Source organism: Triturus cristatus, chromosome 5_2 (assembly GCF_964204655.1).
Source record: "Triturus cristatus chromosome 5_2, aTriCri1.1, whole genome shotgun sequence".
NCBI lineage: Eukaryota > Metazoa > Chordata > Amphibia > Caudata > Salamandridae > Triturus > Triturus cristatus.
Window position 1 is genome coordinate 70,514,532 of NC_140588.1, and position 1,109,581 is coordinate 71,624,112.

General features: G+C 44.1%; 1 protein-coding gene across 1 annotated transcript; it reads right to left on the reverse strand.

The window, feature by feature from the left end:
- Positions 1 to 22,961: 22,961 nt before the first annotated feature.
- LOC146822677 (uncharacterized) lies at positions 22,962 to 938,039 on the reverse strand. The gene is made up of 5 exons (XM_085606263.1): positions 938,035 to 938,039; positions 937,070 to 937,274; positions 711,002 to 711,059; positions 167,453 to 167,512; positions 22,962 to 23,025 (listed from the first exon to the last, which is right to left on the reverse strand). The coding sequence occupies exons 1-5, from the start codon at positions 938,037 to 938,039 to the stop codon at positions 22,988 to 22,990; spliced, it is 366 nt and encodes a 121-aa protein (XP_085462389.1). The 3' UTR covers positions 22,962 to 22,987.
- Positions 938,040 to 1,109,581: the final 171,542 nt, after the last annotated feature.

A 1,109,581-nucleotide genomic window follows, 5' to 3' on the forward strand; every position in this document is an offset into this window, starting at 1 on the left:
TTGAAACAATCTTCTCTGTACATAAAGCACTGCAAAATGCTGCTCCTTTCTACAGCTTTACACCCTCAGAATACATGCTATGTCAGAAAGGCTCTTCCCACTGTAGTCCCAAAAACCTGCATGAAAACTTGACCTTGATTTACAACTCTTGATCCTTCTCCCTTCTTTCCTCAGAATTATCCTCTCATGCCTTCCATCCTCTGCTTGCCTCCTCTTCCCTAATATAGCCTTTTGTCAGTCAAAGGCCTGTCTGCCTTTATAGGTCACAACCTATCTTTCAATAAAACCCTCTCACTGCATCCCAACGTTTGCCAGCCTATGGATTCATCTCACTAACTATTTGCATGCACCCACATAGCCCCACTAAGGATCACAGCAAATGCCTATTAATTTAATTTATCACAAAGAAACTGGAGTAAATGTATAGAATATTTTTTTCTTGAGTAAACATGACTAATCCCAATAAACAACAATAGCCACTGAACTAACAACTAACCTTGGTTTCAGGCGTACCATGCTACTCTCTGCAAAGCACTTCAACACCTCGCCAAGGGTAGTAGGCGCTGTATAAATTAAATTAAAATACAATGCAATATTCACAAAACTTTGTTATGCACATCCCGCAATTATGCACACTTTTAGACTTATAATCCTCTGCACAAACTGGAACGTGCATCATATTCAAGAGGAATGTGCATCAAGGAAAAATATTTCATTGAAAATAATTTGTTAGGAGGAAAGAAGGATATAAAAAGACAGTTTGGGAATGTAATTATTTTTCCCTAAAACTAAGCAGGTGGAAACTACTCTATACAATAACTCTACTCCCATAGGTTCAGGCAAAACAGGCTCATGACAGCAATTTTACCTGTAGAATTTACATGGCATTTTGAGTTATGTTTCTACGAGAAATGCCAGACATTACGCCATGTCACACTGTCGCTGAAGTGAGCTTCCATTTGGGTAAAATCCCTATAGTGGGAACACGGGAGCAACACAAATGAAATGGATACATGTGGTTGATCATTCATGTCAAGTGCAATTATCTGCTATTTTATTAGCACAATATGTATCCTCAAATTAAAAAAATCAACGCGAGAACACATTTTGCTCTAAAATAAAGCACAAAATGCTGGATTGGCATTTTTCGGGAATTTCACATCATTTCTGTAAAGGAAATTATGCAAATTTCACATAGGCCTAATAAATCATGATGGAGGCCATACATCATTGACAAGCACCTCTTAGGAGATGTTAGGTGTGCTGATTCCAACCTGGAACCTACAGAGAAGCCCAGGGCACTGTATGTGATCTTCCCAGGACCAAGTGAAAGACCTAGTATTTCAAATTGGATTTGACTTTAACTGAAACCTGATACAGCCCTTCTGCTTAATGTCCTAAATCAAACGAAACCTGCTTTGTACATAACTGATCTAAAATAAAGTGAAAAATGTTCTAGCTGCAAATGCTCTTTCCGTAAAGCACCCTGACACCCAACCAGGGTTGAATTAGGAACAAAATTAGGCCCGGGCACCAGCAGAGAAAGTGGCCTACATCTGTGGATAATTACCTTTCATGAAATGTTGCCTAATATCAAGAGTAATTTTTGAGAAATCTCTGCTAAAGTAAGCTTTCTAAACCTGTGGGCCAGTAGCATTGACCAAGACTAGTCGCACCACTAGACAGCATTATTCCACTCCAACTCACCCGCAGGTCTCCTCACCTGATCTTCAGGCCTATACATTTCTCTACTTTGGATGTCTGAATGTGGTAGGCACCTATTGGTCCCTTTGTCTGTGCTCCCCCCAACGATCCCTGAATATTATGTATTATATCAGTCCATGAGTCAGACAACCATGCACATCCTTTGTGTCTAGTGGCTTCTGTTATTTTTTAATCTTATAAGGCGCACAGCTACCCAAGGGTTTCCCGGCGCCGCCTGATAGGAACAAAAGGAAAAAGAAAGTGCTCTACATATTGAACAACCAGGTTTTGAAACACTTACGAAAATTATCGTAAATAGTTTCAGTCCGAAGTGACGTAGGGAGGGAGTTCCATAAAGAGGGACCTAGACAAGAAAAGGACCGGCCGCCCATTTGCAACAATCTGGTCCTAGGCACTGTAAATTTTGCCTGAGTGGCGGAACGTAAGAGACGTGGTGGGAGGTAAGGATGAACTAAAGCATTTAAGTATTGGGGTGCCTTACCAACTTTGATTTTGAACATATAGCTCAGGGCTTTGAATTTATTACGATTCTCAACCCTGAGCCAATGTAGATCCCTAAGAGAACCTGAGATGGAAACTGTTTTAGGAACCTTACAAAGTAGCCTAGCCGCCGCATTCTGCACCATCTGCAGTTTACATAACACATCCTTGTTAGCTCCTAGATACAGAATGTTTCTATAGTCCAGTATAGAGAGAAAAGAGCCTGAACCACGGTACGTTGCGTAGACAAAGGCTGCATCCAAAGGATTTTCCTGAGCCATTTAATGATAGTGAAGCAGATTGAAGACACTGTCACTGCTTGTTGCTTCATTGATAACTGGTCATCGATTATAACATCTAAATTCCGGACCTGATGATTAGGCTGAGGCAGAGCACCCATTTCAGGCGGCCAGTGTTGAGGTCCCCATAGGTCTTTGTTCTTACCCAAAATCAGCACCTCCATCTTTTCACCAGTGAGTTTGAGCAGGTTGGCTTTCACCCATCCGTCTGTTCACCCTCAAGGAACCAGGGGTCTTCCTCTTTTGGTTGTCACTCAGGAACCTCTCCGTAAGTGATGTCTTTGGGGATTGCATTCAATTTAGTATTTTATATATTTTGTCTTGTGGGTAGAGAATTGATTTTATTCTGGAAAAGGCGCAGGAATTCACTCCAAAGTACCTTCATTCTCTCTGGCTCTATACTCCTTTCTTACTTGCTGTGTGCACCTCTCTCATTCTCCCTATCACTTTTTGCCCCTCTCCTAGTACTTCTTTTTTCTCTCATTCTCTACTTCTTTTCCTCTTCTTGGTCTCTCTCATTCTATCTCAGTCTCTCACATTTCCCCTCTCTCTTTTCCTATATTTCTCTCTGTCTAAAAATCCCCTCTTTCTCCCACTCCTTTCCCCCTGTCGGCTTTTCCTTCAATTATTTGTATATCACTCATGCCCTTATTCCCCTGTATTTTGTATCTCTCCTTGAAGTTTTATTTAATTTCTCTGTATTTCAAACCTTCCCTTTTTGACCTGTCTCGCTCTCTCCTGTCAGTCTCTTTCACGTCCCTCTGCCCCTTGAATTTCTGTGTACTTCACCTAATGTTATATTCTTATGTGTCCCCTTTATTGCCTTGCCGCAGACAGTAACGGAAAGTCCTCCTGTCCGAGAGGCAGTGTTTAAACCAAAGGAGAATCCACAGGTGGAATTTCCTTTACCATTCCAGCCCTCTGATAAAGGATATTACATTGGTGGATTGTAATCTACATTTAGCACTACCTCCTGGAATGCCAACAACCTCTAAACTAAGCCCAAGACTAAGGGAGAGAAATAGGATATTGCATGTGACTTAGAAACCATTCTTCCTTTTTTTTCATAAACCAGGAAATGTTTGACAACCTCTTCTGCCTTCCTTTCCATCATTTCCTTCATCAATTACTTTTTTTTGTAGTTGTATATAGCGCAGACTCTACCCAATGGTATCGGAGCACTTTACATAGACACATTATTTTTTTCTTAGGCATGCGGAGATTAGGTAATTTGCCTAGAATCACAGGATGTTGAATTAACGCTGAGACTTAAATCTGGTTCCCAATTTGGCACCTCTGGCCATTATTCCACATCCTCTACCAATTCCCTGTCTCCCTCTTCTCCTCTTTCGCTTTTCAGATGTCACCCTATCTTTAACAATTTCTGTCCTTTTCTCCAGTGTCTTCCATCATTTCTTCTCCCTATTCTCTTCCCCCCTAATTTCCTTCATCTGTCTGCATCTCTGGCACTCTTATGCTCTCTCCTCTACCTTTACTTTGTTCCTCACTTGATTTCCTTTTCGACTTACTAAATGTTTGTCATTCTTCTCCACTCTCCACTCTGCCGTCTCATTTCTCCTTTCTACATTGTTTCACTCAATCCATTTTGTTACTGTGCTGCCATGCTGATTTTCCCTTTCCTTTGTCATTTTGGCCATGAATTAATATTTTTCAGAGTAAAGTTAAAAAACTAAAAGTGTTTTGTGTAGTCAAAACATTTTTTTGTGTGTTCATTTTTCTTTTTTGCATTGCTTTTTATTTTCGTTCAGTGGTGAAAAGAAGTCCCCTCAAAGTTTTAAAGATGACATGGTGGGAGCGGGCATTTGGGGCTCATCTGTCTGATCTAAAGACAAAAGTAGAACCTCTTTGATGGCCACCACAAGTAATCTGCCTCCCTGCACAGCCCTTTCACTCCACCCCCAGATAACATTACTACTAGCTGTGATGCACATCCACTCCCAGTGGCCTCACTGCCACGTTGAGAGACTCAGGACGGGAGAGGACCCACCACATGCTGTGCCTGCTCAGTTTGGCTCATTGTCTAACTGCAAAAGACAATAAGTCAGGCATTGTCTGTACTTAGTTATAATGGGCTCAGATCTTCCCCCTAAGGCTGTAGCAGCCTTTAGGGTCAAGAGCCAGCGGCCAAGCCAGCCCAGGCAAATATGATTTTATCTACATCTGAAAGAAATGGCCCACCATCTGGCCTTGGCCTCAGGCCCATCGAGCAATAGCCCATTGCGTGCCCTGCTAATCCGTCTTTGCACCCAACTGGCTCTGGATAGCGCTGTATAAAAATACAAACTAAAAAAAAAGTAATGTAGTATAGAAGTCCACGCAGGCAAGATGTAGATTAAGATGATTTATTGAAGTAAGTTACATGTAAAAGAGTTCTAGTGTAGCAGCCCCACTAGAAATATCCCGCCTGCTGCTCAGTGCATTCTCCAACTGTCACACTCAACATTCTAATACGCATCATCACTCCAACATTCCATGCAGCACACAGCACATTCACACTGGCTGAGCAGGAGGAGAGATAATGGCAGGACATTCACACGAACAGGATACTACATATCCCCCTTTCTTTTCTAACAGAAGTATACAAGTGGTTACCAGGAAGAAGGTAGAACAATGTGAACCAAGAAAAGGAATAAAAGAGAGGAACACAAATGCAGCTGATAAGATGCAACAAAGTGAACAAAGAGGAGAGAGCAGAAAGATAGGTGGGAGTAAGTGAAGAGAAAGCAAAAGGTAATTATACACAGATACTACACAGTAACTCCCCATAATTTGAGTGGGAGATGTGGTTCTTCGCTTTCTTTAAATAAACATGTTGCCTCCACTGCATGCACGTGTTTGTTTTGGTTACACGGTTTAAAAAAAAAAAAAACTTCTGTATTAGTGAAATATATTCTTTAAACACTGGGTTAATGCCACTTGTATTATTGCTGTTGCTTCCAGTTCCTCTTTTATTCTACAGCCAGATTTATGTTTTGTTCTCAAACATTTTGGGTATGTAACACCTTATTTCTGTCATGTTCACTAGCAGCATTGTGATTGGCACTAAGACGGGAAATGGGAGGCTGGGCATGTTCCACACCAGGCTGTGTAATTCATTCACAGTATTAGGAGATCAACCTAAATTCCTTGTTCACATTCAACTTTCCAATTCGAATTGCATGTATCTGTAATCACTCTTGTTTTCAATAACTTTCCATATTTTGTTTTTCAATTAATTTCCTAACAATGGTGTGTTTTTTCCATAAAGTTCTTTTTATTAAGTATTCAATTCCATCACACTTAAAACAGACCCAGCCACCACGTGTTAACCCTTATAGAGACTTCATCACAGAAATTTGATTTATCCTCCTTCTCAAAATTCTTCTTTTCCATTCATTCCCTGTTTAAATGTCTGGGCTCCTTTCCAGCAGCCTTTAGACGTGTGTCTCCTAGTCATGTCTGATCGATCGGGATATTTGATCGGTGCTGTCCAGAAACACTACTGCTGGCTGTCTTTTGGAAAACGGCTGTTTAACACAGCCTGGTGGGGAACATGAAAAGTGTGCATGACTGTTTGGCCGGCCGGAGAGTAAACAACTAAACAATCCAAAGCTTTTGTTATGGTACCAAATCAAAGGCCGATTTAAAATCAACAAAGGCCACATAGAGGTGGCCCCTGTTGATTGAAAACTATTTTCCAGTACATAAGAGGGCACCAAAAGACCTATTCTTTGTGCTAGTGTTTTTTATGAGGCCAGCCTGTAGGGGGGTAAGAATGTTTTTTTCCTCCATCCAATCCTGGATTTTGGACAGGATCACCTGGCAGAATACTTTTGAACAGAGCCAATAAGGCTAATAGGTCTGCAGTTGGTGGGTACATTTTGGTCACTCTTCTAATGGATGTGGACCACCTCAGCTCCTTTCCAGCTTCAAGGAATGAGGGTCCCCTTGCTATATTTGGTCCATCTTTCTTTTTCATGGATAAATATATCCCCTGGAAAGCTGTCTGGGCCTGGGGCTTTAGCACAGACTATGACATCCAGGAATGTGGAAAAAGTACAAAAGTAACAGATTGCATGAAGTTAACTACAGAAACACAAGATCCTAGAAAACAAAATAAACAGAGAGAATTCAAGAGTGAACGAAATCTGAAAAAAGAACAACAATGCGGTGGCTGTTCCAAGGCTGGAAGGCCAATGTCCTTTTTTCATTATTGACTGCAGCTGGTAGTGAGGCAGGGGATGCAATTACTGGCATTGCTCCACAAGGACGACCCCTCCCCAGGATGACACCACTACTGTTAATACTCTGCAAAGGCCCAAACTGATGAATTAAGTCACCTTCATTATTATCAGCAATCCTTTTTTATTAGCAGTGTCAAACTGGGACAGAAAATAGACCAGGCACCAAAATAAAAATGGCCCACATTTGTGATTTACAGAGGAAAAAGAAATGGGCCATGTTTGCAGATTCTGAGCCAAAGCTGCACTTACAATGAAGAAACACTTTAACATCATATACAAATAAACCATTACTTATTTGCAATGATAGAGGAGTAATGTTCACCTATAACACACATGCAGTTACAGGTGAGCCAGTCTTCACCTGTAAACTATCATGCAGAAACAAGAAGGATGCTGCCATCCCATGAACAGAGACAGGGATGCTGATTTTACTTCATAAAAAGAGATGTGCAGTGACATGGGGGGCTTGAGGGACAGGGTCAAACTGGGACACAAAATACGCCCGGTACCAAAATAAAGGTGACCCCTCCACTAAATTAAAAAAATAAAAACGTGGCCCATATCAGCATATTGAACATGGATTTGAGCTTGCTGAGTGCAATGTTACTTTTAATATCAAGGAAATCAACAGTAAAACCTAGACCAGCAGACCGTAAAGCAAGCCCACAAACAGTCAAAAACAGTCCACTCACTGACCTGAAAAGCCACCTGCAGGCAGATTTTATAGCGTTACAACAAACAAATGATGGACGGAATGCTGACAATGCAGACATTCTCCCCCAGTCAAGAGATCTGGGTTAAATCCATCGTTCTTTTGCCCACTACACCACCCCAGTTTAGACATGGCCATATGCAAATCAGTCTTGACCCTGTGCCTCATGGGAACAGTCCAGCCCGAACTGCCAAGCCATGTCTTCCCTGGACCTGAATCAAGCATCCTAGGACCGGTTTCTGTCTATCAGCCGTCATCAGCCAGGATAGCTTGACTCCAGTGGCGTATTGAGCACGGGTCCCACGTCTGGGAATACCCATCCCACTTAGGGCGAAAAGCGTTACAACAAACAAATGATGGACGGAATGCTGACAATGCAGACATTCTCCCCCAGTCAAGAGATCTGGGTTAAATCCATCGTTCTTTTGCCCACTACACCACCCCAGTTTAGACATGGCCATATGCAAATCAGTCTTGACCCTGTGCCTCATGGGAACAGTCCAGCCCGAACTGCCAAGCCATGTCTTCCCTGGACCGGAATCAAGCATCCTAGGACCGGTTTCTGGCTATCAGCCGTCATCAGCCAGGATAGCTTGACTCCAGTGGCGTAGTGAGCACGGGTCCCACGTCTGGGAATACCCATCCCACTTAGGGCGAAAAGCGTTACAACAAACAAATGATGGACGGAATGCTGACAATGCAGACATTCTCCCCCAGTCAAGAGATCTGGGTTAAATCCATCGTTCTTTTGCCCACTACACCACCCCAGTTTAGACATGGCCATATGCAAATCAGTCTTGACCCTGTGCCTCATGGGAACAGTCCAGCCCGAACTGCCAAGCCATGTCTTCCCTGGACCTGAATCAAGCATCCTAGGACCGGTTTCTGTCTATCAGCCGTCATCAGCCAGGATAGCTTGACTCCAGTGGCGTATTGAGCACGGGTCCCACGTCTGGGAATACCCATCCCACTTAGGGCGAAAAGCGTTACAACAAACAAATGATGGACGGAATGCTGACAATGCAGACATTCTCCCCCAGTCAAGAGATCTGGGTTAAATCCATCGTTCTTTTGCCCACTACACCACCCCAGTTTAGACATGGCCATATGCAAATCAGTCTTGACCCTGTGCCTCATGGGAACAGTCCAGCCCGAACTGCCAAGCCATATCTTCCATGGACCGGAATCAAGCATCCTAGGACCGGTTTCTGGCTATCAGCCGTCATCAGCCAGGATAGCTTGACTCCAGTGGCGTAGTGAGCACAGGTCCCACGTCTGGGAATACCCATCCCACTTAGGGCGAAAAGCGTTACAACAAACAAATGATGGACGGAATGCTGACAATGCAGACATTCTTCCCCAGTCAAGAGATCTGGGTTAAATCCATCGTTCTTTTTCCCACCACACCACCCCAGTTTAGACATGGCCATATGCAAATCAGTCTTGACCCTGTGCCTCATGGGAACAGTCCAGCCCGAACTGCCAAGCCATGTCTTCTCTGGACCGGAATCAAGCATCCTAGGACCGGTTTCTGGCTATCAGCCGTCATCAGCCAGGATAGCTTGACTCCAGTGGCGTAGTGAGCACGGGTCCCACGTCTGGGAATACCCATCCCACTTAGGGCGAAAAGCGTTACAACAAACAAATGATGGACGGAATGCTGACAATGCAGACATTCTCCCCCAGTCAAGAGATCTGGGTTAAATCCATCGTTCTTTTGCCCACTACACCACCCCAGTTTAGACATGGCCATATGCAAATCAGTCTTGACCCTGTGCCTCATGGGAACAGTCCAGCCCGAACTGCCAAGCCATGTCTTCCCTGGACCGGAATCAAGCATCCTAGGACCGGTTTCTGGCTATCAGCCGTCATCAGCCAGGATAGCTTGACTCCAGTGGCGTAGTGAGCACGGGTCCCACGTCTGGGAATACCCATCCCACTTAGGGCGAAAAGCGTTACAACAAACTACGCCACTGGAGTCAAGCTATCCTGGCTGATGACGGCTGATAGCCAGAAACCGGTCCTAGGATGCTTGATTTCGGTCCAGGGAAGACATGGCTTGGCAGTTCGGGCTGGACTGTTCCCATGAGGCACAGGGTCAAGACTGATTTGCATATGGCCATGTCTAAACTGGGGTGGCGTAGTGGGCAAAAGAACGATGGATTTAACCCAGATCTCTTGACTGGGGGAGAATGTCTGCATTGTCAGCATTCCGTCCATCATTTGTTTGTTGTAACGCTTTTCGCCCTAAGTGGGATGGGTATTCCCAGATGTGGGCCCCGTGCTCACTACGCCACTGGAGTCAAGCTATCCTGGCTGATGACGGCTGATAGCCAGAAACCGGTCCTAGGATGCTTGATTTCGGTCCAGGGAAGACATGGCTTGGCAGTTCGGGCTGGACTGTTCCATGAGGCAACGGGTCAAGACTGATTTGCATATGGCCATGTCTAAACTGGGGTGGCGTAGTGGGCAAAAGAACGATGGATTTAACCCAGATCTCTTGACTGGGGGAGAATGTCTGCATTGTCAGCATTCCGTCCATCATTTGTTTGTTGTAACGCTTTTCGCCCTAAGTGGGATGGGTATTCCCAGACATGGGACCCGTGCTCACTACGCCACTGGAGTCAAGCTATCCTGGCTGATGACGGCTGATAGCCAGAAACCGGTCCTAGGATGCTTGATTCCGGTCCAGGGAAGACATGGCTTGGCAGTTCGGGCTGGACTGTTCCCATGAGGCAAAGGGTCAAGACTGATTTGCATATGGCCATGTCTAAACTGGGGTGGCGTAGTGGGCAAAAGAATGATGGATTTAACCCAGATCTCTTGACTGGGGGAGAATGTCTGCATTGTCAGCATTCCGTCCATCATTTGTTTGTTGTAACGCTTTTCGCCCTAAGTGGGATGGGTATTCCCAGACGTGGGACCCGTGCTCACTACGCCAATGGAGTCAAGCTATCCTGGCTGATGACGGCTGATGGCCAGAAACCGGTCCTAGGATGCTTGATTTCGGTCCAGGGAAGACATGGCTTGGCAGTTCGGGCTGGACTGTTCCCATGAGGCACAGGGTCAAGACTGATTTGCATATGGCCATGTCTAAACTGGGGTGACGTAGTGGGCAAAAGAACGATGGATTTAACCCAGATCTCTTGACTGGGGGAGAATGTCTGCATTGTCAGCATTCCGTCCATCATTTGTTTGTTGTAACGCTTTTCGCCCTAAGTGGGATGGGTATTCCCAGACGTGGGACCCGTGCTCACTACGCCACTGGAGTCAAGCTATCCTGGCTGATGACGGCTGATAGCCAGAAACCGGTCCTAGGATGCTTGATTTCGGTCCAGGGAAGACATGGCTTGGCAGTTCGGGCTGGACTGTTCCCATGAGGCACAGGGTCAAGACTGATTTGCATATGGCCATGTCGAAACTGGGGTGGCGTAGTGGGCAAAAGAACGATGGATTTAACCCAGATCTCTTGACTGGGGGAGAATGTCTGCATTGTCAGCATTCCGTCCATCATTTGTTTGTTGTAACGGCAGATTTTATAGGGCAGGGAGGCTTCCAGATTAGAAGGGCAGACTGACTGGTGACAACCAGGCTGGCAAAGAAGTGAAACAAGCTGGTCAGCGAGGGAGGAGCAGGCTGGCCTGATTCATGGGAGGCCTCTAGGTGCATGTTCAGTCTTTTTGGCAGGTGGAAAGAAGTTTTGGAGAGAGCAGGCTGCGGCCAATGTGGATAATGCTGGCTGCAAGCAGCATGGACAGAACAGGCTGTGGACAGTGACGTGCTCGGCAAAGGTAGCAGGAAGCTTGTTAAAAGGCTTCTTAAAAGTCAGCTGTGAATGTGTAACAGTAAAGGTATGCGTGTTAAAGGCTTTTCGTTGTAACCACGCATGCGTTGTAATGCATGCGTGATTATGGTTATGCGTGGAAACGGCCGCGTTGTAGTGGCCGTTTCCCCGCATGCTCAAGTTGTAAAGCTTTTGTGTTTACTGAAAGCCTCGGGGGAGCACACTATGGAGCAACTGTGCTGGGCTTGCCCAAGCAAGAACGGGGCCATGAAAAATGTCAGCGGGCCACTAAGCAAAGTCTGCCTGTCAGCTGGCGGTCCACGGCCTTACCCAGAGTACCATGTATCTAGAACTTCGTACAGGAAATTGCCGTTGAGTGTGGTTTGGTGTTAATCCGTTCAGTAGTTTTCAGGAAGTTAGCTTTAAAGTATGTGTTGGTGGACTTGAAAGGGTTCAAAATTAGAGTTATCTGGACCATTAGTTTGTGGACAGTCCTCTGACCCTAGTTTGCAGACTGTCTGTGGACTTAGATTTCAGAATATAAGCCCTGGATTGGACAAGGGGGCTCCTCTTGTCCAGTTTGAGTCCGTGGTACCAAAGGTTGGTCCATGAACTCCTTAGAACTTGGCCCATAAATACATTAAAAATGTGTATTGTTACAGGCCAGGCCCCACGGCCAACTTTGCTATGCATTTTTTAAGCTTACGCACAGCGGGGTTAGCAGTCTGCAGCTGGTTAGAAAATTATTAGCAAATGAGCACTTTTTATGCTACACAGAACAGTGCCCTGTTGACAGATTTACATGAAACTCCTATATACTATGAATACCAAGGGTATGCTAAAATGGTTATGGTCTGCCAGATTTCCTGCTAGTATATAATACGACACCAATAATATCAGTAAATAAAATTTATTTGAGTCTTTTTAACTTTAAATGCTTTGTCCGGTCGGCCTAAAACCTTAAATTCCTGCATTGACCTTAACTTGTTAACAGCCTGTCAGCTGTTGTGCCGATTCTTTAACCAACGCCAAAGCTATTAACAAATGACCACATTTTAGACCCACCCTACTTAAGTCTGCCTTCATTGATGGATTTTCCTGAAACTCAATAGATCAACAATAAACTAAGAATGAAAAGGGTCTGCCAAATTGCCTGGAGTTTTATAAGAGATCAAAGTCCTGAGCATATCCACGATTTATTGACCCCCGCCCTTTTGATTTGCGCCTGGCTTGATCTGCATAAAACTTGACATACCAACTGAAAACTGAATATGCTAAAAGTTTGCCATATTTCATGCTGATTCATGAAACGGTATCACAGTAATTAGTAAATGACCCCTCCTTGCAAATTTGCCTCCCCGATGAATCAGCACAAATTCAAAACACTAAGAGTGAGCTGAACATGCTGAAAATCTGCAAACTTCCATTCAGTTTTGTTCAAATGGTAGTAAAGTTATAAACAAATCAATATACATACATGTATTGCACCGCCAGTGGTAACGCCTACCTCGTATACCTAGACTGATTTAAGTTTTAAAAGAATACTGAAGACCTTCCATATTCTGAATTATGTGTGATATATCAGTTCTTTGCCTGTTTTGCAGGTAGTAATTAACACCTTTTTATATAGCAGTGGATAGATAATTTAGCTATATTCTTGAAAAGAAGATGCACAACATTGGGGCATACCCCTCTATGGTCTTGTACAGGACATAAATATTCTTTATGAGATAAAAAAAAGTTCTGGGAGAACAACTTAAAAGACTGCTGCCCTACTTTAGAGAGGATGCACAGTATTGTCGGGAAGCCCCTCTATGGCGTGGGGACAATAACATTCTTTCAAATGGTCACCATTTCCAAATGATTCAACATTTTCCAAAACACCTCCTTCAGGATTCAAAAGAATTATTTTGATAAGACAGACAAGAGGTTGCACTCATTGTTATGAGATCGGACCTGACATTCTCCCTTTGGTAGCACTCAGAAGGTGTATGGGAGGTGGAAGGGCTCTGCCACAGAGAAGAAAATGCAACTGGGCATAACAGTTAATGATGGTATACGAATTGGGATTTATTTCGTTAGACAAACCTTCCCTGAAATTAGACAGGCCGATAAAGGGGCACACAACGTACTGTACGGCTGGAAGGTTTGTGCCTTTGGAAGAAACTGAGGAAGTTGGCTTCACCTGGAATGGGTCATAAGTGGAAGGCTGGAAGGAAAGATTAATTGTACATCCCTCATCCCTGAGGATGGAGGAGAAACTGCAAGACCTCGAGAAGCTCAAAACATTCTCGCTGTCCGATTTGATGGGAATGTCCTATTTGGTGATGGAATTGGGTTGGAGAGGTTGAAATATTACAATTGCAGGAGTGGTACAAACTTCCGGCTGAATTCTTTAAACATTGATTTCTCTGCCATGCTCTACAGCAATATTTTGACATGGGGAGTTCTTGGATAACTTGAAGAACATTGTAATTTCAACGATATATGAGACCCTGAGAAATAATACTCAGAGATGCCCTGGGGTGGTTAGGTTGATTTAAACTTAAATGGGAGGAAGCTGTGGGAGAGATGGATAATCCTGATGGAAAGGAGGCCCTACTGTACCTAAAAGTAGTTGCCACCGAGACTAGTTTCAAGTTAATTCTACTATAGGTATATGCTATTTCCATAGCACAAACCTAGTCAAAAGGCAGTGGTGTGCTGTACATGGTGTACTACAACCGAGAGAGGCTACGGCCGGGCAGTGGGTCTTGCGCCAAGTGTTGAATGCTTGAGAGGCTGGTGTTTAAGATGGAGCCCTAATACAAACCATATGAAAAACTTGGGAAATTCAAGCTTTTTGAAAAAAGGTCAAGGACAGGCTTTGAAAACTGCGCTAGGGACACAATTTGATCTTACTGGCAAGCAAGCAGTTATGGGAACTTGGAGGAGGCAAGATCTTGCCACCCTGCATTCAGCAGTTAAATGAAATGATAAAGCAAATACTGGGTGAGTCCTAGAGTGCCTAACATTGAGTCTTAGGGATATATATTACTATAGCCTTATAGCCCGCCGTAGCGGGCTATACCGGCTATTAAAGGCCCGCTGCAGCGTTCGGCGAGGGCCTTTAACTAAAGCAGCGGGACTTTAATAGCGGTATAGCCCTGCTACGAAGGGCTATAAGGCTATTAGAACATTCTGCCACTAGAGGGCAGAATGTTCTAACAAATTAAACAAAGGCTTCTTGAAGCTTGAGGAGATTTAAAATCCCCTCGAGCTTCGAGAGGCTTTTGTAAAACATTGGAATGTTGCTCTGCGGGCCTTTACAGGCCCGTAGAAGCATGGAGCACTCCATTGTCTACAATGGAGTGCTCCACATTCCAATGTTCTAATAAAAATTTGTTCCATATTTGTATCACAAAAGTGATGCAAAATCTTTTTTTCCCAATTTACTTCCCAGCACAAAACTTGCTTTGCGCTGGAAATTCACTTGAACATAGCCCAAAGCAGCGCAGAGCCCTGCTTTGCTTTATGGAGCATGAAGGGAGCCTTTATTGGGTGGTGCTTGGGCATTCCCATGCAATCACGCATGGTTTTTGACACAAAACCCTATCTACTGAAAAATGAGACAGGTTTTGAGTAAAATAAAATGTGTCCATTTCAAATAGGTATTATTAAGGAGAAATGCCTTTATTTTCCTTTCTTTTTTCTACTTTGCATGCGTGCTGCACTGTACAGCAAACACACAAGGTGGAAAAAGTTTTTAAGTTAGTCTAAGTCTAGTATTTTGTATCCTTCCAGTTCAAAAATTATGCTAGCCACATGCAGACACCCGTGAACTATGGCGCAAATGTTTGTGCGAGGCCGGCAACACATTTCTGTGCCGAAGCTAGGAAAAGGGGAGGAGAGAGCCATATCCCTTTAAATATGGCGCTCTCCTGCTCTCTGCTTCTCATGCAATGCAAATCATCATTTTTGGCTGCTGAGCTGTGTTGTGTGAGAATTTAGTACATCTGGGCCTTCGTTTTCTGGAACTGATTGGTATATTTACTTTGCACTATTTTTACTTCACCTTCCTTTCAGTAACATTGAAATAACCTTTACTTTGTCAAACCTTCACTTCCACCAGCCTGACACTTTATCATGAAGTTAAGCATTTTCTTAATTCCAATTCAAATGTAATTCTGCAAACTAGCATTAATATTAATAATAACCATTAAAATACACCAACATTGAATTAAACTGTTAAGACAGGTCAGTTCCTTTATTCTACCTTTAATTCTTACTCACTGTGAAATTATTTTTTCATTTTTTAAAGCAAATTAATAAAAACAAATTGTTCCCTAATCCTATTTTCCATCTATTGAGATCAAAAAGAAATATAAAGTATTACATTTATCCTGTATTAAATTATACTGAAAAGCAAAGGGCTGAACAATTAGAAGGTCCATTAAGCTTTGCTTCTGATTGCCGAAGGCGCGCCAAAGCCAAGCCCGTCTGCGCCCGTCCGCGCCAGACTGCTGCCAGCCACCTGGACTCCTGTATGTTTTCCTCCTGACTGTGACCAGGGTAAGGGGAGGTAATGGAATCATTAGTCAAAAAACAACTCACAACATATCTAGAAAGTAGACAACTGTTCGACCCCTCCCAAACCAGTTTTCAGGCACGACACACTCGTAGAAGTAGTAGACAACATAAGGCTTTCTATAGATGAGAGACATGCATCAATGCTGGTCTTATTAGATCTATCGGCTGCCCTCAACACCATCTCTCACACAATCCTAACACAAATGTTAGAGGAGATTGGTATCGGAGGGAAAGCCCTCAACTGGTTGATGAACTTTCTGAATGGGGGACAATCGCAGTACAACTAGAATCCTATGTATCTCACAGCATAGGAGTTGACAAGGGGTCAGCACTCAGCCCCATGTTAGTCAACATTTAATTGACAACAAACTGTCTATGAAGGACCAGGTAAACCACACTCTGGGTACCTGCTACAGCATCATACGAACCTTAAGAACAATCTTCAAATTGGTTCCATTGGGACCTCGGAAATCCCTAGTGCAGGGGTTGGTAATCAGTTACCTGGACTGTGGAAACGCCTTTAGGGGCGTTCATGAATGAGGAATTATATACCAGGCTTCAAGTGGAACAAAACACTGCAGCATGATTGTATTACACCTTCCACCTCGTTCTCCATCTGCCCCATCTTAAAAACCCTACACTGGTTATCAACAAGAAATCAAACAGGTTTCAAGCTCATCTGCCTTACACACAAAACTCTACATGGAAACGGGCCACATGACTTACTAAGAATACTTAATTGGTATGCGCCAATAAGGAAACTTCGGTCAGGAGGAAAACATCACCTGCTCCCCCATAGGGCCCTGACTGTTATAAATGATGGGAGATCATTTTCCCACTTAGCACCTCAATTGTGAAACCAGTCCCCTATACACCTTCAGGCCATTACAGACCATAGGTTATTAAAAAAAGGGCTAAAAACCTGAATGTTCTAATTATTCCTAACTCCGTTGTAAATATCTGCCGGAGCTCTCGCATCAGCGCTATGAGACCATAACAGGGTGATATGGCTGCACTTAATAAGAGCTATTATTAATAATAATAATAATAAGAAGAAGAAGAATTGCTCGAGGAAAGGATGACTCCTGCCAGTAGCCACGTTGCCTAACTGCACAGAAGTGTTCATGTGAAAGGTGTTGCATGGGTCCTTTATAAATATAGGATCACAATTAGGAAAATTTTGGAAAATCATATAGTTCTTGATAGTTCTTGATAGTGAATTTAGAATAATGCAGAAGCAATTAGCTAGGCACCAATCCCTCACAGGTATTAGGGATAAAGGAAAGAGGAAAGAGACCAAAGACAACCAACAGAAGATCTAAAGGAAGATTCGAACTGAAGGGAGCAAAATCAGGGACAAAACAGAAGCAAGAGTGGAATGATGGTGTGGAATAATAATGGAACACAATGAGTTATGATGCATCTCTTACTGGTACAGGCCTCCTTATGAATGATTCAACAGGAGCTGACATCACAGAAAAAGACTACACTTCATTTTTAGAAGAAAACTCTTTTTGGAAATGGCAATTCCTAAGTCTTGTTCATATACCCTTCCTATAATGTATGGTGTTGGCCTAATGGACAAAGAAGAGTTTCAGCTTTCACATCTTTTGCACAGCACAGAACTCCACAGTCCCATCACTGCCCTTCCTATTGGAACACCCTCTGAATGACCACAACTACTAAAATTCCTGTGCTATATAGCCTGCGTGGATGCTGAGCCTCGTACTATGTGCATGTTTCCGACTATCCTCTTGATACCCACAATTTCTGGTATAAAATATTCATAACTTTAAGGAAAGGAAACAATGAATGTAAAATAAGGAAACACTAGCACCACTTGAAGAACTAACAAACAAATACAAAAACTAACAAACACTATCATGTTCATCATCAAGAAAATAATGGATACACTGATGAAAGTGAGAGGATCCAGAATGAGTGGAAGAGGCCTTTCTGAACAGATCACATTGTATTAAGAGAAGCAGAGGTGTACTTTCTTTTTTTATGAAGAAACAAACAAAGGGTGTGTGTGTTTATTTTACTAGTTAGGTTATATTTAGAAAGAGTGTTAATTTCTATGCTAATAACTTTGGTGCAGTTTGACAAATCCTCATGAAAGTTTCTAAAAAAAATAAAAGTGTATTTACCTCATTTCCTGAATGGAAAGTTTCAGGGTGATTTGTTAATCGAGAGCCAAGAAAAAAAAGGGGCCAAAAATTAATTCGCCCATGCAATTTCTATGGGGGTTTATGAACAGCGTTAGAGAGAAAACGGCTGAACAAAATAACACCAAATTTTCTGAAAGCTGAATCTTTATTCAGAAAGTTTGCTTTTTGTGATTTGGTATAAATCTGTCCATGAGTTTTGAGAAATTAGTGTTAAAAAAATTGAGATATACTGACATTTGGTCCAGCGGGACTCCTGAAGGAGTCCCATGCTTAATGATGACCTAAGACGGTCTTACGGATGTAGTTATCTGATTGGTTGGCCACAACATGAACAGAAATGTTTCAGCTGGCACTAAAGGACACAGGGACTTGGTTTCTCTGTCTTGAAAATTAAAGAATTGAGATAGATGAGGGCACGGTAGGGGTCACCATGGTCCTAAAGGACTCCCAAAGGACTCCTGTGGGAACCAGCGTGTCTCCCCAACGTGGTCCCAAGGGATCAGGAAAATATTTCAACCCACCCACAGGTCTGATCCTGTGACCAGCCCAGCGCTGGGCATGTCTGAAGATTCTGTGCAGCAGGGGGTTGGCTGCCTTTAGGGTATTTGGCTGTGTCCCTTTGGCCAACCTCATGCCACATTTGGATGAAGCTCATACACAGCAGGGGTTGGCTGCCTGTGGAGGGTTGGCCGCAAGGTGTGGCTGCAGACCAGGCCCTGTGGCAAACCCCACGTGGGCAGCGGGGTTGGCCACTCACCACTGGTTAGGTGCAGAGTCTGGTCAAAGGCCAGGCCTTGAGGCCAACTCCATGCTGTAAGTTGGGTGGATGACTTTACTTTACTTTATGTTAAAAAACCCTAGCTACTCCATGAAAAAACAAGGGTTAAAGTGACGTTATATTTAGGATAGGTAATAATAGCTTACATTTCATTAAAAATACTCAGAAATTCATTACACAAATAAGGGTTAAAGTGATGTTATAGTTAGGTCTTTTAATAAAACTTTGGGGTCCATTAGGATGTAGCGCGCATCGCCACCGCCTGCATGGTGGTGGCGATCTGCCCTACATCCTTCCCTGCCCGCCACCCATTTCCCCCTCCATATTAGCATGGCGGGGGGGTACCACGGCGGACGGGAAGACCGTCCGCTGCTTTTCTGCCCGGTCGACAAGTTGACCGGGCAGAAAAGGGTTTAATATGGTGGCGGTGTCTGCTAGACACCGCCATCCATATGCAGGCAGGAGGCAACCTTAACGCCGCCACGGAAAGGCATGCGGACTTTCAAGTTGGGGGCCCGTTGCGGGCCCCCAGGGTTTTGGGGGGTGGGGGGCATTTATGTGCAGAACATGCATTTTTGGCATTGCGGCGGGTGATGCTAAAAGCACCGCCCGCCGCAATGTTAAAAATGCAGGATGCGCCATCCAGTGTGGTGGGCGCATCCTAATCACCCCAATGGGATCGCCGCACTTATGGCGGGCGGTCCCTTTTTACGTCAGGATGGCGGGTAGACAAAGTCTGCCCGCCATCCTAATGATGCCCTTTATGTTAAAAAAACTCCGAAATTCACTGAAAAAACAGAGGTTGACATTATGGTTAAGTAAGGTACTAACATTTTATCTTACATTAAAAATTCCCAGAAATTCACTGATAAAAATGAAGGTTGGAGTGACGTTTTAGTTAGACCTTGTAATAATATAAAAGCTACTGTAATAAAATAACATAATCACCGAAATTCAACAGTTGTAGTTTATTGAGCAACCTATAACTCGCTTCCCCAGGTGCTATGACTTCACATACTACATCACTCATGAGATGTTCAATGACATTACTGATGACATCCTAAACAACATCATTGATGACAACACTATTGACATCAGCAATGATTTAATCCAGATTACTGCTGTTCATATTATTCTATAAACCGGTACTTCAGATATGAAAGTAAGTACTAAATGGTGCAGAATCATGTAAAGCATAAACTACTCTTCAGACACACAAGCCCTCTTAGGGGCTGTTTTGCACACCCTTCACTATATCTTGAACACTTTTGGGATAGCTCATGTTATATGACCAACCAACCAGACTTGGATGGGCCTCATTGTCTTCGCCCTGTGCACCACTCTTAACGGAGAACTTACTCCTTCCAAAAACCCTAACCCCAGTAGTAGCCAAGCATCTAATACACACAGCCTTTGCCCTGCACAAAAACCATCGCGTAGGACAACCTGTCATAGGCAATGAGTAGAAAAGTAACTACTGCAAACAGTCTTTAACCTGTGGAGAACCCCCTCGGGGGAGAGCCCACTACCTCTAGACAACCAAGGCCTAGTAGCTGGAGAAGCCCCTACTATGAAGGGCATTTATCCTGTACCAAACTCTTTCCAGGTAGGCAACCTCTTGTGGCCAATTGGCCACAAGAGGTTGCCAATTGGCCACTTGGTACTTGGTGTGCACAGGCTTCACTCCTATGCACAATTTCTCATGAAGTGTCCACTCCATCTAGACACTCTAGTCCCCGTAGGGGAGTAAGCAACCACGTACAATGTTCCCTGTAGCAAAGCTTCTACCCTACCCCCTACACATTATTTTTCATTTTACATTTTCATGACACAGGGACTGAGTCCACATGTCCTATAATGGCGGCACAGCATCTCTCTTCATATTGCAGCAGTCAATCAAATCAGTTGTTCCAGGTTAACTGTTCCGAGCCCACGGAATTTAGATGGCCAATAGAAAAATACCACTCTTAGCTAATCAGATCACTCTTTTTTATGTGTGGCACTGTGGGTCAAACTGTTAATATATCACTATCTTTCGAACCTCAATTTCTCAAAACCCCCTGAACGGATTACACAAATATCGATGTAAAAAATATCGTTCTTAAAAATATCATTTTTTTGAATGTTTAAAAAATAATTTAAAATAAAGTAAATAATACATATAAATAAAAGAAACATAGTTACAATTATTTTCAAATGTTTACAGTTGTAACTAATACATATAATGTAAAAATAAATTAAACATATATATGTATAAAATATATATATATATACTCACTTAATATTTATAAATAATTATTCTAATAACTTATACATTGTTAAAAACATTTTCTAAATTATAAATTTATATATACACATACACCAATAATATAAATAATAAAACATATATATATATATATATATATATATATATATATAACAAATAAAAAAATTACAATATTTTGTATCTTTTTTAAATAAATTATACACTACATTAACTAAAACAGTAGAAAAACTATTGGATAGCAGAGGGGATACAATTACTATTCCTACTCCAGAGAGCGTAACAGTAGGGAAAGTGATGGATAGCGTAGGGGTGAAAATTACTATTCCCACTCCAATGAGTGCAACAGTAGGGAAAGTGTTGGATAGCGTAGGGGTAAAAATTACTATTCCCACTCCACAGAGTGCAACAGTAGGGAAAGTGTTGGATAACGTAGGAGTAACAATTACTATCCCAATTCCAGAGAGTGCAACAGTAGGTAAAATTTTGGATAGCGTATGGGTAAAAATTACTATTCCCACTCCAGAGAGTGCAACAGTAGGGAAAGTGTTGGATAACGTAGGGGTAACAATTACTATTCCCACTACAATAAGTACAACAGTAAGGAAAGTTTTGGATAGTGTAGGGGTAAAAATTACTATTCCCACTCCAGAGAGTGCAACAGTAGGGAAAGTGTTGGATAGCGTAGGGGTAAGAATTACTATTCCCACTCCAGAGAGTGCAACAGTAGAGAAAGTGTTGGATAGCGTAGGGGTAAAAATTACTATTCCCACTCCGGAGAGTGCAACAGTAGGGAAAGTGTTGGATAGCGTAGCGGTTCAAATTACTATTCCCACTCCAATAAGTGCAACAGTAGGGAAAGTGTTGGATAGCGTAGGGGTAAAAAATACTATTCCCACTCCAGAGAGTGCAACAGTAGGGAAAGTGTTGGATAGTGAAGGGGTTACAATTACGATTACCACTCCAGAGAGTGCAACAGTAGGGAAAGTGTTGGATAGCGTAGGGGTAAAAATTACTATTCCTACTCCAGAGAGTGCAACAGAAGGGAAAGTGTTGGATAGCGAAGGGGTTAAAATTACTATTCCCCCTCCAGAGAGTGCAACAGTAGGAAAAGTGTTGGATAGTATAGGGGTAAAAATTACTATTCCAACTCCAGAGAGTGCAACAGTAGGGAAAGTGTTGGATAGTGTAGGGGTAAAAATTACTATTCCCACTCCAGAAAGTGTAACTGTAGGGAAGTGTTAGATAGCAGAGGGTTAAAATGAACATGCTTATCAAGAATTCTTTTTTAAAAATTAAATAACCAATTATTAATTAATTAACACTAAATTAATTATGAATATCAATAAATTAAAATTAATAATTACTTTACTAAAATTACATTACTTCCCACGCTATTCCCCTATAAACCCACAACCCGCTCCAAAAACAAATTAACACAATATAATTATCAATTAATCAATTAATAAAAATGAATTACCAATTAATAATTAATTAACAATAAATTATCAATACCAATAACTAAAAATTGTTATTTACTTTATTATAATTAAATTATTTCCCACCCTATTCCCCTATAAACCCACAATACGCTACGGAACTAAAATGCCAAATTTAATTAAAAATATTTAATAATTTCTAAAAATAATTATTTAATTTACTATAATTAAATTACTTCCAACCCTATTTCCCTATAAACCCACAACCCGCTACTGTACTAAAACGCAAAATTTACTTTAAAAAGAATTACTAACTTCTAATCATTTAATACATATATTTAATAAAAATAATAATACTTAGCAAAAAATATAGAACACATACTTATAAAATACATACTAAAATACATAACACTAATATAAACATCGATATTATTAACAACAATATTTTTGCAAACGATATTACTGACTTCGATATTAACAAAAATGATATTTCTTACCTTCAGGTCGCCGATATTCTTGATGTCTATATTATCTCCCTTCGATATTTGCAACTCGATATTTCTGTAGGTCGAAATAAAAAACTCGATATTATGTCTGTGCACCACAGCCACAGCCATTGTCACCCTTTTCCAGCTTGGAGCAGTATTAAATCCTGCCATTCACAGGGATATTTGTATTTTACATTTAGACGGTGAGAAACAAATGCAAAATGTTTATGTATGTCTACAAGTCTAAATGTCGGTGAGTGTTAACTGCATTTTCCTTGTCTCCTCTTAGCTTTCTTTCCGGTCTTGAAACACAATACTATAGATGAAGAAAATCTACCATAAAGGCAAATGCTCCATCAGTGTAAATGTAATTTATAATCTTAAAATTCCATTAATTAAATTAATTAAATCAGATTTCGGAATTTACAATCTTAATTGGATTTTATGCAAACCTCAGTAAGGAAAGAAATGTGGTGACTGGGCCATTGGGCTTGCGCAGTAAAGAAATGGGGAATAAGCCCCCATAAGAACATTAATCCACTGTATGATATATTTCTGTCCAGGCAGTCATTACCAGCCTAAAAGGCTAATGACAAATGAAATTCTGTCCTTATTATGGGTGTATAAAATACCATAATTTACTTTAGCATAGTTAGGTAAAATTCCGCAAATGTACATGAAATGCAAGAAAAAAGGGCATCTAGCACTATATGTTAGTTCAAAATGCACCCTTGTATCAATTTTGGACATGAGTTCAAGTAATACCATGTTGAGTAATGACGGAATTTTGAGATTTTTGCGTAAGAAGACATACACAACATTCCTGAAATTACACTAGTTTGCCCTGGCGGGGTGGAAATTTCACTGGGGCTTAGTCGTTCTGCAATTCTATTACATCAGCGACATAGCGAAATCCAATCAAAAAGTGTTTTAATAGCTAAACTGACTTCTATGCATGGAAGGGAAGGGTTGAGCACTTTCAGTAATATACAAGGAGGAGAGACTATTTTATTCCAAAAGCATAAAGCACAGGAAAAGAAAAGTGATTCATGTATTTTAGGTCAATTTTTTGCTTTTAAAATGGTGGAGAAATCTTAAAATGTCTTATCAAGTTTCTCATTGTGTTCACATTCAATTCAAGGCCTCTATTATGCCTTGTTGAACATCTTTCCCTCAATCCTATTGAATTGTCTATTTCACAAAATAGAAAGACACATCTTGTGAAAAGTCACAAAAATCAATTCAGACACAAATAACCCATGCAAAATACTCTACATGAAATGAATAAATACTGCCTGGATGCTATTATTCGAGAACAAAATATTCATTGTTTTGGTTTGTTAAACTACAGAGGTATTCATTTGCCAACCCAATGAAAGGTGACATCAGGTTTAAGAATCAACCGTGTATTCAATTGGAATAGAATATGCTCAATTTGTATGCAAACATAATCTTCGCTTAATTAGCTATCCAGAAACATAAAACGTCAAGTTATTTGTCATGTATAGTTAAGCGCCAATTAAACAAAACCAGAGTAATAATGCTGTTAAATCAATCCCTGATTAAACAGTAATGAGATAAATCATGATGTTTTTCATACAATAGGCAGGGACCAGCTTTGCAGCAGATGATAAATACAATTCCGCTCTGTACAGATTTGTTCAAAAAGCCAAAGCTTAAAGTGATGTTATAGTTGCGTATGGTAATAAGATCCTACTTTATGTTTAAGAAACCTCATAAATTCACTGCAAAGTTACCTTATAGTTTAGTAAGGTAAGAAGATTTTAGCTTATGTTTGAAAAGCCCTAGAAATTAAGTGAAAAGAACAATGGTTAAGTGACATTATAAAATGAGGGGAAGGAGCGAGTTAGTCACTCCAGTCCGGTGCACAGCCTGCTTCACCATTTTACTGTCACTTGACTGAAAATCCAATTTTGAAGAAAAAGCTCCAAAATACTTCAAATGAATTTCATGTGTATATTTTATTCTCCATGTTTAATCACACGTAAGATGCAGTAATATTTAAACAGCTTCTCATGCTTCAGATATGCCTATCCGGGCCTTTTTCTGAGCACGCGGAAAATGTGACGTACATCCCAACCTCAAAGCTTCTATTACCCAATGCATTTCGGGCCATAATATGCCCTTCCACAGGGGTTAACTGCGAGTGAAAGAACATAAGTATTAAAATCGTGATTATTTTATGAATACTATTTTACACTGTTTGCACATATAGAGTGTGATCTTAAGTATAAACCCAATGCAGCATTTTCCCTCTAACATAATTACATTCCAACTGTAAAATTGCCTGACCCAGCCTCTCTCTGCACTACTTCCCTACCCAACAACTTACAGGTAACCACCCAGATGTAAAAACCCTCGTATTTCCATTGACATCTCCCTCTTGAAACACAATATGAGCGTGAAACAACCTTGTTCTCCCACATACCTGAATGGCTTGTTAGGTTAACTTATAAGGTCCATGAATGCTGTTGGACTTGGCCTTTTTTTGCAGGGTTATCCCCAAACGTTTTGCTTCTTCCTCCTATTTTTTCCTGATCTGTTGTTGGTTTTAGGACTCTGGGCACTTTTCCAATGCTGATCAGTGCTAAAGTGCATATGCTCTCTGTGTAAATTGGTATTATGATTGGTTCTCCCTGATTGGCATATTTGATTTACTGGTCAGTCCCTAGTAAAGTGCACTGAGTGTGCCGGGGCTGGTAAATCAAATGCTACTAATGGGCCTGCAGCACTGATTGTGCTACTCACATGGGTAGCTCTGAAAAGGTAACTTAGATCTGCCACTGCAGTGTCTGTGCGCAGATGTTAACTGCCATGTCGACTCAGGAAGTGCACCTACTTGCCAGGCCCTAACCTTTCATTTTCTTACATGTCAGTCAACGCTAAGGTAGGCCCAAGGTACCCCTGTGGGCAGGGTGAAGTGTATGTGAATGGTAGGATATGCCCTGGTGTGTGTGGCATGTCCTTATAGTGAAATACTGCCAGTTTCGTTTTTCACTATATCAAGGCTATCTGTTCCCATAGGACAGAATGGGGAGTTTGTTTATAACATCTTATAAACATAAATTCCCCTGGGAACAAGGTAGGGAAATCAAGTTTAGTATGCCTGAACTCAGAATGTTAAAATGCATCTTTTAGTGAGGGTGATTTTTATATTCTGTGTTTGAAAATACCACTTTTAGAAAGTAGGTATTTTCTTGTTTAGCCATCCAGTGTGCCTCTGCTAGGATGTGGATTGACTGTCTGGGTGTGGAGTGTCAGGAGCTGGGGAGGAGCTGTGGCTCCGGAGAGCCTAATGAGTCAGGGCTGGGCTGAATAGACCTGGGTTGCATTTAGAGTATGGAGAGGAGATGTCCTTTCACCTGAATGGGCCTGGTCTGCTTTCCACAATGCTGTCTCCACCACCTGCCAGGAAGCTGCACCAGAGAGGACATAACTGGTTTTGACTGAACACAGGCCTTCTCTGCACAAAGAGATCAAAGACATTTTGGGGTATACCTATTAGACATGAAACCTCTGAACTTTAGACTACTTCTGGAATCAAGAGGAACCTTTGCTGAGGAGAAGAGCTGGAGAAACTGAGGAGAAGTACTTCCCTTGCTGTGTGTCTGGGGTTGGCCTGCAGTTGCTGTTTCTGCCAAGGAAAGGGGAAGGACTTAGCTGTGTGCTGTGTCCCCTGCTTCAGGAAAGTCTTCAAAGGCCTGAGTAGACCTTGCCTCCTGTTTTGAAGTCTCAGGAACACAAATAAATCACCCCCAGCTCTCCTGAACTTCCTTGCTGGGAGTTCTGACAGCCAGGAGTGTCTGTGGCTGTGTGGGGCCCCTGGAGGTTGTTTCTGCTACTGGGAGCTAGAAACCAATGCAACAACAACAAGAACATTGATGCATTGATCTTCTTTTGACAGTTTTTCTGATGCAACGCCGTGATGAGAGAAGAATCTCCCCACACTGCTGCGACGCTGCTGAAACCAATGCAGCGCCGGTTGCCACTGCAAGAAATGACGCATCGAGGGATCGCAGCTGAAGAAATCAACACAGCGCCGCTCGACACCACCACATCGTTCATCGACGCATCCCAGATATCCGCGCATCGTCCCTGTGCGGCAAGTTTTCCTCGACGCATCACTTGCGGATCCGAGTCATCTCAGAATCGATGCATTGCTTCCCCCTACAGACGGGACCCGATGCACCGCTTCCCTGTGTCCAGCGGAACTGTCGCATCGCATCCACAAAGGCCTCAGGAATTGACGCATCTCCTTGTTTTTCGACACGTCCCATCACTGCAGCTTTTTGGCATGGTGAATTTTGTCGCAACAACAGGTACTTTGCAAGAAATCCTGCATCCATAGTTTTCTATGGGCTCAGTTGCTAAACACTTTTGAAAGTCATTTTTCTTAATACTTGTAGGTTGGATGTTTGTCGTTTTGGTCTTGTTAAGTTTAGATAAAGATACTTTTTGTTTCTAAACCGGTGTGGTGTCCATTTGTGATGTTATGACTGTGTTACTGTGAGTGTTGGTATAAATACTTTACACATTGCCTTTGGGATAAGCCTGTCTACTCGTGCCAAGCTACCAAGGGGTAGAGCAGGGGTTACCTAGAGTGTGTATTCCCCTTACCCTGACTAGAAGCAAGGGTCCCTATTTGGGCAAAGGTACCCCTCTCTGCCAACAAGAGACCCCCATTTCTAACAAATGCTAACTGTAGGGGGGTCCATTTTGTAAATGTATACTTGGTCACTGGGAGATGTAAGTTTAAGCACTGTTCAGCAGTGTCCAGGGCTTCCGTGAAGTCATATTGAGCTGGTAAAAGGATAGGCAGTCTAATATCTCTCTCCCCGCTATTTTGGTAACAGAGTCAAGGAGCGAAATTGGCCGATAATTCTTAGGTCATGGGCATTCCCCTTTTTGAAGACTGGCACAACTATGAACTTACAACAGGATGGCGGGACCCCAGCCTTGCATTCAGAGTAAATGACATTAGAAATCACGGGGGACCAAAATCCTGGGTTTTCCATAAGAAGGTCCTAGAGGATCCCAGTGACTTTCTTTGAGGGGCTGTTATGGATGGCTTCAGAGACCTCCTCAACTGAAAAGCCTGAATTCAAAGGTAGAGAGTGACCTTGCAATGTTCCTATTGAAATAGAGGTACTAGATTGGTATATTCCTCTAAAGTGATCTGTCCTGCTATCAAGACTGATATGAGGGCTTACTTTGTCATGGGAAGCCCCAGTGGCATGGCCAGCACATACAGCCTTCCAGAGCCCATTGGATGTTTGACTTGACAGGCAGTTACAAAGGCTTTCCACTTCTTTTCTTTGTTCTCCTCCTTTTTTTCTTTAAATACTGGGGATAGGCTTTCCTGTGTGTACTAATTAAAGCCTCATCCCTAGGATTCTTTTTAATGCCGTGTAAATTATCATTGGCTACCTAAAAGCTCTGTCGAACTATGAATTTCTCTTAGCTAATCAAAGGCTGGCGGACTTGGTCATCATATACATAATGCAGCAAGTTATTTCAGAGAAGCTACTTAGCACAACGTTTGATTCAGAAGTCTTTAAGGAACAGCTAAACAAAGCCATGCACCCAGTGGTAACTTGCCCCATTACAAGCTTCATATCCGCAGAGTACCAAATTAGCCTGCACCCATCATCTTTAGTTGTTAAAACCTGCCGACATCCCTTCACAGGCCATTGGCCTTAAACAGGTAGTTTAATAGTAAGGGCTAATGGGTTGTGGTCAACGTTCACGTGCAAACCCCTTGATAAATACCATTGTGTACAATGTATACCTAGGGGAATTAGAATTCCTTTGACATCATCTCTATGTAAAAACAACTCTAATTCATAGACAAATGGTATGAAATCTTAAATAAATGTTCATTGAATGTAATCCTTTTGATAGTTGAGGAACTTTCTAAGTTGCTAGAGGAACTTACCTGTGAAAGAAACCAACTCAAGAGTAAACTTTCATCTAAAATGAATACTAAGGACTGGTCTAAAATTCTAGCAGACATTAACAGCCAATTGGCCCAACACACTCATGTAATCAATGAACGGAAACTTAGAAAGTTTAAACGCGAAAAAATCGACTATAAAGTAGGGAAAGTGTACAATTAGGCAGAAATTTATGCGAAATGGCGGCAGAACAAACCAACGAACAGAACTTCGGTAACTGAAACTTCATCAGCTGACAGCAACTCTAGTTTATACAACAGAAGGATACAACCATGTGAACAGTGAACCGACAGGTAACACAGGAAATGTAGTCAACATCTGGGGCTTCTTTTTTAGAGGTAGGCCCGCCCACAATCAAGATGGTGACCAGGAGTCACAAATCATGAATGTTGAAAAAATGTAGTCATCCTTTTACCCACTGAGTCAAATTGAAATTACTACACTTCAAAAAAGCACATCTTTTGTCTCCATGTACCATTCTAACACTTTGGAACTTGAGGTTAGTTTTTTCAAATTGATGCAGACTCTTCGTTAAAGACACTTTTTTGAGAATATGGTTGACGATCAACCACCGAGAGAAGAAGGCACAATAAAAGGCTTAAAATCGAAAAGCTCATCCACAAATTCTGTACTTAATCTGTACATTCTAAAAACCCAATAACAGAATATGTATAATTGCTTGGTTATGAAAAATAAAAAGATTTGTGAGAAATAATAAATCATAAGCTCATACATAGTTTCAGTTAGCCATAAAATATTGGATTCCTTTGAAACCATTGTCAAAAAAGACATACAAAGCCTATTCTAGTCCAAAATAAAACACCACACCAATTTGACAAACAAGGAGAAGGCAATCATTCAACAATTAGCCGTGAATTCTGACTTATTGTTTTGAAAAGCGGACAAAGGCAGAGTTTTTCTAGTAACGAACTATGCTTACTACAACCAAAAGGTCAGAGAACATGTATTTAATGCATCTACCTATTTAAATATTAATCACAGTCCCACCGGAATATTCATGAAAGTATTAAAAGACATTGTGGATTCTGCAGTAATCAAGAGAACCATCATGGAAGGGGATAAACAATACTTGCTTCAAGAACTCCCCAGAAGTCCCAATATTTATTTGTTACCCGAAATCCACAAAGACTTGATTACACCACCTTTTAGACCGATTGTGTCTACTCTGGATTGTGTCCATGAACCTGTAGGATAATATCTGGACCCGCACCTACAACCCCTGGTGAAAACTATGATTACTTACATCAGAGATACCACAGATTCCTTGTTGAAAATTCAAGCATTGGAAATTGATCCAAACCAGGATATTCTCATGTGTACGATCGATGTCAAATAGCTATATTATTCACTCTCCCATGACTTGGGCATTGAATCAGTGAAACACTTTCTTATCAATACCAGCAAAGATGAGGGCCTTAAGGTGTTCTTATTGGAAGTTTTGCACTTCATCCTTTATCACAGTTACGTTTATTGGAATCAAGAATTTTTCTTACAAAGAACCGGAACTTCTATGGGCAACTGCGCAGCTCCTTGCTACGCGAACCTTTTCATGCACAAATTTGAGAATGATCACATTTTGTCCAATGATCTTTGAAAAAGCAGGCTTACTACTTTTTTTGATACATCAATGCCATTTTTCTTTTGTGTAGATGTACAAAAAAAGAATACATTTTGCCACAGAAGCATTGAACAACGTTAATGACTGCATTGACTTCAACTATGACATCAGCAATGTCAGTGATGTGAGGGTCTATAAAAGAACCGTTACTTGCTTGAAGTGCAATAATTCCTACAACATCATAAAAGGAAACTGCATCAATCATCCATTTAAAGGTATCAAAATAAGATATACACCACAGCCAGTTCTGACAAGAACAACGTGGTATACTTGTTGAAATTCCCATGTGGCTTGGCTTACATTGGCAAAACGGAGCACAAAATCAAAGTTTTATTGAATGAACACAAAAGTAACATCACAACACATAATGCCAAACCCATCATTGATACTTGTTAGACCTGGCACCATTGGCGTGGGTCTCCCCTGCATTTTTAGCCTTTGCCTCCCGTGTTTTTGCTGTGTGTTGGACTCTGTTTTGCTGGTATAGATGCTTTGGGCACTTTGCCACTGCTGTTCAGTACCAAAGTGCAAGAGCTACCCTTGTAAATTATTGTGATGGATTGGTGTTTCCATGATTGGCTATTTGATTTACTAGTCAGACCCTATTACAGTGCACCGTGTGTGCCCAGGGCCTGTAAATCAAATGCTGCTGGTGGGCTTGCAGCACTGATTGTGCCACCCACATAAGCTGCTTGTAAATGTAACTCTGGCCTGCCATTGCAGAGCCTGTGTGCAGTCTAGTACTGCCATGTCAACTTGGCAAGGGCCCACACTTGCCAGGCCCTAACATTCTCTTTTCTTACATGTTAGTCACCCCTAAGGTAGGCCCAAGGTATCCCTGTGGGAAGGGTGCAGTGTATGTGAGAGGTAGGACATGACCTGATGTGTGTGGCATGTCCTGATAGTGAAATACTGCCAATTTCGGTCTTCACTATAGCAAGGCTACCTGGTCCCATAGAACAGAATGGGGAGTTTGCTTATAACATCCTATAAGCATAACTACCCCTGGGGAACAAGGTGGGAAAATCAAGTTTAGTATGCCTGAACTCAGAATGTTAAAATGCATCTTTTAGTGAGGGTGGATTTTGCATTCTCTGTTTGAAAATACCACTTTTAGAAAGTAGGTATTTTCCTGCTTAGCCATCCAGTGTGCCTCTGCTAGGTTTGTGTATTGCATGTCTTGTTTTTGGATGACAGGGGCTGGGTAGGAGCAGTGGCTCCAGAGAACCTGATGAGTCAGGGCTGGGCTGAATAGACCTGGGTTGCATTTAGAGTTGGGGGAGGAGATTTCCTTTCACCCGAATGGGCCTGGTCTGCTTTCCACAATGCCATCTCCACCTCCTACCAGGAAGCTGCACCAGAGAGGACAGAACCAGTTTTGACTGAGCACAGGAACAAAGGATTTTGTGATATAAATATTGGAGCCCAGACCCCATAACTTTAGATCATTTCTGGGAATCAAGAGGAACCTTTGCCAAGGAGAAGAGCCAGAGAAGCCGAGGAGGAATACTGCCCCTATGCTGTTTGCTGTCTGGGTTTGGCGTGCAGTGGCTACTTGCTACCAAGTAAAGGAGAAAAGGACTTTGCTGTTTGCTGTGTCTCCCTGCTTGAAAGAAGATCTCCAAGGGCTTGAAATTGAGCTTGCCTCCTATTCTGAAGTCTCAGGGACCCAAAGACTTCACCACCAGCTCCCCTCAACTTCCTTGCTGGGAGTTCTGACCTGCAAAGAGGTGCCTGCTGTTGTTTGGACCTCTAGAGACTGTTTTCCGCTGGGAGCTTGAAAAGTAACGCAACTTTGAGAAGCGAGAGGCATCCGCACCTGTTTCTGATGCATCGCCGAAGAAATCCTTGCAGCGCCTGCTGCGGCTCAAGAAATCGCCACACACCGCATCGAGTGCACTGATCTCCAAAGTCCGAGATCACCACACCAATTTCAACACAAGGCCTGCTGTGCGGCTGCAAGAGTTTATGCATCAATTCTGGATCGTTGCATCGCAGCACCAAGTTTGTTGCACCGTTGGGGGATGTAGTAATATACCAACGAACCTCCCCACGCAGTAAGAAACCGACGCATCACCTCCTCTTCGGTAAGGAACCGTCGCATTACCTCTCCCGTGCAGCAGTAAGGAACCAACGCATCTCCTCCCCTGGAGCAAGGAACAGATGCATCACCTTCGCTGAGTGTAAGGAACCAACACATCACCTTCCCCACGGTCCATTTTGTTTGTTTGCGTGACGCATCCCAGGTACTTTGTGAGAAAAGTGTTGCATCTGCAATTTGCTTTGAACCCAACTATTTCTACCATCTGAAAGTAATATTTTTAGTACTGTATTGTGGATTTTTGTCGTTTGGTCTTGTTTTGGTTTAGATAAAGATTACTTAATTTTGTAAACTGGTGTGGTGTCCATTTGTAGTGTTTTCATTGTATTACTGTATGTGTTCAAAAATGCTTTACACGCCGCCTCTGAGTTAAGCCTGTCTGCTTGTGCCAAGCTACCAAGGGTTATTTTAGAAGTGTATCCCCCTTACCCTGACTAGAAGCAAGTGTCCCTATTTGGACAAAGGTACCTACCTCTGCTAACTAGAGATCCCCATTTCTAACACTACTCATTTTGAGTTGTTCAATCACAATGTTTGTCAATTGTAACTACATTAAATGATTCTTGAAACAGTTGACTTCAAAGATGGGAGAGACAATCACGAGTACCTTTTGCAGCGGGAATTTGTTGGTTTCAAATATTGACTCATTGATGCCACATGGATTAAATGTTTGCATTGAATACAGTTGCTTTTTTTAATTGTATATTGCTTGCACTTTGATTTTAGTCAACATTGAACCCTCTGTTTTAATTGTTCTTTAATTCTTCTTCCTTTTCATCATTCTTTCATAGGTGTATTATTCATTGACATTTTTCTATTCACCTATTTCCCCTTTATTCTGTTTTTCTTTCCTTTTCCTTTTCACTTGATTTGTTTATCGATATTCATCACTATTGCTCGCTTCAATATGGCGGTTCTTCTTTTTAAAGTTGAAGAATGTGTCCGTTTTCAATGTTTACGCAAGTTCTTCCCTTTCTAGTTACTTTTGAATAGGGCTGTTCCTCTTTTTAACATTAAAGAATGTGTCCGTCTTCAATGTTCCAGCACACCTTTTTTACTTCCTGTCTGCAACCAGCCTTGTTTATTAGAGACCGTGCAGGACGCGAATGTAGAACATACGTCTTCGGGTAAGTCGTGAGTAATTTTAGCATTTTTCATCATGGTCATGAGCTGGCATGCATTCTCCGTGCAACTCTTTTGAAGCATGTTTAATATTTTGCTTACCAGAACTGTCACAAGTAAACATTTATTTGCTTCATTGGAATGCGTTACTGTAGGAATTGACAGCATGTTTAATTGGCGCCATTTTTTGTTTGGATTTGGGACTTAACGACATTAATGTTTGTTTTTTGTTTTTCGGGTAACAGCATGATCTTATTTCTGATTCGCTCCACATTTTTTACCACAAGCTGCTTTTCACGTGTTTTCACAAGGGCCGTCAATTTTCCTGAAATGACTCTCTGTCGACTTTGTGAATCTGCATGTAACACCATTATGACTTGTTAACAAGCACCTTCTAGCACCAAGATCTTGGTGATAGAGATATGTTACCATTTCAGCCATTTCCTTAATTTACTTTATCTTTTACTCTAGTTTCTTATCCCCTGATGAAGGGTAACATCAGCTCGAAATGCATTGGGATGATATAAAATGTGAGGTACTTCATCATCGCTAGTGTCAATATGCCATCTACATGAGACAAAAGGTTTTTTCTTGAATGACAAGATTATTCAATAAACTAAATTTCTGAAAATAAATGATTTGTTCAATGAAGTTCATGTACAAGTTGTCATCATGAAATGGAATAAACTGATAAATGCTGATATTCGTCATCCAGTTGTGCATTTAAGGGACACTACCCCCTGGGGATGCACTTTTTTCTTGTGGTCACTATAGATCATGGGCATGACTGTTCCCCCTGGATAAGGGGGAGCATTCCCGGCAGACAAACACATAGTCGATTACCGAACCATAGTCCCTCCCTGTATAAGTCAGAGTGAGGGAGCTAATCAAAGATTGGACAGCACTTTCAAGATTGTGAGTTGGAAGAAGGTGTACAATAAACGCCCTCTATGATCCATGTCCCCTCTAGTATGTCTTCATCTAGGGATGGTGCAAAGGTAGTAGCGAAGAGGGAGGGAATAATCCCCACTTTGGCGTTAAAATCGCCAGTAAGAATTAAATTAAAGTTACCCTTAAATATGCTCTCTTATAGGTTAGTCTTTCAATATGGGTAAGCTGCTCTTGCAGAGTTTAGTTATCTCTGTTGGAAAACTCACTATAGAAATTAACCATAGTAATCTCAAAATTAGTTCCCCAGCTCGAATCGAAGGCCTGCATGCTATCTATTTCCTTTGGGAGTGGAACAATTTTACACCCAATACCTATTTTGAACCCAGCGGACAGACCCCCTTGGCACGGCCAGAGGGAGAGGCAGTTGCAGGAAGGCTATCTAAGTAAATCCATGGTTACATATATAATCATGTATAAACAGTGTCAAATATGTTAACTAAGGTACACCAGTCCTCGACAAGTAGCTTGGAGGCCAAGCCTGTAGTGTTACAGTTTAAGAAATGCAAATTAGTGTCACCATTACAGGAAGGGAAAAGAGCCAAACCATCTAATTGTCAGCTAAAATAGTTTTGGGTGCTATCGGTGGCTTGGGTGACCACAAATATTGGACCTTGAGAGGAGGGACTTTAGGAAGACCTGTAGGAAGGGAGTAAAAGCCTTTTGTGTTTGACTAGGGTCCCTGACTTGTTCAAGGGGAGGAGGGTGATCGTGTAGCTTCAGGGTGTTAAATTCATGCGTGTGAGCTACCCGCCTGCATCTGCTGCTGTACCATTACCCCCCCTTTTACCCAGTCAGTCATTGTCTTCCATTCCGGCAAGTGCCATGAGATCTGTTCTCATTCAGGGGCTGAAACACACCTTGTGGAAGAAAAGAAAGTTGGGGAAGGAATGTTTTTCAAGCCGGCGTCCCAAACGTTAGTTTCCCCAAAACATTTTGAACTTTGGTGTGGTCTTATCCTTTATTTTAATATGTTCACAGAGTGCTTATCAATCAGAACACAAAGTTCATTGTCTGCCACCCCAGACGTGCACTTATCCAGACCAATATCACTTGTGATAGATTCAAGATTACCTTGGATTAACCTTGAAGTCCTCCTGCACCTATTCTACTTCACCCGGTCCTCAGAGTGAGGTGTGTTTGATTTGGGGCTGCGAGTGCTTCCACCGGCGCAAGGCCAGCAACCTCAACTACTATCGATTTAAAGGGGATGAGGCTAATCCAACTAGTGAGGCCATCTTTGAATGGAGATCATGACAAATAGACCCATTCACCTAAGTACATTCTAAATACAAAATACATTGAATACAGCATATCAGGGGTACATCATAGTATTGACACATTATTAAAGCACATTTTGCCTTTCAACCCAAGATATATTCACCTATTTAATGTTGATATTTCAGTAATGACCATGTTTTATTGATTTCATTTAATCCATTTCTACCAGTCTCGATAAGTTAATCTTCTTTCTCAAGTATAACACTGCTCATATTTACTGCATGTGTATCAGTATGCTTTAAAACAATTAAATTGACTCCGTATATATCATTCTCAGTTGATTTGTCTCAATATAATGAGCTACTAAGGGTGCCCTTGCTCTTTTACACTTGACTCTAGATCTATGCTGTAAGATCCTGAGCTTTACTGGTTGACTGGTCTGGCCAATGTAGGTCTTTTTACATGGACACATGATACAGTACATAAAGTTGGGTGTATTGCAACTAGAAAATCTTTTTTGTGTCCATGTCAAACCATTAATCATGCATTATTTTGAGTTTTTGTTAAATTACAGGCCGCACATTTGGAGCATTTATAATTCCCTACTATAGGGGGTAATCCTAAACCGCACACAATCTTTTCAGTCCTAGAATGTGTTTCACAGGAAACTCTTACAAGATGCTATTTAAAATTTCACCCTTTCTTAAATGAGAATAGGGATTTCTGAAGATCAAAGCGTGCCAGCTTGTTCCAATCTTTTTTTATTATCTTTTTAGCCTTATTGGCTTTGGGATCATAAGTCAGCACACACATCAGGTGTATCTCAATGCTTTTGGTTTTGGGTTCTAGGAGACATTCAAGTGGAGTGAACCATGAACTTTTGGCTTAATTTTTAAAGAAATTCCTAGGATAACCATGGTCAATTAGTTTGGCACTAAGGATATCAGCATTTTCTAAGTTGTCATTGTGATTAGAGCAATACCTCTGGATCCTCAGACATTGACCAAAGAGGAGGTTCTCCTTCAGACTTCTAGGGTGACCACTTGAAAAATGTAACAAAGTTTTCTGTCAGTGCTCTTGGTGTATAGAGTTATTTCAATGTTTCCAGTTGAGCCCTTAATCCAGTGATCAAGAATATTTATTTTTTCACTACTAGATGCCTCTGTAGTTCCTGTCCATACCATTATTATGTCATCTATAAAGTGGTACCTAATTCTTCTATGATTTTTAAAGGGGTTCCCATCACTATATAACCATTGTTCTTCGATGCAGGACATGTACAGATGAGCAATCGTTGGAGCAAATCTGCAGCCCATGGCTAGTCCTTTAATCTGGACATAAATCTTTTCACTAAACTTTAAGTAGTTATTTTTTAAGCATACCATACTAGCTGCTCTAGGAATTTAATGGGCACAGATGCTATGTCTTTCATTGTATGTTTCCCCAGAGGTTTTTCTATACCAGCTATAGCCACATCCTGAGGTATATTCGTATACAACGACTCAACATCAAATGTTACCAATAATTAATTCTCAGGGTTGAACTGTGCACCTTTCAATTTGATAATAACAGCCACAGTGTCTCTAATGTAGGCACAAGTTTCTTTCACAAAAGGTTTTATGAAGCGATAAACGTATTGGGCTAAAGGTTCCAAAAGTGAACCACATGCTGCCATTATCTGTGTGCTTGGGGGTTCACAAAAGATTTGTGAATCTTGGATAGGACATATATCAGAGGGATTTTAGGGTACATTTTATTTAAAAATTCCTTTTCTTTGGGACATCTCCACCCAATTTTTTATCTTCTGTGGTTATTTCTTAGATTTTTTTTGTCCTAGTGTAGGGTCTGTGTCGAGGTTTCTGCAATGCTCAATTTATTCATGTTGTCTAAGTATCTCCATATTGTACCATTCAGTGTCCATCACAACAATTCCTCCCCCCTTACCTGCCATTTTAATCACAATATTTATCCTCCTGAACCCCTTCCATGAGGGCCTCTATTTGGTTGCCCTATAGTTACAGCTTTTGGTGTGTGTACTGTGGAAAACGTAGCACCCCTTGTTTCTTTACTAACATACTGGCCAGAAGTGTCAATAGGACCATTTCCCTCACCCAGATCTCTCCTGCCTTCGAAGTCTTTTACTAAATTTAAAAGAAGTGTAACCAAATCCTTAAGACCCCCACCTCCGCTCAAAGTGATTTAACCTGCTGTATAATATTACCTAAATCAGACAGATGGCTAACTTCATTCAGCGTTGTGGGGTTGTGATCTTTGTTTTACGGGGGACTGGATCTGCCTGTGCCTACATGGAGGGAGACTCAAATTGATTACTGCACTGGATGGGAACAAGAGGGTTTAGAGAATCATGTGTCTCTATTCACGCAAACATGTGTAAAATAGTTTTATCTTTCCAAAACACAGCTAATAGGATGCTTTACTTTGATTTCATCATAATACCCTAATGTATGCTTAAAATCTCTGACAGTCACCTAAAAGTACAGTTAAAATGGAGTGAAGATTATAAAATAAAACCAAAGACCACTGAATCTATCCAATTGTGGTTAGCTCTGTAAACCATAGCTGACACAACTTTCATTAAAAACATAGCTCACAGCCCAAATGCAATGCTTATGACTTCATGTTATTTATGACTATAAATAAGAGAACTTCACACCACATCATGAAATTTCAATGCAAAGATAGAAATTATTTTGGATTTTCACCACAGCGGTATAATCTTGCCATTAATAATGTTAATGGTAAGGTTATATGCCATGTACTTAGTAACCTCATTTATGTAATTTGTGAACTTATCTATTTGATCAAAAGTGAGGTCATTAGTCGTTTATTTAGTGTGTGAGACAAGCCCTTTTAACAAGAGTTAGAAATAACCATGGGTACCACCCTACCAAAAATGGCATGAAGCCATACAAAGGTGATTGCAGAACTAAGAGGGACATAATTCTATGAAAACCGGCAGACAAGGTGAATCAAAGATCTATTCCTAAGGAAGGCCTAATATACTAGTCCCTCATAGTGTGGTTAAAATGCACCACATTGACGAGTGATGGTAGAGAAATGCACAGAGTGCTTGGTGGTTTGCCACAATAAACAAGTCAAGGCATTAAGTCCACTGGTCTTTCTCTTTGCAGCAGTGTTTCTTTGGTCCTATAATCTCAGGGGGAATAATTCACTTAATGCATGCCAGCAATATGAAAGAAATAAGGGTTTCATTTTCTATCATTTTGGTTATTTCATTATTTATAGAAATAAAAAGGCACTTGGGCTATTCTCAGTTGTTTTTGAAAACTCGCCCTTTTAATATCATCAGTGGTGATGGTGTTTTCATGATGCAAATAAGCAGTTTGTGAATAGATGTTAGGACGTGATTTATATTCCAGCGGATGGATTACTCCATCACAACTGTGACGTATATCCCGTCTGCTGAAATATGAATCCCATAGGATTTTATGGGATTTATATTTCAGCAGACAGGACATCCATTAACATTGTGGCAGAGTAACCTGTCCGCCAAGATCTAAATCAGGCCTCAAATTAATGTGATTCAATAAATGTTATGTTTGTCAAGGGGATTCATTTCAACACTGATGATGTCAAATATGGTAAAGAAATGACCTTTGGCACTAAAATTAATTCCATATGCCATCAATAATTAATGAAGTAACATCTAGATTTATGGCTGTTTGCATTTTTACTACAAAATTCAGAGGTCTACATGGAAAATCTTATCACACACTGAGAAGTAAGGACATATAGATCTCTTCTTTTATGAGAAATTTAAGTGAAAAGGGTAGAAAAGTCCAATGTTTTGAAAAAACTGCCCACATCCACAAAAGTTTGTGGCATGCTTCATCATAAGGCTGCTGCGAACACCTCTGCACATACCAACACAAGAGGTGGAGCAATAGGGTGGGGAAGACAATACAAACACAAAGAAAAGGAAAGGATCTAAAGAAAGATAAAGGCAGATAATCAGTTTAAAACTAACTAAGGGATATCACCAAAACAATTTTATTCCTGGATTCCCCTGTTAGGGCTAAAAGGTATCTCCCTACCAAAGAATGGTGGTGAAGAAAGTGATTTAAGCACCATTCACCCCTCCGTTCGGCAAAGAAGTCGACATGTTTCTGCCGGATATCGTGTCTCTCCCGGCTTTCCTCAGGACTGTTAGATCCCTAGTCTTACTACCTTTCTAGTATACGTCTGTCTGTATATCTGATTACTACACCTGTTACTTGTAAATATAAGACGGTCCTGTAATCACACTCCAAATTGGATCGAGTTTCACGTAGGATACTGCTAGAATTGGCATGGTAGGTATCTACACGGCACGGGGAGGGACATTTCACTAGAGACGCACCACCCTTGATGAATGTATGACTACAGGGGGTCACCCTCATTCCCCATGCCAATTCTAGCAGTATCCTAAGTGAAACTCGATCAGATATGGAGTATGATTACAGAACTGTCCTATAATTACAAGTAACAGGTGTAGTAATCAGATATATAGACTGAAGTATACTAGAAAGTGAGTAAGACTAGGGATCTAACAGACGCCGGAAGAGACACGATATCGAGCATAAACATGTCGCCTTCTGTGCAGAACGGAGGGGTGAATGGTGCTTAAATCACATTCTTCATCATCATCCTTTGGTAGGGAGATACCTTTTAGCCCTAACAGGGGAAACCAGGAATAAAATAGTTATTGGGATATCCCTTAGTTAGTTTTAAACTGATTATCAGCTCTTATTTTTCTTTAGATCCTTTCCTTTTCTTTGTGATTGTATTGTCTTCCCCACCCTAATGCTCCACCTCTAGCGTTGGTCTGCGCAAAGGTGTTTGCAGCAGCCCTATGTTGAAGCATGCTACAAATTTTGTGGGTGAAGGCAGTTTTTTCAAAACATTGGACTTTGCTACCCTCTTCACTTAAATTTCTCATAAAAGAAGCAATCTATATGTCCTTACTTCTCAGTGTGTGATAAGGTTTATCTTGAGGAGGGTGAAGTAAGGTCATTTTCTCCTCCCCCTTTGCTTGTGTGAAGATACATGGAGAATACCAACTGCAAATTGTATGATATGTTTTAATGTTACCATTTAGTTATAGTGACATTATAAACCACAAGGCCGAAAGCACAGTGTTTTGTGGATGTCATCAGAACCCAGAGGTGGCAATATAGGAATATATTAGACTTTACCCATTATGAAGTTTAAGATTACTGTTTATTTTGGATGATTTATCTTGAAAAAGGTTTTATTCAAAGTGCAGTAACAATGGGCACTCATTGGATTTGGCTTATTTATGTTTTGTTTACCTTTCATGAAGAAATTGTTGATACAACAATGGATCACATAATGACCAGTAGATATATACAATTCTACAGATTTAAATCATTTGCCACATCATTTTCCAAATAATATACATAATTTGCAAATTTTACAAAAAATGTGTTTCTAGCCCATATCAAATATTACTGTCAGAGAATTTTCTGCATAATTTAATGTTTTGCCCTTTAATTTACCATCATTTGTTCCACCATGCCACATAATTATAGTAAAAGACCGGAAACAAGCATCCTGGGACCGGTTTCAGGCTATCACCCTTCATCAGCCAGGCTAGCTTGAATCCAGGTGGTGTAGTGAGCACGGGACCCACGTCTGGGCATACCCTTCCCACTTAGGGCGACATATGCAAAAGAAACAATTGATGGACGGAATGCTGAACAATGCAAACATTCACCCCCAGTCACAAGGATCTGGGTGTAATACATCATTCTTTTGGAGGAACTGGCCTGGCAGTTCGGGCTGGACTGTTCCCATTAGGCGCAAGGTCAAGACTGATTTGCATATGGCTGGGTCCAAACTGGAATGGCATGGTGAGCAAAGATATGATGGATTTAGGCCCAGATCTCTGTACTGGGGTGAATGAATGACATTGTTCTTCATTCTGTCCATCAATTGTTCTTTTTACATAATTATATTAACCCTGACAATAGTAAAGCTCTACAGATTTATATTGGTGCTTTCAGTATGAAAATTAAATACTTATTTTACAGGGAACGGTCTATTTTTCATGGTTTGCACGAAATATTGGTTTCAATACCACTGCATTTTGTGCAATGATAGCACCCAAACACGTAACATAAAGATATATTTCACCATGGCTTATTTTCCTCATATCATGGAAACAATATCATGATGACAGTTTGTGAAGGGGATTCTCCATTTCACACTGTTTAATTAATGACCTCTTCATGAAAGCTACAGTAGAACAAGAATATTCAAATCACAACAGGCCCCATTGTTATTTGAACATTGTAGGAGAGGCTTCCAACATGGTTGCAACATGTAAACATCTCCGAGCCTGCACATTGCTCGCTGTTTAATTATCAGTCATGTGAAAGTCATGCAAACAAACATTCTAGATGCACTAGTGGCCCACTGTTAGGTGTGCTTTCTTGCAGAACCTTCAACAATTACTAAACATAAGCACTACCTAATGCTTAGTCAATGGTCCTTTAAAGGCACCTGAATAGTTTGATTGCAAACAGGACCTTTTGTTTGCAATGTCTGATTTCTACTGCTAGAAAGTGTTCCTGGGAAAGGAAATCCAATCATGTTTTATTTGAAACCCGGTGTTATTAGCTACATAATTAACTTTCTCTTCCTTTGTTACAGACAATGAGAAAAAGTAAATCTCTTAATGTTCTCAATAAGCTTTTGCCTGTTGTAAGAAAACTTTGTTTTAATACAAAGTGCACAAAGATACACATGTAATTCTATAAAAATACATAATGCCTAACTTGTGTAATATTCGCGTACATTTCGATCACTAGGTTCTGGTGACATTTGATAATGGTTTCATTCTTTTCCGAATCGCCTCCTTTATCACTCCGAATGAATGAGTTTTATTGTGCTATAATAATGAGACGCTACTGATACATTTGTGAAATTAAGATATACGTTGAATAATCTTCAATTCTTCCTAAATTATGATTTTTCCATTTGCAAGAGTACAAATCCAGGGTTCAGTGGAAAACAACAGTCCACCCATTTGTATATCCCTTCTTGCCCCTCTGTACAAAAAGAGTTGCCACACATGAACACAACATGATTTATTTATAATCCACAAACTCTAAGAGAGTCACAGTTCACTGCGGATGACTAACTAACATACCTCAATGGTGGTATTACTAGTCTTTGCAAAGTGTTCTCATCTGTTGTATTTGACCTGCACATCAGGGGTGTTAGAAATGGGGGTCTCTAGTTGGCAGAGGTAGGTACTTTTGTCCAAATAGGGACCCTTGCTTCTAGTGAGGGTAACGGGGATACACTTCTAAAATAACCCCTGCTCACCCCCTTGGTAGCTTGGCACAAGCAGACAGGCTTATCTCAGAGGCAGGGTGTTAAGCATTTGTGAACACATACAGTAATACAGTGAAAACACTACAAATGGACACCACATCAGTTTATAACAATAAGTAATCTTTATCTAAACCAAAACAAGACAAAACAACAAAAATCCATACTACAGTAATAAAAATATGACTTTTAGATGAATGAATGAATGAATATTGATTTTGTAAAGCGCAAACTTAGCCCAAGGGCATCAAGGCGCTGACTGCAGAGCATCAGGATGCAGTGAAAGAGGAAACATGCTCAAACTGACGTATCTGGTAAAAGCCAGGTCTTTAAGGCTTTACGAAAACACGGAAGGGACACCTGACTAGAGACTTCTTCTGGGAGGGAATTCCACAATTTGGGCGCAGCCGTAGAGAAGGCTCTGCCACCCCATTTAGCCTTCTTAGACCTAGGAACTGTCAGTAAGTTTTTTTCCGAGGACCGGAGCGGCCTGCTAGGAACATAGTGATGGACCATCGACTTGATGCCCTCTGAGCCAGAGCCATAATAGGCTTCATGAGTCAGGCATAGGATCTTAAAAAGAATCCTACGGTCCATCGGCAGCCAGTGCAGTAGCTTAATCGAGGCCGTGACTGAAAGATGTCTAGGAAGGTTCCGTACCAGCCTGGCCGCAGCATTCTGCACCAACTGCAGGCGACGAACAAGGCCTTTGTTAATGCCCAGATAAAGGGCATTACAATAGTCCAATCTGGACGTTACTAAGGCAATGACGGCCTGCTTGCGTGCTTCAAAGGAGAGGTAGTGAGAGATTTTTCTGAGGATCCTAATGATCCCAAAGCAGGTGGAGACAATCCTATTGACCTGAAGGTCAAGAGAGAGAGAGTTGTCCACAATCACCCCTAAGTTCTCCCCATGAGATACTGGGCAGGGACAGACACCAAGTGTGTCCGGCCACCAGTCACTGGACCACATATCCTGTTTATTCCCAAAAATCAGGACCTCAGTCTTCTCTCCATTCAGTTAAAAATAAATCTCCACCATCCAAGCGGAGACTGCCTCCATACAGCTCCTAAAATTGAGGGCAGAGTCCTTTACACTGTGTGATGTAGGAACCATTATTTGGGTGTCGTCTGCATAGGACAACACCTCAAGCCCAAAAGATCTCACTACTTTTGCAAGCGGAGCCACGTAGATATTAAAAAGTGTTGGGCTCAAGGAGGAGCTCTGAGGAACACCGCACAGCAAAGGTTTGGGGCTGAATAGAACTGGTCCAACTTCACCATCTGCGCCCGCTCACCAAGAAAGGAGGCAAGGAGCCCCAGAGCATTGCCCCCAACACCTATCTCTCTAAGGCGAGCCACCAGCCTGTGAGGAGATAGAGTATCAAAGGCTGCAGTGAGGTCCAATAGCACAAGAAGAGTAGTATGGCCTACATCCACCTGAGTCCGGATGTTGTTAAAGACAGTCGTCAAGGCTGTCTCTGTACTGTGGTGTCTCCTAAAACCATGTTGGGAGCCATCAAGAAGGTGGTGGCCTTTTAGGTGTGTGCTAAGATGAAATTATAGATAAGCCTCCAAAATCTTGGCAGGGACGGGAAGCAAGGAGTTCGGACGGTAATTTTTCAATTCCCCAGGATCCAAGGAGGGTTTCTTCAAAAGAGGCTTCACTACTGCCGTCTTCCATAACGAGGGATACAATGCCTCAGAGATGGCGGCATTCATGACTTCAGTGAGGAGGGGAATAATGATCTCCCGGCAGGTTTTTAACACCTTAAGGGCACAAGGATTTAAAGGGGAGCCCGAATTGACACAATCCAGGAGCCTATCCGTCACCTCCAAGGACATAAGGGGGAAGGTAAGGAGCCTGGGAGTCTCCCCCATGAGCAGAGTCTCACTAGGGGAAGTAGAAGTTTGCATACCTGACCTAATACTGGCGTTAGCTGTTTCCAACAGGGCATAGATATATGAGATTTTGGCTTGGAATAAGTCCGATATTTTGTCACAGAGTTCCTGCGAAACATCAGAGGGGGTCGGTGACATGTGGGGAGATAAGAGAATTGATGACCTTAAAGAGATCCCTTGAAGATTTCATAGATGCAGTAACCCTGGAAAAGTATAATCTCTTTTCCTCCATAATGGCCAATTTATACTCTTTCAGACATTGTTTCTGCCGTTCCCTGCTGAGAGGTTCTAAGTGAGCACGCCACAGCCTCTCCTGTTTGCGGCAACCCTGTCTAAGCTTTCTGAGTCGTTCTGTAAACCAGGGAGCCGAAGGCCTTATTCTTGTAGTGCTTCTTAAACAGAGCAAGGGAGTCCATTGCTGCTGCTAGAAGTTGAAATAGCTCCGCGGCAGCAGAGTTGGCATCAAGATGCTTAGTGGGCTCCAGATTGTTAACCCCTTGTATGCCCATACACACAGTCGCGCTGTGCCCATGACGAGTCCAGCTCGTCATGAGGCATACCCTAGGGAATCCCTCTGGTGCGGGCACCAGAGGGATTCCCTTTCTGCAAAAATAGCCTCGGGAGCTGGGGAAGAGCTTCCCCAGCACCCGAGGCCCCCCCCCCTTTCACTTTAATGACGATCAGCGCGCACGTCGCGCCGTCGTCATTACAGTGAAAGTGAAACTGAAATGAGCCAAGAGGCTCATTTCAGGTTTCACTTTGTACGTGCTCAGGGGGCTACCTCAGCCCCCCGAGCACGTAGAAAGACGGGAGAGGTATCGTTGGAAAGGGGAGAATCTCCCCTTTCCAATGGTACCCCTCCCCAGTGGATCCCTGCTTGGGGATCGCCACAGGAGGGCGATCCCCAAGCAGGGATCCACCCACTAGACACCAGGGAGGGGGGAGCGGCCCCTTGGGCAAGGGCCTTTGCTCCCCCCTGTGTATTTTTGGCAATTTTAGTCTTTTTGCCACCCCTGGGGGGCAGATGGGGGCATTAGCCCCCAATCTGCCCCCCCGGGGGGGGGTAAAAAGCCCACTAGACACCAGGAAAGTTTTGTGAAAAATAAAATAGGGGTGGGGCTGTCCAAAACGGGCAGGCCCATGCCCCCCCCCCATTACTACAGTCTTTCTGCCCTAATCTGCCCCTCCGGGGGGGGGGCAGAAAGCCCCCTAAACACCAGGGATTAGTTTCTAGTTTTATTTTTAGGGTGGGGGCTGCCCGCAACGGGCACACCAATTCCCCCACCCACCACCATTACAGCCTTTCTGCCCCCCTGGGGGGCAGATGGGGCATCGGCCCCCAATCTGCCCCCCCGGGGGGGGCAAAAAGCCCACTAGACACCAGGGAATTGTAAAAAAAAAAAAACTAGGGGTGGGGGCTGCCCAAAACGGGCAGGCCCATGCCCCCACCCCCACCCAATTACTACAGTCTTTCTGCCCCCCCGGGGGGCAGATGGGGCATTGGCCCCCAATCTGCCCCCCCCCGGGGGGGGCAAAAAGACCACTAGACACCAGGGAATTGTTAAAAAAAAAAATATAGGGGTGGGGGCTGCCCAAAACTGACAGGCCCTAACCCCCACCCCACCCCACCCCCCAATTGTTACAGTCTTTCTGCCCCCCCACACGAGTGAGGCACCGTTTTTATCTGGAGACCCGGGGGAACGCTGGCTGGTAGGAAATTTGTGTCAGCCCGGTGATGCCTTAACTTTCCTACACAAAAATGTGTGAAAAGGGTGATGTTTTCAGCTAAATTTGAGGTTTACAGGGCATTCTGGGTAAGGAAATGTTGGGGGATCCACGCAAGCCATACCTCCCTGGAATCCCCTGGGTGTCTAGTTTTCAGAAATGTGTGGGTTTGGTAGGTTCCCCTAGGTGGCCGCTGAGCACCGGGCCAAAAATCCAGGTGACCCCCCTTGCAAAACCAGGTCGTTTTGAGGTAGGCAATTTTCATGTCGCCTCAATACGTTTTGGGCCCTTGCCTGTCGCGGGTACTTGGGCCTCCGACACGAGTGAGGCACCGTTTTTATCGGGAGACCCGAGGGAACGCTGGGTGGTAGGAAATTTGTGTCAGCCCGGTGATGCCTCAACTTTCACACACAAAAATGTGTGAAAAAGGTGATGTTTTCAGCTAAATTTGAGGTTTGCAGGGCATTCTGTGTAAGGAAACGTTGGGGGATCCACGCAAGCCATACCTCCCTGGAATCCCCTGGGTGTCTAGTTTTCAGAAATGTGTGGGTTTGGTAGGTTCCCCTAGCTGGCCGCTGAGCACCGGGCCAAAAACCCAGGTGACCCCCCTTGCAAAACCAGGTCATTTTGAGGTAGGCAATTTTCATGTCGCCTCAATACGTTTTGGGGCCTTGCCTGTCGCGGGTACTTGGGCCTCCCACACGAGTGAGGCACTGTTTTTATCGGGAGACCCAGGGGAATTCTGGGTGGTAGGAAATTTGTGTCAGCCCGGTGATGCCTCAACTTTCCCACACAAAAATGTGTGAAAAAGGTGATGTTTTCAGCTAAATTTGAGGTTTGCAGGGCATTCTGGGTAAGGAAACGTTAGGGGATCCACGCAAGCCATACCTCCCTGGAATCCCCCGGGTGTCTAGTTTTCAGAAATGTGTGGGTTTGGTAGGTTCCCCTAGGTGGCCGCTGAGCACCGGGCCAAAAACCCAGGTGACCCCCCTTGCAAAACCAGGTCGTTTTGAGGTAGGCAATTTTCATGTCGCCTCAATACGTTTTGGGGCCTTGTCTGTCGCGGGTACTTGGGCCTCCCACACGAGTGAGGCACGGTTTTTATCGGGAGACCCGGGGGAAGGCTGGCTGGTAGGAAATTTGTGTCAGCCCGGTGATGCCTCAACTTTCCCACACAAAAATGTGTGAAAAAGGTGATGTTTTCAGCTAAATTTGAGGTTTGCAGGGCATTCTGGGTAAGGAAATGTTGGGGGATCCACGCAAGCCGTACCTCCCTGGAATCCCCCGGGTGTCTAGTTTTCAGAAATGTGTGGGTTTGGTAGGTTCCCCTAGGTGGCCGCTGAGCACCGGGCCAAAAACCCAGGTGACCCCCCTTGCAAAACCAGGTTGTTTTGAGGTAGGCAATTTTCATGTCGCCTCAATACGTTTTGGGCCCTTGCCTGTCGCGGGTACTTGGGCCTCCCACACGAGTGAGGCACCATTTGTAGCGGGAGACCCGGGGGAACGCTGGGTGGTAGGAAATTTGTGTCAGCCCGGTGATGCCTCAACTTTCCCACACAGAAATGTGTGAAAAAGGCGATTTTTTCAGCTAAATTTGAGGTTTGCAGGGCATTCTGGGTAAGGAAACGTTGGGGGCTCCACGCAACCCATACCTCCCTGGAATCCCGCGGGTGTCTAGTTTTCAGAAATGTGTGGGTTTGGTAGGTTCCCTTAGGTGCCCGCTGAGCACCGGGCCAAAAACCCAGGTGACCCCCCTTGCAAAACCAGGTCATTTTGAGGTAGGCAATTTTCATGTCGCCTCAATACGTTTTGGGGCCTTGCCTGTCGCGGGTACTTGGGCCTCCCACACGAGTGAGGCACCGTTTTTATCGGGAGACCCAGGGGAATGCTGGGTGGTAGGAAATTTGTGTCAGCCCGGTGATGCCTCAACTTTCCCACACAAAAATGTGTGAAAAAGGTGATGTTTTCAGCTAAATTTGAGGTTTGCAGGGCATTCTGGGTAAGGAAACGTTGGGGGATCCACGCAAGCCATACCTCCCTGGAATCCCCCGGGTGTCTAGTTTTCAGAAATGTGTGGGTTTGTTAGGTTCCCCTACGTGGCCGCTGAGCACCGGGCCAAAAACCCAGGTGACCCCCCTTGCAAAACCAGGTCATTTTGAGGTAGGCAATTTTCATGTCGCCTCAATACGTTTTGAGCCCTTGCCTGTCGCGGGTACTTGGGCCTCCCACACGAGTGAGGCACCGTTTTTATCGGGAGATGCGGGGGAATGCTGGGTGGTAGGAAATTTGTGCCAGCCCGGTGATGCCTCAACTTTCCCACACAAAAATGTGTGAAAAATGTGATGTTTTCAGCTAAATTTGAGGTTTGCAGGGCATTCTGGGTAAGGAAACGTTGGAGGATCCACGCAAGCCATACCTCCCTGGAATCCCCTGGGTGTCTAGTTTTCAGAAATGTGTGGGTTTGGTAGGTTCCCCTAGGTGGCCGCTGAGCACCGGGCCAAAAACCCAGGTGACCCCCCTTGCAAAACCAGGTCATTTTGAGGTAGGCAATTTTCATGTCGCCTCAATACGTTTTGGGCCCTTGCCTGTCGCGGGTACTTGGGCCTCCCACACGAGTGAGGCACCATTTTTATTGGGAGATGCGGGGGAATGCTGGGTGGTAGGAAATTTGTGCCAGCCCGGTGATGCCTCAACATTACCACACAAAAATGTGTGAAAAAGGTGATGTTTTCAGCTAAATTTGAGGTTTGCAGGGCATTCTGGGTAAGGAAACGTTGGAGGATCCACGCAAGCCATACCTCCCTGGAATCCCCTGGGTGTCTAGTTTTCAGAAATGTGTGGGTTTGGTAGGTTCCCCTAGGTGGCCGCTGAGCACCGGGCCAAAAACCCAGGTGACCCCCCTTGCAAAACCAGGTCATTTTGAGGTAGGCAATTTTCATGTCGCCTCAATACGTTTTGGGCCCTTGCCTGTCGCGGGTACTTGGGCCTCCCACACGAGTGAGGCACCGTTTTTATCGGGAGATGCGGGGGAATGCTGGGTGGTAGGAAATTTGTGCCAGCCCGGTGATGCCTCAACTTTCCCACACAAAAATGTGTGAAAAAGGTGATGTTTTCAGCTAAATTTGAGGTTTGCAGGGCATTCTTGGTAAGGAAACGTTGGAGGATCCACGCAAGCCATACCTCCCTGGAATCCCCTGGGTGTCTAGTTTTCAGAAATGTGTGGGTTTGGTAGGTTCCCCTAAGAGGCCGCTGAGCACCGGGCCAAAAACCCAGGTGACCCCCCTTGCAAAACCAGGTCGTTTTGAGGTAGGCAATTTTCATGTCGCCTCAATACGTTTTGGGGCCTTGCCTGTCGCGGGTACTTGGGCCTTCCACACGAGTGAGGCACCGTTTTTATCGGGAGACCCGGGGGAACGCTGGGTGGTAGGAAATTTGTGTCAGCCCGGTGATGCCTCAACTTTCCCACACAAAAATGTGTGAAAAATGTGATTTGTTTAGCTAAAATTGAGGTTTGCAGGGGATTCTGGGTAAGGAAACGTTGGGGGATCCACGCAAGCCATGCCTCCCTGGAAGCACACGGGTGTCTAGTTTTCAGAAATGTATAGGTTTGCTAGGTTTCCCAAGGTGCCCGCAGAGCTAGGGTTCAAAAACTACAGCTAGACATTTTGCCAAAAAAGGGTCATTTTTCACTGCGAAATTGAGGTGTGACCACGTTGCGTTTCCTGTCGCGGGCACTAGGCCGACCCACACAAGTGAGGTACCGTTTTTCTCGTAAGACTTTCAGGAACGCGGGGTGGGTGGAAATTTGTGGATCCACGCAGATTCCGGAACTTTCCACCACAGAAATGTGGGGAAAATGTGTTTTTTTTGTCAATTTTTTAGGTTTGCAAGGGATTCTGGGTAACAGACCCTGGTGGGAGGCAGTCAAGTCACCCCATCCTGAATTTCCCTGGGTATCTTGTTTTAAAAAATGTATAGGTTTGCTAGGTTTCCCAAGGTGCCCGCAGAGCTAGGGTTCAAAAACTACAGCTAGACATTTTGCCAAAAAAGGGTCATTTTTCACTCCGAAATTGAGGTGTGACCACGTTGCGTTTTGTGCCGTTTCCTGTCGCAGGCACTAGGCGGACCCACACAAGTGAGGTACCGTTTTTCTCGTAAGACTTTGGGGAACGCGGGGTGGGTGGAAATTTGTGGATCCACGCAGATTCCGGAACTTTCCACCACAGAAATGTGGGGAAAATGTGTTTTTTTGGTCAATTTTTTAGGTTTGCAAGGGATTCTGGGTAACAGACCCTGGTGGAAGGCAGTCAAGTCACCCCATCCTGGATTCCCCTGGGTGTCTAGTTTTCAAAAATGTATAGGTTTGCTAGGTTTCCCAAGGTGCCCGCAGAGCTAGGGTTCAAAAACTACAGCTAGACATTTTGCCAAAAAAGGGTCATTTTTCACTGCGAAATTGAGGTGTGACCACGTTGTGTTTTGCGCCGTTTCCTGTCGCGGGCACTAGGCCGACCCACACAAGTGAGGTACCGTTTTTCTCGTAAGACTTTGGGGAACGCGGGGTGGGTGGAAATTTGTGGATCCACGCAGATTCCGGAACTTTCCACCACAGAAATGTGGGGAAAATGTGTTTTTTTTGTCAATTTTTTAGGTTTGCAAGGGATTCTGGGTAACAGACCCTGGTGGGAGGCAGTCAAGTCACCCCATCCTGGATTCCCCTGGGTCTCTAGTTTCCAAAAAAGTATAGGTTTGCTAGGTTTCCCAAGGTGCCCGCAGAGCTAGGGTTCAAAAACTTCAGCTCGACATTTTGCCAAAAAAGGGTCATTTTTCCCTGCGAAATTGAGGTGTGGTCACGTTGCGTTTTGCGCCGTTTCCTGTCGCGGGCACTAGGCCGACCCACACAAGTGAGGTACCGTTTTTCTCGTAAGACTTTGGGGAACGAGGGGTGGGTGGAAATTTGTGGATCCACGCAGATTCCGGAACTTTCCACCACAGAAATGTGGGGAAAATGTGTTTTTTTTCACAATTTTTTAGGTTTGCAAGGGATTCTGGGTAACAGACCCTGGTGGGAGGCAGTCAAGTCACCCCATCCTGGATTCCCCTGGGTGTCTAGTTTTCAAAAATTTATAGGTTTGCTAGGTTTCCCAAGGTGCCCGTAGAGCTAGGGTTCAAAAACTAGAGCTAGGCACTTTGCCAAAAAAGGGTAAATTTTCACTGCGATATTGAGTTGTGACCACGTTGCGTTTTGCACCGTTTCCTGTCGCGGGCACTAGGCCGACCCACACAAGTGAGGTACTGTTTTTCTCGTAAGACTTTGGGGAACGCAAGGTGGGTGGAAATTTGTGGATCCACACAGATTCCGGAACTTTCCACCACAGAAATGTGGGAAAAATGTGTTTTGCAGGGAAAAACCCAGATGCTTTCATTTGCAGCCCGTTTTTGCAATTTTTCCGAAAAACCCCAAAATATTGCTGTATTTCGGCTCATTTCTGTGACCCCTCTAGGGGAATCCACAAACCCTGAGTACCTTAAGAATCCCCATGATGTTGGAAGAAAAGGACTCAAATTTGGCGTGGATACCTTATGTGGTCAAAAAGTTACAGGGGCCTCAGCGCGCACTACCCCAAATAGCCAAAAAAGGGCGTGGCACAGGAGGGGAAAAGGCCTGGCAGCGAAGGGGTTAAGGAAGTTAGAAAGCGCCTACTTATTTATAAGGCTATAGTTCCTTCTTTCCTCCAAATTCCTGTCGCTAGAAGCAGACGACACTGATGCCTGGAAGTGTAAATCAAACGGGACGGCGAAATGGTCGGACCAGCCAAGGGGGATAGGTTGCCCCACCCTTATCCTGGGATCATTAGAGAATACACCGTCAAGGGTATGCCTCGCTATGTGAGTGGAGCTTCTAACCAGCTGTGAGAGTCCACAGCAACTCAAAGTTTCCAGGAGGCCTTGAGTGTCCCTACATGAGGGATTTTCTAGATGAAAATGAAAATCCCCCAAGAGAGTTATGTTAGATCTCTCAAGATACGGTTCTGCCTGTCTGCTAAGGTCCTGACTGAAAGATTCCCTAGGACCCGATTGCCTATAGCCTAAAATGCCAGAGAAACGTTCCGTGAGATGAAGGTTGATGGAAAAATAGTAGCGCTGATAGGGATCCGAGGGAGTCGTCAAAGCCTGTGTCTGGCAAATCAGGGAGTCTCTGTAAAGAATTCCAAACCCACATCCCCGTCGTCATACTCTATCCAGTCTAGCAAGGGTATACCCAGAGGGGATATCGTCTACCAGATCAGGGCCTGAAGCGTCCGTAGCCCAGGTTTCGGTAACAAAGACCCATGTAGGCTTTCTAGCTGAGACAAAATCTCTGAAAGCAATCTTATTTTTAATCAAAGATCTTGCATTTATAAGGAAGCTCTGCGCGGCCGTCTCTTTAGGGGAGGGACATAGTGGCCCTAGTATTTGACAGGCTCTTGCTATCCTGCTTCCAATAAGTGTTACAGCCTGTACATACTAGGTACGACTTCCTGGATAGAAGCTCAGGGTCCCATGTGTGGTGGCAGGGAACCCTTTCCGGTCAGAGATCTAACAAAACCTCACTAGTATAGCAGGTTCTACCCTGTTGATTCGAAGTGAAACGGGCAGCATCCCTGGCACGGTCGTTGCGTGGACGGGCGCAGACAGGCTTGCCTTAGGCACGCCAGCGGCGCGCCAGCGGCGCGCCTGCTGTACTCAGCTGCTGCGCGACGAGCCGTCCAAGCTGTTTAAATAGGGAAAAGCTAGAGCGCTGATTGATCCCCTGGCTCCGCCCCCTAGAGAACGGAAAGGAGCCAGAGGTATACGCCGGCGCCCTCCACAACAATCGGGAGAACCCGCGGTGGAACGGGGCGCTGGTGAAGCAGAAAAGAACACAGAAAGGTGAAAAAAGTCTTCCTAACACAATAGCACAATCACACAATGTTTAAAAAACAATTAAAAACAGCGTAAGTATTAGCATGTGTAGGTATTGTCAACACGCATCCGCTCGCGACGAGCCGGCCATGCTGTTTAAATAGGGAAAAGCTAGCGCGCTGAACAACCCCCTGGCTCCGCCCCCTAGAGACCGGAAAGGAGCCTGAGGTCAATGCCGGCACCCTCCACAACAATCGGGAGAACCCGCGGTGGAACAGGGCGCTGGCGAAGCAGAAAAGAACACAGAAAGGTATTCCTAACACAATAGATGGTAGAAATAGTTCAGTTCAAAGTAAATTGCAGATGCGATTACTTTTCTCACAAAGTACCTTGGATGCATCACGCAAACAAACAAAACGGGCTGCAGGGAAGATGATGCGTTGGTTCCTTACACTCAGGGAAGGTTATGCATCGGTTCCTTGCTCCAGGGGAGGTGATTCGTCAGTTCCTTACTGCAGCGCAGGGGAGGTGATGTGTCAGTTCCTTAATGGAGAGGAGGTGATGCGTCGGTTTCTTACTGCGTGGGGAAGTGATGTGTCGGTTTCTTACTGCGTCCCCCAACGATGTGACAAACTTGGCACCTTGATGCGATGATCAGGAATGATGTCTGAATTCTTGTAGCCCCACAGCAGGCCTTGCGTCGAAATCGGCACAGTGATCTCGGACTTCGAAGATCAGTGCACTCGATGCGGCTCGCGGCGATTGATCAAGCCACGGGCAGGCGTTGCGATGATTTCTTCGGTGATGCATCGAAACCAGGTGCGGATGCATCTCAAAGTTGCGTTACTTTTCTCAGCTCTCAGCAGAAAACAGCCTCCAGAGGTCCAAAACAACAGCAGGCACCTCTGAGCAGGTCAGAACTCCCAGCAAGGAAGTTCAGGGGAGCTGGTAGTGAAGACTTTGTGTACCTGAGACTTCAGAGTAGGAGGTAAGCTCAGTTTCAAGCCCTTGGAGATCTTCTTCAAGCAGGAGACACAGCAAAATCCTTTTCTCCTTTTCTTGGCAGCAAGTATGTCACTATCATAGCCGGAGTGAGGGGTAGAAACAGGCACATACTTCTCTCCTCAGGTTATTGTGGAATGACTGGGAAATGCATGGGTCACGAACTACATTACCCAGCATCCTTTGGGGTAAGCTCAGGAAATGGCAGCTGATGTGAGGCGGCAGTACATAGCCGGTCCGCACCGCTGCTCCATGCTTGTCCTTCCAGTTCCTGGATATTCAGACCTGACATCCTGTTTTGGACTTTGCTGTTTCCACCCGGATTACGGAATTCGTCGTAGTCGCTTCCTGCTCACACGCTGACTCAAAGCGTCTTTCCTCGCTGCGGCTCCAGCCTTCCGCGGAGTCATTTCTTTCTCCCTGGATTTGCTGTTGTGGTTTCCCTTCTGCACACGCGGCTTCACGGTTGAAGTCGGTGTTGTCTTTCCTGCTTTGGGACTGTGCGGGAACTGGATGATGTCATCAGTGATGTCATCAGTGATGTCGCTGACCATGTCATGAGTGATGTAATATGTGACGTCATCAGCAGTGCATTGCGGGGGCGCGAGTTATAGTTAGCTGAACTAACTATAACAGGGCAATTTCTAGGGTTTTGTACGAGGGAAATGTCCAGCTAACTATAACGCCCCTGAAACCTATGGTTTTTTCAGTGAATTTCTAAGGTTTTTTAAATGCCAATTCCTAACTATAACACCCCTGAAACCTTTGGTTTTTTCAGTGAATTTCAAAGGTTTTTTAAATGCCAATTCCTAACTATAACGTGCATGAAACCTATGGTTTTTTTCAGTGAATTTCAAAGGTTTTTAAAATACTAATTCCTATCTATAACTTATCTCTGAAGATATCATGAAAAGCATTCTATTTTAAAAGTAGGGTGCACATTAGTTTTGTGGAAAAGCATCTTTGTGATTGGTTAAGAAAAAGCAGTTTCAATGTGGAGTACATATCATAGGATAAACTTTGCTCAGCTCAACCACACCTGCTACTTGCATTTGGAAGGCACTGTTCGAACCTAAAACAATCGTCAAATTTTAAACTGCACGTGTCATTAAATGTTCAAGAAATTGTTACAAAAAAATATCGTAAAGTTTTTAAAAATTGATGAACTTTTAACCTGCATGTGTTGTAGAATATTCTAGAAAGTGTGTTGATAGAATACGGTGCACTTCTGACTTCTATGTGTTGTTGAATAATAAAAAAAACGGTTGATATGAAAAATTAAAAAGAAACCAATAGAGAAGTTTTGAAACCAAAAAGAATCAAGGAACTATTCTAATTTATTCTTTACATGTATTTATGTGTGCAGCAACAAAATTATAGACACAACAGCACCAGGAAGAGGAAGAAGCAGGGAGTGGGGGGAGGGGGGGAGATGGGCAGAATGGCACACATGCACAATTAAGTACAGCACAAGTATGGACAAACAATGGCCAAAATGAAACCAACAAGGAGCACAAGTCACACAACCCGCCAACATCACACCACTGAACGAGCATAGAAGTGAAAACCACGCTGCATTCATACAGGATGTGTACAAAGGCCAGTCTTTGGTATTGTGGGATGTCTGTGACCGTGGTCATCATAGATGAGATGCCCAGAATGTGGCACATGGTCGAGTTCACTGTGTGTTATGTTGCCAAACGGCTGCTCCTCCCTCCCACGAGCCCCCACACTTTTGTACGGTGTGCTGTTGTATCTCGTGCACTCGTACGGCACGCCATTGTAATGCCTATTTGCGCATGTCCTGCTACATTACAACAACAACATCACAGTGCCGTTTGGAGGTGGTACATGCCACTTTACAACATCGACTGCTGTGGCTCTTGTAACAGGCCACACTAGAACACAGAGACACACTTACCGCACTTCCTGTACACGGACATGTCCGTGACACCCCGTTCCCCTTGCCGGACAGGCACACCCCTCCACTGACCTGTGAACCCCAGACCAGCACACGCCAGTTGTGCATGCAGGAGGATGCGTACGTAGCTACACATCCAGGCTCACTGCCAACGCTGAGGTGACAGCACACTGTGATGTTGCAGGGCTCGTGCCTATCATGCTAAGACAATGACCACAGGGACACACTTACTAAGATATGGGTTTGGGGGGCATTGGCGGTCCTGGAGTTGTTGAGATGAGTCTTCTGGCCCTCATGGGTATCCCTGTATCATGCTCATTGACTTTATGGCACCTGTGGGTGTTCTGGTGTGGCTCTTGGCTGTGTTCCCTTTCATGGTACAGGTAGTTGTCCCGCTTAACACCAGCAGAAAGCAGGTGTAAAATCCCTGGTGCTAACGTGTCTTATCGCCGGAATTTGTTTCGCATTGCAATTAGTGTGAAAGTTGTGATGTGAATTTTTTCGTATGCAGAACAATATACGATCCAGCACCTGACGCACTATTCCCAATCAATATAAATACAATGAGATTTCTTAATAGATTTTGTGTGTACACTGTAAGTGCAGCCAATACCTCAGTGCAATACAATACAGGATTAGTATTTAGAATAAATCGCAAAGGTGCACCTCATGTCTTTTTGCACGGGAACAGCTACTCTCCATTTCATTATCAGCACTTTAACGGAAGTAAAGTTGAGATAAATCTAACACACTATTCAGAAGTTGGTGCAAACTAAAGATATCACTAGTATTCCAGCGATAAGTGCCCCAAAATTTAACACCATGGTGGACTCCATCAAATAACAGTAATAAGAACAAGAAAGAGTCACACAGCAGTAAAGACAACAAACAAAAACATTATTAATTTTTTTTTCAAACTTTCTTTTTTATAATAATAAATATATAAACGATAAACTATTTTCAAACTTTATATTTTTATTAACATAAATATAAACAATAAACTAATAAACAAAATGTAACAACAATAATACAAAACAACAAAGCAGAACACTCCTGTGGGAACCACGGATGTCGACGACAGACCTGGAAAATCAAAAAGATTGTTAAAAAAACAACAACATGGTATTCTTAACAAAATACCACAAGAAACAAATCACAGATATATAAAATGTATACAGCTAACAACATTTTATAAGTTTAACTTACAAAAACTGTAAATGTTGCCACTTTAAAATATTTTCCGAATCTGAGGAATTTTTTTTGCAGAAGGCACCACGCCCACAACGTTTTTTAGCAGTGGTGAAGAAATTTTTAATTTTTTTCAAGGGGCAAACAAAGGCCAATGCGACCTTCTTCATTCGCAAGATTTGCCAAAGAGTTCTGTTACGAGGGGATCCTGACTAAAAATACTCGTGCGGCACAGCAAGTATGATAAAACACCTAAGGACCCTTCATCCAAACAATCTTGCACGAGAAGAGTGCAAACAGATGAGAAACACTCCTGTTCTGTATCTGTAAAAAAGAATCACAAATAAATGTATATTAATAACTTTCAAATTTATACTATTCCATTACTGTACAAACACATTTTATAAGAAACTATAGCCCTGAACCACAAGTGTGACGATCGTTAAAACACTACATGCATAGTGCATACTACTTTGAAGCAGTTCATGCCCTAAAGCCTACCTCACTAAAAGACTACATGCTAACTGACTAAATGATTACAGTACTATACGGAGACACACTGGGTGAGTGACAGGGTGTTTGCTAGAAGAGTATGAATACTAACTAGAGAATTGAAGGTGTGAAAGACAACTGCACACAATCTACATATTTCACAACTGCAATTTACTGTCAATGCCTGACTCATATAATGAAAGCATAAGCCATAACTGTCTTCTAATGCTACTAAAACTTGACAACCTGACTGGTTTTAAAACAGTTATCTAATACACGATGTTACCAAATGCTTCTCTCACAGTGGTTCCCAAATGCACACAGACTCACTGTGTGATTCTGGACAAACAACACTATCCCTTGCACTATATCAAAACACATTTCTTCATCTAGAAGTAGTACTACATTTTAGTATAGAAACATAACATAACTCATTTCACAAATTCATAAACAATGACTGGTTTCTAATTCTACCAAAATATAAAAACTGCACAGTTATCTGTCTACAAACACATGAAAAACACAAATGCCTATCACAGAATGGTTTCTACATGCACCCACATTGTAGAGAAAAAAAGTACTCCCTACACTTTAGCAAGAAAAATACATTAGTCTGATTAAAATCAAAATAGTCTACATACATCCCGTCACAATTAAATAACTCATCTTTCAAGTTCTTTTGTAGATTAAGGAGTATATCAATCACTCACCATATTTTCTTTTACAGAATCTCTGCACTGTGCACCTCTCAGCAAAAGCAAAGAATGAAAAAGTTTCCCTTTCATTTTCCTCACATATACATGTAAACATCAAATCACAATCCTTCGCACATAAACTCAAAAGCAAACACACATTTCTATTGGTTAAACATTTCAACCCTTTCCAACTGAAATACATTTCAACCCTTCCCCCAATCTGCCTTCTGCCTGTTACCATAGAAACAGCTCATGGAACACTGCACTGAGCTCACAGGTCACAAGTTCAGCACACAATGTTCCTACACAAGGCAGGAAGTGTGCTTGACTTTTCAACATATCAGCTTATAATATATAATGTTCCTTACAATCTGTTTTTGTTAACCAATAACAATCATACCTTTAAAAAACAAAAATATACACCATACCTTTCAGTGTAGAAAGTTGTTATACAACCAATGATTTCTTGTAGTTTTTCAAAAAACGTTGCTGTGGATCCGCGCACCCACCGCGAGAGAATCCGTGCATCCAACGCGATAGGATGTGCGCACCGTGCGTGCATTTCGCCGCTTTTTTTTTTTTAAAAAGGGGGGCCACAGGGAGTCCTTCTGGGACCGCCTAAGCAGATCTAGAGGGTCAGAGTATTTCCACTCTGCCCCCTTTATATCTTTTACACACTTATTCCCCTTCCATCTTCAGCCTCGCTTCTACCGAGGCAGAAAATGGCCGCCAACAGTTCCTGGTTTCGAATGTAGAGAGACGCTCGACAGCCAATTAGCATTCAGCGCGTGATCGGGAAGGTGCGTGCTCGGTTCGGGGAGGGTGCTCTTACGGTGCGGGTACGGTCCGCGGATCCTCAGAGGCCATAGATATCACTAACTTTTTTACCCTCATTTTCTCAGGAACTACTGAACAGATTCACACCAAATATGCAAAAGGCACAAGTCCGAACTGAGGACTACCTCTTTGCCAAATTTGGTGTCATTCCGTTCAGTGGTTCGGGCTGTAGCTGCGACAACAGATCCTATGGGAAATTGCATGGGGAAAACACGTTTTGGGACCCCCTTTTTTCTCGCCCCTCGCTTCACGGATCACCGCAAAACTTTCAGGGTAGGAGCGGAGCGGAGCTTGCCAAAAGTATGGAGAATTTCGCGAAGATTCGTCAATCGGCGCCAAAGATATTCCCAATAGAATGTTGCGGATTTCCTATGGATAATAGGTCCTAACTATAACTATCTACTGGCGACCGCCAGTAGATAATATATATATATATATATATTTTTGTAACAATGGGGTTTAGTGCCGGATCGCACAGCAGCGGGTGCGAGCGTGGGGCCAAACCCAGGCCAAGTTCAATTTTATGACAAGAGACGCCGCACTCTGGAACCAGTTATTTTTAAAGCTTTATTTGTGCAAAGCCCAGTCTGTCGTACCGACGAGTTTCGGCCATGACGGCCTTTCTCACGGTAGGTGATATTACTATCAGCTGACCTTATATGTCATTTCCTGTTGAAGAATCACTCCCATTGAATTCTGGGAGTTGAAGTTCAAAAATTACAACAATCACCTTTAGACAAAACTGAAAGAAATTTATTGTTTGTTAAAGCAATTTGCAGATATACCAGTACAACCATGATTATTATGTTATTGCTAAAAATTGGTTATATGCAAAGAGAGCAAAGCACCACAACACCGCTATGAAAGGTAATGATTTCCATTGTATAGTACTGCGTTATGGAAAACGGATGTAATGAATACCTATTGGGTTAGTTGGCTATGTTATCGTATAGTACATGTATATCTTAACTGAATGAGATAATGCCACAGTGGCTGAGTATTGTTGTGCATGTATAGCTCAATTCCTATATATCATATGTTGACACGGAAGATCTAGTAGGTCTAGTACCATTGAAAGGAAATGGATGCATATAACTGTAAAACCTTGTGGTTCAAATCTATAAATGTACATAATATTCCTCATCCAACTTCATCCCTTTGGGATTCTTGGTACGTAGCCTAATGATGTACTTGGATTCAAGCTGGCGGAGCGTCTTCTTGCGGGCGCCCAAGCGTTCATTTTCTTCAACTGCATCTATGGCAAAAAAGTTCATATTTTGCCACTCTCCGTTCTGACATGTGAGAAGATGTTTAGCGGTTGCGTACGTTGAGTCTCGATTTTTTACAGCTCTTATATGTTCGAGAATTCTCTTTTTCAACGTGCAAACCGTGCTGCCAATATATCTCATTCCGCAATTGCATTCAATGCAATACACTACAGATTTGGTAGTACAGGTAATCCTCTTAGTGATATAGATCTTTCTACCATGTGGGTCTCTGATGTCTTTCTTGTTGGTTCCAATTTTGCATGCTTTACAGTTATTGCATTTCCTGAATCCGATTTGTTGTTGAGTGAGCCAATTGGTGGTAGTGGTTTTTGTTTGGAAATGACTCCGGACTATTGTGTCCTTAATTGACGGTGCTTTGCGGAAGGTGATAAGAGGTGTGGGTCCAATGATTTGGGCCAAATCTCGATCTTGTTGGAGTAGTGGCCAGTATTTTTGAACGCTTTGTCTAATTTTGTGTGCTTCCCTGCTGTAGGTCAAAATTAGTCGCGGACTAGATTGTGTCTCCTTAGTTGTGTCTTGCGATTTATTGATCAAGATTTGAGTACGTGATATTTTGTTGATCTTGTCTTTGCTTTTATTTAGATCTCGTTCTTTATATCCTTTCTTGCTGAGTCTATGTGCACATTTCTCGATTTCATTGGATGCATCCTCATCTTTTGAGCAGTTTCTCTTCATTCTTACAAACTCCCCATAAGGGATGCTTCTTATGAGTGCTTTTGGATGGAAACTGTCAGCATGGAGAATGCTGTTGGTTGCTGTCTTCTTTCTATATAGAGTGGTTTGCAATCGACCTTCATCTATATAGACTGTAATGTCCAAAAAATCGATTGTGTGTCGGTTGCTGTTACAAGTAAAGGATAAACCAATGTCATTGTTGTTCAAAGTTCTAAAGTATTCCATAAATTCCTCTTTGGTTCCATTCCATATTAGAAAAAGATCATCAATATATCGTGACCACAGGATGATTTTTTCCAAAGCATGTTGATTATGAGGACCCCAAGCTATCTCTTTCTCCCACCACCCTATAGTGAGGTTGGCGTAGTTGGGTGAAAAAGAGATGCCCATGGCACAGCCGCAAAGTTGATGATATATTTGGTGGTTGAAGAGAAAGATGTTATTGTTACGACACATCTGTATCATGATAAGTAACATTTCAGAATGTTCAAGTTCACTTATGTTTCTTTGTTTGAGAAAATATGAGCATGCGTTCAGTCCCACTGGATGTTGGATAGAGGTGTACAGGGAGACAACGTCAATTGTGACCATGAGGTATGCTGGGTCCCAGGTGGTATTGGATAGAATGCGCAGAAAATCTCCTCTATCTTGAATATAGGAGTTAAGATCGCGGACCATAGGGGCCAAATAGTGATCCACATATGTTGAAATGTTCTCGTACAAGGAATTGCAAGAAGAAACGATGGGTCTCCCCGGAGGATTTATGAGAGTTTTATGGATCTTCGGTAGGAAGTAAATCGTAGGAATCGTAGGGTTCTCCACAAGAAGGAATCTTCGTTCGTCTGTATTGATCAGGCCTTGTGAGTGCCATGTGTCTAGATTTTTGCGGACTTCTTCGATCATTTTATGAATTGGATTGGATTGAAGTTGGATGTATTTATCCGGGTCTTGTCTGTATGCCTCATCCATATAGTCACATGTATTCTGAATCACTATATTACCGCCTTTATCTGCGGGCTTGATGATAATATTGGCATTATTTGCAAGCGATTTAATTGCTAAGTTTTCGGATTGCGATGTATTTTCCCTTCCTCTGATGTTTCTTAATTTGTCCATGGTGTCTATTTCGTGCATTACAGCCTCTGAGAAGGAGTCAATTTTGTTGCCCGGATATAGTTGTGGGCAGAACTTGGATTTATTCTTGAGACCACTAGTGGTATGTTGTTTAGTATTTATGTCCAGTTGGTGTAGTATTTCCAATTCAGTATGTTCATGGCTATCCTCAGTGTGAGCTAGGTCAAACAAGGTTTTGAGGTTGGGTATTTCCTCAATTGTTAGGGAAGGTTGCTGACCCACCCAACTACGCCAACCTCACTATGGGGTGGTGGGAGAAAGAGATAGCTTGGGGTCCTCATAATCAACATGCTTTGGAAAAAATCATCCTGTGGTCACGATATATTGATGATCTTTTTCTAATATGGAATGGAACCAAAGAGGAATTTATGGAATACTTTAGAACTTTGAACAACAATGACATTGGTTTATCCTTTACTTGTAACAGCAACCGACACACAATCGATTTTTTGGACATTACAGTCTATATAGATGAAGGCCAATTGCAAACCACTCTATATAGAAAGAAGACAGCAACCAACAGCATTCTCCATGCTGACAGTTTCCATCCAAAGCACTCATAAGAAGCATCCCTTATGGGGAGTTTGTAAGAATGAAGAGAAACTGCTCAAAAGATGAGGATGCGTCCAATGAAATCGAGAAATGTGCACATAGACTCAGCAAGAGAGGATATAAAGAACGAGATCTAAATAAAAGCAAAGACAAGATCAACAAACTATCACGTACTCAAATCTTGATCAATAAATCGCAAGACACAACTAAGGAGACACAATCTAGTCCGCGACTAATTTTGACCTACAGCAGGGAAGCACACAAAATTAGACAAAGCGTTCAAAAATACTGGCCACTACTCCAACAAGATCGAGATTTGGCCCAAATCATTGGACCCACACCTCTTATCACCTTCCGCAAAGCACCGTCAATTAAGGACACAATAGTCCGGAGTCATTTCCAAACAAAAACCACTACCACCAATTGGCTCACTCAACAACAAATCGGATTCAGGAAATGCAATAACTGTAAAGCATGCAAAATTGGAACCAACAAGAAAGACATCAGAGACCCACATGGTAGAAAGATCGATATCACTAAGAGGATTACCTGTACTACCAAATTTGTAGTGTATTGCATTGAATGCAATTGCGGAATGAGATATATTGGCAGCACGGTTTGCATGTTGAAAGAGAGAATTCTCGAACATATAAGAGCTGTAAAAAATCGAGACTCAACGTACGCAACCGCTAAACATCTTCTCACATGTCAGAACGGAGAGTGGCAAAATATGAACTTTTTTGCCATAGATGCAGTCGAAGAAAATGAACGCTTGGGCGACCGCAAGAAGACGCTCCGCCAGCTTGAATCCAAGTACATCATTAGGCTACGTACCAAGAATCCCAAAGGGATGAAATTGGATAAGGAATATTATGTACATTTATAGATTTGAACCACAAGGTTTGACTGTTATATGCATCCATTTCCTTTCAATGGTACTAGACCTACTAGATCTTCCGTGTCAACATATGATATATAGGAATTGAGCTATACATGCACAACAATACTCAGCCACTGTGGCATTATCTCATTCAGTTAAGATATACATGTACTATACGATAACATAGCCAACTAACCCAATAGGTATTCATTACATCCGTTTTCCATAACGCAGTACTATACAATGGAAATCATTACCTTTCATAGCGGTGTTGTGGTGCTTTGCTCTCTTTGCATATAACCAATTTTTAGCAATAACATAATAATCATGGTTGTACTGGTATATCTGCAAATTGCTTTAACAAACAACAAATTTCTTTCAGTTTTTTCTGTCTAAAGGTGATTGTTGTAATTTTTGAACTTCAACTCCCAGAATTCAATGGGAGTTATTCTTCAACAGGAAATTACATATAAGGTCAGCTGATAGTAATGTCACCTACCGTGAGAAAGGCCGTCATGGCTGAAATGCGTCGGTACGACAGACTGGGCTTTGCACAAATAAAGCTTTAAAAATAACTGGTTCCAGAGTGCGGCGTCTCTTGTCATAAAAAAAAAAATATATATATATATATATATATATATATATATATATATATATATTACCTACTGGCGGTCGCCAGTAGGTAGTTATAGTTAGGACCACGTTTCCATAGGAAAACCTCAACATTCTATTTTGAATAACTTTGGCGCCGGTCGACGAATCCTCGCGAATTTCTCAAAATAGGTGGGGCGCTACGCTCCGCTCCTACCCTGAAAGTCTCGGGGGGATTCGTCAAGCGGGGGCTGAGATAAAAGGGGGGTCCCAAAACGCGTTTTTCCCATGCATTTTTCCATAGGACCTTTAGAACGAGCTACAGCCCGAACGGCTGAACAGAATTACTAGAAATTTGGCAGAGAGGTAGTCCCTAGGTCAAGGAAGTGCCTTTTGTAGGTTTGGTGTAAATCTGTTCAGTAGATTCTGAGAAAATAGCCTTTAAATCAATATATATATCTGAGCCCGCTTACGGTACGCTTACCGTACGCTTACGGTAAGCGTACGGTGGCGTGCGCGAGCGCGATTCTGATTGGCTCTTAGATCTTAGTAAACATTCGAATCGGCAGAAACCAGGAAGCGGCGTCCGCCATTTTGTCTACCGCACTGAGTGTTATGTATCAAACATGATGGCCAAAAACATGTTACGGGGATGTTTTGACAACTCCCTCTCACATAGTCATGTTGAGGGAGTCCCCAAACATCCCCCAAGAGCAAAAACGGCATTATTTTTTTTTCGGCAATTTCGCGGGGTACGCTTACCGTACGCTTACCGTAAGCGTACGGTAAAAAAATAAAAATAAAAAAAACACTATCCACACTTTCTCCACCCCTTGTGCAAATGGTGGCCGAAGGCCACCATTTTTGCATGGCTTATCAGAGCACAGAAATTTCCCAAAAAATTTCAACAGATTACCTATCACAAGGAAGCGCATAATATGTCCTCCATGTGCGCACGGTGCGCGAAGCGCATCGTGCGTACATGGCCCATCTAGCGTAACGTGGGCACGGCACTAACTGCGTAAAGTGGGTGCGCGGTGCGCGAAGCGCACCGCGTGCTCACTGTGCACGGAACGAACTGCGTTAAGTGGGCGCGCACGCCACGAATGGCGTAAAGTCACTTAGCATTTAAAAAACCGTACAAATTCACTGAAAAAACCATAGGTTTCACACACGTTATAGTTAGGAATTAGCATTTAAAAAACCTTGCAAATTCACTGAAAAAACCATAGGTTTCACACATGTTATAGTTAGCGGAAATTTTACTGATAAAAAACCAATGAAATTGCCCCGTTATAGTTAGTGCTGGCAACTATAACTCACGCGACCGCAATCTTCTGCTGATGACATATGTGTCTTTATGAAAAAAAAATATTTGTAATATATGTATAGCTAAAAATGTATGGAAGAAGACATGGGCAAATAAGTGTCTAAATACAGTATTAGCATCAGCAGAGGATTGCGGTCGCGTGAGTTATAGTTGCCAGCACTAACTATAACGGGGCAATTTCATTGGTTTTTTTATCAGTAAAATTTCCGCTAACTATAACATGTGTGAAACCTATGGTTTTTTCAGTGAATATATATATATATATATCCAATCGAAAACGCTCAGAGCTTGAAGACCCCACACACGACGTGTAAGTAAATCGGATGTATGTCGTTACAATGCACACTTTTACAACGCATGCACTTACAACGCATTTTTTACAACGCACAATCCATTACAACGCATGACATTACAACGCATGACACTACAACGCATTTTTAAAAACTACCTTTACAACGCATTCCATTACAACGCATACTACCATTACAACGCATACCATTACAACGCATAATATTAAATTGCATTTAAGGTAAGTATTAGATAGTATAGGGGTTAAAATTACTTTTCTAACTCCAGGGGGTGCAACAGTAGGGTAAGTGTTGGATAGCATAGGGGTAAAAATTACTATTCTAACTCCAGGGGGTGCAAAGGTAGGGAAAGTGTTGGATAGTATAGGGGTTAAAATTACTATTCTAACTCCAGGGGGTGCAACAGTAGGGTAAGTGTTGGATAGTATAGGGGTTAAAATTACTATTCTAACTCCAGGGGGTGCAACAGTAGGGTAAGTGTTGGATAGTATAGGGGTAAAAATTACTATTCTAACTCCAGGGGGTGCAACAGTAGGGAAAGTGTTGGATAGTATAGGGGTTAAAATTACTATTCTAACTCCAGGGGGTGCAACAGTAGGGTAAGTGTTGGATAGTATAGGGGTTAAAATTACTATTCTAACTCCAGGGGGTGCAACAGTAGGGTAAGTGTTGGATAGTATAGGGGTAAAAATTACTATTCTAACTCCAGGGGGTGCAACAGTAGGGTAAGTGTTGGATAGTATAGGGGTAAAAATTACTATTCTAACTCCAGGGGGTGCAACAGTAGGGTAAGTGTTGGATAGTATAGGGGTAAAAATTACTATTCTAACTCCAGGGGGTGCAACAGTAGGATAAGTGTTGGATAGTATAGGGGTAAAAATTACTATTCTAACTCTAGGGGGTGCAACAGTAGGGTAAGTGTTGGATAGTATAGGGGTAAAAATTACTATTCTAACTCCAGGGGGTGCAACAGTAGGGTAAGTGTTGGATAGTATAGGGGTAAAAATTACTATTCTAACTCCAGGGGGTGCAACAGTAGGGTAAGTGTTGGATAGTGTAGTGTAATATTATGCGTTGTAATGGTATGCGTTGTAATGGTAGTATGCGTTGTAATGGAATGCGTTGTAAAGGTAGTTTTTAAAAATGCGTTGTAGTGTCATGCGTTGTAATGTCATGCGTTGTAATGGATTGTGCGTTGTAAAAAATGCGTTGTAAGTGTAGTGCGTTGTAAAAGTTGCGTTGTAAAGGTTGTTCCCCAAGTAAATCACTTTATTCTTTGGCAGGCAGCAGCTAAATCCCAAATGTCATCGCAGCGCATTCTTTGCCGTTTAACGCCATACGCGTTTCAGGAGTCATTCCCTTTTTCACTGGCTTCGGCAATGGTGGAGAACAGCCTTTCACGTTGTGCACTCGCGGTTTTATTGACATAGTCCCGCCCCCCTGGGCGTGTGCCTTGGTGCATTGTGGTCATGGTAGATTGGTTCAGTGAAATCCATAGTGGAAAAAGGCTCTACTTCTCCCTCCAGTAGTAACAATCCATCGGGTCGCCTTTACAGGCAAAAGCGATCCACTGCTTCACTTGCGCCTGACAAAGGGGTAACGTCGTTCTTGTTGTGCACCTGACAGTGTGAGTGCACAGACCTGCATCAGTCTGCAGTGGGGAGCCTTCGTGGCCAGAGCAGGCCACTATATATCCAATCGAAAACGCTCAGAGCTTGAAGACCCCACACACGACGTGTAAGTAAACCACTTTATTCTTTGGCAGGCAGCAGCTAAATCCCAAATGTCATCGCAGCGCATTCTTTGCCGTTTAAGGCCATACACGTTTCAGGAGTCATTCCCTTTTTCACTGGCTTCGGCAATGGTGGAGAACAGCCTTTCACGTTGTGCACTCGCGGTTTTATTGACATAGTCCCGCCCCCCTGGGCGTGTGCCTTGGTGCATTCTAGTCATGGTAGTTTGGCTCAGTGAAATCCGTAGTGGAAAAAGGCTCTACTTCTCCCTCCAGTAGTAACAATCTATCGGGTCGCTGTTACAGGCAAAAGCGATCCGCTGCTTCACTTGCGCCTGACAAAGGGGTAACGTCGTTCTTGTTGTGCACCCGACAGTGTGAGTGCACAGACCTGCATCAGTCTGCAGTGGGGAGTCTTCGTGGCCAGAGCAGGCCACTATATATCCAATCGAAAACGCTCAGAGCTTGAAGACCCCACACACGACGTGTAAGTAAACCACTTTATTCTTTGGCAGGCAGCAGCTAAATCCCAAATGTCATCGCAGCGCATTCTTTGCCGTTTAACGCCATACGCGTTTCAGGAGTCATTCCCTTTTTCACTGGCTTCGGCAATGGTGGAGAACAGCCTTTCACGTTGTGCACTTGTGGTTTTATTGACATAGTCCCACCCCCCTGGGCGTGTGCCTTGGTGCATTCTGGTCATATATATATATATATTCACTGAAAAAACCATAGGTTTCACACATGTTATAGTTAGCTGGACATTTTACTGATAAAAAACCAATGAAATTCCCCCGTTATAGTTACTGTAGGCAACTATAACTCACGCGACCGTAATCCTCTGCTGATGCTAATACTGTATTTAGACACTTATTTGCCCATATCTTCTTCCATTAAATTTTAGCTATACATATATTACAAATATTTTTTTTTCATAAAGACACATATGTCATCAGCAGAGGATTACGGTCGCGTGAGTTATAGTTGCCTACAGTAACTATAACGGGGGAATTTCATTGGTTTTTTATCAGTAAAATGTCCAGCTAACTATAACATGTGTGAAACCTATGGTTTTTTCAGTGAATTTGCAAGGTTTTTTAAATGCTAATTCCTAACTATAACGTGTGTGAAACCTATGGTTTTTTCAGTGAATTTGTACGGTTTTTTAAATGCTAAGTTACTTTACGCCATTTGTGGCGTGCGCGCCCAGTTAACGCAGTTCGTTCCATGCGCGCACGGTGCGCTTCGCGCACCGTGCGCGCACAGTGAGCACGCGGTGCGCTTTGCACACCGCGTGCCCACGTTACGCTAGATGGGCCATGAACGCACAATGCGCTTCGTGCACTGTGCGCACATGGAGGACATATGATGAGCATCGTTGTGACAGGTAAAATATATGTTTTGTTTAGCTATAATAAGCCATGCACAAAAGGTGCCCTTCGGGCACCTTTAGCACACGGGGTGGGGAGAATGTGGATATTTTTTATTTTTTTTTATTGTTTCTTACCGTACGCGTACGGTAAGCGTAATCGGCGAAATTTTCGAAAAAATTAAAATTGCCTTTTTTCACTTGGGGGATCGTTGGGGACTCCCTCGACATGGCTAGGTGCTTGGAAGCTGTGTAAACAGCCCCTTTACATGTTTTTGCACTTGGTTTTTCAACCCCCTGTCAGAGTGCGAGAGAGAAAATGTCGGCCGCCGCTTCCTGGTTTCGACCGATTCGAATGTTTACTAAGATCTAAGGGCCAATCAGAATCGCGCTCGCACACGCCACCGTACGCGTACGGTAAGCGCACCGTAAGCGCACCGTAAGCTGGCTCAGATATATATATTGATTTAAAGGCTATTTTCTCAGAATCTACTGAACAGATTTACACCAAACCTACAAAAGGCACTTCCTTGACCTGAGGACTACCTCTCTGCCAAATTTCAAGTAATTCTGTTCAGCCGTTCGGGCTGTAGCTGTGTCTAAAGGTCCTATGGAAAAATGCATGGGAAAAACGCATTTTGGGACCCCCCTTTTATCTCAGCCCCCGCTTGACGAATCCCCCCGAGACTTTCAGGGTAGGAGCGGAGCGTAGCGCCCCACCTATTTTGAAAAATTCGCGAGGATTCGTCAACCGGCGCCAAAGTTATTCAAAATAGAATGTTGCGGATTTCCTATGGAAACGTGGTCCTAACTATAACTACCTACTGGCGACCGCCAGTAGGTAATATACACTACTCAGTGGTGTAACACAGGCCACTGTTGCCCACGTGGTGTGGAGGGCACCCCAAGCTCCAGGGGGCCCCCTTCAGCACAGTACCCTGGTCACAGAGCTCCTTTGTCCAAAGGGGGGCCTCTCCATGCAGTTTGCAGGGGGGCCCCCTCAAGTCTTGTTAAGCTAGTGATACTACTACATGTATAGCACACTACATCATACATAGAGTTTGGAAGGAAGGTTGTTGGCATGTAGTGTGACCTATGTGGGAATCATTTTGTGGTCATTGATGATGGCTAAAGCAGTATCAAAGCAGCTGTCATCTGTTGCTACACTTCAGCTTGTTTCGAAGTGTAAAGGAGTGAGGGATGGAACACAGTATGACAAGCGTTTTGGTATCCTGTTTGATGAGTAGATGATTTGTGCTCTTGATTCACTACAATTGGTTAGCTGTGATTATCCCTAGAGTAGACTGATAGGTGTGAATTTGATCATATTTGCAACTAGAGCTGCTGACTTTGGAACAGGGGAACCAGGTGGGAATCCCAGCCTTGTCTCAACATCCTATGATTCTGGGCAAATCACTTACTTTCCCCATGCCTAAAAATACATGAATATTCTGGTGCTCATGTCAAGTGGTCTAATGTCCTCGTGCCAGGTTTCTGCTCTAGAAAAGGGCCAAATAGAAAAATAAGAAAATGCTTGTGAGGGATGGGATTTGGATTCTTGGGTTTGTACAGCCTTAGGCACCTAATGTCCATTCACTAAGTACTTGTATAGAAACGTATGACATCATTTTGTGGCTGCTGAAATCAATGTGAACCTTGCCCCATACCTATGTTCTCCCATTTAACTGCACTGAAAATAAATAATTATGGATTTTGCTAGAGCTAAAATGCAATGGCTAGCCCAATATTTAATTCTCACAACAAGAGAGCGAGAGATGACATATAACCCTGGGCATAGGGCTACGCTACGCTTGTGTAGTTTGCGTAGTTTGCGCAACTACGGGCTACGCGCATTGCACGTAGCACAGTGCAAAAACGCGTAGCGTAGCAGGCATTTTTTGCTTGCTCGCGGTCCTCAACGTCAAGTTGGAGACCGCGAGCGAGCAAAATGACATCCCGACGAGACTTTTTCCTCGTTTGCGATCAGCAACATCAAGTTGCCGATCACGAGCGTGGAAAATAAACCTTCCGGAGAGATTCTCAACGTGGGGAGGTCAGATTTCTCATTCTGCGAGTGGTCGCTTATGATCGCGACCGCTCGCGATGAGAAACTACCAGTCCACGTTGGGAAAAGTGCCGCTCGAGTACAAATCTACTCGAGCGGCAGAAAACAACTGCTTGCACTGTACAAGATGCCATTTGAAATGATTGCACAGTGCGGACAAGCATCCGGCACTGTGCAATCAGTGCGAACAGCATTTTCCCTACCGCACTACGCAGCTCACGTAGCCTGCGTAGTGTGAAGTGCACTTAGCGTAGCGTAGCTACGCAAACTACGCCCAGTGTTAATGACATACCTAGTTGCATTCTCCCAAATAATCCCTTTGTCACAAATGGGTAACTGGGCAAAAGGAAAGCGGAAGGGTTTTGTCCAATAGGGCAATACTTTGCCGTTCTACTGAAGTATCCAAAAATATTGGATTAGATGCCTCAATCACTGAATCGTGACATGCTTCAACATCCGCATGTATTGACACCCATATGTTTTGCTGCCATTTGACGTATGCTGCAGCAACACATAGATGCACCGCCAGTGCCAATATCTTGACGAAAATCTGACTATAGGATGGCACCGGGAGCAAGACATGCATGACACTTCTGCAACCCAAATACAGGGTATCCTCTACTGATGGAGCACTGACTCCGGTGAAAGAGCATTAGGCCTCATGCATGTGCATTGAATGCATACGTAGTTAAGCAGGGATACACGCACAGTCCTGACTAAGGCCCCAGACACAGTTGGGCTCTTAGTGTGGACCAAAACATGTTGGTGTTGAAAAATCAGGGTCAATTGAGTAATTAAAGCTCAATCTAAACACTGTAACTTATTTTATTCATACCCCCAGTACCCTACATTTAAAGAATCCTTTTGGGTATACTGTGAGGTATTTTTAACCTTTCCCCTTTTATCTGGATCCCTGAAATATCTAGTAAGATATTATCTAAGAACTCCCATCTTTTGTTTGAGTCCGCCCTGGTAGTACATCATACGAGGGTGTGGATAGGCGCCGATGATGAAGCATGTCACAATTAGGTGAGTGAGGCATCTATTGCAATATCTTTGGATACCTCATTAGGGCAGCGAAGCAGTGTCTCCTTACTTTCGCACAATGTTCCGGTTGTGACAAAGTGTCCCTATATTTTCTCATGATAGCCTTTTCTGTGCTCTCATGGATTGTTAAAGAAATACCACATCCTTTACAGAAGCCATGCCTTACTGACCATTAACAAACAAATAGGAAGAAATTATTTATGACTGTGATGTGATGATCATCAGAATTTAAGATCAGGTTTTACTAAATTAAAGATGGAAGAGATAGGGCTTTTCCAACCATGCATACATTATGCTGCAGATTGCAGGTGTTGGGCATATTCACACATTTATTTGTGTGACAAGAACTTATATTTCATTGTCAGACATTGACGAAGAGAAAGAGTGAGAGAGTGCAAAAATGGAAAAAGTAGAAGGAAGAGAAAAATAGGAAAATATTGACAAAGGGAGAAAGCAATGATGAAAATGTGTTTTAAAGACAGAGCAAGTGTAGAATGGTCGATATAGAAGTCAACCAGTGCTTTATTTGTAAAAGAATAAGTGCTGGGGTCCAAAGTCTTGCTCAGAGGCCTGTGGCCATTGCTATTAACTGTTGGGGTGCCGAAGTTGATTCCACTTCATGCCTCTTTAATCCACCACCAGACACACCCTGCCCCTTCATCTCACTCTTGTTTTTCCTTCCTGCTTTTTAGGTCTCGGCTAGCGGTGGCTGCGCTTGCGCAGTCTCGCTCGCGAGAGATAATGACTTGGGAGAAGAGGGGCTTGAACCCGCCCCTCTTCTACCCTGTTCTCCATTGGCAGGCCTAGTAAATGCTGGCCAGCCATTGGAGAAGAGGTGCCGTCACTCCAATCATGCCCCGTCCTTTTCGGATCGGGGGGCGTGTTTTTTGCGAAAAGTCTCAGGGAGGAGACAACAGCAAAACACGCCCCCGAATCCGAAAAGGACGCTCCCTTCCTCCGAGGCATTTCTGCTGTGCCTCGGAGAAAGGCGGTGGTGTCTTTCGGTGCCCTCCATTAAATTCGATCATTTATGTAGCAAAGAAAATAAAAGTAATTGTCGCTTTCAGATTTTAACTCTCAATGTCTTCAGTCTCTCACATCAACATTTGTGCACGCTCTCTCGGCTCGCGGGTCATCGTTACACAATTCAAGCTGTTTTACCGAGCGCCAGGCACGTTTTACGAAAACCACCCCCTCCCTCACGAACATTTATTTTATAGAACTCTGGTTTCTCTGCCACAATGAACCGTGCTTGGACTATGGTCTCCGCTCTGGCAAACAGTACTTCGACCTCCTTAACTTCCTTTTATGTTGTGGTGCTACAACTTGGCGTCTTGCCTCATTTCCGGTTCTAGTTTTGCGTCGAAATGAATTTTGATGGCAAAATGTGGCATGGAACATTCACCACTCCAACTCGACAGATTAAGAAATATATCCCAAATTATATATAACAGTCGGTAGATGCATGCCTCTACAGTGTTCTCTTATATTTTGAAACCAGAATTGGTCAAGTTCGTATCCTTTCAAAGTTCCCTTTTCAAACAATCATTATCAACGCCAAGTCTGGCCCTGGCACGGTAGTGCGATTTTTGTTTAGTATTAATAAAATTTGACACTTCAGACAGCAGTTTCAGCAGAGAGGACAAAGATGGAATGGGCATGGAATCCAAATAGTAATCATGCATATTAGTCTGGGCCACTGGCATTTTGCGATGCTGCGGTGGTGTCTTCCGGTGCCCTGGGCTTGTTTTACACTATCCCGCTTTGTGCTCCTGCGGAGATCCCACATAGGCAAATAACCAAAGATTACGGCCGTGTCAAGCCGTCCTATGTCGACAATCACAGCCATGGCTCGTCTGCCATTTTGCGACGAACCGCGTACTTCCACCACAGCCTCTGAGTGCAATGGCCAATCCGTCCGGGTTATTACATGACTCGGGACCAGCACGTCCCCGCACTGTCCCCTAGTGCACTTCAGTGCGGATCCGACAAGCTCCGCAGTCCGGGTCCGGAATCGGCAGGCCCAGCCGATAGCTTTACATTCGGCCGTTCGAGGCTGTAGAGTCAGCGTTGAATGCCTGAACCTCGAGGTGACTCGGGTAATTTGCTCTCCAGGTCCCGCAGCAACTTCGGTCCTCTGGGGTTGCTGCTGGTACTTCGCTTGTTGTTTCAGGCCGCAAGCACTCGCAAGTTCGTATCCTTTCAAAGTTCCCTTTTCAAACAATCATTATCAACGCCAAGTCGGGCCCTGGCACGGTAGTGCGATTTTTGTTTAGTATTAATAAAATGTGACACTTCAGACAGCAGTTTCAGCAGAGAGGACAAAGAAGGAATGGACATGGAATCCAAATACAGAAACTGAAACTTCTCTATCAAGGGGAAACATCACTGCCAAAGTTCAGAGCTTGTGAAAAAGCGACCAGCGAAATCACTTGCTAGTTAATGTTTGGGGGGGGGGGGCTAAGCGAAAATTTCGGGGGGGCGCTGAATCTTTAAACAGTAGGCAGAGTGGCGCTGATTTCGGGGGTGGGGGGGCTGAATCTAGGCAGAGTGGAGCTGCGGGGGTTCTTAGAAGGGGTGAAGCAACAGCGAGGCCTCATTAACATGCAAATGGTCTTTTTAAAGACCTGTGAAGTGCTCGGCGCGGCTTTGTGTCTGCCCGGGAAGCGGTCTCATCCCAGGCTGCCACACACGACGGGGGGGGGGGGGTGGTGGGGCTGAAGCCCTTTGAGTTCAATGGGTGTTGCGCGCCTGATCACAGGTAAATGCGAGAGAGAACGGGGTTGTTGAGCAGGGCCGGCCTGGCTTGCCCGGGCATCGGGCGTTTCCTGTAGCAAAAGTGCTTCACAGTTAACCTCCCCCATGACCCTCCAGCTGGTCCGACATAATTGCCAGGCCTACTTTGGGGTTCCAGTTCGGCCCTGTTGTTGAGTATCCTACCCAGGGCTTTAAGTGGGATACAAACAAATGGGTGGGGGTGGGGGGGCGGTGTTGCGCGAGGTCTATACGACTTGTATTTTGCTGTCTCTTTTGTCATTGCATCCAGGCATAATGATACAACAAGTAACATGATACCTACAACAAGTTAGGACTATTGGCTTTGTCAATCGTTGTTAGTTGCATAAGATAAATTAGCAGTAACTGTGGCTTGTATATAATATTGAAAAAGAATCCACTTGAAGCCCTAGTGACACCACGACAATGTTACTGCTCATGAGTTTCAAAAAGAGACAACAATATAATCATGCAGTGGCTGAACTCGACAGATTAAGAAATATATCCCAAATTATATATAACAGTCGGTAGACGCATGCCTCTACAGTGTTCTCTTATATTTTGAAACCAGAATTGGTCAAGTTCGTATCCTTTCAAAGTTCCCTTTTCAAACAATCATTATCAACGCCAAGTCTGGCCCTGGCACGGTAGTGCGATTTTTGTTTAGTATTAATAAAATTTGACACTTCAGACAGAGATTTCAGCAGAGAGGACAAAGATGGAATGGGCATGGAATCCACATACTAATCATGCATATTAGTCTGGGCCACTGGCATTTTGCGATGCTGCAGCGTTTTCCTCATAATTATGGATTTGCCAAACTTCCCAAATAATGCTCGCATAATAAATCTCGCTTTTGAGAGTGATTAAGCTATTGACATTGTAAATAACAATGCCGTTTCTTTAAATGTTTTAAAAACAAACAAAAATAATGTCACGAGCAATGCCAATAGCTCTAACTTTAACAATGCCGAGACCGTTTCATTGTAAATGCTTGTTCCCTTTGCAAATGTGTGTCTGTCTTTCTCTTCCTCTTTCTTCCCCACTTCTGTATTTTTCAATCTCCTACTCTTGATCAAAGTCCATTGAGGAAAAATAAGTGCCGGTCCCCAAACATCAATGCCAGTGAACCCCACCTGCAAAGCTGCGCAAATCAAGCACTGGCCGAGCTATGGGATGGAATCAAAACTGGACAGCATCGGTATGTGGTAACCCTGGAATTTGGCAGCACCGGCGGTCGGTTCCAATGAAAAACGTCTGGGTCCTGCACACTGCTTTCCAAGTGAGAAACCTCATACCCAAAATGTCTGATTGTTGCTTGATTCGTGTTTTGGAATCCGCCCAAAAAGGGACAGGAGCGTAATTTATCTTATTAAAAACTTCAATTTCGTGTCCATGATTAATCCGGAATTAAACTGCTCCTAACACGTTTACAAGATGGCAGCTTCAGGGGCCACGGGCTGTTATATGACCACGATGCACACAATGTACCAGGAGCAATGAACACAAAAAGTGATTTTAAGCATTATTATTTGGTGATCCTGTGATGAAGGTTTGTTTCTGAAAGTTATCCCAAACACAAAACCCCTATATGCAGCACTAAACTGTTTGTGTTGGTATAGGATTAATGTAAATAAAGTTTTTTTATGAATTAAGTGATCCGATCCTATTTAAATTTCAAGCTGCACTTATGCTCACACGAGTGCTTTCTGACCTGGAGGAGATAAATAATCCTGTTGCTGATTAAAGAAAACATTGTTATGAAAGGGAGTGAAGTGGGACCAACTGCTAAATCATAGGTTGTGTTGGCAGGTACAGAAAGTACAGAAAATGCGAAAGATCTTTTATTAGAAATACATGTATTTTATGTATCTTAAAGGTCTCATCCCAGATGGCCAGGAAACACACTCTCAAAAAAGCATCTGAGACAGGAATTTATCTCGTGAACAAAGCGACATCTGCAATGTCAGGCAGTGTTATTATATATTGAAAGCTCCCCTGTCAAAACCCACATTTTGCTGAAGAGCCACTTTACTTAACTCAGTAAAAGAGCTTTTTGATTCTTTTCTGATAAGCATGGTTTTGACGATCAGGGCGAATAAAACTCTGCCTTCGATTGCAGTTTAAAGTCTGAAAAATAATTTTGTAAATAATATTTTGAGAGACATTTTGAAGGAGCTTCTTGCAGTGTTGTGACAACAACCATGCAAATTGTAGAGCGCACTGAAGTCACCTTGAATTCAGAAAACCAAAGTGGGTATAGCTGTTCCTTAAAGTTTGACTTCAAATACAAAGCATTTTTGAGGTGCAAATCAATCAATCATCACATTTGTAGAGCGCGCTACTCACCCGTAAGGGTCTCAAGGCGCTGGGGGGAGGGGCAGCCGCTACTGCTCGAACAGCCAGGTCTTGAGTTGTTTCCTGAAGGAGAGATGGTCCTGGGTCAGCCGTAGGTGGGTGGGGAGGGAGTTCCATGTCTTGGCCGCCAGGTAGGAGAAGGATCTTCCTCCGGCGGTGGCTCTGTGGATACGTGGGACGGTGGCCAGGGCGAGATTGGCCGATCGGAGCTGGCGGGTCGGTGTGTAGAATGTGAGGCGGCTGTTGAGGTATTTTGGGCCCTGGTCGTGGAGAGCCTTGTGTGCGAGGGTGAGGAGTCTGAACGTGATCCTCTTGCTGACGGGTAGCCAGTGCAGGTCTCTCAGGTGGGCAGAGATGTGGCTGTAACGCGGGATGTCTAGGATGAGTCGTGCAGAGGCGTTCTGTATGCGCTGGAGTCTTTTCAGGAGTCTGGCTGTGGTTCCAGCGTAAAGGGTGTTCCCATAGTCCAGTCGGCTGGTGACGAGGGCTTGGGTGACCGTCTTCCTGGTTTCGGTGGGGATCCACCTGAAGATCTTACGGAGCATGCGTAGGGTGTTGAAGCAGGATGACGAGACGGCGTTGACTTGCTTGGTCATCGTGAGGGAGGAGTCCAGGAAGAAGCCCAGGTTGCGTGCATGGTCAGTAGGCTTGGGGGCGGTGCCCAGTGCAGGGGGCCACCAGGAGTCGTCCCAGGCGGAGGGGGATGATCCTAGGATGAGGACTTCCGTCTTGTCTGAGTTCAGTTTCAGACGGCTGAGCTTCATCCATTCCGCGACGTCTTTCATTCCTTCCTGGAGGCTGGCTCTGGCGGTGGCGGGGTCGTTGGTGAGGGAGAGGATAAGCTTAGTGTCGTCTGCGTAGGAGATGATGTTGAGGTTGTGTTGGCGTGCGATGGCTGCGAGGGGGCTCATGTAGACATTGAAGAGGGTGAGGCTGAGCGAGGATCCTTGAGGAACGCGGCAGATGACTTCGATGGCCGAGGATCGGAAGGGGGGGAGGCGGACTCTCTGGGTTCTTCCGGCGAGGAACGAGATGATCCAGTCCAGGGCCTTCCCTTGGACTCCGGTGTTGCTGAGGCGCTGTGTCAGTGTGCGGTGGCATACGGTGTCGAAGGCTGCAGAGAGGTCCGGGAGGATGAGGGCAGCTGTTTCCCCGTTGTCGAGCAGGGACCTGATGTCGTCAGTGGCTGCGATGAGGGCGGTCTCGGTACTGTGGTTTGCTCGGAAACCGGATTGCGAGGGGTTGAGGGAGCCGTTCGTCTCAAGGAAGGCGGTGAGTTGTTTGTTGACGGTCTTCTCGATGACTTTGGCAGGAAAAGGGAGGAGCGAGATGGGGCGGAAGTTCTTGAGGTCCGTGGGGTCCGCAGTGGGCTTCTTAAGGAGGGCACTGAGCTCGGCATGTTTCCAGCTCTCCGGGAAGGTGGCGGATGCGAAGGAGCTGTTAATGATGTCCCGGAGTTGGGGTGCGATGATGGAGTCGGCTTTGTTGAAGATGTGGTGTGGACATGGGTCGGTTGGGGATCCGGAGTGGATGGTGTTCATCACGCGGGTGGTGTCTTCGGTGCTGACTGAGGTCCAGGTGCAGAGGGTGGTGGTGGGGGGCGCTGGTTCGGTGGTTGGGTGCGTGGTCTGTGCGCCGAAGCTGTTGTGTGTGTCGGCAATCTTGCGGTGGAAGAACGAGGCGAGTGAGTCGCAGAGGTCTTGCGAGGGTGTGATGTCGTTGTTGCAGGCGCTGGGATTGGAGAGCTCTTTGACAATGCTGAAGAGTTCCTTGCTGTTGTGGGCGTTGTTGTCTAGTCGTCCTCTGAATGCTGTCATTTTGGTGGCTCGGATCAGGCGGTGGTGTTCGCGGACGGTGTTCTTGAGGGCTGTCATGTTTTCGGTTGATTGGTCGTGGCGCCAGGTTTTGGGTTGTCGTTTTCCTGAAGCTGAAGTGGATGCAGCTGTGGTCTGTCCAGTGTAGTCCGGTGGAGTGGCTGAAGGAGACGTGCTTGCTGGAGGAGAAGACGGGGTCGAGTGTGTGGCCGGCATAGTGGGTGGGGGTGTTCACCAGTTGTTTGAGTCCGAGGTTGGCGAGGTTGTCCAGCAGGGTGGTGGTGTTGTTGTCATTGTTGTTCTCCAGGTGGAAGTTGAGGTTCCCAAGGAGGATGTAGTCTGAGGAGGTGAGGGCGTGCGGGCTGACGAAGTCTGCGATGGCTTCGCTGGATTGTGTGCGTGGTCCCGGGGGTCTGTAGATAAGGGTGCCTCTGAGGGTGGTCTTGGGGTCAGTGTGTATCTGGAAGTGGAGGTGCTCGGCGGAGATGAGGGTGTCCTCGGAGTTGGTTGTGATGCGGATGGTGTTTCTGTGGACGATGGCGATGCCTCCTCCGGTTTGGTTGATGCGGTCCCTCCGGGCAATCTTGTAGCCCTCCGGGATGGCTATGGCGATGTCGGGGGCTGAGGATGCATTCATCCAGGTTTCCGTGAGGAAGGCGACGTCCGGCGATGTTGTGTCGAGGAGGTTCCAGAGTTCGACGGCGTGTCTGTGGACGGAGCGGGTGTTGAGCAGGATGCACTTGAGATGATTGTTGCCGGTGCCTGGCCTGGCGGGTGCGGTGCTGGTCCGGAGCCAGGTGAATTTGCAGGCTCGGCAGGTGAAGGGTCCGTGGGTGCGTTTCGGGCTGGCTCGGTGGCAGGTGGGGTTCCAGCCGGTGTTGAGTGCGTGAAGGGTGGTGGTGTCGTAGACCAGGCGGGTGGTCTGGTGTCGCAGGGGGCCAGGGGTCCTGGCGTTGGGCGCAGTCCAAGCGCAGACGGGCGCAGACGGGCTTACCTTTGGCATGCCATAGGCGCGCCAGCGGCGCAGCCGCGCTGCGGCCGCCATATGAGGGCAGGAGGGCAGGAGGGGCAGCAGGGAGGCGGGAGGTGAGGGCAGCCAATGGGATCCGGGGGCGGGGCCGCACAGGAGGCAGCGTCGGAGCGACGAGCCCGGAGAGCTCGCAAAAGTGTAAAATGAAATAAAACAATCAGCAGGCACAGGGGGAACAGAAAATAAGGGGGAGAGGGCAGGCATACGGGGGTACAGAAGGCAAGAGGCACAGGCAGTCAAGGGGGCTAGGCGGTGAGACCGAGGAGAATCTGCGCCGATCAGATGAAGGAGGCAGGAGCAGTCAGGGCAGGCGGAGCAGCAGCGGTGGGGGAGCGACCCGATTCACAGAATTGGCCAGTTTGCGACCTCAAAAAAGCTTTTAAGTAAGTACAAACACCAGTAAGTTTCGGTTTGCAGCTTCTATTTGGAAGGGAAGTGTTTAGGTCATCCATTCCGAATACTGATTCACAATAGTATGCATTAATGTTTTGTTCCAATTTACGGTAGCAAAACATACATTTTTTACCTATTATTAAAAGGTAGTGGTACCAATTCGCAAATGGGAAGAGGTGCCCGCGGGACCCCTTCCTCTTTGAAAATACTAAAAAATATCTGCCTATTCTTGAAAAAGGAAACTGAAATATGTAATTTTTTTCTATTGAAATGCATTCCATTTTCCTTTAAGGAAAGCGGGATGAGTTTCTAAGAAAAAAAAGATTCCTTTATTTAACAGCAATCACAGACATGGTGGTCTGCTGACCCAGCAGGATACCCTCCCTGTGATGGCTATCATTTCTAATGGCTTGAAGACAGTGACATTAATATTCATGTGGATGGTCGATTTGCAACCACTAGGAATCGCTATGTTAAAAATGTAATGTTTCGTATATTAAAGATAGCGGTTACCAAATAGCAATTTGTGAACATTGCTTTTTGGTACTCACTATTATTAATATTTGTTCATTTGACACAAGAGGCCAATATATGCAATTTGCAATCCTCTCAACCCCTTTTGCTCCTCACCTCATACAGTAATGCACTTCTATATGCATGTGCCAACATGACAGGAGCGGACCTCCAAACCTCAAACACAACAACAAAGCATACCTCACATGGGTCAGATATCAACCAACACTCTGCTAAGCATGCATAACAGAGAAGTTACGTACTTGACCACCCAAAAATCGAGTCTGGTCTCACGTGCAATAGGAAAGCGCGATTGCCACTACAATGCCAGAAAGTACAATACATCTTACATTTAAGGCTTGTTTAAGAGTTTGCCCAAAGGAAATTAGTGCTACTGGTTCTCAACTCTTTGTGTTTAGACATTAATGCAACTGTGTTATAACAGCAGAAAATGTGCTATGACATTGGTGCCACTGAAGCCACATCCATGGGTGGAATTTACAACAATCTAAAATAATACCGGAAAAATCCACTTATGAACAAGTACACTGCTTTCACTTATATTCTATAACCCCTATAATCTATGCCTTCGATCTGGGTAAATCACCTGTTACCTTGCCCCACCTTGTCTTATCTCCCAATGCTGATGGAGGTTTTGATAATTACTGCTATTGATGTTGTTTCCCACACAAGCATTGGCACTTGGCTGCCACATTATGTGGTTCTAATAACATTTCTCCCTCTGCCATAAAAGGAAAATTTGTGGACTATCAAAAATGCCAAAAATTCTTCTCACCTGACCTCCCCATCCTGCTTGGTAATTTGGCATAATGCAGACAAGAAACACCATGGGGGCAATGCCGTCCATCATTACAAATGTTATATTAGAACTGCTCTTCAAGTAATGGTATGATACCTCTTTGTGCTGCTATATAATGTATTGCGCTGGAGTGCTTTTATTACTGTAGGGTTTTTTTTACTGTAGTAAATTTAAAGTACAGTTTGTGAATGGCAATAGGCTTGCTAGACCTATTAGCCTTAGGGTGGTATTAGCCCAAACTGTTTGCCTTCACTCCTATTTCTGCTCATCTAGGTTTTGCTAGCCTTAGACACTGCACACCAGTTCTAAAGTGCAATTGCTCACTACTTACATTGTGGTACCATTGGGTTATCTCTAATTGGAATATTTAATTTACTTGTAAGCCCCTAGTGAAGTGGTACTACATTTGCCCAGGGCCAAATGCTACTAGTGGGCCTGCAGCACTGATTGTGCCACCCAGTTAAGTAGCAATTTTAAACATGTCTCAGGCCTGCCATTGCAGCCTGTATGTGCAGTTTTAAACCACTATTTTGATCTGGCAAAACAAACCTTTTGCCAGCCCCAATTCTGACTTTAGAATACATATAAGTCACCCCGGGTAGGCCTTGGACAGCCCAGAGGGCAAGGTGCAGTATATTTAAAAAATAGGACATGTACTTTTAAGTTTTGTATTTCCTGGTAGTGAAAAACTCTTACATCCGTTTTTTACTCATGCAAGGCCAGCCTCTCCCATAGGATAAAATTGGAATTACCATATTACATTTAATAAACTGTAACTTCAAAATGGGAACAGGTAACCAGTTCATGTTTAGTGTCTTTGAAATTGTGATAATAAAATCTCGCTTGTAGTAAACTTGGATTGAAAATTCCACTTTTAGAAAGTTGGCATATTCCTGAATTAGCCATTTAGTGCCTGCAGTCTGTCTCTGGGTCACATGACTGGGTGTAGCTGACAGTTGGGCTTTGTGTATTCCTCCTAGACAGCAACACCCAATATAAAGCTTAGGTGTGCCTGGATGGGCCATCACTAGCAAGATGGGAGGGTGAAGCCGGGCACAGCCCTACTTACTCTTGAATAGGCTGTGTCCTCCCTCATCATAAAGGGCTGCATGTCCCCTGTAATTAATCTGGGGCCAGGGAAGACATGAAGCCTGTGGACTTCAAAGGGTACACTCTAGAATCATCGCCCACTTATAAGAAAGGCCCAGGTGTAGTATAAATATTGGACCTCAGACACCAACTCTTAAGTGCAATTCTGTACCTGTGGATACTCTGTCAGGATAAAGGACTGCTGCACAGCTGAAAGGACTGCCACTCTGCTGGACTGCTTCTCTGAAGGACTGCTGCCCTGCTATTCTACCTGATGTCTTCTGCCTTCTTGCTTAGGTGAGGATGACTGGACCTGCATCTGTTGAACCCAGGACTCAGAGTGACCCAAGAGATAGTTGGCTGGCCTCCTTACTTGATCCTCAGGGACATAAGGCCTCAACATTCTTGAAACCAGCACCTGGACTCTGCCATGTGGGACTCCTACCCTGGGAAGAGGTGCCACTCCAGTCCTGGACCCTTGAAAGTGGTCCTGAAGGTGCTCTGCCAGCCTATCTGTGGAACCAGCAAAACCAACTCATCTTCTCTGCAGCACGGTGCAATCTGGAGCAGAACCAATGCATGGCTTCAGCTGCAAAGGTCCTCTCAGCGAAAGGACTCCGCATCAACCTCTCAGCCCGCATCGGAATTACCACCAGTGCGAAGCTTTCCAATGCAGGCCCTTGTATCGCAAATCTCTGTATACAGCATCCTCAACAACGACACAGTTTCCCACATCACAGTCCCACAGCTCCTCAGAGCTGACACATCGCCTTGAGTGCACGACACATCCTCGATGCAGCTTTTCTGTGCCTCTGTACCGATGCATCACCTCGGCTGAGCAATGCATCGTTGGCATGGGACCTCGCAATGCTCCTCAATCAGGATTTAAGGTACTCTGGGTAGCCGGCCTAACTGGGTAGCTACCCGCACTCTATCCTGAACTTGTGACTTTGTCCTGGTCCTGCACAACCAGATATCCACAGTTGGTGCTTTGTGCTTTTGCCGCTATTTCACTGAAATCTTTTAAATAGCATACATCTAGCTCTATGATTGGATTGTTGTGTTTTGGTCTTGTTTTATTTATTAAGGATTAGTAAATTTTTCTAGATCTGGTGTGGGATCCTTTTGTGGTGTTTTTTCACCTAGATACTATTGACGTGTTGCACAAATACTTACTCATTTATCTCTAAGTGAAGCCTAACTGCTCTGTGCCAAGCTACCAGGGGTTTGAGCACAGGTTAATTTGGGGTTTCCTTGTGATCTTACCCTGAGAAGGATTGTGGTTCCTGGTTGAGTAGGGTTTCACACCCCTCAAACATTAACCCTAGTTCTTACAGGGCTCTTTTGTGGATGGGTGCCCTCCACCCCTAAAGCCTTTTTTAGCCCTCCCTCAACCCCTCACATTTGGTATTAAGTATTACCCATTTTCCTGCCACTTCTCCTGCTCCCTTCCACATTTACTGCAAATTAGTACAAAGTAGTAGGATTACTTGTTTGGGAATCGCCCCATTGCAAAGATAGGAGAGGTGGAGGAGGACATTTCTACTCATAGGTTTGTGACTTGTATTTTGTAGTAAGTAAATACTGCTACTTTTAGTGCTATAAAATGTAGTTTGTGCATTGGACCCTATGTTATCATTTCTACCTTCTTGATTTACTAATGGGTATGATGGCAATGTATGTATGTATGTATGTATGTTTTGGTATTTGAAGAGCGTAAATCTAGCTTGAGAGCAGTAGAGATCAGAACAAGAGGCATGGCCTCACTCAGGGGACATACAATTATTTGGGAAGTTCAACATTGTACTGTCGGGCCAGTGTCAGTGCTCCTTGTAGAGGTAGATATTTTTCATGGAACTTGAATACATACAAAATAAAGCAATTCCTCTGCCCTCCAATTTCCAACAGCTGGTGCTATTCCACATTGAGAAAGTTGACAACTGCTGATATGTTAGCATTACTTTCACAGGGACCCTACCCAAAACATACTTTGTCTGCCAAATTAAATCTATTGTCAGCCAAATTAAAAACTCTAGAAAGCAACCGTATCACCCTTTCAACAGATGTGCTTCATTGTCTCCCGCTATCAGACAGATACCTCTTCGACATTGATTACATCGCCTATAAGAATGCCATGAACAGCAAAATTACTATTCTGCTCAGAAAGTAGCAGTTTCTGGATGGTCTCTTCTCATCGAAACTCACAAGGTGGGAAACCAAATAATGCTTCATGGTAAACACCCTTCTCTGTTTACACAGCACAGTAAGAGTTTGGAACAATTTCCTCCCACATCAGACTAACTCAAACTCTTCTATGGTGCATAAAGTAAGTGAAGATGCACTTTGTACCTCTTCTTCTTGCCATTTGGTTGCTCGCAGTCTCCAAGCTATTGCTCCCCTAACTAGCTGCAAACTTTGGAACCGTGATGTTTGGCCATCTGGCTGCATGAAACTCTCTGTTCCTGGCCCAACCCCTTAATCTGTGACTCTAGCAAACTAATATTAAAGATGCTTCATCACTGCCTGCTCTCTCCCTCTGCATGTTAAGGACATTTGCTTCACCCACCGTGAATTGATATTGTATTCCTTACGTATTTGCTGGAGTGGGGTTTTCTTTAAAAAGTGTATACCCTCTCCATTTTTGTATGTTTACATTAATAAGAATAATTAATTAATAGTAATTGTACTAATTGTTTGCTGTGTGAATTGACCAACATTACTAATATAAGAAATACACGTGGGAATTGCATTTGCATGGCCTAATTAATACGTGAACTAATTTCGTATGCATATTAATAATAGACAATTAGAAATTGCATGATTATATGTTGCTTTCGTGATTTATTTGTGATTTGTGCATTATTAATGTGAATATAACCTGCATTAAGTGTTGCTTCTGCTAGGTAAATACACACACATATGGGTATTAGTAAGGGGATAACATTTTATTAGTCATTTCCATGTATTAATTACATTTTTGTGTTTCTTTGCTTAAGTTGACCATTTGGTGGCCACAAAATGGCCGACATCCCTATTTGACGAACACAACTCCATTATGAAGGTTTCTGGGTGAAGTGCGCATGCATCACCATCAGCTGCAGTGGCCTTTGAACGACCCTAACTCAACTGTGCCACCCAAGGACACACCGGGCTACCAGCCAGCTGCTCTGAAAGAAACAATGAAAAGATACTATTCCGAGGAGAGAATAAGAACTATATCTAAAGACACATTATCCGTATGGGAAAGATGTTAAACAATTTTAAACGGACCAATTAGAATCGTTCAAAATATCATTTGTTACTCTTTGGAATGTAATTTTACTATAAAAAAATGGTAAAATAGAGAGGTTGAAAAGCGAGACCCTTCAGAAGATTTTCGATTTCCTGTCGTTATGCTGACGTAGAGGACGGTGACACTGCAGGACAGCTGTTTCCTTAGACTCTGATAGTATGAACCGATGACCAAGATTTTGACTTAGAGGGCGACTTTTAGCCAGAATAGGTAACTATGATGACCTATTGCTTGATTAAACCAGAGACTCGAATTTCAATTATTTAGATACAATTTAAGATTCATTACAAGAACTGTGTTGGGTCGTTATTATGAGAAAATGTATTTATGTAAATAATGTTATAGATTTTGTTATCACTGCAACCTGCAGCTAGCTGATCCATGGCCTATTCATGGGAGGAGTACTAAAGGTGAAGTTTAGGTCTGAACTAATAGGGATATATGAGTACTTCTTCCATTACAGCGAGTGGAACAATCGCCTCCTTGGAAACAGGTTATTAGAAGGATGAATGTTGCTGTTATGGGCCCCACCAGCGAATGTAGTGATTGTGTGTGATCTATGATCTGTGACGAAGGGAGGGATTTTGCATTCCGCGCTGCATCAGTTTTCTTGGTAGCAGAGATATGGTTAGCTACTGTTTTGGTTTAGTGATCATTGCTTGTAAATAGCTTATTGATTATTGATTGGTATTGATTTATGTACTAACACTATATGTTGAGTTGCGTTGAGTTATATGTTGTTAGCACGGCTTCTGGGATGTAAGAAGTCGGAAGTTTGTAACAGTTCCATAGCAGAGCAGAGGTAAGCGCTGCTCTCGGGAAAGACGGAATTGTTATTGCCCTGTAGGTACACAGGGGAAACGTGTGACAAGTGAAGTTGCACAGCGCATTGTCTGGGTTCGATTCGGCAGCATCGTCGTGTGTTGCCATTAGAAATATTCTCTGTGTGAGAGAAGTGTGTATGATAGCGAAGGTTACCTGTGAAATTTTGGTCTTTAAGTACCAGGAAACCAATTGGCATACCGATAACGCTTATCACTGTTCTCGGGAAGACAGGATTCTGTGTGTATGTACTACATTTTCTTGTGTGAACGAGTGTGAATGTAAAGGCATTCGGGTTGATTGCGAAACTCTAGGTTTATTTCTTAAATGCTAGGGAAACAATTAGCTAATGCTTGTAAGAAGGGTAAAGTAGAGGGATGTGGTACTTTATCAACGGAAGTAACGATTCCGTAGTAGGGCAGAGGTAAGCGCTGCTCTCGAGAAAGACGGAATTCTCGTGAGAAAGGTCTATTGCTATTCATTGGTTAGCGAAGCGGACAATGGAGATGTTTTAGTTTTGTTACTAATAGAATTGTAAAAGTTGCAACAAGAAGTTCATGGAGCGGACTTGTAAAGGAGGGGTAGACAGGAGCAGAGCTGCCGCAGCGGCTGCTGGCGTCAGAACGACCGTGCTGGGATTGGACAGTGGGTCAGAAGTGTAAAACGCGCCGGATTGGTGTGTTAGTGTAAAGCCGAGCTAGGATTGGAGAAGTACAGGGTGACGTAAACGCTCTTGATTGGTGAGTTAGTGTAAGTCGCGCTGGGATTAGAGGACTGTAACAGTGACATAGACGCTCTTGATTGGTGCGTTAGCGTAAAGTCGTGCTGTGAGTGGACAGAATAGCGATACCATTGTAAGAGACTAGCAATATACAGAAACCAAGAAAATGTATTACCAGCCACTAGATAGGGAAAAGAAATCCTGGTTTGGTAAAGTCAAAAAGTGGTTCAAGAAAGATAAACAGGTCAAAACTAGGGAAGGGCAGTTAATTCCTCCACCAAAAACCCCCCAGCTTTAATGATTGCGAAATATGGATATCATACTTGTATTTGGTTGGATAATTGGGTAAAATATACCAAGGACGATGGAGTCCTGGCATTTCCAGAACATGGTTCCTTTAAGTTGGCTGTTTTAAGGAATTTGCGCCAAAAGATGATGTACTTAGAACCAAGACCTAGACCGACGCAGTTTTGACAGAGTGGGAAGACGAAGTGCATGAGCGAGAAAAGCAAAGAAATGGTAGAAGTTACAGATATCTGTTTGGTAGGTCATATGGACATGAAACGCATGATGATCGAATGAAAAGAGGGCGGTATGCGAGTATGACTGAGGGTATGTTTCCTGTAAGAGCGGTAGGAGAGAATGAAGGAAGAAAATGTGTGGAAAAAAGGAATAATGTGGAATCAAGAGGTTACGGAGCAAATCAATCAGATGATGATGTGTTGGATGATGTGTTTTATAAAAATCCACCACCGTACCGACCAGAACCAGAAATGTTGACACCAAATGCCCCAATGAGAGAAACATTATGAATTATCAAGACTGAGACTATGTCACCAGATTTAGAAAAGAGAACCTCCATGAGAGAGGTAGAAAAGAAATCGGAGAATAGAATAGATAGCGAAAATTCAGCGGAATTGGCCAAAACAACTCTAGAATTAACAGAGAAAATAAGAGAATTAACTAAGAATCTAGAAGCTGTAACAGTTCCAGTGACTATAGGTCCAGTGATGCCCATTTTTGAGAAGCAAAAGGATAGCGAACATTGCTTAACGGTACCATACCGGAACAATAATGTGGTTGATAGTCCAGAACGGAGTCAAATTGAAAATCCATGGGGACCGACAATAAATATGTTTGAACCAAATGTTTCAAATAATCCCTTTATAAATCAGAATTATGCTGAAAGGAATAGAACGACAGTAGAAACATTGTTGGAACCCCAGAGAAATCCAGAGCAGAGTAGCGTAGAAAACCTGGTAGGACCGTCTGTGGAAGAACTGAGTGAATGGTTAAGAGGGTTACAGAGACAAAATAAAGAATCCCAGTCAATAGATGTAGCTAAATTACGGATGGTATTGGAAGAATTAATTGTAGGGACTATTCCTGTAGAAAAATTAAAAATTTATCAGGATGAGGAGCTGTTATTTCTATGCAAAAGTGTGACATGGAGAGCGAAGAATCTGCATGAAAGACTAGAAGTTGCGAATGAAATGGGAATAGATATTGATAAGGTAAAAGCCTTGCAGAAACCCTATCGAGTTGATTTTACTGAAAAAGACATTGAAAATCTGAACACCACAGGACAGATAGGACAGATTAAGGACATAATCATTGTATTAAGAAAATGGGGAGATGTGGATAAATGGAGAAATAAATGGAGAAATAAATGGTGTAGAAAACGTAATGATGCCTCAGACAGGACAGTTTCAGCATTCCCTGTTAGAGAGAAAGAAAAGGTAGTGACTGAATACCCCATGAGGGAGATCCCAGGAGGAGGATATGTACGCGTCCCATGGACAAGACAGGATATATTGTCATTTACGAATGAATTCCCTCGACTACGCGAAAAGCCCGTTGAGTGGTACCGGCAGGTAGACAGATTTGTAAAATTGTCAAAAGTACTGTGGATAGATTTGAATAGTCTGTTCGATATAATAGTACCGGCAGATTTGTGGACAGAGTGCAAGCTGATGATCAATTGGCCGACTCAGGAGTACCCTAGGGATCCTAAGACAGGAGCTCCGGTCCCTGAGGTAATGAAGAAGTACGAACAGGTTATGGTATTTTTGAAAAACAAAGTGCCCTCTAAACAGACAGATTGGGTAAAAATTGATTGAAAACATCAGGAAGGAAGAGAATCAGTACATGCATACTATGAGAGACTAATACAAGCCTTTAAGCAGTTCAGTGGAGATGAGAACCTGAGTGATAAGGATTTGAGTCATTTCGTATACAGATTTGTATTTGGTTTACGCCCAGAAATTGGTGACATGATAAAACAGCATACAGTTGATTGGCAGAATAAGAAAATAGATGAAGTATTGAGACATGCTAAATATTTCAGTGACGAAATTGAGGCTAAACAGCGAAAATTAAAAGAAAAGGCAATGTGGGCACAAGTAAAGGTAGCCGAAAGGCAGGAAGGTCAATTGGTCGAACAAGCAAATAACCCAGGAACTAAACCGAGATTTGGCCCAGGGAAAGGGAAAGGTAATATAGAAGAAGCTAAAAAGAAGTTCCCATGCCATAATTGCGGTAGGTTAAGGCATTGGAAATCCGAGTGTAAATACCCTCCAAGTACTAATAATGAAAATGCATCATTGAATCCGCAGGTGCAGAATGAGGTGAGTGGTCAACTGCAGCAACAGCAGCAGGTGGTTACCTCACAGAATCAGGTGCCAAAACCACCTTTCCCGCAGAGCAGAAACACACAGAAGTATAGTAATGAATCGGGATTCTACAATGAAGAATAGGTAAATAAACCACCACGCGCTCGCGCTGTTTCACAGTATTGGCTGCAACGCGATGAGAGTGACTCAGAGGAAAGCTATTGACGGTGCCGAAAGGAGGAAGAAGAGTGCGTACTTGGCGCAACTCTAGAAGTAGACCAGACAGGACCATTTGTAGATGGGAAGGTTAATGATGAAAATATTACTTTCCTAGTGGACACTGGAGCTACTCGATCAACTGTTAGATCAGCTGATGTTAAGAATCTTCCTCTTTCGGATGAAACAATCCAAGTGGTTGGTGTGTACAACAGACAGATAAAAACGTTTTTGACAGAACCAGTGAAAGTTAGTATAGGGAAACTTACAGAGATGCACCGCTTTGTTGTGTGTGACACCAGTCCAGTGAATTTATTAGGTAGGGACCTGTTGTGCAAGATGAATTGCACTATATTCTGTACTCCAGATGGAATAGCATTTGAAACACCAGATGAGGATGTGCTGTATAAAATGACTATAGCTAACAGAGAAAATGAGGTAACTGAGACTTATGCAATATTCAACCCTGATGAATTACCTAAAGAACTAAAACAGTCAGTGAAGGCAGAAGTGTGGGATTTTACTGGAGAAGATGTAGGGTTAATGAGAAACGTAGATCCAGTCAAAATAGCTGTGAAGGAAGGAATAAGCTATCCAAATGTCCCTCAGTACAGATTGACACCGGAGATAATTGAAGGGGTTACTCCAATAATTGAGAAAATCATAAAGCAAGGAATTTTAAGAGAAATTATGAGTAGTCCATGTAATTCACCGATAATGGGACTGAAAAAGCCTAATGGGAAATTCAGGATAGTGCAAGATTTGAGAAAGGTAAATAAAATTGTGGTATCATGCTGTCCTATTGTGCCAAACCCATCAGTAATTCTGTACCAGATTCCCCATGATGCGGAATGGTATACAGTAATTGATCTATGTCATGCTTTCTTTTCTATCCCATTGCACCATGACAGTCAGCCAATTTTTGTATTTCGTTTTGGAGAGCGGATTTTGGCATGGTGCCGAATCCCACAGGGTATACAGAGAGCCCCTCAATATTCAATCAATTGTTGAAGAAATCTTTGGAAAGTCTGCAAATGCCTGAAAGTTCAGTACTAGTGCAAGATATCGATGACCTGTTGGTGGTGTCGAAAACACGTGAAGCTTGCGAGGTAGACACAATAGCACTACTGAATCATTTGGCAGATGGAGGATTGAAAGTGTCACCAGCAAAATTACAGTATTGTAAGAAAGAAGAACAGTATTTGGGACATAAAATCGAGAAAGGACTGAGGAAAATAACAATAGACACAATCAGAATTATAAAAGGAATGAGAGCCCCCATGACCCAAAGAGAGGTGAGAATGTTTCTGGGAATGGTGGGGTACTGCCGTCAGTGGATTAGCAATTTTTCTCTGATTGCAAAACCCTTGGTACGACTAACAAGGAGTGATGTAAAAGATCCCCTTGAATTGAACAAGGAAGAATTGGCAACATTCAAACGATTGAAAGAGGGTTTGTGTGAAGCACCAGCACTGGGCATGCCTGACTATGAGAAAGAGTTTGAGTTATATTGCAGTGAGAGAAATGGATGTGCACTCTCTGTGTTGATCCAGAAGCATGGAAGGTTGAGGAGACCAATTGCATATTTTTCCTCAATGCTTGACCCAGTGGCTGCAGCTTTACCTGGGTGTCTGAAAGCAGTGGCTGCAACATGTCGAAGTTTGGAGCAGAGCGAAGGTATTGTGATGGGATATCCGTTGAAAGTGTTTGTACCTCATGATGTGGCGATTCTTTTGACAAGGAGTCGTACTCAGTATATGACACATAGTCAGCTGACTAAGTATGAGAAGGTCATATTAGGTGCAACAAATGTGAACCTTGCGAGATGTGTGAATGTGAATCCTGCAACTTTGTTACCTGATGCTGAGAATTTGGAAGTGAGAGATGAAGTAGATCATGATTGTTTGGACGTGCTTGAGTACTGCACAAATCCACAACCAGATATAAAAGATGTACCTTTGCCGGAAAGTGATTTTGTGTTGTTCGTTGATGGGTCATGTTTGAGAACAGATGAAGGAGTGCTAAGCGCAGCATATGCAGTATGCTCGGTTGCAGCAGTGATGGAAGCATCTTATTTGAAAGGAGTGAGGTCAGCCCAAGTAGCTGAACTTGTTGCTTTGACCAAAGCATGTAAAATTGGGAAAAGTGTGAGAGTGACTGTGATAACTGACAGCCAGTATGGCTTCGGGGTTGTCCATGATTTCGGCCAGCTTTGGCTACAAAGAGGATTCCTGACCTCAAGTGGAACCCCTATAAAGAATGCTGAAGTGGTTGGAAAGTTGATTGAGGCGATACAGCTGCCTAAACAATTGGCTGTGGTAAAATGTGCTGCCCATAGTTAAGGTAGTGATTACATCACTACTGAAAACAGGTATGCGAATGATATGGCACAGTATTGTGCACGGAACCAGAATTCGGTCACTCGGGCCAAGGAGAGAGAAATGTCTTCTTGCTCAGTAATGTTTACTAACACTGTGGGAACTTGGGAAGAAGTGAGACAATTGCAGGAAGAGTCAGGAGATGAGGAAATGAAACAGTGGATAAAATCAGGGTGTGCACCAAGAGAAAAGGACCGTGTGTGGGTCTATCGAGATGGAAGACCAGTGATGCCTGATAGCATGATGTCTACCATTGCACGGATGTATCATGGCCAGGGACACATAGGGAGAGACGCCATGATAAGGTCTTTTAAGCAGACCTGGTACAATCCGAAATTCAGACTTGTAGCAGAAAGCCTATGTCAGAGATGCCTAATATGTCAGCAATACAATCCTGGAAGGAAGACAGTGGTGAGTCTAGGAACCACAGGCCGAGAGGGTGGGCCGTTTACCAGAATGCAGGTTGACTTCATTGAAATGCCTCTATGTAACAGACTGAGGTATATTCTGGTTGTAGTTTGCCTATTCTCCAGGTGGGTGGAAGCATTCCCAACAAGAAGAAATGATGGGATGACAGTGGCAAAACTACTTTTGAGAGAATTCATCCCCAGGTTTGGGTTCCCAGTGACTCTTGAATCAGACAGAGGAGGACATTTTCATAACAAGGTTGTAATATTGATTTGTGAAGCATTGAATGTACAAAAGAAACTACATTGTGCCTAACGACCAGAGGCTTCTGGTGTGGTTGAACAGATGAATGGTACAATCAAAAACAGAATTGGGAAAATGTGTTTAGCCACTGGTATGAAATGGCCTGATGTCTTGCCTCTTGTTTTAATGACAATTAGAGCAACACCAGACAGAACCACAGGGTTAAGTCCTCATGAAATAGTTATGGGACGAGCGATGAGGCATGTGTACATTCCAGTCAACAAGCTGATGACAATAACTGATGACATGGTGTTGGAATACTGTAAAGGCCTGGCTGACACAGTTCATTCTGTGTTTCATCAAGTTGGAGCGGATGCCACCACCCTTGAAAGGAAGCCAGCCCATGATCTGAGCCCAGGAGACTGGGTAAGAATAAAAGTCCACAGAAGAAGAAATTGTTTGGTTCCAAGGTGGGGAAAACCAAGACAAGTCATTCTGACCACAACAGCAGCTGTGAAGTGTGCTGGAGTGAAAAACTGGATCCATGTCAGCCATACTTTGAGGATACCAAATCCAGTTGACAGCAAAGGAAAAGAGTACTATGACGAATCAGAGTCAAGTACTGAATCAGATAACGAAGAGCCAAAGACACAAGAAAATCCTGAAAGGGGGGGAAAAAGAATCTGATCAAATATTAGTCCCCAGAAGTATCTCTCTGAGAAGACGATTGCAGATTTCTGATATCAGTTCAGATTCTGAAGACGAACAAGGGAGACAAGGTCCCAGAAAAGAACACAGAAAGAAAAAAGGAAAAGACAATGAAGCAACAGTGAAAGAAATCCGAGAGAAAGAAGTTTTGGATGAAAGACCAAGAGAAATTCCACCTGAGACAATAGATCAAAGTGAAAAAGGGACAGGTACAGAGAGAGAGGGACAGATTGCGGAAGACCCCCGAGGAGGTGTAGGGAACTGCAACATCCAGCTAGGTGAAGGGACAAGTAGCCAGCAGGAAGATTGCCTGCCGGAGACCCGAGGAGGGACAGAAGTAGGGAAAACAGTGGTGGAAAAAGAAGTTGTTGAAAAGAAAAAGCAAGTTGAAACAGAATCTGAAGAGAGTGAAAATGAGATACCAGAAGGTCGAGTTCTAAGAAAAAGGGCTTGGAGAGAAGAAAAGAATAATAAAGAAAGTAAACAGAAAAGAGTCAAAAAGGACGAATTGTGGCCAAACAAAATAAAGAGATTGAGATATCGGCTGACACGAGTGAAATCACCAAGAGCAGATCAGGTGAATGCAGTAACAAGTCAAGAAAAATCAAAAGAAGAAGAAACTACTCAAGACAAGGAAGAAGGAAAAAGAACAAGGAAACCTAACCATAAGTATAAGTCACCGGAATGGACGTACGTGGCACTGCCTGAAACGGAAGAAAAGGCAGATAGTCAAGGAAATCCAGAGGAGGCTGTACTGAAAGTGGTTGAAGAAGAGGAAGAAGCAGGAATCCTGACAGTTATCTTATCTGACATCGGAGAAGAAGAAATGGAAGATCAGGAAATTCTGTATTTGGATGAACAGAAAGAAGTGAAAAACGATGAAATGCCAAACTGAGAAAATATAGAAAACTACTGATGAAGAAATAACAATTGAATCAAATGATAGATATTGGTAGAACTAAGTAGGGCCTTAGAGGCCTAAGATTAGAAAACTAGTTGCAAAATAAAGAGGATAAGTCAAAAGACACAGTCCAAATTAACAAAGATGGCTAACATAGATAATAGCAAAAGTAGATGTACATTCATGAAGAGATGGTGTAAAATGTGTTGTTGTTGTACAGGATTATTAATGCTTCTATGGAGCATACTTGCTCTGTTGATTTCTTTTAAGGTCACTATAGATACACTAGAAGGACACACTGAAAACATTACTAACATAAAGAAGGTTCCAAAAGTAGTTCCGACTAGAATAGATAATAATTATTTACATAAAGATAGGTCTATTAATGATTTTTCAAATAATGTGTTCTCAAAGTTATTGTATGAATATGTAAAGACCATGGACGTAAGGGACTGCTACGTATGCATGCAGTTACCTGCATCTGTGTCAGAGGGAGTGACTTATCATCACCTTCCAGCAACGTATGGAATAGCATGTAGTGTGATAGCAAGCTTATTTTATGATACAGGTAAATTAGAATATTATTTTTCAGATGTAGATAACATTTTTGCGCAAGTACCTGCTAATAACAAACTAAACAAAGTAAGACCTGCTAAGGTATTAGGCAAATTTTTCTTAGTAACTAAGGAGCTAACATTAGAGTATATATTTAAAAATAATTTGACATGCAGTTTGAAGAATGAAGAAAGGACATTCCTAGACATGGTCGAGGAAAGGAGATTGAAAATGCGAAGAAAGGCATCTGAAGGAAAAGGGGAGAGAACAGTCTGGGATGTAGAAATGGAAAAACATATGAAGGGAGAGTCTAATCCAACTTTGGCTCTAGATTGGCCTCAGAAAGGGAAACTGTGTATAAGAAGAAATCAAACGGCGTACGATAATCATTTTGTAGGGAATAGTGAGTGCCATGATACATACCGAATCATAGGTGGATGGGGATTTAAAGGTGGAAGAGATCCAGTTTTCCCTGGACTTTATTTTATCTGTGGGAACAGGGCATATTATCGTTTGCCAGACCATTGGTATGGCACATGTTACGTAGGCTTGGTTTTTCCCAAAATCTTTCACATGGATAGAGGTAAAGATGGTGTACATAGGTTAGGTAATCAATTAACACGTAGTAAAAGAGAATCTTGGGCGGAAATTGTAGGTGACATTTTTGGAGCATTGGTACCAGCAGTGGGAATATCTCTGAATGCGAACAATATTAGAAAATTATCAACAGTAGTGGATCGCTTGTCAACAAGCACCGCTGGAGGATTCTTATTGGTTAATACTGAAATGGTTGCCATGCGTGCTATGGTAATGCAAAATTGACTTGCCCTTGATATCTTATTGGCAATAGAGGGTGGAGTCTGTGGAATGCTGAAAGTTCAACATTGTTGCACTTACATTCCAGATGAAAGCAAAGATCTGAAAGTTTACATTAAAAATATTACTGAATTGCATGACGAAATTGTACCACTGGAGGTTGAAGGTGTTTGGGAAAAGATTGGGAAGAAAATTGCTGCTATTAAAAATTTCTTAGTGAAAATTGGTAGTACATTCATAGGTAAAATATTATTCCCATTAACTTGTGTGATTTTTGTGTTATTAATATTAAGATTAGGATGTATGTGTTGTAAAAACAAGAAAACAAAGAATAAAATAAAAAGAGAAAAACTAAAAAGGAAAAAGGATCCAGATAGTGATTTAACAGAGATGACTTTAGAAGAGTGGAAAGAAAGTTTGTATAAAAAGGCAAAAAGAGATGAAGAAGAAACTGAATTATAATTAAGAGCAAGAATACATTTCAATTTTCCGTAAAAGGGTGAATAAATTTAGTGTTGTGGTGGTGATAAAATCACCAAAGGGAGGATTGCTGGAGTGGGGTTTTCTTTAAAAATTGTATACCCTTTCCATTTTTGTATGTTTACATTAATAAGAATAATTAATTAATAGTAATTGTACTAATTGTTTGCTGTGTGAATTGACCAACATTACTAATATAAGAAATACACGTGGGAATTGCATTTGCATGGCCTAATTAATACGTGAACTAATTTTCGTATGCATATTAATAATAGACAATTAGAAATTGCATGACTATATGTTGCTTTTGTGATGTATTTGTGATTTGTGCAATATTAATGTGAATATAACCTGCATTAAGTGTTGCTTCTGCTAGATAAATACACACACATATGGGTATTAGTAAGGGGATAACATTTTATTAGTCATTTCCATGTATTAATTACATTTTTGTGTTTCTTTGCTTAAGTTGACCATTTGGTGGCCACAAAATGGCCGACGGTGACACTGCAGGACAGCTGTTTCCTAAGACTCTGACAGTATGAGCCGATGACCAAGATTTTGACTTAGAGAGCGACTTTTAGCCAGAATAGGTAACTATGATGATCTATTGCTTGATTAAACCAGAGACTCGATTTCAATTATTTAGATAAAATTTAAGATTCATTACAAGAACTGTGTTGGGTCGTTATTATGAGAAAATGTATTTATGTAAATAATGTTATAGATTTTGTTATCACTCCAACCTGCAGCTAGCTGATCCATGGCCTATTCATGGGAGGAGTACTAACGGTGAAGTTTAGGTCTGAATAAATAGGGATTTATGAGTACTTCTTCCATTACAGCGAGTGGAACAATCGCCTCCTTGGAAACAGGTTATTAGAAGGATGAATGTTGGTGTTATGGGCCCCACCAGCGAATGTAGTGATTGTGTGTGATCTATGATCTGTGACGAAAGGAGGGATTTTGCATTCCGCGCTGCATCACATTCATACATCAATTTTACTCAGGTATTTTGAAATATGCTACTCTGAAAGCAATCTGTCACTTTTTTGTGACTGATACAGCATTTTCTTACCATTGGTCCTCCAATGGACCTTTTTTCCCCTGACTGAGAGGTGATGAGAGTTAGCATTCATATTCAATCAAAATTCAATTAACAGTGCAACCCATTTGACTACACAATTTAGGCCAGGAATCGATGTCCAAGTTCAACCAAGTTTTATCACAAATTAATAATCAAGTTCAAATACACTACTTTTAACCCTTTCGCTGCCAGGCCTTTTCCCCCTCCTGTGCCAAGCCTTTTTTTGGCTATTTGGGGTAATGCACGCTTAGGCCCCTGTAACTTTTTGACCACATTAGGTATCCATGCCAAATTTGCGTCCTTTTCTTCCAACATCATGGGGATTCTAAAGGTACTCAGGGTTTGTGGATTCTCCTAGAGGGGTCACAGAAATGAGCCAAAATACAGCAAATTTTTTTTTTTTTCGTAGAAATGGGAAAAACAGGCTGCAAATGAAAGCATCTGGGATTTTCCATGCAAATGTTATCAAAAAAGAGTTTGTGGGGTTGAAATCACCATTTTCCCAGCTTTTTGGGGATACCAGACTTTTGTCAGAAACCCAAAATTTTTTACACAGTTTTGGCATTTTTCTGGGACATAGCCTATTTTTGCTATTTTTTGTGCTTTTGACCTCCTTCCAGTTAATGGCAGAAATGGGTACAAAAACAATAATGGATCTTGGAAAGCTATACATTTGCAAAAAGAAGACAAAATTCTGAATTCAGCAAGGGGTCATTTGTGTAGATCCATCAAGGTTTTCTTATAGAAACTAACAGTTAAATATATGATAAATTGAAAATTAGTTGAAAAAAACAGCATTTTGTGTCAACGTTTTCACCTGTAACTTCGTCTAATTATGACAGCTCTTTTTTTTTTTTTTTTTTTTTTTTTTCGAAACCGTTTATTACAGTTTAAAAAAAAATTACAAGTATGGGCCTACAACCATCCGGCCGGCCGCTAGAGTGGCAGAAGCATATGACATACCTACAGTAAGAGACTCTTGGCGGTGCAGATTGGTAAATCGGGAGATATCAATAGCGCAGGCCACATAACTCTAAGCCCACAATACGGTTTCCTTTTTTCAAAACAGAACAACACAAAAAACCACACCCGCAAGGCAACCCACCATCCAAAGTGACAACACGTGCTTCTTAAGTGGGGGATCCCAACCAGCAGCCAAACTCTGAAGAGGGGAATGGGAATAGATCAGGGACTGGGGAACCACATGCCCACGGCTGAGGGAGGGGGTCGGCTAGGGGGACGGAGCTGGTGAGGCAGCCGGTAGCAGTGGCGGCTCACAAATACCCCCGCGATAGGCGTTCCAGGGGCCCCAGATTTTCACCCACGCCCCAGGCTTACCCCTCGCCACATACACTACCTTTTCACGAAACATACACCAATCCATATGTTCTTTCCAGGCTAACACCGCCGGGGGCCTCTGGGATCCCCACAATTGAGCAATGTCGCGCTTAGCTATCATGTATCCCAGAGTCACCCACCGCGTCTGCGGGACCGAATAGTCATTTGGTTCCCACACATTCAGCAAGCATCTCCTCGCTTCAGGCAGCAGCGCGACACGCGTCACCACACGCAGGACCTCATGCACACCACGCCAGAATCGCTCCACCTTTGGGCACTCCCACAGAATATGCATGAAAGTTGCCAAGGCACCACAGCCACGCTTACACAATCCGTCACCAGCAAAGCCCATACGTAGAAGCCTTGGCCCCGTCACGTAAACCCGGTGGAGGATCTTAAGCTGGATGAAGCGAAGGCGAGCCGGGATGGCCACCTCCTTCGGAGAGGCCACCGCGGAAATCCAGTCCTCGTCGTCCAGTTCCAGCCCGTCGGCAACCCAGGCCTCGCGGAGACTAGTCAGCAGGCACGATCTGTCGTTGATCAGTTTTTTATATATAAGGGAGATCGTGCTGTCTGGGACATGGCCATCCAGCACTCTGTCCTCCAGGGGGGAAGACTCCGGAATGGACGCGACATCCGGGAAGACGGAGCCCAGCGCGTGGCGGACTTGTAAGTACCGAAAGTACTCACCGCCTTGCAGCTGAAACTCCGTCTGCAGCGTCTCAAAAGTTTTGAATCCCCCCCTCGTCCAGAGATCTCCCACTGTGCTGATTCCGATCGTGTCCCACTTCTCGAAGCCCTTCGATGTCCACAGGGAGCCCAACCTCTCAGAGGCATATAGCGGTGTCGCCCGGGTCAAACGGTCCTTCCACCCCATAGCTGCATTAGCCGCGTGCCAAACACGCACCATGACACGCGTCGGTCCCGTCAGACGGGAGTCGGGCGCGCCAGAGTAGAGCGCTCGATTGTAATCGCCACCGGGCAGGAGCATCTTGTCCATTTCAAATGCCGGGTTCAAGGCGGGCCCGTAAAGGCCATGATTGATTGCAGCTAGCTGGGAGGCCCAGTAATACCGTTTAATGTCCGGGAGGGCAACCCCCCCATCGTACCACGGAAGCGTCAATTTAGCCAGAGCAATACGCGGCCTCCCGTCCCAGAACAGGCGCCGCTGCAGGCTCTCCACCTCACGGAAGTAGCGCGCCGGAACCAAGTCCATAGTATTCTGGAGCGCGTACAGAAAGCGCGGCAAGGACATCATCTTAAACAAGGCCGCTCGACCAAGCGGCGAAAGCGGAAGACGCCGCCAACGCGCAACGTCCTCCTTCAAGCGCTGGAGGGGGGGTAGCAAGTTCCGCTCGTAGCGGGCCTCCGGGTCTAGAGTAATATATATACCCAGGTACCGGAACCCCTGGGAGGCAATCTGGATCGGGCAGTCCCGTGGTAGGGCCGGAGCCTCCCCGGTAAGCACATATACGCAGGATTTCGCCCAGTTGATGACAAGGCCTGAGTTACGACCGAAGGAGCGCAAAACATCAACCAGGACAATCAGCGAGTTACGCGGGGAGGCGAGATACAATAGGATATCATCGGCGTAGAGGGACACGCGGTCCTCATGCTCGGGGGTCCAGCGGAGACCACGGATAGAGGGGTGCCACCGCAGCCACTCCGCCAAGGGCTCCAAGGCCAGTGCAAACAGGAGAGGCGACAAGGGGCAACCCTGACGCGTGCCCCGCCCCAGCGCGAATGGGGCCGAGACCCGCCCATTCACCACCACCTGCGCCAGTGGGCCCGAATACAACAATTTGACCCAGCTAATGAATCCCGGTCCAAATCCAAATTTCGCCAGCATCGCCCAGATGTATGGCCATTCAAGCGTATCAAACGCCATGGTGGCGTCTAAGGACGCCAAGATGGCCGGCTCCCGCACAAACGGGACACGCACGAGCACCCCGTGCAAGCGTCGCAGATTAAGAGCCGTGTTGCGATGGGGTATAAAGCCAGATTGGTCCTGGTGGACCAAATCGCCCACCACGCCGACCAGCCGGTTGGCCAGCACCTTGGCGAGGATTTTGGGCTCCGCGTTCAAGAGCGAGATAGGCCTATAGGATGTAACCCGCTCACGGGGTCTCCCCTCCTTGTGGATCACCACGATTGTGGCCAAACGCTGGTCCGGCGGGAGGGAACCCTGCGAGTGGGCCGCCAGGAACATCGCACGCAGGTGGGGCGCCAGTACATCCGGTCGCAGCTTGTAGAGCTCGATGGGGATACCATTGGGGCCCATGGCCTTGCCGGATGCGACCGAGCGAATAGCCAGGGCAATTTCGTCCGAGGTGGGAGGAGCGTCCAGAGAATCCCTGTCCTCCACCGTAAGGGAGGGCAGCGCGATGTCCCGAAGCAGGGCATGGGAATCTTCCTCCGAGCAGGGAGAAACCGGGGAGTACACCTCGCGGAAGTAATCCGCGAAGCAGGAGACAATGGCTTCCGGCTCGGTGACACGCACACCATCCATCCCCTCAATCATAGGAACCACACGACTCGCTCTCTCCCTCTTGTCCAACCACGCGATCAATTTACCAGCCTTATCACCCACATCATACAATCGCCCCTGTTGCTCTCTACTGAGGCCCCTGGCCGCCTCCGTGACGAGGGCCCTATAGGCCGCCTGCTTGAGGTGCAGAACATGCAACTTGGCATCCGTTACCCCGCTCCCCAGGTCACCCTCTAGTTCCGCAATTTCGGCCTCCACCCGGGTTACTTCCTCCCGCTCGCGCCTCCGGGCATGGGAGATAAAGGAGAGGGCCTCCCCTCTGAGAACTACCTTAAAAGCCTCCCACAGGGAGATGGCCGAAGGGACAGACCCCACATTCTCATCAAAATATCGCTGTAAGGATTTGATCAAGTCAGCACGAATAGTGGGGTCGCGCAAGTACCAAGCATTGATTGGAGCCACCCTGCCCTCCCCCCTCGGGAAGACATCGAAATGTAACAGTAATGGGGAGTGATCTGAAATACCCCGCGCCAGATGGCACACCTCTCCCACCCTCCCAGCATAGGCCGCCGGGACAAGGATATAATCAAGCCGCGAGAGGCTACCATGGGCACCCGAGTGGAAGGTGTATTGCCGCTGTGCGGGATGCTTTAGTCGCCAGCAATGCACCAGGCCCAATGTATCTAAAAGGCCGGACAGCCACGCCTGTGCCCGGGGGAGGTCCCTAGGGGGATGACGATCCATAGACCCAGAGGCTACCGCATTGAAGTCCCCCCCAACCACCAGCAGGCCACTCGGAAGGTCTAGGAGGAGGCGCCCCAGGTCCGCAAATGTAGTAGATTGTAACCCAGGCGGGACGTACACTGATATAAAAACAAACACTCTACCCTCCATTCTACCCACCAGGACAGTGTAGCGTCCCCTCTCATCATGGCGCACCTCATCAATCTCCAACGGGAGCGAGTTCTTGATCATGATACCTACCCCCCGCGAGCCCGAGGTGAAGCCCGAGTGGGCCACCAAACGATAGCCCCGCCGATTCATGGCATGAAAGGAGTTACCTATAAGGTGTGTCTCCTGCAGGAAGATAACATCTGGTGAAATACGTTTCAGGTACTGCAGGACCACACCACGCTTAATCCTGTCCCCCAGGCCGTTAACATTCCATGACAACACAGTCAAATCCCTACCCCCCATCATACGTAGAAGCAATCAGTCGACCCCCACAGAGCATCTCGAGAGCAACAATACGGTAAAGGGCTTGCCTTGCGGTGCAAACAAACAACACACCCCCCCCACCCCCCCAACCCAACAGAACTCCCCCCTCCCTGCACCCCTGCATGAGCCCAGACAGCCCCCCCAAAGTGCAGTGTGCCTGTCGCCCCATAGATGAAAAACTAACTAGTCCCCCAGGGGAGGAGGGAAGCCCCCAACAGACCCCGTACGACCTCCATAGGAGGGGAACATACACGATCAGTAAATGGTAAAGGAATGTTGTCCAGAGCAAGGCCTATTATTCACCCCTCAGTTCTGATCCGGCGGGCCCTCCCCGCCAACCGCACCCCCCTCACCCCCTCGGTCCCGATCTCCAGGCAGAGTGTCCAACCAGTCCCCAGCCGCCTCGGGTCGGTCAAAAAAGTGCGTGCGACCATCCACCTCCACCCTTAGCTTAGCTGGAAAAAGCATTGAGTACTTAAGGTTCAGGTCCCGTAGGCGACGTTTAACTCCGAGAAAACTCAGTCTCTGCTTTTGGACCGCCGGAGTAAAGTCTGGGTAGAAATGCACATTCATGTTATCAAGCTTGACCAGTCCCTGTTGCCTGGAGGTCTGCAGGATAGCGTCTCTGTCCCAAAAGTTAAAAATCCGGGCAATGAGAGGCCGCGGCGGGGCACCGGCCTTAGGTCTGCCCCCAGGGACCCGGTGAGCACGTTCCACCGCAAAAAGCTTACTCAGCCCCCGGGGCTGGAGATGGGTAAGGATCAATTCTTCCACAAAAAGATCTGCCGCCTCCGCCTCTCGCCCCTCCGGCACCCCCACAATGCGAACGTTATTCCTCCGGGCCCGACCCTCGGAATCCTCCAGTCGCCGGTCCATCAGGGCACTCGCCTGGCCAAGCCGGCGCACCTCCTTTTGGAGGGCGACCACGTCCGTCGTGAGGCTCGTTGTAGTGTGGGCCAAGGAATCGACCCGGTCGTTGGTTTTGGACAAGTCAGCCCTCACAAGGCTCACATCCACAAGGACCGAGTCTATCTTTTGCGCTAGGGTGTCGAAGCGCTGGTCCACCGAGGCCTTCATCTCTGCGATGGCGCCCATGACGTCCCGGAGGGTCAAATCCACCGGCTGAGCAGACGCCTCCGTCGGGCCCGCCGGGGATGTGCGCGATGTCTCCGGAGATCCCTTCTGGAGAGTGTAGCGGTCCATACTGTTGGATTGATGCGCCGGGCCACGGCGGGTCGTCTTCACCTTCGCCCGGTCGCCATCTTGTTTGGTGGACATGCCTGCTCTCCCACCGTCGTGCCAATCTCCTCAAAAGGGCCGATAAACCAGTTCACGGGTTCCGGGGGGGGAGGGCGACCACTGGACCGCAGGACGACTCACAGCCGGCGGGTCAGCCGGGCACCTGGACAAGGCCACACCACCGCACCCCGCTCCGCGACCCTACCTCGCTTGAGGGCAAGGAGGGCGCAAAAGCGAAAGTGAAAGCGCGGGGTACGCGAGTCGCCCAGCCCTGCCCGCCGCTGTTGTTCGCTTTGTCCCCGGATCGCCCCACTACTCCAATCCGGGGGGCCGGCGCGGAGAAGGCCGCAACCTTTGATCGGTGCTCCCACCGGTGTCCGGGGTCCAATTCGAAAACGAAAAACGGGTGGCGCCTCAGCTCGGGTTCACCGACACAGTCCCCTCAACAAGGACAGGATATAGCCAGGATTAATTCAGGAGGTCGCGGAGGTCCTCGGGAGCCTCGCACCTACGCGGCCATCTTGGTTGCGCGCTAGGCTCCTCGCCTATGACAGCTCTTTGAAAGCAATATACCATTACATCCGCTGGACATTACTGGTTGTGGGGATATATAGGACTTGTAGGTTCACCAAGAACCCGACGAACCCAGAGCCAAAAACTGAGCAGCAACTTGCAATGGTTTTTTATTATGTACCGGATATATAGTAATTATTCTGTAAAAATGTGTACATGGAAAAATCGGCATGAAAGACACCTATGTATTTCTGAAATGGGAACAAAATATAGAGTTTAGAAACAATAGATATTTGCACATTTCTGAAATTGGGAATACTCATACTAGCATGAGAATTATCAGTCATTTTTTAGAATGACTTCTTTTTAACACAATATCTTTCATTTGGAAGGCAGAAATGCATCGAAAGTCAATAGATAATAACAGTTCCTTTACAAATCTGAATTACCCTAAGTCTCCTGATAAAAATGGTACCTCACTTGTGTGGGTAGGCATAGTGCCCGCGACAGGAAACGGCGCAAAACGCAACGTGGTCACAACTCAATATCGCAGTGAAAATTTACCCTTTTTTGGCAAAGTGCCTAGCTCTAGTTTTTGAACCCTAGCTCTGCGGGCACCTTGGGAAACCTAGCAAACCTATACATTTTTGAAAACTAGACACCCAGGGGAATCCAGGATGGGGTGACTTGACTGCCTCCCACCAGGGTCTGTTACCCAAAATCCCTTGCAAACCTAAAAAATTGTCAAAAAAAACACATTTTCCCCACATTTCTGTGGTGGAAAGTTCCGGAATCTGCGTGGATCCACAAATTTCCACCCACCCCGCGTTCCCCAAAGTCTTACGAGAAAAGCGGTACCTCACTTGTGTGGGTCGGCCTAGTGCCCGCGACAGGAAACGGCGCAAAACGCAACGTGGTCACACCTCAATTTCGCAGTGAAAAATGACCCTTTTTTGGCAAAATGTCTAGCTGTAGTTTTTGAACCCTAGCTCTGCGGGCACCTTGGGAAACCTAGCAAACCTATACATTTTTGAAAACTAGACACCCAGGGGAATCCAGGATGGGGTGACTTGACTGCCTCCCACCAGGGTCTGTTACCCAGAATCCCTTGCAAACCTAAAAAATTGTGAAAAAAAACACATTTTCCCCACATTTCTGTGGTGGAAAGTTCCGGAATCTGCATGGATCCACAAATTTCCACCCACCCCTCGTTCCCCAAAGTCTTACGAGAAAAACGGTACCTCACTTGTGTGGGTCGGCCTAGTGCCCGAGACAGGAAACGGCGCAAAACGCAACGTGGTCACACCTCAATTTCGCAGGGAAAAATGACCCTTTTTTGGCAAAATGTCGAGCTGAAGTTTTTGAACCCTAGCTCTGCGGGCACCTTGGGAAACCTAGCAAACCTATACTTTTTTGGAAACTAGAGACCCAGGGGAATCCAGGATGGGGTGACTTGACTGCCTCCCACCAGGGTCTGTTACCCAGAATCCATTGCAAACCTAAAAAATTGTCAAAAAAAACACAATTTCCCCACATTTCTGTGGTGGAAAGTTCCGGAATCTGCGTGGATCCACAAATTTCCACCCACCCCACGTTCCCCAAAGTCTTACGAGAAAAACGGTACCTCACATGTGTGGGTCGGCCTAGTGCCCGCGACAGGAAATGGCGCAAAACGCAACGTGGTCACACCTCAATTTCGCAGTGAAAAATAACCCTTTTTTGGCAAAATTTCTAGCTGTAGTTTTTGAACCCTAGCTCTGCGGGCACCTTGGGAAACCTAGCAAACATATATATTTTTAAAAACTAGACACCCAGGGGAATCCAGGATGGGGTGACTTGACTGCCTCCCACCAGGGTCTGTTACCCAGAATCCCTTGCAAACCTAAAAAATTGTCAAAAAAACCACATTTTCCCCACATTTCTGTGGTGGAAAGTTCCGGAATCTGCGTGGATCCACAAATTTCCACCCACCCCTCGTTCCCCAAAGTCTTACGAGACAAACGGTACCTCACTTGTGTGGGTCGGCCTAGTGCCCGCGACAGGAAACGGCACAAAACGCAACGTGGTCACACCTCAATTTCGCAGGGTAAAATGACCCTTTTTTGGCAAAATGTCTAGCTGTAGTTTTTGAACCCTAGCTCTGCAGGCACCTTGGGAAACCTAGCAAACCTATACGTTTTTGAAAACTAGAGACCCAGGGGAATCCAGGATGGGGTGACTTGACTGCCTCCCACCAGGGTCTGTTACCCAGAATCCCTTGCAAACCTAGTAAATTGTCAAAAAAAACACATTTTCCCCACATTTCTGTGGTGGAAAGTTCCGGAATCTGCGTGGATCCACAAATTTCCACCCACCCCGCGTTCCCCAAAGTCTTACGAGAAAAACGGTACCTCACATGTGTGGGTCGGCCTAGTGCCCGTGACAGGAAATGGCGCAAAACGCAACGTGGTCATACCTCAATTTCTCAGTGAAAAATAACCCTTTTTTGGCAAAATTTCTAGCTGTAGTTTTTGAACCCTAGCTAAGCGGGCACCTTCGGAAACCTAGCAAACCTATACATTTTTGAAAACTATACACCCAGGGGAATCCAGGATGGGGTGACTTGACTGCCTCCCACCAGGGTCTGTTACCCAGAATCCCTTGCAAACTTAAAAAATTGTCAAAAAAACACATTTTCCCCACATTTCTGTGGTTGAAAGTTCCGGAATCTGCGTGGATCCACACATTTCCACCCACCCCGCGTTCCCCAAAGTCTTACGAGAAAAATGGTACCTCACTTGCGTGGGTAGGCCTAGTGTCCGCGTCAGGCAAGGGCCCAAAACCAATTGAGGAGACATCAAAATTACCTATCACAAAACAACCTGGTTTTGCAAAGGGGGTCCCATGAGTTTTTGGCCCCGGGCTTGGCGGCTATCTAGGGAAACCTACCAAACCCACACCGGGTCTCCCGATAAAAACGGTGCCTCACTCGTGTGGGAGTCCCAAGTACCCGCGACAGGCAAGAGCCCAAAACGTAGTGAGGCGACATGAAAATTGCCTATCTCCAAACGACCTGGTTTTGCAAGGGGGGGTCACTTGGGTTCTTGGCCCGGTGCTCGGCGGCCACCTAGGGAAACCTACCAAACCCACACATTTCTGAAAACTAGACACCCGGGGGATTCCAGGGAGGTATGGCTTGCGTTGATCCCCTAACGTTTCCTTACCCAGAATGCCCTGCAAACGTCAAATTTAGCTGAAAAAATCACCTTTTTCACACATTTTTGTGTGGGAAAGTTGTGGCATCACCGGGCTGACACAAATTTCCTACCACCCAGCGTTCCCCCGGGTCTCCCGATAAAAACGGTGCCTCACTCGTGTGGGAGGCCCAAGTACTCGCGACGGGCACGGGCCCAAAACGTAGTGAGGCGACATGAAAATTGCCTATCTCCAAACGACCTGGTTTTGCAAGGGGGGGTCACTTGGGTTTTTGGCCCGGTGCTCGGCGGCCACCTAAGGAAACCTACCAAACCCACACATTTCTGAAAACTAGACACCCGGGTGATTCCAGGGAGGTATGGCTTGCATGGATCCCCCAACGTTTCCTTACCCAGAATGCCCTGCAAACCTCAAATTTAGCTGAAAAAATCACCTTTTTCACACATTTTTGTGTGGGAAAGTTGTGGCATCACCGGGCTCACTCAAATTTCCCACCTCCCAGCGTTCCCCTGGGTCTCCCGGTAAAAATGGTGCCTCACTTGTGTGGGAGGCCCAAGTACCCGCGACAGGCAAGGACCCAAAACGTAGTGAGGCGACATGAAAATTGCCTATCTCCAAACGATCTGGTTTTGCAAGGGGGTCACTTGGGTTTTTGGCCCGGTGCTCGGCGGCCACCTAGGGAAACCTACCAAACCCACACATTTCTGAAAACTAGACACCCGGGAGATTCCAGGGAGGTATGGCTTGCGTGGATCCCCCAACGTTTCCTTACCCAGAATGCCCTGCAAACCTCAAATTTAGCTGAAAAAATCACCTTTTTCCCATATTTTTGTGAGGGAAAGTTGTGGCATCACCGGGCTGTCACAAATTTCCTACCACCCAGCGTTCCCCCGGGTCTCCCGGTAAAAATGGTGCCTCACTTGTGTGGGAGGCCCAAGTACCCGCGACAGGCAAGGACCCAAAACGTAGTGAGGCGACATGAAAATTGCCTATCTCAAAACGACCTGGTTTTGCAAGGGGGGTCACTTGGGTTTTTGGCCCGGTGCTCGGCGGCCACCTAGGGAAACCTACCAAACCCACACATTTCTGAAAACTAGACACCCGGGGGATTCCAGGGAGGTATGGGTTGCGTGGATCCCCCAATGTTTCCTTACCCAGAATGCCCTGCAAACCTCAAATTTAACTGAAAAAATCACCTTTTTCACACGTTTTTGTGTGGGAAAGTTGTGGCATCACCGGTAGGTTTCCCTAGATGGCCGCCGAGCACCGGGCCAAAAACCCAGGGGACCCCCCTTGCAAAACCAGGTGGTTTTGTGATAGGCAATTTTGATGTCACCTCACTAAGTTTTGGATCCTTGCCTGTCGCGGGTACTTGGGCCTCCCACACAAGTGAGGCACCATTTTTACCGGGAGACCTAGGGGAACGCTGGGAGGTGCGAAATTTGAGGGAGCCCAGTGATGCCACAACTTTCCCACACAAAAATGTGTGAAAAAAGTGATTTTTTCACCTAAAATTGAGGTTTGCAGGGGATTCTGGGTAAGGAAACGTTGGGGGATCCACGCAAGTCATACCTCCCTGGAAGCCCCCGGGTGTCTAGTTTTCAGAAATATATGGGTTTGGTAGGTTTCCCTAGATGGCCGCCGAGCACGGGCCAAAAACCCAGGTGACCCCCCTTGCAAAACCAGGTGGTTTTGAGATAGGCAATTTTGATGTCACCTCACTACGTTTTGGGCCCTTGTCTGTCGCGGGTACTTGGGCCTCCCACAAAAGTGAGGCACCATTTTTACCGGGAGACCCAGGGGAACGCTGGGAGGTGGGAAATTTGAGATGGACTTCAGTATGGATTGTGGTGGACAGGCCTTCAAGGTTAACCCACAATTGACACCACTAGGGTACACCTGCTTGTGCTAAGACATCAAGCCTTCTAAGGTCTAGTGGGGCCTTCTACGGTCTAGCATGGGAATGTGCTCCCTCAGTACAGTGGTGTGGTGGACTGGTCATGAATGCGGAACCCGGTTCCCCAGTTCCAAATTCCACAGCTCTGGCCATAGTGCCACATCCCCACTGAACACCATACTTGCCCACTGAAACTCGCACTGCCTTCAGCTGTAACCTAATTGTGCCCGCTCCACTTGGATGTGGCTCAATTCAAATTATGCACTTGATAAGAGTAATATGCTGCCTAAAAAAAAAAAAAAAGCAACCACTCATAGGGAATGTAAAGCATGTGAAATGTAAGCAGAAACAACATGGTTACCTAAACGATCTCTCACTAACTATTTAGAAATCAGCGAGTGGTTTCACCTGAAAAGTTATGGACATGACTAGAGTACAGATGAACCTGAAAAAAGCACATATAGTTCTGGGCAATCAGAAAATGAACTAGTAGCAAATTTAAAAATTGAGATCACTGAATTAGAAGACAAAATTCGTAAAAACAATGCTCTTGAAGAGGCTAAAAAGAAATTAGAAGATACAGAAAAAGAATTAGCACCGTTTCAAGAGTATTTGTTCAAACGGAAAAATGACAAACTACAGAAAGATATCAGATACCATACACCAGAAAAGACATATCCTTATCTTTCCGAGAATTTTTATAAACACAATCACTACACCAATGAGAATAATGCCAGTAATCGCCGTATCCAAACTTTTTCGGATACTTCCGACTCTGATGAAGGTCATTCTACGTATAATTACGATCAATCTGGAGAATATAGTAACTTTACTATGAACCCCAACGCCCCCCAACCTTTTTAGGACAACGGGGAGGCAGGAGAGCCCGACGAAGAGTTCGCTTTCAGACTCAAACGAGGAGAAATTATCAGAACCCTCAATATCAACAAACCAATCAACATATGCTAGAAACACGCAACGCCCAATACTGGAGAAAAGGCCCTTAACGATAGATAAGATGTCAGCATCACAGAAAGATACTATACCTATCTTTAACCTTTCCTCATCTACTCTTGATAATGCCAGTATTACATTATTATCAAAAGGGCTTTCTTTTGTACCCCATACTAAGACCAACATATTTGAACTACATCAAGACATCATCACTTTCTTTAGGAAAATCAGACTAAAAAAGTTCTTTGCTGACAAAGAACCATTATCTGATGAGATTGACATGACACCTATAGTATCCAATCACTCTACTTTTACTCCTACGTTAGAACAACTTGGCCCTGAAGTAGCTGTGTTTGAACATACTGTGCTAAATAAATTTAAAAAAGCCACCCAATTTGTACCTAAACCCACATACAATTTAGATAAAGCTGAACATGATTCCCTCCACAAATTAGCTAATGAAAAATCTCTTACAATCAAAAGCTGCGACAAAGGAGGAGGTATAGTATTACTAGATACCATTCAGTATGAGTCTAAAATGAAAAATTTACTCAGTGACTGCAATTCCTATGTTAAAGCACAGCAAAATCCTACCTCTAAAGTCATGTCACAAATTCAACATCTAACCAGACGCGCCCTGAATAACGGCCTCATTTGCCCTAAAGAATATGACTATCTAAATCGAGGGGAACCTAAAATGCCTTGTATTTATGGCGTCCCCAAAATACATAAAGATACTTTGGATCCCCCATTTAGACCAATAGTCTCTACCATAGGTTCCATTACTGAACCCCTTTCTAAATATTGTGACAACATCTTGAGACCACACATGATTAATATTCCATCTTATATCATGGATAGTAGAGCTATGATTAATCAAGTTGAAAATCTTCCTTTTAATCAAGCCAGACATACTATGGTTACTCTTGACATCGAATCCTTATACAGTAACATACCTCAACGTGAAGCCCTAGATGCTGTCTCTTGGTTTATTGACACATATAACATTAGATGTCCCAAAACATTTGTACTACAATGCTTACACATTGCACTCTCAGAAAACAATTTTGAGTTTGGTAACACCTTATAAAAACAGATCAAAGGTGTAAGTATGGGGGCTTCGGTAGCTCCATCAGTGGCCAATATATAATGGCCAATATATATATATGGCCTACTTTGAAATGAAATACATACACAATGACCTTGCGCCCTTCTCTGGGTCTGTCACTCGATGGTCCCGGTACATTGACGACATATTCTTCATATGGATTGACTGTGATGAAAATCTATCCGAATTCCTTCTCTGGCTCAATTTATGTGACACTAACCTTCGGTTCACATCACATATTAGTAAAACCCATGTAGAATTCCTCGATATCATCATTAGGAATAATACCAACATACTTGAGGTCGATTTATTTGTAAAACCTACAGCACGTAACACACTACTACACTTCGATAGCTATCACCCTCGAGTCCAACGACAAAGCATCCCTTTCGGACAGTGTCTACGTTTACGACGAAACTGCACTAATATTCGAGACTTTGATACACAAGCCTCTAACTTGAAAGAAAAGTTTCTTGCGTAGGGGATACCCTCACGGACTGATTCGCGAATCTTACAAACGCGCACGATTCAATGATCGGGATTGCCTCTTGAAAGAGAAAACACCCTCAACCAAAAATCCTTTTGTATGCATAATCAAACACTCCACCCTGAACAACAAAGTTAGACAAATTGTTAATGGTAGCTGGCATATCCTAAATAGTGATCCTGAAACCAAAGAGAAAATCCCTAAACCTCTCTTCGCACATCGCAGAAACAAAAACCTGAAAGACCTTATGACACGCTCTAGGTTTATTGAAACTACACTGTTCATTCAGAAAACCATCGATGGTTCAGCACCCATTAAAGGCACATACAGATGTTCCAACTGTAAAGCCTGCGACACCGCAATTGTTGGTGCCACTTACAAATACCATGGCTATCTTATCACTCCGCACAATTTCTCTAACTGCAAAAGTAAGAACGTCATCTACCTAATGATTTGCCCATGTCATTTGGGCTGTGTAGGGGAGACAGCCCGAGCTTTCAATATTCACTATACTGAACACCGTTCAGCTATACACACATCCAAAACAAATGCCCCTCTAGTTAAACATTGTATCGAATACAAACATACATCTAACGACTTCAAGTGGTTTATTATTGGAAAAATAGACAGTACTGACAAGTCCAGATCAGAAGAAATACGCAAAAAACGGGAGGAGTATTGGATTTTTACCCTTGATACATTTAAAAACGGATTAAATAGCGAAATCCCATGGGAGAAAGCCATCCGTTATAACTATCATTAAATTCCTTGATTTTCTATTCTGTTTCCATTAAAGCCGCTTCAGATACGTAGAATACTTCCTAAGATTCACAATCATATTTGTGTTTTTATTTTTATTTACACATTCCTCTATTTTTGTTCACCACTTATACATGCCACTGCATACCCTCTTTCTCACCAAGTCGTGTCTGTATAGTGGCCATCGTTATTTCCTTTTATTTACTTTCATACATACTCCCATATTGCGCTAAACATACATGCTCCTCTGCTCGTTGCAATCAGTGCAAGGTAGTGCCTCTGCCCCTATTTTACTTTTTCTTTTTCGGTCATCCGGTTATAAGTTCTTTTTTTCTAGCTTTTGGATCGTAATCTACACTTACTAGGTTAGCGTTCTAGTTTCCCTAGCATCTATTGTGATATGTAGACTTGGTTGGGTACTTCCTGTATACGCTGAGTGCGTCCCACGTAATGACCACGTGAGCTGTACACAGTCACGTAATTGGCTGCCTCCTCCTTCATAAACATCCTGTCCCTATCCGTCATTTCCGTGTCGGGTTGGATCACAGAGAGGCTGACATTCACACGTATCGAAGTAAGTACCATTCTGCATTGTAGCGTCCATGTTGGGTTAGCACATTTTTGACCCTCTCTTTAATACTTTGATCCTTATCTTGGAATTTTAAATTTTGACTTATCCATGTATGGTAACTGATGGGTCCTCTTCTTATCCATGGCCATTACCCTTTGTATCTCTTGACATGTTCTATAATTGAATCTATTTTATATCTCGTTACAGTTATATTTTTTACAAGTACTCAATAGGACAGCGACGATTTCATCCTCCTATCCCTTGTATCTCTACATAAAGACTCCCGTTGCTATCCATACAGGTAATACCCAGAGCTTGTCCTCTAGTCAATCTGCTGTAGTTATACACTCCATGATTTTAAGTTTACTCGCTGCTTTTCTAACCTAGTCTCTCTAACATGTACACGCTGTTCCTCAGCAAGTTCCGTTTTACTAGTCTTATTCTGGTGATCTTCCTGACATTCTTTAATTGCTTTCCTCTAGCCTCCATCAGTAAATTACTACCCAGGCCACTTTATGTAATCTGTGGTAACCCTGGCGACTAAGGACTTAGCGCCATCCATGGTTGATTGAATCTCTTCCATAGTTTACCTAGGTAAATACTCCTTTTCATCTTTTTAGATATTCAACTAAATATTGGAGCAGTGCCTTATGATTTTCAATTCATTCTTTACAGAATTCCCTAGTCTGCTCGCTCTAGACTATACATAGATCCAACATTAGGACCTCTCGGTCGCGGGTTTCTCCGTGAATCTCAAGATCCTGGATATTCGGCATCCTTTTACGATATTTGCATCATGTCAATGGTATCCTGAGAAATTTCTGTCTCTGCATGTCCATCAGGGACATAGTAGGTAATAGATACTTATATTTGATCATGTCTTATTTTTTATTGGTGATTGGTTTCTATTGGACTCTCATTAAGTAGCACGTACACTGTTTTTGTTTTATCTCTTTCACGCTTTAGCACGGAGGTGTCTTATTCGGAGACAGTCTTTTGTCTCTTCACTATATCATTATACCTTTAATTTCTTTTCTGATGCATTATATCAGTAACTCTTTCCCAATACTGGGTTTTATTTTCCCCTTTCTTTCGTGTGTGCCAACCTCATTCTTGTGAACATTTTCTATATGGATACAGTGTACTCCACTATGTCATATATATGCACCTATAGATGACCTAATATACTCTGTACATAAGTCTCTAAACATCTTTTTAAGAAACAAAGCTCTTATTGATTGCTGAAAATATATGTATGTCCATGTGTTTATAAATTGTGTATACAAACCCATTTTTGTCTTTTTATTTAGGAATTGTTTTGGCTTTTTCCTGAAGAAGGCATCTTAATGCCGAAACGCGCGTAGGAAATTACAGCTCTCTACTGAAATTACCACCTTCCCTTTTTTTCCTTCATAAGCCAGTATATGTATCACTTTTTTCCTGTCATTATTTATTTTGTTGGAAACACTGTTTTGTGCCAGTAATGTCTATTTTATGTGGTTGCTATCCTTGTTGCTTCTTTGTACATATTTTCTGATGTTTTATGCAATATAAATAAAATGATTTAAAATTATTTTGACTGTAGTGAGAGTACACTGTCTCAATTAATTAGAATTTTGATATTGCTACACAACCTTATAATCTATGTTTACTGCCTAGATATGTTATTTGGTTCTTGAACTATTTCCCCGTTCTAGGAGTACCTATTATTTACGGAGGGGCCTTATTTATACTTTAAGTGCATGTTCATGTCATGTATCTGTTAACATTTAAGTCGTATTTTGCGACTTGTAAAGAGAGTGCAACTTTGAGCTGCACCATAACTATAGAATTATTTTTGTTTTTAAATAAAAAAATGTATAGCTTATTGCTTGCACTTTTAATAACTTAAATGCTCTCATATGGAGATTGTTGCATAATCTTCATTACTGAAACAATTTTGTAATTGCACTACTTCAGACAGCAATCTTGAGATTCCTGAACATTTAGCATTATATAGGTACTAACGTATGGGAATAGTTGTTTTAGTTTTTTTTGCAATTAAAAGTGAGCAGTTGGCACCAGATTTTAGTCAAATTTTGATAAAGTATTACCATGTACATCTAAATACTAAAATCAAGATTAATGCTTACTCCATACTTAACATGATTTTTTACACTACCTGCTCTTCTATTAATAAGGGCCACAGTAGAAGGTGGACATTGATTCTATGAACATGTTGACTTCCATCTTCTCACATACGTTGATATCTCTCATCGATCAGGATTTGGTTTCATGTGAGAGATGAAGGTCTTAAGGAGTTCCCACTTGACTGGTCAATGATTCTGGGTATCAATATGCAAATGATCTGGGTGAGTAGGATTTTCAAAATGTTAGAAGTGCCAACAGAAATGCAAGGGATACCGTACAAATCCAACTAGATATCGTTAGCCATTGTTTCAATTCTCTAAACACCAAAAGCACTGGTTCAAGAAAATGCCAGTTAAGCAGAGGTGAAACCAACCACTCTTTGACCCTGAATTCAATGCCAGGGTTAATTCCTTTTTGACCCTTTGCCTTAGCCGAAGCTTCTCAACATACTCATATTTCGTCCTTAGGGCATCGAATAGAGAATGGAGTGGGAAGTCCAGAAAATGTAAAGAGAATTTATAGCTTTATTTACTTTTTTTGCAAGCTGCTTTCTTCGCGACCGTTGGTACCACCGTCAGCAGGAGCAGTGCAGGGGTACCAGAAGGCAGTGAAAAGGGTAGCAGGTGACAACCATGCTCCCCACTGCAACCCGGATTGGCTGGTTGGAGCACGGAGTGCCTCTAGTTACCTCTAGTCATGCCAGCCAATGACAACGGAGTTACTTTGCTAACGATATTTTCACATGTATGGGCCCTCATAGCAAGTGTGCGCCTATCTCTTTAATAGAATTTACACTGATTATGGGCTGAACATGCAGGCAAATACTATCTGGAACTAGCCCTCCTTCTGATCACTCAACATGAGCATTGACAGACCCATTATACATTAGCTATAACTATTGGTATGGATCGATCGACATTCACCTACAAACACCAAACTCAGCTGTAGTGAATGCTTGACAGGAGAGTCCTGATGTGCAATGCTTGCATCCTCCTGTAATCGAAAAACCGCATACCAATTATGCACTTGCATTCTTGATCTGTTAAAGCAGTTGCATTCGTATGCAAATGAAAAAGTTAATCACCTCTTAAGTTACCTCGAACACATGAATTACAGCATTGTTGGGCTTCCAGCATTCTTTCTTGACATGTAATTAAATGCTAATAATGCTAAATAAAGAACCAACCAGAGCTCCTCTGGGCAGTGGACTTTTAAGCAGAGATATCATGCCAGATATGATGGACTGACTTGCTCATGAATAATTCATGAACTTCATTTGTATTGTTGAAGTCCCACGATTCTGTGGAGAATAACAATTTAACAGAGACCCAGAGGGCCAAAAGCCCTGCTCATCGGTATAAAGAATACAAATGTCAAGTCAATCTACGTTGGTTTACCACGCATCCCTTAATACTTAAACCGTGAAATATACTGAAGACCAAAATATGCAAAACATTACAAATAAGTCAGACCATTCAAAAACTTTATTTTTGTGCATAATATATACAAAATGTAGCATTCTTCACTTAACGAATTAGAGCATGATCAACACTTATGATACTTGATTATATTTACCAATAATGTCAAATTATGGGTAAGATGGTGCTGGGAGAGTGGTGGGCCGGTGTTAGTGGAATTATTGGAGCCTAAATCACGGATTCTGGACAGTAATCCTTTCAATGCACCACAGTTCAAAGTTCATGGGCTGCAACGGCTGCTACCATGAAAATGGCAGAATTACTGAATATTACAACGCGGTAGTTTACAATGCGGTCGTTACAAAGACCGCGTTGTTACCACGCGTGCCATTACATCGCAAGTCGAATCAACGACTTTCTGTTGGGGTGCGCTGGACTTAGGAATTGTATTAATTACTATTCCAACTCCAGTTTTTGCAACAGCAGGGAAGGTGTTGGATTGGAAATCCAACACATTCCCTGGTGTTGCATGACCCCTACAACAAGTCGTTGTTACGACTTGCGATGTAATGGCACGAGTGGTAACAACGCCGGTCGTTGTACCGACCATGTTGTTCACTACCCCATTGTGTTTACAGCGTTGTAAACGCTGTTTCAGGAACCACTGGTCCTTTATTGCATGTGCAGGGCCTGTACGGCACTGGATTCCATCCTGTGTTGGACAGGACAAATTCTTGTGAAAAATTAAGGAATAGACACCAGGTCTGGATCCACACCTGTGGTATTTATAATCAGATCGGGAGTATTTCTCTGGGGATACCACTTTGCTCAACTTGGAATCTGCACCTAACTATTTAAGCCCAACATATAGTAGAAGTTACTTTCCGGCAACCACAACATATATGACCCTAAAATCAAGCTGTGTAAATATTTACACCAAAAATAGAAATGAATACTTATGCATTTAAACATATATAAAAATGGTCTAAAAACATTTAAACCAAAAGCGAAATAAAAAACTTTAAAATAAGCATATAAAGTGCCAGCGCCTCAGTTCATAAACTAAGACATACTCAACAGGCTCAATCTTTTACAATAAAATGCCACATTTAAATATATACAGGTGTTAGCATATGTAGCGAAATCAGTGGGGGTCCCTCTATTCCTTAAATAGCTTTTTCCTGTGCCTGAGGGCTCCTGACAGGAAACTTGCGATCCCCAAGCAGATAGTGGGTGAAGATAACATTAGTAAAAACATCAATGTGGGCCTTACTTGTGGAAATTGGTTGTTTTTTACCAGCAGGATAATACATTTATGCCTCAGGGTACAATAAAAATCACAGAAAAATATAAAATGCAAAATGTGCTGCTCCAAAAAGTTGTCACAGGAGTAGGGTTTTAAATATCGTGGCTTTGAAAATCCCTTGGGAACATCTAAAAACCAGTGTATGAAATTAAATCTAAATGTAGGCAATAAAACGCTATGATGGGTTTTGTTAATAAACGACAGGTAGGGTTCCCCACATAAACTTGTTTTCAACAGTGAATGCTGTCACACTGTGGGTTTTGCGAGTTCCCTATCTTCCCTTTTTCCCTAGTTCGCCTGACCAAATACATGTTTTTAATGACTTGCAAGTCACTGGGGCGTAGTGGTCTTGGATTAGTAAACAGATCAAAACAGCCTAGAATCATCAACTTCTTAACATTTCCTATCCACGGGATACTCAGAGCTGCATCTAGAGCACTGTTATCCTTTACTAAATGTTGATTCAAGGTAGGATCAGGACTTGACCAAATTCTCAGCCAGCACCTATGGATGCCACAGCAATGTGGTCAGGTATATACACAACTCAAAGCTCTTTACGAATCATAAAAGAGGCGGTACTAGTCGGACCAGCCAGTAGTCTGCATAGAAATTTGTTCTCAACCACCTGCAAGGCTCTGACATATTTTTACCCCTACACATCACACCCAAAGCTTGCTATTGGAATACATTTTTCTTTGAAAACATTAAGAAGGGGGGCACAGGTTTAGCTCCTAATCTCTTGGCGAAATCCATAGTAGCACCAACGGATCTCGCCAATATTTTCTTTTTAAAGGCTCTTCGAGCAACCCATGATAGTCTTTTGTCAAACAATACCCCCAAATAGGGGAAGGTCAAGACTTTGGTAAGTTCTGCCAACCAACAGAAAAACTAGTGCCCCGCGGCCTTCCATCTGCCAATAGTCATAGTATGAGATTTGGTGAAGTTAGTGGATAGATCTAAAGAATCCATAAAATTAATAAAAGCGTTTAAAAGATTTTGGAGACCCACAGCAGTCCGTGCAAGCAAAACTACATCATCAGCATATAACAATACGGGTATTCATTTGGTGCCCACCCTGGGGACCTCTATACAGGCTGCTGTCAGTCCGTCCCCTAATGTTATGTTATGTTATGTTAATTATAGCGCACGGCTACTCCCAGGAGTGTCCCGGCGCTAGGGAAAAACGCGTAGACCACATAACATCAAACAATGCACAGCCGCGACTCAACACTTCACTGCTGGAAGAGCCACGTTTTCAGACTTTTTCTGAAAATGAGAAGGTCAGGGCTCTGTCTGATAGCAAAAAGTAGGCTATTCCACAACCTAGAGGCCACAACATGAAAAGATCTACCCCCTAGCCAGGAGAATTGAACCTTAGGGACGGTAATCAGCAGTTGAGAAGATCTGAGAGTGCGTTGGGGAAGATAAGGGTGAAATCTGTCCCCCAGGTAAGGTGCTCCAAACTTGTGGAAAGCTTTAAAAACCAGGACCAGGGCCTTGAAGTGTATTCTTTTTCGCACCGGAAGCCAGTGCAGTGAGGACAAAAGCTGAGAGGTATGGGTTCTGGGTCCAATCAAGAAAATGGCCCTTGCAGCTGCGTTCTGAATTAACGTATTAATATATAGGGTAAACAGCAGGGGAGCAAAAATACACCCCTACCTTACCCCTCTCCTAACCCCCCAGGAAGCAGACAGACTACCATTCACATTGTACAGAGCAGATGCTGTGAGATTAAAGTGGGAGATATGAAGTCTCCATTCATACCCAGCTGCTAGAGGATTGGCCAGAGCTTCGATCTATTGACACGACTGAATGCTGAGGTTAAGTCCCTAAAGGCCATATGTAGGCAACCCCTCTTGACTATGGTATATTTTCGTACAATCAAAAATACATTAACACACTGATCCACTGTCCCTCTTCCCTGCCTAAAACCATACTGAAGGCAATGCCCTATGTGTCTTGCTTTTATCTCACAGTACCTAGAACAGGTTTACAGAGTTCCACATCTGAATTAAAGAATAAACCACAATTCGATGCTAATATTAAAACATGTCACGTTCCATATGAAAATAAACTACACTGGAAATGGTTTTATTTGTGACAGTCTTAAAAATACTCTGCCTTCTCCACATACTAAAAATCCCTCGGCTCAGAGCTGTGAGTTTTATCTCACCTTCATCATTGTTTGCTGCACCACAAAACCCTTTCAATGCATCATCAAACCAGTTCTGTATCATGCCTCATTATTGCTAAATTGACACTGAGGAGACATATGTAAGAATTGGTTGACCATGGTGCAGTAACTTAAGCATCCACAGATGGAATTGGCAAGAGAGTAACCCAACAGTAGTAATATGCTGTTAAAAGATGCCAGTGTTGAATGCTGCACAGCCACTGTGCATATCATTATTCAGAACCACAGGGCATTGTAAGAACTCGCTAAAAATTGATGCAGACACTGGCGGTAGTAAGGTGCTGTGGTGTCACATTAAAGGCATTGTCTCTTTCTTCTTCATTTATCTTTCAGCACCCTACTCCTTTTTAAAATAAAGTAGTTCCAATAAGATAACAGCCCCATTGTGAAACAAGGCAAAAGGTTTGTCCTTGGCATGCGGGTGCAATGGTAAATCTTTCTCCCTTTTCTCATTGAGAGTATATGCCATAAAAAGAAAAGAAAAATCAGGCTGCCATCTAAAGGTGGCCAAACCTGCTCACTTGCTTTTTGCCTTTTCTCTCGCTCTTTGTGTCTTTTCTCTTACTTTTTTCTGTGACTTTATGAGATCTCTCTCACTCTTTGTCATTTCTCTGGCTCCTTTTGCCTCTCTCTTCTTCTTTCTCATTTTGTTTGGAAACTCCCTCTTTATATCTCCTTTGTCTGTCTTTGTGTGCCTCCTTCTCGCCCTCTCTGCGCTCCACTCCTTACCTGTTGCTCGCACTCTCCTGCCAACCAGGCTCCACCTCAGCCCTGCCCCTCACCACTTGTGCTCCTCCCCCCCTCCCAGGGCCTACATAATCCGGGCTGCAGCAGGCATGCACAGAATGCGTTCTGAAGCCAAGCCTGTCTGTCTGTCCCCATCTGAGCCTGGATCACACCCAGAGCTAGAAAACCTGGTCCTCTTCTGACCCAACACTAGCTCTCCACTCTCCTTCCCACACTGAGCCTCGGACATCACACCCCCCCTCTGCTGGCGGAAAACAATACAGACCATGGAGTGGTCTTTTCCCTGCTCCCTCTGTTACTTTACATGCACTACTGCTCCCACAATTCCCACATCTTCCAAGAACATACCCCGGGCACCCAATCCCACTCACACTCAAAAACCGACTAACCAACAAACACATTTGCACCCCTCGCACACCTATCTTGTGCATTCTTCTTTCCACATGCTTGCCCAGCAACCATGTAGTGGAGATGTGGGATTTGCTGGATAACAATACCCCAGACTTCTTCTTCCTCACGGAAACATGGCTGACCACAGATTTAACACCAGACCTCTATTCTGGCCACAAGATCACAATGCAAGATCGCCTAAACAGTTCTGGAACAGGGAACTCTATTGTTTACAAGGACACCTTCAAATGCCCCACCTCCACAGAAGCCAGAATGAACTACATGGAACACCTAAATTTTAAAATACAAATCTTTGCTTACTTTACCCTTGTTGGAACCCTAATCTACTAACCCCCAGAAGGCAGCTTTTCTAGCAACATCACAGACTACGTTGCCTCAACTTCAGCACATTCATCCTCCTACGAGACCTCAACTTCCATCTAGGAAACCAGACCGACCCACAATTCAGCCGCCCTTCTTAACAGCTTTGGAAACCTTGGACTCACCCAATGCGCCACAGAGCCCACCCAAGCTGCTGAACACATCCTAGATCCAGTCTTCACATCCTTCAAAAACATCACAAGTAACACATTCAAACCCATCACCTGGTCTGACCACGCCATTGTTCGTTTCACAATCAACATCCATCAATGCAGAGGAACCCTCATGGTGGGCCCAGCATGCTGGCACTGAAACAACTTTGCAGAAGCAGATTGGACATCAGCTTTCCACAAAAACAAACTGGAACACACAAGCCTCCACACCTTCATTAGCACAATACATTTCCAGATTCATGAAAACATGCATCTCTCAATGCCCTACTAAAGAAACCTACGACTGACCTTACCAAACTCGCCCCTGCACAGGTACTACCACCAACAGCCAACAAGGATGAAATTCACCTAACAAAACACACAAAAACAGTACTAACATCAAAAGCACAGGAAACAACCTACATCCCTACCAGCGGAATAGCCCAACCCAAGACGGATTTAGATGTCAAAGACCCTAAAGACATAGGATATAGACATTTGATCAGGCAAAACCCTGTGTCACTGTTGGCAAAAAAAATTAAATAAATAACAAAATAAAACTTACCTTGCAGCCGCCGCTGCCGGGTCCCGCGTCTTCTCTCCTGCTCACCTGTGTCCGACTCCAGGTCGGAACAGGAAGGCGGCAGCCAGCCTCCCACCCCTAAGCCAATCGCACACTCCAATGAATCAGTCTGAGCACCGTGACACTGCGCTCAGCCAGGGGCTGGAGGGATGGGCATGTTCTCCATGCAGGCTGTAATGCAGCCTGCATGGAGAACAGGGGAGCGCGCATAACTGTTTTGGTCGGCTCGAGAGGGACGCCCAAACAGTCATTGTGCACAAGAGTGTTCTACCACTACTCCACTGCAGCTCTGCCCCTGAGCTGGAGGAAAAATAAAATGCTAATAACATTCCGTTAATATCATTTTATTTTTTCCTTTCTTTGCTGCTCCTGCCAGTGGGGCGGCGCTCCTCCGCCTTAGCAGAGGAGCGGTCACTGCAGTTAATGTGTGTTCAGGAGAAAGTGCATCAAATAAACACCAAGGGGCTGGTGAACATGCTGCTCTGTAACTCTTTGTATGTGACTTCCCTGAAGCTTGAGGTGAAACAAAAAAAGGTAACACAAAGTCGGAAATAGTCTCACAATGAGCGCTTTTTCCTTGGATTAGCCTATTCTTAGCTCAAAGGCCGGGTGCAGGGTGGGCATCCTCACGTGCTGTTAGCGCAAGGGCAGCAGATCTGACACAGTACATCAATGTGGGATGCCAAACTCGCTGTAGAAGGTAACCAAAGCCTACCACGAGGGGGTGGCACTTTCCATGACAGATACCTCATTAGTAGGAGTAGAGGATCCCTCAAATCCTTCATACTTCCTCTCAAAGGCCCCCAGTGAGGTGCTGAATTTCTGGCATCAGGCTTCTGAATAAAAATCAAGGCATATTCCAAGGCCTCTATGTGGATATGCTTGTTTCTGTAGTGGAAGCATGCACAGGTAAAAGTAAGAATGCCCACTTATGAATGTGCCACTGCTCCCAGAGCCTCTTTAGAAGTTCAGACCCTCCTCCCTCATGAGAGGTGCTGACAGTGGCTGCACTTCTCAAAGTGGACCTGAAATGTCACAGGGACCCTGCATGGCACATTCCAAAATCTTCAATGCCAAGAGCATAAAATGTATACAAGAAACACATTGTCACTTCTGTGTTTTTTTTATCTGTGGCACTGACCTTCCAGCTGCAGCAGCTGATGCAAATCGAACCACCAGGCCCTACCTCTCTTTCTACTCTTAGATAAACTCCTCATACCTTCATCTCCACCAGGCCTGGTTTACTAACTGCTGTTAGTGTATACGAGTGACATCCTGCAAAGCTGAAGCAGTGTAGTGAGTTAGTCAGGTTGAAATTCAATAACCAAATGGGGTAAATGCAGTATTGCTCTTTTTCCCATACTGTGAGAGAGCTTCGCTGTTTGCTGGTCCAGAAAAAAAATTACTTTGCAACTCTCATCATGACACAAGTGCAATATGTCTTGTGGGAGGGGGGTGCGGGGGTGTATAATGACACACATTGTTTGCTTGCAGTTCTCATCTAATGCTGCACAGGGCTCATTTGTTCTTAGTAGCACTCGGTATTTCACCAATACGGGCACCGACGAGTCCTGCTTCGAGTGCGTGGTGGATCTTTTTCAGTAATCGACAGCACTCAGTTCAATAGCCGAGAAAATTCACAAAGGATTTTAGTGTAACTTTGGCGACACTTATTTTCTATGATCCTGTTTCTTTTCTCCTGACTCATTTGCCTACTTTTCGAAAGTAGCACGCAGAGTGTCTGCAAAAAAAACCGTGGAGGCCCCAAAAAGAATGGTGGTGTGAGGGAACAGAATTATGGAATGCAAAAAACACAATAAAAGGTCTTGGAGTTGTGGCGATATTGAAACTGACTCAAGTTTTAGTTTCAACCGTAATCTACATCCTCCAATTAGTAAATTTCACAAAACAGGTGCCAGGTAGTGTAGTGAATAGAATATAAATAAAACTGTAATACCGAAATTCCTTTTCCAGGTGTAATCCAGATCAGTAGCTGACATTCATCTCAAGCAGTAAAAAGAGACATCTTAGATCGAATATGCCACGTTATTTCGCATGCCTTTAGTTCGCATGCCGTTACAACGTGGTGGTTACAACGACCGCGTTGTTATTTCGCATACCGTTACAACGCAAGTCGGAACAACGACTTGAGTTGTAAGGGGCGCTGGATGTTGAAGTGGTATAATTTACTATTCCATCTCCAGTCTGTGCGGACACTAGGGAAGGTGTTGGATTTGAAATCCAACACCTTCCGCCCCCTAACGCAAGTCGTTGTTTCGACTCGCATTGTAACGGTACGCAAAATAACAACGCGGTTGTTATGGCATGCGAACTAAACGATGCGTACTAAACGCTGTTTACCCTTAGATCACAAGCTGATTTGGGATGTAAGGGAAGTCGTTTTTACGTGATCCACTGACATTAAGCTTCCCTTGGCTCATGGTTAGGTTGTGACTTGATAGTACTGCAATATGGACTCAAGTGACTCTTTTAGCTGGTAAAGGACCTTATAAGCATTCAAGATTGTATAGGTGACTAAAAAACGATGGACGGGAGTGCCCGCAGAGCAAATACCATTATGTCAGATTAGTTTGAATATTGCCATTCACTACTTTATGTTGTCTAATTGAGGCACACTAAGGGGCAGATTTACAAATATTTCACGCAATGCAGCTAGGCAATTAACTGCGGTGCATTGCATGAAGGAAACAGAAATGCACCTTATCTACTAAATTATGGCATGCTTCTGCTCTCGCCAGGTGCTGGTGCACTGTGTGCTGCCTTGTGCCAATGCAGGCACCCTTACACCATGAGCAAGAATGCATGTGTTACAGGCAGGATTGTTTTGTGCAGGAAGGGTGGCCTTCCTGCACAAAGACAGTCCTAAGATGTTAGTTTCTCTTTCCATGTGTTCTGCAAAATACAGCACATTTGGAAAGAGGAGGTAGCAAGGAAAACAAGCATTGGTAATGCCTTGGTTTTGCCTCCGTAATTAATAAAGAGCTGTGATGTCATCAATCATCGTCCGGGAAAAGTAAGGAGCTCCCTGACAGATATCACAGGAGTGGAGAGGATGTGGTGCAGCAGCCAGAGCTTCTTACTCGGGAGCTGATGATCCCGGTTCGAGTCTTGGTGGCGCCATGCAACATCCTGTGATTCTATGCAAGTCACTTAACCTCTCCAGGTGAAAACTGGTTATATAAATATGCTGCGATAGTAAAAGTCAAAACTTTATGAAAATATAGTTCCAACAAAGCGGATGTTAACAGTATTTCGGCTGCAGCTAACTGGTAAGAGAAGCAGGCGAGGAACAAGAATTGGTAAATGCAGGAAAATATGCTACAGCCAATAGAAATTGAGAAACTGTAAGTGCCACGCACAGGAAACAATGAGAAGCCAAGAAAGAGGGTGGAGGCGGGATGTAAGTTCCTTTTAAGTTTATATTATTAAGAATTGGTTTCTCAAGCACCACATCAGTGCTGTGCAGGCAAAACCTAAGAAAGATATTTCTCATTGTTACTGCAATGTCAGGTAGGCACTCCATTTTGGCCGAAACTCAGGTTTACAAGTCTTTGTAAATCTGGATTTGTGTCAAAATACATGGCTGGATGCACAGGAATGCCCATGTTCCACCCATGTAATACCTACCCTACTCAAAGTAATGTAAGGCAGCAGTACACAATGTTTTGAATTACTTTGTATTTACTAAACCATTCAAAGCAAAGGAAATCAACTTTGAGAGGCTTAGTATATGACAACATTTGATTTTGATACGTATTTGAATGACGATGACTATAGCGTCGAGCAGGGAATAAAAAGCACGTAAATAAAGTCAATCAAGCCATATTGTCTGACTTTTTTTAAAGGGATTTTACTATATATTGCTTACAATTTAGTCCACCAACCTGTTGTGTTATGCTCTGCACTGTTAGAGAGCATGCCAGCATCTGTAAAAGACTGTAAGGCGAAGGGTACTTGGATGATATAGTAGTTATAATAGGAGGATCAGCATCAGGGATTATAGCAATCAGTAGCACAACAGGTGGAATGGAACCAGGGCCCATGAGTGGTAGGTGGCCACTGCTTCACAATTATAGCTGCCTTTAATAGCCAGTCACGGTGTATGGGCCCATTTTACTGGATTACATTAGGGTACTTGGCAGCCTCCCTGAAAGTAAAAAGAATAAAGGTAGAGATCTAACGTTTAGTAGTAAAAGACCAGGTAGAGAATACCCTAGATTTAAACTGAGCCACTGGTACTTGTAGGATGCTCTTGATGAACTCTGAAGGATTTAATCAAATATTTGACAAGCTAATTTTTCTTAAATGATTTAGTTCAGCCCCTAAGAAGTTCCATATGTGGGATGAAATGCGTTGGCTGATTTGTATAATGAGAAGTTCAATGTGACTGCATTCTCAAGAATAGGAGTGGACATAATAAAACTTGGTATTAAAAAAAGCAGTTTTTACTTAATATTCTGAAGTCAAACATCACCTCATATTTTGTGTTCAACATCACCTATTGCTAGAAATGGGATTCCTGGTTGGCTGAGGTATGGATCCCGGACAGGCAGGAACCGCCGCTCTAGTCACGATAAGATAGATACAAACTAAAATACAGAGCAGTCAGACTTAGCTAGAGAGGCAATGTGTATAGGATTTTTGCAACACACACACACTAACACAATGAATACACCACAAAAAGACTTCACACAGGGTTAAAAAAATAGAGAATATTTAGCTGAGTAAAACAAGACCAAAACGACAAACATGCAATCAGTAGAAGTTGAGATATGAATTTTTGAAGACTAAATACAAAAATAGTGCTTAGAAGTCACTAGCGGTCAAAAGGTTACTTTCCAAAGTTGCGGTCGACCGTAATGGAAGGCAGTTTGGTTATAGGACCCATGCAGGCTCTGCTGAGAAAGTAGCTTGAATGGAGCAAAACCTTGACACTGAGGGCATGATGCATTGATTTTTTCCACGCAGTCGGGTCAGTGAGTCATCGTCGAGCTTCATTGATGTGAAGGCAATGCATCATCATCGAGCCATGCAGAGCGTAGCTGTCGGGCCACAAATGGTGTAGAATGACTGTCGTCAAACAGCCTCTGTGTTGACATCGAAGGGCAATGCATCGGTTTCGATCAGCGCAAAGGTGACAATGCATCGTGATTGTAGAACAACTGCTGCAGAGCCTACATCTGAGGCCCAAAACTTGAAGGGGGCACCCCAGGCAACGGTAGGACTCACAATAGGCAGAGTCCAGCAGCACCAGTAGAATTGCTGGAAGTCTTTTGTGTTCCTGAGACTTCAGAAAACAGGAGGTATGCCAGCAAGCACTTGGAGATCACTTGAAGGGAAGGTAGAGTCCAGCTCTCCTTCATCAGAGTCAAGGAGCAGCAGGGTAACAAGCAGAAAAGCAGTCCACTTGAGTCATTTAAGCAGCACAGCAGTCATTTTGACAGAGGTTCAGATAAAGATCCAGAAGTGTCTGATTTTGTTGGGTCAGAGACCCAGTACTTATACCCAAAAGTCCTTTGACATAGTGGGTTACTTCAAGGCAGCTCTCTGAAGTGCACAAGGATCCCTTTCAACCCAGTCCTGTCTGCCCGGCTATCTGGGGGGGGGGGGGGGTAGTTATCAGTGCTTTGTGTGTGGACAGGACACTACCTACTGAAGTGTAAGTGTCAGCCCCTTCCATTCTTCCCTGCCCATGACAACCCATCAGAATGCAGATGAGTGCTCAGAAGGTAGATGAGCCTTACCTTCCTACCTTCCTGTGTTTTTGGCTATCTAGAGGGAATGCACAACGTCTAGCTGTCACCCACAACAAACATGTATTGGAGACAGGCTGTCAGGTACATAGAGAAGTAAGTGCAGAGAAAAGTCCACTTTCTAAATCCAACTTCACAAGTAAGGAGGAATTATCATTACCATTCCAAAGATATGAAACATGAAAAGCTCCTCCTCTCTGCTCAGGAATTGCAGCTTGAAAGTGTATTAAGGAATTCCCAATGCTGGCCTATGAGAGGGGTAGGCATCACAGGAGTGAAAAACTAAATAGGCTTTTTCTCACTACCAGACATGCAAAACATAAAAGTACATGTCCTACCTATTACTTACATAGCACCCTACCCCTAGGGTTACTTAGGGCCTACCTTAGAGTAGACTTAAGTGTAATAAAAGGGGAGTTTAAGGCTTGGCAAGTAGTTTTAAATGTGAATCCAAAGAGTATGCAGTTCTTATCAGAAGAGGTGTAGCAGGAAGGAGGTTGGAAATCAACTGAGGATCCAGATCGCTGGATATGATCGCTCAGGAGCTTTGGACCTCCTCCCTGCTACATCTTTTCCAATAGGAACTGCATACTCTTTGGATTCACATAGACTGGTTGGGAGCATGTACGCTGGACCTTAATGTGTTCTTAGTCCCTCCTCTTATATATTTAAGTGGTTTTAAATGCCAAGCCGAAGTGCCAGCAAACTGTACACACAGGCGTTGTAATGGCAGGCCTGAGACATGCTTGAACGCCTACTTATGTGGGTGGCACAATCTGTGCTGCAGGCCCATTAGTAGCTTTTGACTGACAGGCCCTGGGTATTTGTTATACCACTTTACAAGGGACTTACTAGTAAATTAAATGTGACAATCGGGTACACACCAATGTCACCATGCTTAGGAGAGAAGCACATGCACTTTAGCACTGTTTAGGAGTGGCAAAGTGCTCAAAGTCCTAAGTTCAACAAAAATAATCAGCAAACCGTGGAGGAAAAAGGAAAAAAGTCGAGGGGAAGACCACTCTGAGGATGCCAGGTCTAACAACTATGGTATATACAAGATAGAGTGCATCCCAATCTTAAATCAAAATACTCTCAACACTAGGTCATGCTGAAAGCAGGCTAGCATAACATTACCCTTAAAACCTGATAAGGACCTGTGTGTGAGAATTATGACTCATACTATTTTCTAGCATGTTTGTTAATAGACAATCCAATTATTTACCCACTCATTGATAAATATAAGCAAGGTTTTATCCTAACAAGGCATCATAAAAAGTCAACACATGCTCTTATTGGCTCAATAAAGTTTACAACTACCTCTCCCTTACCATTGGTGGATTACATGCTTGAAATAACTGAAGTGTTCAGTAATTGAAACTGGGCAAATCTTTGGCACATGTTTGACTACACTGGGCGTGGAAATAGATTTATTTCAATAATTGAAAATATATATATATTTATTTGAACATTTAATACTTACCTGCAAAATACTTATATTTGTTTGTCAAACCTGTACATGCATATGCCTTTACCTACCATTCATGCTTTTACAACGAAATTCGTTATAAAGGCATGCTTGGAAAACGCATAATCATTATAAAAACCTGTGTGGTAATGGTGATGTGTGGTAAAAGCATTCGCGTTGTAACGGTCGCATTGCAATGCGAGGTTCCGACATGCATCCGTTTTAGACATTTTAGGGCTGGAACAATGGTGAAAACTAAATTGAATTTTAATGTCATTTTACAAGGGAAGTTCTGAAGGTCCCACAACGAATTTCACTAAAAGGTTGTGACAAAAGATAGACAGTTCAATTATACTTGATCAAAAGCACTGGTCAAAACTGCATTGACTTGTAGCAGTCTCTGACACTGGCCTACACCCCTCATAGTTACAGGCAGGTTGTGCGAAAGGTGTTGTACAAAAGGAGACCTTTTACATTTTACAGTTTATAGTCTTATATTTATAAATTCATATTTTTTACCACACATATTCCTATATTATCAAGTCATGCAGACTGAAAATAATTATGTGCAATATAGAACACGATATTTTCCTAACTCATGATCACCAGCCATTCCTAGACATCATACATTTCTGTACAGCTTACCAGCAGCGGTTTCTTTATGAGGGACGCGGTACTTCGCCAACCCACCCTCTGCAAGCCGCACTAAATCAATGTGAACAATAAAATGGTAATGAAATTATTTTATTGCCATTTTATTTCTCACAAGGCGCACCACAGCCATCAGCCTGCCCCAGAGTCAGGAGAAATGAGGGGTGGGCCCTTTGCTGCATGGAGGACTAGAGCAGTAGCTAGCCAGACACTGCAATGTGTGCAAGTCAGTTTGGCTAGCTGTCTTGCACCGGCCAAACTGACATGCACACTTTTTTTTTTTTTATTGAAGTTTTTGCATTAGCATACAGGATATACTAAGAAGACAATGTAGTGATAATCTTCAATACAATAAAACAACACAAACGAGAAATAAAAATAACAATAGGTACATTCCAGTGATCACATGATGTCACATATGCATATGGATTACCCTGCATTTGGTACAAAGTTGAACAGTTTGGGTATTGCGGTATCTTGTTAAGTGCAGTTCGCAGTTAGACTCACTCAGAGTCAGCAACAGACTGAGTCAACAGATGTTCTCTCAAAGGAGTCCAGATATCCGTGGGTCTAGATGTTGTCGGGAATTCCTCAGCATAACGGTCTAGCTGTTCACCACAGAATACCATATCCTTAACCCAGTCATCAGCTTTTGGAGCGAGTTTACTCTCCCAGGTAAATAAAACACGCCTCTTTGCAAGTAAGAGGCCACCCTCACAAACCTTTCCATAGTGGCCTTTATATGGAGGACATATCCGAGCAGGCAATCCAGGGGCGTGCATCGCAACACCTGTCCTGTCATAGTGTGTATACGGGCTATGATCGTTTCCCAGTATGTGAACACAGGGTTACACTGCCATGCAAGATGGACGAAGTCAGCACTGCTCTGGCCACACCGCCTGCAGGTGTCCTATTCCCTAAGACCCATTCTATGTAATTTAACAGGAGTATAGTACACTTGATGTAAGAATTTGAAATGAATAATTCGCAAATTGCCGTTCGAGGTCAGGCAGCCAGTCAGTGCGCAAATGTGTTCCCATTCCTTCTGCGTGATCGGGGGAGTCATCACATCGTTCCAACGTTCCCGGCTTCTATCTGGTCTATGGATTGTTTCCTCCTGCCCCACCTTATATAATTTGGTGATCAACTTCTTCTTAGTTGGGGCTACTAGCACTAACTGTAGTGACTTGAGTGTTTCCAGTTCATCAGGAAAACCAGTATAATGTTTTTTTACGGCACGCCGCAACCGATAATATGTGTACTGAAAGAGCGGGGTGGGGTTCTGAATATAATTTAGATCGTCGCCTGTAATATATTGTCCCCCCGGGTAAAGATCGCTCATGTGTGTGATTCCAGCCTCTTTTAAAGCGGTTATGGGTCCACTTTCCTGTGTGACAGATGATGCTGCTTGTCCAGCAAGGGGTAGTGCAGGAGCATATAAAGGAAGCTTGTGTGCGCATCTACCAATCACCTGCCAGGCCGCGACAGTGGTGTCAATTGTGTTGATCTCTGTCCTGGACGTCTGCCTACGAGTATATGTGATGACACTTTTCAGAGACACAGGGTGGGCATTCCCGTCTTCCACAGCTATGTGCGGAATAAAATCATGGGATCTGAACCAATAATAAGCATATTGGGCCTGCGCGCAAAGATAGTAAACTTAAAAGTCAGGAGCAGTGAACCCACCCTTTTCATAGGCCAGCGTTAATGTGAGCCAGCTAATTCTAGGTTGTTTATTCCCCCAGATTAATCTCAGCAACTGGGTTTGCACCGTTTTAAAAATTTGTTTTGTCAATTGGATTGGTATATTACAAAAAAGATACAAAATCCTAGGAAGTATGACCATTTTGATTACTGCGATACGGTCCGCCAGGGACAATGACAGGCGGGACCACTTATCTACTTGCTGTACTAAGGTGTTATATGGCTGGCCATAATTCTCTTTGATCACAACATCAGGATCTCGGTGCACCCATACCCCTAAGTATTTGACCGGGTCCTCAGACCAAACCAGTGGGTATTCTACCTGGGGTGGGGTCGTGGCCAGCGTCAGAGGAATAATTACAGACTTTTCCCAATTTATTTGGAGCCCTGAAAATAGGCCAAATTTAATATATTCCCGGATAATCTGGGATAAATGGAGTTGGGGATCGCGGATAAAGAGGACCATATCGTCCGCGTACATAGAGATCCCAACCGGCCGGTGATTAAAATTAAGGGCGGCAGCCCTATGACATTGCTCGATCTTACACGCCAGAGGTTCCAAAACAAGGGCGAAAAGAAGGGGGGACAAAGGACAGCCCTGTCTGGTACCACGTTCGATATTAAAAGGTTCTGACGTGAGCCCACCCGTACTCTCGCTGAGCCGTCAGTATTGAGGGCCTGTATCCAGTGTGTCAAAATAGGGGGAAATCCCATTCTGTGTAATATGTGCATCATATACCTCCACTTTATGGAAACGAATGCTATTGCAGCATCCAACATGACCCCAGCGGCAGATATGTCAGGGTTAAGGACATGGAACATGACGAATATAGTGTGCAGATTATGTGAGGTTGAATGTTCTGGAATGAACCCAGCTTGGTCCGGGAGCACTAGTAGTGGCATTAGAGGTTGTATCTTCGTGGCCAAAATCTTCGCTAACATTTTTGCATCCAAATTTATCAATGAAAGTGGGCGATAAGAGTCACAGCGTGTGGGCGATTTATCTTTTTTAAGCAGGGTGATGATTAAGGCCTGACGCAAGGAAGGAGGAAGAGTCCCTGTCTCATGGGCCTCTGCATACATCTCCAGTAAGTGTCGTATGAGGAGATCCGCGTAAGCCTTGTAAAACTTCGCCGTCAGGCCATCAGGCCCAAGGGCCTTATTTTTAGGGAGAGATAAAATAGCCTCTCTAACATCTTTCTTATCTATGGGCTGACTCAAATATTCTCTGTGAGCGTCCAAGAGCCATGAACAGGCCATGTCTGCTATGTATTCATCCATTGCTGCCTCATCCATCCCGCCGCGTGTCGTATATACCGATGATTAAAATTGCTGTAATTGACCCATTATAGCGTGTGGAGTGTAGTGTGCAGACCCATGAGTTTCAATGATGTGGTCAATATGGGGATTGTCAGTCCTGGAGCGCAATTTTTCAGCTAAGTTTCTTCCCGGCCACCCCCTCTCCATAGGCCCGGGCTACATGCCGTCTAGACATATATCTCGCCTCTGTGTCAGGGTGGTATATTTCCCGAGCAGCTCATGAATCCGTGCCAGTGTATCTGTGGCCGAAGATTGCAAATATTGTTTCTCGAGCGTCTCCAGATCTCGCTCTGTTTTGAACAGTTGGCCTCTGATGTCTTTTAGGATCCCCGCTGAGGTACCTATGCACACCCCCTGTATTGTCACCTTAAACGCTTCCCATAAGATAGCCTGACTATCCACTGAGCCCACATTTAATTCAAAATATTGTATAATAGCTGTTCTAAGAGTCTCATTGTATATTGGATCCAGCAGCGCTTCTGCCCTAAATCTCCACGTGAAGGGACGGCAAGGATTAGTGGGGATGCAGATGTCAAGGACAACGGGGTTGTGATCAGATAATGTGCGTGGGAGCGTGTGAACTTTTTCTACCCACCCATTAGCTTCATCATTCAGCAGCCAGTAGTCCAGGCGAGACCAACTGTTAAATGCAGGAGTGATGTGTGTGCCCTCAAGTACCCCCTCATTGCGCAATTGCCACACGTCCAGCAACCCCATTTCTGACATGGCATCCCTGATACACTGAGCAACTTTAAGCGTGCGTGCACCTGATGGGTTAGATTTATCCACTTGCAGATTAAGAAGGGTATTCAGGTCCCCTCCCCATAGGACCGCAGATTCAGGCCATGCGCGTAACATATTAAACATTTGTAGAAAAGGCGTTGGGTCGTCCACTACAGGACCATACATATTTACCACAGTTACCAGTGCCATCCCCAGCTTGCCCTGCACCATGGCCCAGCAGCCCTCAGTGTCTGTACAGGTATGTACAGGCTGAAATGGTACCCCCTTTTTAATGAGGATAAGAACGCCCCTTGAGTAAGTAAAGTATGATGAGGCCAAATGAAACGCTGCCCATCGGCGTGCCACACTGACCTCCGCTTGTTTGCTCAAGTGGGTCTCCTGCAAGAGAGCGATCTTCACAGCATGTCTATCCAACTGCTCTAACACTTGTCGTAACTTTTTGGGTGTGTTCAGACCACGGATGTTCCAAGTTATGCATTTATACATTTCACCCATTATTTATACAGGGAAGCAGACTGCCGTATATAGCATTGCATTGTATATAACGCGCACCTGTAGCGATACATATCAAAGTTACAATTGTAAATCCGATCACAGTACCTCCAACATAATAGAAGAAAAAACCCTCGCCCTCCCCCACCCACTTTAGCAACCCCAATTTGCCAAAGACAGAGCCCTCCAGTAGAAACCATCCCAACAAAAACAAAACGATGTGATGTGTCAAGTAGGGAATACCCATTGGGAGACATAGGGGCGAGATCCACTCCCAGATCTAGTAGGGAGGGGGCCGCCAATGAACCATTATGAACCACAACCCGTGGCCAACTTATCGGTCCTGTGTCGAGGGGCATGGTGCGGAATACTGGACTCAAGGACTCACTTCTACAACAATATACACATGATACATACCTCTATATAACAGGGAGCGTTCCGGACTCAAGAGTGTCAGAGCCGATAACACCCAGCCAACCAACAATGATATATGAACAATCATGACTTCAGCAAGAACAATAACCCTGGGGGGTTCACCCCCCCCGAACAAGCAGTACAAAATCTACGAGATTTCACTGCGCCACTTCTAGTGTGCAAATGCGTCAATTTCTTGCGCCTGCCTCACAGCAGGCGCAAGACTGACGCAGGCCCTTTCGCATGGGGCTTACCCCATGTGAAAGGATACATTGCTGGAGTTGCGTCACTTTTGTGACACACTCCAGCGATGCATCACTTTTGCACCTACAGATACGTCAGAAATGCTGACGTATCTGTGACTCCTTGCGACATGATGCGTCATACTGTAAATATGACGCATCACTGGAGTCGCAGGGAGGGCGCAGTGAAAAGTGGCGCATCACTGTTTTCACGCAGTGATGCGTCACTTTTCATAAATGAGGCCCTAAGTTTTGTATGATTTTCATCAGATGCAGAGAGCCAGGGAAAGATCAAATGGATATGTAATGTAATGTATTCATCACAAAAGCAGCCGTAGCAGTTTGATAGGTAATGCTGTACAGAGCAAATACGATTTGAGGAACACAGCTCAAGCGCAGGGTATGTCGATTGCATAGCAATGCACTGGCAAACCTACAGGGGTGTCTTTTTATTTTTCATAAATGCTTTATAATAGTTTGGCATCTTTGTGTGTTGACCCAGCTGTTCTAGAAAGAACATCGCATAAGCAACTCCACTGTCTACAACGTTGTAGAAGAGAGTGGGAGTACATTTCTATACAGACTACATTAGCAGGGTTAAAAACAGTACCCTCAAACAAGTATGTTATTAAAAGGAGTGGGACGTTGGAAGTGCAAGAGGTGAACTAAAAATGCATCACATTAAAATATTGCATAATAGTTACTTTTGATTAAGGGGCAGCAATTTCACGAAAGATTATACATGTGTACGTTTTGAATTACATTTTTTATAAAAATAAGATCAACATGTATTCTTGGCATTAAAGTACAACAAATGAAAGCACAAGGGCGAAAAGTGGGTAGTTCTGTACCTTAATGACAAGCTAAATCAACCTAAGGGCATAAGGTTACTATAAAAAGCACAAACCAGCAATTAAAATAATGCTGTGTCACCAATGTAATTGCATCAAGAACAAACATTGGATCACAAACTACATGTCTCATCTGCTGTTTAATAAAAGGACAACTCGATGTCCCAACCCAAACCTAAATGAGCACAAATGAGATACGGTAACCATCGGCAAATAACCTGGGCCTGATTACGATGATGGTGCGACCACCACCAACAGCCCATCAATGGCGGTCCCACCGCCATCATGATACTGATTACCGCTTGCCACATTAGGATGGCGGGCGGATCTTTGGCGGTCGGAGAGACCGACTGCTACCGATCTGATGGGCTCAAGGAGCCAGTTGGTCCATCTGGGAGACTTGTATCCCTACAACAGTGGTGATGCCTGCCAGGCACTGCCATAGGAATTACAATGTCCCTTGCCGCCGGCCGTTTCATGGCGGTTTACACGCCATGAAAAGGCTGGTGGAAAGGGACATTGGGGCCTCGTAGCGGCCCCCTTCCTCCTTGGCCCTCCGACATGACCCCTTACATATCCCTGCCCAAGTGGCAGGAACCACATGGTGCCTGTCACATAGTGCATAGATATGCATGGGGTGCAGATTTTGTACTGCGGTGTGTGCTGCAACTGGCAGCACCCTCCATAATACAAATATACACTTTGCGACCACCTTGAAAGCAGTTGCTACGTGATTCAGGGTGCGGGATCACCGACAGCTTGTCGGGCGGTCCAGTTTCCCACCAGGATGGTGGTTGGATGTTAGTCCAACCGCCGTCCTAATCAGGCACAGAGTCTTGATGGACAGCCTTCTCCAGCAATGACAAACAACGAAATACACATAAAAAATAGTGATAGAAGGAGGCTGGCCCAAAGGCCATGAGGTCTCCAAACTGTTAATGCTGCAAAGTACATACATTTATCTGATATGTTCACTACCTGCTCAGAACTCAATAATTATGGTTGTTTACATTTTAATGTTCAATCATGAATACTGAAGCTAGATTAGGCACTTGATTACAAATTATTATCTTAAGCTCCAGCTGCATACATTCATAAACTATTGTCTTTTTAATATTGAGCATTCCCAAAACAGTTTTTGCCCTTGACTGGTGTCACTCTGAACCCTACCCTTCTGACACTAAATGATGGGTGGAATGAAACACTACAATAACACATCCCTCAATCAGACTAATCTTGCCAGGTTTAAAAGCACAAACTGAAGGAATAATGGGAGATGAGAACTCGTTAATACGTCATTTCTTAACTGAAATACCACCCAAAAGGAATAGTGAGACGAAAGTACCAGAATTTCAAGATAGATGGGGTGTGTGTTAGAATCGCTTTGAAAGGCTGTGTAGCCAGCATGCACCAGTTAAATAGATCACCTCATATGCAAGGGGAGGGGCCGAACACAATATAGGGAATCTCCCCTCATTTAAAGCCCTGGGGTGTCCTCTGTCAGCACATTTGCAAGAGATTAGATAGACTCCACATTCTACACAATCCATGGTGGATTTCTGAACGAAATAGACACCATTTCAGCAAATGGCAGTGCTCCCACAGCAGGACCCCTGGATAAGCCCCCCTGCACCCCTAATCCTAACCGGAGCAAGGGAGGCAGAAATGGCCCTTAACATTCAGCTCCCTTCAAGTCATAAGTGTCTTTCCGACTTGTGAAAGGGGTTTTGGTACTCATTACAAATCGCAAATAGAAAGGATTTTGAAATGGGCATGCCATCCTATTTGGGGGGTGGAATGGAATGTATCTATGCTTTGCCATCACAACTGCAGTGGCCAACTTGATACCAACTCCTTAAAGTGGATGGTTTCTGATTTGCAAAGTGGAAGCTGCCCTATTGGGTGTTGTGTTGTTCACCCTCAGGGCAGCAGACTGTAGTCCAGGTAATCATTACCAGGTCCCCCAGAAACCTTTTGTTTTAAAGCAGCACTTTTCCCTCTAATGGAAGCAGGATGTTTTTAAAAAGACGTTTTCAATTGGTGAAAGCAAATGCAAAGATGGTGGTTTGCTGTTCCTTGCATGTCTCCTTCTCTGTAATTGCAGCCAATCACAGAGGTTGCAAAATGCAACTTGTATTATATAGCTAGGTCACCTTGTGAGTGGCTCCAAATGTACAACTTGCAATGTGACCCATTGTGTCATGTCGCAAATTTCAGACCCATTTTCAAACCAATCAGTATGCAAATTACACATCTGATTTTTAGTTGGGTCTTTGTACCTCGGGCCATACATGACCAGCACCTCCCACCTACAGTTGCATCATTTTTTTTTAAAACAATTTTTATTAGTTTTTCCCCAACTATAGCATCCTGAAATCCACGTTACATACAATAATCTTGTGTAGGAGAACCAGGTAAGTGATGACAGTACAAAAGAGAGCAGTTTCGCAACAGTGCCATTCCTAACCCCCCACCCCGCTCCCTCTCTACCTCCACCCCCCCCGCCAGTGTGCCCACCTCGGTCTCCCCCCCTCGGTGAGGCTTAAAGTGCCCCATGCAGCCAGGGAGCCAAACTCGGAATCATGGGACGAACCCCATCAATGTTCTCAAAAGTACCAAAGGCTGTGCTCTACCACTCATATGCATACCACCCCGAAGCTCGACCTCCATACACATCGTAAGAAGTTTGCACAAATAGCGACAACTCTCGGGGAATATTCAAGTGGTCTCCTCCTGAGTAGTCTCCCCGGCAGTCCCAGCAGGTCCCTCCACACTCCTCCTAGGCTGGGCCGCGCACGCCTGAGCCTCACCCTCCTCTTCCTGTTCCCCCAAGCGGTGAAGCTCTTCCACCAGAACCCCCCACGCCCTGGCAGCATCTTGCGCCTTGTCATTGGAAGCACACCTGGCCAACTGTAGGCGAAGCGTCCCTTCAGTCCCCGCCCAAGCCAGGAAGCTCGCCCTCCACCTCCGAACACTCGGCCCCGTTCTTGCCTTCCAGTGCATGGTAAGCTCCCTCTTTGCCATTATCAGCCCCAGATCGATAAATTTGCTCGTGATTTTTGTACGGGGAGTATGCGGGAACCAAAGCAGAAGGCAAGCTCCCATGTCCACTGTCAGCACGCGTTCAGTCACTCGATTCAGGCACGCCACCACATCCGTCCAGTAAGAGCCCAACCCCGGACAGGACCAGAAAATATGGCCAAAATCATCCCCCTCCGTATGGCACCTAGGGCAGCCCGACGAGGAGCCTGCAAAATATTGCAGGAGCTTTGCCGGGGTTAAGTAGGCCCTGTCGAGAGTATAGAATTGGACCAGCTGAAATCTAGCGTTGCGCGTGCCCTTCCAGGGTCGTCGCAGCAGCTGCGACCATGTCGCCTCCGGGATAGGCCTGTCAAGATCCCCCTCCCACTTCTCCCGCAAGGTCGCCAGGGGCGCGAGCCCCTCCGTGGACAGCCGCCCATAGAGGCAAGTGATGGCCTTCACGGTGCCCGCCGCCATAACAACGTACTGACATCCCAAGGATGTTGTGGGTTCCGACAGCCCCATCCTCCAGTGCTTTCGAATCCCAGCCACCAGGGCAGAATGAAGGAGATAATCCCCCCTCGGCAAATCAAAATCCCTCTGCAGCTCGTGGAACGGCAACAAAACCCCGTCTCGATAGAGATCCCCAAGCATGTGAGCCCCACGGTCCTCCCAGCCCGCCAACACCGACCAGTCTCCGCCATGGGGGAGAGCCGTGCACATGCCCAATGGAATTTCCGGGGCATACGGGGCCACGAAACCCGCTCGTTTCTGACTACGGAGCCAGCAGAGCCGAAGCGTGCGCTCCTCGAGCGTGAGCTGGTCCAACCGGAGCCTTTGCCGCAATATAATGAATGACAACACATGCCGAGGGATAATCCTACCCTGCGGTCCCTCCGGGCCTCTGAACTCGCGCGCCACGGCCTGTGTGAGACACTGCAACTGCGCCGCCAGATAATACCATTCGAAGTCCGGAACTGCCAGCCCCCCCTCCACACTCGGTCTCATCAGAGTGGTCAACGCCACCCGACATCTGCCCGCGCCCCAAAGAAATCCTGTCATCAGCGCCCGAAGCGTCTTAAAAAAGGAGGCCGGAATCCAGATCGGCAAGGTGCGGAAGAAATAAAGCAATTGCGGTAGCGCTACCATTTTCAGCAGCGCTATTCGACCGGCCACCGACAGCGGGAGGGTGCGCCAAAACGCCATACTCCCCTTGAGCCCCCTTAGCGCTCCGCCCACATTGCCCTCGAAGAGATCGACAGGAGCGTGAAATATGCGGACGCCCAGGTAAGGCAGGCAAGCAGGTTCCCAGCGAAGGTCGTCAAGCGCCGCAGGACCCCGGGTCCCCGGAGACATAGTAAACAGGCAAGTCTTGGCCCAGTTACCGTGCAACCCCAAAAAGGAGCCGAACTCCCGGAGCAGGAGTCTAGCGCCCCGCAGAGAGTCCCCCGCATCCGCCAGATACAGCAAGAGGTCATCCGCGTATAGGGAGATGTAGTGTGGCTCTCTACGCAGCCGAACCCCCTCGTAAGACCGTCCCTGACGGGCATGCGCTGCCAAGGGCTCGATCGCCAGGGCAAACAAAAGAGGGGATAACGAGCAAACCTGTCGAGTGCCTCTCTCTACCCGACAAGCAGCCGAGATAGTATAGTTGCATCATAAAGCTTGTGCACAGGCAGGGAGAGGAGCAGTGTGCCTGTTATATTAAGATCACGCTGACTTGTGTTCACACGTTATGTTATGAACATTACCAGTTAAGACCTAATTTGAGTCCGATGTTAAACTTGATTAGGCGGATAACCTGAGTTTCCAGCCACATCATATCACAAAATATGTATTAATTCCACGAATAAGAGATGTTTCACATGGACACTTGGTCTGCCAAAATCAGCTGAAATGCTTGGAGAACTCCATGGTGGTACTGGAAGCAGAATTGATGACTCACTTGGTTACTGCTCGTTTCTTAGGGTGCTCAACATGCACACCTCATACGCAACCCTTATTACTCAACAGAATTACTGAGAACACTGGTACCAGTAACTCTGATCAAACTCTGGATCACTCATATTGAATCCATAATTATATATGCCACAGAGAGCACAACTTGGAAGTACAGAGACAGGGTTGCCACTGCGAGTTTCCAAACTCTGATTTCCGCAAGTCGTGCACTAAGTTGAGAAATAACTGTTATATACTTTGTTCCTTATTTTCCCCTCCTTATATTTCTTGTTGCCATCTCAAAGTATAGATTACCCTTATGTTTTATAGATTTTCCCTCCCCCTTCCTTCCACTGCTATTGGTACCTCCCCACAGTTTGCCTGGAGAGCACCTTAGAATGTTAGAACCTTGGAATGTGAAAAGGAGCCTGCAGTAGAACGCTGAGGCAGGCTGTGTGAAGGTAGGAGTGGAGATTGAAGAGTGGACAGAGGAGATCTAATAAATACTGGAACTCACCTGCTTGGAGTTTCTTTTTTGCAACAATAACTTACCTAGTGCATGCTTGTGGTGCACTGCCCACAGCAATATTTTGTAAAGTCATACTCACATATCAGTCATCTGCAGCTTTCTACAGTGCTCCTGATTCGGCCCTCGAGCTATACCATAAAAACTGTGCACCTTTGCAAATATTTCAATTGATCACTGCTGTTTACACAGCTGCAGCCACATCTATGAGATTTATACATCTAATTATTAATGTGCACACATACTTTCAGATATAATTAATGCAGAAGCGCACATTACATTTTTCATCAGTTAGTACACATTTTATGAACTTGCTCCTGAATATTGCAAGAAAACTCTGTGATATTTCTTCCACAATTTCACTGGATCCAAATGGAAGCCATTCTGTATTTAAAATAGCACACAGACCTCTAGATGAAAAAGACTTACTACTGCTAATTAGATGTTATCTTTGGGAGAATGGCAAGGAGGCTCAGCTAATTAGGTACCCTCTGCTGACATTTGTGTATATCTTCTACCTATAATGTATCAATTTCGAATCCTGGCAAGGCCAACTTAGCCTTTTATCCTTCTGACAAGTGCAGAATAGTAGCCCCTTTTAATTACAGCAGTTGGAAATGGCTGAAACCGTGACATAAAGAGCTGTGTAAAAAACTAATTATTATTAACTTGTGGATTGGGCCGGAATATGTTTTTTTTTGCTGTTCTATGCACAATTCTGATGCTCCCTTTGATGCCAAATCTTTCAAAGTTGTGACTTGTAAAGGGCACATGGTGACTGCTCACGGTCCTGGAAAGTCCATTACACGAGATTCTTTGCACTTCAGACATCTGTCTCATCATTCGCCAGTACCTGATATCAGAGATGAGACTGGTTTGACTGATACTGGAGAAAGCCCTTTGACGGTGTCTTTCCCTACATCACCAGTGATGGATATTTCTCTTCTCTTGCCCAGCCTCAGATAACACGATCTGGGCATTTGCTGAAAGCTCCATGACGACTTATCGAGGAGCGGTAATGTATATATATATATATATATATATATATATATATATATATATATATATATATATATATATATATATATATATATATATATATATATATATATATATATATATATATGTCTGTAAAAATGTTCTTTGTTATTTCACAAGGGAGAAGATGTAGCGTCTATTGAGGTAGCAATGACGAGACCCTTTTGGCTCCTGATGGACTCTGTAGAACTATGACATAAGTGTTCTGGTATGGTGAATTAATTTCATGTTTAGAATGTCGAGATTGTGGTTACACGCACAAGAATAAAGACATGTAATACTAAGGACTGTGTGTTTGACCTGGTCATCTACGAGTACCTAGGCTGGTGACAACGCTACAGTCCTTCACCCTGAAACCAGCTCTACTTGGAAACCTCCTTACTGCATGTCAAACTGGATGCTCGTTTGATGGAGTTATAGACACATGGGTAGTATTTTCAGAATAGGTACGGCATAGTGTTTTTAGAATAGGGACAAGCTACACATCATCCTGATCTGCATGTCTTTATGTCAAGGCAATGTTGAATAGAAAGGGGGTCTATAGGCTTTATTAAAAAAATTCAGGAAAATGTCTAAAATCAATGCAGCGTAAACATCCCTCTATGACTTTGCGTAGACTTCTGATTTTTAAGAGATTCTTAATAATCCCACAGAGTACACAGTAGAATCTATGCAATTGCAGCTTTGATTTGGTAGTTCTCCATATATTTATCCCTGCAAGTTCTGTGCAGAGGTAAGATCTGACAATCTGTGGTCTACACCTACCAGTAGCCGCCTGGCTGGTTGTCAGGACAATACTCCAAACTGGCAGGCCCTGCAATTAAAGGAAGGATGGGCTGGAGAGGTGCATTCAGAGTGCAAGTGCTGGATGGAGAGCGTCTTCAGATCTCTCAAAGTGTTTGCAAATTGTGCCAACCAGCTTGAAGTTATTGAGTATATGTTCCTCCTGGCCCACAGCAACCTTTCATCCTTTCTAGGTAATCAAGATACTTTGTTGTTGCAGCCAGGACGGCGTGATCAGAATTTATGGAATTTCTTGGAGATTTCTTCTTTTAGAAAGTCAAGCTCAACAGAAAAGTATTTGTAGGAATTCAATTGAATAGTTGAAACATCCTCCAATAGTTTAACTCCTGTTTCAGAGTCAAACATTTAGGATTATAAACTCATATTTACTTTTCGCAAAACAGGTGGAATCCTCGTCTTTTTAAAGACTTGATTCTGTTCATGACATACATATTGTATTAAGGTAGGGATATGGGACTGGGAAGCAATTTATCATGCATCATTATGAACTATATATATATATAATTTAGATTCATGTTTGCTACATTGCTGTTTAACAAGACAACCTTGAATAAATATTTAAACAAGAGCGAGGTACTCACAAGTAGGCCTGGACCAAAATTCCGTTCCGTTCGCGGAAATTGTGATAATTTGGCATTTTCACGTTCCGCGGAAAGCGCGAAAATGTAAAAATTTCCGCATTCTGCAGCTTAGCGATAATTTGTTTCTTGCTCGCGCTGTAAAATAATACATTCTCGCGTGCGCGCGATCGCCTTACCTGATTCCCCGCGTTCGCCGACAAGTTTTACCGATCCGGTCGCGTTCTCCACGAGATGTTGGATTGTTGGTAGCCATTTGCGCTGTCTCGCAACAGTTCGCGTCCGCAGTAATGTCATGCGTCGCGCGATCACGTCTTTCTTCTCGCGATCATGCACCGCGAGACAAGTGAAAACAAGTTGGCCACGCCCGCGAGCAACCGCATGGGTAGGCATGGGTAAATTGGTGAGCCGCGACCACGCAGAAAATACCGCGAACGAGCGGGGAAAAATCTTCCTCATTTTTAACATTTTCGCGATAATTTGCGAAAGTGAATTTCGCATATTCCGCCCACCCCTACTCACAAGGCAGAAGGTAGTGAGATATGCTTAATTAACCCTTGTAATCTTGATTATATAGCTGTATACATATTATTTAAGGTCCACTTCCTGAAATGTCAGACTTTCACTGGAATGCAGAGTCTTAGACATGGCGATTACTCTGAAGGCATATCATTTGTTACAGAACGTTTCTGATGCTGCAGGTGACTGAAGATATGTATCTCGTCTTTAGTTAAGCATTAAGGCCCAATGTATGTAATTTCCTGCAAAGTGACAAATCAGAGTGATAATACACAGTGTCTCTGTTTTCTCTCTAATCCTATGCCTTTGCTTACTGAAACAAATATGTAGGAGTGCATCTGTCTTTTTTTCATCCAAGGAAATATTTTTATAAGTGATAAAAACCCTTACTCCACACACACAGAAATTATGGGTCACCCCATTAGTAACTTCCCCACACCTTTATTTGGAGTAAAGTTATGCATGCTAATAGGATACAAATAATTGGGAATAGTTGTGAATACAAAGTTACAGTTGCCATCTCATCTGCCTCCAACTTGCCTTTCCATTGGGAACCATCCATCTTCCCATTCTTACACCTACACTTACAACTGTGGAAAATCAGGTGGGGGGTCCATGGGACCCTCTTTTCTCCTTTAGGGGAGAGCTGTCCTCATTGGCTCACAAACTGTGAGTCACCTTTTTATATATGCTCAGCCAGTGCGCCTATTGACAGCCTCTTTGCCTCTTCAGTGAGTTCATAGTATAGTGAGGACGCAGAGGCAAAGTGTTTACATCACATACAAATGATGAAATGGTCTCTTAGGACAGCACCAGTGGTGTATATGTGCTGGTGTTATATATTTTAGAGAAATGTCCGCAAAGGTCCCACGGCCAATTTTGTACAGTGCCAGAGCGTGCAAAAAACAGATACACACACTATATGTAACTATATATGATATGCTCTGAGGTATACTAACCACACTTTATGCCCTCACAATAAAACAAGCAATAATTAACAGAGAAATCAATAGCATTTTGTTAAAAAATATTCATGCTGCTGATGTGCAGAATATCTTAAATTCTACTTGTGCAAACTGTTGATTGCCCCTTATCCATAATTGTATCCCTATGCCTGTATAAGATAAATCATGGTGCACTGCTCGACTTGTTTAAGTACTTAAGATTTTATAAATTCTCCAGGGGGGTCTAAATAGTGGACACATTTTCCCTTGTTCTTTCTTCTGCTCAAACCCAGTCAGCTCGCCCCTTAATTTCTCCAAGTCTCATCCAATTTAGAGCTGTCTCCAGAGAAGAGGATAATTTATCTTGTGCTGTCATTGATGTACAAAAATCTAAGTAATGATCCTCTGCACCACTCAGGTTCTCTGCAGCCCCTTATCCAGAGCCCTGATTCCATAATTAAAGCACAAGCAAGAAGCTGCTGGCAGGCAAATTCTCAAGAAACAACCACTTTATAAGAAGTTATTTCAAAGCAGATTTTTCAAAGACCTTCATGTCCTTTGAAAGCGAACTCACTGATCACCAGCCTTTCATACACATACAACCCTCAGAAAGTATATTTTATGTGTTAGCAGATGTTTCTGTCCCACATAATCTCAGGAAACCCACAGTCCCTCAGCATCCCAAGAAGAATTCAGAACTAAAGCTGGGAGGGTCATACAGGAAATCGAGAACGCACGTGGTACACGGGGTGGTGTGTGCCACATTTTTCAAAATCTTACTGAGCGTTCAGTTTCAGGGCCTCTGATTATGAAAAAGAACCCACACTCAGTCCTCTGCAAGTATACTGCATATTCTTGGATTCAATTGTATAACAAATTTTCCCTGTTGTTTCTATGGATGTTTTATGTGTTTGAAGATAGCAGGTTAAACTATCTGCCACTTGCCCTAACACTATCGTTAACTGTGTTTCACAGTTTATGACCAGTTATTATGTAATTTTATGATGGTCTGTAATGGGGCACAATGGTAGAATTCCCATATTTTTTTTTTAGTTATTATTTTTAAATTTATTTTCTTCATTTTTTAACAGAAAAAGAAAACAAAAGAAACAGATCACATTATCGCACATAGCACAGTTATAAGTTAACATGAGTCATCAGGCAATTGGTCAAAATTGAATTCCCCATTATGGTCCCTCTTTTTGGGTGACTGATAATACTGATGGGGCGTAATGTTTCTTTTCAACTTTAAGATGTTGCTATCTTTTAAGTAAATCAAGAGAGGTTCCTATGAGTTTAAAATATCTTACCTCCAAGTTACACTACATTGTTTAACAATCTTAATTTCATGGTGTTAGACCTGGCACCACTGGTGTGGGTCTCCCTTCCATTTTTCGCTGTTTTCTCCTCTGTTTTTGCTTCTAATAGATGCTCTGGGCGCTGTGCCACTGCCATTCAGTGCCATAGTGCGAATGCTCCCTGTGTAAATATGACATGTGAATTGGTATATCCATGATTGGCTTATTTGGTTTGCCTGTTAGTCCCTAGTAGCGTGGCCTGTGTGTGCCCAGGGCTGGTAAACCAAATGCTGCTGGTGGGCCTGCAGCGCTGGTTAGCACCACCCACAGAAGCAGCTTGTAAAGTGTGTCTCAGACCTGCCACTGCAGTGTCTGTGTGCAGTCTAGAACTACCATCTTGGCCGTGAAGTGCACCCACTTCCCAGCCCCTGAACCTCCCCTTGGCATCATGTAAGCCACCCCTATAGTAGGGTGCCTTGTATGTGTAAGGTAGGACATGCTCTGGTGTGTGTAGCATGTCCTGGTAGTGAATTACACCCAATTTCGTTTTTCACTTCTGTAAGGCTACCTGTTCTCCATAGGCCAGAATAGGAGGTTTGGCTATTACATTCTATAGTCCTAACTGACCCACAGAACATGGTAGAAAAACGAATTTAGTATGCCTGGACTCAGAATATTAAAATACATGTTTTAGTGAAGTTTATTTTTAGATTCTGTGTTTGAAAATACCACTTTTAGAAAGTAGGTAATTTCTAGCCTAAGCCTTCCAGTGTACTCTGCTGTTATGTGTATTGGCTGTCTGGTTTTGAGGGACAGGGCAGGATGAGTCAGACCTGGGTTGAATAGAGAGATCTGCATTGGAGTATGGGGAGGGGTAGCTCCTTGACCTGAATAGGGCTGTGCCTGGCAAGGTGAATGCTGGCTCCACCTCCCACTATGCGTCTGATGGCAGACCCCCTCTTTCTGAAAGAAGGAAGAAGCCTAGTAAACAAAGTGCTCCAGGGCTGGGTAGAACTGGTTCAGGCTGGGTTCAGTGACTTGTGACTCTTTAGAACAAAGACTTTTGGGGTATAAATATCTGTGCTGAAACCCCTACAATTTGTATTGCCCCTGGACAACAAGAAGAACCTCTGTACGTGTAACTGAAGGAATCTGCCGGAGAGGACTGTCCTTGTGCTTGTGTGCTGTTTCTTGGACCGGCCTGCAGTGGTTACTACTGGACTTGGAAGAAGAGGAAAAAGGACTTTGAAGGAACTTTTATTTTATCTTGCTACTACAACTAACACAAGGGCTAGAAGAGAGCTAGCCTCCTGCAGGAGTCTCAGGCACATCAGACTTCACCACCAGCCTCCTGTTTCCTCCCAGCGGGGATTTCTATCTGCAGGTGAGGCTCCTGTGAGTTCCAGGGCCTCTAGTTCTACTGTGGAGAAGAGAGTGCTGAAAATCGTCGCTAACGCCCGTTAGCGAGCCGCCGCAGCTGAAGAGCATAAGGAAAATCATCGCGCTGCAACGCTCGCTACTGGAGATCATCGCATCACACGTTTGCGGGCTGCCAAATGTTCGCTAACCCGAAGATTATCGCGTCGCATGTTTGCGGGCCTCCCAGTGCTCGCTAACCAAAGATCATCGCATCGAGTTCATCGCTTCACGACACCGCAGCGCAGACGCTGAGCGTTTGCCATTTTCAGCGCATTTCATCAGGATCGTCGCTCCCTCACGGGGCACCATTTCTTTTAATCGCAACAAGATCGCACACGCAACAGCCTCGGCGCATCATCCTTCCTTCACGGCAAGGATTTCATCGCATCGCCGGCTTAGCGTCTAGAAGTTTGTCGCTTTGTCCTGCACACAGATCAGCGCATCATCCTCCATTGCGGCAAGGATTCAACGCATCGCTGGTCACACGTGAGGAAAATCATCGCTACAACTCCTTAGCAACATTTTGGTTGCTTTGCTACAGAATCCAGGTAGTTTGTGAGTAAAAGGGTCGCAGAGACCACTGCCTTGAACTGAACTCCTCTTTGCACACTTTGAACTATTCTTGCAGTATTTTAAGAGTAACCCTATTTTCTAGTACTGTGGATTTTTACTGCTATTGGTCTTGTGTTAAGTCTATATATAAAGATACTTATTTTTTATAACTACTTGTGTGGTGTCCCTTTGTAGTGTTCCTCACTGTGTTACTGTGTATGGTCATAAATGCTTCACACACTGCCTCTGAGATAAGCCTAACTGTTCGTGCTACGTTACCACAGAGTTGAGCAGGAGTTATCAAAGGGTCCCTACTTGGACAGTGGCCAGCCATTGCCAACTAGAGACCCCCATTTCTAACATTGGTGATCAGTGCTGAGGATCTGGACTTGCATTTATGATTGTATACAGCAATTATAGTGTACACTACTAGTCAGTGCAGACCATAACATAACCACGTAAGTTTTTGAGATTTTTGTTCTATTTTTGATTGATATTGCCAGTCATTGCTACAATGGGCAAGCCCAAATCCAATGCCTCTGAGGATCTCTCCTGGAAAGAAGAGAAATTAGAAACCTACAATGCCAAGCAGCTCAAATATTTTTGCAAACGCTTCACAGTCCCTATCACAGGTCTCACTAGAAGGGTAGAGTATTACAAGGCGCTGAAGGCCTGGTTAGAATCCAGGGATGCCCCTAGGAATATGGAAGAGCCTGTGGAGGGGGGAGAGAATGAAGAAGAGCAACAGGATGAAGTGGTAGATTTGGTAGGAGATAAAGCAGTTTCCAGCCGGGGCACTAGTGTGTCCTCAAGGGGTCTGACTCCAGAAGAGATGGAGGACAGGGAGAGAGATATGCGGCATAATATGGAGATGGCTAAGCTTAAAATGGATGATCAGAGGGACGTAGAGAATAAGAAGTTAGAATTTGAAATGATGAAATTGAAACTTGAGCATGAGAGAATATTGAGGGAGTTGGAAATTAAAGCAAAGAGTATAGAGATCTCCCCCTCTGGTGGCAGCATACCAGTAGTGCATACTGAGAGTAGAGTGTATATACCTAAGGAGGTTATTAAGGATTTCCATAAAAGTGAAGATATTGGGCAATGGTTTGCCGCTTATGAATTAGCTATGGTGTCCCACCGGGTCCCTGAGAAGGATTGGGGAGCGGGATTGTGGGGATGCTGTGTAAGTGAGGGGAGGGATATCTTGTTGGACCTGACCCCAGAAAGTAGGATGGTTTATGCCCACATGAAAGAAGCTTTGATTACCCGCTATGGTTTGACCCCTGAGATGTATAGACAGAGATTTAGACCCTGCAAGAAGCTAGAGGGTACCACATGGGTTGAATATGTGTCTTGTTTTTGCAGAGCAATGGAGCACTGGGTAAAAGGTAGCAAAGTAGACACTTTTGAGCAACTTTATGATCTGATTGCATGGGAGCATTTATCTAGTAATTGTTTTCCTGAGCTACGCCAGCACCTGATTGATTGCAAGCTAACTAACCCTAGGAAGCTTGCTGAGGAGGCGGACCGCTGGGTGAGCACCCGGGTTCACAAGGGTCCAGTGGGAGACTTCGCCAAAGGTGGGCAAGGTCCCCAGCAGAGAGGTGGGGGGACAGGGGTAAACCAAGGGAGATCCACAGAGGGCCCCAAAGTAATTCCCAAGGGAACCAAGCAGTGGTGTCCCAGCCTCCCCAAGATAAGAAGCCAGTGCCCCCAACAGGTAGGCCTGTTCAGAGGGGGACCCTTACTTGTTTTAAGTGTGGTCAAGTCGGCCACAGATACTGTGATCCCCAGTGTCCCCAAAGGGATGCTCCTGCACCATCCCGTGCACCACCCCGCCAGCTTACTAGTATAGCCCTGGGAGGGGAGGAGACGGGTGCCCAAGGTGGGTGGGATCCCGTAGAATTGACCCTTGTCTCACTAGGAGACTTTGAGATGGTCCCTAAGCCTGCACTGCCTGATAACACTAAAAAGTACAGGCATCAATGGCCATAGAGTGGAGGCTCTAAGGGACACAGGAGCCAGTGTAACTGCTGTCAGCTCCCGGTTGGTGTCCAAAGAGCAGGTTGTTCCCCATGCATTCTACCCAGTAGTGTCCGCAGACAACTCAGAGAGCCAATGTGAGGTGGCTCAGGTTCCCTTTGAGTGGGGGGGTCTCAGGAACTCTTCAGGTGGCTGTGAAGCCCGCCATGCCTGTAGACTGTCTGTTGGGCAATGATTTAGAGAACTCCCCCTGGGCTACGGTGGAGAGGAAATCTCACTTGGAAATCTTGGGTCTGCATGAGTGGGCGTGTGCTACCACTCGGTCCATGGCAGCCAAAGAGGGTGTTGAGAAAGACCTGGAGCCTGAGAGTATGGGCCATGTCCCTGCCTTAGAGAGAAGGGGCAGGTGGTGCAGGAAGCCGTCCCCCTTGGTTCCCATGGCCCAGGAGGGAACAGACCCTGAGGGGGATGCCCTGGAGCCTACCGGGGAGCAGAGTGCCAACCTGGGGGACCTGCCTGAACTGACCCATTGGCAGCAGGAAGGAGGGCCCACCAGGGAGGAGTTTTGTGAGCAGCAAAGAGTTTGCCCTTCTCTTGAGGGTATGCGGCGACAGGCTGCAGCCCAGGCAGCAGGTGACATGTCTGGTTCACATCTGATTTATTGGGAGAACAGTCTCCTGTATAGCGAGCCTAAGGCTGCTGAGCCGGAGTCATCCTGTGTGCTGGTGGTACCCGAGTGCTTCAGAGCCTTCCTACTGGGGTTGGCTCATGACATTCCATTGGCAGGACATCTGGGGCAGACCAAGACCTTTGAGAGGCTGGCAACCCACTTTTATTGGCCCCAGATGCGCAAGAGCTCAGATACTCATTGCAGAACCTGTGAGACTTGCCAGGCAAGTGGTAAGAGTGGGGGGAAGATCAAGGCCCCACTCCAGCCCTTTCCAGTTGTTAGTACCCCATTTGAGGGAGTGGGCATTGACATTGTGGGGCCTCTGGACCCCAAGACAGCCACGGGCAACAGGTACATCCTGGTCTTGGTGGACCATGCCACCCGGTACCCTGAAGCCATCCCGCTCAGGACAGTGACGGCCCCGGTGGTGGGACGTGCACTGATGGTGATCTTCTCCCATGTGGGGTTCCCAAGAGAGGTGGTGTCTGACAGGGGAACCAACTTCATCTCCCAGTATATGAAGTCTCTGTGGAAGGAGTGTGGGGTAACTTATAAGTTCACCACTGCTTACCACCCCCAAGGTAATGGTCTGGTTGAAAGGTTCAACCGGACTTTGAAGGGCATGATCATGGGCCTAGAAGAGCCCCTGAGGCGTAAGTGGGACGTCCTCTTGCCATGCCTGTTGTTTGCATACCGTGAGGTGCCACAGAAGTCCTTAGGGTTCAGTCCCTTTGAACTGCTCTATGGCCATCCGGTAAGAGGGCCTCTGAGTCTGGTCAAGGAAGGCTGGGAGCAATCTCCCAGGAAACCTCCCCAAGATGTATTTAGCTACATGTTGGCCTTCAGGAACCAGACTCGGCGTTTCAGAAAAACTGCTGAGGAAAATCTGGAAGCCAGCCAGGAGGAGATGAAACATTGGCATGACCAGAATGCCACTCTGGTCGAGTTTCAACGTGGTCAGAAGGTTTGGGTACTGGCCCCAGTGGAGCCTTGTGCACTCCAAGATAAGAGGACCGGTCCATTTGAGGTGGTGGAGTGCAAAAGTCCAGTTATCTACTTGGTGGACTTTAAGTCTCCCAGGAACCCCCTGCGGGTCCTGCATGTGAACCGCCTAAAGCCCCACTTTGAGAGGTCTGAAGTGGGCATGCTTCTTGCCACAGATGCAGGGATGTAGGAGGAGAGTGAGCCTCTTCCTGACCTCCTGTGTGCAGGAGAGAAGGATGGGTCAGTGGAGGGTGTGGTCCTCTCCACCACACTGACCCCTGAGCAACAGACGGATTGTCACCAGCTGTTGGGGCAATTTCCTGATTTGTTTTTCCTGGTGCCTGGTGTCACTGAGTGGTGCGTCCATGAAGTTGACACCGGGGACAGTCCTCCTGTCAAGCACAAGGCTTACAGAGTGACTGACAGGGTCAAGGCCTACATTAAGGAGGAGGTATCCAAAATGTTTGCCCTAGGGGTGATTAAGTCCTCTAGCAGCCCCTGGTTCAGCCCCGTGGTCTTGGTACCAAAAGCTGCAGCGCCTGGTGACACTCCTGAATTTAGGTTCTGTGTGGACTACGGAGGTCTCAATTCAGTCACGAAGAACGACGTGCACCCCATCCCCAGTGCTGATGAGCTCATAGATCGGTTAGGGGCTGCCCGGTACCTCAGCACGTTTGATCTAACATCTGGGTACTGGCAGATCGCCTTAACTGATGGGGCAAAGGAGAGGTCAGCATTCTCCACACCAGATGGGCACTACCAGTTCCGTGTGATGCCCTTTGGGATAAAGAATGCCCCTACCACCTTTCAGAGGTTGGTCAACCAGATGTTGGCTGGGCTGGAGGATTTCAGTGCCACCTACCTGGATGACTTTGCAGTGTTAAGTTCCTCCTGGGAGGACCACTTGCACCACCTCTGGGAAGTGTTGATGGCGCTGCGCAGAGCAGGCCTCACAATCAAGGCCAGTAAGTGCCAGATTGGGCAGGGTTCTGTGGTGTACTTGGGACACCAGGTGGGGAGTGGCCAGGTGGCACCCCTGCAGCCCAAGATTGAAACCATCCTGGCTTAGGAGCCCCCAAGGACCCAGACCCAGGTGAGGGCCTTCTTTGGACTCACGGGTTACTACAGGAGGTTTGTCAAGGGGTATGGCAACATTGTTGCACCCATGACTGAGCTGACTTCCAAGAAGCGGCCAAAGATTGTGAACTGGACTGACACCTGTCAGAAAGCTTTTGATGCCCTCGAGACTGCCATGTGTACAGCACCCATACTCCGGGCGCCCAATTTTGCTAAGGAATTTATTGTCCTGACAGACGCTTCAGAGCATGGGGTGGGTGCTGTTCTGTCACAGATGAATGAGGAGGGACTAGACCAACCTGTAGCCTTCATCAGTAGGAGACTACTTCCACGGGAACAGAGGTGGAGTGCAATTGAGCGTGAGGCATTTGCTGTGGTCTGGGCACTGAAGAAGCTGAGACCATACCTGGTTGGGACTCACTTCCGGGTTCAGACAGACCACAGGCCCCTCAGATGGTTGATGGAGATGAGGGGTGAGAATCCCAAGTTGTTGAGGTGGTCCATTTCTCTACAGGGTATGAACTTCACGGTGGAACATCGCCCTGGTACAGAACACGCCAATGCTGATGGTCTGTCCAGATTTTTCTGCATTAGTGATGAGAACTTCCAAGGGGATGGGTAGTTCTCCCCACATTTCAGCTGGAGGGGACGCGTGTTAGACCTGGCACCATTGGCGTGGGTCTCCCTTCCATTTTCGCTGTTCATCCTCCTCTGCTTTTGCTGGTAATAGATGCTCTGGGCGCTGTGCCACTGCCATTCAGTGCCACAGCGCGAATGCTCCCTGTGTAAATATGACATGTGAATTGGTATATCCATGATTGGCTTATTTGGTTTGCCTGTTTGTCCCTAGTAGCGTGGCCTGTGTGTGCCCAGGGCTGGTAAACCAAATAGTGCTGGTGGGCCTGCAGCGCTGGTTTGCGCCACCCACAGAAGCAGCTTGTAAAGTGTGTCCCAGATCTGCCACTGCAGTGTCTGTGTGCAGTCTAGAACTGCCATCTTGGCTGTGAAGTGCACCCACTTCCCAGCCCCTGAACCTTCCCTTGGCATCATGTAAGCCACCCCTATGGTAGGGTGCATTGTATGTGTAAGGTAGGACATGCTCTGATGTGTGTAGCATGTCCTGGTAGTGAATTACACCCAATTTCGTTTTTCACTACTGTAAGGCTACCTGTTCTCCATAGGCCAGAATGGGAGGTTTGGCTATTACATTCTATAGTCCTAACTGACCCACAGAACATGGTAGAAGAACGAATTTAGTATGCCTGGACTCAGAATATTAAAATACATATTTTAGTGAAGTTTATTTTTATATTCTGTGTTTGAAGATACCACTTTTAGAAAGTAGGTATTTTCTTGCCTAAGCCTTCCAATGTGCTCCGCTGTTATGTGTATTGGCTGTCTGGTTTTGGAGGGAAAAGGTAGGCTGAGTCAGACCTGGGTTGAATAGAGAGATCTGCATTGGAGTATGGGGAGGGGTAGCTCCTTGACCTGAATAGGGCTGTCCCTGGCAAGGTGAAGGCTGGCTCCACCTCCCACTGTGCTTCTGATGGCAGACCCCCTCTTTCTGAAAGGAAGGATGCAGCCTGGTAAACAAAGTGCTCGAGGGCTGTGCAGAACTGGTTCTGGCTGGGTTCAGTGACTTGTGACTCTTTAGAACAAAGACTTTTGGGGTATAAATAACTGTGCTGAAACCCCTACAATTTGTATTGCTCCTGGACAACAAGAAGAACCCCTGTCCGTGTAACTGAAGGAATCTGCAGGAGAGGACTGTCCTTGTGCTTGTGTGCTGTTTCTTGGACTGGCCTGCAGTGGTTACTACTGGACTTGGAAGAAGAGGAAAAAGGACTTTGAAGGAACTTTTATTTTATCTTGCTACAGCAATCACCCAAGGGCTAGAAGAGAGCTAGCCACCTGCAGGAGTCTCGGGCACATGAGACTCCACCACCAGCCTCCTGTTTCCTCCCAGCGGGGATTTCTATCTGCAGGTGAGGCTCCTGTGAGTTCCAGGGCCTCTAGTTCTACTGTGGAGAAGAGAGTGCTGAAAATCGTCGCTAACGCCCGTTAGCGAGCCGCAGCAGCTGAAGAGCGTAAGGGATAATCATCTCTCTGTTGCCGCTGAGTGCTCGCTACTGGAGATCATCGCATCACACGTTTGCGGGCTGCCAAATGCTCGCTAACCCACAGATTATCGCATTGCATGTTTGCGGGCCTCCCAGTGCTCGCTAACCAAAGATCATCGCATCGAGTTCATCGCTTCACGACATCGCAGCGCGGGTGCCGAGCGTTTGCCATTTTCATCGCATCACATTAGGATAGTCGCTCCCTCGCGGAGCACCATTTCTTTTCATCGCAACAAGATCGCACATGCAACAGGCTTGGCGCATCATCCTCCCTTTGCGGCAAGGATTTCACCGCATCGCCGGCTTAGCGTGTAGAAGTTTGTCGCTTTGTCCTGCACACAGATCAGCGCATCATCCTCCCTTGCGACAAGGATTCAACGCATCGCTGGTCACACATGAGGAAAATCATCGCTACAACTCCTTAGCAACATTTTGGTTGCTTTGCTACAGAATCCAGGTAGTTTGTGAGTAAAAGGGTCGCAGAGACCACTGCCTTGAACTGAACTCCTCTTTGCACACTTTGAACTATTTTTGCAGCATTTTAAGAGTAACCCTATTTTCTAGTACTGTGGATTATTACTGTTATTGGTCTTGTGTTAAGTCTATATATAAAGATACTTATTTTTTTTAACTACTTGTGTGGTGTTCCATTGTAGTGTTCCTCACTGTGTTACTGCTTATGGTCAGAAATGCTTCACACACTGCCTCTGAGATAAGCCTAACTGCTCGTGCTACGTTACCACAGAGTTGAGCAGGGGTTATCAAAGGGTGTAGCCCGCTTACTCTGACTTAGGAAGAAGGGTCCCTACTTGGACAGTGGCCAGCCATTGCCAACTAGAGACACCCATTTCTAACACATGGGCTATATAAATGCCTACTTCTTTGACACAGATGCTTGCTTATTTTCACTCCGGCAAGAAAGACACTTAAACCTACATTTTGTAACATTTTTACCAAACAGCGGTACTTTCAAGTTGAGAAGTTATTAATAATTTGTAATCAAACTCTACAAGCTTCGGAATGACTTTTGAAGGTTGTAAATAATTGCAATTGTGTTTACAGAGCCTTAAATAATTTATATGACATTTTCATACAGATGCACACTTTTCTTGAAGAATATAATCAACTGTTGTACATTTTAACAAGCAAGGTATCTGTTTTGAAACTACTAAACTTGTTTTAGAGCATTTAAATGAATACATTTAGCTTTCTGACCAATTATACAGATTAATTAGAAGTAACTTGACTATGGTTTTGTTTTACAATCTTAATCCTGCACCACATGTTGATGACAATGATTTGGGCTTCTTTAATCATTTTTGACACATGATGCTGAGAACTGCAATGTTCAAGGAACCTGTTTCTACAGTTCTCTTGGTTCCATTTGCTTCTAGGGATAAGGCACTGTAGGACATTCGAGAGCTAGTCGGAAACAAGTAATCCATCCATGATAGTTGTTGCACTGACACATGCACACTTTTAATGTTGTGTATAAACATTAGGTCAAGCAAGTGGCCAACTATTTGCTTTTGGTCTCTCGCTGTCTGGTTGATGCTCAGGGCCTTCATATTGCTGTCAGGACTGTTGAGCCAAGCTGAAGCCTCGTATGACCAACATTTCCAAAGCTAATTTTAGTAAATGGAGGGTGAGTGTGAGATATTCATTTTAGAGTATTGTGTTCAATCCAGGTTCTGGTTAATCTTTCTACTAACATTGAGCTCCTGGGGGTGACTATGGAGTGGGAAACAATGACTTTGAACGAGAAGTGTAGTGTGCTGTATAATATCTGTGGGTCAGCAGCTTAGAGTGAATACGGCATATCCTGCATTCTCTTAAGCCCTTTCTGTGTATGAAGAATAGTTCATGTCACTCAGGTATGAAGTTCTCAAAGATGGTGATAGTGATCTACAGACAAGGTCTCTGTTTTGCTGAAAGCGTGGCAGATGCTTTCACAGAGTTCTCAGATGCCCAGGAAGTGATGCTGGGCTGATGGGTGTTGATGAGACCCAATTGTAGGTGAGAGCTGGATGTGGTTGGATGGTTGGAATGCGGTACTTAAACTGGAGGTGTCAAGGGGATACACACCACTTTGTAAGGTCTTGTGTGGTAGATCTAATGACGAGAGAAAACCATTGAAGACATCAGGCTTCACTTGGGGGTGGGGGTGACCAATTGAAAACATAATCGGCGGTAGAAAAGCCAGCGCATAATAAAAGCCAAACTAATGATATTAACTATTCACAAACACAGAAACTGTCACCAACAACAATGAAGATAATATTGCGGCAAGGCCATATAGAATGTCAGAATAATTACAAATGCTGTGCTTGGGAATCCTTCAGGTCCTGAGATAAAAGTGTTCCATGCTGCTAATCAGGAAGTGTCTGCAAGCTGAACTGTGCTAAGAAGACTTTGACACAAACATATGCCAGCACCTTCACACTCACTAACAGGAATTGGCCATTATTAAAATTTTAAAAATCAGCCCTTCAGAATGTTGCCACAGGAGCCTTGTCAAATAAATTGGCTGTCAAAGTAATAGTAAATTCGAGGTAATTCGACCTTTGCCATCACAAAACATTCAGCACAGCATTTCCTTCTTCAGTTTCCAAAATACTACAGCATATAAAGAAACTGTTTAAATCCAATGCTTGGAAGAAAGAGTGGTGAAAAGAGTGCAGTATAATGAGACTATTGATCAGCAGCAGAGTTACAGCTTGTTCTGATATTTCTTGCATCCTGAGAAAAGCGTGGCAGGACAGCACATCAACATAAATTGCAATGTTGCTACACGAACATATATGTACTTCAGCTACAGGAGTAAGAATAAAATAAGATAATGTTTAGATATGAAACAGAAATAACTAGTGCAAATTGCAAGACACCCTTCTTTTCAGTTTTAATTGTGCATGTTTTAAATTATGTTGGGAATTGAAACTATTCTTTTTGAGGTCTGCTTCACATCTGGGAAATGCACTCCCTGGGTATGTCAGGGTCAAAGAACATAGTGTCACTTTGAGCATATGAAGCACAGTGTTCGACCACATACTCTCCCAGGGAATTGTTGCCAATTTAAAACCTCCACAAGGTGACTTTTTCTTTACACAGACAGTTAAGGTAAATACAGCAGAGGGCTCAATAATTCTTCCAACATAAAACGTTTTCATAGATTACTGTAAAAGGAGCCCTGAACATTGGTCATTATGCAAATGATGTCTTTAACAAGCATTGCTTGTAATATAGTGAAGCAGACAGATGTTAATTGGCAGTTATATTATTTCTCACAAATTGTATTATGGCTGTTGCAGGCAGGGTTTACAGGAACAGTCCCCCTTTTTTTTTTAACTTTAATTCAGTTAATGTATTTTACTCTTTCAGTGCATAAACATCAGAAAAAATATGTTTACACATTCCCTAAGAACTTGTAGCTGATGCTTGTATTTTTTGTTTCGTACATTTGGAGAAGATTAACTCTGATAATCCTAGATTCATTCCTAGTCTTCCAGGATTATTGGTGCACCTATGCTATATGGAAATTAGACCCTGGAGATTAAGGTATGGGAATATATAGATTATATTAATCTCCTTTTCATAAAAAGTAAAATGATTTTCTAATCCTTCAAACAAGGAACAAAAAAAACAAGATCCTTTAGGGTCAGCAGTTTCATGTGTTTGATTTGGGCATGAATTAGTTTGATGATGAATTACTTTCTACCCTTCCAGTTATTCTGATTGGACAATTTAAGGTAGAGGGTGGTTAGTGGAACATGTATAAACATTAAACGCCTTAATAATTGAATGAGTTTTGAATTATAAATCCACCAATCTTGGTTCCTGATATTGAAATTTCCTCTTGCTCACCCTATCCGTATAAAATATATTACTAGAGCCACAGAGTGAACCAATTCTGGTGCTCTTTCCGATGTGCACAATGAATAGATCTAGACTTTTCAAGCATTACGTTATACTTTCAAACAGTCATATAAATGACTTCATTAATATTTATATTTATTTGAACCAATTCCTCAATTTTACTGATGCATAAACCTTGCCAGTATAGGTATGTAAAACATGAATCTTTCATCGTCATTAGATTTAGTAACTTCTACCAATTTGTTAATAATAAAAAGAACTGGGCACATGTGTATGCCTTCCCAGAACTTCTAACAAGAACCTACTCTCCCCATTTCATTAAGATTATAATGCAGGGCATAATTCAAGAAGATGCATATCATAAAAGCTTTAAATAAAAACATTGTGTCCTTAATAAGCTTTAAATATACGTTACGGAGAATCATGTAGTAAACAATTATTAAACAAATATTACTTTTTCTACATTAAAAAATACAAAAATTACAAACATTGGGAACTGTATTGCACAGCTAAGAAATGTACATAAAGATTGATGCAGTATGTTAATGTTTGAATATTTTTTCTTTATATTTTGAAAATGCAAATTATGATACCTTTACTATGCTTGGAAATTGGTAAAATGGCCACTCATGGGAATATAATAATCTCCATGAAAAGCAATTAGGATTCTGAGGAGTTTCTATATGAATCTAAATTGTTTGGCAGGATTGCAAAGATCGAGGTCTTATTCCAAAATGTGTTCTCATAAAACACATAGACAGGTAAATCAGCTGGAGATACATGCACATATTTGTCAAATACCAAATTCTGGCCGAGGGATAAACCTGTCTCTAAACTTTACTGTATACAAATAAAAAGAAAATTCAAATATCTGAAATGAAGGTCAGAGATTACTGGAAAGCAAATGCAAGCCCACTAAGAAGATTCACTTTAGTTCTTCAAGATTTCTTTATAAAATAACGCATAAAGTTATCTAGTACAAACATAACATCTTACTTATCAAAGGAATCGTTAATCCACAGTTTATATATACTTCATAATTCAAAGAATCATGCTAATGACTGCACTCTACTTACAGATGAACCACAAATGAACCACATTTCTATTGGCAACATGAGAGTGAAGCCCAACCATTCCTGAAGAGTTCCTTTCGCCCTTCTGTCCTTCCTTTCATCCATTCTTTTGTTTTCCTATCTACCCTTCCACCCTTTCATCCTTCCTCCTTGGTGCCCATCCTTCCACCAGTCCTTCCTTTCATCTTGTCTTTGACCATTAGTCCTTCCTTCCTTCAAAACGTTGCTCTTTCTTTTTTACTCTCCCCTCCTTAACTTTTTCTTTCTTACCTTTCTCTCTTCCTCCCACTCTATTTACCTATGTTTCTAACCTTTGTTTCCTCCCTTTGCATCATATTTCTATATCTTTTTCTTTTATTGTATTTTTCAGCCCTTGCCCCATTACTGTCAGCTCTGCCAGGATATTCCCTTGCAGTGTTATGTGTGAGATTTCATTAGCAGACCTGCAGACAAAAGATGCAAATTCAGCATTTAAGTGTGACCCAGCTCAGCAGCCCATTTGGCCCATAGACAACCATCAATTTAAGCTACTAGAGACAGAATAGATTTGCGTGCACTTTACCCTATTCAAGCTATTTATTTCGACTATATAATCAAGTGTGATTATAAAATCACCAATCTTTCAGCCCCTCATAGCCATGGTCTCCTGTGGTGTCGTATGACACCCTAAGTGCGCTTACCGTGCGGTGACCGTGGAGGCCGCTGGGCTGGCAAATGAAGAGGCGGGGACCGTGGTTGGGATTTGTATAGTCCGCCGCCGCAGCCTTACTGGCGTACGTGCGTGCGCAACTTACTATTTATTATCCTTTACCACGTGACCTGACGCGCACGCCCTGGGCGTATCGCGTCATGGTCATGACATCACAGTCTCCTAATGTAATTAGCAGTGTAACCGTGAATATTTACATCTTGCAAATCCTTCCACAGGATTAAACCTCGAGCACATGCCGATCTATTTGATTTAACTTATTCAGACTTCAGTTTAAACAAATAGATACCTAAGCAATAGATGATTCTCAGTGTTTTTGTTATCACTATTATACCAAGAAGAGTAGGCAGAAATCCATTTTGAATAGTATTTATTTAGATGGGGTATCCATTAAATCTGGTAGATATGTGTAGAGGGGTGCCTTTTTAGATTTCTTTTCTGTATCCATTAAATCTAACATAGCGCATAATGAGCACAATTATGTCTTTTTAGATCAATCAAGAAGCGTTTCTCTGCCAACAAAAGATTTGTATTTCCAATTACTTCGTTTTGGGGTGGTTCATCAAATGGGGGCTAAAAAAAAGAGGGGTCCAAAAACACGTTTCCCAATTACATTTCCCATAGGAATTTTGAACAGCGCTCCAGCTAAAACAGTTAAACAGAATAACAGGAAACTTGGCAGAAAGCTAGATCCAGAAAGCGTGTTTTTGTGTTTTGGTGTAAATCTGATTAGTATTGTTTGAGAAATTAAGGTTCAAAATTCATAGCTATTCAGGCTGCAAAACCTTCATATTAGTACCGCAAATTACCACAGTACAAATGATCTGATTGGCTTGCTTCAACATGGAGAGAACATTGTGGCTACCATTTTATGATGCAGAGACTCAGTTCCTGTATTGTAGGAAATGGAGCTAAAAAAGGGATAAGGTGGTATAAGGTGGTAGAGTAGGGTATAGCAACACAGACTGCCTGACAGGTGGGTCTGGACAGTTCCCATGGGGAGCACGGTCAAGACTGATTTGCATATGTCTGGGTCCAAATTGGGGTGGCGTGGTGAGCAAAAAACACAATGGATTTAACCCAGATCTGTGACTGGGGGTGAATGTTTGACAATGCTTATCATTCCGTCATTCGTTTTTTTGTGTTGCTATTGTAGCCCTAAGTGGGAAGGGTATGCCCAGACATGGGTCTCTTGCTCACTATGCCACTGGATTGCTAGCATGGCTGATGAAAGGTGATACCCAGAAACCTGTCCCAGGAAGATTGTTTCCGGTCCAGGGAGGATCTGGCCTGGAAACCAGTCCGAGGATGATTGTTTCCGGTCCAGGGAGGATCTGGCCTGATAGTTTAGGCTGGACTGTCCCCTTGGGGAGCAGGGTCAAAACTGATTTGCATATTGCTAGGTCCAAACTGGGCTGGCATGTGAGCAAACAAATGATGGATTTAACACAGGTCTGTGACTGGGGGTAAATGTTTGACAATGTTTACATACCCGTCCATCATCTTATTGTGTTGCTCTATTAGCCCTGAGTGGAACAGGTATGCCAAGACATGGGTCCAGTGCTCACTATGCCACTGGATTCAAGCTAGCCTGGCCGATGAAAGGTGATATCCAGAAACTGGTCCAAGAATGCTTGTTTTCTGGTCCAGGGAAGATGTGGCCTGGCAGTTTGGGCTAGACTTTTCCCATTGGGAGCATGGTAAAGACTGATTTGCATATTGCTGGGTCTAACTGGGTGGCATGGTGAGCAAAATAAGATTAATTTAACCCAGATCTGTGACTGGGGGTGAATGTCTGACAATTTTCAGCATTCCGTTCATCATCTTTTTGTGTTGCGGTAGGGTACCCTAACCTGGCCTTCATTGTAGGGGGTTCCATAAGGACACATATGATCAAATTAAAAATATATATTTTTCTGTGGCACTGCAGTACCACGGTACTTCCCAGAGGCTCAGCCCAGACCCCATTTGATTCCACAGAAGTAACACTGTTCTGTGGTGCTACAAAGGGGGCAAAGAAAGTGGGCATGGGCCTTTGCAAGACCATGGGGTTTTGCCATACATGGGATGCTGGCTGGAAATTGGGTGAATGACCTGGCCACATGCCAGGGCCTGTGACCAACGGTGCATCTAGTGTGGCCAAAGGCTGCAGCAGGGTTGTGGCCGGACCCAGTGACCAACCACACATGAGAGGTGTGCCACTGCAGGTCAATTCCACACCCTACATGGCCTAAGGCTTTGTGTGGCATGGAATTAGTCTAGTTAGGCATACTAAAAAAACTGAAAACTCACTGTAAAACCGAGAGTTAAAGAAACATTACAGTTAGGTGAATATATTAGTTGGAGTGCGATATATTAAACAAAAAAACACTGAAATTCAACAGTTATATTTAACAGAAGCAACTCTAATGCATGCATTCGCCATGCACTGTTTAAGACCACACATATTACATCACTCTTGACATATCATATTCTTTGACATAATTTATAACATCAATATGACATTTGAAATGACATTATTGATGATAACATCAGCCACTCCATAATATGTCTGTTTTTCTAAGAGAGTTTATATGCAGAGGACTAGCATAGTGCCATCCACACCAACCTAGAAAAGTGGCATACATCTTTTGCCATTTATACAGCAAAGCCTTTAAGCATAGACTTATCAAATGCCATACACTAAAGCCTGTTACCACTCCTGGCACAGTAGTACAGCTTTGATTTAGTAAAATACCATCCAAGCCAACGTGGAATGTATACCATCTCATGGAGTGCTGGTGTAATTTTGATCTATACCATTGCACTATTTCATCTGTACATAATTAAATTATGATGAAAAACAATCTGTGCTGTAGATGATGTTATTTATATCAAGTATCAAAATTGTACCAAGCAATGGAAACATAGTCTTGCAAACTTTGCTAATTAAATTCAGCTGTATATCCAACACACAGAGGTTCAATAATTCATTAAGAGTGCTGATGGCACGGTAAAACATGAAAAAAGTGCTACAGAAGGGGATAGCAAGAAAAAAATACGATCAAGAAACAAATACGATCATTTAAAACTAGGCTTGTCGTCTCAGCAGGTTGTATCAAAATAATCAATTCCTGCTGTTGACTGGCGATGTTTTGATCCTAATTGGCAAAACATGTCGGTTTTTTTCACAAGCCCCTTGCTCCACTGGTACATCACATTTTATGAAGCTCTGGCAGCGCGGAGTGCAGATCCATATCTACAAGGCCACGCAAAGCCACTCTGCATGGCTTTTCATGGCTTTGTGGATATGGTTTAAAGCACGCAGCGCAAATCACTTTGTTGCCTTATACTGCATCAGGGAGACACTCCATGGGCATTGCAGTGGATATTCCAATGCAACAGCCACAGGTATTGATGTATTCCCAGATTTACAAGCATGTGTAAACCTGGCAGTGCGTCAAAACTGTACACCTTCCCAGGGCAAGCGTAACAAGGAGAAATATGTTTATTTCTCTTTATCTTTTCCTCTTTCTATGTGTGCAGCACACATAGAAAGAGAAAAATGCATCCATGGATTGTATACTGTACTTTGTAAATATGGTGCATTCCTGCTCTTTCAATTCAGCGTAGGGCAGTACAGCATAAACACTTGCGGGGCTGCCCTATGCCAAATCATTGTAAATGAGACCCTTTATATATAAAGGTCTGAGTCTAGTGCAGCTAGAGCCAAAAGTGAGTCAAAACATTTTTGGGAGGAAACTTACAGGTCTGGTCTGTAAATCAGATCTAGAAGGTTATGTGGGGAAATTATTCCTTTTCACCCATTTTCCTTATTGCTTTTGAAGTACATATAGACTGGTTTAGAGAGATGTAACTACAGTAGATCAATTCACAATTACATTTAGGATACTGAATGACAAGTTACACAACAGTCAGCACACCTCCTTGAACACCAGTAGTGATAAGGCAGAGTGGAGAGTCCTGTGTCTCCTTCTCTTTTACCTCATTCCCCCTTTCCACGTTTCTACCAATGGTTTGCATTGCCTTGTGTATGCGGTCATTGGTGGGGCAGCGAAAGAATGAACAGAGCATCACACAGTTTGGGCCGTGGGAACAATGTTACTGCAACCTGACAGATTGCCAAGCCCACATTATCATCCAGCCCAACCAGTGGATTCAGGAAAATACACCACTTGGTCCCATCTTTTTAAAAATATATATGTTTTTGGGGAAGAGTGAGTTCTCCCCCACCTCCAAGCCTTTCTGAAGTCAGATTTACTTGCTTTGCTCCCTTGTTTCCCGCTGTTGGAAGTAGGAGTTCAACCATCAATACTTTCCAATAATTAAAAAAGTTCATCAGCTTCATAAAGTACCTCAGGTTGTAGGATAACTTCTAGGACATCAGTATGTGGAATCAAAAGCCCTCTGATAAAGTGGTGCAGAAAACTACGGTTTAGCAAAGGATGAGTACGGAGGTTCTGCTAAAGATAAAAGGATTAAAGTACAGTGGTGTGTTTATATCTTGCAAAGGGCACACACGTATTATTTTCCTATTGACGTATGCAGGCATTCCTTTACAGTACAAAAGAAAATGGCTACCATGCAGTATATTATAATATGTCAACTCACTCCAACTGCAGTCGAGAAGGAACATCAGCAGATAGAACCCAAAGCGGTAAGTGCTGTCACCTAGAAAACATAGAACCGAATATGACTTGATGCATACTTGGGCACTGGAAAACAATCATGAATAAGAAACTATATACAAATGAGACCAGTTACACCACCTTTAGAAAGTAATTCAGAAGTTATAGTTTCAGATTCTTTTATGAAGCCACATATCTACACTTCCCAACCATTAAGTTATTTGAGGAGATTTTGTTTTTCTGAAGGATAATACACAACATTCAATTCATTAATTCAACCATTCATACAAATTCTACGTATTATTAAATCATTTGCTATTTCCAACATTTTGCCATTTTTATACTGTTTGTCGGAGGTAATATTTATATTTAAGAAAGTCCAGAAGGCTTGTGAAAGCAGTTTTAGTTCAAAATATGATATAAAGTCAAACAAATCTGCCTTATTCAATTTAATTTAAAATCATAAAACCAAAATACAGTACAACATGAAAATATATTAAGGCATAGTGCAAAATTATAATTTTTTATAACTAGCTAGAAAGCATCATAACAGTTCATTAAATACATTATAGAAGAATGGAAACCTAACTCTCATAAATAAATAGTTTAAAAGCATGCAAATAAATGGCATACATTGCAGATATTTAGAACTTCTTTCGTGCAATAATCACCGCCCACAGAAAGCTTGCCATACAACAACACATGTCTAGAATAGATAAGGTTTGCAAGAATAAATATGCAGGGTAGCATTGTGTAAAGTTTTTTAACATAGGGATAATATAGTTTCTCCGCTGTTCTATATACATTTTACAAAAGACTACCACATGCAAACTGCTCTGTTTTGACACTTGGTCACAGGGGCAATTATCTAGTGATTGGGACTGGTCATTCATTTCAGAAAAGCTGGCAAAGCGATGAAAGATATCCATTCTAAAGCGTGTAAGCACAAACCAGTGCCTAGGGTTCAGTATATACTTAAGGTAGGGTTGTATGTCATATGTAGTCAACATAGATTGATTCTTTAACCCTCGGGATTTAACAATTCTGTAGACACCCTAAGTTCCTCAAAGTCTCCTAGGCACTCAGTTTCCAGATCTTTCCTGCTTATATCTACCATGATTTCAGGCTGCTCAAAAAATAGTTGGTGTCCCACATCACAGAATAGTTGTTTAATATAAGATGACCATGGAAAACACAACATAGAATTAAAATTGAGCTAATCCCTAATGATGGCTCGGTTTAAGCCAGTAAAGTCCGATGTCCACATTTTATGCCATAACAATATAGGCTATACCTTCATTATGCCAACAACAAATGGTACTCACAATTCGTCATGGCAGACAAAGGATGATAAACTATTTGGTACAGCAAGAAGGTACCTCAAAAACTAGTTTTCCGCCATTTGCCGCACCTTACAATTAGCATGCCTTGTAGATCTTAAGCATTTCATTAGGTGTATTCATACCTAGCTTCTTTGACAGGGTCATGACTGATTATCCACACAAAAGGTTCCTGGCTTTAATAGATTATGTCCATGTACCTTCCTTGTCAGAAAGCATACCCAGATAAGAAAAAGTCACTGTCGTACTAATCTTTACATCTGATATTTTAATGTCACGACACTTTGCTGTTTTTCTTCCATATTTCATAATGAATGTTTTTCTTTGATTAAGTAAAAGACCCAGGCCCTGTATATAGATGACAAAATTAGAGAGCAGGCTTTAGAGTCCCAGAGGATTTCGGGCCTTGAGTGCAGCGTTGTCCGCATAAAGAAGGGCCGGGATGGGACGATGAGCGATTTGTGGGAGATCCTGATATTTGCTGGGTAGCTCGCTCCCAAATCCATTTATATATAAAGATAATAAAAAAGGACCAAGCACAAAGCCCTGCCACACCCCTCGCTCTATGCAGAAGGGATAGATACACTCTACTCTAATACCATAGTGAACTCTAGCCTTACTTCCTAAATATAATTCCCTAATGGAACTGTATGATAGAGGTCTCCACCCCTAGGTCTGCTAGGATGTTCCACAATTTACTGTGACTAACACAGTCTAAAGCAGACAAGAGGTCCACAAAAGCTAGATAGATATTCTCCTTTTTTAATCCTAATATATTTCCCAATTAGGAAACTTAATTTCAATCCCTGCTCAATAGTCCTTATTGCAGGGCAGAAACAAACTGCAAATCCAAAAGGATTTCATTTGATTCCGCCCAATCACGAAGTCTGTTCAAGATAATAAGGCTGACTATCTTCACTAAGGAATCAAGTAAAGAGATCGGCCGATAGCATGCCGGATTGTTACGGTCACCTTTTTTATATTTGGGGACTATGATTGACTCTGCCCAAGTTGGTAAGAAACCTGTACTACAGCAATCACTTAATATCAAAGCTAATAAGGGTCCCCATAATGAGATATTATCTTTGAACAAATTCACATGGGTGCCGTCGGGACCTGGAGCATTACCTCCTTTACTGGCATTTATTGCCCTAATTTCTTCAAGACAAAAGGAGAGAATAATATTGGTGTAGTGTGCGTGATCAAGTACAGTATTCATAGTATTATGGCCCGTCGTTTTTCCAGCTCACTACGTGGTATTGAATAAATGCAACGAACAGTTCAATCCATTCATTTTCTCAGATTAAAATCTCTAGCCTTGGACAACCTTCCTCCATTAATGACGAAGAATTACCACATGCTAGAATGCAGTATTGTCAGTGTTTAGGCTAGCTTCATACAGAGATTCCCAGGCTTTGTCCCTCAGGGCTATTTTCCTTTGTTTCACAGCCCTCTTATAGTTAGCCCTGCAAATTTGTACATGAGATTTGTGGCTTGGGGATTTATGTGGTGCCTCCTTTAATCTTTTGTGGGCATTGGAGTACTCAAAATCAAACCAACCTTTTCCCAATTGTGTCGGACAACCTCTCAAAACAGAAAGGCCCTGCTTAATCCCCCTCGTAACCTCCAGAAAAGCCTGAATTTGGGCACGAGGGTCCACTGTCTAGTCTAAACATATCTCAAAGGCTTCGCTAAGTGTTCATATTAATTGCTTTAAAAAACCTTCTGGCTCAACCTGGGACCAGAACAAAGTGTAACCATTCCCGGAGGCCAACTCAATGTTGCGGCCGTACACAAAGTTTAACTAGGGAGTTGGTCACAGGGTGTCTTGAAAATAAGTTGGATACTCTGGGGAAAATGATCGCTTACAGGAATATACCATGAGGAACAAATTTATACGTGCTAGCTGAAAAAACTACTAGAAAATAACACAAAATCAATAAAACTGTGCTCACCTCTGCCATTAAAAGTGGGTTTAAATGGGACGAAAGGAGAGAAGCTCATTAAAAAATGCCACATCATATTTATAAAGTAAATCATTCAGCTTCTCCCCATAGCAGTTATGTAAAAAATATGATTGTGCAGAATTCTCTGAGTTTTCCCAGACACCCTTTATGAAGGCAGTTCACATAAGTATATATTAAAATCACAGCCCCACAAAATAATTAGGTCATTTTGGTTCATTCTCTTTATGCAACAACTCCAGGTCCATATCTGCTTGTCGAAGGACAATAGTTACATGTGACAGCTTCACAACCAGGTCTCCTGAAGACATAAAATGTGGAACCCAGCAATGAAATCTAGCCATTCTGCATTATTAATTTTGCTATGTAACCCTGTCATATTCCAAAATACAAAAACCATCAGATTGCGGGAGGGTCTATCAATCAAATTATGACAGGATTCGGCTAAAACAGAATTCAATCCTAAAGGGACTATATGTGTGTAGGGAGATGGTTCTAACTTAACATCAGTCTGTAAGTCGATGCTCATGTCAGACTCCTCTTTAGTGAGAAGCCCGTTACCCTCATCCTTTGAGTACTCATATAATTCCTTATTAAGTCAGTCCAAACCATCCAGAAATGATAAGTTATCATAGCGGTTATACGTTGGCATAGAATATTGGAAATCAATCAGCGGCCTGGGATTAAAATGTATCAAAGATCTAAATACTCTGGGTTTACGTGCCAGTTGATAAAAATATCTTACCGGGAGAGCAGCAATATTGTGGGGTAAGACGCAGGCCTAGTTCTATGCAATATAGTTTCCACTAAACGTGGCGTTTTAAAGGATAGTATCACACAATCGCCTGGGAGATATTTTTGACCACTTCCTACCCATTTTACTCTTCTGACCATTTTTATATCATTAAAAGCAGCCCCTGTTAGATCAGTTCTAGTACCACCGAATTTAGGGCCTTATTCCTAAGTGAAACCCAAGTTTCAATCTCTTGTGGTGATAAAGTGGGTGCATTGGCCAATATCATTACCTATGGGGTTGCAGCAAGGGGAGGTCCAAATATTTGCTTGTCTTAATAAGTGTACCTGTAGATGGATCTCTATGGGCAGAGGTAACAATAGCTGGGCAGGAAGCACTCTCACTGTTAAGTGTGTCTACCCTTGTTGATGGTCTGTGTATCTGCACAGGTACATGTGTCATTAGAAGTTATTTTGACAAGGGGTTCATGAACAGAAGGAGCACTAACAGGATAGCGTCCTCCATTACTGAATTCCGGAGATGCCCGAGGAGGGTGCAAGCTTAAGTCGCAACGGGGTGCTAGAGTGGGCTCACCAGCTTTGATCTTTTAACAAATTCAAACAAGAAGTAGTGAGACTTCCTACTTGCTGTAACTTACTAACCAAACATTCTAGTGAGGATCTAACAAATAATTCTAGAAATGGGACTGAATCACATAACATTTTAAAGTTATCACTTACGACTTTGAAGGCAGTCACTTTAGTAGCAAGTCTAGCAGTAGCTTTGTGGGTGAGTGTGTCAGTCATAGCCTGAGCTTTCTCTATATTTAAAGCAGCATGTACAAAACAATATCTAGGCTTTCTAGAACATTTGGGTGGTGAGTGAGAATCAGCGTCGCATAAGGGAATGGAGTCTGACACAATTTGTACGTACCCATTACTCCCTTTGTCAGCTGGAATAAGTTCATCGCTGTTGGATACAGTGGCTGGGGCTGTGTAATCAGGTTGAGACTGTGATTGAATTTCCAAAGCCATTTACCCCTTACCACAACTTTCTTCCACGCTTGTTATTTGTTTGTCAATTGATCCGGTAAGATATTTCAATAGAGATGTATGCGCACTATTCAAAATCCCAGTTCTATTTCTCTTTCCAATCTTCAATTTCTATACAGTTATGGACAATTGTGTAGTAAATTGCTTGATAACAGTCTCAGTCCTTGTTAAAAAACGTCCTTGATGATCAAGCATGTGAATGTAAAGGGAAAAACCCAGCGTTAAGTTTTCTTACTGTGAGAAGTCCACTCCTAAACTGGGTGAAGATTTGCAGAACCAAGGGGGGGTGGCCCTGCCCTGGCTCTTCCTGGCTCTGATGGGCTCCAGACGGGCCTGTTCTTGGCCTGGGATGTGCCGGGGCGCGGCCTGCAGCATGGTTCATATAGCGCTAATAGGGCACTGGTGGTATCCGAAGGGGATTCTGGGATCTGAAGTCCCCAGCGGCGGCGCAGTGGCTGTGGCTCTCCCCCTTGTTGCATCCAATTCTTGTAGGGTGTTTTGGATGAGACCCCAGTAATGGCAAATGACAATATCACCAGGAAAACACTTGCACATTGGTGAAACACAGGCCCCCTGTTGTTGAACATTGTAGACTATTTGTACAATTATATCTAGATTTTACTAAAAATACTAAAGTGTGCCATTTGGCACACGTGCCTTTTGTAGATGAAGAGGTCGTATAAGAACAGCTATAAATATATCAGGAGCAGGTATTAACTATCCGAGTGCCTATAGTAGATCTGCATAGGGATAGTGTAGTATAGATTGTTCTTGTCACACTAATGAGAGTGTCTACCGCTCTTGTTCATAGGGGTGAGGGTTATTGCATAAAGCTCCTTTGCAGAGGAAGGTGGGTTTTGTTTATGGAGCTCAGGTGCTCATGTTCACATGATTGATGGAGTCTAGAGTGGCAAGCTTCTGTCTGCAGGTTGAGGAAACCTTTTAATAAAAGGAGATCCTGGCCCAAAGAAAGAGTCTAAAGCACACTGGCTTGTCTAGAAGACAGAGCATCTGTCTGTACGGTCGGGCATTTAACGACAAAGAGCTCCTGTCTATCTATGTGATTCCAGTTCAGAAATTTCATCCAAAATTCTCCAAAAATCATGGAACTCAGTCCAGCAGTCTAAAATGCTGCGCTGTGTTGCGTGACAGGAAGGTAGCAGGAAAACTCCACATCTACAGAGATATGGCTCTCTCCTCCCCTCTCCCTAGTTCCAGCGGTGATTTTAGCTGCAGTGTGCCAGACACACATCTTGGCGCCATAGTGCTAGGGTGTGTGACTGAGTCTACCCGAGCTTTTGTACTGGAAGGGTAAACTTCCAGTACAAAATACAATGCTTAGACACACTTTCAAACTTTTCCAACTTTGTATGTGTGCTGCACAGTGCAGCACACGTGCAAAGTCCAAAAAGAATGGAGAAATAAAAACATTTCTCTTTTAAATGCCTCCTTTCAAATGGCATTAATGTTTGGAGCTCCACCCTGTCTACTATTGTTTGTTGATAGGCATAGGAGGTTGCATCGGAAAGCCCATGTACAACCCATGTAACTCTCCCTTGACTCCAAGTAATACAAAGCAGTGCTTCATGCTGCTTTGCGTTACTCACAGGCCCAGATTATCAAAAGAATCACGGAATGCAGCAGAGCTACCAAAAATGCTGCACTGCATTGCATGACAGGGAGGCAGTAGGAGAGCACCATATCGACAGAGATATGGTTCACTCCTCCCGCTGATTTCAGCTGCCTTATGCCAGGCGCACAACTTAGCTCCATTGTGCTAGAGTGTGTGCCTAAGTCAACCTTAGTTGTTGTACAGGAAAGGTTCCCTTCCTGTACAAAATACTCTGGCTAGACAAGTTTTTCACCTTTTCCTACTTTGTATGTGTGCTGTACAGTGCAGCACACATACAAAGTCAGAAAAGCAAGGAGGAATGAAAACAATTCTCCTTTTAACGCCTGATTTCCAGCTGCAGTAATTGTTGGTGCTAAACCCTGTCTACTAATATTAGTAGATAGGGTTTAGCATGAAAAAGCATGGGTAGTTGCCTGGGAACGCCAATGTAGCACTCATGCAACGCCCTTTTGACGCAAAGTAATGCAAACCAAAGCAAATACCAATTTGCGTTTATTTGCTAATCCCCAAAAACTTTTAGCATCTGTTTAGCATTTAAAAAGTGACACTAACCCAAAACTAAACCATTGTGAATCTTGGCCCCGGGTACTTTTTAGCTCAAAACATGTTTTGCACTAAAAGATGAATTAGGAAAAAAACATTTTGTGCTGGTGGCGTGAACTCAGTAGAAAATGTTTGAGAATCTACTCCTTCCTGTTTTAGATTGAAAGTCCCTTGATGCAGGTTTCGACAAAAGCTAATAGCCCCTCGTTGCACATTCTTAAACAGACTTTATAGAATCCAAGCCTCAGCCACCAAATTGCCATTAAACAGACCTCAAAGATTTACCGCATCCAACGCGATGAAGGAACTTTATTGGCTTTCGCTGAAACTGAGGATTGCCTTCAAATCTATGTGTAGTGTCTTCAAGGCCCTCCAGGGCATGGGCCCTGTGCCCCTGTAATGGAATGCTAGAGATATACCCCTGGGAGATGTCTCCATTCAGCATCAGCGAATATCCTCTGTGTAACCAGATTCCGTAAGACTAGACAAGGCAGGCAAGCCTTTACAGTCAAGGCAGCCCAGCCATGGAACAAGTTGCCAGTCACTCTTAGATCACAGTGGTGGCTCGCCGAGGGAGTGCTGCGGGGCGGGGAAAGGGCAGGGTGGGGGGTAGGGGAGTCCGACATACGACGGACAGGGGTAAGGTAAGTAATTAAATTAATAAAACTATTTACCTTGCGCTCGCAGCATCACCAACTTTGGCTATGCAGGCCGCACAAGGTAAATTGTTTTATTAATTTAATTACTTACTTTACTCCTGTCTGTCGTATGTTGGACTCCACTACCCCCCCCCCATCCTGTCCCTCCCTCGCCCCGCCTCACCGCCGGCAGCACTCTCTCGGCGAGCCGCCACTGTTAGATCATCAACTGAACTGTTGCTCTTCAGAAAAGCCTTGAAAACCTGGCTCTTCCCTATGCGGCCGTGTGGTCTCCATGTGCTTATACTAGCAGTGGCACTATTCAGATGGAAGTTCTTAGCTCCAGGATACCTGTATGGTGACTGATGCGCTTTATAAATGCTATACATAAATAAATAAATAAATAAATAAATAACGATATAGGTAATGATGCAGCTCTGAGCAAGTGCGTTGATCACTGAACACAAATGCTAAGCTAGAATGAGCTGACCATACATATGTGATCAGATTTTATGAAATTTCATGCATAATTGCAGCAGGTGCAAGTCGGGTTTGTATAGCCCTAGGGCAGTATTTTGCTCCTCTACCAAAGATTACTGACTAAATATTCCATACAGTGGTTAGGAGAAAAGGCATGTTTCTGACTATGATCTTACTGATTTCATGTGGATATCCTAGCTGCAGTTGAGTATCAACAGGGGGCAAGTCATTTCCTATCCCTGAAATAAATGTTGTTTGGAGGTGGCAAAAGGTTTCCATCTTTTCTATCTCTCACGAAGAAATCAGACTAAATATTTACTGATAATTTTGTGTCATATGTTATCACACAATTATTCAAGGTTTATTATCAGTTTTCTTTTCAATATTCACATATGAATTCTGGTTTTGTTTGGCCTATATTTAATACAACCCCGCGGCCCAATTTAAGCCCTCATTCTAAGTTTCGTTGTAATTCCAATTTTGTGTTCAAACCAGAGTTTTCTTCTAAAGAAGTCCCCAGCGGCGGCGCAGTGGCTGTGGCTCTCCCCCTTGTTGCATCCAATTCCTTTAGGGTGTTTTGGATGAGACCCCAGTAATGCTAAATGACAATATCACCAGGAAAACACTTGCACATTGGTGAAACACAGGCCCCCTGTTGTTGAACATTGTAGACTATTTGTACAATTATATCTAGATTTTACTAAAATTACTCAATTGTGCCATTTGGCACACGTGCCTTTTGTAGATGAAGAGGTCGCATAGGAACAGCTATAAATATATCAGGAGCAGGTATTAACTAGCCGAGTGCCTATAGTAGATCTGCATAGGGATAGTGTAGTATAGATTGTTCTTGTCACACTAATGAGGGTGTCTACTGCTCTTGTTCATGGGGGTGAGGGTTATTGAATAAAGCTCCTTTGCAGAGGAAGGTGGGTTTTGTTTATGGAGCTCAGGTGCTCATGTTCACATGATTGATGGAGTCTAGAGTGGCAAGCTTCTGTCTGCAGGTTGAGGAAAACTTTTAATAAAAGGAGATCCTGGCCCAAAGAAAGAGTCTAAAGCACACCGGCTTGTCTAGAAGACAGAGCATCTGTCTGTACGGTCGGGCATTTAACGACAAAGAGCTCCTGTCTATCTATGTGATTCCAGTTCAGAAATTTCATCCAAAATTCTCCAAAAATCATGGAACTCAGTCCAGCAGTCTAAAATGCTGCGCTGTGTTGCGTGACAGGAAGGTAGCAGGAAAACTCCACATCTACAGAGATATGGCTCTCTCCTCCCCTCTCCCTAGTTCCAGCGGTGATTTTAGCTGCAGTGTGCCAGACACACATCTTGGCGCCATAGTGCTAGGGTGTGTGACTGAGTCTACCCGAGATTTTGTACTGGAAGGGTAAACTTCCAGAACAAAATACAATGCTAGACACACTTTCAAACTTTTCCAACTTTGTATGTGTGCTGCACAGTGCAGCACACGTGCAAAGTCCAAAAAGAATGGAGAAATAAAAACATTTCTCTTTTGAATGCCTCCTTTCAAATGGCATTAACGTTTGGAGCTCCACCCTGTCTACTATTGTTTGTTGATAGGCATAGGAGGTTGCATGGGAATGCCCATGTACAACCCATGTAACTCCCCCTTGACTCCAAGTAATGCAAAGCAGTGCTTCATGTTTCTTTGCGTTACTCACAGGCCCAGATTATCAAAAGAATCACGGAATGCAGCACAGCTGCCAAAAATGCTGCACTGCATTGCATGACAGGGAGGTAGCAGGAGAGCACCATATCTACAGAGATATGGTTCTCTCCTACCGTTGATTTCAGCTGCCTTATGCCAGGCACACAACTTAGCTCCATTGTGCTAGAGTGTGTGCCTGAGTCAACCTTAGTTGTTGTACAGGAAATGTTCCCTTCCTGTACAAAATACTTTGGCTAGACAAGTTTTTAACCTTTTCCTACTCTGTATGTGTGCTGTACAGTGCAGCACACATATAAAGTCAGAAAAGCAAGGAGAAATGAAAACATTTCTCCTTTTAACGCCTGCTTTCCAGCTGCAATCATTGTTGGCGCCTAACCCTGCCTACTCATATTAGTAGATAAGGTTTAGCATCAAAAAGCATGGGTAGTTGCCTGGGAACGCCAATGTAGCACTCATGCAACGCCCTCTTGACGCAAAGTAATGCAAACCAACACAAATACTAATTTGCGTTTATTTGCTAATCCCCAAAAACGTTTAGCATCTGTTTAGCATTTAAAAAGTGACACTAACCCAAAACGAAACCTTTGTGAATCTTGGCCCCGGGTACTTTTTAGCTCAAAACATGTTTTGCACTAAAAAATGAATTAGGAAAAGAACATTTTGTGCTGGTGGCGTGAACTCAGTAGAAAATGTTTGAGAATCTACTCCTTCCTGTTTTAGATCGAAAGTCCCTTGATGCAGGTTTCGACAAAAGCTAATAGCCCCTCGTTGCACATTCTTAAACAGACTTTATAGAATCCAAGCCTCAGCCACCAAATTGCCATTAAACAGACCTCAAAGATTCACCGCATCCAACGCGATGAAGGAACTTTATTGGCTTTCGCTGAAACTGAGGATTGCCTTCAAATCTATGTGTAGTGTCTTCAAGGCCCTCCAGGGCATGGGCCCTGTGCCCCTGTAATGGAATGCTAGAGATATACCCCTGGGAGATGTCTCCATTCAGCATCAGCGAATATCCTCTGTGTAACCAGATTCCTTAAGACTAGACAAGGCAGGCAAGCCTTTACAGTCAAGGCAGCCCAGCCATGGAAAGAGTTGCCAGTCACTCTTAGATCACAGTGGTGGCTCGCCGAGGGAGTGCTGCGGGGCACAGGGTCAGACTGATTTGCATATGGTCATGTCTGAACTGGGGTGGCAGAGTGGGCTAAAGAACGGTGATGGATTAAACCCAGATCAGTTGACTGGGGGTGAGTGCTTGCAATGTTCAACACTCCGTCCATCATTTCCTTTGGTTTTTGCGGGGTGGGGGAGAGGCAGGATGGGGGGTAGTGTAGTCTGACATACGACGGACAGGGGTAAGGCAAGTAATTAAATTAATTAAACTATTTACCTTGCGCTCGCAGCATCACCAACTTGGCTATGCAGGCCGCACAAGGTAAATTGTTTTATTAATTCAATTACTTACTTTACTCCTGTCTGTCGTATGTTGGACTCCACTACCCCCCCATCCTGCCCCACCCTCGCCCCGCCTCACCGCCGGCAGCACTCTCTCGGCGAGCCGCCACTGTTAGATCATCAACTGAACTGTTGCTCTTCAGAAAAGCCTTGAAAACCTGGCTCTTCCCTATGCGGCCGTGTGGTCTCCGTGTGCTTATACTAGCAGCGGCACTGTTCAGATGGAAGTTCTTAGCTCTAGGATACCTGTATGGTGACTGATGCGCTTTATAAATGCTATACATAAATAAATAAATAAATAAATAAATAAATAAATAAATAAATAACGATATAGATAATGATGCAGCTCTGAGCAAGTGCGTTGATAACTGAACACAAATGCTAAGCTAGAATGAGCTGACCATACATATGTGATCAGATTTTATGAAATTTCACGCACAATTGCAGCAGATGCAAGTCGGGTTTGTATAGCCCTAGGGCAGTATTTTGCTCCTCTACCAAAGATTACTGACTAAATATTTCAGACAGTGGTTGGGAGAAAAGGCATGTTTCTGACTATGATCTTACTGATTTCATGTGGATATCTTAGCTGCAGTTGAGTATCAACAGGAGGCAAGTCATTTCCTATCCCTGAAATAAATGTTGGTTGGAGGTGGCAAAAGGTTTCCATCTTTTCTATCTCTCACGAAGAAATCAGACTAAATATTTACTGATAATTTTGTGTCATGTGTTATCACACAATTATTCAAGGTTTATTATCAGTTTTCTTTTCAATATTCACATATGAATTCTGGTGTTTTTTTGGATTATATTTAATACAACCCCGTGGCCCAATTTAAGCCCTCATTCTAAGTTTCGTTGTAATTCCAATTTTGTGTTCAAACCAGAATTTTCTTCTAAAGTGGTATTACAAGAAATGAGGTAACACTTTACTGAACCCTGTTTTATGAAGACATGTTTCACCATGTGATATCTGCCTCAATTTGTCAATGTAATACAGCCCATAAACGAACAATTACCTGTGGAAATCAGGTTGGTACCACCTATTTCCCAAGTTATATCCTATTTCATAGCGAAAACGTGGTAACATCACAGTAATGTTGTTCCCTAGAACTGCCAATCCAAAAGAACTGGAACCTGCCAGTAACCAGTTATTGCATCTGATTTTCCACCCAACTTAAAACAAGGGCCACAGACTTAGGTGGTGATGGAAAAGTTTGCAATTTCTGGAGGAGCTGTTAAGGTACTTTTGTTAGTGGATTTTCGTCTGATTTAGCACTTTCTGCAGGCATCACCTGAGTCTCCACTGTCTTCATAAGTAGAAGAGACCTAACTGACTAATCCGAGCTGCACAACTATAATCATGGCTGGTTAGAGGATGAAATAGGAATTCCTGCTAGGAATGATCCTTCTGCCCAGTGCTACATACTAAACAGAACAAGGCGAATCCTGCAGCAAACTCCACTTGTTTTATTACAGAAGAATGTCTCATATTACAAATGGTTGTGGATTAGACTCTTTCCATATATTCTTCCTCTACATCAGATGTCAATACCCCTTTGGACTGTTGTAAATTAGCTGCAGTATTGATATTTGCTACTGCCATGAAAAGGTCAATCGGCTAATTAGCCAGAAGGAAGCCCCTGTCGGCTGTGAATGTCCAGAATAATTGATATAATCCACAACCATTGGAGCATTAGAAGCAGTTCAACAATACAATAACCGGAACTTGCTACTGGACTCCTCTATTCATAGTGATTCCCCATTAGCATCCATCTCCTAATTAGTAACATTAATTATTCTTAAAAATCCTTCACACACGTTTCCTTGGTAAGAAACTAATTATATATAAAATAAAAACAAATCACGTTTGAAGTGGGTAATTTTTATTATGCCCTTTTTATGTGCACAATGCTCATGAAATATGTCGCATCGGATACCAGAAACGTTTCTACTCAAAATATTTTAGAAGAAGACCGTTTATCTAGCAGTATATCTGTTGTGGAATGTTCCCTGCGTGTGTCTGGCGGATACAACCTGGTGTTGTTGGTAATGTATTTATCACTTGTGGGGGATGGGAGAACACTGCCTCACCTCCCAGCACAGTTCGCCCCTTAGCATTGTGGTAAATGCAGTTCACAGTGATTTCTTACTTGAATTTTAGCTGTTGTGGTTCACCAAAGTTGGTGCAGGTTAGTGCTGTGAATCTCTAGGTGAGGCAGTGTACTCCCATCCCCCATTTGTTTGAAAAGGCTCCCTTGAGCCACTGAGCTGACGAGCTCTTGGCGATGCACCTGTGCGCCAGAGAGAGGTACTTAGAGATTCACAGCACTAACTTGCACCAACTTTGGTGAACCACTACAGCTAAAATTCAAGTAAGAAATCACTGTGAACTGCATTTACCACAATGCTAAGGGGCGAACTGTGCTGGGAGGTGAGGCAGTGTGCTCCCATCCCCCATTTATTTATCACTTGTATTAATGACATTGTTAGTGATGCTATCAGTAAACGCAAGCTTTACACAATGGAGGAGCCAGTGTGTCATGGGCATTGCTGCAAGGAACAAATGGACCCCCTGGGCGCTGTTTGAACCTAGAAACACACCAATAATCAGGGTTCAGTGGTCTCCGGTGCCACAGGATCTGCTGCACCAATGGAAGCTGTGCCAGTAGCTTTATATTAACATTCTTATTTGACAAAATAGCTTTTGACAATAATGCCAATAGTCAATAAAATGTATGTGAAGTGTGAGAAATTGATACTCGTGCCCTAAACTAACAAACGTAATGATGAAGGCATCACTATATTTTTCCTAATATTCTTCATAAATAAAAATAGAAATGACATGTCATACTCCAAAAAAAGAACTTGCAAAATGTGCACTAACAACATGTCTTCATGTAACTAACTGGCCCCTTTACTAACCACTACACCCACTTGAACTCCTCCTATATTATCGGCTCCACTCCCCCATCATCCAACCTTCACGTGCCCCCTCTGACCCTTTTTCCATCAAATCTTCCACACCTTCTTCTTCACCTTGCCATCTAGCTCATTTTTCAAACAGACTCTTTCTCTCTGGCATTCTCTTTTCCTGTTTCAAAATCACTGTTACCCTGCCTCTCACATGAAGAAACGATTTTGGCCCTTCCATCACATCGTATGTCCAATTGACAATCCACCTTCATCCTCCCTTACGCTCTTACACCACAGCAACAGTTTGTCTAAACTCAACAAAGTGACTACCTCACGCAATACAGGGACCAATGTAGGTGGCTAAATACCAGTCGGGAACGGAGAAATTCGGTAAATTTCACCATTACCGACCGGTATATAGCCTATTGCAATTTACGTAATACCGAATGGATTCAGTAATAAGGAATCGGTAAAATAGGGAACACCAGTTACCGATTCCTTATTACCGATGGAGATATCGAAAACCCCAAATACCGATTCGATAAATAAGAATCGGTAAAAGAGATGTACCAAAAATCGGTAATACCGAATTTCATGAAATTCGGTAATTACCACTGACTCAAAGCAAGTGGTAATCATGTGCACAGCATTTAAACAGCCCCAAAATGCAACAGTCTCAACACAATGGTGGCCCTCTACTTTATTGCAAGGCGGCTACGAATACAGGCAGCAGGAATGAGGATCTGGAGAAGGGAGGAGCGCATATACAGACAGCGCATCACACTATTTTAACTCACTGAGGCAGAAATTCATGAAAGGTACAGGCTACACCCCCAAACTATCCTGGACCTGATACGGGACCTGCACCCACTCCTGAAGCATCCTACACCAAGGGCGCACGCTATCCCACCACATGTCTAGGTGCTCTGTAACCTCCACCTATTAGCATCGGGAAGTTACCAGGGGTGATAGCTGCGGCAGGTGGCGTGTCGCAGAGCTGCCTGTCTCGGTTCCTTAACAATTTCCTGGATGCCATGATGCAAAGATTGCATCACTACATACGCTTCCCCAACAAACAGGCCGAACTGCGGAAAACAAAAACAGACTTCTACCAAAAGGCACAGTTCCCGCATTTTATAGGGTGCATTGATGGGACACATATACATATCTGCCCACCTGCAGCCAACGAGTACATCTACCGTAACAGAAAATCCACCCACTCCATCAACGTGCAGGTCATCTGCAAAGCGGCCAACATCATCACCGACATTGTGGCAAACTTTCCTGGGAGCACCCATGACTCCTACATATTCCGCAACAGTGGGATATACACAAGTCTGGCTGGGGGAGAATTTGGAGAAGGATACCTGCTAGGTAAATCACTGTGACACACCCTGATGTATACTGCTGATGAATGTGTTTGTGTTTGTTATTAATGGCACTTTCTTTCTCACCTAGGTGATAGCGCATAAGCCGTGCGGGCATTCATCCTCACTCCTCACCTGAACCCATCAACCCCAAGTGAGAGACGATATAATGCTGCCCAGAAATCAACACGCAACGTGGTGGAGCGGACGTTTGGACTGTTGAAGAGCAGGTTCCGCTGCCTCCACAAAAGCGGAGGCGTCCGTCAGACCGACCCATCTTCTGCTGCAAGATCATCGCTACATGTGCTATGCTGCATAACCTGGCAACTAAGAAAGGGACAGCAGTCGATTTGACCGACTCTGAGGACGATGACGATGACTGTCCACAGCCAGAGCCCAGCACAGCAGGAGTGGCACCAGCACCAGATGGGAGACAAAGATGGGCTGAGATTACATGGAACTATTTCTAGGTAAGTAAGGAGACACAGCCAGTAATTGTGTGTGAGTGACGTAGTTTAATAGCATGTCACTACGCCACATCATGAAGGGCTTAACATGGCAGTCCCAATTCCGAACAGCCTACAAAGCCGTCATGGGTAAATTCACCCATGTATCAAAAACAAGTGTGCCTGGCATTACCTCCTGCATCTACACACAACATTGCTGCTTCCTCTGTGTACACTGTCCTCACTGGCAATCTGTCCTGTGCCACCACTTCGCAGTCCGCTGCGCCTCCTGGACTCTGTAACAGGGGGCGTTTCACTACTGCGGCTATTTGTCTCCTCACTGTCCACCACATCACCTGCACCAGTATTGGCAGTCAGATTATTTTGGATCACTTCAAGTGCAGTGGTCACTGTCACCAGCCCCCTTGCCACATCCCGGCTGCAGTGTGCCATCTCCCCCTGCATGGCCACCGAGCACCTGCATAGCAGAGAAGTGGCAGTGGAGAGGCGGTTCACCGCCTTGGTGTAGTTCTCCATTTTCTGCCTCTCCCTGTGCCTTGCCATTCTGTCATCGTCCATCTTGCTGCACAGCAGCCTCACTGAGTCGGACATGTCCCTCATGCCCTCAGCCATGTCCCTCATTCCCTCAGCCAGTGTTGCGTTCATTTGCAGATGCCCTTCTCTATGCACTGCAAGTGTGCTGTCATGTGCCCCATCCGCCGCTGAACTGATCTGATCGCCTTTCCTTGCAGGCACTGCACCTTCAACATGCTCACCTCCAGACCTGCATAGACACTCTGGTCCTCGCCCTGCGAAGCTGGACTGTGTGCCCTAGCCCTGCGGCGTCTGGCACCTGTGTGTGGTCGCTCTGTGGGGGACTGTGTACCGGCATTATTGCCATCGTCTGGCACCGTTGGCTGTTCTTCCCCCTTGCAGTCCTCGTCGGACGACTCCATCTGTTGGAGGCTGGCAACTGCATGCCTCCTGGGTCTTGTAGATGATGGTGTTCGTGACTCTGCTGGTGATGCCGGTGTTGATGCCGGTGGTGGTGGTGGTGTTGATGGTGGTGGTGTTGACGGTGGTGGTGTTGTGGTGTGGCCCGCAGGCAGAATGACATCCTCCTCCTCCACTCTATCTCTCCGGGGTGCCTTTCCTGCCTTGCCTGGCGCAGCCCTGCGCGATGTCTCGCCTGTGGAGACAGATTGTATGTTAGTTTACTTGTCTGACAGCAATTGCATTCAAATAAATTTCATGTCTGCAAATGAATCTGACTGTCCTCTGCTTGCTTATCGCTGATGTGCGTCACATGCCTTTGGGTTCAGTGGGCTGACTGTTATGATAGGTGTGACGCTGACTACATCTCCCATAATGCATTGCTGGTGTTTAGTAAAACCTGTACTGGAGTGGGATTCACACTGCCTCATTGGGGAATAGGGTTAGGGAGTGGGGGGTGCAGCTTGGTGTGCATGCATCTTACCTTGTTTGGTTGCAGCTCTGGCTGAGCTGTCTGCATCCCCGATGCCGCTGACGCTCTCAGGCTCAATGGTGGACTCCACAAGCAGTTCCAGGGCAGTCGGTGCAGGTGCTCTATTTTTTCCTCCACCTGTCAGGTTTGCTTGCTTTTTCCTTGCAGCCATCCTCTTCTTCGCCATACTCCTGAGGTCATACCACCTCTTTTTTAGGTCGTCCACGTCACGGTGCGTCACACCTATGGAATTGATGAGGTCCTGGATTCCAATCCATATTTTTCTTTTTTGTGACTCAGGCACTTGTAGTGATTGTTTACCAAATAGCTTGGTGTGTTCCTTTGCAACCTCCTCAATTAAGATCTCCAGCTCCCTCTCACTAAATTTCATTTTTCTTTTCCTTTCTGCACCATCAGTTTCCCTGTCCTGGCTGTCCATTCTGGTGTTTGATGTCACGTAGTAAAGTTGATCCTGTTTATCTTTCTCTGCTGCCTGCCTCTCCAACAGCTTCTGGTTCAGTGCAGCTGCTTGGGTATGGCCACTTCCTTGTTGGGAGTAAATAGGATGCACAGGATTGGCTGATTCCTCAATTGCAGGAATTTTGAATTACCGATTCGGTATTTACCGATTCGGTAATTATGAATCGGTAATACCGATCGGTGTTAAGGATTCGGTATTTACTTTCCGAATTTTACCGATTCGGTAAAAATTACCGAATTTCTACCTACATCGGAAATACCGATTTCTTAATACCGAATCGGTAAAATTCAATATTAAGAAATCGGTATTTCACATTTACCTACATCTGGCCCCAAATCTCCTGCAACTGGATTCCATCTAATAGGTTCCACTGACCCACATCTCTGGGCAGGCACCCTTTCCATAACACAACCATCTGTTCACCATTCTTTTTTATCTATATGTTGGCATTGATAAAGCTGATCTTGACATGCTCCTGACAGGTATGTCATACGTGGGCATCATCTCTCCCTGCCTTATCCCAAGGAGTTGACCAATCATATTGTGCACCTGGTGCTCCTCGAGCCTTGCTCTGACGTGAATACCAGTGGCAGTACCAATGTCTCTCTTCTTTTACCCTTGCCATCTCCCTCTAAACAGCGTTCCCTGAAGGCAGCATGCAGTTGATTGAATTTTCAACTACCTTTTTAGTGATTACAGCACAACAGTCTTCTCTGTTCTCCCCCATGCAATGAAATCCATGCTCATTTCACTGAAGGTCTCTCTTTGCCATCAGGCAAGGGATGGGCATGACACTAATTACTGTCCAAGTCTTTTCACTTTACATGTAAGGGAATTTAACGATGGGATAATAGCTGATCTTCTCTTTATGGTTTAAAGAAACCTGCTTCATTAAAGAGGTCAAGGGTGGCAAAAGAGTGTTTAAGTGCAGTAAATACAACTGACCCTGTTGAAGAGAGGCATTATTAAAATGCTGCATAGAAAGTGCCAAACCTCTTTAATACTAAGCAATCACTAGCAGAGGCCAAGGTTCCCCACACTTGCTGGTTGGTTTAATTTGCTTGACCTCAGTGAAATTAAACATACCTGTCACTTCCTTTATTTGCTCCTAACTAACAGTCTTTATTGCATAATCCTCACTAGTTACACCTGTTTCCGTACCCTCTGCCGGGACCAATGAATCTGCAGTGCTAGGTTTACTTTGATCTATTTTGTTCGTTTAAGCCAGTGGCAAAGCAGTAAAGAGCTCCACAGTATATGTGTGTAATGCCCTGTTACTTACTGGTAATTTGTCTTACTCCTGGTCCTGTTGTTCTCGTCCCATTCAAAACAAAGTGAGATAACCCTATCTCACAGACAGAAAAAAGAACAAAGAAATAATGGAACCGTACCCCACCCTCTCCCACAGGAAGTACAAAGATGTACTTACCCAGCATCCCCTCTGAACTACCAAGCCCCAATGAAGGTCAGCCGTATTGGAGGGAAGGAAGTAATGAATGGGCGAGGACAACTGGACCAGGAGTAATGAAGATTACCGGTAATTACCCCCAGGTTCCCCCAGACCTCGTCCCATTCATAACAAAGTGAGAATACCGAAGCACAAACCGGCACTCATTGGCAACAAACCACCAGGGAACAAGGAATACAGCAGCACCCAACTGAAGAACATTACACCAGCACTGGAAATTCCTCCAATGCCTCCCATAGCACTTGAGGGTAGAAGGCCTATGAGACTGCTGAATGGACAAAGCTAAATGCTTGGGGAGCCCCTTGCGCCCCCATCACCGCCTCTCAACCTCCATACCGGCAGTCACTGGAGAGGCAAAATCGGAGCAGACCGCAGGGGAGAGGGGAAGCAGGGTACCACCCATGGACCCTGAACTGCCAACAGCCTAAGAGTGGGGAACCAAGACCTCTGGGGCCAAAAGGGCACCACAACCACCTCCCGGGCCTCCTGCACCAGGCAAGTCAGAAATCAGGGGATCAGAGCAATAGGCGGGAATGCATACAGCAGGTAGGATGGTCAAGGAATGGTTAAGGCATGCGCCCCTCAAGCCCCCACCTGTCGAGCGTGGGAACAAAACAGAGGCAGCTGAGCATTGTGCCAGGAAGCATACATGTCGAGGAAAAGAACTCCAAACCTCCTGCACACCTGTCGAAAAACCTCCCACGTGAGAGACAACTCCTGGGAGGGAGGAAAGAAGTGACTGAGAGCATTGGCCACCCCATTGTCAAGCCCCCGGATGAAAGTAGATGCCACTCCACCCAGCAAAACATAGGAACAACCACCGCATTCAGAGACCGGGACCAAACCCACACTGATGATTCAGATAATCCACTGTCACCATGTCGTCAGACCTGACCACCACATTTTGTCCCACCAACTAAAGACAGAAACCCATGACTGCCCTGCAGACAGCAGTCAGCTCCTTTCAATTGGAAGAACACCTCCCCTACTGCAGAGACCAGTGACTCTGCAGGTTGTGGCTCCCCAATGTGGCCCCCCACTCAAAAGCACTGGCATCCATAGTAAGGACCAGAGGAGGAGGAGTGGGCTGCAGCATCATACCCCTGGAAAGATTGTCTACCACTGTCCACCAGTGCAAAACAGGAAGGAGGTTTGGAGACACCAGAACCCCTGGTGGAGGTCCGGAGACAAGGGAGTCCAACAAGCCAACAGATGGATCCACAAAGGTCAGAGATAAAAACGCAGCCAGGGTACCATGAACACTGCTGCTGCCATGAGACCCAGAAGCCACAACCATAGCCAAACCCGCCAAGCCAGGGACCTTAATGCCAGAGCCGAGGGGTCTGGCAAGAACCCCTGTTCGGGTTGGAGCAAAATCTGGCCCCTATAAACGTTAGATCCCTGGAAGGCACCAGCTGACACTTTGAATGGTTCAGCAGGAACCCATCATGCTGCAAGGCAGAACACACGAGCTGTAGATCGACTAGCAGCCGGTCCTGAGAGGGAGCATGAACCAGCCAATTGTAGAGATATGGGTATAGGAGTATACCATGAAGATGCAAGTAATCCACCAACAGAGCCACAACTTTTGTGAAAACCCTCCGGGCAGATAGAAGGCCAAAGTGCAGGACACGATACTGAAAGTGACTTCCTTGTATGCAGCATCTCAGTAACCTACGACAGTGGGGATGGATCTGAACATGATAGTAAGCGTCCTGCAGATCCAGTCTGCACATGAAATGATCCCTGAGAACCAATGGGATCACCCTCTGCAGAGTCTCCATCTGGAAGGGCAGACAGACATCAAACTTGTGCACTTCAGAGCCTTCAAGTCCAACACCAGACGGAACCCCCCCTGTCACCTTGGCCACCAGGAAAAGAATGGAGTAAAAGCCCAGCCCTCTCTCCAGAGGAGGAACCCCTGAATCGCCCCCTGCCACAGAAGCAATCCAATTCACAGAGACAATTCGGTCCTCTTCATCTGACTGGACGACAATGGAGTTAGTTGAACTCCGTAATCGGGAGGAGGAACATTGAACCCGATGTGGTACCCCTGGTGCACAATGTCCAGCACCCACGCATCTGAAGAAGATCTTTCCCAGGCCAGAAAAAAGTGTTGAATCAGTCCTCCGACCAACAATCCAGGCATGTACATCATATAGTCAGGAGCGAGGTTTGGGCTTGAGTGATTTTGCTTTTCTGTCCCGCCCTCGGCCTGAATAAAACCTTCCCTGCCCTCTAGAAAACTGCCTCTGAGATGGCCGACGAACAAGGGATTTAGGCTTCGGAGCCCATTTATCAGTGGAGGACAAATTCAAGTTTGTGCAACTTGCCCTCCAATTCGTCACCAAACATCATTTTCCCCTGGAAAGGCAGATGCAGGGCAGAAAGCTTCTGGGCGGAATCAGTTTTCCAATCTTTCAATTTCAATTTCAATAATACTTTATTTCGACCTGTTTCGGCCATAAAAGCAGCATTTAAAACACAGTACATTAAAATACACAATAAAAACTTCATCAGTTAAAAAGAAATTTTTTTTACAGCTAGCACCCCAAGTTAGTCTAGGCACTGTTTCGAATTAAAAAACTCCTTTTTATCCAGAATGCATAGAGATACTTAGAAAGTGCAAACACAATGTAAGCTACTGTGTTAGATTTAAAAACTCTAAGTGCATCTGCATATTTGCGGAAGCCCAGGTTCCTACATACAGGTATAATCCAGTGCTTCCGGGCTCTGCTGTACATGGGGCAAAAGAAAAGGATGTGACATTCATTCTCTAAATCCGTGCCGCAGCCTGGGCATTTGGAAACCCCGGAGCTAGACCACTTGTTTGTGAAGCATGCAAGGGGGAGGCAGCCAAACCTCCATTGGATGTATAACTTTCTGGCCAGTACAGGATAAATTACATTTAAATAATCCTCAAAGGAGTATACAGATTTAAACTCTAGAAATGAATTTACCATAGGACCAATGCGTGAGTTATGCAACCATGCACTAGTGCATCTAGCTCTATGTGACTGGGTGAGCTGTTTCCCTGAGATCTCACTGCAGGCAATCGCTGGCTGATGCCACATATCCACAAGACCCATTAACGTTAATTCCTGTTTGACATAGGAGAGCCAGGGGATGTGCACAGCTTGGCTCAAATTTAATACTTCCTGCAGTTCAGTTCTATATTGTGTGAGTTCGGGGGTTAACCATAATCTCCTCCAGAATCTAAGGGGTTTTATAGACAGTTCCTCCTGGATTGGGAGTAAGCCCAGATCAAGCCGAAGAGGAATAAGGGGGGTACTTTGTGGAAGCATTAGCAGCTGCCTCAAGAATCTATTCTCCGCTTTGGTTAATTCGGGACTCACAACGTACCCCCATAGTTCCCCCCCATACAGGGCCGCTGATCTTGCCCTGGATTTATAGATTTCTAAACCTGGGCTTATGGGCCTGTATGATGAGGCATTGTTCATTTTCAATATTCCACCCGCTGTTTGAGTCAATTTAAGCTGGGATTTTAGGAGATGAGGCACCCAGGAAAGGTTTTCGCTCAGCGTGACACCTAGGTATTGAAAGGTCTGCACTCTCTCAAGCGAAACTGTATCCAATATAGGAGGGGGTCTGGTGCGTCGTGGGGGATTAAAAATCATGAATTTGGTTTTGTCTACGTTGATTTGTAGACCATGATCAATACAAAATTCATGAAACCCAACCAATGTGCGCTGTATCTCCATGGGTGACTTAGCTAATAAAAGAGTATCGTCGGCAAACATTATTGCCGCGATTTTCTTACCTGCCAGCCTGGGTGCATCGTTGTTTGGTACTGCATCCAGGCGAGAAATCAACCCATTCACGTATAGGCAAAACAAGGTGGGGGCGAGGACACACCCTTGCCTAACTCCCTTGTCTACCGGGAACCTTGCGGACAAGACTCCTCCCCTCGCACACCTGACCTGTGCAAAACTTTGTGTATGCAATCTCACTAATATGTTCAACAGAGCATTAGGTATTCCCAGGTCCCGAAGAACAGCCCACAATTTCCCCCTAGGCACGGTGTCAAATGCTGAACGGAGATCAACGAACACCATATAGAGGCTGCCACCCTCTATAGTGACGGTCTTCCAGTATAGCATTGCTAGACGGAATAGCTGATCCGTGGTGGATGTTTTACTCCTAAAGCCAGCCTGATAGGGTGACAAAATATCATTCTCATTGATCCACTCTTGCAGACGATCTAAAATAAGTCGCGCAAATATTTTTTGGGGGACATCAATGAGACTGATAGGTCTGTAATTTGCTGGGAGCAGAGGTGATCCCTTTTTGTAGATAGGTATAATCTCTGCTCCCAGCCACGACCCAGGAACTTCTGCGCCTCGCAGGATATTATTGAATAGAGCGCACAGATACGGTGCCCAAATCAGGGGCTGGTCCTTAAACATGTCACCTGGAAGTTTATCTAAACCTGGGGCTTTGCCCCACATCAGTTTTCCCAGGGCAAGGGTAATATCATCGTGGGTGAAGGCCAGAGTCTCAACCTCATCATCTCCAGGTATAAGGGGATGAAAATGCAGAACATCTAAGTCGGAGGATCCTGCATAGAGAGACTTAAAATGGGATTCCCAAACCCCTGGGTCTAGGTTTACTTCTATTGCATTGCGGGGTTCAGCAGTCCCATTATTTACGATTGCCCAGAATCTCCGCGATTCCTTACTAGTAAGTGCAGAGGCAAGATCGTGCCAGCGCTCCCAGTCCCAGGCAATTTTTGCCTGTTCCATTACTTCCTTGTAGGAGCGTCTGAGGGCCCGAATAGTTAAACTATCCGTACCATCCTTAATTGCATTTACCAGATTGGTTTTTGACTTCCTGCACTCAGCATTATACCAGGAGGAAGGGCGGGGCACCATAGGTTTATTGGAAGTTACAGCTGGATTAAAAATATCGGCTAACGTGTCCACCAGGTCCTGATGGAGAGTAAGCAAGTTCACAGAGGGAACAGAATGCTCTTCCGCGATCAGGATGTCCCTTGCCATGGTGAGGAAGGGGAGAATAGTTAAATATAATCTAGGGAGGGCATCCCTCTTATCTTGCAGTTTCGCCCATTTGACACGCCGCCTGTTATTTGATAAAACAAGGCCAGGGTCAGTTGGCAGTTCGGGTTGTCGCTTTGAAACAAGAGGAGATATCATCTTTAGCACCAGAGCGTTATGATCGCTATCAGTCCTGGACAGTACCTCCAGATCCACGATCTTAGGCCAAAGCCTGGTCTCGACCATGACATAGTCTAGATGAGATTCGTGATCTTTTTTATTGTACGTACATCTAGACGGAGTGTCCGAGGGTTTCCTGCCGTTGACCGCCCTAACTGAATTGTGAAGGGTAAGAGACATAATCTGTGTAGCTAATGGGGACCACGCCTTAGCAGGAGCAGAGTTGCAGGGAGGAATTCCCCAGAACTCATCCTCTTCCAACAGGGCTCCCTCATACAACCCTGGAAGGGGCTCATAATGGCAGTTGAAATCACCTGCAATTATAAACTGGATTTCCCGATTTAAAGAGTCGAGAAAAGCTGAAAGTTCTCTGATGGTGTGAGATTCCCTAGCCAGTGCTATGGGGCGGGAGTAAACATTGATTAGGGCTAGTTTAAAAGAGGATTGCCATGTCAGTAAGACACATAGAATGTCAGCTGAATTGGTCTCAATTAATTCTGCTTTGCAACCCAGATGGATACCAACCCACGTAGACAGGCCGCCAGACGGCCTCCCAATGCCTCCCCAACGTGCCATGGTATTAAAGGCCACAAACCCCAGTCTGTGGGCTCCCTCCCTAGCCCAAGTCTCTTGAAATAGAATCACATCGTAGGTGTCTACAAAGGAGCCCCATTCAGGGCACTTGAGTTTGGTGCTTATTCCCGCCACGTTCCAGGATGTTATGGTCATGTGCTGGACGTGGCTATTGGGTAGAGATAGAAAGACAGTCGAATGGGGTAAACTCTCCGATGGATTGGATTCAATGGGGTCCTCAGGAGCAATGGTGTCATTGGCTAAATTTTCTGTAGGGTGTTGCTCACTGAGACTGCAACCAATACTCTCTAGGGAGTGACCAGAGCTGATCCCTCCAGGGGGAGAAGGTGCCTCCCTACTACAGGGAAGCATATTGCCTTCATAAATTGACTCAATCTGGTGGGGAGCCTGAGTCCCGTCTAACGACCTAATCAGTCAGTCCACCTGATCTAACTGGCTATACCTGTTGTAAAGGGGGATAAAAGTGCGGGACAAGGTATGAGCTTCTCGCCTTGGTTGCCCGACACGCCCCCTTCGGGAATGGGGTACAAGGGACCATTCGGTTTCTTGGCTTATCGCAGATTGGCTAGGATAGAAGGAAGAAAGTGGGCATGTTGCGATTTTAGTTTCAAGGTGGGAGAATCCCCCCCTGTAAATGTACTCCACTGTTTTGGGGTCCCTAAAATTGACTAAGACACAGTCACCTTGTATAGTTTTGGGGGTATGCCCTATCCAGCCCACCCTTCTGACCATAATAATCTCACTGTTGACATGGGGGGGCAAAGGCCTGTGAGTACACAGCCATTGCATCGTCTTATTCTTTAGGGAGATGTAGTCTTCTGTGGTAGCTTCATTTATTTCTGGGACACCTGTGAGAACGACCACAAGGGGGCAAGATTCGGGAGGTAAATCAATTGACAGTATAGGCCCAGGTACCTCTCCCAGATCTCCCCTTCTTGACGAACTTCCACTGACACTACCTTTTGCCACCAGAGCAGATGCTGGAATAATAGGAGCAGGTAGTTGGGTGTTAATGGCCCTGTCTTCAGTTTGGAGGGGTGCTGGGTTAACAATATGGGCAGAAGCTGCCTGATCTGTTGTAGGGTGGTTAGACAGTTGCTGAGTGTTTGGATTATTTAAGGGTGCAGCTGGGGTTATCCCATCCGGCCTGTTGTTGTGGTTGCATTTGCAGGAGCATTGCAATTGTGTGTTATTATGGACGTTTCCTTGTGCTCCATTGATAAGAATCTCAAGCTGTGCCAGGTGAGTTGTTATCCTATCTAACCTGATAAGAATGGGATCGAGTAGGGTGTGCAACAATGAGTTAAGTTGCAGAAGTGTTACAACCCCTTCAGTTTGTAGCGGGATGTTGGATGGAGCGCTTGCATCGACCATAGCAGTGGGGGCAACTAGGTGCGGGGTGCATGACTCAGGATCTTCACTTAACCTGATAGAAACTTCAGTGGTTAGATTATCCCGGCGCTTTGAGGTTTTCTTACCCCCGGGATGAGTTCTCTTCCCACTAAGAGCTTTAGATTTATTCTTCGAGGGCACTATCAGAGTTTTATCCTTCTTGTTGCGCAGGATAGGGCCTGAGCACGGCGGTGGAGGGGATCTAGTTTTCGGTGATGTTATTAGTTCATCGCAACTCATGGTGTCACTTTGTGGAGTGTCATCTATAAATTGGGTCAGTGGGAGTGCAGATGATTTGGCGCCTGTACAGTTAGGAGTACCCTCAATGGCTCGGGGAGTACAAACAGAGGCTAAAGGACCCAGAGAAGAGCGTCTGGCCTGAGCAAGTTCTTGCGAAACCCTACGTTCCATAAGAACTATGCCCTGGTCTATCACTGAGTTAGCTCTGATGATGAAATTATCTAAGGTGCCCGTGAGGTTATCATTGCGAGCAGGAATCCTGCCCGTTTTGGAGGCCATTGCGCTAAGCTCAGAATATGGGGGAAACAATTGCGTTGGAACGTTAGAGCACCCGCAACTATGTCAAGCAATGCCTAACACCCACTGTGCCCGCTGAACTCTATCAACCCACAAGCGATGCAACAGTATGAATGTAAAGCCCAGTTCAAACCTGCACCCAAGTCCGTGGATGAAAGGGACGTGGCCCGGTCCGGACTCTTGCGGGCTCGAACGGGCTACAACGGGCCCGCCCTTGGCCCGGGCTTCGCCCGCGCTGCGATCCGCGCTGCGGAAGGACTAAGCCGGGAATAAATAATGATGAGGGGGGCGGGGCTATAGGAAGAGGAGCAGGTGAGCCGAGTTAGCGGAGCGCAATGCTCCAAGGTCCTCGCAGTCCCGTCTTCTAGGCAATCCAAGGCCCCCACAAGCAGCGTAGCGTCCTGGGCACAGGGAGCGTGAAAGAAACCCAACCTGCAACACACCAGCCAAGGTTTTAAATGTTGATGAGGAGGCCTGCGAGCGGCCCCGGCGCAGCGGGGGCCGCGAGGCGTGGCGTGGGTGGAGAGGCCAGCGGGAAGAGGAGCAGGTGAGCCGAGTTAGCGGAGCGCAATGCTCCAAGGTCCTCGCAGTCCCGTCTTCTAGGCAATCCAAGGCCCCCACAAGCAGCGTAGCGTCCTGGGCATAGGGAGCGTGAAAGAAACCCAACCTGCAACACACCAGCCAAGGTTTTAAATGTTGATGAGGAGGCCTGCGTGCGGCACACGTGCAGCGGGGGCCGCGAGGCGTGGCGTGGGTGGAGAGGCCAGCGGGAAGAGGAGCAGGTGAGCCGAGTTAGCGGAGCACAATGCTCCAAGGTCCTCGCAGTCCCGTCTTCTAGGCAATCCAAGGCCCCCACAAGCAGCGTAGCGTCCTGGGCACAGGGAGCGTGAACATGAGCTGCCACACAAGTGCCACCAGACAGAGCCGAGGACCGCACCACATCAAAAGATACATCGGAAAGAAACTAAACCTGACGCTCAATGTGTGAACAATCAGATGTATAATCCAGAGACCAATACAGAGTCTTGACATCAGAAATCAGGGACTGGATAACACATGTCTCATAAATGCCAGCTTGCAGGGCCTGATGGGACCCGAGTATACTTTACTGAGGGAGGCATCAACCTTCTTATTGACCGAATCCTTACTAACAGCCTCCTTGGTCAATGATGTCCTTCCCACTAAACTATGGACATATCCTGAAGAGGGTACAGCTTGGCCATGAATCGGGGAAGCATGATCCGATCCGGGTCCTTCCACTCTCTTTTCAATACCTCGTGGATATAAGGATGAACACGGGCATCCAAAGTGGCCGTACTCTGGAACTGGTGAAGCAGAAAACCCCCAGAAGTGCTCAGAACTTCCTCATCAGGAACTCCCAAACTGGATTTAACATGCGTCAACAGGTCAGGCAACATTTCCTTGTCCATATATTTCCCTTTGTGCTTCTCTGCCCCAGACAGACTCTCCTCATCCAAACTTGAGGAATATGAGGGCTGAACCGGCATAGTGTCTTTGAGCCTGACCCACTACCCATCTCCTGCAAAGTCTCCCGGATCAGGTGGCGAAGTCTGGTATCCTCACCCTCCCTGTGGTGTTATGGGAGAGGCAGGGAAGGAGAAAAAGATGAGGTGGAGGAGGAAGAGGCCTCAACATTTCAATTTCCTACCATGCTTCACCATTGTAGCAGCAGCACTGAAATCAATCCAGGAAGCTCCTTGAAGAGATGCTATTCTAGATTCAACCAGGGCAGTCCTCCACAGGCAAGGCACAACCCACTGAGTAGCACTTGTTCACCACAACCCAAAGGTAAGAACTACAACAGCAAAAAAAGGTAGGAACACCAACAACTGCTATGTGGTACTTACCACTGGACCGGCTTAATGTAGGCGACTGGTGCATCCAGCCGAATGTGACATGCCTGACTCCCTTCATTTGGTCGCACCACCTGTCACACTGAAGGACCAGCAACTATGCCCCAGAAGTGCCCTGCACTAGCCCGAGTCAATCAGGAAGTCGAAGATGCACCTTCCTTCACACCCAAACCTTCAGTGAGGCGCATAGCCAGCAACAGAAACAGCAAGTCATCCAGGCAGAATGGAAAAATACAACGCAAGTCCCTCTCCAAGCCCGACAGAGAGGGAGACCTGACCACCATCCATGTCACCGCTGCCTAGCTGCAGAGAGGTCCTCACCACACCAGGGACCCCAGCCATGCCAGAGCCTCCTGATTTGTCTAATTCTGTCAGCAGACAGAAAAAAGAACAGAGGGAATGCTGGGTAAGTACACCTATGGACTCCCAGTAGGAACGGGTGGGGTAGGTTTCCAGGATTCCTTCGTTCTTTTTTCTGTCGGTGAGATACGGTAATCTCACTTTGTTATGAATAGGATGAGGACTGGAGGGACCTGGTGGTAATTGGTGGTAATTGTGAGTGCACCACGATATGCTGCCACAAAATTCTTTGATATTGTAAAAAATGTATTGGGCTTTCTAAGAATACACATGATTTATCTACAACGAAAAGCTTGTTTTGCTCCAAAAAATAGCTCACTAGTACCAATTTTCAGGGTGTAAAAATATTAATAATAGCCCTTTTTTCACTATCGCTAGATGTGTGACTGTTGCAAAAAAAACCCAAGCTAACTAGCAAATCCAAGTCACTGAGGTCCTATTCAGGAACAGAGTCCAAGGCCCAGAGAAAATATATTTGTAGTCTAATAAAGCAAATATGGGGCCACTTGTATCAAATGGCTGTTGCAAAAAGTGTTTTTTGCGACCTACTTTTTTTTAAAACTCTTACAATTTTATGTCAATGTTATATAAAGATACGTATTTACAAAAATAAATCCATACTCAAATATCGCACACTATTAGGGTTAACTCGATTGCGTGTAATCAATTGGTTGGAATAATTGAAATATGCTTCTAATTGATCGATATAAGTATGCCATGTTATGATTTCCACCATATTGCAAAAATGTAATTTATTTGTGTGGTGGTAAATTTTCACAGTGGTTGCTGTGGTCAAAAGGTCTTTAGTCCAGTTTTCTACATATCATTTAATATCTGATTTTCAATTTTCGCGTTGCACACATGCGTAATGCAAGAACATAACGCAGGGTACTGCATAGTGCAGCTCCTCCAGTGCAGGGAGTCCCACTGTCCCGTGGTCACTCCTTTCAGCCACAGGCATATGTATATCTGTAATACAGTGGCCTCTCACCACTTTCTGCAAGGGGCATTATTAATTAGTGTTACACCTGTGAAGTGATAGATATTGTTGACTGCAAAACGTGTACATTGCTGAAGCTTTACAAAAAAAGAATGCTGTGCTATACTGTTATGTGCGGACCTGCCTTTAAATATGCTTCTTACATTTTGTGCTACGAATTATTCTGCAATATGTCCACAACAACTGTTTTATATTCATTGCTTCTTTGGCTTCAAGTATTCTCTCAAAGTTAACTTCAAGAGTTGAAAAGCCTCGGTGTTCCCTGCATTGCTCAAAGCCACTGTCTGCCACTACTGTTAGTTAACTAATATTTCTAAATCATTTCCCCAGTCTCCTTTTCGATTACCAGCTCCTTATCATTTGTATTTTTGTATTTTTTTAGAAAGGTGTTCAGCATGCAAGTCCTATAATTTGCATTTTCTGTTTCAAATGAGCAGGGCATTGGGAATAAATCTGCATTCGAAAGTTCCGAGTGCAGTGTAATGTATTCCAGCAATTTCCCAGCTCACAGAGGCACCTTACTTGAACATTATTACAAATATATAAATATATATATAAATATAAATATATACATGTATTTATTTATTTAAAGTTAACTATCACTTTCACCCCCCCAATGCATTGCTAATGACCTCACATATTACATCACTCACGAGATGGGCATCCCCGGGGTCTAAATCAGCCCAGGGGAGGGGACCATACATGCCCCCTCCCTCTATTTAAAGGTGTGGCCCTGGGGGATAGGGTTCCCAGGGACTAGCAAGGCTTTGGGGAAGAGAGCCACGTGCCCCCCTTGTCCTCTTAAAAAAAGGCCCTTAGGAATAGGGTCCCCAGGGCAAGGCCCTGTGGCCCGCCCCCTGATGCACACGGCCAAAGGCTGTGTGCAGTATGAGGTTAGCTGCCTTTGGTGGGGTTGGCCACAAGGCCTGGCCACAGGCCAGGGCTTGCGGCCGATCCCCCACTGCACATGGCTGAAGACCCTGCACAGCGTGGGGTTGGCTGCATGCAGGTGATTGACGGTAGGGCCAGGCCACAGCCAACTACTGCCATGCATGGCCAAAGGCTGTGGGTGGTGGGTTATGATTTACATATCATAATTAAATATTACTTTACATAAAAAAAAACTAGAAATTCACTGAAAAAACCTAAGGTTAAAGTAATGTTATAGTTAGGTGTGATAAAAAGATCTATTTTTGTTTTTTTAAAACCTTCGAAATTCACTACAAAAATGAAAGGTTAAAGTAACGCTAAAGATAGAGGAATTTGTCAGTGAAAACATTAACATTTTGAGCTAAAAACACAGAAATTCGCCAGTTATAGTTAGCAAAGCTAACTATAACTTCCACCTGCAATGCATTGGTTATGACCTAACACATGACAAATATAACTGTTGAAGTTCTTTGTTTTTTTAGTTCAAAATGTTAATGTTGCCACTGACAAATTCACCTAACTGTAATGTTACCTTAACCTTTGTTTTTTTCAGTGACTTTCTAAGGTTTTTTTTTCTAATCAGATCTTTTTAATCACACCTGACTATAACATTACTTTAACCATAGTTTTTTTCTGTGAATTTCTCTCTCTCTCTCTTACTCTCTCTCTCTCTTTCTATCTCTCTCTCTATATATATATAAACACATCTAGTTATATATAGTAATATATATATATATATATAGTTGTATATATTTAGATATAAATGTAGCTATAGATATGTATGCAAATATATATATATATATATATATATATATATATATATATATATATATATATTACCTACTGGCGGTCGCCAGTAGGTAGTTATAGTTAGGACCGTGTTTCCATAGGAAATCCGCAACATTCTATTTGGAATAACTTTGGCGCCGATTGACGGATCCTCGGGATTTTTTCAAAATAGGTGGGGCGCTCCGCTCCTACCCTGAAAGTCTCGGGGGGATTCGTCAAGCGGGGGCTGAGAAAAAGGGGGGGTCCCAAAACACGTTTTCCACATGCATTTTTCCATAGGACCTTTAGTCCAAGCTACAGCCCGAACGGCTGAACAGAATTACTTGAAATTTGGCAAAGAGGTAGTCCTCAGGTCAGGGATGTGCCTTTTGTAGGTCTGGTGTAAATGTGTTCAGTTTTTGCTGAAAAAAAAGCATTTAAATCAATATATATATCTATGGGCACGCTCCGAGCGCTTACGGTAAGCTTACCGTACGCGCACGCTGCCATGCGCGAGCTCAATTCTGATTGGTGGTTACATGACTGTAAACATTCGAATCGGTCGAAATCAGGAAGTGTCGGCCTCCGTTTTGTGTGCCTCACACTGATAAAAAAAAGGAGGAGAATGTGGAAAGGGGGAAACGAAGAGAGTTGCAGACCCCCTAGCGTTTGTCAGGGGGTCCAAGAAGGCCATAAAAGAATGAAAAATACATTTTTTTTTTTTTTAAATCGCGGGGTGCGCGTACGGTAAGCTTACCGTACGCGTATGGTAGAAAATAAAAAAAAAGAAGAAAAAAACAAATTTAAGTGTTAAGATATTAGGGGGCTCTAAAAAGAGCCGTTGTGTTCAATGAGTGTTTTTTGGTACCTACAAGTAAGTACCGATGCAGAGTCTAAAGTTTAAGAGGAAGACTCTGTTCCCTTCATCATTGAAATGTACACCGTCTCCTCTATAAATGTCTTGCATGTTGTAACGCAAGTTGTTGTGGTATATAGAACCCATACCATAGTCTCTGAGGAAAGCAGAAACAGATTTGTTGACGTGCTTTCTTGCTTTGTCAATCTGCGGACAAAATTGGTTGGACTAGTTCCACTTTTGCCTTTGGCATATGTTAGAATATACAAAGGCAGAATGAGGAAAAAGCGACATCAATTGCACAAAGGTGTCCTTAATAAGCATTTCCAGACCTACACCAGTTAAAGTGCCTAGGTTATTTCCACCACAGTGCACAATAATAAGGTTAGGCTGTGGGAGATGTATAAAGGTTTTCACCAAAGGCATTAATTGGTGCCACTTTAACCCTCTCTGACCAATCCATTTAATGTCTACATTTGGCAAAGCAAGTTCTCTCACCATACCTCTTTTTTCTGCAATTTTTTCACTCCAGAAGACATAGCTGTGACCTACAATCCACACTGTGAACATCTTTCAAGGAGATCTGGATGCACTCTGAAGGTGTCTTTCAGTAGAATGGCAAAATGAAATGAAAGACAGTTTGAAAATGGAGGCATACATATTTTTTAAAATAAAAAGAACTAATTGGCTGTTTCACGCCATTCTACACTAAAAACTAGGTTGTATGTGTACATTTTTAGAAGCATGTTTTGTATTGGTTCAGAAAATTGTGTTCCCACAGAAGAATAGTTTGGATTTGCTGTTAGGTTGGACAGGTGAAGCACTCTTGGTCTTTCGATTTGAAACATTGTGTGGTGAACTTCTGACCTCTCTCCTCACAGCAGTGTTCCATGAGCTGTTGCTATGGTAGCAGGCAGAAGTCAAGTTGGGGGAAGGGAACATTTGGAAAAGGGTTGAAGTTTTCAACCAATAGAAATGTATGATCTCATTTGAAAAAAGTGGGAAGCACTGAGATTTGTAATTAACATGTATATGTGTGAAAAAAGAGAGGGAAACATTGCCATTAATTGGTTCTGCTCAGAGGAGAGAGGTGTACAGCTCTGATATTCTGACTCTGATAGTCTGCTGTTTGAGTGCCACATTTCTTTCTCAACTAACTAATTTTAAAGGTGAGTTATGAGTTTGAGAGGGGATGTATGTGGTGATTTTTGCATGAGTCTGTGAGCACAGAGGAATTGCTGTCAGAGATGTATTTTGTGTCTCTCTGGTTCTTTTGGGAAGTATCCATGCATATGTCTCTTGCAACTGAAAATACACAGTCTGCATAAGCAGACTGTTAGCACACACCCAGCAGTTTATCCTGTAGAATCATGCTTAGTATTCACAAGTGAGTGGTGTTTCAGGTAGCAGTGAGTAACGCTAATACATTCAACATCACTAAGGCTGATTTGTTTTGCTGGGGTGTTGTCAGTCACCAAGGTCACACATGTTCATGGTCTCAAAAAGCTGTTTGCACATGTGCTGTTTTCTGTATCTGAAAACTGTAATGAAAATGTATGCGAATGTTAGAGTAATTAACGCTTGCAGGAAAAAACAGTAGTAAGGGTGCTTAGAAATTGGCAAGCAAATTTCATTTTCTGCATAAAATCACAGCATGAGTTCGTGAGCACAGAGGAATTGCTGTCAGAGATGTATTTCGTGTCTCCGTGGTTCTTTTAGGAAGTAACCATGCATATGTCTCTTGCAACTGAAAATACACAGTCTGCATAAGCAGACTGTTAGCACACACCCAGCAGTTTATCCTGTAGAATCATGCTTAGTATTCACAAGTGAGTGGTGTTTCAGGTAGCAGTGAGTAACGCTAATACATTCAACATCACTAAGGCTGATTTGTTTTGCTGGGGTGTAGTCAGTCACCAAGGTCACACATGTTCATGGTCTCAAAAAGCTGTTTGCACATGTGCTGTTTTCTGTATCTGAAAACTGTAATGAAAATGTATGCGAATGTTAGAGTAATTAATGCTTGCAGGAAAAAACAGTAGTAAGTGTGCTTAGAAATTGGCAAGCAAATTTCATTTTCTGCGTAAAATCACAGCATGAGTCTGTGAGCACAGAGGAATTGCTGTCAGAGATGTATTTCGTGTCTCTCTGGTTCTTTTGGGAAGTAACCATGCATATGTCTCTTGCAACTGAAAATACACAGTCTGCATAAGCAGACTGTTAGCACACACCCAGCAGTTCATCCTGTAGAATCATGCTGAGTATTCACAAGTGACTGGTGTTTCAGGTAGCAGTGAGTAACGCTAATACATTCAATATCACTAAGGCTGATTTCTTTTGCTGGAGTGTAGTCAGTCACCAAGGTCACACATGTTCATGGTCTGAAAAAGCTGTTTGCACATGTGCTGTTTTCTGTGTCTGAAAACTGTAATGAAAATGTATGCGACTGTTAGAGTAATTAACGCTTGCAGGAAAAAACAGTAGTAAGTGTGCTTAGAAATTGGCAAGCAAATTTCATTTTCTGCCTAAAAACACAGAAAACAGTAGTAAGTGTGCTTTGAAATTGGCAAGCAAATTTCATTTTCTGCGTAACATCACAGCATGAGTCTTTTATGGCCTTCTTGGACCCCCTGACAAACGCTAATGCATTCAACATCACCAAGGATCAGTATCTTTGCAGGAGTGCAGTCAGTCAGCCAGGTTACACATGTACATGCTCTAAAAAAGCAAATTGCACATGTGCTCTTTTCTGCCTCTGTAAACTATAAAGAAAATGTGTCAGACTGTTAGAGTAATTAACAATTGCAACAAAAAAAAAATAAGTGTGCTTTTGAATTGCAAATGAAATATCGTGATTTGCCTAGAATTACACCAAGAGTCTGTGTGCACACAGGAATTGATCTTAAAGATTAAATTTGTGTTGGTTTTCTTGTGTTTTTCACTTGTAGGAAATGGGTAGATAGTGTAATAAGAAAAGAAAAGATCATAACAAATATAGTAATATATTTAAATTACAAAAAGGTATTTTTTTTTAGTTTCTTTCATTTCATTTTCTGCGTAAAATCACAGCATGAGTCTGTGAGCACAGAGGAATTGCTGTCAGAGATGTATTTCGTGTCTCTCTGGTTCTTTTGGGAAGTAAACATGCATATGTCTCTTGCAACTGAAAATACACAGACTGCATAAGCAGACTGTTAGCACACACCCAGCAGTTTATCCTGTAGAATCATGCTGAGTATTCACAAGTGACTGGTGTTTCAGGTAGCAGTGAGTAACGCTAATACATTCAACATCACTAGGGCTGATTTCTTTTGCTGGAGTGTAGTCAGTCACCAAGGTCACACATGTTCATGGTCTGAAAAAGCTGTTTGCACATGTGCTGTTTTCTGTTTCTGAAAACTGCAATGAAAATGTATGCGACTGTTAGAGTACTTAACACTTGGAGGAAAAAACAGTAGTAAGTGTGCTTTGAAATTGGCAAGCAAATTTCATTTTCTGCCTAAAATCACAGAAAACAGCAGTAAGTGTGGTTTGAAATTGGCAAGCAAATTTCATTTTCTGCGTAACATCACAGCATGAGTCTGTGAGCACAGAGGAATTGCTGTCAGAGATGTATTTCGTGTCTCTCTGGTTCTTTTTTTTGGAAGTAACTATGCATATGTCTCTTGCAACTGAAAATACACAGTCTGCATAAGCAGACTGTTAGCACACACCCAGCAGTTTATCCTGTAGAATCATGCTGAGTATTCAAAAGTGAGTGGTGTTTCAGGTAGCAGTGAGTAACGCTAATACATTCAACATCACTAAGGCTGATTTCTTTTGCTGGAGCGTAGTCAGTCACCAAGGTCACACATGTTCATGGTCTCAAAAAGCTGTTTGCACATGTGCTGTTTTCTGTGTCTGAAAACTGTAATGAAAATTTTTGCGACTGTTAGAGTACTTAACACTTGGAGGAAAAAACAGTAGTAAGTGTGCTTTGAAATTGGCAAGCAAATTTAATTTTCTGCCTAAAATCACAGAAAACAGTAGTAAGTGTGCTTTGAAATTGGCAAGCAAATTTCATTTTCTGCGTAAAATCACAGCATGAGTCTGTGAGCACAGAGGAATTGCTGTCAGAGATGTATTTCGTATCTCTCTGGTTCTTTTTGGAAGTATCCATGCATATGTCTCTTGCAACTGAAACTACACAGTCTGCATAAGCAGACTGTTAGCACACACCCAGCAGTTTATCCTGTAGAATCATGCTGAGTATTCACAAGTGACTGGTGTTTCAGGTAGCAGTGAGTAACGCTAATACATTCAACATCACTAAGGCTGATTTCTTTTGCTGGAGCGTAGTCAGTCACCAAGGTCACACATGTTCATGGTCTGAAAAAGCTGTTTGCACATGTGCTGTTTTCTGTGTCTGAAAACTGTAATGAAAATGTATGCGACTGTTAGAGAAATTAACGCTTGCAGGAAAAAACAGTAGTAAGTGTGCTTAGAAATTGGCAAGCAAATTTCATTTTCTGCATAAAATCACAGAAAACAGTAGTAAGTGTGCTTTGAAATTGGCAAGCAAATTTCATTTTCTGCGTAAAATCACAGCATGAGTCTGTGAGCACAGAGGAATTGCTGTCAGAGATGTTTTTCGTGTCTCTCTGGTTCTTTTGGTAAGTAACCATGCATATGTCTCTTGCAACTGAAAATACACAGTCTGCATAAGCAGACTGTTAGCACACACCCAGCAGTTTATCCTGTAGAATCATGCTGAGTATTCACAAGTGACTGGTGTTTCAGTTAGCAGTGAGTAACGCTAATACATTCAATATCACTAAGGCTGATTTCTTTTGCTGGAGTGTAGTCAGTCACCAAGGTCACACATGTTCATGGTCTGAAAAAGCTGTTTGCACATGTGCTGTTTTCTGTGTCTGAAAACTGTAATGAAAATGTATGCGACTGTTAGAGTAATTAACGCTTGCAGGAAAAAACAGTAGTAAGTGTGCTTAGAAATTGGCAAGCAAATTTCATTTTCTGCCTAAAAACACAGAAAACAGTAGTAAGTGTGCTTTGAAATTGGCAAGCAAATTTCATTTTCTGCGTAACATCACAGCATGAGTCTTTTATGGCCTTCTTGGACCCCCTGACAAACGCTAATGCATTCAACATCACCAAGGATCATTATCTTTGCAGGAGTGCAGTCAGTCAGCCAGGTTACACATGTACATGCTCTAAAAAAGCAGATTGCACATGTGCTCTTTTCTGCCTCTGTAAACTATAAAGAAAATGTGTCAGACTGTTAGAGTAATTAACAATTGCAAAAAAAAAAAAATAAGTGTGCTTTTGAATTGCAAATGAAATATCGTGATCTGCCTAGAATTACACCAAGAGTCTGTGTGCACACAGGAATTGATCTTAAAGATTAAATTCGTGTTGGTTTTCTTGTGTTTTTCACTTGTAGGAAATGGGTAGATAGTGTAATAAGAAAAGAAAAGATCATAACAAATATAGTAATATATTTAAATTACAAAAAGGTATTTTTTTTTAGTTTCTTTCAGGTATTGCTCCAGAGCAGTGAAGGAAATATAAGATGCCTATAAAATCAAGACAGAGAAAACAACAGAAAAAAATTGTTTATTTGAAGACAACTGGAGGACCCAAGTTAGTTGAAGATGCTCATGTTGGGAAAAAGAAAAAGTCTTCTGGTAAGCGGACAAAGGAATTCTTTAAAAAAATATTCAAAAAAAGGAAAAATTTTCAAAATGCCCCCATTGGAAAAACTGTTTCAAGTAGAAAACAACAGGAGAATAGTGAGAATTTACTAAATGCTAATGTACAAGCAGAAGCTATAAAAATTAACTTGAAAAGAAAATCAGCATTTAAAGAGATCCGTAGGAAAATGTTCCAGAGAAGAGTGATGTCCAATTTGCTAAAGGATGTGAAAAAATATAAGAAAAGAGCTAAATTTTTAAAGAGAAAAAAAGATATAGAAGCCGTTGTAGCTAAGGCTTTAGATTTAAAAAGAAAACTATTCATTTTAATTTTGAACAGGATGCGTACATTAGAAAAAATAGTAATGTAATGAAGTCACAAAGCAAAAAGAAAAGAGTAGTAAAAAGAAATAACTTTTGTAAAGTGTTTTTAGGAGAATGGATGCATAGTTCAAGTACTGAACCATTTTTTAATGAAGAGAGTTATCTTCAAAGTAATAGTTTGCTGCATGCAGTTGACACCAGTGGTCGAGCATATGAAGTTAAGGATGGTTGTGTAATGGAAAAGGAGAAAATGGTTCCAGGAAATGAGGAAGAAGTGATTGCAGATGAGGTTATGGGGAGACGTCCTAAAGCCCCAGTGTATACTTGGAATTGTAGTAGTATTTGTACTTTGCGACAGGAATCTATTGATAAATTACGTGAGTTTTTAAGAGAATATAGTAAAAAGAGTGTTAAACAGAAGATTAAGGTGCTTCAAGGACTAGATCCATGCAGAGTGAGAGAGAATACTGGTTTGCAAGGACACTCTCTGGCTTGTTTATCTAGGAAAGTTTGTCAAAGTGTTTTTCACCATTTTAGGATGCTGGCAGTTCATCATACTGAAATTAGGAAATTTGTGAGAAGATTGTATTTTGCTAAAAGTCCAGCACTAAAGTTAAAGGAGTTGAATAAGGCTCTGTTTCATGGATCTGTATCAGATGTTGAGAAGGTTACTGATGAGATTCAGTTTTGTTACTTTGGTCCAGAACAAGAAAGTGCAGGGAATGACACAGTTATTGAGGAAAATGTGGAAGAGAATGTAGAACCCTCCGTAAATAAGAAATTTGAAGATCAAATTACAAAATTTGCTATCATCTCTAATGAAAGACCAAATATTACTTTTATTTGTTGCCTCAGAAGCCATTACAAAATCCAAACAAGGAATGTTGATCTCTACAAAAAAAGTGAAGAAGAAGATATATATTTCTTGAAAATTGTTTTGATTTGGGTGAAGATCATCGTATTTGTAAATACTGTTACAACAAGTTGGAAGAAAATAAAATGCCAGCTAGAGCTGTACATAATAATTTAGAATTGGTTGAAGTTCCTGCAGAACTTTCTGATTTAAATACGTATGAGTCTATACTCATTCAATGTGTCCATCCGTTCCAGACCATAGTACGTATGGAGCCAAAAACAGGCAAATTACCTCCTTCAGATTTACAGAGAGGTTTAAAAGGAAGAGTTGTCTATTTGCCGTTGGATTTGAAAAAAAATATTGAAACTATTGATACAGATACTTTGGAAACTGAACCATTAGTTATTCTGGTTAATGGTGTACCTACAAAGAATAAGAAAATTTGGCAGGAGCTGGTAGATGTACGGAAAGTACAAAGAGCAAATTTATATTTGAAAAGGAATAATAAATGGTATGAATCAATTTATATAGATGAAGATGAAGAAGATTTAGTAGGAGACACAGACACACCAACTGGGCAAATTGAAAAAGTAGACAAGTCAAAAGAAGAAGAAATTTATGAACATTTCAGCATACATCCTCTTCATTCAAAAGAAGTAATGGCAAACACCATTGATCTGTTTCAAATGAAAAAAGCACAAGGAACTCCCGTGAGTGTATGGGAGGAGAGTTTGGAAGCTCGTTGTTTTCCCCAGCTGTTTCCTACAGGAGAAGATGGACGATATAATGAACGTCCAGTCCAGATTCCTGCTTCGGAGTATCGGACTACAAGATTATATGCAGAAGATCCCAGATTTCGTCAAAGTATTCCTTATTTGTTCCATCTGTTATTTGAAAGTGACTTGTCTGCACTATCTTATGCAGTAAACCACATTTTAAAAAGTGGAACACATCTACACAATGTGTCTGCTAAGGATTTTATGAACAAAGTGCAGCAGCGAGATGATCATTTGGAATCACAATTGATCAATCTGATGGCTTGTCAGCGTGGGACGAATGAATATTGGTACCGACGCCATGAGAATTGAAATGTATGTTACGGAATTTAGGAACTCCAACATGGTTCCTTACCCTAAGCTGTGCAGAGTACGCTTGGGATGATTTACTGGATTTTCTACGAGAGGCAAATTCAAACATTAAAAACATCGAATACAAGACAGCAGGAGAATTGTGCTCATTGGATCCAGTTAATGTTTGCAGATATTTCAATCATAGATTTGAGGCTATGATGTCCTTTATCTGCAATAAAAAAAATCCACCACTTGGAGAAGTTGTGGATTTCTTTTGGAGAAAAGAGTACCAAGCAAGAGGTGCTCCTCACATTCATATGCTGTTGTGGATCAAGGATGCTCCAAAATTTGGAACAGATGCTGATGAAGCAGTGTTATCTTTCATTGAAGAATATGCAACATGTGCTATACCTAAAAGCACAGAAGAGAAAAAGTTAAAAGAGCAAGTTTTACGTTTCCAAAGTCATCGGTGTGGAAAATACTGTCGACGGAAGTACAAGACCAAAGATAAATTCTACACAAAATGTCGATTTGGATTTCCACGACCTGTTCTTTCAAAAGGAAGAGTCAACAGTTTGAGGTCAGCTGTGCGACATAATATTACAAGAAAATCTCCCAAAAATACGTACAACCTAAGTAGAAAAGAAGAGTCAAAATATATAAATGACTACAAACCAGTCATTTTATCCATGTGGAATGCTAACATGGATATTCAGTATGTGGCAGACAATTCTATTGCTATTGCTCGGTATGTCACATCTTACATTACTAAATCTGAGAAAACGGAATTGAAGGAAATGTGGGAAGAGATTTCTCACGAGAAGACTGTCAGTAAGAAGCTGTACAGTTTCAGTTTAAAGATGTTATCGCATCGAGAAATTGGATCCTACGAATGTTCAGATATGTTATCATCTGCAAGTCTATACTCGAAATCAAGAAGAATAATTTGGGTCAGTTTAGGCCTTGCAGGAATGCGAAATCGGGTACTGAAATCTGTTGGAGAAATTGAATATTTGTCCGAGAACGACCCAGAAAGTACAGATATTTTGAAAACAAACATGTTGGACACACATTACCCAAAAAGAAGTCATCATCTTGAGAACATGTGTCTCTATGAAGTGCTGCAGAACTACATATTTTCACGGAAAGCCACAGAAGACATCAACAATGGAAAATATAAAGTCATTGGTGAGGAAGGATGTTTAGTGAAGCAAACAAAAGGAAGTTTGATTAATCACAGGAAGCTGAGTTGTGACACTACTGACAAAAAGGAATTTTACTACTTGGCACTTTTACAGTTGTTTAAACCATGGCGTTCAGAGGACGAACTACTTGGAAAATTTCAAAGCTATGAGGATTCATTTAATGCATGTAAAGATACCATTGAATGCAGTATTTTCAGGAATTATGTCCAAATGTTAAACGGAGAAATTGAACAGGAAGCTACAATTGCAGCTGAAGTAGCTAGAGACAGTTCTCAAGACAGCCAAAGTTCTGGAACGCTCAGTCAAGATCCACTAGGACAGCCAATCTTAGAAAATGAAGCTGCAATAACCATGACTGAAGTGGAAACGGCTATGAATCAAGCTCAGGAAGATTTAATAGACTTACCAGATTTGGAACAACAACTGAATGAAGAACAACGACAAATTTATGAAGAAGTCAGAAAAAAAATTGATCACGGATTACTACATGAAAATAAAGAGTGCACATGCACATAATTTGAACCAATTAGGTTGTATGTGAGTGGACAAGCTGGAACTGGGAAAAGTTTCTTAATTAAAGTCATAAGAAGCTACCTACAGCAAAAAACTGATTCAACTTTATCTTGTGTTGTTACTGCTCCAACTGGATTAGCAGCATATAATGTAAAAGGAATTACTCTCCATCGCTTGCTAATGTTACCAGTGGAGCATGAGAACAAAATAGAATATCACAAGCTAACTGGCGAAGCATGTTTCGAAGTTTCAAGAGTGTTGAAGAAGATGCAAGTTCTCATTATTGATGAGGTAAGCATGGTATCAAACTTAATGCTTGCCTTTGTGCATTTAAGAATGCAGCAAATTCTAAAAAGAGACTATGACGTGCTATTTGGTGGAAAACATGTTATAGTTTTTGGGGATCTACTGCAGCTCACTCCAGTTAAAGGACAACCAGTGTTTAATACTGTGACACATGAGGACACGAAGAAGTCATTAGGAAGCATTGGTAATGCGAATATTTGGTCATTCTTTGAGTACAAAGAACTCACTACCAATATGAGGCAAGCAAATGATGAAGAATACGGAAGTATTCTGAAAGATATCAGAATTGGACTACTCACAGAAGTAGGCAGAAAAGCATTACAGAGTCGGTTGCTACATAATTTATTTCCAAGTGAAGAAATAGTTGCAGAGAAAATATACAAGAACATTGCAGAAACAAATACTGTAATCTGCTTAATGCCAACACTACGTGAATGCTCGATATTCAATGAGGAACTTTTGAAATTGGAAAAGGAAGAGATTAAGAAAATGGAAACAGTGGACAAAATCCAACATGAAAGAATTACTATTACATTAACAGGTGAACTGAAAAATAAATTGGATTCTCTAGAGAAGAACATTTCGAAAACAGCTGGATTAGAAAAAAATCTATATTTTTGCATGAACTGTCGAGTATTTCTAAGGAGAAATTTGGATGTTGAAAAAGGTTTAGTGAATGGAGCTATGGGTAAAGTTGTGGGTTTTGTTAACTACCAGAAAAATGAAGGAATTGAGTTTTTAAAAATAAAATTTGATCAGATTGAAGAGGTAAAAGACATTAGTCGTTGTTCAGTCCGTTTTTTGCTTGTGAAAGACTTATATGTGCGTAGGAAGCAGTTTCCATTTTCTCTAGCATATGCTGTAACTATTCACAAGTGTCAAGGATTAACTGTTGATAGTGCATTTGTAAACATTGGATCTACTGTGTTCAAAGAAGGTATGGCATATGTTGCTTTGTCACGAGTGAAAACATTATCTGGTTTATTCATGATAGACTTTGATGACTCAAAAGTTAGTGCTGATGCAAATTGTGTTAAGGAGTATAATAGATTAAGAAGAACCTATGCTCCTCATTTAGGTCAGTATCCTGTGTTGGAGAAACGTGTTGTTTGTCGGAAAAGGAGAATTGAGAATATCTGTAATGAGGATGTACAGAAGAGAAAACAAAAAGAGAGTCATGTGATTGCAAGCAAAAAGAAAAAGGACAATGTGGAAGAGGTTGTTGGTTGCCATTTTGAAAATAGCTCTGGTGTCAACTGCTACGCAAATGTAGTGCTGAATGTTGTATTTTATCTTGAAAGTTTGCAAGAGCAGATAATAGAAAATCATGAAAAAAGATTCTGTTCTGTGCTAAGTCTTCTTTATGAGAAACTGAGTGTTGATAAAGCTAAAATAGAAAGTACGAATGAAATTAGAAATCTATTAGATGTTTGTTCAGGACGAACACAGTTTTCTCAAAATGTCCAGCAAGCTGCACAGGAATTCTTGATGTACATTTTTTTGGTACTTGAAGATGAAGGGGTAGAAATAGAAAATATGTTTGGTCTCTCTTATAAATGGGAACATAGTTGTGAAAACTGTTTCTACACATGCAGCTCTAATGTTGATTCTGAAAGGTTTATCTATTTAACATTGCCAGAGAGTAAAACAGTGACTTTTAGTAAATTAGTTAAAGATGCCAATCACAACATGGAATGTTCTAAATGTAAATCAGACACGTTTTCAATGTTATTTTTAAAGAAATATGGACAGTATGTAATTTTAATGATGCAACGTTGTAGAGCTGATGGAACAAAATTGGACAATTTAATAAAGAAATTTACAGGACAGCAATTATCAATTTCTGGCAAAACTTTTGTAACAGTTGCAATAATTTTCCATGATGGGCCTTTTGTAACTTCTGGTCATTACACAGTTTTTCTTAAATGTGAAAAAGGCTGGACACTGTGTAATGATTCTGAATTGGTTTTCAAGCAACGTTTGCCTTTTGATTTAGCAAATTCCTATTTAATTTTTCTGAAACCAAAATTTTAGAAAGAAATTGCAACATCTGTAGAAAACATTATTACAATTAAATTGGATTACCATCGAAAATGTCATCAAAATTATTATAAAAATTACCATTTGGCCTTACGGAAAGGTAATAATTTGCATTGTGGACTTCTTTGACACAAATTATTTTGGTGATTATGCTTATGCAACAGAATTTTCAGACGATATTTACTGAAATTAGTTATTGTTCTTACGTGAGATTTATATTGCAAATGTTTCATTTCTATTACGGTGTGTTTTAGTGAGAAGAGATTCTGGGCTTTTTTTAAACAATCTTTCTGATTGGTTTTTTTTTTGCCCGCTGTTAAGTGATGAATGCAATTGCTTTTACGATTTACAGTAAAATGCAATATATTCTGAAAACAGCAAAAAAAGGGCAAAAATATGTTTGTTGAAATATGAAAATATGTGCACTGTATTCTAAAAAGTATTGTTAAATATTAATACCTTTTTCTTTTTTTACAGATTGAGAAAGGAAAAATATAAAAATAAACTTCTTTATAGAAAGTAAAATAAATCACTTATTTTTCTTTAAGTTATTTTCATTGTCAGGTAAGTGTGAAATTTCTGGAATTATCACACATTTACTTTAATGCTCACTTTTTTCACTACTCTTCTCTATGCTTCTCTCATTTCCGTAGTAGTCCCTCATGGACCTTGTAGGTTGATTAAATTTTTTTTTTTTTTTTTTAACCCACCCACGCGCACGGTAAAAAAATAAAAATAAATAAGTCATTTAAGAAATTTAAAAAAAAGTTAAGAGGTAAGGTTGGCTCTTAAAAGAACCGTTGTGTTCATAAAGGGAAAGAGGAAAGAAAGAATGGGAATACTAACAAGGACCACAGATGTGCTGGTCTATCCTATTGTTTATGAGGGAAACACTGGTCTCCGCATGAACAATAAGGCCATGACATCTTGTGCACCTCATTGTAACCCTCCCAAAACGAGGGTTTATATCCAGAGGACCAGAAAAGGGTGATGCTCCCACCGCAGAGGAAGGGCTCAGCTGAGCTGCCGAAGATGTACTCGGCTGAGCTTCTGCAGGTGTGCTTGGGTGACTTACTGGAGAAGTTTCTCCAGTATGTTTAGCATAAGTCCTGGGATGTTTATCGTTAATGTGTCTAACCATAGAGTGATTTCCAAAGGAATACTTCTTCCTAGGATTCCCTCTAGATAAGACACGCTCACAAAGTGAGCAGGTGACTAAAGGAGCATTTACCTTTTTCTGCCCCTCTGGATAGGTGAAATATTCCCATACAAAAGAAGTATTTTGTTTCCTCCTTCTCTCTCTGATGATGCTGCTACCTGGCTCACTCTCAGAAGAGGACTGCTGTTCTGCCATCGTATCACAAAGACAACTCAGCTCCTTCTCCTAAGGGATCACAAGCAGAAATGAGGGGAATGCGTGTGGTGTAGGAGAGTTCTCGAACTGAAAGTAGTTTAAACCAATCAAAAGTGTTGTTTCTTGATCACATGACCCACCGTGCGCGTACGTTACGCTTACGGAGCGCTTACGGAGCGCTTACGGTAAAAGTACGCATGCGCGTATAAAAGACACGCGCATGCGCGCATGCGCATAACAGGCACGCTCCAACACTTCCGCGTAACGTGCGCGTGTAACGTATGCGCTTACGCGCCACGTACGTAGTACGGACGTCTACGTAAATTGCGTAACCATACGCAAACAGAGTAGAAATATTACGTACAAAAAGCAAAACGTGCGCTTACGGTAAGCTTACCGTACGCGCACGTGAAAAAAAAAAAAAAAATTGGAAAAAAAGATTCACTATGTTATACTACTATATCTTACCTGTTTGGTTAAAAAAAAAAGGTGAAAAATTATATATTGCAGAATTTTTTTAATTTTACCACAGCGTTTAAAGAGAATATAAAGTAAAAAAAAAAGAGATGTAAAAAACCTTGCAAAAAAAACTAAAAAAAAAAATTCACACACGTTAAATATAAGAATTAGCATTTAAAAAACCATACAAATTCACTGAAAAAACCATGGGTTTCACACACGTTATAGTTAGGAATTAGCATTTAAAAAACCTTGCAAATTCAGTGAAAAAACCATAGGTTTCACAGACGTTATTGTTAGCTGGACATTTCACTCGTAAAAAACCAATGAAATTCCCCCGTTATAGTTAGTTAAGCTAACTATAACTCGCGCACCCGCAATCCACTGCTGATGACGTCACATATAACATCACTCATGACATGGTCACTGACATCACTCATGACATCACTGATGACATCTCAAATGACATCACTGATGACATCACTGATGACATCATCCGTGTGATAGAGTGGCAGACCTCTCACCCTAATATAACCTTTGATACACACATTCAAAAATAGAGACTAAAAAATAAAAAAATATTGGAAATTCCAATACCAGTTTCAACAATCTCTTCTGTAATTCTAAGATCCACATACACATCTACTCATTCACCAACAGTCCTATACAGTCACTCATACATGTACTCACTCACATGTACTCATACACCTGTACATCCTGTTACACAATGCCACTCATCCATAGAGTTACTCACACACATAGTCACTCATGCTAATAAAGAATCAAACATCCATTTACCTTCATATACAGTTATACACACACCACCACACTTACTTCTACGGAAACTTACACATACTTAGTCTTTTAAACAATCCCTCATAGAAACACATACTTATTGATACAGGAACTCTTCCAATCTCTCACTATCACATATACTCACTTATATACACCAATAGTCACATATACTAGTTTAAAACATAAGTAGTTACTCATGGAGACACTATTGAGACAGTCATTCACTCACTAACACACCCATACACACACTCATCCACCCATACAGTCCTGCACACATGCTGTCTTCAACACATACAGTGAGTCAAACATTCATGCACCTATGCACTACGTAATACCCCCCACCAAACCATGCAAACACTCAGACTGATACTCAAAAAAACAACTAATAACCTAAATAGACACCCATGTAGCTACTCACCAACCCATGCAGCCACTTATACACAAAGTGAGAGACTGATACAGATATTTACGTATTAAAACATTACTCACTAAGCCATGTATTCACTTTGATACACTTTATCAGTCAGTTACAAAATATATTTTTTAAAAAAAATCATCCATTTAGACACTTATATACCCATTTATTCTTCCATCCACCTTGAGATATACATATATAAAACCTATTTATTTTCAGAAAAACACACATTCACTGGATGATGTCATCAGTGATGTCATCAGTGATGTCATTTGAGATGTCATCAGTGATGTCATGAGTGATGGCAGTGACCATGTCATGAGTGATGTAATATGTGACGTCATCAGCAGTGGATTGCGGGTGCGCGAGTTATAGTTAGCTTAACTAACTATAACGGGGGAATTTCATTGGTTTTTTACGAGTTATTTGTCCAGCTAACTATAACGTCTGTGAAACCTATGGTTTTTTCACTGAATTTGCAAGGTTTTTTAAATGCTAATTCCTAACTATAACGTGTGTGAAACCCATGGTTTTTTCAGTGAATATATATATATATATATATATATATTCACTGAAAAAACCATAGGTTTCACACACGTTATAGTTAGGAATTAGCATTTAAAAAACCTTGCAAATTCACTGAAAAAACCATAGGTTTCACACATGTTATAGTTAGCGGAAATGTTACTGATAAAAAACCAATGAAATTCCCCCGTTATAGTTAGTGCAGGCAACTATAACTCACGCGACCGCAAACCTCTGCTGATGCTAATACTGTATTTAGACACTTATTTGCCCATGTCTTCTTCCATACATTTTAGCTATACATATATTACAAATATTTTTTTTTCATAAAGACACATATGTCATCAGCAGAAGATTGCGGTCGCGTGAGTTATAGTTGCCTGCACTAACTATAACGGGGGAATTTCATTGGTTTTTTATCAGTAAAATTTCCGCTAACTATAACATGTGTGAAACCTATGGTTTTTTCAGTGAATTTGCAAGGTTTTTTAAATGCTAATTCCTAACTATAACGTGTGTGAAACCTATGGTTTTTTCAGTGAATTTGTACGTTTTTTTAAATGCTAAGTTACTTTACGGCATTCGTGGCGTGCGCGCCCACTTAACGCAGTTCGTTCCATGCGCGCACGGTGCGCTTCGCGCACCGCGCGCCCACTTTACGCAGTTAGTGCCGCTACATGGGCTAGATGGGCCATGTACGCACGATGCGCTTCGCGCACCGTGCGCACATGGAGGACATATGATGCACTTCGTTTTGAAAGGTAATATTTTACTTTTTCGTATATTTTATAAGCAATGCACAAATGGTGCCCTTCGGGCACCATTCGCACACGGGGTGGAGAGAGTGTGGATAATTTTTTTTTTTATTATTTTTTTTTTAAATATTTTAGTTTATCTCATCGATAATAAGCCATGCACAATTTGTGCCCTGCGGGCACCAATTGCACACGGGGTGGAGAGAGTGTGGATAATTGTTTTTTTTTTTGTAATTTTGTACCGTACGCCTACGGTAAGCGTAATCGGCGAAATTACCGAAAAAATAAAAATTCCGTTTTTGGCCTTGGGGGATCTTTGGGGACTCCCTCAACATGGCTATGTGTGTGGGAGCTGTCTAAACAGCCCCTTTACATGTTTTTGGGCTTTATATTTTAGAAATCACTCTCAGTGCGAGAGAGAAAATGGCGGCCGCCGCTTCCTGGTTTCGGCCGATTCGAATGTTTACTAAGATCTAAGAGCCAATCAGAATCGCGCTTGCGCACGCCACCGTACGCGTACGGTAAGCGTACCGTAAGCGCACCGTAAGCTGGCTCAGATATATATATTGATTTAAAGGCTATTTTCTCAGAATCTACTGAACAGATTTACACCAAACCTACAAAAGGCACTTCCTTGACTTGAGGACTACCTCTCTGCCAAATTTCTAGTAATTCTGTTCAGCCGTTCGGGCTGTAGCCCTGTCTAAAGGTCCTATGGAAAAATGCATGGGAAAAACGCGTTTTGGGACCCCCCTTTTATCTCAGCCCCCGCTTGACGAATCCCCCCGAGAATTTCAGGGTAGGAGCGGAGCGTAGCGCCCCACCTATTTTGAAGAATTCGCGAGGATTCGTCGACCGGCGCCAAAGTTATTCAAAATAGAATGTTGCGGATTTCCTATGGAAACGTGGTCCTAACTATAACTACCTACTGGTGACCGCCAGTAGGTAATATATATATATATATATATATATATATATATATATATATATATATATATATATATATATATATATATATATTCACTGAAAAAACCATAGGTTTCAGGGGTGTTATAGTTAGCTGGACTTTTCACTTGTACAAAACCATTGAAATTCCCCCGTTATAGTTAGTTCAGCTAACTATAACTCGCGCGCCCGCAATGCACTGCTGATGACGTCACATATTACATCACTCATGACATGGTCAGTGACATCACTCATGACATCACTGATGACATCTCAAATGACATCACTGATGACATCACTGATGACATCATCCAGTGAATGTGTGTTATTCTGAAAATTAAATATGTTTTATATATGTATATCTCAAGGTCGATGGAAGAATAAATGGGTATATAAGTGTCTAAATGGATGATTTGTTTTTGAAAAATTGATTGTGTAACTGACTGATTAAGTGTATCATAGTGAATACATGGCTTAGTGAGTAATGTTTAAATATGTAAATATCTGTATCAGTCTCTCACTTTGTGTATAAGTGGCTGCATGGGTTGGTGAGTAGCTACATGGGTGTCTATATAGGTTATTAGTTGGTTTTTTGAGTATCAGTCTGAGTGTCTGCATGGTTCGGTGGGGGTATTACGTAGTGCATAGGTGCATGAATGAGTGACTCACTGTTTGTATGTGTTGAACACAGTATGTGTGCAGGACTGTATGGGTGGATGAGTGTGTGTATGGGTGTGTTAGTGAGTGAATGACTGTCTCAATAGTGTCTTTATGAGTAACTACATATGTTTTAAACTAGTATATGTGACTATTGGTGTATATATGTGAGTATATGTGAGAGTGAGAGATTGAAAGAGTTCCTGTATGAATAATTATGTGTTTCTATAAGTGATTGTTTAAAAGACTAAGTATGTGTAAGTTTCCGTAGAAGTAAGTGTGGTGGTGTGTGTATAACTGTATATGCAAGTAAATGTATGTTTGATTCTTTATTAGCATGAGTGACTATGTGTGTGAGTAACTATGGATGAGTGGCATTGTGTAACAGGATGTATAGGTGTATGAGTACATATGATGAGTGAGTACATGTATGAGTGACTGTATTGGACTGTTGGTGAATGAGTGGATGTGTATGTGGATCTTAGAATTACTGAAGAGGTTGTTGTAACTGGTATTGGTATGTCCATTGTTTTGAAAATTTTAGTCTCTATTTTTGAATGTGTGTATCAAAGGTTATATTAGGGTGAGAGGAGGTCTGCCACTCTATCACAAGGATGATGTCATCAGTGATGTCATCAGTGATGTCATTTGAGATGTCATCAGTGATGTCATGAGTGATGTCACTGACCATGTCATGAGTGATGTAATATGTGACGTCATCAGCAGTGCATTGCGGGCGCGCGAGTTATAGTTAGCTGAACTAACTATAACGGGGGAATTTCAATGGTTTTGTACAAGTGAAAAGTCCAGCTAACTATAACACCCCTGAAACCTATGGTTTTTTCAGTGAATTTCTGAGGTTTTTTAAATGCTAATTCCTAACTATAACGTGCCTGAAACCTATGTTTTTTTCTGTTAATTTCAAAGGTTTTTTAAATGCTAATTTCTAACTATGCCTACAGAGATAGGACATGTGAAGAAAGAAGAAAAATGCACAGAAAGAAACAAAAGAAGTGCAGAAAGAAGCAACAGAAGTCTTCAAATACGAAGATAAGTGCAGGAAGAAGGATAACGTGCAGAAAGAACAAAAAGAAGAGCAGAAAGAAGCCTTGTTGCAAAATCATCCTGTACCCTCAACTTTTTCAGACGGATACTGGTGGTAACTGAGTCTGACTAACCAGTCCTAGAGCCAGTGCTATGTTAAAAGACACTTAGAATACAGTGAAAACACCTACATACACTAGGGAACATTATGCGTTGGGGTCCCCCTGTGATTAGCCTTACCTCCTCTATAAGCCCCTAGTATATAATAGGGCATGGGGATTAAAACTACCTCTTAAAACAGGCCACAGGGCGTTTTTGCACACGTTAACTCAGGCCCCGTCCCCTCCTTTCACCATTGTGTAAACACGCCCTGTGTCCGTTTTTAGTTGGGAGATTAAGTTCATTTGAGTCCTGAGGGTCCCTAGGGTCCAACTAGCCCACTAGGTACCTCCAGTAAGTGCCACAGAGCTGCGTTGCAGAGAGGTGTAAAAAGTGGCACGGCCTGGACCACCTCTCTGCAATGCAGCTCAGTGGCGCTTACTGGAAGCACTTGGTGGGCTAGTTAGCCCCCAGGGGCCCTCAGTATTGAAGGGAAATTATATCCCCAATTTAAAACGTGCCATGGTGCGTGTTTGCACACGTCACCTCAGGCCCCGTCCCCTCCCTTCACCACTGTGTAAACGCGCCCTGTGGCTGTTCTAAGTTGAGAGATTAAGTCCCCTTGAATCCTAAGGGTCCCTAGGGTCACACTAGACCACTAGGTACCTCCAGTAAGCGCCACAGAGCTGCGTTGCAGAGAGGTGTAAAAAGGGGCTTGGCCTCAGAACACCTGTCTGCAGCGCAGCTCCCTGGCGCATACTGGAAATGCCTGTTGGGGGCGCGTTTGCAGAGTGCTGCATGGAGGGGGCATGGCCTCCGGCACGATGCCAGTCTTTTATTTATTTTATTTTTTTAAGAAGGGGGGCTGTGTGGTTCCCCTTCTTATTCTAATTTATTGGCCCTGATGACCCCATCCCCCAGGGCCTGTCTCCTAATTATATTTTTTTGACCCCAATCCCCAGGGCCGGCCACTGTTTTTTATTATTTTTAAAAAATATATATTTATAGACACACCTAGGACATGCTGGACAAACCGTACGTACCTATCACCATGACGATTTGCGTGATATTCATTAAAAGGCGACTATGCATGCAATTAATCCACGTGGAATGTATTTACACCACTAGTGAAGCTCTGACATGTCTGATGCTCTACCGTGCCTAATCCCGGTAGACACCCTTGTCGTTTATTTATACAAACATGGGTAGCTATTGACGGGCACATTTAATACACATGCACACCAAGCCATTCAAAGGGGATTCGACAAAAATTCGACCAAAACTATGCAAGAAACCCCCCTCACAGTTAATAAAACACACATCCACTGCCGGATGTGTAATACTTTTTATTTTACTCTCTGGAAAGGGGACGAACATCACTTGCGAGTCACAGCGCGCTCCTGACAGAGCCCAATGCTGTGTTACACCCACCATTGCCTGCCGAGTGCCACACACCTCTGTATTGTATTCCACTAGCTAGTGCATATGCTATGACACTCTCTAGCCCATGTGCACTGTAACACCACCCCGTGAAAATGTCATGCCACACTTGTCTTCGCACGGGTTATATTGCCCCATCTAACGTGCCTTCCTCGATGCCTATGTTATAACGCACAGTGCTATGCCATACATATTACAATTTGGGATCCATATCTTTGTCACAGTGCATATGCAACGTTACACTCCCCAGCACATATTTTATATTACAACTTTAGAGACTAGTTAGGTTACACAACACTGCCCTGTGCATATTACACTCCAAGGCGCATATCGCATAGCACACGCTAGTGCCTGTGCTATCTCGCGCTCTCCAATGAATCTGTCATTGCGCACAATGTATTGCATATTATATTTCACGCCTGGTTCATCTTATATCACACTTTTTGGTGCATAGTTTATACCATACACTATATCTAGTTTTCATTTTCAATCGTGCTCTCAGGACTATGTTCTATATAACACTGTGTTCACCTACCCTTTTCACGGGCATTACATTTTGCGATAGGGGGTGGAGGGTCAGGGGGTGTTTTTGCCAAGTGAGCCCGGAGTCACAGTCACTAACGTCTTCTTCTTCCTGAATAAAAGTGAGATTATGCTGCATACTTGTTCATATTTTAAGTAGTTTGCACAGACAAAATGTTTTTAAAACAATAAAGTTTCTAATACCCGCCTTCTCTGAACAGTTAGCTTGCTGCCCCATCCCCCTCCTCCCTATCCTCTGTTGTGTGAATCCATGGACTAGCCTCCTCCCTCCTGCCATGCATGGTCTGATGTGCTGCCACTGCCCTCAATTTAGTATGATGTACCAGTCCACTCCTCCTGCCCTCCATTGCCCAATTCTATGCCCCATCATTGACCTCCTGCTTAAACTCTGTGCTTAGCTTGCTGCCCCTATTCTCCTTCCCCCTGCCCTCCGATGTCTTTGTGCATGCCCCTGCTCCATCCTTTTTGCCCACCATGTCCCATGGACCTGCCACTCCTATCTACTCTGAGTGTTCTGTTGAGCTGCCACTCCCCTCCCACCTGCCTAGCATTGTCAGATGACTGTAACCTGTCCCTGCCACCTCCACCCTGCCTGTCCACATGCCATGCCTCTATCCTCTTCCTCCTGTCCTACATGGTCCATTGTACTGCCACACCCTTCTGCCCTCCCTGGTCTGTTGTGCTGCAACTGCTCCTCCTGCCTGCCCCGTGTGGTCTGTTGTGAGGCCCCTTCCCCTGAACTTTCTTGTCTGTGCACAGGTCCTGACCCTCCCTTCTATCCTCCATCGTCCTTTGTGCATGCCCCTGCACCCTCCTTCTTGCCCATCATAGCCATTGTGCTGCCACTAACCCTCCCACTTGCCATGCATGGTCTTCTGTGCTGCCATGGCCCCTCCCACCTTCCCTGTGTGGTCAGTTAGCTGCCCCTGACCCCCTCCCACCTTCCCTCCATGGTCTGTGTGTATGCCATCACAGTCTCACTGTTGCTCTTCATGTTGTGTCTTGCTTCTAGTGCCCATCCTGCCTGACCTCCATGGCCATCTTGCTGCTCCTGCCCTGCCCCCTTGCCCCCAGCCCTCTGTTTACATGTGCAGACCCCTACTCCCTCCCTCCTGGCTTGTCTGTTCCATTGTAATGCCCCTGATCCGTCCCTCCTGCCCTTTATGGTCTGTTATGCTGCAGCCTTCTCTCCTGTCTGTCCATTATGGTCAGCTAGCTACCATTGCCTCTTGCCCCTCTGTTCTCTGTTGTCCATGTGCATGGTCCTGTCCCCTCCCTCTTGCTTTCTATGGATTGTTGTGCTGCACTCCCGTCCTGCATGCCCTGTGTGGTGTATTGTGCTGCTGCAAACCCTGATGCCTGCCCTGCAGGGTCAGTTTGGTGCACCTCTCCATGTCTCTCCTGTCCTCTGTTATCCAAGTCCATGTCCCTATCCCATTTCCTTCCATGATCCAATGTACCATACTTGCGAGCATTTTGAACTTGGTAAGAGGGAGATTTTGAAAACAAACTGGGGTATTGATTTTCCCCTTTGAGTTACATTGAAAAAGAGGATATTGTAGACAGGAGACAGATCAAATAAAGCCCATTTGAGCTTAAAAACATTGGACGTTTCCTGGCTGAATCGGGTCTGTTGGCATGTATGGTTGTACTACCATTGCCTCTTCCTTCTGCCCACAATGGTCTATTACATTGCCACAGCCTTGAAGGAGGGTAGATTTTGTATCACAGGGGGCCCCTGGCCCGTTCTGTCCACACCTGAAGTATGAGACCCTTGTCCTTGCCCTGCCAGCCGCATTTGTAGGCCGTATTAAATTGACCAGCGGGTCCTGTGTTGCTATATAATTATCCTGAGACATCCTTACCACTCAGCCAGCATAAAACCCCTGTGTAGGCCCTTCTGTTCAATATGTAGGCCTCTTTGTTAAATTGACCATAGCTCTGCAATTTTAGTGTATAGCAGTCTGAAGGCAGGTCTGCGAGGCCTTCTGCTCCAAACTAGTAGCCCCCACCCTACCCGAGTGCTCCGTGCTCGGTATCAAAGTTCAACATCCCCCTGAAGCTGTCGACATACAGTAGGCTGCATCCTGGACTGGTACTTGCTTCCTGGGCAGGTTTCCCGCTTTTAAGGAAGTGGCAACCGCAGAGCGTCAAGTTAGGAGAACTGAGGAGATTTTATACATGAATATATTGAATTCCTGTACAATACCCATTATTTTCTGCTTGCTCTATGGAACTTACGATAAGCGATTGGCCTGAGAGACTGACCTTTTCACCCAGTCCATTGTCAGCATTAAGTGGGTAAATGACGAAATGTCTGGTAAAATCTGCAGACGAAGCTTTTGGGTAGCATATGTAGGTAGATGTAGCGTGCAAAGGAGCCCACAAAATGATATAAAAAGGGAGCACCCACAGATAACGACGGACAACCTCGCCGTCTGTATGTAGGTTAACAGGCTGTGCAGGTTTTCCCCAAGAACTGGGAGCTCTTGTCTTCCTTTGCTTAAAATGTCTTGCTCGGCTTTGCTTGAAGTATCTTATTCTATTTTACCTATATGAAATGTCATGTTATGTTTAACCATTGTTCTCTTTACTTTTGCATTTAAAAGATGTTGTATTGTAATTGCAGGAATGCTTGCTCTAAGAGTAAATGTGAGTGTCCCTAGGTAACATTTTCCTTGGTGTAACTTGTTTCTCATGATGCATTTATAGATGTGTTTTCTCTCTCTCTCTGTCAGTCCATTAATTGAGATACAGAGAATATCATGACAGCTGTATGATTATCTGGATTCTGTATTTTGTACTTTAGGTCTCTATTCTGCGGTTTCTTTGAAGTTGCATCTTCTCATTAAACTGCCATTGTATTCTGCCTCCAATTCCATGTCTCATATGTCTGTTTTCTTCATTTTTGGAGCAAGCGTTCCTAGGCACCCCGGCTCAAATTAAGGTGCCCCTTTTGTCCCTGACTCACTCTCCTGCTCAGTTCTGTGGTGGCTCCCGGGGCTCTGGGGACCGCCCCTAGCTTCCTTGACCCGTAATAGATCTTCCCTCCAACAGCCTCTCTTGCAAGTCCTGTATTGTTGGTTTGTTGCCCCTGCCCCCCTTTCCACTGCCCTCCATAGTCTGTTGTGCTTCCACGGCCCTTCCTGCCTGCTCAGTGTGGTTAAATTGTTGCCTTTGCACCCTCCTACCTGCCTTCAATTTTCAGAGTCCGTGCCCCTGGCCTCTGCCTCTCAACAGTATCCTAATGAACAACTAGATTGCTAACATTCTATATTTATTACAAAAGTGTGGAGCGCCTGACATCATCTTGATGTAATCAAAACTGTAATACCTAGAGCATTCCTTTAGAAATTACATATATGAGAGGGTCTTATTGGCATCAAAATTATGGTTAGTGCTCTAAAAGACTAAAATAAGGACATATTTTCTGAGTTTTCAAATAGCGACAAAGCACTTTTAAATTATTTGTTATCTTTATGTTTTTTTATCTAGTTGACAACTTGATTAAATGTTGCACTTAGGGGAGAGGATGTGGTGTTACTTCCAGAACTGCAGACTTTGCAACTGGGGAACCAGGTTGAAGTTTCTGCTTCAGCTCGACATTCTGTGATTCTGGTCAAATCACTTAGTCTCCCCATGTCTACAACCAAAATGAATTTGTTCTTGTGTGATGTAACCAATGCTCATGTAAAGCACTCCAATACCTGACAAGTCTGCACTATATAACACTGCAAAAACACAAAATAATAAGTGTTTTGCACACTTCTGTCATTGTGCTATATTTGGGCTATATCTGGGTGATTTTGGGCTACATTTGGGCTCTTTTGTCTCCGGTGGCCATCTTGGGAGATTTATTTGTTATGAAGTTTCCTAATTTCCTCATGTACTGCAGTCTCCTCAGTCGGAAATGCTTTCAGTTTTTTACTTTGATTCCATCATGAAGGTATTCAGATATGTCACACATTTGCCATGAATTCTGAATGTTAGCACTCTAGTTGCTCATTAGATCACTGTAGTAAAACTACTGCTCACCATGGAAGTCTGCTCCTGGTATTAAAAGTGCATGTTTCAGTCTGCATGTCAGAATTTTTTAATGAAATAGAAGAGGATTTGAGAAGTCACTCAAAATGTGCCCTCATTTTCTTTCTTCAGCATTAATCATAATTTCTATGGCAAAATGAACCCCCTCATTGTGTTCCTTTTTAAATTAAATGTTTTAAGTGTTACCAGTTTATTCCAATCAAGATGGCTTCAGGTGTGCCATACTTTTGTCATAATGAAGACAGTAAGTGCTCTAGTTGTTTTTAAGAACATTCTTGGACATTCTGTCATTGGGCTATACTTGGGCTACATCTGGGTGATATTTGGGCTACATTTGGGCTCTTTTGTCTCTGGTGGCCATCTTGGGAGACTTATTTGTTATGAAGTTTCCTAATTTCCTCATTTACTGCAGTCTCCTCAGTAGGAAATACTTTCAGTTTTTTACTTTGATTCCATCAAGAAGGCATTCAAATGTGTCACACATTTGCCATAAAATCAGAATGTTAGCACTCTTTTTGCTCATTAGATCACTGTAGTAAAGCTACTGCTCACCAGGGAAAACTGCTGCTGGTATTGAAAGTGCATGTTTCAGTCTGCATGCCAGGATTTGAGAAGTCACTCAAAATGTGCCCTAATTTTTCTTTATGCAGCACTAATCATACTTTTTATGGAAAAATGAACCACCTCATTTTGTTCCTTTTTAAATTAAATGTTTTAAGAGTTACCACTTTAATCCAAGCAAGATGGCTTCAGGTGTGCCATACATTTATCATAAGTAGGACGGTTAGCGCTCTAGTAGTTCTTTGGAACACTCTGGAAAGCTGCAGTAGAACACAAAGGAATCAACTGACAGTCTCTGCCCTTGTTGGATGTACATGTTTTACTGAGAATGTCAGACTTCATTCTCACATGACTGAGAAAGATAATGTGAATTTACAGAAAATAAGCTCTCAGTTTAGCTTATAGATCACCTTCCAAACCTCTGTGGTAAAAGCATGAGAAAATATTTTTCTCTCAATCATGATATCCCAGCAGAAGGCTTTTTCACATGGTGAAATCACCTTAGAACATACCACAATTCCTAAAATGAGTATGGTACCATCAACAAATGATTTATAATGTAACTAAAGTCTTAAAATCTTCTATTAACTGCAATGCTTTTTAATGAGGTGCTATCATGTATATTGGTCCCAAGATGGCTGCCAACACTTCTTGGATGAAGTACTGACAGCCAATCAGATCTCAGGATGAGATGTGTGGTTAGGCTCCGCCCACATATATATATTGATTTAAATGCTATTTTCTCAGGAACTACTGAACAGATTTACACCAGACCTACAAAAGGCACTTCCTTGACCTGAGGACTACCTCTCTGCCAAATTTCAAGTAACTCTGTTCAGCCGTTCGGGCTGTAGCTGTGTCTAAAGGTCCTATGGAAAAATGCATGGGAAAAACGCGTTTTGGGACCCCCCTTTTTTCTCAGCCCCCGCTTGACGAATCCCCCCGAGACTTTCAGGGTAGGAGCGGAGCGTAGCGCCCCACCTATTTTGAAAATTTCGTGAGGATTCATCGACCGGCGCCAAAGTTATTCCAAATAGAATGTTGCGGATTTCCTATGGAAACAGGGTCCTAACTATAACTATCTACTGGCGACCGCCAGTAGATAATATATATATATATATATATATATATATTCACTGAAAAAACCATGGGTTTCACACACGTTATAGTTAGGAATTAGCATTTAAAAAACCTTAGAAATTCAGTGAAAAAACCATAGGTTTCACACATGTTATAGTTAGCTGGACATTTTACTCGTAAAAAACCAATGAAATTGCCCCGTTATAGTTAGTTCAGCTAACTATAACTCGCGCGCCCGCAATGCACTGCTGATGACGTCACATATTACATCACTCATGACATGGTCAGTGACATCACTCATGACATCACTGATGACATCTCAAATGACATCACTGATGACCTCACTGATGACATCATCCAGTGAATGTGTGTTTTTCTGAAAATTAAATATGTTTTATATATGTATATCTCAAGGTCAATGGAAGAATAAATGGGTATATAAGTGTCTAAATGGATGCTTTGTTTTTGAAAAATTTATTGTGTAACTGACTGATTAAGTGTATCATAGTGAATACATGGCTTACTGTGTAATGTTTAAATATGAAAATATCTGTATCAGTCTCTCACTTTGTGTATAAGTGGTTGCATGGGTTGGTGAGTAGCTACATGGGTGTCTATATAGGTTATTAGTTGTTTTTTGAGTATCAGTCTGAGTGTCTGTATGGTTCGGTGGGGGGTATTATGTAGTGCATAGGTGCATGAATGAATGATTCACTCTTTGTGTGTGTTGAACACAGCATGTGTGCAGGACTGTATGGGTGGATGAGTGTGTGTATGGGTGTGTTAGTGAGTGAATGACTGTCTCAATAGTGTCTTTATGAGTAACTACATATGTTTAAAACTAGTATATGTGACTATTGGTGTATATATGTGAGTATATGTGAGAGATTGAAAGAGTTCCTGTATGAATAAGTATGTGTTTCTATAAGTGATTGTTTAAAAGACTAAGTATGTGTAAGTTTCTGTAGAAGTAAGTGTGGTGGTGTGTGTATAACTGTATATGCTAGTAAATGTATGTTTGATTCTTTATTAGCATGAGTGACTATGTGTGTGAGTAACTCTGTGGATGAGTGGCATTGTGTAACAGGATGTATAGGTGTATGAGTACATGTGTTGAGTGAGTACATGTATGAGTGACTGTATTGGACTGTTGGTGAATGAGTGGATGTTTATGTGGATCTTAGAATTACTGAATAGGTTGTTGTAACTGGTATTGGTATGTCCATTGTTTTGAAAATTTTAGTCTCTATTTTTGAATGTGTGTATCAAAGGTTATATTAGGGTGAGAGGAGGTCTGCCACTCTATCACAAGGATGATGTCATCAGTGAGGTCATCAGTGATGTCATTTGAGATGTCATCAGTGATGTCATGAGTGATGTCACTGACCATGTCATGAGTGATGTAATATGTGACGTCATCAGCAGTGCATTGTGGGCGCGCGAGTTATAGTTAGCTGAACTAACTATAACGGGGCAATTTCATTGGTTTTTTACGAGTAAAATGTCCAGCTAACTATAACATGTGTGAAACCTATGGTTTTTTCACTGAATTTCTAAGGTTTTTTAAATGCTAATTCCTAACTATAACGTGTGTGAAACCCATGGTTTTTTCAGTGAATTTGTACGGTTTTTTAAATGCTAATTCCTAACTATAACGTGTTTGAAACCCATGGTTTTTTCAGTGAATTTGCAAGGTTTTTGCTATTTTTTTTTTTATTCTTCAATTTTTTCTAACATATTTTTAATTTAATTTTCTTACCTTTTATAAAGACTATGCTTAAATTTTTAAAATTCTTTAATATGTTTTTTTTATATATTTTTTAAAATAAACATGTAAAATTTATTTCCAGTTTTTTTTTTTTTTTTTTAATTTTTTTTAGTACGCGTACCGTAAGCTCACGGTAAGCGTACGGTTTACGCAACGTCCGTAATCTTTCTACGCTGCTTGCGTATAGTTACGCACTTTGCGTAGCCGCGCGTACTGCGCGTGGGACGCGTGCGCGCTTACGCCACGCGCGCACGTTACGCGGAAGTGTCGGGGAGCGACTGTTATGCGCATGCGCGCAAGCGCGTGTCTTTTTTACGCGCATGCGCACTTTTGCCGTAAGCGTACCGTAAGCGTACGGTTGGTCATGTGATCATGAAACACAACTTTTGATTGGTTGAAACTACTTTCAGTTCTAGAACTCTCCTACACCACACCCATTCCCCTCATTTCTGCTTGTGATCCCTTAGGAGAAGGAGCTGGTTTGTCTTTGGGATACGATGGCAGAACAGCAGAGCCCTTCTGAGAGTGAGGCTAGCACCAGCAGCACTGTCTTGAGGCAGAGAGCGAGGAAACAAAAGCCTTCTTATGTTTGGGATTATTTTACTTTTCCTGAAGGCCAGCAAAAGGTGAATGCACCCTTAGTTACTTGCAGGCTGTGTCAGCGTGTACTTTCTAGAGGTAATCCTGACAGGAAGTATTCCTTTGGGAATCACACCATGAAGAGACACCTCCAGGATGTACACAGAAGGACACATGGTCATCTTTTTGGAGGTAACTCTTCAGAAAGACGAGCCAGTACATCCACAGCAGCTCAGCCTGGACCATCATCTGCAGGGCTGACTCCTTCTTCTGCAGGTCAGGTGAGCCCTTCATCTGTGGGGGGAGAATCTCCTTTTGCTGGCCCTCTGGAAATTAACCCTCGGTTTGCGAGGGTTGAAGTACGGTGCGCCACTTGTCACGATCTAATTACTTATAGGGAGACCAGTGTTTCCCTGGTGAACAGTAAAATAGATCAGCACACTTGTCGTACCGTCTAATATTCCCAATCTTTCTTTCCTCTGTCCCTGCATGAACACAACGGTTCTTTTAAGAGCCAACCTTATCTTTCATCTTTTTTTTACATATGTTTTTAAAAAAAAAATTTAATTTTTTTTTACCGTACGCGTACGGTGCGCGTACTTTTTTTTTTTTTTTTTTAAAAACACTAAAAATCATTTATGACATTACATTGACCTTGAGAGACTACAATTATTATTATTGACTTACCATACTCACTGAAAAAATATTTATTCATTTCTTTTTTTTAAAAATAGTTTTAAAAATGTTTGTAGTTTTCGTAAATTTTCTATATCTATCTGGAAAAAAAGTAAAAAGTATTAATATTTTTAAAACTTTTTATAATACAGTACACATATTTACATTTTTTCCCAAAAAATATTTTTGCCTTATTTTTGCTGTTTTCAGAATATATTGCATTTCACTATAAATTGTGAAAGCAATTGCATTCATCATTTTACAGCGGGCAAAAAAAAATACCAATCACAAAGATTGTATTAAAAAAGCCCTGATTCTTTTTTTACTTAAACTTAACATTATAGAAATGCATAATATTGTAAAAAAATATCATCTAATACCAATACTTATTCCTTTAAAATACCGTCTGATATGTTTGTTTCAGAAGTATAATCACAATATTATATCTCAAATAACTCCAAAAAACATCTGATTTCATTTCCTTTAGGCCAAATAGTAATTTTAAATTTTTGTTTGGATTAAATTACCAACGGTAATCCAATAAAATTCTAAAGTTTAATTTGTCCAGATCTCACAGATTCTCTGTAACATTTTGGTTCACGAAAATTTTTTGATTAATTTATTTAGTCCACAATAGAATTGGTTACTTTTCCACATGGCCAAATAGTAATTTTTTAAATCATTTTTGAAAAAATTTCCAATGGCAGTCAAATAACATTCCAAAATATAAAATGTGCAGAAGTTACCGATAATCTCAAAATTATTGGTTTTTCAAAATTTCATTAAAAATTAAAAAAGTCCACATTACAATTGGTTATCTTTCCATTAGGCCAAATGATAATTTTAAAAAAAAATTTTTTACAAAATTGCAATGGTAATCCAGTAAAATGGTAAAATTGTTTTGTCCAGATCTTGCCAAGTCTCTCTAAAATTTAGGTTTCAGGAAGATTAGATATGAATTTGCTAAATCAAAAGGCAAACGTTGTTTGAAAATCAATTGAGAATCATTACACAGTGTCCAGCCTTTTTCACATTTAAGATAAACTGTGTAATGTCCAGAAGTAACAGTAGGTCCATCATGGAAAATTATTGCAACAGTTACAAAAGTTTTTCCTGAAATTGATAATTGCTGTCCTGTAAACTTCTTTATTAAAGTATCCAATTTTGAACCATCAGCTCTACATCGTTGCATCATTAAAATTACATACTGTCCGTATTCCTTTAAAATTAATGTTGAAAACATGTCAGAATTACACTCACCACATTTCATGCTATGATTAGCATCTTTAACTAATTTTGCAAAAGTGACTGTTTTACTCTCTGGCAATGTCAAATAAATAAACCTTTCATTATCAACAATAGAGCCACTTATATTATAACAATTATCACAACTATGTTCCCATTTATAAGAGAGACCAAAAAAAATGTCAATGGGAACTCCTTCTTCTTCCACTACCTGAAGAAAATACATCAAAAATTCATGTGCATCTTGCTGTTCATTTTGAGAAAACTGTGTTCGTCCTGAACATACATCTAAAAGTTTTCTAATGTCAGTAGCACTTTCTATTTGAGTTTTATCTTTACTCAGCTTTTGAAAAAGGAGACTCAGCTCTGAACAGAATCTTTTTCCCTGATTTACTATTATCTGCTCTTGCAAACTTTCCAGATAAAATGCAACATTCAGCACTACATTTGCGTAGCAGTTGACACCAGAGCTATTTTCAAAATGACATCCTACAACCTGTTCTTCATTTTCCTTTTTCTTTTTGCTTGCAATTACATCACTCCTCTTTTTTTTCCTCTTCTCTACATCTTCACTACAGATATTCTCATTTTTCCTTTTACGAGAAACTACACGTTTCTCCAACACAGGATACTGACCTAAATGAGGAGCATAGCTTCTTCTTAATCTATTATACTCCTTTACACAATTTGTATCAGCACTAACTTTTGATTCTTCAAAGTCTATCATGAATAAACCTGATAATGTTTTGACTCGTGACAAAGCAACATATGCCATACCTTCTTTGAACACAGTTGAACCAATGTTCACAAATGCACAATCTACAGTCAATCCTTGAGACTTGTGAATAGTTACAGCATATGCTAGAGAAAACGGAAACTGCTTCCTACGTACATATAAGTCTTTCACAAGCATAAAACGAACTGTACAACGACAAATATCTTTAACTTCATCTATCTGATCAAATTTTATTTTTAAACATTCAATTCCTTCTTTTTTCTGATAATTAATAAAACCCACAACTCTTCCCATCGCTCCATTAACTAAACCTTTCTCAACATCCAAATTTCTCCTTAAAAACACTCTACAGTTCATGCAAACATATAGATTTTTTTCTAATCCAGCTGTTTTGGAGATGTTCTTCTCTAGTGAGTCCAATTTATTTTTCAGTTTGCCTGTTACTGTGACAGTAATTCTTCCATCCTCAATTTTGTCCACTGCTTCCAATTTCCTGATCTCTTCCTTTTCCAATTTCAAAAGCTCCTCATTGAATATTGAGCATTCACGTAGAGTTGGCATTAAGCAGATGACACTTTTGTTTTCTGCAATATTCTTGTATATTTTCTCTGCAACTATTTCTTCCTTTGGAAATAAATTATGTAGCAGCCGACTCTGTAATGCTTTTTTGCCAACTTCTGTGAGTAGTCTAATTCTGATATCTTTCAGAATACTTCCATATTCTTCATCGTTTGCTTGCCTCATATTAGTTGTAAGTTCCTTGTACTCAAAGAAGGACCAAATATTTGTATTTCCGATGCTTCCCAATGACTTCTTCGTGTCTTCATGTGTCACAGTATTAAACACTGGTTGTCCTTTAACTGGAGTAAGTTGCAAAAGATCTCCAAAAACTATGACGTGTTTTCCACCAAATAACACGTCATAGTCTGTCTTCAAAATTTGCTGCATTCTTAAATGCACAAAGGCAAGCATTAAGTTTGATACCATGCTCACCTCATCAATAATGAGAACTTGCATCTTCTTCAATACTCGTGAAACTTCGAAGGATGCTTCTCCAGTTAGCTTGTTGAATTGTATTTTGTTCTCATGCTCCACTGGTAACATTAGCAAACGATGTAAGGTGATTCCTTTTATGTTATATGCTGCTAACCCAGTTGGAGCAGTAACCACACAAGACAAAGTAGAATCCGTTTTTTGCTTTAGGTAGCTTCTGATGACTTTAATTAGGAAACTTTTTCCAGTGCCAGCTTGTCCGCTTACATACATCCTGATTGGATGAAATGATGTGCATGAGCACTCTTTTTTTACATGTAGAAATCCGTGATCAATTTTGTTTTTGATCTCTTCATAAATTTGTTGCTGCTCTTGATTCAGTTGTCTTTCCAAATTTTCTAAGTCTATAAATTCTTCTTGAGCTTGATTCATAGCCGTTTCCACTTCATTCATGGCTATTGATGCTTCATTTTCAACGATTGGTTGTCCTAGGGGATCTTGACTGTGTGTTCCTGAACTTTGGCTGTCCTGAGAACTGTCTCTAGCTATTTCTGCTGCAATTGTAGTTTCCTGTTCAATTTCTTCATTTAACATTTGCAGATAAGTTGTGAATGTATTGCATTGTATGCTGTCTTTGCAAGCATTAAATGAATCCTCATAGCTTTGAAATTCTCCCAGTAGTTCATCCTCTGTACGCCATGGTTTAAACAACTGTAAAAGAGCCAAGTAGTAAAATTCTTTCTTGTCGGTAGTGTCGCAACTCAGCTTCCGGTGATTTATCAAACTTCCTTTGGTTTGCTTCACCAAACATCCTTCTTCACCAACAACTTTATATTTTCCATTATTAATGTCTTCTGCAGCTTTCCGTGAATAAATGTAGTTCTGCAACACTTCATAGAGACACATGTTCTCCAGATGATGACTTCTCTTGGGATAATATGTGTCCAACATGTTTGTTTTCAATATATCTGTACTTTCTGGGTCATTCTCGGCCAAATATTCAATTTCTCCAACAGATTTCAGTACCCGATTTCTCATTGCTGCAAGGCCTAAACTTGCCCAAATTATTCTTCTTGACTTCGAGTAGAGACTTGCAGAAGATAACCTATCTGAACATTCGTAGGATCCAATTTCTCGATGCGATAACATCTTCAAACTGAAACTGTACAGCTTCTTACTGACAGTCTTCTCGTGAGAAATCTCTTCCCACATTTCCTTCAATTCTGTTTTTTCTGATTTCGTAATGTAAGACGTTACATATCGTGCAACAGCAATGGAATTGTCAGCTACATACTGTATATCCATGTTAGCGTTCCACATGGATAAAATGACTGGGTTGTAGTCATTTATATTTTTTGATTCTTCTTTTCTTTTAAGGTTGTAGGTATTCTTAGGTGATTTTCTTGTGATAGTATGTCTCACAGCTGACATAAAACTGTTTACTCTTCCATTTGAAAGAACAGGTCTAGGAAATCCAAATCGACATTTAGTGTAGTATTTTTCTTTGCTCTTGTATTTCCGTCGACAGTATTTTCCACACCGATGACTTTGGAAACGTAAAACTTGCTCCTTTAACTTGTTCTCTTTTGTGCTTTTTGGTATACCACATGTTGCATATTCTTCAATGTAAGATAACACTGCTTCATCAGTATCTGTTCCAAACTTTGGGGCATCCTTGATCCACAACAGCATATGAATATGAGGAGCACCTCTTGCCTGGTACTCTTTTCTCCAAAAGAAATCCACTACTTCTCCAAGGGGTGGATTTTTTTTATTGCAGATGAAGGACATCATAGCCTCAAATCTATGATTGAAATATCTGCAAACATTAACCGGATCCAATGAGCACAGTTCTCCTGCTGTCTTGTATTCGATGTTTTTAATGTTTGAATTGGCCTCTCGTAGAAAATCCAGTAAATCATCCCAAGCGTACTCGGCACAGCTTAGGGTAAGGAACCATGTTGGTGTTCCTAAATTGCGTAACATGCATTTTAGTTCACCATGGCGTCGGTACCAATATTCATTTGTCCCACGCTGACAAGCCATCAGATTGATCAGTTGTGTTTCCAAATGATCATCTCGGTGCTGCACTTTCTCCATAAAATCCTTAGCAGACACATTTTGTAAATGTACTCCACTTTTTAAAATGTGATTTACTGCATAAGACAGTGCAGACAAGTCGCTTTCAAATAAAAGATGGAACAAATAAGGAATACTTTGTCGAAATCTGGGATCTTCAGCATATAGTCTTGTAGTCCGATACTCTGAAGCTGGAATCTGTTCTGGACGTTCATCGTATCGTCCTCCTTTTCCCGTAGGAAACAGCTGGGGAAAACATCGAGCTTCCAAGCTCTCCTCCCATACACTCACGGGAGTTCCTTTTGCTTTCTTCATCTGAAAGAGATCAATATTGTCTTCCATAACTTCTTTCGAATGAAGAGGATGTATGCTAAAATGTTCATAAATTTCTTCTTCCTTTGTCTTGTCCACTTTTTCAATTTGTCCAGTTGGTGTTTCTGTGTCTTCTTGAAAATCTTCGTCTTCTTCTTCTTCTTCTATATAAATTGATTCATACCATTTGTTATTTTTTTTCAAATACAAATTTGCTCTTTGTACTTTCCGCACATCTACCAGCTCCTTCCAAATCTTCTTATTCTTTGTAGGTACACCATTAACCAGAATAATTAATGGTTCAGTTTCCAAAGTATCCGCATCAATAGTTTCCATATTTTTTTTAAAATCCAAGGGCAAATACACCACTCTACCTTTTAAACCTCTCAGTAAATCTGAAGGAGGTAATTTACCAGTTTTGGGCTCCATACGTACTATGGTCTGGAACGGATGAACACATTGAATGAGTATAGACTCATATGTATTTAATTCAGAAAGTTCAGCAGGAATAGCATCCAATTCTAAATTATTATGTACAGCTCTGGTCGGCATTCTATTTTCCTCTAACTTGTTGTAACAGTATTTACAAATACGCTGATCTTCACCCAATTCAAAACAATTTTCAAGAAATATATATGTGGCAAAATCCTTCCACTTATAATTATCTTCATTTTCACTCTTTCTGTAGAGATCAACATTCCTAGTTTGTTTTCTATAATGAGTTCTGCGGCAACAAATACAAGTAACATTTGGTCTTTCATTAGAGACTATTGCAAATTTTGTTATGTGATCATTAAATGTCTTACTTACAGAAGGTTCTACATTCTCTTCCACTTCTTCCTCATTTACTGTGTCCTTCTCTGCACTGTTTTGTTCAGGACCAAAGTAACAAAACTGAATTTCATCAACAACCTTCTCTACATCTGATACCGTTCCTCGGAACAGAGCCCTATTCAATTCATTTAACTTTATTGCTGGACTTTTGGCAAAATACAACCGTCTCACAAACTTTCTCATTTCAGTATGATGAACAGCCAGCATCCTAAAATGATGGAAAACACTATTGCACACTTTTCTAGATAGACAAGCCAGAGAATGACCCTGCAAACCAGTATTCTCTCTCACTCTGCATGGATCCAGACTTTGAAGCACCTTAATCTTCTGTTTTACACTTTTTTTACTATATTCTCTTAGAAACTCTCGAAATCTGTCAATAGATTCCTGACGCACAGTGCAAATACTACTACAATTCCAAGTGTACACTGGGGCTTTAGGACGTCTCCCCATTGCCTCATCTGCCATCACTTGTACCTCATCTCTTGGAACCATTATCTCCTTCTCCATTATGCAACCATTTTTTACTTCGTATGAACGACCTCTGGTGTCAACTGCATGCAGCAAACTATTACTTTGAAAATAGCTCTCTTCATTAAAAAAAGGTTCACTACTTGAACTATGCATCCACTTTCCTAAAAACACTTTACAAAAGTTTGTTCTGTTCACTACTCTTTTGCTTTTGCTTTGTGATTTCAGTACATTAACCATTTTATCTAATGTACGCATCCTATTCAAAATTAATATGAATAGTTTCCTTTTTAATTCTAATGCTTTTGCTGCAATGGCTTCAATTTCTTTTTTTCTCTTGTAATATTTTGCCTTTTGCTTATATTTCTTCACATCCTTTATCAAATTGGACATAACTCTTCTCTGAAACATTTTTCTACGTATCTCTTTAAACGCTGTTTTTCTGTTTATGTAAAACTTTTCAGTTGCAGAAGGTATATTTGCATTAACTAAATTCTCAATTTTTTGCTGTTCTCTTCGTTTTGTTACATTCTTTCCAGGACAGACATTTTGTACATTTTTCTTTGTTTTGAATATTTTTTTAAGAAATTGTTTTTTCTGCTTACCAGAAGATTTTTTCTTTTTCCCAACATGAGCATCTTCTACTAACTTTGGTCCTCCAGTTGTCTTCAAATATAGTTTTTTTTTTAGCGTTTTTTGAACTCTAGATTTTGTAGGCATCTTAAATTTTGTTCACTGTTCTTCAGCAATACCTGAAAAAAACTAAAAAAAAATCCTTTATTGTATTTAAATATATTACTACATTTCTTTTCACAATAGTCACAAAACGAAATTTCTTTGCCAATTTGAATGCACACAAACTGCTCTTTTTTTTGGGCAAGTGAAAATCACTTTTACAAACTGTCACATTATGAAACCACTTTTCAGATTTTTTAAAAAGCCCATGTCCAGAGTGCTACACTCCAGCAAGGGCAACCAGCCTTAGTGAAGCTGAATGTATTTGCATTACAGACTGAAACCTGAAAACCCCACTCGCTTGTAAATACTGTGCATGACTATACATGGCAAGCACATGGGTGTGTGCTAAGACTCTGCTTCTTCCCCCAAAAATTCGCTCCCCCTTTCCATCTAATGCAACTGTGAAATCACCAGAGCAAGACGCAATAAATCTCTGCCTATAATTCCTCTATGCACACAGAGTCATGTTTTCACATTAGTCCCAAAACGAAATTTCTTTGCCAATTTGAAAGCACACTTACTGCTCTTTTTTTTTTCGGCGCAAGTGAAAATCACTTTTTACAATTGGAAATCACTTTTACAGACTGACACATTATGAAACCACTTTTTTTGATTTATTTAAATGCACATGTCCAAGCTGTTTTTTCAGACCACCACCATGTGTATTCTCGGTGACTGCCTACACTCCAGCAAGGGCAACCAGCCTTAGTGATGCTGAATGTATTTGCATTACAGCCTGAAACCTGAAAACCCCACTCGCTTGTAAATACTGTGCATGACTATACATGGCAAGCACATGGGTGTGTGCTAAGACTCTGCTTCTTCCCCCAAAAATTCGCTCCCCCTTTCCATCTAATGCAACTGTGAAATCACCAGAGCAAGACGCAATAAATCTCTGCCTATAATTCCTCTATGCACACAGAGTCATGTTTTCACATTAGTCACAAAACGAAATTTCTTTGCCAATTTGAAAGCACACTTACTGCTCTTTTTTTTTCGGGGCAAGTGAAAATCACTTTTTACAATTGGAAATCACTTTTACAGACTGACACATTATGAAACCTTTTTTTTTTATTTATTTCAATGCACATGTCCAAGCTGTTTTTTCAGACCACCACCATGTGTATTCTCGGTGACTGCCTACACTCCAGCAAGGGCAACCAGCCTTAGTGATGCTGAATGTATTTGCATTACAGACTGAAACCTGAAAACCCCACTCGCTTGTAAATACTGTGCATGACTATACATGGCAAGCACATGGGTGTGTGCTAAGACTCTGCTTCTTCCCCCAAAAATTCGCTCCCCCTTTCCATCTAATGCAACTGTGAAATCACCAGAGCAAGACGCAATAAATCTCTGCCTATAATTCCTCTATGCACACAGAGTCATGTTTTCACATTAGTCCCAAAACGAAATTTCTTTGCCAATTTGAAAGCACACTTACTGCTCTTTTTTTTTTCGGGGCAAGTGTAAATCACTTTTACAGACTGACACATTATGAAACCACCATGTGTAACTACAACAAAAACAATTCCCATTTCTATTATTCATTTCTTAAGTTACCACATACATCCCCTCTCAAACTGTAAACTCACCTTTAAAATTAGTTAGTTGTGAAAGAAATGTGACACTCAAACAGCAGATTATCAGAGCCAGGATCTCTGTTGTGTTCACCTCTCTCCTCTCAGCAGAACCAGATAATGGCAAACTTTCCCTCTTTTTTTCCACACATATACTTGTAAGTTTCAAATCTCAGTGCTTCCCCCTTTTTTTCAAATGTAATCACACATTTCTATTGGTTGAAAACCAACCCTTTTCCAAAAGTACCCTTCCCCCAACTTGACTTCTGCCTAGTACCCTTCCCCCAACTTGACTTCTGCCTGCTACCATAGCAACAGCTCATGAAACACTGCTGTGTGGAGTTAGGTCAGAAGTTCGCCACACAATGTTTCAATTCCACAGAGCAAGAGTGCTTGACTTTTCAAACCTTACAGCAAATCCATAGTACTGTTCTTTGGTTACACATTTTTTTGTACCAATACAAAACATGCTTCTATTAATTTACACATACAGCCTAGTTTTTTTTCTAGAATGGTATGAAACAGCCAATCAGTTCTTTTTGTTTTGTTAAAAATATGTATGCCTCCATTTCCAAACTGTCTTTCTTTTCATATTGCCATTCTACTGAAAGACACCTCCTGAGTGCATCCAGTTCTCCTTTGAAGATGTTCACAGTGTGGATTGTAGGGCACAGCTATGTCTTCTGGAGTGAAAAGTTTGCAGAGAAAACAGGTATGGTGAGAGACCTTGCTTTGCCAAATGTAGACATTAAATGGATTGGTCAGAGAGGGTTAAAGTGGCACCAATTGATGCCATTGGTGAAATCCTTCATTCAAATCCAACACCCTGACCTCATAATAGTGCACTGTGGTGGCAATGACCTAGGCACTTTGACTGGGGTAGGTCTGGAAATGCTTATGAAGGACACCTTTGCACAACTGTTTACACTTTTCCCTAAAACTGCCTTTGTGTTTTCCAACATATGCCAAAGGCAAAAATGGAACTGGTCCAATCATTTCTGTCCGCAGATTGACAAAGCAAGAAAGCACGTCAACAAATCTGTTTCTGCTTTCCTCCGTGACTATGGTATGGGTGCCATTTACCATAACAACTTGCGTTATGACATGCAAGACATTTATAGAGGAGATGGTGTGCACTTCAATGATGAAGGGAACAGAGTCTTCCTCTTGAACCTTAGACTCTGCATCGGTACTTACTTGTAGGTACCACTAAAAAAATGACTTCATAAACACAACAGCTCTTTTTAGAGCTCCCTAATTTCTAAACTCTTAATTCGTCATTTCATTTATTCATTTTTATTTTTTTTAACCGTACGCTTACCGTAAGCTTACCGTACGCGTACCCCGTGATTTTAAAAAAAATCAATAAATGTTTTTTTTGTACTTTTCTGTCCTTCTTTGACCCCCTTACAAATGTTAGGGGGTCTGTAACTCTCCTCCTTGCCCCCTTTTCTTGTTTTCACTCTTTTTTTTTCAGAGTGAAACACAGAAAATGGCGGCCGCCGCTTCCTGGTTTCGGCCGATTCGAATGTTTACTAAGATCTAAGAGCCAATCAGAATCGCGCTCGCGCACGCCACCGTACGCTTACGGTAAGCGTACGGTAAGCGTACCGTAAGCGGGCTCAGATATATATATTGATTTAAAGGCTATTTTCTCAGAATCTACTGAACAGATTTACACCAAACCTACAAAAGGCACTTCCTTGACCTAGGGACTACCTCTCTGCCAAATTTTGAGTAATTCTGTTCAGCCGTTCGGGCTGTAGCTCGTTCTAAAGGTCCTATGGAAAAATGCATGGGAAAAACGCGTTTTGGGACCCCCCTTTTATCTCAGCCCCCGCTTGACGGATCCCCCCGAGACTTTCAGGGTAGGAGCGGAGCGTAGCGCCCCACCTATTTTGAGAAATTCGCGAGGATTCGTCGACCGGCGCCAAAGTTATTCAAAATAGAATGTTGAGGTTTTCCTATGGAAACGTGGTCCTAACTATAACTACCTACTGGCGACCGCCAGTAGGTAATATAGATATATATATATATATGTGTATATGGATATAGATATAGACATATACATAAATTAACTTAGAAAACAAAGTTCAAATTGTTATAATTATGAATTAAATCAAAAACACACTGATATTCACAATTTATGCCTAACTCCACATTCCATATTTCATACGAACACCATACAAACCATAACTTGCACATCAAATGCAATGCACATGACCTCAACCTTAATGTGACACAGTCATTTAAAATGTTGCAAATAATTGTACAGGTGAGAGTACATATCACATTTCCATTAACGCTATGGAAAGATGTGACATTACGATCACAACTGGTGACTTCAGAATTGGGAAACCAGATTTAAGTCTCTTCATCGGCTGAACATCCTGTGATTCTGGGCAAATCACTTAGGGCCTGATTTGGATGTTGGCAACTTCTAAATCAGGCCATTAGTCTCTCGTGCCTAAAAAATGAACGCGACCTTGTGTAATGTAACTGGTACTCATGGAAAGCGCATCAATACCTTCGGGTCCAGTTTGCTCTATAAAAAAAGAGACAACTATGCATGTGGTATTATTTAGGGGTATGTGTTGTCGTTTAATTACATTGGTCTTGTAGGCATTGTTTCTTATGGGTATGGATGTTGTCATGTCATAATCATTGCATTTATTGTGTGAGTTGTGATTTCCATGGTTGTTTTGTGACTTATTGATGTTGAGCTAAATATAATATTTTATAATTATTTTTCATTAAAACAAGTGAAGATGTTTAAACAAAGTTAAGCATGACTTCACTTTAACCTTCGCTTTCAATTGATTTCGGTTTCTTTTGATCACATCCAATAATTGGGCACAAGGTCTGACACCCAGCTCCCCTGTAGTCAGCAAAACCCCATTCAGCCGTGTGCAATGGGGGTGTTCTACAAGAATGGCCTGCAGCCAGTTCCTCCACCGGTAGGTGGTCTACCCGACTTTCATCTGTGTGCTGCGGTGTTTGGCTTCAGAACTTGGCAATTGGCCAAGTATTTGATGCAGTATGCTGCTGGCAGCAACCACTGCTGTGCATGGCCAAAGAATGTGTTCAATGGGGGTTTGCTCTGGGGCTTCCAGATGCCATGTGAACCAATACCTGCTAGGGAAGGCCTTCGGCCACGCACGTACAAGTTGGTACAAGGCCAGGCCTGAGGCCAGTCCCTTCACCAAAAGCATCATTGGCCGACCAACCTGCACCCAGCTGCTGTGAATGGTGACTACAGCAGCAGCACATGGCCTATAGAACAACAGATTAGGAAACATATTTTCTGCATAAAAGTACCTAGATAGCACTTGGGGGCATATTTACAAGCCCCTAATGCCACCAGAGCATCACTTTTTCCGATGCTCCAGTGGCGTTGTGCCATTTCACATATTTGCAAGATTGCACTAAGTCACTTAACGTGGCTTAACGCCACCTGGTAAACATGCCCCTTGCCACCGCAGTTTGCTGCTGCAAAGGTGCGGGCAGTGTGTGTTGCTGTGGGCATTCCACTGCAACACCCATTGCTTTTTGACGCTGCCCCAGTTTTATAAGGCTGGGGCAGTGCCAAAAGCTAAGGCCAGGGAATACCTGGTTTTAGGATGGCGATCCGAGGAAAAATTATTCATTTCTTCTCGGATTTTGCTCTTTCTATGTGTGCTGCATTCTGCTGCACACATAGAAAGAGCAAATCACCATTATTGATTGTTTATGTGCTGGAAGAGGTCCCTTCTGCACACAAACAATCACCTCTGCAGCGCAGGCACCCGAGCAAACTTGGCACAAGGGTGTCTGCACTGGCGCTAGTCAGCTTTTTTTAGCACCAGCGCTAGGGGAAAGACAGGAGCACACTGAATGTTTGTAAATACGGCGCATCCCAGCGCTTAAAAAATGTCAGAGCGCAGCATTGCCAAACTGAGGTATTTACCACGGTCCAGCATTTTTTTGTAAATATGCCCCTAAGATTGCAGTTTCTTTATAATAGGCACACATATATTTTCTTAATTATCCATCCACATATTTTAGGCATGAACATTCAATCAGAAACAAGTAAGTCAGTAAATGCCCCATATCTGGCTATTTCTTCATTTAATTACCTACACTTTGTTGTTGTGTTTTTAGTTGTACTGACCCTCAGAGCAAGCCAATTTAATATCTGCTCAGAACTATGTATCATCCACACTAGAAAAGGGAGGAAAAACCTACCAGCTGGCAGAGACTGGTGGAGCAGCTCTCTGGGGATTCATGGTTTTCTGGCACGACTAGCTGTTTGTTGCAAAGTAGAGAAGTATCTTCTATCAAAGAGTCAGTCATTCTGTGTCCAATTCCATTCATTTCCCGTCCTCCTTTCGAGTGCAGGTGAAGGAAGTGTTCTTTCTCTCTGCCATATGGAAAGCTGATGCGGCCTATATGAGGTCATTGAAAAGTATATCAAACTGGTCTCCCAGTTTAAGTTGGCTGGCCTGTTACCAGTTCCAGCTAGATCTCGTCTGTACAAGGCCTCCATGAAAACCCTGGCTGGCTCCCCCATTAAATCCTCAGAATGCCCTTAAAGTTCAGGCACAACATTCAAAGTACAACTGAGACCATTTTATTGTGACTGGTGGAAACCTGCCCTTACACTGAGGGTTCGTTTTTAGTACCCACATTTGTGAAACCAGTTACTCCTTGCTGCCAGTACTTAGTGTACTGTTGACATGCACATGTGTCTCTCTATTTTCCTCCCACTAAGCATGTGGGAGTCACTTCAGAGGAAAGAAACTCAGTTTTGGGGGCGCATCGTTTTAAATTATGTTTTTAACATTTATAAAGTGAAGCAATGCAAATTGTGATGCCCATCAATGTGCATAATTAAAGCAACACAAAGCGGCTCACTATCATGCTGATTGAAAAGCTTTATTTCGATCTCTAGGATCATAGAAGCACTCTCAAACATATAAAACTCCAGATGCAGAGAAAACACAGCATTCTAAATCAAAAAATGACGTAGCCATACCAGAAGAAATATGTGGCTGAAAAGAGACAAGGATCTATAACATGCCTGAAAGCAAGACTTCATCAAGTTTTTGGAATGAGGAATGCAGGGATATTGTGAAGTTCTTTAGGTAAAGAGTTTCACAACTTAACTCTGCCAACTTTGAGAGATATTCCATCCGATGTTTTGAGTTTGTGTCTTATCAGCATCTGCATCAGGCTGCTGCTGCACCAAAGGCACCTCTAATGAATCTGAAGGGTGACTAGGTCTGCCAGATATTAAGGTGCATATCTCTTAACAAACTTGCTCATCAGTCAGAGGCTCTAAAGTTGATCTGATCAGGAACTGTAAATCAGTCCAATTGAAGAGGCCTTTCTCTAAGATAATCACATTCTTTTTAAGACAGAAAATATCTCGATTGCTCCTTTTTAGGTCTCGGCCGCGAAGGCTGCGCTTGCGCAGTCTCGCTCCGAGATTTAATGTTTTTCAGAAGAGGGGCTTGAACCCGCCCCTCTTCTCCCCTCTTCTCCATTGGCTGGCCTCTTAAATGCTGGTCAGCCATTGGAGAAGAGCTTTGTCTCTCCAAAGAAGCCCCGTCTTTTTCAGATTCGGGGGAGTGTTTTTTACTTTCTTTCTCTTCTCTGGAATGTAAACATTCCAGCCAATGGGAAGAGGAGAGAAAGAAAAACAAGCCCCCCAATCCGAAAATGCCACTGCGTTTCTCCGAGGCATTTCTGCTTGACCTCGGAGAAAGGCGGTGGTGTTCATGGCGTCATCCCCGTTGCTCCTCGGTCTAAACACGGTCCCTCCAGGGGCCCTTCAGATGTCCTTGTTAGCATGCTTCTGTTACCTCTGACGTGGCTGGTATCACACTCCTCCTTCTGCCCTCTTTTACAGCACCGTCCGTGCCTACCCACCAGCACCGCAACACAAACCTCGCACACACCATCCCTCCCACACAACAGATGTGCCGGAAGACCACTTTATTTAATTTTTGTATGGCGTTTGCAGGGTTATTTCGTCCTCCATGCCGAATAATTCTACGAGCACAGGTAACGGAAAACCACTGTAAAGTGGTTTGAGGCGTGTCATTATGACGTCGAAAGACGTATTTTACAGTGAACAGCGAAATATTCCCATGGTTCACGGTTCGCTGTGCAATACAGGGTTTCATACCACTGCATTTTTCAAATGTAACATGCACTGTATTATAATTTGTATGTGGGGTGCAGGGAGCATTATTTTAATATGTTAGATGGCTGGCCTCACACACACTGCTGAGAAATGTCCGGCAGCATTCCTACTCATTCTGTTTAGGGTGCATACATTTCTGTGTTTTAGCTTCGGTTTCAGGGCACTATAGGTTAATTCCGTGTCACAAAGCCTCGGCTGCTCCGGTTCCTGACTTTCCTTTTACAACTCATTGCATGCACGTGTGATGGTCGAATGGCTTTGAATAAACTACAAGTCCCAGAATGCATCGATGTGGCAAATAAAAGTAGGTCAGAAAACAAAGGATTTTCCGCATGGAACCACAAAGTATTCCTGATTATTGCAAATCTATGCCGAGGTTTCTTGACCGCCCTCTCCATTTCTGCCAGGTTCCTATGCCTCCTCGGCGCCCCCACCCAGGTGTTCTTTCTTCCAGGCGCCCCCATGCCGAGACTGACTCCTGATAAGAGGCAGAGTCCTTTCCACTCAGAGAAGGTCGTGCTAATGCCATCACAACTCTGAGTTTTGTAATGTCCACGTAACGCTCTTTAAAATCCTTTGTGCACGCTGCTTTTTTCATTTTTTGTGAAAAGCTTAGCAGTAATCAGCTCAGTACTAATGAGACTCCGCCCCCAGCCTCCATTATGAAGGGAGACATTATTGCAGACTTCGAATTGTATTCAACTAGAATGTAACCCGCTACCTGCTGGAGCGGATGAGTGCACAGCATAACAAGCATTACGGACGCCATCTTAACTGGGCGAGAGCTAATTCGGGTGTTCTTGGCCGACCAGTGTGTTTTTAAACTTGTCGCGGGGAACAGTGTCTTTTCTTAGTCAAGAGTTCAAATGACAAACAGATATCTCAGAGTGGAAAAATGGGTACGAGCATTAAGCAGCCCTTGAGTTCTAGGCTACAATGTTGCATATAAGCCCAGACTTAGCAATATTCCGTGACAAACCAGGTTGTGCTTACCAGTCCTTTCAGCAGTTCGTTCAGGACAGGATTTGACCAATGCCTCATATTTTCCAGACCTCAAATTCCTGTTCTTTGGATTTCCAATTTCAAAGGCTCAAGTCCTATCCACTCTGTGTAATGTTAGGCTGAATCATACATCCATTGAGTGACAGCTTCATGCCACATCGTCCACACATGCAAGGAATAACAGGCATTGTCAAATACAACAGGTCTATCTTTTACAAGCTGGTGCAATGGATATTTTTTGTAATACTAGTATATGCCACAAACATTAAAAATGCAATAGGTCTCGCCTTTTATTAAGTTAAAGCCATTTGCTTTGCGATACAATACCATTAGCAAAGCAAATGGCTTTAACTTAATCAATGCTTGAACCCGCCCCTCTGGCTTTGTGTGTGGCTCTGTGTGTGGGTGCAAGTGCAATAGGTCTCGCATTTGAGAGAGATTAAGCTATTGACATTGTAAATAACAATGCCGTTTCTTTAAATGTTTTAAAAACAAAAACATAAACAAAAATAATGTCATGAGCAATGCCAATAGCTCTAACTTTAACAATGCCGAGACCATTGCATTGTAAATGCTTGTTGTACTGCTTGTTTACCAGAAATATTTAACTAGACCGTCATGCAGCTCTTCAACCGTGAAATGACAATAGCTTGAACCAAATATTCATTTCTTCAAGTGTCAGCAATCAATAGACTCTGGAGATGGAATAAAGATGGAGATGAACCTGCTTTGCTACTGCCTTGATCTGTGGCTCAAATGAGAGGTCGGTATAAGAGATCGCCCAAGTTTCCTAACCAAACTCAGTGAGAGAGGAGCAGGATACTGACGCTTAGGAAAACCAAAATGCAGTACTGCGAAGTCTGCACAGCCAAGATGCAGACGTTCAGGCTTATTACTGTTCAGACAAATCCAGTTGTCAAGCATCTAGCTTTGGAGCAGTTTTAAATAGAATCTAACCAATCTGAGTCCTGAGAGCTCATGTTTTTGGCAATGAAGGCCAAAGCCAAAGTTATTGGTCTACAATTTGGGGTATTCAATGAATCCACTGTGCCTTTTTTAATAAAGACATTGAAAGAAGTTAATGAGCAAACAACCGTCTAAACAGAGGAATTGACGAACAGGCACAGGTCTTTTGCAAGGTCTCCAGTATTATCCTTAAATTATCCTGCAGTCATAGGGTCTAAACAGGAGCTAGTACACACATACGTCTACACACATGCACACACACACACATGTTCCTATGCAAGTAATCTCAATATAACACACTATAGACTATTTCCAGTATTTGTTTGGATAAATCCTAACACTATGTTTGATCCTTTTTTTAATGGCTTTAATTGTGGTCAAATATATCCTTGATTTTTATACTCTTATACTATTATATACTCATAAGTTTTTTACCTTTTTAAAGCCCTGTGTTGTTACATCCACCAACTCGCACAGCTATGATTTCTGCCCCTAGAATTGTACCAATACCCGGTCAGGCACTACACAGCAGACTGTTAAATGACTGCTCTTTTGCCTTTGGGTTTATCTTATTTTTGTGATTGACAAGGTACCTCCATGTCTTTTGTCACACATCCCTATTGGCCTCATGCTCAATATGTTAGGAATGTATATATGATATCTTTTGTCGTATTAAATGGCACCTAGACTTGCATATGTAAGGGTATCTGCTAGGCCTTATCTTAACGTGCAAAAGAGTAATCTTTGTGTGTGTCTCAAAAAGATTATTTCAACCCCTTATATGGCACCTGCTTGCATGATTTTGGATGTCTTTCTATCCTGTCAGTGTCTGTCATATAGCAGACCCTGGAGTCCAACATTGTTGACATCTAGACACATCCTTGCATCCTTGCTGCAGCATTAAGGGCCTCTACCATCCATCAGTCAGGTAAGTCTGGGAAACTATATCCTTGTTATCTCATCATTAATCCTATCAATAAGTCACTTTGCTCTCTTTTGAAAGTATATCAAAAGTTAAAAGTCTGCTGATTTGTATTGTTTGTTTTCCTTTCTTGTATGTATCTCCAATTTGTCAGCATTTCTGCTCCTGGTTCATTTTACAGAGGGATAATATTCATTGTACATTTTGTATATCTTTCTAGTTGCTGGATCTGGAGATGCCTTTGAAACACCAATTACAAAGACACAGTGTCAGCAGTTGATCTCACAGGGGATCTCCAAAACTCAAAGATCTGTGGCTGGTACTGGTGAGTTCACAATGTTGAGATATAATAATCTATCCCTGGATCAAATCTTAATTTTACACTTTTTACTCACATGGCAATAACCTCATTTTTATTTGGAGTGCTTATGAAAGTACTGTGTTGAAATGAAAACACAACTGGATTCGATGTACTGTTGAAATCTTCTCCTTCCATGTACTGGGCCATTGCATCCGATGATGATGAAGAACCATCAATAAGTGCAAGACAGCGGGCAATTCAAGGAGATAATCCAATCCTCCTTTTAGCATAAATATCAGTAACCAGCACGCATCAACACGAAAAGCAGAGGGAGGAGGAGTAGGAGTTGGTGGAGGGGAAGTAGGACCTGGGTTAAGAGGAGGACATTATTGCCCCCACACAGAATATCGTCAAGAAGACCACTACAAGGCTGGACAGCAGCGTTCCTCCTAAATCACTTCTGACGACTGCCAGCCCCCATCAGTTAGACCCGACCCCCTCGGTGTGGTATTCCCACAAACCTTTTCCCTTCACTCCCTTTCTTTGCTGAGCTTGTTTTTGTTGTCATGAGGGCTCTGGGCACTTTACCCCTGCTAAACAGTGCTAAAGTGCTTGTCGCCTTTTCTTACAACATCGCAAAAGTGGACTACATCAAACTGACACATTTACTTGTAAGTCCCTAGTAAATGGTACTACATGTACCCAGGGCCTGTTATTTCGATGCTTCCAGGTGCAGCACTCGTGTCTCAGGCCTGCCACTGTAGCCTGTAATATCCCTTTAAACACTGCCTGGCAAAATATACCTCTTGCCAGGCCTAACCTTACCTTTTATTACTTATACGTCACCTCTGATGTAGGCCCAAATGGCTCATAGGGAAGGATGCATGGCATTTAAAAAGTAGGACATGTGTGTTTAAGTTGAACATATCCTGACAGTGAAAATCTCCTAAAGTAATTTTTCCCTGTTGTAAGTCCTATTGCTCCCATACAATAACACTGTTTGACCTTCTTACATTTAATAAGTCCTAACATCAGATTGAGAGCAGTTACAGAAATGATGTTTATACTCAAATGAATTGTAAATTAAACTGCTCTTTAGGCGTGTGGTGAGATATTTAGTGCCCGATTACTATGGCGGTGAGACTGCCACCAACAGCCCGTTGGTAGTGGTCCAACCGCCATCGGTGACTGAATCCCCACCCGCCACATTACGATGGTGGGTGGTGTGTTGGCGGTCTGAAGGACCGACCTCCACGTATCCAACGGGCTCCTTGAGCCTTCCGGTGCGGTGGAGGGGATCATAGTCCCTCCCCGACGCGGCAGGGTCGTGGACCAGGGCCAGCAGACTCGATAATTCTTGCTTCGGTGCCTACTCTAAACAGGGATCACACTCGGCGACTCTGGGCATTAGCTTGCCTCATCTCCACAACGGCCCCCCACATTCGCCGGGGATGCCTGGTTTCACCTTGGAGATACCCTGGAGGGACCATCTCACAGGGATAGCCAGGACGGGTTCCCCAGCGGTCTACAGCGCCAGGACGCCTCAGGGCAGCAGTGCGCTTTACAAGACACATACACACACACACACAATGGTGGCGGTGCGTACCAGGCACCGCCATAGGGATTACGATGTCCCTTTCTGCCAACCTGTTCATGGCAGTTAACCTGCCATGAACAGGCAGGCATAAATCAACTTTGGGGGCCTGTAGCGCACCCTCCTTCCCCCTGGCCTTAAGCTGTGGGCACTGGGGCACCTATGGTGCCCCCATTCATATCCCTGCACCATGTCGCCATGCAGCGCAGGGTTATGCAAAGTGTCCCATTTTTGCATTGCGGCGGGTGCTGCAGCCAGCAGCACACAATGCAATGCAAAAAATAGGCATTGCGACTGTAGGGCGGTCCCGTCTAAGATAGGGTCCCGCCATTCTTATCAAGCCCTAAGTTGCTATTCTAAAAATGCCACTTATAGAAAGTTTGCATTTTCTGCCCAAACCAACCGTGCCTTGCTGCCACTGTCCTTGGTCACCTGACTATGAATGACTCTGCTGTTGTGGGACATGTATTGCTTCCAAATTCTGAAACAAAGAAAGCCTAGGTATGAAGGGAGAGGATCTCCTTGATAGGATGAACTGAGGAGGAGCTGTACCCTGCCCTGATTACATTTCAAAGGTCCCTGCCAGCAACACACACAAAGGAACCTGACAGCAGGCCTGAGCTTGCCCTTTTCATCCTAGACAGTTTGGAGCTAAAACTAGGGGAAGTGGAAGAACAGACCTGAGCCAGTTATGGGTGTAAGTCAGAGAATTCCCCCACACAAAGGCTGATACCAGGTATAAAAATGGGACTGTCAGAGCCTACCATCAGAACACTTCTGGACTAGTGGAAGATTTAGAAGGATCGCCCTGCTGTCAGAGGACTGCCTTACTGCCTGAAGAAGGAAGATTGCCTCGACCCCAGGCTACCCAGCGTGACTCTAAAGGTCAGTTGGCTCACCTCCCATGTGAGCAACACAGACTCAACAAGCTTTCAGAGGCTTCCCTGCAACTGCCTAGCTGACCAGCACCAACTGGACCCACCAGAACCTGCCTGACCCCTGTTCTTGGCTCTGCTGGAGTGAGTTCTGATCCCCAAAAGATGACCTCTAGGTCCTGGACTATTGACCGGCATCAATGTGAAATACTCCCCAAGAAAAGCTGAAAGTCCTGAAGTTTGGGATTCTTGCGCCTGTGAAATGACTTATTTACACTGAGAATTGACTGCCCGAGACACTGCTAATGTGAAGCTCCAGTGGGACTTGCTCTTAATGTCTACAGCAGCCATCCAAGACTACCAGCAGGTAAGACGCAGTTCTTGTTTTTTTCTTATTTTATACTTTTTTTTAACTCTTTTTATTGCATTTCAAAAAAAGAAATAGGCAACATTGCTACCATGCAAGATAGCTACAATACAAAACCAAATAGAAAAAAATGTGTGATTGAGCAACACAGGTGGGTATACACCTTACATATCAAATCAATGACCCCAGTGTATGACTTGAGTGAAAAATTAAACGCTTTCATATAGTGCAGTAATCAGCTCCAGATGGAGAACTAGCCATGACTTGTTGCTGAAGGAACTGTCTTAGAGACTCCCAAATGCCTTTGGGCTTAGATGATGTCGGAAGTTCCTCCGCGTATAACTCCAGATTTTCTTTGCAGTATACCAGGTCTTTAAGCCAGTGTTCAACTTTCGGCGCCTGCTTGCGTTCCCAGGTTATAGCAACTCGACGTTTGGTCATTAACAAGGCAATGTGTCCCTTTCACATGCGAAACATAACTTAAAAGACATACCAGCGGTGTACATTGCAGTTCTGACCCAGACATTTCCTGTATGTTTTGCACCACCTGCCTCCAAAAGTGCACCACCCTCCCGCAATCCCAAGCAAGGTGCAAAAAATCAGCTCCCAATTGGCCACATCATTTACATCTGCTAGAATCCTGCAAGCCGAAGGGGCGTATGATATGTCTGATGTAGATATTTAAAATGTATGATTCGGAGATTTCCATTAGTTGTAAGCTTGCTTGTGAGATTGCAGACATGTTCCCATTCCGCAAGTGGCATGGGGGGGTCAGCTTGTTGTTCCACTGAGCAAGGCTCCTATCTGGCCCATTGGTTTTCTCAGCTCTTATTGCCCTGTACAGTTTAGTGATTAACTTTTTTCGCATAGGAGTAGTTAATAGCAACTGTAGGGATTGGAGAACTGGAAGCTCGGCCAGATATGTATCATAATGGGATTTTAAAAGCTTGTCTCAGTCTAAGGACTGTGAACTGGAAGAGTAGCGTGGAGTTAGTAATATACTTGAGATCCTCTGAGGTAAGGAAAGTGCCACCCGGATAAATGTCCTGCATGGTACTCATGCCTGCCTCCCTGAGTAACCGCATTGGGCCAGCCTCCTGCGATACCGATAACGCAGCATGATGTGCCAGGGGCATCACTGAGGCATATATAGGTAATTTATTGGCAAGCTGCTCTATGGATTGCCACGCTGCAATTGTCATATCTAATGTGTTTGTTTCAGTTTTTGGGGTACTTCGTCGTGTGTGAGTAATGAGACTATATAATGGGGGTCGGATAGGCATCGCCATCTTTAACTGCCACATGAGGGGTGTAGGCATGTGGATTAAACCAGAAGAATGTATATTGTGCTTGGGCACTTAAGTAATAGATATATGGGTCAGGTGTGCTAAACCCCCCTCCAGCATAGTCCAGATTAAGGGTAGTCCATCCCACATGTGCCTGTTTGCCTCCCCAAATTAACCTGAACAGGGATGTTTGCAAAGCGTTGAAAATAACTTGTGTCAGTTTTATTGGGGTATTGGAAAATAAATATAGAAAACGCGGCAATACTACCATTTTTATAATGGCTACGCGGTCCGCTAAGGACAACGGCAATGCTATCCATTTGTCAATTTGCTGGTCCAATGTGACACATGCTCGCCCATGGTTCTCCCTTATAACGACGTCAGGGTCACGATGAATCCAGACCCCCAAGTATTTGACCGGATCTGTGGTCCAAACTATCGGATAGTCTATAGTTGGTGGAGGAGTGGCTGCCATCAAAGGAATGATAATTGATTTATCCCAGTTAATATTAAGGCCAGAAATCAGTCCAAATCTGATGTATTCTCTTAGCACCTACGCCAAATAGCTATAAGGTTCTCTAATAAAGAGCACCATGTCATCGGCAAACAGGGATATACTGACCGGTCGATGGTTAAAGTTTAGTGCCGTTTCTCAGTGTCTTTGACATTTCACACACGCTAGGGGCTCAATTGCGATAGCAAACAATAACGGTGATAGGGGACAACCTTGACGGGTGCCGCGCATGATAGAGAATGGTTCGGATGTCAAACCTCCCACCCGGACCCTCGCCGACGGATCAGCATACAGTATTCTCAACCAACCAAGGAAAATTGGTGGAAACCCCATGCGCTGTAGAATGCAAAACGGATCACTGACATAATATCGACTACAAAAATATAGACTTACAAAAATATCGATGCCAAAATATAGAATACCAAAATATCGACTCCCTATCTCCAAACAGGAAAGTACAAAAATATAGAATCCAAAATATCGTTGTAAATAATATAGTTAGTCAAAATATCGAATTTTTTAAATGTTTTAAAAGTAATGTAAAATTAATGAAATAATACATATAATTAACTGACACATACTTAAAAATACTTAAATAACATTAAAATTAATAAATAATTAATGTAAGTAAAAAAAAAAATTAGTACATATATTAACGTAATATTTATTAAAAATATTCCATATTTTCTGCGTATGATAGCGGGCGGGTAAAATTTACTGTTACCACTCCAGTAAGTGCAATAGTAGGGAAAGCGTTGGATAGCGGGAGGGTAAAAATTACTATTCCCACTCCAAAGAGTGCAACAGTAGGGAAAGCGTTGGATAGCGTAGAGGTAAAAATTACTATTCCCACTCCAGAGAGTGCAACAGTAGGGAAAGCATTGGATAGCGGGAGGATAAAATGTACTATTCCCACTCCAGTGAGTGCAACAGTAGGGAAAGCGTTGGATAGCGTAGGGGTAAAAATTACTATTCCCACTCCAGTGAGTGCAACAGTAGGGAAAGCATTGGATAGCGTAGGGATACAAATTATTATTCCCACTCCAGAGAGTGCAACAGTAGGGAAAGCATTGCAAAGCGGTAGGGTAAAAATAACTATTCCCACTCAAGTAAGTGCAAAAGTAGGGAAAATAATAAATTAATATTTTGTTAACAATTAATTAATTATTAATACCAAAACAAGTATTACAATTAATTACCAATAACACAAGATTTAATAATTGATTATTTATAAATACCAATATATTTTTATTTAATTAATTACCTATTAATAATTAATTAACAACCAATTGTTTTTCAATAACAAACATTAATACATGCTAATAATACCAATTAATCATTAATTAATAATATATTGATTAACGATATACACAAATTATTTAAATAATTAATTTTTTACAATTATATTACTTCCCACCATATTCCCCTATAAACACACTACCGCTACAAATATTAATTGAATACAATTAACATAATTATCAATTAAACAATTAATATAAATGAATTACCAATTAATACAAATTATTTACCAATTCATAATTAATCAACAACCAATTAATTTTCAATACCAATTAATAATTAACTAATAACAATTAAATTACTTCCCACCCTATTCCCCTATAAACCCACAACCCGCTACAGAAGTAAAACGCTAAATTAAATTAAAGATATATTAATTAACAATATACACACATCAATTAAATAATTAATTATTTACTATTATATTACTTCCCACCATATTCCCCTATAAACACACTACCCACTACAAATATTAAATAAATACAATTAACATAATCATCAATTAAACAATTAATGCAAATTAATTACCAATTAATACTAATTATTTACCAATTAATAATTAATCAACAACCAATTAATTTTCAATACCAATTAATAATTAACTAATAACAATTAAATTACTTCCCACCCTATTCCCCTATAAACCCACAACCCGCTACAGAAGTAAAACGCAAAATTAAATTAAAAATTATTAATAATTCCAATAAATTATTATTTAATGTACTATAATTAAATTACTTCCCACCCTACTCCCCTATAAACCCACAACCCGCTACGGAATTAAATTACACAAAAATAAAATAACATAAAATTCATTACTTTAAAAATATTCTAACATACATTACAATATTAATACATACTTTTAACACATATACTAACACTTAAAACACTATAAAAAATTCGATATTTTTAACAACTATATTATGACTGTCGATATTACTTACTTCTATATTATTGCAATCGATATTTCTTACCTGTTTTTCGTTATTCTTCACCACTATATTTTGGCAATTCGATATTCTGTCCATTCTATATTTAAAACTCGATATTCTGTCCACTCGATATTTTTTTTTCGATATTATGTCTATTTACCATGCAAAACATGTAGTTCCACTCTATGGAATCGAACGCTTTAGCCACATCCAACATTACGGCCGCATCGTGTAAATTTGGGTCGAGGACATGCATCATTGCGAAAATGGTCCTTAAATTGTGTGATGTGGATCGCTCAGGGATAAAGCCAGATTGGTCCGGTAGGACCAGACCAGGCATCAATGGCTGGAGTTTAGTGGCTAAGATTTTTGCAAGTATTTTAGCGTCAATGTTGATCAAAGATAAGGGCCGATACGAGTCCCATGCATCAGAGGGTTTATCCTTTTTAGAACGGTAATAATTAGAGCCTGATGGAGGGATGGTGGCAGAACACCGACCTCATGTGCCTCAGCGTAAACTTCTAATAGGTAGGGCTTGAGGAGATCTGTGTATTCTTTATAAAATCCTATGGTAAGACCATCAGGTCCTTGTGCTTTAGCATTCGGTAGGGCACAGATTGCAGCTTTTATGTCCGCCTCATCTATAGGTTGATTCAAATAATCCCGATGACCGTGTGCCAGCCATTCACAGGCAATGTCATCCAAATACTCTTCCACAACAGAGTCCGGCCCTGTCCCCTGTGAAGCATACATTTTAGCGTAGTGGCCTCTGAACTGTTCCACTATTTCCAAAGGATTGTAGTATTCCACTCCCTGAGAGTTGGTTATTTTATCTATGTGATGATGTTCCGCATGTGTTTTGATTTTCTCTGCTAAATTAGGGCCTGGTCTACCTCCCTCTCCATATTTCCTGGTGACATGTCGGTGTGAGATATAACGATTTTCCGATTCTGCTACCGTATCATATTCCAGAACTAGCTCATGAATTTATGAGAGCGTGTCGGGAGATGGGTTAACAGTGTAGTCACTTTCCAGAGTCTTCAGGTTAGTCTCTATCTTGGTGAGTTGGGCTCTAAGATATTTTAGGAAACCGGCTGTGGTGCTAATGCAGACTCCCCGGATCGTCACCTTAAATGCCTCCCATTGGTATCGCTTTGTTCGCCATAAGTTGGCAGGGTATGCCCTGACGTGGGTCCCTTGCTCACTTTGCCACTGGATTAAAGATAGCCTGGCTGATGAGGGTTATGAACCCGAAACCGGTCCCAGGATGCTTGTTTCCGGTCCAGGGAAGACATGGCTTGGCAGTTCGGGCTGGACTGTTCCCATGAGGCACAAGGTCAGACTGATTTTCATATGGCGATGTCTGAACTGGGGTGGTGGAGTGAGCTAAAGAATGATGATGGATTAAACCCAGATCAGTTGACTGGGGGTGAGTGTTTGATTTGCTCAAACGCTCCGTCCATCATCCCCTTTGGTATCGCTTTGTTTGCCATAAAGTTGCAGCACTGTCAACCGTACCTCTATTAACCTCAAAGTATTATTCTATTACTTTGCGAATGGTGTCATTATAAATGGGTTCCAATCAAGCCTTCAATCGAAAACGCCATGTGAATGGACGGCGAATTATGGTGGGAATATTAATAACCAGTTGCACTGGGTTGTAATCGGAAACAGTGTGCAGAAGAACAGTGATGCCAGTGACCCATTCAGTTACACCCTCACTCAGGAGCCAATAATCTAACCTAGACCAGCTATTATGCGCTGGCGTGGCATGCGTTCCTTCCCTCGCTGCGCCATTACGAAGCCTTCAAACATCTATCACCAAAATTCCAACATAGCATTATTAACACTGTGGGCCACTTTAGGGGTGTTAATGCCTTGCTGGTTTGATTTGTCTAGATTGGGGTCCAAATAGGTATTAAGATCCCCTCCACACACAACAGCGGTCTCTGGCCAGTTTTTCAGTACGCCATACATTTGCTGTAACACTTCGGGTTCATCTGCTGTAGGACTGTACATATTTATGAGAGTGATCAATGAATTCCCAAGTTTACCCTGAACCATAGCGCAGCGTCCCCCATCATCTATGTGAGTTTTGAGTGGTGTAAATGGGATGCCCTTCTTAATCAAAATGAGAACCCCGCTAGCATAAGAAGAGTATGATGAAGCTAGTTTGAACCCAGCCCATTTGAGTGCAATTCTCGCTTCCGTTATCTTAGTCAGGTGTGTTTCTTGTTAAAAGGCAATCTGGGTGCCATGTCGGTTCAGATATGCAAAGACTTGGCAGATTTTTTTCAGGGAGTTCAGCCCTCTAATGTTCTATGTTATGTATCTGTAGCCATCACCCATTGGCACCTGTATTGTTTTTTTATCACAGATGTATCAATCAACTGGTAGTCATAGTACAATACTCTGAAAATTCATTCCCCATTCCTAGTGTCAATACAATCAAAATAAATAAATCCCTTAAGTACAACATCTAAACAGTAGCTGTCTTCAGATGCGTCAAGCATTTTTACTTACCGCCCTCCCACTACAACCTCCCAGTTAGGTCGAGAATACAATCCTCCCACCCACCCTAGACTTACCCCAAACCCAATTTCAAAATTCAAACAAATAGGGGATCTCCCTCTGGGGGGAAGGAACGACGGCGAACACCTACCAAACGGTAGGGTGGCCAGGTTTTTATAACATTAACCCCAACCCAGCTCTTCAAAAGTTAAAGAGTAAGTCTACTAAAAGCTTGACTTCGGCATAGATATAGTATACTAACAGTATAGTCCTGATATTACACCTGTGAGGCAAGGCTGCGGCCTCACATTTAATAATGCAAACTATTTTGACATTGTAGGCAGTTGATGTGGCTAAGCGATAGCAGAGCACATCAAGACAAATAACCATTAGTCATTATCACTTAGATTTTGGCATTAGCGTAGAACTTTTTGAAGCGACCTGAGGAGTTTTGCGATGACAAATGTGATTCGTGAATGTCAGAGCCAACTTGGAATATTGAAAGAATGAGATATCAATCATTGTCACTGACGTTCGTTGACAGGGCAGAGTTCTTTGAAGGGTCCTGCGGAGATTTACGTGGACAGATATGTTTTGTGAATTTTAAGACCGACTTCGCGTCCTCGTGAGTGATTTTCAATTTTGCTGGGTATAACATGGCATACGGTACTGAGGAGGACTGCAGAAGTCATTTCAGCGGCATAAACTCCCTGCGCGTAGCTTGCATGGCCGGAGTGTAGTCAGGGAAGAAGGACAGAGTGTTACCTTTTTTTATTTTTTTTATTGGCATTTTCAAATACTTACATAACAACATAACCAACAAAACAAGCCAGTTAGTGTTACATCTAATTAATAGTTGTGGTACTTTAGATGTCATGTGTTCACCTACACAGTTAACAGTGGGACATGTTGGCTCTACCATGAAATATACACACATTTAAACATCCTTTTGGGTTCGGGGACACCTTGACTACCATACCTGCACATTTATATGCTAAAACATAAAAATTACATTTAGTTGCTACAGAAAACTGCGATACCAAACGTGCCCATATATGACCCCTTTTCCCGCTTCAGGAGTCTGCAATAATATCCTACCTCCCAGTTCACTGCCATACACCTCCCGCCGTGCCTGAGCTCACTGCACAAATGGTTCCCAAATGTCCTGAGGACGGGAGGTCGGTGGCATCAATCCCCAAAACGTGGTCAGCTGTGAGTGCCCATAAGCTACATCCGCCAACCATCCCTTTACCAAAGGCACCCGGCTTCTGCCCCAATATATCGCCACCTGCCTTTTAGTGAAAAGGAAAAGTAGAGCATGCAATTTGCGCAATTTAGGTGGGGTGTCCTTAACGTATCCCAGTATGCCCAACTCATGGGATGGGGCATTGGACCGCCCAACAATCTGATTAACCAACATAAAAATCCGAGACCAAAAGCCTTCGAGTCTCGGGCAGGACCATGCGATATGTAAAAAAGAGGCGGGTGAGCACCTGCATCTCCAACAACCATCTTCATCTCTGAGCCCCATCCTATGTAGACTAATCGGCGTCCTATAAAGTCTGTGCAGGTATTTAAAATGTATTAGCCGTAGTCTATAGTTTGGAGAGAGCTCCGCTAGTTGCCCACAACAAAAGTTCCACTGTTCTTCTGTCAGCGACGGGTGGAGTTCCTCATTCCAGTGTTGGAGGGATTGAGGTCGAACCACTGGCGCCGTGTTCTGCATCTGTCTGTATAGTCTAGTAACTAACCTTCGTGGAGACGGGGAGCCCACCAGGCTCTCTAACGCCGGGAGGGCTGGGGGAGCCAACGGAAAATTCTCGCTTAGCGCGCGGCTAATTCGGAGAAGGATACCGTCTGGACAGAGTGTTACCTTGATGGAAGATGAGGCTTCTGGCCCTTGCCTCATGTAGTATAGAGTCTCTGTCTGCATAGTTCAGAAGGCGCGCTATTATCGGGCGTGGCTGCGCACCCGGCACCGGTCTGGGGCCAAGCGAGCGGTGAGCCCGCTCGAAAATTATGACTGGGGAGAGCACCGACCCAAACAGTTCCTGCAGTAGGTTAGCAATATAGGGTTCCATTTTAGCGATGGCTGTTGATTCCAGAAGGCCTAAAATTCTGATGTTGTTCCGTCAGGAACGCTCCTCCAAATCTTCATACTTAGCCCGTATTACCTCAAGTACCTTCTCCATGTTCAGGATCTGTGTTCTAGAGTCAGATTGTGCATCTTGGGTGTCCGATAATCTATTTTCGAGGGTGTCAAAGTGGGTTCATGAACTTCCACCTTCTTCTTGACGGCATCGAGGCTAGAGGTTAGGGCATCGCTTTTACTATCGATAGTTTTGAGGCTAGAGCGCACAGGTGGATAGCTAATTCAGTAACGACCAGAACAGAGATTGTCTAGACTTGAGTCTCTCCTGATGGACTGGCAACACAGCCTCCAGCTTGATATGGCAGTCAGTACCTCCAATGTTATTGTAATCAGTATTGAGGAAATCATCCAAAAAGGGACATGGAGGCTTAGGATTCGCCATCAGGGAGTCGTGCCAGTGTGCGACTACAACCCAAGGACGACTGAACATGCGATCGTCATTGGCACCCTGAAGGACAAGGCGCTGTAGGCAAGATGGTGGCCACCAGCTGAGGAATAAAGTCAGCACGCTCAATCAGCAGTTAGGGGCGGATGGCAGATAGCAATTGACAGAGCGTACTTCTAAACTGATGTTTTGCGGAGGCCCAGTAGGTGGTGAGGGTCAGCCACTCATTCCCAAGCATAGGGGCAGGGTACCCTACTGGATCCACGGAGCAGGGGAAGGAGAGCCCGGCTAGCCAGCGCAGCATCAAGCAGCCCCCAGGCGTGATAGCGAGGGGGGAGCCAGGCACTGCACGCAATGCGCCGCAGCCCACCCTGACCCGTGCCGCCCGCCCTAGTCAAGGGTGCCCCAGGTGGAGGGAGTAGCTAAGAGTCAAGGCCCCAGACATGGACCCGCCAGCCCGCGCCACCACACCCAAGCCCCGCAAGGCAGAGGATGCCCGCCGGCGTCTAGGCCCAACAGCGCAAGCCAGCACAGCCACGGGCCGAAAGACCGGCTCCGCCACACTAACCTCACTTTCCCACAGCCTCTCGCAGGTGGCACCGATGAACGCCATCCCTCTGAAAGTCCGGTCGCACAGCAACTTGCCTCCGGTTGCAGCACAGGAGTCCCTCATGGACACCTAGGGACGATTGCCAAGTGCCGTCTTTCTCCTCCGGACAGGTAGTTTTCAGCGTGCACCCAGGTCAGCAGCCGGCCTCATCGCAGCACACTACACGTCACCTCAGCTCTGTACTCACACTTGGAAGTACTTCCCGTCACTAGCAGCAGTAGCGGCACACGGCCCTAGGCACATCAGGCCTGGATTACGCTGCAATCGTACCCGGCATGACGGCCATTTTCCATCACGATTGCAGTCTCGTCACCTCAACATCAATTATGGCGGGTTCCCGCTGTCCAATCAGAATAAAATCGCAGCCCCGTAATCTTTAGGGGATCAGCCTACATCACCGGAGTTTCCAGCCATCTGGAGTCAGTTTAGACGATGGTATTTGCATGATGGTCAAGCCTGGCCTGCAGAGCCCCTTCAACAGGTGGCCATCCTGCAGCGCATCTTAGCCATGCCCCCCTTCATATTTTATACTTGTAAGGTTAGTCTAGATAAGAGAGACCCTGTATTGATTAGGAGTATTTGTACAAGGATTGTACATTTAGGTTGATTACTCTCTGCCCTCAGACAATTGTGGCTAAAGCGACTAGTAATTCAAATTTTATATAAAGTTTTAACCATGCAGCCATGTATAATTTTAAGTATAACTATTTATTGTTGTTTTGTTATGTATTGTATGTTGCTTTTAAGATCCTAGAGATCAAATAAAGCTTACTCACTCAAAAAAATTAATCAATGCAGAGCTCCAGCAATTACCTGCTCTTCATGCTACAGCAAAGAATGTCCGCGAGACTCGATCTGCACCACATGCTGACGCGTTGCGGCCAATGCCAGTGCGAATATAAGGAACACTTTGTACAGGACTTGAGTAGGTAACTCTTCAGCTGGACTAATCTGGTCCTGTATCTGACCCGTGCTCCATCATGGTTAGCCTGAACTTGGAATTTTCCTCAGCTCTAGCGCCACCAGATAACAAAGAGTGGAGCTTTGTTCTTCTAGGTGCCATTGTCACCTAAAACTTGTACAATTAATATCTCTGGTCATGCTAATAGGAATTTGTGTGTATTGGTGTCAATTAATTTATTAAAATGTACACTATTTTTCTAAATTGGTTTGGATTTTCCTTTTGTTGTGTTTTACATTTATTACTTTTAAGTGCTGCATAACCACTTTATACATTGCCCTTAAGTTAAGCCATGATTGCTTTTGTACATAGCAACCAGAGAGTTAATCACAGGTTAATTTAGTCCCTTTAGTGGTACACTCTGACAAGGACTGTGGTTGTTGCTAGAGTGGGGTTTAAAACCCTCCCAACCAATAAACCAATGTATTACACCAGCCTAAGTTAAGCAGCCACGGATGCTTCTTCTGTCTATGCAACAAAAACCTCCGCACAGCCCTCAACTAACAGGTAGCTCTGTACAATTTCCTACACATTCTTACCATGAAGGCGAGTTTCCGGTCTTCTCTCAGTCATATGAAGGTCGAAAAATTCTTGGTGAGGAGCAAATATTCTCTATTCATCATTCTCCCTGACAACTACCCAGATGGTAGATGTGCTGGACAACCTGCTGGCCATGCTAGAAGTCTACCGATGTGAGGGGGGGGTTAGCATGGGCTAATACTGCTGTCTGGGAGGATCCGTTTCTCCATCAACAAATGTGTGAGAGGATATTCAAGCAATGGGGGCTACTCTCTCTATGTACAAGGAACACATACGTGGTGCTCGTTTTGGATTATGTGAGCGTGTGTGTAAATTGTATTCTGTTTTGGGAAAGCATGGGCCTTTATCATCCCGCAAAGACCGGAGACGTTTGTCTGTTGGTTATTTCGAGGCCGGTTATGAGCCTGTGCTTATATCAATAGTGATAATGTTTTGTCTGATTTAACGTTATGGTAGTTTGTTTACAATGTATAGCGGATGTCTAGATAAAACATACACACAAGGAATGTACTGTGTGACACAGGCAGTTTGCAGTACATGACTTGTATGACATAAGCCACGAGTTAAATATGAGCGGTGTTACGCCATGTGGGTACTGTGTGATACTAACGGTTTTCAGTACATAACTTACTCGACACAAACCACGAGTCAAATATGAGCGGTGTTGGCCCGTTTCAGATGTTGAATAATGGGTTTGTCATATGTTACAATACATTGGCGAACGTATATAGTAGGCCTAGTGATGTTTTTTCTCCTTATTTTCCCCCGATCGTGTTTATATTTATTCATTATAACATTTTACAATTTTTGATATTTTATATCTTTTACAGTTATAGCAGTGTCACCTATCACAGTGACCATTCTATCGCTTTTTTGAATCTGACGATCAGGAAATGAATTTGATTTTACAATCTGGAAATTAACATCATCAATTTGTAATGATAAGTACTGCCATTCCCTGCCCCTTTCACGCTGAAATGCGTGCTAAAAAAACATTTGATCGCTATGCCTTTTAATGGAGTTGGGCCATATCATTGATATTGGGTGTGTTCTTTTATAGTTATCACGGACTTCTCAACAATCTGGGTACATTCCAGAGTACATTCCAGAGCGCAGTACAGTTTATTATTGGTGAGGAGTAATTCGAGTTGTGGTTTTGACTTAATTGCGGACACTTGTGGGTGTGTATAATACACAAGTGTGTGCGTTTGATGATTTATCTGAATTTAACATTTTCTGTTCAATAGCTCTGATTATATTAGGTGGAATTGACTTTTGGGTTCTTTTCTTGACACGGGTTTCTTGTTGTGGCTCTTCATTGGAATTCTCTGTAATCTTGCTTGGTGGTTGGTATCTTTCTTTCTTTTTCCGGCTCATGTTGCTTATGGATCCTTCAGAAATTTCACCTTTTGCTGTAGGAAAATACAGTGCATAACTGAATATACAAATGTCTTTGTCCAAGAGTATTGAGTAGAGATATTGATCCTACTTACAAGTATAATCCAGGCATGTTTAGGAAATGTTGTGTTTGTGCTTTGACCTGTTTGTCTTGGTATTTATTGTTGTTTGACTGTATTTATGTTATGTTTGCAGCCATGAGGAAGCCCTATTCAGGGTGAAATGCTTTGGCTGCACCTGCACTGCATTACGCTTTTGTGGTTCAAGCAATTATTAAAGGATCTGATAAACGTCATTGAAGAGTCCGGATAGATCGTTTTGCCTAGCATTTGTGCCTTTTGATATTTGTGTTGCCTCTCTGTGCTTTCTCTTTTGTACTATAATGGTGTGGTTCATTGGCAGTTGACCAAGGAGGTGGGCAACAGTGACTTTGTGCATTCAAACCCAGTTTACAGTCAGGTAGTGCAGCGTTAATTATCCCTTGCTGCCATCTCCCTTTTTTCTCTACAAAGATGAAGGTAGTAGTCTATGACCCCATCGATGATGATCTCCAATTTAGCATCAGTAAACGGAGGGGATATCTCATCAAATAAGCTATGTTTGAGGCAAGATTAGTAAAAGGAGCAGCAGGATTGAGGAGGATGGTGTTGTGGTGAAGGGAGCATGGCTCAGAATGACCACAAAATCGTTGACTTACTCTTCCAGTATATCATTTCCTGTTTGTTGAATAGACTGAGGCCTCCACCCTGACTGCAGACTGCCAATCCCGCATTCAGACGGGAAACTCCTACATGTAGCAAAAGTATTCAAAATTACTTATAATAATCAAATACATAGCGGGGATTCTTTGCATCCCCAATGTAAGTGTGTTAAAGATTTTATTATCCTTGCCCTAGAACATGAGTGTAGTATGTGAGAGTTATAAGTTGATAATGCTAAGTGTTAGAATGTTGGAGAAAATGAAGAGTCAATTATTTATATACTAGAGCTTATAATTTTAGTTGACGAAGTTAGGTGAAATAAATGAGTTATCTCAGGATCATATGTATAGATAGTGTGTTAGTTGTCTACCATTCATCATTGACTAGAGACTCTCCATTCACATAAATGCAGCAGCCAAACTAGCAGCTCAAGAAAAAAAGTTAGCTAATTGATCCTTCAATTGTATTCCTATACCTCTATTCAGGACCCAAAACAGTGTACCTGGGTGTAGGGGTAGGTCAGGGTAAAAGTCTATATGTAAGCCTCATCAAATGGCAATGTTGTGCAGCACACAACAGACTACTACAATCTTATACACAACTTCTGGGAAGTACATCAACACCTTCCTGGTATAGTCAAGACATCACAACCTTGACTTAGGATCTCAAAAGGGCAGTCTATAATGGCTCTCGAACCTATGTGTGCCCTATTTTTACCTCTGTTGAGGTAGTGTGGTTGGACATCTGTAGGATGTGAGGAGATGGAGAATACCTGGCATTACCCAAAACAAAAACATGTGAAAAGAAGGGACCTCTGTTATATATGTCATACATCATGCCTACAAATGTGCAGTGGATGTGAGGCTAATGAATGTGTATTGTGTTGTGCTGATTATAGGGTATGTTAAAGATGGCACCACCAGGTGTGCGTGTAGGCCCAGTTTGGGGTGTTTATGCTGAATAATGAGCCACATGTAACTGAAATCCCCAGAAAACCAAGCACTATGCAAGAGGTGATTGTCGGAAGATGTAGCTATTATGTGTGCTTCCAGGAAAGGAAACATACTTTTCAGTGAAGCAGCCTCTGGCATCGCAGACAGTTTGCACATTGATGGAGTGCCAGCAATGTCTGTTGTGGAAAAGGTGTGCTAATTCTCTTGCCATGGTATGGTGATAAACTGATAAACTCTTCTGTTGGTGCATCTCAGTACCTGATGAAAACAAGATTATGCAAAAGCACCTAGCCATAGATATCCTCCTTGAGAAGCAAGGTGGAGTTTGCCAGGTTTTGAAGGTAAGAATGTGCTGCACCTTCATACCAGATAACAGTAAATGTATTGAACCATATGTAAATAATATCACTAATGTTTCTTGTTAAATCAAAGCTTTTGAAGAGTATGGCTTATGGGAATCAATGTGTTGCTGGGTTGATGAGATAGGAAAGAAATTTAGTAAGGTTGATGATTGATTTGACAGTTTGGGTTGGGGCTTGCTAAGGGCTATACTAACACCTGTAAACATTGTGTTGATTTGCGCAATTGTTCTGTTTCTCTTGTTTAAATTTTGTGAATTAATATTTTCGAAATGTGGGTGTAAGGAGAAAAAGATGTTCAAAAGAAAAAGATGTGAAATGGAGATGATGGAAGATGCCAAAGATCGAGTATGTATTTAACTCAAGTTGTTGAAGGAATTGAAGTGCAAGAGAAAGAAAGGGATGCGGACTCTATTGACTAATTGAGAGTGTTTAGTGATGATAGAATTGTCGGACTGGTGGAAATTGAGGGAGCTTTTATGTACTAATCACAATTTGTGCATAACAAGTAATTACACTCAAAAACATGTGTACAATGATATGATACCACTGCTGTTGAAGAGTTTGGTATGACCTGTTAAAATGTGTTTGTCTGGCTTATTATAACTAGGCCTTAATCATGCCTCAAAGCCATTTTGTCCACAATGGATGTCACATTCACTGTTTACTGTTTCTGCTGCATGTAGTCAAGCAAGTCATGCTTGTTTATTTATGAATGACACTAGTCTTGAAGATGACTCTCTAGCATGGGCTCACTAATGTAGCATTTTTCTGAGGACCTTCTGACCTTCTGTATGCACCCGGCATCTCATTTATTCATCCTTGTTAATTATTGTTTATGTAAATAGTTTGTTTTAACTCCTCCGGATGATATTATTTCAGCCCCTCCAAATCAATATTCATGAAGTGGGGGGTTAGTGCTTAGATGTTTGAGCTGTATGACAATTTTAATTTCTGTATTCTGATTTGCTGAAAATGTATTTGTTTGCTCACACCACAATGGGTCTGTAGGTTAAATGCTCTTCTATGTGGAAATTTTCTTAAATAAATCCTCAGATTTGGTGGTTAGCCAGAGAACTTTCCTAAGCTACTAGCAATGATGTCCAATTTCTTACTGATTTTCCTGCAGTTTTGGGACTTAACATGTTATTGATATTGCCTATTATTCTACATTATCCTATTTCTGAAAGCTTTCTTGGCAATGACTTGGTTGGGCATTTAAATAAAACTATTGATGCATTTTTGTACTATATCCTTTTAAATTTCTGTAAAAGAAACTTTCATAATTTTTCTAAAATCCACTCTAGAACTTACTGAGTGAGCCAATCTGTTCTTAATTGACTGTTTTCTGATAATCTGATTTGTACCTTATTTTATGGACATATTGCCTCATAAAATTGAGGTTTGCTATGCCCCCAATCCATCCAATTACTTTGTGTGCTATTGAGCTGTAAAGTTTTAGGTATACAGCGTGCCCCTAATGCAAACTGTCAGTGGTGGAGGGGATGTTAGCAGAACTTGTCACTCTGCGACATTCATGACAATATTCATTCCAAGCACCACCACACATACATATAGGGAATGGTTAAACATTGATAATAGATTTCCTCAGGTAAAAAATGTAGAAATCTTCCTGTCTTGATCTGAGCATTGCTCCTGTTGAAGAAAACCATGGAATAAATAATAATAAACCAGTAAAACGTTGATCCTTTGAGTCCTGAGTAATGTAACAATATAATTTGCTATTTTCACAGCAATTACACCAGCTCACATTTTCCTGACCCTGCTGGACCAGTGCCTGTTTAGTAAAAAAAAAAAAGTGGAGAGGACAAACGTTTTTTCTTATGGGCACATATTGCCACTGTTGAATGCCACGGTTGTGTTTGATCTTGTCTACCTAGTCTTGATTCCACCTCATGTCACTTTCTTCAGCAATTTACATTTATTGTCCTTTTATTTCATGCTTGCAAGTTATTTTCTGCTATCTCTGCTTTCTCCGCTTATCAGTATTTTTTAACATCAGTTTGCTTCTCCATTCTCCTTTTTCTGCCTTTCTCTCTCTAGTTTGGGGTCAAAGTCTGATGCTGAAAAATAATTCTTGGTCCCAAAAAAAGAGTACTGGTGCCCACCACCTGCAACCACCTATTCCAATTAGGCACTGATGACTATTTTATGGGTGTTCTGGTCACCCCCACAGCTTTGTACAGCTGAACAAATGGGTGGAAACATCTGGCCCAGAACTCTACCTTTTTTTACAACATAGCTGCTTACTCTCTGATTATTTAACTCCTGTTCTTCTTCATCTATCTTGCTCTGATGTTTCTCTTGCATGTTGTTCTCAAGTTCCAATTTGAGATTTACATCTCCGCATTATACTTTAGTGAAATATAACTGCCCACGAAGCAGGCATTTCCTTGGTTTATTTGCCTGAAAGAATAGCCTGAGCCGTAGATGAGCGTCTTCGAGTGGATGCAATAAATACATATTGAGATAACAAACTTGCTTCTGAGGAGCACTAACACAGTAATAAACATTAATATACTATTTCAGTGCATAATTAAACAGTAAGTTTGCTTCTCTGCCGAGTTACACTGGTAATTCTGGTACATTTTTGACCGCTGCTAATTGTAAATATGTTTTTTTTATTCTTCAACTTACATGTTTGTGGTTTATTATTATAATTTGTACTTTAGTGTACCTAAAATGGCCAACGAGGACACAACATGTTTTCTCTATCTTCACTTTCTTTAGTTTTTGTTGTGTATGTTTCATGCTCCCACCCTCTCCTAACCCCCTTCACATTGATGTATTTTCAGGCATGTAGAGTGCCATGTTATAGATAAATTAAATATTTAAAAAATATGAATAATGGAATAAACAAACATGCTAAGAACTATTCACAAACTGCATTTTGTAGTGCATTTAGTGATATTACAACACTGCGGCTAAAGTACTACAGCATGCTATCCAGAAACTATGAGTGTAAATTTCCACCTCCACATCTTCTATTTTTCTATTGGGAGATTCTTGAATATGTATGTGTACCACTTTGGGCCTGATTATGATGTCTGACGGACCTGAGTCTGTCCGACATCATTTGGGAACTGTCGTCGGTCCCTACCCAGCAAGCAGGATGCGACCGAACACTGTTCGGTCACATTCCTATTCTTTCCAATGGGAGCATGCATTCCGACCGACTAAAGTATACCGACTGACTAAAGTATAATGCGGAGATGTAAATCCCAAATTGGAACTTGAGAACAACATGCAACAGAAACATCAGAGCAAGACAGATGAAGAAGAACAGGAGGTAAATAATCAGAGAGAAAGCAGCTATGTTGCAAAAAAGGTAGCATTCTGGGCCAGAAGTTTCCACACATTTGTTTAAGCTGTACAAAGCTGTGGGGGTGACCAGAACACCCATAAAATAGTCATCAGTGCCAGGGATTACTGGAGACTTTCCGAGTGGCAGACGGGCTTTCCGAGCCCATCGGAGACTATTTGGAAATCCAGTTTGGATTCCTTTCCGACGACCCCATCAAAATGGGTCGTCGGAAACTAATCCGAACAGCCAATTATGATGCCGTAGGAGGGGCTCTGACCAAGGGCCGGAACCATTTCTTATGGCATTGTAATCGGGCCCTTAGTAGTAATTGTCAATGAGACCCGGAGCATAGTTACTACAAATATTAAATAGGACGGTTTAGGGAAGGGTAAGCACGTGCTTAGGGAGGGCTAGGGAGAGGTCCAGTGAGGGCCAGACACCCACCAACAAAAGAATAACACCATTGCTACGTACAAACTGCACTTTTAAAGTTACTACAGCCAAACAGGACTTCAAACAGTAGTAAATTACTCCAGCTTAGAGCTGGAGTAAGTCCAGCACCACACATGGCCAGCCACAGGTACATCAGCACCCTCACACAGATAATAATAAGGAATGGGACTTAAAATAAGCCTGCTAGGAAACAAGGTTAAATTAAATTGAACAATTTAAATTTGTTAAAAATATAAATAAATATAATTGAATGTTAAGAAAAAATATCTAAAAATAAAACAGATTTATTACTTAAGTATCAATTATTTTAACAACCTTTTTGGATATAAAAAGGAATGTAACATTACATTTTAATAAAATACAATTCACAATACAAAGTACTGTAGGTGGGACTTTAGTATGAATACATAAATCTGATACTAACATAAAAATATTTTTGCTAACTTTTTCCAAGTTTAATAAGCATGTAAAAATGTTCTGTATTTCTTGCCCTTAGGGAGATCCCTGCAGTCAAGGTGGAGATCCCCATTCCGGTTAGTTAAATCTTTAATTAATTTAAACATATTATATTTCATTCAAATTACTTTGCGGAGGTTCAAATTAAAGAATTGAATCTCATCTAAAGTAAAAGCATTTGTGATGCACTAAACATTATTAAAAGTTATGTATAGAATCATTTCAAAGTAATTTAATTATATTTTATTAAAATGTATTGTTACTTTAATTTATAAATTCAAATAAGGTTGTCAAATATTTTATTATTAAATAATAAATATATTGCATTTAGTTTTTTAACAATGCAACATTAAAGTTTTTATATATATATTTTTTTAAATAATGCAAATAATTTAACATTGGTTCCTATGTGGTTATATTTACACATCCCTACCTCTATTATTTTTTATGAGGGCGTTGCAGTACCAAGGGTTTGCCAAGTGTGGTTCACAACTCCCGTTTTTGGCAGTAGTGACTTACACTCATAAATGTGGCTCCATCTCCTTTGTCATGGGGTAGAGATGTGTAATTCTACACTTTTGAGTAAATTTGCACTCCGATTGTTTGAATAGCTCATTGTGATAAGGTTACTCAAAACTGTAAGTAAATAACACATGTAAATCACTCACGAGTTAACTTTGTGAATAGCCCCTGTTGTGTGTAAAGCACAAATGTGGAGCATGAAAGGCTGCATTAAAGCACTTCTAAAACACACCAAACATATAACAAACAGTAGAAATGTCATAAGTTATATTCATGGATAATGTAAATCAGATATTAGATGAAGTGGCTTCTAATGGCTTTCCTGAGAACTCCTAGGCAGAACTTAGGAATTTAATATGTATTTTAGGTGAGCATGAAATGTGGCTGAATTACTTCTCACTCACTTTGGATCCAGTGGGAGTTTATTATTTTATTGTATGCCATCACTGAAAGCCATCTATACATAATAGGACAATCTGTGTAAAATTCACCAGTTTCTGGTGGAAATTTGAGTAATCAGTATGATGGTTATGTGAGGACTATGCTAAATGCAAAAAGCTATTAAAACATGGCTTTTTAATGTTTCTCTTTAAATCTCAGGTGGCCACTCATGCCAACCTGCTGTGTCCAGCGCTGAGATGCTTCTCTGGGAGTGGGTTGTGTGCGATAACAAATTTAAATACCATAACATTACCTTCTGGCCAGCTTGCTGGGAGTGAAACTGTCTGCTATATAGATAACTACTGCATTTAGGGCTTGGTAAAATTGCGATTCTTTTGTGCGATACATACAGTTTTTATTGAAATTACATGAATTGATCATATTACACAAAATGCAATAAGCCGGTATCTTGAGTAAAAATTACAGGAGATACAGGCAGAAGAATGGTTCAATCGGAAAAGTCTCTGGGCCACGAAAAACATCTGTTTTTCGTTCCCCTCAATGCTTTTTCTGTTTGTACCAGTCTTCCACAGATCTAATGCTTGTGAAAGCAGAGAAGCATGCACAATACACATCTTTTGCAAGTTGAGGTTCTATGTTTGACAGGCGATCTAGTTGTTTAAAGATATTGCCTGTTTTTTATTTCATGTTAAACATTATCATTTGAAGTTAAACTGTATTCTTCCATACAACCAGTCATTTATCCGTCAGTATCTAAGAATATGCAAACTGGTCCTCAACATCATCTCCTATGCCGACGACACCTAGGTGATCCTCTCCCTCACCAAAAACCCAGTAACCGCCAAAACCAACCTCCACGAAGGAATGAAGGCTGTCGCCAAATGGATGAAAAACAGCTGCCTCAGGCTGAACTCTGACAAGACGGAGGTCCTCATCCTTGGCTCCACCCCCTCCGCCTGGGATGACTCCTGGTGGCCAGCCACACTGGGAGATGCTCCCACTCCCACCAACCACGCACCAAACCTGGTGTTCATCCTGTACTCATCACTATCAATGACCCAGCAAGTCAATGCCCTCCACATGCGTCGCAAGATCTACAGATGGATCCCCACCGGAACCAGAAAGACGGTCACCCATGCCCTCGTCAGCAGCAGGCTGGACTACGGCAATGCCGTCTACGCGGGAATCATGGCCAAGCTCCAGAAAAGACTCCGACGCATACAGAACGCCTCCGCGCGCCTCATCCTCGACATCCCCCACCACAGCCACATTACTGTCCACCTGAGAGACCTGCACTGGCTCCCCATCAACAAAAGGATCACCTTCAAGCTCCTTACCCACGCCCACAAAGCACTCCACAACACCTGACCAACATACCTCAACAATCGACTCACCTTCTATACCCCGAACCGCTAGTTTTGCTCCGCCGACCTCACCCTCACCACCGTTCCACACATCCACCGAATGACTGCTGGCGGCAGATCATTCTCCCACCTCGCAGCCAAGGCATGGAACACCCTCTCCACCCAGTTGCGACAGACCCAGGACCTGCTGACCTTCAGGAGATTTCTCAAGACCTGGCTGTTCGAGCAGTAGCAGCACCCCCCTCCCCCTCAGCACCTTGAGACCCTCACGGGTGAGTAGTGCACTTTACAAATGTTTGATTGATTAATTGGACTGGTCTCTTTTTGCTGATAGTAAGTGTAACACTCTGCCTCATATGTGCATTATGTGGCTTCATAAACCAAACATCCTTCTATCCTCTTCACTTGTTTCAAAACTCAACTGTTTCCAACACAATCTCTTTTTGTGCTTGACCTGGACTAATGCAAAAGACATACTACCGACATGCTCGGCTGTACCTGCTACCAGGATTGGTGTTTGAGTGGATGGTGTGTGTCTCAGGTGAAGCAAATGTTTTGATCTTATGTGAATACCAGAGAATTCATGGCCTGTGCTGTAATTATAAGAGGCCAAACCTCTCATTTACTTTAGAATAGATGAAGAATTTTGATAGGAATGTCTGGAAGAAATGTCATGCCACAGCAGTGTGATACAACAAGAGTGGAAAATTGCAGAGTGATATGAAACCAATCAAATTACTGTCAAAATCCTTCAAGAAAATACAAAAGCTGCATTTATAGATAATTAATTCAATGATCAATAGTAGATAAAAGACAATAATAGAGTAAACAAGATTTGAGGGCGGTTGAAACATTTTTCAGGCACCAAGAAATAAGGATCCACCCGAAAATTGCTACTTAACAATGATCAGCAATTGCATGCAATTAAATTGCCTGATTATGCTTGGTTTTAGATGTCCTTTCCTTGGCCCTCCTACTTCCACTTTTAAAACATGAATCGTCTGTGGGTGGTTCAGCACTCAGTATTCACTGAATAAGCAGAGTTTAAGAATAATTCCAAGAAATGGCTTCCACAACCTTTTTATTTTTAAGCAAGAGCTCAACATATCAATGCAGTCGAATGGTAAATTATACTTTACATGGTTATGTTAATTGCAAAGTGATGTACTTCTTAACAAACTACATCATCAGTGATTTTGCCTTATAACCTAACACATTCAAATGTAGCATCAACTAATTTATTTATATTTTGTAGTTTAAAAAAAAAAAATTATACCTAACATTGCCAAGATAGATACAACATTGCTTTAAATTCAAAACAACTTTAGTAGCACAATTTACATATAACAGGCTTGAAAACATAATAAATGAAGCAATGTCATGCAAGAGTAAGAAGGAACATGAATTGAGAGGGGAAAAGAAAAATGTCAGAGGACATCATGATGTAAGGATAAAATGGGTAGAAATATGGAGGGAAAGAGAGCAAAATGAGGATGGAAAACAGAAGTGGAGAGACAGGAAAAAACAATCATAGTAGTTAAGATAGGTATGTTTGTATTGTATGGTATATATTTATTGATTACTAAAAATATCCAGAATACAAATTATAATCAACATCAAGGTATCCCCTTATATCAGATTAAAAAATCAAAATATTTAACACCATAAAAGTAAGTTCAATTCTACTCCTATACGTCAGATTTTATAAACCCCAAAAAGCAGTCTTGGGATCTTTAAAATCTGACAGTAACCATTTAAATGAGCCAGAATGTGTAACAAATACCTAATCAAGTTGGTGAAGAGATTATATAATGAATATCAAATCAATTTGGTTAAGAGATTGAGAACTTTTTTGTAATTGGTGATGGGAGCCGTAATGGAGAGTAGTGGTGACTAACTAGTGAGCTTTCAAAGTAATGAGGCGCATATGGCTTCCTTGACCTAGACCAAGCAAGTGAAATGAGTGAACCCGTCATTTTTTGGGACAAATTTGGGGTCCCCTTCTTTCCTCCAAAATATTTTAAAAATCCAGGGTCAAATGGTACCTTTTACAGTACAATTACCACAACAATTCAGTGGCGGAGCTAGGGGGTGGTGGAGGTGAACAAGTCATGTCTGTCGACTACCACCATTCCCACACCCCAAGAACAAGTCATCAGTCAGCTGTCACCACCCCAGAACAAGTAATCTGTCAGTCACTACCACCCCCCCCCCCCGAACAAGTCGTCTGTCGGCCACCATCACCCCGCTCTTACCTACACCGGCGGGCAAACTTAGAGTCCGCCCCGGGTGGCATTAGGTCTAGCTGCGACAATCTTGCAAGGGAGGGGTTGGGCATTGGGAGGAGGAGTGCTATGTGCACTCCTTAAGTGCGGATATGTATTTGGCTGGCAATCCCTGGTTGTCCAAAACACACATGCGCACTTAGGTTTCTCCAGCCTGGCTGCATTGAGCAGCTGGGCTGGAGAAACAGACTCCATGGTCTGAGAAGGGCATCTTTCCTGTCTGCTCAGACCAATCCCTGTGCTGCTCTCACGTGAGAGTGTGTGGCCCCAGTGCTTTCTGGGACTAGGAACGACGATGCCAAGTGTGACGCAGGAGGCGAGAGGCAGGAGGCATCTGCAGGTAAAGTTTTTCTTTTAAATTTATCATAACCCCCATGCCCGCTTTACCTCCCGCACTCCCCCGTACCCCATCCACCCATCCCACCACCTCTTTATTGTGGTGGCCGTGACTGAAGATGGTACTAGCTGATGGTACTAGATAATATTTGGCATTGGGTGGAATATGTGCAGTAACTCTATGTGCTCTCCTAATAGTCAATTCCTGGGGTGCATCCAGAAGTACATAGGATTTTATCAATGATTCAACACTGTCCTCTTTTCTTTCCAGTACCCCTGTAATCCTCGAATTCAATCTTCTTGAGTGAATTTCTAGTTGCTCTAGTTTCTCCAGAAGGACTTAAATCTCTTTCTCAAATTGAATAAACCCTGTCAATGCTGCCTGCAGTTGTGCCCGTAATACGCTATTCTAATTCATCATAGTAATCTGAAGTTTGTGCCAGCTGTCTTTCTATTTTCCCCAGACACAGATTAATCCAATGGCAAATTCTGCCTGCTGTTGTCTCATGAGCTTAATCTCACCCAACAATTCTTTAACCATAAGCATCATGCGGTTGAAGCTGGGGCTTTTCATTTCTAGCCCCTGCAGAAGAAACTTCTGAAGAAATAGTTTCACCTAGCTGCATAACATCCAACTTTAAATCCTCCAGAATATTTGTGGGCTGACTGATTGATTACATTTGTGCCTCTGAACTAATCTCACTACGGGGTTGTCGTCGAGCTCCAATTGAGAGGCAGCCTTCTTTTCAGCCCCCAGTAATATATCAGAATTGCCTTTCTCTCTACCCCCTTATAAGGGAGCTGCTATCCCACATATTGGGGGTGTCAGAGGCCCTCTTCACCATAGTCAGAGTCAGTCAATAAACCCATTTTTCCCGCCATACTTAAACGATTTGTGTTGTTGGCAATAGCTGGAGTGTAATCTAACACCCAGAGTGGATCACTTTCTGCATTACAATTACTGAATTTTCTACTTCCACTTCTCCCTGACCTGTGAGCTGAGTAATCCGATTTGTTTCTTCTGCCTTATCTGACTCTGCGCTCACCAGCATTTGATCTTAGTAAATTGATGTTGAGCAAAAAAAAGAATTGCTATTTTTGAAGTTATTGACTGTGGCTGCTTCTCGTTCTTCATCTGCCTAGGTTTAATCTCCTTTGGAGGCATGACTTTGAGGGAGAGACCTGGAGGTGCTAAAGATGGGACTTTCATATAGAATGTGGCCACAAGTATACCTTTACAGCAGGTGAGCAAAGTTCACAGAGCCTTCACAGCAGCTTCTCCCCTTCTATGTAAAATATAAAGCCCACACTAATTCAGTCACTGGGCCGTCCACCAATAACTTTGTCTAAAATGTCAATAAAATGCAGTGGCAGCCTTCTCCAGAATGTACCGCTACCTTCCATCATCTCCACTGCTAACTACCATCATTGTACTTTGTGCTCAAGTGCTTGCCATCTTCACTTCCACTGCTCACCTTCACAGCCGCTATCCCAGCCCTGTTCCATTATGTTTTAGGGCATCATGCCAAGCAACAACTTACACAGCCATACAATCACCCATACAAATACTCACACACCCTTTTAATCAATCATACAATCACTCAGACAGCCAGTCACTTACCCATACAGCATTTCACCAGACCTTTTGACACACCCATACAACTACTCACTCATACACTCTCACAACCACTTATATACCCATACACTCATCCCTATAAGCACTAAGATGATCACTCACTCGCCCTTGCAGCCACTCATACAGACACTCACTCTCCAATACAGCCACTTACAAACCCACTCAGTTAACCAAACACGCACTCAAACAGCCACTCACTTGCCCATACAGCCACTTATACATCCACTCACTCACCCCTACAGCTACTTACACGCCCACTCACTCACCCATACAGCCATTCACTCACACACCCAGTCACTCATCAATACAGCCACTCACTCAACCATACACCTACTAACATACCTATTTATCCACCCAAACAGCTACTTACACTCTCACCTATTCACCTACACAGCCACACCCACTCACACAGCCATACAACCACTCACACACTGATACAGATAGTCACAAAGCCACTCAGACAATATATATTAGAAATAATATCACTCATTAGTAGTACCGAAAGAATATTAATTTAACTTATGATGTAGTTTAGAATGTATCGTTAAGTCTCACAAACATTTACAAACACTTACACTCATTGGATGATGTAATCAGTGATGTCATTTGAAATGTCATCAGTGATTTCATCAGTGATGTACAGACCATGCGGTGAATGATGTAATATGTGAGGTCATAAGCAGTCCATTGCGGAGGCGTAAGTTATAATTAGCTCAGGTAACTTTAACTGCTGAATTTCAAAGGTTTTGTGCGAGTGAAATCTGAGCCTAACTATAACGTCCCTGTAACCTTTGGTTTTTTTTGTGAATACATATAGACATAAAGCAGTTTTACTGATCAGCCATATACTTACATTTTGGTTGTAAAAGTATGCTTGGTAAAAGCATATGAGTAGTCTAGACTTATGTGGTAAAGGCAATACGTGGTAAAGGCATTGTGAGGTAATGACTTTGTGGTAATGCGTGATAATGACTGTGTGATAAAGGTTCTTTCCCGTTGCAGACCTATGAGCCAACTACCATTCTGCCAGAGGACCTCCTCATTAATGTCAGATGGCACTGTCTATTTAGGGCATGCCTTCTGATGCTTATTTCTCCAGCCTGAGACTATCATTAGATGTGTGGCAGACCTTGGCGTGAAAATAATTAGTGGCCTCCACATACAGGCAAAAAGACTGTCTGCATGTCAGAAATGTCCCCTGCTTATCAACAACCAGATTCTCCCATGAAACAGATTTCACTTGTCTAGGGAGGTAGCTATAAAGTAAAAAAAAAAGCCTACCACTGTTACTGGACACTGCTGGGAGATAGTGCCCAGCTATAAATGAATGAATAAATGAATTAATGAATGTTTGTAGAGTGCAGGAACTACCCAAACTAGGGCATTCTGGTGCTGAATGCTCTGGCTAGGGTGCTCTAAGATGAGGCAAGTTTAGCTGAGTTGAATTACCCATATTTTAACTGTTTTTTAAAAGATGTTATTCGGGGGGGGGGACATGAGGTAGTACATGAGGGGTGGCATTCTACTCTTTTACCGCTAGATGAGAGCAGGAGCGACTCCTAAGTCTGAATCGCTTGAACTGAGGGATAGCCAATAGTCTGGCATTAGCGGTTCTAAGTGATCTAATTGGAACTTAGGGGCAGATGAGGCCCTGAAGGTATTTTGGGCCCTTATTGCACAGGGCATGAGAGATTAATATTTGTACTCTGAAGGTGATTCTTTTATGGTGGGACAACCAAGAGGGTCGCTGAGCTATGTTGGCCAATTGACGGGAAATGAGCTTAACTGAAACTCCAAATTCTGCATTTTTGCTTTGATGAAAATGTCTAAGAAGTGAAAATTGGTCAGCAAGCTGATGTATCTTTCCCTGATATTAGTCAAAAGACAATTTGTGATGCAGGGGAAATATGATTATGTGCCACAGAAGGCAAAGTTGGTTAAATGGATGTGGGCAGATGAAATGGCAATTGGTCATTGAATAGGTGATGCTCCTTAAGCTCACATACAGGCCCAGATCTCTGTACTGGGGCGAATGTTTGACATTGTTCAGCATTCTGTCCATCAATTGTTCTTTTTGCATTTTTCACCAGAGTGCATTGGGTATGCCTAGTCGTGGGTCACCGGCTCACTGTGCCACTGGAGTCTAGCTAGCCTGGCTGATGAGGGGTGATACCCCAAAATTGGTCCTAGGATGCTTTTTTTCATGCCAGAGAGGACCTGTCCTGGCAGTTTGGGCTGGACTATTCCCATGGGGAGGAGGGTCAAGACTGATTTGCATATGGCTGGGTTTAAACAGGAATGACATGGGGAGCAAACAAATTCTGCATTTAGGCCCAGATTTTTGTACTGGGGTGAATGTTTGACACCGTTCGGCATTCTGTCCATCAATTTTTCTTTTTGCATTCTTCCTTAGTACGAGCCACTCACTATAGGGTAAATCCTTGGCAACAATTCTGCCACTGCTGCAAAGTAGGGGTACAATGTCAGTGTCCTGATATCGTATCACCATAACACAATGGGAAGAATTTACCAAGCATACTGTATACGGTACACCTCCATTAAAATGGCAGTCTTCCATGGAGGTAATTCCACCAAAAATGGTGGCAAACCAGATACTCAGGATTAAATAACTGAGCTGCCATCTTTGGTGAAGTCATTGCTGCGTTGTGGTAGACTTAATTTGTGCATCAGAGGAGTCTGAGTCAGCAAGATGCCTGACATTGGCACATTTTAAATAGGTCTGTTTACCTGCCATGGATGCCGAAACACGATCAGCCATTTTTTGGAAAAAAGGCATGACTCACATTCACTTAAGAGTTGTTCTTAGATTTGCTGCTTCAAAGCATATCTCACCAGAGACAATTATACAATTGGAGTGTGAAAGTGAAAAGAAAAAAAAACAAGAAGCCAACTGGATTACAGGTAACTTATTATCAGGATCCAAGTGAGACTACATTCCTCTACCAAATATTACTGAAATCTATCCAAGAGCTGATGGTTACTATGATTGAATGACTTATCTGCCATCTTTGGCGGATCAGCCTCATACCACAAACCTCACCAGATCATAAGACATCCAAGAGTTAGGTGATGAGGATGTGGCCAATTGTTTTGCTCTGCAGATACATTACAGGCTTCAGAGTTTCATGATGGAAATATCTCCGTTGTGGAAGAGTACAGTGTGCAGTGCCTTACAGCGCAAAAGCATGGCTTGTGCTACATAAATACATAGCATACATCAATACATAAATTCATTACCTTAGACTAAGAGTTGGGAGAGTTTACAACAGCATTGCTGGTGGAGAGGACGCAACTTATAGGTTATTTACAGGAAAGAGAGGGAATACATTTCCAAGGGTAGAGGAGACTCAAGGGGGAGAAGGTATAGATGTTGGGATGGAAGATGAATCAAGGGAAGAGTTTGAAAGGGTTTCAAATGGGACACATGGATTAACTGTTCCTTAACTGCGCTCATCTTGAGGTCTTTGATAAATAAAGTCTACCGAAGTAAGTCTAATTTGGGGAGAGATATTGTTTCATAGCTTAGGAGAGCAGATTGACAATACATGTTTGGGGGCCTTTTTTCCCCAGTTTTGGAGTTCAAATGAGGCAAAGTTTTGACTCCCAGGGCATAAGAAATATTGTTGGCATGCAGCTGCGGTCGTTGGGAAAGGAAGGATTACATAGATAATCTCCTCCTATCTGCCTGATTAAAAAAGAAAGGCCCTTGGATGGTTTAGCAATGTAGAAACATGATTCATCAAGGACCAGTGAAGTGTCTGCAGTATTCACAGCACCAGCAGTCAGTGGGAAGACAGTGAAGGGGCACCCTTCAAGAGAGAACACCCAGTACCTGATCCAATGGAAGAAGGCAGAGGCCCTCAAAGTCTCATACCACACACCTTGCTAGATCCAACAGTGTCTCCTAAAAACAGCAGCCAGATTCAAATGAGCTTTACACTATAAATGAAGATTTTAAATGTTAACATTAATTGGCCTATTTCCTGTGCACTGTATTCACATGAAAGAGTCACAAGAGGGTAGGGCTCTTTCCATGGGCAATGTTCTTATATACAGGAGTCTCATCAACAGAGACCTGGCCTTGTGGGTGTACTCCCACCCTACTACCCAGTCATAATATGGACCCCGGTCCAGCAGTTACCTTTGGACAGAAAATGTTTTGGAGTCAGACAAGACAGCTTCTTTGTCACCAATTCTTTCATGTGTATGTAAACATTATTAGGCCTTGCAGGAGCAACCCCGACCAACCTTGAGAGAATATTAAAAAAATATGTCCATGCAGGTCATGCAATCATGGCATGTCCTGCAAACAGAATGCTAGGAGAATGGTCAATTATTAAATGGATTAATGCTAACAGAACTAAAGTAAACAATTCAATATCACACATACATGCCACACCGCCCGTAGGGGGTGAAAGTCTATGACACAAGAGTATGTGCCATTATTCTCCTCATGTCCTCTTTCTGGCAGACTAAACATAATTTTCTGTGCCACGGATTTCCTCACAGTTGCTCTACATGATTTTGTGCTGCTCAACAGCAGGGTTCCAGGATATAGTGGTCCATCCAATGAGGTACTCCTTTTCACACAATTGTCCACATGACCAGGCCATACGGCTCTTAGTAGTTAGCCTCATTGTGTGGCACAGGATTTTATACTTTCACCCCAAAATGAAAAGACTCCGTCCTGGTACCCTTGAATACAATCAGTGTATTCTATAATTCATGAATAGCCCACATTCTCCCTAATGTGAGAGATGTGTGTATGAGAAGTGTTCGGATGTATGAGGCTTGAGGAAGCACGTTTGGGGGTCCATCTGAACGTGTGTAGTTCCAGATCAGCGTCTTGCTCCATTATGATATTGGTAGACAGAAGCAAAATGCCCCCATTCCTGCATGTTTACCTGTGCTGATCTCTCCTCTTCCATGTCCATGCATCAGCCTTTGTAAGCCAGGTGTTGAATGTCCAGCTTTTAATTCTCATACCCTTGAATTAAGTAGGAGGACTTTTTTGGTTCCACCTTCCCTGCAACATGCCAATTTAAGGTACAAAGTCATCCTTACACGAATACACCTGGAAAAAGACTTGCTAAAGTCAGGTTTTCAGCACACACCTTCACGAAGGGGATGAGCTATCTGCCTATCTCTGACATCCTATCACCATCTCTGGTAGGGAGAGATGAAACAGTCCTTGACTGCTTTGAGGCTGTTTGTTTCTGATCCACAGAACCAGTGTGCATTATGTGATCCTTGTCATCAACAAGGAAACTAGAGCGACTGTTCACATTTTGGGAATCTGCCATTCAAAGAAATGAACACCTAAAATGAGATGCACTTGAAAGTAGAACTCCAGCTAAAACTAAAACATCTATGTGTCTACTGTGTCTAATTCTCCAACCCAACAAAAGCTCTAAGTCCTCAATGTTTGACCCCCACTAACTCAGGAAATCCGGAGCCAAAAAAGGAAGGGCTTAGTTGCAAAGTCATCCTGAGCCCTGGGCACCCCCCGACTTTTGCTGAATGTTACTGGTGGTAACTGACTCTGACTAACCCTGGGATCTGCCTAACCAGGCCCAGGGCTATGCTGAAAGAGACACATTTAGAATACAGGGAAAACACCCACATACACTAGGGTACACTAAGGATTGGGGTACCGCTGTGATTGGCATGGCCTACCCTATCAGACCCTATTAAATATTAGGGCAGGGGGATTAAAACTACCTAGAAGTCCCTAGCCCACAATAGGGCATGGCAGTTTGGAGCCAGTAGCTTTTCTGAAATTGCATATGTGCACTGCTGAGGCCTGGGGTGAGTTTAAAAGTAGCCCTGGGTGGCAGAACTGCTTTTAAAAAGTAAATTGTGCTCAAACTCGACTTTGGTGTTTGGAGCACTTACAAATGGATAACCTGCAATGTTTTGGCATATTAGGAACCCCCAGGGTCTCCCCTAGGTGTCCCAGGGATGGGGGGCCATGTAGTTATAAGGTAGACCCTTATAAAATGAGTTTCATATGCCCTGGGTTGAGTGAAATTTCACATTTCATTCCCCACATTGTGATAAAGTGCTGCCCAAATTCGGCTTTGATGCTTGGAGCCTTGTGGAGGGAGGATTTGCAATATTTCTACAGATTCAGAACCCCTAAAGTCTCCCCTAGTTGTCCCATGGGGTGGGGTCCTGTAGATATAAGCCAAGTACTTATAAGATATGGTTTTGTAAGTCCTGGTGCTGGAAATTTAGCCCAAGTCATTATTCCGATTGCAAATCCCCTGCTACATAGGTTAACATGGTAGGAAGTTATTAACTAATAACTCTTGATAGAAGAGGGCTAGAAGTACCATTCACAGACTTCCCCGAGTGGTATTAATAATATCAAGAATATGATATGGTTAAGTTTCTCCTAAGTGTACATACAAGAAGTTATAAGACTTTTTTGTTTGTAAGTCCAGATTCAGCCTTTCAGTGGTCTGTCATGATTGGTCAGAGTTAAGTGGATTAACCAGGCTGCCTTGAAGAGGTGATAAAGAGCCCCTGGGGTTAACCAGCTCTGCTGGGAGGGCAGTGTGCTGCTACACGGGAATGCCAGAGCAGGGGGAGGAGTCGTAAACCATGGTCTTCAAAGAGAAGAGTGTCATTTACAACTCTAAACTTTTCACCTCAGCCAGAGCTAGGCTTATGGAAGGAATGCGCAGATGAAAGGGGGAGAGGTTATGGAAAGTAAGCTATCCTAGGGATGTTTTGAGCCAGCTCTTACCTCCCTGCTGGAAAATCAGCCATTATGAATTTGGAGGATTTGGTGCACTCTGGGACAAAATGATGCCTCACTCTACAGGATGTGGTCATATTCATGGGGAGTTGCCCTGCTCCCATTGGTCAGCAATGACCTGCTGCTTGACCCAGAGAACTTGAAATACATATCTGAGAGGGGCAGAGCCTCTCAGATCTGCTGCTTGAAACTTAAGGAAGCAAGACGTTGCTATGCTGAGAAGTTGAGGTGCAAAATTCTAAGACCTGCCCTCTGAAGACTGCACCAGCTGAAAACTACAGCCCTGTGGATTACCTTGCTGCAAAAGAACTAAAGACTGGACTCCCTGCAAGCTACAGGTTAACAGAGCTCACCTGGACCATCACCACCAAGGATCCTCAACCTGGAGAACACCAGTGGATTTGCAAGGGTTTTGTCCAAGTGGATTGCGGGAACTGAAGTCCTCAACTTTCAAGGACCATATTGGAGCTTCCAGACCCTTGAAGTGAGTTTAAGACACTTTGGGACCCCCTTGAAGTGGCTCAATGATTAGAGCAGCAGACCCTGATGCAGAGGTCTAGCCCGGGACCAGGGTTCAATTCCCCGCCTCGGCGGGTCTTGGGCTCAAAAAGTCCACGGACCTGATAATTCTCGCCTCGGTGCCATTCCAATCATGGAGTCCCACTCTGCAACTCTGGGCAATAGCTTGCTTAATCTCCACAACGGCCCCCACAACGCTAAGGATGCCTGGCCTCCACCTTGGGGGTGCCCAGGAGTGGACGCCTCACAGGGAAAGCCAGGATGGGTTCCACAGCGGTATTTTGTACAAGCGCCTTGAGACCCTTGCGGGTGAGTAGTGCGCTATACAAGTATCAATTTACATTTACATTTGAAGAACTTCAGGAAGAAGGTCAAGAAGTTTGGAGAACTTTGGAGTAACTTTGAAAAAAAGGTCCATAGAGGGACCGACTCAATCTGGCCAGCAAAGCTGCCTGCCTACAACCGCGAGCCGGCCAAGCCATCCAGGTTCGTCCCGCTGAAAGCTCCGTAGGTTCCACTTCCAGAGTTTGACCGGGAGTAGAAGAAATCCAAGGCCGGCGAACCCTCAACGAATCCGGCCTGGTGAAGAGCATCGACGAACCCCGCGAGAAAAAGGTCAGTAAAAGTTTCTAAGTCCGAACGAAGAAAAGGTGACCGTGAGCAACCGCGAAAGCCAAGCCGCCTGCCTTCAACCGTGTGTCGACCTGGATCCTGGGTTTGCCCCGCTGGAACGCTCCAGAGGTCGGATTTCCATAAGTTTGACCGGGAGCTCATCGCAAGGCTATACGGTGAACCCTCACCGAATCCGGACTGGCTGAGAGCTTCGAGGGACCCTGGGAAGAAAAGCTCCAGAAAAGTTTCTAAGTCCAAAGGTAAAAACTGTGAATGGGACCTACCGCGAGTGGTAGTCACTCAGGGCTCCATCGCGGTCAGCCTAAAACTTTGATTTTGAGCCGGTCAATCGCGCCCAGATATCCCAATAAGGCGCTATATCTTTCTAAGTGCTATATAATGCTAAATCTTTGAAAATTCATATCTCCGGTTGCCTACATTGGATTTTTGTCATTTTGGTGTCATTTTAAAGATAAAAATATTTCCTATTTGTACAAATTGGTGATGGATTTTTATTATGTGTTGTGTCTTCATTATTTACTGAATTGGTGTTTTTAAATGCTTTACATACTTGTCTTTGAAGCTAAGCCTGTATGCTTGCAGCCATGTTACCAAGGGTTGAGCATAGGAATAATTTTCTAAGAACTATGCTGCATCCTATCATGTGTTAGTGGCCTTATTGCCAGTGGCAGACCTACATTTGCTCCTACTAATAATCCACTTTCCAACAGGCTTAAATTGAAGTCTTTGCAGTAATACCTAGCTCCTGTATTCCAGAGACAACAATCGGTATTTGTTAGAGGGATTGCTTAGTTGGCCTTAACTATTTTCCTACATAAACAATCTAGATTATTTAGGGTTTAGATTCGCTGTTTTTAGAGATGCAGTCTGATGGTTTTGAAACCTTACCAGTAGTATAACTTGGGACATGTAGTGTTTAAATCAGGGATCTCGAAGTTGTACAATATTTGTGCACTTCATATGATATATTATTTACCCATAAAGTTATTTCATTGCACCAGTGGTGTGTACAATGTGCGTTCAGGTAGAGGCCTAGGGAGTGCAAGTTTACTGTCTATTAATTTAACGTTCTTGCATATAGATTGTTAATAACCTCAGAAGCATCATTTAACTTCACCTTCGACTGTTTTCTCCTGCTATAATGTTGGTTACAGACACTAACATTCCTAAACGGTATACAGGTTTCTGTCCAAGGTAGACCAATTATTGCCTTTCCTGTGCAATATCCAATCTCTTCAAGCTGCAATACATAAATTACAAGATTGAAGAGCATGGAAGAAGTTCAGTTCCACGGAGGTGTAGTTTAGTTATTGGTTGGTGCAAGGCTATTTGGCAGAACAAAGCTCTAACAATAGTATCCTAAAAAACTGTTGTTGAAGGGTTCATTATTTGGTACAGCTGTGTTTATTTCAATTAATTATTAATGTAGATTCAATGAGTTATGTATGTTTTTTAGAAATATAATATCTTCTCATAATTGAAATTTGCATATTTCTCTACTTTCTCTAGAAGCACAACAGTATGCTCTCAATGAGGCTGAAAATGGTGCTAGATAAAGGCAAAATCCTGTAGCTACAGATGTAAATACACCATCCATTGACTGTGCAAGTGAGTACTGGCCATGAACAAGACATACCCAAGAGTAAAGGACACTCCAAAACGATGCATGTCTAATACATTGTATTTCTGTCTGGGCGTCTTCGGTCGACTTTCTTGTCACTCATTTCCTTGTTTCTTATTCAAATGCTTTCCTTCCTCTTCTGGTGTTTGTTCATACCCTGTAGCATAGCTTCTTTACAACACTTTTGATCGAATGACTTTCATCCTTCACTGTTTGCACTCAAATTCCCAATAGAAGATGGATGCCCATGTACCCCCACTGTCTGGATGGTACACTTCTCCTGTTGTTGTGCACAGAGTAAACATGGCATTGCTCAGCACATCTCCTGGATGCTGAAGAGTTGGGATTTCCTGTGTGATTACCTCTAATACCCACTCCATCCGTCAGCAGGAAAGATTGGGATATGTGTCTTCACCAAAAGCGCAACGCTTGCCCTTAATCCTTGCTTCGTCCACACAGAATGTTTTTTGCTCCCTAGTAATTCTTCTCCTACATTTGTGTAGCCTGCTGTCCTCACCACACCAGCAGCTCAGCACTCATGTCTACCCACCACGGTGAGCACTACGTGACCCCACAAACTCGTTTTACAGGGCATGATGTCCTTACCCTCACTGCAGGATATTTTTAATCTAAATTATGTCCAATTTAGGCTTACTCCAAATTATTTGCTGCTTTTAATTTAAGACAGACAGACGGCAAGTAACACAAACACAATCATACACACATGTGCATAGATATCCACATACCTTAACCCAGATATACTTACACGCACCCACACCCCCCACAAATGCAAACAGATGCACGCACTCACACACACACATATATATATATGTTTATATATACATATACATATACACACACACACACACACATTTAGCAAACACACCCAGAAACACACACTGAGGCACTCATACGTGGACCTATTTCTGCTCTTTGTACATGTAATTTTGTACTAAGCTGGTACATTGTTTCCCAACAGAAGTATAGTAATATTTTCTTATAGACCAAAAGGTAAATTCAGTGTCATAATGCCAAGAGTTCATTGTGAATCGGATTAACAACGTAATTGATGTGATATTTTAAGTATCACTCAAACTCTGTTTCTGTGGTATTTTGTTGATAATATATTATTTGTTTCACTGGAAAGTAATTTTTATTTGATATCTCTAAAAGTAGAAAATAATGACATAGAAACACACAGAAGCAGGTTATTTTCGAATATGTTGCGTGTAGTAAAATGCGACTAAATGCATGAATAAAGGAGGTCACAGGGGCGGCTCCACCGTGAAGGCAGAAGAGTGGCACCCCACTACAAAATGCCCCCAGGGATAGAAAAATAAAATGGTAATAAATTAGCATTTTATTTTTCAAAATCCCATCCTGAGCCGAGCGTCAAGATGGGGGCGGGGCATTCTTCTGCTACAGCAGCAGAAAGCAGTGATGGGTAGGCAGGGCACTTAGGTTTAAAGTGAGCATTTTTTTTGCCTATACATCTTGCGATGGCGAACCAGACATCTGCAGTTTAAACCTCTCTCACTCAGCTGTCTTAGACAGCTGGGCAAGAGACTGTATGGGCTCCAGTGCCCTCGGGAACGGCAAGAGAGGCAGCTCACCCCAATCCTGGGGCTGCTTCATGGAAGTCACACCAGGATTGGTTACTGCAGCTTCCTGGTTCCATGTTGGAGCCTGCCTGCCTGGAGAACAGAAGATCCGAGTAAGGAGGATGTTGCGCCAGGATTGAAGGTGAATGCACTTCATTTTTTAAATTTATTTATAACTTTTATTTTTTTCTCCTCCTGCCTCACCACTCTCCTTACATGCCAGCTGCCACTGGGTGGTCACATAACTGATGTCGACATAGGTGCAAGAATAATTTGCACATATAACATAATCATTCTCTGTGCCTAGACCTTCTTTGCTCCCTTTGAGGTTTATATCCATTAATGATCTGCTGCCTTCATGCAAGTAGATTACAACCCAGAGGGTACAAATCGCACTCCAATATCACCCCATACGTGCATTTCATGGGCAATGGGGTAGGCCTGTTTCAAACAATGTTCAAACATTTGACCATCACATTTGGAAAATGCAGAAGAAGCACAGAAATAAAGGATAATAAAGCACATGAAGCACAGATCGTGCTTAGAATATCACACCCCACTGTTGCAGGGATTCTGCACAAACAAAGAACTATGCATAGGATTATGGGACCTTAGCGCATAGGGACTGGGTCACACTACCACCTTAGTAGCCATGAACCCAGGGCTGACTAGCTATAGTGTCTCACTTGCTCTCCTGCTCTCTCACAGAGAAAAAAATGATTAGACATCCCAGAACACAACACTCCAGACTCTCTCAGGAATCGTGGTTGCAAGACACACTCTTTCGCTCGCACTCTTGTACTTGTCCACAATAAGATCTGACAGAGACACGAATAAGTTCAAAAGATTTATTTTAAGTAACGTGCTCTAATTGCAGGATACGTGCCACAGTAAGCAGGAAATCATGAAAGGAGCTGTCATTATGAAAAGACAGTATATCCTAACCTCCCTCCCCTTGTTTAGAAGCAGAATGATTATATATTAGAAGATATCTGGGCATTACCTGCAGACCCATACCTCAGTATATAGATGGTAGATCTACATCATATTTGTGTATTCCAAAAAGAGCAAAGTACGTATTCCCAAACAACAGCTGCAGCTGTATGTTTTGTCTAGGTGCTAGGGCCTGACCAAAACAGAATAACAAGGGGCATTGTTGATTGACCTTGCTCACAATGTTCAGAATAAATCCCAGGAACCTTCAGAGAGTGAACACAGAGATAGGTTCTCAAGTAAAAACGGCAAAAGAGACATTTGCAAAATAAACTCATGTAGTAACATGGGCAAAGCAGTGGATAGCCTGCAGCATGCTCATGCAAAGTTAGAGAAAATGACAATGTCCACATGGGCCATGTGACACCACCAGCGTTACAATCTGAGTGTAAAGATGATTATAAATAAATGCAAGCTGTAACGAGTATGCCATTGGACACAAAAGGCATGGACTGGCTGATGCAAAACCCTTCAGTTTCTCTAAAACTGGGTTCTGCCACTCTGTTTCTTTTAGGGCTCACCTATAAACAGCTTTTGCTTGTTTTCAACAACCTATTGTGGACAATACCAGGACTTGCATAGAGCTTTCGGTAAGTCCATTACATATCAATGGTTGGCTGTTATGCAGTCTCATTTGCTTGCTTCTTATTTGATGGCATTCCTTCTTCTATTGTTTGTACCTCCCCTGTAGCATAGCTTATTTACTATCATTCCAATTGAATGACTTGCATTCTTCCACTGCTTACATTTAGGGAAATACTTTTTTCTTTCAGCATTCATAGTGGTTGTACCTGTTTTCTTGCTGGCACCTTCATCTGCTACTTTTCCAATCAAACCCTCCTGCTCTGCATCTTACGCCCCTTCCCCCAACTCCTCCATTTCTGCCCCAACTGCTCCTGTTGCCCCTCACTGCTGCCGTTGCCCCCCACTGATCCCATTGCTTGTCGGTGGTTACTTCTGCACCCCTCTTCCAACCCTGCTCGCTTGACCAATGTTCTTCATCCCGGTCTTGTTCTGTCTTTTTTAAGAGCCCAGCAGCTACGATTTGTTACTGGGCCACTGCTTTCTAAACATAAATAAATAAATGAGCTTCTTGTATTTTTATAATTTACCACTCCAAGTGGAATTGGTAAATAAACACAAAACACACACAAAAATGACAGTTGCGTCATGCTGCTTGTGTGTTGACACTTGTGCACATGTGCAGGAACCTAAGAGGATTTGGCCAAATGACATTTAAGAATAAACACCCCACACAGATTTAGTCCTTTGGAAATCCTGATGGCTCTTGAATGGTCAATGGACCTTTGCCACCATAGTTTGAATGGAACTGGAACGAAAACACAAATTATGCATATATCATCAACTGCCAGATTCTTAATGTGCAGTCAAAGATGAGAGGTTTATGAAGTTTTCAAAACCTTTATATAGCTTAAAAAAACTTGATTTTTTTTGTCATCTTTTTCCATTTAGTTCAGCTTACAGAAATACCAAATAAAAAGCTTGAGAAATCAATACAAAGTGTTCCATAAAGTAAAATGTCACTAAACTAGCTAAAGAGCCTGATCTGCCCTAAGATAGAACGCATGAAAAGTTCCTTTCCTGAAAGAGCATGAAAGAACTTCCCATAAAGTGTTGTTCTGGAAAGTCAGCCGAGTTTCCTACAGTTGCAGTAGCAACTGCCAAAATACCAATAAAGCAGGAATGATCGCTGCAGCAGCATTGATAAGAAAAGGGGTTTGGATAAGGAAAGAATAAAGTCACCTTTATCAATAGCTGTCAGTACCAAGGATATAGTCTCCTCCGCCGAGTCTCAGAGGGAAAGTAGTGAGTTGGTTCTGCTGCTTCTCCATCCAATCTAACTAACTGGGAACACTCATTAATATAAAATCACACAATAATGTAATGAAGCTTAGTAGGATTCAGATCTCTCCTCCAATGAAAATCGCTCAAGCTATAGTGTCATAAACTTCTATTGCTTCTTCTCTCGAATGCCATGGTTAACATTCATGCCAGTATGTAGTGAAATAATGTATCATATACTGGTAACATGGAGGAAAATTCTCATAAGAACCTTCTTACCTAAGCTAAAAGCTGCATTCTGTATCCATAGTGAATACAAAAACTAGTCAAATATGCCGAGACAAAACTAGCAATAATGATCGGGTGAGGCATACATAAAATATATCTAAACAATTATTTATTCAAACAGTCACAGCAAGGTTAATTGTTTAGCATAAATGATCTAATGTGGCATGAATAGCTGTGTCGGCTGCTCACAGGAAACGTCAGTGGGGCGGGGAGAGGGCGAAGGGGGAGGAGGAGTTACATTTTAAAAGAAATCACTTACCTGTCTGTCGGCTGGCTGGCCGGCTTCTGCTTTTCCTCGTCCTCTTCTGGGCTTCTTCTCTGCAAACAGTAAGTTCCCGGACTCCCAGGCTCCACATTACCAATCACAACTCTGCAATGCAAAGTTATGATTGGTGTAAGCACCGTGGCTCAGCGCTCAGCCAGGGAATGGGAGCCTGGGCATGTTCTACACCCAGGCTGTAATACACCTGGGTGGAAAACACGCAATGTGTGTATGAAAGTTTGTCGAGCCCCAGAGGGCTGACCAAACATTCATGCACACTTACATAGTGATCACCACTCCTCCCCCTGCTCTGAGAGCAGAGCAGATCCACCCCACCCTGCCAAGACTCTGTAACAGGAACAAATAAAGTGATAATTACGTTGAGCTATTATCATTTTATTTTTCCTTTTTTTGACTGCGAAAAGCAGTGGGGCGATGCTTCTCCGCCTTAGTGGAGTAGCCGCCACTGATGTAGAGGTTAAGGAAACATGAGCTTGTAGTTAGCACATTCTTAAGAAAGATGCTGTTGCTAGGAAAAATGTTCTAAATAAACATCTAACCAGCTAAGGGCAAAAGTCGAAAGAAAAGGCTTTTGGGCCATACTAAAGGGGCGTACTTAAGAATGATAGCCTGGTACAAAAAAAATGTCTTCACTTTACTTTCATATATATTTCAGCAAGCACATTTTCCCCAAGTGTGATCTACTTATGAATTATTTGTGACATTAATAATGCATATTAAAAGGATTCTTTCACGTTATAAAGCAGGCATGTGTCCTTTTCTACGTGAAAACTTTCTGCAGCAATTTAAACGCATTCAAAGGTGCAATTCTTATATGGTTTGTAAGTCAAAATGTCTAACACATGCATGGGGATGATGTGACCACCACATCCTCATGATGCATATGTGGTGAATAGCATCTGAATGAAACATTTGTTTCTTTTTGCCAATTTTGCAACAACATTGGCAAAAAGCATTGACAAAACCAACAGGTCTGCGTTGGCAAAGGCAGGACATATTGGTTTTCTCAACGTTTGTTTTCTTCTGCCAGCATGACCCTTAGTTCCATTATCTCTACACCCTGCAATGCATATTTGTAGTAAACTCTGCATTATCTCCTACCTGCCTTTCCAATAATTCTGCCTTTGAATAGCTGCCAATAAAAGTACTGGATGATTTACTCATACTATGGCGCTGGTGACACTGTTCTTTAATTGATAGGAAGTTATGCAGCAGGTGCAGTTTCCCAGGCATGGATAGCACTCAGAGGTGCTCAGAATCAAAAGCCAGTGGGAGACCATTTTCTCCCCATCACAGTGCAATTTAGTTTGCTATATAGGGCAGAGATTGAATTGAATCCCTTTCTTGTCCAAAACTTGTCTTAAACACTGAGGTGTACGCAATTAGGCGCTGCAGATGATGGCCATGTTAAATAGACTGCTAAATTATTTCAATTTACAAAATTAATGTTGTCCCGCAAAGTGGGTTGTATCATGTGTGAAGGCAGAATTACCACATCATGTAGGTTCAACGGTGCTGAAACTGGGATACATTTTTCTGCATTTGTTTGCCAAAAGCAATTTTATAGGTATTTACTGCAGTTAAAGTAACACATGCGCAAGCTTTTGTAGCAAAAACAAACATCCAGAGACAACCATAGCTCAACTGACCACATGAAAGACAGGTAAAACCCCAGGATCTGGAACTACATCCCCTCATCCAACATGTTCTATGTTCAATGTTCTGTCATCTGTGTATCAACACACATATGTGGATGATTGTAGGAAATTGGGTTTTTGGTTGAAGGGGGGTGAGAACCCTTCTCAAGTAGAAACCACAAGCCCTGTCAGGGTGAACCACAAAAGCCACTAAATTACCCTGTGCTTAACCCTCCAGCAGCTTGGCACAAAAGCAGTCAGGCTAACTTAGAGGCAATGTGTTAAGTATTTATTCTGTCAAAATAAACCAAAGGAGTAACTTGTGAACCCAAAAGGACGGGAGGGTGAAATGTTTGAATGCAACACTGTCCTATTAGGTATCATTTAAGTGCATACTTATAGGCTCATTTACAAGCCTATTGCACTGTTCATGCGTCACCTTTTTTTTGATACACCAGCGGCATAGGGTGCAAAACCATATCTACGAGGCCACGCAAAGACAATTTGCATGGCTTTTCATAGCCTCTTAGATATGAAGTAAGGAAAAGCAGCGCAAGGAATTGCATTGTCTTACTCTGCGTCAAAGAGGCAATCTATAGGTGTTGCAGTGGGTGTTTCCATGCAACAGCCATGGATTTTGATGCATTCCCAGATTAACAAGGACTTGTAAACCTGGGAATGAGTCATAAGCAGTAACCTCCCCTAGGGAGGCATAAGGAGGATAAATTACTGAATTTCTCATTGATTTTTCCTCTTTCTATCTGTGCTGCATTCTGCAACACACATATAAGAAGGAAAATGCCTTCATTATTGGGTTTTGTGCAGAAAGGTGTCTCTTCCTGCACATACACAATCATTCCTACAATAGAGGCGCCCGTGCACCAAGGTGCAAGGGTGCCTGAATTGGCGCAAGGCAGCCAAAATGGCACCAGCACAGTAGGAAAGGACAGGAATGGACCCTATATCATAAATATGACACATTCCTGCCCTTTCTTTTCACGCAGGGCAGCGCAGCAAAGTGACTTACTGCGCAGCCCTGGAACACTTGTAGATGAGGCCCATCGTTCATAAGCTAGTTAATTAGGGGTTGATTTAAAAGAGGCCTGCGCTGCCAGAGAGTCACTTTTTTTGATGCACCGGTGGCAGAGGCTTCTCAATCGTATCTATGAGGTGACGCACAGCCACCCTGCGTGGATCTGCATGGTGTCATAGATATGGAGTAAGGCAAAATAGCACAAAGCGATGCATTGCCTTATTCTGCGTCAAGGAGGCATTCCATGGACGTTGTGGTGGGTGTTTCCACGCAACACCCAAGGATTTTGACATTGCCTCAGATTTTCTAAATTACGTAAACCTAGGGCAGCCCCAAAACCTTACACCTCCCCAGGGCAGGCATAACGAGGAGAAATGTTTTCATTTCTCATCATTTTTTCCTCGTTCCACGTGTGCTGCATTCTGTAGCACAAATAGAGCATGGAAAACACTTCAAGGGATTGTTTTTGTGCAGGAAGGTGCTCCTTCCTGCACAAAAACAATCCTGCCAAAAGCGCAAACACCCTTGCAACATGGGTGCCTGCTTTGGCGCTAGGCACCAAATTGTGTGCCGTCATCAGCTGTAAAGATTGGAATGCATCTATCTCATAAATACAGCGCATTCCGGCCCTTTCAAATTGGCATAGGGCAGCACAGCAAAGAGACTTGTGGCGCTGCCCTACGCCAATTTATTTTTATAGATAAAGTCCTTACTGTTTTATGAATGTATGATGATACAATGCAAGCATTTACAACGCATGCCTTTACAACGCAGTTTTTACATCGCAACATCCATTGCAACGCATAATTTTACATCGCATGCCAATACAACGCATTTTTAGAAACTACATTTACAACGCATTCCATTACAACGCATACCATTACAACGCATGTTACTTTTAGGGCAACAGTAGGGTAAATGTTGAACAGTGTAGGGGTAAAAATTACTATTCCCACTCCAGTGAGTGCAACAGTAGGGTAAGTGTTGGATAGTGTAGGGGTAAACATTACTATTCCCTCTCCAGTGAGTGCAACAGTAGGGTAAGTGTTGGATAGTGTAGGGGTAAAAATTACTATTCCCACTCCAGTGAGTGCAACAGTAGGTTAAGTGTTGGATAGGGGAGGGGTAAAAATTACTATTCCCCATTACTTACCTTATATTGCGTTGTAATGGCATGCGTTGTAGTGACATGCGTTGTAATGACATGCGTTGTAGTGACATGTAATGGCTGCGTTGTAATGGCATGCGATGTAGAGGATGTTGCGTTGTAATGACTGCATTGTAAAGGTAATGCGTTGTAATGACTGCGTTGGAAAGGTTGTTTTCCCTGTTTTAACAATACCTGATAAGTGTATTCTATAATGCCCGAAGGGTCAATAAAAAGAGATCAATATAAGATAGGCCGAAAATTACAAATTGCACAAAGAGAAAGTTATTCAAATCATTTATAATCAAATACAACATATATCATCAAATGCCACCTGGTACAAAAACTCTACAGAGTGCATAAATTAATTAACTGCACGAGGTGCGTCTGCCAAAAGAAGTAATGGGGAGATATACCTTCCCGTCACAGTTTATTGAATCATCGGGCTGCATCCATGCAGCAGACACACCTCGAGCAGCTGATTAATTTACCCGCTTCATCGAGTTTGTCCATGAGGTACAGTTTCATAGGCATTGTTGCTGATTTTGAGGATGGCTGTGCTTGAGTGGCGATTGTAGGACACTGCCCGTCCCTTCCATGCCGGTTGTGGCCTGTTGGCTACACTGGCTAAGCGATACTTCCCTGTGAGGGTCGTTTTGGTCCATTCTAAAGTTATACATACCTCTGTTGTGTTTCCCAAAATCCTGAATTGTTTGTGCTCCGTCCCTATTTCTTTCTCCTGGTGATGACCCATTATTGATATATAACTGTCAAAACACTGTGCAGGTGAGAAAGATTCACATTGACACCCTTAGGACAGGAATCTGTTTGTTTCACAGATTTGGGACTATAAGTCTTTATTCTGGAACCAGTACGCCCAGATTGGCCCTCTATGACAATGTATCGCTTTTACTGTGCTCACCTTATATTACCTGCACCATTTTTTGCATGTACATTTGAGCACTGTGTGTTCACAGTCACCACACTTTGCACTTATTATATTTATTTTATGATTAATTATTTATGCAGCACTCAAACAGTAATACAGTGAAAACAAAACACAAGAAAAATCACACAATAATTTAGAAAAAAAGAGAAGAAATGGAGAAATAATTTGAAACCAGAATGACAAAAATCACTGGAACCTGATAAAAACTGGAACCTAAAAGATCAAATCGCCAACCAAGGACATCTAGTCGCATGTGACCAGGGCAAAGTCTAAAGTTATGGCTGACTGCAATGGAGCACAGGGAAAGGCTGCAAGCGGGGTTTTAGGAGGAGGTGGTGTCATCAGGAAGCCACTGGACGAGGTCATGGTGAAGATTTCTACGTACAGACTTAGGACCTGATATGTACATTGGCTGAGAGGGTACTCCATTGCAGCGTCGACCGAGTTCTCTCCCCACCAATATAGCTGTCCGTCCGCAAAATTTAAATGCAAGGGGACGTTATGTTTGGCCACGATGGAGGCCACTCTGTCTCTGCCATGGTCAAACTTCTCAGACGGCCCTGGGAAGTAAGGACTGTTGGAGAAAGGCTACAATTTAGATGGCTGGGCATTTAGTAATGTTTTACTGTTCCTTACTGCCATGTTTTACCAGGCAGTAAGGAACAGTAAAACCATTCTAATGCTTCCTCACCATGGGAGAGGCTTCCCATTGTGAGGAGACCATTACTTTTTTCTTTTTAAATGAAAAACGATACTGTGTGCTGCAGGGCGTGTCTGCCAATGCAGCCCTGCAGCAAACTGCAAAATGCATTGACAGGAGCAGCCAAGATGGTGGTTCCCAACAATGCCTTTATTAATGACTAGCTACTTGGTGGTCATTTATAATTTGCTCTTTCCCATGGCAGAATAGTGGGCGCCCGCATAAATATACACCAGGCCCCTAGTTTCATTTTTGGAAGTTGAAAACCTCCAGAAAGATGAAGCTGCAGGCTGCAGCTGATGAGGGCTCCAGGAGGCCGGACACCGTTCCGAAGAGGAGCTGCTTAAATAGGTTTTGCTGCTGCAGAGAAGAACATAGCGGGATCTACTGTGAAGACAGGCCAACCAGGGATGCACCTTGGGTGAATAGGGGAGCAGGTAGCTCTTGGTCTCCTGTTGGTTCACAGAACACTTTTAGATGGAAAATTTCCTAAGTCCCAAGTTTTGGTTTTTGGCTTATGGGCACCATTAGCACCATTTCCAAGGGTCCAGGACTGGGTGGACACCACTTACAGGCCAGGACTAACTTCAGGCATGGTCCATGTAGGGTACTGGCTCTCTATATAGTGCACTGAAATGAAGCACACTGTGCAAACAGTCCAGTGAGACCCAGTTTGATATACAGAGGCAAAAGTAGATCATTCTAACGCTATATTTGTGGTACTGTAGGCGAGCAGTTAGGGTTATCATAGGGCAGTGCTGGGCATTCGTTGTACTCACAGAGGAAATAAATGAGGCACGACTCAAGAATAAATACGAGACCAATTTATTAAAATAACACTGATTTTTATGTAATTTTTCATACTAAGAATTTCGATCTACATTAAGTACTTTTTAAGCTATGAATTCTTCAAGTTCTCAAAATGAATTACTTTTTTGCGCAATTATGCACCATTGAAGTCAATGGTAGAAAGGAGAAAAATTAATATGAAATCACACAGTTGAATTTCAAGGTTCACCTTTGAAATTTTAGTAGGTAACAAGGCCAGGTCCAATGTTCCACCAGTGGATTCGCGGCAGTGTCCCGGATTCGGGCAGGCGCAGGGTGCTGAGGCCATTGTAAGCTGGTGCGCTATGAAGGATGGGCCGCTTGAAAACACACTGCACAAAAGGACTTAAACTGAAGTCCAAGGGTGCCACTCAAGGGGTAAGGTTGCAAGGACCACAGGAGCACAGGTGGATCATCATCACCAAGGCCGGTCGGGCCGGGTGAGGGCAAATAGGTCAGCCAGGCGGCGCGTGTCAGGATGTACACACAGTCAGAGGCATGCAGCTTGGAGAGGTGATTTTGGGACAGTTGGGCCACTCACAAAGTGGGTCTCAGGGGTATCGATGTCCCTTGGTGGGTGCTTGCATCCTGGATATTTGGAGTCCGGAATGGACTCTTCGTCTCACTGTATGCTGTAGGGGGTTTTGTACCTTGGGTATTGGTGCGGCACCGCTCTAGTAGATCCTGGTGTCTTCAAACTTAATGTACTACTTTTGGTTTAAGTGCTGCATCAGTGGTGCCAGGGAGCTGCAAGTCAACAACCCGGACTTTGCGGGTTCGGTGCCTGTAGACTGCAGGGGAGTAGTACCTCTATTCCAAGGGAGTTCTTTGGCAATTTGTAGAAGGTTGGAGGAGCTCCAGGGTTCTTGAAGGCCTCATAGTTGCAGGATGAGACAGCACACCACGATTGTCGAGTCCTTAAGGCAACAGGCAGCGTTTGGTGCCAATTTTCTGCAGCAGGGCTTCAGTCTTCGAGTCAGCAGCTCTTCTTCGTCCTTTTCTTCTCTGTGTCTGTCGAATCTAAGTTAAGGGTCGAGAGATGCCACATAAATACTACATTTAGGGGCTTTAAAGAGGTTAACATCTATTAGCCAATGAGCTACCTACCTTTAAGGTGTCTCCACCCTCTAAATGACCAGTTTCTCTGGGAAAAGGCACTAGCCCTGACCCTAGTTGGCTAATTCCTCCTCAAATCAAGATAGAGGGAAATGAAAAGTGGAGTCCACATCGCCTGTCCCACTGTAGAGGTGGTACTTGGTGAGTGGAGACCCACTTACTAATTTGCCTAATTTTGCCACCTTTCCTCCAACCAGATATGGAGCAAGAACGGGGGGGTTGGCATACTCCACTAGCTGGAGCTACTTGTGTCACATTTCAGAGGTGGCATCACCTTTGAAGCTTCCCACCTTGGAAGGCCATCTTGTCTTGGGGAGGTGTGAAGCACCTCTGCCCAGAGCTGGCTTTCTTCCTGACCTCTGAGAGCACTGGTCCTCACACCACGAGGTTCAGAAACATTTCTGGTGGTCGCAGGCTGGCTAAGATGAGTCAGAAACCAAACCAGTGCTTGGTAGGTTTTCAGGGGACCCTCTAAAGGATCTCCTTTGTGCTTTAATGAATAAATCCATTACTGCCATCAGTGAGGATTTATTGAGACAAGATGTTTAGTACCAAACATCTTAGGGTACAGTGTAGCCATCATGGAGCTATGAAACTCATAATGACAAGTATCCAACCCATGTACTCTCTATGGCTTCATCAAGCAAGCCTTTACCCCAAATTTCCATGGTAAAGGTATGCATGGTAAAAGGATATGCATGGCTAAGGTCACCTCCCCTCTCTTCACCACCCTAAGGCACAAACTCCCCTGCCTCCTCCAAAGCTGTGCCCTCCCCTGCTCTAATGCCTAAAACCCTGTCTCTTAACCCTGTCCTTTAACCTCACCCTGGCCAGCTGTGACCCAGCCTCAAGAACTGCCCTGCCCTCCCCTTAGCCCTAAAAATGACCCCGACTACCCATTCCCCTTCCCTGCCCTGAGACCTAATATTCTAATCCCTAATTAAAAAAAAAACATCCCAACACTCTCCCAGCCCTAAAAACTACTCTGTCCCCCCAGCCCTAAAAACTACCCCTGACCCCCTAGCCCTGAAAATGTGCCCACTCCCAGCCCTGAAAACTAGCCCCACCCTCAGCCCTGAAAACTAGCCCCAATCCCCCAGCCCCAAAAGTTACTTCTAACGCCAAACCCAGAAAACTACCCTGACCCACCCCACCCCAGAAAACTATCCCAGACCCACCTCCCAGCCCAGAAAACTACCCCAACCCCACCCACCCAGAAAACTACTACTGACCAACCCCCCAGCCCACCAAACTATCCCCGACCCACCCCTCAGCCCACAAAACAACCCCCGACCCCTGCAGCTCACAAAAGTACCCAAACCCACCCTCCAGCCCCACTTACCTCATTGCAGATCTCTTCCTGCTTCCGTCTGTCCGAAGCTAGACTTCCCCCAGCCCACAAAACTACTCCTTACCTCACCACGTATCTCCCCCTGCTTCCTGCTTCCGCCCATCCACAAGCCCTACCATGCATTGCTTTAACCACACCATGCGTGATAAAGGCATATGCGTGATTGAGGCATGCGTGGTAGGGCTTGCGGAGTCGGAACACTTGTGGTTTATACTGCGGTCTTCCAACTGTTCTCCACGTCCACACATGGGATATAGTGTGCCCTGTCTTAGGGCTTTAAGGCCTGCAGTAGGGATTACTTGCCTATACCTCATGTAGTGTATGGAGGCTTGGCAAACAGGAGGCCATGACGACCCTTCAATTTTCTATGCACCAACACACGCAGCCTGCAATGGCAGCTTGCATAGTCTTACTGAGGGATCTCTGGGGTGGCACAACTGGTGTTGCAGCCCCAGTGAACCTGGATGAGCGACTCCTCAGCGCCCGACATCGCCATCGCCATCCCAGAGGGATACAAGATCACCCGGAGAGATCGCGACAACCAGACTGGAGGAGGCATCGCCATCATCCACAGGGACACCATCCGCATCACGACCAACACCGACGACACCCTGACTACCGCCGAACACCTACACTTCCAGATCCACACCGACCCTAAGACCACCCTCAGAGGCACCCTGATCTACCGACCCCCGGGACCACGCACACCATTCAGCGAAGACATCGCCGACTTCATCAGCCCGCACGCCCTCCCCTCCGCTGACTACATCCTCCTGGGGGACATCAACTTCCACCTGGAGAACAACAACGACCGCAACACCACCACCCTGCTTGACAACCTCGCCAACCTCGGACTCAAGCAGCTGGTGTCCACCCCCACCCACCTCGCCGGACACACACTCAACGCCGTCTTCTCATCCAGCACAGACATTGCCTTCAGCCACGCCACTGGACTCCACTGGACGGACCACAGCTGCGTCCACTTCACCTTCAGAAGAACCACGATCCACCACCACCAGCAACAGGTTGCTCGAAGAAGCTGGAACAAGATCACAGCCGACCAGCTCGCCGCTTCCCTGAGCCAGCACCCTCCCGCCAGCTCAGCGAACCCCAGCCAGGCCGCCGACAACCTCACGAAGTGGATCAGCACCTGCGCGGACGAACTCGCCCCGCTGAGGACCCCGCCCAGCAGACCCGGCAGCAAGAAGGCCCCATGGTTCACCGATGAACTCAAGAGCTCCAAGAAGAACTGCCGAGCCCTCGAGAAAGCCTGGAGAAGGGAGCCAACACCGGACAACATGACCACCCTCAAGCTCGCCACCCGAAAGCACCATCAACTGATCCACGCCACCAAGAAAACAGCATTCAAGGACCGGCTGGACAACAACGCACACAACTGCAAGGAACTCTTCAACATCGTGAAAGAGCTCTCCAACCCCAACACCGGAAACAACGACATCACCCCATCGCAAGACCTCTGCAACTCCCTCGCCTCCTACTTCCACAACAAGATCGCGGACATACACAACAGCTTCATCCCACAAACAACGCCCCCCACGACCGCACCAACGCCCCCCACCACCACCCTCAGCGCCTGGACCCCGATCAACACAGAAGACACCAACCGCACGATGAACTCTATCCACTCCGGATCTCCGACCGACCCCTGCCCTCACCACGTATTCAACAAGGCCGACGCTGTCATTGCACCCCACCTGCGGGACATCATCAACACCTCCTTCGACACCGCCAACTTCCCTGAGAGCTGGAAGCACGCCGAACTCAGCGCTCTACTAAATAAACCAACAGCGGACCCCACCGAACTCAAGAATTACCGCCCCATCTCGCTCCTCCCGTTTCCAGCCAAAGTCATCGAGAAGACCGTCAACAAGCAGCTGGCCGCCTTCCTCGAGACGAATGGATCCCTCGACCCCTCACAGTCTGGCTTCCGAGCCAACCACAGCACCGAGACCACCCTCATCGCTGCCACCGATGACATCCGAGCCCTGCTGGACAACGGAGAAACAGCGGCCCTCATCCTCCTAGACCTCTCCGCAGCATTCGACACTGTCTGCCACCGCACCCTAGTGCAGCGCCTCAGCAATGTCGGAATCCAGGAGAAGGCACTGGAATGGATCATCTCCTTCCTCAAAGGAAGGACACAGAGAGTCCGCCTACCACCGTACAAGTCAGAGGCCACCGAAGTCATCTGCGGCGTCCCTCAAGGATCCTCGCTCAGCCCCACCCTCTTCAACGTCTACATGAGCCCCCTTGCGGCCATCGCACGCCAACACAACCTCAACATCATCTCCTACGCCGACGACACCCAGCTGATCCTCTCCCTGATCAACGACCCCGCCGCCGCCAGAGCCAACCTCCACGAAGGGATGAAAGACGTAGCCGAGTGGATGACGACCAGCCGCCTGAAACTGAACTCAGACAAGACGGAAGTCCTCATCCTGGGCTCCTCGCCCTCCGCCTGGGATGACTCCTGGTGGCCCCCCGCCCTGGGCACCGCACCCAAACCGACAGACCACGCACGCAACCTGGGCTTCATCCTGGACTCCTCCCTCTCCATGACCAGACAAGTCAACGCCGTCTCCTCGTCATGTTTCAACATCCTGCGCATGCTACGGAAGATCTTCCGGTGGATCCCCACCGAGACCAGGAAGACGGTCACCCAGGCCCTCGTCACCAGCCGACTGGACTACGGCAACGCCCTCTACGCCGGAACCACCGCCAAGCTCCAGAAGAGACTCCAGCGGATACAGAACGCCTCAGCCAGACTCATCCTCGACATCCCCCAAAGCAGCCACATCTCCGGACATCTGAGAGACCTGCACTGGCTCCCCGTCAACAAGAGAATCACCTTCTGTCTCCTCACCCACGCACACAAAGCCCTACACGACCAAGGCCCGAGCTACCTCAACAACCGCCTCAACTTCTACGCTCCCAAACGCCATCTCCGATCAACCAGTCACGCCCTCGCCGCCGTCCCCCGCATCCGAAGAGCGACAACAGGAGGAAGGTCCTTCTCCTACCTGGCCGCCAAGACCTGGAACTCCCTCCCTCCCGACCTGCGCCTGACCCAAGACCACCTCTCCTTCAGGAAGAAGCTCAAGACCTGGCTGTTCGAGCAGTAGCGGCACCCCCCCCCCCCCCAAGCGCCTTGAGACCCTCCGGGTGAGTAGTACGCTTTATAAATGTCTTTGATTGATTGATTGATTAGAGGTACCTCCATGCAAACCATTTAGTTGGAACCTACAGGTGTGGCTGAAGGTGTTCCAATCGTGGTACAGTTTTAGGAAAGAGATCTGGCAGTGGGAACCTGGTTAGTAGGGACCCAGTGCACTTCCAATTCGAAATCACATCATACACCAGGCAAAAAGTGGGGGCTAACCATGTCAAAAGTGGGGGGTTAACCATGTCAAAAGAGGCACTTTCCTACAGTCCAAATGCAGGTTCAAGGTTGTTGGAGCTTTTAATGTCCCTGTAGCTGAGAACAGGATACCAGCCAAATAACCCTTGGAGTCACCCTGGTAGTCCTGGGATCAAGAAGCAAGGCAGGCCTCAAGCAGCAGGGCAGTCCTCCGGTAGCAGCAGGACAATTCTCAGAAGTACAAGGCAGTCCTTCTGGGAGTCCTTTACAGGTCCAGGAGTGAACTGAAGAGATGGTCTGAGGAACCTATTTTTATACCTAGTGTCAGTTTATAGTGGAAGAAACTTCTAGAGTTTCCTCCTGCCACAAAATCTTTCTGGGATTTCCTTCCTCCCTGCCCAGCCTCTAAGATGTCTGAGGTGACAAAAGGCTAGTGTGATGTTCTTTGTGACGGTGCTGAGGCAGCTCATTTGAAATAAAATTGGGGAAGGGAACAGCTCCGCTCCACAAACCCTGGCAGGACGGCTCATCCTGCCAACATCTAGTCCTCTTATGTCTCACTGTCCTTGAAAAATACACAAAGGCCAACTGTTCATAGTCACGTGACACTGTACAAAGTCTGCAGGATCCAAATGGTCAGGAAAATAAAGTGCCAACCTTCTAAAAGTGGCTTTATCAGAAACGTGATTTAAAATCCAACTCTACTGTAAAGAGGATTTTAGATTGCAATTCTTTTGAGACCAAACATGACATTCCTACCTGTTCTCAAACAAAAGTGATCAATTATTACATTTAATAAGATAACCCAATGTTATCCTATGGGAGAGATAGCTACATGATAGTGAAAAACTAATTTAGTAGATTTTCACTAACTGGACATGTAAAATCTAAAATTTAAAAGTACATGTCCAGCATTTCAAATACAATGCACCCGGACTTATGGGCTGGTTAGGACCCACCCTTTTATGTATTAAATATTGAGGTTTAGGGCTGACATAAGGTTTATTTTACTTGGCAGTATAAAACTACACCTAGGCTGCAATGGCAGGCCTGAGACATATTCAAAAGGACTAGTTAAGTAGGTTGCACGATAAGTGCTGCAAGTCCATTAGTAGTATTTAATTTACAGTCCCTGGGTACATGTTGTACCCCTTTACCTGGGACTTATAAGTAAACTAAATGTGCCAATTGAGTGTAAGCCAATTTTACCATATTTAAAAGAGAGAGCACAAGCAGTTTAGCACTGGGTAGCATTGGCAAAAAGCACAGAGTCCTAATGCCAACAAAAACGAAATTCAGAAACCAGGAGAGGTGAAAGAAAATAGATTGGGGTGGCCCAGAGAGAGCCAAATCCAACAATGACACTAGTTGATTTCTTTAAATATACTCCCTTAAATGTTTTAGGGATAAGCTTAGCAGAAGTTGTTTAATAAATGCTCCATTAACAACTCCTTTTGAAACTGTAAAGTTAGAAAAATCAAAACTAAACACAAAAGCATGGTAAATTTCCAGATGGGCCAAAATTAATGACAAGAAGGTGCCCAGAAGGAACAAAAAAATATAAATGCGCTAAAGCAATTAAATGTTTAACCACTTGGAGGAAGATCATTTTTTATGTAATATAGAGCTGTTCATGGGAAAATGGGTGCGAATAATCAGTCTACATTAATAGCAAACTAAAAGGAATCTAGGATATCTGCCCTCTAGGCCCTCTGAGAGACTTTTTAATTCCTAGTTTTCTGAATGTTATTTTATTATAACCCAGATTTTCCGTAGGATGTTTTGACTGTCGGCTCTTTTCAAAGGTTCTTTGCAGCCCAGAACCTCCTGAAAGGCTTTTGTTCACCAAAGAGGGGTTTTGCCTCCCTCATTCTGCCTAAGAGGCCTTTAGTCATCTTAGCCTCCCAAAAATATGTTTTCTGGCTTTATGCCAGACCTGAAACTCCAAAACCTCTGCCTGGATCTCGCCTGATCTTCACTGGTGTTCCTGACTGCAGACGGCTCAGAGCTGTTCTTGATTGCCTGGCTGCTCGAGCCCCTCAATTAAACCTTCCTGGGTCTGGTCTCCCAAAAAAAGGTGAAGGACTAAAATCCCTACCTGTATACCAGAAAGAGTTCTTAATGCTAACAGGTTTACAAGATAGGTGTGCTTAGTAATATTCAAATTAAGCCTTTATAAAAACAGTTTATAGAATAAAGGGTACCCTCTTAGTGAAAAATGCTGTCACTAGATAAAATTTAAATATTTTCCCACTTTGGATGTGTGCTGTACAGTACAGCACACATGCAAAGTTGGAAACGTTTGGAGACATAAAGGAATTTCACTCTCAAATTGAGTTTCTGGTGCAAAATCCTGTTTACTAGTGTTAGTACATAGGGCTTTGCGTCAAAACCCATGGGTAATTGCATGTAGCACCCATGGATTGCCCCACTTGATGCAAAGTAATGCAAAGCAGTGCAAAACTTTATTTTAGGCAATGTTCTAGTGCAAACACATTTTGTGAAGACTCCTTAGTGAAACTTTATTTTGATTTTTAATTATATATTTTCAAAGGAATGCAGATATGGTGGTCTGCTGCTCTGTGCAGACTACTGTCCTTCTGATCCTGTCCAATTCAATGGACTCATAATTTGTGGCCTACCTGTTGAATATTGATGAAGTAGGTTAGTCAGTGACCCACACCGCTTCAAAAGTTTGCAAACTGACCTATAGGTACGTAGGTCAGTTAGCCAAAAATTCAATACTGGTCGTAAAAAGACTGATCGCAGAATGCGACTTTGCTCACGATGAGTATATTAGTACATCTGGTCCTAAATGTTTTATGAAAATATTAACGGTTGTACTAGATCAGCTAGGTGGTATATTAGACCCAGTAGGGTAGTAACGGCCACACAAATACTGTCAGTTCATCAGTCTGAAGACCTTATCATAACTAATCTCATGGGTTATCAGGACGAGAAACAGTTAAAGAGGTGGCAGGTCAATGCCTCATTTCACATATTCTATATTTTATTGTACCGCAGTACCATTTTACTACTTCTTTTGTGAAAATGTATAATTTGGCTTTTAGTTCCATAAACAAACGTGAATTCATACTGTGTTTTAATATTTTTCTCCAACATACACTTTTTTCTACAAACCATGTGGATCTCATCTTATTTTAGAAATTGCCACCTGGTCTCTGACTTCAATTCTATTAATTAAAATTGACAGGTACATAAATATCTATATTGGTACGGTTTGTGCATTTAACGTATGCTAATATGTGATCATACCTAATTTTATCTGTTTTTCAAGACATTTTTCATATTTGATAAACATTATTTTTTAATTATAGTTCTTTTCATTTTGTTTTTCTATTTTGACTAGCAAGCCGGCAATTTAAATATAGAGCAAATTATAGAAATGTAAAGAGTCAACATATGTCTACAAAATATGGAGATATCGGAAAAGGGTAAACAAATGAAGAAAGACAACACTGATTCCATTAGGAGTACCTAGTTCGTATATTGTTTATTGACCTCTTCAACATTTTCAAGGTATGACCCAAAAAGACCCAGAAATTAATTCTATATGACATTTTAAAAAGTTCATCATTTTATGTAAGTTAAAAAAAAAAAGATTTTTATTTTGGGCAAAGTTCGATATTAATGTCCATATATTGTTATCTACTTAAAATCTTGCTGTATATTCACTTTTGTTGTTTACACATCTAATTATACTGCAAACGTTTAACTATTTAGGTGCCGATTCCGATCCGTTAAAAAAATTTACCGTTCGACTCGTATCCCTATTTTTTTACGTACGAATTGTACAAGTCCCGTTCAAATGGCGAAGTACGATTCGTACGTGAAAAATACATACGAATGACCTCGGGAAAAGTCTACGAGACATCCCCGGACAGTTTTATATACGAGTCGTAAAACTGAAGTCTGAGCGCACAAGCCCGATCCATACCGGCGTCCCGAATACACAAGCGTATGGAAAACGTCCCGTACGGAGCGAACTTTGCACGACCCCTACCCTGGGTACACTTGTGCCCGGGGTACGAGTTGTATGGCCCCCCCAGCCTCCCACCCCTCCCGCGTACATCCACACCATACCCCCCACCCCTCATATGAACGGCGCGTACCCCCAGCCCCCCGTATGTACGCACCAGCATATCCCAAAAAACTAGCCTGTGGCAGACGATCGTCGATCGGGTGAATGCTGTTGCGCCCATCAGAAGGACCAGGAATGAATGCCAAGCAACGTGGTACGATCTGCGGAGGGCAGTCAAGCGCAAAATGAACGAGGACTACGCCCAGAGTAACATCACAGGAGATGGGCTGGCCCGCAGACCGGTACATTACCATCCCTGGGAGGAGAAGGTGATGGCCCTGCTTCCGCCGGTGGGAGTACACGGAGTTGAAGGAGTTCGAGAGCCTGGTGAGTACACAAACAACTTATGTAACATGGGGGGAATGGCATCCACACCCCAACTACAACAAATGCACTCACCTGACACAACCACACTCTAAACAACGCTCATGCCACTAACATGAGTATCCCCCATTCACAAAGCAAGGCCATGCCATGTCCCAGCCTACACAAACCACAAAACCAAGACAGGATGTCCGGGTTGCTGGGAGGGTGGGCATCACTAAACATATTGTACAACTCAGAAACAGACCATTGCCCTTAGCCCATATGGCCCAGGTACATACCCACGTACCATGCGCAATGCACAGGGACTGGCAAAGTACTGACAAGGTAGCTGACACTTGGCCCTGCTGTAGGCTGCACAAGGCCCTCCTGTGACAACTGCAAACTCTAACACAAACACAACAAGCTCAGAAATCTAGGACAGGAACTCACACTCACTGACATGGCAGCATGCGCCATGGTGGGACAGATACATCACCTGGAAGACCCACTGCCAAATCACACCACACCCACCAGCAGGAACCGTCAAGCAATCAACAATCAATCAGGGTACTTGTAATGCGCGCTACTTACCTGTCAGGGTCTCAAGGCGCTGAGGGGGGGGGGGGTCCACCACTGCTCGAAGAGCCAGGTCTTGAGGAGTATCCTGAAGGCAAGTAGGTCTTGATTCAGTCGTAGGTGGGTTGGGAGGGTCTTCCAGGTCTTGGCGGCGAGGTAGGAGAAGGATCTGCTGCAGGTGGGCGTACGTTGGATTGCGGGGGACAGCTGCGAGGGCGAGGCTGCCGGAGCGGAGCTGGCGGGTGGGGGTGTTGAAGCTGAGTCTGATGTGCAGGTAGGCTTGTCCGGCGGTGTGGAGTGCCTTGTATGCGTGGGTGAGGAGCTTACAGGTGATCCTCTTGTCGATGTAGAGCCAGTGCAGGTCTCTCAGGAGGGGGGTGATGTGGCTGTGGCGGGGGGCGTTGACGATCAGTTGTGTGCCGAGGCGTTTCCGAAGTGTTGTAGCTGCCGTTGGTGTGTGGATGGGAGTCCTGCGTAGAGTGCAGTGGCGTAGTCCAGTCAGCTGCTGACGAGGGCCTGTGTCACTGTTCTACTTGTATAGGTCGGGATCCACCAGTAGAGCCTGCGTAGGGTGTTGTAGCAAGAGGAGGAGACGCTGTTAACCTGCTTGGACAGGGAGAGGGAGGATGCGAGGATCACTCTTAGGTTGCGTGCGTGTTTGGTGGGTGTCGGTGATGTCCCCAGAGCGATCGGCCACCAGGAGTCATCCCAGGCTGAGGGTGTGGGTCCGAGGATGAGGACCTCCTTCTTGTCCGAGTTCTGTTTCAGATGGCCGCTCCGCATCCAGTCGGCGATGGCCCTCAGACCCTCGTGGATGTTTGTCTTGGCGGTGTGAGGGTCCTTGGTGAGGGAGAGGATGAGCTGGGTGTCGTCGGCGTAGGAGATGTTTTTGAGGTTGTGGTGGCGGGCCACTTGTGTGATGGGGCCATGTGGATGTTGAACAGCGTCGGGCTGAGGGATGATCACTCACCCCTCACACAAGCATACACCCCCGGGGCAGCCAATAGAGTCACACACTCTCACAATGGACATGTGACACAACAAGATCAAGCCACAGCCAAAAAAGCATCCAAGGCTAAATGCGACATGTCAAAGACCCTGGATAACATTTCAATCAGTCCCCTGCAACATACCCATCCACAAGTGAACATTGATGTGAATGCTAGGCCCATACAACTACCTGGAGGAACTGTGGCAACTAGAACATGTATGAAACATGGATGTCGCATGAAACAGCATTAACATTGTCTCTCTCTCACACACAGGGCAACGTCATGGATCTCCCCCCAACACTGGGGGGGAACAATCACAGGCCCAGGCTCGGCAGGAAGATGATCCCACCGGCAGCGACGACTCTTAGCACTCTGTGGATGACCCCAACCAACCTGGACCCTCTGGTGCCTAAGCCCCTGCAGCACCTGCGTCAGGTACATCTGTGCCAACCAACACCCCCATTCTTGCCACATCCCAGGAGACACCCAGGAGCCCTGCCCGCACAGAACAACTGAGCCAGTCTGACCTGGAGGGACAAGGTTCTCCGGCCACCCAGGAGGAGGCAGACAACCCTGCAAATGCCATCCCTCAGGGGTCCCGTAGAGCCGATGTACCCACAACGGCAGGCCAGGCTTGTGTGGGCAGGGGTGGTGGGAGTGGAGGCAGGCGGAGGCGCGAACCTGACCAGCCAGCTGAGGGAACCGGTATGTCACACATACGCCACATCTTGAACACATACCGGCGTGACACCAGGGGCATCAGCCAGGTAGTGGCGACCCTCAACGAGATTAAGAACCAGCAGGCTGAGCAACATGCCAGACAACAACAACACCAAGGACGGATGGAGGCAAGACTGGCTGAGCTCCTGGCGGTGCAAACGGACATGAGCCGTTCACTCCGTCGGATCGCCGACAACATGGCCAACCCTCCCTGTGCCCCCAGGCGAAGACCACCACCAGCCACAGGGAGGGAGGAGGAGGAGGAATCGTCCGACGGAGCATCACAAACATCGTCAAGGCCTGCATCTGAGGGTCCCCCAAGGAAGGTGGGTCATCCACGGAAAAGACCGTGAGAGGCAGCGGACCATCCACATCTCCCAGGTCACCTGGCCTGGCACCTGGCCCTCATGCGGAACAGCAGCGCCTCATCCAATGACATTCTCTGCCACATGGACTTGCTGGTCACAGTCTGACCAATGATGACCAACACTGTGGTCTGGACTCTGATGACTCCAAATGACAAGGATCCCATCTCCCCCTGTGAACTTTGGATTCCATGCACACTGTATAGCACCTATTTGTCCACAGGCCCCTCACCGAGAATAAATCTTAATTTCTTCAATTAGATGTTGCATTCATTTTGCATGAGTACACAACCTACGTGTGGGGAAATGTCAAACTATGCCTGAGTGTTGAACTAACTCCAGCCATCCATACCCTGGAATCTGAGTCTGGTACAGGACACACATGGGTCACAATGTATCATACAATACAGACATGGAGCACAATACTCACCCGTGATGGCCTCAAGCTGCTGAGGGGGGGCATGCAATACTGTGCGGACAGACCAATTGGGAAGAGTATTATGAAGGCGTAGAGGTCATGGCTCATGTGGATTTTGCCGGGGAGGGAGTAGCAGGTATGTCTTGCCAGGTGGGAGAACTATGTCCTGCATCCTGGAGTACGGTGGATGTGAAGAATGGTGGCCAGGGCAAGGTTGGATGCACGGAGTTGGCACAACGGGGTCTCGGATGACAGACGGGCAAGGTTGATTTGGGTGTCTGGGGTTGTGGCCTGCCTCCTGAGTGTGGGTGAGGAGTCTGAAGGTCATTCTGCAGCAGACAGTGATCCATTTCAGCTATCTCTGGTGGACGGTGATGTGGCTGGGGCGCGGGATGTTGAAGCTGAGGTGTGCACATGCAGCCTGGATGTGGACAAGCTTCCCGGGAGTTTGGATGTACTCACTCCGTAGAGGGCGGGGCAGTAGTTGACACGGCTGGTGTCGTGGGCCTGGGGGATGGTCTGTCTTTATTTGGAGTGGATCTATCTGTGGATCATGAGCATCATGCAGAGGGTGTTGCACCCCGAGATACAGATGCTGGTGATTAGCATGGCAAATGTGAGTGACGAATATATGATGCACACCATCTTGTGTGCGTGGGCACTGAGTGCATGTGCAGGGCTCTTGCGGGTGGGACACAAGCAGTTGACCCAGCTGTAAGGGGACAATCCTCAGATGATTACCTCAGTCCTGTACAAGTCCACCCTCAGGTGGCTGATGTTCAGCCATTCATCAATGGATCTCATCAATCAATCAATCAATCAATCAATCAATCAAAGACATTTCTAGAGCGCACTACATACCCGTAGGGTCTCAAGGCGCTGGGGTAGGGGGGGGTGCCGCTACTGCTCGAACAGCCAGGTCTTCAGCTTCTTCCTGAAGGAGAGGTGGTCTTGGGTCAGGCGCAGGTCGGTCGGGAGGGAGTTCCAGGTCTTGGCGGCCAGGTAGGAGAAGGACCTTCCTCCTGTAGTCGCTCTTCGGATGCGGGGGACCGCGGCGAGGGCGTGGTTGGCTGAACGGAGGTGGCGTTTGGGAGCGTAGAAGTTGATTCGGCTGTTGAGGTAGCTCGGGCCTTGGTCGTGTAGGGCTTTGTGTGCGTGGGTGAGGAGGCGGAAGGTGATTCTTTTGTTGACGGGGAGCCAGTGTAGGTCTCTCAGATGTCCGGAGATGTGGCTGGTTCGTGGGATGTCGAGGATGAGTCTGGCTGAGGCGTTCTGGATCCGCTGGAGTCTCTTCTGGAGCTTGGCGGTGGTACCGGCGTAGAGGGCGTTGCCGTAGTCCAGTCGGCTAGTGACGAGGGCCTGGGTGACGGTCTTCCTGGTCTCGGTGGGGATCCACCAGAAGATCTTCCGTAGCATGCGTAGGATGTTGAAGCACGCCGAGGAGACGTTGTTGACTTGTCTGGTCATGGAGAGGGAGGAGTCCAGGATGAAGCCCAGGTTGCGTGCATGGTCTGTCGGTTTGGGTGCGGTGCCCAGGGCGGGAGGCCACCAGGAGTCGTCCCAGGCGGAGGGTGAAGAGCCCAGGATGAGGACCTCCGTCTTGTCTGAGTTCAGTTTCAGGCGGCTGGTCGTCATCCACTCGGCTACCTCTTTCATCCCTTCGTGCAGGTTGGCTCTTGCGGCGGCGGGGTCGTTGGTCAGGGAGAGGATCAGCTGGGTGTCGTCGGCGTAGGAGATTATGCTGAGGTTGTGTTGGCGTGCGATGGCCGCGAGGGGGCTCATGTAGACGTTGAAGAGGGTGGGGCTCAGCGAGGATCCTTGGGGGACGCCGCAGATGACTTCGGTGGCCTCTGACTTGTACGGTGGTAGGCGGAATCTCTGTGTTCTTCCGTCGAGGAAGGAGATGATCCATTCCAGAGCCTTGTCCTGGATTCCGACGTTGCTGAGGCGCTGTACTAGGGTGCGGTGGCAGACAGTGTCGAATGCCGCGGAGAGGTCTAGGAGGATGAGGGCCGCTGTTTCTCCGTTGTCCATCAGGGCTCGGATGTCATCGGTGGCGGCGATGAGGGCGGTCTCGGTGCTGTGGTTGGCTCGGAAGCCAGACTGTGAGGGGTCGAGGGATCCATTCGTCTCGAGGAAGGCGGCCAGCTGCTTGTTGACGGTCTTCTCGATGACTTTGGCTGGAAACGGGAGGAGCGAGATGGGGCAGTAGTTCTTGAGTTCGGTGGGGTCCGCTGTGGGTTTCTTGAGTAGAGTGCTGAGTTCGGCGTGCTTCCAGCTCTCGGGGAAGGTGGCGGTGTCGAAGGATGTGTTGATGATGTCTCGCAGGTGGGGTGCGATGACAGCGTCAGCCTTGTTGAAGACGTGGTGAGGGCAGGGGTCGGTCGGTGATCCGGAGTGGATGGAGTTCATCGTGCGGATGGTGTCTTCGGTGCTGATCGGCGTCCAGGCGTGGAGGGTGGTGGTGGGGGGTGGTTGTTCTGTCGTGGTGTGCGTTGGTTGGTTGTTGAAGCTGTTGTGTATGTCCGCGATCTTGTTGTGGAAGTATGAGGCGAGGGAGTTGCAGAGGTCTTGCGATGGGGTGATGTCGTTGTTTCCTGCGCTGGGGTTGGATAGCTCTTTCACGATGTTGAAGAGTTCCTTGCAGTTGTGTGCGTTGTTGTCCAGCCGGTCCTTGAATGCTGTTTTCTTGGCGGCGCGGATCAGCTGGTGGTGCTTCCGGGTGGCAAGCTTGAAGGAGGTTCTGTTGTCCGGTGTAGGTTCCCTTCTCCAGACTTTCTCGAGGGCTCGGCAGTTCTTCTTGGAGCTCTTGAGTTCGTCGGTGAACCATGGGGCTTTCTTGCTGCCGGGTCTGCTGGGCGGGGTCCTCAGCGAGGCGAGCTCGTCCGCGCAGTTGCTGATCCACTTCGTGAGGTTGTCGGCGGCCTGGCTGGGGTTCGCTGAGCTGGCAGGAGGGTGCTGGCTCAGGGAGGTGGCGAGCTGGTCGGCTGTGATCTTGTTCCAGCTTCTGCGGGCAGCCTGTTGCTGGTGGTGGTGGGTCGTCGTTCTTTTGAAGGTGAAGTGGACGCAGCTGTGGTCCGTCCATTGAAGCTCTGTGGCGTGGCTGAAGTCGATGTCTGTGCAGGAAGAGAAGACTGCGTCGAGTGTGTGTCCGGCGAGGTGGGTGGGGGTGGACACCAGCTGCTTGAGTCCAAGATTGGCGAGGTTGTCGAGCAGGGTGCTGGTGTTGCGGTCGTTGTTGTTCTCCAGGTGGAAGTTGAGGTCCCCCAGGAGGATGTAGTCAGCGGAGGGGAGGGCATGCGGGCTGACGAAGTCGGCGATGTCCTCGCTGAATTGGGTGCGTGGTCCCGGAGGTCGGTAGATCAGGGTGCCTCTGAGGGTGGTCTTCGGGTCGGTGTGGATCTGGAAATGCAGGTGTTCGGCAGTGGTCAGGGTGTTGTCGGTGCTGGTCGTGAGACGGATGGTGTTCCTGTGGATGATGGCGATGCCTCCTCCCATCTGGTTGGCGGTGCGATCCCTCCGGGTGATCTTGTAGCCCTCTGGGATGGCGATGGCGATGTCGGGAGCTGAAGAGGCGTTCATCCAAGTCTCCGTGAGGAAGGCAACGTCCGGGGCTGTGGCGTCTAGGCGGTTCCAGAGTTCGATGGCGTGTCTGTGGACGGAGCGGGTGTTGAGCAGGATGCACTTGAGGTGGGGGCTGCTGGTGTTCGACTTGGCGGGTGCTGGTGCGAGGCAGGTCCGGATGCAGGTGAACTTGCAGGCGTGGCAGCTGAAGGGTCCGTGGGTGCGTCGTGGTGTGGCTCGGTAGCATCCTGGGAATCGGCCGGTGTTGAGTGCGATGAGGGTGGCGGCGGTGTACGTCAGGCGGGTCGGTCGGGGTCCTCGTGGGCCAGGGGTCCTGGCGCTGGGCGCGATCCGGTCGCGGACGGGCGCAGACGGGCTTACCTTTGGCGCAACTTCGGCGCTCAATCGGTGCTCCCGCTGCGCGCGTCCGCTGCGCGGTCGCTCTGGGGACGTCATAAGAAGGGAGCCGGTCGGGAGGGTCTGCGGGGAGGCGGGAGCGCGGTCCAATCGGCTGTCGGGGGGCGGGGCCACGGGCTGGGGCGGCGGGAAACGCTGGTGTGGGCTCGGCGGCCCTCGGGTGGCTGGGGCGGCGGGAAAAGCAGGTGTGGGCTCGGCGGCCCTCGGGAGGCTGGGGCAGCGGGAGCGGCAGCAGGCACAGGAGCGTGGGGGTGACCAGGCCGAAGGCGCTGTGGTCACTCCCACGTGATCTCATGCCTTCTTGAATGTTGGAACTGGCAATGGCTGCGTCTTTGGTGAGGGTGAGTAGCACCTGGCTGTCAATGGCATACGAGCTGATGATGAGGTGCTGTGCGCATGTGATGCCGGAGAGGGGGACCTGGACACATTGAAGATTGGCACGCTGAGAGATGATACCTGGGCCATGTGCCAGATGATGCCACTATACTACATGCTGAAGGCTTGAGTCCCACTCCCATGGCCTTGCTGGTGTACGGAGCCAGTGGGGAGTAGGAGGGACATGACCTGGTTGGTGTGACAGGGCCTGGAAGGCGGGGTAGTGCTGTGTAGGCAGTTGGAGTTGCACACTCATCATGCAAAGGTGTTGTGTGTGCGCCTAGGGTATGCCTGAGAGCAGGCGGTAGATTTTCGGATGGACAATGCTTGGAGGGTGGCTGCAACATCAGACTGTAGTGTGATGTGGGTCATGCAAGGACATGAGGGTCGTGCAATGTGCACGTTGCATGCGCTGACGGTCCAGCCTTTGGCACCGCGTGGCCGCAATAGTGGCACAGACAAGCTGATGACAGCCAAATGAGTGGGTGGAGGGAGGAAGGGAGGAGCACCTTTGAGGTGTGTGTGTTGCCGAAACCAGAAACTTTGTGGGCCCTTGCTGCAGGGGCCGCAGCAGCAGGCGGCATGTCCTGGAAACTATGCCACAAGTTGCACACAAAGACAAGGATGTCAGAAAGGACAACTGCAACAGGTGTATGTAAAGGAAGGAGTTGTAAAGGAAGGAGTGTCCGGTTTCCCATGGCACACCCAGAGACAATGGATGCACAATCACTAAAGATGACTGACACAGGATCAGGAAACTGAAGGCCGAGCTGCGCACAGGATACACACCCTCAGCAGGTGTTGACGGCCCGTTGTGGTGACCAACATGCCCAAATACATACACAACCATGGACATCATTCACAATAGAGATCCTAATCCCTGAAGAACTGCATGCATGTTGCTAAACTACACATAGACTCATATTAACAATCTTTGACAACTATGCCAGAGATTCCGCATGCAAAGTGGCAAGAGACCTGTAATGACAGAGATGAGGCACCTTGGAGGGTGAGGAACACCTTTATTACTCAGGTTCACACCTAGGGAAATGCGTCAATATGAACAGACTCACCGGTCATTAGGCTGAACATGTGGAACCTACACTGGACACCCCTTCACAACACAGATGCTGTAAATCCATTCAACTGGCACACAAGTGAAGGGGGTGAGCCAAACACCCCCTGCTGCACATGGAGGGGCTGCAATTCCCCATTGATCCTCTCATGGGGATGTCCCACACTATGTCCACCCGTAGCATCCCGTATGTTTCAGAGGGAAGTTGTACACACATTGATGCCTTCATCAGAATCCACAGTCCCATTACAGATGACTGTTACGAAGGGTGACTATCAATTCATGGGAGTCATGCAACATGTCATGTGCCCCATGGTGAGTCGACATGTATGTATAGTAACACAACATGCACAGGAGCAGTGCCCACACATTCCAAACACCTACCAACACCAAAATGCCTTGCAGCAATCCTTAACCAAAAAGACTTTTCACCATGTCCGTGCATGGGACGCTGATTCAGCACACGTTGCAATACTCATGAGGAATAGCGGGAGGCCAAGGATGACAGACACACAAGAAGTCAGGGAAAAGACTGTCATCCGCATGCATGGTCATTTACTCTACAGGAATAAGTGTGTCACCATGCTATTTTTAAATTGAGTGTCTCAGCTTAAATGTGTGGAAGGACATCATCACTCGAGTGACACATCTGAACACACCTCCAAGTCACTTAGCATACAGTCAGCTGGACACACATATTGCAACACATGCCACACAAGGCTCCAAACATGCACACTCAGACCCATGGACTCACCATTATGAGAAGAAGTTGCGTATGAGCTGACTCTGGATGTCGTCCTCCTCCTCATCCTCACTTGCCTCGTGACCAAGCCCTTCATCCTCCACGGGTGGATGTTCCTGCTCATCCGGATCCAGGATGAGTGGCACAGCCTTTTCCACTGCCATGTTGTGCAGACCTTCACCGGTGCATATGGGAGGGACCCGCCTGTCTTGTGAAGGCACCGGAATCGGCTCTTCAGGAGGCCAAACGTCCTCTCGATCACTCGCCTGTCTGCCCATGTGCGTTGTTGTAATGGTGATCTGCATCTGTTCTGGGGTTGCGGAGAGGCGTCATCAGCCATGGCATGTTGGGATAGCCAGAGTCCCCTACATGGAAACATCATGTAAAGAAGTGGGTCAGGAGATGCCGTAAGATACAAAGATAGCGGTAAACAAAGGACAAACAGAGTATACCCACCAACAAGACATGCTCGTTCGTTGTGCAGCCGCAGCATCATTTCTGGCACCCTGCTACGCCTCATGATGTAGGCATCGTGTGCTGACCCTGGAAAACGTGCACAGACATGGGAAATCAGCATGTTAGCAAGACACACCACAAGGGCATTTATAGAGTGGTAATGTTTACGTTGCGATAGGCGACCTCCTGTGCCTGTGGTGGTACAAAAGCCACATGTGTCCCATCAATGGACCCAATGACATGGGGCATCCCTCCCAGGGCATAGAAATCACCCTTGACAACTGTCAACTCCTCAGGAGTCGGAAAACGGATGAATTCATCCCGGTGCTCCAACATGGCTTCTAAAACATCATGCAGGACACGGCTGAACATGGTCAGTTACATGCCACCCACATCAGCTATGGTGAATTGAAACGTACCGTGGCAAAAAAATGTAGGGCTGCCATCACCTTCATCTTGGGGGTCAGCGCAGTAGGATACCTGTGTCGCGGTTGGAGGTGTGGTTCCAGCTTTACGGTCAAGTTCTCAATCAACTGTTGTGAGAAGCGGTAACGTCTTATGCAGTCATGTTCCCTCATGGCACCCAAGTCTGGCATTGGTCGGGGGAGAGGCGGTGCCCTGCAGAACATTGGAAGGAATAACGAAAAGTGAGTACATAACAACATCAATGTCAATGAACTGAGCACATGCTCAACTGCTACTACACATCTGCTAAATACAGAGTCTGGTCTGTGCAATACATCCAGGACACGTATGCCAGCCAGGTGATACTCCTACGAAAAGCCAGCTACACCCGTTGATTGTCAAGTTCTACACAGGAGTGACATACATCCACATATCTGCATTTGAAGGATGTCATCTCATACAGACAGCTGGCGGGCAAGCTAGACGCACAGGTCACATGTCATTGAAAATGTACAGATCACACACATTGCGATGAAGGGGTACACGTGAAAAATGAAAACACAGACATGGATACGGCACAGATATGTCCTCATGTCAAAAAATCATCTTCGAAGCATCCAGACACACGTAACGTGTGAATCCACATGTGGCATGGTGTGCGTATATGTGTCAACAAAACCAAGGGATGCAGTTCCTCTGGGAAGGAAAGGGGGAGAGCGATTAGTCTCTATATAATGCCCTCACACACCTAGCAAGGTGTCATGCTTCATCATAGGGCTGTGCTCCTCGTCGGGCCGGCGCTGCAATGCCCGACGGGCTCCCGCGAAGGGGCTCTTTTTCGGAGATCTTTTTAAGAGACAGCCGTATGGGTGCGTGGGGGTCAGTGCAACAAGTGTAGTGAGTGGTGGTGTAGTGAGTTAAAATAGGTATGGTATTACCAGGCAATGAGTCAATTTATTCTGATGGTATACCAGCCTAAGTAAAAATATAAGTGATCCCAAAGGGATTATGATGATCCCTAGGGAGATCAGATGGTCGACATGTTTCTTGCTCTATGCCCTAATGGGTCGGTGGCAATTCATCAGGACCACGTGAGAAAGTGCTCAAAAAAATGTGGGAACTCTACTACATAATTTAGTGATGTAGCAATTGTCAATACATCACCATGCAATCCAATGGGGTCCCTAAGGGAAGTGGACCCTTTGTTGCAGTACCTGGAAAAGAAAGGGGAAAAGGGAGGACAACACAGATACATGAAACAAAATTCGCAAAGGTTCTGGGCTCCTGAAGGGAACCGTGCGTATGGTGTGGCCACCATATGAATGTGTTCACACAGTGACCCAACCAGAGTCATATCTAATACATACCGGTGTTTACCAGATAAGTGAAAGGTGTGGCTGCCTGGCGGATATTGAAATGTGGGACAAACTGTGATGCGCTGGCTCAGAGCGTAACCAGGCGTGGGGCATGCTTAGACGAAATTGGAAACATGCGACTGAGTGCACACAATAGCAAAGTAGTGTCGCAATTTATCCTGTGCGCTTATACATGCTCCGAAGTTGAGGAATAAAGCGTGGTATTGTATCCTGGTGGACCGCCCTGACAAATGGACACTCGCGCTAATGTTGGGGGGTTGTTTTTAGATGACTAAAGGCCTGCCTACGTCACTAGATGCGAGTGACCAGGTGTACACCGTTACGCTAATGTGCCGCAATATTGTACTAAGTGCTACACATGCTCCGCCGCGGAGGGGTCAGGCGTGGTAATATATTCTAGGGAAATACCCTTTAAAATACTCGCGCTTATTGTGAGTGGGAGACTTTCACGGCAAAGGACGCTATTACAAAGGAAACTGTTGCGCCCCGCTAGTGGGTCTGTAGATCAGAATGCAGTGCGGAGTAGACTCACCCCCATTTGGGAAAAAACCTGTAGTACGGGTTCGCCTGGCGGCCAGGGAACGCCTGTCCTGAAACAATATGTAAAGGATAGTATATCATACCTGGCAAGTGAAATAGCTGTGCCGGGACCCAGGGGTGGCGAAATACTTACAAAGTGTCGGCGCGTTCGCTGCCGGGTACCTACTACGGCTCAGGCTTCCGTAGCGCACTGCTGTGCGTGGGTGGCTAATAACGGAAGTGAGCAGACGTGAGCAGCCGTGGCCCGAGTGAAAGACTAGTCCGCAAGTCACGGCCGCCATGATGGGAGTGCAAAATAACTTTATTGTTCAACGAGGGCGGTAATGGACATTCGGCCCAGTTTATAGAACAAAATTCGAGCGTGATAGGGAATGTTGTATGTGGGAGATATGTGGGTGATTATTATATAGGTGATTGGGTAACATGTGGTTTACTATCCCCTGGACGGACAAAGGTATAGATTTTGTCGCAACAATGATAACTAAAATTATGAATGTAAAGGGGATATTGTGTATTCTCCCCATATCAGGTTGAAAAGCCAAAAAAACAATTTAATGTTGAAACTGACTTTCGGACTGCCTGGCCCATGGGGTATGGTCTAGGTTATCCCCAATAAAAGCTGTTGCTTGTCGCAATTACTTGCACAACCCCAGTCACCGCCCTGAGAAGATATGCCCATTATAGAATTCTTAGCGGCCATCTCATATCGCCAGATGTTCATGAATTATTGAGAGTGGCCCACGGTATATCATCGTTAAGGCCGTTGGTATGGCTCGAAATTCTAAAGATCCACTGTTGTTCCTTGCGGAAAAGGGCTTCCTTACTGATTTTTGGGAAGGCTTGAAGGACTGTCCATGAGAGGTCATTGGCAGTGTGTTTAGCTTCCACGAAATGTGTGCACATTTTCGTGCTGATCTTTTTGCATCTAATGTTACTCCGATGTTCGGAGATCCTGATCTTTATTGGACGTGTCGTCATGCCAATGTACATTAGCTCACAAGGGCATTGGATTAAATAAATGCAATTGCGGGTGTTGCAATTGGTATGGGATCTCTGTTGCCAATTCAGATTATCCGAGAAAGTTATAGATTTACTCGTTTTTGTAAGGTTGCAAGCAGTACATTGTCCGCATGGATGGTGGCCCGGATATTCTCTGCGGGCTAGGTGGTCAGTGAGTTCGTGTGCCTGTGATTTGAAATCCTCCAGTGCGCTACAATTTCGACGTAGTCTGAGATATTGCCCGTATGGCAGGTTGTTTCGTAGAGCATGGCATGACGACACGTCCAATAAAGATCAGGATCTCCGAACATCGGAGTAACATTAGATGCAAAAAGATCAGCACGAAAATGTGCACACATTTCGTGGAAGCTAAACACACTGCCAATGACCTCTCATGGACAGTCCTTCAAGCCTTCCCAAAAATCAGTAAGGAAGCCCTTTTCCGCAAGGAACAACAGTGGATCTTTAGAATTTCGAGCCATACCAACGGCCTTAACGATGATATACCGTGGGCCACTCTCAATAATTCATGAACATCTGGCGATATGAGATGGCCGCTAAGAATTCTATAATGGGCATATCTTCTCAGGGCGGTGACTGGGGTTGTGCAAGTAATTGCGACAAGCAACAGCTTTTATTGGGGATAACCTAGACCATACCCCATGGGCCAGGCAGTCCGAAAGTCAGTTTCAACATTAAATTGTTTTTTTGGCTTTTCAACCTGATATGGGGAGAATACACAATATCCCCTTTACATTCATAATTTTAGTTATCATTGTTGCGACAAAATCTATACCTTTGTCCGTCCAGGGGATAGTAAACCACATGTTACCCAATCACCTATATAATAATCACCCACATATCTCCCACATACAACATTCCCTATCACGCTCGAATTTTGTTCTATAAACTGGGCCGAATGTCCATTACCGCCCTCGTTGAACAATAAAGTTATTTTGCACTCCCATCATGGCGGCCGTGACTTGCGGACTAGTCTTTCACTCGGGCCACGGCTGCTCACGTCTGCTCACTTCCGTTATTAGCCACCCACGCACAGCAGTGCGCTACGGAAGCCTGAGCCGTAGTAGGTACCCGGCAGCGAACGCGCCGACACTTTGTAAGTATTTCGCCACCCCTGGGTCCCGGCACAGCTATTTCACTTGCCAGGTATGATATACTATCCTTTACATATTGTTTCAGGACAGGCGTTCCCTGGCCGCCAGGCGAACCCGTACTACAGGTTTTTTCCCAAATGGGGGTGAGTCTACTCCGCACTGCATTCTGATCTACAGACCCACTAGCGGGGCGCAACAGTTTCCTTTGTAATAGCGTCCTTTGCCGTGAAAGTCTCCCACTCACAATAAGCGCGAGTATTTTAAAGGGTATTTCCCTAGAATATATTACCACGCCTGACCCCTCCGCGGCGGAGCATGTGTAGCACTTAGTACAATATTGCGGCACATTAGCGTAACGGTGTACACCTGGTCACTCGCATCTAGTGACGTAGGCAGGCCTTTAGTCATCTAAAAACAACCCCCCAACATTAGCGCGAGTGTCCATTTGTCAGGGCGGTCCACCAGGATACAATACCACGCTTTATTCCTCAACTTCGGAGCATGTATAAGCGCACAGGATAAATTGCGACACTACTTTGCTATTGTGTGCACTCAGTCGCATGTTTCCAATTTCGTCTAAGCATGCCCCACGCCTGGTTACGCTCTGAGCCAGCGCATCACAGTTTGTCCCACATTTCAATATCCGCCAGGCAGCCACACCTTTCACTTATCTGGTAAACACCGGTATGTATTAGATATGACTCTGGTTGGGTCACTGTGTGAACACATTCATATGGTGGCCACACCATACGCACGGTTCCCTTCAGGAGCCCAGAACCTTTGCGAATTTTGTTTCATGTATCTGTGTTGTCCTCCCTTTTCCCCTTTCTTTTCCAGGTACTGCAACAAAGGGTCCACTTCCCTTAGGGACCCCATTGGATTGCATGGTGATGTATTGACAATTGCTACATCACTAAATTATGTAGTAGAGTTCCCACATTTTTTTGAGCACTTTCTCACGTGGTCCTGATGAATTGCCACCGACCCATTAGGGCATAGAGCAAGAAACATGTCGACCATCTGATCTCCCTAGGGATCATCATAATCCCTTTGGGATCACTTATATTTTTACTTAGGCTGGTATACCATCAGAATAAATTGACTCATTGCCTGGTAATACCATACCTATTTTAACTCACTACACCACCACTCACTACACTTGTTGCACTGACCCCCACGCACCCATACGGCTGTCTCTTAAAAAGATCTCCGAAAAAGAGCCCCTTCGCGGGAGCCCGTCGGGCATTGCAGCGCCGGCCCGACGAGGAGCACAGCCCTATGATGAAGCATGACACCTTGCTAGGTGTGTGAGGGCATTATATAGAGACTAATCGCTCTCCCCCTTTCCTTCCCAGAGGAACTGCATCCCTTGGTTTTGTTCTATATTCCTCGGAGCACGGTGCAGGACCTCATCAAAAAGCTCTTGGTTCCTCCCCCTTTTTTTGAAGCAGTGCGTATATGTGTGCCATGCCCATCTACACACAGACACATGTTGGATGCAGCAACAGCAGATGCAGTTGACGGAACACCAACAGCAAGCTCATGGGAACACATGACACACACAGGACATAGTCACATCGAGGCACGCTGGTACTTAGATGTCAGGTGTTAGTGTCCCTGTCCCTGGCATCAGGGGACAGTTGCGGGTGTTGGTGACTGTGCCATACGAGTGATGCAGTGCTTGACACGTTTGTACTACATGCACACATGTGCAAAGTGGGAAGGGGAAGTGTGCCACATACTGCCCCATCACACATGACATGTGTACACAGGTCATCACACATCTATTGTGCTAAAACATGAGGAGACATGTGCCATATCACTGCCTGACACACCTAGGCCCTGCACATGAAGGACTGCAATGACAATGACTTGATGTATAGCCGTGCACGAGCCTGACACCTCCATTCCTTTCGTGTGTGCCTCCTATCACCAGTGTAAGCTGTGAAACGCCCCGTACACACGCTCTGAGGGCGTGTGAAAGGTCCGTATCATGATATTGGTGTTGCCGCTGGAGTACGGGTGTGTGTACAGACCGTACACATGTACGTCTACTACCAGTGTGTACACGTACGTGTACTACGGTCGTACACGTACGTGTACGACCAGTGTGTACACCTATGTGTACACACTGGTCATACACGTACGTGTACTACGTATGTGTACGACCGTAGTACACATATGTGTACACACTGGTCGTACACATATGTTTACGACTGTAGTACACGTACGTGTACACACTGGTAGTACACGTACATGTACACACTGGTCGTACACGTACGTGTCAAACGCACTGTGCAACTGGTGCCATAGGGGTACGTGTCAAACGCACTGTACCTGTGTGTGGATTTCTAAATTACATAGGGACACATGAGGAACAAGTATTAGGGCCTAAATGCATGCTGGTTGTCATGGATACCGAGTTTCCAGTTCAAATTTTTCCATCAGGTGGCCTGTAAAAGTCAGTTGGCAACTAAATACAATGTTGCAAAGTGGTTGTTGACTTCACATGATGCTCAAATTTTGAACCATGCAAAGGCACTCACTGGTGTATGTTTAAAGGGATTGGAGGAAACGTAGGATGCAAATGAGTCTGACCAATCACTCTGTACTCCTGTAAATGAAACAGCCCAGCAAGGCAGATATAAGTCAGCCAGAACCCATGAGAGGGCACTTGCCTGCACAACCTTTCAGTCGACACCACTGCTGCTGCCTGTGCTTCCTCTGGCACCATGTCAAGGTCTGTGGAGAGGGCCCAGCCTTTCACACAAGAGGAGAATGAGGCATTGCTAGATGTCATCCTCCCACAGTACCCCAGCCTGTATGGGAGACCAGGGGAGCAGGTGAGTGCTGACTCCACTACCTTTGACTGTGCACCTTTTTTGTGACTGTCACTTCTGGCATTTTGTCCAGGTGTGACAGACATGCAATGTTGTTTAGAGTGGGTCCCAGGGGTGGGAATGGCTTATGTCTCTCATGCAGAGCATGATGTAGTTCATGTATGCACTCCTCACTTGCATTGTGCTTACTGTGACATTCACTGCATGGCACATTCAGCCTGCCCAATCCTTTGGGCCATTTTTGTTCTATAGTCCTGAGGTGATTCAGTGGCCCCCGGTGTGACAGGTGACTGTACCCACAGATGTGTGTGAGTTGAGTGGAGCTGTGGTGAGAGTGGTGAGAGTGTCCAAATGATGTGTACGCCCCCTGGACATTGATGTGTGCGAATGTTCCTTGTCATGTGGGTGAGTGTCTATGTGGAGTGTTGCACCACAGCTGCATGGAGGAAGCAACAGCTCCACCCATCTGATGTGAGGAGTAAGCCGTGCAGAGTGTCTGACTTGCTGAGCTAGCACCAAACCTGTGACACCCCACAGGCAAGTGGCACATGTGCAGAGTGAGGTTTGTATCCACTGTTGCCAATGGCAGGGGATTGATCTGTGCCTGTGTGTGTCTGTGTACTCTGCTGAGGTTACGTCAGTGGCCTGGGGCATGTGACTGCTTGGAGGTGCTGTCCATCAGCCTGGTGTTGCATGTGATGCACAGTGTGTGCCATGATCAGGGAGTGTGTTGCACCCCTCATGCCACCTGTGTACTTTCAATGCCATGTAGTGCATTGGGGCTTCCACAGAGGCTAATGTCCCTATGACAAAGGTGCTATTTGTTGCCAGTATACTATGCCCTGTTCAACATATCAAAGATGTTCAAATGTGTGTCTCTGTGACATGGAGCAGGTGTAGTGATGTTGTCTCACTTTGTCATCCTCACAGGTAACTGCCTACGAGAAGGGGAAGATCTGGAAGCGGGCCATCAGGGCCGTGAGATCGGTGGAGGGTCGGAGTCGGCGCCTAGCCCAAGTGAGGAAACGCTGGCAGGACATCCGGTGCTGGACCCGGAGGATCGCCTGGGTCCTGCTGAAGGACTCACCTCCACGCAAGCACGGCAGGCACCGACGCCTGACCCACCAGATGAAGCGTGTCCTGGCGGTGGTCTTCCCTGACTTGGATAGGCAGTTACAGGAGTTGCAGCAGCAGGAAGGGGGTAGGTACATGTGTGTTTGTTGTGTGTCACCAGCTTTTGGAAGTGCTCAGTCGCCTGGCTACACTGAGAGGGTTAATATGTGCAGTGCATAACCTGTTCCCCAAAGTCAACCGGTGCTGTTCTTCCTCCCTTCCCCTCCTTGACATGTGTTCCCTGGTCTATGTGTAATCACTATTGCACATGGTCATCTAGGCTGGCAGTTAATCCAAGTGCACATTGCTTTCTGCATCATGTGGGTGGGGGGGTCTGAGACATGTGTTGTTACCTTGCCTGTGCCCTGTCCTGTTCAGTCATTTGGGGGTCCATATTAGTTGGCACTGATGCTGAGTCTCAACATAGGAGTGTGAGTTTTCAAATGAACAGACTTGCAGCATGCATGACCGATGTTGTGGCCTCAGACATGATGTGCATGAGTGGGAGATATGCATAGTTTCGGGACGGTTGCTCATGTTACAGTCAGATCATTCCAGGACCATGGAGCAGTGTGCCCACTACAGTCCCCTAAGACACCCTTGCCTCGGAATCATGTGTGGCATCCAACACTGTGCCCATTCTCTGTGTGTTCAGCATAGGTTGGCCTCTGTGGCATTGTTCCCTCGCCTCATTTGTATTTATCTAAAGTGTGCTACATGTGCCCATTGTACAGGCTGACCCCATTTGGCTTGTGCATCCTCACACTGGGCAGTGCCTGTGTGTATATGTACAACTATCTGTTGATGGTTGTTTGTCACAAATATGTGTTGGCAGCCTCACGAGGTGATGTGGAGTACATTTAGGAATTCTTGATGCACATTTTAGTAAACCCAGATTAAGAGGTGTAACTTCTTGATCTGTCTCAATCACAGTGTCTCAGGTATGGGGGGTTTGTGCGGGCAAGGCCTACATGTCCAAACCTTATGTCTCCTTGCCAGGTCTGACCTGTGTGTGAAAATTGTCTGGACAGACACTCAACATGCAGTGACCCAGTCATGTTGTGCAGGGTTTAATATTTGTGCTTTGCAGCATGTGTCAAAAGTTAAAATACATGGTTCATGCTCATCCATTTTTGCCACCAGTGTGTGGTCGAGATGCTACGTAGTTTGGTCTGTGTGTGCTGACATCTGTTTGGACATTCTTGGTTCCCATGAGGGTGTCTTCTCAGTGCAGGTGCTCCTTATCCCGACACAATTGCAGGCCCATTAGCAAATGCATTGTCCTGTGTTTGGACATGTGTGCCACTCCACATGACAGGCAGTGGGTCAGATGTGTTGCCAACTGTGTCATCATGGTACGGATGGCCATGTGACAGGTGGCATGATTCAAGTTGTTAGTGAAGAAGTATTGTACCTTGGCACTCACTACACTTGTCAACATGTCTCAATTTTTCATATGCTTGACTTTGATGTTTTGTTGTGAAGGACAATAATGTGCCTGCATGACAGATGTCTCCCAAGGAAGTGCAAAAGAAAGTACCTTTACACTTTCCGGGGACACGCTGGCACATTTTAAAGAAAGGCACAGTTCGATTACCACTTGTTTTCTGATTATACATATCCATGTTCCCACAGTGTGTTTGCATCTGGGTAAGTCCTTGGTTGTTGCTGATACCAACTTACGATTGTCAAGTCATCCAGACCACCGTGGTGCCATGTATATGTACTCACTGATACCCCATTTCTTCTTTACAGTGGCTTATTTGAATTCGGCTGGCAGCTCATATAATGACTGTGTAAATGTAGTTTTGTGTGCACCTCCTTGTGTGACTTCTGTTATACAGGCACATGTGTGTTCTGTTCACAAAGTGGCACATTCACACATTCTAAACATGTACATTGTGTAAAGTGTTGTGAGTCCCAAGGGATCACAATGTTTTTCGTTTGGGTTTCCAAAGTACTCACAGGTCTCTGAGTGTGGGGACACCTTCAGCATTGAGGTCTATTATTTGGCCTTGGGTGCACCAATACTGTTTCGTTCACAGTGAACAAGAGGTGGCATGCCTTCATAGTCTTGCTGTGCTCAACTGTTCCCAGACACTAGCTTCTCAGTATAAATCGATATCAAGTTATTTGCTGTTGTGTCATAATCTCCATTGTTTCCAAGTGGCATGGTGGCATGGTGGGTCAACCAACTGGAGAGTGCAGGGTTACATATGTGCGGAGTATTCTAGATGTTACTCATGATGCATTTCCTGATATGCACTGATATGTGTCAGATGTATACATGTGACTGATTATTTTCTGTATCTTCACCTTGCCCACAGCATCATCGGAGGACACCGAGGGAGACACCTGCACGGACCTGGAGGAGGGATCCAGCACCGCTGCCACCACTGCTGGCGAGTCTGCGGGAGCAAGTGGCACGGAGGGCGAGGGGAGTCAGGCGGAGGACCTGTCTAGTGGCAACACTGACTACGACGCTGACAGGTCCGAGGCTGAACTCCTCGAGGGGGCGGAGGCTGCTACAACACCTGGCAGCAGCACTACATCTGTCACTGCCCCCTCCATTCCCATCACCGCCCTCCCAGTTGCTCCGGTCCCTTCTGTCTGTGCAAGGCACCACTGTGTCTCCTTCGTGCCAGGCACCACACCCCCTGCCCCTGTCCCCCTGCTGCCCTCACTGCAGAGTCTGTGGACATTCAACGGCAGTTGCAGGTTGGCCAGACATCGATGCTGAATGTCCTCCATGGCCACACCAGACTGATGACACAGATGGTGTCGTACATGGAGGGCATGTCATCAGCGATGTCTGACCAACGGATGTTGCTGAGGTCCATGGACTCTTCACTGACGGCAGCAGTGAGTCTCCTGCAGCGCTTCGTCCCCCCCCTACCCCTGCACCATCCACACTTCCCACTCCCATGCCTGTCCCAAGCACACCCAGACATTCCCAAGCACGCACCCCACCAGACACAGGCAGCACACCAACACGTAAGGGCAAGCGCACACCTCCTCGCACACACACTCAGGAGGATGAAGGCACATCCACTGGGGTCTGGGGCACACAGGCATACACGCAGCCACAGTCCAAGTCCGCATGCCGCACTACCCAGTCCCTCCAATGGCACTCCCCTCGGCTCCACTACCACACAATCTGACAAGGAGGCCTACTTGGCTGTGCTGGGCCTCAGCCCCTCTGTCTCACCAGCCCGCAAACGGGAACAGCACTCCACGGGTAGGGGAGTTGAGTCCCCCCCTGTCCACCCCCTCCCACAGTAGCGCTGCACCCCATCCCTCCGACCCCCCCCTCCTTTGAGCCTGTGGTTTCTTCGGGTGCAGGGGATACGCTGGACGACCTGGCAGCAGTGTGCAGCGCCGAGCTCACCTCCACTTTTGGCGCTGCCCCACCCTCTGTGGTGGAGGCGTCCGTCCCTTCACCCACCACACCTACCCTTACACCTCCTGTCCCTGCGGTGCCTGGTCCTTCCCCACATGATGCACCCCCCCCCCAGTCGACTAACCTGAGGGTTCTAATGTGCAGGCAAGCTAGGGGAGACGCGTGGCCATGTGTCCCCCCCAAGGACTTCTGATCTGGACTGGCCATGTGCCTTTGTAAATAGTGTCCTTTTATAATTTAGTTTTTGAAGCTGAATAAAGCATTTTCTTTTCACTTTGAACACTATTGCATTTCAGGTATTGATGTGGGTGCTGATGCTCCAGGAGTTGGGGTTGGGGTAATGTGTTATGTTTCAGGGAAATGTTGTAGTCTGATGCTCATGGGGTGGACCATGGTATCTGCGTGCCATCACAAGGTCTCTGCAAAGAATCTTTGGTCGTGTGTGCTATTTATGTTTGGAGACATTGTCCCAAGGAGTGTTCCTTCCTCTGTGGCACCTGACATCTTCCCTGCAGGGAGTTGCACAATTGTTGTGCTGACCTCTGTCTACATTTCCTTTGTTGGTGACGGATCCTTTCAACTATGGCCATGCCTGCTCAGCAATGTCTCCGGCTGCATCGTCTGTGCCATCCTTGCTAGTCACTGTACTTGTGTATTGAGTAAGTTGTAATGTCTTAATGGCGAAATTCTCCATTTTCTGCACTATGCATGTGTGTTATCCCAGCCTAGCACACAATTGGTACTTGTTCTGCAGGGTATTTGGGCACCTGAGTGACAATTGTGGGCATTGTATCTGTGGGAACTCCACCCTATTCCTTCCATGAGAGGCAACATCTTGGTGGCTGTCCCAGCACCTGTACATTCCTATCAGTCCTGGGATGTGTGTGACAGTGAGTGTTCCCTTTGGCTCTCTTAGTTTAGTAGGCATTGACATGACTATACAGTCTTGTGGCATGATCTCTGTGTGTGTATTGTGCTGCATCCACCAGGGGTGGGTATGCATGTGTCATTTGTCCTCACACCCACATGTGGTGTGTCATGCAGTGGGGGAAAGACATCCGTCCTCATGGGAGTGGGACACTGCTGTCAGTGATGTGTTGTTATGGCACTATCAACATAGTCGAACATTAGGGATGCATACATACACCCATGGAGTTGTGGTCATCTGATCATGATGTACACACCCCCATGTCTCTGTCCACTGCTGGTATTCCTCTGCACCCACCCCTCACATGTCTCTGTCCACTGCTGGTATTCCTCTGCACCCACCCCTCACATGTCTCTGTCCACTGCTGGGAGTCCTCTGCACCCACCCCTCACATGTCTCTGTCCACTGCTGGAATTCCTCTGCACCCACCCCTCACATGTCTCTGTCCATTGCTGGGCGTGATAGGCACCCACCCCTCACATGTCTCTGTCCACTGCTGGTATTCCTCTGCACCCACCCCTCACATGTCTCTGTCCACTGCTGGGAGTGATGGCACCCACCCCTCACATGTCTCTGTCCACTGCTGGTATTCCTCTGCACCCACCCCTCACATGTCTCTGTCCATTGCTGGGAGTGATAGGCACCCACCCCTCACATGTCTCTGTCCACTGCTGAGACTCCTAGGCAGACACCCACCCACCCACCCGCACCCTTGGTGCAGTACACTGCTGTCCTGGCCATGAACACACCCCAATATACTGGTTATATGCTGCACCAGGCCCTAAGCCAACATTCATGGCATGTGTACGCCTTGTATCACAAATGTACTGGTGCCCTAGGGGTACGGGTGATGCGGTCCGTACCCCCGCATTCATAGGTTGGGTACGGTCCATACCACGCGTACCCCTACATCACCACTACAATGGTGGTACGGGCTGTACCCATGCCCTCAGAGCGTGGGTACGGCCCGTACCAGCATTGTAGTACAGTGTGGAAATGGATAACCAGGGACTTCGTTTTTCTGATGACATGGTGTCAGAAATCCTTCGTGCACCCTCTATCCTACACTCAGACAGAGGAAATCCATCCTGTAGTACCACTGAAGACTGGAACTCCATAATCAACCAGAAAAAACTTCAGACTAAGATAGCAGTTCACGGTGCTATGATGACTGAATATTTAAGGGCAATTATAGCCCCCAATGGATTCCTAGTGAACAATGGCCCAAGACTGTTTTTAGAAGCTATCGGCTTTAGAAGAGAATGGTCCCTGGTGGCGTGGAAGTGCACCAGGGACTGGCTCATTCTAATTATTAATACCCCTAAACGCCTAGCTGACAAACTTCTGGTCGAGATTACGACAGCTGAAAATAACCTCAAAACAACAGTCAAAATCACCTCCTACAAAAGTAGATTGGCTGAAATCAATGCAGAGATGGATGACCACAAAAACCACCTGATGCGACAGAAGATATCTAAACTCCAAAAAGATATCAAAAAAATTTGACAAGGAAAAGGTGTATCCTTATCTTAAAGAGGACTATCAGATGCCTAGCGGAGACGATTCCTCGGTTGGGGGTTCTTCGGATAACAGGTCATGCCAAGATTCAGGCAGCAGCAACTCCAGCAATGACAGTCGCTCCAATTACAAAAAGAACTGGGGACCACACCCACCACCTATGTATGGATATCCAGCAACCCCTTTCTTTGGACAACAACCACCATGGAACCCCATGTACCATGCCCCCCACCTATGTTCCACTACAATCAGAACCAGCATCCTTTTTTAGGACTAGGCCGGGGCAGGGGAAGAGGCAGAAGACGAAACGGGACGCCGAAACAGGTCCAGTGGCAAGACCAATCAGCTCCACCACAACAAGAACGGATGGAATTACGGAGCAAGAGAAACAACAAAAACTAGTGGTTAACCTCTCCAAAAGACAACTGACCGCCAGTGAAATGAAAGTCTTAAACCGTGGGCTGGGCTATGTGCCCACGCCACATCTGGACCGGTTCCTACTACACAAGGAGTTACATGAATTCTTCAGTAAGCTCCGCCTGAAGGCATTCTTTAAGGATAAGGATCAACAAGAACAATCTGATACAGGTTTACGGAAACCATCTAAATTTAATCCTTTAGACCATATGACCCCCCACGAGATACTCACCTTTGAGCAAGCAGTGGTCAAAGATGTAGACTGCATTGGCACCAAACCACACTTCAACAACCTACCCACAGAAGAGAGGGTAGCTATCAAGTGTCTGTCTGAGGATACAAATCTGATTATCAAACCAGCAGACAAGGGAGGTGCGATAGTTCTGATGGACACCTGCGACTATAATCAGGAATGCCTCCGTCAACTGGCCCAGGTGAGACACTAGAAGAAAATCATGCAAGATCCAACGGGGCGATTTCTAACTAAAATTAACGGACACCCGTAACATTCATAATGGAATGTGCTACTCTCGCAATGTGTGAAAACTTCTTTCAATTTCAAGATCAACTGTACCTCCAGACCCAGGGCACTTGTATGGGCAGTACATTTGCGCCGAGCCTAGCCTATCTCTACGTAGCAGAATTCGAACGCCTACACCTAACAGAGAACAATGTATTCAAACCTAACATCATAATGTGGAAGAGCTACATAGATGACATTCTTATCTTTTGGAAGGGAGATAGACAGACGTGTGACAACTTCTTCGCTTGGATCAATTCTCTGGACCCCTTCCTCCATTTCACTAGATCTGTATCCTCTACGGAGATACACTTCCTAGATTTGACTATCATCCTCAGTGAAGGGAAGTTATCAACACATACCTACACTAAACCCACGGATTGCAATAACCTACTACTGTATGGGAGTCACCACCCTAGAGCACTAAGGAACAATCTACCCTTCGGTCAGTTTCTGTGCCTTCGCAGAAACTGTAATTCAATCATGGATTACAAAAAAGAAGCAACAATATTGAGCAAAAACTTGGCGGCTCGTGACTACCCACAGAACATAATCAAGCAATCAAGCAAGCGAGCATTGAACAACAATAGAGAGGCACTGTTGGAAGTTCAGAATAGGAAACCCGAAGAAGTAGTCACCTGTGTCACAACGTTCACTCCAGACTCCAACACCATCCAAAAGATTATCCGCAAACATTGGAAAATCCTCTCCACAGGTGCACTGTCACTAACTTTACCTAGGTTTGCGAATAAACGGACAAACAACTTGCGATACATCCTCATCCATACCCGCCCGAAAACTGCACAACCGACCATACAAGGCACCCTCTGGAACACAACCCCTGTGCAGGGACATTACCCATGTGGACAGTGTGGAGTCTGCCCCCTTACCAGGACTACCAAGGAACTCCACCTGGAAGAAGGAAAGACTTGGGTACAGAGGTCACATACAAACTGCAACACGAAGAACTATGTATATCTTATCAAGTGTCCTTGCAATTTACAATACGTGGGTATGACTACGCGCCCCGTTAAAACCAGGATAATAGAGCACCGCAGCAACATACGATGCGGTAGATCATCAACAAAAATGAGTACCCACTTCCTGTCCCACCCTCATGGGGCAGATGAGATGGTATGGACAATAATTGAAAGCAATACCAACTGGTCAACCGGTAAACTGTTTGAGACAGAACAAAGGTGGATTTTCCATCTGTCCACTCAAAAGAAGGGATTGAACTATGCCATTCCTTGGTCCGAGATGCGGACCGACCACTAAGTCATATTATGGCTCCACACCAGCACGGAACGATATATTAATTGTGTGTTAACCATGTCTGTCGTGTACTAACCCTTTCTTTACATTACATGACACATTTTGCAACTACTTTACACACTGCTGCATTATACATCCTTTTTGACACCTACTTGTTTTCATGACCAATACGTAGTCTGCCTCCAATACGTCCATCTGCATACCGATTGTATGAGGTGTCTTCCATCTACCCCTCACTAATACACGTCCCATATGAGGTACTATATATACATTGTCTTTTGCCCACGATTTCACGTACTACTGGCAGTGACTCGAGGACATGCATATGTATAACCCCGCCCCCAACTTCGACAACGCACCCGCATTTGTGGGGGCGCCCTGTGTTCACCTATCCATTCTAATGGCACCTATGGCCATCCATTATCACAAAGGTAACGACGGAGTGCTCATCAATAAATGCTTTTCTAAATAGACACATCGACTGATATGTTGTGTCTTTATATTCCTCCCATCCCCCCTCTTCAATTTCAACACAGTCAGGCAGTGGGTACGGCGTGGGTACGGCCCGTACCACCATTGTAGTGGTGACGGGTACGCATACGTGGGGATTGGTGGACACGCCCCCCGAAGTGACCAGACCCTGGAGGTAATGTATGGACAGTATATGGTATTTTTAAAATTAGGTAGAGGTTATGTTTCCTGCCCCTCGCCCCCCCTTTGCCCCTGGGTGTTGTGCTGACCGTCGCGACCGCTGCTCCTTCTTCGCATCGTCCTCAATTTCCCGGGAGTTTTTGGCTGCCGTAAAATATTAGCCGTGCGGAGTGACGTAGGCACGAATCGTACTTGCTGGTCCATAAAACGCTGCCTGACTCCGTCCGGACGTCACGTACGCGATGTCCCGGGTCGGAATTGTGGGTATTTTTGCGCCGCACGTAGTTTTTTACGATTCGAACGGAAATGGTATTTCTGTACGAATCGTACTTGCTGCTTTGTAAGGAGGATTTCCCGGGTACGAGTCGTATGGAGAATACGCTCCGTACGACCATTCGTACCCGGGTTTTACAGGATCGGAATCGGCACCTTAGTTGTAAAGTTTCACTAGTGACAAACCTACTATGATTTCTTTTTAAACATGGTATCTCAGATTATTGTAGTTAATAGTACTTTGAGTTGAATTCTGATAACTTGTAGTTGCACTCTCATTAGTTTGGGTCAAAACTACAGTTGATTATTCAGTAATGTTACCAATGAATTAACTGGATAGCTTGCCATTTTATCAGTAAAGATTGTTCCTCTGAATGTGAATCTCTGTTTGTTATTCAGTGAAGTAATAAGCATTGGCAGAGTCAATAGGTCTCCCCTAGACAAGAGCAAATGGCTTTGGCATTGTGTTTTTGCCAGGTTGTATACCATTGTGGCTGCTGTTCTGCATGGCTAAAAGTTAGGGGTGTGAAGTGTCCTAGAGTGAAGTGGGGGGAGTAGAGTGTTGTAGTCTGAATTTGTTGGAGTAGAATGTCATCAAGTGGAGCAGTGGAAGTATTGGCATAGAGTTGAGTAGGAGGAGGTAGAGTTCAGTTGTTCAGTGGCAGAGAGTCATAGAGTGCAGTGTCATAGAGTGCAGTGTGATAGTAGAGTGGATTGTCATAGAGTGGAGTAGAGTGGAGTGTGGGAAAATAGGGTTGAATGGGTTGGAGGGCATTGAGGTAGTGGGGTGGATTGGATTGTAGTAGATTGGGGTAGATTGGATTGGGGTAGAGTGGGTTGAATTGAGTGGAGTGGATTGGAGTGGTTGGACTCGGTGGTGGATTGGAATAAGGTGGATTAAAATGGGGTGAGGTGGATTTTATTGGGTTTGATGAGAGAAGGGTGGATCGGAGTGAGGTGGGTGGATCAGATTGATTTGGGGTGGGTGGATTAGAGTGATAGGATTGTGGTGGGGTGGATTGGATTAGAGTGACGTGTAGTGGGGTGAATTAGAGTGGAGTGGGATGGATTAGACTGGACTGGATGAGGTTGATTAGACTGGACTGGGTGGTATGGATTGGATTGGAGTGAATTGGAGTGGGGGATTTGAGTGGGGAGGATTTGACTTGAGTGAGGTGGATTGGATTGGAGTGGGTTGGATTGGATTGGAGTGGAGTGTGGTGGGCTGGATGGATTGTATTGAGCGGGGTGGACTGAACTGGGTTGGGTGGATTGGATTGGGGTAGAGTGGGATAGATTGGAGTAGAGTGGGGAGAAGTAGATTGGAGTGAGGTGGACTGGATAGGGTGGTGTGGATTAGATTGGGGTGGAGTGGATTGGATTTAGTGGAGTGTGGTGTGTTACACTGAGGTGGGGTGGATTGAAGTGGGGAGAAATTGATTGAGTGGGGTGGATTGAAAGGGAGGTTGGTGGACTGGAGTGGTGTGGACTGGAGTGGAATGGGGTGAGGTGGAATGGACTGTGGTGGAATGAAGTGGGTGGAATTGGAGTGGGTGGATTTAATTGATATGGGATGGGATGGATTGGAGTTGAGTTGTGTCGATTGGATTCCAGAGGGGTGGATTGGATTGGAGTGAGGTGGATTGATTGAGTGGGGTGGATTGGATTTGAGTGGGGTGGGGTGAACTGGATTGAGGTGGGCTTGTTTGGATTGAGGTGCATTGGATTTGGGTGGATTGGGGTGGACTGGATTACTGTAGGGTGTATTGGATTGGAGTGGGGTGGATTGGATTTGATTGGTATGGGGTAGATTGTTTTGGATTGGAGTTGGGCATGTTGGAGTGGGGTAGACTGTTTTGTATTAGAGTGGGTGTGATTGGAGTGGGGCACATTGTTTTGGATTGGAGTGGTGCAGATTGAAGTGTGGTGGATTGCTGTGGATTGAGGTGGGGCTGATTGTTTTGGATTGGAGTGGGGCAGATTAGAATGTGTCAGACTGTTTTGTTTTGGAGTGGGGCAGATTGAAGTGAGGCAGATTGGAGTGGGGCAGATTTGAGTAAGGTTATTGGAGTGGGACAGATTGCTTCGGATTGGAGTGGGGTGAATTGAAGTGGGCAGATTTAATTGACTTGGAGTGGGGCAGATTAGAGAGGGGCAGATTGGATTGGGTAGATTGTTTTGGATTCAAGTGTGTCAGATTGGAGTGGAGCAGATTGGAGTGGTGCAGATTGGAGTGGGGCAGATTGGAGTGGGGCAGGTTAAAGTGGGGTAGATTAAAGTGGGGTTGATTGGAGTGGGTCAGATTGTTTGGGATTGGAGTGGAGCAAACTGCAGTGAGGCAGATTTATTTGGATTGGAGTGGGGTAGATTGTTCTGGTTTGGTGTGGAGGAGATAGTTTTTAATTGGATTGGGGCAGATTGTTTTAGATTGGAGTGGGCAGATTGGAGTGGGGCAGATTGTTTTGGATTGGAGTGGGGCAGATTGTTTTGGATTGGAGTTGGGCAGATTATTTTGGATTGGAGTGGAGCATATTGGAGGCGGTGGTTTGGGAGGATTGGAGTGTGGTGTATTGGTGTGAAATTGGATTGTGGTGAGTGGTCTGGATTGGAATGGGGTGAACTGGATTGGTCTGGGGTGGATTGGAGTAAATGGGGAGGAATGGTGTGAGGTGAGGTGGGGTGGATTGGTGTTGATTTGAGTTGGGCAGGTTGGAGTTGGGTGGACGGGGGTGTACTGCATGATTATGTGTTAAAACATCATTTCAGAAATAACAGATGAGAGAAACAAGTCACTTTGCAATATTTAGAACAATGTAATCCTCATCTTTTGAGAACAGCATCCATGAGCAAAAACAAAAGGAAACATGAGTGCCAAGTGAGAAAAGAAGACTTGGCAAAATACAAGAAAGTTAATTATAGAAAATAAATCTTTGCAATTTTGTTTATCCGACGAGGTACTTTTTTGCTAGTTACATGTCTTCTGTTTGCTAGGCACTAGAAGTTAAAAAATAACAAAATAGTACCTCAATCACACTGCAACGGTCGGGCATTGATTAGGGTGAACCAATCAGTGCTTTGTCCCTGCTCCACAGAGAGGAACGGAAATGATGTAAGGCTTGTTGTGTCGAATTACGAGCTGTACAGAAGAGTGCCATGCAAGCCAATAAATAATAAACAACGGGTGGGCTCCAAGCCCTTCTATGTTAACTAGAGTGTCTCGTAACCGAGACATATGTGCTAGTGCATGCTCTTGCAGACTTGCCCCTAAAAAGGATCAGTTGTCATGTCAAGTTTTCTGATTTAAATTTAAACGTATTTAGTTGTTTAAAAAAATCACCATTTGTTACAATGTTAAATATGTACCAAAGTTAAAACACATTTATACACACCATTATACTCCAAGATAGAAAAAGTGCGCCGTTTATCAATCAATTTCAGATTTATTATCCTCATTGTGGGCTTTCTCTAGATGATCACTTCTGCCCAAAAATCCACACAACAAAGTGTAAATTGACTGCAGTGTGGTGCATGGGGGGGGGGGGGGGACGACACATCACAGCGCCATATATTGTTTGCCTTACAAATGATTATTGGAGTAATTACACGCACACTTGGAGATATCAGACATTCCTGGAGAGCATATATAGATCTAGTATTCTTCAATAGAGGCACAGCTAGAGAAAGTTTAAATCTCTTTAAATCTTGGCAGTTTATGAAGTGACACACTGACCATGTCATTGTCAGGCTGCTTAACATGGCTGACAGATGTGAGGTTCCAGTGGCTGTCCATTAGATCTCCAACTGTTCCCAGCCGCATCATGTAATTTGGAAAAAATAAATGAGTGATTGTCCCTGAAGTGTGGCATTTGCTCCCAGGCTACATTTGAAAAGGAAATAAGAGCTGTTGCTCAATGCAGTGGTATAATGCAAAATGTTGGGGCCACCCAATGAAGAATGTCATGTGGGGCCCTGGAGTCTCCCAGACCAGACAGATATTCATTGGTCTGGAGCTCCATGGGGCCCCCAAATGGTTGGGCCTCCCCTCCCTGTGCTGTAGTGACTGTAGGGGCCTGCGTTATGCCCCTTGCACAGTGAAAACTTCTGTGTGGCAGAGCACATGCCAAACGTGCACTTAGGGGCATATTTATAAGAGGCTCGCATCACCTTTGCACCACATGAAGTGGTACATGCGTGACACAAGCCTCTAAATCAGATTTATGAAGCCACACAAAGCTGGAGTAAGGAAACGTAGTGCAAATCGCTGCATTGCCTTAGTCTGCCCAGGGGAGACATTACATGGGCATCACGGTGGGTGTTCCCACGCAAATCCCATGGTTATTGACGCATACCCAGATTTGCCAAACCTGGTAATGAGTTAAACATTTACACCTCCCCTGGTGATGTGAAACGAGGAGAAATAACTCTATTTTCCCTCATTTTTTCTTCTTTCTATGTGTGCTGCATTCTGCAGTACACATAGAAAGAGGAAAATGCCACTTATGGATTGTTTTTGTGCAGGAAGGTGCACTTTCCTACACAAAAACAATCCTGCCTACAACACAGACACCCTTGCACCGGTGCCTTAGTTGGCACTAGGCCACCAAAACGGAGATAGCACAGGGGGAAAGGACAGAAATGCACTGTATTGCTTACATACAGCACATTCCTGCCCTTTCCCAGTGACACAGGGCCACAATTTTCGGAAATTTGCCCCTTAAACCTTTGCATAGCATTAGAGCTTTGCACTTGGACGCTGTCAGTACGAGTCACTGGGGCTGGCCAGGAACGCAGTTCTGGTTTAACAATACCTGCCTAAAATATACATCTGCTCTCTCTCTCACTGAAGATGATGAAATGCGGAGTGCATGGGAGTTTGGTATGCAGAGTATTATGGAACGTCAGCTCCACCTGTTCACGCCGTGTTTGTAATTGTTCCCTATGACAGATATATCCAAATAAAACTGTTGTGCGCGTTTGGCGCACTTTTTCTTCACATACTTATTCTACACATCAACAATGAAAATGTTAAAACTGTTTACACCCCTGCAGTTCTCAAAATGGCGCCCATGCCCACTGATTTGGCTGCATTGACGATCAATGAGAGCAGGAAATCTGCAATGAGTCAGCTTGAAACTAAAGAAACCAACCCACTCTCGTTTCACACTTTAGAATACATGCAGAACGTGACCTTGGAGGCCTTTTAACCAAACCTACACATATAAGCCAAGATGGCTGACTGGAGCCTGCAAAGAGCTCTGACTCCACCTTAAAGCCTGGTAACTGACTAGGGCTCCTGGGGGGCCCATTACACCCTTGCTGTGAATAGTTGGCGTAGTTTATTTTTATAGAGCACAATTTATGTGCGGTCCCTGGTCGCCAGCGCTGGTTGTGCTTCCCTCAGTCATCTTTCTGTCAACGTTAACTGTCGTTACTCATGATCAGAAGTGCTCAGTGTGCAGAGAAGTGAAGCCAACAGGAGCGACAATGATTCACGCGCGGCAGAGATAGATGTTATAATAAAAGTATAGACGGGCTCTCCAGCTGAGGAGTGTAGATCAAACCTGCTCATAAAATACAGCAATCAGGCTAGCCGGATCAGTCTGTCAACATAAACAACCCACATTGCTTGATGTCAGAAAACTCTACAATCGTGCAATTATTTTGAAGAATATCCGCAAGTTTTTAACAAGCCGAAATGGCTGCCTGGGGAGCACATTTTTCCATTAATGGATCGCCGGGTGGATTGTGTGGGCGACTCTTAGCTCGCACAGTTGGCAACCTACTGGGCACAGGAAAACACGTAAAATATTGATGCTAGTTAATGCAGTTCAAAATAAAGACCTCAGTGCTTTATAGAAAGTGTACATGAATTCATTCGATGTTTCCTGAGTGCTCTGAGTCACTGCTCTGGAACGCTTGACTAGCCAATCAGAGCCAACCTCACTACACATATTATGTAAAATGGCGGCTTTAGAAACAGTGTCCTTGTTGTAATTTACCTGCAAGTATTCTTTGAGTATGTTTTCACTGATAGTAGTGGTCATGGTAACAGAATGTGTGTCTCATGCGTTCTAGGTTGAGACTGGCATTCTGACCAGAGAGGCACTGAAGAGCAGACCTGTTTATGTTGGTGGTTGAATGCAAATAAACCTTCTTTGGATTATCACCACTTCACTTGATTTATTACTGGCGACGAGGATGGGATGTCTGAGTGTGACAATGAAAGTGATTCCTGTGAGGGCATTGCCAAAGTGTCATTTGGATCAAAGAATAAAAGTGTTTTGAAAAACACTCAAGCACGCATCACTACTAGCAAAGATACCCAATGGCGCAATGAGCGTGATCCTCGACAACAACGTTCCTTTGATCGCGAGAAGAATATTAGTGACATTCAGAGAGTGCGTTGTTACAGATGTGGAAGTTTTTCGCATTCTTCCAGTTTTCCTAACTGTTATGCCAGGGAATCTGTATGTGTGAACTGTGGGATCAAGGGACATTATGCCCCTGTTTGCAAGTCTTCGAGGAAAAGTCGCAATGTGGAAAATTCTTCTGACACTATTCGTACTGTAATCATTTCCAGTATTTCAGAAGAAGAGGACAAGGTGGATTCTGGAAAAATTGCCATGCCATTTTGCAACATTTCTGTTGATGCTATTAATTTCACTGTTATGGCTGACTCTGGTTCTCCATTCACACTGATTGGTAACAAAATTTGGGATGAGGTAGTTGGACTAGAGAATGTGAAGTTGCAGCCTCCAGATATTTATCCTTTTAGTTATGGAGGGTCTTGTGTAGACATTGTGGGATATGTAACTGCAAAGATTGTATTTAAACAGAGGGAGACAATAAGAAAGGTTTATGTTGCTGTAAGGGGGGATAATCTTCTTCGCTGGATGCATCAACGTGATTTAGGCATAATTTTGAATCCTAATGCAACAAACCCAAAAGATCAAGTCATGTTTATGGATGAAATGTGTGAGAGTTTACGTGGTAGGATTTCATCGATTGATGATGTGAATGGTTGTGAAAAGTATTTCAAAGATTTTACGGAGGTGTTCTCTGATACTCTTGGTTGTCTGAATGGTTTTGAGCTTCGAATCATTTTAAAAGATTCAGCCAAACCTTGTGTGCACAAAGTACGGAAGGTAACAAATTTAATGGTGGAACCATTAAAATTAGAACCAGAAAGGTTGTTGAAATTGAAAGTGATTGAGGAAATTGAGGCCTCAGAGTGGCTATCTCCAGTGGTTTTGGCACCCAAGGATGGGGGATCTGCTGTGAGGATGTGTGTGGACTTGCGCGGATTGAATGAGTGGATTTGGGTAGAACCCCTTCCGAATATTTCTGAATGCATACGTTTATTGAAGGGAGCTAAGATTTTTAGTGTATTGGACTTGTCGTCCGCTTATCATCAGATCAAACTCCACAAGGATTCCAGGCATTTGACATCCTTTGTCACTCCTTTGGGGGCATATCAATTTTTAAGGATGCCTTTTGGGTGGGCCTCATTGGCGGCTTGTTTCCAAAGAATAATGAAGACCATACTTGGAGATCTTCCGAATGTCTTGTTTTTTCAAGATGATATCCTGGCCTATGGGAAATGTGAGAGTGAACATGAAGATGTTTTGAGATCTGTTTTGGAAAAATTAAGGGAGAGAGGACTCACAGTTAAGAAAGATAAGTGTAGGATAGGCTTGAAATCTGTGACTTATCTGGGACCTGTTATTTCTGGAGAAGGTGTTCAACCCAAATTGCAGTTAGCTGAAAGCATTATCAAAGCCCCTGCACCTCAAGATAAGGAACAAGTCAGGTCTTTTCTGGACATGGCAGAGTTTAATTCTAAATTCGTAAGAGGGTTTGCCAGTGTGGTTGAGCCAATTAGAGTTTTGTTACAGAAGGGAGCGCATTTTGTTTGAACACCAGAAAGTGAGAAGGCTTTTGATTTAGTCAAGTCCGAAATTGGAAAAATGCCTACTTTAGGTCATTTTGACACTAAACTTAAGACTATCCTTATGACTGATGCTGGCCTCAAAGGATTGGGTGCAGTACTGTCGCAGGTGGAGGATGGGGAAGAAAAAGTTGTGGCTTTTGCTTCCAGGGCTCTTAGAGAGGCAGAGGTCAATTATTCTTGCATTGAGAGAGAGGCGTTAAGTGTGTATTGGGCAATACAACATTTCAAATTTTACTTATGGGGGATTCCATTTGAGGTAAAGTCTGATCATCGCCCCCTGGTTCAAATTTTCTCGAGTCATCACAGTGATCATTTGACTCCCAGACTTAAGAGATGGAGTGAAGGGCTGCAGGAATTAAATTTTCGTGTGCACTACATTTCGGGTTTGAATAATAAATCAGCTGATTGTTTGTCTAGGTTGCCAGCAGCTGATGAGAAATTGGGTGACAAGTTAGAGTATGTGAACTGGGTGATGGAGGATTCACTGATGGAGGAAGAGTGGTTATCTGGTGCTGCTAAGGACAAAGTATTTATCCTTCTAAAAGAGATTATAACCAAAGGTTGGCCCAGCTACAAAGATCTTGATCCAGCTGTGAAACCATTTTGGAGTGTAAGGGATGACTTAACTTTTTGTGAAGGTAGATTGATGAGGGGTAATAGAATGGTTCCGCCTGACATTCTTAGAGATAAGGTAATTAATTTAGCCCATGAGGGACATTTTGGAAGAAGTCTCACAAAGGCACGGGTCAGAGAAAGGTACTGGTGGCCAGGAATGGATCGAATGGTAGAGGCTGTTGTCAAAGACTGTCATTTATGTGCCATCAATGACAAGTCTCATGTGAACAATCAAGTTCCTCTCTCGCCTGTGGATGTGCCGGATGCAGTTTGGACCAAGCTGGGGTTAGACATTATGGGGCCCTTTGAGTTAATGCCTCCCCAAGAGAGGTTCGTTGTTCTCTTAGTGAATTACACCTCAAAGTGGGTTGTTTCCAAGTGCATGGGTACGGTTAATTCCAAATCCATGATTGATTTCCTTAAGGATGTTTTTATTTCTGAAGGTGTTCCCAGGTATTTAGTCACTGATAATGGGGTGCAGTTGATTTCTCGTGAGATGCATGATTATCTTGAAGGTCTAGATATAATTCATCAGAAGACTGCATTATATTCTCCACAAGCCAATGGTCTCACGGAGAGAATGAATTGAGTAGTTAAGAGTTGTGCTCAAAGGGCGCTTGATTCTGGAGTGTCTTTTAGTAATATATTGAGAGAGACTTGGAGGGCACATCGTACAGCTCCCAATGCAATTTCCCAAAAATCTCCTTTTGAAGCTTTAAGGGGAAGGTTGGCGGTCTCAAAATTGAATCCAGTTTGGCTTCCTGAGCGGAAGAGCAAGGGTGTGAATGAGGATGTGAAAAGAACTAGGCTTGCTGAGTATCAGCGAAGATACAAGTTACGTTATGATGACAAGAGGTCCGTGAAGGATAGGAAGTGGAGTCTTGGTGATCGGGTTTGGGTGAAGAGAGTTAAACATTATCATAAAGGGTTGTCTGATCTTATTGGCCCTTTTGTCATCATTGCAATTAAAAAAATGTTGTAACTTTAGACAATGGTTGTACTTGGAGTATGTCCAGGTTGGTTAAACTCGTTGGTGCAGATTCTGGTACAACCAATGCCCGTAGTTGTGTTTCGGGAGATGGGAGTGGGAATTGTGAAAATTCAAGTAGACGGAAGCATGTACCTTCAAGGTTCAAAGATTATGATTTATATTAGTACCTTATAGTTTCTAATTTATCTTAGGCCCTTTGTTGTTTATGAAGATTTTAGTAATGATGTATTTTCTTATTTTTAGTTTGATATGTTTATTCTTTAGTTAGCTGTAGGTTGTGTATTTTGTTTGTAAAGGGGATGTGTTGTAATTTACCTGCAAGTATTCTTTGAGTATGTTTTCACTGATAGTAGTGGTCGTGTAACAGAATGTGTGTCTCATGAGTTCTAGGTTGAGACTGGCATTCTGACCAGAGAGGCACTGAAGAGCAGACCTGTTTATGTCGGTGGTTGAATGCAAATAAACCTTCTTTGGATTATCACCACTTTACTGGATTTATTAGTCCTCCTTTCCGCTGTTTCTATTTATATTATTGTGACTGGTGCAGCCCAATGCTCTCACTTACTTGTGCTGGAAATGACATTCAGTAACATACACCACAAGCTAGAATTGCTGTTCTTCCGCACTAAAAAGATGCAACACAATGAAGTGTGATCAGATCTGTTGCAGCCACACTTTTCCTGCAGGAAATCAATAAGAAATTCTGCTGATTGATAAGGAGAAGCAAAATTGCAGTGTATTTAACATTTAAAAAGAGATGTGCGGGACCTATTTGGCCTTCTAAATCCGATCCTGTATTGTATTCTATTGCAACATATATATAGCGCCTACTAGCTTTATTTTGGGCAGTGGAGTGCTTGCCTGCATGGGCAGCATGCTACTCCATGTGGGGAGTGTGGTTGGAAGGGTGTTGTCTTTATTTTGGTCCTGTTTGAGAAGTACTTCCGGGTCATGTGTGATGATTACCCAGATGTGGATATTGTGTTATGGGTTGCAGCTCTCAGCAGTGTGGTGGATGAAAAGGTGTGAGAACGTAAGTATACATTTTATGGCTTTCAGTAAGTTCTGCGGGTAGCTTCATGCATTTCCAATGATCACAGTCTACTTAGCTGCATGGGGTTGTCCACCCTGATATTTTGTTTAAAAGGGTGTGATCCTGAGCAGGCATGGTTGGAAAGAGAAATGGTCGATAGATGTGCTGAGATGGGCTTTACTGTCATCTGGTATCTGATTGTCATTATGAGATGTACAGAAGGGGTTGGAGTATGTAGATAGCTGCGACATGCAGTGGTGGATTAGACTAAAGTTCTCCGATTGGCCTGCAGTATGTGGCAGAGCTCTTAAATTATTCCATGCCTGTTCAATTGGAGATGGGTAGTTTATAGCTATGGACTGGTAGTTACCGGTAGAAGTTTTGACTACATGAATGCAAGAGGGTCAAGCAGTATAAGGGAATTATATTGTAGCCTATATGAAATATATGTATCTGCCTACCTCTTAGTTTTGAGGCATAAGTATAGGTCTGGGCTAGGAGGGTTATATACCAGTTGACATTACAATATAGCACCACCGTGATTATGGCAGTTTGTCTTGTTGCTAGATACCACCTGTGTGTATTACTTGTATGGGGATTCATTTGGATAAAAAAGCAAGGACTATCTTGGCCTGCCCATGCAAATAATTACTGAATACACTAAGAAAAGCGAAGCCAGCTTGTATTAGACTACATCGGGGTGACAATGATGCCCCATTGTGTGTGTATTAAGCCGATTATATAACAATAAGTACGCTGTTTGTTTTCTCTCCTATTTTTCCAATACCCCCCAGAGTGTGACAACAAGGGGTCTCCCCTGGGCCACCGCCATTTTTAGCTTGACTTAGGGTTAAACTCAGTGAGTACACTGCACCCGAGTGGCCCTTCAGAGTGATGAGCACAAGAAGTGTGGTATGCTTGATGAGTGTGTGAACTTATTTGGTGACTAGACCTATATATTTCTGCATGACTTCGGAGATTGGAGAAGGAAATATGAGGATTGTAATCTACTAAAGGTAACCCTGGGCGCGCAAGGGTGTTGCGCCGGGGTTTTGGTGTATGGAATACTAATGTGGAACATGCTATGGAAGATGCGTGCATAATGCAATATTGAATAGATAGAGTACTTCAAAGAAAATACTTAGCCTAATCCTGGGACTACCTATCTTTTTATCTTCGCAGTAAAACCCAAGGAATCTCTCCTGGAAAATTCCTCAGAGTAAGGATTAGGGTTTGATGAACCTACTACCTCGAATGGAGGACTGGGTGTAAACACAAGTACTAAGACCGGGAGTGTCCTGAAGAAGGCGGACGTGTCCTATAGATTAGTCACATTGAAAGGGCCGAAACATGTTGACCACCGGGAAGTAAGGAGGGGTGTAAGGGGCACATATTATCTCCCTAGCACCACCATCCTTCACATATTTAAATCCTGACTGGAGGATCCAGGAATTAAATAGATTTAGGGATACCTCTCAGTTAGTTTTAACACTCACTACACTGCACTTTCACCTCCATTGTTCCCAATCACGATTTGGAAATATTGTTTTCTTCTCTTTACGTTGTGTATGTCTTCCCCAACCCTATTGCTCCACCCCAAGCATTGGTTGCGCCGTGGGGTATTGTAAGCAGCCCTATGATGAAGCATGTCACAATTCGGTGTGAGTGAGGGCAGTATTAAAAAACACAGCACGTTTCCACACTATATCACAAACACCACATTCGTTCACTCCCTACTCCTTTTGGTGTGTATAATTACAATATACCAACCAGGCTAGACATAGCTTAGTCATTCCCAAAAAGGTCTGAAAGTAATTAAAGAAGGTACTAAAGGTGTGTGGGATAGTTACATTGTTGAGCGGCATGTCTGGGCCCAATGCGCAAAAAGATTATGCACTTGTAAAGCCTGTGGTGCACATAATTGTCTACTATGTATGAACAAAACTTTGAATCACAATTTCCCAATGGAAGATTATGACATACAAATGGCTTTGCATCTGACAAGATCCTCATTGTGACTCCTTGTGGTTTGCAATGAAGAGTGGAGAGAGGAGGTGGTATTCCTATCTTTTTTTGTGATTGCAAGGATATCTATCCATGGTTCACAAACAATTGCCAGACTGCTGATACCTCAAAGAGGGCTGGGTTCTATGCATAAAATGGAAGCTGTCCTTGTAGGACAATTCCAATTTGAGACTGCGGGCTGTGAGCAGTTGACTTCCTTTCAATTCACAAGGATAATTGTTAATGGTTCGCAAACCATCGATTGGATGCAGGACCTCAAGGAGGGTGGTATTTATATGTGGAGCAGACGCATTCTTTGAAATAAAGTGTCCACTTTGAGAATGTGGGCTTCAAGCATAGAGGAGCAGATAGCAGTCCTTGGGTTCACTGAATGATCTGCCTAATGTTCCATGCATCATGCTGTTTTAGGAGCAGAAGCATTTTTCAAAACTGAATGCAGTAATCAAGGCCTGGTGTCCCTCCCAGGCCTCATCCTGAATCTTCAGCCATCCAGAACAATTTGAAGAGGAAAGCCGGTCACATTGATATGCATGTGACAGGATTTCCGTAAATTTAACTAAAAGGCATTATGTGCTGCAATGGATCAGTGCAGTCATCACAGTGTGAATTTCCTTGGGTCACATCGTAGATGATTTTCAAATGTTGCCCCTAAGATGTCATCTGGACATGCATATCTCTCCCAAAATCTCACTAGGCCTTAAGTTTCTATAAGTTAGTGAGAGTCAACATGAAAACTGTTCCAAAACAACATAACACAGAAACACCTTAAAAACATAACGCAACATCCTAATAATTTAATAAAAGAGCAATACATGAACCACAAAACAACATCACGGAGCAATGATGTAACAACATAACAACAAATTAAAATATTGATATTGCACAAAACAGAATACACTAAATCCACATACACAATAACACAATGGCACAAAACGAAATCATGCAACAACAATAAAACATAAGCACAATGGAAACTAGCACACAACACAAAACAGTTAAATGGGAATGCTGTTTTGTTGTCTTATTGCTATTTTTGTTGTTCTTTTGTGTTGCGTTGATGTCATGTGTTGTTGTGTTTTTGCCATGTTTTGGTAATTTGTTTGTTGTCTTGTGTTCTCATGCTGTCGTTTTGCTGTATATTGTTTTACTGTAGGTGTTTTATTGGTGTGTTGTTTTTCTGTTTGGTGTATTGTGTTGTTATTGTGTTGTTGTGTTGCTGTATTTGTGCTGTGATGTGTGTATATGTTATGTTCTGGTTTTTGTTTTTGTCCAGTGGCCTAGTTCATGTATTTTTTGTTCATGTTGGTCTGTTGTGTATATTTATATATTCCATTTTGGTCATGTCTTGTATAATGGGGGTGTTGTTTTGCTTCTCGTGGGTTTGTGTGTCATTATTGTATCTTGCACCCAGTTTGCTTAAATATGCACATTTTGATGTTGAATTGTACTGTGGCATTTACAATAAAGCAATACAAATGCTTTGCAAATTGCTAATCATGCAATGTGAAACATACTTTCATGATTTACCTCCTCCGTCTGACTTTTGCCTTTGGTTCAATTGTATGTGTGCTTGTAGTCTTCATTCGTACTAGCAGGGGGGTATTAGGAAAACACAATTCCTGTTATCTTATCAGGGCCCAGAATGAGAGGGTGAGAAAACAATCATGGGCAGGTGGAATTTCAAGGCCAGGGGCCTTATGTAGGTAGCATTCAATTTACCACTTCATAAATACCGAATGTTACTGATTCGATATTTAAGAAGTGGTAAATTGTATGTAGGTAATAATTCGGTAAATATTACCGATTCGGAGAAATTCGGTAATTACCGAATCGGTATTTACCGATTCGGTAATGGGGCATACTTCCCATTGATTCCTATGGGCTGGAAGGCCCATAGGTATCAATGGGAAGCCAGTCACCATTACCGATTCGGTAAATACCGATTCGGTAATGGGGGGAGAAAATACAAGGGTGGCAGGGTGTCACATTGACACCCTGTTGCACCCCTGATTCTAGCATGTGTGCACATGTGGCGCACATACATGCCCTAAGGGCATGTATGTCTGGCACATTGCACTCTAATGTCAGCAAAATATTGCTTTTTGCAATGTATTCGGTATTTAACACCAACCTATTATTGGTGGTAAATACCGAATTTTAAATAGTAATTTTCACTCTTGAGAGTGCTCCCTACATTCAGGATTCGGTAATTTTACCGAATCGGTAAATTTACCATTCGGTATTTTTACCGATTCGGTAATTTTACCGATTCGGTAAATACCGAATCCTGACAAATGCCCCCTACATCTCAACTATCTAAATACCGGTCGGTAACGGGTTTTTTACCGAATTTCGGCCGTTACCGACCGGTATTTAGCTTCCTACATATGGCCCTAAGTGTGGAAAGCAAAACAAAACCTAAGAGGTGGGTCTGGAGGCATGGAAAAGAGAGTCACAAGGGGGAGAAGTTCTTGTATTTTCCCTCAGTAGTGTTCATAAGTGAGTCTTTGGTGGAATGTGAAATGCTCCTTGGCAGCTTCAAAATACCTTAGAGGCTTTTGTGATTCATTGGGTATAAACTGTCATTTTGTTCCATCATATTGGTCCCTCATCACCTCTCCAACTGGCTCATCCACAGGAAAAGTTATTAGTTCGATCTGTTTTCCTAAAATGAAGAGTGACCACCAGTCAGCGAATATGTATGGCAACATATTTTTTCTGTGCATGCTATATGTAATTATAGGAAAGACAGGATCTCTCTGCATGTTACTATACCTTTTGGTCTGCAGTATTTTTTCATCTCACTTACATTAAACAGATGTTATATTTTTGCAAATTCTTCATACCTGTAATCATACTATCTTTTTCATGTATGTTTGACCTGTATGCTCTAGTGCCAACGCAGGCACCCTTGCACCATAGTGCAAGGTTGTCTGTGTTGCAGGGAATGATTTTTTTGTGCAGAAAGGTGTCCCTTCTTGCACACAAACCATAAACCGGCTGTAGCACAAGCTTATATAGGGTAATGGGAGGTTGTTTTCATCCCTGCACCGCGTGGCAGGCACCACAGGGTGTCTGATACATGGTGCAAGGATCAACAGGGGGGCACCACCCTAAACGGAGGCTGCAGAGAGAAGGGGACCCTGCTAGTGGCCCCCAAACTCACTTTCTGACAGGCTTTCCATGTCAGAAAGCTCGGCATGGAAAGCCTGTCAGAAACTGAGCATCGTAATCCCAACGGTGGAAACGCCGTCCATTGGGATAACAAGCCAGTCTCGGACTGGACCGTCGGTTTCATATCCGACTGCAGATATTGTTATTAGGTGGTCGGAATTGAAAACGACGATCTCAGTCGGAAAGCCTCCTACCGAGATCGTAATAGGCCCGGAAGTGATGATTGTAAAGGGGCCTTATTTACAAGGTGGCTGTGGGACTTGGCCCTTTTTGGCTAAAGTCCCTAAACTTTTTGCTTTCCCCCTAGACCTTTTTTCTGACATGGTGTTGCCAACTTAGTTGCTTTGGACACTTTGCCACTGCTGATCAGTGTCAAAGTGCAAGTGTTCCCTGTATAAAGTGTAATGGCAATTGGTTGTCCATGATTGGTATGTTTGCCTTACTAGTAAAGTCCCCAGTAAAGTGCACTATCTGTGCCAGGGCTGGTAATGCAAATGCTACTAGTGGGCCTGCAGCACTATTTGTGCCACCCACACAGGTAGCCTTAAAAAGGGAACTCAGGCCTGCGTGCAGTTTGTTAAACTGCCATGTTGTTCTATCAAGTGCACTCACTTGCCAGACCTTACCCTTCCCTTTCAAGGCACATCAGACACCCCTATGGTAGGTCTAGGGTACCCCCTGGATAGGGTGCAGTGCATATGAAAGGTAGGACATGTACTAAGGTGTGTGTCATGTCCTGACAGTGAAATGATCTCCATTTTGTTTTTCACTGTTGAAAGGCCATTTTGCCCATAGGACAGAATGGGGAGGCTGTGTAATATGTTCTCCAGCCTATCTACCCAAAGGCTTAAGATGGAAAGGGGAAGTTTAGTATGCCTAAACTCACAATGTAATAACACATCTTTTTATAAAGGTGGTTTTTGCATTGTGTGTTTAGAAACCACTCTTTTAGAAGTGGCTGAGTTTTTGTGCTCTAACATTTCTGTGTGTCTCTGCCTGGCTGTGGATTGACTGTCTGGATTTGGGGAATGTCTTGACCCAGGGGAGGAGGTGAGACAGCAACAGGCTGACCTGCATCTGGAATGTAGGGGGAAGAGTAACCCCTAGAGGAGAAGAGGCATGGGTTGCTGCTATAAAACAATTGGCCAATCTCCTGCTGAGTGATTGAGAATCCAGACCCCCACTAATCAAAGGAAAAAAGGTGTCACTGGCAGGGAGGCACCCAGAACTGGTTTGAACAGGGGTCAGTGCCCCCTGAAACACAAAGACTTCAAAGCCATTGAGGGGTATAACTATGAGAGATGAAGCCCCTGAACCTTGGAGAATGTCTTGATCAAGTGTGAACAAGACTGGAGCTACTTCGTGGTCAAGAGGACCTTTGCCAAGGAAGAAACAACTGAAGAGACTGAAGGATAGGACTGACCCTTGCTGTGTGTTCTGGGGCTGGCCTGCAGTTTGATGTTTTAACCAAGGAAAGGCTAAAGGGACTTTGCTGTGTGCTGTGTCCCCCTGCTTGAAAGGACTTTGCTGTGTGCTGTGTCCTGAAATAACTTATCCCCTAGGGCCCGAGGTGAGCTGGCTCCCTGTTGTGAAAACACAGGAACCCCGAAATTTCCATGAGAGTCTCAGAGGCACTGTATGTGAGTGCTTGTTGCAGCCTGAGACCCTCGTAAGGCGTGCCCTGTGATCGTGGGCACCTGGAGTCCAAGCAAGGATCAGCAACGCGGTGTGCGTGTGCTTTGTGGAGCCTGAACCCCTTTGTGAGGATTGTCCAGTGATCGTGTGCCCCGGAATCCAAGTGAGTCTCACCTACTCTGTGTGCATGTGCATTGGGCACCGTGAGACCTTCGTGAGGATGTGCCTTGTTATCGTGTGCACCGGAATCCAAGTGAGTCTCACCGACGCTGTGTGCATGTGCGTTGTGCACTGTGAGACCTTCATGAGGATTTGCCTTGTTATCGTGTGCACCATAACCCAAGTGAGTCTCGTCGATGCTATGTGCGTATGCGTTGTGCACCGTGAGACCTTCGTGAGGATTTGCCTTGTTATTGTGTGTACTGGAGTTAAAGTGAGTCTCAGCGACGCTGTTCGCGTGATCTTTGTGCAGCCTGAGACCTGTGTGTGGAGTGCCCAGTGACCGTGCACCCGAAGCTTAAGGAAGACTCAGCGACGCTGTGTGCGTGTGCTCTGTGGCAGCCTGAGATCTTCGTAACTGTAGCGTCCGGGACCGGCAGTCCCAGAGAAGCTGAGTTGCCGGCCCCAGCCCGCTGTTCCCAATTCACAAAGTTGCATTGGAGGCCCAGCTACTGGATAAGGAGAGGAGAGTGAGTTTGCGTCCCCCGTTAACGTGTGTCGACTCCTGGGGCGGGGAGCGGGCTCAGAGGGAGACGCTCTTGGCCTCTCTCTCGCGTTGGCAGCGCGAGCCTCTGCTTCGGCTCGTATCGCGGCCCGTATTGCCAAGGGAGTGGCAGTACAGGGGCCTGAGTGCGGAGCTGCACTTTCGGATTACATCGTACCTGTGTTGGGTGCAACTGTTGAGAGGCTGACTGCATGTCAGAAGGAGAGGTGGAGAGACCGCCTAAGGCCCAGTGAGTGGGGCCTGAGTGTATTATGCATTATTCCATTTCTGCATAACGGAGTACCTGACTGTCGTATTACACATTGCGTCATTTCTGCTATAACGGAGTACCTGATTAGAGTATTACACATTGCATTATTCCTGCATAACAAACTACCTGATTAGTGTATGACACATGGCATCTTGTCTGCATAACGAAGTACCTGATTGTTGTATGACGCATTGCATTGTTTCTGCATAACGAACTACTTGATTAGCGTATTGCGCATTGCATTATTCCTGCATAACGGATTACCTGATTAGTGTATTATGCTTTGCTTTATTTCTGCATAACAACATATCTGGTGGTTGTATTACGCATTGCATTATTTTACCTTGCAAAGTGCCTTATTGTTGCGTTACTCATTGCATTATTTAAACATTGCAGAGTGTCTGATTGCTGCATTACGCATCACAGTATTTTTACATTGCAAAACTGTATAGCACGATATTAGGATTACAGGAGAATGTTTAGAAGTGCTCATTAATACCGCCAGAACAAGTGACGTTTTGGTGGCGATATCCCCTTGTAAATGTGCCCCACAGTTTTCTAAGATAGTTTGTTCTTCAGTTATCTGCAGGCCTTAGTCTCCTAAAAGTGTATTACATTAGATTAACTTTGACAGGTTTAAATGAGCTATTTTTGCCAGAAATGTAAGCAATTAAAATACATTACTCTGGTTATGTCTTCCTATATACATATGTGATTAACAAGTCGGCTGTACAAATGTATACTTGAAATGACCTTTTCTTGCCTATGGGGCACTGAAAAACATACAGGGAGGTAATAATAACAATTTCATGTTTAAAAAATCGCCTTGAGCGTTTGCCTAAGCTCTTGTTTAATCTTCCACTGGAGATAAAATACGAGCCATTAACATGAAAGAGAACAATATTGCATTATTGTAATGTCTGTATGGAACATTCAACGAGTGATAAACAACGCCAGAAAATAGAAAGCCGTGGCCGCCTTCCTGTGTTTACTGCCGAAATAACGGCACCTGAGTAATTTTGATAGACGTGCCGTTTACTGATCCCAGATTCCCTTTCACGAGAATATAATCATCTTTATTGCTAACTGTACACAAGAATGCACTAAAGCCGCAGTCCAGCGTGCCAAAATAAGGTTTTGGAATGCACATTAGCATGAAACGAGTGACATAGTAAGTAGAATGACACAGTGTTCTCTCTGAATGCGGACTTATCACAGACATCAATTCACCGAAATGCCAGAGGTAGTGCATGAAACGTCGGGCACAGTTTAACCCTCCCCTATGACATCAGAGGACGTCCAGTTGTCCCACAATTAACGCCTCAAAAGCTTCAGATTTTCTGCTGGCTCGGAGAAGGGCAATGCGTGGAAAGTACAGGAGTTAAACAGTGCTCTTAGCAGAAGCGCAACTAGGGGCAAATTTCAGGGGGTGCTAATTCTTCCAGCAATAGGCAGAGTGGAGATGAAGGGGTGAAACAAACAGCAACAAAGCCTAGTTAGCCTCATCGATGCTCAGGACGGCTCCCGGCCGTCATGAGTCACGGTAGTCGTCCGACCGTTGCCGCTCCACCCACGCGTGGTTAATTCCCCGCCTATGCGGGCAAATTAATTGGTGGGCGGAGTTCGGACGGCTCCAGGCCGTCATGAGCCCACGCCCACTGTAATTTATGACGGCCGGGAGTCGTCCTGGGTACCTGAGCGCCACGCCCAACCCCGCCCCCCTCGCACCGCGGCGGAATTTGCCGCACGGCGAAGGGGTTAACACGTAAAATAGACTTTTAAAGACCTGTGAAAACTGTCTATGTGTCAGCCAGGGAAGCTGTCTCAGCCCGGGCTGACACACACTATGGGGGGAGGGGGCTGAACCCTTTAAGGCCCATGGGCATTGCGCGCCTGGCTCTTAGAGAAGTGCTTCCTTTCAGCCCCAGGAACTGTTAACAGCCTGCACAGAAGCCACCCAAAGCTGCTGGTGCTCTCACTAATCATCAGGCAAATTTTTGATTTGGATGGGATGGAGAGACCCAGGGTGTGTATGTGAAGGGGTTTTTATATTTGTTATTAGAGGCTTTAGTTTTGGGCTTCTAGTTAATCAATCGATCAATTTGGATTTGTAGAGCATGGCTAATCACTCGTGAGGGTATCCAAGTGCTGTGTTCCTGCTGGGTCTGTCGAAAGTAACACCCTACATGGGTGACACAATTATTCAAAAAGGTGCAAAAACACTCTTGTCAAGTAAAATCCCCAAAGTTCAGTCAGTGGCAGCAGATATTCTTTGAAAGTGGTTGGTCGTGGTATCTGCCCTGAATTCCAGGAAACGAAAAGATCATGCCCCAAGGGCCATTGGCGGAGTTCAATCTCGCCTAACATTTTGGAATAATATGGTCAAATACTGTATTTTGCAGCATACTTTTAACCTGCTGACTATGCACAGCAGTAGCATGAGAGATTATTTTACTCTTCCCATCCTTCACCTTTTGTGCAAAGTTAGCCTCACTCAGAGGGAGGCGCATGTTCAAATGTGAACATCATGCATTTTGCGCCGTAGGATCCAAGCAGTGCCAAAGTTAATGCCCAATAAACCCAAAACCGATCGGTGGTTACTTTGTGGCGGTTAGAAAGCATGTTGTCCAGAACTTTGGCCTGAATTGCTCCTTTCGAAATGGGGCCAAATTGATTTGGGTATGGTTTCCTACAATTAAACTGAATATCTAAAAGAAATGATGTAATGGGATACAACCCAGTGTAATTAACAGGATTTAGATTCATTCACACATTCCATTTTCTTTCTTACTCAGCGTATTGAGCTCTTAAGTAAGATGACCATATTTTTTAAACATATTGTGCTAAACATAAATTAAATAAACATATTTTATAATTTTGCAGCAGCAGGGTTAATCCAGACAGACGTATTTGTTTGTACTTTTTTCACACTTTTTCTTTAGCACAGAGAATGTCATTGTTAAATAGATCATGCCTCTTTTTTAATATCAGTTCTTTATATGGACCCTCACATGCAAGAAATTGGCTCCTGTACTGGTGAAGGCCCCATGATTAATACACAGAGGTTGAGACATTGACAAAAGAAGTGGTTGGCATAGATTTAAAAATAGACCCTAGTGATGTGAGCCACACAATACCACAACATGTATTCTTTTGTCTGAGTTAGTGTGTCTTTTCAAAAGTATACCGGTATTGTGCACTTTTTCACTGTCTGGTCCTCTATGACGTCACATTTATGACCCGATAATGTGTTTTCATTGTACTTAAATTAGTGTTAAACTTATCCTATATTCTTTTTGTCATTTGCTTGTCACTGAACTTGAATCCTTCCATTTATGGTGGAGCTGTGGTTCTTGTCTATGCTGTAATAACCCATGTTCTTTACTCAACTGGGTTGTCCTATTTTTCTTTCTGCTTTTCACACATCAGGTGGGACATAAGGGATTTTTCTTCAATATAGTGTCTAATTGCTGTCTTATTTTCAATAAAACACTCAGAAATCCTTGATGGCTCCAATCATCATAAGAACGTCATATGTAGTGTGGCAGGTATTGGCCGTCTAACATATATTGAATACCACATAGCCAAAATTCTCAACGGCGAATCATAGTTCAGCTCAAGATCTGACACCTTGTCCCCTAACCAAATGGACCTTGATAAAAAGAGAAATGCAAGAAAACTCTTGTTCATATTCACCTGCATGACGAGATGTTGAATAAATATGTAACATTTGGAGTCATCCCTCTTGGATTACAGTTTCTCATCGAGCCGCCAGCTGACCCAAAAATCCGACATGATTCGCACTTCACAGCTATTACTTCCTCACATCACTTGCTAGGGTAGGAATTGAAATTGCCATCTAGCATGTTAATTAGAGGAAAGAAAACTATCAGAGCTAGAGCCGAAAATCCTTGATTCCCAACTAATTAGGAGTCCTTGCATAGCTGAATTTTACAAATTCAATAATGTCCACTAGAAACAGGGGTACCCCAATTTGGATAATAAGGAGAGCGAAGGGGAAAATAAGCTCATCAACAACTCAAGAAAATAAGCTCAACCTTAACATATATCAATGGATCAAGGAGATCTCTCTGATTCAATAGCTAAATTTGCCACCATAAAGAGAGGAACACACACTCATAAATGGCAACAAGGAATTGATGATGGAATTATGATATTTTTATTATTATTTTTTTTATAAATTATATAATACAGAAAATCCAATAAGTGAGTTTACAAATAGCTCCTAGATAGAAAATGAACAATACAAAAAGTATGATAGTTGATAATGCAAAATACACAAAGTAATCGAAAGTGGGCCCCCATAAGGGATTGAAAAGAGTATATGTACAATTAAATGACAATCAAATAATCAGGCATACAATACATTCATACACAATCAATCTTAAATGGTAAAAACATACATTAACTTCTTAAAAGTTAAGAGAAAAAAGGTGAGCAGAGGGAATAACTCCTCGTAGTGTAAGGGTGTCTAGGGTCAGGCACCACTGGCTCATAAAGGGGGGATGCGCCAGATCAAAGGCAGTAGGACACGCCGACGCGCGTTTCGGTGCAATCACCCACTTAAATAGGGTGCCACCTTCTTCAGGGCGTTTTCTTTAATTTCAGGGGCCCAACTCAAGTAGAGGCGAAACCTCAATGATGGTTGCAATAGATGGCAGTAAATGCGAGGGATAGTTCCACTTGCGATGGAGTTCTTTCAATTTGGGCGACTGAGGGAGTCATAGGATAAATCTTCAGAGTTCATGCAGATTCCACACGGTAGGATGAAAGCGATAATTGACTAGAGAATTCCTGGAGGCGAATGTAATATTGAGCTCAATAATAAAGGCTCTTGAATCCTTAGGGAATGTCCCCTCGAGTGGAGAGGTCAGCTCCGTGACGTCCGGGGGTTAGCTTGGGAGGGTCTGTATACCAAGCATAAATGATAGTTTTCAAATCACGGTAGGAATGGTGACGTGAAATCTCCGGAGGATGGCCGCGCAATGGCGAATGAAATTAGTAATGGAGAACGGTGATGCTTAATGATCGCTTCATGATGTCCAGAGCCGACAAGGGGCTAACCGGTCGAGGTAGAAGAGGACAAGTAGCCGTAGCCAGGAACCGCGGAATGTTAAGGTTGAGCTTATTTTCTTGAGTTGTTGATGTACAAATTCAATAATGCCATGAATACTGATAGCTGGTGCATGCTTTCTAAAAGAAAAGATTTATCCCTACATGCGGAGTGATACTACCACCAGAATACCAGCGCTGATCAACTCTACAACCCTATTCAGGGGAGGTATAAAATCCAGCTAATTTGAAAAATCCTCAATCTAGCACCAGCGCTCCACCAACAACCTCTTCCAACCATACTTGTTAAGGGAGGATCCTGCAGGTGTGTAAGGGGCAGGAGTGGACAAGGTTCAGGGGCCATTGCTCGACAGGAGAGAGACAAAAGAGGAACCAGTATTACCAATGGTGAGCACCCGCCGCCTCCCCAAGAAGACATCTAATGTGCCAGTTTTCAATGTGACCAACTACTCATTGTCTGACCCGGAAACTTCCCTTGATCAAAGAAATCACTTTCCTTGAGTGACTTCGTTGGAGTTCTTCTGCAGATACATTGACAGAGATTTTCATTAGAAAATCTTATTAAGCCACTTTTTTAATCTCATATTTTAGACGGATCTTTTTTAGATGGATCTTTGGATGGAATACATTAGCTCCTGTTCTGTTGATACATTTATGATTATTATGCAGGGGACAAAACATTGATTTCAGACAAGTGGCTCACATGAATCGTAATATAGTCTTCAAGTAATCATTTTCATAAACAAATGAGTTGCCTCCTAAGGAGTACATCTTGCTTGCTCCTGAATTAAAATCATTTAAAGTATAAGGAAACCATTGTTCTTGTATACTTTTTTACTATCTCAGGATTGTCATATAATTCGGTTGCCCTATTTTTCTTTGTGCCCACTTATGGTTTGTAGGTGGGGGATCTGGCTGATCCACTTTAGAGTACCACTCCACAGCAGGGCAGTTCACAAATCACATGCCATTACAGGCTGTAGTGCACACATGCGGGTACTGCTGTGCATGGCCACAGTCCAGCCCAGAGCCTAGTAGCTTGGCTGAGAAACTTTGTCACCACTGAAAGACTGGGCTAAGTGCAGTAATGGTCCTGTGATGCACACCACTAGATTCAGACAGTGACAAATGGCCTAAGCCATTGGTGAAGTCCAGTCCGGATAAGATCCGTTAATGACAGAAGGAGTTCCAGGCTCCATAAATAAGTGACTGTGTCAACCACTGGCAAGCAACATCACCAAGTAAGTACTGTCTAAGAGCTGTGTTTACTTAATGTTACTGCTGTTGCATTCAGGACCATTAGACCAGAGACCGCAAGGGCAATACCAAGGTAATTGTAGGAAAATTCTTGGGAGCCCAGGTTACCCTACTACATTTAATACATGCTACAGTTTGATTGGGAGGCAGTATAGATGTCATGTGTAGACTCAATTGAATTGCATGTTAAAATCTTCTTTAATGCTAAAGTCAGATTTTAAGTCACAAATCTGAAAATGCCACTTTTAGGAATTTTGCCTTTTTCTGACTTCTACCAGTGTAATGGGTCACATGACAGTGAATGGCTTTAATGGTGGACTTTGTGTATTCCTCCCAGACAGTGACACAAAAGGGATTAGGGACGAGCAGGATGCGCCACTCTGCCAGTATGGCTGTGGGAGGAACTTTTCCCTGCCCCCACTGACACTTCCAAGGGCTTGCCTCCAGCACACACAAAGGACTCTGACACCAGCCTTTTGTCACCACAGACTTCTTGGAGGCTTGACAGGGGGAGGGAAGAACTTTCCAGAACCTGATGTGGGGATAGTATAGGGAATCCCCCCACTTCAAAGGTTGGCACCAGGTATTAATACTGGACCCTCACAACACCTCTTCAGTACACTCCTGGCTAAGTGGAAGACGTCAAAAGGACTGTCTTGACCCCTGGAGGACTGCCCTGCTGCTTAACGGACTGTATTGCTGCTTGAAGAAGAACTGGACCATCACCTTTAACCCATGACCACCAGAAGTGACTCCAAATGCTAGTTGGCTGGTCTCCAGTGTTTGTGTTGCAGACCCTTAGCAAACTCCTGAGGCCTTGAATCCTGCAACTGACCTCTGCTGGGGTGAGTCCTAATCCCCCAGTGGTGCCCCCTGGCCCGGTACCCTTGGAATTGGCGTTAGAGGTGCTGCTCCTCCGTAACACTAAAACTTGTGCCTTAGAAAACGTTTTGAGAACTGACAGAGGTCAGGGGAATGTTTGTTGGAGCAACAAGTGCCATTACGATGAATGGCTTTACAACGAAAATGCCATTACAATGAAAATCTTTTACAACAATTCTTTTTACAAAGGACATGCCTTTACCACAGATGATGCCCTTACCACGAAAATATAAGTATTCTACAGGCAAATGTAAACCTATATTATATATATATATATATATATATATATATATATATATATATATATATATATATATATATATATATATTCACTTAAAAAACCATAGGTTTCAGGTATGTTATAGTTAGGAATTAGCATTTAAAAATCTTTGAAATTCACTGAAAAAACCATAGGTTTCAGGCACGTTATAGTTAGGAATTAGCATTTAAAAAACCTTTGAAATTCACTGAAAAAAACATAGGTTTCAGGGGCGTTATAGTTAGCTGGACATTTCCCTCATACAAAACCATTGAAATTCCCCTGTTACAGTTAGTTCAGCTAACTCTAACTCGCGCCCCCGCAATGCACTGCTGAGGACGTCACATATTACATCCCTCATGACATGGTCAGTGACATCACTGATGACATCTCAAATGACATCACTGATGACATCACTGATGACGTCATCCATGTGATCATTTGATGCATCTTCTCACAATCTAATATAACCTTTGATACACCCACTCTAAATTACATACTGCCACTCTCAAAACGATAGAGACTCCAGCACCAATAAGTACACCAGACGCCGCCGCATCACCGGGAAGAGTGTCGCAGGGCCTGTCGTGGCTCGCATCATTGTGGGAGCAACTCGCATCGCCAGGGGAGAGGATCGACGTCGCATCAGACACCGCCGCATCACTGGGAAGACTGTCACAGGGCTTGTTGCGGCTCGCATCGTGAGGAAACATCTCGCATCACCGGAGAAGCAAATGGACGTCGCATCAGAAACCGCCGCCGCATCACCGGTAAGCGTATCGCATCAAGAAGAAAGCACCATCTTTGTTTCGGATCTTCAACTTGCAACACTTTTGTTGCCCTGCGTGTCGCATCTTAAGGTACATTGAACTCTGAATGTCGCATTTACCATCTTAAGAGAACTAAGCTAAATTCTACCATTTTAAAGTAACAGTTTTGTGGAATTGTGTCGTTTGTGGTCTTGTGATAAGTCTATATAAAGAATACTTAATGTTGATATAAAACTTGTGTGGTGTCCATCTGTAGTGTTGTCACTTGACTACTGTATGTGTTCACAAATGCTTTACACACTGCCTCTGAGATAAGCCTGTCTGCTCGTGCCAAGCTACCAAGTGGGTGAGCAGGGGTTATTTTGGGAGTGTACCCTTTTACCCTGACTAGACGCAAGGGTCTTTATTTGTCACAGGTACCTACCTATGCCAACTAGAGACCCTCAAATCTAACAGAGATATAAAGAGAAAAAACAATGTGTATATTTAGAATGAATAAATGACCAACTTATAAAGCGTAAAACAAATGCCCAAAGGCCTCAAGGTGCTAAAGCAGTTCCACTGCCTGGAGGGCAGGAGCATCAACCCTCAGTGAGAAACAGTTTCAAGGCAAAGAGCCAGGTCTTCAAGAACTTATGAACAGAAAGATGTGACTCAAGACAAGAGTTGGAAATGGGGAGAGTGTTCTGAAGCTCAGAGGCTGCTGCAGCAAAGGCTCGTCCTCCCCATCTTACCCTCCTAAACCAGGGTCAACCAGACGATTTTTATCGGTGAAGCACAGTTGTCTAGTGGGGACATAATGTTGGAAGAGGTGTCTGATTTCCTCCGGGCCCAAATTATGAAGCACCCTATATAGGGACCCGAAGGCTCCACGATTTCTCGTAATTTATTGGTGAGATCTGATTGGCTGCCAACACTTCAAACCAGGAAGTGTTGGCAGCCATCTTGAGACTCGGCTTGAGCTGAGTCCCACAAAAAACATTTTTAAAAATTTGAAGAGGGCGGGGTAGGAATACCCTGACTCCAAAGGCCTCTTGGGGGGGGGATCAGAAGGACCCTGCCAGGGCAAAAAAAGTTTTTTTAAATAAAAATGTTGGCAGGAGCTGCACGGGAGCCGTGGCTCCTGCCAAAAAGTTTTAAAAAGTGCAGACTCCCGTGCTTCTTTTCTGATAGGCCATCGGGTGGGCCAGGTCCCAGTGGAATGAGCCCTTATAAATAGGTGGAGGGTGCCAGCACAGCACTCCCCATGCCCCGGAGACCACTGCCTCCCAAGGGCAAAACTTTAAAAAAAATGTAGCGGGCCTATGTGGCCTCCTCGCAGCCCCAGGGAGCTCCACCTCCCCGGGGCACTATCAAAATAGATATGTGGGTGGGTCCAATGGGCCAGCCCACGCCCCGGGGACAGCCACCTCCCCAGGGCAAGTCAAATTAAATTAATCCGGGAGGGCCTGCATGGCCCCCCTGCAGCCCATGGGCCTCCATATTCTTGTGGTAATTTTGTGCATTTAAGGGGGCCTCAGAGCCCTCTCCCCGGGGCTGAAATTAGTGAATGTAGGGGGTCCGTCACTTACCCCTGACCCTGGGGACCACCACCTCTCCGGGGCAAAGTTTTACAATGGAAGGGGGACTGTGGGGGCCCCTCATGGATCCATATATGGCCCTGGGGACCGCCACCCCCAGGGCAGGCTACTGCTGTTTCCTGGGGTGCCCACTCCTGGGACATAGCTGTTTGCTGTGCTTTGGTGGGAGTTTTACCCGTCCAGCCACAACAAACACTCCGCTTCAAGCAAGCACCAGCAGTGAAACTGCTCTTGCTTGCTGGAAGCAGAGCATTTGTCTGTTTCCCTGCCCGTTGTCAAGAGAGCAGGGTAACAGACAAATTACTTTCAGACTCAGAGAACTGTATATTTAGCAGCTCCCTGTGTCTGAAAGCAATGTCAGCTCCAGTAGGTTGCGGGGAGCCGGCAGGGAACATGGGGGCCTTCAGGCTCCCCCTGCGGTCCCAATACAGACTGGGTGTCCTGGAGGAACCCAGAAAAACATGGCTAGGCACCGAGGGACGGGGTCGCTGGGGACACAATTGACCTGGGGGAGGGGGACAATGCAGCCCCCCTCTCCCATTTTTAAAAGGCCAGCTCCTGAGGAATGGGGACCCGAGGCCGAAATCGGCCTGTGGAAGGGGGCTGTGCGGTCCCCCTCCCCTTATAAAAATACATTTTATAAAAAGGTTGCGCCTCAGGGTATGAGGTCCCAAGGGCCGAAATCAGCCCAGGGTGAGGGACTGTATGCCCCCTCCGCATTACAAAAAGGTTGGTCCTCAGTGGACAGGGTCCCCGAGGCCCTCCCATAATAAAAGAAAATGTAAAGAAGGCTGGCCCAGGAGGAAGCCACCAGAGGACCTCACCCTTTCTTAACCCCTCTGCATTGGGGCCTCCTGGTGCACAACTTCTTAAGGGATGAAGTCACCACTGTATAGCTTTTAAAATATCACTTTCACGTCACTCACACTGCACACTCAGCAACACACTAGCTCCACTGTAATACAGGGGTAGAAGCACACCTGGGACACATTCGGTGTCACTGGGTGGGCCCGATGATGAAGCATGCCACCAACTAGGTTGGTGGGTGAGGGCTTCATAAAGAAATCTAATAGTTTCCCCCTTTCTCATACAGTCCTGAGTCCTGCATTATTCACAATAGGGCTAGCCCTCTCTTTGATTACACAAAGTATATATGTTTAATACCCATAAACTCTTAAAAACACTTACACTCACTTGATGATGTCATTAGTAATATCATTTGAGATATCAACAGTGTTATAATCAGTGATGTCACTGGCCATGTCATGAGTGATGTAAAATGTCACAAGCAGTGCATTGCGAGGGCGTAAGTTATAGTTAGCTCAGCTAACTACACTACTGAATTTCAATGTTTTTTTACGAGTGAAATCCGAACCTAACTATAACGTACCTGTAACCTTTGTTTTTTTCAGTGAATATATATACTACCTACTGGTGCGAGTAGGTAATGTGCCCACAAGCCATAGTGGTGTCCCCGTCAAGCCATAGCAAACTGAAATGTCCCGGGGTGCCCACCCGCTGGAGCCGGCCCTGGAGGGGGGTCACATGTCCCCCTTTTCATCTACTTTGTAGCCCCGGGGAGGTGGTGGCCCCAGAGCTGGGGGTCCACAATGGACCCCGTCTTTCTTTATTTTGTGCCCTAGGGAGCTGCGGGGGCTGCGTGGCCTCCTCCCATTACAATACATCAGCCCTGGGGAGATGGTTGTCCCCGGGGTGAATGGGGTGCTGGAGCCCCCACATGCAAGTTGAAATCTTGCTTCGGGAGGTTGTGGTCCCCCGGTCAGTGGGTGGCGCATGGCCCCCCCTGCATTTTAATGTATTAGCCACGGAGAGGTGGTGGCACCCAGGGCTGTGGAGGCCCCCGCGGCCCCCACAATATTAATCAAATTGCCCCTTGGACCTGATCCACCAGGGTGCCTAATTAAATGAAGCATGAATCCACCACGATTCCCACCAACAATTTAAAGAAAAATGCTTATTTGGGCACTGAGGGTAAGCGACCCCCTTGGACAGGCCTAGGGGGTCAGGGTGTTTCTACGCTGCCCCCATTTTCTTGCTTTTTCCCCTTTTTTCTTGTGACTCAGTTCAACCGAGTCACAAGATGGCTGCCAACACTTCCTGGTTTGAAGTGTTGGCAGCCAATCAGATCTCAGGCACGAGATCGGGAGGGTTCGCAGCTCCACCGCGGCCACAGTCAAGAACTACTGAATGGATTTACACCATTTAACAAAAAGAGTGCACTCTGGACTAAGAGCTACATTTTTGCCAAATTTGGTGTAATTCTGTTCTGCAGTTCGGGCTGTAGCTGTGTCAACAGTTGGTTATGGAAATGAACATGGAAAAAATGTGTTTTGAGACCCCCTTTTTCTCAGCCCTCACTTGATGAATCACCCTGAATCTTTCAACGCAGCAGCGGACCTGACCGCCCCATGAAACAAGGTCCTAACTATAACTACTTACTGGTGACCGCCAGTAGGTTATATATATATATAAGACCCAGTAGAAGGCACTTAACCGAAACGCGTCGGTCCAAGATTGTGGAGATAAGGGCTGTGCATTTTTTGCTATGTGAAAGCCAAATAAATATGAACTCGTTCCTTGGAATAGTGGAGTCGTAGTTTGTTGGCCGGGTGCCGCCAGATTGGGTGTTCGGGAGGAAGAACACCAAAGGGAGACAGGGGATTCTGCCGAAACGCATCATAGCCCTCAGAAAATGCCAATAAATTAATTGTTGATTATTGTATACCCTGTCTATTTGTCCTGGACAGGTACATTACAGTACCATGCTGTTGTTCTATAATGACCCCAACCGCCTACAACTTTAATATCGCAATATAGGCTGATTGTAAAGTGCAAGTGCTTAGGGTGAGTTAGATTGGAATATATATATATATATATATATATATATATATATATATATATATATATATATATATATATATATATATATATATATATATATACCACGGTCTGGTCACTGGGGGGCGTGGCCAGCAACCCCTGCGTACCGCAACAACGGAAGTGGACGTGTACGGTGCGTTGCACACATACCCATAGCACCAGTAGAACAGTGATAAGGACTGCACACACGCAATGAATGCGTGGGTACGGTGCGTTCCGCACGTACCCCTACGGCACCAGTACAACAGTCATACAGGCCGTACACACGCAATGAATGCGTGGGTACGATGCGTTCCACACATACCCCTACGGCACCAGCAGAACAGTCATATGGACCGTACACACGCAATGAATGTGTGGGTACGGTGCGTTCCACATGGACCCCTACGGCACTAGTAGAACAGTCATACGGACCGTACACACACAATGAATGCATGGGTATGGTGTGTTTCACACATACTCCTACGAAACCAGTACATTTGGGATACGAGGCGTACACACGCCAGGAATGTGGGCTTACGGACTGGCCCTGGATGTCACCTTCATATTGGTGTGTGTGTAGGTCCAGGCCAGCAGTGTACTGCTCCAAGGGGGTGGGTGGGTGGGTGGGTGCAGAGGATTCCCAGCAGTGGCCACACATATAGGGGTGTGTGCAGATAAATACCAGCAGTGTCCAGATATATGGGGTTGGGTGCACAGGACTCCCAGCAGTAGCCTGCAATATGAGGGGTGTGTGCAGCTGAATAGCAGCAGTGTCCAGACATATGGGGGTGGGTGCAGAGGACTCCCAGCAGTGGACAGAGACATGGGGTTGGGTGCACAGGACTCCCAGCAGTGGCCTGCAATATGAGGGGTGTGTGCAGATGAATACCAGCAGTGTCCAGACATATGGGGGTGGGTGCAGAGGACTCCCAGCAGAGGACAGAGACATGTGGGTGGCTGCACATGACTCCCAGCAGTGGCCTGCAATATGAGGGGTGTGTGCAGATGAATACCAGCAGTGTCCAGACATATGGGGGTGGGTGCACAGGACTCCCAGCAGTGGCCTGCAATATGAGGGGTGTGTGCAGATGAATACCAGCAGTGTCCAGACATATGGGGTGGGTGCACAGGACTCCCAGCAGTGGACAGAGACATAGGGGTGGGTGCAGATGAATACCAGCAGTGTCCAGACATATGGGGGTGGATGCACAGGACTCCCAGCAGTGGCCTGCAATATGAGGGGTGTGTGCAGATGAATACCAGCAGTGTCCAGACATATGGGGGTGGGTGCACAGGACTCCCAGCAGTGAACAGAGACATGGGGCTGGGTGCAGATGAATACCAGCAGTGTCCAGACATATGGGGGTGGGTGCACATGACTCCCAGCAGTGGCCTGCAATATGAGGGGTGTGTGCAGATGAATACCAGCAGTGTCCAGACATATGGGGGTGGGTGCACAGGACTCCCAGCAGTGGCCTGCAATATGAGGGGTGAGTGCAGATGAATACCAGCAGTGTCCAGACACATGGGGGTGGGTGAAGATGACTCCCAGCAGTGGACAGAGACATGGGGGTGGGTGAAGATGAATACCAGCAGTGTCCAGACATATGGGGGTGGGTGCACAGGACTCCCAGCAGTGGACAGAGACATGGGGGTGGGCACACAGGACTCCCAGCAGTGGCCTGCAATATGAGGGGTGTGTGCAGATGAATACCAGCAGTGTCCAGACATATGGGGTTGGGTGCACAGGACTCCCAGCAGTGGACAGAGACATGGGGGTGGGTGCAGATGAATACCAGCAGTGTCCAGACATATGGGGGTAGGTGCACAGGACTCCCAGCAGTGGACAGAGACATGGGGGTGGGTGCAGATGAATACCAGCAGTGTCCAGACATATGGGGGTGGGTGCACAAGACTCCCAGCAGTGGCCTGCAATATGAGGGGTGTGTGCAGATGAATACCAGCAGTGTCCAGACATATGGGGGTGGGTGCACAGGACTCCCAGCAGTGGACAGAGACATGAGGGGGGGGGCAGATGAATACCAGCAGTGTCCAGACATATGGGGGTGGGTACACAGGACTCCCAGCAGTGGCCTGCAATATGAGGGGTGTGTGCAGATGAATACCAGCAGTGTCCAGACATATGGGGGTGGGTGCACAGGACTCCCAGCAGTGGACAGAGACATGGGAGTGGGTGCAGATGAATACCAGCAGTGTCCAGACATATGGGGGTAGGTGCACAGGACTCCCAGCAGTGGCCTGTAATATGAGGGGTGTGTGCAGATGAATACCAGCAGTGTCCAGACATATGGGGGTGGGTGCACAGGACTCCCAGCAGTGGACAGAGACATGGGGGTGGGTGCAGATGAATACCAGGGTGTACATCATTATCAGATGACCACACCTACATGGTGGTATGGACGCATCCCTAACTTTGGACTATGATGATAGTGCTATGACAACACATCACTGACAGCAGTGTCCCACTCCCAGGAGGATGGATGTCTTTCATAGACTGCATGACACACCACATGTGGGTGTGAGGACATATAACACATGCATACCCACGCTTGGCAGATGCAGCACAATACACACCCTGATATCATGCCACAAGACTATATAGTCATGTAACTGCCTACAAAACTAAGATAGCCAAAGGGAACACACACTATCACTCACATCCCAGGACTGATAGGAATGTCCAGGTGCTGGTCCAGCCACCACGATGTTGTCTCTCATGGAAGGAATAGGGTGGAAGTCCCCTAGATACAATGCCGACAATTGTCAGTCAGGTGCCCAAATACCCTGCATAACAAGTACCATTTGTGTGGTAGGCCGTGATTACACACATGCATAGTGCTGAAAAGGGAGAATTTGTCCATGAAGGCATTTCGACATACTCAAAACACAAGTACAGTGACTAGCAAGGATGGCACAGACGATTCAGCAGGAGACATCGGTGAGCAGGCATGGCCATTGTTGAAGGGATGCGTCACCAACAAAGGAAATGTTGACACAGGTCAGCACAACAATTGTGCAACTGTTTGCAGGGAAGATGTCAGGTGCCACAGAGGAAGGAACACTCCTTGGGACAATGTCTCTAAACAAAATGAACACACACTACCAATGATTCTTTGCAGAGACATTGTGATGGCACACAGATACCATGGTCCACCTCATGACCATCATACAAAAACATTTCTCTGAACCCTAACACATTACCAGAACACCAACTCCAGGAGCCTCAGCACCAACATCAAGTACCTGAAATGCAATAGTGTTGAAAGTAAAAATAAAGGCTTTATTCAGCACAAAAAAAGATTTGCTAAATAAGACTATTTACAGAGGCCAATGGCCAGTCCATATTTCAAGTCCAAGGGGGGACGTAGGGGACCGCGTCTACCCCTAGCTTGCCTGCACAAAGGAACCTCAAGGTTTGTCGACCGGGGGGGCATCATCGGTGGCAGGACCAGGCACCGCAGGGACAGGAGGGGGAAGGGTAGGTGTTGCGAGTGCAGGGGGGATGTCTCCACCACAGGGGGTGGGGCAGCGCCGAAGGTGGAGGCAAGCTCGGCGCTGCACACCGCTGCCAGTGCCTCCATCCGAACCCCTGCACCTGAGGATTCCCCAGGGTCAACAGAGGGTGTGGTGGGTGAGGGATGGGGTGCAGCGCTCTTGGGGGAGGGGGTCGACCTGGTGGGTGACTCAACTCCTGTGCCCGGGGACTTCCTCACCCGCTTGTGGGGTGGTCGCTCAGTGGGGGCGAGGTCCAGCTCACCCATAAAGATCTCCTTGGGTGAGAGTTTGGCAGGGGAGCCAAGGGGAGTGGTTTTGGAGGAACAGAGTTGTGAGGACTGCGGACTGCGACTGTGGCTGCGTGTATGTCGTCTGTCCCCAGACCCTGTGGGTGTGCCTACATCCCCCTGAGTGTGCATGCCAGGAGGTGTGCGCTTTGCCTTACTTGGGGGTGTGCTGGCTATGTCTGGTGGGCTGCGTGCCCGTGACTGTCTGGGTGTGGACAGGCATGGGAGAGGGAAGTGTGGATGGGTCTGGGGTAGGGGGGGACGGAGCGCTGCAGGAGACTAACTGCTGCCGTCAGGGAAGAGTCCATGGACCGCAGAATCCTGCGTTGGTCAGACATCGTTGCTGACATGCCCTCCATGAACGACACCATCTGTGTGAGCAGTTGAGTGTGTCCATGGAGGACATTCAGCACCGATGCCTGCCCAACCTGCAACTGCCGCAGTATGTCCACAGACTCTTCACTGAGGGCAGCAGGGGTGACAGGGGCAGGGGGTGCAGTGCCTGGGCTGAAGGAGACATAGTGGGCCTCTGCACGGACAGAAGGGACGGGAGCAACTGGGAGGGCGGAGATGGTAACAGAGGAGGCGGGGACAGATGTGGGGATGCTGCCAGGTGGTGTTGCAGCCTCCGCCTCCCCAGGAGGTCAGCGTCGGACCCGTCTGTGTCGTAGCTGGTATCGTGTCCAGACAGGTCCTCTGACTGACTCCCCTCGCCTTCCGTGCCACTGGCTCCTCCTGACTCCACAACACTGGTGGCACTGTCGCTGGGTCCCTCCTCCAGGTCCGTGCGGGTGTCTCCCTCCGTTGCGGATGATGATGCTGTGGGCAAGGAGAAGAAACCGAAATGCATCAGTCACCTGTATACATCTGATACATGAGCACAAAAAGCAATTGGTCACAGTGCATATCAGGCAATGTATCATGAGTAGCAGCTAGATTACTCCACACATATGTAAGTCCGGTACTGCCCAGTTGGTAGACACACTATGCCACTTGGACACAAGGAAAAAGGAGAAAAAGAACACACCAGGCCACTACTTGAATGAGAAATACACTGAGAAGCTAGTGTCTGTGAACCGGTGAGCACAGCAATACAATGAAGTCATGCCACCTCTTTTTTACCCTGAAAGAAACAGTAGTGGTGCACCCAACATAAACTGACACACCTCAATACTCAAGGTGTCACCACACTCAGAGACCTGTAAGTACTTTGGAACACAAAACGAAAAGAAATTGGTACCTTGGGACACACAATACTTTACATAATCGACATGTTTGGAATGTGCCAATTCGCCATTTCGCAAAAAGAACACTCATGTGCCTGCATGAAATATGTCTCACAAGGCAGTGCACACAAAACTACATTTACACTGTCATTGAAGAAGCTGGCACCTTTTCTAAGAAGCCACTGTTAGAAATGAATGGTGTTGCAGAAAGTACATATACATGGGCCCACGGAGGTCTGGATGTCTTGAGACTTGTTAGTTTGTATCACCAACAACAAAGGAGTCTCACAAAATCCAGACCACTGTGGGAACATGTATATGGAGTATCTGCAACACCATTTAATTCTAACAGTGGCTACTTTGCAAAGGTGCCAGCGTGTTCCATGAAAGTTGAAATGTTGTTTGGTGTGCACTTCCTTGGGAAACATCTTTCATGCAGGCACATCAGTGTTCTCAACACAAATCATCAAATTACCACACGAAGAACTGTTGACAAGTGCTGTGAGTGCCAAGGTACAATTTTCTTAGAGTAACAACTTGAATTATGTCAGTTGTCACATGGCCATCTGTCACCTGATTACACAGTTGGCTACACATATGACCTACTGCCTGTCATCTGGAGTGGCACCAATGTCCACACCCAGGACAATGCATAAGCTACTGGGCCTGCAATTGGGTTGTTAAAAAGCATAGCTGTACAGTGGAGACACCCTCATGGCAAGCCAGAATGTCCACACAGATGTCAGCACACAAAGTCCAAACTGCGTTGCATCTGAACCACACAGGTGCCAAAAATGTATGAGCAGGAATCATGTTTTAGAAAAAATGACACAGGCTGCAAAGCACGAACATTAAGCACTGGTCAGCATCACAGGAGCACTGTACGGTGATCCTGTGTACAGCCAATTCTCACACACAGGTCAGACCTGGCAAGGAAAAATTAGGGGTGCCCATGTAGGCCTCTTCCACACAACCACCCATACCTGAGTCAATGTGATTGATACAGATCAAGAAGTGACACCTCTTATTCAGGGTAACAAAAACTGTGCAGCAAGAATTGCTAGATTTACACAACATCACCTCCTGGGGCTGGCAACACATATTTGTGACAAACAACCAGCAACAGATTTTTGTGAATAGCCACACAGGCACTGCCCAGTGTGAGTATGCACAAGCAAAATGGTGTATCCCTGTCCAGTGGAAACATGTAGCACACATTAGAAAAATACAAACTAGGCCAGGGGCCAATGCCACAGAAGCAGACCTATGCTGAACCCACAGAGAATGTGCACAGTGTTGGATGACACACATGATTAGGAGGCCAGGGTGTCTCAGGGGACTGTAGTGGGCACACTGCTCCGTGTTCCTGGAATGAGCTGACTGTACCATGAGCAACCGTCATGGCACTATGCATATCTCACATTCATGCATATCATGTCTGAGGCCACCACATTGGTCATGCATGCTGCAAGGGTGTTCAGTTGAAACCTCACACTCCTATGTTGAGAATCATCATCAGTGCCAACAAATATGGACCCCCAACATAGTGAACAGGTCATGGCACAGGCAAGGTACCAACACAAGTCACAGATCACCCTCCCACATGATGCAGAAAGCAACGCGCACTTAGATTTACTGGAACCTTAGATGACCATGTGCAAATGTGATTACACACAGACCAGGGGACACATGTCAAGGAGGGGAAGGGATGAAAGGGTGGAGAAGTGTGGCTCAATGATTAGAGCGGCAGACCCTGATGCAGAGGTCTAGCCCGGGACCAGGGTTCAATTCCCCGCCTCGGCGGGTCTTGGGCTCAAAAATTCCACGGACCTGATAATTCTCGCCTCGGTGCCTATTCCAATCATGGAGTCCCACTCTGCAACTCTGGGCAATAGCTTGCTTAATCTCCACAACGGCCCCCACAATGCTAAGGATGCCTGGCCTCCACCTTGGGGGTGCCCAGGAGTGGACGCCTCACAGGGAAAGCCAGTATGGGTTCCACAGCGGTATTCGTACAAGCGCCTTGAGACCCTTGCGGGTGAGCAGTGCACTATACAAGTATCAAATTTACATTTACATTTATGAAAAAGAGCACCAGGTGACATTGGGGAACAGAAAATGCACTACACATATAAACTCTGGGAGTGTATCCAGGCTACAGAGCACTTCCAAAAGCTGGTTACACATAACACAACATACAGCCATGTACCTACCCCCTCGTTGCTGCAGTCTCTCCTGTAACTGCCTATCGAGGTCAGGGAATACCACCGCCAGGACACGGCTCATGTGGGGGGTCAGGCGTCGGCACCCGCTGTGGGGGCGAGGAGAGTCGATCCCCAGCTGGACCCGGGTGACCCGCCGGGTCCAGCACCGGATGTCCTGCCACCTTTTTCGGACTTGGGGCAGGCTCCGACTACGCTCCCCCGCAGATCTCACGGCCCTGACAATGTCCCTCCAGATCTCCCCCTTCTCGTAGGCAGTTACCTGTCAGGATGACAAAGTGACACAACATCAATACACCTGCTCCATGTCCCAGAGACACACATTTGAACATCTTTAAAATGTTGAACAGGGCATAGGATGCTGACAGGAATTGCATCATTCACAATAAGAAATTGGCCTGTGTGCAAGCCCCAATGCACTACATGGCATTGAAAGTCAACAGGTGGCATGAGGGGTGCGACACACTCAATAATCATGGCACACACTGTGCAGCACATGCAACAGCAGGCTGATGGCTAGCACGTGTCAAGCAGTCACATGTCCCACTCCACTGACGCACCCTCAGCAGACTAGACAGACACACCCAGGCACAGATCACTCGCCTGTCAGTCACAACAGCGGATACAACCCTCACTCTGCACATGTGCCACTTGCCAGTGGGGTGTCACAGGCGTCGTGCCAGCTCTGCAAGTCAGACACACAGCACGGCTTACTTGTCACATCAGATGGGTAGATCTGTTGCCTCCTCCATGCAGCTGTGGTGCAACACTTCACATAGACACTCACCCACATGACAAGGAACATTCACACACATCAATGTCCATGAGGTCATACACATCATTTGGACACTCTCACATCAGGTCCACTCAACTCATACACATCTGTGGGTACAGTCACCTGTCACACCGGGGGGACCACTGAATCACCTCAGGACAATAGGAAAAAAAAGCCACCAAGGATTTGCCAGGCTGAATGTGTCATGCACTATGCGATGAATGTCACAGTAAGCACAATGCAAGTGAGGAGTGCACACAGGAACTACCTCATGCTCTGCATGAGAGACATAAGCATGCCCCCCCCCCGGGACCCACTTTAAACCACATTGCATGTCTGTCGCACCTGGACACAATGCCAGAAGTGACAGTCACACAACAGGTGCAGAGGGAAAGGTAATGGAGTCAGCACTCACCTGCTCCCCTGGTCTCCCATACAGCTTGGGGTACTGTGGAAGGAAGACGTCCAGCAAGGCCCCATTCTCCTCCAGGGTGAATGGCTGGGCCCTCTCCATAGTACGTGACATGGTCCAGAGGAAGCAGAGACAGCAGCAGTGTGGTCGACTGGAAAGTTGTGCAGGCAAGTGCCCTCTCATGGGTTCTGGCTGCCTTATATCTGTCTTGCTGAGGGGCATTCATTGTGAGAAGTACATAGTGATTGGTCAGACACATTTGCATCATACGTTTACTCCAATCCCTTTAAACATACACCTATGACACGCATTTGCATCGTTCAAATTTTGAGCATCATGTCAAGTCAACAACCACTTTGCAACATTGTATTTTTTGGCCAACTGACTGTTCCAGGACACCTGATGGACACATTTCAACTGAAAACTCAGTATCCATGACAACCAGCATGCATTTAGGGCCTAATACTTGTCCCTTATGTGTCCCCTATGTAATTTTCCACACAGGTACGGTGCGTTTCACACGTACCCCTACGGCACAAGTACAATGGTGAAACGAAGCGTACACACGCGATGATTGCGGGTGTACGGTGCGTTTCACATGTACACCTATGGCACAAGTACAATGGTGAAACGAAGCGTACACACGCGATGATTGCGGGTGTACGGTGCGTTTCACACGTACACCTACGGCACAAGTACAATAGTGAAACGAAGCGTACACACGCAATGATTGCGGGTGTACGGTGCGTTCCGCACGTACCCCTACGGCACAAGTACAATGGTGAAACGAAGCGTACGCACGCGATGATTGCGGGTGTACGGTGCGTTCCACACGTACACCTACAGCACAAGTACAATGGTGAAACAAAGCATACACACGCGATGATTGCAGGTGTATGGTGCGTTCCACACGTACACCTACAGCACAAGTACAATAGTGAAACGAAGCGTACACACGCGATGATTGCGGGTGTACGGTGCGTTTCACACGCTTACAATGGTAATACAGGCGTACACATGCCAGGAATGGAGGGCTACGAGTCGCACAAGGATGTCCATCAAGTACTTGTCATTGCATATTTTCATGTGCAGGCCCTAGGTGTGTCAGCCAGTGATATTGCACATGTCATCTCATCTAGTTGCACAATTGATGTGTGATGACCTGTGTACACCTTATGTGTCCTCTATGTAATTTTCCACACAGGTACGGTGCGTTTCACACGTACCCCTACGGCACAAGTACAATGGTGAAACGAAGCGTACACACGCGATGATTGCGGGTGTACGGTGCGTTTCAAACGTACCCCTACGGCACAAGTACAATGGTGAAACGAAGCGTACACACGCGATGATTGCGGGTGTACGGTGTGTTTCACACATACACCTACGGCACAAGTACAATGGTGAAACGAAGCGTACACACGCGATGATTGCGGGTGTACGGTGCGTTTCACACGTACACCTACGGCCCAAGTACAATAGTGAAATGAAGCGTACACACGCGATGATTGCGGGTGTACGGTGCGTTTCGCACGTACCCCTACGGCACAAGTACAATGGTGAAACGAAGCGTACACACGCGATGATTGCGGGTGTACGGTGCGTTCCACACGTACACCTACAGCACTAGTACAATGGTGATACAAAGCATACACACACGATGATTGCAGGTGTATGGTGCGTTCCACACGTACACCTACAGCACAAGTACAATAGTGAAACGAAGCGTACACACGCGATGATTGCGGGTGTACGGTGCGTTTCACACGCTTACAATGGTAATACAGGCGTACACATGCCAGGAATGGAGGGCTACGAGTCGCACAAGGATGTCCATCAAGTACTTGTCATTGCATATTTTCATGTGCAGGCCCTAGGTGTGTCAGCCAGTGATATTGCACATGTCATCTCATCTAGTTGCACAATTGATGTGTGATGACCTGTGTACACATGTCATGTGTGATGGGGCACTATGTGGCACACATCACCTTGACACTTGCCACATGTGTGTCTGTAGTCCAACTGTGTCATGCACAGCAGCAGTGGGATGGTACAGTCATCACCACCCGCACCTGTCTCCTGTTGCCAGGGACACTCTCTCAACTGAAATGTCACGATCAGCGTGCCCCTATGTGACTATGTCAGGTGTGTGTCATGTGTTCCCATCAGATTGCTGTTAGTGTTCCGTCAACTGCATCTGCTGTTGGTGCATCTAACATGGGTCTGTGTGGAGATGGGCATGGCACACATCTACGCACACCATGCCACATGTGGATTCCCACGGCTGTAGGAACAGTGTGCATCGGACATCATATTTTCCCAGGCATACATGTCTGCGTCGTCTCAATGGCTGTGTTTAATTGTTGTCACGTGTACCCCTTCATCGCAATGTGTGTCATATGTACATTTGACATTCCATGTGACCTGTGTGTGTGCCTTGCAGTTAACTGTCTGGATGAGATGACATCCTTCCAATGCAGCTATGTGGATGTGTGTCACTCCGGTGATATCTCTGGCTGTTCACTCAGACTTGCCCCCAGCTCATTTCAGGTGTATCTGGCTTTTCGTAGGAGTGCCAGCAAGGTGGCCTAGTTATCCTGGATGTATTGCACACACCAGACTCCATAGTTACCTGATGTGTAGTAGCAGTTTAGCATGTGCTATATTCATTGACATTTATGTTGGCAGACTTTCAGTCTTCATGATTCCTAACAATGTCTTGCAGGGCACCGCCTGTCCCAAGAACAATGCCAGACTTGGCTGCCATGAGGGAACGTGCCTGCATCCGACGTTACAGATTCACTCAACAGTTAATTGAGGACTTGACCAACAGGCTGGCACCACACCTCCAACCGCGACACAGGTATACTACTGCGCTGACCCCAAAGATGAAGGTGATGGCAGTCCTACATTTTTTTGCCACAGGTACGTTTCAATTGACCATAGCTGATGTTGGTGGGATGTCACAGACAATGTTCAGCCATGTCCTGCGTGATGTTTTGGCAGCCATGTTGGAGCACCTTGATGAATTCATCACATTTCCTACTCCTGGGGAGTTGACAGATGTCAAGGGTGATTTCTATGCCCTGGGAGGGATGCTCCATGTCATTGGGTCCATTGATGGGACACATGTGGCTTTGGTACCGCCACAGGCATAGGAGCAAGCCTATCGCAACCGTAAACATTACCACTCAATAAATGCCCTTGTGGTGTGTCTTGCTAACATGCTGATTTCCCAGGATCAGCACACGATGCCTACATCATGAGGCGTAGCAGGGTGCCACAAATTAGGCTGTGGCTGCACAACGAACGAGCATGTCTTGTTGGTGGGTATACTCTGTTGGCCCTGTGTGTTGCGGTATCTTTGGCTCTTACGGCATCTCCTGACCCACTTATTTACATGATGTTTCCATGTAGGGGACTCTGGATATCCCAACATGCCATGGCTAATGACACCTCTCCACAACCCAAGAACAGCTGCAGATCACAGGTACAACAATGCACACGGGAAGACCAGGCGAGTGATTGAGAGGACGTTTGGCCTCCTGAAGAGCCGATTCCGGTGCCTTGACAAGACAGGCGGGTCCCTCCCATATGCACCGGAGAAGGTGTGCAAAATCTTCATTGTGTGCTGCATGCTGCACAACATGGCCATTGAGAAGGCAGTGCCACTCATCCTTGATCCTGATGAGGAGCAACACACACCCGTGGAGGATCCAGGGCTTGGTCACGAGGCAAGTGATGAGGAGGAGGAGGATGATATCCGGAGTCAGCTCATATGCAACTTCTTCTCATAATGGTGAGTCACTGGGTATGAGTGTGCAAGCTTGTAGCATTCAGTGGCATGTGTTGCAATGTGTGTGTCCAGCTGACTGAATGCAAAGTGACTTTGATGTGTGTACTGATGTGTCACTCGAGAGATGATGTCATGCCACACAGTTTTGCGGAGAGACTTTCTTTGAAATTTGCATGTGTCCAACATTGTTCATGTTTCGTAACTGACCATGTGTGCGGCGAGATTTGTTTTAGGTAACTTCTTGTGTGTCTGTCATTCCCAGGTTTTTGCGCCTGTTGTCTGCTCGTGTCATCTTTGTCCTCCTGCTATTCCTCTTGGGGATTGCAACATGTGCTGAATCAGCGTTCCATGCATGGACATGTGGAAATGTCAGTTTGGGTAAGGATTGCAGCAAGGCTTTTGGGTGGTGGTACGGGTTGGGAATGTGTGGGGACTGCTTCTGTTCATGTTGTGGTACCATGCATACATGTCTTCTCACCATGGAGCATATAACATGTAGCATCACTCCCATGACATGATAGTCACCCTTCTTGACAGTCATCTGTAGTGGAGTGTGGAGTCTGATGAAGGCATCAATGTGCGTAAACCTTGCCTCTGAAACATTGCTGATGCTACAGGTGGACATAGTGTGGGACATCACAACAACTGGCTCTATGGTGATTTGCAGCATCTCCGTGTGCAGCAGGATGTGTTTGGCTCATCCCCTTGACTTGTGTGCCAGTTCATTGGGATTTACAACATCCATGCTGTGAAGGGGGGGTCCAGCGTATGTCCCACATGTTCTGTCAACTGACCTATGAGTCTGTTCGTATGGATGCATTTCCCTTTGTGTGAGTTTGTGCAATAAAGGTGTTCTGCACAATCCAAAGTGCCTCATCTCTGTCACTACATGTCTCTTGCCAGTTTGCATGCGTCATCTATGGCATAATTGTCAAAGATTGAGCATATGAGTGTATGTGTACTTCGGCAACATGCATGCATTTCTTCATGGCTAATAATCTCTATTGTGCATGAAGTACCTGGTTGTGTATGTATTTGTGCAGGTTGCTCCCCACGACGGGACGTCAACGCCTGCTGACGGTGTGTCTCCTGTGCGCAGCTCCGCATTTTGTTGCCTGATCCTGTGGCCGTCATTTGTGTTGATTCTTCATACATTTTCTTGGAGTGACCCATGAGTAACCTGACACTCCTTCCTTTACATACACCTGTTGCACTGTGCCTTTCTGACCTCCTTGTCTTTGTGTGCTACTTTTTGCCTAGTTTGTCATCCCTTCCGCCTGCTCCTGCCTCACCTGCGGCACCGCCCCACTGGGTGCCCTGATTCGGCAACCCACACGCCTACAAAATGCTCCTCCCTTCCCCCTCCACCCATTCTAAATGCAGCCAGCAGCTTGTCTGTGCCACTGTTGCACCAACGCCGTGCCAAAGGCAGGACTGTCAGCGCCTGCAACGTGCACAGTGCACGACCCTCTGGTCCTTGCATGACCCATGTCACACAACAGGCTCATGCTGCAGCCACCCTCCAAGCAATGTCCTCCAGACAATCATCCGCCTGCTATCAGGCAACCCCTAAGCGCACACACGACACCTTTGCATGCTGAGTGTGCAACTCCAACTGCCTACATAGCGCTGCCCCGCCTACCAGACCCTGTCAGAACAACCAGGTCATGTGCCTCCTAGTCCACACCCGCTCCGTCCACAAGAACGCCATTGGACTCTGTTACCTCCTCAACACAACGGCCCCACACATCACCTTCATGACAGTAACCTGGTCAAAAGCATCCTCAGCACACAACTTCTTCATTGCCATCTCAGACGGATACAAGATCACCCGCAGGGACGGCAACAACAATCCCGGAGGATGAATTGCAATTTATTCCCAAGTACACCCTCAGAGTCACAAAACCGGTTTTGCTCCAACCACCTGGCAACCCTCAGAATAACACTCATCTACAGATCTCCAGGCCTACATCCACAATTCCGCAAAGCCATCAACACGTAAATCTGCACGCACGCCTTCACCTCCACAGGCTACATGTGGCTGGGGGCCAGTAACTTCTTGCTGGAGGAGAACCACACCACCATCCAACATTGGTCCATCAACATTTGCATCCACGTCTCTGACAAGTAACACACTGGCTCACACCCCGCTACCGATCCCCCGAAGATGCTTGATGTAAGTCACCACAGACAAGCTGTGTGGGACACTCGAACCAACACCACCGCCACACCCTGCAACCTCACACACTGGATCAGCTACTGATCCAAAAATCTTGCCACACTGACGGACTTTCCTGTGAAGCACAACAACAGTTAAGCCACCTGGGACAAGGCAGATCTACTGGACTCATCGAGCCGGACTCTTGTGCGAACCTTGCAACACAAAGTACCTTCATTTTACCTTACAGCCCTGGAAAACGCCACACACAGCCATCACCATATCCTCAGCAAGGACAAGTGGAGATCCTTCAGATAGGGCCGAGGCACCAAAACACACGACATCAAGGAGCTCATCAGCATTGTGAGTGAACTGACAGCAGATCTCCATCCAAAAGACACCCCACCCTTGCAAGGCAGATCACATCCCTTGCAACTTTCTACCACTGCAAGCTCATGGCCATACACGACAGCCTTGGCACACAAAGGCAGACAGCTCTATTGTCCGCGTGACCAACCCCCCTCAGGTTCTGGACTCCCGTCAGCAACAAATACACCACCTGGCTCATGTGCACCATCCACTCTGGCTCTCCATCAGGCCCCTTCCCACACAACATCTCAACCACATCATTCCCCATCCTTGAAGCCCACGTCCAGGGCATCCTGAATGTCTCATTTGAGTTTGCCACATTTCATGGGAGCTGGAGGCATTCCAAGACCCAGGCCCTTCTTCAACAACGGATGACAGTACCGCAGGATCTCCTGGAACATCACCCTGCTTCCCTACCCAGCAAATGTCATCAGGAAGACACTCAACGAGCGACTGACAAACTTCCTCCGCGCAAACAGCTCCAGGCAACCGGCAACAGAACATCTTCCACAGTAATCACACCACTGCAACCATCATCATTGCCACCTCCAACAACAACTTAGCCCTACTCAACAATGGTGAGACCACTCCCCTTGACCTCTCAACGGCATTGTACACCATGTGCTACCACACTGTCAGCTCACACATCTCCAACACTGGTATCCAGAGGAGGGCCCAGGATTAAATCACCAAGTAGCTCACCAGCAAGGCCCAGGGAGTCTGCCTCCACCCTGCAGCATGTAGTACACTGGGGTCATTTGGCCCATGCCCCAGGGCTAATCTCTCAGCGTGATGATCTTCAATGTCTCCATGACCCCCCTCTCCACCATCACATGCGCACACGACCTCATCATCATCTTGTATGCCATTGACGCCCAGCTGCTCCTCAACCTCACAAAAGACCCAGCCATTGCCAGATCCAACTTTCAAGAAGGCATGAGATCCGTTGACGAATGGCTGACCATCAGCCACCTGAGGCTGGACTTGAACAGGACTGAGGTCATCATCTGAGGATTGTCCCCTTACAGCTGGGTGAACTCCTTGTGTCCCACCGGCCTGGGCACCGTACCAGCACCCAGTGGCCACGCACGCAAGCTGGTGTTCATCATGGACTCATCGTTCACACTTACCATGCAACTCAACACCATCTGTACCTCATGCTGCAACACACTCCGCATGCTGCAAATGATCCACAGATAGATCCACTCCAAGGCAAGGCAGACCGTCCCCCAGGTCCACGACACCAGCCGGGTCAACTACAGCACCGCCCTCTATGGAAGAACAACAGCAAAACTGCAGGAGAAGTTGTCCACATCCAGGGTGCATCCGCACACCTCTTCAACATCCCCCGCCCCAGCCACATCACCGTCCACCTGAGATAGCTAGAATGGCTCACTGTCTGCTGCAGGATCACCTTCAGACTCCTGAACCACACTCAGGAGGCAGCCCACAACCCCAGACCCAAAACCGACCATGGACGTCTGTCTTCCAACACCCCGTTGGCCCAACTTCGTGCAGCCCACCTTGCCCTGGCCACCATTCATCACATCCACAGAACAACTGCATGCAGGAGATAGTTCTCCCACCTCGCAAAACAGACCTGGGACTCCCTCCCCGGGCACCTCAACATGACCCATGACCTCTACACCTTCATGATACTCTGGCAAATTGGTCTGTCTGAGCAGTATTGCAAGCCCCCCCTCAGCAGCTTGAGGCCCTCACGGGTGAGTATTGGGCTCCATGTCTGTATTTGGTGATACATTGTGACCCATGTGTGTCCTCGACCAGACTCAGATCCAAGTGTATGGATGGCTGGAGTTAGTTCCACACTCAGGCATACTTTGACATATCCCCACACGTATGTTGCGGACTCATGCTAAATGACTGCAACATAAAATTACAATTATAAATGTATTTATTATAGGTCTGGGGTGTGATTTGTGCACAGAAAAAGGTGCAATACAGGGACCATAGAATCCAAAGTTCACAGGAGGAGATGGGATCCTTGGCATTTGAAGTCATCAGAGTCCAGGTCACAGTGTTTGGCATAATTGGTCAAACTGTGACCAGCAAGTCCATGTGGCAGATGATGTCAGTCAATGAGGTGATGCAGTCGCACATGGAGGCCAGGTGCCACGCCAGGTGACCTGGGAGATGTGGATGGTCCGCTGCCTCTCACGGTCTTTTCCGTGGATGACCCACCTTCCTCTGGGGACCCTCAGATGCAGGCCTTGATGATGCTTGGGACGCTCCGTCGGACAAATCCCCCTCCTCCTCCTTCCCTGTGGCTGGTGGTGGTCTTCGCCTGGTGGCACAGGGAGGGTTGCCCATGTTGTCGGTGATCCGACCGAGTGAATGGCTTATGTCCCTTTGCACGGCAAGGAGCTCAGCCAGTCTTGCCTCCATCTGTCCTTGGTGTTCTTGTTGACTGGTGTGTTGCTCGGCCTGCTGGTTCTTAATCTCTGTGAGGGTCACCACTACCTGGCTGAACTCCCTGGTGTCACGCCGGTATGCGTCCATGATGTTGGCTATGTGTGACATACCGGTCCCTTCAGCTGGCTGGTCAGGTTCTCGCCTCCGCCTGCCTCCTCTCCCACCACCCCTGCCCACACAAGCCTAGACTGCCGCTGTGGGCACATCGGGTCTACGGGACCCCTGAGGGATGGCAGTGACAGTGTTGTCTGCCTCAACCTGGGTGCCCGGCGCACCTTGTCCCTCCTGGACAGACTGGCTCAGGTGTTCACTGTGGGCAGGGCTCCTCGGTGTCTCCTAGGATGTGGCAGGAATGGGGGTGGTGGTTGGCGCAGATGTTACTGAACCAGGTGCTGCAGGGGCTTGGACACCAGAGGGTCCAGGTCGGTAGGGGTCATCCGCGGAGTGTTGAGAGGCGTTGCTGCCGGTGGGATCAGGTTCCTCCCGAGCCTGGGACTGTGATTGTTCACCCCCATTGTTGGGGGGAGAATCATCACGTTGCCCTGTGTGTGAGAGACAAACAATGTTAATGCTGTTTCATGCAACATCCATGTTTCATACACATTCAAGTTGGCAGTGTTCCTCCAGGTAGTTGTAGGTGCCTAGCATTCTCCTCAATGTTCACTTGTGGATGGGTATGTTGCGGGGGACAGATTGATATGTTCTCCTGAGTCTTTGACATGTAGATTTTTGGCTTGGATGCTTCTTCGGCTATGTATTGGTGTTGTTGTGTTACATGTTCATTGTGACAGTGGGTAAATCCATTGCCTGTCCCGGGGGTGTCTGCTTGTGTAAGGGGTGTGTGTGACAGGGCCTGCTGGTGGGTGTAGTGTGATTTGGCAGTGGGGCTCCCAGGTGATGTAGCTGTCCCCCCATGGAGCATGCTGCCATGACTTTGAGTGTGAATTCCTGTCCTAGCTATCTGACCTTGTTGTCTTGGTGTTTGTGTTTGCACTGGTCACAGGAGGGCCTTGTGCTGCCTACACCCGGGCCAAGTGTCAGCTATCTTGTCAGTACTTTCCCAATCCCTGTGCATTGTGCATGGTGCATCGGTATGTACCTGGGCCATATGGGATGAGGGCAATTGTGTCTGATTTGGAGTTCAACAATGCGCTTTGTGACACCCACCCTCCCAGCATACAGGACATCCATTCTTGGGTTGGTGCTCCGTGTAGCATGGGACATAGCATGGCTGTTAGAAGGCGACCTCAGAGGGGCCCGGAAGAGGCCCTGACTGCCCTGAGACCCACCCTCGAGGTATCGTAGCCGGGCACTGGCGGGAGACTCCTCAGGGAGAGGAACCTCGTATCTAGGATCGCACACTCGGCACCACACGACAGAGAGACACCACACAAGGAGTTCTTACGAGCAGATCTTTATCAAGGTAGAGTAGTAGGATCTTTATGATCTGCACGGCAAATATGTACAAGCAGAGCGTGAGCTCTCAGAGTCTTGGAGGGGGGTAGCGGGACAGTCTTTGGGGATATGGATCAGATGCAGGAGCGTACCCGGCGCACAGCTCACAATCCTCGAGCTGGGGGGTACACTTGTCGTCGTGGGGTCCGGCGGGACCAAGAGAGTCTGCAGGAGCCGCGAGTCACTCAGCTAGGCCCAGATACCAGTTTGGTGGTCTTACGATCTTCGAGGAGCCGCGAGTCACTCAGCAGGGCTCAAGCACAAGTTCGGAGGTCTTACGATCTTCAGGGAGCCGCGAGTCACTCAGCAGGGCTCAAGCACAAGTTCGGAGGTCTTACGATCTTCAGGGAGCCGCGAGTCACTCAGCAGGGCTCAAGCACAAGTTCGGAGGTCTTACGATCTTCAGGGAGCCGCGAGTCACTCAGTAGGGCTCAGGTGTTCCAAGGCGAATCTGCCGGACGGTCCCCGAGTGCCCCTTGTTATAGGGCGACCCCTCTTTGATGTCCGGAGTCTGTGCAGGCAGGGGTCTTGTCACCTGGGGGGTTGCTTGTTGGGGTTTCCTGCTATTGTCTTTTGATCCTTCCAGTGCCGGGTCGGGAGGAGTCCCAGACACCCAGCAGGCGTGGAGCCAGCCCTCGGGGAGGCCGGCAGGTCGATCGAAACCCCCCGTTCCAGGGAGGCGCAGAGGTGTGATAGAAACTGCTCCTCCCTCTCTCATCCCAAGGGGAGCGCGATGTGCTCCAGCCGGAGTGGCGCCTCTAGGCCAGGGTCGCGCTGGGGCCAGGCAGCCATCTTGGTGCATGAAGTGGGCACGCGGGCCCGGTGTGGCCGAAGGGAGGAAGGCCATGGACGGGGATGTCCGGGTTGGGTGCGTGTGAGTTTCTGGCAGGGAGGATTGGCTAGGCCGTGGGTTTGGGGACTGTGTGAGGTGCAGGGGTCGGGTCTAGCTATGGTGCGATGGCCGGGTCTAACATGCGTCCCCCCCAGCTGGAAGCCGGAGAGAACTACCCATCTTCTTGGGGGTTCTCTTCGCTGAGGCGGAAGAACCGGGAGAGGCCATCGGCGTTGGCGTGGTCATTCCCAGGGCGATGTTCGACGGTGAAATCCATCCCCTGGAGGGAGATTGACCACCGCAGTAGCTTGGGGTTTTCTCCTCGCATCTGCATGAGCCATCGCAAGGGGCGATGGTCGGTTTGTACCTTGAAATGGGTGCCGAACAGGTAAGGGCGTAGTTTTTTCAGGGCCCAGACTACGGCGAATGCCTCTCGCTCGATGGTGCTCCATCGTTGTTCCCTGCGCAATAGCCTTCGGCTGAGGAAGGCCACGGGCTGGTCTAGACCTTGGTCATTCACCTGGGAGAGGACGGCTCCGATGCCGTGCTTGGAGGCATCTGTCTGTACCACGAACTCCTTAGAGTAGTCGGGGGCCTGGAGGACGGGGGCAGTACACATGGCCGCTTTCAGGGCCTCGAACGCCTCTTGGCAGGCAGGGGACCATTGCACCTTCTTGGGCTGTTTTTTGGATGTGAGCCCCGTGAGGGGACCAACCAGGGTGCCGTAATTCCTGATGAATCTCCGGTAATAGCCCGTGAGGCCCAGGAAGGCCCGGACCTCCGTTTGGGTCGTGGGTGGCTCCCAGGCTAGGATGGCGTCGATTTTGGGCTGTAGGGGAGCGACCTGGCCGCTTCCGACCTGGTGTCCCAGGTAGGTTACTGAACCTTGCCCAATCTGGCACTTGCTGGCCTTCACGGTGAGGCCTGCCTGGCGCAGGGCGGTCAGTACCCTCCGAAGGTGCTGGAGGTGCTCACTCCACTCAGAACTGAAAACTGCGATATCGTCGAGATATGCAGCACTGAATTTTTCCAGCCCGGCCAGGACTCTATTTACCAGCCGCTGAAAGGTGGCCGGGGCATTTTTCATCCCGAATGGCATCACGCGAAAGCGATAGTGCCCATCCGGGGTGGAGAAGGCGGACCGCTCCTTGGCTCCTTCTGTGAGCGCAATTTGCCAGTAGCCACAGGTGAGATCGAAGGTACTGAGGAAGCGAGCAGCCCGAGCCGGTCAATGAGCTCGTCGGCTCGGGGAATGGGGTGGGCATCGGTTCGGGTGACTTCATTGAGCCCCCGGTAGTCCACGCAGAAGCGGAGTTCTGGCGCGACCCCGGGGGCGGCTGCTTTGGGGACTAGGACCACGGGGCTGGCCCAGGGGCTATCTGAGGGCTTGATTACGCCTAGGGTCAACATTTTCGAGACTTCGGCCTGGATACAGGACCGGACCCGATCAGGGACTCGGTAGGCCCGGTGTCTCACTGGCGGACTGTCCCCGGTATCCACGTCATGGACACACCAGTCGGTGACCCTAGGGACCAGGGAGAAGAGGTCCGAAAACTGCCATAGGAGCTGGCGGCAATCTTCCCGTTGCTGGGGAGTGAGAGACGGAGAGAGGTTCACCCCTTCTACGGAGCCGTCCTTCTCTTTGGTGCACAGGAGATCGGGGAGAGGATCGGACTCCTCCTCGGCCCCATCATCGGTGGCCAGCAGCAGACTCAGCTCTGTCCGCACAAAGTGGGGCTTGAGGCGGTTCACGTGAAGGACCCGGAGGGGGTCCCGGGGGGACTGGACGTCCACTAAGTACGTGACCTGGCTCTTCCGCTCAACCACTTTGAAGGGCCCTGTCCATTTATCCTGGAGGGCGCAGGGTTTCACTGGGGCCATGACCCATACCAGCTGGCCCGGCTGGAATTCGACCAGTGTGGCGTTCTGGTCGTACCAGCGCTTCATCTCTTCCTGACTCGCCTCCAGGTTGGCCTCGGCCATCTCTCGGAACCTTCGAGTCTGATTTCGGAGGGTCAGGACATACCGGAACACATCTCGGGGGGGGCTCGAGTCGCCGCCTCCCAGCCTTCCTTGACCAGGCTGAGGGGCCCCCTGACGGGGTGCCCGTAGAGTAACTCAAAGGGGCTGAACCCCAAGGACTTCTGGGGAACTTCGCGGTAGGCGAATAGGAGGCAGGGGAGCAGGATGTCCCACTTACGCCGGAGGGGCTCTTCCAGGCCCGCGATCATTCCCTTCAGAGTCCGGTTAAACCGCTCTACCAGGCCGTTTCCCTGGGGGTGGTACGGGGTGGTGAATTTATAGGACACCCCGCATTGTTGCCATAAAGACTTCATGTATCGGGATATAAAGTTGGTATCGCGATTGCTCACGACCTCGCGGGGGAAACCCATGCGGGAGAAGATTCCCATCAAGGCCCGGCTCACCACGGGGGCCGTGACGGTGCGCAGGGGGATGGCCTCAGGGTAACGGGTGGCATGGTCCACCAGGACGAGGATGAACCGGTGCCCTTGGGAAGTTGGGGGGTCCAGGGGCCCTACAATGTCGATCCCGACCCGCTCAAAAGGGGTACTGACGACAGGGAAGGGTTGGAGGGGAGCCTTGCTCTTCCCTCCACTCTTCCCACTGGCCTGGCACGTGTGACAGGACTTGCAGTGGGCTCCTACCTCGGCTCTCATCCGGGGCCAGTAAAAGTGGGTCACGAGGCGACTGTACGTTTTGTCCTGGCCCAAGTGGCCTGCGAGGGGGACATCGTGGGCCAAGCCCAGGAGGAGGTTTCGGAAGCGTAGGGGTACCACCAGCACCCGGCCGGACCCTAGCTCCACCGACTTCGGTTCACTGTACAGGAGGCCATTCTCCCAGTACATCCGGTGAGTCCCCGTCTGGTCGCCCGCGGCCTGGGCCTCTGCCTGTTGCCGGGGCCCGTCCAGGGAGGGACAGGAAGCCTGCTCTCGGCAGAACTCTTCTCGGGAGGGGCCCCCCTCGTGGCACCACTGGGCTAATTCGGGCAGATCGCCGAACTCGGTGACTGGGGTGGAGTCGGAAGGCGGGGGTTCGTCACTGGCGATCGACCCCTCGGGTGGGGTAATGGGGGGACCCTCTGCTGGGACCATCCTATCTTCAGGGGTCGGGGCGCCTTCGACTTCCCTCAGGGGGGTCAGTCGGGCCGCCATGGATCGAGTGGTGGCGCACACCCACTCAGGGAGGCCCATCATCCCTAGATGGGTCTTGCGCTCAACCTGTCTCCAGGGGGAACTTTCCAGGTCGTTCCCCAGGAGACAGTCGACGGGCTGGGACGTTCTCACTGCGACCTTCAGTTCACCGACCACCCCTCCCCACTCAAAGGGCACCAGGGCTACTTTACATAGGCTTTCGGTATTGTCGGCTGAGATGACAGGGCAAAAGACGTTGGGGAGGACCTGGTCTTCGTGTACTAAATGGCTAAGGACCCCGGTGATGCTGGCCCCGGTGTCACGGAGGGCTTCTACTTGGTGGCCATTGATCGTTACTAGCTGCCCATATTTCTTTGTGTTAGGGGGTAGGAGGCTCCCAGGGACCATCTCTCTATCTCCTAAGGATACTAGTGCCATAGCGGCGGGTTCCCACTCCTCGGCCTCCTCAACCTCCTCCCCCAGGGCTACATTGGCGATCTGTCTAGCAGGGGGTGCTGCCTGGGTGGTGCGTGGGGCCATGGGGCATTCAGGGTTGTTGGCGTAATGCCCGGGTTTCTGGCAACGGAAATAAGTGACGTTTACCCGGTGCCCCCGTCTAAGGGGGGGGGCGGATACAGCAGGTGGGGGTGCCGGGCAGGGTGGAGATTGGGACTTCGGGGGACTAGCTTGGGACTCTCTCTGCCCTCCCTGGTTCCCCCCCCTCTCTGGCGGGGTGGGCCCTGACTGGCTCGGGGGTACTGTCCTACAGGGCCCCGGGAGACCCGGGTGTTGGTCCAGCGATCCGCCTCGACAGCCAGCTTTCTCGGGTCCGTGAGCTTGCTATCGAGCAGATGTTGGCATAGTTCCACAAAGCAGTTGGCCGCCAGGTGTTCCCACAACATTAGGTCAGTTAGTTCTTCCAGGGTGGTTACCTTGCTGCCCTTAATCCAACCATCGAAGGCGCGGCTGAAGAAATGCACATATTCCACCCAGGTGATACCCGGGATCTTCCGGCAGTCCCGGAACCGCTGGCGGTACATCTCCGGGGTGAGGCCGTACCTTGTGAGGAGGGCCGCTTTCATGTGTTCATAGGACGTTTGCATGGAGGTGGGTAGGTCGAGCAGGGTGTCTCTCCCTTCGCTCAGGAATCGTCCCCATAACCCAGCCCCCCAATCTTTCTGTGGGACCCGATGGGAGGCCATGGCGACCTCGTAGGCCCGAAACCACTGCTGAATGTCATCATTTTTATAATATTCTTTGACCACATCCTTGGGGATGTGGACCTTCTGTTCCGTCGGGGCGGCTGCCTCCCGGTTCCCCGGGGGCCGCGCTTCTTCGTTCCTGGCTTTCAGTTCTATTTCCTTCAGGCTTCGTTCATGCTCCAGTTGAAGTTTCTTTCCCTCGTGTTCTCGCTGGAGTTTCTTCTCCTCCAGCTCTCCTTGTACTCGTAACTGTTCTACTGCTAGCTTTTTCTCTGCTAATTTCAGCTCGCCCTCAATTTTGAGTTTCGCTAATTCGAGCTCGTGATGGCGACTTTTTTCTCTGTCTGCGAGTTCCTCTGGGGATAGGCCCCCGTCGGGTACGAAGCCTCGCACCTGGTTGTTGCTGCGTTCTCCTTGGGACGGTCCAGCTTCGTCGTGGGGTTCCCCCGCTCCTTCTGGCCGGGAGGCCCCTGAATCCACCCAAGCTTTCAGTGCCTTTTGCATATCTTCTTTGGTGTTGAGACCAGTGGTAGCGATTCGGAGTTCCTTACAGAATTGTTTTAGTTCTTTGTGGGTGTACTCTTCCAGCTGTTCCACCTGGAACACGGCACTGGCGTCGTCTTCTACGAGAACCGCAGCGTTTCCTTCTGCCATCTTTGTCGGTAGTGCGTCAGCCGTTCACGGTACGATCTCTAGATTATGGGCCCGAATCCCGACGCTTGCCACCAATGTTAGAAGGCGACCTCAGAGGGGCCCGGAGGGGGCCCTGACTGCCCTGAGACCCACCCTCGAGGTATCGTAGCCGGGCACTGGCGGGAGACTCCTCAGGGAGAGGAACCTCGTATCTAGGATCGCACACTCGGCACCACGTGACAGAGAGACACCACACAAGGAGTTCTTACGAGCAGATCTTTATCAAGTTAGAGTAGTAGGATCTTTATGATCTGCACGGCAAATATGTACAAGCAGAGCGTGAGCTCTCAGAGTCTTGGAGGGGGGTAGCAGGACAGTCTTTGGGGATATGGATCAGATGCAGGAGCGTACCCGGCGCACAGCTCACAATCCTCGAGCTGGGGGTACACTTGTCGTCGTGGGGTCCGGCGGGACCAAGAGAGTCTGCAGGAGCCGCGAGTCACTCAGCTAGGCCCTGATACCAGTTCGGTGGTCTTACGATCTTCGAGGAGCCGCGAGTCACTCAGCAGGGCTCAAGCACAAGTTCGGAGGTCTTACGATCTTCAGGGAGCCGCGAGTCACTCAGCAGGGCTCAAGCACAAGTTCGGAGGTCTTACGATCTTCAGGGAGCCGCGAGTCACTCAGCAGGGCTCAAGCACAAGTTCGGAGGTCTTACGATCTTCAGGGAGCCGCGAGTCACTCAGCAGGACTCAGGTGTTCCAAGGCGAATCTGCCGGATGGTCCCCGAGCGCCCCTTGTTATAGGGCGACCCCTTTTTGATGTCCGGAGTCTGTGCAGGCAGGGGTCTTGTCACCTGGGGGGTTGCTTGTTGGGGTTTCCTGCCATTGTCTTTTGATCCTTCCAGTGCCGGGTCGGGAGGAGTCCCAGACACCCAGCAGGCGTGGAGCCAGCCCTCGGGGAGGCCGGCAGGTCGATCGAAACCCCCCGTTCCAGGGAGGCGCAGAGGTGTGATAGAAACTGCTCCTCCCTCTCTCATCCCAAGGGGAGCGCGATGTGCTCCAGCCGGAGTGGCGCCTCTAGACCAGGGTCGCGCTGGGGCCAGGCAGCCATCTTGGTGCATGAAGTGGGCACGCGGGCCCGGTGTGGCCGAAGGGAGGAAGGCCATGGACGGGGATGTCCGGGTTGGGTGCGTGTGAGTTTCTGGCAGGGAGGATCGGCTAGGCCGTGGGTTTGGGGACTGTGTGAGGTGCAGGGGTCGGGTCTAGCTATGGTGCTATGGCCGGGTCTAACAATGGCCTTGCTTTGTCAATGGGGCATACACATGTTATTGGCATTAGAGTTATTTTTGACTGTGGTTGTGGCCGGTGAGGGCTTGGGGGTAGTTGCGTGCATTTTGTGTAGTTGGGGTGTGGATGCCATTACCCCCATGTTACGTAAGTTGTTTGTGTACTCACCAGGCTCTGGAAGTCCTTGAAGTCCATGTACTCCCACCGGCGGAAGCATGGCCATCACCTTCTCCTCCCAGAGATGGAAATTTACTGGTCTGTGGGGCCCACCCCCTCCAGTGATGTTGCTCTGGGCATAGTCATCATTCATTTTTCGCTTGACCGCCCTCCGCAGATCATACCACCTGGCTTGGCATTCAGTCCTGGTCCTTCTGATGGGTGCAACAGCATTCACCCTATCGACGCTCCTCTGCCACAGGCGTGATTTTTCGGCTATGCTGGTCTGTCTGACCACTGTTCCAAACAGCTGTGGCTCGACTCTGATGACTTCATTGACAAGGATCCCCAGCTCCTCCCTTGTGAACTTTGGATTCTTGTCTGTGGGCATGGTGTGTGGTGAGGGTGTGGATGGTTGTGGGTGTGTGGGTGTGAATGTGAAGTTGAGGGTCTGAATGTGAAGAGGGGGTATGTGTGAAGGAGGTTGTGTGAAGGTGTATATGTTAAGGTGGATGGGCGCAGCTGTTGGTGTGTGCTCTCTAGCTGCAGTGAGTCTGTTGCAAAGGCTCATGGTTTGTTTGTGTGGGCCCTTTTTATTGGTCCATTTGTGGGTGAGCCTCAGTTTGAATTTTTGGTGGGTGTGTTATAAGGGGTGGTTGTGAGTTTGCCCCTCTGTTTGCCTGTTTGGATGTGGCCAGGTCAGTAATTTCCATGTTTTGTGCACTGTAGACTTGTTTTGTGGTGTTGTGCGAGTCGAATACACCCTCCTTGTGCTGTTTTACATTGCCTATGTACGGTGCGTACATATATGAGGATGTTGTTGTGGGGTGCGTACATATGCGATGTTGGGGTACGCACCGTACATACGCGATGATGTTGTTGCGAGGTGCGTACATACGTGAGGATGTTGTTGTGGGGTGCGTACATAGGCGATGTTGGGGTACGCACCGTACATACGCGATGATGTTGTTGTGAGGTGCGTACATATGTGAGGATGTTGTTGTGGGGTGCGTACATACACGATGTTGGGGTACGCACCGTACATACGTGATGTTGTTGTGAGGTGCGTACATACGTGGGGATGTTGTTGTGGGGTGCGTACATGCGCGATGTTGGGGCACGCACCGTACATATGAGATGATGTTGTTGTGAGGTGCGTACATACGTGAGGATGTTGTGGGGTGCGTACACATGCGATGTTGGGGTACGCACCGTACATACGCGATGATGTTGTTTTGAGGTGCGTACATACGTGAGGATGTTGTTGTGGGTGCGTACATACGCGATGTTGGGGTACGCACCGTACATACCCGATGATGTTGTTGTGAGGTGCGTACATATGTGAGGATCTTGTTGTGGGGTGTGTACATGCGCGATGTTGGGGTATGCACCGTACATACGCAATGATGTTGTTGTGAGGTGCGTACATACGTGAGGATGTTGTTGTGGGGTGCGTACATGCGCGATGTTGGGGTACACAACATACATACGCGATGATGTTGTTGTGAGGTGCGTACATATGTGAGGATGTTGTTGTGGGGTGCGTACATACGTGATTTTGGGGTACGCAGCGAACATACTCGATGATGTTGTTGTGAGGTGCATACATAAGCGATGTTGGGGTACGCACCGTACATACGCGATGATGTTGTTGTGAGGTGCGTACATACGCGATTTTGGTGTACGCACCGTACATACGCGATGATGTTGTTGTGGGGTGCATACATATGCGATGATGTTGTGGTGTTAGGGTGCGCACCGTACATACACGATGATGTTGTTATAAGGTGCGTACATATGCATGGGGGGGCCTGTACGACTCGTACCCCTGTACGACTCGCAACCCGGGAACTACTTTTCCCGGGATACGAGTCATACATAGTTTGCATTGTGGCGGGTAAAGTCAGTCCCCGTGTACGGGACGTTTTCCATACGAAGCCTAAATCGGAAAGCCGGTCCGGATCGTACTTGTACGCTCGAACTGTATTTTTAGGCTTCGTACGGAAAAGTGTCCGGGTCCGTCTTGTTCAACTTTTCCTGATCGAATTCGTACGGATCGGGCCGATCCGTATGTATTTTTCCCATACGAATCGTACTTCACGGGTGGGACGGGACTTGTACGATTCGTACGGGGAAAATTACGGATGCGAGTCGTACGGGAAAAAAAAATACAGGATCGGAATCAGCCCCACTGTGTTAATTTAGCTCTCCACCGACATATATACATTAAGAACTATCTTTTTTTCATAAAATGAGAGCCAGAAGAAGAAGAAAATTCCCATGGTTGAATTGCTGAATATGTGACAAGAAAACCGGAGGTGAAATTTCATCTTCCACACTAGGCAAATATGTTCTCCTAAGCAAACGACTTTACATCTGTGTACCTCATTGGTATTAACTGCATAATTAGGATGCAAGGCAAGTAAATCAACGCAGTTTAAGCTATAAATAAAAGAAAGTTGGGGCGTGATTTAAAATTTGCTGAATGGGTCCTCCGTCACAAATGTGATTAATAGCCCCTTCTGCCTTAATACAAGACATTTGCACATAATGCACCTCTAATCAGGCAGACATGGCATTAGTCACGTTTGCAACAAAGTACCCATGTGTCAAACTCTAAATTAGGCCCCTAATTTGGATATAGTTCAATAGAGTGTAATGTTTCTTAAATATATATAGCTTAAGGCACACCCCGCCGTACCTTATAAGGATATTGCAAGCCATCGACCATGACCATATAGAGTAGAGAGGCCGAAGGTCAAGTACCTTTATAAGGTTATGAAAATCCGAGGTGAACTGCAATATCCTTATCATGTGCAGCAAGGGGTATTTTATTCCTTATAATACTTGGTCACACCATCACCTTTCCCACAAGCTATTTAAATCCTTGGTGTGTAGCTCTTTCAAATGAAAGAGTAAGCATGTTTTCAAACATGAAGAATTAAAATAGAATTTCTAGTGCAAAAGACACGTCAAAACAGTTGTTAGATATTTATTGCAAAAAGGAAACAGTTTAATACAAGTTATTTTTTCTTCTTTAAAAAGGAGCAGCAGAAAAATGCAGAAAGATTCTAACTTTTCTATAATTACTTAAAGAGTGTAAAAAATAAACAGGTTGCCATACATATCTCCTTCCTGTCAATATACAGATAGAAAAACAGAGCAGAAAAAACAAAAGCAATGTTTAATTTTTGCTCTGTAAACAGCTGGTTTAATTATGTTATGTGACCTGACCTGCCTTTCTCTCCTGCTGCTGCCTCTGGCAACAGGTATTGTGACATCAGAATCCAACTGCAATAAGTATTACGCTTGAGTTCTAATGTAATTGCTTTATAATTAAGGCTCCCTGTTTTCCGTTTTTACTTATTTTTACAGATAAATACAGACAGAAAACCATTTATTTTCTTGACTGTATTTATTTATAAATGTGGATAAAAACGGAAATTGGGTGCTTTATGAGTGATTCTAAATACACTTTGTCATGACTGCCAGGCCAATAACTGAGTGGATTGATAGGTAAGGGGGTTAAAAAAAGGAATCTTAAATAAAAGAGGCTTAAAAAGCAGTAGATATGCACAAGGGTGATTCTGAAATATGCATACTATCATATAAGTGCATTGATTTATCTTCTGCGGATGATCATATCACTGAAACCTGGCAGGTATTCAAACATGACTGCATATTTATTGGTTAAATAAATGTGGAAATATACCAGTTTCAGCTTTATTTTTTTCACAAAACCCATAATAAATATGGATAAATACAGACAAAGTTGACAAAAAATAAATATGGATAAATACAGACGGAAATGTAAAAAAAAAAAATACCATAAAACCGGGAGCCCTATTTATAATCAGCGACTGGGTGCGTAAAAAGAAATTAGAGATGGGTTTTTATGCAGTGATTGTAGTATCTCATGTATTATAATATTTCTTATCATTTTATAGTGCACAACAAAAATGAAACTATGACTTGGCTCCCCCCAAAAAATCGTGAGCATGATTTACTAAATATTTCTGATTTTTTATTTTAAACCTATGAATAAATAAATATCATCCAATACTATCTAGTAGTGCTTTTAATGAAATTGCAATACCAGTAAATGTAGTAACAGGCATGCTTAGTTTTAATAATTCTGATATTTTATTTTCACATCTCATTGTTTGGTGTCTACCCTCACATTACTATGAAGTGACAAAAATGTTTCCCTTCTCAAATTGTTGTGGCACCAAAGGCACTATTTTTCATGTCTATGTACAACTTTACAAATTGCAAAACTTTAACATTCCTCTATGATCCATCACTGACATGTTCTGAGTGACTGCCTCCTTTATGCAAACTTTTGTCAACCTAAATTAAAATCTCCTGCAATCTGTCAGTATGAGTGACATTTCAAATATTGTCCTCAGAATGCAGCATGTCGCCTAGCTTCACACTGGCACAAGGCGAGTGCTAATTATTTCCACCCTGGCTGACAATTCCACTGACTGTTTCTTGATCCATATGCCTTGATTAGAATCAATCCTTTCAATTGATTCTTCTTTGCTTCTATTGCTGTGCAGCAGATGCAGGGATACATGTTGCTCACATTTCAGCATCACTGAGCTTTGTGTCAGGACTGCAAAACAAATCAAGTGGCGCTATTGCGAAACCGCAAACAAGTGTAAAAGTATGGCCAGGGTGACTGTTACAAACCCATGTTCAGTCTTGGTTCTTCAGTTGAATGGATGCAGGCCCAGATTTGCTAATGTTTTGTGCCACGCTTGTGATGCAAACCTGGTCTAACGTGTCACGTTTGGATCTATTATTCAATGCAAACCAGGATTTGCGGTTGATAGTATCCCAAAGTAATGCAAAGTTGTTCTATGCACTCCTTTGACCTACTTTATGCCAAGTGGGTGTTCTATGGATGGTGCATCGGCTTCCAATGGAAACACCAATGGTTTTTGATGCAAACATATCTACAAACATTGGTGGAGAGGGATTTGCTCCAAAATAATACACCTCCTTGAGGCAGGCGTAACAATAAGAAATGTTTTCATTTCTACTCGTTTTCCAAACTCTGCATGCGTGCTGCATTGTACTGTACACATACAAAGAGGGAAAAGCCTCACAGCACAGATTTCATACTGAAAGTGTCCCCCTCTAGTACACAACCTATCCTTCAGAAAATGCACATATCTTTGCATTATGGCACAAGGGTGTGTGCATTGGCATGTGGCTGCCAAAAATGTGACAGCAATGGGGGAAAATAAAAATGCACCAAGGTATTTCCTAGGTTTGCAAGAACCACATGAGACGTGTGGGCAGATTGTCTAATATTCACGCAACACAGGTGTGCATGAATATCCGCAGCGCTGTGTAGATGTTATAAAATTAGGCAGCAGTAGGCTTTACTAAGATGTCATCGCTTTTGCTCATCTACAGAAGCCTGTTTAATGAGATTCAAAGCTTTGCAATATAGTGCAAGGGTGAACCAGCAATGTCTAGCATGAGATTTTTGTACTCGAGACACAACCTTCAGTTTAACTTTCAATGCTAAAATGAATGGCAAGTGGCAGGCCGCATTATATGTTTAATTTCAATGAAATTAGACATGGTACTTCTGGGACTACAACACGGTATTCTGCTTGCTCCATGTTTGCGTCTAGTGTAATTTAACATTAGGATTTGATACAAAGTAAGGAATTGCTAGCCAAGTAGGTTTGAGTTTGCATCACATTTTATGGGTTTTGCACTGTTTCCATCTTGTCACATCTCATTTCCATGCATCAACAGGTTGATAGTGCACCAATCAATTAATCAGGATTTATAAAGTGCGGCAAATCACCCTTTAGGATCTCAAGGTGCCACAAAGTGTTTTTTGGTTGTGTTCACAACAACTTTCAAAGCTAAAACACTTTATTGCTAGAAGCTTGATCAAGACTCTCATTTGTGCCACTTTGATGGGTGCGCAAGCAGAAGAATAGCAAATCTGGGCCATTGTGTACTATGGGTTTTCTGCAACCAATCATGAGTTATCTTCTAATGATCACATTTACAGTGCTTACATTTTTGTAAGTCATGCATTGTGGAGTCGTGGGTAACAGTTTGATAAAGTGACTGTAGAGTCATTAGAAGTATTTATTTATACAGTTGTTTATATCCTCTTTGTGCTAGCACATGAGAGACAGACAGACCGTAGGAGGTAAAGCTGGTCAGAACAAGGGACCACAGAGAATGGCCAAGAAGGAAGAGAGAGATGATGATGGCAATATGAAGAGTGGGCATGAATATGCGAAAGGAGCTTGTGAAAGATGGAGAACCACACGTGTGCATGAAAACCATAGAAATTATGAAGGATTCACAGATGTGTGCTCAATATAGAAAAGGCCAGAAAATATTAGATTGGGTGGGAAAAGGAGGCATCTGCAAGAAAAGGGGAGGGCCAATGTTAGAATGAAATAATGAGTGGAAGTCATGGGTATGACTGGGAGCACTTTGGTGAGGATGGCCATAATTCACAAAATGTTATCTGTGAGTTTGACATACTCCTGGCTTAGGTTTAACTTTTTCCTAAACTTCTAGGAAGAATTCTCTCATGGAAAAAAGCACTTTAGGTGGGTGCCAATGAAAGCAAATAAAAAGAGGTGTGGGATATGGAGACAAAACGGTGATGTGACCATCTGAAGAATGTTCAATTTGTGATCTGTATGCAAGAGCCACTTTAGAAGTGATGGAGCAGGGTTTTGTGAAAATAAAACCTGCTCGGATTAAACCCTCAGTAACATTTATTAACAGGGTGCTGTGAATGTATTTTTATTAAAGAAAGCTAAAATAAGGGAAATACTTTTGCGCATGTGTGTACAAATGCATGGAGCTAGGCCGCAAATGCTTCTGGCTAAAGAAGATAAAAAATGGGGTGCAAGGAAATTCTATTACATGAAAATAATAATGTTTGTGTTTGTTTTCTGTAGAAAGGCAAGCATGGGTCTACTCTTCTGCATGCCTGTCCAGGGTTAATAATTGGTGGAAAAATAAAATTACCAAAAGAGGGTTTCGAGAGAGAAGAGAGAATGCTAAGGCTGTGTGTCCTTCATAATAACTTGTGTGACTACCAAGCTGCGTGGAAAGATGAGATAACCAGTGGAAGCTAGCAACTTCCTTCTCAAGATGGCAGAGGCGAACAATGGAAGTGCAAAAACTTGCAACATGAAATGTGCTGCAGGAAATATGTACTATGATTGTGGTTCGAAGTTATTTCCAGGGAAGAATCTGTCATAATGCTGAAAGTTTAAGACAAAAGAACATTGAATAAAACAGTCATGGTGTGACAGTACACCCCCATCCTCAACCAATGAGAGACAGAGTTCGCTCTCATATTGAAACAAATATGGGTTGCACATTTGGGTTTTGGGATATAATTGAGGTGTCTGGGGGGTGGGAAGTTTAGGGCGTTGGCTGGTGTTTAGGTAGTGGGAGATCGCCGCTGTCGTCGGTTTTCTGTTTCCAGATAGAGGCCTACCTGTTTCCTGATTCCTTGTCACTCGACACTTCTTGAGGGGCCTTGCTACTCTTTGGCCAGAGGGTAGATTTCCCTGATTCTTACTTGGGTTAGTATAGATAATATTCTGAATTTGCATAATCATTTGCAAATGTATTTTGTCTCTGAAACTTTTCTCTCTTCACCTATCCACTCCTTCAATGCATTGTTTACTTGACATGAGTTTAATTCTATACATTATTAATACTTTTTCTCCATGATAATCTATAATTTGCATTGTATGATGGTACTGAATAAACATTACAAATTACACACTGAGTCTGTTATTATTTAGTTGTATTGATAAGTTTGTATTATTGCCATCAATTAATCAACTCCCAAAGGTCTATCGCCACATATATATAATATAAGGAGAAATGCAGGTTCTATTGTGTATTTGATATAATTTGGTATAAACCTTGCATCACACTGAACCCAGTGCGAAGGGATTAGTTGGGTAAAGTAAATGGACCTTTGTTTATGTAAAATGTATTGATCCCTGATCACTAGATCAGAAGTCAGTGTAAAAATACAGAGAAATAGAACTACTAGCTTACCACTGGCTGAGGATTGTTGCTTAGTTTAGGATTTCAGTATCCACATTCGGACTTCCCTGCAAGAAATTAAATACGAGATGTCATTAGCTTTACACATCAGCATTTACCAGATTTCCATTGAAGGAGGACATCTGAATGAGGCGTATTGGTGCGGTTAACAGGTCCCATGATAAATATGCCATTTAGTGAGAAACAAGTGAGATGCAACTACAGGGATTGGACATGATTGCAGATAGCCAACTGTGCCAATAAATGACATTCTCACCCACTCCCACTGCAGACACCTCACAATGGGTGCACAATGATGGCTGAGAACACATCATGAAAACAGGCTCGGAAATAATGCCAATGAGCAGTTAATCCTCTAAACAACCCAGTGCTGAGATGTGTAATGCACAGGTTAGGATAGAAGATCCCTATGTAGAAATGTTTTAATGCGAGTCATGTTCCTGGCAAACAATCTTGCTCCTTGTTGTTGCATTTCCTACAAGATCGCATTGACAGTGTTGCTCTTAGAGAGGGACATAGTTTTCATCACTTAGGTCCCTATTATAATTAGGGCTCCCGGTTTTATGTATTTATATTTTTGTCATTTCTGTCTGTATTTATCTATCTTTATTTTTTGCTAATTTTACCTGCATTTATCTATATTTATTTTAGTTTTTTTTTTTAATGGAGGTGAAATATGTATATTTCTGCATTTATTTAACCACTTTGGTGTCGATTCCGATCCGTTAAAAAAAAATTGCGTACGACTCGTATCCGTTAATTTTCACGTACGATTCGTACTTGCAGCTTTGTAAGATGGAAATCCCGGGTACGAGTCGTATGGAGAATACGCTCCGTACGACTATTCGTACCCGGGTTTTCCAGGATCGGAATTGGCACCTTTATGTACACTCATGCCTGAACCCCTGACAGGTTTCAATGATACTTATACACTCAGAGGATAAAATGCGTACTTATAAGAAACCATGCAAATTTTAGTATCAAGGTTGTGCAAATCTGCTGCTGTTTAAGGCTCTTTACTAAAATGTATTTATTTTGTTAATCTCCTTGCTTGTCAATCCGCACAGCTTTTGCCCTGGCAGTCATTATTAACAGCATTTAGAATCACTCAAAAACAGCCCAATTCCTATTTTTATCCACATTTAAAAATAAATCCAGACAGGAAAATAAATGGTTTTCGGTCTGTATTTACCTGTAAAAATCAGTAAAAACAGAAATCATTAATTTTCAAATTAACAAATTATAATTCATACCTATCACTTAATTGAAATTCATACTTAATTAATTTGGCCACCAAATCACACATGCTGGGAGATGTGTGAGTGGAGCTATCATAATGGCTCAATGTTATTTGTGGATGTATCCCTATACCTACAAATATCCGAGGGGTATAGTCATTCCGTGTCTTTATTGAAATGGGCCATTTTTAGACACAAATCATCAGGGTTAATGCCAATGAATAAGGTTATATGAATGACTTGTACGTCAATGCACAAAATACCAGAGGTACTGGAACCAAAGTAATGAGCCATTTGACCCCCAAAGACATTTCAAGTTTGACCTCATGTCCCACTCTTTGCCCCTCATCAGCCTCCTATTTTCTGTTGAAGGGCTAAGGAAAAAGCATAGCATGGGAGACGGTCAAAGTCAACAGGATGTTGAGGTTATATTCACATTTTGTCCCTGCTGCTTTCTCCTTGGCCCCCAAGGACAGGAGCTACAAGGCCAGTGTCATGTGTGCCAAATTTCAAATCAATAATACCAACTGCCACTCCTTGCTATCCATAACTGACATCAATGGTCACCTTACAAATGCAGATATCTACCTGTGTGCACACCTTCTACCCTATTTTCATTGACAAAACACTTACATATAATGTTACATAACAACTCAATCTCATTAGGTGCACTGTGTTTAGTAAAGGAACTTTATTTAGCAATGTAATGCATTATAGGAGACGCAGTCCTGGTTCACCTTAATTGAGAAAATAGTCTACAGCTCCAGTTTCAACAGTGTTCCAGTTTACTTGCAAATAATTTTAAATCCCGCAAAATCATAAATTTGCGGGTTATCACAAACATTGTAATTTCTTTCTCCCACTTACCTTTATTTGTGTTTTTTAAAGTTCTTTTTATTGACTTTTTCAAGAATTTCAAATAACAAACATTACATCACCTTGTAAAGTACCAACAATTACAATCGACAAATCACATTTTCCGTTAGCCTTTACTGTGTTGGTGCTACATTACAAGATCATAAAAAGTAGCAATTAAGGTAATGGGGAATTCAAACTAAGGTCACTGCTAAGCCATAAAGAAGAAGACAAGAAGAAGAAGGAGGGGGTATTCTGGAGAAATAAGATTGTGTTGCTGCTGCCATTTTACCAGTCACAAATTCGGGTGACAGCATGTTACCCAACACTCCACCACATACCACACCACTCACATAGCCAGAGTCAATTCCACCTGGGGACCTTGCGGTCCAGCTATGCTAGCACCAGCCATAGCTTCTGCTGCGTCAGCCCGGGCACTGTGGTATGATTCCAGTGGTGTCCATATATCTTTGGGCCAGGACCTTACCGGCATCAGCTCCTAGTAGGTGGTTAATTGTTCCTGACAGTGTGCCGCATCTTAGACCACCTGGCATTCTGTGGTGCTGGGCGTCTTCCCCAATAAATTGGCAAGTGACGTTTGGCCAAATGAAGGAGGAGAGCTGTTGGCTTGCTCATGTCTTTGGGGACGTCCCTCATGTATCCTAGCAGCGCCACACGTGGCGAGCGCTCCAGAGAGTGCCCACTAATATTCATCGGGGCATCAAAAACAGTACCCCAGAAGTTCCACACACTTGGACAGATTCTAGATGTAAAAAGTCTGTGCAAGGCGCGGCACAGTGAGCAAAGCACCAATGATCGTATCGAGGGAGCAAATACGCAATCCAGGTGGGCCCACCTTTGGAGCGTGCTCATTCCATGTTGATATGGTGCAAGCAATTGTGTCCACCTGGGCCAATGGATCACTGGGGCCAGATAAAGTGCCATATGAGGGGGTAAGGTGCCGCACTTTCATGTTCAGGTGCGGTGTGTGCCATGAACTGCGTGGGTAAAGCCAGTAGTGGACGAACTGTGCTTGAGCACTGTAATAATGCAGGTCCCCGACCCTGAGTCCCTCTTGTTTGAATGGGAGTACCAATACTGCCCATACAATTTATAGTTGTCCTCCCACCCATGCCAGGGTAATGAGACACGAGCAGAGCTGGTGTCAGAAGTGCGACATGAGGGGAGAGTAATGTTAATGAATAGATACAGAAATTTCGGAGAGGATCACCATCTTTGCAATAGCCAGCCTCAGTCAAGGATAGCAGAATTTCAGGCCAGGTCATAATATTCCCGTAGTTGGCCTACCATAGCTCATCGAGGTCCCTACTAAGCCAGACCCGAGATACCAAACTGATTCCCGTGCCCACAGCAGATCTGGGGATCTTACGTATAGGGTGACATCATCAGAATACATTGAGACAATAATTCTATGGCGTGTATATGTTGGTCACATGTTTCGAGATGTTGTCGCACTCGGGAGGCAAGTGGCACCATGGCAGTGGCGAACCAGATAGGCAATAGGGGGCATCCCTGTTGGGTACTCCTTGACACAGGGAAGGGGGGGATTGTCCCTTGACCGTCAGCCGAGTCACGGCTGGATGTTCAGGAGGGCGATTAATTTCAGAACCTTGGGACTCATTCCTATGCTTGATAGCAGAGCATAGAGAAAGTGTCATTCTAGTGAATCAAACACCTAAATGGCATCTAAAAACACAGCCGCAGCACTGAGGCCAGGATCAATCGTGTGGAGTAAAGGAAAGAAGGTGCACAGATTGTGTGCCATGGACCTGCTCGGAACAAACCCTGATTGGTCTGGTCAAACAATGGACTGCAGTAGTGGGAGAAGTTGCAGAGCATTTCATTTGAATGGGATTTTGTTATCTATGTTAATCATCCATAAGGGTCAATACGACTCTGGTTTAAGTATAATCACTATCAAGGCTTCCCACAGGGTGGGAGGAAGGACACCAGCAGTGAAGGACTCCTCATAAATGTCAAGTAGGTGCGGGGCTAAGATATGTGCATATTCTTTATAAAGGCAACAGTGAGCCTATCCAGGCCTAGTGCATTGTCCCCAGGCATTGCAGAGATAACTCAGACTATCTCCTTTGCCGAGATGGGTTCGTCTAAGAAGTGGCTATGGCCCTTCTCGAGCCACAGCAGCTGCAGGGAGCCAAAGCAGGAGTCGAGGTCAGAGGGTCGTTCTTGTTGCCTCGTTGCACACAGGGAGGAGATGACAGTGGTCATCACTCCCTGAATTGTCTCTGTGCCCACATGATTGTTGGCTTGCTCGTCTTGTATTGCAGCTAAGTAATCACTTGCCTATGGTTTTCACAGTATATTGTCCAGTGTTTTGCCTGTCCTATCTCCCTCACCATAGTGCCTAGCGCAGGCATCGTTCCCTCGATAATGTGTCTCCCTATGTGCTGCTTCCTCGAATCCTGCTAGTTTGGTGCAAATGGACGCCAGTGTGTGCGCTGCAGGTTTAAAAATACTAAAGCTCCAATTCACATATCACTTCTTCAGTCACGCCAGCTCGCTGCACAATGTACAAAGCAAACCTGCTTGTTTTGCCATGCATGTTCCCCTGAAACCAACTTTGAAGGCCTCCCATAGGGACGCATACGATGTCACTGAGCGCTCATTGACATCAAAGTATTCCAGGATAGACAATCTGACCTTCTCCTCGAACACCTGATCGTGCAGCACACCTGGCGGCAGTTGCCATGTAAAGGCAGGCACACCACTTCCAGGTAAGACCAGTGGAAGTAATTCAGGGCTGTGATCAGAGAGTATTCTCAGAAGATGTGCAACCTTAGTGGTGAAAACATCAATATCCCATGTGGCCAGCCAGAAGTCGATGTGATACCATGTGACATAGTTGGGTGCTATGCAAGTGCCCGCAGTAGTGTGCTTATTCCTTGTGTGCCAGAGGTCAATGAGAGAATTGTCCTCTATCCGTAGATGCAACTGTACCGCAGCCCCTGGGTGTGGCTGTTTAGTCTCGCTGGATCTATCGGACACTGGCTCAAGCACTACATTGAAGTGTAAATGTAAATGTGCAGGAATTTATATAGCGCAAATCACCAAGCGGTCTCTAAGCGCTTGCTTAGGGAACCCGTCCTGGTATTCCCCTGTGAGATAACCCGGCAGGGCATCCGCAAGGTGAAAGCCAGGCATCCCGCCACGAGGGGCCCATGTGGAGATTAAGCAAGCTATTGCCCAGAGTCGCAGAGTGTGAACCCATGAATCGAGTATGCACTGGAGCGAGAATTATCGAGTCCATGGACATTTATGGACTCAAGACCCAGCCGAGCCAGGAATTGAACCCTGGTCCCGGGCTGACCTCTGCATCCAGGTCTGCCTCCTCTAACCAGTGAGCCACACTTCTCCACACAGTGCCCTCCCCACAGAAGCCCCCAGGGCCCAGCTAACCGTCCCATCTCAGCAAAGAATCCAGGATAGTCTACATTACGACTGTGGACAGATAGAAGTTTGATTGGGTGGTCCTGTCGCACACTGGAAACCAGTACATACTGACCCGAGGTGCACCATGGTATCCCCTTACGGATCTTTATAGCAACTCCTCCAGCATAGCTCGAGTAGCACGCTGTATGTCTTTTGCCCAGCCACCCCTCCTTTAGCTGCACTTGTGCACTTGTGTCTGCGGTAAGGTGGAGATCTTGCAGCATACAGATGTCTATCTTATTTCCCTGCAGATATACAAGCATATGACTTGCCTTGCACTGATCATTAAGATCCCAGACATTCCAGGTTATACATTTGATATACTGCATTTATGTCAGTCCAGGTGAATGTGGTTCTTTAACGCAACATCACAATCGCAAAAAAAATAAACACGCAATAGCACTCAGAGTGGCTATCAAGGGGGTAAATAACAGAAAAACATTTGGCAGCCAGTACGCCATCCAGAAATTTAACCACAGAACATAACACCCACCTCCCACTTTGACCCCCAAATCGGGCGAAATCTCACTAACCCTCCCATCGCAATACTCAAAACGCGCAGTCAATTTCTTTGACATTTTTGGGGAGTTTTATACAACGCAAACTCGATCCGAAGGTATAAGAGCGCTTTACATGAGCACCAGTTGTGTTACAGGCAGACACATTCATTTTGTTAGGCATGGGAAGATTAAGTGATTTTCCTAGAATCACAAGATGTTAAGCATCCCTGCTGAGACTCGAACCCGGTTCCCCAGCTTCAAGGTCAACCGCTCTGGCCATTAGGCCACATAACCTCCACATGTTGGGACTCATCCCATGTAGGGCAACTTAGGAGCCCAGAACTCTACCCAGCGAGTGCCTAGATGGGTAGACGGAGGGATATAGGGTTAGGCTATTAGAGTTCACCAGGACAGGCCAGCAGGTGCTGCCACGGGGACCATTTTGTCTTTCCATGCCACTGCATCCATTGCATATCGGGAGGTAACAGGCTGCAACAGGTCAATGGTTGTTGCTCATATGTCATATGCCAGCAGCATTTGCAAGCTCCGGCAATCTCTCCTTGAGTGTGGGGATGGTGTCAGCAAACTTGGTGACCACTTTTGGATCCATGAAATAGTGGATCTTACCAGCGAGTTGCACGTGTAACTTGGCCGGGTAGAGTAGAGAGCCTTTGGTTCTGTGCACTGGAGCACTCGCTTGACTTGCAGAAAGTCTCTCCTAGCAGTCTGTACTGCAATGGTAAAGCCAGGGAAGGTGGAGGATTCATTGGTAGTGAAGTGGAATCTTTTCCTGTGCTAGCCACAAGGCAGTGTCCCTGTTTAGCAGTCTAGCTACTATGGGGTGTGGGGATGCCCCTGGGGAGGCCGCTGACCAAGTGACCTGCTGCTCACTCCACAATGAACATGGTTGAAAGTGCATCGCCAAACAGTTCATGGAGCAGTGGCTCTACATAGTCTTCTATGCAGCCCATCACTGTTGACTCTGGCACCCCAATAATGCACATGCTGTTTCTTCTGGACTGAGCTTCCAGGTCTTCATTCTTATTTCTGATCACTTCCAGCACTTTTTCCATCTGGAGTAGCTGCTCACCTGCTGCAGAGTGATCATCTTCCAAGACTGACGTGCAGCGCTCCAATTGGTGTATGTGTTCAACGTGCTTGTCAACTTTTTCTTTGAGGTGGTCAAACCTATCCATCAAGAGTTCTATATTTGTATTGATAGATGTGAGACTCTGCTTGAGGTCTACGGACATGGTTTGAATGTCTGCAGCTGGAGTCAAGCCCTCTCTGCACATTTGACTCCATTGGTGGTCATCGGGGGGGTATTCATCATATGTGTTTGCCTGCGATTTTCAAAGGTGAGCTTGGCCTGTTTTGCAACTGCTTTCCCTATCACAGACAATGCTCCTCACTGTAGCCCCCGTGCAAGTGTCAGGTCAGATCAGCTCCAGGAGTCTCAGACAGCAACTCTGACAAGCAAGTCTCGCCACAAACCCATGAGGGACACCAAGGAGGCACAAGCAGACCACCGCCCTCTAGACAGGGGTCTCCCCAGGTTAACCCCTGTGGAGTCTTTTAGCCCAGCGGTGCCTGCAAATGGTTTTAGTGTGGGTTTCAGCCACCCGAACGCATGCAATCTATTGAACAACGCTCAGGCACCGCCTCGCTCTGGTTCACCAATCTCGGGGGCATGAGCAGGTCAAATTCCTCTAGTGGTTCAGCTCTTAAATGCAGGTTAGGTGGTTAGGCCAAATGAGCAGCAATTTAACCCCTTCCATAGGAAGCACAGGATCAGTCTCTTCTTACATCCCAACTACAGCTGGCTTCCGCAGACAGCACCAAGGTGTCTGGTTAGGCATCTCTAGTCACTTACACAGTATTTATGTAGTCCCATATATCCGCTCAAGAGCCCAGGTGGCCGGGCGGGGGTCTTACATTTCACGTGGGTCAGCAGCCGTCAGTTGGCTCGCCCTATCAGGCCAAGAATCTTGACAACGGGCACCTCAATTAGCCCGCCACACTGCTCCCAGGAGGGGGAGCTCTCCGCTGTGCCAATAACATAGCGCAGCTCCAAACAACCCACTGACGCAAGTTTCTTTCATCACCTCTGGTAGGCCCTGCTAGAGTGCACCAGTGCTCACTCGGCCTGCTTGCGCCGGGTATCGGTGGTCCGCCCCCACCCAGGCTCTCCCCACTCATCGTTGGAGCCTCGATCAGCCCCCTGTGTGTCCTTGTAGTCATGGAGAGTGCTGTACATTGCAGAAAGCCATCTCACTCAAAGCCACACCCCGGTCTGGCTGCAGTTCCAGGCCACAGAGGGGTCTCGGCGAGAGCACAGGCCCAAACAAGGCCGCAAGCGGCCCCTCAAACATATCACCTTGCCAAAGGTCCATCTGGTGCTTTTTCAGGGTTTATTGGAGGCAGCAGGAGTACCGTAACTCAGGCACTGCCTCTGTAAGCTTCGATGCCCGTAGATTTTAAGGATAAATGCTGGATAGGCCGCTCCGGCCAAGTTCTCTAGCGCCCCCTAATATGGTACAACTTGGAGTAATCTACTAACCATAATAAAATTTCACTGTTTGAATTCCAGACAGAATTCACTTTGATAGTGCAAACTGAATTTGGGCACACAGAGATTTAACTACCACAGCATTCTCAGCCAGTTGAAGCTTCTAAAGGGACTTTTTCTGAGGGGGGATTGACAAAAATATTGCGTTGCCATAAGCTTGCCTGGACTTGATGCTTAATTTGAGCTGGTGGTTGCAAGTGGGGCCAGCCAGCACTCATTTTTGGGGGAACAGGCCTTCATCAGATTGTGGCCCAGAACAAGAGAGAGAAATGGGCATAAGAAGGAAGAACAAGATAGGGAAACAATGACAACGTGAGAAGGTAGGAGTGAAATATAACCTTCAATAGCGAGCTAAAGGGGCAGGGAGTGTATGATGAATGTGGATGAAACAGACTTGAGGTGGAATTACGTCCAGACAACCTGGGTATTCAGTAGACCCGGGCTAAAAATCCGTTCCGCTCGCGGAAAAGTGCGATAATTTGACATTTTCGCGTTACGCGGAGAGCGCGAAAATGTCCAAATTTCCGCAATCCGCATTTTCCCGGAAATTTTTTGCTTGCTCGCGCTGTAAAATAATGCAATCACCTTACCTGAATCCCGCGTTCGCCGACAAGTTTTCCCGATCCGGTCGCATTCTCCACGAGATGTTGGATTGTTGGTAGCCATTTACGCTGTCTCGCGACAGTTCGTGCCCGCAGTAACGTCATTCGTCGCGCGATCACGTTTTTCTTCTCGTGATCATGCACCGCGAGACAAGTGAAAAGAAGATGGCCGTGCCCGCGAGCAACCGCATGGGTAAGTTGGCGAGCCGCGACCACGCAGAAAATACCGCGAACAGGCGGGAAAAACACTTCCGCATCTTCGCGATATTTACGCGTGTTTGCGGAGATTTTTAACATTTTCGCAATAATTTGCAAAAGTGAATTTTGCAAATTCCGCCCACCCCTAGTATTCAGCAACCATGTCATTCAGTAGGACTGGCGGTGAAAACCACTTTATGCAGGGGCACTTATTCTTTTACAAATTAAGCACTGTTTGGACTGTAACAGTGCACTGAGCATTGGTATTTGGATTTAAAAATGTAGAATTCACGTCCTGCTAAAAAAATAAGTGCTTGATAGTTTAGACCCCTGGCTCTAGGGGACAAAGTAGTGTAGTGCAAGGTGGGGGCGTAAAGTAGGGGAAGAGAAAGCTATGAGATTAAGACTAGAAGATCTTGGTATTCTTCAACTCTAGAATTCGAAAGAACCAATGCAAGACCCCCTTAGAGAAACGCTGGGCTCCTGCACTTGATGCTATTATTTTTCTTATTTTTGCAAATGTAGGATAAGTGATACCCAACATCTGATGTATAGGTTGGGATTATTTGTCTTTCAACAAACATCGACTGTAATATACCTTGTACGAGGCACTTGAATTGTGCTCATCAGTGTCCGCATTAGAATACAGCTCCAGAGAATGTCAGTCAAGCTCTTTTATAACGCATGCTAAACCACAAGCTGTTATTGCTCTTCAGCCTTTCCAAAAAATATGGAATTTCAGTTATTTTTATAGCAGCTGTAGGAAGAGAGAGTGCTGGAAAACTAGAGCCTTTCTGCGCCTGTGACATCAGTTGTCATTCAACAGAGGGGTGGTTGGAACCAGGACGAATCCGCCTATTTTTTAACCTTACTTTACCCTCCTCTTTATTCTGTCCTTGCTGTTTTTTCACTTAGAAGACATCAAAAAGCACATTGGTGTTAATGTTTTTAAACTCTGTTGAAATAAAAGAGCCCTGTTAAATCAATATATGTTTAGTTTAGAGAAGACAGACATTGAATGGGAGGAGTCAGATTCGATGGAAACTGTTGAATCGCACAAGAGCTGATAAGATAAAACAGATAGGAAATATATATCAAGAAACATCGTGAACATAGTTGGTAAATTCCCGCATAACTAAAAATTAATCTAAGTTTAAGTCAGATCCTCGTGAAAACCACTCGCTTTCAGAATAGTTCAAGAGGGGTGAATTCCCAAGCTTTAACAATCTTTAACAGTTGTACGTCAGAACATGGTGTGCAGAAATTTTGTCTAACATAAATATTTTGTCCTAAATATCACTTACAAATGTATCCCCCCATCGGGTATATATTTTTTATTATATACTCCAATGAGGTCAAATATTTGCAGAAGTGTGGGATATGATGTTTACAGCAGAGAATATTCTGGCAACAATATTGTGACACCATGCCACTCCCACCCACATGACAATTCCCAAAACACCACCTTGATAGCCCCAGTGAAGCTTTCATTCTATATTGACGCACTCAACACAACCAAGCGTGTTTTGCTTTAACTTGCCAGTACCTTGTTCTGAGCACATTCACTCAAAGCAGTCTACTTTTCTCTAGCACTCTAATACAGACACAAGTTTTGTTTGCTCTTAAATCATTGTCTCAGTTCTTGTCCTGTACCTTTTCCAGTCATTGTAGCACCTCATCTCCTGTACCTTTATAAGTCATTGCAGCAGGTATTTTGTTTCACTTGTGGAAAGGAGTGTTGGTGAGCAGTAGACTACATCAACCAAGTAAACCCACAAATTTTTCCCTGTTGTGCCACTGTTATTGTGCCCATCTGTGTCTTGCTAAAATTCCACAACTGTTTTTATTTTCTCATGCCTGCCTGTTCCCTCGCCTTTCGCCGCTGCTGCCCCTGCGGCCCCTCCCCCCCGGAATTTCCCCGCTCCCTCCCACCTCCCTTACTTAATGGCGGCCAATGTGCAGACGCGCATCAGACGAGCTCAGATGGCGCACCGCTGGCACGCCACAGGCAAGCCCGTCTGCGCCTGTCCGTGACCTGACTGTGTTGCTGCGCCAGGAACCCTGGACCTCCCACTACCCATCGCTACGACACCACCACCCTCCTCGCACTCAACCCTGGAAGACTTAGAGAATGCCAAGAGGCCTCGACAAACATGACCCTCGGCCAGTTCTTCTGCCTCCACTGCCACCAGACCCTTACCGCCACCCTGGCCTCCAACACCGCCGACACCAGCACCGGCGACAGCCTAAAATGCATCCTCCTCAATGTATGCTCCGTACACAAACATGCCATGGAAATCTGGAACCTACTCGACTCTCTCTCGCCCGACATCGCCTTCTTCACAGAGACCTCGACCAACGCATCCTTCGCCCCGACATCAGCACCCCCATCCCAGACGGATACAAGATCCAGAGGAAAGACCGCCCCAACCACCCAGGAGGGGGCCTCGCCATCACAAGAGCACCCTCCGCCTCACCACCTCCAGCGAAACCTTCCCCTCCGCGGAACACCTGCACTTCCAGATCCAGACCACCCCCAAAGCCACACTCAGAGAAACCCTTGTCTGCTGACCCCTCCGGCCCCCGAACACCCTTCGCCACCACCATCACCGACTTCATCGCACCCCACGCCATCGCCTCAACAAACTACATACTCATTGGAGACCTGAACTTCCACCTCGACAACCCCAGCGACCCCAACTCCATTCTCCTTCTTGACAACCTCGCCAGCATCGGACTTAAGCAACTCGTCAACACACCGACCCACAGAGCAGTACACACCCTCGACCCCAATCCTTGCGGCAGGAAACAGCATCCAATTCTGCCACACAATGCAGCCGCCATGGACCGACCACCACTGCGTACACTTCGCCATCAAGGCACCCAAACCAGGCCCACGCCCAACATGAAGGAACTGGAGCTAGGTTACCGACAAGCAACTTAACTCCACCCTCTCCCGAGACAACCACACCTGGGCACCCGATGCAAATGATGCAGCCAGAGAACTCCACACCTGGATCTCCGACTGTGCAGACAAGCTTGCCCCGCTACGCAACCCCGACAGACAACGCCCCAGTAAATCCGCCTGGTTCACCACATCTCTCCAAGAAGCCAGACGCACCTGCAGACGCCTGGAGAAGAACTTGAGAAACACCAAGACAACCGAAAACCACACCACCTACAAGGACGCCATGATGGACTACCACAACCAGACCAGAGCCACCAAGAGGAACTTCATCCACAACAAAATCCTGGCCAACTCCACCAACTCCAAGGAACTTTTCAGTATCATTCAAGCATTCACCAACTCACTCGGCGAAGCCACAGACATCACCTCATCCCAAGACCTCTGTGACATGCTTGGAACCTATTTCTACCTCAAGATCAAAAACCTCTACAACACCTCAAGAACTATCGGCCCATCTTGCTCCTCTCCTTTGCAGAGAAAACAGTTAACAGGAAACTGACACGATTCATTGAAGAGAACGCCGCCCTCGACCCGTCCCAATCCGGATTCCGAAGCAACCACAGCACAGAGACCGCCCTACTCACCGCCACAGATGACATCCGCACCCTCCTGGACCAAGGCCACTCCGCAGCCCTTATCCTACTCGACCTATCAGCTGCCTTCGACACCGTCTCCCACCGCACACTAGTCACCAGACTTCACGACGCAGGCATACAAGAAACACCCCTGGACTGGATCCGATCATTCCTCACCGGAAGAAGCCAAAGGATCAGAATCCCACCCTTCCTCTCTGACCCCACAAAAATCCCTGACCCCCACCCTCTTCAACATCTACATAGCCCCCCTCGCAGTCATCGTCAGACAACACGGCCTCAACATCGTATCCTACGCCGACGACACCCAGCTCATCCTCTCCCTCACCAAAGACCCCACCACTGCCAAACTCAGCTTCCAGAAAGGAATGCAAGACATCGCAGTCTGGATGACCAACAGCTGCCTAAAGCTCAACGCCGAGAAGACAGAAGTCCTCGTCCTCGGTACAACCCCTGCTGCATTGGACAGCACCTGGTGGTCGACCGCCCTCGGAAGCCCACCTCCCCCTCAAACCACGCCAAGAACCTCGGCACCGTACTCAACTCATCACTCACCATGAGCTGACAGGTCAACGCCGTCACCTCCACCTGCTTCAACACCCTCCGCATCCTTCGCAAGACCTTTAAGTGGATCCCCCCTGAGTCAAGGAAGACAGTCACCCACGCCCTCATCACCAGCAGACTGGACTATGGAAGCACACTCTACGCCGGCATCAACAAGTCCCTACTCCGCAAACTCCAGACAATACAGAACACCGCCACCAGACTCGTCCTCGGCATCCCCCGACACAAACATATCAGTCAACACCTACAAAGTCTCCACTGTCTCCCTGTGGAAAAAAGAGTCACTTTCAAAATCCTCACTCATGCCTACAAATGCCTACACAACAACGGACCCAAATACCTCAACAACAGAATCAACTTCCACGTACCCAAAGAAACCTCCGATCTTCCAACCTCGCACTGGCCAAAACGCCGCGCATCCACAGAGCCAGAGCAGGTGGAAGATCCTTCTCTCACATTGCAGCCAAGACCTGGAACGAGCTACCGGCAGACATCAGACGCGCCCCCTCCCTGAACACCTTCAGGAAGACCCTCAAGACCTGGCTCTTCGGCCAAACAGATCTGCGGACCCCCCGCCCCCCCCCCTCAGTGCCTTGAGACCCCCACGGGTGAGTAGTGCGCTTACAATTCCCTGATTGATTGATTGATTGATTGATTGATTGACTGAGGAAAACATAAGGACCAGTGGGGACATAAGTATGACATGGGATAGTGCTGTGTAAGGTTAATGTAACACCAATGAACACTTTTAAAAATACCAAATTATAGCCCCAAAAGAGGGTGTGAGATGAGAAACCAATACAAATGATCTTTGTAGAACACAAAAACATGAAAACAAACGGTGAGTTATTTTGCGCCTTTCCTTAAAATACATCATAGGGCTCACACTCTGAAAATATATAATCACTATTATGGTGGTCAGTGGTGTTTTCTTACAAATTAGCATTCTGTTTGGCTAATGGTGGTTCACTGACAAAACATCGACACCCAAAACATCCCCATACTACAATAATTGAGTCATAAATATAGATGTAAAAAATATCGACATTTATTTATATAAAATAATAAATATTAAATATATTAAGTAAACTTAATGAAAAATATTAATAATAGATTTAATATACATTTTAACAAAAATACCAAATAAACTTAACTTAAAAATGTTAAACACACATATATATTAATTATTATATATATTTACAGTAAAACAATTAATAAACTATTAATTTAAATGTATTTTATAATTTAAAAAATCTATAAAAATGTAACAAATAAATATATATAAACATATACTAATAACATAACATGTATGTTAAAAAAACATTCTATTATTAATTAAAACATTAAAATATTTACTATTCCCACTCCAGTCAGTGCAATAGTAGGGAAAGTGTTGGATAGCGGACGGGTAAAAATTATTATTCCCATTCCAGTGAGTGCAATAGTAGGGAAAGTGTTGGATAGCGGAGGGATGAATTTACTATTCCCACTCCAGTAGGTGCAACAGTAGGGAAAGTGTTGGATAGCGGAGGGTAAAAATTACAATTCCCAGTCCAATGAGTGCAACAGTAGGGAAAGTGTTGGATAGCGGAGGGGTAAAAATTACTATTCCCACTCCAGCCAGTGGAACAGCAGGGAAAGTGCTGGATAGTGGAGAGGTAAAAATTACTATTCCCACTCCAGTGAGTGTAACGTTAGGGAAAGTGCTGGATAGCGGAGGGGTAAAAATTAGTATTCCCACTCCAATGAGTGCAACAGTAGGGAAAGTGTTGGATAAAGGAGAGGTAACAATTACTTTTCCCACTCCAGTCAGTGCAACAGTAGGGAAAGTGCTGGATAGCGGGGAGATACAAATTACTATTCCCACTCCAGTGAGCGTAACAGTAGGGATTGTGGAGGGATAAAAATTACTATTCCCACTACAGTCAATTTAAAATTAAAAACAAACAAAATATCAACAACAAAACATTTGAAAAACAAAATAAATTAAAAAGTATATAAATATGTTAAACATTAAAGAACAAATATATTTAATAGTATACATTAAAAAACATATTATAATGTTAAATATATATCACAAATACCTACAATTATTATATTAAATAAAATACAAAAATATTTTTCAAACAAACAAATAATTTTAACCCAGTCCATGCGCAGGAAGGCTGGGAGCAGACCTGCGCCACGGTGCTCGTGTGCACAGCATGGCTCCCGGCCGTCCTCGCACATGGCAAGGGAAATCCCTCTGGTGAGGGCACCAGAGGGATTTCATTTACCCCTGACAGCCTCGGGAGCTGGGAAAGGGCTTTTCCAGCTCCCGAGGCTGTCTCTTTTGTTTCTGTGCAATGAAGATCAGCACGCACATCGCCCTGACCTCATTGCACAGAAGCCGAAACTGAAATGAGCCAATAGGCTCATTTTAGTTTCACTTTCTACATGCTCAGGGGGTGACATTGGAAAAGGGAGAATCTTCACTTTTGAATTGTCCCCCTCCCTAGTGGATCCCTGCTTGGGATTTCTGACAAAAGTCTGTCAGTCCCTGAAAGCTGGGTAGATGGTGATTTCAGCACCACAAACCCTTTGTTGATACCATTTGCAGGGAAAGAAACAGACACTTTCATCTGGAGCACTTTTTCCCCATTTGTCCCAAAAAACCAAAATTTAGCTCTATTCTGGCCAATTTTTGGGTCCCCTCCAGGGAATCAACAAACCCTGGGTACTTTTAAAATCCCCATAATGTTGGAAGAAAAGGACGCACATTTGGTGTGCATACCTTATGTGGTCAAAAAGTTACAGGGGCCTAAGCGCAAACTACCCCAAAGAGCCCAAAAAAAGCTTAGCGGCGGGGGGGGGAAGGCCTAGCAGCAAAGGGGTTAATTAGAAATTATTTATAAACAAAAACATTATTACATACATTTAATTTATTTACATCCTACCCTATATCACCACACAGTTTACAACCCAAATCTAAATTGAAAATATAATGTACTTCCATAATTAACATAATTAATTACCAATTAAACAAATATTATTATTAAAAAAACATAAAAAATAATTAACTTCCTACCCTTTACCCCTATAAACCCCACAACCCACACCTAAAATTAATTACACAATTCCCATATTTAATTTTCAATTCATTATTTATTAATAGTTAACTAATTATTAATTAATTAAAAATGAATTACTTCCCACCCTTTACCCCTGTAAACCCCAAAACCCACACCTAAAATTAATTACTCAATTTCCGTATTTATTTTCAATTAAATAATATTAGCAACTAATTATTAATTAATACAAAATAAATTACTTCCCACCCTTTACCACATAAACCACACAACCCGCACCTAAAATTAATTACACAATTTCCATATTTAATTTTCAATTCATTATTTATTAATAGTTAACTAATTATTAATTAATTAAAAATAAATTACTTCCCACAATTAACACTATAAAATCTCAATTAAATAAATATTAATAAATATACAAATATAATTCATTTATTATAATTACATTACTTCCCACCCTATTCCTCATAAACAAACCAACCTGCTACGGTACTAAAAACACAAAATTTAATTAAAATAAAATTGATAACTACTAAAAATGTAACACATATATTAAAAAACATAAACAATACTTATACAAAAAAATACATCACATACATTTAAAATATATACTAAAATACATAACACTAATTAAAAAAATGATATTTTAAACAACTATGGTGCCGATTCCGATCCGTTAAAAATATTCCCCATACGAATCGTATACGGATTTTTTTACGTACGAATCGTACAAGTCCCGTACAAACTGGCAAGTACGATTCGTATGTTAAAAAATCCATACGAATCGCATTGGGAAAATTCCCCGACACGTCCTCGGGTCGGAAAAAGTGCCCGACACGTTCCCGGACAGTTTTACGTACGAATCGGGAAACTGAAGTCCGAGCGCGCAAGTACGATCCGTCCCGTCCGTCCGAATGCACAACCGTATGGAAAAAACACCGTACGGAGCGAACTCCCATAGCAACCATGGAGACGTCCAAACATGTGCCCGCATACGCGCTGAACACCCCCCCAGCCCACCCCCAAGTACGCGTCGTACCCCCAGCCCCCCCCATGTATGCGCCGTACCCCCACCCCACCCCCGTAGGCACGGAGCGTACCCCCACCCAGTAGGTATGGAGCGTACCCCCACCCCGTGTAGGTACGCAGCGTACCCCCACCCCGTGTAGATGCGGAGCGTACCCCCACCCCGTGTAGGTACGGAGCGTACCCCCACCCTGTGTAGGTACGGAGCATACCCCCACCCCCCGTATGTATGGTGCGTACCCCTCGTATGTACGGTGCGTACCCCCACCCCCCGTATGTACGGTGCGTACCCCCCGTATGTACGGTGCGTACCCCCACCCCCATAGGTACGGAGCGTACCCCCACCCCGTAGGTACGGTGCGTACCCCCACCCCCGTATGTACGGTGCGTACCCCCACCCCGTAGGTACGGAGCATACCCCCACCCCCCGTATGTATGGTGCGTACCCCCAGCACGTAGCGCTGGGGGTACGCACCGTACATACGGGGGTGGGGGTATGCACCGTACATACGAGGGGTACGCACCATACATACGGGGGGTGGGGGTACGCACCGTACATATGAGGGGTATGCACCGTACATACGGGGGGTGGGGGTACACACCATACATACGGGGAGTACGCACCGTACATACAGGGGGTGGGGGTACGCACCATACATACGGGGGTGGGGGTACGGCACGGACATGTAAGGATGGGGATACGGTGCGTACCGGGCTCCCTTTTCGCCGTGCATCGTGGCGTACTTAGCTTTTCCGGCACTCTTTGGGTCCCGTAAAAATATTGCCGTGCGAAGTGCTGTGGGCACGAATCGTACTTGCTGGTCCGTAAAACGCTGCCTGACTGCGAATGTCGCGTACGCGGTGTCCCGGATCGGAATTGTGGGTATATTTTAGCCGGTCGGTGTTTTTTACGATTCGTACGGAAATGGTGTTTCTGTACGAATCATACTTGCGGGTTTGTGAGGTGGTTTTCCCCGGTACGAATCGGACGGAGAAAACGCTCCATCCGACGATTCGTACCCGGTTTTTCCAGGATCGGAATCGGCCCCTATATCTTTGCAAACGATATTATTGACTTCTATAATTTTTTTAACAGTATTTCTTACCTTCAAATTGACATTCTTGACCACAATATTTTTGCTGTCGATATTTCTCACTGACGATATTTAGGACTCAATATTTCTGTTGTTCGAAATTTCTAACTCAATATATTGTCTGCACACCGCTATTGGTAATATTCACCTGGCTGCTACAATTGGCAACTGAATGATCTTGTAGATGTTTAGTGGAAAATGTACTGATATAAAAAGCTGTCATTTTGCAGCATTGGCAGGAATACCTGTATTAAAACATGGTAATTCACTGCTATAATGTTGCAACAGTGAGAAACAAATGTTATTTAGGAAGAGCTCCCAGGGACTTCTTGGTATTACGTCTCAATACAGATGTATTATAACACCGTTTGCAAAAACTGGTCACAATTTGCAACCAGTATTTTTGTAACCAGTATGGAATTTTGCAGACCGACCAATGTACTAATAGGTTTGGTCACAAAATTCAGAGTCGGAGTCAGTCAAAATCTAGACTACCTCAATAACAGTCATGAGGTGGGTCGCAAATTGTGATCCACTCTGATTAGGCACATTCATAGGGATGGTGGTCTGCAAGGGTCAGCAGATCACCATGAATGCTTTCAGGCCCATTCACATGAAGTTTTGCTGATCATTATGAATCTGGAATCCTAAATGTGACATCCTGGGAACTGTACATGTGTGGGTGTGCTAGTCATGAAAGTATGCTGTGGATGAGTAACACAATTTGACAGGCTCCATTTTGGGAACCCGTAGCCTGGCCACAGTCCAAGATGGAGGTGAGGTTTCTTTCGCTAGACAGCACATGTATATTATAGGCATCTCCTTAGGGGTAGAATGAGATACAATGGTGACAAAAGAAGGGACCGGGTTCCTTAGAAGTGCCAAGACCCTTCCTGATACTTTGGAATGCAAATGCCATTAGGTACACTGCAGGAGTAGAAGGTGAGGCCAGCAGTATCTGCTGCTAGGGAAAGGAACCGTTTGAAGGGCACAGATTCTTGACTCTCTTTCTGATCTCTGTGTGGAGAAATCATAAATTTCAAGGTGCATCCTGCTCTCACATCTTTTTTCTTCTGTGATGGGCACTCGACCTGAGACCATCCTTGCCAATAAAGGCCAGTCCAGAAGAGTGCCTGGCTAGGATACATGAAAGGGGAACTGACCCATACTAGTTACAAGGAAGTAGACCTGGAATACACATCCTCCACCTGCAAAACAAGTAGAAAGATGAGAGCTCAAGACCCATCATTGTTCATTATTGTGCTCTCTTGTACTGAGGAGGGGGTACTCTACAGAGGACTCAGGGACTACTGCACAGCCAAGGGTTGGTGTTGCACTAACAACCATTTGCTCAGAGGTTAGGGAACATTGCTTGGAGTCTGGTTGAAAGGAGGAATACTGAACTGTCTTGGGTGCCAAGATATCCTATCTGTTAGCGAGGGAAGGAATCTCCAACATTGAAAGTGGAGTGTATCGTGGAAGGGAATCTATTAATTGATATTGGCATAGGGTTGGTCTAACAGAGACTTGCTAAGTAAGTGCCCCAAATGATTCCTGGTGCTACTGGATCAGGCAGTGTGACCGTCATCATACATCATCATCGTGGCCACGAGGCATCTGGAGCAGTGAGCCCTTGTGATTGGCCTGCTTGAAGCCAGGATTAATGCCTTATGGTGGCCAATGTGCCCAACAAGTGGAATGCATGAAACCAGCACTGTTGACTGTGATGTGGGTAGGAGCCAGTTTGAATGATTAAGTGAACAGAGAGGTGCCTTCAGGCCACTTCATGAATAAGAAAGGTCATCAGCATGAGGAGTTAGCACCTGGAGTCTGACATGCGTCTCTCACCCATAAGGTTGGCAATTAACAGGCATGCAGCCATTGCACTCAAGAAGATACACAAAGTAGTCATTGGAGTGTTGGAGTGACCTGCATTGTGAATTTGGTACCCACTGGAGCCCAGAGTAAGACACGATCTGCAGGAGGAGGGCCCCATCAGAAGCCTACAGTCTTGCAGTGACCCTCCGAGCGACATGCTGCATGGCGAACTGCTGCACATCTCCCAAGAAGACTGGCATGTGCCTCCTGATGGCTTCTGTTGCAGCCAAAAGTCAGAACGCAGCTTGTACTGAGAATACTTACTTGGAGAGAGACTGAATGGACCCAGGCCCAAAAGACTGATTGCAAAGACTAGATTAAAGAGGGTTTGAAGTACCAGCTACACCCACCGATCAATCTTGAATGCCGTACCTCAGGTGCGAAGCCCAGAGACAAGAGGACCCATGAGAGGCAAGTGAAAGGCCGCTGGAGCACAAAGGTTCACAGACATAGTATTGCAGCCCCCAGGACCTTAGTGGTAAAAGGCCTCAATCCCCATGGTTGTGGCACAGTTATCCTAACTTGCCCTGGGGCTTCCTGAAAAGGGTCTGATAAAACCCAAACTTGGGAGCCAGTAATTTTTCAATGGTTTGTGATCAGAATTATAGTGACAAATCACTGTTGCATTACATAGTGATTCTGTATATCGAATGGACACTCAAAACAGGCCCATTCCAACTAGCAAGCCAGTATCCAGTCAATATAACACTTTAGGAGTCAGTTAGTCTTTACAGATGCCTAAAAGTGGATCTCATAAATTGCAAAATCCATGTTTGTGGTCACTAACACACCGAAACAGAGAGTGTGCGACTGAAAAAAATGGCTCATATATCTGGCCCCCAGTGGTCTGCCATAGTCCTCAATGACCTTTCTCCGATGTCTCTAATCTCCTGCTCTAAGCAATGCTTTTTTTAGTTGGCAATATATCCATCAATTCATTTTGCAATATCCTTTTATTATATGTATGCAGTTATAACTATAGAACTCCCATGAATCAGAGGACTCTATTAAGGAGGTCATGCAATCTACATCAGGAAACAAGTTGGCATATGTAAAAAAAAAAGGAATATATGATATATATATATATATATATATATTCACTGAAAAAACCATAGGTTTCAGGGGTATTATAGTTAGCTGGACTTTTCACTCGTACAAAACCATTGAAATTCCCCCGTTATAGTTAGTTCAGCTAACTTTAACTCGCGCGCCCGCAATGCACTGCTGATGACGTCACATATTACATCACTCATGACATGGTCAGTGACATCACTCATGACATCACTGATGACATCTCAAATGACATCACTGATGACATCACTGATGACATCATCCAGTGAATGTGTGTTTTTCTGAAAATTAAATATGTTTTATATATGTATATCTCAAGGTCGATGGAAGAATAAATGGGTATATAAGTGTCTAAATGGATGATTTGTTTTTGAAAAATTGATTGTGTAACTGACTGATTAAGTGTATCATAGTGAGTACATGGCTTAGTGAGTAATGTTTAAATATGTAAATATCTGTATCAGTCTCTCACTTTGTGTATAAGTGGCTGCATGGGTTGGTGAGTAGCTACATGGGTGTCTATATAGGTTATTAGTTGGTTTTTTGAGTATCAGTCTGAGTGTCTGCATGGTTCGGTGGGGGGTATTACGTAGTGCATAGGTGCATGAATGAGTGACTCACTGTTTGTATGTGTTGAAGACAGCATGTGTGCAGGGCTGTATGGGTGGATGAGTGTGTGTATGGGTGTGTTAGTGAGTGAATGACTGTCTCAATAGTGTCTTTATGAGTAACTACATATGTTTTAAACTAGTATATGTGACTATTGGTGTATATAAGTGAGTATATGTGAGAGTGAGAGATTGAAAGAGTTCCTGTATGAATAAGTATGTGTTTCTATAAGTGATTGTTTAAAAGACTAAGTATGTGTAAGTTTCCGTATAAGTAAGTGTGGTGGTGTGTGTATAACTGTATATGCAAGTAAATGTATGTTTGATTCTTTATTAGCATGAGTGACTATGTGTGTGAGTAACTCTATGGATGAGTGGCATTGTGTAACAGGATGTATAGGTGTATGAGTACATATGATGAGTAGGAACATGTATGAGTGACTGTATAGGACTGTTGGTGAATGAGTGGATGTGTATGTGGATCTTAGAATTACTGAAGAGGTTGTTGTAACTGATATTGGTAGGTCCATTGTTTTGAAAATTTTAGTCTCTATTTTTGAATGTGTGTATCAAAGGTTATATTAGGGTGAGAGGAGGTCTGCCACTCTATCACAAGGATGATGTCATCAGTGATGTCATCAGTGATGTCATTTGAGATGTCATCAGTGATGTCATGAGTGATGTCACTGACCATGTCATGAGTAATGTAATATGTGACGTCATCAGCAGTGCATTGCGGGCGCGCAAGTTATAGTTAGCTGAACTAACTATATCGGGGGAATTTCAATGGTTTTGTACAAGTGAAAAGTCCAGCTAACTATAACACCCCTGAAACCTATGGTTTTTTCAGTGAATTTCTGAGGTTTTTTAAATGCTAATTCCTAACTATAACTTGCCTGAAACCTATGGTTTTTTCTTTGAATTTCAAAGGTTTTTTAAATGCTAACTTCTAACTATGCCTACAGAGATAGGACATGTGAAGAAAGAAGAAAAAATGCACAGAAAGAAAAAAAAAGCGCAGAAAGAAGCAACAGAAGTCCTCAAAGACGAAGAAAAGTGCAGGAAGAAGGATAACGTGCAGAAAGAACAAAAAGAAGAGCAGAAAGAAGCCTTGTTGCAAAATCATCCTGTACCCTCAACTTTTTCAGACGGATACTGGTGGTAACTGAGTCTGACTAACCAGTCCTAGAGCCAGTGCTATGTTAAAAGACACTTAGAATACAGTGAAAACACCTACATACACTAGGGAACATTATGCGTTGGGGTCCCCCTGTGATTAGCATGACCTCCTCTGTAAGCCCCTAGTATATAATAGGGCAGGGGGATTAAAACTACCTCTTAAAACAGGCCACAGGGCGTTTTTGCACACGTTAACTCAGGCCCCGTCCCCTCCCTTCACCACTGTGTAAACACGCCCTGTGTCCGTTTTTAGTTGGGAGATTAAGTTCATTTGAATCCTGAGGGTCCCTAGGGTCCAACTAGCCCACTAGGTACCTCCAGTAAGTGCCACAGAGCTGGGTTGCAGAGAGGTGTAAAAAGTGGCACAGCCTGGACCATCTCTCTGCAATGCAGCTCAGTGGCGCTTTCTGGAAGCACTTGGTAGGCTAGTTAGCCCCCAGGGGCCCTCAGTATTGAAGGGAAATTATATCCCCAATTTAAAACGTGCCATAGTGCGTGTTTGCACACGTCACCTCAGGCCCCGTCCCCTCCCTTCACCACTGTGTAAACGCACCCTGTGGCTGTTCCAAGTTGAGAGATTAAGTCCCCTTGAATCCTAAGAGTCCCTAGGGTCAAACTAGACCACTAGGTACCTCCAGTAAGCGCCACAGAGCTGCGTTGCAGAGAGGTGTAAAAAGGGGCTTGGCCTCAGAACACCTGTCTGCAACTCAGCTCCCTGGCGCATACTGGAGATGCCTGTTGGGCTAGTTGGCCCTCAGGTACCCTCAGTATTGAAGAGGAATTAATTCCCCAACTTACAACTCGCCAGGGGGCGCGTTTGCAGAGTGCTGCAAGGAGGGGGCGTGGCCTCCGGCACGATGCCAGTCTTTTATTTATTTTAATTTTTTAAGAAGGGGGGCTGTGTGGTTCCCCTTCTTATTCTAATTTATTGGCCCTGATGACCCCATCCCCCAGGGCCTGTCTCCTAATTATATTTTTTTGACCCCAATCCCCAGGGCCGGCCACTGTTTTTTATTATTTTTAAAAAATATATATTTATAGACACACCTAGGACATGCTGGACAAACCGTACGTACCTATCACCATGACGATTTGCGTGATATTCATTAAAAGGCGACTATGCATACAATGAATCCACGTGGAATGTATTTACACCACTAGTGAAGCTCTGACATGTCTGATGCCCTACCGTGCCTAATCCCGGTAGACACCCTTGTCGTTTATTTATACAAACATGGGTAGCTATTGACGGGCACATTTAATACACATGCACACCAAGCCATTCAAAGGGGATTCGGCAAAAATTCGACCAAAACTATGCAAGAAACCCCCTCACGGTTAATAAAACACACATCCACTGCCGGATGTGTAATACTTTTTATTTTACTCTCTGGAAAGGGGACGAACATCACTTGAGAGTCACGGCGCGCTCCTGGCAGAGCCCAATGCTGTGTTACACCCACCATTGCCTGCTGAGTGCCACACACCTCTGTGTTGTATTCCACCAGCTAGTGCATATGCTATGACACTCTCTAGCCCATGTGCACTGTAACACCACCCCGTGAATATGTCATGCCACACTTGTCCTCGCACGGGTTATATTGCCCCATCTAACGTGCCTTCCTCGATGCCTATGTTATAACGCACAGTGCTATGCCATACATATTACAATCTGGGATCCATATCTTTGTCACAGTGCATATGCAACGTTACACTCCCCAGCACATATTTTATATTACAACTTTAGAGATTAGTTAGGTTACACAACACTGCCCTATGCATATTACACTCCAAGGCGCATATCGCATAGCACGCGCTAGTGCCTGTGCTATCTCGCGCTCTCCAATGAATCTGTCATTGCGCACAATGTATTGCATATTATATTTCACGCCCGGTTCATCTTATATCACACTTTTTGGTGCATAGTTTATACCATACACTATATCTAGTTTTCATTTTCAATCGTGCTCTCAGGACTATGTTCTATATAACACTGTGTTCACCTACCCTTTTCACGGGCATTACATTTTGCGATAGGGGTGGAGGGTCAGGGGATGTTTCTGCCAAGTGAGCCCAGAGTCACAGTCACAAACGTCCTCTTCTTCCTGAATAAAAGTGAGATTATGCTGCATACTTGTTCATATTTTAAGTAGTTCGCACAGACACACGTTTTAAAAACAATAAAGTTCCTAATACCCGCCTTCTCTGAACAGTTAGCTTGCTGCCCCATCCCCCTCCTCCCTATCCTCTGTTGTGTGAATACATAGACTAGCCTCCTCCCACCTGCCATGTATGGTCTGATGTGCTGCCACTGCCCTCAGTTTAGTATGATGTACCAGTCCACTCCTCCTGCCCTCCATTGCCCAATTCTATGCCCCATCATTGACCTCCTGCTTAAACTCTGTGCTTAGCTTGCTGCCCCTATTCTCCTTCCCCCTGCCCTCCGATGTCTTTGTGCATGCCCCTGCTCCATCCTTTTTGCCCACCATGTTCCATGGACCTGCCACTCCTATCTACTCTGAGTGTTCTGTTGAGCTGCCACTCCCCTCCCACCTGCCTAGCATTGTCAGATGACTGTAACCTGTCCCTGCCTCCTCCACCCTGCCTGTCCACATGCCATGCCCCTATCCTCTTCCTCCTGTCCTACATGGTCCATTGTACTGCCACACCCTTCTGCCCTCCCTGGTCTGTTGTGCTGCAACTGCTCCTCCTGCCTGCCCCGTGCGGTCTGTTGTGAGGCCCCTTCCCCTGAACTTTCTTGTCTGTGCACAGGTCCTGACACTCCCTTCTATCCTCCATGGTCCTTTGTGCATGCCCCTGCACCCTCCTTCTTGCCCATCATAGCCATTGTGCTGCCACTAACCCTCCCGCTTGCCATGCATGGTCTTCTGTGCTGCCATGGCCCCTCCCACCTTCCCTGTGTGGTCAGCTAGCTGCCCCTAACCCCCTCCCACCTTCCCTCCATAGTCTGTGTGTATGCCATCATAGTCTTACTGTTGCTCTCCATGGTGTGTCTTGTTTCTAGTGCCCATCCTGCCTGACCTCCATGGTCATCTTGCTGCTCCTGCCCTGCCCCCATGCCCCCAGCCCTCTGTTTCCATGTGCAGACCCCTATTCCCTCCCTCCTGGCTTGTCTGTTCCATTGTAATGCCCCTGATCCGTCCCTCCTGCCCTTTATGGTCTGTTATGCTGCAGCTTTCTCTCCTGTCTGTCCATTATGGTCAGCTAGCTACCATTGCCTCTTTCCCCTCTGTTCTCTGTTGTCCATGTGCATGGTCCTGTCCCCTCCCTATTGCTTTCTATGGATAGTTGTGCTGCTCTCCCGTCCCGCATGCCCTGTGTGGTGTATTGTGCTGCTGCAAACCCTGATGCCTGCCCTGTAGGGTCAGTTTGGTGCACCTCTCCATGTCCCTCCTGTCCTCTGTTATCCGAGTCCATGTCCCTACCCCAATTCCTCCTGCCTACCATGATCCAATGTACCATACTTGCAAACATATTGAACTTGGTAAGAGGGAGATTTTGAAAAAAAACTGGGGTATTGATTTTCCCCTTTGAGTTACATTGAAAAAGAGGAGATTGTAGACAGGAGACAGATCAAATAAAGCCCATTTGAGCTTAAAGTCAATGGACGTTTCCTGGCTGAAATGGGTCTGTTGGCATGTATGGTTGTACTACCACTGCCTCTTTCTTCTGCCCACAATGGTCTATTATATTGCCACAGCCTCTCTTGCCAGTCCTGTATTGTTGGTTTGTTGCCCCTGCCCCCCTTTCCACTGCCCTCCATAGTCTGTTGTGCTGCCACTGCCCTTCCTGCCTGCCCAGTGTGGTCAATTTGTTGCCTCTGCACTCTCCTACCTGCCTTCAACTTTCAGAGTCCGTCCCCCTGGCCTCTGCCTCTCAACAGTATCCCAATGAACAACTAGATTGCTAACATTCTATATTTATTACAAAAGTGTGGAACGCCCGACGTCATCTTGATGTAATCAAAACTGTAATACCTAGAGCATTTCCTTTAGAAATTACATATATGAGAGCGTCTTATTGGCATCAAAATTATGGTTAGTACTCTAAAAGACTAAAATAAGGACATATTTTCTGAGTTTTCAAATAGCGACAAAGCTCTTTTAAATTATTTGTTATCTTTATGTTTTTTAATCCAGTTGACCACTTGATTAAATGTTGCACTTAGGGGAGAGGATGTGGTGTTACTTCCAGAACTGCAGACTTTGCAACTGGGGAACCAGGTTGGAGTTTCTGCTTCAGCTCGACATTCTGGTCAAATCACTTAGTCTCCCCATGTCTACAACCAAAATGAATTTGTTCTTGTGTGATGTAACCAATGCTCATGTAAAGCACTCCAATACCTGACAAGTCTGCACTATATAACACTGCAAAAACACAAAATAATAAGTGTTTTGCACACTTCTGTCATTGGGCTATATTTGGGCTACATCTGGGTGATTTTGGGCTACATTTGGGCTCTTTTGTCTCCGGTGGCCATCTTGGGAGATTTATTTGTTATGAAGTTTCCTAATTTCCTCATGTACTGCAGTCTCCTCAGTAGGAAATGCTTTCAGTTTTTTACTTTGATTCCATCATGAAGGTATTCAGATATGTCAAACATTTGCCATAAATTCTGAATGTTAGCACTCTAATTGCTCATTAGATCACTGTAGTAAAACTACTGTTCACCATGGAAGTCTGCTCCTGGTATTAAAAGTGCATGTTTCAGTCTGCATGTCAGAATTTTTTAATGAAATAGAAGAGGATTTGAGAAGTCACTCAAAATGTGCCCTCATTTTCTTTCTTCGGCATTAATCATAATTTCTATGGCAAAATGAACCCCCTCATTGTGTTCCTTTTTAAATTAAATGTTTTAAGTGTTACCAGTTTATTTCAATCAAGATGGCTTCAGGTGTGCCATACTTTTGTCATAATGAAGACAGTAAGCGCTCTAGTTGTTTTTAAGAACACTCTGGGACATTCTGTCATTGGGCTATACTTGGGCTACATCTGGGTGATATTTGGGCTACATTTGGGCTCTTTTGTCTCTGGTGGCCATCTTGGGAGACTTATTTGTTATGAAGTTTCCTAATTTCCTCATTTACTGCAGTCTCCTCAGTAGGAAATACTTTCAGTTTTTTACTTTGATTCTATCAAGAAGGCATTCAGATGTGTCACACATTTGCCATAAATTCAGAATGTTAGCACTCTTTTTGCTCATTAGATCACTGTAGTAAAGCTACTGCTCACCAGGGAAAACTGCTGCTGGTATTGAAAGTGCATGTTTCAGTCTGCATATCAGAATTTTTTAATGAAATAGAAGAGGATTTGAGAAGTGACTCAAAATGTGCTCTAATTTTTCTTTCTGCAGCACTAATCATACTTTTTATGGAAAAATGAACCCCCTCATTTTGTTCCTTTTTAAATTAAATGTTTTAAGAGTTACCACTTTAATCCAAGCAAGATGGCTTCAGGTGTGCCATACGTTTATCATAAGTAGGACTGTTAGCACTCTAGTTGTTCTTTAGAACACTCTGGGAAGCTGCAGTAGAACACAAGGAATCAACTGACAGTCTCTGCCCTTGTTGGATGTACATGTTTTACTGAGAATGGCAGACTTCATTCTCACATGACTGAGAAAGATAATGTAAATTTACAGAAAATAAGCTCTCAGTTTAGCTTATAGATCACCTTCCAAACCTCTGTGGGAAAAGCATGAGAAAATATTTTTCTCTCAATCATGATATCCCAGCAGAAGGCTTTTTCACATGGTGAAATCACCTTAGAACATACCACAATTCCTAAAATGAGTATGGTACCATCAACAAATGATTTATAATGTAACTAAAGTCTTAAAACCGTCTATTAACTGCAATGCTTTTTAATGAGGTGCTATCATGTATATTGGTCCCAAGATGGCTGCCAACACTTCTTGGATGAAGTGCTGACAGCCAATCAGATCTCAGGATGAGATGTGTGGTTAGGCTCCGCTCACATATATATATGATTTTACTTTTGATTTTCTCAGGAACTACTGAACAGATTTACACCAGACCTGCAAAAGGCACTTCCCTGACCTGAGGACTACCTCTCTGCCAAATTTCAAGTAATTCTGTTCAGCCGTTCGGGCTGTACCTTCGACTAAAGGTCCTATGGAAAAATGCATGGGGAAAACGCATTTTGGGACCCCCCTTTCAGGGTAGGAGCGGAGCGGAGCGCCCCACCTATTTTGAAAATTTTGCGAGGATTCGTCAACCGGCGCCAAAGTTATTCCAAATAGAATGTTGCGGATTTCCTATGGAAACACGGTCCTAAGTATAACTATCTACTGGCGACCGCCAGTAGATAATATATATATATATATATACATATATATATATATATATATATATATATATATATATATATATATATATATATATACCTATTGGTAGTAGGTAGTTATAGTTAGGACCTAATTTACATAGGAAGAGCATTTTTTGATTTGCCAGTAACTTTGACGTCGTTTGACAAATCCTGGCGAAATTTTCAAAACTAGTTTGAGTCTCACTTTAGCTGCTGTCTCAAACATTTTGTGGTGATCCGTCAAGTGGGGGCTGATAAAAAGGGGGCTCTCAAAATGCTTTTTCCCCCATGTTAATTTCTATAGGAAACTTTAGACGTGGCCACAGCCCGAACTGCTGAACAAAATTACACCAAATTTGGCAGAAAGCTGTTGGTCCAGAAAACACCCTTTTTTTTGTTAAATGGTGTAAATCCGTTAAGTAGTTGCAGAGAATAGAAAAAAAATTAAGATATACAACTGGGGACACGGAGGATCCATGTCCCCATCTGAGATCCTGTGCTAGGATCTTATTGGGTGCCAACACTTCAAAACAGAAAGTGTTGGCAGTCATCTTGAGACTCATTGAACTGAACTGAAAAATATTTTGGGAAGAAGCCACGATGGATTCGCGAATCCCACAGGTTTTTTTTTCTTCTTTTAAACAAAGTGCATGCTACTGCAATTCGTTTGTCATCTGCCCCCGGGTAGGCCAGGTCCAGGTGGCATGTCCAAATATGTAGGGGGGGTGCATGGGGTTTCCTTCCTTGTATCACTAAAGCCCTGCAGACTGCCACTTTACCAAGGCATTTTTCATGATTTATTTGGGGGTTGCCCATGGCCTCTCCCGTGCCCTGAGGACTGCCACCTCCTCATCGCAAATGTTTTATGAATGTGTCACGGGCCCGTGCAGCCCCCTCACAGCCCCGGGGACTGCCAACTCCCAGGGCAAAATATGACATAAATGTAGGTGGTATGTGGCCCCCGCAGACCCAGGGACCACCACCTCCCTGGGCTAAATGTAATATATATTTTGGGGGGCTCTGCCCCCACTATAGCCCCAGGGACCGCCACCTCCCTGGGGCAAATAGTTAAACTGAAAGTGTGGGGTCAAGAGGGGCCCGCAGCCCCATGGACCACCACCTCTCCGGGGCTGTGACCTGCAAAGGAGGGCCCCCCCTCCCGTAACCATAAATGGCACTGGGTACCGCCACACCCCAGGGCAGGCTCCTGCTACCTCCCGACGTGTCCACTCTCAGGAGATAGCTGTTTACTATGCCTTGGCTGGAGATTTACTGCTCCTGACAAGCCATAGCAACACTGCTCCACTTTCAGCAAGTGAGAGCATAAAAAATGCTCTTGCTTTCTGAAAGAGGAGCAGAATTGCTTTGGAACAGAGGGAGCTGCACGTTTAGCAGCTCCCTGCATGTTAAGCAGCTCCCTCTTTCCAAAAGCAATGGCGGCTACCCCGCGGTCCCCAACATATGTCTGGGTGTCTTGGGTGGAACCAGGGCAGCCAGACTAGAGGCCAGGCCCCCGGGGCATATTTCAGTCCAGGAGAGGGCCGTCAAATATTTGCAGGCTATGTGGGCTGTGTGACGAAACCTTACTGCACATAGTAACTCTATGTCCAAATTTGTTAGCAGAGCGGAAGGTCGTTTTGAAGCCTATTTTTAAGAAATTGGGGGTTAGATCATGTAGGACTGCAATTATTTTATGTCTAAGTGGTGTTAACATTCACATTATTTGCCAATTTGTTAAGTTTGTTTTCATGGCTGAAAAGAAACTTTGTAAAGCAGATATTTTAAGTAAAAGAAATACCTGTTATGTAAGATAATAGAAAAAGGGTAACAAAATAATGTTTTTTAAGTGTTTTTTAGGGAGTATGTGGGCTATTTTAATGTATTTTTAGATCTATTTTGATTGCGTGTTATTTTTGTTGTCGGTATATGTTATTTTAATTTTGTAGTTTACCCCTTGAAATGCTGCAACCTTTTGCTGCTAGCACAAGGCACTTTAGTTTTGAAGCTGAAATTGTAATGCACGCTTTTTTGTTGCTAATAATTATGGGCATATTGTTAAAATTTTCTATATATGCTGCTATTATAAGGTACTTTAGTTTTGGTGCTGTAAGTAAATCTCATTGTATTTGTATATGTATTTGTTTAGTTAAATGTTGCTGTGGATATTTATTATTTTTATTTTTTATTTACTTTTTTCCTTTGTAATGATTTTAAGTAATCAACAAATAAACCTTTGAATCAGAATCAGTCCAGGAGAGGGGGCCCAAAAAAATTGAGAAAGTAAAAGGCATGGCATCCCGGGGCCAAAATCTTTAGATTCTAAACATTTTATTTAAAGAAGGCCGGGCCCCGGGGTTGGGTCCTCGGGGCCAAAATCAGCTGGGGAGAGAGACTGCATGCCCCCTCCTCCATTCAAAAAAGTGTTGGCACAGGGAAGGGGGCTACGTTCCCCCACCAGTAATAAAATGAAAAAAAAATTGCGACCGGCAAGTCGGCAGAGGCCACACACCCTTTCTCCACCACTCGGCACATGCTCCTCCTGGTGCACTGCTGGTAGAGGGATGAAGCCCACTTGGCTGCAAAGGGCCCTTGGGGCCAACAAGCCCTCCTATTACCTCCAGTAAGTCCCACACAGCAGGATTGCTGAGAGGTCTTCAGAGGACACGCCCCCTTTCTCCATCACTCTGAAAACATGCCTCCTGGTGCAGTGCTAGTTGGGGAATGAAGTCCCCACAGCTCTAGAGTGTTCTTGAGGGCCAACAAGGTCTCCTGTAACCTCCAGTAACTCCCACACAGCGAAATTGCTGAGAGGTCTTCGGTGGCCACACCACCTTCGTCCTCAACTCTGCAAATGCGCCTCTTGGCACGCTGCTGATAGGGGTATGAAATCCTCTTAAATGCTAAAGGCTCTTGGGGGCCCAGAAGCCCTCCATTTTACCTTCAATATGTCTGACACAGCATAATTCCTGAGAGCTGGTCAGAGGCCCGCCCCCTTTCTCCACCACTTTGCAAATACGACTACTAGTTAAAAAACCATAGAAATTTACCAAAGGTTACAAGTATGTTATAGTTAGGAAACAGATAATCAAAACCTTAGAAATTCACTTAAAAAACAAAAAGTTACAAGGGTAGTTATAGTGAGCAAAAAGAATGAAAAAAACCTTAGAAATTCACTGAAAAAACTAAAGGTTACAGGGACGTTATAGTTAGGCTCAGATTTGCCTCGTACAAAACCAGTGAAACTCAGTAGTTATAGTTACCTGAGCTATAACCTTAACTATACATTATGCTCCCACAATGCACTGCTTATGACCTCACATATTACATCACTAATGACATCACTGATGACATCTCAAAAGACACCACTGATGAACTGCTTATATGAACAAGGCCCTCTTTAGCTGCTTATGCAAGCAGATTTTTTTTTTCTGAGTCAATCAGGGCTGCACGGGACAGGTTTGGCCAGAATCATAAATGCCCACCTAGGCGGTAGGGTTTTTTAAAAACCTTTTATCCCTAGTTTTTTCTCCTTTTTGTTTTGGAGGGTATGTTTTTTTGTTCACGCCCAATCTTTTGTTTTTGTTGTGCCCTTTAAAAAAAAAATACAAAAAAGTTAAAAATGTAAAAAAAATCACAAAAATACAGTTGTTAAAATGTTAATTAAAAAAAAATTCAGAGCTACTTTACACTTTCATTATGTATGTTGTTTCTACTGTTACCCTTTTTTTGTTCTTGATGACTCTCATGAGACACTCGTGAGAGCCATTATGCTCTTATATATAGGGTGGTTAACTCTTGCGGGCCTCTCGTGAGAGCCAGGAACACCGTCCTCCCTATCCACTGCGAGTGGGCAGTGTTTTCTATTTTACGCATGTTAGCCTCTTGTGCTCGTGAGATAGTATCTTTATAATGGAATTTGCATTTTCACTGAACATATTCTGTTGTAATGAGTATAATTTATATGCACCAGATTTTCCCTTTCCCTTTTTTATAGGATCCCGTAAGACTCTAGCAAGATCATAAAGTTACTTTAGAGGAACAATTTACATTTTCCTTCATTACAATACTTATCCCTTAAAATCCCCACTACTAAACTATAGGGAGGGATTAGCCTCTCCAATGACACCTTACATGAAGGTAGCCAGTGTGTAGAGTGGGGTGTAAAGAGACACAGCCTCCCAAATCACACCTCTCCCAGGGTCAGGAATATGCACAGTAGGGTGGGGTAGGAACTCACTTCACATCTAAGACCTCACTATTCCATACTAAGTATAACAAGTACTAGACTCCCCACTGAGAACTCTCGTCAGGGACATAACCATATATATTAGCGTGTGGGAATGGATTTCCCTGTCCACTTCCCAGCATGGTAGACCTGTGTGTAGGGAAACATTGTCCTCTCCATTAACACCTATCTCCAGGACAATATAATGACCAATACGGGCGAGCAGTGGCCTCTCTGCTGACACATGGGAAGGGAGTGGCCTGTCATATCTTACCAGGGTGGAAGGTGTCTGTCATAGGCTTTCAGGAAAATATATCTCTCGGCTCATACTTTTTCCCTTGCTGACAGGTACATAGTAGACTGTGGAGAATAACTGTCCTGTTTCCTTACAGATCTGTCTTTCATGATAAGTCTGCATACTACAGTTTGGGGAGAGACTGGCCCTTCTTCTGTGATCTGTCTTTTTGATGAGTTGGTGTGTAACTTAGACTATGAAACAAGGCTTTCCTCTCCGGTCACACCTCTCCCCAGGATGACAGATGTACAAGTAAGTTGTAGAGATGAAATCACCTCTATCCTTAAAAGTCTCTCTTGCATAGCAACTATATAGACTATGGTATGGAAAACACACTGCCCTGTCAGCTAAGACATCTTGTCAGAGAAACATATGTGACAAGTAGACTGTGGGTAGAGAATGTTCTCTCTGTGCTTACCTCTCTTTATAGTAATGAATGCCCATTGTAGAATATAAAATGGAGTATTCTCTCTGTTCAAAACTGTGTCTTGCACAACTAGTGCCCATACTTGATTGTAGGGACATATGCACCTCTCTTTCACACACCAATGGCGACAGTCATACATAATACTATGTGCACAGCAGGTGATAGGAGTGCATATTAGAGTATGAAGATGCACTGCTTTTGTTCCATTACCTCTCTCTTCTATCAGAGGAACCTATACAACAGCGCGGACACTAACTACTACTAACATCTCACTGGTGCATGACAAGTCACCATAGCTGCATAACAAAATTAATTGCCTTCTCCATTACCAAGTGTCTCTAGAATAGATGATGTGCATACTACCAGAGACATACATATACATGCTGCAGCATATTTACAGTTCCTGAAGATAAAAGTGACAGTTTTGGTGACTATTGCAATTCTATAACGAAACTGAAATTTATAATAAGGATTAATGACAGAAATCAAAAGTATCTTTAAAAAAATGTATTACAACAAAACATTTTAACAGCAATACAAAACGACAACTATATGAACACACTTTTTATACAACTATTAAACGAACAAAACAAACAACTATATAACATATACTTTTTTTACACTCATCAGCAGTTGCCATGGTATTGCCCTTTTTTGCTTTATTTGCAAACAGGATTTTGATTCACTTAGCACTTCATTTCCAGTTTTCCAGTCACTTTAGCCTGCCAAATAGTCTTCCATACAGTCTGCTGTATCTTAACTTAACTAGGTGGCAAGCCATTTGCAGAGAAACATCATATGTATACATTACAGTTCACAAAGCTTAGCTCGTGCAGAGTAAGCTTGTGCTGCTCAACTGTACAACCTTTCAGTTACTGCCACGTGTTTCCAACATGAAAACACTGTGCTTTAGGAGGTAGTTATTGATGAACAGTATAATAATTCTGCTTTTGTTAACAAGGCTCTTTTTTTGCTGTGGTAAATTATTTTCTCAGAGACAAGTATCCATTAGCCTCCTAAAAAAGATAATATGACCAAAAAGATAAAAGTTGCATACTAGTCAATAATGATCCATCACTATACTTTCTAAACTTTTCTACATTTTTCACCCACCATCACATATGTACGTCAAATGCATCAGTAACTTGCTATACCTTTTTCAAGAATACCACACCTTCAACCAGTCCATTTTTATATTTTTGCTAATCAAATATAACATGCCATGTACTCAGGTCCATACCAGCTTCTAAAGTAGCACAGTCACCTTGATACATCTTTCCTAACACTCACCACAGGGTTTATGCTAGAAATTGCAAATTCACCACTCAAACATCTCATAGTGCTAAAATATACACAATGAGGTGCATAAGAACGGTAGAGCTTGTATCATTACATTCTTTGTTTTACAATTTAAGAAACAGTACTTCCTTTACTGACAAGTAGATACAGTTGAAAAACAATTTTTTGAACATTCTGCAAATCTTGCTTGCATCTCTCTGCATTGTAATGTATACCTCTCACAAGCTATATAAACCCATCAACAACTCACCAAACACTTTTTCACTCTGTAAACATAGTGCAGAATAAGTTTACCAACATTTGTTTACCAACATTAGTACACTTACTGACACATCACAACAATGTTTTTAAAATATACGAATATTAATATAATTATAAATACATGCATAAAGATGGAATATTGTTGGCTATGGCACCCTCAGCAAGGGAGATAAATGTTGTATCTATTTCACAGTTGTATATAGGTGCATATTTTATGGTTTATTTTAAAACAAATAAAGCATATTCTACTACTACTACTGTTAAGTACCTGAACTTGGAGTTCTTTCTTAAATACAGATAAACACACCAGTCTCTTTCAGCTCCACATAAATTCACTTCTGCTGAGCACAACTCAACCAGACTTCATTCTCCTTCAGTGCATCAAGGACAAACTAAGCTATCTATGTACTACACCCAATCACATCACAGTATTTTTTCAAACATGTAATAAGAATGGTAACCATTTATTGAACCTTAGCCTTTTTCTTTCCTTCTCACCACACGATCTCACAAGACTCCCAGAGGATTGTAAAATACATGTCCATAGTAATTTTTCATGCAAAACTAGCAAGACGATCACTGGATCGCAAACACCTCGTGGCAGGCTTTCCCATGCTATTCTCATGGGTTGCTCATGAGATTGACTGAACCCCATAAAAAATAACCATATACTCATCACAGTGCTTATCTCTTATCTCGGTCTCACAAAAATAAGCACCACAATATGCATTCCTACTAATGGAGACTACTAAGAACACATCTACTCCTTTTTACTATTCACGATCTTGTGAGAGTCCCGCAAGATCGTAAAATCTTTTTTAAAACAATACACATTTGTTTTTTTCAAAGTAGTTATCCCTTAGACACCTCCTTTCTAAAGTTAGGAGGACAGCATGCCTTTTTGCTGCCTCCTTCTTCTTTATTTCCTGCCCACAACACCACCTATTTTTCCTAGTAAAAAGGAATGTCGGCCATTTTATTTCTAACATGCCAACAGCCAGCCAATTAGAGCACACACTCTCATGGGATACACAGGAGCCTCACACTCCTGTGAGAGTTTTAAGTCTGATTGGGAAAACGTGCCTCTTGACCAATCACAGGGCTTCATTTTTTATTTTGTGCTCTTGATGGAGGCTCGAGGGACTAAAGTGAGCCCAGCTGCCAAAATATACCATTATTTATCACCCTTAATTTCCCAAAAACTACTGAACAGATTTATACCAAATCACAAAAAGCACAATCTATGAACCAAGATCTAGATTCCTGCTAAATTTGGTGTAATTCTGTTCTGCATTTTTTGCTGTAGCCAAGTCTAAAGAAGTCTTAGTAAAATGCATGGGGATTTTATGTTTATGGGACGCATTATATTTTCTCAGCCCCCGCTTAATGGATCACCCCAAAACTTTCCAGGAAGGCGCTGAGGTGGATGAACCTTTTTTTTTATCATTGTTTCATGAATATTCATCAAATGGGGCCAAAGTTATTAGCAAACCACAAAACACTCCAGTAGGCTATATATAAATATATATATATATATATATATATATATATATATATATATATATATATATATATATATATATATATATATATATATATATATATATATTCACTGAAAAAACCATAGGTTTCAGGCACGTTATAGTTAGGAATTAGCATTTAAAAAAACCTTAGAAATTCACTGAAAAAACCATAGGTTTCAGGGGCGTTATAGTTAGCTGGACTTTTCACTCATACAAAACCATTGAAATTCCCCCGTTATAGTTAGTTCAGCTAACTATAACTCGCGTGCCCGCAATGTACTGCTGATGACGTCACATATTACATCACTCATGACATGGTCAGTGACATCACTCATGACATCACTGATTGTGGTATCTGCGCCAACAGCAGCATTTTAAATTGAAAAATGAACTTGCACTCTGAGGCCTATTGGAGGGCTGAAAATATGCAACAACCTGAGAGACACAGCACCCATTTGGGCAGTGATTTTTTGGCACACACTACAGATCCCAGAAGGCAATGCTCATTAGAGGGCGGGTAACTAATCATTCAAAGGTGTGTCAGCTTGTGAAACTCAGTGTTGAGCCTTTGAGAAAGGAACAAGGAGCTCTGAAATGCATCAGGCTGGAACTTTAATTGGAATGCAGGTTGCAGTTTTTGTTGAAATAAAGGCTTTTACAAGCAAGCTGCTGTTCGAGTGCATCCTTGCTCTATGGGCAACTTGTGGAACGATGTTTATCACGGCAGCCCAGCCATGGAGGATTGCACCACCCTGACATTAAGGGGGCCACGAGGTTGGAATCATGCCAGAACCTAAAAGGGGAACAGCAGCATTTTAAATTGAAAAACGAACTTGCACTCTGAGGCCCATTGGAGCTCTGGAATGCATCAGGCTGGAACTTTAATTGGAAAGCAGGTTGCAGTTTTTATTGAAATAAAGGCTTTTACAAGCAAGCTGCTGTTCGAGTGCATCCTTGCTCTAAGGGCAATTTGTGGAACGATATATATATATATCCATTAGAAAGTTGCTCCCAAGCATGAGGCGCCCACACGTTGTGCTTCTTCTTCCTTTTATTGGAGGACTGCACGGAGTACAACAGTGTCAATTCAGCATGATCACAGCTTTGCCTTTTGAAATTATTTCATCGCCAAACGCGTTTCGGGCTCACACAGCCCTTGCTCACTAACATTGGCAAAAAGGAGACTAGCATCAAAGTTCACCCCGCAGGTTTTAAATATCCCACCCCAATGGGCGTGTGCACTGACGGCATTCTGGTAAACAGAGTTCTCCAGCCATTGCTATTAACATTATGCGCTGCCATGCCCCAAAAGTTATCACTGTTTTAAAACCATAGTGGATTGCTTTCATCTCCACTGAGCACACCATGCCTTTTCATGTCCTTGCCAACAGGACACATTGTTCCTTCAGCACACACTTTCCTCAGTGCAGTGGATCTGCTAGATATGCAGAGGATCATATATATATATATATATATATATATATATATATATATATATATATATATATATATATATATGTTGGCAGTTGGCAATAGGTAGTTATAGTTAGGACCTGGTTTCCAAAGGAAAATAGTTTTTTGACCTGCATATTTCTTCGGTGCTGTTTGACGAATCGTCACGACATTTTGCCAGAAAAGTGCATCACTTTTTTGGGTTGTGCATGGAAAGTTTTCGGGTGATCCACTAAGCAGGGACTGAGAAAAAGGGGAAGGGAGAAAAAAAGTGAGTTTGCCATGTAAATTCCCATAGAGATTTTAGACATGACTCTTGCCCGAACCACTGGATGGAAATACACTAAATTTGGCAGAAAGATAGTGCTTGGTCTCTTTTTGTTATTTGATGTAAATCCATTCAGTAGATTTGGAGATATTAACGAAATACCAAATTTATATATCTAGGTGCCTGAATAATGTGCAACTATTTCATGACAAATCGCAACTGCAAGCACCAACAGAAATGCCATGATTGGCTGGCCACAACCTGTTTGGAAAGTTGTTACCACCATTTTAAGTAACGGGACACATTACCCAGGGCTGAAACTAAGCATGAAAAGTGGCATAAGGGGTCAGGCTTAAGGTATCCTGACCCCATGTCTGCAATAGACGGGTGTTTCAGAGACCCCTTAAGTGTAAAACATCTTGAAAAACATTTTACCCCATGCGATATTCACAAATTTGTTGAGATGCTCAGCGTGGCTCCTGTGAATCGATGTGACAAATATATGAATATCCGCACAAAAATTGGAAAAAAAAATACATTCACACCCACTCAAAGACCCACTCAGACACTAACACAACCTGCTCATAGATCCCCTCAGAGACTATTTCACCCACTCACAGACCCACTCAGACATTCATGCACCCACTCACAGACCCACTCAGACACTCTTGCACCCACTCACAGACCCACTCAGAGACTCATGCACCCACTCACCAACCCACTCAGGCACTCATGCACCCACTCCCAGACCCAGTCAGACACTCATGTACCCACTCCCAGACCCAATCAAACATTCACACCCACTCAAAGACTCACTCAGACACTCATGCACCCACTCATAGATCAACTCAGAGACTCATGCACCCACTCACAGACCCACTCGGACAATCATGCACCCACTCCGGGACCCATTCAAACACTCACACACCCATTCTCAGACCCACGCAGACACACACACCTACTCAAAGGCCCTATCAGAGATTCATGCACTCCCTCACAGACCCACTCATAGACTCATGCACTCAATCATAGACCCACTCATAGACTCATGCACTCACTCACAAACCCACTCAGACTCTAGCACCCACTCACAGACTCACACACCCACTCACAGACACACTCTCACAACCACTCACAGATCCACTCAGAGACTCATCCACCTACTCAGAGACCCACACAGATACTTACGCTTCCAGTCACAGACCCACTCTCAAAGGTTATATGTTGCAGTTAGGAAATAAACTGTAAAAAACCTTTGAAATTCACACAAAAAAACAAAGGTTAAAGTTGATCCCTATAGGTATACACCTTTTGATAAAGCCAACTCAGCAATTAAAACATTAGAAACTTCTCCAGGGTGATAAAACAAAAAACAAAAAAGTAGAAAGACTAGCACTAGCAGAAGGTAATTAATCTGGAAATGTTTGTTTCCCCTTGTGTCTATGAATATTTTTTATTATTCACAGACACAAATGTGTGCTTTTTGCTAGCGGTTTGAGGGAAATAATATCAGGCTCATTTTGTTTGGAGAGGTAAGGACTGAACAGTTCTTGTTTACCTTCCACTGAGGCAAGGAAGGATTTAAACTATGCATTTCTGTTGGGAGTAATTGTAAGTGTCCTTTATCAGTTAGATATTCTTTAAGGATAACCGAATAAAGTTTGCTTGCCATGGACCCAATTTAAACCTGGAAGTTCACTAGCCACACCTACTTTAAAAAAACTTGCTGAATCAGGCCCTTTGTATGCAATAATCTCCTTTGAATAATAATGATAATGTTAGTAATGGCAATAATAATAATAATAATAATAATAATAATAATAATAATAATAGAAATCAAGAGGGTGCAAGTTTCATTCCTGTCTCAGTTGTATACGGAGAAACCACATGCAAGGCTAACCTCTGTTTTGTTCTGTACTCTTTCTAAATTGCATATTTAAGCATCACTGGACTTATTTCATCCCACTAAATTCAGAGGGGACAACAATGTGTGTGCTCTATCTTTATTCTTAGCTTTCTAAGTATTTTATGTGTCTTATGAATTCAACTGATTTGCGCTTGGGTACATTATAATACATACACTCGATATAAAACATCATAATTACGTAATGGATATGGATAAACGTGATTTAGCTTTAACTATATTTACTACAGTTTTTACATTTCAAAAGATGATGCCCTCTGTGCTCTCGTGAGTATACAAATGCATTCAAATGCCCTAATGCAAGTAATCATGTGTACGCCAAGCGGAAATAACCATTCAATTCATGAAGGGGCTAGCGAAATATGAAGTCCTAGGAGGTGCAATCAATAGAACTGTGACAATTACAGTCTTTGTATGGCCTGCACTAAATTATCTAATTTCAACCCTTTCAGCAATGTTTGGCTCATCATCGGAACAAATAGACAAGAGCCACCATGCTGATGAATCACCACTGCAAGTGGACTAATTGATCCAAAACATTGCAGTGAAATTATATTGAACCTGCAGGAAGTCTCATGCCTTGGAGAAGTCATTTTTTATTTATGTTCATTTATTTATTTATTGATCATTGAGAAGCATAATAAAAAGAAAAGTTCTGCATACGGTCAGATATACATTACACAACGCAGTACAATAAATAGAGTGAGTGGAGTTACAAAAATGTAGGCGAATATACATCATATTTAACTTTATTCGGTCGTTACGACCATCAAAGTGCAAGTGCATACATTACAGAGAGTCAATTTGTACCAATAAAACTATTATATATTAAAAAAGAAAAAAACAGAATTAGAATAAGGTTTTAAAACCAACAGCATGTATATGGTTGTAAAAACAATAATAAAAGAGATTAAAACAAGGATAAAACCTACTACTGTGGAAAAAAACTCACACCAAATTTTCTGAAAAGAGAGAGAAAAACAGTACAAGTGCGAATCGATGCAAAGGTACAGTGCAGTCAAAGTAAGAGCAATTCATTCATAATATTTGATTTAAGTTAATTTAGAAGGTAACTATGAAACTGCTAAAAAGACAGTTGAAAGGGGCTACAGATAAAACAAGCATTTGCAATGCAAATAGGCCTCGCATTTGTGAGTTAGAGTTATTGACGTTGTAAATGGCAATTTCTTTTTTACCTACATGTTTTATTTTTGGAGTGAATGTATGTAGTGTGCAAAATCCCTTGGAAAGGTCCTGCACTTCGTAATAAATATATTGAAAAAGACGCAGTGTGGCTTGTGTCAACAATTGCTTGACACGTACCTCATGGGTGAAGTGTCGCAACACATGCACACTGTGGTGCTTTAATAATGCGAAACTCATTAATAAAAGTAGTGCTGTTAAAGGACTCGGATAGGCCTCCATTAACCAAAACAGATGCCGATGGACACTGATATAAGAGTCGTATGGCTCTGCAAAAACCTTCACCCACGTTGAACTTGGCCAAGGCACCCGACAGGTACATCCAGTTGACTCTGTCGAATGCCTTGGTAGCGTCCAACGTGAGGATAGCAAATGGTAAAGAGTTAGCAGTAGCCATATCAATAGCTCCCACCAGATCATAGGTTAATTCAAAGAGCTGGCAACCCTTTACAAAACCCTTCTGGTTAGGATGAAGAATGTCAGGGGCAACCTTACCCAGTCTCATAGCCAAGAGAGCGGCAAAGATTTTATAATCGGCATTGAGAATGGAAATTGGACGATATGATCCGCACTCTGAGGGGGGCTTGCCAGGCTTAAGTATTAAAGTGATAGAGGCGTTATTCCAGGAGCTGGGAGGAAGTGCCCCTTCCTGTAGTATTTGGTTGAACAGCAAAACCAGAAAAGGAGAAATCTCTTCCACCAGCTGCTTATATATTTCTACTGGTAGGCTTCTGGCCCGGCCGCCTTGCCACTCTTACTTCAGCAGATTACGGCTACCACCTCTTCCTTCGTAACTGGCATATCTAAAAAAGCTCTTTGATCTGACGAGAGCGAGGGCAAGGATATATTATTTAGCCACTCTCTAATATACTCTGGGGAGATAACCTTATCCTCTTGATAGATCTCCTGAAAGAAATCTTTAAATGCCGTTCTAATTTCTGGATCCGACGTTAAGGACCCAGAACCAGAGTTGATCGAATAAATTGTATTGCGAACCTGGTCAGTTCTGGACTTCCAAGCGAGCAATTTGCCAGCCCCTTCACCAAATTCAAATTGGGCCAGTTTACTAGCTTCCCATCTGCGAAGCAGGCGTTGCCTTAAAACCGAAGCCAATTGTGTTTTAAGCACCAGCAATTTCTCTTTACTGGCCGAGATAAGGCTAGAATTGTTATTACTACTACTGAGATCGAATTCTGCCTGCGCTAATAAAAGATTGGCTTCGATAGAAGCTACTTCCTGGGTATACTGCTTTCTACGAAATATGACCTTGTTTTTAATCGCACCACGCAGGAAGCATTTGAACGCATCCCATACAGTGTCCGTGGATGCAGTAGCGATGTTAAGTTGCATAAATTCACGTGTCTCCAATTTTAGATAAGCAACATCATCCAATGATGAAAGAAAAATGCGATCGAAAGACCATGATCTGTTAGGGAGCTGCACAATGCCTGCAAGATCTAACTTTACTGCAGAATGGTCCGACAGATGGGAAGGGAGATAACTAACATTACGCTGCAGGGCTGCCCTCTTTCTCCCTTGCTTTTCGATCTGTATATTGAGCCCTTCGCTCAGTTATTACGGGATAATGATACCATCAAGCCCTTTAAGTTCAAAACATGGGAGAAGAAGGTGGCCCTGTATGCGGACGACGTTATGATCTTAACATCAGATATCAATACTGCCTTTCCCACTGCCATTAAGCTAGCCCTTGAATTTGGGAATGTTTCGGGGTACGAGGTGAATGCCTCAAAAACCGAAATTATGGCTTGGAATACTGATATGACTGGAGTCACCGTACCATTTAGCACAAGCTTGAGATATTTGGGGCTAAGAATCGTTAAAGACATCAATTTAATTGCGTCTACTAATCTATCTGTGGTTGCTAAAGAATGTCGGAAACTAATGGATGCTTGGGGACACCTCTCCCTGTCAGTTCTGGGACGTGCAAATCTGGTCAAAATGTCCATATTGCCAAAATTCACGTTTTTATTTAATACTATTCCACTATATTTCGATAAACTTTCTTTGTCCAAGTTACAGGCCAACATTAGTTCTTTCATTTGGAAAAAAAAGAATGTTAGGATTGCATGGAAAAAAATCAGGCGGCGTCGTGAGAAGGGGGGACTAGCAGGACCTGATCTACAGATTTACGCATGAGCTTTCCAGTTATCCCATGCCCGTATGCTCTTAAAAATGCCATCTGATCAGGGGATAGGGACAATGTTTTCCACTATGTTGGAGGTGGAAGGAATTGGGCAGTCCGGTTTTTTATTTAAGTTTGGTGATCCCAAGTACTTTAAGAAGGTTAAACTCAAGGTGTTACAGAGTTTTGCCAAAACTTGGTTTAACATCAGATCATCGATTAATTTGGGATACTATTCAGACAGAGCACCCATTTGGGATTTACCGGTGCCCCCGGCCTGGTCGAAGGATGTACTATCAGCCCCTTTGAAAGAGGCAGGCATATCAGTTTGGGGGCACCTGTTTACTGATGGGGTGTTGCTTCCTTGGGAACTCTTGAGCAATAAAATAGGTCCCAATTTTTCTAGATTTAAATTTCTTCAAATATCAAGCTGGTCACAGGCTCTTCATAGTCAAAATCCTCGCTGTAAGAATTTGCCTGTTGGGGGCAGTAGTCAACTGGTATCTCTTCTAATGGACAAACCACCTGTCTTAAAGGAGATCTCCCTGTGGTATAACTCAATACTTGAGGAACTTGACGGGGAATTTAATCTACCTGAACAACTCTGGGGCTCTGTGATATCTAGCTGCAATCTGCATGATCTTTGGATAAAATCCTGCACAGTTATGTGGGACGTAGTTAAGCCAGCTTGGCTTCGAAGAAATCACTTATTTACTATACATAGGGCATACTACTCCCCACAGAGGCTGTCTAAGTTTTCTGGAGCCGCTCAGGTGTCTTGTCCCCGATGTGGTCTTATATCCGCTTCTGACCCCCACATGTTTTTTGAATGCCCCAATTGTCATCCTATTGGGACGCTATTGGCAAGAATCTTACATCTTCTCTGGGTTTTTCAGTTATTATAGATCTCAAGCTAGTAGTCTTTGGTATTCTGGACTCGGTTCAGACTCCAGTCAATAATCTTATCTTTTACTGTATGTTGGCAGCACGTAGGGAAATTTGCAAGCGTTGGAAAGAAGCTGATCCCCCTACTTTATCTGACTGGTGTTCATCAATTTTCCAAATCTCGAAACTTGACTTGGCCAGGTCTGGAAATCCTAGGAAAAGTGCTTTCTGGCTGTTGCTAGATTGGATTGTGTAAGTAGCGGGGGTTTTTTTTTTTTTTTTTTTTTTCCCCCCAGTCCGATGATTATCTTGCCATGACACGTTTTGCTACTTTACGTAGCTTATACCTGCCCAAATGGTCAGTTCTGGCTGTATTGGCAGTTGCCGGCTTAACATCTTGGCTCCGGGCTGTATATGTATGTTTGGCAATTGCACAAGGGTTGGGCCCTCCTTGGTCAGCCGCCATCCCTTACCAGCTTTATCACTGAGTCTGCTTGCCTCCTATCTCACAAGCCTGTTTTGCCTTGTTTGTTCAGCTAGGTCTTTGCAGTCATGACATAGATGAGGACAAAAAAAAAAAAAAAAAAAAGTAGTGCTTACAGACTAAACAACGCGATCGGGATCGGAGCATGTGAATCTGAATCCCGGCTTCTCTTTCATTTTCTGGACTATTTGACTCACTATCCTGCGTCTTGGTTATCACCAAAACACTGGGAGGCAATGAAGTTTGCCAATGGGGCAGGGGCAGGGGGGCTTCAGGGTTACATGAAAATGTATTCATTGCCTAGTTGTCAAAGGTCGCCCGGTGCTATTAGTTAAAAGAGTGCAGATTTCATTATGATATTAAGAGTACTTTACTCGCATCTATGAGGAAATCGACATTGACTAAACAAAATGCCAGAATGCGTATCAGTTTTCACAGTGTTTTAGACAGTTCTGGTTGCTTAGTTTCATTGCATTTATTTTGTATTTACTCTTTTACACAGCATCCAAAGTAGGTTACCTAACCCCAAAGCCCTGAGATGTTAAATGACCCATAGAATGGAGTATTTTACAGTTGAGCAAATGTGTCCAAATGTAGTTTTGGTAGAGCTATGGAATGATCAGCCAATGAGGTACTCGATGAACAGTTATTTAACTACACGTTCAAAACGTACTGTATTGTGGCTGTTGTTTGTTTGTACCCAACCACCGCTTTGAATGTGTTTATTAACACAGAGTTTCATCTACCAGACAGTGATCACAGAGGGGCGACTAAAGCACAGAACAAAATGTATTCATTTATCCTGAGTGTGAAGGCACCCAGACGGCTTAGGTGCCTGCCCTGAGAGGCTAGGGATCCTAGCGCTTCTACAGACTCTGCCGTGCTCCTCTGCACAAGCAGGGCACAGCTCAGAATCTGCCTCTTCTGCTAAGAATATATTGAGGGGATGAGGTTGGGGCATGCGGGAGTTGCCGGCAGATTTTCAGGTTATTGAAAGTGATGATTCTGACGTGAGGCAATGGAGACTGACTTTGTCTGCACCAGTCTATTTTTCTACCATCTACCGGGCTCACTGTCATGTATCCATTCATCTCTCTTTGGTAGAGGTGCGCAAGCCAATATATTAATTAGCAGGTAGAGCCAGCCGGAGCAGAGCCAAGCGTATACGAGCCAGTGGGTGAGACGTGAAAATGATCGGCATGTTAATCATACAGTAAACATTATGTAAATGTGCGATAATGTCTCTTCAGAATTCACAAAAGTGCATTTCTTTAGTGCGTCACCTCAGTACACAAGATTATAGCACTGAATTGAGAGGAAGTTATTAAAAGTGCTTGTTTTAAGCATGAGTTAAAACACTGCCGCTCCTCCTGCCCAACAACAATGCCATTTGTGAACTAAGAGGCGTCAGTTGCCATGCATACCCTGAATGTTGCCTAGAGTCTTATTATATTTAGAGTAACATTAAAATCTAGTTCATTAACAAGAGAAGTTTTTGTACAGCACGCATTTTGAACGCGCATATTTCAAGGTGGCAATAATAAAGATGAAAACGGAAGTGCCGACAGGCAAGAAAACACGAACGAGAGTGGGGGGGAGGGGCAGGGGAGGTTGAAAAGTCACAGACTGAGGGAGGGGGTGATGGGGTGGGGAGACAGGGAAGAAAATAGTGTTAGGAATAAAGTGGCCAATAGCCATGGAAGGATACAAATGAAGAATGAGGAGGGACTAACAAGCCTCAAACCAATCGGAAGGCAGCATTTAAGACAAAAGCCAATGGGCAGAGAGTGGGTGGAGCTTCCGCGAAGCTTCCACACTACAGTATATACTGCATGCCTCGCAAAGCGATGGCAGCGCATGCGCGCTGCAACGCTAGGCGAGACCTAAAAATATAAGATATAGTAAAAGAGGTAGCAAAATAGGTCAGAGTAATATACTTTATATATTATTTATTGCATGGCGCCTAATGATCCACATTTTCCCCAAGAATGTTGCCACTGCACAGACTATCAGTGGCCTAGGATCCATTTTTAGGATTCAAAATGCTTCTTGGTGGGACTGCGTTCCCATCAGTCTACACACAAGTGCCAGCCATTTAAATCTTTGTGTAGTGTATAGCGAACACACAAAGAGGATGTGTTTAACAGTTTTAAATGTCTCGGGGCAGCCAGGGTAGTGCTGTGCAGCCTCGGAGAATCGTTGCCATGCAGCTGTAAAAGAATTTACAGGGAGGAAACCAAATCTAAACTGTATATAGAGCTTTCTGTCTTGTGGAACAGAAATTACTTCCATATACTGTTCATGCGAATATTATTAATAAGTGTTACATAAGCTGTTGCCTTAAAACAATTAACAGCAAGACCATGAGTACATCTTAATACAGTACAGCAAAAAGCTGTCTGCGATATTTGAGAGTAGAGGGCCGCTTCCTCTTAGATGGGACCAATCTACACACAAGAGGTATTGTAACTTTGGAGTCCTTCCGAGATGATCTTTAACCGTAATGGACTTCAAGGTTCAAGGGGTGAGATTTTAGTTTTGTTCTAAAATTGTAAATTGTTGGGTTGGCGTTGATGTTCAGTGGGGTAGCATTCCAGTCAGTGAGCCCAGGAAGGTGGAAGGCCCTGGGTCTGGATGGTGTACATAGCTGTTTGGCTTAGTTAGGAGGTGCTGATAGTCTGACCTTAGGTTATCAAAGGGGTAATACTAGGATAATGTGCCACAAAGGCATACGTGTGGCAAATCTATACACGGCCTGGAACACAAATGTTTAGAGTTTGAAAAGGACTGTATTCTTGGAAGAAGTCCAAATGGCTTGATGTTTATAGGTCGACTTAAGGGTATTTCCTCGAGATTGTAGAGTACCTTAGCGGCACAGTTTAAGACTTTGGCGAGGTGATCGAAGGCATTATGAGGGAATCCCACTAGGAGACTGTTGCAATAATCAGATATGTTAATCAGCAGTGTGTAAATCAGAGCCTTAGCTGTGCAGAGGGGAATATGAGGATGGATTGTATTTAGTTCTAGATACTTGCTGCAATGGCTGTAGTGTTGATGAAAGGTTCCATTTACATGAAAAGGTTACATTGAACACTTTGGTTCCTAGCAGATGCATATTGTCCAAATATTCAATAATTCTGTATCTCAAACTCGAAAAGCCACCAGAAAAATAGCTAAAATTCTAATAGTGGCTTACCAAAGTGCTGTATGAGAAACACATGAACCAGAATGTCTATACCCTGTATACCATCATGTTGTTCTGTTGTCTTGTTGGCAATGCACTTAGCATTATTCTCATGCTGACACGTCACTGAGGTTCTATATCAACCCACAAAACTATATGGACAGTGGGGAGAGTGAAAGTAGGACCAAAATTCAGAGCTGCCTTCAGATTACAATTAGTGTGTGAGTATTTTCCCATTCTAACACCCATCCACTCATTGATGCATCTAGAATATAGTCAATAATAAAAATGTTTTGTATCCTTAAGCCTGTGTCTATCACACATATATGGATGCTGAATGGATTTGCAGATGGTATACTCTCAAGGCTAGTCTGAATTTTTATGTAAATGTAACAGCACTGTCAAAACTCCATTCAGAGGGCCATGGCACAAGTAGGGGTTACTGGGCCCAACCGTGGGGTGAGGCCTTTTACTCCTAATGTCCCGGGCCAGATCTGCTATGAATACTGAGCAACTGGACCAAGTCCCCTTCAGCACTTACCCTCAAATATATATCGTGGCCCGAGCAGTCAAAGGCTCCCTAGCAGTGGCGGCTGGTGGAATTTGAAACTGGGGAGGGGCGTATGCATAACAAATGAACGTATGCGAGCGAGCGCAGCGAGCGAGCCCGACGGCAATAAAGGGGGTTCGGGGGTTCTGAATGCTGCACAATTTTGATTTGAATCTTCCCATTACTATAGGAAAACTGCACTGGAGTATGCTAAATACGTAGTGTTGTCCTATGAATACTGCACAACATTGTGACAAGCACACGTATAGCACTGTGTTATGCAAATCCAGAGCATTAACAGCAGGAATATTGTAATGCAGTTTACAAAGGTCATAGTATGGCCATAAAATACAGAACTATCTTGTATTAAACCCCCAGGACTACCTTGCGGATTCTGCACTACAGTGCGCCATATCTGCATTATGGCCACATTAGCACTATGCTTTTGTGTGCCAAATCGCCAGCATGACCATATTAATACTGCACTCGCCAGTGCCAATATTACAATATTCTATAAAAACACTGCACAACTGTTTGTCAAACTGTTCTGCAGTGTGCTACATTCACATTTCTATAGTAGTATTTCACCGTAGCAGGCGACAGCATTATCAACAGAATGATGCAGTACAGTGTGCCAAAATCACCCAATCACCGTGAGAATAGTGCACTGTAGTGAGGTAAATCAACAGAATGGCCTGGTATACTGTATTATAGACACCCAAATGCACAGTATTACCATGGGACACTACAATAATCTACATCATTGCCACATGAATACTGTCCTGCTGTGTGCCAAATGGATGACATGTCCATACGAATATTGCACTCGAGTGAGCCAGTGTCACTACGTATCTATAGAAACGTTGCACTGTGTGCCAAATTCTAGAATTGCCGTGGGAATGCTACTCTTGAGCGGGCCATTTCACATTTTAATTGAAGCGCTTCAGAGCACTGCCAATGGGATGTTGCACTACAGTGTCAGGTGACTGGAAACTCCACACACCACCAGCAGCGTGAATAACTTGAAATTAGGCAATACTTTAAAAGGGGCATTCTTCAAATACGTTTGTAAACAATAGCCAAATGGTGAGGCGATAAGTGACAATATACCAGTTTACTTGCAAAACATGGACAGTGACACCTTTTGCTCTGTCTCCGAATGCAGTCTGATTCCCTTTCCCCGCGCACTAAATTGCCGACCCACAAATTCACAACGACCTCAAAGGAAGCAAACACGAAATTTTTTCCAGTTAATATGTCAATAAATGAAACAGGAGCCCCCAACGTCCACGTGTAATGCAACAAACGATCAATCGCAATTAACATCCAAAAGAACACCCAGTATTTATAAAGGGGCACAGTGAGGAAGCTGTTCCACCCATCATATAAACAACTGAGCAAAAGTCCTAAATATGCGCTCTAAAAACTCACCTCTCACACCCCAAGGGAGGGATCCCAGTCCCAGATTTTCACTTGTAGGAGCGGTGGGTGGGGGAGCAGTTGCGGCTCGCGGGGGAGTGGGGGGGTGTATGTGTCACCGGGGGGGTATCGCGCGGGGGTGTTAAAATGAATTTAAAAAAATACTTATCCTACCTGAGGTCCTGAGCACGTCCGCGCCGCCTCGGGTCCATCCGTTGGAATGGCGCCTACAGCCCCTCTCAGGCTCTCAGCCAATCCTGGCGCTGCTAGCAGCGCCAGGATTGCCGTAGGGCACGGTTACTGCTCGCCCGCCTGCCCATTAGGAGACCGAGGTTTGAGCCTTTGCTCAACCCTCGGTCTCCTAATGGGCATGCGCCAGCCAGAGCAGACACAAGTGCGCATGGCTGGGCACGGAGCGAAAATTCGCTCACCTTCCCCAATCATGCGCACTTGTGCTGCTGCCTGTTGCCCCTGACTGGTCTGTCTGACAATCATGTCAGTCACCATGACGCCAGACCGCCCACCCCCGGGTGGGCGGTCCGATGTCCTTCTGACTGACATGATTGTCAGTTCTCCTCTTTGAACTTAAGTAAACTGATTCAGTTTACTTAAGTTCAAAGACGCCGACGCCGACGCTGCGGGCGATGCTGCGGGTGGGGGGGCTACGCCCCAACGCCCTAATGGACTCACCGTGCCTGCTCCCTAGGAAGGTGTGGGGGAGGGTGGGTGAGGGGTAGATACAGCGAGTGAACACAGGATCACAACACAAAATCCATGCAGCAGAACTTTTATGAAACAAGAGAATTATTTTTATTTTACTGCTACCAACACAAAAGAATCACAACATTCACAAATAACTACACAGTCCACCTGTGGTCAGGGCTCTAGCGTTTTGTAGGCAGCTCCCTATGTCCAACTTCCTCCTCACTCTAGTGATCATGGTTATTCCCATTCACTTTAGGTAACATCCAGACTCAGCCCCACTAGTAGTTTGAGTCTGAAGAGTCCACTCTGACTCTGATTCAAAGTCAAAAGTGTTCCAGCGCAGCAGTGCTATCTAGCAAGCAAGTTACCCCGAAGCCGACTGGCCCAAATTTTGTCTTACCCACACCTGCAGGATCAGAGCATCCTGAATTCCTGTGTGTGCCCACTCTGCAGGCACTGGAGCAGCAGCCGCTGGTTCAGGTGAGTCCACTGCATGGGACCCAGGTGGGCTTTACTCGATGATCCCCGAGTTCCCTTACATGTGGTCGCGCACCCACTGTGACCGAAGGTTCCTTGGGGCTCCTTCTGGCAGGGTAAGTTTTTGGTCCATTCCACGGTGGGGGGGAGGTGGTGCAAAGCTTCTGTTGCTGATCCCTCATCCCGATGAAGGTGTATAGGGTTCCAGAAGTGGCCTCACTCCTCTGATGATGCTCCTGGTCAGCTGACACTTCGTGCTAGTTTTAGTGACCCCCTCTGGCATACAGGGTCACCATATCTCTACTGTACAAAGGGACTGACCCAATCGGCACAGTAGATGTTTCCATTGTGGCACCTCTGGGAATATGGGTTCACCAGCTCTTGACCACACAAGTGGTATGGCCTACTCCGCAAGGTGATCTGCCTATGCTGCTCCTCCTGACGTACCGCATCACTGAATCCTCTCTGCACATGGGTCCTGGCCCAATCTGCAAAGCAATTATTACAGTTCACTTAGTGGCTGTCCCCTCTGACATATAGGATTGCTAATGCCTCACTGCATAAAGGCTCCTAGTCTGATCAGCACAGTGATATCCATGGCTCATTTCATGGGCGGCCCTCCTCCTGCATATGACGATCGTCAACTGACTTTGTCCTGCACACGGGAAATGACCCAATCAGTGCAGCAGCTGTGTCCTCACACCTCACCCTGGGAATCCTCTGAACAGGATTCCCCCTGGACCTTGCTCCCTCCAATGCTCTTCTTTTCTTTACAGCGCACACTGTTCTTGGCAAGCAAGCAGGCGCTAGTGCTCCAGGCTCCAGGGCAGTTGGCCTTAGATTCCCTGGATGATGTCCCCTCACCCAGGATGGAGACTAGTAGGCCTTGGTACCCAGTCCTGGTCACAGGAAGAAGACTTTCAGAGCCTCTCCTCCTTGCACAACCCAACTGGCTGCTTGACAGTTGACAATTTTTGGGGTCTCAAGCTCCCTTTATTATAGTCCAGTTCTAGACACCAAATTCGATTTAGGGTCTGAGTATGTGAAGTTTATGTTGGGGTCTGTTTCTTTTGAAGTACCCACTATTCTGCGGTCTCTTCCTCCTGAAAGCAGTCTGTCACAGCAGGAGTGACCCTGAAGCTGATAGCCTCACAACACAGGCCATGAGAGTGACTAGTGTTCACACCTGGATGTCAGCCACAGTGATGTGTGCATCAAAAGGTTAGCCCAGGGTTCCATCCCTACTCTTTATGATTCTCTTATCAGCTTCATCTCCTTTGTGAGATTTGCATAGACCCCTTTTTTGTGACCTCTCTCTGAATCAAAGAGAACCCTTTGAAGTGTATGGGTGAAGCCCGGCTCTCCGATCTCCATTGTGTCACAACCAGCTTACAGAAATGTAGCAATCTACAAATCTGTCTGGAGGATATCTCTACCTCCTCTCCTCATATTTCACCATGCAGCCTTGGGTCTTGCAAAATGGAACCCCTGGTCTGCCCTGTATTGTACCATTCACAGACACATGAATTTAACACACACACTGCACAGCTCTGTATCCTTGATGTCCTGTACCACTTACAGGCACACATGCACCCAGCGCATCCATTTAACATGCACACAATTCACAGCACTGCATCCTTCATGTACTGTACCACTCACAGGCATGCATACACCCAGCATATCCATTCAACGTGCAAACACTGCACATTACTGCATTATCCTTGTATTGTACCTTTCCCAAGCATACATACACCCAGCACAGATATACCACTCATACATTGCACATCACTTTACATCAAACCAATGTAGACCACAGGGTGAATTAAACACATAGCAGCGGAACTTTGAATGAGTGATCCTGTAGACCTCACTCCAGTGGCACAGCTTAAAAAGGATCTGTTCACTCCCACTGATCACTACATAGAATGCTGCAGCCATCACGCTCATGCTGCTTAACTCCTGATTAAGTAGCCTTTCACCTCTAGGAGGGTAGCGCTTTGGGCACCTTTCTCGTGCAACAAGACCTCAAGCTGCGAGGTAGTCTTATGTAATGATGCACTCGCATAATCCGTATTTCCCTATGTCAACAGAAATCAGTATTAGGGTTCCAATTATCAGTACAGTTGGGCACTCGAGGCCCCGGTGCAGGTCCGTTACCATGCAGAGGACTTTTCCATCCCAACAGACACCCATGTATCCCAAGTGAAAAAATCTAGTTTTATTGAAGTACTATACCTTAATTTTATGGCTTATGTGATGTAATGAGCAGATAAAAAAAAATATGAATGTAAAAAACCATACATGTTAAGAATATCAAATACCTAGAACTGTAAACATATATTATCTGAAATTGGTAGGGCTTGCTACTGCAACAAGTGTGGAATCGTAGCACTTCAACTGTGTGGAGTAAGTACAGGTGGACATGTATGCGTGATTGGCAAAAAGGGCTCTTCTCGTGTGTCCTACGTGGGAAGAGCTGAGTGTGATGCATGATGCCTTGACAACTGTTCTGACTGTGCTGTTGTGAATTTCTCAATGACCGTATGCAGCCCTAAGTTGCATGTGAGGTATATAAGACGGAGTACAGCACCCGTTGAGCAGCATTTATTCTACATAACTGTAGGAAATCGATATTTTTGTGTAATTTTTGCACTTTTTCCTATATGCAGGCCTGAGTGGATGGCCTTTGTATCCTTGAGCAGTGAAGGACTTCTAAACAGGGCCTCACTACAGGTGCATTTCCTTTAAACTGCAACAAATAACAAATATTAGGTTAAGTTAATTGCCATATTCACCTTTTTGTACATGAGTCATGAAGGCACATAAACCATGAAGGCAGTAAAAAAGTCAAATAACCCTCGAGGGCTGCCGCAAGCTTTCACCAGCCACTTGTCAGACAAAAGCATAGCGCATGGCTTGCAATGTCAGGCAAGAACTTAGTACTGAAATTGAAAAACAAAGCGAATTCTGGCATTTTAGTACTAGATTTGACCTTGGACAGATGGTATTATGCATTGTATAGTAATGTCCGGCTGCATAGTCTTCAAATTCAAGCAAGCGTACCCATTTGCATTTTGAAAGGGGTAGCATGGGTTAGAAGAGCCATATTACCAGTTACATATTCATAAACTCAAAGCCTATTTTTTCCAACTTTGGCGTGGAAAAAAAACAGAAATACCTTTCTTGCAGCTTATAACTAAGTAGTGGGCATAAAAGCATCAGCCAACGGGATTCTTACCTAATATGTCAGAAGAATGACTTTTAATAATGTTTATATATTCCTTGCTTTAAGTATGCAGTTTAAACCTGACGAATGCAATTTGTTGCCGTGGCTCGTCTTCCTTCGTATTTTTATTTCAAATTATTAAAGTTTCTCATACCTCTCTGGATCCCGGAAGTGGTGTAAAGAGATGTGAACAGTCCGCTATTCTGAAGCTCTCTGTGGGCAATACACTTTCAGAATTTCAGTCCCATTCTGTTTGATAGCCATCTGCCAAAAGCAGAATATTACTGATCAAAGGTCTGATGAAAGGGCGGGAAGCTGGTCACTGCATTCTGTTCTGACATTCTGCTAAGGAGGGAGACACTTCTCAAAGGCCAGCTCTCACAAAAAAACATCTCACCTCCTTTTTAGCACATGGATGCCAAAAACTGGATCATCCACAGTGTATCTATCCCTCTGATGCTTGTTAGTCTCAAAAACATCCAAGAACCTTACTCTACAGGGGATATGACACAGCAGTGTCTACAATGGATGTTTTTCTCTTTGATAATGAAGGGGTTGGAAGAGGTGGGCGTTGTGTGACATTAGGAAGCAGGTGGAGATATCTACACAAGGCTTCCTTCCACCATCTTATCAAGGTGGAGAATAGGACCGTGTGGGGTAGTTTTTATGATACGTTACAGTAACTGTGTCAGCCTCTGGGTATTTACAACCTTTTTTTTAACCTAGAACAAATGGGATGAGATGGAGGTAGCCTCTTTTTTAGATGTCTGTCAATGTCAACCTTTCTGTCCACTGACATAGACTTGCAATTAATGTGCTTCTCTGGTTTCCTTGGATATACTCATGATCATGTATCATGGATGCATCGAGGTGGAGAAAGAAACTGATAAGGCCGATGGAATACTGGCTTGCTGCAGTATGAAACAGGCAAACACTAGTTGCTATACCTGCTGCTGTAGGGGTCACATCCATTGTGCCGAGGATGATGTAATAATTATCACACCCAGCTGGGACATTAAGACCAGTGCCTTGTATGTGCTCAACTATCATATTTTATCTCTGAAATTTGAATAGGTGTCTGCCTAAGCCGGGAACTAGTTCCGAAAGTATAGTGGCCTTGGGAACCACAGATCCTCCATCAGTTCCACCCCCGAAAATTATGTAAAAGCCTTCCCATTATTTAATAGAGATGATCCAACTTCTTGAAGACATTGTTGAAGTTCAGACTGCTTCTGCTAAACCACCTTGTGATATTGTGATGTGAAGCAGACGGGGCACATTCAGAAGACCTTAGACTCTATTGCTGAAAGAGAGGTCAGCTCTCAATTGTCAACTCTTCAGTCGGGGTCACTTGATGATGTGTGTCCTGTTAGTGTCCTGAAGGTCATGGCCACTATAACATTATCTGTCATCAGCTCTTTGTTAAAGACCTCATTTGCGGATTGGGTAGTTCTGCGGGGCTGGAAGCATGAGATGATTAAGGTTATTCATAAGAAGTCTAACTTTAATAGGAATATAGAGTTCAACTAAAAGCCTATTTCACTATTTCCTGCATGAACAGAATTCCTGGCACTTTAGACATCTAATCACCTTAAAACATGTGACCTGATTGACCTGTCCCAGACTGGCTGTAACTCAGTGATGCCGATAGAAATTGCTTTGGTCACTGTTATTCATTACCTCTTAGAGAAGGTCTATTTAATGGGTCATGTTCTTCTTGACATTTCACTGTCTTTGATACAGTAGACCACTCAATCTTAATCAATCTTTAGGCAGTGAATGACCTACCAGGAGTGACAAAATTTTGATTCTCCACTTTCAACCCTTGTGCACTTCATACTTATTGTGCTATATTACTGGAAGTCTTGTGAGGCGCACCAGAGGGTCCTTCTTTATTCCCATTCCTTTTAACACCTAGGTGCGACTGTTTGCTTAGATTAAACCATTTTTCAGCATGGAAACGAGTGACTTTGCTGATTCTTTGCCTCAATCTGCCTCCATCTCAGCTTCAAAATACTCTCAAAGCCTGCACATCCAGGTCTGCATGAATATCATGTGTAGAACCTCAATGCCTGCAAAATTAAGGTACAGGTCCTAGGACATGACATTTCATAGAGCCGTGCTCTCTGGCGTGTCAAACTGGGACATGTGCCATCTTTGGTCCTTAGTGTTTTAGCCCTGGTTTCCAATGCAACAAGAATTTGCAGCTGTGAGATCAAGTTATCTCTGTTGTGGTCTTGTGTCTTTTCCAGACGAGCTTGCTTACTAAGGTTCTTCCCATGGTGCTCCAGCAGCTGTGAACCCCAGTTTTAGGAGCTGATTGTCTCTTATGAATAGACTAAAGCAATGTGTGCTACTTGGACTGCTCTGCTGGTCTGATTCAGATCCTGCCAAAATATGTCAGTCAGACTGATCTATAATTAGAAGAAATGTGGCCTTGTCCCCGATGCTGGCCATTAGTTGCACTGGCTGCTGGTAGCGGAACACATTCACTTAACGGCACTTTGACTTGTCCAAGTCTCCATTTTTCATTTAGTATCAGAAGGTAAGCATGGATGATATGGAGGATGGGGAGGTGCAAACTAGTATGAGTACTCACTAGCCTCACTTCTGGGGGAAGAGCTGTAGAGCTACAATATAAGAAAAACCAAGATTTTGCCAACATACCTGAAAATATTTCCTAGTTGTTTCGGCTCTTTCTGTTTACGCCTATTATTGAATCCCTACACTGTTATTTTCTCACCTTCTCAATTCCTGTGCCCATGTTCCATTCATTGCACCTAGATTTTCTGCTTCCTTCTCCTTCCTCATCTGGTAAGCTTTAATTCAGTCTTACGTGATTCTTTTACACTCTCCAAAAACTCCTGGCTCTGTGTGACCTTTTTACCATCTCTGGGCCTATATCCTGGCAGAACTGGGGCAAGACATGGTATTCTTCTGCCAAGTGAGGGTAATCCATATCTCCTTGTTGTTCACTATATCTCTTGGCCAACTTGTTTAGCAGTCTAAGAGTTTGTTTCTGTGTGTTGTGTCAAGATTACCGAGAGGTGGTTCTTAGATGATCCCAGCTGCTCTTGGTACTATGCCGAACCAGTATCTCCTAGTGTCTTGAATGTTTTAGCCTTTACCCCATTTTTCACTGGGTTGCTAATTGAAGTAGTACTTCAGTTTGAACAGGCGGACACCTGGGACTGTAGACTAAATCGTTTAGGGAACTTTAACCTAAATCTCATAGTCTAAATGTGCCCACTTGTGACTTTCCTGGTAGGTCTCTAGGTGTGCTCTCAAGGTAAGTGTTAAGAAACGTCTTATTTATCAGAAAAGACGGAAGACAGCAAAGTTCAGCTGGAACAGAAGTTTATTCATGCTCTCCACTTCCAGTACAACACATCAATGCTTAACGTTTCCCCTAACGCTCGCCACCACCCGAGACACCCTGTTTTGAACAACAACACTCCGCGTGGTCTCCACGAGCGAGATGCAAGATTGCTCGTGGACACCACGCGCCATGAATGAGTAAGTACACAACACATCTCCCCCCCTTTATTTATTATTATTTTTTTTGTAATACAATATTGTTTGTCAAACTAAACCATAATGTAATCTTTAAACCTTCCCGGACAATGGTGTTCACGTTTTCTCCTAGACAAATCCATTTTCCAATGAGAACACCCTGGTTGTTGATCATGTCTCATTTCATCGTGCACATTCTCCAATATTGTATCATTTTCAACATTCCTACAAGGAATGTCATTGCTTACATCATCCAAACACATGTCATTGGATGCATTTCCAGGTGGTTCAGCAGAACCCTTAAACACAGATACTCTGCTCAAATTCCAAACACTTCCACCCTCTATTCTCACCGCATTGCTGAAAACTTGTACAACCCTCTTTGGATCTGACCAGCTTTGGGAACCCTTAAGAACATTCTCTTTCCTTTTTATGCGAACCAGATCACCCACTCCAATTTTTTGTGTGCTCATTGGACCCCGCTTCTGGTCCATAACTTCTTTCATTTTTTTTTTATACTCACTGACCCTTTGTCTAACTACATTGTAGTCAACAGCAACCAACTTCTTGTCATCCATACCCTTCTTTAACCACCACGGAACCAAACAAGTGCTGGGTTTCCTTCCTCTCAAAAGCTCAAATGGACTGACTAAAGTTACCGAATTAGGAGACGTCCTATATGCTAGTAGCATGGACTGTAGAGCATTGCTCCAATTGAGTCCACCCTTAATAGCGAGTTGAATCGCTTCCTTCACCACACGATTAAAACGTTCCACCTGACCATTTGACTCTGGGTGGAAGACTGAAATTCTCCTATGAGTTATGCCACATTTTCCAAAAAATGACTCTATTTCTCTGCTAATAAACTGGGGACCATTGTCTGTGACAATCTCCTGAGGAATACCTTCCCTACAAAATATACCGTCAAGAAATTCAATGACACATTGTGACGTAACTTCTTTAACCATCTTGATTTCAGGCCATTTGGAAAAATAATCAATTAAAACAATCCCAAAACATTTGTCCCTGGGCAAAACATGAAATGGACCAATAATGTCGAGCCCTAGTTTCCTCCATGGCCCAACAGGATATTCCACAGGACACGACTCAACTCTTAAAGGCACCGCAGACTTATCACTATTCGAACATTTGTCACATTCACGTACAAAATGTTCAACCGCAGAATCAATGCCAGGCCACCAAAATGCCTCCCTTATTCGCCTTCTAGTAAATGAAACTCCTAAATGTCCCTCATGGCCAATTTCCAAAATGGTTTTCCTAAGAGTAAAAGGAGGAATTATTCTGTCCATCCTCATAACCAACCCATTCTCAATGGCCAATTCATCTTTGACTTTGGAATAGCTCATCATATCACCAGATAATTTTCTTTCTTCCGGCCATCCCTGCACAATGTAATTCTTAACCTTGCTCAATTCACTGTCATTTCTCATTGCTTCCATCCAAATTTTTTCATCCAAACTCGCCTTATCACCATGTAAAACGTTAATATCATGTGTTGTGAAAGCAACTTCACAATCGTCCTCCTGATAATCCTTATCACAATCCAAAGGCAACCTTGACATGCAATCCGCATGCATATTCGCTTTCCCCTGGACATATTCAATGTGAAAACGAAAAGATTGTAATCTTGAAGACAGTCTAGCTAACCGTGCAGACATGGATCTACCACCGCCAGGAGACATTAGAAAAACTAACGGTTTGTGATCAGTTTTTATTATGAAATCAGTCCCCCACAAGAAACTTCTAAAGTGTTCTGCTCCCCATACGCAAGCAAGTAACTCTCTTTCAATGACAGAGTAGTTCTTCTCTGCATCTCTCAACACCCTGGACGCATATGCTACAATCCATTCACTAGAGTTATCTTTCTGCATTAAAACACCACCCAGACCTAGATTACTTGCATCTACCATAACTATGCATTTTTTCCCTGGAACAAACGGTCTCAAACAGGGTGCATTGACTATGAATGCCTTCAATTTCCCAAACGCCTCAGTCATGTCACTTGTCCACACAAACTTTGCATTTTTTTTTAATAAACACCTAAACGGTTCTGTCTTCATGGAATAATTAGGAATAAACTTTGCATAAAACTCAATTAATCCAAGAAAAGCAACCAATTGTTCCTTCGAAGCCGGTAGAGGAGCATTAGTTATGCTCTCAATGTGCTTGTGTTTTGGTTTAATCCCCTTTCCACTGATAGTGTGTCCTAAATAATCCACTTCCTTAGCTTTTATTTTGCATTTATCTAACCGAAGAGTGAGGCCTTTTTTTGCTAAAGCTGCAATAACGTTATGTAAATTCTTATCATGCTCCTCATCATTCTTCCCAAAAACTAAGATGTCATCTTGGAAAGCGATGGCCCCTGACAACCCTTCTAGAGTTTCTTTCATCAACCTCTGGAAAACAGAAGCAGCACTAGCCAACCCAAATGGCATGCGGCGATACCTGAATAGACCTTCAGGTGTGACAAACGCCGTATAATTTTTTGAGCTGTCAGACAGAACTACCTGGTGGTACGCGCTTGCCAAATCAATGCAGGAGAATACTTGCGCATCAGATAGAGTGGATACCATCTCATGCAAATTAGGGAGAGGATGTGCATCTACCCAAATTACTTGGTTCAAACTGCGCAAGTCCACACATAATCTGAGTTCCCCTGAGGATTTGACTGAAATTACAATGGGAGAAACCCACGGGGAGGATTCTATAGGTTCAATAATGCCATCATCACACAATTTTTTTAACATACTCTTCAATTTATCCCTGTATGACAATGGGACATTTCTTACTTTTTGACGTACAGGAATAGCATTCTCATGGAGTTTAATTTCATGTTCAAACCCTTCGTATTTCCCAAGCTTACCACTGAAAACACTAGGGAATTCCTTAATGAGCTCACCCACAGTGACCGACCCATGGTGAGCTCTATGGTCAACAGCAAAGACTGGAGGATTGGCTCTGGGGTCAAGTTTGATGCTTAATTCATGTTGATGTGGCCATCCTAAAAGTGATTTCCCTGACCTTGCCACATAAATTTTGCTGTAAGTTTTCCGTTCTGCGAATTCTATGTTCGCATAAAAATAGCCAATCAAATCAATCTTGTGCCCTGTGTAACCACCCGGAGAAACATCAGGATCACTAAGTTCCCTTTTAGGCCAGTTATCATCAAAAACCTTCAAAGAAATAATAGAATACCAGGCGCAAGAGTCAACCAAAAATCTCAGAAAAACACCGTCCACACTGATAAGACAAGAAGGAAATTTCGAAACATTGTCATCACTACATACATTAATTACAGTATTAATTTCATTTTCATCACTGTCATAGGACGGTTCATAATCATCGGACAACTGTATGTAATTTACTTTCTTTGTGGGTGTTTTGCAAAACCTACTGAAATGACCTTTCCTATTACATTTAGAACAGATTTTCTCAATAGCAGGACACCCTTTGAAATTTGCTAGATGGCTATTGCTTCCACACCTGAAACAGAGTAATGATGAATTATGTTTCTCATCTCTAGAATTTGGATACTTAGGTTTGTTCCCATTTTTCCCATAATTCTCAGATCTTTGAGTAACAAATCTTTTTTGTTTGTCTTTATCTTTTAACTCTTTGTTGACATTGAATACATCTGTTTTCTCATTTCCTCTAATTTCTTTCACGAACTCTTCAGAATGTTCAATAGATTTTGCAATATCAATAGCTGCATTTAATGACAAGTCAGATGTTGACCACAGTTTTTCTTGAACTTTCTTGCTGTTTGTACGCATTAAAATTTGATCTCTCAGTACTTGTTCGTATGATATATTCTCAAATTTGCAAGAAACTGCCAACGATCTGAGTGCCGATACATAGTCTTCAATGGATTCATCACTGCGTTGTTTACGGGAATAAAAAATAAATCTTTCCATCACTACGTTCTTTTTTTTTCCAAAACGTATGTTAAGCTGTGTTGAAGCGTACTGGTAAACATTAATTCTCCCTGGACTAATTAACGCAGGTAACGTTTGAAATTCTTTTAAGCCAAATCCACCTAAACAGTGTTTTAACAGTGACAATTTCCTTTCTGGTTCACAATCCTCGCCTTCTAAAACCTCCACATATGCTAAAAACACTGGTTCCCATACTTCCCATGGCATGGGAGGATCGCCTGATGATGATAGGAAAGAAGGGGGAGGTACGATACCAGACATATTGTACTGTAAATGGTAAATGAACTGTAAGTTTTACATGCACCAAGATTGTTATTCTGAATATCAATGACTAATGGTACCAAAATTATTATGCACCTCAACCTTACTTTCATTAACTGAAGCTGACTTTTCGTTGCTTTCAGTCTCGGTTCTTTGTGTTGAATCAGGCAGTCCAAGGACAAAACTGTATTTACTGTCTTGACAGACAACGTGACGCGATGACACAATGCGCTTTCCGTGACTAAAACTGAATTTGCACAAATATGCCGTCTCGTTTCCTTTTGTCGAATCTGTTAATCCATAAACAAGGTCACATTTACAATCTCGACGAAACCCATGACGCGTTGATACAGTGCGCGCATGCGCACCAACACTGGGAAATCCAACAAAAGAAACGAGACCAGAGATCCTCTGCAATAGTGAGTGAAATAACTCCTCTTTTTTTTTTTTTTCTTCGTTGAAATCCTTGTTTTGCCTTTATTCAATCACTTCCTTAGTACTTTTTAAAAACGATTCCGCGCTGTATTCGACACTTGAGCAGCCTAAAGCAGGTTAAATTTCCGTCGATATACTGCGGCTGCCGATACCCCTTGTAATCTAACGGTACTTGAAATTGTTTAATTCGTCCTTTTCAACCTGTTCATTCCGCTATCAGTTTCATCTGGCAGAATAGTTCCTTAAAATAGCTTTTCTTCTTCCAATCTGTATGGGCGGTCCGTGCCCGCTCGTCGCCAATGTTAAGAAACGTCTTATTTATCAGAAAAGACGGAAGACAGCAAAGTTCAGCTGGAACAGAAGTTTATTCATGCTCTCCACTTCCAGTACAACACATCAATGCTTAACGTTTCCCCTAACGCTCGCCACCACCCGAGACACCCTGTTTTGAACAACAACACTCCGCGTGGTCTCCACGAGCGAGATGCAAGATTGCTCGTGGACACCACGCGCCATGAATGAGTAAGTACACAACAGTAAGAGAGATACCTTTTTTTCTGTACCCTATTTTAAATGCACAAGGTAGTAGGGCCTCTTAGATACTGACAGTCCAATAATGGAATTAGCTGCTGATTGCTCTTGGCTTTTATTCAAACAGCTCTGTCTTCTGCAAGGCTCTTAAGCATCACCATTTCTGTTGACTGAGTTTTAACCTTTACCTCTTCGAAGGTGTGGGCAGAATGTTTCATTCCACCTGCGGAATTGGCGGCATTTAGTGACTTCACATTACTCTTGTAATGCAGAGTTCTGATGAAATTCCGCCAATTGCCGCATGGCTGAATATTTTCCCACGAGGCTCCAGAAATTCTAGTGAGATATGACTCCTCTAGTGCCATTTTCTAATGCGGGTGGTCACAGGCGGTAGTGAGCAGTCGCTGCGAAAGGGTTGCTAGCCGATTAGATTCGCTGTTGCTAAAGTAGATTTTCTCACAGATCAACAGTAAAATCCACTCGAATGGCCCTGCACTCTTGCGCACCACATGAGTTTTCAGCGCTGCTTGCGCTACTGGTGCTAAATTGCAGTGTGACATGAACATTTCCACCCATATGCGGATCTCTGTAGAATCTCGTGGAGTTTTTGTGGAATTACGCAGCGTGAAAGTCCGCAAGTTTCGCCCACCCCTCCTTCTTTGGCTTATTTTCCTTTTTAGGTCGAGGACTACCGGTCTGCCGAAGGCAGAACCGGAAGTCGGAGATTTAATGTTTTCTAGAGTGGCTATTTAGCCAGCCTCTCTTTTTGCTTCTCTTCCATTGGCTGGCTTCCTAAACGGAGGCCAGCCATTGGAGGAGAGAGCCGTCCCTCCAAATAGGCTCCGTCTTTTTCAGATTCGGGGGCGTGTTCTGTGCTGTTCTTTCCACTTTTTAGCCACGCCCTTTTTCGAACAGCAGGAACACGCCCCCGAATCCGAAAAGTTTCGAAGCTTCCATCCGCCATTTTTTTGCTATCATTGGCCGTGAGGATCCATCCGTCCGGCGCCGTGTTCATGCCCCAAGCAAGCAAGTGTGGGATGATGCTCACTGCCGAGAGACGGCGAAGGCTGCTTCTGTGCAAGTCCCAGGATCTAGTGCCCGGGGCCGTTGGAGACCTGACTCCAGCCCTGGTCACAGGTACGACAGTCCTCCTTCAGACCAAAGACGCTCGAAACCGCCCCTGATGCCGGCTCCTCGCCTCGCGCCTTGGACATCTTTCGCGCACTGCCCGCATTTTCGGCAAGGACAGAGGCGCCGAGACGCTCGCGAGCAACCTTAGACAAAGTCCAAACCCGTAAGTTAAACATTTACACTGTGCTAGTCTCTTGTTATTATTATTATTATAAGAAATTTTTATAGAGCGCGTAGTCACCCTGAGGTATCCCAGCGCTAAGGATCCCTACACCTGTGGGGTCGGGGGTGAGAAAAAAAAGGGGGGGGGACAGCAATTTTAAACAGATGTGGTTAAAAAAATTAAGGGAACAAGTGTGTTTTGAGTCGTTTCCTGAATCGCAGGTAGTTAGGTTCTTTCCTCAGGTCTCGGGGGAGAGCGTTCCATAGGCGAGCTGTGTGGATCGAGAAGCGCCTTCCACCCGTGCGGGCTTTCTTGAATCTCGGCAAGATGATGAGGGACTCCTTGTCCGATCGGAGGGATCTAGGGGCTTTATACGGTTGTATAAATTTCCTCAGAATGGGGGGGCCCTGATTCTGCAGTAGTCTATGGGCCAGTCTTAAGGCTTTGAATATTACTCGTTCCCTTACTGGAAGTCAGTGAAGGAGCTTCAGAGCAGGTTTGGCTGAAGCTCTGGCAGGGGTGTGCGTGAGGATCCGGGCGGCAGCATTTTGGATTTTCTGTAGTTTGTTTAGGGTTGCTTCGGGTGCGCCCAGGTATATAGCGTTGCTATAGTCAAGCCTGGACAGTATGAGGCCTTGGATGAGAAGTCTTTGCGATGTGGGTGGAAGAAGGGGCAGGATCTTTCTCATCGATTTGAGTAGCCCGAAGCAGGTGCCTGCTACTTTTTTGGCCTGCGTGGGGAATGAAAGGTCTGTTTCAATCCATACTCCCAGGCTTTTTACTTCCTGTTTGGGGGCAGGGGGGGGTCCCAAACAGGGTGGCCAGATGTTCAAAGGGAAGGTGAGTCCTTTCTGCTGTTGCTATTGAGACCGGTACATCGGGTAGCTATATAGGTTCATTTATGTACTTTCAGAGTCTCTTGACTCAAGAACATATAGCAGGCTCGCAATGGGTGATTACTTTCTCTCCCCCACCACCACCTTCCTCCCTCCCCCTTTATTTGTGTGCACGAAGTGCTTTACTTGCGGGGTTATTCTGGAGTGTTTTGTGGGCATAGTCATTATTTCTTTTGAACCACTTTTTACTTGCATAAATGCGCAGGCGCGGCTGAATAGTGGCAGTGTTCCGGCGCCTGCGTAGTGTCAGCTTACTCTCGGTAACAGTTAAGTGCGTTTTGGAGTATGCATTACTGCCGTCTGTAGTGTGTATCACTGTTTGTCATCTATATCTTTGGAACGTAGTGAATTTGAAGTCGAAGACGGCAAGAGTATCATGCCGCGATTTATAGTTGTTAATTTAATTGACAGCCTCTAAATATGTGCATGGACGGCCGACTAGTGTGATTGTTTCGGCGTCTGCGCACTATTCTCCAATTATGAGACAATCACAGCCGCCTGCTATTTGGCTACGATAGTAGCGCACTATATAAATAGGTTGTGGTTCCGTCACCAACTCACCTCCGGTCGCCGTAACTATCTCTCACTCTAACACACTACTTAAAAACTTCACTCTCTTTCTATCTCACTACCTCACTTTCTATAACTACATCACTATCTATTTCTATCTCACTCTCACTACCTCACTATATCACAACACACTCTCTCAAAACTTCACTACATCACTCTCTCACTACCTCGCAAATTCACTCTCTCTAACTCACTAATTCACTCTCTCTACCTCACTACCTCAATCTCTCTCTCAAATACACTAAGCCACTTACACTCACTCTTTCACTACCTCACTCTATCTCACTACTTCACTACATCACTCTGTTTCTATCCTAATACCTCACAACATCCCTCACTACCTCACTCTCTTTCACTACCTCAATCTTTCTCTATCTCACAACATCACTCACTGTTTCTATCTCACTACGTCAGAAAATACCTCACTCACTAACTCACTCTTTCACTACCTCACTCTCTATCTACCTCACTCTCTCTCACTACCTCACTCTCTATTTCAATACCTCACTCTCTATCTCACTACCTCACTCTCTCTCTGCTAATGCAATAGGTATCACATATGGAAAAAAAAAACTAATGCCAATAGAATAGACAATGCCATAAATTTAGGGATACAAAAATCATAAAAAAATAATGAGCAATACCAATAGCTCTACCTAGAATGTTGCCGAGACCATTGCATTGTAAATGCTTGTTGCATATTTCTTCTTGTCAGTGTTTAGAGTCCTAGCTTCAAAGCATCCCTGGGTGAACAGTGAAATGATATTACCCTACTCATTCCCTCAAAGGTAAGAGAGGAGTGTTCTGAAATGTTGCAGTGTTCTTTTTTGTAAATTCAGCCATTCACTATTGAGTCCATCTGAGAAACCACTGTTCTCATGGCTCACAGCTCAGAGAGCGACTGAAACAGGAGAAGGCAGGAGATTGCCTCTGAATGTGTGGGAATTCCCGCCAGCCTGGTGCAGGACTCACCAAAGGTGTCTCCCGCCTTCTGTAGAATCCCTTGGATTTAAAGGCTGAGCTGAGCTGGAGGGAGTGTGGGCTGAGAACTCTGAGTCTGGGCAAGAGTGGGGGTTATAAACGTTTTCAGATACAGCAGAGAGGCCTAACAGAACGTGAATCTGCCTTCGTTCGAGAGTCAGGACTCAATATATACTGCTTACTGTACCACAATGCCTGGTAGATAGTACAAGTTACAGTACATAACGTTGACTGACGTATTACTGTCTCATGTGTCAACTATCACAAAGCAAATCATAAGGAATCATATTCTTCATTACGGTTGAAATATTTCATCCACATGATTTTGCTGAACCCATATTATCTGTGGGCAGGGGCAGATATATTTTTATCAAATATTTTTCCGGAGAAGTGATGTAGCTGTAAAACCGCAAAGCGTGCGTTTTGTGTTTAAATCTTTGTGTAATGAGCCGTGAGAGAGCTGATTGCTAAATAACAGGCTGCAGCATTCACGCCCAGCAGCGCGCGATGATATGCCTCATAATTACATGATGCGGTGGAAGCGCCGGTGCCGGGTTTGCACTCTCTGCAGCGCCCTTACAAGGGAAATCGTTTGTTTGCTTTGGGTTCGGAGCCAGGTCAGCTGTGCTTGTAGGGCAGGCAGACGAGGCTCCGCGATGTGTTTAATGCAGCCTTTCCAGGGTGGGCTCTGTAATGGGAATACCGTAATTATAGGTGTCAGCAGGGTTCACAGAGATCGGAGGGGTGAGAGGGGGAGGAAACGGCGGGGGAATTGTTCAAAGGGAGTGAAGGGAGGGGAAAAGAAGTGGAGAATGAGAAAAACAGATGGAGGAAGGGAGGAGGGATGGGGCGAGAGGGTGGAAGAGAAGGGATATGAACTGATGATGGAGAAGGAGTAAGGTAAAATATAAATACAGATTCCAACCCTTTGCCATTCTGGCTCGTCTTAAAGTGACACCACATCACCTTTCCTCAATGGAACAGAGAGGAAATAGAAACGAAAACAAAGAAATACTGAACAACACAGGAAGGTAAGACTACTAGTCACAAAACGCTCTCACAAGGAGAGGGGACTGTCACAAGGCGAAGTACATTCAGCTTACTACTAGGCTTGGACACAATTTAAGTTCTGCCAGTGTGATTTGCATAAATTCGGGATTTTCTTGAAAATCCCAAAATATGACTTTTTCAGACCTGGCATCCTTGGTGTGGTTTTCCCCCTGACTTTTTGCCTTTAAGACCTCCTGTTTTGCGACTTTGTTTTTGTGGGCCTTAGGATTCTGCACAGTTTACCACTGCTGAACAGTGCCAAAGTGCTTTTGCTCTCTCTACCTGAAACATGGTAAGATTTGCTCATACTCCATTCGCAAATTTAATTTTCCTGTAAGTCCCTAGTAAAGTGGCACTACTGGTGCCCAGGGCTGGGAAATTACATGCTTGTGGTGGGACCCAAAACCGGTCCCAGGATGATTGTTTCCAGTCCAGGAAGGACCTGATTTGGCAGTTTGGGCTGGACTGCTTCCATGAGGAGCAGGGTCAAGACTGATTTGCATATGGTTGGGTCCAAACCGGGTAGCATAGTGAGCGAAAGAACTATGGATTAAATCCAGGTCTTTGTGACTGGGGATGAATGCTTGCATTGTTCAGCATTCTGTCCATCATCTCCTTGTATTTGCTTTGTTCGCCCTGAATTGGCAGGATATGCACAGATGTGGGTCCTTGCTCACTATGCCACTGGATTCAAGCTAGTCTGACAGATGAGGAGTGATGCCCCAAAACTTGTCCCAGGATGCTAGTTTCCAGTCCAGGGAGGACCTAGCTTGGCAGTTCAGGCTGGACTGTTCCTATGAGGCACATGGTCAAGACTGATTTGCATATGGCTGGGTCCAAACTGGGGTGGTGTGGTGAGCAAAAGAACAATGGATTAAACCCAGATCTTTGTGACTGTGGTGAATGTTTGCATTGTTCAGCATTTCGTCCATCATTTGTTCCTTTTGCTTTTGATGCCCTAAGTGGGAAGGATATGCCCAAACGTGGGTCCCGTGCTCACTGCACCTCAAGCTAGCCTGGCTGATGAGGAGTGATGCCCCAAATCCGGGCCCAGGATGCTTGTTTCCTGTCCAGGGAGGACCAGGCTTGGCAGTTCGGGCTGGGCTGTTCCCATGAGGAACATGGTCAAGACTGATTTGCATATGGCTGGGTACAAACTGGGGTGATGTGGTGAGCAAAAGAATGATAGATTAAACCCAGATCTTTGTGACTGAGGGTGAATGTTTGCATTGTTCAGCATTCCGTCCATCAACTGTTGTTTTTGCATTTGTCACCCCGAGTGGGACGGGTATGCCCAGACGTGGGTCCCGTGCTCTCCATGCCACTGGAGTCAAGCTATTCTGGCTGATGAGGGGTAAAACCCCGAAACCCGTCCTAGGATGCTTGCTTCCAGTCCAGGGAGAACCTGGCCTGGCAGTTCGAGCTCGTCTGTTCCCATTGGGCACATGGTCAAGACTGATTTGCATATGGCTGGGTTCGACTGGAATGGCATGGTGAGCAAAAAAATGTTGGATTTAGGCCCAGATCTCTGTACTGGGGTCAATGTATGACATTGTTCTGCATTCTGTCCATCAACTGTTGTTTTTGCACTTTTAGAAAGTTTCCATTTTCCTACCTTAACCGTTTGGTGCCTGCAACTTGCCTCTGAGTCACATTCCTGCATGTGGCTGAGATTTGGGCTTTGTGTATTCCTCCTAGAGAGCCACACAATGTGGAGAACTTAGGTGTGCCTGGAAGGTACATCACTGGCAGGATGGGAAGGAAGAGCTGGACCCAGCGCCACTTACACATAAATAGAGTGTGTCCTGCCTGCACACAGAGAGCTGCATACTGGAGCCAGGGCCAGGGTCAGGAAGGCAGGGCACATGAGCACCTCAAAGGCCTGCCTCAAGAAGCTTCTTCCCACTTCAAAGGCAAAACTGGGTATAAACACTAGACCTCTGACACAAACTCTTCAGTACACTTCTGGAGCTGTGGATATTCTGCCAGGAAGAAAGACTGCTGTGCTACTGAAAGGACTGCCACTCTGCTGGACTGCTGCACTGAAGGTCAGCTGCTCTGCTGTGCTGACTTGCTGCCTGCTGCCCTCCTTCCTGGGTGAGAAGGACTGGATCTGTACCTCTTTAGCCCAGAGGAATTCCAAGGGCTAGTTGGCTGGCCTCTTGATCTGAGGCCCCAGGGACACAACAGGCTTCCAACCTTCTTGCAATTGGTCTCTGCCATCCATGAGTCTACCCTGCCAAGTGGTGCCACCCCAATTCTGGACCATTGGAAGTGGGCATAAGGTGCTCTGCCAACCTCTGTGGATCCAGCGGAACTGACACAGCTTCTCTGCTGCACGACGCAAACCCAAGCAGAACCAACACATCGCTGCTGCTGCGTGGATTGGACCTTTCACAAAGACCCGTATTGCCTCCACAGTCTTATTGGAACTGCCACTACATGACGCATTCTCAGTGCAGGCCCGTGCATCCCTCATTGATGGCAGCCTCGATGACAGACTCCGCATAACAGCCTTGCAGCTCCTCCGAACTGATGCATTGCCCTGACTGCGCACCAAATCCCTGACGCTGGACTTCACATCACAAGCCCTGTCAGCTAGATCTTCGAAGATGATACAGGCCCTCGCATCACTGTCTCACCACATCACTTTAGGTGCGAGACACAGGATTTAATGTTGTTCAGCGGGCCTAACTGGATCCCTGTTGCTGGCCTGCGCTCCACTGCAATCAGCCTGAACTTGTGACTTTGTCCTGGTCGGGCGTAGCTCAGCCTGACAAGGAGTGGTTGCTGCTTGACCAGGGCTCACAAACCAGTCAAATATCAACCCAGTTTCTTGCACACTTGAAATTACAGATTTGCATTTCGTGTGATTATACATAATTTCCCCTAATTTTGTCTTAATTTGACATATTTAAATGAAAGCAAATTATGTGGATTTTGTACATCTCTACTTACTGCTGCTCTCACACTCGTGAAAGATAGTCATTCAGACCAGAAGGAGGATCCTGCAGTCTAACATAATACATAATGACATTCAAGACATGTGTCACATCTAGAATCACACGTAACATCACTGACAGGAGCTCGTCTAATTTCTCTAGGCATAGTACAGACAATCAAACTACCACAGCCACCACTTTAATGTGCTTGTCGTTCTGAAATTCCATTATCAGTCCCAGGCACCTGCATCACAGGACCACAGCCTGCAGGCAAACTACAGTGCACCACAGCACCATAGTCTAAAACTCTTAAATTTCACTGTCTCTCTGAAACTCCATCACCAAGCCAGGCTCTTGCATGACAGGACCACAGCCCATAGCTCTCTACAATTCAGTATTAGACATTAACTTCAAACCACTACATGTTCCATCATCATTAAAACAACCACGAGCTCTCTGACATAACGTGACTCAATGCATATTTCATCTATCCACTAACTCATACTTGCATTAACCTTTTGACACAATTGCAATCAAAAATACACAAATTCAACATCATATGCTCAATAAATTAAAAGAATACAAAGAAAACTTGTTGTCATCTAAACACAGGCATATGCTTACAATAACCTCAGTAAACGCCACCGCAGGTATTCTTCTAGTAAAAGTATTATAAATAGTCTATCATTGTTTTAAAGTTCCAGCATGGTTGCCATGCTTGGAACATGTTGGCCATTTTAGAATGGTAAAACAATGATACACTATGGACAACAGAGTTGCTTCCTGGTTTCATGGTTCATAGGAGGTGGCCATGTGGGATGCGGTGCACTGCTGATGAAATTAGAGGCAAGCAAGGGACCCTTCAGCACTGTCTGGAGAGATGTTGCATCGTCTTGAGAATTATTAAAATTAGAAGAAGAGAAGTAAAGAAATGAAAGGAGAACTTTAAAGGGAGACAAGTGAAGACTAAAGGACTGACCAACTAGCCCTGACACTGATGCACATTCATTTTCAGGTGGCTGCACAAAAGTAATCAGAAAATACCATCATTCATGATCAAGAGAGCCAGTGACTGATGTGGACCGAACCATTACCCAATATAGCACACTGCCATTGATAGAAACAGAGTGTAAATTGCACTCAAACAGTCGAAAGACAGAAAAAGCTGACCCAAAGTCACTCTATGTATATATATAATATATATATATATATATATATATATATATATATATATATATATTCCACAAACAGTTCAAATGTCGTGCGTTCTCAATACCAAAGAATCCACGGAATAGCGGTGAAAGAGTGTTTATTCAGTGAATAAACACTCTTTCACCGCTATTCCGTGGATTCTTTGGTATTGAGAGCGCACGACATTTGAACTGTTTGTGGAATATTGATTTCCGGCGTGCTCCGCCGGTGTGTGCGCCAACTCCCTTGGGTCCGAGCAAAACAGAAGGAACAACTTGGATTTTGTATATATAAATATATATATATATATATATATATATATATATATATATATATATATATATCCAAGGTATCAAACAGTGCATGAATACGCTCTCAGGAAGGAAAGGCAGACACGATCATTCCCATCACCAGTTTAATGCACACGACGCGTTTCGGCAGAAGCCTTGTTCACGTGTGACAAGCTGTCAATATTCCACACTGATAAAGTTAACACGTTCCAAAGTGAACAAAATCAACATAGGACAATCCCGTAGTACATGACCGCCATCTTGGAATGGGTAGAATACCATATCCTACAGTGGGGAACAGAACAAAATCTGGGTTGCACGAGTAAATGGCAATGTACAATTCCTGTGGAAGGGAAACACGGTATGCATACATGTATCATGAGTGCTGAAAACATTGTACCCAGTTAATGTAAAAGATATACAAGCGACAAAATGTCGATATACCACACTCATAAATTAAGTATGATCCAAAGTAAATAGGGGACAATCCTGTAATGCATGGCGGCCATCATGGAATGGGTAAAATACCCTTCCAAACAGTAGGGAACAAACCAACCCCTGGTCCAAATAACTGATAAGCTTTGTAATCAAATATACAATCGCTGGGGAAGGAAGACATAATGTGCATTCACGTATAGAAAAAATGTTATCAACTAACCAATTACCGGTAGGAGATAATCCATGAGCATAATGAACACTAAGTGTGTCGCTAGTATTGCATGGTTCCGCATAATGACGGAAAAGGAGAGCGTTGACCAAAGAAGGTGAGAGTGAGCATCTCATCTAACTGTGAAGAATAATAAATAATAGTAGAACTGCGTGGACCACATGAAATCCATGGCTAAGTGCCAAAAAATTATGGCTAAGCGAAGGTAAACACATAGTGTGTACAAATTGAACCAGAGGCAGTCCAAGCTGTGAGGATAACGTGAAAAAATATAAGCACACAGAAGAACAAAATAGTCCCAAAATTGTTCCGCATAACAGAGCTACCTGGACAACCTGGAATGTGTCAAAATCAGTGGACGTGGTTGGTGACAGCATAAATAAAGATGTGGCAAACGTGTAGGTCATACCGGATGAAAAGGGTAGGATGCCCGTGCTGGTGAATACGTGAGAGTGGGCCCCTTCCTTTTCTCCTGTAAAGAATGATAAACAAAAATTAGAATGCAAAAATATAAAACACATTACAAATGTTGCACATCCTAACGAGAAGTGGAAGAAGCAAGGAGGTTAAGTATAAAAGTTAAATGCATATACTGATTGTCCAAGACAAGAACTGAAGAGTTGTAACAACCTGTAAAACAAAGACATACACAAGGCAAGTCACAATCATACGTGTATGTCTCTACATAATGAGGGTATAAGGCACTTTCCTAGTCCTGGAACTGTACAGTTTCACAATAAAAGACACAGTTATGAACTTTCTTTGAGGTGAATGGATAACTCTTCATCCATGTTAAGCCCCCCAGGGGTCTTCGTCTGAAAATCTATAATGTATCTAGATTCGCGTTGTCGTAAAGAGAGTACCCTATCACCACCTCTGGGATTTCTGGGAACATGTTCCAAGATGGTGAAACTAACATTGGAAATGTTAGAGAAATGAGATTCTTCAAAGTGACGTGCCACAGGGTTGGTTTGTTCCCTACTGTTTGGAAGGGTATTTTACCCATTCCATGATGGCCGCCATGCATTACAGGATTGTCCCCTATTTACTTTGGATCATACTTAATTTATGAGTGTGGTATATCGACATTTTGTCGCTTGTATATCTTTTACATTAACTGGGTACAATGTTTTCAGCACTCATGATACATGTATGCATACCGTGTTTCCCTTCCACAGGAATTGTACATTGCCATTTACTCGTGCAGCCCAGATTTTGTTCTGTTCCCCACTGTAGGATATGGTATTCTACCCATTCCAAGATGGCGGTCATGTACTACGGGATTGTCCTATGTTGATTTTGTTCACTTTGGAACGTGTTAACTTTATCAGTGTGGAATATTGACAGCTTGTCACACGTGAACAAGGCTTCTGCCGAAACGCGTCGTGTGCATTAAACTGGTGATGGGAATGATCGTGTCTGCCTTTCCTTCCTGAGAGCGTATTCATGCACTGTTTGATACCTTGGATTGATTTTCCGGTTTTGCTCCACCGGAGCGTACGCCACTCTTCGAGGGTCCCAGCGTTCCAGTAGGAGCTCTGTCTTGGAAGGATATATATATATATATATATATATATATATATATATATATATATATATATATATATAGATAGATAGATAGACAGACAGATAGATAGATAGATAGATAGATAGATAGATAGATAGATAGATAGATAGATAGATAGATCTCAATCAATGTATATATTATTTAGTGATTTTCTCTGTTCCAAGATTCTGTCAGACATCTAAGAAGAGATTCTAGCAAGAATTATTACAGTGCAAAACTCCTGCCCCTAGGATTTGTAAGAGGCATTAACCAACACTAAATTCCTTCCCTTCAAAAGTAATTTATGACATCTCATTTAACAAAATGCCTATCAGCATGCTTTAATTCAGAAAATATATCAATCTACCCTTAAATACCTTTTGACTTTAACATATGTGTTGCACAATCAATATGTCGGGCCTACTGCATTTATCATAATGTTTCATTATAATCAGATCAGATCTATGACATCAGACAATTTATTTCCCTACTGAACCAATCAGACCTCAATCTGTTATCATTGGCTTATCATAATAACCAACTCAGACCTACTTTGGTGGTTATAAGACTTCTTCCACAGTCACCATCAGGTATATAATAATAAAATTTAAAACACATACAAAATGCAGTTGTCAAAACAATATAAAATCTTCACTAATAGGCCCTAATAGTGATTAACATAGTGCAAATCGGCTATACCCATGTTTTGTTTGGTTGGGTCACCAATACCAAAGCCCTTGCCTACTAAGGAAACCTGCAAGATTCCATGTAACAAAATCCCTGCCTCCAGGCTTTAGTATAGTGTTATAAAAATTAACTCTTAAAAGTGTTTTGCCTTTAACATAAGCTCTTCACAGTAAGGACCTCTTGCTTTGCTATAACTTTGTCATAACTTTTCCATATAAACAGACCACCCCTAAAGAATCAGACTTAACCGTTCCCAGTGAACTGATAAGGCCTCTAGCCTTTGCCAGTGGCTTCACGCTATATACAAGACCTCTCAAAAGAGTATAACAAGAATCAGCACAGTGAGAATCTGCTCTCTTGTTTAAAGTGGGTGACCAGCACCAAAACCCTTGCCTACTATGTGAAATTACTTGACAAAATGCCTTTCTATGGTCTGTAACATAATATGACAACAATCTATTGTTAGAGGCCTTGTAGATTTACCAAAAGCTTTTCGCAATATCACAAGGCAGCCATCAGACCATACAGTCATAAAAGCACAAATGCATATAAAATGTTGGTTGCCAAGGCAAAATACTATCTCTCCAAAGAAAGCCTAACAAGGATTATTCTATCCCCATGTTTTTTGGGGTGAATCACCAACACTAAGTATGGTAGTCTGTGAAAGTCCATGTAACAAAATACCTGACTACAGGCTTCAACACAACATAATAACAATCCATCCTTAAAAGCCTGTTGTCTTTAACCCCTTCGATGCTCGATGCTCATGACGGAATGGTTCCGTCATGAGCATCGGTGCCCTCGACAGGCAAGGGCCCAAAACGTTTTGTGTCCTTGCCTATAGTGGGTACTTGGCCCTCCCACATGAGTGAGGCACTGTTTTTATCAGGAGACCCGGGGGAACGCTGGGTGGTAGGAAATTTGTGTCAGCCCGGTGATGCCACAACTTTCCCACACAAAAATGTGTGTAAAAAGTGATTTTTTCAGCTACAATTGTGGTTTGCAGGAGATTCTGGGTAAGGAAACGTTAGGGGATCCATGCAAACCATACCTTCCTGAAAGCCCCCGGGTATCTAGTTTTCAGAAATGTGTGGGTTTGGTAGGTTTCCCTAGATGGCCGCCAAGCACGGGGCTAAAAACCCAGGTGACACCCCTTGCAAAACCAGGTTGTTTTGTGATAGGCAATTTTGATGTCGCCTCACTACGTTTTGTGCTCTTGCCTGTCGTGGGTAGTTGGGCCTCCCACACATGTGAGGCACCGTTTTTATAGGGAGACCCGGGGGAATACTGGGTGGTAGGAAATTTGTGTCATCCTGGTGATGCCACAACTTTCCCACACAAAAACATGTGAAAAAAGTGATTTTTTCTGCAAAAATTGAGGTTTGCAGGGGATTCTGGGTAAGGAAACGTTGGGGAATCCACGCAAGCCATACCTCCCTGTAATCTGCCGGGTGTCTAGTTTTCAAAAAGGTGTGGGTTTGGTAGGTTTTCCTACATGGCCGCCGAGCACGGGGCCAAAAACCCAGGTGACCCCCCCTGCAAAACCATGCTGTTTGTGATAGGCAATTTTGATGTCGCCTCACTATGTTTTGTGCCCTTGCCTGTCGCGTGTACTTGGGCCTCCCACACGAGAGAGGCGCCGTTTTTATCGGGAGACCCGGGGGAAAGCTGGGTGGTAGGAAATTTGTGTCAACCCTGTGATGCCACAAGTTTCCAACACAAAAATGGGTGAAAAAAGTGGATTTTGCAGCTAAAATTGAGGTTTGCAGGGGATTCTGGGTAAGGAAATGTTGGGGGATCGATGCAAGCCATACCTCCCTGGAATCCCCTGGGTGTCTAATTTTCAGAAATGTGTAGGTTTGGTAGGTTTCCCTAGGTACCGGCAGAGGTAGGGTTCAAAAACTACAGCTAGGCACTTTGCCGAAAAAGGGTCATTTTTCACTGCGAAATTGAGGTGTGTCCACATTGCGTTTTGCGCCGTTTCCTGTCGTGGGCACTAGGCCGACCCACACAAGTGAGGTGCCATTTTTCTCGGAAGGCTTTGGGGAACGCGGGGTGGGTGGAAATTTGTGGATCCACGCGGATTACAGAACTTTCCACCACATAAATGTGGGCAAAATGTGTTTGTTTTGACAATTGTTTAGGTTTGCAAGGGATTCTGGGTAACAGACCTGGTGGGAGAGAGTCAAGTCACCGCATCCTGGATTCCCCTGGGTGTCTAGTTTAAAAAAATGTATAGGTTTGCTAGGTTTCCATAGGTGCCAGCAGAGCTATGGTTCAAAAACTACAGCTAGGCACTTTGCCAAAAAGGGTCATTTTTCGCTGCGAAATTGAGGTGTGTCCACGTTGCGTTTTGCGCCGTTTCCTGTCGCGGGCACTAGGCCGACCCACACAAGTGAGGTACCATTTTTCTCGGAAGACTTTGGGGGACGTAGGGAGGGTGGAAATTTGTGGATCCACGCGGATTCCAGAACTTTCCACCACAGAAATGTCGGGAAAATGTGGTTTTTTTGGACCATTTTTTTAGGTTTGCAAGGGATTCTGCGTAACAGAACCTGGTGGGAGGCAGTCAAGTCACCCCATCCGGGATTCCCCTGGGTGTCTACTTTTCAAAAATGTATAGGTTTGCTATGTTTCCCTAGGTGCCGGCAGAGCTATGGTTCAAAAACGACACCTAGGCACTTTGACAAAAAAAGATCATTTTTCACTGCGAAATTGAGGTGTGTCCACTTTGCCTTTTGCTCTGTTTACTGTCGTAGGCACTAGGCTGACCCACACAAGTGGGGTACCATTTTTCTCAGAAGACTTTGGGGAACGCGGGGTGGGTGGACATTTGTTGATCCACGCGGATTACAGAACTTTCCACCACAGAAATGTGGACAAAATGTGGTTTTTTTTACAATTCTTTAGGTTTTTAAGGGATTCTGGGTAACAGAATCTGGTGGTAGGCAGTCAAGTCACCCCATCCTGGATTTCCCTGGGTGTCTAGTTTTCAAAAATGTATAGGTTTGCTAGGTTTCCATAGGTGCCGGCAGAGCTATGGTTGAAAAACTACAGTTAGGCACTTTGCCAAAAAAGGGTTATTTTTCACTGCGAAATTGAGGTGTGGCCACGTTGCCTTTTGTGAGGTTTCCTGTTCCGGGCACTAGGCCAACACACACAAGTGAAGTACCATTTTTCTCGGAAGACTTTGGGGAACGCGGGGTGGGTGGAAATTTGTGGATCCACACAGATTCCAGAACCTTCCACCACAGAAATGTGGGGAAAAAGTGTTTTTTTGGACAATCTTTTAGGTTTGAAAGGGATTCCGGGTAACAGAACCTGGTGGGAGGCAGACAAGTCACCCCATCCTGTATTCCCCTGGGTGTCTAGTTTTCAAAAATGTATAGGTTTTCTAGGTTTCCCTAGGTGCCGGCAGAGCTAGGGTTCCAAAACTACAGCTAGGCACTTTGCAAAAAATGGGTAATTTTTCATTGTGAAAATGTGATGTGCTCACGTTGGGTTTTGAGCCATTTCCTGTCGGGGCACTATGCCTACCCACACAAGTGAGGTACCATTGTTATCGGGAGACGTAGGGTAATTCAGATTTGTAAAGAAACTGTTATTACCTATTGACTTTCAATGCATTTCTGCCTTCCAAATGAAAGACATTGTGTAAAAAAGAAGTCATTTTGAAAAATGACCGATAATTCTCAAGCTAGTATGAGTATTCCCAATTTCGAAAATGTGCAAATATCTACTGTTTCTAAACTCTATAATTTGTTCCCATTTCAGAAATATATAGGTGTCTTTCATACCGATTTTTCCATGTATAATTTTCCCACAATAATTGCTATATACCCGGTATATAATAAAAAACCATTGCAAATTGCTGCTCAGTTTTTGACTCTGGGTTTGTCGGGTTCTTGGTGAACCTACAAGCCCTATATATCCCCACAACCAGGGAGGTCCAGCAGATGTAACGGTATATTGCTTTCAAAGAGCTGTCATAATTAGAAGAAGTTACAGGTGAAAACATTGACACAAAAGGCTGTTTTTTTCAACTAATTTTCAATTTTTCCTTTATTTAACTGTTAGTTTCGATAAAGAAACCTTGATGGATCTATACAAATGACCCCTTGTTGAATTCAAAAGTCTACTTTTCTCAAATGTATAGCTTTCCAGGATCCATTATTACTTTCACACCCATTTCTACCATTAACTGGAAGGAGGTTGAAAGCAATAACAAAAACGAAAATAGGCTATGTCCCAGAAAAATGCCAAAACTGTGTAAAAAATGTTGGTTTTCTGACAAAGGTCTGTCATTCCCTAAAAGCTGGGAAAATGGTGATTTCAGCCCCACAAACCCTTTTTTGATAACATTTGCAGGGAAAAACCCAGATGCTTTCATTTGCAGCTCGTTTCTCCCAATTTTCCCCCAAAAAAACAACTTTTGCTGTATTTTGGCTAATTTCTGGGACCCCTCCAGGGGCATCCACAAACCCTGGGTACCTTTAGAATCCTCATGATGTTGGAAGAAAAGGATGCAAATTTGGCGTGGATACCTTATGTGCTCAAAATGTTACAGGGGCCTAAGCGCGCACTACTCCAAATAGCCCCAAAAAAGGCTTAGCATAGGGGGGTAAAAGGCCTAGCAGCGAAAGGGTTAACACATGATTTTCACAATATGTAGGTCAAACCTACTAGCTTTGCTATAACATTTCATAATAAACAGATCTAATCTATGAAATCTAACATGACTTTTCCAATGAACCGATGAAGTCTTTACCTTTTTAGGTCTCGCCTACGCAGCGCGCATGCGCGCTGCATAGGAAAGAGACATATGGAAATCGCTCCAGGGTTGCAGCCAAACACGTGCACGCGTTCCATTGCCTTCAATGGCAACTCGTGCACGTGAGGCCATTTACTTGCGGGAGCGAGCGCCGCCATATGGTAGCAATTATCGCTCCCGCAAGTAAATCACGCAGGCCCCCCTCCTCCCCCCTGCTTCTAGCGCGCGTGCGCGCACACACACAACTCCAGGGCTTGTTGGTTTTTTTTTAACTTTAAGCGCGAGGCGTGCCTACGGCCAATGCTTGGTTTTTTTGGGACTGCAAATTCAGTTTATTCATTGCGCTTGTTCGTCCACTGGGAGCTGTGTATATTGAGCCTCCCACCGAAATTCAAATCCGGTTCCCCAGCCTCAAAAAAGGGCTACTCCAGCTGTTACGCCACATCCTTTAACTTTGTCCAGACACTCCTTACGAGTGCGTGCGTTTAAACTCTGTCTGCTCTTTTTTGTATGTTTTATTTTGCACTTTAATATAGCGCGAACTCGACCTGAAGGTTGCGGAGACCTTTACATGAGGAGCCAGTTGCATTACAGATGGGCACATTCATTTTCAAGTACGAAGAAAATAAGTGATTTGCACAGAATCAAAGAAGAATCGAAACCGATTTGGAGAATAGGGTCTGTGTGTGTGCCGGGGCGGGAGGAAGGGGCTGCATCATTGTTTATTTTGTAAGCAGAAGCTGCTTCTATCATTGCTAAAATACAATTTTTGCGCTCTACTTCTTCTTTACCCCTAGCTTGAATTTAGGTCAAATGTAAATTGGTTGATGGTTGCGCAAACTCTGTACTTGCTCTCCGCTCCATCTGAATGGGTTAAATCACCGGACCCGGTTTCACTTTAGGAACAGCTTTCATTGGAGAGCGGACTCGCTTTCCTGCCCCACCCAGCCATTGCACAGGGAGAGCGTGTATTAATACAGCACCAGTCACTGCTGCGCCACACTCACATTGCCCACCATGGTCCCTTCTCACTCCGCCCTGCAACGGTAATCCATATGGAAAAAGATATACTGTGTTGGAGTCCGCCAGGACAAACCAGCCACCATGGTTATTCCAGTGAAATAATCTCGTTATTGCATGCCACTGACGCGATGTGACTGCATGGTTCAGGTTATTACAGTTACGGATTAACCATTCTGCTAGTTCTGTACTAATTGTAATCTGGACCCAGCACGTTATCACAGTTGTTCAGTTTTACTCCATAATACATGCGTTATATAACCTCTGAAGGATGCCTTTCGCAGATTTTACAAATGTGCATCACATTCACTTGTGTCCATTGTATGCAATGTCACCATTTGACTCCTGAAGCCAGGAGAATGGTTTCTCTTGCGGTATTCTAGTATAACGACTGGGGGCTTTCTCTGCTGCTCATGATTTATTTGCTGGCAGTCCTCTTGTTTCATTGTCTGATTTTAGAGTACATTTCTTGTTTCTAATCCGAGCCTCTGATTAACTCATGTCATCTATTTGTCCTCTTCGAATGTTGCAGAATCCTGACTGTTTGCTCCTAGGTTCATTTAACATTCTGCTTCTCATCCTAAAGCTGCTCTCTGCCCTTATACTTTGTGCCAGCTAACTTCATTTCTTGGTGGCCCTCGTTACTGACACCTGCTGTGTCACGAACTTGGCCCCGTGTTCCTTTGATTACACATTCACCAGTGACTGCGAACGAGGAGCTCTTCCGGTCTTTAAACATTAACACTATGAATACATCGCTTTGCCTCATTTGTGCTCTCGGTAATGCTCGTCATCTCTGGTGTTTACTGAGTATGCTAGCTTTTCTGTAATTGATGTTCATTGTAAAAAAAAGCATTTGCAATGCAACAGGTCTCGCATTTACGCGAGTTTGGGCTATTGGCATTGTAAATGACAATGCCTTTTATTTATGTGTTAATTATCAAAACAGATTAAAAAAAGGCACTGTCATTTACGATGCCAATAGCGCAAACTCTCGGAAATGCGAGACCTATTGCATTGCAGATGCTTGTTAACTCTTAGTGTTGGTTTGATACCTTTTTTGGGGGAGAGTTTTATATAGCGCAAACTAGACCTGAAGACATCAGGTATCAGAGCGCTTTACATGAGCGCCATTTTCGTTACAGATGGACACATTCATTTTTGTTAGGCATGGGGAGATTAAGTGATTTGCCCAGAGTCACAGGATGTTAAGTGTCGTTGCCAAGACTCAAACCCGGTTCCCCATCTTCGAGATCGACTGCTCTATCCGTAAGGCTACATCCTCTCCCCAACCATACCCAACACTGGCCTATTCAAGCGCACGTGAACTTGCAACCATCATGCATACAGTTATAAAATTACAAACATGTAGAAAAATACAGCTTGCTCAACAAAATACAAACTCCATCAAAAGGACCTAACAAGAATCATCACAGTCAAAATCCCCAGGGTTTGTCAGTGTGAGAGGCCAATGGCAAAACTCTTGCTTACTGTGGTAATCTGTGAGATTACATGTAATAAAATATCTCTCTATAGCCTGTCACACAATATGATAAGAAACAACTGTTAAAGACGTACTGCCTTTCACAAATGTTTTTCACAACTGAAAAGCTAGACCACTGCATTTGTCATAACAGTTCATAATAAGCAGACCAGACCTATGGCATTGGACATAATGTTTCCCAATGCATCAATCCGACCGATAGCTTTTCACTATAACCAACTCAGGCCTACAGTTTTGAGTGTAAGCTTTTTTACAAGGCAACTATCGAACACGCAGTTATAAAATTAGAAAGGAATACAAAATTACAGTTGTCTAGGCAAAATACTATCTCTCCTGCCAGGGCCTAGCAAGTACTCTCACAGAGCAAACCTTCTAGATCCATGGTTTGTCACATGGCGTTACCAACTTCAATACCAGTGCCTACTATGGTAATCTGTTCATCTCCATGTAATAAAATACCTATTGATAGTCTTTAATATAGAGTAATAGTAATCAACATTGATAGAGCAAAGATTACATCAAAAGTATTTAATGTCAAAGAAATGTTTTGACAACTTCAGCACTATAACTGTGACATCAGATGAGATACAGATAAAGGTGTGATGCCTTGATTCGCCATCAAAGGGGGATTTGGTAGAGCAAAGATTACATTAAAAGGATTTTATGACAATTAAATGATTTTGGCAACCTCTGAGAAAGCAACAGAAAATGTGTGCAAGATACACGTTATAAAAATGACACAAACATACAAAGTACAGTTACTGTATCATAAAAGCAGGCAGAAGAAAGAGATTTGAGGCATATGGTATTCATTTAACTAATATAGATGTGATTTTAATAATGAAATGATATCCTATTCTTTTACATGTGTTAAAAAATGAAGGAGGGAAAAATCTCACGGTATGGATTTTATTGCTAATCAATTTGATATTCATGTATGAGTGTAAAATTAATAAGACTAAATGGAAACAATATGACATAATTTGGTTATCATGTGAAAATTAACGAAAATGTTATCTCAAGTAATAATGTGTGCATCGAAATGACATAGGAAAAGTAGCTGTTGCACAATCATGCTTAACTGTGCCTTCATGAAATTTCACTAGCATGTATTTCCCATATGTATGAGTAGATCAACCCATAAACGAAAAGGTTTAAAGACGTTTTTACTTATCTGTACACGTTGGTACTTACAAAATGTAAGAGTACATGTATTAATTTCAACCCTACTGAAATGATTATTAATGTATTAATGATATATTAGAATTTAAATGCTTAATTACCCTTTGATGTCTGATTCATAATTAACATGAACTTGTCACATATTAGTTAAAATTCATGTAGGCCTCATTCTTTCAGGAAGTCATGGACTGGAATTACCAAAACATATGTGAACCTTTCGCTCTTACGCCAATAGAATTGAAATAATTATTTTTTCCTTTGTCATCTCCTGTCCTGAGCAGTGCACTTGCTACAATTTTTGCTGCACTCTGGAACAGCTGCCTGGGAAAGTGCCCTTTTGAACTCATACTTTTGCCATTGTTCAATGTGTCGAATGATTGGATAACTTAAGGAACTGTGTAATTGATCCCCCTATTTTTTCCGGATCTGTGTCTTCATTCCTGCAGTATCACACTCATGCTATATGAACTGACCAATGGACTGAGTGGTCTGACAAATTGAAGTGATGCCAGGAGGTGTCAGCCCAGAAACTGTCTGAGCATAATTGCCTATCCTAAGAGATATTAAACACCCTGTCTGCTCGGATTGCCTTTTGCGTCTTAGGCTATTATTCTCAGAGCAGATCGATCCCTGAAGTAGATGGGTCCCTGTCATGCTACTGTGACTCTTGCAGTTACAGAGACAGACTAGGACAGATACTGTTTTGAAGGACTGGACTGGCTACTTGGAACGTTGTTGATCTCTTCTGAGAGTCTTTGAGGGAGACTCCCCTGGTTGTCTTCTCATACTGACGCACACGCTGCATGTGTTTGGGGGGTCTACCTCGACTAAGGGAGATGCCCCACTTCCTCACCTTACATTCCATGAACACAGAAGCATTGGTATATTGAATTAAAACTCTTATTATTTAAATTCTAATCTAAATGCTAAGTTCATTTGAATGTTTGTATCTTTAACTGATACATTTCAATGTACTACTTGATCTGACTCTGCTGATCTGATTACACTGACTTTGTGACTGAGCATTATTCTTGGGTCACCTTATGTCTAGAGAGAAATGTGACAGAGGAACTTCTAATTATCAGATTCTGTTGCTATTATTTCATTTAGCTATGACTGAATTCTTGGTTTGCATTATCCTTGCTCGCCTCCTATTCTTTAGGAGGTTTGCATTAGTGGTGTTCATATTTTATATCTATGGCAGTTGTTTGAAATTAATCTATATGAATTGATTTTCCAGTTTGTAGATACAGTTATCTTATTCCTGGTCCTCATTGGATACCTGTTCATTCCCCAAATATCCAACCCCTTTCAGCACAGAGCAAGAGTCATCGGAGGACCAATTATTGATAAGAGAGAGTATAGAGTAAAAAGGATCCAGTAAACTCTACAGCACGACTTAAATGCCTATTGACTTGACATATGCTTTGCACGATAAAGATGTAAGGTCTAGTGCCTTCCTCATAACATTCCATAAACAGATCAGGCCTATAGCCATGATCATTGGATTTGCACCATAACTAACTCTGTCCTGTTTCGAGGCTAAGTTTTACCACAAACCAAAAGGTGTAATACAAGCACACTTTTGAGTGTAAGCACACAAATTCTATTATCAGGGGAACCAACAACATGTGGATTGAGTCAAAGACCCTCTGTCAGTAATATTCTGAAAGTTCGATTTTGTTGATCGCATATGTTTAGGTGACAGGTGCACTGTCAAGCCAGCCCTAAATATCCATGTAGATTGGTGTGGCCCTGGGTATCTCATAATGCTCTCAAACACAAATCTGTTCTCTGAAGTCCAACATCAATAATTCAAGGAGAGGGTGCTGCAACAGCAATACTTAACTAATGTCTGCCCTCCTCCCATCTGTACTGCTGCCGGAGAAAGACAAACTCCATAAATGATCTAGTTAAGACACTTTTACAGCACTACAATGTCATGTTTGTGCCTCTAAAAGTTCAAGCTCAGCCAGCTAGATAAATAAACAAAGGGATCACGACTGCGTGAAGAGCAAGCACTTTCTTGTGGAAGCACACATCTCGTGCACAATCAAAACAAGTACTCCTAGCTAACGACTTGTGGGCAAAGTTAAAACCCCTCTTTAGTGATTCTGACATAATTGTCTGGCAACAGCTGACCTGTCAAGTCAAACCATAGCAAACAAGCTTTGGCAATGCCAATAGGCATGGATGTAAAGGAATGTTGTATAGTAATGTGAAGCATTACAAGAAAATAGCATGTGAACTGATATGTAATTGCGGAGAAGCAAAGAACTGCAACATAATGTAGGTGTAGTTTAAAAGATTAGGTGATAGTTTCACTTTCAAGCCAGACCTAAACATCCATGTAGGATAAAGACTCTCCTCCTCCCACCTGTGCTGCAACCAGAGAAAAAACTATAAATTATCTAGCTATCTGATGCCATTTGTGCCCCTGAAAGTTCAAGCTGTCAGTTGGATAAATAAACAAAATGATCACACCTGTGTGGAAGGCAATCACTTTTTCTGCAGAAGTACACAACTTCTTTCCAATCAAAACGTGTACTCTTGACTCCCAACATGTGGGCAGAGCTAAAGTCCTTTTATAGTGATGCTCACACAATTGTCTGGCAACATCTGTGCTGTCAAGTCAGACCATAAAAACCAGTCCAGGAGAAGTCCAACACTTTAATGGAGGCTCTCGGTGACATGCTTCTATGATATTGATCTGCAATGTGTGGTTGTTGTCTATAGATGTATGTTCACTGGCTTGTTTGGCCTTTAAAATACAATTTTACATGAAGAGGTTCAAGTAACAATATAAATGTATGCCCTAATTTGTCTCTATATATTCTATACATGCTAGATATTTTAAGAATGTGCATTTGTGAGGGGAGAGAGTGGAAAGTACCCAGCAAGCTGGGTTCTCTCTGAAATGACTCCAAAGTCTTACGCAACAATGGGCAAGCCCAAGTGAGAAATATGGCCCTAGAAAAACTTGTGCCTTTGTTGACACACCCCCTTTGTTGACCAGAGTGCTACTGCAAATGTAGAGAATAACCTATGATTTAAATAGTCACCTGGGCAAAAGCTTTGTCAGTGTACGGTAGTTTTAGTTCCTAGGGCAACTAGCACAAAGGCTGAAGTCTGGAATGTTCCTCAGCCTTAAAGGGTTCCAATGTGGTCACAAAGGCTGGGATACACGTGTTTGACATTTGTTGTGTATACTACGGCGGCAATACATGCATAGGTGCCTTTCAACCGGGGGGTTGAGAAATGACGAGCTTTGCCTATGCCCACTCTGAAAGCCTTCTTGGAATAAAACAATATACCAAATTTCTGAATAGCATGCATGTGGTGAAGATTTTAAAAATATGATCCAAAAGGATGTTTTTGCAGGAGTAAAAAGACAATACGTACCTTTAGCAGGAGAAAGAAATCATCAGAACAGTTTTACTGCAAAAGCTTGTTTTTTTGTAGAAAACTGCACCTGCAGATAAAGTTGCACAAAGTCCACAAACTAGATAAGTTCTTGAAATTGCAGAGTTTTTAAATTTACACAACCCTTGCAGCAGAATTACAGATCTACATAGACACGGTTACCTTGGCAGTGCGCCGAAAGAGATTGAAATTAAATTATAGGTTACCCTGAGTAGCCCTTGGGCCTAGGTCTGCCTAAAACACTAAGGGGCATATTTGTGGGATTTTGACGCAATGCAGGGCAGTGCAGCAAGTCAACTTGCTGCCCTGTGCTGCATTACAGGGAAAGAGCAGGAATGCAACGTATTTATTGCAATACAACGCATTCCTGTCTTTTTACCAGTGCTGGCACACAAAGGGCTGCCTATCGCAAACGCAGGCACCCTTGCACCATGGTGCAAGGGTGCTTGCATTGCATGCAGGATTGCTTTTGTGCAGAAAGGGAGTCTTTCCTGCACAAAAACAATCTTGAGAGGCACAGTCCTCTTTTTATGAGTACTGTAGAATGCAGCACACAGAGTAAGGTGAAGTAACGAGGAGAAATAAAGCTATTTCTGACCATTATGCCTCCCCTGAGAAGGCATATCTTTTTGGTACATTTCCATGTCTACCACTTTTGGCAAATTTGGGAAGTACACGAGAAACCATGGGAGTTGTGTGGGAACTCCCACACAATGGCCCACGCAAAGCTCAAGGAGAGCCTCCCCAGGGCAGGGCAGAGTAACACAACGCAGCGATTTGTGCTGCATTGCGTTACTCCAGATTTCTAAAGCCGCTCATGGCCATGCAATTGGCCTTGTGTGGCTTCATAAATCTCATTTCTGAGTTGCGTCTCTCTTGCACCATGTTGCATGGTCCACAGCTGGGCTCATAAATAAGGCCCTAAATTCACTTCCAGGATCAAGAAGATCGAGGCAGACCTTGGTCTGGGGTTCCTTCTTTCCTGAAGAAAGGTCACTTCCTAGCAGTTGGGGTTGGGATAGCCTATTGGTGTCGTTGCACTGATATGCATATAGGTCATCATCTCGCCTAAGGATATAAAGCCTTGAATAAATAATCCGGTGTTTGCTTTGTGGTAGTATCACAAGAACAAGCCCTCCCTCTCTGACACACTTTGCTTTCGCTTTCTTTATTCAAGTCTCGTTCTGGCCCTAAACAGCGGTCTGTTCCTTCCATGGAACATCATGTTTTGAGACGCTCTTGCTGCAAGACAACAAGACAAAATGTTCTCTGTAAAGTATTCATTGGCCCAAGGTCGGCACTATACCGAATAGCTCAATAAAAACAAGGTGCAGAGAGCACACTTTGAGTCAGAAACAGAAGCAATCAACATGTACTATTTTAACTAAAAGGACACTTCAAAATGATGTAATCTACCTATTTTGAATCAGTAAACTGATTTAATAAACATCAGGCATAAACAAAGCAATGCTTTACCTGGCAAATCTGTGCAAAATTGCGTGTAATGGGGAAACGTTCAATTGATTCAGAGGCGAACAATTTGAGATACCTACGCCGACTGTCAAAGCACAAACTCGGGGAGGTATGAAAATAGTTGATGATCTCAGTGAAGCCTGTTAACAAGCGGTTACAAAGTGAGAAAGTCTGTACATATAAATGAACACCAAAATAGCTTTAAAGTCGTAATAGCCCTAATAGTGTTGATCGTTTAATGTGAGGAGTTGACCTAACGGCTAGGGCGCTCGACCTCGGAACTGGGTTCGAGTCTCGGTAATGACGCTGAACATCCTGTGATTCTGGGCAAATCACTTAATCTCCCTGTGCATAACAAAAAATGAATGTGCGTCCTCATGTAGGGTAACTGGTGCTATGTAAAGCGCTCCGATACCTGATTGGTTTCGGGTCAAGTTCCCGCTATATAAAACTGCCCAAAAAAAAAAAAAATGAAGCTTCTCTGGACATTGGCCTCAGTTAACGACGCATGGGTTGAAAAAGTCGGCATTCTACAGCGTTATGCAAATTCCTTTCGTCTGGAAACGACAGGGAATGTTTGTATGCTAGAATATTTTATAAAGGAATATCTTCTGACATAAACATCGTGTCCCAATTATTGTTTACAAAAATATCATCCCATGAGCAGTGGCGTAAGTTAACATGACGCAGAGTGTGAAGGTGGGCCCCTGAGTCGCCCATGTCTTAAAGTCATCCACATTGGGGTAGAATGGGGCCCAGTGGCGTAACGAAAGCTCAGGGGGGCCCCCTGCAAGGTACATGGAGGGGCCCCCACTCCAGAGTTAATCCGGAGCTCTAAGGCCTTAGTACTGGGCTGAGGGGGCCCCTTGCAGCTTGGGGCCCCGCACCGGGGGGATGCGGGGGCCTGTGTTACGCCCCTGATGGGTCCCTCTGAGGGATTTAGGAGCTTCTAACAGCTAGGGAGCCCTAGAACGCACGAGATTGTGTTACGCCCATGAGAGTAGATTTTCGATTAATAACTCCAATGGGGCAATATTTTTATAAAGGATATTTAGAACAACCTATTTATGCCAGACAACTTTCTGCTAATGATATTTTGCTACCATACCTTAGGGAAACATGAGGAATTACATTGCAAAATTAGTTTGGTATTCCTAATTTCTAGTACAATTTTCCATTTCTTAGGGACACTTGGGTCCAAATTGTAATAGGAGGTCATTTCCCGTGACTGGAATTACCTATCTCTACGGTGTTGGTAAATCCAGAGAAGTGGAGGGTTAATATCAGGCCAGGCACAGGTAAGAGCGGTGGGTCGAGTGGAGGGGGGTAGGAAGTGGTGGAATTCGACAGACGACGAGATAGGCAATATTAAATAAATAAATAAAATCACTTACCTTGTGCTTGGTGATGCGGCGAGCGCAGGGTAAGTGGTTTTATTTATTTATTTATTTAATACTATGTATCCTGTCGTCTGTAAACTTCCACCACACCCCCCGCCCCTACCTGCCACAACACTCTTACCTGTGCTGGCCGCCACTGGTGGGGGAGTCTACGGCGGATTGAACTAACCTCCATGGGACTGGTTGTACGGCAGAGGCACACTTGGCTAAAGCACGGGTGCCTATACCACGCAGCCAGAACCACAATTGCATCTTAACCACGCATTCCTTGACCATGTATATCTGTAACACATAGTTTCATTGTAAAGGCATGAATGGTAAGGGAGTATGCATGGCTAAGGTCGCCTGCATGGCTACGGTCGCCACTACTCTGACCCCCTGCCCTAAGCCCTAAAATTCGGACCCCCTATAACACCCCTCAACCCTGAAGCCTAAAACCTGCCCTGCCCTTAAAACGACCCCTTCACCTCCCCCTGCCCTGAGGCCTACAACCATGCCTCTTACCACATATTACCCCACCCGTGCTGTCCCTAAATGTACCCTAACCCCTTCCATCTGCCCAGAGGCCTAAACCCAGCCCCCAAAATAGTAACTACCCTGATCCCCCGAGCCTTAAAACTGCAACCCACTCCTAAAAACTCTCCTCAAACCCAGCCCTTAAAACTACCCATCCCTCCTCCCCCCGCCCTGGGCCATTAAAACCTCCCCCTCTCCAAAACTACCCCAACCCTTCCACTGCCCTGAGGCCTACAAGCCTGCCCCATCAAAAAAATATCCCGACCACTCCCCACCCTGAGCCCTTAAACTGTCCCCCACTCCTAAAAACCCCCCCACCCAAAACCACCCTTAAAAACTACACCCCCAGACCCGGCCCCAGCCCCACTTACCTGTCCACGTCCGAAGCTTCCTGTTCCGATGCTTCCGCGCCCATCATAACCACTAGAGCGCTATCTGCCTTAACTATGCATATGCATGGTTAAGGTAGATGCATTGTTCAGGCAAGCGTGGATATGCCTGCAGTGTTCCGGCACGTGTAGCTATCCCCATGTTGTTCCGGCTGTCCCTCCAAGGGACTATATAGACAAAAGGAGACCTTGATCTGACTCATGGCATTTTTTGTACTGCCTCCATGTCTTCTGCAGTGGGATAGATTGATATAGTGGTGGGAGGAAAATGGGAGTGTATGAAGGTTCAAACCACTGGTGTTATTGCATGTTTTTAAGGGGACATAGTGGGACAAACACATTTCTAAGGTGAAGGAAGCTCTCCAAGGACCCTGATTTCTGATGTTTTTTCTGTGGATTGCAGTACAATGTTTTTATGTTAGACATCGAAATGGCTAAGGGACGGTATGCCACTGGTAAGAGAGCCATCAGTGTTCCAAATGCTAAAGTAGTTTCGTTTTGATTCAAGGGAGGGTTTGCAGGACATTTGGTGGACACATGACTGCTCTTTCTTTGTTGTGGTGTTTGGAGTCTTTAGATAGGGAATTTCCCACTAACCTCAGGTTTGGCACTTTGAGGGAAGCAGCCCCTCAGAGCCTTCTGCACATTTTGGCAATACTCATTCACAAACATGGCCCACATAGACTGAATAACAAATGGACAGAGGAAGAGGGGAGATATGCCTTTGTTGAGCTTCAAATTCAGGACACAGACTTGATTTTCGGTTCGGTGTGCGCCCCAGTCAGTGACAAATCCACCTTCTTTTCCAGGTTAACTAGATTGCTGTTATTGTTCAGCAAGGTGAAAGTGGTAATTGGAGGGTACTGGAATGTAGTCCTGGATAAGTCTGGGCGCCCAGATACTAAACAGCACAGGGAAAAGGAGGACCTATGCGACATGATTTCAGATTTCATCCTGGTTTACCCACAGCAGCTGTATCATCCAAGGGACCATGATCACACCTTCACTTCATGCGTTCATGGGACGCGTGCCTATCTTGACTACTTTCTCACCTCCATGTCTACTCTCCGCTAAGTGGAGGACTGTGTGGAACACTCCCAGTGGAATTTTTGCCCATAATATGGTGGCGCTTAAGATCAATCTCGAAACCGCATCTTGCCCTCCGGGTATGTGCAGTCTGAACACAGCCAGATACAAGGTGTTGACGGAATAATAGCAATGAGCATTGTTGGCCAAGCACTTCTTGGACGAGAATGAAGGGTTGGTGTCATTGCCCTCAATGTTGTCGAGCGAAGGGAAAGCGAGTAACAGGGGAGAACTGTTGGGTGACTTGGCGATAGCCAAGAAGGGAGCAGATCAGGTTAGATGTGACATGGAAAGGGAAGTAAATACCTATATGCCATATTATGCACAACACCCAACGCCAGACAACCTTAGACCACTCTCAAAAGCTAAATATGACCTAAATGGACTCTGTACCAACCAGGCTGAAAGGGCTATTTTTCTACTGAGACTTAGTCTTTATGAGAGGGGGATGAAGGCAGGATGCCTTCAGGCTCTGCAGCTGAAGGGAATGGAAGCTAGTCGTATGATCCCGGCAAGATCCTACAGGAATTGTATGACTTTTACTCCCGATTATACCAGTCGGATCCTCGCATGGTCCCAACGGTGGAGGAACAATTCTTCAGCACTCTTCCCCTTTCCAGACTTACAGCAGAACAAACTGCCCTACTAGGTACCGACATTACAGAGGACTAAGTATCACAGGCTATAGTAAAAAAGAAAGCTTAGAAAGTGTCCTGTGAGGCCAGGTATGTGGCTGAATATTACAAGATGATCAAACCCCTGCTCCCCTCTGGATCTTCCAGCAAAAGGAGTGGTCACGGGTAGAATTCCTGATGACTTTCCTAGGGCACAGATCAGCCTTATGCCCAAACCAGACAGGGATCATCTAGAATGCACCAATTATATATCTATATTGCGGATTAAAGCAAATACAAAAATATTTTTGTGGGACGCCTGACAAAATGCACCACTTTAGTTCACCCTAACCAAGTGGTATTCATTCCCAGACAAGCCTCTCCCAACCATCTCAGGCTCTTGTCCCATATGCTCTGGCAGGTGCTGGATAGTGAAGACCAGAAGGCACTCCTTTCCTTAGACGCAGATGAGGAGTTTGATAGAGTGGAGTGGTGTTACCTTCTCTGCACCATGGTATGAATGGGATTTGGCTATAAGTTCTGGATGTTGGTCTGGAGTATGTAGAGGACCCTGGAAGCAGCGGTTACCTTTGGGGGTTATACATTGAAGAGATAGCCATATGCCATGACATGGAAATAAAGGCATACAGACAGTGGCGATTGAACATAAGGTGTTCCTCTATGCTGACAGCATTCTTTAGACACTGCCCAGACTCTAACAATCCACAGAGAGGTTAAAAGCATAGATAAGACAGGTTTCAAACTACTCAAGGTATTGCATAAATTGGAATAAATGTGGAGCCCTCCCCCTCAAGGGCACCACAGTGCCTACAACCCTGGAGGAACTGCCCTTTAGGTGGAAGCAAGGACACCTTCAATAATTGGGAGTATTGGTGAATAGAGGTCTAGAGGACATTGCTCAGGATAATCTTACTGCATTACTAGACAATTTGACAGCTTAAATATGGGAACATTTGGATTGCCCATGTGGGAAGGAGTGCAGGCAGTCAAAATGACTATAGCACCCAGATTTAAAATAATTTTTTTGGGAATACTGCTTTTCCCGACCCCTGGGGCTCTTTCACATCAAATAGAAAAATGGATATGCTCATTTGTCTGGGAGTAGAGAAATCACAAATAGACAGTTTGAAATGCCATGCTACTCCTAAAGCAGGATTGCCAAATGTGGAATGATTTTGGCTTGCACATCAGATAGCTCACTCCATCTACATGATTAAAATGTCCACGGAAATACCTCCATGGTTTCCCTGGACAATACTTGATTTGGTTGGTAGGAGATTTAGTGATATACTAGACTGAAACAATGAAGGGGTCGAAGGCAGGGAATCCAGTCATTCAATCCTCTAAGATGGCATTGAAAAGAGCCAATGCATTGGTGGGAGACCCGACCTCTTTGCACATGAGTTCTCCCCTATGGCATAATGCAGTCATCAAGGTGGGGCAAAAGGAGATCAGCTGGTTAGCATGGCAAAGTTGTAAAATAAGGTATTTGGCAGACATGATTAAGGAGGGAGGGATCAAATATTTTAAGGACATACAGAGTGAATTTAATCTTCTAGACACACATGTCTGGAGATACACAGAGCTGAGGAGCACTCTGTGCACAGTACTCAGGAGACCTCCATATGCAATTCCATCTTCTCCGATACACAATGCGTACATATATCGATAAACTTTGGGGGTACCATCTCTGGGCTTTACACTTTCCTTATTGACAGTGCTTATTCTTCTGGCTCAGATAGGGGGCTAAGATGGTGGTGGAAAAAAAGATTTACTATCAAGTTTGATGATGAAGACTGGGTGGAAATGATGAATAACCACAGCTGTGGTTAGGCATTTTTCCTACCTGGAGACGGCCGCGAAGTGAAGACGCGCTTGTTTAAACCCCCGGAGTAATTAGATTATGCGACCTTCTATAGTGACTGGGAATCGCAATCATCTCCTTTGGTTCACCGGGGTGCATCTATTGAAACCAAGTGTGAAGATTACGGTTGGAGACGAATACCCCCATATTGGAAACCATGGACTCATGTTCTCACCTGTTCTTGATGGGTTGCCCAGTGTAGTTCTGATGAAGATCCGCCCGGCCGAGGAACTAATTACCCTGTTGGCCATAAGTCGGATCGAAACGTCGACGCCCAATTAACCTAACCTGGACCCTCTGGCCTTTTTCACGTGCTACCCTAGAATTGATTTATAGTACGAACTGATATAATAATATTGTGTGAATATAATTGGGCCAGGTTACCCAAGGACGGTGACTTACAACCGGTTCCGCTGTTTTTTGTTTTGACATATTGAAACTTTTCATATATTCTTGCTGAAATACTTCTCTTTACCACATCACTCTTGAGCACTCTGTTTCACTGCACGTCTCCCTCTGGAGCAACCTTTTTCAAATTGCTACTTTGTATTATATACTATCTGGTTTTCACCTAATCTTTTTAAATAAATATATGGTGATCCAGGTCATGGTCTTTTTGTTGCACTTTTTATGTTGACATTTTTGATATTGATTTTCTATGTTTATTGCTTTACTCAATAATATGTTAAATGAGAATCTTTGATCTATTCAATTGAAATATAGGTCCAGGACCATTGTTTTTTGTACCATATAATACCCAGGTCCCTGATTACATTGGGTTACCCCGTTCTTTATATAAGGGTGGTTAAAGGGAAGCACAGCTGAAATAGAGCCACCTTCAGATTTTACATAAGAGGCACTGGAGCCCGGTGAAGCTCCATAGGGCCAGCTTGAGTTTACAATCATGCTGTTGGAGGTGCGGGAGGGTGGGACATTGTGCATGTCTTGTAGGACTGTGAAAAGGTGTCTGACTGCTGGCGGCCAATAAGGTCCACTCTCAACCTAGACCTGGGGAAGCCCCTGCGGTTTCTAGAACAAACAGTAGTTCTGCATGATTTCTCAGTGTTTTCCACTCAAGCGCTTCATGTAAATCACTGGTTATCCACGGCACTAGCAATGGCAAAGATGGGGATACTGAGACTGTGGAAGACCACAAGAGCCTAGTACCAGAGAAAATGGTTGATAGATATGTACAAAGCTGAGGGTTTTGAAATGATATCTCGAGTCAATGATAATATGAAAAAATTTGAAGAGCTCTGGAACACTTTCATAAATCGATGAATTGCAGAAGGGTATGGGGGAATGGGTGGCGAAATAGCAAATTGACAGTTTTCTAATTTCATGAAGAGGGACGATGATGAGGGGTGACATGGTAATGGGAAGTGTTTCAAGGTCAAGCTCCTGTTTTAACAGTGGGAAATGGGATAACTGGGGATATCTATCTTATGACCTGTACACATGGATGTATTACCTCACAGTTGTATTGTTTAAAACCAATAAACAGTTATTATCAAACAAGATTGACTAAATAAGGATAAAGAATGGAAAGAAAAAAAGCATTGGCGAAGTAAAGTATTGTCCCACATGACACTTGAGTGTATTTCTTTAAAAGGCGGATGCTCATATGTTACCAGGCTAATATCATCACTCACAGTGCAAGAGAGCCAACAGTTTAGGTTTGCTGACCTGTAACCCATGCTGTATGCTGTGGTGGGTGGAAACACTGTGTGAATGGCATCTCAACAGACCAAATGACGATGAAGGCTGACCTAGAGCCCCTGTAAAAAGGTATATTTGTATGGGTTTTTAATTTCTGAATTTACTTGATTACACGTGGCTGGCAAATCACCTAATACTGTCGCTAAGCCAGACCTAATAATTATTAATGAAAATGTAATTCAACCTCAATGAAAGCGAATGAAGTTCTGTAGTATAAACACAGGGAAAAAAGGACAATGATGATGCCTTTCATAGCTGTGACTTACTCTTGCAGTATTTGTGGGATACTGCTGAATACCAGGAATAAGCCTTGAGCACTTCTTGCTTACTCCTCTAATTCAAGGATTAATCCTGTGAGTAAAGTATAGCAACATCTTTGTGAATCATGGCCTTTGAGTGCAGCGTAGCTGGTCAACGGTAAAATAAATGAGTTACAGCACTTCACTGTTGGTATTTTATTATGTAGAACACTAAACATTGGGCTTTTTTTTACCAAGCTATATCTATCTATCTATCTATCTATCTGTCTGTCTGTCTGTCTGTCTGTCTGTCTGTCTGTCTGTCTGTCTGTCTGTCTGTCTGTCTGTCTGTCTGTCTGTCTGTCTGTCTGTCTGTCTGCCTGTCTGTCTGTCTATATGGCCTTACGTATGCCTGGTAGGAATCCACAAAAGGATATCTGGAAGGCTTAAATGGAAAGGGCAATGGAACATCAATAAAATTGGTGGAAGTGTTGAAGGGATTTCTCCAGAGGGAATATTTCAATTTCAATTTCAAAACAACTTCATTCGGTTTCAAAAGAAAGAAAACCATAAAAGTTACACAGCATCCAATTAACCATAAAAGAATAATATGATAAAATTACATACAGTTCATATTAATTAAAACATTTAAGAAAATAACCCTATAGGTAAAATTCATATACTCAGCAAGATAAGAGGAAAGACTAGGGGGTGTCTATCACCAAATAAGGATACTAAGTATCCAGACATGCCCTTGTTCTCACAGTAGATTTCAAATATCCCACGATAAAAAAATACAGTCTGTCTTCAGCAATTGCAGGTACAAAAGCGCTGGGCGAACCTGGTTAAAATTCAGTTTCTTTAAAAGGGGTATTAAAAAATGTCTCCGGGGTACCTCATAACATTTGCAAAATAGCATAAAGTGTAGCAGATCCTGTGGAGACTTTCCGTCGCAACCACAGGATGCTAACACCTGACCTCTATAACACCCTTTTGGGACAGCAAGTAACAAATGGAACATATCCAAACGAAACCTGATCAGTAGAAACCGCTCATATGTAGACAATGCCCCCAGGAGATATGGCTCTATTGATGGGTTTGTTTTTAAAAACAGAAATTTGCGTAAACTAGGTTTTCGCACTTCTAACTCATCTCTTTCTAGCTTCCTTAAGCTGCTAAAAGCTTTTTTGAAAAACTCCACATCATTTTGTACTGTCAGAGCAGGCTTTGAGAAAAGTTCCGGATGCCCCAACCCTTCCAGGCAACCTCTAATGTATTTCAGCCATGGGATTCGAGACATGTGATCAAGTCTCATAAGTCAGATATAATCTGCTGGCTGAGGACTAAATCCTTGTTCAGCCAACACTTGAGCCAAAACACAAGGGGGCGCAAAGCCAATGTGTCAGATAAAAAAGGCACCCCCTATTCTTCGTGAGCCACCAGGTTCGATAAACCACTTGGCACGCCCAGCAAATGCTTTAGGAATATGTTCTCCACCACCTGTATTGCATCCGTGCTAATGTACCCCCAAATTTCACTGCCGTAGCACGCTGTTGCTGTACTTTTGGCTTGATAAACTTTCAACATAGCCGCAGTTGGCCGCTTACCGAACTTTGCGGCAAAGTTGAAAATGGCAGCATTTACCCTTGTAAGTTCACCCTTTTTCTTCTGGATAAGGGACCCCCACTTCAAGCGATGATCCACTAAAACTCCCAAGTATGAGAAGACGGGCGTCAGAGGGACCTTCTCAGGACCTACTACGAAAAACAAACTTTTTCTTGGGCCGAATCCCAACCTGCATTATATATGATTTGGCATTGTTTATTGCTAAATCTCGTGCCCCCATAAAGTTTAAAAAGGTGTCAAGCAGGGATTGGAGTCCCCTAGCAGTTCTAGCTATAAGAACCGCGTCATCCGCGTATAGTAAGACAGGGAGACCCCGTCAACCTACGTATGGGTAATCAGCCCCTGTATTTACCAAGGATCTGACCAGATCATTTATATAAAGATTGAATAAAAAAGGGGCCAAGATACAACCTTGTCGAACGCCCCTCCCAATTTTAAAATCCATGGAGACATGCAGATCCTGGGCATATCTTACATTTGCTTTGGTGGCCCTGTGCAGATACTCAAGGAAGTTAACGATGTTGTCCTCCACCCCAATGGCCCTCATGGACTGCCACAGCTTAACCCGGTTCACACAGTCAAACGCAGATGAGAGGTCCATGAAGGCCAAATATATTGTCCCTTGGCGGGCGATTGTGTGCTTACTGAGGATCATATAGAGGTTAAGGCATTGGGCCACAGTTGATCGCCCAGTGCAAAACCTGCATTGGATATCCGAGATTATATTATGGGCCTCTGTCCAGGTAGATAGTCTTTTTAATAACACTCCTCCTAAAACCTTTACCACTGAGTCAAGAAAGGAGATCGGCCTAAAGCAAAATGTGCTATTGCGGTCCCCCTTCTTAAACACCGGGACAATAGTTGAAGTAGCCCAGGAGTCGGGGCAACCATCCCTAGCTGCGGCATTAAGCATGGCCACAAGAACCGGTGCCCAAAAAAGTGGATCCGATTTGAAGAGGTCCAGTGGGATGCCGTCCGGGCCTGGAGCCTTATTATATGTCAGCCCGGCGATCCCAACCTTGAACTCATTCTGATCGAAAACCACGGCGGCAGTATCCGCCACCCTAACTGGCTGTTGAGAATGGTCCATACAACCCTTGAACATTGTTTGAAAATGGTTCACCCATTCTTCCTCTGTAATGCGAGACCCTAAGTCGCAACATGTATCTTTCTCAAATAGTGGTCTATTGATGATCCCCCAGAACCTTGAGCTGTTTCCTAACGTACTTGTCTCTAACAGCTCCCTCCAGGCCTCCTCCTTCAAGGCACCCCTGCGTATGGCCAGAACCTGTTTGTATTTGTTACGACATGCATGTATCAATGGTTGATTTCTTGGGATAACCTTCAAAGCCTCCTTCACCTTAAGTGCTGCCTGAGAACAGGATGAATCAAACCATCTAGGATTTGAGTTAACTACCCTACGTGCAGGAGCCATTAAGAGTTCCCCTACTCTGCTAATGATAACACTAAAAGCACTGAGGACATCGCGCAAAGAGGTGCCTGACGCGACACAAAGCGCCAATTCTCCGTGCATGAATCTTTTACCCTTCTGTGGAAGTCATCAGGGGGAACCTGTGACCATTTAAGGCGGCGTCTACCGTCTGTTGGTCTTAGTGAGCCCGGTATCACCACCCTAGGTTTACTAGAAATAAGTGGGCCATTCAGTTGCGCACAAAGGGGGCTATGGTCGCTATAGGCACTTTCCTTAATGGTAAACCCACTAAAATAGGTCTGGAGGGTGGATGAAATTAAGATATAATCAATAAAGGATCCACTACCTCTCTCTTTAAAGGAGGGAACAAGAGCTTTACAATGTGGGGTGGGAAGGGACATTAATGACATGAAATCGAATTCATTAAGTAGGTCATTCAAGACTTCTCCCTGGATCGAGTGCTCAAAGTGGAACTCCCGCATTCGGGGGCAACCCATTTCAGAGATACTAATAAACCTCGAATCTCCACACGGGTGTATGTTAAAATCCCCCAACACCATTAAATTATGGGATATAAAGCCACAAGTCTGCCCTATTTAAGAGCCCAGCTGGGTGATATTACATTTCCCCTGATTACTTGAAGTTGCGTTATAAAAATTTATCAGGCCCATACTAGAAGTCCCCTTCTTCAATACAATGGCTTGTAAACCCAGCATCGAAGAAGCAAGGGTCTGAATCCGGCTATCCACTGCCAATGAAATGTAAATCACCAAGCCACCCTTATCTCTACCACATACCGATGGCAAGGCCGGGACAAAGAAGGCCCTAAATCCCTCCAAAAGTAAATTACAATTTACCAAGCATGTCTCTTGGAGACAGATCACTGAAAATTGCCTGACAAACTGCAACCAAGTGGGATCCTGAAACATATCTGCCAAACCAGCGATATTTCACGACAGGATGTTATTGAGTACACCGGGGACCGACACACTTTGCTCAGCCGAGGGATAAACCTTCTGCTGAGGCTGTATCTCTATGGCGGGCTCCAGAGGGAATAATATTTTGTCCATGGACAAATATAGAAAATGAAAAAAGGTCTGTATTTGCACAGAGTGCAGCATTTACCTATGGAGGAGTTGTACTGTACATACAATTTAACACTGGTAATAGAACAATTTTCGCAAGGGATTCATAGCAGCGTCCTACAGGGAATGCTCGTGACACCTGTCCTTAGAAGTGCATGTGCTGGTTTAAATGGCCAACCTTTTTTAAACCAGACACATTGTTCTTAGCATTATCACAAGAAGACAGTATGAGCAGTTGAAAACCTGTCTTGTGAGAATTTGGTATGATCAGAGGAAATTTCTCCAAAATCTAAGCACATCTAATGTACAAGTGAGAGGACACTGGGCCTAATTTAGAGTCTGGCGGGTGAATAGTCCATCACAAATGTGACGGAAATCCCATACCGTCCAGCTGATTTCAAGTGCCAAAGGATATAATGCACTTCTAATAGGCAGGCAAGACATTAGTTGCTTTTGTGATGGAGTAATCCGTCAGCTGAACTCTAAAATCAGTCCTTCTAGTTTGCATATCATCTTATTTAATATATTTGTGAAATATTCCAGTGGAATGAAACCAGACACTAGCAGATGTTACCTTGAAGGCAGAGTAAACCTGCCCAGTCAGCCTTAGCTTTGATGGGAAGCAGCAAGGCTCTCAGGCACAGCTTGCTAATACTGCAAACTATGGCTATGGCTTTCTGCCTGAATTGAGATGTTAGCGCGCTGTGATGCCGTTCACCCTCCAGGAACAGAAAATCAATGCCAGAAATGTCTGAAGGTCGTTGACCTACAGTGATGACTCTGAGCAAATAATCGCACGGAAAAGAAATGCTTTTACACATAGTAACAAAGCACTAAACTTAACGGCTTAAAGGCGTCTCGAAAATAATCAGAAAAATAAATGAGATTTTATAAATCACACTTCATGGACTGTTTGCTGGACTGATTTATCAAAGCTAAAGTACTCAGAGAAGAACACCGGGTGGCTTGTAGCACTTACAAAAACGAAAAATAAAATGGAAAGCAATAAAGACAGCTCTGTCCACTCTTCCATCTCCCTCTCCTCTTTCCTGGCGAGCTGGAATATAAACCGAAATATGATGGAATAAGCTTCCTTTTAGTACTCCTGCGCCATTTCAAACATCATTGTTGCAGGTGAAAGTGGAAATGTCCCTGCAATTGTGCCAATTCAGCAATTAACATTCTAAATAAGTGGACCCTACGATATTTACCTTTTCAGTCATCTTGACTTCAGCACATTACTTTGTTGTCTTTGTTTTTAGTGATTGATTTGAGTGTACATAGTTCATGATTTTTAGTAACTTGAACCTACGTGACTGGTGACGTTGCCTTAGGTCAGAAACAAAGATAAAGTGCCCAATGCTATTTGTGTGATTTTCAAAATGTGCTTTTTGGGTGGTGGGATTTCCGAGTCATGGCTCATATACGCCTCAACCATTCCCCCTCACAATGACAATTATCACAAATTCATTTTAAGTTATTAGACATGTTTAGGTAAAACAAGATATTTTGATAACTGGAAATAAAATCCAGACACTGACTACTGATAACAGAAGAATAAGATTTGAGGCAACCCAGGGCCAGGTTTATCATAGTGTTGCGTTAACGTTGTGAAACATAAGGTAATGTAAGGGAAACACAACACTAAAGTCAGATTTACCAAGCAACGCAAGCCCACCTAGCAATGCCCTGCAGTGCTTGCTAAATCTAGAGTAAAGAAAGGCAGGGCAAGTCACTGCCATGCGTTATTCTGCTTTAAGAAAGGCATTCATGGGCAGAGCATGACTGTTCCAACGCATCCACCCATAGATTTCAGCACATTCCCAGATTCACCATGAGTGGTAGACCTGGGAATGCGTCAACATTCAATGCCTTCCCAGGGGAGGTATAACAAGGAGAAATATGTTTATTTCTCCCACATTTTTCCTGTTCCTACACACAGCACACATAGAGGAAAAATCCTCAGAGGATTTTTTTGTGTGCAGGAAGATGACCATTCCTGCACAAAAACAACCCTGCCTACAATTCAGGAACCCTTGAACAACAGCACAAGGCTGCCTGCATTGACGCAAAGCAGCACGTTCTGCATCTGATGCAAAGAGAGGACACAAATGCACCATATAATGTTAAATAGTGCAGTGCAGCAAGGTGTTTTCCTGCATTGTGTTGTGTGAAAGTTTGATAAATCTAGGCTGCAATTTGAAAGCTGAAGAGGCGGTGGAAAGATAATGCTAACTCACAAATCTTTGTTAAAATGGGCCCAACAGAGAGATCGGTTCCACTTTGAAGAATGCCAGAGGGTCAAAAAAGAAAAAGACGCAAAATGGAAACAACATATATTAACATCCCAAAAAATAGTCCATGCAGTTTGGAGAGCAGAAAGATATAAGTCTTACTCAGATCTTTAAGTAGATATTCATCTAAGTAAAGCAAGCCGAGATGGCTCGTCCCAGTCACAATATGGCAGCAAGAGAAAAACGTCTTGGAGTTTAAAAGCGAGTCAATATGAGTTTCCATAACTCTGAAGAAAGAATTAAATGGTTTTGGAGACACGCAGTTTAATGCACTGAGTGGTCATTAAAGGAACTGGTGTTTAAAGAATATTTACTGTGTGCCAGTACTTTTAGCTTTAAATGAACTAAACAAATACTGTACAGCACATACACTAGGTTAAACTAGAGCTGGAGCAAACCATCACTTTTAGTATATATGTTCATAAAATAATGCTGTTATGCATAATGTTGAAACCTAGCAGTGCATTTGTATAACTGGACAGGGTTTACTATGGCAACAATGTAGCTCATTACCTGGGTTTCAGTATAAGTGCCACAACATGTCAAGAAGGGGCAATTCCAGAATGGCGGTGGGGTCATATTGGGGTGGAGTGCCATATGGACCAGAGAGTGCATGTCTGGACACTTTCTGCATTGAAGAAGAGAGATTGCACTAATTTCATAACAGTAATGTATGCCTCACCCCCATATTATTTCTAAGTGGAAGAACAATAATAATATATTAAGGGTTATTTACCTGTCTTCTCCAAATAGCATAGATTTTCAAACAACCGGCAGGTTAGTTTTAAAAATTGTGAAAGGAACCCTCACCAGGCCATGGAGAAGTTGTAGCATCATCCCCAGCCCAGGTACTCACCAATTACTATGCCACACATGGAGCTTAGTATAACATGTTTTTATTCTTCTGTGTGTAACCATGAACTGAACATTGTAAACCTGCATTCACTTCACTGCAATCTAATACTTATGTCACCGTTCTACAGAGCCCATCAAGAGACGCAAGGGTTCCGTCATTACAAACTCACGTGACACTACAGTGGTGTAAATTGCACACTCCCACAGCTTTTTAGGTCTCGCTGAGACAGCGAAAGCTGTCTCTTTGAGACATTTTGAAAGTGGGCTTTCAAAAGTGCTACCCACATGGTTTTGCTGGCCTAGGGCTTGAGTGCACGATGGCGTGCACGTGCACAGCTGCTCCTCTGCTCCTTGCATTCCCCCTCCCTTCTCACCCAGCCCTTTGATGCTCTGCTCGATTACTTTCACTTTCGCCGCTTTGATGTTTGATCGCAAACGCGATCACTTCCGCTTGGCATAGCCTGTACTTGTTCTTATTCGCTTCCGCCGCACACTCGTAATCTCCACATTTGTCTTTTCCCTTCTCGGTATATTATTTCCGCTCGGTTTCATTCATCACTTCCCCTCTTGTGAACTGTCATTGGCCTGGTTATTTTTTCCTGTGCTTGTTTATTTTTCTTTAGGAGATTAACGTCACGGGCCCCTTTATCTCTGAGACCATTTCCTGTTATCTCTCTACTGCGGCATTCACATTCTCTTGTTTCACAGAATGCTTTGAATTGGCTAACAGATTGTATCACAGCACCTCGTCTGGGAACCACGCAGTACAGTTTTTACAACGTTCTGAATAAACTGTCATGGCGCACATTCTACAGGAGGACGGCCTGTCATGTTTATGAATATTACACATGGCAGCTGACTAAAAACAATATTGTTGCGCAGTGTGCTGATAATGTCGCAGCTTGTTCACGTTCAGCTGTTGCTATGTTAATATGTTTACAACCCTCTCCGGAAAGGTTACCATTTTTCTGAAATGACACAATCTGACTTCTGCTTGTTCCCTATGAAAGCATTGCTGCTCTGTTTCATATAAAATGTCTGCGTTGTTTTTGCAAAATGATTTGCCTGATCATAAGAGTACCCACAAATCGGGACAATAATAGACTTTAATCATGTTCCTTGTAAGCACTAGCGTTTTATGCTCCATTTTTCTATGAGCCTGATTTTTTAAAAAGTTAAATATTTAGTTAGCAAACTCCATAAAGAACCGTGCATTTTCATGCAGCCCTCAGCAGTTATCCCGTGGCTCCGTTGCTATCCCGGTGTCAATTAGATTGAACACACAAACGGAAGTAGCTAGAAAATTAAAATACACCCCACTTCAACTGCGCCTCTAATCACACTGAGCACACAAAGCAAGCAAACCTAGCCCTTGTTGAGAGACTTACCTTCAGCCTTTCACTACGTGAATCCATCTATCCATCCGGCCTTTCACCTTTCCATGTAGCCATCCATTCATCTGGCTAGCCCTTCACCTTCCATCCACCTATTCAACCTTCCACCCATTCATATATATTCATCCTTCCAAGTATCCACCTATCGATATATATTCACATCGCCATCTATCCAGCTTTTCACCCTTCTATTCAGCCTTCTATGCTACCTTTTACATTTTCTTCCTCATTGTATCATTCTTTGCTTCCTTTCACCCTCCAGTTCTTTCATTTTTGCTCTTACCTACCCTTCTTTTGCCTTACCCTTACTTTTTCCTTATCTTTCGCTCTCCCTTACTTTTTTTTCTATTTGTTCACCCCTCTGTATTTTCCCCTGTTGTCCTCATGTGATAATTTTTTTTTATTTGAATTTCAGTTTCCTTCCCTGTACATTTCAGCCCACCTTCCCCACCTCTGTCATGGTACTCCCCAATAGTGTTATTTATGAGCTGTTTGCTTGCAGAGCTGCAGACAGAAGATGCCCAGAAACGACTAGTTAATGTTTTAGTGGTATCCAATTCTCCTGCCGCTGGTGCCCAGGGCCAGTCCTCGCCACTTAATCTGCTTAAGTAGGAGTTTCACTACTCCATAGGCACATAAACATTTTTGCTCTTATACAGCAAGTTAGGTCTGTGGTGTTTTTGCTGTAATTAGGAATACTGTGCTGCTCTTTCCAGGTAAACATTTTTTTCGGTAGTTACCACTTGACTTTCATCTTTTCCGCTGCAATGCCATTGATTTAAAGGCATCACTAATCTGTATTTGAACAAATCGATTCGTTTGAAAGCTTATGATGTTCCACTGCTACAATTGTCAATAATAATGTTACATATTAAGCGATAAATCTATATAATGATACTGCCTGGCAACAAATAACATCTTCAAAAGTGAAGAGTTACATTCGAAAAGTAAGACACCCTCACCTGCCCTGTTTTGCAGCAAGTAAAACATCTTAATCCTTGTGATTATCATTGAACTAAAACGTCTAATTTCTTCAACTAGCTTGCTTACAGCTTTCGTAAACTTTATGTAACTGCTAGTTAATTGCTAAAGAGAGCTGGTAAAACATATTGGGCTCCATAATAAGGTCTCCATTAGCCCCGCATGGAGATAACGGAATTTACTATACTGGTTGATATCTCTATTAGATAGCAGGGTTATAATTAATTTCACCCAAAGTGGGGAGTAACCTGCACTCCTTGGCATATCGAGTCCAATTCCACATGTTTAAGTCTAGCCTGGGTAGCGCATACGCTGCTCTGCGAGGCATGTTGTATTCGAATATAGACTCGTAGCCCCACCCACAATCTGCCCACATTTGGCATTAGCTTGTGTCACTGTCCTTCGTAAATGCTGGCTTCTGATTCATTAATAGGCTTGTTAGTCCCTCCTTAGTACCGGATTATCTTCATTTGTAACCTCCCATGGCAACTGGCCCTTTTACTTCCGTTGTTCCACCGTGTATCTTATTTAGTCTGCAAGCACTATTTTCTTTAATGAGTTTCTCCTACTGAAGGCACGGCATGCTTTCCTGCAACATTCAGCGCGCTATGCGCGCTTTCACTTTCTAAGCAGCCTGGGACAATGGTGGCCGCTTCTTTGAAATGAAATAGAGTTTTAGCTATTGGCATTGTAAATGACAATGCCTTTTATTTATATGTTATTTATCAAAACAGATAAATAATAAGCATTGTCATTTACAATGTCAATAGCTTAAACTCTCGCAAATGCGAGACCTATTGCATTGCAAATGCTTGTTAAACTAGTAATTCATACGGTAGCATGCACCTTGCAATAGGAGGGGGTGTTGTATGGATTGCAAACTAGGTGGACACCCTGTTGTCCCAGGTGTAGAGTTCAAACCTTTGGTCTTCAAATCATATTAAGCTTGTTAGAAATGGGGGTCTCTAGTTGTCAGAGGTAGGTACCTTTTACCAAATAGGGACCCTTGCTTCTAGTCAGGGTAAGGGGGAAACACACTGTAGATAACTCCTGCTCACCCCCTTGGTAGCTTGGCACGAGCAGACAGGCTTATCCCCAAGGCAATGTGTAAAGTATTTGTACCAACACTCACAGTAACACAGTGAAACACCACAAATGGACACCACACAGGTTTAAAAAAATAAAGATATCTTTATCTAACTTTGACAAGACCAAAACAACAAAACTCCAACATACACAATGAATGCTCTTCTTTGAATGGTTCTTTGGAATGTTCTTTTTAAAAACAAATGTGTAGCTTCTGTATTCATTTAGGAAAATATAAGAGGTTCAAAAACAGTCTCAGAATGAAATAAGCTACTGGCAGAGACTGTATTTCTTTGGTAAGCACTTAAGATATTGCCGATACTGCTCTCTTTAACCTACACAGTTCTATTGTCAGTAACAGACTTTGCCCAACTGGCTGCGGGCTATACGTGCAGTAATTGTAAAAATGTGCCCCCCAAATGTTTTAAGATAACCAGGCACGAGGAGCAGGCCCTGGTACTGCAGCTCTTCAGATGTGCCGGTAAGGGCCGTATTTACTTTCCAGAATGGGACCCTCACCACTTAGACAAATACTTGCACAGTCCCCGCCAGGCCCTGAAAGCTAGATCCAGGGGCTCTCACCAGTTCGGTCACATGAGCAGCAGCCGCCAGATCTCAGGTTTAGGACGCACCCACACAGTCCCCGGCAGCCCCGCCCCTCCCAACCCGCTCCCGGCAACACAACACGAAGCAGTGCGGCTGGGAGCTTCTTACCTGGAGAGCTGGTCTTGCGCTGAGGCCCTCACTTGGAGATCCTCTGACGGGAGCCCTTCACCTTTGACGGTGCTTCTTGGGGAGAACGGTACTTCCTTCCCACACTTGAGCGCGATTCCCCTTCGGCTCGAGCTGATGTCGTGCTGGGCGGCTCCCTCTGCGATGGCCACACGTCTTGGGGGAATCCCAGTTGCCAGGCAACTCCTCGCAGCGGAGGAACTCCGCGCAGCTTACTTGTCGGGCGATAACGATCTCAGGCCAGCGGCGGCGAGGGAACGCGCTGTATCTCGATCAGTCCCACTTCTCCCAGACTCCTCGCAGTCACAAGCTGGGTGCTGGAACACACACTCAGCAATGTAGAGGCGATCTAACGAATAAAGCTTTTCTCAGAAATACGGGCTCCACGAAGGACTCAAGCTGGGTGCAGTCACATGCACACAGCGCTTAAAGAGGTTCTTGGAAACTTTTATCTCCCTGAGTTGCCGCAATAGGAGGCCAGCTCTTCTCAAGCCCTTGGAGACTTTTTCTTCAGGACACAGCAAAGTCCTTTTTAAGCAGGGGGACACAGCATACAGCAAAGTCCCTTGTCCTCTCCTCAGCAGAACAGCAAACTGCAGGCCAGCCCCAGACACACAGCAAGGGCAGTACTCCTCAGTCTCTTCAGCTATCCTCGTTGGCAGCAGGTTCTTCTTTATCACAAAGTAGTCTAAATTACAGGGGTTGCAGGTCTCATTTGTATACCCCAAAAGACTTTGTTCTCTATGTGTTAGGGGTCCTGGACCCAGTCCATACCAGTTCTGGGTGCACTCTGCCAGTGCACATCTTCTTCATTTGTGAATGTGGGCCAGAGTCTTCAAACGCTCCGCAGGAGATGGAGCCAGTCTTTTGTGGAAGGCTGGCACAGCCCTAGTCATGGACAGATACTACTCCTCCCACCACTCCAAATGCAGATAGGCCTATTCAGCTCAGGCTGACTCACCCAGACTCCTGGAGCCACTCCAGCCCCTGTCACTCCAAAGCCAGACAGTCAATCCACAACCAGGCAGAGGCATACAGAAAGGTTGAACAAGAAAATAGCCACTTTCTAAAAGTGCTATTTTCAAACACAGAATTTAAAACACATCTTTACTAAAATATGTGTTATGAAATTCTGAGTTCAGGGATACCAGACTCCAATTTTCTATCTCACTCCTATGGGAAGATATGCAGGTAAAAATGTTACACAGCATTCCCTATTCTGTCCTATGGGCAAGATAGCCTTTCAATAGTGAAAAACTAAATTGGCAGTATTTCACTATCAGGACATGCCACACACATCAGGGCATGTCCTATCTTTCACACACAATGTACCCTGCCCACAGGGGTAGCTTGGGCCTACCTTAGGGGTGACTAACTTGCAGAAAAGGGAAGGTTTGGGGACTGTCAAGTGTGTGCACTTTTCAAGTCGACATGGCAGTCCCAGACTGCACACAGGCTCTGCAATGGCAGGCCTGAGACACATTTTACAAGCTGCTTCTGTGGGTGGCACAATCAGTGCTGCAAGCCAACCAGCAGCATTTGATTTACAGGCCCTGGGCACATATGGTGCTGTGTACTAGGGTCTGACAAGTAAGTAAGACAAATCTGCCAATCATGGGATCACTAATCCATCACATCAATTTACAAAGGGAGAACTTGCACTTTGGCACTGAATAGCAGTGGCAAAGTGCCCAAAGCATCTAGACCAGCAAAATGGAGTCCAGCACACAGCAAAACACTGAAGTAGAGGCAATAAAATGGAAGGGAGACCCACGACAATGGTGCCAGGTCTAACATGTATCCCCTCCAGCTGAAATGTGGGGAGAACTACCCACCCTTTTGGGAGATCTTGTCACTAAGGCGGAAAAATCTGGACAGACCATCAGCATTGGCGTGTTCTGTACCAGGGCGGCGTTCCACCGTAAAGTCCATCCCCTGTAGGGAAATGGACCACCTCAAGAGGTTTGGATTCTCACACCTCATTTGCATCAACCATCTGAGGGGCCTGTGGTCTGTCTGAACCCAAAAGTGAGTCCCAAACAAGTATGGTCTCAGCGTTTTCAGCGCCTAGACCAGAGCAAATGCATCATGCTCAATCACACTCCACCTCTGTTCCTATGGAAGTAACCTCCTACTAATGAAGGCTACAGGTTGGTCTAGGCTCTCCCCATTTAGCTGTAAGAGCACAGCCCCCACATCATGCTCTGAAGCATCTGTCTGCACAAAAACCTCTTGGGAGAAGTTGGGTACCTTAAGCACTGGCGCTGTGCACATACCAGATTTCAGGGCATCAAAAGCCTTCTGGCAGGTGTCAGTCCAGTGAACTTTCCTGGGCTGCTTCCGGGAAGTCAGCTCTGTGAAGGGGGCAACGATGGTGCCATACCCCGTGACAAATCTCCTGTAATACCCGGTGAGTCCTAAAATGGCCCAAACCTCCGTCTGAGTCTTGGGGGTTTCCCAAGCCAGAATGGTATCAATCTTTGGCTGTAGGGGAGTCACTTGGCCGCTCCCCACCTGGTGTCCAAAGTACACCACAGAAACCTGCCCGATCTGGCACTTACTCGCCTTGATCATGAGGCCTGACCTCCGCAGTGCCTTCAACACTTCCCAGAGGTGGTGCAGATTATTCCTCCCAAGTGGCACTAAACACTGCAATGTCATCCAGGTAGGCAGCACTGAAATCTTCCAGTCCAGTCAACACCTGGTTGACCAACCTCTGAAAGATGGTAGGGGCATTCTTCATCCCAAAGGGCATCACCCAGAATTGGTAGTACCCATATGGTGTGGAGAATGCTGACCTCTCTCTTGCCCCATCATTCAAGGTGATCTGCCAGTACCCAGACGTTAAGTCAAACATACTGAGGTACCTGGAAGCCCCCAACCGATCAATGAGCTCATCAGCTCTGGGGATGGGGTGCGCGTCAGTCCTGGTGACTGAATTGAGCCTACGGTAGTCCACACAGAACCAGAGTTCTGGTGTGGCACCGGGTGCGGCAGCCTTCAGGACCAAGACTACTGGGCTGGCCCAAGGGCTGTCTGAGGGTTTAATCACCCCTAGTGCTATCATCTTGGAGACCTCCTCCTTGATGCAAGCTCTGACCCTGTCAGTCAATCATTAAATCTTATGTTTTACTGGAGGAATGTGCCCAGTGTCCACATCATAGACATACCACTGAGTGAAAGCCAACAGTTGGCGACAGTCACTCTGCTGTTCATGAGTCAGGGAGTTAGAGAGGTTCACACCGTCCACTGACCCATCTTGCTCCTTTGCAGACAGGAGGTCAGGAAGAGGCTCAGTTTCCTCTGCCCATTTCAGACCTTTCCAAGTGGGGCTTCAGGCGGTTCACACATAGGACCTGCAAAGGGTTCCTGGGAGACTGCAAGTCCACCAAGTAGGTGACGTTGCTCTTGCGCTCCACCACCTCAAATGGTCTGGTCCACTTATCTTGGAGCGCACAAGAATCCACTGGGGCCATGACCCAAACTTTCTGTCCAGGCTGAAACTCGATCAGTGTGGCATTCTGATCATACCAACGTTTCATCTCCTCCTGGCTGTCTTCCAGATGCGCCTGAGCGAGTTGTCTGAAGCGCTTAGTCTGGTTTCTGATGGCCAGCATGTAGCTGTATACATCCTGGGGAGGTTTACTGGGAGCTTTCTCCCAGCCTTCTTTCACCAGACTCAGAGGTTCTCTTACAGGATGGCCGTACAGTAGTTCAAAGGGAATGATCCCTTAGGACTTCTGGGGTACCTCTCTGTAAGCAAACAGAAGGCATGGCAAGAGGAAGTCCCACTTACCACTCATTGGTTCACCAAGACCCATAATCATGCCTTTCAGGGCCGGTTGAATCTCTCAACCAACCCATTACCTTTGGGGTTGTAAGGAATGGTGAACTTATAGGTTACACCGCACTCCTGCCACAGGGACTTCATATACTTCGATATGAAGTTGGTACCACGGTTGGACACCACCTCACTGGGGAACGCCACATGGGAGAAAATCCCCATCAACGCACAACCCACCACGGGGGCTGTCACAGTCCGGAGAGGGATGGCTACCGGGTGGCAGACCAGGATGAACCTGTTGCCCATGGCTGTCTTGAGATCCAGAGACCCCACAATGTCAATGCCCACCTTTTCAAAGGGGGTGCTGACCCCAGGGAAAGGTTGGAGAGGAGCCGTACACTTCCTCCCACTCTTACCACTTGCCTGGCAAGTCTGGCAAGACCTACAGTGAGCATCAGAATGCTTGCGCATTTGGGACCAGTAAAAGTGGGTGACCAGCCTTTCAAACGTCTTGTCTTGCCCCAAATGTCCTGCTAAAGGCACATCATGAGCCAGACCCAGTAGGAAGGCTCTGAAGCGCTTGGGTACCATCAGCACACGGGCTGACCCAGGCTCAGCAACCTTAGGCTCGCTATACAGGAGACCATTCTCCTAGTATATCCAATGTGATCTGGACTGATCACCTGCTGCAGCAAACCAATGAAAGAAAGGCATGTCTGTTGCTCTTGGCAAAACTCCTCCCTGGTGGGCCCTCCTTCTTGCTGCCAATGGCTCAGCTCAGGCACGTCAACCAGTTCAGCCACTTGTTCCCCTGTAGGCTCCATGGCATCCCCTCAGGGTCTACCTCCTTCTGGACCGTGGGAACTTCGGGGGTTGGTTTCCCACGCCCCTGCTTTTTCTTTTCATGGCAGGCACATGGGCCACTCCTTCAGGCTCCAGGTTCTCTTGAATGCCATTACTGGCTGCCATTGACCGAGTAGTCACACATGCCCACTCAGGCAGACCCAACATCTCCAAATAAGACCTCCGCTCCACCTTCGCCCAAGGGGAGCTCTCCAAATCATTGCCTAGCAGACAGTCAACAGGCATGGCTGCCCTCACAGCTACTCTCAAGGTACCTTAGACCCTCCCCCCACTCAAAGTAAACCTGTTCCACTTTGCAGAGGCACTTTGAGTTGTCAGCAGCAACTACAGGGTAGAATGTTATGGGGACCACCTGCTCCTCAGACACCAGCGGACAACTGACAACTGTCACACTGGCTCCGGTGTCTCTCGGAGCCTCCACACTATGGGCATTGATGTTCACCCACTGCCTGTACTTTTTAGTGTAATCACGCCGATGAGCCCTATGGACCATCTCACTGTCTCCTAAAGAGACATGGGACATCTCTGCGGGACCCCACCCACCTTGGGCACCTATCTCCTTCCCCAAGGCTACACTAGCCATTTCCCAGGGTGGTGCACCAGTGGGTGCAGTGGTCACTGTGTTGGGACACTTGGAACTTCCTTGGAAGTGACCCACCTGTCCACAGCTAAAACAGCTCTTGGGACCCTCCTGCACAGGCTTACCTGGCGGGACCCATGGTCTTTTGTCAGCGGGAGGCTGAGAACCCTTACCTTGGTTCCCTTGGGGATTACTTTGGGGCCCTTTTTGAAACTCCTTTTGTTTACCCTTTCCACCCCCCACTCTTCTGCTGGGGACCCTGCCTACCTTTGGCAGGGTCTCCCACAAGACCCTTGTGGACCATGGTACTGACCCAACGGTCCGCCTCCACAGCAAGCTTCCTGGGATCAGACAGCTTACTATCACTCAGGTGCTGGTGTAGCTATGGAAAACAACTACTGGACAAGTGCTCCCATGCAACCAAATCATAGAGCGCCTGAAAATCATTTGCCTTGCTACCCTTCACCCAACCATCCATCTGCAAAAAAAGACACATATTCCACCCAGGTGCTAGACCCTAGCTTCTTGCAATTTCTAAATTTCTGACTATAAAGCTCTGGGATCAACCCATACCGGGCCACTAAGGCTTCCTTCATGGGGGCATAGGACACCTGATCCTCAGGGGGCAATGCTAGCAAGGTTTCCCTTCCTTCACCCATGAAGCGGCCCCACAAGCCCGCTCCCCAATCTTTCTCAGGGACCCGGTGGGACTTCATCGCTACCTCATAGGCCTTAAACCACTGCCCAATGTCCTCATGTTTCACGAAATCCTTAATGACATCCTTGGGAATATACACTTTTCCTTCTACAGGCACTGATGGTGTGCTGCCACCAGAGGGAGAAATCTCTAAGCTCTTTGCCTTCAGCTCTAGCTCCCTCAACACACTCTCATGCTCTAAAAGCATCTTCTTTTCCTCCATGGCCAATCTCTTGCTCTCCAACTGCAATTTCTTATTTTCTATGTCACCCTGGCTCCCCAGTTTGAGCTTGGCAAGCTCCATCTCATGCACTCTACTTTTCTTCCTGTCTGCCAACTCTTCTAGAGACAGACCCCTTGAAGATACACTGCTGCCTTCCCTGGGAGGCACTCCCCCACCAGTAAGGTCCACTAACCCATCCTGCTGCCCTTCTAAATTCTCCCCCTCCACCATAGGATCCTCGGTCTGCCCACTGGCATTCCTTGCTTCCAACCAGGCCCTCAGAGCCTTTTGGAACTCCTCCTTCATGGTGAGGCCTCTCACAGAGATTTTACATTTTTTGTAGATGGTTTCAAGTTGTGGCACAAAGTAGGTATCAAACCTCTCTTCTTCAAACTCAATATCGATAGATGCAATGGATCCTTGTTTACTCATGGTGAAAAGTTGGCAGTTCTCAAGATGCAAAAAATCCCACAAAAGAATTCTAACAAACTGTATGTGGTTGCGTAATGGTCTGCACTCACTAGTAGTGTACACCAATCACTGTATGTAAGTGAGAAATGCAAGTCCAGGATCCTCACCACTGACCACCAATGTTAGAAATGGGGGTCTCAAGTTGGCAGAGGTCCAAATACGGACCCTTGCTTCTAGTCAGGGTAAGGGGGATGCACACCTAAAATAACCCCTGCTCGCCCCCTTGGTAGCTTGGTAGGAGCAGACAGGCTTATCTCACAGGCAGTGTGTAAAGTATTTGTGAACACATACAGTAACACAGTGAAAACACTACAAATGGACACCACACCAGTTTAGAAATATAAGTAATCTTTATCTAAACCAAACCAAGACCAAACAACAAAAATCCACAATACAGTATTAAAAATAAGGCTTTCAAATTGTAGAACTATTTCAGTACAATGCAAGTTGTAAATGCGATACATTTCTCAAAAGTACCTTAGATGCGTCACGCAAAGCAAACAAATTGGCCACAGGGAAGGTGATGTGTCGGTTCCTTACACGCAGGGAAAGTGATGCGTCGGTTCCATGCTTTGGGGGAGGTGATGCGTCGGTTCCTTACTGCAGCGCAGGGGAGGTGATGCATCAGTTCCTTACCGGAGAGGAGGTGATGCGTCGTTTTCTTACTGCGGGGGGAGGTGATGCATCGGTTTCTTACTGCATCCCCCAACGATGCGACAGTCTTGGTGCCCCGATGCGTCGATCCGGTACGATGCGTGTCTTCATGCACCCACACAGCAGGCTTGCGTCTGGATCGGTACGGTGATCTCAGACTTAGAAGATCGTTGCCCCCGATGCGTCGTACAGCGATTTCTCATGCCGCGGCAGGCGCTGCGATGGTTTCTTCGGCGATGAGTCGAAAATCAGGTGCGGATGCGACACGCTTCTTCGGTGTTGCATTGATTTTCCAGATCCCAGCAACAAACAGACTCTAGAGGTCCTAAACAGCAGCAGGCACCTCTTTGCAGGTTGGAATTCCCAGCAAGGAAATTCAAGGGAGCTGGTAGTGAAGTCTTTGTGTCCCTGAGACTTCAGAACAGGAGGCAAGTTGAGTTTCAAGCCCTTGGAGATCTTCCTCAAGATGACAAAGCAAACAGCAAAGTCCTTTTCTCCTTTCCTTGGCAGCAAGTGGCCACTGCAGGCCAACCCCAGACATCAAACATCACAGGGGCAGTATTCCTCCTCAGCTTATCCGGCTCTTCTCCTTGGCAAAGGTTTCCTCTTGATTTCCCAGAAGTGATCTAAAAGTCTGGGGTCTGGGCCCCTCTTTTTATACACCAAAATCCTTTGTTCTCTGAATGCAGAGAGTGTCTGTACCAGCCAAAAACAGTTCTGTGGGACACATTGCAAGTGCACAACAACCTCCTTTGTCAGTGTGAGCCCTGGCTTCAGACACACCACAGGGGGGCAGAGCCGTTATTGTGGAAGGCAAGCACAGCCCTATTCAGGTGAAGATGCTACTTCTCCCACCACACCAAATGCAGACCAAGCCTATTGAGCCCAGCCCTGACTCATCAGACTTCTGGAGCCACGGCCCTCCTCCAGCCCCTGTCATCCAAAAGCCAGACATGCAATACACAAACCTAGCAGAGGCACACTGGATGGGTAGGCTAGGAAATACCCACTTTCTAAAAGTGGTATTTTCAAACACAGAATGTAAAAATCCCCCTCGCTAAAAGATGCACTTTAACATTCTGAGTTCAGGCATACTAAACTTTATTTTCCAATCTTTTTCCTGGGGTCAGTTATGTTTCTAATATGTTATAAACTAACTCCCCATTCTAGCCTATGGGAACAGATAGACTTGCAATAGTGAAAAAAATTAAATTGGCAGTATTTCACTATCAGGACATGCCACACACATCAGGGCATGTCCTACCTTTCGCATACAATGCACCCTGCCCGCAGGGGTACCTTGGGCCTACCTTAGGGGTGACTAACATGCAGGGGCGGCTGGTGACATTTGAAAGTGGTAGGGCGTAAAATGATTGTCGTACTACACTACAACGAGCGAGCGACCTCAAACAACCAATGAGAACTTTTTAAAAATGAGTGGACAAATAGCGCATTTTCGAGCAAACGTGAGGAAGCAGGAAGGTTAATATAGCAGGAGGAGCTGCCTGATGTAGAGTCCTCCGGCACCCGCTCCCTTTCTCCTCCTTTTCATCCCTTTTGAATCTAAGACACTTACCTAACCTCTGCAAGCTTCCAGAATTTTCACAAATTTCCGCAAACGTTTCATTGGGGGTTTTGACTGAGGAGATTGTACCCGATTTGGCAGGAAGAAAACTTTGTGTAGATATGCAAATAGTCCCAATAGGAAGTTTGTGTGAGCCTACAACCCACTTTATTAAAGGTTCTCCATGTGGCCTATTCATGGTACCTTTCCGTATTAATGGAGCCCATATTTTAGAGATTGGATGCCTTTCCACACTTATATGGAATGCAGAGTGACAGAGAACATAGGCGGTCCAACAATCTCAGGTATAATGCATGTAATGCAACCTTTTGTTCAGTGTTTACCACAAACCCAAACTGAACAAACTGTCTTCACCTTGTGTTTTGACAGTCTCGGGATGCACACACCAGTTAAGGAAATCGGGAATGACATTATGAGTGGGCTGGTAAAGATGTGTTGGTTATGCTGTGAAGAAAATTAGGGCACACAGCCACTCCCTTACAAGACATATCAGGAACTCGAATACAAGAAAATATACAAGTATCACATAGCACCACGCTAGGCATAGATGGAGAAAAAGTCAGAAGAGAGTGGCAGCTGTGGACAGGAAAAGACAGGGCTTCAGGACGCCAATGAAGTGTCACCATACGTTTCACTCCCACTAGTAACCCACATTTATAATTTCCTTATGACAATGTCCTAGTAGTCAAAATATGTGAAAATATGTTACTGTATTGCTGTGAAGTCTGGGCTGGCGCAGCCGACTCACACTACACTCCGGCCCTGCACTGTCCTGTGCTGCTGTGGGGGTCCTGTCTGTCACCCCTATGTCAGTCTAGTGTTTCCGGGGGTCCCGACATGACGTGATGCCACTCAACAGAAGCAAGATGCTCTACATACATCTGTGGGCCGGGCGGTCCGTTCCACCACACTTCGGGCTCCAGTGTCCAACGCCGGCTGTCGAGGCACATGCCATGTTTCTAAAGACACCCTGATTGCTTGCCTTGCTATATATATATATATATATATATATATATATATATACTAATAAAAGATCGTTTCCTGGATTGATTTGGCTTCTTTTCATCTATGTATTGATGGACGGATGTTTGTATTTAGGTCGATAACGGACCTCAGTGCGTCCATCCACTAATCGTACAATCACAGTCCACATGTATTCCTGCAAACAGGGGCCTGGTCTTCCGGAGTAAAGCATCACTCCGCCTCCTATGCTAATAGTGGCGGGATGCTATGAGTGATGCTAAACCCGTTGTTCATTCAATGCTTACATTTTATACAAAATCCTGGCTAATGTACAAGAAAACCATGTTTTTTCAATTTCTAAATGATTAAACATAAACCAAGTAAATAGCAAGTCAAGTCAAAAAGTGCTTTATTCGAGTATTACTCATAAAAGCAAACATACAAACATATAATAAAAAACAATTAAATCTGAGATGTCATATTGACATACGCACATTACTAAAAAAGAAGCAAATTATTTTCAGAAAAGAAATATACATAATCACAGGTATAAAATTCATTGGTGTTGATAATGCAATTAAGTACAATTTATAAAATCTTTATACTAAAAAAAAAAAAAGAACCATTTAAAGTGTCATTTCACAGGTGTAAAGTTCGTCGATGTTGATGATACAATTAAGTATAATTTATAAAATCTTTATACTAAAAAAGAATCATTTAAAATTTCTTTACCAGATGTCACGATAAATTACACTAAACAGAGAATAGACAGTACTCTAGCAGTCTCTGAGCGTCTGGGCAGAGAGTAGTCACCGAACTAGCAATCTCTGCCTTATTATCCATGCCCACCCCAAATACTTAGCGGTGGCAATTATAATCCAAGTTAAAGTAGTCGATCTAACAACGCGCAAAGCCACCATACTACTTTTAGTACCCAGGTTCCTACACATAGGTGCCAACCAAACACGCCTTGGAGTAGAGTATGGTTTACAGGAGAACAAAAAATGTCCAAGTGTTTCGTTACCTTCCCCACAAACTGGGCATGTAGCAGGGCCTCCTTCCCTCCACTTAGATGTTAGGTTACGAAGAGGAAGAGAGCCCGCCCTTAGTTGAAAAAACAGTTTCCTATCCAAAGGTTTGGATATATAATCCCAATACAGTTCATACATGGGGTACAATTTAACCTCAAGAAAACTAGCAGTCATGGACCCACAGTTGATGCTGAGCAAACTCTTGTTAGCAACATTTTCCCCAAAAATATTTTTTAGGGTTGTCTTATTGGGAAATGATGCCCCAGCTGGGTCGGACCATAATGCATTTAGACCTAGTTCAAATAGTGCAAGTTTTAGTGATTTGAACCATCTAATTCTATTAAAGCAATCTGCTTTAATAACGTCAGTGAACCCGGCCGCATAATGAGAGAGCTCAGGTGTGGTCCATAACCTACGCCAATATAAAATCGGTCGTAGTTTGCCCATTTTCGAGATTTCTTTCCTGCCAAGCTCGTATCTCAAAGGCAATAACGGACTACTCTGTGGAGTACCCGTTAGTTTCCTAAGAAAATTGTTCTCAGAAGTTTGTAACTCCTGTAAATTTTCATGCCCCCATAACTCAGCCCCATATAATGCTGACCCAATTGCTTTTGCCTCATATATAATCAGGGGTGGTTTGATCGGTTTGGTCAATGATTTCCTATGCTCCTTTATAATGGTTCCAGCTAATTGCTTATGCCTTAAAATTGCAATATTTAGATGATGGTTCCACCTATTATCATTAGAAATAAGGATCCCCAGGTATGTAAATGATGGTACAACCTCAAGAGTGCGTCCACTCATGGTAATGTTAGGTTTAAAATTTCGATACGGATTAAAAATCATGAGTTTTGTTTTAGACGCATTCACCTCCAGTCCGTGATCCCCACAAAACTTATCAAAAATGGCCAATGCTTTTTGCAGTCCACTTGGAGTTTTGGATAAAATTAACGTGTCATCAGCGAACATTAAAATCGGAACTTTTACACCTGCAAGAGAGGGAGCATTCACTGCCTGTGATTGAATGCGAGGGACAATGCCATTAATAAAAAGGGTGAACAAAGTTGGTGCCATTGAGCACCCTTGCCGAACCCCACGCTCAACAGGAAATTCGTCTGTGTCTTTACCGTATCCACCCCATTGGATTTTAGCATAGGTGCCTTCGTGTAATCTCATAATCAGAGTCAACAAGACTCCTGGGACCCCTAAGGCCACAAGTACTTCCCACAGTTTCGCCCTTGGTACCAGGTCGAAGGCAGCCCGCAAATCGACAAAAGCCGCATAAAGGCTGCCCCCACCTAGCACCACAGTCCTCCACTGGATCAGTTGGAATCGAAAAACTTGATCCACAGTACTGGTGGCCCTCCGAAACCCAGCCTGAAAGGGAGATAGAATATTAAATTCTTCCGCCCAATCGAGCAATCGATTAACAATCACTCGCCCAACAATTTTTTGCACTGTATCAATTAGACTAATTGGGCGGTAGTTACAAGGCTGGGTACGATCACCCTTTTTGTACACAGGGATAATGACAGCACCCCGCCATGATCCCGGGATAGCTACACCCTTAGCAATGTGGTTTATTAACAAGTGAATATATTTACACCACCTTCCAGTGTCATTTAAGAAAACGTCCGCTGGGACCCCATCAATACCAGGAGCACGTCCACTATGTACGGTTCTACGGGCCAACAGAATTTCACCCTTCGTGAAGACATTGTCCTCAGAAAATGTGTAAATAGGGCAGGTACTATTTACCATCTGATTCCTGTTAGCATACTGATCACTAAAAAAATGTATCCAGGCGACCTGCGGGACATTGTTATTACAAGCCTCTTCAGACCTTTCTTGTCCCCATTTGACAATATGCCAAAATAATCTAGAATTTTTCGATCACTAGCACACTTCAACTTGTCCCAATGGGCTTCGTCCCAATCTTTTTTCGCCTTGGCAATACAAATTTTGTAAAACTTTCTGGCAGAGCGGATGGCCCCCAGGTTTTTGCTCTTGATTGCTATTCCCAAAGAAATTCGTGCCACCTTGCAAGCATGGTTATACCATTTAGCTGCTCTATAAACACGTGTCATCTTAGAATTTACTGGTTTCAGAAAGTAGCTTTTAATTTCTTGGAAAAGAGACTCATGTACTTTAATAGTATTGACTTGACCTGTAGTGATCCCTGCTTCACGTTCTAGGGCCATAATAGCCTTATCGGTCGCAACTCCTATTTTTTCTATAGCTTGCTGGTCCGTCCTAACACTTGTCCATCTTAACCTACGCATATCATTTGTTGGTACAATTAGCGGGGGTAGGGGATCATCCAGAGGAATAGAAGCATTGGATTCAGACGACCACCATTTGTGAGTAACACATAGCGGATTATGGTCACTCTCTAACATTTCTGTTACAACCATATCACTAACAGTTGACCAAAGGGAAAGGCTACAAATAATATAGTCGATACGACTTTTGCTTCTCCCATTATTAAAGGTCATAGCTGGTACTCTATCTGACTTTGTCCTTCCATTCAAAGCTCTTAACCCTTGTTCGAGGCACATTGCATTCAAACCCAGAATGTCCTCTGTCCAACGAGTTACTGGAATGGTATCTAGTAAGGGGATGTCCCATTGTTTGTCTTCCTCTGCACCTAAGAAGGCTTCGCCTGTATCTAGAGGTTCAAACGTACGGTTTAGATCCCCTGCAATTATTATGTTTTTCCTACTAGAATGTGTCTCAAGGAGATTATACAGGGTAAGAAGAACCTCAGATTTTCCTACATTTCCACCTCTGGCATATATATTATAAATATCGATGGACAAGGATAAATTACTCATAAGTCTAATGAGCTGAATATCTTTTTGACCAATCTCCACACTTTTTACAACAACCTTTAAAGATTGTTTGACCCATATAGTAAGGCCCCCCATCGGACGCCCTTTAGGGCCCTTAGAAGCTGGTACATGAAAATTTAGGTACCCCAAAACAAAAACGGGGTCACAGGACCATGTTTCCTGAAAAATACAAACATCGAACTTGCTAACAAACCTAAACCAATCACCACAATCCAACTTGGAACATAGCCCAGCCACATTCCAGGATAATAAATTCCCGATATCCTGTGCCATTACAGGTTTGGGGCTAGAGACAAGCCCATTCGTCACAATATCAATTATACCGTTGTATTTTACGTTTTCAATAATTAAACCAGCTATGGCCTCCGTATTAACAATCTCAAGTCGAGTACCTACTCGTTGACCTAGCTCATCAGTAGAGCGTGAATCAAATGAATGGTGAAATGGTTGTCAATCACAAGCATCCAGGTTTGACAGGGCAGAAAATCTATTTTCCACACATAGACCCCATTCGCGAAATCCAGTATCATTACTACCCCTATTGGTCACAACATTCCATTTAGTTCTTAGAATACTAGGATTCGGACCTCTTCCTTTCCGAGGATAAAAAAAGTCCAGGGTCAATGGTACAATTGAAGTTGACCTTCGCTGTGGAGGCAAGATGTTAGGCAAGATGTTTGATAGAACCTCGGGGTCAGTGAAGTTAAGGACAACACAGTCCCCTCTGAACCTCTTAACGCTGTTACCAATCCACTCAACCCTTCTGGCATTAACAAGTTCTACAGATAATTGTTGCTTCCCCCAGGGGGATATTACCATGTTGTTTGTAAGCCACGATAAAGATTTATTTAATAAAGAAGGGGCAGATTCGACCTCCCCAGAAACCAAAGGGGGGACATTTGCAAGGACAAGAACTAATGGAGAGGCTTCAACTACAAGCTCAAAAGACCCTTTCCCCATGTTAGAATTATTAGTGGCAGAGATAGGGGGTATATCTACAAGGGCACCACTAGGTACATTAGACAGTGGTACAGGATTAGAGTCAGATCCACTATTCTCAACAAGTAATGTTTTACTCGTTGCTGGCTCTACCCTAGATACAGCAACTTCAGTAATGTTTCCTGTCTTCACCAAAGTTTTCTCTAGTAAACCACCTAATCTATTAACCTCAGCGGTTAATTTGTCAATTTTACTAACCAGAGGTTTAACTATACCTTTAATTTTTGTGTCCAGCATGCTCCATAGTTTAGTAAATTGAGCATTAGAAAGGGTAACGTGAGCTTCACTGAACAGATCATCCTCCTCCTCACCGTCCTCAGATATTTTCCTCGGGGGGGTTGCAATTTTATTTCTGCCAGATCTTAGACCCCCTCGTTTTGGGATAGCCTTGCTTTTACCCCTAGTAACCCTCGGAGCTGGAACAGGGATAGTAGAAAGAGGGGACTCAATATTAGTGGATGTCACTGACACCCCTTCACTATCGCTATTGGCTTCAGTAAGAACAACTACGCCACTAGGCAAAGTGGGGTTTGTATCGTAAAGAGGGTCATAAGCCACACAAGATGTACTACTATTATGTAAAGCCAAGGAATCCCCATACTCTTTATCAGCCATAAGGAATTGGTTGGATGAATCTAATCCCAGTGAGGATCTCCTGTCGCTGTTAATTTTAGCCACAACTTGGATAAGATAATTATCTATAGTATTATTAGCTGGGGTTTGTTTTTTTCCGGGCATGAGTAAGGTAAGTAAGGTGGCTAAAGTAAACAATACACTTGAAACACAAGATTCAAATAGATGTTATAATTACCCTAATTAGACCAAGCAGCTCATATGTCCACGAATAGTGAAAGTAAATTTTCAGGCAGGGTCCCTGGCCCAACCCAACCTAGTCCAACCTCAGACGGCCTCAGACGGTCCCGCCCTTGTCCCGGGCTTCTCCCGGCGCGTCCCGCGCGCGTCCCGCGGGACGAGGTTCCACTCGTGACTTTATTCGCCTCCTGACGCTCGTGACCAGCGTCGTCGGCGTCCTCTGGAGCAGCGGGGCTGCTGGGAAATGAAGTCCGGTGTCTGAAATCGGCGGAGCCAAGCCCGGCCACAAGGAAATGCAGCAACCCAGGGACACAGGAGGGAAAGAACAGCGGAGCAATGCCCGGCCACAGGTAAGTTCGAAAAGGCTTCACAAGGGCCTCGGCCCCACTCGTGACTTTATTCGCCTCCTGGCGCTCGTGACCAGCGTCGTCAGCGTCCTCGGGAGCAGCGGGGCTGCTGGGAAATGAAGTCCGGTGTCTGAAATCGGCGGAGCCAAGCCCGGCCACAAGGAAATGCAGCAACCCAGGGACACAGGAGGGAAAGAACGGCGGAGCAATGCCCGGCCACAGGTAAGTTCGAAAAGGCAAAGGTAAATAGCAAATCGCAGAGTATTTTCTGTCACGTTTAGTTCATGAATCTAACAGCCCAATAAATGAGCTCCATCTAATCAAATTGTAAACACACTATTTCTTCTGTTATTTGTAGTTCATAAAGCCAACTGCCCACCACATACCTCAATCTAATCAAATAGTATCCATAGTATGTATTCAGTGTTATTTGTAGCCCAGTAAACCAATTGCCAACGGCATAATCTTATCTAATTAAAGTTGCTTTTAGATAGCTGGGATAGTTCAGGTTGTTGGACGGTGTTTACAGGGGGCGCAGTTGTGCGCTCTGTAGTGGAGGGTAAAGGCAGAGAGGGTTTCTTACAGACCATGCCGGTGGTTTATAATTATGTTATTAAGACCACTTGATCGTCCATTCCATGGCCTCTCTGCAGAGCGCACAAAGCAATGGTTTGTAACACATGCCCTAACTGTAAGACGCATTTTGCCTCGAAGTGTGTGAAGGACACATATGCGGCTGTTGCAATACGGACAGCTCAAAAGGAAAAGAAAATGAGTTTACAGCTGAGAAGAGTGTGGATGGGTGTGAGTTAGGGCATGGTGAAGGGGGCAACAGAAGGAAGTACGTGCAGAAGGCAGAGTGAAAAGACAGTGATGAAAAGGAAGAAGATGTCGAGCAACATGCAGATGGAGAATTTCGGAAAGATTAAGTGCTAAGTGGTGAGAGACTGCAGAGCATGGTGGACTAAAGGGGAAAACGAGAGTGAGGCAATCCTAAAATAGCTACCCTACTACGGACGCAACACATGTATAATTCACACCCTTACATTTAAAACACTTTCATAACAAATTCATTGTTATTACGAGCTCATCTAATATTGCTAACAAGCACTATGTGAACCCCAATACGTATGCCCTCTTTAGGGGTGTGTGTTCACTGTTAAGTTATATGTCTGGATAACATAACAGAAAACAGAGGCAGCCAAAAACTGATCAATGTTTTGAATTACTCACGAGAAATTATCAATCGGTGTATCCAACATTTGAGGATAGAATGTCACTTATACACACACTAAAAGCATAGAAATGACAAGCATAGCCAATATGAAAACTTGGCAGGTATGCGCTATCTCTCGGTGCCCTCCTAAAAACGCTCTAAGAGTACGCATGGAAAACAAATATATTTGTCATTTAACACAGAAGGCTGGTTGGTCTATCCCCTCCACACCAGTGAAAGAGATTTCTAGAAGCAGCCCCTCTGCTGGTGTAACATTATATTATGCAGGGCACACACCATCATGGTAAAGCAGGTATTTTTCTGCAACTCAAGACCTCCTCCTCTGAGGACAGAAGCTGCTTGTAATGTGAAGTCCTGCTGCTAAAGCCAATTACTTCATGGCAGGTTCTTGAGTAGAAAAAACAACTCACAATGCCCATGCTGGTGCTAGTTACGCGATGAGTAGAAGAGACCATTCCTCAGCTTCGTGTATCCTGCAACCAGTCGCGGCTCACAATGCGTGGGGGGGGGGGTCGCACGAGGAGGGGTCTGGGGGGTTAAAAACAAAGTTTTTAAAAAAAAACATGAAAACTTAAACTTACCTGACCGCCGGGTCTGCGCCGCATCTGCTGTGTGTTCCTGTGCCCAGGTCCGCGCCGCCGCATTGGCGCCTTCGCGAGTGGCTGGCAGTGGTGCCCTGTGGCATACCCTCTCAGCCAATCCAGATGCTGCTCCAGCAGCGTCAGGATTGGCTAGGGCATGGACTGTCCCCGCCCATAGGAGAGCGGGGGCTGCGGCCACTGGCCAGTAGCAGCCCTCGCTCGCTCTAGTAATGCAGGGCCCTGCAGGCGATACTAGTGCGCATGTTCGGGCTGGTCAGAAAAATGACCAATCCACACCTGAACATGCGCACTTACTGGGCCTGCCCTGCTGCTGTCACTCAGTGAAGTGACGTCAAGAACAAACCCAACCCTCCAGTGCTGCCCCACCTCCTCGGATTTCGAGTCAGGACGCGCCGGCAGTGAAGTTAATCTTTCTCTGTGCCGTGGCCATGTGGTTAGTGGGGCAATGCCCCAATGCCCCAATGGACGATCTGCCCCTGCTAACATGCAGAAAAGCGCAGGTTTGGGGACTGGTAACTGTGTGCTCTTGACAAGTCGACATGGCAGCCCCAGACTGGACACAGGCTCTGCAATGGCAGGCCTGAGGCACATTTTACAAGCTGCTTCTGTGGGTGGCACGATCAGTGCTGCAACCCCACCAGCCAATAACAAAACTGGGTTTGGGCTCAAAACAGTAAGGCTAAGCCAACGTTATAGCAAATAACAACAACAATACCAATACTGTAACTTCTCTTTGTACTCGCATTTAGTTGCGAGGGAACATATTGAAAGAAAACAACATGAACCTTAGACCTCTCTTTCCGTCGAGTTAATCACTAAATTCTTTTATTCATTTTCTATTTTTCTACACCTTCCATTTTAGTGATTTGTCGAAACCTCAAAAAACAACACTAAATTATAACTACAATTTTTTTTTTACAATTTGTATAAATCACACCTACATTCTTTACTCACTCCATCCATTCTTTTCATACACATCTATCACTACCCACATCTACCTCAAACACTCAAAACATACATCATCTCATTTCTCAATATCAACATTTGGCAAATTCTAAAAATCCTTTCATATAAGCCATAGAAAAATGCTAAACAAAGTCGTAACTATGTTCGACACTTTTGAATTAAATAGTAGTTCTTATGGCCAAAATAAAGGTCTTCGTGTTTCAAGCCCCCTTCAATCGCGGGGCTCTCATCAGGACCTGTAAACTCAATTAAACGGTGGATAGATCAGCCGATCATAACACAGGACAAATATTGTAAGTGTATTTTCTTTCTTTATATGGGAACGTGTCTTTTATTATTTCAATACCTGAGAAGGCGTTAGTAAAAGCTCGCTCGTTTCTCTTTAATGGTTTAAAGAACCCTGTTTCAGATGGAAGGTGCGATCTTATCGCCAGCTTAATTCTTTGACCGGCAGATGTTAGTCCTTCTCATTATATCCGGCGGACTCACTTTTATCCCACTGTATTTCCACTTCTTATCGCCAACTGAAGCCTTTCGGCATTTGGTACTGCTCTTTCTTGCTGTGTTCGGCGGTCCGACTCACGCCGACTGTGTCTGTCTGATGTTATCCCAAAACATCAGACAGACAGAGATTAGCGGAAGGTTACACAAAGGCATTCCCCATCCCTTACAAGGGGCCTGTGGGTGCACGAGAAAACCGAAACCTTAAGTCAATACGAGATAACCCGGGGTGGCAAGATAGAAGATGGAAAAGGAAGTTCAGCTGGGAAGGGTAGCTGGCCCGTTTGCTTCCCCCGCTAGAAGATTTGGTGGTATCTACTCTGGGCGTGGTGCTTAAGAAGGAGGCAGGCAAGTTCAGGTTAGGACACCATCTGTCCCACTCCCATGGGGACTCCATCAATGACTGGCTAGATCTAGGGAGTTGCTCAGTAGTATATGCATCAGTGGATGATGCAGTAGACCTAATAAGACAAGCAGGGAGGGGTGCCCTGTTGGCGAAAACAGACATAGAGTCTGCCTTCCGCCTTCTGCCTGTACACCCAGATACCTACCACTTGCTAGGTTTTCAGCTAGATGGCCAATACTACTAAGGCAAATGCTTGCCAATGGGTTGCTCCATATCCTGTGCATACTTTGAGGCCTTTAGTGGGTTCTTGGAGTGGGCACTAGGAACTCGCTCCCCGGAGGGGGGAGGGTCCACTACTTGGATGATTTCCTCTTCCTAGGTGGGGCAAGCACAGGGGAGTGTGCGAACCTCCTCCGCTGTCTCATAGACTTGGACAAGGAATTGGGGGTCCCCCTAGCTCAGGACAAGACAGAGGGCCCAACCACAAAACTGTCTTTCCTCTGGATAGACATTGGTGTTGAGGGAACAGCCCGGGCTTGGCTGAAGTAATTCCTCTATAAGCGCACATAAAGGGTGTCTCTACAACCATATCAGTCCGGCCGCAAGCACTTATGGTGCGGGGTGCCACAGGGGTCGACCGTAAGCCCGTTGTTGTTCAACATTTATTTGGCCCCATTATTTTCACTGATAGCCAACTGGGGTGTGAAGGCGATCTCCTAATCCGAAGACACCCAGTTGGTTTTGCCCTTTAATGATCAGTTGGAAGATTTTTGTTAAGAGTTTTAAGGGTTGTTTAAAAGATATTGCCCACTGGATGAATAACAACAAACTTAAACTAAATGCCGAAAAAACGGAAGTGATGTTTTTCTGTATAAACCAGCCCCCTGCTGCAGACCTTTTGGTGGCCGGCAGAAATGGGCTCTCCCCCCACCCCAGTAGGCACTGCCAAAAGTTTAGGAGTAAAGTGGGAGGCTGACCTATCCTTTTCGGCCCAAATTCAGCAGGTGACAGAGGCGAAAATGTATACATCTGCTTCCTGAGAATTGGCGCCGGGTCATAGTCCATGCCACAGTGACTTTTCGGCTGGACTACGCGAATGGCCTTTACCTGGGCCTTCTGGCCTACCTTGTTAAGAAGCTGCAAATGGTTCAAAATGCGGCTGCGAGATTGATTAGACATGTTCCATTCCAGCATCATATCTCTCCACATATCAAAGAACTACATTGGTTGCCGTTTGCCAAAAGAATAAATTTAAGGCCTTAACCCTAGCTTTTCGGTCAATCCATGGAACTTGCCACAGTTATTTGAAACAACGGCTAGGCGCTTACAAGCAGACACTCTCACTGAGGTCTAATTCTCAGAATCTGCTCTGCACCCTACGAGTTAGGAAAGCTTGGATGGGCGGTAGATCTTTTATGCTTGGGGCATCCATGCTATGGAACTCTCTGCCTAATGTTTTGCACCAGATCGTCTCCGAACCACAATTCAAGAAAGCAGCTAAAACATGGCTTTTTAGCCTAGAATTAACTTTCTTGGCGCCTCGGTTGCATGCCACCTGTTGCTATTGCGCCGGGACACCTCCACTGGAGGTAGCTGTTTGTGCTCTACAAATATCTGTATTATTATTATTATTATAGAGCTGTACTCCGTGGCTGGGACATGCAAACTGCCACCCGAGAAGGTGGCAGAGCTAAGGCAGATCATTGGCATGTTGAGATAACAAAAGAAGGCCACGCTAGGCGAGATGCAGCATCTGCTTGGAAAGTTGAATTTATCCACAAGAGTAGTCCGCGCAGGGCGCCCCTTCGCTAGACACCTAGCCTGGATAACTAGGGTCATGACACAGAAACACTAGAGGGTTCGCCTGACGCAGGGAGTAAAAAAGGACTTGAGGCAGTGGGAGGCTTTCCTGACCAATTTCAACGGCACTCTCATGTGGCAAGAGCCATGAGTGCAGGCTAACCAACTTGAGCTTTACACGGACTCGGCTGGAGGCTAAAGCTTCGGGCCATCCTAGGAAGAGCATGGACGGCAGAGGCATGCCAGGCAAGCTGGAAAAAGACAGGAGTCACGGCTAACATCTCCCTACTTGAGTTATTCCCCATTGTGGTGGCATTCCACAGATGTGCCCAAAGGCTGGCCAACAGACAAATAATTCTGTGGTCAGACAACCATGCGGTACTGCAGGCAATCAACACAGGAAGAGTGAAATGTTTGGCAGTGGTCAACCTGCTGCGTAAATTAGTCAACTGCCAGTTAAAAGCAAACATCGTGCTTAGGGCAGGGCACATCCTGGGGGTAGACAACTCAATTGCGTATGCCATTTCTCGTTTTCAGTGGGGCAGATTCCGAGAGCTCGCCCCGGACGCAGACCAGGGGATGACCCCGGTGCTGGAGGTGGTATGGGCATGAGTGGACCCGGGTTAAAAATTATGCTGGACAACACGCTTGCCCCTAAGACGGAGAACCAATACCGTAAGTGCTGGGCGACATTTGCTGACATAACTGGGGTCACAGGTGCCGGCTGGCAGGGCAAGATGGGGTCTTAGGCTTCCTAGAATGGGCATTCATGACGGGGGAAACAAAATCCTGGGCCAAGGCACACCTTAATGCCGCAGCATACTACACAAAGATGGCAGTTGGGGAGGATCTGACAAGGTCTTTCCAGTGTAGAATGGCATTGGTAAACTGGGGTAGATTGCAGCAGACAAAGAGGGATAGTAAGCGACCCATTAAATTTGCAGTACTACAGCAAATAATAGTGGAGCTGGGTGAGAGATGCACCACGGAGCTGGAGGCTACACTCTTTAGGGCAGCGTTCGCGCTGACATTTTTTGGGGCATACAGGGTCAGCGACTTAGTGGCCCCTGCAATAGACAACCCAGGAGTGACCTGTATACGCCGGGCCGACATAAAACTTGGGGCAGGATACATGAACATCCTCCTGCATTGGTCAAAAACGGACCAGGCAGGCACAGGGAAGTGAACCAGGATCAACTGAATCAGGGACAAGTCATGCTGTCCAGTGTGCTTCGGTCGGACGTGCATGTGACACAGAGAGCACAAACGGGGGCCGCTGCTAAGGCATGGGGACGGCTCTTAGTTGAGCCGGTTCCAATTCACAGCAGTGATGAGGAAAGCACTAGAAAAGGTAGGGCTCACAGCAAAGCCGTTTGGCTCCCACTCCTTCTGAATTGGGGCAGCCACCACTGCAGCAGAGCTAGGTTTAGGAGCTGACCAAATCAAGGAGATATGGCGCTGAGCATTCGGCACGTTTAAACAATACATACACCCCACGGTGTACTGAGTCTGGTTTCTCCCCCCACCGCTTAGGTCTGGCCAAGCGGCGCAAGAAGGTCTGGATTGTGGGTCACTCATACATAACGCAGGCGCAAGGTGGGTGGCTGCCAGATGCGAATTCGGCAGAATCTGGCTTCGGGACACGGAAGTAATCTGGCTGGGGCAATCAGGGATGAAATGGGACCAACTGCTCCCCGACGTGCAGGAAGCTCTGGAGCATGATGGCAGACCGGATGGGGTGGTGGTCCACTTGGGAGGGAATGACCTGGCAACAATAGGAAGAAGAGGCCTCTTGAAGAAAAGGCAGGGAGGCCTCACAGCTTTAGCAAGACTAGTAAGCCCGGCCGAGGTGATCTTTTCAGAGATAACAGTGCGCAAAGCATGGAGAGGGGCTGTGGATCTGGGGGCCATGGAGAAGTCCAGATGTAAGCTGAATATCACCATGACGATAATATGTAGGGCCAATAGCTGGGGGTTAGTGAGACACGGTTTCATCAACTTGAGATCCCCGGGTTATCATTTGGACGACGGGGTACACCTGATGGGGGTGGGGATGGACATTCCCATTAAACATCGTAGGGGCACTAGAGCAAATGGGTTTCTCGTGAGGAAGGAAGGGAAGGGAGAGCAGGGGGAGCTCCCTCCAATTTTAAAACCGTAGGTAGATAAAAGAGAGAAAAACTACTAGAGGTAAATGGAGGGCTCACACAGTGTTGCTGGGATGCCTCCCAGCAGGGGCACTGAGGGAGCTAAGGATGGCACACAGCCACAGAAAGAGTAGATGTGATGCTCCCACTGGGCCCTTGGATGCCTCACGGCAGGGGTACTGAGGGAGCTAAATGGCAGAAGACAGCCACTGGCAGAGTAGATTGAAATGCTCACACAGGCTCCTGGGGATGCCACATGGCAGGGCCCCTGAGGAGCAGGCGAGGAGCCAACAAAGGGTCCAGGGCAAGCGGAATGGTACTTGCAGCCCGGCAGGTCCTGACTGACACCCACCAAATTCGCTAGCAAGTTTAAGCCTGGAACCACAGACACAGAGGCCCGGCCAAAGGGGCACCCCACAAAATATACTGTCTGGGAGATATAACGATAAGGAATATAAAAGACCATGAAAGTATACAGTAACATGGATGTTTATAAATGACCAATAAAATTGCGAAATATACAACCATGTTATGTTTGAATAAACTGCGACCTTTTAAGGCCCCAAATTACATTGTCATTGGTGTAATTTATAGGTAAAGGGACGCAGTTAAGTGGGCAGAGGGGGAGGAGGACTCGCCCCTGGGAGGGGTTGAGACCCAAACCGGGGAAGGTGCAGCAGGATCCAATGGGGGCCCGAGGCAAAAGCCGCCTAGTGGTGGGAAGCCCTCCTCCCCCCGTCGTGGAAGCCCATGAAAATGGGGGAGACCAGGATTGGTCGCCCCAAGGTAGCCTATGGCCCCCCCGAATCAGGGGGCGAGTTGGCGAGAGGCTGGGGGGGTTAAATAATGGCACAAGGCCCTGAGTAACACACAACCCCCCCCCCTTTGCCAGGAGAAGAAAGAATTCCACCCACCCACACCCAAGGACGCGGGCGTTGCAGCTGCAAAGGAGATGTGAGGCGGAAGAAACCTAACAAAGATATACAAAAGAGAAAAAACTACTAGCGGTACAGGGAGGGCTCACACAGTGTCGTTGGGATGCCACCTGGCAGGGGCACTGTGGGAGCTAAGGATAGCACACAGCCACAGTTGCTGTGAAGCTCCTACAGGGCCCTTGGAATGTCTCACGGCGGGGGCACTGAGGGAGCCAAATGACGGGACACAGCCACATGCAGAGTAGATGAAATGCTCACACAGGGTCCTTGGGATGCCACACGGCAGGGGCCCTGACGAGCAGGCAAGGGGCCAACAAAGGGTCTAGGGCAAGCGGAATGGCATTTGCAGCCCGGGCAGGTAGTGACGGACACCCACCAAATTCGGAAGCAAGTTTAAGCCTGGAACCGCAGACACAGAGGCCCGGCCAAAGGGGCACCCTGCAAAATATACTGTCTGGGAGATATAACGACAAGGAAAGTATACAGTAACATGGATGTTTATGAATGACCAATAAAATTGCGAAATGTACAACCATGTAGTTTGAATAAACTGGGATCTTTTAAGGCCCCAAATTACGAGGTCAGTGGTGTAATTTAAAGATAAAGGGTTGCAGTTAAATGGGTAAGGGGAGGAGGACTCGCCCCTGGGAGGGGTTGAGGTATGGTGCTCAGTGGTAGTAAAAGAGAAAAGTAAAACAGGGACCATTGTTTTGTTCTGCAGTAAGCAAAACCCTGGAGGCCCATCCGACATTCCGTTTTGCCAAAGTGCATTTTGCAGTGTGAGCGTATATAAACTTACTATAATAACCTCTGCCAACCATACAGGGATCCTTAAATGGTGCAAGTTGTGCTCTGCCAGGCTGGCAGTGGCAAGGGCCTCTCTGCCACACCAGCGGCCTGACGTGCCGCCCACTCCATTCTAAATAAGCCCACAAGGCACACACAACACAACCACGGGTAAAAAGTCATAGCAAGAAAATCTCTGTACAATAATGTATGACTATACATTCCTTCAATATTAGTGACATAAGTACTGATTCCAACTCACACTAAGTCTTGCTTCCTGGTCATTAATGCTGAGCGTGATTTTTTCTAAGAAAGCCAAGAGTGGAATGCTGTTAACCCAGCTCTCTTTGATTAACTCCGAAGGTGATTTCTTGTTGTTTAGCAGTAATTTTTTGTTATGATAATAGCTTTTATCAACCCCTTCTTCAGATAAATATTTAAAGACTAAAATGAAGAAAAGTTACTTAAAATTATTTGTGGGAACTTAAAACCAAGGACATTGCATTAAATGCCTCATTTCATGAAGCCTCATCCACAGTGTAGCTAACAATCTTGCATGCCTGGCTAGATTGCTATGTTCTGCATCCCCACAAAATGGAGTTTTCCTTGGGATTCAGTTAATGGTGCTCAAGGTGCTTGAAATCTTCAACTGGCAAATCCCCCCTCCAGGGCTGGACTGGCCTACCCGGCATCAGGAATTTCCCCGGGGGGCCAGTTTTGCAGTGTTGTGGGGCCATTTTGCTACTGGGGCCTGGATTTCCAGCTGTGCTGCAATATTGTCCCCCGGTTTTGCAGCAGTGCTACAATATCGTTCCCCAGTTATAAAAGCAGCAAGCAAGATTTTCCAGCCTCCTGGGGCCAGTCTGTGCTCCACCAGGGGCTGGTCCGAGAAAATTGCCAGAGCTGCTATGGGTTCCCAGTCCAGTCCTGCCCCCTTCCCCTGTCCTCCAACTTTAGGAAGATGGTTTTTTACTGAATTGAAAAGGGGCCTTGACTTTTTGCTTTTTTTTGTTTTAAAACTTTATTTCGGCCGCAAAAGACCATAAAAGTACATTTGACAATGAAACATTAACACGCTTAAAAAATATTTACAATAGCACATTCAATATTACCGAGTTCATTATCGTTAAATTCACAGCAATTTTACAGAGATACACATAAGGAAGAAAAGGATACAATAAAAGTGAAGATAAAAGTTTTACAAAGTTAGGAATGGATATAGTCTAGTTCTGGGGGGGACGCATAAATGATAAAAAACAATCGTAAGCGTAATCGACTATTTCTCTCCTCCCGGAATCAACTACTTTAAAAAGGGACGCCTAATGAACCACATTGAATTTAAAAAGCGTAAGACAGCAAACACTATTGGCGGGTGAGTTACATATTTTAAGACCCTCAATGCCTCCGCGCAACGCACAAGTCGATGTTCTTACACAGTTGGATTAGCCAACGCTTGCGCGGCGTGAGATAGGCTGAACAAAAAAAGAAAATGTGGGTGATCGACTCTTCCTTATACTAACAGGCAGGGCACTCACTATTGCTTTCTTTAGCCCATTTGCTGGTAAAAGAACGAAGTGGGAGGGACCCTATCCTAAACTGAACATAAAGTTTCCTGGCTAGAGGGGTGTTCGATGGTATCCAGAAAGGATTCTCTTTTGTACACGTCTTTGACTTGGAGAAACTCCATAGTTAAACGACCTTAAGAACTTTCCTGGGTGGCTGCTAGTTTGTGGGATCTATAGCGCCCAACTAGAGCCACCCTGGAGGTCGTTGGGCATGTTGTTGACTTTTTCCATTCACAACACCATCACAGGAGTCTGCTCATTGTGTCATTGCAAAAGTTTTAAATAATAGGCTACGCCAAAGATCAATGTTATTTAACATTTTAGGCCTAATCCCTCGGAGTATACAAATATCGGTTGCAAAAGACAGCTCTGCCAATGTTATCTTACTCTTTGAATCGCTAGTTTTCCTCCACCCCTCCACTTCTCTCTCACCACAGGGCGGGAAGACAAAAAGTGTGATTATCTTGGATTAACATGTCGAGGAAGGCTCATGAGGAGGTGTTACAGAGACACCTTCCACTTTCTAAAATTAGTCTCTTTACTGCAGTTCTTTTTGGGAGAGGACGGCAAGTGCAGTGGGAAAGCTAGACACAACTATACAACATCCTTCTTCTTTTGGTATGTGTTTATAGAGCGAAGTAGGGACGTTTACACCGCCCTGCAGTTTTTTTATTGCAACACGCGTGGAATTTATGTTTGGCAAAGAACATGTTTATATTTGGTAAATACATTTTTAGTGGTAAATATGTTTTTACGGGGCCTTTGAACATGCAGAGACATTACAAGATTTTGAAAGAAATGCCAACACAGACCCATGAATGAAAGGAACATTGCACCTTTTTTAAAGACAATACATCAAGTAAATACATTCAGTAGGTACATTTCAACTAATACACCTTGGAGTTTTGCTAAAAAAAGATCTGCACTGATATTTTGTGTCACTTTTCCGTGTCAGGATTAGGTGAGTAATTAGGATAGGTCATAAACACTTCCTGGTGTGTTCCAGCAGCAGTGGCCAATCCCAAAGGTAGTGCTCTGCAAATGTTCACAAATGCACATGCCATTGTTTTTCTTACGCATTTAAGAAAAATCTTTCTCTGAATTTGCACCATTTCTGAAACCTAATCAATTTCTTAATTAATAGTCATATATTATTAAAAGAAGTGCCTAAGTCCGAAAAACATCTATAACATTGCTTTCTAATATGCCTTGCCATTAATTTATTTTTATTTTGAAACCCAAAACTCTCAGACAATATTATACATTAAATTCTAGTAGTTTATTAAATGACTCATCAGAACCAAAATACTGACCAATCTTTAATTGTCTACCCATGAAATGCTGACTTTTTTTTATCCTTAATATTGCTTAGGTCAGTGGTTCCCAAACCTTTGACTTCTGGGGACCCCCACTTAATTATTACTGCAATCCGGGGATCCCAACTGAATCATTATTCGAATCCGGGGATCTCCCATGAGTCATTACTGGAAGTCGAGGACCCCGGCCTAAGCAATGTTGATGATTTGAACCACTAAACAATGCACAAAAATACAGAAAAAAGCATTCATCAAACAAATACACAAATTACACTTTTTATTTAATTAGAACACATATAAATAAAAAAGACATCAAAATGTAATTTTAATAGAATGGTTGGAGTTTTTCTAAATTCAATTGAGGCCACTCATCTCCATACTATACTCAGTTTGATACACTTGCACTGCTCCCACAAATTAATCTGAGGATACTAATTAAATTTTTAGCCTCCCATTTCAAATTCCTTCACATTTACAGTATGTTTTAAAATGTTCAATTGTACATTTAGCATCTTTATATATCTACACTTTATTAATCTGTTAATATTATTTGATTTTCAAAGTAGTCGCGGACCCCCTGAGGAGGATTCGCGGACCCCCAGGGGTCCCCGGACCCCAGTTTGGGAATCACTGGCTTAGGTGATTCAAAATACATAAACTTTTTTTATTGGTCTCCACCTTCTAGACTATGTATTCACAGATTCGTCTTCAGATATATCGATTCGATTTAATGGTGGAACACACATTGATTTGATAATAGCATTATTCAGTTTGGATCTTCTCAGTGTTGATAATTATTTTCCCTTACCCTTTTTTTGCATACCTGTGTGTGATGCAGACCCACGTGCTGGGTGAACACAAGAACCGGAAGGAACGCATGGATTTCTGTGTGATAAACTTGTTATTGCTTCATTGTGTATTCACTGAGCCGAATGTGTGAATTGTGCACTTACAGCTCACCCCTCCAGCTTCCTCTCACCCAGGATTTGTAGCCCTTGCTCCTCTGCAGGAGGGAAGTGAGATGATCAGCAAAACAAAGGGGCATATTATCAAGCACCGCGTTAAAATTATCGCCGCTTTAGCGGCAGAAAACTGCAGCTAAAGCGGCGATAATGGGCTTGATAATAAGGCGCAGAGAATTCCAAGAGAAGCCCATGTTGACACCAGAACATGGGCTTCTATGGGAATTCTCAAGGGCATATTATCAAGCCCATTATCGCCGCTTTAGCGGTAGTTTTCTGCCGCTAAAGCCGCAATAATTTTAACGCCGTTTCTTGGCGCCCCTATGATTTAAAATAGATGCGCACCCTTAGTGATTCTCTGCTTGGCCTTTCATGGCAAGGTTTAGAAACGCGCCCAGGATGTCAACAGGGCCTTTTAAATAATAGTAAGACATTATTTAAACATGAAAGACAGTGGTATGGAGATAATACGTTAAAAATGGCACTCTTCGGATCCCTATTTTATTTTCCTTGCAGGAATAAGATCTGTACCCAATAGAACAATGCTATCTCTCTACTGTTCGAACATCTAATAACAAACATACTGATTGTGATGACATTGTGTAAGCATGAGGAGGCAGATCAATGAGGAGAAAGCTTTTCCCAGAAAGATGTATATTTATAACATCTTACTCCAAGGGTCACATTGTCACGGCACTTCTCATTTTACTGAGCCTGAGAACTACTTATATTGTAATTATTTTAGAATACACTTACTGACTTCCTACAAAGTGCTGAATAATCTTTTTTGTTAACTCCTACTCTATTACTAGCAGTGTGCTTTTGAGATGATAAACTAAACCTTAGTTCAATAACATTTAGAGTGCGCTGCAGTTGCCACCCAGTGTCACCGGATAAACATTACCCAGACAGCAATATGTCGTTAGCTTCCGTTTGGAAAGGCACACTCTTCAATTGACACGCAGTCCTGACAAATTGGAAGTAAACCCTGATAAATGCTGCCGGCTAATGCGAAAATTGTGTAGCAGCACGTATACTCCCCAGGTGTTTGGCAGACATGTCACATATGTCACCACTTTTTACTAAGTGTTTATATGTTTAAGCGTTTTAATTACACCGAGTTCTGATCAGATCACATCTACTTTGCGTTCTACTAACAGCGGAATATCGGTGAAAGCTTATGTGATCAGTGACTGGAAAATGACAGGTTTTTTTATCAACGTGGTTTGTATTTTTGATTGGTATTTTGAGTGAAAAAATTGCTGTGAATACGACTGAAAATTTGCTTTTTGTTCAAGGGTGTGAACAGAATGCACACATTTTAAACATTATTAAGAGATATGCTTTCCAACACTGGATTTACCAGACCTTACCCCCATTTGGGAAATCCCATGAGTCGGACTCATAAATGGATACACTGTTCTGGATCTCCCCTACCAAAAATATTTAAATGGTTTTTATGATGTGGCCAAAGCTGCCGACTTTGGAACTGGGGACCCACGTTCGAGTCCTGGGTCGGCTCAACATCCTGTTATTCTGAGCAAATCCCTTAGTGCCGGATTCACAAAGAGCTTCGACACTCATGGCGGAGGCCCACAGTCGTGGGGGAGTCTTTGTACTCGTGGTGGAATTTTAGCAAGGAGGAATCTCATTGCAGAGATAACGCTCTGAGTGGGGAGAGTCCCCTATGACCACGGGGCCTCCGCCACGAATGGGGATGCCCCTTGTGAATCAGGCCCATTAATTTCCCTGTGCGTAAAAACATGAATGTGTCCTTGTGTAATGTAACCGGTACTCATGTAAAGCGATTCAGGTCGTGTTCTTCACATCGAGTTCCTGCAATATAAAACTTCAAACATTTAAAAAAAATAAGGCAAATATGCCAAAAAACCTGAGATTTGCATGTTAGTATACGCTCAATGTGCATGACATATGAAGTCAATCCAAGAGGAGTCAGAGGGGGTTATTATGCATTCTGACCCACACATTCCAGAGCACCACCCTCCTTCAGCAACATTTATTTACAGATTTTTAATTCAAAGCAAGCCTGTCACCTCAATTATAAGGCGGAAGTTTGTGTGGTTAGACCGGCTGATGAGGGTAGATGCCATGTTTATGCTTTCCTTCAAGTATATTTTTTGATACTTAGTCACATGTACTGCTCATTTCACCTGGCCAATGTAGAAGAAGCATCCAGCAGGCCCTGCATTAAGTTTTAGCACAAGGCCTCACACTAACTTCTCACAAGCCTGGACACATACGGAAAAGGCAATAAGGTTGGTGGACCCAGTGAGTGTCAAGGCGTGTCCAAGATGTAAATCACCATTTGTGTTGGATTGTAAACAAAAGTAACGCAACAATGCACATAGCTCTGTCTTGTGTTGCTTAGCTTCAAGAGGGTGCTTCATTGGGGTGTGTGGGCGTTCCTGTGCAGCCACTCATGGGTTTTGACTCAAATCCGTACCTAAAAGAATTGTAGACGGCTATTTGCGAAAAATTCCTGCACCTCCCAGAAAGGGATTTTTTCAATTTCTTCTCCTTTTTCCCTCTTTTCATGTGTGCAGCTACAGCATGCAAAGAAAGAAATACCTTTAAAAATATTTTTTGTACAGGTATGGACCCCTTCCTGAACAAAAAAGTATGCTTACCACAACGCAGACACACTTGCATTATGGCACAAGGGTGTCTGCTTTGGTGCACGATATCTTAAAGTACACCATTGCAGAGAGAAAGTAGAAAAGTGCCATATTTTAGTAGATATGGCTCTGTCTCCTATCCTGCTTTCATGCAACTCAGTGCAGCAACTTTACTTGCTAAGCTACGATGTGTGATTTCTTTGTAATTGTGTTGTAGCTGCATAAATAATGACTTTCTTCATTATTGAAAGGACCTCTATCCTAGAAGCGTTTGTGAATGGCTACATTTCCATGCAGATTTTATTACATTTGTAATTTAAACACTTTATGCAGGATAACCACCTGTGAAGTATTAGAAAAGTTCAACCAGTGTATAAACCCAGATGTAAATCGCACATGGCATAAGTCACATTTATGTCTGAAACTGCCCCTGTGTTCTTGTTTTACAATGTCTATGGCAAGAGACTTGCTGGCACATGCATCAAAAATGCCATTTGCGATTCCTTATTAGCGAAAAATAAGGATTCACTAATAAGAAATTACAAAGGCCTATGCATGTAGGAATCGCTAAAAAAATAGCGATTCCTACAAATTCCTTAATTCCGACTCACAAATTGCGAGTCGCAGTTAAGGAATGGCTTTCCATTCATTCCTATGGGCCTACAGGCCCATGGGAATGAGTGGGAATTGCATGCTCAATTTGCAAGTACCCATTAGGTACTCGCAAATTGCGCATGCAATTTCAAAGGTGCAAGGGTGTCAAAAGGACACCCTGTTGCACCCCTGAAATTGTAATGTGTACCCATGTTGCGCACACACATGCCCCAAGGGCATGTGTGTGTAACATGTAACTTTGAAAAATGCACTTTAGTGCATTTTTTGAAGTTTTTGCAAATTACCGACCTGTTATATTTTTCGGTAATTTGCGACCCCTGATAGCGAAATCGCTATTTTAAATTGCTTCTAGAATTGCATTCAAGGAATCGCAAATTGCGATTCCTTAAATGCAATTGCAATTTGCGATTTTTGCATTTGGGATGATGCATCCCAAATGCAAAAATACCGGTCGCAAAGGGGCAGATTCTGAGAATCTGCCCGTATGCGACCGGTTTTTAGTTTGATGCATGGGGCCCTACGGCAACAGAAAAGTGTCCATGACGGATATGCTTGAACTCAAGTGGAACCATTGCTGTTGTTAACTTTTAAAATAAGTTTTAAAAAAAAAGGTGCAGTACTAGAATGTGGCATTGATCTGCAGTGAACATTTGCATTAACATTTGATGGCATATAGAGAGCCCCCACACACCAGTGAGAGACACCCTCTGACGCCAAAGGGGACAGGGTATGTATAAAACTATAAAAACAGATTTCCTTTTGTGCTTCAATTTTACTGGAGTATGAGAATGCTATGGAGAGGAATTAAAGATGGACTAATCATTCATCTAGACAATGAAGAAGGCCTTATCCATGAATATATTAAAAAGCTACAACATGTCTTATTTAATATGTAAAAAATAAATTACATTTTTATTTAGTGCTGTGAAAATTAATACATTTTCTTAAAATACATTCTTCTGATCATTAGGAAAAAACTTCTTTACATTTGGCACAGAATACAGGAACCTTATTATTTCATCAAAACGTCTTAATTCTGTGCCTATAGTGAGCCTAAGCTTCTCTGTGCCTGTACTCCTGTTTCTGGCTTAAACCTTTGAACTGGATGTTAAAAATTGTTAATGGTATGTGCATGAGTATTGTTTGATATATTTATAGCTAACTGCAGAAGAACTACAAGTGTAAGCTACAGAAAAAACTTTGGACACTTTTTTGGGGTTTGGCAGTGTGGGAAGAACACTGTAAATTGGCAACCCCTCTGCCCCGTGAAACCCCGTGAAACCTGTGGTTCACCCATTCTATTTAAAGTTGGAGAACTGCAAAGTTACAATTGGCAGAGTCTCCAGATGCTCCACCAGTGGGAGCCTATGACAAAGCAATCTTTTGACGGATCACATCCTGCCCTACAGAACGCTGGACTATTGTCAATAATTTCCTCTGCCCGCATCCACTCTAAAGCAGTGTTTAATTTGTAAATAACTAAGGGCCAGGGCTCCTGTCAAGAGGCCACCGCAGCCTGCACCACGCCTTGGACCCTGCCAGTGCTGCCAATAACTGCACCACCACAGCTACTAACCATCACACTCCTGCAAGTTTGACAGTTCAGAATATTCCAAGCCCCTTAAGCTATAACAATGGCTTGGGTGGCAGGTTTTAGTCATGTTAAATATTTACAGAATTATTAAATAACTGTTATTGTGCTCATCTCTTAAGTAGACAGACGGCGCCACCATGTGGCAGACTGTCATGAGAGCCGGTATTCACAATTAAGTGCTGGTGCCGAGCATCGGAAACCACGGGTTCAAATTAAGCACTACCCTACGGACTATGGCAGACACAACCTGTGAAAATGAATAATCGTCCCCACGCGCAGGGAGAACATTTCCTGCACATTGGGGCCATTAACCTTTACTTTGCATGCATGGTTCTTGAAACAAAAAACTTTGCAAAGTAAATGCTTCAAGCATGGTTCCTGCTCACTACATTTTTATGGCTGTAAAGGGAGCAGCCACATCAGAGACATTCCCAGCAGGCAAGAGGGGATCTCTAGACATCATCCTCTGCCAGGGGTGTGGAGGACATCCCAATGCTGTCGGGGCGGAATACCCTTCAGTTTGCTAGACTCCTGATTGACTGCACATTATCCAAACCCTGAGTGAAAATGCATATTATTTGTTTTGTTTTGTGAGTTGCTGTTACAGGCTTAGGAATTACATAATTTTACATTCATAAAGTGCTGATTGTGATTGAAGGGAAGTGGATACCTACCTGTAAAAAACACTAGTGTTTTTGTATCTTTGTTTTTTTGGTCTTCTGTTGTAAGTATACCTAATGAAGTCCCAGTAGGCTTTTGATAGTTTGAGCTGTTAGAGCCAGCGCCTGTCTTTTACACAAATGACCTGCTTCTGTGCAGCTTGGGTAAGAGAGTCTGCACAGGTTTAGTGTGAACACTTGTACACACACATGCTCACAAGTGCAGGCTGAGCAAAGAGGACAGTTGCCTGACTCAGCGTCGTGACACTGTGGCAGATGGGACCCAAACACATTTTTGTATGGCTTTCAGAGCAGGAGAGAGGGAGAAAGAATTCACCTCGTCTAGCCCTTGAGAGATAGTGTCAGCCAGCGAGGAGTTTGGCAGTACTGCGTGGATCAGAGGAGTTTGCAGTGCAGCTCATGAAAACAGCACAGAGCAAGGTGAGTGCCCTGGTACCCCACATAAATGGCAGAGGCACCCACCTCATGGACACCCAATCTAGATGGGTACTTAAAGAAAGGTGTTTTATTTCAAAGTAAATATTTGTCAACTGCTTAGGCAGCTGGTTCAAAAACAGTGTCTCACAAGCATAAGAATCATAGAGCCGCGGAGAGACTCTGGAGAGGAAACCCGTCCCCAACCAACCTCTCCCAGCTCAGAAAAGAATGCAGTAACTACAAAAAGCACATAATGAAGGAAAAAGCCTCTTTCTTCCGGAGTGCACTAGACAACGCCAAAAAACGTCCCAAAGAACTTTTCGACATCATCCAGAAACAGACCTCCAAACCCACCAAAGCTAACCCCCAGCCTCCAAACTTCAGTGCAACAACCTGGCCAAATTCTTCAATGACAAATTCACCAATATCGAGGCCTCCCTAGACCTACACCCTCAACCCGAACTCAGGAAATCCTCACCCATAACGAGACCTAACCCAACCCTAGTTCACGGCATTCTCCCCAAAGCCGAGACCCCACTTCTGTCAACCACCAAAATTAGCGCTCACCCAAGACCGCCATCTTACCCCAAGCATTGGAAGGATTTCAAACCTCTCCCCGAAGAGGACATTTCCAAGGTGATTGCCAACTCCAAACCCTCCAACCACTATGCAGACCTTCTCCCTGCCTCCCTGGCGGAGGACCTCAACCCCACTCTAACCCCACTGTGGACAAAGATCATCAACAGCTCCCTAAACAACGGTCTGATGCCCAACTGCCTCAAACAAGGCCAAGTCACCCCCTTCTAAAAAAAAACGATGCTGACACAAATGACCTCAAAAACTTTAGGCCCATCACCAACCTCCCTTTCCTAGCTAAAATCCTGGAGAAATGCGTTCTCGCCCAACTGAACCATCACCTGGAATCTAACAACCTACTCGACTCACACCAATCTGGGTTCAGAAAGGGATGCAGCACAGAAACCGCTATACTGAGCATAACGGATGACATTCACAACTCCTTTGACTCTAACAAATGCTGCCTACTTGTCCTCCTCGATCTATCTGCTGCTTTTGACACGGTTGACCACACTCTACTCCTAGACGCCCTATAAAAGCGTATGGGAGCAAATGGCAACGTCCTAAAATGGTTCTCCTCATTTCTTCATAACTGCTCCCAAATAATTAAAGATCAAAAACTCGATGTCCGACACCTCCCCCTCAACTCGAGGTGTCCCTCAAGGCTCAGTCCTCTCCTCCACCTCTTCAACATTTACATGGAACCGCTCACTGCCATTCTAAAACAAGCAAACATTGCCTACCACCTCTATGCTGACAACACCCAGCTGTACCTCGAGATATCCTCCCTCGATGACATCCTTCGACTCAACTCCACACTCTCTAAAGTAGAAAATTGGCTAACACTCAACCACCTCAAACTCAACCAAGAAAAAAAGGAAATCCTTGTCTTTTCCAATCATGAACAACCCCCTCAGATCCAAGAATGGATAAACAACCTTGACTCTCTAAACTACAAACTTACTCCAGCGAAAGCAGAGAAGTCACTAGGGATCTCTCAAGACTCAAATCTCAACATGAGCTCCCACATAAACTCCACAGCAAAAAGTGCCCTCTACAGCCTAAAACTCCTCAACAAAATCAAACCTTTCATACCCCCCAATGACCTAAAAATCGCAACCCAATCTCTAGTTCTGTCCAGACTTGACTATGTAAATGCCACACTAACTGGGACACCAAAAACACACATAGCCCCCATGAAAACCACCCTAAACGCAGCAGCAAGAATGGTCACAGGTACCAAGAAATATGACCACATCACCCCAGCATTACAGACCCTAAAATGGCTACCCATCAAAGCACGCGGCGCTTTCAAAACTGCCTGTCTCACCCATAAAGCCTTACACACAGGCAAACCGGAATACCTTGCAGCCAAACTCACAAAAGCTGGACAATCAAGAAACCTAAGAAGCTCCAACTCGCTCCTCTTAATCCCCCCAAAAAAACAAAAACAAAAAGCCCTCTCCCGCTCTTTCTCAGGGAACGCCCCAACAATATGGAAGTCTCTCCCTACTCACATCAGAAACAATCCCTCCTTCACGAACTTCAAGAGACAACTAAAATAATTTCTCCTTAAGCGTCATCTCCATGCATCTGGTCAATGACCTCTCTCTATAGGACCTCCAGCACTCTGATGCTACTGACTGTATTCAAATGTTTATATTTCTTTTACATGTATGCTGTAAAGCACTCTGATACCCATTTGGGTCTTGTAAGTGCTATATAAAATTCCAAAAATAAAAATAAATTTAAAATAAAATAATGCAGTGCCTCATAAGCCCAGCATGGGACAGGAGATTAGTATATTGGTTGTGCTGTTGCCCCAGAAGGGCAGGGGTACTACCAGAAGTGTACATTAAGAGGCAACAAGGAGGAGCACAGGCCCAGCCCAAGAGCCCCTGCCATATTGTTTTTAAAAGTACTACATTTGATAGCTATTAAAGGGTCCCATGCATGGATGTGAAGAAATATGTGGGTTCTGTTGCATATTTAGACCATCCATACAGATGAAAACATCCTATGGCTGCCATAAGCACTATTGTACTCTTTCTGGGCTGTAGTTTAAATGCACTACAGTGAGTTTAATTGCACTGCAAAGTGTCATTGTCTTGTAGGAAAAATGATTTTTATTTTTATACATTAGATAAGTTACCCTTAAAGCGTTCTAAATGACAGGGCTTATTGCTTCATATATACAATTTTGGCATATTTATTTGAGATTAGTCTGCCCTCATAGCTAACAATTAGCCTACAATGCTCTCTCTGGCTAGATTTTTCATGAACAGGCTTAATATGATAAAAATGTGTATTTTTTATCGTCGCTTGGAAAAATCTCCTTAGTTTCCTCTTGGTGTCAGAATGCAATGGTGAAAGTAGATTATTGATACCTTCAGTAGAATATTAACTTTATGAAGTTGGACTTTGTACTGCCTGATACAAAACTATTTTAGAGCTTGTTTTGTCTTATCCCACACCAGTGATTAGGAGTTAATTACCCTAGTGACAGATGACAATGGCTTAGCTTGTGGGCTCAGGAATAGATGGGGGCTTATCAACAACTTGTCATTAAACAAGGATTAGTCATCTCAAAAGGTGACATAAGCCAATGGCAGAGCAAAGGACCATCTTAGCACTCTTCTTTTAATTTGGCAATGGCAAATGGGGCAGGTGTGATGTGCTCCTTTCATTCCCAGGGCTATCCTAGACATTCTGGCTTCATCACTATCAAAAGGGAAAACCAGTGACCTTGACACAGGTGTGCGCACCTCATCTAAAGAGGGGAGTGGCTAAGGGACATCCAGAGACTCTTCTGTGGAAAAAAGAGATAACCATCTTTAATGTAAGGCTTCTGAGAATTTCTACAGTAAAGCAAAGAGGATGTGCTGCGTATGGAATGGAAGTAAGGTGAAAGAGACAGGATGGTGATATAGAAAATTCTCCATTCGATTGCTAGTACACAGGATAGGATTTGCACGTAACAACCATCACCACAGAACATTCTGATACCTTGAAACACAACAGCTAATGACTCTAATGAAGGAAAATGATTGAAGTACCTCTGATTTCTACTGGCACGCAATGATTGGAACTGCTCACCTACGGTAAGGTAGCTGACCTCTTTTTTGCTTGCTCCATGGACAAAAAAGAAGCAGAGCTCCTAGCTGTCGGAAGGCCCATCTGATCACAGTGGACTGGCCCCTGCAAGCTCTAGGTGGGGGAAAACCTGGTGCATAGTAGCCTACCCTAAGAAACCTCAAGGCTGCAGGAGTGACCTGAAAGAATTTTTCCAGCAGTTGGTGAAATGTGGAACATAGGACCTTATTCAGAGTTTGACAAATAAGGTTCTCTGAAACATTGAGGGCGTACCATATCCTTTATTACAAGTGCTTTATAGTCAATACACTCAATTTTTTGGAACATCTGTCGCATTCAAGTGAGTGCCTTGTTCACCAAACTCTAACTAAGGTCCCTTGTCATTTGTCCCATTCCAGACACCCAAGATAAAGTACTAATGCTTGCAGGGGGAGGGTGCATCCAAGTCAGAAGAGAACACAATATTTGTCAAAAAAGTAGTAACAGAGTGCACACCGAGTTTTTTCTTCTTTTGCTTATTGTTCTATTGTGAGTCTGTATGCGTGCAAGCCCAGATTCGTGGTCTGCCCAAAAAGCCACGTGCTAGAAGAAATATTTCAAAAACATTTGAGGCGACCTCTCACCCCAATGCCGGACGCACTGCGTTAATGAATGCATATCACTGATGCCAACATTAGTCCAATTTCATCGAAATTTATTCCAATTTCATCCAATGCTTTACGTTTTCCATAGTTTATCCATTCGTCACATGGGAGTCATCTTACATTTTATACTGTTTCCTGAAAGCACCAGACATGCCGATAAACCTTAATCTGTAGCCTGGAGTGTGTTGGCATCAGTGATATGCATTCATTAACGCAGTGCAATTAATCATTATGTCTGCCCCCTAGACGGGTTGCACCCACGGACGACAGCAAAATATGATCACGTTCTCATAAACGAACCTTTCAAACTATATATCATTTCAAAGACATTTTTATGGATTTTGATTGAATTTTCCCATCTATTCTTTTGTTCATATCCAACTTGTTGAGCATGAGTGTTAAAACCAGCGGAATATTTTTTTATATGTAACATAAGTCATCACATAATTAATGTCGTAAATGTCATTCAAGGGTGGGCGGGGAACTGAAGATTGATGTCCGATGAATGGAGCATGAGGTAGCGCAAACAACATGGTTTAGTAAACGGAATATTGGTAGATTTCATCATGGCCATGGCAAAGCATCATGGGACAGTTAGTTTATATGTGTTCATAGGAACTTCTCTGGAAGTTGGGAGAGTCTGCGGGTTAAGCACAGTTGAGAACATAGCAGGTCAACATGTGAATTAACCACTGTACACTGTTATGGCGCTAAAATTGCACCGAGATTTGTTAAAGATTACAATAAATTAAGTAAATCAGTACGAGAAGGGTCTCACAGGTGGAGTAAACAACACAGGTGCTTATAAAGCAGAGTGAGGTAGACAACACAATGAGTAGACGAGCGTGAAGCAGTTAGAGGCTACAAAATACAAATTTTAAATGTAACGCTTTTGCATAAGATAGCGCAGCATGATTAAAACCAGTTAGCATAAACTTTTTTCCGCACGTTCACTGGTACTGATAAAATGAGGTTTTAAATGACGTTATTTAACATGAGAGAAAGGAGGGAGGCTGATAGAGGGGGATTTGGACATCCACTTTGGGAGTAGCGTTTTGGCTACAGTTAGCGGGAATATGTTAATTATGAGATAAGTTACTGGACAATGAGTTGCGATGTTTTGCAGTAGAGGTTGACATGTTCAATGAGTTTAAACACACGGTCTTATGATAATGTTTTTTTTTTTAATTATAGAATACCCCTGACGAAGGGGCAGGAAAAGGGCCCAAAATGCATTGGGTTATCGTGAGGAATTAATGAGGATGACTTACATACACTCCAGGCTACAGATTAAGGCTTATCGGCATGTCTGCTGCTTTCAGGAAACAGTGTAAAATGTAAGATGACTCCCATGTGACGAATGGATAAACTATGGAAAACGTAAAGCATTGGATGAAATTGGAATAAATTTCAATGAAATTGGACTAATGTTGGCATCAGTGATATGCATTCATTAACTCAGTGCGTCCGGCATTGGGGTGAGAGGTTGCCCCATATTTTTTTGAAACACAATATTTGTCTCACTTAAAGACTTTTGCCATGAAGAAACTGGCTCTGCAGAAGATATCCAGCTGGATAGAGCTATTTCCTGCTGCAGTTTCTAGCATTGCCCCATAGGTGAAAGTGACTAGATCCGAAGGTAAAACCTTGGATTGTGATGAGGTGACAAATCTATCCCAGCAGCGACCTGACCTTGACAGCTACGAAATCAAACTTTGTGTCACTAGGAGCATTTGTTGAAAATAAACAACTACTTCACCAGGAGCTAGACAACAGCTTTCCTAACTTGAAGGGATCCTTGCCGGTTTAAGCCTTGGACCTCGCCGTGCTGAAAGACTCTGATCCCAGGAGGGCCTGCTGGGTGAATTTGACTTCGGCTCCACCACAGCGGACCTGAAATTATGCCTTTGTGCTAGTTAAATGCAAACTGATATTTTGTGATGGTTCTTTACTTCTCCGGTGCTTTTTGCCTTAACACTTTGAAAATAATCTTACCTCAAGTGCCCCTTCTTCAATTTTAGTTGTATTGGTGGATTTTCACTTTCTAAATTTCTTTCTATCTTTTTAAAATAATTTGGGATTTTTAATGTTAATTTCTTAACTTTATACAGTTGGCAGTGCTTGAACTAAACACAGATTTCTCTGCAGACTTGAGTGCTGTTTATTCCATAGTTCTGAAGGGCTGAGCAGAGTTTCACTGAGGCTTGTCTAGAAACCTCAATAGGTTGTGTTTATTGAGATGGTAAAGGCTCCCCTTTCAAAATTAAGAATCATCTTTGTCATCGAAGACATATGTGTCACATAGGGCGCTTTACAAAATCTCAGAGTAAATCACTCCTCTAAAGGATTTGCAAGATTCATTAATATTTCATAAAAGCATCTGTCATATGAAAAAACTGATTTCAAATCCTTTTAATAGATTTTATGCAATTAAAACGAAGCACTCTACAAATAAGCTCCACAGTAACGGACCATAAAGATTTTATGATTCCTATTACAGAGGCAACATCACTGGCATTAATACTTTGATGACGTACACGAGAATGTTTTATTTCTAAATCTTTTATTTAATTTAAATTAATTACACCAAAACATGTTGCAAACATTCTGTTGCATAAAAGCCTTGCAGGGGAGTGAATTCTGTTTTTTTTTATCAATAATAGACGACCAGTCACTGTCTACCCCTTTTCATGCAGTACTATCTGACCAGCTTCTTTGTTCTTACTTTCAAAGTGCTTTTGTTGGTGGACAAAGGCCACGATTGGTGCTTTCCTGTATTGTTGTTGAGGCTGTATTAAGGTTGCTTTCTCTCTTTTCTACTGCAACCAGGTTCCAGCTGGTCCGGAGCCTCATTTCCTCCCAAGGCACAGCAGATGAGGAAAGCTCCAAGCATAAAAAGTATTTTTCCAATCTGCAATGCAGCGTTGTGATTGGTCTGAGCACCGTGGTTCGGAGCTCAGGCAGGGACTTGGAGCCTCGACATGTTCTCCACTCAAGCTGTAATGCAGCCTAGGTGGAGAACATGCAAAGTGTGTATCATGGTTTGGCTGGCCAAACATTCATGCGCACTTACATGGTGCCCACCACTCCTCCCCCTGTTTTGAGATCAGAGCAGCCACGTCTCGTATAGCTGCCGCAGCAGGAAATATATAAAACGATAACAAGTTATTATTTTATTTTTCCTTCATTCACACTGATGAAAAGCAGTGGGGAAATGCTCCTCCACCCTAGCGGAGGATCCGCCAGTGCTTCACATACGCCTAGGCATAAGAAGCTACAACAGGATGGCATGCAAGCTAAGCGTAAACCTCTGGATATCAATTATGACACCAAAATACACTACCCAAGTTGATACCACAACCAAAATTATTTTCCAATTGTGCAACAGAGTAGTTACATATTCGACCAACATGAAAACATATTGAGGCCTACTCAAGGGACAGGAAAGAGCTATATAAATGCTACAAAGTAGTTCAGTCTTGAAACTTTTGTGCTGTGAGACTGCTAATTTTTTTCTGCAGTTTTATATAGTGCAAACTTGTCCCAAGGGCATTATATCATTACTAGATGACATCTCACAAGGTCAGGTTAGTTTTTTAAGGCACAGGTAGATTAAGCAATATGCCCAGAATAACTAGAAGTTGAGCCGGCACCGAGACTCAAACCCGGTTCCTGGCCTGGACTGGTGCTACTGAGCACCCGGCATTTTCCCCGTAGGCATGCAGCATGAGGGCCAGTTTCATTGCTGGTGGAAGCTGGTTTTGTTGCTGAGCATGGGCTGCTCTGGCTGCTGTCTGCAACCCTTTGGCACTTTAAAATGAAACAATGCAAAAGAAATGGTTTTAAAGCATGCTTCAAAACCATTTGTCTTTGTGTTTGGGTGGTTCTTGTCCCTTAGGGCTTCTGGGGGCCAGAGGGTGAGGGATCTGCTGTCGCTTGGCTCGAAGATTCTAGTACACATATGCTAAATACTTTTCGAAATTCAAAACAGTGTATTTTTTACAATGTGATCTTTGCAATGCATTTCCGTTTAGTATATTAAATTATGCTGTTACATTGAGTAGCAATTGTTAGAAACACCAGAGTCAATCATGAACTTAGAAACATTCATGCCCGCACCACCACTGCCCTGACAATGATGCTATTAATGAACCAAGCAGAAAGATGTACTTTGACCCCTATTTGTGTCCGACAACGTTACCATAGTTGGAGTAATATTATTGTCGTTTTCTTTGTGCAATGTATGCCCTGAACTGATGTGTTTCAAGGTGTTCTCATGTGATGAGAAAGGGAAAGGAGGCACTGTGAAAAAAGGAATTGCCAAGGATCATTCAATGTGGTCAAAAGGAAGCCGGGATTGATGCAAGGTTTTTAGTAATACAGCCTCTACCTGGTTATCACATTCTCTCTCCTGTTTTATATCAAAGCATAATGCTCTGTGTTTAATTCTTTAAGGCGCTAAATCAGTGCACTTTGTTAATACATCCGGGCCATTAGCTCCATGTATCGCAAAGTCTTTATTCATTGGCGTGAAAACATGAATTAATTAATTCACTCCCTCCTCACTATTCAACCATTGATGTCTTTGATTCATTGAGGCACCAAGCCCTGTCTCCACTCTCCATCCATCCAATGATTGGACAAAGTTCAATAATAAAGTGTTATAAAACGCACCATATTTGCAATTTATTTGTATTTCATGGGGGAGAACACCCTCAAACGCTCCTTGCAGTGGTCAGGCTCACCCGCCGCGCTCACTCGCTACGTGCAGTATGGGTGCCAGTCTGGCAAAATTTGCCAGGGCTGCCTTTGGCTACCATTGTGGTCTTTTGTGCCCGAATCCCATAGGTGGCAGCTCTGGCTGTTAGCACACATCCCATCTGACATGACAAGATGAACCTATGATTACGCCTTACCAGCCTCGCTTGGCATCCGGGTTCTGGTACTTGTGGTTTTGTTCTGTCCGGTGGAAAGTGAGAGGGAGAAAGCAGACAAACACACATGAGGGAGGGGGGAGGCGGATACTAAGGGCCATCGAAAATCTCGACCCCCCCTCCCTATTTCTATCCATACCTACCCCCAATGCCCCCCCCAAAAAAAGCATAAGAGGGCAGAGGCGTCTAGGGGCCCATCAGGATGTGCAAAGTGAAAGAACGTCATTGTTTTTTCTTCCTACTAAAGAGGCTTATGAGGACACAAAAATAAAAAAATGAACCTAACATGAAGGAAGCAGTGTTTCTATACATTCTTTATATGCCCAAAAGATATTCTCCAATATCTCCAAATATAAACGCAGTCAAAAGAAGAAGGAAATCTGATTTTCATCCTTTACTATACAGTTCCTGGCATTATTCAGCCCAGACCTGAACAAAATGAACAAAATACCCTGGAAAATAAATGCTATTAATTATGTTTACCTTGTTTATAAATAGCGCATCATTATCTTGTGCCCTGCGTTGTAATTCCCGATTCTTAAGCGGTTAATTGCAAGAGGAACAATCAGCAAACTAATCATTCAAAGCTGATGCGTTTGGCAATAAATTAAACGCAGCCTCTGCACAACTCTCCATCAATGACAATTTGTTGGTGAGGAGATGCATGGGTGCGTGAGCTTTCTGAGGGAGGGGAGCACATTTAATAGCCTTTGTTTTCAGAAAATTAAAAAGAAAGAATGTCGACCATGACTTTAAATATAATTTTCCATATTACCTGTTTTTATGAGGAACGGAAAGGATATACCTCATCTGCCAGCCCACTCCATTTTGGACAGCTTTTCCTACCACCTGCAGGGATGCTCCGAGCCTTAACCATTCATGGAATAATTAAGAGATTTGGAAAGAAGGTGACTTGCCGTAAGAATGCACAAAGTGACACCGAATGTGAAATTATAGATGGAATAGTGCGCTGCCAACCTTCCTAATGAGGCGCTGAAAGTCACATACGTCCTCTGTGACATTGGCTAGTGTCAAACGCCACACTGTCATTTCATTGCCTTTTTTAATTTATTTTTTGCAATAACTTTATGCCACTTATCTTGAAAGCAAGAGATGAAAAATAAATATAACCGCAATGTATTTTTTTATTGTTTTTTTTTAATATAAATGTTTTAGGGTGCAACAGTGCTTTATTTTAGTGACCCTCCTGTATTGATTACATCAGATATAACCAATGGGTTATACAATTCTCCCTAATACAGAGAAGGAAAGCTTGTGAAAGCATGTCACACTCATTGTGAACTACCAAAGATAATAACATTTAATACAGCACTATTCACTCCCACTGTAATGTGAATAACTGCAACCACTGTTTCACAATCCAGTTCACTGATGGGTCCTCCAACCAACCCATTGGTATCCAATATGCTGAATTAATCATTTTTCCAACCATGTACATATTTAACTGTGTATTAATAGTGTTGTAGTTAGGCTGCCAGTCGGACGAGATGTGGGGAATCCTCCTTCACAACCCCTGGAGCCGATAATCTCACAAATGGATTGTACTCTGTTCTTAACACAAACACATTTTCCCAAATATGGTCAAAGACAAGGATACAGTCATTAAGTAATAGGAAAGGATTCTGGGTTGTGGACATTAATTGCATTGTGATGTAGTGTTATTTGAAGAGGTGAGTCTTCAACTCTTTCCTAAATTGGAGCAGCGTTGGTGCGGCCCTTATGGATACCCGGATGTTGCTCCAGATGCATAGATAGAAAAGGCCTGATGTCTTGTCTTTTCTTTATTGGAATTCCTAATCTGCAGCTGGATGGCATCCTGGCTGAGGGTGTTCTAAACTTGTCTGCAAGCTAAACCATGGTGCTGGTTTTGATGGTCGCAATTTTCTGTGAAACCCAATAATTAAAATAATTGATCCTTGTCTCAGGGATTCAGTTCTTCTCTGAATGCCGCAATCAGGTCAGATTTAGGTCTGCATCTTCTACTGCTATTCTTTGACCCAATAATTAGCTTCTCGTACAACAAGCGTGCATTTCACTGTGTGTAATGTTAGCCCTGAATGCATATATGTTTTCAAAATAAGCCCAAACCTTCCTTATGTTCTTTAGTGAATAGGGGTGTACACTTTCCCTAAGTGCCTTACTGTTTGTCAAACTGATATCCTGACTCTTTATTTAGTCCTGTAAGCAAGTTAATCTAGCATGTGTGTTGAGGCCTAGGCCTGTCGATGGTAACGTGAGTTTCTGAACTTCTTCTGTGATCTGAATGGGGAAACCAAGAGTGCCCTCACAGCTTGCATGGGACTGCTGCCCATGCCATAGCGTAGTCACATCATTGGTGGTGGCAGGATACAGAGTTTCATGAAACATCAGGTGACCAGGCCCTTTTTTGTGTCAGAGAAGAGTCAAGACTATTTGCCCCACTTGTGTAAGGTTCTACTTTAGTGTGAAACCCTAGACTCTTGAGCTGACATTCCATAAACATGTTGAATGTATGTATGTGCTGTGGATGTGCAGCAGATGTGTTGTCGAGGGACTTTGTGTATGATGTGAGTCTTAGTGCTGGGACAATTTGGATCCATTTTGGATAACCGCTGGTTTAGCCTCTCCTCAAACAGCGGAAGGGTATTGACTGCATTCCTGTGTTGGCAGGGTGGAGATCCAGGCAGTGAAGTGAAGGAGAACAAAGACAGGGATAACCATGGAAATTCAGTGAGATCCTTGTTAGTAGATGAATGCTGACAACATTGCCATAACCTCATGCTTAACGACCGTACTGTTTCCCCGCACACTCAAGCGGAAGACATCAATGCCTGGCTAGCTTCGGCTAGGGACAAACTAGCCCCATTGAAGAAAATCAGTGACATGAGGTCCCACGACGCTCAACGCTTGTTTACCACTGACCTAAAGGGAAAAAAATTAGCCCTACGCCAACTCGAGCGGAAGTGGAGACTAGATTACTGCCCTCTGAAAAAGGCAACCTTCAACATGGCTCTGAAAGACTATAAAAACGCCATTCTCCTAGCCAAATCTGAATACTTCTCGTCAAAAATCCTCGCGTCCACGAACAAAGCTAAAGACATTTTCTCCATTGTGGATGAACTTGTCAAACCTGACCGCGTTACCGCTAAACCCATCCCCTCTCAGTCCCTATGTGATTCTCTTAACTCCTATTTTACTGATAAAATCAATCTCATTAAAGCCAGTATCCCTAAGGTTACCCTGCCCCCAGGTTCTGATTGTCTCTATCAGAATCCCCATCGTTTTGACCTAATACCACCTATTACCCAGGAGATCTTTTTCTCCCTCCTCACTCAGGTGCGCTCTGGCTCCCCTACTGATAGCTGTCCCCCTCACATCACTCGGGAAGCCTTTCTTCACTTCCCTGAACCCCCCCTATCGCTTCTAAACAGATCCCTCACGGAGGGTATAGTCCACAATCTCTTCAAGAGCGCAGAAGTTGTACCTATCCTAAAAAAACCCGGCTCTGATCCCCGGACACTCAGCAACTTCCGCCCTATATCGCTCCTACATTTTCTTTGTAAACTCCTGGAGGCCCATGTCACCAAGTGCTTGAGCACCTTTGTCGAGCACACCAATTACCTTGACTCACATCAAGCAGGCTTCAGACCCAAACACTCCACCGAGTCTATTGTCCTGGCAGTCCTCGACAAACTTAGGAAGGGGGCAGACCATAACATCTCGCAGGCCCTTGTGCTCCTGGATTTGTCGGCGGCTTTCGATACCGTCGACCACGATTTACTGGTCGATCGGGTTGATAGTGCCGGGATCAGGGGGCTCCCTCTGAAGTGGATCTCCTCTTTTCTTAGCGACCGCTATCAAGCAGTTCGCCTTGCTAATTTCACCTCGGAAAAGAGAAGATTGTATTGTGGCATGCCGCAGGGCTCCTCCCTTTCCCCTCTCCTTTTCAACCTGTATATCTTTCCTCTGATCTTTGCCCTCCGCAAGAGAGAAGTCGTCACTTTCAACTATGCCGATGACCTTCAGCTAGTCTTCACCATTGACTCTTCTCCCTCCTCAATGGAAAATTTTCAATCCACTATGAACTTTATTAGTAATTGGATGAATTCAAATCAGCTCAAACTCAATCCTGATAAAACTGAGCTAGTCCTTACCGGGGCTTCTACCAATCCTTGGAATTCCAATTTCTGGCCCAATTCACTGGGTTGTCCCCACTCCCCAGTTAGCTCTGTCAAGAGTCTTGGGATCATTCTTAGCAGTGATCTCACTATGAAGGCTCAGATAAATTCTGTGATCTCCGCCTGCTTTTTCCACCTAAGAAGAATTCGAAAGATTAGCAGATTTCTCTCTACGGAGGCGCTCATCCAAGTGATCCTTGTTCTTGTCATGTCTCGCATCGATTACGCTAACTCCCTGTACTCCGGCATTGCGGCCTATCAATCCCATCGCCTACAATTAGTACAGAACCAAGCAGCTAGACTTGTTTACGGCCAGCCTAAATCCCACCATGTCAAACCGCTTCTTAAAAACCTCCACTGGCTCCCCGTCTCGCAACGTTGTCTTTTCAAACTTGGCTGTATGATTCATCAAGCCCTCTCATCTCATGGACCAGTCTTTATTGCCACCAGACTCCTACCATATGTCCCCTCTTGAGAGCTCCGCTCCTCCAATATGAACTTCTTGACCCCCTGCCCTTTCAGGAGGAAAAAATATGGCGGTCTGCGTTTTTCTACCTTAGCTCCTCAGTTCTGGAATTCCCACCCCCCCCCGAATTACGCCTCACTCCCTCCTACCCTAAATTCAGGAAATCCCTCAAAACGTGGCTCTTCACCTTGGCCTACAATTAATTGTCTGTCCCTCACTGTGATTCTTTTAACTCGTCTCTGCTCTAGCGCCAAGCAACCGTTGGTGTACGTGCGCTCTAGAAGTATTTTTAACATAACATAACATAACATAACACATAACATTTTCCCGAGCACTACCATTGGCGGATGGAAGGGTTGAGGGATCCGACTGCAGAATCTACTGTTAATGGTGAGGAAGTCTCTAAGCAGTGCCTGCTCTTTTGTCTGTGTCTCAATATGAAAGCTCATGACACTCATATGCAGTGATATCAAACTTTGCTGTGCTCGTGTATAGCACTCATGGTTGGAACTAGCATCACTGCTCCTTGCTATGAAAGCCATTTACCTCACACAATGACTGTGCCTGAGGGAGAACCAATACCCTGTCCCTCAACCTCTAAATCAGGCCCTAGGACCTTGTTAGGATACAATATTGACTCATGACGTTTCTGACTGAATTGCTGTCTTGAAAAAATTAGAGACTCCATATGCACAAGAGGGGGTCAACAAATGACTGCATTCTTGTTTGTCTTTGAGATGCCAATCTGTCTTATCTATACGATAACTTTTATTTGAAAGCTACGGCCTGATAACCTGCAAATTTATGTGCTTCTAAAGGGTCCTTTAATGCAAGTTGATGTACTTTTGCATCCATTCTTTCCTTTCCTTTCATGTTGTATTGAAGTTTCATTCTTCTAGCAAATATGCTGATTGTCTATTGTTCACATTTAGATTGACGATATCGAAAGTAGGCCTGTATTTTAAAATGACAAAACGTCTGGGTGCCATCTTGCTTCACATAACATGTCTTTCTTTATTCCAGGAGAAGCTGAGTCTGCATTTACAATGTGAATGTGGCCTTGTTCATGTTCTCATGTGAAATGTTGTCTTTTACACAATAATGGCAGAATGCCCTAATTAGTAGCCAGTGAGCACCAGTAGAGTATAGCTTGGTGTGATGAATCTCGTTATGTTGCAAGTAATTGTAAGTTTGAAGGATGCTTCGAGAAGCCTCGCTGTGTAGGAGCTTGAGAAAATAATGAGCTTAGTTCTCTACGTGGGCCTCAACTCTGATTGGTTCGTCATGTGGGAGCCATGTCTAGGTGTATCAATGTTAGAATTGTGCAATTTAAGATAATGTTGAGTCAGATGCCTTTCAGGTGCCTATTCTGATTATCTATAAGAACCCTTCCCTGACTTAGCAGAGTATGGTGCCCTTTTTATGGGAGAATTGATGTTACTTAATTTTCCTTTTTGAAACAACTTTTTCATAGTACGTCTTTGCTTTTATGAATTTGAATTGCTTTGAAATATATTAACTAATGCATTCATGTATTGATTATTGATTGATAACTAATTTGATGATTTGAAGTTGTAACTTTGCCAATCTTTTAATAAACTTTTATGGTTTGAAACTTAAACACTCTCTGACTTCCGTATGGAGCCGAAGGTGCTTCACGTTATCGAAATGTATTGTATTTCAATAATTTGCCTCAGTTGGAACTAAAAATTAATCAGAAAGCACTTTGTGGGCCCTGAATTTGAACCAGAATTTGCACAAAGCAAAGCACACCATCAATTATTGCCTATTAGCCTTAATAACAGCCCACTGGGCATGCAGAGTAAACACAGCCAACCACTTTTCAAACCCATCCCACAAAAACTGCAGAACCTCATTGAGATTACACCCAAGAGGGGACAGCTGAAGAGGACTACACTAACACTGAAAACTACCCCAATGTCTCCTGTAGGACCCTGAGGTAGAGGGCTTGTGGGACTGCTGGAAAGCCATAGCTAAATATAGGAAAGACCTTTACTCTGCAACCCCCTTGTATTAACTTCCAAACCGAGAGATGCAGCCCTTGTAAGGGCAGGATGGGAGATGACTGGAGAGGAGAAGGGGAGCACAGAATCATCCAAGGCCCCTGAATCCCCAGAAACTTGAGCTGGGGGAACCAAGACCTCTGGTGCGAAAAAGGATCCACCAAAACACCATTTGTGACTCCCTAAACATCTGAGCCAGAAACATGGGGATAAGAAGAATCTGGAGGAATGCATATAACGGCTGATCCAGCCAAAGAAGGGTTAATGCATCCACTCCCCCATACCCCCTTCTGTGGAGTGTGGGAACAAAACTTAGGAAGATGCACATTGAGCCAGAAAGTAAAGAGTTTCCGGGACTGGCACACCAAACCTTCCGCACAGCTCAAGAAAGACATCCCTGGTCAAAGACATTTCCTGGGAAGGAGGAAAGAACTGACTTACGGAATCCACCACCCTGTTGCCCACACCGCTGATGTGGACTGTCACCTGTGACTGCAGATGCTCCTCTTCTCTCTGGAACAGTAGAATGGCCACAGCATTCAGGGAACTTGAACGGATTCCCCCTGATGATTCAAATGAGCCACATTAACCTGCTTGTCTGAGCACATCACCAGATTTTAACCCACCAGAAAGGGACTGAACCCCATCACCGCTCTGTACACTGCCATCAGCTCCTGTCAATTGGCAAAGCGCCAACCCTCTTGAAGAGACCACCGAACCTGCAGTCACCTGTCCCCCAGGGTGGCAGCCCAACCAAAGGAACTGGCATCCGTCGTAAGCACTAAAGGAGGAACCAGCTGCAAAGGCATGCACTTGGAGAGGTAGGCAGGCAGAGCACACCAACTCAGTACCTTGATCACTTTCGCAGTCACTAGCACCACACACTTGAACTCTCCTGACTTCAAGTCCTAAAATGAATGAAGATTAAACCGGGCCCACGATGCAGTAAATGCTGCTGCTGACATGTGACCCAGCAGTCGTAACCACTGACAGACCGGAAGGGATTTACAACCCATTGCCCTCAAGGCCAGAGACCTCAAGAGCACTGTTTTGAGAACAGGAAAAAACACCCTATTCAGATCTGTATGAAACAGGGCCCTTATAAACGTTAGATACCTTGATGGCACCAACTGACTTTTCTCCTGTTTCAAGAGGAATCCATGAGACTGGATCTTGGTGAAGACCATGGTCAGATTGTAAAGAAGCTGTTCTTCGGAGGGAGCATGGAGAAGCCAATCGTCCAAGTATGGATACAGGTGAATGTCCAGCAGATGAATCGATGCCACCAAGGGGGCCACCACATTTGAGAAGACCCTGGATGCTGGCTTGAGGTCGAATGACAGGACTCTGAACTGGGAATGCTTCTTCTGCCCACAGAACCTTAGATACTGCTGGAACTGAGGGTGAACCGGAACATGTCAGTATGCATCCTGAAGGTCCAGGGTGCACATCACATTGGCCTTGATCACCAATGGTATCACTCGCTGCAGAGTTTCCATCTTGAAGGGGAGAGACTGCACAAACATGTTGAGCACCTTCAAATCCAACACAAGACTGAAAACTGCCATGGACTTTGCCACAAGAAAGATGATAGAATGGAAACCCCTGTTCCTCTCCATGTGAGGAACTTCCAGAATAGCACCCTTCTTCAGAAGAGAGGAAATGCCTTGAGTGAGAGCCAACCTCTTCTCCCTCTGAGATGGTCACTGAGTCAGACGGGCTCTCGAACTGCATGAGTGACCTCCATAAATTCGATCTTGTAACCCTGTCACAAGATGTCCAACACCCAGGCATCGGAAGAAGTTGAATCACAGGCCTGAAGAAACTGCTAGATCCGCCCTCTGACCACAAACTTCTGAGCCTCCACCATATTGTCACAAATGCAGTTTTGGGTGACACCGACAGGACACTCACGGACATGGCCGAGGACTGATCGGCTACTATGAGTTACAAAAGGTTAAAAAGCTGCTCCTTTGATATTTATGGTCGTGGAATATGAGCTAATCATTGATAACGCTTTTGAAATTTGGGAACTAAAACAACGTTAAAACATAACTGAGCCTTCGCCATATAAGAAGCCCTTCGAAATTAGTTGAGATACCGCAAGTTATTCTGATTTTGAAATTAGAAAACAGATGTTGGAAACTTATTGGCCCTGAAGAAGTCCTTAGGGACGAAACGCGTTGGCTACCTAGTTTCCTTTTAAAGAGGATTTTGAATAAAAGAACAGCCATACAAAGACCTACTGTTTGGATCTGAAAGTTTGTTATTTATAATATGTGTCACTACTGAGTGGAGTGCCGGATCTCTTTGTGTGTTTAAAGAATTCTGTAGAGTGTTCCATAGGGGGCGGAGGGGTATTGCGCCTCAGATCCTTGGCACCCAAGAGAGGAGTTACTTTAACCCAACTAGTGGCTAGGTGCAGTCATTGTTGCACCATACCCTGTGTGCTTTGTGACAATATATGAAAACTGCCATGGACTTTGCCACAAGAAAGATGATAGAATAGAAACCCCTGTTCCTCTCCATGTGAGGAACTTCCAGAATAGCACCCTTCTTCAGAAGAGAGGAAATGCCTTGAGTGAGAGCCAACCTCTTCTCCCTCTGAGATGGCCACTGAGTCAGACGGACTCTCGAACTGCATGAGGGACCACCATAATTCCGATCTTGTAACCCTGTCACAGGATGTCCAATACCCAGGCATCAGAAGAAGATGAATCACTGGCCTGAAGAAACTGGTGGATCCGCCCTCTGACCACAAACTTCTGAGCCTCCACCATATTGTCATAAACAGTTTTGGGCGAGACTTCAACTTCTTGTTACGACCCCAACGGGCCTGACAGCACCCATGAGTATGTTGATACTGCCTCCAAGAAGACTAACAGAGTGGGGAATTCGGCTTTAGTGGTTGCTTCTCTGAAGACGGGTGCTTCAATTATTCAATGAAGTGGAATGTTTCTTTTCCTTACATGTCTACCTTCAGCTCCAGCACAACGCCAAACAGCTGATTTCCCAGAAAAGGTAATCTGAGTGCAGACACCTTCTGGGCCGAGTCAGTATGCCAGTCTTTAAGCACCAAGTTACGATGGGCAACCACACAAGCCCCTCCTGGTGCCATTACCACATCAAATGAGACTTCAGATAAATATTCCACCTGAAGTTCGATTTACTCCAGCAAATTTTAACAATCAGATGCATTATCCATGGACCTGTATACTGCCTTAATGTCTGTAATCAGAGACTGGGCCGTATAAGTACCATATATCCCAGTACACTGAGCCAGATGTGAGCCTGAATGCTACTTATGGAGGGACACATCCACCTTTTTAGCCACAGAATCCTCATGATTGCGTCCTCAGCCAAGGACGTTCTCCCCACCAGACTGGCCACAAAAGTATTAATATGGATTGAATCTGGACAATCCTTCTGCAAATCTTGTAATGGATAATGTTTGGCCATGAATATAGGGAGCACGATCTTGTCCAAGACCTTCCATTCCCTTTTAAGAACATCATGAATATAAGGATGCACATGGACATCAAGGGGAGCAGTACTTTGAAACTGGTGTAGGGGAGAGCCAGCTAAAGTCTCTGGAACCTCATCATTCTGAAAACCCAAATTAGATTTAACATGCCGGATTAGGTCTAGCAGCCTGTCCCTAGCAATGTACTTGCCCTTATGATCCTCTGAACCAATGATCTCATCCTCTGACCCTCAGGCTTGAGAAGACCCCAAAGGCAAAGTCTCCTTAGGCTTAACTTTGTCAGATCCTTTAATTTCCATCAAAGTCGCCTTGGGAAGCCACTTGAGCCTTGCATCACCACTCTCCCTGTGTTTCTTGGGCATATGGGGAGAAGAGGAAGGATCAGAGGAAGAAGAGGAGGTCTTACTCTCAACATGCCTCCAATTATGATCACGTATGCTCATCTTCAAAGACAAAATGCAGCTAAAATGCCATGGTAAACCAATCAGGAAATAACCATCCAGCAGTATTGAAATTCATAAGAAACAAAAACTGCTACGCTTTACTCACCCCTGTAGCTGGCAATTATAGGTTTCTCATTGCCATAAGGAAATGCACTGAAAAGCTGAGACGGGCTCATGCATGCACACACTCTCCTTGCGGTGCACATGCTCAGAGGATCATCAGTCAGGCAGGAAGTCAGGTGGCATGTCATCTGGTGCCAAGTGGCGGAAAACAATGCCAATGCAGAAAACACCAACCGCCAACTTCAATACACAAGGAATGCCTGCCCTCCAGCATGTACCCCCACAAGCCCAGCAGGCAGGGAGATGTGCAATCCTGCCGGCCGGCACAACTCCCAGCTTCCATAAGGGATGGTGAAGATCCATAAACATCGCCATTGCAGCCCAGCAGGGGCCAAGCAATTGTCCTCATCCTTTCATTCTGTCAGCAGACAGAAAAAGACCAGGAGGAATGCTGGATGAGTACCCCCACTATGAGGGAGTAGGGCAGGGTATACATTATTCCTCTGTTCTTTGTTCTTCAGTCTGATGAGATAGTAATCTCACTTGTACTGAATGGGACAAAGGCAAGGGGGACCTGGGGGTAATGCTGACCCATTGATACAAGATATAATTGCTGTGTGCAGATTACCCTTCAGGGTATAAATTGAGAATCCAATGCAGGGCATAAAATAACAAGAAAATATTTTTCTGCCAATGTAGATAAGGCAGTCAAGTCAGTATTCTGAGGAGTACATTGAAAGTGATTGAATGCTTTGTGAACACATTCCATTGATATATCATTGTGCTTATCATTAATAAAGCTGCAGAGGTTTGTGGCACAATACAACACAAATAAGTGCACTTTAATCATCATCGCTGTAAGTGCTTCTTTACTTGATCTCCCTCCATAGCATAACATAAAATGCTTCAAGCCAGTATCCCCTCCAGAGACAGGGACTTTGATTTTTGTATTTATCATTCCAATTTAATGTGATGTTAGCCAGCATGCATAGGTAGCAGAATTAATTCACCTGATCTATTCTAGAGTTGTTGATAAACCAAGCATACTTACACTTATGCCCTAATTATAAGCAATGCAGAGTGAGGTGGATTATTTACTATCACTTTTAACAGCATATTCTGCTTGTTTTGCCGGTTTTTGAAGCCATTTTCCCTGTTATATTTTGCCAGGTTTGACCTACTGAAATCTATCGGGAGAAAACTGCAAGGGTGTGATAATTATCGCACACATCAATGTTAGCACAGGGATCTGAATTTAGTGCTAGATTTGGAATGAGAGCCTTAGACCATTATTATAGTCACATATAGGTTTACTGCCAAGAAGTTAGATTAATTGTATTTTTGCACGTTTGAGAAGTCTTTGTAATCCAACAAGACATTTTGCCTATAATTAAAGGTTATCAGCGTAAATTGGCATATTCATTTATGTTGTCCTATTTCTGGAGGATAGCTGTTTAGAATGGCCAATGTGGCTGGTAGTGCTGCCAGGAATGGGCAGAGCAGGAGAAGGGCCTAGGTACATGCGTGCTTCAAAACATTCAAGTTAGGAAGTTTTGGAGACAAACCAACCATCAATGATAGTGTTACCATTAGTCAAGACTTTATATGAAACTCTAGAATTAAATTTAAGTGAAACTCGATAGATGGATTTTGTGTAGTATTAGTTTTGTGGCAAACAATTATGACAGTCATGTGCGCCCACCAACTCTGCATTCCCCACCCTGTCTGGAGTGCGGGTACAGCTGTGGTTCTAAATGGTATTGCTGTTCTGTCTCCCCAAGGGGATCAACAATGGGTGGCTGTGTTACAGTCAGAAATTGCATTGTATCAGCTCCTCAATTTAGAGTGGCCGGTTCACCACAAATTTTGCTGTTGTTACTTTGTACAAGACTACCATGTACACATTGATTGTCTTGTGCCAAAATTCCTTAAAATGTTCCTGGCCTATTGGGTGAAGACACCTCAGGATTCTTTTTATCATTTGAAATGTGCCATCACACTAGCAGTACATTTGCAGCACTCTCATTTGTGATTGTATTTAAATGGTACTGCCAGAACATGGCGGAACCTGTTGCCTCAGACATTTTCCCATGAGACGTCTCCGTCCCTTTCTTTCCTCCACAACAGCATATTGGCAGCATGACCATCAAAGTCTTAATGAGGTCAATTTGGTCTTGTATCAGAGTCAACTTTTAGTTGATCCTTCAATGCACTCAGATTGGTATCTTGAAATACTGCTCCAAAATGTGAAAATATTGCAGAAAATGTTCTGTGATCTAGATGAGATCCTGTGTAAGGGGCTTAGCACCACTGATTATTATGTTTTTTTCTCACCTTTTAAAATAGTTATGTCAATTTGCAATAAATAAAAAAGGTATTTATCTTAATCAGAAGTTTTCTGCTTTACTCCAGTACTTTGTATAGATACTGCATTCCTGCAAATGCTTTTATAGCCTCAGCAGTTAAGGCGCCTTTTCCTATCAATGCAATCTTCACTGCCAAACGTCCTCAAAACTCGAATGTTTTGCATCCATGCCAGCCTTGGGGAGTTCATGTCTAGTTAGCTGTTTTTTACTGTGGCAATACTTTATCAATTTATGGGCTGCCAAGAGCTATACCATTCACTGTGTTTCCAAACTCTATATTCAGATCTCTGCAACAAATCATTTATTCCTTTCAGGATGAAAATTCCATGTTTTGTTAAATAATAAATCAGTTTGTTATCACAAAAATAGACTTCTTGCCTGAAATATTTAATGGCTGTCAGTTGCTGATCATATCAAATGGATGCGTTCCAATTTTTAAGCTATGGATTAAAAGCAAAGGCTTATCCAACAAACTCTGGGCTGAATGTTTGATCTATTCCAATGTTTGATTTGTCAAGTCATTTAAAAATTTGTATCTCTTCTTTTAATGTTGATGCTGTTTTTTTAAAATGTTTTAATGCTAATGTTATTGCTAGCCACCTGACAGAGCACTGCCAATTCACCAGCGTGCATTCATCACAAAATTTTCTCTGAACAAGGAAGCGTCATTAAGACATTCTAGTAGAACCGCGAAAATGAAGCATTAGAATAGGATAGCATTAAGTCCGCCCCATTTCTCCTAGAATATTTGTACCTCAGATCTCGTGCTCTAGTTCGGACATCCATATAGACTGAGAGTAACTCTTTTCAAAAGATGCCATTTACCGACAAGTCAAATGTTGCTCACTACCAGGGTTCTCCCAATGCAAATATCTCCAGATATTCCTTCAAAGAATTTGCATGGCTAAAATAAATGTGAAAAGTGGGATTTTATGGACGTAGAGACCGTTCCCACATGCTATTGCCCTTTCTGACTAGGAAAATAGGAATCGGTGGTGAAATATGTGCAGGCGAAATACAATGACAGTGCTGCAATTTTATTTCCCCTCAAGGTTTCACCACCAAATTCAATGAATGCGCTCCAAATGAGGCTCTAACTATATATGCCGCCTCGGTTTTGTGAATTATCAAAAGATGGGTTCCTTTTGGACTCATCTTAGAGTCTTATGATGTGCTGGTTTTTTAGGTTCAGAATAAAGCTATAAAACAGCCCTCAAAGGGGCATGAGTCTTACTGCTCAGATCTGGCTGGACATATTTGTTTCCTGGTCCATGAATCTCCTGTCCATTGAAGTGAAGGTTTTGGCCTCAGATAGGTCTCACTAAAGGGTTTTTATGTCCTATCCCTCTCCCTTCCCTTTGTTTGCATCCCTCCTTTCTGCCCTCCCCTATTTTTCCAATAGAACCTCACAAAAGTTCTATTTGCCTGTCTCACAGTTCTCAATGGAATTTCATGATGAGGTTTTGTGTGCACTGGTTCTCATTTATTCACACTAATAAAGCTTGATTAATTACTGTGTCTTGTAGCCTTTATTGAAGCAGGCTAATTTTGGTGACAAGGATAGGACAGATTGCCCTTCCGAGTGGTGCCATCTTTGCACGGATCCTAGTGCACTCTCTTGCTATCCATACCTGTTTCTTCTTATGCATCCTAATTCTTTGATTCATCTGCCGAGCTGTTCCCTGACTTGTGCAACCTTATGAAGCTGCCATATTTCTCACTCTGTCACTGCTCCAGTCTGTCTCCTGTGACGCCTTTAACTTCTGGCTCGCGTGAATGTTCCATAGCTATTCCGCGGCAGAGCCAATTCAGCTGACCTGCCAGCGCAGCCATTGCTGTGTCTTCTCTGATAGGGATTAGAGCCCGCCTCCATTACACACATCAGGTGGCATTGCTTCAAGTCACCTCCTTCTAGAACCTGCCACCTCAAGGCCAGTGACTTCTTCCTGTGTGTATCTCCATACTTCTCTGCCTCATTTCTCCTCAGTGTGCCTGACGTCCCAAGCTTCGCTTCCAATCCAGTAGGTTATTTTGAAAACAATTATATTACACGGATTTGTGCATTCCAATGCATGCAGCGGTCATCTTAGTGTGCACAGCTTGTCACTGAGTTTACAACTATTGGGATGCTATTACGTATTACAGGTACCTTTCATTGGATTATTTGAATTATTCAGTATTTTGCCACATGTAATCTGTCTCTTTTCAAGTACCATCAAATTCAGTTCATAACTTGCAGCATAGCTATTGCATTGTTCACTCTTCTTGCATCTGTTCTGCTCTTACTTAACTTGGATCCTTGCTGCCATCAATTACTTGGAACTCGGTTCTTCAAACCTTCCATCCAAAATGGGATTTAAAAGGCCCCCAAAACATGTGTTGTGCCAAGTAGAATCTCCTATTTCATGGAAGTGATGGAAGGGGGAGTCCTAGCATATATTGTTGCTATTGATGCTGATAAAATGTCTTGAGACAGTAGAAAATGCATGTTATTACATTTCTTGGGCTCAGAGTGGCAGGAGGGTTTTAGTACTATTCTAAAAATGGAGCCTCCTGAGGATGGAAAGAAGTTAAACTTATAACAATTGTTTAAATGGAACTCATTAAAAAAAGTTCTTAAAATTCTTACAGGAAATTAATCTCTACGTAGATTTAATTGAAGGAATCCAAAAATAGTAAATGGGGGGACCGGAACAAACCGGTCAACAATCAATATTTTAAAAAAAGACTGAAGAAGTTTCTAGAGCCCAATCTATTTGTTGTCACAAAAGACTCAGTTCAGCTGAGCTGTTATTTATTTCCATTATAAAGCAAAAACATATAAAAAAAACCATAAATACTGTTTCTGTGAGATAGTGATAAGAAATTGGTGATAGATCAAAGCAAGGATTGTAAACACCGAAGCTGCACACGCTGCCAAGTTGAGACTGCCCCTCTTGTACAACATTTGGCAGAGAAGAATCACACAGTAGATGATTTGAAATGACAGGTTATTGAAAAAGCGATTCCTTCACCAGGAGAATGAGATGTTTCTTATATGTTACAGAGGCTTGAGTGCAAATGGATCCATAGATGTGATTATATCAGAAAAGGATTGAATACAATGAAGGAATGGTGCAAGTTTGTTAAATTAACAAACTAAATGAGGACTTTGCATACAATAAAGAATGTTCCAATTTTAAAGAAACTTTTCAAATCCACACAGAAAAGATGTTTAAAATGCTACATAAGAAATTACACAATGATTTGTAAGAAATGTATAGAATATGTGCATATGTGTGTGAAAGAATTTACTCTGTTTTGTCATATGTCAACATTTTTGTTCATTGATGTGTCACATAATCCGGTTCACGCTTTGTTATATATTAATGGATAGGCTCTTTAATGTGTTGAAAACCTGCTCTCTAATTTCAGAAGTTTTTCATTTTCAATACATTGGATAGGATTGAGAAAATATTTTGTTTCCCTTGTAACACACTGAAATAGTACTCCAATAGTGGGATCAGCATAGCTTACTAATACATCTTCTTATGGCCACGACAACAACGTTAGGCAGTAAACATCGCAATTAATGAAGCATGCCTTCCTTTTGGTCCCCTGCGCATGCGCCAATCTGCACAACCATGGACTTACAGGCCTGGTGGGTTTGTACCAGAGCTTAGGAAGTCAGTGGGCATCTGTCTACAACGGTTTAGGCACACACACGTGCCCAAATGATTTCTTACCCATTTTATTGCCGTATTTGTTTCATTCTCAACCACAAAAAAGCACACTCCTAACCGCCATAATATGGTAGCAAGCTGGCTCTGCCTCCAGGGCTACTTTGGAAATATGCCATTGTCACGGCCTCGGCGCATGCACACAGGGATCCATTCGACTCTGCTTCGAGCAGGTCTAGTGGTTGCATGCTACCACTAATGACTTTGACGCACCTCCGAACAATCATTATAGCTAGAGAGACAGATGCCTTTAACATTTCCAGGTCACGAACTGGTGAAATCACGCATCCACAACACGGTGATACTCTGAACAGGAGCCCACCGTCTAATCGAGAACAGGCATAAAGAGAGATTGCTGCTCTCTTCTGCAAGGTAAGGCCATTAGCGGGCATGTTAATTAAATTAGCAGCCTCGGCAATCAAAAATAGAATTGAACTTAGCCCCTCCTTGTTATTATATTTTTTAGTTATCTGGATAAAAGAGAGCCACATCCTGAGCTCTAACCAGGCCCACCGTCTAATTGAGAACAGGCATAAAGAGAAATTGCTGTCTCTCTTGTACAAGGTAAGGCCATCAGCAGGCATATTAATTCATTTGCCGCCACGACTATCAGAGATAAATATTAGAATCGCACCTATCTCACCTTATTGTTATATTTTTCAGTCATCTAGCCCACCCAAAGGAATTTTTACACCGGGATTGTCTCAAAACAGGGAGACAGGCCTAACAACAGGATAAATGAAGATTCATATAAATATATAGATAGATAAGCATTCCTGCACCTAGGCCCATATGTTTTAGTTGCCCCCATCTATACAACACCTTCCAATACAGCATATTAGGAAGTTCCCAGGACATGTCAGTCCTGATGAGACCCTTACAATACAACCAGGGTTAAAACGTCATCAACACCACCAGAGGGACAGTCGCTAAGTGGAAACACCGGAAGAACAGTCTGGTGTCTCCTTGGATTGTAAAATAGATTAATCAAGACGTCTCTGTCTATACCAATAAACCTTGTTTTTAAGTTACAAAGTCACTTTATTGTCACTACTATGGTTATGCTAACTCTAATTGAAGTTCTTCTGTCACCTAATTCTTATCACAATCTCACCGAAACAGTATTCACATTTTAATATGTTTTTTATTTGTTTTACATTATAATGGTAACTTTGTGACAGCAAATAGATTGGGCTCTAGAAACTTCTTCATTTTCTTTTTTTTTTAAATATTGTTTGTTTACAGATTTTTTCCGGTCCCCCCATTTATTATTTTTAGATTCCTTTGATTAAATCTACACAGAAATTCTTTTCCTGTAAGAATTTAAAGAACGTTTTATTTTTAATGAGTTCCATGTGAACAGTTGTTATAAGTTTAACTTAATACCCAGTTCGCATAGACATATGGGTTGCTCTTGTTGTTGTTTTTTTTTTTTTTTAAATCCTGAGGATGGGAAGAGATACAATGAATATGAGTAGTGTTGGACCCGGCCTCGTGGCGTGGTCCCGAACCCTCCTGCCCGACCTGACGGGGGCAGCCCCCACCCTTCGGGGTCCCTCCGGATTGTACCTTGCTACCCACACCAGCCTACGCGACACGGCTCGCCCCGGCCTCGGCCCCAGCGAAGCCCCGACATCGAGGCACCAAGATCCGGCCAGGGGGCACCAAGTGGCCACTTCACCGATCCCGGAGGAGGGGAGTTTCGATGGGACCCCCAACCGGTCCCCAACGCCTGGTGTCGATCGCCCTCCGGCCTGCCGGGGCGCTGGCGCCTCTCCCGCTGGGTGTCTGGCCTCTCCCATCCCGGCCCCTCCGCCCCCCAGGCGCAAGGGTCCGGACATCAAAGGGGTCCAGACCTATATCTGGGGCCGCCTCAAACCAAGACGGCAGTTGTATCCTGGAGTCAAGAGCCCTGCTGATCGGATCGCGGCTGACCCTACGGAGAAAGACTCATTACGTGGAACTTGGACCTCTGAGCCCTGCTGACTGCGTCGCGGCTCCCCCCTTTTGCTGAGAAGAAGACCCTCCCGGAACATCGGAGCCCTGCTGACCTCGTCGCGGCTCGACCTCGCAGAAGTAAACCATCGGAGCCCTGCTGACCTCGTCGCGGCTCGACCTCACCTCAGCAATCCCCCGAACTGTACAGAACCCCCCGGCTCGAGGATTGAGAGCTAGGCGCAGGGTGTCCAGTACCAGGCTAAGACTGAGACTGTCCCGCTACCCCCTCCCAACCAGACTTTGAGACTCTCTGGGATCCCTCGATCCACCTGTAAATATTACCACAGAAACCTGCCCGGATAACCGATAAAAGCGTATACAAATAAATACCCTGGCTGTGTCCCTTTGTGGTGGTGGGGTTGCTTGGCTGATACGATCATAGGAGAAGGACGTCGCCCCGGAGGCTTCTCAGCGGCGCTCGGCTACTCGCCTACGGGACGGCGGCACTAGGGGTGGTCAGTCCGACACCATCCGGCTCCCGGAGGGCGCCCTTCTAACATTGGTGGCCAGCGGTGCGATCCGAGCCCGACGCAGATCGTACAGCGGGTAACTCACCCACTACCTACCCAGACACAGAGTAACCATGAGCAACCAAGAGACCACCCCAACCGCGGAGTTCCGACAGGAACGGTTGGAGGAATATACACATAAGGAACTAAAACAGTTTTGTAAAGACAAAGGCATCGCAACCACCGGATTAAACACGAAAGAGGACCTGCAAACAGCCCTAAAGACCTGGGTAGAGTCCGAAGCGGCCTCCCCCCAAACCGAAGAGAACCCGGTGCCAAACGTACACCGGCAACCAACCACAGCCCCGGCAGAGGGGAGGACAACCAGCCTAGAGACCGGCCTCTCCCCGGAAGAGATACGAGAACGAGAGAGGGTCAGGACCCACGAGTTAGAGCTCGCCCGACCCCGCCTGGACGGCGAACTCCTACTAGCCGAAAAGAAATTGGCCCTAGAGCAACTGCGGCTGCAAGAAGAGATCGAGGAGAAAAAGCGGCACCGAGAACTGGAAGAGAGGAGGCTAACCCTCGAGCATGAGCGGGGCCTCAAAGAACTTGAAATCAAGTCCAGAAATGGAGAGACCGGCACCCCCGGAAACCGAGACGCCCCCACACCGGTAGAGGCGAAAGCACATATCCCCAAGGATGTCGTCAAAGAGTACTACAAGAACGACGACATCCAACAATGGTTCAAGGCCTACGAAGTAGCCATGACCGCCCATCGGGTAGCCCGGAAAGATTGGGGTGCCGGCCTATGGGGACGGTTCCTCAGCGAAGGCAGAGACACCCTGCTACAGCTCCCAGACGCAGTGATGACCTCCTATGACCATATGAAGGAGGCCCTGCTCACCCGCTATGGGCTCACCCCAGAGATGTACCGCCAACGCTTCCGGGACTGCAAGAAGCTCCCCGGTACCACCTGGGTGGAATACGTAGACTTTTATAGCAGAGCCCTGGAAGGTTGGATCAAGGGCAGCAAGGTCGCCTCCTACGAACAACTGTTCGACCTCATTGTATGGGAGCACCTCTCCAACAACTGCTTCGTCGAGCTGAGACAGCACCTCCTCGACAGCAAGCTGACCGAGCCGCGGAAGCTCGCCGCCGAGGCCGATCGATGGGTGAACACCCGGGTCCCTCGGAACTCGATGGGGGAGTACCAACGGAACACCACGGGGCCCCCCCGCCAGCGCGGCGGAGGAGGGGGATCGAACAGAAACAGAGACTTTCCAGCAGGGCCAACCCGGAGTCCTCCCCGGGGCCCGCCCTCAAACCGCACGTCCCCGTCCCTCGCCCGAAGAGGGGCACCCCCAGCCCGACCGGGGCCTCGACCGACGGTGACGTGCTACAACTGCCAACAACCCGGGCACTATGCCAGTGACCCTACCAGCCCCGTGAACTGACGGGCAGGGACCACCGGGCCACCCCCCGCCAGTTGGGGAAGGGGGAGAAGAGGAAGAAAACTACGACGCTGGACCAACCGAGTGGGAACCCGCCGCCATGACATTAGTCTGCCTGGGCAGTCGGGAGATGGTACCCCGGGCTCCCATCCCGAGCAACACCTAGAAGTACCAACAGTGGGTCACCATTAATGGACGCCGGGCCGAAGCCCTCCGAGACACCGGAGCCAGCGTGACAGCCGTCCGCTGCCACTTGGTGACCCCCGAACAGATCTTGCCTAATGTACTGTGCCCCGTCCGGTCGGCAGACAACACTGAGAGCTTGTGCCAGATGGCCCGGATCCCCTTCGAGTGGGGGGGAGTGTCGGGCATGCTGAAGGTCACCGTCCGCGACGACGCCCCCGTGGACTGCCTCCTCGGGAACGACCTGGAAAGTTCCCCCTGGGCCCACGTTGAGCGCCGAGAGCATCTGGGGATGCTGGGACTGCCCGAATGGGTCTGCGCAACCACCCGGTCCACGACCGCCTGGGCCATCCAACCGAGCGCCGAGGCGCACCCCGAAGAGCAGGAATGGCCCGAACCACCAGCCCCCTCCGTCGAAGAAGAAGCCGACACCGAGGCCGGGCCGCCAGAACTCGCCCCGGACGAGGTCGCCGCGCTCGGCGACCTCCCCGAACTCGCCCAATGGCGCCAAGAAGGTGGCCCCACAAGGGAGCAGTTCCGCCAAGAACAAAAGACCTGCCCCTCCCTCGAAGGGACCCGACAGCAAGCAGCCGCCCAGGCCGCCGGAGACCAGGCGGGGACCCACTGGGTCTATTGGGACAATGACCTCCTCTACAGCGAGCAGAAGACCGCAGAATTGGGGGCCAGCATGTGCTGGTGGTCCCCCTCAGATTCCGGGACTTCCTCCTCAATCTGGCGCATGATGTGCCCCTCGCCGGGCACCTGGGACAGGACAAAACCTACAGCCGCCTGGTGACCCACTTCTACTGGCCCCGCATGCGGAAAGACGTGGACAATCATTGCCGGACCTGCCCGACCTGCCAAGCCAGCGGGAAGAGCGGGGGAAGGGTCAAAGCCCCTCTCCAGCCCTTCCCAATAGTCAACACCCCGTTCGAGCGAGTAGGGATCGACATCGTGGGGCCCCTGGACCCCCAAACCTCCCAGGGGCATCGATTCATCCTCGTCCTGGTCGACCATACCACCCGATACCCCGAGGCCATCCCTCTCTGAACAGTGACGGCCCCCGTGGTGGGCCGGGCCTTGATGGGAATCTTCTCCCGAGTAGGCTTCCCCCGGGAGGTGGTGAGCGACCGAGGCACCAACTTTATCTCAAAGTATATGCGGTCCCTGTGGCAACAGTGCGGAGTCACCTACAAATTCACCACCCCATACCACCCCCAGGGGAACGGTCTAGTCGAACGTTTTAACCGGACATTGAAAGGGATGATCAAAGGCCTGGAGGAGCCCCTGAGACGCAAGTGGGACGTCCTGCTGCCCTGCCTCCTGTTTGCCTATTGGGAGGTCCCGCAAAAATCTCTGGGGTTCAGCCCCTTCGAACTTCTGTACGGACACCCTGTCCGAGGCCCTCTCAGCCTGGTCAAGGAAGGCTGGGAGACCACCATCCAAGATGCTCCCCCCGACGTCTATCGATACCTCCTGGCCCTGCGAAACCAGACACGGAAATTCAGGGAGCTGGCCGAAGCCAACCTTGAGGCCAGCCAGGAGGAGATGAAACGCTGGTATGACCAGAACGCCTCCTCCATCGAGTTCGAGCCCGGCCAGCAGGTCTGCGTCATGTCGCCCGTCGACCCCTGCGCCCTCCAAGACAAGTGGACCGGGCCCTTCAAGGTGGTCGAGAAGAAGAGCCCGTCACCTACCTGGTCGACCTGGAATCCCCCAGGAACCCCCTCCGGGTCCTCCACGCCAACAGGCTCAAACCACACTTTGCCCGAACAGAACTTAGCCTGTTGATGGCTACGGACGATGGGGCCGAGGACGACTCAGAGCCCTTACCCGACCTCCTGAAAACCTCCGAAAAGGACGGCTCCGTGGAAGGAGTCATCCTCTCCGCCACCCTGACTCCTGATCAGCGACGAGAGTGTTAAGGACTGCTGCATCGCTTCGCTGCTCTCTTCTCCCTCACTCCCGGAGTCACACGATGGTGCGTCCACGACGTCGATACCGGGGACAGCCCCCCCGTGCGACACCGAGCCTACCGGGTCCCCGAGCGAGTGCGGGCCTGCATCCACGCCGAGGTCGCCAAGATGTTGGCCCTGGGGGTCATCGAACCCTCCGACAGTCCCTGGGCCAGCCCTGTGGTCCTGGTACCGAAATCTGCCGCCCCCGGCACCACCCCGGAGCTCCGGTTTTGTGTGGACTATCGGGGATTGAATGCCGTCACCAAAACCGATGCCCATCCCATTTCTCGGGCAGATGAACTGATCGACCGCCTAGGAGCAGCCCGCTACCTTAGCACCTTCGACCTCACCGCCGGATACTGGCAGATCGGGCTCACTCCCGGCGCCCAAGAGCGTTCAGCTTTCTCCACCCCCGATGGCCACTACCACTTCCGAGTGATGCCCTTCGGCATGAAAAATGCCCCGGCGACCTTCCAGAGGCTGGTAAATAAGGTACTGGCCGGCCTAGAAGCGTTCAGCGCCGCCTACCTGGACGATATTGCGGTGTTCAGCAGCCACTGGGCCGAGCACCTGAGGCACCTCGAGGAGGTCCTGACCGCCCTCCAAAGGGCCGGACTTACCGTAAAACCCAGCAAGTGTCAGATAGGCCAAGGTTCCGTAACCTATCTGGGACATCAAGTGGGGAGCGGCCATGTGGCTCCCCTCCAGCCAAAGATCGATGCCATCGTGGCCTGGGAACCTCCAACCACCCAAACCGCTCTGAGGGCCTTCCTGGGACTCACGGGCTATTACAGGCAGTTTATTCAGAACTATGGAAGCATTGTGGGCCCCCTCACGGAGCTCACGTCAAAGAAACAGCCCAAGAAGTTGCACTGGACGCCCCGCTGTCAGGCGGCCTTCGAGACCCTCAAGATAGCGATGTGTACCGCTCCCGTGCTACAAGCCCCCGACTACAGCAAGGAGTTTGTGGTGCAGACGGATGCCTCGGAGTACGGAATCGGGGCTGTCTTGTCCCAAGTGAATTCTGAGGGGGTTGACCAGCCGGTGGCCTTCATCAGCCGGCGCCTGCTGCCCCGGGAGCAGAGATGGAGCACCATTGAGCGAGAGGCCTTCGCCGTGGTGTGGGCCCTCAAAAAACTCCGGCCCTACCTCTTTGGCACCCACTTTCGGGTCCAAACCGACCACCGACCCTTGCGGTGGTTGATGCAGATGAGAGGCGAGAACCCGAAGTTGTTGCGATGGTCCATCTCTCTGCAGGGGATGGACTTCACTGTAGATCATCGGCCCGGCAACGACCACGCCAACGCCGACGGCCTGTCCCGCTTCTTCCGCCTCGGCGAGGAGAACCCCCAAGACGATGGGTGACTCTCCCTGCCTTCAGCTGGGGGGCACGCCTGTTGGACCCGGCCTCGTGGCGTGGTCCCGAACCCTCCTGCCCGACCCGACGGGGGCAGCCCCCACCCTTCGGGGTCCCTCCGGATTGTACCTTGCTACCCGCACCAGCCTACGCGACACGGCTCGCCCCGGCCTCGGCCCCAGTGAAGCCCCGACATCGAGGCACCAAGATCCGGCCAGGGGGCACCAAGTGGCCACTTCACCGATCCCGGAGGAGGGGAGTTTCGATGGGATCCCCAACCGGTCCCCAACGCCTGGTGTCGATCGCCCTCCGGCCTGCCGGGGCGCTGGCGCCTCTCCCGCTGGGTGTCTGGCCTCTCCCATCCCGGCCCCTCCGCCCCCCAGGCGCAAGGGTCCAGACATCAAAGGGGTCCAGACCTATATCTGGGGCCGTCTCAAACCAAGACGGCAGTTGTATCCTGGAGTCAAGAGCCCTGCTGATCGGATCGCGGCTGACCCTACGGAGAAAGACTCATTACTTGGAACTTGGACCTCTGAGCCCTGCTGACTGCGTCACGGCTCCCCCCTTTTGCTGAGAAGAAGACCCTCCCGGAACATCGGAGCCCTGCTGACCTCGTCGCGGCTCGACCTCGCAGAAGTAAACCATCGGAGCCCTGCTGACCTCGTCGCGGCTCGACCTCACCGCAGCAATCCCCCGAACCGTACGGAACCCCCCGGCTCGAGGATTGAGAGCTAGGCGCAGGGTGTCCAGTACCAGGCTAAGACTGAGACTGTCCCGCTACCCCCTCCCAACCAGACTTTGAGACTCTCTGGGATCCCTCGATCCACCTGTAAATATTACCACAGAAACCTGCCCGGATAACCGATAAAAGCGTATACGAATAAATACCCTGGCTGTGTCCCTTTGTGGTGGTGGGGTTGCTTGGCTGATACGATCATAGGAGAAGGACCTCGCCCCGGAGGCTTCTCAGCGGCGCTCGGCTACTCGCCTACGGAACGGCGGCCCTCGGGGTGGTCAGTCCGACACCATCCGGCTCCCGGAGGGCGCCCTTCTAACAAGTAGGCAATGTTAAGAAGAGAAATTTACTTCAAACCTACAGTAAGCATCACTTTATAAAGATACCACTTCTACACTACGAGACAAAAGGAATATGAGACTTTTGATAATTTTTTACTGCTTTTAGAAGTCTGTCTATTATATGCAACTTTTGAGCATCCAAAGATGTAATTCTAAGAGTCCAACCCATAGTTAATGAAATAAGTAGAAGAATATAGGATAGACTATGGATACTAGCCAACCCAACACTGGAAGAGGCTATAAAGACAGCAAAAGCTTATGAGACTTCTGTGTAATGTGAAAAAAAGGTAAACAAAGAACAAAATGAAAAGAAACATGACAATAATGTCTGTTATGTAAGAATGAGCCAACCAAGAGATAAACAAGACAAAAACAAGGGCAGTGAGAATAGATTTGCCTACCACCATTCTAGTAACAACAACCACTCAGTATCATTCAAGGGATGTCCAGTACTCAACCACAAGTGTAGCTACTGTGGCTGATTGACAATGACAATGACAATGACACTTTATTTGTGTGATTAATAAAAACCAATACAAAAAAGAAACAATCAATGTAAAAAGGCTAATTAAAATTGAATAAAATAATAATGTATATATACGGCTTAATCCTAAAACCAGCATTTGGTGTTTTGTTTTCTAAGACGCAATAAAATGTTCTTCCTTTGGCTGCACCGGACAAGTTTTTAGTGGGAGGCAGCATGCATAGTGCCTTCCTCCGGATGAATACCATGCTGTGCCGTGGTTGACCTGTCCATTAGGGCTTGTCGGGCATGATAGATGAATTTAGCAAAATTAGGCATGTGCTTCACCGTGTCCAGCAAATATAGCTGAAGGACTGCCTCCTTTGCCATCCGCGTGCCCAGCTGGAGGAGAATGGGCCTTAGATGGATTCGGCGGATTGACAACACGGCGGGACAGCATAGTAAGACGTGGGCCAGTGTTTCACGCTTGTAATGGCAGAGGCGACACTCCGTAATCGCTGGTCTTTCTTTCACTGAAGGATACAGGTATTTTAAAGGATGCACGTGCAGTCTAGCTGCAAGAATCTTTTGTAGGGCTTGCCTCCCCACCGGCTGTGTGAGGTGTGGTTTGAGGCCATATAGAGTGTAAAGGGAGCTTTGGGTCTCGTGGAAGCCTCTAGCTGTCAAAGCTTCAATATCCAGTTTTCGAGAGCATGATCTTACTTGTTTTTTTATTGATGTTTTCATAGTTGTATACTTAATTATATTGGGGTCCCAGTTCTCTGTAGCCAGGTTCAAGAGGTCTTTGGCTGAGGCAAGACCGCTTGACCACGGGTTGCCCTTGTTTTTAAATATTTTGTTTATAACAAACTTCATTGAGTTCTCTGGGGCCACAGTAGTTAAGTAAAAGTATTTTGCCAGACTTGCCAGTTCTTCCAAAGATTGTCGGTTAAGATTAAATTCCAAGCAAATTAGAGTGTTCCTTGTGCACGACGGAAGACAGAATAGCTTTTTGTAGGCTGCACAATTGATCTTTTCAAGGTCTTGCACCAATTTGCCTGGGAATGCCTGTATCGCGTAGTTGAGGGAAGGTAGTAATTTTGCCCTCAAGACTCGGATAGCCGTGGTCGTTGGACTTTCCAAAGTGGCGTTAAGTTTACAGATGGCATAAGTAACCATTTTTCCTTTCTGCTGGAGCTTGTGTCGATGAGCCTGTGGCTGGCCTGTTTCACTGAGCCATACTCCGAGATAATTGTACGATTGAGTCTTGGACAATGTTAAGGGTCCCAGACTCCATTTCATTTACTTCTTTTTCGGATGACGGCCAAAGATCACTATCTTAGATTTCATTGGGTTTGCGACCAGCCTGTTTTTGGCATTATTCTCTGCTAGTGCTGTTAGGCCTTTTTGAAGGCCAACTTTGGTATGGTCCAAGAGAACCAGGTCGTCTGCATACTGTATCAACTGGATTCTGGTTCCCCCAATCCTGGGAGTCACCAGAGTTGCTCCATGCAGTTCATTACCCAGACCTACTGTGTATAGATTAAAAAGCAGCAGGGCAAGGGCACAGCCCTGCTTTAACCCGTGATCTGTGCTGATTTTTTCTGTGGCAGTTTCGCACGAGAGTTTGACTCTTGCCCAAGTTTGCGTATATAGCGATCTGATGGCTTGTAGTAGTTTGGGGCAGATATTCCAACAGGTCAATTTCTTCCATAGGATGTTTCGAGCTACCCTTTCAAATGCTGCTGTGTAATCAATAAAGCAGGCAAAAAGCGGCTGATTGTCCCGAGCCGTTGTTTGTTGTACTAAATATGATAGGGCAATGATATTATCTAAGGTGGAGCCTCCCGGGCAAAACCCGGTCTGATAGAAAGGAAGCAGATTCTCCTTGCTGACCCAATCCACTATTTCCATCAGGAGAGTGCTTGCATAGGCCTTGCCCTCAACGTCCAATAAGGCAATCATGTGGTAGTTCTTGGGGTCCGTGCTTGGCCCTTTTTTGTAGATTGGATGTAATAGAGATCCCCTCCAGGAATCTGGGACATCCTCCAAGAGCCTAAACTCCGCATACAACTGTCCCAAATTCTCAGCCCAGAAATTAATATCCTCTCTGAAGAGGGAGCCCGGCAGGCCATTTGGTCCGGGGGCTCCATTGTGGTGTATTTTTTTCAAAATTGTTCGTATTACCTGTGTTTCAGTAGGTATGGCATTGGCTGAGGGGTCCGTGGATTCAATCAATGTTTTTTATTTAGATGTTCCCCAAAAGTTGTTATTTCAATTGGGTTTTTCTTTGAATCGTTGGTGTAGAGAGTTTTTACGTGGGCTGACCAAGTTCTTGCATCCAGTGAGTTCTCTCTGCTGGAAGTTCCATGGATTACCTTATTCATATATTGCCAAAACTCTTGGGATTTACTGGGGGCAAGCAACTCGAAAATCTTCAGCCATTTTTCCTCTGTAAGTTCATGTTTTACTTGGCAGACGACTGTTGAATGACTCTATACCGCTTGTTTTAAATCTTTTTTTGCAGTCACCGGTCTGGTTGCTCGATAGACTCTGCGGCTGATTGGGTCACTTCTAAAAAAGTAGCAAAAAAATAAAGTATCAAGTATACCTGAAGTACCCTTAGGCGCTAATGGCAATACGTTCAGTGGCAAGGCTGACAATGTGGTGTTGGTGGTACAAAATGTCATCAGCGTAAAGGAGGACAGTCATGCAAAAAAAATGAATACTCATGACAGACACTGAGTACCCATTCACAATTTTGACTAAGAAATGTTTGGATGGTGCCCTTTGTATGAACAACAATTTGGTGGTTTAATAAAAAGAGTTTGAAAAAAGAAATGTTTTGAATCTGTCTTGTAGAGCAAAGTGACCTCTCTACTTGGACCTGACATCACCTTTAATGGTCTGTGAATAGATTTCTTAGGAAATTTCTCCTGCAAGGTTTCAAGGACCTTTAATAACCACAAAGCTACAATTAAGATTGATGTTATAAAGAGATATGTGTCCTTGGCTGCACAGATAAATGGTTATTTCAGATTATCCATGATCCCTGTCCTGCTGAACCAGTATTAGCCATTAACCAATCTAACCAGGACCGCAGATCTTCCAAATATTTGCATAAGTATTCATCAATAACATGAATAAGTTTAAAGGATATGTTCACTGCATTAAGCTCAACACAGGAACTTACCCAGTCAAGCAAAAGTTATCAATTGTACCTCTTTCTGTAAGGGGTGATCTACAAAAATTGCTAGATGAGTTCAAGGTAGATAAGATCACAGAGGAAACCGAATCTTCTGATTGGGTCCCCCCACAGTCTTGTTCAACAAGAAGCATGGCAACTTATGTCTCTGTGTTGATCTTCATGACTTGAATGCTTCAATTGTCAATGGCAGCCAGCCCTTACCCTAGAATTAATGAGAACCTTGCACTCCCAGACAAGCCTACCATCAGGTTGAACTTACCAAGGAGGGCAGAGCCCATGGACGCCTACTTATCCCGGTAGCGGTGCCATAACCAAGTGTGGTCGCCCCGCGGAGACACGACCTTTTGGCGCGTACCGCATAACGAGGAAGTTGCAGGTACGAGAGACACTGGCAACTACTCGACCAAGCATTCTCTTAGTGAATGAAGCCCTTTGGACATAATGATAATGGTCTAAGTTGAACCATTTTTTTTAATGGAGGACGCTCACAGCACTGAATAAAGCTAAAATTAGCCAGTGAGTAGGCTCTCATTTTTAATATTGGGAACTGCAATTTCATTTCCTTTCCCAAGGGGACCAGCACAGCACTTTTGTGACAGTGCTTATTCTACTTTCTTTCACTGTTTCTTTCTTCACTTTTGAGATAATTTATGTTGGAACACATTTCCGTTTTGTGGCAAGAAAGCAACCGATGATGATGAGTGTGTGTGCTAGCGAATACCAACTAGCCAGTCCCCCCTTGGTTTTGCTACTGTGAGGTGCTTTCTTCCCATTCTCACATTTTTTCTACAATTGTTCTTATATATTTTTTCACCTTTCCATTTTTTGGTGGGAATTCTTACGCTGCAGTATAGTGACATTGGGATAAATTGGACATTTGGACACTTGAATGAGCGGTAGTAGTCGTCATTGTGGGAGACGTTGGACAAGAGTACGGATCCCCTTTGTGTCTGAGAATTAAAGTTATTTGTCCAGTGAGTCAGGCCCTGATCGTTGATAATGGGTTGAGTGGGGGGCGGCTTGACCTTTTTCTTCCCCCTGTGCTCCTTTTTGTGTTGATGAACTTACCAAGAAGACAAAATCTCGCACTGCCTTTCGTATGCCATTTGGACTGTTGCAATACTGTAGGACTCTATCTGTCCTAGCATCAGCAGTGTCTATGTTTCAATGTGTCATGGTTCACCATTTAGTTCTGCCTGACATTTGTTCAAGGTTATGGACAAAAGGTCAGATCCTGTCTACTGAAACATATAACTATTCAGACAGCATGTGGCGCACTTAGGGCACTCAGTTTCGGCACACGGTTTAGTACCAAAATCAGGATGAACAATTGCCCACAGGCAAAGTAATGCTGATGTCAGTCAACAGGTTGTGTGAATACTATCCCATATTTGTTGAAAATGTCCTCACTCTTATGGAACCCTTGCTGTTGGAAATTGGGTTACTGTTTGAGGGGAGTGAAACCCTACTCAAGCAGCAACCACAATCTCTGTCAGGATGAAATATAAGTAAACCTCAAAAAACCCGTGCTTAACCCTCTGGTAGCTTGGCACACAAGCAGTCAGACTTAACTTAGAGGCAATGTGCAACATTGTACGCAGTACTTCAAACAGTAACAAAGTGAAAACACAACTCAAGAAAAATCCCCCACCAATTTAGGAAACTAGAGGTAAATGTATAAATTATTTGAGACCAAAAAGACAAATTTCCAATCAGTACAACCGGTGATATCCAATTTTAAAGATTTAAGTGAAAATAGTGCCAAAATGCACAAAACGCCAACTGTGGGTATCTAATCAACTCGGACAAGAACAAATGTAAACACGGGAAGCTTACAGGGACCAAGTTAGGCCAACTGAACAAACGTACCTTAAATCCTGGTTGCGGAGCGATGTGAAGTCTTGAATTGAGGATGTGTCAGGCAGAAGAGGCGATGCAAGGTCTTTGCGTGGAGATGCCTAAATTAGCAGCAGTGCAGAGGGAGCAGCAGTCGTAATGTGAGGTCTGTACATGGAGATGCGTCATACAGCTGGGGTTTCGAGGAGCTTCTGTGGTGATGCGATGTCCTGCGTGGAAATGCGTTGTACAGTGATGGCTTACAGGGGCTGTGATACTAAGTCCTACATCAGGGATGTGTTGCATAGTGGTTCTGATGTTCACTCTTGCGAGGCAATGCGTTGGTTCTGCTGGAACCACAGATGGACTGTCAGAGAACCTTCAGGTCCACTTCCAAGTGTCTATGACTGCAGTGGCGCCACTTGTGGGAACGGAACTCATAGCTAGCATAGTCCAGGGGCTGGGTTCACAGTGGTTGGAGCATGTTCTGTCCCCGAGACTCCCTGCAGCAGGCAGAAGAGTAGCAAGGCAACAGAGTAACAGTCCTACTGCAGAGCAGCACAACAATTCTTCTAAAGCAGGCACAGGTCCAGAGGTTTGCTTAAGAGTTTGGTCTGAGAGCCCAATATTTAGACCTAGTGCCCACTTTGAAGTAGAAGAAGGTTGTGGAGGTTTCCACCAGAGGTGCGTGGAACTTCCTGCCTCCCTGCCCTGGCTTCAGATTGTCTTGGGTCACAACGGACTCGTGCCAGGTCCTTTATGAGTGTGCTCAGGCAGAACCTTTGTGATGTGCAAGTGTGGTAGGTGACAGCTCCTACTATTCATCAAGTCACCGATGGCCAATCCTGCCAACACCTATGGCTCTTTGTTTCTCTGTCTGGGATCAATACACAAAAAACAGCTGCCAGCTACATTTAGTCATGTGACCTCAGTAAACAGGCTGCAGGCACCAAATGCTTGGGACCAGAAAATGCCAACTTTCGAAGTGGCATTTTCAGAATTGTGACTTAAATGTCAACTTCAACATTAAAGAGGGCTTTAGATTACAATATCTTAGACACCAAGCTCGACATTCCTACCTGCTTCCAATTGACAGTAATCACTTATTAAATGTAATACGTTAACCCAATGTTCATCTATGGGAGAGGTAGGCCTTGCAGTAGTGAAAAATGAATTTAAGGGTTTTTTCATTGCCTAGAAGTTGAAATGTTAAAAGTACATGTCCCACTCTTTAAATTCACTGCATCTTGCTATATGGGATGTTTAGGGACTACCCTGGGATGACTTATATGTATTAAAAAGGAAAGTTTGGGCCAGGCAAAAAGTTTATTCTCCAGGTCGAAATGGCAGCTTAGACTGCAAACACAGGCTGCATTGGTAGGACGGAGACATGTTTAAAAGGCTACTTTAGTGGGTGGCACAATGAGTGCTGCATGCCCACTAGTAGCATTTAATTTACAAGCCCTTGTTACATGTAGCACCATGTTACTATGGAGTCACAAGTACATTAAATGTGCCAGTTAGGTGTAATTAATGCTTCCATGTTTAAAGGAGAGAGCACAAGCACTTTAGCACTGGTTAGCAGTGACAACGTGTGCAGAGTCCTAACCCCAGCAAAAGCAAAATCAGCAAAGACAGGAGGCTGGAAGGCAAAGAGTTGGGGGAAGACCACACCAAGGATGTCTGGCCCAACACTTGCACAAACTACTGAGAAAAGGGGTACACTTTGTGTGGGACTGAATCATCAACAAGTGTAAAGGGTAAGATCACCATGGCCCCAATTTATACACTTTTTTCTCTTGAAAGACAGTGCATCATCTCAGTGGATGCCGCTCATATGGCTTAGAAGACGTCTTGTCCCAAAAATATGGGAGTAAAGATTGGGTAGTAGCCTTTACCTCTATTTCCATAAAGAGGAGATATGCTGCCATCGAGATGGAATTTTTGTTTGCTATTTTGGCGGCCAATCATTTCCACCATTTCATCTGGGGAAAGAAGTTTCAAGTTGCAATCTGACCATAAACCCCTTGTCCACATTTTGTCTCAAGGAAGAGTTTCAACATCCACTGCACAGATTGCACCATGACCGAGATTCACCAATGGCTTGCATTGTGGTGCAACGCAAGCCCTTGAATGGGATTTACTTAGCCACACAAAGCTGCCTTGCATGGCTCCGCATGGTTTAGTGAATCCATGGTAACACAAGGAAACACATTTCGCTGCCTTGCGTTAAATTGCGGCAGGAAAGCATTCCATGGGTGGAATGAGGGCGTTCCCTCAAATCCACCCACGCATATTGGAACAGTCTCAAATTTACAAAAAATTCTACACCAAGGAATACTTCAAAATGGTACGCTTCACAGAACCAAGGAGTAACAAGGAGAACTTTCTTTATTTCTCCTTATTACTTCCATTTTCTATGTGTGATGCATTCCGCATCACACATAGAAAATGGAAAATTCCTTTAAGGATTGCTTTTATGCAGGAAGGTTTCCTTTCCTGCTAAAAAAACCCTGCTCGTAGCACAGTCACCCTTGCACAATGGTATACAAGAGTGCCTGCATTGGCGCTAGTCTGCACACAGCTCACCAGCACAAGGGGACATCTGAAATGTGCTATTTCTTTATGAATATATCACATTTCGATGTCTTCCCTTTCACAAAATGCAGTGCAGCAAGTTGCCTTGCTGCACTGTGTTGCATGGAAAGTTAGTAAATCTGCTCCCAGGAGTACTGTTCCAAAGCTCAGTAGGTCTCTGGAAATAACAATCAACCTGCAGAATTTTTAGCTCTCATGCCATACCTGAATGGAGAAGGGGTATGAGGAAACAGATTTAGTAGTGCATTGAATTATGTTTTCACCCTCCAAAATGGTTAAGTGAATGAGGAACTGTGGTGGTTTAAGGATGATGAGGGTGATGGGTTGGGTGTAGTAAAGAAATATGTGCTGGAAGGATCTTCCAGCCCTTAAACCTGAAACTGATCTTATAAATTCCTTTGCCCAAGGGAGTGTAGAACTAAGTGCAGTTAATGGTTTTGTCTTTTGTAACAATGTATGTGTGCCTCCCACAGAAGTTTGCTTAAACATTCTTTCTTCCTACCACAAGGCACACATTGAGATGTCAGCCCATAGTGCAGTTTAAAACTGCTGTTTCAACCTGGCAAAATAAACCTTTTGCCAAGCCTAAACCTTCCTTTTTAATACTTATTAGTCACCCTAAGGTATGCCTTAAAAGCTCATTGGTCAGGGTGCATGATATTTAAAACATAGGACACGTACTTCAGTTTTGCATGCCCAGGCAGGAACAAACTCCTAAAGTCGTTTGTCACTACTGTAGGTATCTTTCCCATAGACTAACACTTGGTTATCTTATTACACTTAATAAGTGACAACTTAAGTTTGTGAACAGATAGAGAAATTCTTGTTCTGCTCTAACAAATTGTAAGTTAAAGTCTTCTTTAAAGGTAAAGTTGGATTTTGAGTTACTATTCTAAAAATTATACTGTTAAAAAGTTTCCATTTTCATGCCTATGCCAAATGTGCCTTTCTATCAGTGTCTGGGGTTAATTGACATGTGAATGTCTCTCCTGTTGTAGGCTGTGTATTTCTTACAGAAATGGGGAAAATAGAGCCGAGGTGTGAGCGTAGTGAGTCTTCCTGACAGGATGGCTGGGAAGGAGGTGTACTCTGCCCTAATTGAACTTTAAAGGGCCCTCTCTGCAGCACACACAAAGGAACCTGACATCAGGCCTGCCCTTGCCTTTGTCACCTTAGACAGTTTTAGCGGGGAACAGATGAAGGAGAAAAACTGACCGGATCCAGTGTTAGGGACAGCCCACTCAATCTCCTCTCAAAGGCTGGCCCCAGGTATAAAAGTGGCACATCAGACCCTCTCATCAGAACACTCCTGTGGAAGATGCAGAAGAAAGACTGCCCTGCTGTCTGGAAAAGGAAGATTAGAGCTGGACTGTACCCAGGCTCCACAGAAGTGAGCTCAAGGGACACAAAAACCTTCCAGAGGCCTCCCTACATATGCCCAGCTGACCAGCACCGACTGGACCTGTCTGAGCCCTGCTGCTGGCCTCTTCTGGAGCTAGACCTGATATAGAAGAGATGCATTCTAGGTCTGGACTCTTGGCTGGCATCAGAGTGTACTCCTCCATAACACAAGGTGAAGACACAGATGTGTTGGCTCCAAATGACCATAAAGGAGCCTCTTTGAGTCAGGAAATGACTGCCTGTACCGACCACCAACACGACGCTCCATCAGGACCTGCACTTTGCGCAACTAGTAACTTTCCGTGATGATAGTCAATGCACAACTCCAATGCAAAGCAACGTCCAGACCTGCATTTTGCACCAACATTGACCATCAGCAAAGACCACCAACGCAAATCTCCAGTTAGCCATGCACTTCATGCCGACAGCCCGCGTCAACTGCCAACATGAAGCTCCAGCGACAACTGCCTATTCGTGTCAAAACAGAGACCCTTCACAGCACCTGACTTGTTCCTCACACTGACATCATCTTCCTCATGACCCCGTGAACGGCAACTCCTCACGAAGACTTGAGAAGGAAATTCTGCAGTGGGATGAATCTGGTCCCTGTGTCTCACCCACGATCCATTGAGGTCAGCCTGAATGTGTGACTTTACTCTGGTGACGAGCATTGCGCTTCATGGCGCTATTTTCACCTAAAACTTTAAAAACAAATTTCTTCTGATTGGATTAATGTGTTTTTACTGTTTGAGTGTTGCAAAAATATTTTACACATTCCCTCTAAGTTAAGCCTGAGCACCCTGTGCCAAACTACAAGAGGGTTAAGCACAGGTTTATCATGTGACTTATGTGGTTCAACCTAACAAGGATTGAGTTCATTTTCTTCTGTCGAGCTTCCACCCCTCTCAACTAATAACCTAATTTCTTACATCTGTCCATAAGGGTTTGAATAGGATAGATTTCTGGTGGCCTGGAATGGACATGGATGCAAATCATTATGTTAGAGAGTGTCTGGTATGCATGTCCAGTGATAGAAATTTGAAGCCCTAAAGTACCCCTTTACAGCTAGTGTTCTGACCTGAAGTCACACAGCAAAATTCGGGGCATAATATTGCCGGACCATTTCACAAACTTCCCTCTTATATGCATTTAGCTCTGGTCCTCATCGATTACCATTTGAAGTAGCCAGAGGTTAAGTTTCCTAAGGGAGCAACTACATCTGAAGTTTTAGAATTCATCAAGAAAAACTTTAACAAGGAGGTCTTCCCTCAGATGATTGGTATAGATAATGGAGTGCAACTTACTTCTACCAAAGTGACCCGTTTCCTCCTTCTTCACGGTATGACACTACTTCAGGAGTACCTTTTAGGACCCACAGTTTAATGGGCAAGTTGAATGATTTAATTATTACCTTATGAAGAGTGTATTCATAGCCTACAAAGGTCACATTCCCTTTTCAGAAGTCATCATGATTGTTATGGGTTTACGGAACATTACCCAATAGTGCCACAGGTACCAGAACATTCTTCCTTTTGAGAGGGAGACATCCCACCTCTGAAGTATGTCCAAAGTGGCTCAAGTGTAAGCCGTCTCAGGGTAAATCCATGGTTTTCAAACCAGACCATCTTAAAGCCAGGAGGCATGTATACTCTCAATAGACTTGCACTAATGAATGCTTTGATAATGCAAACAGTCAAAACATCCAATTTTGCTGTGGGTCACAACGTCAGGATTCGCCTTCTAGGTCAAATAGAAAAAGGAAGTTCTGAATTCTGTCACCCTACAGAATTGTTAATCCCAGTAAAGAAAAGTGTTCTCAACGAAGATAGAAAATGTTGGAATGTTCAAAGGATTTTCAAATGCATACAAGCTTGGAGAGCGAGCATTATTGTAAAGGGTAATTTTCTATTAACCCAAGACCCGGTGATCCAACGGTTCTTTCTCCTTCCAGGAAAAAATAGCCAACCACCAACAAGGGCCAGAACCTGAAATTTAGGAGCTTAAGTAAACATTTCTGGACAGCATTGTGATACTTCCAAAGTTGAGATTGATTTTGAGACCAATAATTATATTGCTGTAACAATGAAAAGGTTTGCAAAGACCAAGACTTCATCTTGGAGAATCACCCATAAATAATTTTGTATTGTCCTATTCAGGAAGAAGATGTGTTATATACCATCCCTCTCTATTCATTTTGATCTCTCCCTTTCCTCCATCCTTTGGTTGTGCTAATAGAACTTCACAAATGTTCTAATTATCCATATGTTGGTTATAAATAGCATTTGATGATGAGGCATTGCATGGATTGGCTTTCATTTATTCACAATAATAAATCTTGATTAAATACTATGCCTTGTAACCTGACCTCACAGCACAGACATGTGAATTTTACACTTGAATAAATGCAACCCTGGGATAACAGATCTCATGTTCAGAGATGAATGGTCCGTGAATCTGCCATATGATCCATATTTTTTTAAGAAATAGGAAGTACAATGGGAATATGGTCTCCCTGCCTTGTCAAAAATTACAAGTCTAGTCAGTGGAATGACGATGGTGAATTGATTCTTTTTAGTGCTTATGCTCAGGAAGCAGCCTAGAACTGAAGGCTGACTGATTGGGACACATTATTGTCTGCTCCACAATAACTAACCATGTCAATGGTGACGGTCCCCAAAAATGAGTGCCGTGCCCCCCCGCCATGGCATACACTGGCTCAAATTAAGCACTAACCCTTTCTCACAGAATAGAATAGGAATATGGTGTTCCTCTGTTAGGAGGAAGTGGTCCACATTGTAATTGAAGAATCTTCACACATGTTACTGATTGCAGTGTACAGAAGGGAAAAGTGTCAAAGTCTGAATCTAACGTGGCTTACTAAAAAAAAAAAAAAGCACCTTGATCTGAAAACAGGTAGCTATTTGAATGAAGAATTAACCTAAAAACAGATGTTAATTTCCTTTTGAATGGCCCAGGGGACAAGCCAAGACTGTAGCATCGTCATCACTAAGCAAATTTACAAACTTAGCCGTATACCTATCCCCAAAACCCTGGAGATTGTTGACTGTTTTTCTTTCGACTTCATAAAGGAACTCATTGGAAGCTAGCTTTTGCTAGCCAACTACCATAGAGAGAGGTGAATGTTTGATTTAAATTTGAATGCACGTTATGTAAACAGCAAAAGAATTGAAACACTTATGATGGTTCTATGCAGAAACTGCAGTTGAGTTAGTGGCTTACCTCCGTTATTATCAGGATAAAATTGCCACCCCAGCCACAGTAAATATTTTCATGAGGAGTAGGAGTGTTACACTCAGGTCATGGATCATCTCTTCAAATGGATGACCAAGAACATAGACATCAATAAGATAGCATTAAATAGAATCTTTTTCTTGTTGCCCTACAGAAAATACTCACTATTAGGCACTGCACCAATGTACATTGGATGCTGTTACTGCACAAAATGCGGCACGCTGCTGTACCTGTCAAAGAACTGCCATAATTATTTTTTTTCTTTATATTTATATTTATCTACATGTAATTTGTTTCATAGTACAACTCTTGACCAAAATGGTGTGGTTGTGATAATGCTCTATAAGATTATAACCACAGAAAAACAAACCTCAAGTACATAGAACATCAATGCGGTGGGTGGGATTAACAACATTAAGAAAACAAAATTAAATTTAGTCATATGTGCTCAACAGTGCAACACTATTTCAACTGGGTAGGCCATGACTCAGGGAGTGCAATAGATTCTTGAAAAAGGGGATTACAGAATAGAAATGTCATCCTAAAATTGGAGAAGGCTTCCTTGACATCTTAGTTCAAAAGAGATAGTGTTCCAAAGCAATTGAACATGTAAGACAAATTGCCCTCACGGGCCATGACTTACATAGCTTTGTTCATAACTACAACACTGGACTTTATTCTAGGTGTTGCATTTCATTTAATTCATTAAAATAATTTTTGAATCTTTTACATTTACACATTCCATGAGACTGATTCCACAAGAGTCCCGTAAGGACATACAGTTAGGATTGTATATGCAGACAATTGGGACTGTTCACAAACTGACATGCATTTACAAACAGATATCTTACATTCATAACTTACATTGTAAGTGCCTGATATTGGGCCTAATTTAAATGTAGGTGGGTGGCCCGTGTCTCTGTCATGACGACAGAGTAAATTACATCAAGAGGCAAGTGGAGTTGGCAGTAAATACCCCAATCCTGTAGCAATAGGAGTGAGTACCCCAGATTCCTTGTAGGTAAATAGGCCACCTTGACTGAAAGATTCTGCTCCATGTTCATACTAAAGTTGCAGACAGTTGTTGTATTATCCAATAGTCTGCTCTGAGACCCAGTGTAGTCAGGTTTGATCCTCTCGCCTGTTTCACTCAGATTGATCGATCCAGGGTCTTTGTTACAAGCCTCTACAGCACACAGAGTGGATTTCAGTCACACTCAGAGAAAAGGTTGCATATGGTGTGTATTCCAAACCACAGAACCCTTTTCTGTGTCTCAATCCATTTGCACACATGTGAATAGCGCACATGCATGACCTCAGGTGGGTTGACGTGGGGGTTAAAAAATCTACAGCTTTCTAAGATTGACTAGAGGCATGGGTGCATGATCTGCAGTGCCATGCAGGGGAACATTCTCTATCCCAACAAACTGTATGCATCACATGGACCTTTTTGTATTTAACTTTCAGTTCATCAGGCGTTGATGTCTTACAAACATTCTGATTCAGAGTCTTACACAATCTATTTTTGCCCCATCCAAACACGTTTCCTCTTTGACTCTACTTCATGATGATAACCCTAGTTTCTATAATAACTCAAGATGTACTTCCTGCTTTTACATGTTTATATCCTTTTGCTTTCAGTTAGGTACTTAGACGTGTGTCTATACTTTGAAACAGACATTCTGTTTCCTTCAAACACAAAACAACAGTGCATATTGGTAGAGAGCCATGGCTTTGCTCACTGTGGCTCCAATGATGAAGCTTACAATCCTTGTTGCAATCAGACTCATCCTTCTACACCAACATACATCTAATCAAAACTGTGGAGAAAGTAAGACCAGATAGGAAAACATATTGTTTCCACACAGTAAGCAAATGAGGTTCTAGAAATAAAGAAGAGGAATGGGAGTAGGCGATCTGAAGACTAAGTGGAGGAGAGGGGAAGTACTTGACACTGAGATGTGAAGGTGGTAAATAACAATAACCTATCTAATGTCAACATAGGAAACATCCTCTTTTCTCTACAGTTATGGACCCACTACGATTAACAGTATTGAGAGAAACGTCTTAGTGGGTCTCAATGTCCAATATTTAGATCTGTGCATGAGTTTGTTGAAATAGGTCTCTTGCATTTAAAAAGCCCTGTTACTTAGTATTTATGGTAGGAATTTAAAATTTGCTGAGCATTTTCTAATTTGTATTCTGAGCAGATATAGGTCTGTATCTCCCTCACAGCTTGGGAATTCTTTCTTCCTTGACTTCTTCCATTCTTAGTTTTGCATCAGTGGCAGACTCATGGTTTCTTACATGTTTATGGATGAGCAAGATTTACAGGTATTCCTTTAAGTGAGCAACAAATGGAGGGGCTAAGAGAAATGTCTGATGCCTCTCAAAAGTTACAGCAAAGTTTAGCAACTACAATAACAACAAATGACATTGCTGTTTGTTTGTAAATGTAGGTATTTTTCCTTATTCTTCTCAAGTGAAGACCACAACAGCTCTTGCTACATAAGGTAAGGTAAGACATCTATGCCTTCATTACAAGGTGTCTATTAAATTTTCACGCAGGTCGAATTAGAAATAGTCTGGCAATCCTATATACTTAAAAGAGAACTTACAACTCTGCAAACAGACTGGTTGCATAAGGAACGTTTTACTTACCATATAACCATCTGTTCATATCTTGTAGTGCTGCAGGATCACATGATCTGCACACTCCTGCCATCTACTTTTGGACACAGACATTTACAAGCTATTGTGTTTGAAGAACATTTTGTCCAGAGATGTCTTATGATACCGTCCCTTAGCCCACAAAGCACCAGGACAAAGACTCCACCTCAGATTATTTTCCACCAGCAAATCAGTAATGTTAGTGGGGTATAATGAAGTAGTATAATAAAGAAAATATCTTTCATCACTGCATGCCTCTGAGAATGCAGAAGAGCGTGTGTGAATCTACAGCACTAAAAGCTACAAACACAGGATTACTAGATAAGTAATATTTTTAGAGTTTCCGTTCATAGCATGTGTAGTCATAGAAACACATGCTCAGCAGAATAGTAAAGCATAGCCTACTGTAAGAAGTAGGTAGCAAGCAGATGATTCCAATGTTTGGAAAAAGAACCAAATGTACAAAGAACTGGTTGCAAGGAATTGATCACAATTTGTGACCAGTATTTTTGTGACCAGTAATACAATAATTTGTCAGTTCATAAAATTTGGATTCGTAGCGGGTCACAAGCAAACCTTCTTCATTAACATTAATAAGGTATGTGGCAAAGTGTGGGTCACTTCAATAAGAGGTAATTAGAGGGGTGGTGGTCTGTTAGGCTCACCAGATCACCAAATCTGTGATGGCCTCTTAAAACATTATTCTTAAAAGCAGTCTGTTTCCCCTAAAAGGAAACAGGGCTTTATTTATTTATATTTTTTATTCTTGTTTTTTTAAAAGTTTGTTTAGGAATGGCAGTGCTCCCATTGGCTACTGACAAGTACCAAATAATTTTTTTTAAGATCCCCCTTGAGAATGCATTGTCAACAAAACTCAGGAGGAATTAATTTTTCCATGTTTTGCGACCAGAATACTGTCACAAAGCATTGTGATATTGATTAACAATTTGGAAAAAATGCATACAATGTGCCCGAACCAAATTGCAAATCCGTAACTATTTAGTACATTCAAAAAAACATATTCACAGTCGCAAACAATAAATCACAGGGTTTACGACCATTAAAATGACTAGTATATTTAGACCACAGTTTTTAAGACTGCTTGGCCAACTAAAGACTCTTGACAGGTCTGTATATCCACGCAGTACTGTTTGGTGAATGTGTGTAGTGGGATGATGTACAAGGTTTATAGAGAATATGGTACATTGCAACGCGATGTATTACATCGCGTACTTTTACAACACAGTCGTTACAACGACCGCGTTGTTATTACGCGATGCATTTACATCGCAAGTCATTAACAACAACTTGCACTAGGGGGCTCGCTGAACTTAGCAATAGTATTAATTACTATTCCTACTCCAGTTTACGCAACAGTAGGGAAGGTGTTGGAATTCATTTCCAATACCTCAGCGCCCCCTAGTGCAAGTCGTTGTAATGACTTGCGATGTAAATGCATCGCATACAAACAACGCGGTCATTGTAACGACCGCATTGTAATGGTACAGCAATGTCATGACAGCGTTGTAAACGCTGTTTCCCATTTACAGATCTCTGCAGTTGGAGGGATTCCTAACAAGGCCAAAGAAGCTCCCTTCTTCCGAACAGAATGTACTACAGGCACACCATGCAAAGTACGTTTTGCCCAAGCACAACATGTTTTTATATGTTTGTATATACTTAACACAAAAAAAACACAAACGTTCCCAAAAAGTAAAAGCGTATGTGCAAGACAAGGCTCCTACTTGGCCTACTATTTAGTTGGTCATATTTTTTAGAAGATCACTATCTCATTTGGGGTTACCACAATAAAGACTTTTCTAACATTAACACAGTACAGCATGCAGTTTCAAAAGACGTACTATTCAATACAGTCACAGTTAAAAAGAATTTTTATTAAAAACATTTATTATAGTTAATAAAGTGCTATGTGTAATTTTCCTCCAATTAAAGGTTACAATCTAATATTAAAAATGAAAACAACAGTCAACGCAGCGTTTCGGTGTTCAATTCAATGGTTTCACCTTCTTCAGGACCAAGAATTTTCATAAAATCTTAATTTTGCAAGAGATTAAGTTTTCTTAGTTACATAATCCTCTTGGAGTACCTTATCATCAACTTAATGGTCTCGATATAGGGCATTTCTATAAATAAGTAGTTGTTTTTCCTCGATATCCGTTGACGCCACCGTTTTTGTGGTTAGAAATAAAGATGATATCAATCCATACTCATTTATCTATGGAGTTCAATTACGAAAGCCGGGTGAATGCTTTTTGCGTTTTTTAAGATGGCTTCTTTTTGTTGTGATGCTCTTGGTGTCGCATTCACGAAGTCAAATTTGTTCTGAAGATGTGTACGCGGCCTCCCTGCGTCAACGGATATCTGGGGTTCTGGTGCATTGCCCATGGACTGTGGGTACTGGAATGTAAAGTTTTGGCATTTTGCGTTTTATGCAGTGGTGAGCAGATAAATTGTGGGGGTGCCCCATCTGTGGAAGTACTTGCGATGTATTCGTTTATTTATCTCTCCCTTTCATGGACATATTTATGCATTATTTAGGCATCCTGCTTAACAAGTTCACAAAATCATTGTAAACCCCCACTCCACTGGCAGGAGTATGTCATTCTGAATGGCCAAGTGTGAATGGTTTAGTCCAATGCTGACAGCTGGGAGAAGTGAGCCACACCTAACTTGTGGATGCAATACATCATTGTCATGTTGTCTATCATTATCAGGACGGATTTGCCTCGAATGATAGAGTAAAATGCTTTGAGTGCTAATTAGATTGCTTCCAGCTCCAAGAAATTGATGTGGAGTCCCTTTTGTTTTTGTGCTCAGGTCCCCAAAACAGTCATGTGGTTAAAATGTGGGAATGGTTAACTACAGTGGAGGGCTCAGAAAAGGCCTGCCCAGCAGCAAATTCTTATTGTTACACTATGCTAGAGTGTGCTGGGTTCTTGGATTAATTATCTTCAGGTCTTTCCATTCCTCCTCTTCTTGTGACCATTGCCTTGTTAGACCCTCTAGCAGTGACCCTATATGTAGTCCTGTGTGTAACACTATTATTGTGCACGAAGCAATCAGCCCTAGTGGTTTAATTACTGTCCCCTCCATAGGAGAAGTTGGTGACTGAAAAAGAGGTAGCAGCCTTTGGATTGCCATCATTCTCTCTTGGCTTGGGTGGACTTTTTCCCGTGATGAAGTTTAACAAAGACCCTAATAAAGGATGGATTTTCGGTGGAATGGGAGGCAACCATTTGGGCAGTGACTGTGAACCCTAGCTTGTGCAACAGAAACATTTTTGTTTGAGCTTGTGGTAGATATTACTGTCATCTGTTACTGTTTTTCAGCCAGTCGTCCAGCTAAGGAAACACATGACTGGATTTTCTATGTAGATGTGAAGCTACCACCACCGGCCATTTGGTAAATACCACTGAGTCTGTTGTGACACCAAGAGGGAGATCTTTGAATTGGTAGTGCTGTCCACTTATATAAAGTGCAGGTATCAGTGGTGCGCTGGATAGATGGGGGTTTTGGAAGTATGCGTCCTTCAGGTCGAGGGTTGTTATGTGATCCCATATGCACAACAGTGGAATGATGTCCTGCAGGGTATTCATTCTGAAGTGCTCTGACAAGATGGACTAGTTTGCGGCCCTGACATCTAGGATGGGCCCCAGAGTTCCATACTTTTTCAGGGATTAGGAAGTAACAGGTGGTATTGTGTGGACCGTTAAGCAGTACTCCACCATACTATTTTGAGAACCCATTTATCCATGGTCATTTCCTGCCATTCTGGAAGTAATAACTGCAGTCTTCCCAGGACAGGTGTTGTGTGATCAGGAGTATGAGAAATGAATCACTGCTTAGAGGTAGAGGGGTCCCTCTTGGACCCACATATGCCTCTCCATCTGCCGTTTCTGTGGTAGCCACCTCTTTCGAAGCCCTTGTGCACTTGACTCTCCTGAAAGATCTGTTGCTGCTGATGCTTCTGATATCCTTGTTCTGTAAAGGGGATTGCAGATAGGCCTTCCCTCTGGGCTGTCAACGGCAAAAAGTAGTTTTCGGCATCTGTAGTCACCTCATGAATTTGGCTACTTCATTGTCCTTTTTTATATTTTCAAGCCTATTGGCAACCAGAGGGCCACACAAATGACGTTAGTCAAATGGGACTTCTTTCTCTGTGTGCCGCTTGGGATCTTCTTTAGGTCGCCCGGTGAGAAGTATCACCCTTTGGAAAATAAAAAACACGGTGTAAATGCCTAGGATAGTAGATGGTTTTTTACCCTATTACCATGCCGTCACCAAACACATAATCTCTGGTGCCCGGTTTTGATTTTTGTGACTTTCTTCCAAGCTTTAAGGTGCCCTTCCCCTTTAAAGCCTTTTCCTCCCACCATCTTCATGGGGGAAAGTACAGAAACACTGGTACTTGCTTGGGGCCACAGTCCTCCGGGGTTGCGGTAGGGGTCTTCGCAATAACCTTCTCCCCACAGGGAACACTGGACTCAAGAGTTTTGCAGGTGAGCTGATCGCCGGCGGCCTCGCTTCCTCCCGGTGTCTCATGTCGCTCCTTTTCTCTCTTCTGTGTCACGGTAATTTCTGATCTCTCTCCTTGGGTGTCTTCCTGGAATGTCCTGGTTCCCTCCACGTCTTACGATTTCACTTCCTCCTCTATGTTGTAGTAACCGTCCACAATGGTCATCCTCTTTTCGGTCGTTTTCACAGGATCTTCCGTTGGCACGACTGTGGCGTTTGCACCAAACACTAGACCATTGACAGGTCAACAGTAGTGGGGCCATCTTGGAAGTCCAACGAACTGCAGGTGCCTTATTACAGGGAGTCTTATTTATTTATTTAATGCAATTTTATATAGCGCGGACCTTCCCCAAAGGTGTCAGAGTGCTTCACAATAGAACCAAGTATGTTACATGAGGAAATTTACATCCTTACACATTACAGATACAAACGAGATAGATGAAAAAGTAAAATAAGCAATAGATAACCGTCACACAAAAATCAAAAACACAATAGGATTAGGATCGTACAGGCATAGATTAAATATATATAACATTGTGAGAACTTCCTTGAGGGACATGAAAAGTGATGTATTAATTCTGGAAGTGTCTTTGGCAGGGAAGAAAATTGAGGTCAGTTTGAAAAGTCCGGGTAGAAGTGGTGGTACGGAGTAGTGGAGGAAGCGAGTTCCAGAATCTGACCGCATTGCCTGAGAAGGATTGAGCCATCGATCTTTTCCTTTTGAAGGTGGGGGGTTCAAGCAATAATGTTTCTGCATTCTGTAAAGGTCTAGAGCCTCCAGGTATTTTAAGTTTATTTGCCAGGTATTAAGGGTGGGGGGAGTGTGCAAGGCTTTGTGGGTGATACAGGCAGTCTTGTGGATCGATCTTGCTTTGATGGGAAGCCATCGAAGAGAAAAAAGTATGGGTGGGATGTGGTCACTTCTTTTGGCCCCAAAGACAAAATGAGCCGCTGAATGGAGTATGGATTTGAGAGTGAAGAGGTGAGATTTGGGTAGGCGAGCCAGCAGAGAATTGCAATAGTCTAATCTAGAGAGAACCAGAGATTAGACCAAGGTTTTTAGGTCTTGCTCCGGAAAGAAACGCTGAATCTCCCAGAGAAGGCACAGTTGGTAACGTGCATTCTTTGCAATGGAATTGATGTGCGAGTGTAGATTGAGCTTTTTGTAAAGAATGACACCAAGGGATCTAGCGCTGTCGACAACGATAGGTTTGTTGTTCAGTAAACTCAGGAAATTCATCCAACAGGAGGAGGGGAGAGTGAGGTAGAGAGGAGGAGGAATTCAGTTTTGGAAGGATTTAGAATGAGTTGATGAGCTGACATCCAGTTCTGAATAGAGTTTGAGAACAGAGTTGAGGATTGAGATGTCATGTGAGGAAGACACCTTAAGGGAGATTTGGGTTTCATCAGCATATCGGTGGTAAAGTATCCCATATTTCCTTAAGAGATTACCCAATGGTTTCACATAAAGTTTGAACAGAGTGGGTACGAGTATAGATCCTTGCGGGACGCCTTGACCTACCGCCATTGAAGACAAAAGGCTGTTTGCTATTTTAATCACTCGAGATCTGTCCGAGAGTAATGAAGCTAACCATTTAAGCACTGTGCCTTCGAAGCCCATTCTCTGTTTTAAAGTGTTAAGGAGAGTGATGTGATGAACAGTGTCAAAGGCTGCAGAAAGGTCAAGAAGAATCAGAAGACTAGAATCCCCCGAGACAAGTACACGCAGGGTATCATCGATCACTTGCAGCAGGGCTGTTTCAGTGCTGCAGTCTTTGATGAAGCCAGATTGGAATTTGTCGAGAAGATTGTTATCCTTAATATGTAGGTAAGTTGTTTCACTACACATCTCTCTGTGATTTTCGCAAAAAAAGGGAGGATGGTGATGGGGGTTTTATAAGAAGTAGGGTAACCTGTCCTGTTTTAAGGGCTACAGGAAGGGAGTCTTGACTGAGGAAGAGGTTAACCAGACTGGTCCAATAGGAAAGAGTTTGGGTGTCGAAGTCAATGGCGATGTCACTCTGGATGGGGGCGGAAGAATGGTTAGAGGGTTTTGTTTCAATAATGCATTTGAGGAGGGCATCTTCAGAGATGACGTCAAAGTTCTGCCAAGTTACTAAGGATTTGCGCTCCTCCAGTGGGTAGTGTGAATGACCTGATCTAACAGTGATTTCACTTTTTCATCAAAGAATATAGCGAATTATGCTGCTTTCTTTGGAGGATCGTCAAACTTGAAGGTTGAGGGAGAGACATTTGTATTTTTGATGAGGTCAATTTGGGTCTGTTTTTGGCTGAGTCGAGGAGGGTTCTGAAGTATGTCGCTTTTTCATGGAAGATGTGTTTGTGGTATTTTGCTCTTGTTGAGTGCTGAATAGAGAGATCAGTGGTGGATGGTGATTGTCTCCATTGTTTCTCCTGGAGTGTCAGGTTCTTTCTTTCTTTTGAACCATGGAGCAGAAGAAATAGGCCTTTTTTGTGCTTTGAAGTGGAGCAACATTATCAATTTTGACTGCAAGGCTGGAGAGGCATTGGGAGGTAAGATTGTTGACATCCGAATAAGGGTGTAATCTTGGAAGTGATAGCATGGCAGAATCGCAAAGAATGTCAAGATCAATGTTTTGGGGTTGCGGAACCAGGTAGTAGTCCTTTTAGGTTGGTCAAGTGTTATAGAGTGAGATAGGTGAAGAGAGAAGGGGAGGAGGAAGTGGTCAGACCAGTCTACTGGAATAGGGACAGAAACAGTTAGTAGATCTGCTTTGGATATAAGAAGGTCCAGAATTGCGCCCTTCACGTGTGTTGGTTCCGTGCAGTGTTGGATAAGATCATTTACTGAGAGAAAATTGGCAAGCCTATTGGCAGCTGAGGCTTCCAAGGAGCCCCAGTGGAGATTAAAGTCTCCCAGAAAAATCTGTCTGTCACTTTGAGAGTATTGGTCGCTGGCGAAGACGGTGAGTTCCTCCAAGAAAGAGGAGCAGTCACCGGGCGGGTGATAAATGACATGAAATCTGAAAGGGGTCAGTGTTGCACTTGAAGCTCCAGAGAAAGGCATTCGAATGAATGGAAGGAACTGTTAGGAAAAACCTTTAAATGAAGGGAGTTTCTGAAGATGATAGCAATACCTCCCCCAATTTAACTGTTCTATCGTTTCTAAAGATGGAGTAATCGGTGGGTAGCAGAAGATCAAAAGTAGTATGCGAGGTGTCGTTGAACCAGGTCTCAGTGAGGAAAAGAATATCAAGATTGTGATGAGTGATGGTGTCAGAAATTTCCAGCTTGTGTTTAACCACAGATCTGCAGTTGTGGAGCAAGCAGCACAACTCTGACAGGACTGTTTTGGTGAAGGGGGCGTTTGGGCTTATAGGGGTGATCAGGATAATGTTCCTATATGAGGGTGCCATGGTAGAATAGGGCTGATGTTTAGTTCTGGCAAAGGAGATGGTAGGGATAGTGCACAGAGTAGATGTAATTAGAGAGGAGAGGGGACGAGTGATGGCGTTAGAAGTCTTGTAACTAGCCAGTAAATTAGCGATGTCTACAGACAACAGATTATGTGTGGCTTTTTTGGGCCGCGGTAGCAAGGTATTCCTCGGGAGTTTGGGGAAGTGGGTGCTTGCCAGGGAAATTGGGTTGTTGGGAAAGTAGGACATTTTAGTACTTAGGAGTGAGATGGAGGCTTCAAGCTGGGCGATAGAGGTGATGAGAAGTCCAAGTTTGTTTTCTAAAGAGAGTAGGGCTGCACACGGAATGTTGGAAGGGTCGATGGGTTTTGGAGGGAGTGCAATTGGCGAGGGAGGGCGGGGAGAGGTGGGGGTGAGGAAGGAGTAATGGGGAGTGGGAGTGAGAGCAGGAGATAGATGGTGGTTGAAAGAGATTGTCGGTGCATCTGAAAAGTCCCTTTCCCAACAGTCCTTTTACATAGGACCTTTGTCCTGAAGGGAACCATCTTTGGCGTTATCATACAACAATGCTTCTTCTGACGCTAATCTGGAGCTACAATGACTGGAACCGAAACAGACAGAAAATCATCAACAATTCTGGAGCTCAATCTGAATGTCCAAATTCCATGGTACAAAAGGGCGTTTTGAGGTGGAGTCTTTGTCCTGGTGCATTATGGACCAAGGGGGGGTCACTGGACGTGTTGTAACAAAAAGTTCTTCGAACAAAAACAGATTGCAAATGTCTACATGGAGCATTGTGCAGAGCATTAATATCTACAGCCACACATGCTACAAACAATATTTTCTTATATGAATGTTAAGTGTTTGACAAAACTTCACAGTAATCATAATCTATCTTTAACAGACACCTTACAGTACAAACGTCTTTCCTTTGGATGGACAATTCTCTCACACACAGTATGAAATGCACTCATTATTGATGGCATAAAACATAAAGTGCAAAGAAATAGCTTTTAAATGGTTGCACAAATCGCACAAATTGCAGCATCATTTTCAGCAGCCTTGAGATTCAGTTGCACTGAAGTTATTAAAGAAGGATTTGCATCCAGTCTGATTGCTGCACCAATTGAAATAACATTGGACATTAGGAAAGAGCATCAGTGAGATGAATAAGTTACACATCCTTTGCATTTAACTTTAAACATCAGCTTGCCAGTGAGCAGAAGGATAATTGTGATGGACTAGCAGAAAGCCCATCTGTGACATTTATTAGAGCAAACATCCTGAGGCAATGTAAACTCCCAGCGGAAATTTCGCACTGGTTCACTTTGTGATCCCAAAACAAGGCAGGCATTAGGGGAATCTTCTGTGTACAAATAGCCCTTTTCTTGCATGGCCTGAAGGAATTGCTTGCAGAAACGATTTGCCCAAGCAGACAGCTTTGTCATTTATTTCTTTTGAGAGAGCTGTTCAATATAATACTTTGAAAGTCTTTTTAGATATATCTTTATTTGCTTAAGAAAATCTACAAAAACCTATATTACAAATACATGCACGGAAACAAAAGTTTGATGGATGACATACTTGCATAAAGCTCAGCCACTGGTAATTAATCGAACTGCATTCTATGCCATTATTTGTGTTAACCACGGTGCCGCTCCAGAGCTCCAGAGAGAGTGCAGCTTTGTGCCAATAAGAATTGGTCCTGCTCCAATAGGAACACTCCAGACCGAATTGTGATGTCATTTTTTGTATTTTAGCAAAGGGTAGATAGAGGTGCAATGACTGTGAATTTGTCAATATGGGGCGGGCACAAATAAAAGAGCACTGCCCAGTGTGAGGCCCAATTTGTTCACTTCTGGAGATAAAGAGAGGGAGAAACCTTCTATCATTTGGTACTTAAGAACTGTTGGGTCAATTTTTCCAATTATATTTGTGTATGATGAGAAGATATTCAGTCTTTTGTGGGTTGGGTTCAACAACAGGAACCTGTTCGATACCCACAACTAGAGTTTAAGAAGACAAGTCCGCGGAGTGAGAATGACATGAAAGGATGACATTGTTACAATTGTGTCATCTGCATACTCTCGATTTTTGACTCATGTGTCAGACAAGCTTGTGCTAATAGGATGGAAATAAAGGTTCAACAATGTTGTAGAAAGTTTGGCCCTAATTTAGAAACTGCCCCTAATTTAGGGAATGGACAGACAGTCAAAAGGATATACTGTCTACCAAACATGTGGTTCTCCCACTCTATTTTGAATTGGTGTACTGTCACGTGTCCAAATGCAAATCCAATGCCGATTCTGCCTGTGAAAACCTTTACTTATGGCCGTTCAGAAATTGCGCTGTCAGACATTCTGATCCTGATTAGGATCACAAATGGAAATCTGGAGGTCACCAATAGGAAAACCATAGCAACTACCCTCATAGTCTGGGCGAAAATTTCCAGTGTGTCAGGGGCATTTTCTTTTTTTTTATATAGCAAAGTCTCGTTTTGGGAGTTTGTTTTTGAAGACCAAAAAACTTTTTTGCATGAGCACATAAAACATGACATTGAGTCGCAAAGTCACAGTGCCTTCAGATGAGCCACAGCCACAGCTAGTCTGCTGAAAGCACAGACATCTGCACCAAATGGTCGGAGACTACATCCATCCATTGCCATGGCAAACTGACAAACCAGCGACAATACTCGAAAAGAGTGCCCATGTTTCCCATTGGTGCTGTAATTGAGATGCATTTGCTAATTTTCTCTATTTGGGGTTGTGTGAGATGAAGAGGAAGAAACAATTTCAGCATGATTGTCCATGGTGCCTAGTAGGGTGAGTAAGCACAATTTTGCTTCTTCTACAATATGGTGAATGTCATTTAGGACTATCGAGGCTACCATTTCTGTGCTGAAACCTGACCAGAAATCTGACTGCCAGTCATTGAGAAGGTGGTTGCATATATGTACACACTCAATTGGTAAGATACACTGTGTTAGATTTTTTACCCAGCTAGGGTAAGTGAGAATCTGGTCTGGAATTGGATAGTAGGTTTCAGGCCAAACTGAATTTCGGTGGAATCGGGGTGATGTGCCCTATATTAAAGTTGGGAATAGAGCTTGAATCTGCGATGCATTGATCCTTTGGCGCCATGATTGTTCCAGGAGATAGGAATTTGATTTGATAGTGGTAGGTGGGAGTGAATCCTGATATTTATTTGATAATTGTAGTTTTGGTATATTATGTAGGTCTGCAGAAGTGATTATAGTTTTTCTGTGCTTTTGGAGGAATCTTTCCTGATGATATTGATTTGTTGATATTTTATCTCTAATCATAGTAGTAGTTTCAGAGAAAAAAGAGTGGATATTTTTGTATTTATTAAGAGATAAAGATATTTGCACTTTGGGTGGTAATGAGATATTTTTGCAGATTTATTTAAAAGCGATGTGGCATACATAGTTCAAGCAAGATTTGGTTGAATTTGCTTTTGATTTGCTGACTGTTAGCTTGTATTCCTTCCTTTGAGGCCGTTGTTTATTTATTTAGTTTTGCAGAGATTCCCCTTGTCTTAAGTCTGTCTTAAGTCTGTCTTAAGTCTGTCTTAAGTTTGTCTTAAGTCTGTCTTAAGTCTGTCTTAAGTCTGTCTTAAGTGTGTCTTAAGACAAACTTAAGACAAAATCCTAACTTCTGTGAATACCAAAAGTAGTAAGTTTAGGATTTTGTCTTAAGTTAGATCTGTGAATCGGCCCCATAGTTTCTTGTATTTGGAATTTTGAACCGCTGACTACTGCTATAGACTAAATACTATTAAACATCGCTCATACGTAGGTTTCATAACAAAATGGCATTTCTTTCTTTACCTAGTGCAATTCCTACCAACCACTGTAGAACTGGCTGACTCATTGTCAGGGCACTAAGCTGTCACAAAGAGGTAAATCAAATAAGAATTAAAGACTGTCAGCCAACATTAATATTATAGGACAGCCTTTTCTCTTGCCTGTGGGTCAATTAAAGTAACCATAGATCAGGATAATTTAAAGTCATGTGTACTTAAAGAGTCTTCACGGCTGACCTCCAACATTTGTATTGCAGAATTAATTTATCGTACCAAAAGCTAGATTAGTGCTTAATTTGAACCGGTGGGGGCAACCAGCACTCATTTTTGTGGATCAGCACTTATTTTTCTGCATCAGACAATTACCAAGAACAAAAGAGGGAAATACGGAGGAAAAGAAAGATCGAAAAACCAAAACAACTAGAGAAAGCAGAAACCTGCACAGTGAAATAAAGGGGCAGTGAGCGTCTGGAAGTGGATTAGGTGGGTTCAAGACTATTCAGCATTGCTATCGGGCATGCCGGCATTTAATTGCACCAGCTGCAGGCTTCTGTACACAGGTTTAGGCACCGGCACTTATTATTTTACAAATTAAGCTCTGACGAGAATACTTAACATGCATTTTCTTGGAGTCTGAGTGGCTCATGACAATTTAAAAGTGGTACATATTAAGCAATTGGAAAACTGTGATGTACAGTGATACAGTTTTTTGTGCGGTATTTTGGCTATCACTTTATGAGGCCTAATGTGATGCTACTCCAATGCTGCTCCAATTTAGGAAGGAATTAAAAAAACAGGTCTTTAAAGAATGCTACATGACAATGCATTAATAGTTCAAAAACGGACTACCTCTCCTGTCACTCATTTACTTTATGCTTATCTTTAACCCTATGCAGCGCACCGCTGCCATTTGTCCAAGCTTGTACTATAGAAATTCCACATACATACATACCTGTCCATTGGATTATGCATGTACCGCGCCATTCTATTTGAAGGTTTGTTGTGCGTGGACATCTTGGATATAATATCTCGACTAGAAGTGGTCCATTTGATTCAGAGTGTTAAAGATAACTCAATTCGCAAATGCACATCTTAATGCCATTTCAAAGTATGTGCTCATTAACATGTTTTAAGATTTCACGATTTATATGTTGACATAGTGAAGATGATCCTAGTATAATTTAGGGTGACCAACTCCTTCAAGTCTTTGACAACAATGTATCCAGTTCTGCGTTTGCATATGGCAAACAAATGCATTCTGGGTGTTCTGATTCCATTGAACAAATTAGACTAGCATACCAGAAATGATTAGTAGTTGAAAAGTTTAGGATTGGAGAAATATCCTTAATGACCTACACTGAAGTGTACTGGAAACAATTCTTCTTAATTAAGATGTCTATTATGTCCTCATTAAATACAATCCAGTCTATCCTCTTTGAAGATGTACTGAATTCCTCTGCAATATCAAGGGAAATACATTTTCAAAGTATTTCTTCAATAAAGCTTTTACTAATTTTGCAAATATGACCTTTTACCATATTTTGGAAACATTGAAAGGTTTTGTTTACTGGCAAAGCATTGTTTTAAGCCTCATGTATACAGTCATCCCTGCTATTGTGGGATTATCTCAGTACTATTGGTTTAGCTTTTTTGTCCTTTATGATCATTAGAAGATAGGTACTTTGTTGTGGTCAGGGTTTGTTGTTGAAAGCTTTATAAAAGGAAATCAGCTGCCATTGCAGTTGTCTTTTCTCTGCTATTGCAGTAAGAAGCCAGGATCCCTCTTATCGGGCATCAAATCAGATGCTTAAAATGTACTTCTAGGTCTACTATTGACTCCCATACATGCTTTCCAAATTCCTCTGTATGTACCTACTCATCCAACTAAGAGGTACACATGTTCACCACTCCAAGTAACATCTTGCATCTTTCCTTTACTAATCCATTCCAATTAATCCGTTCCCATTCAAATCAGTGGAGTAAATGCATGAGATGTTGAGAGCTTAAACTAAACAAAACTAATCCTATAAGAAAAAGGAAGTTAGTTACTTATATACTACCTATCCTACAAACCTCTAACTTTGGTTATCAGAAGTGGCGTGCTGCTCACTGCATATCGCGTCAACACATTATCAGGGGTAGGAAGCTCTATATAAATACAATTTACAATCAATCGGTTAATTGGGACATAACCATTACTTTCAATCTAGAGTTTGGTAAACATGGCCATAAAAAACCAAAGACTTGATTTAGTATATGGCAGGCAGCCTATGTCCATCAGTGAGGCAGAAGTCATCTCCACAGGCTAGAGTAGCTGTCAAGGACCTGATGCAGCCTGGAACAGCTAAACAGTAGAGTGACTCCTGTGAAGGCATTAAATGCTTGGAGCACAGCTGTCATTTTTTAGGAGGCTGCTCAACAAACTATTTTTTTCTCGGATTATGTTTCTGAAAAGCAAGCAATTATGTCCTGACACCCTGGGAGTTACCTTCCATGTTGTGAAAGGATCATTATTTTTTTCTCTTTGTGACTGCCAGGTGAAACCTTACAGTAATAGACAGAACAGGAATGACATCAGACTGTCTGCTCTAAATCTGAAGGGTGGTCTGATGCCCTTATTCTGGTGGCCCTGACTATGACATGTTTTAAAATGGTGGAGTCAGAGGGAAACTGGAGTCAGAAAACAGCTTGTCAGCCTGACTCATAACAGAATGGGCGTACCGAGAGTTTGGCCGGCAGAGTACTCTGTCATGTCTGTGATGGATTACCATATCTGCCACACTTGGGCCCAAAGCATAAAGTTATATTTCAACTACCCTCCTCATATAAATGATCAGGATGCAAATCAGCTGCCTCAAGGAATTATCAGATGGGGGATTACCTTTCCCAAATGAAACAGTAAAGATCGCCAGCCTTTGTATTAACATGAGGTCTCTCACTAGAGAAACAATTCATCCTGCTAGTTGGATCTAAAGTGGTAACACATTCTGTCACTATAGAGACAACCCAATTCTCTATCAAGACCAAATATACTGTTACTATTGATATATGGTCTCTCACTAATGACTAATAAAACATTTGTCTAGGTTTAACTTTATTTAGGAAGGGAGTAACACACAGTTGACTAGGTTAGTTTTCCTGAAGAGTGCAGCAGCTCTCCTTTTTCATGGTGTTGCTTATGTTTCTTTTCCATTTATATTTTACTCAACAGTATCAGCTTATATTTAACAGTTGCTTCTCCCTTGTTGAGCCACTCAATTCTCTTGTGGGTGTGCCACTATTTGTAATCCACTCACCGATAGCCAAATGTACCCGATTGCCTTCACTTTTGGCTGGTCTCACACAGTATTTGATTGCATCTTCTTTCTTCAGCAGCTTACCTGGGTGTCAGGAGACAAAAGAGAAGAAAGAGCAATGCTCCTGGTGCCCAAGGAGGACCTATTGACACAGGATTGAGGTAATCAGACGTGGGGCCTCCTTCAGGAATGGGAATGTCAATGTCTGACATGGTGAAGCAGTGCTAGAGCCCCCTTCAAGAAAGGAGAATATTATACTAGCATGTGATCGATCTAGTGCTTTCTTTCTTCTGCACACTTCAGAAGTGTCGCACAACAGATTTGTTTGAGATGCACACTTCAAGATACTAGAGATTCAGTGTGTAGTCAAACTAGCAATTTTCGATGATGATGGGTGCCCCAAGAAATTTTGGGGCCCTCACAAAAGTGAAGTGACCTCTTCACACCACCAAGAACTAACAGCTAATGACGACCGGCAACTCTTCAAGCTGATAGTGATTGTCTGCGATGACCGTCAATGAGCGACCTGCATTTAGCACAACTCTGGGACGACCAACAAATGCAAAGCTCCAGCGACAATCGGATCTTCGTGTTCTGCAGCCTCCTATTTCTTGCTAGCCCTGCCAACGTGAACATTACCTTATATGCAAGACATGAGAATGTAACTCTTCAGCAGGACTAACTTGACCATGTATCCGACCTGAGCTTCATCACTGTTGGCCTGAACTTGTGACTTTCTCTAAGTCTAGCGCGACCAGATAACCACGACTGGTGCATTGTGCTTCTTGATGCTATTTTCACCTACAACTTTAAACACTCATTTTTCCGGTTCTACTAATGTCTGTCTTTTTGGTGTCTTTTTATTTATAAAAAATTACTCTATTTTTCTAAAATGGTAGAAAAGTTTTCTTGTGCTGTGTTTTCACTGTATAACTGTTTGAGTGTTGCATAAATACTTTAATCATTGCCTTTAAGTTTATCCTGACTGCTTTGTGCCAGGGTGAAGCACAGTTGAATTTAGTGATTCTTGTGGTTCACCTTGAGAAGGATTGTGTTCATTATCTGAGTAGGCTTCTCGACCCCCCTCAACTAATGACCCAGTTTCTTACAGCCAGTAACTTACATTGCTTGCTCCTTCAGAAATACAGAGATCAATGTCTCTACCAGCCAGAACAAAAGAGATGATATGTGATCTTAGGTTTAAGGAAGTTGATTCACAAAAATCTCAGGGGTAGCAAGAGTGACACCACAAACCTTAGACATCATAGATAGTAATATAATATGACTTTTGACTTCCCAGGAAGTGATGTTACATGACCTCAACTTTAATGCTATAACAATAACAGACATCAGTGAAATTTCCTAATAACTACATGATAAATATAGCAACATGATCCAGACAAATGTCTATTTTAAGTACCATCTACATTAGTGTGCTAATATGATCTTTGAAAGTAATATAATCTAGTCATATTTTCAAAGAGTTTCAAGCAATAGGAACCCAGGCTTGTCCGTTCGAATTTCATCCGGGAGAAGAATCTCCATATTAGATCATACATCATCTTTTTCCACATTAGCAAAGGTTGAAGAAGCATATATAGACCCTTTTACATTTAAGAAACCCATTGTTACAACCAGTGGACAACCTTGAGTAATACTACTTTCATAAACAAAGGCAAAGAGTGAACTCACCAGGAAGTCAAATGGTCTCCCATGTGAAATATACATATTTGCTTATAAGTAGAAGGAAGGAAGGACAGCCATTAACACCTTGTAAGGCCAGTTTAAAACAAAGACACAAATTTGAGGGCTGTATATAGACTACATGGTTCCCTCAAACTATATTCTTGAGTAAAATTGTCACCCCCCCACTAGCATGGCCCCTTCTAGAAATGCCCCCTGCATTACAAGAAAATTCAAAATAACCACTCTGTACATGACCAGGTTTCTTGTAAGCATATGTTTAGGGTATTGAAAGACTTCAGAAAATGTAACCCAACCCGGCCATATTCCATGACAGAAGAAGCCCATCCAAGCTACCGCAAAGGCTCATTACTCCTGGATGAAAGACGGGCATTATTCAAAGTGTTGCCACCCAACTCCACTGTAAAAGATCATCCTTCAAATTAACAGCAAAGGGATGAATTACAGGGCCCTTCATCAAGTTAATTACTTGATCCCCTTGCCCTAGTGAAATAACTATGTCTTTGGGATTCCCTTGTATAAAGTCAGAATCAGGTCCCACTGAAACAATTTCCATCGACTTAGATACTTTTAAACTATTTACGTTCTGTACAACCAGATCTGAGATGGCCAAAGCATCAAAGGTAACTCTAAAATAGGGATTCGAAGCAAATGAATAAATAGTCACATTTGTATGTCACCACTTTTCCCCAGTCTTAAAGTTTCAATCTCCAAACAACATTTTAGGATACAGAAACATTTCACTGGAGGAGACTCAATATCAAATAACAGGATAAGATCCATAACAGATGACATAGTACTCTGCCCACAGAAATCATTTGAGAGAGATCTATTGGGGGGTTCATAAAGATTCCCTAACCTCTGAATAAAGGTCTTTGCCCCATAGTTAAGTGAGGGATGGGGGTTAGTGGCAGAAGCTGTTGTGGTACCATGATCTTTATTTCTCGCACTCAGTGGATAAAACACCTGATACTCCATATTTACAGCTCCTAAATGGAAAATGTCCTCTTAAGGTCACCCGACGGAGTTTCTAACAACCCTGGTGTCTGCGTTCGGCAAGAGTAAAGGAGCCATAATTCCTATTCCCCCTCCCACTCCAGGAAGATCAAGTGGGGTTGCTACAGTTCTCACCTCCACCCAAGTGTGTAATCGTTCGGGAGAATCTGCTTTGTAAGAACAGTCGAAGCCCTACCTTCCAGAGACTGTAATCAAACCCCCCCTTCAAACTCTACATATCATAATCATTGGGGAAATGCAATATTTTAATTTTCTGCTCAGGGATTCTTCTTATCTTTTTATTTTTATTTTATTGAATGTACCCTTCTGACTCTGTCATTACACTACTTGGCACAATACTTTACATAGGCTCAAGGAGTCTGCAATGTGGTCAATGCAATTGCAGACTCCACTTCCAGCCCTACTCCTGGCTGATGCACTAATCAATTTTCCTTCCCAACTTCATTAGTGTCTTTTTATTTTACCCCTTTTTAAATATTGGAAAGATCTCTATCTTGGCTGTACCGAAAGGGGCTTAAACATAGCCCTCCAATTTCAGAAATATAATTATTTTTTGGGGACACCACATAACGCTGTGTCATACCAACTTGTAAAATAGCATCCTTCACCCTTCCAGAAAACACAACCATTTCTGAACTTTGTTTCATAAATTTTATCCTTAATTGAATTTACAGCCAGTTTACACGGACATCATCTACCCGCAAGCCATCGCATCCACCAACTACACCCTGCTGGGAGACCTCAACTTCCACCTAGACAGCCAACTAGACCCCAACACCGCATCCCTCCTGGACACTCCATTGTCCTGCTCCACTACATTGGACTCCGCCAGATCGTGACCATGCACTCAGCAGGACACACCCTCAGCCCCCCTTCACATCAGGAAACTCCATCACTTTCAGCCACACCACCGAACTCCCTTGGACAGACCATCGATGCATCCACTTCACCTTCAGAACACCCACCACCCACAGACCCCAGCACCTGCTCCCATGAAGAAACTGGACCAAAATCACCAACGACCATCTCACCTCCTCACTCGGCAACTCGACCCCAACCACAGCGGAAGACGATGAGCCAAACACCGCAGCCCGAAACCTGCACAGATGGATCTCTGACAGCACCAACACCATAGCCCCACTCAAGAAGAACAACAGCACACACGCCAAGAAAGCCAGGTGGTTTACCATCGAACTCCGAGAGTCCAGAAGCATATGCCGCCGCCTCAAAAAGGCCTAAAGGAACTCCAAATCCACAGAAGCCCACAACAACTTCAGAACCGCCACCAGCGCCTCCCACCAACTCATAAGAAACTACGAGGAAAACAGTGATAGAAGACAGAATCTCCACACACGCACACAACAGCAAAGAACTCTTCAGCATCATCAAGGAGTTCACCCAACCCACCTGTGAGTCTACTGACATTCCTCCCTCACAAGACCTCTGCAACAAACTCAGCACCTTTTTTCCACCACAAAATCAAGAACATCTACGACAACTTCGACGAAGACAAGCAACACACTGAACCCTCACCAGCTACCCCAACACCCGGACACCAACGATAGGCAGCTGGACAGCCCTCACCACCAAAGACACACTGAAAACAATTAAGTCAATCCACTCCAGGACCCACACGGACCCCTGTCCTAACCACATCTTCAACAGAGCCACCAACACAATCGCACCCATGCTTCGCCACACCATCAACCGCTCCCTGGCGACCACGACCTGCCCCGACGACTGGAAACACGCTGAGGTCAACCCCCTCCTGAAGAAGGCCTCGGCGGACCCCACCGACATCAAAAACTATAGACCCATCTCCCTGCTCCCGTTCCCAGCAAAAGTCATTGAGAAAGCCATCAAGAGCACAACATCCCCGACTTCCCCAACCCGGCTTCAGAAAAAACTACAGCACAGAAACCACCCGCCTCGCCGCAACAGACGACATCCACTCCCTACTGGACATCCTCCTCGACCTCTCAGTGGCCTTCGACACAGTCTCTCACTGCACCTTAACATGCAGACTCCATGATGCAATGATCCGGGACAAGGCCCTCGACTGGATCCACTCTTTCTATTCCGGCAGAACGCAGCGAGTCAGACTCCCTCCCTTCCTCTCGGACCCTACACCAACCACCTGCGGAGTCCCCCAGGGGTCCTCCCTCAGCCCCACACTCTTCAACGTCTAAATGGCTCCGCTCACCGCCATCGTCAGAACCCACAGACTCAATATTGTTTCATACGCAGGCGACACCCAACTCATCCTCTCCCTATCCAATGAACCCAACGCAGCCAAACACAACTTTCAAGAAGGCATGGAAGCTGTCGCCAAATGGATGAAAAGCAGCTGTCTACAACTCAACACCGACAAAACAGAAGTACTCATCATGGGCCCACACCCTGACGCCTGGAACGACACTTGGGGGCCCCGCCCTCGGAAGCACACCCACCCCCACGGACATCGCACGCAACCTTGGAATCATCCTGGACTCCGAGCTCAAAATGGACCACCAGATCAACTCCGTTGCATCCTACTGCTTCCACACCCTCCGCCTCCTACGCAAGACCTTCAAATGGATCCCCCTCGATGACAGAAAGACCGTCACTCACGCCCTGGTTATCAGCAGACTCGACTACGGAAACACACTCTACGCCAGAATAAACAAAAACCTCACCTGCAAGCTACAAAACATACAGAACACCACCGTGAGACTCGTCCTCAACCTGCCAAGACACTGCCATATCTCCCAGCACCTGCGCACACTCCACTGGCTACCCATCGAGACTAGAATCACTTTCAAGATCCTCACCCATGCACACAAAGCCCTCCACAACACCGGACCAGCATACCTGAACCGCCTTCTCAAATTCCACACACCCCAAAGGACCCTACAATCAGCTCAGCTCTCCTACGCCGTGGTCCCCCACGGCAGAAAGACCAGATCAGGAGGTTGCTCCTTCTCCTTCCTCGCGGCCAGAGCCTAGAACGCCCTACCACTCCACCTCAGACAGATATCACTCTCCATCTTCACGAGAACCCTCAAAACTTGGCTCTTCGACAGACCCCCTCCTTGATAGACTGCAACCTGCACCTCACCTCCCCCAGCACCTGGAGACCCTTACGGGTGAGTTGTCGCGCTTAACAAACACATGATTGATTGATTGATTACATGGTCAGAACTTAACACGTTTTTTTCTAACGAATGGAAAATACAATTTTTGCAATACAAATAATATATCAGATGAAGCACCATCTCCTCCAATGTCTGTGGGCCCGATTCACAGAACTAATCTGAGACAAAATCCTAAACTTACTACTTTTGGTATTCAAAGAAGGCATTTAGGAATAGTACAGTTAGAATTTTGTCTTAAGTTTGACTTAAGACAGACTTAAGACAGACTTAAGACAGACTTAAGACAGACTTAAGACAGACTTAAGACAGTCTTAAGACAGACTTAAGACAAAATCCTAACTTTACTACTACTAAATGCCTTCTGTGAATACCAAAAGTAGTACGTTTAGGATTTTGTCTCAGATTAGTTCTGTGAATCAGGCCCAGTGCTCCTGACCATATTCTCCATTATGGCCATCTAAAATACTTTGTAGAGTCATCAATGCAGTTCCAATTCGATAGAAACTAATTTTGGAAGTACTTTCAACTGGGACATTGCTTAACAAATAGGTTGGGAAATTCGCCCTACATTTAAAACACTATTACCCACTTGCATGCCCATCTAATGTTATGTTATGTTATGTTAATTTATTTCTTCTATAGCGCACGGCTACTCCCAGGAGCGTCCCGGCGCTTTGCTGAAGAACATTGGCAGACAAAACAGAACATAGCGACTATAAAAAAGGAGACAGAAAAGAGACTCAGGTTATCTAGAAAAAAACTTATTTAGTGAAAAGCCACGTTTTAAGCTCCTTTCTAAAGGCAAGGAGACTCGGAGCCTGTTTAAGAGAGAGTGGTAATTCATTCCACTCCTTCGGGACTAGGTAGCGGAAGGATCGACCACCCATCCTTGCACGCCTAATGACCGGGACTGTCATTTTAGATAGCAAAGATGATCTCAGGGCCCTGCCCGGTACATATCGGGAGAAACGTTTCCTTATGTACTTGGGGCCGGAGCCTTGTAGAGCCTTAAAGGCAAAAGTCAGGCACTTAAAAAGAATTATTTTAGCGATCGGCAGCCAGTGTAAAGCTCTCAATAGGGCCGTGGCGCCGGCTCTTCTTGGGAGCCCGTAGATAGCACGGGCTGCCGAGTTCTGGACCACTTGCAGACGGGTCAGAAGATATTTTGGTAGGCCCAAAAAAAGGGCGTTTGCGTAGTCCAGTCGCGATCCAATCAAAGCCTGAACAATAGTCTTCCTATGCTGAACAGACAAAAGAGGAAGGAACTTTCTCAGCATCCGTAAAATGCCGAAGCATTTACCTGAGAGGCACGAAATATGTGGCCCAAAAGACAGTTCACTGTCCACAATCACTCCCAGGTTTTTTGCCTTGAGGGACACACTGTCAGGTGGAAACAAATCTTGAGGCCACCAGGCTTTCCAGTCTGGTTCAGAGGTGCAACCAAAAAAGAGCAACTCCGACTTGTCGGGATTACACTTTAACCCATTACACCTAAACCACTCGAAAACCGCCCCCAAACAGTCCTTGATCTGTACGCCATCGAAAGTCCCGCCCCTGTCACAAGTGAACAGGAGCTGGGTATCATCGGCGTAAGATATGACCTGGGCACCAAAAGACTCCACGACTGCCGCCAGAGGGGCCATAAAGATATTAAATAGCGTGGGGCTAAGGATGGAACCCTGCGGTACCCCTACCTCTAATGGAGACATATCCGCGGAGAAAGGAGGCGCCCAGATCGTTTGTCGGCGGCCGGCTAGAAAGGATTTAAGCCAACTCCACACCGTTCCCTGAAAGCCGCACTCCCAGAGTCTTACAAGGAGGCGATAATGAGGGACGGTGTCGAAAGCTGCCGATAGATCTAACATTACCAACATAGCCCTTCCTCCAGAGTCGAGTACTTCCCTGATGGCATCCGTGACCTCTAAGAGAGCCGACTCTGTGCTGAAATTTGCACGGAACCCAGATTGCGTGTCATGCAGCAGATCGTGCTCCTCAATAAAATTAGAAATCGTCCGATGTGCAAATTTCTCGGCCACTTTCGCTAGAGCGGGGAAAAGGGAGATAGGTCTATAGTTGGCATGGATGAGGGGGTCCAAGGTAGGCTTCTTGATCAATGGCAGGATCAAGGCATGTTTCCATGCTTGTGGGACTACTCCCGTTAGCAATGAAGAATTCAAGAGTGGATTCAGCAGAGCATTTAAAGCAGGTGCCACCTTCCCCAGATGTTTAGCTGGGCACGGATCAAGTGGAGAACCTGATTTCAGACCAGACAGAAGCTCCAGGGAGGTGTCAAGACAAAGATGTGGAAAATGTGAAAGAGAAGGGCCTGTACTCTCCCTAAATACAGGGAGGGATGAAAAACCTGCGGCCAAGTGAGAGCTGGAGTAGAGAAGAGAGGCTTGAATAGTTGTAATTTTGGTCGTAAAGAAAGTTGCAAGCTGTTTTAACCATTCTTCAGAATGAGTATGAGATGGAGTGCAAATAGCAGGGGACGTAAAATCCAAAACAACTTTAAAAATTTCCTTACAGCCATTTTCAGCCTCATCAATTCGTCGCTCAAAGTATGCTTTTTTTTCCTTCCAAATTGACTGATGGTAGGCTTTAGTTATTACTCGAAATTTTGCTTTCTCAGTCAGGTCATAGGCCCAAACTCTCTCAGCCCTTTTACAGCCCTGCCGCTGCTCCCTTAACTGGGGAGTGAACCATGGGGCAGACGCTCTGCGTTCGCCACATTTATGCTTCTTTTCGGGAATTAAGGTCTGAAGTCTGGCTGTCAGCCAATTCTGAAAGAGACTGAGATTCTCTTCCAACGTACCCGAAAGAGGACATGGAAAGATATTAAGGGCCTCAGATAGCATTTCCGCCGAAAGTAGATGGAAAGGGCGCGAAAATCGCGAGGTCTCTATAGATTCTCTCACCCGAGTGAGAACGGTGACAGGTACCGAGAAAGAGACCAAAAAATGATCAGACCAGAGTACAGGTTGTAAGGACTCTATCACAATAGCTTTTGTAGAAAAGATCTGGTCAAGAGTATGGCCTTTATTATGCGTCGGCTTTAGAAGAAACGGAGACAGACCTAATGTATTTGTAATGTCACTTAGTTTCATTGCGTCAGGGTCCGCTGCGATATCCATGTGGATATTGAGGTCCCCAAGAAGCATACAGTGCTCTGATCTGAGACAGGGGACAGAGAGAGCGACTTTTAGTACATCAAAGAACGACCCTGCCGACCCCGGGGCTCTATACAAGAGAATCCCGGTACAAGCCTGGAGGGGGGAGAGCTGAAGGGTGAAGCCCAAGGCTTCGCATCCCTGAATGTTCTCTACCGGAAAGGTTGAGCAGGGAATGTTTTTATTGACCACAAGAGCTACTCCTCCCCCTCTGCCAGATATTCTGTCCCTCCTGAAGATGTTATATTCCGGAGGGATGGCGTTGGCTAGGTCAGGTGTTGAACAGTCACTCAGCCATGTCTCCGTAAGGAATAAACATGATATATCGGAATTATACAATAAGTTCCAAATATCCAAAGAGTGACCGATCACGGATCTAGTATTGAGAAGAAGGCATTGGTAAGGGAGCGGAATGGTGTCAGGCGCAGTCCCGATGGAAATTGGAAGCCGCCACCCACAAGTAGAACAGCCTTTTCGAAAAGGCCGGCTGCCAGGAAATGAAGGATGACATTGGCCACTAGGGGGGCGCAAGGCAAGTAAATCGGCCGCACTGTAACATACCATACCGGTAGGATTACACACCGGTATTACCAGCATAGACAGCAATAGACACCTCCCCGTCCTGTCCCGGACACTCCCGAGATGCGGACGAGCGCAGACGGGCAGGACTCTGGCACGACTCCGGCGCAGGGAGGCGCACACCACTGCGCGTCACCGCTGCGCGTGCAGAAGGCTAGTTTAAATGCGCCGTCGGAGCCTGCACTGCCCGCCTACTCCCCCAAAATGGCACCCAGCATACACCTGGCAGTTCCTTCCCAAACCAAGATGGCTGAAAAAAGATCACCACACTTCCCAATAACGTGATCCGCCAAAGAGCGGTGTTGGTGCAAAGTGGGACCATTATAGAAAACGAATCTCAAGAGAAAAATACAGGGCAAGGAACACTAAAAACACATTTATGGATGATGGGCGAAGGGAGAAACTCCTCAAGGCCAGTTTTAAAGAAAATCCTACAAAATAAGCACTAGTCCTAGAGCGGGTCAAATACGCACACTGCAGTGATGGCGATGGAAACATGAGAGTACTTAACACAAGGCGTATCTTCTGTGGAATTTCTCAAATATTAAACCCTACTGGCAAAAGAGATAGTGCACCATTATAATCAACTACAATACAACCTTTAACTCTTCAAATGAACTAGCACTGAAAGGGCTGAAGGCAAACAAAAAGATGATTTGACTCTGCCCTGGCTGTGGCCAAACTATGTTTTCTTGGGCAGTGGAAAAAACACAGATGCACTGACTCATGAGGTTTGGATGGAATCATTAACGACAATGGCAACCTATGAACAAGCAATCTACACAATCAATGATCGGCTGTAAGTATTCAATGATATTTGGAGTCCTTTTTTGATCTGGATAACAGATGAAAACTTCAACTGAATGATTCCCACACCTATACATAAATGACTTGTTGGGATGGGACAGTCCTCTGCATGGCAAAGACATGTACGCCTGCACTGAGCGCACCACTGTGCTGTTGTCTAGATCCCCAATGCAGATTTGTTTTGCCTTAGGAGAACACGGATCATGCATGTGCACCATGACATAGGCCTGTCACATGGATTGTGGTCTTGTTGGACCAGAAGAGGCACCGAAAGCTCTACCCTCATTGTGGTGGGAGGCTACCGCCTTCACCAGGAGTTAAGCAGCATGAGCGGGGTGGTGGCAGCATACTGTGTAGTGTTTAGTAGTAGAGAACAGGAGCCTTTTACCTTCTATCACTGGAGTGAGGCCTACAGGCTCAATCACCTGTTTAAAAGTTCAGCAGCTGTGTACTTACCTCACCCTTTGTCAACATCAGCTGGATGTAGAGTGCTGTGCAATACTGGCGTAGAAACGCTGCATTGGTTGTATGTGTGCCTGGGAATGATTCAGTAACATGATGGAGCAGTACTGTGCAGTGCATGCGTGGTTAGGACATGCACTAGCTGTATGTATGCCTGAGAGGAATACATTACATTAGAACTGTAGTGCTGTGCAGTGTTTGCGCAGGGAAAGCATGTGCTGGGTGTATGTGTGCTTGTATAAAGAACAATACATGAAATGTGAATTGTTGTGCAGGGCACACATAGTGACTGTAGGTGCTGGCATGTTGTGTGTTTGTAAATAACACATTAAATGGTTAAAGATAGACAAGCTTCCTTGCTGAATAGTGCATGCAGATTGGGTGTATGTACTAAATGCAATTGTACATGTAAGGGTGCAATGCACAGTGGTAACAGTGCTGGACCCAAAGTGTGATATGAATGTACACTGAGTGAGTATACTTGTAATTGCACATTGTATCGAGGACCCTGGGTTCCATTTTGGGAAGCCCAGGCCTCCCTGGTGAAGACATGAGGAGGAGAGTAAACCCCCCAGACAGATTTGTGTATTGCTGCATTTCTGTGAGCTGGTTGGGACACACTTTGCAGGAAAAGGAAGAGACTCCCTTTACACTTCAAAAGACTGCTCTTTGATTCAGTGATAGATCACAAGGAAGGGGCCTGGACATACCTCAGGAAAAGAGATAGGGCTGATAAGGGAATCATGAAAAGGAGGGCAGGGAGGTCTGTGATTAACTCTTTGATCCACAGATCATTGTAGTTGACATCCAGGTGTGAACTTGGGTCACTCCCAAGAAATGTGTTGTGGACAATTAGATTCAGAGTAATGCCTTTTTGTAACAGATATCTTTCATAAAGAAAGAAGAAAAGGAGAATTGGCCACTTGATAAGAGGTAGAACTTCAACATAAAACTTCAAAGACCAAGACACTAAATCACATTTGATATCGGTAAAAGGACTATAAGAAGGGGAGTTTGGGTCCACAAAAATGTGTAATCTGCCAAGCAGCCAGACAGGCTGTGTAAGAAGGGGAAACTCTGTAAGACTTCTGCCTGTGACCAGGAGTGGGGTACAAGGCATTCTAGTCTCCCTGCTGGGTGAGGTGACATCACTCTGGGAAACGAAGTCCACCTGCCCTAGAGCCTGGAGCACCACCACCTGCCTGCTGCCAAGACCAATGTGCCCTGTGAGAAAGAGGCAACCATTGGAGATAGCAAGTCCTAACGTCAGGACTCCTTGTGCGAGGTGTGAGGATTTGACTGTGCACCAATCAGGCCATCGTCCAAGTGCAGGATTGGTTTTGGTGACCCCTGTATGCTAGGAGAGGGCTGCTGTAGACTGAGCTGTGTATTGAGTGCCAGGCAGGTCTTTCTACACCCATACCCCTGCTCTCCTGTGACCCTGTATGCCAGAGGGGACCGCTAGTAAAGTTACCACTACAAGGAGTACCAATACTTATGACCATCTAGGCCAGAGTGATTGCGTTGAAAGAGCCTGCTCCCATATAAGTTAATACCATGGCAACCCCATATGCCAGGAAGGGCTACCTGTACCAATGTCATCAAAGGATTCGGGACACCACCAGAAGGAGAGACTGATGCTTCAATCTGCGGGTTGTATCCGCACTCCCAGGGAACTGCCCCTGACTCAATGTGGAGACTTCCGTGGATGACGTATCATCCTTACTAGCTTCAGTCAGCATATGAAAAACAGAATCCACTCACCATTGACCACCGGCAGCACTGCTCAAGAGACAGACCCTGCGCCTCTAGGGAGCTGCCAAGTGGACTGTGACCAGTTCAACTTCTCTGAACTCAGCAAAACTCGCAGGTGCGCACTGAATGTGCCTGCTGGATCAATGAACTCTACTGTGCTACAATAGTAGGTAAGACGTGTACCGGGCCAGTTGGGCCACAGGGAACTCACTTCTAACGTTGCTGCAGCACCATAGACGCTTATGACTAAATTCCTAAAGAGTCAAAGGGAGAACTCTTGAGTATGTCCAAATAGCTTTCATTCCACCTGTAAATTGGGAATTACCCTCAGCATGTTATACGAAGGACGGTGGGACAGGGGTTTGCCCAACAACTACTAGAACTCTGACCACAAGGGGGATTGTGCTGTTGCTTTGGAATGTCACATTTCGTTGCATGTGTAGAGTTTCTTATAAAAGCAAGCATTTGGCTGGACATTGATTTATTGTTCGCACTGTTTGCACTTTAATGTGTCATGGTCCTTGGCCACTATCTACACACACCCCATAGACTGAGCCTTTGAATGCTTGGCAACAGCTACCACTGAGAGACAAGTGCAAAAGGGGTACATGGCCCTGTTGAGCAGGATTCATAGTAGGATCCTAGGACATCAGAAGTAAAAGGCTTCAACCACCACGGTTGGGCACAGTAACCCCTGCGTGCCCTGTGGCCTTCTGAAAGGGTTTCTGACACGGCTACACATAACCTTCTCCATACTATGTACCATGCACTTGTGCTGTAACAGGAAAAGGGGGAGCAGTGGCAAAGACATGTCTATTAACATGTGACACCTTCAAATGTCTATTATAGGACACTGAAAAAACGGACAACTATCAAGGGCACTCACCTTTAATTTCACAAGAGAAACAGACACAGAACCTTTGTTTGTCTTTTCAAAGTATATATTCCTTATGCTGCACCTTTTCGTTTTCTGTTCTTTTCTGCCTAATTCTGAATATTTACTTTTCTTAAGTAATTGACAATATATTTAAATGTTCAGACATTTGCTAAACTTCAAACAAATATAAAAACAAAGACAGCCCCACTGTCAGTTACCACCACACTGATTATGCCAGACTTCTGCGAGAGGGAGCTCAATGAAACAATCAGCAAGACGGGGTTGTCCAGGGTGTTGGGGGATAATGGGCACAGCTCAGGGAGTGAGAGTGGAAACTGACCTACTTTCAGAGTCAGACGCCCAAACACTAGCCAGGCAGGAGTTCAGTCATTTTTTCCAGAGCCTGGATCCAATATTTAATTCGTGCAAGTGGTAGCAAGCTGTGGACACGAACATTCATATTTGGAAACCCCCGACTTATTTTTCATGATCAGACTTGAATCCAGACCAAAAATAGAAACACAGAAAAGGGAGCAAGAAGGAGGAACAGAAAAATAGGGAAACAGTGACAAAAAGAGAAGGTTGGCATGAAAAAGAACAGGCAAATGTAAGAAAAGGACACAGGAAGTGTAAAGTAGTGTAAAAAAAGTGGCATGAGATGGAATCAAAACAAGGTATCCTTGGTACTCAGCAAATCCAGCATTCAGTGGTGCTGTGGCTGGCGCCTAGGAAAAACTTGCACTTTTTTTTTTACAAATTAAGCTCTGTTCAAAGCCACTGACAGTGAGTCACAGACCCGTACTATTTGCAGGTCTCTCTCTGTCTTGGTGGCTGTCTGCACATTGCTTCCAAATCGACTGGACAGGTGTCAGGCAGTACAATTTATGTGATGAAGAAGGCTCAACCAACAAGGGAAAAAAGAGCCCTTCTTCACTTCTGCATGCAGCAGCACTAGTTTGATTGACGTCTCCCATTTCTGCACTGTGACAGCAGAAAACGTAGCCTTCTGCCAGTGCTGAAAAGTAAAAAGGTGTATTCTGGGAACACACATTGACTGAAGCAAAGAGATATTTGTTTTGAGCAGGTCTGAGAAGTCAGTGTGTGTGGAAACTGATAGACATTGGCCCCGATTCACAAAGGTAAACAGAGGAAAGTCGAACTTTGTGACCTTCGGTATTCACAAAGTGCATTTACTTCTCGTAAATGTCCTTTGTGAACACCGAAAGCCAAACTTTACGACTTTTGGTATTCACAAAGGGCATTTATGAGTAGTAAATGCCATTTGTGAATACCGAAAGTCGTAAAGTTCGATTTTCCTCTCAACTTACCTTTGTGAATTGGGGTCTTAGTTTTTTGCTCAAGAATAAAGGCTAAGAAGTATTGGTCTTGAGCGCATATGCCAGCTTTTAATATTTTTTTGTGCAGGGGATGCACTGAAATTGATCTAAAAAAACTAGTACCAATTTGTGACCAGCCTTTTTGGGACCAGTAAAAAAATGTGTGAACCGCCCTTTGTACCTATTGGCAGCCATCACAGGGAGTGAGGTGCTAGGGTCAGCACACCAGCATATGTGTGATCGCCTTTTAATAGAGTAAACTGCAACCCATTTTCCTTAAGGGTAACAATGCTGCATTTAAAATAAAAATTTTACTGTTTTGTAAAACGTTTGTTTGAGACACTTTTTTAACATTTACAATGGGGTATGGGTCCCAAAGGGAACCCTTCCCTTTCATGAATGCCTTACCACACCAACCCAGGATTCATACGTTTTCAATGTTTTGTGACCAGATTTTGGTAAGAAAACATTCAAACATCTCATTCTGCTATTTGGAATGAATGCCTGCAGCACATCCCTTCACTTTCTCATCTTAGTGTCAGTATTCATGTGTCATGGAATTCCCGTATCAGTGTCCCAATGCTGCTGCCATTATGTTATTGTTTCAGCATTAGTGCGCATTGATTTGTATGTGTTTCTAGGACACAGTCTCCATAACAGTGTTATGGGAGACAGAGTTTACAACGCTGGCAATACCACATGGGTAGATAACAACGTGGCCGTTCCAACGTCTGCATTGTTACCACGCGTGTCATTACAACGCAAGTCGTTTCAACGACTTGTGCTAGGTGGCGTGCAATACCAGGGAATGTGTTTGATTTTAAATCCAACACCTTCCCTGCTGTTGTGTTAATTGGAGTAGGAATAGTAGTTTATACTATTCCTAAGTCCAGCACGCCATCTAGCGCAAGTCGTTGAAACGACTTGCGATGTAATGCCACGTGTGGTAACAACGCGGTCGTTGTAACGACCACGTTGTTACCTACCACGTGGTAACACCATGCGTTGTAACATCATACATTCCAGTATTACAGCATATGGGTCAGTGCCCATCTTTTTGTTTCTCACGTCAATGTTTAAGTATCAATGTCAGTGTCCCAATTAACACATCTACACATGCCCCAGTGCCAGTGTCACTGTCCAGTGTCAGAGGCCTAATGCCAGGTTAGTTAGAGTGTCTCTGTGTCAGTGTCCTGTTATCCCCATGTCAGTGTCTGTGTGCCGAGGCAGGGTTCCTGTAACAGTAGCCCTGAAGAGAATTGCAGTGCCTAATGTATTTTTTAGTGCCTCAGTGTTAGGATCAATGTCTTTCTCCCTATGTTTGTGTCATTGTGTAGTAAACCAGTGTCAGTGTCCCCATATCAATAACTATGGGTCAATACCCTAAGGCTGTGTTTGCTCAATCAGTGCTCTTGCGTTAGTGTCCTTGTGTTGAGTCACTGTCCTAATATGTCCAGGCCTCCATATCTGGTGTCAGTATCCTAGTATCCCTGTGAAGTCACCAAGTGTAATTGCCCATGCCATTGTCCCAGCATCAGTGCTTTTGTCCTCCGTCAAAATGACAGCATCGCTGTCCCAATTCAATATCTCATTGTCAGCATTAGGGTTCCTGTGTTGGTGTTCCATTGTGCGTTCCCAGTTGTTATGTAACTGCTAGTGCTGCTGTGTCCTCGTGTCAACACTTATGTTCCTGTGGCAGTGTCCTATTGCTCATGTTTGCGACCCATACAAACTTCCCAATGCTGCAATTCCCATGTAGGCTCCTCCATATCAGTATGAGTGCCCCTGTCTCATTGTTCTAATGTCTGTGTCACAGCAGCAGTGTCGCAGTGGCTCTCTCTGTGTTAGAGTCGTTGTATCAGTGCCCCATGGGCGATACTAAATTGACACGTTCTCCCCTTTTTTGTCTTTCTTACATTTTGTGTCAATTGCTATACGGCGTTAGATTCTTCATCATTTACTTCTATACATATACAATTTTTATTTTGTAAGACATGGGTGCACATAAGGAAAGGATCCTAGGATAACTGTAAGAATTTTTTTGCTTTAAATGAAGATGTGAACAACTTAGCACCCGGGTGATACTCTACTTGAATAAGATCAACATGTGAAGAGGAATAAGCTGCATAACGGGAACGTGAAGAACTAGATACTTTAGAGTACACCACTAGCCACTGAGCCTAGAAACTACTATAGACACTAAGCACACAACACAATCCCCTGCTGCCTGCGAATATTGAAACATATGAATAATAGTGTTAAACAGTGTTAATAGTGAAAAACAGGCTACTAGAAGCCCTGATATTTTAGATTTGGATAGTACAGTCTCTAAATGCGGAAACCATTACAATTTTGTGATGATATGTTTCATTGTGAGCAATCATGATTTAAGGGCAAGATAAATGCATGCATCTAATCAAATTTTATGTTTATGTGCACCTTGAAGCCATGTTTGTTGCAAGTGATTAACATTATGTGACTCACCTACAAAGGCAAGCATCATATCTGCAGCACTCCACAACAGGCAGCGGACTTTCTCAAGAAAACTGGAAAGTCATCCAAGAGAGCGGAGTACTCTCCCTCGGGTAGCAGAGGAGAGACTTCGCAGCATGATGATGAGCAATGACAGCGGGCAGAGGCAGACGTGGTAATTGTAATGGGTCAGATTATAAACATTCCCCGCAACTAGACCTTGATCTACTTACATGTAATGGTTATTAACACGTGTATGGCTCCAGGCCATAGTAGGTACCAAACAAAGGCAGCAAGAAACCTCCGGACATCGAACTCACAATCCAGGGCCCCCTCCTGTACAGCACAGATGTGCAGGAGGTGCTGCCATGCCCCCTAGAAAACACGCCCCTAAGGGTGATCCCCTTTCCTCCACTTATGGGGAGTATATTCATGATTTATAATGTTCACTTTCAATATGTGGGAATGTTGATTCTGTTGTTAGCAATCCAATTCACTACCCAAGCATACTTGGAACTTAACAATGTGAGTGAAACTGTGACTAAAAGTCATTACGACTATATTGGCATGTAACATGGAACATACAACAGAGGCAAGGGACGGCTGCAATGATGGCTAAATTGGCTTGCATATATGTACTGGGTTGGTTAAGGGGGAGGGGTTAGTACAAGGCAAGTTGGGGACGCCGATGTGGGTGGGACATTTGGGTAACGCTGTAGGCATTAATAGGCATGCAACGAAAATGGACAGCACACACAAAGGCATTGCATGGGCGCAGGGACACACGGGCAGAGCATATGCACTTCTCAATATTAGGTAATGGCAAACGGTAAGAGTCCAGAGCAACAGGCTGTGAGAGTAGGCTTGCTGACCTGGAATATTAGAGGACTAGGAGACCCTAGAAAGAAATGGCATTTATTGGCCTACTTGGACAGACACCACATAAGCATAGCCATGCTAGAGGAAATGCATACTATCCCCTCTAAGGGGACACAGTTTGCAGCATGGTGGGCCTCCTACAGATACTTCTCCTAGTACTCAGCCTACTCGAGAGGCACAGCAATACTCATTAAAAAAACAGTACCATATGTGGAGAAAGGCTCCTTAACTGACCCGCAAGGGAGATATTGTATGACTTAGGGTAGACTGGCGGGAGAATCCATAACCTTAGTGAGCAGCTATGGACCAAATGTCGATGATGAAGAGTTCTTCATTAAACTATTGGCACAGATAGCGAGCAAAGGCTTGACCCATCTAATATGGGAAGGAGACTTTAACCTAACGCTCTACCCACCCTGGGACGACTCGAATCCATTGCCGCATCACTACACCAAAGCACAGCGCCAACTGCAGCAGATAACATAAAACCTGCTAGTAGACCTTCAGAGTCATCATCATCCTAAACAAAGGGAAGGAGCGTTCTACTCAGCAGTGCATAATAATTGGTACAGGTTAGACATGTGGCTTACTTCTAAAGATCTAGTGGTGCACAGTCTTTCCACTTGTCATTTAGCACACACTTACTCTGATCATTCCCCAGTATACATGCAGCTGAACCCCCTGGGAATGCTGAATCAACCCAAGACGTGGCGATTGCAAGCCACAGCGTTATTGGATACGGCGTTCAGGGCAGAGTTAGAGGAAGCACTAGAAGAATTCCTATGAATTAACACAGACTCCGTACCCTTATTAGCTACTGTTTGAGAAGCATTAAAGGTTACCGTCAGGGAGTTATGTATCGCCAAAGTAGGGGGCATCCTTAGAGACATCAGAACGAGCCTTACCAGCTTAGGACTTAAACTTAAAGAACAGGAAGTGAAAGCACAAACAACAAACGGGGGCTCCACACTGGCAAACATACAAGAGCTGCTGACGGAATATCAAGCCGAAGCAGAGTGAGAGGGCCTATTTCGAGGTAAATATCATACTGCAAGGAGGTATGGGGAAGGGGGACATCCTGGCAAAGCGCTAGCTGAGACCATCAGACCCCCTAAAGCGGTGAATTACGTGCTGACCATACGAGGTAAGGAAGGCGAGATGCACAGGGACACCTCCGCTAGAGTGGATGTTTTTGCCATGCACTATAAAGCGTTGTATTCAACACACAAAGCAAGGCAAGCTGAAACGGGGCTATAACTCGAACAAATAGAGCTCACCTGGTTAAGTAAAGGGCAATGGGAATTTCTTGCAGCTGACATTGCTGTGGAGGAAATAAGAGTTGCAATAATGCAAATAGGTAACAGAAAAGCTCCGGGCCGGATGGCCTCACAATTGAGTTCTACACGGCTTACATAGACATACGTGAACCATTTCTGAAGCATATGTATGAGGGAGCAGGGCAGACGGGGATACTGTATAAACACAACAGAATAGGGGGGTCTATTGGTAGACAGCACAAGATTAAAGAAAAGGAAAAGTAGTGTGTATAATATCAAACCCAAATATTGTCAGAGCAGAGCACGGAAAACCATCAAACCGACTCAACCAAAGAGACCAAAGTTGAGAGCAAAGTCACCTCTCATAATCAGTTTATATCATGTGGTCTCCACTAAGAGCCGAGGTATGCCTCCTCGTCATAGAGACTACCTCGTTAGTGTAAGGCTCTCTTGCTCGTATGGGTTGATGAAGAAAAGTCCAAAAGTCACGTGACAAACTGTGACCACCAGACAGAAAAAGTGCAGTGCAAAGAAAAAAGTGAAATTTAAAAAGAGATTGTGTAAAGAGTACGATATACTTCACTCATTTCAGCACATCTCTATTAAAAAGGTGTGTAAGCAAAAAATATATATAACAAGCAGTGCCAACTAGTCACTGTTGAATAAGGGTCAACATGTTTCAGCCTTCACGGGATTGTGGCCCAAGGCTTTCATCAGGACCTATAAGGATTAGTGCTACTGCATTCAAATAAATGGATTCAAAAGCGGTGAAAATATAAAATGTGAAGATTTAACATTCGAAGAAGTAATAAATACAACCTCACTTGTGTCCTAATCCTCTATATCACAAGGTGCTAGCATCACCCAACGTGATTAGGGATTGCACCTCACCTACCCTGGAACCTGGCTCAGGTTAATGAGGCCCCGCTCTATCCGTCGTTGCCCCTGGCTTTCCTAAGCAGGGTGGGAGGCTATAACTCGAACAAATAGAGCTCACCTGGTTAAGTAAAGGGCAATGGGAATTTCTTGCAGCTGACATTGCTGTGGAGGAAATAAGAGTTGCAATAATGCAAATAGGTAACAGAAAAGCTCCGGGCCGGATGGCCTCACAATTGAGTTCTACACGGCTTACATAGACATACGTGAACCATTTCTGAAGCATATGTATGAGGGAGCAGGGCAGACGGGGATACTAACATCAACCATGAGAGAGGCCATGAGAGTCTCGCTTTTAAAGCCGGGTAAACCTCCAGACTGCATGGACTCATATAGGCCATTGTCCCTGATCAATTGTGACATAAAAATATTAGCCAAAGTTTTGGCCAATAGACTTAGCCTCTTGATGGGAAACTTAATTTGTCCGGATCAAGTGGGCTTCATAACCGGAAGGTCCACCTCCCATAATTTCCACACATTATTCTCCATCATGCATGACATAGACCAGGATGAGCAAGCAGTAGCGGTCTTCCTAGACGCTACCAAAGCGTTTGACTCTCTGGAATGGGAATATTTATTTGCAGTTTTAACACACATGGGGTTCCCGCCAGGATTTTTAATATGGATAAAACTGCTGTATCACAAACGCCACATTGCTCTTGAATGGAGAGCGCACTCCAGCTTTCAGCACATCTAGAGGTATGTGACAGGGGTGTCCCCTATCACCCCTGCTGTTTGCAATAGCAATGGAGCTGCTGGTGGCCATGCTTCGGCAACATCACAAGAGATATAAACTAGACTATCCAACAAGGCCTGTATTGATTTCGCTCTACGCGGATGATATAACGCTTTATATGAGGGACCCTGAATCTGGGCTGAATAAAATAATCCATGAAATAGTAAAGTTTGGGGCATACTTGGGCATCACCATAAACTGGGGAAAATCACAGATTATGCCGCTCACACGTAACACTGCACCCTTCCTGATGGACTACCCGTTACAATGGTGCAAGACAGAGGTCCGTTATTTAGAAATTAACATTGTCAAGGACAAGGAGGAACTAATGAGGGCAAACTATGGTAAGATCCTGAACACAGTGGAGGAATCGATAAAAAGATGGATTGCCCTGCCGCTATCGCTAGCTGGCCGAGTCGCATTAATGAATATGGTCATCATGCCCAAATTCTTATATTTATTTATGAATATCCCCTACTCACCAGGCCGGCCTTTTTTTATACGGTTTAAGAGTCAGTTAATAAGACTAGTGTGGGGTGGGAAGCACCCCCGGATTAAGTGGAGTACTCTCACACTGCCATTCACACAGGGAGGATTTGAAGCACCAGACCCCGAACTCGAATTACCTCAGTGCACAAGCACATTATACCTCATACTGGTTTAAACCCCGCTATTTATGACGCACTTAGCAGTGGAGCAAGGTTACATGGCGCCCATCCCCCTAAGCGGGTTCCTGGGAACAGATGACAAGACGGCTGCAGGGAGAAGATCAATGGTAGCATGCAACAACATTGCGCGGCGCGCTATCGCAAAAAGATCACAAGTTCCCATGATATATTCCCCGCTACTTCCACTAAGGGATCAACAGGGTCTACCAGTCACACAGGAAGGCATATGCAAATGCATGCTGTTAAAATATGGAATGAACACATGGGGAGATATGTATGCCCAAGGGGAATTCAAGGAGGCGGAAAGCTTTTTGAGGGACAACACCCCCACAACAATGGAACTCTTCCTATATATTCTAATTCGCCAAGATGTCAAAGCCGCTACTCCAAGGTTCCTGGAAGAATCTCCCACATTACGCCCATTACACCAACTACTGCAAGCTGGGGCATCCCATGCAGTGTCACGTATATATAAGGCAACAATAGGGGAAGGGTCGCTCAACACAATGAAGGCAAAAATAGGGTGGGAAACAGATGAAATCTGGACATACTGCTGCCAGCAAATGGAGCAAATCACAGTGAGCAGCAGATTCCAGATTATACACTTTAAATTTCTCCAAGGAATGTATTACACGCCTGTAAAAATGCACAAGCTCAAACTGCGGGACAACAATAAATGTGACAGATGTGGACTGGAGGGGCAGGTTTTTTACATCTAGCCTGGACATGTAGGGCCATAGCAAACTACTGGAAAGAAATAGGAACAGCCTTGAGTGACATTGCAAGTGTACAGATTGAGTTAACACCTCAGATGGGGCTCTTAGGCTACTTACCCGGGTGCAGAGGGCAAATCAAACGACTGATTGCGGTGGGCTTACTCATGGCAAAACAAAATATAGCATGTAGAAGGGTAAGGGGCAGAGCCCCCAAGTTCAAGGAATGGCTTGCAGATATGACATATTGTCAGGAGCAAAACAACATACGCTGAGCTGCTCCCACCTAATTCTAGACCCTGTGCCATTTGGGAACCTTTCATAAATCACCTTCAGCGTACGAATGTCACTGAGATGAGTACATAAGAGTTACTAGTACAGGTCTGCAGGCCAGTAGGAGCAACTGGACGGCGAAGAGTTAAGGGGCGGACAGGTGGGAAGTAAAATGTGTTGTTATGTACAAATTGCCTGAATAAAAAGCTTACTGTGTACTATAGCCAACGATCAAATGTTCTCAGATGTGCTGTAACTAATTGCCGATATGCAATGTAACTGGATATGCCTAATTAGCATTGTATGTGTTGTATTCTTTGTAAAAGAAAATGCAAATAAATAAAGTTAAAGAAAAAAGTGATTAACGTTATGAAATACAGGAGATACAAAATATGATTCAATCTTCTACGCACATTCTTTCTATGATGTTTTTCACTAGCAGTGACGTAAATGAAAAGCACCAAGACCCACAGTGGTCGAAACGTGTTATCATTTTTTGCTGTATCCAAAAAGCTGATTGAGTGACTGAGTGGGACATGTACTTCCATTGACAATATAATTGAAAAGTATATAAAACACACTTCTTTGACAGCAACAAAAACAAATTCTAATATTGTAGCAATCGTCATTAGGATTTGTATCTTGTGATGGGATGATTATTGGTCATAAACTAAGGCATATTAAGTGGGTTACTAGTCAAAATGTATTTGTCTAAAATACCAATGTGGAAACTATCAGCAATTATTGAATAGCACTGCAGAGGTCTCAAATTGTTTTTCAGTGGCACATGATGATTAATTATAAACACAGTTCTACATTTACAGCCTTAGTGGCCACACTACCCATTGATAACTAGAAATCCCAATAATATCTCTGACACATTGTACTGGCCATAATGGAAAGCATATCACTCCTAGATAGTGGATTTTTGGAGTAGTTTGTCACTGGAAATATTAATGATGCCACCCTAAAACAGAAAGAGGGATCTAGTCTTTTTTGCATTTAAATCAGCGATATTTCACAATCATCCACATGTAACCAACTCAAAGAAATGACCAATTGTCAAACACTATTGGGTATAACTGTTCCATATTTACAACAATACAAATGCCCAGCAGTCAGTCAGAAGGCACAACAATATATATATATATATTTTTATAAGTGAACAATAAAAAAGCAGAAGTAGCTGCTCATGTATTATTCACTGCTCCTTGAAGATGTGCCCCATATTGCCCAGTGAGTGCTCTTTTATTAGCTTATTGAGGTCCCTAGACTGGGTAATGGCACCACCAATTTTCTTTTAATGTTGTGGAGGCTGCAGGGAGTGCAGCACCCCCCAGCAACATTTAAAAAAGACAGTAACTCTTCTGGGTCATTAAATCCATGACCCTAGGAAAACTTACCATATTTTTATAAATCATTCCTAGCTGGAGCTCTATAATCTTCAGCTTGGGTGCAAGGCCCTCCCGTGGTTGTTTTTATTATTGCATTTGGGTGCTAACAAATGGTAAAACAGGGAGATATGCTGGTTTTATTTATTTAAAAAAACAACAAAAAATGTCTCTGAATCTTTTTTTAAAACATTTTTCAGCCTACAAAACGCAATCATAAAAACGATGTTACGAGAAAGACTCGCAGACTGTTCATTTTTGTTTTCTAATGTTATTAACCTTGCATTGTGTGAACTACTAATATACACTTTGGATACAAAATATTGTTTACTTTTGGCCAAAGATGATAGATTTTCTTTATATATTATGATATGCTCATCCTTTGATAAAACAAATAGGCCCACTTTTTATATTTTGGTATTGTCTGTTTGAAAAGGTCAGTAAGTGTGCCTGAAAGCAGCCTGGACCTGCGTGACCTACTGCATGCTGCACATGCCAGAAGGTCATGTGCTGCGTGAAGTAATGTGCTTGTATGTGGTTAGGTGCAGGGCGTGGCTGCAGGCCAGGCCTTTGCACCAAGTCCCAAAATGACTATGGCCAAAGGACCTGCAAAGTGCGATGGTAGGGTGCTCCGGGGGGAGGGGGTGTTGGGTGAAGGGCCTTGCTGCAGGCTAAGCTCTGCAACAAACCTCACATCACACATGTCCAAAGGTCATAAGTGATGTGATGTTTGCTTCATGTATGGTAATAAAATAATACTTTTTGATTTTTAAAAAAACCCTAGAAATTCAGGAAAAGAACAAAGGTTAAAGCGACATTATAGTTAAGTGAAAAAATCAGTGACAATGTATTGTATGAAACAAAAAAAACCACTGAAATTCAACAGTTATCGTTGTCTCTATTAACTATAACTTGTGCCCTCAAGTAGCTATAACTCATGCTCTTGCCATGCACCGCTAATAACCTCACACATTACATCACTCACAACATGTTCTATAACATCCTTCATAACATCACTGCAACGTTTGAAATTACATCAATGATGACAAAACTGTGCATGGTGGCACATCTGCAGTCTCAGGTAAACAATGACTACTAAATGGATGATGCTCAAATGCTTTATAAAGAGTGCTAAAATCAATTAATCTTTGCTATTTTGGGGCTTAGGCGACATTTATAAAACACCTTGTGGTTTGTAAATGTCACCAGAACCCCTCTATGGCAATATAGGTCCCCATTACACAGTAGGTAGCTATAGTTAGGACCCCCCGTTGTGGTTAAGCTGCTGCTTTAAAATTTTGGGGTGATCTGTCAAGCAGTTCCAAAAAGAGGGGTACCAAAACGTGTTTTCCCCAGGTTATGTATATGGGTATTTTTCATTTTTGAACATGTCTACAGCCCGGACTGCTGAACAGAATTACACTAAATTTAGCAGAACGCTAGATATTGGTCCAGAAGGCGTGCTTTTTGTGATTTGGTGTAAATCCATTCAGTAGTTTTAGAGATATTTAAGTTTAAAAAATATAGATACCTGGGGAGGTGAGTCCTTGCAGTGGTCTCGCGGATCCTACTGAAATTTGATTGGCTGCCAACACTTTTTCCAGGAAGTGTTGGCAGCCATCTTGGCACTTGGCTTGAAGCGGAGTCCCACAAACAATAAAAAAAAAATAGAAAAGGGGGCAGGGTAGGAAGACCATGACCCACACAGATATGGTGGAATTTAAAGCATTTTGTTTCTTGAATTTTGCCACAAATTCGTGAGTGGATCTGAGGCAGAATAAAATAAAAGGTGTGCGGGCTCCAGCATGTCTTTTTCATGAAGATCCATTTTCTTCAGTCAAATCCTGGGGGCAAAGTTTTATAATAATGAGAAGGGACCCATGCGGCACCCCTGGGGACCGCCACTTCCCTGGGGCAAACATAAGTAAACTGAAACAGGGGTCCCACACGGCCACCCTGCACCCCCGGGGACCGCCACCTCCCCTGGGCTTTATGTATAAAGAAAGCATGGGTCGTGCGGACCTTCCAACAGCCATGGGACTGCCACCTCCCTGGGGCTCAAATACTATAATTGAGGAGTCCGTTGCAGACAGGAGGTGGCCACCACCTCCCCGGGGCTAAATTTAACCGAAGGAGCAGCCCCACTTCTGGAGCTACAGATGGCCCTGGGTACCGCCACCCCTTAGGCCCGTTCCTGCTATGTCCTAGGGTGCCCACCCCCAGGACATAGCTGTTTTCTTTAGCTTGGCAGGAGCTTTACCGCTCCTGCCAAGCCAAAGAAAACTGTGCTCACTTTCAGCAAGTGAGAGCATTGAAAATGGTCTCGCTTGCTGAAAGCAAGCACAATTGCTTCGACAGAGGGATCTGCATGTTAGCAGCTCACTCTGTGTCAAAGCAATGCCAGCTCCCACAGGAGCCAGGGAGCCAGCAGGGACCACGGGGGCCTTGAGACTCCCCTGCGGTCCCCAACAGCTAAATGTGAGTGCCCTATGTGGGACCAGGACACCCACAATAGAGGCCAGGCCCTGGGCGATGGGGTCTCCGGGGCCAAAATCTGTCTGGGAGGGGGACCATGCAGACCCCCTCCCCTTGTTTTTTATTTTTTTTAAATGAAGAAAAATGCTGAGCGCTGGGGGGTGATGTTTCCTGGCCTGAAATCAGCCTCAGGAAGGGGGCTGCTTGGCCCCTCCCCTAATGTTAACAAAGAATGTTATTTAAATGGGGTGAGTCCCGGGGGATGGGGTCCCCGGGGCAGAAATCGGCCTGGGCAGGGGGGCCATGTGGTCCCCCTCCTATATTCAAAATAGGCCTTGCCCCGGGGGATGAGGTCTCAGGTCCAAAATTGGCATAGGAAAGGAGAATGAATGGAAATAATTTTAAAATGAAAAAAGACCAGCAAATCGCCAGAGGCCCGCACCCTTTCTTCACCACTCTTGAAACATGCCTCCTGAGGCACCGCTAGTTGGGGGATGAAATCCCCTTAGGTCAAAAGTGCTCTTGGAGGCCAACAAGCCCTCCTGTTACGTCCAGTCTGTCCCACACAGTGGGATTGCTGAGAGGTCTTTGGCGGCCACGCTTCATTTGTCCACTACACTGCAAACGCACCTCCTGGCACACTGCTGGTTGGTAGAATAAGTCCTCTCGGCTGCTGATGGTCCTTGGGTGCCAACAACCCCTCCTGTTACCAGCAGCATGTCCCACAAAGCAAGATTGCTGAGAAGTTGTCAGAGGCCATGCCCCCTTAGTACTGTGCAAATGCGCCTCTTGACGCACTGCTGGTTGGGGTATGAAGTTCCCTTGGCTCCTTGGTGGCCAACTACCCCTCCTGTTAACTCCAGTAAGTTCCACAGAGCGCGTTTGGTTTAGGACTTTGGAGGTAACGCCCCCTTTCTCCACCACTCTGCAATTCACCTCCTGGTGAAATAGTGGTTGGGGAATGAAGTCTTTTTGGATGCTGAGGGGCGTTGGAGACCAAGAAGTTCTCCTTTTACCTCCAGTAAGCCCCCTTTCTCCACTACTCTGCAAACGCGGCTACCAGTTAAAAAAACATTGAAATTTACTCAAAAATAACAAAGGTTATATGGACGTTATAGTTAGGAAATAGATTTTAGAAAAACCTTAGAAATTCACTGAAAAACACCAAAGGTTACAGGGACGTTATAGTTAGCAAATAGAATTTTTTTTTAAACTTTGAAATTCACTGAAAAAAACAAAGGTTACAGGAACGTTATAGTTAGGCACAGATTTTCCTCATTCAAAACCAGTGAAAATCAGCAGTTATAGTTACCTGAGCTAACTATAACTTACGATCCCGCAATGCACTGCTTTTGACCTCACATATTACATCACTCATGACATGGTCAGTGACATCACTGAAGACATCATCTACAAAACCACTCACACAGCCACTCACCCCCCATACAACCTCTTGTATGCCCACTCACACACCCATTCAACCACTCATATACCCATTCACAGACCTATACCAGTACTCATATACCCACTCAATGCTCCACAGAGGCCCTCACACACCCACTCACTCTTACAGCCACTCAGGCAACCATTCACTCACCCATTTAGCCACTCACATAGCCACACACATCCATACAGCTACTCATACACCCACGTATTTACCTAGTCACTCACACACCCACTCACCCATGCAGCCTTTCAACACAGTCACTCATTCACCCATACAAGCACTCACACACTCACCCACACACCAACACAGCCTGTTACAAACCCATTCACACATCCAGAGAAGCACTCACACATCTGCTCACTCACACATACAACTGTTCACACACACACACAGACTCTGCAATACAGCCACTCACACACCAAATCACTTAAGCAAACACCCACTCAAACAGCCACTTACTCACCCATACAGCCACTTATACATGAGTCACTCACTCAGACAGCCATTCAGACAGCCACACACTCGCCCATACAGCCACTGACACACCCACTTACTCACCAATACAGCCACTCACACAGCATCTCACTCACACAGCTACTCACACATCCACTTATACACCCATACAGTCACTTACACACCCATACACACAAGGATACAGTCACACAGCCACTCACATAATTTATGTTAGAAGTGGTATCACTCAGTAGTATTGCACCTAGTATACTAATTCAACTTTTGTAGTAGGTTACTATATATGTTTAACACCCATAAACTCTTAAAAACACTTACACTCACTTGATGATGTCATCAGAGATGTCATGAGTGATGTCATTGAGATCTGTTGTAGTAAGAATATAATCATCTCATAATGTTTATTTTCTAGTCTACTATGTAGGATTTTAGAAAATGATTCTAATTGATTTTTCACAAAATTCTTCTTTTTGCACAATCCTGTCATCTTTATCACAAATGGGTCCTCTTTAATATTTAAATCAAACGGCTCTGAGTATATTTATAGGGGAAATTTACTTACAATTATATTAATACATACTTTCTAATGCAAATCATGGTTGTGCAGGTGGTACAGGGCCATTCCTATGCAAGTGCCCATGGTATTTGATGCAAATCCTGTCTTTTAACAATTGTAGAGAGAGATCTGCTCCAAACATTACTCCACCTCGAGGCAGGTATAACAGTGAAGCAATTTTAGAACATAAAATGTATCAATTTTTCTGGCTTTGCATGTGTGCTGCACTCCACATCACACATACAAAGTGTGAAATGTAATATAGTGTTTGTACTGGAAGGGTCCCATTCCAGTACAAAATGTATGCTTGACAGACTGCACACACCTTTGCACTATATTGAAAGGGTGTTTGAATTCAGGGCTGTACTGGTCGTACTGGACATCGGACGCTTCCCTGGGAGACTGGAAGGGTGGGGTCCAGTTTTGCAGTGCTGGAGGCTCATTTTGTAACTGGGGCCAGTTTTGCAGCAGTGCTGCAATATCAGCCCCCAGTAACAAATGCAGCAGTGCTTCACCCTTTTGACACCCCCATTCCCCAACCCTTGGGGGCTGGTCTGAAAAAATTGCCAGGGTTGCTTTGAGTTGCCAGTCCGGCCCTGTTCGCGTTAGCGCATGGCATTCTAAAGTGCGCTAGCACTGGGGGAAAGAAAAATAGCACCATATCTTAGTAGGAATTGTGCTATGTTTCTCTCTCTCTTTTATGCAATGCAGCACGGTAACCTTTGGTTGCTATGTTGCTTTGCGTCAAAAGTTAGTACATTTTCCCCATAGTTTCCAGGTTATGTAATAGTCTTTCCTAGCATTCCCTCTTCCGTTTGCGAGTATTTGATCAACCCCAAAGGTCTTCATCTATAAATCTTCAATGTTATGTTTCTTCACAAAATGTCTTGCCACCTGGTAGCTCATACCTTGATTTTTCATCTCCTGCTGATGTTCCAAAATGTGTTTCTTCACTGCCTATGTAGTGCTCACCGTGTATCTTTTAGTTCATGGACATTGTAAAGTGTACACCAAATAGTTTGCCTTACAAGTGATGAGCTTTTTGGTATACTTTTTCTTGATATGGAGCCTTCTACCATTTTACTTGGTTACTATAGGTGCATGCCTTGCTTGCTTTACAGCAAAATAAGCCATCTTGTTTTTTTTTGGTAGAGTTCAATATTCACTACTGGCAGTATGTCTTTCAAGGACTTTGATTTCTTGTATATGATGGATGGAGCCAACCCAGTCACTGTCAAGATTAAAGTATTAAACCTGTTTGCGCATGCTAATTCTCGTCGTACATCTGCCCCTGATGATTCGCACAAAAACAACTAGAACTGCTTGAATGTGGAATAATACAGTCACAGGAATCAATTAAATTCTTCCATTGGTGTACAAGAATTCACAAATCTTCCATGAAACTAAGAAAAGGACTTGAATTTTGGGTACCAGAGTTCCAAAAAAACGTTGTACCACTACAGTACTGAGTTTCACGTTGCTCCTAGTAAATATCTAGTCTCAAAGGTGTGTTATAAAATTAAACTTTGCAAAAAGTATGGGATTTGTGATACCAGTTTTCACATTGCTGTACCAGGAAAGGAAGTCTGGCCCTCCTGAAAATGCAGGAGTGGAGCGGCACAGCAGCATTTTTCTAATTGGAGCCGCAGAGAATTTGCGAATCCTAAAGACACCAGAATCACAAAATCCATTCTATCTGAAATACCAAGCCCACAGCCATTGGAGACAAAGATTTCATGGTTTGGGGGACACAAGCATGTTTTTTTCAGCGAGAGACAAGCAAATGTATTCTGTTGGTTTCATGGCATCTCAGCAGACTAGAAAAAACATTGTCTGCACAGTCACTAGAGCAGTGGTTCCCAAACTTTTGACTCCTGAGAACCCCACTGAGGCACCACTGGAAGTCGGGGACCCCCAAGCAATTTGTATGATTTAAATTTCAAAGGTTAAAACTGTAATTCGAAAAAAATAAACACGTGTGCACACAAAACAAATACTCGAATTACTAAGGATTTTAGGGGCATATGTACAAACCCCTACCACCATGGAAACATCACTTTTCGCAACGTTCGCGTGTCGATAGGGGCTTCGCCTTATTTACAAGGCAGCGGTAAGCCACTTAACATGCTGCCTTGTAAATAAGGCCCCCTTTCGCGCAATGCTTAGCGTGAAAGGGGTGGGTAGTGGGTTTTGCAGTGGGCGTTCCACCGCAAAACCCATTGATTTTGATGCTTAACTTGGCGAAACTTGGAGAAATGCTTTATTTCTCCTCATTTTTGCTTTTTTCCATGTGTGCTGCCTTGTGCAGCACACATGGAAAAAGCAAAACACCTTGCATTGTTTATGTTCAGGAAGGTGACCCTTCCGGCACATAAATAATCATTAAAAAAAATGGCATTTTGTAACTTCCATGTGTGCTGCATTAAGCAGCACACATACAAGTGAAAAAACCCCATTTCAAGATTGTTTATGTGCAAGAAGGGGGGACCTTCCTTTACATAAACAATCTTCCCCAGCACGCAGACACCCTTGCACTGTGTTGCAAGGGTGCCTGCATTGGCGCTACACTGCTAAGCGTAGCACCAGCACAGGGCGAAATGTAGGGCTGCACTATATTCTTGTAAATATGGTGCAGACCAGCGTTTCTGAAGTGGCGGCGCGTGTCGTTAAGCCACAGAGGCTAACGACACGCTCCACCACTTCTTTTGTAAATATCCCCCTTAGTATTTTATATTGAAAGAATTTGCAAAAAACTAAAGTTTTAATGGGAAGGTTGGTGCTGCATCTCTGTGACTAACTTTTAAATGGTTGGTTTTATTTCGCAGTACGAGGCTCCTACTCCTGCCAGGGCCAGACTGGAAACCCAAAGCAGCCCTGGCAAATGTTTTCAGACCAGTCCCCATACGGTGCACACCAAGTGCATTGAGTGTGCCTGACCACTACAGAGGGGGCTTTGGGAGGCTCTACCCCCAAAGAAATTTAGGAAACAATGGTGCAGTCTACAACACGTTTATCACTTTACATCACACACATATAGAGACAATTAATCATAAGTGTAAATCAGTGTATAGAAAATGTTACATAAGGCAAAGGGGACTACAAGGTGTAGGATTCACATGTCATTTATACTGGTAGGCATTTTTAAAGAGTGCTTGGTCTGGAGAAGCACAAAAAACTCGGGATTCAGAACATAAGACAGTGGTTAGCATTGACTTTAACAATAAAAATGTATTACCACACTGATAAACCTTTTTAGGAGCATCGGGATAATGAAAGACTGGGAAAAAACATAAGTTACTAACTTGTACCATCCAGTTTGCAAGCAGCTCTTTGATGACAGTTTATAGGTCACCGTGCTAGATTACGGTTGTCACTTATGTACTGCACAGTAACAAAATAATCTTTGTGACAAAAGCAGTAACCCACTCGCCTATGCACATAAAATACTGTTATTTAAAATGCATGGTACACGTTCTTTGCAGTAGGCATATTAACCCTCTGTGCTACATTAGATAACTCAAAGCTGCCACAGGACAAAACTCTAATCTCTCTCCAGCAGGTACATTAATCACTGTGTTATCTTGACACTTTTATTGTTGCTGGAAAACTGCTAATTATACAAGTGCAGTGCTTTCTAAACTGCTGCCTGCGGACCCCCTGGGAAAGTGTCAGGGACCCCTGGGGGTCCCCGGACCACAGTTTGGGAAACACTGCACTAGAGGATGATGGTTGTTGTGGTGGTGGCTTCAGCATCAAAGGCTCCTTCTGCAGCTTAGCTGAGAGCGAGCCTTTGGTGTGGCATTTTTTGCACCCAACCTGTAGGGAAGGGAGACGTTTAAAAGAAATCACAAAAGAGCACGAAATTTAAAATCTCTAAAACAATTTAACAAAAATCACACTAAAAAGGTTCCAAAATAAGAACCTTACATTGAAAAATAATGAAAAGGCTGCCTGTACTGGGTTGTGTGCAGATGAAACTGCAGGCTGGACCCTGCAACCCAACTCCGCTGTGCATCAAAGTTTGTGTATAGCAGTAGGCTTCCAGCCCAAGGGGGTTGGTTTGCAGGGCTTGACCAGAGACATGGTCCTGTTGCTCACCCCTCTACAAATGTAGCATGTCATGAAAAATATTATATTGTTGCAACCCCAATTGCAGTAAGTCATAATAACTTACAGACAGTTTCTAGATCCTTTTATTGATGTGACTCCATTGTTCTTCAGTAATCAAAGATCAACCGTATCCTAAATCTGAGACTACAGGTTTCAACAATATAATTTTGTGACTTATGATGAATTGATCATTCCCTACAGATGATACCATTGCAGCCTTCTGCTAAAACCTGTATGTATTTCCAACCCTAGTGCTTGAGATTCTTAAAAACAATCACACACGTAAAACTGTCTTTTCATCAATTCATTCCAATCAAATATATGTTAAGTTGAAAACAGAAACAAATTAAGATCTGCTTATCTATTCTAGATTGAACAGAAATATCACCTCCCTACGGCATTTCCAGATAGAAACAACGTATATACCTTCTATGCTTAGTAATGCATAATTACACCTTCATAAATGTATTGCTATGGTTATGATACATGGGGGTAAAATGCAGAGCTAGTCAAAATACAAGACTAACCCCCCATTAAAATCAATGTGACAGAAAGAAAATCTGCCATAAACGCTACCAAATTGCCTGGGAGGTCTTAGGCTTGACTAGTGTGAGTGTGGTTGAGTCATTACTATGGCAATATTTTAGTTAGGCCCTCTGCACCAGATGACCCGGATTTTTTTTACACCCTAACTCTTTGTGACTAAAGCATTTCTTTTTGCTTCACTTGTTCATTGAGATTCACCCATGAATCGTAAGAGGGGACTTCAGAGGACTTCCACTTTTGCAAGATTAGGGATTTGGCCACCAGAGTAGCTGTAAACAGGAACTGTTGTTGTCATGGAGTAATATGGCTTTGAGGAGCTGTTAATCCGAATAGTGCACAGAGGGGGTCAGAGTCATGGCAACTTGTAGTCTTGCACTAATCAACTGGACTACCTTTGTCTAGAAGTGAGCAAGAGTGGGCAGGTAAAACATATATAAAGCCAATCGCCTTTGCTTGTCCACATCTAAAGCACACCGCTGAGCAAGAGGGGAAATGTTTTGGATGTGAAAAGGGGTTATACAGACCATCCAATTAGAATAAAGGGCCATTCTTTTATAATGTGTGCCCCTTATGGCTTTAGGGGCTGTAGGAAGGTGGAATCTGACTGCATGGTTGCCCCCACTTTTTTTCCTGGTGTTTGGATGGTTTTTGACTAGTCTGGCTGGGATCCTGCTATCCAGGGCCCCAGCCTATCTGCTTACTCCCTTAAATGACATGGAGTGCATATTAGATGCACTAGTGATTGGATACTGTGGTACCTTATGAGCCACTAGTATATGGTACCTTAGGTACCAAGGGCATAGGTACTTCACAGGCCTACCAGGGGCTGAAGCATGTAATATGCCACCCCATGGAAGCAGACTAAATCTGACACCACAGGCCTGCTACTGCAGCCTGGGTGAGGTAGTGTTAGCACTCCTCACTGAGGTATAGGTTCCCTTGTGCATGTTTGTAAGGAATTCTCCCTCCTTTCACAGTAGTGTGTGCTTTTTAATAATAATGACTATTTTGCGATATTCAAGGGAGAACTTATTGGAAATCAATGCATCCATTTTGGCCCACCCCGACTGTCATATAGTTAGTCCCGGAATAGCCTCTAGTATCCCCTACATAATCAGGCCTGTTAAGGCGGCTCCATTAGGCACGGTAGATGGACAAAAATATCAACAACTCAAGTCCGTTTACCTTAATGCTCGTTCCATTCCTAAGCATTCTACTGAACTATGGGCCCTAGTAGATCAAGAGGCCCCTGATATCTGCCTAGTTACGGAGACCTGGCTTCATGGCCACACTCTGCCTGATATACATGTAGCGTTTCCTCCTCAGTATAGAATCATAAGAGCAGATAGGACTCAGACAAAGGGCGGGGGTCTATTAATAGCTATCCTGGATGATTTGGACCTAACCGTTCTGGAGGTCCTCATTGAAAGTTGCCTTGAAATTTGTATTTTTAAACTCAAAGCTGGCCGACATGGAACATAGAGGGGGGCTCTGGTGTATCGTCCGCCTGGGCCCAAAGGTAATTTCACTGAAAAACTTTTGGAGCTCTTAGCACCCCACGTCTTGGCAGCAGATAACTTTCTCATGATTGGGGATTTTAACTACCATATTGATGTGGATGGCAACCCTGACACCGAAAAATTGATCTCCACCATGGGTACTCTAGGCCTTACCCAAATGGTGCATGAATCCACTCACAGGGCCGGCCATACTTTGGATCTTCTCTTTACTAATCAGTCTGAAATAGTTGTGTCACCACCCGCCCCATTACTATGGACAGATCACTGCCTCCTAAAATTTCTAATCCCCTATATGTCCAGAGAAAATAAGTCTCTGGAAACTGACTCCTCGTGGCGAAGACCCTGGCACAAAGTGACCTTGCCTGTCTTTTTAGAACACTTCCCCCGTGACTTAATAAGGCCTGACCAAAATGTAACCCAGATGCTGGATTCACTGGAGGAAGCAGTCTTAAATATGCTGGACACTGTAGCCCCGCTGACATTGGTAAAGACTAAGATAAGAAACGCTCCATGGTTCACGGACCAACTTAGGGCCACTAAGACTATGTGTCATATTGCGGAGCGTAAATGGCGCAAGAATAAAAGTCCAGAGGGCCATTCCAATTATAAAGAACTCCATCATAGATATATGCAGGAAATCAAAACTGCAAAAAAACTGTTCCTTGCCAACAGAATAAACATGGCAAGCAATTCCGCCAAGGAACTTTATAAGGTCCTGAGTGAATTTACCACTCCTAGGAGTCCTCAGCCTGCTCTTGTTTCATCACAATGGGTGGACTCTCTCTCCAAATTTTTTGAAGACAAAATTCTAACCATCCATCACTCTTTTACGTCCAATATTAACAGCTTGAACTTAGTTAATGATTCCCCTGCTTTTACGATTCCTTCCCATCGTTTTGAGGAATTCATTGCGGTAGATCTAGGAACAGTTCTTAAGACTCTGCAGAGGGTAAAATCTGGTTCTCCTACTGACATGATTTCCTCTAAATTACTTGTAACGGTCGCACCTGCATTGGTTGGCACTATTACTGACTTATGTAATAAATCTTTATCAGAAGCCGTCTTCCCTTCTAACTGGAAAACTGCCTGCGTGAAACCTATTCTAAAGAAACCTACGGCCGATCCCAGCCTCCTCTCCAACTACCGCCCGATTTCTTTACTCCCTTATCTTAGGAAAGTATTAGAATCCCTTGCTAATCAGCAACTTGTCGGTTATTAGGATAGTCATGAGTTATTAGACCCCTCACAATCAGGGTTTAGAGTGGCTCATAGTACGGAGACGGCATTGGTCGAGGTTACCGACAACATCAGGCGGGCTCTGGATAGACAACAACCAGTAGTCCTTGTACTTCTTGATCTGTCAGCCGCTTTTGACACCATCTCCCATAGCATTTTAATTCATCGACTTGGGGAGATTGGTGTCAGCGGCTTGGCTTTGAACTGGTTTAGAAGCTACCTCTCGGACCGTAGCACTACCATCCAGTTGGGACTTAGTACTTCTTCCACAAGACCTGTCACTATGGGTGTTCCGCAGGGTTCCATTTTGAGCCCCACTCTTTTCAACCTTTATGTGGCTCCTTTAGTCCCAGTGATTAGAGCATACGGATTCGAGGTCACATTGTATGCCGATGACACCCAGATCATAGTCACGCTGGGCCCGGATACTAAGGAAACCATGACGCGTTTCCAAAACTGCATGTCCCATGTCAACAGGTGGATGAAGGATAACCATCTGCAACTGAACGGTGCGAAATCCGAGATTATGCTTTTTGGGAAAGCTTCAGAATACTGGTCTTCAGAGTGGTGGCCCCATGACCTTGGTGCCTGTCCTGCTCCGAAGGAGGTAGTTCGCAACCTGGGTTTCTACATGGACAATCAATTGTCCATGCGGGCCCAGGTTAATCATGTGGTCAGTTCCTGTTTCGGAATTATGCGTACACTGCGGAGAGTTTTTAAATGGATCCCCCTGGAGGCAAGAAAGCCGTTGCTTCAGGGTTTGATTACCAACCGAATGGATTATGGAAATGCACTTCTGCTATCCATAAATGAATCCTTTTTAAACAAGCTCCAGGTGTTACAAAATATTGCGGCCAAGATGATTTTGAATCTCCCTCAACGAACCTCCTCTGCTCCGTGTCTCAGAGCCCTGCACTGGCTCCCAGTAAAAAAGCGCATCCTTTTCAAGGTTTTATTCCTTACCCATAAATATCTTTATGGAAATAAACCACAGTACTGGGCCAGAAAACTCTGCTGGTACAAGCCTCAGAGGGCACTGCGATCAAGTGCTAAGTCCTTGCTCACTCCTTTTAGAGTTTATACCGCCAGGCAGGGTGGTAGATGCTTTTCACACTTAGCTCAGTTTTTCTGGAACAAGTTGCCGCACGATTTGCGGTCCATCCCCGTCCTTAGGTGTTTTCGTAGCAAACTCAAAAGGTGGTTGTTTGATCAGTAATCCCACCCTACCTTTGTCTCTTTGCTTCCAGCCGCTGCAAGCGCCATGAGACTCTTCGGAGTGATATGTTTGCGCTATAGAGGTGTTGTTGACTTGACTTGACTTGACTATATCTCACCCTACACACAAATATAAACCTATCAGTCACCCCTAAGGCAAGCCCTATCAATCCTGAGGGCAGGGTGCTTGGTTTTCCATGTGAGGGGGGCCCTCTGCCTGAGCAGGGCCCCTCTGCAGCCCTCAGAGTCTATTCTATGTGGCTGTTTGTGGATGCGGTTAAACCATATACTCTTAAATGCATTCTAACCTAGCGGTAAATGCTAACTTTGGGATGGCTGCATCAAAACATGTCGTGTTTGGTGTCAAAAGCCTTGGAATCATACCCCCACACCAGTAACTGGTGTGGGAGTATGATCCCACCCTTCTAGAGGGATAGACATGTACCTACTGTGGAAACACGGTAGAAATCTGAAAGAGCCTGGCATCACAAAATGGATGCCACAAGCACAGACACTGGGCTGCCCTCCTGTTCCTGACTGAAACTCGCAGTGGAGGAGGCCCAACAATAGGCATCCTGTCACAGGGAGGTGTCACCACCTTCCAGACAGGATTTAGTTGATTGGGGCTGGGTGGGTGCACTCCTAGAGTGCTTAAAGTCCTACACTGGGGGAGCAGTAGGCTCCTCTGTGCATATGCCAGCTCAAACCGGTTCAGGGGCTACCTGCCCCTACTCTGGCACGAAACTGGACAAAGGGAAGTGGGTGTAACCACCCACTCCCCTGACCCTCCCATAGGTGGGGTCATAGAGCTAGTCCCTCCCTTCCTTGTAGTATAAGTTAGGGAACCCTTGCCATTGCAAACTAGATATCCCTGGACGACGCTCTACAAGAAGAATCCTGGATCGTCGATGTTCCACTACCTTTGGAAGACTAAAGAATCTCCCTTGGAGTCAAGGAGTGACTCCCCTGCTTGGCAGGCACCAAAACTATGAATCTGTGGTCGCAAACTTGCCCGCTCCCGCCGGAGTCCGAAGTCCCTGCAGCTCGAGAAGTTGATTTCCTGACTTCTCGATAGCCATTGTGAGTCCCCAGCAAATCTGAGGCGAGTGAACCCCACGTGTGACGAGGTACAGCAGTACCCGGGTATCGTGCTTTATTGTCGAGTGCAACCCATTCACGATGTTCTACGAACTTGTGCATTGGACCACGTGTGGTCCAATCCTCCAGCAGGATTTTCCTCAAATATCGGAGGCCTACCTTGTCCCGAGTGACCGTGGGCTCCTGTGAAGTGAATCCTCATGAGGCGTCTTCGCGATCCCTTGCCGGTTGGCTTGTGGATCCCCTAAAGACTTTTTCATCAAACCAAAGGGCTCCCCTGATTGCTCCAGGCCTGCCCTGACTTACCCTTGCTGGGTGAGTCCCTCAGACCTTGCTGGTCTGCACTGCTGACTTACTTCACATTCCACGAGACTTGCTGTTGCCAAGGCTTGTTGGCTCCAATCCGGTTGCCGACACCTCAGTAAGCTGCAGACTTTGTGGGACACTCCGAATCCAGCTCCTGGTCATCGTCGATGCCTCCTGGACCTCGTGGCTGAAGAGGCAAGACACCAGTGAAACACCTGAATTCACCCGACTACCGTGGGCATCCATCTTCCTGGCCCCGGGTCACTGGCAAGTGACTGTGAACACTGTCCCTTCTGCTTTCAGGTCTTCCTTCTTCTGATTTCAGCCTTGTATTTCACCGGACACTTCTCCAGTCTTCACAAGCAGAAAATCTTCTTCGGCTTCCATTGAAAACGACGCCGCGACCCGACACCAAAAGACACCTATGCACCCGGCTTCCCTGGGTGAGGTAACTCGTGCACTCCGGTGCTCCTGTGGGTGTTGGCCGTCGAAGTACTTACCTTGTAAGTGGCTTGCTTGTAGACTCTCCCGAAGTACCCTAAAACTTTAAAAATCCAACCGCGACTTGCTCCATTGAAATCAATAGGGAACCCGCGGCTGTGTTCTCACACTGCACGCGTCTCCCGTGGGTCCTTTACTTACCTGCCTTGGGTGGATTAGTGAGGCCCCAGCAATTCTAAAGGCCCTAGGCCTTGTCCCCTTGCAGGTCGACATTCCTAAACCTCTTTTTTAGTATATGGTCTGGTACGCCCCTAGGGCCCCAGCCATATAAGTGCTTAATTTGGTGTGAAACATTGATTTGTGCATATGTTCCTGACTTCTAATCTCATAAAGAGATTAGTAGAGTGTGTCTAGAAATAAATACATATATAGTTTATATATATACCTGTGTGGTGTCCTTTCATTTGGTAATTCAAGAGATTATAAGGTAAAACAAGCTGCTTTACATTCCTCTGAGACTTAGCCTGAAGGCTCCTCTCCACAGCTACCACTAGGATAGCTTTCTTTAAAAGGTTGTCTTAAACCTATCTACCGTAAGAGTTGAATTCGACTGGTGCAAGGTGGCCACTTTAACTAGTGACCAGCATACGCCCGGCCAACTTCTCACAGGGGCCATTTGATTATACCAGCCTCAAGTGCACTGATCAATGTTGCAACCTATGAAGGATTCAATCTTTGTCAAAGCGGCAGGGACAACTGTTTTGCATAGTTTCTGATGAAGCATGCGGTACCAGTTGCCACTTCCTGTCAAACCGCTGATGAAATAAAGTTGACTGTTACTAGCTGCTAGCAAATTGGTTGTCAACTGAATGTTCCTTCATATAGTGGTTAATTTGGAGGTAGGAAAAGGTTAACTTGGAGAGAATTGTGGATTACCAGCTGTTCCCAGGATTTCATTTTCCCAGCCAACATGAAGTGGCTAAATCTAGAGAAGCACCTCTTTTCCCAACCTCTTATTGCTCCAACTCCTCTTTAAGTTTGGTGTACCTAAAGTCCAAAATGTGTGGAAACTTATATCTAGTGTGCTTCAGGAGTTTGGAGATTTTTAGAAAAAAGTGGAGCCTAGTATCGACTTTTTGTAGCATTTGCTTAAGATAGAAACTGTTTGGCAGGTTACTTGGTGTTACTGGCTGAGTAATCCAACCGAGGAACATCGCTCGCTAGTATTTTCTGATATGTGGGAGCGCCAGGCCCCCCATCTTCAATACTAAGTTACAAGGACATCAAATTAATTCAAGCTTTTTTTCTCTGCCACAGGAAGTAGTATAGTACTTGATCTAGCTCATTAAAATTGGTTTGAAGAACTTTAATCATAACATTAGAAAAAAATAAAAGAAACAACGGAAGGATAACCATTTTGATTACTGCAATTTGCTCTCTGATTGTCAGGGGCAGGGATTACCATTGCAGCAGCAGACTGCGCACCTTATTAAGGGTGGTAATATAATTCAGTTGGTATAGGTCCGCAAAGCTATGCGAGACATAGATGCCCAGATACCCAATAGTGCGAGTGGCAAAGTAATACGGCTTCTTAACAATGGGTAAAATTGAGGCAGGGCTATTAAACAGAAGAATCTCCGATTTTGCATGAATTATTTTATGACCCCTGATGTCTGTAAAAGTGTGAATTTTGGCAAATGCTTTGGAGATGTTCTGCTCCTCTGCAGCTAGGTAGGGGATCATGTTGTCCATGAAGACCTTGATCTTAGATGCTCCTTGCAGGGGGGCCGTAACCAGAGGATCTTGCCACAATGCGGCTGCCAAAGGTTCAATTAAAAGGACGAATAGAACCAGGGACTTAGGGCATCCCTACTGTGTACCTCTTGTAATGGCAACAGATCCCACCACTTGCAAATTGACCACCATTCTTGCCACTGCCTTACTATATAGACTTTCCAATAAACAAATCAATTTCGAGGGGAAACCAAAATGAAGCATGATAGCAAATAAATCCTCCAATTGCACGAGATCAAAGGCTTTTTCAGCATCAAGTATGATATTGCTACCTTGATCTTATTGCTTGAGAAGTAATCTATTGTCCGCAGAAGGAAATTGGTATTTGATAAGATCGATCTTGCAGGTAAGCATCTGCTTTGATCACTGTGAATCACAGTTTGTGCTATAATAGCTATCCTAGAAGGTATGATTTTCCTGAATGGCTTGTAGTCACTATTCAATAGACTGATAAGGCGATAGGAGCCAGGCTTTTTCTAGTAGTTTATCCCTCTTTAGGAAGCTGACAATTACAGCCTCCGTAAATGAGCTAGGCACTAGGGGTGGGCGGAATATGCGTAGTCGTGTAACGCAAATTTCCGCAAAACGGTAAAAAATCTCTGTGAGCTACGCAGAATTCCGCGAGCATGAGGAATTGCTTCTTCCGCTCGTTTGCGATCCGTTTTTCCTGTTCGTGGACGCTGTTTGAATGGTCGGGGGGAAATATCTCGCAAACTTGCCCATGAGGTCGCCAATTGGCGCGCCCATCTTGTTTCACTTATCCCGCCTGCTCGCGATGTGTGTTTCCCGTTCACGACCGCAGATGTCCGATGGCGCGTCCGAATGACGTGTTCGCACACTCTCGCGGGATCGCACGGCCGGCTAAGAAATCTCGTTGACGAATGCAGGATAAGTCGCTACCATGCGCACAAACACACATTTTGAAATCGCGAACAAGGAAAAAATTCCGCTTCACTGGGGATCTCGGAATATTTGGTAAATCCAAAATTCCACAAATTCCGAGAGCGGAGCGGAATTTACCACCCAGGCCTAATAGGCACCTTGCATCCATCAAGCACTCAATTGAATAGAGTGACTAAAATTCAGCTACCGGGGCCACACCCAGCTTATAAATTTCATCAGGTAGACCATCACTGATGCATGCTTTGCCGTTGGACGATGTTTTTATGGCGTATTTCACTTCAGAAAGTGTAATAGGGGCTATAGCTGAGGCTTGGAATTCCCCACTGAGCAAAGACAACTCAATTGACCACAAATACTCCTCTATTTGTACTGCAATGGTTTTACACATGGAAGCATATAGGTTTGTGTAATGCCCCAAAAATACTTTGTGGATTCATCCGTCATCCAGTTCTCAGCTTCATCATAAATCATTTTGATGTTCTTATTATTCCTTCTTTTCTTAATGGACCAGGCCAAAAACACACAGCATGCTTGCTCTCTTTGTAATACTTCTGGAAACATGTATATTGGTTAATGAGGTCCAGGGACATGTAATGATCTCTCAAGCACAGGCTTGCTTGTGCAACTCTAGCCCCTTAAGCTTGAGAATGGAGTGAGGAGTATGGCAAACTATTTATATATGCCATTCAATTTCTTTCTAAACTTGCAGCTAAATAAACTATATGTTCGCACAATGTAAGAAGAGTGGGGAAAAGTCCATGGAACACTAAAATTACAAAATACTTTCCACATGAAAGAAAAATGGCAAAATTTGTTTTCAGATGTATTCCTCAAATCCACTATCCAATATCTTTGTGGAAATCGCCATTTGTGGGATAAGAAAGTCAAGTGGGAAACTTTCCAGAAACATAAAAGATCTTCACTTACATCTCTGGGTTTGTATTTATGGTAAAACAGATAAGGCTGATTTGAAATGTTGCTATCAGTAGGAATGATTTACTCCTTGCCTAATCCTGAATTTCAGGATGCCCTCTGCATCTCTACTACACACAGGTCTAAGTAGGCACAAGTGGTGACTTTCTATTTTTTTTAGAATTGGGCCTCTTTGTCGTTTTTGTAATCTCCTAAACTTGCTTTTATCGTGAGGCAAAACATTTGCTGTTTTTCACAAAGATTGTGCTCGAGATTTACTCCGGAATTCTAGACATTAGCCAGTAGTACTGATACTTACTTTTGGATGCAGAGTAAGTCAGTAGTAGTAGTAGTAGTATCTTTATTCGATTTCATTATAAAATCATAAAAGCACATCATCAGTAGTAAAGTTAGGACTCCTAACTTTAGGACTCCTAAATGCCTTCTGTGAATACCAAAAGTCTTAAAGTTAGAATTTTTCTCAGTTTAGGAGTCCTAAAGTTAGGAGTCCTAACTTTGCTACTCCTAAACTGAGAAAAATCCAAATGTTAAGACTTTCGGTATTCACAGAAGGCATTTAGGAGTTCTGTGAATACCGAAATGAGTAAGTGCCTTCTGTGAATACCAAAATGGTAGTAAGTTTAGGATTTTGTCTTAAGTTAGTTCTGTGAATCGGGCCCTTAGTCCGTTGAACATGAAACATTCACTAATAACTATTTATTTTTGTAAATACTATAAACTTCATTGTGATATTCAAATTGCTAAAAATGAGTGCTCTGTTAATTGATAAAGTGTCAAGTGCATATGCTTTAACGACTATAAAACAGAGATAATAGGTTTAAAATACACAATAATAGCAGTTTTATACTATATTCACAAGTGCACAAGATATCGATTCAAGCTAAAAGTAAAACATGTTTGGTTACGTTGTAACTTGCTAAAATCATTTCATAAGCTTTTTGCACGTGAATTAGTTAAAAACATTAAAACAATATTCATCAAATAATAAAATACCCTGGTGTAATCCTTTTATGTTTCACAGCTCTATCCCATTAAAATTCACTGGGATTAGCCTATTTGTGCTTGTTTGATATTTGTTAATGCTCTACAACATGTTGCCCATGCGTGGTGCAAGTACCAGGACAGGTTAAAACAAGGCATTCTGTACTATCACTTTTCATAATTCTGACAATTTCATTTAAACGATTAGCTGCCAGAATTCGTCAAATTGGGATTAACCAGGTCTTTCTTAGTGATTTGCACATGGGGCAAAAAAACAAGAAGTGGACTTCTGATTCAATGGCATTGTCACACCCTGGACAACTGGGTGCGATGTCAACACCCTTCCAGCTACTAACATAACTGTTAACCGGAAGGATAACATACCTAAATTTCAAGTACAGTGCTCTTGCTAGCGGTGGCTCTATTCGGTTCAAGTAATCTTCTTGCCGGATTTCATCTTTGAAGTTTACGAACAGAGAGGTTAGCACCCCCGTGCAGTAGCGGCTGGTGACATTTGAAAGTGGTGAGCGTAAATACTGCACTGTGGCGAGCGAGCGTAGCGAGCGAGCCAGAACAACCTACCGGGGGTTCACTAAGCCTGCATTCACCCATCCACATAACTCAAACTCACCCTGGACTCACACAGGCACACTGCTCAACCTGCACGCACGCAGACATCACTCACCCTTCGCTGCACTGTACTCAAATATGCACACTGTTTCATCAGAGAACTATATACCGAAAAACAAATGAGTGTGAAAGCTAATGAACACTTTACAAGTAGCTGCTGGTTGCTTTCTGGACATATGTGAATTCATTCATAGCATCGAAAACAACCTCCTCACAGAAATGAAAATCTAGTTAACATAGAGTCTGAAGGCCTGTACGTGGCCCAATGGCATCCCCAGGCATCACCACGACGAGAGAGAGTCCGACAACGCACATGCTCATAGCCAATGTATATTAGAAGGGGCCAATGTTACCAGACTAGCTCCACCACAGTTCCCTTTCTGGCAGTGATGTCCAATGTTGGTCCATGAAGGTTGGGTTCATATCAGATTTTATTAAATACACATATGACAATCATGCATAAAGTTATCTAAATTGTATCATTTACATATTCTTTGGTTATCCTGAAATTATGGCTAAATTCAAGCTCTTGTGAAGAGAAACTCGGGACATCCCTGCTTCATACGATCCAAAATGACATTATATGACATGGCCACAAAACTGCAAATATTTCCAAACAGTCCACATTTCAAGCTGTGCAAGAACGCAATAATAAATTCTTCTCATAAGCAGTATTCTCAATGATTTTTTACACCATTCCGGAAAGTAATAATCGAGTTTCCTCACATCCAGAATTAAAATATAAACAGCACAAACCTACCCTCAGAGTCGGGGTGCCGGGACTGAGCCGAGGGCAGCGGGGAACAAAGGCAGGGGGTGAAGAGGAGAGCCAGGGTCACTTATCTCATCAGCCACCCTCCGATGGGGGCAGGAAACAAAAATGATATAGTGTGAACTCGACCCGAAGGTATTGGAGGCGTTACATGAGCACCAGTCACATTGCACAAGGCCACATTCATTTTTTAGGCACAGGGAGATTAAGTGATTTGCCCAGAATCACAGGATGTTGAGTCGACGCCGAGACTGGAACCTGCTTCTCCGGTCATACAGTAGGGAGCTCTAGCAGTTAAAGGACATGCTGAAATTTGTAATGCAGAGGTGATGGGGGACAGTCTATATGTACGTTTTACATCTATAGAATGTGAACCGATCAACCCTGCAATACAAATTAAATGTATCACTATTAGTGATGCATTTAATTTGTATTGCAGGGTTGATCGGTGCACATTCTATAGATGTAAAACGTACATATAGACTGTCCCCCGATCACCTCTGCATTACAAATTTCAGCATGTGCTTCACTATATCGGGACTATTGGCAAGCCACACACAATAACAGAAGCCAGAACTAGAACCAGCACAGCACTGAGGGTTCAATCAAGAACTCACTGTTTTCAGCTTGATCACGGGGTTTCTCTCGGAACGATTTGAAGCTGGTTCAAGGAAGGAGGGAATCGCGAACTCAGCGCAGGAAGCAGTACTTGAAATCCCGCCTCTAGTCATAGGGTGACTCTTACTTACTGGTGAAGGGGACTTACTTACTGGTGAAAACCCTTCCAGAACGCCGATAATCGCCGACGCCTTGATCTGGGAACCGCCACTTGCTCCTGCAGCCTCCCTGTGTCCCAGGAGGGATTGACCGCCTGAATCCCGCGTAAACAGCTTGCAGCACCCGCTTCGCGGGTGCCGCTGCGCGGCGCTCAGGTGTGGGGTCGAGGCAGCAGGTCTACACCCAGCATCCAGCACCCGGGAGGAACAAAGAACTGAGCAAGGTAACTGGGGGCGCGTGACGCAGGGACTCCATAGACCAGGAGTCCCCGCGCTGCACAGGTGTGCACGGCCGTGCCCCCAGCAAGCCACGCCCCCGGCCGCAACACCCTCTACAAACAAAGTGCGGCAACGCTTAGCGGGACGCGAGCGGGACGCCGAGCGAAGCCCGGGCAAAGGGCGGGCCCTCTATGGCCCTCAGAGGCCGGGCTGGGCCAGCCCCCCAAAATTGCCCTTTTAAAAATACATCGCTAACAGTCTCACGGCAATTAGCCTGACTACTGGCCATCCCCATTGAGACAAGCTACATCTGCCCGCTACCCCCCAATACAGTACCCCTTGCAATGAGGAAAACTACCAAGAAGACCAGGATGCCTACCCTAAGATCGAGCACAAAAGCCAAATCGGATCATCCACCCCCTCTACCGACCCTTACTGCCATCGACAAAATGCTCAAACAGACTATAGGGGCGGTTTCCGACGCCATAGCTAACACCGAGAGAAGAATGTCCTTACCACCTGTAACTATCATCCAAGAAACTCAGGATTCACTGATTAATCTATCAGAAGCCTCCGAAGACTTGGCAGAGGAGATCGACACTAGCCGGCCCATAACCCCACCATCTTTTGCTGACCTTCCTTGTGCCCAGGCGCCCGCTGAAACCAGCAGGGATAGACCTGGCGCACAAACAAGCACTCAAACAAACACTTATGACAAAGACGTACCCCCCGCGGAGAAAACGCCGCACAGGGAAGGCCACAAACAAGGGAGGAAAAAAGGTCACGTAAAATCCAGTAATCACAATCTGATCACGCCTATAAACCCATCTACACCCGGAATACCATGCTGGATAACCAACATGGTGGCAGATCTTAAACTTGACCTGGAGCACTCCATCACGGTGCTGTTAAAACCCCTCATAGCAAAAATAGATAGACTGACATCACTGGTTAACAATAAGGGGATCAGCCCGAAAACCCATCCTGTGCAGGAACGGGTCTCGACAAAACTAAAGGACCGTACACCAATAAGTTTACCAAAAGATAAGGTCTCTTTAGTAACCAATGGGGGGGCTAAGCTCAATAATACCAGTGTCACGCAGAAAGGAGCTAAGGAAAAACAAAAGGTCGCCTCTACCCCGCAAGCAGGCAAAAATAAAAATCAAATACCCACTGGCAACAATAAACCCCCACCCGGATCTTCACAAATGTTAGAAGAAAATAAGGCCCTAACCCCTAAGGCGGACCCTAAGTCCTCCCGGATTCCCACCGCGACAACCACCAACGAAAAGAAAATTGCAACACGCTTCAGGACAATTAATCTTCCGCCTGAGGCATTGCCCTTTGTAGTCGTCCTAACAGGAATTCCTCCTTTAAAGGAGGGTCAACGGGAATCACAAATCGAACTAAAAAACAAATGTGCACAGTGGCTGCAAATACACAGACCTTTGCCCCCTAACATCTACGGGGAAATCCTTTCAGTGAGAAGGGGCGAGTGGATCGGCGAAGGTACCAAGACCATTGCAGGGGACATTATTACGGTGAACTTTAGAGACATGGCGGCTGTTAACTTCATCTGCAACGCCCCCCCGAGTTATACTCGATCACAAATTCACCCGGTTCATCTATCCTACTTTTACCCCTTTGCACCTCAAAGGCCCAGGCAGAATATTGGTCCTAACAGAACACCGCATTTGGGTTTCCAATATGGCCCACCTCAATGGCATAGGCCAAATCCTGCATTCCCAACCTATGACTCCTCTATAACGCAGTACGCCCATTGGAACAGGTTCAGTACACTTGAAGGGGTGGACTGACAGAGATTGGGCTGTTCATCTCCAAAAACCAAATACAGGAAGGAGCCAAGTCTACCATCAACAGGGATAAAAGAAGGAGCAGACCAGGGCCAAACTGAGGTTTTGGGTCCTGTGCATACCATAGGAGGCAGTAGCACACCACCGAATACCATCCGGGGAAAAGGGGAGGGGGCAAATCCCACAACAGATAACTCCCACTCTACTCATAGAAGAATCGCTACCCCCTACAGGCCGCAACCAAGCCGGGTTGCCGTACCCGCAACGGATAAACAATCAAAGCCTTTGCTAGGCGAGGGAAAAAGAACACCCATGGTCATGATCCATGATAATCTACTAATAGCCACCTGGAACATCGCAGGGCTAGCGGCCAAGTTCGCATCTCAGGACTGGCTCAGCTATATAAGCAAATTCCATATCTTATGCCTGCAAGAGACCTGGGCCACTGAACCGCACGCCTATAGCCTGGAAGGCTATAAAAGCTTCTTCGTCTCTGCAAAAAAAGCTACTTCGGGGAGAGCAAGTGGGGGGCTCGCGGTCTATGTCAATTTAGACATCAAGGGCACCTGGTCCAACACCAAATGGGCCACACACAACCTCCAAGTACTAAGGTTCACTTCACCAAGTTTAACATTCCTGCTAATGAACTGGTACAACGCACCGGCTATAACGGAGAAGGGTATAGCCATAAATGAACTAGAAAACTGTTTGAACTTTTTATCTAAGACACCAAATCTCACGGGCTTAATACTAATGGGAGATTTTAATTGTCACCTTTGTGAGAAACTAATACCCTTCAACAACGACTGGTCAAGATGCACGATCATGAAAGGCCCACACTTCACCCATTCAACAGAGGGCTGGGATCTAGAAAGACTAATGAAAAGGCACAACCTAATCCAAACTCTAGACCTTGTTATCCTAAACGAGAAAGGAGAATTAACCCCAACATTCAAAGGAAGAGGTTGTCACTCTTACATCGACTTTGCACTAGTCTCTCCCAATCTAAAAAGAAGCATCAGCACAATCATCATAGAGGCCAGCAGCTTCAGTGATCACAATCCGGTGATCATTAAAATGGAAGGTTTTGTTTTTTCACTCCAAAAGAGACCTGCCATCATGGAAAGAGCAGTGGACCAGGGTAGAAGAATCAAATGGGCCAAAATTGATGTGGACAGCTTTTTCAAAAGACTATTACTCGAAGCCTCAGCAGCAATCGATAAATGTCTTGACCCCTGCGTAACCGGAGCTGAGGTGGTGAAGGCATTTGAAGAAATCGCGCAGGTTGTAAATAACTCCCTACAAACCACAGGAGCTAAGAATAAAATGCCCCTAAACCCCCGTTGGTTTGACTCAAATTGCACAAAGGCGCTGAAAAACCTGAAGGATAGTCTCCATGCCCAACCAAGGGACAAAACGAAGGTGGCACGGAACAGAGCCGAATACAAAAAAGCTCTGAAGGCACGAAAGCAAAGTATACAAAACCAGGCTTGGGAAGACTTAAGGGACGCCGCAGAAAGAAAAGACTCTATTGCCTTCTGGAAAGTGATCAACGCCCCCTGCTTCCAGGACCAAGGGGCTCCAAAAATCATGAACACCATTCTGCCGGAACAATGGCAGAAACATTTCCAGAGCCTATATAACCATTCAAACCAGGCACCCCAGGAGGAGTTAGCGGAGGCCCATCAGCCCGTTAAGCTAAATTTCACCCTGAAGGAGGTCGAACTAGGAATAACCGGGCTCAGCAAAAATAAAGCGTCGGGCCCGGACGGAATTCCACCAGACCTATTCCTAAGTAGACCTGAACTATGGGCTCCGTTACTTACGAGGGTGCTAAACGAGGCAGGGGAGGCAGGCCTCCCCCAGTCCTGGTCAACGGCGACCATAGTCCCCATCTATAAAAAAGGCAACCGTGATGACCCCCAATGTTATCGACCCATTTCTCTCATTGACGTGACAGCCAAGGTCCTGGGGCGAGTCATCCTATTGAGATTGCAAGACTGGGCAGAGGAGCACCAAATCCTCTCCGAAATCCAATACGGTTTCAGGAAAGGCAGATCTACCACCGACCAATGCCTAAATCTATACCTCCTGATTGCAAAATATACCATCGCCGGGAGGGGGTCAATACACATGGGGTTTATGGACCTCTCAGCGGCCTTCGATCGCGTAAACAGGAGAAAGCTCTGGGCTATGCTAAAGGAACTAGGAGCGGACCAATCACTAGTCGACACTCTACAAAACCTCCACCGGAACACCTCTGCAAGCGTAAGGTACAGCCAGGAAGGTAAAAAGACCGATCCCTTCACCTGCAATAGTGGAGTAAGGCAGGGATGCATCCTTGCGCCCTTCCTTTTCTCTATTTACATTAATGCATTGGAAAAGGACCTCCTTAAGCTTAAAGTTGACTCACCCCAAATCGGTCATCGAGCAGTGCCCGTACTACTCTACGCCGATGACGCGGTCCTGCTCTCTAGAACACCTCTGGGACTGCAAAAACTAATTGACGGGTTTGTCAAATTCATGGACAAACTGGACCTGGCAACAAACCTGGAAAAGTCCTATATTATGTCATCTGGGAAACCCACAAAAGGAACTTTCACCTATAACATCGGGTCACATAAAATAGACCAGGTCAAGTCTTTTACGTACTTGGGGGTGTTATTCGATCACGACTTATCGTTTAAACCCCTGATTGAGAAGCACTCTACAAAACTGGCAGCTGCAGTAGGAGCAATCATGGGGTATGGGCAAAGACTAGGGAAATGGTCCCCGGAACAAATTCTGACCTTATACAGATCCATCTGCTGTGCGAAAGTAAGTTATGGGGCAGAAGTGTGGGGCTTCCTGGGCAAAAAAGCACAGCCGCTTCAGACTGAAGAAAACAAATTCTTACGAAGAATATTAAAAGTTCCACAGAGTGTTTCGGCCCACATTATACACGAAGAGGTAGGAGAACCCTTTCTAGAGGACAAAATCAAATCCAAACCTCTCCTGGCATGGGTGAAAGTATGGACCAACCCTGAGGCGGCCCTTACAAAACAAATCATTGAGGACTGCCTCAAAAGAGACAAAGGCCACGCAATCCCCTGGCTGAAATTTGTCAAGAAGTCGCTAACAGAGATTGGTTGCTCTAAATACTTCTCATCCCCCGACTCTCTGACCCCGGAGAGCAAGACCTTGGTTAAAAAACTTTTTCTTACACATCTGAAGACATCAAGGGCTGAAAAAGAGAAGCATAAACCCACTAATCTCTCGTATAACGACCTCACTGCGAAGCAAGGCATGGAACCCTATCTGAGGGTCATGTACAACGCGCAGGATCGCTACCTCATGACCCGTTTCAGAATTAACATGTTACACCACATCCTTGCAGTGCCATATGGGTTTACCCGCACAGTGGAGGAGAAGGGTACCTGCGGCTGCGATCTTAGATCTCCGCAGGATAGCCTCCACTTTGTTTTACTGTGTCCATTTTACACGATGCCAAGACGCAAGTTCCTGGTGGGAATCCTGAAAGAGCTAAAATTTAAACACGCAAAACTGGCGCTGAGATTCCTACAGGAAGCGGAGGACGCTTATACCCCGTTTTGCACGATAAACTTTATTCGAATTGCAATAAGACTGAGGAATACCAGAGACATTGGCCCCTAACGTGATTTGAACATTTAAACTCTTTAAATCCCCTGGCCCTCTCCCTGAGTACAGAAAATCTTAACATTTATACTTTTTAAACTGAATATCACTTGCTGTGTTTTTAATTTGTGTATATATATTGTATTTGCGCTTTTATGGTGTCTTTTTAAGAACCGAATAAAGATTATAATTGAAATTGACTCTGTATCAACGTCATCCAGTCAGGGGAGGAGGCGGGATCCTAGAACTAGAAGAATGTTCTGAGCTACGTGACTACGTCAGAGATCCGGGCGAGCCGAAAATCCGACCGAAGTCCTGGAAAACCAGCTTCTTCAGGTAGCGCCTGCTTGCCCTCACCACGGCCTCACAGACACACTCTGCACATGCGTGACTTGGGCGATATTGAAGTCGAACGACGTCCACCACACGTCATGCGCAGGGTGTGTGTTTGTACACGGCCGTGCTGCACTGCTACCAGAGTGACGCAGCCTCAGACCACCAGTCTCCTTTCAGTTTCAAGGTGTCTCTCTTGTCTTCCTCCGACCCCGATCCTCGTCCGGAGGCTGGTGGGGCAAAGCGTCCGGAGGCTGGTGGGGCAACGCCCCATTCGCCCCTATGCACCAGCCGCCCCTGCCCCGTGTTACTCCTATTTAGCCTGTTGTCCTCTACCTGTATCCAGTAACTCTTTTTCAGAAGATTAACTGAGCTTTCCTGGCTATTTCCTGGAGATAGCCATTGGTCACTCATGCCAAGTTTAAACAGCCATTGCTTAATATGGTTGAGCCATTGGACACTGCCTTTTGTATCCAACACTAGTATTTCTTGTAATGATTCTTTCATTGGCAGTGGAGACTCATTAACTCATATACATAACAAGAAAACAAAGGGGCGTAGAGCAATTACATGGGCGACATTACTCATGCCCAAATCTAGGCACATTGGCAATAATGGGGCGTTTCGGGGAGTTCTATCACCAATCTAAAAAATTGTTTTCTGTTTTTTCGATAGAGGATGCATTAATGTGTCCCCACAGTTCAGCGCCATAGAGTGCGGCTGCTATGACCTTTGCTTGGTATACTTGAATTGAAGCAGTAATATGAGAGTAAGTCACAGCAATATCTTTGCTAATCAGGCCTATACTATTACTCAAGCAGCAGAGAGTAGGGCGATGTGAGCGAAGACAGGGCTTTAAGTGGGATGGAAATACTGAGGGTCTCTCAAAGAGGCATGGCCTATGTAAATAAGGGCGTAGCTTAAAACAAATAAGCTGAAAATCTGTGCCTAGCTTAGTGTGCTGCCCAGCTGGTATTTTGCTACTTTGGTCATTACATCCAGATATATAATACAGCAAGTAACATTACACTTATAACAAGCCAGTACTATTGGCTTTGTCAATGCTTGTTAGTTGCATAAGATACATAAGCAACAACTATGGCTTCGTTGTATACAATATTGAAAATGCTTCAGCTCTGAAATGATGAGACTGTGAAATAAATATAACGAGTCTCTTTGAAGTGCCATCGAAGGCAGTGAAGGGGAGTACTGCTGCGGAGTTAAGTTTTATATTTTTTCATCCTCAGGGTGAGGACAAAAATGGAGAGCCCGATAGGGACCCGTCTCAGTACCTGCTTTTTAGAACTGTCGGTACTCAGCACCGGCAACACCCGGCACACTTAAAGCCCTGAGGGTAGAGCAGAGGGATAAAATGAATATTCATTCGTTTTCGGAACGCTTCTGAGAGTTGTTAGCCAGAATTTCTTTTTCATATGCAAGATCATATGTACCTGTCCGGTTATTGTGATGACAACACATTCCAGTCGAAGTCGGCAACTGCACGAGCAATAAAAGGCCGGCAGCAATTTTCTCGGAATTCTCTGCGGAGTTGAATGGCATCACATATCACACGCAGGCTTGGCACGGACATTTTGTACTAAGCGATGACTGTGCGCATCAGAAAGAAATACCCCCTGGGAAAATTATTATCATCCCTCTGTGTGGGACTCGCCTGATTGTCTTTTTCTCTCTCCGGATTACGCATTTCTCATATCAAACCCACAGTAATTGGCACATCGAGCACTTAAGGCACTTTTAAAATTAGAAGCGATTATCACCTTATTTTGATACCGTGGTGCATGTCGCTTCCCACTTGCTCAGCTCCTGTGATTAACACTGATTGTCAGCGCGATGAAGTTGTTATGTCTCTACCAAGCAGACACTTACATAGCAATTCAATGCAGCCAATATATCAGTGGGTGTGTGTGAATGCGTGTGCGTGCGTGCGTGCGTGCGTAGTGTGCGTGTCTGTACAACTGGGGTTATGTCCAAAATGCTACCAAACTTCAAATTAACTGTCCCTTTTGGTCAGATTTTTTTTCCATTAGGCTGCGTTTATTTTGACGGGACCTAGGTCTTTTTTTAAATCCCATGCGCTTTCTTATCATGGATTGTTAATATTTGGTTTCGTGTTATCTCTTTTCCTTTGCTTGGGGACCATGGTAAGAGGCTGTGTTGCTTTGCAGTCATTATTGACTGTAATCTGAATGTCTCCACGATTGTAGCTGGCCTCTTGCTGCTTTCACATGTTTCCGGTAAAGGTCACAATCGAGAACTTGATCTTTGAGTGATAGACCATTGTAAAATAAAATTTATAGCCAAAAAGTAGCTTAAGTAGGATCTATGTCAGCAGCATTTTGTCCCCTACATTTCTTACTTGAGCTGAAAGGCGTTTGCTACTAGATCTGATGTCAGACAGCAATATCTTGCACCAAATAAAAAACAATTCTCAGTGATGTATTGTAGGTGTAGGGTGGGACTAGAACACTTGCTATGCATTTATGAAGACATTTAAAAATGTATACTGGAAGGCTTCCTGCGACTGCGAAGATCCATACATACTGCACCGTAGCTGCGTGAATCTATTTCTCAGTGAGCTGTAGCTTGTCAGAAATAAGCAGCAATTTGTCATTTTTTAATCATTTTCGTCCTTGCTACAGCCTCCACCTGCATACTTAGGTCAGTCGCGCAATATGGGATGTGCATGGCTTGCCAACTCTAATGCACTAAGGAGTTCCCAAAGCTGTGATTGATTTATCAGATGTTAGGGTGCCAGAATCTCGTAACCAAAATATCGCATCAAAGGAATATTGTGCCCCGAATATCGCTGACGAAAATATAATCCTTTTGGACTTAATAACTGAAACCCCCACGCCACGGGGCTATATTTTTAATAAGTAATATTTAGGATATAACATTTTAAAGAATATTTTCATAACATTATTCTGACATACAATTGCATTACCTACAAAATTCGGGTTAGACTGGCGAGAAAGAGTGTCACCTTACACTTAAGGTCCACCTTGGAGCTGTAGCCGCAAAATGAGTTCTATTTCAAAAGATCCTTTCTAAGTTTCAGCCACAAAAATAGCTAACTATAAATATATTTTTGTCAAAATATCTGCAGTCAAAATATATCATTTTTATTCCTCTAGTTAAAATAAAAATATGACAAAAAAAAACCAGTGAAAAATATAGCAGGCTGAAAAATACTATAAAATAAAAATAAAGTATTTTAAAAATAATAGACTCAACAAAATATCTGCCACAAAATATATATTTCTAATAAATACTGCTTAAAGTTAATAAAACTGTATATAAAAACATATAGTATAAATAAATATATATATATGGTGGTTGCCAGTAGGTAGTTATAGTTAGAACCTAGTTTCCATGGTAAAAGCATTTTTTGATTTGCTAAAAACTTTGGCGTCGTTTGACAAATCTTCGCGAAATTCTACCCCAAAAAGTCTATCCAGGTCAGCCTCTATCCTAAAAGTTTGGGGGTGATTCGTCAAGCGGGGGCTGACAAAAAAGGGGGGTCCCAAAACGCGTTTTCTCCATGTTAATTTCCATAGGAAATTGTGAGACGGGCTACAGTCGAAACTGCTGAACGGAATTACCCCAAATTTGGCAAAAAGTAGTGCTTGGTTCAGAAAGCGACCTTTTTTTCAAATGGTGTAAATCCATTCAGTAGTTGCTGCGAAATTGAAAAAATAAAAGTTTCAACATCTAGGGAAGCGGTGGAGTCGTGACCCCTCCCGACCACGAGCTTTATTTTAATTGGCTGCCACGACCACTAGCTTCATTCATATTGGCTGTTAACACTCCAAACCAGGAAGTGTTGGCAGCCATCTTGTGACTCGGTAGAACCAAGTCACAAGAAAACAGAAAAACAAAGGTGAAGAAAAAGAAAAGGGGGCAGGGTAGAAACACCCTGACACCCCTAGGCCTGCTCAGGGGGTCCCACAAGGACCCCTAGGGACAGAAAAAGCATTTTTTTAAAAAGAAAACCGTCCGAATTCGCGCTGAGTGCGTGAATCCGGACCACATTTTAAATAAAAACGAAGCACGGCCTCCCGTGCTTCGTATTCAAAAAGCCCCCGGGTGGGCCAGGTCCCTGTGGCACTTATAAATAATGTTGCGGGGGCCCATGGGGCCCCCGCAACCCCGGGAACCACCACCTCCCCAGGGCTTATTAAACTAAATGTGGGGGGAACACAGCCCCCCGTAGTCCCGGGGACTGCCACCTCCCCGGTGCTACCTAAAGAAATGCGTGGGGGTCCCAACCCCCCACACTGCTCTGTGGACCGCCACTGCCCAAGAGCATTTATGCCAATTGGCGGGGACCTCGCGACCCCCCCCAGCCCCGGGGACCGCCACCTCCCTGGGGCTCAAATACATAATTAGTGTGGGGGGCACAAGCCCCCCCACACTGCCCCAGGGAACACCACCTCCCCAGGGCACTTAATATTGAGATTTGGGGGTCCGTTACGTACCCCCGAGCCCCGGGGACCACCACCTCCCCGGGGCTTTAATCACATAGGGAGGGGGGCCACGCAGCCCCCAGGGCTGGATCCTGCAGTGTCCCGGGGTGCCCACCCCCGGGACACTGCTGTTTGCTATGACAGGGCAGGAGCCGTGCGGCTCCGCCCTGTCATAGCAAACTTGCTTCGGATTTTGAAAGCGAGAGCAGGGAAACAAAACCTGCTCTCGCTTCCAAAATCCAAAGCTGATTGCTTTTCCACATGGGGAGCTGCATGTCAGCAGCTCCCCGCGTGGAAAAGCAATGCCGGCTCCCGCAGGAGCTGAGGAGCCAGCGGGACCGCGGGGGCATTGGGGCTCCCCCCACACACCCCAACGAAGTGGCCAGGCCCCGGGGGAAGGGGTCCCCAAGGCCGGAATTGGCCACGGGAGAGGGGCCACGTGGCCCCCCTCCACTGTAAATATTAATTAAAATAAACAGAGAGGCCAGGCCCCGGGATATGGTCCCCGGGGCCATAATCGGCCTGAGGAGGGGGGCCATGCAGTACCCCTCCCAAAAATAAAATAAAAAAGGATGGCCACACCCCAGGGGATGGGATCCCCGGGGCCAGAAGTGGCCCGGGAGGGGGTCATGCGGCCCCCCTCCCTAACTAAATAAATAAAGGCTGGCCCCAGGGGATGGGGTCCCCAGGGCCAATAGAGGCCTCAGGAGGGGGGCCAGGCAGACCCCCTCATTTAAAAAAAATGTATGTGGCCATGCCCCGGGGGATGGAGTCCCGGGGGCCGGAATTGGCCACGGGAGGGGGGCCCACGCGGCCCCCTTCCAGTTTACATTTAAAAAAAAGAGGTCTGGCCCTGGGGGATGGGGTTCCCAGGGCCCAAAAAAGGAAAGAGATGGGGGGACCACACAGCCCCCTTCTTAAATTTTTTTTTTTTTAAATGCTGGCATCGCGGCTAGGCCCTGCCCCCTCCCTGCAGCACTCAGCAAACGCGCCCCCTGGTGCATTGTAACTTGGGGAATTAATTCCCCTTGAATACTTAGTGTCCCTGGGGGCCAACTAGCCCACCAGGTACCTCCAGTATGCTCCAGGGAGCTGCAACGCAGAGAGGTGTTCAGAGGCCACGCCCCTTTTTACACCTCTCTGCAATGCAGCTCTGTGGCGCTTACTAGAGGTACCTGGTGGGCTAGTTGGACCTCAGGGACCCTCAGGACTTAAGGGGAATTAATCCCCCATTTTACAACACGCCAGGGGGCGCGATTGCACAGTTATGTTATGTTATTGTGATTTGTATAGCGCGCGATTACCAAATAGGTGTCCTGGCGCTATCCATTACTCCCTAGACCATAAAACCGGAATTATTTAACAAACAACCAAGTCTTCAGCGCTTTCCTAAATTGAAGTAAGTTTTCCATGCATCGCAAGTGAAGGGGCAAATCGTTCCACAGCTTGGCTGCACCGTATGAAAAGCTGCGGCCTCCCCAACTATCTTTTCTTATAAGAGGGACCGTAATCAGACTGGCATGAGAAGAACGGAGATGTCGGGCCGGGACATACCTTTTGAAACTCTTGATAAGGAAGTCTGGGCCTACTCCGTGTAGGGCCTTAAAGACTAAACAAAGGGACCTAAACTGGACCCTACACTTAATAGGAAGCCAGTGTAGGTCTCGAATGGCCTTTGATATGGGAGAGAATTTGGGGAGGCCAGTTAAGAGTCTAGCAGCGGCATTCTGCAAAAGCTGCAATCTATGTAACAGGCCTTCCTGAATGTTGAGGTATAGACTGTTGCAGTAGTCCAATCTAGATGTTATCAGGGCCACTACAACAGTCTGTCGATGCTCCTGAGGAAGAAGGAACAAAATCTTTTTCAACATTCTCAGGATGTAGCCGGTTTTAGAAGCTACCGCCTTCACCTGTAGTGCCATGGATAGTTTGGCGTCCACTACCATCCCAAGATTCTTTACTTTATTTACCGGAGTAGGAAGGTCCCCCAGTTCCTGCGGCCACAATGCTGGGGTCCAGAAACTAGGGTTGTTACCAAATAACATAACCTCGGTTTTGTTGGAATTTAACCTGAGGCAGTTACTTGCCATCCATTGAGCCACTTCGGACATACAGGACTGAAAGTTCTGGTTCATCCATAGTTCGTGGCCGGGTAGCAGAGAGACGACAATTTGCGTATCATCCGCATAGGAGGTAACGCTAAAACCGTGGTTTCTGATAATGGGCGCAAGGGAGGAGATGTAAATGTTGAATAGTGTGGGACTCAGCGAGGATCCCTGTGGGACCCCGCAGGGCACCGAAAAAGGTGGGGAAGAAAAGTTTTCCAAGGATACTATTTGGCTCCGATCAGAAAGAAAGGAGTTTAGTAGGTCCCATGCCTTTTGCTGAATTCCACTTTTCCTAATTTGGTCCATCAACAAACCGTGATGGACCGTATCGAAAGCAGCAGATAGATCCAGAAGGATCAAGGCTGCTCTGCCTCCCTGATCCACTGTGGACCAAATCTGATCCGTAGCCGCGATCAGAGCGGATTCGGTGCTGTGTCCTTCCCGAAATCCGTGCCTTGAAGGATCCAATAGTAAGGTGTTCCTCACAAAGGCTGTGAGTTGTTGGTTTAATGCCCTTTCAATTAGTTTAGCCGGAAATGGGAGACGAGAGATAGGCCGGAAATTATTTGGATCGGAGGGATCCAAACTAGGTTTTTTCAACAGGGGGAGGATAGAAGCCTTTTTCCAGACTACTGGAAATATCCCTCCATCAAACATGCCGTTAAAGATTAAAGTGAGGTGGGTGGCAATCGTTACTGGCACCAGCTTGATGATTTTCAGAGGGCAGGGGTCCAATGGGGACCCGGAGTTAACTTTGGCTATTGGCTCCAAGGTGTCCTGAAGGGTGAGATGCCTAAACTCCTTAAGGATAACTGGTGGTGGAATTCCACAGGTCTCAGTCTCCCCCTCCTGATCCCTCGCAGTTGGGTCACTGAGACTAGTGAAAATAGTGTTAACTTTGGTCAGAAAAAATGATGCTATTTTTTCACAAAGCTCTGTACTAGCCGGCACAGAGGCCGGTTTTACTGAGGAAAGCTTATTTATGGTGGAGAAAATCTCTTTTGTAGCATTTTTTGCCGCTAAAATCTGGGAGTCATAGTGCTTTTGCTTGGCTTCCCGTAGCATACGTTTATATTTGGCCAAGCTTGCCAAATATAACAGTTTTTCTTCATTCATGTACGCCTTCCTCCAATTGCATTCTAATCTCTTACATATGCTTTTTTGATATTTTAATTCGCTCGTATACCATGGGGCTGACGGCACAGTTCTATTAAAAACCGCTAGTGTGGGTGGAACAAGATTTACGCAGGCCTGGGTAAGCCAGTTCGTGTATGACAAGGCCGCCTCCTCCATGTTGCTGGAAATGGGTGTAAGCGAGGTGGCAAGTACCCTAGATAAGGTCTCGGCTTCCACCCTGTTCCAAGCTCTAACTACTTTGGACACTGTTTGGTGTCGTCTATTGGCTAAATGGGGTGTGGGTGTGATGTTAAACCGGACTCCCGCATGGTCTGACCAGGCCAGAGGTATCAAAGCTGCGAAAGCTAATTCCGAAATGTTGGAAAAAATCCCATCGAGGGTATGACCAGTCTGGTGGGATGGACCTGTTACATGTTGAAACAACTCTGCAGTTTCCATAATATTAAGGAGTCGTGCTGTATCTGGATCTTCTGGCCGCTCAAGGTAGAAGTTAAAATCCCCTAATATGGAATACGAATTCCCCAGCAAGGCCTCCTCTAAAAGGGTACCCAGGGAGGGAAAGATAGGCAGCTTAGTACCCGGGGGTCTATAGATGAGGGTACCTTTAAAGGAAAAATGACTCGTTAATCTCAGGTTGAAAGCAAGTGCTTCGCATGCTGGTGGCAACGATAGTGCTTTGAAAGTTCCCTGCACTGAGCTATGATATAAAATGGTTACACCACCACCTCTCTTGTTAGATCTATGAAGAACCTCGCAATAATAACCCAGGGGGGTTGCTTGAACTAAGTCTGGACCGGATGCCTCGTCCGTCCAGGTCTCTGTAATAAATGCCACTTTAATATCTAACTCCAGCAGTAGTTGAGAGCATTCGGTGCTGTGTTTTACCAGAGATCTGGCGTTAATTAGGATACAGGGAAAAGTCTCTGAAACCCTATTGGTTGAGGGAACATCATTAGTCCTGGGTTTGATGTATTCGGGACATATCAAAGGTAAAGGCAAGGAGCAATTGGGGCAGGGGCCGGGGGACCGAGCGTGTCGAATCTCTGCCGGTACGCAAGAGCAGTCGGGGTTACTCACCATCGAATTTAACTTCATCAAGGAAGCTCTAGAGTAGACGATACGTTTCTGGTCGCCTGAGTGAAAATGGACAGGGGGTAGTGCGCTGAGCGCGACCTGGGCGCGGACGGGCGCAGACGGGCTTGCCTCAGGCGCGCCTTAGGCGTGCCAGCTGCGCGGTCACTCCAGTGCCCCTGATATAGCTATGCTAAAACAACTAGACCGCCTAAACCGCCCCTGCCTATCCAAGATGGCCGCCGTTTCCAGAAGCCCGATCCACAGGTGGAGCCTGCTCGGGTCCGGAAAGAGCCAGAAAGGCAGTGGAAGCCAGGTAAGTGAAAGCGGCAGGCGCTGCTGTTTTTACGAGTAAAATAAAGATTTTAAAAACAGTGTGCAAATATGCGAGCAGCAAAACACGTGCAAAATGCGGGATTTAAAACCAACTTAAAAGCAGTGTAATAACTCGCCTCCAGCAGTGATATCGGTTCAGGATTGCCAGGTAAAGAAAAGCTAAGTCTCCTACTCCCGGCTCAAGCCTCAGGAGTGTATGGACAGTGGTGCACGGAGGGGGCAGGCCTGACAGAGCAAGTGTGCAAACACACCCCCTGGCACATTGTAAATTGGGGAATGAATTCCCCTTCAATCTTGAGGGTCCCTAGGGGTGAACTAGCCCACCAGGTACCTCCAGTATGCGCCAGGGAGCTGCGTTGCAGAGCGGTGTTCAGAGGCCACGCCCCTTTTTACACCTCTCTGCAACGCAGCTCTGTGGCGCTTACTAGAGGTACCTGGTGGGCTAGTTGGCCCCCAGGGACCCTCAGAACTCAAGGGGACTTAATACCCCAATTTACAACGCACCAGGGGGTGCGTTTGCACAGTGGTGCAGGGAAGGGGTGTGGCCTGATGTGACAAGTGTAAAAACACGCCCTGTGGCGCGTTTTAAGTTGGTGTCGTGAAGTCAGTGGCTATGAACACAAAATTGCCACTAACTTCGGAAGGAAGCCGTCGGGACCGATGGAGCGTGGCTTATCCCCCCCTCGATCCTGAGGCGCAGACCCTCGCAGAGCGATGAAAACACTGCTGCCCCCCGGGGAAAAGGGATGTGGAGAAAATAATAAAATGCTGCTGAGCAGTGAGGTATCTCTGGTCCTGCGCCTGAAGTGGGGGTCTGTGGAACGGCAGAGGAACCTCCCAGGGAAGAACTACAGAGGGAAGACAAACAACAGAGTGGTGAATAAGCGCTTCCCACCCCCTCTCTACTCAGGCTCTCCAGGTTACGCTCCTTAGCCCACAGCAATAGATACTTACAAGGGACAGTAGCAGCATACTCAAGGAAATTCGGCAATGTTAATGACAGGGTTCTTCTATGGTGGCGCAAGGGTTGCACGCGAAGATGCACTTCAGGAATTGGCAGAATTATAGGCAGTCAATATCCCCCACACTGTTACGTCACAGTCAGGGTTTTATACACATCTTCAAGGCGCACGGAGTCTTTACCTGGTACAGAGGACTGGCATAACGCAGGAAAGCGCGTTTCCGGGCATAGAGGAGAGTCTCAAGCGCAGGGAATCTTTGATGTGCGAAGCGAACGGGGGAGAAGCAAGTAAGCGCTTGTCCGTGCACAGATCAGTGTTTCTAGCGCTTGGCAAAACGAACGGGGTTTGAAGCAGGGAAGCGCTTATCAGTGCACTACTCACACTGCTTGATCCAGAGGGGATTACTCGGCGGGACGTGTCGGCTGTAGACTGACTTCCTGGTCCACAAATAGCAACGTGTCATTCCGAAACGGTGCTGTCAGAGTTCTGTGGGTTGCCGCTGAAGGTCGTCCGGCTCTCGGCTTCGTCTTGTTGAGCGTGTCTCCAGCGGGGAATACCATCCGCTACAGGTGCGTGAACAAAGATTGTCAGGCCCTGTTCCCTGGAAAAGGGAAGGGCTTTATTGTGTTTTCCGGCGGAACAGCCGGGTGCTACTTCCGGGTCGCCGTCCGTGGGCATGATGGGATTTGTAGTGCACGGCTCTTGCGAATCCCTAGGTCTCCCCTTACGCGCCAGGCATACTTGACAGCGCGCTGAATCCGCGAGGCGCCGAGGGGGTGATGTATTGTACGCGCCTCGCCCTGGCCTAATACTGCGCCAATCGTGACAGATGGAGAATTAGGTCCCCTTGAATCCTGAGGGTCCCTGGGGGCCAACTAGCCCACCAGGTACATCCCGTAAGCGCCAGTGAGCTGTGTTGCAGCGAGGTGGTCCAAGGCCACGCCCCCTTTTTACACCACTCTGCAACACAGCTCTGTGGCGCTTACTGGAGGTACATGGTGGGCTAGTTGGCCCCCAGGGATCATCAGGTTTCAAGGGGAATTAATCCCTCAACTCAAAACCCACCAGGGGGCACGTTTTTACAGTGGTGAAGGGAGGGGGCAGGGCCTGATGTGACATGTGTGTACTTATGCAATCACTCTGCCAAAACCCAAGCACTTATAAATTCACCATGCACTCTCCTTGCAACACTCTAATCATCCAGTCACTACCCATGCACTCATGCAATGACCAAGGCACTAACTCATGCACTGCTATGATACCCTGAGCACTAACCATGCAGTCCAGCCATTGCCCTGTCACTATCCATGCACTCCTCCAATCTCCCAGCGCACACCATGTACTTCTCCAATCACTCCGCCAAAACCCAGGCACTTATAAATTCACCATGCACTGTCCTTGCAGTATTCTAATCATCCAATCAGTACCCATGTACTTATGCAATGACCCAGGCACTAACACATGCACTGCTACAATCCTCTGAGCACTACCCATGCAGTCCAGCCATCGTCCTGTCAGTACCCATGCACTCTTTCAATCACCCAGCCAGCACCATGTACTTATCCAATCACTCCACCAAAACAAAAGCACTTATAAATTTACCCTGCACTCTACTTGCAGAACTCTAATCTGCCAGTCAGTACCCAGGCACTAACACATGCACTGCTACAATCCCCTGTGCACTACCCATGCAGATCTCTAACCACCTACACAAGTACTGATTCACTCCTCCAATTACCCAGGTTGTACCCATGCACTCCAGAAATCCCTGTCACTACCAATGCACTCCTCAAATCACCCATCCAGCATCATGTACTTATCCAATCACTCCGCCAAAATGCAGGCACTTATAAATTCACCATGCACTGTCCTTGCAGCACTCTAATCATCCAGGCACTACCCAATTACTCATGCAATGACCCAGGCACTAACACATGCACTGCTACAATCCCGTAAGCACTACTCATGCAGTCCAGCCATCTCCTTGTCACTACCCATGCACACCTCCAATCATCCAGCCAGCACCATGTACTTATCCAATCACTCCGCCAAAACCCAAGCACTTATAAATTCACCATGCACTCTCCTTGCAGTACTCTAATCATTCACTCAGTGCCCATGTACTCATGCAATGACCCAGGCACTAACTCATGGCAAATACAGAGGAGGTCATGCTAATCACAGGGTACCCCAAAGCATAGTGTTCCCTAGTGTATGTAGGTGTTTTCACTGTATTCTAAGTGTCTTTTAGCGTAGCACTGGCTCCGGTCCTGGTTAGTCAGTCATTTACCACCAGTACCCGTCAGTAAAAAGTTGGGGGCACAGGAGGACTTTCTGCTTCTCTGTTGGTTCTTTCTGCACATCACTTGCTTCTTCCTGCACTTTTCTTCGTCTTTCTGGACTTCTGTTGCCTCTTTTTGTATTTGTCTTTCTTCTTTCTGTGCTTTTTTTTCCTCTTTCTTCACATGTCCTACCTTTGACGGCATTGTTAGAAATTAGCATTTAAAAAAACATTGATATTCACTGAAAAAACCATAGGTTTCATGCACGTTATAGTTAGAAATTAGCATTTAAAAAACCATTAAAATTCACTGAAAAGACCACAGGTTTCAGGCACGTTATAGTTAGAAATTAGCATTTAAAAAAACATTGAAATTCACTGAAAAAACCATAGGTTTCAGGGACGTTATAGTTAGCTGGACATTTCACTCGTACAAAACCATAGAAATTCCCCTGTTATAGTTAGTTCAGCTAACTATAACTCGCGCCACCGCAATGCACTGCTGATGACGTCACATATTACATCATTCATGACATGGTCAGTGACATTACCGATGCCATCACTGATGACATCTCAAATGACATCACTGATGGCATCACTGATGACATCATCCAGCGAATGTGTGTTTCTGTAAAGTTCAAATATGTTTTATAGATATGCCAAGGTGTGTTGAAGAATAAGTGGGTATATAAGTGTCTGGATGAAGGATTTAGTAGGTACGTGACTGACTGTGTAAGTGAGTGATTAAATGTGTCTTACTGAATGCATGGGTTAGTGACTAAACTGTCTGAATGTGTGTATGAGTGAAATATCCAGCTAACTATAACGTCCCTGAAACCCATGTTTTTTTCAGTGGAGATATATATATATATATATATATATATATATATATATATATATATATATATATATATATATATATATATATATATATATATATATATATATACATATATATATATATATATATATATGGAGGTACCTGGTGGGCTAGTTGGCCCCCAGGGACCCTCAGGATTCAAGGGGACTTAATCCCCTAACTTAAAACGCACCACAGGGCACGTTTGCAGAGTGTTGCTTGGAGGGGGCGGGGCCTCTGGCATGATCGCGTCTTTTTTTTTTTTTTAGAAGATGGGCTTTTCCCTTTTTTTGGGCCCTTGGGACCCCATCCCCCAGGGCTTGACCCCTTTTTAAAATAAAAAATTAGAAAAATGAACGGGAAGGGGGCCGTGTGGGCTCCCCACCCATGGCCAATTCTGGCCCCGGGGACCCCATTCCCGGTGGCATGGCCACATGTTTATTCTTTTTTTATGGAGCCGGCATTGCTTTTCCACATGGGGAGCTGCTAACATGCAGCTCCCCATGTGAAAAAGCAATCTGCTTTGCTTCATTGAAGCGATAGCAGGTTTCCCTGCTCTTGCTTCAATGAAGCAAAGCAGTTTGCAATGCCCTGTCATTGCAAACAGCAGTGTCCCAGGGGTGGGAAGCCCGGGACACTACAGGAGCTGGTCCTGGGGAGTGGCCGTCCCCAGGGCCATTGAGGGCTCCAGGAGGGGGGCAGCGTGGCCCCACTCCCAATGTGTACACAGCCCCGGGGAGGTGGTGGTCCCCTAGGTTCGCGGGTCGGTTACGGACCCCCGAATTAACATACTTAGTGCATACATAGTAGGTGGCAGTCCCTGGGGTGTGTGGGGGGCTCGAGCCCCCCCCCACACAGGTGTATATTTAAAAAAATTAATGCCCCAGGGGGGTGGCGGTCCCCTGGGCAGCGGGGGGCCCTGTGCCCCCCGTGATTATAATTAATAAAAACCCAGGGGTGGTGGTCCCCGGGGATTGGGGGGCCTGGGAGGCCCCCCACACAATAAAAATAAGAAGCTGTGTGCCCCCCTCAAATATGCATGGAAAGCCCTGGGGGGTGGCGGTCCTCATGACAGCGGGGGCCTCCCTGGGCCCCCACAATAGCGTTATTGAATGTCCCGGGAGCTAAATAATGATGAAGCGCAGGAGCCCCCGCTTCGTTGTTTTTTATTTTCGCAGCCGGATCCGCCGATTTAAAAAAAAATAAAATGTTTTTTTGGGCCCTGGGAGTCCTTGTGGGACCCCCTAAGCAGGCCTAGGGGATCAGGGTGTTTCTACCCTGCCCCCCTTTTCTTGTTTTTTGCGCTAGTTATACTGTTTTCTTGTGCCTCGGTTCTACTTATTATTTATTTATAATAATAATAACTCTAAAAGCAGTTTTCCTCATTATCAAAACCATTACTGTATTTGTCATTTTTATTCAAAAATGTAAATGTATGTTTCATAGCATAAAACTTTCATTTATAAAAAGAAAGTATATTTATACGCGACTCACTTTTATTTTATGCTACAACATTACAGTGTAATGAAATAGGTTTAAAAAATGTACATCATTATAATGTAAAAAATAACAACAATAAAATAAATTGTTTATTAAAGTGACTAACATTATATAATCATTTGTTAACAAATGGCAGATTTGAAAATAAACATCTATCTATAACATATACCCTATTTCCATTCAGCCGTTATATATAATGAGAGTATTAATTTAATGAATTTATGTTTTTAATTATTTGATAACCAACATAAACATCTATAAAATACCAATAACATTGAAAAAAATAACGTTTCCAAAACAAAGTTACAAACCTTTCTAAAATATATCTTATAACTTTCAATCCTACAATCATTAGCATATATATATATATGTGTGTGTGTGTATGTGTATATATATGTATGTGTGCATGTATATATATATATATATATCCAAACAGTTCCTTTGACAGGAAAAATCCACACGCACTCCCTGGTGTGATTTATCAATTCAATTTAATCAATTCCATAACATGGCATGGCAAGCAGGTTAACCCAACGCGTTTCAGTCTTCTCCGACCTTGTTCACCCGTGAACAAGGTCGGAGAAGACTGAAACGCGTTGGGTTAACCTGCTTGCCATGCCATGTTATGGAATTGATTAAATTGAATTGATAAATCACACCAGGGAGTGCGTGTGGATTTTTCCTGTCAAAGGAACTGTTTGGATATTAATAACGGCTGACTCCGCCGTCTCCACGCTTTTCGCACCGCCTAGAGCACCGAATGCCGTAAACCCGAGTCAACGCTGTGATATAATATATATATATATATACACACACACACACACACGTATATATATATTCTAACTTCAAGACAAAAACCACCGATGAAAGTGTGTAGATCAATGGGGTAAGATATGCTATTCTAAATGTAAATTAACAAATACTATTCTAAATCTTAATTACACAAAAACTAGAGAAATTACATACATTAAAGGGGAGGGGTCTACTATTTTAACACCTGTCCAACAAATCATAAAAAAGGTGAGAAAATGTCATAATTTCATATGAGAGGGGAGGGTCAGATTTACTATTCTAACTCCAGTCCCACAAACATTGGCAAAGGTGAAAATGTTTGGGGAAGGGGGTATGAGAGTCAGATCTACTATTCTAACTATAACTTTATTGTAATTTACATATATTTTATGTAAATAATAGTACAAAAATGACAATAATCCTTTACATTTTTCATTAATATGTGCTAAACATTGCATTAAGTACATGTAGAAAAAATATAATTAGTATTTCATTATTTTTGTAACTTTTTCTGAAAACCATTAAGTCATAAATAAAATTAATAGATAATAATTAATATACCATTTTATTAAAACAGTACCTAACCACTTCCCCAAATAACCCTCATAACCGCAAAAATATTATATCAAGGAAATTTATAACACACTAAAAAATAACTAAACATGCAAAACAAAAAAATGTTATGACATTTAAGATGAAATATAATAATATATGCTTACCCTAATTATTTTATCCCTTGATGTTTTTGTAGTCAAGTTTTTTTTACCAGGATATTATGGTCAACTGTTACTCAGGAGTTTATATTCAGGATCCATATTCAGAATGCTGTTCTTTCTATTTAAAGGTTGTTGTGCACAAACTTTGTGTAAGTTGCATTTGCATAATTAATTATGAAAGATTTCTGCAAAAGTATGCATAATTGCATAAAATGCAAATCCATCATTTAATGCCCTTTTTGTGCTAAACAAATATTGCAAAACGTGGAAGCACTCGAACAACAGTCGCCTGAATTCTGTTGTTCATGTGCACTTGTATACATTTTTACTACAAATGGCACATTCTTTGTAAAATAAATTCTGCAAATGGTACATAATTATGCAACATGGTGTAACAGCATAATTTCAGGAATTTTGTGGCACATGCGCAAGGCAAAATTCACGAAGCTATGAAAATTATGACGGTGGAATTCAAATTTTACCCATGCTCACTAGTAAGACCAACTATACTGATTGCCACTCATCTAGACCAGTGGTGCCCAGCACCAACAACAGCATTTGTACCAGCCAAGGGCATTTCATAGCTGTGGACTATTTAAAAATGTTATCCACACACATACTATTTTCAATACCTTATTTGATGTTTTATTGATTATTTATTAGGGCGGCACTATTACTATCTCCTTTAATAACCCCTGCCTCAACTCTCTGCCCAATTATCAGCTTATTTTTATCAGTTTTGTTCTGCCCATATCAATCAAGTGCTATTGTGTTTTTTTGCAGAAGGCCTGACAGCTGCAAAGTTTTGCAAGCCCACTTGGTTTGCACAGCGCACTTTATTTTTCATATTTAGTTTACCGTACTGGCATGGCCACCAGCTATGTTGGAATGAAAAAATAAAACAAAATGCAAAATGGCTGCAGGCTCATCGCAATGCACACGTACACATGTGTTCGAGGCATACTTGTACATGCATTGCAACATATATGAACACACAATCACACATGGATGCAACCTTGCATTACCAGATGGTTGTCGGGTGTGCACATGAGGGAGCATGTGTCTCAGCTTCAACTTCGGCACAGTAAACTAATAAAAAAAAAGAATGCGTGCAGAATCCCAATGCCGATAGGTCTGCATTTCCCTTCTAAAGGGACCACCTAGTTTTTGGCTTTGCCAGTGCTGTTTTTCTCTGGCCTGTAGAAATGAGTGTCTGCCCAGATGACGGATGGGTAACTGTAAACTTTTATTTTTCAATATTGTTATTATTGATCAGGTAGAAAAAGTTAACTACAATTATGCAACATGATTCAAAAATGCTTTCATTTACCAAAAAATAAGACTGTTTTAAACTAGTTTTGGACATGAATCCAACGAAGTTGGATAAAAGGAGAAAAGATAGACCATCCAATTAGAGGCTGATCGAGGCAACACTACAAACAAGATTAAAAAAAAAGCAGATACATCTAAAATCTAAGGTGTAACCTAAGTTCATGATGTAATGGTTCATTCCAACCTGCCATACCATATCAACTTTTTTGATAGCGCCTATTATTTGGGCATAGAGCTCTTATAAGCGTTTAACCCACTTTATTTTATCTAGCTACAAGATGAAGATAGGTGCCTCAGAGGATCTCCACTTTGCAAAATTAGAGATTTAGCAATCAACATGGCATTAAAAAGAAATCCATTTGGAATAGACGGCCAGCCGCTTGAAGTTTGCACAGTGAAAGCTTTTTTGGGCCATTAGATTATACCAGGTCCAGGAGCGTGAGTTGATCTTGCATCCTGTGAAGGCCATCAAGTTGCTAAAAAGGGATGGAACCACAGACTCACGTACTTTTAGATATAATACACAGTACCTGTTCTCTAGTCCTGTAAGGTAGGTCACAAAAGAGGCTTTGCTGAAACCCCCTGAGATTGTGTTAGATATTGGTGGATTACTTGCTAAAAAGTGGCTAATTCGGAGATGGCTAAATTATTGGAAGACAACTTGTTCCCAAGACTTCATAGCCCCGAAGGGAAGGAAATCACTGATCCTGTGGAAACCAACCCATTCCCATCTCCTAATAACTGTGGTCTCAAGTTGTAATCCTAACCATTGTCGTTCACTTAAAGAAAAATGGGGATGAAACTGCGGAATTTGAAATTCATGTTTGAGTTTCGCATATCTAAAAGCCAAGATGTGGGATAGCTTGAACCATGTGCTTTTATGGAGTTTTGGTATTTTTAGGAGAACAGAAAGTCGAATATCAGCCTCTCGTAACATCTGCTGGAGGTAAACACAATCCAAACACTTGTTCATAGTTCGTGCACGAACAAGCCAGTCATAGAAAGATGCTTGACAATCCCTGATAATGTGCAGGAGAGCCAACCCTCCGTCTTCGACCTTTAACCGTAATGTCATCAAAGTAGTGCGGGCTCTCTTTCCCTGCCATATAAAATGACAAAACATTTGGTCCAATTCATTGAAGACGGATTGAGAAATTTGATCATGATGTTTGAACTCGCTGTTCAGCTGGCTAATTGGGTGATATGAGTCTGGTGTTTCAGGAGGTTTGTCCATTATCAGGAAGCTAATGATCACTGCTTCTGCGAATGAGCTGGGTAAATGACTCACTTCTAGAATGTCACTGAAAAGAATGACTAGAAGTTTGGTCACTCTGACTTTGAACACCTTATACATTTCGGCGGGTAGGCCGTCACTCCCACAAGCTTTGGTGCTGGAAGATGATTTGATTGCATCCTGCATTTCAGAACTGTAACCTCAATGTCACAACAGAGCCTTATGGGCCATTTTGAATCATCAGCCTGGGTTCCCTGTAACTGGCATTCTTGATTGCTTGACTTGCGTCAAACACTGCATAACAGAGATGCATATGCTTGCATTTTCTTTATTTCCGCCTTTCATTGGCCCAGAATTTCCCAAAAGCCCCACAAGAAAAATTTGTGACTGAAGAGCTTTCCTCACTCCACCTCTGGCCAATCAAAATATCCCACTGAACAGATAAACATTAGATGAATTTAGAACAGACCTATGCGCAAGAGTTTATCCCAAACCGATCCAACCAATCACCATACAGCAACTGGACAGGCAGACTAATAAGTAGGCATACTATAGACCGATCTGCCAAAGAATGCTGGCCAACAGATGACTCTAACATAGTCCGAGCTCACACTAGGTATATACTCTGACCTTCGCTTATCACCGACCCTGAGGATAACATAGGTGGACTATATCCCAGTCCATCTGGGCAGATCTTTGACACTCTCTTCTTTTAATTCCAGCTTGGTTGTGTTTTAATTCCAAGGTGGTTTCCTTCTGTTTTCTGTCCTTTTAGGTATTGCAAACCTGGTTCGGTTTTAAAAGCACTTTTAACTGTGCCTTTTATATGTAGTTGCACTTGTTTAAAAGACTAAGGTCTAACCCATGCACCCTGCAAGGTGTAGCATATTACCCGTATGGGCAAGTACTTCAGCAGCACTCCACCGGGGGGAAGTAAGTGCTACAATACAGTACAATAATAGATGACATGCCACCATTTCCTGCCTCCTACTGCAGAACACCAAGCGTCTTTTTCCTTACATCTCTTTATAAAGGTGCTACTTCTTAATTTTGCATTTGGCTGCCCGTCTTGAACCTGCTGTTACCTTTTTACATATCTCTATAGTATCTTGACTCCCGTTTCTTCTGTCTGCACCTCAGTCAGAGACGCTGCTACTAGCACAGAGTTACAAACCAGAAGTCTCCCTGCACAGTCTCACGAAAGCCTACATTCAGGGTGCAGATCGCGCGCATTCGTCACTTTACAGCGTTGGAAAAAAAGTCTAAATAAATCAGAGTTGTTGTCAGGACGTTACAGTAAGTGAGGCATGATGTATGAGTCTGTTTTTCTTCATTCGATCTGTGTAAGATTCAGAACTGCTTGTCCGCCTCTGGAATAGAATTACAGGCTTCGTTTGCAGGGAGATGCAGGGCGCCGGCCTTCCTGCTAGAAATTAACGAAGGCTTTTTCCGTGTACCGAGTAGTGTTACTGAAATAAAATCCGATCACTGTAATTTGGGCCATCTGTTGTCTTTTCCTGCAGTCAGGTAAGTGATTTGTGGACAAGGCACAGATGCAGTTCATCATATCTCGCAGGCAGCTCTGGACTGCCCTAAATAAGGTCCCTGCTTCTGGAGCTGTTAATGATGTACAGTGACATCAAGCTTTATAAGCCAAGGTACTCTGAGGTGAGTGTTACTGGAAGCACTGGCAAATGGAGCGCAGGAGATCCCTGCAACAGCTTGTGGGTATGAATTAAATTACTTAGCGCTTCTTCCCCATGTTTTTCAATGTGCTCCAGGGGCGTAGCTATGGTTGGTGCGGCAGCAGGAGTGGCACCAGGGACCAAAGTCACTGTGAGGGCGCTCACCTGTAGCCAAACGAGGTGGAGGGGGCAAATCTTTCTTGTTTACATAAAGATCCATGGCACCCTTGCTACGTCACTGATTGGACACGGAAAATGTTGTGGTCTGTCAGAGGAGCCAGAGGCTCATGTGTGGAAGCTCATCTTCTAACTTGGAGATTCTTGGAGCTGACTGAAATAAATCTCATTCGCTCTGTATCGCTGTAATGAACAGGCTCTGGATTATGGGTAGTGCCCCTGGGGCGCAACAGGCATGTGAGCTTGCTTTGTGCACACCTAGGGCACTATGATATTACAGAAGGGGCCGCAGACACCTGTGTGTCCTCTTTCTGTAATACTGAGAGCGCTGGCCCACATGCTGCGCCAGCGATATGTTGACAGTGTGTTCCCTCATTTGCATGCGGGCATAGCCCCATGCAAATTAGGGAATCCCTTTGTCTCTGTGATCACTCCCTATTACAAACACAGGAGCAGTCGTTAGAAGGGGCACTGCCAGTGTGCCATAAAAATGTGGCACATTCTTAGTGTGCCTCTCGAGGGCAGTTCTCTGGTGGGGCAAAGGGGGTTCCATGGACCATCACAGACATCCCCCTGCACGCCGGTGCAGTCACTCACTGTACGCGCTGTAAGGGTGATCTCTGTTCACTCTTTAAAGTGCAGGTGGCTGCTGCAGGCACTGTGAAAGAAGGAGAGGCATTTTAGCAGACAGTCCATTTTTCATTGAATGCTCTGCCTTCTGGACAGCCACGAGTTTGCGGTTGCCCTGTGCATTCAACATAATAGATCGCGCTGTCCAATTCTGTGCAGGTGCTCATAATTGGGACCCTGGTTGGATGATACCACTTTCATCAATATTAATTGAAATGGTGATGAGAATAATTCTGAAACAACCATTCCCCTACCGGAGCCACTATCAAACATACACTAATATCTAAGTTCATTGCATTGGAAGATGTGATGCAATGTTCCAGGTGAGAGAAGTGGTGGAATAATGCACAAGGTGCCATGTTTTATTAAGTCCCCACCTTCTGCGTTTTCCCTCTTCTTAGTTTGGCTATTTCACAGAGATTCATCTTTAGCTTACTCTTGTTTAATCCTGGCTTACTTCTGGAATTCATGAGTTGGGTCTTTAACAAATAATGCCTTTGTTAGACCTGGCACCATTGGCGTGGGTCTCTCCTCCATTTTTTACGGTTGCCTCCTGTGTTTTTGCTATGTTGTTGCTGATCTAGATGCTTTGGGCACTTTGGCACTGCTGTTCAGTGCCAAAGTGCAAGTGTTCCCTGTTACAAATTGATGTAATGGATTAGTGATTCCATGATTGGCTGATTTGATTTACTTGTCAGACCCTAGTACAGTGCACCATGTGTGCCCAGGGCCTGTAAATCAAATGCTGCTGGTGGGCTTGCAGCACTGATTGTTCCACCCACAGAAGCAGCCTGTAAAATGTGACTCAGGCCTGCCATTGCAGAGCCTGTGGGCAGTCTGGGACTTCCATGTCGACTTGGCAAGTGCACACACTTGCCAGTCCCTAAACCTTCCCTTTTCTGCATATTAGTCACCCCTAAGGTAGGCCCAAGGTACCTCTGTGGAGAGGGTGCATTGTATGTGAAAGGTAGGACATGCCCTGATGTGTGTGGCATGTCCTGATAGTGAAATACTGCCAATTTAGTTTTTCAGTATTGCAAGGCTATCTGTTCCCATAGGCCAGAATGGGCAGTTAGTTTATAACATCTTATAAACATAACTGGCCCTAGGAACAAGATAGGAAAATAAAGTTCAGTATGCCTGAACTCAGAATGTTAAAGCACATCTTTTGGTGAGGGTGATTTTTACATTCTGTGTTTGAAAATACCACTTTTAGAAAGTGGGTTTTTTCTTGCCTAACCATTCAGTATGCCTCTGCTAGGTTTGTGTATTGCATGCCTGGCTTGTGAGTGACAGGAGCTGGGAGAGGGCTGGGGCTCCAGAAGTCTGATGAGTCAGGGCAGGGCTGAATGGGACCTGGGTTGAAGTTAGAGTAGGGGGAGGAGATTTCCTTTCACCTGAACGGACCTGGTCTGCCTTCAACAATGTTGTCTCCACCTCCTGCCAGGAAGCTGCACCAGTGAGGACAGAACTGGTTTTGGCTGGGTACAGACACTCTCTGCCTTCAGAGAACAAAGAATTTGTGTGTAAAAAAGGGGAACCCAGACCCCAGACTTTTAGATCACTTCTGGGAATCAAGAGGAACCTTTGCCAAGGAGAAGAGCCGAATAAGCTGAGGAGGAATACTGCCCCTGTGCTGTTTGCTGTCTGGGGTTGGCCTGCAGTGGCTGCTTGCTGCCAAGGAAAGGACTTTGCTGTTTGCTTTGTCACCTGCTTGAAGAAAAGATCTCTAATGGCTTAAAACTGAGCTTGCCTCCTGTTCTGAAGTCTCAGGGACACAAAGACTTCACCACCAGCTCCCCTGAATTTCCTTGCTGGGAATTCTAACCTGCAAAGAGGGGCCTGCTGCTGTTTCGGACCTCTTGAGACTGTTTGTCGCTAGGAGCTGGAAGATCGACGTAACGAGAAGAAGTGTGTCGCATCCGCACTGATTCCCGGCGCATCACTGAGTCACGGGGAAGAAGCGTGCCGCATCCGCACTTGGTTCTGATGCCTCGCCAAGCAACCAGGAAGAAGCGCGCTGCATGACCACCGGGTCCCGACGCATCGCCGAGAAGATCATCGCAGCACCTGCCATGCGGCTGCAAACGAGCACGCATCGTACCGGACTGTCACATCGCATCGAGCCGCCATTTTGTCGCATCGCACCAGATCGTCGCATCGCATTGAGGCGCCATCTTGTCACATCGTAACCGGAACGCAGTAATGAACTGATGCATCCCCTCCTCTCCGGTAAGGAACCGACGCATCACCTCCCATGCACTGCAGTAAGGAACCGACACATCACCTCTCCCGAAGAAAGGAACCAATGCATCACCTTCCCTACGACCCCTTTGTTTGTTTTGCGTGACGCATCCCAGGTACTTTGTTGGAAAAGCGACGCATTTACAACTTGCATTGAACTGAACTATTTCTACCATTTGAGAGTCTTATTCTTAAAACTGTATTGTGAATGTTTGTTGTTTGGTCTTGTTTAGATAAAGATTACTTATTTTTCTAAACTGGTATGGTGTTCATTTGTAGTGTTTTCACTGAGTTACTGTATGTGTTCACAAATGCTTTACACACTGACTCTGAGATAAGCCTATCTGCTCATACCAAGCTATTAACGGTGTGAGCAGGGGTTATTTTAGGACTGTATCCCCATTTCCCTGACTAGATGCAAGGTTACCTATTTGGACAAAGGTGCAAGCCATTGCCAACTAGAGACCCCCATTTCTAAAAGCCTTTAATAGAACTATTGATTAATCTTTCCTCACGCGATCTTGGAACACACAGAGTAGTGCCTGTGCATATGCTGTATGCCAGGAAATCCAGCAGAACGGAACAGGCCGCAGACATAATTTGAGAAGATGAATTTAAGTAGGCTAGTACCTTACTATAGAAAATTCAGGAACCATGCGGATAGTCCACTCTAAGGACAATACTGAGCAGGTGCAGCAGAGTAGGAATAATCTTGGACATCTACAATTTGTGCCAATTTCCATGTCGTTTTCTGTGGATATTTGCGAATTCCCAAAATTTTGAAATGTTTAAAAATAGTATAAGTAAACCTAAGATGGATATATTTCCATCTTCTAAAAATTGATGTCCTATTCACAAAGGTTATGCTGTGACTTACTCTTGTTGTTTTGTACTGCCTCTAGTTTACTTTTGAATTCCAGGAGAAAGTCAGGGGTGTTTCTTGCATCCTCCTGGATACCGGAACTATTAGAAGAGTAAGTTGCAATTATCTTTAGCGAAATCTTTGGGAATCGGACCAGTGGTTTGTGAATCAGCACGAGTGTTGTCATGAAATAACAAATGACTTAATTTCTCCTCTTCCATGTTCTGTTTACACATGCATTCTTAATTGGACTATTTTCTCAAGTTTTGCTGTTGTTCATCATGTTTACTTTACCTATTTCCTGCTTCTGGGAGAAATTATGCTGTTTCATCAGCAGATTTTAAGCGCTCAATACATGATTGTGCTATTAGCATTGCATATGATGTTTTTTAATTACCTTGAGTGCAATTTCTGGTGTATATACAGAATATCAGAGCCAAAATTATGGCGCGACATAATATCATGTAAAGAATAAGGAGAACAAAATTATTGTGAAGGTAAGTTTCTATAGGTAAGTAAAGTTTTACTATACATAACTGCACATATATGTACCTTGACGATATATATCTTCAAGGTGAATAGATGTGGTGATAAGAATAGCATATCTATACTTACCTATTTGCACTTAATTTCTCTATGTATTTGTCCCAATATTTTTGACATGATAATCTAACCACACAATATACTTGTTTCTGACATTCTGTCAGTGATCCCAGTTTTTAGTAAATGACATGTTTATATCAAGTGAATATAGGAGTCTGGCTGATGGCTGGATGAGTACAAACAAATTGCCCTATTGCATTGCATGATATTCCATTACAACCGGACACACTTCTGTATGTCTGCTGCTTGTGCTGTCAGGGAAAAACACTAGGGGCCTCATTACGATGTCGGTTGGAAAGGCTCTGAACGGCATTCCATTTGTCCGAATCTGTGTCGGAACCTGCGTTTCCGACCGACTTGGAAACATATCCGACGCCTGATTACGATAGTGGGAAACTGTTTGGACTTTCCGACTCGGCTCCGACCGGCATTGGTAGAAACCGAATAGGTCGGAGCCGAGTCGTACAGGTCTATGGACCGTTTTTCCGACCGACAATACGATGTCGGATTTGGACAGCCTTTCAGACTCGGTTTGTCTGACATAGATCGGCTGCTGTAAACCGACTTTGGGGGCCCGTGGTAGGCCCCCCTTCACCCGGAGTCCTCTGGTTAGGGCCTATGGGTCCCCTCTTTCCAACCATGCCGGTGTGGCAGGCACCATGGGTTGACCGCCACAGGATGCAAAGTTATCCGCAACCTCTCCTTTTTTCAATGGCAGCCTGTGTTGTCGGTCGGAACACAGGCATCCATTGAAGTCAATGGGAGTCCGATCGAACAGTGTTCAGAAGCATCCTAATCGGTCGGTCGGACTCCCCAAATCCAATTCAGTTGGCAACCATTCTGACAAGGAGTCGGTTGGAATGACATTGTAATGAGGCCCTAGAATGGGTGAAGAAAAGAAATCAGAGAAAATGAATGTTCGAAATTCTAATTTACAGAATGAAATACTTAGGGATTGTCTGCACATCTTGTCTTGAGGAGGACTGCACTATCTTTTCCATACTTAAACACTGTTTTGTGAACCTCTCAACACTAATTGCACTAATTGGTGCATGTGCATCTGAGCATGTTGTAAAAAACAAGTGCAGGTGCCTAAAACCTTTTTTTAGAGGCTCCTGAACATTTTGACCAGTAGCTCCACCCACTTCCCCAATTGGGGCCACATTTCCACTACTGGTGCTGCTCACTGCCTGCATGAACTTCACCCAATTCTGGATGTTGTACTTGATCTACATTGCAATTTGCTTATGAAGCAATAAAGTCCACTGTCCCCAAGGGAGGTTTGGAGGTAAGGGTCAAGCCCCCAAACACATTTTAAAACAAAGGCCAAAAATAGCACATTTTACTGCACAATTTTAAATGATATTTTCTGAAAAGCCATAGGCTCAGCTGTGCTCAGCTAGAGCACCCTGAAAGGGACACTTATGAAGTATTCCAGTACTTTTATGATAAAAAAAGTAAATCAGAACAGAGGAATCATGTGAAACATTATCCTGTAAAAAATATGTGCGTTAGCTATAGACCACACAGACAAGAGGAAGCTGACATATTTTGCATCTTTTCGTTTTAGCACTCTAACAGTAGGAGCAGGGATACACTAGCACAAGCCGCAATAATGTAATTTCTGTGGCCTGCCACCAATGCTGAAGTAAGATAGTGCACTACAAAACCCCAACACTAGATGGAATATTTATGTATCACAGGAATATAAAGATATAATATCACAGGTCTTTACTAGGTGGGACCGAAGTTGGCAACCTAATTGAAATATTCAGAGTGCTGTACCACACATTACATTTTACAGTTTAGAATTATTGCTGCATAGCAGAGATGCTTGTTACTGTCAGAACATTAACCCAGCATGCATTACTTGTGGTTAGGGTAGGCGAGGATTCATCACAGGGGTCTATTAACACAGATTGACAGACATTGGGTAAATGCATGGTTCCTTCAGAACATATATATATATTAAATATTGATTTCATGTATTTAATATCAAATGCATATATACGTAACATTCTACACTTAAAAGATTGAAGCTGAAGTGGGGAGTGTCTGGTATATTTCCTAAACCAAGAAAGTGTCTACATAGTGAGAATCACATCCCAAATTAGAAGAAATCTTAACAAGAATGTAGTGCCCCTCTTTGAACTCCTATATATCAAGGCGCTTGCCCTGAAGAATCTTGATTCCCACTGGCCGTTTTTTGTCTGCTTGTGTCTCACTCAGTTTGAAGATTGAATTGTGCTATGATCTTCTCTGGAAAATCCTCTTTGTTGTATCACCTGACCTTTTTCAGTGAAAATTATTGTTGTCGGAAGGTCACCATCTGACTTTGTAAAGAACTGAACATTTCTTCAAAAGCAGTATTGTTTCATGACTGATTCTACTTAATTGAAATCAGATTTTCATCTGCGGAGGGACAATGCCCCACTCTTTCTAAATACTTTGCACCATGTACTTGATTTGGTTTTCTGAACATAGTATAGACTGCATTCGGTGTTATTCAAGGTAGTTAAGAGGTTTTGTACAGCAAACATATATCATCACACTGCAAAAGAGTTAAAATATAGACTAACATTTAATATCATATGTTGCAGATGAACCAGTTGTACTCACAAGCACACATAGCTGCAGAGTGTTACCCACCTCTACCATGTATATCATCTACAGTATTGTAGATAGGTCAGAACTGTATAGTAAATGTTGTTTGCTTATTCTCTTCAGGAAGTGAAAGCGTAAAACAAATCCTTAGCAGGTCCACGAGAGAGTGCCACTCAGTGGCATGCGTCTTTCAAAATTCCTTTTTCCCCAATGTTCTTGGGAGTGTTTTTTTGTCTCCTTGGTGAACTAGGTCTCCTTGGTGAACTAGGTGGGTGAGACAAAGCAGATTCAAAATTCAGACATCCCTCACATTTGAATTGAGAGTCTGACAGCTACTAGTTGGCATTATGCAATCTGCCAACATTTCTGGATTGCCGTATAACACGATATTGCTTTACAGCCATGGTTAAACAAGTAAGTGTGGATGAGCCATGGGTGTTTTCTTTTTTTTCATTTGTTTATTTTCAAGATATCATTTCTACATTTAACACTAAAGAAGGGAATAAACTGGTTTATTTTTGCCTATTGTGTATCTGGTACCTTATCTTGTTGCACACTGGTGGATATTCCGCAGAAATTTCTCTCATAATTTTCACCTAGGAGGATTTATAATTTTTGTTAATCAATAAAAGGTATTATTTTCGTTGCAAAATCTCTGTCTTTTTATTGCTTTATGTTTGGCATGGAGGATAGGAAAGATAGTTGTGCCTTATGTGAGCTCAATATTCCATTGCTTGACTATCAATCTTAGATTTCTAGGCTTGTTGCTGTACAGCTATTGATCACATACTCTGGGCCTGATTAGGATTAGTTGTGGTGGCAGCCACCCACTGTATTACAAGTACGGAGGTTGGAACATCACTGGACTATTGCAACCACCGGGAATCCCTGATCCAGTGGCGGTGGTGCAGGGGTCTGAGGCAGCAATATGCTGAACTGCTGGCGCAGCACCGCCAAGCATAATATAAGTTGACTCAGTGTGACCCTTTTCATGGCGGTGAGCCAGCCATGGAAAGGGTGGCAATGAGGCAACTCAGGGGCCCCTTACAAGGCCCCCTGTAGCCTCTGTGCAGGGGGCACATGGTGTGCCCCCTGTATGTTTGCACCCACAGTTCCTGCATGGGTCAAAATACATGACATGGTGCATTTCTTCCTGTTCAGGAACCTGCTTGCGGCACTCCGACTGTGCTGCCTTTCTATGTCTCTCATTTGAGCCTTAGAAATGGACCACCACTGTGGGACAGCCACAGGAGACACCGCCCGCCAGGATTAAATTATAATCTGGCAGGCGGTCTGACTACAGGACTGGTGGTCCTCCCGCAGTGCGCTGCCATGGCGCTCTGCCGGAGGACTGTCAAACTTTTAATCAGCCCTTCTGTATTTATAATTTGTTTGTGTTTCGTGTGTTTTGTTATTCATTCTCAATAATTTCACAGAAATACTTTTAATTTCTGCAGTCACACATCATTGCTGGTCTACAAGAATTCAAAACTCATCCATTAATTATTCATACACATGATCACTCCCTTATTCATACAACCATACATTTACATACCTCACTAACAATTGACTTATTCTCACACTCACCCTACCATACACCCCACTCACAAAATCACCAATCAATGAAAAAAATATATCTTTGAAAATAACCAGCCTGTTGGCTTTGCCAAGGCTTGTTTCAAGTTAAACAAATGAGCCTATTTAGGTCTGCCCGTATATCTACTGTCCTGTCTGTGAGGACTCAAAAAGTGAACCACACGTCAATTACTTAATCTTCGCCTCATGGATCATTTAACACTGTTGCTGGGGAGCCTCAAATGCTGCTTTAAAAAGGGGTTGACTTTAAGGTCATGTGCATTACACATAAGGCCTTTCATGGCAGAGGCTTGTTGTTCGCCCATCAAAGATGTCACTCACTTGCCTGTCAAGAGCTATATCGACATGAATTTTACTTTTTTAAAGAAATTGCTAAAACGTGTAGATGCTTGGAAGGTAGGAAATCTTTTTCAACGTCACCACCTGCATTTGGAATCATCTTCCACTTCACTTGATGCACAGCTGAAAAAAGCACACCCTAGACAAGAGCGCATTTAGGAAATGCTTACAGAACTGGGGCTGCATTATACATGCACCCTTTTATGATGAATGCGCTATGAACGCATGTGAAAAAATGGAGAGGCTGCTTTAAAGCCGCTGTTAGACTTGGCATCTTTTGACGTGTTTCCCCTGAGTTTTTGCTTTCCGACCTCCCAGTTTTTACTCTGTTTTTGCTGACATAACGTTTCTGTGCGCTTTTCGCACTGCTGATCAGTGGTAAAGTACAGGCGCTCCCTGTGTCAATTGTTTTATGGATTGGTGTTCACTGGATTGGATATTTGATTTACTTGTTAGTCCCTAGTAAAGTGCACTGAGTGTGCCAGGGCCTGTGAATCAAATGCTACTCGTGGGCCTGCAACACTGACTGTGCCACCCCCGTGAGTAGCCCTAAAAAGGTACCTCAGACCTGCCATTGCAGAGTCTGCGCGCAGTTTGTAACTGCCATGACGACTTGGCCAGTGCACACACTTGCCAGTCCCTAACCTTCCCTTTTCTTACATGTCAGGCACCCCTAAGGTAGGCCAAGGGTACCCCTGTGGGCAGGGTGCAGTGCATGTGAAAGGTAGAACATGCCCGGGTGTGTGTGGCATGTCCTGATAGTGAATAACAGCCAATTTCGTTTTTCACTATTGCAAGGCTACCTGTTCTCATAGGCCAGAATGGGCAGTTAGATTATAACATTTTATAATCCTAACTTGACCCACGAAACAAGGTACAACTTCGAGGTTAGTATGCCTGAACTCAGAATGTTAAAATGCATCTTTTAGTGAAGGTGATTTTTACATTCTGTGTTTGAAAATACCACTTTTAGAAAGTAAGTATTTTCTTGCTCAGTCATCCCTTGTGCCTCTGCTGGAATGTGGATTGCCTGTCTGGGTTTCGGATGACAGAAGGCTGGGGAGCAGGAGGGCTCCAGATAGTCTAGGTAGGGTCAGGAAAGGGCTGAATAGACCTGGGCTGCAATGGGGGAAGGGGAGGAGATATCCTTGCACCTCAAAGGGCCTGGTTTCCCTCTGACAATGCCGTCTCCACCTCCTGCCAGGAATTCACACCAGAGAAGGCAGAACTGGTTCTGGCTGGGCACAGACTGCCTCTGCCTAGAGGATCAAAGGATTTTTGGATACAAATACTGGGGCCCAGACCCCTGAACTTTAGAACTCATCTGCATCAAGAAGACTGCCAAGAAGAAGAGCTGGAGAAGCTGTGAGGAGGACTACCACTTTGCTGTGTGCTTTGCTGGGCTGACCTGTAGTGGCTGCTTCTGTCTTGGGCAGTGAAAGGCCTGGACTGGACTTTCTGCAACCTATTTTGTGAGTCTCTCCAAGGGCTTGAAGTAGAGCTTGCCCCCTGTTCACAAAGTCTCAGTAACAGCAAAGACTTCCAAGCTCTTCTGCTCGCAGCACTGGGGACTGTGTGTTGTGTGCTGTATCAGAGGAAAAGCAACTCAACTACGTCTACAATGCCGCTGCCGACTCCATGGCTCGCACCGCGACATGTGGGCACCGCACTCCGCACCGCCTGGCTTCACGAGGACGCCTCGGCCTCCCCGACGCCACCGCTCCACGCCAAAATCAACGCCGCTGCTTGCACCGTGGTTTTAGGGCACCGCTCGTAAGTCACACGAAGCACCGCCCGCACAGCAGCCTTGGCCCACTGACACCGGCACCATCGACTCCCGTTCGTCAGCCGACTACAGCGCTTCAGCAATGACGACGACGCTGCTTGCACCGTGACCTGCTAGCACCGTGACGAGCACCGCCTGCATCTCGCACCGTGACCCTGGACTCACCGACGGCACCATCCGCCGCCGCCACCGAGCCGCTGCTTGCGCTGCGACCTGAGAGCACCACACGCCGCACCGCTGCACTTTGTACCGCAGCACCAGACGCCTATCGACACCAGTGCTCCTGATTCCATCAGAGAGGAGCTCGACCTGCAAGGCGAGTGATTTCGGGGGCCTCATCGCCCTGCATTTCTCACAGGTACTGTTTGCGAGTCTTTCCGACACCGTAGCTGGCCAACGACCCCGCGACCAGCAAGAACTGTTGGATTTGTCGTTCACGATGTCGTGGTAGCCCCGGACGGAGCTATCGACATCGAGGACTCTGTTTGAAACTTATTTTGATAACTACAGACTATTTTTTACATATAGTATTGTGGATTTTTGTCATTTTTAGTTATGTTTTAATTATTCAAAAATATGGGATATTTTTCTAAACTGCTGTGGTGTCCTTTTGTAGTGCGTACACTGTATTACTGTGGATTATGTGCAAATGCTTTACACACTGTCTCTAAGATAAGCTTGACTGCTCGTGGCAAGCTACCAAGGGGGTGAGCAGGGGTTATTTTAGGAGTGTAACTCCCTTATCCTGACTAGAGTGGAGATTTTTGCCTGGCTTCAGACCTTGCCCTAGCCTACCAAAAATCCCATTTCTAACATTGGTTGTCAGCGTTGAGGATTGGACTTGCGTTTGCACTTGACTTACAAGTATTGGTGTGCACTACTACCATATTGCAGACCATTGCGTGCCACATACTAGTCCTTTTTATTTTTGGCCTATTTTTTGATCTTGCCAGTTTGAACTTGCTACTTTGTCATGCCGGAATCAAGAGCATCAGCCGTTGCATCCCTGGAAATTGCCTTCGAGGAGGATAGGTTGGAACTCTACAATGTTAGGGAATTGAAATCCATTTGCAAGAGCCTAAAAGTCCAAGTCAGAGGCTTCACTAGGAAGGACAAGCTACAAAAGTCGCTGAGGGCCTGTGTAGCAGCCAGAGATGCAAGTGGGCAATCTGGCGATCTTAGTGGAGAGGTGGAGGGGCCTATTCCTAGGGTGGAAGTGCTTTTGGAAGGGTGGAACCCTTCCGGCCAGGCCGCATAGCCTGTCCCCAGAGGAGCTGGAGGACAGGCGGGAAGCAAGGAAGTTCGAGTTGGAAAAACTCAGGCTAGAAATGGAGGAGAGGAAGATGATATTAGACAATGAACAAGGTCTTAAGGAGCTGGAGCTAAGAAGTAAGCCTGGCTCAGATGGTGGCAGCCACTCGTCAAGACAGGCAGACAGAATCATGCACATCCTTAATAATGTGGGCAAGGAATTCAAGAAGGGGGATGACATACAAAGGTGGTTTCAGGGGTACGAGGCAGCAATCCACATGAATGGGGTCCCTGAGGAGAATTGGGGAGCAGGATTGTAGCCTCTCTTCCCTGAAGAAGCGAGGGACACTTTAATAGCTTTGGGTAAGGGGTATCACCTCACCTATCCAGACATGAAGGACACCCTCCTCACTAAGTATGGTCTTACTCCTGAAAAGTACAGGGATCAGTTCAGGTCCAGTAAGAAGTCTGATGCCAACCCTTGGTTGGAATGTGTGGATGTGTTTTGACGGTCACTGGATGGCTGGGTGAAGGGCAGTAATGTAACAGATTATCAGGGGCTCTACAATTTGATTGCATGGGAGCACTTGTCCAGTCTATGTTTTGGAGATCTGCACCAGCACCTAGTTGATAGTAAGCTGACTGACCCTAGGAAGCTTGCTATGGAGGCGGACCGCTGGGTGAGTACCAGGGTCCACAAGAAAGCGTTTGGGGGAGACTCAGTCAAAGGTGGGCAGGGTCCCCAGCAGAAAAGAGGGGGGGACAAGGGTAAAGCACAGGAGTTCTCTAAAGGGCCCAAAATAAAATCCAGGGTAAAGGTTCCAATCCCCCCCGGAGAGGGGAAACATGGGGGTCTCGTCAGGAAAGCCTGCTGAGACCGGCCCCCGCAAATGTTTTGCCTGTGACCAGGTGGGGCACATGAGGGGGGACCCCAGGTGCTCCATGGGGGCACAGCCACCCACTGGTGGGCAGTCCAAGGTGTTGGCAAGTGTTGGTCTGGGGGAGGAGGAGGAGTACCCACAGGAGGGTGGGGACCCCACAGAAATGACCCTCGTCTCACTAGGGGACAGTGAGATGGTCCCAGGTGCCCCCTAACACAAAGAAATACAGCACCTGGGTGACCATCAATGGGAAAAGGGTAGAGGTTCTCCGGGATATTGAAGCCAGTGTGACCTCAGTTCGGTGTCACCTGGTCTCTGAGAGGCAGGTAGGCCCCGGGCCATTCCACCAAGTAATTACAGTTGAAAATTCAGAGCGACAGTGTCTGGTGGCGCAGGTTTTCTTTGAGTGGGGGGGTCTCAGGTCCTTTGAGGGTAGTTGTGAGCCATTCCATGTCTGTCGATTGTCTGCTCGGAAACGACCTGGAGCAGTCCTTGTGGAAGGATGTTGAGCTCGGGTCCCATTTGGAGATGCTTGGGTTGCCGGAGTGGCCATGCGTGTCCACTCGGTCCATGGCGGCCAGAGAGGGTGATCAGAGGGACCCGGAGCCTGAAACAGTGGCCCAGGTCCCTTCCAAGAGAAAGGGCCGGGGGTGCGGGAAACCGGCCCCCTAAGTTCCCACGGCCCGGGAGGAGGTGGACCTTGAGGGGGACGCCCCGGTGCCTACAGGGGAACAGGTAGCCAAACTGGGGGACATCTCTGAGCTGACCCATTGGCAGCAAGAAGGGGGTCCCACCAGGGAGGAATTCTGCCAGGAGCAGAAAGAGTGCCCTTCTCTGGAGGGTCTGCGGTGGCAGGCTGCAGCCCAGGCGACTGGTGGTCAGTCCGGGTCACATTGGATCTACTGCAAGAATGATCTCCTGTACAGCGAGCCTAAGGTCGCGGAACCTGGGTCAGCCCGTGTGCTGGTGGTACCCCAGCGCTTCCGGATCTTCCTACTGGATCTGGCTCACGACGTGCCTTTGGTAGGACATTTGGGGCAGGAGAAGACCTTTGACAGGCTTGTCACCCACTTCTTCTGGCCTCAAATGTGAAGGCAGTCGGATGTGCATTGTCGGTCTTGCCAAACTTGCCAGGCAAGTGGCAAGAGTGGGAGGAAGGTCAAAGCTCCTCTCCAACTGTTTCCTGTTGTTAGGACACCCTTTGAAAGGGTAGGGATGGACATTGTGGGGCCATTGGATCCCAACACAGCCATGGGCAACAGGTACATCCTGGTCTTGGTGGACCATGCCACCCGGTACCCGGAGGCAATCCCTCTCAGTACAACGACAGCGCCAGTGGTGGGCCGGGCCAGGCGTTAATGGGGATCTTTTCCCACCTGGGGTTCCCCAGAGAGGTGGTTTCTGACAGGGAGACCAACTTCATCTCGAAGTATATGACATCCCTGTGGAAGGAGTGTGGTGTTACTTACAAGTTCACCACCCCTTACCACCCCCAAGGTAACGGTCTGGTAGAAAGGTTCAACCAGACCTTGAAGGGCATGATCAATGGTCTCACCGAACCCATGGGGTGTAAGTGGGACATCCTCTTACCGTGCCTTCTCTTTGCGTACCGGGAGGTACCCCAGAAGTCTCTCAGGTTCAGTCCCTTTGAGCTTCTGTACGGGCACCCCGTGCGAGGACCTCTAAGCTTGGTGAAGGAAGGCTGGGAAGCCGCTCCCAGGAAAACCTCCCAGGATGTGTTTAGTTACATGCTGGCCTTCCGAAACCAAACTGCCTGCTTCAGGAAACTCACTCAGGCGAACCTCGAGGCCAGCCAGGAAGAAATGAAGAAGTGGTGTGACCAGAATGCCACTCTGGTCGAGTTTCAACCAGGACAAAAAGTGTGGGTTATGCCCCAGTGGAACCTTGCGCCTTGCAGGACAAGTGGACTGGGCCCTTGGAGGTGGTGGAGCGCAAAAGTAAAGTCATCTACTTGGTGGATTTGCAGGCTCCCCGGAACCCTTTACGGGTCCTCCACGTGAACCGCCTCAAGCCCCACTTCGAGAGGTCCGAAGTGAGCATGCTCTTGGCGATGGACAACGGGGAGGAAGCGGAGAATGAGCCTCTCCCGGATCTTCTGTCTGCCCAAGAGGGGGATGGGTCGGTGGATGGTGTGATCTTCTCCCCGACCCTGACCGCTGAGCAACAGAGCGATTGTCGCCAGTTGCTGGGGCAGTTTGCCCTGCTGTTCTCCTTGTGGACACCGGTGACAGGCCGCCGGGAAACATAACATTTACAGGTTGGCTGACCGGGTCAAATCCAGTATCAAAGAGGAGGTCTCGAAGATGTTGGTGTTAGGGGTGGTTAAGCCGTCCAGCAGTCCATGGACCAGCCCCGTGGTCTTGGTCTCGAAGACTACAGCACCCGGTGCCACACCAGAACTGTGGTTCTGTGTGGACTACCGGGGGCTCAATGCCGTCACTCGGACAGACGCACACCACATCCCCCGATTAGCTCATCGATCGGATGGGAGCTGCCAAATTCCTTAGTACGTTTGATTTAACATCGGGGTACTGGCAGATTGCTCTAACCGAGGGGGCCAAGGAAAGATTTGCATTCTCAACCCCGGAAGGACATTACCAGTTCCGTGTGATGCCCTTCGGGTTGAAGAATTCCCCTGCCACCTTTCAGAGGTTGGTCAACCAGGTGTTGGCCGGGCTGGAGGAATTCAGCGTCGCATACATGGACGACATTGCGGTGTTCAGTTCCTGTTGGGATGAACACCTGCAGCACCTCGGGGAAGTGTTGAAGGTGCTGCAGAAAGCAAGCCTCACGATTAAGGCCAGGAAGTGCCAGATCGGGCAGGGTTCGGTGGTGTACTTGGGACACCAGGTAGGGAGCGGCCAGGTGGCGCCCCTGCAGCCCAAGATTGACACCATCCTGGCTTGGGAGCCCCCCAAGCCCCAGACAGAGGTGAGGGCCTTCCTAGGACTCACCGGGTACTACAGGAGGTTTGTTAAGGGATATGGCACCATTGATGCCCCCTTAACGGAGCTGACTTCCAAGAAGCAGCCAAAAAAGGTGATCTGGCCTGAGTCCTGCCAGAAGGCATTTGATGCCCTGAAGGCCGCCATGTGCACGGTCCCCGTGCTCAAGGCCCCCAACTTCTCAAAGGAATTTGTCATGCAGACCGACGCGTCAGACCATGGAGTGGGAGCAGTGCTTTTACAGCTGAACAAAGAGGGCCTAGACCAGCCTGTAGTCTTCCTTAGCCGGAGACTACTCCCCAGGGAACAGAGGTGGAGTGCCATAGAAAGGGAAGCTTTCGCTGTAGTCTGGGCACTGAAGAAGCTGAGGCCCTACCTGTTTAGGACTCACTTCCGGGTTCAGACCGACCACAGGCCCCTCAGATGCTTAATGCAGATGAGGGGGGAGAATCCAAAACTGCTGAGGTGGTCCATCTCCCTACAGGGAATGGACTTTACGGTGGAACACCGCCCTTGCACAGAGCACCCCAACGCAGATGGCCTATCCAGGTTCTTCCGCCTTACTGATGAGAACTCCCAGGCGAGTGGGTAGTACTCCCTACTTTCAGCTGGAGGGGACATGTGTTAGACTTGGCATCTTTTGGCGTGTTTCCCCTGAGTTTTTGCTTTCTGACCTCCCGGTTTTTACTCTGTTTTTGCTGGCGTAACGTTTCTGTGCACATTTCGCACTGCTGATCAGTGGTAATGTGCAAGCACTTCCTGTGTCAATTGTTTTATGGATTGGTGTTTCCTGGATTGAATATTTGATTTACTTGTTAGTCCCTAGTAAAGTGCACTGAGTGTGCCAGGGCCTGTGAATCAAATGCTACCCGTGGGCCTGCAACACTGATTGTGCCACCCACATGAGTAGCCCTAAAAAGGTACCTCACACCTGCCATTGCGGAGTCTGTGCGCAGTTTGTAACTGCCATGACGACTTGGCCAGTGCACCGTGACCCTGGTCTCACTGACAGCGCCACCAAGCCGCTGCTCGCACTGCGACCTGAGGGCACCACACGCCGCACCGCTGCACTTTGTACCGCAGCACCCGACGCCTGCCTACACCAGTGCTCCTGATTCCATCAGAGAGGAGCTCGACCTGCAACGCAAGTGACTTCGAGGGCCTCATCGCCCTGCATTTCTCACAGGTACTGTTTGCGGGTCTTCCCGACACCGTAGCTGGCCCGCGACCCCGCGACCAGCCAGAACTGTTGGATTTGTTGTTCATGACGCCGTGGTAGCCCCGGACGGAGCTATCGACATCGAGGAACTTTGTTTGAAACTTATTTTGATAACTACAGACTTTTTGTTTACATTTAGTATCGTGGATTTGTGTCGTTTTTGGTCTTGTTTTAATTATATAAACATTTAGGATTGTTTTTAACTGTTGTGGTGTCCTTTTGTAGTGTGTACACTGTATTACTGTGGGTTATGTGCAAATGCTTTACACACTGCCTCTAAGATAAGCCTGACTGCTCATGCCAAGCTACCAAGGGGGTGAGCAGGGGTTATTTTAGGAGTGTAACTCCCTTATCTTGACTAGAGTGGAGATTTTTGCCTGGCTACGGCCCTTAGCCTAGCCTACCAGAAATCCCATTTCTAATAGCCGCTCCGTGTCTTCACAGTGACTTTGAAGGGGGATTAGACATCCCCTTGCATGCGGGTACATTCAGTGACTGCACAGCCTGCAAGGGGATGTCTGAGGAATCCATGGGACCCCCTTTCCACCCTCCAGAGGGTTGCTCTCAGGGGGCGCACTGACAGTGCACTACCTTTTAGTTGGTGCACTGTCAGTGAGCCTCCTGAGAGCTTCTTTGCTTCTGTACCCATGTCTTTAATTCGGCCTTGGGTGCAGAGGCAGAGGGATTTTCTCATTTGCATGGGGCAAGCCCACGTGCAAATGGGGGAATGCCCCCTGAAGAATGCACTGGTGCTTTATGTGCACCAGAGCTATCAGTATTACAGAAGTGGCCGCACAAACATCTGCAGCCCCTTCTGTAATACCAAAGTGCCCTGGGGCTTGCAAAGCAGGTGCAAACTCCAACGGCGCCCCAGGGCACTTTGCGTAATACGGCCCCTGGAGCTATATCAGACAATCTTGCAGTCACTTACAGCAATCGGATAATTAATTTGCATCATTTTTAATTTGCTCGATACTTGTTGAAGCAAAGAGATTTTGCACCAGTCAATACTACAGAAAGTTTTTGCACCAGAGCAAATTGGAGAAATTGATAATTAAAGTTTAAACACATCACCCTTACAATAGTTTTAAAAGAGTTATTTTAAACAAAGAAATCCTAATCCCATAACAACTCTTTTAAAAAGAAAATCAATCTGATTTTATACTGCTGATTGTTGTATAGTAAACAAAGACAAAGGTAACTGGTTTTGCCTAGCACAATTTTGCCTAGCGCAGGGACTATTAATATTATTTTTCCTCAAACACAAGAGCCTTATTCAAGCTTTGGAGAGTGGACCGAATATATTCATTCGCTTTTTTTATCATATAATCTATAACCATAGCTAGAAATCAGTTTTCCTTGAGTGAAATACTGTTTGATTTAGTGGGTGTTAAACAAATAGCCACAACCCCATAGGTGAATGATTGTTACATGAGCTATCAATGTTTGCAAACTAATCACCTCTTCACTTTTTCCAGCCACAATTCAGCACCAATAAACCATTTATGATTTAAATGTGCTTTGCAGAAACAAATAGACATCAAGAAGTGAGGCAGTTTTACAGTGCTTGCTAGACCTCAAAGTTCATCAGTTTTAGGGCCTTATTATGATTTTGGTGGCCTGATGGACCACCAAACCCATGATGCCATTGTGGCTATAGCCGCACCAGTGGTCCAACCGCCCTATTACAAGTAGAGCAGTTAGACCGCCAGAGGACCGCTGCTGCCGGCAGGAGTCTGCGACCCCTGGTGGTCTTGCAGTGGCCTGAGGCCTTTAATATGCTGGCGGCGGTGCTGCAGCACCACCAAGCATATTAGGAGTTTCCTCACCTCCACAGTTCTCATGGTGGTGAGCCCGCCATGAAAACTGTGGCATGAGGAAACAAAGGGGACCCTACAGTGCCCCCTGTTACCTCTGCACTAGGGAATTCATGCAGGGGGGCAATGCATGAACCCCCAGTGCCTGTAGGGTATGGACTTAACAGTCCAAGCCCTGCAGTAACGTACAATGTGTTCACATTGCGGTGCCTTGCTAAGGCTCAAGTATGGGGTAATACTTATTCTGGACTCCTACTATAGGGTAATACTTTAGCTGCATGGAGAATGCCATGGAACCCACTGAGGGTGTAATGCACTCAAGGGAACGGACTACTATTCCCAGCATGCCTCGATCATGAATCAAGCACCAAGCAACGCCCATTGGGGCGGGGTTATAAAACGGTATGCAGAGCACTCCATGAACATTCAGTCAAGCTGCCCAAGAAGAAGAGGCTTTCTACCTCGAAACGCGTTTGCACCCGATTTTTAGACAGAAATGAAATGTTGGTATGCCCTGTGAAATAAACCTTCTGATTTGAATCAGCTGCGTGTGCGTCCTGAAATGCCTTGGTGGAACACACACACACACACACACACACATATATATATATATATCATAAAACATATTAACAAATCGACTGCAAAACATTAAATAAATTATCAAATCATTTAAATATAAAAAAAACTATACAATCATGAACTAGAAATATTATTAAAAAAAATTTAAAATATATATGTATATACATATAAAAAAATAACATAATTAAGCAAGTAATAATAATATATATATTTAAACAGTATTAAGAAAAATATTCAAGTCTGGGAATAACAGATATACTATTCCCACTCCAGTTTTTGCAACAGCAGGGACAGCATTAGACTTCGTAGGGGTTACATTTTTTATTCCCACTCTAGTCTGTGCTACAGTAGAGAAAGCATTGGACTTTGGAAGGGTAAGTTTATTATTCCCACTCCAGTTTATGCAAAAGTAGGGAAAACATTGGACTTCAGAATGGTAAGATTTACTAGTCCCACTCAGGTCTGTGCAACAGTAGGGAAAGTGTTGAACGTTGAAAAGGTCAGATTTACTGATCGCACTCCAGTCAGTGCAACAGTAGGAAAAGCGTTGGACTTCGAAGGGGTACGTTTTACATTTCCCACTCCAGTCTGTGCAGCAGTAGGGGAAATATTGTACTTCGACTGTTTAAATATACTCTTCTGACTCCAGTCTGTGCAATAGTAGGGAAAGCATTGGACTTTGGAAGGAATACATTTACTATTCCCACTCCAGGAAAAAGCAGTGAACTTCAGAAATATTAAAGTTATGATTTTCACTACACTCTGTGTACACATTATGTATTTGAACAACCCTATTAATTAACATCAAATATAAAACTATACTTATAATATGAACATTACTAATTAGCCAAAAACATTCACAGATATAAAAATGAAAAACAATTAAACAATGTACATGATTGTTAATTTAATAATTAATGATTAATTGAACAAATGGCTATTTATTACTTAATGAACCTTCCATACTATCCCCCACAAACCTAGTAGTTCACACATGAAATATAACTAAACTATTTAAGTATAACACAATTAACATAACTATTAATCAATTACATCATTATTGATAAATTAATTGTTAATTAGTACAAACCTTGCAGCCCTCACTAAATAGATAACTTAGAAAATATAATAAAACAATTTACATAATTAATAACCATTTAACAAGTAACATTAAATTATTAATTGTCAATGACTAAACTTCCCACCCTATACCCCTACAAACCCAGCAGCCCACGCCTAAAATATACCTAAACAATATAGTTACACAATTTATATAACTTATAATCAGTTAAATAGTTAATAATAGATTAGTAATTTATTGTTAATTAATTATGCTTAATTAACTTCCCACCCTGTACCCCTAAAAACCTAGCGACCTGCAACAACATTATAAATTACTATTAACAACTAAATCAAAAATTATTAATCACTTAAAATTCCGAACTATATTTCAAAATATTATTAAAAAATATAAACAATATTAACTTAAATTAATATATGAACTAAAACACATTAAGATAATTAAAAATCTATATTGTTTACAACAGTACTTTTGCAAACTATATTAACAAAAGCAATATTCTTGAAATACGATATTAATTACCTGGAAAAATAGATAGTCATGACAATTATATTCCTGCATCACAATATTTTTGTATCACTGTGGACCTGCCCATCTGCAGGGTCACCCCAAACCTTTTGCCTTCCTCCTCCCCTTTTTGCTGAATTCGTTTTTGTTGGCTTTAGGACTCTGTGCACTTTACCACAGCTAACCAATGCTCAAGTGCATGTGCTCTCTGCTTAGAATATGGGAACATTGTCTTATCCACAATTGGCATATTTAATTAAGTCCCTAGTAAAGTGCACTACATGTACTCGGGGTCTGTAAATTAAACGCTACTAGAGGGCCTGCACCACTGATTGTGCCACCCATTTAAGTAGCCTTAAACTTGTCTCAGGCCTGCCATTCAAGAGATTGTGTGTGCAGTTGTAAGCTGCCATGTCAACCCAGCAAGTTAAATCTCTTGTCTGGCCCAAACCTTACTTTTTAATGCATATAGGTCACTCCTGAGGTAGGCCATCGACAGCCCAAGGCCAGGGTGCATTGTTGTTAAAAAGTAGGAAATGTACTTTTAGGTTTTCCATGTCCTGGTAGTGAAAAACTCAAATTTATTTTTCAGTACCACAAAGCCTACCTCTTCCATAGGATAACATTAGTATTACCTTATTACATCTGTCTCTCGAATCACAATCTAAAATCACAATTTATGGTGAAGTCATATTTTAAAATGTAATTCTGAAATGCCACTTATAGAAAGATGGCATTTTCTTACTTTAGACATTTAGTGCCTACGGCCTATCTTTGAATACACGGGTGGGAGACAGTAGGGATTGGTGCAGTTTCACTAGAGAGCCATACAAACAGTGAGCTTAGGTGTGACTGATAGGCCTTCCACACTCTGATGGGCCATCCAGGGCAGGATGGGAGGGAGGAGTTGACATTTACACCTGAATAATCTGTGTCCTGTCGCCACACAAAGGGCTGCATACCCCCCGGTAGTGAGTCTAGAGCCAGGGCAGGAAGGACAGGGAGTCTGTGCACTTCAAAGGCCTCTCTTTAAAGTCTTCCCCACTTCAAAGGCACAATTGTGTATAAATACTGGACCTCAAACACATCACCGTCTCAGTACACTTCTGGACCTGTGGATTCTCTGCTAGCAAGAGGACTGCTGTGCTGCTACAAGGACTGCTACTCTGCTGGACTCCTGCTTTGTTGTGCTGACCTGCTGCAAGATGCTCTCTTGCCTGGGAGTGAGAAGGGCAGGACCTGCATCTCTCCAACCCAGAACCAAAGGGACTCCAAGGGCTTGCTGGCTTGCCTTCTGATTGAATAGGAGGATATAGGACATAGCCTTTACATAGTTGAAGTCTTTCGAATAATATTGCAGCATTTTAATAAAAAGTCATGTGACTGCCTCAATGGAATGGGACAGAAATTAGCAAAATGAAGGCTAGCCTTACATATTTTCCTACACTTGCAAACACAATAAGCTCAGGTGTTCTCATAATTGAATTCAAGTTTGATACTGTTTGTCATTAATAGCACCTTGCTCCAAGTAACTGGCAGCTTGAACTGGCAATCACGAAGCAGTTTAGAAAATTCTCTCTATTGACAGACTGGCCTGTTCAAATGTATTCCCCTCCACTCAAAAAACAATAACTTACAATTTATTTTCTCTTTCTGTCTTCCCAGAACCCATTTCTTTGGTGAGAGTTTCTGTGACTCACTCAGAGAAACTCTGGATTTCCCTCTTTCACAGTAAGAACACTCCTCAAAAAACCTGGAGAGAACCTGCAATTTTGATAAAGTATTCACCAATTTCTCTTCTCCCCTATCTAGCCAAACTACTAGAGACCCATGTGGAGCAGTATCTCTGCTCCTTCTTAAAGCACTCTAAATTTCTTGAACCCTACCCTGCAGACTTTCAGCCGGCCCACTCAACAGAAACAACTATTCTCCCTGTAGTTTGATGATAAGAGAGAAAAAGCAGACAGGCATTTCTCAGGCACTGGTCCTATCTGCGGCCTTCGACACAGTCAACCACGCAACCCTGATGGACCGCAGGGTTTTGCTCTGGACTGGATGAAATCCTTTCTTAAAGACTGTTCCCAATGTGCCCATCTCTTCCCCTTTTGTTCTTACAAGGTCCAACTAAATTGTGGAGTACCACAATGATCATCCCTATCCCGACATCTTTTTAATCTTTACATCCACCCTCTGATACATTGCCTTTAGCAGCAGAAGGTGAAAATATATAACTACACTGATGATATGCAGCTGCTTTTCACCATCGATAACACCTCGTAATCAATGGAGTTTCTCCGAAACACTAAGCTATATATTCATGATTGGATGAACAGCCATCAGTTGAAGCTGAACTTAGACAAAACTGAGATTGTTATTACAAACAAGAAGATCATCCAATGGAATCCCTCCTGAGATAGCCTCCTGAGATGGTATTCTCCCCATGCCCACGAAAGCTGTAAAAAGTCTTAGGAGCAGTGATTTCCTCAAGCTTTCGCCAACGTAGAAGAATCAGGAAATATTTTACTTTTAAAGCCACCATCCAAATCAATATTGCCTTAGTCAAGTCCCAGATAGACTAATCAAATGCTCTCTATCTGAGACTTCCAATAGCCCTCAACCACAGGCAACAGATAGCACAACATTAAGCAGATAGGCTGGTCTTTAGACAACTGCCACACAAAACCACCGATGGAAAAGCTACACTGGCTTCCAGTAGCTCAAGTGCCATCTTCAAAACAGGCTGCACTGTTTGTAAATCACTCCACGACAAAATCGCGACCTGTATGTCCTGAAAAATTGAGCGCTATACCCTTAATCTCAGATCGGCCCAGCTGAACCTTTTAACAGTACCAAGATTTAAGAGAAAGTGGCTGGGTGGAGCTAGATTGTCAGTGATTGGCCCCATACAGGAAACTCCTTCCCTCATGACATTAGATCTACAGCCAATTATGCAAGGTTCTGAAAACTCTTAAAAACCTGGCTGCTTAAACAAACATACAGCAAATTATAACACTAGTTAACGCCTCCTATTACCTCAGCGGCAAAAAACCTTTTTGGTGTACCTGCACTCTATAAATGTTGTATGATGTAACATGTAGATTTTTAGGTTTTAGTAGGAAGTAGATTAATAGGTGCATTGTCCAAGATATTGAAACATTATTGACAACTAGTGAGGTTGAGATTGTAGGTAATCAGAGAATTTGGCTTTGAGGTCGAGATGTCACAGTTTTTTTGTCAGACTTCACTAAACTCTCTCAAGGCACAAACTATTTGATCCACAAAGATAAACTGACTCTTTTTTGGTTATTTAGCTCAAGCAGCAAGTCATTCCACAATGATAAGAAATTAGTGCATGTGCAACAATTAGCCAAACAACACTAAGTGAATAAAAAAGTATCAAAAAATGAAAAAGTGGATGAATAAATCAAATGGTGCATTGAAATCAAAAGCTTTTCATAGTAAGCACTGGAGAAAATAGAATTCAAAATTATCCAATGGGAACCTTGAGACCATATGGTTAAATAAAACCAAGAATCTGGTGGCTGAACTGGTCAGTTGGATAGTCTGGATACCAGTTTTCATAGTTGGTCCAGCTCAGCATTTTTACCTTGTGCTCTTGAAACTTCCTGGAGGACAACTATTACAAACATAGTAAACTGAACGCTTTGTTCAGCAATGGCCAATAATATAAAATTGATGATCTGGTGCTCCTGTTGCAGCCTGAAACTTCACACTGAAAACCAGCAAGTAGAAAATTTGCAAACCTGAGCCTGCTGAGGCGGGGTCTGCTTTTGGAAGAGGTATCAGGATTATTGCAGGTTGAACTCTATCCTTCAACTGAAGATGTTCACCAAATCCGATGTTTTTGAACAAATTCTGTTAGTAATAGTATCATGACGAAATGTATTCAAATCTTTAGGACTTGCTACTTCGATTGCAGTCCACATCTTTCAGTTACCCAGTTTCCCAGAAGTTAGCTTACAGGTCCACAGCGAATGCCAAGGCCAATTGGAAATCTTGCAGGCAGTCATCAGCTATTGCCTCCAGCCTTAAAGGAAATTCCTTGGTGGCTGGAGGGCTTCACTTGCTGGCTTTAGACCCCCTTCACTAAAATTGGTCCGCAGGAGACTGGTGTTGCCAATCTTTGAGGGAAATGCTGGCAGCAGATGTTCAAGTGGAGTATGAGGACACCTTTACCAGCAATCTCTGGCAGCCACCCTGGAATTCTACGGCAGTACATAAATTCTGTCTTTGAAATGCGTCAAGCAGGGCATTTTAAGTCAGCCGTTGAAGATGAGATCTAGTCAGTCTTAAGTCCCAAGGCTTTACAATTCCAGTATTTCAGCAAGTTATGTTTTTTCTGGCTTGAGTACATGCTTTATGGCATCAATATTATTCCAGAATTAAATGCACTAAAAATTCAAAACGGTGAGTCCTTGTCTCAAATGTGCAGAGCATTCCTTTGCCCTGCAGCTTGGTTGCAGCCTTCCCAATTCAGACTGCTGAGCTTTGAAAGTGTGTAGGTACACTTGGTGCAGACCCCCTGGAGGACGTTTCCATTGAGACTCATTGGCTTATCTTCTAAATGAAGAAAGTTGCAAGAGATGATATTTACAACAGAAGTCCATTCGGCTGGCATCAGGGCACTCTTCCTCAACGTAGGTGCTGTGCGTTCAATCATTTGAGACAGCATTTTGTGATAATGGCAGCCTTAAAGTCTGAGGGGAAGATGATTCCAGATAGAAATGTTTATCAATTTGGAATGCACTGCAGCTGAGCTTGGGTAGAACAGGTTTCATATCTCATAACTAATATGATTGATTACTAACTCCATTAACAGTTAGGCAACTCCAACTTCACTTCAGCCGACATTATCTGAACGCTACACATTTGGTTGTGATAGTTATTCCTATCCAAAGAAGGAGGTAAAAATGAAACCTAGATTTACAGGACGTTCCTTAGGAGCAAGTAGGACAAATAAGTACTTCTCTCTTGCTTCACAAGACCTCCACTCAGAAGTCATCTTATCAGAAGGACAGTTATTGCAATTTCTAAATAAAAATGCCTATCCCCTAAAAGGAGAATATGACTAGGCCTGGATAGTAGATAGCAGACGACAGCCACTGCCCAGCTAAAATGTAGGCGATGCCCAGAGGAAAGAAAATGGGGAGAATACAGAAAATAGATGTCTTTTCTTTGTAGAGCTCATTATTATCGAAGCCACGTGACAGCAATATGTCAGAGTTATTGCTTCATACATTGAAGCCCTATATTTGAAAAAGTCAGTTCATATGGCCTTAGGCACTAACCCACCTTCCCATTATTTACATCAGATTCTAGATCTAGAGGAGAACTACCCCTACAAGACTTGCAGTCGTATTACAAATGCCATATTATGGATTTGTTTGCCTTGAGTTAGACTTTAATCTGCAACGGAGCCTATTTATGCACATAGCTCTCTTTTTTTATTGAGCAGAAAGAATAAGAATAATTCATTACATCATAACATCATAAATAATAAAAGGTGGATAATAATAATTCTGATACAATAGAGTAGACTCCATACTACATAAGATACAAGACAGGGACCCGCCCTTAAAGAAAGATAATGACTAGAGTAGATTGCACTTTGTGACATTACATAAAACAGAAAAAAAGATAAACATCTATCGCCTTGATCCCACCCAGCAAAAATCAAGTGTTTCCATTTATCTCCTATGCCATCCTCCGTCCATGCTCTATAATCATAAGTAGACTCCATCATAGCAGCACTACAAGTCCTTCTCTAGTTGTTCCATAAAACTCCAAACTCGCTTAAACCTTTTAGTTGCATCAACCCTTTTAGCATAGGCCTCTTCAAATTTCCTGGTAAGGATCATTTTATTGTGCCATTCTAGATATGTAGGGACTCTATTTGTCTTCCAGTTCAGAAAAGATTTAGCAGCAAGGAACCTCATTGGTGGAGAATTGTTTTCTTTGTATGGCTCTAGAGAGTATCTTTTCTTTAGATGCACATAGCTCTCTTTGTGATTGTTTGTCAACTCCGATTTCATGGATAATTCAGAGGTCGAAGGTGTGGAAAGCAAGCCTTATGTCCCTCTGAGGTGCACCGGGGTAACTCTGATAATAAAGTTTACATTAATTTGCCTGACCTGGACACTAGGTTGGACACTGAGCTTTAATTTAGTCCAGAGGGCAATCGTTTTTACACTGATCAACGGTTTGGACGGCCAGCATTCCTTTAGTGTTTGTGTGTGGAGTAGCTCTCAGAGTCTCACACAGAGAGCAAATCATTTCCCTTTTATTAGTAAAACACATGAATTTTACAATGTATGACAATGCCTGTTGTGTGCTACAGCAATAAGCTTATGTTAGGCACAACGACATATAGAGATAAGGGACATACTGTATGCACAAGTCGAAAGGGGGTGTGCAGTTCCTGTTTGTACGTGGGGGAAAGACAGGTCTTTCTTTGTGATGCCCTCACACACCCCGAGAGGTGTCATGCTTCCTCATAGGGCGTTTGCCCCTCGTCAGGCCGGCACTGCAATGCCTGATGGGCTCCCGGAACTGGGGCTCTTTGCCAGGGATCTTTTGGAGAAGAAGCCATTCAGTGCGTGCTGGTGTGAGGGCTGGGTAGTGCACAAGGGAGTGAAATAAATAAAATAGGTCTGGAGCAGTCCTACTAGATCAAATGTTAATGTATTAGGTAGCTCTAGCCTGATTAAAAACTGTGCGTGTGCCCCTGTGCCCCTTGTGCACAATCCAGCCCTCACACCCGCACGCACCAAACGGCTTCTTCTTCAAAAGATCCCCGACATAGAGCCCCGGTTCCGGGAGCCCGTCAAGCATTGCAGCGCCGGCCTGATGAGGGGCAAATGTCCTATGATTAAGCATGCCACCTCTCAGGGTGTGTGAGGGCATCACAAAGAAAGACCTGTCTTTCCCCCACGTCCAGGCAGGAATTGCACACCTCCTTTAGACGTGTGCTTCCTCGGGAGCCAGTGTGCAAGACCTCTTAACTAGGCTCCCTGTCCCTCCTTTGTAAGAAACAGACTGCATGCAGCCATAAAAATGATGGAGTCATTTCAAAGGAAGGTAATGCAGAACTCTGTAGACACTTTGACAAGCTATATTCAGACTGTTACTAACAGCAGGGGAAATATGAAAGGCGTGTTAATATGCAATGAACAGTGCTATTTGTCAGGTGAAAAAAAAGTAGTATACATTATGGCATGTATTTTCCTACCTTTATTGAAAACATTTTACAGTAGTCCATTTATGAGAGAAGAGGGGCTTTTGACGCCTTACATACATTGTTGTGTGTGTTAAGCACCTCGTCAGAGACCCAAAGATAATCGTTTTAAAACTTGTCAGGGTTGACTCAGCCTTTAATTGAATGAATGAGTACCAATGATGTAGGTAATACTAACATTTGTTGATATAGTGCCTAGAACTATGTGGTTTATCCAGCATGCCAAATAAATAATAATTATTGAGTTGTACTTACAAATTAGAGCGAGAAAATAGCTGTTGGAAACAGGAACCTGACGCAGCTTGCTGTGTGCCTGGAAAGAGAATTAATTTCGAGTTAGAAAGGAGTGGAAATAACTTATCTTGACATTTAGAGTAGCCTTGAAATAGAGATGGGTGTGGATAAAAATGCCATAATCTTTTCTTTCCTCTACCTTTCAGCAATCAATATTTACTTTTGATGCGCCTAATCCGATTATATTCGAATATCAAAAGATGCTGCAAGCTATCCAGACATGAAAAGTTACTGCAACAGTTTGGTTGCATCAAGCGAGGTCATGGCATCAAGTTTTACGATCAGAATCTCCCAGATGGTTCGACAGTGAAAGGAGCTAACCCCTAATATGCATTTTCTTAAAACTGCTCTTTTAGCAAAATCCATAAAAACAAGTCAATGTATTCTTGACACTTAAAAAAAGCCAGCATTTCCATCTAGGGAGCAGCTATGCAAAAGCTTCTCACTTTTTACAATCACATGTATGCTAGTATCAGGTACATCTTAGCAACTATTGTGCTGAATAAAGTCTTGCAAAGGAACTCCTGGATGGACAAAGACCTCCAATGTAAATTTTTGTTATAAAGTTTTAATGACATGAAGTTGTATCTTGAGTTTATCACTAAATGAATTGTGTAACTCTCTTAACTTCAACGCCTTATTAATAGAATGATTACCAAATACGATTATGTTTAATCTAGAACATTCTTCCTTAATAAAAAAACATTTCTTCTGCCACCTGGAATCAAATCAAGGTTTCTTGTGTCTACCATTTTCTGCAATCTCAAGATACAAACTGTACAATGACTCATTTATGTGGTTGAGGTAGATCATGTGCAGCAGCAACTGGACGATTATAAAGTTGTGGGTCCAGGTCTTCAACTACTTTTGATTAATAAAGCATATTCTGCACTTTTTACAGGCCACATGCCAACCACCACAAGCTAAAACTAAAAGAGGATGGAGATGTGTTCAACACGTTGCAGGCAATGGGCCCGATTCACAGAACTAACTTAAGACAAAATCCTAAACTTACTACTTTTTGTATTCACAGAAGGCATTTAGTAGTAGTAAAGTTGGGATTTTGTCTTAAGTTTGACTTAAGACAAATTTAAGACAGACTTAAGTTAGGATTTTGTCTTACGTCTGTCTTAAGTCTATCTTAAGTTTGTCATAGGTCTGTCTTAAGTCTGTCTTAAGTGTGTCTTAAGTGTGTCTTAAGTTTGTCTTAAGTCAAACTTAAGACAACATCTTAACTTTACTACTACTAAATACCTTCTGTGAATACCAAAAGTAGTAAGTTTATATGTTTTTGCTACGCCGTTTCGTTGAGATTATATTGTCAGAAATCAATGAAAGAATGACAATTATGACAAACTTGTGCCCATTACTTACACTGCTAACATTAATCCTAAATTATTTATTTTGTCTTGGATCACTACACAAAACACAGGATCACAAACGTCCTGGTTATTTCAGATGCATCATTATTCTCGAATATTGCTAAATCAAACTGAAGTTAAAAAGTGATGATTGGTAAAGAGCAGTTTTCAAGTCTGGCGTTACAGAGCTGATATTGCCAGACCTGATGTGTACAACAGAAAAAGATCTTTCAGAAGTACTACTGAGATAAATAAATGGAGGAAGGTGTGTCGCAAACCATCTCATTCCCCCTTGTTTATTGATTTTCACTCTCTTGTCCCTGATTTTTTGTTTAGCGGTTTAGTTAATTTTCTTCTGGATTCCACTCCTGGTCTGCTCAGCTGTTTTCTTCTTTCTGATATAAAGAGGAGTTCGGTGCGTTCCTTATTACTCCAATGTTATCTTTAATTAACTACAATATAGTCTTTGTGCTTTTTCCTGCTAACTGGCACCATCTTAAGGAGACATTTTCAGTTCAGTTCAAATACTTTATTCAACAATTGAGTTGTAAAAGTGACATAAAACAGTATACACATAATTTCAATCCAAAAGTACATTTAAAAAACACATTATAAAACAGCATATAAATAAAATTATCAATACGTAAGGATACATTGATAGACCAACCCGCATAATGTAACAAGCCAGTCAATTGCCTAATGAAAAGTCACTTTGGCATTTAATCAATTTAAACCGAATTGCCCAGGCCCACTTTATATATTTTGACATTGCAATAGAGATGGTCGGGCTTGGATCAGTAGACAAGATTCCCATAGCTACCTCATATCTTCGGATGCCCATCAATCGACAAACAGGTAGTACCCATTTCTTGCGTGGAATAGTATAGAGCGGACAAAAAAGGACAAAATGACTCGTAGATTCGATCTTGTCCAGACACTTTGGGCACCTATTTTCAGACCCCACTGCCCAGTGGGATGTAAATGAGCGTACCGGGAGTGTACCTATCCTGAACTGGAAATAAAGTTTACGATCGGACGGTACTTGAATTAAGCCCCAATATGATTCCAGTCCGACATTAACCTTAAATTCCAAGAATCTGTCAGTTAAAGCAGATGAGCTCCCCTTGCTAAATAATTCCAAGCCGATCATCTCCCAATATCTGATTTTCAAAGAGTCCTTTGAAGGGAAAGCTGTATTAGAGGGGTCGTCCCATAGATCTCTCAGTCCCATGCGATAAAGTAATAATTTTACAGATTTCAGCCATTCTATCTTGTGGGAGGAATCTTTATCAATAATTTCCTTTAGGCCCATTGCATAGTGACTAAGCTCATTAGTGGTCCACACCCTACGCCAATATAGCAAGGGACGTAGATAAGCTACATCCTGTATGGATTTTAAACCAAGATCCCAAAAAAGGGGTAGCAAGGGAGTGCTCTGGGGAACACCAACAGCTTTTCGAATAAACTCCTTTTCCATGGCATTCAATCGCTGTGGGTTTTTGCCATGCCCCCACAGCTCAGACCCATAGAGGGCCGAGCTACGAATCTTCATCGTATAGATCTCTAGAAATGGCTCCATTGGTTGAGACTGCGAAGTTTTAAATCGTTTCATTAGAATACCAGTCTGTTGTTGGTATTTCAATAGTGAAAGATCTATATGATTATTCCAATACATATTTTTCTGCAAAGTTACTCCCAGATATGTGAATGCATCAACCTGTTCTAGTGAGGATCCATTCATAGCAATTACGCCTTTAAATGGTCTATACACTTTATTGGGTCTAGGACCATTAAGCACCATGAACTTAGTCTTTGCGACATTAATTTCTAGTCCACGTAATAGGCAAAACTCTTCGAAGTGCCGCAAGGTAAGCTGGAGGCCACTCGGAGTTTTCGAAATCAGCAGAGTGTCATCCGCGAACATGAGGACCGGAACACGAGCTCCAGCCAACGCAGGGGCATCTGTGGGGACCCAGGAGAGAAACTCGGCCACCCCGTTAACGAAGAGTGAGAACAGGGTAGGTGCCAGGACACAACCCTGCCGCACACCCCGTTCCACGGGGAAAGAATCCGTGGCCTCTCCCGGTCTACCCCAACGTACCCGAGCGAAATTGTCCTCATGTAAGCGGACGACAAGTGCCAGCAACTCCGGTGCCATCCCCAGTTCCTGAAGTACTTGCCACAGTTTGCCGCGCGGGACCAGATCAAATGCCGCCCGCAGGTCGACAAACACAGCGTACAGGACGCCTTTGTCTAATACCACTGTCCTCCAGTACAATATTAGGAATCTAAAAACCTGGTCAATGGTACTGGTCTTGGGGCGAAAACCAGCCTGTAGGGGGCTCAAAATATTGGCATCCTCCATCCAGGACTGGATTTTGCCCAAGACCAGCCGTCCAAAGATTTTTTGTATAGCATCTATAAAGCTGATAGGCCTATAGTTGCTAGCCAAAGACTTGTCCCCTTTTTTATATATCGGGACAATTTCAGCGCCTTTCCAGCATTGAGGTTTGGCCATGCCCTGGGCAATAGCATTGGCCAAATAAGTAATATAAAGGCGCCATCTCTGTCTATCATGTACGAACACATCTGCAGGAATAAGATCCATACCCGGTGCCCGACCCGAGTTCACAGTATCAAGAGCTCTATCAACCTCTTTACTGCTAAAAGGTGGCTCCCTATAGAAACCGAATTCATGGTGAAATGGACTATCATCTCTGTCCTTGGCATATTGACATTTAAAAAACTCTATCCAGGAGTCCTGGGGAACGCAATTGTGTGGACTTTCTATAATTTCCCCCCTTTTCCATTTAAAAATGTCCCAGAACTTCTTTTGGTTCTTTCCACTACATGTTACCTTAAGGTCTTGCCATTCGCTCTCCTCCGACTCCTTTTTAGCTTTCCACTGTACCTTCTTATAATTGCTCCGAGCTTGCTTTATTTTATTCGAATCCTTTAATTTAAGCGCAGTTCCTAGTTCTTCCCGGGCTTGTTTACAGGTATTATTAAACCAATTCTCTTGCTTCCTTTTGTAGGACCGTTGTGCTAAAGTTGGTTCACAAAAATAGTTTTTGAGTTTAGCAAAAAATGTAGTATGTATATTCTCTACATCTAAATGAGGTTGGCTATTGTTACAATCCATCCCCATTAGTGTCAACACCTCATCCAGATTACTTTGTATCTTGCCCACAAGATCAGGTTGCTGCAAAACTTTTTCCCACTTAAGGTGACGTTCATCATTTGTGAGCCTTGTAGCAAAACCTTTCATAGCGATTACTTCTTCCGATCTTTCTCCCATGCCTGATCTAAAATAGGCTACTAATGGGTTATGATCACTTTCAATTCGAGGTTTTACCATCATGTCCTCAAGGCCATGCCACATCCCAAGATGGACCAAGATATAATCTATGGTGCTAGACCTAACACCATTATCAAAGGTTTTACACCGCGCCCTGTCAGACGTTGTCCTGCCATTTGCCGCCCTCAGTTGGTTGGTCAGGCAGAACCCCTTAAGATTCAGGGCAGCCTCAGTCCATTTACTTACTATCATTGTCTCGAGCTGCGGGATGCCCCATCTTAGGTCCTCCTCCTCCGTTAGGATCAAATCGTAGTGACCCAACGGTTCGAAGGTCGTATTAAAGTCACCTGCTACAAGTGGGAACACGTTGGTAGATCTTGACTCGACAAGAGAGTTAAGTGTTGATACCACCTCCGACTTTTTACCACCTGGCAGACCTCTAGCATACACATTGTAAATGTCTATACACAGGTTTGATGAGAAAATTAGTCTGATTCCTAGAATATCATTATTTTGGTTTGGGAAGGGTTGAATTTTACACTTTATAGATTGTTTAACCCATATAACCAAACCTCCTACTGGCCGGCCCTTTGGCCTTTTGACTGCAGGAGCATAAAAATTCAGATAGCCTATCCTAAACACGGGCTCTACCAACCAAGTCTCCTGGAAGAGGCAGATATCATGATCATCGATGAAATCAGTCCATGAAGGTGACGCTAATTTAGATCCCAGACCAGCCACGTTCCAGGATAGGAACATTGTACATCCTACATCATTGGGAGTCCCTTTGGGTTGGCCTATGATTCTGCCAGGGGGTGTGAAAGCAGATATTCTTTGTCCAGGCTCAGGACAAGGGCCTTGCTCCTTATCCCTAGTAGTTTTTCTAGTTTTTCTTGCGGCAGCAAGCATATTTATGATGCTGTCGCCTCTAGGGTTCGCTGTTATGGACATCTCACCCAATTTTTTTCCATAATCTATCTCAGGGGCTACCCCCTCCTTTTTGAGACTGGGACTACCACTACTATACTTCTGTCAATCACAGTCAGTCAGCCCAGACAGCACGTCAAATCGGTTAAAAGACCTGATGTCCCCCATTAAATGACCCGTTTGGATGGCTCTCCCTCCAATAAGTCTGTCTTAAGTCTGTCTTAAGTGTGTCTTAAGTGTGTCTTAAGTTTGTCTTAAGTCAAACTTAAGACAGAATCTTAACTTTACTACTACTAAATACCTTCTGTGAATACCAAAAGTAGTAAGTTTATATGTTTTTGCTACGCCGTTTCGTTGAGATTATATTGTCAGAAATCAATGAAAGAATGACAATTATGACACACTTGTGCCCATTACTTACACTGCTAACATTAATCCTAAATTATCTATTTTGTCTTGGATCACTACACAAAACACAGGATCACAAACGTCCTGGTTATTTCAGATGCATCATTATTCTCGAATATTGCTAAATCAAACTGAAGTTAAAAAGTGATGATTGGTAAAGAGCAGTTTTCAAGTCTGGCGTTACAGAGCTGATATTGCCAGACCTGATGTGTACAACAGAAAAAGATCTTTCAGAAGTACTACTGAGATAAATAAATGGAGGAAGGTGTGTCGCAAACCATCTCATTCCCCCTTGTTTATTGATTTTCACTCTCTTGTCCCTGATTTTTTGTTTAGCGGTTTAGTTAATTTTCTTCTGGATTCCACTCCTGGTCTGCTCAGCTGTTTTCTTCTTTCTGATATAAAGAGGAGTTTGGTGCGTTCCTTATTACTCCAATGTTATCTTTAATTAACTACAATATAGTCTTTGTGCTTTTTCCTGCTAACTGGCACCATCTTAAGGAGACACTTTTCACTTATGTTATTCTGTGCAAGGTAACATTTTGTCACCTTTTTCTCAGGCAATTAAGAAGGGTGCTGAACAGACTTTTCCAATGTCCAGTTCTTGACATGCTTATGGTGCCTAGTTCTTTTGTCTTAATTTTAGAATTACGCTGTCACATCAGCTCCCCTTCTATGATTTTGGAAAATGCATACCATTCAATCCACATTCACTGTTATTGAGACAGTTTATTAGTTGTTCGAAAATATTTATAACAATCCTCGGCTCACTTACTGGTTCTGACAGTCCTGCCAAGTACCACACATCAGGCGTTATACTACCACATTTCAGTGTGGTAATCCGCGTTACCGCTCTAAAATGCATTGTCACACATATCTGTTACGACTTGTGTGTTAGGTGTCACTGAAAGCAGCAAGTGTGGCAGCACGCCGCCAGTGTTGTGCACTGTGCGCACTGTGCTCCCACAGACTTGGGGCTCGCACTGTGAGGTAAGGCAGTGCTGGCAGGCTCACAACTCACTCAACTGCACTAGTGCTTCAAATGTATCATGATCGATTATTGTGATCATTCCCCCACGGGCAGGCGTGGCTCTGACTGATAGACTGACGTCATGATCCAATGACTAGACTGTCGGGCCCAGTCAAGTTGTTTGTTACATGCTGGTGCCGCGGGGACCATCCTGCTGCTGGAGTGGGCAGCTTTGAGGAAGGTGCGCCTCCGAGCTGGCCAGTTTGCTGGTGGCACGGCAAATTGAATGATGGTGCCATTCGCAAAGCTGCTGCAGTCACCTCACACCGACCCGGGTTACCGCCGTGCATGTAGCTCAACTTTTAATTTACCCCCCTGCCGAAATTATCGCAACCAATTTGACCATTTCTAAATAATAAAGCAATTGTAGCCCCATCCAGACTTCACCTGCCATGCTGCCAGGTTTCATGGACATTTCTCAGTGTCCTCCACACTACTGTGCCGGGCGGTCACGGTGAAGATCCAGTTGACTTTTTCACGAGACCTAAAGAGCGAAGGAGTTTTCAGGCAGGGCCTTTTTTTTTAATGCTATTCAGCCAGTGTTCCAAACACACTGGGACTTGTCTCCTAGGGCGTGCTTTCTTTTGCAGTTTTTTTATATGGCACGTATGCGACACGATGGTATTGGAGCGCTTTACTTGCATACAATTATATTACAAGGAAACATTAATTTTTTGGTTGGGCATGTGGAAATTAACTGATTTGCCCAGAATTACAGGATTTTGAGCCGGCGTCGCCGAGACTCAAACCTGGTTCCCAGTGCCAAAGTCAGCAGCCATTGATAATTTTTCCATGACCAGCACCACCATATTCTGCATCGTAGACGCAGGATAAACCCCAGCAGTTTTGGTTTGCCTTCTTAGGTAATGCCTTGCCAAATTGCAGCAGCTGATGCCCCACCCCCCTCCCGCAAGGCTTCTATGACGGTGGAGCTACTGTAGATTCAGCATCGAAATACAGAGGTACCCAGCGTCTAAATGAGGAGGGGCGAGACTGGGGGGGCGAAGGGGGTTGCTGAGAGGTAGATAGACAGATTATATAGCCATCAGTTTTCGAGAAAGTGTCACTCATAGTAGTTGAAATGTCACTCATAATTATGCCGAAATTATGACAATACCACACATAGCAATCTGAAACCTTGGCAGCTATGTTCTAATTAATAGTTTATGATAATCGTTTATTGTGTTCCTTATGCATATTCCTTAAAGTATTTTAAGCAAGAAAAAGTTTGCAACCTCAATGAAATCCAAAAATGTTAGTAAGGTATAAGTGGCTTTTCGCTCCACAGCTAAATTCCCCACAGTGTCCGCATCAAGACTTAATACATCTTTGGACCTAATATTTTATTTAACAGAGATACAAAACATTAAAATCCCTCTACTTCATTCTGCATTATTCATGTTTTAATTATTTACAAATACTTATCCTTAGGCTCTGTACCAGAGAGAGGCACCCATTATCAAACATTTTGTGAATGCCTGCACTGGATTGTGTCATATGTGTATTATTTAATTATACGTAATTATTTCATCATACTTTTTTAGGTTTCATTTAAGTTCACCATGAAACAACTTGTAAACCAGAGAGTTAACTTTAAATCAGGCTCTCTGTAGACCAGTTAGATCAGGTGTATCTGCCAAGCAGCAACATTCTGTGCTGTTTTAGGGTATCTAAGTGAATATTAATGGGGACATTTTCATAAAATTAATTTCAGTGGAGATTCCATCTATATTTGTTGAATATTCTGAAAAACCATACTTGCGTTTTCTATTCAGTGGCTTGATGAAGTGCATTCTAATTTTATTCTAAGGAACTTGAACTCTTGTGTGTCTAAAACGTTGAGGTAGCTCACAACTGAGAGCTCAGACCGTCGTTGAGTGCAATAATAGACACAAATTATGGAATTTTATTGCTTCTTTATTACCCGGGGCTTCTACCATGGACCTGGAGTGTTTATGGGCAGATGTCTGCAGAAACAGAGCGCCTTAAGCATCTTTAATACATTCTTAATTGCTATTGCTAACATACCAGCAATAACTGAGCTGTCTGGCTAAAGAAATATTGGAATTAAGCTGAATAGTTTCAGGTTATTAGTTGTTGGCATCCAATTGTAGCTTACTGTAGAGGAATTTCTAGAGTAATCAATTTCATGTAGTCACCGTTGCTACTCTGCCAGGCTTAATTGGTTGCAGGCAAATGTGTGGCGTTAGGTTGGGCTAGCATATATGATGCCATCTCACACAAATGCTATCATGCTAATTCAAATATATGTTAACAACTGGTCAAAGTGTCACCTTTGCTTCTCTTGATCTCCACTTAGTTTGCATCTATTGCAATGATCTTTACAACCAGCAAAGAATATTTATAATAGAAATAAAGCTCAATGTTTATAAAGAAATATTTTTTAACGTCTAAATGCAGTGTTATACAGATGAAGAAAGTTAAGGAAGCACATTCCTAGTTCAAGGATAATCTCCTTACTGTCATTTTCTGCATCCTTAAATTGAACATGCGAGGGAATTCTAAGGCCGTGCTTGCCAATCATCTTACTTAAAAAGGCACTAACTGGAAATGGAGGATTGATTATTCTTATTGTAAAGCTTGTGATGAATAATGCCTAAGCAGGGAATTAATATGTGATTCTCTCAGCCCTTTCTGCTGCTCTCTAGCTCTTCCTCAGGTACTCATCCTGATGTCACGGAACAATGTCTGTCGAATGACACCGCTTATCAAGGCAATTAAGTAAGCGGATAGTGGATGGCAGTGTTTTTAAATGAAGTCCTATAAGGAGTTTTATAAACCATTTCAGAGTACTAATAACATTGAAATGAAGGTTAAAAGTCATAATCAGTGAGATAAAGCCCTTCTTTATCATTATACATCCTCTTCCTCAGCTTGGGATACCTATTTCGGATGACAGACAATTATCGCATGATAATTCCCTTTTCAGTTTCCATCAGTGCTATATGAGGGAGAACACTAAGCAGATAAAGCTGAGAATTAGTCGTGTAACATTCTTTGAACTTTGTAGCCAGGCGGCTGTGAGAATAGACAAGCATGCAAATCTGATGGCCATTATATATTAGTTTGATGAGCCTTCTACGCTGATGAGACAGTGATCAGCCTGTAAATATTGTGTTTGAGCCACCAGGTAGCAGTAAGCCATTTATTGGTAAAGAACAGCAACAGCATGCCAATTCGTAATTCCAGCTTCTTGTCGTTGAATTGCCTGACGTATTTCAGTGCCTTTAGCACTTTACTCAGAGGCTCGACAGTCTTGCAGGCACACCAGAACCACCGCCATTAAGTACACAGTTCCCGCCCTCTGATGGGCTGCTCCATTGAGCAACGTGGCCTTATGGGTCTTGTAGTCCGCAAATGAATCCCAAATGGGCGCCTGGATTGTTAACTGGTGAAAAAAGTTTAAACCCCCCAAAGGAGCCTCAGCATGCCATTTTGTTCATTGATCCACGCCCGATGTCCCACACAACAGCTCCGTGTGATACGAAGCTCCAGGCCCCCAATTTAGCAAGGTGGTGCATCTATCGCGGCTGGGCTGCAGCGTAAATATCAAAGCTCCAAGATTGCCCCCTAGGCATAGATGCACTCCACACCAGGTAGCAGTAAGAAATTTATTGGTAAAGAACAGCAACAGCATGTCAATTCGTAATTCCAGCTTCTTGTCATCGAATTGCCTGACGCGTTTCAGTGCCTTTTGCACTTTCCTCAGAGGCTCGACAGTCTTGCAGGCACAGCAGAACCACTGCCATTAAGTACACAGTTCCCGCCCTCCGATGGGCTGCTCCATTGAGCAACGTGGCCTTATGGGTCATGTAGTCTGCAAATGAATCCCAAATGGGCGCCTGGATTGTTAACTGGTGAAAAAAGTTCAAAGCCCTCAAATGATCCTCAGCATGCCGTTTTGTTCATTGATCCATGCCCGATGTCCCACACAACAGCTCCGTATGATACGAAGCTCGTGGCCCCCAATTTAGCAAGGTGGTGCATCTATCGCGGCTGGGCTGCCGCGTAAATATCAAAGCTCCAAGATTGCCCCCTAGGCATAGATGCACTCCCCACCAGGTAGCAGTAAGCCATTTATTGGTAAAGAACAGCAACAGCATGTCAATTCGTAATTAATTCCAGCTTCTTGTCGTCGAATTGCCTGATGCGTTTCAGTGCCTTTAGCACTTTCCTCAGAGGCTCAACAGTCTTGCAGACACAGCAGAGCCACCGCCATTAAGTACACAGTTCCCGCCCTCTGTGTGAATTTCTAAGGTTTTTTAAATGCTAATTTCTAACTATAACGTGCCGGAAACCTATGTTTTTTTCAGAGAATTTCAAAGGCTTTTTAAATGCTAATTTGTAACTATAACGTGCCTGAAACCTATGGTTTTTTCAGTTAATTTCAAAGGTTTTTTAAATGCTAGTTTCTAACAATGCCTACAGAGGTAGGACATGTGAAGAAAGAAGAAAAGGAAATACAGAAAGAAGCAACAGAAGTCCTCAAAGACGAAGAAAAGTGCAGGAAGAAGGAAGACATGCAGAAAGAATAAACAGAGGAGCAGAAAGAGGCCTTGTTGCAAAATCATCCAGTACCCTCAACTTTTTCAGATGGGTACTGGTGGTAACTGACTCTGACTAACCAGGCCTAGAGCCAGTGCTATGCTAAAAGACACTTAGAATACAGTTAAAACACCTACCCACACTAGGGAACACTGTGCGTTGGGGTACCCCTGTGATTGCCATGGCCTCCTCTGTAAGAACCGCAAAATGCGATGCAGCGCGCACAACGAAATTCATTTTATTTATTTAAATGTGTACTTAACTCCGTTCATACATATTCTGGTGTTTACATTTCCCCATTCTGCCCCTCCCCCGCCCCGCCTCACTGCCCCATCGAACTCCCTCCATGCACCGCTACTGATTGAAGGGGAATTATTCCCCAACTTAAAACGCACCACAGGGTGTGTTTGCACACGTCACCTCAGGCCTTGTCCCCACCCTTCACCACTGTGTAAACACGCCCTGTGGCCGTTTTAAGTTGGGAGATTAAGTCCCCTTGAATCCTGAGGGTCCCTAGGGTCCAACTAGCCCACTAGGTACCTCCAGTAAGCGCCACAGAGCTGCGTTGCAGAGAGGTGTAAAAAGGGGCGTGGCCTCAGAACACATCTCTGCAACGCAGCTCCCTGGCGCATACTGGAGGTACCTGGTGGGCTAGTTGACCCCAGGGACCCTCAGTATTGAAGGGGAATTAATTCCCCAACTTACAACTCGCCAGGGGGTGCATTTGCACAGTGGTGAACGAAGGGGGCGGGGCCTGAGGTGACATGTGTGCAAACACGCCCTGAGGGTCCCTGGGGGCCAACTAGTCCACTAGGTACCTTCAGTATGTGCCAGGGAGCTGTGTTGCAGAGAGGTGTTCAGAGATCACGCCCCTTTTTACAACACTCTGCAACGCAGCTCTGTGGCGCTTATTGGAGGTACCTGGTGGGCTAGTTGGCCCCCAGGGGACCTCAGGATTGAAGAGGAATTAATTCCCCAATTTAAAACGCACCACAGGGCGTGTTTGCACACATGTCACCTCAGGCCCACCCCCTCCCTTCACTACTGTGCAAATGCACCCCGGTGCGCGTTTTACGTTGGGGGATTAAGTCCCCTTGAATCCTGAGGGTCCCTGAGGCGCAACTAGCCCACCAGGTACCTCCATTAAGCTCCACAGAGCTGCGTTGCAGAGAGGTGTAAAAAGGGGCGTGGCCTCCGAACACCTCTCTGCAACGCAGCTCCCTGGCGCATACTGGAAGTTCCTGGTGGGCTAGTTGGCCCCCGGGGACCCCCAGTATTCAAGGGGAATTAGTTCCCCATCTGCAAACGTGCCCTGGGCGCGTTTGCAGAGTGCTGCAGGGAGGGGGCGGGGCCTCCAGCGTGATGCCTGTCTTTTTTTTAATACGGGGGCTGTGTGGCCCCCCTTCTTTTCCTTTATCAGCCCCCCTTTTTTTTATTACAAAATTGGAAGGGGGTCGCGTGGCCCCCCTTTCGAGGCCATAATTGGCCCCGGGGACCCCATCCCCCGGGGCCGGCCCTATCCGTTGGGGACCGTGGGGGGGTCCCCAATCCCCCCACAGTCCCGCCGGCTCCCTGTGTTGTGCGGTAGCCGGCATTGCTTTTCCACACGTGGAGCTGCTAAGATGCAGCTCCCCGTGTGGAAAAGCAATCGTCTTTGGTTTTTGGAAGAGAGAGCAGGATTCCCTGCTGTTTCTTCCAAAAACCAAAGCAGTTTGCTATAACAGGGCGGGAGCCGTGAGGCTCACGCCTTGCCGTAGCAAACTGCAGTGCCCTGGGTCTGGGCACCCCGGGACACTACAGGAGCCGGCCCTGGGGTGGTGGTTGTCCCCAGGGCCATGACAGGGCTCCAGGAGGAGGACCGCTTGGCCCCCCTCCCAACATTAGCAAAGCCCCGGGGAGGTGGTGGTCCCCAGGGCTGGGGGTCCGTTATGGACCACCCAATTTGCTAACTTAGTGCCCCGGGGAGGTGGCGGTCCCTGGGGCGTGTGGGGGGGCTCGAGCCCCCCCACACAGGTTAGGTTAAAAAAAAAAAAATACAAGCCCAGGGGGATGGCGGTCCACAAATATTTTCAATAAGCCCCGGGGATGGCGGTCCCTGGGGCTTGGGGGGACCTTTGAGCCCCCTCACCCTTTTATTTTAGAAGCCCCGGGGGGTGGTGGTCCCCGGGGCTGGGTGGGCTGTGAGCCCCCTCTGCACATATTTTTGAAAAGACCAGGGTAGTGGCGGTCCCCGGGGCTGGGGGTCCCCTTTGGGCCCTCCATTACAATATAAAGATTGCCCCTGGGACTTGGCCCACCCGGGGGCTAAATATTATTTTTTTATTTCGGCCGAAATTCGCGCTGGGTGTGCGAATCTCGCTGATTTAAAAAACAAAAATGATTTTTTGGCCCTGGGGTCCCTTGTGGGACCCCCTGAGCAGGCCTAGGGGGTCAGGGTGTTTCTACCCTGCCCCCTTTTCTTGTTTTTTGCAATTCCTTCTCTGTTTTCTTGTGCCTCGGTTCTACTGAGGCACAAGATGGCTGCCAACACTTCCTGGTTTGGAGTGTTGACAGCCAATTAGCATGAAGCTCGTGATCGGAAGGGTGCGCGGATCCAACACGGCCATAGATATCACTATCTTTATTTCTTAATTTCTCAAAAACTACTGAACGGATTTCCACCATATTTTAAAAGGTCGCTTTCTGAGCCAAGCAGTACCTTTTTGACAAATTTGGTGTAATTCTGTTCAGCAGTTTTTGCTATAACCGCGTCTAAAGTTTCCTGTGGGGAAATGATTTTTTGACTACTATTCTTTGAATTTCTCAGGAACTACTGAACGGATTTACACAAAAAAGGGCGCTTTCTGAACCAAGGGCTACCTTTTTGCAAAATTTGGTGTAATTCCGTTCAGCAGTTCCGGCTGTAGCCGTGTCTAAAATTTCTTATGGGAAATAACATGGGGAAAACGCATTTTGGGACCCCCTTTTTTCTCGGTCCCGCTTGACGAATCACCCCCAAACTTTCAGGATTGGAGTTGACTGGAACGGGCCATTAGTTTTGACAATTTCACGAAGATTCGTCAACCGGCGCCAAAGCTATTGGGAATATAATGTTACGATTTTCCTATGGATAATAGGTCCTAACTATAACTACCTACTGGCGACCACCAGTAGGTAATATATATATATACCTACATGTTACATATATCTTCAAGGTATGTAGATTTGGAATAGTAAATATATACTTTCCTATATGCACTCACCTTTCAATATTTTGTCCCTCAATTTCCTGTCCTCAATATTCTTGTACCACAATATTATTGGTGGTGTTATTCAAAAGTACAACCTTAGTGATGTTCTGTTCCCCCACTTACAACCTAAAACTCTTTGCATTGCTGTCTGTTCAGACATTTCTTAGATACACTGGTTTCACCTCATCCGAATAACACAGGAAAAATACTTTATTTCAGAACTCTGCTTTTTATCAACTCATTTGGCAATACTGAGGTTCTTGTATTCATCTCTATGTTGTAAATGATGACATAACCATTACAATGCCTGAATCCACAGAATATACTTCAAGAATCTCCATTGAAATTGAAGGTACCTTTCCTTCCATAGTGTCCACTGCCAGGCTGCTCTTCTCGAATGCTTGTATATAGCTCTCATGCAAATTTCCCTGCTAGTCCAGTGTCACAAATAATTAAGTGTGCCCGGTCTTGGATCAATTGTTTAATGTTGATTGATGGAAGTGGATTTCCATAGGTTTTTTTAAACAGTACCTGAAGAAACAACTGCGTTTACACACAGTATGTAATTGCATCCAAAGCTTGCAAGTTAGTAACCTTTTGGTGGCTGTCCACTTGGTGCTTATCTCAAAACTACATTGGTAGACATCTAATGTAGATAGAATGCTGCCCATGGTTGAAGTGTGAAAAGAAGTTTTTCAATCGGGGGTGTACAATTTGCATAATTTGCTCTCATGTAGTTATGCAAAATTTCAGGACATTACACATAATTACATGAAATCATTCATTTAGTGCTAGAATTCAATGTGAAAGCCATCCTCGTCTCAATTTTTGACACAAGCACACAGTTTAGAGTAAACAAATGGGGCAAAAACCACAAGTAATTGCAATGTACGTAGAGCTTTTTGCATTGGTGCTGCTCTCATTGTGCTGAAAGTTGTCAAATCAATAAAAAAAAGTAAAAAAAAACAAAACACAAGTGGTGTGATTAACAGCTACTTTCATTCTAGCCATTCAGGTGATTCCCACGTGCTTGTGGTAATTAAATGACATGGCGACAGGGAGTAAATTCAGGAATTTCGTGTAACAGGCTGAAACATCCCTTTGGAAAAACGAAGCAGCAGACAAGCAGAGGAGCCTGGTCTAGTTCATGGCTTACTTTCTAAACACAAACATTCTTCCTGGGAATGTATTGATAGCATTCGAAAGAGCAAGATGCAACACAAGCTTAATGAGGAATTCCCAAAAATACAGGAAATACCCCAATTAAATTTGATCTGGGCCTAGTTGTGAAAGGATAGCCTAGCGTAATTTAAACACAGCCGTAACCCCTTCCCTGCGGGGGTAATTCCCCCACGGTGCGGGGGTGGGCCGTGGCGCTGCTGTGCGCGTGACGAGATTCACAGTGGAGCTGTGCTCATGACGAGCTGAGCTCGTCACGACCCCGCCCACTGATTAATTCTCCCGCACAGGCGGGGAATTAATCGCGCGGGGGCGGGTCGCGGCCGTTATGACAAGCTCAGCTCGTCATGAGCACAGCTCCTCCGTGACTCATGACGAGCTCAGCTCGTCATGAGCACGGAAGGGGTTAAAACCTACCTTTCTCAGTAAGCTTATCTCACCCCCATTTATTGCATTGATCTTCATCTACTTTATTGCCAATCTCACACCACCATGAGTCTGTTGGCAGTGTAAGTGCACTTTACAAGATATTTTAAAATACCATAACAGATATATCAGTAGTTTTGTAAGAGAGGTTGTATTGTTCAGTAACCTGAAGGCAATTTCTCATGTCACACGTTATTGCACTAAACGAGTCATCAATAACATACAAATGTTAAGAGTGTGGGAGGATGTAAAGGTTTTGCTTCCACAATTTTTAGGTTTTTTTTTAACTTCACATTTTTCATCAACTTCAGAAAGTTTGTGAAGTTATTTAAAAAACAGAGAGAGAGAAACATCTGGCGACTAGAAGAATTTGTCTCTGAAGTGAGCAGCCACGGCCTGTTCAGGTAAGAGCTACGGGGTGGTGGGCCGGGTTGGGGAGGGATTTGACAGACGACCACAAGGGAAAATTAAATAAATAAATAATTTTCCCTCGTCGTCGCCTGTCAAAATCCCCCCCCCCCTCCTAGCCCCACCGCTCTTACCTGCAGGGGCCGCGGATGGAAGTGAGACCGACATGGAGCCAGGTATGTGACTAACAAGGAGCTCATGAATCGGGCTGAACCCTCACACTATAGCATTGATTGGTGCCCGGATCTGCGCAAGGACCGACCCTCGCAACTTCTGCAAGTCAAGCCACATGGCGATACACCAATTAGAGGCCCCTCAACGCGCATCCCTTCATTAGTTGATACAGACGCTGTCATTTTTCCCGCCGAAACTCTTACCACATACACAATTAATTCTTTACACCGGGATTCCAAGTGCTCTCTTTAACCATTTAACAACAAAAAAAACTCCTTTAATTGTGTAAAAATTGCCCATGGAGTTTCAACAATGTTTTCAATGCAATGTTTTCTTTTAAGATCACATTCACCTTCTCACCGCGCACCACTCACTTGTTTTCTGAGCACTCGAACTAGCACTTAAACTAATAAAGGTTTATGAAATATCATTTATGAAGTTAATAAATGTTATATTGTATCTATCTTGTGTATCAGCATTTGTTGAAATACAACTGACCACCAATAACTAGGTGCATCTTGATTTAACCCCACCATCAGTAACTCTAGGCTCAGGCCTCCGTAGGACCCTTGAGGCCACTCTAGACCACTGTTTCAACTATTGACCCCTCACACAGGCATAGGCTATCATGCTCTCCTATACAGCTTGCAGCCAATACTTCACATATGATTAATCAATTGAGCTTGGGTGCTCTAGGTTATAATCCTGCAAAACCCCGAGACAGTGCCAAATTTGCAAAATAGTATGTGCTTGGGCCCAAGGTGTTGCTCAGAAGTCTCTTGCTGGCAGTACAAATATAGGAGGCGCTGGTTACAAAGGTTGGGTAGTCTTGATTCAACTTCATGCATTATGCATCCACCACCAGAGACTCACTGCCCCTTTATTTCACTGTTGCAGGTTCCCTGCTTTCTACCTTTGTCACGGTTTTATCATCTTCCTCTTTTTTTTTTATCTCTTACTTGGGGTAATGAGGGAACATAAATGACAATCTCAAAAAATAAGTGCATCTGGGCCCCACCTGCAACCACTAGCTCAAATTAACCAGTGCCTAGACGCTACTTGAGGTGCGCTCCTATCATTTTAGAAATTACTTAAGTGCTGACTCATCGAAGGTGAAAATTACTTGATGCCAACTCCTGTATTATAGGCTCTGTCAGTGGGAGAAAAATCCCCAAAAACACCAACGAGCCTTCGGATGATGTTGCATACCATCAGTTTGCTGCAGATTCAAATTATCCTCTTTTTGGCTGTATTATTGGACTATGAGTGCAAGCACTGTTATTCTGATAAACAACAGAGTAACAGAGTAAGCACTAAATTTATCAATTCTTCTTTTTGACATTACTGCACTGAATAGAACAAAGATTTGGACGCCCCTATGACTAGAGACAATCTGATCATTTATTCGAATGCCATGATTTAAGTAGTGTTGAAGAAATATGTCTCTTTAGACACTTGGGGCCTGATTAATAAAGATTTGACTGTGACTTTCTCTTGTAATATTCCTGAATTTCAGGATTAAACCAGGAGTAACTAAAGAGTATTCCTCACTTCCTCCTGGCATTTAATCTTAAATTAAGCTAGGAGTACTTCAAGAGTAAACCAGGAGTAATTTAAGGGTAATCCTACTCTGGAAATTCACTTGTACATTAAGCCAAGGGTACTACAAGAGTAAGCCAGGAGTAACGCAAGAAAAATCCTGACTTCCAGCTTGAATTCACTAGTAACCCAGGAGTGCTCCAAGTGTAAGTTACATATGTCCTTAGCCAACTCGTTGTGAATCACAAAGATTTTGTTATGACTTATTCTTGTAGCACTCTTGGCTTTATCTTGGTCTCCAGGAGTAAGCAATGAGTAACTCAAGGGTAATCTTAACTTCCTCCTCGAATTCATGAGTAAGGTAAGGCAGGAGTACTCCAAGAGTAAGTCATATCTATTCTTAGAAGAATCATTGTGAATCAGGCCCTTATGACTCCATACTGCTATGTCCAGATGAACCTGAGAAACGATGCATCAAGCAACAAATCAATTCACCGATATTTCATGAGAAACTGCAGACATATTACTTGGCCATTGTTTTTGCAGATCTACGCATTGTATGTGGTGTGGAAATGAATTAGCAAAGCGTTTAAGTATTTGAACTGAAGCACTGGGCAAGCTGCAACATTTTCTTTATGGCCACTATTGTCCACCTCGCAAATGCTACAATATTAATGGAAGGTACACCTTCTACCCTGTTCATCTAGCTTCCCTCCATCATCTTGCTCTCACTTCCTGTTTCTCATTCAAGCTCTCTTCATCCTTCTTCGATTAGGTCTTGTGAATGCACAGCTTAGCGGTCTGCTGCTGAAAGACCTATTGTGTACAAGATCATAGTTACAGTACTCTTCTTTGGGTCAGCCACTTGCTCTCCCCCGAAGAACAGCTTCTTTACCATTCTTCTGATGGGTTGCATCCTTTCACTGATTACACTGCGGGAACCCTTTGTCATTTTGCCTGGAACACCCCTTCTGAGTTCATATGTTTTCTTGTACTCGCCCCATGTGCTGCTTTCCCTCTCCCATTCCTGTCCCCACACTCTGTGTTGCTCTCCCAGTTCCTCGGTTGCTTCCCCTACTCCTCCCTGATTTTTTCAAATCCCTCCCCTAGCTCCACCACTCTTTGCTCAACTTCTTGAAGCAGCATTGAGATGCATCTCCACACCACTGCTAATCCCTTTTTTATTTAATTATTTTATTGGAGGGCCCAACATTTGCACTTTGCATGGACTTTTAGATTTTTCATTTACTACTTCAAGATTAGCGCCTGCCATCTTGGAACAGCACATTAAAAAAGAAATGCTCTTGCAATGTTATGCATGCCTGGTGATGCATGTGCACATATACATCATCACACTGGGCAGAAGTGGCTCCTCTGCTGAGGCAGAGGAGTGTCGCCCCATAGGAAAAATGCAATCATAATAACAGCATTTTATTATCATTTTATTTTTCAGTAATACCCTGCAGAGGCGGGAGGGCTGGACTGCCCACAGGGGAGAGGGGAGGTGTAGTGGGCACTCTCTATGTGTCCATGACAATTTGGCAGGCCGTCTTGGGCAAGCCAAACAGTCATGCGCACTTGGCATATTCTCCACTGGGCCATTTTGCACAGCCTGGGTGGAGAACGTGCCCAGGCTCCCAGTCCCCATCTGTGCCTCGAACGATGGCGCTAAGGCGAATGACAATGCTGCCATCAGCAGCGTCATGATTGGCTAGGCGAGTCTGGAAGCCTGGGTGCGTCCTATTCTTGCTTCCTGCATCTGCTTCTTGTGTCAATGAAGAAGAGGGCAGAGGAGAAGCGGCGGCCAGCAGGTAAGTTTAATTTTTTTTTCTCCTTTTATCTTTATAACCCCACCTTTCCTGCCCCATCACTACTGCCCTGTAGCAGGTGCTACTGACACTGGGGTCAGCTACTTTGGCATATTTGCTGAGGCTGCTTAGCATTGGCAATTACCATTTTTTTCCATTTTGAGATGCTGTTCAGCATTAGTAAATAAGTCACTGGCAAAGCCAAAAAAATCAGCTAACACAGGTTTATCCAACAGGTAGCTCAGGAGCTACTAGTAGGTCACCTCTACCCTAGAGGTAGCTCCTTGAAGTACAAAGCAAAGTACTTCATTCTGAGAGTCTACTCTAGCCATGTTAACTAATGCCACTTTCCAAGAAAAATACAAGATTTTCTTTGACTGAGTTAACCCAAAATAGAAAGTACATATTTGAAATCATGTATTTTGAGAAAGTGATATGCTGAGGTTTGTAAACAAAAATATTTGAAATTCCAAAACAAATGTGAACTTTTATTTGAATGATGGTTCATACCGAGGTGTGTAAATTGATAGCGCCACTTACGTCTGTGGCTTGTATGTTATTAGTAAGGTGGAGACATTTTATTATGATAAAGCTTTCCTGACACTGCTGTTAACAACTTTGTCTTATGATTCGGTGAATGGTACTCAACTACAATATCGAATTTTAAATATGGTTGAGCCAAAATATTGTATGCATCAATCAGACTATCACAATATCCTGAAGGTAAGTATATAAAGGTAAGTATGGTTTAATGATGAGTTCTTAACTCCTTATCTATTTATCTTGAAGATATATATCTTTAAGGTATGTAGAAGTGGAATTTAGGATTGAAACGCTATACTTACCGCTATATGTACATTTGTGATATTGTACTTATTGGTCAATATTCTGGACATGATATTTTGACATCACTCAATATTGTGACATTCATATAGGTGGTCACTTGTAATTCTGCACTGTGTGGCCGCTGATTGTCTCTGATGTGGCCACTACTGCTGTTCCTCCTTCTTTGAGTCCCCTACTCTTCTGCCTTCTTTTTTCACCGTCCTGACTTCCTCCTTCCGGCCGCGGCACCCTGTTTCGGCCTTCCTCCTACCGTCTCCCACCTCTCGTCCACTTGGAAGAGTAATTATCACTGTGCAGACAGCACTCCTCACGAGGACAACAGCAGAGTGAAAACGTCTTCCCCCTCACTGTAATTATCTATTGCCAACCGAAGAAGGAACAGTGTTTGTTCTTGTGCTATGTAATTAGATTTCTGCAACGTATAATCTCGCCGCATAATGATTTTAATGCTGGGAGTTTAGGCTCAGCTCAGTGTGAGCCTTCGTTTTCCCTCACTGTGTGCACACAAATGATGCCCTGAAGGGAAGAGGTTTTCAGGTTTCCAGTTTCCCAATCAATGTTATTTTTACAAGGAGTGAATATTTGCAGAGATGCTCTGTTGGGCAAACTTCATTCCTTATGCTCCTGCACCCCCTTCAGTTAACTGTGCTGCATCCCTCTATCTGGCTTTAAGTTCTAAACATTATCTCTCCTGCTGTACACATATACAATGGTGCACCCCTGTCCTGTCTAAAACTCTCGACTACCATGTATTTGCCAAAATTCAAATAAGTGGATCTGTGGGACCTTCTACAACACAGTCATGCCACATAAAAAGCTTGGTGTAACCATGCAACTTCATAATCAGTGGGCTGCACTGAAGAAGATGTGCACTGTAATAAACTGTACTAAACACACAAAACAAAATCCATGATATTAGCAAATCAATTAATAACGAGCACAATGAATAAGACCAGTCACTCCACCTTTCTCTTTCAATCCTCATACATTCTTAGGTTTTTGCTGTAAAAAACCCTAGTTATTTTTATATGTTTTTTTAAGTGGTATTTGACATGTGCTACTCTCACTCCCCTCCTCCGCCCACCTCATGCGACCATGTTATCTGTGTGTTCCTTGTACATTTTCGTTTGTGAGCCTCGTTGTGATTTTCTGCTTCTCAAGCGCACAGTCTCTCCCCATGAGAGCGCTGTGCTCTATAGAAATGTATAATGCATACATTTTTCTTTTCAAATGAATTAATGAATTTTAAAAAGAGGGGGAGCCATGCTTCACATAGTGTAGGCTCACCTACTGACAACTTTTAAATAGTTACAACTTTGTAATGATGTTAAATTTTACTTTTACAGGCACTTTTGCAAAGTACATCAGAAAAATGCTATTGATTTCCAGATACTTGTAAAGCAACTGAAAAAGCATTGTCCTTCCTTATTGCCAGGACAGAGACCCCTAGAGTGACCTCAATTTGTGCCCAGTAAAGTTGCAAGGTTGCTATGAGCCCTGGTGCAAGCAAAGAGAATGGCTTCTTTGACTGCTGTTGGGGTAGTAAAATACAGCACTTAGCAGGGTTCAACTGACTGCTCGGCCTCTGTGCCCTTGTGGCAGTGCACCTGCTACACCAATGCTAACTATGCCCATGTTTGTGCCAAAGCTTCAAGACTACTGCAGAAAGGACTATGGTTTTGAAAAGATAGCTCATTATGAACCTATATACTAAATAAATGCACAGCATATATGCACATATCTGCAACAGCAAAAGCCTGCATCCACCCATGAGTGTTAAAAAGTACATAAGGCAGTCCATGATTTTCTCCCTTTAAGTACTTTGATAGTATTTTAAATTACATTATTTCATTTATATACGTCATATATCCCACAATAGGGAGCAGAAGCACGTTCCCAGATGGATAGCATGCTACACCATTAGAACTGTAGGAATAGTATAGTTGTTTTTTGTTAGTCTATGTGGGGAGCATTTTGATGTTCATTTCTGCATGAGCACCTAGGTGCTCTCATCTTGTCTTGGGACACTGAGTCTTGCAGTGTGGTGGAAAAATAGGTGCGAGAGCTAGATCTGCAAATTACAATTATTAGTTGGTGGTTGTAGGTGCTCTCTATGTCTTACGTACGTAACCATTCCAATCTAGTTCTCAGCAGTTCAGTGGACCACTCTGTAGGTCTTCTAAGTTGTTTGATGGGTGGGTGGGGAAGCAGAGGGTGGAGACAAGAGAAGATAGGTAGATCCACCTGCATCATCTACATTAAAGTCATCCACTGTATGGTAGTAACTATGAGAAGTCTAAAAATGTGCTATAGGACACATGATACAATGACCCTGCAAACATGGATTATGTTAGAGTTCAGCACTTGCACGCACTAAGTGAAAAATACAGGAGTAGCAATAACATAACAGTAAAAAATTTGGAGTGCACAATACATATGCATTCAGTTTCACTATTTCTGACAAATTCAGTATTGTTGCACCCATCTTGAAATATGTAATTTGAAGCAACTTTTAACATTACCAAAAAGTGTGTAAATGCTAGGGCATATATGCCTGTGCAAGCAGATACATTTACTGAATCAAGAAACTAAGTCCTCCAACTGGAATACCTTACATGATGGGAGTTGAATCAAGGTTTTCATGCATCTTCTTTAATACAATATCACAAAGTTAAGAGAATACCATGTGGTCTGAAATTTGGCTATCAGACCGATGCTGTTCAGATTGCAACACAGCAATGCTTTCATGGAAAATTGGTACACAATTTTGAATAAATGTTCCCTAGATCACAATGTGTTAGTGATTGAGGTACTCTCACATAATATACCTGATTTAGAAGAAAGGTTTTTTTTTTTTTTTTTTTTAATTTTTTTATTTTCTCGATTCAGCAGCGCAATTCATTATTTACAGACCATTATTTGTAACAAAGAAATAAACATAACCCATACATAGAAACAGAATAAAAACAGTATAATCAATCCAAAGAGAGCGTTATTAAATACATCATATCGTATCATTGCTGTATCCAAGTTCTGATCGGTTCCCAAATAGCCGCCCCCAGCTTTTTCTTTGCGATCCCTTTCAATTTATATAATGCCCATTCCATGTTATATATAGCAATAAGTTTTGCTCTCCAGCTTGTGAAAACAGGTGGCTCAGAATCCAACCACTGGGATGTTATACAAGACCGCAAAACTGACATGCAAATAAATTTAAATCCTCTATCCGATATCGTCTGCCTACCCATATCTGTGCTGAATTCTATTCCAAACAAAACCAGAGAGGCTGTGATAGATATTGGTATTCCCAGAAATTGTGACAAAAACCGTTCAATATCCAGCAAGAGTGGCTGTAAGGCAGGACAGGAGTAAAACATATGTAATGAGTCTGCTGCGTAGAGTCCGCACCTTGAGCAATTAGCCCCCTTACCAGCCTTCCATTTTGCTATTCTTCCTGGCGTATAATATAAATTAAACGTGGCCATATATGATTGACTTCTGAGACTACCAGAAAGCAAGATAGAGCTAGCCGTTCGCATTACTAATTGTAAGTCCAAATTAACTATCGGCACTTTCTCCTCCCATATAGCCTCCTGTCTTCCTAAGTCGTCAGTTTGTATTAACATAAGCTCTGCATATAATTGCCCTATTTTACATTTACCTTTTATTAAATCCAAGACATGGATTTGTAATGGGTAGCATTTTCCCCCCACAATTGCGGCCTGTAAAGCACTTCTTAGTTGCAAATACTTAAAGAAATCCGCCTTTCCGACCCCAAATCTGCTTTGTAGGGTTGAAAAAGATACGATCCCGCCCTGCTCTAGCAAATCACCAACTAACCTAATACCCAGGTGCGACCACCTACGCATAACAGAGTCCTGAAACACCACATAGGATAAAACTGACGAATCTAACGGTGTGTACCATGTAATACAAGGAATAGAAAACAGTTTGCAAAATCTCTTCCAAACTACATAGGCCGCCTGAATGATTTTAAACCTAGTCTTTTTGTAGTAGCTTGGCTCTAATACTTTTAAAAGTAACCCTTGTGCTGAATTTCCCAAACACCACTCATAAATAGATGGAGAGAAAGCAGAGTCCAACACCGTCATCCTACCCCAAATCAAGACAACCATTAATTGAAACAGTGTGGCTGAATAATACAAATAAAAATGTGGAATAGCCAGACCTCCACGTTCCAATGGCAAATAAAGCCATTTAATTGCCCTTCTAGAGCGGTGGTATCCCCAGAGAAATCGTGAACACATCCGTTCTATTCTGTCAAATAACTCTTTTGGAAAAAGGATAGGGATAGCCCTAAACAAATACAGCAATTTAGGAAAGATAGACATTTTCAAAACATTAGCCCTTCCATATAAGGAAAGATGCAGCCGATTGATTCTCTCCAAGATTTTATCTGAGGAAGCAAGTATCGGCTCTACATTAATACCCGGAATGTTTTGAATTTTAGATGAAACAATTATACCCAGATACATAGCCTCTGTGGCCACGCCCACCCCTAAGTCCACTGGATACCCAGCTTCCGAATGTAGTACTTGAGTCTTCCCCAAATTTAGTTTATAACCGGATACTATTCCAAAATCTCCAGTGATAGTCTCGATTCTAGACATAGCACTGCTCATATCTGATGACAATACCGCAAGATCGTCAGCATATGCTAGAACTTTAACTGAGTATAGGCCTGAAATTACTGGTAAAATAACCGGGTCCGACTCTAGCCTTGCAATGAGAGGATCAATAAACAGAGCAAACAGGAGCGGTGAACAGGGGCAGCCCTGACGTGTGCCTCTACTGATCAAAAAAGTCTGTGTCTCCTCCCCTCCTAATCGAACCCTTGCTCTCGGAGTTAAATACATTGACTGTATTGCCCTTATATATCTACTAGAAAACGACTTCCATCTCATTACGGCCCATAGAAACTCCCAAGAGACCCTGTCGAATGCTTTTTCAGCATCCAACAGGGCCACCCCCACGGAGGCGTTCATTGCCTGAGCCCAGTCGAATATCGTAATAAGTCGCCTAACATGATCCGTGGTCCCCCTCCCAGCTATAAACCCATGTTGTTGTAATGAAACAAGGGGGCTAATCACGTCTCCCAATCTCGTTGCCAAACACTTCGAGTAGATCTTATTATCGGCATTGATTAACGAGATTGGTCTATACGAGGAGAGCTCCTGAGGATCCTTTCCCTTTTTTTTAAAAAACTACTATTATAGTTTCAGACCAAGAGGCCGGAGGAATCCCAACAAATGCTGATTGAAAGACTAAAGTCATTATCCTCTCTAGTTCCCTCTTAAATTTTACATAAAACTCCAGAGGGATCGAATCTGATCCCATAGCCTTCCCTACTGCTAATGACCTCATTGCCTTTTCAATCTCCTCTGCAGACAGCTCCTCCGTTAGTGCCCCTTTATCCTGTTCCTTTACCCCCACACAGGCCAGTCCTGCTAAATACCTCTCAGCACTTGCGACTAATTCGGATGTATATAATTTTTCATAGTATTTTTTAAAAGCGTCCTGGACCAGGGAAGGAGTCTCCACCATATTTCCCTCAAGATCCTTAATCTTATCAATCCTAGAGTCCACCTCCCTTTGGCGTAATCTATTGGCAAGCACCTTACCCACCTTTTCCCCATACTCATTAAGCTCTCTCCTATGTATTTGATAGCTAGCAGCCGCCACATCTGCATAGCCCTGATAGATTTTCGCCCGACAGGCTGCCACCTCTGCTTGAACCTCCTTTACCCCCCCACCGGTCTTTATCTCTTGCACCAATTTTTGCTCCAGCCGAGAAAGAGTCCCTAAGTCGTCTAGAACCTTTAGGCGCTCTATCTTGCGCTTCCTTGCAGCAAATCTTAAAGTCTCACCTCTTATCCCTGCCTTCAGCGCATCCCATACAATATCTATCCTTGCCGACCCTATATTCGTCTGGACAAATTCGGGAATCCATTTTGCCATCCATATACAATAATCCTCACTAAGCAGGAGCTTTCTATCAAATGTCCATTTTTTAGACCTGACCATTAAGCCCGAGAATTCGAACTCCAAGACTACCGGATTGTGATCTGATATAATTTTAGGAAGTATCCTAATTGAAGCCCTCGGTAAAACATCGCCAGAAACCAAAAAGTAATCTAGCCGTGCCATTTTCGCATGTGGGGCAGAAAAATACGTAAAACCATCCTGACCAGCGTTAAGTTCTGCCCATACATCATATAACCCTTGATCCTGGACAAGCGCCTGCAGACTCCTAAATCCTCGCGGCTTCCTGCCAGTATACACCTCAGCTACCCTTAAATTCACCTGTGAAGGAAGATGAATATTTAAGTCGCCACATATAATCATGGGATGTGGGAAAGAAGATAATTCTGTGTTTATCAATTGAAAAACGTCTGGATCATCCGTATTTGGAGCATATACAGAACATAATGTAATAACTTGCTGCGAAACCAGCGCCTCTATCATTACCCAACGTCCCAAATTATCAGCTTTATACTTCTTTATTTTAATTAATCCTTTTTTAGCAAGAACCGCGACACCCTTAACATTAACCGTCTGCGTGGTGCAGGCCAGTAGCTCAAGCCCTAAAGAGCTTAGCCATGCCCTATTTGCCCATGCAATATGTGTCTCCTGCAGGAATAAAAGATCCCATGAACTTGAGTATATAATTCTGGACAGCACCCTTCTTTTCCCAGGATCATTCAGCCCACAGATGTTAAGTGAGCAGCAGATTAGTTTCCTCATCCCACATCCTTATCAATTTCATTGCCCAAACAGACCCTACCATTATACAATCTACCCCAAACAAGCAAACAAGCAAAAGATTTTTGTCTTACATGGCATACAATACCTAATACTTCCAGCATGATTAATACAATTGATACAGCAAACCTCCTTTCACATAATAAAACTGTTTTTAATCTTGACATATGTAAACCTATACATTTTAACTGAAACGGTCTGATAAAGACTATACAGAATAATAATTATGCTTACTGCTGAACCCGTTAACCCCACCCCCCCACTCCCTCCCCCCCCTCCCAACAACCCATGCCCCCCCTCCATCCCCCCTCCACCCACCACCCCTCAAACCACCCATAAGGAGCATTGGGAATTCCTTCCCTTAGTGATGACAAAGCTCAGTGCCCAACCACCACCTCCCAACTGCCACCTTCATCATGAAAAAAAGAAAAAGAGAAACAACCCATTTTCCAACCAGCCACCCATAGCCCTGTAGCCCTGAGATGAAGAGGAAGAGCTCAATGTCCCCCATCCTTTCCGGCTACCCTACTCTATTCACTAACCCTCCAAAATAACCTATAACCTATAACCCCTCCATGCTATACTAGTAACCTTAAAGATAATACCTCACCCAGTACCTGGTGGCATACAGCCATGAGAGTTATCCCCCTATCCGATTTCTTACATTGACTGAAGATACTCTTTCGCTTTTATCTCTGAAGTAAAAAACTGGCTCTGGCCAGCCTTCACAACCTTTAGTTTAGCCGGATTCTGCAGGAACACCTGAGCGCCCTTAGCCTGGAACTCTGGAATAAGCTGCCTAAGCCTCCATCGCAGCCCAACCGTCTCCTGACAGAAATCCGGGCGAACAAAAAACTCGCACCCCTTAGCACTTCGCTTTTTGTTTGGCCGGGCTAAATCATAGAGCTCCTCTCTCGCTCTAAAATTACAAAGTGATATCAAAATAGCCCTAGGAAATTCCGAGCTCTGCCCCCTTTTTTTTACAAACGGAAATCTATGTGCCCTTTGGACTTCCTTTTGCCAATCCCAGTGCCCCAGTTCCGGGAATGCCTCTGAGAATAGCTCCACCATAAACCGTAGCGGGTCCGCTCCCTCTTTCCCCTCCGGTACACCCAAAACTCTTAGATTGTTTCGTCTAGACCTATTTTCAAGATCGGTTATTTTCCAATGGAGCTCATCCCTATAAATCTTAAGTGAACCTGTAGTCTCCTTCTGAGCACATAGTTCGTCTTCCAGTGTGGAAATCCTTGTTTCGGCCTCATCCATCCTTGTGACCACCTCAGAACAGGTTTTAGCCACCCGTCCTACAGTGTTCTGCAGTCGCTTACATGCATTTTGAGTGCGTAAAAGTCCAGCCTGTGTCTCTGCTCTGTGAGTCATAATCAGATCATAAATAGTGGCAAGCGTGATCTCCTCTGGAGCTGGTACCGATACCGGTACTGGTGCTAAGTCGGAGCTGCTTCGCACTGATCGATCCTGCAGGGTAATTCCAGCCGATACGGCAGAGGCGGAGGCAGCATAATTAGGAGAGTTCTGTTCGTCCCAGGCAGAAGAGGTCACTGACCGCCCCCCTGCCCCTCCCCTAGATGCTTGATCACATTGTCCCGAGACATCCATAGACAATTCCAAGTGATCCAGATGTTCCACCTCGCCCCCCATACTGCCCCCCTCAAGCCAGTCCCGCACCACACTATCTACAGAAGACCTATCAGATAATGAGAAAAAGTCCTCAACTATCGAGGCCTTATCCGGCAGATCTTGTAACTCTCTTGTTGCCTCTCCACTCCCACATTTATTATTGAATTCCAAAGCAGAGAGACCGGGCAGATCCAACCCACCTGCAGCCCCTTCAATGTTCTGCCCCTGTTGCTGTCGTTGTTCCAAAACAATTTCATCCTCCAAGATGACCTGCTCGGTAGCTCCACCTCCAAGAACTACATCAACCAGAATACCCTTCTCCAAATTTGACAGACCCTGGCTTACCGGTATTTTCTGTATTTTCTGTATAGCCCGCGTTCCGCCCTGGGCCAAGTCATGGGTAATCCCCTCCCCAGTATCACTTAACATACTGGTAGCGATCCCCTCATCTCGCGGTTTATTTATTTTAAACATTGCCGGTATCGCTGGAGTGCTGTGTGCTACATCCTTCTCCGCTACCGCGGGAGCAGTAATTCCAGACTGAGGAGGCAGGGGAGGCTGCAGCGGCTGCCGCGCGTTCCCTTCATCATGCCGATTAAATTTATTAATTTTGTCGGCTACCTTCTCTGCCGGCTTCTCCCCAGCCGCCGTCTGCCTCGTTTTTGAAAAGACCGCGGAATGTCCTCTGCCGCGGCCAGATCTTGATGTTGTGTTCTTGCCCGGCATAGCCTCTCCTAAGCCGCCACAGAACACGCCGCCACCACCGCTACCACCGCCAAAGCCTTCGAGGTAGCACCACACAGGGTGCCGGAGAAATACAATACGCCGCTTCCCCCACACAGAAGTACCGCTGAGGAGTCTGAAACCATCAAGGGGTTGTGGGGCCGGACCAAAGCCTCCGGAGCTGAGCTGAGCTGAGCGGCTCGTTGAACGCTGAGATACCGTCGGTAAGCGTTGTGGGAGGTGGAAGGTGGAGGGCACTAGCTTAACCGGCCATCATTGCGGCCGCCATCTTGCAAGAAAGGTTTGACAACTTTAAAAGGGATTTAGAATCTAGGATGGAACATGATGTTTGGAAAAACACTTTGGCGTGCATGAACACCAAATTTAATGCTACTGGGGAAGAACTCCAAGATAGTAAATTACGAAAATTTAAATGGGATATAATCGATTATAAGTTGAATGAAACTTATACCTGGGCAAAGATGTATACTAAGAAAACAAATACATCATTTGAGGAAAGTGTTGTCTCCGAGAAAGAGACAGATCTGTCTCATGTACCTATAAACATAGCATCCCAAAAACAATTTGCACCAGTTACTGCCACAGGAGTGTTGGAAGTGACTCATATTTCATCTTCTGCATCTTTTTTGTCCACCAGTCCAGAATCAGGAGAATCTCCTGACCAAACATGCCCAAAATCACAATCATCCATGGCAAAACCCATTGAGGAAAGGGCAAGAAAAAACCTGAAGAGCCAAAACAGAGTTTAGTGATAAATATATCCTCTGTTTCTTTAACAACTAAACAGTTGCCTGTATTGAATAAGGGTACTTATTTTGTCCCTTCTTACAATACCCACACACTTGATTGCAAAATATCTTTCTTCAGGTTCATGACAACTCTCAGATTAAGTAATTTTTTTGAGAACATTGCTCCCCCTGACGAAGACTTTGAAGAACCTGAAGTTCTGGAATTCAAGTCAAAAAGTACATTTTAAAGCACTGGTATCCCATGAATTGTTGGATACATTTGAACTACTAGTCAAGAAAGATTTGGGGGCCTTGAATTATAAAATAAAAAAAACAGCCAAGTTATCTAGAGCCAAGAGGAACATTTTGAGGTCTTTAGCAAACAACACTGACATAGTATTTGTTCAACCGGCAGATTAGGGAGGAACACTGTTCATGATGTACCAAAGCAAATACAAAGAAAAGGTCAATGCCCATGTTGGTGACACATCCATATATATGCTTTTGGATAAAGACCCAACTAGGGAACTCATAGCGACTCTTGGAAAGATCTTGGACAAGGCCTTGGAGTTAGAATGGATTAGTTCATCCACCAAAGCCTTCTTAAATGCAGCGCGAATTCCGCCGCGGTGCGGTGGTTTGAAAAAGTGGGCGGGACGCATTGGCCAATGGACGTGCGCAGCACTAGCCAGGTAGTGCTCGCGACGGCCGTAGGCCGACGGGAGCACGGAAGGGGTTGACCACTTACCGTTCACGTAGACTAAAGTTATACATGTTGCCTAAGATTCATAAAAACTGCTCAGATCCACCATTTAGTCCAATAGTGTCTGGATACAGCTCCTTATTTGAACCATTAGGGAAATACCTAGATTTCTTCTTGCAACCATTTGTCCAATCATGGAGTTCTTACATTCAAGATACAACAGGCTTTCTTCGTCATTTGGTAGAACTGCCACACAAAGGGACTAGTAATTGGTGGTTATGCACAATAAATGTTACATCACATTACACATCCATCCCATATCAGGAAGGTCTGGAAGCCATAGAATGGGCACTACTGCAACAATCAGAAGTAAGAGCATACAAGGATTTTCTTCTAGAGATTATGAATTTTTGTCTGCATCACAGTTATTTCAAGTGGGACTAAAAACATTTCCTCCAACTCATCCATGGGATATTCATGGGGCACAGGCATATGCAAACACATTTATTGCCAAATTTGAACATGATTATATTTTCAAAAGTTTATTGTGGCAAGAAAACGTAATCGTCTACTGTCAATACATTGGTGATATTTTTCTAATTTGGAAAAATACTTAAGAAAGTTTGGAAAACAACATTCAGGTTTTGAATTCAAGAAATGCCAGAATTCAATTCACCAAGACAATCACTGACATTCATCTTGCATTTTTGGATGTTTGGATCAAAATGTCAGAATCAGGAATATCAAAAAGTGTGTACAAGAAGCCGACAGATTGAAACAATACTTTGTTATACCATAGCTTTCATCCATCTAGCTTGATTCAAAATTTACCATATTCCCAATTTTTTAAGAATAAGAAGAATATCCTCTAACCAATCAACTCGTAAATGTACTGTGGAGGAACAAAAACTAAAATACACAGCCAGAGGCTATCCATCTAAAATACTTAATGATTGGGAAGCTTTGGTAATGGCTATGGATCGCACAAATCTGTTATACAAGAAGTCTGTGGTCAAACCTAATCGCATAATGTTCATATTGAAATGTTCCATGATATTCACAGTCATTAAGAAGATAATCAATAAACACTGGGAACTGCTAGAGGATGAGCAGGATTTTCATGGACTGTTTACTCACAGACCTCTGTATGCTTACACGAGATCCAAAAATCTGAAAGAGATCGTTTAGTCACCAAGAGTGCCATTGAAACAACTAACAGAAGGAATGAAAAAAATGCCACAACGGTATTCATTGTACTAACGAGGTCACAGGTCACATTGTTCCACACCCAAGAATGGGTGAAGAAGTTAAACGTCATCATTCGGCTGACTGTAATTCCAGCAATTTGATATACAGCATTTAATGCCTATGCGGGCTCATGTAGATCGGTAAAACAGAAAGGAAGATTAAAATCAGGATAACGGAACATAGAAGCTTGATTCACAACAAAAATGAGTACTCCAACTTGGCCTTACATTTGCTAGAATTCAGGCACAACATAGCTCAGATGTGCTTTCAATTATGCCGGGATGCTATTATTCCAAAACACTTTTCTAGAGAGAAATATTTTGGATTAGACGCTTTGATACCATGTCTATACGAGGGCTGAATGATAAAATTGACATGAGTTGTTTTCTTAAACCTTTATTCAGTCAGATTCATACATTTATCATGATATTTATAGGAGCTATCCATCTCAGGGTTTACATTTATATTCTGCATATTTCCGGTATTGTGATGTATTTTCTTTTTGCAATTTTTTGTATTTTTGTTGAACAGTCTTTCTGCTCAGGTTTATGATTTATTGAAAGTCAATAGCCCTCAATTGGGCATATATTTCTATTTGAATATTTATTATTTATGCAATGTATCACTTGTGTATGTAAAACAGTTGTGAGGCACAATGGGATTCTAAGATCCCTGGACTTGTCTTTTGGAATTTATCACCGGGATTGAGTTCTATTTTCATGTTATTAACACACTGCCTAGGGAAGTAACACATGGGTTATTACGGTGCATTTAGACATTATGAGATGCATTTGTGAGGCCAAATTATTCTTTGGATTTATGGACTGTTGAGTCCAGTACTATGATGGCGTCCATCCCTGGACTTTTCTTCTGTGTTTATTAATGGGATTCTTCATCTTTGGTTTTGCACAGCTGCATGCTTTGAGTTCAATTTTCATGTTATTAACACACTACCTGGGGATGTAATACACAGGCTTTTATGATGCGTTTAGACATTATGAGATACGTTTGTGAGGACATGTTATTCTTCAGATTTACGGACAGTTGAGCTCAGTACTATCATGGGATCAAAGTTTGCAGTAGATTGCAACGTATCATTTGTAGTCCCATTTCCTTTTCTAATGCGGAAGACGCTGTCACCGCTAATCTGCCTTTAACTTTTGGGTTAACGGTTTTGTCAGAATCTACCCATGTTTTGCCGAGAGCAGGATCAAAGCAGTTGCTAGAAACCTGTAACAGGTATCTTCTTAGCACATTTAGATGCATTCCTGCTATGACTGTGTACTCACTGTGAAGGACTGGACACTAATGTGGTTTCTACCATTTCATAGCAAAGGATTTCCCTTAAGCCACCGATGATTGTTTTTCAAATGACATTGTGATTCGGGAGCCAGGGCTGTTTATTTCCATGTGTTTTGGCAGTCGGTCTGGCAAGCTTTTGCGGCATTCTCAAGGGATAGGTTTAATTAATGGGACATTTTCACTGTACATTTTACACGAAGAAATAAGTTTGATCGTGTATTTCATATATTGCTTTTGTCAAACCCCTTGCATTTGTAATCTGCATCTGCAGAGCCTCTATGTAAGCATTGCAGTCGGAAGTATTGGCTTGGACTTTACAGATCTTATAATCAGGCATGCACACAGAAGGTGGGTTGTGGATTCCGGTGCACTCTTCCATTGTCTTTCATCTTGATTGGATCGTTGAGGCCACTGTGGTTTTCACAGTTATTTTTGCTCACTCACAAGTATTATTTCCATTCACTGTGTATGTCACAAATGTCTGGTGTTTATAAAGCTCTATATAACTATGCTCTGTTACGTCGTCTTGTTGAGGGCTATGGTACTACAGGTACTTTGCATGGATTTTCAACAAATATTGTGAATTTGAATAAGGAATACTGTGGTAACACCCTACTTGTACTATTGTTTTCTTTTTGTGAAGTGGCCCCTGAAGAAGGGACTTTGTCTCGAAATGCATTGGGCATTACATTTCCGATTGGAATCAACAGTGGACCAACCATTGTACTTTATTTTGTAAGACCCATGGTCAGAGGTTTACAAGGACAGGATTGGTCTTTGTATTAGCAATAGGGTTGGGTTCATTATTTTTTTTATTTGAGCAAAGATTAAAAGCCAAAATTTCATGAAAAGTAGAAAAATCGATTAATGATGTAAGAGAAATTCATATGCTGTGCAGACTTAGTCAAAGGTACCAGTGGTACTTGGCCCCTTGTTTTAAGAGTCCTCTATGGTGCCAGCTGTAGGTGTTAGAGCCCTTCCGTCATTAATGGCTTGTTCAGTTTGGTACGGAGTAGTTCATTAAGATTGAATTGATATAGGATTTCATATTAAATGGCACAACATATTTCAGCCTGCTAGAGCTGCAAAGGATCATAGGCTGAATGTAGCCGGTGCTGAGTACAATAGGCTATTGGAACCTCAATAGCAAGGATCCACGTGCTCTTGTACTGATCAAAAGGATCCTCAAATTGACTTTTTCTTCCATAAAGCAATGACAAGTTGAGGTGCTATCTTGACAACAGCATCTAGAGTGCTGATGAAGTAGTAATCTTGCTGTAGCATTTTGAGTTTTTTTTTAATACTTTGCAGGTTCCATAGTCAGATGCACAGAGCACCCAGATATAAGATATTGGCATAGTCAACCCTTGATATTACAAGGGCGACAATGGCTTGTAGTTCTTGATGATATCTTGGGTGAGGGAGAATGTGCTTTAGTTTACGCATTATGTAACATCATTAACTTACATATTAAAGGAAATTGGTGAACCCAAAATTAGTCTAAGGTTTCTCACTTCTCTTGATGTTGCTTGTTCAGCCTCAAATAAAGATATTCAAACTTCTCAAACTGGAGTAGTAGCCGTAGTGTGAAAATGAAAAAGAAACTTTCTGCTTATTACTCATGAATATGAAGACATAAATTGATGCCTGAATAGATTTCTGGAAAATTGCCTAAAATTCAAATGGCAAATAACTGAAGATCATCTGTCACCAGTAATGCATTGTCAGATTGTTTACATGCCGTAACTCAGAGATATGTCTCTTCTTTTGAAAATGTACCTTGAAATCCAGACTGCATTCCAATGCTTTTGACAGTTCACATAGAAAGCTTGTAGCTGGCTTGATAGCTCAGGGAGTTTATTATTTACTTTAGTGCTAGAAATAACACATGATCAGCAGGTCACAACTTCGAATCCAGTCAATTTTGTAATAGGTGACATCTAAATGGAAATGTGCATTATTTACTGATATGACATCAGCATTGTTTCCCATTGAAGTTTAATCAGTTTCTAGAATAACATTTGCATTACCATTATACAACCCATGTATTGTTGTTAGACCTGTCAGCCTTAGGGTGGTCATCCCCCAAACTATTTTTTCTCTCCTCCTCCATTTTGCTGACCCTATTTTTGCCGGCTAAGGACGCTGGGCACTTAACTTCTGCTACCTAGTGCTGAAGTGCTTGTGCTCTCCCCCTAAAGCATGTTGGATTGGCTTTTACCCAATTGGCATATTTAATTTACATATAACTTCCAAGTAAAGTGGTACTTCATGTACCCACGGGCGTGTACAATAAATGCTACTAGTGGGCCTGCAGCTTTGATTGTGCCACCCACATACATAGCCCTTTAAACATGTCTCAAGCCTGCTATTGCAGCCTGTGTGTGTGGAGTTTTAAACTGTCTTGTTAACCTAGCAAAAGTAACATTTTGCTAGGCTCAACTTTACATTTTAATAGATATAAGTCACTCCTAAGGTAGACCCTGGACAGCCCCAAGGGTAGGGTGCAGTGTATTTAAAAGGTTGGACTTATACTTTTAGGTTTTACATGTCCTGGCAGTGAAAAACTCGTAAAATTATTTTTTCACGACTGCAAGGCCTACTTCTCCCCTAGACTAACTTTGGAGTTACCTTATTATATGAAACAAGTGAAAATATTTTAATGGGAGCAAGTAACCAGTTTGTGTTTTTTGTCTTTAGAAATGTAATGAAAAATTCTCTCTCATGGTGAAGTCGATTTTTAGATTACAATTCTGAAACTGTCGCTTTTAGAAAGTTGGTGTTTTCCTGCCTTAGCCATTCAACGCCTGCAGCCTGTCTTTGGGTCACATGATTGGGTGTAGCTGACAGTTGAGATTTGTGTATTCCTCTTTGACAGCCACACACAATAGAGAGCTTAGGTGTGCCTGGATAAGCCAGCACTGGCAGAATGGGAGGGCGAAATTGGGAACAGCCCTGCTTACACTTGAATAGGCTGTGTCCTGCCTCCACACACAGGGCTGCATACCCCCTATAGTTAGTCTTGAGCCAGGACAGAAAATACAGAATGTCTGGGGACTTTAAATGGAAACCTCTAGAAGCATCTACCACTTAAAAGGAAGGCCCAGGTATACATATTGGTCCTCTGACACCAACTCTTCAGTACACTTCTGGACCCATGGATACTCTGCCAGAAAGAAGGACTGCTGTGCTGCTGAAAGGACTTCCACTCTGATGCACAGCTGCGCTGAAAGACTACTGCTCTGCTGTGCTGATCTGCTGCCCTCTTTCCTGATTGAGAAGGACAGGACCTGCATCTTTTAAACCCAGGACCCCAGAGTTACTCCAGGGGCTAGCTGGCTGGCCTCCTGACTAGAGCATCAGGGACAGAAGGCTCCAACAACCTTGAACCCAGCACCTGTACTCTGCCATCTGTGAGCCCTACCCCGTTAAGTGGTGCTACCCCAGTCCTGGATCCCTGGAAGTGGGTCTGAAGACACTCTGTAGATATGCACATCATCTCTCACAAAAGGATCACCTTCAAGCTCCTCACCCATGCTCACAAAGCACTCCACAACGCCGGACCAGCATACCTCAAAAAACGTCTCACCTTCTACACCCCGAACCGCCAGCTTCGTTCCGCCGACCTCGCCCTTGCCGCAATCCCACGCATCCACAGGACCTCCACCGGTGGCAGATCCTTCTCCTACCTCGCTGCCATGGAACACACTACCCACACAGCTGAGTCAGAACCAGGACCTGCTGACCTTCAGGAGACTCCTCAAAACCTGGCTGTTCGAGCAGTAGCTGCACCCCCTCATCGCCTTGAGACCCTCATGGGTGATTAGTGCGCTTTACAAATGATTGATTGATTGATCTCCTCTATAAGGATTCTCTCAGCACAAGAACTCCCAATCAACCTTGCAGTCCACATTGGAAACACCACTGTGCAAAGCTTCACAGATGCAGGCCCTTGCATCGCACATCTCTCGACGGCAGCCTCAGCCATGATGCAGGTTCTCATATTGTAGCCTCGTAGCTCTGCTTAACTGACGCATCAATCGACTGTGTGCCTCATCCTCAATGTCAGACTTCACATCAGAAGCTCTCATCGATTTGATTCGTGACAATGATGCAGGACCTTGCATCATAGATCCACAGCTCCTCGGAAACAACGCATCACCTCAGGTGTGCAATGCATCTTCGATGTCGGGCCACTCAACGCTCCACAACCTTGACTTAAGGTACTCTTGTTCAGCAGGCCTAACTGAGTCTCTGTACTCGGCCCGTGTTCCCTCTCAGTTGGCCTGAACTTGTGACTTTGTCATTGTCCAGCATGGCCCAATATCCTCAGTTGGCGTTTTGTGCTTTTTTTGGTTCTATCTCTCTGAAATCTTTTAAATTGCATATCTCTGGTTCCACTGATTGTGTTTTTTTGTCGTTGACAGTGGCATCTTTGGTGGCTACGTAGAACTCACGCTATGCTTCATGGCAGAGGGACTGCTTCCGGTGAATGGAAGCAAGATGGCTCATTCGTGTCGGTGGCCGAGATGCGGCTGCAATGAGATGGTTGCCCCGTTACACTTAGTCTCCTCCCTACCTTCCTCCTACCCTTCAGCGCAGCCTCTACGGGACAATAGCAATCTATTTGCCATTGTATCACATCGGAGCCTCGTGGACAATGCTGCTGAAACTGTAAGTCAATCAGCCGCTGATTCTGCACCATAACACGCTCATTCAGTTCATGTACCTGCTGCATGGACGCTTACCTCTTACCCAGTGCATTCCACTCTATCCATGCTATCTGCCTGCCTCTATTTCACCAGATAAGTTAAAGTACAGAGTGCAGGCAACCTGCCCAAAGTGCACAGAATCTCATTAGATGGTTAGTGGCAGCTAAGGGAATGGGAGCACACTACAAGCTTGAAGTAAGTGGGACAGCTTTTTATATCCAATTTTCAATATCCTTTTAAAGTGGATGTGGGAGCAGAGGGCGAATCTCACCATGTCGGGAAATGTGTGGTTGTTTACCTGAATGGAATGTGGGATGGCAAGAGGCTATGAAGGCTGACTCGGGACATAGCTCTGAGATTTATTATGGACTTTAAGGCAACAAGACCACAAGCCATCGAGCTACGAAACCAGCTAAGCTGGTAAAACGGCGTAACTCAAGGAAGGTACTTTTTGGTCTTTTAGGTTTCGAAGCTTGGTGAAGTGCAGTCTGCAAAGGTGCTGATGCCACTTGTAACCCCTCAACGGGACCCCACCTACTCCTTACATGCTTCCACAGTGTTGAATTCAAATCGCAAGGAAAATTATGAAAAAATTGTAGTTTATTGAAGTAATCCAGCACAGCACAACCTGTAACCTGAGAGGCTGCAGGGATCTGAATTAGAACATAGAACCTCTCACATAAAATAATAATTCCAGGAAGGCAACATGGAGAAAGCATTTAAAGGGAAAGTATATAAAAAGCAATAGAATACAACATATCTCTTCCCTTAAAAAAATAAGAGTATAACATAAACAAATTCTCTATTATAACTGAAAGTCTGAAACTAAACTATAAGTTTAGACTTGAAACACCAAACATGATAATAGGAAACTGCAGACTGACAGAAGAGCTAAGACAAGCGTGAAGGAAGAACACACTTAGCAACTCTTCTGACATTCCACACTCTTCCATCCTGTGTTACAACACTATTGAAATTAACTTTTACAATTTTAATAGGAGGCCCAAATTTAGAAGAACCTTTTGTTTTGAAACCTGGTTTCCGTATTCTTACCCAATCTCCGATTACAAAAGAAGGTTCTTTAGCATTCAATTTGGAATCATAAAATTCCTTCATCTTTTCTTGCTTTTGTTGAACTTTGATTGACACTCTTTGTATGTTTTGTTCAGAATCATCATCCACATTTCCAAACATTTTTCCTTTAATCCACCAAGGACAAATTTTAGAAACAGGTTCCCTTCCTCTAAGAAGACGGAAAGTACTCTGCTCAGTAGTAGAATGAGGAGTAATACGATAGGCCCAGAGTCTCTCCCTAAGAACATTTTCCCACTCCTTACCTGACTTCCTAGCTGACTCAACCCCATCTTTAAGCACTCGGTTGAATCTTTCAACCTGACCATTGCCCTGTGGTTCGTAAAGAGCAGTAGTACAGTGTTTGATGTTATGCAATTTCAGAAATTTCTCCATATCACAAGATTTAAGTTGTACCCCATTATCAGTAACGTGTACCTCAGGAAAACCTTCCCTAGCAAAAATTTCTCAGAAAAATTCTATGACAGCTTGTGTGGTGGCATGATGGAAAGACTTAACCTCTGGCCACTTAGAATGATAATCAACGATTACCAATGCAAAACGAGAATCTTGAGGTAAAAAATTAAACGGTCCAGAGACATCAAAAGCAACCTTCTACCAAGGATACTTTGGCCAGGGTACAGGTTTGAGAGGAGCAGGAAAAGATTTCAACATTTTATCACTATTGACGCATTCAAAACATTCCCTCACAGTTCCATCTACAGTTTTATCCAAACCAGGCCACCAAAAACTAGACCTGTGCAATCTCTTCATGGACGACATCCCAGGATGCCCTTCATGCGTTAATCTCAGAATGACAACTTGCATAGGTTCAGGAGGTACACATTTTCAATTTTTTTAAATTACATTTTCTACAATAAATTCAGAAGAAACTTGCAAAAAGGACTTGAGCTCAACAGGAATACTTTTATCGTCAGGCCATCCATTAAGGATGACATTTTTAAGAATGTTCCAAGTCTTGTCAGAAATTATACTCCTGTTCCACTCTTCCTCAGAAATTCCAGAGAATTCCTGAGAAACAAGGTCCGTCATAGAGGCAATCATTTCAATATCACGGGAAACTTCTGTTTCCTCTGTTTGAGGACTGGGCAGGCGGGAAAGACAGTCTGCAGTAGCATTTTGTCTACCTGGGACATATTCAACAGAAAAACTGTACTTTTGCAACCTGGACATAAGTCTACTAATTCTCGCAATAGCATTCCACCCACCTCCAGGAGATAAAATAGAAACAAGAGGTTTGTGATCAGTGCGGAGAACAAACCTGTTTCCCCAGATGAAGTTTCGAAAATGCTCAATGCCCCAAACACATCCTAGTAGCTCCTTTTCTATTACAGAATATCTCCTTTCAGTCTCATTAATGGTGCAGGAAGCAAAAGCCACACACCACTCATCTTTTCCAGCTTTCTGTGACAGAACTCCCCCTAATCCATACATGCTGGGATCTAGTGTGACAATACAAGTCTTATTTATGCAAAACGGTTTTAAGGTGAGGGCCTCAACAATTTCTTTCTTGATAAGTTGAAAAGCACTCTCTTGTTTCTGTGTCCAGCAGAATTCCACTTTATTCCTAGTAAGTTCCCTCAATGGCTCCATTTTTGTAGTGAAGTCCCTGATAAACTAACAATAGTATTCACAAAGTCCCGAAAAGGATATAACGATTTTTCCGTGTTATCAGGAGCTGGAGCATTAACAATTGCTTCAACCAAAGATTTCTTTGGAACTACACCATATCCGGACAATGTATGTCCCAAATACTCAACACTTTCACGAAACATTTTGCACTTTTCTTGTTTCAAAGTTAGACCATTTTGCTCTAAACGATTACACACTTCATTTATATGTTCAGCATGTCTCTCAGGGTTTGGAGAGAAAACCAGAATATCATCTTGGAAAAACCTTACAAACCCCTCTAAATCCTTAAAAATATGATACATCGCTCTCTGGAAAACTGACGCCGCAGAGGCTAATCCAAAAGGCATCCTCTTAAATTGGAATAACCCCTGGGGCGTCAGAAAAGCAGTACAATTGTTTCAATCTTCTGTAAGAGTAATTTGGTGATAAGCAGAGCGCAAATCAAACGTATAAGATATTTTTGCTCCCTCAAGCATGGAAATGACCTCATTTATGTTAGGTAAAGGATGGCAGTCCACAATCAAATTTGCATTAAGTGCTCTCAGATCGACACACAGTCTCAAACATTTGTCTGATTTTCTTGCGAGTACAATGGGAGAAACCCACTCGGATGACTCTACCTCCTCTATGATATCTTCATCAATGAGATTCTGCAAAAGTGTCTTTAAATCTTCCCTCACATATAGGCACAGACCTAAGTTTTTGTCTCACAGCACACGCTCCATGTTTAATTTTATTCTTATGAGGGAAATTTTTGAGTTTTCCCAATTTATTCCAAAAAACCTTAGGAAAAAGTTTAATTATGTTCTCACATTCTTTATTAAAGCTCATGTCACTTTTGAATTCCATAGAATCGCCCATTTGAGACACTAGTAAAACAGGTTCAGAACTCCTGGGATTAAGAATAATCCCCAAAGACCACTGGTCTCTCCATCCTAAAACATTCACGCCTTTGACAGCAACATACATCTTAATATTTGCAACACGACCTTTAAATTCTACAACAGTCTCAACAAAACCATCCATATCAATCACAGAACCATCAAATCCCCTGGCAATAATATCAGATTCCTTCAAACCATCAATAGAAAACTTTCCCTTAAAACAATCCAGAAAAAGTTCCCTAGTGATTATGGTCCAAGGAGACCCGGAGTCAGCCATGAGTTCCAACTCAACATTCTCGATATGCACAAGACACTTAGGGGGTCTCAGAACATCCATACTTCCTCCAACATTAGCTATAGATAAAAGCATACCCCCTTCAGGATCTTCATCACTTCTCTCATTGGGATCAATTTTGACAAAAGACACTTTAGTTTTAGTGTTACCACTCTCTTGACTCCTGGGATCTCTACAAACAGATGCAAAATGACCGCGTCTTCCACACTTCTTGCATTGTCTATTCAAGGCTGGACATTTAGGAAATGAGGCACCATGGTTGGGACTCCCACACCTAAAACAACAAAAACTTCTGTCAGGTCTGTTAAAATTTCTTTGACCAGTTTGACTAGGTGAGTATGACTGATTTGATTCAGCACCCAAACGCGGTGGTAAAGATTCTGTACTAACACGTGGTTCGACGGAGAATTTCCTTTTTTTTCGTTTTTCTCTTTACTCACAATTGTCGAACTCCAGTACAAAGCAAATAAGTACGTTAAGCGCCAATACACAGAAGTCGTAGATGGCCACTAAAATAGCAAACAACACTAGAAAAGGAAGAAAAATTTCCAGTTTCCATGAAGACACTGGCTCCTGTGCTGGAAAGTAAGCATAAGTGGCAGAAGTGTCTTCAGTCGTCGCCAAAATGTTGAATTCAAATCGCAAAAGGCAGGAATTTTATGAAAAAATTGTAGTTTATTGAAGTAATCCAGCACAGCACAACCTGTAACCTGAGAGGCTGCAGGGATCTGAATTAGAACATAGAACCTCTCACATAAGATAATAATTCCAGGAAGGCAACATGTTCTGGATGGAATGAAGATACTGGAGAAAGCATTTAAAGGAAAAGTATATAAAAAGCAATAGAATACAACACACAGTTAAATAGGAAGGACCTTTTTTATATGTGTTCTTTCTCCTCTTCCAGAGGACTGCTCTTGGCATCTTTAGGCAACGGCCATAATTCAACCTTCGGGCATTTTTGGCAGCAATGAAGGGACTCACAAGGGAGATAGCAAAAGCCTGAGCCCAGGTCAAAGCAGCGAGAGATGCTAAGCATCACACTCATTCATCATCTATTCCATTATCGGGCCTCAGAATTCTCGAAGGTAAAGGACAGGCACACGGCACAGCACTACCAAGGTGAGAGTCAAATTCCAATATTAATAAGTAAGCAACTTTTGGAAGTTCAACAGAGACTGAAATGGGCCTCAATGAATCGAGCCTGAGCACTTCCTTGATGGCTGACTTGTTAGCAGAGATTATTACACTTGAAGGGCCTATACAATCCAAGGTGTGATAGAGAAATTGGGGGCAGCTCTAGTTCACCCCTTTGTTGTTTCAAACACATCTATTTTAAGACCAGATCAACAACCGTCGTTCAATCCCAGACTATCTGGCCCAGCTAGCCCCTCTCATTTACCATCCTCAGGTATTGCTTTTGGGTCCAGAATGTTGCTGCCATGAACACACCTTAACACCATAGTGCAAGGGTGTGAGCGTGTGAGTCTAGCATTTGTTTTGTAATAAAAGGGTTCCCTTACAGTGCAAAATACTATGTATAGACAAGTTTTAAAACTTTCCTACTTTGTGTGTGTGCTGTAAAGTTCAGCACACATGCAAAGTTAGAAAAGAAAGGAGAAATGAAAACATTTCTCTTTTCAACACCTGCTTTCAAATTGTGTTAATTCTCCGGTCCACCGCAATCGCGCTCGGCGATTGATTGAGTGGAGAGTCTGTCATTCAGTCCTCCTACACATCGGGTGCCATTGCAGCGGTTAGCGCTCTAGTGGACAGCCCTCCTGGGGCATAAATTCGACCGCGTTAGCGGGCGCGGCGAAGGCGTGCCAAAGGTAAGCCCATCTGCGCCCGTCCACGCCGGGATGCAGCCAGAGGCCTGAGGATGCGGCCCGTCCCTCGGCAAGCACCGTCTATTGGTAGGATATGCTATCCACGGGAAGCACTGCTAAGGCTTAGACATCTGTCCTCATGTATTCGGGGTAAGATTAAATTGCAAGCAGAGGCTATCAATCTGCACGAGGGATGTTGGTGCTGTGGGCATTGTGGGTGGGCCCTGAGTAAACAACAACAGGCTTCCCGTAACCTACAGCGTCCCCCCTGTAATTTTCATAGAGAGGGGAAACAGAATGTTGGAACAGATGATCAGATAAGGGCAGAACAGAGAGCCTGCATGCGGGGGCTATATTTTAACGTCAGATCCATCGCAAAACATGTAGCGGAGATCTGGGACTTGCTGGATGATACTAAACCAGACATATGTCTCATTACGGAAACCTGGTTGAATAAGTATTCCACCCCGGCATTGGCAATGCCCTACCCGGCAGGTTATGTGGTCACCCGGTTGGATAGACCTATAAAACGGGGGGCGGGCTAGCAATTGCCACGCGCCCTCCTTACTATATTAAGACTCTGGATACGGTCTCCTCCTCAAATCTAGAGCTACTGATATGTAGAGAAGAACGCGACCTAATCACAGAATGGACAGGAGCGTTAGTATATCATCCACCTTGAGGCAGCAAGAAAGAGTTTTGCACAACGCTACTGGAGAGGGTGGCTCGTATATTTTAAATACGAACAAATTCCTCTTAGTCGGGGATTTCAATCATAATCTAGAGATTCTCTCTAATGTATATTCTGCCAGCCTAGTGGCAGCGATGGAGTCACTCGACCTATCATCAAGAGTTGTTAGCCCGACTCATATTGCCGGCAATATTTTCAATACTATATTCTCAAATATTTTCGAGCTAGTGGTCGAACCCCCTCAAACCTTAGGTTGGACAGATCACTCGGCACTTAGCTTCACTTTGTCGTTTCCAAACCCAACTGCTTGCATGCAAGGTCACATAGATCTCTGCAGGCCCTGGAAAAAGGTAACCACTGCTGCCTTCAGCCAAGTATATAAGGTTCCCTCATTTAGTATGGGTGAAGACTGTGACGCAGCTTTGGTAATGCTTGAGGATGCAATCATAGAAGCCCTGGATGTTATAGCTCCACTCAGAAGGGTAAGAATGCAGGTTAGAGCAGCTCCTGCTCCTTGGTATTCAGATACCCTCAAGAGGGAAAAAGCTACATGCAGGGCCATGGAAAGAAAATGGAGAAAATCCAAGACAGAGCAGCACGAACAACTCTACCGAAAGACGCACAGAGCCTATCTTAATAGCTGCAATATAGCCAGAAGAGCACACTTGGGCTCTCGCATTATTGAGACAAAGAACTCCCCGAAGGAGCTATTTAAGATCTTGAAGGAATTCACTAATCCTAAGGCTAACAACCCATTGCCACCCCCCACCCAGGAGCTCTGTGAAGATTTAGCCACTTATTTCACTCATAAGATTGATGTAATCTATTGCTCTTTCGAACGGGTGGAAGCAGACCCTCCTGTAGATCCTTTGCTGGAAATATTACATCTTCCTAGGCTAGACTATTTCCCTCATGTTACGAGCGAACAAGTGGGCTCCCTATTAAGTCTTGTGAAATCAGGATCTCCATTAGATCCTGCACCACCGACCGTGATGTCAGATCTCAGCCCGGTCTTGGCTGATGCGTTGGCAGAGCACGCATTAAACCACTGCTTAAAAAGGTGCTGGCGGATCCGACTGATCGACAAAACTACAGGCCGAACTCTCTTCTCTCCTGCTGCTCGAATGTAATTGAGTCACTGGTAAACCAGCATTTGTCTTGTTATCTGGAACAAAATAACCTTCTGGATCCTTCCCAGTCCGGATTCCGTACCTCGCATAGCACCGAGGCCGCACTGTTGGAGGTCACGGATACTATAAGGATGACATTGGACAGGGGGACCCCAGTGATCCTAGTCCTTCTTGATCTGTCGGCAGCCTTTGAAACCATCTCTCACAGGATCCTGTTGGATAGACTGCGAGGGATTGGTGTCAGAGGCATGGCTCTTAAATGGATACAAAGCTATCTATCAGAGCGCACCCAAAGCATTCAGTTGGGTACCTTTGTCACACAAACCACACTGGTGGACAGGGGAGCTCCACAGGGATCTATCCTGAGTCCCACCCTGTTTAATGTGTATGTGGCCCCTTTGGCGGAAATTATCAGAAGCTGTGGGTTTGAGACCATCTCGTATGCCGACGACACGCAGCTGATTGTCCCCATTGAGGATGACATTGTATCCACTCAATCAAAATTTAAAAGCTGCATGTCTAGCATTGCAATGTGGATGAAAAAGAACTTCCTATAGCTCAACTCATCTAAAACAGAGATACTGCTGTTCGGGAAGGCCGGGGAAATCTGGTCTCCCGACTGGTGGCCTCTAGAGTTGGGAGAGGCTCCTTCCCCCAAAAATTGGGCTAAGAATCTTGGCATCAGGATTGATAATAAGTTATCAATGGAGAAGCAGGTGAAGGCATTGTCAGGGACCTGCTTCGGAACCATGAGGATGCTAAGAAAAATCTTTCCCTGGATTCCACTCTCGGCAAGAACAACCCTTATCCAGTCACTCTTGGTTAGTCGACTGGACTATGGCAACTCGTTGCTTGCCGGAATAAGGGAAGACCTACTATCCAGACTACAGGTGGTGCAGAATACCGCAGCATTCCTCGCCCTTAATAAACTGGCCCGCACTTCTTCTGCACCCCTTTTGAGCCAACTTCATTGGCTTCCGATTAGGAAACGAGCTATTTTTACGATGCTATGTGTGGTCTTCAAGTCTCTACAGGGGAATGGCCCTGCCTACCTCAATAAGAAGTTTACTCCGTACAATGGTACAAGGCAACTAAGATCTAGCAACCGTAACTTCGTGTGCTCACATAGAATAAATAGAGCAAAAATGAGGGGTTGCGCCTTTTCGTATCTGGCCCCCAGTCACTGGAACACTCTACCAGAGAAGATCCGGTCCTGTACCGAGATATCCTGTTTTAAGAAAGTCTTGAAGACGTGGCTGTTTTAGGAAACTTTGACCATGATCACTCATTTCTCTAAGCGCCGAGAGATCCCTGTGGGGATGATTCGTTTGCACTACATAAATGAGTAAAAGTAAAAAGTAAAGTAAAGTAAAGTATGAGGCAGATTATTGGTAGAGAGGATTTCACATCAAAAAGCATGGGTGGTTGCCTAGAAACACCCAAGTTTAAATTGTAACACCCCCTTGACACTAAGTAATGCAAAGCAGCGCTTTGCTCTACTTTGCATTACTTTTAGACAATTTCCAGAGCAAAAGAAGTTTTGCGCTGGAAAGTAAATATCAACAAAACATTCTGTGCTGGCAAACACAGTGCTAAATTTTGATAAAACTGCACCCTCGGTCTTCATTACAGTTAAAAGAGAAGACCCAAACTTCCTGCCATAATGGTGGTAATCTGTTATGGGTTCACAACTCTTTTCGTTTGCGGCCCTATAGACCACAAATACTGAAATGCCGAAACAAAGGGAAATACATGACAATTGACAAATAATGCAACAATAACATTGTATTTGAAATGATATGTGTCTTAAATACTCAGATGTGAAATACCAGGGTCTAGGAAAATAAGCCAGTCTCTCAAATGGAGGTCTTGCGGCTCAGATCAGTGGCTCTACACTCAGCAGCACCAACCATAAGAATGGAGGGATGCAGACCACAGTCTGATCCACAAGGACAACAGTCTGTGAGCCCAAAAGAACAGAATGGAGTCCTTTTTGATTTGGCTAGCATGCAAGCCAATGGGTTGTTGGATCTTTGCAGAAAAGCAGAGTCTAAAAAAACAAAAGCAATAAATGGTGATACAGGGATTGATTGTGCTCCTCAGGCTGAGTAGCTACTCAGGTCACATGTTCTGATAGTAGTGGACTTTTCGGGTTCCCTTACTGTGAGCTGCGGTGAGAGGTAAAGGTATTTTAGGTGCAGTGTCCATGTATCTGGACTGTTTAGCTAACAAGTGATTCGATGCAAGCAGGGTCAGTAGTAGCAGAGCTGACCTTCAGAGCATCATCTGGGTTTCCAGGCTTCTTCCCAGCTAATAGGAAATGGATGGCACTTAGCTCCACTTTCCTGAAACAGGAAATCAGCAGAATCCATGCAGGACTGGCTCAAAGAATCAGGACAATAATCTGGACAGCATCGCCAACTTCTGTGACCAAGTCCTGACAGCTGAGTAGCAGCCAACGGTTCATCATCATTTAAAGTTCAAAAATCAAACCTAGTAGGAGTATCTGGGAAGAGCGCTATTGCCCTTCTGCCAGAATGCATTGTAGGGGCCATCCCCTGATGATAGCAAACCAGGTCTGACTTCCTCTGATGGAAAACGTGTGATCTCTTCAAACAGGACCTGGAGGTAAAAGAACAGAGGAGGAGGAAGCTATGGTTGAGCTGTTCCTGTTGCGCTCTTTGGGCAGCATCCATCTAACAACTTTCCACTGCCATTCTCAAACATGTAAAGATGTTGCTGATTGGCTATGGGTAACTCTAATGCTAGACCCACCACTTGTAATCACAAATTGTTTCCCACCCACACATTTTCAATGTTCATGATTATTATTACAAAACCAATGCACATATTGCTTTTTTCAAAAACCCACCCGTACAAATATCATAAACAAGAAGAGATCCTGATCTGCCACAGACCACTAGATTTCAGATGGGGGCCTAGATACGACCTCCTGGAGCAGTTACTACACACAAAAACATGTAATGCTGCCGCCAGCCATGGCATGTGCAGAAAGGGTTAAAGGGGTTTATCCTTGCAAGAGTAAGGGTGAGGACACTATGGAGGGGCACAAGCAAGGCACTCCTCAGAGGCACATGATCCACAGATGAAACTCCCTCAGGACATGCAGCCCCACAACCTGTTTTCATAAAGGAAACAAGCATTTGCAATGCAATGTTTTATGAGGGTTTGAGCTATTGGCATAGTCAATAACAATGTTTTTCATTTATGTGTTGTTTTTAAAGCAGATAAATAAAAGGCATTGTCATTTACAATGCCAATAGCTTAAACTCTCATAAATGCAAGAGCTATTGCAGTGAAAATGCATTTGTGCTATAAACATTTTTTTAAAGCGTTTGGAGAGAGCGTGTCCTTCCTGCAACAGGAGGCAGGAGAAAGCTTTTTGAGAAAATAGTGCCTGGAGGCTGTATGAAAGTCTACAGATTAACAACACACATACAGGGGGAGTCGCCATGGGAGGTTTACAAAATGAGAAACGGAGGTACTAAGGAGGGACTACTAAGCCTATTGACCAATGAACAGCCACAGTTCACAGTGGACAATGACATTAGAAATAAAAAATGTGGGCAAAGAGTGGGCGGAGCTTTAAGTCCCTACCTGAATACAGCATGCCTCACAGAGCAGCGCATGCCCTGCCCGGGCTAAACCTAAAAAACAAAGTAAGGTCTGGACAAAAGGAAAAATGGCAGGGATGGAGTACCTGCATAGATGGCATTGGGCTTTCACCCCTATAAGACGGATGCTTTGTTCTGCAGTCTTCTACAAGGGTTCAGAGCCTGCCATATAAAGCTGCAGAGTTGAAACCCAACCAATAGAGATGCAGGGTACATTTCATCACCCAACAAGTTCAGTCAGATTGTTTGAGTCAGGCCCAAATCCCCTTGTGAGTACACGAGAAGTAATTGTAAAATGATGAGTTCTATGGAACTAACAGTTCAGATGCTAGACACTCCATAACGCGAACAACAAGAGAGGCCATATACAAGGTAGCATGACAGAAGCCGTCGGTATAATTTGTGCCTGTGCCCCTTTCCAGGTGACCAGCTTCTATTTATTCCCTTTGTAAAATTGGGAAAGGGGGTCAGAGATGCTGCATTTAAACGTGAGACAACAGAGTGTACCTGCAAAAATCAACCTCTGGCTGGTCAATGTAGTTGAACAAATATTATATGTGAGGTTCACATGGTTTACGTTATCACTGTGAAGAACTGCACTCTAACCAGGCAGGCAAATTACCACTTTACATCCAAGAAGAACTGTTCCAGTCACAGAGGCCGGCTTCATCAATTGCGGATCATTATTTAATTACACCTTACGGGCACTAAATAATTTCAAAGTATAATATTTGCTTAGGCAGACGCTCTGAAAAATGCCCCAGTGTTGCCCTGTTCATTTGTACAGGACTCGGTCGCTTTTAGGACTCTAAGATTTATCTAACTTGAAGGGACTTTGTTAAGCCTGCGTCACAGACTGAAGGCAATTTTTAATGAGCGCGAGACAGGGCCCTAGGTCAATGAGGATGCCTCTATGCGGAGCGATCTACTGTCCTAGCAGACAATAAAGAAAGCAAAGCGTGTTCTGTGTAACTTTGTATTCATTCAAGGTTATATGGCAAAACTGAATACTTTTGAAGAATATTGTCAGCCATGTGCTTGAGAAAACGGACACTGGAACATTCTTCACCCCCTTAAATCCGTTTTCTATCACTTCCTCATTAAGTTTTGTATCACATTTTTTTCCTTGACTCTCGTGTGCGATTTGTGTTTCTTATCTGTTTTTGCACCTGTAAAATGCTTCTTTTATCACGTAATGGTCTTAATTAACTTCATAAGAATTAATACTGTATACTACTCCCCCGTTAAATTTCGGCAGGTTTGACCAGCCGAAATTTAACGAATGTTGAGTTATTTAACGCACCTGGAGCTGTATTATAGTAAGTGCACCGGGGGCGCAACAGGCGTTTGCGCCCACTTTGCACGTCCCAGAGGCACTTTGGTATTACAGAAGGGGGCACAAACGCTTGTGTGTCCCTTTCAGTTATACTGATAGCGCTGGCACACTTAAACGCCAGAGCTGCCTTCAGAGGGTGTTCCGTCATTTGCATAGGGCCGTGCCCTATGCAAATGAGGGAATTCCTTTGCCTCCATGCCCGCACCATATAACAGACGCGGGCACAGAGGCAAAGAAGTTCTCGAGCGCACTCACAGTGTGCCACCTTCTAGTAGGTGGACTGTAAGTGCTCCCCCTAAGAGCAGCCCTCTGGATGGGTGAAAAAGGGTCCTATGGACCCCAGAGGCGTGCCCTTGCAGATGGGTGCAGTCATGGACTGCACTGGCCTGAAAGGGGATTTCTAATTCCCTTCAAAAGTGTAAGCGGGTGCCGCCTGCACTCTGAAAACATGGAGCGACTGCAAGCAGCAGCTCTGTGTTTTCACATGAATGCGCTGCCCTGGGGGCAGCGCAAGTTCGCGGCTACCCTGGGGGCAGCGTATTCATTGTAATAGGGCGCATTTTCATTGGTTGTGCCTGGCGCACCTTTTAAAAGGTTCACCCGGTGTAAACAATGGAAATGCGTAATACGGCCCCTGGTAATTATCAGAAGTGTTAAATAAACCAACCTCATTATTCTGACCCGTGCTTTAATAGGGTTTATGAATTTGGCAGAATTAACCAAGCCACTCATGATCAGGCTCTATGAGTGTTATTTATCAGCTCCTGAATGAACCCTGAAGGTGGGAAACCTCAATAGAAATACACACGGATCTGGAGGCTGTAGATTTGTGGAAATATGCCAATGCGCACATATCAGTTACATTCATGAATAAATGTTGGCATGGTGTGCTTCTAAACAACAGTAAGTGCAAGCCCTTTGCAAACACAGATAAAGGACGCTTGAATTGGCTGTGTGAATCACTTGAATTGAATGTCAAAGCTCATAAAGTAATATTTAAAAGAATCTTTAACTATTTGGGAAGCTAAATCACATAATAAGAAAAATAATTTCCCTTAAATGTGAAGCAAAACATGTTAACTGATTAAAATAAAGAAATAATCATTGAGTCAAGTCTTAAGGTAGTTGCAGCCATATTGCAGCCACAAAGTTCAAGTTAACTGAACAGAGAATTATTGCCTTTCTAAACTATGACCGTTCTGAGATGAGCACAGTGTGATAAGAACAGGGTCTTCAGCCTGACCCAGTGGGTTATTTGTGGTTTCATTTGGCACAAAGCCCAGAAAGTAAAAGCCAGAAATTAAAAGCTGGATGTCCCTAGTACAAACTGAGACAGCACATATTCTCTCATTTGCATTTTGCTCACGAAAAGGGCTTGAAGCCCACTCATAGCATAACAATAATTGTTTTTATTGTCACTCTTATTTGCTGGCTCCTGATTGGTTAGCATGTGATGGTTTCACTTAATCTTCATTAGATTCTCCCTTCTGTGGAGCATGTTCTAAGGACTGATTACATATTTAAATTACTGCCCCTATGCTACTCGAGCTGGGATTGAAGTACTTTTTTTTCTAGTTCAAGTTCAAGTTTATTTATTTATGATCTTGGAACTCCAAATAGATCCACATAAACTGAAAGACCAACAACATATAAAAACTTTTGTGCAACATAATTTCTACAATCATAAGCAAAAATCTCCAAATACAAAACGTTAAAATATTTTATACAATAGGAAATAATTAAAATATCCTTTATGCCCTAATACTGTATAACATCAGGTTAAAACCAAAGTTATTAATTGCTCTCTTCATATAATGAGCGTTCATACAAATTTAAAAAACACTTAAAAAATTTAAAGATCCTATGACAGAACATTTCATTTGGTGGCTCATAAATAGAATCAATTAGTGCAGAGGCCGAGAGAACAGATAATTGTAAACAAATTGGTCTCATCCATTTACGCCGACACAATAATAAAGCGGAGCAAATAAATAGCACATGATTAACATCCTGAAAGGTGTTATTGCACAGATTACAAATCGGGGAAGAACCATACCATTTAGACAGTACGGTATTTAAAGGGAGCATACCCTTCCTCAATAATAGTCAAAAGCGGCGCACTCCATGTGGCAGGTTCCAGGAAATATAGTCCTGTACTTTATTTATCACACAGGAGTCTATGGCCGGGTGGATACCCCTCTTTTAAATGCGAGCTTCCCTATCCCTTGTGAAAATTAATTCCCAAGTGGCCCTTAATTGATATGACGATAGGGTGTAGAGCAGAGACTCATCCAGTTGCAGCAAATCAATCGTAGTCCTAAAAATTTTAAGAATTAATGACTTCTCTTTTAAACTTTCTAATATTTCTTTCTGAGTTAAAAATCTTAGTTTACCAGAATCAACCTTTACCAGGCTTACAACCCATCGCACTATCCCCACAATACCCTGTACCCAACTACTTCTTAAACCAAATTCTAACCTGAGAGCAGCCACAGGGCAAGCAGAGTTGACTGAGGCTAGGCTCCTTAAAATGCGGCCTTCTGTTGTATTTAAAAATCCCCATTTCTCTACATCGGGCAATTCAATACCATACAACAGCGAAGCAGGGATTTGTGCACGAAAAACCTCTAATGAAAGTACAAAGTGTCTTTTCCCAGTAATCTTTAGAGGGAGCCCAAGCTTTTCCACTGCGTAGTAGCTTTACGGATGTTATTTTCTATATGTGATTTGTCACTTAGGTTGCCACACACTATTTTTCCCAAAAAAGTGTAAGATTTTACAAGTTCCAATTTTTAGCCACCCACAGACCATATGAAATTCCCGTACTGCAACTTTTTTCTTCTGTGCATGCACATGATTTTACTTTTAGATATATTAATCTTTAAATAGTGGGCCTCTGCAAATTGATGAAGTGCCTGCAGACGACTCTTTAATCCCCTAGGCGTTAGATCCAATATTATTATGTCGTCTGCATAAAGTAAACATGCAATCGGTTTTCCCCCTAGAAACGGGGCAATGCCCTCACTTTGAGCCAAATTGTGAAGAAGATCAAAGATATATAAGGAGAAAAGTAGAGGAGCCAATAGACATCCTTGTTTTAGGCCATTTGCAGTAGGGATGGTTTGGGAGAGACCTCTTTTCCCTCCCATTAGGACTTAACACCAGGTATCCTTATGGAGAGCACAAACTAACTCCAAAAGGGTGGCCGGCATACCCAGGTCTGACAGTTTTCTCCACAACAGAAGACGATCTACTTTATCGAATGCTGTGGAGAAATCTATAAAGGCTGTATACACCCTTCCTCCTCTAACTTTAACATATTTTTCATTTATTATCTGTAGTGCAGTTAGGTTATCAATTGTTCCATGCTTTGTCCTGAACCCGGTTTGCTCCAACAGTAAAATGTTAACCGCATCCACCCAGTCATTAATTTGGGTCAAGAGGCATTTAGCAAAAACTTTACCCACTGCATCAAGAAGTGCAATTTGATGATAGTTGTGAGGTGCATCTCAATCTCCTTTCTTGAACAGAGGGACTATTATACTCCCCTTCCAATAGGGGGGAACCATTTTGTTATCATTGCAATACTTGAACACCTGATAAAGAATTTTCCTCCACAGTGTACTATTTTGTTTTAAAACTGTGATTGGTAATTCATCGGGCCCATAGCTCCTGAGGAGCGCATCCCCCTGATCACCATTTCTATTTCTTTTTCAGAAGGGGATCCATACGATGAGGGGTCTTCCTTTGGTGCGATGTACTTAATTGCCATTGCATTAGCTGCATATAAATCGTGAATAAAGCTAACCCATTTATTTTCTTCAATGGCCACAGGGAATGGTCGAGATCTAGCTCCACATCCCTCCCCGATGAGGTTCCAAAAGGTTCTTACCTGGCGTTAAAGGCCGCTTCTCTCAGTTTAATCCAAATGTTATCTTCCCTCTCTTTTCTTAACTTAACCTTTACCCGAGTCCTCCTCCTTTGTAATAATAATAGTCTATGATATCTTTCTGAGGAGTAATTCAAATACTGTTACCTAACTAGTTTATTTATTTCAAGATTTAACGGCAGGAGGAGTCTGGGGACTACTTTAATGCTTTTTCTTTGGTTCAACTGCTTTGCAATTTCTACTGCTTGATAAATGAATGTGTTAAAACTTGCAATTTCTGTTCCATTCCAACTAGGCAAGTTCTCTAAGGTGACCTCTAAGACACTGTCAAGGCCCAATATGGCTTTATTATCCCAATGATATCTCCCTGCTTTCTTACAAAACTAACGGACTCACCATTAAATACCCATGGATTGCGCAAAAACAAATTTAAATTTACGTTAAGAGTTAGTACTTTATGGTCACTACAGAAAGAATTAGAGACCTTTAGGTCTTTTAATAAGAAGAAGGAGGAACTTCACACTACCACTTAGTCTAAGATAGATTCGCCACTATCGGTTTTATAATTAAAAGTTGCCGGTGTATCCGAAGGAAATCTTCCATTTACTATAATGTCATCAACCTTTGTTAATTCATCAATAAGCATTTTCCCTCTCTTATTAGTTCTTAAATTTTGTGGAAAAAGTGCTTGTGGAATCTACATGGATTCTTCTTTTTCTTTATTTCGGAATCCATCCAAAGTAGAGTTAAAGATTTTACAATTCAGATCCCCTACCAGAACTATATGAGGGGGAAGTTCTACAGCATTAACTTTTTTAATGTAGGAAAAAACTGCCTTTAGGAGAACATCTTGAGAGGCATCTGGCGGATTATAGGCATTTATCAACATTAGTGGTGGACTTTTTACATTATTATCAAGATTATACAACATTATTGCCAAAAAAAGATTACTAGGATCTTTATAGTAATTGTAATTCCATTTTATCTTATTTGACAGTAAGCAGGCCACCCCTCCCTTTGCATGTCCCCTCCTGGACGGGGTTGCTTTACAGTCTAAAGTGAAATAATCCCTACATAACAGTTCCTCTGTGCACCAGGTCTCCTGAAGACAAAATACATTTGCATCTAACGCACTTAAATATAGTAAATTCTCCCTACTATTCTTTATTTCTGCAGCATTCCAGGATATTATTTTTAGTTCATTGCTAGAAGGATCGCTGTTGTAGATGTTTACTGTTAGATCTGCTCGATAGTACACCAGTTAACCAATTCCATTTTGGACTCTCTTCTTTAGCATTCCATTTAAATGAAAGAGGGGCATTCTTTAAGTTTCACTTGTCTACCATTTTTAGTAATACAGATTTTTAATTCCTCTGTTTCATGCAAGCAATCTCTACTGTCTAAATGTGAGTGAGTTGACAGAGACCTATTGTCGAGGGCTCTATTTCGGGGTGTCTCAAAGAGTGGAATGACATCAGTCCCCCTGCTTTGGAGGCCTTCTGACCATTGCAATATAAGATTTGCAATAATTTTGGAATTAAACCTTACCCTCGACTTATAACCAACTTCTATATTTAAGATGGAGACTAGATTTATATCACTACTTTGTATAAGTTTCAAACTTTCAATCTCCGAGAGACATTTAAGTAGTGAAGTCCTATTTAATATTAAATCTGTATCAAACAGAGGAATACAATCTAACTGAGGTGTGTCCATTCTTTCCCAGAGGGGTTCAACACCAGTTATCTCTGATTTACCTCTCATTTTTACAGTGTCAGTGAAGGGGACAGTCAGGGGGTTGAGGAATGGTGAAAACAGGTTAACTGGCCTCAACTGCTCCACTGTTATAGGTAATGGAAGTCCCTCTATTACGGTATCAGCACAATCTCCTTTGGAGTACATAACATTTGAGGGGGAGGCCTCATAGACCATCATCGACTCTGTTGTTAAATCTTTATTCTGAGGGTTCACAAAATCGATTTCATCTTCCAGCTTCACATCTCGTGATGTATTTTGCAGGGGCTGGGAGGAAGTCTCCGTACTAGCTGCAGCCTCGATATTTTCCTTAAAATGAATTCTCCTTTGCTTCTTTTTTGAGAATCTTTGTGTTGATTTCATCTTTTTCCCTCTATTCTTTTCCTTTTTCTCATTTCTCCCATTTTTTTCCAGGTGCAAGGCTCCTAAGACATTGTCTTTCTCACCACTTAACTGGGTTTTAAAAATAGGGAATATTTCCTGGTCTATCCTTCTAGGTGAGCCCACCAAGCCTTTTACTTTTTGAGCCGCTTCAGAGATAACTTGTATGGGTTCAGTTAAAGGTCCAGGGGTCTTCTCTAACATCACAGCTTTATTCATTATCTTATCATTTTGGGGATTACCATCATGAGCAGCACAGATTGATTGACTACTAGCACCACCAAGTATATTCTCTAGAACCTCTTCCACCTTTACTTCCGCTTCTATTTGTTCAGTATGTACACTTGAACTAGTCTCCCTCTCCTGATTACTTTTTAACAATACCTTTAATATTTCAGTTACAGTTTCTAACACACAGTCAGAACCTCCTACACATTTTTTGAGTAGCTTTAGGATAATAAATATTCTAAGGATGCTAATGAATCCGAGACTATTATATCTTTCCTTAGAGGTTGACTGGGTTGGGTATCACTGATATTTAGATCAGGGGTCAAAGAGAAGTCTGATTGCAGAAGAGAATAACTAGATTTATTAGAGGGGGTACTACTGAATAATTTTAGTCCTATATGAGCTGCTATTGCTGGGGTATTTGTTAGTTCCGTAATCTTGCTGGTATCATGAGAAATATACCTCCTGCAAAGCTCTAAATCTAAATCGGGGGGAGTAAAATCTTTATTTTGCACATCCTCTACTAAGTAGGGACCAAGGGGCTCTTCTATGATTAAGTGTGGTGCTCTGAGTGGGATTACGTATGCCATTTTAGGAGATGGTGAAGTAAATCCTAAGGATACCAGAAGGACTGGAGAGCCGATCAGGTCCTCAGGGCACCGTACTGGATGCCTCAGGGATTCTAGGGGCTCTCCTCCTCCATGCTTACTATCAGTAGTATGTAATTCATTGGCCCTAACCATATCAGTGACAGTGACAGCATTAACAGTATTAACCATTATATCATTCTTAGTCACATTATCCCCCCCATTCCCAATGGTCGAGGTATTTGACTCAACTTGAAGATTTTTTTCCTTTCCCCTTTCCCATAGACTAAATAATTGACTTTTTCCTTTCAACAGCATGCCAGAGATGTCTTTGTTACATAAGGGATTTGATTTAGTTTTTGCACAAGTCCTACCCACAAGTAATTGCCCTGACCTAAGTTTTCTTGCCGTCATTTTATTTAAGGCCTGCACAAAAAATGTTCTGCGTAGGGAACCAGTTCAATTATTTTCTTATATATTTGTTATAGACTTAATTACAGTCTCTTAATTACAGTCCCTTTAATATCCAGAACAAACAGCTCTCTGGAGCCAGAACTGTTCTTTCTCTGCTAAAAGTAAAAGATCCAAGGACAAAGGACAAAGGGACAAAAGGATAGAGCTTTACACCATAAATATCCATAAATAACAAATAAAGTAGTACAGAGTCAGAGTCCAGAGTCACCAAAATCATGGGACAGGGGAAACCAGAGTCAGGATGCGCTGGGATGACCCGTGTGCAGGCAACTTTTCTTTTCAATCGTAGCTCCCGGTGTCAACACAATGTCCTCACAATGCGCTAACTGCTACTGACTGCTACTACTACTGCTACTGACTTTATCTGCCCTCGTCACAACTATTGCAGGGTGAGCATAGGGTGGGGCAGTGTCCAGCAGGTTTGGCCACAGCGAGAAGATAGGCTGTGTCTCCTCAGTTCAGCCTCGCCAATGCATCTCGCCAATGCATCTCCCTCCGTTCTAGTAAAGATTTCCTGGCGGTGCACCTGTGGCACAGATACAGGCACAGATACAGGCCCCGGCCCATTCCACCTTCGAGGCTCCAAGTAATATGCCACCTGCATTCTCTGTGAATGTTAATAGCCCACTAGGCACTCAGGGTAGTCTCCGGGAGACCCCCGTACATAGGAGGGGAAAGGTGAAGGTAAAGGGAATTAGAGAACCGTACCTCCGTTCCCCGTTCTCTGTGCTCTCCAGTGCAGGCCTTCCTTCTAGGCTCCTAGGTGCTCCTATCTGCACTGTGCACTGTGTGTGTCAAACTAGTACCGTCCACGTTAGAAAAAAAAAACCAGCCAGCTAGGGGGTTGGGGCGGGGGCGCAAGGGAGCACCGCTATGCCTGAATTGCTCCGCTCCCCCAGCTCCTCATGTGCACCACTCTACTCCTGCTTCCCTCTTCCCCTCTCCTCGCTCACTTGCTTTCTCACTCAAGCTGGCCAGCTCAGCTCTGCTCCCGGCCCACCGCACATCAGCTTCGTGCCACAGGCACCCAGGGACCGGCGCTGGCTCAGCAGACCGGTAGCAGTCTCGACGGCAGTCTCGGCAGACCGCGGCTCGCGTTTTGTGGTTCGCAGATTTAACAGCTCGCAGCTCACTCCTCCTCCTCCACAGGTGCGTAATGCGTAGTGCGTCCTCGAATCAAAGCCGTATGAACTTCCAATCCAGCACCGGTGTGAATTCTCCAGTTAGTTTCATCACCATGCTCGTGGCTGCACGGATTGAAGCGGCGCACACGCTCTGCCGTAGCAAAAAAACTTTTTTGTCTATCTTCTTACCCCCATCGCCATCGTTCCTGCTTGCTCCCCATTGCTTGCTCCCTTCCCCTCTCATGTTGTTGCTTGCTCCATCATTGTCGCTTCCCCTTCCATCATCAAATCTTGCCCTTTGTTTTTATTGCCCCATGAACCCTCCTGCATCATTATTTGCCATTTGTTCCTTCTCCTTCCATCTCCCCATTGTTGCTTGCCCTATGACACCCACCATCCCCATCCCACTAGTTGTTGCATGCCACCATCTCTGAAGCCCACTCCCACCCTTTGTTGCTAGTGCCATCTCACCCACACCCCTCCAGCCACAAAGAGAATTTACGAAGCTAAAGAGCTCTCACATGCACAAGAGCTATTAGCCTTTCTCAATGTGTTTTTTGTCATGTAGTACAGCAGCACGGCTGCTGTGCAGCATGGGTGCAAGTAAAAAAAAAAGTAGCATGACGTGGCCAGCATGGACCACATCAGTGGTGTCGTGAACCCCCGCTTTGGCAGCTTTAGTGGGGGGTAGCTACTAAAAGTAGTTTTACAATGGCCTCTGTGGGGCTTCAGACAAAAGGCAGGGCAGGGCTAAGAAGTGGCAGTTGAACGCTGCTATGTGAGACACGTTCAGCAAAGAGTGTAAAATAAATGTTGCAAACAAAGAAATAAGTTACAAAGAGAGCAAAAAATATTTTTTTTGAAAAACATGTAAGAAAAATTTAATATGAGAAAAGAAAGAATTGTGGTAGTTAGAAACTGTAAAGGACGAACGGGAGGTGAAATTAATGAAAGATGCAAAGAAGGAAGGAAATAGCAAAGTGAAAAGAATGGCTGTTGAAGAGAAAATATGAAGTGTGAGTGCAAGGATGGAAGGTTGAACGGATGAATGGATGGATAGAAGGGAAAGGATCAGTTGGTGCAAGGATGGAAGAAAGAATTGATAGAGAGACGGATAAGTGGATGGAAAGGTGGAAAGAAGAGTGAAAGGATGAATGGCTCGAAGAGTGAAAGGATGACGAATTTTCATGTGACTGAATGGTCATTGATTGGCTGGATAGATGACTGGATGGGAAAGTTAAAATGTGAATGGATGGGTGAAAGGATTGATGAATATGTGAACTGATGGATGCAATTTCAGTAGCAGGTTAGAAAAATGAAAGGATGGATGGAAAGGTGAAAGGCTGATGGATGGGAGGAAGAGTGGCTGGTTGGATGGACAGATGAGTGGATGCAAGGGAGATGCAAACAAATATGAGAAGGACCAGACTTACTTTCTTCGCTCGCTTGGTGTCATTAGAGGTTTGGTTCAAAGTGGAGGGTATTTGAATTTTCTGGCTGCTCCCTTGGACCGCATTATAGTTCTTTTTTTTCTTTACTTTCAGCCATTCTGCACAGCAGCCGTGCTGCTGTACAACATGGCTAAAAACCACAAAGCCAATAGATTTTATATAGGTAAAACATATTGCCTTTGCCAGTGCTTGTTGAAAGTGAACTCAAAGTAGACATTTTCTGGCTGTATTACATATGCAAGAAAAATACTGTTGGGCAGTTTCTAGAATCTGATCTAGTTTTGCGATTTCTTCTTGCCTAATGATCCTCATGAGTAGCCTAATGATCTTCTAAATGTGAGGCTTGGCCAAGCAACAGGACCTTTCATAATTCAAACATTTGAAGAGAGCAACAATTTTGACTGTTAAATGTGGGCTGATTGTAACAAATCAAAGGTCCTACTTAGCCTTATGGCTCATTTTCTCTAAATATCATGCCTGCAGCAACTACGGCTAGGCAAATTTAGTTTGTCCATCGATTAGACTCTAAACTAATTTTGCAGTGAATTGTGAACCAATCCTCAATGTTCCTCATAAGATCTGCCTGGGAAAATGGCAAACACATCAGTTAATTTAGGAAAAAAACTAATCAAACAAGGGCCAAAAGTAATACATCTTTCAAAAAAATCTGAACAAAATGTGCCCTGACACTAATTGTTTCACACAAATGGACCTATTTGTTTAAAGAATGATTGGATCTACTAGATGAACTTATGACCCTGAATAACCTCCACACGTTCCATTCCTTCCGAAGATCATGAAAAAGGCCGAGGTAGATTATTGTACTAGCATTGTATCTGAAGTCTCTAATTTCAGCAGAACACTCTAGAAGGACATCAAACACTGCATCAAACCAAACTCAGAGTATCCTTTTGAAACCCTTACTGAGTGCACTGCCATCAACATCTATTCCATGAAAAAGCTCAACTAAATCAGGCAACATATCTGCAACACTGAAATGTAAGCCACTCCCCCTGATCATCACCCTGAGGCAGTTCCAAATGAATTCATTTTGGTAGTCTCTCCTTCAATGACATTTCAAGGCTCATCAATTCACTGGAGGCCACTTTGTAGAAAGAGGACATGAGATCACTAGTGAAGGCCATTTCCAATGATGCTGTCTGACCACTACACAACGCAGTCAAGTCTTACCTCACCTAGTCACCATACCTAACTCATCCAAGACTGATCATATTCCACTATTTCTAAAGAAGCCCAATTTGCACCCTGACGATCTCTTGAACTAATGCTAGGTTAACAACACATATTTTCAAAGTAAGTTACATTTATATTATAATAACGAATCTTTATTCATTTTAATTATTTGCATTAATATGTGTTAAGAAATAATAAACTTTAATTACTTTCCCTGTACTTTCACATAGGGGCATCACTTCAATTATGGTAGTGATCTCCATCCATTGTAAGTTTACACTCCATCCCTTAATACGAAGAGAAGGGATAAATGTATAAATCTTCACTTAGGTGTAAATAGCAAAAAACAATAAAAAAGTCACGAGAAAATGGTGAATAGCAAAAAAGTGGAGAGTTGCGTGTGGGTGCAGTAGAAAATATACAAGTAAGTACACATATAAATGCATATTTGCCTTTGTGACTCAAGTCCTAAATGTGTATTCAATAATAAATGAATTGAATATATATAAAACAACTTGCAATTTTTCGATTTTTTTACACTGTTATGTATTCTCTATACATTACAGAGCGAAAGTCAAAACTATGCAGGTACAACTCTGATGTTCTTTCCATTGATAAGAATAGTTTGATTTGCTGATATGGAGAGTCAGGCCATAAAAGTGTGTTTCTATAGGAAAATATGTTTGTGGTGGGTTACATATGCACTAAATGTCTGATATTTGATTATAATATTTTTACCTTGGAAATTGGAGGATAAAAACTTTAACTTTTTGTATGAATTTTGTATACATTTTACATTGATTTTAGCTATATTGATTTCTCATGGATTTTAAGGGAATTTTAAAGTTTTACCAGATTCTGTAATGCTTGATTCTTACATTATGACGTTTTTTAATGTGCTTTTATGGGCCTTGTGCCGAAATAAAGACCTTTGATGATGATGAAAACACTTTGTGTAGTCAAATAAGGTCCAGCATACCAATTTTCGTGACTATTCGTGCAGAGGAAAAATATATATTTATATGTAGAGGAAAATATACAGATATGCGTTTTATGCTTTACATCACCCTGAAGCACCTTCTAACCTTCAGGAGACGACTCAAGACCTGGCTGTTCGACCAGTAGCAACAGCACCCCCGTGTAGGAGAGCAGGATCTGCACTTATGTTGCCCCCACTTTTTTTCTGATGTATACACTGGTTTCTGGCTATAGTCAGGCTGGGTCCCTGTTAATCAGGGCCCCAGTCTCTCTGTTCTCTCTAAAGGACTTGGAGTGCATATTAAGAGGCACTAGTGATTGGTTACTGTGGTGCCTTATGAGCCCCTAGTATATGGTACCTTAGGTACCAAGGGCATAGGTACTTTACAGGCCTACCAGGGGCTGAAGCATGTATTATGCCACCCCTGGGAAGCAGACTAAATCTGACACCTCAGGCCTGCTATTGCAGCCTGGGTGAGGTAGTGTTAGCACTCCTCACTGAGGTATAGGTTCCTATATCTCACCATACAAACACATATAAACCTATCAGTCACCCCTATGGCAGGCCCTATCAATTCTGAGGGCAGGGTGCTTGGTTTACAATGTGAGGGGGTGCCTCTGCCCGAGCAAGGCCCCTCTTGAGCTGGCAGGGTCTATTCCCTGTGGCTGTTTGGGGCTGCGGTTAAACCATATAATCTTAAGTGCATTATAACCTCCCGGTTAATGCTAACTTTGGAATGACTGCATCAAATCATGTCGTGTTTGGTGTCAAACATCTTGGAATCATACCCCCACATCAGTCCATGATGTGGGAGTATGAGCTCACCCTTCTAGAGGGGATGACATGTACCTACTGAGGTAACACGGTAGAAATCTGAAAGAGCCCTGGCATCCCAAAATGGATGCCACCAGCACAGACACTGGGCTGCCCTTCTGCTGCTGACTGAAACTCACAGTGGAGGAAGCCCAACAATAGGCATCCTGTCACAGGGAGGCGTCACCACCTTCCAGACAGGATTTAGTGTATTGGAGCTGGGTGAGTGCACTCTTAGAGTGCTTTGAAGTCCTGCACTGGGGGAGCAGTAGGCTCCTCTGTGCATATGCCAGCTCAAACCGGTTCAGGGGCTACCAGCCCCTGCACTGGCGCGAAACTGGACAAATGGGAGTGGGTGTAACCATCCACCCCCCTGACCCGCCTAGAGGAGTGGTCATCGAGCTAGTCCCTCCCTTTCTTTCACTATAAGAGAGGCACACCTTGCCATTGCAAGTTAGATAACCCCTGGACGACGTTTTACAAGAAGAATCCTGGCCCTTCGATGCTCCACTACCTTTGGAAGACAGAAGAATCTCCCTTGGAGTCAAGGAGTGACTCCCCTGCTTGGCAGGCACCAAAACTCTAAACAACAATCGAAAACTTTCCCGCTCCCGCCGGAGTCCGAAGTCCCTGCAACCCCAGAAGCAGATTTCCTGACCTCTCGTCGGCCATTTTGAGTCCCCAGCGAAGCTCTGGCATCTGGACCCCACGAGTGACGAGGAACTGCAATACCTGGGAACCATGAACTATTGTCAAGTGCAACCCCTTCATGACGTTCAACGAACTTGTGCTTTGGACCATTTGTGGCCCAAGCCTCCAGCAGGTTTTGCAGAAAAATCAGAGGCCTACCACGTCCCGAGTGACCGTGGGCTTCTGGGAAGCATTTCCTCAAGAGGCGTCTTTGCGATCCCTTGCCCATTGGCTAGTGGGTCCCCCGAAGACTTTCTTCTCGACTAAAAGGGCTCCCCTGATTGCTCCAGGACTGCCCTCACTCACCTTCGCCGGGTGAGTCCCTCAGACCTTGCTGGTCTGCACTATCGACTTTCTTCACTCTACACGAGACTTGCTTTTGCCGAGGCCTGTTGGCTCCAATCCAGTTGCTGACACTGCCATCAACTGCAGACGTTGTGGGACACTCCAAATCCAGCTGCTGGTCATCGTCGAACTCTCCTGGACCTCGTGAGTGAAGAGTCAAAACACCATCGAAGACCTGAAATCACCCGACTTCCGTGGGCATCCATCTTCCTGGCCCTGGGTCACTGGCAAGTGACTGTGAACACTGTCCCTTCAATTTTCAGCTCTCCTCCATCTTGAAGCCAGCCTTGGATTCCACCGGACACTTCTACAGTCGCCGCAAGCAGCAAGTCTTCTTTGGTCTCCATAGAAAACAGCGACGCGACCCGACACCAAAAGACACCTATGCACCCGGCTTCCCTGGGTGAGGTAACTTGTGCACTCCGGTGCCCTAGTGTGTGTTGGCCCTCGAATTACTTACCTTGTAAGTGACTTGCCTGTAGACTTCCTCGAAGTACCCTAAAACTTTAAAAATCAAACCGCGACTTGCTCCATTGTAATCAATAGGGAACCCACGTCTGTGTTCTCACACTGCACGCGTCTCCTGTGGGTCTGTTACTTACCTGCTATCACTGCAGTCGTGAAGCCCAAGCGATTCTACAGGCCCTAGGCCTTGTCATTTTGCAAGTCGACTTTGCTAACCCATTTTCTTAGTATATGGTCTGGTACGCCCCTAGGGCCCCAGCCATATTTGTGCTTAATTTATTGAGAAACATTGATATTTGAATGTGTACCTGGCTTTAGTAGAGTGTGTCTAGAAATAAATACATATATATTTGATATATATACCTGTGTGGTGTCCTTTCATTTGGTAATTCAAGAGATTATAAGGTAAACAAGCTGCTTTACATTCCTCAGAGACTTAGCCTGAAGGCTGCTCTCCACAGCTACCACTAGGATAGCTTTCTTTAAAAGGTTGTCTTAAACCTATCTACCAAAAGAGTCGAATTGGACTGGTGCAAGGTGGCCACTATCACTAGTGACCAGCATATGCCAGGCCAACTTCTCACAACCCCCCACTTCCCACCCTCAGCGCCTTGAAACCCTACCGGGTAAGTAGTGCGCTTTACAAATTATTTGATTGATTGATTGATTGATTGATTGATTGATTGATTGATTGAAGCACACGAGTTCACACTTCATTAAGGAAGCGTAGATAAATAAAAAAAAAGTTGCAATTATTGAAATAGCCAAGTTGAGTGTGTGAAAAACACCAGAAGCCCCTTTCTTGAAATTGGCTGCACTTTTTGGCACCGTTTCACCAAAAGACCTTTGCATATGGTTTCCTTTGCAATTTAGTGCGAATTGTTAAAGGCGTACTAGCCGCAGTCAGCACACATTTTTAATATTCTCAGCTTAATAATACTTCCGGCACACCAAGAAATAATGCAAAAACTCAAGGGCTCAGGTTTACTAGGGAGCAGAGAAAAATATTTGGAAGATATAACAAGTGACATATTTCGGCGTATTATGGAGTGCATAGCAATTAAATCTTAGCTTTAATATACGATTTGAAATTTTAGATGTTGCTTCCTTTAAGCGGTCTACATTACCATTAACCGAATAAATGTACTCACTGTGCTGACCTCGGAAGAACGGAAGATTGCAGTGGCCTTGTCGGAATCCAGATTTCCGCAGTGGAGGTCACAGCAAACGCGTGCGGGGAGCGTTTTACTCACTGGGCTACCTTACCGGCGCTTTAAAACGCCATGAACATAGAAAATGTGTTTCTAATTTAGCTTTGATTTTGCTGGCAACGGAGGAATAGAATGTTATTTTGAATGCTTACTCATTTCTTCACCAGCACATTTGGATAGCTGTCGTTGCGGTTTCTCTATCCAAGCTGTCGTTTAGTAATAAGTCTGACAGAAGTGTCGTCAATATGAATAAACGCCATGTTTACATGTCTCCTTCTGCATCTCCTGTGCAAAGCCATATTGTTGGTGATTACAAAAATACACCCTCCCTAGATGGATAGGCATTCAAGTTTTAAATTTAATATCCGTTTCAGCAATGCTGTCATAAAACAGAGTGCGACATCTAATCCTGGGCTCCCGGAGACCCAGTGAATGGACCAGATGCGCTCTGCGCTGGCACGCGCCCCGTGTCTTCTGGCGCGCAGAGCTCGTGAGCAGTCGCGCGCCAGTTTGAGGCGATGACAAGGCGGCTGGCCACGCCGCACTGAAATATGCCGGACCTTTCAGCAGAGCGAGATTTGTACCGTGGTGCTGGAACCATTTTCAGAGTGAGGGTGCGGCCATCATTGTCACATCACTGAACTCATAAGGAATGAATACAAATATGAGCGTCACACAAAGAAAATGTGTAGCACACCATTTCAGCAGGAGAGGGGTAAGCCTGTGGTATGCAGCTGGTGGTGAATTGTGGAACACACTGTCAAAAATATATCACGGCGCGTTTGAACACTGTCATTTACAGATAGCCCATTTTCCATGGAAATGAACAAAATTCACACTGCCATGCAGTTTTCTGCTAAAACTATATAGCTCGCAAATAATGTGAGGGAAATCTAGTGAGAGCAATTATTTAGCATTTGCATATTGCCAACTAAAGTGACTAGATTTGTTTGTATCCTATTAAAATCTTTTTTTACATGACACTTCAAAGTTACAAAAGAAACTTTCTTAATTTGTGCTTTCCTAACTGCTGATCTATGTTGAAATGTTTGTACAGTTCATTTACAGGTTTTTAAATGTTGCTGTGTGTTAGGAAGAAACTGACACCCTACAGTCTTTTCTTTCACACCCTACATACTCCGGCAACATCCTCAACCTTTGCAGTCAGAAAAAGAAAAGTAGGATTCTGCAGCAATTTGTCAGAAGACATAGCCTGAAATTTGACTTCTGTCTTTGAATGCACAGTAAATGCAACAAGATAAAAGCAACATTTAAATGCATCTTTGTTGTTCATTCACCTTCTGAGCTGCAGCTAGTTATTTTTGGGGTACTGCAGCAACCCCCCCCCCCCCCGCACCCTTAGTTCCAGTCCTAAAGCTTGATATTAAGCTGGTCTGGTAGGCAGTGTGGTATCAGTGCAATAGAATGCACAGGTGGGCCAGATTCCTGGAGAAAAAGCGCCTAGAACGCTTAATAATGATTCATACAACTGTGTGGTAAGTAGCAAGTTATATATATGCAATTGTCAGAGGGTCCAGGGTCTGCTTATTTGGGAGACAAGAGGAGACTGTCTTTTGCACTCCCTGTCAGAGGCAGCAGAAACCGGAGGAACAAGTTAAAGGCTATATGCATTGCTGGACTTAGCTTTCTATCACTCAAATAAGTGCCTAGGGTCAGACTAGGACAAAAAATGGGCCTGGGCACCAAAATAAAAGTGACCCCTATTAGTGGAGCAAATAGCTAAAACAAAGTGGTAATACCAGGTAAATAAACAGTAATAATCGGTCTACAGGGTCACAAAACCAGCCCCAAAAGTGCTAAAAAGACGGCCCATGCACCGAATTGTCAGACCAGCCCATCGGGCACTGCTTGCCCTGTAGGTGAGTCCGACCCTTTAAGTGTCTGAACACAAAAATAATTATTATGTGCATTTGATATCGATAGGAAGAAAATAAATTCCTTTCATGGCTTGAACAAACATTGACATTACTATTAAACCAGTCGATAAAGGTTGGGGTATATTCAGACAACAAAAACTGATCATGAATAAGAAATTAGGAGACAACCAAACAGCACAGAACACTACAAGGAATTGATTTCTGTCCCACTGCCTGGCCTAGAAACTTAAGATTAATGTTCTTCCTAAGGATGGTAAAGAAACTGGGCCAAGGTGTACTAACAGTCTGACTTTTTGCAAAAGGACTCTGATTTTGCAAAGTAATCTGTGTATTAGGTTGTGACACAAAATCCCCATTCACTGGGGGTACATAACAACCTGCCTAATGAATATTATTTTGGCAGAGCGCAATTTGCAACCCACTGTGATTGGCTACAAACATTGGCAGACCACCATCCCTGTGTTTGTATTTTGAAATAGAAAACTTTTTTTTTTCTTAACGCAGCCTATGGGGCACATTTACAAGGGCATATCACATTTATATCATGGATCCTCAGGAAGATAATACATGTGGATACTAATATTATCTATTCATTGTCATTATTAGGCATGTTTATATATATTTAATTAATCAAAACATTATTTTTGTATCATAAAAAACATAAGAACCTATTAAAGAAATTTATATTTAGCTTTTTTCAGCGCTTTTATTACGTATGTATTTATTGATATTGTATTGCTATCAAATAATTGTTGAGTTTGGAGTCGACGTATGGTCTACATGTTATACACACTGTGCCTGGTGTTTCCTCATTTTTTCTAACCAAGGACATATCACCACCAGAACGTCACTTTTAGTGACATTCAGGTGGCGATTTCCATTTCTCCTTCCTTACAATGTGGCGTTAGGCCACTTAACTTGGCTTAACGCCCCCTTGTAAATAAGGCAACTTTTCACGCTCCACTTAACGTGAAAGGGCCGTGCAATGGGGGTTGCAGTGGGCGTTCCCCTGCAACTCCCATTGCTTTTTAACACTGCCCCATATTTACAAGGATGAGGCAGTGCCAAAAACTAATGCCAGGTAAAACCTGGTCCTCCGATGGCGATATGAGTAGAAATGATTAAGTTCTTCCCACATTTTGCATTGTCCTGAGCCAAATCAAATTTATAAAGTAATCAAACAAGATCTGGCACGTTCTGGGGGCTGATCATTTGTATTAGGAGAGAATAATGTTCACTTTTAACTAAACATTTGAAAAATCATTTAGTCCATACATCAAGGAGAATGGCTCAAACAACTATTTTAACTGAATGCTGGGGCCACCCTCCAATCATTGGGCATTACAAATGTGGGAAATGATTGGTTTATCACCTGACCATGAACAGTAGGGTCAATCAGCAAAAGGATTTGTACCACCCATTGGCCAACAATACCAATTGTAACTCTTCTAATGCGTTGTAGTATATCAGGTGTCCATAGGAGTTATGTTACATAAGGTGGACCCCTCAAAAAGTAAATACTTGTATTAGTGAACATAGAATTCGCAAACAAAGGGGAAATGGCCGCCCTGGTTATTCATGTTATGGCATATAACCACAATGAAGAGGGCTTGAGTAAGCATGTAATTAAAGAATTCAAAATATCCTCTTGTGGAGGTGTTCTGGCCACTCTGCTGAGAAGACAGGTATGCATCCTTAACTCGAGTATCTCAACGCACCAGTCATACTATAACCTTTTCTTTTTTCTTACTGAAATATTCGATGTTTTTGTATTAGAAATTAATCTTCGAAAAAGTGACAAAAATTATTTATCAATGCACCAATGTAAAAATAAATTTCACCTACACATCCCACACAGCTTATTTAAACGCACTGTCTACTGTCCCTGCAGATAGGAGCACAGAAGGCAAAAATCCCTCCAGCACCAGACTGGTTGCAGGACATGGTCGCAGCATCATTCCAGCAGAAGAATGCCATCCCCCTTAACCCACCCCCCCGCCTCAGCACCTGTGACACCGTTCAGCTGCACATATGCGGATCCCTCAGCCTCTAAGGACACAATCAGCCCCTCAATGCTCAACCAACTTTCTTTAACTTGCTGAATCGGTTTTCCTATGGTTTATTATTAGTGCTAAAAAGTAGGTTCTGGTTGAAAATGCTTCACTCACCACAAAACAAGTCCAAAAAATCGAGCATGGACATCCAAGTCTTCTTCAAAGTTGTTTGATATGTACTCAGGATTCCAAGAGTCCCTGTAACTCCTGGGTCTGGATGTAACAGGGATTCCAGGTTGCAAACTGAGAATCCCATTAGGAGGGATAAATTGCCCATGGTATCCTGTAATTACAGGCTTGATCACTTTGGTAATTCATCATTATTTGTAGCTTCTTCCCCTAGAGACTTTAGATGCTTTTCCTGCAAGAAACCTGCTCAACCTGCCCAAAATGTTATCCGGCCCAGTGGGCCCACATACATGCAACGTTTCCCAGTCCAGCCACCCATGATCTCATTCTACTTGAACTGTTCATGGCATACCCTGGCCTGGACTGTTTTGGTTCCTCTCCTCAGAATCTACCAATATTCTCTGGGAAGGTGCAGCCTGTGGGTGTCATTTCTTGTTTAATTGAGGTCCTGCCCAAATAACTTTCTAGGTGCAGGAATTAGTGGAAGGGTGTGTGGAGACTAGCTAGTCCCACCTCTCCACCTCCCCATCCACCATTACCTTCTGCAGGATGCCTCGAGTAGGGACATCAATAAGTAAATGGCAGAAAAACACCCCATCCTCTGACAGAACACCTGTAGAGCAGGTATGGCAGTTATTACCTATGCATTTCATTGCTGTAGAAAATTTGGTAAACTCTGCCTACCAAAGCGCACAATTTATTGTTTTTCCTAAACTGTACATGCACACTTAAACATTTGCAGTGCTGCACACCCCTCACTAATAATAAGCATCAATTATTCTGTACATGATCCAACAGTTACATTAAATACATTTAAAATTTGAGTCAGAAGGACATACATTGATTTACACAGAATTACTAGTTTTTGCCCAATTGCTGATACTAAATTATGAACAAATGTTTCCACTAAACGAGTTAAGGAAATGAGTCAAAAAACAAACTTCTTCGCGGCTATCAAAAAGTATTTACATGTATACAACCTATACTTCAGTCGCATTTTCTCAATATTCCACATCCATTTAGTACTCTTTGTGAGTCTCTACATCCTCACTATAGAGACCCGTTTGAAATAAAGAAGACAACCCAAGCGATAATTACCTATGTCCAAAGACTGGGTTAAATAATTCAGAGCAAATGTATTTGAAGGTAACCTTGCTATGTGTTCTCTTCCCAAATGAGGGTCAACCAAGCTGCCTCAAGGACACCTGTCAGACCTGGTATCTCTCCCCCCTATATTTTTCCCTCTGACCTTCTGCTTTTGGCTGTGTGGTGTATTTCGTTTCTGCTGGTTTTAGGACTCTGGGCACTTTGTGTGTTTGTATCTGGAATAAGCCTGACTGCTCTCTGCCAAGCTACCAAGGGGGTGAACATTGGTTATTCTGAGGGTGAAACTTACCTACCCTGACAAGAGTGAGGGTCCCTGCTTGGACAGTGTACAAACCACGGGCAACCAGAGACCACCATTTTTAACAACACTCATCACACCCCTATACCCCTGGGGTAGAACCCCTGAAAAAACAAAAGCCATTAATGTTATTATCAATGTTCACAATTGTCCAAAGGAAGATTTTGCCCATGTTCTCCTGGATAAACACACAATTTTCCCAAGTGAAGCAGTTTGAGTTTAGAAGGATATTGAACAGTCACTCGAATCTGTGTTTTTAAGATCCCTCTCTCAATTGCTTGTAGAGCATCATTACCTCCAGAGACTCAGGGGTGAAGTATAGGAATAACAACAGATTCAGCCCATCACAGAAATCCTCGCTATTTAAATGGCATTATTTAAGAGAGGGCCACTACCTTCACATGATTTCACATTCTGCAAACTCTAGATTCCCTTCTTTATGCCCTCTGAAATAGTTCTTTCCGTCAGCAATCTCTCAATTACAGCCCAATACTTCTAAATGGGGGATCTCTGAGGTCCAGTAATCAAAGTTAAATACTGATCCAGTGAGACCAGTCTTTCTCCTGCCTTGCAAAGAGCTCACTCTACAATAGAGACTCTGCCAATAAGTACCTTGATTTTTGCAACCCCGGCCAAATACATTTCTTTTTTACTCTGCATGTGTGTATGCATAACTGTGATCAAAACTATCTGTATCCTTCCTCTTTCAGTGAGTTCTTGTTTCCCTGGGACCAGCAACATTGGACTTTTCATGGCAATCATTGATGCCAGACTAATTTATGGTTGCTTTTGTAGCCCAATTTCTCTCTCCAGACATAAATAAAAAAAGTTGCCTGTTTCACAATTCACAAAATAACTTAGTGTGGGGGAAACAGGATAAACAGAGAGCAAAATGTTTGCTAAGAATGTGGTGAGGTCTGCTTTTGGTATTTGTTTCCTTTTCCATGTTGAGTAACTTTACCCTGGTTGGTGCTAGGTAGTTACAAGGAAACAGCGGCTCACTTGTCTTAACTTGTCTTGTATCAACTATTGCCTTCCTATTGCAGAGTTTTAAAGATAGAACAGAGTAGTTGCCACTAATGAGGTGCCATCCAATAAATATTTGCAGTCCTACCAAAAAAGCAATCCTTTTACAGTAAGAGTATTTGGGGTGCATCTTCTGGCAATAATTTAATTGTTCACGGAGGCTTGTTTTGGAACATCGCAGGTATGCTAAACAAGGTGAGGAATGAGGCCTGGCTCAACTATGTGAACGATTATAGTATTATATGCCTCCAAGAAACCTGGGCCAGGGAAATAGTCCATATTGATGGTTACGTTTCCATACATACCCTGGCAGTCGCAGCACTGGGTGGTCATCACAAGGGGGGCCTACTCACTTTAGTGGCAACTAAACTAGCAGACAAGGTTGGTGTTGGACTTGGCCCTTCTGGCAGGCTCACCCCAGAACGTTTGGCCTCTGCGCACTTTAGCACTGTGGCCCAGTGTAAAGTGCGTGCGCTCTCTGAGTGTGTGTGTGGTGAGATTGGCCGGCCCTCCCATAGGAATGCATGGGGGATATGTGTGTCCATGGTAATTCCTGATGTGAGTGGAGTGCAGGGTCAAGTTTAGTATGTGCAAACTCGTGAGAATAAATGCTGCGCAATGGTGTGCGCAGATTTATGGTGACTAGTGGAGAAGTGCCACTTCTAGAAGTTGGCCTTTCGGTGTACTGTGTGTCTGCCTGGCTGATGTGGAGTGCATGTCTGGCTTGTGATTGACAGGAGCTGAGAGGGCTGGGGAATTCCAGGAGCCAGGGTGAGTCTGCCCGGTGGTGAATGGAGAGATCTGCATGTAGATGGGAGGGAGGAGTTGCACTTGGGACCTGAATAGGACTGTGCCTTTCCTCCACAATGCTGGCTCCGCCCCCTGTGGTGCGTCTGAGCACCTAGCCCCCACCTGACAAAGGAGAGAGGAGCTGAGCACAACAAAGTGCTTCAAAGCTCCCCCAAACCAGTTCTGACTGGTATCCCAAGCCCTGTGCTGTGACGCAAAGCAAAAGGGCATATAAATATAGGGTCTGTGACCCCATGAAATTATTCTCTGCTGTGCTGGTCCTGAAGCTGGGGGCTGCTGCTGCTGGGCTCCAGGAGGAACGGCCACTAGGGACGGCCTCCCTGCTGGAGGACCCTGTGAGCTGGCCTGCCTGGGCCCAGCCTTTGTCCCCCTTTCATCCTAAAAAGAGCTTACTTTGGAGAAGCGCATGAGAGCGCTTTACTTTTATTTGGAAGAGCGCTTCTGTTGTTCATTTGCAGCGCTGGGCTGCTGCCTGGGAATTCACACAGCGGGTGCCCACCCCGCTGTATGCTCATTTTGCTAGCGGGTGCCCACCCTGCATTTCTGTGCACCGAGCGGGTGCCCACCCGCATCTTTGCCGTTTATTAATCGTTCTTGGATATATATATATATAGCGGGTGCCCACCACGCATTTCTGTGCACCGAGCGGGTGCCCACTCCACATCTTTGCCGTTTATTCATCGTTCTTGGATATATATAGCGGGTGCCCACCCCGCAATTGCCGACAGAGAAAAGAAATCGCCGCCGGCACCACGAGCAGCAACCCGGAAGAAGAAAGCGGTGTTGCCTGCTTGTGGGCGGGGCTTGGCCAGGAAGCAGGAAGGGAAGTAAGGTCGCGAAGGCAGGGCTCCCACAGTCGCAGTGTGGGCCCTGCGTGTGCTACTGGATGTCTCCAGCGGGAGCCTACCCCGCAGTGAGGAGCCTTCTCAACGAGGTTCCCGAGCGGAGTCCCCAGGAGAAGAGCCGGCCGCCAGACTCCTGCTCCTGACTACCACAGAAGAATCAAGGCACCGGAGCCTTGAGGGCTCACTTGGCTGACTGACCAGCCCTCCCCTGCCGCAACAGGAGCAGAGAGCATCCCACCACGACAGGAGCAGCCCGAGAAGCCCCGGTGAGTGGGGCTGGAATGGTGCCACTGGCCTACCTCATTTGGGTGCAGAAGGAGCCCCGAGGATCTTCCCCCATTCGTCCCGCTAAGTTCAGCTACCCGCATGATCACGGGTGGCGGCGCACAATCGGGGGCAATTGGATCGAGGTGACATTACGGGGTGAGCCCAGGACAGGGCCCCCACGTAGGGAACACTGACTGGGGGGACTGTAACTCTGTGGTAGGTGTACTACAGATCCCGGCTGCTGATTAGGTTTAGGCCTCAGGTGAGCCTGACAACGCCCACTGCAGATAAAGTTCTGCATAACTGGCTCCATTAGTGCGCCCTAAGGCTATCCTTGACCAGTAGTTACTGGTTTTTGCGTTATGTATATGCCATAGTGTGAGGGGGGCTGTCTCTATGATGCTAATGTGCGCACTGCTGATCATGATTATGCTGAATGCTTTTCCCCAAAGGTTTGCATTGCTGATTTTATGTACAATGCCTGTATGCCCTGATCTATGCCTCTAGTGATGATTATGAGGATAGTGAGTAATGTGGTTATGCTAATGGTTTTTAGGGCTAATGTGTTTTTTGCCTAATATCAGGCCAGGGTATGTTAGGATGGTGTCTAATGCTTAGGTCATTATTTTGCCAGTAGTTACTGGTTATGCTCTACATTTATTATTTGTGCTACAATTACTGTCTGTGTTCTACGTCTATGACAAATCTTACTATTACCATTTCTACCAAGTGATGATTCTGACAGTGGTCCATGTGGCCCTGTCATGTGTATATAATCCCCTGTAAATATTGCCTAGTGCCAGTTGGCACAGTGTATATTATGTGATTATGTTTCTAATGTATTTATGACAATACAAAGGCTATTTTTATATATAACCTTGTGTGGAGTTCCTTTTGTGGTGTACCTAAGGTGTTGTTGCTGTGTGCGTGCGCAAACGCTTTACACATTGCCTCCGGGATAAGCCTGACTCCTCGTGCCAAGCTACCAAGGGGGTGAGCAGGGGTTATCTTTGGCGTGTAACTCCCTTGCCCTGACTAGAGTGGTGGTTTCTGCCAGGCTTTGGCGCAAGCCTTAGCCAACCAGAAATCCCATTTCTAACAGTTGGCAAGATGCAGCTTGAATCCCCGCATTTTCAAATCATTAATATTTTATATAATCAGAGAGTAACATTGGTTATTGTTAACTTTTATCACTATAATTTTGTTCTTAATAACACTGATATTGCAGAGGACCTGGAAAAAAAACTCAGTAGACACCTACAATAACGTAATAAAGATTGTATTTTACTCTGGGGGGAGATTTTAACTGTAGATTATGTCTTTTATCAAAGCAGTCCGCATGCAGCCTGGCAGGTGGGGAAAATGATGGTGGTTGTCATTTTGAGCATAAACCCTGCAGGAACATGTTTAACTCTTTACTTTCAAAATGTTCTCTTTTTTTATTAATAGATCTTATTAAACCAGTGGGTTCAGATCATGTCTCCTACATGGGCAAAGGTCAAGGTAGCCTCATTGATTTAATTGCCCTTTCTGAATATTTTAAACCTCATTCTGTGGCATTTTCCATTGTAAAGGTTTGTCACAGCGATCACTTTCCCCTAGCCATTCACTTAGAGACCCAGATTGCTTATTCCTCTGGGAAATCAAAATTACATCCCATAACTTATCATAAAAATAAGGGTCTCCTGCGTAAGTGGGCCCTGGTAGACCCGGATTCCGTTCTCCAGCAAATTTTGATTACCAACAAGGCACACATTTTGGAGTGTCTAGAAAGCAGAATAAATCCACTGTCTATGCTAAGGGCTTTTGCTGAAATAACGCAGACTATTAATGATGTATTATGAGGGGACAGGAGACCGAGAACCCAGAGGCATTATAAATGGTTTAACAGTGACTGCTCACGATCTCACAGTAACCTTATTAAGGCACTGAAAAAAACCTAGGGATAATTTAGTGGTGAGACACCTTCGAAATGAATATAAACAGGTTATCCTGAAACGTAAATTTGCCATAAGAAAAGAGCCATGGGAACAATTGCATGAAGCTAGTCTTAACAAACATCCCAGACTTTTCTGGAAAACTGTCAATTTAACTTTTTTTCAAAGCTCCCACAATACCAGCATTGGTGCTACAATTATGCCGGATACATGGGTTCAACACTTTTCTAGTTTATACAGCAACAATGGTGAGCATTGTTCCATTTCAAATCATAGTGACAAGAAAATTAGTCAAGGAACTTTAGAGCTGGTGCCCCCAACTTTTGAGGAAGTTAAAAAAGCCTTAAATCAAACTATAAAAAACAAGGCATCTGGCCTGGATGGCGTCCCGATGACCTTTTTCTGGCCAATCCTGTTCTTTGGCTCCCACTGCTGACCAATTGTTTAAGCTGTATAGCATCCCAGGGCCCTCCTAAATATAGGGCCACTGTGATCATAGTACCCATTTTTTAAAAAAAGGGACTGGTCAGACCCAAGGTGCTATCACCCAATTTCATTAATTGATTGTACATGTAAACTGATGGGCAGGGTAATTTTAGATCGGCTGGAGACCTGGGTAACTGAAAGTGGGAATTTCTCTGATATACAGTAAGGCTTCAGGAGGGGCCTGGGTACTGTTGAGCAGTGTCTCAACCTGCACCTGGTCATAAGCAAGTACACAATAGCTAAGAACGGTTCCCTCTATCTTGGTTTTATGGATCTTACCTCAGATTTTGACTGGGTGGAGAGAGGGAAACTATGGAAAAAAATGCTGGAGCTGGACATTGATACATATCTAGTTAAATTTCTAGCACAAATGCACCAGGATGTGACAGGGAGGGTCAGGTATGGGGTGGACGGGGAACTCACCTCTAATTAAAATGAATTTCGGGGTACGTCAAGGGTGAGTGCCTGCCCCTTTTTAGGTCGAGCCTGAGCCAGTGCGCATGCGCTGCTCTGCAAGACTTGTTGTGGTGGAGTAGCGAATAGAAGCCCTTTCCACTCTCTGCCCATAATTGCCATTGGCTTGTGTCATTGTCTGTCCTAAATGTTGGCTTCTGATTCGTCAATAGGCTTGGTAGTCCTGCCTCCTCTATATCACAAAAAAAGAGGGGGGACCAGAGAGCTAATTAAGGTCCAGTGTCCATGCTCCCTATAGTAACATGTAAACCCAAAAGGGACACTGTTCTTGTGGCCAGGCGCACAAAGTCACCCATGCCCAAAAAGAAGAGAAAAGGAAAAAGAGTGAAAGGAAATCCTAGGTGGAGGACCCACTCAACTAATGGAAGACCACTCTTTGTCCTCTAATGCCCTCACACACCCCAAAGGGTGTCATGCTTCATCATCGGGCAGTGCTCCTCGTAGGGCCGGCGCTGCAATTCCCTACGGGCCCCCGAAGGGTCACTTTGTCGGAGATCTTTTAAGGACTGCCGGTTGATGCATGCGGGTGTGTGGGGAGTGGGTCCTCTGTGGAGGATAGAAACAGTGCGTGCAATTGTGTGAAAAATTAATAAAGGGTCATCATGCAGCTAATGTAAAACTGATGTACCCTTAGCAGAATCTGACTGCTAAATAAAATATTCCCCTGAAGGCATACTATGCCCAGGTGTCGTTGGTCATAGGTCGACATGTTTCGCGCCTCTATCGCCATAAGGGTCGTTTGCGCTTCTTCAGGACCAGAACTACAATGAAAGTGCACGTGAAACACAACCAATAAAATGCCCTCCATGCAGATCAGGGGGGTAACCTGTATACCCTCACTGTGGTTACAGCGTAATGATGAGAGCCGCTCCTGATCAGCACGGGTCAGAAAAGATTCCACCGCCCAGACGGCAGGCACCATACAAAAATTGACCAATCGAGCCCCGTGAGGGTCTCAAGGCGCTGAGGGGGTGGGGTCTGCAGATCTGTTTAGCCGAAGAGCCAGGTCTTAAGGGTCTTCCTGAAGGTATTCAGGGAGTGGGCGCGGCTGATGTCTGCCGGTAGCTCATTCTAGGTCTTGAATGCAATGTGAGTGAAGAATCTCCCGCCTGCTCTGGCTACGCAGGCGAAAATGAATCGTATTTGAATCATACGGTGTGGCCGAGTAACACCGGGGTGTAAATAAGAAAATTCTTCTTTGCTCTCTAACAAATTTTATCAAGGATTCTTACGAGTTGAACTTGAGTCCGATAATTCTAGATGCACTGCTTTGATTGTTGACGGGGCCCGATTGGTCAATTTTCGTATGGTGCCTGCCATCTGGGCGGTGGAATCTTTTTTGACCCGTGCTGATAAGGAGCGGCTCTCATCATTACGCTGTAACCACAGTGAGGGTATACAGGTTACCGCCCTGATCTGCATGGAGGGCATTTTATTGGTTGTGTTTCACGTGCACATTGTAGTTCTGGTCCTGAAGAAGCGCAAACGACCCTTATGGCGATAGAGGCGCGAAACATGTCGACCTATGACCAACGACACCTGGGCATAGTATGCCTTCAGGGGAATATTTTATTTAGCAGTCAGATTCTGCTAAGGGTACATCTGTTTTACATTGGCTGCATGATGACCCTTTATTAATTTTTCACACAATTGCACGCACTGTTTCTATCCTCCACAGAGGACCCACTCCCCACACACCAGCATGCATCAACCGGCAGTCCTTAAAAGATCTCTGACAAAGTGACCCTTCGGGGGCCCGTAGGGAATTGCAGCGCCGGCCCTACGAGGAGCACTGCCCGATGATGAAGCATGACACCCTTTGGGGTGTGTGAGGGCATTAGAGGACAAAGAGTGGTCTTCCATTAGTTGAGTGAGTCCTGCCTCCTCTTCATTTGTCACCTTCCATGGCGACTGGCCCCTTTATTTCGAGTATTACATGGTGCGTGTTATTTAGACTGTGAGTACTATTTTCTTTAATGAGGTTCTCCTACTGCAGGCATGACGTGCTTTGGTGCCTTCTTTATCCTTTATCTTTATTTTATATTTGATTTGGGTCTAAAAGACCAATACGGCCTAGTCTTACACTATGGTGGTAGGTAAATCCCTCACCCCCTTTTAAAATCTTGTTTTATTAATAATGAAAGGATGTCTTATGCTCCAACTTTCTCATATCTGGATATCCCCTTTGACCGGAAAGGCACTTGGCATCATTCAGTTGAAACAAGGGTTAGCAGCTTTACCAAAACTTTAAGGCATTGTTCAGGTTTACAAAGAAATTAGGATCCAGACCCATTGATTCAAAAATTAACATCTATAAGGCTTGTTCTTGTTCTGTAATCCTGTATGGGGCTGGAGTGTGGTGCTTTTGCAATCCGGCTAACCTTCAGGTAGTGGAGAATAATTTGGTTAGACGATTACTAACAGTCCCAAGTCGTCACCATTATTTTCTGTCACAATGAACTTGGCTTGACTCCCTTAACCCATTGTATCCAAATTGCCCAAAATTTACTATGGCACTCAGTATGGGCAAAAGAAGAGCCAGCCCTCCACCGCGCAATTATACTGGATTGTTTTAGGGCCCGATTCACGGAACTAACTTAAGACAAAATCCTAAACTTACTACTTTTGGTATTCACAGAAGGCATTTAGTAGTAGTAAAGTTAAGATTTTGTCTTAAGTTTGACTTAAGACAAACTAAAGACAGACTTAAGTCTGTCTTAAGTTTGTCTTAAGTCTGTCTTAAGTCTGTCTTAAGTCAGTCTTAAGTCAGTCTTAAGTCTGTTTTAAGTCAAACTTAAGACAAAATCCTAACTTTACTACTACTAAATGCGTTCTGTGAATACCGAAAGTAGTAAGTTTAGGATTTTGTCTTAAGTTAGTTCTGTGAATCGGCCCCTTAGACTTGACCATATGCAGAAGATACTATGGCTTAATTACATAAAAAGGCAGTTGGAGACAGTGGGGCTGGCGGATTGTTTTTATAACCCTGAACAATTTGCCAAGATCCCAAAAATTCAGTTGAAAAGGGACCTTTTATCTTTTTTAAAGTCGACCAGTGAATATCTGGAGATTGGGAAAAAGAGTGTCTTGGAATATTTGCCTTTAGTACGCTCCCCAAGTGTTGAGCCCTATCTCTCCTTTTATTTTTGACATGCAAAAATGTTTTATCTGATTAGATTTAGGTTCAGCATTGCACATTTTCTGGTTTCTTATCCTCGTAAAGTTTATTGTGATGCCAAACTCAAACCATGCCCGTGTGACTCTAAAATCAACCCAGAACATGCTGCACTTTCTGTTTTTTTGTCGATTTTATACTAAACCAAGGAGGGATTTTAGTATCCCCCTATTAAGATTTTTGAATATCAGGAAGTGTAGGCCAGCCTTTATATCTCCAGCTTTTAAATGGCAAATACACATGTCTAATGGTTTCCAGATATATCTCCACAGCAGTCTGTTTACGGAACCAAATCGGGGAATGATTATTTTAATTTAAAAATGGTATTTTTATTGAATTTACTGTTATTACTATATCATGCTCTGGTCATAAGTTTCATGGTTTTTGTTTTATTCTGACTCCTAACGAATTGTTTTTGAATAGCATGGTTTTTGGGGACACAGTGTTGTCTTTAAGATTTATGTTTGTACTGTCTGTGTGCTGACTTATGGTTGTTGTCCCAAAAGTTGAATATTTGCCTCTACTTAGTGACATGCTGCTATCTGATGAAATATAATTTTATTTCTTGGTTTTATATTGCTGATTGTGAATTATATTGTTATGAATTATATTACATATTGTCTGTTTCTTGTTTTAAACGTTGATGTTCTCTTTTAGGGTTGCAAACAAAACCGAATAAAGAATATTTGACTGACTGACAGGAAGAGAGACCTGCCTGCCTGTGCTAGACAATAAAGTAGTTCCTTCTGTGCAATGTGGTAAAATTACTTGTTACAAAATTATGAAAAAAACATTTTTTAAGTAGCAACACAATCTGACAGGATCTCACCACTGACACATTAGTGATATAACATAAGTTACTGTCCAAATGACTTTATGTGTTCAGTGTGTGGTTGAATAGCGTTAGGCAAACAGCCGCTATCACACCAACGCAACACCATCCCATCTGTTTGAGCCTGGCACTTAACTAGCGACAGGGTAAAGTGGATGCCTTTAGCAAAATTGAAAGACTCTGCAAAGGCTTTGATTGAATTGCATCTTAGTAGTCACAGATGTTCCTGTTTCTCACATCAAAACATTCTGCCACTTGTAGGACTAACTGGGCATTAAATATGACATATTTTATGGGAAATTGGACAAACAAGCATTATCCTTGAAAGGAAGATTCAAAAAACGGACTAAAGCATAAGGCAGGTACGTAAAAATATATTTGGATTACCTTGATAATCGGAGTGGATTGATAAAGGTACAGTCACCCACCACTGATCTCACTATTGTAATATAAATGATTCAACTTTGAGTCATGGCAACTTCTCTCTCTCTTCTCAGGTCTAAGGGTTGGCCGAAGGATTTCCATAGCGATTTGACCATTTTTCCATTATTATGTAAGCATGTCGGAGGGACGTTTCACCATATGCAGGGCTCTGACCTCTGGAATTCAACCCCATTACATCTCAGGTTCTAAGAAAACTTGCTCAGAATCCAAGACGGTGGATAATTTACCCATTTGTGTCCACCCACAGCATACGGACACCTTAACGATGAGACCTGGCACGTCAATAACTGGTTCTATTTGATGTCTCTCCGTAAACCCTATACCTTGAGGTGCTTAAAAAGAAAATGGTTGTAGAATATTGGTCAATTATATACAGCCTACCAGTGCAATTTTGCATTTCCATTTTCGAATAACACAGATTGTGGAGTCACTATTTGGCACAACCCGACAACAGCAAGCCATGTAAAACCCGCAATTAATAAATTTAGATACACCTTCGGGTGTGATTTGTTGCCTTTATTAAATGGATTTTTTAAATAACAATAGAGGATAACTTGTTATGTAGCATGCACTATAATGGTGATGATTAGGAGCGCTTTAGATTGTAGTCACACAAATCCTGGACCACATCTTTCCTCAGCTGCAAGAAACAAAACCTTTCAAAAAGATTTTTACACAGAACAATGGAGAAAGCTCTAGCTTCAGCTTGGTAACCAACTCCAAATAGCCTTAGAAATGACCAAAGCTCACTTTTTTTCGGGATTTTCAGAGCTTTGAACTGACCATGAAGAGACATCACCTGTGAAGTACCTGCACGTCTTGACAATTTTTAAAGTGTTAAACGTGCGATCCTGTGTCAAAACAGGTGCATCCTATCAGCACGGTGCAGTCTTGGCCTGCCATTTTAGAATCTTGTCTCACAAATTCAGCTATCTCTTGTCTGCTGACTTTTTTTACACTGCTGTCTCTCAGTTGTTTAGCCTGCGCATTAATATCCTGCTTCAAATAAAGCAAAGCTTGGCTGACCCCAGGCCCCCCGCCCCGCTTCCATGAATGGCCTATTAATAGCGTGCCTTTTCATGCGATGTCAGCTCTATGAAAGATCTTCCCCGCAGCGCTTTCAAATGCAAATGCAAGCAGAAGCACTATCTGTTTTTTCTGTGTTGGAAAAAAAATTGACACTCTGAATTGTAAAACCTTCTTTCTTGCCACACGTTTTCAATATTCGATTCAGTGCTATTTTCACTGCTTGTTTAATTCTAGATTAGCCCGGTGTCAACCGCAGGCGAATATAGAAAAAAGCATTATATGATTTACGTATTTTAAGATGAAGTCAAACGTGACAAAAAATCTGCTATTATTAAACATGTTTTTGCTCTTCATATATGACTTTATATATTTATAGTTTAATCAGTTTGAGTTCATTTTAAAGTATTTCAATTAGACAAGGGCATCCGGGGTGTAGCTACCATTGGTTCAGCAGGTGCCGTTGCACCGGGGCCTGGACGCCTAAGGGGCCAATTGAAACCTCATAATTACTGTATTTTATTACCCAAGAACCTTAAAAGGGTCTATTTCCCTTGCTTGCACCAGGGCCCCTGGCATCCTGCCCACTCTACTGAACAACATGTGCCAAATCAAGAGCTAAAACCTGGGTTCAGAATTTCCACCCACCAAATGAAACAAGGAGATGGGGTTACTGACTGATTTTGTGCTTTTCATGTTATATATATATAACATGAAAATCAAAAAGCACAAAATCAGCTAGTAACCCCTTTTCATGGTTTCATTTTGTTCCTGACATATATAAAAATATAACATACTGGCGAACGCCAGAAGATAGCTATCGTTAGGATGTAGTTTCCATAGGAAGAAAATGTATCATTTACCAATAACTTTGGCGTTGTTTGCCGAATCCTGGCAACATTTTCAAAACTGTTTTGACACTCACTACAGCTGTTGTCCTGAAAGTTTCAGGGTGATCTGTCAAGCAGGCAAGAGAAAAAGAAGGGGGGCCAAAATTTGTTTTCCCCATGTTAATTGCTATGAGAACTTTAGACACTGCTATAGCCCGTACTGCTGGAATTACACTACAATTGGCTCCCACGCTTCTCAATCATTAGCCCCGGGTGGGCCAGGTCCCAGGGGATGAGGAGGTATAAAGAGGAGGGGGCGCACAGTGGCCCCCTCCTTGGTCTTTAGAAACCCCAGGGACCGCCACCTCCCCACGACACTGTTTTCAATTTGTGTGGGGGTTGCCCGTGTGGTAACCCCCACGCCCTGGGGATTGCCATCTCCCCAGGGCATATCTGAAATAAATGCCAGGGGGCCCATGCACATTGCAGCCCAGAGGACTGACACCTTCCAGGGGCATTACAAAATACATATTTGGGCAGGTTTTCTGGGCCTGTCTGCACCCTGCGGATTGCCACAAACCCGGGGCTAAACGTAACAGTAATGCAGGGGTGATAGATAGATAGATAGATAGATAGATAGATAGATAGATAGATAGATAGATAGATAGATAGATAGATAGATAGATAGATAGATAGAGACACATGTGTACCTTAAACCCACTTACCTTGTATTGTAAAGGCATGCTTGATAAAGTATATATTCATGGTTATGGCATTGCATTGCAAAGGCAATGCCTGGTAAAGGATGCATTGTAAAGGCATTGCGTGGTAATGCATGCATTGTAAAGGCTATTTCCCCTCCCCTCCTTAGACAATATGAAAGTCTTCATTTTGTAAAATGCTAAATCAGGTTCTCTGTGTCATGTTGATAACCATGAGGAAGTACATTAGTTTGAACCAACACTTGACTTCACCCGTGCCCTTAACGGGTCATCATTACGCTTTATCAGACTTTTAAAATAGAACTGAGGCTATGGATTGCATACCTATCCTGCTCTTGCGATTATGGACCTGAAATGATTTGTAGGACCAATACAGTGACAGTGGCGGCTCCTCCGCAAAGGCAGAGGAGCATCACCCCACTGCTTTTAGGCATTGTAAATAAAGCAAACATAAAATTAGAATAACAAATATTATGTTTCCGTGCTGCTTTGCAGGTGGGCAGGGCTGCTCTCCTCTCAGACTAGGGCAGGGGAGGAGTGATTTTGCCCCACTCCAAGTGCACAATGACTGTTTGGCCGGCCCTCTGGGGCCCGCCAAAACAGTCATGCATACTTCGCATGTTCTCTATACAGGCTGCATTTCAGCGTGCATGGAGAACATGCCCAGACCTCCATTCCCTTGTTGAGCGCCGATCCACAGCAATCAGACTAATCACGACGCTGTCGTAATTGGTCAGCGGGAGCCTGGTGCTTACCAATCATATCGGTGCATTGCACGGTTGTGATTGGTTGGGGGAGCTTGGGTGCTTTCTGGTTCCTGTTCGGCACCAACGGAGTCCTGAGGCAGAGGAGAGATGCGGCAGCGATAAGGTAAGCTGGTATTTATTTTTATTTTTTTAACTAACCCCTCCCCTTGCCCCTGCCTCGCCACCCCCAAGCAGTGCCGTCCACCACTGTACAGTGAAATATGGTTTGCCTTTGATCTAAGGAGTCTCGAGGTCTTCGGAAGCCATAAAAGTTCAATGAAAGGCCAAAGTAGTCCTTTAAGTATAATACATTTTGCACCATGACTTAACAGCGAATACGTCAAAAATACACGTTATATATGCAAAGCTATAAAAAGCTAAATTCTCTGTAAGCACAAGAAAAATATCCATATTCAGGGAGCCTTGTTAGGCAGCAGAGCAAACAATACATAAAATATATAAATACAAATAATATAAAAATAATAATAAAACACTGTCCTCGTTTGTATTTTTTTTTAGCAGGAACAAAAATGTTAAGCATCGATTACTGATTTAACCAAGTTTAGCAAAAACTTGACAGCCCCATTGGAATTCTCACCAGATAAAGACACAAACAGCAATCTCTGAATATAATTGTAATACCTGAGAGTATAGTGGCTTGGTTTTTGTACCCCCACACAATAATTTTAGAGTTGTTTTCCAGTGTAAAATCGACATTTACTGGAATGTAAGAACGCTTCCTTCTTGCATTCTAAAGAAAGGGTGCCTGCGGTCTTCAGATGCCTCAGATGTTAGAAAGCCTTTTAATTATCAAGAAGCTAGACTTGTGAGCACTCTTCCTGTACACCTCTGCAAAACCCCTACCGTCTAAGAGTTAGTACAAGAAGATATGGAACACGCGCTTGTTCAAGTAATGCTTTCACCGCTGGTTTATTGTTCAATTTTCTCTCTGTTTCTATTAATTTCTACGATTATCTTCTTTCCACTCCTTTCTCATACCTCTACATGAATGGACCATCCTGCAAGAAGGTGCTTAGATGGCTTTTGAGAAGCGCAGTGCTAAGGAAGTCATCTAAATAAATACATCTTTTCTTCTAGGGCTCTATTATAAAAAATGATTCAGTGCACGGTCTTGCCATGTGCAACCTCAATTGGGTGTAACCAATGCAGAGAGGAACACATTACACACAAAGTGCACTCTCATCAGTGCAGGCAGAAATGAGACAGGGGATGTGTTCTGATGGCCAGAGCTGCCGACTTTGGCACTGGGGAACAAAGTTTGAGTCTGGCATCAGCAAAACATTCTGTGATTCTGGGCAAATCATTTTATCTCCCTGGGCCTACCAAATAAATGAATGCGTCCTTGCGTAATGTAACTGGTGCGAATATAGCCCTTTACATCGCATGCATTTACAATGCATGCGATTACAATACGGTCGTTACAACAACCGCGTTGTTACATCGCAGTACCATTACACCGCAAGTCGTTACATCGACTTGCTGTAGGGGGTGCACTGGATTTAGGAATAATATAATTTACTTTTCCAACTCCAGTGTGCGCAACAGTAGGGAAGGTGTTGGAATAGTAAATTATACTATTCCTTAGGTTAGCGCACACCCTACAGCAAGTCGATGTAACAACTTGTGTTGTAATGGTACTGCAATGTAACAACGCGGTTGTTGTAATGACCGTGTTGTAATTGCATGCATTGTAACGCATGCGATGTGATGGCTGTTTCCCACTGGTGCTCATGCTCCTATACCTTTGGGTCGAGGACGTGATATATAAATCTGCAACGAAAAAAAAAAAAAACATTGAAAGGCAAACCAGTGATATGAAACCATGGGTCTGTCAATGAATGCAGTGGGACTCGCTGTAGCTTGATGAGGCACTGGGATCCTCCCACCCCACCGGTGGTGAAATGTAGGACAACTCCCATATACAGTGGGATACCTGTAGTGTTCCTGAGATCCCCCTTTCTTTCTTTCTCTCTTCTGGCATGTTCTGTGGGGTACACCTACTGTGCACCACTTCAAATGTGGCTCGCAATTATCATGCTCCGCAACGTCCTGTTTGCCATGCACCTCGATGTATAATTTTCTGTGAGAACAAAGGTCAAGGTATTCCTCGTTTACATGAGTCCACACTCATTTACAGGGGTGAAAAGTCACCATGTGATCGTTCAGGTGCAAAACGTGCACCTGTGTGACGCATAGTGCAGAAGGAGCCACACAGGCATCCAAGGATCTTCTGTAATACAAAAGGATCAAAAACATTGGATCAAAAGTCCATTTAGCATGCCAGCACTTTCTGTAATATAGGCCCTGGTTGCTCTATTGCTTAATGAAGTGTCACCTCAGTCACATATGATGATGTGCTTTCATTGGCAGTGTATCCATGTTGGAAATGTACAGTGCACTTACATTTTGACTTGCTCTCATACATGTCCTTAGTGGTAAGCAGTAGCTGGTGCAAACACCTTTTACTGCCATGCTACGAACCCAGTTTTTTTAATGGTGATACCATGTTTCAAGAGCGTTGTGCATATTTGTTGTGTGGTGGGTTGTACTGCTTTTGGCCCGTTGTGTGTTTGCATGGTTTTACTGCATTGTGTTGATATAATGCTATACTGTGGTTGTCGTGTTTCATCCTGTGACTGTTTTTGTGTTGTACTCTGTTATGGCTTTGTTCTGTTGTTATTTTGTGAAGGGCTATTGTGTTGTGTTAAGTTGTGCTCTGTACGTTCTTTAGAAATATCAACAAATGCTGCTACAAGGCAGATTCACTAATATCTCACAAAATCCAGTGCTGCGTTGAGTGAGACGAAGAGAGTAGGACAGCACCACATCTACTAAAATATGGCGCTGCTGCCCCCGTCCCAAGCTCTGGCGCACATCTGGCTGCCTTGCGCCATGCACAGACCTTTGCATCATAGTGCAAATGTGTCTGCGTGAGTCTAGTCAATCAATCAATCAATCAATAAATCAATTGGGGATCTTGCAGAGTACGACTACCCGTAAGGGTCTCAAGGCGCTGCATAGATTTTGCACTGAAAGTGTACCCTTTCAGTACAACATACTATGCTTAGACTTACCTTTGAACTTTTCTCACTTCATTTGTGCACTACACACATGGAAATTTGAAAAGGTTGGAGAAAAAAATGTTCTCCATCTTTGGGTCTATCTCAAGGACGGTTAATTGTTGGCACAAAGGCCTATCAACAAATGGTAATAAATAGGGCTTTGCACAAAACCATGGTGGGTAGCAAGGGAACACCCATGCCCTCCTGATCAAAAGTAGTATTTTGAGTTACTTTTCGTAAAAAGATCTCAAATCAACACTTAGCACCTTTTGTAACATTTTAGCTGACTATGCACCAGTCCAAAGTGTTGATAAATCTGGCTCTACATTTCCAGCGAAAATCAGTGTACTGCTTTCCAGCGTTCCAGTCATAACCAATCATTTATCACAGTGTAATGTGGTTAAATACCGCTGTTTTTGCACTTCCACAATTTATGTACCAGTCATCCCAAAACTGTAGCAGGGACAAGTCTCAAATTAGCACCTCCAGTGCACACTTTATGAGTCAATCTGGGCAAGGATACATGACTAACCAACTTATGGATATTTTTTTACAGCAAATATTTAGAACAGCAACATGAAATTTTGCTAAACACCTTCACAAAATGTGAAGAAGCAAGAACAGATAAACAGGTGTAGCAAACACTGTCTAAGGCTCCCAAAGGAGTCTTTGTTTGTCAAATGAAAAATTAACTTTTAACAGTTTTTATTTCCTTTTTCAGCAAGAGATTCATTTGTTACATTTCCACCCGCTTTCTGTGCCAGCAAATACATTTTCTGCTAGTTCAGATCATGAAACGAAGTGTGGTCAAGTGATCGATGACTATGTTCAATGCTCAACGCCAGCCTCTTTTTCTTCCATGACACGTCCAGATTTTTAAACCCAGCTTAAGAATCAGATCCCATTCTTCCGCTGGGAAAATGTCGCTTTTTCTAAATTGTTTTCAAGAGCACGTCTGCTTAGCTATAATGAATGCTAATCCCCCCCTGCTGCTCTTTCTCCACATCCCTGTGAGATTCTCAATAGCACTCGACATTGCGCTTATTGCAATGAATGTTTAATGGGTAAACGATTTGCACCTAAAAACGAAGGGTTTTGTGAAAGATGATGTGTTTAAGGTGTGACTGCAGCTATTGTCACTTTTAGTCAATAACTTTATTTCGGCCGCTAGGGCCATAAAAATACATCACTACAAAAAAGTTCAACAAACATTAAAAATCCTTAAAAAATATGTACGTTCACAATCGTATATCTACATGTCTCAAGAATGAACAAATGGCATCCTCCTACTTACTTAGAATCCATTAATAAACGAACATTGGGTAAAAAGACGGGCTAAAAATATTTTTGAACAAATAAAAACAAAATTAAAAAAAACTGGGACAGGGTGCCCTATTCGATAAACCCTGTTCTGACCTTTTGCAGTTTCATCAGGTAGTTCTTCCCAGGATGTTACTTTAAGAAACCCTGCCGTACATGTCACATAATGTTTAGAAAACGTGATACAGCGAATACGATTGGAGGATGGGAATCGTATTTTAGAACTCTATAGGCCTCTAAGCAACGCACAAACCCTAGGTTTCTACATAATTGAATTAACCAGTGTTTTCGAGGCAGTAGATATGCAGGGCAAAAGAACAATACATGAATTTCAGACTCTACCCTGTAATTGCTTGCAGGACAATCACCCATGTTCTCTGCAGCCCATTTGCTAGTGTGGGCCAACAGTGGAAGGTTTCCTAGTCTGAACTGCATGTACAATTTCCTGGCCATTGGGGGGTAAATCACATCCAGGAAGTATTCTTTTCTATATACATCTTTTACTTGTAGAAACTCTACTGTCATCCGACCGCCAGTAGTACTTTCCTGTAGGGACAGTAAGTTGGTTTGCTTATAGTGTTGCACTAAATCCAACCTGGAAATCATTGGACATGATGTCTCAGGGGTTTTCCAGAGGTTCTTCCTACCTAGCCTTACAGAGAGAACCCTTATATTGCAGAGCCATGGTATTTTCTTGGTGGATGAGATAGACAGGATCTCCTTAAGCTCGGCTTTGTAGATGGACAGCTCCGGAGTCACCCCTACCCGGTGCCAGAATGTAACTGGCCTAAGGGCAATCTCTTCGTCAATAGGCCTCATGCCCAAGTCCATACGGAGGGGAACTAGGGGGGGTACTATGAGGAAGGCCTAGTAGGTGCGTCATGAAGTTGTTCTCCACCTTCATGAGATTAGAGGTAGAGCAATGTCCCCACAGTTCCGCCCCATATAGAATGGCCCCCTTGCTTGGGCTTTGTATATGTTTCCACAACAGGGGCAGCTGGCTTAAATGCAGAGGTTCTATGCAGTTTCATGATCCCACCCACGGTCTGGGTTAACCTGAGTCTTGCTTTGGCCTTCTGGGACCCCCACTCAAAGTGCTCTGAAAGTGTAATACCCAGGTACTCGAATATCCTCACCATTTCCAAGAGTGTACCATTTAGGGAGGGATTTGGACAAGTGGTCTTGGGGGGATTGAAGACCATATATTTGGTCTTAGTTAGATTGATCTCCAATGCCCTCATATTACAAAACTTCGCAAAACCATCAAGAGTGCGTTGTATACCCGATGGCGATTTGGACAGTAACAGGGTATCATCCGCAAACATCAACGGGGGTACCTTCCCCGAGACTAGTTTAGGGGCATCATTATCCTTGATGTTGTTGAGGTGGTCTATGAGCCCATTGATGTAAAGACAGAATAGAGTAGGGGCCAGAACGCATCCCTGGCGTAGCCCCTTTTTGACGGGGCAACGTGATGAAAGTTCCCCGTGTTTTCCACATCTTACTTGTGCAAAGTTTTCCTGAATGGAGCCTCACTTGCACATTAAGGAGGTAGGGTGGAATTCCAAGGTCACTCAGCACTTTCCAGAGTTTCTCCCTGGGTACAAGGGCGACTTCAGATCAACAAATATAAGATAGAGGCTGCCACCCTCTATAATCACAGTTTTCCAGAAAAGTAGGTGTAGTCTGAAAATCTGGTTTACGGTTAACATATTTGTTCTGAAGCCGGCCTGGTAGGGGCTTAGGATCTCCTCCTCCTCTATCCAACCCTGTGAGCGGTCCAAAAGGACCCGTCCCATCAGTTTTTGAGAGATGTCAATTAGACTGATGGGTCTATAATTTGAGGGTAGAAGAGGGCAGCCTTTTTTTTAATATGGGAACTATCTCTGCCCCGCGCCAGGTGTCGGGGGGTTCCATGCCTTTCATGATGGCATTAAATAGGGCACACAAGTATGGAACCCAAATTTTGGGTTTCTCCCGGAATAGGTCCCCCGGAAGTTTATCTAAGCCTGGCGCTTTGTTGGGATGCAGATTGTTGATAGCATTTCCCACTTCAATCATGGTAATCTCTCACCCCCCCTCTTGTTGGAACTCCAGGGGTGAACTCAGAGTGCCAGTGGTAACAGATCCACCATCCTCGCCGTCATACAGTGTCCCAAAATGTGTCTCCCAAACTTCGGCGCTATGTTAGGCTCTATGGCCGGTCGCCCTTCCCTATCCCCTGAGCTCACTATTGCCCAGAACGATTTCAGATCTTTATCGTTCAGGGCTGTCCTGAGGGCTTCCCACCTATCTAGTTCCCAGTTTTTCTTTTCCTGCTGGATGGTCCCTTTGTACCTTGCCCTGGCAAGTTTGATTTGTGGCCTGTCCTTCGCCTTCACCGCATCCAGTAGGTCCTGTTTGGCTTTACGACAATTAGCATTAAACCAGGAGCATTTGGGTCGTTTGTTTTCCCTCATTTGCGATACCGGATAAAATACATCAATCAATTTTGTAGTTAACTGTATTTTGCATGCCTTATCTCGATCCCTTGTATGTACCTCCGCCTGTCCTATCTACCACATTTTGGTTAACATATTTTCACTTTTACATCATTGTACCCGACAATGCTAGGGTTTAGTGAATGACAGAAACTGAATGTCAAGCATGCCTTCTTGGAACATTGGACTTTTTAATGCTAGCCGGTAGGGGAAGTCTAGATCTGTTCACCCAGGAATAGATGAATCTATCAGGAGGGTGTGTGACCTTACATCTCATGCTGATCTTAAACAGTAGCCTTCGATGTGACCTGACAAAGCTTAAACTGTCCAGGGTTGCTTCTGTTCCCTTTTCAGAGGGGACTTTGGCTCAGGAGTTTTGTGGTGGGCTTTCCCTGATTTGTTTATGGCTGGTCTCTGTCATTGATAGCACAGGCGAGCTCAAACATGATGGAATAGAATGTGGCTGGATCAATTCAAGCATCCCATTCATAACTGTTTGTGCTGTGGCTGTCACACTAAAACTCACAATCTTTTCAGAAGTTGGCACTGAAATTACAATCCTCTTTCATACCACACATCATTTGTCAGAGCTATAATGAGTGTACTACTGTCTTCGCCAGAGAAAGTTAGCAGTAGCACTAATCTTAATTGAATCATGAGTTCCACAAGTAGGAACACATGAATCTAACTCAATGAGTACTTTTAGATCGTTTCTGTGTCCAAGAAAGCATCTTATGAGAAGCGTTGGTAAGTCTTTCTGCAGTCAAAGGTCTTGTTTTTTTCATTTTTTTATTTTGTGTTTGTAATTACATTTTTATGTTTATTCTTCTGGGTAGCATTTGATTTGCTGTATTAGAAAATGAGTAGAAGCAAATGTATGGAGTCACGCTGTGTTAGCGATATCAGCCTCATGGGTCTTTGCCGCGACTGCAAACGGTGACATTCTGGCCGTTAAACAATCAACTGCGACTGGAAGAATTGTACAGTTTATAGGAACGATATCCACTATAGATGGGTTGTGGATGTATCTAATAATACGAATCCACCAGTGATAACAGAAGGGACAATACTCCATATCAAATTAATACATGAAGAAACACTTGTTTTAACAAGGTCAGTTGTGGGTGTTGAACATATGATCACTTGGTGGCCCTATGTAAATGTGCGCTACACTTGAACCCCAATAAGATCAGGATGTTTCATTTGGTGGTGGCTCTGTACCTTGTAATGCCAAATCTTGGCATCAAATATATAACCTTTTTAAACGAATAGGATGACACTAGCCCCTCATGACGATCGAGTGTCAAGACTGAATAAATTGATAAAATATAAGTTCATGTTGATCAGTCTTCTTAAAATGAGATTTTTAATGCTGTTTTTGCAATTTTAATCATTAAAATAATATATAATAGTATATGTATGTGTTTTGTAATTGGTATGTTTGTATCTATTTGTTCACAGCCTTGAAAAAGTCCGGATGGACGAAACACGTGTCGGCTGTTATGTCTATGTAATGTCATATGGAAAATACAGAAAAGAAAAATAAATAATGAAAACCGAAATACATCTTGGATCTGTTTGTGGACTTTTGAATTTATATTTACTTTGACTCTGTGAATACATGTTTAACGAATACCTATATTTGCCTCAACCGTTTTGTGATTAATGGTGTGACCTTAGTTGAATACCTTTTGGTGTTCTCGACGGGTCAATTGTTCCTCCTAAAAGCAGAGGGGGTACCTTGGTTTGAGAGCACTATAGGATCCTTTTCCAAAGAAATTGGTTATTAGTGGATGTGCATGTAATTTCTAGCCTACTGCTGCTTAGGTGCATGTGAGTAAAGACAATGCGGGCAATGGATGCGGTTATTTTTATTAAACGCGCATGTGCAAACATAAAACACTATCGTTTTAGGCACGTTTACAAAATTGAACAGGCACCCTAGTAAGACACCTATGGGGGTCCTTGTCACGTCAACGCAGGCAACCAATGCAGGTACTTAATAGGGTGACCAACCGTCCGTAAATTTCACGGACAGTCCGTAATTTCGTCCGTTTGTCCGTTGTCCGTGAAGGATTCTTTAACGGACGCTATTTGTCCGTAATTTTAACCGGGCACCGGTCGCACCTCCCTAAAGCCGGCACAGCTTCCACCCACCTCCCTGCTTGACTCTGATGCAGCACCAAAGCTCAGATCCCCAGCAGCATTGGAAAGGCACAGCGGGATGTCCACCCTCACACCTTCCGCCCTTCATGAGCTGTTAAGAGGTGTTTGAAGGTGACTGAGAGGGAGGGGCTGCAGCTTCAGGAGCAGGGGCATCTATTCAGATGCAAACAGCCCTGAATGCGTCATGTCTCTGCAATTTAGCGGGACTTCACACATTCCCTTTCTGCCCAGGACCCCAAACACCCTAGAACCGGCCCTGATTACACCAGGCAGCACGTGGTTCTCTTCACAGAGCTTAATTACTGTCACTAAATTGTAAGCAAACCTCGGTTCTTCAAACGTGCAGTCTATAATGTAATAAAATAAAGAAACGGCACAATCGCACCCACGCTGATTAACAAAGTATGGAGGACAATCAGTTAAATCAGTTCTCCTGGAGTATCTCCTTTAAGTACTGTACATCACAGTGGGGGATGGCAAAGCTAACATTTTAGAAAGAGAGCCTGTCGTCTCGTGGTCTTGTCCAGGAGGGGGTGAGGAGCCCTACCCCACCCTGGAAGAGACCAAGATGACCTAGAATACTGCATGCCCACCTCTGTGCCCACCCTGGTGGATCCTGTTCCCCCTCCTGTGATGGCTCCTGCACCCCCCAGTGATGGCTCCTGTTCCCCATGTGGTGGCTCCTGTCCCCCCCTGTGATGGCTCCTGTCCCCCCCCCCCCTGTGGTGGATCCTGTCTCCGCCCTGGGTGGCTTCTGTCCCAGTCCTGGAATGGCTCCTGCAGTGAGGGTGAAGTTCTTGATGGGCCTCTTCTCAAAAAGGCTCAGCTCAAAATGAATATGAAAAGGTGGGCGAGTGAGTAAGTGAAGGGATGGCTGGATGAATTAGTGAAAGGGTGAATGGATGAATGAACGATTGAATAGATGGATAATGAGAGAGGATGGAAGGATTGATGAGTGAGTGGAAGGATGGATGAAAGAAAAGGTAAATAGCTGGATGTATGGGTGGAAGGGTAGCTGGAAGGGTAGCTGGATGGGTAAAAGGGTGGATGGATGAGTGAAAGGATGGATGAGTGAAAAGGTGGATGATGAGTGAGTGAGTGGGTGGATGGATGAGTGAAATGATGGATGGATTGAAGAATTGATAAGTGCAAGGGTGAATGGATGGACGGATGAGTAAAAGGGTGGATGTAAGGATGGATGGATGAGTGAGTGAAAGGGAGGGTAGATCGACAAAAGGATGAATAGATGAGTGAAGGGGTGAAAGGATAGATGGATGAGAGAAAGGATGGATGAGTGATAGGGTCAATGGATGGATTCATGAGTGGATGAGTAGATGGATGGGTGGGTGGATGGAACGAAGGATGGCTAAGTGAAAGGATGGCTGGATGGGTGAAAGGGTAAATGGCTGGATGGGTGAATGGATGGATGGGTGGAAGAGTGGATGGATGAGTGTACAGATGGATAGGTTGAAAGGATGGATGAGTGAAAGGATGGATGAAAGGATGGATGAGTGAAATGATAGATGGAAGGATACATGATGGATAGGTTTGCAAATGGTTGAATATGTTTGGATATGGCTGGGCCTACTAAGATACTATTGCGTGGCCTCCTCTGATGTGTCTGTAAAACTTATCTATTGTCCTGAAGTTTTGTCCTGAATTTTTGTCCTGAATTTTGACCTCCTGTCCTGAATTTGTGTCCTGAATTTTGACCCTTTGTCCTGAATTTTTACACTCACCGTCCTGAATTTGCACCAATGCCAGTTGGTCACCCTAGTACTTAAACATCATACAATCACCACCGTCGGTACCTCCGGTTGCAATTTCTGTACTACAACGGAGTGCCGACGGAGAGGTGAGTTGGGAGGGCTGGATTAGTGTCTTGCCGTTTTTCTGCCGTTTTTCTCTGTTAAATTGCTGAATGGTTGGTTATTCTTTTGACAATTAACGGGCATTCGTAGTATATTATAGATTGTGTGACATCAATACAATAGACATCTTTTCTATGATAGTGCGCTTTTTTAGGCATATACACCAAAGGCTGAGTAGTGTTATGTTTTCCTTAGTGTTTAAAACGATTATTGCCAGGCACGCATATGAGAGAACCAGTATGTCTTCATTGCTTGGTGGTATTACATTGTTGATTAAAGCAATGAGCTTTAGAGTCAGGTGTATATACTCTAGAGACCTCCATTAGGATGGATAAGGCTTGGACATTTCTAACGATTGTCCAGATCACTGAATTACCTTCACAATGCCATTGTTATGTTTTCTGAATTTCTGCACTTGTCCATTTTTGTCGGTGGTCACTAACACCACTTGCACATCCTTACATTTTACATAGCAAAACGTATTTATCATTGTACGTTTGCTTGTTTTTTAAGAGCGGGGCTCCCTTCCCTGAGTTGTAACCAGGTTGAGGTGGGCTCACTTGTCCTTCAAATTGGGTGAGTGAATATATATTTTTTGAGTACCCTAAAGGACTCAAAAACGAAATTGTGTTTGAGGCATTTATAAAATAATCATCCTCATACGATATAACAATCATTTAGCATGACATTAGAGTGCTTATGTTTTTTTGTGTCTCTTTCTTTCATTTTAGACAAGTTCCAGTGATACTAAATCCGCAGGTGGATAACTGGTTTTGTATCTATAATTACTTTTATCATTATTCGTATTTGCACTTCACTGCAGCAGCTTTGTTCCCTTGGTCCTGACGAAAGCCAGACATACTTATAAGATGGTTGATGGCTGAAACATGTTGACCTTTTTTCCATCAGGCAGTTTTCAATAAATACTGCTTTGCACTGTTTTTTATTCCTGTCAGTGCAGATGAGTCAATAAAATTCCTTTTCATCTGCACTAGGCAGTTTTAGATTTACACGTCTCATTCACCTATTTTTCTTTGCGCTGCACCCTTACATCACTATATTGCTTCTCTTTGGGATTTTAGCATCCAGATTCTTCACACAATTGAAAACATCCCTGAGCTCCTACCTCTCAGAGAGGTGGTCGTAGCCCTCAGTGGGACTAGGCTTTCCCACTGGGAGGAGAAAGCCCAAATGATGCAGCATGTCACCTCTTGTGAGTGAGGGCATTCACCCTATAAAGCGATTGCTTCCCTATTAAGTTGTTGTTATTGAGACTCTGATTTACTTTTTCATTCTTTTCTTCGTGCCTACGCTTTGAGCTTGTCTAGACCCGAGAAGTTTACTGTGTTTATAGTTGCCTGTGATGCCATGTTAGCATGTTAGTTGTAAATCTGGCAGTATCATTGATTATACCCTTCCCACTTGAAGAATGAAGGGAGAGTGGAAAGGAAAAGAGCCAGAAGAAGGAGAAACTTACTGGCAAAACTCGAAAACGGTGAGTGCGTGCAAAGTTTTATAACTTACCTCCGGCTTTACTTGAAGTAAAATAACTCCACTTGGCCAGCTGTAAGGAAGGATTGCAGCCCAAGGAAGCACCTTTGATTGGAATGATTCAGGTATTCTTTTGCTGCTAGCTTCAACCTTTTCCACATAGGTACAAGTGTGGGGAAGGGTTGGTGAGCAGGCAGCGTGGGGAGGGATAGGATGCAGGTGCAGCTGTAAGCACTTCTGCTGGGGAGAGCTCAGGTGGTGGCAGGGCAAGCCATCTGAGGGCTGTTATAGTGCAATGTGCGATGGGGACTTGAAATGTGATGGTAGACTGTGTGCTAGTTTCCCTGCATAGATGTTGTCTGCAGTGGAAATGCTTTCCAACTGCAGATAAGGACATGCAAAGTAGGGGTGGGTGAAGAATTCCACTCCACTGGTGGAGTTCACAGAGCTTTGCCAACTCCGCGCTCAGTGCGGAGGGCAGAGTTCCAAAAATCTCAGCAAACAGAGTTTTTTCTTTCAATTAGCTTGCCAACGTTAAGTTGGAGATCACTTGTGAGAAAAAATTCACATGATAGACCTACTCCCGGCAAGTTTCTCAATACGGGCAGTCACGGTAGATGGCAGTACGTTGCGACTGCTCGCGTTGAAAAATCTCCCGCTCGCATTGATGGAGCTGCCGCTCGAGTAGAATGTCCGCTCGAGTGGCAGAAATCAACCCACTCAAGTAACCCTTAAACATGTCTGAGGACTGCCACTGCAGAGCATTGCCATGTTGACTTGGCATTTAAAACCCCTTGCCAAGCTTTACACTCCCCTTTTATTACATATAAGCCACACCTAAGGTAAGCCCTAGGTAGGCCATAGGGCAGGGTGCTGTGTAATTAAAAGTTAGGACATGTGCTTGTAAGGTTTCCATGTCCTAGTAATGAAAAAACTCCCAAATTTGTTTTTCACTACTGAGAGGTCTACCCCTCTCATAGGTTATGTTAGAACTTGGGGTCTCAAGTTGGCAGAGGTAGGTACCTTTGACCAAATAGGGACCCTTGCTTCTAGTCAGGGTAAGGGGGTACACTCCTAAGATAACCCCTGCTCACCCCCTTGTTAGCTTGGCACAAGCAGACAGGCTTATCTCAGAGGCAGTGTGTAAAGCATTTGTGAACACATACAGTAATATAGTGAAAACACTACAAATGGACACCACACCAGTTTAGAAAAATAAGTAATCTTTACTATGCTTCGGGGGAGGTGATGCGTCGGTTCCTTACTGCAGCACAGGGGAGGTGATGCGTCGGTTCCTTACCGGAGAGGAGGTGATGCGTCGGTTTCTTACAGTGATCCGGTGCGATGCGACAAGATGGCACCTCGATGTGATGCGACAATCCGGTGCGATGCGACAAAATGGCGTCTTGATGCGATGCGACAACGTTGGATGTGATCCGCGCATGCCCAACGGCCGTGCGGAGAACTCGATAACTTCTGAGCCGCGAAAGGCCCTGCGACACGCTTCTCCGGTGATGCAACGGTGACCTCTGCGGTGGCAACACGCTTCTTCGGTGATGCGATGCGCTTCATCGATGATGCGACGGCGAACAGCTGCAGCAGCGGCACGCTTCTTCGGCGATGCGACGGCAACTGGTGCGGCGGCGACACGCTTCCCCTCATTGCGACGCGCTTCCAGCTCCCAGCGACTCACAGTCTTCTCAGAGGGCCCAAACAACAGTAGGCACCTCTATGCAGGCAGAATTCCACAGCAAGGGAACTCAGGGCAGCTGGTGGTGAAGTCTTGTATCCCTGAGACTTCAGACAGGAGGCAAGCACAGTTCAAGCCCTTGGAGATTCTTCTTCAAGATTGCAAAAGTACACACAAAGTTCCTTTTCTCCTTTCCTTGGCAATAAAGTAACCACTGCAGGCTAACCCCAACAGCACAGCACAGGGGCAGTCTCCTCCTTCAGCTTCCTTGGTTCTTCTTCTTGGCATAGGGTCGTCTTGATTCCCAGAAGTGATCTAAAGTCTTGGGGTCTGGATCCCCATATTTATACTACTAAATCCTTTGTCCTCTGAAGGCGGAGGGGCCTGTACCTAGTCCAAACCAGTTCTGTGCAGTCCTTGAGCACTTTGTTTACAGGACCAGCATTGTGAAAGGCAAGCACAGCCCTATTCAGACCCAGGTGCTACTCCTCCCACCACTCTACATGCAGATAGGTCTATTCAGCCCTGGGCCGACTCACCCTGTCTCCTGGAATCCCCCAGCCTCTGTCACTCACAAAACCAGACCCACAATACACAAGCTGGCAGAGGCAGGCTGGATGGTTAGGTAAGAAAATACCTCCTTTCCAAAAGTTGTATTTTCAAACACAGAATGTTAAAACCAACTTTACTAAAAGATGTATTTTATCATTCTGAGTTCAGGCATACTAAACTCAAATTTCTACCTAGTTCCCGGAGTCAGTTAGGATTATAAGATGTTACAATCAAACTGCCCATTCTGGCCTAAGGGAACAGGTAGCCATGCAATAGTGAAAAACTAAATTGGTTGTAATTCACTGTCAGGACATGCTACACACATCAGGGCATGTCCTACCTTTTACATACAATGCACCCTGCCCTTGGGCCTACCATAGGAGTGGCTAACATGTAGACAAGGGAAGGTCTAGGGACTGGAAAGTGGGTGCACTTACCAAGTCATCATGGCAGTCACAGACTGCACACAGGCTCTGCAATGGCAGACCTGAGACACACTTTACAAGCTGCTTCTGTAGGTGGCACAACCAGTGCTGCAATCTCACCAGCAGCATTTGACTTACAGGCCCTGGGCACACATGGTGCACTGTACTAGGGTCTGACAAGTAAATCAAATGAACCAATCATGGAGTCACTAATCCAGTAAAATACTTTACAATAGGGAGCACTTGCACTGTGGCACTGAATAGCAGTAGCACGGTGCCCAAAGCATCTAGACCAGCAAAACATATAGCAAAAACACAGGAGGCAACAGCAAATAAATGGAAGGGAGACCCACGCCAATGGTGCCAGGTCTAACAGGTTAACATTGGGAATTCCATATTACATGTAATAATCTGTAAATCCTAATTGAGAGAAGTTAGAGATGTCATGTTTAGCGACTATGGAATGGTATTGGTAAATCCTCCTAAATGGTAATGTTGAATTTGTCATTACTATTCTGAAAATGCCACTTTTAGAAAGTTAACCATTTTCCTGCTCTTAGCCATTTGGTGTCTGCTGGCTGTCCCTAATTCCTGGCTGGGATGGGTGACAGTTCACTCTGTGTATTCCCTCTAGGCAGCCACAAAAACACAGGAAGGATTGGTGTGACTTCATGCATCTTCCTGGAAGGAAGGGAGAAAGGAGCTGGGCACACCTTCACACTTACACCTGAATAGGCTGGGCCCTGTCCACACACAAAGGACTGCATACACCCCCGTAGTGAGTCTGGAGAAAAGGCAGGAAGAAAGTACCTCTGTGCACTTCAAAGACCCAACTTTGAAGTCATCCCCACTTCAAAGGCACAACAGTGTAAAAGTACTGGACACTTGACCCCACCAATTCCTTATAATTCTGAACTCGAAACCAGCCTTCCAAGAGGAAGAACTGCTGTGCTATGGACTGCCACTATGCTGGACTGCTGCTCTGGAAGACTGCTGCCTTACTGTGCTGCCCTGCTCCCTGCTGCTCTCTCTGGTTGGACCTTCATCATTTGGCCCAGATTGACCTCAAGGGCTGGCTGACTAGCCTGCTGTACTTAGAAGACTCAGGGACATCAAAGTCTTCCATCCTACTCCTGTCCCTAGTTCACTGGAAGTGGACCCAGGTGCTTACTCTAGCCGAACCGACAAATCCTCTGCTGCAATAGCAGAATCAACGTATCGCTGGTGTTGTGGGAACAGAACTGGCACAACAGACTTAGAACCAGCGCATCACCATCATAACCGCTGCATCGCATGGCTGCTACTGTAGAAGGACAATTGATGCATCCCTTTACTATAAGGAGAAACCCGGTGCATCAGCTTTGGAACCAACACATCATGGAACCGGCTATTCTTCTTCAGAGGCAGCGAATAGTCATTGTTGTGCAGAGAAAAACAAAGCATCTACTCGACTGAGGGATCTACACTGATTCATCGCTCAGCTGCATCCCGCATCTCATTGTTTGCAACCAGTACTTTTTTCTCAGTGTGTCCTGCATGGGTCTTGTATCCGGACCGCGCTCCATTGCGGTCAATCTGAACTCTTGACTTTGTCCTGGTCCAGTGCGGCCAACTAACCCTTAAGGCACTTACTGTGTGTAAGCGCTATTTTTGCATTTAATCTGTATAAAATCATATCTTGACTTCTACTTATTGATTATTTGTTATTTTGGTGTTGTTTAATTTATAAGATCATAATCTATTTTTCTAAACTGGTGTGGAGTCTTCTTGTGGTGTTTTAACTGTGTTGCTGTTTGATGTGTTGCACAAATACTTTACACAATGCCTGCTAAGTTAAGCCTGACTGCTCTGTGCCAAGCTGCCAGAGGGTGAGCACATGCTAATTCATGGTGTATATCGGACTTACCCTGACTAGGATTGTGGTTCTAGCTTGGACAGAGTGCATACCTCTGCCAACCGGAAACCCAATTTCTAACATCCTTTTATTCTGGTGCCATAATTACTGTCTATCACTCTGTGTTTTAACAGATAGTTGACACACATATATGTGATGCTTTGCCTCCTGTAATCTGAAGAGCTCTCTCTCTCTCTCTCTCTCTCTCTCTCTCTCTCTTCTCTTCTCTTCTCTTCTCTTCTCTTCTCTTCTCTTCTCTTCTCTCTCTCCCCCCCTTTTAATCTAGCCCATTCCTTCAATGTCCTGGAGTTTCTATGCAGGAAGTGGGTTATACCAAAAGTGGAAAAGGGGGATTGACCTTCGAATCTAGTATCCAATATTTTAAGGGTTGGGAGATGAAATTAGACCAAATCAAGTTATCAATTTCCACCCAAACCAAACAGCATGATTGACCTTGTCAATGAGACCCTAAAAGCCAGCGTCAATAAATCAGTGACTTTGAGATTATGAACCGCAAAGATTAAACTCTCCACCCCAGATATATGCACCATTCCCTGGAAGATATGGCATTATTGAAAATACTAAGAACAACATGCATAACTCTCATCAAGGCAATTAAAACGACCTCCTATACATCCACAATCTCAGAAGAAAACAACAGAAGCATAGAACAAACACCGGTCCAGATCCACACATACCACACTGAACAGGCAGATGAAATTACATCGTATATATTGCTCCAAAAAAAGATTGATAAAATCATCATCACAGAAATCAGACCACCACCATGCTATATGACTTACTTCCACAAGCTTTCACCAGGAGAACGTTAATGTAAGTAACTGTCTTGTTAAGAGACATCCACACTAATAGTAAAGCAGCCATCAACTGCCAGCTAACTAACTATCCCAAACAGGTTCAAAAGGACAGATCCTTTTTAAGCCTAAAGAAAACCCAATATATTTGCCAGGTACCAACCTATCATTCTCACCCTATTCATTGGAAAAGTGCAACAAAAATTATTAGAACATTGGAATGTGGAGCACTCCATTGTAGACAATGGAGTGCTCCGTGCTTCTACGGGCCGGTAAAGGCCCGCAGAGCAACATTCCAATGTTTTAGAAAAGCCTCTCGAAGTTCGAGGGGATTTAAATCCCCTCGAGCTTCGAGAAGCCTTTGTCTAATTTGTAAGAACATTCTGCCCTCTAGTGGCAGAATGTTCTAATAGCCTTATAGCCCTTCGTAACAGGGCTATACCGCTATTAAAGTCCCGCTGCTTTTGTTAAAGTCCCTCGCCTTCGGCTCGGGCCTTTAACGCTGCAGCGGGCCTTTAATAGCCGGTATAGCCCGCTACAGCGGGCTATAAGGCTATAGTAATCCATTTACAACAATAACGTATCATAAAAACACTTGACAATTATTAATGAGGATTTATGCAAAGCTGTTTCTCAGTAATAGTCACTATTCCCGTGGTGGACTACATACTTGCTATTACAGACAATAGTCACCCCTGAATCCTCATGTTATTTGATGTACTCAGCAGCTTTTAATTAACTTACCGCCAGGTCCTGATCATTATTCTCTCAACATACATGGAACTCACTGTTTCCCTAGTCTTATATGTCTTTTCTTATCTCTAAGTATGATTACAAGCTTTCCAGATCAGTAAATCTATTAGTAACTAGGGGCTACATGTACGACATTTAGGAAAATTAATTTCCTAATTGCGATTTTTTGCGAATCGCAATAAGGAATTTTCTATTCCTAATGTATGAAACCCTTTAGAGTTTCATTAGCAATTCGAAGTGGGTTGCAAATACACCTACCGCATGAATATTAATGAGGTAGGTCACAATTTGTGACCCATTACGATGTGTGGCCATCGCAGGGATAGTGACCTGATGGGGTCAGCAGACAACCATGTCTGTGATTGCTGTTAACTAAAGCAATTTTTTTTTCTAATGCAGCCCATTTTCCTTAAAGGAAAATGGGATGCGCATAAAAATTAAAAGTTTCATTAAAAAAATGTTTAAGTAAATATTTATCTAACCATTCTCAAAAGGGAAGGCATCACGAGGGGACCCCTTCCCATTTCCGAATGGGTTGACACCAACTTTGAGATGGTGGTCAAGTGGCAATGTTTTGCGACAACCTTTCAGTTGCAAAACATTTGTACATACCAATGTGTATCGGTATTTGTAAGGGACACCCCAAACACAACCCCTTCAAATACCGATTTGCAAACCCAGATTGCGATTGGGTAATAGGTTATTGAATGGCAATTTAGGTTTGCACATCAGAAATAGCATTTTTGAGTTTGCAAATGGCCTGATTACGCAAATCAGGCCATTTGCAAATGCAAAAATGTTTTGCACATCTAGCCCTAGGTCCAGGAGAATTTTTAATTGCACACACAAAATGCATGAAAGTACGCATTATGCTAATTCTCACCTTTTCTCTTTTTACTCCTGAGTGGTTTGTTACAGCTGAAATTACATTTCTAAGAGTCAAACCAGGCCCTTGCTGATATTTATCAGCACCCTAAATGCACGTCTCATGTCTTTTGCCTAAATTCCAGTAATTCGGCCAAATTTCATGAAACAAATTACGATTCACACACTTTGGGGCCGATTACGATGGCGGTCTGATGAGCATCCAAACACCATTGTTTCAGAATACAGCCCGCCCGGTAGGTAGGCAGCGGTCCCGACCTCCAAATTATGATCCGATCCCCATGTAGGCAGTTGGAAACATGCCTTTTTGCATTGAGAAGGGCTGCAGCACAAGCCTCAATGCAAAAAGGCATGTTTACAAACATCCCTGCACCATGTGGTGCCTGGCACATTGTGCATGGATGTTTTGGGCCACCATGGGTGCCCCTGGGCCCCATAGCGGAGGCCTGGGGAGGGGCAGGGGCCCTGTAGGTGCCCCCCAAACTTTCTTTCTGTCTGCCTTTTCTTGGTGGATGGACTGCCATGAAAAGTCAGAGGGAAAGGGACATATATATTCCCAACGGTGGTGCCTGCGGAGGCACCACCACCATTCAGGGATTACCTGTACGGCCGCCACCCTGACAGGATCTCCGATCCTGTCGGAGGCGTCGGTCTTTCCCCCTGCCTGCATCGCTCCGACTGGCAGCATCGTAATCCACCGGTTGGGCCATGGCCTTGGATGATGGATGCACCACCACCGATGTCCTGTCGGTGGCGGGCCATACTCATCAGAATCAGGCCCTTTGTTATTAACCTTCAGATTACTACAAAACTCTGTCCAGTCTCTAGTGATCATCGAACCTCTTAGAATCCTCTTAACCAGCAGTACAATGAGGATTCACCAACATGTCAATGACACACCAACCATACATAAATACTCCTCAAGTAAGGACACTGACAACCCAAAATAATCCCTTTTCCTCCAGTAGGCATGGATATAAGTCACCAACCTGAAATCAGACAAACATTGAATCCATCCTTGACTACAATGTCACTAAACAAACCCATATCAAAGGTTTGGTATCTCGCATAAATCTGTAAGGAGTCTCACCACATCTACCTACTCAAACAATTACTTTGCCTTACTGTCTACTTCAATCTCTCCTTCATTGTATTGTGTTCTATTGATAATTATTTGTAATGAACAAACAAATGCCAGGAGCCCAATTTAGGTGAAGCAAATATTAAAACAAACATAATTCATATGCTTAAGAAGGTGCAGCATTGTGTTCTGAAACATCAAAATAGCACTATTGTGAAACTCAGGTACAAGGAAGACAATAATAAAATGTAAAGGCATATAGAATAAAATTAGTCCTGGATGGAAAAAATAGGGTGAAATTAAGTGGTATAGCACAAAATGTCTCAAAACAGGACTTGGTAAGGAGGTAAGTATTCCTTCATAGTCTGACAGTGTATATCAAAACCAAGTAACATAGAACCAACTTCTTGTTTTGAGACAGAGATATATCCTTTAAAATGTTCCAAGCAGGGACAAAATACGTGTTGGCTGAAATCATCTATGAAACATCATCATTATAACATCTGTAGTCATTGTTTGGTGGCTAAAATTGTCTATGAAGTATCATTATAACATGTATGGTGATAGTTGTGTGTTGGACTGAAAATAAGTAAAAATACCATCCACTATACTACACGGAGTCCTAAATGATTCTCTGCCTATACACTGTAAAATTAGAAACATTTAGTATTTGCATGTGACATTTGACTATATAACCAGGCATACTAGTGGATGTGTATGTACATACTTTAGGTACATAGTAGTTGTGCTCTGCTATTTCATTATTAACCTGGTGTTTGGAGTATGAACATTCTTCATTGGCCTAGCTGGTACACATAGTAGTGGCAAATGTGTCAATAGTGTTCACAGCACCCTTATTTGTCTATAGTTCAATAACCTAATGATAGGATGTGTGATAGGATGTGTGACTGTTAAACCACTGTTTCCTTTTTCTGGATTTAAATATGTGAATATATGTTCCTATATTTTTCCGATTGGAGTCCTGAATATCCGCAACAAAAATACTGACCCATCAAAATATCAAGGTCACCCTATTGACTACCAAATTATCATTAACTCTATACTTATAACGAAAGTAAAACATATATTAATTCCAAAATATTGTCATGCAAAAATATCTAAAGTTGAAAAATATCTGATGCAAAAATATAGATTACAATATTATTGAGTTTTAAAATAACAGAATAAACAAAAATATTGAAAAATAAAATATAGCATAAAAATACAATTTTAAAATTATACAATTATTTAATTAAAATTACTTTAACATTTTAAAAAGTTGGAATACTTTTTAAAATATATTTGATCCTATCAAAATTAATTTGTTTTGTATATGAATTTTAAATTGCAAATAATCAATAAATAATATACTTTTTTACATTAAAATATTTATCTTACAAAACATAGATCAATTAAAAAAATTAAAAACATTTCTGGAAACATCTATATATATGAAAATAAAGCAAAATGAAATATATTCACAAGTAAATGTATTTATACAAAGTTTTAAAAACACAGTCATTTCTTAATCCTCTATGAAAATGTAAAACATTTTTAAAGCAATTAAAACATTCAATAAATTAACATATTTTTGGAAAAAGAATCAGATGTATTATTCCTAGTCCAAAGTAAACACATCTGAGAATGCACTGGACTCTGGAGGGGTCAGAATTACAATTTCTATTCCAAATTAAGCCACATTAGGAAAAGTGTTGGACTAGGGGGGATGGGAGTCAGATGTATGGTACCCACACTTTTGTCAAGACCGGGACAGCCTTTGGGGTGGGAGAGTCATACATGATGCCCAGCCAGGAGTGCTGCCCTATTCAACAGGTTCATCTTGAAGTGAAATTTGGGGACTTCTCCGTCCTCAAACACCCAGTCATTTATATTCACTAGATATGAGATCCAAGCTTATAGGCATATATCACAAATTGGGTACATTTATCAAATGTGCATGCATCTACACACATCGTGGTAAACGAGTGCTGCGGGAAAGTTCTGTAGTGTATATAATGCCACTCAACCCAGAACATTATGTGGTAGCTTATTGTATTCGTCCATATTTCTATGCAATGACGCCGATAACGGAGGCTTTGTAAGGTCCCAGCAGCTCATGGGATCTAGGGTAACGTGAATACCAAGATATTTAAAGCTGTGAATTTGGATGTGCAGCTTTGATTGCCAGTTGAATATCTTATGTCCATCTCTGGACTGAGGGTCTTTTAAATGATACTGGATATGAACCAGGGACCAAAGCTAATTTGGTTCCAAATTTGGAAGAGAAAGATCCTATTGAGGGTGTCTAAAGCTTTCTCAAAGTCGGCTAACATGAATATGCTAGGCACTTAGAATTAATATGCTTGTGACAAGACCACCTGCACTAAACTAATACAATGGCTTGTACTCAGCACCAACATAGAAGCAAACAGAAGTAGATGGGTGGGGTGCTTAAACTAATTTCAGCCACTGGTAATTACTTGGGCAGCATCCCAGTCCATTGTATTTCCCCACAATGCCAGTTCATATTAGACACAGCCATATCCAAATTAGACTTGGTTCTCCTCCAAGAGGAACAGTCCAGCCCGAACTGCCAAACCAGGTCCTCTCTGAACCGGAACACATGCAACCGAAGACTAGTGTCACCCTACTTGAGGCCCCCCTGTTAGGTGCAGCTTCGCTCTAGTGGCAAAAATTGTTGTACACTTCAAAGCCGGCATCCAGCCATTCCGATCTGAGTGCACCTGAGAGAGGATCATTTTAATTAGCCATTCACCAATAGTTTGGCAAATATTTTTGACTCAAGATTAATTGCTGAAACCGGACATACACGGGTCCAGTGTACCCTGGCTCAAAGAGGACCAACATTGTAATGAGCTCAAGGTCCATAGGCAAAGGCTCTGCCTGTATGGATTTAATAAAATTGGTGTTAAAAGCTAGCAGAAATGGCTGAAAAACTCAAGTGGTAATTTGGCAGGGTTGGGAGTCTTTCCAGACTGCATGTCATAATTGCAGCTGCAATTTTTAAATTGACAATGTGAGTTCCAGTGCCCCCGATCGTCAGCACTTAAGGTCCGTATTGTCAGGCTGCTTATTGGGGGAGTCTTGACTTCACTGCCTTATAGTGAATAAGCACTACATGAAGTGCTGTAATAAGTAGTGAAAGCTGTGGGAATTGCAATGGCAAAAATCACTTGTCCTCCAGAAGTGGTTGGACTTCGGGTATTTTCCTGGATACTGCCTTCCAATTGTCCAGCTATTATGAGTATCCCAGCATTAGCACTAGTTTTATAAACTTGCTCCTCTGATGCTCTCCGAATCAGCACAGAACCCATATGAACCATTTGCCTTAATGTCAATCCATGTATGTCTAGTTGATTCAGGGGCGTGTTGTCCTTGTGATAAATTCTTCCTCTAATTGAAAGATTCTGGTTTTGAGTTTGATTTACTATTTCTTTTTCCAACACCTTTTGTGAAGCTATGTCACTGCTTTCCATTAGATTACTGCCTTCTCTGTTTCTTAGAGTGAGCAGCGTGAAGCTACCGAGTCCATGGTTAGTAAAAGGTAGGCCTCAATCTTCCAAAACATCCATTATCCATCAAGCATTTAGGTCCATTACTATGTTCCCTCTCTTTCACCTGCCCCATGCACATTTCATGTGAAGAGTGACCAGATAACCCTCACTTGGCTGTTGAACCCAGTTAGATCTGTGCCTAGTAGGAAGACGTATTCTAGTCAAAAGAAGGATCGATGGGATGAGGAGGAGTATATGTAGGCTCTCTTCCCTTGGTGTTAGATGCGCCACATATCACATATTACCAAAGAGGTCAGCCAAAGTGGGAGATCAGTGTGCCCCAGGAGCACCATGGATATCTATGTCCCTGTCCATCACCATATTACATTTACTTGCAATCAAAATCACCCCTTGTGGAAACCAGACTACCAGTGCACTATGTCCATCCATGTCCCTTTGGTAAAGGGCTGGCTGGGGGACATATACACTGACAAAAGTCCAGTATCGGCCTTCAAGCCTACCAGACAGTAAAACATATCACCCCCTTAGAGTCTATCTAGGTCAGGCAATCACAAGCAATATGGACGTGTTAAGTAGCATTGCATTCTCTGGAGAATCCTGGGTGATCTACCAACAGTAGCCAAATCACCACAGGAAGCTGCAGTTCATACCAAGGAGTTGTGTTCTGTGCAGGAGCAGTCTGCTCGGCGACACTCCATTGGGAGTGTTGCCTCCCAGGGAATGGTCGCCTATCAAATTTAAGGGCTGCCTGCACAATTGTTCCTATCAGTTTGATCATTCACATTTGATGTCATAACACAATAGTCTGCCAGACCCTCCTATGGAACCTAACATTGTGAAGGGTTAATATTAATAGTGTTATCCTAGTACAATCTGCCATATCATGAGAACAGTGTTACTTAAACTTACACAAACCTTGTTAAGAAAATTATCAACCCCCTATTCCCCCCTTCCCTACACATCCTCTCCAAAAGTATCTGTCTCCATAAATAATTCTCACATCAAAATGGAACAGAACTTTGGGTGTGTATCGCAGTGAAGGGGTGGGGCCAATGGCCCCCCTACATGCAGTCACCACGCCACCTCAGTGTGCAAGCCCAATCAAGGAAAAGCCCCTGTAGTCCATGCTCTCTTCTCCTTATTGCCTAACCAGCCTGGTTATACATTAACTGCAATGAAGGGATACTGTCACAGCGCCCCAGTGAGACATAGAGAAATGCCTCCAGAAATAGTCCACCAGCATGCACTGTGAAGGATCCTCTGCTTGTTTCTCTGCAGAAGCGCTTCTACTTCCTTTCGCAATGTTGAGTGGGTGCACTAACTTTCATGCTGGATGACTAGCCCATTACCTCCACTGGGCACCTTCAAGCCATCCCTGTGCACACCCTTACTGTTTGGGGACAATTCTGGCCCGTCTCGGATCAGCAGGCTTCAGTGCCTCTGCCAAACTGCTAACCATGGACTCCTTCTGGTCATCACCATCTTAAGTCCATACTCCTGCTCAACGCACCACTCTGGACTATCACCACTCATGGCTGACCATGCTGGGACAAGATTTACCCCTCTGTCACTGTCCTCTTGGTACTTCTCAACTCATAACAAACTGCAGGAGATCAACTGAACCGGGAATCATAGGGACACCTGCCTCCCGTTTAAGAGTGCTGATTCTCGGCTCAGGTCAAATAGTCACCATTGGCTACACCAATGTAGAAGATTAAATCTAAACCTCGTTAGGAGGAAGCGATGGTAAAGTATTGTGGTCTCGACTAAATAGAGCTCCACTGAGGGATATGTTTTAATAAAATTTAGGCCGGTAGAGTGGGTTTAGTGAGCTCCCTTGCGTCTCTCTCTGCACACATGATTGACAAAAAATGGCTCTTTACCCGGATCAGATCTCTCTTAACAAGACCATTAGGAGACACAAACAATTTGGGATGACCCAGTATCTCTGCTAAGGTCCTAATATGACAAAGCGAGGGAATACCATTTGCCCTTTCTATGGAGAGACAATCTTTTACTATTTTCTGGTTGAAATTCAGGTCTGGATTAATCGAAATCCTAATCAAGTGCAACAATGGAGATAGAGCCACAAGGTCAGAACCCTATGCCCAACTCTTCGTGGGCGACATAGGAGGATACAGATTTATGAAGAGAGAACTGACATCCCTGAATTTTCATCTCCACTATTTGTAGGCCCACCAGATCCTTGCAACCCCCAATTTCACTCCCATAGCAGGTGATGGAAATGTCTTTCGCCTTGTAACTTTTCAGAAGGGCCTGCGCTGGTTTGGCTCCTAATCTTTTAGCAAAGTCAAGAAATGTAACTGCAGCTCTTGACGTAGCATTTCTTTTTGCTTTTGTTAGCAGTATTCGGACAAATATCGTGTGCAAAAATATAGTTGACGAAAATATGTATTTTTTAAGGTAAGAGATATTGTTTTTTAAGTTTCTTTATGTGTTTGAATAATATTTTATTTATATATGTTTTATATTATTTGTGTAATTGTTAACGTTTGAAATATAGTTTGTAATTTTAAGTTATTATATTTTAAATGTAATTGTAAAATAGTTGTTTATAGTGTCATAATGGGGTGTGAGGTTTATAAGGGTACAGGGTGGGAAGTTAATTAATTATAATTTATTAATAATTATTTTTTAATTAATATTAATCATTTTAATCATTTATTTGGTAATTAAATAAGTAATTTGTTTAAATTACATTTGTTTAAGTACAATTTTAGGTGTGGGTTGTTGGGTTTGTCGGGGTATATAGTGGGAAGTTAATTAAATAATAATTGATTTATTATTTTATTATTAATAAATTAATAATTAAGGAATTGGTAATTATGTAAATTGTGTAATCATTATATTTTTTTATTTGCATTTTAGGTGCTGGTTCTTGGGATTGGAGGGGCTTAGGGCAGCATGTTAATTGAATAATTATACATTATTTATTAAAAATTGAATTGTTATTTATGTAAATTGTGTAATTATTATACTTTTAAATTTAGATATCTGTTAAGTGTGTGCTAGGTACAAGAGATTATAGCATGGGAATTTAATGAAATAATTATTACATAACATTTTTTCTTATATTAATTATTTAAAAATATATATAATTATTTTAATGGTTTTATTGTTTTTTTAATGTATATATTTAATTGTATGTTAATAGTTTTATCATTTTATGCAACTAATACTTGGATTAAATTAGGTATGTGTTTGAAGTGAACTACTTTCCCTACTGTTGCACAGACTGGAGTGGAAAGAGTAACTTTTACCCCTCTTGAGTCCAATGCTTTCCTTACTGTTGAACCAAGTTGAGTTTGAATAGTAAAGGTTACCCCTCCTAAGTTCAGCGCTTTCCTTACTGTTACACAGATTGGAGTGGTAATAGTGAATTTTACCACTCCTGAGTCCAATGCTTTAACTACTGTTGCACAGGCTGGAGTGAGAAAAGTATATGTATTATTTGTAGAATTTTGTAGTTTTGTTTATGTTATATATTATCATATTATGTGTTATGATATATTAAATATTAGATTGTCTAAAATTATATTATCATGTTTCTGTGTATTTAAAATTATATTTTTCTAATCAGTAATATTTGCAATATATATTTTCAGCCAAATTTCTTTTATCATATTGCTAATTTTTTATGTGTTTTAAATTGATATGTTTTTTTGAATGGGTTCCAATTCATTTTTTACTGTTTTTAATTTAGTGTGTGTGTGTGTGTGTGTGTGTATATATATATATATATATCCTTCTCGTCAAGACACCAAATCAGCGCACTCTCAGGAAAGGCAGACACAGAGTAATTCAGGATATCTGTTGTTTAATCACAACGCGTTTCACCTCAGCCGAGGCTTGATCACTTGAAAAGAGCAAACAATAAGGGCAAACATAAATAGTGTGATTGTTCATGGGCAGTAAAATAGGACTTCCACACGTCTTAATGGCAGACATGTTGGAATGACAAAGGTGCCGATTACGATCCGGTAAAAACCGGGTACGAACCGTCGGTCGGAGCGTATTCTCCATCCGACTCGTACCCGGTTGTAAAACATTACAAACATGGAATTACGATTCGCACGGAAACACCATTTCCGTACGAATCGTAAAAAACACCGACCGACGAAAATATGCATACGAATGTGATCCGGGAATGCTGCGACGTGACGTCGGGACGCTTCCAGGCAGCGTTTCACGACCCAGGAATTACGATTCGAACCGACAGCAGTCCGGACGGCAATATTTTTACGGCACCCAAAAAGTGCCGGAAATTCGAAGTACGGCGCGAAACGACCAGAGTAGGTGGCCCGGTAAGCGCCGTACCCCCCCCCCAGCCCCCGCATGTATGCGCCGTACCCCCCCCAGCCCCCACTTGTACGCGCCGTACCCCCCCCAGCCCCCGCATGTACGCGCCGTACCCCGTGTATGTACGGTGCGTACCCCCTTGTGTATGTACACCCCTGTACGTGTCGAACCCCCCGTGTATGTACGGTGCGTACCCCCCTGTGTATGTACACCCCTGTACGTGTCTAACCCCCCGTGTATGTACGGTGCGTACCCCCCTGTGTATGTACACCCCTGTACGTGTCGAACCCCCCGTGTATGTACGGTGCGTACCCCCCTGTGTATGTACACCCCTGTACGTGTCGAACCCCCCCGTGTATGTACGGTGCGAACCCCCAGCGCTACGCGTACATACACGGGGGGTTCGACACGTACAGGGGTGTACATACACAGGGGGGTATGCACCGTACATACACGGGGGGTTCGACACGTACAGGGGTGTACATACACAGGGGGGTATGAACCGTACATACACGGGGGGTTCGACACGTACAGGGGTGTACATACACAGGGGGGTACGCACCGTACATACACGGGGGTACGGCGCGTACATGCGGGGGCTGGGGGGGGTACGGCGCGTACATGCGGGGGCTGGGGGGGGTACGGCGCGTACATGCGGGGGCTGGGGGGGGGTACGGCACGTACCGGGCACCTGTTTGGACGTCTCCATGGTTGTTATAGGGGTTCGGTGCGGACGGTCTTTTAACCATACGGTTGTACATTCGGACGCCCGGGACGGATCGTGATTCCCCGGTCGGACTTCGCTTTTCACGTTTGTACGGTAAATCGTCCGAGGACGTGTCGGACACTTTTTCCGACCCGAGGACGTGTGGGGAATTATTCCCAATGCGATTTGCATGGTCTTTTTCCCATGCGAATCGCGATTGCCAGTTCGTACGGCACTTGTACGATTCGTACGGTAAAAAGACCGATACTAGTCACACGGGGAATTTTTTTACCGGATCGTAATTGGCACCAAAATGTTTAAACATTCATTAAATCAGTAAAATAGAAACCTCTTACAATTCATACATGGATTCAACGCTTCACATACTCATTGTTGTACATTATGTTCAATTGAACAATCCTCTGTTCACGTTAACGGATCTCGCCCTACAACTTAACTGCATCGTGCTACTCTTAACGTATAATGTGCAGGCATGTCTGTTGTGACTAAATAATCGCATAGTGAGCTATTCGCAGGTGCCACTGCACCGCGATAAGGCCCCGTATGTTCGTACAGGTCAATAAAGCTCCCTGCACCGAACCTGGAATACCCCACGCAACGAACTCGGGTGCTATGGTATCCACAGGTGGGGTGGCTCTCCAAACTCCTAAGTTCCAAAGCATTTGTTCGAAGTCCTCCTAGAAGGGTCCTTAAACTTTAAAAGTGTAACCGCAACTTCCCCATAGAATTGTACGGAGCCCGCGGTTGTGTTCCCACACTGCACCCGGCCTTCGTGGGGTCCCTGTCTACTCACCTTGGGTGGTTCCTTGGGGTCCCAGTGATTCTACGTGCTCTAGACCTTGTTTTGAACCCAGTTGTGACTGTTATACCTCTATTTTAGTATATGGTTTGGTCTCCCCCTGGAGCCCACTGTGTATTGTGCTACTTCAATCTGTTCTATTGAATACGTATTGTTTGCTTTGTGTTATATCTTTGTGTAGAGGGTAGTAGATAGTGGTATATTAATAAATACATATTTTTATATAACTACTGTGTGGTTCTCCTTCATTTAGTCATTCAGGAGGTGATATTCTGGTAAAACAAGCTGCTTTACATTCCTTCAAGGTTAAGCCTGGAGGCTGCTCTCCATAGCTACCACTAGGATAGCTTTCTAAAAGGTTATCTTTGACCTCATACATCATAAGGGTTGTGTGGATTGGTACAGGGTGCCCACTTTAATTAGTGGACAGCATATACCAAGGAACCTTCTCACATTGGTGTGCAGCGGTTGGGATTCAAGCTTTCTATTGTTTTACCAGATAAATCTCATTGAGTGATTAACTGAAAACTACTAAAGTATTAGGCGCATATAATACTTCTAGATTAGAATAAGTAAGTTCTACTGAAATTGGGATTGGGTACGTCAAGGGTCTAGCACACCCTTTCTCCACCCTAAGAGAGTTTATTCTCCACTAGGTTAGGTAGGTGCCAACACCACATAACACTAGTATGTCTTCGAGAGGAGAAGCCAGCTAGGTACAATGGCCTCACATTCAAGGAATTGAAAGCCATGTGTATTTCTAGGAAGTTGAAGACAGGGAGAAATGCAAACATCCAACGTCTCATTGAGGTGTTACTCTTGGATGACCTTAGGAAGACCCCAGGGTCTGATGAGTTAGATAGTGGGTGGGGCAGGGAATGAGGATAGGCCCGGAAGTGAAACCTTCTTTGGCCTGAAATCAAACACTGACCAGGAGGATCAAAATGATTCCAACCTGGACAGCCTAGATCTTCCAGGAGGTGGAGGAGAAGGCCCCAGTGGCCATCTCTTCACTCCTCCAGGAAGAGTACAGAGTTTACCTAGGAGATCTAGATCTCCCTCTGTAGAATCTCACCATTCAGGAACTTCTGTATGGACCTCCATATCCAATAAGAGAGATAACTCTTATGATAGTGCCAATTTCTAGAGCTTGAGAAAGTCAAGTTTAGCCTCAAGCAAGAGCAATTGGCACTAGATAAGGAATCTTTAGAGCTCCAGAGGGGGAGAAAGAGATTGGGACTAGAGTCCAATGGTGGCAGCAATAGTGTCCCTAGGGTTAAGGAGTATACTTATGACCATAGGAACCTTAGCAAGATAGTCCCTCCCTACCATAGTGGGGATGACATCCACAAATGGATAACTGCCTTGGAGAGGGCCTGTAAGGTACAGAAGGTGTCCCAAGAGCAGTGGGCATTTATCTTGTGGCTCTCGTTTGCTGACAAAGGTAGAGATAAGCTCCTCACTGTTAGAGAAGAGGATGCTGATAATTACTCAGTTCTGAAGAGTGCTCTCATTGATGGGGTTGGCTTAACCACTGAGCAATACAGGATTAAGTTCAGAGACACCCAGAATACACAGACTCAGGCCTGGGTAGACTTTGTAGATTGTGCTACTAAGGCTCTGGAAGGCTGGTTACTTGGCAGTAAAGTGAATGATTTCAAGGGATTGTACAATTTAATTAGGAGGGATCAAATCCTTAATATTTGACAAAATCAGTTGTTGCATGTCTTTATGTTTATGTTTATATGCTTATATAGCGCTTGAATGCCGTGGCGTCTTCGCGCTGAAATGTGTGGGCAGAGACAGTGCAATGTGTTGACAGAAGCCTATGCAGAAGTAAACAGCCATGTTTTCAGGCTCTTCCTGAAAAGCTGCAAGTTGGGTTGAAGCTTCACGGGCAGTGGCAGTTTGTTCCAGAGCTTTGCCGTGCATTGTGATATCGCCCTGCCCCCCATCTTGCCCGTCTAGTCTTTGCGGTCTTGATAAGACCAAGACTGGGAGATCTAAGAGCGTGTGGAGGAATGTATGGTGGGAACAGTTTTTGAATGTCCTCAGCACCACTGCCATATATTGCCTTGTGCACAAGGCTGAAAGATTTAAATTCCTCATGCTGTTTGATGGGGAGCCAGTGGAGTGATTTGATGCCTGCAGAGGTTGACGGTCCTCTGGGTATGCCCAGGAGTAATCTCGCTGCGGCATTTTCTAAAGACTGCAATTTTCTCAGTTGGAAGTTATCAATGCCCAAAAATAGGGCATTACAGTAGTCTAGCTTGGATAAGAAGAGTGCTACCATCACCGTCTTTTGCAACTCTTGAGAGATATATGGGAATCTTTTTCTCAAAGTTTTTAGTAGAAAAAAGCAGGATGAAGTGAGGCTGTTTACCTGGGCACCAAAGTTGCATGGACTATACAGTGGAACATGGGCCTGGGATTAACCATGCCAATGCAGATGGACTCTCCAGATATTTCCACTTAGAAAATGAAGACTCAACTGGTCAAGGTTAGTCTCATGTCCTTTCATTTGGGGAGGGGTTGTGTAGGAAAGTAGTATCTGCTCGTATGGTTACCTCCACTTTTTGCTTGATGTCTCACTGTTTTTGACTAGTCTGACTGGGATCCTGCTAAACAGGACCATTCTATCTGCTTTCTCCCTTAAATTGACATACATGTACGTTGGTACTCTCCAGATTGGATACTGGGGCACCCTTATACGTCCCTAGTATATGGTACACCATGTACCCAGGGCATAGGTACCCCAGAGGCCTCCCATGGGCTGAAGCATGTATTATGCAACCCATAAGAGGCCATGCATAATGGAACTCTGTAAGATGGTGCTTTCATCAATTACCTTCAATATAGGTTCACTATTTCTACTAGTCACTACACTTAAAACTTATGTCACCCCTATAGCAGGCCTTAACAATCCTGAAGGCAGGGTGCTGGGTTTTATGTGAGAGGGTGCCCCTGCATGAGCAGAGTCCTTCTGCAGCCTTTGGAGACCATTCTCCTGGGTTGTCTGTGACTCACCTGGACATTTAGGTAGAGGTGCATTATAACCTCATGGTAAATGCTATCTCAAAAATGGCTGCATGGAAACATCGTGTTTGGTATCAAACACCTTGGAATCATACCTCCACACCAGTGACTGGTGTGAGAGGTATGATTACACCGTTCAGAAGTGAGCTTTGTGGGGTCACAGGTCAATCCCGGACAGCACAAAATAGATGCTGCCAGCCAGAGACACATTTCTGCTCACCTGCTGCTGAGCCAAGCTCGAGCGGAGGAAGGCAACAAAATAGGCATCATGTCACAGCGAGGTGTGACCACCTTCCAGACAGTGTTTAGTGCATTGGGACTGGGTGGGTGCACTCTGAGAGTGCCTGAAGGTCTGCACTTGGGGCACATTTGGTGTCCCTGTGCATTATCCAGCTCAAAACAGTTCTGGGAGCCATTGGCTCCTGCTCTGGTGTAAAACTGGACAAAGGACATGGGTGTAGCCACCCCTCTGTCCTGCCCCTCCCCTAGGAGGGCTCCCCTGAATCTGTCCAACCCTCTCCTGTGAGTACAAAAGGGCTTCCCTGGCTGTAAGACTTTAGATTTTACATGGACAAGATTCTACAAGAAGAAACCACTGACCTTCGACTGTCTGGACACCTTGGACTTCGCTGGACCTCAACTAGGCTCGACTTCATCCCCCTTTCGGTCAGACGCTTAGTTTGTGCCTTTGCCCCATACAGGCTCCGTGCAGGACCTGTGGTGCACTTAAGACAACAGAAGAATCTCCCTTTTTTTTTTTTTTTTTTGAAAAACCTTTATTGGTCAAGAACAGAGCATACACAGCTTCTTGCCTACAACCATGTCACCTGGCCGGCAGCAACAACATGCAGTGCAATAGGCATAGAACACTTGCTAGACAGGAGTAAGTCAGGCTCACAGCATGTCGCCTACAACCCATGTGGGCCGGCCGCTGGGTATCACATTTAGGCTGCTGATGCAGGTATATAGTGGCAATGATAACAGCAAGAAGCACACATCCAATTACCCTGTGAGGTTTCGTTTTTCATTTTGTCAGAACCAACTTTTAACTTCAATGAGAACTGTACGCCCCAGTGTGTGTCCACCATACTTAGTATGTGGCGTAAGGAACTGTCCAGTGCAGAGCCGTGGTATGAGGTGCACCCATAGCTGGGTACAGGCCAACTGTAGTGTTATGTTGCTCTGCCCGTAACTGACCTAGCCAGCGACCTGGGGGGAGATATCCTTGATGCAATGTAGTGAACATGAACCGGTGCTACACACGGCACAGCCACTCAATCTGCGCTGCGGCGGGGAAAGCGTGATGGCATCTCAAATCCGGGGAAATGGCATCCCGCCCCCTCCCACCCATGTAGCAGGCGCAGAAAATGCTATCATACCAGCAAGCATGTACTCGGTCCGAGCAAACGGGGAGCGTCCTGCACACCCATCCTGGGGGGGGGGGGGGAACAGGAAGACGAAAAAAAAAAAAAAAAAAAAAAAGGGGGGGGGGGGGTCAAGGCAATCAATCCGTCGTAGCGGTCAATGGGGTAGAGACTGCACAAGGCGTGGCCGAGGAGTCGGCTCTCCCAACGTTCCCAGTCTCGCCCTCCTCGGAATCGCCCCCCTCGCGGGCCCGTAGGAGGTAAGCGACGAGGGGTCCCCAGAGGTCCTTAGGCCGCGACTTGGGGGGCAAAAGATCAGCATACTGATGAAGCCTTTCCTGCCATGTAGACATAGTACTCAGCCAGTCCTTGAATTTAGGCGCCTGTCCTCGTCCCCATCTACACGCCACGTGGCGCTTGGCCAGCAGGAGTCCCAGAGCAAAGAATTTCCGATGCGTCTTGAGCACCGGGTGCGACCGGCCCAACAGGGCGAGCTCAGGGCAAGGCGCGGTGGTCACCCCGATCATCTCGGACAGGGCCGAGAAGACCTCCTCCCAATAAGCGGCAACAGCTGGGCACGTCCAGGCCAGATGGAGAAAGCCAGCGCCCAACCTCCTGCATCTCACACAGCGGTCATCACCTCGCAGCCCGAATCGGCACAGTTTGGCAGGGGTATAGTAGAGGCGGTGCAAATATTTAAAGTGGACTAATCTAAGTCGCGCATTACCCGTAACCGCAGTGGTATGAGAGCAACTCTCCTCCCATTGTTCGTCCGACATCGGGTTCCCCAGGTCACTTTCCCAGTCCGCCCGCGCTCTGAGGGAGGGGGGGGACGGAGCCGACTGCACGTGGGTATACAACATGGAGACCACATGTTTCGGAGTGTCCGTTTGCAACATAGCATGAAGAGGCGCCAAGACCTCAGGTTCGTCCGGGAAATTAGGCGTGACCGCCTTTATGTTTTGTCGCAGTCGGACATAAAGGAACGTATCCATCACCGACGGGGACATCTCGCCAAAGAAGTGCGCCGCCGAGCGGAAACTCCCCCCCTCATGATATAGGTCACCCCACGTGCAGATCGCGAGCTTTGTAAGCATTTTGCGACCGAGTTCCTCACGTGCAACACTCAGTCTAGGATCATATGCTAGGACCATACGGGGAGAGTATAGGAATGTGGCCCCCATTCGTGCCGCTATGCGCTTCCAGGCCCTTACTGTGCAGTCAACCGTAGTGGGGTCACGATCTCCCAAACGGACCTCCGAATATAGATAACCGGAAGGTTGCTCAGGTCTCATGTACCCATCCTCCACCGCCAGGTGCGCCATAAAGGGTGGGGGGTGGAGCCAATAGGCAGCAAAGTGTCCTTGGGCACAGTCGTAGTAGCGCTGGAAGTTAGGCACCTCAAACCCTCCCTGGTGGTAAGGCAACATGAGGGTGCGCAGCCCGATTCTGGCCTGCTTCCCGCCCCAAACCAGACGAGACATCTGGGAGTTAAGAGCTCGGAAGAAGTGGGGACCCGGGCTATAGGGGATGTTGGTGAAAAGGTATAACAATTTGGGAAGAACCACCATCTTAATCAGGGAAATACGCCCTGCCATAGACAGCGGAAGATGGATCCATTTAGTGACATTCTCGGTAATTTTATCTAGCGCTGTCCCGTAATTAGCCCGGATTAGGGTCTCCCGGTCTCTGGTCACTCTGATGCCCAGGTATTTAACCTCCTCCGACTCCCACAGCAATGGGTAGTCCAGGGGGAACAGTAGGGTACTGTCCGTCAAGGGGAATAGGGCTGATTTCGCCCAGTTGATCTGAATCCCAGATATAGCTCCGAATTTAGTGATTTCACGTAACAAAGGGTTCAGGTTTTCTTGCGGCTTATGCACGTAGAGGGTGATGTCGTCCGCATATAATGCGACCAGCAATTGGCGCTCTGGGTAGACAAGAGAGCGGTGATTATGGTGCTGCCTGAGTTTAGCCGCAAGGGGTTCAATCGTGATTGCGAACAGTACTGGAGAGAGGGGGCACCCCTGTCTGGTACCTCTGCGGATGGCAAAAGGGGCAGATCGGGCACCATTGAGCAAGACCGCGGCTTGGGGCCGGGTGTACAACAACTTGATCCAATTCAGAAAGCTGAAGGGAATGCCCATTCGCTCCAGCAGCGCTAAAAGGTAATCCCACTCCAGGGAATCAAACGCCTTAGTGGCGTCAAGGAAAATTGCTGCAGCCTCACACTGTGGGCTGATATCCTGCAGCACAGCCTGCAACATGCGCAGATTATGGGCAGTCGCGCGGTTAGGGACAAATCCGGCCTGATCCGGAAGGACCAGGCGTTCCATCAGGAGATTAAGGCGGGTAGCCAGTACCTTTGCCAATATTTTAATGTCCACGTTCAGTAGCGATAGAGGCCTGTACGAATCACATTGGTCCGGCGGCTTCCCAGGCTTCAACAAGGACGTGATAAGGGCTTCGCGCATCGTAGCCGGCAGAGAACCCTCCTCCAGCGCAGTATAGTATACATGTTTCAGCACCGGGGCCAGTGCGTGAATGAAAGTTTTGTAAAACTCGATCGGTATGCCGTCCGAGCCCGGCGCCTTGCCCGATGACATGGACATTATAGCATCTTTTATTTCATCTAATTCGATTTCGTGATGCAGAAATTCCTGCTGTGTAGGGCCCAGCCAGGCTATGGCCGTGTCGTCGAGATAGTCGTGTAGATTGATCGGCGTCGACCTGTGTGTGGTGTAGAGTCTGGTATAATGGTCGGTGAGGACCCGAAGCTGATCCGGGAGATTGCGCTGCGGGATCTCCCGCTCGTCGAGCAGGGAGGCCACGAAATTGCGGTACCTAGGGGGGCGGACAGCCGAGGCCAACGCCCTACCGGGTCTGTCCCCCTCTCCGTATATCCGCGCCACGAACGGTTTCCCCAGAAACTTGCTTTCCCTATCCGCCGCCTCCGTATATTCATTCATCTTTTCTCGGAGCTGTGCGGCCACCGCAGCCCCCCGCGGGAGCCGCGTCAGCTCGCCCTCTAAGCGACGTATCTCGGACTCGAGTTTGTGCAGATCCCCGCGCAAGGACCTAAGGACCCCACCTCCCTTAGCTATGCACCAGCCTCTCACAATAACTTTGAAGGCTTCCCAGACCGTGGCAATACTGGACACGGAATCCACATTGCGGTCAAAAAACTCCGGTATGTCTTGCTCCAGTTCCGCCCTAAAGACCGAGTCCAGGAGATGCGCCGGGTTGAGGCGCCAACTAAGAAAGGGGGATATTGCAACGGGTATGCGCAGCGAAAGGAGGACCGGGGAGTGATCATAAAGTGTGCGGGCGAGATGCAGTGTACGGCCCACCCATGGAGAGAGACCCGCCGAAAGAAATATGTAATCGATGCGTGCCCACGTGGAGTGCACTGCCGAGTAATGTGTACCCTGCCCGAGCGAGGGGTGTGAGTACCGCCACGCGTCTATCAGGTGGTGTTCGTCGACAATGCTTAATAATGTGCGTTGGGTCTGCGTATAGTGCGACGCTTGAGGGTGTGATCTGTCCGCCGTGGGCCGAAGCGCAGTGTTGAAATCGCCTCCTATTACGACATGTGCCACTCCCAGTGTTTGTATCTTCCCCCACAGTGTGAGAAACGGGGCCGGGTCGTCCGTGTTGAGGCCATAGTAACAGGCAAAGAGTATTGTGTGTGAGTGCAGTGTCCCCCAGACCAGACAGTACCTACCACCCGAGTCAGCCTCAGTCCCCTCAGGTATAAACCCCACTCCCCGTCGCACCAGAATCGTAACCCCTCTAGCGTAGTTAGAGTAGGATGAAAACACCCTACAGGTAGCCCAACGGGATGCAAATAAGGGGGACCCACCCTGTAAGAGATGCGTCTCCTGAAGCATGGCAATGGAAACCCCCTGCCTGTCCAAATACCCCAGGACCTGCCTCTTCTTCCTCGGGTTGTTCAACCCTCGTACATTCCAGGATACAAGCTGCAATTGCATAGAGGGCCGCGAGTCGGCTACGTCACCCATTCACTCAGACCCAAATATCCATGGTTGAGAGTCATAGCATATGAAGTCGTGCAGCACTCAAATTCACCAACATGATAAACTCCCACAACAACTGCCACCTCCCCCCGACTCCAGTTAACTGGCAGTGCGAAATCTAAGATCTCAAAAACTAGCCGGAGTCGGTTCCCTCCCACACCGGCAAACCCCACTAGCCGGGTACCTAGCTCCCTCCCCGTCCCTCCCTCCCCGAACAACACCATCCCTAAGAACATGAGGGAAATAACTGACGCCCTCCCCTCACTACGGAAGGGGGAGTATAGGGGTTCGCCCATTAGGGGACGATGCCTAGGGGCACCAAGCCTGCCCTCCCTCTCTCTACTTTCACCCGCTAGGAGCCAGGTATATTCCTGGTATCACAATGCGGGACAGAGGCGGGTGACCGGGCACAAGTAATGAAATATTTCAGTTCATCTGACACCTGACCTGTTCATCGGAAATGCCTCACCAGAATGTACTTCTGATAGTCCGAGTATATTCAGCAGCGATGGCCTCTCGCGGCCGGCGTGGCGCCCCAGCACGATCAGTCCTGCTGCGCCATTGGCGACGGTGCACTCGAGCGCCTCCCTCCCGTATCCTCTGCGACCATGTCTTTTTTATGGGATTTGAGGAAGTCTTCAGCCTGTTGTGGAGTTTGAAAAAAATGCTGTCGGCCTTGGTAAGAAATTTTTAGCTTCGCTGGGTAAAGCATGGCGTAGGGCAGCTCCAGGGACTGTAGTTTCTTTTTTACCCCGGTGAATTTACGTCTAGCTTCCTGTACCGAGGCAGTGAAGTCAGGAAAAAAGGATAACGTGGCGTTACCATACACCACCATGCCAATCTCGCGCGCTCGCCTCAGGACTGCGTCCCTGTCTCTGTAGTTAAGGAAGCGCGCCACAATGGGTCGCGGCGGGGCTCCCGGTGGAGGCTTGGCAGCTAAGGATCTATGGGCCCGTTCCACAATGAGGGATGAGGAGAATGAGTCTTTCCCAAACAGTTCAACGACAAGGTTCTCAATGAAAATTTCCATTTTCCCCGTGTTGGTGGACTCAGCCAGTCCCAGAACGCGGATGTTGTTGCGACGGGACCTCGCCTCTAAATCCTCATTCTTGTCCGCAATGATTTTGAGGAGCCGATCCATCTGAGCCGTTTGCCTGGCAGCGGAAGAGGCCCCGTCCTCCAGGGTAGAGATCCTTTCCTCCGTCTCCTTAATGCGAGTATCATGGTGCTCCAGCTTAGCGACAACACTGTCCAACCTGGTATTGATGCTATCCACTTTTGAGTCTATGGATGTCAGGCTGTGCCTCATACTCACTAGTAGGGATTTCCAGTCTTCGTCGGGTGCCCACGCGGCGGGCGGCTCGCTCCCCGACGCCGGCGCCGTCGCGGATTTCTTCGCAGCCTCGAACGGCAGCGTGGACTGTTTGGCATCCTTGCGACCCATGTCCAGGGCCGTCCCCTCCAGAGTCCAGCTCCTTCCGGCAGACCGGACGACCGGAGGAGCCCCCCCGGCCGGGGCAGCAGCCGATCAGCCCGCGGGCACAGTCCCCAAACGGCGGCACGAGGGGCAGCTCGGCGTAACTCCCTCCAGCTGAATGAGTGCAAGCGGGCAGAATCAGGCAGCACACAGCGGGCCAACACCAGGACGAGCGCTGCGGTCACGAGCCACGGGTCGAGGCTCTCAGCAAGTGGGCTCCCCTCCTCCTCCGGCCCCCGGTCGGTAGCCGACTCTCACTCCGTCCCAGCCGCTCCACTGCCCCCGCACCGCCCCGCGTCCAGCGCCGGCATCTACGACACCCCGCCGACAGGGAGAGGGCCAGAGGCAGGGGGGGGGGGGGAGGCCGCGGCAAGGAGTCCGGCCGAGCCGCAAGCCAAGGAAGAGGCCGTGTCCCCGATATACCTCGTATCCACGGGGCGCCGCCCGCCAGTGCCCCCAATCCACTGAGGTGCTCGCAGTAGGTATGGGCAGACTGCGCGTCCCGCGCCGAACTCGGACAGGCCGCACCGCGTGGGGAGCTCCTCCCTTCCCCCACACGGCCCGCAGCCCACAGCTATGCACTCCGCCGGGGACAGACTAGGCCAGTTCTTCTGCTTTTTTTGGGGGGCCGCACACTGCCAGGCCACCTGCACAGGGAGTTACAGCGCTAACGGACAAGTGGGATCATTGCCAGGCCCCCGTAGTGTCCTACCAGTATCGTCGAGATGGGGCCGCCTGAGCCGCGATCGGTCACGTCGTCTCCTCCGCCCTGACACCAGGAAGTCTCCCCACGACAGGGGCACAGCAGGCTCCGGCGTCCCCACAACGGCCTCCCGAGTCCACCGGTGCCCCGCTCTCCCCCGGGGGGGTGTCCTCGTAGCAGCGCAAGGGCCTCAGAAGCTGTGGAGTTTCCCGGCAGGCGACCCCTCACCCTCGCCGGTCTCAAAGCAGCCAGTAACTCCGCCCGGGAAGAGTCGCCGTCGATTTCTCCGCCGTTCGGCAGGGTATCCCAGCTCCACAAGCACCGCTGTAATCAGCAGGTATTCAGGCGTCCAGCCAAGGCGTCTATATGCAGGATAGAGTGGTCAGGATGTCCTTAAGGATAGGAAGAATGCCCGGTCGGGCGAGAGCCTTGCTAAAGCGCGGCCATCTTGGTTTGGCGCCACCTAGCGCCCCCCCAACAGAAGAATCTCCCTTGGAGTGAAGGAGTCACTCCCCTGCTTCGTAGGCACCTAAAGCACAACTGACGGGTCTGCTGCTCCTGAGCTCCTGCAGACTCCGAAGATTTCAGCAACACAGGAGGTAGGTTCCTGAAATTCCCGGAGGTTGATCTGCCCTCTCACCAAGTTTGAGGCCAGTATCCCTTGTGGGGACTGTGTAACCCAAACCCCTGTGCAGCACATCCATTTGCAATTGCATATGCTTGTTGACAATTCCCGAGCTTGTGAATTTGACTCTGTGTAGTCCTGACCCTGAGCAGTATTTGCATCAAAGAACTCTGGCCTCCTCGCACTGTGTGCTCCGTGGGCTGGTGCTTTGCAATCTTGCTCGAGATCCCCTTGTGACTCCTGGTCATTTAGCCTGTGGGTCCTCCTGAGAGTCATTTTGATTTCTCATGGGCTTTCCTGGTTGCTCCGGATGTGCCCTGACTCCCCATTGCTTGGTGAGTCCCCTGGACCTTGCTGGTCCACACCGTAACCTGTTTGACCTTTCTGCGTGGGTTGCTTTTTCCAAGGCTTGTTGATGCTCCCGCCGGACACCGACCCCTCAGCACTCGACATCCTTCGTGGGACAGCTCACCTCTGGCTCCTGGGTGTCCTCAACATCTCCTGGTCCTCGTGGCTGCAGAGTAAAGTATTTCTTCTTCGCACCTGAAGCACCCGGCATCGGTGGGCATTTGTCTCCTGAGCCCCTGGTCACTCTGAGATGACCCAGACTTTGCCCCCTCTGCTTTCAGGTTCCTTCCAGAATCCAGGCTTGGATTCCACAGGACCCTTTTCACCTCCACGGCAGCAGTTTTTCTTCACTTCCTTCCATTGAGAACGACTGAGGTTTTCAACACCACTTCAGACCCTTCACCCACCTCCCCTGGGATAGGTAACTCGGGTACTATGATATCCACAGGCGGGGTGGCTCTCCAAACTCCTAAGTTCCAAAGGATTTGTTCAAAGTCCTCCTAGAAGGGTCCTTAACCTTTAAAAGTGTAACCGCAACTTCCCCATAGAATTGTACGGAGCACGCGGTCGTGTTCCCACCCTGCACCCGGCCTTCGTGGGGTCCCTGTCTACTCACCTAGGGTGGTTCCTTGGGGTCCCAGCGATTCTACGTGCTCTAGACCTTGTCTTGATCCCAGTCGTGACTGGTATACCACTATTTTAGTATATGGTTTGGTCTCCCACTGGAGCCCACTGTGTATTGTGCTACTTACAACTCTTCTATTGAATACGTATTGTATGCTTTGTGTTCTATCCTCGTGAAGATTGTAGTAGATAGTGTTATATTAATAAATACATATTTTTATATAACTACTGTGTGCTTCTCCTGCATTTAGTCATTCAGGAGGGGATATTCTAGTAAAAACAAGCTGTTTTACATTCCTTCAAGATTAAGCCTGAAGGCTACTCTCCACAGCTACCACTAGGATAGCTTTCTAAAAGGTTATCTTTGACCTCATACATCATAAGGGTCATGTGGATTGGTACAGGGCGCCCAATTTAATTAGTGGAGAGCATATACCAAGCCACCTTCTTACAGTACTAACCAGTCTCCCCACCTCCGTGGCCTCACTCCATCAGGAGTCCGCCGTCAAGACACCGCCACCACAACGGGAACATCTAAATCATCACAAGCCCTTCAGCCTGATGGCGACGGAGTACTGTTAGCCAGCAGAGAAGACTTCTGCCATGGCAGGACACTATCTATTGCCACATCTTAATACGGTGGGCAGACCGCCGTCAGCTCGACGGAGTACTTGGGACGAGGGTAATACCCGCCAAGCTCTTTATCAGGCCCTTAGAGTCGTATGTGCCTGGACATGCAGGAAAAAATGGCAACCAAAGGGAAGCTAACATTTTTTAATCTCCTGTGGCCCAATTTGCTTCATGTATTTTATTCATAATTGTCTGAAGACAAAAAAATTGAAGGAACACACTGACGTGTTTTCTGCGATTTTTGGAAAAACAAAAGCCCTGTTAATGGCTTTTTTTAGTAGCACCTATTTTGAGTCAAGCTTCATCAATGGGTTTAATTAAGGTTTTAGGCAAGCATAACCCAGAAAATTCCCTGCATAGAGTAAAAAAAAAAAAAAACTTTAGTCATTTATAAAAAATCATAAAAGCGTAGTATATAAAAATTCATACATTGCAAATAAGAAAATACATTGGTAGATCAGCAGTTCCATCAGCATCCTGAGAACAGTTAGTGATGTCTTATCCCTATGGAAAACGCCCACCCATTTAAAGCTCACAAAAGTTTATCAAATTTCGAGAAGTTTAAATAATTATTAAAATCGGATAACAGAATTCATGTTAACAACAGATTGTCCAGTCTCAAGAGAGACAATAATAAATTGGATTTAAAGCTGCGAAAAAGAGACGCACAGAGTCTCGACTCTGGAGCGCTCTGGCTGACAGGAGGCCTCCAGGCCTCTTGTATCGGGCTATCAATAACAGCACAAGTCAGCAATTAGAGGAAGGGGGAGTGCCGGCGCCATCTGTTCCTTTGTTTCAGGTCCCCAGGGGGAGGTGACCTTTTGTTGAGTACAGTGTACTGCCTCGGCGATCAGACGCTCGCGGCACGAATCTGACAATACAAAGTGTCCCGTTCGGAAAAGACAGCTGAGAATTTATCTAAAATGGGGCCTGGTGCGAACAGTGAAAGGGACACCGACTTCGCTATCTTTAGGTCAAGGGCTCGAGCTGTATTGTTCTAAATTGAAATACTCGTCGCCGTTATTTACAGAGAGCTGGACTGGCAGGGATTGCTAGCCTGTGGCTTAGTTCTGGAAAATGAGAAGTAAATCACGGCGAAAAACAGGAGAACTACACAACCAGCGCTCGCATAGAAAGCTTTGGGAATCCTGTTAAAGTTTTCAATGCAAGAATGTTTCACTCGGCATCTCTACCAGATTACCCTCTCCTGGGCACGTGGGGGACCATCCCCTCTTTGTAGAACAGATACACATTAATGTGCATTGTTACAACTGGTACCTGGTACTGTGGCTGGTTGCAGAAGTTGTGTATTTTATGTTTTATAATTGCCCTTTACCACGTGTATTTACAGCTGTGCATTGAATGCCCTGCAGTCAGTGCCGTAACAATAGCCCCCGCGGTGCTGGGTGCAGAGATCTCCAGCACCCCCTCCCCCCAGCCCTTGGCACTGTGCTCGGGCTGTAGGCCCTTTGCCTTTAACCCTTTTCGCTGCGGCGGGAATTCCGCCGCAGCGCTGGGGGGGGTTTGGGGGCAGCGCGGTGGCGCGGTGCTCATGACGGAACCGCTCCGTCATGAGCCGCGGTTGAGCTGTGCTCATGACGGAGTGGTTCCGTCATGACTCCGCCCACTGCGCTAATCGCCCGCACAGGCGGGGAATTAGCGCCGCGTGGGCGGCGCGGCCGCCAACGGCCGCAGCATGACGGAACCACTCCGTCATGAGCACACGGCGACCGTGGCTCATGACGGAGTGGTTCCGTCATGAGTGGGGAAGGGGTTAAAGCTCCTGACTGAGTTCGGTGCGCGGGGGTACCCCTCCGTGAACTGTGCATCCCCCCCCCTCAAGTTTCGTTACGCCACGGCCTGCAGTCGTGCGCCTGAGCCGAGGACAGTGTTCATTATGAGGGAAAAGGCAGTTAACACTCCACAGCACTTGTGCAATAAATGTTAGCACCCCCTGGCCAAGCGCTGAGACATCAGCTTGCTGCTTCTTTTCGCTTCATGTCCTTGATTCCCACTCTCATTGATTTCCAAAGCAAGACAACAACAGTAGTTAATGCAGAATTTGAAATTATTTTTATTGGCTGTGCCAACCTTAGCACTCCACACATGGCACTAATACTCTTTAACACAATGACCAAATGGCCATAATGCTTAATTATTTTACTGGAAGCAGGAAGCGCAACGCGCTCTTTCTGTTAACGGAATATGTTGTTGCGTGAAATGGGAAATTATATTTTGACAAGTGCATTAATTAGCATCGCAAAGGACAAAGTGCAATATCCCTCTGTAAAATGTGCTCTGCTAAAGCCTTAAATTATTCATTAGTATTTGTAAACACACTTAAAAATACTAAAAGGCCTGAATTGAACAGAAGCAAATAAAGTACTTCAGTCAAAGACCTATAGTTCGAAAGGGAGACTTACATCACAAAAAAAGAAGAAAGTAAGGGTCGGATTTATCATTGTGTTGTGTCGCCCTTGCGACACGCAAAGGGGCACAAGGGCAACGCAATGCTAAAGTCAGCTTTATCAAGCCACGCAACGCAACGCCAACTTGCGTGGCCCTATACGGCTGGATAAATCAGGAGCAACGCAAGCAGCGCAAATCGCTGCACTGCGTTACTTTCCCACTTTCCCATAGCGAGTGTAGCGTGGGCGTTCACATGCCTCCACCCATGGATTAAGGCTCATTCGCAGATTTACCATTAGTGGTAGACCCGGAAATTAGTCAGCCTGCCACTCCTCCCCGGAGAAGGCGTAATGGGGAAAAATACCTTTATTTCTCTTCGTTGTTCCTCTTTCTATGTGAAAGTGAAACGTGCCTCTGAGGATTGTGTTTGTGCAGGAAGGTATACCTTTCTGCACAAAAAACAATCATGCCTTCAACGCAGGCAGGATTGTGTCATGACGCAAGGGTGCTTGCATTGGCACTAGGCAGCCAAAAGTACCCCAGAGCTAGGCAATATCTAGAATGTACTGTATGATGTTAAATACAGCGCATGATTGACCTTTCACTCTGCAAAGCACAGAAAGGTGGCTTTCTGCATTGTGCTGCGTGAAAGTATGTCAAATATGGCCCTAAATATTTTGTTGCAAAGCATATTGAAGGATCGAGAGCCTCTTGGCATCTTGCCCAGCTGGGGATACGATAGCTATCGCACTTTTTAAAACCCAATAACCCTGTGATCGCAATTTCAAAGCTGTGATAATTGTCGTCTGTTACAAGTTGTGCCTTTTAAAAGGGAGCATGATATGTGGACGTTGGTGCTCTGAACCCCCAAATCCCCTTGTACCATTTACGTGGCATTTCCTCCAAATACATTTCAGCAGATTTGACCTGTTAAAATTCACCATGGCTAAACTGCAAAGTTGGGTTAGTTACCATAAAAATTGTGATTGCACTCCCTGCGTAACCATGTGTTGTGTAGGGTTCGGAAAAAGGCGACCCCTTTGTAATGATACCCATATAGTATGAAATGCTTATCATCTGAGGTATTTCTCTTGGTTACAATAGCTGTTAGGAATCTGAATTTGGCATTCAGTGGTCTTTACAGTCATGGATAAAACACATCTCTTTATGGTGGTTAAATGAATCCTAGTGTAGTTGTTTGCCACTATTGCATCGACAATAGAGTGGAAACAATACCCGCATTAATGTGAATTGCGCAAATGCCTCTAGGATCTGTGATAAGGCATATATATTTTTTTTTTTCATATTTAAATTTTTTATTCAGCAGTATCAGATTTCATTATGGTTACATAAAAACCAATCGTTATACAATACAAATACAAAATAAACACAGGTTCCTTACATACAACCTTTTAACTATCACCTTTAATCACAGCCAACCTGTTATTGGTGCCCATAATTGCTCACCAAATAGCTTTCTTCTATGACCTTTCAGGTTATAAAGAGCCATTTCCATATGATACAGAGCAAGAATCCTAGCCCTCCATTCAGAGAAGAGGGGTGGATCCGAACTCAACCACTGCGAGGTTATGCAAAGGCGCATCACAGCCATACATAAAAATAAAAAGCCCCTTTGTGGTGCTAACCTTTTGCTAATTGTTATATCGGATTCGTTGCCAAACAGAACCAAACCTGAATTAAGAGTTACCGGTATTTCTAAGGAGGGATTCAAAAAGTACTGCAAATCAGACAGAAAGGGGGCTAAAGACGGACACAAAAAGAACATATGTGCAGCATCAGCTGCTATCTCACCACACCGAGAACATTTGTCCCCCCTTCCAGTCTTCCATTTTGCAATCTTAGCAGGAGTATAATACAGGTCAAAAATCGACATATAACACTGACTCTTTAGACTCCCAGTCAGCAAAATAGAACTAGCCATTTCCAAAGACTCCTGTAAATCTATATTCGGGATCCCAAGCCTTCTCTCCCATTTTTGTTCTTGTATTAGGAGATCGTCATGCTGCCCCCGAGTAAGTTCTTGATACATTTGCGCCAACTTCCCTCTATGGATTATAGCCTCAAGAATAGGAATTCCCTCTAATGAACACATGGCGTTCGTAATAGCTTTGTCTAGAAAGCTTTGCAGCTGTGAATATTTAAAAAAGTCGCCCTTATCAAGAACAAATTTCTCACTCGTTGAGGCATATGACATTATTTGACTATGTTCACATAAATCCCCGACTGTCCCAATACCGGCCACACGCCACTTCCGCGCAACAAAATCCATAAAAACTGTTGAGGGAGCCCCCAGCAAGCCAATCGGTGTGTAATGGTTAAATTCCTTTATCTTAGACAACGCACATATCTTTTTCCAAACAAAAAACGCAGCTAAAAGAATTTTAAATCTAGTTTTTTTATAATAACTTGGCTCTATAACCCTAACTAATAGATGGCGAGCTTCTGAGCCCAAAACTAATTCGTAGATGGTAGGAGAGGTAGCCGGATCCTGGATAGCTCTTTCTCCAAAAATCAGGATCCCAAAATGCTGGAGCAGCGATACGTAATAATAAAAACGAAAATTAGGGATGGACCACCCCCCACGAATATTAGCTAAATAGAGCCACTCCATGGCTCTTCTCGCCCTTTTGTAGCTCCATAAAAACCGAGAGCACATCCTTTCTATCCTCAAAAGTAGAGAATTGGGAAACCATAACGGAATTGCCTGAAATATATATAAGAATTTCGGAAATATTAACATTTTAATAACATTACTTCTTCCATAAAGTGACAAATACAAATGGTCTAATTTCTCCAAAGTTTTATTAGCATCTACAACAATAGGATCAGTATTTAAGGCTGGGATATCCTGTACTTTCGCCGAGATTCTCATACCCAGGTATACAACCTCGTCAACTATTTTGGGGTCTGCTGGGCATCCCTTTTCTGAATGTAAAATCTGAGTCTTAGCTAGATTCAACTTGTAGCCTGAAACCCTGCAAATTTGTTAGTCAAAATATCAATTCTGTTTAATGTACTAACCACATCGCTAGTCAAAACTGCCAAGTCATCTAGGCTAAGACTTTAACATCATGTAGCTAAGGTTTAACTGGAATAATTAATGAATCGTGTTCCAGTTTAAAAATTAATGGTTCTATATAAAGAGCGAAAAGGAAAGGCGAACAAGGACATCCCTGTCGTGTACCCCTTAACACTTTAAACTCCTCCGATTCCACCCCTGAAACCCTAACAGTAGCAACTGGCTTTCTATATAAGGCCTGCAGAGCCTTCAGAAAGTCGGGAGGGAATCCCTTCCAAATGAGAACCGACCATAGATAGTCCCAGGAGACCCTGTTGAATGCCTTCTCGGCATCCAACAGGGCCACCCCCATCTGGGAGTCTGTCGCCTGTGCCCAGTCCAACGGATATGACCCAACTTATATGATCCGCAGTACCCCGACCGGCAATAAAGCCATGCTGACGTATTGAAACAATTGAAGTGATGACTTTAGCTACTCTCCTAGCAAGTAATTTTGAATACATTTTACTATCTGAGTTTATTAAAGAGATGGGTCGGTATGAACCAAGCTGTAACCCATGCTTTTGAAGGTTCTCCGCCGGATTCATGGGCTAAAACGACAATCATGGTTTTTAAGGCATATTTTATTTAAAGCAATAACATCAGTATCTTTGGCAACTAGTTTAGGTCTCCCTTCAGATGAAGCCTAGGCACATAGCAAATCTCAGAAATAACAGAATGAAGATGGACTCAGTAGCTAGGGTATGTGAAGTGGTGACCAGAAACATTACAAGTACAACCTCATGTATGACAATTACTAGGAAATGATTGAGATAAAGTTATTCCTGAGTATCAGCACCATAGAGAAGATGTATTAATATTGCTTGGAGTGGAAATGTAACTTTTATATTTTCTCTATTTAATACAGAAAAAACTGGTTAGTGTCGGATAATGATGCCACACTAGCTTTTGTGAAGGTGAATGCAATGGAAATGTACACCATACTTCCTTGGATAGCCTGCCACACTGATGTTCCTTGGTATACTTCACTCTTGGAGTTGTAGACAAAAGTAAGGAAACAAACTGGAAGCACTATTACCATTGTCTGAAAAGTTTCAGCGCTCCAGACATCATCTCCTTGTGTTTTCTTTGTTCATCCTAAATTGGCAGTGTATGCCCAGACGTGGGTCCCTTGCTCACTTTGCCACTCGATTCAAGCTAGCCTGGCTAATGAGTGGTGTTATCCCTAAAGCGGTCCCAGGATGCTTGTTTCCGGTTCATGGAAGACATGGCTTGGCAGTTCGGGCTGGACTCTTCCCATGAGGCAGAGGGTCAAGACTGAATTGCATATGGATGTGTCTGAACTGGAGTGGCAAAGTGGGCAAAAGAAACGATGATGGATTCAACCCAGATCTGTGACTGGGGGTGAGTGTCTGAAAAGTTTCAGTGCTACGTCCATCATCTCCTTGTGTTTGCTTTGCACTATTACCATTTACATCCAGAAGTTTATTAATAATTGTACTTTTGGCTCAACAATTCTTATGCATAAGTCTAGTTGAACAGTGTGCTCAGAGTGCCTATCTTCACAGAGCTGCTATACAGACGTGGACTAAGAAAAGAGACTAAAGCTAAACATGGGTATTACTCAGTCACGAGGAATGACAAGAGGGAGGCGTAGATTAGCAGCACCACTTAGCAGTTGAGTAATTTCACCTCCAGCTCATTGTCCTTGTGTAGTCTCTAGGGCTCCCTGAGCTTCTCACGGGCACAGGTTGACCATATTTTAAGGCATTCTTATAAAGCATCTCAAGATTTCTCCGGCCTTGGTGTGTACCTCACAGAGATGCTAAGTACAGCCAGTGGTGGTGGATCTCCTTCTATGTACTGTATTACAAGACAGCTCCACCACCATATTGTTTTGCACTGAAGGCTGGCTAGTTGGCCAGATGTGAGCTGTTTCCCTAGTTAGGAAAAATTACAAAGTAGAGCATAGGTAGGATTCGGGTGTAGATATTGGGCAGATAGTTTTTGGCATGGATCACAAAACAAAAACTGACAAGATCGAACTATGCATGGAATGCAGCTCTCAATACAGTGAAGCCAGGAGCTCTTGAATAATTCCTTAGCCAAACTGCTTTTTATTGACGCTCATCTGTTGGTTCAGGAATTTATCTGTAATAGAGGCTAAGGGGTTAATTCAGAGAACCATTTATGGGTACAGAAAGTTGTAATCCAGGAGTACTCTTTTATATACATTCACATACCTATGTGAATCAGCTTGCAACTTCCAACTTCCTATTTGTAACCATGCAACGATGCCCAGTCATTTCTATTTGTAATAATTGTATATCAACATTCCCATCTTATTTCCATTGTAGATGTTCTGGGGCCAGTTCACAAATGCATATTACAGTACCTAAGAGGGTACTACTTTGCTTTCTCTAAAATGCATTCGAGAATAAGCCTCTTAAGTGTGAATTTCCCTTTCTCTTGCATTTAATGCAGAAGGATGATCATTGTACAGCATTTTCAAAAAAAGATTTTCAAGACTTGGGGTTAAATTTAGGGGGGGGGGTGGACCAATGCACTAAAAAGTGCACCTTACTTGTAATTCCCAAGACAAAAATTTGAGAGTGGTGGAAAGTAGACTTCTTGAAGGTGAACCTCCGTCTGCACCCCAACTGGAAATATCATGTAGGTGGTGTAGATTCCTCCAGAGAGTGGTGCCTATGTCAGGGTGGGTGGCCTTGCACCATTGTTGTCAGAGTTTATTATGTAAAAGATTATCACTGTAATCATGGTGGCCTTTCATGAAATGCACATACAAGTACCAGTAATGGGCTGTCATTTTAAGGGCTTTTGGGTCTGTGAGGTCTCTGGGGTCAGTAGGTAAATCTACCACTGGTCCCATCTTGGGCCTGGTGATCCCTCAGGCAAACACAGAGCGGCAGGTGACCACCTCACTCTTTGAGTTTGCACTTAGGGCAGCACGTGCAATGACCTTCCTCCTGTATGGAGTGTAAATTCACGGCTGTGCCTTTCTAGTGCTAATCCTCACTGTATGAAGGAGCATGTGAAAGATTGAGAATATGAAGGTTGTGTTTAGGGGTTTGATTCCACGGAATGACATACAAAATTCTTCCAGATTCCAAAGAATTTCATGACGGGATGGAGTGGGTGTTTGGCACTATTTTCATAGCACAAAATGGACCCTCACGCCCAAAAATGGATGCCAGGGTGCATTTTTGCTATGGAAATAGTGCAGCCTAATACTACTTGGTGCCCTTGCATACTCTGCAAAGACTGCAGTAACAATTACACAGGGAGAATTGAAACCCCTGCCCGGGCCTCGCTGTGTACCCGCGTAAAAAGACCTACGCGATCCACCATCCTGATCCCATCCCAACCTTTCCCCGATGCACTACCAGTCAATAACTGGTAGTGCAGCGGAGAATAATGCCACATCTTTTTGGTGTCCTAGCATGCAGGTAGTAATAACACACCTGAGCACACGGCCTGCTTTAGCGCTGTTGACGCCCAGTGCGGCAATCATTTTTGGCTCCCCCATACCCCATGTCCGCCTCCTTGGATTCTCTCACTACCAGCCCCTCATCTTTCCAATCATAAGATATTGCTAAACACAGCGCCCGCCCCCCCTCGAAGTCAACACCCCCTCCACAGGTCAGCACCCCGTGCGGTCGCACCGGTCACACTGCCTTAAAGATGGCCCTGCCTAAGCAGTAATGACAATGTTGCCTCCTATCAGACGAGTCCAGCTGTTTGTGTTTAAAAATATGTTTTTGTTGTAACCGGAATAGCTTCAGATGTGCCTGGAATACTCTTCGATTTGAAATAAAAACGTGGCACTAACCTGCGGAAGCCATGTGTTGTTGCACTACAATGAGCAAGCATGAAATAATGAGCCTATCACGAAGTTAGGCATAAAAAAACAATGAATAATATTGCCCAAGGTGCTGCCGCATTTCCTTGGGCTTAGCCCTTCCGCTTGGAGCAATGTTGGCAAAGTAGGCCTTCATTAGCCTGGCATCAACGTGTAATCAATCATACAAGAGAGCTGGAAGTCAGAAAGAACACGCGCCTCTGAAGTCACACCGGCGCGATCCACAGAGATGTGACTTGCTCTTGCATTACTCCTGGCTTGCTTTTGAATTTCCAAAGTAAGCCAGGTGCAAGCAGGGGGTGCCACGTCAGTGACGATTGCCGAAAACTGTTTGGGAATTTAGCCTCCATAACAAATAACAAAAAATGCGCTTATCACAATAAGGCGAAATCAACTTCTTTGTCAGGATTTATGTTTTGTCTTGAACGACTGACATAAAAGAGGGCTCCGCTTTAAATGACGGACAAATCGGGCACCGAGAAGATGGGCCCCGTCAGCCTTCACAGCGCTATGCAAGATGCAAGCAACATCCTTCCCATCTGTGCTTTGCTAACAGGACATGCCTTGAGTGAAGAGGGTATATTTTGTGAATGGAAAAAAGGGTACATCAGTGGGGATTCCAGCGTGTGTTTACATATGTCTGCTCTATTTGCATAAGATACCCATCGGGCTCCTTTTAGTATTGACCCTTGTCCCGGAGGTGGCATCGATAATTTCGAACAAATTGTATCCTTTGAATCAGCTGCATGCGGCACTCACGGGGAAGTGCTAGTGTGAGCTGTGCGAAGGAGCCAGCTCACTCACCATATGTTAGGGGAGTGGGCCCGGCAGCAGGTGTTCTGCTGAGTGCATAAATAATGGGAATTAACAAATTCACACGTAGCTTTCCACATTCTGCTAATCTCGTTTTTAGGTCTCGCCTGACCCAGCGCATGCGCTGGTCTGGCGAGACTTATTGAGAGGGCTCCAAAAAGTGCTACCAGGCCAGCCTAGAGCTACAGTGCATGTGCGCGGGCGCGCGCGCCGCGCTTTACCGCGATTACTTTCACTTTGATGTTTGCTCGCGATCACTTTCACTTTCGCGGCCGCACGGCCGCTTGGCATAGCCAATAGGTCTCGCTTTTGGGACCTTATAAGTATTTAGTTATGCAACTGTTGCATGGCTAAACACTTATAAGGTCCCAAAGGCGAGACCTATTGGCTATGCCAATGCTGGTTTAGTTTAGAAACCTGGGTAATCGGTTTCAAAGCAGGCTGTTGAAATGATGCCTCATTCTTCATAACATACATAAATTCCTTCAAAATTCTTAGCCTAACAATATAAAATCAAGAAGGGCGTGCACAAGATAATTCAGGCAGCTGTGCCATTCACACATTCATCCTACAATACCCATCCCCCACTGGATTAAGCCTTTAAAAGTGGCGTGCAGTGGAAGGGGGCTGGTGCCAATATAGGGAAAACCCTCCTTGATGTGAGGGCCCTCATGTATTCAGTGGTGATATCGATCAGTGGACTGTGTATGGGGGTGTCCCACATATAGAGGCTCTATGTACACCTCCAATCATTAGGTCGAGCCTGAGACAGTGCACATGCGCTGCTCTGCAAGGCTTCTTGTGGCTTCTCCGTGTGGGTCTGACTCCTCCCACACATTGGATTGGCTTTTGCTTGTGTCTTTCAATAATGAAAGCACGCAAATGGCTAAAGGCGGGTGCATGTAATGTTCACTTCCACGGCGTTTTGCTCTCGAGAGCGAGCAGCGGCATGCAGGGTGGCAGCTGCATTCTTCATGGGGCAGGTTACTTTTTCCACACAACGCGCCGTGCTTTCGCTTTCGCTTGTTTTACGTGGCGCTGAAGGGTCTGAAGAAGTAAATATCTAAAAATAGAGCTGTTGACTTTGTGCTTTCAGAAGCTGTGGAAAACGCTTTTAAAGAGAAAGAAAGGAAAAGCTGTGAAAAGCACGTTTAAGTGAAGAACCAATTATCTTTAAATAGATCAAACTTTCTGGTTTTTGAAAGGTGGGAATAGGGGCTTTCGAATTTCAACACAGAGGAAGTGCACTCAATTTGATTTTATTGTTTTATTTCAAACACAAGATAACTCGCCTTGTTTCCTCTTAAGTGTGAGGGGAGACCAATTGTCAACATTTCGAAAACGGGTGTCAGGTGCAAAGCGTCTCAGCTTTCGCTGCTTCAACAAGTGTTACTGGCAGAACATAAGATGTATTTGTAACATGGGCGTTCATCCCGAAGGGTATCTTGGTGCTTGATAGCAGGTTTCTATTGTTACCCCCCTCATTGGTACTCAGGGGGCCTTGTTCCGGAAACTACCGCGCAAGGAAGTGCCTTTAACTTTCCTGCTAAAACCAGCGCTGAGGAAAGGACGTGAAATATTTATTTTATAGAAACTCAGTGGTACTCAGTATTGGTTATTCTGTACAACATGGCTTGAACCACTGGCAAAGGCAATAGTTCACAAAGGCGAGACCTATTGGATTTGCCAATGCTTGTTTTTGTTCAGCAAGCAGGGACAGAGAAAGGTCATAGACACAGTAGTGTTATAACATATCAATTTGTACCATGAAATTCATGTTGAGCTTTATACCCCAACGGCCACAAAGTGCTACAAGACACATCTGGTTCCTGAGCACCATTTTGGGGTTTAGTTGTGTTGTGGCTGTGAATGGTTTGAACAAAACGGACAGACGTTTAAGACAGTTTTTCACATGACAAGCATCAGAAAGGCATGCCAGATTTCCAAACTGCATTGAAGTGCTTTTACTCAACTATGATATGAAACGCTCCTTTGAACCTTTCAGCCCACAGGTTTTTAACCCCTTGCTCTCTCTTTCATTAGTAACTTACCTGTTTAACTCACTCCCCTATATCTGGCACCTATTCAACTTGTTGCACATCTGGTGGCCCTGTCTTTCCTCAAAAATCATACTTCTGACCCTTCTCTGCCTTCCAACTACCATCCAGTTTCACAACTTTCTTTTCTAATTACCATCCAGTGCCACAAATTTCTTTCTCTTCCAAATTCATATACTTCTCCTTAGACTCTTGGAGGTGGGCATACACGATATGGTTTTACAGTGGATACAGTCTTACCTGTAGTCTATTTCACAGGCATCGCACATGTTTCCGTACCACTCAGAGTCTAAGGTCATGTCACCGGAAGTCTGTCAGGGCTCCTTACTCAGTCAGACACTTTTTAATATCTAGCTATGGCCGTTGGCCCAGTTGATTCACTCCTTTGGGGTTAAATTCATGAACTATGAACTATAGCGACAACACACACGTTTTAATTCCATTTGACATTTAAGTCAAATTTGATTGCTTAGTTTTATAACTGTTTAAAGGCTGTAGTAGTTTTGGCTGTCCGCCAACTGATTAAAGTTTGATGCCCACAAAACAGAGGTTCTATTTTTTTCCAGCCTTTGGAGTCTCCAGTGAGTTTTAATACAATCTATTTACTACAGGCTTGGGGCTAGTTCCATGTCTACTAGTGTCAGTAGGTAATCTTGGTGTTCATTTAGACAGCATGGTATCTGTTAGAAATTAGGGTCTCTGGCTGGCAGTGGCTAGCACCCTGTCCCTGACCTTTACCCCTGAGCCCTAAAAACAACCCCGACCCCCCAGCCCTAAAAACAGCCCGACCACCCTTAAGGCCTAAAAACTACCCGACCCCCCCACAAGTCCTAAAAAAACACGAACCCCCAGCCCTGAATACAACCCCGCCCTTCCCCCAGCACTAAAAACTACCCCCACACCTAAAAACTACCCTCACCGGCCACAAACCAAAACCCCCTAAAAAAACTTACCAGGCCACATCCCCCAATCCTTCCTCTTTCTGGGCCTGCCCATCCGGGCATCTAGACCACGCATTGCCTTAACCACGCATATGCGTGGTTAAGGCAATGCGTAATTCCGCTTGCAGGGAAATGGCACACGTGGCTCGGCATGCGTTGTAAAGGCCGTTTCCCCTAAACTCAGATAGATGTAATAAAAGAAGAGCTATCATGATAGATATTGCTATCTTACCCACAATTTTGTTTCAGGGCTCACATATAAAAGAAGCAAAACTTACGGCAGAAATTGTTTATAAAATGAGAATCAGATTATAAAATGCCTAAAAGGGGGATTACTGAACATCTATCCTGAGAGTACATAAGCAGAATCTTCACACTCTGAAAGACAGGGGTGTAGATTGCCAAAACAGAGGCTTTAAGGCGAAAAAGAACATTAAGATGGTTTATATCAACACACTCAAAAGCCCACAACGAAGTTATTGATAAGATAAGAATACAAATGTAGGGTGCAATACATGCGCCCTGAAGATTAAATGAATGTAAAGAGTGTTAATCACAGTGAGATTTTAAAGGGACAATGCACCTATTTGAAGGGATCTCCCTTCTGGAAAGAACGAGAGGGCCTGCGTCAGCTCTCTTAGGAGGTCGCAATAAACTGATGGATGGGCTCTCGAAGACACAGATAAGTGCTTGGAAAGGATGAAAAAAGAGGAGAGACTTGCGATCGTAATGCAAGGACAACGGGAAAGAGGTAAAAAATGTGTGTGAGGTCAAAGAATACAGGGGCATATCAGCAACAACCGGCGATAATTATCGCTAAGCGCACTTAGCGCTAGGATAATTATCGCCGGCTAACGTGGATTTTTATCGCTGAGATAGCGTGCTATTAGCAACGCTTATCTCAAAAGCGATAAAAATCCTAGCGCTAACTGCCTCACGTGAGATTATCGCTGGAAGCTCAGCGATAATATCACGAAATGTGGCGTTAGCTTGTTGATAGGGACTCACAAACTTAGCCATGCTATCCACCTTCCATAGGATATCATGGCTAAGTTAGTCCTGATGCAGGCGTAAGGAAAGTAGTGATAACAGGGGTTATCGCTACTTTTCTTGCCGCTATGCATCATAACGTGGGGCTTGATGCTAGGAGAAATGTCGCTTAGCGACATTTCTCCTGTCATGTCAGGTCAGGAACGCCCACTTTGCATCTCATTAGAGATGCAAAGCTGGGCGTTAAGAATTTGTGCGCTAATGCAAGGTTTCACGTGTTATCGTGACCTTGCTAAGTAGGCGATAAAATTATAGCCGCTTTTCAGCTGAAATAATTTTCTATCGCCGCCTTGTAGATATGCCCCACATTTCCTTAAACAGAAAGAGCGAAGAATTAATTTCATCAGGTTGCTTTTTGGATGAAGCCACCAGCTAGAAATCTTTGAAGGAAGGTGAGGAAACCGATGAATACGTAGGTGTCAAGAGAGCTGATAAAAGGAAACAAGTACCACTGGCGAGAGCATTATTCCATGGAGCCCAAATCAGATGGATACGATTTTAGAAATATTTAAGCAAATTTTAAAATATATGGCGAAATAGGATGTGGCTTGTGGGCTAGGACGGTCAATCTCAAATCTAGGGAACCGGGTTCGAGTTTCGGCAGTGACGCTCAACATCCTGTGATTCTGGGCAAATCACTTAATCTCGCCGTGCTTAACAAAAATGAATGTGTCCTTGTGTAACGCAACTGGTGCTCATATAAAGCGCTCTGATACCGGATACCTAAGTGTGCGCTATATGAAACTCTGAAAAAAATAAGTGTGAGGTTTGAAAGAAAAAAAGAAAATCTCTGAATGATGCAAACAGTTCAATAACTCCTAAACTTGAAAAGCCACTGAGACATTAACGAAACAATAGATTAATATACCACAGGAGGAATTTTGCAAATTTAGCAGATGACAATCAGGAATCACGGGGAACATAATGAAGCAGAACATTCATTGCTTCACAACACTAGATAAATCGATTGTCACTATTATGGGGCAACTGAATTTTGCTCCAGTCTATATTACAGATCCATTGCTAAACATGTAGTTCATTTATCCTAGTCCATGAATAACCTCTTATACAAATAGTGAAAACTAAGTGTGCTCAATTTTTTTGCTACTTAGGTGAACAAGCATTGGCAAAGCCAATAGGTGTAGTATTGAGAAGCTGGTGCGATTTACATTTTATGACGAATACAAATACTTTACACATTGCCTCTTTAGATAAGCCTGACTGCTCTGTGCCAAGCTACCAAGTAAGAACATGTTATCTTTAAGTTTGTATCTAGCTTACCCTGAGTAATGGTTACTGCGTGGACAGGGTGCATACTTCTGTCAACCAGAAACCCCAATTCTAACGGGGAGGTTGCACCACAAAGTCACAGAGTTACAACACCGATCCCAGTGCGATAATATCTGGGCATTATGGAATTCAGGAGGATATGGAAGGGGAGATATGATATAATTCTAATCATTCTTCATACTGCATCTTCTTCATGTCACATTTTAAGGGAAGCTGGAATTCCAAAGGGCTCATAGACACCAATCCAGACACTCAAATACCACCAATGAGCCAAGAGTATTTATTGCATGACTTTTGAGAGACCAGTACGCAAAGCTCATCCTGGCGACATCAAAACCAAATGGAGGCCTATTTAAATATAAGATGTATTCCTTCATATTACAGCTGATTTTCTTTGCACTTCATCCTAGACTGAAAAAAGACAATATTAAATATGATCATTTGGAATCAGTGACTATGGTTGTAACTGTGAGTGGGCTCACATCCGAATTCGATGACGCAGATGATATAACCAATTTCGAAGATACTATTGGAGAATCATCAATGGATGTAAGAACAATGCAGGGTAGTGAAAACACACTAGCAGATGAACTTCACAGAGGCCAAACTCCCTCACCAAAAGGTCATGTACTCTATCAGAATCGAAGAAAACACCCCTTCATAGGAGATACAACAAAGAAGGTCTTAATGGAGACTTACACATTCTTTCTCAAGAAAGAGAAAGAGATAAGTCCTGCTCCCATTGAAAGAACTTATGGCAAAACAGGAAAGACACTGCAACCAAACATATCAATGTATTTTCTTCTGCTACTGTACTGTTGTAGACATTCTTCAGAAAATACACACCCACCATCTGAAGCTGAGAAGCTGAAAAGAGATTGGGCAGTTAGGATGATCAGCAGTGTCCACACAAGCTCTGAAGCCACAACACCAAAAAAAGGGATAGCAAAAAAACCTCTCCAAGAAGTGAAGGAGTCTGCCATGGGCAGATATGTTTTTCTAAAGATAAAACTGGTGATCAATCACATATCATAGACTAAATATATACACCCAATAGAAATAAGTCCTTTTTCTTACACAATTATTTAGAGTGTTATTGGAATTGGCGTTGACCAAACTTATTGAGGTTGGAGACTAGTCAGAGAAAGGACAGGTCCAATTGACAAGGTTATCCTACAAGATCACATTGCTGTTCATGTGTTAATGGATTTATTGTGACTCAAACATCCCGTAGGCAGGGACTTCACATTTCTTTCTCCAACACATGGTACTTCTTCACTATTATACTTCTTCTTGGTCCTCAGTGTTTTAATACAGTTTCCCTTTCAGTTAGACATATTGCATATTGTTTGTGGGGCCATCACACTATAACGCTATTGTATTGATGTAAGAAATTGGTTCATTAATTGGGGTTGATGTCTAACCATCCCAAGGAATAATTGCAAACCATGTCATGGTGAATCCTTAATATCACTAAATTAACCTGAGCTCAAACCCGTTATATCTATGGCACAGAGGAGAAAGGCTTAACATAGGGCAATGTTTAAAGTATCAAACCAGAAATAAAGTCAAACTGCACAACAATAAAAGCCCCAAACAGTGATAGAAAAATAGTGTAAAATGTAATAAACAAAGCAACACCAATAGGACAAAAATCCAATAAGGGGAAGCGTGATATGAAGATTCCAAAGTTTTAGGTAGAAATAACACCAAGAAGCACAAAGCACCAATGATAGTCAATGGTCAGGGTAGACCAGGACCTAGGTGTAGTTAGAGGCTGACCAGGGTGGAGCATGGTCAGACCACCCACCAGGTTCGTCCTGGTCAAAGACTTTACCTTGTGACTTTGCCCTATAAGACCCAATACACCACAGGCGTTCACTTCTAAAGTTCCCCTGGACCCCAGGAGAGGCACTTAAAGACTCATAGAATGTCAGGCAGAAGCAACAGCAGGGTCCAGGCCAAGTAGAATTGACCCTGATCCGCTGGGTACTTCCAGAAAAACACTCTTTCTGTTTTTTGTCCCCCTGTAGCCACACAGGGGGTCTGCCAACTGACCCATGGAGTCCACATCTTTGTCCTGGGTACAAGAGAGAGCAGCTCCAGCCATTTAGGACTCCTCTCAGGTCACAAGCAGCATGTCCAGTCCTCTTCTGATCTTCCGCAGATCTAGAAAGTGTTCTGAAGTGGTGCCAAATTTATGCCTGGAGCTAGCAAGGGGGGAGGGACTCTTGGGCATGCCCTAATCAATGAGGGAAACAGGCCACAAAATGCCAAGTGTCGGGGCATTTTCAAGTAGGCAAAAGTCCTTGGGGTCTGAGGGCTGGGGGTGTGTGTAGGGAGTGTATATAATAATTCTAGTATCCTCCCATATCTAACCATAAAATACAGTTTTGAGCAGATACTGCAGCCATAACAAATCCAGAGGCAGACGTTTGGTAGGATAAATGCAGGGTCCTTCAGCAACCAGACAGAGGATACACAAGAATTGTCCCGCCATCCTGTTATCTCTTTTCAAGCATTCCCAAAGTGTTACATGTGTCCCAACAAATTTGTAAAGTAGGATTGGCCAATTTAATGTCAAAAGGAGGCCACCAGCCCCCACCCTACATAATATGGCGAGCCAATGCTAATTAGCTTCCAGGAATTTGAGGAAGGAAAAGGTAACTGTCTAAACGTTACTTTTTGTTAATATTTAATAAAAATCTGACTGCACCATTGAATTGGATTTTTAATAACTTGCAAAAAATTGTTGTTTAATTATTTTTCTACGTGGTTCTGTTCCAGATATACAGTATTAACATGTGCTATACCTCCCCAGTGTTTCTCAATGAGCCAGCCAGCCTCCACTCTGTGAAAATAGATTTTGAGTGATTGTTACTATAAGAACATGTTAAAATTAAATTTATAAATGGTCTACTTTTAAATACCATCCACCCTGTCTTGTGGGGACTTGCTAGTATTTAAAAGGGAGGTTTTGACCTGTCGGAAGGGATTATTTTGACAGGTCAAATTACAGTTTCTACACTGCTCCAGTCTAGCTACAATGGTAGGCCTGAAGTCATGTTTGCACAGGCACTATAGTGCATGGAACAATTGGTGCTGCTGTGCATTAGTGGCATGTAATGTCTAAGACATTGGGTACATTTTGTACCATATACTAGGGACATATAGGCAAGTAAAAGGAAAACCGCAGACACTTTACTACTAGTTACGAGTTGTGAAGCCAGCACAAATATAGAATCCAGCAAAAGGCAAAAAATGTTGGATGACTACTCAGATTTCCTACAATTGAACTTGTTTATATGTCACAGGCCTCTCCCCACTGGACTTTGGAAAACCAGGTCTCCCATTCCCGGCTACAAGAGGAATGCTCATGTATGACTTTACAGAGACTAGAACATGTAGTCTCCTAACCCAGGTAGTGTTGGCTGCACATAAGGTAACATGTCAAAACCTTCTGATGAGGGACTCGGCAATAGGGAAAACAAAAGGCCTCAATGGAAAGCAAAAAGATAGAATATACCGTACAGCCACTCACATCAGAATATAACTTGCACTGTCTTTAAAACTACAATGGCGCTTAGAAGCAGAAACATTTACTTTAATTAAACTACACATCTCCGTGTCCGAAAACCCCTAATCAAACTCAAATGGAAACATTATGAATGGGGTGAGAATATGGGATGAATGCTTGCCTTTCTGCTTTGTCAAAGGGAAATATAAATGGTCATATTGGCGATCAGAATGCAAACTGGTGCACTCCTTGCTTATCCAGAGGACACCTCAGAAGCTTCTGCATCCGTTTGTGAGTCACTATACAATTCACACTGGGCTGTAGATTTGCAAGCCAAGAGGGAATATATAGATTCCATATGGATCAACGAGGTGGGAAAGGGCTACTGGAGAGAGAGATTTCTTTTGAAGAGATAGGTAAGAATATATCGAGTCTAATAATTTGCAAATCTCCAGGTGAAGAAGAGTTCTCTTGAGAATTCTACAAGCACAAATGCTTTATCAGGCCTTCAAAGAGTTAGAGGCCTCTGAGTTGCTAAGCCCTATATCTAGCATTGCTGCCCAAGGAGAGGAAAAACATGTTGGACTATGGGCCTATTTAAAATGCCGATATAAGAATGCTAGTGAAAGTGTTAGCCAATACACAAAGTGATTCCCTCATTGATACATCCATCCCAAGTAGGCTTTGACAGGGGATGTTCATCAAGGAATTACATGAAAACACTTGCTTACCTTCTGTGGGTGTCCAGAGACTTAAGGAAAGAGAGCTTGGCTATATCATAGGATGCAGAGAAGGCCTTCGATTGGGTTCATTTAAGGCCATGAACAAATTTGGTGTGGAGAAAGCTTTTTTACACAAAGTCCGATTCCTATATCGGGAACCAATAGCATAGATTAACTGTTGGTGTTTTTGTCTCGTACCATTTGAAAAAGAGGCACAACAGGAATGCCCACTGGCCCCATCACTGCTCCTCTTAGACCTAAAGCACCTGCTAATTGATAATCCTCACAAATTCAGGGTAGCCCGTCAAGAGCAGGGCTAATCAAATCCTTTCTATATGCGGAAGACATACTGATGACAGTACTCAAATCACATATATGTTTTCCTGCACTGATTTCACTTTCTGAATTAGGGCAGGGCAGAGCCTGGGAGGAGTGGTTCATGCACACTCTAAGTACGCATGATGGTTTCCCCGGCTGTCCTAGCCTGGCTAAACAGTCATGCACACTTTGCTTGTTCCCCACCAGGCTGAAATATACAGTCTGGTGGGGAACATGCACAGGCTCCCTGTCATCATCTGAGCATCAAACCATGGCGCTCAGATCAATCACAACATTGCATTGCAGCATTGTGATTACTTAAGTGAGCCTGTGTGTTTCCGGGACTCGCCAGGAAGCAACGACAGAGGAGAGACGGAGGGGGCCGTAAGGCGGTAAGTCGTTTTTTTAAATGGCTTGTTCCCTCACCACCCCTGTTCCCTGCCAGCCGCCACTGACCCTCGCTGGAGGCCATCACATGGACTAAGAACTGTTAGGGTCAGAAGACCATCATGTCTGTGATCACATTTCAATACAGTACGCTTTTTTTAATGTAGACCATTTTCCTGAAAGGAAGTGCAGCTGTGTTTAATAAGAAAAGCATATATTTTTTTTAAACGTTTGAGAGTTTGGAGTTGTCACCTGGACCACTGCCTATGCCCCATTTTGTTTTTTAACTTTCTCAAAATGAAAGTGGTCACCTTCCCTTTTGTAAATGAGTTAACATCTCCTTTCAGTTGACGGTACCTTTTCAATGGTTTTAATGGTTTGCGACCAGACACATCTGATACCAGAGCAGAATTTGGAAGTGTGTCCCTAAACACACCCATTCCAAACTGAGATTTGGTACTCATTACTAAACCAATTTTGCTTTTCGATAATCTTTTACTGACTTGCAAAATGGGTTTAGTTTAGACCGAAAGCCCATCACAAGACTTTGAATAGCAAAATGGTTTAGTACATTTGGCCTCAAATACTTTATATTTTCCATAAATGGATGGGCAGAAGATTCCGCAATCTGGGTCCCAGGCAGTGGTTGAAGCGGGATGGGTTGGTTGGGAATGATGCTCCCATACATTTTCAGTTAGGATAGTGCTCCTATATTTGTTTTTAATAAAAATGTGTCCTAGGTGGGCATGTTCGAAATCAGTTTCCTAATGTAAACAAAGCATCAATGGGTAAACATGGAAGCCATCCAGCTTTGTACCAAGCCCTCTTCACAAGGTTCAGCTGGAGCTTGCCCGGTGACATCATAAGGGAATGCAGATAGTTGTGTCTGGTAGGAGTGGCGCAGCCAAGTTGACAGCATACGGTGCAAGGCAAGTATTACGCCCCCTACCCCATGGACTGTTAGCACTTCCTTGGGCAAAATTTTAAAAGAACAAAAATTAGTAGAATGAACTTTTTTCTTTTAATATTCTGCACCCCCTGAGAATGTTGTGCCCACAGCAACTGCTCTTATGGCCCCGCCCATGCTACACCACTGTCTGAAGTTGAAGCTGTCCACCGTGCCAGGATATTTCAGAACAGGATGGTCACTGAACAGGAGGCACGACAAGGTCACTGGAGCAGGAAAGTGGTGCCCTTTTCTTTAGGTCGAGCATTCAATACCTATTGTATATACTTTAGGATATACTTATATGTGTATGTACTTTGTGGGCTCTGGAGATCAGCCCTAGGACTTGTCTGCCTCCGCTTAGGGACTTTTTTTTCCGTTCAACTGCCTTTATTTAACTGTCTTGATAGAAAACGACCAGTAGAGGTCAGGAAAATACCAGAATTGCTTTCTGCTTGTTCAACTGCCTCTATTTAAGTTTCTTGATAGAAAACGACCAGTAGAGGTCAGTAAAACACCAGAATTGCTTTCTGCTGAGGGACTTTCTTTTTTTATTTTCAGGCAACTGCTTTTAGTTAACTTTCTTGATAGAAAACGACAAGCTGAGGTCAGTAAAATACCAGAATCACTTTAGCATTTTCTAGATTCCTGTCCATAGAAATTGTCTTCCACGAGCACCTGTAGACAATAATATTTTTTTTGCATCTTGTATTTTCAGTGATATGACCACCTAAGGCCATGATTTTATATTGAAAACAGATCTTTGGACTATACCATTTTCAGCTGAAAGGCAATATTTTTCTCCATGTGTTCTCATACCTGGCGTGTCACGCAGTTTGGTGCTTACTTTCCCTCCATGTTAAAGAACTGTAGATGTTTCAGCACCCAGGCTAATGTGCTGCATAGCTAAATATTTATAAGGTCCCAAAGGCGAGACTGATTGCATTGCAAATGCTTGTTTTAGTCAGGTACATACAACTGCACGATGGGGGAAAGGACCTGGGACAGAGAGAGAGAGAAAGTGAGAGGAAGAAGGAGCAGAGAGTACAGGGGTAAAGATGGAGGACTAAAGAAATTAGCAGGAGATTTTGAAGCAATGATGTTACAGTTCCCATTTGTGGCTGTATGTTAATTTAATCTTTTTTCCTGACTTGATGGTTCCATCATTTGTCTGGCTGCACCTTCGAAGGCAGTGAAATCTGACTGTTGATTCTGCCGTGTTGAAATGAATATGAAATGTAGGTTGCACTGAAATATTTCAGATGCTTTACAGGAATATGGGAGGGGGTGTTCATAAATGGTTTCTCAACACAACAGAACACAACATTGATTTGATCCTTAGAAAATATTGGAAATGTTTTGAAAAATGGACTCCAAAAAATAGGAACGAATGGTCCGTAATGGCATGCTCTAATATCAGCACAATAAACGTGGGGTTTGACTATAGAGTCTAGCTTATTAATATATATTTGGCCTGCACTGCTTCTGCTGCCCAGGATTGCCCCATGCAATATTTTTACTGGGATGACCAGTATTTCATTGTCTCCACTGGTAAGATAAAATCAGGAAACTACTAAAACCAGTATTATTTCCCTTATCAGTATAAACTTTAAACAATAAATATGAGAACACAGTCTTTTAAAAGGTGTACTAGAGCTGCTTTAGTGATCCCTGCCTGATAATTAAAGTAAAGAAAGATAATAAAAAGGCTTTTACAACTGAATTCAGGCGATTCTATACATTTGTGTTTAAGTCATCTTCAGTAAGCTTTCTCCGATGTTTAATCATGAAACACATAAAACCAAACATTTACTTCATTACAATAGACTAAATGATAAAACAAAAGTAAACATGTATGGCAGCCGAAGCATCGCAACACACAAGAATAAAATTCCTTGGAAATAAATATTGGCCCTCCCAAAAAAGGATTCAGTTTAAGTATTATGTATGGGCCTTTGCAGTATCTTAAAACATGAAAAAAATGTCGGGTATTTTACTCTGGAAATGTTGGCAATCCTACCTCTGACAAGCAGAGTAGAGAATGTTAATATTATTCTGTCACTAGTGAAAATGTTCTTCTGTAGCCTTAGAGCCCGCTGTAGCGTGCTCTACTGGCCATTAAAGGCCAGCTCCAGAGTTAAAGGCCCGAGTTGTAGGCAAGCAGGCCTTTAATGGCCGGTAGAGACCGCTACAGATGGCTAGAAGGCTATGAGAACAATCTGCCTCTAGACGGCAGAATGTTCTAATTTGTAAAACAAAGGCCTCATGGAGCCCGAGGGGGTTGGAAATCTCCTCGGGCTCTGAGAGGCCTTTGTTCACAGCAATAGCTGTTAACAAACATTGGAATGTTGGAGCTCCGGGCTTCCAGCGGCCATTAGAAGCCCGGAGCACCCCATTTTGTTCAATGGAACTCCCAACATTCCAATGTTCTAATACAGAATGCTATCTAGTCACACTCCTTACCTACCATCCCTCGCTCTACCTACCTCACATAACTTTTGAGCATACTCTTTTCTCTCATCTCACCACAGTCATTTCCCTTTCTTCATTATCCTTTATATCTTCCTTGTAAATTGACCTGAACTGAACTTGTAGAGTAAAACTAAGATGAGCAACAACCTGTCACATTTCTAATTTTTAACATTTTGATAGAACTTTCTGGCAATGTTTGGCTTACATTGTTTTTTTAACAAGTGTGATGCATGTGTGTCACATGTACCGTGAGTAAACATGACCACATTTGAATGTCTCTGATGTGTGCATCACCTCTGTGCACTCTTATGGGTAATGGTATTAAAGTGTGTCAGATATGGTTTTTAAGATTGTAAGTACTTCATCTCATATTCATTAATCGAAACCATGGTTCAGTTTACCTACCACAGTGGATGTGTGTGGCATACTGCAGCTAGCTGTTTCTTTTCTGGTTGTCATACTGGAGTTTCTAAGCTAGTTCTTATATTTCTTTTGCTTAGTTTGCTGTTCTTGACACCACCTACCCCTCAAGGCTGCTTTCCAGGATGTTTTTTAGTAAAGTCTGAGATTGACCAGATGCGAAGGTGAACAGGGCAAAGTAGGGGAAGTGGTGATGGCAGAGGAAAATATATGCATAGCAATAAATAGTGCAGCAGATGAAGTGACCTCGGGCCCAGGGTTGTGAAGCAGTGCTAAACTTACTTTTTAAGGCATCTTGTTAGTATTGTCACTGTTACTGCTATTGAATTTGACAAACCGTGGGGCATTATTAATTTGAAAGTTTTTAAACCTTCCATGCATGTCATTTTGAGCTCGCACTCTTATTTTGGACACCAGCGGTACCCGTAAGGAAGCAGGTCCGCCATCTTGCTAAAACAGCGTCAGTTTAGATGCTATAAAAACAGCGGGCTGGATTCGAAGGTGCGCCAAAGGCAAGCCCGTCTGTGCCTGTCCACACTACGGCAGCACTCAGCGCCAGCCATGCTGCTGGTGCAACCTCAACTCAGCAAGAAAAGATCTGTTATACGTGCGATGAACTGGGCATTGGTAAGCGGCCCACCTCTTCCCCCACAGTTGATACTATTAATTCTAAAAGTTATAGTGTTAAAACCATGTCCACAGATATGTTGAAATGTGGTCTGCTGAATGTCAGATTGTTGCCAAAACATGCATAAGAGATTAATCTAATGCTTGACACTGGGGGGGTTCGATGTTGTATTTATTACTGAAACATGGACTGCAGGGGAATCTACCTTCGACCTCGACAGAGCCTGTCCAGATGGATTTAAAGGCTTCCATAAACTCTGAACTGCCAGGTAAGGGGTTGGACTAGGCATTCTTTATCAGGATAATTGGAATGTTACTGCCTTTCCCCTAGATGAGGTAGACAGAATTGAATTACTAGGATTTCAGTTAAAAGGTCACAAGGAGAATATGGCTACATGGATCTTATGTTGTAGGCCACCTAACATCTTAAGCTCTTCCCTTCCCTCTTTTTTGGATATCATTACCAATTTGAGGCTTACGCATACCAATCTTTTTCTATTAGGAGATTTTATTCTCTGGGCAGAAGGAGACCTATCCCCGGCTTACTGCACACCAATGAAACTATTGGACTATTGGGTTCATGGCCCAACACACATACCAGGCCACACTCTTGACCTCATTGTCTCCCCAAAAGGTCTATTATCAGCTAGAGAAATTATCCTTTTGTGGTGGAATGATCACTCATTGATTACCTTCTACTTACATGTGGATAAGAAGGGAATTCCGAAAAAAATAAAACATTCGGTAGACAATAGAGCATGGCACAAACTTTCCACAATTAAGTCCAAGCCCTTTTTAATGGTGTACACTTCTCTCCTTCAGACTCTATAGAAGAGAATTATCAAAGGTTCAAAAAAGAGATCCGAAAGACACTAGATGAAATGATACCCCTGACTATTCAAAAACCTCGTAAAAGTGTATCAGCTCCTTCGTACGATGCTACTCTGAAGGAAACCAAACTAAATTGCCGGGAATTATAAAGGAAATGGCGAAGCCATTATCTAAATGAAGACAAGGTCTGTCTAAAATCTGTGTTAAATGCCTAGACAAATATGATCAGGAAAGCCAAAGCTAACTATTATTGTGAGCTGATTACCGCGGACTCCAATAAATCAAAAAAAGACTTTTGAAATACTCAATGAATTAACTAAACTTTCCCGTTTTAAGCAAGAAAATGCACCATCACCGATAATATGTGACTATCTGTCTGAATTCTTAGAAAACAAGAGTAAAACAATTTTATAAGGCATTAACAGCCCCAGTGCATTAAATACCTCTAACCCTAACATCAATAGTCCTTCTCAACCTGGCATGCCACACCCATTGGACCTCCCATCAGCGACTTTAATGTGACTGGACCCTATCTCTATTGAGGCATTCAGGTTATTGTATAGATCCATTAAGTCAGGATCACCTCTCGATACCCTCCCACCAAAGCAATGGATAAGATGGGAAGATGAACTGTCAGGCCCCTCCGACAACCTTGTCATCATTCTCTTGAAACTCAGAAGGTGCCTGACTGTTGGAAAAGGGCAATAGTTTAGCCGCTGTTGAAGAATGCCTCAGCTGACCCATTAGTCCAAGCTAATTTTAGACCAATTTTACTTCTGCCCTTCCCAATAAAAATATTAGAGCGACATTGTTAGATTTTGGGGTCTCTAGTTGGCAGAGGTAGGTACCTTTGACCAAATAGGGGCCCTTGCCTCTAGTCATGGTAAGGGGGTACACTCTTAAAATAACCCCTGCTCACCCCCTTGGTAGCTTGGCACGAGCAGACAGGCTTATCTCAGAGGCAGTGTGTAAAGCATTTGTGAACACATACAGTAACCCAGTGACAACACTACAGATGGACACCACACAAGTTGTAGTATAAAAATAAGTATTCTTTATATAGACTTAACACAAGACCACAAATGACAAAAATCCACAATACCGTACTTTAAAAATGGTAGAAATAGCTTAGTTCTCTTTAGATGTTAAAATGCGACACTTTGAGTTCAATGTACCTTTGGATGCGTAACGCTATACAACAAAAGTGTTGCAGGGAAGGTGATGAGTCGGTTCCGTACATGCAAGAACGGTGATGCGTCGGGTCCCTACTGATGCGTAGGGGATGCGTTGGTTCTTCTCTGTGAGGGGAGGTGATGCGTCGGTTTCTTACTGTGCTTCTGTGGCAATGCGGCTCGCAACGCCGTGAAGCGATGAAGATCCGGTACAATGCGACAAATATGGCATCTTCCTCTTGATGCGACACGATGCGTGCACGCCCGACGGCCGTGAGGCAACTCAACGATTCTTCTGAGCTGCGACAGGCCCTGCGACACGCTTCTCCGGTGATGCGAGACGCTTCGGTGATGCGATGCGACAGCTGCAACGGCAACACCTTTCTTCAGTGATGCGACGACAGCAGCTGCGGCGGCGACGCTCTTCTCCAGTGATGCGAGACCCTTCTGCGATGAGATGCGACAGCTGCAGCGGCGACACCCTTCTTCAGTGATGCGACGACAGTGGCTGTGGCAGCGACAAGCTTCTTCTTCGTGAGTCGCACTTCCAGCTCCTTGCGACACGCAGTCCCTCAGAAAGCCCAACACAACTGCAGGCACTTCCAAAGAACTCTTGGGGAGCTGGTGGTTAAAGTCTGTTGTCCCTGAGACTTAAGCAGGAGGCAAGCTCTTTCTCAAGCCCTTGGAGATCCTTCACAAGTTGAATAAAGTACACATAAAGTTCCTTTCTCCTCTCTTTGGCAGTCAGGCAACCACTGCAGTCCAATCCCTCAAGCTTAGAGATAGTCTTTCCTCAGTCTCTCTGGTTCCTCTCCTCAGCAAAGGTTTCTTCTTGTTTCCCAAAAGTGATCTAAAGTTCTGGGTCTGGGTCCCCCTTTTTATACACAGTTTCTCTTTGTTCTCTGAAGGCAGAGAGGCCTTTGCCTAGTACAAACCAGTTCTGGTCAGTCCTGGAGCACTTTGTTGACAAGTCTCCTTCTTTCCTTTTACAGTGCAGTCCAGGGACATCAGACGCACCACAGGAGGTGGAGCCAGCATTGTGGAGGGAAGGCATGGCCCTATTCAGGTCCCAGGTGCAACTCCCACCCATCTACATGCAGATCTCTCTATTCAGCCCTGTGCTGACTCACCCTGTCTCCTGGATTCCCCCAGCCCTTGTCACTCAAACTCCAGACAAGGAATACACAACCTAGCAGAGGCAGGCTTGGATGGTTAGACAAGAAAATACCTACTTTCTAAACGTGGTATTTTCAAACACAGAATGTTAAAACCAACTTTACTAAAAGATGCATTTTATCATTCTGAGTTCAGGCATACTAAACTCGAATTTCTACCCAGTTCCCTGAGTCAGTTAGGATTATAAAATATAATAATCAAACTGCCTATTCTGGCCTATGGGGAACAGGTAGCCTTGCAATAGTGAAAAACGAAAATGGCTGTAATTCACTATTAGGACATGCCACACACATCAGGGCTTGTCCTATCTTTTACCTACAATGCACCCTGCCCTTGGGCCTACCATAGGGGTGACTAATATGCAGAAAAGGGAAGGTTTAGGGACTGGCAAGTGGGTGCACTTGCCCAGTCAATATGGCAGTACCAGACTGCACACAGGCTCTGCAATGGCAGGCCTGAGACAAACTTTACAGGCTGCTTTGGTGGGTGGCACAACCAGTGCTGCAAGCCCACTAGCAGCATTTGATTTACAAGCCCTGGGCACCCATGGTGCACTGTACTACGGTCTGACAAGTAAACCAAACCAACCAATCATGGAATCACTAATCCATACATCAATTTACCATAGGGAGAGCATATGCACTTTAGCACTGATCAGCAGTGGTAAAGTGCCCAGAGTCATAAAACCAACAAAAACAGGTCAGACAAAATACAGGAGGAAGGCAAAAAGTTCAGGGATGACCCTGTAAAAAGGGTCAAGTCCAACAGACATGTTAGTACAATCTTGTCGCAATATCTGGAGGATCATTCATGGCTAGAAAAAGAGCAATTCGGCTTTCGTCCCAGTCACGGAACAGAGAATGCATTGATCTGCGCCACTGATGAAATACGTAGGCTAACAGACAAGGGACAACTAGTAGTACTGGTCCTCCTCGATTTATCAGCTGCGTTTGACAAGGTCAACCACCGCACTCTCCTGACTAGATTATCGTCAGTGGGTGTCGGAGGCCCAATGTTAAAGTGGCTAAAATCTTATCTGGATGACCGTTGTCAGGCTGTATCCATGCCCCTACCTCTTTCTAAATTCAGAAGGACTCCAGATGGTGTCCGTCAGGGCTCCTCTCTTAGCCCAAATTTATTTAATATCTATATCAAACCTTTAATCTCCCTCATTAAGTCCCACAAGATTAAGTTTATTACCAATACAGATGACACCCAATTGATTTTATCATTACAGGAATATCAGGCTGACTCTTATTGCAACTTTCAGGCCTGTATTTTGGATATATTTAACTGGATGAATGCAAACTCACTCAATATGAATGGAAGTGAAACAGAGCTCCTTTGCAGTCCCTCAAGCAAAACCTCTATATCCTTACCGCCCAATCTCTGGCCTCTACCCACAGAAACCCCGTTGGGCAACTGAACTGCAGACCAGAACTTGGGGGTAATCTTAGACGAGGGCCTCTCTATGGAAAAGAGGTGAATGGAATTGCTGGGACTTGCTTCGCACTGATTCGCGGTCTCAGGAAACTGTACCCACTGCTTAACGTCCCAGCCAGATCCTTGATTTCTAGCGGTGTCATATTCAGTAGGCTGGACTATTGCAGTGCCCTTCTTTTAGGAGCTCCTAGTTCCCTACTAAAGAAACTGGAACGCATTCAAATAGCCACAGCAAAATTAACACTAAACTGACCCCGATACTCTTCTGCCTCCGATGCTCATAAAGATCTCCATCGGTTGCTTAATAAACAGAAGATTATATTTAAATCAGTCTGCATTGTTTTTAAGGCACTACAGAATAAAGGACCAAAACCTTTAAGAGCCAGACTATGAAAATATACCCCTGGTAGATCCTTCCGATCGCCTACATCTGATTATGTCCAAGAACACAGATTCAACAAAGTCCGACAAGGAGGACGTGCCTTTACGGTAAAAGCGGCTCAGTTATGGAATAAACTGCCAGCCTCATTAAGATCTCAAACTGACCTGTTGAAGTTTAGAAAATCTTTGAAAACCTGGCTCTTCCCTCACTAACAATCAGGCTAAAATTCCATTTAAGACTTATCCTGTTTCCCATTTTTATGCCTTTACTGAGTGGTCTAGCTAGCGCCAAGATAATATTCTGGTCACAGTATGCTCTACAAATATAAAATACATACTTAATGCAGCCAAAATAAAGATTATTTTTGACTACTTAACTAGAGCAGGTTGTCCTGTTTTCCTCCCTTGCCTTAGTGCCTGTGAGAAGTTGGCCTGGTATATGATGTCCACTAATGTAAGTGGGCACCTTGCACCAGTCCAGACAACCCTTATGGTGATTTAAGAGGTCTCAGACAGCCTTAGAAAGCTCTCTAAGTGGTAGCTGTGGAGAGCAGCTTTCAGGCTTAGTCCTGAAGGAGTGTAAAGCAGCTTGTTTTACCAGAATGCAATCTTATAGTATAGATTAAGTGAAACAGAACCACTCCAAGTATTTATAAAAACATGTATTTAATATATAATACTCTCTAGTACGTTCCAATATCTCCAACACGGAGATAAACACAATGCACACAATACTTAAGCAAGGACACACAGTAAATAACACAAAATACATAGTGGCCCCAGGGGGAGACCAAACCATATACTAAGAAAGTGGTATAAGAACCAGTGTCAAGTGGACATAGAACTGCTGGGACCCCAAGGAACCACCCAAGGTGAGTAGATAGGGACCCCACGGAGAGCGTGCGCAGTGTGGGAGCACAACTGTGTGCTCCATACAACTCTATCTGCAAGTCGAGGTTGGATTTTTAAAGATCAGGACCCTCCAGAAACCCTGTGGAGGACAGAAGGTTCGAGAGCCACCTCACCCACGGATACCCTAGTACCCACGTTACCTACACCAGGGAAGCCGGGTGCATGCATGTGAAGTGGTGTCAGAAACCGCTGTCGAACCCAATGGAGGACTTCAGGAAAGTGCTGCTGCTGGAAAAGGAGAAAGTGTCCAGGGAAATCCAAATGTGGATTCTAGAAGTGAAGTACTTAAAAGTAGTGGTCTATGCAACTCAGGAGTGACCAGGAGAGTTGGAATATGAATGCCCTTCGATGTCGGGTGCTTCAGAGAAGATGACAATGACCTTGACTCTGCAGCTGTGAGGTACAAGCAATGCTGAGGAAGACCAGGACCTGGGTACAAGCTTTCCCATGACGGATGTCGAGAGCTGAGGGGTCGGTGTCCGGCGGGAGCACCAACAAGCCTTGGCAAATGCAACCCATGCAGGATGTCGAGAGGGTGCAAAGTTGGGACCAGCAAGGTCCAGGGGACTGACCAAAGGCAGGGGAGTCAGGGCAGTCCCCGAGCAAACAGGGAAGCCCAAAAGTAACAGGTGTGACCCTCAAGTGAACCCACAGGCCGGAGGCACTGGAGTCGCAAGAGGACCTCAAGCATCTCACCAAAAGATGCAGTCCACGATGCACACGATGCGGTGTGGCTAAAGACTCTGATTACAGGAGATGCTCGAGAGTGGGGCTACTTGGAACCCGAAGATCTTCTTGTAAAGAAGCCAACAAGCCTTTGCAACTGCAAGTTGGAAGCTGTGCACAGGGGTTTGGTTATTGCAACCCCCACGAGGGATACTGACCTCAAACTTAGTGAGAGGGCAGGGCTGACCACGGGAGCTGTGGAAAACCACCACCTGTGTTATAGAGTCCACAGAGTCTGGAGGAGCTTAGGATATGCAGACTGGTCGACTTAGTTGCAGTGCCTGCAAATGCAGGGGAGTGACTCCTTCACTCCAAGGGAGATTACTTCAGGTGTCTTCGATGCTTCATAGGCCTTAGATGGTTCTTGTATGATGCAAAGGCACAGACGATGCAGCAGACTGGAAGGGAGACAAGGTCAGGCCCAAACGAAGTAAAGCGAAGTCCAGAGTGCCTAGATGGTAGAAGTGCAGTGGTGTTTGATCTGAATCTTATCCCACAATGAATATAAGGACCTACACCCAGGTAAGCCTTTAAGCACCCTAAGGAAAGGGTTGGGAAGAATATGGGGACTCTCCCAGTGGAGGGTCTGGACAGGGGGGAGGTTACTCCCATGACCTTTGTCCAGTTTTGCACCTGAGCGGAAACCAACGGCTCCTAGAACTGGTATAAACTGGACTATGCACAGGGACACCAAGTGTAACCCTCATGCAGACTTTCTGGCGCTAGCAAGCACCCCCACCGGGTCCCAATACACTAAATCCTGTCTGAGAGGTGGTCACACCTCCCTATGACAGGATGCCTATTGTTCCACCTTCCTCTGCTCGAGCTTGACTCAGCAGCAGGCAGGCAGAAATGTGTCTCTGGTCAACATCAACCCTTCTGCACTGTCTGGATCTGGAAGACTGGTACCAGGAACACTGACAGCCTAACGGAGGGCTCATCCAGTTCTTGGAATCATACGGTGTGAGTGTATGATTCGAACATGTTTGATACCAAACATGATAGGATTCGTTGCAGCCGTTCTCGAGATGGTCATCATGTAATTACACGGTGCCCCTCTATAAAGTATATGGTTGCTTCACTGACAACCCTGGAGAATGGACTCCGTAGGTTGCAGGGATGTCCTGCTCATGCAGTGGCACCCTCTCACTTAAAACCAAGCACCCTGCCTTCAGGATTGCAATGGCCTGCTATAGGGGTGACTTATAGGTTTTAAGTACAGTGATCCTTAGATGTAGTAAACCTATATCTTTAGTAAGTGGTGCATGCACCAACTTACACAGGCTGCAATGGCAGGCCTGTAGTTCCATTTTGCATGGTCTCCTATGGGTGGCATAATGCATGCTTCAGCCCATGGGGGACCTCCGGGGTACCTATGCCCTGGGTACCTTAGTAAAATATACTAGGGACTGATAAGGTTACCCTATTATCCAATCTGGAGTGTACCTAAGTACTCAACACAACAATTTAGGGAGAAAGCAGATAGACTGGGGTCCTGATCAGCAGGATCCCAGTCAGACTTGTCAAAATACAACTTAGCATCAGGCAAAAAGTGGGGGTAACCATATTAGTAGATCCTACTTTCCTATAGTGCCCATTGCACCCATGCAACACCACTGGATGGTAACAAAATCAATAATAAATTTATCGAGTGGACAGGAGTTAGGCAGAAAGTAATAATAATAATAATAATCCACATTTGTAAAGCGCGAACAATCCCCCGTAAGGATGGGGGACAAAGATGGCGAGGGGAAGGCACAGGACAGACAGCATGATGGGCAACATGTGTAGGTGAACATCAGAGATGCACTGTGAGGTAACCTGCAGAGGTGGGTAAGCCAGAAAATTAATAGGGAGAGGAGACCCAGAGCCACGCGAAGGGTCTAGCTTGGCCCCACAAAACAGAACACAAGCCAAGTCAACAAAATATTTCACATGAATACTTTGCTACAAATATCCTGTAACGACACGACAAAGAATATTTCCAATTTAAAAAAAAATATTAAAAGATAGAAGCTTTGACTTTAGATTGTAAGATTATATCACTACATTAAGTACCTTTAAATAGAAGTACATGTTTCCAATCAAGAACTGAGAAACATTCGACATCCTCTCCCCACACCCCGATGAAGATTCTTTGGGTGAACCAAGAGGCAAGTATATCTATATATGGCCTATATTGTTCTAGTAGATGGAGCAACAGTAAAGTACATTAAAACATATACAAGAGAGTTTTTTCTTTTTATAAACAATTTTATTGGTTTTTTAGACATGCTAAAAGAACAAAAGCCAGCAAGTACAAGAGAGGTTTTTAAACAGCACACATTCTGAACTGAATTCACCAACTGAAATATTTGAAGACTCTCTCAAATGCAATGATCAAGGAGAAAGAGTTACAGTGAAGTAGATTGCTTGTCTAGGATAACACAATTTGGATGAGCGGTGGAGCCGAGATCGAGCTCATGTTTGTCGATTACACATTGTGCAATTCCAGTCTCTGGATAGAGAGCCTCAATAAAGGACAGTGCTTTATATTTCAAATCAGTACTCGACTCGATGTTAAATAGATCTATCACACCTTGAAATAAGCTGATAACATAAACCTTTCTATAAAAACTACTAAGTTAAGGGAAGGCAGGGCATGGTTATTTTTATGCTGATATCATAGCTTCCCACACTTAAAGACAATGATTTCAGGAAAGTCTCAACCCTTCAGTGAAGGCTCGTCACAGTTACCTGCTATGACTGACTGGGCCCCAACACCCCAATCCTTTCAGAAACATATATTGTATACTACCTTATAATTGCATGATTCCCTTTTAAGAACTAATATAGACATTATGCGCTTAGTTTTAAATAGTCTTGCATTAATCAACATGGTTCAGAATTTTCACATCCAAATGATCAGTACATCTTTAAATAATCAAGTTTACTGTTCATTATTTAGTAAAACTCGGTTTATTTGGACAGTTGCAAAACATTGCTGCTTTTGGTGCAGCTGTATTGGCATTTGCAACTGCCAATCCATACAATAGTAAAAAAAAAATCACAGAACAAAAGTATCCAAAGAGATTAAATGTACATTTCTGTAGCAGCATTGAAGCCAACTCTAGGCGCTCATTAAACGTTTCAAGCCAGGCCACTGAGCCACAGTTCAAAAGTTAAAAATGAAACCTAGGCCCTGGTTATGCAATTTTTTTGTTAATCTGTATATCCTCCCAAGTAAACTTGCAAAACATTAACCAGTGTCAACCCATAGTCTTTATCATTTAATGTACCTGTTGAGACACTTTAGAAAATGTATGTCTGGGGTGATTTTATTCTGGCCTGCAACATGCCCAGTTGTTTTTATGAAGTTAGCACTGAACTTTACTCATGCCATGCATAATACACTATTATAGCACTAATCCAAGGACAGGCTACATAACTCAATGGTTAGGACATTGGTGGTTTAACCAGGACTTGCTGGTGCCGTGCACTTTTTTGTGTTTCCATGGCTTATTTATATGCTTTCCGAATAATTTAAACCATAAAGTTCCCATTTCTGCATCTATCAGTATAACATGATGTGTGCTGTCTACAAATTGATATTAGACTTCTTAACATTCCCTTCTTTGACAGAAAAATTTCCCAGCTCCTGCTGTTTTATGTGGCTACCAGAAACTCACCAGAAGACCAGAAATACAGGTCATTATCAGAGCACAGCACTTCCAGGCCAGCAAGGGAACAGGTTAGCTGGTAGACCACAGACAAAGCAGGACCGCCGTGCAGGCCACAGACCACAGCACTGCCAGGCCAGCAAGGGAACAGGTTAGCTGGTAGACCACAGACAAAGCAGAACCGCCGTGCAGGCCACAGACCACAGAACTGCCAGGCCAGCAAGGGAACAGATGAGCTGCCAGATCACAGGCAGAGCAGGACCACCCTGCAGACCACAGACCATAGCACTGCCAGGCCAGCAAGGGAACAGGTGAGCTGCCAGATCACAGGCAGAGCAGGACCACCCTGCAGACCACAGACCATAGCACTGCCAGGCCAGCAAGGGAACAGGTGAGCTGGTAGACCACAGACAAAGCAGGACCGCCGTGCAGGCCACAGACCACAGAACTGCCAGGCCATCAAGGGAACAGGTGAGCTGGTAGACCACAGACAAAGCAGAACCACTGTGCAGGCCACAGACCACAGCACTACCAGGCCAGCAGGGGAACAGGTGAGCTGGTCGACCACAGACAAAGCAGGACCGCCGTGCAGGCCACAGACCACAGCACTTCCAGGCCAGCAAGGGAACAGGTGAGCTGGTCGACCACAGACAAATCAGGACCGCCGTGCAGGCCACAGACCACAGCACTGCCAGGCCAGCAAGGGAACAGGTGAGCTGGTAGACCACAGACAAAGCAGAACCGCCGTGCAGGCCACAGACCACAGCACTGCCAGGCCAGCAAGGGAACAGATGAGCTGCCAGATCACAGGCAGAGCAGGACCATCCTGCAGACCACAGACCATAGCACTGCCAGGCCAGCAAGGGAACAGGTGAGCTGGTAGACCACAGACAAAGCAGGACCGCCGTGAAGGCCACAGACCACAGCACTGCCAGGCCAGCAAGGGAACAGATGAGCTGCCAGATCACAGGCAGAGCAGGACCACCCTGCAGACCACAGACCATAGCACTGCCAGGCCAGCAAGGGAACAGGTGAGCTGGTAGACCACAGACAAAGCAGGACCGCCGTGCAGGCCACAGACCACAGCACAGCCAGGCCAGCAAGGGAACAGGTGAGCTGGTAGACCACAGACAAAGCAGGACCGCCGTGCAGGCCACAAACCACAGTCGCTACAAGATGTCTGAAAGTAGGACTGCTGGCCAAATCTCAACTCACTGCCAACCCACCACAAAGGTTGCTGGTAGTCTAAATCAGAAGCTTTGATGTCACAACTCCCTGCACCATGTCTACACTTACCTGTATGAAGGCAAAGGGTCGTAAACTGAAGGTGTGAGGCCCTCAGTGCTCTCACTTCAAATCATTTTGAGACCTGCTCCTTGATGGAAAAGTTTGAGTAATCCTTTTCACAGCTATACTACTATAAAGCATCTAATATTAATGCTTGTACTGGTTTATGTCACATTCTAGGGTTGCTATTGGAGCAGCGAGATGTAAATGCTCCATAATATTACTAATCATATGTTAATCAATGTGCTGATACATTCATTCACGCGGTTGTATATATATATATAAGGATGCCGCATTCATATATTCTTAGTCTAATCCTTAGTTTATGATACACTTGTATTGTGAACATGGGCCTTAATGCAAGTAGGCCCAGTGCTTTAAACAGGACGGTACTCACTGGTACTGAGCACCAGCACTTTTTTATTTTCTCCCCTTGAGTGCCGGGACTTCTCCTCGGACAAGGAGATCACCGGTACTCATAGGGGCCTGTCTAGGGGACGCAGTTGGTGATGCACTTATTAACTCCTTCCTTGGCATCACCTTTTGCACATCCTGCACGGGTTAAGGCTAAGCATGCCTTTCAAACCTAGCTGAAGCCTCGGCTGAGCTGATACAAGTGTCAGAAGATCCTCTCCAGTAGGACACAGCCATTTACGTGTGCCTCTGTAGAAGTTATGAGAGGAGCAGTATGGCTGCAGGGTGTTTATATTTTAGAGGGGGTAGAAAGGTGATCTTAAAACCTAATGGGCATGGGTGTGGGACACATTGTTCAGCACAATACAGCTTTTTAGCATGCCCATTGTTTTAAATGCCTGCAAATCTTCAATCATCAGCAATTTCAATTAAATGTATTCGCGTGAAAGAAAATCTCTGCCTTCTCAACCAATTTCCCTGATTAACCTCAAAGAAAAAACAACATAAAAGACAAAATAAATCTTCTTTTAAAATTTTTACAAGTAGCAACTTCTTGCTTCAGATGAAAAAACAGACGTTAACCAATTATAACAGGAGGCTCAATGGAAGGTGTGATACTTTCATACAGTTATGGATGTTAGCTGGCAAAGCAAAACCAAAGGGGATGATGGACGGAGTGTTGAACATTGCAAGCACTCACCCCCAGTCAACTGATCTGGGTTTAGCTGGCAAACCTTTGCATTTTGGGATTTGTAGTTTCTTTTCCTCATTCTAAGTAAGAGATTTTTAAAATCCCAGCACGCAAAGCATGTATTGAAAAAATTAGGGGTGGGCGGAACTTGCGAAATCCACTTTCGCAAATTATCGCAAAAATGTTCAAAATTATCGCAAACACGCGGAAATATCGCGAAGATGCGGAAGTTTTATTCCCGCATGTTCGCGAGATTTTCTGCATGGTTGCGGCTCGCCAACTTACCCATGTGGTTGCTCGCGGGCGTGGCCATCTTGTTTTCAGTTGTCTCGCGGTGCATGATCGCGAGAAGAAAGACGTGATCGCACAACGCATGACGTCACTGCGGGCGCGAACTGTCGCGAGACAGCGCAAATGGCTAAAAACAATATAACATCTCATGGAGAACGCGACCAGATCAAGAAAACTTGTCGGCGAACGCAGGGATTCAGGTAAGGCGATTGCGCGCGCGCAAGAATGAATTATTTTACAGCGCGAGCAAGAAACAAATTATCGCCAAGCTGCGGAATGCGGTAATTTTGACATTTTCGCGCTTTCCGCGGAACGCGAAAATGTCAAATTATCGCAATTCACGCGAACGGAATGAAATTTTAGCCCAGGCCTAGACAAAATCAGGAACAGACGGTACATGTCACATAGTTTGGTGATACTTGGGCTCTACTAAGCCCGTACTCACATATTTTGTGGGAGTGCTGACACATCATGCATAAAACAAATATCAATGATAAACATTGTTTTTTATGTTGATTACGGAAACCTTTCAGGGCACTGCTTCTGGCATAGGCTCTATGCATTCATCTAGGCTGTCAGTGAATCCTTCTCTCGCTGGCATCTGTTTAGATAAGGGATAAGAGCAAAGCTGGCAGAGCATGCCTCCTTCCCACTAGAGGCCCTGCTGATGCACAAAGTGGAAATAATATGCAGGAATCTAGACTTAATAAATGCATTCACGATATATAAAAAACTGCAGCACTAGTATTGACTCCTTAGCATTCCATTTATTGATAAACATTTGTTAAAGAACTGTAAACGTCTTAGGTGATTTGCAGCAGCAAAATCACCTCCCAATTATCTCTGTTCCAATGAAACACACCTTTGGCAGTCTCTGAAAATGTTTCGAAATTCGAACATGCACTTTGTACAAAATGCCACCCCAGACTTAGAGATGTACCTCTTAAAAGTTTTTAAGAGCCTCCACTGTCTGGCTGTGCATGTGTAAGAGAATATGTGAGAGCTAGAAAGTAAAAGCAAAAAGTTTGTGAGTTTGCAAGTGTGAATATGTCTGTGAGAATGAACACTTGTGTATTTCTTTGAAACTAAATGTGATTCAGTGAGTATGATATAATTGTTTAGGTTTGTTGAAGTGTGTTTGAAAGAGGGCAAATGTATTTAGATTTTTCCAGCATGTAGGGAATGTAGGTGTTAACAGCCCGTCTCTGTCTTTTTAGAAACATTTTGTGATGTTGTGTGATGTTCTGTGATGACTTTGTGAAGTTTTGTGAATTTCTTTAAGAAAATACCAGCTTTGTGAACAAATGATGCAGCGGGTTACCATTCAAAAGACAAATGTAGAGTTGGGGGAGTCAACAAAAAGGGAGAGCTGAGACAAGTGTCTGGCTTGGCTCTAAGCGCCCTCGCTCGAGCCGAGCCCTGGAAACGTTTGCAATGTTAGTCATCCACAAAACATCAGGTAAAATTGAATAAAGTCTCTTCAAAATTTAAAAAAAAGGATATTGCTTTACTAGGTCACACTTTAGGTTTAGTGAGAGGTAAGGAAGAAAAAGGGGAATTGGGAAAACAAAATATTTGCCTAAGATCACAGAGTTTGGTTAAGTGGGGAAGCTGGGATTAATCCCTAGTTTTCTTGTTTCACTTTGTACAAATCAGACAATAAATGGATATCTATTTATCACTTTTTATGTCAAATGTTAAATGCTTTGTTTTTAACTTTGTGCATAAGGATACAGCGAGCATGGCAGGCAGAAGCCACATGAAAGCTCGGCTCATTTTGGGCTCAAGGGGTTGGGAACCTTGAGCTGAGTCAGCGCCCGGCATCTGGCTGGAACTTAGCATGACCTTTAAGAGGCTCATCTACCTCTAGACAAATTTATTTTAAAAATGGCTACTCATGAGACCAACACTAGTTGTATTAATTGGGCAAGGGCCAAGGTTTATCAGCAGAAAGTGGGCACATTCACAAAGAGAAAAGTTGGAACTTATTTATTTTAAAATCTCCACCCCAAACACAAATGTGATTATAACTTCATTCTGCCTAGCTTAATGGATCACAAGAGGTTGTATTTCAAAATATTGCCTAGTACCGAGATCTTTGTGTGTCCAGTACATTCCTTGGTTCAATGGCACTTTAATAACTCTGGTGGTTAATGTACTTGCTGTAAATATCTGTGTCCATTCTAATCAAAGGTTCAACTCAACAAAAAATTGCATAGATGTGCCTGCTTTAAAGCAAAGCATAAAACATGCAGATCAAAGATTTGTTTTTTTAGGCAGATAGCTCGGTTGGCTACTGGTTTTGTTGAAAAGATCATTGTGTTCCTGCAAGCTGTCGTATAGCTCAGTGACTTATGATCCTTCATCAAGGGTATGCCTGCAAACGACAAGGCAAGCGTTTGGAAACTTGCTGTCTTTTCCTCAATATTTTAATGTTCTAAGGTTGCTAAAAAAGGGTTACTTTTGTTAATATTTGTAGTACGTACTAGATAAATGGTTATTAGTGTAATAACTCATTGACAGCTACATTCAATATTCTTACAATGCATGCATATTGTTTGGATGCAAAGCTTAGAAAGGTAAAAAACAGAGCTCCGCTTGCCCCTGGACCTGCCCTTTGCCCACCCCAGACTCCACCCCCAGTCCACTGCTCCTTTGGAGGGTACCTGCACTGATGTTTTCCTTTTTAAGCACTGAGTAGGGCTCAGTTGACCAAACATTATAATTGTGATGGTCTTTCAAAATTCCTTCAGGTTTTTCTTTTGTTGTAGGTGCCTTATCGCTCTTGATGTTGCGAGAAACGTTCTGTGTGTGCGTTTTAGGAAAGTTATTGTAAATTTTATGAGATACTTGTTATGTTTTACGTGGTGTGTTGAAATGAGAAAGAGACTTCTCTACTAGTCGGACCAGACTACTGATCACAACAAAGTCTTGCATCTGTGAGAGCCTTTTTCCGGGGATGAGAAAGTAAGGAGTATACCTGTTCCCAGAAGACAGTGCCATCTGAATGGCTGCATCCAGAGGGACACTGGGCAGAAGAACTTTCTAGAGAATGTTGCTTGGTTTATTAGAATAGTTTAGCAGATCCTGTGCTGACTTCACTGAGGGAAGATGTTTCCCCAATTCTGTTAATTTTCCCCTATTCCTGTTTTTCGAGTTTAACTCTTGAACACCTATGCCTATTCCATCTGAACCTTAATTTGGTCCATCATACGCTAAAACCTTTTGCTTCAAGATTCTTTATGGGACCAATATACTGCTTGTGGGCTTGACTATGTTTTGCATTTTCATTTATATAATATCCAAATTCAGGTTGAATAACCAAATTCATATCTAGGTTTATTTGCTAAACTGATGAACCAATTTGAGTAAATGTGTAACTTTGATTAATCCATTAATAAACGTTCATAGTTCGGACACCATCCTCTCTGTCATTCTTGTGGAGCCAAATTTGTTTCTCTGTACTTGAATTTTGGTGCTGATGCTAGCTCCTTTTATACACTTCCAGTTATTAATAAAAGGTCCATATGACCAGTGGTGTAACCTGTTTGACAATTACACCAGAGCATACACGTAAAGAAAGGTGCGCTTGATCATTACTATTTATCCAATCAAATTTTTATGGTCTAACCCTAACCGATAGTATCGAGCTCTGGTGTTAAAATAGTAACGTGAATCTTTCTTCTATCGAGTTGTTGCAAATTGCCACACTTTACTTCAACCAGCATTTCAAGTAACGTTTCAGTTTTATTGTGGTGCCTGTTGTAACTTTTATTATTACACAATTATTTATGCAGATGCTTCAGTGGCTTCAGAAGAAAAATGCTCCAGCCACGTCAGTTTAAACAGCACTCAAGACTCCAGGCTCCAATGATAAATGCATATCTGGGTTTTGCAAGCACAAAAATGACAGGGTACCCTAAAAGAAGAAAAGAGTGAATTTGGAAGAGGACATGCAAGTGTTCCTAAATGGCTGTTGCAACAAAGGCAATCTTATAGTACTCCCTGGAAATAACTTTGCGGAGGAAATAGATCAAATTGATTATCCAGATTAATGGTTATGGTAATATTTCAAAAGTACATGTACAGAATATCCATGGCTTAGCATCCTGTGGGAAGCTTGGATGTAAAGTGTGCAGGGAGTTTACAAATCTTTCAATAGAAGTAAGTCAGGGGTGCATTTATCATTGGAATGGGTATATAGATTGGTCAGTCCAAATGGCATCCAAGCTGCAAATTTGTCTTTGGGAAAAACTATTTCTGCACAGTACCGCTCTTGTTGCTGGAAAGCACTGACTATTTCTGAAGTGAGGATGAATGGTGAAGAGTTAAGCAGAATGTTACATCTCAAGAACAGTTGCCTTGACAAAATCAATACCTTGTTGGCAGGATGAGGCCAAGGCTGATTCATTGTGTCTTGCAGAATGAGTCGAAAAGTAGTCTAAAGATAGATAAAAACACCACATTTATTAAATTCACAACATTAATTATCTATACAAGAGAATACAGAAGGAGCCTCTGACCTTTTTCCTAGACCTTGTGGAGCTACCGAACACAGCAGCTGAAAGCATCTTAGATGTTTTACCGGTATGCTTATAGCTGCATGCTTTTACTGATGAGTAATTAAAAATGCATTTGGTTCAGCTAGTAACGAATGGTGTTTCTGATATGATGGGTAGGGAATGTGTTGTGGCACTTCTTCTAAAACCAAAAAAATCCAAAGTGGAGTTTAAGACACTGTGCTAACCACGAGTTGAAGCTTGCCATGGATGATGTTAATAGAGAAGTCACTGCCGTTGATCCACTTCAATAAGATATATACAATATACCACGCCTCAGCCAAAAATCAATCACAGCTAGGGGAGTGTGCTGCTGAGTTAGAGGTAAGAGTCCTGGCAATTGGGAAAGTACTAGATGTGCGCTGGGTGTCAAGGTAAATTTCAGTGAGAGCTATTTGAAATAACTGTACAGCACTATATAAACCTTTTTATGGAGTCTTACCAAGACCTCATGAGGAATGATATTGAGCGCAATAAAATGAGGGTTTAAACTAATTACCAAACCCCATGCAAGTTGTTGAAAATATAGTCATGTTATATGACAGAATTGGATATCTTGTCCAGAAGGCTGCAACAACATGACATGACCATATATGAGGCCAATCAATTAATCCAGATGCAGATTTTAATGTTTGGGTCAATGGCATATTTATCTGGGCCATTTGCTAAAGCTGCATTGAATGCTTCGAACAAATGCAGTTCGAGTGTATAGAACTTCAGCAAACTAGAACAAAGGTGTGTAGTTATCAACAGAGCACAGTTCTTTAGGAGCTTAGCAAATAACCTCGGAAGAAGGAAGAAATGTCTAATGCAGGAAATATTTCTAGAATCTCAACTATAGACAATGGTGTATAAAGAGTTGATACATTCAATGAAACTGCTATAACCATTGTATTGGACAGATCCAGTAGATATATTTTATGGTGAGGCGAATTACCAAACCATTGTAGCATGTTATGTATATTTAGTAAGCAGTACATCGTTTCTTTCGGAGAGAACAAACAAAATGTGCTCCCATCACTGTGCAATAGAATGTCTTTCAGTTGTCTGTCTTCTATGATATTCACAAACATCATAGGCCTTTCCATAAGAAAAGTTAAACCAGAACTGTATATTAAACATTTTTTGAAACAGGAAGAAGTACTATTGATAAAAACTGCATGATTCCTAAACAAATAGTTCACGATTCCACATTTATGTGCATTAGGGAAATTCTATGATTGGAAACATACCCCACTTTGTGTGTTTAATTTACTATCGACAACAAATTTGCTAATCATCAAATAAATATGTATGCCAATCCGTTTGACTTGCACTGAACATTTATAAGCAATTTCACCTCTAGTAAAGGCCAACTAAATACTAAACGCTGGGTTTTGTGCTTTCTTGCCATGCCTTGATCCTGCCTCACTGACAGAATCTCCAGTATCACCACTCCTCCTGCACTTTTGTGTCCTAAATCACAATTGCGAAACTTTATTTTGCACTTCAGCCACTGGTCCCAGGTACTTAATGCGTAACCTCCGATTAGTGTATATCTGGTCTTGGAAACATGGAGTATAAAAGTGGAGTCGTATCCTAGGCCCCTTCGCATGTTTATTGAATAGGGCCCGATTCATAAACGGCATCCACACTCATGGCGGAGGCCCTACAGTCATGGAGGAGGCCCCACACTCATGGCAGAGGCCCCACAGTTGAGGCGGAGGCCAACACTCATGGGGGAGGCCCCACCATCGTGGAGGAGGCCTCACAGACGTGGCAGAGGATCACACTCATGGCAGGACCTCCACAATGAGAAACTGCAATGCAGAGATCCCGCCACGAGTGCAGGCCCCCCGCCGTCAATGCAAGCCCCATGCCACGAGTGCAGGACCTCCCTCACCAGTGTGCTTCCCTTTGTGAATCAGGCCCTCTGTTTGTAATGCTGTTTACAGACTAATTTGTGCATGAGGCAAATAGTCTTAAGTATAATCTGCTCCTTCACCGGTAGTCAATGGAGCACCAATACAGCTGTGTAATTTCATCATGACTGATTTATCATAAAAGGTTACTAGTCACCTGCAATTTCTTCTAAAGTAGTCATGTGAGTAACTGGAAAATTGAAATATCCCCGATTTTTGGGCCATCCATGTAAGGTACCGGGTGAGGAAGTAGTCTGACTGCCCATAGAAGTGTAAAGTAGGGGGGTGTTCGATGTGAGGGGATTTTGTTCCCCTAAGAATATATTTTGTTTTAAAAATCAATTAGTCTATTTTACAGAAACATACGGTGATGCCAGATTGCTGACTCTGACCGTCCCTGGAGTGTTTTGTAGGGTTTCCTTCTTTCCTACTTCACTTCCCTTTCCCCTTTTCTCTTCACTCTTTCTCTCATCCCCATTTCTTCATTTATTCCACCTCCTTAATTTTTGTTTCCTTCTTTGTCTCTCCCTTCCTCTCTGTATTTACCTCTCTCTCTTCTTTCCTGCAAATTTTCATTTGTCTTTCATTGTCTCCCTGCGCCCCGTCCACTCTGTTTAGCTTGCCTCCTGCATCCCCCACCTGTTAGTTCTGTCATGACATCCCTGTGAACAGTCATTTATTGGCTTCTGTCTGAAAGGGTCCATAACTCAATAATTGGACTCTTAGGGGTCAATAAGAATGTTGGGCGGATCGCCACCGGATCCGCCCGACATTCTCTACCACCCGCATGCCATTTCCCCCGCCATATTACTATGGTGGGGGGACCCCAGCGGACGGAAAGATCGTCCGCTGGTTTTCTGCCTGGTCGATGAGTCGACCGGGTGGAAAAGGTTTTAATATGGTGGTGGTGTCTGTTAGACACCACCATCCATATTACGATACATGCAGGGATTTGCCTTTCCGTGGCGGCATTGCTGCCACGGAACGACATGTGGTCCTTGCCATTAGGGGCCCGTAGCGGGCCCCTAGGAATTCTGGGGCGGTAGAGGGGGTGCACATGGAGGGTACCTATGGTGCCCCCCTGCATTTGCATGCACAACATGGCAGGCACCTCGGGGCCTGCCATGTTGTGCATGCAAATGCACAACATGCATTTTTGGCATTGCGGCGGGTGGTGCTGGAAGCACTGCCCACCGCAATGTCAAAAATGCTGGAATGCGCCTGCCAGTGTGGCGGGCACATCCTAATCTCCCCAATGGGACCGCCGCACTTATGGCGGGCGGTCCCTTTTTACGTCGGGATGGCGAACGGACAAAGTCCGCCCGCAATCCTAATGATGCCGTAAATGTCATATGAATATATTTTATTGTACTTTTTTACCTCGATTATATGCAAACTTGTATTTAATATTCCTTCTTATGCTATTTAATTATAGCAAAATAAGGAAAATATTGATTGATTGGTTGATTGAATGAGCCTAGGTGGGATACAGCCTGCAAAGTCACCAGGCTCAATTGCAGCCTCCACTGTAGCTGGTTAAGTGTGGCCTTCACTCCGCACCTTGAAGTACACAGCTGGAGTGTCAAACACATTTGTTGGATGCCGGGGCACATAGCTTTATCAAAAATGTCAGCTGGATGTTTAGAACTCACAGAAAATGGAATTTGATGCTCACTGCCTAGTTTGGATTTTATGTTTTTAATGGGGAGCAATGAAAACGAAGACGTTGTTGGTCAAGCATGTGGTTCCAAGATTTCATGGTCTCAGCTTCTCACGTAGAGCACTTTGTTAAAGGCAGAACATTGTGGTGATCAGATTACCGCGCATTGCTGCTATCAACAAAGTCAGGATCATATAATATTTCTGTATGAGGTCATAGAAATCACATAAATGAATACTGCCAGCCCAGACCTCATGGCGGAAAGGCATAAAACAAATGCAGAAGAACTAAAGGAATAGAGGGTGTGACATTGGTACTTGGTGAGTGGAACATTTTGACCATTTATTAGCAGTGAGATCCTCTTGATTCCAGTAACATAACTACCACATCAGATGCCACCGGAAATATAACTAAAATATGATGCTTGTAATCATATTTTGTTTCATGCACAAGCTGTTAGATATCTAGAAATTTTCCAAAGGAACATTTTCATAGACAAGAATGTGAGGTTTTTCCACACTTCTATTTTTTCTGATTGGCATTTGACAAGTAAAGTGAGAACTATTTTGCATTCTCCAGCGATTTGAGCACAGATTTTCTGTCAGGTGATACAAAACTTGAGAAACACTGTGTCTAACCGAGAGCAAAGGTGATAATTAACATTAATGCAAAGCGTATGTGAGAGGACCGGTGCAAGATTGTTGTGAATCAGACTCTATATTTATTTACAGACTATAGGGGGCAATGGTACCAACAACTATTTAGGTGAAGTTCAGTGGGGCTTATTTTCAAGATCTCTCAATTGAGCGCTATTGAACACAATAATTGTTAGACTTTGTCCACCTTTTGAAAAAATGTTAGGTTTATGGATTGTGAATAAGTGAAGATTAAAAAAGTTCAAAATAGAAAATATGCATAAATCGAAAATACAGCAATATCAGTCACAAATTAGCAATGTGGCACAAAGGAAAAAAGCTACATTCCTAAGCCACTTTAGGCTGTCAAATACAAATGAAGCAGGTTTTGAAAATCCAATAGTCCTGGCCTGTGAAACCTATTTGTTCGGCCAACATTTTCCCCCTAGATGGCTCTGCAAATGTGTGTACATCCATGGAGGCCATCTTTGAATATCATTAAAATACCTTTGTAAGATGACTGCTCACCAATATGGCAACGGGTGACAATCAGAGCTGGAGGTGAAATGGGCGCTTGGAGGATGGGGGTTGTTTTTAATAAAGAAATGTGGTGGGACTACAAGGGTGGGCAGGAAGAGAAAGAGAGGGAGAGCAAATAGTGCCTCGTATGCCCTTCAATGAAAGGTCTGCTGTCAGAAGTGGAAGGATACATGCGTCAAAACAACACACAGTAAGACTGAAATGCTCTTTGCATGTGAGAAATCACAAGAACAGGGAACAAGGCCAGTACATCAGGAGCAGGGAAGTGAGATACACAAGAAAGCCAATCAATCATGAATAAAGGGCTGATACAAAGGTCACTCATTGTCTGGTATTGCTCACAGAAGGTCTTTCACAACAAACGGCCAAAGAAGTCAGTAGGTGAGACCTACAATTTTTTTTGCATAGAATGTAGTTCTCACCAGAACTATTACATATAGAATCTCAATGTTAGTCAGTCAAATAACTTTATTCGATTCATATGATTTATAAAAGTTTGCATACATACATAAAATAATTCTTAAAAACGTATGCAAAAAAGACTGGCACAAAATACATATATAACATTTAAAATTTAGGGCTGCAAAACACTAAACATCCTCCTACATGGCTCTTACTCCTCCTGCACAAATTCCATATTTAATCAAATTAATTCATCATATCAATATAAAATTAATTCATCATATCAATGAATCTCAATGTTGTTTTTGTTCAGATTTCGAATATATATAATATCTTGAAAATCTAAAGCAATCAATAGACATTATCACACAATAACAGGAGAATACACATTTCAGGCCTGACTTTACATTGTTGCTGTTTGCACACATATTGATTTCAATATACACATGAAGTTCAGGTTTCTGCAGTAAGGGACAGCGGGAGAGTTTTCCAAGCTAGCAGCAATACTGATATCCTAACTATTGACACATCCATCCACACTGTATCATAGCTCACCCATGGTCATGAGACAACCTTCTTTCCCACAAAGAAGAGGGCCCGATGTTGAAGTAACTCATATGATGTTGATGAAGGTTTAATGTTCTTTTAAATATATGGGATTCTTACCACATGCTCCTGATAGGTCTCTTCCTTCCACATGTAGCACTTGGAATTTAGGCAGGAAACAATCACAAGAGTATCTATCATTTGGTTGTCTGTCCATAGATTACTTTAGTAGGTATGCTGTTGGCTTTTAAAATGTATGCATCTATCTCTCTTTTTAAAAGGACTTTATTCCAGAAGGCCTTGTGCATGAAGCAAAGCGACTTGAATTGAAATCATCATATTAATTAGTTGCCAATAGAGCACTTTCAGAACTTGCTTGACATGATGAAATTGACCTAGGTTAGGCACACCTTGAAGGCTTGATTTTGAAGTATTTGAGGCCTAGCAGTGAATTTCTTTGGGAAATCTATATAGACAATAGAGGCCCGTGGAGGGACTGCCGCGGGGTGGTGAGGCGGGGTGGGGTGGGGGAGGGGCAGGGTGGGGGGTAGTAAACTCCGGCTTACGGCCCACCGGAGTAATGTAACTAAATAAATAAATAAAACCAATTTCATTGCGCGCGCTGAAACGCCAAATGCATTTCAGCGCACGCAATGATATTCGTTTTAGTAATTTATTTAGTTACATTACTCCAGTAGGCAGTGAGCTGGAGTTTACTACCCCCACCCTGCCCCTCCCCCGCCCCGCCGCCCACGGCACTCCCTCTATGGGCCGCTACTGTATATAGATCACATCGCAGCAGTCAATTTCTCCCAAAATGAGTTGTCTTGTCAGTCAATTTGCTGAGAAGATTGGATGAGAAGGATGCTTTTGCAGAACAAGAGAAGTTGCAAATTGTTATTTTACCATGCTGATCTGGGGAATTAATTTTTGAGTTGAACATGATCTCCAGATTTTTTGGTTTCTGAGTGATGGTTAGGGGTTCTAGACCAGTGGCCAATAAAAAAAAAGTAGTGCAGTGGTATATTTCTCTTCCTAGGATGAGGATTTTGTTACAGTTAAAGTTGAGAAGGCTGCCTTTCCTCCATGTTTTACATAGTCTAGGCAATAGGGGATGTTGTTGAGACCCTCAGAATCTTTCTCCATCTGAACGTACATTTTCACATTTGTTGGTGCTTAATGCAACTAACCCTGATTGTACTTAGCAAATCCAGTGAGTTAAGGTTGGCTGTTTTCCAGTACATAAAAGTTACAGTTTTCCAGGAATGTCATAGGATGTTTAGGAGTGTTTGTATAAGATGATCCAAAATGTTTAGACCTGTGCATGTGACGATTGATCCAGATCACCTTGGTTGTTACATTGAACTTTGAAAAGATTTAACAGTTTAATGGATTATTAATTAGGAAATGATTGTGCCACAATGTATCAGTGTCTTGCATTTAAATTGTTTTGCCTTTTCGTGTTCAAGGGATTTTTCCAAATAACTGAGTAAAAGCATTTTTCTGCACGTTGCTTATCTTTTGATAATGAAGACTGCAAGGTCAAACTTGCTAATCAGGTAGTTTTGAAGGTACTATTCTTGGTTTAGGTCTGGGATGATTTCAGAGTTCTGAAGACCAGGGTTATTTGTTGGTCTGATTAATAACAATGAGCTTTTTTGTATTTCTAGAAATTGGGTGATAGAGATGACTGGCTTGGAGAAAAATGAGGGATTCTTTGTATTTCATGATATCAGGTGAGCTAAAGTCCTTTTACGAGCTAAATTGACATTCTTGCACAGCAATGGAGCTGTTTGTGCATTATTTAATAATGATGACCCATTTTGAACGGATCTTACAAAGGTGTTCTTCAATGTATAGAGGAATATATGACAATTATTTGCAATAAATACAATTATCCTCCACATAGGCTCACTTTATTTCTCATTTATAGGTATGAGAAACTGCAATCACATTTCTAGAGGTTGATTAGCTGCCTCAATTAGTGAAATTGCCAGTGGGACAATGAGTTTGACTTTGCCCAGTTAGTTTAATACACACTAAGGGGCCTAAAACGATCTCGGTCAGAAAGCCTCCGAACTGAGGTCGGAGGCTCTCCAACCAAGATCGTCGGTTTCAATTCCGACTGCCTACTTCCAATCTAGGCGGTCGAAATTGAAACCGGACGGTCATTCCGGCTGGATTTCGACGGGCTCAAGGAACCCATTGTCCAGTCGGAAACCATTCCGTAATCCCAGTGGATGGCATTTCTGCTGTTGGGATTATGATGCTCAGTAACCCACAGACTTTCCATGCTGGGCTTTCTGACATGGAAAGCCTGTCGGAAAGCAAATTTGGGGGCCCACTTCTCTTTGGAGCCTCCGGTTGGGGGCCGAGAGGCACCTAGGGTGCATCCCTGTTGATCCCTGTACCATGTGGCAGGCACCCTCAGGTGCCTGCCGCACGGTGCAGGTTATGAACTCAACCTCCCATTTCCCTATGGGAGCCGGTGCTACAGCTGGTTTACGGCAGTAGCACAAGCTCCCATAGGGAAACGTGAGTATGCAACCGCACCATGTGGTGTGGCATCGTAATTAGGCAATCGGGACTGCCGACCGGAGGACACATTGCTGGAATTACGTCTGTTTTCAGACACACACCAGCAATACTCCACTTTTGCACCTACAGATACGTCAGAAATACTGACGTATCTGTAACTCCTTTCGACATAGAGCACTGTACATTAAATACGGCGCATTGATCCTGTCATAAGGAGGGCGCAGTGAAAACTGTTGCATCGCTGTTTTCGTGCAGCGATGCGACAAATTTCATAAATGAGGCCCTTATTTTGCTACTACAAAGTTGCTACTCCACTAAGGTATTGTTTACTTAAGCTAATCATTTTAAGTAAGGAGTGAAGGTGTCAAGGGTACCACTCTCTCAGTGCAATAGCAGTAACATCGGTAAAAAAGAACATCAAATCATAAACAAAGAATGCAAAATTGAGCAGAGCTTAAGGAAATGAACCAGAGGCATCAGACAATTGTTAGCATGTTCAATTGATCCTTTATATTCTTGATTACACGTATAGCACATATACATCAGAACTCAAAGAGAAACATCTTTATTTTATATCTCAACAGGAATGTATTGCGCTTAGGGGAAAATATGAGATCTGTGCTCAGTAGGCAACAATGATAGTTCACAAATAATATCTATAAATGTAATAAGTAAAAAAATGTGAAGCATATGTTAGGTCATCATTATCGCAAGTCGAACAATCCAAATATGGCCATAAAATGAGAATCCCACTTACTAGCACTAAAAGCTTAAAGTTGATAAAGTAGTGAGGTACTGGGTAAGTTGAATTGACCAGAGTAACCAAAACAATAGGACACAAAATATAGGTCAGTCATATTGAATAATTGATTTCTAACAGGCTTAAAGGTCACCAAGACACCAATATTTATTACAACGGGTAACATGGATGTGAGATCATTCTGTGGTCCCTAGGAATCAAAACCTGAACAGAATTCTGCCTGAAATAGGTATTGCCCCTCCTATCCTGAGTGGAAGGTGAGTGGAAGGTGAAACATGGTCATGGGCCCCATCAGTTCAACACAACAAACATGTGGAACCATAGAGATGGAGAGATTGTGAGGGTTTCTGTTACCACCGATGGTCTAGTACACCTATGCCACTTATTGCATCCTAGTATAAGGGACAGCTATGTTAATTTAACATTTGACCTGAATTCCCCATCTTTATATAAACCTACATCTCTTTTCGGCAAAGTCATGTTTAAGGGTAAAATTGTGCAACCTTTCCTCAAAAGTGAAGACAGGACAGAAAACATCAAATTGTATCAGAAAATACATTGAAAAAATGACCATCCAATATTCACCCAAGCCGTTCTCTAAGGCACTTAGTAAATTGGAAATTTGCCAAATGAGGCCCAAATCCTGTTCAATCCAAGGTTTCAGTATTCTGCCTATTCTTTTCAAAAGCAGACACAACATGAGCAGTGAGAGAAGGCTCTCTGCCTTGTTGGCTGAACAGGTAAAAGAGAGGAAACACTTAACAGAAGTTCCAGCTCTTAAAAAATAAGACTGCATGACTATCATTATTATTATTATTATCATAATCATAACCATCATGAAATGTTTATAATGCACTAAAAGACAAACCATGTGTATCTCCATGCCACATATGTTCAAATAGGTTTAGAGTGGTCAAAAGAGCCACGTTTGATAAATCTCCTGACGTATTATCATTATACCCATAATTACCAACACAATTTATGTTACAGTTAAACCTTTCCATCCAAGAGGGTTCTCTGAAATTCTGTGCTAAGGCAACATCTGTGTACAAGCCCTCACAGAACAGGTTAGAAGAACCAAATGCTCCCATTCAACAAAGAGAAACTGTGCACAATAAGCTTTTGCCTTATTGAAAAACACTGGGGGGAGTAACATATTTACATAATACACTAACTACTATTGGTGATCTTATTACAAAATATGTTCCAGGAATCTGAAAATAAACCGCAATTCAGAATTATGTCATACCAAATCCAACCAAAGGTACTAGGAAATGTCCTAACTACAGGCCAACCTCCCACATCAATGCAGGCCTGAAAGGTATAGGCTCAGACTCTAGCTAATGGATGCAGTCAAGTAATTCCCCAAATTGTACACAAATAACAAGTAGGCATTATTCCATGTAAGGGTGCATGAGATGAACTGTGAGATTTCTCTGGTCTCTGAGTTTCAATGTTGTTGTCTATCAATAAGGTTTTCAGCATAATTAAAAAATGCTTAACTATTCAATTCAATGCTCTGATTGAGTGCATGACTCAATTTAACAATTTGTTGTCACTATTATACAACAAGTCCACAACTCAAGTTATCCTTGGATATTTGATTTCTGGCCTCTTCAAAGCAACAGGGCACAAGACAAGATTACCCCTTGTCCTGTTGTTGTTCTTGTTTGTCCTGAAATACCTCTTCTGACTGCTTGTGAATAAGCTGTCTTTGCCACACATGGAATCAATTGGGGCAAAAGTAAGTACTTTATTTGACCAATTTTTCATAAGAGCATAATATCCAAGCTTCCCAATTAAAAAAAGTGGGCCAAAATGTGAAATACCTGTGGCTTAGCAAAGACCTAGACAAACAGATATTCAACATCTCAGATCCACTTTGGGGACCAATCTTGCTAGATTTGGAATGATGGGAAAATATGCAATTCACTCTATCGAGTAGGATCCAAATAAAAATGGCCCTTACGCTCAACCACATATTTAACTAAATGCCTTTTAAGGTAGAATTTTTTTAAACAAAATCTCAAATGACATCCCCTGGGATCTAGGAAAATAAAAATCAATGAAGGCAAATCGGGAGTCATCTAGATGCTCAATTTAGACATTTTCCTTTACCTGATCAAATCCCTCAGCACTCGAAATGAGAACAGATTGAAACAGCCTTTGTTAGAAATTCAGAAAGAATGCAGCATGATGTACGACATTCAATTAGCTGGAAAGATACACTCCAGTGTTAAGAAACTGCTCTCGCAATCGTCATGTACCCATAACATTTCATGCTTGCGCCTCTAATGAACAATGTAAGGCCTGGCATTTGGGAAATTTTCACTTCACTGGAACCAAACTGATATAGAAAGAGAGCCACCCTATCATGTAAGTTACACCTATAAGCACTACAATTTGGAGATATTTCCAGGTCAGAGAGGCTATAAGCAAGACATACATAAACCATGTAGATCAGTCAAGTCTTCATTAATACTGAGGGTCATAAGACAGAGAACAACAGCAGTGCATGCCTCACACTGATCACCTCCTTTTCAAAAGCAGTATATTCTAAACAGATGAAAGAGAACAGAAAATCTAAATCAGATATTAAACCTCGTTGTAAATTCCCATGCCACCATTGAGCCCGAATTCTTAACTGCCACAATGAAAAAGTTAAAGAACTCCATACAAAACTTAAAAAATGCAACACTTTAAATACGTGGCACTACACTCTACCAAGTGTATGAACACACTTTGTTGCAAGGGTCCAAACGTCGACTATAGGAATAGGTGTTCAGTCTAAATGTCTCACATACCTACATCCAAGAAACAAGGATATATGTTTGAACATTCTAAAGAGTTATAAACAGATGCCCAATTGAGTTATTTTTTGTGTTTATTGTTTAATGTCGAGTGTCTTGTATATTTGGATCATGTTTCATGCTATGCACACATTGCATGGTACTTATATATGTAAATATTAGTGTTGCCAAACAGTCCTGTGTTTTGGATATATGAATTTTGTGTTTCCTCATGATATATGAATGTCAGTATACCTTGAAAAGTACAGTGTTCGTGTCAGTTGTATTATTTCATTCATTTGTGACATTGTAGATGTTGTACCATTGACTGGCATTTCTTAGTTTATCAGGATACAAGTATTTCACTTAAAAAAAAAACACACATATTTCCCTACATAACCAATTGTTGCCATATATTGTCAATTCCCCAGGTTCTGCGGGACACTGGGACACCCCATTGGTATTAATGGACTTTTCAAATGATAGCAGCTCAGATTTAATAGCTGGCCATGTTGATCCAAGAGTTTGAGGCACGTTCAATCAAAAAGTACCTTTAATTCTTTAGATTTCACTAATCATAATTCAAATTTTTAAATCCATTTTAAGTTGATTCTACTAATGGTCATTCAACTGATTAAAATCCTAGTTGTTTAGACCAGTCCCCTAGCCCTGTCAGTCCTAGAGATGCTAGAAACCACCTTTATTGAGTCTTTCTTGGCATTATGAAAACCTGGTGTTCCTCGTGTTAGTTGGGATTCAACAAGGCTAGGATGACTCAAAAGTGTTATCTAAGATTTCCCATGTCCTCTGGACCATTTGCTGGTGTGAATGTGTGGCAACACTTGTTGAGCCCTAAGGGTCCAGATCTCTAGGGGCAATTTACACAGGAGACTCCAAAGTAGTCTCCAGAGTGACCCTGTGGTGACAGGAAGCCTCCATTCAAGTGACCATGGAGGGATGCCTAGCTGTAAGGGACATCAATATTGCATGCACTCTACATGACAGGGGCTGTTTTGCTGATTCCCCATCAAAGCCCGGTCACAGGGTGGATATTTCTTCCTTGAGTTATGATGGGGAACAGGCAGGGGTAAAGGCAGAGTGGAAAGGGTGCCACTAAACATGTTAAAATGCGTGTCCTATTCTGTTTCTTGATGTGTACAGTCCTTAAATGGACGTTGAAGGGGTCTTGAGTCATCAGGTCAGGGGAGGATATATCATCTACGTGTGCATTTGGGCAAGCAGAACTTGCATTTCCTTGCATGTGCCTCCCAGTGCGTCATCAAACACAGGTTGGTGCCACAACTCCAACTACGACCATTAGGGACACAGTCTATATAATAGTGTTACTCAATTTCACATTCAGATTAGTTGTACTCCTGCACAAATAGCCAGCTCAATCAATCAATCAATCAGGGGTCAGTAAAGCGCAACTAATCACCCCTGAGGGTCTCAAGGCAATTGGGTGGAAGGAGGGCATCTCCGTTGCATGTTGGGGTCATCCACAAAGCCAGGTCTTGAGGTCCTTCCTGAACTGGGCACTGTGGAAGATTGCCAGATGTGGAGGAGAAGGGTGTTCCAGCCTGGCTTCGAGGTAGGAGAAGGACTTTCCTCATGTTCTAGTCTTGCTGATACGTATACGATCGGAGGTGTCTTTTGGGTGCGTGGAAGGAGAGGCAGCTGTTCAGGTATTGTGAAGGGCCTTGTATGCGTGGGTGAGGAATTTGAAGGTTATTCTTCTTTCGACTGGAAGCCAGTGGAGATCATGGAGGTGCTGGGTGATGTGACTGCGAGGGGGAACCAGCTCTTAGGTGCGCATAGAATATGTGGATGTGCTGACAATTTTGCCACATTGCTCACACCACTGCACTCTATCTGCCGATGTTTGCCCTGTGGCAATTCTGCTATCTTCCCTGATGATTCCTTCCCCCATTTCCCTGCATGGCTTTTTTTCTTGATGCTGCTCTTCCACGTTCCTTTCAAAGTGCGGCTTCTTTTTCTTTTTATGTTTGCGGGCAGATCAGAACCCAGATGGGAAGATGAGCTCCCATGGTCTGCCTTTTGTTCTATTTATGGGGTGCACCCTCAGTGCACCCACTTTTTTTTAATCTTTACGGAGGTACCCCGTCCCCAATTCCTCCAGGTGTGTCTCCCCGTATTCCTGCATCTTCCTGACTTGTGGCTGCCCCCGACATTCTGCCTCCTGATACTACAGCTGTGTGTTTGTAGTCATCCCTGTGTAGTCAATGGAATGATCACCAGGGATATCAGATCCCTGGTGATCACCTGTCACTTAGGAAAAAGTCATGTTTTGTCTGTTTCCCTTAATACAGGTGACCTTAATTTCTTTGCATGCATTTCTATGGCTGCAATCAGACAAATCACACAGCAATCTAATCCTTGACATAGATCATTTTACAAATGGCCTTTTTTTCAGAATAGTGAGCACAGAATTGATAACTGTTTTGAATCTATTTTAGATTTAAGATCTGTTTTAGTAGAGGCTAACCCTACAGTCCATAGGAACAGATGTTTATCTCAGAAATTATAATGATTGAGTTTGCAACTGTTTTAAATTCATAACTGTGCCATTAAGAAGAGTAGCTGCTAAATGAAGGTACTTTCCAGCCAACATCAGCAGTATTTCCTCAAATGGTATGCTGAGGGTAGCATTTAAGGGGTGTGTGAAATTGTGCAACGTTTCACCATATATCACGAAATTCTGTGCAAAACCGTGTATTTTTCATACACTATTATGGAAATTCAGGCATTTCGTTTTTGCTGAAGAGCATGTTTGAAGTTTTTTTTTTTTGCTGAAGAAAATAGTCACAGCTGGCATTTTGGCATATTTCTGTTTTAGGAAAAATATTGGAAACATTCTTATGAGTTCATCGCTTAATTTGCTAAAACAAATAGGTGTAAATTGACTTCTTGCAAGACGACACGAATTTACGAGGTGGCCCAATTGAAAAAAAATGAAAAAAGACTGAGGTAAAAAGAAATTCCCAAGGGACGAATTTCCTCTAATTACCAGTGAAAAATTATAACTCGCACAAAAATGGAAGGCAAAAACATCACTCATGTAGCCACCGGCGGGCTGCCCAGCAGTCTACTTTGAACCGAGGCGGAGGCCCTGTCTGCACGTGCCTGGCAGTGAGTCACCTGTTACATCGACAGATCCCCAGTGGCTTGGTCTAGATCTTTTCACCGGAAGTGCTTGCAAAAGAATGCAGCAAACACTTTCAGCGAAAATGTCAGAGTTGCTGGTTGCTGTGTAGTAGGAGCAGACCAGAACTGTGTTTGATATTCAAAAACAATGACACTGACACCCTGGGAGGTTTTACCCGCTCATAGGAGTCATTGAAGTTTTTGTTCCTGTTTTTATTGTTTTGCCATGGTTTACATAGCAGCAGTGCTTAATTTGTAAAGAATTAGGCTCCAGGGCCGTCATCAGGAGGCCACTGCAGCCTACACCACTAATTGCCCCTGCTAGCGCTGCCAATGACAGTACCAAACCAGCTACTAACTATCACACTCCTACAAGTGTGGTAATTCAGACTGTTCCAGGGCCCCAATGCTTTAAGATTAGCAAGGGCAGCAGGTATTAGTCATTTTTTACTCAATATTGAATTAGTAAACAACTGTTGTTGTGCTCACTCTAAATCAGGCAAATAGACTGTCATATGTGTCAGTGCTGCCAATTAAGTGCTGAGCACCGGAACCCACTGGCTCAAATTAAGCACTGCATATGTGGATGTGAACAGGAAATACAGTTTTGCTGTAAGGCCCAGCTTAGGGTGGGCCTTCTGATGCCATGAAGGCTGTGACACTCTACTGGGTGGGCCACTGCGGAGCCATTTGCGACTCTAGTGCTGAAATCTCAGTGATCCCTCCAACTCTACAAGCAGCGGGGGAGCTGTGAGTTTGGTGAAGCGGGGTATCCACAGCTTTACAGGAGATGTCTTGCATCCTACAGCCTCGTAATCATCCCCTAAGTCTTGTGAAACATATGCCTTACTTAGCAGAGTGTTCTGAAACACAAAAACATACAGGACCTTGTGAAGTGCTTCTTCCTACAGCACCCCAGGTGGCAGGAGAAGGAACTACAGGGAGCTGCAAACTCATGTGGCATGAAGAGGGTGACTGATCTGGAAGGGGCAATACAGAAATGCAGTGCTAGAACTGCAGGCCACATGAAGGCACCTACTGCAAGGGGAAAACAGAAACAATAGTAAAGAAGAAGAAGCTCATGGTGAGAGGGATACATAAGAATTACAAAAAAAACAGCGGCACGGGAAAGCCGTAGGGAAGTGCAATTAACATGGTGTGCTTCTACCATTACTTAAAAAGGCACAAACCTGAAACCGTATTCAAAGAATTAAAGGTTCTATAGAAACGTTAACAATGAAGTCAGAGAGGATGAAACACAGTATTTAGAAGACCAGTAGATGGCTTCATCTTTCTTTATTTTTTTTTATACTTTGTGACTGCTTGGGATTTCCTTGGAATATTATTGGTGAGATGACTGGCCTCATGGAATAATGCATGACAAACTGACAAGATGACTTCATGAGTTAAACGGTCGCTGCTGACCTGCTTTGATCTTTAGGTCATAAGTTTAAATCTCAACAAGGGAGAGTCAGCCATCCAGCCTTCTGAGTACCACTAAATACTTTAATGTCTACTTTTTGCAAGACGTAATCACAGTAAAAGTATTGTCTGAAGTGCTATATCAGGATCAAGTTAGTATTAGAATACTACAGGCACAACCGGCACAGGTAAGAGCAGTGGGGCAGGACGGGGCAGGAGGGGAAGATCGAAAGACGACAGGATAGGTCAAATTAAATAAATATATGAATAAATAAATAAAACCACTTACCTTGCACTTGCCGCATTGTCTAGTCCCAAATGCGGCGAGCACAAGGTAAGTGGCTTTATTATTTTTTTATTTCATTTTACCTATCAGTCGTGTGTCTACTTCCTCTCCTCCGTCCCGCCCCACCGCGCGTACATGTGCCGGCCGCGTCTTACCCTCCTCTTGGACTAAAACAGAACAGAGAACTCCATTGTAGCCAACTGCAAATTGGTTGTGTCAGGCACATTTTTCAAATGCACCGCATAAATTAAAAAACGTTTGTCATTGATAACATTTGCAGTAACAAACCAGTGCAAAATACAATTTTTCGCTGCTTGGTTGGTACAAATCAGGACTTTGCAGACGCTGGCGGTGCAAATGAGGCTCTACAATTGCTCGACGTCTGTGTAATTTGCCTTCGCCCTACTGTATGTGAGCGAAAGCCAACTTACATGAATTCTAATGTTCTGATAATGGGACTTAACAAGACCCATTTTGCTGTAAATTGGGCCATCTATTCTGAAACGCTTTGCTTGAGTGATTGTGAACAAATAGCCTGCCCGCCCACCAATTCCCGGGCTTGTACTTGGAATCTATAGCTACTATTAGTGAAAACCGGTTGGCTGGTCCACCATGAAAACTCATGCGCTCCTCCATGTACAATAATTATAGAAAGAGTACTTATGAATCAGGTTTGAATTTCTGATTAGAATAGCAATCACTTAATATTCGTAATATGTCATCTCATTACAGACTCAATAGAATATTATTCAAACTAGAGAAATGCCATCTGCTGCACTCCATAGAAGCGTGCCAGAGCCAAATTAAGTGAATATGTTGATGACGGTATTAGCAAGCATGTATCTGTTAACATAAATGTTTTCACATATTTACAGCATGTTTCCTCCATTATCCATCTACTATTTTCATTAGTAAACAAAACATTGTTTTTGTCTTATTTGGTGTAATATTTTTATCTTGCATGTATTAGTCGGATTCACTCAATATTCAGTGCTTAATTTGAGCTGGTGGTTCCTGGTGCTCAGCACCGGCACTTAGTTGTCAACACCGGTACTAGGACAGCTGCCACATGGTGGCGCTGATTGTGCAATTTAGAGATGAGGACAAGAACAATTGAAAAATTGTTTATTAGTCAATATGTATTAAAACCAAGTAATACCTGCCACCCAAGTAATTCTCATAGCATTAGGGGGCTCAAATAGTCTAATCTGTCACACTTGTAGCAGTGTGATGGTTAGTAGTTGTGTAGGTACTGTCATTGGCAGTGTTGGAAATGTGTGGTGCAAGCTGCAGTGGCCTCCTGACAAGGACCCTGACACTTTTTTTTTTTTTACAAATTAAGCACTGAAAATAGACCACAAAAAATTGTATTGTGGTTGGGAAAGGGAAGGGGAGATATTAAGTAACAAATGAAAGGAGAAAAAGAAGAAAGCACGCACAAGAGTTAGACATTTGCGCCCTGATCCTGTGGTAGTTGGAGTACGGGCCCTTAGTTTCAGTCCTAGTAAATACTGATACCCAGGGTGAGGCATTTAAGTCGTACATTGACTATCTTATATAGCGGCCCTTGATTTGAAGCCGGACACGCAGGTTTAGAACTTATCACACTGATGATAGAATGTTTTGCCTTATTTACTGGACGTTTTCCACAATATTTTTTACCAAGTTTTACCAGGCGAAATCAGTTGTAAAAACAGTGAAGTGGGTTAATTAGCTCAAAATTTTGAATTCCAAGTTCAACTTGTTCTGGTTGATGGCAAGGGCGTAACGTAGGCCATCTTCTCAGGGGGACCTCATTCATCCCCAAACCAATGAATATTTGTAAAATATGGGAGACCCAAGGGCCCCACATCAGATTCTGCTGGGGGCCCCATCATTTTGCATTACGCCACTGGTTAAGGGTTCACTGCGTAAGGATTCCTTCCAACTGCACACTTGGTTTTCTGGACTAGGTCATGCTCTGCTTCAATAGCTATTCAAGCTTGAATCCGAGGCATTCTCTCTTTGGTATGGGTTTTTGGGCTCATCTCAGGATTTTATTTGGCTGCTTCTTGCTTGTTATGTGCACAGATCTTTCAAGTTGTAGGCTTGTCAAACATACTTTGGCAGGTCTTTTTTTGGGACCACCATTCATTTTCCTGCTCCTCTGAAGTACTTGTTTCCGGGCCAGGGAAGACATGGCTTGGCAGTTTGGGCTGGACTGTTCCCATGAGGCACAGGGTCAAGACTGATTTGCATATAGCTGTGTCTGATCTGGGGTGGAGAAGTGAGCTAAAGAACGATGATGGATTCAACCCAGATCTGTGACTGGGGGTGAGTGTCTGAAAAGTTTCAGTGCTCCATCCATCATCTCCTTGTGTTTCCTCTGGAGTACAGTACAGTTTTTGCTGTCACCTCACTATCAAAGTCCCTCAGCAAGCACCCAAGTGTTTCACATGCGTTCCTATTACAGTTGATTGCAATAGTTCTTTGTTTTGGGGTTTCAGAGCTTTAAGAAATGATTCATTGCTTTAGCAAGTTCAAAAAGCAGAAACACAGCATGAATGAGAATCATAACCCACAATTAAATTGAATTCATAATCCTAACATAAACGTTGAGTATTGTTAAGACTCATTATTCAATACTGGCGCACCTTTGCACCAAAAGTTGCCTTGGATTCTAAATATTGAGAACCATATATTTTAAGAGCCCTGCCAACCGAACTGTATATTCCCCTCTTGAGTTCAATTCTATCACTATTTTCATATTTGAAGTCCTGGACCAGACCTGGTAGTTATATACCATCTTATCCAACAGCATTCATTGGTTCAGCCACCATTTCCACCTGTGGGCCTGCACCAATCGCCCTTTACCTCCCATTGCAATGCCTGACCCTTATCAAGTGCCAAAAAGTATGACTTATGGATAGGCTCCAGCATAGACCTTCTACGCAGTTGATCACCTTTCCTCAAAATCTCTACAGCTCAGATCATTCATAGACAACTCAGTAAAAGCTACGCTACTCCCCCTTACATGAGCATTTGGCATTTCCACTGCCTTCCATTTTGTGTAGTGTTGATTGGGAGTAACACACCTTATTCAGATATTTATATTGTATTAACAGGAATCTGAAGTTGATTATCCCTTTCAATTGAGTTCCTAATGCCTTTAGCCTATAAGGTTCCTCGGTGATGTTCCTATCTTTCTAGGAGTTCCTTAAGGGGAATACGATAAGTATGTACTTGACAAACAGGTTTAGTTCACTAGATATTGTGTATATAACCTTCGTCTGCAATAATTTGGCCTGCATAGTTGCCTCTGTTGGGTAGGCTCCTTTGAAGTTCTGAAGTGATTATCTCTTCAAGGTTAGTGCAAGCCTCAACAGCTTGAAATCAATTTGTACCTCAGCGATTTTAGGATGCACTCTTAGCGAATGGAAGTACAAAGTGTTAGCCACAACAGATGATTTAGGAACACACAACAAATTAGTGACCCAGGAGACGCGCTTCCAGTAGGAGTGCAAGACTGTTCCTGTTTCCTTCTGTTATGGCCCTAGTGGGGAGGAATTACATCCCACAGCATACCCTGAGGTGAAGGAGGGGTTGCATTCAAGGCCTTAAAAGTGCTGGACATCGCCCACGGCATGGGATGCTCTTCCAGGAGGTCATGCAAGACTGTTCCTACCTTGCTCTGTTGTGGCCCTGCTGGGGTGGGATTACGCCACCAGCATACCCTGAGGTGAAGGAGGGGCTGCATTCATGAGCGTAAAAGCCCCCAACTTCATTTGTGGAACCCGACGTGCGCGGAATGCGCTTGGGCACATGCCCGGGACAAGGCGGGCCCGTTTTAGCCAGTCATAGCCTATCTTAGGCTGGGCTGGGCCTACTCACTTGGATTTAGGCTTTCACACCCTATGGCACAGTGTGGCCATCATCTCAAGGTACTGTGAGATTTTGTTCCCCTCTGGTTTTGTCTTTCTCTTTTGTATATTTTTTTCTTCTTTTTCTTGTCTTATCTGATACACATTGGCAGGAGAAAGGTTGCCTCAAGGGTAACACCTGCACAGCATTCATGTACCACAATTGACAGTTTTCTTACGCAAGCTGGGGTTTTGATTTCGAATGAAATTAAACTGGCAGAGAGACATCTTTCACTTACTTCAGAGGAGTTTGACCTATTGCCCTTGCCCTCTAATACTTGCCAGTATCTACATGTAGTTTAGAACACTCATCTCTTGGGGCACATATGGCCCCCTGTGTAAATTTGCCTATGAGGGAAAGTACCAATGAAAGCGTATGCGACCAGGGGCATGCCAGTAGTGATCTGATGGTTGGGGTTGGTGGGGTTGTCAGGGAAAATGAAACTGTATCCATTGCCCACTCCCTGGATCCTGATCACAAAACAGGCCCTGTGGTCAAACGCAGGAAAAAGGTCCAAAAACCTTAATCCTCAGAACCTAAGTCTACACTGTGGTATCTTGCCTTTTACACTACTCTGTCCAGAGTCCTTTCTCTGTGTCCTGTCCTCTGCTGCTTAGCCAGTCTCTGTGATGTGATGGAATGTTGCCTCTGTGTATGTTTAAGTGTATTTGTCAGTTTATCCTTGGAGGCTGAGCAGCAGGGCTGCTGCTCCCGGTGGGGCTTTCCATCCTATGCCTGATTACTTTGGATTACAATGCTGCATATCCTGTAACTTCATCTTGTAAATAAAGCACCAGCGATTCTGCTCCTGATGGCTTGTAGATACTACCGGCAATTCTTGTGATCGGCAAGTAGCCGCCTATCTTGTGATCGGCAAGCAGCCGCCGTCTTGAATCCCGTGGACGCCCTCCTTACCCCCGGCGCCGTATTTTACCTATGGTTGGTCACCAATTAACATCGGAAATGGGTTCCAACCATCTCCAATACAATAAGCTCGTACATTGTACTTCCATAACCCCTGGATCTTTCCTCCCCCGCGCTCGCCATTCAGGCAGCGTAATTTCAGGCTTGATAAACACTCTTGTCCTGATGATGATCTATGTATCTAGTTATAGATCGAAACGTCGTCGACTCTTTAAACAGCATGCACGTTAAACTCATTTGTTAAAGCAAGTGCATTACTGTTTACTCCTAAAGAGCTTGCCCCTACTATTTTGCATTGGCGAAAAGCTCTTTTGTTTTGCCTGGAAAAATGTGTGTTTATTTGTGAATGTCTTTATGTTTTGTTCTTGAAGGATACAGGACTGTGTCCCACTCAATTACGTTCTGATTTATCGCAAATAATTGCTTTTAAATTTATTAAATCCAAATGTCCAGCTGGACATCTTAACTCAATATAGTACTGATTCTGGTCTATATTCATTGTTTTTTGACTTATAATTGTTTGAATGAACAATTGTTTTTCACAACTAGTTGACACCCAGGGTCCTTCCTACCTTTTGGGTTGCCTTGTTTATAACAAACACACAGATGGTGCCCATGACATGAAGACCAGATCTTCCATGCAGGCTGCAGTGTGGATATCCACTTGTCAAAACCGTTTTTTTCCACATGCACTCATTTCAGCTTTTAGCTAAAAATGATCAAGCCTTCAATGGCAGTCCTGAAACCCTGATTTTAAAGTGACACTATAAAATCAGGGTTTCAGTACTAACATTGCAGGCTTGACCATTTTTAGCTAACTGCTGCAATGAGTGCATATGAAAGCAATTCATGAAATCCAAGTACTTCACCTTGGCCTTCGCGCACAGTTGCCAAAAGCTTCTTGCTTAATCATTTATCATCTTTTCTGCACCATGACAAACGAATGCACTGTTGTAATGATAATTTCTTCATATGTTCGTTTATTTCATAATTCAATGTATCATATTAATGAATTCAAACATTCCTCTTTTGTATGATCCAAAAAACCAACTGAAACATTTTTTTCATTTCATCCGTTAGAATTCAAAACAAATCTTTCTTTCATTTATTGTGCCCAATGCATTTCGGGCCCCTCTGGCCCTTCTTCGGGGGCTGAGTTTCTGAAAATTATACAAATAAAACATTATTTAAACTTGAGTTGCATCATATGTGCAAGGAAACACTGTAAACGACATTCTTTTCACTTCAACCTATCTATTACTTTGCCCTCTGTTCTTATATTCTACCCGACAAGAATCATTGAAACAAGTTCTAAAACATCCAAAATTAATGTCCTATTCACCCTTGTATTGTCCTGCTTTGACTCTATATTCATGATCAACTTGATGTGGCGAAAAAAAGAAGAAAAACAACAACAGAAATTGACACACCTCAGAATTGCGGCATCGATTGTTCACGCTGTGTTAATCAGGACCATAGAACCAACTGAAGCTATTGCTGCTAAATTTGCGAAATCAACCAAAAAAAACGACATTGTAAACCCAGACCGCCTACTACTGCGCTCTCATTCCATCTACTTCGCTTTCCTAAATCGCTGAAGTTCGGGTTACCTTTCTGTGGTTTCAAAGTGTCCCAGTTCGTTTCTTTTACTGCTGACTGAGCGGCTGCTTGCCTATCGTGGTGCTTGCTCGTATCTCTCCACCCACTCTTAGTTCCCTTAATTTCACTTCCGTTGCTTTTGCTGTGCTCGATGTTACTAGACAGCAATGACGGACTACTCTATCGAGACTTCCTGCTTTCTATCTGTGATTGCCCAGTCCAACATGGAGTGTCTGTGACTCGTATTTAAAAAAACTTTATCCATGCTGTTTAGTGCCAATACTGTCGTCTTAATTTAATTCTGTTCCTATAGACTATCGCAACGTGGAATCATTTGTAAAACATGAATAAATCATAATTCGTGGCTTATCCTAAGCATGAAACTAATAATTCTTGACATACACATAACAAAATCAATGAATATGAATATAAATATCAAAAAAGATACTGTCGATCACAAAGAATCACTGAATACATATCTTCCCCTGGTTCTCCGGCTAGATACAGAATGAGTCCCATGTCTCATGAGGGTCCTTGTATGTTCCATAGTTCTTATTGTGCCTCGTAACCCTGACATTGCGTGCAATAATTACAAAAAGCAACTCAGATCCACTTTATCATTTATTCCTTTTGGCTCCTGTGTTTCCAACCTTCTAATCCAAAATATTTCTCGCTGGAGAAGAGTTTTGCCCAGATCTTTACCAGGAATGTGTTCGATCTTCTCAATTACCATGAATCGCAATTGGGAAATATTATGACCAAATTTCATCCAATGTACTGCTAAATTGCTTTTCATGTTTATATTTCGAATGGTACTCTTATGTTCTGAAATTCTCGTTTTGACTTTACGTTCTGTTTTCCCTATGTACAAAGATCCACATGGACACTTAATGCCATAAATTACATTGGCTGTGTTACAATCTGAGTTATGTCTTACTTTAATTGTTTCCCCAGTGTGAGGGTGTTGAATTGTATTTCCACTCATTACGTTGTTACAATGCACACAATTATGACATCTACGCATTCCTTTGAAATCATCAGCCACTTTGATCTCTTGAAATTTCAAATATTCTTTCAGATTCCTTGATCTTTTATAAGCAAAAATTGGTTTCTTTTCAAAAGCTCCTTGAAATCACTCTCATTTTCTATGATTTCCCATCGTTTGTTTATGATTCGTTTCAATTGACTTGAACTTGTAGAGAAAGTGGAAACAAAAACTTGTCTTGTAAGTGGTTTTTTTGGTCGTGATGTAAGTAATTCCTCTCGATTTGTTTTACTCATCTGTGAAATGGCTCCTTCTATTACTCCTTGAGGATAGCCTTTAGTTTCATATCTTTGTCTGATGATATTCACATTCTTTTGGTACAAATCTTCATTGGAGCAAATTCTTTTTGCCCTAAGGAGTTGTGAAAATGGAAGATTGTTAATCAAATTCTGGGGATGAAAACTGTTGAAAACCAGTGTATTGTTTTTATCGGTTGATTTGTGAAATACTTCTGTTTGTATGGTATTTTCCATTAGAGTAATCAAAACATCCAAAAATGATATAGATTTTTTATCAATAGTGTACGTGAAATCTATATGTTCATCCATTTCATTTAGTTGTGTTATTTTTGTTTCCAACATTTGCTTACTGTTTCTCCAAATAAGAAAAATGTCGTCTATGAATCTACAATACATCATCATGTTATCTGTCCATTCTTTGTCAGATTCAATAAACTTTTCTTCGAACAAAGCCATATACGTATTAGCGTACGCTGGAGCTCCAGCAAAGCCCATAGATGTACCTTTGAGCTGTAAGAAAAACTGATTCTCCCATTGGAAATAACTATGATGGAGACAAAAATGTAACATTTCCAATAAAAAAACTTTATCTGCTCCTATAGTGGACTGTTTTAGTAAGGCCCATTCTACAGCCTCCATACCCCCCTCATGCGGGATGGAAGTATATAGGGCTTTTACATCCAAAGTACATAAATAAATCTCATCCATATTTGCAACTTCAATTGTTCGGAGTTTCTGTAGAAAGTGCGTCGTGTCCTTTACATAGGAAAACCAATTTTGAACAAATGGTTGTAGAAAAAAAATCTATATACTGGCCTATTGGTTCGAAGATCATGCCACACCCTGTCACTATCGGTCTGAACGGTGGATTGTCTAGACTTTTATGAATCTTGGGTAGCATATACATTCCAGGATTTTTCGGGTTGGTAACTGTCAAATATTGTTTGGTGTTTTGTGTAATCCACTGCATTTCCACTGCCCTGTTCAATATGCTTTCCAAAGTGATCAACATTTCCTTGGTGGGATCTTGGTCTAAAAGAAGGTATGTACTGGAATCTGTTGTATGTTCCTTGACTTTGGACATATAAAAAGCTCGATCCATAACCACAGTAGCTCCTCCTTTATCTGCTTTTTGAATCATTATTCTAGCGTCTGTTTTGATGGATAATAGAACTTTGTAATCATGTTGGGTAAAATTTGTTCTTCTGGTTTTGCTCACATTCATTGCTGACAGATCATTTTTAACTAGATTCTCAAAAGCATCCAATATCTTGTGCGACGTTGGAAGAGGAAGCATACCATCGCAAGAGGAAATACCTACAACATCTACGTCGACATCGAGGTCTTTTTTGGCAGAGGGAGTAGATACCAGTCAACCACCGGGAAAACAGGGAGGAAAACAAGGAGGAGTAAAAGAAAAACAAAAATTGAACCTGAGAAGTCAGAAAACAACATAGTGGTGAATATTTCATCAGTACAATTGACCTCTAAACAAACCAAACTTCTCAATAAAGGAATGGGATTTGTGCCAATGTATCATTCCACCAAATTAGAACATGAAATAGCGCTCTTTAAATTTATGAGAACATTGCGTCTTCGTTATTTTTTTGCCACCATACCTGACACACAGGTTGAGAAAAGAGATCCTGAATTCATCGAATTTAAAAGAAAATCAACATTTCAAGCACCAATGTCGCACAAGATATTGGATGCTTTTGAGCATCCACCAACCCTAAACCAGCTCATTATACAAGATTGTCTGGTCCTTGACAAAGCCATGTGTATTCCTTGGCTAAGATATATTAAATCTAAGATGGAGACGCTTGGCTGCTTAGAATTATTTGAGAGACCATGTGAGCTGTCTAAATTGGAAATAAAAGACTTAAAGTCGCAGTTCATGTGCAGGGCAAAGTTGCAGAGAGAAGGCGAGGAAGTGTGTAAACCGTCTGTTAGGAGATTTGTCATGTTAAGTATGGGCAATGAGATTCAGCCATACTTGACTTATATAAATAACCCTTTTCATCCATTTTTATTGATTAGGTTTAAACATGACATGTTACCTTGGCTCCTAGCACACCCGAAGGGCTTTTTTAAAGAGGGCACTTTGGGCCCCTGTCCCTGTGATAACGCCTCCGAACAAAATACGCTGCATATGATTTTTTACTGTAAATTTTACACTCTGTTACGTAAGAAATTTATTTGCCCCATTTTTAAGAACTATCACTTTGACCAAGTAAGGCCCGCCTTGGTATTTCTGCAAATGCTGGGCTCTCCTCTTGTCTGTTTTGGAGTTGCCAGCTATCTTTCAGGGGCAATTAGAAGTAGAAATCGAATGTAGTCTAATATATTTTAGCTCTATTTTTTAGCATGTTTGACAGTCCGAGACCGGGCCTTTTTATCCCTTTCTTTTGAAATCATGAAATAGTTTTATAAATTTTGGCCTGCCTTACTTTTTAATGTTCACATTCGCCAATTATTTGTTTAAACTTATTTTTATGTATATTTGTGCACTGTGTATTGTTTGAAATTCCTTTGTTAACTATTTTTACATGTAACTATTTGCAAATGAAATTTTGTGTATGCTTTGATGGTTTTAATTATTAACCGAATAAAGCTATTGTTGACTGACTGAAAGAAAGATTTGTTTTGAATTCTAACGGATGAAATGAAAAAAAAGTTTCAGTTGGTTTTTTGGATCATACAAAAGAGGAATGTTTGAATTCATTAATATGATACATTGAATTATGAAATAAACGAACATATGAAGAAATTATCATTACAACAGTGCATTCGTTTGTCATGGTGCAGAAAAGATGATAAATGATTAAGCAAGCAGCTTTTGGCAACAGTGCGCGAAGGCCAAGGTGAAGTACTTGGATTTCATGAATTCTTATCAAGACCTGTTTAGACAGCAGATCAACCTTCGTAGCACGTCTAGTTGAATTAGTAAACTCAAGAATAAACAGGAGTGCTCCCCTAAACACATTAAAATTTTGCATATGAAAGCAAACCATTTTTGACATGTGGAAATCCTACTTTTTCATTAATTTCATTTTATATCTCTAAAGAGCAACAACGCCTAAATGGGTATCTCAGGAGTAGGTGAAAGCCTAAAGGGTGTACCAAGTCATAAAAGAATGAACCAGAGGTAGTCGTTACCCAGATGGAAAGAGACAGGTTTTCACAGCTTTTGTCAACTTCAGAAGTGTAGACTCAGAACTATTCTGTAATGGCAGCTCATTCCAGAGCCTAGCTGCTGCAACTGTAAAGGATCACCTGCCCAGGGTAGAACGCCTAAAGTTAGGCACAGATAACACATATAGAGACATTGACCTAAGTGAGCACCCAGTCTTGACGCAGGTCAACCTGCCAAAAAGGACAGGAACATGCAAAATGCAAAGGTTCTCAGACCAAACAAAAGGATTTAAATGTCACTCTTTGTGGACCAGGAAGCCAATTCAGGTGGGGAACAACCTTTACAACGCAACTTTTACAACGCACTACCATTACAACGCATTTTTTACAACGCATAATCCATTACAACGCATGATATTACAACGCATGACACTACAACGCATTTTGAAAAACTACCTTTACAACGCATTCCATTACAACGCATACTACCATTACAACGCATACCATTACAACGCATAATATTACACTATACTATCCAACACTTACCCTACTGATGCACCCCCTGGAGTTAGAATAGTAATTTTTACCCCTATACTATCCAACACTTACCCTACTGATGCACCCCCTGGAGTTAGAATAGTAATTTTTACCCCTATACTATCCAACACTTACCCTACTGATGCACCCCCTGGAGTTAGAATAGTAATTTTTACCCCTATACTATCCAACACTTACCCTACTGATGCACCCCCTGGAGTTAGAATAGTAATTTTTACCCCTATACTATCCAACACTTACCCTACTGATGCACCCCCTGGAGTTAGAATAGTAATTTTTACCCCTATACTATCCAACACTTACCCTACTGATGCACCCCCTGGAGTTAGAATAGTAATTTTTACCCCTATACTATCCAACACTTACCCTACTGATGCACCCCCTGGAGTTAGAATAGTAATTTTTACCCCTATACTATCCAACACTTACCCTACTGATGCACCCCCTGGAGTTAGAATAGTAATTTTTACCCCTATACTATCCAACACTTACCCTACTGATGCACCCCCTGGAGTTAGAATAGTAATTTTTACCCCTATACTATCCAACACTTACCCTACTGATGCACCCCCTGGAGTTAGAATAGTAATTTTTACCCCTATACTATCCAACACTTTCCCTACTGTTGCACCCCCTGGAGTTAGAATAGTAATTTTTACCCCTACACTATCCAACACTTACCCTACTGTTGCACCCCCTGGAGTTAGAATAGTAATTTTTACCCCTACACTATCCAACACTTACCCTACTGTTGCACCCCCTGGAGTTAGAATAGTAATTTTTACCCCTACACAATCCAACACTTACCCTACTGTTGCACCCCCTGGAGTTAGAATAGTAATTTTTACCCCTATACTATCTAATACTTACCTTAAATGTAATTTAATATTATGCGTTGTAATGGTATGCGTTGTAAAGGTAGTATACGTTGTAATGGTAGTGCGTTGTAAAGGTATTTTTTAAAAATGCGTTGTAGTGTCATGCGTTGTAATGTCATGCGTTGTAATGGATTATGCGTTGTAAAAAATGCGTTGTAAGTGCATGCGTTGTAATAGTGTGCGTTGTAACGTCATACATCCATTCAGGTTATTCAAAGATGCAGAGGATCACTCAAATTTTCTTACGTGCATGGTCATTTTAGCCACAGCATTTTGGACCTGGTGCCATTTATTGATGGCTTTGGCAGGAAGCCCAAGATTTATGGGAACACAATAGTCAAACCTGGCAAAGATAATAATCTGGATTGTATAAACCTACCCATGTCTGTGAGGTGGCCCTGGGGGATGGAGGTGTCCCCCATCTGTTGGGCAGAAGGATTTCCAGTGTCCTTCAAGGAGGCACCTTCAGAATCACACTGCCCAGCAAAAGCACTGGCTAATTTTACTGCCTGGGTCGATGGAGAGAGATGTTGTTCTAGGTACGAGCAGCCTTGATTGGTATTTATACAATATCAAATTTACAATATCCAGTATACTGCAGTTTTTAAAATAATTTAAAAATGCATCATGCACTGTTTAACACTGATGACCCTGGTTCCTCTGAGACGGCTCTCTTTTCATAAATGTATGGTATTTCTGGGTTTCTTTAAAAACAGACCTCTCCAGCTCTAGAAATATATGTTACACATAAAGCACAAGCGTGGGGCAGCCGACCGGAAGGAGGTCTGCCCCCGGGCTTGATTGGGGAATGGTACAGCCCATGCCTATGTGGGCTATTTGTGGGCTAGTTTGGGTTTACAGAATGTGCTTTGGTAGAGCACATATATATACTGGGAATTTTATGGTTTAGCACAAATTTCATTTGGAAAGGTTCCCCGTAGCTGTACATTTTTTCAAAATGGCCCTGTGTCCAAAGTGTCTGGACATTTAAATATGCACAAGTTGTCAGTTCCCTGCCTCAGTTTGGAAGACGACTGTGTGCGCACAGCCATGAGCCTATAAGAGGAGGATGGACCTAATTTCCCGGCACACTAAGAGATGTGTGTCTGGCATGCTGCAAATGGGGTTGTCGCGTGTGGTCCTGGCTTGCTCACTACCGTACAGCAACGAGCTGCTCATCAGGTACGTAGGAGGGGCCACTCCCATGCTTGAAGAGCAGCCCCCAGAGTGGTGCATGGCTCATGGTGCACCGCCAGTGCACCGGCCCACACTCGTTTTGAGCGAAGGGCAGGGCTAGAAAGGAGCCAGACGCAGCGTCATCCTCTTCAGCAGACCTGCAGCGGTATACACTGGACGCAGGGGCTTCTTTGCAAGTGCCAGCAGTAACAGGCACAGGGAAAGAAAAGAGGGTGGGGGAGGAAGAGAATGACAAGGCAGTGAGTGAGCGGGCAGGCCCTTCTCCTTCCCGGGATGCGAGTCTGGCAGCACTTCATAAGAAAGTGCACAAAGAGCCTGTGGCTGCAAGGAGGGATTTTCCAGTTTAGGGCCTAGTGTCCATGCAGGTCATAGGGCTATAGGGGATTCACAGGTGTAAGGGCCCTCTTTTTCTGGCATGTCGGATGGGGAGGATGATGAGCCCAGGAATCAGGCCATTTTGGGACTCAGTGAGGTGGCTCTGGGCCGAGAGGAATTCGGGGCTGGAGAGGGGCTCATTCCAATTGCGTGGTGAGGGGGGGGAGAACTTGCCAGACCATTCCACAACTTCAGGGGTGGGTTAGGTGGGGCCAAGTCCGGATGCCAACACCTGGCCAATGCCCCCAATATCACTAGACATTGCTTGTGGCAAGTGCAGGGGTCTGTGTGATAATACATTGCAGGAGGAGGGCCAGAGTGAGTTTGCTCACTGGCTGCTTAGAGTAGGAGAGGACTATGAAGAAGGAAGCCTTGAGGAAGGTGTATTTGTGGATGATGAAGCTAATAAGGCATTAGCATAGGTGGTGGTAGAAAGGTGTTTGCAGCATCAGCGGGGGGGTGGATAATGTGGTTGTTCTTAGTATTTTGCATGAGGTAACCAACGCTTGGAAGAAGCAAGCCATGGATGATGGTCAAGGTGGCAGGATCCGGAGAGGAGGCCGAACCCTAACACCAGGTGAGGTTGACAGGTGTACCGGGGCAGCACAGCAATGGTGTTTAATGGGGTAGATCGGGTGGTGCCTGGGGTGGAGGGCTGCTGTTCAACAAAGGGTTGTATGTCAAGGACACACAGATGGGACAGGGCAGGAGGGAAACAACAGGAGTGCCGCAACAGACACGACTGGCGTGACCAACCAGGCCACAACAGGGGTCCCACCCTGGGGTCCACTGGGGATGAACCGAATCGGTGGAGATGGGAGGTAGTGAGTCAGGTCTGGGTGAGAAAGGAGATCAGGACAGGGGTGCCCGAGAAAGTAAGGAGCCCAAAATTAATATGTTGCCATATATGGGGGTGACTAAACCCTGTTGCGCACACCTGATGTTGTCCACAAAAAGAAAGATTTGGAAGGGGGAGTATGTGGAAATGTTTAAACTTCTGCTCAGGGAACTTGAGGCAAAGGAGGGATCTAAGGAAGAGGTGAATGAGCTGTCCAAACGTCATAGGGTGCCTATGACCATTGAAAACTGGATGGCTGCATGTCTTATTTTTGCTTGTGTCTACTGCAAAAAATACCCAAAGAGGTCAGTAGCCGCGTTAAAGTATACGGATGTGATCAGAAAAGCACAAATCACATATGGGAGTACACTTGGGGCCAATATGATGACAAGTTCCAGAGACGACTGGGCTGGGACTTGGAAGCCAAGTGGGTTAAAATCGACAATGGCCTCTGACAGCAGACCATCGGACAGGCCCAGTTTGCAAAAACCATCTTTACGGCCAGCAGCCGATGCCTTCCTATAGTATATCGGCGCTTTCAGGGCTGTCCCACTTGAGGAGGAGTGGGAAGCGCGAACAAGAGTCAAGGCGGCGTGCTGGAACTTTAACAAAGTACTTTGCACATGAGAATATTGTTAGCTCTGACATGAATGCTCAAAATGCACTGGGAAGTACACCCTTGTAAAGTGTTACGGAGCAGAGGGCAGTGGCAAGGTGGGCCAGTGTAACTCTCAACAAGGCAATTATGGCACATCCCACAATCCAAAAGGGGAGTTCAGGGGAGGAAGAGGATACCGAGGGGCAATGGGAAAGGAATCCGCCTCCAAATTATTTGGGGCGTCAGAATTTTTGGTTGGCAAATACCCTGAGAAGTAAGGGGCGAAATCGCTAAGTGAGGGGTTTCTCCAGGAGTTCAGATTGGGTTATGAGGGCCCGAGGATGCGCATGTGGATGGAAAATTTGAAGCCTGTTAATTCCCAAGGACAAGCGGTAGAGAAAAAACTGCTAAAAGAGATCCAGGAAGGGAGGATAGTGAGGTTGTTCGATGAATGGCCACTGTATAACCTGATTGTGTCACCCACTGGAGTGGTACCCAAGAAAGAGAAGGGTCAGTTTAGGCTCATACAACATCTGTCCTGGCCAGAGGTACATTCTGTGAATAATTTCATAGCAGAGGAAGTGGCCTCAGTGCCATATTCCTCAGTGGATGTAGCCATGGCTATAGTGGATAAGTGGGAAAGGGGGTACACACGCCTAATGCAACATTAATTCTGCCTTTAGGCTATTGCCTGTACACCTGGAGGATTTTGACTTGCTGGGGACACTGTTTGAGGGACAGTGGTATGTGGACAAGGTGCTGCCTATGGGGTTATTCCATTTCATGCGCCCTGTTTGAATGCTTCAGCTCGTTTTTACAATGCGTTTTCACATGGCACACAGGTCAGTGTATGGTGACGCACTACCTGGATGACTTCTTTTTCTGCGGGTCAGCCCAGTTAAGCGACTGCCATCACCAGTTAGTATAGTTTCAAGAGCTCATCGGTGACCTGGGTGTTTTCCTTCCACCGGATAAGACAGTCGGGCCTAGCACGGCTCCGTCGTTTCTGGGTATTGAATTGGATTCAACAATAATGAAAGCACAGTTACCCATGGGAAAAAGGTCCATATGCAGTTGTTGGTGAACGCGATGCTGGCTAGGGATAGAGTGACAGTGAAGGAGGTGCAAGTCTTGCTCGGACACCTGAACTTTTCTTGCAGAGTAGTCAGGGTGGGTAGGCCCTTTTGCAAACAGCTCAGCTTGTCCTTAGCGGATCTGTCCCAACCCAAATCACCATATATGCCTCTCAGAAGGTTCAAAGGAAGATTTGAAGTTGTGTCGCAGGTTCTTGGAGGATTTCATTTTTAATCCGTGTGAAAAGGAGCTGGGTGTCGTCGACATATGCAATTACTTTGGCACCAAGTTCTTCAGCCATCTGAATAAGGGGTGGCACGTAGATGTTGAAGTGCAGCTGGCTCAATATAGACCTTTGCGGCACACCTGTAGTCAGGTTCTGGGGGAGGCTGAAAATGTAGGGATCCGGATTTGCTGCGTTCTTTCCTCAAGATACAATTTCAGCCACCGCTAAGCCGACCCTAAAACTTCAATTTCCTAGAGACGGGCAAGGAGCAGGGTATGCAGCACGGTGTCAAACGCAGCCGACAGGTCTAATAGAATCAGGGCAGTCCTGCCTCCTGAGTCTAATGGTTCCAGGATGGCCTCAGAGATTTCAACCAGAGCAGACTCAGTGCTGTAGGAGGCTCTGAAGCCAGATTGAGCTGGGCAGAGAAGACCATGTTGCTCTACATATTCGGACAGCTGTTTATTAGCCAGCTTTTCGCACAAGACCTGCAATGTCATGTTTTGAATCGATAACATGGCTATGGTTTTCATCATCAAAAGACAGTCCGTAAGGGACACTCAGGTCCTCAAATTACTATGGGTCTTTGTTTTGGGCTGTCTGAAGCATGATGTAGTGTTTAAAGGCAATACATGTACCAGGAGTGAACAATGACATTGTGGGCGCTTTGTCTCATACAAATTGGGAGAGGTTCCATCGGATGGCCAGAGAAGATGACAGGATCAGGACGCCTGTGCCAACAGGGCTGTGGAAGATAGGAGAAAAAGGATGCTCCAGTTGGTGGTTGGGCCTTTGGCATGGTCTACCAGGTGTTCTTATGCACAGGTATGGGAGGAGTTTATCTGCAATGGAGCATAGTGGAGGCTGGCAGGCTGGAATAGGGAAGAAGACATGGTCCAGTTCATCCTGACTATGATTGAAAAGGGGCTATCTAGGGTCACAATCACGGTGAAAATGGCAGGGATCACGATCATGGGCAAGCTCTGCTGTGGGCTATGATCCCTCGACGGGGGATTCCAGGAAGGTTGGGGCAGGGAGAGGGGCAGTGGGGGTATGAAGAGAAGGCAGCTGACAAGGTGTTTTTTGGGAAAGTTTTAAAATCCCTGCCTGCCATCTGCAGCAGGCCGGAGGAGGTGACCTAAAGCTGGGATCAGAGATGCTGGGTGGAAGGGGTATGCGTGGGATTCAATGGGAGGAGGTTTCCAGTGCTGCAGGGTGTGTGGAACTGTATTTGCACAAGTCCAAGACTGATCAGATATCGCAAGGAAAGACAGTGGTGTTGCATAGCTTTCCTGTTCAAAATTTTTGTCCCTTTATGTTAGGTGAGCGATTACAAGGATCTCGGGGCAGCGAGCGGAGAGGTTTTTCTCCACACCAGTACGGAACGGGTGACTCCCTTTCAGCTATTGGCAGCATTGTGCAAGGCCCGGGCCCAGGTTGGGGAAGACCCGAGGGCTTTCAGAACCCACTCTGTCAGGTTCAGGGTGGCCACAGAGACAGTGAGACGGGGCTGGGTTAAGATCATGACCTTGGGGAGGTGGTCCTCAAATTACTATCATTGCTATGTGCGTTTGGGGTGGGGGATTGTCAATTGTCCTGACTTCTGATTTTTCATGTTTCTCATTTGTTTTGTTTCACAGGTGCTGTGGTAGGCCCGGAGGCAATCAACCTGTCAATATGGATTGTAGGACACTCGTTTATATAATGGGCGGAACTATTCGAAGCTCAGAGAGGTCATGGAACGAATTTGGATCTTGATGATAAACTGTATACGGTGTCATGGCATGGTAGAGGGGGTATGAGATGGAAGGAATGTTTAAAATATTCAAACAGCTTGTTGAGAAAAAACAGATGTCTGGATGTTTAGCTGTATCACCTCGGTGAAAATTACATGGTAGTGTGCAAGGGATTAGCGTTGCTCTAGGAAAAGAAATGGGACTTGAAGGAAATAAAGCAGTTGTGCGTGGATTGCCACGTGATTTGGACGGAGTTTGCTCCACGGAGAGAATGGAGAGATGCTAGGCAACCCTCAGTAATTGACAAAGCTTGGAGGAAGTTAAACAAAGAGATTCATTAATTTTGCAGGGAGGAAGGTTTCGGCAGGGAGGAGCACCCTTAGTTGCAGTATGATGCGGTTGAGTTTTTTTGTGACAATGGGGTACATTTGTCTTACTTCAGGATGGAATTGTACCATATGCAGCTTTGTGAAGCCCTCGATGGGACATAGAACATGTGCAGATGAATGGAGGTATCCTGCTTGGGGGGGGGGAGGCAGAGAACCCGGAGTTTTTTTTTATGACTGGCAGTGGGCCATCAACTTGATCTTATTCTAGAGCAAGGTTATTGTTGCTCCCATAGGTAAGTAGGACAATTGGAGAGTGTCAACCAAAAGTTAAATATGGATAAAACAAGTAAATAAAATGTTATGTTTTAGGATGGGGATAGATCTTAATAGATGTTAGGTTAAGCAGCAGGAGAAGTAAAGGTCAAGATATCAATAGCAGGGTAGGAGTTAGGAAGTTGTAGGATAGAGAGTGTAAAGGGGGGCGGGTACTTCAGGGGTAGGGGTTTAGTGATGGTAGGATTTTTGTGTATAGTGACATTTAGTTTTGTAAAGGCAAACGCCTAATATTTATGTTGTGATGCACACCTTCAATAAAGCAGCATTTTCCACACCAAAATCTGTCTCTGTGGTATGTGGTGCCCCCTTTCAGCAAATGCACGCACTCTCCCCTGTATGTTGCTTCCTCCTTTACTTTGCCCTGCCCCCCCACTCTGTGTTGCTTCCCCCTCCCCTCTAGCATGTCCACTGCTCTCCTCGCGCCTCTCCATACTGCTTGCTTTTTTTCTTTTAAATACCTCCTCTGCTCGGCCTCTGATACTCCTTTACTCCTGCCCCTCTCAGCTTGTCACTTTTTCCCCCAACCTCTCTCATTACCAACAGTACTCGCTTCTTTTTCGCATTGCCCCTTTTAAAACGATAGACAAACAACACATGTTCATATTAGCTCAGCATGATTTTTCAATAAAAACAAGACATATAGCTTCATTATAATGCCTAAGAGTAGAACTACAAACCACTAGCAAGTTCAAGTGTAAGACGTAAAGTAACCATTATATCTGACAGGCAGAAATGTATAACTGCACATGAGCCATTTATAGAGCACTGTGCACGCGCGGCTCACCTTGACTTGTCTCTGCCATGCTTTGGAACTATTTGTGGATCTCTAGCAGCAGAATGTGATCTGTGAGCTGCACAGAGACATTGCCAGGGTATTGTCGTGGTTGCTCTGCTCTTTGGCAGCATCAGCACTCTCTGTCAGGGTCTTTGGATAGCTGAGATGCAGTCACGGAGCTCAGTAGGGACAGAAGTGATGGTGCTCGAATGGATCACTCTGGTGTCAGGGATCTGAATTCCCCTTTTAACAATCTTAAAGCCAGAATCAATTGGACACAAGAGGCACTGGGGCTCAGCTGCTTATAGAGAGGACCATCTTTGCCAAAACAACGGGAATGCATCCTCACTCTGGTCCCACCATGTTGCTTCTATGAGAAATGTACCCACCTTATCTGATGGGTCTGTTCCTCTTCTTTCCACATATGTTCTTGGCTCCTCCAAATTCTACACCTCTTTGCACTTTTGAACTCTGCTATCTCTGCTTCTCTATGACCCAATTCTGGTCACCCTATCATAGCTCCCTAGTCTCTCCATGACTCTTCTGTTCACTCCTTAATTTTTAGACAGACAGAGGTTTCATTCCATCACTTGTAATTTCGCCTCTAACCTTGTAAGCATGGACTCAAAACTCCAAGATGACTGAAAAAAAGCCTGGACTACAGAAGATGCCACATGAGATGGGACCACTTGGCAGATGCGGATGGCAGCATGAACCTCCATGTCCACACTACTCTGAATACGTTTGCCCACCTATTTATTGCTCTTTGTGTCTGTGTGTCCCCACTGCACTGAACCGACCCATATATCTTTTGCAATGTGCTCTGTCCCATGCTATGCTCATCTGGTCACATTGAGCTACTGCCAAGCTCTCTATAGTAGGACATCATGTTTCCAGTCCTGTTATTTTCTCTTACAAATAATTGTTGTTTCAGGCCAATTCGTTCAGTAGAAGCAATACCTGACTAGCGTGGATTTGCCCATGTTCTGCACCCAGGCACCAGGTCCACATGCTCTACCTCAGTGCGAAAAGCCCTATGTTCTTCTCAATTGCCCCCTTTGTTATTTTCCCTTTAGCTGTCCTTATACTCCTGCCTTGTAACAAGCCAATAGAGCGGCAGCCATTTAAAGGCGATACCTATTGGCTTTGCCAGTGCTTGCTTGTTATTATCGGTAGAGGTTGCTTCTATTTATTAAGGGAAGTTTCACACACATACCCTTGTACGAAGTCATCCCTTCTACTAAGTGTGCAGCTTTCTTCGGTATCCATGGTTGTTCATTACTCCATGCAGTGAGCACACTGCTCACTAGAGGTGGACGAGCCACAGAAATCTCGAGCCACAGAAATCTCGAGCCAGGCTCGAGCCTGAAGCCTGGCTCAGCTCAAAGTCCTGTTGAAACCTCAAGCCAATAACGAGCCGAGCTTTCATGTGGCTTCTGTGTGCCTCCCTCCCTCTCTCCCTCCCACTACCTAGAGTGTGGGATTAGGGCCAGGGCTGCCAAATTCAGAAGTGGGGACCCAAGTTTGAGTCTTTGTATCGACACACAATCCTACAATCCTGTGGTTGTGGGCAAATTGCTTAATCTTCGCGTGCCTGTAAGCGATGAATGCGACCTTTTGCAATGTAACTGGCACTCATGCAAAACGCCTTGGGTCGAGTTCACATAAAAACTGCAAAAAAATGCACAGAGGCACAAAAAATCCTTAACATGAGAAAAGACAATACGATGCTCGTTTCCTGGCTGATTTGTACAAAGTGAAACACGAAAACCTGGGTAAATGGCGGCTTCACCGTTTAAATTGTATTATCTTGGACAAATATTTTATTTCACCACGACACTTTTTTCTTCATTATCATGCATTATAACACTATCAAATATGTGAGTTCAGAATGTCAGTTGTACAAAAACCTTTTGTGCTAGATTTAATCAGGGCACAAGTCCTATAAAAAATAAGTGGGGGGACTGACCAAGTAAGACAATATGCAAATGACCTCATGACGTCACGATGTAGTGCTATAAAAGAAATAAAATAGTGCTATTTAAATTATATGTGTAAATACTGGGACAGTGTAACCCATCTGACAGCCTTACAGTGTCTGCATTCATATACAGGGACAGAACAAAGGCAAAAGCATGCCTCTCTTAAGTACCTGTGAAGAGAAGGCAAGATGTGTGCCTTTGTTTCCCTCTGTGGCATTTACATTTAAATGTAAGGTTCCAGGCGGCCCGCAGTCAGCATATACAAACACAAGGAGGCCGGATGGCCACTTAACTTCGGCACAGCTGGAGGTGAAAAAAGGCTCCCTCCCTGTCTGCACGTTGCTGCTGGGAATGGAAAGCAGGTAACGTGCAGGTGCTGGTGCTGCTGAACATGTCCCGGTGGCACGCCGGGACAAGTTCAGCATATTTCTGTGGGGCCCAACTTCTTTGCAGGGGGGACGGCGTCCACCCTGTGAAAAGAGTGGGGGGACGCCGTTTACCTGCATGTGCCCCCGACTCGAGACCTGGATTTAATAGACTCTAAGGCTGCTTTATAATAATTTGGGCCACGTACAGGGTAGGGTCTACATGATAATTGTCTTCTTGCCTCTAAGTGCACTAATTGTTTATGTTTTACATTTAGTAATCGTTGATTTTTAAAAATTAGTAATCGATGATTTTTAAAAACTATTACTTTTAGTAGGTACTTCTCAGTGCTATAATGTGACATATTGATGCTAAAGCTCCACATGTTATAGAAGTGCACATTTTTTAATTTGAAGCGACCCTTGGCTCCGTTGTACCTGCAAATTATTGGCTTGCCCCCCCTCTACTGCTCAGGGTGTTACGCCACTTCCACACTAAACAACTGAGCAGCAGAAACACTGCATCGGCCGGTGTCAAGGCAGAGGTATCAATCCACTAAAGAAACACGCATCTCCAGTAAGTACGCAGAGAAATATTGTCGCGCTAGAAAAACACATAAGGCATATACAAATTGTTACTCATATACAAAAAAATCCCCTTCCTCCCACAACACCATCCTGGAGAACGTCTCTCGCCGGTCTACACTCGTTTGATGTCTGGGTTTGGGATGAAATAACATCTAGTTCCAGACGACATCTAAGGGGAGTGGCGCTTCTCATGGAGACTGTGGGGCAGGCAAATGAGGACAAAAAAATCCCAAACATTTTATTTTTTAAAACAGTCTTAATGATGTCAAATTACATTTCTGGGGAAGGACTCGCAGACAGCCAGGCGCTCCATCTGCTTCTAGTTTCTGGCTTTGTCAATATTTCAGCTCCGGGCTGCAGTCGGAAGGCCAAGATTGAATTAACGTCGCCAGTGAGAGAACGGATTAGATGGAGGGTAGGATGGGTAAGTACATTAAAGGAAAATGAGACAGCGTGGGGAGGCCGGGCAGTTTTCTTCAGACATGCCATGGAAGACGGGACCATGCAGTGGGGGGAGGGAGGGGGTGATCTCATTTACGTGTTGGAAGCCAACTCGAATGCAGGATTGGCAGAGGCTGCGGGACCCCGCGGTACGCAGTTCAAATGGTAATGGCATTGCGAGGGAAGACTGGAAGGAGGGGATGGCTAAGTGCCACAGAATCAACGTAATAATAATAAAGAAAGAGAACAATAATTTTATTTCAGACTGAGGGAAACTGCGTTGGTGTGACCGTTACTCCGCCATAGCCAAGGACAGTGTAATTGGAACAGCGGGCGCCATTTTGTGAACCTCGTGTCAAGAGTTAATCTGTGATGTTCTCCTCTTTTATTTCCTCTAGGGTGCACTGCTTGTGCTTTAAAAATAGCCCCCTTGGGTTGTTGTATGATAGGGTGCACTGTCTACTGTCACTTCGGAGGGTTACATTGTAGAGGAACTTTACAGCGCATTCACTTTTGTTCGGTGGAGACGTCACCTGATTCCCGCCTTGGCTTTTGTCTCAATTTCATTTCTTTGTTTCTGCTGCACGCTCCTTCCCTGGAGGAACCTGCAGATTCCTATGACTCGCAGAGCAGGAGACAGGCCCTTCGTTGGTACAGTCTCCAAGTATTATGATTATGAAAGAAAAACCACAACAAGCTTCAAACTGTTAAGTTTTAATTATTCGTATTAAAGAATTGTTTAGTCCCTTAGCCAGACAAAAAGGCAGCAGTGACCGCCAGCTTCCCATGAGGCACAGGGCATGTTTCTATAGCAGGTGGTCATGTTTGGAGTGGCTTGGACATGACCTACATCTCAAAGGTGGGTGTACTTTTACACTGAAATCTCTTAGGCCTACAATGCAGGAGCAATCAGGATGGCCTGCAAACAGCTCAGGTACAACCCAAATATTTCACAGGGAGGTGTCATTCCTGTGAGTTATTTAATTTGTGGATATGACATAATTCCAAGCAGAGCCGGACTGGGAATCAAAAGCAGCCCTGAAAATGTTGTCAGACCAGCCCCCATACTGCGTGCAGCAAGTATGCACAATGAGCAAGCTCAACAACACCAAGGTGGGATTTGGGGAGTATTTCTCCCAAGAAATGTTGGGGAAAAATTGTGAATATGGTGCACCAGGCCACAAGGAAAAAGATCAGTTCCGCTCAAGGGAACAGAAGAAAGGCCTGAGGTCTGCTCAGAGCCCGTCGCACAGATGAGAGGCCTGTTTCTATTGTGGAGTGGCCTTTCATTCAAGAGGGAGGGTGGCTGCACAAATGTGCCTGAACCAACAAGGACTGCTGGTGTTTTTTTGTTGCACAGACAGCTAGCTGGTAGTATTCCCCTGCGGCTCTCAAAGTGCTCTCCTAGCCCTTAGTGAGACCACTAGGCCAGCAGTGAGAGCCCCTGATGCTGCTGCGCTGTGGGAGGCTGGAGCAGCCTGAACCTGCTGCACAGTGATAGCGACTGACCACATGTGCTTTAAATCAAGGGATTTTCATTTCATTTTAAAGCGTGGCTCACATGCACTCTTCACTCTCCTGGCAGGCAAACCTGCCCCGAGCTCTACGCCACGCCCTGAGTCACCCCCAGCCAGGAATGTGTCCACCACCAATGCCTGCCTATATGCGTGAGTCACATACCTACCAAAGGCACAATGATGAGGGAGTGCAGGAGTCAGGCTATTTTACCTGCCATCTGCTTTTTGTCGTCATTTTTCTGTTTCCTGTGCTCTCATTTAACGAGGACAAGCACCACGGTAGTTGCTGTTTTTGGTGCGCATGTACAGACTTGTGTGTGCGTCCTAAAACACCACTAGTTCCGAGGACCAAGAACGGACTCCCAGGTGCCGAAACTAGCCTCCATGGGTCAAAACCAGCCTCCAGGAGCTCCGGCCTCCCGGGGGATTGCCCGCTTGCCCGGCTGGCCAGTCCAGCCATGATTCCAAGGATTTATAGCTTTTATCCTACGAAAGGCCCAGAATATTAGCTTCTTATTCTGATGTCCTTCTCATCAGCGAATTAGCCACTAAGCATCACAATGCCTCTCGAAAATGAAAACATACAAATACACTGCACTGCTTCATCATTGCACCCTGTTTCGTAAATACTCTGAAATTGTACAGCTATAGTAGTTGAACATTGCAGAGTGCACCTGTCAAACACTTTACCTGAACAGAAAAATATAATTTTTAACACAGCACATAATGTATTTGCAAACATCACACCTTCTGCACACATACATACAGCCAAATATCTCATTTAAAAAACATGAGTTTAATAACTGTTGCAGCAAACTAAACATGATGTGAACAAATGCACAATGGATAGCAGGTCTGCTGTGCTCCATCAAATCCATATTGACGGTTCTTAGCAATTTTATTTTCCAAAAATCAAAAACCACTGAGATTAGGTGAGCTACGCAACCATATTCCCCCAAAACAAGTGCTCATGGCTGTATAAATGATTTCAAAGATGACATAGTTAATCACATATTTGATAAGATCACTGGTGACAACACAAGCACTCTTGACATCAGCGTTGACACTATGTGAAGGGCCTTTCATCTGGTGAGAATAAACACTTTGGCCGTGACCTGTCTCAAGTACCGTGGCCACTATTTCATTGGGCCCGGCATTTAGCAATGCTAAGTGGCCACTGTGCACAGACCTTGGCCGCCCTACCATCGGTATTGCCTATACTTGACCTGAAGCGGTGTGCAACATTTTTCAATGCCCTGAGTCCATAACCATGCAGTCTGCAGTCATACCTACTGGACACTGGGTGCATCAAGCGGAATGTGGCAAGATCCCGTGCAAATACCCCATCACCAGTACTACAGTGGAATGGTTATCCTTGAAGCAACTTTTGTTCTCACTTCACAAATTTCCAAAGGGAATTTTAATGACAAACCCAAGTTTCTGAATCCCTTAAGCTCCCTCTCCTTTCACCATTCTACATGAAGTTTTACCATAGCCAAATTACAGTAGTGACTTAGAATGGTGGTGGTTTTTATCGGTAGCCAGCCGACATGCTTTGTAGCCCGTTCTCTCACGTCAGAGTCTGCTATGCATATGGCTGTGTTCAGACATTTCTAATACTAAACTGCTGGTGCATGCTGAATGGAAGGCAAGGCCGTGGGCCATTCCCTGTGGGCAATCACTCTACTCCCAGTGTCATCAGAAAATGATCTTCAGCAGTGCCCAGGAGGTAACTGCACAAACTGCAACATGTATAACTAACCACAGTGCATTCTGTTCACATGGTCTGCAATTGGTTATGTCTGATATGCAGTCTTCCCACCCCCAGTATCCACCTGGCACAGCATATATCTTTCACTCCTGCCCTGGTGCATAGTAGCCACTTAGAATAGCCTTTGATTATGCCCAGAGGATAACAACAGGGAGGGACTGGCCATCAGTCATGCACTGCACCCATTTTCCCATCCCAACTGACCCCTGGGTATAAACAGGCCATTTCCACCCTGAAAAAGGGAAGGAGCTATTCTCTCGCAGAATAAATTGTGAAGGGAACTCCTTTAAAATTAGTGGGGAGTTGGGCTTCACCATGGAGTATGTTCACCATGAAGAAAAAAAAGTGTTAGCAAGGTCTTTACAATTGTAGATTTTCGCATACGTTCATATACATATGTTCATTCACTTTTATAAAAATTCTATTCTCAAATGCTTTCCAGTAGTAATTCTAAAAACTTGCAACTGTCAGAGTTTTGCATAATTCTGGAAACTTTTGTGAATTCCTAAAAGTTAAAAAATCTGCACCCATGAAAAGCCGTAGGCGTCGAGAGCCGATTTACGAGTTTCAGGCTCCTGTTTTAAAATGACCTATGCTCTAAGATAGAGGTTTTGGGTCAGCAGCAAAGCTTTGAAACCTAGTGCAAGCAGATTAAGTAAATTGATTAAAGTGTGTTATTTTGCAAATTGTGGGCTTCGTGACCACAATTTTTTTTTCTCATGCGCCATCACTTTCTTGCTGGCGCATCTCTCATCTTCTAATAGGATAGGGTGATCTGTCCATGCAAGGATATTGCGGTTCCACGGTGATCTCCCCCAAACGCAAAAAAGAGAGAAGGACAAAACAGGGAAGCCCAGCAGACATGCTTAATCATTGGACCCGCTAGTTTGTTGCCAATTTGTGTAATACACCCAGACCCTCTCCAAGCTTTGGGGGTCGCTAGCTACCACAAAAATGTTTTGACCCATAGCTCTCTAAATCCTGGACAGAGCATGAACTAGTATGATAACTCCACAACTAGTCATGTCCACTGTATGCAGCACAGCTTGGAATGGCAGACTAGAAGCAGCAAAAGCTCTGGTTTGTGCTGTGCAACCTGAAGCACATGTGTACTCATAGAGTTGTTTCCTGCATTGCTGACAGATCAGTTTCTTTCAAAAGGGCTGCACCTCACCCTTTCATGTTTATGTTCAAGCGCAGCAGACATGATGTGACCACATGAGTTAGTGAGCATTGTTTTAAACACATATGGTCAACTCAAGCTAGTTGCTAGATTTTTTGATTGTTCTTTACCATTGGACCTGTAGTGTTGTGGGGCCTGGTGAGCACTGTACCTGTAAATTAAGACCAGTTTCAAGATATCTGTTAGACCTGTCTGCCTTCGGGTGGTCATCCACCACATTTTTTGCTTTCTCCCCTTCCGTTTTGCTGTATCTGTTTTTGGTGGCCTTAGGACTCTGTGCACTTTACCATGGCTAACTAGTGCTAAAGTGCTTGTGCTCACGCCTTAAACATGGTAAAAGTGGCATACACATGACTGACATATTTAATTTACTTATAGGTCCATAGTAAAGGGGTATTCCATATACCCAGGGCCAGTAAATTAAATGCTACTAGTCGGCCTGCAGCACTTGGTATTCCACACATATAAGTAGACCCTTAAAACATGTCATGGGCCTGGCCTTGACGTCTGGGTGCATTTTGAAAAGGGCCAATTAACTTGACAAAACAAACCTTTTGCCAAGCCCCAAACTCCTTTTCTAACACATATCAGTCACCCCTAGTGTAGGCCCTAAACACCCAGAGAGCAGGATGCATTGTATTAAAAAACTTGGACATTAACTTTTATGTTTTACATGTCCTGGTACTGAAAAATTAACAAATTCGTTATTCATTACTGTGAGGCCTTTCTCTCTCAACGGATAACATTGGGTTACCCTTTTACATTTACTAAGTGACAACTTTCGTTTGGGAGCAGTTAGAAACTTCATGTTTGGTGTCTAAGGAATTTTAATTTAATCAAACCCCTATTTATTAGTAAAGTCAGACTTTAAGTCACAATTCTCAAATCAAATCAAAGAAATCTTTATTTGATTGTGAACAAACAATCGTAAAAGCATAATAACATGGTTTCATATATGAAAATTCATTTGAAATACATATATGCAATTATTTAAAATTCATTGAAAAAGTTAAGAGTATTAAACACAACAGGCTTTCCTTGGATTAAACGACAATTTAAGAAAGAATCATAAGTTTCCTTAAACACAGTACTTTTTAAAAAAAATTACCATCCTGTAGACACTATGCACATTATCTAATCTACAAAAAAGTATAACATGGATCGTGGTTTGCTTTGAAATATTATCACATGGACACAGCTGGAGGTCTTGTGAGCAGTCATTCACTTAAGGAAATGTGACTAGTCTATGAAAGACCCCCAATTGAAAACGAACTAGTATGAATCTGTCATATTCACTCGTCACAAGGGTGAGATAGGGTTGAATATTAAAAGTGATTAAAATCATCTGATTGCGTAAGACAGTGGGTTTTACAATTTCAGAAGACAGTCTGGCATTATCTAACAATGACAAGCCCTTTGCTTTTAGTTCCTTCCTAGATATTTTCTGAATACTACGAGGATTAGTAAAGTACTCTAGAAGATCAAAATCCAGTAGGAAGTTGCGCACATAGCTCAGCCATGGGATCCTCAGGGCCCCATCTAATTTCAAACCATCCAAAATAATTTCTCTATTTAGTTTTGCCTCTTCTTTTGTCCAAAGTCTGTGCCATAACAGCACAGGCTCAAGCTTAATTTAATCAGAAACAAAGGTGAGGCCCAGCTCCGCGTGACATATACTTGCTGAAGTGCCACTCGGGACAGGCAAAATGAATTTCAGTAAAGCAGTCTTCCCAAGGTGCATTGCCGGTTGGCCTGGCTTGACTCTAGCTCCAGCTACATTCTTCTCCAAAGCAGCAAATCCTGATCAGCAGCTCCTTGTGAAGCCTTCTTCGGCTACAGACCGCAACTTAGTCCCACTTGAGAGTTCAGACTTCCCAAAAGAGACTAAGTCCGAAATGTAGAAATCTTCATCGCAACCTTGTTCAGTGGCTCCTCTCCTCTGACACTGCCTTGCCCCACTTAACTTTACCTTCTCAAACATATTTCTACAAAAATTCTTCTAAGTCCAAAGGCAAGTGAAAACTGGGCCCAATCCATTTTGTGTATCCGAACTGTGCTCTATCACTGTCGGCCATAACTTTTGACTTCACCCATCTAGAGTGATTAGATGTCTGGAGTTGGTGCTTTGATCTTTTAGACTTTATTTGACGCTTTAAACATTTTGGTGTATAATAATGTATTAATCCTTAATCTATTGTTCTAAATTAGTATGGGATTTTTCTTGCGTGGTGTTTTCATTTTATAGCTGTTTAATTGCTGCATAAATACTTTACACATTGCCTCTAAATTAATCCTGACAGCTTTTGTACCAAACTACCATTGGATTAAGCACAGGTTAGTTTAGAGAGTTTTTGTGGTTTACCCTGAGACTGATTGCTGCAGTTGCTTGAGAAATGTTCACCCCCCGCCCCATAACCGAAAACCCAGTTTCTCACAATATCCCATGTTTTATGTTGGACTATTTATGACTCAAAGGTTTGTGGCAAACATGTCTCAGTCCATGATATTCAACTTTGTTCTGACAAAGTGTGCTATGGGTAATAAAAGGGAGCTTGAACAAGTCTTTATAAAACATTTCTTCTAGTGCTTCGATCTCGATTTTTTTTGTCTTGCAACAACAATATTTTATGTGGCATTCTTTGTCTAACAACCCTGTTCTTCCTATTGTAGAAAAGACCACCGATAATATGCTTGGGGTACGTATAGTAAAAAGTGTGCAATCTTTCAAATAAGCATATGGATTTTACATTGAAGATTGTAGTCTCAACTGTCAGATGTGTGATTACAAATAAATTTCCCTTCGCAACATTGAAAATCAAGACACTGCTCTGAAGATTTTCAATATTCCATTTGGTGAAATCCAGTAACTATTCTTAATTCCCTTCCCCTGCCATGTCCCTCCTCTCCTCTTTCTATTTTATACATTTCTCTAGTTAAACTGTTAGACAGAGGGGCCAGCAAACAAGGGAAGGGCAGAGAGGACCAGAGAACTGGATAGCCAGAGAGGTACAGTAGAGAGAGACAGGAGGTAGAGATATAGATAAGGCAGAGAGATAGGGTAAGTAGAGACATAGGGAAAGAGAAAAAGTTCAAATAAGTCCAAAGCAAAGAATCAGAGAGGTATGAAGTAAGGAAGGCAGGTAGAGAAATACTGGTTGTGAGTTTAATTCTTTGAGTAAGGTACTAAGGTACAGAGCTAGAGGTAGCGAGAAGGAAAGCGTGGGGTGTATTGTGAGGTAACGTAGACAGAGAGAGGCAAGGTAAAAAAAGAGGTGCCTTAAGAAGAGAGCGGTAGAGGCAGAAGGAGATACACAGGTAAAGATGTTAGTTAGTGATATAGGTATAGGGCGACGAAAGGTATAGAGAGGAGCATGTTAGGAGGGGCAAAGTGAGAAGTGAGATATATAAAGACTGTTCAGGTAAAGAGAGTAGTGAGGCAGAGAGATAGATAGAGAGAGGTGTGAAAGAAAGAGATGTAAAAAAGAAGATATGAAATAGATTGAGATGAGGTAGACAAGAGAGGTGAGAGTGATAGAGTGAAAGAGGGTTAAGTAGAGAGATTGACGAAAATGAGAGAAAGTGGAGCTAGAGAAGTGTGAGGCATGAAAGGTGAGGTGAAGTAAGGAACGAGACATGACACATGAAGGGAGCAATAGAGGTGGCAAAGTAGGACAGAGAGGGGTAAATGTAGGAATTAGGGTGAAAGAAGGTGGAGATTTAGTCAGTGATGAGACAGAGAGAGATGATATACAACAAGAGAGATTGAGAAAATAAATAAACTAGAGAAAGGTGAGGTAGGAAGAGAGGGAAGATGTAGGATGAGAGGCAAGCTACACAGACAGACTTAGGAGTAAGTTAAAAATAGGTGGGCAGAGATGTAGAGGAATGAGTAAAGGGTATGCAAGGTAGGGAGAGAGAGATGGCGGAGTGACACATAGGTAAAGTAGGGAGGTTTTTAAATGGAATGGAAAATGTGGAAATTTCTAAAAGGGGTGTGTCCAGAGAAGTGTAATGAGCTATTGTTTGAAATAACTGTGGCCTACTTAATTAAAGGCATAGGCTAAAACATGTGAGCTACACTTCTGCGCTTACTACGGTGTTTCACTTAACCAGTATTTGGGTATGAGAGTTTTCTGTTGGTCTGATCACAGGCAGATTTTATTCTCCCTAACTAGGTCATATAGAAAAATATAAGGGCAACCCAAGAAAGAGAACATATGGTTCAGGGACACATCCAACCTTTACATAGAAGCCATGGCCATCATAGCCCTTCCCACCCTAATTTCGATTATACCTCATCTGGACATTAACGAGGCCGCTGACAAGTACAACTCCTTCATGGAATCCCTTATTGACAAACGTGCTCCCCTGAAATGCAAATTATCCCGACCAAACCCTCCAGGCCCTGATTCTCTAAAGAGCTTTATGAAGTAAGAAAGCTTTTCAGAAAATGCGAGAAAGACTGGAGACAAGCACCATCTCACCTGAGTTTGACTAAGCTTCACAAAGCGAGAACATTTCACAAAGATTGAATCCTCATAGACAAATCCTTCCATATCAGAGCCCTCATGAATTCGACAAAAAACAGATCGAAGTGGTGGTTCGAGGTCATTGCACAGTCTACTAACCCCCCACCACTTCTGCTCCTAAATCATCTGTGGCCCCGTGCAACAACTTCGTGGATTTCTTTGAAAAAAAAGTTACAGACTCCCTTGAAACAGTGTGACTCTACCATGCAAGGCACTACAATCATGCTCATCCTTCACTCCAATTTCCGAACAATCTCCACAGTGAAACCCTCAAACTACCATCAGGATGCCAATGCAGGCTCTATCAGTAAATCTCTTGCCACACACCTTCTCCCCAAATGGACCACCATGGTGAACTCCTCTCTCAAACAGGGCCTCTTCCCAGAATGACTAAAAAGAGGGCAAATCACCCCTCTCTTAAAAAAATAATCTCTCGATCCTAAGAACCTGAACAACTGCTGCCCAGTCTCAACACTTGCATTTTTAGGCAAAGTCATTGAAAGTTGAGTAGCGTCCCAACTAGCCTCACACATTCGAGCAAACAACCTCCTAGACTCTCTCCAATCAGGTTTCCGACAGGGTCACAACACAGAAACCGCAAACCTCCAAATACTCGGTGATTCCCTCAGAATTCTCGACTCCGGTAACTCCTGCCTCCTGGTCCTCCTAGATTTATCCACTGCATTCATCACTGTCAACCATCTGGACCTCCTTCGTACTCTTGAAGTTTGCACGGGATGTGGAGGCACGCTCCTCAATTGGTTTGCCTCATACCTATCCAATTGTTCCCATATTGTGAAAATGGACAACTCACTCTAGAGACCAGTCAGTGTTCACCAAGGGGTCCCTGGAGGTTCGATTCTCACTCTGACCCTCTTTAACCTCTACCTAGAACCTCTTTCTGTGGGTCCCTGAAACTCTAGGATTCTCTTCCACCTCTACACCGATGACAACCAAATATACTTGAAAATCTCTTCCCCAAAAGATTTTGCCCTGCTATCAAATATTCTTAACATTTCAAAACTGGATGTCCAACCACCATTTAGAACTCAACCTAACTAAAAAAGAATTTTCTTTTGATCTCATCTCTGAAAGCAAAAACGCAAGTACAAGTATGGATGGCTAGCCTTCCTGCCCTGGATGGCTGCCCCACCATTGTCCAGAGTGCCAGATCACTCAGCATCACCCTTGACATTCATCTCAACACATCACAGCCATGACCAACAGCACACAACTCCAACTTAGGCAGCTTTGGGGTATCAGACAATTGATTCCAGAACACGATCTCAAATTAGTGGTCAGTCACTTGTGCTCTCTTTCCACTAGAGTATGGAATTGCTCTCCACTCTAGCATTCCCAAAGTTCACCTTGGCCCTTTGAGAGCAACACTATATGCTGCACCACGCTTCATCCTAGGTTTCAAGAAATTTGCCCCCATATCTCCGGCTCTACTAACCCTCCACTGGCTCCCCAATAAAGTGCAGACCTAATTGAAATTTGCTTGTATTACCCACAGAGCGCTGCACTCCTCACCCTCCTATGTGAGCTAGAAAAAGAAAATCTATGGAGCACATAAGGGGTCAAAAAATGCCCAATCCCTCATATTGGAACCCCCACCTTCCGTTGCGAATGATACACGAACCAGTCTTTCTCCGGAAGTGCCACTAGAATCTGGGACTATCTGCCGCCCTCCCTCCGGCTAACCACCTGCCTATTAACCTTCAAAAAGTACCCCAAGGTCCTCCTTTTTGACAGACATCTTGGTTAATTTACCCTTGACCAGACTTAAGTATTCTCTGATTTCTATCCGACCTGCCCTCGCTATATGACCGCACCATCTAAATAGATGCTTTAACTGTGTATTTCCTCTGCCCAATTGCTGCAACTTTTCTTGTGATTACTCCTGCACACACCGACCAAAGTAATCGTCTGAGTTTAATTGCTATTAATGTAACACCCTGCAACCCATATCTCCTATTTGTCTTAAAGCGCTCTGATGCATTTGGGCCATGTCCGCACTATATAATATTGCAAAAATAAATATTAACAACAATAAAAGCATACACCTAAAGAATGCATACTATTGGTTTGACAATGCTTTCTAGCAGTTTTATTTAATGTCAAATAACTTAGTGACAACAAGGTTGTTGTGAAAAATTTAAATTGAAAATGCTTCAATTTTGAAAATGTGAGATTGTCAATTTTAAACATCACAAAGATCTGTGGAAAGGGGAATCGTTTTCTTAGTGTTTAAATCACTTATGTTCTCCCTTTACATTACTTTCCTCTGCAATCTTCTCTTCCCTCATCTAACTTTCTGCAACCCCTCCATCTGCATGTCTTACACTTTATATCCTTCCTCTTCATAACTGCCTTTTCTCTCTGTCCTTCTTCATGTACTTTCTTACGTCATCCCCCCTTTGCCACTCCCCCACACACATTCACCCTCACCTGTAAACACAGCTTTTTGTTTTTTCCTTTGGCGCTGTCAGTATTTTAACAGCTGTGCATGCCTCTTTCACACTCTTTCGCACAACACTGTAATTACATTTGGCACATATGTAACTACCAGTCTTTGTGCTCAGTAGAGTGAAAAAGGATTAGATGTGCAGGTAGTCTAACACTTTATGACCCACCGACCAGCACTGTGGGAATCTAGCACTGCCTTCAGCCTCAACTCCACAGCTCTGAAGATGCCCCTTCATGAACATTCATCCACACACTGAACTCACCCAGCTATATAGAGGCGACTCTGTGCACTGTATGCACCATAAAAGAAGCATTGGTTTCATCCAAAACAAAAAACACAGCATCTGGAGAAAACATATACTGTTAGGGAGTGCACAATAAAGGGGTTTCTCGAATTGAATATAGGGTCCAGTTGGGACCCACTTCAAACTCGCTATTTCATTACTATTGGTATAAAGCTACATAACGTTGTGAGCTACCTAGAGAGAGACAGAGGCAGATACAGGCAGACCCCAGGTTAGATAGAGAGCAGTGCTTAATTTGTAAAATATGAAGTGCAGGTGCTCAAATGTTTTTGGGAGGCCACACCTACTTTTCTTCGGCTCCACCCATTTCCACCACCGGCACCACCCACTCTATTAGCTCCTCCCACATCCTCAACTGGCACTGCTAAAAGTCAGATGTAATCAGTGGTTAATTTGTAAACAACTTAACTCCATAATGCAGGGGCTCTCATTAGGAGGCAGCTTGCTCCAGCTCATTTCTCCCGTTAGTGCCGCTAAAAACAGATTCAACTGCTAACCATGAAAGTGGGGAGAGAATGTGGCACATTGGCCAGAGCAACCGACTTCAGAATTGACTGGTGCTCAGGAAAAGTGCCGGCGTTGGTGATTAACTGCAGTGCTGAGCACTGGAAACAACCGGCTCAAATTAAGCACTGGCACTAAGGTTCCAGGCACCCTACATTTAAATACCCTGCCTGCAGCCAGTCAACAGCATTACTATGAGGGGGGGGGCTTTACAACTCTAGAGCATAGAAAGGTCCTGGCAGCTCACTCAAGCCAGCAACAATTTGCAGCTGTAAGCAGAGGGCTCAACCGGGTCCTACTCAACCCCATGAGCATGGGTGCCTTCAGAGGGGGTGGGGGGATGGGGAGTTGAGGGTTAAAACAGGAACTACCCTGGCATTTTCCTGAAGGTAGGATCCTTGTGCAGACCTCAGATGGGACAGTAGAACTAGTCATTCTACTCCATCCACTTCAAACCTCAAGGCCCCCTCATAGGGAGCCAGGTTTCACTGCCCTGAAGGCCCTACTTTGATGGCACCTCCTTGCCATCCAGGGAAGCTGGGCCACATAGCACTGTACCAGCTCTGCACAGCTAACTTCACTCACATCCAACATGCCTTCCATCTCAAACACAAGGAATTAACTCAAAAGCACCAATACCACTGCAGCCTGTTTTAAACCCTCAGGCTAAATAGAGTTACATGGAGGTTCAGGAGGTATAGACCAGTAGATCGGAAAACAGCCCTGTCCTTTCAGCAGTCACGTGTGGTCGCAGGCTGGTTAGCGAAGGAAGGGAAACACTGACAAGGGCAGTGAAGAGATACAAGGCCAGGAGACTGTCAGGAGCAGGATGGTCCAGAGGTGTGTGAAGGTGCATGAGATGTGTTGCTGGACAGGAGAGGGAGCATTAGAGTCAGGAGAGGTCCGGGCGGCTGATGTGTTTCAGGATGGGGAGATAAGAAAGAGATTGATGCATTTGTTTATTACTTTGGGATTATATTATTGTGTAGGGCTATGGGTCAGAGGATTTGATTTTGAGAGTTTGTCGTGCCTCGACAAAAACATCCTTTAACCAAATGTAAAGACATCAGGGCATGTCTATAGCTCCTTCAAAGTTTCTCCCAAAAACGTCCATACATACCTACGCTCCCCAATACACCGAAGAGACTTTCAGCCGCCTTGTGTTCTCAAAAAGAGATCAACAGAAGAAGTGATAGAAGGAAATATTCCGGAATTAATTCTTGCAATATTCACCCTAGAAGGGGAGTTGGGTGGGACACCCAAGAACCAAACCCAAGCTAACATATTCTAGTAACATTCACCAGTCTAGCAGGAACTACAATTATTGATCCAAGGTAACTCTGGTGACACCTGAAATTCCCCTAACCCATACATGAGCAAGAACACCAACGCCGAGCTTGCCACCACCAATAGAAATGCATAGCTTCCCTTGCCCATATATGGGCAAGCAGAGTTTACGACCATCAGTAGAAATGCGTAGCTTCCCACCACCCTCTTCTATATCCGCCATGACATCTCTCTATGTATATTTTTTCACTTTTTTCTGCAGACATAAGATGGCCCAATTTGGATAAAAACGTTTTTCTCCTGTCTCGGCACATATAGGTTTGGTTTTGCTCTATATTTCATTGGGGGTGCTAAATTTGAAAACCCATAGACTACTGCTGGATGCTCTCAGACTTCGTGTGGCCAAGTGGCCCTTATTTTGCGGTTTTGTATAGTGCAAACTTTCCCCGAAGTTATTGTAGTGCTTTACATTAGCACCAGTTACATTTCACCAGAAAAGATTCATTTTTTGGAAGGCGAGGGGAGATTAAGTGATTTGCCCAGAATCACAGGATAGTCGACCCCGAGACTCGTAACCCGATCCCGGCAACTCTTTCCACTCAGTGAAGGCTTCTTCGTACAGTTTTCACATTTGTGGCCGCAGCCTGCCAGAGTTTTTGCGAACTACCCAAAACGTTTGCAAGGTTTTTCGTGAGGCCCAGCAATAGAAATTTGAAAGTGCACGTGCCAGAGAACACTCTCTCCCGTAAATCCCTCTTTGGTTGCATATTTACATAGCGCGAACTCGACCCGAAGGTATGTGCTTAACATTAGCACCAGTTACATTTCACCAGAAAAGATGCATTTTTTGGAAGGCGCGGGGAGATTAACTGATTTGCCCAGAATCACAGGATAGTCGACCCCAAGACTCGTAACCCGATCCCGGCAACTCTTTCCACTCAGTGAAGGCTTCTTCGTACAGTTTTCACATTTGTGGCCGCAGCCTGCCAGAGTTTTTGCGAACTACCGAAAACGTTTGCAAGGTTTTTCGTGAGGCCCAACAATAGAAATTTGAAAGTGCACGTGCCAGAGAACACTCTCTCCCGTAAATCCCTCTTTGGTTGCATATTTACATAGCGCGAACTCGACCCGAAGGTATTGGAGCGCTTTACATAGCATGCTTAATTAATTAATTTTTCCCCACAAAGCAGTCTCAGTCTAGGCCTTGAGCTGCTTACTACTACCAGACACAGCACTGCTACTTACTAGCTGATCGATGCCCGCAACGCCACGGTCGTCGGGGGTCGGGCCGACTGGAACGAGATGACTCTTGGTGAGCTGCTGCGCGCCGCGGTTGTTATGCTGGGGCGGACATTGCCGCACAGCCGCTACCCCAATATAACCAAAATCCAGCCCAAATCCGTGACCTCCGGCGCTGCGGCCCGCCCACAGGCACGTGGCTAAGACCGCCCTGGCGCGCAGTGTGCCGCCATCAAAACAGTTAGATATTTAAATGTATCTGAATAATGTATTTCCTCTGCAGCAGGCTAAGTGTCTAAGTCCCACAGCAACACTTTTAACCACCGGCGTTGAGACCCACTCAGCAGATGTGAAAAACACGCAGCGGCTGCACGAGAGTACAGTAGTAAGTTAAATTCAAAAATAAATGTGACTTGCGCAGCCGATGCGTACTGTAGACCCGCCCCTGTCAAATAAGTGCCGGTGCTAAGCACCGGAAAGCACCGGCACAAATTAAGCCCTGAGAGAGAGGCAAAAGATAGAGGCGAGAGAGAGAGAGAGAGAGTGTGTGTGTGTGTGTGTGCCTGCGTGCGTGCGTGCGTGCGTGCGTGTGTGTGTGTGACTGTCTTTTGACTGTCATGATGCCTTTATCAGGGGTCTTCCTGGAAGGTGGGGCCCAGGGAAATGTTCCACCTGCTGCCTTAGAACGGCTATGACGAGAGCCCAGTAATCCAAGGGCCCTCTGGAGCTCAAGTTTGGCTCTCTGTCACTACCTAATCAAGAGGCAGGGACTCCATATTCCTTGCTTGCATTGAATGAGTGCCAAGGCACCCTTGGTGTGACACTGGACTTTTGTCTACAAAGCATCCTCACAGGCTGACGCATTTAAATATAGAATTGGAGGAATATATCCTTCAACTCATTCGGCATGCGTTAGTTAACTCATGCATGCAATATATTTCTACAGGACCTTAAAAGTGAGCCCAGTTAACTTCATGCGCAGTGCAAAGACAGGATTCGTTTCCCAAAGATGGAGGACATCTGAACATGCAGAGAGGGAACACAGGTGCAGCGCGGTTCCCAAAGTACAACCCTCGACAAGAGAGGCCGTTATAAGTGAGTAATGAAGCACCGTGCCTTGTTTCTAATGAAATGTGGAGTTATGAAAGCGCTGCTCTGTCACAGCCAGCGGATAATCACTGCTCCCTCAAATACTTCGATTTCAAACCGTCAACAATTTACGTGTACCGTCTCTTCCAGCGATGCTATCACTCTTTAATTTCCGGGAGGCCATTTCGGATATTACTGGAACAGGTGCAGTTCGCGCGCACCCAGCAAATGAGGGATTTTTATTATTATATCTTAGCTTCATCTGTGCGTTTCCAAGGAAAATAGAAAGTAATATCTCAAGAAGTCTTAATACTCGGGTAAAAATATCCACCGTGAAAATACTCATAGTGTATTACCCATGCTGCCATCGCTGCTTTACTCTTTAATGAAACCGTTTGATGGCGTTTCTTTCAGTAGAAGGCCAGAAGTCATTTTTTGTGGGTATCTCAGCAGACTTTCGTAAGGATTCATCCGACCTTATATGAGACTGTACTCATACAACCCTGCCAGGTACAGGTAGGCAGTCACAGTTGCTGGTAAATAGAACAGATGGGCCCAATTCACAAAGTTAAATTGGGCCACAAATGTAAATATACGGCTAAATTGACTTTATTTAATCCTGTCCCGAATTCATCATGGGATTTCTGACAGGCTTAAGTGTATTTGCTACTGTGGAGTTTTCTGATATTTGTGTGCAGACGTTCACCATGCTAAATCCTAACTCAGAGGTAAGGGGTGGTTTGCCTTTGACGTTTGGGAATGCTCATGAACATGTACAGTTTTGGGCATTCCTAAACTCCCCTGTGACCTCTTCCCACCCTGGAAATGGTTGGAGATTTCCTCAAGCAAGGGATGGAGAAACCCCCGTTCTAGGATGAGAAGTGGAGTGGACCACCCCAAGATTTTCCAGGGGTTTAAGTGAAGGGCGCTTTTCAAGAGGAAACTTGCATTTGCAAAGGAGTTTCCATGCGCCCTGTGCGGTGTTCTCCGTAATGGAGAACGCGGGCTGTGAGAATAAGGTCCCATGGAAAGAGTGACATGAGAATGCCCAGTAGTACACCAGGAAACCGGTGCCTGGCACAGCTTTTCATGAGTACTACTAGGAATGTGTGAATGGAACAAAGTCCATAGAGAATGCTTACGAAAAGGTGAACCCTGTACCCATAAATATACAGTTTTTTGTGTGTGAATAGGGCACAATCTGTGTAGGTGTTGACTACCTGTTCACTTGTTATTGGAAAAGGAACATGATTAACTATGGAAACTCCATACTAACAAATTTTCCTAAGGCAGGTTTGCACCCTTGGAGACAAAAAAAAAGTCCGCCACCCATCTCATTTAAGTTGTTCGAAGATTTGGGACCATAACACTAGTGTTAATATTCTTGAAGTGGTTGCCGGTGGAATCCAGAGGCTCCTACAAATTAGTCTACATTACCTGCTCAGCCATTGGCTCAAATTACCCAGAATACTTCACATAAAATTTTAAAATTGCAGGAGGTAATTGTAAAGGAGACGTCCTAAATTTCAAGAACAGAAGACACTGTTTCAATCCTTCTTTGACTCTACTCCTCATATTTGAAACATCATTGCCCCCGAGCTCTGCCAACCCCCATCCCAGAGGCTTTCAAAAAAGAATTCTAAATTCAAATGATTTTCTGACTAGTCTGTCAATATACATCATCTGCTGACAGCCTACCAATAATTGTGTCTGGATGTACATCTTCAGCAATGCTTGTCAACTGACTCATTTACATACATGTTTTTGCATCTCATAGTCATCCTATCATTAATGTCCCTCTTCCCTTCTTACGTGTGCATCAATGACTCATTTATGTCGCTATAATTGTAGTTGTCACATAATCTTAGTGTCTTCGTTATTGTATTGTTTTTGATTTTATAGTTTTTCTGTTTCTGATCAATGTACAGTGCCATGACCCCCTAGGAGCTCAGCACTGGCTCTAAAACCACTAGCAAATGAATTAATATAACAGCGTGTGTGTTAGACCACTCCTTTGGGCATGGGGTGACATTGATGTTCTTAAGGCTGGTGTCCCACTGTAAAAGCACACAAAAAGCTTAAGTGTGATGGATGATGCTGACTAAGGTATTTAAGGGGCGGGTTGGCGGGGTTGTAACAGTTTCCTCAAGCATGTTCATCACATTTTCTGCTCTCTGTTGAAAGTTTTGCTAAAGGAAGCAGGCATGTCCTTAAGAAGACTTATTGTTCGATGTGCAAAGAGACTCAAGCTGCATGTCAATGATGAGTCCCAACAAGACCAAAAACGGATCGGAGCTCAGGATATTCCATGTCACATCCGGAGAGGATGTAGTCTGCAGTTCAGACCAGATTCCTACATCTGGGCAGGCCCAGCCTGACTTTCAAAGGTTTTATCACGTTCCACAGCATAGGAGTTTGTGTGAAATTATGCGTAACTGCTACCTTTGTGTATCGCAGTGGTTTCAAATGGTCAGATCATTCACTATTTTTGGTCTTCTGTGCACATTAACATCACACTCTCTCGTTTGTATAACAACCATGAACCATGTTATTTGTAGTCTTTTTGGATCATATACACACAAACTTTCTCATGGGCTACTTCAGAACTTTCCAGTCCACTGCAAGAAATATGAATCTACTTCCAAGCAAGTGTGACATGCACAAGCGGATCATAAAGGCATAAAGGGTATTTTGGGTACCTCTGAAGAGTTGTCGCATTTCCCATCAGAAATAATGTGCAATAGGTGTGATTTAACTTGAAACAAAAAAAAAGTTTCAATTAAATTAGCATATGGTGTGAGCGGTCAAAGCTGAGAAGAAAACATATAGAGAAGATAAACTATTCTTGGTGCAGTGAGAAACATGACAACAGTCATCCAGGGGCACTGAGTGGGTGGGTAGAAGATTGTATCCGTCACATGTTGAGGTTGATGAATCAATAGGTTGCACCGGAAGTTCTATTTTGTAAACAACTATGAGATATGATTTTATTTTTCAATAACCAAATTTTCCATCTTCAACACCTTATGGCCCACAATTTGGACATCAAGAATGTTGTAACGATAGACAGCCTTGATTAAATAGGTAGTGTTTTTTAAACTGTTTGGATTGGATGTAACACATTCAGGGAGCCGCTTCAAGACAACATAGATGGCTTTACTGCCCCAAAAGTATGAGAAGAGTCAGATTTTAATTATTAAAGAAGATACCTACCAAGCACCTTTAACGTGGAACCAACTCCCCCTACCTCTAAGACAATGCTCTGACTACTTCAAATCCAGAAAGATCCTGAAAACCACCCTCTTCTCAGAATAACATCGTACCGCCCTTCTTTCACAGCACCGCAAGCGCCGAGAGACCCCCTCGGGGGTGATTCATGCGCTATATAAACTATTTAACATAACATAACTATTTAACATAACATACAAAGATAAACGAATAATGAATAATGTGCCCAGGAAGAGGGATGGAAGTAAAATGATTTTTGTCCCCACCCCATTCCTTCATCTGTTAAGCAACCAAGAATCATTTTATAGTTTAGACAATAGTTTAGGTAACTGTACCAAAGGTATATTGAAAATATCGATGTCTCAATTGACAAAGTAAAAAGCACACCTTAATCCAACCCAGGTAGGATTTGCAAAGATGCTGAAATTGTGCACTATTTTGGCATTTGCAGAAACAGACCGATTTAATAGACTAACGGGTTTACACAATACCAAGGGGCATTGGTGACAGGTTTCCAGTCTCCTAAAAGGTTTTTATCCGCACTAACGTCCATTTTACTGTGTCTATCTTGACCACTTCTTCTTTGCCCCTTTTAGTCCCTGTTTCTTCTTACCTAGTTAGATGCTATGTGGCCTCCACAGGTCAGGGGTAAACCGTAAATAGAGGACACATTGTGATAGGGAAGGCAGCAGCAACTTTATATACCAATGGTACCCAGGGTTTACTCTCTTTCTGTGCCCAGCATGCCACCTGTTTTGCTGTCTGGACAAGACTACATTTCCACACACTCTGGCCATTGTTGCTCTAGCTTGGTGTGTTGAATATTACACTGCAAATTAGGAGAGGCAAGCTTTATTGTGTCTGGCCCAGTTTCCTATTTCAAATTCTGCGCACTTTGCAATCTAGCACTTTAACTCGAATATGCCAATGCTGGTAGAGGTGGTAAGTTTTTTTTCATGTTTTAAATGTCTTTATTTGCAAAATCCTTTCAGCTTATTTTGATCTTATACTTGCTCTTCATTTTTTATTGGTCTGTATGTGATGAGTCGTGGCATGATACAAAATGCTTATTTGATCTATGATGACATGTTTGTATGCCTCTGTGAGGAAGGTTTTATTTATATTGTTTTTATGCCGTACTTTTCTGATCGTGGAGATTTAAATAAAGTATTTAATGAATGAAATTCTAAGAACATTATTTAAAACAAACTTTAAAATCTTCTAAGTGAAATACAAGCATAGAAATCAAAAACCTAAAACTTAAAAATTAAAAATAGAAAAACAAGCTCCGAAATGTTTTTAATCATAAAACCTTTCATGAACACATTTCATGGCTATTTAATTCCATTTTAAAATAATCCCAAAATGTAGTGACTGTTGAGTATTTCTCAATTATGTTACCTCTTGTAAAGAACTCTAAGTGATCCTTAATAGCCCCTAACCAAAATGCACAGGGTATTATAAAAAACTTAAATAAATATATAAAGCATCATTGCTAGTTACTGTGCTCTGTTACCATTAGTGATTTCTCTGACAAACAAGTTTCATAAACATTAGGCTGGGACAAATACTTATCGCATGTAGTTTTGTTCTTAAGGCATAATTTTATTTTCTCAGGACCAATCAAAGTTCCTTCCAACCATGAGCACTGGAATTGACACAATAACCCAGAAATATATTTTTGGTTGGTTCCTGCATTACAGCAGGCTGCACAAAGTCTTTTTTTCTGATCAAACTCTGTTGTACTTGACAATCTCTGAAGGGTCACCCCCAAACCTTTTGCTTTCATTCCACCTGTTTTCTGAACCCATTTTTGTTGGCCTCCACAACCCTGTGCACTTTACCACTTCCAACCAGTACTAGAGTACTTGTATTCTTTCCTTTAAACATGGTAAAATTGGCTTACACCCATTTAACACTCTGAATTACTTGTAAGTGTCTAAACTTAAAAATACAGGTCCAAAGTTTTTGTAGTTTAAACTTGGGGTGTATAGGGAGAAAACGTTTACCTAACTATAACTAAACTTTAACCTTTGTTTTTTTTCAAGGAATTTCAGTGTTTTTAAATGTAATTTTAAAAAATGTTTTTCAAATTGAAGAGTCCAGTGTCGCAAGTGGAGAGTTATGTGGAGTGTCATATGGTACAGTGGAGCAGAGTGTTGTAAAGTGTATTGTCATAGACTAGGATATTGTAGATTCGAATCAAGTGAAGTAGAGTGTAGTAGCATATTGTAAAGTGTAGTAAAGTGTTAAAAAATGTAGTAGCATACTATGGAGCGGTGTAGAGTGGATTACCATAAAAATGAGTAGTATACAGTGGAATAGCGTACCGGTGGAATACTGTACCGTTGGGTGTAGAAGAGTTAAGTGGGATAGAGTGGAATAGCATAGAGAAGAGTGTTGTACAGTAGAATAATGTAGAGTGGATTAGCAGAGAGTGGGGTGGCATATTAAATTGGCATAGTGTTGAGTCGAGGAAACTATTATAAATTGGAGTGGTGTCTCATACAGTAGAGTGGAGTGTTGTGTCGTACAGTGTTGGAAACTGTCAAAATGTAGTAGAGTGTTGTACAATAAAGTGTACGGGCATAGAGTTGAGTGCAAATTTGGACAGTGGATTGTACCCGGATGGAGTGGAGTAGAGTCTAATAGAGTGCAGTAGAGTTTTGTAGAGTGTAGTTACATAGAGTGGAATAGACTACAATGGAGTGGCGTAGATTAGAGTAGCGCACAGTGTAGTGGCATAAAGTGGAAAAGCGTAGAGTGACGTAGCATAGCCTGGAGTGGCGTACAGTGGAGTGGCGTAGAGTGTAACAGCGCATAGTGTAGCAGTGTACAGTGGAATGGCATAAAGTGTAATAGTCTATAGTGTAGCGTTGTAGTGTGAAGTAGTTTAGACTGGAGTGGTGTATTGTGGGTTGGTGTGGGGTAGCATGTAATAGCATACTGTAAAGTGGCATACAGTGGAGTAGGGTATAGCGGAATACCATACAGTAGAGGGGCAAACAGTTGCATACAGTGTAATAACATAGAATAGTGTGGCGTACAGTAGAGTATTGTAGATTGGGATACAGTGGAGTGGTGTAGAGTGGAATAGCATAGAGTGGAATTGCTTAGAGTAGAATAGAATAGAGTGGAGTGACGTAGCATGTAGTGGAGTAGTGTCCAGTGCAGTAGCATACAGTGAACTGGTGTAGACTGAAGTGGCATACACTGGAATGAGGTAGAGTATAATAGCATATAATGGAGTGGCATACAATGAAGTGGCCTCCAATGGAATAGCATAGAATGGAGTGGGGTAGAGTGGAGTACCATACACTGGAGTGTTGTAGAGTAGAGTAGCATACAGTGGAGTGGCATAAAGTGGATTGACATACACTGGAATGACTTAGAGTGAAATTGCATATACCGGAGTAGCATATAGCGGAGTGGCATACAGTGGAGTGGCGAACACTGATGACGTATAGAGTGGAGTTGCATACAGTGTAATAGCGTAGAGTGGACTGGCGTAGAGTGGAGTTGTGTACAGTGTAATGTCATGGAGTGGAGTGGCATTGAGCAGTGTGGCATACAGCGGAGTGTTGTACAGTGGAGTGGCGTTGAGTGTAATAGTATATAGTGGAGTAGCAAACAGTGGAGTGGTGTATAATGGAGTGGCATAGACTGGAGTGGTGTACAATGGAGTGGGGTAGAGTGTAATAGCATACAGTTGAGTGGTGTACATTGGAGTGGGATCCAACCAAATAGCATAGAATGAAGTGGAGTAGAAATTTCATGTCAGACAAGTCTGTTTTCCGATCCTGCCTCGCTCCAAACAACATGGTGCTATTGTGTTTTTTAACTTTTCATTGCCCTTTGAGGTTATTTCTTAAGTTAGTTGGGCACTATTGGTAATAGACTGTGAAGAAGATTTTTCAGGTTGAAACATGTTGCCGATAAACTTTATTGACTATGGAAACTGTGTGCGGTCTTGCGCTTCTCTGATTCGGTGAGAGGCGTGCCTTTATATAATATATATATATAATATATATATATATATATATATATATATATACACACACATGTATTGACGAGAAGCAGCAAAAGAAATGCTATTTCAGGTATCTTGTCATGTCGTGTTATTGATACACATATTAATAGTTCTGCAGTATACATTTTGATGGTTTCATACTTTCATGAGATTCTTTCTCCTCCTCCTTCCTCGAGCTATCTGCGAGCCTCTCATTCCATGTTGTTAATTAACTTTGTATGTTCGAAAACAAATTGTTTCTTGTAGCACACAGAAGAGATATACTCCAAGCGAATTTGAAAATATGCAACATTTAATTTTATTTTTAGGTCTAAACAAAGTAGCATTACCTTTGTCTCATTGTTATTTCCTCCACCCCATTCTTAATCATCCTTAGTGTAATTCTTGCTCAACAACTAAGAAGGCAACTATTCATGGGCATGGGAAACGTCTGTAGCAACTTATTTCAGGGTGGAAGGGAGACATTAGATGAAAAATACGTGACTGGCTATTTTGTGTCTTTCTTAGACTTTCTATTCAACTAAGATTGTCCCAGGGGTATTCAAGAGGGAGAAGAAAGCTATGTCATACTAAGAAAGCACATTAATACAAGACAGGAACTACATTCAGTGAATTTTCAATGAATGTGGTTTATTGATTTAACTTCGAAATAGATTGAACAAAGGAGAGAAAGATTATATGAATGTAATTTGTGTTTGAAGAACACCAGAACAGGAACTGGACATACCGGTTGAAACTGCCATATGCTTTTTAAAACTCTCTTGAAATCATTCGAAAACCCTCTGGGTTGTTTTTTCTGTGCTTGGAAAAATGATTGCAGTGAATGTCGAGCACAAACATATCAGTACAGAAGAAGGCTTTTAGACTTTCACTTTACGTTGTAATTTATTTTTTGTGTTTGCCCCCACAGAGTTTGTACACCGCTGCAGCGGTGAAAGAATATTGCTAACAGGTTGAAACACTATGATGTTTTGTTTGTGCTTTTTACTCTTGAAAGGGGGCATAGAACAGGATGCAAAAGTAGACATATTTGCGGAGAAAATGGAGAATTGCTATATCAAAGTAATGGAAGTTGGGACATAACACTTATTTTTATGTTTAAAAGACTTTATTGAAATACTGAGATAAATAAATAGGACTGAACAATATAAATAAAGCAATCCTCTAGTATGACGTAGAAGATAATCCAATGAAATAAAGAAAGTCTTTATGATTCAAAGGGGGGGAGCAATAGAAAAGGGAAATAATTTATCTTTTAAAACTATACAAAGAAAACAAAAAGGGGTCTAACAATGACTTTAGACATGTTAGTTAGATAAATAACCATTTAAAATAGTATATGCTGATTAGTAACTTCTGAACAGCTGGAAACTGGCTGCACACTATGCCGACATTTCATTTTGCCTCATTTAATTTTATCACACGAAAGACGGTCAACTCTTATTATGAATTATTGCCAGAATAAAGTATAGAATGCAAGTTATCAAAATACTAAGTGCACATCACAAAGGCCGCATTAAGTGTTTGAGTTGTACATGTGAAAGTGTCTATTGTCTATCATTGAGTATTTTTTTAAATCATTGACACAAACTTTAGTAAAAAGTGACAACGCCCAAGCTGGGGAATAGGCATTTGAGTTGCTTGAAGAAAGTGGTTATGGTGGGGAAGTTTATTCCAAGGGCTGTGTTGGAGCTGCAGCAAGAATGGCCCCTCTATTCAAATGGTAGGCCTGCACCTCATCCATCCATTTGGGGGCTTCCCAGCCTCACATTGGGTCTATGCTGATGGGGTGGAAGGCTGATAAGTGTGGCTCCTTGGTTAATATAGAAAGTTGAACCATCTATGTTTGGGCCTCTGACATCACAATTCATACCCCTGTCTCTCTACATCTGTCACTGGCTATCTTAGCAGGAAGACACCTTAAAGTTATTTGTATCATACTTAGAGCCTTCTGGAAGGAGTTCCCATCATAGCTACTAAACAAACTCAAAGGGTACACACTACCCATATTCTCAAGGTCTTGAAGTTGCAATCTACTCTTTGTCTCCCAAAATAAATGAAGCCCTTTTCAGTGGTAAATGACTTTTTGCTACAATTACCATTTTTGAAGGAATCCGTCGTAACATGTTAATAGAAGGCAACTTATCTTCAAGAACACCTCTTACTAGATTTTCTCCAACTATTTTGTCAGAACTATTCATTGTCATCTGTAGTAGTCTCCGTCTCATATAGAGCACTGTAAACTCCAAATACAAGAAATACAAAAATTGCCATCTTAGCCGGTATTACCGTTAAATCCATGTTTAAAACCAGACTATTCTGCTGAGACAAGATGTTCCACTTAGTTCATCGCTCAACCCTTTAGGTCTTTATCTAGCTTCACTGCACCAAGGGACCTATCCGTGGTATGTGTTGAGCGTTAGAAGTTACAATGTATAAAGTGCACGCCTACACAGTGTGAGGATGAGAAGTTTGGAACCCTAAAACATATTTGGTAATTAAAAACTCTGTTCTTCTGGAAACCATTCAGACACAATTTGCTACTTCAAAGAGAATTAGGTAGCATTCAGTACAAGCCATATTGTAAAGCAATAAGTGTATTATTCAACAGTGTAGTTTTTAATTATGTATTTATGTATAAGTATTTATTTTTATGTGCTTGTATACACTGGCAAAAAGAAGAATTTATGGACAGAATGCTGCACAATGTCAAACATTCACCCAAGTACAGAGATTTGGGCCTAAATCCATCTTTTTTTGCTCCCCATGCCATTCCAGTTCAGACCCAGCCATGTGCAAATCATTCTTGACCCTGTTCTCCATGTGAAAAGTCCAGCCCGAACTGCCCAGGTCCTTCCTGGACTGGAAAAAAGCATTCTAGGGCTTGTTTGCTTTGTCCGCCCTAAGTTGGCAGGTTATGCCCAGACATGGGTCCTTTGCTCGCCTTGTCACTGGATTGAAGCTAACCTGGCTGATATGGGGTGTTACCCCAAAACTGGTCTCAGGATGCTTGTTTCCAGTCCAGGGAAGACCTGGCTTGGTAGTTCGGGCTGGACGGTTGCCATGAGGCACAGTGTCAAGGCTGATTTACATATAGCTGGGTCTGAACTGGGGTGTAGAAGTGAGCTAAAGAACGATGATGGATTCAACCAATATCTGTGACTGGGGGTGAGTGTCTGAAAAGTTTCAGCACTCCTTCCATCATCAACTTGTGTTTGCTTTGTTTGCCCTAAGTTGGCAGGGTATGCCCAGACATGGGTCCCTTTCTCACTTTGCCACTAGATTCAAGCTCGCTTGGCTGATGAGAGGTGTCTAGATATGGATGGATGTGATGCCCCAAAGGTGGGGGAGCGAAGAGTACCAGCCCTACTCTTCATGGATGAGATCTTATTAATCTCTAAATCCCCCCTTGGATTGCAACAATTGCTGAATAATTGTATCAAATTTTGTAAGGAGAACGGCTTGGTACTAAATGAGGCAAAAACGTAATATATGATTTTCTCCAAGAGAGACTCCAAGCCACCCAAAATGCAAATGTATGTAGGAGATAGCCCCCTCGAGCAAGTTTTTGCATTTGATTATTTGGGTATTCACCTAACCTCAAACTTAATTGAGCATCACAAATTGAAAAAGCCCAATTATCACTAATCCAGCAAACTGCTCACATAGGCAAGATATACAAAAAACAGTGTCCAGGAAAGTGGCCCCAGCGTTAAAAATGTATAACACCAAAATACTGGGGGGAACCCTTTATGTGGCCGTATTGTGGAGCACTGGAAATACAAACTCCCCCACCTTGGTAGAAAACAGGTTCATCCGATCAATGTTAAACCTCCCTATTAGCACTCCCCTTGCCCCATGTTTCTAGACCTGGGTCAAAAAACGCTATTGCACAAGATGGGCTACAAGCAGCTAATGTTTTAGCAGCGCTGTGGTCGGTAGTTGAGCTCACTCCACATAGAGCAGGGACGATAGATCTCTTAAAGCGATCCCAGGTCAACTCTATCCCATGGTTTAATTGTTTTAAGAATTTATTAAAGAGTCTTGGGATGGAGGAATACTGGTCCACCCCAGAAAAACTGGGCCTCATCCCAAAATATAGGGTCAAAAAGATATACTAGTATATTATCATGGAGAAGGAGGCAGCCAAACAGGTGGGTACCCGGACCCAAGATTTTACTTATTTTAAATTTGCCCTCTTTTACGAGGAAACTATTGATGGAATTGTACCACTGCTGGAATGGAAATTATTTATTCAATACCGTTTCAAAACTTTACCAACTAAAGTGATCTGTAAAAAGTGGTGAAGCAATGCCTTCGCAGATGATCAGTGTCCTGCATGCAATGTTTGCTCAGAGTCAATAGTCCACTTTCTATTTTTCTGCCCTTACTATAAAAATCTGCGGGCGAAGTGGATTGTGCCATTATGCAGATTGGTAGGACCTGGGCACTACTTGGAGGCTATGAGTATCCTAGCCACCGACACATGCAGGGTGGTGGTATTTGGTCTGGCCAGATTCTGGCATGCATTATGGATCAAACATTCCAAATGTATTACATAGCTTCCTAAATATTTGTATGTCAAAATTAGGGCTATTTTTATAGATTTTTAACTTTGTACTGTTCTTAACCATTGCTGTATATTGTGTTTTGTATATTACTTTTATTGCTTGTACTATTTTTACATTGCATGGCACTTCGCACTTTATAAGATCCTTGTGATAGAAAATAAAGTATTTGATGATGGTGATGATGGTTACACCAAAACCGGTCCTAGGATGCCTGTTTCTGGTCCAGGGAAGACCTGGCTTGTCAGTTCGGGCTGGACTGTTCCCATGAAGCACAGGGTCAAGACTGATTTGCATATAGCTGGATGTGACCTGGGGTGGCGAAGTGAGCTAAAGAACGATGAGGGATTCAACCCAGATCTGTGACTGGGTTAAGTGTCTGAAAAGTTTCAGCACTCCATCCATCATCTCCTTGTGTTTGCTTTGTTCACCCTAAGTTGGCAGGATGTGCCCAGACGTGGGTCCCTTGCTCACTTTGCCACTGGATTCAAGCTAGCCTGGCTGATGAGGGGTGTTACCCCAAAACCGGTCCCAGGATGCTCGTTTCCGGTCCAGGGAAGACCTGGCTTGGCAGTTCGGGTTGGACTGTTCCCATGAGACACAGGGTGTAGACTGATTTGCATATAGCTGGGTCTGAACTGGGGTGGTGAAGTGAGCTAAAGAAAGATGATGTGTTCAACCCAGATCTGTGACTGGGGGTTAGTGTCTGAAAAGTTTTAGCACTCCGTTCACAATCTCCTTGTGTTTGCCTTGTATCCACACGGTCATATCTCGTTCATGTAGATAGAAAACCTCCAGGACGTGTTTCACCCCTTCTGGTATAGGCAGCTGGGGCTTTCACAAGTGTTGTAACATAGTACATGTTCCTAATCATGAGTAGTTCAGAAAGTTGGGGAAACATTTATCCATCATCTCAGCTTTTGACACATTTAAGAAACCTCCCTCCTGGCATGATGGGTGTTAGTTTCCTTTCAATACCGTTTTAAGATGTTTTATTCAAGTGAACACCCTTCACATTGCTAGATTGGTGTTTTGAAATGGGCATTCCATTTGAGTTCACGGATCTAGATTTAGTGCTATCATCCACAGGGGAGACTAGTAACACATATTTTATCCTGGCGCTACCTGAAAGGAGGGAACAGAATTCTGGTCTGTTGCGCCGGGATGCCCCCGGGTAAGCTGAGCGCATTATAAATTTCATATTATTATTATTATTATTAATTGTTGTCCCGGAGAGAAGCACTAAACATCTTGCCAAACACAGCCCCTTTTCCTTTTACGAAAAAGAGCTGTATTAAAAAAAACAGTTTTCATTATTGAGAGTCATTCACAGACTTAGAAGGCCACCATTACTGTGATGCCCACCAGTGAGAGTGAGTCGCATGGCGGCTCAATATGAGGTAGATCGCATTATGACCCAGTTTGGTTCAGAGTTTTACTTACCTATTAGTACATACATCGGTTCACAAATTTCTTTACTGATTGCAAAAGTACACGTAGCAAATTGAGACCAGATTTGTGTGACCAGACCTTTGCACATCTGACCTATAGTTAGTTAGGCTGTGACTACTGTGCTGCTTCTCAATATGCACAGAAAACCTAAGAATCAACATAAACAGCAAGTCTCTAAGCGGCAATAGCAGAACTTTCATAATACTGACTTGGAATATAACCTAAGTGAGAATGGTGTTAGAACTCACATGTTTACTCTTTCATCCACCTATGCAATCCTCTCAGTGACTTAAGCGTAGCTGCTCCAAATATCAGCCTGTAACCTACATGTGACTCATCCCTTACCCACGGACGTTCTGAGTGATGAAAGCTTTTAGTAGTCTGCCCTGCTGTATCTGTTCTGGGAGAATCAAAGTTGACACTTGCTCCTCTTATGAGTGAGGGAAGCTGGCTTTGCAACTGCCACACTGAACCTGTTCTGTGAGGAAGCAAAGTTTTTACTGATACTGTCTGATTTGTACTTGTTCGTAATGGTAAAAACGTGTACTGTTGTTGTCCAAGCACTGAAACAGGTTGAGAGAAAAGAGAAGCAGTGTCCACTGTTTGACCTGCCTATTTTTGGTTTTGTGGTAGAGAGATACCAGTAACAAATTAAATTCATCCACCCACAATTATAATATATATCTGGAGCTATGAGAAATGAACAACATAAGTGTCAACAAAAGGAACATAGGGCCAGATTTACGACCCTATTTTGTATGCGCAAACGGGTTTGCGACCCGTTTGCACATGCAGAATCTAATAGGGCCATGTACACTCCCTATTTAGCGAGTCACATTTTTTTTGGGACTGGCTAAATAGGAATTGCGAGTCGCTATAAGGAAGGGGCGTTCCAAGGGCGTCCCTTCCTAATAGCAAGTCGCGGCCTATGTAAGAATGTTTTGCGACCACAATTGTGGTCGCAAAACACTTGCAATTAACTGCCCTCTTCAAGAGGGTGGTAAAGCACTCGCAAATGGGAAGGGGCTCCAGGGGACCCCTTTCCCTTTGTGAATGAAGGGGAAAATATTTTTTAGGGGCAGGCAGTGGTCCCAGGGACTACTACCTGCCCTTAACCCCTTCGGTGCCACGCCCTTTCCCCCTCCTGTGCCGGGCGTTTCACACACGGGTGGGGTTCATGACGAGATAGTCTCGTCATGGGCACAGCGCGACCGTGCTCCATGACGTGACTATCTCGTCATGGGCACAGAAGAGGTTAAAAAATGAAACGAAAACGTTTCATTAACGTTTCATTTTACTATTCTTAAATGCATTCCGTTCTCTTTAAGGAAAACGGGCTGCAAAAAAAACCTGCTTTATTTAAAAGCAGTCCCAGACATGGAGGTCTGCTGAGCCCAGCAGGCCCCCATACCTGGGAGGGCCAGCCATTCCTAATCGGGTCGCTAATTGTAAGTGCCTCATTAATATGCATGCAGCATGAAATTTGCGGCCCCATTAGGGGTCACTAACAGTATCACAGACACTGTTGTACATGTCACTTAGCGACTCGCAAATTGCGACTCGCAATTGAGCGCAATTTGCTAGTCGCTAAATTACATGGTCGTACATCTTGCCCATAGTTTTACCAAAACTAAGGAACTAGGAGCCTGTACAGTTAGTGAACAGTGGCAGTTCTATAAGAGATTTCGCCATTTCTTACAGGAGTCTCGCTCTTTTTAGTGCCTTGTGCCTGTCCTATTTATAATGCATGATGTGAAAGAAAAAGTAAACCCTCACAAAACATGTGAGCAGAATTTACTTTAACGTGTGAAACAAGCCATTGTTGAAATGAATAAGACGACATTGTAAACTCTTAAAACAGCTCCAAATCATGTGTAACACTTTGGTCAACTCTGGCATTTTAGCCATCAGCACCCTGGAGTTTTAGCTCCATAATGAAACTGTCAAAAGCAAAACTACAAGCCCCACAATGCAAGGTGTTGTTGGATGAAAAGCCAGGAATGGCTGATGGTATAATATATCATAGCGCCACTTGGCAGGCTTGCGAAGTACAAAATAAAATGTTGTTCCTGACTCTCTGCCTTTTTTCATGGAGGCAATCACAGGTTAAAGAGGCCACTGGAGGAGGGGGCAGAGATAGTGTTGCAAATTCAAACGTGAGCATCTCACTGCTAAAGGGCTAGCACTAACATTTTTTGGAAAAAAAGCCTTAAAAAAACAGTATTTACCAGAACAATGCAAGCAGCAAGAGTTAGTCATTTCTCTAAACACTCTCAAGACACACAGAGAAAGGAAATGCAAAGTGATGGAACCCCCTCTTCCTCAGCTCCTCCGTGGCCAAGAGGTTGGTGGGGTTTAGGTGGGGCTGCTGAGACACCATTGCGCGCCCTACATTGGACAAGCGCAGCACGTGCTGCAGGTGCTGCCTCGCGACACATAATGAATGTCAGGGGCTGTTTGGCTAGTCTCATGACTGAGTCAATCAATCAATAAATAAAAACTTTATTTGGCTTTTGTAATAAAAACCATAAAAGTCAGATTCATCAAAAATAGCCATAAAAATTACAAAAGTCAAAAATACAACACCAAACACATAAAGTTTACAATAAAATGGGTTAAGAAGGGCATATTGACTTCATATCCCGCTCTCCCCACCCCTGGTAATTAATCACATGTTGCTCTAAGCCTTACTGTTGCCTTTAAAAAGCTAAGAACATACCATACAGTGCTTCCTGTAATCATTAATAAAAAGGTAAAAGCGGGTTGCACTTGTTTAAAATTGGCTTTGTTTTAAAATAGGAATTAAAAAGGACCTCCTAGGCACCTCGCAATTGCTCCAAAACAAAAAAATTGAGCATGTCCTGTGGAGACGTAGCGTCGCAGCCACAGGGCAACAAGATCTCGCCTTTCCTGCTCCCTCTAGGGTGGGCAAGGAGAAGATGGAATTAAGTAAAAATCTGGTCAATAAAAAGCAATCATATAAGCTAGGGATCCCTAAAAGGCAAGGTTCAGTGATAGGGACTGATTCACTCCTGGGGTCAGCTACTTTACTCCTGACTGAGCTGCATTTACGCTTGAAACCAGACCCCTAAAGTTTTGCATTCCACAGTAAAACAGGGAGCATTACTAATATTATTAATGCACTGTACACAGACAGTCGGTGCTTTCAACTTTTGTTAATGGTCATGATTGTAATGCTAGCACACAGTTACAAGAAAGCATACATACCGATCAGTATTACTGTTTATCTTGGTCTGGCCGGGACTCGCTACTTGAAGTACAGCTGGAGTCAAACTCCAATCTTGTCTTAATTCACTTCGGCACATCATTGTCAGGACAGTGCCAACCCAGGGCCTCCTTTACGAGCCCCCTAGCTACCTTTTGCGCCACCGGAGCCTCACATTTTGATACTCCAGTTGCGCAATGTGCTGAAGCATATTTACAAGGCCACGCAAAGACACATTGCATGGCTTTTCAAGGCCTTGTAAATATGTGCCCCTTTCACGCAGAACACGGCGTGAAAAGGAGCATTCCATGGGTGTTGCTGTGGTTGTACCCGCGCAATACCCATGGAGTCTGAAGCATTCCCAGATTTATGACGTATTGTAAACCTGGGAATGCGTCAAATTCTAACGCCAACCCTGGTGTGGCGTTAGGGAGGTGTAATGAGGAGAAATATCCTGATTTCTCCACAGTGTTTCCTCTTTCTGTGGGTGCTGTATTCTTCAGCACACATAGAAAGAGAAAAACACTTCTCTTGATTGTTTTTGAGCAGTAAGGTGTCCATTCCTGCACAAAAACAATCACCTCTACAGAGCATTCATCCTTGCACCATGGTGCAAGTGTGCCTGCATTGGCGCATGGCAGCCCATTGTGTTGGCGTCCGGAGATAGATATGAGGAAATACTTGTTCCCGATCGGGTGACTCGGCTCCCTACCTTGCGTTACGATCTAGGATGACCCACGGAATCAGCCTAATACCCAATTATCGATTGATCTGATGCATGTATGGAAACTGTTCATTGGAGATATACCTTGGCGTCTCCCCCTTTTCCTTTCCATGCGACCTGGCCCTTTAAACATTGAATGAGCCTTGAGCTTGCTGTATCATTAATTCTCTGGATCCCTATTTCTACGAGCCTTTAAAGCCCTGACTCCCCCAATAACCTGAGGACGATATTTTGACCATATTTCGTATCTAGGTGCTATTTGTGTGTCCCACTCGACTGTAACAACCCTTGCCCTGATGAAGGTGTAGCCCCTTGTGGGCCCAACACCGAAACGCGCGTTGGCCTTCATTGTCTTGTGATTATCTGGAGACATCGCCTCCACATACCACTGGGAGAACACGAACGTCTGGAATTGTTATTGTTTGAACCTTGATTGTTTTAACTTATCTATTAATGTATATGTTTTTGATTATATGTTTGTCGAATATATGAGTATGTTGTGGGAATGAATGCTAGTATGATTGAATTGTTGGATGTGGGACCTATTTATTTCTATTTTTGTGAAATTACTGATCATCATTCTGAGTTGTTTAAACCAAAATAAATTGATACTGTCTATTTCACTCCGTTCTGAGTGTTTCCTCATTGTTAGTCTTGGTGTGTGGTTGTATATCCAACCCTGACCCATCCTTGGGCCTATCCATATTTTTTTGTTGTAGGCAGCTGGTATTTTTTGTATATTGTAGCCCATTGTGTACCAGCACAGAGGAAAAAAACGGGAATGCACCATATCTCATAGACACGGTGCATTCCTGCCCTTTTCTTTTGACACAGGGCAGCCCAGCAAGATTCCTTGTGGTGCTGCCCTGCATCAAAACCTTGTAAATGAGGCCCCAAGTGTTACTCTGATGCACCATATGTATAGTATACTGTTCAGTGCAGTCTGAAGCCAAGTATGGATGTGTGTAAACAGAAGTGAACTGGTAGAGCTGAATAGGATGCTCATGGTACGCTGCAGGCAAGTACAGTGGTACTGCCCCTATAGCATTTTACAATCACGACCCAATTTTTAGACCAACAAACTTTCACGACAACCTAGCTTAAATGGGCATGCGGCTGGCAATTTTTTTTAATGTAACTAAGGCATCATGGGGCAGCACACTGTCAGTTACAGACAGCACATTTTGCATTAAAATGGCCGCTAAATTTCCACAGACATACAGTCTTACAGATAAAAAAACTATATTGCACACGAATGATAAGGTGTGGAAATTGGTTTCAAGTGAATATGCATCATTTGTGCATCACCAAGTAAAGTTTCTTGATTTGTTTTGATCCTATTAAAACCTTTGTTTCCATCACACTTCAGAGTTGCAAAAAAATGTGCTTCGTGTTAGCTTTCCTAACTACTAAATGTGCACAGTTCATCTACAGGTAAACACCAATCCCTATGTTAAAAGAATAGGCAGGTATTTGTCAGAAGACATGGCTTAACATTTGATCTTTGTGTTTGAAGCGCAGCAAATGTGACCTGAAAAATACAGAATTTAAAGGCATCTATAGTTATTGCTTGGACTTTCGCGACTGACAGTTTGGTAAACATTGCCCTACAGTAATGCAGTTGCGTGCTGATTGCCTGTCTGTAGGCATGGTGTCCAAGCTGTCTGCCAGTCAGTAAAAAGAGGAAACACAAACACAGGCTCCATGTTAAGAAAGGGCTAAGTTCGAAGATCTTACTTGAACAACAGCACCATAATATATGCTGTAATCAACTTAAATATACAAGATTGTTATCAAAGTCAACACAAGGTAAGATCTAATTTGGGGGAGCAGTTCGTAACATAGTCTGACCTAGCCAGCTCGTGTCCCTCGTTGCTATGATCTGATTGTATATCAAATCATAGTCACAATAAAGCACAAACACAGATAGAAAATTGTAACTATCAACCATTTCCAGTAATATAGCGCACTTCAGGTTGTGAGGCGCATAAGTCGAGCAGACCTTCTTAGAAGCTGTACATGCCAACGAATGAGAAAGGGCTTTGACGCTTGTTGGCTTTGCATCGGTGAACTGTTGTAGCTCATACAATACAAATGTTGCTAAAGGAATGACCAGCAAATTATCTTACGTTTATATGGCAAAATAAAATCAGTCCTGCCCTATAGTTTGAAGATTCCAACCCTCAGTTTCAGAAACTGCTTCCACCTGGTGCTGTCTAATGATAAAGGTGTAGGAAACTTCTCACTCTGGCGCTGAAAATTGTAAAGATGATCCCGGTGACTAGCGAAATCCTCCGGATGATGTAACCCCAGTCGGTATCCATTGAAAAGGTCACCAGCGGGGTTCCCTTCATTAGCACAGTTTTATGCCGGCGGGCTGCCAGCCTTCTAGCGGAAGCACCTGAAGGCTGCGGATCAATATCAACCTCCCACTGAGGAAAGGGGTCAGTGCAAGTTCATGCCTGAAGCCCGCCATCTTTAGCGAGTAGGAGTAGCATTTCTTCCTGACAACAGGATGCAACAAGCTCGATGAATCTGGGGGATGATATTTTTCATCAACTAACACTTTGGACCTCATTTAGATTTTTGAGGGATCTGAAAATACTCAAGTTTCTTGAGTGTACTTTAAGGGCCTCATTTATAAGGTTTCAGCGCTGGGTATCGCCACAAGGATTCTTGCTGTGCTTCCCTACGTCAAAACAAAAGGGCAGTAGCGCGTCGTATCTACGAGATACAGTGCAATCCTGCCCTTAACCCCTGTGCTGGTGCACAATGGTCTGTCATGCGCCAACGCAGGCACCATGGTGTCAGGGTGCCTGCATTGCGGGGTCTATTGATTTTGTGCAGGAAGGGACACCTTCCTACACAAACTCAATCAATTTAGACGTTTTCCTCTTTCTACATGTGCCACACACATAGAAAAAGGAAAAAAAAAGCAAGGAGAAATGAAAACATTTGCCCTCGTTGCACCTCCCTAATGCCAGCCCTAGGGTGGCATTAGAATCTGACACATGGCCAGGTTTACGATTTCTCGTAAATCTGGGAATTCTTTAGATTGCATGGGTGTTGCATGGGCACACCAACACAACACCCATGGAACGCCCCTTTCATTCAGTGTTCTAAAGTACTGTTGCTTTTCCACTTTGCCTGCAAGAGCACATAAAAGCAGTTAGCGATTGATGGTACTGATTCTGTCCAGACACAAGCTGCCAATGAATTTACATTTACATCCTTAATTTTTGCGCCGTCACTGTCGAGGCCGGTATATTGAGTGCCATTAAATTAGGCTATATATTTACAGCGCTTAGAAAAAGGCAGAAGTGCTGCATGAAGCACAAAATAAACTGAAGCTATTATTATTAATATATTGACATTTCAGGGTTGATTTTGAACAAAATATACTGTAGTGAAGATGGTGGATAAAGGGGTTTTAATTTCTCATTGCCATAAAAAAAATCTCTCAAAATTACTTCCCTTCAACTGGGTCTCAGCAGGCACACCTCTTTGAAGATGTAAGCCTTTTCTAGGAAATGTTATTTGTCCCAAGACAATAACTCTGTACAAATTCAATAAAATATTTGCCAATATAATGAGCAGTGCATAAAAGTGTAGCTGCTAAAACAGCACAATTATGGTGACAGTGTGCTTTTACTCGCGTAGGCGGCTGCAAATATGAAACGGAGAAACATTTCATCTGTTATTTTTGTCTGAAGAAACTGATGTGTTAAAACACAATTTACTTAAAGTATGCTTTTTAAAAATAGCGATAGTCACACCTTTCCTTCGTCTTAGTTTGGTTTAGCTATTTAAATATTCAGAATGCTTGAAAGGCTAATGCAGGATTAAGGGGGTTTACAGTTGGTAGTTCTGTTGACATTTCAAATAAATTCTGATTTACCAGATGATCTTTTTGCACCAGAGTCGGACAGCAATAGGTTTTCAACATGGCGCATGCACTTGTATGGCTCATCCGCCCATTTGTAAATACACCGGACCTCCCAATCTTGACTCTGGCCTGCCCTCTATAATGCCAGTGTAAATGGCGACTATTGAGGGGAATCATATTTTGATGCGTCACTGTGATGCCCTCGCGCCTCTGAGGTAGTTATCTTAAAGTTGGGATCGATGAAAGTGAAATAATTAACTGTATGTATGCTGGAACGATTATATGAATTTGTGTCAGAATTATTTCAGTAGAGGAAATTATAACACCACTTGAGAAGCCTTAATCTGCTAGGGAAGCATAATGGGGAAATAAGATTATAGGTGAGTGAAGGTTTAGCAAAGATTGTGAGCACTCCATCGTCAGAAGCAAGACAAGTGGTAAATGTCCTCAAAACCACTTGAAAATTGGATTTTTTTCCTGCATGTAAATATGCTGCTAATTGTATAAGTTGGTACGGCACAATGTGGTGTGGGATATCAACAATTTTTGTGCCAGGTGTTTTTTTTATATTAATTTAATGACTGGTGGCGACACTCAAGGAATATGTGTACTATCGAGATATCCTCATGATGGTGGTTTTTCGGATTGTGATCAACGACATGCTGCACGGCATTCCTAAAGTCTACTTTAGCCAACCCTATGCCTTAGAGACATTGGTAATAATGATATCCAGTAGTTAGAGATCGTACTTTGTAATGCAGCTGACATGTAAAAAAGAGCATAACAGGATATTTATAGATGCGAGTTATTCAGCATGGGCAAGGAGAATAATAAATATGTTACCGCAAAATGTTTAAGGTGTTTTTACAAAAATATGTAATTGTTGTAATGGTACAAAAGTAGCATTAACAAAGTTGTCCTACAATAAAAATGACAATACAAAAAGAAAAAGACACCATAATTGTGCAAAAATAGGGGAAACATGTGTAGTAATGGCACTGGGGTTATGTGGAAATTCACAGTACTGGCTTTGAAGCACACATCATTTAACCTGGGTGCAACACTGAGACACATCTAAAAGTGGCTAGTTAGACACAAGAGATGTGTGAGGAAATACAGCTTCTGTTGATGTATATTTGAAACCCCTCCTATTTACTTTTTATAGGTGTGGGGGTTCCCTTCATTTAATGGCAGTGTCCACCATGCATTGACACATCCCATGGTAATGAGATAGATGGAATGCCACCGGGAAAGGATGTGGCGGTTGGACAAGTCTCCGGAGGGAGAAAGAGAATTTGTAGGTCAATTTAGATATGTAAAGGAAAGGGGCAATATTGAGACTAAACCCGCAGGAAGGGGGTAATAGGCAACAGGAACTGCAAAAGGCACAGGGCAAGATTGTGAAGGAAATCTGGAGACCAGGTATGTGGGCAAAGGGGCAACAGAGATGCATGAAGAGTAGCGAATTGAGAAACTGAACATGTGACACTAGCTAAAAGAACAATGACCAAGAAATTAGGAGGTAAAGAGAAGCCTCATTGCTGAATTATTCCGCAGTGCCAACCATTTTGGCATGATAGCCTAGACGGTGTCTTTCCTCAGTTTTTCACTTTTTACCCTCATCTCAATCTCCCCCTTTCACTCTCCTTCTGTGTCCTCTGTGTCTTTCTTCCACTCTTTCTTGCACTTTTGCTGCCTTATTTGCACTTTTATCTCTCTTTTTGCCTTTTTCCTTTTGCCTTTTTCAGCCCGTTTTCCCCGCCACTGCTGCCCCCACAACCCCTCCCCCCCAGCACGACCAGTGCGACCGGCCCAATCCAGCTCCCCTCCCCGCTCCCGCCTCCCAGCTGTCCAGCCCTCCCCAACCCCTACTTAATGGCGGCCGCTGCGGGGACAGGCGAGCAAGACCACTGACTCATTGTCAGTGAAATTGCTCTCCCTCCCTCGCAGCTCCATCATTAAGTGAGGCCTTCCCCTGAGCCCCTGCACTCTCGATTGTTGGTGTTCGAGGCCCTCCTCCACCCGCAGGTTTCACCTGCGCCTCATCCCTGGTGGTCCAGTGAACCTCTGTCTCCATTCTCTTGCTCTGCTTTTTCTCTCCTTTTTCACTCCTTTTTCCCCCTCACTTCTATCACCACCCTTGCACTCTCCTTCTGGGTCTTTCCACCATTTTCTGTAGTTTGCCCCTCATTTCAAGCTCCCCCCCTTCACTCTCCTTCTGTGTCTTTCCTCCGTTTTTCACTCGTTTTTACCCTCATCTCTATCTCCCCCTTCACTCTCCTTCTGTGTCCTCTGTGTCTTTCTTGCACTTTTTTCAGCCCGTTTTTCCCCGCCGCTGTTGCCCCTGTGGCCCCTCACCCCCAGCACAAACAGTGCGACCGGCCAAATCCGCTCCTGCCTTCCAGCTGTCCAGCCCTCCCCGACCCCTACTTAATGGCGGCCACTGCGCGGCCGCACAGCCACCGCGCCACTGGCGTGCCAAAGGCAAGCCCATCTGTGCCTGTCCGCGACCCGACTGCGACCAGCGCCAGGAACCCTGGATCTCTGCACCACCAATGCTACAACCCAGCGGCACTCCACGCTCTCAACCCAGGCCGCAACAAAAACTGCAAGCTAGCATCACTAGCCGGCACCCACGGACCCTTCAGCTGTCACTGCTGCGGGCACACCTGCAGCACCGCCAAGACCACGGACCCAGCGCAACTCGCCCGCAAGAACACAACCGAACCGATGACCCTGCAATGCATCCTCCTCAACGTCAGATTCCTCCACAAACACGCCACCTAAATCTGGGACCTCCTCGACGGCACCACCCCGAACGTAGCATTCTTTACCGAAACCTGGACCAACACCACCTCGGGACTGGACATCGCCATCGCCATTCCCCAAGGATACAAGATCTTAAGGAAGGACCACCCCACCCGCCCGGGAGGAGGAACCCTCCACCTGAGCACACTCCCCGACGAGCCCACAGACCTGATGGAACACCTTCACTTCAAGATACTGGCCAGCCCTACCTCCATCCTTCGAAGAACCCTCATCTACCGACCCCCCGGGCCCCGCAGACTTTTTGCCAACTCCATCACGGACATCATCTCCCCGCATGCCATCGCGTCCACCAACTACACCCTACTGGGAGACCTCAACTTCCACCTCGACAACCAACTGGACCCCAGCACCACATCCCTCCCGGACAACCTCCACAACATTGGACTCAGCCAGATCGTGACCGAACCCACGCACTCAGCAGGACACACCTTCAACCCCCTCTGCACAAAAGAAAACTCCATCACCTTCAGCCACACCACCGAACTCCCATGGACTGACCATCGATGCGTCCACTTCACCTTCCGAACAACCACCATCCACAGACACCAGCACCTGCTCCCACGAAGAAACTGGACCAGAATCACCGACGACCAGCTAACATCATCACTCAGCAACTCCACCCCAACCATCGCGAAAAACGACGACCCCAACACCACAGCCCGAACCCTGCACAGATGGATCCCCGATATCACCAACACAATAGCCCCCCTCAAGAAAAACAACAACACCCACGCCAAGAAAGCTAGATGGTTCACCACCGAACTTCGAGAGTCCAGACGTACTTGCCGCCGCCTCAAAAAGGCCTGGAGGAACACCAAATCCACAGAAGCCCACAACAACTTCAGAGCCACCACCAACGCCCACCACCAACTCATCAGAAAACGGAGGAAAAAAGCGATTGAAGACAGAATCTCCACTCATGCACACAACAGCAAAGAACTCTTCAACATCAAGAGCATCTACGACAACTGCGACGAAGACAACCAACACACTGAACCCTCACCAACCACCCCCGACACCCTGAAGCCAGCGATCGACAACTGGATAGCCCTCACCACCGAAGACACACTGAAGACGATTAAGTCAATCCACACCGGGGCCCCCACGGACCCCTGCCCACCACATTTTCAACAGAGCCTCTGACACCATCGCACCAATGCTGTGCCACACCATGAACCACTCCCTAGCAACCGCCTCGTTCCCTGATGACTGGAAAAACGCTGAGATCAACCCCCCCTGAAAAAACCCTCGGCGGACCCCACCGACCTCAAAATCTACAGCCCCATCTTCCTGCCCCCGTTCACAGCAAAAGTTATAGAGAAAGCCATCAACAGCCAACTCGCCACATTCATCGAAGAGCACAACATCCTCGAATCCTCCCAATCCGGCTTAAAAAAAAACACAGTACGGAAACTGCCCTCCTCACCGCAACAGACGACATCCGTACCTTACTCGATAAAGGAGAAACAGCAGCACTCATCTTCCTCGACCTCTCAACGGCGTTTGACACAGTCTCTCACCGCACCCTAATATGCAGACTCCACGAAGCAGGGATCCAAGACCCTTGACTGGATCAGCTCCTTCCTCTCCGGCAGAACGCAGCGGGTCAGACTCCCCCCTTTCCTCTCGGACCCTACACCTGCGGAGTTCCCCAGGGGTCCTCCCTCAGCCCTACGCTCTTCAACGTCTACATGGCTCTGCTCGCCCCCATTGTCAGAACCTATGGGCTCAACATTGTGTCATACGCAGACGACACCCAACTCATCCTCTCCCTATCCAACGAACCCAACACCGCCAGACACAACTTTCGAGAAGGCATGGAAGCCATCGCCAAATGGATGAAAAACAGCTGCCTACAACTAAACACCAACAAAACGGAAGTACTCATCATGGGCCCAAACCCCGACGCCTGGAACGACACCTGGTGGCTCCCCGCCCTCGGAAGCCCGCCCACCCCCACGGACCATGCACGCAACCTGGACTCAGAGCTCAAAATGGACCGCCAGATCAACTCCGTCTCATCCTCCTGCTGCCACACCCTCCGCCTCCTACGTAAGACCTTCAAATGGATCCCCCTCAAACACAAAAAGACCGTCACTCACGCCCTGGTCACCAGCAGGCTCGACTACGGCAACACACTCTATGCCGGAATAAACAAAAACCTCACCCGCAAGCTACAGAACATCCAAAGCGCCGCCGCAAGACTTGTCCTCAACCTGCCAAGAAACTGCCACATCTCCCAGCACCTGTGCACACTCCACTGGCTCCCCATCGAAGCTAGAGTCACCTTCAAGATGCTAACCCACGCTCACAAAGTCCACCACGACACCGGACCAGCATTCCTGAACAGCTGACTCAAATTCCACGCACTCCAAAGGACCCTGCGATCAGCCCATCTCTCTTACGCCATGGTCCCTCGCACCAGAAAGACCAGATCGGGAGGCCGCTCCTTCTCCTTCCAAGCGGCCAGAGCCTGGAATGACCTTCCGCTCCACCTCAGACAGATAACATCACTCCCCATCTTCGCAAGAAACCTCAAAACCTGGCTCTTCGACAGACCCCCTCCTTGATGGACTGGAACCTGCGACCCCCCAGCGCCTTGAGACATTTACCGGTGAGTAGTCACGCTTAACAAACCTGATTGATTGATTGATTGATTGATTGATTGATTGATTGATTGATTGAAGGACAAACAGTATGTGGTCCAGCAAGAAATACACCATCTGTGAATGAGAGTTTTGAGCCTCTTGTGTTGAAGGTAAACATGGCAGAATGAGAAGACTACATGTGAGCGTTCATTGTGTGTTGGAGAGCAGTCAGTAGGAGCATCTCTTGAGCAGGAATTTATAGCATCTTATGTTTCTCTAGATTATATCATGTTTCATCCGAATATTATATTAAATTAGATATCCTGCTATAAGTCACTACTTTTTTAGTAGGATCAATACTGGGACGGGAGGCAACTTATTCCTAATGTTGAGCTTGATAGGATAGTGGCGATCATGGGACACACTAGTGCTCAGTGATGGATTACAAATACAACTCCGAAGGAGAATTGAATGTTGACTTGGTTGCACTTGGAGCATGTGAGACAATGATACAAATGCAAAACCTCTTTCAAGACCTATATTTCTTTGAACACTGTGAGACACTGCTCGCTGGTGGTCGATAAACTCTTCCCATAGGCAAAACTGAGTAAAATAAAGCAAAAGGTAATTCATAATGGTAGTTCGATGAATCAAGACTAGCCCTTAAACAAGTTTGTCTTATTTACCGCCATCCTCTATGCATTAAGCATCCCGCAACTAGTGATGTATTACATGGGAAAATCACCGTTGGCGCTCTGCGAGATTGCTGCTTGCACTTCCTACACCTTCCTTCCCCTTTGACCCTTTTCCCACCACTAGTAAAAAACACAAAGGCACCTGAAGGATGGTGGGGATGAGGGCAGTACAGATAGCAACATTAGAGGTAGGCTTGCTGGTGGCTTATTCTGAGCTCTACAGGACACAGTTTATTTTGTTTCTGGTACCCCTGTCAAAACAAGACCAGAAAAATGAGCAAAACTTACTTGGGATTGCGACTCACTATTAGATTAATGAGGCACAGCCTGAAGGTGTAGCAGTGGCATTAGTACAGTCATGAGGGACTGCAGTCAGGATGTCAGCGGAAATGGCAGGCCCCCCGGGTGTAATGTGGGGTCATCAGAGGTCAACCCAATGGTACACGTCTGGGTTGGCTTCCACAAGTAATGTATCCATGGTTCTTGGTTTCTCAGCCTGGGCACAAGTTGTGTCAATGCATGATTGTACTAATCAATATGAACACCAACAATATTGTGACATATTAAAATCAAGGACAGAATTTCGAGGGAAAATAGTTTCACTATTCATAACTCCTTATAGACGTACCTTGAAGTTATATGTACAGAGTAGGGACATATATGTGGAGTTAGGTATAGAAAATCTAGACTTACTTAACTGTCAATATTTTATTTGAGATATTCTGTCCTTGATATTCTGTCCCATCGATATTGTTGATTTGATATTCAGGGGGCACACCCTATGCATGCCACAGCACCTGTACTTGTAGGTTCCCAGGTAATATGTACAGGAGAAGAAACTCAGCTGAGCAAGAGGTTACACCAGTCCTGACTAAACTGCCCCTTCCTTCTGCCGTGGTACAAAGCCTCTCTTATCACTTATGTACAGTTATTTTTGGCAGCTATACTCAACATTAGGTGCATCAGCATCCCTCTCTTTGCTTGTTTAATTAAAGGCTAAGAGGAAGATGTGTAAGATGGAGATTTCTCACTTTAGTGAACTCAACATTGCAGATGGAGTGTTCGAATGGAGGAACATGGGTATGGATGGGGAGATGCGGCCTAGGGAAAACCTGAATGCATCATGTAAGTACTAGGTGAAGAGTTACACTGTGTATGTGGCAGTGCTCAGTGACATGTTCTCCATAGTGGCACACCAGCCTTTTGGTTATTTGTCTCTAATTCAAAGTGCAGCTTCAGACTTTCCTGGCAATTCTGGCTCCATTATGACATAAAATTAACACAGATGAAGCCTCTCAATCCACAGATAACATTGGACCAGGGAGAGTAATAAACCTTTGGCACACTGAATTTCATGCAGAACGTACTATATGGAGATTCAACCACTCCTTTCATGCCATTAAAGTGAATGGGGACCACAAAATGCATGTTGGGTCTTTAGTAGTGTGAGTATAGCAAAGGGGCCAACTCCAGATTCAAGCATTTATTTGATTTATGTGCATTATGCAGTGTACAAGGTCTATAAGGTCACCACAAGGCCAAGCACTTTAGGAAACATGGTAATCACGCACCGCATTTCGCATTTTGGAGGGTTATTACCAGCTTGAGGTCCCAGCGCCCCGAGCAGAGATGGAGCTATGAAGCGATCCCTGATTTCAGTAAAAAATGGAATCAGTCATAATGTGGATGTAAGGATGATATGCAATTTGTAATATTATTCCAAGACGCACTGCATACAATCAACACAGCATTGACTATGTTGGCTCACTGCGCCTGCATGGATGGGATCTCAATAGGATGATGTGTTGTCTTTATGTTGTAAACGGATCATGTGCAATGTGACACGCTCCCTTGTTGCTTGAGGTGAAAGCAAAGTCCACAGCCTCTCAAGGACACCAACCATGTGTTCTGTGCCATCATTGGGGTGCTGGCTATGCTGAGGGAAGACAGGGTTGAGCTCAACTACAGTACATGAGAGGGTGCACTACATGTGGAAAATCACAATTTAATGGGGTGAGCAGCAAGAGTTGGGGAACTTCAGCTTTCAAGCGACAATTCAGTAAAACAAAGCTGGGCTTAACTCGGTCATCGGGCGATGAAAGACATGATCAAGAAATTCCGCTGCCTAATGAAATCTGTTAATACAGCGATATAATAGAATCCATGGAGTATACTAAATGCAACTGATGTGTTACTAGTAATGTTTACTGATACTACTACCACTACTACTACTATTAACAATAATAATAATTATTATTATTATGATTATAAAGGAAGAAGCCTGCAATCCCTGTCCAAATATTGTCTCTAATTTTGTTATCACAGGTGAGTTATCTAGTCACCTGATATAGCTGTTTAGCAGTAATAACTTAATACAGTGAGTTCTGATGACAAATTGCCTGCTAACAGAACTAGGTAAAAGGAATTTCATGGGGAATAATAATAGTTGCATTGTAAACAATGAGAACAAGCATTTTTTGGGGGATCAGTTTTTCTAAAATGAATAGTGACAATGAAAACGAAGGCTAGCTGTTCTTTCTTTTGATCAATTTTTCTAAAGTGAACAGTGATCAACAGAAAGGAGATACTTGAGCCAATACGTTTATTTTGTTGCACACTATAGATCATTACAGGTAAAAAAAGAATATATCTGTAATTCACTGCTCATTCTGGTCCACAGTCTGTTCTGCCTCTCCGAATCTTGTAGGATTTTGCAACAAATTACTACTGCCTGCTGGTGAGTGACCAGGTTTGTAACAGCCCCTATAACACTAAATGGGCTTGACGAAGATTTAAACAAATGTTGTCACCTTCTCGAAATCATTAAAAAAATATATACCATGGTATAATCTCCCATATCTGAAATTCATTTTCCATTCATTTGTTCACTCAGGTCTTCAAGCAGCCCCTTGTCGCACCATGACCACGGCTTATCACACCACCGGTTGTGATTCACTAACATACCAGCTCTGACGTTTCCTCTCCCTTTACCATGACTTGTTCCCATGTCAGAAACTTCAAACCCCATTCTTAAATTGCTCTCTCCACTCCAGCCCCCAGGCTCCTATAGGGATATCCTTGCCCTTCACCACCTTATGGTTTAAAACTCAACTCCTCTCCTCTCCTCTCCCCTCTTTCATCCATTCTCCTGCATCTGCATTCCACCTGTTATGCCTGCTCTCACCCCCTACTGAGAAATGCTTGTAAACTCTGCTCTGCTGGAGAGAATGCTGGTGTTTTTTGCCTAGGTTGCATACTTGCGTATACACATTTTTCTTCTGCTTGATTTGCCAGCTTCGAGATACTGTCTTGTAAAGCCGCACAGACCTCATTTTCGCTTTTAGCTCTGACTAACTTAATTCCCTGTAGCTTTGACTGTCATGGTATTGCCTCGCATGCTAAATGGAAGTCGTTCACAGAGTACTTCTGCTTGGTTTGCAAAGTGGAACACAGTAAGCCATAATGGTGTTTCTATTTAATGCTTTTAACAGAGACAATGCATGTATTTAGGTCAAAGAAGAAAGTGAAAATAGCAAACAGCTACGACGACGTTAACATTTAGGCACACTGGTTAACAACCCATCACAATAAATAACAGACACTTTACATTGCTTATTCTGTATTCTATCAGCTAATCTATCTTTGGGAAATTGAATTTCTTTGAAGTTCACTTGAAGGAATGTCTGGATGTTATTAACATCTGCTTTAGTACACACTGATGTGAAAATACAGCTGTTAAGCGTCGGGAGCTCAAGCTGATATAAAAGTATTCCTAAGTGTCCTTTGCTTCTCATCTGTTGGTGGTGTTCCTTAGTAGCATGTTTTCCTTTTTCTGTGTAATAGGCAGTATCGGTTTTGTAAATTGGCTTAGTGGTTGAATGGGGTGAAACCCAACTCTAATTTCAATTACAATTTCTGCCAGGGTTAAACACAAGCAAACCCCAAATTAACCTGTACTTAACCTTCTGGTAGCTTGGCACAGAGCAGTCAGGCTTAGCTGAGAGGCAATGTGTAAAGTATTTATGCTGCACTTCAAACAGTAATAAAGTGAAAAAACAACACAAGAAAAACCCCACACCAGCGTAGAAGAATATAGTCAAATGTAATTGAGAGACCTGGACCTTTTGACACGTTTATCCCCAAATCTTTTGCTTTTTGCCAACTATTTTTTTTACCCTGTTTGCGTTGGCTATAGGATTCTGGGCACTTTACCACTGCTGATCAGTGCTAAAGTACATATGCTCTCTGTATAAATTTTGACAATGATTGGTTATCCATGATTGACATATTTAATTTACTGGTAAGTCCCTAGTAAAGTGCATGGATTGTGCCAGGGTCTGTAAATCAAATGCTACTACTGGGCTTGCAGCATTGGTTGTGCCACCCACATGAGTAGCCCTGTAAATGTATCACGGACCTACAACTGCAGTGTCTGCGCATGCAGTTGGAAACTGCCATGTTGTCCTGACAAGTGCACCCACTTGCCAGGCCCTAACCTTCCCTTTCCTTACATGTAAGCCACCCCTAAGTTAGACCCAAGGTACCCCCATGGGCAGGGTGCAGTGTATGTGAAAGGTAGGACATGTACTAGTGTGTGTGACATGTCCTGTTTGTAAAATACTGTGTATTTAATTTTTCACTTTAAAGGCTATCTGTCCCAGAGGCTTATTATTGGGGTTGCACTGTAACACTTTTACATGTGTAACTTTCCATAGGGGCAAGATAGGAAAAGGAAGCTTGGACTCTCTGAACTAAGAATTTATAAACACACCTTTTGGTAAAGGTGGTTTTTAAATCCTGTGTTTGAAAATGGCACTTTTAGAAAGGGAACATTTTCTTACTTTACCATTTTGTGTGCCTCTGGCTGTTTGTGTATTCAGCGTCTGATGTATGAATGACAGGAGCTGAGATGTGCATTCACTCTAGACAGTCACTGGGGGCATTGAGGTGTGCCCTGCCTGGGTAAGTCATCGCAGGGCTGAAAAGACTTGGTTTGCATTTAGAATGATGGGAGTAGTTCTGCTTACACCTGAATAGGCTGTGTTTCCATTTGCATAATGCTGTCTCTGTCCCCTATGGTCATGCTGCACCAGGGAGAACAGCACTGGTTTGGACTGGGTTCAGAGACCCTACCACAAAGAGAACAAAGATATTTTGGGGTATAAGTATTACACCTAAAACTCCAGGACTTTAGATTACTTCTGGACTCAAGATGAACCTATGCCAAGGAGAAGACCTGAAGTGCTGTGAGGAGGAGTACTGCCCCTTTGCTGTGTGGGGTTGGCATGCAGTTGCTGTTTCTGCCAAGGAAATGACAAAGACTGGAATTTTGCTGTAAACCTGCTTGAAGAAGATCTCTAATGGCTTGTGTGTTAGAAGTCTCAGGGATACAAAAGACTTCTTGAAAGGGAAACCTGCAGGGGAAGGACTGGACTGTTCTACACCCCTTTATTTGAGATAGAAAGTGTCAGGAGCGTTGTATTCTTTGTCAGTTCAGTGCAGGGGGAGTGCTTGTCATTGCCCCTGACCTCTGTGGAGACCCTACACCGTGCTTCTCTGTCTAGAGCGAGTAGAGTTCTCTTTTCTGGTGGAAGCACGTGGGATAGCGCTACAGGGTGACCAATCTCTGTTCCTTTTTCTGTTTTGTTGTTTGTCTAGAACCATGCGCATGGTGAGCGCTTATATTTTTGCTGTTGAAATACAGGACAGCGGAAACCTTAGTATCGGCAGGAGCCCGGGCCGCACAGAAACGCCAGCCTTTCCAGGTTCGAGCTTCCCCAGGGCAGAGAGAGTCACCTCGGCAGCCTGGGTAAGCTGCCTCCAAAGTTACGCTGCCTTGCCCCGCCCACTGGGAAGTCCAGAACTACCAGTGTTGCCTAGCAACGTTCCAAGGTGGTGGAGGAAAGCTGCAGCTCGTTGCAGCCCTGCCCAGCAGGCCACCACGCCGGCAACCAGGAGCCTCTCAGCCACACTGCTGTGCAGAAAAGCCCCTTGTGCCTCCTGCTCCATGCTGCCGGAGGCGCCGACATCAGGAGTCAACTGGTCTTGGGGGACCGGTTGAGTGCTCTTCTCCCGTTGCAGTGGGTGCCTTCAAGCGCTGCGCCATGCAGCCACAGAGTCTCCACTGCCTTGCGCCAGCTAGACCTGACTGAGGACCGGCCAAGTGCGTTCCTTGTCGTTTTTTTAATTCCTCACCACGGTATGGCCTAAGAGCGGGCAGCTGCCATTGCCAACTGAGGAAGGGAACATTTCCAAATCTGCTACCACATGGCTGGTGGTAGCGCACAGGTGGCCTTGCAGTCTGCGATACCAACCCGGCTTGCTCCTGGTGTCAATCCAGGTCCACATGTTTAAGGTCAGCCTAATTTGTGAATGGCCCTTGATGTGTCTACATAATAAGTATTAATGCAGAAGGCCCATTTTCCAATGGTTTGTGATGTATGTAATACCTAGTGCAACCTTACTAGTAGTTACTTGTTGCACTACCTGAGATGTTATGACAAATGTCTTCATGGTGTTCTCGGAAACTGCCTGCAATGTGCAATGAGGGTGTAAGGTGGTGTGAGGCCTAATGGTTTCATGAGGTTTTGTAACAGGTGCAAGTTATAAGGATTTACCTAGCGCCCTAACTGCTTTGTGTATGACAATTGCCTTATGGCAAAGTGATTTATATGATCCACATGTATTATGACAAGTGCCTATGGCACAGTGATTTATGTGATTGTGGTGTAATGTGTTTCTTGTATAATACAAAGTGATATTTTTATATACCACTGTGTGGAGTCTCTTTTGTGGTGTGCCTAGAGTGTTACTGATGTGAGTGTGTGTGTTGCTCAAACGCTTTACACATTGCCTCTGGGATAAGCCTGATTGATCTGCCAAGCTACCAAGGGGGTGAGCAGGGGTATCTTAGGTGTATAACTCCCTTACCGTGACAAGAGTGGTGGGTTCTGCCTGGCTAAGGTGTATACTCAAGCCAACCAGAAACCCCATTTCTAACATGATAAATTATTTGAGACTAAAACAACAAAACTCCAATCAATAGGACAGGAGATATGCAGTTTTAAAGACTGAAGTGAGAACACTTAGAAGCACAAAGCACCAACTATGGTTATCTGGTTGCACTAGACCTGGGCAAAGCCAAACGTTCAGGCTGACTGCGACGGAGCGCAGGAAGACTGCAGGGACCCAATTAGGCCCACTGAACAAAGCACCTTAAATCCTGGTTAGGGGATGTCATGTACCCTGTCGAGGATGCATCGCGCAGTAGAGGTGATGCGAGGTCTTGTGTCATCGTTGAGGATGCTGTTGACGAGTAGCTTGCAATGAGAAGTCTTGTGTTGAAAATGGATGTGCACTGGCCGGTTCCGAAGAAGTTGCAGGACTGGTGATGCAGAGTCCTGAGTCATCGTGGAGGATGCCATTGAAGAGGGGCTTGGGATGCACAGGTCTGCACCGAGCATATGTTCCACAGTGGTGGTTCAGATGGGCTTTGTTGAAAAGTCCTGCGACAGTGACGCAACATGCAGTGGTTCCAGTGCAGTTTTTCGACGTGATGTGTCGGGCACGTCAGCTCGGCTGGGACCACAGCTGAGCTGACAGAGCACCTTCAGGCCCGCTTCCAACAGCCCAGGACTGGGGGCACTAGTTGGGAGGGTAGGAATCAAAGCAGACAGAGTCTAAGCAGTAGTGGCTCCTCCGCAAAGGTGGAGGAGCGTCACCCCACTGCCTAGCTAGCAAATGAAAATTATGTTCTAGCATCATTTTATTTTTCATTTGCCTGCTCTGAGCCAGCTTGTGCAGGGAGGGGCGCGACCAGACATGAGAGGAGGAGTACTATTTGCATGTCCTACGTGAGCATATGTGTTCAGCTGGCCGTCTCAGGCCGGCGAAACACACTTGCGCACTTAGGTTTTTCCAGCCAGGCTACATTGAACACCCAGGCTGGAGAATTCCACAGACTCCCTGTCCTGAGCAGAGCGTCATTTCAACCCGTTAAGGCCAATCCCCATGCTGCTGTCATAGCATGAGAGCAGCACGTGAATTGGATTGGAGTCCGTCCCATGGGCTGCTGGGACTAGGAAGAGGCCAGGAGGCACAACACGACGAGAGAGGCACAGCGGGCGGCATCTTTAGGCAAGTTCTTTTTTCTATATAAATGTTATTACTAACACCCCCGCGTGCTCCCTCTACCACGTTCCCTCCAGCTGCCTCACCACCCTTTGTTTGTGGTGGCCACCACTGAGTCCAAGTGCTGGGTTCAAGGTGGTTGTAGCCTTCTGTCCCTGATGAAGGAGGCCAGTCAACTAGCCCTTGAATTCACACTGGTGGTCCTGAGTTCAAGATGCAGGTCCAGTCCTTTCACCCAAGCAGCAGGACAGCAGGCAGCAGGGCAGCAGAGCAACAGAGTAGCAGTCCTTCTTGCAGCACAGCACAGAGGTCCTTCTGAGTCTTCCACAGGTGCAGAGGTATAATAAAGTGTTGGGTCTATGGGTCCAATATTTATATGTGGTGCTACTTTGAAGTAGAAGAAGGTTCTGGAGGTTTCCACCCCAAAGCTGCTTCAAATTTCCTGCATCCCTACCCTGGCCGCAGATAGGGGTCACAATAGACTAGTGTCAACACCTTTGTGAATCTGCCTAAGCAGAGCCTTTGTGTTGTGCAAATGTGGTAGTGACAGATATTCCACCTCATCAAGGCAGAGATGGCTCATCCTGCCAACACCTATGGCCCTTTGCTTCACTTTCTGGGAGCAATACACAAAGACCAATGGCCAGCTACGCCTAGTCATGTGATCCAGTAAACAGGCTGCAGGCACCAAATGATTAGGACAATAAAATCATCAAACAAGTCAAAATGGGTTTGGGTCTCAGGGATTAATTTTAATGACCACTCAGCACTACACTCCCCGAAAGTAACTAAACACAATACAAAAAGTAATGGAGGGTCAAAGGTATGAAATTCACAAGATACGACTATGTAATGGAGCTAGTGATATTGGTTCGCTAGACAGGGTACATCATTCATAGTTTTTGAAAAATACCCATCAGTAGCTCTTCCTGGGCGCCCTTTTCATCATGTGGGTTCCTTCTAACCATGAAGGATAGGAAAAGAGTTTAGTCATGAATGACAGCATAGGAACCAGTGATGGTATAACTGGGTCGCAGGGGGCTACTGAAAAGCAGTGCGAGAAAAAGTGAAATAGTGCAAAAGTGCAAAGTAGTGATATTAAAATTAGATGGCTCTGAGGAAAGTACTTATTTATTTGAGACCTCAAAGTCTCTAAAGCTTAAAAAGAGCGAAATTGGTAGTTTTAACTAATAGCTACCAACAGGTTGGTCGACATGTTTCAGCAGGAATTACGGATCACACTGGTATCCACTGCATTCTTCAGGACCTGTGTCGCTACTGCTAGTGTTGTGTAAAGAAAATATGAAAGAGGAAAAGGTATCACCTGGGTATTAGTGAAGGATCATTCTCCCAGCTGTGAAGTCCGAAGGAGAACAAACATAGTCGAAAACAAGGGAAAAACATATAATTAGTATATCTACGGTATCCAAAACATTTACATGGTATACCATATCTATAAAGAGAATTTATGAAGCAATCCTCTTGGTAGTGCTTTAATTACTACATGGAACTACAATACCTACATATGATATGTAGTAGGGCTCCCACTTACCATATTGTGCAGGGGAGTACTGCCTCACCTCACCTGGCAAACAGCTCAGGTAATTGAAGCACCGCTCTAGTGGAAAGAGAGAGACACATACAGAGACACGTCAGCGAGCAGCTGACTTCACACATAATCACAAATTGTACTGGTGTTAATAGTAGGTCAAAAAAGCCAAAAAACCCTGGCTAAGGCAATGGCCGCAGTTGAACAAATGGCAAAGATCAGACCCTCGATGGCCTGAAAATGTGTTTAATGACAATTAAGCCAGTGCAAAGAACAAGCATATCTGTTCCTAAACATTGAGGTATGGGGTCCGCCTGCACCTCATTTTATAATTACTTATGCATGTATCACTTAGTCATTAGAGAACTGCCACTAGTACACATCGTGACAGAATCCCTGCTTGTGAGGTTATATTTTGGCAGGTTATATTTTAGCATCAACACTCCAGCTATTATATTAGAGCGCATTTCGTTAGTAATACCATCATCTGGGCGGTATCTGGTTAAACTGTAAACACATAGGCAGAGCGCCAGTACACAACACCCGCAATGACGCTTTTTGAACATTTTCTGAAAACTGCTCGCGTGTGGGTTATAACCAGCAGCCCAACGCGAGAGAACAAACAGAGCTCTAGTGCGCCGTGAGTCAAATGTCAATTACCGCGCTGAGGGTTTAAACTCCACAAAGGCAGCAGAGCTCGATAGTTAATGCAGAGCTCTGGTCCTCCGTAAAACAATTAGCTCTTACCGCGCTATGGGATTGAACTCTACACTGGCAGCAGCGCTCAACGGACTCTGGATAAACAGTGCGCACACTGGTGGCGAGCGCGCACAATGGCATCCTGCTACTAGGATTGCTGACAGACAGGCAAGAAGAGCGTGTCTCTCACCTGTCCGTCGGTACTTCCAGCGTCCCTCTGGCTGTAAGGGGAGGTAACGCGCGGAGTCAAACACTACAGTTTTACTTCCTCAACTGGGCGTGTCAATTGTCATCACATGACCACTAAGGATTCTGGGATATGTAGTCCTATTGAGAGAAAGGACGCTCACAGGTAGATTAGAGCTTATGAAAGCTCACAAATTTATTAGTTTATTTATTAATACTCAGTCTCCAGAAACAGTGATATTTGCATGTATGTTTAAAGCAAGGGCATCCAAAAGAAATGGTTTTTTGTGGAGGTACTGTTGTTTGTAAAAGCTCCGGTACAGCGCACTAGCAGCTCTACATGTTACTATGGCTACCAAAGTTGTAAGGCTCTATTTTAAGCCAAGCAATACCGCACTGACAAGTGGAACGTTAAAAAATAAATAACAAATAACGATCCACTGAAATTTTCTTTATTATTTATTTTTATTTTAGACAAGTGAGCACTTGTTGATCAGGCAGAGGGGCTCCAATATGTGTTAGATATAAGTTGACGAAGGCAACGGGGTGTTTATGCCCGACAATGGCATAGAAAACACGTGTGAGGCTACACCATCACAAGGAATGGAAGATTATGGTGAATCCTACATTGAACCTCACAAGAAATGGCGAAGTATGGAGAAAAGCAACCGTAGCCTGTAAACTGGTCAGAATCAGTGCCAGACCCCATATAAATATTGAGATGACTAATACGCTAGAGGAGTGCATCTCACAGAGACATCCACGGGATGTCATCATTCAACCCGTCCTTGTCTGAGTTCAGAGTGTACACCCATTTTTGTTCTTTCCTGAACAGAAACTTGCTAATGTCTGTCACATGGTTGGGTATCAGGGGCTGTTCTAGAATGGTCCATCGAAATTCATCAGGGCCATGTCCCACCTCCAAAAAGTGATTGATCATTTTGGTGGACTGTTTACGACAGCGGATGGTGCTCCTGTGCTCGGAAATGCGCGTCTTGACCTTCCTGGTCGTCATACCCACGTATTTGTATTCACAGGGGCAGACTATCAAATAGATGACATTGAGGCTGTTACAATTTGTGAAGCGCCTTTGTTCCCATAGACGCCCGCCTCCAATGTCAATAGTGGTAGATTTGACGGTCTGGGGGCAGGCGGCGCAATTCCCACAGGGATGGTGACCTGTCACAGCTGTCATACCCCAAAGTGTTCCTACTGCTCTCGGAGTCGCTACTCTGGGTCTTGTGTGGACAAGTTGGTCTTTGAGGTTCCTACCCCTTTTGAAGGCAAATAGAGGCGGGGGCAGATTATCATTCCCCGTGTTCAAGATACCCCAATGTTTCTTGATGATCTTCTGGATCTGATTGGAACGAGTGCCAAACGTGTTGACACAGGTGATCCGAGATTCTTTGGCTTTTGGGAATGTAGGCTCCAGAAGGCTTTCACGGTTATTATTGAACGCCCTCTTTTTTGACCGGCGTATTAATTGCTTCGGGTACTTTTTTTCAAGCAAGTTGTTCTCTAGCAATTTGGCATGATGAAAGAAGCCCTCCCTGGTGGAGCAGTTCCTCTGAATTCTCAGGAATTGCCCATAGGGCAAGTTGTCCCTTAGAGCTTTCGGATGGCAACTCTCGTAGCTCAACAGGGAGTTCCTTGCCATGGGTTTCCGAAAGAGCTCAGATTGAAGACCAGTTGGAGTTACATTAATTTTGAGGTCTAAGAAGGCCAGATGTGTATTACTGTACTCGACAGTGAAACGGAGGAATGCATTCCTGCTATTCAGCCAATTGTGGAAAGTATGAAGCTCATCCACAGTCCCTCGCCACACCACAAGGACGTCATCGATGTAACGTTTCCAGAGGCGGAGCGAGGCGAGAAAGGGGTTGGTATCGGTGAGGATGGTTTCTTCTTCGAACCGATGGACGTAAAGGTTCGCCAGGCTAGGGGCAAAAACACTGCCCATGCTGGTCCCAGAGACCTGTAGGTACATGGACTCCTCGAATTGGAAATAATTCTCCGTCATAGCCAAATTCGCCAAAGTCATAATGAAAGAGACCGGGGTGATGGAATCTAAATCATGTGCTCTTAGTAGGGTCTCGATCACATCAAGAGTCTCTCTTTGTGGAATTGACGTATAGAGAGATTCTACGTCGAAGGATACTAGTAGATCTATGTTGGCATCAAACTCGACGTCAGGTAGAATCTTCAGGACATCCTTAGTATCTTGTAAATATGTGGGCATCTTGTGCACCATCGGTCTCAAAAAGTGGTCTACAAAAGTTGAGAGGGGGTCAAGAAGAGACCCAATGCCTGATATTATTGGGCGTCCAGGGGGTGGCCGCTGTGGTTTGTGCACTTTAGGAAGCACGTAAAAGTAAGGGACAATGGGGTGTGCCAGTTGTAAATACAATGCCTCCTTTGATGTTATCCATCCCTCAGATAAAGCCTCTTCAACGTGTTGTTTGATGGCCAATAATAATCTCTCTGTAGGGTCCTCAGTGAGTTTACAATATGACTTTACATCACTGAGTTGTCGAATGCATTCCTCGCGGTATGTAGTTGTATCTAGGACCACTATAGCACCGCCTTTGTCGGCAGGTTTGATCACTACCGAAGGGTCCTCTGCTAGTTTTTTCAAAGCTAGCCGTTCTCTCTTAGGGAAATTGATGAATGGCTTGCTGGTTTGTTGTAAAAGATTCGTGATATCGCAGTCCACCGCCTCCTCAAAGGCCAAAACCTTCGCTGGCAATCCGGAGGTAGGTGGATTGAAGGAAGAAGGTCGTTTCAGACCTGTATTCTGGTCACTCAGAGTCAGATCACTTCCACCTTCATTCTCTTTTGCAAAAAGGAAGTGCAAGCGGATTTTCCTGAAAAATTTCCCCATCTCAATGTTAGTCTGGAACGGATCACCCATGTTAGTAGCCACAAAACCCAAGCCTCTGTTGAGCATTTTCAGTTCTATCTCTGAGAGTGTTCTAGAACTCAGGTTAATCACGAGGTCGTCCCTGGTGTTGACGCTGTTGTTTGGTCCTGAGGTGTCTGTTTGCCACTCCGTAGGCCCATCCCTTGTTTTCGACTATGTTTGTTCTCCTTCGGACTTCACAGCTGGGAGAATGATCCTTCACTAATACCCAGGTGATACCTTTTCCTCTTTCATATTTTCTTTACACAACACTAGCAGTAGCGACACAGGTCCTGAAGAATGCAGTGGATACCAGTGTGATCCGTAATTCCTGCTGAAACATGTCGACCAACCTGTTGGTAGCTATTAGTTAAAACTACCAATTTCGCTCTTTTTAAGCTTTAGAGACTTTGAGGTCTCAAATAAATAAGTACTTTCCTCAGAGCCATCTAATTTTAATATCACTACTTTGCACTTTTGCACTATTTCACTTTTTCTCGCACTGCTTTTCAGTAGCCCCCTGCGACCCAGTTATACCATCACTGGTTCCTATGCTGTCATTCATGACTAAACTCTTTTCCTATCCTTCATGGTTAGAAGGAACCCACATGATGAAAAGGGCGCCCAGGAAGAGCTACTGATGGGTATTTTTCAAAAACTATGAATGATGTACCCTGTCTAGCGAACCAATATCACTAGCTCCATTACATAGTCGTATCTTGTGAATTTCATACCTTTGACCCTCCATTACTTTTTGTATTGTGTTTAGTTACTTTCGGGGAGTGTAGTGCTGAGTGGTCATTAAAATTAATCCCTGAGACCCAAACCCATTTTGACTTGTTTGATGCTTTTGTGCGGCTAAGGCCGCGGGTCTTCTGTTTTTTCATCCCCCCTGTGGTAGACAGACAGATAGGGACTATACGTACCTTCACTTCTTTGTTCTGTGTGTGTTTGTATGGTCATTATATCATTATGGCAACTAACCTTGGTCTTTCTTTCGATGAAGCAGAGATTCAATCTATCCTGGACGAGAATCCTAGCATTCTGGACAATATACCTGTCCCCCCAGTGAGCACTGATGAAGGTTGGGCAAAAATTCTTATTATTAAGAAAAGTCAATCACGGATTTGCGTCCACGGTCTTGTAATGGCTGAGTATCTACGCGGCAATTGCGCTCCTAGTGGACTAATTGTAACCAATGTCCCTAGACTTTTCTTGGATGATAAAGAATTCTTAAATAATTGGTACCTAATCGCGTGGAAATGCACCCGCGACTGGTTGGTGCTCATAATAAAAACAGCTAAAAAGGCGGCTGATAAGATCTTGATCGAAATCCAGCTACTTGAGGGCCAGATCAGAACCACACTCTCGAGCAAAATTTTCACGAAAAATCTAGATGAAAATAATAAAGCCAATAAAGAATTCAGAGATTCGATCCTGTTCAAGAAATTAGAGAAATGCAAAAAAGATATTGAAAAATTTGCAACTGAAAAGATTTACCCATACACAAGTGACACTTTTGTCCCTCCAACCTATAATAACAAGGGTCATAAAGGTGGGTCGACGTACGGTACTTCCAGCTCTGGCGAAGGGTCTAGCGACTCAGACTCATCTAGCCTAGGTAGCAATACCAATAACAAAGGCAGAGTTAGAGGCAACCGTAGAAACTGGAGAGGTCCTGGTCAGAATTATGTCCAACCTCAGTTCCCACCATGGTGGCAACCTAACCTATGGTCCCAGGGGGCCCCTTTTCCTCAACAGATGATGCCCTTCGGTCCTCATCAATTCTACCCTGACTTTAACTCCCCGGCTTTTTTAGGACAGGGCAGGGGGAGACAGAGGGGGCGGAGGAGAGGCCAACAGCAGAACCAAGTACAGTGGAACTTGGCGCCGCAGTCGATGGGCCTACGGAGTGGCAAACAGACACCTCAGGACCAAACAACAGCGTCAACACCAGGGACGACCTCGTGATTAACCTGAGTTCTAGAACACTCTCAGAGATAGAACTGAAAATGCTCAACAGAGGCTTGGGTTTTGTGGCTACTAACATGGGTGATCCGTTCCAGACTAACATTGAGATGGGGAAATTTTTCAGGAAAATCCGCTTGCACTTCCTTTTTGCAAAAGAGAATGAAGGTGGAAGTGATCTGACTCTGAGTGACCAGAATACAGGTCTGAAACGACCTTCTTCCTTCAATCCACCTACCTCCGGATTGCCAGCGAAGGTTTTGGCCTTTGAGGAGGCGGTGGACTGCGATATCACGAATCTTTTACAACAAACCAGCAAGCCATTCATCAATTTCCCTAAGAGAGAACGGCTAGCTTTGAAAAAACTAGCAGAGGACCCTTCGGTAGTGATCAAACCTGCCGACAAAGGCGGTGCTATAGTGGTCCTAGATACAACTACATACCGCGAGGAATGCATTCGACAACTCAGTGATGTAAAGTCATATTGTAAACTCACTGAGGACCCTACAGAGAGATTATTATTGGCCATCAAACAACACGTTGAAGAGGCTTTATCTGAGGGATGGATAACATCAAAGGAGGCATTGTATTTACAACTGGCACACCCCATTGTCCCTTACTTTTACGTGCTTCCTAAAGTGCACAAACCACAGCGGCCACCCCCTGGACGCCCAATAATATCAGGCATTGGGTCTCTTCTTGAACCCCTCTCAACTTTTGTAGACCACTTTTTGAGACCGATGGTGCACAAGATGCCCACATATTTACAAGATACTAAGGATGTCCTGAAGATTCTACCTGACGTCGAGTTTGATGCCAACATAGATCTACTAGTATCCTTCGACGTAGAATCTCTCTATACGTCAATTCCACAAAGAGAGACTCTTGATGTGATCGAGACCCTACTAAGAGCACATGATTTAGATTCCATCACCCCGGTCTCTTTCATTATGACTTTGGCGAATTTGGCTATGACGGAGAATTATTTCCAATTCGAGGAGTCCATGTACCTACAGGTCTCTGGGACCAGCATGGGCAGTGTTTTTGCCCCTAGCCTGGCGAACCTTTACGTCCATCGGTTCGAAGAAGAAACCATCCTCACCGATACCAACCCCTTTCTCGCCTCGCTCCGCCTCTGGAAACGTTACATCGATGACGTCCTTGTGGTGTGGCGAGGGACTGTGGATGAGCTTCATACTTTCCACAATTGGCTGAATAGCAGGAATGCATTCCTCCGTTTCACTGTCGAGTACAGTAATACACATCTGGCCTTATTAGACCTCAAAATTAATGTAACTCCAACTGGTCTTCAATCTGAGCTCTTTCGGAAACCCATGGCAAGGAACTCCCTGTTGAGCTACGAGAGTTGCCATCCGAAAGCTCTAAGGGACAACTTGCCCTATGGGCAATTCCTGAGAATTCAGAGGAACTGCTCCACCAGGGAGGGCTTCTTTCATCATGCCAAATTGCTAGAGAACAACTTGCTTGAAAAAAAGTACCCGAAGCAATTAATACGCCGGTCAAAAAAGAGGGCGTTCAATAATAACCGTGAAAGCCTTCTGGAGCCTACATTCCCAAAAGCCAAAGAATCTCGGATCACCTGTGTCAACACGTTTGGCACTCGTTCCAATCAGATCCAGAAGATCATCAAGAAACATTGGGGTATCTTGAACACGGGGAATGATAATCTGCCCCCGCCTCTATTTGCCTTCAAAAGGGGTAGGAACCTCAAAGACCAACTTGTCCACACAAGACCCAGAGTAGCGACTCCGAGAGCAGTAGGAACACTTTGGGGTATGACAGCTGTGACAGGTCACCATCCCTGTGGGAATTGCGCCGCCTGCCCCCAGACCGTCAAATCTACCACTATTGACATTGGAGGCGGGCGTCTATGGGAACAAAGGCGCTTCACAAATTGTAACAGCCTCAATGTCATCTATTTGATAGTCTGCCCCTGTGAATACAAATACGTGGGTATGACGACCAGGAAGGTCAAGACGCGCATTTCCGAGCACAGGAGCACCATCCGCTGTCGTAAACAGTCCACCAAAATGATCAATCACTTTTTGGAGGTGGGACATGGCCCTGATGAATTTCGATGGACCATTCTAGAACAGCCCCTGATACCCAACCATGTGACAGACATTAGCAAGTTTCTGTTCAGGAAAGAACAAAAATGGGTGTACACTCTGAACTCAGACAAGGACGGGTTGAATGATGACATCCCGTGGATGTCTCTGTGAGATGCACTCCTCTAGCGTATTAGTCATCTCAATATTTATATGGGGTCTGGCACTGATTCTGACTAGTTTACAGGCTACGGTTGCTTTTCTCCATACTTCGCCATTTCTTGTGAGGTTCAATGTAGGATTCACCATAATCTTCCATTCCTTGTGATGGTGTAGCCTCACACGTGTTTTCTATGCCATTGTCGGGCATAAACACCCCGTTGCCTTCGTCAACTTATATCTAACACATATTGGAGCCCCTCTGCCTGATCAACAAGTGCTCACTTGTCTAAAATAAAAATAAATAATAAAGAAAATTTCAGTGGATCGTTATTTGTTATTTATTTTTTAACGTTCCACTTGTCAGTGCGGTATTGCTTGGCTTAAAATAGAGCCTTACAACTTTGGTAGCCATAGTAACATGTAGAGCTGCTAGTGCGCTGTACCGGAGCTTTTACAAACAACAGTACCTCCACAAAAAACCATTTCTTTTGGATGCCCTTGCTTTAAACATACATGCAAATATCACTGTTTCTGGAGACTGAGTATTAATAAATAAACTAATAAATTTGTGAGCTTTCATAAGCTCTAATCTACCTGTGAGCGTCCTTTCTCTCAATAGGACTACATATCCCAGAATCCTTAGTGGTCATGTGATGACAATTGACACGCCCAGTTGAGGAAGTAAAACTGTAGTGTTTGACTCCGCGCGTTACCTCCCCTTACAGCCAGAGGGACGCTGGAAGTACCGACGGACAGGTGAGAGACACGCTCTTCTTGCCTGTCTGTCAGCAATCCTAGTAGCAGGATGCCATTGTGCGCGCTCGCCACCAGTGTGCGCACTGTTTATCCAGAGTCCGTTGAGCGCTGCTGCCAGTGTAGAGTTCAATCCCATAGCGTGGTAAGAGCTAATTGTTTTACGGAGGACCAGAGCTCTGCATTAACTATCGAGCTCTGCTGCCTTTGTGGAGTTTAAACCCTCAGCGCGGTAATTGACATTTGACTCACGGCGCACTAGAGCTCTGTTTGTTCTCTCGCGTTGGGCTGCTGGTTATAACCCACACGCGAGCAGTTTTCAGAAAATGTTCAAAAAGCGTCATTGCGGGTGTTGTGTACTGGCGCTCTGCCTATGTGTTTACAGTTTAACCAGATACCGCCCAGATGATGGTATTACTAACGAAATGCGCTCTAATATAATAGCTGGAGTGTTGATGCTAAAATATAACCTGCTAAAATATAACCTCACAAGCAGGGATTCTGTCACGATGTGTACTAGTGGCAGTTCTCTAATGACTAAGTGATACATGCATAAGTAATTATAAAATGAGGTGCAGGCGGACCCCATACCTCAATGTTTAGGAACAGATATGCTTGTTCTTTGCACTGGCTTAATTGTCATTAAACACATTTTCAGGCCATCGAGGGTCTGATCTTTGCCATTTGTTCAACTGCGGCCATTGCCTTAGCCAGGGTTTTTTGGCTTTTTTGACCTACTATTAACACCAGTACAATTTGTGATTATGTGTGAAGTCAGCTGCTCGCTGACGTGTCTCTGTATGTGTCTCTCTCTTTCCACTAGAGCGGTGCTTCAATTACCTGAGCTGTTTGCCAGGTGAGGTGAGGCAGTACTCCCCTGCACAATATGGTAAGTGGGAGCCCTACTACATATCATATGTAGGTATTGTAGTTCCATGTAGTAATTAAAGCACTACCAAGAGGATTGCTTCATAAATTCTCTTTATAGATATGGTATACCATGTAAATGTTTTGGATACCGTAGATATACTAATTATATGTTTTTCCCTTGTTTTCGACTATGTTTGTTCTCCTTCGGACTTCACAGCTGGGAGAATGATCCTTCACTAATACCCAGGTGATACCTTTTCCTCTTTCATATTTTCTTTACACAACACTAGCAGTAGCGACACAGGTCCTGAAGAATGCAGTGGATACCAGTGTGATCCGTAATTCCTGCTGAAACATGTCGACCAACCTGTTGGTAGCTATTAGTTAAAACTACCAATTTCGCTCTTTTTAAGCTTTAGAGACTTTGAGGTCTCAAATAAATAAGTACTTTCCTCAGAGCCATCTAATTTTAATATCACTACTTTGCACTTTTGCACTATTTCACTTTTTCTCGCACTGCTTTTCAGTAGCCCCCTGCGACCCAGTTATACCATCACTGGTTCCTATGCTGTCATTCATGACTAAACTCTTTTCCTATCCTTCATGGTTAGAAGGAACCCACATGATGAAAAGGGCGCCCAGGAAGAGCTACTGATGGGTATTTTTCAAAAACTATGAATGATGTACCCTGTCTAGCGAACCAATATCACTAGCTCCATTACATAGTCGTATCTTGTGAATTTCATACCTTTGACCCTCCATTACTTTTTGTATTGTGTTTAGGACAATAAAATGCCAACTTTCTAAAAGTGGCATTTTTCAGAATTGTGACCTAAAATCAACTTTACCATTAACGAGGGCTTCAGATCGCAATTTGTTAGACACTAAACTCCACATTCCTACCTGCTACCAATTTAATATTATCACTTATTAAATGTAGTAAGTTAACCCAATATTATACTATGGAAGAGGTAGGCCTCACAGCTGTGAAAAATTAATTTAAGAGTTTTTCACTGCAAGGACATGTAAAACTTAAAAGTACATGTCCAACGTTTTTAGATATACTGCACCCTGCCCTATCGGCAATGTAGGGCATACCCTAGGGGTGACATATATATTAATAGGTAGGGTTTGGACCTGGCAAGAAGTTAATCTTATCAGGTCGAAATGGCAGTTTAAAACTGCAGACAGGATACAATGGCCAATCCTCAGACATATTTATGGGGATACTGGAGTGATTGGCACAATCAGTGCTGCTGGCCCACTAGTAGCATTTAATTTACAGACGCTGGGCTCATGTATTACCACTTTACTAGGGGCTGAGAATTAAATTACATATGCCAATTGGGTGTAAGCCAATCTTACCTTGTTTAAAGAAGAGAGCACAAGCACTTTAGCACTGGTTAGCAGTGGTAAAGTGTGCAGAGTCCTAAGGCCAGCAAAAACAAGAGGCTGGGAAGCACAAATTTAGGGGAAACCCAAATCATGGATGTAAGGTCCAACGATAGGCATATTTCTTTTTAAGGGTCGACCCCATACCATAGGTGGGTGCTCCCCTGGACCTCGAGTTAAGTTGACTGAACATGTAGCCACTTCTCATTTGCCCCTTACAACATGTGCTTGACTGCAAGCTATATTTCTGTGCATAGCTGAACTGTGTTCCCATCTCCAGCTCCCACCAGTGATGGAATGGGGAAATCCAGTCTGATTCTGTCGGGCTGGTCGGTGAAGCTTACTATGAACATCTAGGGCCTAGTGCAGGGCGACGCAGATGCCCTGATGACTGGGGCATCCAGCCTCTGCTTCACTCGCCACCTGCATTGCCTCTGCCCAATGGCATTCTGGGGTCCCAACAAAACCGCACCTTACAAGGCCATTATTTTGCTCCTTCCTTGAGGATATTCACAGGCTTCCAGAAATAACCTGGGGGGACTCACCAGACTTCTTACATGAAACATAGCCCCAGGCCACATTAGTGGTCCAAGCGCTATCCAGACATGGTGATGCATGAGCACGAGGCACTAGGTAATACCCAGGTGGTGGTGGGGTCACCAAGGAACTCTGGGGGAGCTTGAGTTATAAGGGCAGGCTTAGGACTGCCAAAACCGCCTCCCCAGACCTCTGCATCGCTCCTCTATGCTGAGTGGACATCCATATAGTCATATTTATAGGCGGGGACTGGAGGGAGAATGGGCTCCAACTGTACAAAACATGGAATCACACACAGGGCCTATGTCTGCTAAAATGCCATAAATTGTACTATCTGTACAGGCAGAGTACCAATACCAGACTTTCAAGATAAAGCAAAAGAAAATGAAAACGTTGCCGTTCGGATTTTTGTATTTATTAGCTCGCATTTACTAGCATTTATAAAGTTCTTGTAAGGAAAGCAAGTGACTTTTTCACCCTAGTGTTTTAGTGTGAATATTGCATATAACACCCATTTTTGTAAACAACGACAGAAATAGTTTTAGTGTTAGTCTGGTATAGTTTCTCTACATTATATGCAGAACACCTATAATTTTTACTTATTAATGTGTTAGGCAATTTGTTTTTTTTGCCGTTTCGTGATTTTTTGTAGGATGTATCAGTTTAATTAAAAAGAATCGTGAAAATAATGTATTGTCTTTATTTTGTTCATCTTTATTTCTTTTTTTGTTAGAGCCTTTGGAGGTTCATGCATTTTGGACTGCTAAAACGTTTTTTTTTTACAGTGTTAAAGGTAAAATGACGAACCGCTGATTGTTTAAAATTATTTTGATGTAAGTCTAACTTTGCTACCACAGTGATGACTTGTTCTCAGTAAACGTCCTTGATGGCGGTATTGTAGAGTAGTCACAAGTGATGCTATTGATAGAACTTAGATGCAAGTTGTCACAATTTTGGAGGGGCGCGGTGTCACTATATGTCGTATGGTGAGGTTGCAGATGGTCAAAGACGAAAACACAACATGGCTGACCCCTAACCCCAAAAAACGGAGAGAAACAGAGTTATATATAAAACTAAAGAGAATGACTCCCAAATTTGGAGTCACATCACAACTCCATTTATTCAAATTGGTCCACTGAGAATGAGTTCAGCGCTATACGTACAATATGTATCCAAAATACAACACAGAGACAGTTTTCAGAAATACACATAAGCTCCACGATATATTATTTTTACAGTGCGCATGCTCAGTGCAGAGCGAACAGTGAGTGTGAACAAAACATATATACAAAGTGGTGTCTACTTCAACTAGACTGATCATTTGATGTAGGAAGTGACTCAACAAATCAGCGCTGCTTAGTCCATAGTGTCTCTTATGGTCAGTGTTAGTATGGGATGTGCCGAAATGTTTCGAGCCTTAGCGATGGAAATCAACGGGTCTCTCCAGGACTATGCCATCTGGCCATAGCTATAGGGAGAGATCCCTTAACCCTAAACAAACCAAGTTCACCCAAGAACTTCTTAGGGTTGGTCCAGCACCCCTTTGAATCAATACCAATAGATCCACACAAGGTCTAAAACTGTGACTCTCCCTCATCTCTGCAGAGCATTCATCATCAAGCTGTGCTTTGCCAAGCAACAACTTGCACCTAGTGGTAAAGCATATGGCCATGAGAAGCAGTCTCTTCAGAGAGACATCCGTATATGCGCTCTCTGTTCGGATATTTCAGAGATTAATCTGATGTGTTTGACGATGCCTCAGCCCTTGCAGTCTTTCAATGGTTTCTGTTAACCGATCCCAGAGGTTTCTGTATTTAAGAGCTAAGCCTGACATGTGACTAGCTCTTCTTCAGCCCTATTGGCCCTTCAGAGGCAAGATTGCCATGTAACAGTACTCAAGCTTTAGTGGCTTGACAATGCTAGCCCGACATGTGACTGACTATCTTCCTTCTCCTTCCTACCCCCATTTCAGAGCTGAGCCTGGCGTGACTGACTGCACCCCAGCTCAGTAGGCATCTTAAGGCCTCACGGGTCTTTTATAATCCCCTTAATCTATTCGTAGGCATTTTTATTATACTTGTTTTTAAAAAGGATGCAAGAACATTCCACACTACCTGTAAAATGGAATTTTGTCTACTGACACGCTTATCAAGTGCCGATATCGGAAGCTTTTAGAGCATGTCGCAATAATTCAGCACCACCATTAGGTAGCACCCTTAGTTGAGAGATAGCCCTGCTTGCTTGCACCTCCACTTTGGAAATGTGCTGTTCTTCCACCCTGTGCCCAAAGTGATGACATACTGCTCCCCCCCCCCCTTCCCGCTTTCCAACAGTGTAACACAGAAAGCTTAATATTTCACTACACAAACATCATTATTATAGGGGTTGTCTACACTGTTATTTCAGGGGAGAGCTGTGATCAATGGGAATCATGTGTTATTTGAAAATATCAGGCTAGCATGGGCTATATTTTATTTTTGTAGATTGCTGATTAGGGCAGGACTGGGAACCCCAAGCAACCCTGGCAATTTTGAAGGACCAGTCCCGGAGAGGAATGGGGGTTGGGTAAACGCAAGTGTGAAGCACTCCTGCTTTTGTTACTGGGGGCAGATATTGCAGCACCGCTGAAAAACTGGCCCCCACTGATGCAAAACCAGCCCCTACCCTTCCATCCTCCCAGGAAAATGCCTGATACCCGCTACGGCCAGTCCGGACGTGGTGCAGATAACCAACACACTGTGGCTGCAGGGGTGTAATACAGGAAACTGCAGCCCCTGGGATGCCCAGCCTTCCAATGAGCTCCCACTCAGCCCAATGTTTAACTATATCTGTGAGATATGGGGGACACCGGGCCCCTCCTCACATTCTGCAGGGGGCACCATCATTATCATTTTGGGTGATGCAACTGAGTCTGTGGCCTCTAAACTCTTTGGTGAATGATCTCCAAAAATGAGCCATCTGGAGCCTAGATGAGGGATAATAATTAGAATACGGTGATCCGATACGGACTCCGTGCTGTAATTCTGACACTCTACTGTCTACTTTGGACTTTGGGATTTATAATGCACTACTAAGGTCAGAAAATCGTCTAAACACAGTACATCCCTTTGTTTAATGGACAATTTACCAGTAGCAGAAGGAATGTTCTTTTAAGAAAAATGCGTATGTGGAATTTCCAAATTCAGAAAGGAACAGACTTGTTGTCAAAGCCCATGATTAACAGATAGAATACTGGCACCTGTCAGCCTATCCACTGAAGAGCGACAGACATGCCGAGGCCTCACTTGCATTTCATTTTGTAGCAACTGCCTGTTCACGAAGCAACAATGCTGCATATTAAGTAGGCTGTAAAATAATTGGATTTCTCTTGATACAATCCCAGTGACATAGAGGCTTGATTAAGGTATTGTTTACATTTGGCCTAGGAAGCAAAGCTGACAGCATATGTAATTGGGTTGCTAAATGCATATATTAACTGAATGACAGTTGTTTCACCCTACTGCTTTCTATGATCTTATAAATCGTTTAGCACTTACACCCCCATAAATAAATATGAAAAGCCTAGCCAATTAATAAATGCAGTAGGGAATAACATTTGTTGAGAGCATGTAGCAAAACCCTTCAACTGAGGTTCTAGGGCAGATTCACAAAGATACATTTGGTTGTAAATAAATTGACTTTATTTATGCATAACAGTCCACACTTCTAAATGGACATCTGTTCCACCAGTGCAGACAAATGTCACAGCTAAAAATCCCTCTCAAGGGGTGGGAAGTTTAAGGTGTGGTTTGCCTTGGAAGTTTGGGGACGTCCAAAAACATGGATGCTTGTGGGAATTCCCAAACTAGATCCGACCCATTCCTACTATGGAAATGATTGGTGGTTTACAGCATCAAGAGCATGAGTTATTTCCTTTCCAGCATGGGAAGATAAATGGATTTCCTCTACATTTTTGGGATGCATGTGAAGGTCTTTCTCCACGGGGTAAATGTTTCCATGGCAGAGTTGAAAAAACTGTGGGGTATATTCACAAGAACGTGTGATAACTACCGCAAGAGTAGTGTAACGCAACTTTCAATATCGCAGCCCATTGCGGGAAAATAACCCAGTGACAACGTGGGATTCACAACAAGGAGGTAGCATGCCATAGTCTGCCGAAACCACGGACAATGTCTGCGATAAAACCACCTCGATGGAGATAAAAACACAAACACAACATCAAAAAACCTGCGATGGGCCAAAGCGCAATGAGGAAATCAGCAATAAGCAGTGCCAGGCCTGCAACACACACCTGGCAGGTGGGAAAAATCTCCATAAAAGCAGAAAAAACACCCACACGCAAACTGGTCTACACCCAAGCACCATGGAGGCAGCCGGAGCAGGCGCATAGGACAAGCGCAACCCCACAAGCACCCCGGACGACCAGCCTGGGACCCCGGGGACAGGGAAGGGCAAGGACAAGAAGACGAGGAAGACAAAGTTCAGTCCGCGGGCGAACAGGATCATAGTCACGGAGGTGATGGAACACCATCAACAACTTTTCGTCACCTCCAACGTGTCACTGGGCACCAAAACTGCAATATGGCGGGACATCGTCGACAAGGTGAATGCCGTCGGAGAGCACAAGCGGACAATTGGCGAGGTCAAGAGGCAATGGAATGACATCAAGCAGAAGACCAAGGAGAAACTCCCTGCCAACCAGAAGGCAGCAATGCAGACTGGAGGTGGGTACCCAGTGCCACAGCTGGAGCTGGATGACATGGAGGAGCTGGTGTCAACAGTCACCAGGGTGGAGACTATGGCCAGAGTCAGGGGACCGGACACTGCTCGACAGGACACAACACAACCGCAACAGGGTGAGTGACCACCAGATACTGGGCAGACGGGTGGAGATGGGCACAATGGCACACATGCACAATCAAGCAGAACAGAGTGCACACCCACAATGAGTCTGGGTCATTGCCCAGATCTACAATCATGAAGGGCACAAGAGTTTTGTTGCGCACAGGGTTAGTGGGATCCCAGGCCTGCGAATGGCATGGGCAGACCACCACGTGGCGCAGACTGGGTTTGCACGGGGTTAGTCACACCCGCCGCATTGTGGCAGGCACAGGCACCCCGGCACGGGACGGTGACTTTAGGTGCACTGAGTCAGTGGCACCTTAAGCTGCTGAGCGGGTGGGCACCCGGCGATGATGCCCCGTCCTGGTGGTCTGGGCAACTCAGGTTTCGTGTGCCCTGCTGGACTGCAGTGTAGGCCAGTGCTAGCGGGCAGTGCCGGCCTACCGCCATGTGGCCTCGCTTCCGGGTCACAGACTTAGTGGCACCCATTGGGCTGATCAGGTGTGCAAAAGACACACAATTGGTGTACGTAATGCTGAACAGATCAAAACTGAGCGGGTGTGCAGCCTACGATGTTGCCGGGTGCACTGGTATGTCCTCTGCCATGGAGTATTCAAGACCCAGCAACAAACGTGAGACCTGGTGGCCTGCGGAGCGTGGCTGCATGGTGTGGAGGGTGCCATGTCCGCGGGCTTCGTGCTTGTGGCTTGCAGCGGCACGTGGTGGGACATCCTGTCTACACGCCGGTGGGGGAAGGTGAGCAGTGAGGCCTTGGTGTGCCTGGGTGGGCATGCTCCGTGGGCGGCGGGTGCCTATGTGATGCCTCTGCCTGGGTGTGCATGGGCGGGCAGGCGCTGTTGTCTTGTGCAAGTGTGTGTACTGTACCAGTCATGTATCAGGACTCTGTTTCAGATGATGGCTCTGACTCAGATGTGTGTCCTGGTGTACTGCTATACATACCGGCACGTGGTTGGAGACACACCGGTGGCAGCAGGTGAGCAGTGTGGCCTGGGTGCGCAGGGGAGGCTCTCTCTCTTTCTCTCTCTCTCTCTCTTCTTCTCTCTCTCTCTCTCCCACTCTTCTTCTCTCTCTCTCTCCCTCTCTTCTTCTCTCTCTCTCTCTCTCTCTCGCTCTCTCTTCTTCTCTCTCTCTCCCTCTCTCTCTCTCTCTCTTCTTCTTCTCTCTCTCTCTCTCTCTCTCTCTCTCTCCCTCTCTTCCTCTCTCTCCTTCGCTCTCTCTCTCTCTGTCCTTTGATGTGCGCAGAACACACCTTCTCATCATCTTTTTTGTCTTTCAGGCTGTGGTCTACGGACTGTCCCGCGGGGAGCCGCCATGTGTCTTCATTTAATTTCGGTGTTCATTTTAATGAAGTTTTATTTGTTGCTTCAAAAGTGAATGTGTGATGCTCATTTCTGTGACGACAAATGCATTTCAACTGTTGTGATTGTGCGACATCATGCAGAATATTTTGTACATGTTTTTGTGTAGCTGATGTGGCATGTCTTTGTTGGGGGTGGTTGCCAGGGAGGGGTGGTCCGGGGGGTGGTATCGGTGGGTGTTGTGGCCCTCTTGGGTGTCCCGGCCGCATGATGTGTCGCTCCATGGCATCTGTTGCACTTCCGATGTGGCCCTGGGCTGGTCTCCCTTTTGTGGTGCTGGCTGCAGTCCGACTTAACACCAGGTTAGAGCAGGTGTAAATTTCCTGGTGCGCCTTATCGCCGGTTTTGTGTTATTATCGCCGGTCTGGCTGGTCGTTGAGAATGTTGCGGAGTGGTGTGGTCGCGGCTTTTGTCACGGGAACGCCCACCCTGCATCTCATTAGCAATAGTAGCGGGGGTCCTCTGTGGCGATGATTTTTGCGGCTGCTATCACAGGTAAACTGGTGCTGTGGGTTGTTAGCACCTGCTTGTGAATGGGGAGGTAAATGCATCACAACTTTGGCTGCGCTAAAGTGCCGTTAATTCGGCGATAGCTCCTTGTGAATATGGCCCTGTGTATGTACAGGGGGGTGGGGGTGGGGGTCTATTCCCCTGTGTAGGCATCTCTGCTGCGGAGAACCTCGCACACTGGCAATAGGACCAGCAGGCAAGAGTTATGTGACATCCCCAATAGTGCACCTGGAACCTGTGCCTGGCGCAGCTTTACAGGTATTTTTTTTAGGAAAATTGGTTAATACCAAAAAACAGTAAATGTGCCCTTGCATGTAGAGGAAAATGCACAGACGCGGGTGGTTGCGTGCACCAGGCCCTTGCTATTTAAGAAGTCGAGGATTAGCACAGGAATGTGAAACGTTTTTCTCTTGAGTATTTCTTGCAAACACTATTTTGAAGGTCACACATTTCTCAGTACGTACGTGGGTTTCACATGAAAATCTTGGCTCTCACACTCTTTTTAAACTGCAGAGTATTATAAACATCCAATTTTAGGTCATGAAAAAAACTGTGTAAAAAGTCATATCCATTTTCAGCTTCAACTTGCATTCACCAGGAAATATTGTTACTTTGAACATAAAATCATTGTAGGGGTGTAAGCACAGAAAAAGAGAGGCACTGCACAAAGTACAGGTAGGTTAGGAATGGCGATCTACATGAAAAGTAGCTCACGTAATAAAACATTTGCAAATTCCTATTTTAGTGCCAATGCAGATCCCGTAGCTGCTGTCTGACGCTTGATCTTCCTGAGATATTAAGCAGAAGTCTGGCTGCGGCATTTTGAATAGTTTGCAATTTTTTTAGCAGGTATACAGGTATACAGAAATGCCAATGTACAAGGCATTGGCATAATCAATGCAAGATAAAATCAGGGCACGGGCCACCATTTCTTTGGCGGATCTAGGTAGCAAAGGGAAGAACTTTCGCAGTGATTTAAGAGTACCAAAGCATACCCCCGTAAGTTTCTTAATCTGCGTGGAGAACCTAAGGTCTTCTCCAAACCAGACCTCCAGGTTCTTTGCTGGATTACCCACTGAGTTGGGCCATGGGTAGTCTGGAGGCCACAGGGTTTCTCTAAAAGAAGGAGGAAACTGTCCAATTGCAAGGCCTAAACCTTCTTTTTTATTACATATATGTCCCCCAGAGTTTAGGCCCTGTACGGCTCAGAGGGCTAGGTGTAGTGTATTTACTTTAAAGTTTTAAATGTCCTGGTATTGAAAAACTGTTATATTCCATAGGGTAACAATACATTTAATAAGCTGTAGTTTCCAAATGGGAACAGGCAACCAGTACATTTTTGATGTCTTTGGAATTGTAATCAAAAATCCTAACTTGTGGTGAAATTGGATTTTAAATTACAGTTTTGAAACCGCCACTTTTAGAAATTTAGCATTTTCCTGCCTTAGCCATTCGGTGCCTGCAGCCTGTCTCTGGGTCACATGACTGGGTGTAAATAAAAGTTGGACTTTGTGTTTTGCTTTTAGACAGCCACACACAATAGGGAACTTAGCCCTGCCTGGCTGGGCCATTACTAACAGGACCGGAGAGAGGACCTGGGCACAGACCCACTTACTCTTGAATAAGCTGTGTCCTGTCTCCACACAAAGGTCTGCATACCCCCTGTAGTTAGTCTGTAGCCAGGTCCAGGAGGGCAGGGCACCTGTGCACTTCAAATCCTTGCCTCTAGGCCCTTTGCTCCACTTCAAAGGTGCAACTGGGTATAGTTATTGGACTTCAAACACCAACTCTTCAGTATACATCTGGATTTGTTGATAATTTCCCGGGAAAGACTGCTGTGATCTTAAAAAGACTGCCACTCTGCTGGACTTCTGCGCTGAATGACTGCTTGCCTTTCCTATTTTGCTGACCTGCTGACTGATGCCCTCTTGCCTCGGTGAGAAAGATATAACCTGCATCTGTTGAACCCTGGACCCCAAAGTGACCCCAAAGGTTAGATGGCTGGCCTCCTGTTTGTGCCTCAGGGACAGAAGGCTCCAAACAACCATGAACCCAGCACATGGGCTCTGTCATCTGTGAGCTAACCCTGCCAAGTGGTGCAACCCCATTCCTGGTCCCTTGGAAGTGGGCCTAAGGTGCTCTATCACCTTTTGTGGACCCAGCAAAAAGTATGCATCTCCTCTCCTGCAAGGCACAACTCCAAGCAGAACAAACATATCGCTGCTTCTGCATGGATCAAACCTGTCACAAAGACATGCATCACCTTCGCAGCCCACAGCCTCTTTGGACCCGCTCGGCACATGCCCTTGCATCCCTCTTTGATGGAAGCCAGATGACAATGCCGGACTCAACATCGCGGCCTCGCAGCTCATCGGAACTGACGCATCACCCCCAACTGCGCATCCTCAACACCGGATTTTGCATCGCAAGCCTGTGCTGATGGCATCCTCGACGACAACGTAGGATCTCACATCACAGCACTGCCGAACCTCTGAACCGATGCATCTCTTAGCTGTGCAACATATCTTCGACGCAGATCCTTGTAACACTCCGCAAACCAGGATTTAAGGAACTTTGTTCAGCAGGTCTAACTGGGTCCCTGCAGTTGGCCCATGCTCCATCTCAGTTGCCATTAACTCGTGACTTTGTGCTGGTGTGGCGCAACCAGATATCCACAGTTGGTGTTTTGCGTTATTTGGTGCTATTTTCACTGAAATCTTTAAACTTGCATATCTGTGGTTCTACTGATTGGATGTTTGTTGTTTTGGTCTTGTTTTATTTATTAAAAATAACTATTTTTCTAATTTGGTGTGGGATCCTTTTTGTGTAGTGTTTTCACTTTATTACTGTTTGAAGTGTTACTCAAATACTTTAGACATTGCCTCTAAGTTACCCCTGATTGCTCTGTGCCACACTACCAGAAGGTTGAGCACAAGTTAATTTAGGCTTGGCTTATGCTTCGCCCTGACAATGATTGTTGTTGCTGCTTGACCATGGTGACACCCAAGTCAACCAACAACCCAATTTCTGACACAAATGCATTCCCATCACCAACTTAGTCACAGCCTGCCAAATCTCTGCATTGAGCACCACCTTATTAGTGCTCTTCAATCAAAGTTATGAATGAACAATTGTGTTCAGTTCCGACATCATGCCTTCTGCAACGAAAGCCCATAGCTTACACACACCCGTGTATCTACGAAACACATGTATAGAACTGCGAGTTCGCTGCAGAGCATGGACAGACAAGTGAAGGAAAAAAATGAAGGTCAATGACAGGTAAGGATGATAATCTCAAAAGCCACAAGCGAATCAGACAATGAGAACAAGAGAGATGATTCTAAGTACAATAGCTGGCCTGCATGAGTTGAGGGCATGAATGACAATGAACGAAACCCTGACCTTGCTAATTGGAAGGATTACATTGTAACATCAATCAAGAAAATTAATGGGTTTCCCATAAATAACATCACAATCATAAATGCGTAAATAAAATGAAGCACTTATGTTGACAACATAGAGTTATGGTAGTTGCTGCACCTGTCCTCAGTTACAAATATAGCATAATAAAGAACTTACTTAGAGCTTAGAAAATGCTGAACATCTGCCAAAAAGTTACGGATGTCCTGCCTCCCCTATTTAGAGTGCATACAGCCCCTGTACACACAAAAGAGAGTGGCCAGGACATTCATCACCTTTTGTTGGATATCCTGCACCTGCCAAACTCTACATAAGACCTTCTGAGGACAAACTCCTATTATTTAGCTATTCATAGTCTGGGCAAAAGCCCAAGTGGGTAATACATAATTAACATTATAAAGAAATATGTACTGTGACATCATTGTTAAGCAAAATATTTGTGAATTACATCCAGTATAATTTCCATAACCATACCTCTATCAAACCAAACTATACAGGGGGGGCATGGCTTGAGCGCCCACAAGATGTCTGATGGCACGTAAATGAAGCTCCCTTTCCCCCGGCGGCTTAAAGTAGGATTTCTGCAGTTCTGTCAAGGCTTGAGATGTGGTGAAGGCGAGAGGAGGCAGCAGATGTGTTGCGGCGCAGTATGAGGCTTTTTAGATGAGCACACCGTGCCTCTTCACATATTTAACTTGATTTCCCAGTAGTGCCTCGAATCCTGTTGCTGTGACCTCCTTTTTGACTGCTTTTATCCTCAGAAATACACACGTTGTGTGATATGTCAGCTTCTGCACATGTTTCAGCCTGTTCTGCTTGTGGACAGTGTAATTGTTTATATGCAGTCCTTGACTATCAGTGCATTCCAGTGGAAGATTGTTAATTACATCCCAGGTGTAATTACGGCATTTATAAATCATTGGATATTTTGTCTATAACTTTGTCTAAGCCCCTTTATGATCAAGTCATCCACAATTACTGGGCTATTCATTCACAGAATCTTCACTCTTTCATTCCATTCCTTACATGAGGTGGAATATTTTCCTGCATATACAACTATACCTGTGAGACTGTCTTTTCTTTTTTTTTTTTTTTACTATTTTGTCCTCAATTTTGGATGGGAAGATCCATGTAATATAAATCAATCAATAATGTTTCAACCCACAGGAGTAATTTCTTTTGCTCTCATCCTTGTGGTGCTAATTCTCTTGATATGTCAGATTCTACAGCAAATATGATGTACTCAGCAAATTCTATTCCTAAACCCTTCACCACCCCTACTTCAGCATTTCACCCTAGTAAAGAATGTTCTGATTGAGGCATTAAACACCAGAAAAAAGACCCACCTTCCCCTCATAAATTACCACTTATTCTCACCTTGGAGGACGTTATAGAGGAAACCTTTCGTGGTCGGAACTAATCTCACGTTACAATGACTTAATGAGAAATTGTGTAGGTTAGAGTCCAGGATATCGGAGGTTGAACACTGCTTCAGTGATACACAAGATGTCGTCACCAAGGTGGACTCCATGTCTAAAGAAATTCATCTCCTCAAAAAGCAAAGCAAATCAAAGAGTTGGGGAATCGAAACAGATGTAACAATTTGCGCTTCTATGGTATTCTTGAAGTAGAGGAGGGCTCTGATGTGATTGCCTTTCTTCAATCTGCTATTCTTAAATTGGTTGGTTTCTCAGGAGTTCATCCTTTCAATATATAACAAGCACATTGAATTGGTCCTAGAACTCCCACATCTTTCCAGTCCTCTAGCCCCAAAGGCATTATTGCTTTCTTCTTACAGTATACTGATCTTATGAAGATTCTTTCAGCAGCAAAATAATGGGTACAGATGCTATGGCTTGTTCATAAGGTCTATTTTGCTCAAGATGTAGTACAGATGACAACCAATTGTAGTAAGGAATTTTTTGAGATGCGTCCTGCCCTGAGATCAAAGAATGCTTGATTTGGTCTCTTGCACCCATATTTATTTATGGTTACTTTCAAAGACAAGACTACTGCTTATGAGACTCCAGCCCAGCAGCGGAAATTCCTACATTGCAGCTGAGGAAATGCTATGGATGTTGAAAAATCTTCATAGTCCTTTCTAAATAGCCTTTTCTTCATATTGTCTCCAATATTTCCTCTTTTGCACCTGGTTAATTATCCTTTCATTAAAGTTTTGACTCCACTTCTCTCCTCCACAGGTTCCTTCCTGTCTTGTCGGCTGAGTGGAGAGATATCCCCTCTATGTTGTTGTGTCTTTAACGTCTTCCCTGTCTGCCCATCTGTTTGTTTTTTAGCCCTCTTAAGGTTGGTAAGTGTCTCCTCATTGCTACTTGTGCAGTTCCTTTGTTGTTATCTTATTTGAATGTTTCTCTTCAAGTATTTGTATCATTTTGTAGGGGGCTTATGGACCTTAAGGCTTCTTGGCTTGGTGTTTAGCTGCTCTTCAACTCCAATGCTAATTTTTTTAAAACATTTTTGTCATTATTATTATTATAATTAGAGGACAGAATATAGCCATATATAACAACTTGAAACTCTGTGCGTGGATAAACTGGGAATTCTGTCCTCTAACTATAGGATGCCACCAATTGGAGTGGAACTCTTATTCTGAATATTGTATATGTTGACATCAATCACATCTTTTTAGGTTACGGTTTTATGACAAACAACCATGCGGATACACCTTGTCTTGAGATGATAAACAGCCTGTGCTACATGATAACCATAGACAGAGAAATTAACGCAACTACACCATCTAGCCAACTTGAGAAGAATTGTTTTTCTGGGAGCCCTGAAGAAGTCCGAGAGGACGAAATGCGTTGCCTACGGTTCTTAATTGAATATGAAGAAGAAGATAAAGGAATAAAGGATTATTAACTGAATATGTCCAATGGATGTTTTGTATTGAGAAACATGTAATTTGTGTCACACTAAATTGTTTTTGCTGAACTCTTATTGATATAAAATTATTTGATTTACACAATTCTAGGTGCTGAACCATTGTATCTTGATTGATGAGTTAGGGGTTTCTTAACCTTGGGAAGTTTAGGGGAGTTTTGTGCACTAAAATAAGTTGCTAACTGTCCCCACAGTATGGTAAGTGCCGTCTTCATTGCCTCAATCCCCTACAGTAAAATAATTTAAATAATGATGCTCCCAATTGTTAATTATTGACTATCGATGCTGCCTGTTAAGATGCCTCAAATGTGCTGTAAATCAATTGACACCATTCTCAGAATTATTTTTAGGAACGGTAAAACACCACAGAACTTTATAAACAAACTTAAAATGCCTAACGATAATGGTGGAATTCACTTCCCTGATTTTAATTGTTACCACTCAATTTTCATCTTTAAACAAATTTGGACCTCCCTCTCTTCAGACTCTGTTGCTCCTTCTACAGTCTGGAAGCGAATAAAACTTCATTCCATATTTCTTTTTTCTTTCCGAGCTCTAGTCTATTTTTTGCATAAAACAAACAGTCTTTCCTAGCCTTTGATAAATCACTCTATATGCCTTGCTAAAACTTGTATTCTTCCACCTCAACTGCCATTGTATAACTTTAGGTTATCCCCTATTTGGCATAGCACAAACATAAAAATAAATAACAAAGTAATTTATTGGCAGAATTGGGTTCAGGAAGACATCAGGTATATGGATCAACTCATAATTATTTTTTTAAACATACTTTATTGATTTTCATGCTTAACAATCCGGCTTGACAACGAATGATACATTACAGGCTTCATATAGGTGTACCATACTGTAATCACATGTTGATCATTACAAATTATACAGTCTACAGAAGGTGTATACGCAGTAGGGGCCGTAGCTGGATCAACTCATTATAAATGATTAATTCATATCCTTCCTTTCATTCGAACACACTTTTAATATGCCATCATCTTCACAGAATAAATTAAACAAATGAATTCACTAGATTACTCAAGTTTTACCTCTCCCATCCTTACCATCTTCCCAAATAACTGACCCTTCCTTCAATGTCATTGTGTTTTGTGTTGAACTGAAGGTGTCTCAAATGTACATATTTGTATTATCTTCAGATAACCCCAGGAACAAAAACACAGTTGAATTGTAAGGAAAAAAGACTTCCGCCAATCATTCCCGTTATCCCTGTTGAACAAAAACTGGTCCAAAATCCACTCTACTTCTCATTCAGCTAGCACTACTCTTAGAAAGGGGGGTCTCTTGTTGGCAGTGGTATGCAACTTGTCCAAGTAGGGACCCTTCCTTCTAGCAGGATAAGGGAGTTGAACAGCTAGATAATCCCTGCTCACCCCCTTGGTAGCTTGGCATGAGCAGACATGCTTCTCTCAGAGGCAATGTATAAAGTATTTTCACAAAACACACACAGTAATCCAGTGACAACTTCACAAATGGATGCCACACCAGTTTAGAAAAATAATGTACCTTTATCTAAACCAAACAAGACCAAAATGAGAAAACTCCAAAATACACAACTCAAAATATGACTTTTAAAAGATTTCAAGCACTTCTGTCCATAGAAATCTATGGATGCTTGATTTGAACACAAAGTACCTCAAATGCGTAAAAATCCACAAGGCAAAAGCAGCCACAGAGGAGGGAAGCGTCAGAAAACACAGTGACATGTCAGTTCCTGAGTTCTTGCTTAGGCGATGCGCCAGATCTGCTGCACGTAGATGTGATGCTTTGAATCCGGACAGTAGGGGGAACTGATGTATCGATTCCAAGATGGTTATGGTCTGTGGGAGTTGTGTCAGAAATGCGTGATGCACAGGTGCGATGTATGGAAATCTGTATGCGCTGGAGGTTGATGCAGCAGTGACAAACAGGTGCTGCATCGATTTCTTCAGCCGCGGTCCCACAATGCTTTGTGTCTTTTAGCCACACAGCAGGTCCTGCGCTGGAGTCAAGAAGGTGGTCTCAGACTTCGGAGACCAGTGCGCAGGACTCAGCTTGCAGCAATTTTTTAGGCTGCTGGCAGGCGTTGCGTGGATTTCTTCTGCTGGATGGGGCTATGCATTGGGAATTTCTAGCGCACGGCGGTGTTGTGCTGGAAAATGCATCTGCAAGAAGGGCGAATCATTAATTTTGCAGGTTTCTTCCGTTTCTTGTAGTTCTCTGCAGCAGGAACAACCTCCAGGAACCTAGAACTGTATTTGGCACCACAATGCTGGTCACAACTCCCAGCAGTGAAGTTCAAGGATGCTGCATGTGAAGTCCTTGAGTCCCTGAGACTTCTTAATAAGAGGCAAGCTCTGTATCAAGCCCTTGGAGATATTCTTACGCAAGATACCACAGCAGGGTGAAACTTTAGTCCTTTCCACTGCCCACAGACAGAAGTAGCAAATGCAGGTTCACCCAGAAAAGCAACACAGTAAAAGGGGCAGCACAATTCCAATAAGCTCTTCTTCTTGGCAGGGTCCTCTTAATCCAAAAGCAATCTAAAAATCTGGGGTTTTAGGTCTATTACTTCTACCCATTTTTCTCTTTGAAACCTTTTTTTCAGAAAGTTTCTCTTGCTCAGTAAAACCAGTTCTGTCCTCCCTGGTTAAGTTTCACTACAGGAGGTAGCAATAGCATTGTGCAGACCAGCCACAGCCCAGTCAAGTGTCAGTGACAACTCTTTCCACCACTCTAGCCCAAGACGGTCCATTAGCATATGCAAGGCACAACGCATCTCACTTTGGGTGAGTGTTTGGAGTGAATGCACAAACAGCCTCTGTCACAAGCAAGCAGAAGCACACAGAATGGTTAAACGTGGAAAAATACACATTCTAAAAGTGGCACTTTATTTTTATTGTTTTTATTAGATTTTCTTTCGAACAACACATGATACAAAACATCACATTTTCAACAATGCTACATGGAATTTCTCGTACAGTGATATAGCAGTGTAATGTTGCATTACAGAAACAGCATGCCCCTCACCCTCACATATGGGCCAGTGTAGGTTGGAGGTGTCTCTTCCTGTGTTTGTTAATTTTCAAACACACAATTTAAAAACCACCTTCACTAAAAGGTGTGTTATTGAATTCTGAGTTCAGAGACCCCAAACTCCAAATCTCTAGCTGTTCCCAATTGAAAGTTACACTTGTAAAATGTTACAAGGCAGCTCTAAAGATAGCTTATGGGAGAGCTAGTCCTTGCAATAGTGTAAAACGAAATACACAGTATTTCACTATCAGGACATGTAAAACACACCAGTACATGCCTACCTTTCACAGACACTGCACCCTGCCCATTGGGGTACCTTGGGCCTACCTTAGGGGTGATCCACATGCAAGAAACTGGAAGGTAAGGGCCTAGCAAGTGGATGCGCTTTCCAGGTCCATATGGCAGTTAACAACTGAGCATGCAGACACTGCAGTGGCAGGTCTGAGACACTTTTGAAAGGCTACTTGTGTGGGTGACACAATTAGTGCTGCAGGCCCACTAGTAGCATTTGATTTAATGGCCCTGGGCACATACAGTGCATTTTACTAGGGACTTACCAGTAAATCAAATATGTCAATCATGGAGAACCAATCAGAATCACAATTTACACAGAGAGCATATGCAGTTTAGCACTGATCAGCAGTGATAAAGTGCACAGAGTCCTAAAGCCAACAAAAACAGGGTCAGAAAAATAGAAGGAAAAAGGCTAAATGTTTGGGGATAAACCTGTCAGAAGGGCCAGGTCCAACAACTACTCACATTTTTTTCATTTATATAAGCTTATAATTAACCCCTTTTTTTCTTTATAAAATTAAACTTTCTACAAATAGTAAGTGCTGGTTCTGTAATGCAGATAACAGTGATGTTTTATACATGTTTTTGAATGTCCTAAAGTTTATTCCTTTTGGTTACAGGTTTGGGATAAAATTGTTGCTATATGCTTTGTTCAATTACCATTTTTCTAGGAGGATACTCCCACATCTGGAATGTGGATGCCATGACTGGAAACTTTGTGGATATTCTTATTGCTATTGTCTTAGAAATAATAACTTGGAACAATACTGTGCGAACTACTTTCATTGGATGGGGGAACTTATAGAGTCATAATCACAGACTCGATCGAGCTCATTAATCCTCTGCCCAAAATATGAAAGAGGGACCTTTTGCGGAGGCCTTAGACTTTCTTTTTGTCTACGCATGTTCAAGGTCCCTCTCTTGAAAACAGGGTATTTGGTTCCATCATATATATAATAGTTGTTTATGTTTTGTATGATTATTAGTGAATTTCTACCTCTCCATAAATTGTTCTTTTGTAAGGCTCTTCCCCCTTCTTTTCTATTCCCCCGTTTCTTCTTCTCTGTACTTCATATACATAAAACCCATAAAAATGATTTGTAACTTAATATTGATAATTCCAGTACAATACTCCATTATCCTATTGTTACATGTGTTACTTTTTATCAGAACCTACATTGCAACTGATTAGCTTGTAATGATTTTACCTTCTATGGGCATTAATAAAACATTTTTTTAACTATGAAAGAAACTATACTACTAGACTACTCAAAGCCCACGTTGTAGTATGGTGAAACTTGCAACATTAAGGTACTCTTGTGACCTTCTTTTCTGAGGATTAGTCCTTTTATTCATAATGTATATAGACAAAATGAATCTAACAAAACATTTTAGGATTAAAGAAGCGGTATGCAAGGACCATAATACATGGTGAATTTGGTGAAATACTTAAGGAACATATGCAAATATCATACCAAATGGATTGGTGGTGACAAATATACAGGCTATCCTCATTTATGATCCCAATTATAAAGTTAATTCTAGTAGTATTGGAACAAAATATTAATATGATTGGGTGATGCTCTATATTGAGACTGCAGATAATTTGGCAAAAAAAAGAGGCAAACCCAATAAAAGAGCTGGAGGAAGGGATTCTGAAAAATTCATTGATTGAGGATGCCAAATTTTTAATTGATAGGAATGAAATACAGTTCCAGGGTTTTAAAATCAAACAGACCAAAAAGACAAAGAAACGTTTGAGGACCGTAAATGTGACTTGTAAATAAAAGGACAACTTTACATTGCAGTATCATCAACTACAACATCATAAAACTTCTCTCTAGGAAATTGTCAAACAGAAAATACATAATGTGTCACATCCTGCAGAAAGTTAGCTTCCCAGTCTAAAGGGGTGAACACAGTGGTGAAGTGATTTTTAGACATGCATGTCTTTACACCTGAAAATGGCAGGCAATAACTGTATCCTTCTGAAGTAATGGACTCGATTTTTTCTCCCCAAAACGCTACAAGTTACTTATTTGGAAAACTAAACCAGATATGATTTTACTCCTATTAGGTTTACATTCAGACTGTCTCATGAGGCACACGATAGTCCTCATGATTCATAGAATAATAGCTATATTGACTATTAACTGGCTAATGTACTTTGTAAGAACTGAATCATCCAAGGGAGCCCCTCCATTCTTGTCAATGGACATTTAAGATACTATAGCAGGGTCCTTGCATCTCCAGTTATAACAAACCTTTATTTATCCATAGCTTCCAAAAGAAAGGGGCCTTTCGGTTTACTCCTGTTAACCTTACAATAACTAATTGTATATTTGAGTTCAATACAAATCTTTGATTTTTTTTCCCTTTTTTTTACGAACCTAATGTATGCAGGGTACAGAATGTGGTGAAGGTTTGAACCCCTCTTGAGCAAAAGTGCATTTTCAGATATTGAATATCAAATTTATTTTTCCAATTGTGCTGTTACTTTTTTGTGATCATGTCTATTCAGTTATGTCATTAAGGGCCAGATGTACGACCAAGAAAATTGTGCATCGTAAATTACGACTCTTTGCGAGTCGCAATTTGCTCGGCGCAATTTCTGACATACAATAGTGTATTTCACACTGTTTACGATTCCTAATGGTGTCGCAAATTGCGAGGCTCATTAATATTAATGAGCCTCTTGCAATTTGTGAGCCCATTGGGAATGACAGCCCTCCCAGGGATGGTGGCCTGCTGGGCTCAGAAGACCACCATGTCTGGGACTGCTTTTGAATGAAGCAGCTTTTTTTTTTTCAATGCAGCCCGTTTTCCTTAAAGGAAAACGGGATGCATTTAAAAAATAAAATGAAACTTTTCAGTTTCATTTTTTTAAGCGCAGGCCTTAATGGTACTTTAATGGCAAAACCCCATTGTTTAGGTATTCAAAAAGAGGGGTGCATCAGCCAGCCAGCTTATACTGTATCCAGCAAGAGTTAGCAATGCTTGTAAAACCAGCCAAAGGAAGCAGATTTGGCCAGTTGCAGCTCGTTGCTACATATGTAGCCCTTCTGCTGGGTAGAGGTGGATGCCATAGGCAAAAGTCTAGTTTGGATGTAGCACTGAAAATCTTTGCACAATTCCTGAGCAGTGTTATGCTGGTTGTGTCACACATTGGTAATTCGATCTGCTTTTCCCATGATCTACCTCAGTTATTGATCCTTTACAACTCCAGCATGTGATGGCTGCCTCATTCATTCACTGAAGCACTCAGCCCAGGCCTCAGTGATGGTCCAAATCATGTAATGGTGCTTTATATCACTCACAGAACCTTCAGTGGCCAAGATACCACTTTAATAGCCCAATAATTAATGCACTCACTTATTTCGAATTTTAAAAATTAAACACCGATTGAATTATAGGAACAGACAACATGAGGAGTATGCACTGTCTTGAAGAACAGTAGGCTCCAGAACCACAATTGAATTTTCACAAACCCCAGAGCCCTAAGGAAACAATCCAACTCACTGTGTGACCTTAATGCACAGCAAGCTCTGCTACTTGTATGTTTACTTTTTGGACGCTGTAGAGGGGAGGATTAACAGCACGCATTGAAAATGCCTTCTTAACCTAAAGATGCATTGCCTGCTATCCGTTTACATCAGAAAAAGAACCCTAAGTGTGCATGAGAAGTACAGACATTCATGGCTATTGCCTTTCCCAGAGCAGATAACGTATTTATGCAGTTTTATGTGTTGCAAACGTAGCCCAAGGAGGACGGAGCATTATACAAGGGAATAGAAGGCCGTGACAGCTAATAATTGATATAAATGTATACTTCACAGACTAAGGTGCAAGCCACACAACCAATCAACCGAGGCACAACAGATTTCCAACAGAGTAGGGATGAAAGCAGGGCAAATAGTCATTAGCAGAGGAAAGGCACCGGGGACAGTCAGTAGAGAGGAACTCAAGTAAGGAACTTGAAATGACTGGAACACTGAAATTGCAGTGAGAAGGTTAAGACAGGTGGAAAGGAGTCTACGAGGACCAAAAGAGGATAGTGCTTGGATATTGGAGGAGTCAATTGTATTGTCAGTCACGCAGTGTTTTTGAACAGGAAGCTTATAAGCTTCTTTTAGAGCTGCAGGGCAGGGTGTGGTGAGTAGCATTGGCAGAAGTGAAATCCAAATTGTTGCGGTGCTGCTGCGTCCAGCAAATAACTGCATTTTACTTCACTCTTTTTAATGTAGGAGGCCGGTTTCCTTAATGTAGGAGGTTGAGCTGCTTTAGAATTTGTGAAGTTTACAAGCAGGCACTGAGAAGTGTGGAGCACAGCAGTAACATAGTGTTTCCTGTTCCAGTTTCCAGGGGCTAATTAGTATTGTGGCTGAAATTACTCATGTAGGTAATTCTGCCAGGGTGCAAACCACAAGCATCTCTTCCATTGCCTGTGGTGGAGTCTGTGGTGCATAGGCGGATCGGTCATTATTTTTTGAGTTGATAGATCAGTAACTGCTAGCGGTGAGGACAAGGTCAATGCTGATAGGTTAACCAAAGACAATCCAGCAGGGCTTCCATGTGAGGGCACATCTAAGGTGCTGGACAGCCTCTAGCACACATGTGCAGGAATTGAATGGCCATAGGGCTGAAATGGCTTCAAGCCCCCCCCACACCCTTCCCCCCTGTTGTGTGTCTCAGCCAGGGCTGCTGCAGCTCGAGCCGCAGCCAGACTCGTCCTAGACATCCCCCGGCACGAACACGTCAGCCAACACCTACGAAGACTCCACTGGCTCCCCGTGGGGAAAAGAGTCACCTTCAAGATCCTCACTCATGCCTACAAATGCCTACACAACAACCGACCCAAATACCTCAACGACAGTGATAGAGTGCTTTCAGCACTCTATATTGTATGGGTGCACTATATTCATGGTTAAGACGCACTCACATATTGTTTATTCTTTGCAATGTTTTATGATAATTAAGACGTATTTAGTGGGACCATTTAAACATTAATCGTAGTGAATATATTCAAGTAGGACCGAATATGTATTGAGATTCCTGAATGTATAAGATACAAGACGATATTATACTCATATAATGTAATTGTGATTAGTTTAAGTTGCCTGAGTCTAGGCCCAAAGAAGCAGAGTGTTTATTGTTTCACATCTCCTTGGTCTCTTGAGAAATAAATAATTAAATACATGTTGTGTTCGAAAACAGACTGTTCTCATCCTACTGCAGGTGCCGGAATGCAAACTAATTATTTTCAGATTAAGGGAGATACCTGGAATGTCTTTGAAGATGGCTGAAAGGGGAGAAGGGAGGATGCCTTCCGTGCCTGCCCTATCTGAGAACCAAGTATGGAGAGAAACAAGGAAACCCTACGGGTCGGACGGGACCAGGGGTAGATATATATTTTAGAGAAGCAAGAGTCCCATTCAATTAGGATAGGTACAGTCTCACAATTCTTACAATCAAAAATTGGAATTTACTATGTCCATAATTGAAGAATAATTGAAATTTAATAACAATAAGGTAAAAACACAAATAATATGCGGTGGGATAAGTGAGCAAACCGTGAGTGGGTAAAAAGGAAATCAGCCGATTTCCTTACCACAGGCAAGTGACTTAAAAAGTGACTTTGTAGTGTTTGCAGAATTCAAATTATAGAAAGTCACAATCAGTATAGCATCTCATACTCGATTATAAAATACAACGTATAGTTAGGAGTTCAGAGACGTGAGTCGACGACGTTTCGATCCCCGTAGAGGTGGTGGGATCTCTTCAGGACTAAAAGGATGAAGCGAATGCCTGGGAAAGTTTGCCTGGGTAGGTGTGGGTGAAAAATCAGACAAGGGTATGGGGGAAGGGAAACAAGTAGAGGGGGAAAAAACGGGGGAAATGGGAAGATATTAATAAAGTACACGGATACTGAAGGCAAGTCAAGGTGAGAATTAAAAGTGTAGATGTGAACAAGGATAGCACTGGAGAAAAGGTGTGAGAGTCAGGTATAGGTTGTAGAGAATAAGAGTCGAAGCCTTAAGCCTTCCCGCTACCCGACTTGCTGGCTTAACCTCTCCCTCATTCCGCCGCCCTAGATGCTGCAATTTCGTCGCTAAGGATGCTGGCTCTCTACCTATCCCGGCTGGGATAATTCACACGCAGAACCGGAAATTGGTCTGCGGTAACACAGGATCGTCCTTCATTCCCTCCGCAGAACCTTCATTGCGGTCATTTTACCGCTATTGCACCTTCGGTCTTACGGGGCTTGGATTCAGGAACGCATTGCTGTTTTTGTTCTTACGCTGTCCGCATACAGTAAATCCCTCTGTCCCCCATCCTCCCTCCCTCGACCTGCTCCCTTGTCTGGCACCTTGCTGCTTCTCCCCAGCACGCATTGTCTCCCTCTAATTGGCCCTATTAGGCTCCTTCACCCTACCGCACTACCCTCCAACTCACTTTGCCAGTCCAACTCTCTCACTACACTTTCTCGCACTCACAGCTCCTGTTCTACTGTGTAATTGGACCCCCATACGTTGTATCTTATTCTATTCTCTGCCTTCATCTTTTGACTCTTATTCTCTGCAACCTATACCTGACTCTCACACCTTTTCTCCAGTGCTATCCTTGTTCACATCTACACTTTTAATTCTCACCTTGACTTGCCTTCAGTCTCCGTGTACTTTATTAATATCTTCCCATTTCCCCCGTTTTTTCCCCCTCTACTTGTTTCCCTTCCCCCATACCCTTGTCTGATTTTTCACCCACACCTACCCAGGCAAACTTTCCCAGGCATTCACTTCATCCTTTTAGTCCTGAAGAGATCCCACCATCTCTATGGGGAACGAAACGTCGTCGACTCATGTCTCTGAACTCCTAACTATACGTTATATTTTATAATCGAGTATGAGATGCTATACTGATTGTGACTTTCTATAATTTGAATTCTTCAAACACTACAAAGTCAATTTTTAAGTCACTTGCCTGTGGTAAGGAAATCGGCTGATTTCCTTTTTACCCACTCACGGTTTGCTCACTTATCCCACCGCATATTATTTGTGTTTTCACCTTATTGTTATTATATTTCAATTATTCTCCAATTATGGACATAGTAAATTCCAATTTGTGATTGTAAGAATTGTGAGACTATACCCGTCCTAATTGAATGGGACCCTTGTTTCTCTATCTGAGAACCAAGGCCATCCAAACAAAGAAGGTTCATCATGCCGCTGGAAAATCGCCACACTGACAAAGTTGCAATGGAAATTTTATGATGACATATTATCAGTCGAATCCCATGTTTTTGTATGATGTGCAGGGACAGTGAAACCAGACTTCTGCTAGCTTTCGGAGGAGAAGGAGCATCCTAGAGTGAGCTCCAAGCCTTAAGCTTATCAACCCATTTGACGTGAGTGCTTCTTAGGAAGTCAACACGTGCTGACGCCTTTGGGAAATGATAGAAGGGAATTAGGTAGGACCTCCATTAGAATAGTGTAGGGAAAGATATTTTATTTCTTCCTAATGAAAAGGGACCTGGACTCTGCATCTATTCTTTTTTGCATTCTGATTTTGGAGTTTACTATTTTGTGCCTTTTGTGCCGAATAATCTATATTCGTAGACTCGGCTCTGTATTGATCTTTTTGCATCTATATACTTTGATTCTTCGCTATGTCTACATCCAATTGTTTTTGGCCTTATAATAAATCGACAAAACTGAAGTTCGGACTCTGTGGTCCTTTACGACATGTTTATATTGGAAGTATAATCCTGAAATGTTTTGCTCCCCTCAAACACTTTTAGTAGGTAAATAAAAGACCATCTGCACCAAATCTAGTGAGGAAGATAAGGGGTGCAATTTGGCGTAATCAACAGAATCAACTTCCACGTACCCAAAAGAAACCTCCGATCTACCAACCTCACTCTCACCAAAACCCGCGCATCCACAGAGCCAGAGTAGGTGGAAGATCCTTAGCTCACATCGCAGCCAAGACCTGGAACAAGCTACCAGCAGGCTTCACACGCGCCCCCTCCCTGAATACCTTCAGGAAGACCCTCAAGACCTGGCTCTTTGGATAAGCAGATCTGCGGACCACCCCCAGTGCCTTGAGACCCTCATGGGTGAGTAGTGCGCTTACAATCCCCTGATTGATTGATTGATTGATTGAGCTGCTGTGGGCTTGACTGGGCAGTGTCTGGAGTCTTATTTCCGGCACGCCTGAGTTTTTCACAGGTGTTTAAAGACCATTTGCATATTTACATGCCTTTGTAAACTGGTTACCAAGGGTTAGTTTTTTTCTGGTTCCAGTACCCCCTGGGCCTCCCTCTGCCTATTCCTTACATTTGTATTTTACATATACTGCCCTAGTGCGAGAATGCATTTCATGAAAAGGAATTTAAAGTAGGGTTGCCAAAAGAAAAATGCCACCCATGTGTTGTTAAAAGAGCCTGCAAAGGTCTTCTCTTGACACTAAATAGGGTTATAAATAAAAAAAGTATGTATTCAATTGTGATGTGACTTTTCTGCTTTTGTTCCCTTCAATTATCAGTCATGGATCATTCAGGCAGCCCTAGTACACAATTAAATGTGCTTTCTATTTATATTTGCCGTTCGAAGTATGCACAGATAAGTGCTGAAAATACGGCTTTAGGGGACTGCTTATTTTTGTACTGTCTGGGACATCCAAATAATGATCTGGCAACCCTACTCATAATCAATCCCTGATTAATGCCATAACAGCAATAGTTTAACTTATAACTGAAACCCTATGCCACGGTCAATAACAAGTGTCGTAGAATGCCCCCTGCATTCAGACAACTCACTCCTCATTCGTGCCCTCCACTTTCACGCTCACCCTGCACTCACAGCGATCACAATGCACTCACACGGATCACCATGCACTCACACCATTCACCCGCTCACCCTGCACTCACAGTGATCACTGCACTCACAATGCACTTGCACGGTTCACCCTGTACCTTACCTTGCAGTCACACAAGCACACTACTCACCCTGCACTCATGTGAAACTTCTCACCTGTCCCCCTCACTGCCCAATCTGCAATCTAACTCAAACAAGCCCATCACTAACCATGCCTTAATTCGTCCCTCCCTGCACTTACATCTGCACCCAAATTCATATGGTCACCTCACTCACCCTGCAGTCACTCCTCTTACCGTACTCTCACACTATTGCTTTGCTCATCATGCAGATCACAGAACTGAGTGTGAGTAAACTATGATTAGTGCCATAAAAAATGATTTTTTTGTCGGAAAGGTTCTATAGAGAGATGAGGTGCACTGTTGGTGGGTGGTAGTGAGGGAATTCATGGAGAAGGAGGAAACGGCAGAGGGGATGCCAAAAAAGACTGTTGCACCGTGTGCGACCAGTGCTAGGGCCAGCCCTGGCTAGGAGTGTTAGCCCCCCCGAAGTTCGGGTCTAGTTGCGCCTCTGCACATGTGCATGCATGTTACAAGGTTTCGCAGGGAATCTGGTCTGTAAAACCCAAGCAGGACCATTTATAGGTTAAGGGCCTGTTTCAAAAAGAAAAAGAACTGCAAGAAAAGAAAAGCCACTATAGAGGCAGCATTTCTGGTGCCAGGTCGTGGTGTTAAGCCATGCTAGCTGCCTCGCCATAAATAAATACGGTAGCTTTGCATTAAAATCTATAAATAAATGACTTGCACCATGCGAGCAGGCCCTGAAAAAGCAAGAGCCTGGGAAATAATGACCTGGCTGCATTACCCTCCTTCAGATGTGAAAGGATGGCCCACAATCCTCTGTGCCCAGCCATGTCGGGAGACCTGAACCCACATCTGGCAGTTGTAGGGCCTTGGTGCGGAACCTGTTTAAAGTGTTAGCAAGTAAAATGTTGGTGCTGCACATATTGTATCTCCTTGATGCTTCTCCCAAACCATCTTTATCCTCAATCATTTTCTTAAAACTATCTTTCTTTTTCTACTACTGTTCTCATTTTGTAAGTAGTCAAAATGTCCGGAAAGATTAAATATTGGTAAACAAAGGTCACATCACCCATGCCTGGCAGAGAATATGGATGGCATGAGGGACTTATGTACCTACTTCCAAGTCCTCTGTTGTTCTGACCATAGATGTTCAAAATACATTTTTTTATCAGTTGGTGCGCATTCTATCAAGTACAAAAGAGCTGTTTTTGTCATATTGAATCATGTAACGTGCACAGCTGGAGTTATTACTAGAGGGGGCACAAACAATTTCATGATGAGGTGTATAAATGGGAAAACACGGCTGCAATTGCGCAAGCAGAGGTGCGCACACCAGGTTTTACACATGCGTAAACTGTTCAAGAGGTCCCTGGTCTGTGTGTCTTACAATGTCATTGTAACGATGAACCCAGTCCAGCATTCTGAAAGCATCAAGAAAATGGTTTTTGGTTTTTTTAAATATATATAGCGTGAACTGGATCCGAAGGTATTGAAGCAATTTACAGGCGCGCCAGTTACAGTAGAAAATTACACATTCAGATTTGGGAGGCACGTGGAGATTAAGTGATTTGTCCAGTATCAAAGGCTGTTGAGGCGACGTCGAGATTCGAACATGGTTGCCTTGTGCCAAAGATCGTCAGCTTTGGCCGTTACCTTAAATAGACAGAAAAATTGAGCAACTGCCCCGCAGAGCTCTTGCTGCAAGACTTCCCAGACATATATCCATTATTTCTGCCACTTGCTGTATTATGAGCTCTGGGAAGCAGATCAAAATATACTTTGAAAAGCGCTATGTATCACTTTAGAGGTCAGCAGAAAACTGTAGCACCGAGGCTATTCTTATAAGTTTTCTCTGTGTTTTTATATCTTGCCTTCTGCTCTGGCCCCAATCCTCCTTGTCTTTGCTCACCAAGAAGTTAGTACCAAAAGAGAAATAAAAACTCATCACAATGAAAGGCTCACGGTCTGTAACTATGGTGGAATAAGGCAATTTAGGAAGGGGATAAGAGCAGAGGGCGTGGCCAAAATGGCGGACGAATCATACCCTTACTGAACAGATCCGTGCCGGGCCCACTCATCATCCTGTTGTATACGAAGTGGTGGCCCCCTGCAGTGGACACCAATTGGTTGCCATGTCCCTGAAGCAACTCAGTGCACAACTTTTCCAGTCCCGGGCAAGCAGGGTGGCCGGGATTGGGGGAATGGGGAACAGCTACTGACGGCCTGTACCACTGGTGCGCCAAAGCACACCAGGGAGCGGAAATGCCCAGCATCACTGGGAACTGAGGCATAATCCGTTGGCCTACTGAGCAAGGAGACCCTGGCTGCTGGAGCTGCTGCCCTGGAGGCCTACCTGCTGCCTGATGTGTGGAGCTGGACCTGGTGCTCTGGGACGGCTGCGGCCTTGTTTGACCCCGACTGGATTGCGTGAGCTGCCGGCACCGCTGGGCCTCTGAGGGGGCTACTACAAGGGAGGATGCAGCTGGGAGACCCAGGTCACGGGGAACTGCTGCCCTGACCGGAGTGTGCTGAGGACCGGTGAGCACTGGGGAGGCCATGTGGCAGTGCGGCCTGTCCTTTACTGGATGTTCCGACCTGAACACCACGCCGCAGGGGGATTCAGCCCTTTCCCCTTTTTCTGGGCACTTGTAGGGACTCAGAGGGGACCTTCGCCTCTCCTGAGTGCCTTTGCCCCCATTTACCTTTGGAAGGTGCTGGCATGTGGAGCCTGCCTGAGCTGGGTGGCTTGCCAACTCTGTTGGCCTACTATGGGGGCCCTACAAGGTGCAACTCTGCTGCAGCACTCGTCCTGGTGGAGTTGAGGGTAGGTGAGAGCCTGGGTTTATTGTGAGCCGCAAGTTGACGGGAGCTGGAGACTGGTGAGAACGGCAGGGATTGAGCCGTGGTACTGCCAATCCCCTGCTGGCCTGAATGTAGTCAGACTTGTGCTCCCCCTTCTTGCCTGCCCGGAGGCCTGTGGGTGGATGTGGCTCTGGCGTGTGGGCCCTGCTTCTGTGCAGCTCTACCTCTGGAAATGACTGAACACGTGGGAGACTGCTTGTGCCTGGCTGCTGCCCTACTGGGCTGTGGATGTAGGCAGAAACACCTCCGGAGTATTGCATGATCGCTGCAGGGATGTACCAGGTGCCCCAAGGACTGAGATTCTCATGGGCCTCACTGTTGAACTTTGAATCCTGTGGATGATCTGCCTGTTGTGCTCCTTGAGCGGCATAGTGTGAAAGTATTGAAAGGACAGGGCAGCTTGCCAATTGGAGAATTGACACCGGCTGACCTCCCCACCTCCTTGTGCCTGGCACAACAGTGATGGATGCCCTCCTCCACCATCACCTATCACCAGTCTCCTGCTGTGGAGAGAGGCCTGCAACACTCTTCCCCATGACTGCCTTAGGGTAACTGGTGCCATCAAGTTAGGGGATACAGGTGGAGCCTTTCCTATGTCTCACATCCTGATGGGGAAGAATAGATCCAGCAGGGCGGTACCTGGTGAGTCCAACGCGGAGGTTTCTTCTTCGTCTATGCCAGCCCTGACTAGGAGTGGCCTACAACATCTTGAGAACACGCTTAATAAACATTCCGAGCAGTTTGAGAAAATTCTACATGCTATCTTGGCTACCAAGACCTTGTTGGAAGCATAAATCGACGCTGTGTCTCTCCACGTGGGCCTTCTAGGTGCAGACCACCACAAATTGTCCAGGAGAGTTGATTAATCGGAATCGGCAATACACCACCTGTCCTCCTCGGTGTGTGCATTGCAGTCTAAGCTTGCTGTGGTGCAGGAGGAGGTGGCAGCTGTGCATCGCAGGGAGGAGGATGCGGCAGGACGCTCTAGAGCTATAATGTCCACTTTGTTGGATTTCCAAAGTGAGAAGAACTTCCCAGTGTTGAGCTCTTTCTGGAGGATTGGTCGATGGACACTGTGTTAAAAGACAGTGTTCCTGCCCTGTTTTTGGTGGGGAAAGCACACCATGTTCTGGGATGCCTACCCCGGGCTGGAGCGCCTCCTTGCCCTCTCATAGCCCGATTTCTCAATTTCCGTGACCAAGACCTTAGCATCCATCTCTTCAGTGGCATAACGAAAGTTGAAGGGTCCCCCTGCAAGGTACACAGAGATGCCCCCGCTCCAGATTCAATCCAGAGCTCTCCGGTGTGAGTACAGTGCTGAGGGGGCCCCCTGCAGCTCAGGGACCCCCTGCACTGCGGGGGTTGCGGGGGCCTGTGTTATGCCCCTGCAACTCTTCCGTGCAAAAGGTCCTTGGCGATCTAAGAATACATCCATTGCTGCCTATCCACACTTCACTCTGGAGGTTCAATGTAAGCATGGCTCCTACATGAAAGTCAAACCACGCTTGCAAGAATTGCAACTCCAATACGTGCTCTTGTTTCCGGTGAAAATCAAGATCATCAACATTGTGGGCCCGATTCACAGAACTAACTTAAGACAAAATCCTAAACTTACTACCATTTTGGTATTCACAGAAGGCACTTACTCATTTTGGTATTCACAGAAGGCACTTACTCATTTCGGTATTCACAGAAGTTAGGAGTCCTAACTTTAGGACTCCTAAATGCCTTCTGTGAATACCGAAAGTCTTAAAATTAGGATTTTTCTCAGTTTAGTAGTAGTATAGTTAGGACTCCTAACTTTAGGACTCCTAAATGCCTTCTGTGAATACCGAAAGTCTTAAAATTAGGATTTTTCTCAATTTAGAAGTCCTAAGTTTAGGACTCCTAACTTTAGGACTCCTAAATGCCTTCTGTGAATACCGAAAGCCTTAAAATTAGGATTTTTCTCAGTTTAGGAGTCCTAAGGTTAGGACTCCTAACTTTACAACTACTAAACTGAGAAAAATCCTAATTTTAAGGCTTTCGGTATTCACAGAAGGCATTTAGGAGTCCTAAATTTAGGACTACTAAATTGAGAAAAATCCTAATTTTAAGACTTTCGGTATTCACAGAAGGCATTTAGGAGTCCTAAAGTTAGGAGTCCTAACTATACTACTACTAAACTGAGAAAAATCCTAATTTTAAGACTTTCGGTATTCACAGAAGGCATTTAGGAGTCCTAAAGTTAGGAGTCCTAAATTTAGGACTACTAAATTGAGAAAAATCCTAATTTTAAGACTTTCGGTATTCACAGAAGGCCTTTAGGAGTCCTAAAGTTAGGAGTCCTAACTATACTACTACTAAACTGAGAAAAATCCAAATTTAAGACTTTCGGTATTCACAGAAGGCATTTAGTAGTCCTAAAGTTAGGAGTCCTAAATTTAGGACTACTAAATTGAGAAAAATCCTAATTTTAAGACGTTCGGTATTCACAGAAGGCATTTAGGAGTCCTAAAGTTAGGAGTCCTACTATACTACTACTAAACTGAGAAAAATCCTAATTTTAAGACTTTCAGTATTCACAGAAGGCATTTAGGAGTCCTAAAGTTAGGACTCCTAACTTCTGTGAATACCGAAATGAGTAAGTGCCTTCTGTGAATACCAAAATGAGTAAGTGCCTTCTGTGAATACCAAAATGGTAGTAAGTTTAGGATTTTTTCTTAAGTTAGTTCTGTGAATCGGGCCCTCAGTCTTCACTATCCCGGAAGATGTCTGGACTTGGCTTCATGTCGGCGGCGTGGACACTGAACATGGGAAGGAGACCTAGGTGACACCCAAGCCAAGGTGCTGGCAGCGCAAGATACTACGCACATGTCTGGAATGAGAACAAGTTGAGAACAGGCACTCGCGCTGGAAGCAGCCACACTTCACTATGAAAACCATTTCGCTGTCCTACGTGATAAACCGCTCAAAGACTCCGGCTCTGATGCATGCGCTTCTGCAGCCTCCTCAGCCTCTAGTCCTGTGGCCCCTAAGGTCACTCTAAGATCCACTGATGACCTCATCTGACCTGCCTCACTGGAATGCTGAATCCTCTTCCCTCTTCCTCCTCCCCAGTGATCCCAGGTGCCACATATCTCACTATCATCATAGTGTGTCTGAGTGGGCCAGAACTCCTCCCTTATTACAAGGGCCTGGGCACCAAGCTACGATCCCTCACTATTATGCCACATCCTACCAATGCTCCCATGTGGACTGTTACTTTTGTTTTCTCATTCTTCTTTTGTTATTGTTCTAGAGGTTACTGCCCTGGGGTGATCACTGCTGTTAATGTTCATGTTTGTAAGTTCAGCTCTGAGCCTGATACTATCGGAATGTAGTGTTTTTATATGTACCCCTCTGGGGTATCCGTATCAGTCTGGGTGGGATACAGTCATGATGGGGGAGGTGAATTATTTTTTCATGCACCCTGTGCTTTTCTGTATCCCTCAAAACTATGCCTGGACCCACACTTGATTGTCTTACTCCACAATATCACATTGTTACATGAAATGTGCATGGTATGGTAACCCTAGCCACAAACTATTGGATTTATGCCCACGCCAAACGCTGGCACACCCTTATTGCCTGCATCAGGAGATCCATGTTACGGCACCCGAATGTGACAAGGTACGCGCTAAATGACGAGAGCAGACTTATGGGACCACTGTCTCGACCTAAGCGAAGGTTGTTCTCGTTTGAATTCCTCCGGGGTCCCCTTTGCCTGCAGCACGCAGCAGGTGAACACGGATAGGCGGTACGCGATATTGGAGGGGCATCTAGATGGGGATCCCCTTACCCTGGTGGCTCTGTATGCCCCTAACGTTAAGCAAGCAGAGTTTCTAGATATCCTGACCCCAGTGATCCTTCCAGACCCAACCATACCCGGTATATGGTGGGGCGACTTTAACTGTGTGCCTGATTTACAACTTGATTGCTCCACTCTCCCCTACATGCAGTAGCCCGGACTCGCACCACACAGCCCTTTGAACAGTGGCATACACGTATGCGTCCACACGAAGCATGGCGCTTGGGTATCCACATGATTGTGAATACTATTTTTACTCTTCAGTACATGATGTACACACTAGGATCGAGCTCCTTTTTTGCATGGTTCCTCTGGGTCTCCTTATCATTCAGTCAGAATATCTGGCGCGTTCTTTGTCAGACCACTGTTCCCTGCTGCTCCCTTTGAGCTGGGGTAGACTGTGCAACACTTTACCCACCTCTCGGCTACAAGTTGAGGCTCTTACTGATCCCTCTTTCCGCGAGGATCTTACACAATGTCTCACTCGATATTTCAAAGAGAAAGGCAGTTCTGCCTTAACCTGCGCCCTGGAATGGGAAGTTCATAAGGTAGTGGTTCACTGCCATTGCTTGGCGCCGTCGCTTTACTGAGGACCTTGTGGCCATCGAGTGCGATCTTTGTATTATGGAAATATAGGCAGCGAAACATACGGTTTCACCTACCCAGCTGCAATTGCTGCTTGAACATCGTAATGAGGCAGAGGCTTCACTGAGTTGACTTGACTATCAGAAGAGGACAGCTTTAGAACATGCACAGGATGAGAGCTCCGGCAAATTGCTGGCATGCCTTATCCTGGAGGAGCAGCACTGCACCCCTATTGTGGAGCGTCATAGACATGACGGCAAGCTCATTACCAGCTGGCCATTATCGAGTCTTCTATGATTACTACTGGGACTATACTCGGCAACTACCCCCTATCTAAGGATTGCATAAATGGGTTCTTAAACGGGCTCTCCCTTCCTGGAGTGAACCTTCTGCAGTGGACTGAACTTGAAGAGCCCCTACAGATGGAAGAGGTCAGTGCGGCCATCTCTCAGATCGCCCGCAAAAATACGCCAGTCACTGATGGCCTGCTGATTGGGTATTATGCCACCTCCCCACACAGACTGGCCAGCATCTATCAGCTATGTTTAATGAGGCCTAAGACAGTAGTACACTTCCAGACTCCCTCCTGGAGGCCTTGATTGTTGTTCCGCCTAAGCCCGACATTGACCCGATGGATGTCAGGTCGTAAAGACCTCTCTCTCACTGCTAAACCTGGACTGCAAGATTTTAGGCAAAGTCCTGGCGAACCATGCTCTCCATCATTCACTTGCTTGTTCATGATGAACAGTCCGGCTTTATACCGGCTTGCAGCACATTTTTCAACATACGTCGGTTACTGCGCCTCATACATAACAACCCCTCAGAGTCTTTGAACCAAGTGGCTGTATCACTAGACATTGAAACGACCTTTGGTGCTCTGGGATGGGATTTTCTTTTTTCAACCCAAACTGCCATGGTGTTCGGGCCGGGGTTCCTGTTCTGGTAGCACACCCTATATACAGATCCAATGAACAGTTGAAGATTGACCAGATGATATCAGATAGATTTAGCATTCAGCGGGGAGCCCACCATGATTGCCCACTGTCCCCACTAATCTTTACTCTAGCCATGGAACCTCTTGTGTGCTGCCTGCGGGGTGATTCATGTCGATGGGGAATCCCCGAGCTAGACGTCCACCACATCGTATTACTCTATGCAGATGACACCTTGGTTTACCTTTGGAGCATCGTGTCTGCTCTCCCTGATCTCATGTGCCTACTAAATGAGTTTGGGGACGCGTTTGGCCAGCAGGTGAACTGGCCCGCATCTTGCTTGTTCCCCCTGGTGCCATGACCGGCATCGCATAGAACTAAAATGACCAGCATGTGGCTCCCGTGGTGCTATGACTCCTTCAAATATCTGGGAGTGCAGCTTTATCATGCACAGAGGGATTTTCAGGAGGGTAACCTCGAAAGTGTGGTTGGTTCTATCCACCATTCCATGTCCTCTTGGCGGTCATTACCTCTATTCCCCCTGGTTCTGGTAGCCCTTTCCAAAATGCTGGTGCTGCCTAGGTTGCTATACTTTTTGGCAGCCCTGCCCATCGTGCTTCCGAGGAGTTTTTACCAGATGCTTAATGGACTACTACTTTACTGATATGGAGCAGCGACCATCACCCTGTTGGCAAGCCCACGATTCAGCATCTTCTGCTGGAGGGTGGGCTTGGAGCCCCAGATTTTGGGCTTTACTATGCAGCAGCACCTCTGCAGTGGCCAATGGTCTGATTTCGTTCTGCTGCATGCCCGGAGCTACCCCGTGTCCAAGCGGTGCTTAATGGCGTGGGCATCTACACCTGGCTATCCGTCCCTTCCATCTGTATTCGGCACAACTCGACCCAGATGGTGGTGTCCCGTGCTTGCTGGTGCAGATTCATACACCCGAACAGCACTCAACTCCCATATTCAGCAGCAATTCCCGTTTGGGACCTACCAAAACTTCACGGGGCGATTCGAAGCACTGACTGGGGTCTTTGGGAGGAGGCAGGCATTGAGCAGCTAAGAGACCTTTATCTTGAGGGGGTCATTATGCCCTTTAAGTCTGTCAAGGATAGCTATTGTCTGACTGCCGTCCAGTTTCAAACCTTTTCACTATCCAATGAGTTCTGCGTGTCACCCAGGGTGGAAGGGAAAAGGAGCGCCTCCACCTTGGCAGTGCTGCCTGCGCTGTTGTCCTCTGACAGAATGCCATCATTACTCTCTACAGAGCACAGCCCACCAAGTGGGAAGCAGTATTGCAGTAACCATTGTCGTACAGAGCTTGGTATCGGGCTCTTCAGATGGTCAAAGGGGTATCCCACAACCCCAGGTTTAGGTATACACATTTCAATTATGTTGATCAGGCCTACTTCGCCCCTTAACGCATTAAGCAAATGTTTCCAATGCTCTCCCCTGCTTGTCCCTACTGTGCATTGCAGGAAGTAGGGTTTTACCACATGTGTGGGACAGAAAGGTACTACAACCAACTTGACACAAGGTAACTGCAACAGTGGCAAAGCTGGCAGCACATGTCCTCACTCCTACGCCTTCCTCCTGCCTGTTGGGGCTCTGCCCTCATGAGGAAGGAGACAAGCACTTGCATAGATTCATCAATCTTGCCTTTGTATTTTTTTTAAACGTCAGGTAGCCTTGGGCCTGGAAGTCACCTGTCCCGCCGAACCTTCAGCGATGGCTTTGTGACCTCCTGATATCCTGACACGGACTCGTGTAGAGACTCACACCCTTCAGGGGCTCCAGATGTGAGGGATTCCCTGCACCGGTGGCGAGTGCTGGCAGACCGTCCTTCTTAATGTGGAAGCCAAAAAGATAATTCACACGTACTCTCATGATATTTTGAGTGGGGTATGTTGGCAAGCACAGGAGCGAGTGTCTCTTACACAATACACAGGGACTACTAGGACTCGTAGTCACATCATCATCTCACCATATAATACACTCCCCAGCAGCACACATAGTTGCCCTGTTCTGCATATGCTGCGTTCCCATAGCCCTACCCATTCTGGACAGTGACTCCTCTCCCTCCCCCTCCTTCCTTCCCACCCCCTAGATGACATGACTGCTTATGAGAATGTGGGGGAGGAGATCTCATTGGAGAAAGTAATTCCCGTAACTATTAAAAGGTAGGGGACACCGCAAAGAGGGAGCCCTTATTTTTTACTCTGATTGAAACAGAGAAGGCCTTAAAACAAATCAAGAAAGAAAAGGCCCTCAGGCTGGATGGTATCTCTGGTGATTTATTCCTGTCACACCTTGAAGTGTGGGTCCCTTACCTCAACCTTTTGAGCAATGCTATTATGAGGGGAAATAATATTCCATCTACCTGGCTTGGTGCTGCCATAATTCCAATCTTCAAAAAAGGAAATAGAGACTTGCCCTAAAGACCCATGAGTCCTGGCAAGGCTACAAATGTGGGTCTTGGACAAACACATTTTAGAGGATACGCAGGCAGGCTTTAACTTATGGAAGCTTATGGGATACCTCGAGATCTTCTTTGGATCGTGAGAATTGTTCATACTAATAGTTTTGCAAGGGTAAGGTGGGATCTGGGTGATTACCTAACTGATAGCATCCCTATCAGACAGGGAGTAAAGCAGGGCTACATACTTGCCCCATCACTTTTTAGCCTGTTTATCAATGGGGCAGTTAAATGGTTTCCTGGATGAATACGTGGTGCACCCAAGCATGCAGGAGTACCAGTCCCGATCTTAATGTTCACGGACGATACGCTGCTAATTTCTAGAGCTCCCATGAGCCTTCAGTCGGAACTGAACTCCTTTGCTGCTTTCTGCAAAAAGAGGGTCCTTGAAATAAATCCATCAAAAAGAAAATTGATGGGGATAAATTCAGACAGATCCTTTAGAGCTAGAATGGAGATTGAAGGTTCCTCGATAGAACAGGTCTAACACTTTGACTATTTAGGAATAAGAATGTCAGATACTATGACCTGGGGACATCAAATTGAGAAGAGCAAAATAGCTCTTAACCAGAAAGCACTCCAGATTTGGAGAAAACACAAGGCTATAATGGGTGGTGCGGTATCACCAACCCTCCAAATATATAGAGCTACATCGGTGGTCGCAGCCATCTATGGGGCAGAGGCTTAGGGGTATACTTATGCAACTGCTCTTACAACTGTAGAGAGCAATTTTTTTAGGGGCCTGCTGAACACACCCCTTGTTCCCCTGAGGCTGAATCAAGCTCTAAGCCCTAGTCAAAAGGTGTCTCTTTTAAAGCCACAGCTAGGATATGGTCCACCCCAGAGATGACTCACAATAGGGATTCTTTAGTAGATCTACTCTCCTGTGGTATACAAGTACATACCCCATGGCTGAAAAATGTTAAGAAGCAGAAAATGGGAGAACTATGGAACTCACCAGAAGAAGTTGTCAATGGCATTAACCAGAAATGGAAAAAGTGTACTGGGAAAACGATATACTGCGAATCTGATTTCACCATATAGATTGGAGCCTGACTGGGCAGTTCTTGAACTCTCAATGCTCACCTAAGTTTTAGGTTTACATGGATGGACTGTATCCTCCACTAGCAAAACGTCTGTATGTGCATCTTAGATTTGGTACATTACAGCTAAGATCATTAAAATCCAAGTGGGAAAAATTAGTCTTCTCTCCACTGCCCTTATTGTCCGCTGGAAAAGGAATTGGTAGACCATTTTCTCCCATTTTGCCCCAGCTACTTACTGCAGCGTAAGAAATGGATAATTGCATTCTGCAAGCTGGAGGGAATAAGGCACTACTGGGAGGCTCTAAGAATTATTAAAAGTGACTTAAAGGAATCGAAAGTGTTCACATTGGCATGTTTCCTACAGCAAGCATGGAATATAGGTCGAAAGAACTGCCTTCAGGAATCCCTTAAACTCATATGAACATCTAAGTTCTAAATTGTATACATGCATTTATTTCAAACTCCTGTGCACAAGTGAAATCACAGAAAAATCTATCCCCATCAGGAGACTAAAATCCATAATGTGTATTTGTGCTCTTGTATTTATGCGTTTAAAATTAAGTACCCTGAAGTCCTGTATGTACAATGTTGCTATTGTGGTCCCCAAATGTACACATCTACTGTGTTTCTACGAGGCAGTAATGATATTTTATTATGTTTTAGTTAATAGAACAAGCTTATAGTGACATATACAAGACACTAGTGCTCAAATAATCTCCTGCTGGTCTGAATAACCTAGACACCATAACAGACCCTTTTTAGCCCACTTTTAGGTCTTCCTAGAGGCTTTTGCTGCTATTGGTTTTCCTTGTATAATTGGGAGGATGGCTTGATAATGTTGGCTGTCACTTGGTATTAGCTTAATCCTTGACAATTGTTCTTGTGTTTTGTAATATATGTATTTTATTATGTATTTTAACCTATTTTATCATGTATTGTATTGCATGTTGCACTTTTATGGTAATTCAAACCAAATAAAGTCTATTGATTGATTGATTAACTCCACTTGACTATTTGTTTTTCACACCAGGCAGGTGCCATTCAGGGCTGTCTCCCTACCTTCTCCTAAGGCATTACTCACTTCTTCCATGCAGTCTCATTAACTTGTTCCCTTTGTTATGATGCTTGGTTTCAGATAACAGTGTTTATTAATGACATTTTCATAACGAGCCGATGATGCTGCTGATGTTGATTAATAAATGGCTTTTGCATGCGCCGCATGTTGTGGCAACTATCTGCCTGCAGCGACATCTGTAGCAACTTTTTCTTTTTATGCATAAAAATAAATAAAAAGAGCACAATCCCTATACTCTGACACAATGGTATCAAACTTTAGACTTTAACACTCATCAACGTAAAAAGACATTAAATTTTTATAGCATATATTTTCTGTTATGCGGGCTCATAACAGTTTTGTGGATCAGATAACAATGTGTACTTGTTATGTCTTGTGTTTTTAAGCGCATGTAATGTCAGTATTGATTTTATGAATTATATGTATACTTTTTTAATAAATGCTATAAAAATTTAATGTCTTTTTACGTTGATGAGTGTTAAAGTCTAAAGTTTGATACCATTGTGTCAGAGTATAGGGATTGTGCTCTTTTTAGGTGTAAGCTGTACCCCATTCCCTGTAAAAGACAAGGGGTCTCTCTCGGTTTCTCCGATAAAAATAAATAAACACTTTTTTTTCTTTTTAAAGGAGGGGATAAGAGCAAGGGTAGTTATTTTGGGTTTGTCACCATAGTCTCTACTGCATCAAAGGTTAATGAACATGCCAAGCCTGGTGCAATTTAACCTTTTGAGTGCTCATGACGAGCGCAGCTCGTCACGAGTCACAGTGGAGCTGTGCTCATGACGAGCTGAGCTCGTCATACCGGTCGCGGCCCGCCCACGCGCGATTAATTCCCCGCCTGTGCGGGAGAATTAATCAGTGGGCGGAGTTGTGACAAGCTCAGCTCGTCATGAGCACAGCTCCACTGTGAGTCATGACGAGCTGAGCTCATCACGAGCACAGCGGTGCTGCGGCCCCCCCCACCCCCCCGCACTGCGGGGGAATTACCCCCGCAGGGAAGGGGTTAAATAAAATGCTTCACAAAGGTTAACTCACACCACCTGATTTTACATTGTAATGATTAAACCAAACCTATAATGCATCTTCAGCTTCCAAACCCATTAATGGCTCAGTTGTATTTTTGGTTGGTTAGGCTGTTCCCCGTCAGTGATTGGGTAATAAACGGCAGTGATATCTTTTGCTACAAAGTCCCCACAAATCACTCCATCTGCAGAATTATAGAGAGCCATGCCATGACGGCCGCCATGTTGTTAGGATTCCTCGATGACTGACATCCTCTATTGTGTGAGTACTATGGAAATGTGCATGTCATCTTTGATGCTAAAGCTCAATCTATGAAAAAATGTTTCTGCTTTGCATACTCTTGCTTTTTGGTCAATTAGTGGGCGTCTTCCCTCTGGAAATAATTTCCAGTGTAGTATTCTGTATTAAGTCACTGGCTCCGTAGTTCACAAAGCAACAGTTTTGTCAAATCTCTTAGGTGAACCTAATCACAAAGAATAATTTTTATACCATGCAAACATTTGATACATCTTAGCTGATTCTGGCTACCCTCTGAACGGGGAGGGCCCTATCTACCTGGTCATGTCTCAACTAAAAAATGCTATTGGTCTTTACTCAGGAGCCCAGCTTTTCCTACTTCGAAGGATTCAAAACGTGACAGCAAGACAGCTTTTACACCTTTATCCAACAGAAAAGCACCAGAACCGTGTTCCAAGCACTTTTCTGGCTTACTATGACCAAATACTATGCCTTCAAGGCTTTCTGCATGTCCGACAGGACCATCAGGGCAAAGCCCCATTCTACATTTAAGCTAATCTCCAAAGATGCATCATTCCAACTACAAAAACGAAAACATCAAGTACATTTTGTTCTTCCTACAGTGATGGAATCTCTTCCCAGCAAAGGCCAAGTGTCCAAAATCTATTGAAATATTTGCAGAAGTAGAGACTTGCCTTGTCGAAAGCCAGTAGTGCAAAAGGTTCACCCAACAATATACATGCTGTATTGCCCACAAAGAAAATTTGGACATCAGAAGATGTTACTTCACATACCATCCATAAATGTGCTTCAGCACCTCATCTTGGGAGTGATCTTTTTTTGTAAATGCAAATACAGTATCATATGATACATCAGTGGTGCTAAGTTTCTGCATCACAGATGTACAACGGACCCTCACAGACCCCGTATCCACAAACAGGACCTGCATGTTGCCGGAACGCAGAGCAAGCACCCAACTCTTGCAAGCCTGCAATTTAAAGCACACCAAGGTTTTGAAGAAACACTCAATAACTTATTATTACTTGAATAATCTCACCCATGTGAGTGGTGTGACAGGGCTAGCTGGCTTCAACGCCCAAGTTCCATTACACAGATGTGTTGTAGGGGCTCATTTCGGAAGAAAACCCTTAAATGGGCCATTCTGTGAAATGTTTTTGTTTCATTTATACTGCTAACTAATGATGTGTACTTGGGCAATGTTAAAAATGAGGTCACTAGTTGGCAGAGGTATGCATTCTATCCAAGTAGGGACCCCCACTCTAGTCAGGGTCAGTCAGATACATTCCCTAAATTAACATTTGCTAACCCTCTGGTAACTTGGCACAGAGCTGGCAGGCTTAACTTAAGAGGCAATGTGTAAAGTATTTCGGCAACACCTATTACAATAAAATAGTGAAAAAACACCACATAAAAATAATCCATATAAGGCTAGAAGAATAGAGCTTGGTGTATGGAGCAAAACAAGACCACAATGACCAATATCCAATAAATAGAACCGAAGTTATGAATTTTTGAAGATTAAATCTAAAAACAGTGCTTAGAAGTTGATAGCTTCAAAAGGTTACTTGAGGTCGCGGTGGACTGAGCCACATCTGAAAAGTCAAGCCGACCGTGATTGAGCATGGGTCAAATACAAAAAGTCATGTAGGCCCCATTCAAACAGTACCTTGGTATGGGGCAAGCATTGATTTCAGGGACACACTGCGCCGGTTTCGATTCACGCTGTCAGGTTGATGTGTCGGAGTCGAGCCCTGCAGTCTTGCAGTCTGTGTTGAAGGGTCAATGCTGCGACGAAGTTGAGCCTCACAGCAGCATTTTCAGATTGGCACTGTGTTTTCCTTGAGCCCTGCAGTTGGGACTCGAGTCGTTGTCGAATTGGCACTGCGCCAGCGTCTATACCAAATACGTTGGTTCCGAGCAGTGCAAAATCGAGACTGTGTGAGTTTTTCAGCAGAACGGCACAGAAGCCCACTTCTGGAACCTTGGACTGTGGGGAGGGGCACCTCAGGCAAGGGTAGGACTCACAGCTGGCAGAGTCCAGGGGCTGGAAGGAGAGTTGCAGGCAGTCTTTGATGTCCCATAGACGGCAGGAACAGGAGGCAAGCAGTCAAATCTCTGAGTCACTCTGGGTTCAAGAAGTGAAAGCCCAGCCCTTCTCACCCAGGCATAGAGCAGCAGGCAGTGGGCAGGGCAGCACAGCAGAAAAGCAGTTCTCTCTGAGTATCAGTACCACAGAGTAGCAGTCTTTCAGCAGCACAACAGTCCAGCTTCCTGGCAGAGTATCCAAAGGTCCAGAAGTGTACTAAAATGGTGGGGGGAGAGGTCCAGTATCTATACTTAAGAGTCTTGGTTATGGAAGGTGGGAGAAGCTTCTGGAAGAGGCCTCCCTTTCCTGCCCAGGCTCCAGATACACTACAGGGTGGCATGCAGCTCTTTGTGGGTGGACAAGCACAGCCCTATTCAGGTGCAAGTGTCAGCTTCACCCGCCCATCTAGCTCAGGAAGGCCCATCAGCCTTGTGATGGGCTATCAGGATTTGAATGATACACCTTAGCTTCTTTTATGTGTGACTGCCTAGAGGGAATGCACAAAGCATAGATGTCACCCAACCCAGGCGTCTATTGGAGGCAGGCAGAATCACACAGGGTTTTAGAACAGAAAAATGCCAACTTTCTAAAAGTCTTTAAACACTGGGTTATGTCCAGTATTGATGGCCAGAATGGACGTGGGAAAGTTTAACAAAAAAATGAGATCGGGCCACCTTATTTAGAGTACTGCTATATATTTTAGGACTAATATACGTACTTTATCTTAGTCCTGGCTATTTCTTTGCCATTTATTCAAACTTCTTTTTTTACATATTTTATAACATTTAGATGCATGCCAATACATAAATCTATACATTTGTTAATCATACCAGATAAATACATAAAATGAAAACAAATATTTGTGTAAACAAGTAGAATAAATCATATTAATAAACAATTCAATCAACAATTACAATACATCTCATTAATCAAAAGTGAAAAAGTCACATTACACCTACAATTTGTCAAAATTCATATTTTATAGGAACTCTCTTTTAGCACCTATTTTGCTGACTTTTTTTTAGAGTTCCTAAAACCATGGGGCTAAACTCAAGGTCTTTGTGGGATGTACTTTTTAGTTCGATATCCCTAACATGCCATAGGGCTACATTATGTTAATAGCCTTCATGGTATCCTGAAAAGTGCTGTCTCAAATCCCTGTGTTATCAAGGAATTATCTTCAGGGCAAATTGATTTGGTGTAATCTGAAAAATTAAAATTAACATGGTTGAGATTACACCCTTCTCTATATAACACTACTTTCATTCTCAACTGTTTAAAGAGGATGACATAGTATTGAATAGATTGAGAATGAAAGTAGTGTTATATAGAGAAGGGTATAATCTCAAGCACATTCTTTTTAATCTTTCAGATTACACTAAATCAATTTGCCCTGAAGATAATCCCTTGATAACACAGGGATTTGAAATGCGTCGGCACTTTTCAAGATACCATGAAGGCTATTTACATACATTCCTAGGATGGACCATTCAAATGTCATCCCAACTCCTTGTAGCCAACACATGGCAAGGTTCAACCTCTCCCTGCTGCTTTTGCACGACATCTCACAAGTCGTACTGAGGGGGTAATAATAGTTTTTAAACTGGGCATTAGCCGAAGGCTGCCTGATTTGAGACCAGACACTTTTGTCTGTATAAAGTATTTGATCATCGACTTTCATATCCAGATGTGACTTTGGGACCCTGCTGCTTGCAGACATCTTGCCTGAGGATTGCCATCCTTTTATCCTGGTTAGAATATGCGCAGCATTAACCTTCCAGTAATGCACTCTAGCGCCTCCTCAGGGTCATGAAGTGCAGTGCAACTACAATCCACATTTTTTAATATGTCCAATGCAAAGGCAAGTATGCGAATCACACCTTGCATTTGTATTTATTTCACTCTGACCTTTTAAACTGATGCATAGATAGATATAGATTACCGGTAATGGAATTGAACTCTTTTTTAAACTAGTCTGGTTTATATTTCACAGTTCAAGTTCTGCTTGTTGGTGGGAATGTTCTCCTTCCAAGTCTACTTTCCAAGACTTCTGTACTTCTTGACACATGAGGTTCTAGGATAATATGATGATATCCCCCATGTTGTTTTATTATCACCTGCTTCCTTCCTGCTTTTGGATTTCCTTTTTAAATTTTAATTTATGTTTTATCATTGTTCCTTAGGGAGAATGCAACTCTTGCCACCGCGTGAACTTCTCTTAAAACCGCCCCTACACACACCCTTGCCTTCTCTTAAAGCCCAATGTGAATAGAGGCAGAGAGGAGTGCACGTAAAATCTCTGGGTGGATTACATTTTACACCTGCCCTTGAGCATGGGCCGGGCAACCTGATTTCCATTCTATTGTATTCATAACGTTTATCAAATGTACTCAGAAGCCAATTTTTAACCAGTGTTTCAAATCCTTCATTCATAAAGCGCTACTGACCTCCATCAAGAATGACTTCAAAAATCATCCAGGCTTTTTGGTGAGTCTATTTTTTTGTGATACACTTACAGTTTGTATCTATAGCATTTGCTGTCCACATAGGACCGCTTCATTAATCAAATATCAGAAATCTTCTCCTTTAGGTTTGCTCCTACATTTGTTGGTTTCTTACTGTGATGGAAAAGACCAGGAAGCCCAACAGGAGTACCCCGGGGGCACTGGACCGAGTCGACTTGTGCTGACTCTAGTGACTGAAGAGGGGAGGAGCCTAAGCGGTCTAAAGGAACCGGAAGGGGACACAGAAGGTGTGGAACGCCGAGGAAGCAAGGAGCCGAGCGGAGAACCACGAGATGAGAAGGACAAGAGAACGCCGGAGGAAGAGACCGAGGGGAAGGATTCGAGGGGAGTGCGGGACGACCTCGAGAAGACCGAGAGAAGAACCGGGACGTACCCCGAGAAAAGCCCAAAGGACGAGACGGCCTGGACCCAGTCATCGGGTCCCGGCTTCAGGCAAGTCATAGGGAAAACTGTGAGCACCCTAGTAGGGTGGTGGTACGCGCAGTCAAGCTTCTCTGGCCTTTAGGAGACAAGCAGGACAGCTCAAGAGGCAGCGTAAAACGAAGTGGGGCTGGGGAGCACTTTTTGGGACAGGCGAGTTAAAGACAGGAACCAGGGAAGCCCAAATCCCACCTCCAATGGAAAATACCTGATAAAAAGGACCCGGGGACGGTGAAAGCACACTAAAGAAACGACCTGTAGCAGGGAACTCATAGTGTGACTGGGAGAAGAAAGGGTAAAAGGGAAAACCAGAACAAAAGCACATGAGAACGTGGAAGGGAAACAGGTACTGACCGTCTCCTATTTTCTTTTACTGAGGGAACGACCGGCAGGACAGCCCACGGGAGAGGAAAGGCGGCAGAGACTGCCACCCTTGAAAGGAGCAGACGTCGCCAGGAACACAAGCCCATGGCAAAAAACCCTCCTTTAACTGGGATACCCGATATCCCTCATCTGTGAACCCTCAATAAAGCCTGTGTACAATACTCCCCTGCCTCGTCTAATCCGTGGGGGTGTGACACTTACTTTCAGGAGACTAATTCTGGGAATCTATGACAGTAGTTGATTTTCTTCTCAAAATTAACTAAAGTTGAATTTTATCCAGAACACTGATCTTAATGGGTGTGCAAGATATAGTTGCAAGTTACAAACTCACTAATTTACATTAGTGCAGATGGGACAAACTAGGGGGTGCATAAATTGATAATGATTCTTAGTCTGACTCTATGGAATGGGGATTAACAGACTAATGGCATGTTACTCCCCTTTCCAAGGTTATCAAAAAGCAATTGCGCGGTTTTCGCTGTCGTGATTTGTGCACACGTAATCCAGTGTTGGGTGCAAGTAGGAGTTTAAGCCCAAAATGGGAGCACCGGGTCTATCATGCTCACGCCTAGGTATGGAATCCACACAACTGCATCATCAAGAGACTAACATTTGCGCATTTATCTATTTTGATTTCTCTTTTTTCTCCTCAGAGAAAGTGTATTCCTTGTGTAAAAACTAATTTACCTATTACCCTGTACAAGTTAATAGTTGAGTTTCACTTTTAATTATTTGTGAATATATACAAATGCATGTGTTTTTACATGTTAACTGCAGTTTTCCTTGCCCACTCAGCCTGCAGTCCACTTTTATATGTCTACCCCTAAACGAACCCTAACTTTAAATTTAAAACTCCGCTGCACTGGTGAATTTTCAAAAATCGTGAGTGTACTTAACCCTTCGGAAATAAAATTCATCCAATTCGTGATTTTGCAATTCAGGATAGAAATTCGCAGTGTAAAGTGCATCTTTTGTGCAAAACTTTATATATTGTGGATGTAATATTGTCACATGACCGAAGTGTAAAGAGAACATATAAACCAACAATGCCCTGTAGCAATTTCTTGTTATATGAAACACTTTTCACTAGGGGGAAGGGGAAAAGAAAACACAATTATAACAAATAGAAAAATGAATCTTTCAAATTCCTTTCGAACCAACATCTATAAGCGCCGGTATATCCAGGGGTATCAAAGATAAGCCACCAAAGAAATAAAAAATAAACAAAACACAACAGAGATATTATATAATTTAAAAAAGCAAAGGAGAGGATCATTCTACAATGTAACAATATGTTTTAAAGGGATAAAGGGAGTCGTGACAGCACAGTGTGTTATTATGCAAAAATAAGTGCAAAGTGATGCAATATATACAAAATAACAAATTTATGGAAAACAATAGGCAGTATGTACAAGACTTTGGTATATACCAATGGTTGCTAAAAGCCGTAAAATGCTATTACATACGGTACATATCATTAGTAGTTGGCACCAAAGGTCAGACTTAGCAAAACTGATTCACAGTGTTTCCAAGAAGCAACGAGTAATGAAAAAAAGAGGCATTTCGGGTAATAGCTTGACCTTCTTGTAATCTCTACACTCAAATGTAATTATAAAATTAATACAAACTAAAATTCAAATGGCTGGAGCAGTGTCACACATTTTGCAGGGGTGTAGCTTTGGGGTGGGGAGTGTTTTGGGTGTGACACCCCCGAAAAAATGGCATTCTCTTCTTGGTAGTTGGGTTTGGGTCCCTGATTTGGGCCAGTCGGTTTTTTCTCACCCTGAGCCAAGAATGAAAGACAAAGAAGTGACTTTTGATGTAGATGTGAGAGAGAGCTAGAGATACCAATTTGGTACCTCACTTTTAGAATGAGAAACCACATCATTTAGAATCAATCCCGTATACCCTGCTTGCCCAAATTGTGTGATCCTAGACAAATATTTTATTTCACCAAGCCTGCTTTTTTTATTATCACACATGGGCTACTTTTAAATACTTGAGTTCAGGATGTGTGCTGTACAAGCAACTGGTGTTTGATTTAACAGACTATAATGTTGCTTCATTTATAATAAGCATTTAACCCACATTTAGGGTTCACATGTCTACTGACTTACCTTTTAGTTCACTTGTGACATTGTTATTTGGGGGCGAGCAATGAAGGTTTCTAAAAACTATCACTTTTAATAAATGTCGGTCTATGGAGTGATATAATCTGATGTACTAAGATGAAAGACTGCATGTTAAAAAATGAATGTTTAAGAGGTTCTATCATATTTTCACATTATGTTTGCTGCATGGGATTGATGAGAACAGTTTTCAAGGCTCTGCTTGTGTCTGAACTCTTAGAGCAAAGCTAGATCCATGGCTCTGCTCTGGCCTCACTGGTACTATTGATTTGCATGTGCGCCCTCCTTTGATAGTGACTCGAGCTAGTTCATAGGTCCTTCAGTTGCTTGATAAAATGATTTGTAAATGGCAAGGACTAGTAACATAGAGTCTTGCCCATATGGAACAATTTGACAACTCAATGACTAAGTTTTCTTTAAGCAATTTTAAAATTTGGTAACAAAGTATAACATAAGATTAAACTTGCCTATAGTGTTAGCTAGAATACTGATTTGTAAGTCTGCAAGTGCTTTTCTGTCAACTGAAAAAGTAGAAAGCAGAGTGACTTCAATCTTGGTCACACAAAGTAAAATAAACAACTCACTCAAACCAAATATTTGTTTGAGTTACACCACAACAATAAGGAATCTCTGTCATTTGTTCTTCAAAAATCAGTCATATATTTGGAAGCATATAAAAACTTTAGAAAGGATGCCAGCAAATATGTTTGCAAGCTTGAAGTTTAACCCCTTCGCTGCGGCGGACATTCCGCCACAGTGCTGGGGGGTGCGGGGGGGCAGCGCGGTGGCGCTGTGCTTATGACGGAGCCGCTCCGTCATGAGCCACGGTTGGGCTGTGCTCATGACGGAACGGTTCCGTCATGACTCCGCCCAGTTGCGTTGTCCCCCCACACAGGCGGGGAAACAGCGCCGCGTAGGCGGAGCGGCCGCCAACGGGCGTGTCATGACGGAACCGTTCCGTCATGAGCACACGGCAACCGTGGCTCATGACGGAGCGGCTCCGTCATGAGCGGGGAAGGGGTTAAAAGACCTTTGTCATATATATTTTGCTTTTAACTTTAGGTTATGGACTGCCAACACTTTTTAGGCACATATGAACCTGGGCGTGCTTCATAAAAGCACAGTGGTTTTACAAAAGACAGCTCTTCTATGATTTAATTGCACTTACTTTTGAACCCACCAAGAACAGCCTAAAAGCTGCATGACAAAATCATTTCAGTGGCTTATTACAACCCAAATTCTCAACTCGGGTGCTGCAGCACCTACAACACTCAGTGCCACTGCATTAACCATATCATCCTTTTGGACAATATTTCATACATCTGGACGCAAAGGAGGATCAACACATCTGTGTTGGACAGACTTCTCACTAAGAGCTGAACCTCTGCTGGGTTTCTGCTGTCCTTTGTTAGACTGAGGGCCCGAATTAGAGTTTGGCTGATGTGTGCTCAGTCGCAAACATGGCTGAGAGCCTGTTCACCATTACAAGTGTCAAAGAACACAATGCAATCTAAATCAGGCCCCGAGTCTATGTTTGAGGGGCCCTGTGTGAAGTCAAGGTGTTGTGACCTTAGGAGAGACACCTGCCTGTGTGAGGAGTGGGACTGTACCTACCAGAAAAATCAAACCTGATCACAGTAAGACCCGCACATGGATCAGCTGACTACATAATCTCCAGGGAGAACACCCTAAAGCCTGAGTCACCCAGGAGGAACAAAAGGATCACCTTAGCACACCTGACCAATTGAACCAAGATATATATGTATTGTAACAAGGCCAGGCTTGTTCGAAATGCATTATGGCGAACTACTTGCAATAAAGAAAATGTGGCACTTACATGTGGGAGTCTGTGTCTCGGGTTTTTGATGCAAACATCTATGCAACAGGATTGATATATATATATGTATATATATTTCCTCCACAATGACTGCTCATCTGAAGCGGCCTAGCCACACTCACTCCATGAAGCAGTAAGGAATACCGCTGAGTCCGCTTTCTTCAGTTATTCAATTTTTATTGCAAATAATCATGCAGAAGCACCCAACACAGGATGCCAATGCGTTTCGGCTTGCGCCTTCAACCAGGCAACGCCATTCCCACAGCCACAGTGAAATGTAAAATCGTGTGTACATCACATGACCCATAATCACTTCCTGTTCTCAGCATCTGGACTGCTTCTCACATTATTACTAGGTCAGCATTTACCGCCCAATTGGTTTACAATGTTTCAAACTTCTTTGTGTTGCACATCCAGTTTATCATTTCCCATTTAAAGAACTTTTTTCCCATTCATTTCTGATTTAGAAGTCTTTTGTATAAATCTACTTCTGTATGTCACAACACTACTCCTGATGCACTCTGCAACATGAAATCAATACCATCAATGCAATTTATCATCATAATTGTCATAACAGGAATCTAAACTTAAGTCACTGCAGTTTCATGTTATCCCTGATTTTTAGATATACGTCAAAGAGATTCCATAAAGTTCACTATGCAAATATCATAAAATACCTGTGTATTGACCTCCACAATGAAATAAACAATTAGTCAGCATTATGCTACAGGTGATTTCAAAGCGTGCTTATTAAAAAAAGTATATATATATATATATGATTTTACGTTAAAAGCATAAGTATAATTAAGGCTAAGTTTTATATTTCTTTAAGTAATACCACACTTGTTAGAATTAATTAAAATCATAACTACTAACTCCTTTGCAAATTAAATAAAATACAAATGTTGGTGAGGGTGTTTGATTTTAATTTCAAAATATTGTTCAGAAAATAATATTTAAATAAATAATAGATCTAAATTAAATTACAATTAAAAATAGGGTTACGTTTTTGGTGGCAGTGACTTGTATCTTTTTCTTACAGTAGGCCTCTGTTAAAATTATTTGGTGTAAAATTATTTTTTAACTGTTTTATATTACGTTAAAATATTTTTCTTGTTTTGAATACAATAACTATTATTTAAATGTCCCTATTTTGCCAATGGGCTATCTCCACCTTAGTGGCGGAGATCTGCATAAACAGGTGAAAAGATACTAATAGTAATTTTAAACTTGTAAGTTCCATAGTAAGAGTCACCACCCCTGGTTTGATGAGATGGAGACTCCTAAGTCGGCACCTGGGTGTAAATGTCCTCTTGGAGATGTAGAATGGCAATAAAGTGGAGATTTACATCCAGGTGTGGAGTAGATCTACATGTGAGTAGATCAATAGATGTAAACTTACGTTTGTGAATTGGGCCCAATGTATGACCTTTGTTATCCAAAGCAGTGATTGTTTGGATTTTGAAGTTCTCTGATGCCACCCAGTGCCAGTGTGTAGAGAACCGCAGAATGGTGGATATTTACTCATCCCAGCTTCCTTTCACTCAGCGCATTCTTTGTGTCTGACCAATGGCGGACCATTCAGTAAGTTCATACTATTTCTTTTTTATCTGAATACGTGCCAGGTTGATGCGTACATAATGTTCTGAAATGAGGTTTCCCTTGGGCTAAATTAAATACCAAGCACAGAAAAACAGGCATACCTTTGCCTATCTAATTACATAATTAAATTGAAGCCTTTCTATAAAAAATAAAGAGTAGCTGATTTTGGCATGGTAATTTAGTTACACAATTACTTTATTTTCAAAGTGAAATTGCTTTTTCACATTAGGCAGTCATATGCCTTGAAGCAGTCGTTAATGTCATACATGTACATAAGAAAGCAATGGAAATAATTATTCTGGGAAAGAAATAAAATATATTACTTTTACCGAAAGGACAAACCCTTTCATTCTGTTGATTGCATCCGAATAGTATGGAATTTAGATAGCATTTTAAGTAGATTAGTTTCACAAATTGTGAGCATGATAATTTATGTTTCTTTCAAGTTCCTCTGCAGAGGAGTTTTAAAGCCTCATTACGAGTTGGGGGTGCTGGAGCGGAATTGCCCCGCTCCCGCACTGCCAAACCTGTGGTTGAACTGCCCAACAGATTCGGAGTTTTCTCCTGGTTGGTGGGCAGCTCTTTGATGTTCCCACGGCAGTGCCTAGGAAATAGGCACCACAATGGGAACGTCGAAATCAGTACCTGCATGGCTTAGACTGCTGCAGTCCATGCCATACAGGTACTGGGGTGCATGCACACAGGGGGGGGCAACACATGTACCCCCTGCATGCACCCCCTGGCGCAGAGACACAAGAGGGCCCTGTAGGGACCCCTTTGTTTCTTCATTGCCACACTTTTCATGGTGGTCACACTCCCATGTGGCGGTGAAGAAATCGGTAATGTGCTTGGCGGGGCTGCAGCATCCCCAAGCATATTGCGGTCTCAAGACTGCTGCACCACAGCCAGGGATCTCTGATCCCTGGCGGTTGCCGTGGTCCCAGGGTGGCCTGACCGCCCTGGTAGTAATAGGGCAGTCGGAAGACCGCCCCCGCTGTGCCCCCGTGAGTCTGGTAATACGCAATAAGGCCCTTAGTCACTCATAATGTTAAGTTATGTTATGGTATGTTTCATATACTGCTCATTAGTCAATTGTGTAATGTGTACTACAAGCGTGTGCACTTATGAGGAGGGCTTCTAATGGTTTATGGAGTATTAGTCGTGCTTCTTAGAAGGAGACATATGTTTTAATTGGGCAGAGTGCAGGCATGTCTGAGGAGCGTATGTATACAGTGGGGCAGTACCCGCACTTCAGAACCACACAACTATAAATGTAATGGATACCACAGTTCTCGCTTTTAATAATAGGAAATCCATATTTTAATTGGACAGTCTGAGAAGGTCTAAGCCATACTGATGTTTTATGGAAGCATTAGGAACACCCCTCATCAATGCTGCTATACCTTGTATGGAGAGATATGATACTGTTTAAAAGGGTAGCTACACCTCCGGATGGACAGTACCATATAATCTAGGCATGAGTGCTATTTTCTGAAACTGACAGTAACAGAACATCTCGCAGAGCTGTAAAGTCAGTGAAACAGCATCTAAATTCTCAGCAGTGCGCATCTATTTTCAGTAGCGCAATGCAGGTTTTTTTTTTTGCAGTCTTGGCAAAGTCGACAATGTTTGAAATGGCATAGAGTGTGGACTCCTCCATTTCACAGCTCAGCAGGTGTGATGGGCATTGATATACTGTGCACAATAAAGCATTAGTGCAAGCAGTGGCGGCTCCTCGTGGGACGGCTGCGGGGTGGTGGAGTGGGGCGGGGGAGGGGCAGGGTGGGGGGTAGTAAACTCCGGCATAAGGCCGAACGGAGTTCAGTTTGTAAATAAATAAATAAAACGAATTTCATTATGCCCGCTGCAATGCAGCGATACAATGCAGCGCGCGCAATGAAATTCGTTTTATTTATTTATTTATTAACTGAACTCCGTTCGGCCTTATGCCGGAGTTTACTACCCCCCTCCCTGCCCCTCCCCCGCCCCACAGCACTCCCACAAGGAGCCGCCATTGAGTGCAAGATTTTCCCACGCACACTTTCTGCCTGAGAGGCAGCAGTACCAGCTTCTGTTACAAACACTGAAAAGGAAGAGGACACCTATCACCAGTGAAATCTTCACCAGCACACACAAGACATACACGGTGCAGGGGACAGCAGTTATTTATTCAGTAGGAGGCACACACCGGTCAGCAGAAGTGCAATCTTCTCTAACAAAGCAAATACAGGCAGCAGCAGTATGAAAACAACTCCATGTCAGGTGTGAATATTTCATCTTGCCCTGTCAATTTCATTCCATTTGCCTTCTATGTCTTGTTACACTTAATTGTCTGTAACAGGGGTCTCCAACCTTTTCTGTAATAAGAACTACTTGTGTTCAACAAAAATCCTCCCAGTCTACTATTATTATTAGAGATGTAGTAGTAACCACATCAGACAAGATTACATGTATGGGCACCAAATGTATAGTTGCCATCAGTGATCACATACGTGCATCAGGCATAGTATTCATCAGTAATGTAAAAAAAAGATTTGTCAAAGTGGGATGCCTCTACATGGGTAATACATAAGAGCCATAGCTGCAATGCCGTAGCACCCAGTTATTAATATGAGTAATAGTCTCCCAAACACTGTTTGATTTTTATTACTCAAATACCAGCTTTAAATATTTTGGGGAAATTCATGTTTTTCTCTAAACGTCAGCTTATTAGAGATATTGGACTGACCTTCTTAGATACATCCAACACAGTTCTGATATGCCATTAGACAGCTGGCACCATTCTCCCAACAGCACTTACAAGCCAATAAGGCATGATAGTCTGCCCGGGACAAATATACTCATAATCCACTCTATACCTTAGAACACGCCTGACAGACCTCCTGACACCCTTTGCATAACAGCACCAAAGCCATATATTTGGAGAAGAATTGGTGCCTCAGTAGCATCATTCTATCTGCATTATGAATATTTTTTGCATTAAAATGAAAACATTGCACTTGACAAAACTTAGCTTTTCTTTTGCAGTTATAACCTAGGCCTGAACTAGGCCTAATTTCCATCTAGGATTTTAACGCAGCCCTAAAGGGTGTTTTCATTTCCCATTACGATACCACACAAAACCAAAATGTGTACTCATGCTCTGAATTAAAATGCTGTTCTCGCAGAACTATGGAGGAAGCCTTTTGCTTGAATTAGTAGATTTATATAACACAGCTTATCACCCATGAGGGTTTCCAGGTGATGTTCATGGGCGTGGGGAGATTAAGGGATTTGGCCAGAATCACAGGATGTTGCGCCGATGCCGAGTCTCGAACCTGGATCCCCAGCTCCTGAGTCGGTAGAACTGGCTGCTGCACCACATCTTCTCCCTTTTTTTTTCTTTGCTACATTCAAGGCTCTTCCTGCTTATGATACATTAGACCTCACAATTTGTGAGACTTCCATTGTTTGTGTAACTAGATTTGTACTGCCTCCTACAATTACATTAAGTTAGAATACAGCACACTAATATTCAGTTAGGGTTTACTGCTAGTATGGGGGCATTAGGTGACATTGTAAAATTATGTGTTGTTACTTGCCAGTTGATTGCTACCTTTGTTCCAGCTTTTGGAAAATGAACCCGTGTTCGTTTGTCTCATGAGCTGGACATAGAATATTTTTGACTTGACTTTATGTAATTTTATCTAGCATTAAGCTAACTCCCTATATTGATTTGTTATTAATTCTGCCTTCTGTATAGCACCTTGAACTATTTAAATCTTAATGGGTTGTATTTTGCTATTTACTCCAAAGGCATTATTTTTCCTTACAATGTTGATTTTTTTTATATTGTGTTTGGGTGCCATTTAGGAACACATTGCAATATCTAGTCTTGAAGTTTAACATTGTCCACAATCGTGCATAGGCACGCTAACTCTATTGTATCAGATTATCTGAGATTAGAATCAACACATGCACCACCTACACACTTCCATCACAGCGATGAAATTAGCTAACAATACCTCTGAAGAAAACAGTCTGCTCAGTGGGCAACTGTGCACCTCAGCAGAATTACGTGAATGACATAGCCACACTTCCTTACACCTGCCTAGTTCGGGCTGAACTGTTCCCATGGGGAGCAGGGTCAAGACTGGTTTGCATATTGCTGGGTTTAAACTGGAATGGCATGGGGAGCAATTAACGATGGATTTAAGCCCAGATCTCTGCACTGGGGTGAATATTTGACATTGTTCAACATTCTGTCCATCAGTTGTTCTTTTTCCATTTTTCACCCTGAGTGGGACGGGTATGCCCAGACGTGGGTCCTGTGCTCTCCATGCCACTGGAGTCACACTAGCCTGAATGATGAGGGGTGAAATCACGAAACCAGTCCCAGGATGCTTGTTTCCAGTAAGCCTGGGCGAAGCACTACGCTACGCTCGCGTAGTTTGCGAAGTTCGCGGTACTACGCACTACGCGAACTGCACGTAGCACAGTGCGAACACGCGTAGCGTAGTGTTGCGTAGTGCTGCGGTCAGTTTTTGCTTGCTCGCGGTCCTCAACGTCAAGTTGGCGACCGCGAGCAAGCAAAATGACATCCCGGCGAGACTTTTTCCTTGTTCGCGATCAGCAACATCAAGTTAGCGATCGCGAGCATGGAAAATAAACCTCCCGGCGAGATTCCCAACGCGAGGAGGTCAGGTTTCTCATTGCGAGGGGTCGCGTATGCTCGCGACCGCTCGCGATGAGAAACTACCAGTTCGCGTTGAGAAAGCTGCCGCTCGAGTAAAAATCTACTCAAGCAGCAGAAAACTACAGCTCGTACTGTGCAAGATGCCATTTTCAATGATTGCACAGTGCCGGTTGCTTGTCCGCACTGTGCAATCATTGAAAACAACATCTTGCACAGTGCGAACATGTTACTACGCAGTTCGCGAAGTGCTACGCGTAGCTTGCGTAGTGCGAACTTCACTTTGCGTAGCTTCGCAAAGTGCTACTTCGCGAACTACGCCCATCCTTAGTTTCCAGTACTGGGGTGAATGTTTGACATTGTTTAACATTCTGTCCATCAATTGATCTTTTTCATTAGTAAAGATACCTAGCACCATCAGATATATTCTCTTCAATCACGAATCTTGACATTGGCCAATGAGATCTTCAGAACCATGCACCTAGACTATGAGGCATTACAAATGGCAGCACTGTGTTACACAACTGCTGATAAAAATAACATGACAAAACAGTGCAAAACTTTTTATTCTTTAGTTAAAGGCCCATCTCCCACATGAAAACATCTATAAATGACAACTAACATTACATGTAATAAGCACTGCAAATATGGTAAATATGATTTTGCATTCCTAGGCACTTGCGATGTATCACTTACTGCGCCACTGGCTTTATATATGCAATATGATCCCCATAGTATTAACTAAAATATTGTCGGAAATATCATACTATAAATGCTGTTCACAGAAAATTGCGCCTTTACATTTAATTATAGAAAAAATCACTGATTAGATGACATTTTTCTAAACAATATTGAGGACACAATAATTATTGTAGCAGAAAAAAATTGCAGAGTTATATGGTTCACAATTATATAAATATGAAAAATGACTAGTGTTCCTAACCAGCTTAGCAAGCAGCGCTCTTGTGAGCTCATGTCTCTATCAGTTAGCATTGGCTGGCTGTGGTGTTACTGTTACTGGAAGTCTTTAAGAAGTTATTAGATATGGGCTTGAGCCTAATTTCTTCCCATAATTAAATTAAATTTAAGGCACAGTCTCTGAAGTAAATTTAATATGTTCAACCAGACAGCATTTTTTCATTTAAAACAATATCGGACATGTGTCTTTCAAACATTTAGAAATTATGCCACAATATAAACAAAGTTTGTGTAAATGGAAGAAACTCCCCAATAATTTAACAAACTGGGCCCAATTCACAAAGGCAATCTGAGGCAAAAGTCTAACTTTCCGACTTTTGGTATTCACAGTGGTCATTCACGAGTCGTATCATTATGTCCACAGTCGGGCCGGAATCTCCTGCTTGAGCTGTACGCTGCGAACCAGGGCTGTTCTCTCCAGCTCAGGCCGGATGAAGTGTAATCAATGGGCCAGAATGCAATTTTTACAAAAAAGAACTTCAGGAATGTGTGATAAATGGTAGAGAAGGTCATGAAAATCAGTTTGGGAAGGGAAAAGGGTGTGGCCCAAAGACACATGAGGACCAAAAATCGATATCTAATTTTATCAGGTTTTCCGGAAGACCATTAGGGTCAGGAGCCCCTTTGGCTCTGCTGTTTTTGAAGCAGTGTAGAAAAATGTAAACAGTACTTGTGGGACAGACCTTTTACGTTGAAAACTTCATTATCCTTTAGTAGACATGTTGTCAGAGTAAAACTAAGCATTCTACAGCTAGAACTGCTAGTCTTTCTGCTAAACGTTTAGTTATTCACATTATGTGTGGTTTAGGAGTACTTGATGGTCTAGGGTTAAAGGAAGAGGGTTAAAATTGTCTGAAATAAGTGATAGGGACAGCATCATGGTAAGGGTAGCATAGATAGTGTTTTGCTATGTTAATACAGCTTACTATAGCCCGCGAATCACCTCTGAAGAGGTATCTCAGCGCTGGCGATAGACACAGGCAAAACCTAGCACAGAGTTTTAAGATAAGACTGTAATAATGGGCGAGTGCCTTAATCAATAAAGATAAAAGACTCAAACTTTTGGCTTTCTAACTCCTTGCTAATGGTAAAGACCCATTAAAGGTCAAAGTACGTATTTCTCTATATCGGATTGAAATTTTTGCTTGTTCTTACTATAATTTCCAAATTTGCCTTCATTCATTTAAACATTCATCAGGAGTATGAGTGCAACTACTAGCAGTTAGTCATGCATGACAAAGCTGCTAGTACAGCCTGCTCTGTCGTCAAGATTCTCATTGAAAAACACATTGATTGAGTAAAGTTAGGCAGCAGTTCTCTAGGTGATGTGCTTGCTTCCTTGAAGCGCGCTAGTTACTGTTTGCTATTTTTGTGATGCAATGAATTATGAACTCTCTCCAACCAGTGCTTGATTTGCAATAAAAGAGTGCAGTAGCCCAAAGATTTTCTTAGGCGCCTGGGGCTGGTGCTGCGAAATGATGGGGCTACTGAATAACAAAGCTGCTAAATCTTGATTCTGCCGCACACCTCTTTCTTCTACCACCGTACACTTCCTGTCACTCTTGCAGCTAGTTTCTCCATTTGTCACAATTTTCTTAACCTTCTCTCCCTTCTTTTTTCCCTTTTCTGTTCTTCTCACTCTTGCTCTTGGTCAAAGGATGAAAGATGAGTCCTGAATACCCAAAAATATTGCCTGTGACCACAACCTGCAACCACCGTCGCAAATTAAGCAGCGCATCCAATCCCCCAATGTCCATCTGATACATATTTTAAGCAGCGAATTGACAATGCCAATAAATAAATAAGAGCTAATAAAATAATTCAGAAACATAAAATAACTCTTATGCGCATGGAAGGGACAGATACAAAGCAACTAAGTCTATGAGTATACTATTGAACAACTAATTTGTAGAAAACAAAAATAAAACAGCAGACACAAAGGAGAACAGAAAAATAGGTCACCTGTCAGCAAAGCTGACATCAAAGTAAAGGAAACATATAGGGAATTATAGCAAGCATTTTGGAGATTTGAGTGTGCTTGCAGAACCGTGAACACCTGCTCATTTTGTGCCAGAGAGCACCAGGGTCACCTTTCCTTTTTATTTATTTTTCAAAGTGGAAGCAGAATCGTCAGGTAAAAGCTTTTGCGGTTTTTCCTAGGAGGTGGTGTTCAATAACCTGTAAATTACTTTCATAAAAATCATTTGAAATCAATTGGTTTAATAGTATTGTTGAATAAATAGAATAAACAGTACAGTTTGCAAATTGTTTACAGGAAACGTTGTTCATGTTTCTTTGTTAAAATCTCTTTGATACATGTACATTGATGCATAAGCAAAATAAATTTTTATGAGTGTTCAGTAATGGTCTCAAAATGTAGTTCTTCCTTCTTTCACTGGTGAAAAAACATTCAGTAATATAAACTGGGCAACACGTATTTGCACAATTCCACATTGTAAACAAATGGCTTTGCACTGTTATTTGTACCGGTGCAAATGTACTGTAAAGCACTTCCAGCAAAGTATTGTAGTATTATTTTTTATGGTTGCCTCTTTACTCACAGTTGCTATAAAACCCTGCATGTTTGGTGGGCATATACAAGCAGGTTTGGCCCCTTTTCCTCCTCATGGCAGTTGGATCATTAAATCTTATGAGGAAAGATTGAGGGGACTAGGTGGCCCTTGTACTCTTGGCAGGCTGATTTGATACCACAGCAGTCCAATTGTTGCGAGATGTTCCCCTGAGCTGCCTGCGCAGTGGTGCTACACGTGTTGCCAATGCAGGCCTGCCACATCCTCTAGTTATCATAGGTAAGCAGGGTCGAAAAGACTCAAAGTGCGATCCTTGTGGCATGATCTCACAGTTATTTCCAGGAACTGACTGACAATTTGTTACTCACAGTTAAGCCATAGCAGATACTGGTTGGCATGAGTTTGAATGAACTTCCACAAAATGGGCAGAACAAAGCCAACCAAGGCCAGAGCACAGCCACCGAAGGGGAACAATTAGCTCTCAACAGCAGAATCCTCGCCATTTGAACCAGACAAATTAGCCACAATCCTGAGGGCCATGAAGACATCTAAAGCTTCACTTGAAGCAAGTTAGATGCTATTGCCATTGACGTCAGCTTGCTGTGCAGCGACCACAAGAAACTGATGGAGAGGGACACTGGATGAGAAAGGCACTACAGGAGCAACAACCGTGGGCTTCAGACCTGTAGCAACAGGGGGAGACCTGACAGAGCAAGAGTACTTTCTGAAGGGCGGAGTGGAGGATGAAGACGGGGATTCTCACCAGTCATATCAGGATAGCCAGTACTCCAGAGGACTCTGAAGGGAAAGACATGGTGGAATTCTTGGAGACCTGGAGCAAAAGCTTTGTGGTGCCCCACAATCTCTCCCTCTTCTTCTCCAATGAGAGAGGCCATCAGGTTCTGGCTGTCGGCCCGTGCCGGTGCCCTGCTAAGGCTGATAGTCATCAAGCTTCTGCATAGTTAAGATTGCAAAGAAATTTCTAAGGGCTACATGATAGGTGGGAGATCTGTAAAGGGACAACCACCAGCTACTTGTTTCCCCTTAATACATGTTAGTGGTACAACAACAAGCATCCTTTCTAGACATCAAAAAGAAACTCAAAGATGGCAGGGCAGAAAACCTACTTCTTTGTCAGGCCTGAGGAAAGCTGGGACCAGGCAGAGAACCAACGATCCTCCTCACAGGCATCACAGGGGAAATAAAGAGTGCCACTGGCTCTGATGGTGGCTCCTTCCTAGGAGCAGGCCCACAACAGCAAAAGGCTCAGTGTTAACAGTCTGTGTCTCTTTTTGTGACCCAGCCACAGTGGTTTAAACCACTACAGACAACGACACCTCCCCTGTTTTCACACCTTTCGGGGAGCCAGGGTGTCTGAACCATCTTTTGTGAAGACTGCCAGCTCTCCCTTGAAGACAATGGAGGGACTTGATTAAACCTTTGAATTTACACCTTTACATTTTCCACCACCCTGCCACTTGAAACCATTTCCCCTCCTCCTAGGTGTGGTTGTAATGACAGAAGGTGAAACATTTCTGATCCCTTTGGGAGGCCCCATTCCCCTGCACACTGTCACTAAATTAGTATCTGGCATAACTTAAATATCCTTGCCACCAATTTCACCTGCCCTGAATGGGGCTCGCCGGCCCTCATGGTTTCTTAAGTCAGAGAGCTCTGGATGACCAGCCTCAGTCTGAGACTAGTCTCTCAACACCTCTACACGAAGGTCACTGTTTCTTCTATTGTTTTGGGTGGTTCACTGTTTGCCTTCTATCCCTAGCATTGCCATTGTTGATTCCCACGTTTGGATCCTTTTAGTTGAGATTGACATTGGCTGGAGGACAACTTTGGAGACTTCTTTGGGGAGTGCATGTAATTCGTTGTTGAAGGTGGGAAGAATTGGGGGAGGTGTCGAGGGCAGTAGGTACATAGGTTACTATTGGCTCCATTACACATCCCGTGGGTTTTTCTGCAATAACATTGGAACAGAATCTACTCCTTTCTCAAGCAGAGGGAAACCAGATAGATTTGCCCCAGGAGTTTCAAATGATGAGGGGGTGTGACTCATGAAGCAATGGTACAGTCAGATCTTTGCCACCAATGCTACGGAGGGTGCTTAATCTGGCTCAAAGCAGAGATTTAATTTTAAGGAGGTACAGTCATTACAGACAGAGAAGGTAGATTTGTTCAAGTCGAGAGTAGGCTTAGGTAGTGCCCTAGTTGTCATTGGTAGCATCTATGCCCTGAACACAAATTTCCTCCATCAGTTTTCTAGCCGGGCTAGTAAGATTGGCACACATATTGTGGATACTTCAAAAGTGTCCTGGAGCTTACATTAGACCGATCTCATCCGCCCCTCCCACATACCCAAGTGACTCACAACACAAGTTCACTGTTCCTTTGGCTCCAACAATGGTCCTTAAAGAGATGTTTGGAGTCTCCAAAATTCTAACTTTAGGCTCTACTCATTTTACTCCCCCACACATGATTTATAAATATGAATAGAGTTGTCTGCTCTGCAACACACTGTCCACTGATATTCTCTCCTGACTATCCTAGGTAGAGAGATATCAGATCAGTCATGTGAGGTGCCACCTAGATTGGGGATGGACTTTTCAACCCATTCCCACTTGTTACCTCCAGGCATTTGCACTACAGAGTCCCTCTTCTCGAGACACATATGTATGCCAGATACAGGGATTCTTTGGGAACAATGATAGTACAGCCTCTTTCCAACAATGGGAGGCACTCAATGTAATTTTCTACAGCCACTGTATACATGTAGCAGTGGGCAGGCGCAAAATTCTGGAATAAACTTGGCTGAGGTGGAAGAGTTCTATATTCTGATCAAGAGGCAATTGGTGGATAATCCACCCCTGCAGGACTCCTTGAATAAAGTGCATGAAGAAGGATCTGCCCCAGTAGAAGGATTCAGCTGTCTACACTGCCCAAATTCAATCAAAAGGGGATAGATCTGGTAGAATGTTAGTATACATAGGGAGTAACAAAACCAGACATATTCCCATAAATTCCTTTTAACGGGGGGGGGGGGACATTCATATATTCCCAAAAAGCTATTCATGGGAACTTGTATGAATTCCATTGCAGGCTCTCTGAGGCCAGACCTGAACGGCCCAAATTGCAAAGGGCTGATTTCCTTAAAGACTTGGCCTTACCTAGCGTGGGCCCAGACCTGAGGGATGAGATAGATGGCCACATATCAGTCCAATCCATCAAGGAAGCGATAAGGGAGGTGGCACCTTGGGCACAGATGGGCTTCCAATTGTATTTTATAAGGTTTCCAAGGACACCATGGCACTTAAATTGGCCACCTATGTAAAAGGCGGTGTTGGCTGAGGGAAGATTGCTCTCAACCCTCCAGGAATCCTCATTGGTTTCAATACCTTAATCAGAGCAAGGACTCAAATATTCAGCCTCTTAACAGCCATTTCCCATATTTAGCAGTGTCTACAAGATTCTAGCTGGTCACGTGCATTGTGCACCTCCGCTTTTAATTTATGTGGACCAAAACGGTTTAGTCCCAGGAAGAAATACTTCCAAAAACATACTGAGATAGTACAAAATCAAAGAGGCGGCCCGTCAGTGTGGGCCCCTGCCGCTGTCTTTTCCTTGACCTAAGAAAGACATTTAAAATCCTGATGTAGCACTACCTCTTCAAAGTACTGGTCAAATTTTGGTTTGAGAATTGCACCCTGCAGTTAATAAGACTGCATGGATCTCACAGCCAGGTTCTGGCTGTGTTGAAGGTAAATGTGAGGACCAGGCAGGGGTATTCCTCTCCCTTCTTCTCTTTCTCTCCAATAGCTACTGAGCCCCTGGCCATATGGTTGACTGGAGGGGGGAAGGGGGGAAGTGAATGGGGTATCCTACTGGTGGACAGGACTGATATGATTTTGTGTATGAGACAATGCCTAGCTCTGCCTTAAAGTGCAGTGACCATTCAAACATTGCCCAGCCCTTTGGAGAGTTTGGAGCAGCATTTGAGCTCCTTGTCAAATGGCAGGAATCTGTTCCCATTATTCCCCAGTGCCCTCTCAGATTCGGGGGGGGTGGCCATGTCAGATGGAAAATACCTCTTTCTGCTACTTGGGTATCCCTATATACCACTTCTCACAAGATTCTCTAGATGGCAATCTTACAAGGGCAGCAAGTGCCCTCAATGACCCCGTGGAGAACACTTTCGCTCTCAATTATGGTGGCACATCACCCTAGCTAAGATGGTGATGCTCGCTTGCTTCTTGAATTACTTTGCTAACATCCCTCTGTTCCTTCCTTAGAAGTTCCTCTGAGAAACGTACATACTTCTAGGGAAGCTCATTTGGCACTCCTGCTGTCGATGTTATGCCTTTGGGTTGACCAGAGAGGGTTAAGGGCCACCAACCTAGAACATTACTACTTACCAATGCAATTTTCATGGCTGTACTGCTGGGTGTCAGGTTTCTCGCTAGAGGAGAATTGCATGGTCGGTTGACCAATGTTTTGCATAGAAACTGATGCTTCTTGGTATCAACTCAAGGGAGAGCACCCATTCCTACAATGCACACTGCAGTAATGGCTCATAAGAAGATTGCTAATTAATAAACAGGTGCCTCCCTATCCCTCTGCCATACCATTACTCCGCAAACAACAGAAGCACATTACCATGAAGGACCTTCATCACTTGAGGCAGTCGGCATTACAACTCTTGGTGACTTCTTCCAAAACAGTCAGCTCTTACCCTTTCACATGCTCAGAGATCAATTCATTGAACTTGGAGGACGATTCTTCACACACGGTCTTCTACCCCATGCCCCGCCGAGCCAAATGATCCATTGTCGATATCAAACCTGACAAGCACTCCCTTATCCAAACCCTATATGTGATGAGTAGACGTAGGTGACACATTAGATGGTTATACAGAGCTCTTCAGAGCCATACACTAGTCTCGGTACAGACCTTATGAGACTGGAAGGTCAGTCCATGATTAAAAATACATCAGAGCACTAGAATACCTGCACGTAGTCGCACGTAGTCTCATGTAACACCAAATTGAAATTAATACAATGTGATATCTAGTAGAAGTCATAGCTTTCCTTCATGAAAATTTGCAAAATCTTCTCTAGTACTAATGCGTACTGGGCATACTGTGGTTTCTTATGTTGTAGGACTGTTCATCCCTGATGACATATTGGTCAGAAATAATGAAGCAGCTGGTGGACACTACTTAATTGCTTGCCAGAAGCTCTTGGGAGGCTTTCAGTTTGGGATATCTATCAGAAGCCTAAGAAAAATAAGGTAGTTCTGGACCTTGCACTATTAATAGCTAAACTGGAAGTTACCACGAGTTGGAAGGTCACACTCTGTCCTTAGTTCGTAACCTAGTACCAGACTGCCATGAAATGGGCCAAGTGAAGAGCAAGGTCTTACACAGGGAAGAAGCCACAGCCCACAAAAAAAGTTAGATTTCTAGGGAATAAGATGCATTATGGGTAGCATTAGCAGAGCCGTGAAGAGATATCCTGTCTCCATAGGCACCACATGACTACCTGTTCAGAAACTCAGCCAGAGTGCCATTCCTGTCTAGGGCACCCTGAATGGCTGAGGAGCCCTTTTCCCAGTCATATCTTCTTGAGGGCCCTCTTTCTTGCTAAGGATTGACAGTTCTAACATCCTGACCCCCTCTCCTTTCCTTATATGATCCCGATTGACTTGGGGAAACCCTATCAGACTCCGGCTCCTCCTGACTTCACCTCTGACAAAAACGCTGGACATCGAGATTGCAACTGGCTCCCCTCAGAAAGCATGATTTTGTATTCCACCTATCTCCAGTCCTGTTCATTTGTGATGTATTCTTTGGACCAAATGGCTCTGGTAAGCTAAAAAGGGCAGACTTTAACTCTGATGCACACAGCTCATCTAAGCTGAAACCATTTGTTAACACTTCTCACATCCACGGAGTCATGTATCTCCCTGATACACAACCAAGTGAAGAAACTGATATATATAAATGCCATGCCTTGCATCTTCATTAAAGTTGTTAAAATGTTTATGAAAAATGTCAATAAAGATGGTTGTACATGGCAACATTCCAACAAGGTCTCCCATCATCAAGTGGAAGAGATTTCCTTAAGAAGAGGAGAAGAATTAAAGGGTCATGATGTTCCAATATATTCTCCACCATGAATGTGCTTTGCTGCAAATGGGGCTAAATAGTAAGTGGGCAAGTAGGCTCAGTCTCCATATCTCTAATTAAGCATCCACTCATCCATATGTTCATCTGTTTGTTGATTGAACTCCTATCTATGTGAGCTTGCACCATAGCAAGGCCAAGCCTATTGGCTGTCAGTCTGTCTCCTTTGACTATGAGTGGCAACCCCAGAATCTTAGCGAAACATAACAAAAACCTTATAATATCTGATTCAGAACACTGCAAGGAAAACAATGGGAGTCAAACCTCCTTAATGAACTAATAAACCTCAAAAATGGATGACTAGGCAGCCTAGAATTTCGGCAAACTCCTGGTTTCGTTATCACGAGGCAGGCTCCTAAGAAAATCTTTGGGCACCTGCACCAAATATTTGGAGTGAGTTGAAATGGATAAAGTTTCTGGAGAGAGATAATTGCTTGTATGAGAGAGAAAATGTCAAAGAAACTTAAGTTGGTGATAGAGAAAATGGTTATAAGTAAAGAAATAGAGGTAACTAGAAATGAGTAAGATATTTAGAGAAGGAACTGGAACAGAGGTAGAATGAGAAAGTGGAAAGATGAAGTAGTCAACTAAAATGAGGTAAATAGGGAGGTTAGATAGTGAGAGAGAGCGGAGTGGTAGCAAGAAGTAAGGTAGTGAGTGAGATGTGAGGTAGAGAGTGACATGAGAGAGAGGTGAAGTGGTGTAGTGAGGTCGAGAAAGGGCTCAGGAAGAAGTAAGGAAAAAGAGACATAGAAAGAAAGAGGGATGAGATAAACCTGGCTTTGTGAGAAGTGAAGCAGATGGAGGAGAGATACAGGGAGGTCAGACAGAAAAAGAGAAGTGAGGTACAGAGAGAGAGTTTAGTTAAAGCGAGAGGATTGAAGGTGATAGATATAGATGTAGGGACATAGAGTGATAACCAGCGTGGGGCGCAAGGCTATGAGAAATACATGGATGAGATTAAGCTGAGCGAGGTATACTGAGTATTTGAAAGAGAGGTGAGGTAGACAAAGGAAAGGTAGAGAGAGCTCAGATAGACAGAATGAAGGTACAGAGAGCCAAGATATAGAGTTTAAGAAAGGGTTAAAGTAAAAGAAGTGAGATGAAGTAAAGAGAGAGAAATGAGACAGAAAGGTTATTTTTCATTGTGGGTGCCACCAACACCTGGAGAGTGTGAGGGTTAAGGCTAGGCAGGCCCTGCATACATACTAAGGGGCACATTTTCTATTTCTTAGCACCACACAGTACAATCAGAGCTGCTGAGCTGCATTGTGCAAGGGGTATAAAACATTGTATAGTCATATTTATTAAAAATGGTTTGCTGCTGTCACTAATCTTGCACTGGAACAGAGACTGCCTAGTACCATAGAAGACCTTTGCACAATGGTGAAGAGGTGGGTGTGTGCTATCTTGCATAGGGTTTGTACTGGAAGCATTCTCTTCATGTACAAAGTCCTATGCCTAGATTATTCTTAAACATTCAATATATTGCATGTGTGTTGTGCAGTGCAGCACACATTCAATGTTTGGAATGTTTAGAGAAATTAAAACATTTCTACATGTTAGCACCTGCTTTAAGGAGAATTTTAATAAACAAATTCATATCTGGCTATTTTAGTAGATTGAGCTTTGTGTCAACAACTACAGGCGCTTACGCTAATCTGTCCAAGTTACACCTAATACTACACACAAATAATGTCCCCTTGATATAAAGTGGTGCAAAGCTGCGGAAATACTTTTTGCACGGGAAAGTAAATCCCCTTGCATGAGTTTGCGCTGCTTTGCATCACTTTGTGTGACATTTTTCTGTCTCAAACCACTAATAACGTGGCCCTGAGTATCTGCTAAACATGCCTGAATGTCAAATTAGAACAAGCACTTGCAAAGCCAATTGGTCTGGCACAGCAGCCAGCCTTATGGCAAATATTATTTTGTTTTGTCTTTGTTTTTTGCAAAACATTAGTATTTGGGAGTATGCTAGGCCCTCACCAATCTAAAAACAAAAGTCACTTTCTACAGGCAAAAAAAATATTTTGGTCTCAATAAAACCTCACATTACCATAAAGCTCCCTGGCACTGAAGGGAACTACTTTGTGTGTGGATGCGGCATGCTGTAACTCCTTGTGAAGTCAGCCAATGGCTGAAGTAAGCTGATGCATTGCCCATTAATGCATGCTGGAGTGGCTGGAAGAAAAATGTGAATGACACTAACCACAGACTAATGGATGTAGTTTGACTGAAACCCCAATAGGCTACTATGTTATACACATAATGTTAGTAAAATTAAAAGGTCTTGGCTAACAAAAACCTAAAAAAGGTCAGTCAGCCTGGTATTTGCTGCAAGAAGAAAGAAAAAAAGAAAGAAAGAGGAAAAGAATGAAAGAAGGAAAGAAAGAAGAGGCTAACTTAATACAGAATAGTTTCAAATGGACACAATCTGATATGCTGTGAAACAGCATTAGCGAGAAGAGCAAAACACTCTAACAGGAATTTTAAAAAGCATTAGCACGATATGGGATCTGATAAAGAAAGAATGTGCATCAGAGCATCCTGCTATCTCACCAGGCAATAAACAAAACGCCACCTTAAAGTAATGATAAAGTAAAAACAAAAACACTGGCACAGAAGGATCTAGCTTGCGCGCAATATGCTGCTTTTGAGAGAGCAAAATGCAGTCAGTCACAGTGAAGTTAAACAGTGGTTTAAGTAGGTTGACCCACTGCGCCATACTGTATGCTGTAGTGGGAGGAAGCAAAATGTGACTAACACAACAACAAACTAATGAAGATAGGAGGCTGAAACGGATAGGGCCAGCCCCGGGGATGGGGTCCCCGGGGCCAGAAGTGGCCCAGGAGGGGGGCCACGCGGCCCCCCTCCATCAAGCAATAAAATAAAAAAATAAAAAAAATGAGGCACAGCCCCGGGATATGGAGTCCCCGGGGCCACTAGAGGCAGAAGCCCCCCTCCTTTGAAAAGATATTAAAAAAAAAATTTGGCCATGCCCCGGGGATGGGATCCCCGGGGCCGAAATTGGCCTCGGGAGGGGGCTCGCGGCCCCCTTCCTGTTTTTTAAAAAATAAATTAAAGCAGGCCCTGGGGGCTGGGGTCCCCAGGGCCCCAAATAATTTAAAAGGAGGGGGGACACACAGCCCCCCCTGATAAAAAATAAATAAATAAAAAAGCCGGCATTGCGGCGGAGGCCATGCCCCCTAACTGCAGCACTCAGCAAACGCTGCCCCTGGCGCGTTGTAGGTGGGGGAATTAATTTCCCTTGAATACTGAGGGTCCCTGGGGGCCAACTAGCCCACCAGGTACCTCCAGTAAGCGCCAAAGAGCGTTTGGAGTGACGCGCAAGATTTGCAAAGTGTGGTATGGTGATGGTTTCATGGACTCGCCTGAGCTTGGGACTATTGTGGGAGAGAGCAGGCAGCTGACAGTAGTGGTCTGCTGCTTGGAAGTGGCCAGAGTTGAAACTGACATATTTGCCTCCTTAACGGACCGCCGGAGCAAAAGTGCTTTCCACAGCCAAACAAAGGTTTGGAACACCACTGGGTGTTTGAAGACGCCAATTACTGTATCTGCATTTCGCAGTGGAGGACACGGAAACTCAGAAATGGACCGTCATGGGATTGTGTGAGGCAGAAACCGAGGAGGTTGGGCCAGTGCGATGCTCCAATCAGTGAGGAGCTATTAAGACCGCATTTAAAGAACCTCCAGATGTAACATCAGTAAAGTGAAGCGAGTACTGAAGAAAGCCACAAGGCTGAAACGCGTCTGCCCATGCGTTTCGCTATTCCAGCATTATGGCAGCCCCCATTGCAATAAAGTTACCTTTGGCCACCGAGCATGTGTCGGACCCGTTCCTGTGGAGTGGGATTGGTTTCTATATTTGACGGTATGCAAACACCGTATTTCCGACACCCCTTTCGGTTTGGAGTGACGCGTAAGATTTGCAAAATGTGGTGTGGTGTTTGGAAGACACAGCGCGTCACCCCCCTTGATGGTTTGATGGACTCACCTGAGCTTGTGACTATTGGGGGAGAGAGCAGGCAGCTGACAGTAGTGGTCTGCTGCTTGGAAGTGGCCAGAGTTGAAACTGACATCTTTGCCTCCTGATCGGACCGCCGGAGCAAAAGTGCTTTCCACAGTCAAACAAAGGTTTGGAACACCACTGGGTGTTTGAAGACGCTGATCACTGTATCTGCATTTCGCAGTGGAGGACACGGAAACTCCGACATGGACCGTCAAAGGATTGTGTGAGGCAGAAACCGAGGAGGTTGGGCCAGTGCAATGCTCCAATCAGTGAGGAGCTATTAAGACCGCATTTAAAGAATCTCCAGGTGTAACATCAGTAAAGTGAAGCGGGCACTGAAGAAAGCCGCAAGGCTGAAACGCGTCTGCCCATGCGTTTCGCTATTCCAGCAATATGGGAGCCCCCATTGCAATAAAGTTACCTTTGGCCACCGAGCATGTGTCGGACCCGTTCCTGTGGAGTGGTATTGGTATATATATATATATATATATATATATATATATATATATATATATATATTATCTACTGGCGGTCGCCAGTAGATAGTTATAGTTAGGACCGTGTTTCCATAGGAAATCTGAAAATTCTATTTTGAATAACTTTGGCGCCGGTTGACGAATCCTCGCGAATTTTTCAAAATAGGTGGGGCGCTCCACTCCGCTCCTACCCTGAAAGTCTCGAGGTGATTAGTCAAGCGGGGGCCGAGAAAAAAGGGGGGTCCCAAAACGCGTTTTCCCCATGCATTTTTCCATAGGGACCTTTAGTCCAAGGTACAGCCCGAACGGCTGAACAGAATTATTTGAAATTTGGCAAAGAGAAAGTCCTCAGGTCAGGGATGTGCCTTTTGAATATCTGGAGTCAATCTGTTCAGTAGTTCCTGAGAAAATTGCAGTTAAAAGTACATATATATCTATAAGCGCGCACCGTGCGCGTACGGTAAGCATACCGTACGCGCACGCTGACGTGCGCGAGCGTAATTCTGATTGGTGGTTACATGACAGTAAAAATTCCAGTCGGTCGAAATCAGGAAGTGTCGGCCGCCATTTTGTCTCTCGCACTCTGAGGCAGTGAAAAACAAAGGTGGAGAATGTGAAAAGGGGGCAGGGTGGACAGTTCCTGACCCCCTAGCCTTTGTCAGGGGGTCACTGAAGGACCCCCAAGGATGAAAAAAACATTTTTTATTTTTTCGAAAAAACGCGGGGTGCGCACACGGTGCGCGCACGGTGAAGAACATGAAAAAAAAAATATTAATAAATACATAACTTAGCATTTAAAAAACCGTACAAATTCACTTAAAAAACCATAGTTTTCACACACGTTATAGTTAGGAATTAGCATTTAAAAAACCTTGCAAATTCACTTAAAAAACCATAGGTTTCACACATGTTATAGTTAGCTGGACATTTCCCTTTTAAAAAAACAATGAAATTCCCCCGTTATAGTTAGTGCAGATAACTATAACTCGCGCGACCGCCACTCTATCACAAGGATGATGTCATCAGTGATGTCATGAGTGATGCCACTGACCATGTCATGAGTGATGTAATATGTGACGTCATGAGCAGTGGATTGCGGGCGCGCGAGTTATAGTTATCTGCACTAACTATAACGGGGAAATTTCATTGGTTTTTTACGAGGGAAATGTCCAGCTAACTATAACGTGTGTGAAACCTATGGTTTTTTAAGTGATATATATATATATATATTACCTACTGGCGGTCGCCAGTAGGTAGTTATAGTTAGGACCCCTTTTCCATAGGAAATCCGCAACATTCTATTTGGAATAACTTTGGCGCCGGTCGACGAATCCTCGCGAATTTCTCAAAATAGGTGGGGCGCTACGCTCCGCTCCTTCCCTGAAAGTCTCGGGGGGATTCGTCAAGCGGGGGCTGAGATAAAAGGGGGGTCCCAAAACGCGTTTTTCCCATGCATTTTTCCATAGGACCTTTAGACAGGGCTACAGCCCGAACGGCTGAACAGAATTACTAGAAATTTGGCAGAGAGGTAGTCCCCAGGTCAAGGAAGTGCCTTTTGTAGGTTTGGTGTGAATCTGTTCTGTAGATTATGAGAAAATAGCCTTTAAATCAATATATATATATCTAAGCGCGCTCCGTGCGCGCTGGGTGCGCGCACCTCGCCGTGCGCGAGCGCAATTCTGATTGGTTGTTAGATCTTAGTAAACATTCGAATCGGTGGAAATCAGGAAGCAGCGGCCGCCATTTTGTCTATCGCATAAAGAGGGGGTGATAAACAAAGGGGGAGAACTTGAAAAGGGGGCAGAGTGGGTAGAAATAGACCCAGTAGGCATTGTAAGGGGGTCAAAGTAGGACCTTGTAGGGCAAAAAAAAAGATTTTTATTTTGTTAAAAAATATCGCCGAGTGCGCGCACCCAGCGCGCACCCGGAAAAAAACTTTATTAAACAAATTAAAAAAAAATCGCATTTAAGTGTTTAGATATAAGTTATGAGATAAACTAAAATATTAAAAAAAAAACTAATAAAAAAAAAAATGATCCACACTCTCTCCACCCCGTGTGCAAATGGTGCCCGAAGGGCACCATTCGTGCATGGCTTATAAAACATTACGAAAAATTAAAATATTACGTTTAAAAACGAAGTGCATCATATGTCCTCCATGTGCGCACGGTGCGCGAAGCGCATCGTGCGTACATGGCCCATCTAGCGTAACGTGGGCACGCTACACTTTCACTTTCACAAATTCACTGAAAAAACCATAGGTTTCACACACGTTATAGTTAGGAATTAGCATTTAAAAAACCTTGCAAATTCACTGAAAAAACCATAGGTTTCACACATGTTATAGTTAGCGGAAATTTTACTGATAAAAAACCAATGAAATTCCCCCGTTATAGTTAGTGCAGGCAACTATATCTCACGCGACCGCAATCTTCTGCTGATGACATATGTGTCTTTATGAAAAAAAAAAATTTGTAATATATGTATAGCTAAAAATGTATGGAAGATGACATGGGCAAATAAGTGTCTAAATACAGTATTAGCATCAGCAGAGGATTGCGGTCGCGTGAGTTATAGTTGCCTGCACTAACTATAACGGGGGAATTTCATTGGTTTTTTATCAGTAAAATTTCCGCTAACTATAACATGTGTGAAACCTATGGTTTTTTCAGTGAATATATATATATATATACATACTTGAACTTTACAGAAACACACATTCACGGGATGATGTCATCAGTGATGTCATCAGTGATGTCATTTTAGATGTCATCAGTGATGTCATCAGTGATGTCACTGACCATGTCATGAATGATGTAATATGTGATATCATCAGCAGTGCATTGCGGGGGCGCGAGTTATAGTTAGCTTAACTAACTATAATGGCCGAATTTCTCTGGTTTTGTATGAGTAAAATGTCCAACTAACTATACCATCCCTGAAACCTGTGGTTTTTTCAATGAATATATATATACATATATCTCCCAGGGTGGGCCCTATAGGTCCAAAGGGCAGCGTGCACTGTATTTAAAAAGTAGGACATGCAGATTTAAGCCTTACATGTTCTGGTAGTGAAAAACACCTAAATTTCATTTCACTTCTGTAAGGCCTATATGTCCCATTGGGTTACCTTATTACATTTAAAAAGTAGTAACTTTTGATTGGGAACATGTAGATATGTCATTTTTAGACTCAAATTAATTGTGATTTACAAGTTCCCTTTAATGGTACATTTTGAAAATGGGACTTTTAGAAGGTTGATATTTTCTTGTCCTAAACATGTGGTGCTTGCTGCCACTGTCCTGGGTTACATGACTGTGAATGACTAAGCTGTTGGGCTTTGGGTTTTTCCCCAGACTGTGAAACAAAAGGAAATCAGGTGTTGGCAGGAGGCCATCCTGCAATGATGGCTGGAGGTGGAGCTCTGCCTTGCCCCACTTACACTTCAAATGGCTTGCCTTCAGCCCACACAAAGGAATCCGACACTAGTCTTTTGTCAACCCAGACCTTTTGGAGCCTTGATAGGGGAAGGCAAGAACTTTCCCGAACCAGATGTAGGGGCAGGATAGGGAGTTCCCCACTTCAAATGCTGGTATTGGGTATAAATCTTGGACCTCTACCGCCAATCTTCAGTTCACTCCCGTACCTGTTGCCATTTCAGAAGAAGGACTGGCCTGCTGCTACCAGAAGACTGCCCTGCTGTTTGAGGCCTGCCTTCCTGTTTGAGAAGGAAAGCTGAACCCTCTTACCTTTACCCCAACCTAACCTGAGTGACTCCAAGGGTAGTTAGCTGACCTTCTGTGTGAGCTACAGAAACAGAATAAGCTCCAGAGGTCGCCCTGCAACTGTTCAGCTGACCTGACCTGACTTGCTGGAACTGGACCTGTCTGGACCCAAAACTGCAACTGAACCTGCCTGAGCCCTGATGCTGCCCTCTGCCTGGAGTTAGTCCTAATCCCCATGATCCTGGACCCTTGGTTGGCATCAGAGTGCACTCCTTCCTGCCTAACAGTGGGTATCACAAAATCCGACGCAGCGCAACGCAACCCAACCCAAAACACAATCTTGCATCACATCACCCTGCGGCTCCTGATCGCAGCCTCTTTGGAACTGATACGGTGGAATGTAACTTGATGCAGGACCTCACATTGCAGCTTCTGATCAGTGTCCTTATCGAAACGATGCAGTACAACACAACTCGGTCCTAAATCTCACAGCTCCATATTGGAACCAAAGCAGGTGATGCAACGCCAACCATCAAGTACATAAGGTACAATTCTCATGAAGTTTAACCAGGTCCCTGTATCTAGCACAAGCTTCGTCATGGTCAGCCTGTCCAGTGTGACCAGATAACCAAAGTTGACTCTTTGTGCCACTTAGAGCTAAACTTTGAAATCGCATATCTCCTGTTTTACAGATTGGATATTTATAATTCTAGCATTTTATTAATCAAAATGTATTCTATTTTAGTAAATTGATTTTGTATTTTACTTGTGTTATGTTCTCACTTCATTACTGTTTGTGTGCTGCATGAATAATTTACACTTTGCCTCAAAAGTTAAGTCTGACTGCTTTGTGCCAATCTACCATATGTTAATTTAGTGACTTATGGTTCACCCTGACAACGATTGTGGTTGTTGCTTGACTAGGCCTTCCACCCCCTCAACGAATAACCCAATTACTTGTATTAATATTAGTAGTAGTAGTGATAGTAGTCGTAGTAGTAGTGCTTGCTACAAATTACAGCTTATTACATGCAGTTCACAAATGTATGATTTATGTAGACAACTCAGGGGGAGATATAGTAAGACTTTATGTTGTGTTTGCATCACAAAAGTGACGCAAATTAGCGCAATATATTTTTTTCCATTTTACAATCCAGCGCTAAATTTGTTTAGCGCTGGAAATAACATGAAAATAACGCAAAGAAGTGCTTTACTTAGCACCAAGGGGGCTTACCTTGGATGGTGCATGGGTGTTACCATACAACCACCCAAGGTTTCTGACTCTAAACCCAATTTACGAAACAAAGAGGACAGGGTTTAGCGTCAGAAATCTGCACCCTCTTAAAGTTGGGGCAAGGAAGGACAAATGCTTTCATTTCTCCTTCCTATTCCGGCTTCGTACTTATACTGCACGGTACATCACACATACAAAGTCGGAAAAGCGTTGAAGTCAGTCTATGCATGGTATTTTGTACTGGAAAGGTTCTTTGATGCATTTACTCTCTTGATTACTTTTATTCTTCACAAAGTATGGACGTAGGCATACATAGGTTTTCTTAAGAATGCTTTGAAAACCGCTCCCATTTGTCAAAAGTATTTAGTATTAAGTATTTTGAGGTGTATGTCTTTTATGTTCATCAATGACAACACAAACATTGTCTTCTAACTCCTTTTCATAACACTCATCAAGAGGATATAGCCTAACACTCGTAATGCAATCTGTTGTGCAACAGGGCACTACAGCCAGCTTCCAACTGTTGTAGCACAAGGTAGTATATAAAGAACAAAGGGAGAGCTAGGGACAACAAGGGGGGGTTTGTGTCCGTATCCCCTGGAATTAGATAAGCTTAATCAAAAGAGGACACGCCCAGTGTGGTATGGTACGGTCAAATGAAGCAAATGTTTGGGAACCCACCAAGTGGGTTAAAAGACCCCTCACACACCAACCTGGTTGGTGTCATGCTTCATCATCGGGGCCCCAACCGGGTGGCCGAGTGCCTCCCGGTTGTGCTGCGACGCCTGACTACAGCGGAGCTGGTGTAGTGTAAAAGTGTGATGTGGTGAAAATTTAAAAAATACCGCTGAGGATCCTTACCATAGAAAAATTTATTATTGGCGGCTCAGGGTATTGGTTAAAAGGCTATGTGGTGCAACTAAATGGAGAAGTAATTATCTATTAGTTGACTAAGTGGTGGGTCAAAAAAAAAAAAAAGAAAAAATCGGGGCCCCAACCGGGTGGCCGAGTGCCTCCCGGTTGTGCTGCGACGCCTGACACTGGTGTAGTGTAAAAGTGTGATGTGGTGAAAATTTAAAAAAAGGTAGTGCATCATTTTGGTATTTTCTTTCTAGGAACGGGAGCAGCACACACAAAGTTACTCAAGCAGGATTGGCCGTAGTGGGCACCGGCATTTCCCCGATGGACTGGAGGGGGCTAGTTTTGTGCCTGTGGGGGACATTTTTATCACTGGGGACCAGTTTTGCAGCAGTGCTGCAATATTGGCCCCATGTAACAAAAGCTGGAGCAGTGCTTCTTGGTAGCACACCCCTCCCGGGACCCGCCACCCCCACCCCCGCTCCCAGGGACGGTTGAGCAGCTATCTGCCAGGGCTGGTTGCTGTTCCCAGTCCGACCCTATGCTCAAGTATTAGCAAACACTTCCCATACCAAAAACCAAGACCTAATGGCTTTGCCAATGCTGATTTTTCTTGTTTACCTGGAGGCCAATGGCACCCTTACTACACCACAGCACTGCCCACAGTAAGTGCCTGTTACAACCGCTTTTGTTAAGAACAGTCACAACTGGAAACCTAAGAACTGCAAAGAAGGCAGATCTACTGCTCATGTCCTCACAACAGAAGACATAAAAACTAATGATGCATAGTCCCTTCCAATGAAGAAAATCAGTTCGAAGTTTGAGATTAACATAAAAAAGCATATATCCTGTCCGGTGTGAAATATTCAGCGAGACCGTAAATTTTTCTTCGGCGGAAATTAAGCCTCAACGGATTTCAATGGAGACAATTAGATGCTATTGAGTGTTCCCCTCAGGGAAACAAATGGTAATCTTAACAGTGGTCGAGTCCCAGCCTCATGTTGCTCTAATCAGTTTTCTTGCATTCATGATATTCTTTTCTCTTTCAGGAAATAATAAAACAGCATCAATAATTAAAGTCCAAATGGAAAGCGACTGCATCATTTCTCAGAAATGAGAAGTCTGGTAATAGACAGTAATAAATTTCGCTTTGGCATTACCTGCAGTAATCAGGAGCTGCACAAGGATTTTCAGTGCTGCAGGCAGAGTAGAAATTTGCTGACTGGAGTACTCCCAATGCATATAAACAGACAATATTGCTGGTGTTTTGTAATGATTCTGCATTAATCAATCAATCAATCAATCAGTCATTTGTAAAGCGCACTACATACCCGTGAGGGTCTCAAGGCGCTGGGGGAGTGGGGGGAGGCCGCTACTGATCGAACAGCCAGGTCTTGAGCATCCTCCTGAAGGTCAGCAGGTCTTGGGTCTGTCGTAGGCTCAGTGGGAGGGTGTTCCATGTCTTGGCGGCGAGGTGGGAGAAGGATCTCCCGCCGGTGGTTGTTCTTCGGATGCGCGGGACGGTGGCGAGTGAGAAGTCGGCGGAGCGTAGCTGGCGGTTGGGGATGTAGAAGGAGAGCCGTCTGTTGAGGTAGGCTGGGCCGGTCTTGTGGAGGGCCTTGTGTGCGTGGATGAGGAGCTTGAAGGATATCCTCTTGCTCTTACTTGGTGGAGCTCAGGGTGCAACAGCAGATCTAGTAGTTCAAGATGTTGCAATTGTCCCTGTTAACATACATTTTTGTCATGGCAGACTGACTGTCAGTGACACACAACAGAATGGAAACAGGGAGCTAACTTTGAACAGTATCATCAATCCTCCAAGGTGTTAAAAAAAAAGCTGCAGTACCAGCCAAAAAAGGGAGGTGACCTCCTTCTTATCCCACTAATAGCAAGAAATGCTCAGGTTTCTTTAAAAGTACCTTCACTCATATATATGACTATGTAGCATGGTTCGTCATTGAATTCTCGCCTGGCATAGAAAAGAAAATATCAAATGGGATCAAGCCCACTTTTTTGGGAACATTTTGATGTTGTGAAGAATCATGAAAAAACAGGTTAAAATGCCCCTGGGTGTCCCTTTCATATTTGGGATAACTTATTCTTGGGGAACCCTGGGACCGGTTAAAACAGAATAGGACATACACAGATAATCAATGTCTCCTACATCCAAGGGTCAACATGTTTCAGCTGATTATTCACAGCGCTTTGGGTCATACAGTTATCATCAAGACCTCTCAAGTCCCTTGATTTTTGTATTAAGGTTCACTTAAACCACACTCATACCATGTAAAACTAAACTGACGAGCCTTCCAGATATGGTTGTGAGAAAATGCCCAGTTCATCAGTTTTGTTTATGGGGAATTATTCAGCCCCATGAGATCTTACACGCAGATAGGCCCTCGTGTCACACTAGCATCAGGGATCTTACCCGGCTCTTGACCTATTTTGGCCTCATAAATCCTGAAATTTCACAGTCGATATTGTGACATACAACCGCAAAGTTCAGAGGTTTTCCATAGAACTCCATGAAGGTTGCAAAAAGCTTTGCAACTTCACAATCCCTTGCTATGCCCATGCTGCATAAGACCTGGGGTAGAATGGGCAAATCCTAGAAGGGACTAATTTTCAATCATACCATACCAAACTCTAATTGACAACAATACAGGCACCTATGCTTATGGCTCAAATTCCAAAGGTGGTCTCTGCCATTTCTTGTCGAACTAAGATGTATACATGCAGCATAGGAAACACCACATTTTCAAAGCACACACACACACACACACACACACACTGTACCATTTCATACTGACACACAACAAAGGAAAATTCATTAAGGACTCCCTCAGTAGCCCATTGCCTATATATACTTATGCATTTCCTGAAGACAGCATAGCTCAGAATCTTTGAATGGTGGTATGTATTTCCAAGACTTGTTTTCTTCAGTCCATGCAGTAACTCGCTTACATAGTTAGAGCATGTACCCCATACAGTTCAGTTGCCTAGAAACTGGCCCCATGAAGCCTTTAGTACCTGTGCACAGACACAGAAAGGGAACAAGTTATGATCACAGAGGTTCATTCTGAAGCAGCATCCTGTCTGAGGGCTTAGTCCGGTGCCCCATTTGCATGTGCTAGTAGGGACATCCAGTCCTGAGATTGGTATCAATAATACCTGAGCTAGTGAGTGCTTTCACTAGTCAGACCTACACTCCTTCTATTAAAAGAGGAGATGTCATATATGTCATGACTGACATTTGCAAGCAACCAATGGCAGTTCAGTATGTGACTGACACTGAACAAGGCACGGCTGAGCGAGGATGCTGATTTGCCCCTCTCTGTGTAGAATGCAATAATGTGCTGTTAATGGTGCAAGCTGTTGTAAGTTAGATCTTAAAAAGCAACACTAGATAACGAGGCTTACAAACCGCTGTCAGATAAGTAGAACATATGAGAATGTATTGCAGAAAATAGTACCTTTAAAGTACTGTTACTAGAGGTTTAAGCTGAAATACGACAAATGCTCTGACTTTTTAGCATCTTTAAGGCAGCCGCGGCCCGTGCAGGTAAGAGCGGTGGGGCTGGGTGGGGGGGGGATTTCGATGGACGATGACAAGGAAAAATTAAATAAATAATGAATTTTCCCTCGTCATCGTCTGTCGAAATCACTCCTCCTCAAGGGTGCGGCAGGTACCCAGTTACAAAACAAACAAAGGCTTGAGAAGAAGGAAATATATATACATACATTTTTATTTGTTTATTCCGTGAAAGGCATGATATCATTCAAGACCAACGTTTTAAAGTCGAGCCTGAGCAGCGCATGCGCTGCTCTGCGGCGTGCTGTATTGGATTATGGGATTGAATGGGATTGAAACCCCACCCACTCTCCACTCATATTTGTCATTAGCTTGTGTCATTGCCCTTCGTGAATGTTGGGTTCTGATTCGTTAATATGCTTGTTAGTCCCTCCTTAGTACCGCCTTGTCTTCATTTCCAACCTCCCATGAGGACTTGCCCTTTTACTTCGGTTGTTGCAAGGTACATCTTTTTTAGGCAGTAAGCACTATTTTCTTTAATGAGTTTCTCCTACTGCAGGCACGACAGGAAACTGCAACATTCAGCGCGCCATGCGTGCTCTAAGTTTCCGAGCAGCCCGGGATAATGGCGGCCGCTTTTTTGGATAGGTCTCGCATTTACAAGAGTTTGAGCTATTGGCATTGTAAATTACAATGCCGTTTATTTATGTGTTAATTAGCAAAAGTGATAAATAAATGGCACTGTCATTTACAATGCCAGTAGCTTAAACTCTCGCAAATGTGAGATCTATTGCATTGCAAATGCTTGTTACAGATAGTCCTGAAGTCAATCAAGAGAAGCTCTTATACTTGGGCTAATGACTGAAAGTGCTCTAGATGGATAACTTGGCTTATTATCAACATAGAAATACGTAAGCATCTCTGAACTTTATTCAGTCCTGTCCAGTGCTTAATTTGAGCAGGTGCTTGCCGGTGCTCAGCACCGGCACCTTAATCCTCAGCACCGGTGCTTATAGCACCAGATAAGGACACACTCATTTGGAAGGCATGTGATTTTCCACAGAATCAGAGGATGTTGAGCCACGCAGAGACTCGGACCCTGTTCCCCAGCTCCGAAATCGGCAGCTCTAGCAATTAGGCCAAGTCCTCTCCTGAATAATCAGTGCCAGGGCTCTAGTCAAGAGGCAGTTTGCACCAGCACATTTCTCCTGTTAGCGCTGCCTCCTGAAGAGAGCCCAGGCACTTCTTATTTTACAAATTAACCACTGGTCCTGTCCAAGCAGGCAACCAGTGAAAGGTCGGCCTTAGTGCCCTTCGACCCCTCTTAAAATAGGTCACAAAACCACTTGTTTTTCATAGCAGATAATGAGAAGCGAATGAGATGCACTGGCACATTTCAGCAAAGTCATTACATCCAAAACCAAACTTTGTTTCCGGCAACTAGAAATCTATGTGGCCATTAAGAGCTGACAGGCTCCTCCGTATGCATAATTTAAGAGCACAATGATGCATTAGAACTCTTTTGGGATCCGGCGCATAAGCCTGTGTGCATGCTCCATTCCCAGCACTGCCCTTTTAAAATACAATATTATCAATTAAAGTTCAGTGCCTTTCTCCATTAGAGCCCTGGCGAGCCAAGCCAGCATAATGATCTCTCTATCATTTGAGGCTTAATTTATGGAGCTCAGACAAGCAAGCAATTTGCAGAACCCAATTCAATCAGAAAACATTGAAATACTCTCTCCTGAAAAGTGCTTTCACTGGATGAGTGCTGCACTGGCACAGAACATCCGCCAATCAATAATTAAAGTGTAATTCAATGTTTCCGCATCTTCCTGAAGGACGACATGCAAAAGCCATTTTGCTTCCATCAGTTCCTCTGATTCAAACCGAGCTAGGGATGCTTGCTACCTACAGTAGCTTGTGGTTTGTGCACTATATAAAGTCTCTGAAATTGTGTTTGAGTAACCAAAGCCGAGCTTTATCTTGGTTGACTGCGTATAAATCTTGGACATCAATGTGGTTGGGTTGGCATTAGGACCCTGGAACATAGTGACGTCATTACTTGTGTGTCCAGCAAGGACAGGAAGTGGGAAGAGAAAAGGAGGAAGAAATAGAACAGGCTATAGATAGGTCTGCATGTAGCTAGGCAAGGTTCTCCGGCCCTAGAGGAACAATGCAACAGTCAGAGACACATAAATTGGGGAGAGGAGTTGGCCTAAGGGCTAGGGCGCTCGACCTCGGACCTGGGGAACTGGGTTCGAGTCTCGGTAATGACTGAACTTCCTATGATTCTGGGCAAATCACGTAATCTCCCCGTGCCTAACAAAAAATGAATGTGTGTCCTCATGTAATGCAACTGGTGCTATGTAAAGCGCTCTGATACCTGATTGGATTCAGGTCAAGTTCGCGCTATATAAAACTCTGCATAAAAAATAAATAAATAAACAATAAATAATAGTATTGTTAGGGGATAGCAGTTCACTGATATGTGCCCTGGGCCTTTGATGCTGCTGTGTAAAGGGCAATATAACAACTGCCACTAAAGGTAGGATGCATTTCAGTGCATATCTCTCAGAACAATTTGAGAGAATATTTAGCAGATGGCTGTGGCCCCAAACTGCAATTCACTTCTCTGAAAGGGGCCTTGCAAAATCTACCCCTTCACACACACATGGTCCAGCTAATTCATTTGCTGACCATACTCTTTGGCAACAAACTCGTGTGGCCCTGAAGCCGCCTGTGCATCAGGTACCAGGCCTCGTGCTTACAAGGATGCATCCAACTGCCTGCCAAAAGCCTCCCAGGTCTGTCCATGTCCAGAATTATAATATCAGGAGTCTCTGCACATATCTAGAATGGAAGGAGAGGCTATTAATGAACTCTGCAGCATGGATGTCTATTAAGGGCAGCCTGGGGTAGTAACTGCAACCCATGTTTAGTATTCAGCACCGCTCATGCTGCCCTTCTTGCCCTTGGTCCCAGTGGTCAAGAAGGTGGCATTAAGAATATAAAGTAAACACTGTCCAAAGAGACTTGCGTACTGCCTGTGATTTCCACAATTTGTCATTCCCTCAACCCCTCAGCAGCGAATTGGAGGCTATCAAGAGGATAAGGGTGAGATACATAGTCAATAATGTGGATGGGGTTAAAGCTAAAATGACACATAGGAATTAGAACTTGTATCATAATATCGCAGTGCATAGGGTTTCCTCTTACTGGTAAGCACCTCCAGGTAATTACATTAAAATCAAAGTGATATGGTTCATCCTGCTTCTAAACACCTTCTGGGAATAGCAGAACTCTGCAACTCTGTGAAACATGCAACCTAAATTTATGTCACCTCATAGAAACCTAGCATAATCTTTGTTTGGATGAACTTGGCCATCCTAACTATTCCATTTTGAAGCATGTCATACAGTGACAGCATAAGAGTGGAATGGTCATTCTCAATAAAAACAAAATTGGTCTTAAACCTAAACCTATGCAGAATGTATTTAAAGGGAAACTTCTTACTTGTGACTCCAAAGATGATACCCTCAAGCTCAACCTCTTTCTATCAGACTGTCCACCCCAATAATTTAAGAAATCACCATGCTTGAAGTGTCTGAAACTATCTCCACCTCCAGACCCGCTGGCTCACCGAAATACTTTTTCCAGCTTCATGAAACTACTTGCCCCACATCTTGCTACCAGTTTGACCACCCTGTTTAGCCTCTCTTTGAAGCAAGAAGTCATACCCAAACAATCTTAATCCACCATGATAACCTCATGTTTTAGCAAACAACATCCTTTTATCTTTGGATCCTAACGATTTGCTGTTCATTTCCCTGCTTCCTTTTTGTAGCCAAAATCTAGTGTTGAACTTGCTACAACCTTTTTTGGATGAAAATAACTTGCAGGATTCTTTTTAAACAGGTTTTAGGCCAGGTCACAGCACAGAACTACTTGAAAACTCTGTTTTGAATGACCTATTGCTACTGGCTGGCAGTGACGACATTGGCCTACAAGTCATATTAGATCTTTTGGCAGCTTTTGATAAGTCAACCATGCCATCCTTTTGTCAAGGATTCGGGAATTAGGGTTCGACCATGTATATGTAAACTGACTTCCATCCTTTCTTACCAGACTCAAAACCTCATTCTTCCACCATTCAGGCCTGAATCCTAAATTCAGCAGCTGCAGTATTCCTCAAAGTTAAATTCTCTCATCCCCTCTATTTAACATCTACCCAACTCTACTGGCTCAACTCCTCCACTCAGTGGGTGCTTTGCCTACATGTGTTCAGTGACAGGCAGCTGATTTTCAGCCTGTACCATGTAACCAGCCCCACACACCCGAGGCTCCCCCAGAATTCCCTGTTCTGTACCCTCACCACAATTTGCCACAGGATTGGAACAAACTATCTAATACTCAAGCCATCAAAAATCCTATACTCATCACAAAAATGAAATAAAAACAATTGAATCCTTCCAGTTGGCCAGAAGTAATGAGAAATCCTATCACCCACACAACCTAGGCACCTAGATAGACTCAGGCATCTACCTTGAATACCAAATCAAATCTACGATGTAGCGAGTGCTTGCTTTAGACAGTAAAAACTATTGAAGAAGGTTCTATTTCACATTGACACAATTCACTATATTCCTGTAGTACTGGATTTAGTACAATCTTGTCTTGACTATGGAAATTCCTGTTACCTGAGTCACCCAGATAAACTTGTCAGACGACTTCAAGTGGTACAAACATAGTAGCACATCTCACTACAGACACTCATTGACAAGATCACTTCTTTTCTCGCACCTACACTCGCTTGCCATCAAGAAGAAACTCCTTCTCAAAGCCATAGTAATTGTGCACTGGGCTATTCATGGCAATTGGCCCACTTTGTGACCTCCAAAAACCATCTCCATAGCCCACAACAGTCTTTATGATCCACTGGTTAGGTTCTGTTAGTTAGTCCCAAAACCTCCACTGTGATGTTTGGGTAGAGCATTCTCAGTAGTCACAGTTTTACACTTCAGCATCAAAAATCGTCCATGTGCAAGAACTTTTAAATTAATATATAATCCATCATAATGTTAGTTCTGCGACTTCTCTTATTTTGCTGACTTGACGACTATGCTCTCTAAGAGATTTGAAGACTTAAATGTTCCATACTTTGTTAGCTATGGGTGAAATGTATACAGGTGCGCAACGCCTACTGGGCTGAAAGGGTTTCAGCCCCCCTTGTCAGGTTCTGTGGACCGGGCAAAGGCTGCTGGCCTGACTGCCCAGTCCACCCACAAACATTTCACTGGCCTTTCCCTCCTCATAAGTAAGGGTGGCGAAAATTTCCGTTCCGCTCGCAGAAATTGCGAAATTTCGACATTTTCGCATTCCGCGCGGAACGCGAAAATGTCAAAACTTCCGCGATCCGTGGAGGAATGAAAATATGCAGGGCAGGATTCATTCTGGCACGATGCTCCTGTCATTAAAACCTCAACAGGAAGCACTTAAAGATTTAAGTAAAGCAGGTGCCCGAGTTGAAGGTCAAATTCAGTAACGCATTATTCAGCACAAAAGATTTGTGCGCACGGTGGAGGCTAGGCAGGTGTGCTTTCTCCCCATATCTACCGTCAACAATTTGCTGTAATCCTTGATGGAGGTCTGTGCATCCATGAGTTTCTCGAGTGCAATCCCCGTGTAGTTCCTGACACCAGGAGTTTCTGTCTCCTCATCTGCTGCTCTGGTCGGTCTCTACTCTGACCCTTTATAAACAAGAGGCATGTGAACTGCATAGAAGCCCCGCCCATTTGGCTCCAGCCCGCACACCAGCGGTGTGCAACGCATTCCCGCCCTTTCCCACTATGATGGACAGCTCACTCGAGGTACCCCGGCGCCCATTGGCGCGGTGGCAAAAGTTACAGACACACATGGTCGCTGGACACAACTCTTCTGGCCCTTTACGCAGCTGTAGTGTAGGAAAAGCACTATTCATTTACCCACCGAGGTAGCACTTACTGATTAGCCAGTAGAAAGTACTCCAGTTGAGTAGAGGTATTGCACAAAACGGTGGCATCTTCTTGGATAAATATGCAGGGCAGGATTCCTTCTGGCACGATGCTCCTGTCACAAAAATTAAACCTCAACAGGAAGCACTTACAGATATAAATAAAGCAGTACATTTTGCGTGTTCGCGGCGATTTTTTGCCGTTTTGCGAAATTTTGCAAAAGCCAATTTTGCAAATTCCGCCAACCCTTAAAGGCCATTTAGTGCTCATCAGGCCTCTTTCCAACTCCGTGCCCAGACTCTCATCATAAATTAGCAATGATGGGTGTGAATCCCATCCTCACTGATCAAAGACAATGCAGCGCCTGTCAATCTGTAAATAAGAAACAGAGCTCTTGCAGGAAAGCATGCCACAGGTTTTGCCCTTCCGAGAAAAGTAAACAAAAGCATGGATGTAAACTGAAAATAAATCATAGTTGAGATTTCGTTTTTTGCTTTAGTGCTATTAGGCCTTTCCTTCGATGCAGCACTATTTGAATGTAAGCCCTATATAAATGCAATTTTAATGCAACATGATTGAAAATAAATGTTGCATTATGACATTGGAGTACGTAAATGTTTTTTGATGAGTTTGTTTATAAAGCCTCACAACATATTTCTAAGCCCTGTGAATAACAAACCTTGTGATAACCTGATTTAATGACACTCTTAGAAGGAAGGAAGGTGGAATATACAGCGGAAGCCTCAAAATAGTCACCTGAAGATAACTGGATGTTTCTGCAGTGAGAATTTAGGGCCAGATGTACTATTTTTCAATTCGCAAAAGTGGTTGCAAATTGTACACCGACTTTTTGCAAATGGAATCTAATTTTAAAATCCGACCTTATGTACTAGTAGGTTGGTTCACAAAATAACATATCACAGAGGACCCACAGGACAGCCTGACTAATTAATATTCATTAGGCGGGCCACAGTTTGCATACCCCCGCGTGTGGCTGCAATCATAGGGATGGTGGCCTGCATTGTCTTCGAGACAGCCACAGCATCAAACCATTGACCTATGACCACCTGGCTCAATAAAAACATTAAAAAGAAACTGAGATCACTGCACCCCTATGTTAATAGGATACATTTAACAGCCGCTATAGACAAATTCACCCCCAGTCATTTCTCCATTGACAAATGCCATGCTGAGGAGCTTCATAGGCTCATCATGGAATTCAGCATCCCACAGTGCACCCTCCCAAGAGCCCCTGTGTCAAGACTTCGGTGATTCCCTTGTAGACCACCTCATTTCAAAAGCGAAGATGCTGGTACACCACTTCAGGAACAATATGACTGCCATCCAGCCCACTCACACTAAGATGGAGAAGGCTACACCTACCACAGACTTCGGATCCTAGCTTCTTCAGTCAACTCTCAAAATCCCAGCTCAAGGAATTGGTCAATGCGCAAGATCCACCTGGCTCACTATCAGATTCCTGTCCCATTCAATGAGCAAGAGCATCCTATTCCCAATGATTGTTTCCACCTCTGCAAAAAGCTCTCTTCAGCAACTCTATTTCATCAGACAGAGAGACCAGCAGAGAGAAAGACCAACACACAAATTGTAAGACCAAAAAAGAGAGGCTAAGTGAAAAAGCCCCAATAGTAATGATTTAAAGTAAAAAATGTGTTTCAAAGATGTCATGCTACTTATTAGAATACCGTGATCCATCAAAAGCATGGTGGAGGAAGTGGAGAGATTAAAAAAGAACCAGGAAAGAGATCAGATAGAAGGAATGAGGGAGAAGCATTTTCAATGGAGCTGCCTTCAGAAAGATCCTGAGACCCACACTTGATGCAATGCAAACAATAGAAGTTGTATTGCAAATAAGAGTATAAATTGTGTTGCGTTGTACAAGTGCAAACTGTTGTAAATGTAGGCCTCAGTTGTAACTTGACAGAGCAGTATCACGTATGAGTAATTGGCCTGAAGCATCTGATGAGCAGGTAGGCATGAGAGTAAATGAAATATAAAAGGAGATGAAAGGGCAAGAGGGATCATTGAGTGGAAACGGAGGTAGCAGCGAGTCATAAATGAGGGTGAACTGTTATATAGTTCTAGGGCAGGCCAGAGCGACCTTCATTGAGGCAGAAGCCTGTGTTCCTACAGCTTAAGAGAGAGGAAGAGATAGGAGAAGCAGGAAGCAGGAAACCTTCCCAGAGGACAGGGACAATCAGGGTTAGAGGACGCTTCTTTAAAAAAGGCTTATGGGGTGTGGGTAGAAGAGTGTTCAGCTACCAGGAATGTCAGTGTTTAAAATGTAAATAGTAAGTGGAAGATTTTACTGTCATACCTGCTCCCTGTGGGAAAGAGCCAGTACACTACCCCAGGAAATTAAATGAGGGTGTAAATAAGCTTGCCAAGCCTTTTTATTTGCCGTCTTACCTGCTGGCTGCAATACAGTAGACTCTATGTCTAACTCTCACTTACCTTTGCCAACATAGAGCCTGATTCACAAAGGGCCTCTCACTAGTTACGGAGGACCAGCAGCGGTGGCAGGACGTCGGCACTACAATTACCCCTTGAGAAGGTCCCGCCATGAGTGCGGGTCCCCGCCACAACTGCAAGATCTCTGCCTCAAGTGCGGAGGCCCTCTGTGAATCCGGCCCACACTGAATACTCCCATTTCTCCAAAACCTTTTTTTAATTCAATTTCTGACTGAACCCAACCATTCCTGCACATAGCCAGTTTCAGGCATTTACCTTTCTTTCAGCAAGAAGTTTGTTATGCTGCTACTGACCATTCCCTCAAAATGACTCATACTATGATAACATGCCTGTCACAAGCATTCCACTGAAATACACTCATTATGCCAGCTGCAAAAATTCCAGACTTACATTTTAGCAGAGTTGTTCTTCATGCACTGTTACAAAATATTTGCACAAAGAGAACAGCTATGTAACATTCTGCTATTATCAATCTCGTGGGTGTGGGGCACATATGGGTATTGATTCTGAGGTGGTACCTTGGATAATCCTTTGTGCTCAGTAACTGTACTTCATGTGTGTTTCTACAGCAAACATCTTTTCAAATGTGTGCTACATTTCTGGCTATGAGATTGCCCAAGCATATGGCCACCAAGAATACCTGATGTCAACTGAAATCCAGACCTACTATGTAGAACCAGGGAACAGATTCAGCATTCTCAGGGGCATATTTACGAGCCCCGCTGTATCGAGAGATGCAGCTCTAAAATGAGATCTACGAAGTCACACAAGGCCACCTTGGGTAGCCCTGAGTGGCTTCATAAATCTCGAGTAAAGCAACGCAGCACAAATCACTGCGAGTTCTCGCGCAACATCCATGGATTTTGATGCCTTTCCAGATTTATCGGAAGAGATACACCTGGGAATGGGCCAAAAACCTACGCCTTTCCAGGTGAGGAGTAAGGAATAGAAATACCTTTATTTCTCCTCTTTTTTTCCTCTTTCTATGTGTGCTGCATTCTGCATCCGTTTTAGAAAGACGAAAATGCCTCAGCGGATTTTTTTGTGCGGGAAGGTGCACCTTCCAGCACAAAAACAATCCATCTTACAACACAGCCCCCCTAGTACCATGGTGAAAGGGTGTCTGCGTTGGCGCTAGGCAGCCAAAATGGTGCCAGCGCAGTGGAAAATGCATTAATGCACCATATTCTTTTAAATATGGCACATTTCTGCCCTCTCCCTGCAACGGAGTGCAGCACAGCAAGGTGACTTGCTGCGCTGCACTGCATGACAATCTCATAAATGTGACCCTGAGGGGCCGATTCCGATCCGGAAGGGCACCGAACGCGATCCGTCCGGAAAAACTACGAGCCGTACGCGTGTTTTCCGGCCAACTCGTACAGCTATACGAGTGAGCAAGTACGATGCGAGCTACGTGAGATTCACCGACCAAGTCATTTCCGGGTCCGAACCGCTCTGTACGTCTCGGTCGGAAGCTAACCGTGGCATGCAATGGATGCGATTTACAACCAAGCCAGTACGATGCACGCGTCGGACAACTTGTTCACAAAAGCTCCCAGAGTCGGACTTCGGGGGTCCGTGTCGGACCCCCTGACACCCGCAGCCCTACGACTCGGACACAGGGGGAGACCTATGGGTCTACCCAACACAGGCATGTACGGTGCGGATGGCACCGACGCGTACCCACTGTAGTGGCGCACTTGTTCGAGACGTACCCATTCAGTCAATGGGAGCACATGTACGGGTCGTACAACTGTCTCCCATTGACTTCTATGGGAGTCCGACCGAACCGAGTCCGACAGCATACGTGCGCATCGTACTCACTCAGTCGGACTGTAGGGGTCCGGCTCGGTCAGAAAACACTCTGGATCCGACTCGGTCTGCGTGCTTTCCGACCCGGATCGGAATCGGCCCCTTAGTGTTCGAGAGTTTGGACATTAGTCACATCCACCTAGCTGCAAAATAGTGGTCTACTGCACTAACATTTTATTTGCAGCTACCATAGATGTATTATGTGCTTATAAACACAATATGAACAGAACATTAACCAAAGAAATGTGCTTGAACACCAAGATGTTATTTCTGGCAAGGCTGTAAAAATGGGTCCATCAAAAATTGAGTGCCGATGCTCGTCACTTGCAAACACCTGTACAAATGAAGCACTGCTGCACATAGGCGTCTGACTCCTTATGAAGCAAATAATGCTTTGCAATCAAAATTCCGAATGTTACACTAGAAAATAAAATTACTCATCATCACCACACTTTAAACCATGCCTGCAGTCGCTCCTTAATGTTTTTTATTTTAGAAAAACACATCAAATAAAGTGATGCGTTTATGCCACATGTTCACTAGCTCCAGGCAGTAGATGTCTTTGTATTTTGTATCCGCTGTAAAATTAAATTATTTGCTCAGTATGACCTGGAGCTCTGCATTCGGTATTCGGCCAAAGACCCTTTTCTATTGCAGCTGAATTCGCAGCAGTCTCCTCACCTAAGCCTTCAATATCTCCACCACCTTTGCAAGTTGGTGACCGCAATGGACAGGCTGAGGTAAAAAAGACACACTGCAGCTGGAAAGGGGAAGGATGCTGTTAAAATAACCTCAGGGGTAGACATGGAATGGACTTTGTCATGATTAAAACAGAAGGACATATAGAGATGATGTGGAGAAGGCTGGGTCAGATTAAAAAAAAAACTCAACACATTAAAGTCAGAGTGGCTACAAGAAGAAGTAAAAACAGAGGTGGGGTGGAGAGGTGGGTGGGGATAGCAAAGACACCGAAAGGATAGGGGCAAAACAGCAAAGGATGGGGATGGGTGGATTGGAAGAATTCCTTGTTGACTTTAACCAGAAGGTAGCCATGTATGGTTTATATACACTGCGGCAAGAACATTATAAAAAAGGTAGAACGAAATAAGTGTTGAAATCACGTAAACCCCCAGATTCAATAAAATAACTTTTATCTACAAAGGCAAACTGCCTTTCAACATGGGATTCTAATCCCCAAATTGCACTATTTGGATAAGCGCGCTTAGTCTCCTGGGAATAGGCGTGTGACTCCATGGTCACAGGACTGTAATAATTCTGCGTTCTGTACAATGAGTACCATTGAGTTGTGCAGCAACAAACATCTGTTATTTGTATATAGTACAATGTACTCTAATTATCTGCAATACATGCATGGTTTATGCATAGGTGCCACTGCCTTATTTACAAGTATAAATTTACATTTACATTACTGCCTAGGCAATGCATGATGCAGCTTCACCATTAGTGCTGTCATTTCTGAACCCATACTAGCATAAAGTCAAACTTAACCAACTTCTAAGCCTGTCTGATTGATGGATTGATTGATTGATTGATTGCCATTATACTAGTTCTGTTTCTTGACTAGGTCCCTCATTGAGGGATGGGCAAAAATGGATCATTTAACAAAAACCAGTGGCAGCCCTATTCCTTCTACTCATGGTTCACCCACCTCATTTACGGATAGGGAATGCTTGGTTACTGATGGGAATGTCACAATGAACAACAAAGACCTGATTGGAAAGGGCATACACTAATTTACTTTGTAGGACCAGTGCCGGGGGGCTACTACCTCAACCCAACTGCTGGTTTTTAACCTTTACCAGTCTTATCTAGTCCTAATTGCCCAAATATTTCTTTTAAAACAAAATATGTTCATCAGTCATCTCCATGTAGATATACCCCCTGTGACGGAGCAGGGGCCGCGGAAAACAGAAATGTTAGGGACTGGTGGGTACACGTACCGTTTTTACCCCCTCTTGTCCCCCCCAAGCAGGGAGAATGGCTCCCGTCACCTGCCCTGGAGAGACGACTCAGCTCGGACGACGAGGAGCCCTTTAATTGGACTCCTGACGACATCAAGGACTCGCCCCGGAGTGACGTCACGACGCGAGCGACGTCAATAGGAACCGAGATCCAGCAGAGAACGAACGGCGATCCCCGGAGGAGTACTGGTGACGAGCGCAGAGGAGGCGAGGAGGCGAGCGGTGGACGGGAGGAGAGAAGCGATCAGGAGGAAGGCGGACGGGAGAGCAGAGAAGCCGGCAGTAGAAGGCCAGGAGGCTCGGGATACCGCGAAGCGCCCCGCCACACTCCCAGGGGAGGAGTGTGGCTAGGACAGGTACGGGATCGTGTGGCGGGTTGGATGGGCCGAGGGGAGAAACAGAATACTGGAGACTACTAAGAGAGAAAGATATCTCTCAATAAAACCACACTTACCACTAACTCGAGTCTCGTCTATCCCTGACCAGTCACCACAACTGGTGGCAGAAGTGGGATATTCACCCTCTCACACCATCTGCCAAAAGATGGAGGCCCTTATTCAACACCTGGTGCAGTGTCAAGAAAAGCTCGGCTGGGCCGTTGAACGTCAGATGACATCAGCCCAAGCCGACCGGGAGTCCTTTCACAACACCATGGCGGCACACATGGAGGCCCTCCAGAAAGCCCCCGTCGAGTCAGGGATACCCGCTACGAGACCCCACAGTCCTCACCCCTCAGGCATTGCCCTGCAAAAATATATCACGGGAGAAGACCCTGATGCCTTCTTGACGAACTTTGAAAGGGCGGCCAGAGCCTGTGGCTGGCCTGAGGGCAAGTGGCCCTTCTTCTTAGCACCCCTGTTGTCGGCAGATGCCCAAGCGGCTTATCAAGCTGCCAACCCGACCGGGGCCACTCCCTAAGCTGTGATCAAAGAAGTTATCCTTGAGCACCTCGGACTGGATGCCGAGGCATATAGAGTACGGTTCAGAAAAGAGAGAGGAATAGTAGGGGAGATCCCAAAAACTCTATATTTCCGCCAAAAAATGGCAGCGGAAAAGTGGTTACAACCGGACTCTAGTACAAAAGAAGAGATGATGGCCCGGATTTGCTTGGAACAATTTTTGGAAGCCTTGCCTTATGGGACTCAGAGATGGCTAAGGCAGCACCCCAACTTATCGGTGGCCCAAACGATAGAAATGGCTACCCAGTTTAGCAGGGCCCAACCCCGCAGTACAGCAGGGGAGTACGAGAAACCCCACAAAACTGGTCCACCAAACCGCACCGAAAAGAAAGGCAAAGTCTTCCCGGAGATAGGGCGACCAAAACCCGGTAAACTGGACTTTGCGGTTACAAGGGGACCGCAATGTTACGATTGCGGAGAATGGGGACATATCGCCCGCCTTTGTCCTAGGAAGAGGAGTGAAGAGCCAATGGAGGTCGGATATCTGCCAAAGACAGTGATGTATTCCGCCGAATTTGGACCCTCCTATTATGTACGTGTTAACATAAATCAGACAATGGTAAAGGCCCTGTTAGATTCAGGCTGTAGGCAGTCAGTAGTGAGGAGAGCCCTAGTACTTCCCCACCAATACCTGCACCACCAAACAGTCCAAATCCGATGCATCCATGGGGACGTAAGGCTCTACCCTTTGGCCCGGTCCCGATAACACCCCTCAACCATTCTACTCAGGTGGTGAAAGTCGGGGTGGTAGACACGTTGCCAGAGGACATCATTCTTGGGGTGGACAATCCCGGGTTCTTATCACTGCTTAGGGACGAGTTAAGGGGACAGAAAGAAGATAGGAAAACACCCGCTTCGGCTTTGGTAGCAGCAGACCCCTGGATCATTCATAGACCGGAGTTTTCGTTTTGCCTAGTCCAACGATAGAACCCTATTCAACGCCTGGGAGCAAGCCCATCAGAACCAAACCAGAATGGCTAACATATGTCCCCGTTTCCTCATACAGAACGACCTGTTATATAGGGAAGGGAAGAAGGGTGACCCTCTACAATTGCTGGTCCCTCAGCCGTTTAGAGAACAGGTCCTGTTTTTCTCCCACACTCATTTAACGGCAGGGCATGCGGGTAGGGAGAAAACCACCTCAAGCGTCTTAAGGCACTTCTATTGGCCAGGTATATATCGGGACATTGAACAACATTGGCAAACCTGTGAGACATGCCATAAAAAGAACGCCTATCGACCTCCCCCTGCACCCCTACACCCGTTGTCTATCATAGGAGTCCCATTTGAAAGGGTAGGTATGGACTTGACAGGGCCTCTTCCCTGTACTAGAAAAGGATATCTACACGCCCTGGTGATAGTGGATTATGCCACCCGTTTTGTAGAAGCCTTCCCCCTCCAGACGCCTAACACCAAAAGCGTGGCCGAAAAACTGATAGAACTATTCTCCCGAGTGGGGTTTCCTAAAGAAGTCATAACCGACCAGGGCACTCCGTTTACTTCCCGGTTGATGAGGGAGGTATGTCACACCCTAGACATTCACCAGTTGAGAACGTCGGTGTACCATCTTCAAACCAACGGATTAGTCGAAAGATACAATCGTACCCTCAAGAGCACTTTAAAGAAAATGTTGGCCGTGGAGGGAAGAGAATGGGACAGACTACTTCCTTTAGCGTTATACGTTCTGCGGTACCAAGTACAGAGCAGTTTAGGCTGCTCTGCTTTCGAACACTTATACGGACGACAACCCCGTTCCTTACTGGAAATGACGAAGGACGCCTGGGAAACTGAAGAGAGACAGGATCACTGCACCCTACTCGACTACACTAACCAGTTGAAGTCCAAGATCGGCAAACTACGGCAACTGGCCTACGCTAACTTGGAGAGAAGCCAAGAAAAACAAAAAAGATACTACGACCAGGGAACCAAATTGCGAAAACTACAGAAGGGAGACTGGGCACTGGTCCTGCTACCCTCTACCAGTAGCAAATTCACGAAAGAGTGGCAGGGCCCCTTTCAAGTGGAGAAAGTGATAGGCGACCCTACGTATGGGATACGAATGATGAACACCAAAACGCAGAGCTACCACATCAACCTGCTAAAAAAATGGGTTGGACCACTACCCAAAACAGCCCATTATTTAGTGCCCACGCCCTACCCTAGTGAATCGACGCTCCCAGAACTAGTGGTCAATCCCGAACTCACAGAGTCCCAGAGGCAGAACCTGACGGAGACCTTGAAACCCTTCGAGGGGATGTTCTCCAATAAACCAGGAAGGACTCAATTGATAGAACACGGGATCCAAACCGTCCCAGGAAAGATTGTCCGGCAAAAACCCTACCGAATCCCGGCGGCCCGGAGAGAGGCTATTCGGAAGGAGGTAACCGACATGCTACACCTCGGAGTGATCAGGCCCTCCACCAGCGAATGGATGTCACCCATCGTGATGATCCCAAAGCCGGATGGGTCCACGCGCTTCTGTATGGACTTCCGCGCGTTAAACGAGATTTCCACCTTCGACGCGTACCCGATACCGAGGGTAGACAAACTCATAGAGAGAATAGGGGATGCCAGCTACATCACTACCTTCGACCTAACAAAAGGCTACTGGCAAGTGCCTTTGAAAGAAGCAGACCGAAAGAAAACAGCCTTCGCTACGGATCAAGGCTTATTTGAATTCACGGTGCTACCGTTCGGCCTCCATGGGGCCCCGGCCACGTTTCAACGGTTGATGAATACCCTCCTCCAGCCCTATCTATCCTTTAGTTCTGCCTACCTAGACAACATTGTGGTGTACAGCGCAATTTGGGACCAGCATCTCCACCATCTGACGGTCATACTGAATGCCCTTAGACAGGCCGGCCTACATATTAATGCCAAGAAGTCAAAAGCAGCCTTTCAGAGGGTCAAATATCTGGGGTATGTACTAGGAGACGGCGTTATCGCTCCACAGGCCGAAAAGGTGAAAGCCATTACAGAGACCCCCTTTCCAACCACAAAGAAACAGCTTAGAGGGTTCTTGGGTCTAATCGGATACTACCGTCGGTTCATTCCCCAGTTTGCCGAGGTAGCATCACCCCTGACTGATCTCCTCCTAAAGAGCAGCCCAAACAGCAGGTTAACACACCCTAGTGAGACTGCTCTGCGGGCCTTTCAGGACCTCAAAAAAAGCCATAACTACCACATCCGTACTGATTTCCCCAGACTTCAACAAACCTTTTATTGTAGCCACTGACGCCTCCAATACAGGGATAGGGGCGGTCTTATCCCAGATCGGGGTGGACGGGCTGGAACACCCCTTACTATATGTGAGCAGAAAGCTGTTTCCCCGGGAAGTCAAGTATCCCACGATTGAGCGCGATGCTTGGCCAATAAATGGGCTATTGAAAAACCGCATTACTACCTAGAAGGTAAACCGTTTATTCTGTACACCGACCACGCTCCACTGAAATGGATGTACAGAAACAAAAGCCAGAATCAGCGGATTCTTCGATAGTTCTTGTCGTTGCAACCTTTTGCCTTTGAATTACGGCACCGTAAGGGGAGGGACAATGACAATGCGGACTTCCTATCACAGTCTTCCCCTCTCCCCGAACGGGAGAATCCAGGGGGGGAGGTGTGTGACGGAGCAGGGGCCGCGGAAAACAGAAATGTTAGGGACTGGCGGGTACACGTACCGTGTTTACCCCCTCTTGTCCCCCCCCAGCAGGGAGAATGGCTCCCGTCACCTCCCCTGGAGAGACGACTCAGCTCGGACGACGAGGAGCCCTTTAATTGGACTCCTGACGACATCAAGGACACGCCCCGGAGTGACGTCACGACGCGAGCGACGTCAAAAGGAACCGAGATCCAGCAGAGAACGGACGGCGATCCCCGGAGGAGTACTGGTGACGAGCGCAGAGGAGGCGAGGAGGCGAGCGGCGGACGGGAGGAGAGAAGCGATCAGGAGGAAGGCGGCCGGGAGAGCAGAGAAGCCGGCAGTAGAAGGCCAGGAGGCTCGGGATACCGCGAAGTGCCCCGCCACACTCCCAGGGGAGGAGTGTGGCTAGGACAGGTACGGGATCGTGTGGCGGGTTGGATGGGCCGAGGGGAGAAACAGAATACCCCCCCTGTGTGATCCTTGCTCCCGTATATGCCTTCAGTTTGTTTAATACTTTACACCCTTCACCCCCTTGTTGTGTTCACGAGTGCGGTGCACGTCTTCACCCAATTAGGGGATTTCCTCACACCCGGTCGTGGTCTTAGGGTACCCTAGTGCAGAACAAAAGCCTGACACATCCCTTTGTTTATCTCCTTTCTTCTGGGGCCCCAACCTTCCCGAGTGGAGATACCCGGCGAAGACGATCCACAAAAGACCAAGGGCGCAAGAAGCCGTGCGAGAGGGAGCGAATCCAGGGGAGGGCCAGGAAACGCCTCATCCAGGGACTCAAAGATACTGGAGACTACTAAGAGAGAAAGATATCTCTCAATAAAACCACACTTACCACTAACTCGAGTCTCGTCTATCCCTGACCAGTCACCACAACTGGTGGCAGAAGTGGGATATTCACCATCTCACACCATCTGCCAAAAGATGGAGGCCCTTATTCAACACCTGGTGCAGTGTCAAGAAAAGCTCGGCTGGGCCGTTGAACGTCAGATGACATCAGCCCAAGCCGACCGGGAGTCCTTTCACAACACCATGGCGGCACACATGGAGGCCCTCCAGAAAGCCCCTGTCGAGTCAGGGATACCCGCTACGAGACCCCACAGTCCTCACCCCTCAGGCATTACCCTGCAAAAATATATCACGGGAGAAGACCCTGCTGCCTTCTTGACGAACTTTGAAAGGGCGGCCAGAGCCTGTGGCTGGCCTGAGGACAAGTGGCCCTTCTTCTTAGCACCCCTGTTGTCGGCAGAAGCCCAAGCGGCTTATCAAGCTGCCAACCCGACCGGGGCCACTCCCTACGCTGTGATCAAAGAAGTTATCCTTGAGCACCTCGGACTGGATGCCGAGGCATATAGAGTACGGTTCAGAAAAGAGAGAGGAATGGTAGGGGAGATCCCAAAAACTCTATATTTCCGCCAAAAAATGGCAGCGGAAAAGTGGTTACAACCGGACTCTAGTACAAAAGAAGAGATGATGGCCCGGATTTGCTTGGAACAATTTTTGGAAGCCTTGCCTTATGGGACTCAGAGATGGCTAAGGCAGCACCCCAACTTATCGGTGGCCCAAACGATAGAAATGGCTACCCAGTTTAGCAGGGCCCAACCCCGCAGTACAGCAGGGGAGTACGAGAAACCCCACAAAACTGGTCCACCAAACCGCACCGAAAAGAAAGGCAAAGTCTTCCCGGAGATAGGGCGACCAAAACCCGGTAAACTGGACTTTGCGGTTACAAGGGGACCGCAATGTTACGATTGCGGAGAATGGGGACATATCGCCCGCCTTTGTCCTAGGAAGAGGAGTGAAGAGCCAATGGAGGTCGGATATCTGCCAAAGACAGTGATGTATTCCGCCGAATTTGGACCCTCCTATTATGTACGTGTTAACATAAATCAGACAATGGTAAAGGCCCTGTTAGATTCAGGCTGTAGGCAGTCAGTAGTGAGGAGAGCCCTAGTACTTCCCCACCAATACCTGCACCACCAAACAGTCCAAATCCGATGCATCCATGGGGACGTAAGGCCCTACCCTTTGGCCCGGGTCCTGATAACACCCCTCAACCATTCTACTCAGGTGGTGAAAGTCGGGGTGGTAGACACGTTGCCAGAGGACATCATTCTTGGGGTGGACAATCCCGGGTTCTTATCACTGTTTAGGGACGAGTTAAGGGGACAGAAAGAAGATAGGAAAACACCCGCTTCGGCTTTGGTAGCAGCAGACCCCTGGATCATTCATAGACCGGAGTTTTCGTTTTGCCTAGTCCAACGATAGAACCCTATTCAACGCCTGGGAGCAAGGCCATCAGAACCAAACCAGAATGGCTAACATATGTCCCCGTTTCCTCATACAGAACGACCTGTTATATAGGGAAGGGAAGAAGGGTGACCCTCTACAATTGCTGGTCCCTCAGCCGTTTAGAGAACAGGTCCTGTTTTTCTCCCACACTCATTTAACGGCAGGGCATGCGGGTAGGGAGAAAACCACCTCAAGCGTCTTAAGGCACTTCTATTGGCCAGGTATATATCAGGACATTGAACAACATTGGCAAACCTGTGAGACATGCCATAAAAAGAACGCCTATCGACCTCCCCCTGCACCCCTACACCCATTGCCTATCATAGGAGTCCCATTTGAAAGGGTAGGTATGGACTTGACAGGGCCTCTTCCCTGTACTAGAAAAGGATATCTACACGCCCTGGTGATAGTGGATTATGCCACCCGTTTTGTAGAAGCCTTCCCCCTCCAGACGCCTAACACCAAAAGCGTGGCCGAAAAACTGATAGAACTATTCTCCCGAGTGGGGTTTCCTAAAGAAGTCATAACTGACCAGGGCACTCCGTTTACTTCCCGGTTGATGAGGGAGGTATGTCACACCCTAGACATTCACCAGTTGAGAACGTCGGTGTACCATCCTCAAACCGATGGATTAGTCGAAAGATACAATCGTACCCTCAAGAGCACTTTAAAGAAAATGTTGGCCGTGGAGGGAAGAGAATGGGACAGACTACTTCCTTTAGCGTTATACGTTCTGCGGTACCAAGTACAGAGCAGTTTAGGCTGCTCTGCTTTCGAACTCTTATACGGACGACAACCCCGTTCCTTACTGGAAATGACGAAGGACGCCTGGGAAACCGAAGAGAGACAGGATCACTGCACCCTACTCGACTACACTAACCAGTTGAAGTCCAAGATCGGCAAACTACGGCAACTGGCCTACGCTAACTTGGAGAGAAGCCAAGAAAAACAAAAAAGATACTACGACCAGGGAACCAAATTGCGAAAACTACAGAAGGGAGACTGGGCACTGGTCCTGCTACCCTCTACCAGTAGCAAATTCACGAAAGAGTGGCAGGGCCCCTTTCAAGTGGAGAAAGTGATAGGCGACCCTACGTATGGGATACGAATGATGAACACCAAAACGCAGAGGTACCACATCAACCTGCTAAAAAAATGGGTTGGACCACTACCCAAAACAGCCCATTATTTAGTGCCCACGCCCTACCCTAGTGAATCGACGCTCCCAGAACTAGTGGTCAATCCCGAACTCACAGAGTCCCAGAGGCAGAACCTGACGGAGACCTTGAAACCCTTCGAGGGGATGTTCTCCAATAAACCAGGAAGGACTCAATTGATGGAACACGGGATCCAAACCGTCCCAGGAAAGATTGTCCGGCAAAAACCCTACCGAATCCCGGCGGCCCGGAGAGAGGATATTCGGAAGGAGGTAACCGACATGCTACACCTCGGAGTGATCAGGCCCTCCACCAGCGAATGGATGTCACCCATCGTGATGATCCCGAAGCCGGATGGGTCCACGCGCTTCTGTATGGACTTCCGCGCGTTAAACGAGATTTCCACCTTCGACGCGTACCCGATACCGAGGGTAGACAAACTCATAGAGAGAATAGGGGATGCCAGCTACATCACTACCTTCGACCTAACAAAAGGCTACTGGCAAGTGCCTTTGAAAGAAGCAGACCGAAAGAAAACAGCCTTCGCTACGGATCAAGGCTTATTTGAATTCACGGTGCTACCGTTCGGCCTCCATGGGGGCCCGGCCACGTTTCAACGGTTGATGAATACCCTCCTCCAGCCCTATCTATCCTTTAGTTCTGCCTACCTAGACAACATTGTGGTGTACAGCGCAATTTGGTACCAGCATCTCCACCATCTGACGGTCATACTGAATGCCCTTAGACAGGCCGGCCTACATATTAATGCCAAGAAGTCAAAAGCAGCCTTTCAGAGGGTCAAATATCTGGGGTATGTACTAGGAGACGGCGTTATCGCTCCACAGGCCGAAAAGGTGAAAGCCATTACAGAGACCCCATTTCCAACCACAAAGAAACAGCTTAGAGGGTTCTTGGGTCTAATCGGATACTACCGTCGGTTCATTCCCCAGTTTGCCGAGGTAGCATCACCCCTGACTGATCTCCTCCTAAAGAGCAGCCCAAACAGCAGGTTAACACACCCTAGTGAGACTGCTCTGCGGGCCTTTCAGGACCTCAAAAAAAGCCATAACTACCACATCCGTACTGATTTCCCCAGACTTCAACAAACCTTTTATTGTAGCCACTGACGCCTCCAATACAGGGATAGGGGCGGTCTTATCCCAGATCGGGGTGGACGGGCTGGAACACCCCTTACTATATGTGAGCAGAAAGCTGTTTCCCCGGGAAGTCAAGTATCCCACGATTGAGCGCGAATGCTTGGCCAATAAATGGGCTATTGAAAAACTGCATTACTACCTAGAAGGTAAACCGTTTATTCTGTACACCGACCACGCTCCACTGAAATGGATGTACAGAAACAAAAGCCAGAATCAGCGGATTCTTCGATGGTTCTTGTCGTTGCAACCTTTTGCCTTTGAATTACGGCACCGTAAGGGGAGGGACAATGACAATGCGGACTTCCTATCACAGTCTTCCCCTCTCCCCGAACGGGAGAATCCAGGGGGGGAGGTGTGTGACGGAGCAGGGGCCGCGGAAAACAGAAATGTTAGGGACTGGTGGGTACACGTACCGTGTTTACCCCCTCTTGTCCCCCCCAAGCAGGGAGAATGGCTCCCGTCACCTCCCCTGGAGAGACGACTCAGCTCGGACGACGAGGAGCCCTTTAATGGGACTCCTGACGACATCAAGGACACGCCCCGGAGTGACGTCACGACGCGAGCGACATCAAAAGGAACCGAGATCCAGCAGAGAACGGACGGCGATCCCCGGAGGAGTACTGGTGACGAGCGCAGAGGAGGCGAGGAGGCGAGCGGCGGACGGGAGGAGAGAAGCGATCAGGAGGAAGGCGGCCGGGAGAGCAGAGAAGCCGGCAGTAGAAGGCCAGGAGGCTCGGGATACCGCGAAGTGCCCCGCCTCACTCCCAGGGGAGGAGTGTGGCTAGGACAGGTACGGGATCGTGTGGCGGGTTGGATGGGCCGAGGGGAGAAACAGAATACCCCCCCCCTGTGTGATCCTTGCTCCCATATATGCCTTCAGTTTGTTTAATACTTTTCACCCTTTACCCCCTTGTTGTGTTCACGAGTGCGGTGCACGTCTTCACCCAATTAGGGGATTTTCTCACACCCGGTCCTGGTCTTAGGGTACCATAGTGCAGAACAAAAGCCTGACACATCCCTTTGTTTATCTCCTTTCTTCTGGGGCCACAACCTTCCCGAGTGGAGATACCCGGCGAAGACGATCCACAAAAGACCAAGGGCGCAAGAAGCCGTGCGAGAGGGAGCGAATCCAGGAGAGGGCCAGGAAACGCCTCATCCAGGGACTCAAAGATACTGGAGACTACTAAGAGAGAAAGATATCTCTCAATAAAACCACACTTACCACTAACTCGAGTCTCGTCTATCCCTGAACAGTCGCCACACCCCCCTACTGAGAAGGTGTATGAAAACAAGCGAGAGATATTTGCAGAAAAATGTGAGTGAGGGAGAGAAAGTACCTCACATGGGCTTCCCCATTGGGGCTTCAGGTAGGTTCTCACCAGTGTGAGATTATTTGTACCATGCAAGTTTGTAATATTAGATGCCTTCCCACAAGGTACTAGAAATGTAATGTTGGCTTGAACCTAGTTGTCTTGGAAGTCAAGTGTTTAAAGCACACTTCTCAGGGGTGCAAGTCACATTTAATCTACTTTGCAGAGACGCTATGTATAATTAAGTCTTTCTGAAAAAAAAGAAACCATAGAAGTGCCCTGTGCCACAACATTAAAACCATTTGATTAACATAATTCAGAATAGTGATCATCCCTAGTAATTCCATGAGAATGCCAGGGGCTCCATAAGGAATCCCTCTGGCTATTCTAAGTAGACCAGGGGTATGCACAGGAAATGAGTCCCGAGGCCATGCTCAGCAAGTCTGGAGCATCCTCAAAGATTCCCTGCACCTCAGTTAAAGGACGATGAGGGCAGGCAAGTACCAATCCCACCATCACCCTTCCTCCCCAGCATGCATGGTGGGTTATTGGTGGGCTTCTGCAGAGGGTGTGGGCCGAGGTGGGGATACTGCCATCTGACAGCCATTATCCCTGTCTGCACCCATCATTGTAATTGTCAACCTGGCAGGCTGGTTCCCCACCAACAACTGTCTTAATACCCCAACATCTTGAGACTCTCAATCGTGGAAAACAGAACACTTTTGGGCATGGAGAATGCAAGAGGAAGGGTACTGTCTGAATAACCCTGGCTGTACAAAGAGCGTCTTAGGACTTGAATTGTACTTTCTCTTGAGTACAATTATTGAAAAATATTCTGAAGGGTCAGGCAAGGTGGTCCACTGGGAGGTAAGGAAGAGTATTTCTAAATACCACAAGATCAGTTGAGACCGGACTTTGGATGGGCAATTGGAGAAGAGAGATGGTGAGTTTGCCTCTCCTTGTTATCTGTGCCCTAATTTCCTGAAAAGGTTATTCGGAGTTTGGAACCTTCAGCAGCGACATGGATGAATACATTCAGTAGGCAGTGAACCTGAGACTTTCCAACTCACAGATGTCCAGGACATGGTGCTGATGTTACCAGATGCATATGAACCACAGACAGGCAAAATGAACATATGTACCCTGCTCTAGGCTTTTTGATAAGAAATGTGAGGCTGTCATGAGCCACAGTAAGAAGCTATCCAGCCCAAAGAAAACCTTGATGGCTTCAGTATCCAGAATTGCCACTGCAGAAGAATTCTGGGCAGGTATGTATTTTAGGTTTACCCCACTCAGAATTTTTGACAGCAAAAGTCAAGGCTTAAGAAGGACCATGAATTCGATATATTTTACCTCATGGAGCCCACGTCAACCCCAATGTCCTGCCGGGCATTAGTTTTCCATTTATGAGAGTATGTCAGAAGGTAAAACTGTTGACATGGGTGAACTGCAGGGCTAAATCCTACCTGCGCTTCTTCACTGTCAGCTTGAAAAGTACCGAAGACCCAGTCCCCACAGCACATAGACTAACATTGACTTTTGTCCCTTCCTTTATTTTATATGGATGATTTTCACTTTGTCTTTGAAATGTCCTAACACCTGATGACTTTTAATGATTTTTGCATTTCAGTGTCATTTTGAACATTACATTTTATTTAATTTCACTATATTATTGATTTTGTATTTCTCAGCTGTAATGTTACGCTGGTGCTCCTAAAGTACATTACACACTTTTTCTCTGAGGGAGGCCTGTTGCTTGAGCGCAGAGCTACCATAGGTAGCCTGTGGCTCAAAAACATTGAAAGCTGATTTTGCTTCCAAACACTATATAACTTAACTTAACTTTGTTCTCAATCCTAGTTAACAATACAGGTTCTTACATACTCCTAACCCAATCCTAAACGGTTTGCCAACCTCAAGCCCCACTTTCCAAGCAATACTCTGTAGGTTCTGCTCAGCGATAGTCCCTGGCAGGTTCATGAAAGAAGGTGAAACACTTTTGATCTGCTTCATCACAACTCCACACGCTTCAAAGTCTTTGGTGATAGGGAGTGTATAAATGAGTGTCTGCTCTCTCTTTGGATCAGTCTGAGCACTTGAACTGATTTTGGATGTAGGGGAGACATCTTACTGCATGATTACATAACATACATATATCTATCAGGTTTCGGATCAATCAGAAGTACCGCAAATAGCTTATAATGTGTTAGTTGGTAAGGTTGGTCTCCTCCAAATAATACGTTTCTACCCTGATGTCCTCCTGTTACAAATCGTATCCTACGCAAACTACTTCATGCCAATACTGTATTGCACAGAGACAAAAGGACAGATATTTTACCATAGCACGTTGCTGTGGTCTGATTTCCAGGTTTTTTTAAATTCAGATAGTGCTCTTGAATTGAGTGTTCTTTTGAGAACATTGAACATTTAAATTAAATTATGTACATTAAATTAAATAAAAAATGTTTTGAACATTCTTTTTAAAAAGCAAACCTAAAGTAATATATTTATATATTACATGTAGATATATATATATATGTATATATATTTTATAAAAGTTTAAATAAATTATTGTATTTTAACATTATTTACAATGGGGTTTTATTTTAGTCACTATCTCAATTATTTTCTCTGGGATGGTGTTGCAGTACCTGTGGGTGGCCATGGGTGGTTCTTCCTTACTCAGCTCTGAGCTGGAGGGCATTTGCAATGGTTTTAGGTCTTGGATGTAGAACATTTAAAAGTGCTGTTTGAGAATAGGAAGGGGCTTACTATTTTGTGGGTGATTACATGTCCCTTCATAAACCTATCCCCAGCCACCCCTGAACCCCTCCTTATTCCTGTCAAAGCCCATCCGATTTAGTCATAAAATTCCCCATTGTCCAGCCACTCCCACCAGTCTCTCACACATTTACTACTAAGACTTATACCTATGTGTGTGTACATCTCCACAGTTAGGGCAGAGGACTTCACACATAAAAGATAGGAGAGGTGGAGACTGCTGCACATAGGTTAGTGAATAGCATTTTGTAGTATATTAGTAGTACTACTGTAGTAAACATACTACAATGCAGTTTGTGAATTGGCTCCGCTAGTGTCTGAATACAGCAATCAACTTGTGAGGAGTCAACAATCAACTTTGCATATTTCAGGAGCACACTACATTCCAAATAACACATAATATGTGTATTTGTAAAGAGCTCATCCCCTGCAACAGATATCTTGGCGCTGAATAAAAGATGCTTAGTGTTACCCAATGGTACTCATTTTATCGACCTCAGAAGGATGAAAGGCTGAGTGGACCATGCCAGGATTTGAACCTGTGACCATGAGGTCAAACACAGGCCCCTAGAGTGGACACATTAGTCTACTAAGCCACCAGATATGCAGCTTTCAAATAACTTTTGACTTTGAACGAGCAAAAACAGGTTTTGTTAAAATCTGTAAGTTATACACAGGATGATGGATTTTGGGCCTGATTTATTTGTTAGCGGAGAGGTCTTCATGCAACTGTGAGGAAGTTCCCTCTCCGCCAACAATATTGTCCTCCTGCCATATTTAGTGTCGACGGACCAACGGTTTGACGTCGGAGGGGGCTACTTCTTCTCGGCCATGGTCAAATCCCTCCAATGGCCAGATGAAATATGGGCCTTTAGAGTTTTGACTGTATGTTGGTCCACCTAACTTTGACGGACAGACATACAGCCAATTTTGAATATTGTTCACTGCCAGGAAAAACCTGGCTGTAATTGACATTGAAAAGTGCTCAGTGTACCCCTCAGCATGAGAGAAATTTTCAACAAGTAAAGCCCGCTTTAGACCTTTCTTACTAAAAATAAACAAAAGTTGTAAGTTTGAAGGATTGCTCTGTTATGTTGACAGAGCCCTCTGTCAAACATGCAATGCATTTCCAGGATCTGACGTAACTGCTGCTTCTGAAAATGCAAGACATGTCCTTAGGGGCAGTGGACATCTCTAAATATTGTGGACGGAGTACCTTCGCAATGGCAGGAGTAATGACTCTGACATGGAGACGGAAATGACTATGTCCATCGATTTACAAATCAGCTCCTTTGTCACAAATCAGGCAATCCATGATCTTGGGAATGCAGTGGCATTTCATATATCCAGCAACCCTGGTTATAATAAATGGAGAGACCAAATGTATCTGAAAGAACATAAAAGAAAAACATTCAAATCTTTGATTCTTGAGTTTCTCTCAAACGTTTTTGGTCTGAAATATTTCTGTGGAATTAGGTGTAACTTTTCATTAAATCTATGATGATATTAAGCAGAATATACACCTAGCGATAAGTGTGTGTTGAAATGAACTAGCCAGCTAAGCACATTGCTGAAAATCATATGAGATATTACTTTGAAAGTAATTGTATTTCCTTTGTAGTTTAGCAATGTCACCATTTTGTGGACTAACCATGTGTGTAATAATCCTTGAAAGTATTTATACTATACATGGCAAAAATAAAGAAACATGCAAAAAAATGTAACTCTTAGTAAGATAATGAATTTAAAACATTAACATGAAAAATACACAAAAAAATGTAAATACCTTTAAAAGAATGTGCAGTGTGCTGTGAGCAGTAGAAATCTACAGATTAGGCCTTCAGGCATCCAACAGCACCTTCACGAGTGCAGGATCACTACCCCCCCCCCCCCCTCCCGTAGGCAAAAGACTGTGACACCAAAAGCTGGAGTTTTGGCACAGTCAATGGATTAGTACATGCTGTTGAATGGGTCTCTAGAGGACTGCAAAGGAAGTGACAGGATGTTTCCTGGAAGTGTATGGATACTGACTAGGGAATTGAAGGTGTAAAAGACAAGTGTATAGTATGTCAGAACACTTTTTATTGAAGCAATCTATTTGGTACTTAGAAACTGACTAAATAATCAGACTACTTCTAGGACAGTGCTTAGGTAAAAATTTTAAATTTTCAGTTCTGCCACAGTGAACAGAATAGTACATGGTACTGCACCTTAGTGTCAAACCCTGACTCATTTTATCAATGCATAAGCAAAGACTAGCTTCTAATGCTACTAAAACTTGACAACATGAGAGGTTTTAAATTAGTTATCTGTCAGCAAATACACAATGTTACCAAATGCTTCTCTCACAGTGGTTCTCAAATGCACACAGACTCACAGTGTAATTCTAGACAACAACCACTATACCTAGGAGTTTACTAAAGAATCATTCACTACTGTGGAAGTGGTAAGCGAACTGCACACAATCTTTATATTTCAGGACTGCACTTTTGTGTCAAAGCCTGACTCATTTAATCAAATCATAAGCAAAGTCTGGCTTCTAATGCTACTAAAACTTCACAACATGACCGGTTTTAAAACAGGTATATGTCAGCAAATACACAATGTTACCAAATGCTTCTCTCACAATCCTTACCCAAATGCACACAGACTCACAGTGTGATTTTAGACAAGCAACACTATCCTAGGAGTTTACCAAAACTCATTCACTACTCTGGAAGAGTTAATGGTACTGCACAAAATCTACATATTTAAGTACACCACATCAGTGTCAAAGCATGACTCATTTAATCAACGCATAAGCATAGACTGGATTCTAATCCTACTAAAACTTCACAACATGTCAGCAAATACATGATGTTACCAAATGCTTCTCTCACAGTGATCCCAAATACACACTAACTCACAGTGTGATTCTAGACAAGCACCACTATCCCTATGAGTTTACCAAAACTCATTCACTACAGTGCAAGTGGTAAGGGAACTGCACACAATCTACATATTTCACAACTGCAATTTACTGTCAATGCCTGACTCATATGATGAAAGCATAAGCCATAACTGTCTTCTAATGCTACTAAAACTTGACAACATGACATGTTTTACAACACTTATCTGTCAGCAAATACACGATGTTACCAAACACTTCTCTCACAGTGGTTCCCAAATACACACAGACTCACAGTGGGATTCTAGACAAACAACACTATCCCTAGCAGCTTACCAAAACTCATTCACTACAGTGGAAGTGGTAAGGGAACTGCACACAATCTACATATTTCACGACTGCTCTTTAGTGTCAATGCCTGACTCATTTAATCAACACATAAGCAAAGACTGGCTTCTAATGCTTCTAAAACTTGACAACATGACAGGTTTTAAAACAGTTTTCTCTCAGCAAATACACAATGTTCCCAAAAGCTTCTCTCACAGTGGTTACCAAATGCACACAGACTCACAGTGTGATTCTAGACAAGCACCAGTATTCCTAGGAGTTTACCAAAACTCATTCACTACACTGGAAGTGATAAGGGAATTGCACACAATCTACATATTTCACGACTGCACTTTAGTGTCAATGCCTGACTCATTTAATCAACACATAAGCAAAGACTGGCTTCTTATGCTACTAAAACTTGACAGCATGACAAGTTTTAAAACAGTTTTCTGTCAGCAAATACACAATGTTACCAAACGCTTCTTTCACAATCCTTACCCAAATGCACACAGACTCACAGTGTGATTTTAGACAAGCAACACTATCCTAGGAGTTTACCAAAACTCATTCACTAGTCTGGAAGAGTTAATGGTACTGCACACAATCTACATATTTAAGTACAGCACATCAGTGTCAAAGCATGACTCATTTAATCAACATATAAGCATAGACTGGATTCTAATGCTACTAAAACTTCACAACATGACAGATTTTAAAACAGTTATCTGTCAGCAAATACATGATGTTACCAAATGATTCTCTCACACTGATCCCAAATACACACTAACTCACAGTGTGATTCTAGACAGGCACCACTATCCCTATGAGCTTACCAAAACTCATTCACTACAATGCAAGTGGTAAGGGAACTGCACACAATCTACATATTTCACGACTGCAAATTACTGTCAATGCCTGACTCATATAATGAAAGCATAAGCCATAACTGTCTTCTAATGCTACTAAAACTTGACAACATGACAGGTTTTAAAACAGTTATCTGTCAGCAAATACACGATGTTACCAAATGCTTCTCTCACAATCCTTACCCAAATGCACACAGACTCACAGTGTGATTTTAGACAAGCAACACTATCCTAGGAGTTTACCAAAACTCATTCACTAGTCTGGAAGAGTTAATGGTACTGCACACAATCTACATATTTAAGTACAGCACATCAGTGTCAAAGCATGACTCATTTAATCAACATATAAGCATAGACTGGATTCTAATGCTACTAAAACTTCACAACATGACAGATTTTAAAACAGTTATCTGTCAGCAAATACATGATGTTACCAAATGATTCTCTCACACTGATCCCAAATACACACTAACTCACAGTGTGATTCTAGACAAGCACCACTATCCCTATGAGCTTACCAAAACTCATTCACTACAATGCAAGTGGTAAGGGAACTGCACACAATCTACATATTTCACAACTGCAAATTACTGTCAATGCCTTAATCATTTAATGAAAGCATACGCCATAACTGTCTTCTAATGCTACTAAAACTTGACAACCTGACTGGTTTTAAAACAGTTATCTTTCAGCAAATACACAATATTACCAAATGCTTCTCTCACAGTGGTTCCCAAATGCACACAGACTCACTGTGTGATTCTAGACAAACAACACTATCCCTTGCACTATATCAAAACACATCTAGAAGTAGTACTACATTTTAGTATAGAAACATAACATAACTCATTTCACAAATTCATAAACAATGACTGGTTTCTAATTCTACCAAAATATAAAAACTGCACAGTTATCTGTCTACAAACACATGAAAAACACAAATGCCTATCACAGAATGGTTTCTACATGCACACACATTGTAGAGAAAAAAAGTACTCCCTACACTTTAGCAGGAAAAATACATTAGTCTGATTAAAATCAAAATAGTCTACATACATCCCCTCACAATTAAATAACTCATCTTTCAAGTTCTTTTGTAGATTAAGGAGTATATCAATCACTCACCATATTTTCTTTTACAGAATCTCTGCACTGTGCACCTCTCAGCAAAAGCAAAGAATGGAAAAGTTTCCCTTTCATTTTCCACACATATACATGTAAACATCAAATCACAATCCTTCGCACATAAACTCAAAAGCAAACACACATTTCTATTGGTTAAACATTTCAACCCTTTCCAACTGAAATACATTTCAACCCTTCCCCCAATCTGCCTTCTGCCTGTTACCATAGAAACCAGTCATGGAACACTGCACTGAGCTTACAGGTCACAAGTTTAGCACACAATGTTCCTACACAAGACAGGAAGTGTGCTTGACTTTTCAACATATCAGCTTATCATATATAATGTTCCTTACAATCGGTTTTTTTAACCAATAACAATCATACCTTTAAAAAACTAAAATATACACCCTACCTTTCAGTGTAGAAAGTTGTTATACAACCAATGATTTATTGTCGTTTTTCAAAAAACGTTGCCGTGGATCTGCGCACCCACCGCGAGAGAATCCGTGCATCCAACGCGATAGGATGCGCGCACAGTGCGCGCATTTCGCCGGTTTTTTTTTTAAAAGGGGGGCCACAGGGGGTCCTTCTGGGACCCCCTAAGCAGATCTAGAGGGTCAGAGTATTTCCACTCTGCCCCCTTTATATCTTTTACACACTTATTCCCCTTCCATCTTCAGCCTCGCTTCTACCGAGGCAGAAAATGGCCGCCAACAGTTCCTGGTTTCGAATGTAGAGAGACGCTCGACAGCCAATTAGCATTCAGCGCGCGATCGGGAGGGTGCGCGCTCCATTCGGGGAGGGTGCGCTTACGGTGCGGGTACGGTCCGCGGATCCTCCGCGGCCATAGATATCACTAACTTTTTTACCCTAATTTTCTCAGGAACTACTGAACAGATTCACACCAAATTGTCATTCCGTTCAGCAGTTCGGGCAGTAGCTGCGACAACAGATCCTATGGGAAATTGCATGGGGAAAATGCGTTTTGGGACCCCCCTTTTTTCTCGGCCCCCGCTTCACGGATCACCGCAAAACTTTCAGGGCAGGAGCGGAGCGGAGCTGGCCAAAAGTTTGGAGAATTTCGTGAAGATTCGTCAATCGGCGCCAAAGATATTCCCAATAGAATGTTTCGGATTTCCTATGGAAAAAGGGTCCTAACTATAACTATCTACTGGCGACCGCCAGTAGATAATATATATATATATATATATATATATATATATATATATATATATATTTATAAAAGTTTAAATAAATTATTGTATTTCAACATTATTTTCAGTGGGGTTTTATTTTAGTCCCTATCCCAATTATTTTCTCTGGGATGGTGTTGCAGTACCTGTGGGTGGCCATGGGTGGTTCTTCCTTACTCAGTTCTGAGCTGGAGGGCATTTGCAATGGTTTTAAGTCTTTCTTGGATGTAGAACATTTAAACGTGCTGCTTGAGAATAGGAAGGGGCTTACTATTTTGTGGGTGATTACGTGTCCCTTCATAAACCTCTCCCCAGCCCCCCCTTAACACCTCCTTATTCCTGTCAAAGCCCCTCCCATTTAGTCATAAAATTCCCCATTGTCCAGCCACTCCCACCAGTCTCTCACACATTTACTACTAAAACTTATACCTATGTGTGTGTAAATCTCCGCAGTTAGGGCAGACAACTTCACACATAAAAGATAGGAGGGGTGGAGACTGCCGCACATAGGTTCGTGAATAGCATTTTGTAGTACATTAGTAGTACTACTGTAGTTAACATACTACAATGCAGTTTGTGAATTGACTCCTCTAGTGTCTGAATACAGCAATCAACTTGTGAGGAGTCAACAATCAACTTTGCATATTTCAGGAGCACACTACATTCCAAATAACACATAATATGTGTATTTGTAAAGAGCACATCCCCTGCAACAGATATCTTGGTGCGGAATAAAAGATGCTTAGTGTTACCCAATGGTACTCATTTTATCAACCTCAAAAGGATGAAAGTCTGAGTGGACCATGCCAGGACTTGAACCTGTGACCATGAGGTCAAACACAGGCCCCTAGAGTGGATACAATAGTCTACTAAGCCACCAGATATGCAGCTTTCAAAAAACTTTTCACTTTGAACGAGCAAAAACAGGTTTTGTTAAAATCTGTAAGTTATACACAGGATGATGGATTATGGGCCGGATTTATTTGTTGGCGGAGAGGTCTTCAGTGCAACTGTGAGGAAGTTCCCTCTCCGCCGACATTATTGTCCTCCTGCCATATTTAGTGTCGACGGACCAACGGTTTGACGTCGGAGGTGACTACTTCTTCTCGGCCATGGTCAAATCCCTCCAATGGCCAGATGAAGTATGGGCCTTTAGCGTTTTGACTCTATGTTGGTCCACCTAACTTTGACGGACAGACATACAGCCAATTTTGAATATTGTTCACTGCCAGGAAAAACCTGGCTGTAATTGGCATTGAAAAGTGCTCAGTGTACCCCTCAGCATGAGAGAAATTTTCAAGAAGTAAAGCCCGCTTTAGACCTTTCTTACTAAAAATAAACAAAAGTTGTAAGTTTGAAGGATTGTTCTGTTATGTTGACAGAGCCGTCTGTCAAACATGCAATGCATTTCCAGGATCTGCAGTAACTGCTGCTTCTGAACATGCAAGACATGTCCGTAGGGGCAGTGGACATCTCTAAATATTGTGGACGGAGTACCTTCGCAATGGCAGGAGTAATGACTCTGACATGGAGACGGAAATGACTATGTCCATCGATTTACAAATCAGCTCCTTTGTCACAAATCAGGCAATCCATGATCATGGGAATGCAGTGGCATTTCATATATCCAGCAACCCTGGTTATAATAAATGGAGAGACCAAATGTATCTGAAAGAACATAAAAGAAAAACATTCAAATCTTTGATTCTTGAGTTTCTCTCAAACGTTTTTTGTCTGAAATATTTCTGTGGAATTAGGTGTAATTTTTCATTAAATCTATGATGATATTAAGCAGAATATACACCTAGCGATAAGTGTGTGTTGAAATGAACTAGCCAGCTAAGCACATTGCTGAAAATCATATGAGATATTACTTTGAAAGTAATTGTATTTCCTTTGTAGTTTAGCAATGTCACCATTTTGTGGACTAACCATGTGTGTAATAATCCTTGAAAGTATTTATACTATACATCGCAAAAATAAAGAAACATGCAAAAAAATGTAACTCTTAGTAAGATAATGAATTTAAAACATTAACATGAAAAATACACAAAAAAATTTAAAGACCTTTAAAAGAATGTGCAGTGTGCTGTGAGCAGTAGAAATCTACAGATTAGGCCTTCAGGCATCCAACAGCACCTTCACGAGTGCAGGATCACTATCCCCCCCGTAGGCAAAAGACTGTGACACCAAAAGCTGGCACGCTTCCAAATTAGAGAAATGTTTCCCCTCAGGCGGAGGCGTGAGCTGCAGTTGCTCCAGGCAGCCAGCTGTGGGTGCACACAAGGCACAACGAGCCCCCTCAGGTCCAATCATGATATTCTCAACAACAGAGTACCTAGAGGCGTGGGTCCAGGGAGAGCGAGCATGTGACCTCGGACGGAGGCCGCAATGTCAGGCACTGTCGTCCTATCGATCTGGAGGCCGGTCACAGTCTAGGCTTCCAGCTTGGGTCCCATTGACTCGACAAACGTCCCCCAACACCCCTCGGGCATCACATGCTATGGAGTGCGAGCTAGCACAGGTTTCCGGGTTGCAAGCACGGGTCCATCAGACTCGGCAATATCCCCCAGCACTCCTCGAAATCCTCACGTTCCGGCACCCCAGGTGAGCTGCTGATCTTTACGTGCATCCTCCTCTGCACAATGTGATTATGGCGTCTGCCAGGACAGTCCTTGTCCCAACTGCCGATCAATTCCACCTGTTTTTTCCGCACCCTGCACAGTCCTCATGAATATGATCTCGTGGAAACTGAGAGATCCTTTCTGTCCCTGGGATCTTTTAGACAGGAGGCCAGCCAACCGGCCCTTGGAGAGTGCAGGTGCCAATTCCACCCCCTCGTATCTGTCCCTGGAAGGTCCTTAAGAGTCAGAGGTCTACAGTTTCCCTTGAGCCTCTAGTTTATGGCCTTCTATCAGGAATGTACAGAAGTAGCTGTCCCCCCAGCACCCAGATGTGGATCTGAGATAGGCTGACAGACACACAGAGCCACGAGCACAGAAATATCCACTTTCCCAAAGCGCCATTTCTACATTAGCAATTTCAAATCCACGACGGAGAGGATTCGCCATTACTAACTCATCGATATCAAACACTCTACTGCTACTCTTCTGCACATAGAAAATACTGCTCAATAGCCTTTCCACTGGTCCCCCATGTTAATCAATGCGAGAAACAGGCCCCACCGTACAGAACACACCATCTGGTGACATTCACTACTAGTGCATGTAGCGCGCATGGGCACATGCCCTTCCTCTTCCCGACACTGCACCCTGTCCCCCAGGGAGGACTCCGATGTAGCGAGAGACATGTAGAACCTTGTCAAGTACCTTTTCAAATACCAAGCTGAGTAACAGTTTGATGAGCTACCTCCAAGTGTGGCACAACCAGTGCTGCAGGCCCACGGAGGAATATTTGAATTACATGCCCTATGTGTGTGACTTGCACCTAGACAAGGGACTTACAGCTAACTCATATCAGCCAATCATGTATACACCAATAACCAGTGTGTGTATGACAAGCACAGCGCTTTGGCACTGAATAGCTGTGTCAAAAGTGCTCAAAGTCCTGAGGCTAGCAACATAGATCAGTTGAAAACCAGGAGGGACAAAAGCAAAAAGTAAAGGGAAAGCACCCTAAAAAGGGCCATTTACAACAGTCATGTAAACTGTCAATTGTAAAAAGGTGAACATCCGAAGATTCTATTTTGAGTTATTCTGTTCTGATGAATACTTGCCGTACAGTGGTTTCCGATCCAATTCATCTTACTCCACAGTGTCAGACGCGCTATTTGTCATTTGATCTTCCAGCACAGATGCCCTTGACTCAGCTCCTGAAATCCAAGCATGCTGAGTGGCCTATCTCGAGAGCCTCTGAAGGCATCTTCCATCATTTTCACAAAATGTTGTCAGACTTCTTGTGTGTTTATTACTTTTGTGAGTTTTGTTCTTAACTAATACATTTTTACTTTATAATTGAGAAGTTAGCATTTCAAGAACATTTTTTAAATGGCAATATTTAAGTTAATAGCTCTCGGCAAATTTACTAAATGTCTTTGCTCAACAACAATTGCATAACATATTATGTTGTAAACACAAATCCTACACTGCCCGAGAAAAGTACATAAATGGAGAGTGGACACCTTCCATTATCCTTACCATTTCTTTACATAAACAGGAGCAAACATTTCTACCTTCTTCACATTGCAAGTATAACCTTAACAGAGCAATGAGTAAATAATGTATTGTGTGAAAAGTAAAAGCAAAACATTGAAAGTAAATAAATGTATATGATCCATGGTAAAGATGGCTACCTAACTAGCCTTCTTCACAATTTCTACTCTGTGGCTAAGAAAAATGCATCATTATTAATAGCCAAATGCACAAAAAACAAGCATTTGCAATGTAATTGGTCTCGCCTTTGGGACCTTATAAGTATTTAGCAATGCAGCATATTATCCTGGATGCGCATCTACGGTTCTTTAACACAAAGGCTTTGACACTTATAGGCACATTTTAGCACTGCATTGAGAAGTACTTGCCTTTAAACAATTATTGTAATATGTGTGTGCAATAAGAGCAGTTCCAAAATTTGTAACAAATCACCTGAGCTAACCACAATGATTGTACTTTTAATGTTGCAAATTTTCCTTTTTTTGCCACATAATTTACTTAACCCTGCCGCATACAGCGTTGTGAGCAAAAGCAGCCAGTCGAATCAATCCATTCATTAACATTTACAGAATTAGGAGGGAGTGAAGGTTTTTTAATGAGATCAAACTCAGTTTTATAATATTGTTTAAAAAAAATTCAAAGTTATGATTGAGAAGTGCAACCATTTGTTAACACTGCCTCCCTAAAATTGATTTGCCTGCGAACAATGAAGATGTCACAGCATTCCAGAGGCTCGGAAAGGCTTGCTAAGCTGAGGTACAGTCAATTTAATAGGCCTTTCACAAGATAAAAAATGTAAGCAAAGGACACTTCTCAGTAAAGAGGCACAAGAGCTCATTCAGAGTTGCACTGCATGTATCTTAATGAAAATGTGAAAGCTCTGCTAAAACGTCTTGGTGACAAGGACATGCACCGTGGGAAGCATGTGGAACTGGAGAAGTGGGCTTGTGGGATAGATGTGTTGACATGTGGAAGAAGATATGGTGGAACATGTGGAATGGGAGAGATTAGCTGCTGGTATAGATATGGGCACATATGGAGTGGGTGTGGTGGATGCATGGAACATAAGGGTTACTGTCAGCCTATGTAGAATAGTTGTTCGGAGGGGTCGTTAAATAAGTGTGGTCGTACATCTGATGAAAGTGTCATGACCTGTAACTAGGAGTGTGGACAGATGTAAAAGAAGACAAAGTGATTTGTGTAATACGGTAGACTGGCTAGTGGAACAGATGAGCGGGAACACGTGTAAAACAGAAGAATTGGCTTGTGAGATAGGTGTGTGTACACGTGGGATAAATGCATATGGTGTGTAGAACAGGAATGGGGTGGTGGCCTATCAGTAGGGAAAATATTTTAAATACATGGAGCAGTACATGTAGCAGATGTGGTGGCTGTTGCAGGATAGAGGTGGAAGAACGTGTGCAGTGGCATGTGTAAATAGATGGTGAGGAATGTACAATACTTGTGGAGTAGTGTGGGATAGATGCCAGAGTTCGTTTTTTACATATTTTCTAAAAGACCACATTTCCGATTTTACTTTTTTGTCAGGTTGAGAAACTGTAATTGCAGTCCTCTACTGTTCATTTGTGCCTACACAATATAATACGGTTGTTTGCCCCATGACTTCTACGCTATTTAAGATTATGGGTGTTTGAAAACTCCAGAGCAAAAGAAATGAAGACTGGCACAACAATAGTAGGTTCTTGTGCCTTCAGGGTCAGAGATATGAACATGAGAATTGTTATAGAGCTTATGCAATAAGGTGAACAACACTAATAACATGGGGGTCAGTGGACATTGTAAGACTGTGAGCTGGGTGGGGGTAGCTACTCGTCACCAATCTGCAGTAGGCTTCAGTCTTTTACTTTTGACAATTTTCAGTGGCGACAGTTGCCGAAGTGTTGCAAATACATTTAGTGTGCTCTTAAATGTCAGCCTTCTGCCCTAGCTTCTCAGCAGCCTTAGCTTAGCCTTAAGAGGGACGGGTGTATGTGAAACTAGATAAGATTTTCAGCAGGATTTTGTAGTCTGAATGTAAGTGTTATAAATACTTGTATGAACAACACTTTTTTGGTTAACCAAATGTCACCAAATGGTCAAATCAATCGATGCAAATGCAACCACTGGGCAAATCTTGGTGTGAGTAGTGGGTAGCAAACTGTACTCATGGGGGTTGAACTCTGGTGCTGATCCAGGACAGAACTTTGGCGACTGGGCCGCAAACCTTTGGCTCGATTGAGAGGCTGCACTGGAGTACAGAATAACTCACAGCGGCTGTGGTAGCAACCACTACAGCATCCTCCCACATGAGAAAAAGACAAGGGGTGGCTGAGACCCGCATTCCTGGTAACTTTTCAACACTAAAATGAGGGTGATATTTGATCAACACTGCCAGCACCCTCGATGAACCGCGGGAATTACTTGGAGAGGCAGCCCTGGGAGACGTTTTCAAACAGCGTTGTTTGTGTATTTTTAGTAAGTTTATCCAAAATAGGCTCATTTAGAAATGTATTGTTTGGGGCTCTGCTAGCCAATTTATCTCATCGGAATTGGTATCCCCCTCCGGCCTCTGCCTTCCACTCCCCTGCATTTAGGCCTGCAGTACGGATATATTTCCAGTTGGATCGTTTGGTGCGCATAGCACCTGGACCCTACTTCTTTGACCTGGTACCAGTGGCGTGCGCGAGACAATTAGCTTTGAAACAATAGACTCACCCCCATGAATCACATGCAGACGAGTTCAGGTGTCCAAAGCAACACCTTTGGCAGTTGTGAAAAGTCGTTGCACTGCTGAAGTATGGTGTTCATCACACTCATACTGCGACTATTAAGGCTGTAGAGGGAAAGACGTATGTGAGTTCTGGCTCTTCCAAGTTCCCAATCGGAAGGAGCACTTAAGTAAGGAGTTTGCAGAATGCAGGGGTGGCGCTAAATATATATGTAGACAGTGAGAACGGACAAAGAAAGAAATGGCACTGCCCAAGCAGCGAAGGGAGACGGGGTTGATGGGAAGTACAAGGTAAATTGGGAAATCCTTTTTTGGAAGTTAGAGAAAAACAATAAAGACATGCTGGAAAAGAGCGGAGAATAGTAAAGGATAAAAGCCAATTGGAAATTTTAAAAAAAGAACCCATTAAATATTCTTAATCTTATTCCTGCCATTATATTTTGCCACCTTATTGACCGAGCAGTTACTGCAGAGTGCAGCTGCAGGCATGTGATAGGAGCACAGAAAAAAACCCACCGCCGAGAGATGGTTTTCTGTTGCCGATGGCAACTATATAAATAAATAAACCAGACAGGAGGAAGAAGAAGAGGCCATCACACACTAACAGTGTGATGGCCAAACAAAAGGCTCTCTTAGTGAAATCGACTGGGAGAGAGCTAAGCCCACAAAGGAGGTACATTTTAACAAATGCACCAATAACAAGCCAGCATTTGTAAATGACCCAGGTAACAGCCAATAGCAATTGGGGGCTGTGCCAGAGCCTGTAGAAGAGGATACAAGATATCTTCGAGGCTCGACCTGAAAAAAGGATCTCTGGGTAAAAAGTGACTGAAAAAGTGCTTATTGTACAGGAGGTTGCAATAATGTTGGGTATGTAACAAGTTGGAAAAATGTCAAGATACAGCCAGAGAGTATGCACCAAAACGGTTAAACTAAACACACATTTTCAATCATCCTCTGAAACAAGATTAGTGTGGACACTCTCAAAGTATACATTTTTTCAATTGTCAGGCATTGTGAGAAGATATAACTGCTGTCAATGTGAGACAGAAACATTTTATGAATCCCAGTAGAGAGACAAGTAAAAGTGGATGACAAAAACACTTTAAATGACAAAATGTAATTGTCATAGAAGCAAAGACCTTACCACTAACTTGACATGTTGATAAATGACAGTAATGTATTTGCTTAATCAGAATCAACTGTTCAAATAAGGATCTTTTCAAACACAGTACCTCAAAAACCTTATTCAAAAAATTACATGTAGTCCTAACAGTATCTGAAATATTTTCATTTTGCATTCTCTCATAGACACAATATACGGTATGCATGGGTTTCGCATCATAATCTGTAATTATTTTTGTGGCTTTAAAGAGAGCAAACAATCAACAATCTAATATCCTGATTATGGTGATTCAAGTTATCTTGACACAAATGTCAAATGCAAACAAGTTATGGCTACAGTCAAGTTTTCAAACCTTTCCGAATCTTAAGAAAAACAAGATCCACAAAAGGAAACACGCAAAGGTGCTCCATAAGTAGGCTGTAGTGGGAGAAAACAATCTCATCCCATTATATGTTAACGTGGTAACCCGCTGGATAGGCACACCTGTGTTTATTTTGCACCGCTCCAGAGATTTTTGTCTACCTGTCCTACTTTCCACCTCCAAATCTTAGCAATTCCAAGAATTGGATGAGGTGGGCTCACTCAGGTAATGTGACATACTTCATCATAGGCCACCTCATCCCACCCTGGACTATCTTGAGGGAGCACTTAGGAATTACTAAATCCGGATAATTATCTTGAATCAAGTTATCTTAGCTAAACATCTGGGGTAAGCCACAAGAAACCCTGTATTAGGTGAAACCCTAAGTATATATACAAATACTTAAGTATATTTAGAGGACGTTATTGGGTTCCACGGATCTTACATACCTCTGATATCCAATAACCTAGTAATTTAGTAATTTTTAAAAACTCCCTTAAAATAGTCCAACTGGAGGTTTGTTTAATAACTAGTTGTTCAACTAGAAACAAAAATCAAGTTACTATAAACTAAATTATTGCATAGCTACAAAATTTACATAATTTGAATTAAATAGATCGTTTTATTCATAGTGCTGAGCATTCATACCATTAAATGACCAAATCCAGAATAGATAAATGAACAGACTATTCCCTCAAGAGGCACAGTGGACAAAAAAACGAGTTGTCACATAGACACATTTTTCCTTACAAATTAAATTCTCCCGCTAATTTACATGCACGGAATCTATTACCATGAACTGGTGAATTAAACTCCTGTTCTTAATATGTAAATATTGTTAGCAGCATGGGTCTTGGAAAGGTGAAAGAAAGAATTGATAGGTAGCATATGCAGAACTAGGACGGATATGCAAACAATATTTTGTAACTGTCACCTTTACTGAATTTCTCAAATATTTTTCACCTGTTCATGAAAAAAATAATATCAGCCTTAGTAATCTTAAAGTCCTGGAGAAATTTAATGGCAAATATGTCTACTGCCCTTTTGTGATGTCAAGGTCTTACTTTATCGTATAATCATGAAAGTGTACAATATTTCTTAGCAGTCGTAATGGCATAATGGAACTCTATGCATTAATGAATGCTTATTGTATGTACTATATTTTTCAATTTAGAGCTATACATCGCAGTCTCCACTAGAACATGTTCTAACTAAACCGCAGAGCACGAGGTATTATGTATTATGCCTAAAGCAGCATGCCAAGACAAGGCCTGTAACTGTTTTAAATAAGGATTCCCCTCTAAGTCATTTTTAGTCCCAAATCGCAGCACCACACTATCAGAGGCACCTTTTAAAACACGTTTTCCCTATGCAATTTCACATAGGAACTTTAGAATCAGCAAAAACAGGTAAACTGAATTACCCAAAATTTGGAAGAAAGCCACATCTTTATTAAAAAAAAACTGCCTTTTGTGATTTGGTAAAATCTATTCAGCAGTTTTTGAGAATTAAGGTTTAAAATGTATAGAAATATCAGACCACAGTAGAATTGCAGGACTGGCAGATCATAAGATAATATAATAGGATAGGATAATATCCGATTGACTACTTCACATCAACAAAGAAGTTAGGTAGCCACTTTAGGACACAGTCCCTAATCTTTTTTAAATAAAAACATATAGGGGGCCGGGTGGTGATACCCTGACGCCCTAGGCATTGTTGAGGAGAGGGTACTCCTTGGTACCACAAGCAAAATGTAAAAAAGAAAAGGGTGGGCTGCCTTTTTACACTATGAACCCAGCCAGGGTGGACCAGGGCTCAAGGGTCGGCATATTCTCTTTTTTCTTACAACATTCTTATTAAAAAGAAATATATGGGGATGAGGGTGTCTGTGGCCCCTTCCTGAGACACATACTGGACCCCGGGATCCCATCCCCTAGGACCTGACATCATTTGTTTTATAAAATATATTGGGGAGGGGGACGGTGTGTGGCCACCCCTCCCTGGGCCACGGTTTGGCCCTGGGGACCTCATCTCCCATGGCAGTGAACCAGTATTGCTTCCCCTGCTGGCAGGAGCAGCAAAAAACCTCCCTCTGGGCAGGGAGCAGTGAATGTTCTTCCACAGCGGGAGCACAAATTACGGTCCTGCTTGATGGGAGCACATTAACTGTTGCATGCTGCCACCAGCATCCAGGATGGATACTGGCTGAGGAGCGAGTGGGGTCACAGGGTGCCTTGATCCTCCCCCCTACAGCCCCCATCATGATGTAAAGTTGTAGATATCCCAGGAGAAATTGGAGCACAATCCAAACAAGATAAATGGAACAGCAGTGCAGGAGTGGGCTCTTCCAAGGTGTTTCAGCTGTAACAAGTGAACAAGGCATAATGCCAAAACGCGTCGGAAAAGTCATTACAATGAATTGCTTGGCATACATGAGCATCTGAGTATTCTTCAAATACGAGTGGAGGATTGTTGGCAATATATCTTGACAAAGGCTGTTTACACCCGAAACACCTCGGAAGAGCGGCGTGGTCTGCGCTTTCAAGAACACTGAATGCTGCAATGCATACTGGGGTGCCCGCATTTCCTAACTAATGGACATGCTAAGGCGGCTTAAAAAAAACAAATATTTAACTGGGATGGCCAGCCTCTCCCTATTGCTTGATTTGCATCCTCCATCGGGAGCATGGTTTGATGAAATTTAAAAGGAACTGCAATAGTGTGTGTTTTACCTTCATGACCATTGATAAAGGCAAAGTCGCCAAAATGCATCTGCCTATTTTGAACCAATAAATTCCATTATTAACCCCTAGAGTAACCGTCCTGCTTTTTGTAGGTGTTGTTGTATGTGTACATGAGTCCATCCTCACGAACAGAGCACTCGCCTTAAGGAGATTGGCAGCATTGATGGAGCTGTTAAACGGAATAAATATATATATATATTACCTACTGGCGGTCGCCAGTAGGTAGTTATAGTTAGGACCACGTTTCCATAGGAAAACCTCAACATTCTATTTTGAATAACTTTGGCGCCGGTCGACGAATCCTCGCGAATTTCTCAAAATAGGTGGGGCGCTACGCTCCGCTCCTACCCTGAAAGTCTCGGGGGGATCCGTCAAGCGGGGGCTGAGATAAAAGGGGGGTCCCAAAACGCGTTTTTCCCATGCATTTTTCCATAGGACCTTTAGAACGACCTACAGCCCGAACGGCTGAACAGAATTACTAGAAATTTGGCAGACAGGTAGTCCGTAGGTCAAGGAAGTGCCTTTTGTAGGTTTGGTGTAAATCAGTTCAGTAGATTTTGAGAAAATAGCCTTTAAATCAATATATATATCTGAGCCAGCTTACGGTACGCTTACCGTACGCTTACGGTAAGCGTACGGTGGCGTGCGCGAGCGCGATTCTGATTGGCTCTTAGATCTTAGTAAACATTCGAATCGGCCGAAACCAGGAAGCGGCGGCCGCCATTTTGTGTATTTCACTCTGAAAAAAAAGAGTGAAAACAAGGAAAGGGGGCAATGAGGAGAGTTACAGACCCCCTAACAATTGTAAGGGGGTCAAAGAAGGACAGAAAAGTACAAAAAAAACATTTATTGATTTTAAAAAAAATCACGGGGTACGCGTACGGTAAGCTCACGGTAAGCGTACGGTAAAAAAAAATAAAAAAAATAAATGAAAATCAGATTTAAGAGTTTAGAAATTAGGGAGCTCTAAAAAGAGCTGTTGTGTTTATGGAGTCATTTTTTTAGTGGTACCTACAAGTAAGTACCGATGCAGAGTCTAAGGTTCAAGAGGAAGACTCTGTTCCCTTCATCATTGAAGTGCACACCATCTCCTCTATAAATGTCTTGCATGTCGTAACGCAAGTTGTTGTGGTAAATGGCACCCATACCATAGTCACGGAGGAAAGCAGAAACAGATTTGTTGACGTGCTTTCTTGCTTTGTCAATCTGTGGACAGAAATGATT

Coding starts and splice junctions, on each gene's coding strand:
- LOC146822677 (XM_085606263.1), bottom strand. Junction 711,060..937,069: donor TTGCGGGCATCGATCAGCTA/GTAAGTAGCAGT, acceptor TTCTCTTTCCAG/GCACACAGCAAGCTGCGTCA. Junction 23,026..167,452: donor CCTTCTCGACTGCAGTTGGA/GTGAGTTGACAT, acceptor TTCGACCTACAG/AAATATCGAGTTGCAAATAT.